Source organism: Pangasianodon hypophthalmus, chromosome 8 (genome assembly GCF_027358585.1).
Source record: "Pangasianodon hypophthalmus isolate fPanHyp1 chromosome 8, fPanHyp1.pri, whole genome shotgun sequence".
Classification (NCBI taxonomy): domain Eukaryota; kingdom Metazoa; phylum Chordata; class Actinopteri; order Siluriformes; family Pangasiidae; genus Pangasianodon; species Pangasianodon hypophthalmus.
The window spans coordinates 13,768,947-14,922,379 of NC_069717.1; the positions used below are offsets into that span (position 1 = coordinate 13,768,947).

The 1,153,433-nt window shown below is 38.5% G+C and overlaps 27 protein-coding genes and 2 long non-coding RNA genes across 66 annotated transcripts in view; 12 read left to right on the forward strand and 17 right to left on the reverse strand.

The window, feature by feature from the left end:
- Positions 1-20,579: 20,579 nt before the first annotated feature.
- Positions 20,580-71,951, reverse strand: ptch1 (patched 1). Its single transcript, XM_026913561.3, has 24 exons — positions 71,338-71,951; positions 70,178-70,370; positions 61,709-61,898; positions 61,471-61,540; positions 61,295-61,386; positions 59,855-60,053; positions 59,227-59,348; positions 57,656-57,803; positions 56,079-56,210; positions 55,821-55,976; positions 55,640-55,738; positions 50,756-50,881; positions 44,525-44,643; positions 42,885-43,269; positions 41,869-42,178; positions 39,732-39,874; positions 36,290-36,473; positions 33,869-34,149; positions 32,050-32,187; positions 30,674-30,816; positions 26,691-26,790; positions 25,991-26,296; positions 25,202-25,748; positions 20,580-23,298 (listed from the first exon to the last, which is right to left on the reverse strand). Exons 1-23 carry the CDS (start codon positions 71,503-71,505, stop codon positions 25,203-25,205), a joined length of 4,350 nt encoding a protein of 1,449 aa, XP_026769362.3. The 5' UTR covers positions 71,506-71,951; the 3' UTR covers positions 20,580-23,298; position 25,202.
- Positions 71,952-99,614: 27,663 nt separating this feature from the next.
- ercc6l2 (excision repair cross-complementation group 6-like 2) lies at positions 99,615-116,685 on the forward strand. Of its 5 annotated transcripts, none has more exons than XM_026925009.3 (18): positions 99,615-99,922; positions 101,312-101,675; positions 101,786-101,902; positions 102,271-102,464; positions 102,661-102,822; positions 102,922-103,129; positions 103,829-104,086; positions 105,116-105,235; positions 105,741-105,812; positions 106,036-106,181; positions 107,295-107,390; positions 107,815-107,914; positions 108,164-108,316; positions 109,404-109,475; positions 110,763-111,513; positions 111,668-111,822; positions 112,463-112,635; positions 113,596-116,685. In XM_026925009.3, the coding sequence occupies exons 2-18, from the start codon at positions 101,403-101,405 to the stop codon at positions 114,464-114,466; spliced, it is 3,921 nt and encodes a 1,306-aa protein (XP_026780810.3). In that variant the 5' UTR covers positions 99,615-99,922; positions 101,312-101,402; the 3' UTR covers positions 114,467-116,685. The 5 variants fall into 5 exon arrangements, with proteins under 5 accessions (XP_026780810.3, XP_026780781.3, XP_026780791.3 ...); XM_026924980.3 differs by having other exon boundaries at positions 99,616-99,922; positions 110,760-111,513; positions 113,596-116,684; XM_026924990.3 differs by having other exon boundaries at positions 99,616-99,775; positions 110,760-111,513; positions 113,596-116,684.
- A 5,576-nt stretch (positions 116,686-122,261) lies between these two features.
- On the reverse strand, positions 122,262-129,661 carry hsd17b3 (hydroxysteroid (17-beta) dehydrogenase 3). 4 transcript variants are annotated; one of them, XR_004578552.2, is made up of 11 exons: positions 129,309-129,661; positions 127,349-127,395; positions 127,164-127,239; positions 126,848-126,955; positions 126,645-126,712; positions 125,976-126,020; positions 125,799-125,833; positions 125,635-125,716; positions 124,711-124,776; positions 124,358-124,523; positions 122,262-124,151 (listed from the first exon to the last, which is right to left on the reverse strand). XR_004578552.2 is itself a non-coding variant. In XM_026924897.3 (11 exons), exons 1-11 carry the CDS (start codon positions 129,448-129,450, stop codon positions 124,056-124,058), a joined length of 915 nt encoding a protein of 304 aa, XP_026780698.3. In that variant the 5' UTR covers positions 129,451-129,658; the 3' UTR covers positions 122,262-124,055. The 4 variants fall into 4 exon arrangements, 2 of the variants coding, with proteins under 2 accessions (XP_026780698.3, XP_034162288.2); XR_008302193.1 differs by having other exon boundaries at positions 124,358-124,536; XM_026924897.3 differs by having other exon boundaries at positions 124,358-124,507; positions 129,309-129,658.
- A 15,591-nt stretch (positions 129,662-145,252) lies between these two features.
- slc20a2 (solute carrier family 20 member 2) lies at positions 145,253-177,562 on the forward strand. 6 transcript variants are annotated; one of them, XM_026912799.3, is made up of 11 exons: positions 145,253-145,441; positions 162,022-162,580; positions 163,033-163,173; positions 163,322-163,407; positions 163,809-163,905; positions 164,213-164,332; positions 165,645-165,854; positions 166,429-167,029; positions 167,650-167,835; positions 170,877-170,961; positions 173,839-177,562. In XM_026912799.3, exons 2-11 carry the CDS (start codon positions 162,289-162,291, stop codon positions 174,001-174,003), a joined length of 1,983 nt encoding a protein of 660 aa, XP_026768600.1. In that variant the 5' UTR covers positions 145,253-145,441; positions 162,022-162,288; the 3' UTR covers positions 174,004-177,562. The 6 variants fall into 6 exon arrangements, with proteins under 6 accessions (XP_026768600.1, XP_026768633.1, XP_034162348.1 ...); XM_026912832.3 differs by lacking the exon at positions 170,877-170,961 and adding an exon at positions 171,646-171,730; XM_034306457.2 differs by lacking the exon at positions 145,253-145,441 and adding an exon at positions 145,475-145,772.
- A 135-nt stretch (positions 177,563-177,697) lies between these two features.
- On the reverse strand, positions 177,698-194,996 carry mapk4 (mitogen-activated protein kinase 4). 7 transcript variants are annotated; one of them, XM_053235928.1, is made up of 8 exons: positions 194,577-194,996; positions 194,043-194,127; positions 192,364-192,432; positions 190,984-191,564; positions 186,311-186,455; positions 184,271-184,432; positions 183,955-184,141; positions 177,698-179,666 (listed from the first exon to the last, which is right to left on the reverse strand). In XM_053235928.1, exons 4-8 carry the CDS (start codon positions 191,524-191,526, stop codon positions 178,742-178,744), a joined length of 1,962 nt encoding a protein of 653 aa, XP_053091903.1. In that variant the 5' UTR covers positions 191,527-191,564; positions 192,364-192,432; positions 194,043-194,127; positions 194,577-194,996; the 3' UTR covers positions 177,698-178,741. The 7 variants fall into 7 exon arrangements, with proteins under 7 accessions (XP_053091903.1, XP_053091902.1, XP_026786548.2 ...); XM_053235927.1 differs by having other exon boundaries at positions 192,364-192,435; XM_026930747.3 differs by having other exon boundaries at positions 194,278-194,996.
- A 6,099-nt stretch (positions 194,997-201,095) lies between these two features.
- On the reverse strand, positions 201,096-204,566 carry tspan36 (tetraspanin 36). Its single transcript, XM_026930013.3, has 8 exons — positions 204,378-204,566; positions 202,989-203,180; positions 202,770-202,844; positions 202,473-202,568; positions 202,212-202,352; positions 201,992-202,075; positions 201,774-201,851; positions 201,096-201,520 (listed from the first exon to the last, which is right to left on the reverse strand). Exons 1-7 carry the CDS (start codon positions 204,435-204,437, stop codon positions 201,777-201,779), a joined length of 723 nt encoding a protein of 240 aa, XP_026785814.1. The 5' UTR covers positions 204,438-204,566; the 3' UTR covers positions 201,096-201,520; positions 201,774-201,776.
- A 6,792-nt stretch (positions 204,567-211,358) lies between these two features.
- mpeg1.1 (macrophage expressed 1, tandem duplicate 1) lies at positions 211,359-214,146 on the forward strand. The gene is made up of 2 exons (XM_026924367.3): positions 211,359-211,843; positions 212,159-214,146. Exons 1-2 carry the CDS (start codon positions 211,388-211,390, stop codon positions 213,863-213,865), a joined length of 2,163 nt encoding a protein of 720 aa, XP_026780168.1. The 5' UTR covers positions 211,359-211,387; the 3' UTR covers positions 213,866-214,146.
- Positions 214,147-217,719: 3,573 nt separating this feature from the next.
- Positions 217,720-224,844, forward strand: prf1.5 (perforin 1.5). 4 transcript variants are annotated; one of them, XM_053236388.1, is made up of 3 exons: positions 217,720-217,991; positions 218,403-218,946; positions 222,673-224,844. In XM_053236388.1, exons 1-3 carry the CDS (start codon positions 217,880-217,882, stop codon positions 223,694-223,696), a joined length of 1,680 nt encoding a protein of 559 aa, XP_053092363.1. In that variant the 5' UTR covers positions 217,720-217,879; the 3' UTR covers positions 223,697-224,844. The 4 variants fall into 4 exon arrangements, with proteins under 4 accessions (XP_053092363.1, XP_026780182.3, XP_026780200.3 ...); XM_026924381.3 differs by having other exon boundaries at positions 217,857-218,161; XM_026924399.3 differs by having other exon boundaries at positions 217,857-218,013.
- Positions 224,845-224,986: 142 nt separating this feature from the next.
- On the reverse strand, positions 224,987-238,854 carry smarcad1a (SWI/SNF-related, matrix-associated actin-dependent regulator of chromatin, subfamily a, containing DEAD/H box 1 a). The gene is made up of 23 exons (XM_026929131.3): positions 238,441-238,854; positions 238,165-238,264; positions 235,795-235,924; positions 233,545-233,611; positions 233,274-233,350; positions 233,070-233,180; positions 232,905-232,986; positions 231,705-232,186; positions 231,179-231,375; positions 230,338-230,428; positions 229,920-230,019; positions 228,748-228,807; positions 228,527-228,602; positions 228,248-228,383; positions 227,963-228,094; positions 227,440-227,535; positions 227,201-227,318; positions 226,901-227,016; positions 226,425-226,613; positions 226,198-226,316; positions 225,915-226,097; positions 225,538-225,644; positions 224,987-225,446 (listed from the first exon to the last, which is right to left on the reverse strand). Exons 1-23 carry the CDS (start codon positions 238,580-238,582, stop codon positions 225,385-225,387), a joined length of 2,973 nt encoding a protein of 990 aa, XP_026784932.3. The 5' UTR covers positions 238,583-238,854; the 3' UTR covers positions 224,987-225,384.
- Positions 238,855-266,470: 27,616 nt separating this feature from the next.
- atoh1a (atonal bHLH transcription factor 1a) lies at positions 266,471-269,014 on the reverse strand. The gene has a single exon (XM_026926211.3). It carries the CDS (start codon positions 267,969-267,971, stop codon positions 267,171-267,173), a length of 801 nt encoding a protein of 266 aa, XP_026782012.1. The 5' UTR covers positions 267,972-269,014; the 3' UTR covers positions 266,471-267,170.
- A 6,069-nt stretch (positions 269,015-275,083) lies between these two features.
- On the reverse strand, positions 275,084-668,060 carry grid2 (glutamate receptor, ionotropic, delta 2). 3 transcript variants are annotated; one of them, XM_026919501.3, is made up of 17 exons: positions 667,387-668,060; positions 621,603-621,758; positions 437,616-437,900; positions 426,486-426,691; positions 406,158-406,211; positions 400,458-400,631; positions 391,553-391,714; positions 384,956-385,075; positions 361,581-361,682; positions 349,242-349,439; positions 345,584-345,896; positions 322,439-322,577; positions 317,125-317,320; positions 298,225-298,391; positions 284,062-284,302; positions 279,500-279,722; positions 277,225-277,351 (listed from the first exon to the last, which is right to left on the reverse strand). In XM_026919501.3, the coding sequence occupies exons 1-16, from the start codon at positions 667,472-667,474 to the stop codon at positions 279,540-279,542; spliced, it is 2,784 nt and encodes a 927-aa protein (XP_026775302.2). In that variant the 5' UTR covers positions 667,475-668,060; the 3' UTR covers positions 277,225-277,351; positions 279,500-279,539. The 3 variants fall into 3 exon arrangements, 2 of the variants coding, with proteins under 2 accessions (XP_026775292.2, XP_026775302.2); XR_003403097.3 differs by lacking the exon at positions 279,500-279,722 and adding an exon at positions 279,910-279,990 and having other exon boundaries at positions 277,231-277,351; XM_026919491.3 differs by lacking the exon at positions 279,500-279,722 and having other exon boundaries at positions 275,084-277,351.
- LOC113529916 (uncharacterized) lies at positions 665,676-685,713 on the forward strand. The gene is made up of 4 exons (XR_003403098.3): positions 665,676-665,973; positions 678,439-678,501; positions 678,602-678,688; positions 683,571-685,713. It is a non-coding gene; the product is annotated as an uncharacterized LOC113529916 (long non-coding RNA).
- A 123-nt stretch (positions 685,714-685,836) lies between these two features.
- ccser1 (coiled-coil serine-rich protein 1) lies at positions 685,837-763,030 on the reverse strand. 3 transcript variants are annotated; one of them, XM_026917104.3, is made up of 11 exons: positions 762,855-763,030; positions 760,787-761,932; positions 753,316-753,500; positions 735,907-735,997; positions 735,177-735,288; positions 726,705-726,846; positions 721,862-721,939; positions 715,759-715,842; positions 714,075-714,152; positions 703,355-703,390; positions 688,183-688,312 (listed from the first exon to the last, which is right to left on the reverse strand). In XM_026917104.3, exons 2-10 carry the CDS (start codon positions 761,904-761,906, stop codon positions 703,388-703,390), a joined length of 1,893 nt encoding a protein of 630 aa, XP_026772905.2. In that variant the 5' UTR covers positions 761,907-761,932; positions 762,855-763,030; the 3' UTR covers positions 688,183-688,312; positions 703,355-703,387. The 3 variants fall into 3 exon arrangements, with proteins under 3 accessions (XP_026772898.2, XP_026772905.2, XP_053092062.1); XM_026917097.3 differs by lacking the exon at positions 703,355-703,390 and having other exon boundaries at positions 685,837-688,312; XM_053236087.1 differs by lacking the exons at positions 688,183-688,312; positions 703,355-703,390 and adding an exon at positions 703,469-705,903.
- A 2,224-nt stretch (positions 763,031-765,254) lies between these two features.
- Positions 765,255-785,737, reverse strand: trim36 (tripartite motif containing 36). Of its 7 annotated transcripts, none has more exons than XM_053236384.1 (11): positions 785,375-785,737; positions 782,363-782,603; positions 779,205-779,306; positions 777,998-778,347; positions 776,805-776,951; positions 776,184-776,279; positions 775,107-775,360; positions 774,591-774,712; positions 771,118-771,417; positions 768,747-769,044; positions 765,255-767,660 (listed from the first exon to the last, which is right to left on the reverse strand). In XM_053236384.1, the coding sequence occupies exons 1-11, from the start codon at positions 785,435-785,437 to the stop codon at positions 767,309-767,311; spliced, it is 2,325 nt and encodes a 774-aa protein (XP_053092359.1). In that variant the 5' UTR covers positions 785,438-785,737; the 3' UTR covers positions 765,255-767,308. The 7 variants fall into 7 exon arrangements, with proteins under 7 accessions (XP_053092359.1, XP_053092361.1, XP_026780972.1 ...); XM_053236386.1 differs by lacking the exon at positions 779,205-779,306 and adding an exon at positions 781,382-781,444; XM_026925171.3 differs by lacking the exon at positions 779,205-779,306 and adding an exon at positions 781,415-781,444 and having other exon boundaries at positions 785,375-785,736.
- Positions 785,738-790,153: 4,416 nt separating this feature from the next.
- Positions 790,154-807,666, reverse strand: pggt1b (protein geranylgeranyltransferase type I, beta subunit). Of its 2 annotated transcripts, XM_026919215.3 has the most exons (9): positions 807,467-807,666; positions 806,869-806,987; positions 805,463-805,530; positions 804,252-804,403; positions 802,087-802,219; positions 796,106-796,151; positions 794,738-794,922; positions 793,475-793,583; positions 790,154-791,237 (listed from the first exon to the last, which is right to left on the reverse strand). In XM_026919215.3, exons 1-9 carry the CDS (start codon positions 807,649-807,651, stop codon positions 791,089-791,091), a joined length of 1,146 nt encoding a protein of 381 aa, XP_026775016.2. In that variant the 5' UTR covers positions 807,652-807,666; the 3' UTR covers positions 790,154-791,088. The 2 variants fall into 2 exon arrangements, with proteins under 2 accessions (XP_026775016.2, XP_034162591.1); XM_034306700.2 differs by lacking the exon at positions 806,869-806,987 and having other exon boundaries at positions 807,467-807,616.
- A 1,677-nt stretch (positions 807,667-809,343) lies between these two features.
- On the reverse strand, positions 809,344-819,084 carry LOC113529758 (coiled-coil domain-containing protein 112). Of its 2 annotated transcripts, none has more exons than XM_026919202.3 (9): positions 818,057-819,055; positions 817,854-817,975; positions 815,079-815,168; positions 814,868-814,943; positions 814,382-814,772; positions 812,515-812,934; positions 812,329-812,424; positions 812,123-812,241; positions 809,344-810,389 (listed from the first exon to the last, which is right to left on the reverse strand). In XM_026919202.3, the coding sequence occupies exons 1-9, from the start codon at positions 818,131-818,133 to the stop codon at positions 810,359-810,361; spliced, it is 1,422 nt and encodes a 473-aa protein (XP_026775003.3). In that variant the 5' UTR covers positions 818,134-819,055; the 3' UTR covers positions 809,344-810,358. The 2 variants fall into 2 exon arrangements, with proteins under 2 accessions (XP_026775003.3, XP_053092043.1); XM_053236068.1 differs by lacking the exon at positions 809,344-810,389 and adding an exon at positions 810,396-810,929 and having other exon boundaries at positions 818,057-819,084.
- Positions 819,085-826,168: 7,084 nt separating this feature from the next.
- fem1c (fem-1 homolog c) lies at positions 826,169-830,513 on the reverse strand. The gene is made up of 3 exons (XM_026927950.3): positions 829,926-830,513; positions 828,750-829,317; positions 826,169-828,558 (listed from the first exon to the last, which is right to left on the reverse strand). Exons 2-3 carry the CDS (start codon positions 829,291-829,293, stop codon positions 827,249-827,251), a joined length of 1,854 nt encoding a protein of 617 aa, XP_026783751.1. The 5' UTR covers positions 829,294-829,317; positions 829,926-830,513; the 3' UTR covers positions 826,169-827,248.
- Positions 830,514-830,911: 398 nt separating this feature from the next.
- tmed7 (transmembrane p24 trafficking protein 7) lies at positions 830,912-841,016 on the reverse strand. The gene is made up of 4 exons (XM_026925257.3): positions 840,901-841,016; positions 840,345-840,569; positions 832,990-833,235; positions 830,912-832,790 (listed from the first exon to the last, which is right to left on the reverse strand). Exons 2-4 carry the CDS (start codon positions 840,516-840,518, stop codon positions 832,554-832,556), a joined length of 657 nt encoding a protein of 218 aa, XP_026781058.1. The 5' UTR covers positions 840,519-840,569; positions 840,901-841,016; the 3' UTR covers positions 830,912-832,553.
- Positions 841,017-851,810: 10,794 nt separating this feature from the next.
- cdo1 (cysteine dioxygenase, type I) lies at positions 851,811-857,647 on the reverse strand. Its single transcript, XM_034306872.2, has 5 exons — positions 857,439-857,647; positions 856,201-856,278; positions 855,197-855,354; positions 854,648-854,817; positions 851,811-852,751 (listed from the first exon to the last, which is right to left on the reverse strand). Exons 1-5 carry the CDS (start codon positions 857,606-857,608, stop codon positions 852,722-852,724), a joined length of 606 nt encoding a protein of 201 aa, XP_034162763.1. The 5' UTR covers positions 857,609-857,647; the 3' UTR covers positions 851,811-852,721.
- Positions 857,648-863,163: 5,516 nt separating this feature from the next.
- Positions 863,164-879,512, forward strand: ap3s1 (adaptor related protein complex 3 subunit sigma 1). Of its 2 annotated transcripts, XM_026924171.3 has the most exons (7): positions 863,164-863,380; positions 869,409-869,500; positions 869,628-869,739; positions 869,837-869,908; positions 870,514-870,621; positions 874,042-874,083; positions 878,906-879,044. In XM_026924171.3, the coding sequence occupies exons 1-6, from the start codon at positions 863,312-863,314 to the stop codon at positions 874,075-874,077; spliced, it is 489 nt and encodes a 162-aa protein (XP_026779972.1). In that variant the 5' UTR covers positions 863,164-863,311; the 3' UTR covers positions 874,078-874,083; positions 878,906-879,044. The 2 variants fall into 2 exon arrangements, with proteins under 2 accessions (XP_026779972.1, XP_026779962.1); XM_026924161.3 differs by lacking the exon at positions 874,042-874,083 and having other exon boundaries at positions 863,167-863,380; positions 878,906-879,512.
- Positions 879,513-882,334: 2,822 nt separating this feature from the next.
- commd10 (COMM domain containing 10) lies at positions 882,335-924,667 on the forward strand. The gene is made up of 7 exons (XM_026914974.3): positions 882,335-882,513; positions 882,924-883,014; positions 886,241-886,351; positions 887,128-887,283; positions 892,322-892,435; positions 923,710-923,769; positions 923,881-924,667. Exons 1-7 carry the CDS (start codon positions 882,485-882,487, stop codon positions 923,917-923,919), a joined length of 600 nt encoding a protein of 199 aa, XP_026770775.1. The 5' UTR covers positions 882,335-882,484; the 3' UTR covers positions 923,920-924,667.
- A 14,537-nt stretch (positions 924,668-939,204) lies between these two features.
- Positions 939,205-1,005,190, reverse strand: sema6a (sema domain, transmembrane domain (TM), and cytoplasmic domain, (semaphorin) 6A). Of its 2 annotated transcripts, XM_026913385.3 has the most exons (19): positions 1,004,580-1,005,190; positions 980,524-980,659; positions 979,626-979,743; positions 974,121-974,181; positions 973,545-973,607; positions 973,131-973,232; positions 970,346-970,436; positions 969,508-969,627; positions 969,034-969,122; positions 967,649-967,866; positions 966,945-967,076; positions 965,930-966,085; positions 964,396-964,569; positions 962,885-963,025; positions 962,632-962,706; positions 958,687-958,745; positions 958,189-958,209; positions 954,738-954,848; positions 939,205-944,522 (listed from the first exon to the last, which is right to left on the reverse strand). In XM_026913385.3, the coding sequence occupies exons 2-19, from the start codon at positions 980,621-980,623 to the stop codon at positions 943,444-943,446; spliced, it is 2,910 nt and encodes a 969-aa protein (XP_026769186.2). In that variant the 5' UTR covers positions 980,624-980,659; positions 1,004,580-1,005,190; the 3' UTR covers positions 939,205-943,443. The 2 variants fall into 2 exon arrangements, with proteins under 2 accessions (XP_026769186.2, XP_026769195.2); XM_026913394.3 differs by lacking the exon at positions 954,738-954,848.
- Positions 1,005,191-1,020,878: 15,688 nt separating this feature from the next.
- On the forward strand, positions 1,020,879-1,059,083 carry dmxl1 (Dmx-like 1). Its single transcript, XM_053236518.1, has 45 exons — positions 1,020,879-1,021,034; positions 1,022,827-1,023,027; positions 1,024,062-1,024,184; positions 1,025,399-1,025,473; positions 1,025,559-1,025,637; positions 1,025,773-1,025,896; positions 1,026,019-1,026,085; positions 1,026,194-1,026,372; positions 1,027,729-1,027,927; positions 1,029,068-1,029,221; positions 1,034,753-1,034,941; positions 1,035,055-1,035,296; positions 1,035,756-1,036,422; positions 1,036,504-1,036,625; positions 1,036,722-1,036,811; positions 1,036,919-1,037,021; positions 1,037,110-1,037,229; positions 1,038,260-1,038,469; positions 1,038,677-1,040,317; positions 1,040,401-1,040,511; positions 1,040,731-1,040,900; positions 1,042,559-1,042,656; positions 1,042,750-1,042,915; positions 1,043,688-1,043,937; positions 1,044,046-1,045,112; positions 1,045,671-1,045,853; positions 1,046,167-1,046,243; positions 1,046,533-1,046,654; positions 1,047,252-1,047,494; positions 1,047,659-1,047,846; positions 1,047,937-1,048,082; positions 1,048,168-1,048,253; positions 1,049,410-1,049,611; positions 1,049,864-1,049,981; positions 1,050,313-1,050,375; positions 1,051,479-1,051,565; positions 1,051,669-1,051,787; positions 1,052,309-1,052,450; positions 1,053,198-1,053,258; positions 1,053,467-1,053,594; positions 1,053,839-1,053,916; positions 1,054,011-1,054,102; positions 1,054,265-1,054,317; positions 1,056,337-1,056,554; positions 1,057,076-1,059,083. Exons 2-45 carry the CDS (start codon positions 1,022,941-1,022,943, stop codon positions 1,057,298-1,057,300), a joined length of 8,964 nt encoding a protein of 2,987 aa, XP_053092493.1. The 5' UTR covers positions 1,020,879-1,021,034; positions 1,022,827-1,022,940; the 3' UTR covers positions 1,057,301-1,059,083.
- A 60-nt stretch (positions 1,059,084-1,059,143) lies between these two features.
- Positions 1,059,144-1,078,441, reverse strand: hsd17b4 (hydroxysteroid (17-beta) dehydrogenase 4). The gene is made up of 24 exons (XM_026918339.3): positions 1,078,286-1,078,441; positions 1,074,383-1,074,436; positions 1,074,181-1,074,288; positions 1,073,908-1,073,967; positions 1,072,168-1,072,189; positions 1,072,004-1,072,050; positions 1,068,448-1,068,532; positions 1,068,157-1,068,344; positions 1,065,826-1,065,917; positions 1,065,589-1,065,613; positions 1,065,361-1,065,489; positions 1,063,452-1,063,558; positions 1,063,027-1,063,263; positions 1,062,735-1,062,786; positions 1,062,576-1,062,647; positions 1,062,075-1,062,178; positions 1,061,904-1,061,969; positions 1,061,572-1,061,641; positions 1,061,334-1,061,440; positions 1,061,053-1,061,139; positions 1,060,838-1,060,927; positions 1,060,561-1,060,699; positions 1,060,013-1,060,140; positions 1,059,144-1,059,881 (listed from the first exon to the last, which is right to left on the reverse strand). The coding sequence occupies exons 1-24, from the start codon at positions 1,078,341-1,078,343 to the stop codon at positions 1,059,792-1,059,794; spliced, it is 2,217 nt and encodes a 738-aa protein (XP_026774140.3). The 5' UTR covers positions 1,078,344-1,078,441; the 3' UTR covers positions 1,059,144-1,059,791.
- A 3,496-nt stretch (positions 1,078,442-1,081,937) lies between these two features.
- prr16 (proline rich 16) lies at positions 1,081,938-1,094,127 on the forward strand. 2 transcript variants are annotated; one of them, XM_034306823.2, is made up of 3 exons: positions 1,081,938-1,082,184; positions 1,083,498-1,084,405; positions 1,092,308-1,094,127. In XM_034306823.2, exons 1-2 carry the CDS (start codon positions 1,082,053-1,082,055, stop codon positions 1,084,239-1,084,241), a joined length of 876 nt encoding a protein of 291 aa, XP_034162714.1. In that variant the 5' UTR covers positions 1,081,938-1,082,052; the 3' UTR covers positions 1,084,242-1,084,405; positions 1,092,308-1,094,127. The 2 variants fall into 2 exon arrangements, with proteins under 2 accessions (XP_034162714.1, XP_026782728.1); XM_026926927.3 differs by having other exon boundaries at positions 1,083,498-1,084,394.
- An 8,954-nt stretch (positions 1,094,128-1,103,081) lies between these two features.
- Positions 1,103,082-1,109,529, forward strand: LOC113532232 (protein-lysine 6-oxidase). Its single transcript, XM_034306381.2, has 7 exons — positions 1,103,082-1,103,813; positions 1,103,895-1,104,003; positions 1,104,423-1,104,554; positions 1,105,310-1,105,466; positions 1,105,691-1,105,786; positions 1,105,874-1,105,989; positions 1,108,730-1,109,529. The coding sequence occupies exons 1-7, from the start codon at positions 1,103,318-1,103,320 to the stop codon at positions 1,108,734-1,108,736; spliced, it is 1,113 nt and encodes a 370-aa protein (XP_034162272.1). The 5' UTR covers positions 1,103,082-1,103,317; the 3' UTR covers positions 1,108,737-1,109,529.
- Positions 1,109,530-1,111,868: 2,339 nt separating this feature from the next.
- Positions 1,111,869-1,120,888, forward strand: sncaip (synuclein, alpha interacting protein). Its single transcript, XM_026929214.3, has 10 exons — positions 1,111,869-1,112,026; positions 1,114,355-1,114,440; positions 1,115,566-1,115,629; positions 1,116,598-1,117,421; positions 1,117,528-1,117,707; positions 1,117,962-1,118,075; positions 1,118,164-1,118,289; positions 1,118,701-1,118,870; positions 1,118,965-1,119,051; positions 1,119,153-1,120,888. The coding sequence occupies exons 2-10, from the start codon at positions 1,114,384-1,114,386 to the stop codon at positions 1,120,114-1,120,116; spliced, it is 2,586 nt and encodes an 861-aa protein (XP_026785015.1). The 5' UTR covers positions 1,111,869-1,112,026; positions 1,114,355-1,114,383; the 3' UTR covers positions 1,120,117-1,120,888.
- A 3,062-nt stretch (positions 1,120,889-1,123,950) lies between these two features.
- Positions 1,123,951-1,126,342, reverse strand: LOC113532496 (uncharacterized). The gene is made up of 3 exons (XR_003403349.3): positions 1,126,016-1,126,342; positions 1,124,489-1,125,803; positions 1,123,951-1,124,367 (listed from the first exon to the last, which is right to left on the reverse strand). It is a non-coding gene; the product is annotated as an uncharacterized LOC113532496 (long non-coding RNA).
- A 15,231-nt stretch (positions 1,126,343-1,141,573) lies between these two features.
- snx2 (sorting nexin 2) overlaps positions 1,141,574-1,153,433 on the forward strand; it is a 15,272-nt gene continuing 3,412 nt past the window's right edge. The window contains exons 1-11 of one of the 2 annotated variants that reach the window (XM_026921973.3): positions 1,141,574-1,141,774; positions 1,144,511-1,144,625; positions 1,145,195-1,145,331; positions 1,145,844-1,145,913; positions 1,146,619-1,146,662; positions 1,147,823-1,147,964; positions 1,148,109-1,148,187; positions 1,148,853-1,148,928; positions 1,149,402-1,149,515; positions 1,149,876-1,149,969; positions 1,153,180-1,153,385. In XM_026921973.3, coding sequence (XP_026777774.2) covers positions 1,141,664-1,141,774; positions 1,144,511-1,144,625; positions 1,145,195-1,145,331; positions 1,145,844-1,145,913; positions 1,146,619-1,146,662; positions 1,147,823-1,147,964; positions 1,148,109-1,148,187; positions 1,148,853-1,148,928; positions 1,149,402-1,149,515; positions 1,149,876-1,149,969; positions 1,153,180-1,153,385 — 1,188 coding nt within the window. In that variant the 5' untranslated portion in view covers positions 1,141,574-1,141,663. The remainder of the gene's footprint in view (positions 1,141,775-1,144,510; positions 1,144,626-1,145,194; positions 1,145,332-1,145,843; positions 1,145,914-1,146,618; positions 1,146,663-1,147,822; positions 1,147,965-1,148,108; positions 1,148,188-1,148,852; positions 1,148,929-1,149,401; positions 1,149,516-1,149,875; positions 1,149,970-1,153,179; positions 1,153,386-1,153,433) is intronic. The other variant, XM_053236346.1, reaches the window with a different exon arrangement.

Sequence of the window (1,153,433 nt, forward strand, 5' to 3'; positions counted from 1 at the left end):
GAGTTAGTATAATAGATATAATAGAATAAAAATGTGACCCCAAATTTCTTAACAGCATTGAGCTCCAAGGTGGACATCAGGCCCTGTTTCCATCTTTTACATAACCATTAGGTGGCACTGCTTCAAAGAGAAAGTCGTTTTATAGGGAGCTGTGACATTTTAATGACATTCTGTTTAGTTGCTGTAGTTCATAATTAGGCAGGCATGAATATTTACTTTTGTAAAATCTACAAATGATACTTAAGTTTTTGAAGTCATTAAGGTCATATAAAATTAGGGTCATATACTATATACTATATTCAGAGACAAACACATACAGTATATCTGTGTTTACTACAGTCCCCTCAGAAAGTATTGGTATTCTTTAGTTTTTGCTGTACACTGAAGACATTTGGGTTTCAGATCAAAAGATCAAAAGATGAATATGAGACGATAGATCAGAATTTCAGCTTACGTTTCCTGATATACAGCTAGATGTGTTAAACAACTTAGAACATGGAACCTTTGGTGTCAGACCACTCAAGCAATTAAAGTCAATAACACTTAATATTTGGTTGCATATCCCTTGGTTGTAATAACTGCATCAAACCGGCGACCCACCTCCGACATCACCAAACTGTTGCATTCTTCTTTTTTGATGCTTTTCCAGGCTTGTACCTCAGCTTCTTTCAGTTGTTGTTTGTTTTGGGGTGTAAATTGGCAGACAGAATGTTTCTGTAAACTTCTGAATTCATACTGCTGCTAGTTACCTCATCAGTAAAGATCAGTGAGCCCATTTCAGAAGCAGCCATGCAAGCCCAAGCCATGATACTACCTTCACCATGCTTGATTGATGAGCCTGTATGTTTTGGATCATGAGCAGATCTTTTCTTTCTCCACACTTTGGCATTTCCATCACATTGGTAGAGGTTAGTCTTGGTTCCAGAACTTTTGTGAATTCCAGTCTGGACTTCTGATTTTTACTGCTGATGAGTGGTTTGCATCTTGTGGTATGGCCTCTATGTTTCTGCTCTTGAATCTTCTTAAATCTTGGATTTTTCATACCTTCACCCCTGCCCTGTGGAGGTTTTTGGTGGTCACTGACTGTTGTTTTGGGTTTTTCTTCACAGCTATCACAATGTTTCTGTCATCAACAGCTGTTGTTTTTCTTGGTCGACCTGTTTGATGTCTAGTTTTTAGTACGGCAGTGGTTTCTTTCTTCTTCAGCATATTCCAAATTGTTGTATTAGCTATGCCCGGTGCTTGTGCAATGGCGCTGATGGATTTTCCCTCTTTTCTCAGCTTCAAAATGGCTTGCTTTTCTCCCATAGACAGCTCTCTGGTCTTCATGTTGGTTTATCATTTTTAACAACAAATGTCTTCAAAGGTGAAACCCAGGGCTCAAACCAAGAGTGGACATACAGAGCTATTAATTGTTTAAACAATCAGTCTAACAGGACACACCTGGGCAACAAGAAACTCCTGTCAGTCACAGTTCCAATATTTTTGATCACTTGAAAAATGGGTGGGTTCCATCAAAAGGTGCCATGCTCTATGTTGTTTAACACGTCTAGATGTAAATATCAGGAAATGAAAGTGGAAATTCTGATCTATCATCTCATATTCATCTTTTGATCTCAAAACGTCAGTGTATAGCAAAAATAAAAGAATTGGACTTGCTGTTCCAATATAATTTGGATGGGACTGTATAGCTAATAATGCATGCATCTTGTGCCCCTTTGTGCTTATTTTGTTAGCGCAAAGATCCAGTTTTGTTTTCAATGTCAAAAAACGTTATGCCACGTATCTTGGGCACTGCTATAGACCTACAGCATATGCATGTGTAAATTAAAATCATGTATAATCATATGCCATTGCGGTACATTGTCAGTGTATTATTAACCATAGAAACTACGCTATATGTATTATACGACATATTTGAACATAAATGCACGTTTCAAATGTTTTTTGCTATCCTAATTATTATTGGTGGCTTTTCTGCTTCCATTATAACAACAACTGAGCAAACAGTACCTCAAAATAGAAATCGACACAGCATATTAGCTAGTAACATATTGTCATTCAATACATACAATATTTATTTTGAGTAAGTGTCTGGAATATACTGGATTAGATATAAGCTACTATATGTACTATATATATTACTTTGCCTTGCTATTTCTTGCAAGAAATGTTGGATTGATAAATAGTGTTAGAACTGGTGACTATAGGTACTGGTGATATTTGAAAGCTCAGCTGAAAAACTAAACAAATGGTAGGTAAAACGAGTACTATTTTTTCATTATGCTAGTAGATATTTACAGTCAACAACTGAGATGTAACACTTTGCATGCTTTAAATGCTCATTTTTTCCACTCCACATGGAAGTTAGCCATTGCCACAGTGGTAGCACAGCCACACACCCCACTTTTACCTGATATTATGCACGTACAGTCTATAACATCGTAAGTAAGCAGAGTGAGGTTGAGGGTCAAAGCCTAGCACAATGAGAAGACTGTTTAAAGGATCTGGACTGTACTGCAGGACTGCACTGGGAATTCTGGGGTCTGCAGAGCTGTCCCTGTGGAACCTGGTAATGCTTCCAGATTGTAGGGCTATAACAGACGTGTGTATGTGTGTGCGTGTGTGTGTGTATGTCTGTGTGTGTGCATCTGGTTGTGCGTTTCTTTTCTTTTTTTTTTTTTTGGTAGGGTGGGGGTGGTGGGGTGGTGGGAGGTGGGGGTCTTGTTTTATATCTTGGTGTGGACCAAATGTGGGGACAAGGGTATATCTGACAGTGTAAATCACAGGTTTATATTAATGCGCTTGCTCTAATATGTTATTCTTTCTATAGCAACAACTCATTCCCAGGAACATTTATGGCGGTTGATCTACACAATCTAATGCTAATAATAAATGGATTTTAAAAAGTTATTTAACAAAGAAAAGCATATAAATGTTGATATAGTGAAGTGTTCTGTAAGAAGATGAACATTTATGGAATAAGTCTCCAGTGTCAGTGCTTAGTAACATTCACAGGTAAAGCTGTAGCTTTACGTTTTGTGCCACAAAAGAGTCTTCAGGACAAAGGCCTTTGCACTTTCCAGGCTGGTGAAGGAACAACTATAGCTGCAATAATGTAAGTGATAACAGGAACTAACTTGTCTCACGGACATTCCACAACAATAAATGTAACTATAAACAGTTAAAAAGCACGATGTGCGGTTCAATAATAAATTGTAATTATTTGCAAATCACTGTGATATTAGATGAATAAAACATTTCAGGACATTGTTAAAGAAAAATAATCCTTTAATAATCCATATAAAATGTTTCATTCCTTACATAAACCACACCATAATAGGATTTATCAAATTATGTAATACATTTTAATATCTTGTGATACACATAATAAAAAAGTTTAAATTCTATTTATCTTTAAGTTGAAATGTGAACTCTATATCTGAATCTTACACTAATTCAAGCTACAAAAGCTAGATAATATACTTGTGTAAGCAATGATATTGTAACATCCAACCCAGACATTTCCCCTCCAGACTGCCAGAAGGCACCCTCCCCTGATTTTAGAACTACTCCTTTGGTTATGCCATTCTTTTCCTGTTTGCATGATATAAAAAGCACAGGCATCTTTGTGAAGCATTACCGTTTGCCAGCCAGTCTTGTGAGTTCTGAGCCATGTACTTCTGGATAGCTATTTTGTGTATGACCCTGACCTGCCCTGCCTTGCCTTGTTTTTGCCTTTGTCCAGCCTTTTTTGCTTTTGACAACTCAAGACCCAAGAATTCTTTTCTTTTGTCTGCAACAGGAAAATCAGGGCAAAAATCATACAATATAAAGCCAGCTTAGCTGTAGAATTCTTTGCTTGTGAGTAATTGGTGGTCTTAGAATGCATAACGTGACATGCTCACAGGTGGCAGATTTAGTGCTGTTAAGACCAGAGATAGCCAACAACAAACTTCTGGCAGTGTTAGAAATTTTGATTTAAAAAAACTCTGCTGCTACAATGATTATTTAAAAACCACCAATATGAGGAAGACATCGGATTACGTGAAACTCATTGGGACAGCTACCAATAATATAGTGGCAATGGCGAAACGTAAACACAACATACTAATGGAGAGAACTATATCCTTATTACCTCAAGCCTGTTTTGAAGAATGTTTATGTTTAGGCAACCCCATTTTCTGCACAAGCCTGCATCACACTGTTTGACGTCAGCAGAATGTAGTAATTTTCTTTAATCACAGGTCTATCATTAGAGGATCTTTATCATATAATCTGACATAGAGAGCATGTTATTGTGCAGTCTGTTATAGATTTCGACCGAAATTTGGGATCATGTATTGCAGTGAAACTACTGTACCACTGTAATCACACAGTGTAAAACCAGCTTTAAACCAGCTTTACCCCAAATTCACAATATATGCATCACATAAGCATCAGGAGCGATGCGTAATGACTATCCCTTCAGTCCACACTGATTATTATGTAGTGTATGCATCCCTTACATGCATGAGAGAAAAGAAACTGATGAACTGATGATGTGAATATAGTGTACATTGAAAAAAAGATTTCAGGAAGACATGTGGTGTGAGTTGGCCTTTAGGCTACGTGGAATACTGCTCTGTTGCATGATTTCTCATTGAGGTGTAATACTATATACAATATGACAACATTCATACAGTTTAACTAATAAACTCACCACATAGACATTCTTAACTGGAGTGTAACTGTAGGGTCATGCTGATCACACAATTTACACTGACAGATGATAGCCAGGGCCTTTTATTTATAGTTAAACTATTATAAATTTGATGAGAGCCTTGGGCAAGCTTTTTGAAAAAATATAAAATATATATTTAATTTTTTTTTATAATTGCCACTATGGGCATCAGTGGGCAAAGCAGCAGGTGCCCTACCCCTGGTTAGGTGTAGGTAGTATTAATTAGGTACAGTACACAGAAAACAATGCAATGACCTCACAAACACCAAACTAACCTATGCGTGTTTGTGTGTGCTTCAAAAAGAGACAAACAATTTTTAACCTTTCCCATTCCCATGTTAGTGAATGGGACAGATGGCAATCTTTCATTTTTTTCATTTCACCAATTATTTTCAGGAATAGTGTTCTGTCAGTTTTACAATTTCAGTTGGCCCAGGTATCTCCCCCAATATATTTCCTTATGATAAACATTTTATTATAACAGTTCATAAATGTTATTTGAAGATAAATTAAAGGGCATGGTTAATGAGGTGACTGACAGTTTTGTACATGGAAGCTGAATTTCATGAATGCACACATACTTTCCAACAACTCCCTGAAGCTCTCGAGAGTTCTGTAGCAAAGCCATGTCTTGTTCTGCTGTGAACTGTTCTAACAGAATCTCAGCGGGGAGTTCTTCAGTTTTTGCAGGATGTTGCTCATTTTGATGTCTAAGCTAGCTTGTTGTATTGATATTTTAACTAATAAACCAATGTGAGTGAACGAAGTGATGGCATAAACCAAGGCAGCTAACACTAGATAAATTTAATAATAATCTACAATTGACTGTATGACCTTAGAGAACACTCAAAATATCTTAGTAAGGTTAGCCAGTCACTCCTTTTTAAAGGAACTCCACTGACAGAATGAGTGGAGAATAAATCAGAGCACTTCTCCATTCAGCTGGGTAACTTACTGCCGGTGTCAGAGAGAAGCGATTTTTTTCCCCCTCAAAATAATAGGTTGTGTTGAGAGTAAATGTTGACTGCTGTTTACCAGTATTTTTTTTAGTTAGTTCCTTACATTAGCTTACTTCCTTACATTACATATACTTACATTACTTTGATTAAAAGTCAGGTAGCTAGCAAATTTTTCCAATGGGAAAATCCATATACTTGTGAAAATTATACAAATATAATTTATTGTCCATCAAAGTGGACAAACTGTCTGCTCGGCGGTATCTACTCTGCATGCTTTGGCTTCAAGGTCTCTACTGCGCAGACTCTGGTTCTAATTTTCGCAAAATGCCGACTCCCATTTCAACCCAAAAAAGACCAAAAACGCACAATGGAAGTGAATAGCGCCATGTTGTCCGCTCGTATATACAGTCATTAGACAGAAGAGAGTGATGTGTTGATGCATGTTTGTCTTTAATATTTTATCTAATGTTTTTGCATTGGTGAGTGTGAGTGCGAGAGAGATACAGTGTGTGTTTTGGAGAGGTTGCTGAAACAGGCTATAACTTTGGGAATGTGTTTAAAGTGGTCTAATGGCTCCAGATTAGAGCGCACAACTCCTGTGGTTTTCTGGCCTGGTGTATGTGGGTGTATGTGTGTGTATGAGTGCCTGGGCTTTCTTCAGTGCAGGGTGGTGCCTCTGGATAATTGAACAGATGCAAAAAGTTACCCAAAACATTATGTGCACTCCTGGGTAAAGCACATATTTATTTTAATAACATTTGAATTCATATGCAATTCAAATACAGCATAACGGCGCTGATGTCATCCTTCTAATTTTTGAATAAACAGAAAATCCACACACTGTATGAAGAAACACAAGAAGGTTTTGCCAGGTTTTGTTTTGTTTTTCGTTTGGAGATGCACTCACTACAAAATGCTGAAATTTAAAAAAGCCAGATGAATGGACTACTTATTAGAGTCCAAGGTGAATATAAATGGGGTCATTCTGTCATTTATTTAAATTTGTTCTCCTTCATTTAGGTCATTTCAGGTCAGATTCCTTTGGTTGGTCCATAAAAAAGACATATGGCCCAAGAAGAAGTTGTTTAGTCATACAAATAGGAATTAAAACCAGGAGAAAAAACATGTGGTTTAATGCCTGGGCTAACAACCATATGTGTTTTAACTAAGCTCAAAATAGGTGATCTTGAGGAGAAAAAACAAGGCAGAGGGAACGAGGGCGAGAGAAAAAGAGTAGGGGTTTGCATGGCGGAGTAGGGGGATTGGCAGAGAGCCGTCATGTCCAGCTACTGAGATCACTAAGTGGGTGGTAGGAGCGAACTGTCTCTCGGCCAAACCCTGAGAAACACTCATATCTTCCAAGCAGTTCGGCTGGAGTAGGATGTCAACCACTGAAGCCTGTGCACGAGCCAAGGAGGCCCAGTGAAGCACAGATGGTAGTGCTGACAAATTAGTTCAGTGCAGCCCTGAGCCCCTCTCATTTTTGTACCTGGCAGCGGGGACAGAGCTATCTCTTCTTTCTGCTTTTGCAGCTGAATGTTTCCTTTCCACTTCCAATACCCAGCTCTTTGTTTGTAGTTCCTGCAGGCAGAGTGATGGCATGTCCAGCATATGAGTACTTCTACGGTGAAGCTCCCTCCGATCTCTTTATTTATACTGAATGAAAATGTGTTGGCTGTCTTCAGTACTGCTGCCCACATGAACCAGAAGTGCAGCCAGCTGGCCCTGAGCTTACTCCCAACGCATAGAGAACAGAAGTGCACAGACTGGGTGTGGCCAGAACAACTTAGTCTTCCTCAGGTTAACCCACTTTTTTTTCTCAACTATCCTCCCATATCCTTAATGAGGAATTAAGCATGAAACTGGAGGCCACAGTAAATCATCAGGGAGAAAGCATCTAAGACATATGAACATGTGGCGTGCAGTGAATTTGACCCTCACTGCTCTTTCACGAACTGCATCAGCAGAAATGGCTTTGTGTCAAAATCCAAAATGTGCTTGATTTGCTGGCTCTGTATAAGGCTGACAGGAAAAGAAGTATATTATTCGAGGCCTGGGTATTCAGGTCTGAAAATAGAGTTGTGCGCAGTACAGTACTACAGATTTGCATTATGTTGACCTACTGTCCTGATGACAAATCAGAAATGGAAGCAAAACAAATGTCTAATGGCTTCAGACACGAAAAGTCATATCCAAGTTCTGCTCGAAGAGAGAAAAAGCAATTAGACAGTAAAAAATGACATTGGGAGACCAGGACATCTTTCAGTAGAGGGATACAAAAACAGATGTCCTGTCTTGCTTACAAGTCATAAATCATTTGGGCAGAATTCTGCTGTCTGTTTCTGTGGGATCTGCTCATCACTTAGGCTGTGTACATACGTGTGTGTGTATGAGACTTGTATGAGGCCAGCAGAAGAATAGTGTGTGTGCAGTGGGAAATCCTTGGAACAGTGTTGTCATACTGAATTGGTTCACTGGCTTATAGTGGACTGATCATAAACAAAGCCAAGTGCATATATCTACCATTTTGTTCCAGGGCTGTATTCTAAAGTGTATTCCAGTTGATTCAATCACACAAACCAGTAACACTGCCTCTGCAGAATATAGAATAAATATGGTGCCTCTAGTTGAGACCCAAAACAGTGGATTTGACATAGTTGTGCATATGGATATTCCCTGAATGTTGTTCATGTGGATTTTCTTACTTTCCTGCAAAAGGTTTAGTCAATGCTAATTGCAAGCACACTGGAATGTAAGGTGATCGTCTGCTCCACTTCTCATTTAATGCACATCTGTGCACAGCCCTGAGTTCCGCTCATCAGGCTTTAGATTTTGGTTAATGTACTTCAGATGATGCTTTTTATCTCACATAGGCTAGCTTACTTTTTCTGATTCTCTATTACATCTCATCACATTAACAAGTTTATGTAGCCCTTCAAAATGTATAGAATCAGTTTTGTAAGCCTCCGTGGTCTCAAGGCATGGATCCGGTCAGCATACCAGTTTTGGTTATGAAAAAAGCCTAAAGTTTCCTTTCATGGAAAGGCCTAGGCACTTTCTAAAGGGGTTTAGGGCAATTCCAGACATTTTTTGCCAACCAAGTTATTATTACTTGGTGAGGAAGCAAAGGGTTCATTGCAGAGAGAGGAAATACTGTAGAACATATTTAAAAGAGTGAAAAACCTTCCCATTCATACCTACAAATGGCTCACCCAATCTTATTTTGTCACAGATGTGTAATATGGCCAGATTATCTTGCAATTTTGGGCAGTAATAAGTTATAATGATTGATACACTGTTTAAAACACAAGAGCATAAACCCTTTTCATGCACGGTGGACAATATTATATGATCACCCGTTCAGGTTTTATGAAGGTTCGGGAACATCATACACAATTGGTCTTAACATGTGTATAAGTGTACTGCATGAGCATATAATTTAAAAGAGATCAATTTGAATGGGTTAATCAGAGAGGCTGGAGACTACATGTCTGATTAAAGAAAACATACAGACCTAACATAAACAAGTGTGGTGCAAGAGCATGCAGTATAAGCTAACAGAGCAATCACAGCAGTATTAGACTCTAAATCATAGCAGTCTTGTTCAACCTCTAGTCTTGTGCTTTAGACTCATACACAGTGATCCTGGCTGTCTCTATGGCAATACATTCTATAGCAATAGAAAAAAAGGGCAGCACCATAAAGGGATTTTTGATTTATATTTATGGGGAACCCTTAAAGGTTCTGCAGCTTCCCTTTTAGAGAGTAGAATCTCTTTAGAAAGTTAAAACCCCTTAATTATATAAAGATCTCTTGAGAAACCTCTGGCTTAATGAAACTTATTCTTTTTTTGTACATTTTCAGCATATAAATAAGAACATTTTAAGCAGTGTAATAGTGCTGTTACTAAAAATCTTCACCATTTCTACTAATAAATGTGAAGCCTTTGTTAAGCAAACTATTAATATTGGTATTATACCACAACACTGTTTAATTCTTGAATCTGATTGACAGAAGGTGTTGATTAATTTTCTAAATCAGCAGCTCTGACAATAGTGCCAGCTGTCATTCAAATCATAGGTTTATATTAATGTGCTAAAATACCTTATTATTTCTGTTTTAACAAACTCATTCGCAAGTACTTGTATGGTGGACGCTCCACATATTCTCAGACAAATAATGAACAGATTAAATATGTGTTGTTAAGAGAAACCTATAATCATTGATATGGTGAAGGTTTCGGTAAGGAGGCATTTATTGAAGGAGTCTCCAGTGTCTGTGTCTGTGTCAAAGCGAGGGAGCCACTCATGTTTATAACAATTATAAGTGATAACAGGAACTAACTTGTTTTGCAGACATTCAACAACATTAAAAGTAACCAAAAATGGGAAAAAACTACAATGTGTCATTGTTTGATAAATTAAAAAATATAATCGCTGGCATATTGCTGTTGTTTAAGAGGAATAAAACAAACTTTGGCATAATAACCTCTGCATCACATTTTCCTACAACAGCACATCCTGTTGTATTTTATTGCTTACTTCCTTACTTAATACCTTGTTATCATGGCAAGATGTGTACCAGCCGGATTGGGATCAAAGTCTTATTCCTTTAGCCCTTTTTTCTAGGAAATGGTATCACCACTGAAAAACCACATTATTGTTGTTTTGTGTATCATTTGAGCTTCATAGACAAGTTTCAGATTTACTTGAACTAAGTAAAATCAGAGCAAGATGTGAGGCTCACTTTCTCCAAGCATGCAGGGTGTCACATATGGGAGGCAACACCCTTATTGCGGCAGATATGGCTTCCTTTTCTGGGCCGCACACATTCATTTCGTAAATGACTGAGATTTTGACACACATATGGTTTCAATTAGTGCAGAGGCTTCAGACAGGATTATATAGGAGTATTTGACACCCCACATTTACCCCTTTCCCTTACTCATGGAATATATACCATGGTGTCCTGATCCGCTGTGGCTTAGGCTTGGATATCACTGGCCAATTTTTTTTTTTTTTTAATTGAACATTACAAGTTAATATTGGGTAAATGACATTTATGGCTGAGTGAAAATAAGGGCGTGTTTAACCCACACTGCTGGCTCAGCGCAGGTACAGCGTTTTAGACCGATTTCCCAGTAATTACTTTCTGTTCACCTCCGGCAGGAGACTATTATGGCTGCTGCTTCCTGCCCTTGGCCTATGTGTGGTCACGTCTAGCCAAACCACTGTGGTGAGAGAGAGAGAGAGAGAGAGAGAGAGAAAAGCAGCTCACAGCTCCTATCAGTGGGCCTCAAACCGACTCCTGGTTGGTGGAAAGTAGATATGCATATATACTCTAAGTAGATATTGTCTGCATAGTAGCTCTACTGTATCTGATTAGGAACCTACTGTATTTTCACCAAGTTAGCCTTTGTGTTTGGCATCTGCTGTTCTAGTGGAACACCTGCTTCATCTGTCCAATTACATTTGGTCCCTTTAAAAAGTGTTGTAATTCCTATACTTTTCACCTTATTGGGATGTAAATACCAAAATAAACCTGAAGGTCTGCACTTTGAGGTCATATTCATTATTTAATTTCAAATCCACAATACTGTGGTAGACTGCTGAAAAAAAAAAACTTTGTCAATGTTAAAATAGTTACAGACATGACTGCATATTAATGTGCTCATTCTACAACTCCTTCACAGGGACTTATATGATGGACGCTCTACATAATCAAAGACTAATAATAAACTGATTAAAAATGTGCTGGGGCAGCACGATGGCACAGTGGGTAGCATTGTGCCGCAGTGCTGCCCCAGTACATTTTTAATCAGTTTATTGCTCCTCACAGCTCCAGGGTCCTCGATTTGATTCCGAGCTCAGGTTCTGAGTCAGAACAGTTCTGATTCTGATTGCCTCCTCATAGCTCCAGGGTCCCCAATTCGATCCTGAACTCAAGTTACTGTGTGGCATTTCACATGTTCTCCCCATGTTCATGTGGGTTTCCTCCAGGTTCACAGGTTTCCTCCCACTGTCCAAAAATATGCAGGTTGGCAGACTGACTACTCTAAATTGCCCCTAGATGTGAATGAGTGTATGAAGGTGTGTGTGCATATGCCCTGCGATGAATTGGCATCTCATCTGGGGTGAACTCTCCTGCCTTGTGCCCAGTGTTATCAAGACTGGCTCTGAATCCATGACTCTGATAAGGGTAAATCAGTTACAGAAGACGAAAGAATGAATTAAAAATGAGCTGTTATTTATCAAAGAAAAGCATATAATCGTTGATATGGTGAAGAACCATTTTTGAGGGTTCCACAACATTAAATATACGTAACTAGAAACAGTTTTTAAAAAAATGACATCCTGTAATAAATAAAAAATTGTAATCATTAGTAAACTGTTGTGGTATAAAGGGGCTGTTATTGGAAGTTAATCAACTTCAGTGTGAAGACACAACACCCCAGCATTGATTATTTTCCTGTCATATAAACAATAGCATGTTGGGGTGAGTCTCTAACACTAAACTAGTTTATCCAGCTGGCCATATGCACCAACAATCTTATTAAAGCCACATAGCTTGGTTCTGTGCTCTCACATTGCTCCCAATGAACGAGAACGCATGGAGATGGTTAGCTTCTCTACTGAGGAAAAAGAAGGCTGCAGATACTGCAGCACGGACATTTCTGTGACTATTGTAAGCTGAGACCTGAAAATAAGCTCCAAAACCAGGTGAGTAATCACATTCATTCCCATGAAAGAGAGTAAAAGAATAACCTGTCATGGTGCAATAAAACAAATAATACAATATTTCTAAGAGTTCGTTGATTCTAGCGTACCATTTCCCTGCAAATGTACACAGGCATTTTACACTCAGAAACTCTCTCCTCCATGATAACCGTTTTAATCCTGTCTGTCTTTGCCCTGTCACTCCCTGCCGGTTGAAAGCCAAAAAAATCACCAAGGATATAGACATTGCCAGCCCATACCACAACCTGGCTGATGTATTTAGCAAAACAAAGGCCTCAAAGATACCACCACATTGCCCATGGGACTGCACTATTGACCTCTTAGCCAGTGCTGCTCCCCCTAGAGGCTGAGTTTACCCTTTCTCAGTACCTGAAACCAGAACCTTGAAAGAATGCATTCAAGGACTAGCACAAGGCTATATCCATCCCTCTACCTCACCAGCCACTGCTGGCTTCTTCTTTGTGGAAAAAAAATGGCAAGCAGGCTTGGTCCATGTATTGATTACTGAGACCTTAATATTGTGAAGTACAGGCACCTTATCGCTCTAGTGCCAGCAGCCCTTGAACAGGTAAGAGGTGCTCTGATTTTCATTAAACAAGATCTTCGAAGTGCATATAACTTGAACCATATCAGAGAGGGTGATGAGTGGAATACAGCATTCATAAACACATCAGGTCACAATGAAGATTTAGTAGTTCCGTATGGCCTCCTGTGCGCCTTCTGTGTTCCAGACATCCTAAGAGAGTTCCTGAATCAATGTGTCATTGTCTATAGCAACAATATACAAATATACAAGTTTCACCAATGATCCATCAAGTTTCTAGGCTACATCCTTGATGAAAGGGGAGTGGAGATGGACTAACTGAAGGTGGAAGCAGTGACAGTCTGGCTGCAACCCAAAACTACCAAAGAGCTACAAAGGTTCTTAGGGTTTGCAAATTTCTACTGGTGCTTTATCAATGGTTTTAGTTCAGTAGCAGCACCCCTGACATCCCTCTTGAAAGGGAAACCAAAGACCCTCAGGTGGACTGACAAAGCCACACATGTCTTCGACACCCTTAAGACCCAGTTTGCCTCAGCCACCATCCTTCACAATCCTGACCCCTCACTGCATGGAAATTGATGCCTTGGAATGAAGTGGGGGCTATTCTGTCTCAATGACATGGTAACTCAGTGAAAATGTGCCCATGTGCTTTCTTCAGGAAGCTAACCAAGCTGAATGCAATTATGACATGGGGAATAGAGAACTACTAGCTTTGGAAGAATGGTACCACTGATTTGAGGGTGCAGAACATCCCATCCTCATCTTAACCAACCACTGAAACCTTAAATATATCAAGTATGCAATGTGATTCAACTCTTGTTAATCTAGGTGGGCACTCTTTTCTCACAAGGTTTAATTTCACTTTAAGACCTGGTTCAAAAAATGTTAAAGTTGATGCCTTGTCATGTTTAGATGAAAAACCTTAAGCAAAACCTGTTCCTGATGCCATGACACCTGAGTCCTGTTTTGTAGCACCCATAGTTTGGGAATTGATGATATATCATTAATTTTATCATCAGAAAGCTAAAACCTGGTCCTGACTGTATGTCCACCTACAAAAACCTAGGTGCCACAAACCATGGGAGAGAATTTCCTTTGATGAGTATACATGTCCCTGAGCTCGAGATACCCAAGCATCCAAAAAACCAAAAGATTTTTGGAAAATAAGTTTTGATGGAGAAACCTAGCCTCTGATGTTGGAAAGTTTGTCAAAGAATGCTCAATTTGTGCTTTTGGCATTTACAGACAGCCCTTCCTGAACCCTTCTTCAACAGTCCCCCAATTACTTGATTCAACATAGCACTTGATTTTATCACAGACCTCCCACTATCTCAAGGTAACACCACCATCCTCACAATCATAGATCACTTTTCTAAAGCCGTATCAATTTACTTCTCGAGTCTGGCAAGCATTTTCTAAGCATCTAAATATAAATGTCAGTTTGTCTTCAGGATATCACCCTCAGACCAATGATCAGAGAGAACTTCTGAACCAGGAAATCGAGAGGTTTCTGAGGAGTTACTGTGGCCACAATCAGCAGGAGTGGAGCCACTATCTACCCTGGGCTGAGTATGCACTCTGAGTATGAACTCTCTCACTTGCCTCACTCTGTTTCAGTGCATTCTAAGATACCAGCCACCTCTATTCCCCAGATCTATGTCCTAGATCTTCCTGTTTCTGAGTTTTTGGATTTGCCCTTGTCTTGGTCTGTTGTGGTTTTCCATGTACCTAACTTTGCCTGTGTTATCACTAGTCTTGGAATTGTGATTTGGACTGTGTTTACCAGTGATTATTTTGTGTACGACCTGGGTATGACCTGGATATTCACTTTGACTATGATCATTAGACTTGGGATTATCTTGCTAATCTTGCACATGGATCCTAGCTATCCTCCTGAGTCTCCTGCATTACATTCCCTATAATGTCCTGCCCTGTTGCTCAACCTTAGGAGACTGAGCAAATTCTTCGTTGTTCACCAACATTATGGTAAAGTTGTCTGCTGCGGAGTTATTTACCAAATGCCACCCTATAGCTCCCTATTTGAACCGTGTTCATAAATAACACACTATGCATCTGTGTCTCTCAAAAAAAGACAGCTGACATTATACAATTGGCAATGGGAATTTAAGCTATGACTGAATTCTTGTTTATTATTCTGTATTTGAGGGATGGTGAGAGGGACGGAGATTTAAAGTGAGATGGATGATCACTTTCTTAGGTGCCCAGTGTGAGCTCCTCATCACCTGTTCTTCATTAGACTGCTTTCCCTTTGCCAGAATCAATATACCACAATGCTGGAAAAAAAATCAACCCACCATTTGTGGATGGGTAGAGCATTAGCGAATTCCAAACTGTTTACAAACATGGGGCCTCTCCTCATCTGTCTTCCTCCTTCACTCTCTGAGATGAGGTGGTGGGGGGTGGGTATAGTAGGGGTGAGGAGGGTGTTCCTCCTGGTTGATTGACCAGGGGCCGGACATGGGGTTCCCACTCTATCCTAGAAAGCTGTATTTTTTCCCCCTCCACCCTGTGTGAAATCAGATGCTGTAATTTTATTTCGATTAGCAGAATATTGTGTTCACACAAGCTTTCCAAATACACATGAAAGCATTTAACATCTCTCTCTCTCTCTCACGCTCTCTCTTCAGATGACGTATATGTTTCCATAGGATGTTGCGTGTTTGCTGGCAAGGACAAACAGACTATAGTTTAAATACAAGATGAGGAAAGGCACAGTGTTCAGAGAACCCCAGAGAAGCTCAAGGAAAAGAAAAAATCAAACACTGCAACCCAGCTCTGGTTTGTCATCTTCGCAATAAACACATGTACATCACTTGCATGGAAACATGTGCTGGGCGTTCAGGAAAAAAAAGGGAGGGGGGGGGGGGGGTGATCTTGGTATGTGGTTGGGCTTGGAAGGCGAGGAGAAAGAGAAAAACAGCTCCAGCAGGCTTAGTGAGCTCTGTGTAAGCATTACGAGAAACCTTACCCTTGGCTTGTGATCTACAATCACTGGAGCTGAAATGTAAATAACGGTTTGGTCGCAGCAAAATAAATGATGCGAAAGGAAATCAAAGTAAACAACATCAGTCAGTATAATTATTCTCGTGTTGCTCAGGCGTCTTGCTTGTGTACCTGTACAGGCCAAAAGAGTTGGCCTTTATTATAATATCATGCTGGGATGTTTTGCCATGTACACAATGCCTTTGAAGAAAGAGATTTCAAATTTTGCAGACCACCACAAATAGCTAGACATCATGGATTCATATGTGAATCTGCAGTTTGTAAGTGTTTGTCTTTTGTTTAAACATGAAGGAAGAAGTGATGTGAATTTTGTAGTCATGTCCTGACTCACCCCAATAATGCAAATGCCCGTCAGGCCTGCATGGTAGGTGAGCTCAATCCTAATTTCATTTGGAAAACAATTACAGTTACAACCATTAACGAAATACTGACTGTAAAACTAAACTACTCAAAGTGTCTCTTGGTAGTTCCACACAGGTCTTGCCAGAAACACAGCAAATTACATGATTGCTTGTCTGCTACTCAATGTGCCAGTGAACACTTCATCTACTACTAATACATCATGCACTACTAACAATGCCTCTTTGTCCCTGAAACATTACGTATCTCTCTTAAAGGTGTGGATTCAGAGGATGCATGTCATACCATCACTTTCTGGCACAGGAGGAGAGTGGCTTTAAAACATTCACGCAGCGTCAGATTTGACTTCACTCCTGGCTGAAAGTGGTGGTGGCTGTAATACTCCTCTGGGTGTTCCTATTCAAATCTGGGCCTGCCGTTGCCTAACAGCTGGAGTACAGCTCCCAGAGCTGAAAAATAAACACCTTCTCTCTCTCTCTCTCTCTCTCTCTCTCTCTCTCTCTCTCTCTCTCTGAGTGATGAGATGTGTGATTTCAGGGCCTCTGAATTCCTCCATTAATGGTTCCCAGCTTCGTGCTGGGAGGCTGGGAAGAGGGAGCTCATTCTGCTGCAGCTGTTTAGTACAAAAATGGACTCTCCATTTTAGTTATTAGATGTATTACCTTTTATTAAGGGAATTATCAGAGGTCTTCAATGCAACACTGGAGACTCTTCGCTCAGGAATGACTGCAAGTTATTGTGTTCATCTGAACACAAGCCACCTGGACAACATTGTTTACATAAGCGTCATCTGACCCAGTGTAGGCATGACTTCCTGACAACTTGTATGTATAACATGTTTTATGATAAACATTTTGCAAACCTTCAGCATACCTGTGGGGCTTTTGACCATCTTGTTGAATGAACAACTCACTGCTATACAAGGATTACTTGATTCCTTTTCTTCCCTCTTAGGACTTTATTAGGATCTTTGTAAAAGATGAGACTGTCACACTCAGGTTTGATTTGCAGCACAGGAAAGCAACACAGCGCCTCAACATCACAATGTAGACAAGGCTAATTCTTCAGCTCGCATAAATAGAGGGAGAAAAGATAGACGTGTGTTTACAGTCCTAGTCCTAGACTAATCATAATGTACAGCAAGTTTGAGGTTATAACATGCATATCTCTCTCTCTCTCTCTCTCTCTCTCTCTCTCTCTCTGAGATAATTACCAATTAATTAATTATTTACTTATTGACAGATTTTTTTAACCAAAATATACTACTTATCTTAGTTATTAGAAGTACAAAACATTTAATTTACACTTAACACAATAACACAAAATTACATACAGGTAACTGCTGCAGCAACTAACTGACAAAACTTATCAATGAATTTCATTTTTAATTAGTTGGTTTATATTAAGAAGAATGCTGTGGCATGCACAATGTCATTTCACTACCCAACACAAGTAACAAAGCTATTTGAAATAATGAGTTTCTGTGTAGCTAAACTATATATATCCTGACTGAGTAGTGTTGATAAACTCTACATTGTTTAATTATCTTAATACAAAATGAATTAACACTGGGGTGTTTCCCCTATCTGAAAAACCAGCTTGGTCTGACCAAAACCAAAACACAAATCACAGGCTGAGCTGTTCAAACTATTTCAAACTGTTTTCCAGCTTCCATATTACTTGACTAAACTGATCAATAAATAATTGTTCTATTTTTCTTGCTGTTGTGTTATTTTCTTAAAACAACTTGTATTCGATGAAATATTAGTAGTGGTAATTCAGAAACTGTTTCCTTTCTGCCACAACGTAGCTGGTAAAGAAGGTTTAGCAGTTTGACCAGCTTGGCCTGTATTTTGGCAGCTGGTTACTGATCAGACCAAGCTGGAGTTTTCAGTAGGGCACGTAACAAGACAGCCAGTGGATAATGGTCTTTACTTTGAATTTGACCAGTCAGAACTTATCACATTAGAGCTTGAAATGCAGGTAGGTCCACAAGTTCAATTGTCCGTTGGTCACACTGACATACAGTCAGGTCCATAAGTATTTGGACACAATTTTCATAATTTTGCCTCTGTACACCACCACAATGGATTTGAAATGAAGCAATCAAGATGTGATTAAAGTGTTGACTTTCAGCTTTAATTCAAGGGGCTTAACAAAAAATATTGCATTAACCGTTTAGGAGTTACAGCCATTTTTTTGAGTCCCTCCATTTTCACAGGCTCAAAAGTAATTGGACAAACTACAATAATTATAAATATTTATTTTCAATGACTGCCTGAAATCTTGAACCCATGGACATCACCAAATGCTGAGGTTGCTCTGTTGAGATGCTTTGCCAGGCCTTTACTGCAGCTGCTTGTTTGTGGGTCTTCCTGCCTTCAGTTTTGTCTTCCAGAATTGAAAAGAATGCTCAGTTGGGTTGAGGTCATCTAACATTTAAGAACATTTAATTTCTTTGCCTTAAGAAGCTCTTGGGTTGCTTTCGCTGTACATTTTGGGTTATTATCCATCTGTACTGTGAAGCGCCGTCCTATCAGTTTTGCTGCAGTTGACAGAATCTGAGCAGAAAGTATAGCTCTATACACTTCAGAATTTATCCTGTTACTTCTATCAGCAGTCACATTATCAGTGAACACCAGTGACCTAGTTCCATTATCAGCCATAACACTGCCTCCACATTTGACAGATGATGTGGTATACTTTGGATCATGAGCCCTTCCTTTCTTTCTCCATACTCTTCTCTTTCCATCATTCTGGTACAAGTTAATCTTGCATCAGGACTGTTCAGCCAAAGTCTAATCTGGCTTTTCTGTTCTTGATTGTTACCATTGGTTTGCATCTTGAGGTAAACTGTCTTTATTTACGTTCATGAAGGCGCCTCTTGAGTGTAGACTTTGAGTTTTATCTCAATTTGTCATGAAATAATGAGGAAACAGGCCACACCTGGCCATGAAAGTGCTTATCAGTCAGTTGTCCAATTACTTTTGGAAGCTACTATATAAAAATGGCTGTAATTCCTAACGGTTAATGCAATATTTAAAGATGAAAGTCTACAATTCAATCATATCTTGATTGCTTCATTTCAAATCCATTGTGATGGTGCACAGAGGCAAAATTATGAAAATTGTGTCACTGTCTAAATACTTATGGACTTGACTGTATAGTTGCAAAGGAGTGTTTGGAAACCAGTTTTTGGTATTTAGTATATTTCTTAAATATTCTGAATAATCAATTAATGAGAAAAAAATGGAAAGATCAAAATAATCATTGGTTGCAGCCCTAGCATGATTTTTTTTTTTTTTTTTGGAGTTCATTAAAAAAATTGAAGCAAGTACGTAAATTTTCAGGGCGTCACAGCGGTGCAGCGGATAGCTACACAGCTCCAAACACACAAAGCCTCCATTTTGGCCATCAACTTCACATCACATGACCTGCCTGCCAGTGCTGATTGGCTGCCAAACCAAAGTTAATGCCTCTTACAGGCTGTAAAAAGAAATTACACAGGCCACAGGCCATTAGCCGAGCAAATCAGTTCAGTGAATCGCAGGGTACAGTAGGCGGAAACAAGCTCAGCCGTGCCGGTGCATGAATAATAAACGGCCACCACCCATGCAGCTGAGTTACAGGGGGTCAGCCTGAATCAGTTTCCATCACTCCGTTTTTTTCAAGGCCATGTGCCCCTTTTCATTACTTTGAGCACACCAGCTGTATTGTAACTACAACCAATTTCCTTGCAGTCTATAAAACTGTCAATCAGAATCATACAGCAGAAGGAAAAGCCCGCTGTTAGAGGGGGAGAGCTCTGCTCTGTGGCCAGATGTCAGCCAGTGCAAAGCAAGATAATGCCACCGGACCTCACTTTTTTTCATCCCAAAGCAACCGTTTTTGAGACATCTATGAAATTTATGTGTCAAAAAAATACAAAATTTAAGAATACATTTTTTCACTTGCTAATTTGGAATTCAAGAATGGATTATCATCAAACTGTGGTAAGTCATGAACCAAATTTACATGTGTGAATATTTGTTCAAAAAATATGACATTGTAGTCAGTGAGTCCATTTCTTAACACCTGATATTCAGTTGGTTTGGTCATCTATGTTGTTCATTAGCATAGCTAATACTTTTAGAAACAAATCCTTTATAGATACACATACTCATGCTTAAGAAATATTAATAAAAAATGTATTATTTATTGTTTATTTATTTACAACAAAAGAAAGAGACAAATAAGTTATAATATTTTTATTTGTTAGAATTCTATCAGTGTTTGAACATTATTATTTAGAGAGCTAGTACATTTTTTATTCTACTTTCATGGCTAGCTTTTCACAAAACCCGAGCACAGTTTTATCAGAGTTCACTCACTCTGTTCTATGGTAACACTGTAAAAGGGCACTTTAGCTGTCTGAGAACAAGTTAGCAATGAAAGTGTGCACCTTAATGACTTAATGTCTCTGTTATGTTCTCACAAAAAAAAAAAACAAAAAAACAATGGTAGCATTACATATAAACTCTTTAAAAATATACTTCTGTCAAATACCTTGACAACTACTATGTACACTACAAAAATAAATTTTCATATAAATAAATTATATGGCATACATTTATCTTTGTAACTGAAAATGACATACATCCACACCGGCCGAGGAAAAAATGGCAGTCTGTTTAAAAAAAAAAAAAAAATTTAAAAACCCCATTGATCATTTTCCTTTTAAAACTCTAAGAGCTGTGAAGAATCTGTACTGTAAATGTTATATACTCTTTTTCCTATTTAACATTAGTAAGCACTTTATACACATCAAAATCCATTAATGAAAAAACACAAAAAAACTGTAATAGTGTTTTTAGACAGACATAAAAATCCCTGCATTGTTAACAACTGGCATTACGACCATTATTAAACACAATATCTTATAATACAAAAATATAAATATTGCAAAAAACAAATGTATAAAAAAAAAACAAAAAAAAAAACAAAAAAACAACAACAACAGAATATAAAAACTGAATAACAATAGTTGCCAGCCACGATTCTCTCCTGTTTCTGCCAATGTGACATTTTAGGAGAACGGAAAACACAAAGCGCACACAAGCAGTGGACTGAAGGCCAGAACCTTCGCCAAACAGGAAAAATAAGGAAGAACAAAGAAAGTGGAGAGTGACGTACTAGTGTCTAACAGGAAGTCATACAGGAGAGGGGGGGTGGGTTGTCCAAAAGTAAACCATACACACACACATACACACACAGTCTACTCATAACACACACCAGACCCAGAGTGAATTGGGGGCTCCGTGACCCTTGACCCTAGAAGCACTCATATGCGCCATTTGGCGGTCAAGGGAGGAACTTCCAATTAGTGTCATGGCAGCGTGTTGTAGAGTTTTATGAGCTGAGGTCAGAGGAGAGAGCCGCTCGTGCTAAATTGGGGCCAGGGAAGGTGGACGGACCTTACAAATGACAGAAAAAGCTTGTCAAGTTCGGCCATTTAGTGGTCAAACCCCACATGCTGCTCATCGACATAGCTTATCAAAACGTATAATGTGAGTGAACATCACTGTGCTGTCAAAGAGGCTACAGTTGGTTACACCATGTGAGGTTTAGCTGTATTAGTGTAATAAAGCATCATTAGCTTGAGGATAAAAATGAAAAAGAAAAAATATATAATGCCATTCTATTGTAAAAGGAAGAGAGGAGAGAAGAATGCTACAGAGTGTACAGTACCACTGCCAGTCAGTAGAAAACTGCACCCATACTGCTATGCAACTCTATTATTGTTTCGACAGTAATTCAGTTCTGAGCCTCGAGCGCAAGCAAGGCTTCACACTAAATGGCCATTTTTACAGTCAACCAACTCAAAACGAGCCAGAAGTACAGAGGAAAATTCCGACGCAGAGCACAGCAGAGCCGCATGCAAATGCTCTCTACACTTTCTTCATTTCTAAATTCCCACGCATGGCGTGCTTCACCGATAAACAGCAATTGTTTTTTTTTTCCCAACTACCACAGGTTTGTGATAAGCAAATTAAGATTTGTATAAAGCATACATTCTACTTCAATTCACACAAAACACACCATCATGCACGTGCACGCCCACACAAACATATGGTGCTTGTCTGTTTGCAGTTCCCACACAGTGATGCATTAAAGGACCTGACTTCGTGTTATGAGGTCTGATAATATGTCCATAAAAAGACTACACAGTTATTACAGTTAATATATTAACTAATATATACTTTGCAAAAAAAAAAAATAATAAAAATATTGTTTAAAAAAAATCCCTGTAGAAATGCATGGGTACTTTCGGACAGGCGTTTCAGAAACATGCAAAATCCAAATGAGAATATCACTATTTTTGATTAACTGGCTGAGAGGATGCAGTTTGTAGGCCCTGAAATGAATCAAAATGTTTGTCTAGGGTGCACATACACACTTGGCCACATACAAAATACATACTCTCATACATAATACATACATATATGTATATACATATACACACACACACACACAGGCTCACTCTTACACACTACTACATCAAAGAAAATCATTGCATAGAATTATACAGGTACATTACAACAACATCTCAAGCAGCAACATCTGGATGCTGAAAAGTGTGTAAGATGAAGCTTCCTCATGGCACAGACACACACATGAAGGGAGTGACAGTAATCACAACTTGCGCACACACACATACACACATGCACGCACACACACACCGCCCAGTCTGACAACACTGAGCCAGGTCCAATTATACCTACTCTTGCCTGTATTTACACTTGTGTACACATTTTTAAATATTTATAGAAATATCTAAGGTAGACATACATTAGAGTTATACAGTAACAGAGTGAAGCACCGCCAAGTGCCCTCGCTCTGCAGCACCATGTCTCCTCCACTTGAGAAAGCAGACGTCCCATCTTTGGCCATTTGTGCTTCAACATTCAGCCACTGCAAGAGGAAGAGCAAACCAGAGTTAATGCTGGTAAATAGCAGCATCTGATCATGAAACAGGAAACTTCTTGAAACAGGATTGACGTGGTATTAACCACAGGGTTAACGGGGTATTACATGTGGACCTTCTGCAAAATGTTACCACAAATTTGGAAGCACAGAATTGTATAGAATGTATTTGTATGTTGTAGCATTACAAATTTCCTTTCACTGGAACTAAGGGAGCCAAACATTCTCCAGCATGACAATGCCCATGTGAACAAAGCGAGGATTATAAAGACAAGGTTTGCCAAAATTGGAGTGGAAGAACTCGAGTGGCCTGCACAGAGCCATGACCTCACTAATGCTCTCGTGTCTGAATGGGTGAATTCCCACAGCCATGCTCCAAAATAGTGGAAAGCCTTCCCAGAAGGTTGTTATAACAGCAAAGGAGGGACTAAATCTGGAATGGGATGTTCAACAAGCACATATGGGTGTGTTGGTCAGGTGTCCACAAACGTTTAAGCCATACAGTGTACATGTGCCGCTAATGCATCCTCAGTTAGCGCTTGTGATTGCATTTCAGCCTGATGTTACTTCATATCCAGACCCAAAAATACTAGCCGATACCAAAGGAAAACTCAAAGTGCTTAGATATTTTTACTTTTTACTTGCTTTTTTTCTTTGTTTGTCCTGCTACACATTTTCTGACTAGTCTTTTTTTTTTTTTTACAGTGAAATTGAGGGTTAGAGAGGAACTGTATAAATGAAATGTTTTATACTGTCATCTGGCTGCACGGCATTTTGTTCAGGATTCGCTCAATCACATTTCATGTGCTTTCGACAGTCACAAAATAAAAAAAGGAGAGGCAAGTAAAAATAAAATAAAGTATGAAATAAAATGTGAATTTAGTTACTGTGGGTGTGCACTGTCAGAGGTCAAACACAAACGCAGCTCTAGTGGCCACAGTGCACGAGGCTATAAACTCAAATATCATGTCAAATATCAAATATGTAATAACAGTGTCCATAACTCATGTCCAGCAGACAGAAGTTTTGAGCTTTTGCCTGGAGACTATTTGTGCGCTGTCCAACCTTATAAATCTAGAGTATGTAGGATTTTGTTTTTGGTTAAAAATGATTATTTGGTCAGGGAAGAAAAGTACTCTATATGATGTTTCTGGGATGCTGTGCATCATCCTAAAAAATCAGTAATAGTGATTCATGGTCAACACTGTCTCAGGGATCAGAAAAATTGTCCTCATATGTACTTAAATATTGTGGTGCTTGCATAGCACACTTACTGTATATAGTGTAAAATAAGCTTTATCTATAAATACTGAGAAATGTTGAAATTGTCCAGGGAAACCGACCACATGCTACAGATGTGGTAGACAGACCATAGGTTTAAAAATTGGCAGAGTGTTCAGGCATGTTTGTAGCATAAAATTTAAGACCGTGTATAATTTGACAATTATTAAGGCATTAAATTTGCTACCTAAGGACAAATGCTTTGCACTACATCAACCCTAAGAACATCACGCACATTTGTGTGTTTTCCTGGTGAAAGACATCTCAGGTCAGACCCAGGTCAGAGTGTAAGACCATAATTTATTTCAGAAATCTATGATTTTAGAGGCAGCCTAGAAAAGGATACCGCACATTAACTTATAAGAAAATTATAGTCAAGAGTTTTATGAGACTAACACATTGTACTAATAAAGTGATCATAATAATAAATATCTGCTGTAGGGTCATATTCCATGGGATTAGTTTAAAAAAAAAATTCTTCAAGACAAATGTACCATGTTGGGAGCTTGGGGACACTGTAGTGGGTCATTGTCAAAGATACCTCCATCACTGGGATGGTTGTTCAAGAATTAACAAAATACAAAAACATTAAAATACTAAGTAAGCTCACCTCAGCTGGAGGCACTCGTGTGGTGCTCAGTGTGAGAAGTGAACTCTAAATCCTGCAGCTCCAGGCCCTCCATTGTGGAGTCTGCACTATAGCGCTGCTCTGTGAAAGGTACATGTGGGTCGGGGAAGTGCGTGTCATGAGAATAGGCTCCCTCTGAAGTGCGGTAGCTGTCACTGGAAGGGTAGCAGGGGTATGGAGCACTTTGGCCAGGCACGCCCGGATGCACAGCCACTGTAACTGAGGCTGATGCAGTCACAGTAGTGATGGGCTGGCAGAAGGCAGGGCCTGAGCCAGGGTGCATGGAGTGAGAGTAAGTGTTATGGGAGTGAGGCTGGCGGGACGCTGAATGTTCTCTGGACCCATGCGGCCCGGCACTTTCAAATGCGTCCGTGCGCCGCCTCTGAGGGGGTGGAGCCTGTCTGGGCCCTGAGTCCCGCTTGGGTTCCCGACCAATGTGTCGACGAGAAAGCGGAGGTCCTGCGTCCTGAGTGTGAGGAGGGTGAGTGGAGCGGTAATGTGGCTGCTGCTTGGAGTCAGTTCTCCCAGCCTGTGAAAAATGTTGACGCATATTGAATATGGAACACAGAAGCTCTGTGCATACATTTTTATTGTTATTAAATATAAGACATGAGGCTAACAGCACAAAAAGGCTATTATAATCCAAAATTGCACATTAATTAATGGAATATCTTCTAAAATTAGCGTAGGAGAAATTCCATACAACTGACTGATCATGCATCGCTATTCTACATTATTTTGAGAAAAAAAATAAGAATGTTCTTCTCTTACCGAGTAAGAAGGTAAAATGTGTGGTTCTGCATGATAAACACTTGGTTGTGGCCCAGCATTAATCCGCACGTCATCAAATTCAGGTCGAGCGGCTCGCCCCCTGCTGGCCTGGAGGTCGTAGTGCTTGAGCTCATGGCTGATGCCTGAGGCCGAGGAGTTGGAGCTGTACTCTGAGTCGGACGAGTCTGAGCCAGTTCCAGTGGTTGAGGTGGTAGTGTGGTTGGGCTGCATGGTGAAGTGCACCACTGGAGGAAAACGCTCTGGAGTTGGAGTGGGCAATCGGCTACGTCCGTCCACTGGAGACACCTTAACACACACAAAAACCAGGCAGAGTTCCAAAAATGATTAAGTCTCTTTTGCAACTAATCTTACAGTGTTACGTGAATATTAACAAAACATCATAGTGACCAACTCTGCATATATATCCCTTAGTAAGTTGTAAAACGTCTTCAACAAATCACCTAACTGGCTAAAAACCATCATAACTAGGAATATTATTTACTCCTCCTTAACCTAATGTCTTGCATTTTCCTCCAACAGATAGGAAAGGGCTGAATAGTTGGTTAGGGGTAGGAGGCATTAGCCAATATGAGACGGGGCTGGAGGCACGTCCCTGCCTGGTGGCTCTGCATAGCTGTGTCTGTGATGTATATGCTGGTGCCACACAGGATGCATGGCTTGACAAGAACAATCCTCTTACCTCAGGATAAGGGCCGAAGTAGGACAATAACACCGGGAGCAGCACCAGGCCATTCAGGACCCCCAACACGGTCAGGATGGCCAATACAGCAAAGAAATATCTGCAAAAAACCCACAGAAAATAGTTTAAAATGGAGAAAATTGGATATTAAACTTCCAAGCATAAGTAAGTAAACATAAGACAATAACAAAAATCTAAACCATATTTATAATGTTACGGAACACACACTTGGGCACCCCCACCCTTCACCAAACACTCATAAACAGGAAATAATCATTGAGCTTAAAAACTAGTTTTACCTTGTGCCAGACAAAGTCTCCAAAGAGGGCTAGTCTTTTTAGAGAGCAGGACAGAAAAGCTGGAGACATAATTAGCTGGTTAATTCAAAGGCATGGAAAAAGGGGGAAGAAAAGAGGGAGAGTTTTCTTTTCTTTTTTGAGGGGTGAGCAGAGTACAAGCAAACATAGGCTAAAGCAAAGTGGGAAGGAATGTGGAGTAGAGGACTTGGGAAAGAGATGAATCACAAAGGGACAGGGGCCTCTCTCCCTCGCTCTTAAAAAAAAAAAGAACGAGAAAAAAGGAAGAAAGAAAGCAGAAGCAAACAAATGAAATGAAGGGTATAGAATTTAAACAATTTAGTCTAGGTGGAAGAGTGGAGGAAAAACTACAGGCCCCTCTTGCTTGGCCTCAAGCTCATATTCACTCTCTCTGTCTCTGTCTCTCTCCTCTCTCTTTAAGCCGCTGTGAAATTTTCCTGCCTTTCACAATCCCTTGGTCTAATTAAATCTCTGGAGTATCAGGTAAGACCCTCCCCAAACCTCCTTGACAAATCCCCCCTGCCATCTTCCTTCTCTCTCTCTTCATTATAGCTAGCTTTACTTCTCTCTAGGCCAGCAATGCATCTGTGCAAACTACAGCAGCTCAAATTACAGCTGCCATCTTTCACCTAATTAAAGAAATGCAGGGACTCATAAGAGGCTTTTTAACAAGAATCTGAAGACAGGAATTTAGGCCATATAGTCCCCTCCTTCTCTTCCTATTCCAAAGCTTCGGATGTGCTAAGGTGAACGCTTGTCCACAGTGACAACAAGCCAGAGCCATCACTGGGGTTCGGCCACTTGTGTTTTAAAACCTATTTTTACAAGTGTGTGTGTGTGTGTGTGTGTGTGTATCTCCTGCCAGTTGATATGCAGCACAGCTGGGCCTCAGACTAAACTGACACAGTTCCTCCACCAGGCCTTCACACCTGAACATTGTCCAGCTGCAGCCACACAAGGAGTACTCATTCTCCAGCCCTGCAGCTACAGGGTTTGCGTGTCTATGAAATAACTTTATCGCTCACAGGAACTGTATTTCTGAAAACCTCTTCTCAGAGCAGGAAAGTTGTTGGTCAAGTACACCAACCAAAGGACTTTAGATGCTTTGATTTTTTTTTTAATAAGCAAAAATAAAATGTGCAAACCTTTAAAAAGGAGTAGGCCTACTTAATTTGAGGCTAGATAACATACAATTCATTTAAACTGAAAACTGTACATTACAGAAAGGTTTATATGATAATAGCCAAATAGCTAGTTCTCATCCTACTGTAATATATAGACATCTCGAACATTTTTATCTCTTGCAGCAGCAACATGCTATCAAATGTGCCCGTTTTAGTGAAGCCAGATTCAGCAGCATCTCAAAGCAGATTCAGCAGCATCGCTTATTCAACCTCTGGGATTATTATTTTGCAAGGACCACCATGTATTTTGAGCAAGACAAGGCGACTGTAGCAATGTTAAACAGCAATGGTGAAAAATATATTCAAATATAGTGTCTTGTTATTAATTTAACTTTTATCTGTTAAGTGTTAATTTAGCATTAGAGTAACAGAACAAACCCTGTAAAAATTGCCCCAGATGCTTGCTCTTGCATCCTTGCACCTTCGATCACATCACAGAAAGGTGGACTCGGAGGAGGATCACAGGGCTAAGAGCACCATTTGGGACAGGGCCTTAGACATGTGCACCTGTGTTGGTGTACTGGTGACTGTACCCACCGCTATGAAAATCAAAATGAGTGACTTGTCCAAACATGAAGCTCCAAAGGTCTGAATTATGGAGGATTTTACTGAGTCAGTAGGTCTTGACTGAACGCAACGTTTGAGGAGTGTGATTTTTCCACAGATGAGTGATATTGCCAGAGATGGAGACAAACAACAAAGACCTTTTCTGTGATGAACTGCACAGCTCATTTTAACAAATCACATGCCAAAGTGCAACTGAACTGTGAGTTTCGAACAGCAGTCGAGAGCCGTGCCTCCCCAGTGAAAACGACTGAGCACATACCTCGCCGAGCTACACGTCTCAACTGTTTGGACTCAAAACATTCAAAGCCCTGACAGGGGAAAGTCAGGGAAACATTTATTTCTGCAAGGCTAGAAAAATACAGAACCCACTGTTTTTACTTTGGATTTTTTTTTTCATTATTGTCAGGAGCAATGTATGTGTATGTGTGTGTGTGTGTGTGTGTGTGTGTGTGTGTCTGTCTGTCTGTGTGTGTGTGTGTAAAGAGGAGGTTGTTTGGTGAAAAAACAGTGGCTATGTTTCAATGGGAGCTTGTGAGTTACTTTGGCCCCAGTGTGGTCTGTTGATAGAGGTGTGTGTCTGTCTGTGTCTGTGTGTGTGTGTGTGTGTGTGTGTGTGTGTGTGTGTGTGTGTGTGATGGGCAGCAGTAAACAGTTAAATGGAACTGAATCACTAAGCATTTATCTTCAAATGTTTATTTAATTTCATTTTTCTAAAATAGAGAGAAAATTACACTTTAAATCTATGACTGAGATAATTCCCACCTACAATACATTTTAAATGCTGCTGGCTTGTTGGGTGTGGACATCTCAAAGCCAGAAATGGTATTTGTTTATGTTTCAGCAATCTATAACTTTCATTTTTATTTTAGTAATGATTTAAATTTTTTAGTAATCACATGGAATCAATAACAGTCTGCTTGTCCGGGTTATGAAAATGGTGAAAATGATCAATGTCACCAAATGCTTATATATGGAAATGTGGTCCTGAAGGAACAATGCAGCAAATCACACAAGACAGAAACATGCATGCACATGCAGAGAGCTTGGGCATTTGTATTTGTATTTGTATTTATATTTATATTTATAAAAAAAAAAAAAAAAAAAAAAAAAAAAAATGTTCTGAAAACAAAACGCCTCTTTGCGTCAGAAAGCAAGCGGTCTACTCTTAGCAGTATTTTAACTTATTTTTTTTGTCTAAGGTAAAAAGTTATAATTAGGCTTGTGCAAGATAACAATTTATTCATCTCTACAAGATATTACACTGCCACAATATCCAGTGCTGTTTACTTTGATTATATCACATTACCAACCTTTATGCATTTTCTGTAGGAGCTCTGTAATTTAACACTGGAGTACATTAAGTGTGAGTTATCACACAAAAATATGAAAATAGTAAACAATACATTTGTCTTTCAACCAAATTAAATAGGCCTACAATGAAGTGTCAGATCTAACACTTCACAAATAATGTTATTAGTGATGATAATTAGACAGTTATTCAATATGCTGGGGATTTATTGCTCGCTTGCGTCAGTCCTGAAATGGTGGAAATGTATGTTATCCTGTCTTTTTTTTAGGTTCTGGACAATTGAATTGTTTATCGCGATTTTATAAAGTGGTAAATGATGAGTGGGGAAAAATTAATACCTCACAAGCCTAGTTATAATAATCCAGTAAGTTACAATAAACTTTCAAATGTGGGGAAAAAACAAAGGAGTGGAGAACCCTTATGTTCTGTTGACTGGCTGTTCTTGTTGCATCAACTCATCTCTTTTGGTATTACAGACATGGGTCATTGGTCATTTTGACCTCAGCTTAGGTTATTCTGACTTGAACACAACATAAGGGTTTAGATAAGTGAACTGGTTCATACTTGATTCATAATCACAGTTTGTGTGTGCCTGTGTGTCCTTACTTGACTATGAAGTCGAACTCGGATCCTGCCAGCATGAGCACTCCAAGCAGGGTAGAGAAGGCTCCGTCCAGAACAGGGGCAAACATGTGCTCCAGGGCCAGCACCGCCCGCTTATTTCTGTCCCCTATGGCAGTGAGGAAGGCCTGTATGGAGCACTGGGAAGTCAGAACGCAACCAGACCTGCACTTACAGTGCCCTCCAGAATTACACCCTTTTTGAAAATGAGCAAAATCTGATAATAAAAAGAATAGCATATGTACTCTGTGATATTTTGAGCTCAATCATACAGAAGAGTATAACAGCAATGAGTCTCTTCCTGTAATGTCTAACAAGGTTGGAGACGTGTATAACAGGATCTTGGTCCACACCTTCAAAACATTTTAAGCTCCTATATATTCTTATGTTTATACATGTGGACTTCCCGCTTCAATTCAGACCACAGCTTTTCTTTGACTGAGATAGTCATCGTACAACACTGATTTTGTGATTCTTTTCTCATTTCTGTGTTGATATGGAAGTCTGTTTGGCTCATTGTTTTGTTGAAAGCCAAGTCTGGACCTCCTGGCAGAAGCAACCAGGTTTTGAGCTGAAATATCCTGCTACTTAGCAGAATTCATGGTGACATTAATCTTTATAAGAGCCCCTGAACTACCAGCCAAAACAAGCCCCAAAGCATCAATGAACCACCAGCATATTTTACAGTGGGGTATCAAGTGCTTTTCCTTGTATGCCATCCCCTTTTGTCATTAAATATGATGGTGTGCATGAGCAAAAAGTTCAATTTTAGTTTCATCTGATTACAACACACAATACCTGTTGTAGTTTTAATGAAGTTACACTGTGAAGTTCACTGTGAAGTTCAGGTGTTGAGTTTTGTGAGATGCTCTTAAGAAAGGCTTCTTTCTTGCAATGCTTTTAAATAGCTTTCTGTTATGAAAGTGGTGTTTAACAGTTGATTATTAAACTTGACAACCAGAAGACTAAACTGTGCAATTCTAAAACTGTGACCATTTTTGTGTTGAAAGTTCTTTGGTTTTTCTCATGGTAATGGATATATATATACACACCCCAGGTAAACAGGACATGGTTAAGATAACTGGGGACTGACAGCAAAAGAGTTTTTTTTATTATTTAAAATATTCCTTAGAGGTGTCTTAATTCTTGAGATGTATTTTTAAGAGAAAATACTATTATTTCAAAGGTAGTTCTAATTTTTGTTTGAACAAAGATAAATAGTTTCTCCTATTGTTGAATTATTGTGTCATTTTTATTTTACACAATTATTTTTGCTCATTTTTATGAAGTGTGCCAATAATAAAGGAGAGCACTGCAGACAAAATTTGTGTGTGAATCAGAGAGAGATCCGACCAACTCACCAGGGCCACGTGGACGGTAAATTCCACACCAATGCCCACAGAAGCAATCAGGATGACCACGGGTACAGCGCTAAGCTTGATGCCAATCAGCCCCATCATGCCGAACAGCTCCACCGTCATCAGCGACAACACTAACACCTGGTAAAGACCAAATGTATAAAAATGTCATTCAAGGTATAAAACTTTATATTCAGCAGTCCACTAATTAAATATTAAGCAATTATCTAAATATAGTAACTATTTTCAGCTATTGTTAAAATGTACTATATACAGTGTCTTTCAGCACATAAATCAAAAAGTCTTGCGTTTCAGAAAGACAGGTTTTTGTGTTTAGTTTTTCAATCAGCCGGTAGTTTTAACAGTGTGAACACAGCAAAGAATGAAGTGAGGGATTGGAATGTTTAAGTGCACCGCGACTTTAAAAAGTGGCCCGGCTTGCTATATACAAATTTCTGTGAGGGTGCTTAATTTGGACTTAGAAAGAGGAAAGTAAATGCCATCATCAGTTGATGAGTCTCGAGTTACTTGGAGGCCCTGCTGCCTTTGAAGAAGGACAGAGGGGTGGGGGTTAAGGGGAAAGAAAAGACAGTGCTGGGAGGTAGAGGGAAGAACAAGTGAGGCGGAAGCAATGGCTGTATGTGGGGGGGATAAAGGGGGCTGCTGGTGGCCCAGGACAAAACTGAGACAGTAAAAGTACAAGCAGTGTAGTAACTTTCTCTTTCATCTGTCCTGTAAAGCATGGAGGATGAAATGGTTATTCTGGAGAGGCACAGTGGCTAAAACACAAGCTGTAGTGAAACACACAATAGTGAACAGGAAGGGAAGGAGTGTGGGAAAGAAAAGTAAGCTTATGTCCTCATAAACTCATAATCATATACAAAAACAGAGACAACAGACCAAGGAAAAGCAAGCAAAGGGTCTATTTCATACATAAAGTGTTGTGGTTGCTGTGGTAACCTCTCAGTTTCTCCACATTTTATTTTAAAGAAAAGCCCCAAAGTGCTCCACATAGACTAAACAAACTGGATCTGACAGTATAAGATAAACACAAAGATTGGGGCTGCAAAAACACACGTTCTATCGAGCTCATCTCACTTTATAAGATGTGTTTTACGTACTCCCAAACGTCTATCTATGACATTCGACCATGACAAAATGTTGGGGACATAAGAAGAGAAAAAGCGCAGGCCTATAAAACATACCACTTCTGTGCAGTATGAGAAGAAGCTCTACGCTAAATAAATTACTAATCACCCAACAAACAATATGATTAAAAAAGCTTTAATCACCACCACAAACTATTATATTATATATATTAGAACTATTATAATTTCATCATTTATCAAAAGTTAATACAATTCTGACAGTTATATATATATGTGTGTGTGTGTGTGTGTGTGCGTATATATATATATATATATATATATATATATATATATATATATATATATATATATATATCTTTGTTACATGCAACAATTACAATATAATCAAAATTTTATTAATTACCGAAAGAGGTTGCAATGATAATAAGTCAATTAATACGGTCCTCCGTTAACAATTATAATGTTATCTTAAGGATCTTAACGAAATGCATAAAGTTACAACAATTTTAAAAAATGAAGCAAAGCTCTGTGAACAGAATTTCACACAGATTATTTCACACAGGTGACAAATTAAAGGAAAAACCTGAAAGAAATGAGTTATGCACAGTACAAAAACCAAACATAAAAATTGATATAATAAATAATGTAACTTTGCACTGATGTAAAGGGAAAAAAAAGCAATATTAAGGAAGGTAAAAGTGCAAAGGACTTACAATAATGCCAGCGGTCCATGGATTGAGCAAGAAGACAGCACACACGAGAAAGGTGCAAGCGAGCACCACGCTAATGAAGAGCAGCAGCCAGTGGCGCAGGCCGACATACTGCTCCCAGAAGAGGAATGGGTAGCCGTTTGGGTAGCTGGGCACACCCAGGCGGCTGTAGTTGTTGCAAATGGCGCGCACACTCTCAATGGCCTCCACAAACTGGGGTGTCTCGCGCAACCCGTTGAGGTAGAAGGGAAACTGTGCGTATTCAATGGGCTCCGCGGCAGGAACTGGGGAATAAAATGATAAAATTATTAATTATTTGTTTTTTAGGGTTTTTTTTAATTTGATTTTTGTTTCTTCATATTATAATCATCACTTCTCATTTTAATGAAACAAGCTTATTCTTACTCTAACAAAAACAGACCTTTTTTTATTTTTTTTAAACTAATAAGTTTTCCCCCCAATAAGATAATGCATTATAAACAGTCCAATTAAATGTGTTATTTTAGCTAAACTCACCATCTGATTATTAATGTACAAAATTCAGCACAAAGAGACATATTTCAGAGTGACACATAGATTGCCTCCCAGCCTTGAGGAGAGAAGGGGCCAAATTATGAGCTATCAAATCTCAACATGCAGCTGACTGTCAGCCCTGACATTGATCTGTTGTAATTATGCTGTCAAAATTCAACCCTGCCACTACTTCCCAGAACACACATGTCCTCACTCAGAGCCTTGTTAAGCACTCAAACATGCACAGTAGGTGTGTGCTGTTAATTTAAAAAAAAAAAAAAAAAAAAAAAAAAAAAAAAAAAAAAAAAAAAAAAAAAATTATATATATATATATATATATATATATATATATATATATATATGTGTGTGTATTTTAATATATATATATATATATATATATATATATATATATATATATATATATGTGCACAGCTTATGCAAATGCAAAGAAACGCTGTAGAGAAAAGATGCCTTCAAAAATTATTAAATTAAATTAAATGTTTCTACATTAAAAAAAAAAAACACTATAAAGAGCAGCAAACAGTAATAAATAACAAAGTCAACATTTGGTGTGATGATCCTTTACTTTAAAAAAAAACTGCATTCTCAGGTACAATGTGTGCAGTTTTATAAGGAAATGAGCTGTAAGTTTTACTGAGCACCTTGCAGAAGCAGCCGCAGTTCTTCTGGAGACTTTTGACTGTTGCACTTGCTTCTTATTTTTGCAGCAAAACCCAGCAGCCTTCATTATGTATTTTTTGTCTGAAAAGTGTCTCTTATGTAAACTGCTGCTTTCTTTACTGACATACAATCATTTTTCTGTAACATTTAATTTTTTGCTGGAAAACTCATGTTTGGAAATCTTTTGTTGTACTGACTCGATAATGTAGAAGTCATAAAATAAAAATCCATGACAAAGTTTGTAGTTTCTAAGAATCTGTGGTCTGGGAAGCTTTCTGAAAATTAAAAGTACCTTACCTTATGTCACGATTCTAATTATTAATTAATTAATTAATTAATTAATTAATTAATTAATTAATTATTTATTTTGTTTAAGCAAAACCTCCAAATAAAGGATGTGCAGTCATTTTTTAAAAAATTATATGAATAACACAAACGATGCCTAGCATACAGTATAAGTTAGGCAATTAGTGTAATGCATACATTACAATACAACGCACACACATGCATACAACCAGAACGTGATAATCACTCTTGAATTTATAGTCAAGAGTACGACAATTCTTGCGTCTGAAAATCCTAAAGTTGATCCAACATGCCACTTGTCACCAAAGTTCCTGTCCACAGCAGAGCTTAAGTTAGTTTCCCACTCTGACTACTGTGGGACTCGGATAAGTGGCAGTCTTAAATCCACAGATAAAATAACAAGAATGTGACACTGACTCACCACCTGTCTAGAGGTGTGTGTAAAGGGAGTATGCGAGTGTGTGTTCTGTGTGGGGTTATGCAGGACCACTTGGTAAAACATGACTTCGGCTCATTGTAATTGCCACTATAAATTTCCATTAAGACAGAAGTTGGACAGCAGCCAGCGGTGCTGCAGAGGCTCTGCCATGGAAAAGCCATCTCTGGGTTGTTAGCCAATCATGTGTTCCTGAGCAGCTTCTGTGTGTAACCAGAGTATGGCATGACTCTAGCTGATTCAATCAAAAAGCTAATTTCATCTCTCAATCCTGAAACTTAGCTTCTAGGAAGTTTCCGTCCTTTACAATTGTGTGAGGTTGTGTGGTTACAATACTGTATTCGAACTGCAGTCCAATTTTATCCTTCATTTTTTATAATTATTTAACTCCACATTTAAAGATAAACCTTGAACACACTCTGCTTATATTGCCTATGATTTAGCTAAAGAGAAGAACAGACATGAATAAGTACTAGAGTATTACTGACTAGTGAGCCTGCTGATGGAGATTGAGTCGGTGCGGTCATGGACCCAGTCTGGAGGATGAGGGCGGATGTTAGCCTGAGAAGCTGCATAGGCCACTGGGTCATTACTGACCCATGCAGTCAGGTAGATGTAGAAAGCTTTGGGGTTGATAATCCCATCTGCATCCACCAGCCGGTGTCTGGTGAGCTGAAAAAGGAAAGGCACATTTTCAACATCGTGATGGAAGAGGAAAAAAAGACTGCATCACATTGGCAGTAGCAAACATCAGTATAAATATAGAAGAGATATTAGATATAGAAAAAGAGAAGATATTGTGAGTATTCAAGGTATTCTGATATAACTTCCACTGCATTGCTGCATTTAAAAAAAAAAAAAAAAAAGAATGAAAAAAAAAAGTTGGGGGTTCGACAGTGTCTCAGCAGGCAGCCTGGCCACCTCGCAGCTCCGGCGTCCTGAAAGCATGCTGGTAGGTGGATTGGCAATTCTACCAGTTTGTTTGTGCACGGTGCCCTGAGATGGACTGGTGTGCCATCCAGTCGGCAGCTCCTGAATATGATTGAATGAATGCATATCAAAGATGAATGAACGAATATGTCACTAAATAACATATTCTTTATAGGTTTACAGTCTGCTAATTAGCCTAATCTCACACTAACACTGAGAGAAATGTAAATTTATTTTAAAATACCCATATCGTTATTTTTTAAAATTTGTTTAGGAACTCTTATTTTATTCGTTTAGGAAGCGGTCATCTGTGACTTCCTGTTTCACTGGGGTATAAATATGAAGCCATAGTCAACTAGTCATTTACCAATACGGGAAAGATTAGAGAATGCACACATCAAGCAAAAGTGTTTTGCCTTCATAAAGAGCTACATGCACATATCCTATGTTAGAGCAATAATTAAGATGTTTAAACCAATCAGAGCTGTAATGAACCTGCCTGGAAAAGGATGCAATTCTTTTTTATGTAACAGCAAACAAACAATAACTTAAAATTTAAGTGCTAATATCTTTAATTGTTACATAATCATATTTCTGTAACAATAAGTCAGCTAGTGTGCTTTGTTTTATGCGCCTCATTTTATACTGGCTGAGAAAGTCCACCAGAACTGCACTAATCTTTCCCTCATTCCCTTACTCACTCCTTGCAGGGGGCCTTAGTGAGTTACCTGCTGAGAAGGTAAAACCATTACGGTATGTTGCTCTGTGCCATATGCACTTTTCAGGACAATAAATCCACAGTCTCTGAGTCAGGGGGTGGTGGAGGCTCTGTGTGTGTCTGCGTGTGTGTGTGTGTGTGTGTGTGTGTGTGTACAGTGGGTGGGGGTAGAGAGAGGGAGAGTGAGAGAAATTGCTTGAGTTAGCGTAACAATAAAAAAATTGGCCAGAGTCCCTGAGTGCGCCTGTGTGCAGTTAACCTCGCTGTTAACACAGGAGGAAATGCCACCCAGCAAATGGAGGAGAGCTATAAAAATAACACAACATCTGTACAAATGTTGCTAACACTTGCTTCTCCTGACCCCTATGGATACCCAGGATGCCCGGCGCCACAGCAGGCTCCTTCCCAATGGATGAAAAAAGGAAGTTTTGAAAAGCCACAGTAAAATGAATTTAGATTTTTAGAACCATAATGTATCAAATGTAATTTTAAAAAAAATATGTACATAAGCTGTGAGTATTTATAAAAATCTGAACAATTTAGAAAATGAAAAAAAAAATATATATATATATATATATATATATAAAATGACCTTTTATTTATTTTAACTTTTTTCTTTTTAAATTCGATTTTATTAAAAAATTGTAACTATTTTATTATTCAAAAATATATATTTTTAATACAGCACAAGCTCCCTGTCCATTCAAAGAAGACACGGCAGCAGTTCTGAGAGAAAAAGAAGAGAGATGGGGGGGGGAAGGGAAAAAAGTGAACTTGGATTCTGAAGATCTGGATCGAATTAAGCAGCAGGATACGCAACAACTGTATGTCTTCAAGCTGTCACGGGAAGCCCACAGTGCGAGGCCGGCGGCCCTCTGGCCTGCTGCCACCCCTCTTCACTCACAGGCACAGGAAATGACATCACAGGGCCGCACACCAACACGGGCAGGCTGCCTTCGCACCCCTATCCCCCTCCACCCCACCCCCCCCTCCTTTGGCGACTGCTCAGTACAACGACCACACTCAAAAATGAGGGGAGAAAAAAAAAAAAAAAAAGAGGATTGTTCCAGCGTTCCAGCTTTCGTGGAGGAGTAAACATGCAGACAAGACAGCATGCATATCGGCCTCACTGGACCTCTCCTATTTACATTTCCCTCTTGTCTGCTATTTCTTACTGAGCAGCAACTGGAAGCATTACAAATATGTTAACCTGTCATATTTAATGCCTCTGCGTATGCCTGTGTGTGCGTGTGTGTGTGTTTGTGAGAGAGAGAGAGAGAGAGAGAGAGAGAGAGAGAGAACAGTCAGATGATGCAGGAGCCTTTGCTAGCTTGAGTTTGGGCCTGCACCAAGCCGAAGGGATACAACGGTTTAAATGAAAGGCTAATTGCTTTTTCAGAGGTGGGTTGCGGCCCCATCGAGGGCTTTAAATTCCTGTGCTCGGTAAAGCAATCAGTGTGAAAGAGGGAGAGAGGGAGCGAGAGAGAGAGAGAGAGAGAGAGAGAGAGAGGGAGAGAGAGAGAGAGAGAGAGAGAGAGAGAGAGAGAATGTAGAGGGATGGAGGGACAAGAAGAAAAATGAAGACGGGAAAAAGAAAAAGGACACAGAGAGAGAGAGAGAGAGAGAGAGAGAATGTAGAGGGATGGAGGGACAAGAAGAAAAATGAAGACGGGAAAAAGAAAAAGGACACAGAGAGAGAGAGAGAGAGAGAGAGAGAGAGAGAGGGAGATAAAAATATACATTCATAAGCCACTAACCCCACTAACTCCCAACGTTAACGCTAAATGCTCTTTATGCTTCACAAGCTGTGCTTCCTGTACGGAGAACTCTAAATCATAGGTTCCAGTGGAAACTTAAGGGAGGCAGGACATGCTAAACACTATCCAAACAGCTAGAACACAAAATAGCCTATTTACAGATATGCCAAGAATATATCCGCATTAATTCTACATTTCAAAGCCCTAAAATTTCACTTCGCGTGTGAAAGCCGCTCAGGGTGGTGACACCGTCTTATGTTTCCCTCCATGCAGAGCAATGTGCTGCATCATAAAGGCAGATATATAGGAGCTATTTTCTCTCTGAAGCTCAGTGGGGAGCACTGCTTTCATGTTGTCTATGCCTCTTCCTCGACTTAAACATGTATGAATGGGGGGTTCAGTTTAGTATGTTTGCAAACCAGGTGGCTAATTGGGGCATGTAGTGAGTCTGGGGTGTTTTGCAGTAGGAGGATTTTTTTTAAGAAAGAACCAGGGGGCAACAAGGGTGGGAGCTTGGTTGCTCACCAGGTTGAGGTTGATCGGCTTCTCTCTGCATCCTGTCTGCACCAGGAGCTTGTAAGCCAGTACGCCGTCATCTGAGCCGTTCTCGTAGTCCTTCTGGGTGATCTTGCCTGCCTCATAGTCCTTATCAAAGGCGTCCTGCAGACCTGTATACACACACACACACACACACACACACACACACACACACACACACACACACACACACACACACACACACACACACGGCACAGGATGTTGACAAAGGCACTTGACAACCGAAAAACACAGATTATACAGATTAAATGTATTTTGGAAACTACAATAACACAATCTCATAATTGTATCAGGAATGTCACTTGTATTTTCTTGCATTTTGTTCTATTTTAGTTAAAATCACTGCCACATCATTGCTTCATTTGGACAAACATTTACAATGACATTACTGCAGTCCAACAAATTAACTTTTTTAGCAGTGCTATACGGCCATGGTTCTAAACAGCTTTTAAAAATCACAGTTTTGCAGATTACTAATAACTAGTATCAAGGTTGTTGTGGTTATTTTTTCGTTATCATAACTGTATGCCTAATTGACTGGCCACTTGAAAAAAAAAGGGGCTTTATAAACTCACTAACTAAAAAAAAATACTTGTCAAAAATATTTAAAACTAAAAAACTAATGTTAAAATTAATCTAAATGCATTTTTTAATAAAACCAAGTGCTGTTAAAATGTTAAAAATATATATCTGGATGACTGGGATGTTCAGGAATAAAAAGCTCTAATGGCTGGAATAAATTAATATGATATTAATTAATATGATTGCTCTATGTTTGCTGTGATCATAAGGCGGACCTTGGAAAATCTTTTACTCTGGAAGAGGTACCTGGCTGCAAGAATTTGAGAAGCCCTACAATAAGGCACACAAGTACAACATGAATCCACATTGTAACAGAACAGAAACTATTTTATTAATCGATGAGTAAGTAATTATGAGAATATATGGTTACGTAACAAATACTCAAATAGTCAGCTACTTGTGCCGATCAATAATTAAGTAAGTGCTACTGAAAAAAATTGCTGCAGTGAACTAAGCTTTCACTGCATTACATTACTCTCCAACTGCCTTCACTCTGCACCTACACACACTCACACGTACACATGCACCCCCCTCAGTGTACACCCAATGGAAACACGGGCTCAATTTAAAAAAAAAAATAAAACAAACAAAAACATTGGGACCATAAAGAAGGGATTCAAACCTGGGAAGTAAAACTGGACCGAGCGAGTCCCTACGTGTTAGCAGTTGTCTCAAACGTTGCAATGCAATTTAGGCTTATAGCAAACAAAGGGGGTTTACACTCACAGATATGGCATTAAAACAGGGGCACTGACTCACCAAGAGAGAGAACAGAACTGAATGGGTTTTTACACAGAATAAATCCCACCCAGGATTACCCAGAATTCAGTGTGTGTGCTGCAGAACATTTCTACAAATCACAGCAGCTGTAGAGACATGCCCTCAAATCGCTCTAATGTACTTTCTTTAGTCACTTTCCTCATTCAATACCTGGCTTTCTTCTCCTGGTACTGTAATTTTGATTTTTTTCCTTAATGAAAAGCCCCCTCTTTTTCACTCTCCCTCTCTGGAATGTTAATCTGCCTTGGTAAGTCATTAAATGTGTTATGGCTTAGAGGCTTCGGAGAGGGATTTATATTTGTGAAAAACAGATGAGCTAATGATGGCAGACTGATAGAGGGATTGTTTAAAGACGCACACATACACTTTCACAACACACGCAAAGTGAGAGAACATATGGACTCTGAACTGTCAGTTATTAACGAGCACTTCGACCCATTTAGACAGCGACTGATCTCAACTCTGTTGTACACTGACTGATAGTGACTGAGAATAGTGAACCATTGGTCCAAGAAAGATGTAACTAATTGCGATGACTTCAGCGGAACACGAGTCCACACACAGCAAATAAAGCAAAGGAAACTGAGTTTAGACAATACACACCAACCTCGCAGAGCAGTACCTAATTTCACACTCTTACACTCTGCATTCGGGTCCCGTGAGTTACAATATATGATAAACGAAGTGAGCATGCATTAGGAACCCTGATCCAACAAAACTTTCTATCAGCTTGGTGTAGTACCTTGTAACCAGTCACGGAAGTAGTGGAGCCACATGAGAGGCAGGTGGCCTTGTTCGTCACGGAGCACATATTCGACCGTGCCGAAGCGCTGGTGAAGCTCATAGAGCAGAGGTTGGGCGTGGGCATAGTCTGCCCGCTGTGTCACCACATACATGCTGTAGAAGGAGAAGTAGTGGAACTGTGCACCCAGGAAGTCGTACTCAGCCGTCTCACGTGGCACAATGTCTGTCAACTCCAGGCCATCCCGCACTCGTGTGGTGCCATACAGACTGACACCCAGCAGGGCCAGGAAGAGCACGATCACCACCACCTGGGACCACACACAGACAAACACACACACACACACACAGAGTGATGAGTCACACGTTGGCTAGAAACAGAGCTCCGGTCTTTATGACTGCCCCTCTGACACAGAAGGTGTCTGTGGTTTTTGTAAAAGGGTTTTACTCAGAGCAAAGCGGTTGCACAAGTGCTAAATCCTTCAGCTGGTTTCCATTCACCTCTGTCCTTCTATCCGTCTCTGCAGTAGATTAAGTCCGACCTGGCAAGAAATTCTCACTTAATACGTCCAGGCTTAGTGACTGCCAAGGGTCTCTGGACTCGACTGAGAGAAGTTCTCAATCAAGTCCAAATACCCAGAGAGTACACATTCTTGTTCTATTTGTATACTTTGTATGTTTTTGTTCTATTTATTCTGAGCAGGTTATAAAAGGGAGCAGAATCGTGGCGTGGTTACGAGGGAAAGCAGAGTAAAAACAAGGACTGGGGGTCCCAAAGAACACGCCTCAATACCTGTGCCAAAGGAACTCACCAAGGGAAAGTTGTTTTTCAGAAATCACAACTTGGAAGGAAGTTGAGGTTGAAGATTATTACACTGGGCCCAACAGTGGCTGTCTCGGCTCTGAGCTCACAATTTTCTGGTCATTAATGAATTTTCTTTAAATCAATTTTCTGGTCAGAACTTTAACCGCTAAGCTATCTTCTACTATAACACAGGGTTGTCTTTTCCTCTTTACCTTCGTGGTGGGCTGCAGCAAGAAGGGTGCGTAGTGCTTCTCTGCGAATGACGCGAAGGTCCAGCGTGAACAGGATGGCTCTGTGTGCCCTGATGCCACCTCACTGGACTGGTTCAGGAGGTCTCGTGTGGAGCTGGTGTTGTTGTTGTTGTTGTTGTTGTGGTTGGGGTGGAGGGGCTGCACAGAGATGCGGGAGTGTGGCTCGGCTGTGGTGTAGTAGGCTTGCGTGCGCGGGTCGTACTCGGTGCGCAGCTGCACCGTCGACTGCATGGTGATGTGCGTGTGCTGAGAGAAGCTGTGGCTGCTGTAGGAGGGGGGAGGCGTGCAGTGGCCTACATCGCCCAGCGCCTGAGGCTCCAGCTGGATTACACGGTTAGAGCACGGACTGAAAGAGAGGGAGGCAAGAGAAGGTGAATCACAATCCGTGCCAAGGAATGCTGTGCTTCTGAATGTGTTTCACCGGCTTATCAGTTGGTCAAACCACTAGTATTTGAAAGTGATAAGCGTACAAAGAAACGAGATTACGTGTCTGTGCTATTGGATACATGATAGTCTGTGTTTTTATACTGCACTTTCAAAATAAGACTTTTTTTTTTTTTTTTTTTTTTTTTATATAAAGGATTTATGCTGGATGCAAAAACCAAAAAAACATTTTCCACTCATCTGGCAAAGATTTGTTTTTTATGACATCATGCGCAACAAATTTGACACTCTAACATCTAAACATTTTTAATTTTAATAATCTGATTAGGCGGTACCCCCATGCTTGGTACTGAAATCTGATACATATCAGATGAGACCTCAGACTGAACAGCCAGAAGAGAAACGATGTACCTTTAACATCAAGGAATCTCTATCTTTTTCATAATTTTGCAAGGTCGGGCTTTAGACTTGCAGTTTAAGTTCACAGCTCAACAAAGCAGAGCAAAGTGGCCAAGAGGCTGTTTGTATGTGTGTGATTGTGTGTTTTTCATTTATGCACACAAACACAAGAAAATAAGGAAAAAAAAACGCTCATTGTGAGCAGTTGTGTATACGTATGTGAAAACTGATGGCAACCGACAGAAACAAGCTAAGGCTGCTGATTGGGAGGCAAGCATTTCGGTGAAACTGGAGGCTTCAGGTTCAATTTCCTGCATGAGCTTGGGACCACGATGGAGAGTTTAGAGCGCATGCAAAAACCTGAAAAGCAATCGTGGGTTTATCTTTCTTTCCCCCCGCACTACACACCAAGAAATGAAAGCAGCATGAAGAAAAAGCCTTGAGCAGGTATTACATGAGGGTCGGGCCCCCAGAGAATGATAACTGCACACATACACACACGCACAGGATTACAACACCTCGCAATACCATGAAGCAGTAACTCAAACCATAAACCACACACACACACACACACACAAACCTCACACATATTTACACAATTATACCAGCCACTACTCACAAAAGAAGCTGTTTAACGTGTCTGTGTGTGTCTGTGTGTGTTTCTGTAGCTGTCTAATCACAGTGAGAAGAAAACTCCTGCAACTGGAATCAATAGAACTGTTCAGAGCAATGTTACACTGTCTCATAGGACTGAGAGATTTATGGAGGAATGTCCTGGAAGTGACAAGTGTAAGAGTGTGTATGTGTGCGTGTGGTACCTGATGAAGCAGCAGAAGATGTCGAAGCGGCGATCTTCTCTGCGATACAGGTCCATGCTGAGTATAGCGGGGAAGATGAGCAGCACCATGGCGAAGTTAAACACCACCACAACAGCAGCCTGAAACAAACACACACACACACACACACACACAACATACAGTAAGACATGTTAAATCAGCTCAAACACACACTTAAACAACAACAACAAAAAAAAAACAAATCTGCTGCCAGGAGATACCCAAACCAAACCGCACAGACTAAACAAATTCCGCTTCAACACGCAGTGAAACAGCTTCAAACATCAAGTGAGCTTTTAGAGTGATGCTGCTTTAATTTGGAACATTGGCGATTATCTATAAAACTAAGCCCAAGATAATTAAATACTACACACAGCTCTGAGATACACATACAATACAAGCACTTATATCTATACAGAGTTAAAGGGAGCAACCAGACCACAGAGAAAATCTGAGACATTCTCTCTCTCTCTCTCTCTCTCTCTCTCGGAAAAAGAAAAAATTTATACTTTTTATGTAGTTTTTAAACAATTGATATTAAAATTGTAACATGGAATGACAGAATCCCAGCTTATACTTTCCAGACTGGAAAACATTTTCTGAATATTACAGTTTTACAGTAATATTACAGTATGAAAGTTTTTTATTTATTTATTTATTTTTATAAAAATGGTTTGTTCTTACAACATTGCTGCCAACTTTTTTAGTTGTAGTAAATGATAAAAGTAGTGTTTCTTGAACGTTTGTGTAACTGACTGAGCAAAATTCTAAGATCATTGTAAAGCAAACCATTATTACTTCAAGACTAGGTTTTTTTTAAAAAATTTATTTATTTAATTTTTTAGAACATCACGGAACTATTATTTTTGTAACCATACAATCTAACCTTCTTAGGACATGTTGAACACTTTACTGAGAGTTCTAGGTATGTCCTCTGCTCGGATGAATTTGTACTTTTCTTTGAACAACTGTATAAGATATTTTACAGTTGTGCATATTGTCTTTATGCATATTATTACATTTTCTCCTAAACAGCCTTTGGACGCAAAAAGTCTCATCTTTGACCGTTATAGGTTTTATATCAAGACTGGAAAAGTATGGAGTTTCTTTTTGAAAGAGAATGCTTTGGAAGAAGAGAAAAGTCGGTTTCTGTGCACGCAAAGTGCTTGAGCTAGTGAAGGGGAGAGAGAGAAAGAAAGAGAAAGAGAGAGAGAGAGAGAGGGCATGTCTGGTCTGGTCAGCTTGTGTGGGTTTTTGTGTTTTTCGTTCCTGGGTGGAGGCTGGCTCTATGTTCAGCTGCCAGACCACACAGAGAGTGCAGCAGCCCAATACAGCCCGGAGGTGCTGAGAGAGGCCTGTACTTCAACACACACACACACACACACACACAGCTGCCAGACACACACATCGCCTTACTCATCTCTCTCTCATTCAGTTTTTCCCCCCCTTGCACACAAACGATGTCTTCTTATGTTTGCGTGTCTTTAAGGAGCTGAAATTATATGTGTGTGAGTGCTAGGCATGAGTGATGTGTGTGTTCTGTGATGAAAAAGTGAGTGCACAAATGACTGCTGAAGGGATCCAGCAAGAGACAGAGAATAAAGAACGCATGTGTCTGCAAGGGAATGGAGCTACAGAAGAGACTCTGTGAAGACTGCTATACACAAACACACACACACACACACACACACACAGCTTGCCACACAAGCTGCAAACTCCGGCTAGAGCATGTGTGGAGCTTTGCACATGTATCCAGTGGTGAAGAACCTAAATCTCTCACACACACCTCTTTCCACACATACTAAACAGGTCACTACTAATATTTTTCTACAAAATACATTTAATTGTTCAAACTCACTAGCCACACTTCAACTGCTGTCACATAAATGCGAGCTTTCATCATCAAAAATCCACCTTATTCACACCTCGGGTATATATTTCTTGTGATATCACACCCAAGGTGGGAGGACAGGAAGTAGAAAGCTAGCAGATAGAAAAGTGGACCAAAATTCTCTTTGATTGACACATGACCTTCAAAAAAAATTAGTGAAATGGACCAAAATAACAACAATGATACCTTAAAAGACAGAGCACAATGGAACGCGATTGAGTATTATATTCGGTATATTAATGTTGAAGATAAGATCCAGGGCATGTAACAGTAAAGTAACTTAAGGTGTCAGATCAAGTCAGTGACTTGGCATTTAGGCTGTTTTCATACCTTGTGCATTAACATAGCACTGAGTACAGGGGCCTCGAAGACGCATTATGATCCGATCATTCAAACCACATTTGGAGGTGGCCTGGGACGCATATGTGGTGTGAACGCGAATGTGTCTCAAAGCATCATTGCCCTAGCTGGAAAAATGCAATCATTGCGAGACTGTTTGGAAATCACGCTGAAGAGTAGAGCTAGGCTATGGGATGAAGACGATGCTATAACAGCAAAGACTTTTCATAGCTTCATTCACGATCTAATGGCTCAAACATTAATTAAAACATATGAAACAGTTCCTACAGGTATATGAGGTAGGATTCGTGGGGCATTTCTGCCCGAATATACATGCAGCAGAAGACCACATAATTAAAACTTTTGAAACAGCCCGTACAGGTACATTAAATATAATTAAACCGGGCCTTAATGAAATCCGATCACAAGTGGTCACTGAAGATGCATTTATAATGCCAGGTGTGAACGGCTGTGAGTCTCTGCAATCTACTTGTGATTCGATCACCCAGGACACGTTATTGTCAGGTGTGAACGGGGCCTTAGTGGCAAATGAAAATGAGCTCACAGGTCAGAAGAAACCAGCGGGGATTAGTTTGACATGCTCTAGCAACAGCATGGCTGCAGTGAGTGCAAAGACACAGCCTAGTACGCATAAAAATAAGCCACTCCATGAATTACAGATTAAGTTACCTCAGGACTAAGAAATTCTTATTTTGTTCCAAACTTTAGACTGGCTAGCTAATGGTAGCTAGCAAGGTAAAGTCTGGGAATTTTTTTTTTCCATTTAAAACTAGTAATAAACAGAAAGTTTAAGAATTTTGAAAAAATTAAAACAAAGAAAGGAAATGTTCAATACCCTTTTTTTAATATTCAATATTCTGCACTATTTCTAGGCCACTTTATAACTTAAAGCAATTCTGTGATATTGACCATGTCGAATTCTTTGTACAAAAAGTCAGATTTTCCTCAAGTCTTATCCCTTCCATTGAATCACGTGTCCAGACAACACTGCAATGAATTTGATAAAATCATCAGATTTTGGGGCAGTCCATGCCAGCTCGAGTGCACACTGTCATTAAAGCGAACGTGGGACATACTAAATTCTACAAAATTCTGAAATTTTCATAATACTTTAAACTACATTAATACAATACATTAATTTACACTGGAAACATTGGGAAAAAATTCCTGGCTTTATCTTCTGCTCATCTGCCCAGCGGGAAACAGATAAGCACAAAAATGCCAGGCGAGAAAGACACAAAGCTATCGCATTATGCTTTGGAAGTGCGAGAGAAATGTAATACAGGAAGGATGCAGAATTGATTGTTTTGACTCCGGATTCATCGGCGCAATAAGAACACACGCTGGCATGTGAGGATCTCTGAAAAACAGTGCATTCTTAGATATGTATTTGTTGCTTGGTTTCTCTCCAGTATGCAGGTGAAGTGAAGGGTAGAAAAAGAGAGATCTTTAAATCTTTTGGAGGCTGTTTGGCCAGAGACCAGTGTGTGTGTGTGTTTTGTGTGCTGCTGAACAGCTGCCAGCTGGACTACACTGCAGGCGTAAACCGTGTGGTGTTTGACAGACGGTGTGTGATCCATCCATCCACAGATGCTAATACCAGATACAGTCTGGATGTGTGATTTAACCACAGCCATTCGGCCTTCGTACACTACATTATAATAAATGAGACTGCATTATACTATGATATCCTTACTTAAAGGTGAGGATCGCAATGTGCTCTCCAGTCAAGCAGTGGGGTGCTCCTCCAGGTGTGATGGCTGATGGTTATGCGATGGCTGCATGAAAGCTATCAGTGATAGAGCACAAAGCTCCATGCAACACATCCTCACAGACTGATATGAGCATGGCTACTTCACCTAAAGGTTGAAGGTTAACCAATGTGCATGTGTGTGTGTGTGTGTGTAAGCAGTTTGTAATGTTGTTACAGATGTATCTAGACATATAATGATTATAGAATTTCAAATGGACATTAGAAACATTAGGTTTGATTAAAATATAAAATTCTCAAAGGTAATTTGTTAACTTGTACTCTGCAAACTTCTACAGACCTGCCGTCCGCCGAGGAGCAGGGGATGGGGACGGAGCAATATTTTTGATATAGTCCTTTCCCAATTCACTTGTCTAAGGTAAAAACCAGAGTGTGTGTATATACAGGCTTTTACGGTAACCAGCACTTGGGGAACAAAATCTGTCACTTTGTTTTAGTTAAAGCCCCGTATATATGTGTACTCTAGTTTCTACTGTTACGGGCTTGACTATGCTGTTTGATCCCATCTGCTCTGACCGGCGCTGAAGAACAAACAGCGTTTTAATCACTGATTAATTATAATAACCATTACCAATTCTGATTTGACACTTCTTTATCGACCTATTTAATTGTTTTTTAATGGCCACTTCTCATGCCATAAACATACATACATTGATAGATTTTATTTCATATTAATGAACCCAAAACATTCTCCATTTACCTTGACAGAAAGCAAGGATGTGAGGAAGTGGAAAAATTAAGTCACTAATGCGACATGGGGGATGGGGGCGGGGCTTTCGGGTTCAAGTTACGCTGCATTTGACTAAAATTCGTGACTCGGAATTACCAACCTCTGGAAATTAGGAAAAAGCTAAGTAAATGTCCCCTTAACTGAAACTCTGGAAGATCTCCTCAACCTGAGTTCAGCATGTGATGTCAAATCAACATGGCTGCTCACAGCATCAGCGGTAAACAAAGTAGTACTTCTTTATTTTAAATGTCTTATACTGTACAAACTAGTACATGCTTTACATTAATTAACATACACAACATACAGACATATTAGCTTGTTACACCTATAACACTGTCTATACAGTAAGTATACAGTAAGAGTTAAATATACATCACTGATCACAGTTAGCTGGTTAGACTGTTGCTAACAAAAGATGAGAGAGGTGCCCATGGTTCCCCCCCCCCCCACATTGTAGCTTGAACGCAGAGGTTGAAAATGGCGTCATTCTGAGCTTTGAATTCGTGCTTTCAAGGTAAGTCGAATGCAGCATTAATGGAAAATTTAAAACACCTATGCAACTGTCAATCATTCCAGATTTATACACTGATTGGCTCAACTGCTGTTTTATTGGGAAAAAAAGAAGCCCTTCTGCCATATTTTTGAGTGATAATTCATAGCATCATATTAGGATGCTAAAATGCAGAGCTTCGTTTATTATGTTTGAAAAAAATTGAAGATTGTTTAAACAAAGAAAAGCCAGGCCATCCCATTATTGCTCCAAACTCAGGTATGGAGTCATTTTGACCTGAAAAGAACATAAAGTTTAACTCAAGCAGTTGTAACAGAAAGCAGAAATGGGTGCACGTATCCATCTCTGAATTAAAGAACGGGTCAGACTGATATGCGCCGACCATGTAAAATCATGCACCGATTTGGGCTGCATATTTTCCAGCTGTTATGTAGTGTGGTCTGCCTCACCTATTCCTGTTCAGTTAAAGGCTGCTCAGCCCAGATCCTGTCCCATTTCCACAACACAAATCAACTCCAGCTGTTTAAAATCACATGCACACACAATAACCCTGCCAGACCTGAGCCTCTAACAACCTCCCACACAGAGACCACAGAGCACCACCCACCCACCCCCTCCACCCCAGGATTGAGTTACGTGTACTCAGGCTACAATGTGGACGCACAGGGGCCATACCACTAATCAAGCCCAGTGGGGGGGGTTATGGGCCGTGCCAGCCCTCGACCTGTCACACGCTCCATTTGATGAATGAAATCAATAAAAGTCACCTGGAGAAAGCTGGTGCCAATGAAGAAGGAGAGGAAGACCTCACAAACGCAGGCAAGCAAACACAGGAAACACTAATAGGTCTAATAGTGATAGGAAACCTTCTATATAACACACTCAACAACTACTACAAAATACCCAGGATTCCTATACACACAAAAACCATACACGCCAATTTCACATACCTGTAGAGAGAATGCCCGTAGCGCTGGGATAGGGATGAGGGCGGCCATGAAGAAAGCAGTGATGTTACTGATGGAGGTCAAAGCCACGCTGGCCCCTGTTCTCTTCAAACACTCGCCTGTACGGTCCTGTTGTGTACAGAAACACACTACGTAAACCTTGAGTTCACGCAGTACAATTAGTAGTATAGAATAAAAATTTCAACACATTTCTAATCATCAAAATACTACATATAGCCAAAACCTTATGGACACATAACCATCACCCCCACATGTGTTTTCTGAACATCCCCTACTCAGATTTACTTATAATAATCTCCACTCTTCTGGAAAGGCTTTCCACTAGACTTTGGAGCGTGGCTGTAGGGATTTACTCATTCAGCCACAAGAGCATTAATGCAGACAGGCACTATTGTTGGGCGAGGAGGCCTGCGTGCTACATTATAACATTACCAATTATTAAAAAAAATTAAGGAATACAGATGATCCACCAACAGTGGTGAGGGGTTCCAGAAAGCCGAGTCATTTGGCCTGATGCTGCGGGGTGTTCAAATGGAAATCCACTAGACCATCTCAGTGACAGCAAGCAGTGATATGCCCAGCTTATTCGTCTTATTAGAATAGTTTATTCGCTCCTTACTGCATAATAAAGAGCTATATAACATCATCACAGGTTTATCTTGTTTCAAATATATTGTAGTGTTGTGAGTAATGGTCAAATTACCTACAAATTGAGAAAGAATATATTAACTGGTCTGAGCTGGTTCAAATGTAAGTCCATAAATGTAATGTAAAAAAGGTAAATTTTTATATTTATTAGTAATTCAACAGTGCTTTATTGGCATGAATGTTACAAATCACATTATTGCCAAAGCCTTTTCTAGCTAACTGGCTTAGGCTAAGAGCTTGATCATCTTCAGTGATAGCTGGCTCCTGTTCATACACGTTTATTTTAGCAGTAGCTCACTTCCCTTTGCAGGTAAAGACCCATGTTGGTTTTCCTTTGGACAAATAGAGACTGGTTCATATATAAGAGTTGAAGCATATCTGCATCATGGTAATGCAGATAGGGGGGTATATAGAGAGCATAGCACACACACACAGCCTACACATACTGTATACAGTGTGTTACCATACCATTAATCTTAACAGGCAAAAACAGACTAAACTCAACAGGCCTCAGTAAACTATTAAGCTAGAATTTCACATTTTTTAATACGCTGACAAACATTACAAATCTATCTTTCATTAACCGCTTTCAGGAAACTTTTTGGCTAATGTCGACCTGTTAGTCTACTTGACTTATTTTTTTTTTGCTTTTTGCTTTTTTGTGTACTTGGCGTTGCATTATGCTTGTATGCTTTTGTTATTGAAAAACTCCCGCAGTTTGAATCTTTCAGGTATCGTCATCTTTGACAGCTCTCTCGTTACCGTCATTTAAAGTTCAGTCTATGCAATGTGCGATTTCTAAGACAAGTGCATCAGGACCAGAATCCCATAGGAAGTTTTTACTCTTATGCAGATGGTCAGAAATGAAGATCAGAGCGCAAAGAGAAAAATCGCACAGCCAGTGTGAGTGCTATTTAGCAAAAGCATTGCCTCATTTTAGCTATTTATTCCAGAAAGAAGAAAGTAAGGCTTGAGAATTTTGCTTTCCATCAGTCATGCTTTCACAGGTTCAAGTGTAGTTCATCTGAACTCAGCTTGAAAGACCGTTTTTCCATGTTCGGTCTGACCTCCTGGTTTGTTATGAGCAGCAGTCTGAAAACAGCAGTTGAAAACAGTCCCGCACACGGTGCTATATGGCGCAAAGAAACAACAGCTTAACATTATAGCAAGTTTTGTTGTTAGTCAGGTCAATGATGCGTCAACTATAAATATGCACATTTTTCATAATCTGCTTAGTTAGCAGCCCTAATGTCAGTTAGCCTTCAGCTGAATGCTGATTGGCTGAGCAGAATAATATCAACCCTTGAAGACAGACAGACTTTTTGTCCTTGCACTTTGGGTTTGTTTTTCCTTAAATGCATTCCTGTGTCTCGGTATTTCAAGGTTAAGTCACCTACTTGTCAGTACTTAAAATACATCCAATTTTAGCAATAGTAAAGAAGAGTTTTTACTCCTTAAATAATTAAAAACTGGCCTTCTACAAATCGTTCACCATCTCTAATGGTCCCGCACAGTAAAACCTTGACTACGTTTCTGCCCAATGTAACTGTTTAATCTGATCAGCTACATAATGAGCATGAAGCATCTGGAAAGGTTTGCCAGAAAAGGGAGGGAAGGGTCGAGAGCTCCTCTCGTCAGGCATAAAACATGCCGGCACATAAGTTAGCAATCCTACATAAGCTTATTTGGCACGTTTTCTTCCTCATGTCGTCTCAGGGAGTTTTTCCCTTTCTCCCTTTTCCTTAGGGATCTAAATCTTTCTCATTAGGGATCTAAATCTACATCCGGATTACCGTAAAGCTGCTTTGTGACAGTGTCTAAAGTTAAAACTTGCTATACAAATAAAACTGAATAGAAATTGAACAGGAGTGATCCTCAGAGTTAGCGCAATTGGCCCTTTCTTCTTGTATCTTTTTTTTCTTCAGTGAAACGCTCGACTTTCCTCCAGTATTTTCGCTTTCTGTTGACGTATGAAGGCAGACACCTACGTGACCACCCTCAGATGATGCCCTCAGTGTTTAAGGTTTACTTCCATTCTTTTCTCTTGCCTCATTGACACAATTCTGCAATTTTGTTGATTGGCTTATTAAACTGGCTATTGATTTACCAGAGTTTCATCTGCATATACCCCAGCATTCTTTGCAAGACTAAACATCTATGTGTATCGCTAATTACTTCGTGATATTTAAGTTATATTAGTAAGCACACTATAGCAGCAATATTTCTAACTAAGCTGTGCTCTAACAAATAATGCTTTATAGGATAATATCCATTATTGACCCAACAGTACCTCAGAAGCCAAAGTCAAATTTCTAAACCTCCTTTATACAAACCCTCCATGAGAGGTATGTTATTTATGCTGTGCGCTGCCGAGAGATACTTTATCTTTCCTTGTTTAAGCTCTTTAGCTGCTAGTTCCATGCGAGAGAGCCTGCAATCACTGAACCTGCCATGACAACTTAATGAGCTGAAGTCCTGATGAAAAGCTTTTCCGTTCTAATCCACTATTATGTGGCTTTTTTCAGCAGGAGTGCAAAAAAGAGAGATTTATTTCCCTCCCACTCCTTGTCCCTCGCTTGCACAGAAACATTTCCATCAAACACAGGAGATAGCCATTTAAACAGTCAGCTTGGGACCACCGCAATGTAGTTGGCTCATTGTCTTGTTAGGATAAGCTCTTGTTTTTCGTCTCGAAACCATTCAGATTGTTGACCAGGATAAGATAGTGTTCCAAACTCCACCTCCATGCGCACACACGCGCACACACACACACACACACACACACGCACACACACGCACACACACACACACACACACACACACACACACAGCAGAAGTGAGGGACATAGAGTGGGAATAAAGGGAAAAAGTAAGAGAAAGAATGAGTGTATGTAGAAGAGTGAGTGTGGTGGTGGAGGGGAAGCATTGAGAATGTTCTGGACCACACAGCGTGTGCTTAAAGTCAGGATGACTCTGTGCTCTTCTCCCACAGCGTATTGTTTACTTTCACCAGAAGAGCTGTGCTGCACTGCGCAATTGCACACAAACACAAGCAAACACTTGCCCTGACTCTCCTCTCACCACCACCAACCTGAACAGTCAGTCACACACCTTCCTCTCCCCCTTCCTCTCCCCTTTATGCTCAAAAACGTCTTACTTTAGAAGTGCAGTTCGTAAAGTTTGACAGTATTTGTAGAGCTGTAATTATCACATATACTAGCCTTTCCATGGATCTCACTAGTTTATTTATTTCAGATTTTTTTTTTCTTCTGGAAATTAGCTCTGCCCCTGCCAGAACAGATCTGCTGAGCCCAAGTCCTTTTCTTTAGAAGGGAAATCACAAGGGTTGCATAGTTTCATCAGATGTTGTGGGATCATTTGAGGGGATGGGGAAGGCTTTCCTTGCAATTTACCACACAGGCAGCAAAAGTATATAACAACTACAAACTGCTCCTTTAGGAGCTTCTCATGAACGCTCAATAACAAGTAATGCCTTATTTTAACATCGTTACTTAAAGACACTCGGAACATCTATAATTTATGTGTAAAAAAAAAAAAAAAATGTATAAAAATCTGCATATATGTTCATGAAATGCTTATGTTCTGAACTGCAATGTAATGTTGCCATATAATTTCATTTACAAAAGTTCAAAAGGAACAAGGTTTAACACCCAGGAACGTGGAATGACGGTCAGTCTCGAGCACCAACAGATACGCATCTGCCCTCACACTCTGCTGCATGTGTGTGCGCATGTTTGTCATCACCATCCTCAAAGCCCTTTGTGCAGCCACACACATCCTGTATTGGCCCCCAAGAGCTCGTGTATGATGCCGGTGCACATCAAAGCCGAGCGACGGGAAAGGGAAACTTACATCACAGGCTGGGACAGGTATGCGCATTCCGTTACGTGAGGGATAGCATGAGGGCAAAATGTCGTAGCAACTCTGATACAGCCTGGCCCCTAGAAAACAAGTGAGCCCTCTCCTTCAGGATCTTAGCACATTATCTTGGCTTGACACAGTCTCTGGTACTAAAGTTATATAGTGGATGATTGTAACCAAGTGAGATTAGCAAAAGAGAGATGTTTGTGTTGCATATTTGTGTTACGTATTTGTTTTTTTGTTGTTGTTGTTTTTTTTTTTTTTGAGATGATGGTCGTGAGGGTCTGAGAGTAAGTGAGAGAGATAGACAGATAGAGCGAAAGAAGGTTTATTCACCTCAAAGGGGATTCTCCTGTTCTGGCCGGTTTCACTGAAAGCATGAGCAAGAAGAAAGACATCATCCACTCCCACGCCAAGAGCAAGGAATGGCAGCACCTACGCACACACAGGAAATGCTAGAAAACACCAGCCTTTCTGCAGCAGAATACAGTTTTGATGCATAAATTTAGTGTCATACCTGAGTGGTAGCAGCGTTGAAAGAGATGCCAATGAGAGAGCAGAGGCCAAGTCCGGCAGCGACGGACAGAGTGACCAGGAGCACTCCAGCCAGCCCCACCGCTCCCTGGGATTTGGCACAGTCCCAGCGCAACATGGTCAGACACGCATAGGCAAGCTGCACACAGGTGACAAAAAAGCTATTAATATTCATTAACATTCGATAATACACCAGCAAGTGTATGGCTTGGCTATGTGTAAAACAAATGTGTATGGGTACCATGAGCAGGTAACCACTGGCAATTCGGATTCCGCTGACACTAGAGAAGGATTTAAGGATGTCCTCTAGCGTAGTAGTGGTAAATGTCAGTACTTTCTGAGAGGAGTTGATGGACACACTCTGCTGGACCACCTTAAAATCAGGACATAGACATAGATAAAGAGAAAGGATTAAATTAGTTAAGCTGTCTTTACCTTCATGGTAACCTGAATAATATAAAGACTGAGAAACTGTACACTGAAATACACAGACCAATTATTTTCAACTAGATTCTATATTACTATGGATGTCAGTTTTGAGTTTTCCATTTTTTCAACTGTTAACAATTAGATGAAAGAAAATTTCAGTTCATTTACCCTATCATTACCTTCATTTTATCCAGGGAAAGTACATTTACACAAGCACACACAAACACACACAATGTGCCCAGGGGTAAACCTATACCAATCAGAGGTCAGGGCCTAAACAACATAGACCAGATGATGTCACCTACAAACCACCAATGGGATGGCAGCTGTGAAAGAGATTGAGTGCTGTGTGGTTTAATGTGTTCCAGACGGGGCCACATCACGCATACACCGGAATTAAATTTGACCTTTTCTGGCCTTACAGATGCACCTCGCCAAGTTCACATATAACACAGGCATTTCAAATATGGAGTCGAAGTTTGCTTTTGAGCCCCCAAACAGCTGGGACTTAACCTTGAAGGAGGTTATGTGCAAGAGATGAGCAGTCTCTGGAATGTGTAGTTTACTTATGACTTGTGGTGGAATTCCTTCACACACACACACACACACACACAGCTTGTATACATGCTCTGTGTGCATGTGAGAGAGAGAGAGAGAGAGAGAGAGAGAGAGTGTGAGAGTTAGTGTGAGTGTGTGTGTGTGTGTGTGTGTGTGTGTGTGGGGGTGTCTAAGAGCGTGAAAGAGGCTTTGATGTAGGCCAATAAAATTCCATTTCCATATTACTTCCAGGTGGGTTCATGCTTCATAAAGGGTTTCAAAAGCATTCCAAATATCATGTCCTATGTCAGAATAACTCACTTATCATATGGGGAAACCCTTTCTCCTATGTAAAAGGTAGGTTAAGTGGTGAAAAGTATGTGATTACATGAAGGAAAGAACCGTAGATGTTTCCTGACTATTCAACTCTGTTAATGAATGCAGCAAATGTCTGCTTTTTTTTCTATATTATTATTATTATTATTATTATTATTATTACTATTATTATAAGCAGCCTGAAATGACACAGGCAGCCAGTGTAACCTGAGGACAGAGGGAGAAATGCAATCTGTGTGTGTGAGGGCCCCTACCAGCTGAACTGCCAGTAATTTGCAGTGTAATAAGCTTTTTCCAGAGATGCCAGTGAAGAGGAAACTCCATCTAAATATTAGGCTATGAATTAGCACCAGAATTTCAATATCTTTCAGACGAAGACGAGCCTTTCAATAGCATATCCACAAAAACCCTGTTGTGGTAAAAGCAACATAATAAGGATTTCACCAGTTACATGTTATACCATCTCTCTCTCTGAGTTGTTTGGTTCAGAGTTGAGAGCTAAAAGCAGACTTTTACCTCAGAGTACTTCCTCTGCCAAGCTTCCAGGATGGCAGCCGCTTTCTCCTCGTTCCAGTTCAGGTGCGAGACTGCATCGTAGCCCTTAAAGTGCTCATACATCTGTTTAGGGGTCATAAGCTGGAACATGGTCTGCAGAGCCTGGGCACTGTTGGAGACAGATCATAAAAAATTTGAGTCAGATAAGCTGCAGTGAACTGCTTATCGTTCTCCTTTTCAAAACCTAAAAATCTACTCTATAGATATGTGCATGTGCAATGTGGCTCATGTGCTCAGTTACACACAGAATATCCCTGTCTGCGGTTTGTTTGTGAGAAATGTTTGTGTGTGTTCTGGCAACATTATAAAAAAAAACAAACAAAAAAAATGCCCTAATGTTTGTGACAAATTCATCAATAATAATCATCAGAAATAGACAGATTTTGATGTCTAATATCAGGGAACTATAACTTTAAGAGCACTACTGACAATAGCGTACATAAATCTGGCTTGAATCTGACACTTTGTTATAGCTTGGGTCTAGCTGTGAGGTCAGAGCTCTCTCCAACTTCATGCTGAGACATGCTGTACCACCAGGGTCAGAAATTAACGGGGGCTCGGGGGAAAAATGCCACCAAAATGACCAAAATGACCCAGATATTTAAAATGTAAGGGGAAACAAAAAAAAAAAAGCCCCCAGTAGTTAATTCCCGTTTTTTTTTTTTTTTATTAAGAACATTTAGTATACTTTATATATATATATATATATATATATATATATATATATATATATATATATATATATATATATATATATATATATATATATATATACACACACACACACACACACACACACATATATATGTAAATATGAAGACCAATCTAAGTTAATTCATGAGATATTTTTAAAATCTCTGCACGTCCGTCTGCGTGCTGTGACTTGCGCAGTGACGCGAGTCTTGTTAATGCACTGCAAAGATGGAGCGGTTTTTGATTTAAAAGAATAAAATCAGCTATGCAAACCCGGACACGCCATCAAACACTCCAACACAAAAAATTGGAGACATCCAAATTCACTTTGAAAATATTTACTATCGAGTCGTGGAAAATGGACTGGCTCGATACCTAAACTCATGCTAATGGCAATCTGGCTATCTTCTGCAAGGCCTGGAGGTCGCTGCTGGCAGCAATGAAGAGCGCCAGATTCTATCTGAGCTTCGAAAATGGACGATGAAGCTTTGTCTTGTGGCCATCGAAAAATATAAGGCGGAGACACATCAGCAGAGTTGTTCTCACAAATAAGTAATTAAATATTATGGAAGCTGTTTCTTTAGCTAATACATTTGTGATGAAAATGAATACAAATAAAAATACAGAGTTTGATGTAAATGGGTGACACTGTGTGTTTTATATGGTCAGAATAATATGAATAATAAATGCCCCTGAAAAGGAACTCCATTTGGCAAATATTGCCCTTTAATAAAAATTAATTTCTGACCCTGTGTACCACCACTTTCTTTCTTCTTCAGACCTACAGGTTCTGTGCTCCTGATGCACTTCAAGGTATATTCTGGTCTGCTCAGTCTTACCTGAGAAGGCTGCCACTATTGTTTTTTGTGGTCCCTCCGATGATGAGCTCCTCCTGCCAGTGCATATACTTTTTAGAGACTCCATGACAGCCACCGGTCAACACTCGGGCAATATCCAATGGCTATGGAAACACAAATGGCAGCAACCCGCGATTATAATCTTGGACATACTAAATTCAGCTAACAAATCTCTAGTAATACACAGAGCCTAACAAACTAAAGATCTTTATATCACATGTCATATTGAGACACCTGTTAGTTTTTATTTTGGTCTTCATGGTCTAATTAGCTGCCATCAGAGAACCTCATTTGCTGCTGTAATGCATCGACAGTTCAGTGTCTGTAAAGCACTTTTTATACTGCACCATAAACACACATGCATTAAGCATATTTAAGCTTTTTTTCTTTCTGCTAAATCATTACTAAATACATATTCATAAAATCACAACAGCCCACTAAATATATACCAAATATTAGTCATCAATGTTCATTGTGTAACTGCTTTATTGTAAATCAGGTAGATTTAACCGTAATGAAATAAATAAATGATACATGCGATTGTCATAATAGTGTGCCAACTCTATGTCTGTCTTCCTGGGCGTTTGTGTTATGTGTAAGTCAGGCTTACCCGTGTAGAGTTCTTATTGGGAGCTGATAACGGGCAGTCTGGGTCAGCAGGGTTGATGCAGGGACGGTCCATGTAGCCATGACCCACCTCAGCCTTGGCCAGTATTTCTTGCCAACTGCCCACAACTTTGGTCATGGTCTGCATATCAGCAAGCAGTGCCATTGGGTCAAAGTTCATCCACTGCAGAGGAGGTCTACCACTGTGGCAGGACAGAAGAATCAGCTTTAAACCAAAGCTCTATCTTCATTTCAACTGAGCATGTCTGATTTGGCATGCTAACAGCCTGGAGTGCATCTGATTTATGAGATGATCTAAGCCCTCTGTAGAGAGGATGGACTGTATCTCATATAACTGTCTTTGAAGCAGCAAAGCAGCACCATGGGCGGTATTTGAAAATATAACGGACGACTTCAGTTAAGCCAAATCCACTGACAGAATGTTTTGAGGATGGTTTCTAACTTTGGGGATGGTAGAGGCAGCGTTAAATGCATATTGGGATTCAGAATGCCTCCATAATGACAGCCCTGCTAAACTGAATCAGTCCAATCTTCTGAGCTTCATCCTCAACTAATTATTTTATTCTACTGGTCCCGCTCAAGGCCTACACCATCCCCACAACTAAGAGCTTTTTGAATCATCTTTAAAAACCTCTAATATTTCTGTTCCGCTCTCAGTTCCAGTCTCAGTCTGGCCTGCTCTTTCTGGATTTCAGGGCCCCTCTCTCTCTCCTCAGTAAATCTGTCCACATGCTATCCTTACATGCCCTCCCTTGTTTCCTAAGTCCTTACTCCCTCTTTCCTTTGTGCTGTCGTTCTCTTCCACTCCTACCAATCCGCTGTCCGCCTCTCCGGACCTCCCGTTGGTTCTGCACTGAACTAGCCGTCCATCTTTGCTGCATCTCTCTCTTTTTCTCTTTTCACAGTGGACTCATCTGGCTAACCCTCATTGCCTTAGACCACATTGTATGTGCCTAACCAGGCTTGGGTCATTATTCAGACTCCCCCAACCAGAACACAGTCAAATTCTTATTTACCGTCTACGATGGAGGGAGAAAAGAGAGGCTGAGAGAGGGAGAGAAAAAAAAAAAAAAAAAAAAGAGTGTTCTGCTTTTGCTGGACTGGAGGGAAGTCTGCTGAGTATAACTATTGCACAAAGCTATTAAAAGCAAAAGGGTAACAATTGTGTGGGGTCCCAGCTTGCCCAGGCCACAGAGCAGTTACAATGAGGGCCTTCAGAGAGGAGCAGCGCAGTCCTCTCATGCACAAACACAACAAAGCGGTCCTGCCAAATTACTGTTTACCATCCTACTGCCGCTGCCCCTCGCTCATAAGGCCACTTCTCATGCCAATCACTAAGGGTCTAGCATTTTATAATGTGAACTGTCTCAAAGATCCATCTGAAACACTTTAACAATCAACATTATCAGTGACTGACACTTACGGGAGATAGGCAACGCCTGAGTGTAGTTTAGCACCTTCCCAGAAGCAGTCCAGAGGAGTGATGATCAGACAAGGATGCAGATTCTCAATTATCTAAAAGGATGGAGGTCATTAAGCTCATTTATGTCACTCCCCATGTAACAGAGTACATACTATGGTCAGTTTGCAGTATCTCACCTGGTAGACTAAATTATTTTCTGTGACGACTTCTCCTGATTTGTAGCATAAATGTTCTAATGTCCATTTCCTACAAGGTATAAAGGAGTCACCCAATGTTCATGATAAAACAACACATTCAGTTTCAAATGAAGATACATAGTGAAAAACAGAAAACAGAAATGTGGGGGAAAAGCATGCATTGCAACCAAATGGAGCTGTACACTGCTTCCTTAAGCCAACACGAATGGTGAATTACCTGTTGTACATGTAAACATGCACTCTGCTTGCTTTAATGGCAGAGTCCAAGTGCTGCTTGAGCGCCTCCACTGTCAGAATGTTAGCACCGTGCTGCCGTGGAGTCTGGATCATTAGCTGAGGGTTAAACATGGCCTCCTCACCGATCTTCTGCCGTGTGTATTTAAGCTCCTGATTTACCCTACCACCCACTAGACGGGAGGGAAGGAAAGAGAAAGGAGAAAATGTATGAGATATTGCGACAGGGGCCAGATATACTGTGGATGCTCTTATGTAATAATATCTGGAACATCCCATGATCCAGCATGAACTGCATGACTGAAAGCTGACATTGTGTAGAGGTTATGCATAGCAATGAGAAAGGGTAATTTCACTGTTCCATTATTACCAACATAACCGCTCACTACTGTCGACAGTAAGATAATTCTTTTTAAAGAACACAGATGGTCAAAAAAAGAAAACAGTATCACTACATAATTATCAACTCGCATCATCCGATTGAATAAATTTACTTTTAAAGCTCTTAAACACATGCATAGCCAGCTCTTAGACACATAAGATTGATGAGTGTAATCAGTGGCACATAAAGTAAGTACAGTATACGTGCATGTCTATTTCTGTGTGTGTGTGTGTGTGTGTGTGTGTGTGTGTGTGTGTGTGTGTGTGTGTCCTTAAGCGCTCGGGCTCCTCAAGTGGCATCCCTAAGCCTCAAACTGCTACAAAAGTCGTCTTTCAAAGAGAACTGCTGACCAGTGGCCAAGTCTGCCTCTCAAAGCTGACGATTCTTCATGTTCCATTTACTTGCCCACAGAGAAAAATCAGACTTCTCCATTTTCAGGATCAAGAATCCTGCAAGCGGCTGTCCCACTTACACCAACCATCACACAATGCGGCTCACTCATGCAAGTAATTGGGTAAATTCACTACAACCAAATACACTCTGGCTTAAACACACCTTAGTGCTGATATAGGAAATGTTGTTACATATCGGAAAGTAGGAAACCTGGATACCTTTGATATTCTGAAAGTTAAATAACTGTAATTGCGATGTGAAAAGACTGGATTAGCCAATCTGTCCTCACAAGGGTTTGAAGGAGCAGTTTGCTACTTTTTATACTAGTTGCTTCATGTACATTCCCTCCAGCTGGCTTTGTACTGTATGTTCATGACTTCTTTTTCTGTTTTTTCAGATAGCGTCACAAAGCACAAGCTCACTTTTTATACATACCAGAATTTTTTTTTTTTTTATCTTATTTTGAAAGTAAGCATTTAAGCATGCATTTAAACGACTGACTAATCTAGCAACAGTGATCAGTTTGTACGGTAGGCCTGAGCTGTGTGTTTTGCAGCCATTGTAACTGAATTAAAGATAAGAAAACCATGCTTTTCTCTGAGGCTAGACCACCAAGTCAGTTTGGAAAGGACTAGCAGGGAAAGGAAAAATGTCTACCCACATTAGGACAACATTATGGAGTCTTTCTTCCTCAGCCCAAAACGCACTCACATCTGATCTTGTTTTAGAGCATGTTTATAATATCCATGATTAATCGCAGCCTTGACCAAAGCCAAGCTTAGCTTCAACATGGTTATGGAAGCCAGGTTGATTACGGCCTAATATGGCTTAGCATGTTCTTTATTTAGTCCTCTGGAACACCAGCAGATTTTGGGGAGAAGAAAATGTTCTAGAAGTCATCAGAGAGCCATGACTGTTCGGCAGAGATCTCCTTGCTATGAGGAGAATGTGAGCCGAGTAGCCTGCTGATGATCGGATGCTCACCAGATGCCAGCCAAGATTTACCAAGGAAAGACAATAACGCACATGGCCTGCTTTCAGGGATGAAACCCAATATGTGTTATGTAATATTTTTAAAAAGATTTACAAGCATTGGATTATGTGAATGTCATAATACATCAGGACCCTTTAAAGCACATATCCAGAGCATCTGAGCTTGATTAGGATGGTTACAGCTTTAGTTTGAAGGCTCATTTACATATTATGGCCTCTCTTGAATATAATTTCTATATTAACATTTATATATTATAGGACTGTGACATCATTATTGCAAAGGGAAATATATGATAATGTTTAACTAGCATACTGTATATCTGCCATACCATATATAGCAAAATCCATACTGTAAAGTACGTATGAGGAAAACAGACATGCAAGGAACAAACATATCACAATGAACTTTTTATGTCTACAATATAACTGGATATTTCCCACTTTGGGCAGCCCTAGATTTTTCCCCAAATAGTGAGCGAGAGGGATGTGAGTGAACTGGGTGTGTATGTCAGTGTGTTTGAGCCTAAACTGGGCTCATTCATTTTGTTGCATAACATTAACCCCTGACCCTCCCTTTTCACTGCTGGGTGAGTGTGGATTGGAAGGGGCCCGGTTTTCAAGCTCTGCCCTATGATTCTCACTATTCAGCCATGAGCTGGCTTTTTATTGGTCTGCCTTAGAGGCTAGCATGGGGCTCCTCACTTCAAGAAGGCACCCCTCCGACACACACACACACACACACACACACACACGCACACACACCACAGCTCCATTGCTCTCCACCTGATCCTGCCAAGTACACCATACCAGCTCTAGCCAATCCTGCTGCTGGTGCTGCTCACTGGGGGCTGGTGAGGCAGGGAGGGGTGCTGCGTGTGGTGACACATGAAGGCACTTTTTATGAGTGTGTTGCGGGCGGGATTAGCTGGATTAGAACCCAACTCGGAGAGACCCCCCTGCGGTCATGCGGAAGTCCTCAAGCGGTTTTTGAGAGCCAGAGCCATGCTCCCCATTTCTGCTGGGCACTGCCATGCTACCTGCTTCTGGACTGTCTTTACATTTACGTGTCTCTTTAATTACAAATGGAACAAGTCCAGGGAGACTAAGACAGTACGGCCCTGATCTAAGCATCCAGCACCATCTCTCAGCATAGTTTATGCTGCACCTGATGAGCACTGACTAAGATGAAGCAAGATTAATCAAAACTAATGTTGAGTGCTAACAGGTTATTTTAAATAAAGAGTGCCATATTACGGATTAGCGGTGAGTAGCAGTGCCATCTTTCAGCTCCAGGGTCTCCGGTTTAATCCTGAGCTAACGTTACTGACCGTGTGGTGTTTTGCATGTTCTTCTTGTGTCTATGTGGGTTTCCTTCGGGTTCTCTGGTTTCCTCCCACCTCCCAAAAATAGGCTGGTTGGTAGATTGGCTACTTTAAATTGGTCCTAGGTGAGAATGAGTGCGTGCATATATGTGTGTGTGTGTGTGTGTGTGTTGTGCCCTGCAAGAGACTGGCATCTTATTCAGGGTGCATTTCAGCCTCACACCCAGTGCTCCCAGGATAGGCTCTGGATCCACCATGACCTTAACCAGGATAAAGTGGTTAATAAATATGAATGAAAATACTATTACTTGATTAAGGAGTAATAGTTTAGTCACATTTACTTCTATCAGCGTTTCTGATAATAAGAGGCACCTAGTAAGGTTATGCTGAGCAATTTGTCTTGATTCAATCTAAACTGACAGCAAGCTAACTTTGCATACTAAATCGTGCACCCAATGGCCACACACCACCAACACTCCTCAGCCCTTTTAGAGCTTTCTGGAGATAAGAGAAAAGAGGGATGTGATGTCATTGAAGGTGGGAGTGAAAGAGTAGGAGAGAGTGAGAGGTGACAGAGAGGGAGAGAGAGAGAGTTCCTGACCCGCAGCTGTGGCACAATGCCCCCAAGCAGTCTGCCGACCCCTGACACAAATTTTACACCGCAGCTGCCATTTACTCCACGCTGCATTACCATATGTATGGCCTGCTCTTCCCTAATTATGCTAATCACATGTCCAGAGCTGCGCCTTGAAAAAATGGGTGTATTTAGCAGTCCGCTGCGTACAAATGCAGCTTACTGCAATCCAGAGATGTACATTCAGAGTGCCTTGAAAGGCCAGATTTTTCCACGTTGCTGGCTTCATTCAGGTCGCTTACCCTGAAGAAAAAAAAAAAAAGCTTTTCAAATCAACTAGATCGCAATGCAACAAAAAAGTAGGGAGAGAATGTGTGCGTGTGTGTGTGCGCTCATAGTACTGAGGATTCTGAGTGTGCACCGACCCAAACACTGAGTGAGTTCCAGCAAAATAAGATATCATCCACAGGCATACACATGTCTAAGTAATATTCTCTAGTGTAAGCAGCTATTTGTGACTTAAGTTGCATAAGTTGCATAATATTGTACTATTATACTTTATAAGAGCAAAATATAGATCTTTTGTGTTTTTTTTTTTTTTACATTTTTTGGTCTTTCTGCAAATAGTCAAAATGTCAGTATACGCACCTACACTCATTCTACTTCAGATCTGCTAAAACTATGCAGTGCATTTACTGTTTAACTGCTTAATAGCAACACAGGACTACAAATCCTACTTTGAAAAATACAAATTTCCAGTTCTTGACAATGTGTACAATTTTTTCAAAATCTCTTCTCAAATCCCTGTTTTACGGCTTCGTTCAGATTTAAATCAATAACTAAGCTACATCTTTTGAAAAGGCTTACACAATGTCAACATAGCTGTTCATAACTCTAAGTGTGCTGCTCAGTGTATTCTGCATCACGACGTCTCTTTACTCTTTTCCCACTTTGAAATTTTAAGCCTGTTAAGACTGAAGAAAAACTGGCCCTCTAGCCCAAACACAAATATCTCTATAACTGCTTCCACTATCTTCTTTCTCTCTCTTTCTCTCACTCTCACTCTCTGAGAGGACGAGAGGGGGAGGGCCGGACCACCCGGCATCCGTGGCAAGACACAGTGTTTACATTGCTGTGCTTCACTCTGTAATACATCTGGCATCCCAGGGCTGGACTCCCAAGAGAGGAGGGGAGGAGGGATGTGAGGCGAGGAGAGTAAAAGCGGGGGGAGGGTGTTTAGTGTGGGGAAACGTTTCGGAAGGAAAGCAAGCAGAAGCTGGGGTGGGGGGGCACATGGGTAAGTGAGAGGGAGAGTGAAAGAGTGAGTGAGTGAGAGAGAGAGAGAGAGAGAGAGAGAGAGAGAGAGAGAGAGAGAGAGAGAAGAGAAAGAAACATTCTGGTGTCTCTGGTTTTTGAATAACATCAGGTGAAGGCATGCAGAACATAAACACAGGACTTGGAGGCCTGTCAGCATGCCAGTTGTGAATGGGAAGTGCTCCATTTGTCCCTGTCTTCCACACACATCTGTCTTTTTCAGACTCTTTCAAACGGTTTACAGCAGCACTGACAAAAATGCCCACTGGAAGGAAGATTATACACACATCATAATCCAGTATTACCTGTGGAAACAACATTGCTAGCCACAACAGCCTTTGCTGGTGTATCTTAACTGTGTGAGCAACAAAACTACTTATCATCCACTACGTACATTACACCGTAATGCAACAGACACTGTATTTACACAGCAATCATTTATATTAGACAGCTAGTCTCATAATTACAAACACTCTACAAGTGACACACTTGTTTATTTCACTCTCCTCACCACAGAACAGAGAGGCTGTTTCATCCACAGTAGAAGACAAGATAAATTTTTACACATATGCATCACAGACTAGTTGCCCTTGAGTATAACCATGCCAAAGAGCCAATCATAACCATGTGTTCATATGTTTAATGGGGAATATGCACTTTCCTCCACCTGTTAAATGCTTGTCCTACTAGATGACAGGATTTAGCTACGTTCTGGTCCATTTACTTCTTTCTCTGAGAATCATACAAGCTTGAAAGTAAAGCCTGAAACAACTGATGCTTTAGATATCTGCCATAGTCATATTGATCACAATCACTGATAAAATCATACTGCCCCCTACTGGGTGCATCTAAGACATTGCTTGTGGCTCTTAATTTTAAACTGACCTCAACAATGAAATAAATATGGCATAATGGTGTTTGCCTCTTACTATTCTCTCCACCTCCAGCGTGGGCTGGAAGCCCTCACTCCACACCAGGCTCATTCAGCCTGGTATCAGATGAGCTTTTAAATAGTGGCGGCACCACTTGATGACCTCAGGTCCTAAGGGACGCAGCCTTGTGGCCTCCAATTCCATGGCCCCCACCCCCCCACTTTTTGAGAATGGCACAGTCTAACTCACAATATCTTAATGATTTCTCTGTAGGACTGGTTCCTTTCTACCAAGTGGGATGATCTCCAGAAGCGCAACTGTTCATGAGAAATGGTTTTAATTAAACAGTTCTAGCATCTCAAAGAGTTTGTATTTTTGTACAGTTGAAATGCCATATTATCGCTATCTCTCAATGAGGTTTAGAAGTGGTTTCACTATTATGAACAGAACACCCAAGATCATTGAAGAGACTGCTTCTGAAGGAACCTTACCCTGAAAAAACATACACAAGAAAGTAATTACAGTGTAAAGAAACGAAAACTGTAAGCTGGCAATGCAGATTTTAGAAAGACACAAATACTCACTGCAAAGATCTGACTGGATCTTTGCATAAACACTCTGGGCAACACTCACGAACTTTGTCTATTACGTGAAAAAGGCGTCATATTTTTAATGCCTGCTTTCAGAGACATCTTTCCTCGGTTTTTATAAATTTAGCCGTGACATCATACTGTGAATGTAATGAAAACCTAGTGCTGAACAATACATACATTACTGTGGCTCTACAGTTAGCTAACTTGGCTTACATCTCCCTTTTTGTCAATGGCATACCTTTCAGTTACAGATACACACTCAAACCTGAGAAGCTGAAACTAAATTAAAACATAAACAGGCTTCTCTCAAATGTTCTAAGACAGTGAATGCACATGCGGTTCCTTCCCGAGTTGGTTAAGTCCATAAAAGCACGACCTACATCAGTCTTAACTGTAAAATTTGTACAGAAACCAAACAAATTATATTCCTTGGACCTGCGCGGTTCTAAATGGCGAGTGATGAAAGCTGAGATGAGATCACGCCGATCCCCATTTGAGCTGAATTTAAGCAGAAGGTACAAGACAAAGTGCAATAGTGGGGTCGTTCAGAGGTCGCTAGGAAAAGGCTGCTCCAAATGAAACATAAACATGCATCCTAATGGACACCGGCCCGACATCTTCCAGCTCAAAAAAATCCCGGGACAGGCAGAACTAATCTATCCCTCAGCTACAGCGCTTAATCCAAACAAACAGATTTCAATGTTCTTGCATCTGGCAGCTGTCATCTCTCCGAATCTGGATCTCTAAGGAGGGGTTTTGTGATTGGCTGTCACCTAAAAAGCCTGTCACAGAGCAACTGGGCTCGTTTAGGAAATATGTTCGTGCTGCGTTCATGTTTAAGATTGGTCAAAATGATTGTTATAGCATTTTAAACATCGTTTCTGTTTTACTTCACGAATTTAAGTATTAGTGTGTAATGTTACAGTAAAACCACATTCAAGAAAACACAGGCTTCAGCATAGTTCTGACAACTTAAAGTGCTTTCTACTTGGGTAAAAGGCACTTTAAGTTGTCAGAACTATGTTGCTGGTCCTGACAAAGTTGTTTTTATACACACCCACCCCAAAACCACCACCACCACCACCACAACAACAACAACAACAACAACAAGTCTACAGCTGCTCTCAGCTACAGTTTCTCAGTGCCAAGCAACATCTCGAAGCTGATGCTGGCATCTGAGAAGAGTGTTATTATACTAGTGTGGCTCATACAGCCTGATATTCTGATAGGCTGACTGAAAAGAAGACCAGGCTGTCCATCATTAACATAATTAAATGAAAGAAAACATGGCTGGTTAAATACAGCGGCTCGGTGTAATCGAATGGCGCTATCAAAACTCCTCCATTTTGCTGGAATGCAGATCAAAGTCTCAACTCGCCCCTCCCCACTGCAAAAAAACACCACCACCCGCACTTCACGGCCCCAAACAGCGACTTTATTTCCCGCAAACTCGCTAAAAAACTGCCGAAAATCATGTCAGGTCTGTTAGTTAAGCGTAGTGAGGCTTCTCTGTGTGTCCCGCGTTCAGCCTCTGTTCTCTCTCTCTTCATCCTTTAACCCTGAGACAAATCTTTTTGGAAAGTTGAAAGCCGTCCAAAACAGGACCACACACAGCCACTCGGATCACATTCAGCTGCTGGAGGCAGGCAGACACATACACACACAGACACACACATACACACGCTCGCACCCCCTCACAAAATGGCGGCTTTGTCAAACATTTCTTTAGTTAAAAACACAAATTAGGCAGTGTTAGTAAAATACACAACCGCGGCGGCGTCAGACGCCTCGTTCGGGTCGCGCGCGCGCAGCAGCAGCAGCAACGCAGCGTTAGCAAAATGAACAAAAACAACCATTTTGACCGTTTTACTGGACTTCATAAGACTTTATCACACAATAAACAAATCCTCCAGCATCCCACCTACCGTATCATATCTGAACGTATATGTTCAAGAAAGCAGTACGATATATAAAGCCGAGATATAAGAGAAAGGAACTTAGTTTCTTACCTTCCACCCAGAGGTTCTCCACGTTGGTCTCCAGATTAGCTGCCCTCAAACCAACAGCGAAAGCTCCAAATATTAAAAGGCCCACAACTAAAAACTTGCCACAGTTCTTTTGGATATAACAGCCGAGTCTGAACAGAAGTTTTTGAAACTTTGCTCTCAGCCACAGCGGTGCTTTTCTTCCAGTCGCCTTACCCTACAACAACAACAACAACAACAACACAATATTAGGCTGTTTCTCTCTGACGGAACTCATCAGGCTGAAGCATTTTTCTGGCTCCTTATTTATCCAGAGCACTGTGCTGTCAGACAGCCGCTATTACCAACCCCATGTGTGCCAGTAAGCGTGGTTTAAACCGTAACTGATGCTATTTAATGATACAGGTTTCTTATAGAAAGGTTCACAGCGTAACGGTTCACTACATGTGTACATGATCCTGAGGATTCAGCACTACAGCTCATCATTTTTCAGCTTTGCACTAATGCTACTAATACACATGCTGCATTCGTGCCACACATGTAGTCTATCAGAAGTAGTACTTTTTGGTCAGAGCATAGTAAACTCGTTCAGCGGTGCAGCATTAGTGAGACTGACCAAACGGTGTCAAGTGATTCGAGTCTGTAGGTGCACGTGGGTTCCGCTGCTGCAGCACCGCTCGAGCTTAGCCATAACAAACGACATAAACTCGCGTAGTAAACAGTGCGTACTCCAGCGGCGTGCTGGTTTCTCCTAACGCGTGCTGGGGATGTAGCCATAGAGTCGCGCGACGCTGAGAAGCGGCCATCACTGGGGCACTTACGGCAGTGTTTGTGAACGGAAGAGGGCAGCCACATGGAGTTTGTCTCAGCCGTACGGGAGGAAAACTACTCCCCGTGTAGATACTATCGCGAAAAACGTATCGGTTCTGCACTAGGCATGCTAGAAAAGAGCAGCTGTACTCAGAGAAATAGCGGAGATATAGGTGGAGCTAATGCTAATGTATAAGCGGCAATGTGACAGTTATCTCACAGTGACCCTGAAAGAGCGCAAAACACAAAACAGCAGCATAAAAAGTCAAGAAAAAAAAAAAAAAAAAACGACGTCCCGTTACGCGGCGACTTAACAATAATGATGGGGTGTGTAACCGTCTGTCCTGCACCGACTAAATAAAAACGCAGAGCACCTCTGATATCTGCTCGAGCGCGAACGCTGCATCGCAGTAGCTCGGCCGCTGTAAGTACTCCAAGTCCGGCGGGGCTGCGCGACCGTTCCGTCTAGTCCTCCGCGTTACCCTCGGCCGATCGGGCTCCCCGTTTTCCTGATCGAAGGAGACGTTACCAGCCGAGGCCATGTTGTCCAGTCCTCGCTCTCGGCACTAGTCGATCGGCCCGCAAGCGTCGCTGAATATCCGAAGCAAACGGCGTTTGTGTGTCGGTGCTCGCAGAGCCACAAAGCGCTTCATACTCCTGTTTGGCACGGCGAGTCAGAGTCGGCGCCTTCCATTGCAACATTTCGCGAATCCGGAGGTCTCCGATGATTCTCGCATTCACAGTTTCTCTCTTAAAAAAAAGCAAAAAAAGCGGAAAAATTCTTAGAAGCCAGAGCGCTTTCTGTACTGCGAGGCACGACGGCTCCGTGGCCGATGCATTCTGTGTTTTGTGCTTATGTGAGTTCCTATGTGTGTGTGTGTTTTGTGTGTGTGTGTGTGTGTGTTGAGGGCCGCGGGACACAGCGGTCTCTCTGCGATTCAATAAGATGAGGAGGGGAAAAGAGAGAGCACTCTCCATTCGGAGACGGAGGAGGAGGAGGAGGGGTAAGTCACAAAAAACAAAAAAAAAACCTTCATGCCGAAATCCCGCCTCCAGGTCTGTCAGGTGGCCGGGGTTTCTCGGCTCTGATTGGTTCCAGAAGGGCAAAAAATTACTCAGCAAACACGACTATTATTAGCTGCTTAGCAACAGCTCACCAAAGTAGAGAGACCACCCAGGCGGCCCGAGTAGCGCGTGTGCGTCCCGAAAGTTTGAGGGGCAGCACTACAGAAGCCCCGCCCCTTCCTCTGCAATAGAGGAACCCGGGCTAGCGATAGGCTTTACCTCTCTCTCTCTCTCTCTCTCTCTCTCTCTCTCTCTCTCTGTGTGTGTGTGCTAGTTATGAGGAACGGATTCCTTTTTTACATGAGCAGTAGTGCTTGAAGGATTCGTACAGTATGAAAACATTACAGTCCCTTATCACGGGTTTCGGTGTAATACGGTAACTGTTTACTCCGAAGTGTAGAGTAATGTATAGTAATGTGACACTGTGAGGGGCATTCCAGCGACATAAAAGTAAACATGGCAAAGACAATGTTTCAGCAACTTGCAAAAATATCTGGATATTGCAACAAAAAAAAAATTCAGAAAGAATTCCTCTTGTAAACACTTATTGCTATTGTACTGTCATATATATCTGCATTTTTGCATCAAGTTTCCTCTCAGGTTGCATCTTTTACTTTGCTGCACTTTTCTTCTTTTAAGTTTTGGGTCGCTGCAAGTTAAAACAAATGTAAATCCATATGTAATGGCCTTCACAGTCACCAGATCTCAACCCAGCTGAACATCTGTGGGAGGTTTTGGATCAATTTTGGGCCACCACCATCATTAAAACACCAACAGAGAGAATATCTTTATGAAGAATGGTGTTCATCCCTCCAGTACAGTTCCAGAGACCTGTAGAAACCATACTGAGACTCACTGAAGCTGTTCATGGCAGCACATTGAGGCCTAAAACTTTACTAAGACACTGTGTTGATTTTCCTTTCATTTTTCACCCGTCTGTATATTAAAAAATACGTGACGCAAAGATGCCTCCGTAAATAATTCAATGTAAAGTTGGCATACTCTGTATGGCCAAAAGTATGTGGACACCTGACTGTCGTAAACCCACATGTGCCCATTCCAAACCCAACCCAGAGTTGCTTTCCACTAGATATTGGAACATGTTTTTTTTATACAGGGCCATTGTCATGATGAAAGAGGTTTGGGCCCTTTAGTTCCAGTGAAGGCATATCTTAATGCTACAGCATACAAAGTCATTCTAGAAAATTGTGTGCTGCAAACTTTGTGGCAGCAGTTTGGAGAAGGCCCACATATGGATGTGATGGTCAGGTGTCCACATACTTTTGGCCATATAGTGTATTTCTAATAAATACTATAAATAGCAGTGAACAGTAAAAATGGCATCAAAATTAATATTTGATATGATCATTCATTGCGTTTTCAAACTGCACCAGGTCTCTTAGATGCGTTGTCATGTAGTTTTAAAAGGATTTCTGCTGGTAGATTATTTTAGCCATCTTTGTAGAACATGCTGTAGCTCTTTTGTAGACTTCGCCTCTGGTTTTGCAGATTATTCCAGACAGCCTCAAAGATATCTCAATCTGAAAAGTGGTGAGTTTTCTCAACCAGGCGCTCTTTGCTTTCCACTGATGCCATGAGCTTCGAGTTGAGTTGATGACGACAGAAGTTTTTCCTGATTGACTTGACACTCTGCCTACAGTCATGTTGCCTGTTTCTTTTTTATTCTAAGACCATACATTTCTATACATGACTATATTTTTCTAACCTATTATAAAAGCCTGTCTATTTTATTCCATGTTTGATAATGTATACTACATGTTGTACATACAACAGTCTCTTTTCAGGTAACCCTAATTAAATCATATGTTTGCATGAAAACAGATTGTAGTCTTGTGTTTGAAATGGATGAAAACATTATTATTATAATGTAATAATGTTGCTATTGTAATTATTCATTTTATTAGAATTAACATGGTAGGCAGTGTTCATGTTTATCGTTACATCGTTACTCATGTTCGATGTTTATGTACAAGAAAATGATTATTCATGAAAACAGAGTTCTTTTTTAAGTTCATATGGTAGGCTTATTTTTCCATGAGACTGACCACACAGCTCATGGTTTTGGCCAACTACTGCCCAATTTCAGTGTTTTTTCAGTTCTTCCTCAGACTGCTACCTGCTACTCTTGCCGACAGTCAAGGCCAGATGCAGCTGACCTCAAAAACACCTCAGTATAAGTATAGGTATACGAAGCCAAGTCTAGCCATGAAATTGTAGGGGGAAGCCTCGCTTTGGCTGAAGTAAATTGCTCTTTCAAAATAAGAATACGGTATCATGTAAGTCAACATTAGTAGCTAATACCAGTGTTGTATGATGTAGTCTATCACTTAATATCCTTAATAGTCATATACTCAGGGTTAGCCCTAACAAACTTGTTGCTGTAGATATGCTTCATCCAGCATCCCTTCAAAATTCAAATCATCATTTCATTTCTTCAGCATTTTACAGCACAGTGTCTGAAACATAGACCTGTAGTTAAACGGTGCATAATATAAGAGCCAGCTGAACACCTAATAATTATCCAGGTGACTAAATAATTATCCAAGGGTTATGAATAATTTAGTGATCATTCATTCTTTCATTCATCTTCAGTAACTGTTTTATCCTGGTCAGGGTCGAGGTGGCTAATTAAATGATTATTGAGACTGTTAAAAAATAATTCAGAAATGCTATTATCCTATAAACTAGCACAGAATCTTTTTAAATAAAGAGATTGTTTAAATGCATTGTCAATAACAGATGACAAAACCACTTGTGTAACTTGGAAAAAAGTATTGAGGAGAAAAAAAAGCTTCACTCTTCTGAGCTGCTGAGCACTGTACAACTGCAGCTGGTGTAAACACTCATTTATCAATACATTGTTTTATTACAACTCATGAGAAAAAAGTCTCAAGTAGACGTTTTAAAGTATCTGGGCATCAAAAAAAGAAAAAGGACACTAAAGTCCAGTCTGCCATCTTTTCTGTGTCAAACAATAATATCTTGTTATAACACTAAAATTATTAGCCATAAAGACAGAAACAGCATTGTGTGTGTGTGTGTGTGTGTGTGTGTTTGTGAAAAATCAAGTATTCATCACTCTTTTTTTGTCTGCATTAGGGTGGGCACTGGAAGCTAGCTAAAGTTAATCGTTAAAATACCTCATTAGTTTTCTCATGGAAGTAAAGTTATATAGTTATTATAAAAACAGTTAATGCAGAAACTGACAAACAAAGACAATAGTGATAGCCAATATTGTACCTCAGTTAGCAACGTGATGTGATGTTCATGACAGAGTCGGCTTTTTGGGTCAGATTTTTAAGTCCGATCTTTTAGGTAAATGGCGGCGGCCCAATTATAGATGAAAGTCACTGAAAGTCAAAATGAAAATGGGCAGCATAAAAAAGATTAATATTGCAGTAAGTAATGAAACTGCCTCGATAAATTTATTGGTGTAAAAGTGTCCATTTACGTTTAAAAATAGGTTAAGGTTGTTGACAAAACCCTCTGACTAACTAAGGTAGACAAATTGAACTGAAATCCCAATGTGTAGTTAATAGTATAACTTAAGTATAAGCAGACTTTCTATGAATGATATATGCCTTATCATACACACACACATATATGTATATATACAGTCAGGTCCGGAAGTATTTGGACAATGACAGAGTTTTTGTGATTTTGCCTTTATACACCGCCACAATGGATTTGAAATAAAACAAGATGTGATGAAAGTGTAGACTTTCAGCTTTATTTTAAGAGGTTCCACAAAAATATGGCGTTTTCCATTTAGGAATTACAGCCATTTTAAACAAAGTACTTCCATTTTCAGGGGCTCAAAGGTATTTGGACAAAGTGACATAATTGTAAATATGACCAAAATTTTAATACTTGGATGAAAATCCTTTGCAGTCAGTGACTGCCTGAAGTCTAGAGCCCATGGACATCACCAAGTTTCCACTGAGTTTCCTCCCTGGAGATGCTTTGCCAGGCCTTCACTGCAGCCACCTTCAACTGCTGCTCGTTTGTGGGTTTTTCTGCCTTCAGTCTTGTCTTCAGTAAGTGAACAGAATGCTCTACTGGGTTGAGATCAGGCGACTGGCTTGGCCATTGAAGAATATTCCATTTCTTCAGTTGCTTTCGCAGTATGTTTAGGGTCATTATCCACCTGCACTGTGAAGTGGCGTCCTATCAGTTTTGTAGCATTTGGCTAAATGTGAGTAGAGAGTATAGCCCTATACACCTCAGAATTCATCTTGCTACTTCTGTCAGCAGTCACATCATCAATAAACACCAGTGAGCCAATTCCATACATGGCAGCCATACATGCCCATGCCATAACACTGCCTCCACCATGTTTGACACATGATGTGGTATACTTTGGATCATGAGCTGCTCTTTTTTTTCACCATACATTTCCCTTCCCATCATTCTGGCACAAGTTAATCTTGGTTTCATCAATCCAAAGAATCTTATTCCAGAACATGGGAGGCTTTTTTTAGATGTTTTCTGGCAAAGTCTAATCTGGCTTTCCTGTTATTGAATGCTACCAGTGGTTTGCACCTTGTTGTAAACCCTCTGTATTTACATTCATGAAGGCGTCTCTTGATTGTAGATTTTGACAATGATACGCCTACCTTCTCCAGAGTATTCTTGACTTCTGTTGATGTTGTGAAGCAGTTTTTCTTCACCAAGGAAAGAATTCTGCGATCATCCACTTTAGTTGTCTTCCGTGGTCTTCCAGGCCTTTTGGTGTTGCTGAGCTCGCCAGTGCATTCCTTTTTTTTAAGAATGTACCAAACTGTTGATTTGGTCACTCTTAAAGTTTTTTAAATCTCTCTGATAGGTCTCTTTTGTTTTTTCATCTTAATGATGGCCTCCTTCACTTGCATTGAGATCTCCTTGGACTTCATATTGGTAGCTCCAGTCGAACAGCTGCCAAATGTCAACTCAATACCTGACCTTTTATCTGCTTCAGGTGTTTTGAAGTAACGAGGGAATGGACCATACCTGGTCAATTAACTTCTTGTGAGTCAATTGTCCAAATACCTTTGAGCCCCTGAAAATAGAAGTACTTTGCTTAAAATGTCTGTAATTCCTAAAGGGTAAATGCCTTATTTTTGTGGAACCTCTTAAAATAAAGCTGAAAGTATACACTTCGATCACATCTTGATTGTTTTATTTCAAGTCCATTGTGGTGGTGTATAAAGGCACAAAAAATCTGTCATTGTCCAAATACTTCTAGACCTAACTGTATGTGTGTGTGTGTGTGTGTGTGTGTGTGTTGATACAGTATCTCTTTACAAAAGTTAACATTAATAGAGACATTATAATTTTTCCATTATAAAAATTTCCTGTTTTCACTAACTCAGGTTCTATTGATAATATTGTTTTAAAAAAAAGTCCCAGCACCACCAAGCTACCATTGTTGGGCCCTGAGTTCAGCCTTTAAGTGCTCAACTCCAGTTTAAGGTGTTTTGAATAAAAAGCACATGGGCAGTGGCTGGTGACTGTTGGTGGTATTAAATAGGAAGGCTACAATCTGATATCTATCAATAGTTTAGTGAGACATCACTGATAATAATAATAATAATAAGTCACTCTGGATAAGGGTGTTTGGTAGATGCTTTAAAGATAAATGGAAAAAATATTGGGGCAAATTATTACACACACACACACACAGACAGATAGGGCAGATTTATTTACGGCAGTGTTTAATTCTGTAATGGCTGACTGGCTTCATACAGTTTTTCCTCCAAATGCCAAATGTGGTAAACAGAACATTTGTAAGCCTTTCGTTCAAACCAAAAACCACCGAAATTACAGTTCTGTTGTCTTTCCTTTCTTGTAATTTGTACTTTGATTAGACAATGTGTGTGTAGTCAGTCTACTTTTAATTTCTCCCCAATGCATTTTAGGGAAAAAAGGATGTTAGAGTAAATAATCCACTTTGTTCACGTCCATTACGTTTATTAGTGCTGTTGCAATTGGTTTCACAAAAATCCAAAATAATCCTCTTTAAAACATTTGCATCAAAAAAGATGATGCAGATGCCAAAAATAAAACCAGCAGCCCCTGTACATACGTATTCTATAAAATCTCCCTGCTGCATCACATTCGTCCCTTTTCCCATTCTGATCTAGCCCGGAGTTCAAGACACTAAATATTGTGCTCTAATCCTTTGTTTCATGCTGATAAGTCTTAGTGGTAAATCTGCACAGTCACATGAGTGTGCATAAACACACACTGTGGGTGAATGTAAGTGTAGTGTTATTGCTATTCTTGCTATGTTTGAGTGTGTTAGAAAACACATATGGCCTATATTTCACATCTGCGTGTAGCACCACTGGCACCGTGGATGCGGAACTAAGAGTGTAACTAATTTGAAAATTTCGTAATTTCTTGTTGTCAATTGTTAAACTTGTTTCAGCTTGCTAAGCCTGTATGTACTCCCTTATCTGGATGAGTGCCTGTTGTGTAGAATGTCATACAATTGGCGAACCAGACACAGCTCTTGATCTCACATGTGGAAGCACTAGGACTGTTGTCATGTATCTGTTGTCAAGTTGTCATGTAAAAGGTCATCTTATTCCTTTGTAGACTGTGCAGTTCATCAGGCTCAACTCACATGCCATGTGAACCTCCTTTGACGAAAGCCAGAGCCGTCTCATTTATGGATGCGGTCATGAAATTCTGAGTGACCACACATTGTCCAAATGCTGACATCCATACGCAGACATCCTAGCAGTTTGGCTGGAATGTGTGCGAATGGCAACTTTAGTAGTGAAATTGGGTATGTTGCACCTAAGACCACTGGGTAAATGCTTAGCACCTTTCAGTAGTCATAAAGGCATGTTTCAGTAGTGTTGACAAGAACAGTTCAGAGTAAAAGTATGGTGAAAAATACTAATCAATGCACATAACTCTTATTATACATTTATATACACTTACCAATCACTTTATTAGGAACACCTGTACAACTGCACATTCATGCAATTATTCATTTAAATACTAAATAGTTTGTGTAGCCTGCTATTGGAAGTGAAAAGTCAGATATAAACTAGCTCTCTCTTAAGACAGCTTTTTTTTTTTCATTGACCATCACTATAGTCAGATGGGGAATTGCATGTGTTATTGATCAGCACTCGGTGTCTGCGATTCAGCGTCAGTTAACATGGAGTTCATCTTACCATCACCAGATCCTCACAGATTGAATCATGCTGTATTGCACCCTGTGTGCTCTGTAGTGAGTTTCAAAGTAACTCATCAATAGAAAAACAGCAGCACTTTAGGCAGTTTTCATCTTGAATAGAGAACAGTATCAGCACATTGAAGTAATTCTTTTCCTGAAAAAAGAAAAAAAAAAAACAGGAAACTATCAGAATTGTCTATTTTTGTCTGGCACGGTGCACTGACAGGATGTGTTACAAACCCTTGTGATGACTTTGATATGCTAGCTCTGAAAGAAACTGCCCTGGTGGTCCTGAAAATAAAGAAATGGAACAAAATATTATGTAACCATGGTCCTGTGGAGCACCTGCCAGGACCTTGTTCATTTGGGTGGATTAAAGTGGCTGATAGTCTGTCAGCTAGCTAGCTAGCTCATAATGATTTGTACATTCCTTTTAAAGGTGCCTCTGGTTAACTTGGCTGCCCTTCTTCCTTTTCATCTTCATCTGATAAGCTTTCATATTTTAAGTCTGAAGTTATATTCATGAAAAATGTATCATTTGCCTTGTCCATGGTTTCAGTGGGACTGTTGCTAGAATTGGAATTTTACGTGGCGAACACAGATAAGTGGAGTGATGCAAACAGTGAATCGTCTCTGTGCAGTTATACTAAATATAGTCAGTCCATAAGTATTTGGACAGTGACACAATTTTCATAATTTTGCCTCTGTACACCACCACAATCTTCTGAAATGAAGCAGTCAAGATGTGACTGAAGTGTAGACTTTCAGCTTTAACTCAAGGGGTTTGCATTAACCATTTAGGAATTACAGCCATTTTTATATCTAGTCCCTCCATTTTCACAGGCTCAAAAGTAATTGGACAATCTAACATAATTATAAATATAAGGATTATTTTTAATACTTGGATGCAAATCTTTTGCAGTTAATGACTGAAGTCTGGAATGCTGAGTGTTTTTGCCCTGTGAAGGGTTTTTTCTTCACCAAGGAAAGAATTCTGCAATCATCCACTTTAGTTGTCTTCTATGGTCTTCCAGGCCTTTTGGTGTTGCTGAGCTCACCAGTGCATTCCTTTTTTTTTTTTCAAAGAAATGTACCAAATTGTTGATAGGTCTGATTGTGTTTTTTCAGCTTAATGATGGCCTCCTTCACTTGCATTGACATCTCTTTGGACCACATATTAAGAGTTCCCATGAACAGCTACCAAATGCAAATTCAACACTTGGAATCAACTCCAGACCTTTTATCCCCTTAATTTGTCATGAAATAATGAGGTAACAGGCTACACCTGGCCAAGAAACTGCTTATTGGTTAATTGACCAATTATTTTGAGCCTGTGAAATTGGAGGTACTATATAAAAAATAGCTGTAATTCCTAAACAGTTAATGCAATATTTTTGTTAAACCCCTTGAATTAAAGCTGAAAGTTGACACTTCAATCACATCTTGATTGCTTCATTTCAAATCCACTGTAATGGTGCACAGCATACTTGTAATGCTGCTCATCTATCTAATTAGTGGACTGGAACTAATTATTGTATAAATAATATTTACAGTTGATGATGGAATTTTTGAATCATCATTTCTCTGGGAATAAGATTATGTTTTTACTACCCTTACATTTATTAAAGCAGGACACTGCACTTTTTATATGATTCACATCCTATAGCCTGAATGGCATCACTATGCACCTAGAAACTTTGTGTACTACACTGAACTTTTATCTACTATATACAGTATAGTATACAAATATATATATATATATATATATATATATATATATATATATATATATATATATATATATATATATATATATATATATACATATATACACATACAGAAGCAAAAGATATCCAATGAGCAGCAGTTCTGCAGGTGGAAATATCTTGTTGATGAGAGGTCAGAGGAAAATGGCCAGACCGGTTCAAGCTTTCAGGAAGTCTACGGTAATTTAAATAACCTCTTTGCAACCATGGTGAGCAGAAATGCAGCTCAGTATGCACAACTGGTCAATCCTTGAGGCAGATGCACTACAACAGTAGAGGATCACATAGGATTCCACTCCTGTCAGCCAAGAACAGTAATCTGCTACAGTGAGCGCAGTCTCATCCAAACTGTCCAGTTTTAACGAACCTGAGCCCATGGTAGACTCACTTATAAGGCTACAGATAATCTTTAAGAATATGAAAATGTTATATTCAATCCAAACTTTTTACAGGCAAGGATAATTGTTCCAACAATGCCTGTCTGCTAGGGATTTGAACTGACAATCTTCCTGTCACTAGCCTAAAACCTTGACTACTGAGCACATGCTTAACCAAAAGGATTCCAGCTCTTTAAATTCACATTCTTTTACCTGTTTGCAAAAAAATATACATATAATTGACTAGCACTTTACAAAGCAAGACTACCAGTGTTTCTTTTTCTATAGAAAACTTGAACCAATGTTCATCATCCATTTAAAACAGCTGCATTGGAAGCCTTTCTTTGAGTTACACAATCTGTTAAACCCTCCTTCTTGCCCTGTTACTCCTAGCGCTCCACTGGGTCCGTCATGGCGTTGCACCCTTGTCTCCTCTTCTGTTTACTCTGCAGCACAAGGTTGTGTTCAATCATGTGGATGTGTTTGACAGCTATGAGCACTGCCCTGCCAATGTTTACACTCTCCAATTTCCTCAGCGATCATGCTGTTCTTGTATAAGCTCTGTGACACTGGGGAGAGTGGAAGGATCTGCTGAAAAAAGGAGCTATTTGGTTTAGTTCTCAAACTGGAAATGTTCAATCACACAAATGTATGATTAACACATGTTCTTTTCCAAATCTGTACAACTCATCCATTCCTTCATACACCATAATTATGAATTGCAAGGGGCCTTTTGGAAGTCTTGTTAAATAATGAAGAGAAAATAAAGTAAGTGAAATGAGTTGCCAAAATGCCTCATATATCATTCAAGCAAAATGTCAGTGTGGCTTTTTTCGTGAGTTCTGGATAAATATAAACTTCGAGCTGTCCTATATTATATTCATTTACCAAAACACTGATGTATATTTATATTATGTCTTCTTCTTGGTACTGTATTGACCATCAGCTCAATGCCATATTTGTGGGGTTCTATACTCTGGGCTGAGTTTCCCAAAAGCATTGCAATGCTAAGATCAACTTAACTGGGAAGGAGAAGGTTCAGCGTGATGCTCGCTCTGCTCTTTAATAATAATCTTTAACGACGCTTTTGGGAAACTCAGCATTTTTCCGTTTCTCAAACCTCCTCACAATTTCAGACTGGCAATTAAAATCTAAACACAGCTGGGTGGCAAAATAAGTGAATTCACTGGCTACATCGTAATTATTGACTTTACTTTCAATTCGACAGCCAAAAATGTGTGGCAGCCTGGGAAAACCTGTCACATGTCACTGTGACTCAGGTCTGCTTTCTGCTTATAACATACTTTTACACCTCTTCTTTAAGCAACCATTACTATATTTCACCAAAATGACATGGAAGTTTATTTCTTTGTATTTAGCTTATTTAGTCTGGTCTAAACTATGGGTAAAACTACAACTAGGGGTATAATGCAATGCCACTGTCTGTATGTGTGTGTATCTGTTTAGCGCTACAAATATCTGTATCTGTTTTCATATTTAAACCTGCATTGGGTTTGGCCAAATTGGAGTTTTTTTTTAATTAAACCTTATCCCTCTGTTCCCAGAAACACTGGAAATCAGGAAAAAACACACACATGGAGAAATGGCAGCACTGTCAGCATGGTCTATGTGTTCTTGCTCTAACAGTTCCTCAACCTCAGCTACATCACTCAAGACCATAATTCGTTTAGAGATCTGCTTGTATGGTCCATGATATTTTCTATTTCCCGAAATATAAGAAAAACTAGTAGCCTAATTTAAACCACAGCAACTTTACCAGGCAGTTACTAATGTTGCTGTAAATGCATAGTGCACAACTTTTCTTGTGGAATCCCAGTACCAATTCACTTCTCTCATCTCAACCAGATGCCCTGTGAACCTTTCTGGCAAGCGTTTAAAAATGAACAGTGCACCTCGTATTCGTATCTGTATTAAGTATCCATGTGGAACATATTATCTGTTCATTCTGATTCTGATTCGGAGGGAAATGAGGAAATGGGAGGCAGGTTTGCGATAACTCAAAAGGAGCTCTTTATTTTCCTTTGCTCTTTTACTTTCGCTTTTCAGCAATTTTATGTTACTGTGCACATATATTTACATACAGCTATATTACATGCATCTATTACACCTATATTACATACATATACACATATATTACATACACATATATTACATATATACACATATATTACATACAGATTACTGTATGATGGCGCTGCTAAGGAAGGCTGCCTACGTTATTGCTTGAACCCTTGAATATATATACACATGGCTCTGTGCTGCTCAGATCTCTCTTTCTCTCTCTCTGGCTTGTTACAGAAGGCCTTGAAAGCACAGACACATGAGTAAACTCAGGCTAATAAGGTACAGGTGAGAATGATCACACTTTGCCTGCCGGTTTGACCTGCCTCCTCTCCATCCACAGCTGATGCTCGACCACGCCCCGGCCGCCACATAACTCCACCGCCCAACTCAGGCTGGGGAGCGTCCGGCCTGCAGCTGTCTCCCCCCCTGACGGGAGAGGTAATCCGCCACCACCATCTGTGCCCCTGGTCTGTGGACCACCTCGAATGTGAATGGTTGAAGTGCCAGATAGCAACTAGTGATCCGCGCATTGGCATCCTTCATGCAGTGGAGCCATTGGAGCGGGGCGTGATCGGGTGAAAGGGCACCCCAGCAGGTAGTGTTGCAGAGTGAGGACCTCCTGCTTGATTGCCAGACACTCCTTCTCGAAGGTGCTGTACTTAGTCTCCCTCGCTGGGAGTTTCCGGCTGATGTACAGCACGGGGCACTCCTCTCCCTCCACCAAATGGGACAAAACGGCTCCCAGCCCTCTGTACGACGTGTCAGTTTGCAGACCAAAAAGGAGAGAAAAGTCAGGTGAATGCAACAGCGGGCCCCCACACAGAACTGCTTTTACCTGGCAGAAAGCCCGCTCACACAGCTCCGTCCACAGGACCGGATCTGGTGCTCCGTATTTAGTGAGATCAGTTAGCGGGCTGGTGACATCCGAAAAATTTGGTACAAACCTTCTATAAAAGCCAGCCAGCCCCAGGAACTGCCTCACTCTCTTTTTGGTCTTGGGTCTCGGGCAGGCCTCAATCGCTGCTGTCTTATCAGTTTGGGGATGCACTTGCTCATGACCCAAGTGGAAGCCCGGATACAATGCTTCCACCTGTCCAGTTGTACATTTCTTTGGGTTCGCCGTGAGTCCCGCTCATCTCAAGGATCTCAGGACAGCCCTCAGATGTTGGAAATGCCACTGCTAATCATTACTATAAATGATTATATCCTCCAAGTAAGCAGCAGCATATGCATTGTGGCATATGCCACAATTAGATAACATTTAGTTATTATAATTGTATTGTTAGTTTTATTGTACTCACATGTCATAGTGTATACAGCTTGTGTTTATAGCTAAAGATTCTGTCAGGTTAGCTTATATTAGCTAGCAGACTAGTGTTAAATATTACAGAAGACTTCACTTCAGTGAATGGAGTGTGCTAACAGTTTGCTACTGTTACATTTTACATGTATATTTATTGTTGTAAATGAGTGCTACTGTGCAAAATTCATTGAAATGAAAAATATCCTATTTTTTTTTTTAGCATAGAAAGCTGATTTGATTTTAGATCAAAATGAATTGCCATTATTGAGTGAAATACATAATGAGTGAAATACTGGTGAGTTGGAGCTATTTGTAACTTTATAGTGATATCTGAAATAATTCAAATTCAAATTCAAATCACTTTATTGTCACTTAACTGCAATTGTACAGGTGGTGAAAATCATGGGTGCATTCTCCTCAGCTGTGCAGTATAAAATACAAGTATACAGACCACAATATGCACAATAAACACCTGTACAGTATGAACAGTGTTCACATAATACAATATACACAGTATACCTGCATACACATATGCAGTAGTGGTACACAGTGTGCAGGTGAGCAGCGCAGTATGCAGTAGTGTAAATGGAATGTCACGGAGCACAGAATAATTGTAGTGATATTGTGCAAAATTTGTCAAATGTATAAGATATATCTTCCAAGGGCAGCATGTTCTTAGTTAAATCTTTGCTTTTTTTGAGCCCATGTGTCAGAGGAGGCAGCAGGCTGCTGTTGAACTCTGGACCATCACAGAGATGAATCAAGAGAAAAGGTGCTTTAGGCATTAGCAGTAGAGGAAGAGGAATAGAAGAATAATGACCTGCCATTGTCTTTAGCTGGGTGAATATATGTTGCGGTTAGATTGACCTATTTTTAATAGTATTTTGAGAAATGTTTACATTGTAACAAGTAATTGCTGTTTAATAAATGGTTAATTAACAATTTTGTGTCTCAGTCCGAGTCCTCTCGTCCCAAAATAGACACAGAAGCACTGAAACCAGTCACATACTATGTGTCCAGTATGTCAGACTGTGTTACTGTCAAATAATCACCGTATTCATAATTTGTGTGTGCATGCAATTCAGTCTTACACAAAGATTGTTTAATGTGCTTTGCAGACTTATACAATCATGAAGGTTATACATTTCCTGTATTTTTATCTGGAAGATCTAAAATACAGTTAGCCACTTCTTTGAATTATACGTTGTAGTATTAATATTTTTTGTTAAATTATTTTAATCACCCAATTGTTTGTCTTAGATATGTAGCTTTTCTTTTGTTTGGTTATTTCATAATAGAAACATAGAAACATATTTCTGATGAATAAAGTCTGTCATTTTCAGAACTACATATATTAGAAAACTATCGTTTTAGCAATGTTGGTGAATGGCATATTGTCTCTAACAGAGAACTTTTAAAAATCATTAAAAAATATCTGCAATTGTTTAATATGGATAGGTTTGTGTAATCAACATAACTATGCTCTTTAAAAAGCTATTGAAAGGATGGTGATGCCTTGAAAAATGAAATTGAACATTTGCTACATAAAAAAATCTACTGAAAGGAGGAGTGAACAGTAATATACTATACAATATAGTATCCCAGCTCTTTGTATGATATACAGCATACTATACAAAGAGCTGGGATAATTATGTTCTCTTGACTTCATGGATGGCTCGAGCATCATAAGACTCCAAGCATGTCATCTCCCAGTGATAGGGTGAACACCAAACTTATTCTTGATTATTCAAGTATCTGCAACATGGCATTTTGGGCAACAACTTTTTTTTCAGTCCCTGTTTAAAAGATTAATGGGTAATTACATCATGTCCTCAGTGAATATAATGGCTGATGACATTTAGTGCCTGTTAACACATGAAACCAGACTTCATTCATTGTCGTTCAGCTAATTGAGGGAGTGTGTGAAAAGCGGAATTGTGCACATGCTGATGTGATCATGAGTATCTGGAAAAATATACATTGCCATACATTAAACCTTCACAATGACAGATTTCAGAATATAACTCAATCAAAATCTCAATCAAAATCATAATTACCTTATGATTCAAAATCATAATTACCTTACAAGTACAACTGCAAGAAATCGCTAATAGAGAAACATTCTCTCCAAACTAATTTTCATTCAACAACATTTTTTTTTTTTAACTTTTCATGACCTAATGATCAATCATTCACTCTGCATGGTGAAAAAAGTATGTGAACCCTTGCATTTAATACAATACCTCACAGTTGAGGCGCTGGGATGAGGTTTTGTTTGCGGTTGTTAACTGAAGGACACCCAAGCTGAAACCACTACTCTCCAAATATAAATAAATAAATAAATAAATAAATAAATAGCTGAATGTCTCACGTTTGCAGAAAACAGCATATAGAGGTTCCACATCTGCAACAATGTTCTGAGGACAGATGGGACAAAATGCATAATGTTATGTTTTAAGGAAACTAGCACTGCTTACTAACACCAAAACTTTATCCCAGTTGTGAAGCTTGGCCAAAGAAGACACTTTTAAATATTTTTTTGAATAGGAATTTCAAAATCATTAAATAGTAAAGACCTGTACTGGAATATAGCAAATATAGAAAAATGATTCAGGGAACATTTGTCATCTATACAGCATCACATAATTAAATATCACCTCTCTTCTTTTCTTTCTTTCTGTCACTCACAAACACACACACACACACACACACACACACACACACACTGTTACATCCACTTGAGGGTGCAATTAAACATAAAAAGTAATGTCTACGAATGGCATATGATTCTGAGTTTTAATTCTCATATTTTCCACTGTTTTTCACCATCATCTCTGCCCAAATCATAGCTACAATATCTGACAGATTTTTCTGCTCTGCTCACGAATGACTGGAAAACCTGGAAAGCCTCACTGCAGAAGGCATCCTTTGTCTTTCGTCCAGAACCTTCACACAGACAGCAAGCTGGTGCCAGAATGTGTTTGTATTATAAAAGTGATTATTTCTATATGTCAAACACAGCATTCAGGAAGACTTACGGCCACATGTGCTTCGGCAACCCACATGTGCAGCAACGGAGAAGAGAATCTTGGGAAAATAAACACTTCTTACATTTGTATTTGTTAAGCAGATGCCTGTCGTTTTTCATTCTGTAAGCACAATAAGATTTGTATTTCATGAACTCCTATTTGCTGTTCTTCCACTTGCCTAAATAACTTCTATTGTAGAAATCAACCTTTTTTTTCTACTACTCTGTGTCATATTGGCGAGGATTTTGCTGAAACCCTATTTTTTATACCATGGTATTATTACAGTTCTGCTAAAGTGTAAAGGTTTAACCTAAAATCTCTGTGTTGTATTCCAAACATCACTGTCATGAAAGGGATGTGAAATGCAAATTAGAAATATAGTTCCACATAGGGCCTTTTCAGATCGTGTGAAATAAACAGCATCGTGATGCCAAGGCAGTTCAAAATTGCACACAAAAAGCAATTTATAAAGAGTCATGGAATGGTACTGATGTGTGAGAGCGGGAAGTGGCTTTGGACTCAGAGCTTCACTAGTTTATGTCCCTCATGGTGTACTTACCCTTAGCCAAAGGTGTAGAAAGCGGGGGTTATGACGAGATGATACGGTTGTGGTATGATTAATATACACATAAAAAATAATATACATTTTTTAACTATGATTACTGACATATTAGCGAGGTGCTCAGCAAATTGCTTTTAAATCTGTAGTACTATTGTCATAATATTTATACACCATTGTATTTTCTGTGATTAATGTGATTTCCAGTAGTTTCTTTTTTTTTTTGTTTTGTTTTAATAAATATTGTATAATTCAAGGGTTGTGCTGCAATTAAAATACAATTTATTTTGCGATGTCATTACTCATATGTAATATACTATAGTGTAATTCTGGCATTATTGACATAACTGACAATTTCAGATTTTTATATCAATTTATATCCAGAGAGAAATATGCAGATATTCAGTACCACTCCAAGCTATGATTCCAGTAAATTATCCACTAAACACTACCACTATTTCTAGTTTAAACTAACATGCACATCAGCAGGGTCAGACATCATCTGAGAAATCTGTGGGTGCTGTTTGGTCTTGGACGATGTATTTGATGTGACCTTTTGCTTAAAACGTTGCTGATCGTGCAGCGTTAATCGACAAAAACATTTGACAAAAAAGTTCATAAAAATCTAATTCATTAAGCTGAAGGTTTACCATTATTTCTTTCTTTCAGTCTGAACTCATTCAATTCAATCATGAAATCTTAAATTGTAGTACACATTCTATTTGGTACAATTTAAAACAAAACAAAAAAATATGTCAGTGACTTATAGAGTTGATTCATGTGGTTAGCTGTGTTTGCTGTGTTCCTTAATTTCCGTCTTTACTGCATATTTCTATTCAAACTGTTCCCTTCTTTAAGAATCCAAAATGTTTTCAAATTTCTGTGAGCGCCATCACACGTTTTTTCAATCAAACTTCTAGTTCTACTCCCTCACAAGCAAACATCTGTCTTAACTAGTGTTCTTCTTGCCTCTGCTCCTCCAAAACATATGCCTGCTCACTTCTTCCACACATTACTGTCAATAAGTGTATTCCCACTGGAAGTTGGTTGGAAACCTACATTTAGTGGATTTCCATATTCATTAATGCATTTTTACTTATTTGCACTAAACTTTGTGCATACTTCTGCATAATGAGGGCATATTTTCTTGAATATTTTTGTAACAGTATTCCAGGATTGACATACTGTATCACCACCATCATGTCTATGCATCATGATACACTCATGTTTTTTTTTTTTTTTATCCCTAATAAATGGTGATTACGATCACAAGTAAGTGTGAGACTAAGACCATTGATTTGAATAAGAATATTTTGCATTACAATTGAAGCAATACTATAATCATACATATATCTATATACATATATATATATAAATCACACATACATAAAAATACACAAAAATACAGTATACCATCAACTATATGTAATAAAGAAATACACAAATTATCTCAGATGTGGAATATATCAGTATTTCCCTAATCTTTTTTCCTGCCAAAATCTTGAATGTCTGATACTGGATAATACACCAACCTCATTAACACAAATATAGAACTTAGAATTCAAATTGTATTAACAGAAATACTTAGATTAGGGATTGAATGAGTTAAGTGCTTGACTCTAAGCAATAAAACATATTTTAAAACAATCAAACCCACAATGGGTGTGGATGATGGTGTGATGCAGCCATTTTTGCCCATGTTAGGAAAGTGTAAGGACAGAGGACATTGCATTTTGTGATTTCCCAGTATCAATTTGCAATTTGTCATCATATTAACTTAAAAAAAAAAAGGGAGGGGATGAATTAATGCTCTAGTGTAAACCTGTGATAACAGGTTTTGGTACATTCGAACATTCCACGATATTAAAGGTAACTACAAATCAAACATATGTCATGTCATTCTTCATTAAAGAAAATTTACTGGCTGTGGTAAGAGGAATAAAACATTTTGGAATATCCTGTTATTGGAAAATAATTGATTGGAAACTTTATTTTCCTCTAACAGCATGTTGTGTTTTATTCCTTACATCATAAACGGTTAGCATTATGTTCATACTGCTTTGTTTCAATATGTGGAAACAAGAGTAAACAAGACTAAGCAAAATGACATCATAATGACTGCCAGTACTCAGATGAGTAGATATTTTTGTGTTGGCTTGATTGCTGTAATAATAGAGACATTCAGTTGTTCTGGAAGCCCAAGAACATAGCAGAGAACAAGCCTGGGAGGTAAAAGACCACACACCATGGAGTGTTTAGATTACACCATGCTAAAACAGAGCACTGCTGCGGCCAGCTAGCACTCTTGTATCACTATTTAAATGTGCCCTAAATATGTTTGAACTCACTGCAATGAACCGCTGCAAGCCAGTTACAAAGTATAATATTTGGTTCTTTTTGACCACCCACAGGAAAATTGCATGCAGCCTCAGGTCATGGACATGGCTTATGAATGTGCATGTCCATGTCTTTGTTACTTTTGGTTTTGCAGAAGTAGATAAGGATATCATGCTTTAAGATCTAGCTGTCAAGGCTGAAAAAGTGAATGTGAAACTTCTTTGTGGACACCAGGATTTGTTTGTGAACTATACACAGACATGAGTGTGAGAGAGAGAGAGAGAGAGAGAGAGAGAGAGAGAAAGAGGGAGAGAGAAATAGAACATGATTACATTTAGGAAAATTCCCTTATGTGGCAATGGGGTGTGAACACATTAATGGTGCAGTGCTGTGAAACCATTAGGTGAACAGTTTGTTATCTTTTTGTTATCTGGTTTCACTGAAATTATAACTTAATACCGAAATGTCACAAGATTTGACATATTTCACATATTTGTAAAAATGCTTCAGCCGTATTTTTGTAAGGGTATATTCAAGTGGCCATATGCGCCTGACCGTGATCAGTCACTTACTGATTTTTGTGATAAAAAAAAAAAATCCTCACCACCAGCAATAGTACCACTGAGATGCCATTGAAATTTCGCAAGTTGTTATTTACATACATTTGTTAAAAATAGAGATATTACTTCAGCTCTGTTCTCTGCTTGGCAGTGTGTTCAAATGGCCATTGCGTGCCTCAGTTGTTGGCTTTTGCTGAGCTGGGACTTTTCAGCAAGTCTTTGTTGATCTGCTCAATCATGCAGCTCTTGTATTTCATGGTGGATTGTGGAGAGACGACTGCCTGTCTACGGCACACATGTTAAACCATCCATTCCAACCCAAATGTGAGTGTGGGCCATTGCAGACAAAAGCCTGTATCCTGGACGTCCCGAGCTCACTCTATTAGGGCAAAATACAAGAGTAGTGAGGTTTTGCTCAGTTTTTCATTCACTCAACTTCAGTAACTGCTTTATCCTGGTCAGGGTTGAGGTGGATCCAAAGCCTATCATGGGAATAGGCATGAGGCAGGAAGACAACCTGCATGGTAATGCCAGTCCACCGCAGGGCACCATGCGCACACACACACACACACACACACTCATTCACAATTAGGGGCAATCTAGTACAGTCAATTCACCTGCCAGGATGTGTGAGGGACGTGGGAGGTGACTAGAGAACCTGGAGGAAAGCCACATGGACACAGACAGAAACCCAAGCCAAATGCTGCCTTCAAATGACCTTAGAAGTGCGAAGTTGGAACTTGGAATTACATCAATTTTGACCTCAGTGTGTTTGAGCTACAAAGTGGAAAAAAAAACTTGGACTAATGTATATTTACCTCCTCAAAACAGCAAACTGTATAGTCTGCGTTATTGATTTAATAAGCTAATATGTCTGTGTGTTGATTGATCTAAAGCAAATACTAGTATATACAGTATATACAGACACAAATACTAGTATATACAGTATATACAGACACAAATACTAGTATATACAGTATATACAGACACAAATACTAGTATATACTGTATATACAGACACAAATACTAGTATATACTGTATATACAGACACAAATACTAGTATATACAGTATATACAGACACAAATACTAGTATATACAGTATATTCAGACACAAATACTAGTATATACTGTATATACAGACACAAATACTAGTATATACAGTATATACAGACACAAATACTAGTATATACAGTATATACAGACACAAATACTAGTATATACAGTATATACAGACACAAATACTAGTATATACAGTATATACAGACACAAATACTAGTATATACAGTATATACAGACTCAAATACTAGTATATACTGTATATACAGATACAAATACTAGTATATACTGTATATACAGACACAAATACTAGTATATACAGTATATACGCTAGTATTATAACCCATTTAAAGTTAATAAGTGCCACTTTTCTTACTGTTGATGCTGTGAGCAGCCATGCTGATTTGACGCCACTTGCTGAACTTGGAGTTGAGTAGACCGTCCCGAGTTTCCGAGTAGGAACTCCAAATTGAGGGGGCATTTTTTGTTTGTTTTGTTTTGTTTTTTCTTTGTCAGAGGTACGAGTTATGAGTTTTAGTCGAATGCAGCACAAGAGTGAACTGGGGACCCTGGAGCTATGAGGTAGCAATGCTACCCCCTGTGCCACCAATCTGCCCTGGGTTCATTCAGTCATTCGTTTATCCATTCACTCAAACTAGGTTCAGATCTGGGCAAAGAAGAGGCCCATCAGGACTTATGACAAGAACGTTACAGTGGATGCCTGATGAGCTCAACATAAAAAGCTCTCTCTATGAGGTCTCTATACAATGAGCTGTTCACTAGTAAACATGCTTTCTTTCCTCTCTCTGTGTTTCCATCTCAGTGCTGGACAAAAGGTAAGAGCCCTAGCAATTCAGGGCAGACTTGAATTCAGTAGTTGAGCTAAATAATTTGTCATCATGGCTATCTCAAATACAAAATACAAGTAGAGAATAATTAAAGCTGCATTACATGCTGTCCAAATTCGGAGATTTTTATCATTTCTCATTTCCAACAATTCAGAGTTTTGTTCTGTTTCACGACAAAGCTCACTTTGATGTGCTCTGTGACCGCTTTTCCAAGGCGTGCTTGCGGCTGTATAATTGAGAGTGGAGCTGGATGAAATTCAGAGCTGCTGGGAAGACATTCAAGAATTGTACAGCTTAATTAAAAGGCATGGTTGCACCCTATTTGTCCTTGTCCTTGCGGAGGCTGGCCACAGTAAAAAGTGTGCTAAATGGACTGCTAAATGTGTGTACTTAAATTTACTGTTAATGAACTCCATCTGGTCAGCATTGCATGTATGCAAGTGGTGTACAGAGCCGTAATATTAAATAATATTTTGAATGTAATTTTATAGAATAATTTGAAGAAATGGCTGCAAAATGAACTTCTCAGTAAAAGCCCAATCGTGCAAACATTACTGTCATAATTTATAACCAACTTGAAAAAGTTTTATCAAAAGTCAATCAGTTTTAACAGTTTTAACAGGTTTCTTCTTTAAAATGCTGTTTAAATTGACAACCTTCTGTCTAGCAGCCTAACAACGCCTATTTGCATTGGGGTCAAAAAAGAGATCATGATCCTATCCTGAGCATCACCTAGCACTGGATATGAAACATTTATTTGAGCTGTTATGTTGCAGACCACACAAACAGGGAATTTCCAGAGGACTATAACTCATAAGTACAGTCAATTTAAATACCAATTTATTAATGGAATATTTTCAGTGGTGTTCACTGATATTCCCTGATTTTAAGGTACTCATTAGGGAACAAAATTACTTGCACACAGATGTCTCCTGTTATTGTGAATTATTGTGATGTAATGCAGTCTTAGTATAAATGTGGTAATAAGGGCAAATTAATAGTAGTTTTAAAGAAACCTTCTTGCTCAAATAGCACTTATTGGTTGTTATTATTGGATTGATGAATTGGCAGGAGACAAAGACAATAAGAGAGTGGCTTGTATTAAATGCTCCGGCAAGGCATTCCACCAACACAGTTGGCTAAAAGAAGGTTGAAAAAGCAACACAAGAAATATCATCCTCATTTTCCATTTCTGCAATCAATGCTTATGAAGCTGAAACTGTCATTTTTGGCACGGCTGTAATTGGTTTTGGCTCCTTATGTTCGGGTGACTCATGGGAGAAAGTCTGTGGAACACATATGGAACGTTTCCTAAACTCAGGGAGGAGAAGACAAATCTCCCATTCAGCATGGTCGAAGAAGCTTCAGCCATTCATGCTTCATTCGCCACTGCCTGGAATCCTATCAGGAAAAATGCCCCTTGTGCATTCTGTAATGCTTTTACCCCGAGATATTTGGGGTGAGTTGTGATCAGCCATTTAGGAACGGTGATAGTGACTAGAATGTAAGAGATCGCCTTCCAGGAGAACCAGAGAGGCACTGCTGGGCCTGTAACTCTCAACTCCTCAGTTACATGCTTGGACTGTATTCTGTCTCACTTGTAAGTTGCTTTGGATAAAAAAATGCAATGAAATGCTTTATAATTGTAGCTCGTAGAATTATGAAACATCATAAATACAAATGACCATTGATACCAGTGCTGTAGGAGTGTAACAATACAGTGTATCATATTGTTTTGTTCAATACAAGGCTCTTGAGTCAGTATGTCTGCATAGCAAACAATACATTCAACAAGCTGTAAAACAAAGTAGGCTATTTGTCATAAAATACCACTTATACTACAGAGACCTAGGTGACTGAGAGCACAACTATCAAACAGCAGAATAAGAAAAGCCCCATGCTTCAGACACGCCACATAACAGAGTCACACCAGTGAAAGCTAGCCATGTTTAATTTTGTTACATTCTTATGCACAGCTTTTTTTCTGTTACATGTTGCTAAGATGGGTCTTCAGATTTTAAGAGGTTAAATGTATAGCAAATCTGCTGAAGTTCTACCATCTGAGAAGTGGACCACACTGACAAAACAGGCTGTGAGAACCAGACCACACTGAAAAAACAGGCCTGCTTTATTTGAAAGCTGCTTCATAAACACACAGTTTACTAGCATAAACTTTAGAAAGGCTGAAAAAAATGCGAGAAGAGCTTTGCATGTTGTTCCTACTTAATATCAAGCTTTGGCCCTGATTCAAATCTGCCATTTTAGAAAATCCCTGTCTTTGTATTTTGCCTTCTCTTACAAACAAACACCCCCCCCCCCCCACCCCCCCACCCCCAAAGAAAATGGAGTGATCTGGAGGTTGCCTGAGATGTCTGCTCCGCCATGGTACACTGCAATACAAAAATGGAACTTTCTGTCCCTGCTCTCTCAACACTGGGAATTTATAGGGCAGCTGCTGCAGATGTTCCTATAAAGCAGCCCAAATATTCGTGTCAGACCGTTTACATAGCGTGCTAGGCTACACACAACACTTGCTCCTTCACTGAACGGCAAGGGTCAGTGCTGGCCCCTGAAGGAAAAGAAGGACCCAAGATGGGTGGCAATAGTGAGGTCAGTCCAAATGAATGCGTGGACCACCCAAGCTTTCAACAGCTAAAAACAAATTCTTCTTTTTGTCATTATGCTATGAGAGCATTTCCGTTTGAAAGGTTGACATTTTTGCTCTGATGTTTCCCAGTAACACCCTCATTATCCAACTGCAAAACTCTCTGTGTGTGTATGTGTATGTGTGTGAGAGAGAGAGAGAGTCATCTCTCTGGGTCTTTGTAATCTCTGAATCATAACTGAAAACACAATTGTAATAGCCATTTTAAGGAATGTTCCTAATGCAGGAAATCCAATCTTGGTAGTTTTTTAACAATAAAAGTTTATAGTAATTGCAAATTTTATGAATTTACAATAAATGACAACAACATTTTGATGAATTTTGAGATGGTTTAGTTGTTTCCAGCAAATTACTGCATGGAAATAGTCTGTCCTGAAAAATTGGGAAATGGATTTTCAACTGTTTTCCCCTCAATGGCGTTGACGCCAAGTCAGACACAGTTTTACAACTGATGGTATAACTACAGTAATATACATAATATTATATACTCAGTTATTTGACTAACCCAGTCACTGGGCTGAGCAGGTTGGGTCATTTAGCTGGTTATTTCATATTAACATAGAGGAACTGCTTATTATTACTGTTTCAAGGCCCCATTTTTAATACAACATCATCATTATTACCAACTGGTTAGCCTGAGCCAACAAGCTATCACAAACTAGCTAAAAGTTATTATGATTGAAATTTACATACATTTTATAGCTAAAAATCCAGTCAACAATCCTGTTAAGTTAGTTTATGGTAATTACCAGGCTAGAAGACTTACCAAAAGTTTGTGGACACCTGACCAGCACACCCGTATGTGGGTCTTCCCCAAACTGTTGCCACAACGTTGGAAAAACACAACTGTCTAGAATGTCTTTGTATGCTGTAGCATTAAGACTTCCTTTCACTGGCACAAAGGGCCCACCCCAAACATGAAGACATGGTTTACCAAGGTTGGAGTGGAAGAACTCGAGTGGCCTACACAGAACCCTGACCTCAACCTCACTGAACACCTTTGGGATGAACTGGAACGCCAACTACACCACAGGCCTCCTCACCGGACATCAGTGCCTTGTCTCACTAATGCTCGTGTGGCTTGAATGAGCACATCCCCACAGCCATGCTCCAAAATCTAATGGAAAACCTTCCCAGAAGAGTGGAGGTTATTACAGCAGCAAAAGGGGGACTACATTTGGAATGGGATGTTGAAAAAGCACATATGGGTATGATGGTCAGGTGTTGACAAACTTTGGACATATAGTGTATAATAGTTTGTGTGTCTACGTTGTCTGATGTGATTCATAGTTTTTTAATGTGATATTTTTCATGTATATTTATTGTTGTAAATGGTGCTACTCAGAAAAATCTCTTGAATTTCAGAAGCATTTCAATAGGGCCTTCTGGCTCTTATGTGGCCCACATATGGCTATCAAACCAAAAGTCAGTGGAACCTCAAAACTCTGCACCAAGCATACACTATTTTATACTTTATTCCACCCATACCCAGAGTTAGTCTAAAAACTATGCTATTGATACCATATGCAATATCTGCATTTAAATATTTTAAAAGTGCCTCTGTCTATTTTGGGAGAAGAAGAAAAAGACTGTGGCAGAAAACAATCAAGTAAACAAACAAAGCAAACTATTAATTCATCATTGGTGTCATCATCATTAAGCAGTTTCCCATCTAAGATCTAAGACATCTTTTTCTTCTCTGTTCATACCTTCACGTTCTTCAGAGTTGTGCTCTGTGATGGTGTTGAATTCATCAGCGCTTAGCCGCCTCCTCTACCTTATGGATTCTGAACAAAAGAACAGTATCAGTAGTATAACAACAGTGTTGATATTTTATAAATTACACTTTATCAAATCATTTTAGAATCACTCCTGATTGCATACTTTTACTGAAAACACTCTCTCCAAAAAACACAAAATTTTCAAATCTGACCAATTTTGCACAGCAACACAACAACAACACCAACAATAAAAATATATATAAAACAGACATTGCACAGTGCCACTGGTTCTTCACTCATCACACTGTGAGGCAAAGCTTACTCATATGGAATTAACTATCTATGATACTCAAGAAAATTATTCCAATCTGATTCCAATCAGAGTCGAAAAAAAACAAAAAAACTAACAATTCAATCATTATCTAAAATAACAGAATTGTTCTTCTAGCCAGGTAGTTCTTCTTATCCAGAAATAAATAGTACAATTTTTCAGTTTTTTTTTTTAATGTACAGACATGTTAGACTGCACAAGACCACAATTCTGCCACAGTGTCAGTGGTATAAAAAAATATGTAATAAATAATATTAGTGGGGGAAAAAGGTAGTAGTAACCAGTTTAACGTCTTTCTTACCTCAGTTTATACACTGTTTGTCTACTCGGGTGAGGTCAGGCAAGTTTTTTTTACGTCCACCACCAGCCACATAACCAGTCCCATACAGTTTTCAGAAGTTAAATCAGTGATTGGACAGCTGAGAAATAACAGCCATCAACTTTTTTTTTTCTCTAATTAGGATGAAGTTTGGACTGCCTCGTGGTTCCCACAATCAGCTACAGGCTAGATGTGGTTTTTGAAAAGTCACCCAATTAATGCCCACATGTAAACACTTTCTATAGTGTGCCATATCTGCGCCACATGTGGCCCACACCTGTGTTCTTATCTGAGCCATATACTTCAATGCTAGGGGTGATCCAAAAGAAAAATCCTACCTATTTTTTTAGGTATAGCAAAACGTATATGAAGTGTACCAGATAACAGCCACATGTGGCCCAGATGTGCATGCTAAGCTGGGTTTAGACTTTTAACTTACTTATTTAATCGTATGTACATATTTTTCAGTTTTCTGTCTGTCCGTCTGCTTTTTCTGGAAGTAAGGAATAAAACACTACAGGGCATGCTGTTATAGGAAAATAATCCAAGATGGCAGACAGTCCTTTTATGTTTTTATTCCTCTTATATTACAGAGATCTGCCAATGGTTAAAAATTTTTTTATTTAGTAATGAACGACACGTCATGCTTTTTAACCAAGACGAGTTAGTTGAACCACTTATGTCAAATGAGCTATAAACAACTCCTTTCAGGAACCTTTTTCTCCCTTAATAAGAAAAAAAAGCAGCTTGTCATGGTACAGAGAACCCGGAAGTGCAAAGTCCTCAGTCCTGAAGACTGTCCTGTGACAAAACAACTCCTTCCATAAATGTTAAAATAAACGTCTCCTTACAGAAAACTTAACCATATCAATGATTTGCTTTGTTAAAAAAAAAAAAGACATGGTTTTATCCTTTTATTTTAAGTCTTAGATTATGTAGGTCGTCCAGCATACAAGTCATTATGAATGAGTGGTTACTATAGAAACGGTAATGTATTAGAACGAGCGTATTGACATAAACCTATCAGAGCTGCCGTTATACGAAATTAATCAACACTTTAAGACCACTCAGATTCGAGAATTCTATTATCCTATTATTATTCTATTATCTATTATTCTATATTACTATTATTATAATTAATTCTAAAAAATATATAGTTTTATCTTAGAGTAAATGCGAAGCTTTTGATGGTCACAAATTGTAATTATCAATTTAAACAAACTGCAATTGTTTGACTGTAATGATATCCTAGGAATTCTTTCCAGTGTTGCTAAGTTCGGTAAAATAACTTAGTGAAGTGAAACTGCGTGTCTGTAACTGTGCTTCGTTAAATGAAATTTAATAATAAATTGTATTACTTTACTTTAAAATATTACATTGGAAACGGCACTTGTGATAGTCATGGACTTTAAAAGCAGCGTATAGGAGTTGAAAGGATCAGATTTTGGTGAAAGTGCTACTCCGGTTGCACAGATGCACAAACAAAACGCGGGTTCCTCTCTGTGGTGCCCGTTACATTAAAGGACCAAGCGAAATGCTAACCTGCAAACTGGAGTCTGTGCATCGAAACCTGCTGCAATGATGAAGAGTTAAGCGGGTGAATATGAACAGCAGTGATTTTCCATCGACCTGCATTGTAGCTAATGTTCCAGCAGGAAGCTGCTGCAGGCTGTGTGACATTAGCCAGCTAGCTAGCCCCCAAGTGCTAGTGCTAGATGCTACCCAGCTAAGTGACTCCCAGGAGGTATTTGAGATAACTAAAACGTTATATATTTATTTTATATATTTATTACTACACGTCAACGGAATTCTGTAGTTTAGCTTACATTACTGAACCTGTCTAGACCTGTCTAAACATGTCTGTCTGAAGGCGCGTGCGAGCTCGGTCAGGGCGGTTTGATGCCTAGCTAACTGACTTAAGCCTCTTTATTCAGTAAGTCATTGATTAAAACACCAGATATCACAGTCACTCTTCGACAGTTTTTTGCTGATATTTCTACTAACTTTTTTTTTCAGTTGGAACTTTTTCAAAAATCGTCATTCGTTTATGCAAATGAATTGTTTATTTCGCTGTGAAAAAGACCTTATAGTACAGTTTGATGGAATATCATTTATTTATTCCTTAATCAAGAAAACATATTTTTCTTTTTTTAGTGTAATATCTAATGTAAATCCTACAAATATCAATGTTCTGAATATGGAAAAAAATGGATTTTGAGGTAAACAGCTTTAAAAAAAAATACAATGAGATTTCATATGCTTTGACTCTAGTAAGTGGGTTTTATAAAGGAAATTGGCACTCATATTATACTGACTCATAATCTGACATAAATACACTATATGGCCAAAAGTTTGTGGACACCTGACCCTCACCTCAAGTTGGAAGCACACGGTTGTCAGGATTGTGATGTCTTGTTATGCTGTAGCATTACAGTTTCCCTTCACTGGAGCTAAGGAACCCAACCCAGACATGTTCCAGCATGACAGTGCTCCTGTGCACAAAGGTCCATGAAGACATGGTTTGCCAAAGTTGGAGTGGAAGAACTTGAGTGGCCTACACACCTTTGGGATGAGTTGGAACGATGACTGCATGCCAGGCTTCCTTGCCCAACATCAGTGCCCGACCTCACTAATGCTCTTGGGGCTGGATGAGCACAAATCCCCACAGCCTTCTCAGAAGAGTGGAGGTTATAATACCAGCAAAGGAGGGACTAAATCTGAAATAGGATGTTCAGCAAGCACATATGCGTGTGACGGTCAGGTGTCCACAAACCTTGGCCATATAGCGTATATCCAGAAACAAGCTTGTCCGGGATATATAACATGACGTGACATGACATGGGCAGAGGTTAAAGCCTTCATTAAAGTTTAAGAAATTTATTACTACAGTTTAAGAAAAGACATGTTATAGATTACCAGAATTGTTTCTACCTGTAATGTCTTGCTGTAAACTGTGTATTTGTATTTTCTGTTTGTGGCACCACAAAAGGATCATCAAAATGAAACAAAAGATCAGTCAAATAGCTAGTCAGTAGCTAGCCATCTGACCAGAAGTTGTGCCACTTGCATTTTTATCTAGCTAACTAGAAAATCTCATATTAAGAGCTGTTTGTTTGTCTTGTATTTAAAATAGCGTGCAGTGTATCCTCTGGAACCATGATGATGGCCTTCAAGGTCTTTGAAGAAGAATCCACCTTTGCGTTACCGTGTGTACTCACGTGAAAATGGAAGATGATGTTGGATTAATCCCCGTACCCCAAAGGCACAGAATGTTTAAGGTCCAATTTGAAGATGAGAAACCCGCCTTCCATACGAACCAGAAGCCTCCTGGTCCCTCAGAACCATTTGTTCTGTCAGGAGCCATTCAAGTGCCATACACTATTAACAGATACCTACGAGACTACCAGCGAGAGGGGGTAAAATTTATCTATCACAGCTATGTGAAGTCCAGAGGTTGCATCCTGGGTGATGACATGGGCCTAGGAAAGACCATTCAGGTAGGATTATACATACTAGTTTATTTACATCCACAGAGGTTGTGGACGAAGGCAACCGGGAATGAATGTTGCCTTTATGATTGTAGCTCTTAATCTCTTTTGTTTGACAGGTTATCAGCTGCTTGGCTGCCATTTTGCAGAAAACAGGGACATGGCAGGATGTTGAAAATAACAGGCCAGAGTTTTTGCAGTCACAGGTGCCATCAAAACAATCCAAAGTTAAGAAGGTACTGTAATAATGCTTTTGGTCATACATGTAATTGCAGCTAGTGATATGTCTTATTGTAATAATGCACATATGCAGTTAATTTATCAACATTAAACATGTATGCAAGTTAAATTGCAAAGGGGAGACATCACAAAATACTTACATAATATATATGAATAACAAACAATATAGGACAAATTGTGTAAATAAATGATGTATTATTCTGTAATAATGAACTAAATCTTGTCATCTGGAATACAATTTAGTGAGGGTGGCTTTTTAACTCTCTGAATTACGATGTTGTAAGAAAAGGCCTCATTATCATTTAGGAATTTGTGCCGTTGACTGTAAATCAGATGATTTATTTTTTTAAAACTTAATAAATAGGTTTTCCTCATTGTGGCTCCCCTGTCTGTGCTCTACAACTGGAAAGATGAGCTGGACACTTGGGGCCATTTCAAAACAGTGGTTGTCCATGGTGTGAGGAAGGAGGAAGAATTGGCCCGTGTGAACAGAGGAAGATGTGAGATCGTCCTGACAACATTTGAGACGCTAAGACTCTGTCTAGATGAGTTCAACAGGTACACTATTACAGAGATCATATTTATTCACAAAGATTCTATCTTTTATTAAAAACTGGTCTGATTTGTTTCTTTGGAACAGTTGTGTATTGTAGACCTCTGCCCTATACAAAATATATTAGCTGTAGGAAAGAGACTATTTGATTTCACGTCCACTGATATTTTATCTACATTTTGATTTCTGATCTCGTTACAGTCTTGACTGGGCCGCTGTCATTGTGGATGAAGTTCACAAGCTAAAGAATTTCAAATCTCAGATCACTCAGGCAATGAAAGGTCTGAAATGCAAAGTGCGTGTGGGACTGACTGGTACAATCTTGCAGAACAACCTGGAGGAACTCTGGTGTGTCATGGATTGGTGAGTCATGGGCAGAAACTCACTTTGTGGTCATTATTTACCTCAAGTTTGAGTTTCAAAATGAGTTTATATGTTTATTGCCTTGTTCTGTGGTTTCAGGGCCAACCCTGGATGCCTCGGGTCACTCGGTAGTTTTAAGAACAGGTTCTCGGAACCTATTGAACAGGGACAGAAACACAGTGCAACCAAGAGATCACTGGCCGAGGGCCGCAAGGCCGTCCAGACTCTGGCTACACTTCTGTCCCGCTGGTTCCTCAGGAGAACCAAAGCACTCATTAGTGACCAGTTACCAAAGAAAGATGACAGGGTGAGTCTGTCAATCCAGCTGAGATTTCTCCTCAACTCATATTCAACTATTTTCAGATGTCTGTTCCTTTTGAAAACATGCAAAGCCAACAAGTAATCCTGACCAACTTTAGTGTTAGAGCTGCTCAAAAGGCCTTTTATGTAGTCCTTTATTTATTTATGTATTTAAAAAGCCATTGCACTTATTTCCATTGTGTTGACTTTTTTCATGGATGAAAACATGTACCTTTATCGTAACAGCACCTGTTGGATTTGGAAATATTGTTTCTAATGCATGAGGTATCTTTTTGTGGTATGAATTTTGTTATGAAATAGCTGCAAATACTTGCTGTCATGCAAAAGGTTCTGCATATGTTATACCTGGACAAAAGCAGTAATGATGTATGCTCAATTGAATTGTATCTTAATATACAAAACATAGTATCTCCAAATTTTACCTCCTTTTCGAGATTAAATAATTTATTTTTGAAAACATTTAATAAAACTTTAATTGTACTCGGGTTTTTAAAATGTATCACTGCTGTTTTGCTGGCAGTTTGTAAGCAAACCTGTGTATCTGTCAGTTTTTTTAGCAATCCTATACATCATGATACATATTGTGTATTGTAGAAATATCTTCTATGATATATATGATATGATATTTTTGTCATATCCCTCAGCCCTACTCCTCATGTCTTCACTTTCCTGTGTGTTTGTGTAGGTGGTGTACTGTTCCCTGACGGATTTCCAGCAGGCAGTATACCGTGCTGTGCTGGACACGGATGATGTGAGGTTGCTGTTGCAGAGCTCACAGAAGTGTCCATGCAGCAGTGGACTCACCAGGAAAAAGTGCTGCTACAAGCTCAATTCAGACGGTGTCCCTGTCAGACACATGTACTTCAGTTATCTGGCTATACTGAGGAAGGTCTCCAATCATGTAGCCCTGCTGCAGTCTAAAGATGGAACCAGTAAAAAACAGGCATGTATTTGTGAGTGCAGGAGAAGCACTGATATGTCATATTCTACTCTAAATCTCTGTATAGGAGGATACTGATTGCACATACAGCCATTTTAGATTTACATGGAAAAATCAACACCTGTTTTTAAGCCTCTGGCACTAGGTGGTGGAGGCATTATGTTTTTGAGTTGTCCATGAATCCATCCGTGCATTCCATCTGAGAAAGTTTGGTTTGTAGGATTTAAATGGAATTATCATTGTAACCAGCAGATGAACTGATTATATTTTGGAATTGATCCAAACAGGGTCAAGGTTACAGCAAGGTCAAATGTCTGCAGTAGTTTATCCTCAATAGCTTCCTTCCTGTTTTGAAGTATTTTAAGGGTATTTGAGGCATACAAATAAGTTACATGAAGGACTAGGCTTGTTTGTGGTGGAGGCGTCCTGTTGACGCAGTCGGCGTCAAGTTGTACTTGTTTTTCTAATTACTTAAACCTCGCAAGTTACATTTTTGTGGTGCAAAAATAGAAGAGCAAAATCAAAGCATTAGTGATCATCGAAAACAAACGTAAAATAACATTAGTACATTAACATTTGAACAGAACTTTAAGAACTATGTAAATGTAAATGAATAAAGTTAAAAATAAAGTTGCACAAGATCAAAATGAATCTGAGTTGTGCTCCCCAGAAAATAGCCGGCCTTCAGTGCATAGCTTTGAGTACAAGTCTGCTGAGTCATGGAGTGACACGAGATCTTATTGACCATAAAAGCATTAAAATCAGTCAAACCATTAACTGCTTTGCGTTTAATAGGTTATCTATTTGTTATCTAAGACTGAAATGGTATCATGTATCCCTTTTCATTTTCAGATGAAAAACTAGGTTAGTGAAATGAATCCCTTTTTGCATGCAAGGTCTCTTTCCTTAGTAGTAACAATAATAATATTAAAAATAATAATAATGTTGGTTGCACTCCTGATTTATGAAATCATTCTGAAATAATCACCGTGGGTCTTTTCTTATTCTTATATTCGCCATCTTCTTTATCAGGAGAAATATGTGACTGCTATCTGTGAGCAAGTCTTCAAGAAGTTTCCAGACTTCACAGAAAGATGCAAGCAGGCTGCATTTGAGGCCATGTCAGACCCCATCTACAGTGGAAAAATGAAGGTTAGATATTTATATTTTACTTGTTATTTAATATGCCAGAGTTGTGCATGTTTTATGACCCTCACCACCCACTCCACTAAACCACAGAACTGTAAATCTGAGTTCTCATGCACTCCAGATTTTGTTCTGGTGTTGGGGGCGTGAACAATCCAGCCTTTGGCCAGCTTTGGCTCGGCGTGGCTTTGCCTCACTAGCTATGGACACACTTTTTGGAAAATAACAAGGGCAGTATTTAGTCGTTTTTAAAGTCTATCCAAAGAGTCTTCTTCCCCCATGTGCAGAGCCTTACGGGTGCTATTATTGGCAGATGCTTCTTTTCTGGTGCTTTCAGTACAGTAAATACTCTGCACATTCTCCCATGTCAGATACCCAATGAGGAATGACAGTAAAGCCAGTGTTTCATGTGAATCGCTTGATCCTCCTTTTTCTTACCACTTAATTGAGGAAGGTATTTGGATGCATCATGCTTGTTTGAGACCTCATTTATTAATCTTTTGTGTTACAGGTGCTGCAAAGGCTGCTTAATCACTTTATCACAAGGAAAGACAAAGTTCTCCTTTTTTCACTTTCCACAAAGGTGAAGTGTTTATGATGTGTATTATTGTGTTCTTTTGTGCAGTCTGCATCTATTTTATTAGGATGGCTGATACTTTAAGACAGTTTTGCTGAAGTCTTTGTTAAAAATGAAGCGATGACATCGGCAGTTACTATATGATTGAGAGACATATCAAACCTGTGGCAATTAAATGGACTTTAGATTTTTCTTTGCTAAAATGGAGCACAATCTGAATGTTTCCTAGCTCCTGGATGTTTTGGAGAGCTATTGCATGGCTGAGGGTCTGGAGTACCGCAGGCTAGATGGAAGCACCAAGTCTAAAGATCGCATCCACATTGTCAAGGAATTCAACAGTGCCAATGATATTAACCTGTGCCTTGTGTCTACCATGTGAGTACTGCTATTGCATTTGTAATTTCACATTTTATTTGATTTTCTTCATATAGTAATGTATTATCTATGGTTTTGATCAAGTGAAAGCATGTTGTTCTTTAGTCACCCCTTTGAGTCTGCTGACTTCAGTGCCAGAATTATTACCACCAAGACAATGGGCAAAAATAATTGTATGATTTATTTGTTTGTTTAATTCATTTCTCATCAGTAAACACTTTATCCTGGTCAGTGTCACGATGAATACAGAGACTATCTAGATTTTTTTTCTCTTTCTCTTTTCTTTTTCAAAAAAAAAAAAAATCATGATCATAGAATTTATTTCAATTTATAGTATTTTCTCTCAAAACACTACTAAAGAATATTTAAATTGAAAGAACATTTTGAATACAATCTGTTTTTTAATTGCTCTCACTATCAGCCCTTTTTCTGCCTTTGAGTTGAAAATGGTCAGGAAGCTGTTCACAGTTTCAAAATTGCATGGTTTAGTTGATTCATAGGGTTGTCAAGTTTCAAAATCAGCTATTAGACTAAACCTCCATAAAAAAATAAAAAATAAAAAAAAAACCCAGAAAACACATAAGCTGTTCCTCAGAGCATTTGCCAAAATGCATCGTCAGAACCTCACCAGGATTCACTGGAAATAAAATTGGAATATGTTTTGTGGTCAGATAAGACTAAAATCAAACTTCTTGGCATTGCACATCATCTGCATGTTTGGTGAAAAGTCTGGAGTGGTATATTTGGAAACCTGCATATCCAGTGTGAATTCTGGTGGATCATTCATGCTATGGGGCTGGTTTGTGGCTGCTTCTCCAGGGGTGTTTAAAAAAAATTAATGACATTATGAATTCTGCTGAACGCCTGCTAAATGCTAGGATATTTCAGCCCTAAACCTGGTCGCCAAGGCCAAAGATCCATCTACAAGTGGCTCCAATCCTGTTATACATTACAGACTAGTGTTTCAAAGAAAAATTACACTATTTAAGAAAACATTTTATGTTTGAAAAAAAAGAATGTAGTGCCACATATGTTTAAGCACAAAATATGTGATAATGTGAAAATATCTTTGCACATGATATTGAATGTAATTGAATGAATATTTTCCTCAAGGGCTGGTGGTCTTGGACTTAATTTTGTTGGGGCTAATGTCGTTGTCCTGTTTGATCCAACGTGGAATCCAGCAAATGACCTTCAGGCTATAGACAGGTGAGACAGCACAGCTACACGAGAGTTTTTTTTTTTAAATGTAAAATCTATAAGGAATCCTGTATGTTCCTCTGTATCCTAATATCATCCAAGTAGGCTCTCTGTGTTAAAAGCATTGGCACTCTTCAGGTTTGAGATGCAGCTATGCTATTTGCTCTCTATGGCTGTGAGTCCTTTATAGTACAGCTCTCAAGTCATCACTTCCTCTGTGCCACGTAACAAACCATTCAACTGGAATTTTTTTTGTCTTCTCCTGCAAAATAAATTGAATCACTTGGCAATCCTGCATGACCAGTGATGGCAGATTTCATATTACAGCTGGGATCTGATACAGCTAAACTGGGAGTAAACAATTCTGATCATAACATGTGTGTCATGCATTGTTCTGTTTAAGGACTTCAGACTTTTATTGTTCAATTTGCAGGGCATATCGCATTGGTCAGTGCAAGGATGTGAAAGTTTTTAGGCTTATCTCTTTGGGCACAGTAGAGGAGATCATCTATCTACGCCAGATTTACAAACAGGTATATCACTCATGAAGAACAGAGTGTTGAGGTATTAACCAGTTTCTACTAACCAACCAGTCATTTTCACTCACTGTTACATTCTCAGAAGTCCTTTGTTTGAAACCTTCTTGTACATGTACTAATATTCGATATGATGCACCATATTGAAAAACTGTAATGAATGAATATCAATTAAAAAAATAAATAAATTCCCATGTAAAATGAATTGGACCTGATTGGCTGTCCCTGTTTCACTGGGTGATATAGCAGTTGCAGTCCTCAGTGATTGGAAATGAAAATGCAAGACGCTACTTTGAGGCAGTGCAAGGAGTAGATGGCCAAACAGGAGAGTTATTTGGGATCAGGAACCTCTTCCGCCTCCAGACTGACGGAACTTGTCTTACACGCCGCATCCTGGAGGTTAGTGCGCTGAATTTCTTCATCTCCATTGGTGAGTCCATTGGTCACTTGTGTCCGTTCAGCCATCCTGGTTATTTTGAAATGTCTAGTAGAAGTCAGTCAACGTGACTGGACTTGTGGTCTAATCTTGAATATCTCTCACTCAGCCATGGGCGTAACCCGTGTTTTGAAAAGTGCCTGGGACAAGTATGATTATTAAAAAGAAGAAAGAAGATGAGAATCAGGCGAGTTTGTATCAAAAGCCTATCTGAAAGGCTTTTTCTCATCTGCTTCAAGCACAATTCCACGTAAACTTCTATTTAAACACTTCCAGTAATCGTGGAATCATGAATGCTTTGGAAACGTCTTTTGAAATTGTATATGGTTTACATCACTGACATTGACTTCATTTGAAGTTTATCAGATTAAAAAACAGAAAATAAAGAGCGCGATCATGCAGGCTGATTAAATTGGCCAGCTATAGTTGGTCGAAAGAATCACTTTCACGTATGCTACAATATCATGATCATAGTTTTAAAACTGGTGGATAACAGTAGCCCGGGCATCCAGGGTGAGCAGATTCTGTGTAAACAGGGAAAAAAAAATACCTGCTCCTTATTGACTTTCACAAAACAATGTTTCATTTGGTATGTTTGTAATTATAAATAGTATATAGAAAATTATTTTATTTATTGAGATATAATACCATGATAATACTATGAGATATAATACCATAAACTGATATTTTTTGGAAAGCATCTGGATCAGTCTCTGCTAGCTAAAAATGTGCACTTTCAATTTTAACTAATTTCATATAAAGTCAAAGTGGCTACACAATTTATTGGAATTTCTAGAACATGATGACATTTTTTTGATTTGGCAGACATTTTTATGCAAAGTGATGAGCTGTTATTAGAGCTGTAATTATTATTTTATTTTTAAATCAAGCATTGTGGTGTGTATAACCTGCTTATGGATGGTAGGTCTACTAGGTTGCAGCTTGAACTATCAGTTGTATACCGAGGAAGTTAGATGTTTGATGTCCTCAATGAGCCATGACTATGAATTCTTTCTCACTGAGTTGATGGAAAATGCATGTGTGTCGCAGAGGGAGGGCCATGTTGAGGTGGGGATCATGACAGCCAGTACACAGGCAACGGATGAGAGGGTGCAAGAGCTGGTGAGTAGCCGCCCTTCCTTAGACCCGTCACGGGAATGCTTCTATTCTCCATCCATCTCTCCTCTCTTCTTTTCGAGACATCTCCCCATCGCTTTATTCCCACGGTAAAGATGGGTACGAAGGCCAACACATGGCTGTAATTAACCCCCTCCCCAGCCCACTGGTGAAGACCACACGGAAGCATGTGTTATCTTTAGCGAGTTTATTTACCCAGCAGAACTTATCTAACTGTCCTTTCTTGAGAAGATTCTCACATGTAGGTCTCATTAGAAGCTAAAAACGGAAAATTCTCAGTTTAAAGCCTGACATTAGCTGATCATAAACAAAGTGTTGGTGGGCAAGTCATAAAGAAGCAACTTTATCTTCAGACAGGGTGGTTACAGAGCTGCGGTGACAAATCAGTAGCTCAAGCTCCCAAGACTTTTGTGTCCAAGTTATTCATTATTTAATTATATTAAATAATTCATTAATTATTAATATTTGCCCAGTGAACAAATAGTTTTAATAACCAAAGAAAGAAAATAAATCTTACTTCCTATTGTTCCTATAAGTTTTCATTTGGTATGTACAGTATGTTTAAACGTAATCCACTTCACACAACTGGCGTGACACAGCTAGATGCTATGACTATTCCACGTGTTAATCGTTCTGAATCCCACCGCCTGCTGCACTACACTATCTGGCTGACTTTTACTAAGTGGATTAATTAGCATGTGTGTATGACAGACAGTCTTTTCAGAATCAGAAACACGCAGGTATGTGGGAAAAATAAGTACAGTGCAAAGCTGTCAACTCTCCTGCTAGCACAGCATGTTACCTCATGATTAAACATATCAAAAGAAAATAAATTCTAGCCAGGGTCAAACATATTTGTACTTGTGTGGACTAAACACTATCACCAAGGACTTGGTGATTTTTTTTTTTTTTTTGGTCTAATTGCTACATTAAACTTTATCAGGAGAGGATAAGGACTGGCTACACGATCGTCCTCTCCACTGGAATTCATATACTCAGTCGTTTCCTTAGTCTGTATTAATTCACTTAACTGGCTAACTTTAGCTTAGTCAGTTAGGTTTCTGGGCAATGAAAACATGAAGCTGTCCAGCACATTGGAGCTTTTAATTGCTTGGTAAGCTAGCTAATGAATTTATCATTTGCCTACCCTTTAGAAAGTCATTTTTAGGTGTAGTATGCATTATTGATTGTTGATGATGCTGTTGCATAAATTTGCAGTGTTATTAAAAAACTTTGTTTGTTATAATCTGTGTTACCCATGTGCCACAGCAGGATCCAGTGTGTGTATCGGCAGATCTCTCCACACAACAGGATAATAGACCAGCAGCAGCATATGGTACCAGTGCCAGGTTCTCTAATGCTGAAGTTCTGGACTTTAGCAGCACTAGTGAGGATGAGGATCCTTGCGGCTCTAGATCAAAAGCCACATACCCAAAAGCAGGAGAGGAGTTTGGACCCAGCACTGGCTCTGCTGCAAATATGAATCTATCTGCTCTGCTGATGAAACATATGACTAGTGGGATACAAAGGAGCTCAGAGAGCAGTGAAGACAGCCAGTCTGATACAGACTCGAAGGGCTTGAACCTAGAGGAGACCAAGGTAGCTAAGGGGAAAACAGAATGGTTCCTTTCTAGTGACTCAGAGGAAGAGAGGACCGAAGCAAAAAAGGTCTGTGACCATGTCTGCATGGAGGAGTCAGAAGACCTAGAAATTTTTCCCAACCACTATACTAAAGCACAACAGAGAGATAGAGGCAATACTAACAAGGAACAGAGGCCGGATGGGGCAGTATTGGCAGTACAGAGACAGAGACGTACTGAGGAGGTTGAGAGTTTTGACTCATCAGAAGACGAAGCTCCAGTGAGAAGGGTGAAGTTTAAGAAAAGTCTTCGACGCCCGTTTCGTGCACAGAATTCAGCTCAAAAATCAGTTCAGTTCACAGGTTTAAAATGCCCGACAACACATTCCCGAAAGTCACAAATCATAGAGGGTACCAGCACCGGCACCATAGACACATTATTAGGTACATTTTTTTTTTTATAAAGCATTCAGTGAATTTTAATGACTGAATTTGAAGTAATTTCAAAATGGCTGCAATATGCAATATACTGGGGAACGTGCTGTTATTTTGCAAAATAAGAGGCTATTTATTTTCTTTACTTGTTTTGTACTTGTAGTTGGGCTGCAGGAAGTGAGCTATACCCACTCCAATCAGAAATTGGTCGGCTCGAGCAGGGCAGAGAACCGCCTCAGTCGTGCTGCTTTACAGGATGTGTTTGAACTGAGCAAGCACTCTCAGCTCCCAGCAAACCATCTCTATGACATATCTGAGGTATTTACAGTTATGACAGTGAATTATGTTAGACAGCACATTATTGGGTTTATGTAGTATTTTACTCACATTACACATTGTTTAATTTTTAGAGTATGGATTTATCAGCAGCTCATGGTTCAGATGATTTCATTTTCTTGATTGAAACTATGCTATATTTAAGCGATATTGCAGTATAACCACACTCTTGCTTGTGCAGTATTGCTTAAATATAGCCATGTTTCAATCAAGAAAATGAAATCATCTGAACCATGAGCTGCTGATAAATCCATACTTTGAAGGCAATTGACCTTTCATATTTTTAAGTAAAAAGTTATATTCCTGAAAAGTATCGTTTGCCATTTCCACTTATGTTGTCGCTAACACTAGTGTAGTAATGATTTCGAACTAGGAAGTGGAATTTTCTGTGGAAAAACCACAGGCGAGCGGAGTGATACACACAGTGAAATGTCCCAGTTATAGGAAATATAAGCACTCTTGGAATGCCGCTCGACCAATCAAATTAATGGACTGTATAAATGTAATTTGAGCACAGAATTATCCTGAGGTCATCAGTATGGTTATGTAATTCCTTCATATGGTTTATATTCCCAGATTAACACAATAGGTTGTTATGTATTGTGAATTTTTTGTATTGTAGACCCAGTCTGGAATCCCCCAGTTATCTGAGCTCACAAATGGTGGAGAGGAAGATATGCCAGAAGGTCATGACAAGACTTGTCTGAAACATCAGGTCACCCACACCATAGAAACTTCCCTCCATACCAAAACTGCAACTATTAGTGTTGGCAAGACGCCCGCTGCTGTCCGCATGTACGGTTGAGCTACCTTATTATTCCTTTTGTATTCATATTGTTTTCCCATTTGTTCTTTCACTTTTCACACCGTGACAAAAAGCTTCATAAGCTCATAAGCTTCATACAGTAGGGGTAATGCAGTCGCTTTTTGTCCTTTCCAACAAATAAATGTAGGCTGTTTATTATTTGTTACATAATTATAGGCTTACTACTTTACAAATAGGTCACACAGTAAGACACTATAACAGAGTTTCTATAACTCAAAGACTCCAATTTTGCAGCTCAGAAGGTTTTTAAAAGCAGGCATCTCTACAGCAGTTAATAGTGTTGGTTAGGCTGAAAAAACACAAGAAGCAGTGAGAGGAAAGTCCTTATAGCATGGGGCTGTGTGCCAGTTCTGGCCACAGCTATGGCGCTCTGCGCCCTTGCATAGCCCCTGTGGGAGGGGTAAGACCACCCCAGAGCCCTCTCACCCACCCCTTTCCCATGCAGGGCCAAAACACATTGAGCTATGAGCAAAACTCCCCTTTCAAAGTCATAGATTTCACCACTAGCCCAAGGACGCACCCACACAACTCCAAAACCATATAGTGTTCGTCTCTGTAATAAGGGAAAATGTGTTTATTTATATAGATTTTCCCCCTAATTGAGTCTTCTAATGATTTAATTTAAAGCTCTATTTTAATTTTCCAATGGTAGCAGATTCTCATAAGAAACAGATTTTTTTAGCATTTTTAACAGAGTACATGTTTCTAAATGTTTTTTCTTTTGAATTTTAATTTGAAATATACAGTTAAGAGTAATAGATTTCATAAGGGAGGTTAATAACATGTAACAATGCAGTGTAGTATTTCAGATGTCACTTCAAATTAGTTTTTTAATGCTGAACTGAATGCTGAATGTAACTTTAGAATTATACCTAGTATGTCACATAATATCTCTGGTATGGTCTTTACTATTTTTTTTACACAAACAGGCAGCAGCTGGAAGAAATGGCAAAGTTCTTCAGAGCGACGTCTGTGCAAGCGTTTGCAGAAGAGCTTGTGAAGAGCAGCTCAGCACAGCGACTGAGCAAGCTGTGTGAGTTCTATAGCCACAGCAGCCCTGAGCTTACTGACAGTATCCAAAAGACCTTTCCTGAACCTGTGACTGAGCTGAAACCAAGTACTTCACCTCTCACTGCTAAGTGCAGAATGTCTCGACAAAGGCCTACCTCAAAAAGAACCCTCTTAAACTCAGTTCAGAAACCTCAGGATGAAGCAGAAACAGGAGCCTCACAAAAGAAGAGAAGAACTAAGGCACAAAGTGCTAAAGATGCCCATCATCACTGTGTTAGTCAGGTTGAGCTTAAAAATGACTGTATGTCTTTGCCAGACTCAAGACGAAGTCCAAGAGAGAAATCTTTTAGAACGTCTACAGACATTCATCCTCACTCCCAAAAAAATGCTAATCCGCGCAGTTCTTCCACAACTACTTCCACTACTGAATTGTCACCTTTCTCTAGAGATGACCAAGCAGACCAAAACTCAAACCCAACCCTTATTAGTGACCTCATAGGTGACACATCCATTCTAGATGACCTCTTCAAGCAAAACAGAAGCGCGGACCGGCCAAAGCCAGCAACAGCACCCATTCCATCACCCACTGAGAGGACGAAGAACAGGAGTAAAGACTTCTGGGACATTTTGAATGAGGGGAACGAGGAGAGCATCAATAAGCTAACAGATCTATCTCAGCTGGAGAAGGTTTGCAGGAGTGTTAATGTGTGTGCAAAGTCCAGAAGTGAAAGCCAGCTTGAAAGCTCTCAGCTCTGGAAGAAGAATGAGAAATTCCTTTGGAAAAGATAGAAGAAGTTTAGAAGCTTTTTTTGTGAAATGTGAAATTACAAAGAATGGTTTACAAAATATTCTCATTTTTATACAGTAATGTTTTATTTAAGTGCATTTGGTTTTTATCTGATTATTAATTATTGTAGAACTGTTACTAGTCCATACTAGTGTTTTAACTGATGTTTAAGACATTTTTACCTGCTTTTTCTGAATCAGTGCTGTTAATGTGTGAGAATACACTACAGCCCATTTGAATGGTATGAAAAATCTGTTTCTGTCTCTGTTTTCAGTCTGGAATTATGTGCGAAGCCTCTGGAATTGTTATATTGCTATTCAAATACAAGCGTGATCAAAACATACACCCCAAGTTGGGCTTTAAATTATGGAAGCCGATGCTAGCAGAGTCTCTGATCCCAAAGTCTCAGAGAAAGTAGTGTTTTTGGTGTAGTAGTTTCAACTCTCTGCTTATTGTTTTACCTTTTTAAGCACTGCTTAGCTTTTGCTGCTTTTCTCTCAGTGCATAACACTTGCTTTTTTCTTCTTTTTTCTTTTTCTTTTTTTATCCACATCTAACCTTCACTTGAGCAGAAGATCCCCACAACGTCATGGTAGCATGAATAGTGTCTTAAGTGTCAAAGGAATAGTGTGCTTAAGGTCATTACCATAGATGGATTCATCTATACGTGCACAAGCCCCCATTTGAACAGCCTAAATAATAATCATTAATGACTGATGACTCATGTTATATGAATCAAACCTCCCTCTACAACAGCCACACACCACCACAGCCAATGTGAAAAAGTTTATTAAAAATGGCGGGCAGCCATGTGGCTCTTACAGTGTGGCTCGGGTCCAGCCTGACTGAACTTGATATTGTGCTATGTGTGTGATGGTGTTTCTGGGAATTATTCCGTTACCACACTGTAAGGGAGTGCTGCAAAAAAGTAAGTTAGACTTGACTGGGATAAAGACCCTTTTTGCACTGTTTTGCTTTGTATATTTGTCCATGCTGGGTGGGGACGGACTGAGTGTATATATATATATATATGTGTGTGTGTGTGTGTGTGTGTGTGTGTGTGTGTGTGTGTGTCAGTTTAGCGACACAGCTGTGCCTGATGTTAGGCTGAAGTAAGCAAAGAGCCTGAGGAGGAGGACGAGTGTTGGTTTTTTTTTTCGTCTTTTTTCATCTCCCAACATGAAATGGGAAAGTGTTGATAGCTATCAATAAAAAGGAGACTAGTGCATGCTGTGACGCGATTCCCCGACCACACAATTTGAGTCTCTGTTTCAAACACACCTGTTCACGAGGCAGCTCACGAACTGGAGAACATGCGTGCTATTGTGCAAAACACAGAAACATCAGAATCTTGGCTATCAAGAGGTTTCATAAAGAAGTCACCATGGCAGAGTTAACCACCGATTTCCTGATGAACTCGTTTACTTCCTATAAATGAGGAATTGACATAAGGAGAAAGTTGATAAATTGTTACATCCAATATTTCTTCTGGAACTAAACTTTTCCAGGGCCAGCATTGGTGCCACGGTAATTTGTGGCAGGATGTCTCTCAAAAGATAGTTTCCAGGGGTTGGATATATAAAATTGCCTTACACTTAAAGATAATTTTACAGTGAGACAAAAAGAAACTTGTCTTTTCATCACCATGAAGAAGGGCTGATTGTCATGAGTCTGTAGTTGTTTCTACAGGGTGTTTGAAAAGTCAGGAACCACTGGGAATATGTTGAGCAAAATCCGCGAAAACATGATCTAGCAGCTGAGAAAATGCATAGAGCGTAAGGGTGAACATGTAGCGCATATGTTGTAAATAATAAATACAAGATTAAGTAAGTATGTAAGTCTCATTGGTTCCTGACTTTTCAGACACTCTACACTTTTAAATCTACTTGTTTAGTGTTTTCTATTGTTTCCTTGTTTCAGAATGTATTAAAAGAGTGTATAAGTTATTTCTGAATGAATTGTTTGAGTTTTGTATTTTAAATTTGTGATTAATAATGTATTCTTTGGGTGAAGACAATGCCAGAGGGAATCTTGTAATAGATAATAAAGGTCACAAACGAAGACTTAAAAACTCCAAATATGTGTTCCACTCATCTCATATGTGCACGCCTTCTCAGAATTGTTCTGTACAATGAGTTGCTTTTGTAACCCTCTCAATAGTAAATGTGTAGTCTTACTGTGAGTCCGTAATAGAGCTGAGTTGTTTAGTTTCTCTGGCCTACATCAATAACTGAATGTCAGTCACGGCCAGAGAGAGGCCAGCTGTTTCTTGCACTCCGTTTATTTACACATCGCCAAGTAACTAAGAGGGGTGGTGGTAACAAAAATGAATTGATAAAAGTGGATTTGTTTTGAAGCTGCAGATTTTCTAAAAAAAAATCACAACGATGGATGGAGTGATGGAAGAAAGTAAAGACAGGGCAATGACGTTCACTTTAGCATCTACCAGAAAGTCTAAGGTATCACGGTTCAAGCTGAGCAATTAAACCAAAACTGTACAGATTGGAAAAAGACCATGGAAAGTCTTAAACTGTTGAGTTTTGGTGAACCTGTATCCACTGCAGCCTTAGATTCTACTTCCCGGAGTGGAGACCAGTGTGGCCTTCTGCTGTTGTTACCTATCCACCTCAAGGGTTGACGCTTTTTTGTGTGCTTTTCTGCTCACCACTGTTGTAATGAGTGATTATTTCGGTTACTATAGTGGCTTTTGCAGGGCCTGAGCCAGTTGATACTGGCAGCCTCCTGTACCGTCTACCTGAGGGTAGGGAAACAATCCATGGCTTGTGTCCTTTAAGGCATTAAGTGCTCTGAAGGCATCGCTTGTGCTGAATGTTCTTAATGTTGTGGAGCTGGGTGCCAGTGTGCTGGGCAGATTTCATGACTCATTACAAGGCCTTCTGGTCAAAGACAGAACAGCTGCCATACCACACTCTGATGCAGTTTGTCAGTTTGCGATCAATGATACACGTAGAATTTTACCAGAATCTGAGGAGACAGATGAGCTTTCCTAAGTCTCCTCGGGATACATCATACATAAGTGTCATTTAATCATTAGAAAGAATTAGTCACATTTTTACCTATGTAATTATTTTAGCTTTGTCACTTACATATGTAAGCAAAAAAATGAGGTGAAACAAACAAATTATAGACAAGCCAGTAGGTAAATTAAGCAGAATGAGCAAAAGTGTACACTCCTGGGGAAAAAAAGGGGCCAAAATGGTAAAATATTAAGCTTTTAATGTTCTTATCAACAAATTCTTGGTCAGGATATTAGCAAGAATTAAACAAATAGATAAAGTAACTTAGTATGGGATAGCTTTTCCCTTTGATTTCTCTAAATGTTTATGTCTTGTGGGTAAACTTGCGGACAGCGGAGTCAATATTGTTCCATTCAATGTTGATGGCTTCAAACAGTTCATGAGTAGTTGCAAAATGTTTCCCGGTTAGTTTGTGATTAATGTGAGACCAAATATTCTCTACAGGGTTCAAATCTGGACTCTGACCAGGCCAAAACATGAGTCTGATGGACTCGTTCTCAGTGTGGGCAGGAGCATTGTCTTGTTGAAAAGTAATATCTGATCGTTCCTCCTTAGTCTTTCTGCAATATTTTCTGTATTCCAAGGCATTAATTGACTTTTCACAGTGAAGCAGATTACCGGTACCAGCAGCTGAAAAGGCTCCCCACACCATGACACCTCGTCCTCCATGCTTAACTGTGATAGAGATGCTACCGCTATTGTATTTCTCACCAGATCTTCGAAGACACCTCTCTGGAACATCACCATGCAACTGAAATCGTGATTCATCACTCCACATAACTCCGCAGGACCACACTGAATCAAACTTTCCATATTCCACCAAAATTTCATTCTTTTTTGGATGTTTTTTCTGAGACAGCAATGGCTTTTTAACACAGCATCTAGACACAAAACCTGCATTAAATGACCATTAGATAGCCAATTTGGGCTTGGTCCAGGAGTGTATAAAATGAGTGTATTTTGCCCAGGAGTGAATAAAATGAGTGTATTTTGCCCAGGAGTGTATAAAATGAGTGGGAAATAGCAAAACTAAAAGATCAATTATCCAACCAAATGAATCAAATGAATCACAAGCTTTATGATGGTCTTACTATACATGACTAAATTTCATGTTAATAGTAGCTTTGTGGTAATAATTATACATGAATAATAACATGTAGTGAAAATCAAAACTGCCTTTTATTTTATAAGAAATTAACCATTTGAATTTGTCAAATCAAGTAAAACCCATGTACATTTTTACTAAATGAATTTATATATATGTATATATATATATATATATATATATATATATATATATATATATATATATAAATTCATTCATTCATATATATATATAAATTCATTCATTCATTATATATATATATATATATATATATATATATATATATATATATATATATATAAATTCATTTAGTAAAAATGTACATGGGTTTTACTTGATTTGACAAATTCAAATGGTTTATTTTATTTTTCTTCCTTCTTATTTTTGACCTGACCACTAATTTTTTTATATTTTTTTATTTTTTTTTGATGTTTGGATTGTTTAGCACCTGGGGTAATACAGTGGCCTTCATTTGCTTATGTAAAAGTAAGAATTTTCCTCTGTGCATAAGGTTATATTAATAAGTAATAAAGGTTATAAAAGTAATAATAGCTGGGTGCGCTGGGTTTGCATGTACGACTGCTGGAAAAAGGGCCTCATGAGTAATCCTGCACTCCAGCATATGGAACAGAAAATCATGAGCTTGTCATGCAAATAACCTCCCACTTAAATCAACAACAAAAAAAATTAAGCACAGAATTTTGAAGGAAGTAAGGATGACTCATTTAGCATGCTTGCGTGTGTGTGTGTGTGTGTGTGTCTGTGTGTGGGAGAGGAGTGTACTGATGGTTCACAATTGTAACACTTGGAAAGACAAGTTGGAAAATATCTCTGCTTTTCTTCTGTTAGGAAATTACAGGCATGGTTCTTGAGAGAACGGTGTAATGTAATTAAGAAGGGCCCTCAGGCCCGGGTTGCAGTGATTGACTTTTTAGTGCCAATGTGGAACTTCCCCATTCAGTCTTATACCTCACAAAACTATTCAGATCAGGGCATCATGGTTAATTCTCCTTCTGCCTGCCAAAAAAAGTGGCCTCCAGGCTGAGATCACTTTTCCAGCTGCTCATTTTAGCCTTAAATGATTACCACAAGCCCGACAATAAACCTCTCTCGCCCACTGCTGACACTCGTGTATCCTCAGTACTTAGCTGGACGGTTACAATTACCAAATGAAGGCAAAGCTCAAGTTTATTTTTTCTAGACTCTCATGCTGTGACAGCTTGCTTACTCTCCTCTCGGCTCAAACTCTATTTATGTAGATGGTACATTTATTCATTTGGCTGAGGCTTTTAAGACAAAATACAATCCAAACACAGAGCTGCTAAAGGAGCCAACAGTAATAGAAGTGTTATGAGTATAAATTCCACCAAATGATCATAAACAGTTGTATTTCAGTTATAGGAAGAACAGACAGAGCCACAGGTGAACACAAGGGCTGAGATGGCGCTAGTATTCAGGAGTGCTAGTGATAGTTAAAAAAAAAAAAAAAAGGTAAAAGTGCTATCAGAAGTTTGTTTATGCATAACTGTGAGGAATACATGTCATTAAATGTTTCACCCTAATGGTTAGCACCATGGAGAAAAAGAGAAGAACTAAATATGTAAGACATTCCTTTAACGGAAAAATCACACATTTGATGAAAATCGTACATGTGATCACAGAAAAAACACACGATTATATATGTTTTAAAAATTATTAAAAAATAATAAATCGTGTAGAAATCACACGAAAATAAATAAATAGTGTGTAGAAATCATGTGAATGTGAAATGATGTGAAAAAAAAATGTATCACAAGAAAATAAATAAATCGTGTATAGAAATCACATGAAAATAAATAAATCATGTGTAGAAATCACATGTGGAGATATGAATTGTGTGTAGAAATCATGTGAATGTGAAATGATGTGAAAATAAATGTATCACGTGAGAAGAAATGAATAATGTGTAGAAATCACGTGAAAGCATTTGCATGTCATTCAGAAAACGTGAAGACGTGAAAACAAATGAATTCTGTGTTGAAATTGGTGAATTCTGTGAAAAATCACATGTGGAAAATATAAACACGTGTAATAAATATGAAAAGTCTGAATGTGAAAAATGTGCAAAACGTAACCTGAAGTGTTTAAACCACACGGTTAACTTGGAAATGTGAACGTTGTGACTCTTCTTTAAGGGTATACATGCACATGTTCTCACAGAGACGGGTTGAGGGTGTTTCTAAGTGTTTCTTGAAGGTTGTGTGAGACAATTTGTATTTAGATTTCTCCATTTTTATGGAGAAAGCATTTTCAATTGCCAAACAGATAGCGGAACAAATTGATAGCAAAAGACTCAGTTGATTCCGGATTGTGTATATGATGTCTCTGTCCACAGGAAAAATAACCATGACTTTTTTATTAGGCTAAATATTTATCAGTGGGAGAGCAGCATAATCTGTGTGTTAGGTTGCCAGAGTTTGGTGTCATTTGAGCAGTTGTTTAGGGAATTGAAGGTTCAGTAAACAATCAATCCTCCCCCATCTGCCTGCTGTTTATGTGTGTAAGAATTTGCACTCCTTGAAGTCAGGCCACACAAGCAAAGCTTATTGAGATTGTAAGCAGTCTGATGCAAATAAAAGTCAAGGCAAGTTTCACCACCTTCTTTGTTTTTTGAGGCATGAAGCATTGCATTAATTTCAAAATAGAACTCCATTGTAGACAATAGGCTGTTTTCTTCCGCAGTGTAAGAAAAAGCACCTCCTTAAATTAAACATAAGAAAATTCAACAAAGGGCTTTAACACTCGGTACTGCAAAAATCATCCGTACCTATTGAGGTGTGACCTCATTAATTATAATGTTACCTGTTTTTGATGACCTGTGTTCTTCCTGGTTTCATATATTACTATAGTGTAAAATATTAATAGTAGGAAGCCTTCTTCTACTCACAGAATTGTATAATTTCTAACATAACTGAATTTTAAAAAGTTATAAATGATACCTTACTTCTACAGCAGGCATGTAACGAAAATTTAGGCTTTTTGTAGTGTTTGACCTTACACTCCAAAAAGCCTTAATACAACCATAGCCTAAATAAAGCCATAGTACAACCTCCACATTGTCGGTTTAACAGAAGGACACAAAAAGGTCTTCAAATACATTTCATTTGAACTTTTGTTTAAAATCTAAACAGTTTAAACAGGTCAAAATGTCTGTAAAAATTTCTGTTTCTATTAGAAACATAACCAAATATTACATTATCAGTGTAGGTCAGTGTTTCTGCAGCAGATAGCTTATTTCTTATCCTTGTTTCATGAGAACTACACTGTATTATACGAGCACTTGAAAAATTCCAGTAAATTCCAAGCCCTTATCAGTTGAAGGTAGTATTTTCCTTATCACGTAAATTAACCACTCAAGAATGAACAACTTTATAAGGTGAAGCGCCTGCTTTAAGTGCCTGCCCCCAGTCAGTCTGGAGGTTTGAAGTGTTTTGAAGAGTTAGAAACCTGCAGCTGATGGGCGTCCTCTGCAGGACTAATGTTCACAAAGCAAGCTTGTTAGACTTGTTGGAATTAGACTTTCATTTATTTAAAACTTTTTATTAAACACCAGAATCTTAATCACTGTGCTTTTTTGAATTGTAATGAGTGTGTGCATATACTGCTAGTATACTCATGTATTTATTTATTTATTTATTTATTTTTGTATTAAATCTTATCATTCACAGGTCGGGGGGAATATAAATTATCTGCATTTTGGGATACATAAAACATGATTGAACCTTTGATTGTGTGTGTATATATATATATAGATATATAAATCTATATATATAGATTAAGATATAGATATAGATATACACAGGGTGTCCCATGATATATATTTTTTTCAAATAGCCTTCTTTAAGAAAGCCTTTAACAAAAGAAGAACATGTTGATCCATGGCTGGATCAGGAATCTGTTGCAAGGTTGCTATGGACTTTAACAGGAAACATGGCAAGCATATCACACACAACACTGTGGCTAAACTTATTAACAAATTCAAAAAGAATGGGCGTTTTGCGGACCCGCCAAGAGGGTGACGTCCATGAACATCCACTGACAAAGGCACAGCCGAGGGGATGCTGGCAAACATAGTCCCCTATGTATGGAGACATCTGGGACACCATATATATATATACACACATACACACACATCTGGTACCAACAACCATACCACAGTTAAAGTCACAGAGATCATATATATTTACATATGTGGCTGGTGTGAGTATTTCAGAAACTGCTGATCTCCAGAGATTTTCACACAGGAGTCTCTAGAATTTACACAGAATGGTGCAAAAAACAAGGTGTAGAGAGTCTGCAGGATAAAATACCTTTTTGAGAGAGATCAGAGGAGAATGACCAGACTGGTCTGAGCTGACAGGAAGTCTATAGTAACTCAAGTAAGCACTCTTTACTGTATACTGTATACAGTACTGTGCAAATGTCTTAGACAACCTATTTTTTTTAGTATAAACTTTGTTATATATTTTTATTTTATGACTTCTACATTATTAAGTCAGAACAAAAACCTCTTAGATTTCCAAACATTATTAGAACGTTTATTAGAAAAAAAGTTTGTAAGTCAGGAAAGAAAGCAGCATATTACAGTAAAACCTACCAGATAATTTCCTTATAAAATTGCACAAATTGTACTAATTGTGCTTATTTTATTTAATTTTTTTAAATTATTTTTTAAAAGGGGCCAGCACACCAAATATTGATGTTGTTTCTTTTATTACTGTTTACTGCCCTTTATAGTATTTTTTTAATGTAGAAACTTTCAATTTCATTATTTTTCTTTGCTCTACAGCATTTCTTTGCATGTGCCTAAGACTTTGGTATATATATATATATATATATATATATATATATATATATATATATATATATATATATATATATATATATATACACTTGCACAGTAATACACACAGTCCACACACATTCTTATTGTTAAATTTCATATAGTTGCATATACATATATTCTCTGAATGTCAGCAGATTTGATTTGAGATGAGCTGTGCCCACTAGATGGAGCCATGTATTCTAAAATTTTTCTCTCCCCACACTGGTTTCATATAAGGGTCACTAACCCTGGACAAGATGATGTGTACTTGATAAACGTGCCTCATAATTCAGTTAAAAGCAATTTGCCTTCAAACGGACTTGGCACAAAAAAATTACCTGTTGTATAATTTCATTATTTCTCCTTTATCTTGAGACCAATTAAGGAGCATAGAGTCTTTGCACATGGGAAGTATAGTCAAGTACATTCTGAGATTCTGCTATCTTAGGGTGCTGATAAGGCATTTAGTATGACCCTGACTTCCTCTAGCTTCCCAAGCAGTGGTTTTCAGATGGTGACAACAATTACTAGTGGCATGAAGAAATAATATGCACTATCAAAGTGCTAGATTACAAACACAGCCCTCAGCCGCCCACCTGCTTCTTTACATAGTCCTGAAATGCATTGTGAAGTGCTTCTCTCCTCAGAACCCAGGTGGGGATTGCCTGGATGATCCAGCCCTGCAGGATAAAGGAAACTTGTCAAGATAATATTAAGATACAGTACTGGTTTGTCAGGACATGTCACTTCTAGTAGATAAAGTATGATTTAAGGAGCTCAGTAGAGCCACTACTGGGCTCTTGAATGAGGCATAACCTTAGCTTTATTCTTGGCATGTATTCTCCCCCACTTGTAGGCAAAAAAAAAGTGTTTTTTATTTCATTACCAGGATTGCATGGCTGACACTGCCATATGTTTGCTCTCCAGCTTTCAGATACATCAGGGAGCTCCTCACAAACCCCTCAGGAGTGAAAGTAATAATGCTTGGTTTCTGATAGCCCGTCATTGCAGTGGAGACCCCAAAAGGAGACACACTCTGGAAGAGCCAGGTCCTTGATGAGAATACTATATATTTAACATGGGATTCATTTCCTCGAAATTCAGCTCTTATCTTAAATATTACCCAAAAGGAAAAAAAAAAACAAAAATAGAGTATGTCTTCTTCTATGTCTAATTCTCCTTACAAAGTAGCTACTAGTGAGAAAATGCACTGTGACATTCATTGATGCTGAAACCTACCTGAATAAGAATTCCATTGGATTTGTATTCTGCTTGAAGCCCTCGTGAGAATATGTCAACAAACACCTGAGGGAGATAAAACCATTATTCAAATGATCCAGGTGATCACAAATGCAAGTGCTGTTAAAATGAAAGCAACCAACTTTTCCTCTTTTTATATAAACATGATTTTAAGGAAACTCAACTTCCTGTGGTAAGGTAACTATTGCTTGAGCTGTTGAACTGTTTGTATGACATTGCATTAACAGCAATTTTCATCATAATTTCATAATTTTCATCACATTTTCAAATTTAAAAATGACATGATATCTCCATTATGATCTGATCTCTTGATTATCATTGTAGGGATTATAAACACTACATTGTGGCCTTACTTTAATTGAGTGCTCTGTTATGCTTAGGTGCACCCAAATCAGCATAACATGTTAACAATTCTGCGGATTCAAATGTGGATATAATTGGATATATGTGGGTATAAATAGTTAGAGTTTATAACTTGCTTTGAATACATCTTGCAAACATAAACACTTGGTCTATGAATCCATAAGTGTGCTAAACTGTTGTCTAAATAGGGTTTATTAATGGGGAAATACATTAGTAGATATAATTCATGTTTGAAATTTAGGTAAAATAAGAAATTAGATGCCTATATAGATATTTTAAATGTAATGAAGTGTATAAACCAATATAATAAAATAGCTTATTATACAATGACTAGAGTAGAGAATAAAATATTCAGATTTTTCTTGCAATAATCTACTTTTGTGCACTTTCTATAGCTACCTTTGTAATATTTAATCATTTTCAAATATGTTTATTGAGTTGCAATTAAATAATGGCGTACCATTTGAACACTTTTGCCATATATGCCATATAAATCCAATAGGTTGACACATTCAGCTTAGATGCTGTATATATACTGACCTTTGTAGCTGAATATAAAGTGTACATGGGGAAGGGAATTTTAGAAATGCCAGATGAAATGTTCAGGATGACGCCCCGTCCTCTGGGGAAACACAGACACAGTGAAGCTGTCATTAATGGAGCACAACCATAAATATAGATCTGAAGAACCTGTTACTGCTTACCTTTCCACCATTCCAGGAAGGACAATGCGGCACATCTGTATTAAAAAAATAATACAAGGGCAAGTGTCAAATGTCCTATAAATATGCAGTACATGCACAAAAATTTGCCTACTACTTATAACTACATGAACATATTGTTATAAAAGAACGGACTTAAATTGACTGGAGTCATCATACCTTGACCATTGCTTTGACATTACAGTTGATCATTTGATGAATTTTCTATGAGAGAATAGAACAGGTGTTAAATATAAAACTAATGTTAGCAGCTTTAGTCATATTTGTCAAACATACACACACACACACACACACACACACACACCAGTGCACATTGACCCTATTTTTTATTGCACATCATTGCAGCTGACAAAAATAAATCGAGATGATAAACCACTGTGCCAAAATGTTATATATAAATCAAAGGTTTGTAAACATTTTAAGTACATTTTAGCTGAAAATTTTAATTTAATATTTTTTCAGTGCTGAAAAAATTTTTTCAGTGCTATGCTGTCAATGTAGTTTGTTTATTTTGTACACTTTCGGTTTTCTTTCTGTCCCTTCCAGCCTCAGAAATTGTTATTCCACACCCCTCACAATCCCTTATACAATTTTAAACCTTTTTCAGTCTCATGTCTAACTAGTTAGCCAAAGGACCCAGACAATATCTATGTAAAATAAATATTTTGTGTATGAACTATACAAGTTAAGTCCAGAGTAAATGGTGACTTAACATTCAATGCCACATATTTTCTGATACTTTATATGAAAAATGCTGATGTATGATGTATGAAAAAAGTGAGACCATACTAAATTTCTAGTAAAGAACCTATAAAATACTGAGTTCACCTCTTCCAGATGAACTGTTTCAAGTAATTTGTAGGGCACCTTACTTGGCAGAATTCCCACATTATTAACTGTAACACAAAGAAAATTATTAGATCAGATTAGATCAGATTAGATTAGATTAGACCTTTGACGGTTTAACACTAACATTTCACACCATCAAGCTCTTCAAGTGTGATTTGCATGTTAGGTTGAAGCCAACAAACCTAAAACGGCGATATCCAAACCCTGAATATTTTCCTTAATGCATCCATAGATATCATCCTTGGTAAAGTCGACGGCTATGACCATGACCTTTCTGTCCATTTTAACCTCTGTTGGGAAAGGAGAGAAGTCAGTCTGAGGCCAGACACTAGCCCAAAGCACTCCATCTATGTGTACTAGATTGTAATGTCCTGAGTCACTCATGAACTGGCAAAAGTCACAGAAAATTATGATCCAAGTCCAGTCACATTGATTTATGTATCACTAGTGGACATAAAACATGATCTGAACATTTGAAAACCTTCACAGACACTCCACCTATGTCTCTTGCAGCTCTGTCAAGCTTCTCTTTGCTCCTGCTAATGATCACCACATTCAGCCCAAGTCTTGCAAACTGGGAAGAAATTTATAACTGACATTAGTAGGAAAATGATTTGGAACAGTAATAAATAAATACAGTGTGTGCAAAATCCTGTACTGCAAAATCCGGGTGGTTGAGATACCTCTTCTGCATAAGCTTTTCCTATTCCTTCTGACCCTCCAGTGATGACTGCAACAGAGATAATTAGGATAATAATAATAATAATAATAATAATAAACATTACATGCCTACATAAAGGCAAATGACACATAAATCATACATTAAACTTTCCTCTCATTGTACTACATCATTGCATTATTATATTGTGTTGCCAGACAGTGATGATTAATGGCAACCTAAACACAAACAATATTAATAACTATAATTTATTATAAGTTTCCAAATACTAGCCAATGACTTCTATTAGTACGTGTTGCTATTTGTACAAGTATCTTAGCAGTTAAGAGACTGTGCTAGTAATTATTTTAAATCCCAGGGCTACAATAGAATTATTGGTCCCTTGAGCAACGCCATTAACACTCAAATGCTCAGATATATACTTACATTTACATTTGCTCATTTGGTTGATGCTTTTCCAAATGTGACCTACAATGAAAATAGGATGCAACTGAGCAGTTGAGGGTTAAGAGTCTTGCTCAAGGTTGGGATTTAAACTCACAGCCTTCCAATCTTTAACCCAAAACCTCAACCACAGAGCCACTGTTTCTTGCCACAATTCCACTTGGACTGTGTGTGCCTGAACTGCAAACTGTTTTGAATAAAAGAGATTGTCATATGAGTACATGTGAGTCACATTATATTCTCTGTGAAAAACAGGGTGGTACAAACAAACAAATGAATTACTCGTGTCTTTTTTCTAGTCCACTAGTATTGTCAATGTCACACATCAGAGTTTGACATGGCTTAATGATCTGGCATGTAGCCAGTGTCCAATTTTCTTTGAAGCATCTTCAGTTTATAAGTATTCAGAAGATGATAAGAATTTATCAGTCAGCATTTCACATACAGGCAGAACAGGGTAGGTGACAGACTGTGTGCATATGTGCGTGTGTGTGTGTGTGTGTGTGTGTGCTTTAACAGTGTGTACTTGAGAAGACAGTGTGTGCCCAGAGGCTTGATAAAGGATCAGGGAGCACTGCAGCCAGGAGCTGTTCAGCATGTTCTCCGAAAGCACACCCTGTTTGTTTGTTTGAGCCCCACAATCATCACTGCTTGTTTTTTTCTTAAACGGGTTTTCTCCCACTTTCCAGTAACAATTCAGGCAAGTGGGGAAAATATAAAACCACACACACACACACACACACACACAAAATGACAGTTCAAGCAGTTTGTGAATGACCATTCATTCACACATGCCAAAGTGATCTTGTCAAACTGAAGGGGAAGGAAATCGTGTAATAATACGCCCTGGAACATAGCGTTCTAATTGCCTTTTTCATTTGCCTCTTGTACATCCAGAATGGTGAAGAGACAAAGCTTGGGAACAAGTTCTGCATTTTCAATGTGGAATCCCACATCAATGGAGGGTCTCTCTTTTGGAAATAATGCAAGTGTAATTCCAGGCCTTATTACGTCTAAGCGTAAAACAGTAACTCACTTAATATTGTTTTGGCTAACCATAGTCAGTGGGGGGTAGGGGGAATGAGGGGGGGAGTGGTGACGAGCTCCGAAACGCAGAACAATGAGTCACGGGGCATGTAAGGTGACTGACCACTTGTTGGTTTCTCTCATGAATCACATAGTGAGTCATTTAGGCAGTAGATTGCAATTAGTGTAAGACCTTGCCAAGAATACGTCTTGAGGTATCCTTTCTCATAATTCATTAAGAGTTTTTAATTCATGTCAACTTCACTAGAGTCTTCCTTTGGTTTCTCTTTTATGGGGTTCTCCTGAAAACTGCCAAGAGCAATCAAGATGTTTACGATTTTTTTTAAGAGCCAACACCTATGCACACACTTGGCAGCCAAATTGGAATGAAAGGAAGCATAGACAGACAGAAATATGAAAACAGCAACATATAAGCATGGCATATGGCATAAAGATGTCTGTGCACTGATTTTATTGAGTATAGAATACCTCACCTGCCCATTTTCCCATCGAGGTAAAGAAATTCCCAGGAATTGGCCAACAGACCTTCGGAGCGAGCATCATAAACATGCGTGCCAGCCAAAAGAGGACAACGCAGGCACCACTCAAGACAAAGATAAGCTCCATCAGTGCCATTCCAGAACCACAGGCTTCCTTTAGGACAGGAGATGAGTGTATCCTGACAGCAAGCCTGGTCCCTTTTGCACTGCTTGTCTCCTCTGTTGGCTTCTCAAACACAACCCTCCAGCTCACACACACACACACACTCCCACTGACTGATGGCAGACTCACCCAATCAGGCCCAACAAGTTTCACATTCCCAATTACATTGGTTTGTGGGAATTTGGTTGGCAGTCTGGCTGTGCTCCTGAACATGATGTTATTATATAAAGGCAAAGTGAAGTACATGATATTGACAAAAAAGTGTGTTTAAAGTACAAGATCAGAAAACAAGATTAGAGAACAATACTACCATGTGTCTTGCCCTATGCAAGTGACATTCAAAGGACATGCCAAGTTCAGTGAACCAGTGTTTGCAAGCACATTGTGACAAATCTGTTATTTTTCAGTTTATTGGTATGCACGTCCTTGTTTTTCTGTCCTTGTCAGGATCTGATCGTGTGGGCTTGTGTGGACATTTTTCAGGGCCCTGTAAGATAGTCGGTATTTTTCCAACAACTAATCTACTTTTCTTTTATTTTAACCTTGGATTTGAGTTCCTGAGGTTTATGGATAAAGAATTTATGATTACCGTTATAGTTAAGCTTTGTGTTAATAGCATTTGGATTAAGTCTAAGTTCTAAAAGCATGCAAAGCTGAAAATCTGCAGTGTGTGGAATTGTTTGGAATTATTGTTTTGTGTGGACTACATATCTATTGTTTATATATTACAATCCTAGATAGCTAGTATGTTCACACTCTGCTGATTTACCCAAGTGCAAAGCTAATGTTAGACCAGTTGTTTTTGACAAATTAAAAAAAAATCATTGTTGTGTTAGAGGTTATTTCTGTTGTTTATGTTTTGTGGCACTTTGCCACAGATTTTTGTATGGTAGTGTAATGTAGTATACCTTTTGGTAAAAAAAAATCAATGATAGGTTTGCACAGCAATCGTGGTTTTAATCCCATACTAATTAATCCCATATCCATGAAATGCAGGTTAATTCAATTCAATTCAATTCTGTTTTATTTGTATATCATCTTTAACAAAAGACATTGTCACAATGCAGCTTTACAAAAATCTGAATGTAGATTTATATTTATATCCTTAATGAGTAAACCAGAGGCAACAGTGGAAAGGAAAAACTCCCAGAGACAACATGTGGAAGAAACCTTGATGTATTCATTCACATCCATGTGGTACATTCAGAAAAAGGAGCGAGAGGAATTTATTATGTGTCCACTGGCTCTGCTCAGTGGTATGGGCAACTTTCTTCTACAAAACTCTCTTAAAGTCGGGAGATTATCCAGAAGACTGGAGGGGTCAGAGGGCACATTGTCCTCACTGACACATTTATGGTCTAATCTAGATTTTTAGGACAGTTGGGGACATAATAGAAAATAAATCTGTTTTGTCATTTGATCATTAAAAAAAAAGACATTGCAAGCATTCCAAGTTTGTTTTTAAAACTACCTATAGCTGAGTAACTTTGATGCCTCTGGTCATCCTCATGCCTCTTCTCTTGGTAGCAGGGCAGTCTCCCTTCTGGATAAAATCATAGTTGACAAGAAGCCCACTGTCAGGTTTTCCCCCCTCGTGCTGAGCGCCGAATGCAAAAGTGCCACAGCATGTGCTTCTGGGTTATGTCTTTGTTTATGTTGCCACGTGTGTTTTTGTGTGGATTCATATCCTGTCTCCAATCATATCTTGTCATTGGTTGTCTCCCTAATGTGTCTTGATCATTTGCACCTGTTTCTCTTTACCCTTTGATTAGTTTGTATTAGTTTGTTCACTGGCGGGGCCCTCTGGAGCTTTTGGTCGCCATTGGAACCATGGGTCTAGTAAGCGTGGCATTTGTTTAATAAGTGATTTATGGGAAGGGAGAATTTTATTTCGATCTTTAGGTGTGAGCCCAAGCAATGAGTTTAACCCGCAGACTGAGTTGATTATAGGTTTTTCCATGGGGGCAGGATTCAAGAGACTGAAGACAATTGGCTTGGGCTATTTCTCCGTCCAGATCCCAGGTTTGTGCACCTACAAAACATGATCCGAGGAAAATGATTTCATCAGTTTGTTTTTTTGGGCAAAGCAGGGAACATGTGGGAAATGGAGTTGGCCTTGCCATTTTTAGAATGGGGATGGAAGGAGATCTTGAGATTAAACCTGGTGAAGAATAGAGCCCATCTATCTTGGTAGGAGTTGAGATGTTTGGCTATTCTTAGATATTCCAGGAATGGATGCAGGGCACCTTCTAGCCAGTGTCTCTATTCTTCTAAAGCTAATTTTACAGCCTGTAGTTCCTGTTACCCACATCGTAGTTCCTTTTGGCTGTTTTCAGCTTTTTCATAAAGAACGCCATTGGATGTAACTTGGATTTTCCCCCTAATCTTTCTCCTTTGACATATAAGTGGGCTTGCATTAGTTGAAGAAGTACTTATTTTACATGGTGGACACGAGTTTCTCGGGAATGAGTAAAATGTCATCGATATAAGCAATTATTAATTTCCTCAGCATGTCTCTGAGCATGTCATTTATTAGACACTGAAACACCAAGAAGGCAAGAGAGAGCCCATATGGCATTACGCAGTACTTGTAGTGGCCAGAGGTGGTGCTAAAGGCTGTTTCACACTCATTGTTGAGGATGAGGTTGTATGCACTGCGCAGGTCCAGTGAAAACTTTGGCTTCTCTGGGCTGACAGGACTAGTGGTAGAGGGTAGCGTTATTTAATAGTGATTTGGTTGAGTCCACAGTAATCAATACAAGGCCTGAGACCACCTTCTATTTTCCACTAACTAAAACCTGGCTGATGCTGGAGATGTTGAGAGACGCATGTACTCCTGTGCAAGGGCTTCAGCGATTTATTCTTGCATGACTGGTTTTCTGTGGCAGAGAGAGGATAGATGCAATTTCAAGGGGGCATGGTACCAGGCATGAGCTCAATGGCACAGTTGTATGGACGATGAGGAGGCAGGCCACTGGCTTTTGCTTTGCTGAAAACTTTGTGATGCTCCTGATACTCCAGGGGAAGGTTACTTGGCATGAAGAATCAGGACTTTCTATGGAGGTGAAGGCAGATATGAGTGCAGGCACATGGAGACATGGATTTGAGACACTGTGATGACCAGCTGATGATCTCTCTCTCTCTCAGTCCAGGATGTATATGAATTATGGGTTTGCATCCATGGAAAGCAGAGGACAATGGGATACTTGGACATGACTGTTAACAGAAGGGAGATGGTCTTGTGATGTAGGGCACTGACTTGGAGCTGAAGAGGTTCAGTGCGATGTGTTATTGATGGAGCCCCCTCCTAGAGCCTGAATGAGTTTTTCCGTGACGGAAGTTTCCAGCTGCACCGGAGTCAATCAAAGCTTTAAAAGACACCTTAAATGACACCTTCTGAGAATATCTGAACAGGAATCAAGAATGCTTGCAGGCATAGATATTTAGAGGAACTCACTGTGGTATGTGTAAAAGGTTCAGGAATATAAAGTTCTATGGCTCTAATGAATAGACAAATATTATTGTATACATTTAAATAATGTTCATGAAATAAATATGCATTGACAGAGACTGCTGAATTTATTTTACAGTTAAAGGGGTCCATGGCTACAAAATGTTTGAGAACCTCTTATATAGGAGTTAGTTAACATGCCTTTAAAGTAATCAGTTGGAGGCATGATTTCTCTGGTTAATGGCAGATATCCTCTCCATAGTGGGAAAGGAAGAATGGTTTTTCCACTCCAGTTTTTTGGCCCATTTTATTCTCTTTTGATGAAGTACTAAAAGCACATACTCTGAGCATGCCATGTGAATGCCATATTATAAATAACAGGGTTATTAAAGCATTTCTGAACTGTATTATACTAGTAATATCTGCCATTTTACCTTCATTTCACTTTCCACATCATCTTTCTCATTCTCAGGTTCAGTCTCATTCTCACCCTCACTTTCCTCTTCCTGTGTTTCTATCAGCTCACTGCCTTCCTCATATCTAATTTCACTACTAAAATCCAATCAACTGTTGATAGTGCGGTTTCTACCTTCCTCTGCTGTAATAAGACCAAAAACGATACATGTAGAAAGATACATGTACATTCTCTAAATGCAAGAATAACAATAGAAATATAGTACTGTTCCATAATATAATAGAGTCTGAAATTCCTTGCAACTGACATCAATATATCTAGGACTAATTTGTAGAAAATAAAAAGAAAATTATAATGATTGTAATACTTGTGACTAACACATAATCTTAAGTAGACTATACTACATAATGGCATCTCTGGATGTGATAATGGTATGATGCTGTAACAGGGCAAATGCAGCTCTTTTTTTTTTATAATTGCTCAAGACTTAATTATCATATATACTGAAATTTTGTACATTGATTTTTCCGCCGACTAGAGTAGAAAGTTTCAGTGTCAACATCATTTAAAGATAAAATATGCTTAGATTTACAGGGATGTATGCAAAATATTTGTTGTTTTTCAGTTAATATATTGGTTTGTTTACTGTATGTGGTTTGTAGGTGGAGAATGCCTGTAGGTTTAGGGGAAGGTTTCAAATGGCATATTTCTAGAATCCAAATTGAGATACATTATAATCTAAATAGAGACAATTGGAATGGTGAGAAAGCAACATTATCTCAGAGATGGAATTGGAAATTGGAAACTGTGTTCACATAAATGAAAACAAGCAATGTGCTGCAGCATGCACCGAGCAGTTCACTGACTCTCAAATGCACTAAATGTAGAATGTAAATGTGCAATTACTATCTCTGGTCACTCAACTACGGTCACTTATTCCATTTCAATCTGAGATTTCAATCCCTGTGTTTGTCTATACTAAACTGTTTACACCAGTGTAGAGAGTAATGTGCAGTTCTATCACTGGTCACTTTTCAGAATGTTCTGAATGTTCAATGTGCAATATTATGACTTAGTCACTTACTGTATATACTTTATACTGTATACTTGCTGTACATACATACATACTTTTGTATTATATGGTATATTCACTTTATAGTCTATTTATTGTCTGATGTTATATGTTTGTTTTTTATAACACCAGTCAGAAACAGTGCTCCTAATTTCGTTGTATACAGAGATATACAATGACAATAAAGGTTTCATTCATTCATGTAAAAGCAATGGAACAATGTAAAGTACAAGGAAGATTACAGCAGCAGCAAGCAAAGATTTCACAGTTTCTACAGAACATACAGTCTTTAATGCTGTATAACAGCATCTCTACAGAACAGTCTCTGCTCTATCGCAGTGTCTCTATATAACAGAGCACAGTTTCTAATGCTCTATTACATTCTCTTTATAGAGCAGTGCACAGCACAGCCAGTGCAATGCCATCTTGGGCATCAGGGTAGGGTAGTTATGAGGGTAAGGTAGTTCTCCTAAAAACAACAATAAATGTGTCACTGAAATATTTTATTATACAATATACAGTATTACTGAAGCCTGTGAAGTGTTTCATTTCTACCACAAAGCAAATTGTACATCTAACTTTGTTAATTCATGGATAATTATTATTTTAACAATTTGCCAAGCAAATTTGTCCCTTTGTTCTCATTATTTACAGTCCCCTCTGAAAGTATTGGAATTGCAAGGGCATTTTTTTTTTTTTTTTTTTTTGCTATTCACCGAAGACATTTGGGTTTGAGATCAAATATGAGATGATAGATCATAATTTCAGCTTTCGTTTCCTGATATTTACATCTAGATGTGTTAAACAACATAAAGCATAGCACCTTTTGTTTCAACCCAACCATTTCTCAAGTAATCAAAAATATTGGAACATGTGACTGACAGGTGTTTCTCAGGTGTTGCCCTGTTGTCCTGTTAGATTGATTGTTTAAACAATTAATAGCTCTGAATGTCTAATCGTGGTTTGAGCCCTGGGTTTCACCTGTGAACACTGAACTTGTTGTTAAAAAGGATAAACCAACAAGAAGACCAGAGAGCTGTCTATGGGAGAAAAACAAGCTATTTTGAAGCTGAGAAAAGAGGGAAAATCCATCAGAGCCATTGCACAAGCACTGGGCATAGCCAATACAACAATTTGGAATGTCCTGAAAAACAAAGGAACCACTGGTGTACTAACATCCAGACATCAAATAGGTTGGCCAATGAAAACAACAGCAGTTGATGACAAACATTGTGAGAGCTGTGAAGGAAAACCCAGAAACAACAGAAAGTGACATCACCCCCAACCTCCACAGGGCAAGAATGAAGGTATCACAATCCACTGTTCAAAGAAGACCTCAAGAGCAGAAATATAGAAGCCATACCACAAGATGCAATAAACTCATCAATAAATATTGGAGAGCCATATTGGAATTCGCAATGAAATACAGAGATGAGCCAAGACTAACCTCTACCAAAGAGATGGAAATGCCAAAGTGTGGAGAAAGAAAGGATCTGCTCATGATCCTAAACAAACAATCTCATCAGTCAAGCACAGTGGAGGTAGTGTCATGGCTTTGGCTTGCATGGCTACTTCTGAAATGGGCTCACTGATCTTTATTGATGATGTAACTAGCAGCAGTATTAATTCAGAAGTCTACAGAAACATACAAGACAACGACTCAAAACTAACAACAACTGAAAGAAGCTGTAGCACAAGCCTGAAAAAGCATCACAAAAGAAGAATGCAACAGTTTGGTGATGTCAGCAGCTTGACACTTATTGCAAGCAAGGGATATGCAACCAAATATTCAGTGTTATTTACTTTATGTCTCTGTTCCAATACTTTTGCTCACCTACAAATTGTGTGGTCTGCCACCAAAGATGCCACATTCAAAGTTGTTTAACACGTGTAGATGTAAATATCAGGAATGAAATTCTGATCTATCATCTCGTGTTCGTCTTTTGATCTTAAACCCAAATGTCTTCGGTGTTTAGCAAAAACAAAAGAATTGGCCTTGCCATACCAATACTATCGGAGGGGACTGTACATTACACATTTTTTACCTTCGGAAAAACAATAATTTTAATGAAAATAAAAGCAATTATCATAACAACACAGCCGTTGTTTTATTTGCATTTGTTACTTAGAGTGAAGAAAAAGAGCTGCATCATATGCTAGGGTGTAATACATATAGAAAATAAAAGAGTAATCCAGAGGATTACTGTATTATTTTCCAGAAGATTACTCCAGAGGATTACGCTATGGATTACTGTATGGAAAGAGAGGATTACTCTATGGAAAGAGAACAGTAGGACAAGTGAGGATTTTAGGAGGAATGGAGGAAAAGTCACTTTTGTTACTCCTTAAAATAATAGTTCGACCAAAAAAGAAATTTCCAAAATTCTCTAATGCCAGTAGTGCTTAGTAAGCCAAGACATATTTGGTGGCTATTGCTTGCAAGAAATTGAAGTACACTATTCACAATCTATAGACTTCTAATAAATCATACACACACGCACACACGCGCACGCTCCTTAAATGACCTGGAATTACAACAGATCTTCGGGAAGATCCTGCCAGTGATGACAGTGATGTGAGCAAGCCTTTTGTATTGTTCCCGTCTTTCCTGGTTTGACTTTGTTTACATAGTTTATGTTTTGGTCTTAGCCCAGTCCCGTCTGTTTGCTGATTGCTGGTCCCAAGGTTTTGAATATTTCTCTGTCCCTTGGTTTTGTGTGCCTGTGATTGGCCAAATAAACCTGCACTTGTATCCAATCCAATAAAAACAGTAAATGAAATCTATTATGTCTGAACTAAAAAATAAAAAAGCAAAGTTCATACATCAGGCATGTTTTGGCTTCTAGACTACATTTTGGGGGAAAGGAAAAATTGTGTACATTTCATTTTTTGTTAAACTTGTCCCAATTATTGTGTCTAAAATGAGACAGTGTAGCAGCATCATAGACTATTTATTCATCTTCAGTATCATGATAACTGAAAATTCAGAGCAAATATATTTCAGTTTTAAAATATGTATAGCATAATATTTAGAGCAGGGTTATGTAGTTTATTTACATTTATAACCCCATTTTATATATCATAAGTTACATCGTACATCGTAAGTTACCTTTAAAATAAAAAAACAGTCTGATTAATTACATACTTCTAGTCGGAATAACTGCAAAGCTGGCTAATGAATTATGAGTTTGATTATTTGTTTTTCTCAAAACTGTTTCAACTGAACAAACAAGAAAAAAAAAATTATTGCTTAGATGGACAGTGGTAAAAAAAAGTTAGATAAGAATTTATTTTGAACATTTTAACATTCTTTTTCATTATAGTAACATTTATTCTCATTGCCGCAATGTATTATTTAAATCAACAGTCCTAAAAGAAATTACATCCAAGGTATCTTTTGATTTTTTGAACATTTTTGTGAAGTTTCTCTATCATAGCATCTCTACAGAACAGCACACAGTCTTTATTACAGCAGTGGTACAGCAGTGATTTTTTTTTTTTCAGTACGGTGGTTGAAATAACAACCCACCATTACCAACATCTCTATATTTATTATCGAGTTATTATAGTTATTAGCCTGTTTGCATGCTCACATGAACTGAATTGGTTTAATCCAAACCTATTGGTTTAAACCAGGCCTATAGTATAAATAATGCCAACCTGGAATGACTGTGTTCTGAATGTGTGTTTCTACAGAACAGTGCATAGAGAACAGACTGTGATACTACCACACTGTTATAAAACTCATCTAGATATAGAGAGCATTGGGGTATTGTGGAAGAAGAACAACAAATGAAAAGCATAGGCATAGATGTGTTCTTATGTTCTAACTTATAATAAATAATGCCGTGCTCAGTATAAGCCTACCTCTCCTTTTCATCTGTTCTTCTTCTGCATCAGATAGTTAATGTTGAACTGTTCAGGTTATAGGCAAATAATTGAGCACAAATTGTGACTTTTTTCATTATTTTCGTTAGTGGTTCTTGCAGACTTACATCTCTTTAGATGTGAACGTAACCACAAGACAAACTAACAATAATGTAATAATTTACAATAAATGTTAAAAAGACACAAGAACACTTTGATCACATAGAGTACATCAATGCTGTGGCTAGGTTGCTATCACATTCTAACACAAGTTCCGTAATAATTTGCTCATAAATACATTTCAATATACTAACTACAATATAGCATGTAGTTAAATGTAATACTGAAGTGTCTTATAGACTAAGGTAACTTTAAATACCTGTAATTTACAGTTACACAACAAACAATGTAAAAGTTTTAGCTCCCTCTGCTGCCCTTGAGGCTCATTGCAAATGCGAAAACTGATCAGCCTCATTCTCCCCACAACTGACCACATCTGTTAAAACAAACAAGCAAAAAAGCTGATTGTTTCATAGCAAACAAAAGGAAATGAAAATTATACTTTTGAATATGTATATAGACAAATCACATTTTGTTGCTTGAAGAATATGGCAGGAAAAGGGTTCTGAATAAATTAAATCTGAATAAATTATGTCATATTCAGTACTGTGCAAAAGTCTTAGGCACATGCAAAGAAATGCTGTAGAGCAAAGATGCCTTCAAAAATAATGAAACTAAATGTTTCCACATTAAAAAAAATACTATAAAGAGCAGTAAACAGTAATAAATGAAACAAAGTCAATATTTGGTGTGAAGATCCTTAGCTTTAAAAAAAAATAGTAGTCTCAGGTACAATGTGTGCAGTTTTATAAGGAAATGAGCTGTAAGTTTTATTGAGCATCTTGCAGAAGCAGCCGCAGTTCTTCTGGAGACTTTGACACACTTGCTTCTTATTTTTGCAGCAAAACCCAGCAGCCTTCATTACGTATTTTTGTCTGAAAAGTGGTCTCTTATGTAATGTGCTGCTTTCTTTACTGACATACAAGCATTTTTCTGTAACATTTAATTTTGTGTTTGGAAATCTAAAATGTTTTTGTACTGAATCAATAATGTAGAAGTCATAAAATAAAAGTCTATAACAAAGTTAGTACTAAAAAAAAAGGGTGCCTAAGACTTTTGCACAGTACTGTATGTATATATATATATATATATATATATATATATATATATATATATATATATATATATATATATAATGTCCAATCATCATCCAATGAAATGCAATTAGGGTCTCCATATGTACAACATCTTTACTGCATATTATACCCTTTGCAGTAAGCATATACAGTACACTCATCAGCCACTTTATTAGGAACACCTATACACCTGCATATTCATGCAGTCATCCTGACAGCCATCAGACAGCAGTGCCATGATCTGCATGATCAAATCAGGCCCAGAGCTTCAGTTTATGTTCACATCAAAGACCAAAAATGGGGAAAAAATGTGATCACAGTGACTTTGACTGTGGCATGGTTGTTGGTGCCAAGTTTGAGTATTTCAGAAAGTGCTTCAGTTTCATCTCCTTGGAGCCTTCTTTTACAAAAAAAAATAAAAATAATAATAATCATTGTACAAGAATGATTTTTCTGGTTTGAATTATTTAGAAGCTAGTAAATATGAATGTCTGTAACTGAAACTATCAAGATCCATTGCATGAATGGATTACAAATTTAAACAGAAACAAATGAACGTAGAGGCATGGTGATGCAGTGGGGAGTATTGCAGCTACACAGCTCCAGGGTCCCCAGTTCAATCCTGAGCTTGGGTTACTGTCTGTGTGGAGTTTCCATGTTCTCCTTGTGTTATTGTGGGTTTCCTCCGGGTTGTCTGATTTCCTAACACTGTTCTCTAAAACATGCAGATAGGCAACTTGGCTACACTAAATTGCTGCTAGGTGTGAATGTGTGTGCACGGTGCCTTGTGATGGACATCCATCTGGGGTGAATTCTGCCACCTTGAGCCCAGTGTTCTCAGGACTGGCTCTGGATCCACCACAACCCTGACCTGACAGTGGTTACTGAAGATGAATGAATGAAATTAATGTGACATCCTTATCACATAAGGCTAGCACAGATGGGTTTGATACTCTCTTAAAAAAGGGTTTCTTAGTAAAGACAACAGTTATATATCTAAGCAATATTGCACATGCAAGAGTTAAGTTATACTGTATATCAGCACGGCTGTGATTCGGTCGTAGGCATGAGGCCACAGGCCAAGTGTCATAGCTAATCACAGACATGCCGATATTCAGTATAACAGCACAATTGCAAGAGCTAAAATTCTTTTATACAACAGTTCTAGAAACAAGAAATTGCTTCTTCCTAATACTGAGTAACTGATATTTCAGACAAAATAGGGCCAAATGTTTTGTTTAGTTGTGCTCTGCTAAAAGAAATCCCTCACTGATAGCCTGTCTGCTAGCTGGCTAGCTTGCTGCTCATTGGGCCCACATTGATTTGTACATTCCCGTTAAAGGAGCATACAGTGAAATTGGCTTCGCTTCTTCCTTTTCATCTTCCTCTGATGAGAGTTCTTCAAGTCAGAAGTTATATTCATGAAAAATGTATCATTTGCCATGTCTGTTGATGATGTCCCTAGCTCTGCTATAATAACGATTTCAGTTAACCTTTGCTAGAGTTGGAATTTTACATACCAAACACGGAAAAGTGGAGTGATATACACAATGACCCAGTGCATATATACTAAATATAAGCACACCTGGAATGCTGATCGTCCAGTCAGATTAGTGAATCAGAACTAACTGTTGCATAAAGAACCTTGACAATTCAAGGAACCATTTGAGTTCAGAAACTGGTTATGTATTATTCAAATTATGTGATAGTTGTCTTCATTTCAGTTACACATTCTCTTGCATGTACACTGTATAAGAAGTAATAAATCATCTTGCATAAAAAAAAGACAGTGGCCTAATTTATGTATTTATTTGTTATTTTATCTGTTATTTTTATTCTGCTAAACACAGCTGTGCCATATATTTGGTGAAAATAATTTTCTTAAGAAAATAAGTTTCTTCATGAAGTCATTTTTGCTTAAAAGCAAAATTAAGGCAGAACCGCAGTCCAATCACAGTGCACAGTGAGTGGACATCCCTAATCTGAACACGAGTCAATGGGAGGAGCAGTATGGAACGATCTTATTGAATGTTACAGTGAAATCACCTCAGGTATGTTATTGCTTATTTGTTTAATTAAGCTACATATCCATAATGTTATTCATTCTAATTAAAAAAATTATGACATTATTTCATGTGTGATAGAGGCAAGTAAATACATTATATAACCAAATTGTTGGTTCAGGTTAAGGAAGTTTGACTACCTAGTAATATAGTAATATAACTAACTAGCTAATATTCTATCTTCACAGTCAAATTTGCTGACATTTTCAAGTCAGAGTTTAATATATTTTAATTTAGTAAATTTGAATTCATTTTCATTCAAGTCTTGAAGCTAGTAGGTTTCAAGAGTAGAAACGTAGTAGTGAATACATATATCTTCATCCTTTCAGATCACTTTCAGATAATTAAATGCTAAAATATTTGCTATAATACTATCCCTTGCTATTAGTTATGCCATTTAAGGTGTATTTTCGACAGTGACACTTTGACTAATTATTTGTCTTGCTATTTGCTGACTTGTGCAGTAAAAGTGACAAATATGCCTGAAACAAAAAGATGTCAAAAGAGTTGGTTCAAACCATTCAAGCATTTTCAAGGATTTTCACTGTTTGTTTTTCTGTTTTAATTATTGCATGTTTCTTATTATAACAGCTCCACATATAGATTTTGTGTAGAAGCACAAGTTATCTTTATCATTAAACTTCAGTCTGGACGAATTTTACAATGCTGTCTAAATCAGTGGAGTTTGTTCCAGTTTCCTTCAGAACTAGAGTAATTTTACCATTTGCTCATTTACTTGCCAAGTACAAAGAGAAAAACTTGTCACCTTGTGACAGTGACCCCACAGGTCTTTAGGCAACGCAGCCCCGTTTTCATGCTCCCAGAAAGCACACAAACAGCTGGTCATTGACCGACCAGTTGGCAATCATGCCCACATAGCACTAATTGGACACTGGACTGGCCTATCTAGCATTCTCAGCACTAGCACTCTCACAGGGAACAGGCCTGGTCTGATGGATAATGGGCATGGAGTGTACCACATTGGGCAGCAAAGTGTCTGTCTGTTTGCAGGCAGATTTTTGCTTTGCTGTGGATGTTAACTATGAAATTAATGAAATTAACTGATTCACATTCTTGTGGATTTGCCAAAACCTAGGTACAGGCTTGCTTCAAGACAGCACACCTGCTATCTGATTTTATCAGCCTGGTAGGTAGGCAACCCTCAAAGATAGAGGTGTGCATCTTGTTTGCACACTTCAATGTTGCTTGTGGTTTTGTAAAAATGTTGCAGTACTAGCCATACAGCTTAAATTTCTAGGATGCTGATATGCTGTCATTGAGCCTTGTTTTTCCTTCACACTTCAACATTGCTTGTGGTTTTGTAAAAATGTTGCAGTACTAGCCATAGAGCTTAAATTTCTAGGATGCTGATATGCTGTCATTGAGCCTTGTTTTTCCATCCTTTCACTTTCTGGCATGTCCAAAAAAAAAAAAAAGCCCAGGCAGGGTCTCTGGCCTCAGGTTTAGTTTGGGTCTCATACCTCATATTTCAAAACCAATGCTGGGATCCCCCTGGCAGTCTCAGTAAATCATGGTTTAGAGGCTAGATCACATGGCACAAAACTGTCTGTGTGTTCTGGACTGCCATGGAGGCACCAATGTGATCCATGGTATATCTTGCATAGCTCCTTCAGATTTCCCTTCAGTGGAACTAAGGGTCTAAACCTGTTTCATCATGACAATGCCCCTGTGCACAAAGCGAGGTCCATAAAGACATGGTTTTCCAAGAAGAACTCAAGTAGCCCAAACCCTGACCTCGATCCCACTGAATACATTTGGGATGAATTAGAATGCCTACTGTGCACAAGGCCAAGGCCTTCTCACCCAACATCACTGCCCGACCTCACTGCCCTGTGGCTGGATGAGCACAAATTCCCATAGCCATGCTCCAAAATCTAGTGGAAAGCCTTCCCAGAAGAGTGGAGCAAAGGGGGACTAATTCTTTGTTAATACCCATGGTTTTGCAATGGGCACATATGGGTGTGATGGTCAGGTGTCCACATATTTGGTCATTTAGTGTACATTGTGGGATATTCCAGTCACTTGCCCACCAATGTGGGCCTCAAGCTTAGAAAAAGAGGCAAAGCCACTGAAAACACACCAAGGTTTATGTCTGCATGAGTGGTAGCTGTACTAAGCTTCCCCAAACTCTGCAGTTCATTGCGATGTTGCAATGTTGCAATGCATTGTTCCTCTTCCAGCTGAGTCTAGCTAGCCAGATCTTTTGACGTTTTACAGTATGAAAGCTCTGTATTAAACTTAAGATGTCACTTTGATGTTTGGTAGTGATTGCCTATTATTTTAAATATATCTAAATGCTGCTACAGTTTATAGGTAACACAGCTGACTGTGTAACTAGAAACATGTATGAACTAATATGAGCTAGCTAATTAACCTAGCAAGCTACTGAAACCCCAAATAATCGATAATCGAGGTGGTGTTCAATTGGCTCACTTGCTTCAGTTAGTAGGTTTAGTTATCTCAACTGTAGACATATAAAAAAGTAATTTATAAAGTAATTACTCAAGTAGATTTTCACCAGATGACTTATTTACGCTTACTTGACTAATTTTCTTGATCACTATATACTCAAGTGAATTATTACTACATTAGTAATATTTTTACTCAAATAAAAATATTTTGTGTTTTGGTCACTTTCCACCACTTCAATGCATAGACATGATTTATTGCACTCTCCAAAAAAGTGGAGTACAGTGACTGAGAATGATGATGCAACCCCCAAATAATTTATTTCCCCTAAAAAAATCTTACCAGTGGGCCAGAAGCTCAGTGATCATGTTGACCTGTCATTTATAGATCACCATGGATGCAGTTATTCCCCAAATCTTCTAATGATTGCAGTATAGGGGTAAGGATTAGACTATGTGGAAATGAGCAGTTATATCATCAGTTACATTGGCTATAACCTTCCAAAAATCTTCCAAAAAAAAAAAATTGATTTTTAGAGACCTTTTAAAATGTCTTCCACAAAAAGGATAATGCACTACTTGGCACTGACGCATCCCGTGCAGTCAGATGGCATCTCAACGTGAGTCACTAAATCGGAAGCTGCTGCTCGCGCGCTGGTGTTTTGACTCACATGCGTACACGAACGCGCGCCTTTCTGTTTGCACGTGAGCGCTGCACCTACACGTCACGCGTTACGTAACATTAGAGCAATAGCACATAACTGTCGGAGCCTGAATGGCTCCATACTACTGATGGGGTGACGTTTTAACGCAGTGTTGATCATCTGTGCGGCAGAAACAATATAGACGATACATGGTCTATACATGGTATACGTTACAAATAACAAGAAGCACAAACAAAGGATGGACAAAGACAATAGAACAAACCCACAATAATAAAAAGCTCAGGGTGTTTCACACGCATTCTCCCATTACAAGAGGCTTATAAATTTACAGCGATTCCGCCTTCCGTTCCCAGTGTGTTTTCCTCTGGGAGCTCAGCCCTCCCTCCTCCTCCTCCTCCTCCTCCTCTTCCTCCACCAGACCCTTCCCTCCCCGCCCCCCTCCACCTCCCCCCTCCCTGCCTTCCTCCCCGCCTTCCTCCCCGCTCCCCCTTTCCCTCCTCCCTCCTCCCCCCTGTCCCCCCTCCGCCCTCCGTCCCCCTCCCCCCTCCGTCCCCCCGCCTCCATCCCTCCCTCCCCCCGCCTCCCTGTCCCCCCTCCCTCTCTCCTCCCGCTCCATAAGCGCCCGGATGTAAACCCGCAGCGCCAGTCAGGACAACATGGTTGCTTGACTGAGCACTGTGTGAAAGGCGCGTGCTGGAATCTCAGCTGCTAGCTGCTACAGAAGAAAACACGACCTTTTCTCCTTCAGCTTCCTTTTCTTGAAGTCTAGGTGGCGAATAATTTTGGACTACTCTCTCATTTCCTAGGTAAGTAAGACAGTCCGTTTGGATGTAATTAAACGTGGTCGATGTTTAAACAGCCCAGACTGAATTAAAATTGACCAAATGTTTAAGAAAGTAAGTAATGAAGCCTTGTTGATAATTTTTACGGCACGACAGTAATGCGTCTCGCTGGAGCGCTGGGAAGCTGCTGAAGAGCAGTGTGGTGCTGGGGATAGGCTGCATGCTTAGAGCAGCAGTGAGGACGAACATGCTCGAGTAGCCAGTCTGAGTTCTTATTTCTCCTGAAAAGGGATTATATCTGACAGCAATGTCGTGACTGAGATTTCGCAGAAGTGAACTGGGTTTCATGGAGCAGGTGAGATATTTCAGGTTAAAATGGTTTGGAAGTGAGAATTGACTACTCAGTCCACGCTGAGCTTGTTGGGGGAGCGCATGGACACACTGTTGATGTTTATAGTCGGTTAACGATATTATTGACTGAGGCACTGAGCAGCTATGACCTGTATTGGCTACAGCGTCCTTAAAGCAGTTTAAAGCAGTTTGAACAAAACATGGCTCCTTTCCTTCCCACTTTATATAGTGTATAGAATCGCGCGCGCGACTGTCTCTCATTGTAAACACTAGCTTAGCTCATCATCTGAGGTAGACACGGGACAACGATTTTTTTCTCTCTCTTTGCCCGGAAGTTTGGTTTAAATGATCACGTCGAAACCCTTTCCCGTGATACTACTGAGTGAAATTATATTAAAATTATATCATCACACATTTTATTAGAATTCTATCCTAACAGCAAGGCTTACCATGTGAAGCATGCAGGAGACCTGCTTCACAAAGCTGTTATAGACCTATATGCTTGATTGACAAATGTCTTCCTGTCTTGACTTCTCACAGACAAGCAACAGACTGTAGAATAAATGAACATTTGCATACTACTTAAACCCAACCTGTAAGAGCTTGAAAGTCTCCTTTGCACTCCACACAAAAGACTCCCTCATGGAAATGTGTACTAGCACTTCTATACCTGTAGGTCCATACATGTTATTCAGCTATTGTTTGTATAGCAGGGCTGTGCTCAAACAACAACTCGGGTATGTCTTGGCACAGGTGTAAGAGTCAGCCTGAATCAAAACACCTTTATTAAGTCTGTATCCAGTCACAAGTACAAACAGAATTTGTGTCATTCTACTAGAGGCCGTTCATGTTATTTAAAGCCTTTGCACACCCGCTCCTCTCTTGTGTATGAAGTTTGGACCACTCCGGAGCTGAGTTATACTTTTAATAAAGGATGAGACAAAGTTTTCCACAATATGGATCGTGAGTCATCACCCACAGACCAGCCACTCCAGCCCCTGCGCTTTCCATAATACTCTGGCTATGCCCTGAATACCAGTGCTCTCACCAAGGCCTTGTGTGTATCCCTGACAACACTATTCTGTCAGTGTGGCTTTCCCACAGAGGGCAATCTGCCCGCGTTTCCGACCTTTTGCTGCACTGTAAGACTGGTAATTCATTGATGTATGATAAGTGTTCTGGTAAATGCAGTCAAGATTTATACTTTGTGAAGGACGATAACATCAGAGGAAATGCACTGATTAGTTGTATACTGATGATTATTTGTTTACTAACCACAAATATTTTGGTTAAAAAGACTCTAAACATAGAAAACGCCTTAGAAGTCTGAGAATATGGGGCTTAATTACTTTCCAGTGATGGACTACTCTCACAGGACCAGACATGATCCCTAAAGAGAATACACTAGTGACATAAGTCACTAAGACGAAGTTGACATAAGGGTGTACTAGGCAACGGACTCGTTTTTTAAATTTCTAAGCTAAACCAATTCCTTATAATGTCAGACCCCGGAGTAAGGGCAGTGACTGACAACAAACATACAGTACCATGGAATGTAAGCCAAAATGGCTGAAAAGTTGCCAATAATAATAACCCTTTTCTGCTGGAAGCTGTGCCACGTCTTAGCTCTGCAAATTAGTCATCATCCATGTTGTCGATATTTTCCACTGCCATGCGGTCTGTGTCATATTTAACTACCCTTGCTGAATTTATATTTGAATTTGAATCTGAATTTAAATTTGCTTTTCTTGCCCTAGTACAATGCAAACCAGCATATGGGTGAAAATGAAAATACTGGACACCGACAATTGATCAAACACAGTGGTCACAGAATCGTCCTGATTAATGTTGCTGGCTAGAATTGCTTCTCTGCTTTTTTGCTGGTGAATTCAAGAAATCAAAAGTTTAATGATTTTAATCACTTTTAAACAGTAAATAATTTTTTTTCAAATATGTTTTTTTTACCCACTGTAGCATTTTCTTATTGCTATTTATCTTCATCTGACATTTCTTCATATTGACATATTGGTGGTGGATATAAAAATATCGAGGATTATGGGTAATATGCCGAGGTGTGCTCTACTGTCCGGTGGAAAAGCTGTATAAACACAAGGTAAGCATGTATCTGTGTATCATGTGGTTGGAGAACAGTTTACATGTAGATTGCAAGGTTTCAATAAAAGATTCATTCAAGACATCACTCGCTTGAGAGGATATTACTCCTCTAGAGGATAAAAGTTCCCAGACTTCTGGAAACTGGGGCTGGATTTAGAGGGAAATCCTGTGGACATAATGTTGTGCTCATTTTTGCGGCAACTTGTCTTTTTTTTTTTTTTTTTTTTAAAGACTGTCTCCAGATGTGTATTTTTACTTAAAGATTGCGTCAGGCACTATGAGACTACTGATAGACATGCAACCACATAAAGTCCCATCCATTAAAGGTACAATAGGTAGTATATATTATTTATATTGCATAGAAAATGCAAATAACCTGGCAAGAACATGTAGAACATCAACAAAAATAATTTTTGATGAAAAAATAAAAAAGGTGATCAAAAGTGTAATCATATGCCAATGAGATTCTTCATGAGTTCTCAGAAAGACAAACATAATGGAGGTGCCCAGTATAGCCAGATCCTTTTTCTAAAAGTAATGACAACAGAAGAACTGAAAGGGATGTATAGCTTCGAACTGTTTAAGGGAATTTAATGAGACACCAGGTTCCTCATGGCCTGGTAATTGATCATTAGCATTGTAACTGCTTGGATCAGTGGCTGCCTTTTACATCAAGAATTAACCTTATCATTTAGTTAGCTATTATTTTGGATGAATTACCTAAGTAGATTGTGTGTGATAACTGCAGCTAACTGTGCTTGTAAGCTCCAAGTAATCTGGGTGGCTAAAATTAGCCAGGTGATCTGAGCTAACATAGCAAAGGCTGTGACATTAACCGAGTGAATTAATGCTGCCTAAAGATATTGGGATGTCAGTGTATCATGAGTTAGGCAGCTAAGGTTATGTTTTGTGTTTTGTCCCTAAATAGGTGTGTTTGTGTTAATTATAGAGTAATCGAATCATTCCCGAGGTGTTGTAGTTCACCATTTAACAGCTCCTTTAAGTTGTAAGATACAGGATTTTTTTTTTTTTGGTGGTTATTAGAGCAGCAATATTAATTCTAACTAACCATTTACGCTACGTAATGAAGTAGAATGAGCCAGTGTATATAACACTCTGCTGTTTTTGTGAATGTATGTCAAATGTTTTGACAGTGTTTTAGCTATGGGATGACCCTGTGCAGTCTTGTTGTTAGGGAGTGTCTATTTCATGTTATCATAACAGGGTGGTGACAGATTACTATTACTGTATTAGACGTCAAGCTTTTATAGTCATCTTAATAGCTTGGTTGTTGTGTGTGAATTGATTTGTTTCCTTGAACAGTGAGAGAGCAAGGGACGGCTTCATGTGGCATGAGTGCTTGGGTGACGAGACCCTCTACAGGAATAATTAAAACTGCTGTTGGCCTGCATGTACCAGCATATGTGTTATACTGTAATGTCACGATTAGTTCCTGTCTATTTTCTGTGTGACTGTTTTAGTTAAGGCCATCTGGTGATGCCGAAGAGCAATATGAGTGGATAGGTAGTGGTTATAGGGTAGATCCTAATGCACCGTAAAATGAAAACAATTTATTGCTGAGAATAAAATAAGAAATTTCACTTTTTATCAAAATATAATATCACAATGACACTATTATGTTTATTTCAGCATGTGTCCTATAGCTCAGAAAGTTTACATTTAAATACTGACATTAGTATGTATAGTAATGGCTAACCTTTGAATATTTTACATGTGCAGAACAATACTGGATCAGCAAGAGTATGTGCTCACAATATAAAATACTTATCTCCAAAAAAACCTGCTGTAGAACTTGTTAGACAATTGCAGAACCACAGTGATATTCTGTTTAAAGAAAACCATTACTTAGTCTGATTGTGCCATGTGATGAAGCTGTGGCCTAAAGTATTTCCCAGCATGTGGTTGTTTACTTTAGGTTTATTGGAGATGCATGCGTTGTTTGAGTTTTGATACTGCAGTGTTTGGTTAGGCAATAATCCATACCTGCTCCTGTGATGACAGGTGACATGTGCAAGCATATTTTCTGTAAACCTCTCCTAATGCTTGAAATCCTCAAGCACACTTTTTGTCTCTGTATGGCACAATAACTATGGTGAGGCAACCAAGTGCTCATCTAAAAATATCAAATTGCTACTTGGAACTTGATTAGAGCAAGGGTGATAGGTGGGCACAAGAGGTGCAGCGTGTGGTGTACGAGTGTATTTTTTGCTGAGAGTGTGTGTGTTCCTGGTAGAGTGTATGTATTACAGTCAAGAGGTGAGTATGTGCATGGACAGCTGGCCCGGCTTTCCTTTGGATAGCCTGTGACAGGACTATTTCCAGCGCCTATGGGTCATGTTGCCGCTAGCAAAGATAACACCCTGATAGCACAATAACTGTAACTGGCAAACACATGGAGCTACAGAGCCTTGCAGCAGCTAATCATTGTTAAGGGGAAAACTTTTGCCACAAAGGACTTGTAAGAAGTTACTTTTTCTTTTTACAATGTTAATCCATAATGACTTGAATTGAGACAGAATTCAAATCTGAACTTCTCTGAAACCAAAGATTCAGAACAATTTGGCTTAACTGCCTATGAAATGAATGGGCAGGGCATAAAATCATAAGCTATAAATGAACAGGAAGGGAAACACTAACTTGACAGAATAAAGGACAAGCCTTGGATAATGGTGGAGATATTCATCTATCATATGGAAGAAGTGGTAGAAAATGTTGATGATCGACCAAATGTTCCAGTTCCACTGTAGCTACAAATATAAAATGAAGAATGCACAGGGAAAAAAGAATCAAGAAAGGAATTGCCCAAGCAAGAATGTGGACAAGACTGAACAAAATGTTCGTTGCTGAAGAGATTTGCAGGGTTTGAAAACTGATGTCAAACTTGCTTTGCTACTTGCAAGGTAATTATTTTACACAGTAGGTTTTTCTGTAACTTATTATACAACATAATTACTATTCGGACGGGATGAGTTTTCTGGGCGCGTGTCTGTTAGTCAGTGTTGCCGGTGGACGTCTGTAGTAATTATGATCGATTCACATAGAATAAGAAATCTCTCTATAAATCAGTGTCTTCACCAAGGTATGTGTGGCTATTAAAAAATTCCATTACCTAGTTATTCCTACTAAGTGTTGCTTCTCTGACAAGTCCTTTTAAATGTTGTCTATGTTTTATTGTTCAGAATTTAAAACCTGGCCAATTCCTGGTTTTGTTCTGGATTTTCCTTAAGACAATAGAAAAGAAACTCTTTTCCCTCAGGAAATATTGTAAAGTTTATCTGTTTGGGGTTATTTCTACTTGCCATTTTAAAGATGGTAAAATATGGTGTAATCTTTCTAGACACATGCATATGCAGTCAATATCTGTTATATGTCTGTGTTTAGAGGTGTGTGTTACCTGGTTGTGTCCTGTAAAAGCGGCAGACATTTGATTCAACCATAGACTTGCACAACTAGCTAATTCTACTAATTCAGTCAATGGAGATATTTGGAGTCTGTTTGACTGAGCTGAAGTCAGATGGGTAACTGCTTGTGTGTAACAAAACCCTCCACCCTCACTGGCATTCTGGATGTGATGTTCCACTGCACACTGCATGCATTGGTGTGGCTTTGGAGAGATGTGGGGATAAATGGAGTGGAAGTGAAGGGATTCCGTCAGTGGCTAAGTCTGGAAAAATAGGCAAAATCCCCCAACACTGTTTTTTGTGGATTTAAGAGCATTGCTTTAAAGTCAGTGTGGCTGCTTTGAGCAGGTACACTGATAAAAAAATATATAGTGCTACACTGCAGAGAAATTCAATATCCCCTACAGTGGAGAATGATGTTCAGGCTAATGTTGAAGTCAGGAAGTGACTAACTCACTTCCCTATATAGACTTTATAGACTCACTTCATTTACAGGATGAGTGGTGATTGCGAGGCTCTGGGTTCAGATAGTATAACGGTTGTCCTAAGGAAAATGTCAACCTCAATTTTTTTCATCTTGCATCCAGTTCTGTAGGCATAATAACGATACATACTTTATATGTATAGCTTTGGTTTCCCATAAGCAGAAATGTGCTAAAATGATATAGAATAAGTTTGGATGCTGTCTCTTGAGAGTTATGATAGTGCTGGTTAATACTATGGAAGTTAGATTCATTCCTGATCTCTAACATGGATAGTTAAAAGCTGAATCTTTCATACTGCTGAGACTTTGCCAAATGTGAGGTTTGTGGGTGGTGTATTTTAGCCAAAGGAAACCTATTGTAGGCTCATGACACAAAGAGATTTGATGGAGGATGCAGTGGGTTGTGTAGCTTATTGTGACTTTCCATTCCAGTTTGTGACTAACCCTTTTCAAGCTCTGCCTGTTTCACTGAAATTTATCAGGAGTTTCAAGTGTGTGACTTGTGGCTCAGTCAGCACTCATCATAGTTCTGTGGTTAGGAGTGCCATAGCCAAGTGTAAACTCCAACTGAACTTACTGTATTAAATATGTAGACAACTCAAGTGTGTGTGTGTTTGTGTCTGTGTATGTGTGTGTGTATATACACACACACACACACTATATGGCCAAAGGTTTGTGGAAACCTGACCAAAACAATCATATGTGCTTTTTGAACATCCCTTTCCAGATTTAGTCCCCTTTCAGTGTTATAATAATGTCCATTCTTCTGGGAAGGCTTTCCACTAGATTTTGGAACATGGCTATGGGGATTTGTGCTCATTCAGCCACAACAGAATTAGTGAAGTCAGGCACTGTTGTTGGGTGAGTAGACCTGGTGCGCAGTTGGAGTTCCAGTTCATTCCAAAGGTGTTCAGTGGGGTTGAGGTCAGGGTTCTGTGCAGCCCCTCGAGTTCTGCTACTCCAACCTTGTCAAACCATGTCTTCATGGAGCTCACTTTGTGCACAGGGGTACTGTCATGCTGGAACAGGTTTGGGTCTCTTAGTTCCGGTCTAGGGAAATTGTAATGCTACAACATACAAAGACATTTTACACAATTGTGTGCTTCCAACTTTGTGGCTAGAGTTTTGGGAAGATGCAGACATGAGCTATATATATATATATATATATAATATATATATATATATATTGTGTGTGTGTGTGTGTGTGTGTATAATATAGACACTTGACACCTAAATTGATATTTTATTAAAATGCAGTGTTATTTTTTTCTTAAACCATGTATAGCTGATGCTAATTATATGCTGATTGTGTGTTGCCTTTGTTGTCTTCCATTTTAGAGTGGCACCAGTGACGAAACGAAATGCTGAATTACGTGACAAATAGTCTGGGCTCAGTTTAGGGTGACAAGCTTAACTGCAACTGGTGACCACTCATTTGACAGGGACACCTGTTAAGACATGACTACGGTTTGTTAGACAGAGGTCGTGTGACATTTCGCGTTGAAATGTGAAGCTGTTAAGTTTTTCCTCCTTCCTCCTCACAGAGGTTGCACCTCACCTCCTGAGGCAGTGGGTAAAATTTAATAAACTAAAAATTAGATTTTTGTCAACAAATTTTCCAACTCCAGGCAAAGAAAATGCAATCTTTTACTGTATGCATTCTCAGAAAAAAGGTACTAAACTGTGCCAGTCCTTGTTTCTGGAGTTGCATTTTCTTTTACCTTTAGTATGTATCTTTCACTTTATGTATTTTTTAAAGCTTTCCTTTAAAAGGTAATTATGATCCATTTATGTATGTTAAATCCTTTTAAAGGTAAACTATATCCAAATTTCCAGGTAAAATATGTGTTATGCAAAAGAAGTGACTGGAAAAATGATTGATTACTAGCATTTGTTCTGAGAGTGTACAGTGTGGAAAAATGTGTTGCATAATTAGCTGACTATTTTTGCCTCCTTTGTCTCCTGAGTTCTGCTCAAAAGGCTCAAAATAAACATTTTATTTAAAAGTATTTATATTAATTTCTGGTTGATATGGGTGAGCTCTTCATATGTTTATAACAGCAATCACCATCCAGATTTTTTACAGTTCCGATAAAAAGTCGGTTATAGCCAAAATTGTTAGGGAACTGTATAATATACAAATACCAGGACTAGTGGTTAGGCCTCGGCGCTCTCACCGCCACGGCCCGGGCACGATTCCCGGCCAGGGAACCGACCCCAGCCACTGGGGTTGCACGCGGAAGTGCACTCCCAGTGCCGGTCCCAAGCCTGGATAAACATTGGGGAGGTTTGCGTCAGGAAGGGCATCTGGCCTTAAAAACTGTGCCAAATCAAATATACGGACCAACGATCCACTGTGGCAACCCCTAATGGAAGCAACCGAAAGAAGAAGAAGAACATAATATACAAATACCACTACGTACTCTTTGTTTACAAATATCTTGATTAACCGTTTAGGAGTTCTTGCTTCAGAATGATCTATCTATATATTTAGAGAGAAACTTCACCATTATATACATTGTCTGTTCAACCACTTTAGTTTAACAACCCTAAAGATTGCTATGCTCATAGTTGTTGTTGAGCTTTTCCCTCCTTTGGAGGCAGGGTGGAGATGACAGTTATAACTTTTTCTATTGTTATGTAATCTAAGCCAAGCTCTATCAAAAGTGAGGTGCATAGAAATGAAATGCTAATAAGGACTAAAAGTTGTGAGAACATTGGCTACCCAGGCTATATAACTGGTATCACTATTTCATAAGTAATTTGCATGGAATGGTAAGACCTTATTTGACCTGTTGTGTATCTGCTGTTGCTGCTGCCAGAATTGTAGCTCTTCATTGTAACTTTCTTTTTTTTTTCGTTTCAGTTGCCTTTTTTTATTTACCTTTCACAAGGTGCACTTTCAGAGTGTGAAAGTAGGACAGAGCAGTAGGGAGTAGAACGGACCTTTTTTGTTTTCCCCTGAAGGAAAGGATGTTTTGGAAAGGAGACTCGACGAAAATGCATTAAGCAATGTCATGCTGTTCAGCTCACCTGATGTGCTCTTACCAAAGTAATACACATTCTTCTTGACATTTTGACAAAGAAGATTCAAATGCACTCATGTTAGCTGTAGAGCTTTGTTCTCTATGGAATGATATTTGACAGTGGGTATCACCTTCTTGTTTGAGAAGGCCAGTTTGGTGTAGTAGCTTGGCTGGTCTTAGCATCTGTGTATATCTTGTGTTTGTTTTGTTAAATAATATATACATATAATGTAGAATAGCTTTGAAATGTGAGCCACCATAGAGTGTACGTTTGTGTAGTTACAAAGGATTTTATTCTTGAATGTGTCTAATAAGCCTGGCCTCGTCAAACTCCTTTGGAGAATTCAACATAATTTATTTAAACTCCGTTTTATTTTAACAGACTTTGTCATGAAGCAGATTTACATCCACCTGGACCTAGATTGCCGATCAAACCAAAGGCAATAATGATGAGAGAAACTGAGATGGCATAAAGAAGAAACCCTTTCCCCCATTTTCCACAGTGTAGCCGTCTACCCTCTTCCACATACATGAGCTCATAGATGCCTGTGATTGGCTAGTGTCACTGTGATTGACAGAAGAGAGCATGTATGCCATCCCTCCCCCTGAGAGAGCACAACCAGTTTTGCTCCCTAAGATGAATCCCATAGATGGCTTTGAATCTCACAGATGGCTGTGGCATTATTGGGATTCAAACTCGTGATCTCTCGCTAGGGTGAACGCACAAAGAAACTGTGCTAGGAAGCAGAAGAAAAACAGAAATCCATCTTCATCTAGGTGAAGCTTGGATTTTGTTAATTATTTTGTTAATAAATTTGATGAAATTGACATTTTTTTTATACAATCGTTTTGCCTAAATTAAAATACAAATCCTCCTGCTGGGTCAAATGTATAATTTGACAGATTTCAACTATGAATTCAGTTTATACGGATGATAAGTTTTACATGCTAATCTATATATTCCACACCTTTTTTAATTTATTTATTTATTTATTTTTTTAGGAATGTACCTGAATACCAGTATAGACGAGTGTTTAAAATCTATAAAGTACTTCGATATCAGTGAAATATCTCATGCCATAACCTTTCATAGTGGTATTGGTTGTACTGAAATGGAGTTTTTAATTGGCACTGACGAGGAGTTTGATTAACTGTCTGTGTGTTTAAGGAGAGAGATTTTCTTTTTTTTTTTTTCTTTTTTTTTTTTCCCCTTTTTCTTTTAACAAATGCAGTATTAACTCAGTTCCAGGGGCCATGCTCACTAATGCCTTTGAGGAGTAGTATTAATTCATGGTCCTCTCACATTACTGTCTCTGCTGTGAAACAGGCACTCCTTCAGGAGGAAGAGTCAGAGCCAAAATAGCTGATGATCACAAGATGTGCCTTTTGTAAACCCTGATAAAACCATGTGAGGGGAGTAGTTGAACCAGACAGCCTTCCCACACCATATTTGGAGCACTTCTGTAAGTGACGTCTCAGGGTAATACAGTTGCTTTGAAAGTTGCTAGTGATATATGACTTGTGAATGCAGAACTCTTTCTGAATGGAAGTTTCACAGAATGTTCTCAAAGCTACTTGAGGCAGTTTTGCTCTTTGAGTCACAACCAATGAATCAGTGTGAAAGATATGACCCTGAATCAGTGTGACAGTTTCTGATGGACTGCCACTGGCATTGTTGCTTTGATGACTAGTGTCACAAGAACCATGGCATCCCCAGCGCCAGCAGCTGCACCAGTGAGTGGATCCTTGTTTCCTCAGGTTTGGCTGTTTTAGATAGAATGTAAGATGTAATCTGCGTGAGACTGCATCCGTAGATAGTGTGTGATCTGCTGGTGAGAGGACGTCGTCCCAGTTCATGTCTCAACAGTTGTTTTGGTTTGAAGAGGTGGGCAGTGAAGGAGGGGGCACATGATAATGATATCATCCTCGTGAAAGGAACAATTGTTCCAAGCGCTGAAAGAGAATGAGGAATGTGCTAGCATAACACAAATGAATTTGTAATGAATCTGATGTAATTGGCCTGTCGAGAGAAGTTTGATGTCTGTGGTGCATATATTTGCGATGCGATTTTGTAATTCTTTAATGGTTCCTATTTTATGGGACAGCTGTGCTTTGGCTTTGCTATTTTTACATATTTCATTCCACACAAATAATGCCGCCATGGTGCTAATCTGATTAATCAGTCATGCCGTGAGAGTTATTTCATAATGCTCATGTGTGCTCATTGTGCTGTGAAGGGGAAAAAAACTCTCTCTTGTGCCCTTGAGGCATCCTTAAGGGATCAGGTGTTTCCTAATGGATATGAATGCTTTTATTAGTGATTGTTCTGTGCTGGTTTGTCTTAAGAGAGACATAATGCGACTGTAGCAGTGTCAGCACTGTAAACACCACTGAATGTCCTTGGTGTGCCGACATGCCTTTCCTGGTTTAGAAATTTGCATTCCCCCACCCCCTCCTTTACCAAGTTCTTCTGTCATTGGCTCAGTCACCCCCATCATGCTTTCTTCCCATGCAGAATTGTCCAGTCAGAGGTGCTGGCTGCCTGAAGCGCAACAGGATTGGCCAGCCTGCTCTTGATGCCGATGCTTTCATTTAAGAGGCAGTCTAGACTGCAGTGACAGGCGTTTCATGAGGAGGGAGCTGCAGGATCACACGTCACATCTAACTCTCAACCTCACGATTTTCTATTCTTTCTGTCAAAGTGCTTTTTTTTTTTTTTTTTCCTGTCTCTGCTGGACCCTTTTTTTTTTTTTTTTTTTTTAACGGATTATCTGATCACTCTGATGCTTTGTCATTCTCGTCTTTAGTACATTACATCATGCCATTTTCCTCATTCTTCCCAGGTCATATTTAATCTTTTCATCACTCAGTCTGTCATTTTTCAACCCGTTATCTGTCTTCCCCCTCCCTTTCAAAAAGGTTCACTCAATACTGCATAGAGTGAAGGTGAGTAGAGCGGATCAGAGTTTACTGCAGTCAGTGCGGCAGTTTTTCTCCTTCTCTTCGCACTTACCCTTTTCCTCGTTCCCTTTTTTCCTGTAGTGCAACAGGTACCGTTTGTGCCTTAGGGATGTGTGTGAACATGTGAAACAATAGATGAAGTATGTGTGTGTGCGTGAGCGTGAGCGTGTGTGTGTGTGTGTGTGTGTGTGTGTGTCAGTCATATAGAGTTTGAGTACCACTTTGATTCAAAGCTATCTGGGTTTAATCTGTCCAAGCAGAGTGAGTGGACTTTATTACTGGTTAGAATATTTCCCACATACCGTATATTTGGCTACATTAATGACCTCTGTTTTTATTGATTTTCAGTGGTAGCATTTGTTTCTTTCTAATATCAGAGAGGGCGTTAAAAGGATATTACATTTATCTGACTAAATCTGCACAGTGTTAATGAATTGCAGTTCTATCAGGGTCATGGTGAAGGGGCAGTTTATTTGCATCTGTGCACGTGTGCATCTTTAAGCATTGCAAGTAATGAAAAGCACTTGTGACTCATATGCAGTTATATGTAGAGTTGATCCATAATGATCCATAAAATTTCTCAGCTTGATGCAGTGCACTCTGAGCTTGTCTTATGATTATGATCTCAAAACCGGGATTATAATTATGTACTTAATTTAAGACACATTGGCATCTTGACATAGGTTTCAGCACAATTAGCAGCATCAGAGTAGAATAACTATGTCCACTGTCACCCAGTTGTTGGTGTTTGTATTAAAATGACACTGTAATAGCCTTTGGGTTTTTCATTTGTACCCAATGCGTGTTTGAACAAAATGGCTATGTCGTACTTCATACCACAGCACTGTTGAATTCTTGACTTCTTGGTTGTCCCTTGTTATTTTCTATAACAGCACAGTTGTATCAACTGCAAAGCAGATTACAGGCATGTATTAATCTGCTTTCTCTAATGTCATTCGTCAGGACTTGTATAGCGGATGCTACCATAATTCGAGTAAAAAGAAAAAAAGCCAAGTGTTTTTTATTTAACAAGGAAAAACTCATAAATTTTGCCCTTGTGAAGCTTTCTGTATGGAGACATTTAACGTTTGTGAATGAAGACTTCATTCAGTGTCAGCCCTTTGATGTAAAGCTGTTGAAGTTTTGCAATGTGAGAAAAGTCTTCAGGAGTTATTTATTCTGTAGTAGTGAATACTGGATCCTGTTTAGATTTGGTACGTAGACACGTTATCCAGAGGCCAACAGTCATACACTTTCAGAGAAAAGAAGTTTCCATCTAGCAGGTTTAAGTGTTCTTTGTTGTGTCCTTCTGTTATTTAAAAAAAGGGCACTTTAAGGTTCTATAAAGAACCCTAAACAGTGTTTTCCTTTTATAGAGGGTTCCAAGTAGAACCCCTTAAGGATGCTAAGAGCATTCAAAGCCCAAAACTATCCAAAAACCCTTGAGGAATGAATTTTTTAGAGTGTAGTTTCACTTTCATGCCTAGCATGGACTAAGCAATTGATGCCTTTATAATTGCAGTAAGGTTTGGTATATATTGAACTGATCATAACATGCCTGTCAATCAAATGAACAAATAAGCCAAAGTAATAATTTACATTAGCTGTGCTTATTTTTTTCACCTTTTGTAATAACATCTAATACCATTATTTATTCCTTCTTTTATAAAACAGTTCTCACTAGGTAGCATGTTAGTTGAATGTTTTTTCCCCAGGAATGTACTAGACACATCTGTTGGAATCTTAAACCTGTATAAGTCATAAAATCATGCTAATCATGCATGTTTTTTGCCATGTTTAGGTGTACAGAGGTATTGTACATTTAAAACAATTACTGACAACAAATATGCATGTCCACCACAACTTACACTCGGAATGGAAATTTGTGAAGTACGATATGTGACAAACCTGAAAATGTTCATTAAAAAAAGTTAAAACATCCTCTTATACCATCAAACAGTACAAATCTTCTTTAACTACTAAACTTTGATGATATTTCTGTTAATCATACTGGATAATACAGAGCTGTGGTAGTGAATCTGGGCATGTATTGAGAGAGCTGGTAACACCCAGGCCTTGTGCTGTGAAAAGATCATTGTGCCATTGTGACTGGACATTGTGTACTCAAAGGCATAGGCTACTTGTGACTTGGTTATTTTGTGCACTGCATTGTATGTTTATGAATTAGCAGTTTTGATGACTCTGCGTTCTGAACGTGGGAATGTCACCGAACTATCTGATCCTTTTCAAGCATGTTTGGTGTCAACCAGCCATGTGATGTTTATATGAGAGATTGTGTAGCTCACCTGACTTCTGCACACGGAATGTTAATGCCTAGACAATGTCTTAGCCTGGCTCTTGCTCTCTTTACATTTAATTCCCTTTAAACAAAATGCTTAGTGTTTTACAGGAATGTGCTAAAGAAGAAAGAGTGCAGTAATTATTGCTGCCTTCAGTGCACATATCTTTGAGGATTTTTCTGAACATAGCATTGATTAACATTTCACTCAGGATCAACAAGAATGATCCCCTGTGGTGACTGCTGACCTTTAGGTACAGTGATTTTTCAGCTTATTGATTTATCTATTATGGATTCATATTAACACCAAGCTGACAGCAGATTTACATGAATTGTATTTGAGAAGAACAGGTTAACATTCACTCCTGAATAATCAGGAAGTGCTGAAAATCAGGGCTTGCTACAGCTCATTTTGTATAGCGAAATGATAATATATGCACATTCTTTTTAGTATTATAATTTAGTATTTACTATTTTGGACTTCATTTATACACACAAGTAAAATGATTTTATAAGAGCATTAAAAAAATGCCTTCATGAAGGCTGTGACCTTTTCCACAGACCAGATCTACTTATGATCAAAGCACAGATCTATTATATCTAACTGTTCAAACTATTAATCCAACTATTCAGATATTACACAAATGTTTCAGCATCTTTGTTTATTGCTGCCATTAGAATATTTATTCCTGAGCAGTTACACATGCAAAAGTATTTATATAAAATGTGTTCCATATTAACAGCAGTTAATATACAAAGTTTTTTTTTTTTTTTTTTTTTCAGAGAATAAATCTGTGGGAATTTAATTTATTGTTTATTTGAATCTATTTATTGATTACCTGTTGAAGACATTATGAAGAATATAAGAAGAAGAAGAAACAGCTTTTATTTGTTATATATACATTACAGCACAGTGAAATTCTTTTCTTCGCATATTGCAGCTTGCTATGAAGCTGGGGTCAGAGCACAGAGTCAGCCATCATACAGCGCCCCTGGAGCGGAGAGGGTTAAGGGCCTTGCTTAAGGGCCCAAAAGTAGCAGCTTGGGAGTGCTGGCACTTGAACCCCCGACCTTCTGATCAGTAACACAGAGCTTTAACCACTGAGCCACCACTGCCCAAATAACCATTATGAGATGTAGACTTGGATTAGGCTTGATTAATAGACAACTATTATAGACAAATAATTCTGTGCTATAATGTGTATTGCTCAACCCATGTGACTAAGACAAACTTTGTGTTTATTTTATGTTGATCACACTGTGCTAAAAATGCATTGCAGCATCACATATTGATGAGTGACAATTAGTGCCTACCCCAAAGATAATCAGATACAAAAAAAGAATAAAACTGAAAATTTTACTTTTCCAATTTCCATAACCATGGTCAGACTGCAGCCGCCACGTAGTGGCATATTTATAGACCTCCCATGTTCCGGCAACTGTGACCCAATAATAATCTAATCCTGTTGAAAACAGCAAAGCAGGAAGCTGCATTAGTGCAAGTGGGTATTGGGTACTGATACGCCACAGTTTTGCTTAGGCTGGAGCATGACTAGGCATACTGCTGGGTCCGAGTTTGAATGCCAGCACTGAAACCCTGCCAAGAATCCAACCTGTGGTGCGAATTTGGTACATTCCTTCTCTGTTGATGGCAAATCTCCATTACGGATCTAACATTCACATATGAATATGCTTGTGTTATTATAAATGTGTCGACAGAAGTTCAGGTTTGCTTGAAAAGGTCATTCTAATGCTGTTAGGTGTGTACTGTGGTAATTGCCATTTGAAGTTTGTCTCCCTTCTCACCCCCCCACCTGTTTCTCCAGCTTTCTGACCTTTTGCTCTTCTGCAGTTTTTTTTTTTTTTTTTAATCTATGTAATGCTGCTTCATGCACAAATAGGAGGAGAGTGCTCTGCAATCATTTCTTTCTTTATTGTTTTGACAGCTGAGGACTTCTTGGTCAACGGGACACGAAGAGAGCCAAACAATGGAATGCCCTCTCCTGCCTGCACTGCTCACAGCTTCAGAGACTTCAGAGGTTAAACGGCTTAGTTAGCAGTGTACCTCTCCCCCTAGAACACACGCAGCCAGGGGAAGAAGAGCGTCAAACAAAAAAGAAGGGGATTTTTTTTTTCCTTTAAAAACAGAGCACCTTACTCTAGCGCTCTAGAGTTATTTAATTTTATTTTAATTAAATTTAAGAACAGACATCATGATGGATTTAGCGCCGTATCTATGGATGGTTGTAATTGGCTTCATCATCGCCTTCATCCTGGCATTTTCAGTGGGAGCCAACGATGTAGCGAACTCATTTGGCACGGCGGTGGGCTCGGGGGTGGTCACATTGCGCCAGGCCTGTATCCTGGCCTCCATTTTTGAAACGCTGGGCTCCATGCTCCTTGGCGCCAAAGTGGGTGAGACCATTCGGAAGGGGATTATAGATGTCAGCTTGTACAATGACACCGTACCCATACTGATGGCAGGCGAGGTCAGCGCCATGGTCGGTAAGTTATGTTTTGATTTAAGCTAAATGTATGACAGCCTAAAATTATGAATTGGGATTAAATGTGAAAATGTAAAAGCAAACTGTTAATTCAGTTTTTTTTTTCTTTTCAACTGTGGACTGCCAATACTCTGTGGTAGAGTAAACATATGGTCACATGTTGTTTGAGGGCTGACTGATACTCCTTTCGGATGCCAAGTTCCTGAATGGGGTCTTTATTTTCCCAGAAAATGTAGACGAACAGATCCAGGAATGAAAGTGTTAGGAGAGAATGTGTTAAGGAGTACGCAGCATGATTCTTTCTTGTTTGTTTTCCTTCTGAGTTTCTTCTTTCAGTGTTTAAATCTTTTTAATAGTGGCAGTATAGAGTATAAACCTAAGAAACAAGAGGGGAAGCATGTGGTTGAGAGACTTCCTGCCTGTGTGAGTTTCATGTATCACCTTCTTTCTCAGGGTCTGCGGTTTGGCAGCTCATTGCCTCATTCCTTAAGTTGCCCATTTCTGGAACTCATTGTATAGTGGGGTCTACTATCGGCTTCTCAATGGTGGCCATTGGCACCAAAGGAGTACAGTGGATGCAGCTAGTCAAAATTGGTATGTTTTAAACTGATTAGTATTAACTTGAGAACTAAATAACGTTTAAAATCCATTAACCACTGTGTATATATATATTACATTGTTCATATCAGCACAACATTTGCCTTCTTGTCATGAAATAACAAATAATTTCTGTCTGCTTCAGTTGCCTCCTGGTTCATCTCTCCTCTACTGTCAGGCCTCATGTCTGGCCTACTCTTCTATGTCATCAGATATTTCATTCTTAATAAAGTAAGTTTAAAGTTTCAGGATTATCTCTATGCTGTAGATACTTAGTAGTCTACATATATTGTATGTATTGTTTGCGTTTGCAATATAATTGCCTGTAGCCATACACTTTGTCTGTCAGACATGTTTCCTCAGATTGGCTCTCGACTTTTTAATCGTACTTATGAGAGACATTCCATTTGTGATCCAGTCTTCTTGTACTTGGACCTGTCTAGTTTTCTAATGTTGCAACATTCTGATGTTTTGCATTATTATTTTTTTTTTTTATTAGCCACACCCTTAGGGGCCTAATGACCTTTCCAGTAAAATGGAGTTAGAGCAGGAAAATATACATTAGACCTGTAAATTAATGTTTCCTCATTGTTTAGTGTCACTGCTGATCAGTATGTTGTGTCTTGTTGTAGGACGATCCTGTTCCAAATGGCCTCCGTGCTTTGCCCCTCTTCTATGCCTCAACTATCGGCATCAACACATTCTCCATCATGTACACAGGAGCTCCCTGTGAGTCATCACTCCCTTAAAGGGACAGCTAATTGAAGAAATGTGCTTTATCATATTCAGTGCAAAATGCTGCTGACATTGTGGTCGACATTGCTCATCCTTGTAATTGCACTGCACTCTTTTATGTAATCGCACAAGTGCTTTGTTTGTGTTTGCAGATGTGCTTCGGATAGTTTTATATAAACTTGAAAAAGTACAAAGTCTACTTTATTGGGAGACCATCTGTTTAACCCAAGGCGATGTGCTAATCTGCCAGGTGTGCACTCTGTTCCCTTTCATTCTGAACAGTGTGTCTGTACCCCTGCAGTGTTAGGTCTGGAGATGCTCCCAGTGTGGGCCATCGCCCTCATCACCCTGGCCGGCTCTCTGGTGTGTGCTGCTCTGGTCTGGATCTTTGTCTGCCCCTGGATGAGAAGGAAAATAGCAAGTAGGTTCACATGCTAAGATAGTGATTTACAAGCTCTCCACAAACAGTGTTTGGCTGCCTTTCCGAATGGTGGTTTAGTTTAATTATCCACAGATTTATTGCTGACTGAATTTGCAGCGTCATATGTCAAATGTGTTTATGCATTACAGCAGTTTGATTTTTATGACTGTGTTATTAATAATCTAGCTTTTTCAAAACCACAGTTATTTATCTCAGTTGGAGAGGAGGTAGAATAAGTAGGAGAGGAAGTTAGAACAAGTTTAGGGAGTCTAGAAAAGTAAAATAAGTGGAGGGAAAAGAAACTGAAGTATTTGGTAGCTGAATTTCTCCATGAAAAAGACTTTTAAAATTCACATTATGGAAAGTATGATGATTTTAACCCAGGATTAAATTAATTGTTAATTAATTAATTAATCAGTTAGCAAAATACGTATTCATTTATTGTATTTTATTTTTGTCCATATCTCATTCCTGAATCTCTTATTAATACTGAATAATCTGCCATCAAGAGGATTGTAATATTTGAGATACATTAGGTATTTAAAGCAAAATTACAGTTGTAATGCTGTCAAGTGAAAAAGCATGCACGAGGTTAATAGGAAATCCATTGTTAAGTAATGAACAGAACCTGGTGGTTACCATCTGTTGTACCGCCGGGGGGCTGCACAGTGGAGTGTCCTTTTCGCTGGCTGTGGCTTCCAGCCTCATGTTGTTGCTTAACCTGTTTCAAAATGATCACAGTGAAAATAAACTCTGCAGCTGTTTATCTGGCCAGATCACTGTTTTATGAGTTTTAAAATCGCATGGATTTCTCATGGTAAACTGATCATGCGAGTGTTGTACTCTGGCTGCAGCTATGAAATGAGGGGATTAATATTTAATTGTGTTCACTGGTAATTTTTCAAAGCATGACTGTCTCTGTCATTTAGTACCTGCATTAACATTATGTTTGGCTGGGATTATCATCTCCAGTATAAAATGAATGTTATGCAACATATATAAATAATTTTTCAGCATCTATATTTAGCATTTTACATTAATAAGACATTTCATGACTCTGCCAAATACCAATTATAAATGAAAGAAACACTCAGAATAGTTTTCATAGCCACCTTATTTAGAAGCCTCGTCATTTAATTAACATTATGGTTTTATTTTGTGGGGATTCTCCTTGTTAATGAAACTATACTGCTTAAGTATTCAGACTAGTGAGACTAATGCAAAAGCCATGATTCCTTTATACCCATCTGGCACATAGCCTGTAGGTTTTTCTGCTCATTAAATCACATGTCTTCCTTTTGTCCATGTCCAGGTCGGCTGAAAAAAGAGCATGTTCTCTCACGCATCTCTGATGAGAGTCTAGATAAGATTCCTGAGGAAGAAGAGGAGGCTCCGGTGTTTAAAGAGCTTCCAGGGGCAAAGAGTAATGATGATTCTGAGCTGCCCTTGACTGGGGAATCCACTGGGGAGCTAAACAGCCTGGCCAATGGTGGCACCGTCCTTCCTAACGGCCGGGTGTACGGTGAGTTTATAGCCACTGGATTTATTTCTCACGAGTGATTGATTTGCTTAGCTGTCGACTTAGCCCTTGTGTTTGTGCATCTTCTATTTATTTAGGTTTTTATTTGAATATTTGAATGAGACACCATTCATTTTACCACAAGAAACGTGTTAGGCACCCTATTTAATATGCACTTTAAATCATATGTACAAACAGATGACAAAGGAAAAAAACAACATAAAGTGTGTTTGTAAGGTGTTGGGCCATCACAAGCTGTCGAAACAGCTTTGAATAGATTCTACAAATCTTTGGAATTCCATGAAAACAGGAATCGGTTTTTGGTGGATAAGACAGTGCTCTCTTCCACATTCAGTCCTAAATTTCCTTTTAAAAATTGTCCATAATTATTTACTAATTGTTATATTGTTATGGTCAGCATGTTTTATGTTACTTTGTTAATTTGTTATAATCCCATGTAAAACCATTCGTGCTTGAGGTAATGAAAGGTGATGGTGGTGGTGTTATTCCAAAACTAAATGATCTAAAATAAACATGCTGATGCTTGACTTGCAAACTGCTCATCATATCTCACCAGGTCGCACACACTCCATGACAAATGGCTGTCTGAAGTCGCCAGTGTCCAACGGAAGCTTTGCTTTTGATGGACATGTGCGCAGCGACGGCCAGGTGTACCACACTGTGCACAAGGACTCGGGTCTCTACAAGGATCTGCTACACAAGATCCACGTGGGCCGGCTGGAGGAAGAGCGGCCCGACGTCAGCCACCGGGTCCTGCGCCGCAACAACAGCTACACGTGCTACACAGCGGCCATCTGTGGCATGGCCGTTCAGCCCCTACTGCGCTCAGAGTCGAGTGCTGCAGCGCCACCTGAGGACAGTGAGAAGCTGGTGGGTGACAGTGTCTCCTATTCTAAGAAGCGTGTCCGTTATGACAGCTATTCTAGCTACTGCAATGCTGTGGCCGAGGCTGAAATCGAGGCAGAGGAGGGGGGTGTGGACATGAAAGTGGGATCTGAGAAGCTTGAGTCAATGCAAGGTGCAGGAGGGGTGCTGGATGACTGCGCTGATGAGGACAAAGAAGAGAAGGACAAGCCCCAGGTTTTTCTGCTCTTCCATTTCCTGCAGATCCTCACTGCCTGCTTTGGGTCCTTTGCACATGGTGGCAACGATGTCAGGTAGGCCGCTTGTCATAAAGTAAGCCTTATGTCCCTTTTTATTGGAAATTATAATTACTAAAAAATTACTGTATTATTAAAAAAATAAATAAATAAAAAAAAAAACATTTTTCAACATATGCCTGACCTGATTGATGTGACTTTATTGCAGAGATTATGTAATTGTCATCTGTTCTGAGAGTATGAATATGAAATGAAAGTATACTCATAATGAATGGTCTGGGTAAATCTGAAGCAAAAATGCTAATTTCAGTGGGTCACTTTCTGACCAAATCTGATTTAATGTATTAAATTAACACATTCTCTATTTAGCAGAAGATTATTTTCTTACAGGATAAACAGTAGTTTGACTCATAAATGATGAAACATTGATTCATCATTCATTCATCTCCAGTAACTGCTTTATCCTGATCAGGGTTGTGGTGGATCTGGAGCCTATCCCAGGAACACTGGGCATGAGGCGGGATTATACCCTGGATGAAATGCAAGGCCTTGATGAAACATGATTGAACATAATTAAGCATTCTTTTAGCCCTACCCAGAAAAACATTTTTCTTGGTTTAATATCCATGATGAGTTATGATGTTTCTAAGCATAAGATTGCTTTTTCTACCTGCCAGTAATGCCATCGGCCCACTGGTGGCACTGTGGATGATCTATGACCAGGGCGGGGTAATGCAGGACTCGGCCACTCCTGTGTGGCTGCTGTTCTATGGAGGCGTGGGCATCTGTGCTGGCCTGTGGGTGTGGGGACGCCGCGTAATCCAGACCATGGGCAAGGACCTCACCCCCATCACGCCTTCCAGGTGAGATCACACTCCTCTTGTCTGCATGGCCGATCTGGTGCATGAGCTTTACATTTTTCACTCTGTTTATTTGTCACGACACATGAATTTGACTCTCAATATGCATGATTTTCTTCTATTTTTTTTTACTCTGTTTGTTTTAAAAGGTTCCTACTTTCCTGGGTTAATACAGGTGTTTTTTTTTTTTTTTTTTTTTTTAAATGCAAGCTGCCCTGACCTCTCCTGTTCGCTTACAAAACCGGCATTTTCCCAGTCATTATGCTGAGTTAGGCCTCAAAGAATTTGCCTCTCCAAGTAGGCCATGGCTGTTTGTCCTATTAAAATCTAAGTAGATTAGGACAGTAAAGCTTCAGCTTTGTTGCCCACACATTAGGTTACATGCAGCTGTGAAATGAGTTCAACTTTTAAAGATGGAATGTTTGAGTAAGAACAACAGTTATCACTATTTGTTCCTTCCTCATCAAACTGCCCACATTTGCTAAATTTAGCGTTACACTTGAACACGGAACCTTTATGACCTTGTGCTCTTATGGTGACAAGAAAAACAAGTCAATACGAAACACTCTCTGCAAACAGCAGCCACTTGAGTTTATAACTGGAACACAGTACAGTTAAAATGAGCCATTTGTGTATTAAAAAGCTTTTTTCGTATGGGACATTTAACTTCACTCATTAAGCTGTATAAAATATACATGCTGTTGGTTTTAGCTTGGTTTTAGTAGTTTTACTGATTTTTATCATCATACTTGATGTATATTTCAGAGGGACATGGAGTGACCATGCAGAATGCACAGTAGACACTTATGAAGCTGACATCTTGGTGTCAGTACTCACTTACTCACCATTAGCTTTCACTTTTGCTGTGTTTATCCCAAAAGGGAAATGCCACAGAGTTAAAAGATTGAGAGAGAATTGTGCAGTTGTCTATTATACAATTCGTTCCGTCACCATTGTGGTGCCAGAACAGGAAACAATAACCTCTGCCAGTGTGTAGAGAATAGACAGCTGGCAGTGTACACCCTATGTAAAAATTGTATAAGCATTTTTTGGTTATATGTGACTATATATGTAAGTTGTAAAAGCTTCAAACTTGCATTAGTAGTGGTAGCTACTGCTGAGTACTGGTCCACAAGCATGTGTTTACACTGAGGGTGAGAGGGCAAGCCCAGGAGAGAGCACTGGTTGGCCACGGCAGCCAGGCTCCTGTGCTCCAGCTGAATTGAATGAACAAAGTCTCTACAACTGGAGATTTTGAAAATGATTGATTGAAACCTAATGAGCTTTGTGGCAGCCTTTATTACTTTTATAGAGCTCCAAAAATGGCTAAAATGCCTGACTCCTTTTGGTCTCTTTCTTGGGCACTTTAGATTGCAGAGGTGAAGCTGCAGTCATTTGAAAGCTATTGAAGAGCTCTTACTAACAGTTATAAAGTAGAACATGCCCATTGTTGTGATCCGGGGCTATCAGGCTATTGGCACAATTGCGGATGATTCCCGTTTTGGTAATGGTGTCAGCCTCTCCACAAAAGACCGTGACCCTGTGACTAGTGTGCCGTCTATATCTTTTAACTCACCAGCATCCAAAGTAATTCTGAGATTTCAATCATTATAGACTTCATATTGTAATTATTGAGGCCTGGAACTGTAGTACAATAAACAGATATCTGTGGAGCAAGAACACTGAATTAGATGCAATATTGCTTTTATACAATTATTCTATAAACAAGAAATTAATATCAAGTAACTGACATTTCAGACACAATATGGCCAAATGTTTTGTTTATTTTTGCTCCTTTAGCGACAATAGAGGGGGCACGGTGGCTTAGGGGTTAGCACTGTTGCCTTGCGTCTCTAGGCGTGGGGGTTGAATCCCGCCCCCGCCCTGTGTGCGCAGAGTTTGCATGTTCTCCTTGTGCTTTGGGGGTTTCCTCCAGGTTCTCTGGGTTCCTCCCCAAGTCCAAAGACATGTGCTGTAGGCTGATTGGCATTTTCATATTGCCCGTAGCGTGTGAAAGTGTGTGTGCGTTTGTGCCCTGAGATGGGTTGGCACCCTGTCCAGGGTGTCCTCTGCCTTGTGCCCTGAGTCCCCTGGGATAGGTTCCAGGTTAGGATAAGTTTAGGATAAGCAATACAGAGGATGGATGGATGGATGGATAGCAGAAATAGATCCCAATGAAACTGCACTCAAATTATAGCCCATTGGCTCACACAGATTTGTACATTCCCTTTAAAGGTGCTTCCAGTGAAATTAGCTTCTCTTCTTCCTTTTCATCTTCAACTGACCAGCTTTCATATTTTAAGTCAAAAGTTATATTCATGAAAAATGTCATTTGTCATTTGCCATGTCTGATGATAATGTCGCTAACACTACTATAAGTAATGGTTTCGAACAAGGAAATGGGATTTTATGTGGCAAAGACAAGTGGAGCGATACACACGGTGAAACGTCCCAGTGCAATTATAGGAAATATAAGCACTCTTGGAATGTTGCTTGACCAATCAAATAAGTGGACTTGAACTAACTGTTACATATTAAAAACTAACATCTAAATCTGGCAAAACATCTCGAAAATACATTCATGTAGATCATTAGTTTGTGCCGTGGCCTAATGTCAGTTCATAATTGCTATAAATATACTGACATGTCCAGTTATTGTCTGAAGTACTTGTGTTTTTAAAATAGAGTAAATAAACAAAAGTTTGTCTAATGAAGGTTGGTTAAAAGATGGGATTATTCATTCTGGATAGGATGCCAGTTCTTTCTTTGGGGACAGAATAAGATTTAATTAAACAGACACATCTCACATCTTAACACATAACTAATGTGGCAAGTCAACCATTCATATATACAAATACACAAAAGACATGTCTAAATTTATCTCTCTCAAGATTTGCATGATATTTTCTTTCCTTAGTTTTGCATGAGCTAAAACAATCGTTTCTTTCTGAATGCATGTGCGCCTGGACTGTGCATGCATTGGTGATACTGGTCTCAGTACAGGTATGATTGTATAAAATGATCTTTTGTTACCCTCCCCGCAGTGGATTCACTATTGAGCTGGCTTCAGCGGTCACTGTTGTGCTGGCGTCCAATATTGGACTCCCTATCAGTACCACGCACTGCAAGGTAAACACTGGCTAAGATGACGGCTGAAAAAAGGAGTGGCTACATGTTTTCAGAGGGATACAGAGCTGCTGCAAAATCTCTAAACCTGTCAGGCTGTCATATGTGATTGTGGTGGACCCAAAAAGTGATACACATTACCTGACAGTATAACCTTTAGGATTCATATACTTGAATAGCATGAATAGACAAACAAGAGGGACTTCTTTATGGAATTGCGGAAATGTAGCATGTTCTCATTAGACATGGTAGTGCTTTTTATGAACCTAAGGCACATGGCCAACAATCGGGTTCTCTGATCTTTATATAATCGCCACTGTCCCAATCCTGGCACCATGTGCCTGGAAATTGTTTCCGATAACCACCAGCCACCTCAATTACACACAAATGTCAATTGAACAGAGTCACGTTCCACATAATTGAATGCAGCCTCTCGGCTGGGGTAATGCAGCACTCTCAGACTCTCTGGAAAAAAAGGACAAGAGCTCCTTGCTCTCGTCTAAACCAAAGACTCCGTGCCTCCAGGGTCAAAGAAAACTTGGCATCTTCCCCCTGTCTGTTTCTGTGGCAAGTTGCTCTGGTTTTGTGGTGTCTGTATGCTTGGGTCATGCAGTGTCTTACTCCACTCTGTCTCTCATTTATCTCTCTGTTTGTTTTCTGTCTCCTTCTGTCTTTGTCTATTCACAGTGGATTTTGCATTGAAGTAATGAGTGCTCTAACAGTGCTTGTTGCTTCAAATGTGGGCATTCCCATAAGCTCCACCCACTGCAAGGTACCGAAGCTGTCGTAGGGAAGCTTTGGTAGAGTTCAGCCCATCATTAATGTAATCACCTAAACGCTAATCACGCCTTGCTACTGAAATCATGTGAAATCATAATTGTGAGATTAATCATTACTCTTGCAATAAATTCCAGAGGTTCAAATTCATAGCATTTTAGACTAAATGCTATAAGACTACCCGTATATCTGCTTTGAGTATAACTTCATTCACTTAATTAGAATGTCAGACTTAGTGTTAGGGATAACTAGACTATTAACCTTATTCATGACTCAGATTAAAATCTTTTTTTTTTTTTGTGTGTGTGTGTCATATCTGAAATTATAAAAAAAATACTAACATGCAAATTCATCTCTTTGAGTATAAAGGTTTTCTGGGGGCTTCTTGACATTTACATTGACATGGAAAAGGGATTTATGGCACAAACAAGGACGATTAGAACAGTATGTATAGTTGCAAACAGTATCTTCACACTCAAGACTCTTGCAGCAGATCTGAGGCTGTCGTTGTGCCATTTCCCTCACAGTAATATGACCATCAAGATTGTGGCAGGTCTGAATGGAGACTCCACATGCAGATGCTTGGCTGTTTGTGGAACATTATGAGAATGGCATGACCTTTCCTGAATGGATGGCATGCACGTTTCATGACTACTCGAAGCCCCCAGAATGGCAGTGTGACTCCGTTAGTGATGATGAATAGCTACTGATTTATCATCCGTTTAATAAGTAAGGAATAAAACATGATGGGACGTGCCGTTATAGGAAAATAGTCCACAGCAGGGTGGTGTGATGCAGCTTGGAGGGGATTATCTCTCTATAACAGCATATCCCAAAGTGTACTATTCTACTTATACCACAGCAATTTGTCAACGACTACAATTTCTAATTTATAAATGACTGACATGTCATACTTTTTAACCACTTAGTTACATTTAATGTTGTTGAAAGTCTACAAGACAAGTTAGTTCTTGTTATTACTTACATTATGGCAGTTATAAACAATCGTCCTATTGCTAGCCTATCTGTTTCCTCTCTATTACAGTTTATAACTTCAAAAAAAATTTATGTAGGTCATCTGCCATACAAGTCCTTGAGATGTTGTTATAGAAACAATAACATTAAAATGAGTGCAGTAATGTCACTACTGTCAGAGTTGCTGTCTTAGAAAACTTAATTATTAATTAACACCTTCTGACCAAAACGATTTCAGAAATCAACAGCGCTGTGGTATAAAACGGAACTAACACACACTTGTAAGGAGCCTGAGGGTTACATTTCCATAACAATGTGTGCCAGTGGCATGTACTGTATCAATGATTAAGCCAGTAAACCAGTAATCTACGTCTGTAAATTTAAACTGTCAAATCATCATCTCCACCAAATAAGGCTTCATCGCCACCATGTTTTGGTGCCAATTGAACTCTTTCATCTTGACAGCTTTAGATAAGTTCCCCTGAAACCACATTTATCCTGCGCTGTCTATACAGATGAAAGTCCTGGCTGTTGTTGACTTTCTGTTGTTTGACAACTCTAGATTTAGTCCCCTCATCCTCACCCCGCCCCCCTGCTGCCTGGCAGCTTAGGTTACACTGACCGTATAAGAACAGGCAGATCGCTTCCGCGACTAGGAGCTCAGGAGTCTGCCAGGAACCTGACACCTGCAGTATGTATGGAGATGTTCCTCCTCACGTTTTCTCCATTACATTTCCCCGATGTTCCTGCTGAACTACAGAGAAAACAAAGGGGCAAAGGAAACAGGCAGCATAAAGGCAAAACAAAGGAAAGAAAGTAAAGAAAGAGCTCTGAAATGTATCTCTTGCTATATTTCTAGATTAGATAGAAATAAATATGTATAAATTAACATATATGGCACACAGTAAAGGAGTTTTCTCTTTTTCTGCTCTGATACAAAGCAGTAACACAGATTGTAAATTTCTCTGTGAAGTAGTTCCACTAAATTGGCCCAATTTTGTGTCATTTTACTAACCTAGATTCCCCTGCAATATAACTTAAAAGTTTAACCTTGTGATTTGTGTTCAGTGCTGCTGCTGATTGTGTGTGTGTGTGTGTGTGTGTGTGTGTGTGTGTGTGTGCGCGCAGGTGGGTTCAGTGGTGGCTGTTGGATGGCTGCGCTCGCGGAAGGCGGTAGATTGGCGTCTCTTCCGGAACATTTTCCTGGCTTGGTTCGTCACGGTTCCTGTAGCAGGCCTGTTCAGCGCCGCTGTCATGGCCCTGTTCGTCTACGGCATCCTGCCTTTCGTATGAGGGCGAGGACCAGAGATGGAGAGAATTATAGTAAGGTGATTGGGAAGGCGAGGGAAAAAATTTTATAAGACCAGGAGGTGGTAAGATGAAAGGACAGATTGAAAAAGAGTTAATGGGGGATGGCCATAGAGAGGGTGTTTAAAAGCTGCCTAGGATGCATCTAGAATCTTCTGATTAACTGTCCTTTGTTATCTCTACAAATGTATCTACTTTTTTCTGTTTTAGCTGTTGTAATGTTACTGAACACCGTAGGTCTCATGCTTCATCCATAACACAATGAAGCAGTAACACAAAAAAGGTTTCTCATACAAAAGTGATCATGCCAACAAAATTTGCTAATCCTCAAGGTTGAGACTACATGAGCAAATTCTCAGATCAGCACATATGAACTTTATATATACACACACACAGACAAATTCATGCATTCTTCAATTACCACACACCATACTGATACATGACAAGAAGGTGTTTCATAAAGCACCATACAGCACAGTTTAGATCAGCGTAATTTTGAAAGCACAAAGCTTCACTGACCTACTTCACTAAATGGCTATATGAGGCTTTATTTAATCTGAAATATACACTGTATGATAAGAGCTGCAGTATACTATGTCCACTCAAATGAAAAGCTGGTGATGTAAATGTAGGTAAACTCTTAAACATTGGAGGCCATGTAAGGTCTACACTGCAATAACTGCTGTATCTCTTGGAACTTTGACTTAGGGTCCCTAAAATCAGCTAAATGTAAATATTGTGTTATTCATCATACCTCAACAAGTCTCTGCCATTTAAATAAAGCTAGTGAGTCAAAATATGAGGAGGATGGAGTAAAACACTATAAGTCCGATATATGATTGTCATTGTTGGGTTAAAAAAAAAAAAAGCTCTTTTTATCATATTTATTCAGATTATAAAAGATTATAGAACTTTTCATAAAAGTTTATTTTAAAGAATATAAAGTAAACAACAAAACGCTATCTTACTTTTAACAGTGTGTGCTAACATTTCTTCTGTAAATATTTTCTGCGATAGACTTTGGATAAGCTCTGTATTTAGTCTCTAGACATCATAGAACCTGCAATGTAGAGATTAAGCTTTGACAGAGCAGGCACAAGCTACTGAGGATTACTAAAGAAAAATAAATGCATCAAGGACATAACATTTCTAACAAATCAAGAGCTACAACACCAGAAACACCATTTTATATGATTTTTAGATACGATTTGAGTCCAGCCCAGTTATTTTGTTATTGGATTTCAAATTTGAGCTAAGAATCAATCCCCACACAGTAATTTGTAAAAGGCTTATACTCGTGCACACCAAAATGTACCACTCTCTCGATAATTAATCACATTTCATTTCTAAATCACTAGAATAGGAGAAAAACAAAATATTGTACATATTTTAAAATTACATTTAGGCACTTTAGGTGTTTTAAAAGATGTATATTATCCAAATGATGATGTATTAATGTTCTTGCACTGATGTGATAGCTATTGGAAAAAGATTTTGGCCCTATGCACCAAGACCTCTAAGCAATACAGCAGGTGCCTCAATCATTCTCTTAAAATATTCACCAAAGATTAACTCAGATTTCATGTATTCCCAGTTAGGCTTAAATGCATTCAATCATTTTGTCTTTAGTCTCTCATTCGTTATTTGAAAAGCCAAACACAAAGTATCTGTATACAGTATTTATGTACACTGTAACAAGGCATGCCAATAGAATCCAACAAAAATGCCAAGATAATGCCTAAATGTGCAGATATAGCCAAAATCTACTTTAACAGTACAGTGCATTGCACCAGCACATACGCAAATACACCCACGCACACATACACACCAGCATCTGCGCATACTGTTTGGGAAAGGCAGTGTTAGAACTCCAGTTCAGACAGGCATGGCTACTGGTGAAACGATATGACGCCTCTCATTCATTACACTGTCACTCAGTTTAATCCACAAAGCTGTCTAGAATCTGGCCATGAAGTCAGTGCCAACGGTTACTAGTTACTCATTTACAAAATATGGTGGTCATAAGTGATTGGTGCTGGTCTAAATAACACCTTAATGCTCTGCCTACAGAATGTGGCTTTGAACCAATGCAAAGTGTTAACCTTGTTTTTCCTTGTGAGTGTACTATACTTTTTTGTTTGTTTGTTTGTTTTTTATCTCTCATCATGAACAAATCTATGCTTCGGTGCCCATTTGCCTTGTAATATTGTGCTTTACTGTTTGTCGAATACAGTAAATTCAGTACTGTGGTGTTTACATTATCACACGTAGGTAGAAATAACTCCGTACTGTTGCCTAAAATTGACAAACTATTTACTACACAATTAAAGATATACAGGAATAGTGTGAGGTATCTCATGTCATTTCGTGTTTTAGTTTGTAGCGGTGTGAATTATGATCATATGTTACTTTTACACTGCTATATGTAGTTTTAAAAAAAAAAAGAATCAAACTGTAAAGGTGAGTGTGATTAAAAAAAAAAATCATTAGATATATGAATATCATTCAAACTATATTTTTCTACATGTATGAGTTTTACCTTGAGTGAATTTTGGAGAGAGAACTGGGCTAAAATGAGTCCTAGCAGAAATTTGTTATATTGAGAAATGGATCTACATACAGTATGTACTAATATAAAGTTCTCTCAATTAATGCAATATGTAACAGTATCATTCAGGTAAGGGTTTAATATACTTTAAAATGGTCTTGGAGAGATTCCACAAGTCCATTATCACTGGAATTCTGTCCCTTGTTTATAAGCATGGTGGCTTATTCAAATTCAACAATGTTAAAGATTATTTTAGCAATGTACTTGAACAAAAGTAGTTATACCATAGTTTAGGCAAGGCAGTTTTTGACTAAGTTTTTGACTACAAGCAGCAGATGATGTAATTTTCAGCAGTTGTCCTCTTTCTGTCACTAAGACATTAATGTGTGAGCAGTGAAACCTCATATGACCCGTGTTTCTTTGGGGATGCAGTAGCTTGTGTGGCCACAGGATGGTAGCATATAACTATTGTAAACATCCTTCATCTAGGACAATTGCCAATGGCTGCATTTCATAAAGCTATATAGAAAACTCATCAGATCCCTCTGAAATTACTTAGTTATTATCTTTATGAACCTAATATGATCCAACCTACTATGACTTCAGTGTATAGTAACATATCAGTGAAATTGGACAATGTGCAAAGTAACCATCCAGTTAGCTGTGTAGATAAATGTTTCCAGTTTTGCTTGGCATCATATCAGCATTCTCCTTTAGTGGCTGTACTGATTGCATTTCTTATTTGTCTTCTCATTCGCATTGAAACCTAGAGCGAATGTAGCCTGCTCCCCTGCTGATGCCTGCTACGTGTTTTTCCCTGTGCTGCCATGCTGTAAACAGTCTGGAACCCTCTTAAACCAGGGCCATAGACCTAAATACTACCCTTATCTGCATATGTACTGTATTACTGTTTCTATTTCTTTTTGGAATTTTTGTGAGAGTTGTCTGCATTTTGAACTAATTAAATTATGGGAATTAAAACGACAAAGAATAACACCACTGTGAATATCTGTTTCATTTACCCTGCGTCACATCTTTATGGGTTTGTGTAAACACACTCTCACTCGTTCATCTTCAGTACCCACTTTGTCCTGGTCAGAGTGATGGTGGATCTGAAAGCCTGTCCTGTGAACACTGGGTGTGAGGCAGGAATACACACTGGATGGGACACCAGTCCATCAAAGGACACCGTGCACACACGCAGTCACACACTCATTCACACCTAGGGGCAATATGGAATCAGCAATCCACCTTCTGGCATGTTTTTTTTTTTTTTTGAGAGATTGGTTGAAACCAGAGAACCTGAAGGACATGGGGAGAACATGCAAAACTGCACACAGGCAATAACCTGAGCTCAGGTAATCAATCCTGGAGCTGTGAGATAGCAACTCTGCTTGCAGCTCCAACATCAACATTTTAATGAAGCCAAATTATGGACCGATTAATTGGAAACAATGGGGGGAAAATGGGCCTAGAACTAAAATGACAAGTACACCAAACAATTTGTATATTACAAGGAATAGGTTTATTAGGTGAAAGCTTTGGAAACAGTAATCAAGCAAACCATTACTGTCTACTATTGCAAAGGTGGAGATTACAGTGGTATAAAAAGCAGCTCATATGCAGAGTGCATGAATTGTCATTTAAAAAAAAACCTTCCATTTCTTCTGCATTTTAGATGCATTGAAATAATGTTGGAAGAACTGTAAAACTACATTCAGCAATATTTCTGTTATACAGAAATGTTTGTGTACCCTTTGGAATTCTGTGGATTTCTGCATAAATGGCTCCAAAATGTGTACTAACACTTTTTTTTTTTTTTTTTTTTTTGGGACTCTGATTGTGGGTGTTATCAAGTATAAGTGATGCTTGTAGATTTTAGGCCTCACATTAGAATTCTCTAACATCTTTCTGAGGATTCTGCAGTAAGCCCTTGCACTGATTTGTGTAAGACACTTAGTCTTAAGGAGAACAGCGAGGGAGCTGAATTTTTTTCTCAATTTTTCCTCTGAGGTATGACCACATTTTAGGAGCCATTAGAAACACACAAAAATGTTTTGTATATTATTCTATGTCAAACATCAATGAAACTACACAACCTTGCAAGAGCAGCACTAAGTCATCAGGTATTCAGTCACCCAGTTCAAGGTAGGTCTTCTCAACTCTCCACTCTTTCTACCATTGTTTTTTGTGAACACTTTGAGATTTGACCACATCTTCCGTTGAAGTTTGTGTTCTGGAAGGCTTGTGCTCTGAGATCCTAGAGGTACTAATGCTACCCTGCTTAGAAGTAACAATGTTCTCACGTTTTACTTGTGAGATGAACACATCCAGGTCAAAGTGAGAATGTTCTTCTCCGCTAGCTATTGGCGAGACTTCATTGTTGTTTTGAAAAGGGGTTAATGAACCTGGAGTAGGTGAAGAGGGAGAGGAAGGCAACAGGGGGGGAGGAGAAGAAAAGAAAGAAGCCGGACTTCTCCTGCCATGCTGAAGAACATTGGAAGTGTACAGTAGAGAAGTTGCCTGCTTTTGTGCGAGTGAGTGAGGAAGCAGGGTAGGAGAAACGGGTAAAGGGGGAGACCCTGGTAAGGTTGGAGGTTCCTGAGGTGAACCGGGAGAATGAAGGCCTAGTTGTGTGCTTGCTGCCCAGCGTGAAATCTCCTGGAACAAATCAGCAGGTTCCTCAGCATTAAGCTGCTCAGGATCCCCCTCTTTGGGAGATGGGAGAGTGTTGCGCTTCCAATGAGACAAGTCCAGAATCAGCTTTGGCTCAGAATAGTGTTGGGGCTTCCCATCCCTCCATGCTATTTTATCCAAATATGAAGGAGAACCCACTTTGTAGTCACAGGAGCGCCCGCAGTCCAGCTCCATATAGTGGCCGCAGAGCCTGTCCAAAGACGAATGCGACTGCTCAAGAAAACGTTCTGCTGAGCTGCTGTGAGAGTGCTTTCCAGGGTCCACCAGCGCTTCCTCAATGAGGGAGGAGGAATTGGCCCGAGGATCTCTCTGGACCTCATCCTCCTCAGTCTCTCCCATTTCTGACACACTCTGTATGCAGCCACACTGCTCCTGCTGCTTCCAGCACAGATCTGATGAAAGACTGCATGCATGGAGAGAAGGTTATTAGTTAATCTAGAAGCAGTGAGTGTGAATGATTGATTGGAATTAGGTTAAAGACATCTTGAAGACATTTTGCTAATGTTTAGGTTGTTAAGTGATGGCTGTACTTTTTTAAAATTCTTTGCTGGCCATTGTAGGCCAGTGTTTTTCACTATGATAACTTTAAAGGCCTACAGTTTTGGATAAACAATGAATTGATGAAATGATAAACATTTCAAAACAAATGTGGAAGCTAACAAGCATGGTGACATTTTTTGTTGATAAAACATTGCAGTTGCTGTCTAGGCCGTTCATTAGATAAACCATTATTCACTTTAGCACAGCTAAATATGGACACACCTCTGGATACACTACAGCTTTACAGAGCTTGGAAGCAGACAGAAATATCTGAATATGAATTTTGTATGTTTGAATTCTATGCATGATAGTAGTTACATTAAATGAAATTACTTTTTTCTGTATTCAGCACACTGCCTTTTCTTTGTTTTAAACATGCTAGGGGAAAAATCAGAACCCTAAATACAAGACTCAAAAATACAGATTTTGTGTAAATTAGGTCAAAGGTGCATCATCCTGGATTCCCAGGGAAAAGTAGATGCTTTCAGAGTTGAGTTTTTAGTCAATAATAGTCATCTGTTGCGCTTTTGCCATGACCGTGAAGTGGGGGTAAGAAAAAAAAAAAAAAAAAAAAAACATAAGAGAACCTGGGATGAGTTAAGTGCATTTAGATAATGTTCTAGTTAGGTAGCTTGCTGGCATTCATCAATAGCTAGCAGCCTAGGTTATCTGCTTTGGCATGGGATACGCTTAGACATAGAGTGACTCCGAGAGCTATTCATTAAATTAAAATGCACTGAGTAGGATTTAGCCACAGTTCATCTAGTATAACACTCCATTCACTTAATGATAAGGGTGTCAAACCCAGGCGTGGAGGCCCATACAACCTTACAGAATTTGTGTTTACCCTCTTCTAACACACCAAATTCAGTCCATGAAGGTCTTGGGAATTAGCTGATCAGATGAATCAGATGTGATAAATGAAGTAGAAAGCTGAAGTCTGCAGTATTGCAGCCTTCCATGACTAGAGTTCAGGCTGTTAGCTGCTAATAAATGCCAGCGAGCTAATATTAGTGTAACCTAACTAGCTAGAATGTTATCTAAATAGTTTCACTGGGCATCTATTAAGCATTGGGTGCATCACTGTAGAAATCACTATAGAAAACTAGCTATTTAGTAGAATCTAAAAGCTTTATGTGCACATACGTTGGATATAAGTGCACCTAATTTTCCCTCATGTTCAGAAATAATTATCATACAGCTGTCATCAGAGAAATTATTCTGATTAACCTCACATAAAGACCAGCTGTTTCTGTAGGATTTTCCAGACATCTTATTGGTTTCGTTCGACTGCTGAAGCCATGGTCTGCAAAGAGCTTACAAAGCATGCATGGTATTTCACTTGTTGAAAGGTATCGATCAGGAGAGGGGTATAAAAGAATTTCCAAAACATTAGCTGTACCATGGGACAACATTAAGGCCATCATCAACAAATAGAGAAAATGGAGCACCACAGTGACATCACCTGGAACAGGATGTCCATCCAAAACTTATTAAAGGACAAGACAAAATGTAACAGGGAGGCTATCAAGATACCTAAGGCAACATTAAAGGAGCTGCAGGAATATCTGCCAAGTACTGATTACTGTTTCCATGTAACAACAATCTCTTGCATTCTACACAGTTCTGGGCTATGGGTTAGGGTGGCTAGATAGAAACTCTTTTTCACAAAAAACATCCAAGCTCAACTAAAGCACACCAAACCATGTGGCAAACTGTGTTATGGTCTGATGAGACCAATTCCAAAAGGTATAATAATTATATGATATAATTATTATATAATATAATGCAAAATAAGCACAACACCATACCCAGAGTGCAGCACGGTGGTGGCAGCATCATGCCTTAGGGCTGCTTTTTTCAGCCAGAACTGGGGCTTTTATCCAGGTGGAGGGGATCATGAATAGCTACAAATACCAGTTGATTTTAGTGCAAAACCTTCAGGTGTCTGCTAGTAAGATGAAGATGAAAAGGAATTTCACCTTTCAGCATGACAATGACCCAAAGCATACACCAAATCAACAAAGGAATGGCTTAACCAGAAGAAGATCAATGTTTTTGAATGACCTAGCCAGAGCCCAGGCCTGAATCCAACTAAAAATCTGTGGGGTGACCTGAAGCGGGCTGATTCCCTCACAGTTTGACGGATCTAAAATGTTTTTGCAAGAAAGAGTGGTCAAGATGTGCCAAAGACTCATAGATGTGCCAAAGACTGAGTGGTGTAATAAAATCAAAAGGTGCTTCAACAAAGTATTATTTTAGGGGTGTGCACACTTATGCAACTAGGTTATTGTAAGTTTTTCATTTTTCTTTTTTTCCCCTATAAAATTTTCTGATTGTTTTTCACTTTATTTGTATACTTTGCAACTGCATAATTAAGGTGAGAAAAGATCTGACATGATTTATCTTAGTGTCATTCTTTTACTTCACAAAAACCTTCCATTTTAACAGGGGTGTGTAGACTTTTTCTATCAATTGTATCTCATTCTGGTTCATTTTGCGTGTTTTTTTTTCACTCCACAGCTCTTATCTTCACATCACTTCGCTGTCATGGTCCGAGCATAGCAGACAACTATTATTGACTAAATGCCTGACCACTCTGAAAGCTTGTACTTTTCCCTGGGTATCTAGGATGATTCACCTTTGACCTAATTTACATAAAAATCTGTACTTTTGAAATTTGAATTTCTGGGATTTGTATTTGGGGTTCTGAATTTTTAATATCTGAAACTTTTGGGTTCTGTTCTTTTTAATCTGAAACCTTTCCCCTAGCAAGTTTAAAACAAAGAAAAAGCAGTGAAAAAGTCATTAAATACACCTCAGAAAAAAAATTACTTAATGCGACTACTATAATGTACAGAATGCCAGTCTACAAAATTCATATTCAAAAACATTTGTCAACTGTCAAACTGCATTACCTCTGAAATTGATTGACCAGAATTAATGAATGAATAATACAATAAACAATACAGGCTTCCCCTCTGTTTCAGTGTGGAGATAACTAGGGGCTCTCAGCAGCCCTGAAGCACCCACAGTTCTACCACTGCAGCTTTCAGACCAGCTCCCCCAGGCCTCAATATCATGTCCATTTAAGTTTTATGATGATATAGGTGTGAACCATGCAGTGCTTAAATAACAGGGAATTTCCCAGCAATGAAAATAACTGATGATGCCCTTAGATGATTATCTTGAAGATTATAACACAAGTCCACTTGACTTCATTTAGTACTATTAGACATTCAGAATGAGCTTGATGAATTATATGCTTCTGACAAGTCACTTGGCTCTCAAACTACTAAAGTTCCACTTTGGTCTTTGTCCGTCCTTCTAAGTTAAAACCTAAGTATGGCCTTCAGACATCTTTCTTTGAGAAACATTGTAGAATCAGCCTGATTAACCTCCAACTGCTTATTCTCTAAGCAGTAAATAATGGCCTTCACCTTATCAGGCCATCTGGCTGCAGAAAGGACAGTGTGATATTTTGAGAGATTTAATTAAGAGAATAATTCATGAACAGCTATATTTAACCAACCCTTTATGTCATAGAGCCCTAAAGTCATTTTCTTTGATTTCCTTCTGCTGTGATCCTGGCTTCATTTTACTGCATAGTAAATATTGTTACTGCATGCTGTCTTTTAGTAACCTTATTTAGGGCTGGAGTGAATACTTGACAATCAGGAATACTAAATATATGTTCCATAGTGTGTTCTCTGATTCGCTGATTTAGTAAAATTTGATTGTTTGCTCTAGGAGATGTAAAATGTTGAAATAATTTTATTGTAAAATAAAATCTAAGCAGCCTACATATTTTAAATGAACACTAACTTTGTAACTGTCTCTCTCACTGGAAGACAATGCAACACAAAGGTGGAGTCACATTCAGTGCACATAATGAAATTCTAACTCTGGTAGAATATTATGCATTTCCTTTTATAAATAGTGCCAAATGTACTGAAATTCAATTTTAAAATGAAACAAGCTTCAGTATATGTGTAAGGCAGTGAACTCCATCAAGAACAAGCCTCACTTAATTCACCACAACACCTACCTAGGTCTGCAAAAGCTTAAACTGGGACCTTTTTAGGGAACAGACTCTACTTCTGCACTGGAGGCTGTTAAAATACAAAAAACAGGAGAAAGTGGTACTGTACCTGTCCCAGTGGCCATGTTCGCTCACCAGACTGTCCTCCAGCTCGTCCTCTATGCGGAAGGGCTGGAGGGACACAGGCTCATCCTGAGGACAGGAATATTGCCTGAGGAATGGGTGAGACAGAGCTGCTTCGGCTGTTAGCCGATCCATTGGGTTAAAGGTCAAGATCTGCTCCAGGAAGTCTATGGCTGAGAGGTGGAATGGAAAAGAAGACTCGTTGACACTGGTTTAATGATTATGTGAATTATCTGAATTGCTGAAAAACATCTGACTGGACCATCATTTGCTTGTTCATTTCAGTCCAGTTTCTCTCTCACCTTCATCGTCCACCTCAGGAAGCAGCTCTTGCAGCGATCTCCTGACCTCCCAGTTGTGGTTGACGTAGGAGGGCATGACTCTCAGCAGCTCCTGCCGGTCCTCCTCTCTAAGCACTGGCACAGTGTCCAAAATTAGCTGCATCTGTTCCAGCTCATGTGCACCTAGAGCATAGCATTCTGATGTTAGACAGAGGTTGTCTTACTTTTAAAAATAGAAAACCACAGAGCTACATTTTCCGGAACATGCACTATATGGCCAAAAGTATGGCCACACCTGACCATCACATTCATATGTGGGCCTTCCCCAAACTGTTGCCACAAAGTTCGAAGCACACAATTGTCTAAATGTTTTTGTACGCTGTAGCATTAAGATTTCCTTTCACTGGAACTAAGGGTCCCAAACCTGTTCCAGCTTGACATTGCCCTTGTGCACAAAGACAGGTGTCTACATAAGTTTGGCCATATAGAGTAGTTATACCTATCCCAAAACTGAATTTTTCTGAAAAACAATATATTTCATATACTGTATTTGCAGGATACTAAGCAAAGTCCCTTCAAGGAAGTTTAGCTTTAAAAACTATCTCCTTGACTCTTACGGTAGGTACTTGCTTTGGTAGCCTCATTCAGTTCTATTATGTTGATTAAAGGAGTAATGCTTTCCTGTCTAGTAAAAGCTATACACTCGCCATCCACTTTATTAGGAACACCTATACACCTGCCCAATCATGCCGTTATCTAATCAGCCAATCATTTGACACGTGAAATCATGCACATACAGGTCAAGAGCTCACATCAAACAGTTCACATCAAACATCAGAATGAAGAAAAAGTGTGATCTCTGTGACTTTGATCGTGGGATGGATATTGGTACCAGATGGGCTGGTGTGAGTATTTCAGAAACTGCTGATCTCCTGGGATTTTCACACACAGGAGTCTCTAAAGTTTACACATAAGGGTGCAAAAAACAAAAAAACCATCCTTTGTGTAGAGAGTCTGCAGGATGAAACACCTTGTTGATGAGAGAGATCAGAGGAGAATGACTAGACTTATTTGAACTGACAGGAAGTCTACAGTAACACAAATAAGCACTCTTTACAACTGTTGTGAGCAGAAAAGCATCTCAGAATGCACGATACATGAAACCTTGAGGTGCATGTCCAGTTTGGATGAGCCTGTGACCATGAAAGCCTCAGATTGCTGTTCTTGGCTAACAGAAGTGGAACCCAATGTAGTCTTCTGCTGTTGTAGCCCATCCACCTCAAGGTTTGATGCTTTGTGCATGCTGAGATGCTTTTCTGCACACCACGGTTGTAAAGAGTGAGTTACTATTGCCTTCTTGGCAGCTTGAACCAATCTGGCCATTTTCCTCTCTTATCAACAAGGCGTTTCCACCCACAGAGCTGCCGCTCACTTGGTGTTTTTTGTTTTTCGCACCATTCTGTGTAAACCCTAAAGACTGTTGTGTGTGAAAATCCCAGGAGATCAGCAGTTTCTGAAATACTCAAACCAGCCCATCTGGCACCAACAACCATGTCATGGTTAAACCTAGAGAGATCACACTTTTTCCCCAATCGGATGTTTGATGTGAACATTATCTGAAGCTCTTGACCTATATTTCCATGATTCTATGCATTGTGCTGCTGCCACATGATTGGCTGATTGGATAACTGCATAAATGAGCAGGTGTTTTTATTAAAGTGGATGGTGAGTGTATATGGTTTACAAGAGTTTTCACATTGTAATGCATTCCTTGTTTGTTCTATGCTACCATAACAACATATAAAGCAACATAAAAAGATAAGCTTTAATAAGATAAGAGTGTATAATTTATATGTTGTGCTTTTAGTTTTCTTCATTTATCCAGGTGTATGTGTATATGTGCACATATAAATAAAAAATGTGCTCAGAATACTGTTAAACAAAAAGTCTTTTGATCACATTGAATATGTTAAAATCTCAGTGCAGTCTGTTATAACCGACAGAATGGGCATCAATTTGATGACAATGCTTATCTAATTGCACATATTTTACAGATCTGACCTGCGAAAAGCATTCGGCCTGTTAGCATCTCAGCCAGGATGCAGCCTGCGGCCCACATGTCGATGGCCTTGGTGTAGTTGTTCGGAGAGAGCAGCAGACGAGGGGAGCGATACCATTTAGTCACCATCCCCTCTGAGAGGTAGCCCTGTTTGCACACACACAAGAGACTTCTGCTACCTACTGGCAAAACATATGGGCACAAGCAGCTTGTCGTGACACATTGCTGTAACATAAGAGAGTCTCCACGTCTAAAAACAATAGTGCACCACTCACTCTTTGTCTCCAAAATACATCAGGCTTCATTCACGTCAAAAACAAGCTTCATCTCATCAGTCAGGCAACCCTAGTCATAGTGAGCCTCAATGTACTTGTGTATATAAGACTAAGACTAAATTCAAACAGATGTTTGTTTAAAGCAGTGCCTAAGTTGCAAATCATTAGGTCAGAACAAAACCCACAGGTAAAATCAGTATGTAACACTAACTCTCCCTTCTGTCTTTAGCTAGGTGATCCAGCAAGGTGGAACATATGAGCACCACACTCAGAATGATAATGTGTTCCTAGCAAGAGACATATGCTAAGTTTCACAATATGTGCTTAACCTCAACATTTTGCCCAAAACAAAAGGTTTTATAAAACTTTATTATGGCCTTCCAACAACATTCTAAGTACAAAACACCCTTATCAGTGAAGAAAAATACACTTTTGCTCATTTTTTTCAGAAGTTACAAAGTCAGCTCAACTGTCTTTTTATTAAATTTTGTTGATTATACATGTCTACAACATCGGATTGATTTGATTGATTATTATGATTTATACCACAGCACTGTTGAATCCTTAATATGTTTGGTCACAAGGTGTTGATTAATGTTCTATAACAGTAGGTCTGATAGTCCTACCAGATGTAATTCAAATCATCGGTTTATATTAATGAGCTCGTTATCATTTCTATAGTAACAGCTCATTCACAAGGGCTTGTATGGCAGACACGGCACATAAGAATAAACAATAAACAGATTAAAAAAAAAACATGTAATCATTGATATGGTGAATTTTTTTTGTTTTGGAGATGTTTATATAACATTTGTGGAAGGACTCTTGAGTGTCAGTACTTTGTAACAGTAAGTAAGATTTTGCACAACAGGAGAGTCTTTAGGACCGAGGAGTGCTTTCTGGTTTCTCTGTAATATAACAAGCTGCATTTTTTTGTCTTGAGACAAAGAGAGATTATGATGAGGGAACACTGTTTATGTAACGCTGTTTATGTAACGCTGTTTAAGAAGCTGCTGTAATGTAAGTGAAACAGGAGCTAACTAATTTCGCAGATGTTCCAATATATGAAATGTAAATAATACAACTAATAAAAACTATGAAGTGACATTAATAAGAAAAATGTAATTGCTGACAAATTGCTGTGGTATAAGAGGAGTAAAACACTTTGGGAAGTGCCGTCATAAGAAAGTAAATAACATTGGATTGGGTTATTTTTGTATATCAGCATGCCCTATCCTATTTCATTCCTTGCTTAAAATATGGTAGTTACACTAAAATGAGCCTATTGTCTTTATGGTGTATAGGACACATAAGTGTCATAATATTTTATGTAGTTTTTATTTCTGCCATTTTTTCAACTGTGGGATCCAAGTAAATATGCTGCACATCTGTTCTGACAAATATTCTTGTAAAGAAATCTAAAATATCTGCATAGCGGGACAGGAAGTCTCATAACCTTGAGGAACATTACACTTCCCTGCTTCTGCCAGAATGCCTCCAGTACAGCCCTGTGCTTTCCAGGAGAATAAATGACCCAGCATCTCTTCAATCTTTAATGAGAAACAGCTGATGTAGCCGCATGACCTCTAACAGACCCCCATCTAAACCATCTTTTCTTTTCCACCTCCCAGCTTTCTCTTGAGAGGAGGTGATGAATCATTGATGAGATCGTACCAGGCAGATTCCTCAGAGTGAAGTGGGTCTTGATGGAGACACAAACAGAGATGCCATTCACATCCCCTGGCCACACTGAGTTCCCCTGTGCGCTACCTAACAACTAAAGCCCTTTGATCGACTCACAAATCAATTAAATCTGAAACCACTGCGGTGTAAAAAAACAAGTATTACATAATGAACCAACAAATACCGCCAACCAATTTATTTCCATTTTGCTGATTTAGCATGAGCATATTCAACCTAACACAAGTCGTCTTTACAACAAGCACTTACCATAATAAAAGTATTTATCAAGGTAGATTATTCGATACTACATATTGTACTAGAAATATCTATCAGGAGTGGACAAATCATTAATCAGTAGTCCAGGTGCTCAGGACAAGCAAAATTTATGTCTGAGCTATTCGTTTTTATTTCTAGTTAACCAGCAGACAAGTAGGTTCAACAACCAAAAAAAGGGAAAAAAAAATCCTATTTGACATTTACAAAAGAAAGGTTTTCATTTAGATTGTAGCTATATTTAAAACTATGCACTTCACAGCGGTGCAACACACATCAATACTGTAACTATAGTAGCATCGCATCCGCTAATCGTATTTAATTCAACAGCCTGTGGCACTACACAATTCAGCCGAGGCACAATCTGGTTAACATTCGAATAATATATACTAGGTGAATTAATTAGCATGACAGGCAATCTTTCCAGAACCAGAAGCATGCATGTAGGTGGAAACACTGATGAAACTAAACAAATAAAGTGCAGTATAAAGCTGTCATGGTATACCTCTCCTGCTAGCTTTAACTATTAAAAATTATTATTATTTATTTATTTTTTAACTTAGCCATTGGGCTAGTTAATAAATTAGCCCATTGGGCTAGTTAATAAATTTGTTTCTATAAAGGTTAGTAGCCATGGGTAATCAGATGGAATTTTTTTTTTTTGCAGTGTTTACTGCAGATAAGTGTCACAACAGTGTACAATCTTTAATCTCCATTATGTTCAATGCAAGTGTTTAACGAGTGTACAGATTCCTCTAGGGGAAAAAGAAATCTGGTTGCTAATCTATGTCACGTTTAAGGTTTTCATTTTACCCTCATTCATAACCAGGTGCCATTTGTCCAAAGTAAAACTATGTGTCACCCTCTCCAGAGTCCTGACCACTTCAGGAAGCACCCATTCATGTCAGCAGAGGGACAGGATTGTCAGGTTGACTAAGTCAGAGAAGATAGACTGAACTGAAAGTGAGCATGCTGAGACAGACTCATTCACAAAAGAACACGGCATCATGACAGCATGGAAAACGAGCCCTTGGTGGCCAATAGACTAATTTTGGAAAACAGCAGGGGTTCGGACATGTCACCCTACTTCAGAGTGACTCAGTTATTACTCACAAAAAGCTTTATTGTTCATTCAAGCTGTTTAGAACAAGGCCTGGTTTCATGTTGAGCTTGTTCTGTGATCCTTTCCAACTGGAGCCTAGCACCTTTCCCTTCCTCCCGTATAACTGACTCTCATTTGGCTCATCTCACACAAGTCTCCATTCATTTTGGATTTATAGAGCCTGCCAATATTACACTAAAGCGGGACAACGGTGGCGGGACAAGCCACATTAATCTTTCACAGCCCTAATCCTGAAGCAGTTGAGGTCATAATTTCGTTGGTAAGCTTTTGAAATGTAGTACATAGAGAGTGTCAGTCCACCATAAACATATGTTAGAGATTCATCATCTAAAGGTAGGTCAAAGCAGTGTAGAAGCCTGTAGCTAGACACATAGTTCTATTTTATCCTGTCTTAAGCCACTTTATCTTGAAAAGAAGAGGGAATCATTGTAGTGGGTGCACAGTGGGAATCTGTTTCATCAGAAAGTGTGAAAATAAGCTATAAATGCACACACATAAGGGCAGACTCTGATTATGAGAATAGCAAGTGGCAAGACATAATCTGAACAAAAAAAAAATAAAAAATCTAAAACTTGAGAATGAAGCAGATAACTGCCCATTCCGAGACATATTTATAAAGGACAAGTTTTGTAAAGCTCATCCCCAGACTAACTTTGGAGCCAACTGGATATATGGCATAATTTTTAAGACATTATGGCACATTAGCAGTGGCAGATCCAGGACATTTGGCGGGAGACAGAGTAAGTGTAGCAAAATGATACTTAATGTACAAATACTAGTTTGAAACTTTGCATATTTCAGCCTATGCTAATTTCAATATATGGGTAGGAACCAATTGTACTTGTAGTGTTATTAGTTTTTAAATAATAGTATACATTCTTTCATCTTCCATAAGCATTTTATCCTGGTCAAGGTTGTGTTGCCTGGAATCACACGATCCTTTTGTGCCACAAAGTTTTTCCGCAAAATTCTAATTAAACTGTGGTCACCCCTTAGCTCCACCCCTGGTTCATGTGTTCAGGTGGAAAATTCTCTGGAAATTTCTGTGGGTGATTCAGATGATGTCAGCTTTCATCACTCAGTCTGACCAAGAAAGAAGAGGCCATCTGACTGACAATCAACCAATCACAAACCAGCGTTTTTTGCATAAAGTGCAGTCGCAGGTGCAACAGCATGGAAACAGCGTGGTTTACTCTGACTACATCCAGAAGACACTGTGGTTAACATCACATACACATAAATAGAACCGCTTCATGCTCATAAATCTACCTGTGTTTTGCAGTACTTTCTAAAATCTGAAGAATATCGTTTTGCCCTCTACCTTGTGTGAGTAGTGTGGGTCAACAATGCGTGCCAATCCAAAGTCTCCTATCTTTAGCAGCATCTGCTCGGTGTTGATGAAGATGTTGGCTGGCTTCAGGTCACGGTGCAGCACATTGGCTGAATGGATGAATTTGAGGCCTCGCAGAAGCTGGTAAAAAAGCAAAGTGGCATGGGCCACTGGCAAGGGACCCTGCTCCAATATCCGGGCCAGATCTGTCTCCATAAGCTCTTGCACAATGTAGATCTCTGTAAGTTGGGCAATGTTGTGAGGTAAAGGCTGGCCACCTGGGCCCAGTGCCTCATACACCCTTACTATGTTCTCATGCTGGAGCCTGCATGTGATTTTTACTTCACGCAGTGCGTGTTTAATGCTCATGGCATCACGCAGTGCCAGCTTCTTAATTGCCACTCGTTGCCCGCTTCGTCTGTCAATGGCAGACAACACCAGGCCGGATGTACCCGTGCCCAGGGGTCGAAGGTCATGGAAGTAACTGCCCAGGTCAAAGCCATATCTGAATGCAAAAGAGCTCCACCTGGCCATTGTTCACAGAGGAGTTGCTCGGTGTGGCCTGAGGGAGGCTGAGGACAGAGGAAAACTTAATTAAGAACATGTCCAAAAAGAGGACCACACTAAATGAATAAATATCAAATATTAGTTACTAAGACATGATGACAATTAACACTGTTACGAATACCTTACTGAATAAATGAGATGGCATTTTTAATCACCTTTTTTGTAAACTGAAGCAAATATGTGAAAGGGATATTTAAGTATACTAAATACAAGGATTTGTTAAACAGTTCAAAACTAATTTGACTCAGTTTTAAATAAAGTTTTTTTAAGACTAAATATTAACTAAGTGGAATTACTTAAATCATGTACCTATTTGACCAAATGCTCTAATTTGCGTATGGATGAGGAGGTGTTAAATGTATTTATCAAGAGATTAGAGTATGAAGCCAAAACTGTTGATCATTACAGTCATCTTTAAATAGCGTCTGCTGGACTGATTTCTACTCTGAGTGAAGCCCATAAATAAGGGAGCGTTCCACGCACATAACCATATCAAGCAAAAAGCAGTAGGTAGAATACAACACTGTCTTGGTACAGGGCAAGTGTTTCCATAGCAACACCCCACAGCCTGATATGGCCTAATACACATGTACAGCACACGGTTTCTCCTGGGCTGTGAGCTCTTATTCCAAAAGCCCCTCCACCTCTCACTCAAATTGAGTTAAACTGTTGCAGAAGCTCCGGATTGCTCTTACTGTTGGAGCTGCACATTAGCCTCGCACTAGATGCTGAGCTGAAGCTGGTTTCTGTCTGAAACTAAACTGATCAAGATGATCATGGTGTAATCTAAGATCTTCTACTTGCCATCTTGGGCTTTGCGTTGGCTTTTCAGCTCCATGCTTGCAGTTATCTGTTAACGTTTCCGTGCATTCACTGCTGAGAGGGAGAAAGAGAGAGAGAGGCTGAATAAAAGACACACATAGTTATACTGAAACAGTTACAAGAGCTGGTAACTGTACCAGACAATTAGCTTTAAGACTGCTAGAAATTATATTCACTCACACTTGATGGGTTTGTAGTGTGACAGTACTTTTCGGTGAATAAATGAGACATCATATTGAAACTCTTTTCGGTGAATAAATAACACATCATATTGAAACTCTCTGTATTGCTCACAGGCTGTGACCACACCCTATCTGTTCCTTCCTTAATCACTTGTGTTCATGTAATCCTAAAAGTCAGAATGTGGCTATGTATAAAAAGCACTGCCCCCATGTTTTTGAGCAACATCAATCACTTTTTTATTAGCTTGCCAGTCAGGTCACATCTTATAGGTCAATTGAAAAACAACCAAGAAACAACCTTGCTGAAGCTACAGTGTGTAGCTTCAGGCATGAAAGAAGTCTGACTCCACTGTAATTGGCAGGAGCCAGCAGCCAATCAGGGAAAAGAGAGAATGAGAGCATATGACTGTGTAAACAAATAGGAGTAAGACAGTGAAAGAGACTGGTATATTTTTTCAATCCAATGATCCACTTTTTCAATACAAAAACACTTAGTTAATACAGCCTTATAAGGGGCCTGTTTCGTGTTTTAAAAGAGCAGTTTGTCATTTTTTGAGCTTCCACTGTCTGAGGCAGAGCTGATGTTCCAGCTGAGGGCAAAACTAATATCTGGGCCCTGAAAATAAGAAACTAGCATGATCAAATGCATGGCAATATCACAATATTTCCAGGATATCTTTAATGTGATTGGTATAGGTCTAAAACCAAACTGCAACTTTAATACAGGGTGACATTGTGTAGCATTTCTGCCTCACAGCTCCAGGGTGATTTGGCTATATTAAATATAACTATATTAGGTGGAAATGTGTGTGCATGGTGCCCTGTGATGGACTGGCATCCCATAGTAATAATAATAATGTTGTTGTTCTTCTTTCGGCTGCTCCCGTTAGCGGTCACCATAGCGGATCATTGGTCCGCATATTTGATTTGGCACAGTTCTTACGCCGGATGCCTTCCCCAATTTTATCCGGGCTCGGCACTGAGAGCGTACTGTGGCGTGCAATCCCAGTGGCTGGGATAGGTTCCCTGGCTGGGAATCGAACCCAGGCTGCGGCAGTGAGAGCTCTTAGGCCTAACGTAATAATAATAATAATAATAATAATAATAACTTCATTTATATAGCACCTTTCATACATAAAATGCAGCTGAAAGTGCTTCACAAGGGTATGGAGGGTACATCCGGAGTACATTCTCCCGTCTTGCGACCAGTGTTCCCGAGATATGCTCTGGATTCACCCTGACCCTGACCAGGATAAAGCTGCTACTGAAGATGACTGAATGAACTTTAATACATTACATCACCTGGTGCTCTCTGGTCACAGAAGCTCCTAAGTGACAAAGACTGCAAGACTCTAAAGTCTTGTTATATAAAAGGTTCTGTTCAGATGCTTGTACTTTTCAAATTTCACATTTAACAACAGTGTAAAACAGTATAAAGCCCACACACACACACACACACACACACACACACACACAGACCTTCTGCATTCCAGTGCTCCAACTTCATAAATAATGCACACTGCTGTGGCTGACTGCTGCTGTTTCAGTGATGGACCTGTGCTGCCTGCAGCAGAAACAGAAGAACATACTGTATGAACAGGTGTAAGAGCTTTTGATCATCTCTTGGGTAAGATCTGTAGGCTAAAAAACCATTTTGACAGTTAAGTGTGGCTCAGTGCTTGAGGAATGAAGTGAAAATGTTTAGATGACTAACCAGGAGAAACTCGTCGCTTTGTGCGCGGCCACACAATTACAGGCTGCTGTCTTTCTTCTCTCCCTTTGTGTGCGTGGCAACGTTATAACGCCTATCACAGGCTGTATTATACTATAACGCTTATCATATACTATAACGCCTATCATAAATGAATGAATGAAAGCCCAAAGTGACCGGAGTCAACAGGACAATGAGTGAGATGAAGCGTCCTGCTCACACGCCGGAGTTAGGTGCTAGAAGAGCAGTGTTTCGGCCCAGCATCCAGTCACACAAGTACAAAGAGAAGGATGCGAGCTTACCGTACTACACTTCAGGCTTCTTCACGGCTCTAAGCTTCTCTGTGCCATGAACAGAATGTTGTCCCAGGTTTAATATGTTCATATTTCCCACTATTTCTCATCCGTTATTGTGTAGCACCAGTGTAGTCTGAGATATCGCGGTCACAGTATGCTCCCTGTTATCAGCTCTGCTTCTGCGTCAGGAATTTTCCGCCTATCAAATCATCATATTACATCTGCCCCTGTGGGATAAGACTGCCTGTGAGCCTCGTGTTGGGAAAACTCTTCTCCAAAGCGCTTCTTTTTCCGCATTTTCTTCCAAACTGACTTTTCTTCCCCTTAGCTTCTCTTTCTCCAAACTCGCTGCTGTGCTCTGCTGTGCTGGTAACCCCCGGCGTGACGTCACGTTCCGCCCGTTGAGCTGGACACCTGCTCGCGCCGACAGGAAACCAAAAGCTGCTCGCGAGCAGCCGAATCCAGCGACCAATAGGGACTGAGAGGCGCGAACGCTCTGATTGGCTGCTGCTCTGGTCGTGAATTTACAAAGCAGCATCTGCTTCTGGCAATAAAGCGCACTTGAGAGACTGGTATCAGTGAAATTAGCGTAAATTAGTGACCCTGCCACAGGAAAGATGCAAAGAGCAGCCTGCGTTGATCTACATGGTGTCCCAAAAGTCTCCATACATAGGGGAAATTAACACTTTTTAGTAGAATGTAACTTTATTTACACAACATCCTCTACATGATCGCCATTCATTGTAAACACACTTGGAGTCCTCTTTCCCACTCATGATGAACTGGTGTTTACACATCTGGTGTTATGCATGTAACTGCATGTCCATCTCACCATGCACCCAGCCATGAGAATGATTTCAATACGTTCTTCTTCTGTCAAAGGCATTCTTAAAGGCTATCTGAAAAATAAATACATAAAATAAACTAAGTCTGAAAAATTTTGGAAGACTTTTTGCTAAAAAAGTGTTATTTTCCCCTATGTATGGAGACTTTTTTTGGACACCCTGTAGAATAATCACACACATTTACTAGATATACAGATTTAACACTCTCTGAAAATGCTGAAGGTGTGAATAATCCGGTTTGTGATTCTTAAAAAATTTACATGGAGTACAAAAGTTTGCATGGCTTTAGGACAAAATGAAGAAAACAAAGAGATTAGATTGACAGTTATTGTCCTTCCAGATGTTCCTTCAATTGTTAGAAGCAACAGAAATACTAAATGTGATATAATTAATTTCTAACTTGCTTACCCACGCTTTATCACTGCCTGCAACCACTTTGCATATTCACTTTGCATTTTGTATTCTTTCAGTTATACTACTCTTCAGTAATACTCCACCCTCAGTCCCACTCTCCTTTTAAGCTTGTCAGACTGTTTAGCCAGGCTTTTAGCATTTTTCACATAAAATATTGCCAATTGTCATAAACTACTTTATTGAAATCAGGTCTGGAGACCGAGAGGGTCATGACAATTAGACCAAATTTGCATAAGTATTAACCCCCATTAAAAATGGAAAGAATATGGCACAACCAGGACTCTGCTTAGAGGAAGCCTTCCACTGAAAGTCAGTGACCGGTTAAGGAGTACATTAGTCAGAGCAGCAAACAGGAGGCAAGTATAACGCTGAAGGAGCTGGAGCGATCCACAGCTCAGATGGTTCACAGGACAGCAAGTATAGCCTAGACACTCCACAAAGCTTGGCTTTATGGAAAAGCCATTATTTGAGGGGAAAAAACACACAGTATGAAATTGTTGGAGACTCTGCTGTTCTGCTGAGACCAAACTGTAACTTTTTGTTCTTGGCACAAAGCGCTACACTGGTGTGGTTCAAAACCGAGAACCTGAAATTGTTAGAATGGCCCAATAAAACCCCAGTGCTATTGAGATCCTGTGGCAAGACTTGGAAATTGCTATTCAACAGTCTCTAACCAAGCTGACAGAGGTTGAGCAATTTTGGCAATAAGAATGGGCCAAAATATCAGTAACTGGCTGATAGAGAAATTAGACAATTAGGGCTGCATGGTGGCACAGCAGATAGTGTGGCCTCCTTAAGGTCCCCGGTTCAATCCTGAGTTTGGTTACTGTCTGTGTGGAGTTCATGTGCATGTTCTCCCCATAGCGGCATGGGTTTCCTCTGGGTTTTCTGGTTTCCTTCTACCTCTAAAACTTGCTTGTAGGTGGACTGGGATATGCTCCAGATCCACATCTACCTTGTCCAGGATCAAGCAGTAGAAAGTGAGAAAGTGAGAGTATTCCTAGGAATTTTGGTCGAATCTAGTTGTTTCAGTAGAAAAAGCAGTAATTATTGTAAACTTGAACTTACTGTAAACTTGATAACACACATGGCCCTCCAAGAACAGCATTTCAATCTATATTAGATAAACTGGGCATTACTTACAATATGATTTGGCCTACTCACTATGACAGGCACACCCTTGATCTATGTATTTGGCATAGATACAGAAAACACTCTCTCACACTACCCCAGTCTAAAACTGTTTCAATTCACTGAATTTAATCTTATTTCATTTGTGTCTTACTCATGATATATGCACGTCACCTTGCTACCACATTAAGTATACAATCAAATCAGCTACTGTATTCAGCTTTATTTAAAATGACCCAGATTAATTGATTTTGATTGGTTCATCCTCTGACCCCACAGAACTTGATCAAGTGACTAAATGATTAGAGTCATTCTTTCACTCAAATTAAATAATTTTATAATGTTCCCAAAATTGTTTTATTCCTGCTTCGGTGAATAATTTTACCTGGATACCTTAGACTTGCACTTACTAAGATCTGCTGCTGCAATCATAATGATGTCCTGTGCTCATCTCAGGGCTCCTATTCGGTCATAACAAACATCAATTTAACACACTTTGTACTGTTTGTCTTTTCTTTGTACAACTGTATTGTGTAATCATGTATAATCCGGTGTCACCCAGAAAAGGATGGGTTCCTTATATATATATATATAAATTATTTGCAAAAACCTAATCATCAGCCATTAATGTGTCTTAGTAAGGGAACTCATTGTGTCTTAGTAAGGGAACTCCTCTTCTGAATTTACTTAGCAAAGCCTTATGTTTAGACAGATGTAAGGATTAGTCTGCATTACTTTTACAACTCTGGTAAGGCAAGTTTCTCAGAAATCCGAATCTGCTAATACTAAGTGCTGCCTTTTCCAATATAGTCATTCCAAAGGAAAAATGTCCAAGATTAGTCAGAGTGAGGAGTCAGGCAGGACACTGACGGATCAGCTATGCTCGACTGCATGGATGCAGAGTCCGTGGAATGGCCAGCAGGAGAGCTGGCTGCTCTCCCAGTGCCTCATCATCAGAAGGGTCAGGTTACTGCACAGTGTGCTGCCAAGGAGGAATAAATAAATGAAGAACTGGTCTGAATTTTCGTTCTTCAAACTGCTTAGTATGCTCTCTGTGGGAGTGACCTGCAATGGACTTTTCAAGCTTTCCTGTGACTGGGCCACAACTGTACAGAGACTCTATTACATGGTTTCACAGTGTGGGATGCAACAAGATAGGGGCCATGTTATGCCATGGTATGCTTTTATTCAGTACTCAAACATATGTGTACTTAATACACATGTAGGCGGTGCCTGGGAATCATAAATCTAGATATGATTTGGAAAGGATGTTTAAAGGAAAACCTAGATTTCAGTTCATGTAAGAAAGGAGTAATAAAATAGTTTTTGTTCACATTGCTGGGAAATTCACTTATACTAACGTTATTTTAATCAAGCTAAATTAAGTGGATTAGTTTCATTCATTTACCTTCTGTAACAATTCAATTCAATTCTAGTTGTATAGCACTTTTAACAATTGACATGGTCACAAAGCAGCTTTACAGAAATATATCAATTTATGTAACCACTTTGTCCTGGTCAGGGTTTTGATAGATCTGAAAGCTGTCCTGGGTGTAAAGTGGGAATCTACCATCAGTGGCATGTCAGGCACTCACAGGAAATGAAACACACACACATACACACAGTGTGAGGCAAAAGTTCCCAACACTAGTCCTAGTATACCCCCTATCCTGTATGTTTTAGTGTTTTGATTGCTCCCAATACACCTTATTCAAATAATCAGCTAATCAGCAGCAGGGCAGGGACCAGGGTTAGGAACCTGTAGTGTGAGGAACCTGGGAAGATACAAAACTCCACATAAGCAGTAACGCAAGCTCAAGATTGAAGCTGTTTGTGTATGTATGGATATGTATGTACTGTATGTACACACACATACATACATTCATAGTCAGGTCCATAAGTATTTGGACAGTGACACAAATTTTGTAATACTGCCCCTGTGCAACACCACAATGGATTTGAAATGAAGCAAGGTGTGATTGAAGTGTGGACATACAGCTTTAATTCAAGGGGTTTAAAAATATATTGCATTAATCATTTAGGAATTACAGCTTTTTTTTTTTTTTTTTTTTTTTTTAATTTTTTTAAAACAGCGTCCCTCCATTTTCACAGGCTCAAAAGTAATTGGACAATTGGACTGATAAGTATAGTCAGATGTGGCCTCATGTTCCAAAGTATACCAAATCATTTGTCAAACATGTGGAGACAGTGTCATGGCATGGGCATGTACGGCTGCCAATGGAACTAGCTCAACAGTGTTTACTGATGGTGTGACTGCTGACAGAAGCAGCAGGATGAAATCTGAAGTGTATAGAGCTTTACTTTCTGCTCAGATTCAGTCAAATGCTAGGCCAGTGCTTCACAGTACAGATGAATAATGACCCAAAATATACCGCAAAAGCAACCCAAGAGCTTTTTGAGGCATCTTAAGAAATTAAATATTCTTAAATGTTGGATGGCCTCAAGCCAACCCAAAACCGAAGGCAGGAAGACCCCCAAACAACCAGCAAATGAAGGCGACTGCAGTAAAGGCCTGGCAAAGCATCTCAAGGAAGTAAACTCAGCATTTGGGGATGTCTGTGGGTTCCAGATTTCAGGCAGTCAAGACATTTGAGTTTGAGGTCAAAAGATGATTATGAGACGATAGATGATAATTTAAGATTTAATTTCCCAATATGTACATCTAGATGTGTTGAACGACTTTTATATTTACATCTGCATTTGTTAAACAATTTAGAACATGGCACCTTTTGTTTGAACCCACCCACTTTTCAAGTGATCAAACATATTGGAAGATGTGACTGACAGGTTGATTGTTTTAACAGTTAATAGCTCTGCACAAGCATTGGGCATAGCCAATACAAGAATTTGGAATGTGCTGGGAAAAAAAAAAAGAAAAAAAGGATCCACTGGTGTACTAACAACCAGACGTCAAACAGGTTGGCCAAGGAAAACAACAGCAGTTGATAACAGAAACATTGAGAGAGCTGTGAAGAAAATCCCTGAAACAACAGTCAGTGACATCACCAACAACCTCCACAGGGCAGGGGTGAAGGCATCACAATCCACCATCAAAGATGAAGACTTCGAGGGCAAAAATATAGAGGCCATGCCACAAGATGCAAACCAATCATCAGCAATAAGAATCGGAAGGCCAGATTGGAATTCATTAAAAAAAATACAGAAATGAGCCATCATAAGCATCACAAAGGAGAATGCAACAGTTTGGTGATATCAGTGGGTCACCAGCTTGATTCAGTTATTGCAAGCAAGGGATATGCAACCAAATATGAATGGTTACTTACTTTAAGACAATCGGTTCCATTAGTTTTGCTCACCTAAACATTGGGTAGTCTGCTACCAAAAGGTGCCATGTTCTAAGTTGCTTAACACATCTAGAGGTAAATATCAGGAAATGAAATCTGAAATTCTGATCCATCCTCTCATATTCATCCTTTGATCTCAACCCTAAATGTTAAATGTCTTCAGTGTACAATGGCCTTGGCCTTGCCAACTGTATACGTAAAATTTGTTATATACACCATCACATCTTTCACCAATTACACCAGTATGAGCACATTTCTTCATTTTTACAAACAAATTCCGCCATCTGCTGGTCATTCTATTTAAAAAAAAAAAATGTAAATACAATATTGTACATATTTATGGGTTACTACACTTAAATAGACATTGCACGAGATTCTTTGCACATTTATTCTTATTCAACCTAACAATGCATACTTCACCTTGCGTAAATTATTATGGATTATTTCTATCAAATGCATACTGGATCATAAGGTTACAGAAAAAAGACAATTTGAACATCATTTTGTCATCTGGTTGCACAGGAAATAACAGTAGTCTAGAAAGAAAAAACTGTCATCTGCATTGTGTTGCATATTGACACTCTCTCCAACAGATATCTACTGAACTGAGCAGCAATAAAGGCTTAATTAACCTCTGATCTCTTGCAACACATTCTCAGGCAACAGGATGTTCAAAATTTCACCATTACATAGATAACACCTAATGTTTCCTCCCCTAGAATTTAACTGAATGCACAAACTTCCACAGAAGTTAAACTGAAAAGTGGTGCTTTTAAAAAAAAAAAAAAGATTAAAATGGTCACAAACACTTATTCAATTTAAGACTTTTATTTAATTTATTTCATTGTCAACGCAATTAAAACTCAGCATTTAACATGTGATCTCTGATGCTTAAGAGCTTTTGCAGCAAAAATATTTTCACTAAATCATGACCAGTTCAACAACTAAACATGAAAAATGCATCATTACATACAGTGTGTTACATACTTAGACATTTACATAAACACTTATAGACTAAAACTTTTATCCACTTAAACTTCAAATCACAATCCATTCAGTGCTTATAAAATTTTTTAAGAAGTCAGTTCAGGCAACTGGTAGAACTCCCTTTACTGTTTGAATTTAAAATCATAGGAAAGTACATGCTAGTGTGATTCAGGAAAGTTAAGGGAAAAACACATAGTAAGGTGCACTGTCTAAGGCACAACAGTCAACCAAAAGGTAGGAATGTCACCTAAAAAAAAGAAAAGAAAATACTGCATTTTTGTCCTTTCACAAAGGTTTTTGCAATTAATGAGTTGCTTCCTACAATTTCCCTATACTTTAGTGAGATTCTCGCTTATCTACTCAAAAACTACAATAAAACTCAACATACTGTACCAGTAAAAAGGACAAAAAACAAGCATGTGTGAAGTGGCTGAGGTTATGAGAAACGTCAGACTTTTTTTCTATATTGATAACGAAGAAGCTGAAGCGCTTTACCGAACCTTTTATGCATATAATGGCTGGTAGTCATTTCTGGAGCTTCGGCAGCCGATCACACAAACGCTGAGCATGCCAAGGAACTGAAGAAAAGAAAGAAATCAATACAAATGCAACAGCTCCTACAATATACCCACACAAAGTACTACACCATTACCAGTAACTGTGAACTGAACATAATAGATTTGGCACAGGTGGGGTACAAATTATGGGCCTAACATACCTTTATGATGGCGAATCCCAAGATGACCAATATGGCATAAATCAGCACACGCTGCAGCAGCTGCTCCAGTTTAGTTTCACATCCCTATAAATACACAGAGATTTAACTGCAGGGTTGAGAACAAAGAACATAACTTCTCACCAAAATATAAAAATACAGTAATTGTTGAGATCATTATAGTATAATGTGTAAAATATTATGTTTTTGAAGTTCTACTAACGCTTTTATTCAACAGCTCTGGGTGGTCGATCGTGCAGGTGGTGATGTTTGCTTTGCAGCATGACAGAGGCAAAGTATGGTTATGAATAAACCATTGCCATTTTAACCAGTCAGTGTAGTTGTGCACCCCACAACATTCCAGCTGTAAGAAAAGAGAGGACAGAAAGACACGTGGCACATTAATGAGGAAAAAAAAATGTAAAGCCATTCTGTTGTTTTTAAATTATATTTTAAATAACACCTAATTATAATAACTGTTTACCTGAGTCTGCAAGTAATCCACTGCCCGGCTTTCAGAATTATCGCCATTGTACTTCTCAAAAACTTCAATCATTGGTTTTTCCAAGTCTCCACTTATCTGTCAGCATATTCACAGTCATAAATCATCCAAAGAGAAATTGTGACCTTAGTATTACAACCTTCTACCAGGGTTAGGAATGACTGGGAGATAAAACCCTAGAATTCTAATGTCACTAAATGCCAAACTACAATCACTAAAGTAGACCCCAAAATTGTGCCGTGCTTATAAAAGAGCAATTATCAAAACAGGAAAACTCACCCTGCTTTTGTAGATGAAGCCAAACACAATGGCAGCGACCTCCGCAGCAAATATCAGAAAAAGGATGAGTAGGAACTGCATGCAAAACAAAACACACATGAATATAAGAAGCATTCAAACAATTTACTTCTCCATTTTATTTTAAAACTGAAACTCAAAGTGCTGCGGCTTTTATTTACATCCTATTAGAGACACATTACTGGAAAGTCCCATACTCACAAAGCCTAGGCCGATTTTAGACTCCCTCAGCGTTGCGCAGCAGCCAATTGTACCTATGATGAACATCACCACGGCCAAACCAAGAATGATGGTTGCAGGGATAACGGTGTATTTGTCAACTCTGAAGTCGTCAAAAGTCTTGTAGCTGTTTATGACAAAAGAGCCGACGTATGCAAGAGCCGCTCCTGCAGCCTGGAAAAAGACATGTAACATTAAAAAGAGCAATGTGAGCAATTTCTGTTAATATATATAATGTGACATATTGTGAAATGGCTGTATGACAAACACACACATGCATGCCCTGGTCCGAATATGTTCCAATGCCATTTGCGGGTGAAAGACTGATCTACAATAATAATGCAATAGTTGCTATTTTGCCTGAAATGTGTGGGTCAGCTGGTTCACCCAAACACCACATGACCTAGTTCGTTCTCTTACAGCAAGCCCCAGATCTCAGTCATGAGACTGAGAGTAACTTTGCTCCTCTAATCTTCAATGGAACTCTGGTCTTGTGCCTCAGATATCAGCGTAAAGCCCTAAAGGCCTACAAAATCAGCTGGAAAATGAAGTAAAGGGAGCTCTTAGTATAATTTGATCTTTATAGATATTCCTTTTTAAAGTTCCTAATTTTTGTCATACAATAACAAGGTTTTTAAAAAATTTTTTAAGAGTGAAACATTTATTTTAGTAAAACTATTTTGTCACTAAATGGAACATGTTTGGTGACAAAAAACGTGACTATTATAGAAAGTTGCACTTTTAACCCTCTGATTAGAAAAAGCCAGGGATCAGTTCTGCTTGAAAGAAGCTGACCATGAGAACTAATACTCACTCATCATGTATCAGTTCTCTTTACAGGCTCCAGCAGGACTTTTTAAAGCGTGTTTACTGGGTAAGGAGCCATAAAAAGCACCTGAAACTTTTTCACAGTGTTATCAAGCAACAAAACAGTCAGCTAGCATTACGTCATGAAATTTACACGGAAATAAGACCAAACATACACTAAAGCAGAACTGAAGAAGCTAAACTCGGTGTGTTATTATCAGAATCCTTTCTTTTTGTGCCAACAAACAAAAAACACACCTATTACACTTCACTATAATAGCAACAATATTGTAGTAACGTTAGCTAGCTACTATAGCTAGCTAGCACACCACTAATGAAGTGTTTATTTTGAGCCAGACAGCTGTACTGATTTCTGTGGTCACTGAATTTAAAGACAATTTGAGGAAATCTATTCCAAATCTAGCCCACGGATATAATATAATATATAAACAGCGCTGAGATTTATTGGTAAACCGTCAAACATTTTAGGCGCATATTAGCATGTGAGTGTATTAGCTACCGTTTCATTTGCTACAGTAACTAGCTTTACGAGAAGGTACTCACCCAAAATATTAGACTGATGAGCAAAAGGACGGTCTTAGATACTAAAATTCCGCAGTCCATGTCTGCTGTAGGTTACCCGTAAAAATAAACCTGAAGTTTATGCCTGTCTAAATAACCTGCTCTGCTCTGCTCTGTAAACGAACACGGCCTTTACACGCCTCTATATCGACGCTTGTTTGGCCTTCAAGGTTGCCAGGCATTCTCAGAAAATCCCCACAAACACACCCCATATCTACGCAATATTTCCCTAAGCCATCCAGGCTTTTAAAGTTCAACATAATGACTATTGAAATGACCCTGATAAACTTTTCACCAAATGACTTATAATGTAAATTAAATAAAAAGCTACGTGAAGAAGTATCCCAATTCACTTAGACAATATGTAAGATTCATATTGTAACACGCCTAGATAAGAGAAAGGATGTGAGATAACCTAGTGCTGGCTGAAAAGTTCAGAAGTCTATTTGTCATGATTCGGGATCATTTACCCATAGGTTTAGGTTATAAGTAAATTGTTTTAGTTGAAATTAAATATATTTTCATATAAATAGCGCCTCTCGCGGCGTGAATCGAAACAGAGCTGGATTGAAATATCTGGCAACACGCCCACTTCCGAGTTTGTGTTTACTGACGCTCTGAGACGAGCCCGTTTCCACATGCAGTTCCTCGACCAAACGCTAGGTGGAAACACACCCGCGTTTTGAGTTATGACACATTCACACGTGACACGTGAAGGGAACAATGACGTGAATCATCACATGAGCATCAGTGATATACATATTTTTTTTCTTTTAGTTTAACCAAATTCGTCTACACACTACACCCAAGAAAAGAAAAAGTAAAAAAAAAGCATATATAACCCTTCCTTATCTCCAGTGATACCTCATCTTTTCTACCTGTGTCTTTAAGCCGGAAATGACAACATATAGTTTACAATTAAAATGACTGTATGAATGTACTTAGAGTAAATTGCACCTTTCTAGGCAAAAGATATAAATTAGTGGTACAAATAGTGGTACAAAAGTGTACTCTTGAGGTTACCACCCCAGTGACAATTATGGTACAGTATAGTTTCTGAGAGTGTACTATACCATAAATTTGTGTGTGTAAAGATTTATTTGTTTATTAATTAGCAACATTGTCAATTTTGAAGTAGATAACTGGCTAGATGGGAAACATTCCCAAAACAAAAAACTAACCAGGTTTGATTTGAGCTTGTGTTAGGATGACAGGATAATAGGAAATGTATATATCTCTATCCCTTTCACAGAAGATACATTGTATGGCCAAAACTTTGTGGACACCTGACCATCGGAGCCATATGTGGGTCTTCTCCAAACTGTTGCCACAAAGCTGGAAGCACACAGTTGTCTTGAACGTCTTTGTATGCTGTAGCATTACAAATTCCCTTCACTGGAACTAAGAGGCCCAAACATGTTCCAGCATGACAGTGCCCCTGTGCACAAAGCAAGGCCCATGAAGACATGGTTTGCCAAAGCCCTGACCTCAACCCCACTGAACACCTTTGGGATGAACAATTGTGTGGTCCTTACCAACTACTATAAGCAAACAAATAACCTCAGGTAACAAACAAAAATAAATAAATAAAATAAAAATAAAAAAATGCCACACAACAGATTTCAGAATAGTCTTTTTTTTTTCGAAAAGTAAACCAACATTCAGAAACCAGGTGGGGAAAAAAGAAGTACACCCTATAATTCAGTAACATGTAGAACAACAATAGATTCTTTAGCAACAATAACTTGAAGTAAACGTTTATGCACAGCTCTTTTAAGATCTTTCCACAGCCTCACAATGGGGTTGAGGTCTGGAGTTTGACTTGGTCATACCAACAACTTGATTTTTTTCTTCTTTAGCCATTCAGATTTTGATTTGCTGGTGTGCTTGAGATCATTGTCCTGTTGCATGAACCAATTTGGGCCCAGCTTAAGCTGCTGGACAGCTGACCTCACATTTGTCTCAAGAATATTCTGGTATAACGTGGAGTTCATCGTTGTCTCAATGACTGCAAGATTCCCAGCTCCTGTGGCTGCAAAACAATCCCAAATCATCACTCCTCTACCACCATGCTTGACAGTTGGTATGAGGTGTTTGGTTTTTGCCAAACATGGTGCTGTGCATGATGACCAAACATCTCCACCTTGGTCTCATCAGACCAAAGGATATTGTTCCAGAACTTTTGTGGTTTGTTGAGATACAATTTTGCAAACTTAAGTCATATTCATTTTGTAGAGAAATGGCTTTTTCCTAGCCAACCTTCCATGAAAGCCATATTTGTTCAGTCTTTTGCTGATTGTGTTGTCATGAAAATAAACATTTAATGTGCTTACAGAGGCCTGTAGACACACATGAGTGCTCCATAACACCAAACTGCAAAAAGTTCTGCTTTTATAGAGGTAGTAACACTACTGATAATTAACTAATCTTGGGGATTTCAGCAGGAACACCTGGCTGCTAATAACTCTTGTAATGATTGTTGAAGTAGGAAGGGTTACTTATTTTTTCCCCACGTGGTTTCTGAATGGTTTGCTTTCTGGGAAAAAATGACTATATATTGAAATTCAATCCAATTCAATTCAATTTTATTTGTTTAGCGCTTTTAACAATGGACATTGTCCAAAGCAGCTTTACAGAAATAAATGGATTCACAAAAAATATATTGTAAATATGTGAATTTATCCCTAATGAGCAAGCTAGAGGCGACGGTGGCAAGGAAAAACTCCCTGAGACAATATGAGGAGGAACCAGACTCAAAAGGGAAACCATTTTCATCTGGGTGCAACGGATAGAGCGATTATAAATAAATCCCTTCTATTATTGTGTACTATATGGACAAATAGTGCAATTGTGCAACCAGTAAATTCATCACAGTTTTCGCAAGAAGTCCGGTTGGTTAAAATCTATCCACCTTCCACTGATGGAGTCCTGAGTACGAAAGTGAAATCTGTTGTGTTTTTTTGTTGTCACCTGAGGTTATTTGTTTCTAGAAGTTGGTGAGGACCACACAATTGTTATTTAGGCCCTAATAAATAAAAACAGAGAATTGAAGGAGGGTGTACTTTTTTTCCCCATGACTGTATGAGTGTGATGGTCAGGGGTCCACAAACTTTTGGCCATATAGTGTACACTGTATTTTGCATAGTTCTGAGTTGTATAGTCATCTCATGTTCTAACTCTTTCCTTTCTATATAAGCCACCATTTTTATGCTTTCAGGACAAAATAAGACTTAATGTTAAATTTGTAGAACCTGAAGAAGGTGATGCCCAGGTAGCAGCAGAACAGACTTCCTGGAGTGGCATGCCTCTAAATGATTATGTCCACCATATAGTTCGTCACTCTGTGTTTAGACAGCCACTAAGTCTTGCAAGGCAAGCTTGTTGCCAAGGCATGCAGTTTTCTAGCTTGCTAACAACAAAGGAAGTCTTTAGAGAGACTCATTTCCTGCATGGGCTCATAAGGGGAAGTCTTAACAGACTCTAGTACAAGGGTGAGATCCCACACTTTGCTTTTAGGCTAACATGGTAGATGAAAACACCTTGCTCCCTTCAGAAAGACTCTGATAAATGTTTGAGTCCCCAGCGCAACACTATCCACAGGTGCTGTCATGTGCTGCAATGGCTGCCACGTTTACCTTCAACCTGGCACGCATGACACACACGCACAAGAATATCAGCACAGCAGTGATTACCTTTGGCACTTGGCCTGCGGCCAAATCACAGCTGTGCTGATAATCAGTATTCAAAACCTGTGAAGGATATTATTGATTATTTTAGAGGATTTCTCATTTCCTTATACAATTGCAATTATTATTTCATGTTAGGCATACAACAAATCAAGTTTTTTTCTATATTTTATATTAGTCTATTCTAGCTTATATGCACTGGATGAAAGTGGTAGATCTCATTGGTCTGGTTATAGAACTTTTGAGACTTTGAGTTTATTAGCACCAAGTGCACAACAGTTTTGCCATAATTTTCCAGAAACTAAGCAAGATAATTTACATTATGAAAACTGGGTCTTAGTGTCAAGTATATGTGCAAGGTGAGATTATGTGAGACTCTTCATAACATGTAACATTTACAAAAATCTGTAAACCATTAAACCTGACTATAAACCATTAAACAATGTATTTTGATAAATTCAAAACTAGAAAATACTACTCAGCTTTTTAAAACACATTACAGACTTACAGTCATTGTTTTCATGCCAGAGTCAAAATTCATTACTGCTGTGTTAAATATTACTACAATTTTGCTTTTTAAAAAATGTTGCAAATACATTGTACATTGGAAGAGTGGGGGAACCCACAATATATAAATGCTCATAAACATACCTTGGGGCAAATTTTTCCAGATAACCAGCAAATTTTTCCAGATAACTGGCATGAAGATTGATATTTTATTCAAATACATATCTAGCACAGACTCAGACGTAATTATATTCTTAATTTGGTCTTTCAGCATTTTGATGAACTACAAGTGTTTTCCTTTTCCCTTAAACCCAAGCACTTGTGGGTAAATCCCCATGTTTTACAAATACAGGGAATAATGAATGGTTACATTTGATATCACTTTCATAATCAGAAGTATCACACTTAGAATCTGCTTGCTCCTACTTACAAACTGGGTGCTACAGAGAAAAAAAGTTCTAACTGAAATTCTAACTATAAGAAATAAGATGTTAAATATGACAAAAAGCCAAAATATCAGTTAACCTCAATTATTTATTAAAACACTTTGTAAGAACATGTACAATCCATCACATAATTGCTCCACATTGTAAGACACAAAAGTATGTATTTACTTGACTATATACGTTGCTGATAAATCATAACTCAATAGACTCAGATAAGGCAAGTTATATTTGTTACAATCTTGGAAGTAACATTTAAATGTTGCCTAAATGTGGCTCCTGAAATACCAAGAAAAAGATTAGCTAAGATCTAACATTTTGTGTGGAAGGTGGATAGATTTTAACCAACCGGACATCTTGGGAAAACTGTGATGAATTTACTGGTTGCACAATTGCACTATTTGTCCATATAGTACACAATAATAGAATGGATTTATTTACAATCGCACTATCCGTGTCACCCAGATGAAAATGGCTTCCCTTTTGAGTCTGGTTCCTTTCAATGTTTCTTCCTCATATTGTCTCAGGGAGATTTCCATATCACTGTCACCTCTAGCTTGCTCATTAGGGATAAATTCACATATATACAATATATTTTTTGAATGTATTTACTTCTGTAAAGCTGCTTTGTGACAATATCTATTGTTAAAAGTGCTAAACAAATAAAATTGAATTGAATTTCAATATTAAATGCTAATCATTTTCTTGGTATTTCAGTATGCTTTTAATGTCTACTCTAATTTTGAAATCATATTTGCCCTAGATCTATTTTTCCAGAAAGTTTGACCTAAATTGTACTAAACAGACTAACTAAACTAGCTATCTTTAGCTTGAAATAGCATAAATTAGATGGGTAGCTTTCTAACAAAGGCCCAGACAAAGTTGTTTGTGACTAGGCTAGCAAATTAACTACACTAATGTAGTTGCACATAGTGCTTGCTAACATTAACAAACATCTTTACTAAAACATTCAGAAGTAGGCCTGTTACCAAAAAACTGCAAAGCACAAAGTACTCCATCCTTAGAATTTCCTGGGGCCAAAAAGGTAAAGGCACAACTTGATCTCTGACTATTACAAAGCGCTGACGCTGGAGAGTCCTTCCATAAATGTTAAATAGACCTCACATTACAGAAGGCTTCACCATATTAAAGATTAAACGTTTTTCTTTGTTAAATAAACCATTTTTGAAAATCCATTTTTTTTTAAATCATGTCTTTGTGAATTAGTTGTTAGGCATGCTATCATAGAAAATTAATCAACATCTTCTGACCAGTCAGATTTGAGAATTCAAAAGTGCCATGCTAGAGTATTGTAATTGATTATAATTTTGCCATACTTAATCTCTGAGCGAATTCTCTCCACTATTTCGAACGCAAACACCACATACCGATCATATGGGACTTGCAAAATACCCCTCACTGCAAATTGCCCACTTCTGTTCTGCACACACTTGTGATGAGCTGACACATTTGACTTTGAAACAGCTAAAAATAACAAGGTGCTACATATTTGCATTAATTTAACTAATACGGCAATTGATCTAGCTCTAATATTATTGTTCTGCTGTGGCTGCTAGTAACATCTATTCCAGTACAAATCAAAGTAGTTTTAAATCCAGTCTGATAATTACCTCCCCATTACACTACACTACACTACACTACATATTATAACAAGCAGCAGTGCAGTTGGCCACAGTCACAGAGCGATAAGAATCAAGCGTGTCTAAACAAGTCTTTCTAGAACTGGTTCTACATTGTTATGCAGTGGTAAACAACTCAGATTTAACATCTCATCTTTAAAGAATACACTATCATAAGAAGCACTTGTGAGTCATATACAATTACATTCCATCATATTTCTCTGTGCCTTCATTCCATTATACTTCTCCATACCAGTTACTCTCAAATCTTCTAAGCACACATATAAGATTTAATAAACAATTTGGCAAATCAAACTTATATTTTGCTAAATACCACAAAAGCCTATATTGCTGTTAGCATATAACACATTGCTGTTGTCCTTGAGGATTTCAGCTTTTGTTTTTAATATTAATAATTCCCTCATTCTACTAATTTTAAAAACACTATGTTGATCACATATTTTTAAGTGACTTTGGTAGGTTACACAAAACCTAGATAGACATTCCAAATTATTAAGGCATTAAGAGCCAAATATGCAGAACTTTGTTATGAAGTGGATGTGGTTAAAGGTCTTATGACTCTTTTGGGAAGTGAAACTAAAAAAAAAAGGTGTTTGAAAGTTCTCAGACTAAGGTAACTAAGACCCGCCCATCACGTGAGGACAAGTGTATAATGCTGATAGAGCTGTGACTCACAGCAGTCTCTCCTGAAAATCATGGGCTCAGAATACCTCTCTCTCTCTCTATTGGCTATCTTTGCATTTATCAGTACTGCTGATTTTCATGCTGTTATTCGTTCAAGCAATGGGCTTCGTGAGTGCCGCAAAAACCTTAGTGCACCAGCACTCGAGGTTCTCCCTGGTGGAGGCTGGGACAACCTGCGCAATTTGGATATGGGTCGAGTGATGAACCTAAGCTATTCACAATGCCAGACCACAGAGGATGGCATCTACCTCATTCCAGACGAGACATTTGTCATTCCGCAGAAGGTGAGCTCAGTAGAGATGAACTCTGAGATCATCAGCTCATGGCTTGAACAGAAAAGCTCCACTTCGAGGTCAATCAATGTTGAGGCTTCCTTCGACAAATTGGTGAATGGCAAGTTCTCTGGTGAGAGCAAACGCATGAAAACCCATCAAGTGAAGGATAATTCAGTCACAGCTCGGGTACAGGTAAGGTCCACTAAGGTATCCATACTAAAGCTGCCCTGTTTTTTTGGGAGTTCAACAGTAGGATTTAGCTAACACACACATACACACACGCGATTATATGTATATATAAATGGTTTGTGTGTGTGAGAAACAGTTTCAGACAAAGGTCTTTTTGCCTGCCGTGTAAGCAGAGTGCTCCTGAGGCTGTGGTGAAAGCAGTGGACTAAGTTAATCAAAACACTGCAGGGAAAGATGAAACATATACCTTAAAACCAGCAAATGCAGCAGTTCCAGACATTTCAATTCCATTTATCGTCTTCTTTTTGCTTTTTGCAGGTGCGTAACCATCTGTACACAGTAAAGGCATATCCTGATTTCACTCTGGATGCACGTTTTGCCCGACAGGCTGAGGAAATTGCAGATGCCATTGAGAACAACCAAACTCGCCTGGCAGCCTATCTGTCTGAAAAGATGGTGCTTGATTTTGGTACACATGTTATCACAAGTGTGGATGCTGGTGCTACTTTGGTAGAGGAGGACTATTTAAAATCATCTTATGTTTCTGATGCACAGTCCTCTCAGTCGTCTGTCACAGCATCTGCTGGTGCCAACTTTTTTAACAAAGTTAAATTTGATATTGGCAGTAAGGAGTCACAAGAAACATCTGAAACTAAAGCCTACCAGGGTAATATTACATACTCCATAACAATGAGTCATGGGGGGGCTTTGTTTTATCCTGGCATTACTCTACAAAAATGGCAGGAGAGCACTTTAAACAATTTAATTGCTATTGACCGTAGTGGATTACCACTAAATTTTTTTCTCAACCCATCAACATTTCCAGACCTCCCACTTCCGACTGTAAATAAACTAGCTCTGTATGTGCGTAAGGCAATAGATCGTTACTACAAAATTAATACCTATCCTGGGTGTGTTAAACCAGACTCCAAAAATTTCAACTTCCAAGCAAATGTGGATGATGCATCCTGTGAAGGTCCAAGCACCAACCTTAGCTTTGGTGGTGTTTACCAACAGTGTACTCCACTTACACCGGATGGAGATGCAATCTGCCAGGAACTCGCTGTGAAAAACCCAGCCACTGGCTCGTATAGCTGTCAACAGCCATACATCACTACACTACTGCGCTCTGAAGTGCAGGAAAGACCATATAATAATTATGAGTGCCACCAGCAATGTCATTCATGCTGGTTGTTTTTCCATTGCTGTAAAGCTGTATGCGGAAATGTGTATTATGTTCGACGTGCAAAGGTCGAAACTTATTGGTGTTCTACTAATGATAAAGCTCCAGAATTCTCTGGATATCTCTTTGGTGGTCTATTTGGCCCTTCTTTACAAAATCCATTAACCAAATCCAAATCCTGTCCTTCAAATTTCTTTGCCCTAAACTTTTTATCCAGTGGTATTATGATCTGTCTAAGCAATGACTATGAGGCAGCAACAAGATTCTCTGTGCCTTTTGGAGGTTTCTTTAGCTGCCAGTCTACCAATGTGCTTGCAGGAGGACAATCACACTGCCCACCACAGTTTAGCCAACATCTCGTTGCCATAAGCGATGGATGTCAGGTACTGTACTGCGTTCAGTCAGGCATTTTCACTGGAGGTGAGTTACTTCCCATCCACCTCCCACCCTTTACAAGACCTCCAGTGATCAGTATGATAGTCACAAACACTGTAGCTGTGATGACTGAAGGAGACCAAGCCTGGGTGAGAATCAAAGACACAAAGATGTGGAAGGTGGCCAAGCCTGAGGACATTGCAAAAATGTCCCAAATGTTTGAGGATGACTCTCAGTCACAAAGAAAAACGGTTGGCATTGCATTTGGTGCTCTAGCCTTGATTGCTCTTGTGGTGGCAGTAGCAGTGTTAGTGGTGAGAAAGAGGAAGAAGTTTCTTCTTTTCAGAAGAAGTCGAGGCTATGAGGAGATTCAAAGTGACGGACTGTGTGAGACTACTGTAGAAAGCCAGACAGAGCAACAGTCTGAGAATCTGACTGATGATCATACTCAGAGTCTCTTGGCATAGTGTTTCTGTTCCTGTGCAATAAATACTTATAAAATGGTGTACAGCAGTAATGGAACATTATCTAATGACTATAACCTAACTGCTTTTTTCTATATTAAGCAAGTTATTTTGTTATTGTACTTTTACATATAATATATTTACACACAAAATCAGATAATGAAATCAGAACACTGAACTATTGTAACATGTTTTTTTAAAACATTTAATCTGATTTATAGTGATTGTGTACCTTTATCATCTACAGAAATTATGATGTATCTTGATCCTTAAATTAAGAACATTTTGACTTTGTTTTGTTTTTATTAAAAATTTCTGTAGAAAATAAGAGCATGTCTTTTCTTATATATATATATATATATATATATATATATATATATACTGCACTGAGGACGTCAACAACATGTGATATATGATACATGTTCAACAGGTTAACAAGTTTAAACCCATAAACTTAAATCAATCTAGAATGAGGAAATTGGAAAGTACCTAGGAAGTTCCAACCATAAATCATAGTTTCACTCAAGGCAGTATCAGTTTTGAAGGCGTTATCTGTATAAATCAGTACTTAACTTTGAACACAGCCCAGCTTTTCATTAATAAAATACAGAATTTGCAATTAAAACAAGAACAAACTTTGTCTCTTTGCCCAGGACGTAGTGGGGGATGAGTACCTTTTGTAAGGTGAGTGGGGAAATGCAATGCAAGGGTAATAAATGCAAGGGTAATAAAAATGTAGTATAGTTTAAGTAGCTACAGAAGACCAACAGCTAGTTAACCTTAGTACATACGCTATAATGTATATTTCAAATAAGCTATGGAAAGAAGTAAACCTTTTGTTAGTTCCCTAACTATATCTTAACATGCTCTTTACAGCTAATGACAAGCTACCTAAAGGTATAGTGAAGCAACATTACAACATTTAACAGCAAAGAGAACTAGCAATCTCTAATAGCTATAATAATAACTGGTCACAAAAAATGATTACTAATTATTTTTTACAAAACATCACTACATACTATCTTCTTGGCTAATCCCAGTTGAGCATCTTACTACTTTCATTGTTTACATGCAATACATAGAGTATATTGGCTCAGAGATATACAGTATATATATATGTATATATTTTGCTTATTGCATCACACAGCTTTATAGGTAAATATCAAACTGACTTTGGTCTTGTTTTCTATCTTCTCTGTCTATACTGCAAATACTAAATTATAAGCTAGTGGAACGCTAATGATATCCAAGGAATAGCAATACTGTCTTTGAAATGACAGGGTTATCGTAGGTCTGAAGACACTATTTAAATCTACAAATTGTACCGTTCGAAAAAGGCATACAACATTGAATCAGCCTACATAAAATCTCTTTGGCGCCCTCTCTGATATAGAAACGCTCCGTCATAGAGCTCTTCATTTAAGTGTTTCCTCAGAGTGAACCATTAATGGTTCTACATTTAACCTTCAAACTTCAACACAAGGTGGCATACAAAATTTGTCTAAAGCCAGACTGGTCTTGACATTGTTTAGTTCACATGACGATTATGGCATATTTGACTACTCAAACCTGTCACTATGTACAATAATAGTTTCAGAGTGGAACAGCCATATTTTACAGAAGAGAGACTACTTCTCCAGTCATGCTACTGGCAAAAATGTTGTGTTCACTCTGCTACATTACAGATTGTACTTTTTTTTGGCTGCACTTGTATTTTGTTTTGGTCATTTAAGAGCAATAAACTCCAAAAAACACTACAAAATTGCATGTTGTCTAACTAAGTCCTATTGGATAAAAATGTATGCTAAATGAATAAAGGCTAGAGTAATAGTACAGAAATAAAAACAAGTTACAGTATTGACTAATTTACTTAATACAAACCACATGATATTTTACAGCAAGTCCAATACAGGACCTGATCATTGCATTAAATTCTTACACAAGAGGTGCATCTTTATCTATTTGAATAAATAAATTAGAGAAGTCACATACCTATGCTTTGATATACAACCACATGCAACCACAATGCTAGATAGATAGAAAGGCACTTAAACTTTCAATAATAGCCTTCTGGGACTTTTTAGCTGGTTAAAAGTAATAATTCATTCATTCACCCATCTTATCCTAGACAAGATGGTGGTGGATCTGGAACCTATCCTGGGAACACTTGCACAAGATGGGAATACACCACAGATGGGATGCCAGTCCATCACAAAACACCATGCTCACACCACTGATGACTAATTCACACCTAGGGGAAACTTACAGTAGCCAAACCACCAACAGTCATATGTTTTGAGAGGAAACTGGAGAACCTGGAGAAAACCTGCGAGAACACGGGAACAGCAAGCGAAACACAGAAACAAACATGGGCTCATGATCCAGCTGGTGATGGAGCTGTGTGGCAATTTCCAATATCTTAGTAGCTGTGCAGAATTTTGATGATCTATTATCTACACCCAAATGAAGATAACCTCACCTTCACCCAATTACTCCCTAGATATACAGTCCCTTCCAGAAGTATTGGAATGGCAAGACCAATTCTTTTGTTTTTGCTATACACTGAAGACATTTGGGTTTGAGATAAAAAGGTGAATATGAGTAGAAATTCTGATAGATCAGAATTTCAGCTTTCTAGATGTGTTAAACAACTAAGAAACACGGCACCTTTGGTGGCAGACCACCCAATTTTTTTTTATTGAGCAAAAATATTGGAACAGATGTCAACAGATCGACCTTTGTTGTGTTGGCAGTGTGTCTTGGGTCAATTAGATTTGATGCATTTCTCTGTAAATTGGCAGACAGAATGTTACTGTAGACTTCTGAATTAATTCTGCTGCTACCATCATGAGTTACAGCATCAATAAAGATCAGTGAGCCCATTCCAGAAGCAGCCATGCAAGCCCAAGTCATGACACTACCTCCACCGTGCTTGACCGATGAGATTGTATGGTTTGGATCATGAGCAGATCCTTTCTTTCTCCACACTTTGGCCTTTCCATCACTTTGGTAGAGGATAATTTTGGTTCCAGAACTTTTGTGGCTCATCTCTATATTTCTTTATGAATTCCAAGCTGGTCTTCCGATTCTTATTGCTCATGAGTGGTTTGCATCTTGTGTTATAGCCTCCACATTTCTGCTCTCGAAATCTGCAAATGGTGGATTGTGATACCTTCACCCCTGCCCTGTGGAGGTTGTTGATGTCACTGACTTGTTTTGGAGTTTTTCTTCACAGCTCTCACAATGTTTCTGTCATGAACTGCTGTTGTTTTCCTTGGTCTGGTTGTACACTAGTGATTTCTTTCTTTTTCAGGAAATTCCAAATTATTGTATTGGCTATGCCAAATGCTTGTGCAATAGCTCTGATCAATTTTCCCTCCCTTCCTCCCTTCTCCCATAGACAGCTCTCTGGTCTTCATGTTTGTTTATCCTTTTTAACAACAAACGCAGTGTTCACAGGCAAAACCGAGGGCTCAAACCAAGATTAGACATTCAGAGCTATTAAGTGTTTAAACAATCAATCTAACAAGAAACATATCAGTCACATGTTCCAATATTTTTGATCACTCAAAAAATGGGTGAGTTCAAACAAAAGGTGCCATGTTCTAAATTGTTTAACAAATGCAGATGTAAATATCGGGACCTGGAAGCTGAAATTCAGATCTATTGTCTCATATTCATCTTCTGATCTCAAACCTGAATGTCTTCAGTATGTTGCAAAAACAAAAGAATTGCCCTTGCAATGCAGATACTTTTGGAGGGGACTGTATCATTTAAAAATAATGTTCCATAAAGTATCAATGCTTCTACTTTAACCATTTAGAAGGGACCATGCATCCCTGCTGCATGTGGAAACACCACATAAATCCTGTTATGATATCAATTTGCCTTCTCCGTCTACATAATCCTGTCTCATCCCAAGAATGTGGCACACCCTCACATGCCACAATCGTTTAAGCTCCCTCCCACAGTACAGATGGGACGCACTAAAAATATCAAGAAAAAACCAGTTAGCAGATGGATTCTGTCGACTCCGGCAAAAACGGAACGAAAGGAAAACACTCCCTGCCAATGCCTCACCCTTTCAGAGGAAGATTTTCAGCTGGAGCATTCCTAACACCAAGGCAAAGTGAGACCGTAACAGTCTGTGGGTATTTATCACCAGATAACTTTTAAATGAATTTTCATTTTGAAAAGAGATCATTTTATGTAGTAGAAATGCAAGCTTAATGTGATCTAGCCTGAAGTGCTTTGTTTGAGAGACCTAAAATGTGTGGCAACATTTTGCACTGGTGGAAGGTGGGTGTGATTTCATTTGTAATAATAGCACAGGACTTAAGAAGAAGTGGTATTTCAACTGTCAATGCTATAAAGTAGACATTACCTATTCTGTAAAGAGACACTGCATGCCCATCTGTAAAAGGCTTTTGTCTGTTTGGTCTCAGTAAGACCTGTAATTACAACATAGAACAAGCAATGGTATAATTTTCGAATGCAGGGAATGGCATGCTTATGTCAACCATGTATTATCTCTCTTTAGAAGCAGTCATGGGCCATCATAAGTGCGCTGGTCTCCACTTATTACTCTGTATCAGCACAATTCTGAGCCTCTGTCATCAAAGCTCAGCCTGCCGCCTGGGAACAGAGACAGAATGTGAGAAAGCACCCTTTGTGCCTGGCTACAACCTTGCAGGAGAAGGATTTGATGTAGTTAGGCTGCAACGCAAAGGTGCCTATTTGATAAACGTCAAATCCCAGAGGTCTGACAACTGCACATGTACCGTGTGCAAGAATCGCTTCCAAGGAGGACAGGTGCAGAAACTTCCCTTGGCCATTGTGGACTGGCGTCCTTTCAGCCGCTGCAACAAACAGCTGTCAAGTGCTCTTCACCATTCCATTGATTCACTTATCAAAAGCTCCACATCACTAATCAACAATAACTGGGGGATGGACCTTAGCCTGGATGATTTGGGCAAGGCTGTTTTAGGAGGGAGCCACTCGGATATAGCTAAGTTTGCCCAATCACAGCACACGATGGACAAGGCGACCTTTGCTCTCCATGAGATCAGCTGCACTTATTACAGGTAAACACAGATGACACATGTTTTCCACATTTGCCACATGACTCCTTAGCTAAGCAAAAACATGTGGGTCTTTTATCACAACTTGAGCTTAGTAAACTAAAATGCAAAGCGTTTATCAAAAGTAAAAGAGCTGATCTGTTAAAACAAATAGCTATTTTATTTCTTGTTATCTCATTTGAAAATGGTAGATTATGTAAGTAACTGTAGTTCTATGACTAAACAGAGGACTGCCAGGGCATTTTCCTTCTAGAACTAGTGCAATTTTTCCAATGTCCATTCCATTGTTTTCCAATTTTTCCATTCCATAAGTCACCTGTTAATGGAGTGACCTCCTGACTGTGACCTCACTTGTGTAGCCTATAAAAGGACCTCAGTATATCACGTTCATTGTCTGGCCATTCTTATCAATCTGAAATAAGTTTCCTTACTTAAATAGTGTAGACTGTTTATGAAAATCTCAGTAACACTGGGAGCAAGGTGGAAGAATTCACCCTGAATGGGATGCCAGTCAATCGCAGGGCACCATGCACACACGTTCACACACTCATTCATACCTAGAGGCAATTTAACATTGCCAGTCTGCCTACCAGCATGTTTTTGGACCATGAGAGGAGAATGGAGAACCCAGTGGAGAACCCAGAGAAAACCCATGCAAATGTGGGGAGAACATGCAAAGACAGACAGTAACCTGAGCTCAGGATTGAATCCAAGACCCTGGAGCTGTAAAGCATCAATGGTACACACTGTGCCAGCCTGCCACCCGCTGTTTTCTACGGAGAATGAGAATATCCCTGTTACTAGCTGACTCTGAAAAATGCATTTGTGTGCATACAACTGACACAAAGACAGAGCATTTATGCTCATAAGAGTGTGTCTGACCCCTTGCAAGCATGCTAATACCCTGGGCTCGCTCCCAGGTGTCAGTCCAGGTCAGGGTGTGGGGATTGTTGTGCCTGGGATAGTAGGTCCTTTCTGATGAGTAGTGGGCACAGAGGGTCCATCAAGAACATCAATAACAGGTAGAACCACATGGCCAAAATGCAGCTATCAACAATACCAGCTGCACAGTCTGTCTGATGCACAGCAGTGTCATTCATAACAGTGACAGCAGTGGAATATATATTCTTTGATTTGGACAGACATGTATGAAAACACATTATGGCCCAGAGCCCTTGTTTCTGTCCTGTCTGTGAACCATATTGGATAGCGAGTTGTCTGTCTGTTCGCCAAGGCTCCATCTCTGGCACAGGTGATCCAAATTATCTGAACCACGTCTTAAATTCCCTGATCTGTACACACAGCCTGGCTCTGAGATAGTGCATCCTGATTGCAATGCCCTGGGTACGTAGGTACCTCTCCAAGAGAGAAGGCATGCATCTGCCCATTTCCAGAGCTTGCCTGCCCACCTCAACATTGTTTACATTTATGTGCCCCCTTGGTGGTTGATGTAAAATGTCTGTTTGCACTGGTATGTGACTCCTTTTTGGGGTTCAGGGAAATTCTGCAGCACTAGCCACACATCTTTCATATGTGAATGTTGATATGCTGATATCAAGCCTCATTTTTCCATCTTCCTTTTCCTAAATTGTTTTTTCCTAAAAAATTTCCCCCAGCTTTTCTGTGAGGCATTATCACTACTACTGATATGTGCTTTTGTGATATGTCTGATAAGTGCTGAGCATTTACCCAACACTGATTACCGGGGTTGCTGCTGCCAACTACCCCACCAGATTCAGAAAAGGTGCTTCATCAGTGACTGACTTTAAGCCCCAGAGCTTCCACATGTGGAATCAGGACCTCAGTCTGTATCATGACTTGCTGCTGACCACAACCAATCATCTAGTTCCACTCATGTGGAAGTGGAGAAATTGTGCACAGCAACTGAAATGTGGAAACAGGATCTTTCAGATCTATGGTCACAAAACAACCATTTTTGTGATCTGCTGTGTGCATCATATGAAATGGCACCTGGTTTAAGAAAGCATTTAGGTCTCTCAAAACTAGTATATAGCAGATTTTTAAACAGAGATCAGAATCATGAAAAAAAGGAACTGTCTTGTGTAAATTTCTATTGCCTGTTTCTGTAGCAGTAACTGTACTCAGTATGTACTCGGTAACTGCAATCAATATGACCAATTGGCTTGGGTTTTATATGTCTGTGGGGTAGACCTCTGTGTTCGGTGGTAAAACTGTAAATGATCTGGGGATAGTGATATCAGTGACTGCTGGGCTAATGTTAACAACCTACAATGCTTTAATTGCTGAGGGTTAAACCAGGTCACCACTGACCACGTGCCATCACCGCTCCTACTAGTGTTTTGCATCCACTCAAAATGCATGAGCGTGTCATGTTTCTTAATTTAATTGCACAGATCACATAGTGAATTTTATTTAATATATTTCCTCATTGAATGTGACTGTAGGTAAAGGCTCCCACTAGTAGCCCATTGTTCCATATTCTTTATTTGTATTTCAACTGAGGAGAGGTTATCATCTTGTGCCTTCTGAACCTGTGTGCCAAAGATCTGTCCAAGCACCAGTGGCAAATTTTTTTTTTTACCAGCCTCTAGCAATGGCATTTGCTCAAGCCAAATTTGCCCTCACATTTTGTCAATATACTAGGCATGTAGCGCTACACCAATATCTGTATGCGTTTAGTGCTCCAAACATTTGTATCTGTATTTAAACTTGAAGTGGGTGTCGCCTAAAACAGATTTTATTTCTTTGACTCTCCAGTCATGGGCATCTTCTTGAGGACCATGAACAAATGTGCCATAGTGAAATGCCCATGGCACAAAGCCATGCTAAAAACTTCACCAAAACACAAAAAGCACACTTAGCTGGAGTGAGAGAACCTCCCTTCCCCCCACCAGCCCTTAAAAAACATTTCCGAAGCATTTAACATTTCTTTTATTTGATTAAACTATCATGGATTATAACTCATAAGTGGTAAAAAGCTTCTGATACTGCGGCTATAGAACTAGACAGATGTTTCCTGTCATATAGACAGTTGAAACAAACTGTTATTGGTAAGCAGATTAAATCTGAAAATAGATTCTGTAGATAGCAGCAAGAGTTATCTGCATGCTGTGTGCAAAGGGCCATGAAGCACAATCTACAATTAAACTGGAAGTGGCCATGATTTTTCTTTAAATCTCCAGTAATGGGCATTATGCCCTTGAGGGCCATGAGCAAATATGCCATGGTGTTAGCACTACAGATTACATTTGCAAGTGTATCATACTGTTGCATCTGCTCTTTTATATTTGGTTTTTGCGCAGTGCAGTGCAGATTTGCAATACCTCGTCTGCTTATAGCTTTAGCGATGCTACCAATCTTCTCTACATTAATTTCAGTCATTTGGTTTCCACATCTGGGATTGCAGCTATTATCCATGCTCTTATTAGTTCCCAGACTGAATCTGCTTCTTCTGCTCCATGGCAAGACTAGAACGCAAAGTAGGACAAACGATGTAGAGAGGGCCTTTTATTGGCTATACACGTGAGGTCGTGGGGTGACAACTATGCTATCAGTACTCAGCTAGGAAAGTAGAAATCCTTTTTATGTCTTCATAGTATTTCTTCTTTGAATCATTCGATCTCAGCTTAAAACAGGAAAGTGTTGGGATTTTTTTTCTAGTGGCCACATTGTCCAGGCAGAAACCTTGAATCGTAAGCTATGTTTAGGTATCAACAAAAACAATGTTTTTTTCTCATCTTTTTTCAGCTACAGGGTAATGGATCAGCCAGAGCTCAGTGCAGAATTTACTAAACGTTTACTTCAACTACCTAGACACTACAGTGAGAAAACGAAATCCCAGTATCGGAGGATTATCGATACATATGGCACCCATTACATCCGTCATGTCTATTTAGGAGGACGTGTGAGACAAGTCACAGCCTTCCGAACCTGCCTTGCAACCCTAAAGGGCTTTATGGAGTCTGATATAAAGAACTGTCTGAACATTGACTTAAAAATGGCTCTAGGATTTCTGCCTGCAAACACATCACTTTCTTATAAATGCTCCAATATTCTCAAGGATAACATGAGCATGGGCTTCTATCAGGGCTTCCTGACGCAGAAGTTGGAGGTCTTGGGTGGCGAAAGTTACTTCCCAGACCTTGCGTTTCATCAGAGTCCAGCCGAAGCTTATGCAAGCTGGATGAACAGCTTGCGTGTGAACCCAGATATAATTTCATATGCCATTTTTCCTCTCCATCATCTGGTAGCTGACCCAGAACTAAGTGCCAGCCTGAGGAGAGCTGTGACTGAGTACATTGAAGAGAACAAGCTTCCTTCAGAGCAGAATCAGAACCAGGAATGCAAACCAACACCAAACTTGGACCACAACTGCTGCCCTCTGCGAGCAGGTCATGGCACCTTGACAGTGGTGGTGCATCGGGCCACAGGTCTAAAGGCAGACTTCTTTACTAAAACGGATGGATACGTCAAAGTGTGGTACAATAACATGTATGAAGAGACAGACATAGTGATGGATGATAACAACCCAGAATGGAACATTACTTACAGTTTTGGTTCAATTGAATTTGGTCATGAGTTAATATTTGAGGTATGGGACAGTGATGTAATGTATAATGACATGGTGGGAAGGTGTGTTGTCTATCCTGAACGTGGAATTCACACACATAGTTGTAGATTAACAAAAGGAGTCTTTTATTTCACTTACAGCGCCCAATGTGATGCTCACCTGGCTGGCCATAGGTGTGGACGATACTCCCCAAAAGCCTGAGTGCCTCCATCAGACAATTACAAAGATGATATTTTTACTAACTATGAAATATTAAGAATTTTTGTTTTACTTTCTCTCTAGCTTTTTCACTTATCTTTACATCAAATTTAATTTCAAATGACCATTAAATATAAACATGTGCAAAATATCAGTCGTAGTCTGTTTATTAGTGTTAGAACTTTCTAAATGGAACCATGACTACAGGAAAACCTAACTGTTGCTTTTGGAATAATTGTGGCATTAATTTCTGGATTAATATGAATTCTCATTTAGTTTACTTTGTACTGCTTATTAGTATATATACAGTGAGGTCCGTAAATATTTGGACATTGACAATTCTTGTTATTTTAGCTGTCTACCACAGTATACATGAGTTGAAATAAAATAATAAATGAGCTCAAAGTGCAAGAAAGTCTTTCAGCTTTAATTTGAGCATATTTACAGCCAAATCAGGTCAAGTGTTACAGCACCTTTTATATCCTGTTAATCAGGTATGTAAGGAATGCAAGTAATGTAAATAAGTATCTAATGTAATGTACCAATTGAAAATATACTGGTAAACAGCAGTCATCATTTACACTCAACACAATCTTTTCTTAAGGAAGAAAATTTGCTGCTCTCTGTGATTTTAGTCTTTTATGCTCTGCTCAATCTCTTGGTGGAATACATTTAAAAAGGAGAGACTGGCCAAGCCACTTTGAGCATTTGCTAAGGTCATACAGTCAATAGTAAATTGTTAAGAAATCTAGCTAGTGTTTGGTGCCTTGGTTTATGCCACCACTTGGTTCACTCACATTGGTTTGTTAGTTATATCAGCACGGTGAAAATGAGCAACATACCAGAACTCCCCATTCAGACTTTTTTAGAACACTCTACAGCAGAACAAGACATGGCTTTGATACAAAACTCTCAAGAGCTTCAGGTGCATGTTGGAAAGTTCATGAGGCTTGATGGTGATGTGCAAAAACTTTCAAATCATGAAATAACGCCTATAAAATGCATTTTTCATAAGGAAAAATATTGGAGGGGATACCAAGCTCAACTAACCTTGTTTTTTAAAAAAAAAAAAAAAAAAAAGGCCACTATTCTTGAAAATCACATGGAGATTTTTAAACATTTCACTTCCATGAGAATGGGCAGGGTTGCACTGAAACCAGACATGGGACTCAGACATTCTGGCTTCACTTTTCCACTGTTCAGGACAGCCACCCATATATAGTCACTGGTGCAACTGTTATCCAACTACATACCCTTAGACTTGGTTCTTAATCAAGGAAGCAACTCAAAATATAGACTATAAAAAGTGCCTTTATTTGACAGTAACATGTACAACAATATATAACACAGACACAACCACAGTACAGTTATGGGGGGGCTAATAAGACTAATAAGCTTCTGACACAAATGTTGCTATCTTAAACCTGAAGTTGGATGCAACTAGGCAGTGCTATACTTTCCACCTGAGCCAAAATGAGCATATGAAACAGAACAGTACTCGAGCAAACACTGTCAGTGAAGTATGAAGTGACCAGTTTTCAGTCAAACATGAAGCGACACAGCTACTTGTTGCCGCCTATATGGCTAGCAAGTGCACATTAATATTTATTCATAAGAATAAATGTAGTCAGTGTATTTATTGGGTCAGCCATTTAGCTGTGCTGCATGTATCTATACTAATCACTTTTCTGTTAAAGGCCCAGTGATGCTTTTAACAGCTCAGCCACATCCTCTGACATGGAGCCCTCTTCACCTGGAAGGAAAACAAAAATTCTTCATTTCCGTTATACACTGAAACATGTGGTAAAGGTTTGCGTAGGGTACTTTCTATGGCTTGTGCTCACCTTCATCAGTAGTCATGTCTTGTTCAAGTTTGAGTTTCTCCTGCCCTAAACGAAGCATGCAGGCCTCTATGGAATCTTTACTAATCAGTTTTATAACCTGCACAGTCCTGTAAATAGGCAACAGTGCACCATTAATACAAATTGCTCTAAACATTCCAGATATATTTGTGTGGCAGCCTGGAAAAACCCTTAGCGTCATCAAATTTTTACTTTTATTACTACAGGTCTGCTGAATTAAAAATAAGTTTCTCTTTTGCATGTGTCTCAATCATGAGTAGTTACAGCAGTTAGCAAGGATACAGCAAGTGTGAACCAAGTTTAGAAACAACCACTGCAGTAAGTAATCTTGCTTTTATTCATGTCGATACTCCACTCACCTTCTCTGCCCCATTCGATGACAGCGGTCCTCTGCTTGTTTATCATTGAAAGGATTGCAGTCAATATCATGAAGAATCACTACATTAGCAGAGGCCAGGTTGATCCCCTGGCCACCAGCACGCGTTGACAGAAGGAAGACAAATATTTCAGGGTCTGTGTTATATTTGTCTATGAGGCCAATTCTAGACAAAAAAAAAAAGGAAAGATGTCAAAGTGACATTGTGAAGAGAAAGAAGAATTAGCCCACCACAGTGATGTAAGGTGAGCAGCATGCATGCTAACCTTTCTGCCATAGGTGTGGAGCCATCCAGCCGAACATACTGGTGACCAAGGTGTTTCAGCAGAATCTCCACAATGTCCAGCATCATGGTGAACTGGCTAAACAGCACTGCTCTGTCACCCTGAGCAGAACAAAAGTCTTATCTCAGAGTGGACAGTTAAAAGGATTTATAGTCTACAAAATCAGGACACAGGAGGACCCTCGTTTAAATTTCAATGCCCCTCATTACCTTCTCTTTGAGCTTGGCTAATAACTTGGTAAGCAGGGAAAACTTTCCAGAGTCCAGAAGGAGCTCTTTTTCCAGTTGAAACCTGGAGATGGAGCTGTATTCCTTACAAAGCTTATGCAGCTCAAAGTCTGACATCACCTCCATGTCTTCCTGGATCAGTGCAGGGTCTGCATCAAAATGTGTTGGTTCCTATAAAACAAAGTGATTCAAAATTAGAAGAGCAATTAGAGGCTAAAAATAAAATTTCACCATATCATATCATTGGCTGAATTCACCTTTTCTCAAGCCTTAAAAAGCTGAGTATTATTAATTGCCATTAATTTAGACAGCTATATTAAATGCTCTATGAATTTAGTCATAAATGGTTAATTGAAATGACCCAAATAAATAAATAAAAATGTACAAGTATACAATCAGCATAGCTTTACGCTATCCAAATATCACTATCCAATCTAACGCAACAACCAGGTGCTGACCTTCAGCATGGCTCGGCTCATGGCTGCCAGCTTCTCTGTGGTATAGTACTGCCGGTGCAACAGTGGATGATTGGCCATCTTTCTTAGCTGCATCATCACATTACTGAGCTGTCTCTCTGAAAACATATTTACACATATTTATTTATATTCATGTAAAGTTTCTTTTCTCTGTGCTGGTATGGACCAGACAAAGAACTGATTATTACATTACCTACATTATAGCGCTTATTACATTATAGCGCACATGTATATTTGTGTTAATGTTTATGTAAATATGCACATTTTATGTTAAACACATACTCTCTCCATTGACAGTGTTCTTGAGCCTACTGAAGAGACCATCATAGAGCTGCTGTTGAGCATCACTCATGGGACACATTTCGATCTTCTCCACCTTGGGTGGTAGTTCTTTCAGCACCTACGGAATTACACAAATTACTTTTTAAACGTTCAGACGCATTAAGTGTTGGCAACAGCACCAGGTTATTATTATTATTATTATTATTATTAACCTAAACTCAGTTTTTAGCAGTCATTACCTCACTCTTGACTCGTCTCAAGATGAAGGGCTTCATGATGAGCTTGGCTTGTGCGATTCTTTCTTTATGGAAACTACTTTCCTCTTCTGATGATTTCTAACAGACAATGGCACGGTGAATGTTGTGCATGACTGACAACTACTTAAATATTCAGACTATAAAGCACATCAGCACATACAAAGGCAATACAATATAAACAGGGAAGATAGCAAAAAGAAAAATGTAGATATGTATTTAATGCATTAGTTGTTCTTCCTTTAATCATCTAAATGAAACAGTAGTTTTCAGATCCTCATCATTTCAACACAAAATGTGCTGGGTTGTCTTTGGATCCCCATTCTGTTCCCGTTATCAAGAAAATTGTACTTTCGATCATTCACATGGAGAAAATGTCATCCCTCTCACATACCACAAAAGGCCTTTGATACCACGAGACAGGTTACTGGTTCTCTAAACTTATGATTGCTAAACCTTTAAACTCGCAAATCCATAAAAGAAAAACCCCACCTCCCACATGCCCTACCGTGGAGAACATCTTGGAAATCTGTGAAGTACTGCTGGAAAACATGGAAGGCATAATAAAGTTGAGCAGAGATATGAGTTCCAGTAGGTTGTTTTGTAAAGGTGTTCCAGTGAGCAACAATCTCTGTTCAGCCTAGAGAAAATACAGAAAATCAAATAACAGAATATGTAAGGGCTACACATAATATATCAAACTATTTCTATCTAAAATTGAAATGCTTATGAAGAAAAATATTTAAAAACACAAGTCATGTCAATTCATTATGCTATATCAAACTGCACTAACATTAATGGCCATGAGATGGCGGTAGCGTAGCGAGTTCATGTTCTTCAACATGTGACCCTCATCAAACACAGCACACTGCAACTTTAACTTGCGGAAAAGACTGCGGTCACTTTCATTGCCTATTGTTAAGTTATATCTGCAAAAGAAACAAACAAACAAACAAAAAACCCACAGAACTTTACACAGCACTAAAACCAGACAATTCCTCAACAATACTGATGTCATAAATAGCATCTAATAAAGGTGAAGATGTGATCACAATTTACTCCCTGAACTTACGTAGACACTATAACATTGAACTCCACTTGGTTGTTGAGAATATCATGACGGAGGTATTTACGGTCCTCTACAGAGCCTACATGGTATGCAATAGAAAAGATGTAAATGTGAAACAATGCTACCACTGATATTAAACATCACTGTGAAATACAAGGCCTTTTATAAACAGCGTCTAATTTTATTGCTTATTAAACTTGAAAGAATTATAGTAATTTACTCACCATAATAAACAATCACCTTCAGGCTGGGGCACCACAGCTCTAGCTCCCTTACCCAGTTATCTGCAGGGAGAGACAACGTTTACTTCAAAAGTGCTGATATAAAGCTGAGCTAATGCACGCAAGCTAATGTACTTACTTTAGGGCAGCACAATATGGACAAAATAACATAATGCAATTCTGTTTCAGCTGTGAGATGCCTTGCAAATTTTTTTTTTGGAAAGTAAATTTTTTAAATCAATCAATCAAACAATCAATTAATTACCCCAGTGCCACAATTTACTAGTTTGGGACCTATGTAACTGAACAGAGAAAAGTTAACATGCAACAAGTCGCTTGTCTCACTTGTATTTCGTCTCTTGTAGGCATGGAGTGAGCACTATTGTCACTCGTGGGTGAGTACCATCCATCCAGGGTTTTTAGCTCTGATAAGATAGTGGCTGAAATGTAGCCTACAGCTCACGATTTACTAGAGTATATAATTTATTTGTCTTTATCATGTACTAAAAAAAATCAATTCATTCAATTCTAATAGTTTAATACAGTGAAAAACTGCTCAAATTTGTTTCACATACTTTTTTTTTTTTTTACATGCCAGATTTTGTGTTAGCTTTGCTAGCAGTGCAGGCTAACTCTACTAGCTACACACACTCAAAGGCAACACCATATACTATCTATCTATATCTTCTTATAACTAGTAAAACACAAATTAAATAATAGTCAGTGTGAAAATTAGACATTTGATTTACATGATACTTGCCAGGCTTCTTGTTAGTTATTAGCAGCCCAAGCTAACTTTCCTAGCTGCACACACTCAGAGATACCAATGATCTATTTTTTTTGCTAGCTTTATTGTTTCTTTGTAATGTCTATAGATATTTAATTAAAGCCTGGATGACAGGATAAGATGTAAAACACAGTTCTAAGTTTTTATCCTATTTTTTCGAGTCATGCAATACATAAGAATTAAAGTACTACTAAGGGAATGAAAAAATGTTGTACTACACATGCCATACATTTGAGGACTCATTCAAGCCAATCATTTGGCTTTGTCACCTTTACTGCGTCATATCTAATTTTAATTAAGTAGAGAAAATCTCAGCTCGTATGTTGAGTGTCGCGGCATAGAAAACGAATGATCGCCAATCATGTGCTTAACTATATATTGGTCTTACCCACTGTGGAAGAGGGTACAGTGATGAGGTGAGGGCCTTTAATCCCCTTCTGATAAAGATGAGCCAGAAAAGAAATGGCCTGAATCGTCTTTCCTAAGCCCTAAAGAAAAAAAGAAAAAAATTGCATACAATACAGGGCTTTTGTATCATTGCCTCCACATTTGAGACATGATTCAACAGACCGATTTCCCAGTTTTGAAAACAAACAAAGAAAATCACCATTACAGTGTTACTCAAACTCTCAGCAAGTAGCAGGATGTAACCTTCATCCCATTGGTCTTCAATTCTAATTTTAGCAAACCCAGAATAGCGAGTTTGAATTTAAATCATTAAGCCAACTAACCAATTGAATGGACTTGGCTATACTTTCACGAAATTATAAACTGCAGTAAATTCACAAACAAAAGAAATCACTCACCATCTCATCAGCCAGGATCCCACTGAGATTGTGCTGGTGTAAGAGAATAAGCCACTTCAAGCCTATCAGCTGATATGGCTGTAATTTCAACCTGAGTGATTGCAAAAGTAATTAACAATTACTCTCAAATTAAATAAATGATTTCACATTACATTGAACAATAATGTATCTGAAATAAAGCTATTACTGTTATAGAACTGCTTTAGTTGAAATGCATCATGTTGTGGATGTTTAGACTTATTTTTTTAATGGTGATATTTACCATTAGAACTAGCTTCTAAGTATTGGTTCATAAAGATAACAATGTTAATTGAATCATCATGGAAATTAACTTTAATTTACCCATTCATGTAACTAGCGCTATGGGATGACAAAATAGATCCAGCAATGCCACTTGCTTGGCACATGAGATCAGTGAAGGCAATGAATGCGATTTTATTTTTATGCCCATAAACATGAATTTAACTTTGATTATGCCTTGATACACGAAACATTTTCACACTTAAAATTAAACACCACCCAGTGCATGCAACCCTACGGATAGTGATTAAGTCTGTAGTCATGTATGAGGTTTGAATATCAATGTGCACAATTATAGTATTAACTCCTCACTATGTGTGCTTAACTCTCAACAAGGCCCACAGATTTGGAACCTTTTTAATTGATCATTTAGTTCTCTACACATACAGTATATCTACACAGACATTGTTGCACAAATCCTGCAAATCACATGTTAGTATTAATTAGTGACGCTTGTTTACTGCATGCATAGATGATACAAAAATCATATTAAATTTTAGATGTTATTTTCACAAGAGGTTAGTAATAAATATAAGCTCACTTGCTGTTGAGGGTGGTTGGCTGTTTCATGGAGCCCATGCCGTTTTCTATGACCCGGGTTACGTCTTTGGTCATCTTCCTGGCTATGCTCTCACACTTGTTCATGAGCTGCTTCAGTACCTGCCTTTCCTTCAGCACCTTCTTACAGCCATGCACCAACTCCATAGACAAGCCATTATCCTTATAGAACTGCTCATTCTGGGGGAAAAACAGCCACAAAGTCACTCAAGCAAAGAATATTGACTGCCAAATGTCTATAGTTCAGCACTTCCTCATGAAATTCTGAACTCATATTGGCCCTGTCCCTGAAGAGAATGCAGTGTTGACCCTACTGTGAATAGCAGTGTGAAAGCTGAAAATTAAATGTGTTCATTTTTATCAAGAATAAAAAGAACACCGATGCACTTTAGAGGAGAAACAAACATGTTTAACAATGAGTAAATGCAAGAAAGAATGAAAAACAGTTTCAGGCAACACAATCTCTTATAAAAGCTACTCAGAGAAGTGCATCTTACAAAAACCCTTACCACATCTTTCCATGTGTTGAATGGTCTCAGTGAAATAATCTTCTGGGCTTTTTTCAACGAGCAGCCAGATATCAAAGTCAGTTCATCCATTGATGCCTCCTGGAAAAACTGCAAGATCTGCTTCTGGACCCCAGGATCAAAGCTATCGTCCTCACCTTCCAAGTCAAATTCATCGGACCCATCCTCAGCCTCACTATCAAGCTCGGAGTCATCCGAGTCTTTGTTTTGTACTGCTTTTAACTTATCTGCTTTTGCTCTCTCAGGCTTATGACTGACCGTTTTGCTTTCTTTTGAGGCTGATCTATTAGAGGAGGACTGTGGTCTTGAAGGAGATTTACTCGATACAGCAGATAGCCATCTTGTCAGACTAGAAGAATTTGGCTTTTGTTTCCCATCTCCACTGCTCTCCTGGCTGCTCTTTGATGGGTTTGAATAACTTGAAGGTTTTGACGTCGTCTTCTCGACCTCTTTAGGGCTAGAGTCTACAGGGGTAACGAAACAACAATTTCATATATCAATGCTCACAATTTTAATTGTCATTCAATAATTCTGAGGATAACCAAAGAACTGAGACTTTAAGGCTGTAACAATATGCCACATAGTAATATATTGTTCAACACAAGGAGCTCAATTTTATATGTCTGGGTATCAAACACTCAACATACGGCATAATGAAGTAGGCTATTAATCATAAAAATATTGCTTATTGCTTGAGGTGTAATAAAATTACTCAAGCCCACACTCTCTTTTATGAAAAAGCAACTTACTCGATATCTTGCATCAAGAGCGGCTACATGGGTTTAAAAAAAAAAAAAAAAAAAATGCTTCTAAACATGCTGTGAGGTGAGTGGCAAGTGCGTTTGCATATTAGCTTGTGAAAAACAGAAAACAGCAGTGGCTACAGTCAGCAGCAAGCAGGAACTGGAAGAGGTCCCCAAACCCTTATGGTCTAGTGTATGTGAGTACTTTGGCTTCTGGGAACCTCGTCAGTCCACTCTTTGGCTGTCAATGTTGCAGTGTGTTAAATCTTCCAAATAAAGAATACCATACACTGATGCTAGTATCACATACACATTCACGTGTAAGCTGCATTCAGGCAGCCTTTCCCAGATGAATGCCGTACTGTATTGAATTGAACTTTGAATTTTTTTGCATCACAACACTGCTAGCCGACAAAGTCCAAAAATATTTGAACCTCACCTGATTCTGATGAAAACAGGAGCAAAGAGCCCAAGGCATTTTCAAAATCCCACTCATGCTCTCTCAGAACTTCTCTCAGTACCTATAAAACACCACTCATCATACACAGCTCATGCACAAGCACAGAACTCTCCAGTGGCTTCTGAAACAACAAATTTAACCCACCGCTTTGTCCATTGTAGGAAGTTTCTTTTTTAGTTTGTGCACCAAAGCCTCTTGCTTTTCTCTGCTTGGCTCTTGGTTCTCCTCTTCGGACCCTGGCTCAGAATCTGGCTCCTAAATGAAATCACAAACCGAGTCATCACGCGCATCAGCAGCTCAAAATGATTTATTATTTATTCAAAAATCATTGATTTAAACAAAGCTTACCACGGTTTTCCTCCTCTTCTTTGGCTGCATCTCAGCATCATCACTGTGTGTTGCTCCGCCTTTTGTCTTGGATATATCTGTCAGATACCAATAACACCAGCCATAATTTCAGCTTTACAATATTAATATTATTTGTATTTTTGTCAGTCTGCTTCAACACTGTTACAGAATGTTTAATATTAATTAAATCAGATTTTACATCAGTCAGCTGTAAGTAACATCAGAGCCAGCTGATGTAAATTCTGATCTAATTAATACATTAAGCCTATACCTTTATCTTTGTAGGTCACCAAACAATATGCTACAGCTCCCTCCAGCGTGCTGGTACTCTCCATCACCTGTTAAATCCCAAACAATGTTCCACAAACATTAAGAGTCATGTCACTGTGCCAAATTTCCAAATCTGTCTGGTCCTGGCAAATCTCAACAAGTCCAGCTTAGTTGTTACAAACTTATTTTTCATTTTTTGATACAGAAATTTTGAAGGGAAAGTTTGAATCTTCAAAATGTATGCTGCAAGAAACTACAATAAGACCAGTTGTACCACGGCATGATTGAATGATCGAATCCGTGCATTATTTTCATTATATTCGAATACATTATTGGTTCTATAGTAACAGCTCATACAGAGGGACTTGTACAGCAGACGCTCTACATAATCTAATAAACTTTTTTTTTTTTTTTTTTTTAAATAAACATGTTGGTTTTTAACCTATAAAGTAAAACCTATAATCGCTGATGTGGTGACTTGTTTGTTAGGAGATATTTATGGAAAGAGTCAAGCTTCTACACGCTTTGTAACAGTCATGGTACTTTTGCGAAATTTAGCGGCACAGAAAAGCCTTCAGGTCAGAGTGTATGCTTTCCAGTTTCATAGTAAAATGACAGGCAAGAGAGTGTGTGAGAGAGAGAGAGAGACAGACAGAGAGAGGCTGGTGAGGGAATGACTGTTTATCATGGCTATACCATAAGTGAAAAGAGGAACTAACTCGTGCCTTGGATGTTATACAACATTAAATCCAAGCCGTTACAATACATGACATTCCATAAATTAATAAACATTGCAATCGTTGGCAAATTTCTGTGGTAAGCAGAATATCACACTCCAGACCATAAGCTTTTATATCTGATAATAGCTTGCTTTTTAGTATTAAAGTTAGCCATACTTTAATACAAAGATATAGATGTTTGTATTAAAAAATATACCATAATTACATTCAGTAGCATTCATTGATTAAGTAGTATGTAATTAGATTATTATTATTATTACTACATCAGCAGCCTAAGCTGTAACCACTACATAGCAGTGTCTTTAGGGGTCATTTTCCACCATGAGTGGTGCTATTCATATATTTAATTATCCTTGCCACTAGAAGGCGAACTAATGCCAGTTCGTACCACTTCATTTGCCAGTGAATCAGTATGCTGGAGAAATTCCTCCCTGAGACTGCATCAGGTTCACGTGGAAAGCTGAGTGCAAATATTGTACTGCAAAATGCTGTTTTTAGGTTGGCTCAATGGCTATATTTGTAAGAAATGTGAACAACGAATGCGCAGTAGTCAATGAAGCAGTCTGCCTTGTACTACCAAACATGGTAACTATATTAACTGTCCTGCTGAAATGAAACTTCCAGACTAGCCACTAGTTTACAATAACAATAACAATATTCTTTGCTTTGTTGCATAACAAGTTGCTTGTGGTGGTGCTACTTTTTTGTGGTCTATAATATGACGCGGTGTGCTGTTGTAGTAAAATAATCAATGGTGGGACAGTGTGGTGTATAAATATTCTCAATCTTCTCAATGCTGGATGTTGATGTAGATTCTATTACCTCAGTGTGTGCTGCTCTTGTATGCAAACAAGTGAACATGATAGCACTATGTCCGACGATGTCCAGGCTAAAGTCTAAACAATGGAGCTACGGTAAGTCTTTCAGCAGGTACGATGGATATCTTTTGTTCTTGCATTCTTCCTCTCATTCTTCTACAGGTAACACACTTGTGCAGCACACCTGATACTAATCTTTTGCTTCCTACAATCCACATTTCAGTGGAACGATGAGAACTTTTGGTGAAGTGACGACCTTGGTGAGCAACCTGTTCATGTTAATATCTTACTAGTAGAACAAGGATGTGATGGAAGATGGGGTTTCTCTTCCCAGGTCCCCAGGTCTGCTGAAGAAGTACGCCCGCCAACCTTAATCAACCTTGGAATTGATCATTCATTTTTTGCATTCTGACTAGTCTGTGCACTCAAATGAATCCACCCAAACTGGATTTTATCACAAACACATTTTATACATTTAATTGTGGCCAAGTTCTGTCAAAAGACTGATACCATACAGCAGTTAATTCATCCCAAAACAATAGCATGACTGGGTCACTGATACTTGTCAAATCCTTTTTTTGTGTAGGCTACATAACTGAATCAGGTAATACCAAGTGCAAATAATACTATAACACCAAGTCCTACAAAAATGTCTTTTTTCAAAAATTGAGTTAGTAACAAAAATGCAGTTACCTCCAGCAATTCACTTCTGTTCCTCTGAGGGAACATTTCCAGGAGCTTGTTCAGTTTATCTTCCATCTCGAGATTTGTCTGCTTTTCACACTCTTTGGCTTTCCTCGCTGATGAATGTATTGTAGGACCCCTGAATAGCAAGCTAATTTTAGTCACTTTCAAACAAACAAAATGAAACTGTTTTTCATTTTAGACAGCAGCTGTCAAAACATTTACTGTAATTATTTCTGTAGAGAGAAATCTGCACCGCATGGAATTACAAGTGTTATCGTTACAAGTGTTTATTTATTAGTGGCCCACACACAAAACACATGAAGTTTATAATCATTCTGTCAATCCCATCACCAAATCAGATTACTGTGGAAGTATTTTCCAGACAAATTTCAAAAGTAATTGCAAATTGCATTTGCAGTTGGGTTTTCTATTTGTGGACGCATAAAGTCTGATATAATTCAAATGAAAATGCAAATCGTGTATTACCGTTTGCATTTTTCTTTATACGAACATACAATGTCTGCCAAATTTCAAATGGAAAAGCAAAGTCCTATGTCTTACAAGTTATGACCCTGTCATATCGAAATAGCAATAGCAATTACCCCGTTTGCTATTTCACTTCCTCAGCGTCGCGTATGGAGCCTTCCAAAGTTTAAACGGAATTGCAATTCCCTTTGCATTTGCGATAACTTGCACAGAAATCTGTCAATCAGTGTTGGGGGTGGGCCTATACTATGGGGCGTGTTTGTATTTGGAAGTGACATCAGTCACAGTCGACGGCCAAGAATTAAAATGTGCAGATGATTGTGCCGATGTAGATGTTTGATTTGGAATAATAAAGATATTAAATATAAAAATAAAATGCTTTTTTGAATATTGGTTTAGAAATAATATTTTATTGGGGACACTGTTTTTCCCCCCATAATGGTTATCTACTTTCATATACAGAATTTTTAGGTAGATACAAACTTCCAATATCTGCTAAAGAATATGCAATTGTCTTTGATGCTATACCTTCTGGACTCATTTGCATTTTCATTTGAATTGTCACAATTTGTGTGTCCACAAATAGAAAATGCACCTGCAAATGCAATTTGCAATTACTTTTGAAATTAGTCCAGAAAATACTTCCACAGATTACAGTGAAAAATTCAAATCATGTACATAGTGAATTTAACGTACTTTGTTACTTTGTTGTAAAAGTGTTACTTTGTTGTGGGAATAAACTACATTTTCATTGTTTGCCGCTGAACTTTGGTTGGTGTTTGTTAATGTTAAGTGTCTTTGACGAAGTTTTATGCTGAAGCATACTACTTCTGGATTCTGGCAAACAAAGCAAGCATATAGAAAACTATGAAAAGTGAAACGTAAAATGAATATAAAAAAAAAAAAAAACAGCCTTAAGGTGGTTTGAAACCACAGCCTCAAGTGCAGCAGCTTTGCATGAGATTGTGTGTTAAGGCAAATGAACCAGTTGCATTTTTATTTACAAATTTGCATTTCTTTTTACCACAGCAGAAACAGGATTTTAAAATCCCAGCTGTTTCCTCACTTAAAGTGTACTGTAACTTCCTCCCACCACTACCTAGTCTCTAAAGTAGGGGTGTCCAGTCTTATCCGGAAAGGGTCGGTGTGGGTCCAGGTTTTCATTCAAGCCAAGCAGAAATCACACCTGAGTGTACTGAAAGCCAAGATCAACTGATTGAACAGGTGGAATCAGATGTGGATCCTGTCTGATTGGAATGAAAACCTGCACCCACAACAGCCCTTTCTGGATAAGATTGGACACCCCTGCTCTAAAGCTCTACATTTACAAAGCTTGATTATCAGTAACCTTTCAGCAGTGTGGAGCTGATGTGTATGTGTGCGTTTGTCTGACAGATGCTCAGAGATGTGTTTGCATGGGAACGAAGAAGCCAATTTCACAGTCCTCAACTTGTTACTTTTTTATAGTGTAAGTAATTATAGTGTAATTATAGACTATAAGTAATTGAACTTTGGTAAAAGGTTTTCCATGAATTTTCTGAAGCTGCTCTTTGGGAGCTTTGACTCTTACTTTTTTCCCCCCAAAATACATTTTAAGAATTGTCAAGCTTTTCCATTCTGGATTTGAATACCTTTAAAGCCAGATTTTTTTTCCTTCACTATACTGTTGAATGAAATGATTTTGGTCCAAGTGATCTGGACATGCAAGAAGATATTTAGCATTTAGTTGTATCACTGAAATGCATTGCAAAGTCTATCATCTTAAATTCTGACAAAAACTTGTCAGAAGTTTAAGTCTTCACATGGACTGGCTGACGAGAAAACACCATAACGAAGAGTTTGCTTGTTATTACTATTAAAAATAATAATAATAATAAAAGAGTGTCTCACCTTGCCTTCTTACAGGCCTCATCATCAGAGGACACATCCTCCAGTGCATGGCGTGGGACTTTCCCTCTTCCTCGTCTGCCATCCGGTTTCACTCGGCGTTCTGCAGATACAGATAGAAATAAAGACTTATTCTACAACACTGTGCTGTAATATCACAGTGAAGTGCTCACGTGCGTCATTAACATCAGTGGCTACTAGCTGCGCGGATGCTAACAGTCAGCTACACAGCTACGTGTCAGTGAGACATGGAGTTTCACCGCCACTGTAAACCCTTACCCGGGTAATTCTCTTTATCCGAGCTGCAGTTATTCACTAGTCTGCGCTGCTCTTGTCTGGGTGAACTAACCGACGACGACGACACATTTCCACCCGTCTTCTCTTTCTGATAACGGAACCTTTCCAGGTTAAACAAACTCATTGCTATATTCTGAGCGACAACAGAGCAGCTTCAACACAGATTTAGCCGGGTAAATATTACCACTCTGGCGTTCGTAGGAAGCAGTAAAACACTTCAGAGTTTCTACTAAAATACAAAAGATGTCACGAGTGCCTTATCCATGTCATAAAAAAAACAATACTAAACAAGCCACAATGTCCAGCGGACGTGAAATTCAAAAACCCAAGAAGAGAGAAAAAAAGAAAAGAAAAGAAAAAACCCATTTGCATAAATGTGGTTATTTCCCGCCAGTAGTAAGTCTGCGTCATTTCCTCGTCGTCTCACCAGCCAATAGAAACAACGCCCTCAGTCAGAGCCTGATTCCAGATCAGCGGAACGTGACTCGCATGAAGGTTGCCAGATTGTTCACGCATACAAAAAAAGTGAAACGCTTCAAGTTCTAGATCTTGCCGGATATTACGTATACAAAATTCTTATATAAAATGATACAATTAAAGGTATTATATATTAATGTATACATCCATAAAATGCTTATGAATATTAATAAATTTTACAGCATTTAACAGCTGTGCCATGGTACATTCATTTACAGTCATTGTTTTCATTCATCCAACGTCAGTAACCAATTGAAACTGGGTCGTGCACACATCCTGTGTTCAGCTCCAAGGTCACACCAAAGTCATCTGGCCATCAATGCATGCAAGGCGAGCTTATTCCCAGAGCATGCAGTTTTCTCTTTGCTGATCACTAGCAAAAATGCAGGTTTAGAGAACCCATTTTAGTTTTTGCATAAGCAGACCTAAGGGACTCCAGTACAAGGGGGAGATAACACGCCAGGCTCTTGGGGGAATTGTGGAAGAAGAAGAAGACACCTAAGCCCTTCCAGATTGATCATAATAACTTTGCGTCCCCAGAACGATGCCATTCACCTTTAGTGTAGATAAGGGACTTGCCTCAGTCTTGCATTCACGGTTAGTATTTTGGGAATTGGGCAGTACACCAGATCCAATCAATGAGATGCATACCATTTGTGGAACAGCTTGCACCTGAAGGCATACACGGCTTGGGTACTAGGGGCTCTTGTGTTCAGGAGTGTTTCCTAGACTGCTAGGCTACAGTCCACAGTTGCGCTTCATCTTGTGGGGCCAGGCACAGGTTACCTGGCTGGGGGTGTCAAATCTTCCCCTCTAATTGGTATAGCATATCTGCTCAGGGAGGAAGATTCTCCAGGGACCATTGATAAAGGTAGTTCATGTGCCTGCTAGTGTCGTGGCAAAAACTCTCCAAAGACAAGGGGTTCTGGAAGCCAAAAATCAATAGACTTTATTGAATCAACCAACAAAGCCGAGATGTCTGCAGAGCATCTGATTTACATAATCGTGGCTCATGATTTTATACAATTCTAAAACAATGATCTCATTAGACAGAGTTTTCTCATTTTTCTTTTAAATCACACCCCTTTCGTTCGCCACAGTTGTTTCGTTGTTCAACTTGCTACACTGAAATTGTGGCGTGAGCTGAGTCAGCCTATTTTTTAAAAAGTTATTAGAAAAGATACAATGTAGTGTATGAATAAAACTCTGAAAGTTACATTCTGAAAGGTACTTTCCACAAACCAGGTCACATCAGGTTACCTGAATTCTTCTGCAAACATTTAACATGAGGTGACTTAAGGTCATGATTTAACACAAGATCACATTACAGTACTGACTGACATAATACTGATTGTCATCACAACACTGTTTAACAAATACTGATTGGCAACAGATGAAACTCATAAAGATAACAGAAAAATTCTTTCATACTAGGAGCCTGAGGGTATGATTCTTCATATCTAGTGTTTGTCTGAGGCAGATGTGGCACCCTGGACCTGGTTGTGGTGGTTTAAAAGTATGGCAATGCCAGCTCATTTGGCCATGCTGCTTTCATGATTCTGAAACCTGAGCTCTTCTTTCCAGTGCCTCACTGGCAGCAGGTTCAGAAAGCGAACCTGGGCAGATTTTGCAGGGTACATTTTTTACACATGGCCGGCAAAATGGACCATGCTAACCACACTTGCCATTGCGCATAAATCAGATTCACTGTAGGCAGCCCCAGTGCCTGCATTAACAAAGTCCAGCTAAATTAGTAGGCTCAGAGAGACCCACTCTGGATAGACAGCAGAGGATGTAAATGCTCGAAGGAGATAGCACTGATGGAGAATCCACTCCATTAAAAGAGTGAGAGGTTAGTGCTGCTACTGAGCAAACAACACAGAGCAGTTAAAGCCAGCTTGATCCAATGCCATGGAGGTCTGTATTCTCCATAAATGTTGTCAGAGTGTATGAAAAATGCCCCCACAGCAACAGAAGAGACGGTTGTAGATCTTAGGAGTCTATTGCCAGCTTTGGTGGACAGGTTACCTGTAGTTCCATTGATATCTTTGGACCAACAGTTTCCAATCAGAGATGGCTATATGACATTTGTTTATAGCAAATAATCCATTATTTGTTGAAAGGTTTTGGTATGCGAGCATATGTACACACGGTTTCCAGATAATTATCACTGCCACTAGTGGTTATAGGGGGTGAAAAATAACTAGTGTTCTCTGATTCCTGTGTTTCTTTGTATATATGATATCTAAGTCACAATTTGAGCACACTTGATTTTGTTTTGCTAATATAAACTATTGCTAGAGCCAGTGAATACAGCTAATGTGAGCAATAGCCTACAGTTTATGTTAATTTATAATTAGCCTGCTTACTGGGGAAACGGCAGAGTAAGAGGATGCTGATGAGATCTGTTGTATGGACAGAAGGAGAATAGCCAGGACACATGGAAATTGATGGTATGAAGGCAGCTAAAATGATTTCCCATGCTGAAATAGAGCGAACTACCTTTTTTAAATACTCGGTCTGCCTGGATACAGGCATCATGGACTTCCAAGGGCATGGACTTTCACACTTGCTGGCTTGGAAACAATTTTCCAAAAATTTGTGGAGAAGATGGCTAGATGTCTATTGATGTCTAAAGTGTACTTTACTAAACATAGATAATTGTAGTTTCCCTTGACTGAAATGATCTGTTTGTCTGATATATAATTCCTATATTTATCTAGAGCCTACAACTGTAGCCTATTTTTCGACCAATCAGCATCAAAGTCTACATAAAGGATATTTGTTAATGTTATGGTTAAATTACAAAATTAAAATAGACTATTGTTATCATAGTTTGTAATATTGTTGTGTAAATGAGTAAGCTATTCAAACATTTTAGATATTTAGAAACACCTACAAAAACACCTGCTTGAACTTGAAAAAATTTAATCGACAACCCCTGGCCTATAGTCTAAAGCACATACACTAAAATGTAGTAAAATGGATTGTTTTGGATTTGCAACAATTTGTCTACTATCTCCTGGCATGTCTATTCTTATGACACAGGAGGACCAATTAAGGAATGCTTGTCCATCTATCATTTGCTCCACAAACTTACTAATCTCTTACCAGTTCTGCTATAATTGTGCTATAATTCCTTTGCATTGCAAACCTGAAACATGTCATCCATGTGCCTTGAACAACGGGCGTATTCCCAAAGCCTGAAGGTGATACGATTAATTTTACCTTCTGTGGATTAAAACTATCACTAGGTCCAGCTTTTATTTACTGTTACTAGTTTTGAAACATGAGTGTATGCAGAGGACAGAGGGAAAAAGTAGTAGTGTGTCCACTAGGTGACACACTTTCATTCTAAAGTCCTGATTGGGGCACTTTGCTTTGGTCTGCCTGTCCATCGGATGTGTTTCTAAGAGATGGGGATCAAGCGTTCTACTTCAGTTGTTGGACACCTTGGTCTCATTACTGTCTACGGAGGCTGGCAAGCAGTGTTTTTTTTTTAAAATATAATAATTTTAGGAAAACTTTTATTATTCTTAAATATTGTTGTATTTAGCAAAATCAGAACACTGACTACTAAGAACAGGTTACCTTAATATTTAGATATTTAGATAATTTTAAAGAGGCTATCTTTAAAGGACATGCTTGTTACGGAATAAGTGTCGTACTTTAAAGTTCAGATAATAACAACTTCAATGTGTATAAAAGCAATGATTTGCAAGGTTTATAAGCAAGTTGTTTTTTGGAGCATACTTGTGCCTAACTGCATGCACCCAGTACACTTCATCTCCTGATTATTAAATTCTCTTCACCATTTATGCAATTAATAAATGTTGTCTGCTGTCATTGACTGTCATCCTCGTAGTCCTTTTAGTCTTGTATCCTTATTGCAGAGGGGTCTTATTTAGGTTTTAGACTCAATTCCATATTTCTGGTTTATCCCTGAAGCCTATGTTTACTAAGTATCCTGTTAAAATTTGTTAATCAATATTCCTTGTTTTAGCTAAACACTAGTTGCATATGTGACCCTGGGACTATAAGCCCCAGACAACCACCAGGGCTGCTATCATACAGCCATCTTTCCCTGGAACCATCTTGCCGAGCCAGCACAGTTCCAAATTACAAGGAGCTCTGAAAGTTATCTGGGGTTCACAGAAATACAATTACATAACTAGCATTCTATTTCACCCCTACTAACCACCCGGGTATAGTGAGAATCTACTGGATAACATATGCCATGCCATTAGGAACAGGACTTGCTATTTAGGAACAGGTCTGTGCTAAAATGTGCTCGGAGACGTATTAGGCAGGACATATGTTATGGAGTGCCATGGTGAGCTGTAGCTTGTCCAAATCCCCCATGAAAGCTATTAATAAAATCCTTGCTCTGTCCCATAGTGAAAAACAGTTGCAATGTGAAAGAGTGCATTCAGCATTTGTGAATTGTGCCATCCAACCATAATCGGGCCAGTGCCATCTTGTGGTGCCATGGCTAGTTTTGAGCCTGTCAGTGGTACCTGTTATCCACAGTCTGACCTAATAGGTGCAGGCTGTCCTGGACTGGCCACACTCCAGGACTTGCACACTGCATCTCTTATTGTGTTCCTCAAAGGCATCCCACTGAGGAGCTCCATATCCGTGATTGTAAAGCAGAAGCTTTCCCTAAAAGTTTAGGCACTACACGCACAGTCTCCTCTGAAATTATCGGAATGACAAGGCCAAATTTTTTGTTTTGGTTTTGAGATCAAGAGATGAATTTGAGACGATAGATCAGAATTACAGCTGTCATTTCCTAATACTTACATCTAGATGTGTTAAACAACTTAGAACATGGCACCTTTTGTTTGAACCCATGAATTTTTCTAGTGATCAAACATATTGGAACATGTGACTGACAGGTGTTTCTTGTTGCCCAGGTGTGCCCTGTTAGATTGATTGTTTAACCATTTAATAGCTCAGAATCTCTGACTCTTGGTCTGAGCCCTGGGTTTCACCTGTGAAGACTGCATTTGTTGTTAAAAAGATTAAACCAACATGAACACCAAAGAGCTGTCTATGGGAGAAAATCATGCCATATTGAAGCTGAGAAAAGAGGGAAAATCAATCAGAGCCATTGCACAAGCACTGGGCATAGCCAATACAATAACATGGAATGTCCTGTAAAAGAAGGAAACAGCTTGTGTACTAACAACCAGACATCGAACAGGTCAGCCAAGGAAAACAAGGAAAACAACAGCAGTTGATGACAGAAACATTGTGAGAGCCGTAAAGAAAAACCCAAAAACAACAGTCAGTGACATCACCAAAAGCCTCCACAGGGCAGGGGTGAAGGTATCACAATCCACTGTTCAAAGAAGACTTCATGATCACAAATATAGATGCCATAACACAAGATGCAAACCACTCATCAGCAGTGAGAATTGGAAGGCCAGACTGGAATTTGCAAAGAAATACAGAGATGAACCACAAAAGTTCTGGAACCAAGATTAAAATCTAACAAAGTGATGGACAGGCCAAAGTGTGGATAAAGAAAGGATCTGTTCATGATCCAAAACATACAATTTCATTGGTCAAGCACATGGAGGTAGTATCATGGCTTGGGCTTGCATGGCTGCTTCTGGAATGGGCTCACTGATCTTTATTGATGCTGTAACTCATGATGGTAGCAGCAGAATGAATTCAGAAGTCTATAGTAACATTCTGTCTGTCAATTTACAGAGAAATGCATCTAATGTAATTGTGAGGAACTTCATCATGCAGCAAGACAATGACTCAAAACACACTGCCAACACAACAAAGGACTTCACCAGGGGAAAAAGTGAAAGGTTTTAGACTGGCCAAGTCAATCACCAGACCTTAACCCAATTGAGCATGCATTTCACCTACTGAAGAGGACACTGAAGGGAGAAACCCCCCAAAACAAACAACAACTGAAAGAAGCTCCAGTATAAGCCTGGAAAAGCATCAGGCAAGAAGAATGCAACAGTTTGGTGATGTCAGTGGGTCGCTGGTTGATGCAGTTATTGCAAGCAAGTGATATGCAGCCAAATATTAAGTGTTATTTACTTTATTTTACTTTATGACTATCTGACTATCACCTAAAAATTGGGTGGTCTATGATGTTCTAAGTTGTACAGCATTCAGTTATTAAGTGTATCACTATCACTTTTGGACCCTTGAGCAAAGCTCTAAACTCTCATTTGCTCTAGGTGCGGTACCATAACCAATACCGCGCTCTGGCCTCAGCTCATTTTAATCTAGCAGATGCGAAAAAACAAAAACGAACAAAAATATAAAGAAAAAAAAAATCAAAAAACAAACAAACAAAAAAACCCTCAACAATTTCCTTGTACTAGACATTGCTGTATACCCTATGTAGTACACTCGTGCAGGGAGTGGGTGCCATTGGGATTCAGTTATAAATACATGATATTTTTTCATCAATTAACCTGCACATCTGCATAATCTCACTAGTTAAGAGAAAGTTAACAAGGTTAGTCAAGCAGTTCAACAAAGCAAACTGAATAAAACTAGCCACAAACACAGAGGTGAAACTAAAGTAATCACTGGAAATGAATTTATAAATAAATATGTACAACATAAATTAAGTTCTAATGTTCTACTGTGAAATACTCGAAAGGCCATAGTTGATCATGTAAGATTATTTACTACAATTGAAAGGCAAACCAACAAAGAAAAAGCCCTTCACCACTATGTCTAAATAACATACAAACACATTCACAGAGTCTTGCATTATAATCTTCCCTATTGTGTTTGAAGTTGGTCCAAATTTTGATGCTGCTTTAAAGTTTTAGCTCTAGAAAACACATTCCTAGCTAAATATGGATGTTTGGATGCTGTTGCCACCTTCACTCTTACGTGTTCCCTCAGGTTTGTTGACAGTGGAGTGGCTGGCCGCTTTATGACCCAGGATGTCCTTAAAACCTTCTCTCTCTCTCTCTCTCTCTCTCTTTATCTCTCTCTCTCTCTCTCTCTCTCTCTCTCTGTTGAGCTACTACTGAGATACCAGTGATCCTGACCCCTTCTGCTCTCCAGACCTGCCTGATCCATTCCGATGCCCTACTTCTCGTTGGCTTAGGATGGCTTAGGACTGCAATTGCTATGAACAGTTTTGCTATACGATGGCTTAGGACTGCAGTTGCTTTTTTGAACAGTTTTGCAATCAAATCTTCATCATTGAACATTTGATAACTTCAACAAAATAGACTTCACGTTTTGATAATGAATTCAGAAATAACTCTGATGCTGACATTTATATGTTCCTGGTTATGCAATTGCACTATTTGACTATATAATATACAGTTATAGAAGAGAAATTATATATAATTGCTCTATCCGGTGTCACCCAGATGAGGATATTATTTAATGGAATTGAATAGATAAGCTGTATAATTTGCTGCCTGCTGAAAATGGATAACAATATAAAGTACTAGTTAAGGCAGATTCTCATATGGACACTTTTGTACTGACCACTGCTGTGGCCAAGTTACACTCACAAGCTGAGTTAATTCACTCAGAAGAATCAAACTAATCAAACAGCAATCACATGTAGGCTTACAGATCCTTATTCAAACAACTTAACAGATTACGATAGCTAGTTTTAGCAGGTTTGCAGTGTTGTACACAAACCACATGATGAGAGCTGCTACAGCTGAAAACTCAAGTGTCTAAAAGTGTATAAAGTACATGGCAGTATAGGTTAAAATCATATGAGCCAGTTAGATAGCTAACTAATAGCCTAATTAATTCACGTAGCATAATTTTATTGTCATGATATGGACAGGTGAGTGCAAGTGCAGGTTGTCTGGTTTTATTAAAATCAATGTACAAGACAAACAAAAGGACAAAAGGACTAGGCAATACTCAGAGGCAGGCAAATGGTCAGATGATCAGCACACAGGCATTAACTAGGTAAAGGTAAATCAGTTAAGAGTATGCAGGCTCTGGTCAAACACTAATCAAGACAAATATATAAAACCAGCTTGGAACCATGACAGACATAGTGCTGGAGGAAGATTTTGCAAAGTAACACTGAGAGGACAGACAATTTAAGGGATTAATGTCATTGTATACAAGTGAGTGTCAGTAATCAGGTTACTGTTTTTTTTTTCAAAATCCAGACATCTTTCTTTGCTTAGAGCTGTTTATCAGGGCAGGTAATTCTACATAATGTATTGTAGCTTTAAGTGTTTAAGTGTTTGCTTTACCTTTTCACTGCATTACTAAAGGCTGCCAAATCATGCCTTACAAACATGACTATTCTTAATTCAGTTCTTGAAACAAATAACATTGTGCTTATATATTGTTTAGTTTACTTTTGACCACAGGTTGAGTGTGTTTGTAGTTGGCTGGACACAGTACAGGCTTGTCCATAGGGACAGTGATGGCAGCTCCCCACCATTTACTAACAAATTATGAAAAAAGGTATTAGATATCTGCCTATCTCAAGGCATTGACAGCTTTGATCATTAATGGCTAGTGGACTCTACACAACAATCCAAATCCCAGACTAATACTACATATTCTGTTTAGAAATTGCTCACTGCTGTTCCAAATTGGATTATATTTAACCAAATTTAAGTGTATTAAACCTAACTTTAAACATTTTTACTTATTTCGGGCTTCACAGTTTCTTATTCTATTGCCAGATAATTTAGCTTCTTTTTTAGAAATAAATGCTTAAAATTAGAAAAATAGAACAAGACTATTTCAAGCTTGTCTAGAAGCTAAAAATATCTAGAAATGGGTTTTTAGCAATCTTATATTTGGTTGGTTGTAATCTTGTAATACTTATTTTGAAATACTAGATGGCTTTGACTATATTCAAGATATCTTCACTTGATATCACTTGATATCATTTTTTGCAGTGTAAGAATACTGCCATGTCTTCCCACTTATTTGTTCAGCTTGTAGATGCCTTGGAAACAGAGCTGAACAACTTCCTTATGACACCATCGAGGGAGAAGAAGACCCCTTAGTATCCCAAGTACATTTTTCAAGGTTGAGAAGCCTTTGGCCTCTCTCTAACACCATGAGTGTTCTCAAGGTGTATGTAGAGGCATCAGGATACTGTCGTATTTGGATGACTAGGTTTTATGTGCTCCCGCTAGGGTGCAAAACATGTCCACCCTCCTGACACACATTGCAGTATTTGTCTCACTGTGAAAAGACCTCCCAATACCAAAACATTGACATAAAATTCTATTCTTGAGGAATTGATGCATTTTGTAATCCCAGCAGCAACACTATCAAGCTTGTGGATAAAATTCATGGAGGTCACTCTCTACTGATGACATTACAATTGCTGGTTGCAGCTGCTGCAGTAGTAGCATTGAGCCTGATGGAATTAAGGGACTTCCAGAAATGGATTATGAGCTTGAGGCTAAACCCCAAATACCACAGACAGAGATGCTTTCTCACCCAGTGAGAGCAGCACAAACTCTAACTTGCTGGAGATGTGAGGCTTTTCTTATGAAAGGGTTTTGCTCTGGAGTGGTGCCCCACCAGAGGCTTCCCTCACTGGCTGGGAGGCAGTGTAATGCCACAGAGGCACATGTGGAGCGCTAGTGTGAGATCAGAAGACATAACTGGAAGTGAAGCCAGTCTATCTGGGACATTTGGCCAGGTTATCTGCTCCTGCTGGTTTGGCCCTGAATGAAGTACAGGCTGAGGACTGCAAACTAGCAGTCCAGGAAACACTCCTGATTGCAAGAGCCTCTAGATTGTTTGCCTTGTGTGCTTTCAGATGGAAGCTGTTCTGTGATTAGTGTGCACTGCATCATTTGGATCCAGTGCACTGCCACCTTCCTAGTATGATAACCTGCTAGACATTGGCTACACCAACGGTGTATGTGGTGGCCATTGCAGCACGTCACAGGACCATGGATGGATCTCAAATTTATCAGAGCATTTTAAAGGGTGTAAGGTGCCTTCATTTGCTACTCATGCAGGATGGTTAACTGAAATGGGTTTCTTCCATTGGTTTGTGCCTTGTTGATATCACCTCAACAAAACGAGTTTGTGAAATGGACTCCAAACAAATCAGCTTTCTAGTTCATTAAAAAAAATTCAGGCTAAATATTAGGTCATCGAAGGACAAAATTGGTGCAATAAGGATTCTTTAAAAGCTGTTATCTTTATCTGTTTTGTGTAGATACCCTGACATTTAAAAGTTGTTATTTACAAGCTTAATCAAACCAGGCCATTAGGTCATTATTTAAAAAAAAAAAAAAGCAACAAAAAGCCCATTATTGTTGTGAACTTTTGTCCTCTCAAGAAATAAATGTTTTACCAAGATCATGAGAAAAATAAGTTATGATAATAATGATAAAGAAAATAATTATAAAGAAAAGAATTGTAACAGCCAGATAAGTCCATATTTACCCTGACAAATGTTAGTCTTGGTTTAGCTTAATTAAAAAGTGAGCAAATGATTAAATGCTTGCATGCTTTTACAAAGTAAATTATGATTAATATTATTTTTTTTATGATTGGTCTGGGAACCAAATATAGAACCAAACTAATTAGGCACAAATCTTTGGAGTAATGACTGTCATTACCAACAGGGCCAAACTGCACTTGAGCCAAAAAAGTATATTCACTACTGTGTACAGTTCTTACTTGTGTTAACTTGCCTATGTTGCCGCCACTCAGTCGCCCCTTGCTTGTCTCTATGGAGACACCTATAACTTACACCAGTGCCATGCAGACAATGGACACTCTGACACTAAGGTTGATCAGACTTCTGACCTCTCACAGCAGGTCTCCAAATCATGACTCCCTCTTAAGCTTTTCTGCATCTTATTTCCCCAGATAAGCTTCAGAATGAAGGTATAGCCCAAGACTGATACATCTAAATAAATAGACAGAGATAGAAATGAGCATACAGATAGCTATAGATGTACATGACAGGCTATTGTGAAAAGAATTAATTCAGTGAACATCTGCAGTGTTCTTCTGTCAAGTGTAGATGTTGTAATAAATTTTGTAATGAAAATGTTGTAATAAATTTCAGCAAAGATTTAAAATTGCCACTCAGATGTTGTTTAAAATCTATTTTCTGACTAATATTATATCTATTTATTTTCATATATAAGGCGGTTTTTTCATATGGTGCTAGCACTATGCAACCATGTGTTTCAAATTATTTGTAGGAAGCTGTTAAAATGTGTCCAGAATCATGTAGTTTCGAAAATGTTAAAATGTACAAAGTTATTTCACATTATGTTATATAATGTAATAAAATGTATAATCAATTCTTGAGGCAGATACTTTTGCCTGATGGTTAGCTGGTCAATAAAATGCTACACAGGATACTAAAGTAGCAAGGTGAATAGAAACTATTATAAAGAGTTTTAAAATACTGTTTTTGGCAGTATGGAGAATATATTTTAGAGGTAGTATATAAAGTAGGTCATAATAAGTTCAGTGATTATTACCATCCCATCCCATTCATAAACATGTACATGGTGGAATGGAACCAAGATGCAAAATAGAAAATACCTTGCTACAGGGTTACTGTATACACAACTACATAAAGTGCAAAAAGTGTACAAAGTAAGAGCAGAGTGTAGTGTAAATCATTTTGGAAGCTAGCAAAAGTTTCTCTATTCTTGTCCCTAAGTGTGTCACTATCCAGTCTGCAGTCTCCAATTGTGTCACTATCCAGTCTCCATGGCTCCATGTCCGAGACCCGACGGCGGCGGGCACTACCTTATCACCGTGGCAACATGTCTGGGATGTCACCCACCCCCCCCATTCTGTAAAACACAATGCAGCCCCCATCCAGCAGCAAGATCATCAAAAAATTAATTGCTATTGTCTCACTATACATCCATCATACATTATCTAACAGCTGTCAAGGCAGGGTTAAAAATGATGATGGATAATACAAATAGATGCTAATGATGATGTGAATGAATGATGTTGACATGCTGGTGTAATTAAGCAATTAAACATAAGTGATAATGATTAATAAAATGATCGCTGATTCAATATAAGTGGTACCGACTGCATGAAATAAGGTTGCAATCACTGTGAAGGGATGTTAAGAGTTCTAGCTCACCAAGTATGATGATTATTTATAAGCATAAGTTTTTTCAAACTTATACTATATTATATTTGTCCAAAAAGCATTAAAAGCATTAGTATAACATTCTATTACTCATATAAGTACAGAACATGGAATGGTGGAAATGAGAGGAGTGCGTGTATATAGACACCATGTTGCCCACTCAGGACAGTGAGAACATGATAGTCCACTCTAAGTGTGAGAATGTTGTATGTGTGTGCACAGTAAGGTACTCCCTACAGTCCAGTGAGGGGTCGTACCCTGGCGGGGCGGAGGCCCAGGATGGTGCTGCTGGGGATTTTAATTAAATCAGACCACAATGAACCAGAAATGAAGGAGAGCAGGAGGAGGGAGGGGGCTGCTATGGTTGATGTGGGGGATCTGACAATCTCCAGGGGTAAAAGGCAGTGTGGGAAGAGAATGTGCACCTCCTCACTGGGTCTCCTCTTTGTGTCATACCAATGCTTATATACTGTGGGAATTCCCAAGGAATGAAAGATGGGAAGATTTGAATCAAAACTAAGATGTCAATATATGAGTAATTGCTGTTATTATCATTATATTAGTTATACTGATAAAGGTTATATTACCCATGAAAGTTTTGGGAGTTCATAAATTATACTGAGCAAGTGAATTAGCTCACTGAATTTGTATTCTTACCATTATCTCTTAGCGTTTTACTTTCAAAAGTGTGATAGGAATGATTTTGTTAAATACAACGACAGGGCTAAATATAAAAGCTGGTAATTATTTTTAGACAGCAGAGAAAGCATTTACTTTGATTGACTACTCAATCATATGACACTCAAATTAGCATCATGACAGCAATAGGTATAATTTATAAGGAGCCATTATTTAATGGCTCACTTTTAGTATAACCTCCATTTAAAAATGAAAACTTTCTGAATTTCAAAAGACACTGACTCAAGTGGGATTTAACAAAGCAATTGGATAATAATATGATAAGATCACTCTTGTGCATTCAGGGCTATACAAACCATGAATCAGCCATAAGAGAGCATGAAGTAGACAATCCTGACAAGATCAGGGATGGATGAGACCTGCAGTCAGACAGACAGGGGGATGATGAGAGATGAGTCCCCTCAGCACCCCACCCACTGATGCGGACTGGTGGGGTTGGTCAGAGTGGGACGAGCACCGCAGGAGGGTGGTGACAGCCACAGCGGAGGAGGTTCAGGCCACTGTGGGGGCCGATGTCTGACATGACCTCTCCCAGCGTGGCCTCCCGTCATGGCTTCCAGAGTTCCCCCTGTGCGTGTGATCGATCTTTGTCTCTCAGTCAGTTGCTTTCACTGCCAAAGAAGTCCACATGCAATAACAGGTTTATAAAGTGATTGATTTATCTTTATAAACACACAATAGATGTTTGGATTAACAATGACCTCCTTATGAAATGCAGTACACCTCAAATGATCATCATTGTGATCAGACAGTGGTATGAGTCAGATACCAACATAAGCCATGACCACCTGGTAGGATAATATATGAGAAGTTTTTTTTATGTATGTTTATAACAGTGTAACTGCACAGTTATTAAGGAAGCATAATGTGATGTCCCATTCGTGCATAAAATGATACTTATCCATGTACAGTGCATTAGTTTCTAAGTGGTATTTACTCACTATTTATTCACTATATCCTGCCTCTGGATGTAGAGTGACAGCTTCATGCTAGTGCCTTGTTGAGAGGTGTGATTATCTGTTCAGTGAATAGAGCAGGAAATAGTACAAATCTACTCTCTCTTTTATCTCCATCTGACACACCATCAAAAAATAAATTGCTTGCATGTATCTTAAGTTCACGTATTTAGCTGGACCTTGTACCTTCACCCATCCACTCTGCCCACCCCCTTTCCTCTGACCTTCTCTATCTCTTCCTACCTCTGAATGCTCAGGTCTCTCTGCCAACAATCTTAGTATCCTCAAGGTGCACTTTGAATCTTCCCAAGCATGTCCACCTTTCTGAGACTGTTTTTCTTACACCACCAATGGATTCCTGCTCTCTTTTTCTTTTGCTCTCTCTCTCCACTCTTAACCAGGGGGCCATTGCTGTCACAAAGCCGCCACTGTGTCTCAGACTCCCTCGCTCTCTTGCTCTCTGTTTCCCTCTGTCCCTCTGTCCCCACTGGCTCCTGCAGGAGTAGTGGAGCATGAATCAGAATTACTTATCTCCAGCCTTCCCTGCCTCACCTTCCTCTCCTCCAGCTCCCCAGGACAAAGGCCATGGCTCTTAACGGCAAACAATGATGCAGACCTGAAAAGTTACTTTGCTGCATTTCCCCCTTCACCACTAGCCCACCCCCACCTCCCACCTCTTTCTGGCCGTCAGTCCCCTTCCGCAGCGTGCATGAAAAGAACATCTAATGGCCGCTTGTTAGCCACTCCACTGGCTGCACTGATCCGCGTTATCTGTCCCATCAGTTGTTCCCGAGATGCCTGTGTGAATGTCAGGATGATCCCAGCCGGGGTCATGTTTTTATTCACCCAATCGGCCGCAGGTCTGATAAGACAATTTGTCAGAAAGAAATCAGAGAAGGGGACTTAGGACACCAGGGTTCACAGGGAGCTCAAGGAGGCCCCTAGACTGGAGAACCACTGCACTTCACCTTTCATCCTCACTCACTCCTGTATACTATCAGACTCTGCTGATCAGTTTACATTTTAAGTAATCTAAGTTCACAGAGTTCAAAGGTCTCCTTCTTGTCTTTGAGGTCATTTTGAGTCTTTCGCTATTATGTCGGGATATATACTAAATTTGAGACTTTTCTTTAAAAACCTATATGAACTGTATATGAACTTTTCTTTAAAATGCTATATGTAACTGTAACTATATATTTAATATTTAAGAGTCAAATTAAAATCAAACGCAAAAAGGAGTTGGGCGCATGCTTTCCTCTGAAAAGCAAGATATACACTATATGGCCAAAAGTATGTGGACATCTGACCATCACACCCACATGTGCCTGTTGAGCATCCCATTCCAGATTTAGTCCCCCTCTTTGCAGTTATAACTGCCTCCACTCTTCCGGGAAGTCTTTCCACTAGATTTTGGAACGTGGCTGTGGGGATTTCTGCTCATTAAGTGAGCATGCTGTTCATGTTGGAACAAGTTTGGGTCTCTTAGATCCAGTGAGGAGAAATCATAATTCTACAGCATACAAAGACATCTTATACAATTGTGTGCCTCCAACTTTGTGGGGGAAGAAACACACAGGGCTGTGATGACCAAGTGTCCACAAACTTTTGGCCATATACTGTAGATCTGAATATGTACAGTATCTCTAAAACCTCTTAAAATATCTTAAAAGCATATTAAGTGATAACCATTATGAATTATTCAATAACTGGACTAATTGGAAAAGTCTGGATCCACTGATGAGTCATGAGAGTTTAATGGTTTAATCACTGACATAAAGAGCCATGTTTAAAAGCTCTAAAGATTGTGTTTTGCAAATTATATCACACATATCTTTTATAGATTACATAATATGAAGAATTTTTCATTTCTACACAATTAAAACACAATTAAAAGTTATGATGTCTTAATTGGATTGGAGTCCGTAAGTGTTTGAAACTCACCTGTTTTGGTTTAACCCCAAGAACTGACAATTTAATTTAAGCAAATATCTGTTGGAAGATCCCTGACTATGCTTTGAAGAAAACACATATTTAGACACATTAAGCACAATGTTATCTCTTGTTTAAATCTCTTAAATAAAATTATATGATGATATTTCACACTTTGCTCGGCACAATATAGTTATAACAGCACTCCCATATTAAAGGCTGTCTAAAATGTTCTCGGATTTAGCAAAGTTTTATCTAGAGATCCTACCGAGAGACATTGTGTTCAGCCCCAGGCAGGGTTGTGGAATTGCTAGTCATCCCTTTTCTCTCCCTTTCTGATCAGTATGCCTCCCCAGTGGTCAGCTTCCTGCTCTACCCGCTAATCCAATCATGCCCTGTCCCCATAGTCACAGTGGGCTTTTGAATTTTACCGAATACCCACCAAGAAATCTCTTAAGCTGCAGTTATTGCTTGGGATCAAATTTGCTGTGAGAGGGCAAGTCTTTAGTGATGTGATTTCAGTCACCCTAACTCAATCTATTTCTAAAGCCTTTCTTTTACCCTCTATCTTTCATCTTGGCTCGAAGCAATGGCATTTTAATTTTCATTCTTGTATTATAACTTATTTAGTTAGCTGCCACTTTTTCTCGCCTTCAACATAGATACAGGTTGGTTATGTCATTGGTAATGACATTACTGCTCTCCCAGGGACTGTAGGGAGCGTGATTTTTTGGGGGGGGGGTTATGTTATTGCAGATATATCCCTGCTTCTTGGAGTCCTTGTGTAGATGAGACAAGCTAGTAATAAATGTGTTTGTTCTTCATTTGAAAATATTGAGTTGCAGTGCTTCTGTATATAGCTGGTGGTTTGGTGATTTCTTGCTTGCAAGGCAGTTGCAATAGTTTTCTCTAATACTGAAGCATTTTGTGTAATGCCTGTCAGATTTGTAAATAGAATCAATACAGATATTCTTCAAGAAAGAAAACATATTGTAATCTAAGCTTTTAATACCTTTTGGCTCCCATATAGTTTGTAACTAGCTTAGAAGAATCTCTGTCATGGAAACTGATGAGCGTTTAAAAAAAAACAATCATGTGTTTTGTTGCAAATGAAAATGTGCAAAATGAATTTTTGGGGTTGTCTACTATGTTTCTTCATTTAGATTAATCAAGCCATTGCTTTTATTTAAAATAGATTGAAATCATTATTTCAGTCTTATTGCAGGCTTAATGTTGCTTTTCTGACATCATTATTTAATATTTTAAATAAATTATTTATTTATTCTCATAAATAAATAAGCCAAAAAGACTGGATAAATGGTCAATTTAGTCACATTACTGCAGTTGTGTGACTGAGAGGGGTGTGTGAGGCAGCCTTAACAAGCTTAATGAAACATGTCAGTGTGTTATTTTCCGCTCCATGCCTCAGTCATAGGCAGTCAAAGGCCCCCTACTGAGGAAGCCCCATTGTTTGGATGCTAGACTAGCGTCCCAGAGGTCCAGCTTCTCAAGTCTCTACCAGTAGTTACTACTGCACAAACGCACCTCTTGACCTTGATGACATTGTACCCTTCTTTCTACAAGCAACCCTCACACATACATATAAATGTAGTCACGTATCAATCATCATTTATAGAGAGGAGTGTACACACAGGGGTTTCTGGCAGGTGGTCAGTGGTGATCTGTAGCAGTGTGTCACTCATAGTGGCTCCACTGAAAGAGATGGGGGACATAACCCGTGGGTCAGAGATCCCACCGCAGGCTTTCACACAGTGGCAGAGGCAGTAATTAACTAGCTGACTGACAGGGAATTGATGGCAACAGGCAAAGTGGAAGGAGCAGTCACATCACTGTCAGGCTCATCAGTACAGACCAGTAGGATACAAGATCAACACTGGATGCTGCCAGAACAAGATTACAGTCTTGTATTGTATCTAAAAAATCTCATCTGATTGGATGCACCATTGCATATGTCATGTTAATGACATGCAATGTGATTTATACAGGTTATCTCACACATTTAGGAAAGGACAGAAATATACATATATATTCTTATCATATCTGGTCAATTAATTCACTTTTTAAATCAATTATGCATATGGTTGAAGTTGTAGAGGACAACTACTTTCTTTTATAAAACTCCTGCTTCTTTGTCTGCCTAGACCTTTAGAATGAATGCAAGAACGTATATAGAATTTGTTTAGAAATGTGCCTTTAAAGTTGTGTCAAAGGATTGCATAAAATAAAGTAAATTGTTCAGGTAAAAAATGTTAAGTAAAATCATTCATATTACATATTTACTATGGAGATTTAGACAGGTTTGAAGTGTGCCAGGGAGGGCTGAGCAGTAGTGTGACCCGGCTTATGAGATACTAAAAGGCAGAACTTCTCAATCAGATTTGAGGGTGGGACCACCTCCGTCTGTGAGGTAACAGAGCTCCTCTGCAGATAACATGTTCACCTTTGAAGCATGCACTTAAAAGGGTCTAAATCTGCAGAATTAAATGGTGTCTCTCCCCCTTGGTTCTGAGGGGACATTTTCTCTAGCTACATAAAAGACCCGGGATCGCATTGCAGCACCGTATTCACTGGTCCACTTTGTTTTCAAATGGTTTTGTTGGTTGTGACACTGCAGTCATCCAACACCTTCTAAGAATCTGAACTGTAAAAAGCTCTTGTTCTCCAGCAGCTAACCCAGAAACAGACTCGGGGGCCCAGAGATTGCACTGGCCTGTGTTGTGGTAAAAACGCTCCCCTCTGGCGATCCACTTTTAGCACTGTGTCCCAGGGCTGCACCAGTGTTTAAGATGGATAACATAGCCACATCCACCACATTATCTGCTTCTTTCACATGTTCCACTCAGCCTGCTCCTTGACCTCTAACTTATCACCCCCCAAGAAGAATATACACATCACACACATACTACAAGACATCACTCAAATACTTGCATGCATGCATAGTTAGTAATCTCACAGTCAAATTTTAAAGAGTGGTGATCGGAGTTTTACTAAGGAAAGAATCATTTTAGAATGAGCATTCATCGAGTACTTAAATGACACATGCAACACTTGGCCACCTTTGTTTGCTTAGGAGCACAGGTAGTCATGAATTAGATTTTTCATGCCATAGTAGGAGGGTGTCCATCCCAACAGACAGAAGGAGACTTAGGGACTCACAGAGGCAGGCAACAGAAAGACTATCCACTGCATTAACCTTCTGCGGGCTCGCAAGAGCTCTTTCTTCACTCCTCTTTCAGCGGGACCCAAGGGAGAGGAACTCTGAGCTCGGCCCATTCTCCCTGAGAACTTTGATTTCCTATTAGGTTCCTCTAGCCTAGTGGGAGGGGGGAAGCCTGATCGTCTCACGTTCGACGGCGGGCCCCGTGTGGGACAATGGCCGGGCCCGGACTGGATACAGGCCCTTTTGTTAGCCATGCCATTTTGTTTTTTGCCCCTGTCTCTCTGGCAGAGTGCAGAGTGTTTGCATCACATGCTCATCCCCAAAGTGCACACTTTTAGATTGGGGTGGGGGACAAGGAGCGAGAGAGAGGGATTATCCAAGTGAGTGTCTTTGCATCAGGGGACAAGAGGGAGCAGAGATCAACAAAACAAAGTTTTTCTACTGAGAATGTTTTGTAAGCATATTCAAATGAATCAAAATAGTGCAATAAAAATTGCGTACAGTCTACTGGTTGAAAATACATAGTTGCATGCAAAAGTAGACATTTCCTATTGTTTCTTAAAAAAAGGAAACTGCAGCTTATTTTACCTACAAAATAGTTTACTTCCATGATAAAACCGGACAGTGAATATGGGTGTATTCTGCAACAAGACAACACTCTAAAACAGAAAAGTCAACAGAAATAAGTCTGAAAAAATGTTTTACCATGACCATTTTGGTCTCAAATCTGGGAGAATCAAAATGGTGGTGATACAAGCTATTAGAGAATATTTATTTTACATTCAGAAAGGGAAATGAAAACTTTTCACTATATTTGTTTTCAATTTTTGAAGCCTAAATGTCCCCTTGGTAGGTAGAGAGCTCTATGAGGCATTGTGTTTTAAATTGTCTGTCTCCCTCTTTGATGCCTGAATGAGAGAGACACAGAGAGATAGATAGAGAAAGAGAGAGAGAGAGAGAGAGAGACTCTGTAATTGATTGATTGACAGGTGCAGTGAAGCAGAACTAATCTGGGAAGAAGCTGGAGGATGTGGATTGGGCTTAATGATATGACAACAAGGGATGTAAAAGTTAACCTGCTAGATAAGGTAGATAAGCACATAAGTGTGGGAAACTCTAACAGCTTTCCCCAGTGAGGTTTTAGTTTATTACATTTAAGCCCAGTACCTAAACTTATTTTATTTAGCATTACCATCTTTTTGGAATGATTTAAATTAGATTTTCTAATGCATGTTCTAAAGTGTTTTAATAAGATAGAAATTATTATAAAATAACATGTTGGAATTTGTTGTGTAATAAAATGTCTAATTAACTGTGGAATTGTGTGGGGGAAAAGTGTTGAGTATAAGATTAATTGGTTCTGAGAAGTCAGGCTTGTTAACTAATTACTCAGATTTCTGTGCACTAATTACTCGTATTTCCTGGTGTCCATGAGCTAAGATAATGCCGAAAGGAAGTTGCTTTGTGTTGGTGTTATGGTGTACACTGGTTCAGAGAGAGGGGCATTTATTTTAAGAACACCCCCAGGCACTGACACTCACCTATCTATTTCTGGGTCTCCTCAGTGGACTGATATTACTGTGGTAACAATTTCTCATAGCTGAGTCATCATAAGACTAGACAGTAATTTTTTTCCACACAGCATTTATCCCTTTGAGTTTCTGAGACAGTAATTATTTTCTATTGTCTGTTAGTCTTTCTGATAATCATGAGTCACCTTTACAAAAACATACCCAATACTACTCAATGCTGCTTGTTACGCAACAGTTATGTGCTGTTGAAATCTGCCATATAATATTTGTTGAGTTTACAAAACTGCCCCTGAGAGTGACTCAGAAGTGACTCAGAAGCTTTGTTTTTGTACCATTTCGGAGTGATCTGTGACAAGCTTTCTGTATGCAAATCTCAACCTTTACAGCTGTAAGGAAAACCTCTAAACTGATCCCAGATCAGATTGCAGCTTCCAACTAGTGCCCCTCTTGTGGTTTTTTTGATTTGTAAAATTGCTTTTCTGCAACTCTGCATTGTTGGAGATACTTGTGTGAGGCTAAACAAGGGGAACAGAGAGAGAAATGAAAGTGGACTCAGACGTGTACCCCTAATTGTGCGAGTGAGGGGTGGGTGGTGGAAGGTTTGGGGGGAGAATTGCTTGTCTTGCACTGGCCTGAAAGTGATACCCTTGTCTCTCCCAGCCTGACCCGCTCCCCTTTACTCCGCCCACAGGATACCTGAGAGTGGGGGTCTCAGGGGAACTGCACCAGGCGAGGCTTTCAGTGGCCGTGAAAGGAGAGCAGAAAAAAAATGAGAGAGAGAGAGAGAGAGAGAGAAGGAGAGAGAGAGAGAGAGAGAGAGAGAGAGTAGAAAAAAATCCTAACAATATACAGTATCCATCCCTAGAGTGGGGCTAGCAGGTGAAATATTATCTGCTCAGTCACTGTACAATGGGGGCAAGAGTCCTTTAATAGATGTGGGGCCTTCACAGGTGAGTGGGTGGGACTGACAGCTCTCTCCAATCCTGTTGGAGTTAAATGAGTTCAAGGCTCCAAGCAGCAGGACCAGAGAGGGCTCAGAATCGTGCAGCATCCATATCATCCATATTCTTCTGAACTTTTTTTTTTTTTTTTTTTTTTACATATTAATTCATTTAAGAGTAATATATTAAGAGAATTATATAATGTTTGTTGCTGTCTACTGCTATTTGCGCCCACATATAGTGTGAGGACCACACAAGTTCAATTCAATTCAATTTTATTTGTATGGCACTTTTTAAAAAATGGACATAGTCTCAATTAAGCAGCATTACAGAAATATATCAATTCCGGATATAAATTTTAAATGTATAAATTTATCCCTAATGTGCAAGCCAGAGGTGATGGTGGCAAGGAAAAACTCCCTGAGACAATATGAGGAAGAAACCTTGAGAGGATCCAGACAAAAGGGAACCCATCTTCATCTGGGTGACACCAGATAGAGCGATTATAAATCATTTATCTTCTATAACTTTATACTATATAGACCAAAAGTGCAACTGTGTAACCATGAACTTATGAGCTTATGAGCAACTTATGAATATGAGCGTCAGAGTTATTTCTGAATTCATTATAGTTTTAACATGAGGTCTATTTGGTTGAAGTTATCAACTGTTCAATGATGGAGACTTGAGTGCAAAACTGTAGCAATTGCGGTCCTAAGCCATCTTTATGGTTTCTAAGTGGTACCATCCACAGTAATCTCACTTATCATTGATCTTGGACAAAGAACATTAAAAAAAGATATTTTATTGTTTCTAAACTAACATTATTGGCGCAGTTGTGTGTTTTGCAAATAAAAATATCTTTAAAGAGTTTCCATGTTCTTCTGACATACTAATATATCCACTCTAAACCTATAATTAGTGGACAGAAAGATGACCATAGTGTGACCATATTTAAGTGCATGACAACAAGTGGAGCAGGAGTCAATGTTTCTCCATGGTTATACCTACCATCTCCAGTTATTGCAGCTTTATGCTCTAATATGCCAACCCATTCTGATATCTACCTTCTCTTTAAAACAAAAGAGTCACTTTCATGTTCTGAGGTGTAAGTGTCCTGTAGCCCCTTCTGACAGTAGTGACACACCATCAGTGGCCACACTCAGCCCTCACACCTCAGAAGTGGCACAGCGTGCTGGGCGTAATCCAAGCTGTGAGGAAGTCGCCGTAAAGGGTAAATGCCCCTACAGTCGAGGTGTTTCCTATACATATACACACACATCCATATCCTTGCAATGAATGTAACTGAGACTCAGAGGCCATTGAACGACATTATAATTGGCCTCACCATTGTGAGCTTCTGAATGGGATGGTTACCCAAGAAGCCTCATGTTGGTCTAGGTACATTCGCTTTGAACATTTTGCAGACACAAAAGGTCAGCCTGGGGAGGAACAAAGATGAGAGAGCTCTGCAGTGTTCTTTCAGTTTTCCTTTGGCACTGTGAAGAAAGACAAGTGGACAATGCTGTCTAATAAACAGTTCATACTTCCTTTTTTCCTTATGCTGCAGGCTAATATTTACACTACAATCAAAGTCTTTGTTTGCTAAAGACTTGTAACTTAATAGAGTTTAGATACAAATAACAGAATAATTTCACACTTTCATACAACTTGCCACGTCTGCTGCTATAGTTTACGACTTCTAGTAAGAGTTGTATTACTGACTTTCCTAAACTTGTTAATGCATATTATCATTAAACCTCAGTGGTATTTTTGGATGAACATTATGTGGATAAAAAACATATTATTTGTAGCAAACACTGCCCCAGATCTCACATAAGAAGACTTCTACACTGATATGCTACACTCTTACACTGTTCACTGTTCTACACTGATATGCATCGTCAAGGGCTACAGACTGCTGTGAAAAGCTTATGCATTATTCATGCCATCATCTCATGTGACATTTTCTATTATTTTCTCTGCTTGCTCAGATAATGATCTTCCTAAAAAGGCACCAGCTTTTTTTTTTTTTTTTACCTCTGTGGTTCATCCACAGGTGCACATAGTGTGCTTTCATGCCACATGAAATTAAAGTTTTATGCAGCCTCTTCAAATTGAGATCCAAATGGTCCTTTTGTTGCTGGAAGAGCAACAGATGCCCAATGAAACCTGTTTGAGCTGGGAATTATACACTGGACCTGGTGCTTAAGACTTAGCTTTAGATGTGTCAGAGGATATGTGAAGATGAACTTCTTGCTCCTCCTGTGGTGTGACTTCCACCTTCAGTGCATCTTATCTCTCACTGCCATGCTCTCTCTCTCTCTCTCTCTCTCTCTCTCTCTCTCTCTCTCTCTCTGCTTGTTGCTCAGACTTGCAGCAGATGGAGAGTACGGCCTAGTTTTAGCTTTTGTTCTGATGTCCCAAGAGAGTCCAAGCCCTTTTTTTCAGACTCCTACTCTCCTTATCTCCTATGAAATGCAGGGACTTTGCTTTTCAGTAGGGTAAAGCACAGAAACAAACATGTACTCTGTCCACAGTTGCTCACTGAAAAATACTGACTTTTTTTTCTACTCTGCAGAATATCTGAACTTGTATGTGTATCAATTTATGCATTCATAACAAAGATCCGATAACAAATGATTAAATGGATGAAGCAGGGGGAAATCATTTGAAACGCTATAAATAAAAAATGTTACATAAACCGAGTCAGAAGTCAGAAGTTTGGTTAAATCCTAAATTCATCTCTTACTTACTCTAGTTGAATGACAAGTCTACTGCTATATGCTAATATACAATTATAATATTCTAGAGTAAAACCCATGAACTTATGTAGTAGTAGTAGTAGTAGTAACCCTTTAACTTTTGCAGAAAGTTATCAGAGCGTTGGTAATTTTGTTCATGTTTAAGGCTTACTCTACCATCAGACCAGCCTTGCCTGATAAATTATTTACTCTGCAGTACAGCAGAATTTTATTCTTCGTTTAGAACCGGTTGTACAGTTCACTGGAACACTGTTACCCGCTTTACATTGCATTGCGTTTAGAGGGACATGTTATAAATCTAACTGTCAGACGTCTCACCATGGCATCTAGTTGCCAAATAACTATGATTCTACAAGATAAGAGAAGTAACAGTTTCTTCTGATGCCTTCAAAAGAACGAAGGTGGTGATTAAAATGTAGGGCGGAGCGATTCATTCCATTATTTTTTTATGGACATCATTTTTTAGGAGATATCAGATATCTGAGAAGCGGCTACGCTTTATGCGCGCTGTGTTTACGCCCAAGAAGAACCACTTAAAGCACGTGAACGATGAGTAAGAAGTGGAACAATTGAAATGAGCAACTGCTGATGGTTTTATAGAGTCTGTTAGAATGTGCCGCCTCTTTCATTCTCTCATTCTACACACACACGCACACACACACACAAACGCTCACCCACACACACGCACGCCAGCGCGCGCGCAAGGAGGGAAGGGCGTGTTGTTTACGTTTTGCCCTCAACGCTCATGCATGCTCAATATTTCATGAGACGTGAAACCTCAACTTATGCAGTCTCCCAGCTGTTACCACGAACACTGCACAATTAAAATGAAGCGACAGTGTCCATGCTGCCGGGGCATTTTCATTGGAGTTTGGTGCGCGCAGTGGGGGCTGGGGGATTTGGGGGGGGGGCAATTACTTAAATTACTAAGGGCATTAGTAGCCTATTGCTGTTTGGTTAACAAGGACTTGTTGTTTAGTTAACAGGTTGAAAAATATGCACGTTTCAGGTCATAGAAAGGGAAAAAATGGCCTGAGATGCGTCTGAAAAAAAATTGCAATTAAAATAAACCGAAGTAAAATTACTTTTAAATCTTATAAACCCACAAAGACATTTTTGTTGCAATGTAACAAAGACTACACGCTTATTCGAGGGTCCTTGGGTAGGGGTTTTCTGCATATAGCTTTGTAAAAGTGCTCTAGTTTGGAACTTTCTCTGAGAGCAAGAATCTTCAGGAGTTCCCTCTAGAGATTAGACCTTTTTATTATTTTTTTCTTTTGAACATTAAACCAAATGAATAACTTTGCAATTAAGAACCCTTAGAATTTTTTTAATCATGCACAAAGCAACTAATGTTATATAGAGAGCGTAAAAGCTACTGCGAGCTGATAAGGATCTTTTACTAACTAACTTTACCGCAGGTGAAAAAAAAAAAGCCTCAAAACTTTCGGGATGGGAAATTTGAGAGTATTTGTCGTTTAAGCGTCACATGTAACAGGAACAATGCAGATGGCTTCGCTCGTTCTAGGGAAGATAAAGGTATAAATATAAAAGTTGTAAATAATTGATCATGGCAAGGGTGCACATGATATTGCCTGTTATTATCCACATGCTAATCTGATTGGGCAAAACAGGGGGCGGGAATGTAAAAAAAAAGCCAGGTACTGAGAGCGCGTAGTCGTTAATAATTTGTTAGCTTTTCCAGTGAAATAGTTTTTGCAAGCGTGGAAGCGTGGAGGAAAACACTCCAGAATATTATATGGAAGTAAAAAAAAACTGAACAATGAAATTATGTGAATATTAATGTGTGTGTGTGTGTGAGAGAGAGAGAGAGAGAGAGAGCGCACGGGAGCATGTTGGCGTGCGTCCACTGGTTTGTAAGTGCGTGCATGGGCACCTAGAGTGTAGTGTAGTGTGTGTGCGTGTGTGTGTGTGTGTGTGGGCACCCGGTGCTTACTGGCGGGCGCGTGAGCGTGTGTGTGTGTGTCTCTGGAGTCAGGTCCTGAGGGACACGGCAGCTCGCGGTGTGTAAGGACGTGGCGCGCTCACCAGCTGACAGCGCGTGCTACTCTAAAGACATTCAACACCGCGCGCACGGGCCTGCCAACAGAGCGCGCGCCAATTAATATACACCACTACAGCAGCCGTGCGCGCGACTCTTTCTGTTCCAAACACACAACGCGGCTCTGAGACTGACTTCAGGTTAGACTGAGGATTTGTCGGGCACTTCTAAGCCAAATAACTGCAGAGATAAATAAGTGGGTAAGGGGCTGCCTGTGAATATTTATTATGCTGTAACATACAGTAGCACCATATGGACAGCGAGGACTCCAGTAATATACGAGCCAAGCAATTCATTTGAGAACTGTTGCCTAAGAAACCTGTAGCAAATAATTTATTACCATTTTGTACATCGTTTTCCCTTGTTGGAAATCAAATATCAAGTTATGCAAGTTACAAACCCTGGATACATGTTTGCAAGCAGCGAAATTATCAACATCGAATACAAGCGTGCATATTTAGGGTATTAAACATATTTATTTTTAATAATGTTTATTATTATTATTATTATTAGTAGTAGTAGTAGTAGTAGTAGTAGTAGTGGAATTAGTAGTAGTAGTATTAACAACAACAACAACAACAACAATAATAATAATAATAATAATAATAATTATTATTATTATTATTATTATTAGCAGTAGTATTATTATTATTATTATTAGTTTTTTTTTTTTACATTTCAAAACACTTAGGTGCATGTTCTTTCTTTCTGAAAGTAAATAATACTAACTGCTTCAAGATTAAATGATTTATCCTGTTAGCAGATCTTTCTCTACCAATTTGGTAGTTTATTGTAGTCAGGTTTGGGATTTCCTCTCACTTTTTGTATGTTTTCTATTATATATCGTGTATATTCTAAAGACAGACATCAGGCCTCTGCATATCCAACAACAAGGTACAATGTATTTCATAATAATGTTTTAGTTATATGAAGAAGACCAGTTGTTCCAAAGCCAGCATTCCACTCTGCAAGAGCTGCCAGTCCATCAGACACTGTTTAAACTGAATTATAACACTTCCACATTCACACTGCATGTTTAATCTGCAGTTATTTTATAATCACTACATTAATCAGAAGTTTAGCAGTTCTAACACCTAAAGCATCAAAGCTCTTCAGGGAGTAACACTGATGGTCCTATTTTGTGACATTAATGAGAAAATACTGAACAATCCAAACTTTTTTCACCATGAGAATGCATCATCATCATCATCAGCAGCAGCAGCAGCATAATAATAATAATAATAATAATAATAATAATAATAATAATAATCATCATCATAATAACTAGAGACATCAGTAAATAATACAGTAAGCGTTTTTTGTTTCTAGTTATTTTTTTTTATTCCAAAACCAAATAAAACATAAAGCATGTGGCAAATATGCTATTTTTCAACATAAAAAAAAAGATAAGGCAAACGGAAATAAATTAATAAGACACTTTAATAAACACCGTCTCCAAGCAGAAGTTGAATACAAATAATAACCTCGCATCGAAATCGAATATTCAAACTTAAGAAATGTACAAAACATCTAATGGCTATATTAAATATCTTGACAAATTGGCATTACTAGACTACATAAAAACAACAGAAAAAAACTCGTCTATTACAAAGCGTGTTTCTCAAGCCTATGGCCCGTGTTTAAAGTGCAAGTGGAGTTTAGAAGTTGCAAATCCTTCGAGTTTAAAAAAACAAACAAACAAACAAACAAAAAAGCACAATCGTATTCTATGAAATGATCGTAGATGCATAAACTGGGTCACTTTTTTTCGGAAGACAGTTTCTGCATGACATCCGGGCCCATGGCACTGCTGCGCGCGGCAGTTGACGTGGCGTGGGGAATCTCGCCAATGTCACGACAAGGCAAACAGATTCTATTGGCGTCAAAGTTACTGAAAACAACAACAACAACAACAATAACAACAACAACAATAACAGCAACAACAGCGTACATTTCAAATGGACATGAAATCGAAGTCAGGGCAACCAATGCAAACGGTAACCTATCGCAAAAGAATAGGGCGAATACGATTGACACAGAGAATCATGACGGACACGTCGGTGTCTTTGAGCGTCTCTAAAAGGCGCGCTGGCGGCTCAGCTTCAGTTCACACAGCTCGTCCTCGCTGTGCAGCTCCGCGTGTGGCTCATCCGAGTCGCTGAAGTGCGAGTGTGGCGAGAACTCTCCATCGCTCCGACTCGACCGCGGGGAGTCTTTGCTGCACTCAGAGGCAGACTTGCTCGCTCCGAGCGACACAAACGCGTCCTCCTCGTACGGGAACGACACACCGGCGAGCTGAACCGGAAATGAGGTTGGTGATCTCTCGCCTCCGTAGGCGGGCGGCAGCACATCACCATTATGCGCGTCATCTTCAGCGCCGGGAGCGCGCAGCAGGTCGGACAGCGCGTTGATGTAGATCTGTGCCATCTGGAGTGTCTCGTACTTGGACAGCTTCTTTTCGTTGTCAAAGGAGGGGATGACGCTGCGCAGCTCGTCGAAGGCGTGGTTCAGGCCGTGCATGCGCCGGCGCTCTCGTGCGTTCGCCGCTATACGTCTCTGCTTCTGCACCACGTTGGCGGGCTTGCTGGTCGGGGCGCGCTGCCTGCCCTCATCCGCCCGCGCCGCTCCCTTGAGGCGGCACAGCTCGCGCACACGTACGGCGCCCCCCACCCTTGCGCCCTTGTGCGCACCGGACACGCCCTCCGCGCTCGAGGAGCCCGAGCTGTGCGGCAGGTATTCCGCGTGCGCAGGAGCGAGCCAGGCGCGTGCGTCGCCGCCTTCCATCAGCGCCAAAGTGAGCGGAAAGCGCTCCGCACGCGCCGCGTCCGACTCCACCGCCGTCCTCGCGTCTTCGCAAGAGCTGCCCATGACGTCCATTTCCGCGTGGTTGCACGTCACGTCGGACACGGGACGGAGTTTTCCAAAAAGGTATGAAGTAAAGGTGAGTGCGCGTGAGGTGACGGGGGCTCTGGTCTCCTTCCTGCACCTGTTGCGCGTACTCCTTCCACAGGAGGATTTCTTTACTGGGTGTCTCTATGCGACGCGCCGGTTTTAAAAGCGGCACGCGCCTGGGAGCCCCCCTTCTCAAGCCGGTCGCGTGGCGCTTTGACCAATAAGAGCACTCGGGGCAGGCGCGTGTGTCCGACCAATGAGAAAGCCGCAGAGAACCCGAGACAGGTTATTATGTCCAAACTTTTTTTTTTATAGTACCGCTGCCTGTTTAACTGGAGTGTTATTATCACAATGGCTCGTCCCACAGGACGCGCGCAGAAAGGTGCAGGAATGTGGAGAGCGCGAGCAGGGTGCAAAACACACACAGGCGTGTGTTCCACAGTGCAGCTGGCATGGGCATGCAAATGCACTCCGAGCGAAGAAAGGGCTGATGGGACATGCTGGACAAAATTTACTCTACCCTCTTCTTAATATTCTCAAATGACACCGCAAATATACCTTCAAACCATCCCACCTTTAAACCCGTTTTCTTTAACAGATCACTCCATCCTGAGATCTGTGAGCCATGATCCATCAGATCATAGAGGTTATAGCATGTAATAAGCGAATAAAGTATCTCAGTAAAGCTTGGGTTATAAACTTAACCATGGCTTCATCAAACACAACGCTATGAAATCATTTAATATGTCCTATTTACATATATACATTTTATATTTAATAACTAAGACTACAGAAAAATGTATAGCGCCCATTTTAACACCTTATTTAGCCTCTTTTTGTATGCGGACAATCCAACACTTCCCTTATGAGCGATGAATGTTGAAACCATCTCAAGTTTCATTTTCTTTAGAACAAGTTCTTTTGATTAGACTTAAGAAACGCCCTGTTAGGCAAAAGGCGTCTGAGGGATGAAACCTAAAGCGCAGCGTTGGCGTTTACTGTCACGAGCCCGAAACAGTGAAACAAAAACTAACAGCAGCAGCAGCAGTAATAATAATAATAATAATAATAATAATAATAATAAACTTGTATAGTGCGCAAGAAATAAATGTAATGTAGGTTACCATCGGATGATGATGATGATGATGATAAATAATAATAATAATAATAATAGGTGGTGGCGATGAAGATGATGATGATGATGGTGGTGGTAGTGATGATAAAGACGATGATGATGTTGATGCTGCTGCTGATAATAATAATAATAATAATAATAATAATAATAATAATAATACATGATGATGATGATGATGATGGTGGTGGTGGTGGTGATGAAGACGACGACGATGATGATAAATAATAATAATAATAATAATAATAATAATAATAATAAATGGTGATGGTGATGGTGATGATGATGAAGATGAGGATGATGATGATGATGATGATGATTATTATTATTATTATTATTATTACTAATTACCAATAGCCTTAAATCCTCAAATACTTTTTTTTCAAATACTTTTAAAACCTTTTAAGTTTTAAAAAAGAAAATAAAGGCACAGAATTCTAACGTTCCTTCTACTATACACACAAGAACACGATTAATTCATATGTCCTATATTTGCAAAAAGCTTTATACTGAAGCAGAAGCAGAAGATGACACTGTGATAAAAAAAAACTTATCTATTGGGTTATTTTGTCAGCAAAAACATCTGCCCACATTTCTTGCTTCTCTGATGGCTAATACCACACTCTGAACACAAGTCTTGAAAGCTGTATCAGTTTCTGTCTGCACTGTTCAGGCAGAAGCGGATTTGAAGAGCTGCAACAAGAGGCGCGAGAAATGGCGCATTTCCGACGCTGCACCTTTGTGTTGTGGATGTATTCATGAAGCCGTGGCGCCTGAGCGCACTGAGCCGGAGCCGCGTCCAGTCAGCCTGCGTGGCTTGGAAGAGTTCCTAAAGCAAACAACAGGTTGGATATGGTTGCTGCCGATTATTAAAGTGTCTCGGGGACAAAGAGGACTCTATGTTCCATTGGACACGCCAGGGGGACTCTTTGGACAGAAGACACACACTGGGGCTTCAGCGCGAGCGAGTCTGCGTGCTGCATTCTTTATTCCTGTCGCCCAGGAAACGCCCACATATCGCTTAGCTGATAAAAAAAAGACACACAACAACAATAACAACAAGTACAAAAAGCCCCTACTGTTAAACTCTACTTTATTAAAGTAAATCTTTCAATTTCTACAGAAAATATATCATTTCCCCCTTACTGCCATTGAGTCAATCTAAAATGATAATAGCTATATTAATCTGTTGTAGTCATAATCTAAAAAATTGTATGACATCTATAACAATTTGCTTGCAGTTTAGGCATTGTGATACCAGACCTCGAGGCAAGGACATGTATCTGGACCCGTCCTCTCACCTCACCTGTTGAAGCTGCTGTAAAAGTTCAAACTGAGCTCAGTTTTGCTTTACTGTTGCTCACATGTGAGTAATGTAAAGCCCTGTGCATGGCAGGTAGGATAGACAGACTCTAGGACATTTCACTGCCAGTCAGAGCGCCTCAGGCTTACATGCGCCCTCTAGTGGTCACTCAGCGTGCTGCAACATAACGTGCAGAAAAGTTGCAATAAAGGGCCAGAGACTACCAGAAAGTCTACTTAAACCAGGGCACGTCATTTTCACTGTCTAATCTGGTACATATTACGTAATATAAACATCAATATAATTTCAGATAATATTCTTATAATGTTACTTTCCCAGAAGGTGTTGTATTACTATTACATCACTCTAGTTTTACTTTCACTAGACAGCCTCAAATGAAGTGTAAAAGTTTAAAGGAGAAAACTGTAATTGCCATAAAGGCCCTTTTAACTGTGGTGATCCTAGAGACTGTGGGAGCCCTAAGGAAAAAAAAAAAAAACATGAAGCCCTTCTAACTCTTCTGTTTCTTACTGATTGTACATACTGGAGTTTTTATGGGGTTCTCATGTTTCCCACACTGTATTCCTGCATATTGTAGTTATTTACAGAATTAATTATATTTGTTTAATTTTATAGTACAATATAAAAATACAATATGAATTGTATTTTAAATTCACTGTAGGCTAAGACCCATGATTTTTTATTTTTTTTGGTAAAACTTACTCCATACTAAAGGCCTGTAGGTTATAGGTAGCAAAACAATGACCTGACTAACCATGTAGCTTCTTGGAATAAAAGGTATTGTTCAGGTACTAGTCATCATTTGACATCTGACATTTCTGTGGATTTGTCAGTTGTCAAATGTAATCAGCTTTTAAGGGCCCCCTACTGGGTCTACAGGCAATTTGCTCCTTTGCCTATACTGTAGATATGACTGTTACATCTCACTGTTACAGCACTTCTGCTTAGCATTGGGGATTATTTAGAAAAATTTATTTAATGTCCGAAGTGCAATAGACCACTTATGAGGCTTTCCCAGATACTACTGCGGTACTAGTGAGCCAAGCTGTGACATATGTCCATTTGTCAGATGACTGTCATGAAAAAAGCCTACCAACTGATTCTCAACATGACATCTATCTGTCATACATCTTTATTTCATATTAACTAAGTAAGCAACTCATTATATGCCCTTTTTTATTTGAAGATTTTGGGTATGTACCAGTGTAATTATTCTGAGGGGCATTTTCCAATGCTGAATTACCAATGTGATTACCTAACCACTTTCCTTCTCCTTCTGCCGAGCTACACTCCTGAGCTGCCGGTGATCCAGACCCCCCTACGCTCTGGACCAGATGAGCATCACTCCTGAGCTGCTGGTGATCCAGACCTCCCCCCCCCTTCACTCTGGACCTGTCCACCGGCAATGCTTCACACTGCCCCGAAAACGCTTCAGCTGTTTTCCATGGACTACACCAACACACATTGTACACACACACACGCACACTACAGTGTAAACCCATATGAGGATGGGTTCTCTGTTGAGCCTGGTTCCTCTCAAGGTTTCTTCCTATCACCATCTCAGGGAGTTTTTCCTTGCCACCGTCGCCCTGCTTGCTCATCAGAGATGGCACACACACACACTTCACTTTACTTTTGTTTGTGTAAAGCTGCTTTGAGACAATGACCTTTGTAAAAAGCGCTATACAAATAAAAATGAATTGAATTGAATTGAATTCTTCATTAAATTAAATTAAATTAAATCATTAACTAAGAGTATTTCATAAAATGTCTTAGCTAAAGGAGTAAGTAAATCCATTTGTAAAATAATGAGTAACCTCGTCAATTCCTTATTAGGTAATTCTTTATTTGGATTAGGTGTGTAGTAATTATTATTATTATTATTATTATTATTATTATTATTATTATTATTATTGTTGTTGTTGTTTTGTACTCATTTTGAGGCTTGATCACTGTTATGTATTTTCACTCTTCACCTAACAAAAATTATTAACTTTAATTATTAGGCCAGTCTGTAGTCATGTAGTTATGACAATATGAATTATAATGATCAACCATGTTTAAAAAAAAAGAGATACAGAGGATTACATACCAGCTGTGGAGACTGTGGTGTCCACCAAGTGAAGCTGTTTTTCCTAATGCTGTGGTGTGATCTAATATAAACCCTGTGAGAGAGTCAGGAATGAGGAATCAGAAGTGGTTGGCTATTGAGTGTTAGTGATTTCCCTCTGCATGTCTGTTTGCTACTATGAGCTGCACATCTACAGCACATAGATGAGAAATATTTCTTGTAACATGGTGGAAAGAGCAATTTACATATGGAAAATGAGATTTGATTTGAGAGTCGACAAATCAGAAGGCCTCAGGAGAATACTAGAAAGGGGAAACTAACTCACGTCCTCACTGTGGAAGGCCAGGGGGATGAGGAGTCAGGAAGAGCAGAACATTGCATTACCTGATCAGGAGATAGAAGGAATCTGGAGATAGAGGGGCAATGCCAGGCTAGAGTGGGAGTGCAATTGAGAGTTATAAGAGACGCTCTCATGAAATGACTAGTCCTTATGTTTAATAATTATTTTTTCATATGTTTCTTATTAAACAGCCTAAACACTATTGCAAAGCAATCCAACTGGGTCAGAGCATTTCCAAAACAGCAGGTCTTGTGGTGTGTTTCTGGTATGCAGTGGTTAGTACCTACCAAAAGTGGTCCAGGGAAGGACAACCGGTGAACCGGCAACAAGGTCATGGGCACCCAAGGCTCACTGATGCGCGTGGGGAGCGAAGGCTAGCCCGTCTGGTCCGGTCTCACAGAAGACCTACTGTAGCACAAATTGCTGAAAAACTTAATGCTGGCTATGATAGAAGAGTGTCAGAACACACAATGCATGACAGCTTGCTATGTAGCCACAGGCCAGTCAGAGTGCCCATACTGACCCCTGTCCACCACCGAAAGCACCTACAATGGGCACGTGAGCATTAGAACTGGACCATGGAGCAATGGAAGGAGGTGGCCTGGTCTGATGAATCACGTTTTCTTTTACATCATGTGGATGGCCAGGTGCGTTTGCGTCCCTTACCTGGGGAAGAGATGGCACCAGGATGCACTATGGGTTGAAGGCAAGCCGGCAAAGGCAGTTTAATGCCCTTGGCAATGTTCTGCTGGGAAACCTTGGGTCCTGGCATTCATGTGGATGTTATTTTGACACATCCCACCTACCTAAACATTGTTGCAGACCAAGTTCACCCCTTCATGGCAACGGTATTCCCTCATGGAATTCCCTAATGGTATTCCCTAATTCCCTAATAATGCGCCCTGCCTCACTGCAAAAATTGTTCAGGAATGGTTTGAGGGACATGACAAAGACTGCAAGGTATTGACCTGGCCTCCAAATTCCCAATCGAGCATCTGTGGGATGTGCTGGACAAAAAAGTCTGATCCATGGGGGCCCCACCTCACAACTTACAGGACTTAAAGGATCTGCTGCTAACATCTTGGTACCAGATACCACAGCACACCTTCAGAGGTCTTGTGGAGTCCATGCCTCAATGCATCAGAGCTCTTTTGGAAGCACAAGGGGACCTACATAATATTAGGCAAGTGGTTTTAGGGTTATGGCTGATCGCTATATATATTCATGTTTATCTATACTGTATATGCATGTTATCCATCAGTAGAATTTACCTCTGTGCTGTGAATCAACTTGCTGCTTCTTGCCAGATTTGGTTTAAGTGGAGTCAAGGCATTCATTAAGTTTCTCTTAACTATGGAGTTTGGGAAACTGTAGCTAAACATTATTGATTTATATTTTTGCAAGTAGTATCACTTTGTACCATCAATAAACTTTCAGTAGACATTTAACAAACTATCAACTGACTGTGACAGATCAGTGACATCTGACTGACAATTACTAGATAGTTGATTATAAAAAAGTGTTACCAGGTTACCTGATAGATTAACTAAAACAACCAAAGTAATGCAATATATAGCCTACATTGTTACTCATCAGTGAAGCGGTATTTCAAGCTGGAAAGCCTATGAGAATAACTCTTTACATTAATATTTGGTAACGTCAAAACAGAACTAGCAATGAGCGCTTCAAACATATACAGTCAACCCAGTAACCATGATCATAAATGTAGGATCAGAAAAATCCTTCAGCTGTGAGCAATATAACTGTAAATTAAGGTATTTTTAAAGTATAGCCCATATATTCATATGATCAACAGTGATGAGCCAAGAACTTGGCCTTTTGAAGTGTTGCGAGGAGCGAGACTGGAGGGGGTTGTACATGCACTAAGTAGCCGTGGCTCTTCTCTAGTCACTCAAGCATGATACGATGGGCTGCTGTGCTATTCATTGTGTGCCAGAGGGCATGACGCCTGGCGCACACGCTCAGTGATCATCCAAAACCAGCCCGGACCTTCGATCACACTACCTGGGGTGTGGTGTAGAAACCATTGCAACTGAAATCGAGCATCTCAACTTTTGCATTAATCAAATATCTATGAAATAGCTACCATGAACCAAGAGGGAAAAAAACACAGAGGACCTCAGTTACTGATGGAATTGGCCATTGCAGTAAAATGCCAATACAGGGGCTAAAGAGAGTCCTCTGATACAGCAAAGACAATTAAACCCACTGTAGAAAACATGTTTATTAGACAAATTATACACAGAAAGCTTTGCCACTTGTAACAGAGGCCTCAGTTTGTTCCATTAGAATAATATGCAACACATACAACAAAATAGGCCTATATTAAATACTGTACATTATAATCAGTTGAAAATGATCAAGGAACTCCTGTACATACTATGTAAGAAATTAAAAATGTTACAGGCTTAGCAAGTCTTACATGTTTTTTTTTTCTTTTGGAAAAGGATTTTCATTCTTACTCATGAATCCATAACTCAAAAAGAAATGAAGTTAAAATGTGACTAAAACTGAAAGCTTAAAGGCTGTCTTATCAGAGGGATTCTGGGTAATTGGGTTAGTGTAATGGTGGCTAATGCAATGCAAGGCTTTAATGTTAAACTCTATATCTTCTTTAATTCAACAAAAATTATCTCCATGTAAAATATACATTTTAATGTCTCTTCAGTTTATACTAAATAAAAATCTTTAATTTGATACTAAATAAAAACTTTTCCTATTGTCATTCATAGCTTAAGAAAAGTACATCTAGAATGCTGTCATCAAAACACTGTTGCTTTTCTCTACACACAACATTTGCGAATTAGTCTGAGGATAACAAACTGAAAGCTCATTCTAAACAACTAACATTAGTCATATTAATACAATGTTAGTGAAAACTGTTTGAATGTTTTTCATGTTTTTGTTTTTTTTTTGTATTTTTAACTTCTCAAAATGTGTCTTTTTTTAACCTGTCATCACACTTTGATGGCCTTGTTTGAACAATTAGCACTTTTAAAAAAGTTAGATAAATATTACCCCTTACTGTTTATGAAAGGAAATAGAAAGTTATTTCAAATAATTCCCCAAAATGGGCTTTCTTGTCTGTACCTTCAGATGGCCTGGTGTCAGTTTGAGGACACATGAAGAATTAAAAAGAGCCCCTGGTCTAAGACTTCAGAAACCTATAACACCTAATAGTAAGATGATGGCACTGAAGCAATCTCAAAATGTATATATAAAAAAAGAAAAGAAATAAAATATAACCTGCACTAATCTTTTTTTTTCATGTTTAAACTTTCTGATCAAACACATTCCACACAAAAATGAATTGTTCTATTTCAAACAAAGTAAAAAAAGAACACATTTAGAGGCCCCATTTGAATTTGTCCTTCTATCCTTTAACTTGGTTTATGTATATTTTTTCATTACTTCTTTCTCTTATACATTGTCCAGTGTGTAAGTGAAAAAGTCTCAGAGAGACGGCACAGCCAGACGTAAGGATGTCAGAAGATCAGTCTATATGTCTCGATCTCAGGTGCAGTGTAGAGCAGCAGAAGAACTTTATTGTCTAGCTATTGACACCCAACTCACCACACCACATGGCCTAACTCAGTACCGAGCACTGACCAGCATAAACTGAGAAGCAGACAAGATTTCTCAAATAAGCCTCAAGTTATTGCAGGTCTGTAGGTCAGTCTGCAAAGTGCAGTGTTTTTTTTTTTTCCCTTTTTGTCCGGAAACCAAAAGAAAACAAAAGAAATGTAAACATCCCATGATTTTTATATTCATACAGTCTTTTAAATCTCTCCCCACAGAGCTAATTCCCAAAATTCCATGTGAAAAAATGAAGGCAAAGTCATGTTTACACAAGAGATCTTCCAACAATCACGACGACAATAATGAAATTTATCATCATCCTCAACAGGTAGGTGAGTTCAGGCAGGACGAGCACCCCCAACAGCGAAACTAAAAAGCGAAGCTTTTCAAAAGCAAAAAAGGACAAAAACCAAAAAAAAAAAGAAGACGGGTATTTACATTTGGATCTTGTTTTGCGTGCGCCTCCTCATATGGAGGTGCCCCGGTCTGGATCGTTGCCGTAGCTAAAGCTTGGGGCTGGTGTGGGCTGGTAAGGGATGCTGGACATGGTCTTGATGGGGCTGCGGAAGAAGCCTCCATTGGGCGCACGCTGCCTGAAGGGCCCGGCGCCAGTCCGCTGGTCGGGCATGGCGCCGAAAGCGAAGCCGGATGCTGCCTTGGCAGAAAGGCTGCGGCTCAGTGTCTGGATCTGTTCGGGGATGAAGGTGGTGGTGGTGATGTGTGTGTTACGGAAATCGCTGATCTGCTCCAGGGCCTGGCGTGCTGCTGGCAGTGAGTCCATGTCCAGTGGCGTCAGATCCATTGAAGAGGTGGAGAACTGCTTGTGCGGGCTCTCGTCCTCCGTGCACAGGCTGTTCACACGCCGGTGGAGGTGCTCCAGGTCGATCTCCTTGTCATCCTGAGACGAGGGGTTGAGAAAGGTAGGAGAGGTGGAGTGGGGAAGGGGTGGGGGAAAAGAGAGAGAGAGAGAGAGAAAGAGAGAGAGACAGACAGAGAGAAAGAAAGAAGGAGGAGGGGTGAGGGTTGTTACAGGAGCAGCAGGAGCAGAGGACAGAAGAAGTAAGGGGTATAAAAGTGAGGAAAGTGGGTGTACGGTCGGAGGAGTAGAAGTATAGGCGAATGTGTTAGTGTGAAACAAAGCATCGTGGTAAAAAGAGATGATGGTTAGCAGACACGGAAGACGTGAACGGGTGTTGTAGAGGTGAGTAATGAATAGGGCAAAATAAGTCATATATGTGTGATTATAGAGATTTAAATGGGAACAGGATTGGAAAGACAGAGTAGTGAAATGTAGTGCAAGTTTTGGATTGCAATGTGAGCAGCATGAGTGAACAGATGTGGGGAAGAGAAGGCAAAAAAAAGGACAAATGAACTATAGTAACAAAGGCAAATGGATATTTTTGCCATGGGATCAAGCATTGTGTAACAGTAATGCTATTCTTAACTGGACAACTGGTGACTAAAACTGTTGTTTTAAAATACTACACTACTATGCAATTATTATGTCATCAACGTAACCCTTTATAGTATTCAAATGGCTAAAAATTTAAATGTGTGTCCAGATGATTACATCTCACACACCAGTTTGAGGTTATTTTAACAGAAAGAGATATTAAACAGTAATGCTGATGAACCTGCTTTCAGGGTCCCATCCACAGCCACACCCTTAAAACACATATGTACACCCTTCCAATTTGATAAGCAACATGACTGCCAATCAAATACAGACCCTTCTTGTCCTGATTGGTTGTATGTTGGTGGTTTGTATCATTTGCTTGTTCTCATGTTCACAGAGATTGGGGCATATTGGACCAGATTTTTTCATCTCTGAGCTTATGGTAGCGCTGCTTAATATTAATGCCAATAAGGTCATCAAAGTTGCTTATTAACATTCCCCAATAAGTTGATTTTTGTCAGATTTGTTTGATTTTTTAACCAACCCCTATCATAATCACCTCGGAATTATATATTTTTTTCTTGAATCATGCTCTACTTTCACACATACACACGAGAAGTCATAACGTCTGCAGTGAGACTTTTGGACAAAACAGCAGCCCAGCTGGCAGAAGAAGCCTGAAGGGAAGCCTAATCTCTCAGAGAGATGTAGGGACAAATGTAGAGGGTGCTCATGGGTACTTGACCATATAGATCAGCAATGGAGAGATTGTAAAGGAAAGGGGCATATGACAGAGTGAAAGAGCTGATTCGAGCAAATAAGAGGAAGTGTGGGGATCTGTATATGGTTTGTGTGCATGGTGTTTGTACCTGTGCAAGTGCATGTGTGTATTTTTTTGGTAGAGGAGGGTTGTTAAGGGATGCGGCAACTTTGCTAGCATGCACAGTCTTTGCCTATGAGGTTCCAAATTATTTCCTAATGTGAAGATCACGGAAAATCGATTATACTGTCCATTTTAAGAACACCATTTAACTGCTTTGAAGAAAAGAATTCATGTTTTTCTGGCAGCAAGACATTGATGACCCTCATGAATCTAAGCTCAGTTTTTTATTTTTTTAATTTCACTGATGTAGTTGCTCCGGTGTGCTCTAATGTATCTACTGTCAGCTATTTAAAAGTAACATTCACATCAGTTCCAGCACTAGGCTTTTCTATTTTCTATTTAGCACCATGTTTTAGATGTTTTAGAAAAAACAGCATTCTTAACTGAAAATCAAAGCTACTGTATATTATATCAGGATTACTGACCTCCAGTTGGTTTCCTTTTAAGCCTGTCTGGCACTTCCCCTGCAGGTACTTTTCAAAAAATTCTAGTATAATAAGATTCCAATCTATAGACTTCAAATGTCAAATATCATTGCACATTAGTCACCATTAGATATAATCTAATTGTTGACATTTCTAGAACATCTATACAGCAATGGCATGTCTAAGACTCGTAATCACCCTGCATAATGAAACCTCTGGAAATCCTCTCTCAGCAGGCAAGATGTATTTATTTGTGCTTTACCTATAGCAGAGCCAATTCAAAAGGCAAATTGTGCACTTTGTGGATTGGTGGGGGTTTATTCCACTTATTCCACTACCTACATGGGCTTGAAGCTTGGTGCGTGCGGAGAGAGAGGGCGGCTCAGTGTTGGCAGAAGACGGTTCGTGATGGAATAGCAAACGTGTGGCGCAGGCTGGAATCCAGAGGCGGGGCACAGCATGCAGGCGACAGGTGATTGGATGTGGGCCTAAGCGTGAGTGTGATGTCACTCCGAGGCTCATGACAAGGCTCGTCTTGCCTGGCAGACGGCCCATCAACTCGTGTCTGTTCAAGCCAGCAGGCCACGAGCCAACAGAAGGACGGTGGGATGGACAGATGGATGGATCAGGCAAATGGGACGAGGGAGAGGTCGTTTAAGAGAGGTGGGAGATGAGTAGAAAAAGACAACAAACAAAACAGTCAGAATATAGACTTTGTTTTGGTTCTTTTCTATTTCCAAGGAGCCAGATACCTGGAAAGGTGAGATGGTAAAAATGGCATATTGCATTTCTCTCCCTCGCCCGCTTTAACCCCCTCAACACAGAGTACTTATCTACAAAACAAAACAAAAATAAAAAAAACCCAAATAAATGGAATGCTGTCATCTCAGATGAAGACAGTTAAAACTTTTATGACTTGTTTTTTTGCTGCTTTTTGCAGAAAATCAGACAGTTCCTTAGGTCAGAGTCATGATCAACACAGAAGATTGTGTGGCGCTCAGCAACGTCAGTTGACTTTGGTCCATTAGCCATCATTCCACATGAATATAATTTAGTTGACAAAAACTCTTGTTTGTCAATACTACATTTTCATTCTTCCGCAAAGAGCTTTGAAAAGCAATAGTAGCATATCTTTTTTAAAAAAAATATGGAACAATTATCTCATCATCGTTCGAAGATGTTCAAATAGGACATGCTGGACTCCACATAATCACAACAACAATGACACAGCAGACATCTGAAGTCACTTTTCTCTGGTAAAGGACACAATTTGGCCAGTGGCATGGCTTGCTCATCACACTGTGCATTCTCTGTTTCTCCTGACCCCAGTGGCTGTCTATCTCCTCACTATTGGCATGTGTTAAGAAAACATGGCACATTTAGAAGGAAAAACAGATTCGTTTTGATGACTTGTCATCTCACACCAATTCTTGACACTGCAGTAAGAGGGCTGACTCGGAGATCACAGAGAAGCAGAGAGTGGAAACAGGGTCAAGCTTACACCATGACTTATGCAGAATGTGACAGTGTGTGTTAAGAGACAGAGACACAAGCACAAACTCTTATTCTACTATTTTGGTGTTTCAATGCACTTGATGTTAGCAAAGAGATATTACATGGAAGGCAGTTAGGACAGGTTAGAAATGTGTTAAGATGCAAGGACACATTGTTTGGAAACTATGTTGTTGAATGAAATAAAATGCAGACAATGGAAATAGAGAGGTTAAATAACAATGATTTAAGTTTAGGCCGGTATGTGACAGATTACTGATATCCATACTATGATGGTAACTACAGCAAACATGGTAATGTGGTATAAGTGGACATCTTAGCTTTTATCTTTTGTTTTCTGGCAATCAGTTTGCTCCAACCATTAAACTGATTGATCACTGGACTGTGAGTAGTGTGCTCAGTGATGTGTGCCTGTGTGTGTAAGCTCTGCCAAGCTTCAAGTCTGATGGAACCTTCTGGAAGAGTGCTCTGAAGACCCGCCTCAGCGTGATTGCACCACAGGACTTGGGAGGAGGTTCAAGTGTGACGGCCAGCCTTCTGGAAGCCACTTTAGAAATCCTCACAAGAAATCAACTTTGCATTTCACCTTACATTGCTAATCAAATCAAGCACTACTATTAATTACTCAGTACATACTGTGTGCTTATGCGTACTCACAGCATAGGTATGCATAGCCAGAGCAATAATTAGAGCATGCACAGTTGTTTTTGGCTTAAATTGAATCTACATCTGTTAGCTATAAACATTCAATTTATACAACAGCCTGTATATGAGCTGTAAACATAAGGCAGTGATCTGAATATGAATAATTTCAGAATGATGTTAAACTCATGTGGGCCTACAGTTTTGTTCACCAGCTGTCCATCATGGTTTAAGATTTTTATTTTATACAGGAAAAAGTTCTAGCAATTTATTAAACTGTATAGTGCAATTTGTGCTTTAATTATAAGTCTAAATGTATACATGGAGAGACTCCAAAGTCAGCTTGTGTACAATTGATTTTTCCCTGCTCATGATTTACCATTAAAAAATGGGGATAAACTATTTAATTATCCAGAACCAGTCTTAAAAAATGACAGGAAAATGAGAACTTCAACAATTTCAGGTTCAAGGAGCATATGGGAGGGCCTAATAATATTATCAGCTGTGCATTCAGGATCTGCTTGATGGCAGTGATATCAAGTGATTCCACAGTAATACGCAGTAAACAGTTAAAAAAAAAAATACAGTACATTTTCAATATAATCCTTTTACAAAATGGTTGTCTAATGTCCACATGGCCAACATTTGGAGGGGGCGGGACTTGCAGGTAGTGTCAGTTACTATCAGAGAGTTCAAACCCCCTGCACAAATCGTTCCAGATTCATATGTCGATTGGCTAATCTCCTGTTTTTGGAGAGAAAAGATTGCACTTTTGGCCTATTTTTGAGTGACTCGCACTCCGATGTTAAACTGCGGCGCTCCTAAGGAAAATGTGTAATGGTTGGCAGGTCTGGTAATATAATATAATCAGAGTAAATGTCACTAGATATCATGGCAGTGTAATACAGTGTCGAGATGATTTAACTGTAATATCACACAAGCCTGCTCCAAAGAATTTGCGCCTGAAAATTCTTGATCAAAATTATTTCGTGTCTGTGAAGGCAAGGCATCAGTGGCCAGGACCATAACAATTTTTTTCTGGCATACTATGGGGCGACGTGTGACCTCTCTCTCTCTCTCATTACCAGATGAAAGCTGTTAGAAAGACTTGAGAGGAAAAAGGTGGTTCAGTGCAGGGCCAAAGCTATCTCTAGCCGTAGCTACTGTATATTCTTTTTGTTTTTTTCTTGTCTTTCAGATATAGCACTTATTTTGAATTGTTTCTAAGAAGGGATTGGGACTTGATGGATTCGATCAGGTTCAGGCATTACCAGACAACAGGAACGGGGTGGTGTTCACTAAAATATGTGTAATTTGACATTTGAAAAGATGACATGAAGCAATTAGGGTTAAGTCATTCCTTCACCCAGAAGCTGTTCAGGTGATGTGGGATTTCAAAAACAGAAGCCTTTAGTACCTCTTATGTTGCTTCAATTTACACTTAGTGACATGCATCTGATTTTATAAGTGGGCAATAAAGCAAAACAGAATGACCATTGTGAACGTTCAAGTGCATTAAGTGTCCTAAGATTACAGCTTAATTGTTATCCCTGAGCTACCAAAAGGCAGAAGTATACTTTGTTTGATTTTGCCATTATTTTTTTAACATTAACAGAAAATATCAAAAAAGCATTAGGAATTTTAGTGCGTGGAGAAAGTACCAATAAAACCAGACTGAATCTTTGAGATATTAAAACCAGTCTTCCAGCTGCTGCTTTATAGTATTTCTTCGATTTTAATTTATTTTTGGTAGACCTTGCAGGAATTACAACATTGTATTATTACGAGAATGCACTTGTGAGAACATCGATTTTATAACACCTGTTTGATCTATTTTAAGATCTCCTTCATGGCAAGTCCCTGAAAGAACATTTAGTTCTTTTCTTTGGAGAGTCTGTATTTATGTCTTTGTCTCAAAAAACATAGCATTCTGCTTGTCAGCAGGGCTCTATTTTACGAGCTTTGTATTTAATGATACACTGTATGGCCAAAAGTTTATGGACACCTGACCATCACACCTACATGAGCTTTCGTTCCAGATTTAGTCCCCATTTTGCGGTTGTAATAACCTCCACTCTTCTGGGAAGATTCTCACCTAGATTTTGGAGCATGGCTGTGGGGATTTGTGCTCATTCAGCCACAAGAGCATTAGTGAGGTCAGGCACTGATGTTGGGTGAGGAGGCCTGTGGAGCAGTTGGCATTCAGTTCATCCCAAAGGTGTTTAGTGGAGTTGAGGTCAGGGCTCTGTTCAGGCCACTCGAGTTGGGCTCCATTCCAACCTTGGCAGACCATGTCTTTTTGGGTCTTGTTTTGTGCACAGGGGCATTTACATACTGGAACATATTTGGGCCCCTTAGTTCCAGTGAAGGGAAATTGTAATGCCACAGCATACAAAGACAACAGATACAATTGTGTGCTTCCAACTTTGTGGCAACAGTTTGGGGAAGGTTCACATATGAATGTGATGGTCAGGTGTCCACAAACCCTTCGCCATACAGTGTAAACAATCTAGTCTCCTTACAAGATATTATTCTAGAAAAACAGCAGTATGCATGATTTCATGCTGACTCTAGGCAACCAAAACTGAATTTAAGCTAGTTAATGACTGCAACTGACAGACTTTTGAATCCTACTTTAAAACCAGTAGATTTGAAATTGAGATTTGACATTTTACATTAGCATTACACTTTTACATGTTATTTGTGCCCACCCCCTAACCATTCTCATGAAGTTCCCATGTGATTCTCACCTCCTTAGAGGGCACTCTGGAACCCTTCCTCCGTGTCCACCAGGTCTCAACAGTGGCAATAAGACAGGACAGCACCACACCGGCTGCAAGCACAAAGAACACGCCAGCAAAACTGTGGATGTCCAGGGCACTGGCACTTTTCTTGGTGCCCACGGCAGAGTAAAGATCACATGGGCTTTCTCTGGGCCACCACTTCAGCTTCAGGATATCCATGTCCCCATTCTGCTGCAGCTCCAAGATCCTAAACACAGCATGGAGTAGACATGTGATCACAGATACTGTACTGGTGCTGAGCCCAAAGCTGTGAGCAATAAGGAGCTGATTTAACCCATTACATAGTTTGTATCAAAGTCCTGACCTGATCAGAGGTACATGTCTGGGACAAACAAATGCAGGCTTAATGGTTTCCAGTATTTTTCAAACTACGTGGTAGTGTATGTCTCATTACCACAAAACATTGACAAAACAGAAAACAGAAAACCTGTTTATTTAAATCTCATTTATGATGGATGTTAATTGGGGCTGACAGTCAACATTAATAAAAAGCATGTATTTTTGTTTAAGGCTTTCTTTTGTCAAAGATGTTTGTAAAATAAGCTCTAAATCTGTGTTATTCATGTGACAACTTTTTCAATTTGTGTTTATGGGTTACCAACATAGTTGTGTATCAAATCAGCTTATTGTTTGCCTTAGATTATGAAACATGCTCTGAATGAATTATTTTTTATAATAACGTTCCGCATTCTTCTTTACACAGAAATACATCAAAATTCTTATCTGTATCTTATCTTATCTCTCGTATACTATAGACACTACAGAGATTAGGCTGAAAACACTGCAGAATACCTTTAAGTAACAATTTACCCAATAAAGAAATAATACATATCTGGCATTCCATTGTAACTGACTTAATAACTGTTAGCCAGATTTAATCTTCTATAGGATTACTATCTCATTTAAACTACACAGCAGAGGTCTGTGCACTACACCATTATCCACTTTTTATGTTCTGCCCAGTGGCATCTGTTGCTCAAATTTCTACTCCATTAGCCCACACTAGGGGGCAGTGTCTCCACAAAAATGCAGGCAGATGACAGTCTAATTCCCTGTCCACCAGTCATGAGAAATGAGCATGTTTTAATGTAGAGGAGCAGTTTGCACTAATGCCACTGCATTGACAAGCGTGATGATGAATACAGAACGCAGAGCTTTATCACAGTCTCTCTCATTGATGGATTGTTCTCATCGCTATCTCTTGGACCTACTGCAGGGAGCACCACTACACACATTCTCTGACGGGGACTAATAGTGACCTGCCAAGCATATGCACTCACACTCACTCGCAAATACACGCATACGCAAATGTACACATGCAGGGAGGGGCAAAATCTTACACTGCACAAACATGTGCTCATACAAATGCAAAGAGAATGTGTGAATTGTGTGTGTAATATGTGTATTTTCATGACATACACTAGTTGAAAAAAAAACCCACTAAAAAAAGATAATAGTAGCCTTAGAATTATATCAACATTTTTGAAAAGGGAACCTTGACCACAATGACAATTATAACACCTAACAGCAAGTCTCTCAGCAAATAACAACCTTGTAACTTCTTTTCATACAACAAGCCAAGCGAAAGTAAATAAAGGTTCTACTCATCGCAGTAGTCCTAGCAACTGATAAAACAGGATTTCAGTCAGATGAGAATTTATACTGAACATTGTTTAAAAAAAAAAAAAACTCTCATTCTTAACCTGTCCAGTAGAGTGTCGAACAAACTACCTTGCTAACTGTTCAGAGGCTTTTTTTCAATTAGTGTCTAATTTTCAGTTAGTCAGCTTTAGTTTATCAGTCATGTGGTATCAGCAGTATGGTACTGCTAATCTTTGAAAAATGAACTTTGAAAACTCAGTGTAATCTAAATGCCCTTTCTGAAATGTTTATCAGGTAACTAAATGGGCTATGTGCTGCTTTAGAACCAGACTAACCTAAATGACACATTTTAAAAGGACAAAAATAAATAGCACAAAAACACAGGAGAAAAGGCTGTCAGATTTTTAGATGTGTGGCCCTTCATGGATCTGCTTTGTATCTCACTAACTGGTAATATTTAGCAAGCTGAAGATTGTGCATACAGGGCGTCATTAGTACACAATTAGCCTTTGTTTGTGCAGATCACCGTATGGGAGAAACTTGGCATGAACCCACAGCAGCAGAATCTAATGAACACAATCTATAATTATTACCATGTAGATGACCGGGGCAAAGTACTGAGGGTGCTATGTAACAGTGGTGCACTGAATCACTGTCTGTCCTTCTTTGAATTCTATTGGTTGTAATTCTATATATAATACTACATTGAAGTGCATTCATATAAATGTTATCATGTGTTACTTAATGCTGAAGCAAGCTTTAGGGTGCTTTCATTTGTGCAGCACTTAGCCTGTGTGAATCAAACCTGGTGCATTTTCCTCATTGGTGTGGTTCATTTCAGCAGTGAGAACACAGGACTCTCACTGGGGTGCAGACCAAAACAACCGGTCCAAGATCAACCGAATGAGCTTGTCTCAGTCTGGTTCCAAGTGAACGTAAGCATGGTTTGATTGCAGAGAGAAAGCAATTTGACCCTGAATTGATCCAGCTTCAGAAAGTGAACCAGACATGTTGTGTATTTTTGGATGCAGAATTTTTTTTTTGTAGATGCAAGCTGCTAAACTGACCCATGAGGAGCTAACTGAGCCATAGAAAAGAGCTGTAGCACTGAAGAAATGCCATGTGTTCTGAAGATTTCAACTGATGAACAAAAAGAGAAAAATAAATGTTGGATGCAATACACAAAACATTTTAAACTAGTTATTTATAAAAGCAAATATAACTGCATCATTAATTTAGTGATAGTGCTGTGTTTCTGTGCTTGGGTGATTTCTGTGATCACACACTTGTCAACGATTTGTTTACCTCTGTCCATTGCTGTATTTCTAACCAGTGAACGAAAGAGGTTCACAAATACATTTTCAGCCCAACATGCCCTTTTTTCACTTTTTGCTTCATTAAATTATGTTTAGTGTAAAACCAAAGCAAACTAAACAGCAAACGAACCAAAACTTCCATTTTGCCCTGATACAAAGTTGGCAAAGTTAACAAATATTATTATAGCCTTCCACCAAGTGCAACACATGAGATATTATATGGTGATATGGTATTATATTGTTCTACTTCATATTGTGTTCTACACATAAATATAATAGTTTAGTTAACCATACAGCTGTAAGTGTAAGCTGCTTTTCCTTCATGTTATGAATCACAGAGGCAGTAGAAAACACACTTCTTGGACAAATTATATATCTCTATGCATTCTCTCACCATCAGCCCCTTCTTTTCAAGTGAATCCATTAGATGCACTGGGGATGCCATATAATTAATCAAAGGATACAACTTGGAAGAATGGCAAGCCATGAAAAGGCAATCCACAGGTCATTGTTAGCTTCATATTTTCTTTTTTTTCCACCTTATTACTAAACTGCCTGTCCATGGGAACCTACAGAATTGTTCACTATAAAGTGTGTGGCATTGGATCATTCATGACTTTGCAAATTAGCTCTCCCTCCACTCTAGCATGGCTACTATTTATAAAAATATTTAAAGGAAATAAATATCTTGAGGATGTAGATCTGAAGGTTTGGCAATGACCTTGCAGGCTTTTAGCTGTTCCCGGGCAAATTCACGCCCCTGTTGCCTAATGCATTAACCTCATGGCACTTGAGCAAGTAGAGAGAGATAGGATGCATAGGGATTGAAGCTGGGTTATACCTAGAAGAATTAAAAAGTCTAGTTTTACTCATTTGGATTCACTACTTGAGAGAGTCACGGCATCAAAGACACGATCTGTCATATATAATTATTTTTCAGAGGCCACAGTTTGAAGCAAAATTAACATATAGTGTATTTAAAACTCAGTAAACCATACTATATGGCTTAAGCTCATGTAGATAAATGAATTTGCTCTCCAGTAGCTTTACTGGGTTTCTTCACCATTTCTTCTGAGTGCCCAGCTGTTTTGTTAAATCATTAACTTCACAGACCCACTGTGTCTCTTTCTCCCTCCCCTCGTGTCTTCGCCTAAAGATCCAGCAGAGAAACAACACGCTACCAATTTGCAGCAGTGGGCCTTTAATATATTTATTAATTTTTCCATATTTACAGATGGACTGACTCTTGAGCTGTGCTTTTGCTAGCGTGTGGTGCACAGAGACTACATCTGCTTGACTAATGTGTGGAATATGTGCTTACTAATGCAAAGCTTTGGGAAAGAAAGTAAAGGTAAGAGAGAAACATCAAGAAAGAATAGAAGCTATGCTTATTAAGCAGGCTGTGGGCACCTGAGTTTTTGCACTGACACTGCTGGCCCTTGTCAGTGTCCCGTCAGTGATGACTGTGCATGTTTAATCAGCATCAGAGGCCAATCGGAGTGTAACGGTTCTCTGGCTGGGTGCTCAATGGAGTGAAAACAGTAGCTACATTTTTTTTGGTACATCCCAAACCACAAAAGCCTGATTTACTAAATTCCAAATAAAGAGTGCTAGTATGCATGTTTTGCATTGGATTATTGATTTGTGCATTAAGTCGGTGGTTGATTAGCAGGTACTTTACAAAAATAAATGATATCATAGCAGATCATGTCAGATAAAGATAAATGATGCCATATGGAAACATATGGAAGTTTTAATGAGGTTTAGGTGCTAATTCTTTCTATATCCATGGTGAAGTCAGATCTCAGAGACTCACAGTGTTACATTAGTATACCATCAATTAAAAACACTGTGACACTGGAATGTAGACGTGAATGTGCATCCTGTTCATAATGGAAAGAAAACATTTTCACAGTCTCTGTCTGATTGCTATTGGCTTCAGAAGTGCAAACATTTGGAAAATACTGAATATAAACCTAACTTTGAGTAGAAACACCCCAAACCCCAAAAATATCTAATTCTCTGTAGACCATGGCAGTTGTCAGCTGTAGTCTGCTCAAGTACAACTTTTTACAGAAGATTTAGGGTGATGTCAGGCAATCTTCAGTTAATCTCAGCTGGCTGTAGTTCTTCAGCATCATCTTGATGTGTCACAGCCCTAAGAGCTGGAAAATTCCCTCTGAACCTCCTCTCACAAATTGATAAAACACTTATAAAACAGTGGCAGTTGGCTCAGAACCATATCTAATTGTTGAGTTAAACGTCAACATTTAGCTTGAGTTAAACATGTCAACGTTGTCATTATTCACCATGATGATCTGTGTTTCTCAGTTTGAAAGCAAAAACTATGTGTTTCAGTATACCATTTGGATGTACATCTGCCCTAAACTCAGAAGAACTTCTACTCTTCTTTACGGGCATAGGGCAGGCATTTGTGTCTCTCTTCTTAAGGTCTGTCTGTCATGCAGTCTCCGCACTTGGCTATCCTCCCTCCTGGGCCCTCGTGCTCCGATTAGACTGTGGACTGCCCTAGCTGTTGCCATGGCAACCAGCTGCGGCAGAAATGATCACATGTTATTAGATGACTCTGACTGCAGGCGGACAAACTGCTTGATATGAGTGAGAAACAGAGGGAGAGGGACACAGAAAAAAGAAGAAGAAGAAGAAGGAGAAGAAGAAGAAGGAAAAACCAGAAGGCAGATATTTTTCGCAGCTGACAAAATGAATTAGAACACTGCCGAGGTGCCAGAGCTGTCCCTCCTAATACTGAGAGACAGCTGGATCTTAATGTAATGCTCCCCTCCAAACACACACAACACACACACAGGTTGGCCAGATAACCAAAACACTCCCATGTATAAGGAGCATGCGGTGTTAACACAGTGTATTTGCCAAACAACAGCACTGCTAGTTGCAAGGTGATAGGAAAGGAACAATGCTAGCACTCTGGAACAGCATGACAATGGACTCGAAATGTCATGTGTTCACATGCACAATTTGTTCAGAGGCTTTCACGCTGAGTGGTTAAAACCTGCTTGTGTGGGTGTCTGCCAAAGGCGTATAAGCAGCTCCACATCTGTCCTGTTAATGGAACTGCCAGTATGCAGTGCCAAACATCAGTGATTAGCAACCTGAAGTAGCTCTAATGACTATATTTCAGCATTTAGGTCAATATTATTAAATAGAAATTTCCTGAAGGTGCGGTATGGATCCATGGCCAAGAAGACAAAAACACTTCTGTTAATATATTTCCAAACGTCAATACGAGTTTTCACAGCACTCCACGAAGAATGAACAGATTCGATAAAATATCCATTGCCATATTAGTAGTGAACATTAAGGTACAGTAATCATTAATATAATTAAACATTCAAATTGATACATGGCAAGCAAGCCAAGCAAATCTTTTTATGGTATACATCTGCAATAAGTTACCTGCAATAAGTTACCCATCTGATTGGAGAAGTGCTCTTTTATGCTCTACTCATTCTGTTGGTGGAGTTTATTTAAAAAGGAGTGTGTGCACATTCATGAGACTCAACTGTCATGTCCAAAAACTGTTTTATTTCCATCAAATAACTCCTCCAAAAAACATTTATCGTAAGGACAAATATTGGGGGAGATATTAGGTTCAACCGAAATTGTAAAAATGATAGAACACTATTTCTGAAAATAATTTCTGGAGATAAAACTTAAAATGTAAGTATGGGTCCTTTCCCACTGACTAACAGAGACGTTTTGGCTTCAAATTTGAATCCCTGTTATGAAGTCCTCCAGCATATACAGTCATGGGGTCTAGCACATTGACCTTATCTGTATAGAGGGTACGACATAAACTGAAAGGGGTTTTCTTTAATTAAATATAAACCCAACCACTATACCCATGAAAACACTGAAAGCTCCTCAAATTCAGCTACATATCATAATAGTTCATAATTGGTCTCAAATAGAGATATACATGGGACACTTTTTGGTAGTTGGTAGTTGGTTCTATTTCCAAAATTTAACCAAATTACCAGTTACTAGGGGTGAATGAATGAACACAGTAAATGTATCGCACAGCACCACACATTCATGTTAATGGCCATGTGGTCTTCTTATGTGAGCTTCATATCTGACAGCTTGCATGTGCCTGCAAAGAAATAAAAACCTTTTGCTCTTGCAGGATTTTGGTTGCATCCCACGGGAAAAAAAAGGATTAGTTCACCTCTTATGTATTTGTTTAGAACATATTATCTGTTCATTCTGAAGAATGTATTTGTTCAGTTACATCCCTATTCGCTGTGGTCTGCTCAGTGCCTGAATGCCATCGTCTTCATCTATAATACATTTTGTATTTGTAAACTATAAAGAATTTACCATTGGGACTAAGAAAAGACACAGGGCTGTGTTCCAGTTTTGGGATTTTTTGCCTCGTAGTTAATCTTGACCTTAACTGGTAAAATTCTTAACTGGTAAAACAAAAGTATAAAAGTTGATGAAGTCAGTGAGCTGGTCAAATGACCCAATATACAGATAACTTTTATGGGTAGTGATTAACAATTGACAAATGCTTCATGAAAATACTCCTTCCATCCCTCCTTTACAGTGTAACAGCTATAAATGGACTTGATTTCACCAAGTTACTGGTCATAACCTGGAAATAAATATATTTGAACCACATTCAACTCCTTGTGTCTTAACCTTGGCCTCTATGTTAGACTTTGAGGGGAAAACCAATATTCTTCCTCTCTTCCTCTAGAGTCTTATAAACCTCAATCAATACTGGTCCACCATCTAAATTAAGAAATATAGTGATAAAGAAAATGTCACACTCAGTGTCAGACTGGAATTCCAACCTTGAGTGTGTAAGTAACAATAAAGAAAAACAATAACCAGAATTCATACAATTTTAAAAGTGAAATGCAATTATTTTTCAGTACTTTCAAAGTAAATAATCTTTTCCCAGTATTTTCCAGATTATACACATACATGTCACATGTCTTTGGTAAAAATGAATTTAACATCACACTCTCTTGAGTGTGTGTATGCGCTTCAGTGACGGTGTGTGAGGTTGTGCAACCTTTTTCTGTGTTTTGCTATGTGTACCTTACTTATTTTGACAATGTATAAACATCCTATTAATGTCGGTGTTTCCTTTATCTACAATTTGACTCACCTGGTTTCAAAAATTAGTCACATACACTCACTGAGCACTTTATTTATTAACATGAAATTATCTAATCAGCCAATCGTGTGGCAGCAGTACAATGCATAAAATCATTCTGATACGGGCCAGAAACTTCAAGCAATGTTCACACCAAATATCAGAATGGGGAAAAAATGTGATCTCAGTGATTTTGACAGTGGCATGGTTGTTGGTGCCAGACGGGCTGGTTTGAGTATTTCTATAACTACTGATCTCCTGGGATTTTCATGTACAACAGTCTCTAGAGTTTACCCAGAATGATCTAGGTAAAAAACATCCAGTGAGTGGCAGTTCTGCAGATAGAAATCCCTTGTTACTGAGAGAGGTCAACGGAGAATGGCCAGCTGACAGAAAGACTACAGTAACTCAGATCACCACTCTGTATAACTGTGGTGAACAGAAAAGCATCTCAGAATACATAACATGTTGAACCTTGAGGTGGATGGGCTACAACAGCAGAAGACCACGTCGGGTTCCACTTGTGTCAGCCAAGAACAGAAAGCTGAGGCTGCAGTGGGCACAGGCTCACCAAAACTGGAGTGTTGAAGACTGGAAAAACGTACCCTGGTCTGATGAATCTCTGAGGCACACAGATAGTAGGGTCAGAATTTGGTGCCAACAGCATGAATCCATGGACCCAACCTGGTGGAGGTGGTGTAATGGTGTGGAGAATGTTTTCTTGCCACACTTTGGGCCCGATAATACCAATCAATCATCACTTGAATGCCACAGGCTATTTGAGTATTGTTTCTGACCATGTGCATCCCTTCATGGCTACAATTTACCCATCTTCTAATGGTTACTTCCAGCATGATAATGCACCATGTCACAAATCAAAAGTCTTCTCAAAAGTAGTTTCATGAACATGACAGTGAGTTCAGTGTTCTTCAGTGGACTTCCCAGTCACTGAATCCAGATAGAACACCTTTGGGATGTGGAAGAAGGGGAGATTCACAGCATGAAAGTTCACCTGAAAAATCTGCAAGAATTGTGTGACGCAATCATGTCAACATGGACCAGAATCTCTAAGGAATGTTCCCAACATCTTGTCACATCTTCCATGCCATGAAAAATTGAAGCTGTGAATTGAGGCCCTACCCAGTATTAGTATAGTGTTCCTAATAAAGCGCTCTGTGAGTGTAGATATATACTTTTTTCTCATTCCAAATATGATACTGAAGTTTTCTAATGACAGCAAAATAATTTATAACATTTGTGTTCCAAATGTCAAGACAAAAAATGTCAAGACATTGTTGATTTCCTTCTCATAGAACTTGCAGTATTTTTCATTAAGTGTGTGTGTTTTCTTCTTCTTTTTTTTTTTTTTTACAGTGATTGATTAGGCAAAAACACAATTTTTGTGTGATTGCCAAGATAACTTTAGTTTTTCCATCAAGAAACTGTCTTTTCCTTATTCCATCAGCATAAGTAATCAAAAATAGGCAAACAAAACCCCGGCATTATCAGACACAGTGATTTCTATATAAGGTGCAGAATATGGAGCCCACACATTAATCTATTACTGCAGAAAGATCAAGAAAATAACATACAGACCTACATAGATGCTCTTCTGATTATAGGCCAGATTACCCAGTCCTCTTCCTGGTTTATAGCCCTTTATATTTAACTTTACATTTACGGATCTCAAACCTTTCGTCACAGTTTAGAAAATTATGGCAATTTTGCATTAAGACTTTATTACATTGCTGAAAATATCCCTTAGTCAGAACAACAGTTCCCAGCTTTCATGGAGCAGAGCGATGGGACTGCCTAGTCCAAGAAAGTCACATATGACGCACCTTCAAATTTGTTCAAAATAAGGGATTTTTGAAGACAGCTGTCTTTATGATGGACTGTGTATCCAAATGGGACATACCTATTCTGGTACCATAAACAATTCACAATTAACATAAATCTTCTAAACGAAATATGATAGCAATCTTGTGTGTGCGCCAAATATTTTAGGATAATGTACGGCTGATTCTATGGCTATCATAGCTGCTGAATTTCTTCACAAGCTAACACAACACTGACCTTGCTGAAGGAACTTTGCTAAAGTGGGCAACTCAGCCAAACATGCTCCACTGGGCTACAGAGAATTTAGCCTTGCTGTGATATGAAAAGCCAAACAGCAGCTTTAACCTAAAGAAATGGTGCTGCTACAGTATTGTCTCCTAAATACCTTAAAAAAGCCACTGACCCTTTGTAGGTGTAGCAGTAAATTCTGAACTTAACATAAGTTTCAAACAGACAATCTCATAACATCTATTCACATCTACTCCCTCACCAGTGCCTCAGGAACTCCAGAGGACACACATTACACTATATTAAAATCAGAGCTGACAGCTCTCCATGCGGCCAAGAATGCACTAATAGTAGCGTCAAGAAAGTAAACATGACTGTCAATTAATAGCTTATTTATTTTCATTAGCTCCATTACAGACAACACAGGGCACCACATACCAACAGAAACAAATTAAAAAAGGCCAACTTATTGGGAGGAACTTAAGATATGAACAACTCTTTTCAAATCTTGTAAGAATTCAAAGCACTGAACAAATGGAAATAACAGATAATGGAAACCACTATTTCTGCAAGCATCAGCAAACTGAATTGAATAATTCTTAAGACATTTTGAATCTAATTGGAGAGACTTGTACCACCGTTAGGGCAGGACAAAAGCTAAATATTAAAGCATTGAATGTGAATGCAAACTAAACCATCTTGATTACAGTCTAGAAAGTCCAAATACTCCCGGTGGAGAGGGCCATGAGAGCAAAAATTAAAGGAGGACAAAACACAGTGAGACAGAATAAAATGACTGACTGTATTAGCATAAATGTAAATTAGAAGACAGTATAAAAGCCTACAGAAATGAGGAGCTTTTTAAAAATTTAGCAAAAACCATTCAGATATGTGTATTAACACCCTTTGTACACAGCTTAGATGACTTCTCAACAGGCTGCAAAGTCAACTCCCATTGTGCGGTTTTGAAGCCTAAATCTGGTCGAATTGAACATTGCCATCTTGACTGAGTTTGCACAGGAGGTCAAAATTGGAGGCAGATCATGGGCACTGCTGGTTGGACATCGGGTTTGCCTTATGCCTGCCCATATTGGCCGTGGACACTTTCCTTCATGCTGAGAGTGCATATTCAGAGAGATTCCCTGAACTTAAGATGGCAACTTAAAATGCAGTCATATAATTAGTGCAAGTATATTGATTTTACTGTTGTCACAAAACGATTTTAGAACGTTGAGTCATGCCTGACTGAGCTGCCATTTACTAGCTAGCTGGCATTGGCTAATTTAACATGTTATGTAAATCTGCTAATGCCAATGCTAATGCACCAACTGAAACTATAATGGAAAACAGCAGTCAACATTTACACTCAGCACAACACAATTTATGAGGAAAAAAAAAATCACTACTCTCCATGATTTTCATCTATCTGACACCTGCAATAAGTTACCCATCTGAATGGAGAAGTGCTCTTTTATGCTCTGCTCGTTCTGTTGATGGAGTTTGTTCAAAAAGGAGTGACTGGCTAACCTTAACAAGCTACTTCGAGTGTTAGCTAAGGTCATACAGTCAATAAGATACCGTTACGAAATGTAGCTAGTGTTAGCTGCCTTGCTTTATGCCATCACTTTGTTCACTCACGTTGGTTTGCTGGTTATAGTATCAGCACAACAAGCTAGCTTAGACATCAAAATGAGCAGCATGCTGGAAAAACTGCAAAGAACTCCCTGCTGAGAGTCTGTTAGAACAGTTTACAGCACAAAAAGACATGGCTTTGCTACTGAAATGTCAAGAGGTTCAGATGTGTGATGGAAACTGGGTGCGTGTTCATAAGACTCGACTGGCAGCCAGCCACTAGAGGGCCTCAGAGACATTTTAGTTTCATTTTTCACATCTGCTTTGACATCTACACATATATGCAGTTATATATATACACAAGCATACCAGAATTTACATTTTCTTATGAACACCTAGTCACGCAGTAGAGCACTTTCAGCTCCAGACTGATCCAGCCTTGTGCAGCAAAGAGAGGTACAGGAAGTACTTTTAACTCACCGCTAACTATCTCTTAGCCAACGGTTCCTTTCAGTTAATGCTTATATAACTGGAGAAGATTGCACAAGAGGCAATCCATAACTACTGAAATCATTAATAACAGCCCTGGGACACTGCACTACGTATATTCTCTATTAAATATTTTCATCTTCCTCTAACATTATTACCAAATTTCAAACTGGCTTTCGAGTGAAATAGACAATAAAACTTTATCAGTGACTAAACTCTTCAGAAAAAAACATTTTAGAAATGTTGCAAATACATATGAATGCTGAAAACTACTAGTAGAAAGGTAATGGTAAAAAAAAGTATGTATCTATGTATGTATGCATGTATGTACTGTATGTGTGCATGTATGTATTTTTTTAAATAAATAAATTAATTGTTTTTCTTGTCTGAGCTTTAGACAAATCTGCATGAGACACACTAACATACCCTTTTCATTCTTCTATCATTGTTTTAGAGATAATGTTGAAATTGTATATCTTTTCATACTTGGTCTCACTGCTGTCGTTGGTAAGGGTTCCCCTAAGAGTTAACCTCTTCATGACTTATGAAACTGAAGAACAGGGGGGTGTTTGTCACCTCAGGGTTAATAAACAACAAGTAGCATTTGCTTGAAATTATCAGTGGTTGTCAGTTTAAGGATGAGAGAGGATAGGATACCAACCTTGCTTCTGCAAATAAGCATTACTGATATAAGCTAGAGTGTGGTTGGGAAACTGTGTTGCACTGTTCTGGATAAAGGAACCACAACCAAACAATTTTGGCTAAAGCAATGATAAATGAACTATCACAGATTATGGCAGTGTCTGGTCTCATCAGAATCAATTAAATAAAACATGACAGTGCATGCTGTTAAAGGAAAATAATCAGCAGAGTAGGTGGTGTTAGATGCAACATGTCAGGGATTTACCAACCGAAGCTGAGAATTTTCCAGTCTTTATCTTATACCACAGCAATTTGGTAGTGATTAAATTTTCTTGGTATTATTTTGAAAACGAAGTCATACTTTTTTTTTTAAATCTGTTTATATAATTACATGGAATGTTGTGGACCATCATCAAAACAAGTTAGCTCCTGTTATCACTTAAATTACAGTAGTATAAACAGAAGTTCCCTCACTATATCTTGAAGTTAATAAAACAGAAAAATGCAACTTATTTCCAAGAAGCTATAAAGCTCAACGGCCTCTGTGCTTAGACTTTCCCATGGCAGAAAACGTAAATGAACAGCATTTCCTCTGGCTTTTACAAAGTAATGACACTGGAGACACATTCAAAATGTAAAATAAAAGTCTCCTTACGGGAGGTTTCGCCATATTTTGTTAGATAACATGCTTGTTAAAATCTGTTTATTATTAGATACAAACCTGTGATTTGAATTGCAGCCCACACTACTGTCAAAGCCATGCTGTTATAGTAAATTAATCAACACTTTCAAAATCAGCCTCCAATCAGAAATCAGCAGTGCTGTGGTATAATGAAAATTAGACTAAACTTTTTAAAACAATTTAAGGCCTAGATTTTTGCCAAATATTATGCTTTTTGTATACGGCCTAATAAGTGATAAACTGCATGCAATCAATAACAAATGGTGTTGGATTAAAAGTGTTGTAGAATAGACTTGAAGTTAATCAAGCCTCGAGTGTATCATTTGTGCTTACATTTGTGGACATCATATCTTCTACTAATCTGCAGGTCAGCATTACGATACAAGAGCAAACTGGCACCATTTCTCAAACCATTAGAAGTATTCGAAGCAGGGAGCAACCTTCTGGCCTTGCTAAAAGTTGCTCACTGCTGATAAGGCACCATATATTCTGTGCATTGCATGTATGCTGCTGAAAATCAGTATTCGCCCCATGTTTAAAGATTTTAGGTGGCAGATTCTATAGGGAGCAGTGTGGGTGCTTGTGTATGGTACCTCTGAGAAAAGATGTCTCTGTAAGGGCTGCCGTGTTGCATGGCAATGCCATAGCCTCTGTCTGGTGCATTGTTGCTCACAGTGTAGAAGGAGCAGTCCTCATCATTAATGGCCACATACTCCAGCACAGCTGCATCCCACACAAATGCAAAGCGGCCGTACTTTACCTGAGAGAAAGGGGGGGGAGGCAACAAGGTTTAATGAGAAACTTTCAAAAAAATAATAATTATTTTCAAAGACAAGCTGTCTGGTAAATATGCATGGAGATAGACGAATTATAAAACCAAATGGGAAGACTGAAAGACTCATTTCTAATAATGCAAACAGGTGCTGACTGTACTGGTAAGAATACTGCAGAGGGAAAAGTGTGCTACTGCAAAGGAAAACATCTGCTTTCAACATGAACACAATGTGGTCCTCTATCTCCATTAACTGAATGCCAATGACTTATAATAAGGTTATGAATACTCGGTGAAAAAACAAAAGGTAATTGGACTAATTTTATCAGCTAAGGAAAATGTCACACTTTCCTAGGATGGTAGTAGAGATTAAAAAAACAAAAAACATGGCCATATCAGTAATCACGCATTAACCCTGTTGCTGATTTCATTCTGTCTCTTATATTATTAAATAACATCAAATCCTAAATTAAACTTAGATTTGTATTGTTCATAACAACACAATTTTTCCCTTATTTTCCTTATTGTGCTATATAATGCAGAGCTGCATAATAACCTGTGAGCTTAAAGGGCTAAAAGGTTAAAGCAGAAAAAGAAAAGAACGTGAATGTTCCTTTTCTAAAAGCCAAACCATGTGACTTCAGTCTGGTTTCATCAGCGTCTTTGCCTAGCATGCATACCGTACTGATTGCATGCCGGCAGACAGAATGACAGGCATTAGTTTGCAGTATGTAAGGTACTGTCTTAAGCCATTCACGTAAAAGAAGTCCTCTCTCCTCAAAGAGAACATTTCAAGGTTAGGCTTTATGCAAAAATCAATGGGCCCTGACACTATGGCTTCTTTTACAGCATATCTGGATCTCAGGTGAAGTTGCTTTGAACGCTTCATGACCTGGGATTTTCAAATGATCTGATACTAATATAAGATTAATGATTATTGCTTCGCTTAAGTAAAATGTAAGCAGAAAAAGAAAGAAAAACGCCCTCATTTCATTTCCAAGGCATGTATCTGACATTTAAACATTTTCGTGGTCCACTCATAAAATTTGCACATGTTTGCAATCAAGCTGCTTTAAGAAATCAGAGAGAGAGAGAGAGACAGAGTAGTTTTCAGAGAAATTGCCAAGTACAAACATGCATAAATGGCCGATGCATAAATGTGCAAGCATAAATATCTTACTTATTGCACACCGTCTGACTAGCTCAAGCATGTAGCTACAGGTCATTATGTACTACTCTGTCAATTTGTTGATATGAAAATGCGATTTAAAAGCTTCTTCAAGCCGAGTCCCCAGCGGATTTAAATTCATTCAAATTTTCTCATGACAGAGGGAGCTGCAACACCTCTGCAACTACAGCAGTCACAACATCAGCAGTTTAGCAATTCAAATTAGGTCTACATCCACATTTGCCGTCTTATCTCTTTTCGTCTTTGCTGTAACTTCCAAGGTATGAGTGCATTAGCTCTTGCTATGATTAAACAACTTCTGACACTAGATCAGTGTTTCTCAACCAGGGGTCCACCGACCACAGTGGAATAATTACAGTGGGTCGTGGGATTGTTTCTAAAAAAAAAAACATGTATGAGTGGTATTTTTGTTAAATATTTCAAAATATAATTTAAGTACATTTTTTAGGCCCATTAAATTTCAGAAAAGCTGCAGACTTACTGTTTTTTTTTTAAATTGCCCTGTATGCTTAGTTATTTGCAGCTCATTCTGGTGTGCCCTCCATCCATGTTCACCATGCCATTATTAACGCAAGCATTATTTGCATTATGTCCAACACCGATGGGTTAAATAAACAAATCATAATTCAGAGTGATAATCGAATTAAGCGTAATGTTAGCAATAAAGTGTGTGAACATTTTACTGTTCACTCCAGGCTGCAAAGATTTCAATTTCAAGTTTAACACTGGTGGTTAAAAAGAAATGTGTACATCAATGTGTAATGTGAAATTTTAATGTCAATGTACAAAAATGTCACTGTTAATGTTAAACCAATGTGAGTCTAATATTGAACTGAAATTTTATTAAATTCAACACTTGTTGGTTTATGAAAATGTGTAGTGTAGACTACTTATATATATTATTATACATTATATACATTATAATTATATATATTAATATATAAATAATACTTGGGGGAAGGGGGGTGGGTGGGTTGGGGGTCCATGAGGATCAGGTAGAATATGCTAGGGGTCCAGAGCTAAAAACAAGTTGAGAACCACTGAGCTAAACTATGACTGATGTCATATGAGATGAACCCTTTTAACAACTAACAACTAAACCCATTTAACAACCTGCTCTGGCAAGAAGGAGAACTATTTTATTTTAAGCCTAATTCCACATGTTCTAGCAACACAAAAATTGTAGGCATGCTTCCTTCCCTGCTCTCTAAGTGACTGTGTAAGAACACTAAATTGAAGACCTGAGGCCGAATTGAGTGCATCCAGGCATACCAGAGGCAGTTTCCATCGATTTCATTTCAATTGACCTCAGGAGGCCAGGGTGGAAAATATGCAGGTAGAACAAAAGCCACGGCTGCATTAGAGGGAGTCTGGGCCACAGAAAGGAAACATAACCAGAGGACCATGACACAGAGCAAAATACCTTGAGGTCTGGCAAAAAGAAAAAGAGTGAAAGAAAGAGAGAGAGTGGGGTGCTAGTTCTTGAGTCAGAGCACATTAAGAAGAGGGTGATGAAGCGGGTCTCGGATTGACAGTGGTGCAGCCTGCAGTCATGGCAATCAGGACGGTTTGATTCTAATTGTGCCAAGGTAATTTAAAGCAATTTTCCCATGAACAAATGATGCTGTGCACATCCTAATCACATCAGTATTTTCCAGGGGAACACCCGCACACACACACACACACACATTGAGTTTCATCATCCCTACAGTAAAGCTGTTTAACACATGCACAAACATACAAACACATACATGTTACAGGCAACACTTTAAATACAACATTATTTTTTACCTGTAGCTATATATTAAACCAAAGCTGTTTATTATCTAGTGATTAGTGTGAGCCTGGAAGAATTACTCAGCTAATTAGTGTCCTGAACTCATAAAGATGTGAAGTCAAAGCTTTTGAAACTAGCAATCTCCCGAGTGGCAACCTGGCGGATCTTTTTTTATTTATGTTGAACCATTAGTGAAACGACTATGCAAAAAACAGACACCATATTTAAAGCAGAAATATTTAAAAGGAAAAGGTCAAAATCAAACGTCAAAGAGCCATATTCAAAGTTGAGTAATGCAAACGTAGTGAGGCGTTAATAACAAAACAGTGCACATCGGTATTCAGGTCTCAGATGTAACTACAGACTTATGCACTACTTGAACAGATAAACAGGAATTGCACGGGGTGTGGAGTTTAGCAAAAAACATAAGTGCTTCATTTATGCAAAATTCTGACCACAAACTGTGATACTGGCTCCAGTGAAGAGCATTATTAAGTCCAGTGTCTCTGTATGACAGTTTGAAGTAAACACAGTATACTTTACCCTGAAACATGTTTTGGACAATGATTATTCACTCAATAAATTGTGAAATGGCCTTCGAGGGCAACATTAAATATTAAATAGTACACATATATGACATTATATGATATGACATTATGAATGAATTAACCATATGAATCGTCCCTGTAGAGGCCAGTGTTTAAAGATTTATTTGTGTGAATTATAAAGTAAAAGTAAGAAATACTCTTAAATGAGAACAAAGTCTGTATTTCCTTTTGGTTTGACAAATCTAAGAATTAGTGGAAAACAATAACTATAGCAAGCTAAAGACAGCTATATCCCTAATTTCCCATGTTCTGTGACACAGTTGCTCCTTTGACAACAGAATCATTGGTTTAATTCTCATTAATGGTCCTGCATTTAAAAGTTGTCATCATCATATTGAGGAGTTACTGAATGACACAGCTTATTTACTCACTTTTCCTGTCCTTCTCCCTCCTTTTTTTGTAAAAGGTACTGTACTTATTTGTAGACAAACAAACAGGCATTTATCTAAATAAATACAATCACTGGACTGTTCTTGTATCATCTGTTTAAATGTGTTTATTAGAAATTTTAAGCTATTTGATAAAAAAAAGACCTTTTGGCTCGCAAAACAAATGTATGGATTATATAGTAACTACACTCATGAATTCTACTGAATAAAAAAGTAGAGCTTTTTTTTTTAAAAAAAATACATTTTTGTATTGAGATAAAGTCAAAAGTTCTAACTGAAAGAAAAGGTATAGACCCGTGCCACATGAGTAAGATATTCTTTAACAGGTTTAGTACAACAACAAAGTAATTGCACTTCATTAGTAACCATCTCTGATGATATGTATCACAATAACCAATGCATGCCTTTGTTTTAATACACTGACATTTGTGTTTACACCACCCTTCATTAGGTGTACTAAAAGGTCATCAGCAAAAATAAATTAGCTTCACTGTCACCATATTAGCTGAACACAAGTGCACATTAGTTAACAAAGAAGGACATTTCTCCTAGAAGAATATCCAGCCACCCTGTGAGGCAGCCAGCCATTGTTGTGTTTCTGGTGGTCTTATTTTAATAAGTCTCAAGGCTTAAAGGTCTGATGTTAACACCCCAGGTCAAAGTCAATCTCATCTTGTTTTTGCTAATCTGATTTTTCAAAAGCAGAATTGCTTTTGGGGTGCAGATGTGTACTACGTGATTGGAAAGATGATGCATAGAACCAAATAGACACCACTGGTGGTATTCTAAAAAAAAAAAAGTCTGTCCTTAGCTAAACCTTAGCTGTATAAAGTTAGTTATATAAAGCATAGAAAACTAGGTCTCATGCCCACCAATACTCTATTCATGCATAATGAGGTATACAGTATTAAACACCAAAGTTGATTGCATAACTATGTGGGAGTTGATAAATTAAAATTTAAGTATTACCCACAGTCCTCCATTGAATACGATCTTCTCAAAATTCAGTATTGTTAAATATATTATAAGAATATGCAGAGGTGCCAACATTATTAACAAGAATAACCTAGCAGGCAATGTGAGAGAGAAAAAGTGAGAATTTTGCCTCAAAAATGTATATGGGTGGACTAGTAAGCTATGTTTTTCAGATGTGTGCCAAGCGAGAGTAAGAAAACTATGAGAAAAAAGTCTGGTGAGACTGCTAATTAATAATGAACAGCTCCTTTGAAGAAAGAGACCAAAGTCCCACCCACTTGCTCATGAGACTGAGGCTTGTGAATTCACAGGTCAAACTGCTATCAGAAGCAAATGCGTCTTTCACATTTCACATCCAAAAATTGTAAATGCTACAGCTAAACTGTAGATGTTGCCACCTTTGGAATATACCAAGTATTTTCACGGTTACAATATATTTATGAGAAGGCTGATTTGATCCAATTGATGAATGGAACTGGAATACTCTATAATTGGCTGACTTACATTGACTTCTATAGAGGATGCCAGGGGGTTAGGGTTGCCAGATTTGCATGACAAACCAGCCAATCGGCATTCAAATATATCCCAAAATCAGGCCCAAAGGTCAAAATCTAGCCCTCTCCAATTCCATATGAAAGTCCACAGTCAAGTCCACAGAAATTCAAGTTAAGTGCCTGAGTATGCTGATTTTAATCAATTATTAAAATAAAAGTAAGATGTACTCTTAAATGACAATGAAGTCTGTATTTCCCTTTGGCTTGAGAAATCGAAGAATTAGTGGAAAACAATAACTAAAGCAAGCTAAAGAGAGCCATATCCCTAATTTCCCACAGCTGCTCCTTTGACAACAGAATCATTGATTTAATTCTCATTAATGGTCCTGCATTTAAAAGTTGTCATCTTCGTATTGAGGAGTTACTGAATGACACAGCTTATTTACTCACTTTTCCTGTCCTTCTCCCTCCTTTTTTGTAAAAGATACTGAATGAAACTCTTCCCAACTTACCAAAACAGGCTGTTAGGTGGCTTGGCTATTCTAAATTGCCCCTAGGTTTGAGGTTATGGATGTGTGAGTTCATGGGGATCCAGGGTGTATTCCGATATATAGTGTTCCTGGTACGTTCTCCAGATCCACCATCCTGACCACGATAGAAAGATGAATGAATGAATGTGTGAAAAACCCCAAACATGCAGGGTATCCCCTCCAACAACTGCCCCAACCCCCACCCTCCCAACCCCCAGGACATTTGTCCAAAACTTGATTGTCCTTTGGTTATACTTTCATAATGCAGCATCACTCTGCATATGTTTTCCCTTTCTTATTCACTCATGGTAGGAGAAATGAGAGGAGTGAATTATTAGCAGAATAGAGTAGAATAGAGTTACTTTAATTGGGTGTGTTTGGATGAGGAGGGTTGAGCAGCAGTGTGTTTCTAAGGAAGGCTCACACACAAATGGCTGGTTCTCAAAACAGGCCCTCTGTGGAATAACACACAAAGAGAAGCAGAACTGTGAAGACTTCCTCTCCTGTACTGCTCCTCCTCCTCCCTAAGTGGCCTTGAGCTGTCATTAGTGTTTTATGTCTTTTAGAAAACTAAAGAAAAGCAATTAACAGTTTATCATATAACATATGCAGATTGGCAAACATCTCCTCAAAGACACAAGCTGGTATGGGAGAGGGAATAATTAAGGACAGATGTTTCATAAACAGTCCAGGACCATTCACTGTGCTAGAACCGAAACACCGTTACTAATATAAGACAACATAAATTGTTTTAAAAATGACACTTGAGTCCTGATGATGCAAAATATAAATTCCAAGCTTTTTTGATAACCATGTCTTGCAGTGGAACTGCCCTACTGTCACGCCTCATATTCGCTGCATGCCCTTCATAAAAGAATAATTAATTTGCTTGGCTAAGAGCAAATAGTTAATAGCTAATTCTCTTAAAAGCTTTTGTTTGGAAAAGGATGAAAACTGCTTTCTAAGACTCGTTTTTTTTTTTCAATCAAAAGACATTTATATTTTCCATTTGTGCAGATGTTCCTTATATCAGTAGAACTGAAAGAAAAAACCCTGGCATCTTACAATTCTTCTGCTATGTTTTGATAAACTTGTCAGCCATCTTACTGGCAGCGTGGGAAAAGAACACAGTTCTATAATTGGTAGTGGAAGCAGGAGCTTGAAACAGTATGCAACAGGTCTAGCAGAGTGTACGAAAATTTTTTCCTCTTGTATTTAGTTGAAAAAACTGGTGACTGTGGCAAGCAGCTGAATATTGAGCTGTAAATCTGCCTCAGGGCCAGATGTACAAAGTTGTTTGCCCATGGTTTAGGCATAATCAGGCCACATTCTGTGCAAAATAACTTGCGTGTTATGTATGACACTGGCATACTTAAACATGAAATTTATGTACTGTGCATCGTGCAAAAAAGAGGACAGCCAGTGCAAAATTGGGTGGAGAAATGGAAAGTATGGCTGACTCTGGCCAATTACTGGCACCCAGTTTTGTGCATGATTACAGTATGTCCATCTCCCAAGATGTATATCCACACCTTGCTTGCTTTCTCAGAGCTTGGCTTTCCCACAGAAATGGGATACTATTGAATTGTTATTATTTGTTTATTCCTTCTCATTTATATGTTCAATTATGACAAAATAATTAGACCATTTTAGGCTCTTTGTGAAATAACTATTAGGGAAACTGCATCCTTTAGTGATGCTTGTCCATTGGCCTGATTTTTGCAGATCTGGCAACCCTGGCCATACTACACAAACATATACATCATTTTACTTACATCTAACAAAGAAATTCATCATATTAAACAAGACTTTGTGAGATTAACTATTTTCTGAATGTTAAAGAAGCTGCAGTCAACCATTTTTAATACATTAACAACACATTTTTAATAACTATTCAATTCAATTTTATTTGTATAGCGCGTTTAACAACGGACATTGTCATAAAGCAGCTTTACAGAAATAAATACATTCAAGATATCAATTTTAAATGTATGTATATTTTAAATGAATTTATCCCTATTGAGCAAGCCAGCGGTGATAGTGGCAAGGAAAAAACTCCCTGAGATAATATAAGGAAGAAACCTTGAGAAGAGCCAGACTCAAAAGGGAACCCATCCTCATCCTCATCCTCATTTAAACTACCACAAGAAAAATGTAATACAGAAGTGACTTTCAGTATTAAGTAGTATTAGGTATTAAGAAGTAATAATTTCCTCTTTATTTACTCTCTTTTAAGGTTTTTGAATGCTCTATGGCAGAATTTTTCCACCATTCACGGCAGCTTTTAAACTGCAATTTGCTCCTCATGCAGAGTGCGTTTACCATTTTAGTAGGAATGGTGTGTGTAATGAGTTACAGCCAGTAACTGAACGTTAATTTCACATGCATTGTGAATGCATTTTGCATCAGACTGCATTATGTGCTGCACCTCCTTATATATGCACATCTGGCCCTCTGTCTTCTCAAGTGTACTCTGTTAATAAATGAAAGACTACAAATAACTATAATGGCAAATTTGGCCTTGAAAATGAGTCTACACATAAGCCTCTGTATTTCTTTGATCTTTTCTGCTAACACACTAGAGTAATAAATAATCCTTCTCAACAGTGGGCGAGTGGGAAGGAAGATGATCCGGGAGTGTTTCTCTTACAAGCTACTGCACAAAGGACTTCTGCAAACAAAACAAATATGGACATATTGCTGTAAGCTTAAACTAAGGGTGGAAAGCACTATGACCCCAGTGCGTTCTTCTACTTTGTGTCATTCCTGCTGCTTTAAAGGGTTATTAAATATACGGTACTGCAGGATCTGTGTTGTAGGTTATGTCATTTGACATGGACAGCATTTTGCCAAGCCTCTGCTGCTTCCTCAATTTGTTTCAGGCTAAATGTCCTGGACCCTGGAGAAAAGCATATACAGGGCCCTTCACCCCAATTCATCTCTAGAGGCTCAATTTTTCCTGCCCTTTTAATGTCAAACCATATCCATTTAAACTACAATGTGGGACAAGTCCGAGAGGAATTACACAAATGTTTCACATCAAAAGATGTGTGAGTATAAAGAGTATATTACTATGTAAAACTGTAACACATGATGAGCCATGTTTAGAGTTGAGTTATGAGAGCATAGTGAGGAGTTAATAACAAAATTGCACGCACCAGTATTCAGAACTCAGATCTGACTACAGACTTATGTGCGATAGAAAGTGTTGGGTAGGAGTTTGCTGAAAACTGAGTCATTTCTCACATATGCACAATTCTGACCTTGGACTTTAGTCCATTTCTTGCACAGTATTGGCTTGAGAGAGGAGCATTATTAAGTCCAGCGCCACTGCATCACAATTTGATGTAACCACAATCGGGCACTCTGAAATGTGAGTTTTTCATTATAAATGAATTTAAAAAAACTACAAAGTGTCATTCAAGGCCATTGTTCACTGCATAAATATGGCACAATTGATTAATTAATAGTATCTTCCCTTTAAAGTGCACAAAAACATTTTTTTGCACAAAGGAGATCGGGCTCAGAGACATTAAGAAACAGTATGTCCCATCTCTGAACATGAGGAACCTTAAATATTGACATAACTTTTGGCCTTAACTCTTCAATTCTGAATACGGCCCAATGTGAAAATACCTTCAAATAAATGAGAAAGACAAATGACAAGGCAACTGATGGGGTGTGTATGCATGGGTGGCAAGATTCAGGCAGCAGGATTTCAGCAGTAGCTAAGATTGCAAGATCACCAACATACTCATCTGCAGCCACTGTTTCAATTCACGTCTGCAAATATTGAGTTTTGTGGCACCAGCACAATGTCTGTCCAGCCCTCCACTGAGACGGCCAGTGAGAGCACTTCCAAATGGTCTGTACTTCCAAATGGTCTGTAAATGGAGAAATTAACTACCCACTAGTGCAACGGATTTTGTTGTCAGCTTCCAGGGACCCGTTATAGCTTTGGACTCTTTAAATAAGGTTTTTCTAGGAAATGAGTTTTCTAAGATATCAATACTAATTGCATCTGAGTGATTCCAGATTCGTATGTGAGTTGGGAGTTCATGAGACCACAATTGGTTGTGCTTACAGAAAGGAAACATGGCTTAGTTTCTTTCTCTGTATAAATGTAGAGGAATGCCAGCCAATCAAGGAAATATGAAAGGTCAGATATGGATAATTGAGCAATTTTGCTCTCCAGAAAGCATGTTTAGATGTCTGATGAGGTTAAAAGAGCTGCAGCTTGACAAGATGCAGTGACTGGTCTGATTTGTAAATCTTAGTATTGATATGTTGCAATGATTGACATTGCAAAGAAAGAAAACAAAAACAGAACGCAAAAGCAAAATTCTATGACCCAGTTACTGCAGATTTCATGTGCATCAGTAATATATGGCTCATACTACTGAAGAGAGAATGTTGTGCTGCAGTGGGTCAAAGTCATCCCCACTCTTCTCTCCTGTGTGTCAAAGTGATGACAGCAAAGCACAGATCACAGGAGTCGTCAGCCCTCCGGGAAAAAGCAGCCATGCTTCCCTCAGGAAACAACATACACAGGCTTCCAACTCACATAAATTCAAGACACGCTATCTAGTATTCACTACTACACACAAATCCGCCCTCACACAGATACACGCATAAACAATCACACTTCACAGGCATGTAGTCCTGAGCCTCAACCTCACTGATCCCCTTACCTCACACTGACAAATACACACACACACACACACACACGTGGACATACACTGCCAGTTAAAAGTTTCTTATGTTTTATCACAGTTTAATCACTATTATTGCCATAGACAAAATGAAATGATACAGAATAGCAGCTAAAGAAACTGAAATCTTTGTGGAACTTATTAACTACTTGCTTTCAGATCCTAATCAGTGCTTTATTAAAGGCAGGCGCACTTTGAGGATAAAACTGTTAAGTCTATAGATATAGGCAGTGCTAATATTAACTGTAAAGCATAAATATGTGATGTCTAATTAGAGTGATAAAGATTTTGGCCTTTACTGCTTAGATTAGATTGTTCCAATAAAATAAAGCAATTTCTAACATTTCTCAGTTCACTTATACCATGATAAGATTTTTAAAATGTAGTCATTTAAACCAACATGCTAAAATATAATGTGTTCAAAAGCTTTTCGCTGACAGTGTACACACACACACAACCATACACGAGCACACACACACACACACACACACACACACACACACTGCAGTATGTACATTTACTTTTCTAGCATTTGGTAGATGCTCTTATCCTGGGCAACTTACAGAAGTGCTTTGTAGTGTCTCTGTTGTTTCTTGTATCAGGATGCCTCTGATGTAGATCCAGTCAAAAAAAATTGATTACAACTCTAAATCAATGTCACCACATTAGAATGTAAGAATGATAAAGGGCTGTATTCAGAGTTGGCAATTTAAGTCAAAAGTTAAAAAAAATCATCAGGGATAAAATAATCAGGGATATAAAAAAGAAGCAGATAGCATCGTTTTTCTTTGCTGTCAAATGTAATATGATGCAACATAAAAGCAAGACATAATTTAAAAATGAAAAATAAAAAAAGACTAATTGCCAACACTTGGGCTAATTTAACAATAAGATTTCCACCTCAGCAGCTTAAAAAATAGCCCTATTATTTAGCATTTTACATTTTTATATACTGTGCATCAACAATTAATTGTGTGCACAATTTAATGAAGCCATAAGATACTAAATCAATGTGTTCATGGCTCATATTGGCTTTATCATGCTTTTAATTTGATATTTTGAGTTGCAGATCTAATATAATAACTGCCATGTTTTTGTTACTGTTGATGAGCTCTCCGGTAAAGAAAACATGCCCAAGGTGTTAAGGATAAGCTGACCAAGCACTTATCTGCTATGCTTTCAGTTCATTTTAAATAAGCATTGTTCATAATTTTACCTTGTTCCTTAAGATAAGCTTTAAGATATCTTTATTGTGATTATATCAATCTGTCAGACATTGACACTGAATGTAATGCTTGCACTTAATCCAAGCTCAGGCATGCCACTTTTTTCAGCAAACTCCAGCAAGTGAGCGCGAATCCCTCACAACTCTCCAACAACCTCTTATAGTCCTTGGGACTTAACAGTCACATGTGTAACTGGATCCTGGACTTCTTGAGGTGGTCAGGATTGGCAGCCACTAAATCCTCCACAATCACACTCAACACTGGTGCCCAACAGAGATGTGTGCTCAGCTCCCTCTTGTACTTCCTGTTCACCTAGGACTGCTCTGCTAAGCACAGCTCTAACATCATCTTCAAATTTGCAGATGATACAACCATCCTGGGATTCATCACCACTGGTGACGAGACATTCTACAGAGAGGAAGTCAGAGCACTTTCAACAGGGTGTGATGACAACAATCTCTCTCTGAATGTCAGTAAGACCAAGGAGATGATTGTTGATTACAGGAAGTCACAGAGAAGGGGTCATGCTCCCATCCACATCAATGGGGTGGGACTCTGAGGATTTCTCCTGGAGCCCCGATACAGACACAATAGTGAGATCAGCCCATCAGTGTCTCTACTTCTGCAGAGGATTAAGAGGTTTGGCATTTCCTCTGTCATCATGTCAAACTGCTACCACTGCACCACAGAGAGCATTTGGACTGGCTGCATCACTGGCAGCTGTTCTTCGTCCAACCACAAAGCTCTTGAGAGAGTGGTGTGAACAGCAGAGCTCATCGCTGGAAACAAACTTACAGGACATTTACCAAACACACTGTTTGAGGAAGGTCTGCAATATCATTAAGGACTGCACTCACCCTGCTCATTGTCTACTTGTTTGCGACATTGCCGTCTGGCAGACGTTTCTGTTACATCCAATCACAGACAACCAGACTGAAGAACAGTTTTTATCTCCAAGCCAGACTACTTAACAGCCAGTAGTCCTTCATCTAGCATTGCGACACTTTATTACTGCCACTTCTGGACACTTAGATATTTACTATTCAGATTTACTGTGTGCTAATTATTGTACTTGTATTTACTGTTCTGCCTTATTTAATAGCACATGTCACTTTTACTCTGTCATTATAACAATTTAAATAGCACATAGACTTTGTGCATACAGTGATAATAAGCACAACATTTATGCAAAAGTCTTTCAGGCAGAGTTTAAATTCAAAAAATGAGATATGAATGACAAGTGCAGCTCCAGTCATTTAGACTACACAACAGATCCACTAACTCCAAGTGAGTTGAATTGAATTATATCACTTCCACTGAGTAAATGTAACTTCATGTTGACACCTGAGCATTTAACAGAGAAGACGCAACAGTGAAGAAAAAAGCACTTCCTCACGATCACATTACATGCTTCAAATATTTTCTGCCAAATTATTTTAAATGGGTCCCAGAAATTGCTTCACCTCAAATAACCCAAGCACACAGGGGTGGGTGTGTATACTGTATGTGTATGTGTGTGTGTGTATGTGTGTGTGTGTGGGGCAGCAAGCGAAAGTGAGAAGGAAATCTAGAAAGAATAGAAAAGAAAGCCTGAGTCAGTCAGGGTGAGGGCAGGTGGATTGTCTCTCTTTCAGATCAGATCTGGCCATTCTCTTGGATAAGTGCAGGCCTAGAGGACACATTTTAAAGGCTTTGCTGTCTGTCTTTTTGTCTCTCTCCTTCCCGCTGCCCCAGTGATATATTATTTTCTCTGTTTTCCAAAAGTCCATTAGGTCTTGGCGGTAGGCCATTGTGTCTCCCGCAGACAGAGATAAAGACGCAGTGGAGCAGTGCGAGGGCAAACAGAATGCGAATGAGGAGGCTATTGCTGGAGCTTACTGTGAAAAACACACAGATTTACAGCACACATAGTCACACACAAATGCACACATACTCACAGTGCACTCTTCTGCTCAACACATTCTCCTATAGCTTTGTGCTTCTTTAATTCATTTACAATTCCATAATTGAACTTCTGTGTTGGAGAAAAAAAAGCAGGCGAGATTCATTCCCTTCCCTCCACAAGAATACAGATGTGGAATTTAATGATCCAATTTTGGTCATCTTGCCAGTGGACTGGAACTTTGTTGAACATGAGATTGCACTCACCTTTTTAGACACTGTTTCTCTTCAGTTTTCTCACACATTAATGTTTCCCGCTCTGAATTTACACCACATGCAACTTTTCATATTATGTGATGAGATCATGCTCCTTGCCGCCTCTCATCAGTAATTCTCCTCCATTTGTAATTTTCACCAGCACGATTTATCTGGAGTGGCTTATTAAAAGTGTGAGTAAGAGCAGGGTGTCGGGGAAAAAGAAAAATAACTAGGTGAGACATGGGAGAGCAGGGTGCGGGGTGTATCTGTCTTTTATGATATGGCACCCTTGTTCACATTCAGCAAAATGGAACAAAGCAAAACAACACAGTTTGTGTGATACCTGAGTCGATGCCTAAACTTTCAATTCTTTATTTCCTGTAAAATGCAAGGCTGAGAGCATGAAAGGACAAACCCAAAAAAATCAATCCTGGCTTGTGCCCTGGTTTTTCATCGTGTACCATACTTCTAAATGCTTGGAGTTACACAAAAGTGCTGATTTGAGTCAGACTCCAGAAGTAGATCTGCTTTGCTGTGCTAATGAACTACAGTTTGCATAAATGCACTAGAAAAGGAAGCTAAAAAATGGCTGCCTTTTCAGGACTAAACGTGAATAAAAGAGGCTGCAGATGACTGGACATTATAAAGACAATTTCACTACAAAGCCGTTCAGTTCCCAATGAACCACTAACACCCAGTGAGATTTTTTTTTTTTTAAAATTCTCTTATCTCACTTGAACCATACAATACTCTCTCTTCCTCTGTCTCATGCTTTGTATCTCTCTATTCAACCCTTCCACTTAAAGCTATAGCCGCTAGGGGCTCCTTCAGATGCCTAGCAACAATTCACAGCTAAATCAATCAGAAGAGAGGAGATAAGACTCAGCTGATTCCCTTCAAAGCTGCTAGCCTATTTTTCCAATTCTCATCCTCTATTTGTTCCTTCCTGTTCATGTCCACTCACAATTATGTAAACCCCTTCCCTCCCTTCTTCTCCACTTGGCCAGAGAAACATTAGGGTCCAGGGGTCCAGGACCCCCTTATGAGTTTGCGTGCACAGGTCACCACCAAGTGACCAGAGGCCACCCTCCCATGTATTTTTGAACTACTTCTTCTGTTGTTCCACTCATTTCCTGTGTTTGTGCATACCTGTTCTGTCTTCCCACTGACTCCATATATACATTCTACATTTTCTCCCCTTAGTTGCTTAGCATCTGTTGTTTTGATAGCCTGTTAAACTGTCAATGTTATTCGGTTTATGCTTCACACCTTGTACTTGTTTTGGTACCTAGTTCTTGATTTGCTCAGTTTACGTATCTTGCTGTGACTTTGTATGTTCGGTCAGTATTTTATTAGAACAAAGAAAAGCCTATGGTTGCACCTACCTTTGAATTGTTAAATCCACCAGAGGCATAGCTGGGGGGATTGTTGCTTTTCTGTTTGCTACTAGACAGCTATCTACACTCTGAGCATATGGATATTGAGGTCACAGCCGAAAAAATACTGGAGATCTACTGCCAGAGGAGAAGAAGAAGGTTCTGGTTTAAGATGTCAGATTCCCCCTATTACTAGTATGTTATAATGATTTTCTGTGGAACATTTGTATTTTATTCCCTATACTTATTAATGTTATTATTATTGGCTGAGGGTAGATCATGCCTTATGATTCTGTATACCACCACTGCTTCTTCTACTGCCTGGCATCCACCCAGGATTGCATGAGAGCGTCAAACATATCACATTATTTGTACCGATCATGTGATGATTTTATTTGCCATATTTCCTCACATACGGCCTTCCGCCTCCCTGGAAATATATTCCTGGCTACGTCACAGAATTCCACACCGAATGCTTCTCTATGTGATGCACAAAGCTTCTACTGGAAGCAACTCAAACTCCAGTGAGAGTAGTCACACCATTATTGTAATACCTCCCACAGTCCCACACCAGTATCTCATATCTCAGTGTGACAACAAGCTAATGAGCTAACTGAGAACAGGCTGATAAATAAGTGTTTGTGTAATGAAAGAAAGCGTAAAGCTTATTTCGTAACCAGTATTTGTTCGATTCCAAGGAACAGAGACAGAGAATGAATGCATTAGTTCCCATTTGGTGGAGCCTGGATGCAAAAGCTTATTGTAATGAAGTCATCTTGAATTGGGCAAATAAATGGATTACAATTACTAATATGCATAAATATTATACAGGGTGGCAGAGTGTCGCAGTGGGTAGCGTTGCAGCCTCAACGCTCCAAGCTTCACATGTTCTCCCCGTGTTCCTGTGGGTTTCCTCTGGATTCTTCAGTTACCTACCTTACATGATATCATTTCACTTTTACTTTTCTGTTGTCTCATGAAGGTACTACTTTAATGTCGGTCTGTTCAGACTGTTTAGTTTACAACTGTGACATCGAATGTCAAAAAAATCCTCAGAGGTTCAGATTATCATCTCTCTCCTTTTTCTTTTTTTGAAATCTTTTGCGTCATCCATATAGAGATCTCACATGCCCACATGCCTTGTCAATCAAATATAGTATGTCAATATGCGTAGGCTCGTCAGAAGATAAGGCCCTATAAGGAAAGCCATCAAGCATAATAACTACTTGAGCCCACAAAGGGCCCATGTGCTACAGGACGCCGACCACTGCGAAGCTACAACGGGAATGCAAATGTCACAGGAAATATGAGCCACCGTTATCTCACGGTGTTATACTATCAGCTTTATCTTTACCTTCTTATCTGTGGTAAAGAAGCCCAGCCTAACTCTGTGCTACATCATCATGCCTCAGTGATTTCTATTTCAATCTTGGTGGCTGTTTTCACACCTTTGCAGATAATTTGGAGATCTGACACAGCTATCAACAAAGCAAGGAGTGAGGCAAAGGCAAACTGAGTGAGAAAGAACGGCTTTGTACTTTCTTTCATAACCGTGGTGAGTAAACTAGACATATGCATATTCTAGAACTACAGTCAATGTAGGATATTCTGCGACTGCATAACCAGCAATATTATACGTCAGAGACAAAAGGGATACTCTCACCAAGGATAAAAAGGTACTTATCCTGTCATTTTCAAGGTCAAAAGAGGGAGCTCAAAATCCTACGTGGATAGTGAGGGAAGAACAGTGCTGAAAACAGAGCTCTCTGTATTCATGGCACTACAAAGATGTTGTCCTGCCATACAATATTTATCGGAACACCTGTGAGTCGAGATTGCCTCAACAACGTGCAGTGTAATGGCAACGAGCCTTAATGAGCAATTCATTCCATCCAACCCTCCTGTGATCTAACGAAGGTGTACAACCTGAGCTTTCATGCCCTACTCCCTGTTTAATTGCAGCAAGTTGAGCTCAATTTCTGAAATAAAATCTTGCAAGGAAAAACCAACAACAACAACAATAAAGCATTAGGCTGCAACATAATATGTAATTAGCAGGGGAATCGTTCTTGTGAAATCAGTAAAACACGCAACATTAAGCCATATTACCTCATTTTCCTAGTGATAAAATAAAACAAATCAAGGCTGGTACTGGTCATGCAAGTACCACTTTAATATTAAATAAGTACATATACCACACCACTTCATACTACAAACGAGTTTGGCAATTTTGGTAGAATTTAATTAGAAATTTAAACAGAACTGTATAAATTGTAGGCTGTCAAAAATTCCTCGTCTTGGCACATGGCACGTTTCTCAAGTGCTGTTCTCATGCTTTGTTTTGATTTCCCTCCAGGTGCTTTGTGTTTACATTGACATATGCATTTATTTCGGTCCCTTCTCCGCCCAACACGTCTTTGGTGTGTTTCCTGATTATGCTTGTCTTTTTATTCCCTGCTGTATTCTAGTTTCATTTCTAAGTCTCATTGATGTTACTGTGCATTTCTGAGCTGTGTTTTCTTGTTTTCCCTAGTTCCTTGGTTTTGTATTTCTAGTTAGACTTCCTGCTTTCGACGTGTGTTTGTTCTCTCAATTCTGAATATGGATTATTCTCGTCTGTCTGTTCTCCATCTGCCTGTGATTTGACTCCTGCCAGGAATTATGACCATGATTACTAGAGTTAATGAAAGACATGCATGTTACATAGGCACATCTGTAAATGATTATGCTTTAAAAAATAACGAACAAGCAGTATTCAGAAAAATAAATCAAATGAATATAGTGGTGTTACCATCTATGCAGTTTTGTAAAGAAATAAGCTGGAAGGTTGTTCCATACATCTTGAACAACTTTCCACAATTCTTTGGCAGTCTCTTTTGCTTGTTAATGTTTTAATGCTTTCTACTGACACAAACTACCTTTTCATTCGGCCCTTTGATTTTTTCCAGAAATATCATTGACTTTCCCACACACTATGAATGCTGAGTTGTAAATACTTGTTTATTGTATGTTTAGAATTATGTATGTCTATTTAACATGTTTAATTACTATGATTTTAAATCAGGGAAGGCACAGCAGGACAGAAAGTAGATTGGAGGTATTAAGCTCGAATTTTATACACATCATATCACAGGATATCTGAGACGATAATTGTTTATCATCAGCCAGAAATCTGGACATCTATTGCAATTATCCAGAGGGACAAATTAGCTCATTATTTTCTATTGTGGTGCATATACCTGTTACTGTACATATCTGTAAATAAGCATCTTTCTGTGTCTGATTAAGCGTGATGGCCTACCGCACCTTGCGAATACCCTCCTTTGAGTCCTCCACGTTATTATCGGCTCCTCCTGACTGGTTGATCATCCTCCACATCTGTGAATACATGGGATCTCGCTCGAAAGGGTTCATGCCTTTACTGCGGAGCTGGTCATACACGGCAGAGTCCAGGACAGTGCCGTACGGCAGCTCCGTCTGCTTGGACAGGTCCTGGAGTGACCTGTAGAGAGAACACACACCACTGAGCACACACTGAGAACACATGGGCATCCTTAGTGGTATATCACTAAGATTGTTAAGACTATTAAGATTGACAGATTTATATAAAGCCTGTAACTATTCTTGCATACCTAAAACATGCATTGCATAGACACAATTTTGTATAAATACACTCACGCAGTCTTTTCTCGCTCTCACACCACCCACTTTCATTTACACCACACACAAGATACACATATTATTATATCACATTATATCACACATTATGTTTATTACATTGCAGTTTGCTTAGTTAATCTTGCCTCCACTTAAAAGCTGGCGAGCCCGCAGACTCACGCTCCATGCAGAAATGAACATTCAAATAAAGTAATTGAAATATAATAAGCACATAGCACCATCTGTACCTTTGGGGGGAAAAAGCTTTGCTAATTGAAATATTAAAGCTTCACAGATACCAGTGATACTTTCTCTTTTTTAATGATAATACTTAGCAATTAATTGTCTCACTTGTTGTTTTTTTTTGCCCAAAATTTCACGAACATAAATTAATAAAATCCTTTTAAGGGCAACAAGTGTAAGTGAGTGTTTGCTTTCATTAGACCTTTGAGAGGAGGTCAGCTAGAAGCGTAGAAGAGTGGTTTGGTACTTCAGAGATTACTGCACTTAGCTGAGCTAGCTTTTGATTTATTGAATATTATTACACTAGACAGCTGTCATCTTACAAAAATCATCTTCTTGTACTTAACTCCAGTGGCCTTTTTTAAGATTTTATGAACTTGAGCCACAAATGTTCATCTTTAATTGCTTGAAAATTATATTCAAAACTTAATTTACAGGAATTGTCTCTAAACCTTGATAATAGTGGGTGTGTAATGTCATTTAACTCTTATAGAGAATGTCCATCAAACACTTTAAAACAGACTGCAGTACAATTATACTCCATTTGACAGCAATGGGGATGCTATCATACCTGTAAGTTTAATCTAGACTATTGTGACAACACTTCAGACTTGAGAGTAGATAAGTCTACTCAACTCCAGAATTATTGGCACCCTTCATGAAGATGAGCCAAAATTATATAGCACTTGACTGATGTGATTAGGGTGATTAGTGATATTTTGGGCTTAAACATATGAGCATGCTGTATGGTATTATTTTAGTGCAATATTTTTTCCAAACATTAAAAGTTTTCTTAACTAGTGAAATGTCTTCTGCAAAACACTGGTTATAAAATGATCTGCTAAATTGCTGAAGTGTTCCCATGGAGAGACTAACAGCACTAAGCCTCCCCTTGTAATCTCTAACAAGGTTTGAGACATGTGTAGATAATCTATCAGGCAGAATATTTCAAGCTTCATCATGTTTTTAGGTTTATGCATGTGGATGTCCTACGACAATTAAGAGCAGGGTTCATTAGGGTTCAAATCCAGAGAATGAGACGGTCATTGGATAATGTGTTTTTGTGTTTTTTCAGTCATGTCAGTGTTGATTTGGGGGTTATTATCTTGTTGAAAGATCAATTTTCTGAGCTAAAATGTTGTGTTATTTTGTGATATTTAGCAGAGATCATGATGCCATAAGAGCTCCCCAGACCACTAGCTGCAAATCAGCTCTAATAATCAATGATGATCCACCATCACCACTATTTTACAGTGAGAATTGGGGATTTTTTGTATGTTTATTTTATGCATGCACTCTTCCCATTAAAGGTTGCTTACAATTCTATAATTTACTGTATGTGAGTCATATTTATGTTTATAACATAAATAAAAATCCTTGCATGACACTCTTAATTATACTACAGTATATTGTATAGATATATGTCTAACTCATTCAAAACGAAACCATCCTCATCCAAACCACTCACCGAATAGACCTCAGAAGTAACCCACATGAAAATCCATTTTCATTTGGACATGTTCCCCTAGAATGAACATTACTTTGTGGTTTAAAAAGAGCCACTAAGAGATATTCTCTAGTTGCTGTTCTTTCCTCTGTCAAGAGTAGAATGAGCTAAATCACCAAATGGAGGCACTTTGCTGTAGAATCTATTTGGCTGAACAATGTAAATGAGTTTCTCTTTCTTAGAATTTGAGAAGACTTCTTGCTTTTGTTACCCAGCAGGCAAATCTGTAGCATTATGCTGCACGTCATTCAGCACAGCGCAATCAGCATGACCGAGGCACATTAAACTCCCTCACACTTATTAAAAAAGACTCCTAATAAAAGTGGAAACAAAACTCTTGAAAAAAAATCTTTCTCAAGCCAGACCTCAAATTCAAATTAAATAGAAACACCAGCTAAGTGTGCCAATAGGTTTCTGCTGGTACAGACAATGCTGGGTTAAGAGCTGCCCATCACTAAAAAAACACACATCTTAATTAGCGTCACTGCTCCAATCAGAGCCTTGGCTCTGAGATGCTAAATAAAACCTCTTTAAATAGACTTTCAACACACATACACAAATATGCTTTTAGGGCCAAATATTTGAACTCTGTAAAATCATATTGTGAGAAGTATAAAAACTGTGCACATTGTATTAGACCTCAGAAATAACTATGGATTTAAGCACGACCTGTGTTGAGGAAAAAGACGGAGGCTTTGAATCCAAAGAACACAAGACCAACTGTGAAGCACGGGGGTGGCAGCATCGTGTTTTGGGGGTGTTTTGGTGGAAAAGGGATGGGTGCGCTTCAGAAAATAGTTGGCTTTATGAAGAATGGCCACAAACATGACTGAATTACACCAAGATGCCCTAACTGACTTAATACAAGAAATGTAGGGTAACATGAAATGTATGGAGTTATGAAAAATAGCCTAGATGTATGTAAAATTTTGGCTTCAACTGTTTATCTTCTCGAGCGAGGAGCAGTATTAAGTCCAGCACCACTATCTGACAGTTTGATGTAACCATAATACATGAAACTGAAATTTAGGTTTTGGGCTGAACACTGTAAATGTGTAAACTACAAACTATGGAATGGCATTTGAGGCCAATATTAAATACATAAATCTGACACTTTTTAAATACATAAATTTTATATGTATAAATAATTAAGAATTAACTTAAAGTGAGCTGTAAATGTAGCAGATGAGCAGATGAGTGCTTGATCAGCTTATAACCATGGGCATATTGTCTTTATAGAACATCGAATTAACAAAAACTTTGGCATTATTTTATTAATTTGATAAAGCAAAATAACATATTGAAAGCATGAAAGAATAGCTCACATCCCACACCCACATAATCACTGCATAACCTTCATTTAGTACCTCATAGCAACATCACACACACACACACACACACAGAGGAATAATAGGATAATACAATGTGCTGGATCAAGTGCTATTTCAAGCGCTGCCAAAAAACGAGAGTGGAAGCCATATTATTAAAATTGTTAAGACAAACTTGCAGTGATTAATATGATAATTAAAACTAGGACTATTCATGCAGCAACATATGGGCAATATACTAGACTCTGATGTTTGTTTACCACCTTGCTTACCACCTCCTCGTTTATGAATCATTATATTAGTCTATATTTTTTATTTGTTTATTTGTAAATTGTGCCTTGCTTTTTTGTTATACCGTTTTTTTGGGGCTTAAAGGCAATTGCCTGTGTTTAAAGACAATTTAGATGGTTTTAAAAATCCCGTCTCGTACACTTCAAGAAAAATACGACAACCTCAGAGGTATGAACTACATGTAGGCAATTTTAATAGTCAGGAAATTGTCTTAATCACTTGCAAAAACAGATTCTGAATCAGAGAAATTTTCCTGCATAAAACTGACGTAGCTATTTAAGTCACCAGCTTATATCATCAAATCTGAATACAGCCCTTAGAGCCTATCTAGCTGGTAATCAAACTCCAGTCACAACACAAAGTTATCTAATTATGAGATCTGAGTGACTTTTTTCCTTTTCATAAATAGTTCTATGCTTCCTGACAGGCATGGCTTGTCTCTCACTTTTAAACACAACAGACCCATGGGTGTGGGGTTTAGGCTGTAATTAAGACTGTAATGACCCCATCACTGTCTACACATTAACAGATAATGCATTTAAATTTATGGAAATCCTAATTAGCTGGATAGAAGTAGAACCAAGTGATCTAAGCACAGGCTCATTAATGATAATCTAATGCAAGTGAAAATAAACAAAGTGAGGGAAAATAAGCTGCTTTCATTGCCCTACTCACCATCCTCATACTTAGTCATTTAGTAATATGAAATATTGTATAAGCACAATTAACTCTATCACTGCTAGGCGTTGTGGAATATGATTAGTCAAATAACTGTGCCAGATTAGGGACCTCAGCGAGAGAAGAAAGAACGAGTGAAGCCCTAGAGCTATGCACAGTTATTATATGTACCTATGTGATTTCGACTGTGTGCTTATATGTGTGCCCTCAAGCTCTTCTTCTGCCTCTCTATGACTTACCTGTGCAAAGATGTAGTTAATCAACTATAAATCATAGATCTAATTTATAATGGTCCAGAAATGAAAACATGCCTCATAACACACATACTGCTATACTTATACTCACTTTGAAATACAAAACTTCAATTCCTTTTCCATGGAGCAGTATGAGAATGAACAAAGTGGTGTTTGGGTCTCATTTGTTTACGCATAGCCTACGAGTAAAGCCCTGCTTGCCTGCTTTATTTGTGTGTGTGTGTGTGAGAGAGAGAGAGAGAGAGAGAGAGAGAGATGCACGCCTGTGTTTGCATGTGTGTGCCTTGGGAGTGATGGATACAGTTAGCTTATTTTGGCTTCTCCTCACTTGAGGAGAATGAAGAACGTAACACTTGGTAGAATTTTCTTGATCCTGCTTGTCTTATTCAGCTCAAACATAATACATCATGTGGCAGTAAAGTCTTCCATCTGGATCCAGTGCAATTGTATCTGGTATACAGAATGATATCTCTTCCTCCCTTTAGGAGACAAGAGGTGAATTGATACAAGTTTGCTCAAGCCCAGGTAATAGTATTGCCTAGAAATTGATGTGAGAGAAAAAAACAATTCTTATATAATTTTCCCCTAATACAAAAATGCAATGAAGGTCTCAAAGGTAAGTGCAGGGCTGAGTTAATAGAACCATTATTGCAGACACTTACTGGATGGAGTTTTCAATGCGGGAGATGGTGAGGAAGGCTGCCAGATTAGCTGTGTAGGAAGAAATGACGATCAAAGCAAAGAGCCACCAAACACCCATCATCAACCTTGTGGCCAGAGTGGTGTATGGTACTTCTCCACCTACCATGACAGAGAAAGAGAAAGAGAGAGAGAGTGAGAGTTCATTTCTTGATGGTATATTGACCAAGGGCAAGCTGTACAATGGGTCAAGAATAAATAAACATCCTGCAAAAAGCAGTTCAGTAAGTCAGAAGTGAGTAAATATATATGCTTGTAAATATACATATATATATATATATATATATATATATATATATGTATATACACACCATTTTCTTGCCAAACTTAGTTCCGAGTATTGAATTGAATACTTTTAATGATACTCCAGGCTTTAGTTAATTATGAATATTTTGGAAGACACATTTCATTATCTTTAATAGTTGATCTTGACAAAATTGTGACAAAGAATATGACAATATTATTGACTTACAGCTATAGAACACAGTACTACACAACCAACCTAAATAAAAAAAAAACATTAATTGTTAACCACATTTAATGAAATATCACCTGAGTTTTGGCTGGACACAAAATACACACGTACACCTTTGTCTAAATAAATATGTACCATTTGCATCTTTAGTGTGAATTTTTCACAGTACTCTTTTAAATTTAATGGAAAAATCCACCCTGAACAACTTGTGGATGAATATTTATAATTTTCAATGAGGCAATTTTTTCCCCTTTTGTTCCACTGCTGTATATCTTATGAGTTTTAAATTCACATTTTCAGGTAAAATATGTATACTAAAGGTAGAAAGTTGTACACTTGAGAAGAAATGACACAATGTACTATATAGCATTGTTATATTTTGAAAGTGTTATTGCTCTTATAGTATGCAAAATGTCTAACATATTCTTTCATTTTTATTTTAGTGTGGTAAATAGTTAACTTTGCAGTGTTTGTATCTGATTCATTTTATCACTCTGAGTACATGAGTACAATATCAATTACTGCATGGCCTTGCTGATATTAGTCCATCACATGTAACAGTAACATGAAATCTATATGTCCCCAACCAGAAATGACAATGCAGGGAAGCATCTGGATCATAACTGAAAGCCTCCTCTATCACCACAGAAACTGCACAGGACTGGACATACTCCAGTGAAGGATTTGCTCCATTTTAATTTCTCTGTTATGTCGATGGCTAAGGTTAAAAATTTGTGCCATTTATCCTTGTGACTCACTGAAATCAGCTTTCTGTATACTATTCACTTCCCTTAGCCAAAGCTCAATAAGATATGTGACACCATCTCTGTCTACTGAGGTCTAGATTAGCTGTCTACTACAAGAAAATCTCCTGCTGACATGCACTCATACAGTCTCCTTTCCACATCATAACGTTGGCGAGAATGTAATCAAGACACACATTTCTGTAGCCATTAGCTACAATTTACTCCGGAGAATCCCTTTTTGAATTCTCTTATTTCTGACCTATCAGGATTGAGGAGGTTTAAAGCTTGGGAGTCTTTAAAGGGCAAATTATTTTTACTTATCTGATGCTTTAGCACTAAATTAAAGTTTTTGGACTTTTAATTTCAAGAACTGTCAGGAGGTCCCTCTGAAGGTCTGGCAGAGTTTTTCCCCGCAATTTTTCATAAGCTTACTGACATTCTCTTTGGAAATGAAATTAAAAACCTTGGCCTCATCAGTCAGGCTGGGGTTACTGCACAGGTAAAAGTGTCAGAGCTATATAAGAACAAAGAGAAAAAAATTAACAAGCTTTTACAGCTCACCAGATCAGAGATCACTGTTTGCTTGCAACACCTTTGCCAAGAAAACGTTGGATATTCCCAGTGCATTGCAGTAAATTATCAAGGAGGAGGGTTTGCAAAAAAGGGTGTGAAAAAAGTGAATATGAGACTTTCTCAGTGGTGAATATTGCTACGAATGGCCCAGAAAGAAAGCTGATTGCACCCCTTTTTCTGACTGCAGGATGTTGATCTTTAGAAAAATGACCCAGCTAGTAATGTAGCTTTTATCTGGGAGACTTATGACTGAGATTCAAAGCCACCCCGCTATGCACATCAAAATCAGCAGGCACTATTTCCAGCAGGTTCCTCACTCCCAGTTCTTTTATTCAGTAGGAGACTAGACGTGATACACACCACTCAGCTCCTCACAGTATGCAAGCATTCACTCTGAGAGGGGCCTCAGACAAAGAGATCTATAGCCAAAAGAATTCTATTGTGTTTGCTCATATTTGAGGTTTAGTTAGAGAACCAAATAGAATTGTTTTCCAGCTCAATAATAGGAATAAGCTTCTACATACACAGAGTGCAAAACCTAAATCTGCAGATAAAGATGCTTGAACTTCAGGGACAACTATTAAACAAACTGCTCCAGAAAACTCTTATGGTCTCAACAGATTATTCCAGCTTTAATGAGTTTACATAATGAGTCTTAATGAACCTCCTTACTGAATAGACGTGAAATACCACTGGAATTTCATGCACAGTTCGACTATATATATATATATATTATATTAGCTATTTATTTTTTTATTTTGGATTTACAGGATATGTGTAACACCAATATGACAATATATCCAAAAATATACAAAAAATAGTTGTGGAAATATTCTCATTTTAATTGTACATTTTGTCATAATTTTTTTGATGATACATTGATGATACAACGCTCTCTAGAATGTATATATCCTCCTGCAGGGTGCAGGTCTTGCTCTACAGTAGCAGCTTGTTGGCAGGAAACATGGTTCCTTGGTGAATTTTGGATTCTTCCTGCACAATATTCCCTTTTCCTGCACACTTTCTTATCCCTTTGTTGAGGAAAAATTGTGTTATTTGGAGTTTTTTTTTTTTTTTTCATTTTGAAGACAGTGGAATTTGTGCAATTTCAGAGTAATGTGACAGACACTTTTCAGAGGAGTGTTTTACCAACTTGGGGGTGTTCACTGCCAGAATATCTTTCTACCTCAGACAATGTGCTTCCATTTTTATACAGCATCTGGGTTTCTCCATCAGCAAGATTAAGTACTATATTTTAATCAAATAGTGAAAATTAATTATAAGCCTACTACTCAGACATGTCAGATGCATCCCAGTGATGACCCTGCAGCTATCTGTCACAATCTGCCAGTTGGTCTTGGCACAAATGTACATCATAACTCCAAAGCCATGGCATCTCATCATCTATGTTGTCTTCCTTGTTAAAGTGGACAGGTGTGGGTGAAGGTGGCCATAAAACTCTATTGAAAAGAGGCTCTCCTTAAACCCTTTGCTAGTCTCCATATTTAGTTAGTGTGCAAAGCTACTGTCAGGTTGCGGTGGGGTGTGGCTGTTACAGCTACTGGTTTTTATGTAATCCAGACAACTTAAAAATGCTGTTACTCTGACTTGTGTTTTCAAAGGAAATACATCAACATACAGAAGCTAATCACAGCTTTCAAGCCATTTCATGGGGACTTAAATCAACGTAAAAGTGTTGGCAGTGATTCTGGTGGAAATTAGCTTACTTAACATATCTCAACATACAAACAAACACATCCGACAGTGTTCCCTAAAAAGACACACCCACAAAACACATGCATGCTTATTACAAAAAGTGTTTTGACCTAAAAATCACTAACCCCAACTTTAAAGTTTTAAAAAGTTAATACATACTATTAGGTAGGGAAGAGTGATAATATATATGTATATATATTTTGCATTTTTATTTAATATACTTATTTAAAAAAATATACTTATTACTTATTTAAAATATACTTATTTAAAAAAATTAACACTGAGGGGAAAAATAAATCTGTAATATTTTAAAGATTTTACAATTTTAAAGATTAAGTACAAAATCTTAATATCACATTAGCGGCTTCTAGTGAAGTTTGTAATTATTTTAAAAAACTTGTTAAAAAATATAATAATATATGATGATATTATGATGAACAATATCTCTGAAAAGTGTATTACAACAATGTACCTTGAACGCTGATTATTGTAGTTCTTGATTAATGTATTTTCATTCTTTTCAACTGCAATCTTTGCTGGAGCAATGTTTCTCACCACATCAGCTTTATTTTTCTGGCATGATGCCAGTTCCTGAAGGTTGGGTGTGTGAGTGTGTCTGAACACATGAGTACATGTGTGCATGTGACTGAAATTTATTCAAGCTGTCAAGTATCCCATTATAAGGCTAGCTGGCACCTAATTCCATCATTTTGCATACAGTTCACCAGTCAGAAGCGTGGCCTTACCTCTAAGCCTCTATCTCACCATGCAGCCACCCCGGAGCTCTCAGCATTATAAATAATCTAAATAGAAATAAATAAACACTAAGATGTGCCTCAGACCATATTTCTTTAGCTTCTGTTTGCTGGATGGGAATGTAGCAAGCTTCAGGCATGCAAGAGGAAGGGAGGGAGGGAGAGATAGAGGGAGTGAGAGGAAGAGAGAGAAAGAGAAACAGGGCAGTGGAAGATGGGATACATGGGAACAAAAAAGTGACTGCAGTGTGTATCATCTGTGAACACAATCTAGCCTTGGGCTCTAATCATTTTCATGGCTAAGCCTGTACATCCAAGAAATAAATCTCTCCACCACTAAATCTCAAATATAGAGCAAGAGCAAACACATTTTTCATGCAGTTATGTCAATTTGAAGTGCAATAACAAGTATGAATGTTTAACATGAATGAACACCTTATCATCCAGTGGAGGACCTGTGCTAAGGAATGTTGTTGACTGAGGTACATTTCACAGAATGGTCATTTCACTGAGCTGATCTGTTCTTTGTAAAATGTTTTACAAAGGTAAAATGCTTATATAATAGCTCGATATACATAGGAGAAATGACATGAACATCATGCACAAGTGCTCTCGTTATATCACCAATCTACACAAATCTACAAAGCAACATTGTTATTGTATCTTTCATCAGTTGAATGTGCATTTTGCTCCTATACAAAGCAAATTATATTCTGAGGATAGCCTGCTTTTCAGAGATGATATCTCAGAAAATCCATTCAGAAACACATCATGACAACTGCACTACTTTTTTGCGAGACTCAGATAACAATGAACCAACTAAACCCAAGTCTCAGTGAGTGAAGTGGTACAGCTTCTTCTCATTAGAATGAACAAAACATTCACCCGCACTCCCTTACAACACTATCCAAAGGCAATGCCGGTTCACTCTGAACACATATGCATATTCATGCAGCCGTGACAATGATAGATATCATCCCCATGACGAGATCTATAGAATGGAGCACAGCAGCTCATGACACATTAGACAATTGAAATACACCAGGCTAAAAGTATCATCTTTGTGCTGTTCACTTGGCATGATGTGGGGCACACTGACATCTTGCTGCTATCAAAACATCCACAGGGTGCAGGAGTGGAAAGAACATTTTTTGAGGGAGTACAGAGTTTTGTTCAACACAGTTTTTACTATCCTGACAAGAGGCAGAATATTACAAAGAGAGCCAATTAGATTTAAATTCATGCTCTGCAGTGATTACTTTTAGTCTGGATATTTGAAGATATTCCTGCAAGTCATCTTCAGGAGGGATAATGCTCATATTACACACATGTAAGTGGTGTAAATCATTCCCAATTTTTTTAGATTTTCTGCAAAGATTGTGGTTGTAATTGGAATATGAACTTCTCAAAGAGGTTCCCAAGCCACCAGCTCTAGCTCTGCCTCAACTTTTAGTTATGCTAATGTATAATTTCCAGAGAGAATCAAAGACAATCAAAGTCCATGCAATTCACAGCCCAGTGCACTTGAGATATTTTATATTTGACATTATCTATATTCCACTCAGCCTCATCAGCAATGATGAGAGGTCAAAATGTATGTATTCTTTGATTTACTCCATTGAGGTCTCTTGCACAGGGTAGATAGATACAGTAAGCTAGGTTGGTAAGGCAGTTAGGTTGGTAGATCAATTGATAGGTAGGAAGATCATTTGACAAAAAAAAAACTATCAATCAAAAATCCCATACCCCACCTCCTGTCCATCCTCCACACACCCCAAAAATCTGAGAATTTCTGTAGGTCACATGACTCAGAGGTGTATTTACAGTAAAGGTTTGTAGTGGCTAAGCAGAAAGGGAGAAACTTCAGTCCCCTGAAGGGCCCTTGTGTTTGTAGTGGCTAAGCAGAAAGGGAGAAACTTCAGTCCCCTGAAGGGCTCTTGTGTTGCTCACTCCCTTTTCTGATATAGAGTACTATAAGGTCTGCTACTCAGATAGTCTCCGATCCATGCAATCCTAGAGGCATGCAGCTGCATTCACCCTGTTGCTTTCCCTGCACTGCTGGCTAGATAGTGTTGAACACACTGGAAATGCGTGACTACACATAATCCATACAGTGTTACCGGTAAACCCTATACAGCATACACAGCAGATCCCTGCATCATCTACACTGATATGGAGTTGATATGAAAACAGCAGGCAGTCCAATGATGTATTAACCAGTGGTCTGAGATGGAGCAAGACCAGCCTCTTAATAGTCTTCGTAACATGAGTGGTCAGACACCAGTCTGCAGGTCCTGAGGCCTTCTAGTTGTCCCTGTTAGTATTGGGAGCACAGTTCAGGGGCTAGAGCACTGTTCACAACTGGCTGGCACATGCCATCAGTACAGACACTGATGTTTTGTGGTTCTGTGGGTTGCATGAAGCCTGATTAGCACCTCAAGAGACCTGACTGTCTGTGATAGTGACTGTTATTGCTGTGGTGTTCTGTGATCCATGGCATCCTTGGAGCACACACCAGTATTTCACTTTGTTTATTTCTAGCAGTGCTGAAAGCACTGGACAAGTGTGACTACACTTAATCCACACCCTCTGCATCATATAGTTCACTGCATCATCCACACCAACATGGGACTGACAGACAATCTGCAGGGGGCCCAATGATGGATTACTCAAGGGTCTTAAGGCGACCAAGGCCAGCCTATAACGTGTCTTCATAATAGGAGATGTGTGTGCTACCAGTTTGTGATTACTGAGGCTTGCAAGTTGTCCATTCTTTGCTATTGGGACAAGGAACAATGCTTTCCACAGTACAGGAGCATTGTCCATTCTATTAGTAATGGGGGATGGTATAGCAGGGAAGCTGTAAGGGGGTCAGGAAGTAAGTGATTGTGTGGAAGGGTGATGAAAGGCTATTGAAAATTGCGATGCATGAGGACTGACTGACTTATCTCTCTCATACCACTGCAAACATAATATTCCTCTGAAGTATCATTCTTATATAAAGGAGGCATTACGTTTCCTTTTCACATGCTTCACATCCTTCCTATCTTCCTTCCTAAAGGCTGTCTTATTCATAAGAACCTCAGAATCACAGGTTATCCAAGGTTTGTTGTGAGGTAAACAGTATTAGTATTTTGCATGGTGGGAATCAGGTGGATAAATCGCTAGCCTGAGTGCCAGGGACTAGCAGATTACATATCCGGGCTATTAATTTTTCATTCACAGTTGCCTAGTGGACAAAGAGGTTCAATAAACTGTTAATATACCACCACCAATTTTTTATGCAATTTTTTCTGGCACTAGGTGGTAGAGGCATTATGTTTTCAGGTTGTCCATGCATCTGTCTGCATATCTGAGATTCTCGCTTGTGTAATATCTCAAGTACGAGTGATTAAAAGTTAAAAGTTTGTAGGATTTATATGGAATTATCATTATAACCAGCAGATGAACTGATTAGATTTTAGAATTGATCCAAACAGGGTCAAAGTCAGTTCTACTTGTTTTTTCACCCAACAACCAGAGAACCAAAGAAAAAAAAAAAAAAAAACACCCTCAACTCCCACACTTGCAAAAGATAACATTTTATTCAATATGTTTGTTTAAATTGTTAAAATATATTTTTTCAGGAATTATAAAAATTAATCAAAATTCAGAAGATTGCTAGCCCAACACTCAGTCAGCTTGTATTTAAACAATTCACTGAGTGAAAATAAAGCCATTAGGCATACTGAAATAACATGTGTGATGAAAGAATGTGATGAGAAACTATGGCTACATAAAGAAACTACATAATTAGTTCATCATCCTTTTGAGTTAAATTACATTAGTTGCTGCTTTTTTTGCCTAGATAATTGGACCTCAGGGGACTGTGCAGCATGCTGGAGTTTTCCCTTATCCTGTGGTCTAGCTAAAAAAATGTATGATTTGTCCACCTTTTAGAAATGGGGTTATCTACATCAAGTTTGTAACAGCCTACCACACTATCAGTGTTGTACTCACAGATTTCTCCAGTGTAGCAGTCTGAGCCTCCATGGCCTCACAGTCCTTGTGATCACAGGTTGCTACAAGACACTAGCCTTTTACAGTAGGATCAAGTCAGTGTGGCGCAAAATTACAAGGTTTTTGTTTTGCTACTGTTATATATTCAGTTTTGCATGTTACTGTCAACGAGACTGGATGCACCACTTTCATCCAATACAGGTGGATTTTGAAATGCATGGAAAACAACATAATGTACCCAGGAAGGGAGATTTTTTAAATCTTCATCCTTTTTTAAAATGAGATGAGATACATTATGCACAGCTACAGTATAGATGTTTCTCTGGAGCAATCCAATGCATATTTAAGACTGCAAATACAGTATAGGATCTCACCTGTTACCTCCACACACAGATAGCATTGATAGTTATTGGAAGGCTCTCAGAAAAACAGTTTTGCTTAAGAATAGTCAGAATGGTGGATTTTATTTATTTTTTTCACCACAGTCAAGTAGATCTTTTCATCCCGAGGATGCCAACAAATCAACTCTCATAGTAAAGTTGTACAGAAAAACATCAATTTCCCTACTTCTTGTGATCCCCTAAGCAACATAATGAAATCTCCTCCCTTTGGAAAGCAAAATAGCTGATTCAGCAGTTCCTTTCTGCCTCAGCTGCTGGTTTGTTTCTCATTTTGATTTTCACAATCAATATATACAGTACAATATAATTTGAACGATTGTAATAATGAGAAAAAAATGACTTTCCTTTTCCCAGTTAAGATGAGACGGATGCTATCGCTTTTAATACAAATAACTTGGACGATAATTTATGAGAAAAATCCCCAAAACTGATAAACTGGGTTTGTCTCTGTATGTATACAGTATATACATACAGTATATACTATATACATACAGTGTATAAGTCTATATAATAGACTTAGTGTCTTTCTCTGTTTTGCACATCTCAGCTGAGCAGCATGAGTTTCTTCTTGTAAAACTTTAAAAAGTAGCCAAAAGATATCAGTCAGTTGGTATATGATGTCTTAAAGGATTTGAAGACACTCAGAGCTTAGCACAGAGCAATCTGTTCCAGCATCTGTTCTTGTTGCTGAGTTTCTTTCCCTCTCCGTGTTATTGCACATGATGGAACCATTAAAGTATAGGCCTAACTCTAAACATTTTTTGTTGATGTATGGAAGCATTAGCTAATATGTATGGAAGCATTTACAGATGATAATACTACAGCCAGAAATGCTCTGTATTCTATTAATATAATACTGTAAATGTGTATTATATTTAACTTTAATGATACATTATGTAATATTAGTTTGCTTTATAGATAAGTTCAGACAGATGACTGCAAGCCGTGTTATCTCACTAACCTGGCAAGTCAACTTTCCACATTTTCATTAGGTTCATGCTAGTCTGAGCATAAGCCGTAGAAGAGCCTGCTAATATGATGTTATGCTTCATTTATTGGCTGACAGGCACAAAGTATTATGTAAGAGTATATATTGTTATTTCATTACTTTAAAAGGTGTTTCGTCATTGTTTAGCTTGGCTCATGTACGCGACAATTTGTGTTCATTTTAAATCCTTGCACAGCAAGTGTTCCCTTTTCTCCATCTTCACAGATTTAGTGCTAGTGCTAGTGTTAGATTTAGACAATAAGAAAGCCTGTAGCATGAGCATAGCAGCATAACAGAGCCTGAGCCTAATGTGAGGAATAGTAATCTATATTGTGTGTGAGTGATGAAGTGTTAGTGTGTCACATATCAATCCAGTAAACATTGGCTCAGTGCAAGTGTTTCCATTGGTATTCACATGAAATTGGGGGTACGTACAAAATGTTTGAGAATTCCAAAATGATGGACCACAACAACGTTACTGCTTAGTTCCCAACAAAGATCCCTAATGCTAACCATGCACTTACATGGTATAAGCAGAGATACAGTATCTCTAGAGGTACATTTGTAATATCTTAAATGCAAAGAGTCGCACATTTGCTTTCTTTGTGTGATGCAAGCTTTCTTGGTTAGGAGGGGCTGTACAGTATTTCGAGTCCAGCACTAAATGAGTCCACTGGAGCTATTATAGAGTACGTTTGCTTTTCTGATAAAGAGCCAAACAACAATTTGAGCAAAGCTTTTCAGACTTCATCACCACTCTGGCTCACTCTAGTTATAACACACTTGGCTCAAGTTGCTCTTTTAACAGTCTGTTAATATTTAATCCAAGCCTTGTCACTGTCAATTTCTCTCGTTTTATTTCAGTCATGACTCCATTAACAAAGTAGATGCTATGACACGTGAATTAAATCCAAAGAGAACCTTGTTTTGAGTTTCATTTTCTGATTATTTTATTGTGACAAGACATTTATGCATCCTCAATGAGACATTTAATGTTGGCAGCACTAAATGAACTATAAATCCAACAGGCTAAGTTTACTGCAAGCAGTCCTAGCTCTGCACAGTCAATAAGTGGAAAATAAGCATGTATCATGCACAGCCTATCAGTCATTATAGCGAAATAGCCAATTTTATGGCACAAGATGTTGCCACTTAGCTACTTAGCTAATGTCAGACCTAGCAGCCTGCAGCAACAGTACTCATTTTAGTGTTACAATGTTCACTGAACATTTACATATAAAATAAAGTGTGACAAGGTGAATAAAACTTCCTTGGAATTGTTGATACGAACAGAGATATTGAGTAAATGTAGCTGTCAGTAGAATGATGACATGAATGACGTGAAAGAGTAGCAGAACCCAGCAGTCAATACAAATTCAGCAGTTCATTATTCAGAAATAACAGACCTCAGAATGGTCGATCAAATTTACGCATCCCACATAGTAATTTGTGGCCATGTAATAAAAGTGCATTAGTTACAGGCAGCCCCAACAAAGACCTATATATGAACGCAGCTGAAAAAGACTTGCAACTAATCAAGGACAAACATGGACACATATGGAAACCACTGCATAGAGGATGATGCACAGTGTCCTGGAGAAGATGTGTGCTGGAAAGGAATGTACCAAGAATTTAAAGGGCCTATATTGTGAAAAATGATTTTTTCCTGTTTTAGAATATAAGTAATTGCACTGAGAACACTAAGAAAATGTGCAAATCTGTGAACCTTTCTGAAAATGTTTCCATGCCACTTAAAATTACAGATTTTAGCACTCAGAAGAGATATGCATTTGAATAATTAAATAAACATATAACAGAGCCGACACACTAATATGCTGATACACATATAGCAGAGCCGACACACTAATATGCTGACACACATATAGCAGAGCCGACACACTAATGTGCACGCAGTAAGTAAAATGACAGTTATTCACTGAACAATTTTTCAATTTTGCACCATATATATCATGTTGGTGATTATTGATTAGGCTTTTTTGATAAAACTGATTGTTATTGTGTCTCTGTGGACAACAGTTGTGAAACAGCTGTGTACAGTTCTGGACTGAAGCATTTGTACTTTGAAAAACACGTTTTGCATTTTCTTTGCCTTAAGGAGAGGAAATAATTTTTTACGAATCTTTTTTTTTTCTTTCTGGCTGCTATGACTTTCTAATGTGTGAACATTCTGCTTGACAAAACCTTCACAAGAGTGACACTTGAATTGACTGATATGCTATTTGACTGTTGGGAAACATGTTGTCATAAGCTTAAATGCATTTCTTACACTTCTGTCACAAGATATCAACTATGTTTTTATGCCTTTTATAATGGAACAGCAATAGCTTGAAAAGCTCAATATACGAAAGCCAACTGCCATTTATGTGTCCCCTGAAAAGATGAACAAGATGAAAATGTTTCACTCTGTATATTCTCATGGACAGTTTCTTCACCTCAGGATGTCAGGATCACAACAGTGCAGTTTACTTCTAATTCAATTCCTCAGCGCATTACAAAGCTTTTCATGAGCTCAGGGAGCACACTAAACTGTGGAGTGTTTGGCTCAATAGGACTACTTTAAACTGGTTAAAGTATGAGTCACTGCCAAATAATCAGTTTTATTCTATTGTGTAAAAAAACAAAACAAAAAAAAAAAAACAATATTGTATTTAGTTGATATTTATCCAGTAACACATTATTTAAAACGAAGACAAATTATTTTTAGCTGATTGGTACCAATATATTCACACATATACTGTTAACTGTTTCATTTGTTAATTATTAACCCTTAATAATGAGTTCTCTTATGTATTAATGTTGCTACTGCACTTAGGAAATGATCATTTGTAGGGGGTAAGGAGAACCTAATTTGAATCTAAAAATTGGCACAACAGTCTACAATATAGCCACATCAGTATAGAAACCTAGATCCGATTTAAATCAGACAGTAAAATGGTTAAAAACCAATATTGGCATTGAAAATCAATGCACACGACAATCAATGAACATTTTCTGGTTCATATACTCTCACAGTGTTTGAGAGAGACAGAGAGAGAGAGAGCTTGCAACACAATGTCAGATGTTGGGAATACAGTACATATTCATTTTCTATTTTTCATGTAAAGACAAAAATACTTTCATGTCGTTTCAAAGGTTTTAACATGACCTTTACATAAATCACCTAACATTTTTTTTGTTAAAGATTTTTCTTAACACTTTATTTGGATAGAGGAAGAATGCACTTTCACGTATTCGGGAAGAGCTGGATTATGGCACACCGCACTCTAGAGAGTATGTAGCTCATTGAAGGCTGAGACAAACCAGATCAGTCACTTATCTCTCACTGAAATGTGCCAGTAGCAAGAAATCCAAGCACAGACAAAACCTGGACATGCACAGGAATGGTACAGGATCTTTTTGCCAGCCAAATTAGTGCTGGCACTAAGGTGATGCACTGCCATGGCAAATGGAATCAATGTATGAGCCAGCTTTTATAAATAAATAAAATTATATTTCCAGTCTCCGGATGGCACGTGCTATCTCCTCCAGTAATATAAATTCTGCCATTTGCACCATCTCTGCTTACAGCTACCATATGCACAGACCAACCCATCCTCCTTTTGTGCAGCAGCATTTTACAAGTCTTATTTTTCTTAAAATGGATTTGGGTTGGCTTGCTGTCATTATTTTTTAATACTTAATATTTCTTTAATGCCATTAATATGAAACGATGGCTTAAAAAATATTACATTTCAGTGTGTCACTGAAATAAACAAGCAATTTAAACTTGACAGCATAATCCATATATTAAAATGCAGCAACTCCTTTGCAAATTATATAATTATATATGATCAGTTGAGATTTACGTTAGTTAGTTAGTCTTCTTATGTGTAAATTTACACACACTCAGTAGCAGGAGTAGGATACAAAGTTTTTTCAGATTTTCATGAATACCAAATTTCTTGTGTAAATGCTTGTAGGAAGGATTTATAAATAAATCAGTTCATGTCCAGTTTGATAAATGAGGCCCAATATATGAGATTTTACAGAAAAGTAAAAAAAAAAAAAAATCTTCCTAAGAAAGAAGAACCTTTAGGAGATCTGATATTTTTGTTTGGTTTTCTCCCCGATTTGGTCATTTGCCAGTTCCCACTCACTAGCTTACTGTCCCTTATCACACGACAGCTACCAACAGGGGATGGTGGGACAAACAAACTTCCTCCAAGACATGTGAAGCCAGCCATATCATTTCAAACTTCTGCTCATGCTACATCACAGGGCATCCATTCCACCCAGACAGCGTGGCCAATTTAGCTCTCTAGCCCTCCTGTTCTCTTTGGGGTCTTAGAGACCCCAGGCACTCTTCAAAGGCTTAAAAAATATGATTAATGATGTGTTTTTTTTTCCTAATTACATGAGAACTGCTACAAAAATGCTGCAATTTTTCCAGTTTTTACACCCTGATTGTTGTGCAGATGAAATAGGAGTAGCCCTGCCACTATGTCTTTGAAATCATTTCATATGATCTCCTGTGTCATACGATTCGATGACAGGGAAACAAGAGGACGTAAAAGGTAACATGATAAATTGGCAGCTATTAGGGGTTGTTTGGGATAGGTGGGTTGAACAATTGCTCCTGCTGTAGAACCCAAGCCCTAGTGCTACTGTTGACAAATGTCTTGTTCCTTTCAGCAGGAGATGTCACTTTTGAACAATACATACCAAGCAAGCCAGATATGGCATAAAAATATGGGCTGTATGCAACTCAAAAATATGTGGTATGTCTTCCACCCCAGCCTATAGGGCTATAGACCCATTGGTAGCATCTTGCGCCAGGGTTTGGTGGGACAGGGGTCTGTGTCTGGCTGTCCTGTTGATGTCTTATTGATTGTGGTGGTTGGTGGTGTAAATATTATATATTTGTATATTCATTTCAACAATGGTAAATTCTTTTGACTGGACTATTATCTGTTTCACTGCCTTTTATTATGCAATTTATTATAAGATTATTTTTCATTGGTTTTCAATCTGGGGTCAAATAAGAGTGTGATTTTAAATATATATCTTTCTTTCTACTACCTTCTACTACTGTGTGCTAAAACTTAGCCACTGATGATAAGTAAAGTCAGAACCAATGAAAAAATATATACTTGAAAGAAAACACCCAAAGATTCCACATCATTATTATATATAGTTCATCGCTCTTAATGTTAAGTAGACAATCTATTCACACTTTATAGAATATCAGTTTGCTTTTTTCTTTTAATTTAATTGGATTGTTCACTTTATAGCTCTTGATATTTATTTGATAATAGATTTACTATTTACACATCGTTTTTGCTTTATTTGGATTGTCCAGTTTATAGCTCTGGATATTTAGATCAGCAGCTCGTCCTTAGTCCTATGAAAATTTCAAATTCATGTAGACTCTTCTGATACATTTTATGACACGGTGGTGAAATATAAATAAATGTGATATGACATGTTAAGAATCAGTTAGTTCAGGTCTATAGATGGTTTGTAGAGTGTCTAAAGTGGACTATCCAAATGAAGTGTTAGTGATTTATGCAATGATCTTTTATTGGGCTCTGAAAGCTCACTGTAGATAACCTTCAAATAAAGTGCTACCGGCCATTCCATGTCTGTTGAGACACTGATCAATGTGGCATGACGCCAGTTGTAAAGCTGCTTGACTCAATGATTATATGACTATCATCAGTTTTAGATAATACTGCACACAAAGGCCAAAGCTCTGCACATAAAAGGATTTGCTGTTTTACATGTTATGACTGTTAGAAATGTGTTGTTATTTTTCCAATACAGCATTCGAGTGACTGGCTTACTGAATTACCCAGTGGTTTATAAAGATGTGAACAGTATTGGTTTATCAGCCAGACTTACAAACAGCATTAAAACAAATAGCCATACCAATCTTACATGCTACAGCTTTAGTGCGTTAAGACAACAAATATTTGAATAATAAAATTTAGCTTCATGTGAGTCTGCATTACAGATATGAAATGAAGAGAAATGGCATAATTGCACGAGTGTTTAATTGAATTAAGTGGGCCATAACCATGTTAAGTGCTTGTAGGCAGGCCACTAATTAAGTGCTACCCAGCAGAATACGAGAACATGTGAGTGAGTCATTAAAACCTAATAACCACAATGCAATACTTTGTAAGGATAAAGCTATTTGGCCCAATTTTGATCATCAACTGATTATCCAACTGATTTAATTGTCAACTGTCACTGAACTGTGCCACCAGTTCCCCTAAAGATATGAAGTGATATTAATCTGATGATTAAATAAATGTCATCTTTGTCTTAACGACTATTTTACAGAAAGAAAGCTGTATATCAGTAAGTTGTGAAGTAAAGCTAGCTACACTGTACATCTTGATTATCAACTAATGTAATAAGCTATCCATGTACCTCCTAGTAATATAACAGCGTGTCCTAAACGGTTTTATTCTGCTTACACTACAGGAATTTTCTAATAATTACACATTTTTAATTTTTAATTAAAAAGCATCATATTTTTGTCCATTTAAAGTAACATTATAATAGTTTTATACCACTGTTGTACTCTCAGATCCGATTAGCCAGAAGGTGATTAATTAGTGTTGACTTCAAGACAAAGTTACACTAATATGTTGTTCATGGGGATGCTGACATAATATAAGACTAACACAAAAAAAAGCAGATAAAACTGTTGTTATGGTGCAGATTTATGTAAGGAGATGTTTAACATTTATGGAAGGAGACTTCAGTGTCAGCACTGAGAGGTACGGCTGTATCCATAGAATAGTATATTATCAGCACTAATGATTAGTTGTAGCCGTAAAAAAAACAGCACTCCTCCACATGTTTTATTCCATCAATAAAAAATTCAATCTCTTACCAGCCTTTCGCTTTGTACTCTCTCTCTCCTGAGAAAGAGAGTGTTAAATAAATGTTCATGTTAAATAAACATCTCCTTAGAGACACCTTCAGCAGTGCAACTAATATGTTTTTCGGTGTTAAATAACATGTTTTAAAATTGTGGGTGTCCAATGTGCAAGTCCTTGAGAGTAAGTTGTTACTGAAGAAATGATAATGTATTAGAACAAGCACGTAATTATATAACTGTGATTTGTCTTGCAGCCAAGACACGCTGTTATAGGAAATTAAAGAGCACTTTCTGACCAGTCAGATTCAGGAATTCAGCATTTTTTTGTAACCAAAGTGCTGTAGTATATTATATACCACAATGCTATAGAATAACAAAGTTTATAATTAACAGTAAGATGTGCTGCAGATGTTGGTGTTTAAATAGAGACAGCACTAATGAGCAACAGGTCCAAGTGTGGAGTAACTATGGCAACGAACTAGCATTTAGGAGATTGAGACCTTTGGTTGCGTGTCGGTGTAATAATATGATTCCAATCTGTTTTTAGAGAAACACGGATAACTTGACATGACAGGACAGCAATACTGACCTTTTTCTTTGGTAAAGGTGTGCTTTTTTCAGGAAGTAGAATTAAAAACAAGTGATTATGCATCTTTTTACGATGGTTTTTTTTTCTATGTTGCCCCAATTAGACGCTCTTCCATTTGATGAAACAAATATCAGCCTGCTTTTTGTAGCGCATGCTGTGACAGATGAAAGCAATCGGCTTGTTCCAGTCTGCAGCCACCTTTCTTATCCTCTGTACCCAGCACCTGTGTCAGTAAGGCCAGTGACCTTGCAATGCATGCTGGGAAGCTAGCCAGGCTGGGAATGTCAGCTGTAATGATGAGTTGGACTGTGTGAAAGCAGGTACTGGACTTCAGTGTGATTCTCACTCATAAGACCAGACTAAACAGAATGGCAATTCTTGTGGATTTTAATCCTCTGTTGCAGTCTAAACATTACCATTTCTATTGTTCAAACCTCGGGGTGGGTGTTGCTGTGTTGGGCCAGTGGCTGAACAGATTAAAGCTTATAGTGGACAGAGGAAATTGTCACTGAGAATCCTCTACACTGGGGTCTCTGTCTGTCAGCGATAAGGGGAAGGGCCAGAAGCAAAAACATCACCATATTTGGACTCTCTTTTCAATCTTGTGCCTTGCGTTTTGCGTGTAGGAAAATGAACGAGAGACAGAGAAACAGGAAGGGAAAAAGAAAAATGTGTATTAGTGAGAGGCACTGATTTATGTGTAAAATATGTGCAACCTTTACAACTTCAAGAAAAATGCAAGCTGATACACTAACACTCTATGGAGTATTTGAAATAAGCAGAATAACACACATTGTTCATTTTGTGAGTTTGTCATCTGCCATCTCTATAGAAAGGTACAGAAAGGGGAGTTTTAACTTCAGAAGCATGTTTCCTCTATTTGAAGACAAAATTGTATCATTTACACCCCCTCAGTAATAATATAATTGATTGAAATTATGCCTCTGTAACATATACCCAGGACATTACACCTCCATGTCAGCAGAGGTCCCCCTCCCCTCCTCCTTCCATATTCACTTCCTAGTAACACTCTGGTTTACCATATATAAGCACATCATTCACAAACACTCTTTGCGAAGTCTTGCCAACTACCTAATTTGTGTAATTTTGGAGCCCTGTTATTTCATTGACTGCTTTACCATGCTCCTGACCATTGCCTGTCCTAGGATCACTGGTTTGGCCTTGTTGTTTTCAATGAACAATTGTCTTTTGACCCTTGCCTGCTTTTTGACTTGGATTGTATTCTTGAATTGTTTATAAACCTTATGCAGCTGGAGCCTCAACATTCTTCCAAGTCTTGTCCTTTACAGCTGATTTCATATTTGAGATGCACCGCACATTTGCTTGTCCAATGACAATAACATTCAACATAAACCTGTGAAAAACTTTTATCCACAAATAAGTTCTGAAAATAATGCACACTTATTTTACATTAATACTGTATAGTCAACAGCTATTCAACACGTCTCGCTGCCTTTAAGTGGCATGTTATACTGTGCTTGATGTGTAATTCTGCATATGTGTGACAAGTTCCACTCTTTTGGAAGTCTCTTTGAGATCTGAAATTGCCTTGGGAATTGAGAACAAACAGCACATGCCAAAGCCTCATTTGAATACTGGTTCCTTCTCCTCCTTGCATGTGACATCATTCACATAATTTTTGTTGTAAATCACCCGCAACACACTCACTAACTGCACGCACAATTGATCTAATTGCACATGTAAATTAGCACGCTTTCTTTGGGTAAATCAGGGCCTGCGTGTGCTATGGGTGCTTGAAATGTATGCAGATGTAGGCAGACTTAGGAATGTAGCCGTGTGTATAAGTGTGCACCCTGGATGTGTGTGTCACAAGTGTTTCACAGAACAGAATATAAGCTATGTACAAGTCTGACCTTCATGCTCTCAAGCACTTATCACATTCCACTGACAGTCTTAATTACTCTCCCATCTCTCTCCGCTCTCGCTCTCTCTCTCTCTCTCTAATGCCATTAAATATTCAATTGAGATTCAGTTCGGTTAACCACAAATATAGTATACAGATTTCCTCCATGAATAGAACATGGATGGTATATGTACATAAGAGCATCATGCAATAAGATTCTGCATCTGCCAATAAGGTTCTGTCATCCAACATGGTTAAAAAGAAAACTGACTGAGGAGGGGCTGTGGAAATGTGTGTATGGTTGAAAAGGAGGGGGTATTGTCTTGTAAATATATAAATTCAGGCTTTAAATTGTATTGTGATATTGTTACACACCCTATATACTCAATAAAAAACACCGAATTACCAAAAAAAAAAAAAAGACATCAGACATTAATTGACATCTCGCAGTTCCCATTTGTTTACATGGAAATATCCTGCTTTTACATCCAGTCTTTCTCAATTTTTTTTTAATTTCTGATAACCAAAAAGGCCATTTTTTTAAAATCATTTTAATTTTACTTTTATCTTTATCAAATTACACTTTTATGCTTTTTATTCAGCAGCAGTGCAGCGCTGTCAAGTCAAAAAATACCTCTAGCTGACAAGACTTTGTGCACAAGTTGGCTTGCTGGTTTAAAATAATAAAGACTTTACCCTGTTTCAACATCAGCGCATGTCCTGGTTGCTCCAAAACAAATTCTTTCAGACACTGTGCTCTGAATAAAGAAAGAGCCAGTATAAAAACCTGCTGTGCTGACACAAGTCTGCAGTTTGTCATGACACAGAGTGTCCGGGACAAGCAGCATTTAGATACAAGTAGGATACAGCAATATTTTGTCACAAGTGACTTGCTGTATTCATTATTTGCATGTGCATTTACCTATACGGCTTTATAAACTAACTCTCTCTGTCGCTCCTGCCGCTGATATAAAGACCACATTAAAGCTGGTTTCACTTTTGTCACAGTCATCACTCTTTTACTTTGCATTCATGTCATATTTTGCACTCTCACATCTTTAATTGAGCGTCAGGTGGCTCCGCTCTGCCTTTAAACTAATGGATTAATTAGCCACCGACAAAACAACAATATCACTGATGCTCATAATGTGTACATAATGAGTAAAATATGAGAAACTATTAAATACAATATGAAAGGTTAAAACAGTTTTGTTCAGTTTACTTAGTCAAGAGTTTCTCATTAATCCTACAGACAGAGCCAACTGTCTGAAGACTCGGACTAATCCGATGATGTACTGCTTAGAATTTAGCTGCTAGTTAGATTGCTTACTTAATAAATATATATTTCTTTCAATTTAAAAGGCATATATATATATATATATATATATATATATATATGTATATATATATATATATATATATATATTTTTTTTTTTTTGTTTGTTTTTTTAAAAGGCATATGACCAAAGATGAGGGAGATGGTGTGTGAACAGATTAATTTTCAGAGAGATTTCAATTTCATATTATTATTTACCAAACAAGGGTCACATGCACTTCCAGAAACAGTAGTCATTAAGGAGAAGTGGGTAAAATATTCAAAATAAGGGAAGAACATGAGAACACTAAATAAAGCACAAATAAGTTGCCAAATAACTGCTGCATTTATTTACTTTGTACACCATAAATTAGTAGCTAATGTGATAATATTATCCTAATTAGTACTTTTTAAGAGCCCACTAATTATTTATGTGAGTTGTAGACTCAATCGGAGAGTTTTGTTATTTTTGAATGAATTAATCTTCAAAACCTGAGAAATCTGCAACTCCACTTTACCCCAGAAGCCTGTTTGACTTGTAAACTAACAATGAAGATGATCCAAAAGACCCAAATGAGGAAGTAATTAAAGCAAGCACTTCAGTAGGATTAAGCTGTCCAAGGCTCTGGCAATGAAATTCCCATTGTTAATAAAATGTTACTGTGTTTGTTTGTGTCCATATGGTTCTGACGACTGTATGTGGGGATGTGTATATAAGTAAATGAGAAACTGCAAGAAAAAGAAAAATCAAGTATTTGTCTAATGTGTAAAAGAGGGGTCTTCAATCTTGTCCACGAAGGGCCGGTGTGGCTGCAGGCTTTCATTTAAGCCAAATAGAAAGCACACTTGATAGTAGATTGGAGCCGAAGATGAACTGATTAAACACGTGCAAACAGGGGTGACTCCTCCCTGCTGTGAATGAAAGCCTGCAGCCACACCAGTCCTTTGTGGACAAGATTAAAGACCCCTGCTGTAAAAATATACACTAGCTTTCCTGTAGTCATGTATGTGCCAGTAAGAAACATCAACAACAATATAACCAAGTTTGACAAAAAGTATCTGAATCATGAACTCAAACATTACATGACATTTCACGTGTCGCTAAAGCAGAAGACGAATGTTTAAAAGACTAAAGAAACGAGAAGGGACAGCAGTGTGGGTGAAACATGTGATGTAGCCAGAGAAAAGTGAGTCATCATTCCAGCCACGTATTTTGCTCCCTATGCTCATTTCCGAGAGAGAGGCCTTATTTGTCCAGAGCTCCATTAATAAAAAGATGAAAAAAAGAATCAGATAGTGAAATAGAGACACAAGTCATGAATACATTTTCTTTCGTCTGCTGCAAGCCGACAAGTGACAGTGCCGTAGCAAACATCGGTCATCACATCGATACGTTCCATCTGAACTGTTTTTGAGTACTTACAAATACAAATCAATTCTCTTCCTCCAGGACTTGGGGAGAAAAGCACACATATACAGTGTACACATAAAGTGTTCTATATGTGCACTTGTGGGCTGTATGTGCGCACGCAGTCTCACGGCTGCGTAAGCATTAACCGATCTTGTGGCATCATATTAAATTGGCCGCAATCAGTATCATTTAGAAGTTTCTCAAAGCCTGAACAAATTGCATCATTGTTTCGACTCAAGTTCACGGATACATTAATGAACTGCATTTGTCGAACTGACTGCGTTTTGAAAAAGACGAAAATTACAAGTCGAGGACAGATAGCTACGGATATAAGAGAGCAATTAGCATATATCATTATCGTCATTATAATCGTTAGCTGATGGACGCAGACAATTTACTGATTTTCAGAGAAGCTGTCCATGTTTGTTTTGCAAAATAAAGCCTCCTGCTGCTCGACATCCGAAAATATTTGAATGAATAATTAGATGCAACAATAAGGCTAACTGTGTGTGCTGTTTCTTCTTTGCCTAAGCAGTACACCAGCCTCTAGCTTCCTCATTAGAAGGCATTTCCTACAGTATAATTCTTCACAACAAACATTTCCTCTTTCCCTATTTCTCTACTTTGCATTTATTAAATGAACCCCACTGTTGTGTATACACAAGAGACAGCTAGGACATCTTTACAGTAGCAGACAGTACACACTGAAAGTGTGGGCCAACAATCCATCACTAAACACCACTAAAGACAACAACACCAAGCATCTCGGCTAGCATGTTGGGGGAAAAAGGTGTTTCCAAGAGCTGGTTTTCAAATCACTTCTCAAATGTCTTGCCTGTAGCATGCTTGTAAGTAAGATGTTTTAACAAATCTTAGCACAGGATGTGGGTAAAGGAATATAGAAATATCATCAAATTATTTTAGAATATGAGTGGAAAAACATCATGTCTTTAATGGATAGTTTCAGAAACAATATGTAAGTTAGCTAAAGTTTTTCCAGTTTGCATGTTATCTTGCTTGAAATAATATTGTAATAGCTTATTAAGTGTTTCAGTATTAGGACATATTTTATATTTAAGTTTCTAGTTATATACAGCAGCATTTATCTTATATCACTGACATATAGTGACTGTCTGCGCTGTACTTAGCTAGCTTACTTGTTCTGAACAGAAATAATTGAAGATCGAATTCTAGCACCCTATCAGACATTAGGAGGAAAGTCACAGATCCTGTAACTGACCCTAAAATGCTCCACATGTTGATAATGGTCTGGCTTATTTTCATCTTCTAAAACAAAACAACAAAAAACACCCACCTATCAAACCATATGCAAGCACTCAGCAGACTAAGCCAGCCCACTCACCCTGCTGCACGAAGGAGCCGTAGACGAACCACATGGAGTTATAGAGAGTGGTAGAGGACACAGAGCCCATGGGCAGCCGTGGTGGGTTGAGCCAGTTGAGCAGGTACACAAGCGTGCCTACAAGGAGCACGGTGCCAGCAATGCACGCCCACAGCGACAGGTCGAAAGGCGCCAAGCAGGCAAACATGTCCACTGTGCGCTCAGCTTTCCTCAGCAGCACGCCCACTGAGTAGTCCATGTAGCGTGTGGTGAAGTCCACTACACTCTCTCTCTCAGGCGTGATGGTCAGCGCTGAGATCCCCACGTCTGCTCTCTAAAGGAGTACAAACACACTCTGGTTTATGCACACAACACAGAAGTACACATAAAACCTTGAAAAATGCATAACTACATAGATTACACATACATCCAGACTCTCCATAAATACCATAAATAAATACAAATGTTACACATATATCCAGAATAAGTTCAGACGATCTAAGTGCTTCTAGATGTTTTATGTATATGTATATTTTGTTGATTATTTTATTCATTTTTATGTAATGAATTTTTTTAAACCCCAATTTGCTATTAATTGTAACCTTGCCTAATAATAATAATAACAATAACAATAATAATCTCTCTCTCTCTCTCTCTCTCTCTCTATATATATATATATATATATATATATATATATATATATATATATATAGAGAGAGAGAGAGAGAGAGAGAGAGAGAGAGAGAGTGAGCAGGAGAATGCACATTTATATACTGTGTATAAAAACTACACACTCAAACTACATACTGTTCACTGTTATGATTATAATCATTTCAATTTCCCCATGTCACATCAAGAGAAGTGCCAAGGCATGGGACTTATTTTTCTTCACCACAATAAATAACTCAATATCAGATTGAAAAGCAAACAAACAACCACAGGAGCCTATATTTTAGCTAGAGGCTATATTGGCTGCTGCTGAATGGAAATTGCATCTACAGTGCTCAGATGCAAATCAGCATCCTATTTTTTTCTTCCTTTTTTTTTCCTCTAGTTCAGGAACATTCTGTGTTGTCAAGCATGCAGACAGGAAGAACAGAGCCTGTAGGGTCTGGTAAGAGGCTCTGTCAAGAATCATTAGCCACCTGTGCATGTGAGAGTGTCCATTTTCATTATCAGTGTTGAGCCTCACCTGGCTGACTCTCATTAGCCAGAATGGCCACAGTGAGCAGACAGGAAGAGATGGATGACCTCTGTGTATGCACAGGGTTGTAGTGCCATTCACATCCTGTGCCTTTAATAGTACCTGCTCATGTCACTAGAGCCACTGGCTAAATCAATTCTCTAATATGTTGTGTAGAGATGTGAAATTTGCCCACTTAAAAAAAATAGCATTGTAAATAGGCTTTTTGTTTATTTATGTAAACATGGGCCTTGATAAATTTAGTACTTGATTGTGCAAATCCATTAAACCTGTGAGAAAACAACATTGCTATAAGACGCACAAACATTATTGCTAAAATGAAAATAGTTTTTTATATATATATACATTATTTTAACGCTAGATTATATTTGGTTCATAAACTTCTACTCTCACATTATGGAATCTCATTTTACTCGTTTCTTAAACTGAGAGATGTATGACACGTTTACTTCTACAGAACCGTTCTCTGCATTGCATCTGTCATAATGATAGCCATTTTATCACACTGCATGCAAGACTGGAATACTGCACACGTTTCTCCTGAGCTCACTAAGCACATCTGAACACATCTGGTCCGTGCTTCATAATGATTTTGTAAATTGGCCCAAACATATCACTAACAAACTGCTTTCTCAAACTTATGTTCGGGGGAAAAAAACAAATGAACAAACAGAAAGGGTACTCACTTACGGTAAACAGTGCAAGCTGATGATTTTTACCCTTCTACTCACAATTAAATCACAGCTGACTAAACTTGCTAATTTCACGGTTTAATAGGAGAGCTAAATGCTTAAACAGCCAGAAACGGTCATTTTTGCAGCATATTAAAGCTGTTCATAGATTTGGGGTTTCTAAGCCTGCCTAGCAGAAAGAAATATTAAAATATAACTCTGTGCATGTGTGTGTGTGTGTGTGTGTGTGTGTGTGTGAGAGAGAGAGAGAGAGAGAGCATTACTGGTGGGGACCAAATTTACCCACAAAGATAGGAATATCACCAACCCTAACTAAAAGAGCCAAAAGGTTTGCTTTTTAGTTATTGAGGTTAATGTTAGATTTAGGTGCAGGCATAGCATTAATTAGCTGCATTAATAATTATTTCAATTATATTACACAGTATTATGGTTTTATATTCTGAACGGTTTTATGGACTGAAAGAAGCGGTGCAACTTGCAGGTCAATTTTTATGCTGCAGCTGTTGAGTAATAGAAATGAATTAATTCATCTCCAGTAACTACTTTATCCTGGGCAGTGTCGCAGTGGAATCCGGAGCCTATCCCAGAAACACTGGGTGGATGGAACGGCAGCCACACATTCATCACACCTACAGGCAATTTAGCATAGCCAGCTCACCTACTGCAGTGTTTTTAGACAGTGGGAGGAAACTGGAGAACTGACAGGAAACCAATGCAAACATGGGAAGAACATTATTATTATAAACACTGATACTGATACACACTGATAAAAAAAACCAACCTGTTTCCTGTCAACTTTCTCTGATGTACAGTAAGGAAATGAATTCTATCTAAGAATAGTTCACTGTGAAGCCCTTCATTCAACTCTCACCCTACTGTCATACAGCAAACAACATAACCCAAGAGCAAGCCAAATTTCTACAGCGTGTCCCAAAAGTCTCCATACACAGAGGAAATGAACACTTTTTAGCAAAATGTCAACATTTTTCATACTTAGTTTATATTATATATATTTTTTTCAGATAGCCTTTAAGAATGCTTTTGACAAAAGAAGAACGTATTGAAATCATTCTCACGGCTGGATCGGGAAGCCGTCACAAGGTTGTGATGGACTTTAACAGGAAACGTGGCAAGCACCTCACACACAACACTGTTGCCAAACTTACTAACAAATTAAATAAGACAGGAAGTGTTGCAGATTGAACATTCACTGATGAAGGCACAACTGATGTGGTGTTAGCGTACATAGTCCCTTATGTATGGAGACTTTTGGGACACCCTGTAGTTTAAGCTGGACAAAAACTGCAAATACTAAGGTTTAAGTGAATCACAGAGATTTCAAGCTGCTGCAAAACAACGTGCCCACTGTGTTTATCTTGCTGGAAATTTTGATAAGCTGCAGAGCTATTTTCTGGCTGTCCGGTTGAGAAGCAGGCTTGCCGTAGGGACGGGAGAGTGGAGAGTGGCGCTGAAGAGATACTGTCAAAAACCCCGAATGGAAAGCAGCATGTGGTGCTGGGTAATAGCGCTGAAAATGCTGAGATGACCCCTGACTGCTGAAATATTTTTACCTTTTTGTTTACTGGCCTGTGGAAAACATTTCAGCACTAGGTTCATCCACATGCAGGGAATCTGTGCCATTTTTCTGGCGACTCAACACCGAGATCACAAGACAAGCAAGATAATACACATCTAGTATTCAACAACACTGATTTGGGCTTTGTTTCTGAGAGCAATAATATGTTTTCCACCTGTTGGATTGACTTTCTGAGCAATGTCTCACCTTGAACACCAGCTCTCCGATTAGACCATTCCAGCTTCCATCAGCTTGTTGGCTGCCATATTTGTGATCAGGAGCCAAATAGATCTCATACTTGAAGCCGAGGTAATTAGACAGGGCATCCAAAACATCGATAGCGAATCCCTGATATTTTTTGGGCTTCCCCAACACATTCTCGGACACCATGACAAACGGCTCCTCCTGCAAAATAAAAAAAAAAAGCACATTGTAAAATTCACTAAAATGCCCAACACTCTGTCTTCCTTGATTACTGACCTCTGCATCATAGCAACAATCAGTTGAAGCCTTGCCTGTGCGTGTTTATATCATTCTCGTATTGTATTATTCCTTTTTTTTCCCCTCTATTTTGCCTTGTCTAGCATCTAGCCCTATCAGTGTCTTTATATTGAGCCCTTGTTACGCCTGGGTTTGTCTGCCTCAGATCTCTTATTAAATCTAGCCTCTTTATCTTGCCTTATTATGTTTATTAGTTTCTTGCTTTACATTTATGTTTCTCTCTCCCTTGTATGTGCCTTTACAGCTTATTTCACCATGCTCTTGTTCACTTGCACATTGGTCGATTTCCTTAGATTTGTTTTGTATTAATCATGTTTTACTTTTTTTAATCACTGTTTTTCTTTGTTTAAACTTATATGTTACAATTGTAAGGTTCTCTACTCACACTTTTCTGTTATTTACACACAAATGTGAGAGATTTCACACTAAAATAGTGTTACAAAAAGGCATGAATACAAAATTGTGTTTTTGCTTTGACCTTACTGAGGTTAAGTACTTTTTTGAATCAATATCTTATAATTTTGGCTCTCGAGTGGTGCAACAGAAAAATAGAAAAGCATAATGCCACTATACTCAGAAGATCACAAGCTAGCTAGTAGGTGGGAATTGGCAGATGACCAATTGGGGGGAAAAAAGGCTAAACTTATAATTCCAAGGTCTCGTTTAATCATGGACTGATGTCCATTTACTCTGATATTGGTCTGATACACATGATAAACACACACTGTACTTACTGGACAGATTGCATTTCTTAGTTACTTTACAAACACACATTTTACATATAACATACATGAGATAGCATTTCAACCAAACCATGGACTACTGTGTTTTAAACACAGCATGACAGATGACCATGCCCCTGAATCTATGACATTAAACGGCATAAAAACTTCAAAATGCTTCACAGAGTGAAAAAGTTCACAGAGCCATTTTCCCAGCTGTCCAGCTGAGAATCAGGCTTGTTGTGGGAACAGGGGATGATGAGATACTGTCAAAAGCACTGGAATGGAAATCAGCATTCAAATCACCACCACACACACACACACACACACACACACACACAAAAACCCAGAACCGAAACATCAAAAAGTAAAAAGCAAAGCAATCAAAACATAATCACTGAACGTTGTTTAGTCAAAGCTCTCTTTTTTCATTTGCTACATGATCTAATGCTGCAGTATGTAATAAAGCCTTAACGTCACTTCACGTTAATGTGGCTTCATGAGCTCGGACATTATTATGTGCAAAGTCACAAGGGCATTACTGCTTTGTCACTTTCAATGAGCAGTAATGAAAGCAAATAAGTCCATGCTGCTTTTTGTTGTGGTGGAGTGGAGCTCTGGATAATAATAAAGCCAGGGGACTTGATCAAAATTCTCAGAAAACATGCAGATGAAAAAAAAAAGTTGCAGTGTAATAAGTAGAAAGGTGGACAGGTTGAAGAAAACCCTTTTTAATGAGAAGTCTAATTTTAACGTTCAGTAATAGTTTTGTCATGACCACAGCAGTTCCAGCTTCAACATCTCACAATCATTTGAATTTACTATCATTGTAACATTAAATAAGCATATGACAAAAGAATGCATTAATTCATAGCAGAGGTATTTTGAATTTTTTTGTCCTTACATGGAAAATGCATCTTGTGTCAGAAACAGTGATGTAGGCTTTAGTGACTGGTTCATTCAGACTGTTGTCAGCATTGTTTATGAATTTCAACACTAAGAATTAGGTGTGTAAACAAAACCAATTCAAATTGGAAAATCAGTCCAGCAGTCTCTGAGGCCCCGTTCACAAGTGGCATTACCATGAGTCTGGGTCTGGGTGATCTGATAGCACTAAGTGAACAGGGTCCAATGTATCTCAGAGATGCATTGTGATCCAATCACTCAAACAACCTTTGGAATTGGTTTGAGAGATCAGATCACACTGCGTCTTTGAGATACACTGGACCACCTTTGGAGGTGGTTTGGGATTGGGATAGTCACCACATAGCTTACAGTTGTCCCTAGATCATGATTAAAATTGAAGGGAGATAGAGCCTTTTCATTTGCAGGATCTAGGCTTTGGAGTAAGTTGGCACTTCACCTTAAGTCTTCACCAATTCTTGAGGTTTTTAAATCACGTCTCAAAACACACCTCTTTGTTTCAGCTTTCGAATCTGTTTAAATGAAGTATTTTTATTTGCTTTAATTGTACAGCACTTTGGTCAACAGTTGTTGGTTTTAAATGTGCTTTAGAAATAAATGTGACTGTCTCACTGACTGATGCAAATGACCACATAACATTTGTAGTGTGAATGCAAAAGATGCATCTCCGACAGCAACAAAGGACCAGCTAATCGACTACATCATTGACCAAGCCAGAAAACTGTAATCATGTTATCATTGCGAGACTGTTTGGAAATCACGCTGAAGAGTAGAGTTCTCCACCGCTAAGGATAATGGATAAACGGATAAATGCTATAACAGCAGAGATGAAAGCAACTGGCTTTTGTTGCTTCTTTCATCATCTTTTTTTTCCCATTCATTTATAAGTTTTGTTAGCAGATCACATTATCGAAATGTTTGAAACAGCCCACACAGTTACATGAGATTTTGCAAGACATTTCTGGACGAAAGCAGATGCAGCAGTAGACCAATGTAATAAATGTGCAAATGTTTTAGGAGCAAAAGGCCTTCAATCACTGATGAGGAAGACTATAGATTAAAAAGGCTCTGAGTAACTGCTTCTTTCATGGAGACCATCTGCACTGACTGACCCAGCTAGACAGATGGAGATACACATTCTCTGAGGGTTACTAAAACCAAACTGCACCAGTTATTCTGAAGACTAGGGATGATGTGATTTAGAACAAATCAGATCCCTAAACCTGACTGTGTTTTGTAAAAAGGTCTGCAAACTCTGTCACAGTCTGTTGTGATAGCTCTGGGGGAAATTTAAAGGTCATGCAATTAAAAAAAAAACTTTCTGAAGGAGCTTATCAGCTTAGGCTGACTGTATTTCCTTTTTTATTTCACAGATACTATTTTTGGGACACTGATTTTTTTTTTCACTTCATGTTTATTTTTAAAAAGATAAAATGGAAATATAATATATGAGCATAGAAATGAAGAAAGGCTCTCAAAGCTTGTAAATGACAAAATGAAATTCATCAATTCAAATTTGTAGGTCTTCTGTGTGAGAAGGAATGTATCTCATTCCAGTCCATCTAAATACCAACATTAAGCATAGTATGCTAAACCTTATAGTATATTATCTACAACAGAATCACTCCAGCTGAGTTTCCAGGACAGTGCTTTACAATGTTCAAGATATCTGCAATCAGTATTGGAGTACTGCACTAACTACAATCTGTAGATATTTTATGCTTCATGAAGTGTAAATACAGGGTGCCATTAAAAAAAATAAATAAAAACAGGGGAAAAAACCTGCCAATCAAACCTGTGGTGGACAAATAAGTATTATTTATTCTTGCCTGTGTTCAATCACAAACAATTAACCTTTAAAAACTTTCTTTTCAACAATATACTGTAGTTCAGGATGTCAATTCGACTTAATTAATGCAAAAACTTGTTGAAGTAAGTGGATGACAGAGCCAAGGCAAAAGCATTTTATTCCAACACAGAAACAATCAGAAATAGACTTTATTTTCTCTCTAAAACATTCTTGTTTTGTGTTTATGTTCCTGCAGAGTGCACTTGTGTAACAATGTCTTCTGTAACAAAAAGCAGTCTTCCAGGTTTAAGATTTAACCCTAGAGATAAAGTAATCTGCTGCTCAGCTCTTGATTACTTAATTTGCATTACAGCTAGAGGCATTTGAGTGGTTAGTGCTTCAGAAGACAAGAATTAAGGAACGCGTGAGGGATCACACAGGCTAGGAGTCGAAGAAGTGACAGCCTACTGCAGCTTACAGACTGAAGTTTAATCAACTTTGCTCCTCTTGTAGTCTTGAATCTACTGTCAAAGTCTCATAAGCAATATGCCCAGAATGCTGCCAAAACCATACTGGAAGACATCAAAATGTGCTCAAGAGCTTACAGGACATTATTTCTTATCATTCAATCTATATAACCTTAATGATCAAACTGAGAGGTTGAATGGTTAGCCTCAATGAGATATGCAACCTATGATAAAATTCCCTTTTCCTGAATAATACCTATAAGTAATCAGTCTGGTGAAAGTGAAATGGCTCTAAAAGCAAAAGTCTGTAGGGATAAGAGGAAGCAAGTAAAGACTTCAGGTTAGGAAAGAACTGCATATAGAAAAAAAAAAGCAACAACTAAGTACTGTACACTATTCATCTAAACAAGCAACCACAATAGACTATGATTTTGAGCTCTTTTTAGCCTTGTTTTCTTGGGACTTTCCTTGAAACCAGTCTCACTTCAGTTTTTTCATCTTCATATGCTGAACTATGCAACCGCATAAATAAAAAAACTAATAAAGACATTATCTTAATTAAACTTTTGGCATCCACCGAAGACATAATTAAAATTTGTCTGCAATTACAAGCCATAAAATTTAATTTAATAATATCTATTTGGGAGCAAACATTAACTTAATATTTCTATTATTCAACAAATAATTGGTGCATAGTTGTTTAGCAGTAAAATCATTTGTATATTTTGTATAAGAAAACACACAGACTACCAATACACTCTTTTTTTCTTGTTGTGTAACTGTTCACACTGGTTACTGCATGGATTAAGTGGATCTAATGTGTGGTGAGAGATATGGCAAAAATACAGTAGCACACCACAATTAGTAATGATGTACTTAATTAGTAACTATGCACAAAATTCAAGTTTGATACGATACAATACAGTGGTAATCTCGATGTGATACATTTTTGAGACAGCAAAAATAAATATTGCCTGAATATGTGCTTTAGGTTTACATGTTTGATTGATTAAAATGTTACAAAAGTACAATAACTGCAACTTAATAATGTATAAAACATTTGGCTGTTAGCTAGTTGTGCTGTCAAAGTCACGCAGCTCTCCATAGCCCTAAATGTGTTTTTAAATCCTGCGTTCTCCAACATCGAGTACAGTCTCATATCTGCAGCTAGCAACTTCCCAATCACCGTGGTGATTTCTTCAACCTGGCTTGAATCAGCGAGTAAATCGGCAGAGAGATGTCTCACTGCCTGATACAAGAACTGCACAATCTCAGACCATAAGAACCCTACAGTGCATTGTGAGAACAGCTGAGAAGATCTTCATGGTCTCTCTACTCACCATTGATGCCTGTTACCACAACCGTTACATCCACAAGGCCACCAGCTTTGTTTAAAACCCCTCCAACCCCTATCATGGACTCTTCACCCTCCTGCCATCTGGCACAAGCTACATGAGCATCCATGCCGCCACCACCAGACTCCACAACGGCTTCTTCCCTGAAGCATTGACAATACGCAACACACTGCTGCTTCCCAACACTCACCTGTGCTAATCAAAACTTTCCCAACAGCTACCATTGTACAACTATCACTACACATCTGTACTTTATAACACTGCATTGGGACATGTTGTACTGTTATGAAACACTTTTTTTTTTAACTTGCTCGTACCTCTCCCTTGTTATTGCTGCTACACACTCTTCACTCTTTTCAGACAATTGTTTGCACTAGTTCTCCCATTCAACACTGTTCTGTTGTACTATCTAGTTAATGTCCACTGTCTTGTGCACTTTCTGTCCTGTGTATTTATTCTATATTTTTCACTCGTTTCTCACTGGCATATATCTGCACTTTATGTAGTCCAGTGTACTGTGCTACTGTATCATTATGTTTGGACAATGACGTTTCATTCCAGTGTATACAAGCTATACAGAGGAATGACAGTAAAACCTCACATGACTTATGTGTGTGTGTGTTGCTTTGTGCTTTCTTCTAGTTCTACTAAGTGGCACAGAAGAGTGATGTCAGTGAAGATGCGTGGATGTGTCTTTGGTGTTAGTAATATAATACATATTTGGCAAATTCAGCACTCTGTAGTGTTTCAAGATAAAGCGGAAGCTACTTTTTCAGCAGAGTGAACGTGGGCTTGATTAAGTTAAAGGTTTATTATGCCCCACATAATATAAACAGCATTTTATGACAAATAGCCTACTTTTTTATGATTGTTTGATACTCAGATGTATTGAATCAAGAGCCAACCAAATTAAGAATCAATATATTATGCCATAATGTTACACCCCTAATCACAATACTTTGCAAGACATCTTCTGATACTCAATATGCATCAAAATATATGATTATGGTGAGATTTCTATAACAAAGTTCCAAAAAGGGACATGATAAGGGACATCATCTATTTTTGTTCTACTTTTTATAACAAGTTTAAAAATGGTTTTGGATGTTCTATCAGGTACTTCTTACAATGAGTTGCAAAGTAGACATAAAGGCATAAAGAATACTAATGGCAAAAAATGAATAGTGGTGGAAATGAGACAGTGGTGAAAAACCAATGAAAAAACAAAACATGAAAAAAATAAAGCTTTTCGTTTGACAGTAAATCACCATGTTCATGTATATTTGCATTCCAATGCTAACAACTTATTAAAATATTGTGAATACATAACAGTGCTACAGTGATATGTTGCATAAAGCTTCACACAGCATTGGGATGAAGGTACATTTTTTTTTTGGCATTTGTTATTACCCACACCTTTTAATCTCGGAAAAAAAAACTTATTTGCAATGCTTCTCACTAACATAAATAGGCTTACTCAGAGCAGCACTGACAGAACACAACATTCACCCACCATTTTTTACATGACAGCTCCTATCACCCAATGCCTTGTATTCACCACTCCTGTGTTCGGCAGTGGTTGCGCCAGTAAAAGTAATACCCTGCTGCTTATTTTTCATATTGGCTTTAATAAATCCCTATCGATGAATGGAGAGTTTCTGGGAACGTCAGGCAGATTTATCTCGGAGCAGGCATTATTGACTGTATGCTGCCTGCACATTAAGCCAGTGCTTTCTAATCCACACCAGGCCCACCTCGCTCAATAAGCTATTAGTGGGAATGTGGACATGCAGGCCAAGGCTCACAGCAGCCAAGAAGCGCCATCTATCAGAGACCCTCTCAGGAGATGCTGACGTCGGTTACTATTACTGCCATTGGAACTTTGCAGTGTTTCAAAGTATGCCGTTTGGTTTTATTGTAGCACCATCTATCCTTCATCTACACTTAACATGTGAAATCCACCAGTGGGCGAAGCTTGTATTGATTCCCTTCTCGTTATATGGCCATTGCTTCCATTTAACTACACATTAAGTTTTTCAAGGTTGTACAGATTAGTAGCAGGCGGAAAGTGGGGTATCATGCAAATATTATATAAACATTTATATAATATTGTACAGCAAAACGAGTTGGCTTGGGAATATGACTGTGTGTACAAGCATCTACTGTATGCGTCACTTATTTTTTCTTTCACTCTCAAGACTCTCATCACATATGGCTGACTTTGGAAGCGTATGGCAATGCTTTTCCCTCTAACTCAGGCTTATCCCTAGGATCTCTGCCTCTCTCTCTCTCTCTCTCTCTCTCTCTCCCCCTGGCACCACAGTGACAATGATGCAGACAAGAATAGTGTTGGGGTGGTGGGATGCTGACAAGCTCCATGGCAGTAGCAGTGTTTCCCTGCCAGTCTTCCCATGTCCAGAGCAGCTCGACACCCTTGACTCGGGTGCCTATCAGAAACTCCATGTTAGCAATGCTATAAATCCTGACACCATAGTCACTGGGGCACTCAGTTACATCCAGTGAACTCATGAACCTCCAGGACCTCTGTGACTAATCTGTCTGCCACCAAGAGGGAAAAAATGTTTTCTCTCCATTTATGTGAAGCTCTGATTTATAAAAGACTAAATTTCCCACTGGTGCAAACTCCCTTCTTCCCTAAACCCATATTTTTATTGCAGGGAACTAGGGAACTCCGCAAACATTTTTTTCTCTCCTTATACTTTGCCTCATTTGAAGTGTTTTAATGAGGTATTATAACTGGAAAGGGTAATTTTGCACTTAAATACTTCATGAGCCCATTGGTCTCTATGAGAAGGCAATAGGTCAATGGCTGGATGGTGCAACAGTACGCTTTAAATAACTTAGTGATATTATTCATGAGTATTTGAGCTGAACTCAAGCTTTGAACCTCACACATCAATTTACATTATAGTTGATTATAGTTGAACATGTAAATAAGGGTTACTATTGTTTTCTTTTTTTTAAATTTAAATTGTGTTTCTGCAGGATTTTGCATTTGACTTTTATCCCCCAATGGTTGACTAAATTTATTCTATGACGTAAGAATAATGAGTGGATATTAATGTAATCAATTTAATATATTTTTACCATTAATAAAAGTATATAACATTATTTGGCTTGAAACAGTAGGAAACCACTTAGCCTTTTAACTGCAGCATATTTAGCACAAATACATCACTACAATAATTCACTTTCCATGTTTTGCTGAAAACTGCAGTAATGAAGCTCCTTCTACAAAGAGCAACTTGGATACATCCATACTAGACAATTATACGCCCATTTCAAATTTCCCTTTATAGAGAAGACTGGTAAATAGCTTTGTAAAATTAAATGGTCACTATGACAGTCTGGTTTCTGGCCACATCAAAGCACTGAAGCTGCCCTTAAAACTTACTAAATGATATTAGACTGAACATTGACTCTAGCAAAATATGAGTGTTAGTTTTAGACAGTGTTATTTGTTACACTGTTTTCCATAAGATATTTTAGACAGATTGAAAAACTAGTTAGGACTGTCTCCAATGGTCCTTAACTGGTTCTGATTATACAGTAATTAGAAGTTTGGGTTTATTTTGTCACCACTGACAGTTATGAATTTGAGTGAACCTCCATGACATACAGGGTTCCCCATTCCTCATGCTCCCTTTATGCCAATTCAAATAAGATATTAAAATCGCCTATCACAGATAAGCAGACAACACACATCTACTTAGCTCTTCTGTCTAATGACTACTAACCCACAGACTCATTATTGCAATGCACAGAGAAAATAAATGACTGAATGTGCCAAATTTCCTTCCTACTACATAAATAAAGATTTTATCTGGCACAAAAACTGAAAGACTGAAAGTTTACTTTGGGCTGTATTCAAAGTCTGTGACTTAAGTCCAATAGTTACATCAATACTTACACAGAGGACGTTAACTCTCTTAAGTCAATTTTCTGTGCACCTCATACAGATTATGCAAATCACCTGTGTGTAGTTCATGGCTATGGGTGCCAGATTTTTCTGAACAGAGATGTCCAAGTCAGGGTTTTTTTTTTAGGGTCTAGACCACCACCTTTCAACACACGCACTTGCCTGTAAGCCTGAAAAAAGTCAGGGGAGAGATAATGTAGACTAAAGAAGCATGTCGCATATTTTTTCTTTGCTGTCAAATGTAAACTGTGCACACAATTTAATTTAGCCATGAAATACTAAATCAAGGTAATGAAATCGGAATGTGTGTACAGGATGTAGGCTATTTAATCACACTTTCAATTCACTATTTTGAATTGTCAGAGTAATAAAATAATAACAATGTTTTTGTTCGTTCAATGTTCTTTCCTGTGCCCATAGTTTAAAGGATAATCTGACCAAGCACTCATCTCTTTTGTGTACAGCTCATTTTAATTTAATTAATTTAATGGAGGTGTTTAATTTACTTTAACTTTGTCCATAAAGAAAATTGTCCTTGAAAAAAGCAACATCTCCATCCAAATAAGAAGTTGTCTCTTTCAATGTCCTGTGTGTGTGTGTCAAAAAAAAACATTTTCATGGACTTTAAAGGTTGATACTATTAATTAATTAGTAGTCATATTTACACATTTAATATTGGCCTCAAGTGGTACAGTATATAGGGTATTATTTGTGCATTTACAGCTCAAAACATGAATTTCATATTATTTCATGACATATTATATAGGTTATATCAAACTGCTATGCAGTGATGATGGACTTACGATACTGTTCCTCACTCAAGCCGATATAGTGCAAGACAAACAGGCTTAGAATTCAGAATTGCGAACTCCACCCCACATGTGTACCTCTCGCATAACTTCTGAATAGCACTTAAACAATTTCCATATTAAATCCTTGCTCTGCGCACTTATTTCAACTCTGAATATGGCCCCTTGAATCCAAGACCCTAAAGACAAAAGACCATGCCAGACATCTTGGCATACTGCTGGACTCGGATCCTAATTTCAGAAGTCATATCAAAGCAGTAACTAAATCAGCTTTCCACCTTCTCAAAAAAAGCATAAGTAGATTCAGAGGTTTCCTATCTAAACAGATTGTAGAGAAGCTCACCCATGCCTTTATCTACATGAAAGTGGACTACTTCAATGGTCTCTTTCCTAATTAAAAAAAAAAAAAAAGAAATCATTAAACAGCTCCAGCTCATTCAAAATGTAGCCTCTAAAATGCTAACCAGGACAAAGAGAGTGGAGCACATCACACATCCAATCCTTACAGTGACTTCCACTTAATTACAGAATTGATTATAAAGTGCTTACAAATTACACAAATCATTTAATGGCCTTGGAGCAAAATACATCTCTGACCTGCTTGAAGAAAACAAACCTGAGCAGACTGTTCAGATCATTAGGGGCTGGTCAGCTAATAGCACCTAGACAATATCACTGGCATCCATGGCTCACAGTTTAAAAGGTAATTGGACGATTGATGCTGCTCTCTGTGCAGGAAGCACAGTGCTCTACAGCAAGCATGTTCAGTGGCTGGTTTCATGTATCCCGGAGGAAGCATATGCTTGCTTTCCCACTCTCAGATGAATTGGTTGAGTTACAACAGGGAGGAATCAGACAGCAGTTGGGAATTGGTGACAACAAACATTAGCTCTGTTTCCATCTGGGCTTTTATGCAGAAAATGTCAATCACCAATACAGTTGGATGGAAATAGAACATATACATTTTTCCACTTACTGGAGGCAGAAATATTTGTATCGTTTATCAGAACTATGATAAACTGCACACACTGTTCATACAGAGAAATGTACTAAAGGAAGGACATAAAAGACTCAAATGAAAGATGTAACCAGCTGAATGAAACTCAGCCTATTTCACATAATTTTTGAAACTATTACTCACTTAAATTAAACTCAGTTTTAATTAAAATTCAAATGATCAGACTTAAATGATCTCTTGAATAAATAATAACCACACAATAATCAGGACGAGCAAGTGTATGCTTCTTGTGTAGTTTTGTTTCTATTTTGTATATGCATAATGGTATCAAAACACACACACACAGACAGACACAGACACACACATTACTGCTAATATGATGTGACTGTGGTGGGCAAATCAGTAGCCCTTTCACCAGGAACAAACAGATTATGAGTCTGGGCTCTCAGTTTTCAATTTTTACAGTTGCCCAGTGGAAAAGTAGTCCATCATTTGGGAACAATCGCTCACTGTTTTTTGTGCTTATTCCCAGGTACTCAGTCTGCATTTTGTCAGACTGACATATCATAATATTTTCAGCAAGCATATCACAAAAAGTAGTAAAAGAAGGGTTGAGAAAGAGTGAGACATGAACTAGAAGCAGCATCTCTTTCTTCTTGTACTGACTTCAAAGCAGGGATATGAAGAATTCAGACAACTAAATCTTTAACAAACTCTAGGGACTCCCTCAAATCTGTGCTGGAGGCAATATAGAAGAACTGAAATCTCAATATACAGCTAGCTCTTACTCATCCTCAAATCCCACACTCAAGCCTACCAAACTCCCTTTCAATAAACGTACGAGAGGCTTCATGGACTTTGATGAGTCTCTGCACTACTGTCGGTGGGGAAACAACCACAATAGCTTTATTTAGGCGGAACTAAATGTAATCCACATCCTAATCGCACCCTTTGATGTCAGCTGACAATATAAGCAGAACCCAGTTTTATGTAATGGATCTTATTTATGCAGATATAACATCCACAACCAAAAACAATACAAAAAAAGAATTCTATAGAAAATATGAAAAGTAGCTCTTACCAGGACAGTAACAACACGTAGCACCACCCCGCGCATGTTATTCTCCAGCTTCCGGTCTGACAAGGTTCCATTTAGTCCATGGACAGGGTCCCAAGTCGCCAGCTTCAAAAAAAGGAAAAAAAAAAGTCAACATTATTTATAGCTGATAAGAGCGGAGAAATTAAAACAGGTCCACACCACAGAACACAGATCATGTCATTGTAGTCTCTCCACAATGTACTACTCAAAGGTAGAACTCATCTAAACATAGAAAGATTTTCTTTATTGTTATTATTATTATTATTATTATTATTATTATTATTATTATCATTGTTATTTAGTTATTCAACACTGTACTGAAACTGCATCAAATCCAGCAGACTGCTCTCTGGGAATGCAAGCATCAGGTACTGTATCAAAAGAATATAATTATATTCCAGCTATTACAGTTATGGAGCATGTATTCACTTCTATCACTGAAATAAGACTTCAGGAATAAAATACAAATGCCTTTGATATCTGTATGGGCCAAGGGGGACAGAAATGCACCAGTAAGGATAGAAAATACACAGTGTGTTTATTCACAATGCAAAATATTACAAAAATGCTGGTACAGTTCTCTTCTTTTTTTTCCTTTGTTTTTCACTTGAATTCTGTTGGTTGCTATATCACATCAAAGATGGAAAAAGATCTGACATAATTTATCTTGGTTTAATTTTTTTTACATCGTAAAAACCTGCAATTTGAACAGGGGTATGTAGACTTTTTTTATATCCACTGAAACTGTATCAACAGTACATTAATGCAGGAAATACTCATGCATTCATGACACTAGTATTAACACTGAAATAAAAACTTGCTTTTAATGCATTAGCCCCTTTTTTCTTTAGGTTGCAAACAGTCCCTTCTTTTTTCCTTTCTCCTCTCTTTTATTTCTGGTCAGAAAGTTTATAAAAGGCTTCAGTACCCACTTTTGTGTGTGTGTGTGTGTGTGTGTGTGTATGCCTCTCTCTTATCTGTGACCCTTTTTTCTTTGTGTTGCAAGGTCATGATCACAGATGATGTCACTCGCACTACACAAGAAATGCGAGTATAGATTAAATAGATTAAAACTAATTCTTCTGGGCATTTGGGGGAAAACACTATTTATATTTATCAAATTTCAAAAATAAGACTAAAAATGTAAATATTTTCATTCATGCACACGCATGTTAACACACTCATTCATACATAGGGCCAATCCCAGTTCACCTATTGGCATCTTTTTGGGAGTTGAGAGGAAACTGAAGAACCCAGAGGAAAGCCAGACTGACAGCAGAGAACAAGCAAACTCCATAAAGACAGTAACCTGAGCTCAGGATCAAACCAGGGAACCTGTGAATATTTCACTAGGCTAAATTTGTTTAATTTGCTGTCTGACAGTTCAGGTTTATTCTATACACATATATACACTCCCACATTTAATTTCCCTATATTTAGGGAGTGAATGGCATTTAAATTCAACTGTTTTGATGCTTCTGCAGTTAATGAGTCAGAACAGATATAGCCATGGGCTGTTGCATGCAATTTTATCCATTGACCTTTCCATATGGATAGTTCTTAATGATTATTGTCAAATATTTCAGCATATAATGGTATGACAATAAATCATAATAATCAGCTTTCTGCCTCTGTGTTCCAGAGCCACAGTTGTCTGGCCAAGCTGGTCAAAAAGCTTTCTGAAGCTGGTCGGAAACCAGATTTAGTGGCTAGACTGCACTATAGTACAGACCTATGTGTAATATTTTACAAGTCCTTACCAGAACCATGGTTACATAAGCAAGTGGTTTAGTCACTCACCATCAGAATTGCCCAGAATTGTGTAATCTTGTAATCACTATGTTAACATTCATATCTACTACTGTCAAACAATATTTCTTAAACCTCCATAAATGTTCGTTAACATTTCAAACAGGGGTGTCACACATACAAACAGGTGTGCTGGGATAAGCCAAATAAAGGTTCTTAGGAAAGGTTCTTGTGGACTGTAATTTAATTGTAAGTTTAAAAAAAAAAGAGTTATTGTGTTATACCACTAGGGGGCAAAATAGAGCAATAAACTAATCCCTATAAACTCCACCTACTGACAAAATGTGGTAATGATGTAATTCTTAATTAGCCAGTGTTAAAGATTGACATGTTAACCATGTCACTTTTCAAAAGAAATAATTTAGGGGTTTCACAGTACAAAATTTGTTTTGTAGGTGATATATATATATATGTTCAATACCATTGGGAATGCACCTGTCAGACAATTGGAGATAAATGAAATGGAGATATGGAGATAAATGTCCAGCCCACTTGACATCGGACTAAGTGTAATGCGGCATGTTACCTAAAATGAGTTTGACACCCCTGACTTAAACCATATAAGACACTGAACATGGTTTTAAGACTGCACCCTCTAATAATTCTCCAACAGTAGCTCAAAAGCTCTTTCTAATTCACCATGCCTGCTACCAGCAATAGTCTATTTCTGTAACAAATTTCCAAAATAAATGTAGCCTACAAAACTGTCAGACACATTAGGGTCCTATTGTTATAAATTATAGCATGTGGCAACAACTGCAAAGAACTTTCACCTGCATAACAATCAGAGAGAAAGAAAATTTCAGCATGAAAACTTCTCATTTAAACACAACGATAAATCACTGACTAGTAGAACGAAGCAAACGTGAGCTGCGCAAGTAATTGATTTGCCACCATGCTCTGTTTTCCTCACAGTCAGATAAGGTAAAAACAAAATCGATAGATTCCCTCGCATAAAAAAAGAAAAGTAATAAAAACATAGGTAAAACAATGCAGCCTAAGTGCGTCGTTCTTTTTTATTTCAAACCTCAAACGAGCTGCTCCTCTGCTACGAATTACACAGAGGAGTGGCAAATGATTTCCCTGCTCACAGCCAACATGAAGAACCGTATTCTCTTCCCATCTGCTTTCAAAACTCATCATAAAATACAGAGCTCCTTTCATGACAGAGAACAAACTGAGGCGTGTAGTGAAGGAGATGATGACAGACACACATGCACGGTCACACAGCCCACACACACACATACACACACTTTTGTAAAATGAACAAAACAGATCTTAAGTCAACATAATAACAAATTTGAGTTATCTTCCAAAAAGCTGTTCCAGAATGTGAAAATAACGTATTTTAATGACTCATCTAAAACACTGTACTAATGTTAGTGTATGACAAACAATATACGACACATCTCAGTGTTATTGCACAAAATATCACTATATGTCATTAGAGGGATCATCAAGCAGTCCCTTTTATATATTTGCATAATACATAGACTTGGATTACACAGGCAAAAAAACATTTCAACAATGCCTGTGAGCACTGGGCCCTAATAGTTATGCTTTAACACATGTAATGGTACTGAAGGGAACATGGCCAGAAATGGAATATGGTCAGAAAGTAGCATTTCCACCTGTTATTATGACCCTCTACGTGCCGTGATTGTGGTGTGTGTGTGTGTGTGTGTGTGTGTGTGAATGAGGAGAGAGAGAGAGACAGAGAGAGAATGTTAGATGCAATTTTTTCCTTCATATAAATCTTGTTGACAGCCAGATTTAGCCTTTTGTATGCCTTTAAGCTTGGTCTGTAGAACTCATGGGGAAGGGGGGAAATGAGCTGTTGTTGGCAACTTTCAACTTTCGCTATGCAGGTCTCCCACCTGATAAACACTTTGTAGCTTTTTTTTTAGCTTTTTTTTTATTCTTATTTTAATTCTTACCAATTCTGGTACACTTGCACATTATGAAAGGGCAAACACTTTTACACCAGTTCATTTTAAACTCTATAATATAAAGCCAGTCGGTCCTTTTCCATTATCATCAATTAAGTGCACAATTAAATTCAATTCATCTCATTTCTTGCAGGGTTGCTTAAAAGTGAGTTTTCATTTTTGGTATTTGACAGTTCATTCCCAAGAGACTCATTAATATAAGTATGTTTAAAAGTCTGCTATTACTTTAAAGTGGATTATTAATTCTTAGTCATATCATGAATATGAAGACTTGGCTTGGAATTCCCAAAATTCTCTACAAAACCCTGATATAGAGTCCAATCTATTTGATTTTCCTCTGCAAGGGCTGACATAGCAAATGATGAAACATGACCTTCAGAAAATGACTGTAGAAACTCATGAAGGATAAAGAATACAGCATTCTGCCTAAGTGTGTGCAATACATTTCATAAACCATATAATCGATATAGAGCTATTTGCCAGGGGAGCTTTGTATAGGAGCGTCACATGTACACACATCTGTGAAGTCTCAGAACCTGCGTATGAATATCTAGGAACAAATCAGATCTTAACAAATGTGGCATGAAAATCTAGGAGACACACTCGCCCAGAGACTTTAACAGTTCACTGTGAATTAAAGGGATGACGGTATGTTCTATAAGACACCTTTATCATGACCAGTCAAGCAGAATATTCTCATTTTAGCAATACCTCCCAACAAATTCAACAGCTACTAAAGCACATCAGACTCAGGTTGATGAGAAGAGGCATTTACAATTCAAATTAGTTTTGCTGGCTGAATTTCAACCCAATGCAGGTAGTTTTCATCCACTAACTGGAGAGATAAACTACAGTACCTCATCCTTAGCAACATTCCTGTGAGCTCCCAGGAGTAAATAGAAGGAAAGAGAGTAAGGAAGTGAGAGAAACAAAAAAGGAAGTAAAGCAGGACAATTCAATGGAGAAAAAAAACAAGTTGTACACCTCCTTATATTCCAAGTGCTCATTTCTTTCTGCCGAACATCAACAAGCAGGCCTGTCCAGGAGCAGAATGGCACGATTAGCATACCATTAAGCCTCTCTCTGTCCCAAGCTAATCTCCCTTTGTGTGCTGTCCTATCATGAGTTTTCTTGACATTTCTACATCTTATGCAAGGATTTGCTCCCCTTAATCATACTGCCACTGATAGGGTGTGTGTCTGTGTATGTGTATGTGTGAATGCAAGCAGGTTGCCTAGGGACAGGGTCTCAAGTGTAGGTGACGGCCAGCTCTAGTCACCTCCCAGCAAATTAACAACATCTCCAGGCCTGCTGGGATATTGTTAATATTCAGCATGTGAATATTAACATGGCCAGCAAGAGAGCACATGATCCAGCTGGCCAAAGGAAAGGGAACAGAAGAAATAATCGTCCAGGCTTATGCATCAACCTAGCCACAATCTTGTAGCTGATAATTCAATTGTGGATCAGTCATAAGTTCTAAGTTCACTTTGATCTGCTCCTGTAGTGGTGAAACAGATTTCCCTTTTTTTTTTTTTTTTATCAGTTTCTCTGTTTTACCTGCAAACATTTTCTCAAATCCAATTCTTACTGCCAATTCTGGTAGAATATTTATTTTAAACTGGACACTTTATAGATTATGTTCTTTCACATGAATTTTTCTATTCCAATTGAGCTCTTCCCTTTTTTCAGCAACAAACATGTTTACATCAGCCTAATAATCCATTAATAATCTGACTGATAGCTCAATCAGATTAATAAATGCTCATGTATACACCACAGCAGGACTAGAACTGAGAGTAAACCAATTAAGACCAATCCAAATCAAATTCCAGTGCAGTCGAGCAGGGTGAGAAATCCCTTTAATAATCCATTAAACAGAAGAATAATAGCCATGTAAACCTTTCTGTTTGATTGCTTTCACTATCAGAAACTGCATTTACATTCTGAGCATGTGCGTTTAACTCACAATGCACTCCTTGTGCAATAAAACTGTTGTACACAGACATAATTTAGAAGTCAACAACACAATCAGTGTGATTAAAAAGCTAAATGTGCTGACTGGTCTTCTCGTTGTCATGGTAAGGCTGGCACTAAACCTTGCTTCCCACATGCGCACAACTTTGGATCGGATTACAAAGTATAAATGGAGATTTTATACAGAGCGTCCATCTTTGCATATAAACATAGCCATCATCTATGACTGGACATCAAGCAGTACAGACAGCTCCATGTATGCAATAAAATGTGATGCTGTTTGGTCTCATGTGGTCTCAAAAAACAGTTTCTACTCTGTTTGTCTATGTTAATGCAGGACAATCAATATTGTACCTGAGCATGCCAAATCAATGACTTGCTTATATATACTGCAGAGTTCTTTTGCAGCCTTGTGTGAGGGTGTTTGTCTACTATCAAATTGCAGCCAGAGATTGTGCATCGTGTCACTAACGTGGTGCCTCAGGCACTCTGTAAACGTAGCCTTAGAGCTCAAGCACTCTGTGGCTCTATCCATGGTAATGACACGCTGACAAAGCAAAACGCAGCCTGCTCGGGCCGATAGCTACGGTTCGCCCAGTCGTATGACCGAGTGTTTAATTGCCATAGCAACAGCTAGCTGCTTCATTGCATGCCGCTTCGATCTTGGTCTCCCTAAAGCACCAGGTCATGAATATTTCAAGAGTCCCTGCATGTGACAGCAAGGATAAGTTTCAGCTCAAGGAAAAATCACTCTGCATACGAAAGTCATAATGGAGATGAGCTAAGCACAGAAAAAAGAAATATGTTGTAATGGCCTGAGTGCCTGACACCCTGTGGTGTATATCACTGAATTACCTCTCGCTCTTGTTATGGAACCAAGTGGTTGAGGATGGAGGGTCTGAACTTTAAAATAACCATGAACCATATAATTTTTCTTCTATATTGAGCATTAAATTGTTCAACTTGGCAACTTGAGTCGTCACTCAGATTCCACCATATTGAGACTGTATCTGTTCCCTGAGCTAAACAAAAACGTAGAAATACTCAGAAAGTTTGTTTTAGTAACCTAATTAACATAAAATTAGATCATACTAAATGCACAGCCAGCACCTTTGATCTGAAGCTAGGACTGTTAAATATTAGATCTCTTACATCTCAAGTGCTTATTGTTAATGAAACTATTACTGATTAGGAATTTAATGTACTGTGTTTAACAGAAACATGGATTAAACCAAATGAGCATGTAGCAGCAAATGAAGCTTGTCTTCCCAGATACAGTTATATACAGCAGGCTCATCTAACTGGCAGAGCAGGAGGTGTCTCAGTTATTTATAATGGTAATCTAGGCGTCACACAAAAACCTAGACATAAATTCAACATGAAGTTCTTTATACTAACAAGAAGTTCTTTATACTAACGTCACACAGTATGTAGCCAAAAAAATAAGTCTTCCCAGTTAATTCAACTAATTTTTATTTACAGACTCCCAGGGCCATATTCTGAATTCCTATGCGAATTTGTGGATTTCATTTTAATTTCACTTTAATATTCATTTTAATAATCCAGAAGACCCTCTGAGAACAGCATTTGTGTCCATTCTAGATTCAGTAGTAGTTATTCAGATCATAATAGGACCCACTCATAATAGTGGTCACACACTTGATTCTAATCTAATTCTAGTCTGAAGCTATCTCAGATCATTATGTCATCTCATTTACAATGTATCTTAGTCATAATACATGCACCTTGCCATGCTACTGCATCAAACTATGATTGGATCACAGCTGAATGAAAGACTGAGGCAACTGAATGCTTAGAGTCAACGTTCCACTATACTTTAGATAATGTAGCTCCACTTAAAAGAAACATAATTAGAGAGAAAAAACTAGCACCCTGGTATAATGATCACACATGCACTTTAATACAGACCACTCGAAAATTAGAAAGTAAATGGCATCAAACTAAATTGGTAGTATTTCAAACAGCATGGAAGGAGAGCCTCCTGAGCTATAGAAAATCTTTTAATGTTGCTAGATCAATGTATCTTTCCACCCTAATAGAAGACAACAAAAATAATCCTAGATTCTTATTTAATACTGCAGCAAAATTAACTAGGAAAAAGACCACCTTTGAAACATGCACACCATCAATATATAGTAGCAATGACTTTTTTTCAATGGCAAAATTGAAAATATCAGGCAAAAAATTCAGACTTTAAATTTAAAGCCAGACAATTTGATAACTAACCCTGCAGATAACAATATAACTATATCAGATCAGTGATTTCAATGTTTTACTCCTCTTTGAGAGAACGAACTAATTTTCTCATCAAAATCATCAACCTGTGTACTAGATCCCTTACATACATGTTTCTTCAAACAGATAATACCAGAAGCAAACCTCTTCTAAAAATAATCAATTCTTCCCTTAGCACTGGCTATGTACCTAAATCTTTTCAACTAGCAGTTATCAAACCCCTGATTAAAAAACCTCTCCTCGACCCCTGTCAGCTGTCCAACTATAGGCCAATATCAAACCTCCCCTTTATCTCCCGGATCCTAGAAAATATTGTAGAACAGCAGTTATGTTCATACCTACACAGGAATAACATTCATGAAATGTATGAGTCAGGATTTAGGCCTCATCATAGTATGGAGACAGCGTTGGTTAAAGTGGCAAATGACGTACTACTGGCCTCTGATCAGGGTTGTGTCTCCTTGCTTGTGTTGCTTGACCTTAGTTCAGGTTTTGCCACCATTGATCATACTATTGTCCTTGATAGACTAGAAAATGTTGTTGGAGTTAAGGGAGCAGCCCTCTTCTGGCTCAGGTCTTATTTGACTGATCATTATAGTTTGTAGATATAAATGGTGAGTTCTCTACTCATACTAAGGTAAAATTTGGTGTTCCACAAGGTTCTGTTTCAGGCCCACTGCTTTTTTTTCTTTATATATGCTACCTCTGGGTAAAATTATTTGTAAACATGGTATTAGTTTCCACTGTTATGCTGATGACACACAGTTGTATGTTTCATCAAAGCCAGATGAGAGACACCAGCTTAATAATGTTGAGGAATGTGTAAAGGACATTAGACACTGGACGCTTATTAAATTCCTTCTACTTAATTCTGACGAGACTGAAGTACTTGTACTAGGACCACATGCAGCTAGAAGTAAGCTTTCTGATAACGTAATATATCTGCATGACCTTTCATTTCATCATGTGCAGTAAAAGACCTTGGTGTGATTATTAACAGTCTTTCATTTGAAGCTCATGTAGATAATATTACTAGGATAGCATTCTTTCATCTCAGAAATATTGCTGATAAGAAATATAATGTCACCACATGATGCAGAAAAACTAGTTCATGCTTTTATTACCTCTAGGTTGTATTATTGTAATGCCTTAATGTCTGGATGTTCTAGTAGGTGCATAAACAAGCTACAGGTAGTCCAGAATGCAGCAGCTAGAGTCCTTACAAGACCCAGAAGATATGATCACATCACCCTAAAATTAATCACCCTATCTTATCCACACTGCACTGGCTCCCAATCAAATTTCGCATTTAATATAAAATGCTACTATTGACCTATAAAGCACTGTATTTTCTTGCGCCATAGTACCTGAGCGAACTTCTTTTATGATCTGCCATGTCTACTTTGATCGAAAGGTGTAGTTTGTCTTTTGTTCGAGGTACCAACACTTCATAGAGAAGGCTACAGCAGGGGGGAAGAGCTTTCTCTTACAAAGCCCCACAGTTATGGAACAGCCTTCCAATTAGTGTTTGGGACTCAGACACAGTCTCTGTGTTTAAATCTAGGGTGAAAACATATTTGTTTAGTCAAGCCTTTTGTGAATAGTTTTTCTCATATAAAGGAGCAGATCTAGAGGGTTCATGGGCATAGAGTGTTTTGGTGAACTGGGTTGTTTGGATGCTGTCGCACATTGTACATTGTCCTTAAACATTACATGACAATAAGCATACCTAATAATCTGTTTCTCTCTCTCTCTCTCTACAAATGTCGAGCTACAAATGCTACTCCTGAGATACCAGTGATCCTCTCTAGACCTGCCTGATCCATCCTGATGCCCTACTTCTTGTTGGAGTTCTCATCACTTGGAAACCAGTCACTGTTCCTGAGGATGGCCCCATATGGACAGCCTAAAGATACATGAGATTACTGTGGATGGTACCACTTAGAAACCATGAGGAGGGCTTTGGACTACAATTGATATCAACAGTTTTGCTACAATGGCTTAGGACTGCAATTGCACTCAAGTCTCCATCAGTGAACAGTGATAACTTCAACAAAATAGACTTCATGTTAAAACTATAATGGTTACATAATTGAACTTTTTGACTATTTAGCATATAGAAGGGCATTATTTATAATTGCACAATCCAGTGTCACCCAGATGAAGATGGGTTCCTTTCTGAGTCTGGTTCCTCTCAAGGTTTCTTCCTCATATCGTCTCAGGGAATTTTTCCTTGCCACCGTTGCCTCTGGCTTGCACATTAGGGATAGATTTATGAATTTAAAATTTATATATTTCTGGAAAGCTACTTTGTGACAATGGCCATTGTTAAAAGCTTTATACAAATAAATTTGAATTGAATTTCCACATAAATGTCATTTGATAAAAGAGGAAGACCTAGAAACCCCTACACTCACCATTGACAAGACTCTACAAATTAGATACAGATTTTCTTCTGTTTCTCAGTCCAAGTAAGCTTGGCTGAGCTTTAACTAGTAGGAAAAATGTGTTTTGTGTTTAAACATATTTACTTTAAACTTACTGGATATTCAGTATGTGATACATTAGTGCAATATTTCATGTTGGCATCTGCAATTCAATGTTTATTGACAATTCTGATGCAAGTCAATTTGTTAAAGCAAATATAAATACAAGCTAGCGAACATTTTGAGAAAAATAATTACAAAGAGGGAAGTAATTGAACATTTCCATAATTAAAACTGCATATTAAATTTAAACATTCATTTGAGATAAAGACTAAGAAACAAATAATTAATCTGACCATGGTGTTAGGAAGTCAATTCATATTAGCATTCCGTGTGTCATCTTAATAGATGTTACGCATAGAGTCAGCTACAGGACGTCACTAAAAGCAAATGACACGAAGCAGAGAGAAATTAATGACTGTGTAATAACAATTAAAAGATTAATCATCTTTGGGGAAGAATTAACAGTGCGTGTTTGGGCTATTGGCAGACATTTCATCCAAAAAAACGCATATAATGTTCCTAACTTTTAAAATACACAACAAAATTGACCGCTGTCATGTTTAAATTGGTAAGTGTCCCTTCTTCCTTGGACGGTTTCTCAAAAAGTGAGATATCTGATGGGCAGAAACTGGTTACTTACGTAATTTGGTATCAACGTCATTATCAAAAAATCAGTGTACAAGGCACCTCAAAAGCTGAACCTGCTGATACTAGTTTATAAGATCATAATTTTAGGCCACCATTAGATTTTTGCCATATTTACGTTGATTGTTCCTTATATGGTAAAGTCTCATTGTTAAACAGTAATAAATGGTTATAATAGAAAAGTGTCATTGATCTAAATTAACATACAGCCATGATGAATTAGGTGAGGAAAACACATTGATGCATTTATATGCACTAAATAGGCTATGTGACATGTAGAGAAAATCAAAACAAGAGTTTTTTTCTTTTATGTGCAACAAAATAAACAAACTCTATTAATGAAAAATTCTACTTAAAGTTCATTGACAGTGTACCATTTTAATGCAATCCCATGGCAAAATTAATTGAGGAGCTGAACAGAGAACAAATTAATTTGGGCACAATTTAAACTGAGATTAAGTAGCCGAGTACGCGTGTATGTGTGTGTGTGTGTGTGTGTCTTCGTGAGGACCAAATGTCCCCATAAGGATAGGACTATCTGACAGTTTGACCTTTTTCTGGTTCCCACAAGGAAAACTAATAATTATGTATGCATTAACAATTATGTCAATGGAAGATCCTCACAAGAACATATGCAAAACAATCTAGTCTGTTTTAGTGTTCAGAATCTTTCACGAACCTCCACATGACATGTCAATTGAAGGCCAGTAATACATAATTACACAACAAGTTTAAAAGGTCCATATCAAATTGTCAATCGAACATATTATATTAGTCCTTGTTCTGCATTTGTGAACATGTGTTTCGAAGACTGTCAAATGTAAGTGGGGTAGCTGTAGGGGAAATATGTGCCTCCTTGCACAAGTAAATACCAGAAATGTACCGTACGTACCTGCAATGTAGGTGCTGCACTGTAAATCTTCTTATACCACTGCGTTGTTAAATTCTCAAATCAGAAGGAGTGGATTAATATTCTAAAGAGCAGCTCTGACAATTTGGCTATAATTCAAACCACACGTTTATATTAAAGTGCTCATTCTAATATAAAATGTTTCTATAGTAACAGCTCATTTACAGGGGAATGTATAGCGGATGCAAAGTTTAATAATAAACTGACTTAAATTCTTGTTAATTATCAAAGAAAAACATAATCATTGATATGGTGAAGTTTTCAGTAAGGAGATGCTTATTTAAAATTTATGGAAGAAGTATCGGGTACCAGAACTTGGGAAAGTACATGGGGAAAGTCTTCAGCACAGAGGACTCTGTGCTTTCCAGTTTCTTGGTAATAGCTGTTTTTTGTTGTTTTTTTAAATTTTCTTATTAACTTCAATTGAGAGAGAGAACGAAATAGGCTGGTTAGGGAATGACTGTTTATAGCTGCTATAACATAAATGATAAAATAAAAAGAACTATCTTGTCTTGCGGACATTTCACAACATTAAAGGTTACTGGTTTAAAAGTACTGTTCATATAATTCCTTAATAAATATCAACTTGTAATCATTGGCAAATTGCTGTGGATATTAAGGGAGGTAATATTAATTCTACTTCATGTCGACCACCACCCTGTGCTTGATAATTTTGCTCTAACAGCACACCCTGTTGTGTTTTGTTCCTTCCATAATTAATATGAGGAGGCCTATTTCACCTACACAATTGTAAAATATTCTCTTCTCATACCACTGAGAAGTAGACTCACTCAACTCTGCTAATACATGCCCCCTAGCTACAGAGAGGCAGAGAGGAAAAAATAATAAAGACAGAAAGACAGACTTTCAAAAGGAAACAGAGGTCTAAAAATGTGGTTTTGCTTCACATCAAAAGCTGCATTGAGGCTGGACCTTATTAAATTATTTTGTAAGGTGAATTTCAGCCATTTCTGGGATGGGTAATGCACTGAGAGAGGAGTATCAGGAGAGAGAGAGAGAGAGAGAGAGAGAGAGAGAGAGAGAGAGAGAGAGGAAGCCACAGGAGAATATTGTAAGGTCTCATCCCATGCCTTTTCTCTTTATCCAATTTGTAAGGCCAAACACAAAGAGCACTGGGGACAGCCTAATGCAGTCATAAGAGCCCCAACCACATAAAGCTTCAATGGCATAAAGAATAGAGAGGAGAGAAAAGAGTGTAGTGAACCAAATGCCTTCCTGTAGATAATGATGTGCTGCTGTTGAATATTTCAGTGTGAGGGTTGTTAAATGTCTTTTGATGGGAGTGATATTGTGTGCTGAAGCTAGAAAGGGGCTGTGAACATTTTCTGATAAACTTACATTTTAGCTTCAACACTGAAAATAGTGTAAGAGTGACTCTTGGGCCTGAGATGGAGACGTCCCCCATGCAGAAGTAATAAATTAATCAAGATAAGGAATATCAGGATGTTTAAAGTTTTTGTTCTATAACAATAAATGTTTAGACAATATTTATCCGACACACACAAATCATCCAACGCGCATAAATCTCCAAAACTCTTTTTGCATAACTTCAAGCAACAGTTTAATCACAGAGCACAGTTAACCATAATGTTATAATACTGAACATACTGCCATACAATACACACCACTCCACTCAACACAGTGAAACTTATAATTGTCCAAGACCACGTGAATTGAACTTTGTATGGTTTGGTTGTGTTCAAGAATTCAAATGCAATTCTAACAACCTAACAGTTTAACCTGATAAAATTTAAGCACAAAGCATTATGCAGCTTAACACATTAAAAACAATTATTTTAAATTTGCTCACATTATTTGCCTAAATTCACACAATTCTCATTGGCTTGGCTTCATTTTTATGCTATGTGTTTGCATCCCAGTCCACCTGGTGACTTTGGGCACGGAGCCCTTACTAGCGAAATCAAAATGAATCAGATCAAACCGATCAGGCACGCAGGTGGAACACGCAAATATTGTGATTAACTCACAGAATGTCACTGATGTCGATCATGTTTGACTAAAGGAACTGAATCTGATATAATATCTGATATAATAACCTAACAACATTTCATAGTGGTCTGATTGAACAGATAACATAGACAGCAGGAATAACAAAACATCCATCTTACATTATCATTTGGGACAACATCAGTTCTTGTCACAGTATTCAGATCTGGGAACAACTCAATAACAATCTTCAAATCTCAAGTGCCTTCCTGTCACCTCCTCCCCTGTTTTTCTACCTTGTTAAAGAATTGTTTCTGCAGTGTTGGAGTGTATATGACAAGTATCCAGAAGAACAGAAAAACCTTATCCAAGCTGTGGAGATGGTGGATACATAGCTATATTGTATGGATTTGCCACACCAGGGAATTTCCCATGTTGCCAGGCTAGGAAAGATTTGCCTGCCAAGCCTAGAGACAAGATCCTGAGGCACAATAAATCCACACTTATTTAATCTGTTTCTAACAGATGTATGCTTTCTACAGAACTACATATGTTCATGTTATTCCTTCCCAAAACATCATTTGTGCACTGTATTGCTAATTGTTCTCAGTCTCACCAATATACATTTACTGCTGCTTCTGTTAATGTTTTTTTTTTATAAATTTGATTTCACTTAATTTCACTAGTGTCCAGTTGGTAGTCAGTGTCTATGCTTTTGATGAATTATAGTGTTTTAAAGGCAAACTTTCATTATCTGTAAAGATGTTTTTGAATTGTTTGCTTTTGCCAGAGATGCATTTTGGTAAATTGAGACTTTCGATTTCTGGCATTATTTTAAGGAAATGTGCTTTGGCAGTTGAAAAAAAAAAAATCAACAACCTGGTATTAAAAATCTAGTATAAAAATACCCGAGTGCAAAAGCAGGCTTAGGGCTGTGAGAAAAACTAATCACTTCCCCTGTGCTGAAGAACTCAGTGGCAGACAAGACATTGTTTCTTTGTGAGCATGCTTCTCAGAGATATTTAACATCTCTTGTGGCGTGAAGCCGCCTGTTTACACCTTACTCATGTTTTCTGCTGGTCGGATGAAAGCACTTCTCACATTTTCACCCGCATCTGACCTTTAAAGGAAACTCAGACATGAGCACGCTAGCTCATCCCGATAGCTTCATCAAGGTTAAAGAATTGCAAAGAGACCGCAGAAAGCTTGAAGCGATCATGTGGACAAGAAAGAGATACTGAGGCAGAGAGAATGAGTGAGAGAGAGTGGGAAAGTTGTTGAGAGGATGAGAGAGAGTGAGAGAGACTGCCTTGTTGGAGGGAGGGTGGGAAACAAACAAATAGACATAGAGAGAGACTGACTGGAAAAGTGAAAGAGAGTGTGAGAGAGAAAGAAAGTGTAACCCTACGATCACACTAGCAAGTAACAAAGCGACAGGTGGCCATGTATTTTCTATATATGTGCACAACACAGAACCACGATTTCAGCAGCTGTGCCAATCAACAAAGTGACAACATAAAAAGTGACTTTTGAACTGATATCTTCTCAATTTTTTTGCAAATTAGGCATGAGGCAATTACTGTTTGAGGCATAAAAATTGAATAAAAATGTTTAACCATAATTTTATCTCATCCTGTCACAAGTGATCCCATTAAACGCATATAGTGACATCACGAAGAAGAATAAAACTTAGAAGGAAGTAGAAGAGGTTGCTAGTGAGTGCATCTGGTAAGTGTACAGCCAGTACAGTTTCTATGTGGCTTGTTGAACATCCCATTCCACAACCATTGGCAGTAATATGGAGTTGGTCCACTCTTTGCTCCTATAACAGCTGCCATTCTTCAGGGAAGGTTTTCCACTAGATTTTGGAATGAGGCTGTGGGGATTTTAGCCCATTCAGGCAAAAGGTGTTCAGTGGGGTTGCGGTTGAGTTCTTCCACACCGACCTTGGCAAACCATGTCTTTGCGGACCACACTTAGTACACAGAAGCACTGTCATGCTGGAATATGTTTGAGCCCCTTAGTTCCAGTAAAGGGAAATCTTTATTGCATACTAATGCATACTAAGGTGTTCTAGACAATTGTGTGCTTCTACGTTTCTGGCACCAACGTGGGAAAGGCCCAAAAAATGGGTGGAATGGTCATGTGTCCACATACGTAAAGTCATAAAGTATATGTGTTATATAAACTCATGCCACGCTGTCTAGAATTCTTAACGAAGACTAGCTATTGCTTTCATGATGGAACATTCTCATTGTGTTTCTCTTGTTTGCTGTTTTGATCTGCACTCATAGGGGGTTTGGTGGCTTGGTAGATAGTGCTGTTTCCTCACACCTCTGGAGTTGTGGGTTTGAATCCCACCTCTGCCTTGTGTGTGTGGAGCTTGCATGTTCTCCCTGTACTTCAGGGGTTTAATCTGGGTACTCCGGTTTCCTCCTCCAGTCCAAACACATGTGTTATTGGCTGACTGGCATTTCCAAATTGTTTGGAATGTATGTGTGGTTTTGCCCTGGAACGGGCTGGAACCCGGTCCAGGGTGTCCCCCACCTTGTGCCCTGAGTCCCCTGGGATAGGCTCCAGGCTAACCCGTGACCCTGTGTAGGATAAGCAGTACAGAGAATAGATGGATGGATCTCTGCTCATTATTTCTGGATTCTGTATTTTGGTTTCACCCCCTTGGATTTGACAAATGATCTGTGTATTTTGGATTACCTGGTTATCTGACTAGTGGAATGCTTTCTGGATTTGAACATTGCCATGCTGTTTTTTAAAACAAAGCTTGCTCCATGTCTCTGTCGTAGATAGACAACATTCAAAAGGACTAGTCAGGGGAGCAACTCTTCTGTTGACCTGTTGTGTTCCTATCATTCTAGTCTAGTCTACATATACACTATATTAGAGGCATGTAGCCCAATAAAGCTATTCTTGTGCAGTCTACAACATAAAAAAGTCAAAGCCATCAAACTGCATTCAAAATATAAAACACAAGTGTATAAAATTACAGTATGCAGCAGAAGCTGCATAATATGTATGGAACAATTTTTGTGTGATGACAATACGATGATGAGTATACACACAGCTTCTATCCCACACAAATTGCTCATAATTTTTACAGATGTCATCTGGTAATACTACTTTACAGCCCATCTGAATAATATGCAAAAAAAGAGTGAAACTCCTGCAGGGTACAGGGTAGGTGGGTACAAAAGGGTGGAGAAAGTAAGCAAAAGGGAGAACATCTGAGTGAAGGAGTGATAGAGACACAGTCTAAGAGGGAGAAAGCACTACTATATTATGAGCACCAACGTGTGGAGAGGTGATAGAGTGCTGAAAGCAGGAAGCCATGTTAATCCGCTTCCTGTAGGAAGATGGGGATGGAGAATGAGTGGAGCTGTGCAACACAGCCACGGGGAGCCAGAGAGGATATACCCGCTGTAATCCCCAGCTTTACATGCTGTAATTCTGCAGGTGTACCTGGAACACACACACATGCCTGCACGCACATGTCTGGACCACCGACGATGTCTGCTCATATCCACACTTACGTTCAGAGGTGGACAAATCATAAATTCATTAGCTAACCCAACTGGCAAGTGGAAGCTCCAGTGTGCTTGCGCAGTCCTATGTTTTAGTTGCCCAGAATCCTAACTGATTGCTATAAAAATATCACAAGCTATAACGAGCTAGTTATCTATTTAAATGAATTAATACAGACTAAGGGAAATGAACATGCATACAATCTTGTTTGTGCCCTGGATAATAATTGTTGGCAAACGTCTCACTTATGAGATGTAGTGTTCTGTGCTCGTGTCACATATCAAATAAGTAAATGATGTTGTTTTTCTTTCGGCTGCTCCCGTTAGGGGTCGCCACAGCGGATCATTGGTCCGCATATTTGACCTGGCATAGTTTTTACGCCGGATGCCCTTCTTAACGCAACCCTCCCCAGTTTTATCCAGGCTTGGGCCCGGCACTGAAAGCGCACTGTTACCTGCAATCCCAGTCGCTGGGGTTGGCTCCCTGGCCGGGAATCGAGCCCAGGCCGCAGTGGTGAGAGCGCTGTGGCCCAACCACTAGCCTTCCATAAAATAAGTAAATGTAAATGATATTATTATTTTACTCAGTTTTTTCAGTGTTTCCACAGACTGGCATGTTCCTGACTCTAAAAAAATGGTCTGTCATCTGTGCCCACTAATCTGCCTAATAAACACCATTCTACTGTCAGCCAGATCATGCGTCTGAGTTGTGCAGTAGGTGCAGTTGAGTTGCACCACCTTGAAGCACATTACGTTTAAACATACACACCAAATGAAAAGTTCTGTTTTGTAAAAGTCAATAAGAAGCATAATAAGGTTTTCTTTTTCTGGCTGTTGAATCTACTCATCCGCGTGGTAGCAACGAATTAAAAAAATAATAGCATGAAATCTGCCCAGTCAGTATTTGATTTTCTATAGTTACAAGAAGTGTTGTACCAAATACAAGGATTGTTGTCATTAGTAGTATTTGAAAGTATTATTGGAAATTCATAAAATTTAAAATACCTTTGATATATCAACAGGATTTCAAGAAAGCTATGATACTGTTCTAAACATGTGATAGCATTAGACTGTAGATGGAAAAATGGGGAGCTATTTGTGATGCCAGGGCAGACAACTGGCAATAAGCACTCTGCACTCATAAAAAGGAAACAACCTTTGTGTGTGTGTGTGTGTGTGTGTGTGTGTGTGTGTGTGTGTGTTTACACTGCCTCCAGATGCCACATACTGTTTAACTCCACTACTCTCTCTTGCTCTCACACAGATCCATGGAACAACACCATAAATAAATAATAGAGAATCTCGGTGTACTGCGTTTGGAAATAAAGTAGAGATCTCCTCTGGCCACAGAGCTGAAGATTCATAACACCAAAGAGATTTCCTGCCCATGGGTAGAATAATATTTATGGCTTGAGGACTAAAATCCTTTAAAGGATGCTTGACCTAAGGGGAGCTGAAGATGTTTATCACTGCGGGTCACAAAAACAAGCATGCAGCATAAGCGATATACTGTATACTTAAAGGGGTATTCTGAACGTACTTCCTACAATTTCATATCATAGTTTAAAAAGATGCAACACACATGAATATAATACATTTTATTTAGTAAATTGTATTTGTTCTTGGTCTTTGCAGTTGATCTTCAAACAACCTGAACATAAGACCACCTCTGACCAGATATCATTTCATAACATGAACGTAGTGTGGTACAAGTGTATCATGCACAGCATCAGTGCTGCGGTATTTAAGAACTGTGTTATTACTGGCCATTTTATTAAATACGCCTACTTTTTCTAAGTGTGTAGGAGTTTTGTTAAAAATCTGGGGAGAAAAAACTTGATAATTAGATCTTCCTGAGCTGCTGTGAGTCTCCCTGACAATCCTGTCCCTGACAATCCTGGGGTATCAGGTCAGAACTGGCTGGAAATAGGTGCACATACTATATCCAGTGAGCACAGATATGTTTCAGGCATTGATAAAAAGGAGCTGGCAGCCAATCAGGGGAGAGTTAAAGCTTAAGAACAAATATCCAATCCAATATTAAATTCAAGGTCAAAATCACTTGCGATTGAGACACTCCTCTGTTTTCAGCAAACTCTACTCTGCACTCATATCTCTCACACAACTGTCTGAGCAGTGCTTCTGTCTGATGTTATGACTGAGATCTGAATATCAATGTGCAATGTGCTATTCTCGCTAATGTCTATTCAATCATATACAACTATCAACAATATTACACGAACATCTGTGTCACAAGTCTGGTGGAAAATGTCTTTCTGACAAAGTGGTAAATTGAGAAGAGACTGCAGCTGAGCATGAGAAGCCCAGGACATTTAACACATCAGCAATCTACTGGGAGTTGTCCAGGTGATTTGTGCAAAGAGAGAAAGCCTCCGAAGCAGGACAAATCAATGAGTCTCTCTCTCTCTCTGTCCCTGTGGGCAAAGGCAGCTCTTCTAAAAGAACACCTGAATCTACCTAATGGAATGGAAAATTGGGGGAAATAGAGAAATGTACCCATGGGGATATCCTTTCCACCATGCAGTTTTCACATAGTTAATATGAAAATTTCTACAACCTTCAGTCGGTCAGCACACAAGCCATTACCATTCAGGACTTGTTCAGCAAAATGTGCAGCTGATAAAATGCTATTTCAAAAAAATCTGCTGAACAACAGTGCATCTTAACTAACCACAGGTCATCTTAATGTCAATTGCTCCAGCTGTCCAACCACTGCCCAGGCATTTCTGAAGAAATAATCATGTGAAAACTCCAGCTAGAAACGTGCATGATGGTAATAACCCAGAAGGATAACGGCTAAGTAAGGAAATCAGCCTCTAAGCCATTCACATTGAGATGACATTGAGATGAAATGGATGTTTTGCTTAAACTTAGCATTTTTGCAAGTGACTAGGCACACATCTCAAATGTTATTCTTTAATGAAGGTGTCAATGGGAGTGACATTAGACACACAACCTCCTCAACTTCAAGGGCACATGTTGTACAGCAGATTAAAAAAAAAAAAAAAACATGAACACATGCAACAATCCTTAGCAAAGCAATAAGCATGAGACATGAGATATGGCTGTAACAAGGCTTTCTAGCTGTTATCGAAAACATGTCATCAGATCTTTAACTCAAAACAAAGTAAAAAATACTGTAGCTGGTTACCTCAGTCCCCAATAGGTCTGCACAATATACTGAATGTAAATCATTGTCACGATATTGGCCTTTTCAATAGTTATATTACAAATGTCTGTAATGTGCCCTCTATCAAACCACACTTTTTTTTTTTTTTTTTTACCCCTTCTTTTGTGACATGCGACTCTGCCACCACTCTTTTTGATCTGCTGCTTATGCAACATTACAGGGCAGCCTTCTGGCCTTGGAGGACAGTGAACACCCCTTATTTAAACATCACAGACACCCAAGTGCCATTCTGACTGTCAGGGGCAAAAATAATGCCATCGTTCTCACTCGGAGATCAGAGCCAATTTTGCTCTGCTGGACTCCTGGCCATGTGTGGCAGTGGCTTCATACAGTTTCAAACTTACAATTTCTCAATGTGCCACAATGTGCCACAATTTTTCTTGTCCTCTGTGAAAACTCTGACCAAACGCAGAGTTTAGAGTGGGTATTTTAATGCACCTTTAGCAAATTCATTTTCTCTCCAGAGTTCTCTCCCACCTCCTACCTCCCAAAAACATGCCAGCAGGTGGACTGGCTATGCTAAATTGCCCCTAGGTGTACACGAATGTGTGTGTGCATGGTGTCTTGCGATGGACTGGTGTCATATTCAGGGTTCATTCCCCCGCCCCCCGATCTACCAGTGTTCCAGGGATTTCTATCCCCAAGGAATCTGCATCCACCATGACCCTGACTAGGATAAAGCATTTATTGAATATGAATGAGAGAAAGAATGAATAATGCAAGCCAACTGTGACACATTACTGGTCCACCAGTTTGTTTTAATATATATTGCACAGAATAGCACAATCATATCATGGTATTCATGTTCTATTTCCATCTCTACCACTTGGTATTCTGCATAGTTCTCAAGCAGTGGCGAGAAGGAAGTGCCTTAACACATATTTGATCCCTTCAAAAGCAATTATCTTCCCTCATTAAGAAATCTTGCTTAATGTAATTACTTTGTAGTTAAAATATTCATTTCATCCTCTGGACGTGTGGTACGGTTCTAGTTTTGTTAGAGAACAATTATCTTTAATGAGATCAGACAATTTAATCTGTGCACAGTGGCATCCAATGCTCTAGTGTATTAGGTGGCTGTGAGCTCAAAAGAAGGATGAGGATCTTCGGCCAATGACAAGGCAAGAATCAATAACATGGCCCTCCTTCATGGCCAACTCCTGACCCTCGCCTTTACAACCATGTACCAACCTCGTCTTATTCCTTTTCTCTGCCTGTCAGTTTTTAACATGATGCTCATGCATTTGAGCAGCTCTGTATTACTCAAGATGTCTCCATTTTAGATTAAAAGCACATTCTAGTGGATTTGCAACCCAAACAGTATAATCAACTGTAATAATGCACTCAAAATAATTAACTGCGTTATGTAGTTTATACTAGCTATTCTTACAAAAGCTTCTGTGTAACCAAAATGCAAACATTGGAAACACTGCTATGACATTGGAAACATTGGTATGCAGAGGAATCATTATGCATCGAAGTTTCTTAAACAGCCTGAGCAGCAGTGACTCATTCACCTTCATCATTGCTTCTTCCATGTCTAAGCCATCAGGATTAAATTATAGTTGGAGATCCAGATCAAGCTGCCAATTTACTTCAGCAGAAGAAACACAGGAGGAGTATTACATGAAAGCTACCACTGCAGTAATGGGACTTCGGGCAATAGTAATTTTACCAGTGATTTGACCCATAGCAGCAAAAGGACAGGGCAGAAAATGCTCATGACACCATCCAGTATAACATATAAAATCACTAAAGCTGAAAAAGTAGTGATAAAGTGGTCAAATTGGGTAGATTTTTATGACAAGGCACGCTTTTCAGTGACATTTTACTCCTAATCCACCAAAGTGCTGGAGGCTTCCAGTCTTCAATGTTGTCATCCTGATCTTAATGAGTGCTGCTAAATTTAGCCCATGAACACTCTCAGTATGGCCTCCCAGGCAACTTTGACAGTGACATGCACTTTATATAGCGTAGTTCTGTCAAGTTACTGGCTGTTGGTTCATCAATCAAACTAGATTGGGAATGTGCTCTAAATAAAATTGTTTCCTTTAATGAGTGTTCAAACGCATAATATCCAATAGGCTTTGTGGTGAAAAAAACAACAACTACAACAACAAAAAAACAAGAACTAACATGGGGGAACTTTTATGAGCAATATACTGCAAGTCCCTGGGAGCTGATCTGTGCTGAATGATGGATCTGTAATCCCCAGGGAAAACACTGACAGATGAGAGCTGACATTCACCCAAGCAACTACAATGAAATATGGCTAAAGCAATTAAAGGGAAAACAGCAGATAGAAAGCATTAATTATTTTACAAATCACGTAGGGGACGAGTTTTGCATTATGGTTGCCTGTACTGCCACCTGACTTCTCCATACACAAGACAAATAAACAACAAAACAGGGTAATCTAGATAAATCTAGATAAATAACCTGCACCTGCACTATGGCCCTAATTACACTGCTGTGATCATCAATTAAGAATATTTGCTCATTGAAACTAACAATGCAACAGCATCTCGCTTCAAAAAGAGAGATAATATGAGAGCCACTGAGCTGTAACTGAGACAGAATTGATAAATTTGTTTACACGGCTCTTACCCTGCTGACTCCACGGCCACGGTCCTCTCCATAGTTCGTCCCCAGGATTTCAAAGAAGATGTTGGGGTTCGTGCCATTATCGTTGAATTCCAGCAAATTTGTCAGGCCACTCACTCCACTCTGAAAAAGTGAATACAATACTGTTGATGTATTTTATAGTATTTATACTATACTATGTATTTTATTCATTATTCATTCATTATTACTTTATTTGGTAACACATTACAAATAACCTACATTAATAAACAATACTTAATACAATCGGAAGCATTACTAAAAAAGATAAGTAATAAGTCTATTAACCAATACGTAATGAGAACAATAACTTAAATTTTGCTTAATTTTAAGTATTCATAAGGATGAATTAAGTAAGGAATAACACACGCTCATTAAGGGTGGGCACACACATTCCCTCCCCAGCCTGTCTTTTTCCTCTCTGTTGAACTTAATATAACAAAAAATCGCAGCGTACAAAGAAACCAGAAAGCGCAAACTCCTCTGTCCTGAGAACTCTTCAGTGGTGGAAAAACTTACTGACTGTCACAAAGCGGTGACACCCGAGACTCCTTCCATAAATTTACCATATCAGTAATTATATATTTTTCACATTTAAAAAAATCTATTTATTATTTGGACTGCCATAGAAGTCCCTGTAAATGAGCTGTTACCATAAAAAAACAATACCTTATGCACATTAATATAAACATAAACATAAATAATATCATTTATTTTACAACCAGAACTACTGTCAGAGCCGCTGAAAATTAATCAACACCTTCTGATTTGAGAATTTAACTTCACTGTGGTATAATCAACATTATTAAACTGTTAAAAACTAAATCATGAATTAATTAATTAATTAACCATTAACTAACATATTATCTTCCATATTAATTAAGCAATTCTAAGTATAAATTAATGTGATAAAAATGTAAGTACTAGGAATTAAGTATTGCTTAACTGATGGCTATGATATGTTACCTAGACTTAATTTACTCATTACTAAATCTTAATTTACTCCTTAGCAAATACTGTATAAAATGGAAGTGATCATACGTAACAATTTGATTAGAACAAAAAAAATGATACATTAATGCATTCTCTTTGAATGTATCACATAAGCATTATCCAGTATTTGGTATATTAAGATCTGGATGAGCTCCACTTTACATAAACTACAGTAAATGCAGACAAACTTATATTAATTGGTCTCAGATCTCTTGTTAGTGCCCATTCTGACTTACACATGTATTGACATTGATGGAGTCCAACTGTCTGTAATGTTCAGATCATTTATGACTTATCACTCAATTTTGATTCCCATATTACCTTCCTTACCAAAAATGACATTCCTACACATTCAGAATATTGCTAGATTTTCCACCCCAATACTCAACAGTAATGATGCAGAAACACTAGTTTTTGCCTTCATCAATTCCAAACTTGACTACTACAATGCTCTTTTTCTGCTAAATTTTGTAAAGAGGCCTTGAGTTCGAGAAAAGCGTTATATAAATAAGACTTATCATTATCATTAATAACATTCCCTGTGACACATTCTGTCTGGGGCACTTTATAATTGCTTAAGAATGTTTAAGTATTAGAAGACCAGAATGTACTTTACAATGGTAACTTGATTAGCCATTACTCAATTATCATAATAATAGTGCTTTAAGCATTACTCATAGTTATAATTATTACTTTGTGTCACTTATGTGTACAACACACTGTATATCCCTTTATTAACCTTTTAGAAATGCATGAAAGTGGTTATTAAGCATTGTTTAATTATTATCTAATTGATTATTTTCTAATTTCTCTATAACAGCCTCTTACATTTTTAAACTAAGAAGTGTAATTTCAGTTAATGTTTATTATGCTCTGAACAATAAGATTTATAATAAAAGAATGATATTTCTTAGTGATCCTCATTGCTTTCATGGAGTATAGTGTAATGCTACGTCTAATGTTTCTTCTGTTTGTGAATGTTTTTAATATTTTAATTTAATTTAGAAACTTTTGTAGTTCATCATAATCACATGTCACTCTTGGTAACAATTTATAAATGCGTAAACGCAAATTGGAGCACTGTCAGGTGGCAGTTACACTTCTAAAGTGAAAACATACCTGCTTGCAACAACCTGCATGCAGCATAGGTTGCTCACAAGACACATTTCTAAGGTGTCTCAGGCTGAGACTAGAATATTGTGATCCTCACAACCGTCATTTCTTTTCATTGTTGACATAATGTTCAAAGGTTTGTTTCCCTGTCAGAATGATAAAAGGCAAAGGAACCGTGTGCACACAATGCAGATACCAGTGAAATTGTAACTGGCAAGATTCTGATAATTGTGGCCATATAAATGTATAATACACTTCAGCAATGCATCTGAGGTTGAAACTAGGGAGTTGTAAGAGAAAGAATATGTAGATTAAATAATGTAGATGTCTTTGAAGGACTGGTTTGGGAAACAATACACTGCAGTAACGAAAGTTTAGGGTTTCCTGATGTTGTGAAAAACACAACATAATTTTATGGCCAAGAAAGGCCTTCCATTTACAGTTCACAATCCAGTTTAACTGATAATAATGCAGGCAGGATAAGCACACTGGCTGCCGCAGCTAGTACTCTAGAAGTCAGACATGACAACAAAGTGAATAATGACATTAAAAAGTCAACCATCTTACATATTCATGCCAAACAACCCTCTTATTTTTTAGCAAAATGTTCACAAAATAGCCTTTGGGGTTTGCCCTTTTATTCACAAAATATCCATCACACACAAAATCCAATTCAGCTCGACCTGGCACTACAGAGCAGGGAACTTAAGACTCTCAAGCAGTGAACTACCCACAACTGACTGTGAGCTAACAATCCCAGATAGTCATCTATATGAGAAACTCCATCTGAGGAAGACAATAGAAAAAGGACATAATTAAAATAAAGGCAACTTTATTTTAAAAAGGAAAAATAGATAAGCATAAGCAGCTGAGAGACTTTGACAAGGGCCAAATTGTGATGGCTAGACGATTGGGTCAGAGTGCACTCACAGCACAACTTCAGAGGTCTTGTGGAGTCCATGCCTCGATGGGTCAGAGCTGTTTTGGCAGCACAAGGGGGACCTGCACAATAATAGGCTAGTGGTAGATATGTATGTATGTGGCTGTATATAATTGGTGAATACCATGGTCTGTCTGATTGGCTGGAAGTGGTTCAAACTGCTAAATAGAATCACCATTCTAAATTAATGCACTGCCTATAAACAATTGTTTATAGACACTCCATGTCGTGCATTAAAATTATGTAATGCACATACAGCCGTGGATTATCCCTCACACACACACACACACACACACACGCGCACACACACATATATATAGATGCCTCATGTGTGCTGGATGGACAGTGCCATTTCAGCACCTGCAATTTTGTGGATAATGCAAGAATACATGGCTGCAAGGCAGGGTGGCAGAAACACACACAGCTGGCAGCCAATGGGTGCAGCGGCAGCTTCTCACTCTCCTAGAGATCTCAGGAGAGTATAAAAGGGTGCAGCAGACACACAGCAAGGTAAGTTTTATCTTCATGATATTGCTGATCCTTTCTGCTCTCTTTCTCTTAGAGATGGATGACAGCGAAGAAGACTATGCTCCTCTTCAATGGCAGTCTGCAGCCTGAGAAGCTCCAGAGAGATGATAGAGGGCCTGGAGTGTGACCTCGCTACACGAGCAATCGGCAGGGGAGACTGCAGGGACTTCAGCCCCACTCCTTGCAGGAGCTTCACAGCCCTTCGAGGTCCGAGTTGGGGATTGCTCCGGTAAGTGGCTGCTGCTGGTGGGCCTGATCCCTGAGCTACCAGTGCCCCCTTACTTGGAAGAAATGGGTAGGGGTCAGGGTTCCCTACAGCCTCAAGTACCACCGCCAAAGCCACAGGGGCCCGGCAATGCTGATGGAGACCTCGATCTATCTATCCGGCCTACCTGACCCGGGAAGAAGATGGCGCCGAGGCCGGAGATTAAGGTGAGTCACCCACACACCCTAACCTTGTGCTGTCTGTGTTTTACCAGGTGACTCACGAGGGCAACTTCAGACACAAACAAAAGGAAGACAACTGCCTGAAACACTGTTGGGGCCAAGTGAGACAAGTGGAGGGGGTGAACCAAGACCCAAACCAAAGATTACCTGCCTCCTATTGTCTGGTTCGAGGGGGACTCCTTTATAACCGCACAGAGCAATGTCTCCAAGTCATCCCCCAAACAAAGACCCAGCTACTCATGCACCTGGACCATTCACATCCATTAGGTGGTCATCTGGGGGCCCGCAACACCCTGGAGAAACTGAAAGACCAGTACGTCTGGCTGGGTATGGATGCCGAGGTCCGGAATTTTGCCAGCAGTGCCCCAAGTGCCAACGAACAAGGCCAAAGAGGCCCGCACCCGCTCCCCTCATCCCACTTCCCATCATCGGCGTCCACTTTGAAAGGGTAGGCAAAGTCTGCCTGGGACCTCATTATCGTCAATTATACCACCAGGTACCCTGAGGCAGTTCCCCTTCGGAAGGCCACCTCCGGAACATCGCCAAAGAACTCATGCTCCAGGTCAGCCATGTGGGGATCCCAAAAGACATGCCCTTTGTATCCTGTCTAATGTCTGATCTGTGTTGGCTGTTGCAGGTTAAACATCTGAGGCCATCCGTCTACCACCCCCAGAACGATGTCTTGGTGGAAAGGTTCAACCAGACCCTCAAACAGATGTTGCGGCAGGTGGTAGGCGAGGAAGGAAGGAATTGGCAGTGCCTCCTACCTTATGTCTTCTTAGATTTTTGATAAACACCACAGGCCTCCACGGGATTCACCCCCTTCGATCTCCCCTTTGAAAGGCGGTCACAAGGACTGCTGGCCAAGGAGGCTTGGGAAGAACGGATGACAAGGCCAAAACAGCATTCAGCATGTCCAGTGGCCACTGGCAGTACCGAGTTCTCCCATTCGAGCTACATGGACGTTCCAGCAGCTGATGAAAATCGTCCTAGGACCCCACTGACAGCTCGTGTTTGTATACATGGACAATGTTGTCATCCTCTCCACCATCTGGTTGGACCACCTACACCATCTCAGGAAGGTCCTGGGGGAGCTCGGGAAGGCAGGGCTGATGGCAAACCCAGAGAAATGCCATCTGGGGCTGACCGAGGCACAATACCTGGGGTACTGCATGGGCTCGGGACTACTGAAGCCCCAAGAGAAGAAAATTGAGGCAGTAAAAGGGTACCCTCGGCCTCACGTGACTGCCTCACAGGTGCTGAAAGAACAGTGCTATTTCAGCATCCCCAATGTTGTGGATAGCACAAGAGCACATGGCTTCAAGGCAGGGTGGCAGAAACACACAAAGCTGGCAGCCAATGATTGCGGCGGCAGCTCCTCACCCTCCTGAGGAGAGGAGAGTATAAAAGGGTGCAACAGCTACAGAAAGGTGGGTCAGTTTTATCTTCATGATATTGCTGATCCCTTCCACTCTCTCTCTCTCTTAGAGATGGATGATAGATGACAGTGAAGAAGACCACACTCCCCTTCAGTGACGTGTCAACAGTCTGCAGTCCCGCTTAGATGCCGCTCACCCGTGCTTGCCATGCCCCAAGACCATGTGACTGCAACACCACACCCTTGCAGCCTCACCTTGCACCTTTCCCACCTGCACCACACTCAAGGAATAAATAAAAGAGCACTTTTTTCCACTACTCCTGCCTCCCATGTGTCTGTGTTTGGATCGCTGCAGGCTCGAGTAGCTACAACATATATATATATATATATATATATATATATATATATATATATATATATATATACATAAAGGCACTATATATAGTGCCTTTTTAAGGCACTCTAAAATACTGATGAAAAGAAAGCTGATCAGATCAGCTTTCTTTTTCTGAGATCAACCTGACTGGCTCAGGGTGTATTCCCACCTCGTGACCAGTATTGCCGAGACAGGCACTGGATCCACTGTGACCCAGTAAAGCAGTTACTGAAGATGAATGAATGGCTAATTCTGCTGAATTCTGTACTGCATTCATTTGTATGAGAGCTTAGCAGAGGCAATAACAAAACAGATGATCATATCTCAGGAACTCAAACTCCCAATGAATAAGTATTAAAGATCTGTGAATTTACACACAGACTGATGTAGGGCCTAAGTACTTGATAGTCACAATTTATATAACTGCCCTCAACAGGGTAATATCTCTAGTGGCAGAAGTCCTGATAAGTCTGCATACAGATACACTACAGCACTCTGGGGGCAAGGTCATTCTTCACAGAGCGTAAAGAGTGTTAGCCAACAGAAGCACACACACACTGGTGTCAACCCAGGCCTGCTGTTTTCCAGGTATGATAGAATAAAAAACCCAGGTTGAAAGCTTGTCTGCTGGTGAGGAAGAAAAAAGCATTTTGGAAAACATCTAGCTGTCCATCAAAACCCTGCAGGTGACAGAATACACATTTTGCCTGAACAAATCCAAGGGATATGCACAAATTCTCACACAAATGTTCTGTCTTATGAATTTACACGCCCACATAACTCTCCCACTCTCTGGCACTGTCCTACCTTTTTGACAGTCTCCAGCATGGAGCGGCCACCCTGCCATGGCTTGGAGCCTTTGCGGATGCATGAGAGGCTCGCCATGCTGTGCCACTTGCGGTCCTCCAGCTTCCTGTGGAAGGTGTTGGCCAGCAGCAATACTGTGTCATAGATGTAGCGGTTGGTGATCTAGCCAGATGGGGTAGAAGAGGAACAGAGAAATAATGGTTTATGGAAAACCTAAGGTATTTAATTAATCATCACCTTTACAAGAAAAAAAAATCACAAGATTTATGACTCACACAAGAAATACTGTAAAGAGAGAAATGGGATTTTTTTTGTTCTGTGCTAGCAGTAGCAAGTGTGCCACTTGTACACAGTCAAATATAATGATACAACCACTGTGTTATCCAGTCCAAAGAGTGCAGATGTTACAAGAATCCTCAAGGATTTTTTTTGGATGGCCAAGGGTTACAGTTTTAAAACACAGACTCATCTGGGTTATGTAATCTGATTAGAAAAATTAATTACTTTTAATGAATGCTGATTATGAGAGAAAATGAATCATAGGATATTAATTATTTTACCACAGCGCTGTAAAATTCTAAAATCTGATTGGCCAGAAGGTGTTGACGAACTTTCTATAATAGCACTGCAAGGTTTATATTACTGCGCTCGTTAATACGCTATCATTTTATAGTAACTGCTTACAGAGGGACGTACATAATCTAAGGCTTATAATTAATGGATAAAAATGTGCTATTAATTAACAAAGAAAAATGTATATTTGTTGATATGGTGAGGTTTTTGTAAGGAGTCTTGGTGTCAGCACTTTGTAACGGTCATTAAGTTTCTCGCCATTGGTGAGCCTTCAGGACAGAGGAATTTGGCTTTCTGGTTTCTCAGTAACATGACAACCTGCATATTTTTGTCTTATTAACTTGAAGAGGGAAAAAAAGAGAGGGTAGTGAGGGAATGACTGTTTATAGCTGCTATAACGTAAGTGGTATTGATACAATTGGTATCAATTTCAAAAGCTCTGAAAACAAAAAATACGGGATCATGTCAAATCAGCAATGATCCAATCCAACTAACATAGAAATCCATATTTGAAATACCGGGCCCAGAAGTAGTTAGACTTTTTAAGTGATCTTAAAGATTAAACAATCAGTAATGTATTACATTTCCTTGCTGATCTATCCAACATTAGGTAGCAGTAGCAGGGCCAGTGGAGCCTGGCATTTGTAGCACGTCTTGAAGAATGCAAACATTGCCTGCTTAATGCTGTTTGCACAATAGCTTCAGATCCCTGGCTGCCTTTCAGGACTCTAGCTGATGCTTGTTTGTCTTTTCTTGTGTTTCCTTTTCTTTTGAGTCTGACAGCAGGCATAATGTAAAGCAAATTCACAGGGTGGAGGATAGGGGAGCGGAATTGATAATTAGATCATTACAACATCCTCCACTCCAGATACACCTACACACACACGCACACACTCAGACACAATAGGCTATGTGGAAGGAGAGTTAATTCCACTCTGATTGATCGTGCTGCTCTAATCTTGCCCAAGTGTTGTCTCTGTTTTAATGAGGCCATAATAAATAGTGTCAAGTGGCCATTGCGTTTTTCCCATTGTTGATTAACCCACAAAGCTTGTGCACACTTGACACTGTATTGAGTGTGTGTGTGTGTGTGTGTGTGTGCCCTTATCCCAGCCAAGTTCACCAATAAATTTCAGTTCCTGCGTAACTGTTCAAATGACAAAAATCCAGAGTAGCTGTCAGGAAAACAGACACTACTCAAGATGTTTCTCTCTACATGAATAAAGGTAGTGAATGCTCCTGCTTTACAGAACTGATAGTTAAATTACAATGTTCATGCAGAAATACTGAGCAAAGTAAAATGAGCAATTAGAGCATCTGCAATCACAAGGCCAGTGTTTATGTCTTAATGTCCATGCTGACTGCATACAGTAACTGTGTATAGAAAGCACTATGTGATTACTCTCTCAACCCTGTTCTCTGTGTAACAGTGGATATCTCATTGACCCATGTCATCATTGATGATTAGCTTCCCTCAGTTTTTATCTAATGTTCTTAAAATTTGGTGAAGTTCAGTAAGATTATGTGTATTATGTACAGTATATCATAATGTAACTTAGTTTCTGATTTTATGTACTGTTATTATTGTTGATTTCTGATTATATGAATTTAAAAGATAACTTTTGAAATCTCTATTTTTATTGCACTTTGTATTATTTCACATTTACATTAGCCTACATCCCATAGCTTTGCCAAAGTTTCTAGCAGTTAGACCCAAGCAATTGGCCATGGATGTACTTTTGCATTTATGTGACCTGCTATAAGCAGAAATATACAACATATTTAATACACATTTTGAAAACAGAAAACACAATTCAGTTGAATATAATGGGACTTACACCTGACTTTATCAGGGTAAACCTGCATCTCCTTATAGACTTGAATTGAATTTTGGTCCCTGCTAATATGGTGATGGTGCTGATTTATAAAAGTAATTAGTAAGAGTGGCTAATTAGGTATCTGGGGTTCTTAGATCCATGTATTTGCCAGTTATTCTCAACTCTTTTCTTGACACATTTAGTAAAAAGAAACTAATTGTTTATTTCCCTTAAAGCATATAATAGGCAGAATTCATCCATACAATATGGTAATGACGCATCGTGTCACGATGCAAAAATCTGATGTGTATAGTCGAAATGTGCAATTCACATAGTGGGAATCAGCGTTCTATTAATTATGCATCTAATGCAATTACACTGTTTGAACACCAGAGGTCCCAATTTGCGCAACCCATAGAGTTAAAATATACAGAGAGCACCCTGGGCCTGATAGCTCCGGATCTCCAGTCCTGTGCCACTGTGATCTAAGGTGCACAAGAAAGAGGCCTTGGAAGTCAGGCTTTTTAGCCACCTTTGGAGCTCTATTTCTAAATGATGCCTCAGGCAGTGCTACAGAGCTCAGAGACTTCAGCTACAGCTTTCAAGTAATGACTCTACATCAGTGTGGAAAGGCCTGAAAGCCATCACCAGCTACAAGACCCCATACCCCAGGACTGAGGCCAATCAACAACTGGCTGAAGACCTGAACGAGTTCTACTGTAGGTTTGAAAAGCCTGGTCTGACACCCCACACCCGCTCTAACCGTCTCACAACACAGCCATCAACACCCTCCCCGTCGCTCCCCCCTACTGTTTCTCAGCCTTTACTTAAGATCTGTGAAGATGATGTACGCAAAGTCTTCAGGAAACAGAAGATAAGGAAAGCCAAAGGCCCAGACGGTGTCTCTCCAGCCTGCCTCAAAGCCTGTGCTGTCCAGCTGTCATCCATCTTCACATTGATCTTCAACAGATCCCCTCCTGCTTCAAACGCTCCACCATCATCCCTGTACCCAAGAAACCAAAAATCACAGGACTACATGACTACAGACCTGTTGCTTTAACGTCTGTGGTCACTAAGTCATTTGAGAGGCTGGTGTTGGCCTCTTGAAGGACATTACTGGACCCTTGCTGGACCCCCTGCAGCTTGCTTACCGAGCAAACAGGTCTGTGGATGATGCAGTCAATATGGGATTGCACCACATCCTCCAACATCTGGTCAAACCAGGGACTTATGCAAGGATCCTGTTTGTGGACTTCAGCTCCGCTTTCAACAAAATCATCCCAGATACCCTTCTGAATAAACTGACACAGCTCTCGGTACCCACCTCCATCTGTCAGTGGATCACCAGCTTCCTGACAGACAGGCAGCAGCTAGTGAGGCTGGGAAAATTCACATCCAACACCCGCGCCATCAGCACTGGAGCTCCTCAGGGCTGCGTTCTCTCCCCACTGCTCTTCTCCCTATACACAAATGACTGCACCTCTAAAGGCCCCTCTGTCAAACTCCTGAAGTTTGCAGATGACATACAGTCATCGGGCTCATTCAGGATGGTGATGAGTCTGCTTACAGACAAGAGGTTGAGCAGCTGGCTGTCTGGTGCAGTCACAACAACCTGGAGCTGAACATGCTCAAAACTGTGGAGATGATAGTGGACTTCAGGAGAAACCCCCCTCCTCTCCCCCTTCTCACCATCATGGACAGCACTGTGGCTGCAGTGGAGTCATTCAAGTTCCTGGGCACCACCATCTCTCAGGACCTGAAGTGGGACATTCACATTGACTCCATTGTGAAAAAGGCCCAGCAGAGGTTGTTCTTCCTTCGTCAACTGAAAAAGTTCAACCTGGCACAGGCGCAGATGACACAGTTTTACTCAGCTGTTATTGAATCGGTTCTGTGCTCTTCTATAACTGATAGATAAAAGAAGACTGCAACGGACTGTTAGGACAGCAGAAAGGATCATTGGTGTGCACCTGCCCAACCTTCAGCTAACATCATCACAGACCCCTCTCACCCCAGCCACAACCTGTTTGCACTCCTCCCTTCAGGCAGACGTTACAGATCTCTGTGCACTTGACCATCTAGGCATAAAAACAGTTTTTTCCCCCATGCCATCTCCAGCTTAAACAGCTAACACAGGAATCATTACCTGTGTTTTTTGTAATTCACTTCTGTAATTCATCCTCCATCACTAATTACTGCCTCTTTCTCAAATATTGAGTAAATACATATGCATATCTCTTTATTTATACAGCTGTATATAGAGTAAATAATGCATAAACCTGTACATAAATCTTCTGTTCCAGATTCATACACATTATTATTTTTTATTTTTTTATTGTTAAGTCTTACTATTTAAATGTTTTCTGTTCTCATGTAAGATATGTATGTATGTATGCATGCATGTACCAAGAGCACCTTAAAAAACCACAACAAAATCCTTGTGTGTCTGCGCACACACTTGGCGAATAAAGCTAATTCTGATTCTGATTCTGACTTTGTTTATTCAGTCAAATTTTTTGGGAGAATCTATAAATTTATTAATTTATTTTAAGATATGGTGAACCTGTATTACATTTTGTTTTCAAGAGTATACAAAATATTTGTTGCAATTTTTTATTCAATTAGATTTATACAGAAAAATTGCACATTATTTTGCATTTTTATTGTTTTTCATTATTCAGAAATAAAAAAGGAGTCATTTCAGTCATAATTTTTCTTCATTCACATTTTGTGCCAGGAAGCCAATATCGTGAATCAAATCGAATTGTGACCAGAGTGTACTGTTACACTGATAATTCCTATATTTGAATTCAAACTTCCCAGTCATGTATGTGATCTCAAATTAAAATTAAAATGTGTTAATCAAACTGCATACTATGTTTCCCCATATAATCAGAAAAGAAATATGTGTATGTTGTTTTTGCACTGATGGTTTTAAAGAACAACACTAAGCTAAATTTTATGGACTGTGACGCCACAGAGCATTCCATCAATGTCCAAATCACACCATGATTCTTGTTTTTAATGTGGGAAACAGATGTGCTATTTTATTTAAAGTTTTCTTTTTTGGAATTTTGTAGCATGAGTTGGATAAACCTTCACAACATGCAACACCTGTAATCTCATCCAACCCTTGATACTTTGCACCGTATGTTAGTTTTGTCTAATCATGTTGGTCAGAATCTTACATATGGATGATGTGAGTTAGAGTATGTGGACCCTGTCTAAGTGTAGGCTTACTTATACAGTCTCTTTCAGATCTTTTCTGCTTAGCAACCTGTGGCTCCACCCCGAGGGGCTGACAGACAGGTGGAAAGATGTGAAAATGAAAATGTAGTCGACCTGGAGGTCATTTTCACACAGAATCAGTGCAGTAGTGAGAATATGCAATGGCCAAAGGGAAGGGTAGTCATTGTTTCTTGCTTTTATTAGAATTTTTCTAGCACAGAGTTTAAATATGGAATTTCACATGCATGTCCATGCAGGTCATGTAACACTTTTTAAGTTATCTATAAAATAAAGCTACTGATTATGTCTCAAAGTCTCTGTGTACATGAAATTTCAGTACTGTCATCCCAAGTGGTAAATGTCACCTTTTGTTCCAAAAATTAAATATATGAATGGAAAGTCCTAAATAAGTGATTACATAGCTGACTTACAAATGACTTTTTCTCATGTAAATGTACTGTACATGCATACAATTTAACTTGATTTTAACCTTAACAAGGGTTAAAGACTTGTCTAAAGTATTGTTGTAAAGACCACTCCAGCAGCATTTTTTCTTGTTGTCACACCCTGTGTTCAAATTCCATCTGTGTCACCGGCTGCTGGCTGACCTGGCCTAATCACAAACAAAATTAGTGAGTCCATTAATTCTAAACATGAGTTTATAAAGCTTGTTGTGTTTGTGTCCTTGGCAAAATTTAAGGACAGAAAGTCTTTGGCTGTTCTATATTCAAGTCTTTGTTTTGGATCTGCCTGTGTTTTATAATGACTGAACACTGTAAAAAGCTCAATGAAGTGTTAAAACTGTTGCCATTTTATACTCATTTTAAATCCTTTCATCATGCTGATAAACCTTATCCCAGTACAGACAATCTGACCAATATATTCACTTAACTCTTAGTGAGAAAGAGCATAAATGAAGTTCCAAGCTCCAACATTGTGATTATTGTGAATTGAGGCCTAGTTGACAACATTTCTTATTCGTTTTGCCTTAGCACTGACACTAAAACATGTTTGCTTACTGATACAATACATCGTACATAATCTTTTCTCTAAAGTGGATAAATCTGAAAATGCTGATGTATGATTTTCATGTGATCTCCACAGTTCCAAGATTGTAGAACTTATTGCAATGTTTGAACGCATTGTATAATATAGAAGCAATGCAGAGCAATGCAAAAAAAAAAAAAGTGTATTCTATGCTCAGGTTATCAAAACAAATGAAAACAGTGGAAATGATGTTAAGGGCATGTGTCAGACACCCAGTTTGCATGTCCAGCATGCCGTTTTCTACCAATTCTGGTGGAAATGACCTGAAAATGCTAGTGTGGCCAAAACATAAAAACAAAATGATTGTTTTAGTGTGAACTACACCTGAATGAATAAGTCACAACAGTGTGAACTAAAAAGGATTGCCTGTGCAATAAGCTAAATAAAGATGACAGCTCCATTTCCGGAAGGATTCATTTTTATTGTTTCTGCAAAACTTCAGCTAATGTGTGTAATGGAGTTTTACTCAATGCACAGTGCCAATCATGTTCTGGAAAACAAGTAACTCTAAAGCAGAATGGCAGCATGTGCTGTATGTTTGTATTTGTTGTAATGCTGTATATCTTATGCATTACAACAAATACATCTGTTGTCTTTGTTTTGTTGCTCTAACAGTGTAGAAACATGCTCATAAATGTGTATTTTTAGAGTTCAGATAGTTGTTGGATGTTTACCAGTAGCCTATATATGAGAAACTGGATTAGTGAGGATTTTCAAATCCTGTTTCCTGAGACTTCTCACTAGTGCTAGGAAGATACATGTGTTTGTGTCAAATAGACCAGCACAAAGATGGTTTAATAGTGTGGGAATGAAATAAGCCCTGCCCTGGATAAGACCCTCCCCCAACGATGCTAGGCACAGAACATTACTTTTGTTTCAAGTCAGAAATGATCCAATTGAGAGATAATGCAGTTTAAAATTATGTACATTTTTCAAAAAATCTGCAGGAGTTGCAGAAGAAATGACCCACACAACCTCAAGGCTCTAGCAGAGATTCTAAGCAACCAAAGCAACAAGGACACTCCTGTTTGCCTTAACAGCCCAGTAGGAACCATCCAGAAAGTGGTCTGACAAAAGGAGCAACAATCCTGGAGATGATCCTTGACCGGCAATCCTGTCTGTTATGGAATGGTGTCATCATTACTTTTGAATTTGCTCAGTGGTTTCTCCCAATTCTTGCAAGTTTTCATCTTGGAGTGGAAATCACACTGTGTTTTGAGAGAGCGGACACAGTGGGGAGTTGATTCAAAGGTTGCAGGAAATTCTTTCTCTTTTAGGACCAACAGATTCATGATGTGGTAGCTGGAGAAGGGGGAGAGAAAGCAGGAAGCAGGAGAGGTCAGAGGAAGTCTGAGTGCTTCAGCCTCTCCTCATGGGCCAACGTAATCACTGGTCCAGAGGGAACCAGTGAGGAGAGAGAGAGAGAGAGAGAGAGAGAGAGAGAGAGGAAAAAAGACAGAGACAGAGAGAGAGACACACAGAGGGACAGGAGATGATACGCTCCAGAGCTGTGTGAAATTGGGCTTCTTCTGGCCTGAGCTCCTGATCTCTGATCTGTTCTCCCTCATTCCTGCCAAACAAGCCTAGACTAAATGCGCCACTCTCCACTGCTCTAACATACACATATGAACACATACATTCACACACTCATACACATGCACACACACATTCTATGCATAATAAAATCAAGTTACTGGAGAGTGGTAGTCAAAAACACTGGCATTCAAGTGGATTGTAGGGACGTAACCAGAAACTGCAAGATGATACAGCATTTAATTATTTAATTAAAAGTGGCATCAGTGATTTTTTTAATATTAGGGAAAGTTCTCTTTTGTTGTCAACAAAGTATCTACTCTGAGGAAAATCTCTGGTATCTGTGGCATCCCAGGCTCTGTAATGGGAGAAACAACATATAATGTGGAGCATTAACATCTATCTAATAAGAACAGGGAGGCATCTCTACTCGCCTGCCAATCTCTTGCGAGCATCCTTGTGTTTTGGGGGTGTGGTTTTGGAGAGGGGCCATATTTGTTTTAATTAATTTTAAGTTTCAAAATTGACAGCTTTAAATAACTTCCCTCAACACTGCTTACTATATCTTTATATTCACCTATTCATTACAAACAAATTTTTTGTCAGTGATTTACAAAAGTTCATTATATGTTAATAGTAGATAAGAGTGAGAATTTTTACAAAGGTATGGCAAGAATGGATATGAGTACAAGAGAAGAGGGAAGTACCTCTAATGTCTGAGCCTTGGGGTCTTTGGGGTTACAGAGGGAGTTGTTGATGCGGTGGTTGTTCCGTACACATTGCTGGCTGGTGTTCTGAGGAAGAGGGAAGGTCTGTCGGATGAGAGTCAGACGTCCTATAGACTTCACCACCAACTCCTGCACATCCAGATCTGAGATCTCCTGTAGAGAGAAATCACACATGATTGTGAATTAATTGGGATGATAATTAAATGTAGCAAGAAAGGGAACAGTGCTAAGCAATGCTGATGCAACTTTTCAGTTAACTATTAGCACTTTTATGCCGGACAGCAAGGTATGGCATAGGATGGTTACTAATCCGAATCCAGACCTATCTATAACCTGCTAAATCACCTGTATCTGTTTCCCATAACAGATAATGTTATCCATTAAAGTATGAAGAATTCTCTGGTGGATGTGGAGTGTAGATTAGTGAAGGGATTGAGTTGTAAAATACCCTTTTCTGTGACTGAACCTCAAAATATGTTTGGGGCATATGGGGCCATTTTCAGAGTCAGTAAATTAAGTCAAAAAGTTACATCAATATTTACTCAGGGAATGTGATGCATATTCAGAAACAGGTTATGCAGCTGCTCCCCATTCAGAATCAAATCACCTGTGTAGAGTACATGCCTCTGAGATTGCCAGATTTTTCGTAAGTAGGCATGCCCAAGATGTTTTTCAATAGCATTTATATCACCACATTTAAACAAAAGCACTTATCACATTAGTCACTGCAAAATTGCTTTAATTTAACAATATGGTTGTCACCATTATTATCTGGAAGCTTATAAAATAGCATGTCCTATTATTTTATTTTTTTGAGGTGTGAGTACTGATGTGTGCAATTTCAGTATTAAATCCTCACTACACGCAGTTAACTCAACTCTGAATACGACCCATTATTGGGGACAAAAAACTGTAGGTAAAAATATAAAAACAAATACGAAACATTAAAAATGTGTGATAATACAGTTATGTTGCCTATTAAATCTGCCAGAAAAAGAACCTTTAAAAAGAGAAGGAATCTTTGGCAAACAGTTGCTACTGAATATTGTCAAGTAGAAAAGCAATTTACACTAGCGATTTACAATTTAGCAATTTATGATTCTGTGACAAAAGCGTTTAGCCAATTAATGATCTGCACCTTTTCTTATACTAGTCCTTTTCAGTACTCATGGTACCTGCGGAAGTACAGTAAATAATTTGGAAAAACAATGACAAACTATAGCATAGAATCAACACTGCACACTGTTTGCTGGAAAAGCGGCACTTCTGATATTGACACACTTTCAGTTCAAGATCTTAAATCCTTCAGCACAAAAGTTCTTGAGACTTAAAAGCATCTCTCTTCCCTCAGTGATTCTCCCAGGTACATAACAACTCTCTCATACACAAACAGTGAACTATTTACTCTTCCAGCAAGGCCACTGTCCTCCTTTTGTCGTTAGTCCGAGGTCACCCCATCCACATTCTCTTTATAACTGCTGCCAGAGACGAAGTAGACCATCTATTTATAATAGCCATTCATATTATAGATATTTCCCAGATGGGTGCTAATCTAAAGGAAGAAGGTGAGTGCAGTCATAAAGTAAGGAGAATAGAGCAAAAGGGAACATGAGGGAACTGTCTCATCTCTTAAGCGACCCAAGGAGGAGTTTGTACTAATTTAAGCCCAAGGCCATGTTTTTTGATGGCATGCGGGCCAGAACGCATAGATCGGGGATGATGAGATGGGAGCAGATGTGGCCAAACCGCACCGTCTGACAAGTCTCACTTTGGGGAATTTGCCATTTTTACCTGTGACAACTTAATTCCCAGTGACTGGCTTTCATAAAGCGAGTCATCTTCATAATGCTCCTGGGGTTCCACCCACATGGAAAGGACCAACTTTTTCCTGCACATGGGCCAAACAGTGCCATAGAGTTCTGATCTTCTTGTGGGTGGAACACAAACCTGTATGCTCACCATTTTCAAAAAGGAAATGTCTTTTCACAAATGCTAATTAACTTTTTTAAGAAAAACAATGACCGCCATGCAAGCACATAGGACAGAGGCTACATGAGTTCCTCTAAATAGTTGACTCATACTTCAGAAACTTAGTTGATGGCACTTTAGAGGGCAGGCACACTCATATGAACCTGAAAATGTCATAGCCCAGTTACTGTTTTACCCCTAGCTGACAAATGCAAAAAGCTCTTGATGCTTAATTAGTGGAGCTAAATCAGAATGACATAAATAGAAGCCTACAGGGTTATGGCCTAGTTTAGAGGTACAGTTTTGTCAGTTTTTCCTACCCTTAGATTGCTGTCAAGTCAGGCCAGGCATGAGCAATGTAAGTAGTCATGGCATAGATAATTTAAAGCTCACAATGTGATATCGTTTCTATATCATGTCCATCCATCCATCCATCCATTCTCTGTACCACTTATCCTATATGGGAACATGGGGGAACCTGGAGCCTATCCCAGGTAGCTTGGGGCACAAGGTGGGGGACACACTGGATGGGGTGCCAACCCATCGCAGGGCATGACCGCACACACACTCACACACCCATTCACACACTATGGACAACTTGGAAATGCCAGTCAGCCTACAACACATGACTGGGGGAGGAAACGGGAGTACCCGGAAGAAACCCCCAAAGCATGGGGAGAACATGCAAGCTCCCCTCACACAGGGTGGAAGCAGGATTCAAACCCCAACCCTGGAGGTGCGAGACAGCAGCGCACTAAGCGAACCACTGTCCCCCCCTCTGTATCATGTGACTATATAAATTCATGGATTAGGATAGATAACCGAACCATAGCAGATATCCACTTGCTCATTCTGATTAGATTTTGCTTGTAGCTCTGTTCTGTTACAGTAAGGCTCAGCAAAATAACTGCGATCCCACATTCATTTATTCATTTTTCAATACCCACTTTATCCTGGTCAGGGAATAGATCCAGAGTCAATCCTGGGAATACTGGGCACAAGGCCTGGATGGGTTATCAGTCTATTGCAGGGCATCACATACACACACACACACACACACACACACGCATACATACACACACAAACTCCTTCATACATGAGGCAGTTTAGCATAGCCAATCCACCTACTGGCATGGGAGCTAGAAGGAAACCAGAGAACAAGGAGGAAACCTTCATGGACATGGGCAGAACATGCGAAACTCCACACAGAAAGTAACCTGAGCTAAACATGAAGTTGTTGATAGAGTGCTGTACATACTCTATATACTCTTGTGGAATTACCTTTCTTGCCCAGGTAGCATGCAAACCAAGTCAAGACATACAGGTGGAGTTAATACTACCACAAACAATTGACTGGATGAACACAATTACTACACAATTGTGATTAATGCCTCTGGCTGGAGTCACTTCTCTACCAGCACAAAAATTCTCTTCAGTAGTGACTGCCAGTTTCTTTTTTTTTTCTAATGTCGAATTTCAGAAAACATTTGCCGACAGAAATATTTTCTTATCATTAGTTAGCTTGATTTTACATTTCTTACCCATGATCCGAGTAAAAAAATTGACCTATTCCTAAAAACCTTCCTATTCACTTTGTTTATGCCCCACATGCATGGTGTATAATGATGTGAGATTTAGCTACAGAAAATAAATGTGTACCTTCTGTATTGCTATATGTATACATTGTCTGATAATGTTGCACTCAAATTTCTGTGCAGTTTTTACTCAAGATTAAAGCATTGGCACACACAGGCCAATTTTTTGAGAAAAACTAAATCATTATGAGTAATATTGTATTATGAGTATATTATATATGAGTATATATAATAAATTATATTATGAGTATATTGTAACATCCTGATTTTCTAATAAATTTAGATGATTTTCAGTTTAAACCCTTCTTTTAATATATATATTTTTAATCTTTATATAATTGAAAATGGTTCTCTTTTAAAGACCACACTGAATCTATCCACATAATTAATACTACCATAATCAAAGTTTTATGAACCAAGAGTCATATGGGTACATGCCTGCGCTCTATGTCCTTTACAATGAAAATCCATTTTCCCACTTTTTATTTCCCACCATTTATGTTATAGTTATGTTTTTTGCATTTACATGTGTGTAATACATGTCTACATGTTTCCTTACCTAGAACCCATTTGCCTCAAAGTTTTTGTGCATGGCCATTATAATCATTATAGGTATCAGATACCCAGTAAGCCTGATTAGGAGATTGTCTAAGGCAATGTCATCAAACTGAACATTTTTCAAGTTCCTTTAATGTCCTAGTAAAAACAATGCAACTCAGCAGAGAGAGGAAAGACTGACATTAAGGTGGAGAATCAATCATTGGAACTGAGTATCTATAAAGTGTTTTGCTTATAGCAGTCACCTAAAGCAGTCCCAGCAGAGCCGCATTATCATTACCTGTCCCCGAAGAGCTACTTCACTGCATGAACAGGTTTACACTTTGCTCCAGCCTGCTCCAATTTGTGAACCCTTCATGATTTGAATCAAGAACCCTGGAAAGGCAGCAGACTGTACGGTTGTGCACTGACCTTCCAAAAACCAGATTTGAGGAACAGGACTCTGGAGGATTGTTCCAGATTCTATACCAGCTGACCACAAAATAGGGCAGATAAGGAAACATAGGCATAGAATGCTGATTCTTTTTAGCCCAAAGTGAAGTGTGCAATATGTAATGTTAAGGTTAGAGCACTCAATTTTCATGGAATTACATTAAAAAAGGTTTGCAAAATGCTCTATTGATTATTGGATGGCACTGTTCTTTAGAAAGAGTAGATTTGCTTCTGCATGTCTGTTCAATTTAACTCAGCAGAGTTCTTCAATGGGCTGATGAGAGGACATATTTTACAAGAAGTGTAGGAATTTTTTATTTGAATACACGACCAGTGAACATGATTAACAATATATTGTATTGTATTTATCCTCTATGAAAATATTGTATAATGTTGCTACTATTAGGAATGCACAGAGGTATTGGGTATCGGTCCGAAGCTGTGCTCATTTACTTGTACTCATAAATAATGCTCCTATATCACATGCTACTTTTTGCTACTTTTATGCTGAGTGTACATTGTCATTATAATCAGCAGACGACACAAAATGACAGATGTCTGCACATGTATCATGCTTAGAAATGCCAATGATGCCAGAAGACTGCAAACTGAGCTCTGTGATATTACCAAGAGCAGGTACTACAGCATCTTCCTACAACACAAGTAACCTGCTAAAACATCATATGGCGTTAGTATCTTTAATAGAGAGAGTGATGGCAGCCGACCTGAGTGCACAGCCTAGTATCAGGGAGCGTTATCATTAAGAAAGAGTGCAAGGAGCACAAATAGGTATTCACAAGCATGGAGCAGTGAAGTGAGCTTGCAAAGAAACTGCTGAATGTGAGAGCACCTCAGTGCTGTGAAGGCACGGAGACACACACATACTTCCTTTCCCCCTCGCTGACCAGCACCTTTATATCTTAAATATAAACCTCAGCACAAGGAGTATATTGTGAATATTAAAAAAACATGTATCCAGTCTGAAAAAAATGGCATTGATGGATCTCTAACAATAATAACTGTCTGAACATTCTGTCTGATATTAAGATGACAAGAATTTTTAAGTATTTGCTTCTGCAGCTTGGAATCAGTAATGTCTAGTGTCTACTGAATTTAAGAATCTTACCTCGTTTATGATGATCCAGTGGCAGTCAAATGCGACCAGGTTGGTTTCCACTACCTGTGAGAGAAAGGATTAGTCAGTACATTGATAGAATATCTACATACAGAAGCATTAAATAATTACTAATAAAATATAACTACATATCCATACATGTAAGTGTGCAGATGGGCATGAACATTAATTTGCAGATTATAAGTGCGCTTACTTCCCTTCCATCTGTCTCTCATGGCAATCCTCATCATCAATCCTCTACATTTCCCATTTGCATATTTTACATGGATGTTTCTTATCCTCATGTACAATGTTCTCTCCTCCATCATTTTCTCCATCTTTTTCTCTAACCCCCTTTACAATCCCATCAATGCTTCTACTGCCCACTGTATCAGGGCTGAATTCCATTATCTGTAATTGTGTAGGTGACTAAAAGCTGGTGTCATAAAACATGTTGTTTCTAAACAAAGGCAGCAGCTGGAGAGTATGATGGTTGGTGCAGTGCTAATAGTGTTTTAATCTTTCACAAAGACCTAATAAAACATAATTACAGCCCAGACAAGAGGCATAAAGCATCCTATCAACTGGAACGCAAGTGGAGAATGTTTGATTAGGCAAATGGAGCTGAAGAGTCTCTCTATTCCCAGCATGAAGATATAGTTTCTAGAAAAAGACCTGTATAGAAAACCATTTTTCATGCACCAAACACAGACCATATGTTAAATTGTTGTCTTTTATGCATAAAACAGCTATTAAAAGTCTGGCTTTGGAACGATAGTTATTATATGCTATGTAGCATTACTACAGACACAACCTCCTTAAAAAAAAGCAAACAACAGATGGAGCCAAATATGATGCGACTTTTATTTTGTTACTCCATGCGTATGACATTAATATTTTATGCTTTCCAAGGTTACAATAACAATCCATGGCCCAGCAGTTGTGTGGGTGGGTGGATGGAGGGGGTCAGCTTATGCTTTACCGCCTGCTGTGTGTGTATGTGTGTCTGTGTGTGTCGGTCACAGCCTATGGCTCAGCCTGTCCTATACTTTCAAATGCACCCTCTGCCTATCCAGATGTTTCCACTTAACTGGAGCATGTATTGAAAACAGCAGCAGAATGAGGCTCAGCTCGTGCTGCTGCACAAAGAGCAAGAAGGCTGTAAATACAGGGCAAGTGACCTAATCACAACTGTGATAACCTAACCATTAGAATGGCAGCTTCTTTGCAACAGTGATTCATCATCTTAAATCGTGTGTGTAGGTGGTGTGATCGAGTAATGCATCAATACTGGCAATGTCCCTAAGACTGACAAATAGGCACTTGTGATGTGACTTGGCAGTGCTTTCAGGATGTGGTAAACAACAACCCTATGACTAAGCCAGTGTCTCCCCTAGAGAGGATTTCAGCAGATCCACCTTCTTCCAAAAAAGCCTTCAAATAATGTGAGGACAGTCTCAAGATACACACTACACATCAGTAGAAACAAAGGTGCCAACAAGTGGACTGTACAAAAACCGAGTAGAATTTGACACAATGCCTGCATGTCTGATTCAGCATTGAACAGGGCTCAAGTCGCCTTTTCACTGAGTGACAGGTGGCTTGTGGTGAGGTTGTTTGCCTGTTAGATCAAAGCCTTGTATTCACCCAGAGATTTCTTCTCATTGTTCATTACTGTCACCTGTAAATCTACCTCTGACTCTAAACCAGGAAGCAGCTTTGAGAATTCAGCATCTAGTTGAGATGAAAACCCAATATGAATGCAGTGGAGTGCCATTTAAAAACACTGTGGGCAATAAATAAATGTAGCAAGTTATTATCATCAAAAGTACTTGTCTGCATGGGACATGTGCACTTAGGGCCACACAAACAACACTCCTGGTGGGAGTACTCTGTGTGCACCTGGCTGAGGGCAAAAGTGTGCATCTTCCTATCATTTCTGAAGTGATATAATACAAGTTGAACTTGTGCTTTACAATTTACAAACAAATTTAAAAATGAAATGTGGGTGGATTCTATAACAACACAACAAAGTAAAATGCAAAATCAAAAGCCAAATACACAGAAGAGAGGTTTTTCCGTGTCCTTTTGGTCTCCAGACCTGTTCTGAAGAGCGTACGACATCTGCCAGAGTTATAAAATATACATCAAGAAAAATGGGTAAAGACATCAGAGACGGAGATCTCAGGAAGAACAGTGGAGGGTAACGACTTAACAGGTCCAAAAGCCATTGAAGTCAATCATAAAGACAAAAAGTATTATTAGAGAATATTTATATCACATAAAGATGAACATCATTAAACTGATATTATTTTGTTTATTTTTTTCACAATTAATGTGGCATGTAACATATACAGTTTGGCCATTTTTGTAATTTAGCTAACACACTATAGACCATGTACTCTATGCACATGAGGAGGTGCAGCACAAAACATATTTTGATGTAGTCACAAAATGTGACAATTCTGACATTAATGTTCTATTTACTAAGGCTGTAGCTCATTACATAAACTGTGCCTGGGAACACCAAAAGTAAGTGCTCTGTGTGAGGTGCAGATTATGGTTTAAAAGCTGCTGTGAAAATATGGAAATGTTCAATAGTACAGCTCAGGACTAAAGTGGAAATTCAAGCTCAGTAAGGAAGTGATAAATGTCAAAGACCCCCGTGTTGGACATGCAAACGGTGTTGGGGCATTAATGGAGCTGATACGCCATTAGAGTCCCAGTTTGTTTTACGCTAATGAAAAGATGAGTACTTTATATAAAATATAAATAAAGAAACTGTATTTCAGATGCAAAAAATTATGTAAATATCTGTGATATATGTGCTGTGGCTAGGGTTGACAGATCTGTGTGACAAAAGCAGTCCAACAGACAAGAAGTATTAAAACACATACTTTGCCTGAATTGTTCTTTTACCAAGGTCCTAAAGTAGGCCTACATTATTTCACATTTTTCATAAATAAAGAATTCAAAAGTAGCCTAATTCTGTGTGAATTGCCGGAAGTTTAGTACATCGAACAGAATCTGTAATCAGCCACACTTCCCTTATCTCCACCCTTTTTCCTCTGACTTCCCACTTTTTGCATGATCCTTTCTTCGATGCATATGTATGAAGGGGAGAAGTGCAACCTGAATAAATTGCATGTTTAGGCTTGTACTCCAGTTTCAGACATAAACAATGGTTTTTGAGCTAAACAAGCCTGAAAATAGACACGAACATAGCATATCAGACCCCATATAATATGTCTTGTTACTATGCAAACTGTTGAACGTGACTATACAGTATGTTAGTCTCTACTTGTCACTACTGTGGATTGACCTTCATGGGTCCCATATTATATCATATTAACTTAGTTCCAAAAGTTAGTGCATGCTGCTGGAGGTTAGAGAAGTCCATACTTAATCACAGTTCTTTACGTCATCTGTCTCTCATCTGTGTTACACAGTCTTTGGCTTGACTGATGTATAGCTGTTATGGTTTTAGCCAAACTGCTGTTGATGGTAATGAGCTGGCTATTCAGTGGGATGAAGTTTGTTAAATGTGTTAGCCAAACAGTCAAACAGGATTTGACACGTACTGTATAGCCAAATCAATGTTTTATGCTAAATGTTGTTTTAGTGATATGGCCTTAGCAAACTAGGTAGCTAATGTTAGTTTTATTAAGTTTAATATCTAACGTTGGGTATATTAACTTAACACATGTAATTTACAGAGGTTTTACATTTGTAATTATCTAAGCAGTTTGCACTGTGTGAACAATGTGTCTGTTTTTCAAATGATCTAAAGCCTGAATTTGGTTAATTGAGCCTGGTGCATATGATCTGCAAAAGTTCACATATTTGGTAGATATAAAATACTTCAGTAACTCTCATCCTAATCCAATACCACGGATGTTCAAATTACATGGCAAAAGCATGTGCTTCAAGATGGCACTTTCACAGAATGATGATTATTGTTATTATGCCATATTTTCCACCTGTCTGGGCTCTTAAAGTGGCAGAGAAGATAGTGAGTACTCATTACGGTGAGCAAGACACAAAGATAATCAGAATTAATGATGCACTCTGACACTACACAATACTGTTTCTTTAAATAATACACAGGCACCAGAAGAAAAGTATCCTTTGATCATAAAAAATCCAGCAAATACCTACTTTATTAAAAAGGAAAAAAAAACACAACAACTATGTGGGATCTTTGGAGCACAGCAAAGCACTTTAGAAAAGTGGCATCATGCAATTGGGCAATGATGCAAAACATTTGAGTTGATCAGTTGACACTGTAGCATCATAGTTAATGTGGTTTCCAGTAATTGATGCATTGTGCTCTGTATCATTTCCTGTGTGTCAGCCTCTTTTGTTGATTGAAAATAAAAGCAAATGAAGAGCCCCTGTGATTGCTCTTACCCACATACTGAAAAGGGGATCATAATTAGTTTTTATGCAGGTGATTGGGGATTCCATTTCATCTATATATGAAAAGCTCTATTTATGCTATTTATCTATTACTTAACTTTTATCAGTATTTGTAGCCTAAATATAGCATGAACAGTTATCCCTGATAATATGCGGATTTGATAGAAAATAACTCTTTACAATACCGTATTTGAAGTACACAGGCAGCACAGTGTACATATAATTATGCCAATGATAACTAAAATTCTGTACCTATAACTAAAAAAGTGAGTTTATAAAAGAAATTTTAAGTATAGTGCAGGGGTCTGTTAACTTTTGGACTGCAAAGTATCGAAGGTGAGCTGAGCAATCAAAAACACTGTAGCATTACTGATCATAATAGGAAAAAAGTGGCTGGAGTTCAGTGCCTTTAGTTTCTGAAACACGATCTATCATGTTGCACCCAAGCACATATATGTTAATTATTTTCCTGAGGGCAGCTCATGACTTGTTAAAAAAAAAAAAAGATACAAGGAAACCAGAATGATAAAAGACGACGGGACGGAAAAGTATGTGTTTTTCTCCACTTCAAGTTCAAAACAGGTCTGTTCAGAGTCAACGGTATTATGCAAAAGCAGTAACATGAAACACCAGTGCGGAAAAAAATCATAACCACTTCATTCGTTTTATTTATAGTCATTATTTATTATTATAGATTATAGATCTATAATTATTATTATAGATTTTATTTAAAAAAATCTCAAATAGCATTAAAAAAGGACTGTTGTTGCCACTCAGTCATGGTAGTTGCTTACCTGGACTTTTATAAGCAAGGAATTTTATTTAGCAAGACCTTCATTAATTTTACTTGAATACCTTTGATATAGTGAATCCTTCACAACCACTGTAATACCACAGGATTTCCATTTATGGCTCAGAAATATAACGAGCCATCGAATCATGAGCCACAGCACCATCACATCATAACATTGTAATGTTTTCTATTTAATCAAAAATACTTCAGAACTATGAATTGGATTTCAGTAGTAGAATTATTGACAGTGCAGTGCACATCTCAGCACTGGTGTTTTTATATTACTGTGAGATGTAATTTTACATGATTAATCTCGCAGAGTGCTCTTAATACATCATAGCTATTAGTATGCTACATTTGCCATTTACATTAATGTCGGTTGTTCAAACCTCACTTTCCATATGGTTTCTGTCATGTATAATTAATCCACAGTGTGGAGTGTGTCATAAGTACAGCCATCACATTACTGCACATGCATTCACTAGCACACTGTCACCACATGACGATCACACAGACAGTTCAGACAAGGGCAGGGATAAGGTTTCTGACACATACAGACACATACATATTGTCTGGCTTGTTACATGCACACACACATACACACACATGCGCACACACACACACACACACACACACACATCAGAGCTCTCTTCTGCAATCTCTTGTAATACCAGCCAAAACCCAGAAGCTTGCAGGTTCATGATCTAAAAGGTATCCTCATGCCCTGAAGGCAATCATTTAACCTTATGTTGCTGCAAGGGGAATTATTAACATGGTGTCATACATTATATATAACAGCACAGTACTCTAAATACAGATACAGTACTGGAAAAAGTCACACCAAAAAATACAATTTAATTTCTTGTTGTTGTTGTTGCTGCTGTTGTATATTGTTTTTTATAGTGTTTATATTTAGAAACATTTAATTTAATTAATTTTGAAAGCATCTTTATTTTACTAAATCTACACTTTACTAAATTTACACTTTACTCTACTAATTATTACTTTTACACTTGACTTCATGCCCGCTGCAGTCAGTATTCCCAGTATTGCCATGGCATACATTACTTTTCATCTAAGTACTGCCCAGCAATACTAATTTTCACAGCTGGCAAAAAGGCAACACTACATTCCTACATCCATGTAAGAAGTCCATTCTTGATTTTATCTTAATCGTGGATTGTGTCATCCAGAGCAATTAGTATCAGTGGTAGATCAATTTCTTTGGTGTGACTGTGCCTTCAGAGCCAGCTAGCTAGGTTATTAATGTAAACATTGAGGTGAGATATGAGCACATATGAATTATTTGGCAATTAATCAATGTTGTCACATTAAACCATTTGTAACCCAGTTAAAATATAGTGTGTACATATCCATGCATGCACATACAGTTTTGTTAAAACTATAGTTTTACATACATGCACTCAGAGACACACCCATGCACATAATGCAGTTAGTAAATAAGGGTTGGTTCATACAAGTTCGTGGGGATTAAAATAAAAAACTTTTGTTCCATTTGTTTTAAGATAAGTTGCGTTGTTTAAAAAGAGAATGGAAAAAAAACCTCAGTAACAGAGGGTGGAGGGGAAGAGGGGTTGCCTAGCAACATAAATGATACACGCATCTGATTGGTTACTGGGATGGGGGTTAATCAGCGTTTTGAGGACAGATAGTTAAGGAAAAAGAAAAGAGAAGTTTTTTCTCTGTGAAAAAAACTAGGAATTATGACTGATTAATGGACTGTGACTGTAAGTTAAAACTATGGATTGTTAAAACAGTAATCTAAGCATATTATTAGTTACATATTGTTTAGAAAGAGAGAGTTGCTGTTTCTACATGAAGTCTTTACAGAGCGTATTACCTAGTTGACTAGCCTAGTTAGCCAGCTGAAGCACTAGCCTATTGATTAGCTCACACGGCTACACACTATTGCCCTCAGTTCAGTCATTGCTCTTCATAGGGTGAAGAGGCCATTTCAGTTTGGGCCACGCTGTACCCCAGCCACATGACAGGCCTGCAACCTTTGTTTTGCTATCAAGTTAACAGGATTTGGTATTATTGTAATAGAAAGTAAACCTTTATATTATGGAGGCATTCTATTTTATTTTCATTTAACAAGTAAACATTTTGGTTGGTGAATATTCATTGAATTTATTGTATTTTGTGTACTGACACAAGGGTAAATAGCAAAAGTGAGGCATTTACATCTACCTGTAAGTAGTCACTTATGGATATTACTCATAATGCACTTATCTGCACATTGAAATACACCAAGCAACAAGTAGGAGGCTAAGACATAATATTCATTCATTTATGGTAATCTACAAAACAACAGATTGAGTTACGAACCCGGAGCTCTGCTCTCGCAGCAACAGGGAGTAAAAAGGGCTACACATTTCTTGTATATCAAAGCTATTAATGTACTTTTTTATAATTAGTTATATAATTACACAAAATGTTATGACAGCATAAGCCTGAAGCGTTGTTGCATACGCCGTTTTATTGTGACACTGGTTTCAACTGTCCCTCTCTATAAACTTCTTGTGACCTTTATGCCTCTTCACATTTGTTAACATAAGACAGAAAGAGGTTGGCACATTTTCATGTCCCATGTCAATCATAATTAATCTAGCTTTTACAGGTGTAAAGTGAATTTCAAACCCCTACAAATACACTGGCCAATGTATGGCCAAATGTATGTGGACACCTGACCATCACACAAGTATGCTTTTTCAACATCCCATTCCAGACTTACTCCTCCTTTTTTGCTGTTATAATAACCTCCACTAGATTTTGGAGCATAGCTGTGGGGATTTGTCCATTTAGCCACAAGAGCATTAGTGAGGTCAGACACTGATGTTGGGCGAGGAGACCTGGGGTTCAGTCAGCATTCCAATTCATGCCAAAGGTACTTAGGTCAGGGCTCTGTGCAGGCCACTAAAGTTCCTCCACACCAACCTTGGAAAACCATGTCATGGACCTTGCTTTGTGCATAGGGACATTCTCATGATGGAGCAGGTTTGGGCCCCTTGGTTCCAATAAGGGAAATCTTAATGCCACAACATACAAAGACATCATGTACAATTGTGTGCTTCTAACTTTGTGGCAACAATTTGGGAAAGACCCACATATGGCTGTGTTGGTCAGGGGTCCACATACTTTTGGCCATATAGTGCACATAAAATGAGAGCATAGTGAGAGAATAGGCCCTGCTAGGCCTATTCACTGTAAATATATTTAGTTTCAATAAGACTGAAAATCTGTTCTCTGTATTAAATCTGCTCTAGTGTCACCCAAGGTTACACCACTGCCCTTGGTCACCACAAGCCTAAGTAAAATTGGTCACTGTAATCTGACAAAGACATAGATTCTGTGTGTGTGTGTGTGTATATATATATATATATATATATATATATATATATATATATATATATATATATATATAACACATATTAAACAGGAAATATGTTGGAAATGAATAACAGAAATGGTTGTGGGGTACAGAATATATCTGTAAGTTGCAGTGAAATGGCTAATCATGAGTGATAGCAGTAATCATGATGCTAACAAATAGGGAGCATCACAAGGTACTAACAGTACGGTCAGCTAGCATGTAACAATCTGAGCCGCTTTGCTAATGTAATATTGGAAGCGGTGTCAAATAAATAGGGCTTTGCATGATCATTAGCTATTGTTTTTTAGTAAAACACTTGGATGAAACCTATGTTGTGCCAGTCCTTAAAAAAAATGCAGAACTCAGAGCCATTTAAACTTACTTTATCAGTGTGACTTTCTAAATTCTAAGAGTGGTCTGTTAAACAGTTAGAGCTAGCTAGCTAGCTAATGTTAGCTAGCTACCTGTTGCATTGACTATTTAGGTCGATAGTTGTTATATATAATGTTATATAATAATAAATATAATACTTATGCTGTATATGTTATATATTATCACATAATATATAACATATACAGCATATGATAAGTATGCTGTATATATTTTTCATATTATATTCACATAGTATCATTATATTCATAACCATCAACATTCTTCCTCTTTCTTCCTGTTTTAACCCTCATGTTTTAGCACAAAGAATCTGCACAGAACTTCTATAACTTTTCATTTTACCCCCTATTAGTAATTTCCCCCCATTTCTACAGTTTTGTATTCATAAATCTATTTCACTGGGCCAATATATACATATATAAGTGCTTTTTGGAGCCAGCAAAATAAGCTAAAGCAGCTCATTTACTACAAGGGCAAACCCCAACTGAAACATAACAATACCTATAACATTCAGACATTAAACAAACAAGCAGCACTGGTCTGTATCATTCTGGTACAACAAACAAAAGCCAGAGGATGCAGCAAATCAGTCTTTTGCGAAGCAAATTAAAGTGACACTATTTCCTGTAGTTATCTCTCTAGCTGTAGTGCCTTACATAAAATAATTACAGTCTGCTTATAATAAGCTACCCAGTGGGCACTCTCACTGCCAGCACAGTCCTGGAACTTCAACAGACACCATGGAAGTAATTTTCCTCATACAATTGAAGTACATCAGGCAATGTGTGAATTGAAATTAAATCATAAATTGCATTTCATATGTGGTGCAACTAACTGTGCCTCAGCCAACGCTTACTGGTATCATTTTTTTTAATAATAAGGACCAAATTACTGATAACAAACATCTACTTTGAAACTACCAGAAATGTCCAAGCTCGATGGGTTGAAAGATCTACACACAAAAACCAGGGTTAGAGATTTGTTGGCTAATTTCCCTCATGCTCAGTTCCCTCATGAAACATTTGTTCCTGAGGCTTCAATTGTTGCTCATGTTAATGACTGTGGTTATGCACTAGTGAATTATGAAATCAACTTTTGCTCATGTTTGGAAGTTCCCTTCTCCTGTGCAAGCTGCCTGGAGAAGACCACTGGTCTCAGGAAAATTAAGTCCTTCATTTTATACAGAATTGACAACATAAATTGAAAGCTGACTGTCTCCTCCACACCCTTCAGGCATTTTATAGCTCTAAGTGATTAAATGAACTCCCAGCCATTTGAAGCTTGACCATAATTAAGGTGATGATAATGAAAAGCCCAGACATTTTTTATTCTTAGCCAGAAAAGTTACTGTTTGGAGCTTTAGGGGCATATTTCAGAGCTATTCATTAAAACATCACAGTGTCATCATAACCTAAGCACAGAGATGACATTCAAAACTTATGTTATTTATAGATTTTTATTATTTTGTAGCCTCTAAATACTCCCAATTAATGATAACAATCATTATCTTTCAGTTTTATGATGCATGCTGGTCGGCCCACATTGTGGGCAAAGTTTTGAGATTGATGGCTTTCGCTAGTAATTTATTGCTTTTATGGGGGTAGTATGTTTACTGATCATCAAAAGAAAAACCAACTACAATCGGTTAAGGAGGGGCTGATTAAGGAGGTTGAGGGAAAAAATGTCAGCAACCAAGAACTGAAAACATTCTTAGGAAAAAATAATTAAATAGTGCTATTGCTCATCACTGAGGTTTAACCCTCATGGGTAGATCTTCTGTTCTTTTAGTATGAAACTTCTACCAGGGAAAATGAATGTGGTTTATAACAAACATTCATTTATGGTACATAATTAGACCTTAAGGACCACTGTTTTAGCTTAAATGAGGCACACTACATTCTTGTTTTTAGATGAAAAGGATATTAGCCCAGTGACAAGCAGCCACAAAGCCCCATAAACCCTCATGACACACTTTGTCCTGCTCCAACACAGTACAGCCAAGGTAATGGAGCACTACCTGATAAATTAAAACCACCAACAAACACCATCAAGTGACTCTCTGCCACTGTCAATCATTTCATTTGGAGCCAAACATATACAGAAACTAAACAGTTGTCATAACAGTTGTACCAGCAAATCCAGTGATGCATAACTTCTGCTTAAAAGCTTCATTTGTCTTTGAAATACTAATACCGTGTCTAGTGTTCAGTGAGTGGAAAAGCTGCTTCATTAGCAGTCAAGCCATTGTATCCTCTTTCCGTATTCTTCAGCAAAAATCTATTGCTTAAAGCAGCCTATATTTGTTTTGAGAAAAGGCAATACCACCACCCTAGAAAAGCACAGTCTCATAGAATAACGGGAGGAAACTGGACACAGCTGTTTCAAAGAAGGAGTCAAGGAGGCAGTCAACATCAAGCTAGAACAGGGGTGTCCAATCTTATCCATAAAGGTAGGGTTTTCATTCCAATCAAGCAGGAGCCACACCTGATTCTACCTGTTTAATCAGCTGATCTTGGCTTTCAGTAGACTCAGGTGTGGCTTCTGCTTGGTTGGAATGAAAATCTGCACTCACACCAGCCCTTTCTGGATAAGACTGGACAACCCTGAGCTAGAACAACCAAAACCTTAACATAAGGGAATCACCTATAATGCACTTGCAATAGCATCAAGCAAGTGTAACATATGTAAATTTTAAATAAGCACCTGACAAAAAGTTTTGATTGTGTTTACATTCCTCCTGTCACTCATGTTTTACATGTCTCCATTTTTACTGCTCGAAAACAAAGACGTGGAAGAATTTAGTGTTAAATTGCCTGCTTTACCAGTTACTGTTATGTGGGAAAAACCTGCTGACTACAAAGGGGATGCAGCTGGATTCCGAATAATTTCTCCCAGACAGGTAGTGCACTCATTAAATTAAAATTATAAACTGGTAAACTGTTTGGATCAATGGCTATAACCACAAATTGTTCATTATTTGCTGTGTCAGTATTCCAGGTATGAACTTTTTCATGCCTGTCAAGATAGCATGGGACATACACTGCTACACATTTTTAAAATGACCTGGAAAAACCTTTATAGACAACTCAAAACTTTCTTGTCACAAGTACAGAACTTTAATCTCTGAACTTTCACTACATACTCAGGTTCCAGATTGTTGATGTTGGTGAGTCAGGTACAGGGGCTGTAGACTCTACTAAAGTGAGTTGCTCTGTGTATGTGTAATATTGTAGGATGTGAAATATTGTGGGTTGACAGATTAGAAGCGTAATCCGCCCACAGGCTTATCAGCACATGCCATGGCTGTGTCATCATTCATCAAGCTTTCTCTGCGGGAGAGTTCCAGTTTGAAAATGAATGAATAAACACACTGATGCAGATGCACATACCCAGAGTGAATGGCACAAAACCCAAAAAGTAAATTCAGTGTGACTTGCACATTTTCTGGGCGGCATAAACTGCTGACATAGATGTGTTCTGGGGAAAGTACAAAGTGAACCTTAAAAATAAATCAGCACAATAAAATACGCTTAATAGGTGATGATTTATTATAAGTGTCAAGCAAATATTATTATGTGTTTAACACAGAAAAAAAAAAGAAACACAAAATATCACACCTATTTATAGGACGTTACTAAGAGTATGAATAGCAATTAAATAAAGTAAGGGGAAAAAAGACTTCACTAGTATTTAAATGTAGGGAAAAAACAAATATTCAAATTTTGCATTCAATACAATACATGAAGCTCTAACAAGAATCTTTTATCATGAAGCATACAGAATGCTTTCATAGTCACTCTAAGGACAATTCTGACCCATCTGATTTGCCTTTGATTTGTGAGTACCTGATTGAGGCATGCAATAACTCCCCACAAGCCCCTGACACAAGAGCCCTCAAGACTCTACTCACAGTCCCAGTCATAATCAATGTGTGAGCCTTTTGAACCGCCAAGCAATAAGATAGGACTCGCATGACTGAGATGCAAGTAAACTAGAAATTAATGCATTTGAAATGCAGAGAGCACTTCACGTTAGCGCCTCCATACTAAAGATGATTCCAATTTCAAGAAAAAAACCCTTCTTGAGAGCATCTCAGAAAATATAGCAACTGAAACTACAGTTAGCATCTAACTACAGTTAGTTGTGGACAGTTGACACCAAAATCAAACTTTTTGGTCATGTGTACCATCAGAAGATCGGTCAGCATACAAGGAAAATCACATGATACCCCACTGTAAAATGTGGAGGTGGATCATTGATGCTTTGTAGCTGGTGGTTTAGGGGCTCTTGTGAGGATTGATGGCATCACAGATTCTGCTAAGTGCCAGTGTACCTGGTTGCCTCTGCCAGGAGATTCGGACTTGGCCATTTTTTGTCTTCTTGTGTAGTTTGCTTTATAGATTTCTATCATAAAGAGGGACAGTTGCTGCATACTTCTCAGAAGCCCTATGCACATTACATCTGTTGCATTACATATAATAATGTTTACTGTTTTTTACATTTACATTCAATAATGTTTAATGTTTAATGTTTATTGTCCCTGATAAATATTAAACTGAAATAAGGACCAAGTTCGTTAACCTGAACATGCTGTGGTCATTAGTAACTGGCCATTTCAGGTCATGGTGGTTTAAATTAGGTTACTAATTGTTTATATTTTGGGAAATAGAGTCAATTAATTAGATTTTTTTTAAATACTAAATATTTTGGGCAGGTACAAACACAAATAACTCTGTGAGAGAGATTAAAAACAGTCCCATGCATATCTCATATAGTTGAGTCCAATTATGAACTGTTAGAGCCAGAATTCACAGACCATGCTGAGGATTCAGGCATTTCAATCTCTGGATTTTTTTTCCCCAGTGTATTTCCACTGTTTCTGGGGGCATAGTGGGTTCAAATCCAAATATATAATATAGATACAGATACAGTAAAAAGATACATGCATAGACTCTATAAATTCAACACTGGTTAGATGAAACACTTTGTGCTGATAGCTTTATGTCCACCCACTAGGACATCTGCTGAGACTCCCAGGGTGATGTATTATCTCTACAGATCCATATAAAATAGTCATGCTCTTTGACTATTTGACTCAGAATGAAATTAAACACACTGTAAGGATAATTTTATTGAGATGTGAAAATGGCTGGCAGAATGTAATTGGAAAAGTAATAAATACTTGGGACTGGATGGCAGTGCCAGAGTTGTAAATAATCCAATTTTCAAGCTCTGTGCTCTGAATACTCAGCTTTGCTGCTGTTCGGGCATATTAACCTAATACAGCTGTCAATCCTTAACAATTAACACACCCACTCTGCTTTTATATATGGGATCATATGTTCTTGACTGTAAACATGTATAGTTAGAAATTAATTGACTCTTATGTTCTGTCTGGATCAAAGTGATGCACTGTATATTTTTAATAAAGATGGAACAATATAAAACTTTTTCCAACATAAAAATTTACATTCTTAAATATCTGTAATGAACATGACAGAGGGAAAAAAACTGATGCGATTATCTTATCTGACATGAACGTACAAGGTACTTCAGCATTAATTCGTTTGATGTAAAATAATAAACCAGAGAAGCCAAATAATCAATGCTTACATTAAGCAATGTTTATCACATCCATATCATGACTAATATGAACCAACAGCTTAATGGACATGTTGCCAGCAGAGGCAACGCCCAGAGTTCTGATGCAACCTTTTCATAATTTCAGTTTCACTTCTTGACTTCTCAGTATATAAACACACCTTATTCACCTGATTTGTCTGTACTTTGTTTGATTTTTCTTTGGCCTGACTGTACTGTGACTACCATTGCTTTGAATGCTTCCTGGTTAATAACACTGTTCTGGATAATGATTACACTTTGAAGCACATCTCTCTCTCTCTCACTCTCTCTCTGTCTCTGAGTCTGTTCTGCTAGACATTTTGTTCTGTTACACGTTGGTTGTTATCTGGCAAAATCCAAGGCTGAACCTAAATAGCAAGTTTCAACATTTACTCCTGGACACCAGAGTTCAGTAAGATCAATATTTAGGAACATACTTGTAATTTAATTTAATCTAGCAATTTATGACTTATTTTGAATCATGGATTAAATAGTCAATGCAAGTATGCTTCTTAACATTTTAAAATAAATGTCAATTGATACATGTATATAATTTACTTTCTTAAAATTACTTGGGTTATTAATGCTGAAGTTCATGGTTTGTTTATTTTAATTAATGCAGTAAATAATGTTAGCTAATGCGACCTGAGAGTAACAAGGTGAAGTAAAAGTTTTAAAATGAGTTTTGATCACTGCTATGGTTTATGATTATGATTTTGTAAAAGCCTTAATGAATCAAGTTTATGCACTTGCCTCTGGTGTATTTCCCCTGCACTTGCACATTACACAACACAACTGAAGTGTTAAGGGTTAAATGGTTAAATGGAAAACAGATGGGTGGGTTAAATTGTTAAGGTCTTTCTAATTTTAGAAACCTTTTTTGAGAAACCATCTCTGCCCTATACAAAACTGTTCACTCAAGCAAGAGCTCTGGGATTCTCCTAATGCTGCCACCATTACATAGCCACAAAAGGCTCTGAGCTAGAGGTACAATGCTCACAGTGAAGCAAAGAAGCCATCATCTCCTACTCTCCATTTTAAATAATGTATTTTTAAAAATTGTTCTGCTTCTTGCTGGGCTGAAGGAAATTTGGTGAAACAGCAGAAAAGTTTTTCTACACCAGTCAGAAGAGTAAGATAGCATGAAGCTGACAATCTTACTGTCACTTTGAGTTAGCATTCTAAATCCAAACTGTATTGCAAATCACGAGGAGTTCTGTGAAACAAAGACCATGCAAATGTAGATTATCTGCTCTTTATTAGAAATGCATCTTCGCTTGACATCATCAGATTATTCACCCTTATCATTATCTAGCCACGGTTTCACCTGGACAACTTTAATTATTTCATTTGTGCTGCTTAGGTTAAAAGACTGGTTTTACTATTTCCAATCTAGCTTTTTGCTTTTCCAAACAGAGGTCTTGAAGGCATTTGGGGTAACACAAGTTTGTCTGCCTGCGCACGACTCTCTCATTCTCAGTAGTGCATCCATAAGTGTACAGACAGGTTTATCTGTCAGACTGATAACCTTGAGCTGAAGTGACTATGCACCTTGTCAAGTGGTGCGAGAGCTGAATCACACAGACCACCACTACCAACAACAACAACAAGAAAATTTTTTTTCCCTACTGAAGTAGCTGAGAGAAAATTGTTGTTATACTGAAATATAACAACAGGAAATTACACTTCTCAGTCTCCCAGACTTCTGAGTTACCACTTTCAGGTTACTTCCTGCTAAATAGAGCATGTAAGGCCAACACATGTATTGCCTAAACACAAAGTTTTGTCAATTTTAGTGACTGTGTAAGTTCTTAGCCATGTATATTGTTTCACACATTTTCACAAACAACAGTCTGTAGAGTTTACACAGAACGGTAGAAAATACAGTGAGTGGCAGTTCTGCAGGCAGAAACATCACGATAGAGGAGGAGGATCAGACTCCATGTTATAACAAATCCATCAACATGTTGTCTGAACACATGCTTCAGTGGAAGGGATAAGACTCATGGAAAAGCTGACCTTTTGTATAAAGGAGTTAACAAAGTCAATATCACAAATTTGCTTAAATTTAAAGAAATTTCCTTTTTTTTTTTTGTTTTTATATTTTCGAAATTCTAAAACTTTTTGTTTATTAAAAAAAAAATCCTTACTGTACATAAATCCTCAACCACCTCCCATTTCCTATATGTTACAAATGCATCCATCTGTTATCTGATCCATATATTAATATAGACATGAATTGGCACACCACACAAATGATTCAGCTGTAATAGTCTACCAGTAATAATAGACCTGGTGTATCATTTCTCTACTCTGACTTCCAAACATCTATCACTTAGTCAGTGAAGACAGGATGGGCATGTGTCCTCTCCTCTCCACACAAACATACTTCAAACAGAGTGATGGCTTTTAGACCCAGGTCCACCTCTTCTACTGTCACATCTCTTACTTCACTGACAGCACGTCTTTCTCCTCACCCTCCATCACGTCTTCTTTCTTTCAACTGTGTCTGACCTTCTTGATGACTGGCTCAGGAGCTTACACAGTATGTGATAACTTAATTGCACATATGTGCGTAAGAGATCCTCTGACATGCTACACTGATAGGCTATTAAATAAAAAATTGTGGAGCGTCTTGCTGTCACTGATGGACACGTTCCAGAAAATCTGCTATATTTTGCTAATGTAGGACTAGTGTGAAGACTCCCTGCTGAATGGATGTGTTTTAGTGCTTCCCAAAGGAGGACCATGATTGTAGAAAAAAATAAGCAATGATATAATCTTTCACGGTCTGTGCCAGGGATGTTTTTGATCAAAATATATCATTACACAGGTGCACAATGGCTCTGGTTAGAATATGGCAAATGTGAAATTATGTTTGACAATATTCTGAAAAAATAAATCAGAGAATATTGTCACAAAACAAAATTAAACGGTTATAAAAAGCATTCTGCAATTATGTCTCTATTTTCCTTGTCATCAGACTGGATCATTTTCATCATTGTCATCAGAATGGATGATTTTCACCATTAACCACCAGATTTAGATGATAAAAGTGAAAATGCTGCCTGAAATAACTTACATACTGCACAGGCTATACTCTAGTATCACTGTCAGTAAAAAGCCAACCACAACATAGGTTTTTAAACAATAACCTTATTCTGGCATCAAATAACAGTATGTCAAATTCCAATATGGACAAACATTGATCATAAACCTTTGCCATAGTGTATTTTATACCCCCAGCTTATTCTTGGCCAGCTTTGGAAAGGCCCCAACACCTCCTGATAGCTTTAACGACAATGTCCCTCATTACCCATAAAATCAATATCACTAAACAGACAGTGTTTAAATAAGCCAAAACTGGCACAGATACCAGATTTCATGAGAATATTCCTTCTTAGACCAAAATGGCCTAAATTTGAATGCGCAGACTGAGGAACAAATGTATGCTAGCTCACTTAGCTAACAGATGTTTAATAGCTTTCCCCGCTGCGGTAACGGAGCCCTGACTATATCCACTGTGCGCAGTCAAGGGGCAACAACAAGGCTGCAAATGTCACTCTCCCATCCATCATGCTTTCTATGCATAATGCATTGTTTATAAACAGAACAACATGCATTCCTCATAAACCAGGGACGGAAAGCTTTGGGCAATAAGAGGTTTGCAAAAGGCAAGACACATTGTCATGGAGCATTCTCTCTGTGTATACACGCTAAAGCAATTAACAAAAACGACAGAGTCTTGTTTTAACCTTTCCCCAACACGAGGAAGAATGCAGGTCTGACACACAAGTTTCCTCAAGCCAAAACTCTCATTCATTTTAGACACACCATTACTGCAAACAGTGGGAGTCCTATCCATCTTTGGATGTTTCCTCCTGCATTGTAGGGCAGCATGAATGGATTTTAATTGCTTTTCATAGGTGATGTGTTGTGTGTAAAGGTGAATTACAATAGCAAGTTGGCAAGTATTTATTATTTCAGTCCCTAGCAAAAAAAAAGGGGGAGAAAGCATTCATTTACTTATTTACTCATTTATGAATTTATTTTAAAAATCTGATTCTGGCAATCAGACCAAGGGCATGCTAAGTCCAGACTAGGAATGCAACAACTGTTCTGCCTTACTATGGTTAAACTGTTTTAACACAACTGCTAGCTAACTACAGACAAGTGATTTAAAAAGTGCTGGGCTGTAACGAGCCACCAGAACAGCTTCAATACTGTATGTCTTTGGCATAGACTCTACAAGTCTGTGTAACTTCAGTTCTTCCCAACAGTATTCCCTCAGTTGGTGTTTTGATGATGGTGGTACAGTCTAAGAAGACGCTCCAAAATCTCCTACTGGGTGGAGATCTGGTGGCCGTGAAGGCCACAGCATATGATTTTCATACTAATCAAATAATTCATCCAGGACTCTGCTGTGTAGATGGGTTCACTGTCATCCTGGAAGAGAACACTCCCATCCAGATAGAAATATTTGATCACAGGACAAGGAAGAACTTTGTATTAATTTGCAGTGACCATTGTGGACCCGAACCTTGCCAAAAAATCATCGATGAATGAGTTGTAGCTAACTCATTCATTCATTCTTCTTCACTACCTATTTATCTTGGTCAGGGTCACAGTGGATCCAGAAACTATTCCAGGAACACTGGACAAGGTGCCAGTCCATCACAAGACACCACACACATACAGATTCACTCCAGTTTAGAGTATTCGATTCACCTACCTGCAGGAAACCCGGAGAAACTTTGAACAACCAGTATCTGAAGCTCAAAAATCAAACCCTGAACTCCAGGAGGCATCAATACTACCTGCTGGGCTATCATGCCTACCTAACCAGCTAACTCTTCCCTCGAAATGTATTTTCTACCTCTTCCTACAGTTTGTTTAAACCGGGGGGAACTTCTGCTCTTTGTGATCAAAGCTGGTATAGGATGCAAATTGAATAGTTGAGAACAGAAAGAAAGAAAAAAAATAGCTGCCCCTTGAGTTAATATAATTGTTATCCAGTTATATCCCAATTGTTCTTTCAGGTGCACTAATTTAAATTCTCTCCTTCATTATGTTACACAATGGAGAAAAAAAATTGACTTGGGAACTCTTATGCTTCAGTGCTTTCATAGTCAACAATGAGTGGCAAATGGAATAATGAAAATTAACATGTGGATATAGTATATGCCTCTTCGCAACCACAATATCTTCAGTGAGGTGTTCGGACAGTGTGGTAGTATGGAGAAGAATAAGATGTTAGGCTACAGTGGGCACAGATTCACCGAAACTGAACAGTTAAAGATTGAAAAAACATCATCTAGTCTTTTTTTTTTTTTGTCTTCAACTGTCTTCAGTGAGTCTGTACCCAATGTAGCCTCAAATTACTGTTCCCCAGCGGGGTCTTATGTTCGGGGTGTAATCACAGTTGTAATTATTATTTGAGTTACTGTAGCCTTCAGTAACAGTCTAGCCTTTCTCCTCTCTCATCAACAAGGTGTTTCCACCTGCAGAACTGCTGCTCACTGGATGTTTTTTGTTTTCCGCACCATTTTGTATAAACACTAGAGACTGTGGTGTGTGAAAATCCCAGGAGATCAGCAGATTCTGAAATAATCTGAAACACTCCAGCAACCAAATTCCCCCTATTCTGATGCTTGACGTGAACATTAGCTGAAACTAATGTGGTGTGGTGCGTGTGTGTGGGTGTGTGTGTGTGTGGGTGTACCTCTGTAATGAAGGCCTTGGCACTTGCTGGACTCATGAAGAGAACGGCTCGGCGCAGTGTGTCCCTGTAGCGGTGCAACTCTTCCATCCTCATGGTGCGGAACATCCCGGTGATCATCATGTTGATGTTCGACTCCACCTTCTGCAGGGAAACGTCCATCCCCTGCTGAGATGACTTGTCCAGAAAGTCCTGGATCCCCCGGATATCTAGACATGCATAAAAAATGATGTCACCACAGTTACATTTCATACTCAAAGTGAGCCTTTCAAGCATTTTATTGAAATGGAATATGTGCAGTAAAGTGAATATATGTTCCACACAAATAAATGTATCACAAACATTCAGGACCCCATTTATGAGATTGCAGAAACCACGGGCATGGGAAATAACATCTCATTTTAACCATCATCTTCAGTCAGCAGGCACAGACATTAGTGCGTTCTCAACCATATCTCTTCTGCCAGGAACTTCAGCTTGAAAGCTGTAGCATGTAAGAGAACATTAGCATTTGCGTTAATGACACACGGGCGAGAGAGGCAGAGCAAGAAAGGAAGAAATGGCAGAACTGGAGCACTGTCTCAGACCTGGGGTAAATAAAATATGAATCTCCTCCAGTTAAAGCGATGCTGGCTGCATGCTCATCCTTCTGTGCAGTCAGCGCTGTCCTACATCAAACCAATTCCAGCATGGAGACAGGAAAGCAAGCCGAGTGAAGCAGGCAGAATTATGGGACTGGGGGATGAAAAGGTGAGACGGAAAAGGGGTGTCTCTGGAGGTGCCTTTGAGACACTGGCACTCAGAATCACAACTTCATGCAGCACTTATATATGTTTTGAAAGCATAAAAGTAGTGTACATATACAAATAATGTAGACAAGAAAGTATAAACTAGCTTGTTTTAATGATTGTCTGATGATTAGGATTTCTTTGGGGTGGACACTAGCTAATAGCTAAAGGTGGAATAGGCAATCACCCAAGGCATTGTCCAGGGCCTCCATGTTACTACTTTTCATTGATGGAAAAAGTAAATGAGTATTATTATTCCTAGGCTGCCTACAGATAATGAGTGAAATTGCTTTGCACCAGGGAAGCCCTGGTTTTCCTTTGTTTCCTGCTTTACCTCAGAGTTCAATCAAATTCAAATGGTTTATCATCTTTTAGTGCCATGTCCTGAAAATCAAAACGCTGGGATGAGATTAATTGCTAGAAACATTAGCATATAAAATGTATGAATTTGATGCGCTGAATTAAGAATACATAATAGTTGAATATATTACACCAGAATACACGTGTTTTTGTTAACATTGCTTATAATACTGTATAATCAAGCCAACCTTACTGTAACGTTTTGGCAGAATTCACTATCATGTATCATTGTTTTTACATTTTCTACTGAATCCCTGTGTTTACATTTTCTTGAGTAAGATTAAAACATAATCCCTGTTAAAACCACTCTCACGTGCTATTTATGTATTCATTCATCTATTTGGTGCTGCTTGACACCTTTTACACAAGACTTAGAACTGAGATAGATTTTGTTTGAAACCAAAGTGCCGAAATTTAAATGTACCTCCATTTTTTCATAACCTATTCTTCTTCACTTACATTTGTGTTCCTCACTGAATTCTGAAACTCTTCCTAACAGTGCTCATCGTTTTCAGTTTTTCAGTCTAGCAGCTAATGATAGCAGTTTTAGCTGCTCACATGAGTGTGCTTTTTGCTCTGCAGTTCTACTCTTATGGTGTCACCTGTGTACATACACATGTCTCCAGCATAAAAATATCACCTAATTCATTCACCATACACACACATCTTATCCAGTCCACCTACTGGCATGTTTTTAGGAGGTGGGAGGACACCTACACGGACATAGGGAGAACTTGCACAGAAATTCCACACAGACAGCAGCCTAAGCTCAGGATTGAACCACAGACCCTAGAGCTGTGAGATAGCAACACTACCTGTTGTACCAGTGTGCTGCCCTGAGCAGTCAGGTTACAAAGCTAAAACAAATCTTACACTGGCAGCCCTGAAAAATCTTGCTACATGAAGAAAAAAAAATAAGTATATCTCTCCACTTCTTCTTGATCCTGAAGATATAAAGTATGCCTGAAATAACCTTAAAATATGCTTCAAACAGGAAGAAAGCTATTGAAGAAAAACTATTTTGGACAATTAATCTTGATGTTACCTTGAACCTATTTGGATCCAAAATCAAATAAGTTCATTCTATTGTTAGAATGATAATTTCATTTTAAACGACACTCAACTACTCAGTTTTGCTCTAAGGAGAATCCTGGATGGATGGATGATTGACAGACACACAGACTGAACAATGGCAAATATCACAATTAACAAGAAATTGAGTCTCGAGTGACATTTCTGTATGACAAACAGGAAGGAAGCTATTTAAGAAAAACTAGTTGACATTTGCTCTTGCTGTGACCTTGAGCCATTTGGATCAATTCCAAAATCTAATCAGTTCTTCTGCTGGTTACAGTGATAATGCCATATAAATCCTACAATCATTTAACCACTAGCTCTTAGCACTTTTTGGTTTGCAAACATTAATACTTTCCCTTAGGTCAGAGGTCTTCAGTCTTATCCGCAAAGGGCCAGTGTGGCTGTAGGCTTTCATTACAGCCAAATTGGAGGCACACTTGATAGTTGATAGGTGACTAAGATGAACTGATAAAACAAGTGAAATCAGGTATGAATAAGATTGAAGACCCCTGCCCTTAGGTACTTGAATCAGCTTCATGGACGATATGTTTATTATTACGTGTCTCCCTGTAAGTCTATTAAGTTAAAGTCAGCGAGAAAAAAAAACCTTTCCATTCACCTTCAATATTCCTCATCAGATGAGGGTCTAAAACTGTAGTCCTTTTCCTTTACTTTGAAAATACATAATCAGCAGATGGTTTTTTCCAAAAATCCAAACCAAGAAAGAGACCGAATCACATAGTTAGTGGTGACTGGTCATGTTTCCAACAGATATTTCGACGGATATATTTTATGAATATGTGTATGTCCCTTTAAGCATACACTAATCATTTGACCACTTAATGGCATATATGCATGAGAAGTGTATTCATGCTGAATAATGTTACTTCAGGGGTGTCCTTTACATTTTATTATATACTGACTAAACAAAGGATATGCAACACATTGTTGGACACAGTTGGTGTATAATGACAGGCAGAAGGTTGCATGGTCTCCTAAGGTTGAGAGCATCACAGACATGCTCGACTGGGTTGGGAGAGAGCAACCAGATTGTGTAAGGTCATCTGACCTGTCTAGGGTGGCAGGACAGGACATGGCAGTCTGCAGCATGCCAACGGGCCCTTAGTTCTCATGCCATTTGAGGCATTGTGGAATACAGCCTTTCTTTTTGCAGTGACCTAAATCTTTTTTAGGTATTCATCTATGTTAAAATACACCCTTTTGTGTGAATGACTAATTGCAACATTTCACCGTCGTAGTTCTTATGCATACTTGTATGTCAAAGTATACTACATACACCCTACGAATTTCTCAGATTTCTTTATCCATTTGTATAAGTAGTGTAATGGCTTATATGACTTCTGACAAATGAAGCAACGTTTGATTAAAGTTTTTGTTTTAAAAATATACCAAAGTAAGAAAAAAACGTGTCAAACTGCATGGAGAGATTTTACGCATTTGCCAGAAATCAATCTGCCAACTCCCAGGGCACAGGAACATCATAAAGCGTAGACAGATCCATCTGTTTCCTCCACTTACATAGGCTAATAGGTACACCAGAGAAAACTATATTGCTCTAAGGATAGTTAGGTAGATGTAATAAAAAAATGCAATTTGGTGCCAGTCAGAAGGTTACCATCAAATAAATGTACTTCAAATTCTGATGATGAAAACGCCATACTGTAGTACCACTGGCCTTCTTACCAATGACCTAGATGATATCATGATTGGGTTCTTAAGGGTACACCAAACTGCATTTTTTATTACATGTACCTAACTGTCCTCAGAGCAATGTGAGTTCACAGCTCACAGATGGTGCCATTCCAGTATACGTATACAAGATATAAAATTTAGTATCTCTCAGTAATATTGTGTTTGTAAAGATGCAAATATTTTTTCAAACTGCATGATTCGTCTGCATAGTAAGTTTCCCCAGCTGGGTTAATTAGCGGGGTCACTGCCCCCTGTGTCACCACTGGAAAACATCTAAATATGGAGGACAAGGCACAAGTTTCACAGATTGCTGGAGGAGGGTCCAAGTCTCCATCTGTGTGCTGGATTGGGTTGAAAGCAAAAGCAAATCTGTGGCTGTGTTTCTTCCAATGGGCTGCAAGCAGACGGTAGCACATGCCTTTAAATGCATGGACACATGCAGAGATCAGACCCCAGTCTTTTCATATGGGTTCCTACAGAGCAATGTTCCTACACCACTTCTTCCTGCTCTTTCATATCTCTATAAATTACTCGACATACCTTGACATTATACTCCAGATTTATAACTACTGGAATTCTGGCAGGTTGAGCAATTAATAAAACCAGACACGAAACACTGCATTAACGCACAGACCGTAGGGGCCTTAATTTATTAGAAAACACACATGTAATTATAATCAGCATTAGCATCTCTATTATCATTAGCGGCTGGCGCAGCTCTCCAGCTGTGACTCTGCACAACGCTGGGGTGGGTTTTGTGAGCCCAGCTTGGAGAAGTTTTCACATGTCGCTTCAATAATTAAGCGGATGCTGGCTTGTTAGGCAAACATCGGATTAATTAAACACAGTGTGGGTAAACTCACTGTAATGTTAAACTAACAAGATGTCATGTCCTTTTTTCCATGACCCAGAAGCAACGGAGTTACATTTGTCATCAAACACCTGTATAGTAACCTGTAGCAGAAACGGCTGGTAATACATTTACAAGGGCATTATTACAGACCACAAAAAGTCATCTCTCCACCCCAAGTAGGATAACAACTTATCTTCAGATCTCACAAGAATTACTACTGCACTTTGAGGTTAAATGGCCAAACTGCAGTTGTATCTTGCATATAATATGCTTGTAAATCACTTCCATGGTAGACTGGGAGGAAATCGTGAAATCAAAACAAAACATGTAAGGATGTGTACTGATTTAAAATGAGGAGCTTCAGGCGTTCTGCTTCATTGACTGTACTGCTGTTCAGAGTGAAACTCACTTTCGCAGCCTCCTTTAGTGCCCCACTGCATCTTTTCAAGCATTGTTCTCTTTACTAGTAACACTGAGCTGCTCTGAAAATGTAGGCTTGCTTCATGTCAAATATACAGTAGGTCTAAACCTTTAAATTTCATTGTTTTTTTCCCCCTATGGTTATACACTAGCTAGAACTGACTTATGTTAGCCTACTGCTCACAGTCTCATCTGATAATTCCACCCCACACCACCAGAGGTCCCCATCACAAGAATATTATGCCATTTCTGGGTCATCTGAACTGTTTTTTTTTCCCCATGGTTTCTGCAGAAATGCACTTCCGCATTGCTTACTGATTGATGCACTTTGTTATGTTTTGATTGCCATTTTTTTTGTCCATTTGGTTTCGACCTTTTGCCAGCTTTTGCGACTATAATTGTGTCTTACCTTCATTCTAAAATAAACTCTGCACTTAGAGCCTACCTCTTTCTCTTATTGTGCAGACAGTTACAACAGCAACATTTGATATGAAAGATGTAGTTAGAAGTAGTATGTTATGAAAGATACTCTGTTGTGACCTTGGTTATGAAGACAATAATGTCAATAAGTGGCATTCAAAAACTGTTCAAACTGCTGCCTCAGTTTTTAGGTGAAGTGCCGGGCGATGTGCAGGTGGAGTAGTCATTGTGGTCACATTTATGTCCATTGTGCTCTTCACCATTACCAGTTCTATACTTGTATTTTGCTTCTGATTGGAAGGGGTTAGAAGAGCAAGGAAAAGGAAGCAAATGAGTCAGTCCTACTTTATATTAAGTGCAGCTCATACCTTTGTAGTTACACATAAACTAGACAACTATGCAACTAAAATCTATAGATCTTATGTAAATATACATGTATCAACTTCAGGTTTGGCTTGGGTAAGAACTCAAGTGTACAAGCTTCTCAAGGTTCATCATTTAGCACAACAACAACTTGATGCATACAACCAAGACAACGCTGGACTGGCTTCAGTACAAATCCAGGTGAGCAAAGCTTGTAGAGACTTATCCAAGAAGACTCAAGAAACCTTTAATTGCTGCTAAAGGTGCTTCTACAAAGTACTGAATAAAATGTCTCAACAACTCTAATTGAGAGAATTCAGTTTTTAGTTTTTAATACATTTTTAATACTGTTTTGTTAATACATTTTTAATTTTGTTTTGTTTTTGCAGCCTAACGATGGCCTCCTTTACTTGCATCAACACCTCTTTAGACTGCATATTGAGAGTTCCCATGAACAGCTACCAAATGCAAATTCAACACTTGGAATCAACTCCAGACCTTTTATTTCCTTAATTTGTCCACACCTGACTATGAAACTGCGCATCAGTCAATTGTCCAATTACTTCTGAGCCTGGGGAAATGAAGGGACTATGTAAAAAATGGCTGTAATTCCTAAACAATTAATGTAACATTTTTGTTAAACCCCTTGAATTAAAGCTGAAAGTCTACACTTCAATCATATCTTGATTGCTTCATTTCAAATCCATTGTGGTGGTGTACAGAAATTACGCAAATTGTGTCACTGTCCAAATACTTATGGACCTGACTGTACATCAAATTCCGGTGCTAGTGGAAGTTTTGGGAGACATCCCAAGAGAAGCTTTGTGGGCTGTGACCTGAATACAAAGAGCTAGATCTGAGGCACAAGTGAGCTAAAGCTCTGTGCGCTTTGCATCAATCCCCACTCTAACAGCAGTCTCTTTGCTGTGTCTAATGCTTTGACTATGCCTCCTGAAACCAACCAGCAATAACAGTGCTGAAAACAAACCGGCCTGCCACAGCACACAAGCCACAAGTGAGACAACAGGTGCATTTGTGTGAGAAAACATAGGTTACTGAACTAGATAAGTGTAAAATCTGGGAATAGCAAAATCAATACAGCAGGAAAACTACAATATCCCCAAAGAAATACACTTTTTCTTGGGTCCAGCTCAGGGCAAAGTGGGCAGCTGGCTTTGACGCGAGGATAATTGGGTCATTCGCCTGAATCATTGCTAATTATATCCATGAAGGGGGACAAAATTTGATTTACTCTATCTGTTTCATCTACTCATTTGTTCAGCATGGAGTCCTGAAGTTTAGACAGTGTGCATGCTAATTCAACCACATCCTGCAGTTGGCTACATATAATTAATAAACGATTATATCATTCTTTGCTTTCTGGGTGGAGTATAGTTGGGTGGCATGGTGAATATAGTGTAACTATAATGAAGAAAATAGCTCATTTACGTGAGTAAAATGTGGTTTCTTTTGTTACTTTTGTATGGGATGTTCCCATTCCGTGGATCTTAATAAAGACCATCCTTGTTGACCCCATCGTTTCTCCTCTCACCATGTTTTGAACCAACTTCCCCTGTGGACCTCAGACCCAGCCACAAAACAAAAAACAACTCTTTAACAGCTCTTCAAATGAATTCTAACCACTTACCACAAAAGAACCATGCAATTCCCAGGATGAACTTTCTGCATTAGTATGGTTGCATCAGTTATATGTAAGTGAATTTTTATAAAGCATATTTAAAGTGCTGCACACACAGTTCTACCATAAAAAAGAAAACATAAAAAACAGACACAATCTAAAAGCTAACATAAAAATATGTTTTGAACCTTGATTTAAAAAATCTAACAGTAGTAGCAGATCTAATATTTAGCAGTAAGCTGTTCCACAGCCTCAGGAAAAGCGACTACAAAGGCACGGTCACCCTTGAGATTGAGCTTGGACCGTGGCCAGCTAAAAGCAGCAGACCTGAAGATCTCAGAGACCTGGAGGCAGAATATAGTCTGAATACATCAACGATGTAGGGAGGCACAAGTCCGTGAAAGGGTTTAAAACCAAAGACAATAATCTTAAACTGGACCCTGTAATGGACAGTGAAGGGAGGCTGAAATAGGGGTGATGCGAACTCTTTTCTAGGTACCAGCGAGCAGTCTTGTAGCCACAGATTGGCTAGCCGAAGAAAAAAAACAGGTATCAGGCATATCCCAGGTCACTAGTTACAAAGCAATAATTGTAACAGAACTGAATAAATTGCCAAATTGGCAAAGGCTTGTCAGGTCACCTTTACTCTTACCCCTACCCTTTACTGTAACGAGTTCTGCTTGCACCACTAAACCTGAAAGCAGGGGACAGGGAGGGAAGAGAAATCAATTTACCAACACATTCAATTGTCCAAAAAGCTATTTTTAAAAAAGTCAAGGCAATTTAAGGGTAAATTGTTCTCTCTGAAAGAATGCTGATTAGAAGAAGAGCTCAACTAATGCCCAGTAGATCTATCTTCCAAATCACTGGACAAGCTTTCAGTGAGCTTAAGGCAGGAAGAAGGAGGGAATCTCATAGGCTTCATTATGGAGGACTGTGTGAGTAGCTTGGCTTCCTGATGTAGCTGAAAACCGATCCGTTTCTCTTTAGAGACAGCCACTTATTTATCGTGGCCTTATCCTGCTGCAGTCAAGTATGGCCTCCACAGGGACTGACAGGAAGATGGAGTTCTCTCACACGCAGCTGTGCAGCTTCTCTATCTCTCTCTTACTCAATACCAGACACACACACACTCAAGTACACAGACACCTACAGGCTACATTGATGGTGTCTCTGCCTCCACTCACTTTTTTTTTTTTTTTACCAAAGAAATACACGGGCATTCTTCTAGCGTCTTCGGTCACTCACACACACACACACACTTTTTTGCCCTGTTTTTCTCTTTCTCTCACCCACACACTCACACATGGCTGACTTTTGTGGACACATAATGAGCTACTATAGAAACAACCGCATATAATTTTTTCGGGAAATGATGAGAAGGTGTTGACATGGAGTGGCCAAGTGCAAGTTATGAATAATATCTGCGATTATCAGGAGCCTGCATGGTTAGCAATGAGCAAAACCACTCAATCCCAATTATGTCTGGTAAGTCGCACTTGAGTATAATACACAGCTCTTAAAGTCGCTATATTGCATTCTGTAGCTATAAGCTCTCAGGCTTTTCTATTTTACAGAATTTCAGTGTATTAATAGGATAGCTACAGCATAGCTTAGTTCCAGCTGGCTTATAGGCAAAGTTTCACCTACATAGCTGCGTGTCTCTCAACCATTTCCAGAATGTAGATTTCATTTGGAAACAAGTAGGTGATTTAATGTGCTAAAATGACAACTGTTCAGACTTCTTGATGGGAAATAATTCATAATTAGTAGCTACCAGTTTACATTCACAAAGCATTTGTTTCTCATTATTCCTTCATTTTAAAAAATCTTATAGTAAGAATAATTGTGGTTACATATCCAAAAGAAAACAAATTAATACTTATTAAAATTAATTTAATTAATATTAATTAAAAAGTCTAATGGGAGATATCATGAGCAGCATCTTCAGTCACTATTGTGCTCTTGACTAGAACTCTAATCTGGTAATTTACGCCTGTTATGTTATAAATTGCCATGTGTTCATGAATGCTCCAAGATAAAGATTTGGATAACAGCTGTGTTTTAGTTTACAAGCATTATGGAAGCATACCTGACCAATATGTGCTTGTTGAACATCCCATTACAGATTTAGTCCTCCTTTGCTGTCATAATAACCTCTGGGAAGATGTTGGAACATGGCTGTGGTGATTTGCTCATTCAACTGCAGAAGCATTAGTGAGACCAGGGACTGATATCAAGTGAGGAGGTCTGGGATGAATCTATGTTCCAGTTCATCCCAAAGGTAGTCAGTGGGGTTGAGGTCAGGGATCTGTGCAGGTCACTTGAGTTCTTCCACACCAACCTTGGCAAACCATGTCTTCATGGAGCTCGCTTTGTGCACAAGGGGCATTGTCATGCTGGAACATGTTTGGGCCCCTTAGTTCCAGTGAAGGCAAATTGTAATGCTACAGCATACAAAGACATTCTAGACAATTCTGTGCTTCATATGGGTGTGATGGTCAGGTGTACACACACTTGTGGCCATATAGTGTATACTGGTTGGTTCTATTAATTGCATAAGTGCTTTATAAAACAAGAATCAGACACCATTAGGTTAATGCAAAGCAAATTGGTTGCTTTGCTGAAGAAACAAACACCTGGTTGAAGGGAGGAAAACTTACCTTGTAGTCAAGTATAAATGTTTACATCCAAGTAAATTCTATCCACAGATCTATACAGTGAGTGCAAAGCACATTAACAAGCCAAAACTGCAAAACCAAAAACACAACAGCAAACTTGGAAACACAACAACATTAACTCAAAAGGGAAAGGGTCGGTTTTTTATTGAACATCACATCTCAGTGCTGGCTACAGCACTCATCTTTCTGAGAGACTGTGGAGAATGGAGAGCTGGAGAATGTTTACAATAAGAGGGCATATGAGCCTAATTGAATTTACTGAAGCTTTTAGTCGTGCTTATGAAGGGCATTCATGAGACATTATTTTAGATATGCTGTCAACTTTGTACAGCATTAATAGTATGCAAGCGCTTAAAACCTTAAAACCTGACTAAATAAAGCAGGGCTATTCAGAAGAAATAATTAATGCTCACTATAATATCATAAGTATTTTGCATTAAATCATTTCAACTAGGCTAACAGACTGAAAATGTGCAATTCTTTTTTTTCTTGTGAAATTCCTATGCCCTGTTCAATCAGCAATGTGCATGTAATTTTCAAAAAGGATCTACCTGTTCTGTTTTGAGTTGGCATGTTTATGAATTTGCTGTTGGCTTTCTGGTTTTGCTGTTGCAATTTTTGATTTGCTGTTGTGTTTTTGGTTCGTTAACATTTTTCAATCTTACAGACCATTGTACATTTGTGTGCTTTAACAATACTGCTAATGAACTAACCAAGCTTCTTGGGTGAGTGTCAAAATGTCTTCAAGATTAATACACATCCCCAATTATTGACTTACTGACCCTGCACAATTGTTCCAAAACAGCATTTTGCTCTTACCGTAATCTGTGTCATAGAAGATGATAAACTTCTGCCAGGTGTACTCCATCACCACTTGGAAGATGACATCATTCAGGTAGACAGGGGGCCGGACAAAGAGTGTATAGTCATCGGGTTGCCCATGGCTGGTTGGAGGGCAGCTGGAGCGAGGGGTTCCCGCTGGTGCCCGCTGGATAAACAGATGGGGGATGTGCATGGCATCGGCCAGAGTCTGAAGCGAGCCTGCAGACATGCATCCGATTGAGCTCACCAGAGCAAGGATGCCTCTGTTCATCAGCTCACAGGCTGCAGAGAGGGAGAAAAACAGAGAGACATGTTTATTTAATATTGTATGGATTCTCTACTGTTTGGGGCTAGGGAGCACTTTTAGATATATTTGCTGACAAACGAAATGAAATAAAGACAGAAAATGAATGAACATAGTTATAAAAAAATTCAGAAAGCAGAAAGTAACTGAGGAACACTTAAAGCAAATAGAGCTCCCTTTACTGAATTCAGCATATTGTTCGCTTTAGGACATGGTGATTATGTGGCTCAACCTCAAATATAATGGCAAACTGGAAGCCAAGGACTAAGTAATCAATGTGCCTTTTCAGTGCGCTTAATTACTAATTAAATATAGTTCAAATAGATTCGGCACCATCATAAGGTTGTTACTGCTGCCACGGAGACCATGGCATTAGAATAATAAACAAGGCTGCTATAAGCTCTCAATAGGAAAAAGCATAAACTCACTAGTACCACCTTATATTACATACTGCATGGTACAAAGCACTTTACATGAACCAATTAATTGCTCAAGTGCATAGTTTGCAAAAAACAGCCCAGCAATCCATCATTAGAGGGCACTGGTGCTGCTCCTGAGCTCTTTATATGCTCTCTTCACCTCTTGCTACTATTCCAATCCACAGCAATGACTTTGATAGATGTGTGTGCAGCCATGTAACCCATCCCAACCCTGTGTATCACTATCCTTAAATAGAGTGTGTTATTAATGCTAATAATATTTTAATGTAGAATTAAACTTTGATATCCAGCTCCACTTCGAAAAAGCATTCACCCCTTAAGTCCCAACTGAATTCCCCACCACCCACTGTGCTCCTGGACACACAGTAACATCAATGCCAGACACATACATTCATCTCACTTGGCTTGTTTCATTGCTTGTCACCAGATTCGCGGAAGGTGAAACATGGAGCATGTCGCCTCAGCTGAGGTGCGATGTAATTTGCCAGTTGGCAGAAAAATCCTGTGTCCAGGGCAAAGCATGACAGTGGCTGTTGAGCCTTTTATATATCAGAAAAATTGGCCACTAAGAAAAAAAAGGTGTCATCTTTGGATGTACCTAAACACAAGTTCCTGCCTTCAATAAAATAGCCAAAACACAACCAAAACCATTCAGTTTAATTCTAAGAGCATAATGTTTCGACCATTGTAGTGTTTCTTTATAAAAAAAAATGCACTACTACAAAGCATAATTATGCTTTTTCGTCAGACATGAAACACAATAATAAAACAAATCTTCTTTAAATGATCCTACAGGAACGAGTATAATTGTTATGACACTTCTAAAGCATGTGTTTTAATTCATTATTTCCTAATGTAAAAATGTATGTCCACTTGCAATTTTACTAAAATATGTCTCTCCACACAGTGATAAGTTTATTGAAGTTCAACCTTATGCAAATGAGGGCAGCCACCATTCTGTGTTTAGCCTTTATCAAGCTGTTGCTTCACAAAGGGGAAGAATTTCAATTGCCTGTAACTAAATCCATAGAAATGTCATCTAACTACCTTCCAGCAGCTAGAAGAGAAAGGCATGTGCATGTGGCGACAAAGCGTCATTAGTCTTATATAGGAAAATATAAATTCCTTCAAGCATATTAATAAAAATGCACATTTTTAGCAGAATAAGCATACTTATACTTAACCAGATTTGCTTAAAACACACACACACACAGACATTTGCAGTGCTACAAGTCATGTGTCATAAGAGTGGTCTACTGGATTAGACTGAATTAACAGCCTGATCCCACTGTGCGTATAATCCACAGGTCTCTTTGATCTCATCAATTGATCTCGCTAACTGTATTAGCATGGGCTACAGTGGAATGTTTATTACACAACTGCTTTACCACAATGTAGCCACTGATTTCACGTGACTAGTTAATGTGTTGGACTAATACTGTGATCTAGCATCTGACCTTAGAATATAGCAATTGCTGGGTTGAAGCAAAAAGCCATTATTCTAAATCCTGTGCTTAATAAACCACTGGAAATGTCTTTGCAGGTTCAGTTGATGGTCAGCCTGTTAAGTCAACTTGAAAATATATGTAATAGCAGAAAAATGTTAAGCTAGTGCACAGACTTAGCTTAGTGGATAGATATATTCATATTCATGCCATTGCAAAGGAAGTACTGGACTGTTGCTAAATTTAGACTATAAATATTATTTTAAAATGTCTCAATGAGAGTTTGGATTTCAGTAGTGCCATCAGTGAGAGCAAAACTGCCACTGTTCTCTCTTTGGTTAAGAGGGATGGCATAACTCTCTCGCCTGTCAATCACAGTGATATTAACCAATCGTGGGCAGCTGTGAGCTCATGTATGCGGAAGAGGGAGGATAGCACTTTCCTCCCAGTGTGTTCAACTGACCAGTTGCGTAACATGAGTAGCAGCTGGAAAACACATGGTTGTTTCATGTGTTTTGGAGGAACCACATTTTAGCTTTCACCTTCCCTGCTTTGTAGCTGTAACACGATAGGGGAGAGCTAGCTGGTGAATAAGAACTGGCAAACGATCAGATATGGAGAAAATGATAAAAAAAAATTGAGTGTGAAAACAACTTAACTGATTGCATAGTTAGGCTAATACAAATTAAAAATACAAAGAAAACAGATTATTACCAGTGGGCCAAAATGATTGTAGCCTGTAAATACAACTCTGTGCATGGGATGCTCAGTCAAGTATGCCCTTAATCAATTAATATTGATGACAATTTCAGAAATAAGAAAATAAGTAAATTAATACAAGAAATAAATAAATAAAGTGGGGTTCTCTTTCAGGAAATCCAAGAGTTCCCAGGAGAAAACCTTGCAGTACACAGCAAGCCTATGCAGGTTTGAAGCATTAAGTGTTGTCCCATGTCTTGGCAGCCCCACCTGATATAGCAGCAGCGGCAGTCATAGCTGAGCGCCTTTGTAGTGACTGTGGAGTGTTTCGGCAGAAAGGCCCCATTTACTCCTGACAGGTGAACACGACAGAAAGCTCAATATCACGCTCTACTGCCTCCACAGTGCTCGAACATTCTGTCTAGGCATTACTGCCCTCCCTCACACACCTGCACAAGCCGTGTTTCCTAATGAAAGCCTGTGTTTATTCACAAAAAGAGGGACAGTTCTCTATGTCCTTAAGCTCAGCTAAGGTGTGCTAATCATGCATGTGCTTATTGTAGACCCTAGCTGAGTGTTGCTCTCTTCTGAAGAGTTATAATAGTAATACCTAAAGTGTGACCATCGTAATATACTGATGTAATTAGCATCAATTAGTTTTCCATCAGTAATAACAGACAAAGCAAAAACAAAGGGTTTTTTGCTGTCACTTTTATGGGAAACATCTGTAGTTCATTCCTTCATCCATCTTCTAGTGCATTATAATGGTCAGGGTCTCAGTGGATCAGAAGCCCTATCACTGCAATACTGAGTGCAAGGCAGGAGCACACCCTGGAAGTCCATCATGGGAGTAAAACCCGAGAACCCAGAGGAAACTCATGCAGACAGAGAACATGCAAAAAAACTGCACAGACAGTAACCTTAGCTCAGGATCAAACCAAGAACCCTAGTGCTGTGAGGTGGCAGTGCTACCTGCCGCACCACAGTACCCCTACCCCCCCCCTCCAACCCAAGACCCAAACACCCAAACACCACCCCCAATCTCTAGCTCGTCCTCTATCTTTCTTTCTTCCCGTCTGTTTTTTTTATAGTCTATCCTGGCACCATCATTACAAAGTGCTTCTCTCTCTCTCTTTTTCCAAAAAGGAAGGATGCTGGATGCACAGTGGCTTCTGAGCAAACAGATATTAGATAACATTGGTCCATCTCCACTCCTAACTGGAACATATTCAGTTTGTATACTTGAAGAACTAAGCACTTGCTCAAAAACACTGCACGTTGTATCCTCCTAGTAAGATTCACTTATGAGAAGTTATAATACAACTCTAATTTAACTCTAACAGTTGTATTATACTGTAATAGGCAACATTCAAAAAGTTACAATAAATTATAATATAACAAATGTAAATAAGCTAGTATATACAAAATACAGCAGGTACAGAATGCCCAGAGTGAAGAGCATGTACATATTGGACATTAAGTACTGTAAAACTATAACATTCATGTTCCACAGTATGTGCAGAATATTGAGACTTTATACCAGGATGAAGTCTCAATTCCGACAGGTTGGAATGAACTCTCTATATAACAAAGCAAAGGAAAACACAGGATAACATTAATGAACTCGTTCTAATAGGTTATCCTTTCTGTAGTAACAACACACACAAGGAATTGTGTGTGTGAAATCTGTGATTGTTGATTATGGTGAAGTTTTCTGTGTGGAGACGTTTATTTCGTGTTTTTGGAAGAAGTCCTCAGAGTCAGAAGTTTGTAAAAATCAGAGGTAAAGCCCTTTAGGTTTTTAGATATGGCAATGTCTATAGGACAGAGGTCTTCAGCACAGTGCTTTCTGGTTTCTCTGTAATGTGAAAAACTGCATTTTATGTTGTATTAAGTTCATGAGAGATAAAAGAGAGGGAATGACTGGTTATAGCTGCTTTAAGGTATATGATATCAAGAACTAACATGTCTCACAGATGTTCCACAACCATATTGTAATGCAACTATATAGTAAATTGAATGTGTCTGTGTGTGTGTGTGTGTGTGTGTGTGTGTGTGTGAATGTGTTTGAGCTATGAGTGGGATCAGTATTAGTGAAAGCGAACGTCATTTATTTGAAATAATGCAGTGCTTGTGTATATATGATTGGTTGTGGTATATATACCAATTTGTATGCTTTGGGTTTGACTGGTAGGGACTGGAGTATTAATAATACTTTAATGAACACTTGTGTATAAGTCGTCCAAATCCCATAAAATGCTATTTAAGTGCGGTAATGAAATATAACTGCTTGACGCTGCTTATTGCCAACCTTTGTCTTAATTAACCAATCATAGCACAGGTAATATTTCCATATTAAGGGAATGCAGAGAAATGACGGTTATCATTTCCCCACTTTTACTGCACTTCTTCTCCCACTTTGCAGATGTTTGTCACACTGCACACTGCAAGCAGCAAAGGGGGAGAGTAATTCAAACATTTCCTTATAGGGAACTCTCCAAATGTCTCAATGTAAGTGTTTGATGGAGGGATGATCTCTGAGTATTGAAGGGACCTGTCTTACTGTCTCTGTGCGTAATGAAGACGCATGAGCACGTTAGCATGCCAGCTGGCTGCAGACAAGAGGAACACAATCAATGCGCAGTAGGCCCACCTGCTTCTGTGTGTTTGAAGTGTTTTTAAGAGGATAACGTAGCTCTTCGGAGAGATAAAGAGAAGAGGCTGAGCCAGCCTCGTATATCTTTCCTCCGCTGAGAAGAAGGCAGAGCTTCCATCACCTTTTTGGGGGGTGAGTGTGTGAACATTCGTGTGTTCTCTTGCTTCTTCACCCAAATCAGTATGCAGAAGTTTTCTCTGTAATTGAAGTGATTCAAATTGAGCCATTTATCACAGGGCCAATCTCCTCCGAGTAAAGCACATGCACTGAACCTGTGACTCATTAGAAAATTCCCCAGTATCAATCCTCCCTCTCCTCTGCTTTCATCTCTCACTGACATTCATCTTCCATCTACCTCCATCCTTCCTTCACCTCCTTAAAGTGCAATCTGACTTGGAGGGGTGTTTAACAAGCACCCAATATGTCACTATTGTGAGACCACTCCCTGTTTATCACGTCAGTTGCATGTTCAAAATAGTAATGACACGTTGCATGTTCAAAATAGTAATGACACCATTGGTGGTGTTCTAGTTTGACACTTTTTTAGTATACTGTATGCCTACTATAAATGCATTTTGAGACACAGCCACAGAGTGCTCGTGCCACGCAACTGAAAACCCCCTACACACATTGGCCTGGTGAAATTTATACCAGTGCACTGTGTGTATATTTGAGAGAGAGAGAGAGAGAGAGAGAGAGAGAGAGAATTCTGACAAGTCTCTCTCACACACACACATACCATATAACACCACCACCGTTATGACACTACCACTCAGAGACCTTACTTTAGAATGGAAGTTCTGATTATCAACTTCCTCTCTTTGCGGATGCATGTAGACTAGACAACAATGGAGGGAAAGAGGAAAGACAGTGCAGAGAAAGTGCAGAAGAAGAACAGTGAAGTGTGCAAAAATAAACAAATATTTTTCAATTCTAACCAGCTGTTGGTGATTGTAATGATGGGCCCATGGGCACTGTACAAATATATTTCAGGTTATAAAAGAATGTAATACAATTTAAATAAAGGAGAAGGAATAAAAACAATAATCATGAGCAACAATAATAAAGAAAATGAATAAAAGAAAAGCTGCGTATTATATAGCTATGAGATAGCAAACTAAGATGTAGGGTGCAAACTGAGTTGGAGCTCTACATTAAAATATTTTAGCAGCAATCAATGAAGTCAGTGTTTTATTTAAAAATGAGTTGAAGTATACAAAAAAATGGGCTGAATAGATTTGTCGCACTTTTGGTACATTGTTTATTTGATTTCTTTTGTTATGTGAAAATAGATGAGACTTAAATTAGGTGAATTAGGGCAGAATAGGCCACACTGCCAATGTATCACTATGTTCAGTGTGGAATATTGCTGAATTCCTGAGTGCTTTGATATTTATGTGGCATTATGTTTTGACCCTAAGGCAGTCTGATGGCATGATACTAGTTGATGCACTTTCAAAAGGCTGAATTTTGTTCCCAGTTGGTTACCAGATAATTTTGGTATTTGTAACTTTATTGGCATTCAACACTTATACAAAAGCAATAATCTTTATGCCAATTATATGTTGATGATGATGATGATGATGCACTAGAGATTACCTATACATATACATTATCTAAGTTTAAAATTAGACTGAAATTCTATTTCTAAAAATCCTAATTGTCACATACACAACGACAACATGATTAGCCCATATTAAAGAAAGTGGTTTTTAAAGTACTACATGGATTAAGATCTCAAAGTTTCCCAGGCTCATATTTGCTCCTGGCAGTCACAGACAAGGGAATCTAATATGCTGAAAATAAATTCTCATACATTTTACCTATATTTTGGAACTTTCATACGGGACAACTATGCATGCTGATGCTTACCATCATGTGATTTGTACCCATTTTTTATCCTGTCAAAATATAAATGCTAACTAGTGAAGTGATGCTGAGGTAACCTCTCTGGAAACAGTTACTGCTATGCTGCGTGGCCGTAGAACGTTTTACATGATGACGAACGGAAGGCATTACTAGGGTTGGCGAAGCAGTGAAGGAGTGTCATTTTTCGTGCAGTCAGAAAACTGGAGTTTATCTTGACAGGGATTGATTTGTTGTGGTATCATATGTTTCATTAGGTTTGATGTATACCAGACTTGCAAGGTTTGAGTACAGCCAAACTCTGGACCACTTCATCTACAACAGGCTTGCTGTGGATCACTGTTTGCACCGTATGTAACAAGGGTTTAATATTAAAATTGCTAGAGGTTTACAACAAGCAGCAGTCTTAATTGACTGTTTTTAAACTTCCAAGAATTGCGAGCAGGTCCAGATTTATAATCCTCCCTACACTTTTAAGTTTTGTAGTGCTGAACACAGGCACCAAATGTGATATGAGCATAAAATTGAGAGAATAGTTACTGATTTCAGTTCTCATGACAAGATGAAACAGACACAGTGCAAAGTAAAATCGTATAAAAGGCACATCTAACAATTTATTGTGATGATGCCTTGTTTGAAGATTTGGCTCATGCAGTTTTGTTGGGGTGTTTTCAGGGGGGCATGTTTTTAGGAGGAAACTCTTTGCTGAGAGTGATGATTGACTTATCAGTCTATTTCATTTGCCCAATGCAGCTTTGGTTCATCTCTATTTTAGAATGTTTAGCCACTGGTAAATTTTAAAGAGAAAGTAGAGATGGGTAGGGTAGAATAATGACATGACAATGTGTTATATGCATTCATACTGCTCACACTGCAATATATTACATTTCCAAATATGGCAGCAGAAAAGACAACAATAATGACCATCACATATTTTCTAAATTTAATGATATGAAAACGTGTAGTCATAATTTTTTTTAAAAGTCGCATTCATTCATTAAACAAACCAAATAAACCATTTTTGTGCAACAGTATCTGTACATCTTTATCAGTGAAGTTCTTCTTTGATTTTTATGACATGCTCCATGTCATGCACAACAAGCAGTGCCTCAAGCAGGCTACTGGGCTTTTTAAAGCGAAGTGGTTTACCATTTATGGAGTTTGGAGATGTTTCTTTATGTAAATGAGTGTGGCCGTGCATCAGCTCATCAATTTAGAATGTGGGAGATTTACTGTATGTTCACTGAGTGCACATGTGGGATAAAAACCAATATTCTTGTCCATACAGGTGGCTCTTATGCACATTTAGAACTTGTTCTATGCACATCTTGACAGATGACACCCCTGGTGTTGTGTCTAAATGAGCACAGCAAAAGCCACTTTGGCAATTTATTGTTGTCCCATACATTATTATTAATACTTATTTGGGATAGAAGGAAACCCCAAAGTGGAATCTAAGTAAAAGTATAAAATAATAAGTGCTTCAGACTTAATTACTAACTGTCTAAAGATGTTATGTGTCTCTTGGTTTGGTGAGATAATGATACTTGTTTCTGCCTTATTATGCAAGCTGTACGCTACCAGTATTCATTACAAATTGTACTAATGCGTCATTGGGTGGGTTTTCTTTCACATTAAACCAGGGAATCTACTTATATTTGTATTTTGTACCAACAAGTGACAAACAGGTGGGCCACCATGAGATGCCAGCACAGCTTCAGTGCTCCTTGGCCGAGATCCTACAAATCTCTGTAACTCTACTGTAGGGATGAGCACCATTCTTCTACAAGATATTCCCTTAATTGGTATTTTGATGATGGTGATAGAGAGTGCTGTCTAATACTGCAGACCAAAATCTCCCATAGGTCTTCATTTGGGTTGTTATCTGGTGACTATGAAGGCCATAGCTTCTATGATGTGATAGAATATCATAGCTTATGATTTACATTGCTTTCATACTCATTCAAGCCCTTGTGCCCTGTGGATGGGGGGCGGGGTCATGCTGGAAGAGAGCATCCCATCCAAGCAGGATAGAAATGTTCCATCCCAAGATAAAGGTGATCAGTCAGAAGAACTTCGTATTGATTTGTAGTGACTCTTCTCTCCAAGTGGACAAGTTGGAACAAATCATGCCAGCAAAATGCCCCTCACAGCATAAAAAAGCCACTCACTGTAGGGGTCAACTATTCCAGCCTGTATCATTTTCTTGGTGCACTCGCCCACATGCACTCGCCCACTTGTTCAGAATATGGTGAAGGAATGACTCATTTGACTAGAACCTTTGTAAGACACTTCTGTAGACTTCTGAAGCTTTTGTTTTCATTTTGCCTTAAAAATAAATAGATGAGGTTCTACATATTTGTTAAAATTCCAGCATCATATCACTTTATTCACTGTAATAAATAAAATGCTTTGCTGAATCACATGCCCTATTGGTGGAATTCAACAAATACATGAGCGTATTAAATGGCAAATATAATCATAGTTTGGTTTCATTGAGAAATTATCAATGATACTGTCACCAAGGAAGACAGAAAATGAAAATGAAGTAGAATGCAGAAACAAATTGTCTGCATCTGATGAATAATAATTAAGCTTGTTTCCTTGTAGCACCAAAGATTTAACTGTAAGCAGAAGCCTTCAATGCAGTCGAAGCTTAGAAACCTTTTTTCTGCAGAAATGCAAAGTGAGAGTGATTTCAGTATGCTAATGACATGGCATAACCACTAATGGTGCAAAGAATTCAAATGTGACATTTTTCTTCACAAAAGCATCAGTATCTTAGAAGAAGAGCTGGTCAGCTACAGAGGTTACATGTGTCACAGATTGCAATTCAGGGAAATTTCAAGAAATTCTTGGCTTTTTTTATTGTAGCAATGTTTTTTTAATCATACATTGACTTTTAAAAAATGTTCCCCAGGGATACTTTGAGTAATCAAGGGTTGACCTGAGCTTTCTAAAGGGCTTCTCCTGTGATAGGGAAACTGTTGTAGAGAAACTTCCTCCAGATGAACAAACAAACCGCAGATAAACAGATGTGCTTCTTTCACAACTAGAACCTGATTTAATGAGGAATTTGTTCAAATTTGTCCAAGCATTGGTTTTGTATTTGATTTCATTTTATTTCATACAAATAAAGTCATAAGAAAGAGTACAAGCAATAACCCCACCTTAGCCCTTCCCCAAAATTTCACACTCACTGAGCTGTTACAAATTTACACAGGACCGTGTTAAGAGATAATTAGACTTAAGTCTGTTTTAGACTGTGAGACTACAGTAGTCAGTTTAAGATTATTACTTGTCACACTGTATGAAATGACCCAATAAAATCTTGGCCAAATTCAATAACAGGCCTGCAATTAACGAAAATCAGTATGTTCTGCTTTATGTCATCAATTGAGCTTGTGCAGAACATGGGGTTGCATGAAGAGAAACATTCTTCAAAGTGACTTTTAAGTATTAAGGATATTTTTCTGTCCATTAGCTGTTTCGTTAACGTTTCACCAGAGCCACTACCGTATTTATAGCTGTCAGTTTTGCATAATCCTATGCCATCCTTCTATTGATGGCTTTTAGATGAGTGCCATAGCAGCGGTCACACTAGGATATTTTAACATTTAATTTCTGACACTGCCAGAACTTTGTAGTCAGCTGTTTCTGGTCACGCTGGCACTAAATTGGCCTTCAGTGAGCACGTCACATTATGCATTCTGGGACCCTCATTCTCAATTCATGACCAAAGAATTTTCTAATGATGAGCAATTTGGTCTGCGACAGCAAAATCAGACCAAAGATCATATGTAATCATATGTAATCATATTTCTCCCTGAGGCTTTCACATAGTGTTGTAGGAATCACTGGTCTCATGTGAAAATCTGTATCTTGCATTAAAAAGGGCACATTTTTGTGACAATCGTCCACCTGTGTGCCTCTTGTTTAGGTTTGTTTTCCACTGGTAAAACTACAGTAAACCTTTCTGCTGCTCCTCTTTCATCATAATCCTTGAGCACTGACCTTCTCTTCCTCTAGGAATATTGTATAAGTATATGTTAATTTGTCTTGTTCTGTCTCCCATTTAAAAGTTTTCTTCCACCTCCTAGCCACATATGCCATTTCTTTCATAGGTATTGGGAAGGGAAAAGTAGAAATAGTAAAAGGAATCATTTTTTTGGACTATGACTTTAGTACACCTTGAGGAAATGTGGCCTTTGGTTAAACCCTCTTCAAACACAAATGGTTTCAAGAAACGTATTTGCATGATGATTTTTTTTTTTTGGCTTGGTCAGCTCTGAAGCCCACTGCTGACTGTGCGCCACAGTCCTTTCAAGCATGAAACAGCATGTGACAGTGCCACTCTCCCCTACTACAACGGCAATCAGAACACAATCAGGTCGATATCCATCCATCCATTATTTCTAAAAGGGCCTGTAACCTCCAAGGTGAGTTCTGACTCATGCTAACAGAATAGAACATATTATTAGAACACTGCCTTAGAAAAAAAAGGAAAGAAAGAAAAAACAGTGTCAGGAGAACAGAAAATGTGCATGAGGGAGAGAAAAGAAGGTGCATGAAAGGAGCAATGGTATGACAAGGGAGGAGAGGAGAGAGAAATGATATCAGGAGAAGGAGAAAAAAAATAGTTGAAGAGCTTGAAAACTTGAGAGAGAGAGCTGGCACATCTCTGGCAAATATATGTGCTCAGCAATTTGGGACAAAGACAACTTGAACAGGCTATTCACTTGAAACAGATGGTGAATATGGCATGAGATCATGTCTATGAGCTGTAGCTTAAAGTGTATCTCGATGGAGCTGGGAATCTTGTCTGCATTTTCGACTCTAAAATTGTCCCATGGCATCTGTGAGTGTCTTCCTGAAACTTCATATATAAGCATTTGCTATATCAGATGTGGAGACAGTCACAGGGACCATCAGTGGCCATCATTCAAATCCATTTACAGATGTTCAACTACGTAAGAAACACTCCAAACTCATCCACTCAACTTCCCAAGAAGAGATTTAACTGATGTTAGCTTTTTCAAAATAACTTTAAGCATGAATTTCCTCACATACCAGGTTTTTTTTAATACTGACTTTATTCCTGACAAGGAAAATACAGATGTTTGTAATGACAATACAGGCAGGATGAAAGCAGGCTGGTTTTCACAGGTATGGATGAATTGTCAAGAACAGGCTGATCCTATTAATATAATACTGTTAGAGATGAATGGCTAATACAGTGTTTTCAGTATTCTTTCTGAATTTGTCATGGTTATGTGATATAGGACACCCCAGGCAACAAAAAGTATAAGGCAACATGGTGGCACTTTCTATGGAGCTCATTTTCATAAATTATTAAAACTGTGGTTATAATTCTTTTTACATTGGTAATGATTACCAAAAAAAAAAAAAGCTGTTGATGCAAGTTTCTTTTTTTTTTACTTTGATCCAAGCAAGGTTTCTTTTTTTGCAGTGTTGTAAGCGTTTTATAAACTCTATAATACCTATAATAGCTATAATAATATGCTATAAATAATAGTATTGATAATGTATAGTCATGTTGAAAGTCCACTGTCCATATTCATTATAATGCCATGTAGTGTACTACACAGCCTTTATAATTACTAATGATCAGTGTGTGATTAATAAGAAACTGTAATATTTATTAACAATTGTAAAGTGTTCCAGACTCTTTTTCTAGGTGCGCACTGGTTATGGCTGGAATGGAAAACAAAACTGTAAACCCTTTGCTATAACCTTTATCTTGGTGTCTTTTCACTAATTGATGACAAAACTCAATATTAACTAAAACAAAATTCACAATACATAAGAATTGCAATGCCACAATTACCTACAGAAGGCCTGAGAAAGCAGTGCTGCCCCTCAAACAAACAGAGATGTCTATTGCTGCAAGTGAAGAAAGAAGAGAAGGATGCAAAGCAGAATAATTACAGTTGACATCGACCGCATGATGATGCAGCTTGGCCTCCGGATAACACTGAGTTTGACCGCTCTGATTACTTTCTGTTACCTTGAAAAATAACTCCCTCCGAATGCAAATATGTTCATCACAAACTCTCTGTATTGTTCATAGGCAAACTATGATTGGAAATGCTGCATATCCACTTTTTCTCATTACTAAAGATTGTGGAAAGAAATACCCATCCAAAATACAACATTTATGCAATTTCGATCTCATGTCCTTCACTAAAGTTTTTAAAATGAGTAGTTTATAATTGATTGAAATTATAATATGATTGAAATAATAAAGTATAACAATATTACATATGCAATGTAATGCTAGCCCAACAACATTTTGGCAAGCAAGCAGCTAGCTACGAGTTGGCACTAAGCCTGGAGCATGTCATGTTAATAATTTAGCTAGCTTTCATGATAGAATTTTGCTCAAATTGTCTTTATAATTTGGTCTTTTAAAGTACTGTCAGGTCCATAAGTATTTGAACAGTGACACAATTTTTGTCATTTTGCCTCTGTACACCACCACAGTGGATTTAAAATGAAGCAATCAATATGTGATTGAAGTGTAGACTTTCAGCTTTAAAACAAGGGGTTTAACAAAAATATTGCGTTAACCGTTTAGGAATTACAGCCATTTTTTTACAGAATCCCTCCATTTTCACAGACTCAAAAGTAATTGGACAACTGACTGATAAGCAGCTTCATGGCCAGGTGTGGCCTCATGTTCCAAAGCATACCATATCATCTGTCACTCACGTGGAGGCAGTTTTATGATATGGGCAGGTATGGCTGCCAATGGAACTGGATCACTGGTGTTTATTGATGATGTGACTGCTGATAGAAGTAACATAATGAATTCTGAAGCGTATAGAGCTATACGCTCTACTCAGATTCAGTCAAATGCTGCAAAACTGATAGGACCGCACTTCACAGTACAGATGGATAATGACCCAAAACGTAGTGCGAAAGCAACCCAAGAGCTTCTTAAGGCAAAGAAATGGCTGAGTCAGTCACCTGACCTCAACTCAATTGAGCATGCTTTTCACTTACTGAAGACAAAACTGAAGGCAGAAAGACCCACAAACAAGCACAAACTGAAGGTATCTGCAGTAAAGGCCTGACAAAGCATCTCAAGGGAGTAAACTCAGCATTTGGTGATGTCCATGGGTTCCAGACTTCAGGCAGCCATTGACTGCAAAGGATTTGCATCCAAGTATAAAAAATAATCCTAATATTTATGATTATGTTAGTTTGTCCAATTCCTTTCGAGCCTGTGAAAATGTAGGGACTGTGTAAAAAAAACGGCTATAATTCCTAAACGGTTAATGCAATATTTTTATTAAACCCCTTGAATTAAAGCTGAAAGTCTACATTTCAATCACATCTTGATTACTTCATTTTAAATTCATTGTGTTAAAATCATAAAATTGAGGCAAAATTAAGAAAATTGTGTCACTGTCCAAATAATTATGGACTTGACTGTATATACTGTAAAGAATATAAAAGCCAACACTTTAACAAAGGTGCCCTGTTGTAGCCAATGTAATCTAATGATGGTTTATCTAATTGTGAAGCTTGATCTAGCACTACATGTAGCATGCAGAACACACGGCTAACGCTTTTCAGTTGTTCTATAGTTGGCTCATCATGTATAAAGGCATAAGAGGGCCCCTTGCATTTTCCTGCCTGACCCTAGAATCACCTTTGTTGGTTGTATCGGATTGTCACGTTAGATTGCTTAGTCTACTTCTTTCTGGGGAATACAGCAAGAACAATTTCCTCTGAACTCTCATATTCTTTCTTATTGTAAGTGTCACATGTTATTGAGGAGTGAACACTGCTGGATTTAAGATTCCCTCTTCTGTGAAAGTGAACCATTTCTCTGGTTACTCAATCTCTTACTTTCTGTATTTGTTTTGCCTTATCTATGTGAAGCTACACAATTTAGTTTAACATGGTTACGACATATTAAATGCATTCATGAGTCCATTATACATGCTCACGAATTACATTATGTGTGCTCTCAACTTGCTATTTAGAGTCTTTACATAAAATTAAATTGTGCCCACATTTTGGTTAATATGTGAACACAATGTAATGGATAACTCCTTATCCGCACAATGTAATGGATAAGGAGACCTACCATATTACAGCTCAATTTAAGTAAGTGAAGTTCAAAAGTCTCAGTTATGGATAGAGATTCTTTAATTAAAGTGTACATAGGGGGTTCTATATATAGACCATATATATATATATATATATATATATATATATATATATATATATATATATATATATATATATATATATATATATATATATATATATATATATATATATATATATATATATATATGGAGACTATAAGTAAGAGCACTCAACAAGGACATTAGGGATGTATGAATTTTATTACTGATTTGGAACAAAGGTGTCCTGTTGTAGCCTATTTGATGTAATGATGGTTTATCTAATTGGGAAGCTTCATCTAGGACTACATGTAGCATGCAGAATATAAGGCTAACACTTTTCAGTTTTTCATTTGTGCTATAGTTGGCTCATCATATATAAAGGCATTAAGAGGTCCCTTTGCATTTTCCCCCAGAATGGACAATTGAAGCCTGGAAAAAGACCAGGTGTTTTGTTTTTTTTTAATCTTCATCTGTCCAGTTTTGGTGAGTCTGTGCATAAGAGCCTCAAATGCCTGTTCTTGGCTGACAGGAGTGGAACCCAATGTGGTCTTCTGCTGTTGTAGCCCATTCACAGCATGTTTAAGATCTACCCACAGATTTTTTTTAATGATGGTCTAGTCAGGGGACTGTGGGGGCCATTCCAAAAGCTTAAGATTGCATTTCTTGAAGTAGCTCATAATGGATTTTGAGGTATGTTTTGGATCATTGTTGTAGTCCTGTTGTACAGGCCAATCTCTTTTCAGCTTCAGTTTCTTGACCGTCTATGTCACAATTGCTTCCAGAATTTACTGAGATTTACTGAAATCCATTCTTCTGTCTACTTGTGAAATTTTTCCTGTGGCACGAGTTTCCATACAACCCCAAAGCTTAATAGTTCCACCTACATGCTTAATAGTTAGCAAGGTGTTCTTTTCATCAAATGCTGTCATTTTTCTCTTTGGTGATTGTGGCCAAAGAGTTCCATTTTAATTCATCACTCCATAGCACTTGTTTCCAAACTGCCTCTGGCTTATCTAGATATTGTTTTGCATACTTCAGATGTTGACATTTGGATGAGGTCACAGGCGAGGTTTCCTTCTGATGACTCTCCCATGCAATGCTGCACAGTAGAAGGGTGTACAACCACACCTGTGTCAGCTAAACCTTCATGCAGGTCCTTGTTCTAATTTGTGGGTTTTGCGTTGCCCTTCTGGCCAGTATATAGGCATCTCTGAGAGATTTTTTGGTCTTCCAGATCTTCCACGGCCATTTTTGAAGACATTTCGAACAGTGGAAAGCGTAAGCTGGAAGCGCTTTTAGATCTTTTCATAGCCTTCGCCTGCTTTCCAGATCCTCAATCAGCTGCTTAGAGGAGCCCATGGTTATTGAGTGCTAGCACAAGATTTATTACACTCTGGAATTGTTATTCCTCATGACAATTCTTGACCTGAGTAACGAGTCCTAATGAGTCAGTTAAGACATAAAGATTTCATTACATTCCAAGAATTTACTTGAAGGGTGTCCAAACTTTTACACATGCCACAATTACAATGTTATTATTAGTAGTAGAAGTATTTTTTTAGTTCAGCTAATATAAAGTAACATTAACATTTGCAGAAACATTAATTATTTTAAAATAGTTGGCTGCAGTGGTTGTTTACACCTTTTCACTACTGAATTACATGTAGGGCAATACAGTACATTATATTCAGACTTTTTCAATATATTTTAACATATTGAGAGAAGAAACTGAGCTGTTAGCTGCACCGTCAGCTCATCTATTCAATAGTAAGTGCATTTTCTTTCAAGAAGAGCACAAAAAGAACAGCGGCAGTTTAGTGGTAAAAGTCCACTTATTGTTCTTGCCTACTGAAGGTTGGGAGTTTAAAACCCAGTACTGCCAAGCTTGTATACAGTATACTTGTAAGGTGACAGTAAAGGTTTTTTTTTTTAATGAAGCAATTTTTATTCATCAAAAACTTAGAATTGCAAATTGAGAGCACAGAAAAAAGGAAATTGTGCACATTATGATTTCATGACCTGAATTTAATATCTCGTGACCACGTTCAACTAAATTGTGTGCACGTGCTTACTCCTGTGCATTCATAAATTAAAAACCCTTTCCATGGCCTATATCCAGGGTTTTTTTTAATCTTCCTTTCCACCTCCTCCCTCCTTCCCTTTTCTCTCCACTTTTCCATTTCTCTTGTTTTGTTTTGGTTTTTTTTCTTTTCAGTCAATATCTTCCTCCTTTGTTCTATTTAGCTGAAAAAATAAAGCTTCCTGTAAAAATATGACCTGGCAGCTGCAGTTTTCAGCGGATTACTGTTAAATAATATTCTACAGTACATGCTACAGTATATACCTAAAAATTTATGGAAATATATAACAATATTAAACATTAAAAATAGATATTTTACATTATAGATCAACTCCACACACAAACACACACAGGCAGTGGGAAGTATCCAAAAATCTCACACAAGCTACCCTAGTCTATTCCCCGCCTCCTTTCCGAATACATGACGCACACACACACACACACACACACACACACACACACACACAAACAGAGAGAGGGAGAGAGAGAGAGACTCTAGTCCTTTGCCAGAAGCCAGCTGAGCCTTGAAAGCAGTACTATGTCAGGCTGAGGGTCTCCTCCCTGTCCTCCTGTTTGAAGCTTTGTTTTCCAGCCTCTCAGCGAGATAAAAATCACAGTAAACAAACCGGAAAAAAAATCACACAGCGATAGTAGCACTTTCTCCTGCACCGCTGCCACAAACTCACACAAATATATAGTACTATGACTGACTCCAAGCTGAACACATAAATCCCTGAAACTTTCTTTCATTTCCTCTCACATACAGCACAGTGACTCATGAAAGATTATCTATCCAAATCACCTCACAAGGTCAATTTCAAGGCAAAATATTACATCTAAACTACACAACCTGCCCTATTCTAATTATATTTGAACTGATATGGGTTGGTGGCAAACCCTTAGTCTGACACCATTACCAAGAACTGTTCTCATTTATCAATTATCAAAACTAGCACAAATTCTATTTCACAAACAAGATAAGATCAAAGATCAAAGTCATGGGTCAATATCAAAAGGACAGAAGGTGTTGATAAATTTTCTGTAAGAGCAGTACTGACAATAGTGCTAAAGGCAAATCACGGGTTTAATTTAAGGCATTTATTTTAATACGTATCTATAGTGTAATATTCTATAGTAACAACTTACACAAGAACATGTGTGACGGATGTTCCACATGAATGGGTTTTGAAAAAAGTGTAATTGTGTAATGTAATTTTGTGTGAGGGGATATTTATTTAGCATTTATAGAAGGAGTCTCCAGTGTCAGCACTTTGTAACAGTCAGAGGTAAGGCTGTAACTTTGTTTTCTGCCATGGGAAAGTGTTCAGGCTGGAGGGCTTTATCTCTCTTCTCAGAGAGAGGAAAGGGGGCAGGTAAGAGGATAACAGGTTACAGCCGCTATAACACACCACCCCACTGTTAACTGTTGTCCATGCCCAACCATGTTTTATTCCTTTTATACCACAGCATTCTGACAAAACTTTTTTGAGACGTTTTGAGAATATTCTTGATTGAATGATTGAAACTTGATTGAATGATTGAAACTCACTTATACAGTATATTCAAAACGTAAGGACAGTTCTTAGGACTACAAAACATACAGTAAATTTTGTAGAATGTTTAATTGTTTAATTTTCAGTCTCCTCTCCTAAGCATCAAAAGACTTTTCTAAAATCAGGCCAACATTAGCAGTGTCTGCCATTTCATGCCAAAAAGCAGCTAAGCTGCTAGCTGAAGAAGGAAGTGACAGCTGACTAACAACACATTTCAGAAAATAACACGAACAAGCAAACAGTTTATTTATACTTACAGTTTATTTACAATATTTACAAATTACACCACTGCTACAGGCTCCAAGCGATTCCCACTGGTGCTGATATGTTTAAGTTTCAGATGTCAGTCATGTTCATTCCACGTTCTGTGTTTGGCAGCCGGTTACGAGGTTCCCCTTCTTTGAGAGGTCAACAAATCATCCTAAAGAGAAGCTATATGTGCAGAGACAGGACACATGAAGAATGCACTGTCCAATAAAACACTGTGATGTGTTTTTCTGTGCAAACACGCACCCACCCAAACATTATTCACTCCCAGTGAAGCCTGTGCATCCAGGTGTGGCTCGAAAAGACGTGTGAAAAACCTGTTGTCCAATAAATGTTAATCTCTCATCCCATTGAAACACCACGTACACAAATTTGTACAAACAGCCAGAGATGCACAGGCTTCACTGGGTGTCTCTTGGGGGCTTCAGAGGAGATTTTTATGCAGGCTGTACTGTCTGCTGAAAAGACTTTGAGTTGAATGAACAAACAAGAAATTGCAGTGAGATATTTGATCATTTGATTCACTAAAATATTGAATTCCACCAAGATTGATGAAAAATACAGTATAGACACTTTGGTAGATATTTCATTGCTGCATTTTAATGAAACATTAGGGGAAGCCAGGCTTCCTGTGTAGTCTTAAAGCAATCACCTGTGCCTGCTGCCAAAAGAGCCTGTCCCCAGGTTAATTTTTTATTTATTTATTTTTTTTTTTGGTGGTAATCACTCACATTTGTGTAGATGCTATGGCTAGAGATTAGAGATTATTGCGAATATTCCCCATTATTTCATGTATGTTAATTAAGTGTTCTTGGCAAACATATGTCCTTTGTTATGAAAACAGTTATTGGTGTAGACGTCCAGATTTCCACTTTTATTCCCAAGCCAATAGATCCATGTAACCAACAGGCAAAGCTGCACAATGAGTTTCTGCTCAAATCTTATGTCTAATATCTCGAGGGAAATTAGACAAACTTGGCCATGTGCAACCATGCCATCTTGACGGTTCTATAAGAATGAATCCTTTTGAGATTAGGGTGGCTCTTTTGACTTGTAATTGAGGTCATAAGTCAGGGTTTTTCAAAGAGTGGTAGTTTTTAGAATTTTTCAAGCAGTACTGGTGATTTTTATTGTGTTATTATTCCACATGTAACACATGGAAGAATGTCAAAATAAGTACAATAAGAGGTAGATTATAAATCACGCTGATGATTCTTATTACTAGTCCTCTACAGAAGAGCGAAGAGTCATGCTGTTGATTAGTTTGCTTAGTTACAGGAAGGATCATTCTTTAAAGCTTAATATTACTAAAAAACAAGGACATGCTGATTTATTTTACACAAGAGCTTCATTACATCCACCAACAATAATTAGGACAGCATGAACTAAATGTGTAAATAATTCAGTCATTGATAATCGATGTGTTAATCTGTACACAGATATGAAAATATCCAAGGGTGAGCGTTTATTGTGAGGAATCTTATTAGGTTACAGGTTTGTCACGATGTTACAGGCTGACAAGTCTTTTATTATATCATTTCTAACCATAGGCGATACTAGACGCTATTTACATGAACTGCTGCTTTTCAAGTGTGAAAGCTGACAAAAGCAGCAATAAACAATAATCTACAAACTGCCCTTAGAGTTCTACCCCTTTATTCAGCAATTTCTTGGTTTAAACCAAGCCAAAGCATCTAGTCTGAAGCTTTACTGAGTCTTTGCTTGTGTTGCTGGCCAAACATCTGCTCATGTTGTTTCATTTGAGCCTCAGTGAACTTGCTGCTCAAAACATGTCTGACCCACAGGTAAATGAATTAATGCTATAGCATTACAGCAGGTTAGATCACCTACGCCAAAAAGGAGAGGTCAGTTATCCAGCGCGCCATGCAACTTAGCTAACGTTATCATCACTTAACTTTAGCTAGCAAGCTAAAGTTGTGTTGTTTGGCCAGGTGAGATGTAAAGTAAATGAACTGGAAGTCAAAAAAGGGGGCCACACTGATTAGAGTTCACCTTAAAATGGTTTTACTTTTTTATTTTATTGTCACTTGTCTTGCTGACAGAAGGTATTTACTAAAGAATACAGATTTTTTTATGCAGTTAGGCTGTATGTGGATGTTGAAAAAAATTACGTGTTGCATTTTGTATTGCATGGAGATAGCAGGGACCAAGATAGTGACACCACACATGAAAAGAGGGAGGAAAAATATTTCAATGATAATTTTTTTTTTTTAAAAAAGACAGTATTTTTAAAATTTTATCTACAAAAATGATCTTTACATTTAAAAAATAAAAAAGTATATATGTCAGTTTGCTTGTGATAGTACAATCACAGAGCAGAGGAGGGAGGTGGTGAAATGAGAGAGTGCAGGATGCAGAGGTCACAAATGCAGAGAGAGAAAAAAGGAGGAAAAGCAGGAGAGGTGAGAGGTAGTCAAGGAAATATAACTGAGACTCAGCGGGAGCTTGTAAGTAGTGTAGTACATGACAACAGCTTACTACATTTAGAGAAAGAACATCCATGTTTCTAGGAGTAGATTATAACACCTCTTTGAGTTTATCCTTAGAAAGTATCCTCTTTTCAGGATCATAGTCAGAGTCAGGTTTTGACAGTTTCACAGACAGATCCTAAACAAGGGTAAAAGTGATCAGCTTCACCAAGACCTTTAACCTTCACCTGTATGACTGAATTATATTAAAGCTCAATATTAAGAGAAATGACACTTTTAAGTATAAAATGCAATAGAGTTAAATGCTCTTGTTCAGCTAAGTGCATGTCAGTCTGTGCTGAGCTCTGACTAGCGAAATCAAAATGAGCTAATCAAGCTGATATTGCATACAGGTTGAAGCTAGAAATGACAAGACTGACTTACCCAGCAAACCAAACGGAACTGTTGTCAGCCATTTCTTGACTAAAGGAACCAAAGACTTGAAAGCCTACCACTGAATGAATGGAAACCTACCTCCATTGCGACAGATGTTGATGAACTTGCTTAGTAGAACATCATTTAACTTATGTACTGACCACTGTGATAGGCCAGAATGAGTGTTTGTTGTGAAGGTGATGGACTAATATGCTCTAGTAGCTGTATATAAACATATACAGTGACATTACACAAGCTTTGTCCTTTAATGATCAGTACAGTGGCTGACAGGGGCCAGTGCACCGCAAATTCCAAAACACACGCAAATACAGAAAACACATGCAAAAACAGAAAACATATGCTTTTATGATGCTTTTATGATGCTATTATGCTTAGTGGTAATAGTGCTAAAAGTGGAAAGCAGGTGTCCATGGGCTCCTAAATGACCAAAGCAACTTACAAAATGGTATTTAAGTACTGAAACTAGCATGTGAAATTAAAGTAATGAAACTAACACACAACAATTCACAGTATTTATTTGTATACAGGCTAAACATTTTATAATCTTTTTCTGTTCAATTTTACGTGTGGCTAGATTAACCGTGGTTTCAGGAAGAGTGGCTGGCTTGAATTTAGTGTTAAAACAACTGGTCCTGCTTCTTTTCCAAAAGGTGCGTCAGGTGTTTCTATCACGCATCCCTTGTTAACATTTCTGTTTTGTTGTAAACCATTTCCATTGTGTTTTCGGCTTATTGCAGCAGTTCTGCATTGGCATGTGTTTTTCTGCATTTTCTTGTGTTTTCTGCATTAGCATGTGTTTTCTGCATTTGCTTGTGTTTTCTGCATTTGCTTGTGTTTTCTGCATTTGCTTGTGTTTTCTGTATTTGTTTATGTTTTCTGCATTAGCATGTGTTTTCTGTATTTGTTTATGTTTTCTGCATTGGCATGTATTTTCTGCATTTGCATGTGTTTTCTGCATTGGCATGTATTTTCTGCATTTGCATGTGTTTTCTGTATTTGCTTATGTTTTCTGCACTTGCATGTGTTTTCTGCATTTGCATGTGTTTTCTGCATTTGCATGTGTTGTTTGCATTTGCATGTGTTGTTTGCATTTGCATGTGTTGTCTGCATTTGCATGTGTTTTCTGTATTTGCAGCACATTGGCCCCCGTCGCCCACCGTAGATTAACCTCCAAATATGAAGTATCAGCTACTGGGATTGGTGATTTAGATGTTTATGTTCAGTTCAAATCACAAAACTGCTACAGAGCCAGTGTTGGGTCCCACACCAAAACCTTTAATTCTCACCTGTATGACTGGATTGTATTAAAGTTCAATATTAAAAGAAACGACATTTTTAAAGATAACGTGCAATAGAGTTAAATGCTCTTGTTCAGCTAAGTGAAAAGAAATGACTTGCCATAAATGGCATTGTAAAGTACCTATTTTATATTTTCATATTTCATATTATATTCAATTTTATTTTTTTACTAGGATCTTTGTGTCTTTTGAATCTGTCAGGGTTTTGTCTCCTAACTTAGATTGTACTGCAAGGCAATATTCTCATTGTACAACAACAAAGAATTGACTGAATTCATATAACTGAATTAGATATTATTATAGGATAAACAGCATGTTATTGAAATCATGTGGTGATGCTGAGCACAATGTAATGAAAGGATAATAAAAGTTGGAATGTTTGAATTTTTAGGTTGCACTATGAATGCATTTAAGCACCACTGGTGTTGTCTTTGTTGGACAGGAAGGCCCGCCCCAAGACCCTAATCCCTTCCCCAACAAACACACACGTTTGTCTTACTATCCTTGTGAGAACCTTCCTTGGATATAATTAACAATACAGCTAATTATACTATGCCTGCACTTAAAACTAACCCTAACCTTGACCTCAGGAACCAAAAGGAAAACTTTTGGCTCTTTTTTAAACAAAAGCTGCTGTTTTTTTAAAACTTTTTAAAAATTATCTCAAATATTCCTATCCTTATAGGGACATTTGATCTCCACCAAGATACAAAACATTATCCCCACCCCAACCTCCCCAGCCGTCCACTGAGAGTGCATTTGTCTTATCACTCTTTCTGCCTCTCACTCTTTTTAATCACCATTTCAGGGACAGTTGTCCTGCTCTTTCCCTGACTGGACCTAGACAGATGCTATGTTTAATTCCTTAATTCTGCTCCCTGTCAGCTCTCCAATCTCTGTGATACCTCAACAGTGATTTCAATTTAAAAAGAGTCGGCGATCCAATTTTGCCGACTGGCAGCCTCCCAGTGTCTGTGTGAGAACCATTTGTACGAGCTAGCCTACCATTACTTAAGTATACACCGTGTTGTGTTTCATTACATAATTAAGTAGATGTGTTAAAGTGATGTGTACAGTACTTCATTTTACTCCAGAAGTGAGTGAGTTTCATGGAAGAAAACATCCTTAAGAATGTTTTTACTTCTTATCTGACCATGGCTATCTTCTTCTCTTCAAAATATTCTAAAGAAGTAAGAAGCATTCAAGCTAGCATGCAATCATCCATGTGGGAAAATGAACTACCCAAGGCAACAGCTTTTTATCTGACCTAACAGTTAGAGGTAGCAGCATTTATACATGAATGGCATCTCTGAAGCTCTCGCCACTGCCAGATTCCTTAAACAGAGTTAAAGCATTTAAGCACACATTGTAATGAAGTAGAAAGAAATCATTCTTGTTTTGCTATTAGATGTTTTTTCTGGAACTCACAGCTTGCTGGGCTTCCCATGTAGAAAAGATTCTCTGAGAACATAGCTTATTGGCTTCATTTTTCTGCTATTTGTTAATGACAAAACTGACTTACTCGGCAAACCGAACGTCACCAGTCAGCCATTTCTTGACTAAAGCAGCCAAAAACTTGAAAGCCTACCACTGAATGAGTGGAAATTTACCTCCATTGTGACAGATGTTGATGAACTTCCTTAGTAGAACATCATTATTTAACTTATATACTGACCACTACGATAGGCAAGAATGAGTGTTTGTTGTGAAGGTGATGGACTAATATTCTCTAGTAGCTGTATATAAACATATACAGTGACACTACACAAACTTTGTGCTTTCTGGCATCTTAAATTTATGAAAAGGCTAGAATTTTATGTGGAACACTTTAAAATTTCAGTTTCGCCTGGTTGGATCAAACTTTTGACTATTGAAATGGACAGTTCAAATGAATCAGCTCATCGGTGTAAGTCTCTATAATTTTATAATTTCTCTGTAATTTCTATGTTACCATTTTAATGTATTTTTTTTGACAGTTCAAAAGAATCAGCTCATCGGTGTAAGTCTCTATAATTTTATAATTTCTCTGTAATTTTATGTTATCATTTTAATGTATTTTTTTCCTGTTATGCCTGATGTGCAGCACTTTGGTCGGCACTCAACAAACTGTTGTTTTAAATGTGCTACTGTATATAAATAAATTTGACTTGTCTTGACTATAAAATGCTGTTTGTCTTATGCCTGTAATTCTGAGCTGTGTTTCTTGTTTGTCTCTTTATTTAGCTTACACAGTTTCTTATTCTATTTTATTCTATTTTATTTATGTAGTGCTTTTAACAAGCGACACTGTCAAAAGAATTTTTCCTTCTCTCTTTGTCTCATCTGTAATTTCCTAGTGCCTATGTGGGCCATAACGAGTTATTCTTGGCTCCACAAAGGAGTATTGCTCTGGACCCCAACCGTTCTTTAATTTCATATTGTCTCACACTTGTGTAGATGAAATTTATTCATATTTCCTTCTAGAATTATTAAAGACCCTCCTGCCGCTGTAGGCTTTGTCACAGCATTTCAACCCATTAGCAATGGCGCCTGTTCCCTTAGATGTTCCTGTTTGGTATCTTCTAGTTTTGACCTTTGCCTGTGTTTAAGATAATGAAATTTGAATTTTCAATAATGTATTTTTCATGGTAAGATGTCTGTTAGATAAAGAGACCAGACACTTATGTCCAACCACAATAATCAGCAAATATACAGTAAAGCCGGGCTGCATTTGCACAGCTTTTGTATGTTGCCTTTTGTATGTTTTGTAAGCACTATTCAGGCAGACCTCATATAGATACTCAGAAATAATGCATGCATCACATACTTCAGACTTTCTGTATGCTATCTAGATAGTGGACACTGCTTATTTGTGACACCATCAGGTGAAGTTCCAGTCCTGGAAAAAAATAATAAATCTGCACTGTTGTCTGAGCACATGTACACCTCTGGACTGAAAAGCCTGGAGACACACAACTACATTACTCCTAATGAATAGCAGATCACCATAATACTCCTTCACAACACTGCAAATAATCACACACCTTGAGATTTAGACTTGTCTGTCAATTCTGGACTGTGTGTGTGTGTGCGCGCGTGTGTGTCTGTGTGTGGGTTGAGGGGGAGGATAGTGGGAACAACAAGGGCCTAATATTCTTCACTGGGCTGCTCCAGCTCTGTCGTCTGCTCAGTTGGCTACTATATAGTGACTGTAAGACCACATGTGTCCTTCTCTCTAAATCACCCTCTTTCTCCATCTGTTTCTCTTTTCCTGTCTCCAACTCTTCTCCTTTTCTCAATTTCTTCTCTCCTCTCCATCTTTCTGTCCCCTTCAGAAACAGGATAACCAAAAAGAATCCAAATTTACATTAGAGAGTGAAGAAGAATGGAAAAGAGACAAAAAGGTTGCCATGGAAACATGAATTCAGGTCTATGGCTAGCTAAGAAAAAAAAGGCTACCTATGTACTGCTGAGATTCTTATTTAACCTTGTTTTGATTCATTCTTAGAAATGGTAACAACTGTTGGATGCATGTTTTACCTGTGTTTGCCTCAGGCTGAACATTTTGCTAGTAAATTATCATGCCTGCAGAGTAATTATGCGGAGAAAATTACATTCAGTTACAGTTGCCTGAAATAGGCATCACCATTTTAACCTGTCCTTTCATTCAAATGGGATTTAGATACTTTAATATAAAAGCTATGGGCAAATGCAGAGAACATAGTGAACATGTAAACGGGAATTGCAGAGGTTAGGCCACTTGTTCTATCTTAACCACAGAGTCTATAGTGTGTACTGAAAAAAGTTGGATACAATGGACAGACAGTATATTGATCAGCCTTAATAATTGACTTTAAAACATTAAGCCAGAGCTGTCCCATCTTATCAAAGGGACGGTTTGGGTGCAGGTTTTCATTCCAATCAAGCAGGAGCCGGATTCCACCTGTTTAATCAGTTGATCTTGGCTTTCAATAGACTCAGTTGTGGCTTCTGCTTGGTTGGAATGAAAACCTGCACCCACGCCGGCCCTTTCCGGATAAGACTGGACACCCCTGCATTAAGCGCTGTGGTTTGTTGAAAAGGTAAACTGTGTTATAATGCCTCCTCGCCTGATATCAGTGCCTGACCTCACTAATGCTCTTGTGGCTGAAAGGGCAAATCCCCAAGCGACACTTCAAGATCTAGTAGAAAGCCTTCCCAGATAAGTGGAGGTTATTAAAACAGCAAAGAGTGCACTAAATCTGGAATGAGTTGTTCAAACAGCACATATGTGTGACGGTCAGATGTCCCAAACATTCGGACATATAGTGAATCTGGTGATTGCTGGCACAGCCTGTAAAGACAGTCTTTCTGGCATATTTGTATACTGCATAGTGGTCATTATATCTCAATATATACTGTACCTAAGGTACAAATAAAGTACAAAACGGCGTGTATATGAAAATAATCAGGTGATGTGATACTATCGAACTATAACAGGGCGTGTGCTTGTGTTTTATTCCTCTTACACAACAGCAATTTGGCAACCATTGCAGATCGTATTTTACTAAAGCATGACACATAAGTTTTATCCATTTATAGTTATGTTTAATGTTGTGGAACTCTTTGAGACAAGTTAGTTCCTGTTATCACTAACATTATAGCAGATATTCATATATTCATATATTCTATATACTTATAGAAAATTTTCTCTCTCCTGAAGTTAATAACCAAAAAAACAAAATAAAAAACAACAACAACAAAAACAGCTTGTCATGTTACAGAGAAACTGGAAAACCCTAAAGTCCTCTGTCCTGAATATTACCTGTGGTGGAAAACTTATTGACTGTCCTTACTATGCATTTTTCTTTGTTAAACAATATGCTTTTTAAATCAGTTTGTTATTATGTAGGTTGTCTGTGAATGAGTTGTTACTATAGACTAAATTACAAATTAAATTACAAATTTAATACAAAATGTTTATTTATATTCAGTTATTAACTTGAGTGAAAAATACAATTTCATAGAGTATTTACATGAATTTTAAAATTTCTTCATATTTGGTATGTCTCCCTTTTGCTTTAATGACAGTGTGCACTCGAGCTGGCATGGGCTCCATAAGTTTGTGTAAAACCTGATGATTTGTATTAGATCAAAACCATGGGTGTGTTGTCTGAACACATTCTTCAGTGGAAAGGCTAAATCTCAAGGAATATCTGACCTTTTGTACAAAGGAGTTACAAATGTCACAATGTCACAAATTTCCTTAAATTTAAACAGTGACCAACAAATCACACAGAATCTTGAATATTAGATATTTAAGATTTTGAACATTTCCTTTTCTTTGTTGTATTTTTTTTTTTCTTTAAAACTTTCTGTTTATTTCCAATCATAGATTAAAAAAGCAACAGAATTTCAGTGTGGTCTCAGACTTTTACACTGTGTGTATGCCTGTGCCTGTGTGTAAGAGCCATGCTGTTATAGAAAATTAAACTCTTTCTAAGCATTCAGATTTCAGAATTCCAGTGTTGTGGTAAACTTGTATTAGTATGCGGTATGTAAAAACTATCATTTGGTATACTACACAGTTATGTGACTGTACCTGTTAGTCCAAATCACATGTGGACACTGTTCTCTCACAATGTTAGACTGCTTCATTTTGTGCAAAGTATTTTGACAGTTACTGCGTTTTGACTTTCAACAGTTAAAGCCAAAACTGACGCAAAGAGGCTGCAGAGAAAGACTTCAAAAGGCAGTTAAAAACCTGTTTTAGACATACTGTTAGAGGAGAGTGGAGGAGTGAAATATAGTAAATACATTAGTGGCACAGCTAGCATAAATATTGGATTTGCATTCTTCAATAGCGTATCAAGCCGTCACAGCCAGTTAGCTTTTTAGCTTTAACTTTAAAAACTGCAGCTTTTATTTAAAATCTAAAAGTCAAACTATTTCTTTTTGGTAAGTGATGTTAAGGTCAAGGTTAGGTTTAGGTGTAGGCATAGCATTAAGTTGCTGCATTAATAATTATATCAGTGGAAGGTCCTCGCACATATAGTAATACAAACGTGTGTGTGTGTGTGTGTGTGTGTGTTTTGATGCTCTGCTATATTTCATATTTTGGTCAAAATAAGGACAATCTTTGAAAGCATGACCTCCAACACATCCAGGTAAAGGCTACCCATCCTTCCCTCTCTCTCAATATGTATACAATATACTGATTCAAACCATGGGTGGGAGCAGCAATGCACTTTTTCATCTGGAACAAAAAAACATCTGCTCAATGTAACGGAAAATGTCGAGACAGGAAGAAAATGAGAAATAATAGAGATCAGAGAGTGAAGAGAGCACAAAGAGGAGAGTTTCAGAGAGAGAGAGAAGGAGAATGGGATGTATGAGAGAGAGGGCATGAATGGAGCAGAAAGAGCTGCGAGGTGGATGCTGTGGAACATGAGGTGAGCTACAGGGAAATGAGAACGGACCTGTATAAGGAACCGGAGAGGAGAGAATCCTGCAGTGCCAGATGATGAATGTCTCCTGGAGACAACTCTCTCTCTCTCTCTCTCTCTCTCTCTCTCTCGCTTGTTCTTGCTCTCTCTCTCTTTGTCTTTCAGCATGAGCATATTTGGGGTTTTTCTGGAGTGTCTGGGCTGTGGACAGATTCTTAAGCAGCTAGCCCTGTCATTAAGATAAAGTCTCTTAAGAAAGATCTCATAGATTTCATCACAATCTAAAGCATGAAAGGTCAGGTGAGCTTGGAGGTTTATGTACTGTCACACACTTACACACATATTGCAATTTAATGATTGCATAATATTGGATAATTTCACTAAACCATTATAGGCACAAATACGCTGGACTCAACAAAACAATGTCATTGAAGGGAACTGAACTGCACAATGATTCAGTGCTTAAAAAAGAATTCAGCATCTAATCACCATACTCTGGTCATTTCCACAAATATAACTGCATATGAATCAGCAAAGGAAATTTTCACCTTCACACAGAAAGCACATAGTGTCCTTTGCAAAATTCTACTTCTGGCCTTTCCACTACCATGCAATGCTAATTGAACCAAAAGCAATTTCCTCCATATGATACCCAGGATTTTGTCATTTTCATGACACCTTTATAACTCAAGTGTGATATTACAATATTAAAAGAAATTTGATATTGCACAGTCATATAACATATGACAAAAGTGCATCCTTAAAGGTGCTAGAAAAGGGGTATTAGAGCAATGTCCTAAAAGCAACAGTTTTGCTTTCCGAAAGATTTAAAATCATATTCACCACAAAGATACTTCACATAATGACCAAAATGGTTCTTTGTGGTCCTACCAAAGATGGTTAAAATCACTTAAAACCTTCTTTAGGAAACAAACCTTTTCTGGCACTTTAATTTTTGGAGTGTAAATATATGTGAATATCGTGAATACATGAGTTCATATCACTTTATCTTATTATGCTTATGGTACCAAGGTCATTTGTTTTGTCCCAGGCTAAATATGTTGCACCGGTATAAAACATTTAGTTCAACGTCTAAATCACTTCACCACTTAGCTTTTGGAAACTTGACAGAATCCACTCTAAAAACCCACTAAAAGGTAACTAATATAAATAGTGTGTGTGGAGGCAGAAGGCACAAGCTAATACTGCTTATGATAAATCACAGTGAGATATGAATGCTGAAAGAGGTATGGCCTCAACTTGTATCATAGCACATTTTAATACAGAACTAATTATGGCCTTCAAATGGTTGCAATCAATAATGAGTGTGGGAGGGGAAGAAGCTTTTGGAAACATTTTGCAGCGAGGGAAAAAGCTAATTTGTCAAATGGATTCCTGCAACCCTTTCGCCCATGCAGAAGCAGCCCCACTGCCAAAACCCAGCCTCTGCTTATTTAGCATTCTTGTTACAATATCATGTCCAATTTGCCCAATCCTTCTAAATGACTGCCAAACATGTGCCAAATTCAAATCAGCAAAACAAGTTATCAAAAGGAGCCATGAGGCAGTTGTGTGTTTGTGCCAGGCTAACCTGTAGCAGAACGATTTACCAACAGGCCCACTTCTCTCAGTAGGGGAAATAGTTTTACTTATTTATGTCAGCAGCATGATCGCTCAGCTGTTTGTTTGAAGATAAGGCCTGTGATGATAAAACCTGCTTGAGTAATTGTGCCATTAAAGATTGCCACAGTGCAATCTCTCCATCTCTTCCTGCAATCAAGCTGATATCGTTCCTTTTTTCCCCCCTCAGACTCCCCATGTCATCATGTGAGAAGATTTGCCGTTTGAGCTGAGAATGGCCAGAGTTTCGCTATGGCATCAGGGGTGCTGAAATCAGCATTGACTTCTGTGCCACATTTCCCATTTTCCCCATATGCCTCAGTACTGGTTTTAATGCACGTTATAATGTATAGTCTTTTTTTCCAGACTCGTATCATGAGTGAGCCTTTATAATATCCATTTTTAACTCAAAGTATTTATTTTTACCTTAATGTATTGTCCATGTAATTTGTAGCAGCATTAGAGCCGTAGTGAAACAGTCTCTGTACTTCAGCATGGCTCTTCATGCATGCATCATTAATGCCTACATCTGACTCTAATCAAGAATAACATGGTTTTAAATCTGTTAAAGTGGTCCTATTAAGTGGGAAAAGGGCAATCCTTAATGGCTTGTGCAATGCATGTGCGATCTATCATACAACTAGGGGTTAAATTGGGCAGAAGCACTTGGGAATGCTGCTCCAGCACTTCTGGATTATGCAAAACTATAAGCAACGCTTGGCTCCAGTATGATAATTTGATGGAAATGTAAATAAATTCCAATGCAATATTCAAGAAACCCATTTCATTATTTGATGTGATAAATAGAGATGACAGGCAACCCATAGGCAGCTACATTTTGCTAACCAACTCAACCTTCTCTACTCTTCCAGGATCAGTCAGGTCTCTGAACTGCATAATTAGTTACCTTTAAGAAGCCTAGTTTATTGTGTTTTTCATGCAATAATTCTATCTTAGGTAATTCCAAAGCATCCTGACACTAGCTAGCTAGACTTCTAACAAACGGGATTTGCATTGTCAGATTAAATTGTCACAACTGTCTAAATTGTCTTCATAGACAGGCAAATTGTGCAATTATTATAGTTGCATTTTTCTAAAAATCTGTTGCTAAATGCACTCAAAAGGCACATGCAGTTGCAACCTAGCTAGTTATGTAACTACGAAGGTTAGACATGCTAATCAGATCCTCAATACATTAGAGATGAACACTGATGGTAATATTCAGGGTCAGGGAAAAAGACTATTGACTGTTAACTATTTTCAGAATAGTAAATGTTTGGGTTCATGTCTTTGCACCATGTGTCTTTGCCAGGAAAAAAAAAAGATATTTTGATATCATGTTGATGCCAAAACTTAAGGACTTAGGGTGTGACTACCCAATTGTAGTTAGATAAATTAAATCTATCACACAGAAACATTGTTTGTTGGGATATGTCTGTTCAAAAGAAATAATTTAATGATTTAACTTGATTTTATTTGATTCATCTTGCTTGTTCAAAGGTATTCACCTAGCATGAATTATACTTTATACTTCTCAACAAGACCAACATTTTTATAAAACTATTTTTGGATGGATACTGAGATGATGTGCCATGTTTATGGCATCAAGCTAAAATTCAGGCAACCTTGAGCATAAATGTTGATATCACTGTCTATGAATTATGGATTCGACCTGTTAACCAATTCTGAAAAGTAAATAGTTCAGTCAGTGCTATGAGTTAAATCACATTCCAATATACATGGTTTATTGAATTGGTGGGCTTGAATTTGTACACATCACGGTGCACCAGTGCATGTATGCCAATATTTTCTCTCTATCCTGAGCACAAGAAAAATGAACGGTGTATCCAAGTGGATGATGTGGTGCAAAGCTGTGTGATGCTACTCACAGTTTCTGAGGCTAGCAACTTTTCTGAGATGCTGCATATGTAAAGATAGTCTTAAAAAAATTCAGAACCCTTACAACACAGTGATTCCCTATCAGAAAGGGCTCCAAGTAGAAGCCTTTGTGTAGGCTAAAAACCCATAATTATCCAATTATCTAACCATTCAAGAACCAATGAGGGAAGGTCATGAGTGCCTTCAGAGTTTTTGCTCATCTAATTGTCAAAGACTGCATACAAGATTGACTGCTCTCCACAAAAAGGATTCATAAAGATATGTAATATCATAATTGAACCTGAAGATAAGTTTAGGTAAAATAAAGTCTCTTTATTATGTTCATTTATGTTTCTTGGTTAGAATAATTATGGATTATTCATTAGATGAACTTAGGTTAGTGTAATGAGATAAAATAAATATCTTGAAAGCAACATTGTCTTGCCTTTGTTTCATGTTATCCAGTGAAAACATGTATTGTGTTAGATATGTTAATCTAGTTAGCTACGTTAGCCTATAAAATATAGGCTAAGGTGGCTAACTAAATTAACATATCAAACACAATACATGTTTTGTGTTAGATATGTTAATCTAGTTAGCTACGTTAGCCTATAAATTATAGCCCATGATAAATAATGGCTGCTACATAGGCTGACTAATACAGTATTAATGTGGTAAATACTGGCTACATTAAAGCTAACTATATCTATTACATTAACATTGTCTATGGATTTTGTGTCTTGTTTGATAAAGCCCCGTTTGGTAAAGCTTTGCTGCATTTTTAAAACCATGTTTAATGTTCTGCATGTGTCTTAGAGTGATACTAATGTGAATAATCATTCAGGTGGAACACAGCAAGGCAGAGGTTGATGAGAAGTGTGGCTGCACACTGTAACTGCATTTATCCATTCAGTCAAGTGAGCTTCAAATAGCACATTTCAAATAGGTTGCAAATCACTCCAAGTGGAAAACAATACAAAAGATTTACAGTTCTGTTCGAACAGTCTTCACATCTAAATATATTCTAAAACCTACAGCTTGATATTTCTATGTAAAAATGAATTCACAAGCCAGTTTGGGTTTTTGAGGAAAGTCTTTTCAGGCTGATTTGGCCTGCTTCTGTCAGAGATGTCCTGAGATATTTCAAGAGCAAGTTTTCTGCTTCCCCAGGAAGAACCTTCATCTCCTTGCTAGTATTTTTTGATGCTAATACAGAATAGCAAAAAAAAAAAAAAAAAAAAAAAAAAAAATGGGCAAGCTGCCACATTTTTTAAGGCAGGCTTCAAACCAGCATACAGTAGTGTACCCTCTAACCATGCCGCAGGTTCATGTTTTAAAGAGTCTCGATTATTTCAAATATTAGCAAATACTTCAGACATGATGTACTGGAGGCAGGTAGTTGAGCAAGATGCGTATACATGAGACTAAGTAACTCTACAAGAACAAATATCTGCATAAAAAATATACCTTTAAGAGTGTGGTATAAGTAGATGCTTCACTGATGACATATTATGCAAGCATTACACCTCCACCATTCTGCCTTTTTTTTTTTTTTACCTTTTCCATGATGCCCTGTGTACTGTGAAATCCTCCATACCTGGCAAACACCATTCTTCTATTAAGATGCTTCCGATGCTTTATTTTTTGGGTTTCCAAGCATGCTTTCACACCAATTAGTGTGTTTACCATATCTGAATCAGAGACAAATGAATACTTTTGGTTTTGTTTGCTGTTTGGTTTGATTTGGTTATACACTATACATAATTAAACAAAACAAAAAGCATTCATTGGTCCTGTACAGTCTTGGGACTTCCCAATGTAGCAATGTAGGTAGCGGATGGTGTGTGCGAGCCTCTCGTTACCTTCAAGTTAAATGACTTTAACCCACAGTAACTGTCATTTATAACTGGTTAGATACACATTTGGGGATTACAATGTTCATATTTTCTCTGAAACTGAGGTAACGCCTCACTCAAAAACAAAAACAAAAACTGATCAAGATTCAAAGAAAGCTACGATAAGTAGCAAGTTAGCTAAACTGGCGGCAGCCTCGGCCACCAGCAAGGAATTGAACATCCTGAACCTGCTGACTACAGAGCTGGAAAGACAAGGTGAACATCTTAAAGAAGATGTGAGTGTGTTAATTAAGTCTTCCCTTGCGCCAATTCAGTTGTCTATAGAAACTTTCCAAGAAACAGTGGATGCATTTGGGAAGAACCATGGACTGTGGAACCCACGGTTGGGGAAAACTTTACGGCTCTTACTAAAGCGTAGACAGACATAGCAGAGTTAAATCAGCTGATCTGGAAAATCGCTCACACCAGAGCAAATCTTCAGATCATAAATTTTCCAAAGGACAGTGACAATGGAACGGACATGATCAAGTTTACTTTGGGCTTGCTAAAAGATGTCATGGGGAACAGGTATTTGAAAATCCACCAGAACTGGAAAGAGCACATCATGCACTGGCACCTAAACCCAGAGATGGTCAGCCTCCAAGGCCCATTATTGTTTGTTTTCACCAATACCAGGAGAAGGAGTGAGCTTTGCACTGGGCCAAGCAGCATGAACTGCAGTACCAAGGAAAGACTCTCAGATTTTACCCTGACCTAAGCGCAACACTCTCTAAAAAGCGCACTGCCTTCAGAAACATCAAGACCACCTTCTATCAGAAAGGGATACCATCAGATTTCTTTATCCTACCCGTCTGTGACTTAGACACGAGGGGCTAACCATCACCTTTGGGTCAGCATCTGAAGCCAAGGCCTTTTATGAGCGTAGGATTAATATGGGTGCCACTGCAGGAGAGTACTAACTGATTGATTTGGACTGGTCTAAAGGTATGCACATGCCAGTTGTTGTGCCAGTTTTTATATTTTGACTGTTCAAGTCTCTGCCTGGGAGGGTATTTGCTAAGATCAGCATGCCGATGGATGGACTACAAGCGACCCCCTCTCTTTTCTATGAACAACTGTAGAATTTAAGTGATAACATTTAGACAGTTGGGAGTTCAACTGTAGAGTTTAAACAATAAAGAGTTACTGGGAGTGGAATAGCATTAGAGGAGTCCTGCAGCTTGCCTCAGTTGGAGAGGCAAACGTAGGAAAGAGTGTTGTAGTGTTCTTGGTTTGGGTTACTGCCTCTCGGGTTACGCTTCCCTTCTGCATTTTCTTTTTATTATTTTTAAGGGTTATTTTATTTGTTTTGAGTGGTTGATCTACTTTGATGTATGTGTCACAGCTGCAATGTTTATTCTATCACAGTAAATTACGACAGATGTTTCATGGGGGGAGGAATTAGATTTAAATCCTGGAATGTTAGAGGCTTGAACAGTGCTATGAAGAGGTCTAAGATCTTTTCTCATCTTAAGAGTCGTAAAACTGACATAGCCTTCATCCAAGAGACACATTTACTCAATTTAGATCACCTTAGATTACAGAAACTATGGGTGGGACATATTTCCATTCTAAGTTTAATGCGAAGGCAAGAGGAACGACTATAATAATACACAAAAGAAGTCAGTTTTCAGTTTCCAATATTATTGCTGACCCTCAGGGTCTTTATATTATGGTTTCTGGAAAATTCTTTCATACCCAGGTCTTGCTAGTGAATGTTTATGGCCCCAACTGGGACAATGGAAGCTTTGTGGCTGAATTCAGTTCTACCTTATTTGACTTCACATTATCTGATCTTAGGTGGGGATCTTAACTGTGTAATGAACCCAATTTTAGACCACTCTGATCCTAAGTTGCAGGTTCCTTCTAAAATGGCAACTGAAATGTCAGCCTTTATGAGCCAGCCTGGGTGTGTAGACCCCTGGCATTTTTTAACCCCCACAGCAAGGTACTTCCTTTTTTTCACATGTATGCCATTGTTATTCGAGAATTGATTACTTTTTCATAGACAAAAATCTCCTCTCCTCATGAAAAGGCGTGGAATATTTAGCTATTGTAGAATCTGACCATGCCCCCCTTACTACTTGATCTTTCTTTCGCGTCCAACTCCACCAACTGCACCAGCATGTGGCGGTTAAATTCAACGTTGCTGTCAGATGAATTTGCCAATTTGTATCTATTTCCATCAACAATTTTGCAAAGTCTAACTTAACTGATCAGGTTTCCCCCTCTCTCCTCTAGGAGACACTTAAAGTAGTGCTTAGGGGGACATTATATCATATTCCACTTTTATCAGTAGAGAGAGGGAAAGGAAAAGGTAACTGGTAATTGATGCAATATCCAAAATTGAATGTCAGTACTATATTTCTCCTACACCTGAACTTATAAAGAAAGGATTGCTCTTCAGACCACATACAACTTAATTTCAACATCTCATACAGAGCAGCTTATTCTTTGGTCATGAGGCTTTTTCTGTGAGCATGGGGAATAGGCCAGCCGAATCCTAGCCCATCAACTTAAATCCAGATCTGCAGCACAAAATTTCCTAAACTGAAGATGAATTTGGGGAACTATCTGTTAATTCCCTTACAATTAATAAAGCTTCTAAGAATTTTTATGCCAACCTTTATAAACCAGAATCACCTGAAGATCAGTCTTTACTGATAGAGTATTTTGATAAAATAAAGGTCCCTACTGTTTCATCGGAACAAAAGAAGGATTTAGATCAACCCCTTTCGACTTCAAGAAATCTCTAATTCTATCTCAGCGATGCAGAGCAGCAAGGCCCCAGGGCCAGATGGATTCCCAATTGAATTCTAAAAGAAATTTTCTGCCAAATTATCCCCTCTTCTACTCAATATGTTTGAACACTGTCTATCTCAAGGCACCCTGCCAAAGTCTTTTACTGAAGCTCTGATTACACTTTTACTGAAACTTGATAAGGAGGCAACAAAGTGTAGCTCATATCGACCAATTTCTTTGTTAAATGTCAATGTCAAAATTCTAGCAAAAATACTGGCTATCTGATTAGAGCTTCCCTTAGTGAATATTATTTCAACCAATCAGACCGGTTTCATAAAAGGTCTGCATTTATTCTCTAACATTACTCATATTCTGAATGTCCTTTACACTCCCTCATCTCTGGACACCCCTGAAGTTGTAGTGTCATTAGACATGGAAATTGTCATTAGACACGCATTCGAATGGATGGAGTGGGGTTATATTTTCTCTGATATGGGTAGGTTTCAACTTCAACTTTATTGTCCCTCTAGGGGAAACTATTTTTTGCAGCAAAGTGCCATTCCATAACCACATCAATACAAAATTGTAGTATTAATTAATTTATGATCTGAAAAACAAATACAGTACAATACAAAAACATAAGAATACATATGATACAAATGTAAAATTGTTATAAAAGTTATATAAGATACGATCACCAAATTTCTACCAATAAATGATCTGTCATCAGAGCAAGTAGAATTCAATAACTCAATGGCCACAGCCACAAAGGAGTCTTTAATTCTTTTAGTCCTACCTTTTGGTACTCTAAAGCAACAGCCTAAGGGCAGCATCTGAAACTCAATGCATAAGGGATGATCCAAAGTCCAAAAAAAAAATGGCTTGGGTCTTCCTCAGAACATACTTATAAAATATGTCAGTAGAACAGGTCTGTTCCTCTCCAATAATTTTCCCAGCCACCTTTACAAGGATGGCTAAACTATTTTGTATAACAAGGTACGTTCTATACCATTCCACAATACAAAAGGAAAATATAGATTCAATAAAACATTTATAAATCAGGGTCAACATAGTGGAACAAACCTTAAATGTTATAGAGTGGATCCGTCTTTTGTATAGGTCCCCAGTTGCTACACTGGCTACTAATACATTGCGGTCAAAGAACTTTTCACTGTCAAGGGGGTACTCGTCAAGGGTGCCCATTAAGCCCCCTTTTGTTCACTACTGCAATAAAACCATTATCCCTGACACTTAAAGCTATGCCTTCAATCCGTGGTATCAAGTCAAGTGGTTTTTATTGTTATTCCTCTTTATAGCTATTATATATCAGAGCAAATGTCGTTTCTCCAGGACCATTGTGCAACACAGAACAGTACGCAAGACTACATAAAGTGCAATAGACAACAGTGTGAGACGAGTGCAGGACATTAAATACACAAAATAGATACATAGGACAGTAAATATACAGGACAATAAATACACAGAACATGGGCTGCAAACTGTAAACTATTTTGTAATGTAGCAGCAATACGTATAGCAGCAGTATTGGAGCAAAAATGAGTTCCATAATAAGCAGTGTCTGCTGCAGCTTTGTAAGGTGCAGGTGTGCAATGTTTTTCATACTGGGTTAGGTGTTTGACTAGCCCAGGTAATCAGAGTAATCTGACTGCCTCAGGGAAGAAACTTTTGTGGAGTCTCCTGGTGGTGGCACGGATGCTCCTGTACCTTCTGCCAGATGGCAAGAGGGTGAAGAGTCCATGAGACGGGTGAGAGGTGTTGTTCGCAATACTGGTGGCTTTACAGATGCATCAGTTGTTGCATGAGGTGTCGATGGTGGGTAGAGATGTTGTGGTCAGAGCCTGTGTAGTTCCCGCACCACATGGTGAGGCAGCTGGGCAGGACGCTGTCTATTGTCCCTCTGTAGAAGGTGTGAGGATGGGAGTGGAGAGTCTAGGCAGGTGGTGTTGAGAGCCCAACAGAGGTCTTCTGTCATGTGCACACCAAGAAACTTTTGACTCTCTCCACAGTTGTTCCATTGATGTGCAGTGGTGAAGCCGTCTACTCAGGTCCTCCTGCAGTCAACAATCATCTCTTTAGTCTTGTCAACATTAAAAGATATATTATTGTCTCTACACCGGTGGTTCACCTTCTCTCTGTACGCTGACTCATCGTTGTTGCTGATCAGGCCAACAACTGGAGCGTCATCAGCAAACTTGATGGTGTGATTTGAACTGTACTTTGTAGCACAGTCATGAGTCAGCAGGGTAAACAGCAGTGGACTGAGCACAGAGCCCTGGGGAGCAACAGTGTTCAGTGTGGTGGTGCTGGAGGTGGAGTTGCCGATCCTGATGTCCAGAATCCAGTTGCAGAGGGAGGTGTTCAAACCCAGCAGGCTCAGCTTTTTATCAGTTTCTGTGGGATAATTGTGTTGAATACTGAACTGTAGTCTATCAACAGCATCCTTACATAGTTGTCCTTTTTGTCCACATGGGCCAGAGAAAGGTGGATGGTAGCAGATATGGCATCCTCTGTTGAGCGGTTGGGACGGTGTGTGTTTCATTATGTGTTTCATGACTAGCCACAGGAAGCACTTTATAATGATAGGTGTGAGTTCAGGCAGGACAAAGATGATTTCTTCAGCGAAGGGATGATGGTGGTCATCTCGAAGCACAGAGGGACAACTGCTTGGCTCAGGGAAATGTTGAAGATGTTTATGAGGACATCTGCAAGTTGATCAACACATTCCCTCAGCACCCGACAGCTTTCCGTGGGTTAACTCCAGGGCTGTCACTATCGATTATATTGGTAATCGAGTAATCTGATGATTATTTTGACGATTAAACGAGTGATCGGATTTCTTTAAATTCACAATAAGTTCACTTAAGTGAACAATAAGTGAACAATCCTAAGTAAACAATAAGTTCACTTAAGATAATTATTTCATCTTGCCAAACTATATATAATTCAAAAGGTTCTATCACTCAATATATGATTTTTGACCACTGTTTAACAATAGAAATGCTACAGTGATTATAATTCCATGATTTGTGTGATGAGTAACCATGCAAACATGCAACCTCAAAGCGGGAGTTATGACCTTATTATGAAAGACACGATGAACAGTAATGTGCACATTTGGAAAAATACTGATGTATTCACATGTTTACTTCACATTTAGTCATAATACATTAATAATTACACCTGTAAATCTGTAAAGATTTCTGTAAATCTTAGTGTTACAGACACAAAGACATCCTATACAATTGTGCCCTTCCAACTTTGTGGCAGCAGTCTGCGCAAGACCCACATATGGGTGTGATGGTCAGGTGTCCACATACTTTTGGCCATATAAAACACACAAAGTGAGAGCATGCCTCTTTCCCTGTTCTTTTCTTGCTCACTGTAAATATATTTACAGTCACAATGAGACTGAAGTCTGTCCTCTGGTTTAAATCTGTGATAGTGCAACCCAAGTTTACACCACTGCCTCAACAAACCTTAGTAAAATTGGCCATTGTACCTGACAAAGACAAAGATTCTGATAAACACAATGATGTTAAAGAGATCCTGAAGTGTGGCAGGAGTGCACTTGACTGCAAAATGAACTCTCTTCACACTTCGTCTGCATCCGTCTCAAGCCTTCAATTATTTAGATTTATACAGATTCCTCAGATCAGCTGTAAACATGCGTGCACACACACGCACACACACACACACACACACACACTCACACACAAGGGGATGCATTGTTAAGTGGACATCAAAGATGAGAGAATGAAACAGAGAGAAACAGAGCAACAAGAGCAGGAAGCAACTGTAGCTTTCCATATGAATGTTTTATGGGTATTTAAGCAAGTCAATTTCATGCAAATGCAACCACTGCTGGAGTGGCAGAGTTTAGCAGCAGCCGGCATAGGCATAGGAAGACGAGCACTCTCATGAGTATAGTTTAGAGTATATTGTACTTGAGTGTAGGGCTACAGAAAAAAATGATTACTTCACTAAACACCTGGAAGAATCTGTTGACAATTCAATCTCCTCTTGTTCTTCCCCATCTATGTAAATGATCTGTTGTTTATATTTAGGTAAATAGTAATTATTAGTCTACAGTATCTGTGTAATTACCACTGTTGTGACAGGACTATTTGGGCTCGTTACTAAAAATGGAAATAAACAACCAAACAAAACTTGGATTCTTGCTGATTCATCAAACACAATGGATTTCTGAAAAGTGCACACATTTCTTTTGCCATGTATTAATTGATACTACAATGCATTTAACTGTTTTAATGCTAATAAAACAGTGATAATAATAAAGCAGTGATGCTTTTTAAAAATTTCAATCTTCAATAATGGATGAAAGATAATGTTTGTCCTGTGCTGTGTTTCATGTTGCGTGTCCTACATTTTGACATCAGGGGTGTAAGTTACTTAATACTAATCAGCACAACTCCTAAGGTCAGATGTATCCACTTACGTACTATAGGAGACCTTTTCATTGATGGGGCTTTGGCAACTTTTAATCAGCTGCAACAGAAATTTAAATTCCCTAAGAGTCATTTTTTTAGATTCCTTCAGTTTAGGAGTTATATACGTGCTCACACACCTTCACTGGATAATATATCACACTCAATTATGGATAAGTGTCTTGATCGGTGTAAAGGAAGTAAAAAGGCATTAGCTATAATTTATGATTTGCTACAATCCTTTACTTCTCCCTCTACAAGTTTTCTTAAGAAAGAATGGGAGAAAGAATTAGGAATGGAAATTTCAGAGGAACTGTGGCAGACGAGTTTAAAGGATATTAACGAACATTCTATCAATTCTAGACATTGCCTTATTCAGTTTAAAGTCATTCACAGACTACATTATTCAAAAAAGAAGCTACATAGACAAAAAAGAAGCGACTTTGTGACAAATGAAAATCAGTAGATGCTGATTTGTTCCATAGTTTTATTTTCTGCTCCAAGATACAGAGTTATTGGGAAGGAAATTTTTATATGCTTTCAGAGATTTTTAAGGTGCAACTGCAGCCAGATCCGGCACTTTTCATTCTGGGATTTTCTGAACGTATGCAACCTTTTCTCTGTTACCTTGATGGAAACCCTACAGACTAATGCATCATTTGTTAATGGAATGTCTTAATATTTTTTCATCATACTTTACAATTTAATGTAAACAGGTCTTGTAAGGGATGGTTTGTGATGTGGGCTCTTTGTTTGTTTGCCTTTTTTCCCCTTTTCCTCTCTCTTTTCTAATTTTGAGTGTATTCTTTGTACATGTAATAGAGACAAAATATGTCAGATTGCAAATCTATCTTCAAAATCTTTGTCTTTCAATCAAACTTATTTGACAAAAAAAAAAGATTAAAACATTGCATGGTTAAAATAATATTAAAAATATGATGCAAATATATTTGTCTTCCAAATACGTGATGAGATTATTAGTGTCTGTTTACTGAGCTCATTCATTCATGTTAAGTAATCATTTTATCTTGTACAGAGCCTCGGTGGATCCAGAGCCAGCAGGAATACACCCTGGATGGGATGCAAGTCCAGTGCAAAACATTGACACACACACACACACACATTCACACTTAGGGGCAATTTATCATAGCCAATCCACCTACGGGCATGTCTTTGGGAGGTGAGAGGAAACTGGACGAAAAGCCTGGACACAGGGAGAACATGTGAAACTCTATAAAGACAGTAACCTGAGTTCAGGATTGAGCCTGAAGCTGTGAGGCACCAACCCTAACTGCTGCAATATCTTGCTGCTCTGTTTATGGAGTTTTTATTGACAGTTCTGGCAACAAAATGTGCCATTGTCTGAATGACCATGATCATATAGTAGAATGTTGGGTGTTCAAAGCACCTTGGGTTTGTTGGGGGAAAAAGGATGCATCGCATAATAATACATCTAAATATTCTTGGTCAAAATCTGGAAGTTCTGTCAACATCAAGTGAATGATGGCAATTAAACATTTAGGTCTCAGTGGAGTCATTTTAAATATTATTGCACTGATTACCAAAATTCTCACCAATACATTTTTCACGTTGATAATGTCGAAGTTGCTAGCTAATCTCTGCAGGTTAATCTGCTGTAGTCTGCAAGATACGACTCTTTCACATCCAACAAAGCTAGAGCCACAGTGTGGCAAGCACACCGATGGACACATTAGAGAGCCTAATTTTACACATTTCAGCCCTCCCTTTCAGTAATTCTCCTAATGCAACAAAATGGCTGCTTTTCCTCAATTTATTCAGAGACTGCAAGCTGAACAGTGTTCTGCTTTACAACCGAGAACACTCTTTCCCTTCCTCATGGCACAATTTTCATACAACGAAATGTAATACATTAAATCAAATATTTCCTAGGGCCAACACTGTGTCCTCACTGCTAATGATGTAATTAAGGTGTAAGAAATTTAAATAACAAAATACTACCTAAATGACCTAAAATACATTGCAGGAAGACAAAACTGTCAAAAAAATGTTCATTTGAACTGTATGACACTTTTATCTGAGACCAATATTAATCGTTTTCTTCCTGCCATCTGCTGCATGCACAGTGGAAAATATGCTATAGATACATTAGATCTGTGTTGCCATGGGGAGAATAACCATAACATTACCCATGCATATACATATACACTGTCAGGACAAAAAAAAAAAAAGAAGTGTCCCTGTCACTGAATTGGTACCATCAAGGGTACATCTTTTGTATTTTTAGTATGCATCTTTTACCTGGAAACGTACATGTAGTGTACTCTAAAAAGTTACGTTTACATTAAAAAAAATCTAATTTACTAACAAAATCTACAGAAATTCTGTGTCTGAACAACATGTACTAAATATTAAAAAGCCCATTTCCACCAGAAGAAGACAAAATTAAACAATTTGCTGAGTCTTAATAATAAAGTTTATCTAAATTTACCCAAAATACCTTAGTAAAATACTCAGAAATTATTATTCCTCAATATTTCTGTGTAAAGTTGGTTTCTCAGTGCCTCTAGTCAGCATTACACTTGAGTTTCCGGTTCACTTTACTCTTCCTGGAGTCTCTGAGATCTGTATTCCCCAAGGATACCGGGAAGATTTAGTGCATCACGCACAATATTTGCAAACGCTGGTTATTTTGCATATTGTTAAATCAGAGCCTAAAGGTAGAAAGGCTGCACCCATGAGGCTACCAACCCAGCAACAAGGAAAAACACTACTATTTTCTGAGAGTGTACTACTAACAATCAAGACTGTTTTGGAAACTGCCTCAAATTGGTACATACAGTATATATTAAACTATACAAATATCTCAGTCACGACATGTAGCCATCTCATTCATAACTGTGCAGTGCACTTAAAATTCACCCAAAGCACAGTGGATAGCATTGACCCTTCACAACTCCAGGGTCACCCGTTTGATCCTGAGCTCGGAAAGCTGCATGATCTAAGATCTACCTCTTCACCAAGCACTTGAATTAGCACTTCTCTAATTTATTTTTGACAAAAATCCAATGTGTTATGTGTTTTCTTTTCTAGCTGTACTAACCATTTTAGCTTAATGCTATTCTTAGTCCCTGACCTAGTAAAACAGCATGAGGATATATTTTTCATAGTGTCTTCCACATCTAAAAAACACATGCTGGCAGGTGGCCACTCTAAACTGCCCCTAGGTGTGAATGAGTATATGAATGTGTGTGTGTGTGTGCATGGTGCCCTGCGATAGTCTGGAGGCCCATTCCAGGGTGTATTCCTGCCTCGCACCCAGTGTTCCCGGGATAGACTCCGGATTGACCTCGACCCTGACCAGTTACTGTAGATGGATGAATGAATGAATAAATAAAACACTGTTATGGAACATGTGAATTTCAATGCTTCTTAAAAAAATGCTTATATTTCAAAGTATACAATGAAAACAGATATAAATAACTACTACTAAACAGTGCATAAGATAATCTGTAATTCCCATTGGTGTTACTTCAGTCAATAAACAAATGACACCACTTGGTCTATCAAGCTAATACTATAATGTCCTAAACCTCTCAGATTAAGAAATGCCCAGTGTTAGATTCAGTGTATAGCACATATACCAAGTACACAAAGTTCTACACTGAGGGAGGTTTTGTTTAGACACTGTGGATGGTACAATGCGAAAGACATGTGGGAGAGCTGTGAGATCAAAGCTCCCTTTCAGAGCAGGGAAAATTGCTTAAGACAGATTTCTTGGCATTTCTTTTTTCCCCCAGCAGTTTTTTCCCTTTCAAGTGTACTTCCATTATATAGTATCATAATCAAAACATGTGCCATCGATCCACTGCAGTGGAGAAAGAAATTCTTTGCAGATACTTACACGATGGAATAAAATTGGCAAAATCTCAGGGATCGAAAATCACAATCTAAAGCTTATCTGAGACAGAGCCATGCCTGGAAAGCTCTATTAGTCTGTGCTGCTACTCCTAACCTTTCTTTTCCTATCACTGCCACAGCTGGCATTGTGACTGAGAGCAGATCGTAATCTATCCGCGAATTGGATATTACCCTTGGGGTGGCAGCTCCAGCTCAGAATTACATGCTACAGTACAGACGTCAATAAAAACAGGGTGCTTTCTAATTACAAAGATACACCTTTTGCGAATGGCATAGAGACTGAGAGAGTAAATGTTAAAGAGATGTTAAATGGTAAAGAGATTAAATGTTTAAACGAAAAAGAACCTACAGGAACAGCAGGCCTTGTTTCTAAATGATTGTAGAAGTCATGGGATTTAAAATCCACATTTCAGGTACACTAAAGCAGGTGCACTGGAACAAATTAGTAATGTGAACTTTGCTTTTTTTAATTTGTGATCTGATTCAACAGATTTAGGACATTAAACCAATGTATGGACATGTACTTAGCTTGTAATAATGAATTCAAGAAGAAAAGTAACAGTGACAAGATTTTAAAATTAACAGTGGCAAGATTTGATCAAAGTCTAACTCAGTGGTATGTGCAAAAGAAACTTATCTTGGCAGCATTTTTTTGGAAGCTACATCATGATCAGTGTTTGGCAACAGGCAATCTGACCAACACTGTATAAATGTGTGAAGACACGCAGACAGTGTTCTGACATTTAATGATCCGCTTCTAAAAGTGAAGTCCATGGCTATATCAGGATATATTTATGATGAAATATCTGATAGGATGAATGTTCAAAGGCTGCTGTTTCTACATGCTGCACAGGTGAGTCGCTGTCTCCATGATGTGTCCTACTGAAGTTATTGAAGTCGACTCTGTTGCAGACTCTTCTCATAGTTAAGTAGTTCTGATGTCAAGCCAAATCAGTCAAAAATGTGACAAGCAGTTCTCATTCGCCACAAAAATCCTCCCTCTTTTACAACACATTGATTCCCATTTCCAGGAATCATAAAGGACAAATGGAAAGGAATTCAATTTCCTTCATGTCCTGCCTGCTTGAGGCTTTGTCCTGTGTGTCATTGAAGTTGCAGGTGCTGAAATTCCCATGTCGATTACTATTGCAAACAGTATATTTTATGGTTGGACTAGGAGCTCTAGCCAGATTTGCTGAGATTATTCCAACTCCAGATGGCCAACACAGAGAGTAATGTCTTTTTTTCCACACAAAACCTGCTTAGCCATTGGCAAGCTTTTAGCAAGCAGCAAATCGGAGACTGTTGAAACATTATGTCTGGGTGCCTTTAAACATTTATGCAGCACTGGATAGCCTGTTCACAGAAGCTGCTCAGTATCACCCAAGAAATAGTAGTAACAAGTATAAAATTCTTCAAATCACAAGTACTATGTTATATTAATTCTGACTCTTATTAAAGAATTTTATAGTTAGTTGTGTATTAGTATTCAGTTATGTATGATAACTTTATGAATATCTGTTAAATGCAGCCTAGCATTTAAATTTTCTATGATGAAATGCTTTTGGGAGTTTTAGTAATTTCAGTGCGCAGAAAATGCAAAAACTGTAACTGAAGCAGTTTGACATTTCTTTTAAGAACAGAAATGGGCTGAAGATCTCATTGGAAAATATGCATTAGTACAAAACATGCAACACTGTAATAACCTTCATTGCATTTCTGTGTCTGTTCCATACTCTGTTGTGATTACTGCTTGTGCTTTCTATTTGATGGCGCATCACTACCTGTGCATCAGCTTTGCTTTGCCTTGCCTAGTGAAACTTGTGTATTCCCTGTTCTTTCCCTAGCTGTGTTTGGCCTTTTTGATTGGGTTTGCCTTGGTTGTCTTTGCGTATTGCCTCCATATAGCTCATACACACATCTGTAAATAGCTACATGCTGTAAAACAGTGGGACAGTTGGACATTGACACTAGGGTTGGAGGACTCTGTACTCTGACTTGCATTGTCTCAGGCATTGGTCTCAGTAAATATGGTCTTGGTCTCCAGTCAGAGTAAAAATAATCTTTTTGTTGTCTTTCTTGTCTTTCACAAAATTTAACAACAAACGGCATACCAAATAATTGTAAAACTACATCCACAAGACCAACAACATCCATTTAATCAAGTCAGGAAACGCCCGATTCCTCTCTCTTAGTATCCGTGACGCTGAATTGTTCAGTGTGGCAAACAAGAAAAGTGTGAAAAGTTTGACATTACCACCTGCCTGATTTTAGAGGATCTTGCACACACACACGCACACACTCTCTCTCTCTCTCTCTCTCTCTCTCTCCTGATAAATAATTTGCTCATCTTTATATTCTTGTCTTGTTATGGCTATTAATTATAATTTTAAGCTTTTCCATTGCAGCGGTTGTACATTCATGTAATAATATACAGGGCTGTAGTCAAGATCGTCACTGTCACTGTGGACAGAGAAAAAGTTAGGCAATGAACAGAATATTTGTTTCTCTGAATCATAAAACATGTGCTCATGCATATGAGGTGGGTGCATACAGGGTTAGTGAACATTTCCAAATTGCATATCCAAAGGAAGTGAATTTTTTGATGAGGGTAAATGTTCCGATGAATTGACATGTCAAGCCATTTAAAGCCCTAAATCTAGTGAATTTGCAACCTTAATATTTGAGATCCTTTAAGAGGCACCTTAGTTGATCGTTATGGTAACACATAAATAATAATGCAAATTATTCGATTCAGTAGGTTTTACATGAATGCTTAAATTAACTAAGAGGATCCAGACTAGGCTACATCACATTTATCACTACACTTCTCATCACAGTCATGCATAAAGAGCAAAGACGGTTAGACTAGGTCAACTATTTCAGGCTTTCTTGCTTTGTGTCAACTATTTTAGATGAGAGCCACTGCTGAGGATGAGCTTTTTGCCAGGCTTTTGCCTGTTATTCACCAGTGCAATCAGCCTCATCAAGTTCAGTCTACCTTTCACCACATTTGAAATGTGTTCTAGCCTTGTCACTTAGGGGTCAGTTCACAGTTATGTTGCTCAGCAACTGTAAGCACGCAAGGCTTAGGTGCAAAACACCCCCACCCTAATCATCCATATACCACCCACCCACACCCACACCCACACACACACACACACAGCATAGCAGTATTTGAACACCCAGTGCACCCAACTTCATTAGCAACTGTAGCCCTGTAACACTCACATTTATAATTGGGAATAATTGTAAAGTTCAGAATCAATGTAATTAAAATGTAAGACCACTATAGCCTAACCTTTTGCTTCCTTCCTTTTCTGAGCTCCACTGTTCTATCAGAACAGGGAGCGTGGCATTACGTCACACTACACTGTGCTACCATCTTAATGAGGAACGTGGCACATGTTGCTTTGCGCTTTACATTACACATTGTAGTTAGCTTTACAATGACTGCTTTTATATAATGAAGCAAGGCAAAGAAAAAGAAAACGATTTACCTGGCTACTGCATCTAAACAGAGTTCATTGCAATTAAAGGTGTTGAAGCAAAGATTTTAGCATGTCCATATCTATCCACTTATATACAAATAACAATTTGGAAGCAAATAATTGATTTTTGAAGTCATAAAATTATTTTACAATTAAGTCAGTTAGCAAGTAACACAACATTCACTGGCATAATTCAATTCAAGCAAAGATTTTCTTCCAAAATTGTTGTCAGGTACTGTGCTGTCAGCTTTATTGCGTCCCTATTTAGGTATAGCTGTGGCTCACATGAATTCATAATTAACTGAATCAACTGTGTTACACTAAGAGATTGTAAAATATGTATTTTTTAAAGAGCATGGTGATGTAAAAAATTCAGTGTCAAGGAACATGAAAATTCAATTCCACATCCAGCGAGGAACTGAGAGGTGAGTGCCATCCTGAGCAACAGAATCATTTGTAGCTAACTCAGGGGCAGCATGGGACTAGCAAGCGAATCAGAGAACTCGAGCTTGTAGCCACAAAGTTCCAAAAGGATTCAAAAAGTATGAAATACACTCATTGCAGTCATGGAGAGATGAAAGTAGGTAGCTGGAGCTCCTATTGGAGTCATAAGCTGATAAGCAGATAGTGTCATGTAGTACATGTGGTCCGAAATGTGTGAGGCAAGAAGAAGAAAAGGAAAAGGTAGCTGTCTGAAAATATTATAAAATATGATACTAAATATTACATCATATTGTGCAATAATCTCTAAAATGAGGTGCTGGAAGGGCGCTAACTGGTTGTTTAGTTAATCTCTCCATGGCTGCAGTGAGTGTATTTCACACTTTTCGAGTCCTTTTGGAACTTTGTGGCTACAAGCCCCAAATTGCTTAGGTACCTTTTCGAGTTTTTCGAGAATTATATTTTTATTTTTTCAAGCCACATTTGAAATCATCAAATGAAACCTGAGTCGAAGTTATGTGACTTGAGTTTAAACCTCTGGTCACAACTTAACCATTTTAAATTTCTGCACTTCCAGAGAATAAACTACTTTTATCCTCGTTAACACATCTCTCCTGCTGTTTCACTTCTAATCAAGCCAAAAAAAAGAAGACATTTTCAATATCCACCCTCCCATGCAATTGACCTACTTAAAAAAAATTGTAATGGGTAAATCATGGGTATTTTTTTGTGGATTTTTTAAATAGCACCAGGGGGTGTTCTGGGTTGAAGTGTATTGCATCAGCAGCCCACTGCTGGTTCTCATTTGCATACTCACAATTCCCAGTTTAAATTTTCACTTGGCACTTGCTTATTGTGTGAATTACTTATGATTTCCTGTTGCTATATTTCCCCAGTTATGTTGTGGTTGCTTTAGAATTCTCTTTGTACTATGTTTTTCCCCTCATTTGTCTCCTCACTGTGGTAAATTTTGTGGAAGAACAGACAGTGGTTATACAGTACACTGCATTTCATGAAAGGCACTAAATATCATTTATGAGTTCGGCTGCAATTTAGTCTGATTTATATTACATATATTGTATTTCCAGCATGCAATTAAGTTGCTTCAAGAACAGGCATTAAATATTTACTTCAGGGGACTTATGACTGTGGAAATAATAGAGATTTTAAGGAGAGCATTCAAGGCGTTTGTACATATGAAGTGCAAATTTGTTTCAGAGACATATTTCAGCTAGTGCATTTGTCACTTGTGGTACGGCTTTTTGGCTACTACTTCTTCTTTTAACATCTACATCAGAGCAACATGATCACACTGAAATGGCAGCACATCTAACAGGAGTCTGATCCCATTCAAGAAATGTTTCAAAGCATACTAAATAGTGCTTTCTCATACATCTACATGACTAATTGGTCATTCAGTACATTGGTTCTTAAAATGGGATCCGGGGACTCTTGGGAACTTTGAAGCTATAGCCAAGGAGTTTGGGATTTTTTATATTTAGTTACACTGGTGGAAATCACAACCTATTGTGCAGTGACCAACATTAGTATATTTATTATTGAGTTCTTTTAGTTATTACCCTGTTCCACTGATCGATTTGCTTTAATCCGAACCTTAATAACAAAAACAAGTAGGTCTCTAAATAAGTCAGCTTGGCTCTAATAACAATTTTAATAAAACGTGTACTCTAGGTCGAAGGTATATTTAATAATAAAAAAAAAAGGTATATGGTGCCAATAAATAGCCATAATCTAACCGTACACTTTTAAATAATGTTCATGAAATAGGTCTGTACTAAGACTCTCTGGAATTTATTATAAAGTGTTTAAAGTGGTCCCTGGCTGCAAAACCATTAACCATTATTCAAATTCCTCCAAGCATTTTTTACTCAGCATAACCTAAACTACATTTCTAACTAATCATTTTGCAGATGCAAACAACTGTTTTGTGGCCAGTATCCCAAATTCAGGGGGGGGGGGGAATTGATATGTAGAGTGTTTACTAAGAAAAGACAGTACTAAGAAAACAAGTACATAATAAATATATTTACACTAATAAATACTTTTCTCTTAGTAGTTTGCACTGGATGTGCAAGTCAGTCAGTGACTTAGTAGTCTTACTAGTGCTCTTCAAACAAGCTTCCTAGTTTGATCACAACAAACACAGCTCTTAGGTTTTTCTCCATGTATTTTTACGTCTTATAACATCCTCATGTTCTCACTTGATGTCATGTTTTAATGCCTAAGTGGCATTCCAATACGAAATAATATAGGTACCGAGAACATTTTTTAAAAAGCCCAAAGCGTTCTTGATCTGCCGCAAATTAGCTAAAGAGAAAAAAACTGAGAGTCACATAATTCAACACAGTGGTGAAGACCCATAACAATAGGGTTTATATTTGCTTATTTCAAAAGCATGTACACAGCATAATTTGTGAATTGATGAATTTGATGAATATTTACTCATTTGACACACCGAATGGATATGTGAAAGATATACTTTTACATTATTTTTCAAAACACTCTTTCTTTAAATGCTGTATTAACCACTGAAGTTAACCTATAGTTTTAACCATGCTGCTTTTTGCTGCGATTCTTAATTAACATGTGCTCTGAAGAGACCAGAGAACTCTTTAAATGGAGAAGAATTGTGGGTGCACACACATATTTATTGTTTTTAACCTGTATTTATTAAGATTCACTAAGCGGAAAGCATCATAGCACGCTCACAGTCACCTGACTTCTAAACCATGCACACTTGTTACTAATCATTACCGGCACTATATACTGGACTTTTATTCACACTATAACCGCAAAGTAAAAGCTCAGTTTGTGTTGAATTACTATGTTCGCTGTTCTAGTTTTTGACTTTTACTTGCCTTTTGACCTTCATGTTTTGCCTAAGCCCTGGTTATCCTGTTTGTGCCTCACCTGACCTAGTTTGTGTTTTTGACCCTGATCTTGCCTTATGTACTGGATTTGTTTGCCTGGTATTTCATTAAAAATCCGCCTCAACTGCAACTGCATCTGTCTCAGCCTCCTATCTTATGATAGTTCCACAAAAAAGCTGAAGAACAAAATTGTGTTAATGTAATATATTTTATTTTATTCAGGTGGATAAATAAAGAAAAAAGTATGTAAATACGCAAATGCTATGCAAACAATAGATTAATTTATTCAACCATTTAATATTGAAAACATACTAATCATTGGATTTGCACTGGTCTGAAATGTTTTCTCATTTGTGTCTTTCCCAGTATCTGTCAGTAATGCAGGCTTATCTGTACCAGCCAAATAAGCCTGCAAAAAAAAAGTGGAACAACCTCAAAGAAACCTGCAAGGTAATTTGCCAACTATTCATTAGTGGATCAATTAAGTTTCTGTTTAACAGTAATCATGGTCCTGCACACATGCGAGTAGTTCCACAGGAGAGGACAGTTGTGCACCTTATCCGGTGCAGATGTTGCTGCCTGGCATCTCTTGCCGTCTTCATCCTTGAAGAGGCCTGAATCATCTCCCTCTTTGCTATATTTCTCTTACTGTTACTTAAATTTGTACTTTGCCATTAGACTCAAAAATATTCTCCCTGGTTATTTTATTTATTTTATTATTTTATTATATTTTTTTACAAGCAAAACAAACGATTTACAAAGATGTATTCTTGCAAGGTTACTTGCTGAGAACGTTCTTTCCAAGGGAACAAGTGTGTTCTTCATGTTCTTAGGATTGAGAACACATAAACATGCACTGTCTGTTTAGACTTTGTACTATTGTCATTTTTTCCTGCTTGTTTCTATTTAGCATTAAGACTAATTACATAGAACACTTTGTGATCAAAAAATCTTATTTAAATTTTAAACCATAAAAATATCTCCTGTTTTGACCTACAGAAATAAATGTGGAAATCCACTATCAACAACATTTGTTCCTACAAGCTATATATGGCATATTATGAATACAAAATTACAGCATTTCATAGCATCAAGATAAGTGCATCCTCCAAAGGTTAACACACTTACATTTTATATTGCCCTAGAAGTCTATTAAACCAAGAAAACAGGAAGAAGAAAAAATAAAGCATGAACTGTACTCACAGAGACTTGTTTCTCTGGAGGAAAGCAGCACACGAGCCAAAAAAAAATCAATTGCAAAAAGGCCTTCATGTTTACCTGATTCCAGCCAAACTGTTCCTTTCACAACAGGGGTCACTGCTTCATCAGCGTTGTACTTACTGGCATTTGCTGGACTTTTACCAGAAAAACAGTTATAAGGGCTTCCCTTTGTGAGAAGGCCCACATGGCAATATTAACAGAAGAGGCCCTAGCAGACATCAGCGGATAAAATCCTGTGACTCACAAATTTGAGAGCTGTTCATTCTTCCACCTTTCTGCTTCTTGGTCTGATTATTGGACGTCAGATAGCTGAAGTCTGCTGAGACGCCGAGTCAATCACTTCAACATGTTCTTGGATAAACATCACAGTTGTTGCACTAACTCAAAATAAATATATGTTTAAAAAAATAAATATATATATATATCTCTACTGTTTTGCAAAACGTGCTTCGTGCATGATCTTGCCACCGTGCGTGAGTTTTGGAGGCTTTCCGGAGAGAGTGGTGTGTATGAGGAGAGAACAGGGAGGTAGAAATTCTCCCAAGCTGCTGCATTACAGAGATAAAGCCAAATGGCTGCTGTGGAGCTGTGGGGGAAAAGATAGGACAATGAACGTTGCTTTATTTAGGGAAGGCCTTGAAATCAAGGTGCAATTTCAAAACACCTCAACAGCAAGTGGCCTGTTGTTAGCTGAGGCCCCTGAGCAGGTACATATTGACTAAGAGAGGCAAAAAAAAAAAGAAGTGGGAGGATGGAGGGAGGAGCAACATGCGAAATTACAATTTGCAGAAGCACAAAGTATCAGTGGTTAAGTTTGTTTGTGGCAATATCAGCCTCATCTGTTATGAGCCGCCATATTCCACTCCACATCACACAAAGGATCATTGGCATCTATTTCCTCTATTTAATACACAGGGTCAGGACCTCAAGAAACACACACACACACACACACACACACACACACACACACAGGGTTCTTCTGTATTAAGGTTCTCTGTAATATTTTATTTTATTTTATATTTAATTATTAGCATGTTGAACTAAGGGCGTTTTCACACTTTTTTTCAAACTCGAGTTCATACATTTTGTCAAGTGTGAAAACTGCTTTCAAACCCGAGTACAGTCAAACAGATCTCTGACCTACCTGAAAATTGGGATGGGATTTACTTCAAGTAAATAGCTTCTGGGGCCAGGCAGAGAGTAACCTGAAACTAAATTTTGGGATTTCACCCTCTCTGTTATCTACTTATTCAGAATAGTTTATAATGCTACTTTTGACACAATTCATGGATGTGTCCCAAATGCAAAATGCACACTAGAGTAAGTTGTAGGGCTAAATAGTAATGACACCAATGGTGTAGTGACATACCATTTATCAGGAGTATGCAAGGTATTGTGTTAGAGGATAAAAGCCATGGAGCAGTTGAACAGAGGGCTCAAAACACTCACATTCTCCCAATATCAACAAGTTTGAAATAAAAATACAGAGAGTGTTAGTCATTACCAGCTGTTATGAGTTCCTTAGCTCAACTTCTCCACTGGCTAACACTACAAATTCCACAACAGTCATAGAGTGGCTGACAATCATCTTTTAGTCACGAACTTCCCAGAAAATAAATTGCTAAAACTCTATCAGTCCTGAATATCAAATATCAGATATAAGCTTCATGACTGATGCTTATGCTATGATACCTAGTTCCAAGCAATTCTGTTTGACACCAGTGAATCATCGCTGACCGTGAATTACTATTAATTAAAAAAACAATAATAATAATAATAATAATTATTATTATTATTATTATTATCATTATTATTATTATTATTATTATTATTATTATTATTATATTGATGGAAATGAATGTATCTGTTAGCGTTCATTTTGCAAAAATAATTTGCATTAGGTTTCAAATCCATAGTGACCCTGACCAGTAAATGAATGAATGAATTAATTTAGTTTTCCATCAACATAATGAGAAGGTTCAGCATCAGAGGGCAACAAAATAAAAAAAATAAGAGAAAAAACATAATTTTTTTCTCTCTCTTGTTTTTTGGGCTTATGCCAGACCCAAGCACAAGCAAATGCTCATGTATTGTTAGGCTGGCTTAATATAATATAATAGAATAATATAATCTGCCATTTCATTTTCATCCAGAAAGAACTTTAAAATAGTAAGGTATATTTGGAAATTTTCATTTTGGCTGGATATTTAGAGAATATAATTCACCTGCCCATCCCATGAGACCACCTCATGTCAGATAATAGCACATCCTGACATGGTTTATGTTTATGTCCATCTTGGGGGTTTGGGATATAAATCAAATTCCTCTCTTTACCAACTTCAAGACCAGTTATATGCACAGAGTCTATTATTATGACATACTGGAGCCTTGGCTCTAATAGCAGTCCATGCTTCCTCCTCAGCAAAAATGTGCTAAAGAAAACAAGTGCAAAAAAAAAAAGCCCCTTTCGAGCCAAGTCACTTGAAAGCACCTGAGTAGCTCTATAATACAAATCATACCATTATTATATACACGCTATATTTTTCTCTTTTTTTTGATGAAAATTAATGGAGTATCTCACCATAATGAATGTCAACAAGAGCCAGTAATATAAAACATCAAACACATATGAGTGTAATAACTGCTTAAAAAGGCTATTGCATGGCATAAAGTCTTACACATCATGACAATCAATATATAAGAAGACAAGGCAAACAGCTTTAAATCAAATATTCATTACTTGACATAATCATTCCAGTATGGCAAGGGTCCAAAGGAAAGATTTCATTCATTAAATAGGAGAAAAACTCTTTAAACAAACTGACAACAGCTGGTGAAGGAAAGAATTGAATGGAGGACAACTTGGAATAGCAGCATGGATAATCCTAACAGAGATTTTATAATATTTTAACATAAACCAACCACGAAGAAAAACCCTCATTAGGTACTTGTACAGAGGATGGAAAAGACAGTGCCAATTTAGGCTCAAAGACAGTAATGCTCAAGTGATGCTTCAACAATCCAAAAGGCAACCAAAAACATGTAGTGCATATGATGGCAACCAACAGGGATAGTTTTCTTTGCAGCTGGCAACATCAGCAGACCAGGTGTTTGCAGCTAGTTCATATTTGTTCAGATGTAAGAGTGCTGCTGGGAGGCTGGACACCTGATGACAGGGAAAAAAGCATTTGTGCAGGGCAGCCCAGCGCATCAGAGGCAATGGAGACATCGATTGAATCTCTAGTCTTTTACTCTAAATAGTATTACAGAAAGATTAGTGTAGAGGTGTGTGTCTGCCCCATGGGAGTTTTTTTTTTTTTTTTTTCTCATGCAGGCGAGAGCAGGTGGTGAGATATAAAGCTTGTGGGACAAAGAAAGGCCATGTTGATTAACATGGGAGTGTACTGGATGTGGCGGGTTGTTCATGCTGCACAGTGTGCTCACTGCATTTCATTCTTTTTCATTAAATGTTTTGGTAAGGGTCACAGTGGCTTAAATGACTAATTTGTTACTATTTTGTGAAATAGAACCAAATGGGTTAATTAGAAAATATACAGGGCAGGTACTAACAAAAACACGAACTATGGGAACAGGCATGATTCGTAAAGAGAGTCTATGGGAGTGGGCAATATTAGTCAGAATTCCCTCATGAGTGAACGGAAGTGGAATTACATCCTGCCCACATCTCTAGATTAGTGTTTATGAAAATAATCAAATCACACATGGAAGAAAAGCCAGATACCTTAATACATTTGATCAAACCCTGTTGTCAATAAACACTGGACATAATCCACTCCCACAATTCCAGTGATACTAGTATGCCATTTTTACATTATATCTCTCGCTCTCTCTCTCTCTCTCTCTCTCTGTGTGTGTGTGTGTGTGTGTGTATATATATATATGTATATATGTATATATATATATATATATATATATATATATATATATATATATATATATATATATATAAACTACTTTTGTGTGTTTCTTTGCACTTTCAGTAGCTGCCATATCCAGAGAGAGAGAGAGTAGCACACGCACACACACACACACACACACACACATACACATATATACAAGGAGCATGAACTTAAAATGTGAACTTGAACAGGGCAAAGGCCGTGAGCTTATGATGGCCCCTTTTCAGTTGGTGCATTCTGTGTTGATTTTTTGGAAGGGTGCTGAAAAGTGCAGTGAAAAATAAACATGAGCACAAAACTGTGTCAAAAGCCACCTGTCTCCCGAGTCCTCCTTCCCACCCACTCACATCCTACATCCCTATTTTTTTTATGTTTAATGTAGATAATTGAATACTGAATAATTGGATGACCTGCATAATTGCATGAATAAGCAGGTGTGCAGCTGTTCCTATTAAAGTGGCCAGTGAGTATATATAGATATGTATAAACACTAATGTATGAATACTCTGTCAGCTGAAACTAATACAGTGAGTTGTGGAAAGTTGTATAAAGAAAAGTAAAGTCAGGCTTTTCTGAGCAAATGAAACTTAGGGTTAGATATGCCAGTACCACAGAAACATGGTGCATTTGTAAGATGAAAGCATCAAGATAAAGTGAAGAAGACAGAGACATTTAATTTATACCAACAACAGCTTGTTAGGTTTCACAGATGTTCCTTCATTCTCCTGATAGTTCATGTGATTGCGTATTGAGCTATTGAGTTTTTCATGGTATCATGGCACAGTGTTGTGTTTAATCCTCATACACTCTCATCCACACAAAATTTTGCATATCTTTTCTGAATATAATATAAATATTTTCTAATAACTTGCATGCCTAATTTACACTGCCTTCTTCAAATCCAGTCCAGAGACAGGATTAGATTATTTTGCAATGACAGCTCATCCTGAAGTGTTATTTCACAGTTTTACCAATGATTCCCTTTTTTATTTTATTAATAAACATGCTTTTTAACCATTTACAGTCACATTTAATTATACTGAACTGTCACAAATTCCCTCATTGCAATGTGCTTTTCCTGTGCACATGCACTGCCCATGCTCTTATTGTGACATCCTTTGTTCTGCTATCTGGTCCTATCTCCACCTCTGTCCTGTCATTGGTCTTGTCCATCACGTATGCACCTGTTCTACGTTTAGCCTCTAATTAGTTTGTCTGTTTATACCCTCCCATGTCTCGTTACGAAGTCTCAACATTGATATACAGTATATCGGTTACTACGCCTTCTTTTCCTTTGTTTTCATGTTTCTAGTTAGTTCTGTGTTTTGACCTTTGCCCTTTTCCCTGATTTCCCTGATTTCTGATCATGGATTATCCTGTCTTAATGTTGCGTCCCTGTGTTTTGACCCATGCCACAGACTTAACAACACACTGAGTACACGCACTTGCATCCTGCCCCTCACTATCCCACATTACAGGAACATCTGCAAGACGACTTAGTTCTTGTTATCACTTATAGCACCTAGAAACATGCGTTCCCTCACCACCCTCTTTGTTCCCTTTCTAAAAGTTAATAAGATAAATTATTGCAGTTTGTCATGTTACCAAGAAACAGAAAAACTGCAAAGTCCTCTGTCCTGAACACTCTCCCACGGCAGAAAACTTAATGAACGTTACAAAGTGCTGACATCTGAGACTTCTTCCATGAATATCTCCTTACACAATGTTTCATGAAATCAGTGATTATAAGTTTTTCTTTGGCAAATAACAAGACCTTTGTTTAGTTCATTTATTATTAGCCTTAGACTATGCTGATCGTTCACCGTTGCAAGGTGTTACTATAGAAACGCTAATATATTAGAACTAGTGCATTAATATAAACCTATCATTTAAATTACTTCTGGAACTACGGTCAGTGCGCCTGACAGTCAGTCAACACCTTCTCACCAATCAAATTCAAAAATTCAACGTTTATTATTATGTCCACATAGAACACATTTGCCAAGTAGATGAAGATGCCTTTATTTATCACACATACACTACAGCACGGTAAAATTCTTTGCTTCGCATATCCCAGGAAGTATCAGTATCAGTTCAGTAAGTCACATTTGGACTTAGAGCACATATAGCATTCCGCTACATTAGTCAGGAACATCTCTGCACCATTCCTAATTTAATGAATGCTACTGGCTTTATTCACAGCTTCTGAAGAGAAAGAGCCAATTACCTGCAAAGAAAATTACTGCATTTAAAGCTAACTAACAATTAACTTTATCAGTGGAATGGCACTGTGGTGTTTCATCGTACTTGGACTATCTATATCGACCTGCACATCATTCAGTATAAGCCAGCTAGTGAGGGAGCAGACGCCCAGCGAGCAGTATAGCTCGAGCATTTCCCTTCATGTGGGACTCTATTGTGAGCTTTCGATTGATAGTGACATATGCTGGAAGACAGAGCATTGATGCCTTTGTGAGATGGAGGACAAAAGGAAGAACTGTTTAGTTTGACATGATGGAGATGGACAGGTGAAATGTAGCTGTGGCTTGTTATGGGTTTTTCTCTTGTGAACTGGGCTTCACAGTTAGCATGGGTCATGGCTGAGAAAAATCAAAGAAACTTAATCTTGGGGTTGCTTTGTTCGGGCTGTCGGATCTGTGAATAGCCCACAGCTGGTGAGTGCTTTTCATGGTGTGAAGTCTTCTGCCCTCACAATAAGCACTGCGTGAATTTATTTTTTTTCTATATTCTAGAAAGTACAAAATAGAATATCGCGTGACTGCTGCTATTTCTTTACCTATTGAAGTGAAGTCACACTGAGACTGAAAGCTCTTTCTCCAGAGGATCACGGCATAAGATTCTGATGTTGATGTTGGCATGGGGGAGCAGCAGGTAGTGTCAGTGCCTCTCAGCTTCAGAGTCGAAGGTTCAAGTCTGACCTCCCGTTACTGTGTGTGAAGTAACTACCCTGAAATGCCCTTTGGTGTGAATACATGTGTGTGATGCCCTGTAATAGGCTAGACCAGGGTGTATTCCTGCCCCACACTCATGTTTTCCTGGAAATAGGCTCTGGATCGACGCTGACCAGAATAAAGCACTAACTGAAAATGAATGCATAATGGTTAAAACATATAAATCGATATTATACCTGGTCATGCTAAAAGTGCATGAAAAAGATGAATATATTATTGTGATTTTATGGCTGTGTTGCTGCTTAAATAAATGCCACTCTGTTTTCATTCGTAAAATATTTATTTGTGATTACAATAACAACTGACCCCAGGTTAAGAAATCTATCATGAGTCCATTCTAATAAACTGTTATATGAAACCCATCTTGGAATTTAAATTTAAATTGTGTATGTGTATACGTGTGTGTCTGAGACCATTCTTTTTTAGTGCTCCACACCATTCTCGCCACCTGGGTCCCAGGACTCATAAATCAGTGCTGTGAAATAAAACTGCTTTTTTTTTTTGTTCCATATGACTTTCATCATTACCATTCAAAGCTGAGCTGCTTCCCTTTATCACAGTGATGTGCTTTTTCTCTCCCGCTTCTCTCCCTTGCTTCCTCTTTCTCTTGCACGCTCTCTCTCAATGCCTTTTTCATTTCACTTGTCTGATGTAATACAGAAATTTCCATGTCTTCAAATTATACACGAGATACCAGAGATCTGAGAGATTTTTTTTTTACTTCTGTTTTTAGCTCTTCTTTGTCCTTTCTTTGTACTGAGGAAGTTGCAGCAGCAAGAGTTTGATATAAAATCAATAGTAGAAATGGCCCTTTCTAGGTCAAAATCTCTCGGCCCTTTATCTTCCAGAGTGGTACAATCCAGCCCACCTGGGTCACTGTTCAACCTAGTCTCATTAGATCTCTATGTCTATATATCTCCATTGAAGAGTTGTTTCTACTTGTGGATGTCGATGAGTTGCCGTATGTTCTTTTTACACTGTTGCTCAGCACCTTTGAAATGCCCTTGCGATACAACAGCACCACAAATAGGCCTTTGAGGTGATGCCAGCTAATGTGCCACCTCACTCACTAATTCATCAATTAAACTAATGAGTTGGTGAGGATGTGAAAAGAGCTTTGAAAAAGAGCGTCATCACAACAGAGGGAGTGAGTGTTATTCTTCTTCCGCCCCTCATTCCAGACAGGCCACTTGTACCGACTGAATAATAAAAGAGGAAAGACAGAAAGAACACGTCATGAAGATGCTATGAATTATAGCATGTGTTAGAAGACAAAAGACAAGAAATAATTTGTTCACTATTGTTGAAGACCTTCATTAATGCATGTCTTTTTCAGAGAGACATTTTGCCATGGGTGCCATTTGTTCAAGCAGTGACTAATCTCCATTTTGTCTTTCACATGAAGAACATCTGAGCATTCTTCATACATCGGAGGTACAAAGAGAATGCATGCTTAATAACAGCAGCGTGCACGATGATTCCAGTAAGCCATGCATCCAGATTCATGTGATTCCTTTGAAACCTGGACAATAAGGTTCCACACAGACTAGAGGTGGCTGCTGTAAACATCATTTCCAATCTGCCACTGAATAAATTGAAACAGTCCATGGTAATTAATTTGTACTTAAAATAGACAAGAGCTCTCACGAAGAATATAAGAAACATGTCCTTTCTTTTCTAATGATTATACTCAGCGAATTTGCAAATTTCCTATTAAATAAACTGGAAGTTTTATTGGCATGGAGTAATAATTCTTGGTCAGACCTTGCCAGGGGTTAATACTAAGGCTACTAATTACATTGTCATTAGTTACATTCAATTAATTAATTGTAATTGAAATAATTACAAAGAAACCATTACTGTACTATGCTGTGATCTGCAATGTATATACTGTTTATTATATACTGTAATATAGAATGTATATAATGCTGTAAACTAGGACAACTTAATTCATGCAAATAACTTGTAAATGTAATATTGAATATTACATATTGAATTGAGGAGACATGAAACCTGTGGTACGTCAATCATTTAGCCATCTGTTTAGTATGTTTAGTACTTTGCTATTTGCTATCCACACTGTTCACACATAGAAAAAAACCCCACTAACTATTGGCACTTCTCTATCCTCACATCCGCGATCTCCACTCACCAGACAGGGCATGTGATTAATAACAGTGGTAATTATCTTGCTCTCCTGTGGTTTCAGCCCACACACACACACACACACACACACACACACACCCACACCCTACAGGATTCTTCCCAAGCGCCCCACTCCACATCTCATCACACCACCATTAACCACCCCAGCTTTCTGCTAAACCAAGATTCTCCATGCTGTAGTGAAGAGAAGATGTATTTACTCCTCTTAAATTGCCATTTACTTTCTGTTCCAAAGTCTTTGGTCTAAAAATTTCAGGCTGATGAAGCAAACGATCAATTGAAAACTCCGCTTGCAAGGTGTCTTTCACTAGGCAGGTGGATGAGTCACTAGAATGATCACAGATTTTTATTGCTAATGCTTATTTGAAAGAAAAGAGATTTAAGCCTGTGGGTTCACAGAGAACATTGACTCTCCAGTTTTAATTCACTATGAATTTGAGCTCTATTTGTAAAATAGTGTTAAAAGGGGCATGGTAATGATTTAAGGTCCACACTGAGGAGTCGAAAGGATTGTGTATACTAGTAATTGAAAAAAAAAATCAATAAGAAGTGAAAATTTATAAGTTAACTTCCATTTGGGCTAATTTCTAAGCCTTCAATCATTTTGACAGGGGTAATATAATTGACTCAGGTAATTGTGTCTAAATCAGTCCAATTTTGATATATGACAATTAGCATCAACCACTCTGTCAAGTGGAGCCACAAATAATGGTATCAAATATAGCATCAAATACCAAAATGTTTCTAAGTCATATTGGGTAAAGAAGATAGGTTATAGGTTCCATTTTACCATTCAATCATTTAATATTCTGTTATAACATTCATTCATACTAGTACTATTGAAAAACCTAATTAGCCATCATTTTGAGACATCAGTTGGGCCCATTTGTGAAAAAGGTCCTGATACCAATTTTTTACCTCTTCAGAAGCATGCTGCAGTAAAGGTTCACGAAATTAATTAAGGATGTTTTCCCACCTATTTATTACAGTCTGTAAAAGAGTTTTTTTTTTTTTTGGTTGGTTTCATATTGCAACAAATTTCAAACACATCAACCTGTTTGCATAAACAGCTGTTAATTGATTCATGAGGAATCTGGTAGGTTGTGCTTCATGCAAGTGCATTTTTATTTAAAAAAAAAAAAGGGAAGAAGGCTATTGTTATTAGCTTCCAGTTAACAGTGTGCAAATATACCCTGTAGTTCCACATGCATTTACAGAGATATTTCTAGAGCCATCATTTGCAGTCAGTATACATAATTTAAACTAACAATTTAACACTAACACTTGTTAACATTTCTAATCATACACATGGCCATTTTAGACCAATTTTTATTGCTTTGTGAGATGATAACAAAATTGTAAATGCATTTGTAATTGTAAATGTACTTGTAAATGTATATAAGTTATTTATAGGAAAACGAATGCATGTGCATTGATCTATGAGTGCTCTGTCTGTTCTTTTTGCTCTGCAGGGAAAGGTGGTCTTTATGTTACAGTATTAAGACAGAGAGTCATATGCTGGATTTCACAGAGACTGCAGAACATCTGGTGTGCATAATTCTCTGGCAGCAGGCACAGATTGAATGACAGCTTCTGAAGTCTGCTTAATTTCTATAAGAGCCAAAAAGACAAATGTCTGAAATGAAATTTTATCTCAGTGATGCAAGCGCTCAGCCCATTTTGGTGCAGACCATCATAAGTTATACAATTAGAACCTGGACCATGGTACACTTGGACCAGGACTGGGACCCCTGATTTTTGGGGGGACCAAGGTGTTTGCTATGTCAAAACAAACCGAACTAAAGAAAAACTTTTGTCCCACACCAAAAAAAAGGCAGGTGTGAAAGTGTAATGTTTGGGCAATAAAGACAATACAACCTAAAACTCTCCTAAAAATCTCCCTAGGTAGTAGCTCTATATATTTGTGTATTAGCTAGAAGGATAGAAGTCCAATCTAGCTAATTTTGCTTAGCAAAAGATCCATAGTTGTTAGCTGTAATCTATTTTTGCAGTGTAAATTTACCACCGTTTTACTATTTAAATTATGACACATGCACAGTGTGGCATTATGCATCAAACTTCTCAAAACAAATACGCACACTAGCTCTGCTAGCCTATTTGTACCAGCTGCCCTGGAATGTAACTCAAGCTCCATTTGTGATGTTGGTTGAACTGACAGTTTGTAAATCAATAAATATAGGTAAAATACAATCCAGTACTATACTATGCTAGAGAGATATCCTTAGCATTCACAACCAAGTCCATATCCGTGAATATAAGTAAAATATCTTTACTGGTGATCAATACTGGAAATGATGCTAATATTCTAGCTTTTATGTACCTATCTAAACATCTTTATTTCGTTTGCCTGAGGGCTGTAGACAGGGTCTGGCAAAAGGCTAGCTAAAAAGTGATTTATAGTGTTTATAACACCGAGGGAGATCCACTAAAGCAACCTATAAACAACATGAATAATGAAACAGGATAAAAGCTATAGTTGGCCAGACAGTGGAGCTGCAGTCCCTTGGCTGCACATTTATATATCGTACATGTACTTCACACACAGAATCTTGTTTTACCACCTGCATAGACCTTTTTTCCAGTGAACTATATAATGCAATGGGTAAACAGTGCTGTCCCAATATCTAAACCTAACTCGAATTTTAACCTCTAGAAAGAAAAAGGATTTCTCTCTTGGCTCTTGACATTTTACATTCTACAAACCGTCCCATAACTACTAAATGTATTACAAATATACACACATGCACAGATTAAGGACTAAAAAGATGGCGGTGATGAGAATTCATCATTACGCACTCCCTCTCTTTGGCAGAAGCCTGCAAACAGACAGAGAGGGGGTGTGGTGCAAAGGAAACGCTAGGAAACGGAGAAATAATAGACACTTGCTACCTCCCCAACCACCAACCAGCCCCCACCCCATCCCCTCCCCCTAAAACTGCAGGAACTGTGACTAATTGTATTTGGTTACTCGCCATCAGCTTTGATAAGGTACATTATGTGCTTGCATTCGGTTGTTCATTACTAACCAAATTCACATTAATTATAAAATAATAGCAATATTTGTATGTATTCTTTGTAGTTGAACCCTTTTTAACAATGCATAACTGAGTCAGGATGGTCGAGTGCGAGGAGTCGCACTGACTACTGATTAACTGTCATAGTGCCTTAATCAATAAGACTCTAAATTAAAACCTCTGGGACAAACTGCACGTTGCACATCGTCTTGTTTGTTTGCTTGTCTATGGCTCTGTATGTGAGTTTGTGCTTCTGTGTGGTCCACAGGGGGCTCTGCCTCAGCATCTGTGCCCGTGAATGTATCCCCATGGTCACACAAGACAAATTAGAAATATCCCAAGACAGCAAATTGCCTGTGCTGGAAGATGTTCTATCCACTGAACTACATTTAAAGACATGCATGTTACACTTCCTTCCTGAATTAGTCAGCTGGCTATAGGGAGTGTGCGAATGTTACAGTGTGACCCAAGCCGAATCATAAGCAGATTGGTAGAAGTATTTACCCAGGCTCCCTCCAGCAGGGTCACTACTGGGTTAGGACCATTTCGCTGGTATAAATAGCAACTCCTTTGCTCTGTGGATGGAGGTAAGCTGTGAGTGCATTCTGTAAATCTGAGGCCCTGGTTCAATGAAGGGCTGCACGTAAAAAAACACACACACACACATACAAATGCATCCTTTATAACATCAGAAAAAAATGTTCATCTGATTTACAAACAGCATTGTGTTTTCATGTGAGAAAAATAGCACGACTTTGTCCATTGTGCCTTAATGAATATAAAATATGGTTCGGTCCTACTTGAAAGTGCAAAATACATGGTGGTATTTATGCAAATAAATGAATTTAGCGCCTGTAGTGTTATTTAACTCCTGAAAGTCACTTCAGGGACAGCGATTGCACGCGCAAATCAATACAACTGGAGGGCATGTATTAAACAAAACAAACGAGATAGGTGACAAATTAAAGCAATAACCCGAATAAATGAATGGAAAGACATAATGAATAAAGATTTTTTGCTAGCATTTTGCTAGCATGGTTTGTGTCTGCCTTTCCCCTTAGAGGGACGAATCACTGCAAATTAATACAAAGTTATTCTATATTATCACCTGTATCTTACGATGAAACATTTCTATCCTGATGGGAGTGCTCTCCTCAAGGATGAGCCCGCCCCATCCACAGGGTTTGTGGACTCACTGAAAGGTTTGATGAGGTAAATCATATGCTATGGCCTTCGCAGTCACCAGATCTCAACCCTACTGAACACCTATGAGAGATTTTGGACTCACAACGCTCTCCACTACCACACCAAAACACCAACTGAGGGAATATCTTTTAGAAGAATGCCGCTCATCCCTCCAGTACAGTTACAGAGACTTGTAGAATCTGTGCCAAGGTTAACTAAAGCTGTTCTGAGAGTTCCTTATGGCCCAACGACTTGTAAAGACACTATATGTTATATTCTTTATTTTGTCAGTATTCTGTAAATAATAACAAGAACATACATTTTTTGTGGCACAGGCTTCCACAGAGAACAGATTTTTCTAAACCATATGAACATTTTTAAATGCTTCAAGCTCATTAGAGACACTTATTATTTTATTATATGCTTTTTTCCCTTCTCTTTATAGGTTCACATCATTTTAATTTAGTCAGTTGTTCTCTTCATTCTTTGGATCTTTGAGATCCAAACTCGCTGTAACTATTCATAAAAATTAGCGAATACTAAAACCTAATGTAAATACATTTCCCCCCCCTACTTATTGCATCTCTCTTAATTCATTCAGTTATTCTTTGTAAATAACCCACAAGATGTCCAATAACCACTACTTTTCTTTCAAATTGTACACACAAATTATTACTTTTTTATTTGAGAGCTTTATTTAAGTAAATCAGAGCCTTGGTGTGCTTACACAGAAAGAGTCTGCACGAGAAGATGAAAGAGAATAGGAAAGGTGAGGATATGTCCTGTTTCTGCATCTGTTCCTCTGAAAGCGTCCATTTGTGGCTGAATCATGTGTATTGTAGGTGGGTGGATGTGAGATAAGGTGCATATGCATGCATAGGGGTGCAAGCACAGACACATGTTGTTAGTGACCGAACACTCTATATAAATGCAATCGCATCTGGTGTTTATGAGTGAGTGTGTGTGCATCTGTGTGTGGGCATGAGAGTGCTCTAGCTTACCAGCTCTCCATCCTGAGCCTCATCTCCTCAGATATGAAATGCACAAAGCATTATTAAAATAAAGAGTCTTTCTTAGTCAACTGTATATCCTTTTTTTAAACGGCAACAGAAAAGAAAAGCATGTGAACGAGAGCTAAGTAAAAGGATGGCGAGAACATGACAAAGAAAAGAAAACAATAGCAATCAATTTGTAAGAAATCAGTAATTGAAACAGCATCACTTCAACTGCCAAATTTTAATAAATGTGGATAAGTAAGAAAAACATTCAGCACTATGTGTGAATCTTGACAGTTAACAGTGATCTGTTTGACGGTTTTGTGTAAGACTTCTGGTTGGCCATTTCCGCTTATTTTAGCTAGTAAAATTAGTATTGTTTGTGGAGTTAGGTGGTTGCCTTAATAACTGGCACAAACAAAAACGTTTACTTAGAGCGGGTGTATTTTGACCGGGTTTTGAATGTGGATGTGACATGCCATAGAATCTCTATCCGCCTCCTAAAAATGAAGACGTTCTTGGGCTTTGGTCAAAAGCTTTGAATCTAAAGAAACCACTGAAGTGACCATACGTTTGCTCTTTTCACTTCGTGGAGAGAAACCCAGCAGAGGATCATCCGTATCCAGAGAAGTGTCTGGGCTCTGATGCTCCAGTGAAAACTCCGAGGTGGCATCTTGTCAGAAGGATATCAATACATAATAGTAAATTAATCTGCATATGAATGAAGTTAAATGTTACTGAGATTAGCTAGTTGTTTCACTGCCCAGTGGTGTCTAGTTTCCCTCAACAGCAGCTGATGCAGACAAGGATAAAGTTATTTCAGGAGTTGTTTGTTCTCTGGTATAATCGTGAGACTGGCTTGCTAGCAATTTAACATTAGCTGCTTCTGTTCATAAGAGTGGCTTGAAGAGTTAAATAATTACGCTGATAGTTCAGAATTAGCAACTAAAAAAAAAACACAAAACAAATCTTGTACCTGAATAAAAGCAGAGGTTTTCTAATTATACTTCTGCTTGAGTTAACATACAAATATACTTGTAAATGTACTTAGGTATCAAAAGTTAAAGTAAGTGAGATATTGCAGTTAATGAAGAGTTCCTATTAAGGAAAACTCAGTGACTCCTGCTGTTCATGTCTTCCTCCGCACAGTTCATTATCAGAGATAGCAGCAATAACTCACAGTACTTTTGTTACTTTAGTACATTCACAAGCATGTGCAGAATTGAACCGGAAGTCTTGCACAAAAAAGAGGAAATACGAGCTATTACTTACTTCTGGGTTTTAAAATAAGGTGGTAATCTTTTTGATGTCCCCTTTAGGAAACGCTCTTGAGAAAATGTCATATTTGTTGTCCCCTCCTTAGCTGAAATGAAATTTTCACCCTTGCTTACAGGAATGTAAAAAATTGATTAAAGGCAGGATCAGTGATTTATAATTCATAAGTGTGTATTAAGTACGTTTTGTAATCTTAAGTGAAATCTGCCAGCTGTCGATATCTCCTCATAGAAAAAGCACTGGTCTCTGTGGTGCCCCATGTTCTATAAACCAGAAAAAGAACAAATTATGTGGATCAAGAACCTCACTCCTAAACCCACATCTTTATAATTTATAATTCATAAGTGTGTATTAAGTACGTTTTGTAATATTTAGTGAAATCTGTCAGCTGTCAATATCTGCTCACAGGAAAAGCGCTGGTCTCTGTGGTGCCCCATGTTCTATAAACCAGAAAAAGAACAAATTATGTGGATCAAGAACCTCACTCCTAAACCCACATCTTCCTGCCTGCCCCAGCCCATACAGCGACTGATAAAGAGCGCCATGCAAAAGTGTGCATTCAAATCTATGCTCTCTCTCTCTCTCACACACACACACACACACACACACACAGACACACCGTGTCCCTCGTTCCTGCTTCTTGTCACAGGTGATTTGTCAGGCAGGTGGATTATTATGGGCTGGTCCCTGTGGACTCCTCCTCTCCATGTACATCAGTGTTAAATGGAAGAATTCAGCTGGCTGCCTGCACTGATTGAGCCTGACACCCACTTTGGGCATTTTGCCTGCCACTGGCTTTGGGTCCCTAAACAGGTGTGGGTTGGAGTCATTCGTCCACTTTTTTTTTTTTTTTCCTCCTCGTTCCTCTTTTATTGTTGTTGTCCTTCTTTAGTTTTTCTTCTCTTTCTTTCCTAATGAGTATGGTAGAAGCATTTAAGAAATAAGGAAAACATCTAAGACAATGAAACCTGGGTATATGGAACGAAAACTTACATATGTGCAATGAATACCTGAGAACACTAAATGTGGATATATAAAACAAAGCATGAATACATAAAATGATAACCATGTTTTCAAGTTGGCACCATCTAGTAGTTCTGGAATACGTGTCAACACCTAATCACTATATGCTGGTCACTAATATGCATCTTGACTTGAGCTTATTGCTGGTTGCCATGGTTTGAGTGTCAGTACCCTAAAAAACAGTATTCTAGTGATTAATGTTATTCACTAGGCTACCCAGCAACAATACATGTTCTGCTCGATATTCTGTGGCTTTCATTTTATATTACCAGATTGTCTTTTGTAGATATCTAGACTTCATTCCAAAATAAAGGGTTCAATTTAGAGCAATTTTGCAATATTATAGGATCTATATTGTTAAAATTGTTTTTTCCTCCTTTTTTATTCTATAGGGTGTCCAAAAAGTCTCCATACGTAGGGGGAATTAACACTTTTTAGCAAAACGTCTTCCAAAATTCTTCATACTTAGTTTATGTTGGTTTTTTTTTTTTTCAGATAGCCTTTAAGAATGCCTTTGACAAAGAAGAATGTAAAAGAAGAATCATTCTAATGGCTGGGAAGCTGTCACAAGGTTGCGATGGACATGCAATTACACGCATAACATCATGAGTGGGAGAGACGACTCCGTGTGTATTTACAAAGAAAAGGTGATCATGTAGAATAAGTGTTGTAAATATAATTACATTTTGCTAAAATGTGTTAATTTCCCCTATGTATGGAGACTTTGGGGACACCATGTAGAATAAGAAAGGAGGAAAAAAAACTATTTTAACAATATAGATCCTATAATATTGAAAGATTCCCCAAAGTCGAACCCTTTTTTTTAGGTGTTGCAGCAAAGTAGTCTGGGAAATCTGCACTTCAGTTATATTTTTATACTCATTTAAAGTTACACACAGTATTAATATTGCAATAATAACTCAGTGTGATTGGCCCTTAACTGAAAATAACATACAACACAACTTTCAAAAAGGGTCCATCCTAACCTACATACCAGATCTTTTCATCTAGAAGGCTACTCTGGTAGCATGATTTGGGACAATATACCCAGCTCCTGAGAGAGACAACATGAACTCCAAATAATCACTGGAAACAGCCTGCAGAAATGTGTCACTACTACTGCAAAGCAGCAAAAAAGTTCTTCATTTTTTTTCCCAGAGCACAAAACTCCCCATAAATGCTGAGCCAATTTTTTTGTCAATTCTACAACTGCTTTCCAATCTGCCCATACACAGAAAACAACAGAAAGAACACACATAGGTCAGGACAATGCAGGCATTTGATATATCTTGCGGTTTCATGACATTAAATAATGAATAATTTCTTGTTAATTTGAAACAAGAGGTTACATCTGCTTGTATTGATATGCAAAATGCTTTTCTGTTCATTGAAAAGGCTATTAGCAAGCTAGTGAATATTAATGAGCATTGAACATTAGTGGGGGCTTACAGTGAAAATTGGCTGGGAGCCGCAGGGCAGAAAAGGCAGTGTATACGTCAATTTATTATAAGCATGCTTTTCAGAGTAAAAAGGCTTGAAATGTGTTTCACAGACCCTTAGGAATAATACAAAAATGCCTGAAAACAATATAGGACCTTTAAGGTATAAAAGGCTACACATATCAAAATCATTCATTAGGGTCCCTGAAAGTATTAGCAAGCCATGGATAACATTCATATCCCAACCATTCACTAACTTTTGTTGCTGAAGAGCTTCAAGCTACAAAAAAAAAAAAAATTCATACTTAGCTATGTTATTTTGTTAGAAACCATATCCCTTTAGCTCACAGTGGGTAGTACCATCTGACATCAGCATCCCATCATCAATTTGAGCACTGCAAGAGAGCAGGGACTCTGTACTGATGAAAACAACGAGAAGATGATTTGAATCAGCATGTCAAACATACTAAGGAGAGCGGGACATCGCCTTTCAGTTCAGCAGTGCTCATGCAATATCAATAAGCACACAGACCAAGTGTCTCACTCTCTCCAAAGGCAGAGCAGGAACTGTGTTTCCGCCCACTCCTTAGGAGCGTAACATTTCTAGTCTCCAGCACTGTACACTGTAATATCTTAGATATCTTACAGATATATCTGCTATAGCACTGAGATATCTTACAGATATATGCTACGAACTGTGTTTACTTCATTCACTCATTCATTAGTAAACACTTTATCTTGGTCAGGTCCACAGTGGATCTGGAGCTTATCCCAGGCACACTGGGCTCAAGGCAAGATAACACCCTGGATGGGACCCCAGTGCATTTCAGGACATACACACACACTCACTCATAGCTAGGGACAATTTAAAGTAGCCAGTCCACCTACTGGCATGCTTTTGGGAAAAAATAGCAAACTCCACACAGGATCAACCCAAGGCCTTTACTCATTTACGCAACAAAAAAAAATGAGTGAGTCTTTCAGCCAATCAGTTAATACCAGAGAGTTTAAAACACTCACGCATCCAACAATTAATCCAGATTTGAATGGGCTTATCTGTTGTTTTTATTGAGGAAAAAAGAAGACTGTTCTTTTGGTGTATTTTTGAGTGATAACTTGTAGGAGACTTTAAAATGCTCCTACACAGAATGGCAGTTCTGGACAAGCCTCCCTTCGTGTTTCCAAGTCACATATTGTTTTCTATGTTGGTTAAGGCCAAGTCATAGACTGCAGCTTCCCTGAGACTGGCCAGACACAGATGGGTCAAAGACACAGATGGCCTGGCCATGTGCTGTGGTTGAATTCCTTCTCCTCAGGTCATGAAGCTTACGCCATTAACAACTCACAGGAGATCTTGGTATCTCAACCTCCAAGTAACTTGTTGCCAAGTAACTGAGCTCACAGATTGCTGTGATGCCCAGCTAGGGAAAAGCACATGTACTTGGTACACATCTGGATGCGTCTGACAAGCAGCGTCAGAGCCAGAAACAAGCAGCCAAAACTTTCACACTCAGATAATCCACACCTGTCAAGACCAGATCTTAATGCTTGGATGAACTACACATGTGGTACCAGCCCTGCTAGTTAACATTAAGTGGGGAGTGTATTTGTACACACACACACCAACAAAAACATCTTAAACATTCATTATAAATGCGCTCATTAATGAGCAACAGATGGTAGGAAAAGTCACCTCAAAAGCAATTAAAGCCACTTTTATCTATATACAAAGGAAATGCAAATACCATGTTCCTCAGGGATCCCAGACCTGGCAACACCTTCAGTCTCTTTAGATGACATGTTTGTTCAAAAGGTAAACTACAAAATACCAGCCAACCAAAGCATTCCATCTTATTAATAAACGGTCATGCTGGCGTGATTATTTAATATTAGGGTTAGAACAAAAGCCTTTGATTTCTTTTCAAACAATTTTAGTGATTTCAGTGTTTAAATTAGGATTTATTGTAATATTATTTGTGAATGCTTTATACTTTTACAGGGACTATAAGCCATTTCTTTCTGTATTCGGCCAGACGCCAAAAATGCTATTTTCTCAGCTTTAAGCTTTGTGTGTGTTCATTTTTTATGCCATCCCACTTCAACTTAAATAGGCTGCTATTTTATTCTTAACAAAAAATAAGAACAAACAACTCACTTGTGGCTAAAAATCTGAATATCAATGTGAAATCTATGAGAGAAATGATAAGTCGTTATGAAAATATCTCTGCCACTGGCAGATATTCAGTTTTTAAAAGGAACGAAAGGAGCTGATTTAATTGGATTTTGCAAAAATGCATTGTCTCACAAGCCAGGCTTCTATATGACAATGCCAACAACCAACCCGATACATTTTTTGGCAAATGTGAGGAAATATTATATACTCGTCATCAAGTGCTTTAAACAAAATACTGGAATGACTTCCAAAGACAGAATGCTGTAAAAAAAAAAAAAAAACATTATACTGACTATACATATAGTCAATCAGCTTGCAAACTTTCAAGGTTGTTCTCTATGTTGTGGGTGAAGTGTCTAGGGCTAATACCAGTGTATACCTAACCACAGTTCTTTATAATATATTCATTCTAACCTCACTGTTTTTACAATTTACTGCTCGTCACCAGGTTACATCCTGCACTAACGGTCACAGAAATACCAAGAATATATTTGTCACATCAGCATGCACCAATAGTGTGAATGCTGTGATCTTGTGCATTGCTTTTGCTGCATTATCTCAAAACCTCAACGTTTCCAGGAGAACAAACTAGCTCCAAATCAAAATGGAATAATGTGTACAGCAAGAATAGAAAAAAGAATAAAAAATATTACAATAAAAAGCAATCATGGTTCTAGGGGGAGTATTTATTATTTATATGCTGAATAATCTGAACAGCAGATTCTCAGGTAGGTGTTTTACTGATCACACACACCACACACCCCAATCCCACATCCTCTCACCCATGTTGAGCCATACTCAGAGCTGGTGACTTAAGTCTGTAGTTTATAAGTTACGTCAATATTTATATTTATATCTTGTGCAGTTCACATCTATATCTATATATTGTCCAAAATGTGTTTCAGGGTTAAATATTGTGGTTATAACAAATTGTTAGACAGTGGCACTGGACTTAATACTGTCATTATATAATATCCTCATTCAAGCCGATATCACGCAGGAATTGTGAATAACTGAAACATGCCTCTTTTTCTGGCAAACTCCACCCCATGCAAAATCAAATCCCCTGCAACTTCCATATTAAATCCTCACTACGTCCCCGTAACGCAACTCTGAATATGACCCATAGTGGCCTGACCACAACCTACACATGGCAGCCTAGTTTGCATGAACATAATTAAAAAAGAAAAATCAATCATGTTTTCAAAATTGAGGAAATAAAGCCACATTCCAATTTGCATTCAAATCTAGTGTCACTCTCATTATTTGCAGAATGTCATCGACAGTATTCAGTTGTAGCACTGTGGGATTTAAATGAAAGACAGCATGACCTTGCTAGCTCTTAATCAACAAGGGGCCTCAGAAAGTAGCCTGTTTTGGAGGGACAACAAAGTGCTGTACGTATTTAGAAGCAGCTTTGTTTATCCAGAGCAGAGCCATGGGACACATTATGCTAGCCTGCCTTTTAAATCCGGTCAAAATCTACTCATCCAACAGGGAGCGGATGCTCAGCAGCTAGCACTGTTGAAGAATATGAGCACTAAGTAGCTGCACAGCAGTTAGTGATTATGTGGATTCTTTCAAACAGTGCATAAGTATGCAACAATGAATTGTCAATCTGTCTAACCATGTTAACTGACACTTGCCATATAAAAGTCACTGTGGTAAAGAAAAACATCTTCAAGGATAGGAAAACTGTTCCCAGTGTCTGCTGGCTTAAATATATAAACTTACTGGCCACTTTAATAGATACTAATACAGGATAGGAACCCCATTTTGCTCTCAGAACAGCCTCAATTCTTTATGGCATGGATTGCATAAGGTGTTAGAAACATTCCTATGAGATTCCGGCCCATGTTGACATGATTGCATCATATAATTGCTGCTGATTTGTCAGCTGCACATTCATGTAGTGAATCTCCTTTTCTACCACATCCCAAAGGTGCTCTACTGGATTCAGATCAGATATGTGCCGAGAAAACATTCCACACACCATTACACCACCAGCAGCAGCGTGAATTGTTGACGCAAGGCAGATTGGGTCCGTGATCCTACCATCTGCATGCTGCAGCAGAAATCAAGATTCATCAGACCAGATGACATTTTTCCAATCAACTGTCCACTTTCAATGAACCTGTAGCCTCAGATTATGTTCTTGGCTGATAGGAGTAGAACTTGATGTGATCTCCTGCTGTTGTATGTCATCCGCCTCAAGGTTTGATGTGTTGTGGATTCTGAGATGTTTTTCTGCTCACCACAGTTGTAAAAAGTGATTGCTTGAGTTACTGTAGCCTTCCTGTCAGCTCAGACCAGTTTGGTCTCTCATCAACAAGCCATTTCTGCCCGTAGAACTGCCACTTGCTGGAGTTTTTTGTTTGTTGGTTGGTTTTCGCACCATTCTGTGTAAATTCTTAAACCAATATTTAAACCAAGCTTTCTAGCACCAACAAGCAAGCCACATTGAAAGTCAATGAGATCAGATTTTTTCCTTATTCTGATGTTTGATGTGGACCTTAACTGAAGCTCTTGGCCTGTAAATGAACGATTTCTTGCATTGTGCTTCTGCCATATGATTGGCATTACTTTGATTATCTTGGTACTGAAATAAGGGACAGTAAACTAATTTTGGATGGAATGATATTTGGATAGCACTAAATCCCTGGAATTTGGGTATTCAGACACATATTATGACTGATTCTCTCTGCTGATAGTGTTGCAGCCAGTGCTGAAGATCAAAGATCACTCCGGAGACCCGAGGTTCAAGGCCATAGACTTTATTCTTTCAAAAAATAAAGCCAAGCAGTTCTCTGCAGAGAAAGCTCCCCAACTCTTCAGAGGGCCATTCTTATATACATTTACATGAACAAAAACTTCCACATCCAGTTTTTCACAAGACCCCACATTCCCATATATGCTTATGTTACTGTTTAAGGCAGCCTTTCTCACTTAAATTTACAGCTTCTTCCTGCTCTCCCAACTTAGAAGGATACCAATGCCTATGTAAGGTCATATAGATCACGTTCAGGCCTAGGATACTGATGCCTATGTAAGGTCATAAAGATCACTTTCAGGCCTCCGTGTCACCTTGTGCACTATACCGGTTCCATACATCTACAATATTGAGGATTCCATGTTATCAAATATGAGTACACATTTCGTGGTTAACATTTTATGGTTACAATATTTCTATAATAGCTGAAGTCTGATAGCTATGTATTAGCTACAACAAAACCCAAAATTCAGCTCCTACCTTTTAAAGAGTGGCTTATGCAATTGTACAGGTGCAAGAAAAGATACAGATAAGGTGTAAATTTGGCTCCAAACAGCAGCCATTCCACAGATATAACCAAAGCATGTATCATGCATGCCAAGATGCAACTCCAGCTGTCCCATGTGTCATGATAATACAGATAAAAATAACTGCATCGACTGGTGTTGAAGCTAAAGAGGTTGTCAGGTCTTTCTCCACACTTGGGTCTGATGCAGCACACACACCAGCACAGACTGATGACTCATAGGCTCTTGTTGTCCCTTGACTTATCCTATGCAAGTCTGCTTCATCAATTTCTTGAGTCCCCAATGAGCATGAGAGCCTCATTGTAGTGTGTGTCATCCTGAAGGACCAACACAGTTTGAAAGGCCTCTGCTGTTGCAGCCTATTAAATTTGCTGGGATGAAGATGCTGACTAAGGCTTTATAGTCTTATTTTCAAATTAATGTTAAGGGAACAAATATACCATTCTGTCTGTCTGTATACAAATGCAATTTCATCATTAATGATGCACAAAAAAATAGAATATTTAGAGGTTTGGGGAAAAAAATTAATTTATATTTGAATGAAATTCTTTTAATTCTTTTTATATTAGTAGATATGACAGGACATCATAGATGGTTAAAGCAGCATAAATTGACATCAGACAAAAAACATAAATGCAATTTGAGAGACATAGAGGAAAGGACTGCACTGCTAAGCATCGTATATACCAACAGACTTTGACATCTACAGCTGGGATATAATATCTGAAAGTGTGTTGTTAGAGAATGCTGTGGTGGCAATGCCAAGTACAACAGAAACTTGTCCAAGTGCAAATTTCAGTCCCAGATGATTTCACAGGCTTCAGGGATACCTGTCCACCTCAAAACCTAGCTAATTCAGCAACTTTCAGGCAGCCAAAATGCACCAACCATCTGGCATGCTTCTAAGAAGACTGGCAGGTAGTTGACGGTTGACTACAGAAGAGAAAACTTTTTTTACTGTCAACTTCAGAATTATTGGCACCCTTCATGGAAAAAAAAGACCCTTCATGCCCAGTTCACAGCATGGCCTTTATGGAGCACCAACTCAATAAATAAAAGCATATTTCTTTTGTTTGTACAGAAATGTGGTAGGAATTTGGTTTTATTTGGGAGCACAGTAAGACAGTATTTACGTTGGGTTACTGGAGCAAACCACTGATGAAAAAAAAACAAATACTGCACCTCCTATTTAGATCATATTAATAAATTTGGTCTTTGTCTTGTGAGCAGGGTTGCCAGGTTCTGCATATAATGTTCCTGTATTTGAGATACTGCTTTTAACTTGATTCCTACACATAGACTGTGAATTTGTTCTTTTTTCACCCTTCTTTCTTATGGAGGTAGCACCTAAAAGGTGATTTTTTTACAAAACCCAATAATCAGCTAAACTATGCAACTCTGGGTTTCTTCTTTGCCCACTGTGATGATTTACAAAGGATTTTTACCTGTGTGCAACCTTATATTTGGTCAAAGCCAATAACAGAGCTCGTGGAAAAGGAGAAAATGTTTGCATTTATTTTAAATAATGCTCAGGGTAACGACGGTTTTGCTCCATATGTTTCTGAGAGAATATACTAGAATTATACTAATTAGAATTTATGGGCATGTTGTTTTGGTAGAGGAATGGTAAGTTGTAAGGTGTGTTATGTTTCTTTTAAATAGTTTTTAGGTGACAGGAATACTGGAGTTGTCTCTATATATCAGAGGTTTAATGTACTGCATCTACAAAATAATCTCATTTTTAAATGGCATTAGCTCGCTTACCTTTGTAAGGGAAATCATGATGCAGCAGTGGTGGAACATGAAAGAGAGAAAAGAGAGGAAGAAAGCAAAATAATTAGCATAACATTAAAATGTGTAAACATAAAAATAAGCTACAACAAACAGAAAGTCAAGATGTGAGGCATATTGGCCCATTCTGAAAACTAACATGATAGATGAACTTTAAATGCCAAATGAAATTATTAGCTCGTAAAAATGACTTCTGTTTGCAGGGACCATAGAGTCATCAAGCAACAAACCCTTGATGAAGTATAAACAGATCTGAGCAGTTGGATTTTATGTAGTCAATGCCATTGTGTACATCCATTTAATGCACACATAATATATCAATCATTTACACATTTGAAAAAAATCTACCTCTGTATGATGTACTTTTAATGCAACACACTATTTAAGGTGGAATGTGAAGCATTTTAGTCTCAGAAAGCACTGAACAAATCCAAGAGAACAGAACAAAATCCACCTCGTACCCTGAACATAGCACATCTCAAACAAATGTATCTTAACATGAAACGTTAAAGAGGATTTTCATAAGGCATAATCAAACTCTGTCCTTGTTCTAATATGCCTGAAAAGAGCCTCTAGTGTCTATTCAATGAAGTGTTCTACCGTTGTAGTACTAAAGGGAGCAAAGTGACACACTTGGTTGATTTTCCCATTTGAGGAATGGAATAAACTCCAAGACTCTAGATTATTACCATAAATGTCAATATCCAAGGGAAGGCTGCATGAAATTAATTTGTTGAGGCAAGTTAATGCAGGTGATTCCCAAAATGGAGAATAAAAGGGCAAAACAGTTGCATCATCCCTTACAGAAAGCTGAATATACATGCAGTGTTTGTTAGACAGAATAGAATTGCTAACGGTGAAGCTTCAAGGTTATTAATATTAATTCAACTCGTATTGGAAAAGTCATTCATTATTCATCTTCAGTAACTTTGCTTTATCCTGGTCAGGGATACCAGAGACCCTGGAGTTGTGAGGTAGCAACTCTACCTGCTGTGCCACTGTGCTTCTCACTTACTGCTGCTAATAGTGCTTACTTAATGCCATAGTATGACAAAAGTCATTTTCACTAACAGAAAGAAAAGCATATTTCCTGGTTTCTGATATCTTGTTGTATATGGAGCTTTAATCACTCTTACACCTAACATACACGCATATGATGTGTACACATACAGTTACATACACTTTATTTGTCACCATTTATAACTTAGGCATGCACAAATAATCTTAATCATGTTTGGATTGTAGTCGTGTCTGCTTGTGGTACATGCTTGTTTTGTCTAGAAGAAATGAACAGATCTCCTCTTCCCATGTGGTGCACCTGAATCCATTGACTGAGTCATTCCAAATGTCACTCTGAATCATGTATGCTAGATTTGTCAAAGCAAGATGGACCCTCATGCATAGCTCTTTTCTCTTCTACAGAAATTCACATTGTATGGTGAGAATGATCAATATGGTATGGAAGTAATAAGAACAACCCTAATATGTGACCCACAAGCTATGTATAGTAGAAGCTAGATAAAGAACAGTGGAAGTTACACAACTAACTCACAACCACCTACCAGAAAGGTGAAGGGAGCTAGACTTCTGTGTGTGTGTGTGTGTGTGTGTGTGTGTGTGTGCATTATAATATTCTTTTGTGCACAAGAATGATAGCAGGCCTATCAGCAATGATATATCTGGAGCGGTGTCGCCACAGCATGCAGGAAAAACCAATTTATCCATCCACTAAATATATAGCAATGGCAATATACTATATATGAGAGCAGATAATCTATTTACAAATGATATGAAAATATGATTGTGACCTTATTGGAGTGAAGGTAAATCTAGTGTGATTGAGTGATCCACCTCCTACCTCTTGGAGAACACTGAGGCATCGGTTCACATATACCCACTTAGGAAAAGGTCACCTACACAAAGTCCCAATAACAACAATCCACTTAAAAGATCAAGCTTAATAAGAGCATCATACCAGCATGTGCCATTGAGCTCAACATATGAGGTTTCAGGATTATAAATAAATCTTTAAAACTTGATGCTGGTATTAAAAAGCATACGGATTTGTGTGTGCTCATGCTCAAAAATAGGATGTGCTCAAGCGTGTGCAATTGCAGCACGGTAAGAAAAACTGAAATGGAAATCCATCTTCGTAAACACTCTGAGATAGGTTTTTATGGTGGCATTCATTGATTTCACTCGGTGTCATGGCAAATTTTCAACTTAAAAAACATACCAAAAGTGCTAAATATATGTTAGGAAAATATGTTGTTGATGGTAGATCCAATGAATAGCAACCATGTAGGAGGATCTTTATTGCTAGGTTGCAGTTCGAGATAAAGACCACGAAAAAGATTTGCCACTGAAATCATTTCAGTTGAAGACATGTCAAGATACTAAGGATGTACAGTAAGAATTAGTTTAAGGTGAACAGATTCTTGCAGTAGTACATTGCTTTTTGAATGGGTTCCTGTGCACGGTTTATTCTGCTTCCAAAATTTAGGTCTCAACCATCGAGTTAATTATGGCATGTTTCCTTTGTTTAAAATACACTATATAGCCAAAAGTTTGTGGATACCTGACCATCACGCCTATATATGGGTCTTTTCCAAACTGTTGCCACAAAGTTTGAAGCACGCAATTGTATAGGATGTCTGTGTATGCTGTAGCATTACAATTCCCCTTCACTGGAACTAATAGGCCCAACTATGTTCCAGCATGGCAATGCCCCTGTGCACAAAGCGAGGTCCATAAAGACATGTTTTGCCACAGTTGGAGTGGAAGACCTCGAGTGGACTCCTGAACAGAGCCTTGACCTCAACCCCACTGAACACCTTTGGGATGAACTGAAACAGCAACTGCACCCCAGGCTTCCTCCCTGACATCAGTGGCTTATCTCACTAATGCTCTTGTGGCTGAATGAGCAAATCCCCACAGCCACACTCCAAAATCTAGTGGAAAGCCTTCGCAGAAGAGTGGAGGTTATTATAACATCAAAGGGGAACTAAATCTGGAATGAGTACATGGTTAGACCCATATGTGCACAAACTTTTGGCCATATAGTGTAGCTATGTTAAAGCAGGACTAGTTTTGCTAGAGAGTCTGGTAAATTATACATCAGGAACTGCACAGGAAGAAGCCATTTGATTGACATTGTAGACCAACCACAAATCTTTTCTGGGTCCCGTAGGCAAACAAATATGGACATTCATTTACTCGCCACTAACTGCTTCATCCAAAACCCTGGAAAAGATGTACCATGACGTTTTTTCAACTCATTGACTATCGCTTGCACTGAAATACTAAATTTGTCATTTTGTATAAAAAAAATTGCATGAATATTGCATTCTGCTGAATAGCCAGTCAGAGTGCTTGTTTATGTAGTGTACAATAAGTGTACAATATATATCATGCCTAAGGCTGAAACTAGCAGCATACTGACATACAGTAACAACAGAGATTTGTGTAAAAATCTGTTAGGAAGATCTGACACCTTTTATGGACTTATAACCAATACCGCAGTTGCTGTTAATGCAACAGGTGGAATTAAATAAATCAGTCATACTGATAAGTCAAGTATGTAAAGTGGATAAATAATAAGAGGGAAGAGGCATTGGGAGAGATGATGCTCAGCAAGAAGAAGAACAAAAATGTTAGGTTTATTTTTTTATGTGTTGTCCATTTTAGTAAAGTGTTGGCAGTAAAAGTCTTGGCCAGTAGGCTTGAAACAGATGTTCTTTGCTCAGTATTCCCTGTCAAGCTGTTAATTGTCCTTAAAGGGTATGCCATGAGATGATGACTGCCAAAATGACAGGACATCCGCCAAAGCCACAGCCTTGTTCTTTGTTCGCTCTCATTTTTAAAGCTGACATTGAACATTTGGAAGCAGTGTTGAATTCTAACTCCCTCTGCTTCTCTCTCTCTCTCTCTCTCTCTCTCTCTCTCTCTCTCTGAGAAGAATGTAAAGGCAATCCTGTCCAATGAGGCATAATGTTAAATGCTAAATTGTAAGGTCAAGTATCGATCACTGTCAGACAGCGCCAAAGGTGCACTTTCAAATAGAAACAGGAAGAAGTCGATAATGTTGCTATAGAGATGCAGGAAATCTAAAAGACATTCCTTTTCCTACAGCTATATGTATGTGTGGCATATATGTCATGCATGGTTCAAATAATGTTTGATAACTGGTGGTGACTTGTGAGCTATGACTAAAAGTCACTTGACAAAGATGCATCTGTGCTGATAGAGGTACTAGTTTGCTTTGGGACGATATTTGCGTAACTGGAAAGTCTGCACATAGGGAAAAATTGAGTAGCCCACACATACTATACTGCACAGCTCTATTTAGCATATTCAGACATTTCTGCTGACGGATAGCTAAATATGAGGAAATGCTGCACAAGTGTTATCTGACCTGCTGTCAATACTATCACAGCATGGGTACCAGCCATGCTCCTGCATTTTAATCTTTCTAAGTGGAGGTTAATTAGAAGCAAATTTTTGTGTGCAGTTGCCAAATTGGAGCGACGGTGTAATCTGGATGTTCTCATGAACTCATGTTCAGTTTCTATTTTTATATACGAGAAGAAAGAATAAAACAAGATGTGATCAGATGTATTCAATTCAGGCTGCTGCTTCATTTTTCCACTTCACTGACTAATTATTCTGTTTTTTAACATTGTTAACTCAAAGAGAAAGATAATAAATCTGAAGTACTGACCTGGAAAAGTGCAGCCCTCCATTAGCAAAGCTGCAAGAGCAGGTCTCTCACTGAAACCTACAAGGTTGTCTCACCTTTAGCTCTGGAAACTTTCCCACTACACTCAGCAAAATGCTAGCACTGGACACAACGCTAGATAGCTCATTAGCACCAGTCCAAACAGCCATTAGCTAACAAGGACAATAGTGACACAGACTAACGCCTTCAACATCCAGGCTTCGACCATTATTCTCTCTCCTGTCAACTCTTATGCTATCATTATTGTGAGGACACTATATTTAACCAAAGGAAGCAAAATTTAGCAAGGTAGTAAAGCAAGTTGATTGCTGTTAACATCTGCAATTCTTCTGACAGATCGTCTTCTATTCTAAAGCGCCGGAAACATGTTTTGCTAGTGATTTCCGACCTTGATGAGTAATGTCTCAAACCCTGGCTCAAGCACTTTAATGAATTATATTCAGTGCATTGCAGCTTTGTTATGTTTAATGACATTTCACTTGGCAGCTTTCCACTCGTATAGGGAAGCTTTTCTCTCTGTTGATTGCAAATCACAGGTTAAGGTTAAGGTTAGGGTTAGCCTTAGGTATAAGCATAGCATTTATTAGCTGCATTACTAATATGTCAAGGTATGGATACCAAGAGAAGTGTGTGTGCGTGCTCGTAAGGGGTTCTTTAAAATGCCATAGGCTAATCTTAGCACGTTTTGGGTAGAATAAGTTTTTTTTAGCTAAACATATTCAAATTATTTGAATGCTATTACATTAATTATGTATTTATTCAATTTATTCATCTAGCATTTGAAATGTATAGCACTGTATGTGTTGTCATTTTGTGGTGAACTTTTCAAATATGCTTTCAGCACGTCTTCATTTCAGAACTTCCAACACAGATAAACCACTGAGCGTTTCTGCAACGTTGTCCTGGTTCTTGTATTAACCCCTTATAAACCATTCAGGGGTCAAAGTTCTTCCACAAGCTTTAGGCACTGATATCATTATTTAAAGACAGATGAGAAAAGCCCTATTAGTAATGTTATATAGCTTTCAAAATGAGCCATGTGAAGCGTTTTACAATGTACCAAACTAAGCTAATTCATTTTTGGCACCTAAGCAGCACTTTATTCACCCCATTTCACAAAGCGGTAGACCTAGCCTCAGGAGGTCTTTGAGCAAACACCATTAAAATGCAGTATGATTATCCACAGTATACACATGTATGTGGTGTTAATTGCACAGTTAGTGAATAACACTGTCAATGATGGGGTTCATGTCCATTTTCAAGCAAAGGAAATTATACGCAATGATTATACACATCTTTATTGCTCGAGTAGTTGCTTGAAATTATAATGGCAGCATGTTAATCGTTGGAGTGCTTTTAACCATGCTAACCTCCGCCTGTTTTGCTGTATCTAATGCCCATGCAAGTGAGATAGCACTGTTATACTACCCTCCTGGAATCTTAGATACCTGGAGGGAGTAAAAGAGTGCACTCAAAATGAGTAGCTGCTTACTTCTTTCTCTATGTTTAGTAGCTGGTCCTACTTACAGAGTGCATTTTAGTTGGTCTCTGCAACCTACATTTGCATAATGCCTTCTTGGTCATAAGTTAGTAATAAATTTGTGGGCTACATGGAGTTGGCTATAGATGGGATCTGGGCTGCATAAATATATAATTCACACATGTCCTTGGCCTAAAGGAAACACTGCCTGCAACTATAAATTCAGACTGGTATGGTAAAATAACTTTAATGATGTTGGGAAGAAATTCACTTTTAGATGTGGACTTATTATTAAAAGTGGCCCTAATGCGCTCAGCAGTCATTTGTACAGGCACTCAAAAATGCAGGCAGCTTACATTATGACACAGACAGAAGCAGTTGCCACTTGCATACCTAAGCACCATCCATCTGGCGTTTCCATCTACACTTCTCAGCAATGTTTGAATAACATGCCAATGAATAGCAAACATTATAAAATCAAAGCTTCTTTAAGTACAAAGCTTCACAGCTCTTCAATGAAATTAAAAGTCAGCAGCTGTGCTAAACAATATGTGAGTGTATCACAGCAAGAAAAATCTTTACCAGTTCTAATTAACATTTTCTACCAGAGGTTCCCAAACTTTTTGGCCGAACAACCCCAAATGGACATTATGAATTTCCTGCGACCCCAAGCCTACATTCTTTTAAATTCCAGATTTATAATATAGGGCTACTGTAACATTTGAACATTTTATTATGTCATAACCTATGTACATAAGTGACTAAAAACCAGAGGAATAATTCTTGTGCTGTAGTGTGCTGTTATAGGAAAATAATCCACGACGGGGTGGTGTGATACGAATGATTTAGAAGCAGTGAGTGTGAGTGGCATTATTATTCACACACTCGTTGTATATCTTATGTACATCCAGAAGATTTAAAAGAGACATTTAGTAGACAGCATGTCAGAGCCAAAATATCACAGCCCATCAGGTTTCCAAGTCCATCCATCCATCCATCCATCCATCCATCCCTTCTCCGTACCGCTCATCCTACACAGAGTCACGGGGGAGGCTGGAGCATATCCCAGGGAACTCAGGGCACAAGGCAGGGAACAGCCTGGACGGGGTGCCAACGTATCGCAGGGAACAATCAAACACACACTCACACACCTATTCACACACTACGGACAATTTGGAAATGCCAACCAGCCTACAATGCATGTCGTTGGACTGGGGGAGGAATACAGAGTACCCAGAGGAAACCCCCAACCCCCGAAGGTGCAAGACAACAGTGCTACCCACTAAGCCACCGTGCCTCCTGGTTTCCAAGATGATATGTAAAACTTTTAGTGATTTTATACACAGCAACGTTAAACACACCGAGGAACTCCGTTTCTCTTAAAACTTTCCGTTGACATGAAGATTGTTGGGCTGTGTCTCAAGTCGAAAACTCTGATCTTACATTCAAGTATTTACTAGTAATAGTAACTGTAATGCAAAACCCAGTTAGTGCTAGTACTCAGTAAAGGTCTAGAATAGATAGAATACAAAAAATAAGTATGCGAAATGTGACACAATGCTAGTTTGTTTGGGGGTGGTATATGGACAGGGAAATGTGTCCATTTTTTTCTGATGAACTAGGCTCGTCCAATGTGCCACAAAAGTGAAAACGATTAAAATAGCACATATTAATTTAAACATGACTTGTCTAAATGTGATTCCCAGTAACATTTCAAAATATTAGCACACAAAATCTGTCTTTAATATGTCTAATATTAATTTGTAAATCAATTTAATGAAACAAAAGAGGATACAGTGAGTTTCTCTCGCAACCCTATTTGTAAATCAAGTGACACCGCGTGGGGTCGTTACCCCTAGTTTGGGACCCCTGTTTTATACAGTCAGCTAATGACATAAAGAATTGCCACTCACCGTTCTGTCTACTAAATAAACTCATTTAAAGTCAACAAATACTGAATTTAGGCTACATGTTTACTGTTTGCCAGTTGTTGTTGGTGCCAAGCTGGATTTCACATTTGGACTCTGAGGAAAATGTGGAGGAAAGGGCAGGTAAAGTCATATTACATAATTTAATGTACGTAAACACATCAAAGTTGAGTAACTACTATATTTCATAGCTGAGAAATCTCAGAAATGAGAAAGCTGAGAACGCTCAGGCTGAATAAAACACGGCAGAGCTGGTCAAGCTGGAAGACTTGTGGTGTTAGATGAAAAAAAAATCTGACTAACACAATAGCATACACAAATGCTTATAATAACACAGCAGTAAAGCAATTAGAAAATCTCAATTCTGTCAGGTAATAAAGAAGCTAGAAATACAGGTAATACAGAGGTACCTAGATCTAGCATATGTGTCCAAATCTCACCTAATTTATCAACCAGTACTAGCTGTTGTGCCCAAATCTCTAGCATATGATCTAGCATATGTGTCCAAATCTCACCTAAATTTATCAACCAGTACTAGCTGCTCCCAAATAGCTTGCATAATAGCTGGTCCACAGGGATTAAGTGCATTGTAGGCAGTACTGGCTTTTCTTGTGTACAGCCTGCCACATACTCTGAATTGGATGCCAGGCCATCGCAGGGCACCATGCACACACATATTCTCATTTACACCTAGGGGTAATTTAGCATAGCCAATCCAGCTACTGGCATGTTTTTGGGAGGTGGGAAGACCCCCGGGGAGACCCCAGAGGAACCCCCCCAAGGACACAGGGAGAACATGCACAGAAACCCCACGTATGATTGAGCTGGGAACTGCGGCACTGTGAGGTGGAAATGCTACCCGCTGTGCCACCTATTTGCAATTATAATTGTTTTATCTACTCATAATGACACTCTCCCCATGTCGGCACAAGAAATGAAAATCATCTAGGCTGTTGTTTTTGGCCACAACTCTGTTCTGCCCTATGAAACAATTTTCAAGCCTCAATGCCTCTGTCAGTTTCAAAATATCATTATCTGATCAAAAATATATGGGCTTCCACAGTGAAAGAAAAAACAGGCAGAAATATCAAAGCGGAAATAAAAAGTGTGTAGGGATCTGCTTGTTTCACATTCTGAAACGTTGGCTGCACAGCATTGTTTCTGCAAGAAGCTGCTGACCTGTGATAAATGCATTTGCAGTGTAATGTCAGGCATAAGATCCCATTTAGCTTCTTGTCATTGTTGAGGAGAATTGGGTTCTTACAGGAAAAACAGCACAGGACTCTGGAATAACAGCATGTTCCCACTGCATGATATTATCAGCAGGCTATATAAGATCTGTGGATATTAACAGGGCTGAGGTGTAGATAGATAATCCTTTTACTGGCAAGGGACATTTTACTGTTTCCCTCAACATGTATCTCACTGATGCCTGATGTCCAATCAATCAATCAATCAATCAATCAATCATACTTTTGTTTGAGGTTTTGTTTTGACAGAAAACATTTAAAACTTAATAATTTAAAACTTTGTTATGGTAACATTGACACTAAACACCAGATGTGCATGACTTTAAATCAGATTACATATTTACATTTATGGCATTTGGCAATGCTGGGAGTTGAACTCATGACCTTCTGATCAGTAGTCCATATCTTAACCACATACAGATTGCCCATTTTAGGATACATATAAACAGTTCATTCAGAATATGCAATCTGAATTCATTCATATTCATTCATATTCATATAAACAATGCCAGAGAAAAAAACATTCATCCAGAGTTCCTCACTGTCCCAGCTCTGAAGCTTATGAACTCTGAACATAATGTGAGTGTACATATTCAAGTGAGATTGAACTTATTTTTGGTAAACTTCATCAAAATAGATTGCCCTCCTACATGGTTTTCTGTGAATGCCACGCTCTCCAGCAAATCAGTCCTTATATTTACAATGGTAATGAAAATGCCTCCAGTGCTCCAATGCCTCCCTGCCATTTCTCTTTTTCTATTTATGACCAGAGGCACTACATGGCAAAATCATTCCTGACAATGTATTTAGAATGATTTGCATAGCCAGTTGGAAATCATTTTTAAATATTTATGAGTGAGTGAAGTCTCAATTGTAATGCAAATGCAATGTGATGCAAACTTTCACTCAACTCTTCCAAAATGTCATCTCATACTGAAGAACCATAGTCAGCAGAAAGCGGATCTCATTTCTAACTTAGGCTACAGCAAAATGGCTGCCAAATAAATTAAAACAAAACAGCCAAAGCTGCCTTTCCACCCCTCAGTTTGGCATCTCTAAAATAGTAGCAATCAGCAAGTGGATCTGTCTAAGGAGCTGTCTAAGTGGGGACAAAGCTAACTTACAAAAAAACAAAAACACCAAAATCCAGACAGTTACAATCAAGTTGTAGCCAAAATAACAGAGGCTACAATCACTCTTTTTATTTTATCACAGTCAATTTCAGTAGTGAAATAAGGATATAGATATTTAATAAAGAGCTAAATGAAGACATGCTAGCATACATTTTCAGAATTACAGAGAGTTAGTGTAGACAATCTTCTATTATATAGACTAATCCTACCAATAATACAGTACAAGCAAAAGGCTTTTCTTCTGTTGTAACCACTCAAGCTGAAAGGTTTCACAAAGTCAAATAAAAGTGGGTACTGAGTGCCTTGAAAGAGCATGGAGTGTATCTGCAAATATAATAAAGGTATATTGTTTGTGCTCTGGGAGAACTGAGAAAAAATAGGAGGGTGATTTATGATCAGAAGCAAGCCAATTAAGGTCTATTTATGGTGCACGACATATTCTTGATAAGAGAGCAGGAGGAAAAGGGGAGGATAGAGAACAGGGCAGAGAAGCAGTGAGGCTTCTCCTTCACTGTTAATTGTTTGGTTTTATACCACAGCACTGAATTCTCAAATCTGATTGGTCAGAAGGTGTTGTTTAGGGTTTTTTTTTATATATAGCAGTATGGCTTGGACAGTAGTGCCATGTGTAATTCAAATCGCAGGTTTTTATTAATGTGTTCATTCTAATATGTTATTCTTTCTAAGTTGGAGGATGACTCATCATGTAATCTAAGCCTGCTAATAAACAAATTGTTGTGTTATACATGATGTTATTTAACATAGAAAAACTGTTTTTTTTAAAAAGACATTTATGGAAGGAGTCTTTGGTGTCAGCGCGCTGTAACATTCAGCAAGTTTTCAGCTACGTTTGAGTCTTTAGGATGGAGGATTTAGTGCTTTCTGGTTTATCAGTAACATAACAAGCTGAATTTTTTTGCCTTATTAATGGCAAGACACAGGAAAAAAAAGACAGGCTTGTGACTTAAAATGACTGTTTATAACTGCGCTAACATAAGTGATAACTTGTTATGGACATTTCACAACATTAAATGCAACTATAACTGGTTAAAAGTAAATAAAGAAATTATAATCCTTAACAATTTGCTGTAGTATAAGAGGAATAAAACCACACCACCTTGATTAATTTTCTATAACAGCTAACTATTAACTTTGATTTCTAATTAAAAAATCCAAATGCTAGATCACCCCCACCCCAACCACTCTGCCCCTCTCTGCATCTCTCAACTAAATTGCATCCTCCATCCACATCACATGGTTCTTCAACTTGTGAGATACACTGCAGATGCAGAAACAAGTAATTCCAGTGTGTTTCCCAGTACACTGAACTATTGTTCATGATAGCAAATAAGAAATGTCCCCCAGGGATCCTTGCACTGATTAAAATGCTGACTATTGTTCAAAAGAAAACATACAGGATACAGGAACAAGTCATGACTAAGGTGACTAAGGCCTAAGGTGTGTCAAAGAGACTTCAAAACTGAAAATTGCCAGGGGAAGATAGCTGTTGATTCTTTTTTTCAGAATATACTTCACAACACATGCTCTCTTGCCATCAGATCTATGCATGGCCTTGCAATTTAAAAGGGAAGGAAGGATAAGCGTGGCTTTAGCCTATCCTGAGCTCCACAGTCTCATCCCCATGGTAACGCCACATCTGCAGGCACGGAAGCTTTCTATTCAGACAGCTCATCAGTGATGTTAGTCACACAGTATCAGGCCTCCATACCACCATCAGCAGTGGCTTTATCCTCATGGACCAGAAACAGTTCTATCAAATGTGCTGGGTATGAAGATAAAGGCGGCCTACAATACAGAATAAATCCTAACTAAAGGAAATAAATGAAAATAGCGATAGCAGTATAAAATAGTTCAGAAAGGGCATGCAGCTTTGTTAATAAATCTTTCAGTCCAATAAATCAAAGCACTTTCTTGTTCTTTTCTTCTTGTTCAAGTCCAGGGGGTTTGCGTATAGCTATTTGTTGTAGAGGTGTTTTTCCTGCTGGTAGCTATTTCTGGGCTTTCCATTAAATATATGCTCAGTTGCTGTTGTGATACATACACTGCATACATCATACATAAGCTGTATTTCTACTATGCAATGCTGTACACTCTCTGTAACCTTGAGGTAATTGGCTAGAATTGAAAAACGCTTCAGTGAAATGCCTATTCGTTGACAATTTGATGTGCTCAGATAAACGAGTGTAATAGAGTGCAGAACTACTGCTTCATATTTTATGAGGACAGATATGCATGTCACTAGTGCTAGGCCTTATCTCCTGATCCTAAATCCTGATAGCTGAAAGAAGCCTTTGCTTTAGAAAGAAACACTTTGTGTAATTTATTTCAGGCAGTGGGAATGGGGATGTCAAACTTCACAATAGTTATTACAGGGCTATATCAAGGGTTACACTGTGCAACCCTAATATATACTCTCCAATGAGTAAGGATGGTACGTCAGATAAGCAGTTTCATTTTGGTTTATAATGTTGTAGGAGTTCAGTCCATTAGGCAAATGCTGTAGGAGCTATCCCTAAAAGAGAAACTCTCTGTTGTTGGGTTCAAAGATTGTAAGGAAGGAATAAAACACAATGGGGAGTGCTGTTATAGGATAATAATCAACAACATGGTGGTGTGCTGTGGTCCAGTGCAAAGCAGAGGACTATTATCAACCCAAAGTTGATTATTTTCCAATAACAGCACATCCCAAAGTTTTTATTCCTCTTATACCATAGCAATGCTAACTTACTTATGTTATAGCAGCTATAAACAGCAGTTCTCTCACCAGCTTCTCTTTTTTCTCCCTTGAAGTTAATAAGACAAAAAAAACCTGCTGCTTACCAAAAAAAAAGGCAAGTTCGAATCCCAGCAATGCCACAAGAGAGCGAAATTGGCCATGATCTCTGGGTGGGAGGGACAGAATGCTCTCTCTTCACTATCAATCACAGTGACAAGAGCCAATCAGGGGAATCTGTGAGCTCATGCATGTGGAAGGGGACAAACAGCGCTTTCCTCCGAGTGTGTTATGCTGCCCTGTGACACAGCGTGGTTGAGAACATGCAGTTGGCTGGCTTCATGTGTCTCAGAGAAAACACATAATAGCCTTCGTCCTGACTGGCGGATGGGAATTGGCCAAGACTAAATTAGGGAGAAAATCAGGGAAAAATCCCCCAAAAATACTGTATCAGAATAAGTGCATTAATATAAACCTGTAACTTAAATTACAGCCAGCACTATCGTCAGAGCTGCTGTTATAGAAAATTATTCAACACCTAATGAACAATCAGATTTGAGAATTTAACAGTGCTGTGGTATAATAATCTGTTCAAACAATCTATGGAAATATTACAAATGCAGGATATCCCTGAAATAATATCAATACCCCGTCCTGTGCTCAATTATAGATACAACTGCAAATGCTTAGAACAGAACAAATTTAAAGCCAACATCACATGCGAAAGTTTCATAAAACGTGGCAGTCCTTTTTTTTTTTTTTTCTGATGAATACCAGTGTAGGTTAATTACCTGTCTCATAGTGCAAATATGTTTTGATTAACAGTCATATATGTGGTCCCACAGTATTTCTCTGTGCAATTTATCCCTGCTACCTAAGAAGTTGAGCTGATTTCTGTAGAGAATAAATAATATAAGAATAGAGAACAGAGGACAAAGAAAATAAGACCACCCTTTCAGGCAGCTGGAAGCTTTAATATATTGTGTCGTGCCTACGCACAGAATGGAGTACAGCATTGATAGGGAGGGGAGAACCTGTCACTCAGCTTTTACACAATTTTCTCAACTCATGATAACCCGTAATTATGGGACAGAATGTGGTTTGCATTGACTAACTTGTGGACAGTGAAATGTTACTGGCCATAAACTGAGAGTGATACTAAAATTTACAATAAAATAACAGCTTTAAAAATGCTAAAGGTGAACTACAGCAGCAGTATTGTTTATATATAACTGTGTATATTAGAGGAAAAATAGAAACTGGAATCTCACTTCACGCAGATTTATACAGACTAGAATTGTTGTTTTATTTACTGATATTTGGTAGCTGACAGAGCTTATGATTGTGGTGCGGCTATTTGCTTTGTGTCAAATGAGGCTCACATATTCCCACAGACATCAGCACTAAGATGATTTCAAATACAGAATACAAATAATACATGAACAAACATGTAATATTCTATCAATTCACTCTAATCCACAACATACAGGATGACTTGCTGGTTCATTGCTCAGCTTGTTGTTTTTTGTTTTTTGTTTTTTGTTTTTTTTTTGTTAAAAGCTTTCCTGCAGGTTTTCCGGTGTCTGCCCACCTGACACACACACACTTGTAGGTGAACTGGATACTCTAAATTCCCCCTAGGTGTGAATGAGTGTATGAATGTGTGTGTGCATGGTGCTCTGCAATGGACTTGTGTCCTGTTCAGGGTGTACTCCTCCCTCACTCCCAGTGTTCCCATGATAGACTCTGTATCCACAGCAAACCTGAACAGGATAAAGTGCTTAATTCAGATGAATGAATGAATTAATCAGTTAATTAATGATTGAATGAATGAATAAAAGCTAAAAGCTGTACAACCGACTTGCTGTCCAGTAGGTAGAGCTAATGAGCAAATGAAACATTTGGAAAACTTTTTTTTCCTCATTTGAAAGTACCTTTTCCTTCCCTATATATACATTAAAACTAATTTAGGCTTCTTCAGAATATTAATTAGTATATGACATTACCTAATTGTCAAAATCTGAAAGTATATAAAGTTAAATCCATGAGCAAGAGTTGTTCTGCTGTTACACAGATTGCTTTTGCTCTGAAAAACATAAATATGTTGCACACAAAAAGTTTTATCCTGCTTGGACATAGATTCCACTTTGCACAACTGTATGCTGAATTCTGCTGCTCTTCTGCAAATTTACTTTGGATTTTAGAAAGTTTGTTGTGATTCATCATCTTTTTGTATACAAACTTATTTCATTCTCCTCATTCTCATTTCACATCTGTTAAAACCAAAATTTGAGAGGAAGAAGTTTTGCAACTGAATAGGATGATACTGAACATCTGGGCGTACTTTCAGAGCAAATCGGAGAAAAGCAGCATCACTGCAAGAGTATGCAAAGATCTGTCCTTGGACCGAATAGATTTGAATGTGGAAGTACATTTTTTTCTAGAAGAGCATAAGAACATAATCCTGCCAAAGGATTAAACTTTTGTGCCACTGATTTTTGGCAATGAAATAACTGCCAAAAATCACATCAGCTATATTCTACAGAGTAGATCTATTGTATAACTGAAGTAAGTTTAAATGATGGATAAGCTGAAAAAAATAAAAGATGTATAAAGTTATACTGTATGTGAATTTATACTGGATGTATAGGTACCTCAGTCATTCAGTTATATTTTTATTTGTACATTCTTTTTTAAAAATTGTAAACAAAACTAACGAACTAAAATTCAAAAAGTAGAAAAAATACTAAAGTTCTACTGATGCTTCTATTTACCTTAATCCTACTATACATACAATGCAAACACAAAGGCATTTTCTTTGCTTTAGGCTAAATATTCATCAGAAATCTTCACATATTCCCGATTACCTGCCTGAAGGCCATTTCCATCTTATACCACTGCAGAAGAGAAAAGCTTCCTGGTCTCTTACACTGCACCACATACACCCACACTTCATATAAAGTAAAATAACACTATTGCATATGAGAAAAACAGTAGCAGGCTACTCCTCTTGTTCGTTTTTTTTTTTAATTAGAGACTGACTTTTTAGTTTATTAGCTATACAGTACATTACACCCATGGCAAGCTATTACTTTCCACCCAGCATGTTGCCGGACAGTTAGGGACCCACCATTCTGAATTATGCTGTTCCATTAAGGCAGTATTTCTGAGGAGTAATGCCTAAAGAGGCTTTATTCCATTTCTCATCCCCAGAGCTTCACCACAGACAGAGCTATACCACCTCTCCAAGGAGAAAGCGAATTTAAAAGCAAGTCTATTCGATAACACATTTTGCTAACAAATCATGCTTATTGATTATCAGTTGACTGCAATATTGCAGCATGGGCAAACTGGAGGGACTGGAGGTTCTAAAAGTCTCCCAGGCCCAATATATTGAGTAGTTTAATAGTATGTAGGCATATAGTCAGAAGGTTTTGCTTTGTATTTTCACTGCTATTAGCATTATTAGCTATCAGTTGTAAACACTGCTAGTTGACTAAATTATCCAGTATTTTATCGAACTAACTGGAGTGGATGTTTGAGCGTGAAAAATGCCAAAGGAAAAATAAATCAAGCCTAGAACATCTTTGTACTCCATTAAAGAAATACTAGTCATAGAAATTCATAACTGGATTTCCCATGAATACATTCACAAAAAAGCTCCATGAAAACCCTTCACCTTGACCTCAACTACTCATAGCTTTTTTTTTTTTTTTTTTTTTTTTTTTTAATGCAAGATGAGTCATGAATTCTTAGGATGATTTGATTGGTAGGTTTGATGACATTCTGTTGGCAACTAGCACCAGACAGCAAATAAATATTTTATAGTATTTTCTTCTTGTACTATAAATAAAAATATGTTGCTTTTTGAGTCATCAAACTTCCCTTGTTAATTACTACTTAAATATATTTGACCTTTGCAGCAAATGAACATTTTACAATTTCCTGAATATGTTTCAATACTGCTGCATACAGCACTGTGCAAAAGTCTTAAAAATATCTAAAGAAATTCTGTAAAGCAAAGATTACTTAAGATTATGTATGATTTCAATAATATTTAATTATATAAATAATTAGATAAATAAATAATTAAATTATATGAGGTTTCTAAATGTCCAGTTACTATAAAAAACAGTAAACATTTATACAACTAATAGTCATGATTCATTTATTCACTCTGGATGGGACACCAGTCCATTGCTGGGCTCCATGCACACACTCATTCACACCATGGGGCAATTTATTGTATCCACCATTCCAGCTACCTTCATGTTTCTGGACAGTCAGAGAAAACCAGAGAACATAGAGGAACCCCACGCAAACACGGGGAGAAAATGCTCCACATAGACAGTAGCAGTGTCCTGAGATGCCAGTGATCCTGATCCTTCTGCTCTCCGGACCTGCCTGATCCATCCTGATGCCCTACTTCTGTTTGGAGTTCTTATGATTTGGAAATCATTCACTGCTGCTGAGGATGGCCCCACACAGACAGCTTTAAGTGAAATGAGATTACTGTGAATGGTACCGCTTAGAAACGATGAAGATTGGTTTAGACTGCAATAGATATGAACGGTTTTGCTACGATCGCTTAGGAGTACAATTGCTATATTAGCTTTAGGGCTGCAATTCTCACAAACAGTTTTGCAATCAAGTCTCCATCAGTAAACAGTTGATAACCTCAACAAAACAGAACTTTCACGGTTACACAATTGCATTTTTTGACTCTATAGTATACAGTTTAGAAGGGAGTTATTTATAATTACACTGGTGTCACCCAGATGAGGATGGATTCCCTTGTGTATTTGCCACCATTGCCTCTGGCTTGCTCATTAGGGATAAATTCATAAATTTAAAATATGAATTTATACATTTAATAGAAATATATAGAATTGAATATATATAATAGAAATATATCCTGAATTTATATATTTCTGTAAAGCTGCTTTGTAAGAATGTCCACTGTTAAAAGCAACACTACCCACTGCGACACTGTGCCGCCCTAACCAATACACAAATTATATCAAATCTGACTTTCTGTTTAAAACTCTATACATTTTCATAGGTTGTAGCTCTGTATGAAAATCAGTGGTTAGGTTGTTTCACGAATCTTGGAGGACTTGGTTCTTCTGCAGACGTTAGCTGTCACTTGCTGTCAGAATCGTGGTCTTTAACTTAACAAGCACCATTACTTAGCAAAATACAATCATTTCTTCTTCTTCTTCTTCTTCTTATTATTATTATTATTGATGTTTGATATCTACTTTTTCTATAATAATGCAGTAGGCATAATAATGCAGTAGGCATGACACTGAAGTTAATTATTAAGAATATATTAGAAAACTGGAATAAATGTTATATGCAACAATAATTGTCTAGACAGGGTGCACAAACATGTACTGAACTGAGAAGCTATAGATATATATTATATAGAATATATCTAACACTAATACATAGTCCCTTGGACCCCAAGCAAGCAAATGAAAGATTGTTGGATAAAATGTTCCTACACAGCTCAATGCTGTAAGTCTGACACCCAATACTCCCATTCACTCCCAGAAAGCACAGTACAAACTGCCTTTAACTTAGTGCACCCTATATAGTCCGTCCACAAAGGGTAATTACTCAGACAGCCCTTTTTTGCTCTCCACTGAGGCTTTTAGAGGGTGTAACGTCTGCTCGCTTTTCGTGAAAAGGAAAATATTGAAATGTGTAATTAAATGAGCCAGTAAACAAATAAAACTTCTGTCTTTGTGGCGAGAGTGTGTGCAGAGTGCTTGTTCAACATCATTAATGCCACACTATAATAGCACATTCAGACAGAACATTGCAAAAAGAAAGAGACTTGAAAGCTGAATGCAATGCAGTAGCTGCAGGGGTTTAGAGAAGCTTTCAAACTAAAGAAGCTTTTCAAACTCATATGCAGACCATACCACATTCTCATCACACTCATCTAAGACCTTCTGATAGAAAGAGAAAGAAGATGGTTTATGCTCTGGCCTCGGCCTTGATGTACTGAAGAAAAACTGCCAATAGTAGAGCCCTGCTTGGGAGTGAATCCCTCTTTTCATTAGCTTTATGAAGCTTGATAAAGCTGGAAGATGAGGTATATACTGCAAAACGATTTTTTAAAAAGGCAATGGCGTAAGTAAAGACCAGCCATGTCAATGAAGGGAAACACATTTCCATATTTATTAATAGTGGAACTCAGCCATTAGATTTTGTGATTGGATTTTGTTGCCAGTATATAGAACAAAGAATGTTCCAATCATGACTTTATCAAAAATATAATATCTAAAAATTGTGATTCTTTTTTGCAGAAGCTGACAAGAAATGACTTTATCATGAGTCTTATTCAAGAGATAGGACAGAACAGTCAAATAACAAATTGTGCAGCCTTAGAAAAATGAGCTTTTCATTTTGTTTTTTGATTTTTTTTTATAGTTAATGGATATAACTTCCCAGAGTGGTTCTACTTGGCCCCTTGACTGATGGGGAAACACTCTATGGTGGGGTTCTATGTAGAAGAACAAGCTGAATGATTTATTGGTTCTAGATTTAGCAGTTTTGTTTGATACATATAGTTACTCCAATCACTGTCATTGTCACAAAGAAGCTTTACAAATCTAGGTGTAGATCTAGATCCCTAATAAGCAAGCCAGAGGTGACAATGGGAAGGAAAAATGACATATGGAAGAAACCTTGAAAGGAAAAAGACACAAAAGGGAACCCATCCTTTTATGGGTGACACCAAACAGCGGGATTATAAATCATTACTCTTCCATAATTGTGTATATTCAAGTAGTACTGAGTGTGTTGAAAGGATGTATAGTATGAGCATCATAGTTGTTATGATTATAGCAGCAGCTCTGTGGTACAAGTCTACAGCAACCGATGAAATTATCCACTGAAGAATAGGTGAGTCTTTGGTATAAACTGTTTTTGGTAAGTGCAATATACTGTGGATTGATGTTTTCATTCACTCAAGTACCACTTTATAAAATAGCACTAATAAGTATATCAATATTACAAAACAACAGAAGAGTAATTAGCAAAAAGTAAATAATAAATTGTTGTGCGTAGGTTTCAGGTCAGTATTGAAGGTGATATATGCAAAGGGAAGTGCCAGTATTGCATTTTGGCATGTTTTCACCAAGCCTTTGGCATGTTTCAAGCTGAACAATAGGTTTTGAGGACAACCATAGCACCAATGGACAACTGATTGGAAGGTCGTGAATCCCAGGACCTCCAAGCTGCCAATGCTGGCCCCATCAGCAAGGCCCTTAAATCTCAACTGCACAGTTGTATCAAATAGATAAATCCATCCATTTTCTATACTGCTTTCTATACTATCCCAGGGAAGTCGGGGCATGAGGCAGAGGATCAGCCCATTGCAGGGAACAATTTGGAAATTCCAATCAGCCTACAATGGAGGAACCTGGAGTACCCAGAGAAAACCCCAGAAGCACAGGGAAAACATGCAAAGTTCATACACACAGGGTAGAGTCAACCCCCAACCCCAGAGGTGTGAGGCAACAGTACTAACCTCTGAGCCACCATGCCCCTCTTAATTAGATAAATGTAAAATGTAATGTAAAAAATAAGGGTGTCTGCCAAAAGTCATAAATGCAAAGGAATTCTGACCAATCCTGCCCGGTCCTCTCTAAAGTTACTCCATGTGGTCTTTTGTTATTCCGCAAGATTCATATCTGATCACCTGCTCCCCGCAGTACTGCATCTTTACTGCTGAGTGCATTGCACATGAGGTCAGCTTTGTCCTCTCGGTCATTATGTCATCGATTCTTTGACTACCCACAGTGAGGGCCTTATTTCTTCTAATCAAATGTAAATGGACAATTATTACCAGTCGACATCATGGACAGCAGCTTAGACAAGCAGTAAATGTCACAGAGGTATGCTGTGGCATATTAATGGACTAATTTATTTATGGTGGTTGTTGAGTCCATGGGTTGAAACTGTGCACTAAGGCAAGCAGTAAATGTCACAGAGGAAAGCGCATAGCTAAGTATTAAAGAGTTAATGTGTTTATGGCGATCTTCAGAGGTCCTTCACTGCACACGCATAGAGTTTTCAAGCCTTTCTCTTCTCATGTCTCCTCTCTGAGCTGTAGGTGGTTCCTCCCTCACTCAGAAGAGTTGAGGATGCATACTTTTCTCAGGAAAAACCATGTGCAAGCCAGGCACACTCTGTGTGAGATAATCATAATGGCTGGCTTAATTACCTATTAATTTTCCATGTATGCATTTAATAATTTAGATCATTACTGAATCCGTGACACAAACCAACATGCAAAAAATAGCTAAATGAACAAAGAGGCACAGCGTGGGAGCTGGCTGATGCATTGTCTGCGGTTGAGAACAATCTAAAAATAATGATTTCCCAACACAAAATGGCCCGCATGCAAAACGTGGCATGAACGGTGAGAATAAAATGCGGTTGTGCTGCATTTATCCTGTTCCACTGTATTATGGCTTGTTAGCTACACAGGACGCCATTCACAGGGAGTTGGAGAAATGGACGAGACAATGGCAGAGACTTTAAAAATCAAGCTAAAAAGAGAAAATGCATTTACTCTTGTGAACCTCTACATTCTGATAACTGAGAATAATTGAAAAGCATATACGGTAATAGATCAGTTGTTTTGGTCCGCACTCAAGTGCAATTGCTGTGTTTTCACCTTCTCAGCTTCCCAACTACCTAAACAAACTGCAACAAGGGAGACGTCACACAAGGGGTCAATTCGAAACACTTCATATGTGAAAGCACCTTTAGTTTTATGTGCATGTTCACTTATTTATAGCATTTGTTATCCAATAGTCCACATTTAATCATCAGATTAGAACAGACAAAGAAAAGTGTTTTATGATTGGGAAATTACAGAAATGAATACAATAAATCCTGACACATTCATAACTATATTGATTATCCATACATTCATAGTCCTGAGGCTAAATGACCATTGCAGTTAAAGGATATGTACTGCAACAACCCTGGCCCCAAAATAATGAGAAGGCCACTGAATCAAGCTGAAATTCTGGTAATATCAGGGGTTTATTTTGACAGTTTTAACACAGTGTTCCGGCGTCTTTTCAGAGACACTGAGCTCTTCCTTTCTGAGGAGGAACATGAGTCACCTGGGGGAACATTGGAGCTATATTCACAGCTTTGAAGAAGGTGATAGTGGAAAGTAGCACTACAATGAAACGTTAGGCTGTAAGGGATATTTTTTTAGAACAATTCACGTTACAGCATTATATAGGAGCACATATTTCTGGTTCTGCTGATGTGCACATTGACTATGTTAAGTTAACTACAAGTGTTGCATGCAGTTGCATCGAGAAAGTGCTTATGTTCTGAAAAAATCCTCAAATTAAATATACTATCTATCTATCTATCTATCTATCTATCTACAGATAAACATGAATAATAAGCTAGTGGGCTACATGTAACAAAAAAATTAAATTATCAACTGGTAACAGAGATGTCTTCTTTTCCCATGCTAAATGCCATTCATTTCTAGTTTCCGTTTTCAATCCTTTAACCGGTTTGGAGCCCTGATGCTAAATCCTTTGGAGGCAGAGGATTACATTCATTCAAATGTTTTACAGGGAGTCGCTAATCTGGGTGATATTAACACACCAGGCTCTTGGATCAAATGCTGGATATAATCTGTATAGAATTCAATCGCAAATCAGCAGTGCTGGCTAATTAGTCTATTTAAATCAGGCTGCATTAGAGCTTGTCTCCTTGCTGTGCAAGGAACAGGCATTAGTACTCAGGTGGTAATGCTATAGTGGATTTTTTTTTTACTGCCACTACGTGTAGCCCTTTGAAGAGCATTAGCTTCACGGTATGCAGTGTCTCTGCATTCCTTGGAGAAATGTGTTGTACGTGTAGCTACACAACAAAGCGCAGGGCAAAGGATCACGTCATAGATTTCCAACCAACAATCCCTCCTGGTTTATTCTGAGGAGCTGCTGTTCATTAAACCTGCTCCTATGTGCACAGGCTATAGTTAGGTTACAGATTTTGAGAATAGCTAGACAGAAATCCAATAAAATTGAAACTCATTCATTAGATCACTGAATATCATTGAATGTACACATCAGTGAGAAGGGTAATGAAAGGTTCCCAACTGCTGCCCAGTGGAGAAGGATGTAGGAAACAAAGCGAGAGAAAAAAAGAGTACAAAGATAGAGAGTGTGCAGCACTAAATAAAATGGCACAGTTGCTTTTGTTTTGTGGATGAACACCGCTTATCTGTAATTAAAATGTTAATAAAGTGGCCCGTGTGTGTGTGTGTGTGTGTGTGTGTGTGTGTGTGTGGCTAAATGAACATGAGGAAACATGATGCTTTCATTCATGCTTATTTCTATCAAGAGCATGACATCATCACATGAAGTCATTTTTTGTCATGACTACATTACCCATCAGCCCCATGCACATCGTGAGATCACACGCACCTGTGTCATGTCAATGTCTAATGAGCATTAGTATTTAATTTCTGTCATTTGTAGCACTCTCTGTCCAGTGTTTGTTGTCTTCACCTCATGATCTTGTGTGTCTCCATGTTTGCGAAGTTCTTGTTCTTCTAATTTATGTTCTTAGTGTTTGTTTTCATGTTGCACTCATTAAACCATCATCTGCACTTGCATCCACCTCCGACTCAATATCCTGATCATTTTAAATATGCTGTCGACTGTGCACAGCGTTAATGTCTGCGAAAATCTGGTTAAAGGATTCTATTTAGAAGAAAGAATTACTCCTTACAATAATAACATAGTTAACATTGAATTAAATCATTTTAGCTAGACTAACTAGATAACAGACTGAAAAATGCAATGCAATTCCTTTTCCTTATGATAGTCACACACCATGTCCAATCAGCAGTGACCATGTGTTGTTTAATAATTTGGTTTTGCTAGTGTTTTCTGAATTGCTGTTGCATTTTTGGTTTGTTAATGTGTTTTGAACCTACAAGACACCTTCCGTTTGTATTTGTTGCACAGGTGCTAATTTTGGTGCTAACAGGATGTACAGATTGTGAGCAATATCACCATCTGAGCATAGCAGTCAACAATAGTACCATCGGTTTAAGCAATCTGTGATTTTTTTAAATGTATTAATATTATTTTGTAATCAGCATGGTGTTGCTCAGTAATATCTTAAACTAGTAAACTATATTTGCTTTCTGCACATGCGCAAGCAACCAGCCTCATAGTGTCACACAAATGTTAATGAGGTTGAATCAAACATAAACAAAGGTTATGACTGAGAGAAAATGTCCAGCTCTTTCTGTAAAATAGACACGTCATATTAACCATAATCACCTCTGTGTCCATATTTTCCCAGCTCCTTTTCTTTGATGATATGTGAAACTATGTGATATGTGAAATGCTGAACTCTGAATGTCAACATTTTTTTTGACTAGAGATGCAGTTGACATTAAAGTTTAGATTCTATAGTCTGCATGTGTTTCTGCTATTGTGTTCAGAGAGTCATGCAGTGTGTGAACAGTAAGAACACTCATTGTGTAGCTTCACTCAGCTTAAGTGAAGCAGTTGAACTGGGCGTAGAATAATCAATACATTTTTTCAAGTCATAAACTGTTAATTTGTACAAATCCATATAACTTTTCTGGCCATGTGGTATCTCTAATTTAGCTGTCCTTTTTTAATACTTTTGAATTTGCACACACACACACACACATGTGCACACACATAGAGGAATATAAGGAGATCGAAAGAAACAAAAGTACCAGAGGGACCCCATGCAGACATGGGGAAAAGAAGCAAAAAACTGCACAGACTTTAACCAGATAACAAGATTGAACCATGAACTTTAGAGCTGTGCAGCATCAACACTCCATGTAAAATCTGGCATTTTGATCAGCTTGACCTGATCTCCCAGAATGCACCACTTTTGCAGCAATGGATTATTGTTTGGATTCCATTTTGTCCTTTGACATTTATCGCTGTCTTATACACAACACAGCCCTCCCTGCAAAATTATTATTCTTCGATTGGAGATTATTATATTATTTTGCAATAATTACTTTAATCTCCTGTAATCTTCTATAAATATTAATGAAAATAAACAGAGCTGAATCAAGGCTCTGAACTGTGTGGTTTGCGGAGCTGCTCAGCTTCAAGTTTGAATAATTCAGCTGTTATCCTCATGATTGTACAATTTATAGATTTTAAAAAAAGTTAAAAAGGAGTTAAAAGGTGCATTTCCAATTCAGACACACACTGACACACTTATTTTATGAGTCTGAGAAGACTCCTTAAGGCTAAGAAAGCGTTTCATAGTGGAGTCTCTCATACTGTAGTATATTGGCATGAATTTCCTGTATTGTCTTTACAGAAAAACTGGCCTTGATAACAAGAAAGCAAAAGTTTGACCCATGTTACAGTCTGAGCAATATTCCTAGAAACAACTCCACTGTATTTGAGAACAAGATTTACAGACACCATTGCAAAATGGATACACTGAAGGCTGGTTGGCTCTGGACACTATAAATTGCAATGAAAAAGATTCGATGTGTGGACCATCACAGATTAAATGTTAAAGCAGCTATGAAGATATAATGAGTAAGATTGAAAATTTAATAGTAATGCATAATTTAAAGAGGGTCAATATACACATTCTGGGTGAAACACAGAGTCAGGCATTACGGATGAATGCAATTCTGAAAACCAGGGAGAAAGAGCCCATTCACATGTTAGACACAGCAGTTGATTGAGAACCTCTATTGTGCATTAATGAATCTCGGTGGGCCTATGGAACAAAAATACCTTTTGCGAAACAGGCAGGCAAAAAGAGTCTCATCTGGCAGATCAGAAAAGATTAGGACTGGTGTTTTTACATATTAACAATTACAATTCCGAGTGGTGCTTTTAGCGTTGTGTGACTCAAGGATGAGTAATGCAGAACTACACACACACACACACACATATGTTTGCTTCTATGCAAAAGACAGCATTTATATGCTATTTTCAAATGAATAAATGCATATCCTCCAATAAGACGACATTACGAGGAGTAAAACCTGTGTGATGTTTATGAAAGAAAGTGTGCAGACTGTAGGGGAAAATGGAGCCATAGTATTTAATTTCATTGCTGGACATATACTTTATGTTTGAACTTTCTGTTAGGAGTGGAAATTCATAAGTTTGCAGGAATTCTTAAAGTTATATTGGAGCATATCTGCAGGGAGATACTGCTACAGCTTGAATCTATAAATACTTAACATGACATATTTTGCCTTGTTCACGAGTACGTATTACTTCATCACATATTTACACAACACGCTGCCAGACAACATACTGTATATAACAACTACTTTATATTGCACAGACTAAATATGTTAAGGGCAGCATGGTGGTGCTCAGGTGGCACTCAGGTTCCTGTGCATGTTTCCTCCATGTCCACATGGGTTTCCTCCTGGTTCTCCAGTTTCCTCCTAACTCCCAAATAATTCATGTATGTGGATGGATTGGCTAATATAAACTGTCCTCTAGGTGTGAATGAGTGTGTGTGTGTTTGTGTGTGTGTGTGTTTGTGTGTCATTGAACTGGTGTCCCATCCAGGGTGTATTCTCGCCTCACGCTCCAGATCCACCGCAACCCTGACCAGGATAAAAGCAGTTACTGAAAGTGAGTGAGTGAGAGTAAACATGTTAACATTTTTTTGGCCATTTTATGATTTTATGTCATTGCACATCTAACAATGCGTCAAATTGTTCAAGTTTGAATTTTGTGTACAGATTTCCCCCTACTCTGCATTTTGTCCATCATCCTGCAACCCCCCATATGCACCACTCACACAGATCCTGATCAAGGCATCATGCTATGCCTCATTGGCTTAATAATCCTTGGACCTCATGAGCAATGAGCCGGTCACCCAGTGGCTGGAAGGGAGTTGGTGACCTGGTGAAGACAAGCTATCACAAGCCAATTATCCACCCAGACAAGCCCTGAACTAACAACCCATACTTGTTCCCGGTGCTGAGTAAGGCAATTCCACAGAGAGAAGAATTTAGCTGACACCAGTTCAGTGAGAGGCAGTTGCACAATGCTAGGGCTGATATATCCAAGACTGCCTATCCTCCCACCATAACCTGCTCTTCAGCTCCTCCTCTTCCTCTGCCTCCTTCACTCTCTACTGCCTGCCAAACAAAAAAAAATCTCCTGCAAATGAGCTCCCTGACTGGCTGTGGGCTGCGCTGCCGTCTCACACTCATCTGCATAAGCAATATTCCTCCTGCTCTATGGCACTCGACTTCCATTTAGAGGCAAAGAGAAGCAATTGAAGTGATGCAGCGCTGCTTGTCTGTCTCAGCTCCCTATTGTTGGCCAGATCACCTGAGTCTTGATTCGCCAGACAGGCAATTTCATCCCCCTAAGAGTTTTTAGGAAATCCAGAGCACATATATTTTAGCTTTTAAGACAGTCCTACACTCACTACAATTTTCACCATCAGACACACTGCCACTCACCAGCTGGGCTGTAAATTTATTGGGCATTATTCATTTAGTGAAAATCTTCCTTTACTGCCATTTATGACCATCAGAACTAGGAGGCTGAAAGGAGATAAAGCAAACACGTTCAGCACCACCTTGAGTAAACCTGTCATTTAAACCTGCTGTCTACACACACAAGACAGTGTGTGGAGGACAAAGCAATTAGTGTGTGCTGAACATTTTTCCCCCCATTTTGCTTAAGCACAAACACTTTGCCTTGACATTATAAGTGCTATTTAAATGTCAAGAGATAGGGCTGGAATCTAATATTCAGCAAGCAGTCAATGAAGGTTAATTAACACTGAGTAGTGCAGAGAAGTGTGGGAGGTTTATAATTAAATGACCAAGGAATTTAGGCCCTCCAGTGAACAATCATATCTGCTTCCAACGATACACTGCAGTTTAACTTACAAGTGGTTCTCAGCAACACTCCCAGGACCTCAATTCAATGTACATTTTGTGTTTTTCCTGTTCCAAGACACCTGAATCAGCTCATGAAGTCAGATGTGGACAAAACACATGCATGATTTCAGTAATTCTGTAGAGAACTACTGATCTTACAGAAAATGTTCATACAGAAACAAGATCTCAAAAGGAACAAGAATGACCAGGCTGTCTTGGAGTACTAGGACTGCTTATGCATGTTTGGCTACGAATACTGTGTATCAAAGCTGCTTGCTGCATATGGATTTATGGTTCTCCGTACCATTCAAGTTGAATGCTTCCAGTCCTTACTAGAATATGCTGGAAAAGATATTGAGTGGGTCCTTCTCTGAGAGACAAGTGTGGGTGTTGGTGTGGGAGATTCAAATTATGTGTACCTCGCATCAAGCTTGTGGTCTAATGCTGGCTACAGCTGAGACAGATATAGAAACAAGATGACATTAGAGCTTAATGGGCTGTTGAACTGTTGTACCCTGTACCACCTTCCCAGCTCAGCCAGAGGCCATCATAACACCGTAGCAGCTTCTGAGGTTCACACTTGTTGACAGCTATAGCCTTGACAGCAAGAAAGCAATGAGGCCATAACCAGGCCTGCATTTTTGACAGTGCTTAATTGAGTTATTATGAACAGTTCTGCCCCCGTCAACCCGAACCGGAGGTGTATGAGGCATTGAGGTGTTCAACTAGCTGCAGGCCTTCACCAGTGATGGGATTATTCAGGGTAAAAAGCCCAAAGACAGAGCATAAAGGGATCTCTCCAGCCAATTTCTATTACTCTGATCTAAGATGGTGACTGCAGCAGAAGAATACACCTAGAAAAAAGGGAGTTCTTAAAGGGTTTCCTGGGCAATTAACCCTTTAAGCCACTCATTATGGCCTTGATCCTTCACAGCACTCTAACGGCTGCGGCCCAGGTTCGATTCCCGGCCAGGGAGTGCTCTCAGTGACGGTCCCAAGCCCAGAGAAAACTGGGGAGGGTTGTGTCAGGAGGGGCATCTGGCGTAAAAACTGTGCCAAATCAAATACACGGACCAATAATCCGCTGTGGCAACTGCTGACAGGAGCAGCCGAAAGAGGAACAACGACAACATTATGGCCTTGATCCTTGTGCATCAGTTGTAGAGCAACTACAGCAACCCAGAGCCAACCAGGAATTTCTTGTCCATCAGAAAACACCTGCGGTTTTCACACTTCTGAATCAGACCGTCTGATTGGCTGTAGTGTGGCATACCAAAGCCAAATGGCTAAAAAATTTATTATTATTTATTATTCTGTGCATTACTAGATGACTGAAAAAATATTTATATAGCAAATGACAGTGCAGCTAATACCTCAGGCAGCAGAACAAACTTTTATTTGTGTTCTACAACTTTATGTGACAGTTTGCTGACAGAAAAAGATGGTGTACACTGACAAAGTGATGTTCACTTTTTATCCCAACATCTCTAGCCTCACAAAAAAAGCCCACATCTTTGTTCCTTGACCAATAGAGTTGTGTTTTTTTTCTGTAAACCTGAAGACATCAGGCTAACTGGCAAAAGTCAGATCACTGACTGAAAAAAAAACTGAAGCTCACTTGTCTCTAGTTTCATGGAAAAAACAGGCATCACTCTCAGTCAACCAACAAAGAAGTAATGCTCTACTGTAAAGAGAGCAGTGATCTCACCTGGCCAGAAGGATTACGGTTTTCCTTTGGTTTCTTCATTTCCTAATGAGGTTCTACTCTCTTGTAGGGAGACCAGACCAGAGTAACAAGCCAAAAAAAAAAAATTAAAGATATCTAGATTTAACTTTTTTCTCAATCAGGAGTGTAGGACCTAAGGCTAAATGCCTCATGCATCATTTTAGGCTTGCTGTAAATTCTATCTATTCAGCACAAGTCATATCTTAATTGGCAACTTATAAGTGACTATATCAACAACTGCATTTTGACGCAAAATGCCAACTGGAGCTCCAAATTGTGTCACAATCATAGTAGTTTGTGATAAAATTTATAACATTTAGTCTGCAATAACATTTATAAATGTCAGTGTATGATCTGGGAATTAGATATATTAAAGCTGCAAGTGTGTTTTATGAGAGGAGGCAATCTGTCTGTGTCTCTGGGAGCCATTTGCTATTCCATAAAACCTCATTATGAGCAACTGCCATTGGTTCTACATCACAGGCATGAAAAGGCCCTTTCTTGTCACTATGGTGAACAGACATGAGGAGTTGAGCATAACCGTGTGCTATCTTGCAGAAGTACATAAGGGAAGTCCAGGAGGGTTCTGTGTGTAATTAGGTAATAGGAGGTTGGAGCTGTGTGATAATAAAAGGGACACGGACCATGGGGATGCCCATATGAACAGCATAAAACACTACAACTAGCCAAATGAGATTCCCAAACCAGCCAAAACAAATAAGTACCAACAAACAATAAAACAAGTCTAATAAGTGGCACACAAAACAACACAAGCATGCCAGATTTTCTCCCACTACATTCAGCTATTATTCCAAATCCCCCCATTTGAGTCACTAGACTGCAAGGACTGTAGATGTGCACTGCTACATTAGCTTCCATACACACTAAAAATGTGGAGGGGTGAAAAACGAACACTTCAATATAAATATAAGCAGATAAACACAAACCCACGAATGATCTTATTATCACGGCACCCCGTTCCCAGTGTATTAAACATAAAAACAGACATATCACTTACGGATTTTGTAAGCTAGAAGGTTTCCAGATCTCCAGTTACCTTTGGGTCCAGCTCTCCTTAATTTTACATGACCTATACTACACACTGTAGGTGTCAAGGCACACTCTACAGGCCATTTATCGCTGTCCAGGTTACCACAGATATACAGCGTAATAGTCCACATTTTTCCCCTGAGAACGTCCATACTATGCTAAGGCTAGCCATTAGTTATCAGTGTCCGTGTGAAGACTTACACACACCACCACAGCCGCTGGAGCATTGCATTAAACATGAATAATGCATTTCTCAAAATGAGTCTTTGGATCAGGCCAGCTATTTTCTTTCCCTTCTCGATTTCCTGCTCCTCTTCATCTTCTCAATCCTCTTTATGATACTTTTATTCCGTGGCACATGACATCCCATTCCTCACCTTCAGAGGACAGAAGGTTTGTTTCTTATCGCGTACATGAGACGTGAAAAGGCAGGAATCTTGATTAAATGCCCACTCTAGTCTTCTTTCAGCACTGGCTGTTATAATAATAGATGACTCATAGCACTTTCCCCTCACGTTGATAGTCCTGGGCAAGCCATTAGAGCGGACAGGATCAGAGCAGCCTCCACACCAAGAAAAAAATCATTAGCTTTCAGTTAGCATCACACATACACACACACACAAACACACACACACACTGACCCACTGATCCCTTTCACTGGCTGCTCTGATGGCACAACTGTTTTAGCCTTTAATGTTTCCAGGAATCTTAGGTTTGTCTGCATTAAGCCAGTTACAGGAAGCGTAATGTTTTTCAGAGGCCGCTAGCGTGATATGTCACACGTAAACCTTTCCTCCCTTTGATGCCCTTTCTAACAGTGATGTACCTTTACTTTGCTTAACTGTTTGTAAATATCATCTCATCTGAATGACTGCCAGAGAGTAAATAGGGATTAATTAATGTGTAACAGATTGACACTTTGGGGAGGGAATTATTATTATTTTTTTTTAAATGCTTAGAAATTCTGCTGAGGCCTTTAAAGGGAATGTGTGAAAGAAAAAAATCAATCTGACTCATCACTGGAAAGAGTGACAAGTGATAATGACATGGCATTTTGGCTGCAAAGTACAGGAATTAAAGAGCCTCCTTGACAGCCTGTAATACCCATGTTTGGGCTTTAAAAATGGAATAAGATGATTGATGCATCAAAGCAGTGAAGTCTTGGCAGACACAAGCGTCCTTTCTCACAGACTGAACATTTAGATCTAGACCCGGTCAAGTCTCTGCCGTGATGATAAGTTCAAACAGAGTCAGCAATGGTTGTTATCACTGCTTCTCTGCTGTTGCCAAGCCAAGCCCAGTGCAGGTAAATAAAATTAATCGTTCTTCAGTCATTGCTAATGTTGAGATGGCTAAGATGGAAGCGTTTTTATGTTAAGTCTTTTCTCTTGCCTTGTTCTTGAGCCTTTGCATAGACACGAGATGTTCTCTCAGGCACATGGACATCAGTGAGTGGCATTGAGACGCATTTGAATATTTGGACCAAAGCCAGACATCACAAGAATCTCTGTGCACAAGGATCAGCCAGAATGATCCCCAGCCAGTCTCGAAGTCTACAGCTGTCACTGTGCTTGAAAGCAATCCAATCTCGAGAAATCACGTCCATGTGTTTTTAAGCGATGAGAGCTTAAAAACAGCTGTGCTTTTATTTACACAGTGATTACTAATATTTCACATGTATAAACGAATCTAAATGCCATTTACTATTCCAAATGATGCATTCAGCACAGCTTAAGAAGTGATGGAGTTTTCATGGTGTGCTGTATGCATGTGCAATGATTTGTATGCATGCAGCCATCGCCTTCCAGCCTAAAACCTCACATGCATTAAACAAATGATTACAAAAGACAAGGGATTGAATGGATTAGAAGTGAAAGGTCATTTAAGAGAAGGCTTTACGTCTAGCTAAACATGGTGAGTGTGGTGCTGTACATTCAATTAGACTGGGTGCTATTTAAACCCAGACAATATAATGGTTTAGTATCACTGCTGGAAGATTATGCCTTTGCCAAGAGACTAAAAAACAGCTTAAAAGCCATACACACACACACACACACACACACACACACACACACACTGAGGAAAAATGCCTAGAGTTGTTTTTGATTCCTTTGTTCGCAAAGGCAAAACGTATATTTTCTAATGCTTTACTGTTGAGTATTTCACCACAGAAGAAAAAACATACATAAAAGCTTTCTTCTTCCAATTTATTCTCTCTCTTTACTGTTGACCTTTACTTCTTCAAATACTTTATTTTCCATAAGGGTGAAGAGTGGGTATGGGATTTCAGCTAGCAAAAAACACAGCAGAATACAAAACACACATAAGCTACCGATTCTGTCCACACAACATATTATAAAGACACACAGATAGCTGGATCTAGAAGTATTTTTTTTTTAATTCGCTATCAAAACTAGAATAGAATAAATCACAGTCACATGCTATAAAATTCTAGCTTTGCATGAGCTAGTTAGTTAGCTTGATAAGGTTTTGGAGACAGTCCATCCACTCTGGCAACCCTGATTTCTGCATAATTTCTATATAAGGCTTTACACTTATCCTAACATTATTTACTTATTTCACAGTAATAAGTCCCAATTTTCCTATGGCAGGATGGTGGCTCTAAAATGAGGGTAGGGTTAAACATTGCAAATAGTGATATCGTATTGTATAACAATTTTTATCCAAGAGACGTGACCATTTTTTAAAAATCAGTTTTGTCACTTTTAAAACTGGCGCATGACATCCCCTTGCATACTCCTCAACTCGAGCCCTGGTTCAACCAGTCATTATATAAACTATATGTACCGATGACATTTTCTCAGTTTCCACTGCTGCTTAAAGTTAAACTAAGCAAAATATTTGTAAAATGGCATTCAGCATGTTTCTGAAGATAGAAAATTTGCCAGTGTGACCAACTTTTGTCAGAAAGCCCTCACATCAATGCTAAACATCATTAAAACAACAAAAGCATTTATACAGTAGTGTAAATTTCAAATCAGTGCTGAACATAAGAAGTCTCGAGGCAAGAAGCTACTAGCAGTGTGAAGCGAGGAAAAAGTTAAACCCTTTGACAGAGATGGACAACCGCTAAAGAAAAGGCAAACGATTCTTCCACAGTGAGTCAATGTGTCCATGCTCCATTCAGCACCTTAGCATTCTTCGCTTCTCTGCAGGGCAAAACACCACCTGAAGCGCCATTAAGCACTGATGAGAGCACGTAGTTAGCATGGCACCCCATGCGGTAAATCTCTACAAGGCAAAAGGCAGAAAATCTAAAAGGCAATGTAAAGCTATACTCAATCCTTTCTTTCTCTTCTATTCAATTCAAAGCTGCTTAATGGCCAAAAACATTAAACCAGTCTGTATTTAGTCTGTATTTAGTAGGGATTAGTCATTGTCACAGGGATCATTCAACATGGTTGTATTGAGAACAATATCAATATAATTATCATGGCATGCTGTGGTATAATACTACATTACTACAGTAAAGCATGTTTTTCTTATTCAGAACAGACGGATTTTGCATTAAAGACGCAATTGAGATTTGCTGTGGTAAAAGACAAAGGAAAGTGATATTCAAGCGCATTTCTCCTGCAGTGTGACGCATTTCCAAGTGAAACAGCAAATGTAAGTTCATCCATTTGGGGGATTTTTTTTGTTGTTGTTGTTGGCTTTCTGAAACAAACATGGAGATGCTAGCCTGCAGTGAATTGTGGAGCAGTACTCACCTCCCACAGCATCACCAGCACTTGAGGAGGCGGAGGCTGACAAATCCTGCTAATGCAGGAGGCAGAGATGGAGGAAAAATTTTATCCCAGGAGTGAAGCCATATTTATGTGAGCCCATATGTCCAGTCTATAAGGTCATAGGATGCAGAGGGCAAGGTTTGTGCTCATCCTTAAAAGCATCTTAAATAACTCACATGGGGAAGTAAAGCTTGACATAAAATAATTGGTTGTTATATGTTTTTTTTTTTGTCCCATCCACAATTCAGAGGTCGTTTAGTAGCAGCACTTTAGTGGAAGGTTATGGGCAAAGAAGAATTTTGTCTTTTAAGTGATTAGTACAGATGAATCGTGCACAAGGATATGAGCTAACAAGGTGAAAAAATGTCAGATTGGATTTCAGGCTTTTAAAGATAATTCATTTGCAATGCAGTTCTTCATTTCATCAGAGGTCATAAGGACTTCTTTATTCAATTTTGATTTCAAGTGGTGTAGATTTTTGTTGATTATTGATGACATATTTCTGGCTGACTTATTGGCTAATGTTTGACTGTTGACTTTTACGTTAACTTTTATGCGATGATCGTGTCAACCATCAAAACTAAGCTCACTCTAATTTAGGATCAGTCATGACATGTTATGATATTGTCATAAGTATTCAAGAAAATTCATAAGCAGAATTATTTATGGGTTAGAGCATCTTTTGGAAGTGTTTGATTTTCCAGTGCAACCCTGACTTGGGGTGTCACTTTATATCATCACCTTATATGATGCTGAAATACTGTTTTACACAACAGTTAGTTCCAGTCCACTAATTTGATTGGTTGAGCAGAGTGCCTAGAGCTCCTATAACCGCACTGGGATGTTTCACTGCGTGTATCACTCCACAAGGTAAACGATACATTTTTCATGAATATCACTTTTGACTTAAAATATGAAAGTTTGTCAGTTGAAGATGAAAAGGAGGAAGGGACGCCAATTTTACCGGAAGCACCTTTAACGGGAATGTACAAATCAATGTGCTAGCTACCCAGCTAGCCAAGGTGCTATAAAGTGAGTGCGTCTTCTTTGGGATTGATGTCTGCCAGCAGAGCAAAAATAAAGCACATTTGGCCATATTGTGTCCAAAATGTCACTTAATCTATATTAATTTCTTGTTTATAGAACTGTTATATGAGAGCAATATTGCACTTGCAATTATGCGGTTATACTGAATATCAGCACGGCTGTGATTACCTACAGCACTCACACTGCAGGCTCGTGCCCACGACTAAATCACAGCTGTGCCAGTATTCAGTATAACTGCACTCTTGCTTGTGTGATATTGCTTAAATGTGTGGTTCAAGAAGGCAGGAGACAAGTGTGTAAAGTCAGAAATATATTTATTCTGAGCAGTCTGGTAATCATTGTTAAAAACCATAGCAGTTGTCAATGAATGGGCAGCCAACATAAACCAAAGTTAAATCCATAATCAGAACCAGAAGAACAGGTGAGATTCCAAACCAAGAGACCACTTTCAGACTTAAACACACAAAAGCATAAGACTTTGCAAAGGTTAACAAACACAGCAGCATAGAAATGGACAAACTAATCAAAAACTCGCCAATACGGTAATACGCCAATTACAAGATGGGGTGGAGACAGGACTAAAACAGAAACTAACACAAACGTGTACACATGGTGTTTGTCACCATGGGAACTGCAATACCGAGGGGGAATCCGTGACATATACTTAAGCAATATCGGATGAGCAAGAGTGCTGTAGTGAATATCGGCATGGCTGTGATTCAGCTGTAGGCATGAGGTGATCACAGCTGTGCTGATATTCAGTACAACAGCATGATTACAAGTATGATACTGCTTCCATATAATGGGTCTATATACAAAAAAAAATTCTATCAAGTAACATTTCTGTGACACAGTATGGCCAAACTGACACAGCATGGCCAAATATTTTGTTTCTTTTTTGCTTCATCAACAAAAATATTTCCCAAATATTTCTCACTAAACGCTATAACAGTATCCCAGACAGTATATGGTTACAGTATCTGCTGCCTACTTAGTTCTACTCCCTAAGGATATGCAAATTAGGGCACATGAATACTCTCTCTCTCTGTCTTTCTCTCTCTCTCTTTCACACACACACACACACGCACACATAACTGTTACATTCTCGCGATGTTTCGCAGCAATTGCTGTTGTTAATGTCGCATATGCGTGGGTGTGCTGCTGGATTCCCTCACAGATGATGTTTTCGAGGTGCATATTTTGCATAAATAGTCGCACTAATTATCCGGCTTGATGCGTATGGAGTTGTTTATCAGGGTTAAATGCAAGACTAAGCAGGAATTATATTTCTATATTGGATTGAGACCATGTGAAATGAAAAACAGCTGATGGTTTCGCACAACGCAGCAAAAAGCTGTTAAGACAAACGTGGGTAGCGATGTATCAATGGCAACATTAACAAATTTAGATGTAGTGTGCCAAACTTGAGTCCATGAGAGAAAAAAAATGACAAAATTGTTCTACAGCTAAAATATACAATACTATTCAATGTATACAGTGCATTTTATGCTGAAGTAAAATTCCATATAAATAGCAGTAAAATACAAGACAATGTAGATTTTTGTTTTTTTAAAAAAAAGTAATTTGCAGCACATTTTGTGCTATACTTTTTTTTTTTTTATCGTGACTCATGAAAGTGGGGAAAAATGGACAATTTAAAGCCATGCAATGTCAGCACTGGTTTAGTTAGCTTTTACAGTTTCATGCATTCATCTTCCTGTAGCCAAGCAAACCAGGAGCAGCCTCTGCACAAAAAGTGAAAAAAAAAACGCTTGTCCGATCTAAACCAAGAGCCATGCACATTTTCTGTAAGATAAAATGCCACACTGCATGAAAAAGAGGAGTACAGAGATAAGACCCAAGCATCTGCAGCAGTCCCTGTGGTTCAAGAGAATCTCTGAGGATACACAGATACAAGACTCTGCTGCCCTGTTATTTCTCTGCACATTTTCTTAGCACAGATAAAAGGCTTTAGGTTTGTATCGCTTCTCCGTGTATGAGTGTAGCAGGTTATTTTGCCAGGGTTTACAAGGGATAATGCAGATGTTGCATGTACACTGTAAATTTCACTGCCATTCAGTAGGAATGGCAATTAAACATGCAAAGAATTGTGTGACTACATTTATAACCTAATCTATGTATGAAAAAACATCATTATTGCCAAATTTTAAATGATTATAAGTTTACAATGGAAAACGAGTTATCACATTTTACTATGACATGTAATTAGCCAACATTAGCACACTTAGCTAGCAGGCATTTAGCCATCTTTAAACTGCATTTGTTAAACTGGCTCCAGAGATTGTGATCTTTGCAGGCTGACAGCCAAGGCACGGTTAGAAATCAATCAATCAATATATTTATCTTTCCTTAAACAGAAAAACTCAATTTTTGTCAAAACCTACATTTTTGTCATTTTTTGGCTGCTTTCAAGAATTCTAAACTGTGCAGAGTTCTGGCTGGTGTTTTTTTTTTTTTTTTCTGGACCGTCTCTCACTCTCTCTCTCTCAAACACACACACACACACACACACACACACAGACATATCACTGCATCTGTGACAATTCCAAGATTTAGGTATTTGTCTGTCTTGATTTGTCTAATGTTTGATCATATCCTGCTTCATGTTTGCTGATTTAGTCTTGTCTAGTATATGCCTGTATGCTGATCACCTGACCATTTGCTGCCTCACGTTTCAGTATTTGTTGGTCTGGGTTCTCCTGGATTTTCCTAGGTGTGAATGAGTGTGTGAGCATGTGTGTGTGTGAATGGTGCCCTGTGACGGACAGGGGGAATTCTCCTGCCTTGCATCCAGTGTTGCTGAGAAAAGCTCCGGATCCACCACACGCTGAGCAGGATAAATCGTTTACTGAGAAAGAATGACTAAATAAAACCTGTAAACCTGCCGTTGCTTTCCTCTGAATGAACACTTAATTAGGAGAGAATTTATTTTTAAATCCATGATTTCATGATTGACAGGTTAATTTGTAAGCTGTGTTGTGTAGAGCCACGCCCTTTAAATGACAAGCTCTAAGTGAGGGAAGTCGAGGGAGCTATTTGTGGCATATGCAGTGAGCATGTATGTGTGTTTTATTCACGCTATATTCCTGTGCTGACATGGTTCAAATGTCTACACATGCCTGTAGCGATCCACATTCACAAACCCCTTGTTAATATTTCAAAGGTGACAAAAAGGAGGCTCTTAGTGCTCTTAGACAGATATTAATGGACGTAAATTTGCCTGGGTTGTTCAAGAAGGGTCATGAAATTGAGAGCCATCACACAGCAGCACTAATGAGACAGAGAAATATGTCACAGCTATTGCTCTTAAGCTAAGCAAAGACTGCATGATGACACTACAGGAAAATTGAGAGCATTTCAGTCAGTTTTTTACGAAACCTTTTGCCTTTTTTATAAGAATGATTGTACTAGATGATTAGGCAAAGACAGGACATCACATGCATAACAAGATTCATTGATATATGAGCACTAAAAAACTCAATCCCGAATCTCTGCACAATCATGGGCGAGGTAAGAGATATTTGAGCTATTAACTCTGAAGCATCTATAGGAAGAGATCTCAGTTAAAGTATTTTGTCACAGAGGCATCTGAGATGTCTATGAGATATTACATTTTATTTAAGTATTACACCTCAGGACAGAAGGGAACACAGCTTTTCAGATAGATAAAAATGCTTCTAAACTACATAAAACACTTCATCTACACCAGCTGCTTCATGACAATGCCTCCTGTCATCTGTGTTAACAATTTCATTCTGATTGAGCTCCTGACCTGGGCATTAGCTTTCAAATCTAAAAAAAATATGTCCCAAATTGGGAATAAAATCAGGCAAAAAAAGTGTACGCCCGGCTTTGTTTTCTCCTTTTCATATTTATTCCTGAAAGGACATTTTCTATCAAAAGCGTTTTCTCTCTCTCTCTCTCTCTCTCTCAATTCTCTCAAGCATACACACCTGGGTAATTAAACTGTGTATTAATTATTGTCAGAAAGATTACAACCGGCACATTCAACAAGCTGCATGTACGAGAGAGAGAGAGAGAGAGAGAGAGAGAGAGATGTGGATCTCTCTATTATAGGCTTAGAAAATCAGCATTCTTTCCTCTCTCCCTTTTATCTGACAAAATGACGCCACACAAGCTAGACCACAGCTCCTCTTTAACAATGTGCTTATGAAAACATTTCTTCATAAAAGACTTTTTGCCACTGCTTTAAAGAATTTCAAGATAAACTGATAAGCAGTGTGAAATAAATATCTGTCCTACGCCATAATTGTTTTCAAGGGAAATCATTTTTCCCTAGAGAAATGTTCTAGGGAACAATGGTCATCTTGGATGGTACTTTTAGGTCTGGTTTAGTTCCTTCCATCAAGAAGGCTGCTGATTTTATTGCCTTTTCTGACAGGTAATAGAGAATAGACAAGCAGTAAGTGCTGGGTAAAAATACCCAATTACAGTCACCTACACCAGGAAGAAATTCAGCTGTCAAAAAACCTGCATTTTAAAATATACTGTCGTTTATATAAAATGTACGAGGTGTTAATTTAATGCAGGGGATTTTACTGTATGGGATGTTAAGAACTGGTTTATTTTAGCGAGATAAATACTTGATCCACTTGGTCTAGAACTCAATCTTATTCATTCATTCGTTCATTTATTCATTTTCATTAAAAGCTTTATCCTGTTCAGGTCGCAGTGAGAATACACCCTGGATGTTTACGACACTATGCACACACACATTCACACCTTGGAAAAATGGGAGGAAACTGGAAAACCTGGAAGAAACTCACACAGACCCATATCTGCTTGTTTTACATCCCATTATAGATTTAATTCCCCTTTACTGCTATAATTCTCCATTATCCATTCTTCTGGGAAGGCCTTCCACTAGATTTTGGAGCGGGGTTGTGGGGATTTGTGCTCATTCAGCCACAAGAGCATTAGTGAAGTCAGGCAGTGATGTCGGGCGAGGAGTCCTTGCACGCAGTCGGTGTTCCAATTCATCCCAAAGGTGTTCAGTGGGGTTGAGGTCAGGGCTCTGTATCCAAACCACGTCTTCATGGAGCTCACTTTGTGCACAGGGGTACTGCCATGCTGGAACAGGTTTGGGTCTCTTATTTCCAGTGAAGGGAAACTGTAATGCTACAGCATACAAAGACATCCTAGACAATTTTTATGAAAATCTATGACAAGTTATGTCACATCATTACCATTAGATGACTCTGAGTTAGCCAGCTGCTAGATTCTAATCAATGTCAGTCCAAGTGTCAATACACAACTTCAGCAAGAGTTGTTTCAGGTGTTACGTAAACTTGATTTCAAATTTAAGAAAGCAGTTTTTAGCCTTTTGTTGGAATAAGCCTTTAGAAATGTCAGGTGTCATGAAGGGCTTATGTAAGTGCAAGGCAAGCCTTACGAACACTGTCTTTAAGTAAAGAAGTTGATGTCAGTCTTCTGCACTGGCCAATATACAGTATGGCTGAATATAAACTACATGATGAAAAATAAATCCATATGTATATATAATGCATAATAATGTGTATACTGTGTATACATAATACTAACACATCTTTCTGAGATGTGTGCTGGCACACTGTGGTATATTTAGTAGCTCATTTACCTTTGCTATCTTTCCTTATTAACCACAAAGACCACTGACGACTGCACACATCTCCATAATCATAATTATATTAAGAAGAAATAACCTATCTAAGAGGAAGGAGAAGTAGTCTAAGTGTGTGCTTAATGCTCAACAGCTTGTTACTTGATCATTGTTGACTCTATAAAAAATCATCACCATTTAAATTTAAAATCTTCATGATTTTAATGTAAGATGTAAGTGTTCGATTTTGCCAGCATATAACAGCATTTACAGCAGCTGCTTGTTGTACTGTCTATCAGACTAGCAATCATTCACTCATCTTCAGTAAGAGTTGTATTCTGGTCAGTGATGTGGTCAATTCGAAGCCTCTACCAGGTGAAATCTCGACGCTAGGCGGGGATACAGCAGGGATGTTGAAGATAAGCATGTCAGTGTTCAAAACCCATTCCGGATTAGCCTATTTTCATAACAGAGAGTATAAGAAGTGACTCAGGATTTGCTGTAATGTTATTTCTCTGCAGGATGTTGGACAGTGAGAACGTTGATTATCCGCCACTGGAATTTCACTACTAGAGCTCCAATTCACCATTAGTAGAAGAGCACTTCACAGTTCCTCGTCTGAGATAAATCGCCGTCTAACACTGACTCACCTAGTCTGTCCATTCACACCGAAATTCTCTGATCTGTGCTGGAGAATCCTTATATGATTGGTTGTCAGAAATGGCTTAGCACTGATGGCCTTGTTTGCTGTTCGTCCATCAGAAGATTTCATCTGCAAATAAACTATAATTTTACGATATTTTGCAATGTGCTGGTGTTGGAAAGTAACAGGAAACTGAAATCTAACCTAAGCATATAGTTATAGGTTATGGTAGGTATATTCATAATATACCTTTTATAGTTTTTATACTGCTACAGTGGTACTATGAGCTTCAGTGGTTCTGGATCAAAGCTGTTTACATTCTGAATGTTAAGTGCTTTTGTGTTGGTAATTGTTTATGCAAGGTCAGTCCAAACTGAGCTCAAGCATCATATGGCATTGTTTTGGCTGTTCGCTTCTACGTGAGTGCGTTCATCAGAGGTTGCAATGACTGAAACAGCTGCTGGATGTGGATAGTGTTCTGGAGCTGCACTGCCATTTCTCTATGTGTTGTTAGCACTTCCATTAACCTCGTGAAGAACTTCCACTGACATAATTATTAATGCAGCTAATTAATGCTATGCCTACACCTAACCCTAACCTGAATACCCAAAAGGAAACATTTTGGCTCTGGTTTTTTTATTGTTTGTAGTTTGTTGTTTTAAATAAAAGCTGCAATAGAAGCTCAAATGTAACCACAATGTCTAATCTATAAGAATTTATTCCTCTCTTTGTGGCACATTTGCTCTAATACAAGATATTAAAACATGCCCACATAAACACATACACAAACACTGTCAAGTCTGAGCAGTAGACTATCACCTACACACATCTACACACCAGGACTTTGGTACAGTATGCTTTTATCTTTTGCCGGTATGATCACAGTCTTTGTTTTTCTCACTTTCTTTCTGCCTCTCTCATGCCAAACATACAGTACAAGAACTCTTACTCTGACACAAAGAGGCTATTTGCTTTGAGGCTCAGCCACATCACAGGCATCAGGGCTGTACAGTGTGACAACACAATAGCACATTATAATCACATATCATGTAGTAATACAGGAAAGACCACATTTGAACAGTTATGAATAAACGATTTGTATGTAAAAACTAATTGGTCATGTTACTTCAGAATCGAGAATTCAGCAACACTGTGGTATAAAAACAGTTCATTAGACTAAGGTAGTACTCAGATATAGCCACATTTTTAATAAGGTTTTATACGACCATTTTTTCAAAACACAGACAGAGCCACAGGCCACATAGTTGTAGTCATTAATGCAATTTGCAACCTCAACATGCCTTAGTATTGAATTATTTTATTAAGCTCAGTTTGACTAATTGCTTTAGTTGCACCATTGGTGAGGTTTGAGGTTTGAAGACAGAAAGTTGCAGAGGATGATGACAACATGCCTTAAACAAAATTCAAATCTGCTGGGGGCAGAGCTTGTTTGTTAATTCATTCTGTTGTTTTTTCATTAACAGTTCCTCACATGAAGACTTTGTGTAACCCTATGCTAATGGTTTGGTTTTGAAGCATTTTTTCATGTTTGTTGTCCTAACCACAATGATGTTCTTGTTCCAGTTTATTAGTTCAGCCTATGTTAGATTAATAGAGGTAAATAATAGGTTAGTGTCAGTTTAGTAGTCTTTTAAAAGACCAGTATACATGCCTATAAAGTTCCTTCAGAGAGCCAGCTGTGTCACTCAAGAGGTAGCTGTTCAATACATACACTCATTTATATATAACGAAAAATATCTTCCTAATGTTTCCACTTAAAACCACTGACTTTGTTTAAGGAACTTGAGCTTTAAGGAACGCAACTCATTACTGTCCACTGGATAGCGTGTCACTAATGCTACTCGCTATGGTCCACTGTTGTTGCTGTACTCCAGTTTCAGTCCAAAATGTTGCATGAATATTTTATGTTCGCTATAGTAGAATAGTACCAATAGCCACTTGAGGTTAAAGAACTTTTTTATGAGTTTTACGTGCTCAAAAGACATGTTCATGTTATTTTTTTTCCACTCCGCACACTGAACATGCCGAGGTAGGAAATGACTTTATAACAATTTGCAAATTACCATTTACAAGTCACCATGAACGCAGCGTAATTCCCACTGGCACTGCTCTCAGCAAGTACGCAAATGTCATTGTGGGTGATGTAGGAAACCATTAACCAAAGTGAAAATAAACCAACATGTTGATGAAAAAAATTAAACTAAAAAAAGTGTACTCAGGATTCATTACAAAATAAATATTAGATGCCACTGAAGATCACATGTTAATTATCAAGAATAATATGCAGGATGTTCAGGGTAGATTTTTCCTTTAAGCTTAAGTTAATTTATTACTGTTTGAAACATAGTTGTAGCCATTAATGCAATTTGTGGACTATTCTCCCTACTCAAAATGTGGGTATAATATTGAAAATTTCCTAGCTGTGCCTCAGTAATAGCCAGATAAAGGAGTTATCTTTACTGAGGGGATTTATCTATAAGTGGTGATGACATAGAGATATCCCTGGGTGGTCATGAATGATAAACTGGAATGGACAGTCAAAACTGAGACAGTGTGCAAGAGAGGTAGGAGTTGCCTCTACTTTTGGAGGAGACTCAGCTACTTCAGTGGGTGGCTCTGCTGCGCTATGGATTTTCCACCAGTCTGTCATTGTTAGTGCATTATTGTGTGCTGTCGAGAGTTGTGGTACTGTAATGCCATTACTGCTTGTTCTGCAAACAAGATCTACAAAGTGATGAAAAAGTTCACCTTTGTCTTATCAATTAAATGTCATTCTCTGGAAACTGTGGTAGAACTGAGAACAGTCAAACTTTTAGCCATAATGGACAATGACGTCCATCCTCTGCATGCCACTTTGGATAAGTAGAGAAGCTTCTTCAGAGACAGAATGGTGCGCACACTAGGGAGCACCATGTTGCGTCCCTGTGCCTCACAGCAATAAGACTGTATAATGACTCACATTACTGTCAGGACAGAACCAATCACTCACTGTTTAACTGGTACTGTGGCACTGAACTGTTATGTCCTCTATTTCTGTTATATACAGTGATATTATGAAATTGCTTGGTGAAGACAACCACTTTGCAATTTTTATACTGTGACTTGTAACCTATGCTTTTGCATTTAGACAACTTGAAATTAGAAAGTTCTGTCTGGCAAAAATGAGTATAAATAACTTATTTCCAGGCCACTGAATAGGTGATCAATTTTACAGCAAAATATTGCTTAAAATGCTAAAATAATGTTTTTTTAATCACAGAATTGTCATATATACAATATTATTATTCGAATGCCATGAAGAGTAAACTAATTTTTTTAAGCCGAGCCTCTTATTCCGTTTTGTAAAATTGTGTTGTGCAATGTATTGTGCTCCTACTACAGTAGCATTGCAATTTCCCTCAATAACGTTTCTATTCATCTGTCTGTTTTTATAGGCTACTGTCTTCTCAGGTATAGACATATGAAATGAGAAAAAGACTGAAAATCAAAGAGGTTGGATATCAAATTCATTGTCGCTGTCAGTGCTAGTAATAATAACAAAATGAATAGTTGGTTTTATGTAATAGAGAATTGAGGGAAGAGGCTTCAAGAAGAAAGCGCAGACAACAAAGTCTGTGACAGTAAGCTCAAGAGTCATCTTTTCTCGGAGAAGAGCATTAGCATTATAATTAAGGCATATAGATATCATAAATCTCCAGTTCAAAAAGGTGAAATTGTATATAATATATGTACATATAGTTTATTAGTATGACTATTCCATTTCTCTGTCTCTCATTTATATTCGCTTATGTCCTGGAACTGCTAATACTACTTAAAAATAAAAATAAATCATTATTTCCTCTATATTTGCTTTGTTGACTGCTAGTTGTAATTTTGTATAAATTACATACAAGTTATAAGTATTGGAGTTACTATTTTTCATGTGATTTATTTATTTGTTTGCGTATTTGTTTGTTTTTGTCTTTTAAAGCATTTTTACATTTTTGTGATGAATTTGGTCATGTGGTGCGGTCATGTGGTGTTCCATTAAGTAAGTAAGTATGTAAGTAAGTAAATTTTATTTATAAAGCACATTTAAAGCAACTGACTGCTTTAAACAATAACATTTGTAAGCATATACATATACACACAAATCACACACACATATAACTAAACCTGCATACAATTCCTGGAATTCCTACAACAGGACTGAGCCAGACAACTTCAATCGAAGATCTATTTAGAATAAAGAAGAAGTCTTTCTGATTGTATTGTACTACATTTTAAATCTAGTTTTAAAAAAAGTGCAGATTACATGCCTTTCTATGAGTGCAGTGTGAAAGCATATACGCCTCCATCACTTTTCCTTTCAAAATATACCCATATTACAGCATGACATCCTGGCTCTCAGGCAAGAGTAAAAAATGCTGATAGATGCAAAACTGCTTATTTATCAGTAAATCTTTTATTATTGTTTTTTCTGGCTCCTGAAGAAAGTGGGTTCTGCGCGCATGAGCTTCTCCACACTAGACGCTTGACTAGCGGTCTCAGTTATGAACTGTGTGAGGTGGATGGAAGACTGTTCAAAGCGTCACCATATATCACAACAAGAAATTGATATCGATTTGAATTACCTTTATCGGTTGACTACATTAGCGGCGTTGATGATGAATGGGGAGCAGGACACGCTATGTGCTCGATAAATGCAAACTGGTGGGGGGGAAATGGTCAGCAATTATTTTGTGTAACACATCAGCTCAATAGATCAGTCTATGTTACTGTTTTATGAGCAAAATTACTTTATTCCAAACAGACCGTCCTCTTTATGATGGTTGGACATGTGGGATTATTTTCTATTTTTCCATGATTATGTGATGCAAGATACATGATTCAATCATTTAAGATCTATTCAATGTGATTTTTGCTTACTCAAGATGCATACGTGTCTGTCCTTTGTTCACTCATGATGTATACGTATCTGTTTTTTTTTTTTTTTTGGTTCACAATGTCTTTGTCCTTGTTTGTGTTTTCATGCTTTCTCTTATCTTAGCCTTGGGTATTATCTATATGGTTTCTATATGGCTATATGGACTATAGCTTTTGCTTTAGCTTTAGCAAAATATGTGGAAAATGAGAGCTTGCTATCAGAAAGAGCTCCTCTGACAGACTGAACTTACACAAGCTACTAATGCAGGAGTTTGTCGGCTCCTAGTTACTGGCAAGCACTCCAACTCATAAGATAATTAATGTGTAAGCATTAATTGTCTATCTCTCTCCTCTCTCTCTCTCTTTCTCTCTCTCTCTCTATTTCCTTTCTGGTCTCTCTCTATGCTCTCTCTCATACACACAAATATTTTCAACCCTGAGCTGTGTTAGTTAATGCATTTTGCATTGCTTTTTTTTTTTTTTTTTCTTTTCTTTGGGGATGAAATATACTTGGGTGCTCATCAATATACAAAATATACTTGGGTGCAGTACCAAATTACTGTATCATTTATATGTGTGAAGCGCTGCACACACATACATACAGTGGCATCCGTATCATCCTTCTGGCTCTCAGGAACATGAGTCCCTACATAAATAGAAGCCAAGTGTTTCTAGCCAAGTTAACAGAAAGGTCTTGTTTTCATGAGTCAGAATCTGCAATGTTACAACTCATGCTCTGTTGTTTATTTGGCATGGACATTCCATGGGTGATGTAGAAGACTATCACTTATAACATATTGCATTGAACACTCACCGAATTCTGCTACATTTTTATTAGTAGAATCCATGCACTGGACATTGCCTACCTAATAGCTTCACTTCATTCTGACTAAAGTTATATGAACTCAGAACACAAAACAGCTCTAAAACGACCCAAATACTGACACTGTTTTAAAATTATCAGAACAGCTTTACTGTATGTTGTAACATTAAGATTTCCTTTCACTGGAACTAAGGGGCCTAAATGTGTTCCAGCATGATAATACCCATGGGCACAAAGTGAGATCCAAGAAGACTTGGTTTGCGAAGGTTAGTGTAGAAGAACTTGAGTGGCCAGCACAGAGCCCTGACCTCAACCCCACTGAACACCTTTGGGATGAAGTGGAAGGACGGCTGTACACCAGGCCTCCTCCCCCACCATTAGTGCTGAACTTCTTGTGCTCTTGTGGCTGAATGGGTACAAATCCTCACAGCCATGTTCCAAAATCTTGTGGAAAGGCTTCCCAGTAGAGGCTGTTATTAGCAGCAAAGGGAGAACAACTCAATATTTAATGTCCATGGTTTTGGAATGGGATGTTCAACACTAAGGTGTCCACATACTTTTGACTATATAGTGTACTTGGAGTATTGCACTCTTACAGTCTCTTATTCCTACTTACAGTACTCTTCCCACCCGAAAAATTTCATTCCTTATTCCTAGCTAATGAGATTTAAATACATTTGGACTGAGAATGAAGACTTTCTCCAAAAAAGAGGAAATGTGTGATTATATTTATAACTGTGGATTCCCTAAGAAAGTCGTAGATCATGCCATAGCCTGTATTTCCACTACTGACATAATGGATGAACTGACCTCAAAACCATCCACTGCTAGGACACAGAGAAATCCTTTGGTGCTCGCTTATCATCCTACTAATGAAACTAGCAGAAATTATACTTAAAAACCTCAAACTCCTGCTGTATGATCCTGAGACCACTTCCTTTTTAAAGGACCCTCCACTCATCTCCTACAGATGGGAGAAAAACATCAAAGACCTGCTCATCAGAAGTGAATTAAATGATTAGCCTAACAGTAACTGCTGTACTTCTGCATGCAACCATTCAAGATTTAAAACAGCCACTCAAATCACGGGCCTAAGGGATCCTTTTTTTTTTTTTTTTTTTACTTATCACTACTTGTGCATCACCACAGGAGTTCACTGTATCTCCTGTGAGAGTAATTAGCTGTACATCTGAGAAATAAGGGGAGAATGGCTGATCATTTTGTTCTAGCACCTTCATGCAATCAGACTGAAGGATTTCTTCTTTCCAGTGGTGAGACACTTCAACACTGATGGACATAGCATTAAGGACATCTTTGTGTACATTGCTAGTGGTTGTTATGGAAGCAATGAAATTGTAAGGAAAAATATAAATCCTAACCTGTAGTGTTGTACAAGGTTGGAGACACTTGTAGAAAATTGTAGACTCTTCGCAATGCAGAACAATCTTGATTATACTCTTAGTTATGCACATGTTGATTGCCCTTTTAAATTCAGACCACAGGTTTTCTTTAGAACTTAAATCCTACTGCTGTGATTATTGAAAGACACTGATTCTGAATCCTTTCTCTGTTGGATTTGTATGTTTGTTTGGGCTCATTATCTTGCTGAAAGATTAATTAGGCCAATTAATTTATTGCTAACCTCATGGTCAAAGCAGCCAAGCTTTAAGCTAAAATATAAGTAGCAGAATTATTGGCATCAATCTTGATAACAGCCTGTAGACCACCAGCCACAAATAGCCAATATTATTAAAATATAAATATTATTAAAAATATTTATTCTTCCCATACATACTTACATACACACCCAAATAGCTTGCTGTTGTGTGTGATGTTTATTTTATGCAAATATTTTTGCCCATTCTCTTAAAGGGTGCCAATAATTATGTAGTTGACTCTGCCGAAATCGAGGGATTATTGAGCAATCAATGTTAATATGTAAATGTGGACGTGTGAGTAGAGATGAACTACACTTCTATAAAGGAGGAGACTGGAGGAGTACTATGTTAAATGATATTTTAGCTTTGCGATGCCATTTCTTTGACTGGAATGATAACATCATAGTTTACCACAGAAATGGTTTAAAGAACTGACAAGACCTAAAGAGTAAAGATGGAACATTTCTTCTAAATCCTGGGATTATGTGGATAGCAGAAGTAAGCAAACATGTCACAGCACATCTTGTTTTTCCTCCCTTTGTTTCACTTCTGATAAACAGGTATGCTGGAAAGTGACTGAAATCTCACAAAGAGGGAATTTTAATCAAATCATATCATCAAATTCGCTCCGATTTTCACTTGTTTTTTCAGTGCTGACTGTAAAGAAATAAATTACAGTGTGTTTAAAATCCTGGATCTGTGTGCAGGCAGATATAAAGATTTTTTTCACAAATACAGAATAGGGTCCGTCCATTTATAAAATCTCATCCTTTGCTCAAGGTCCAAGGACTAATCTCCACTACAGTAATATTAGCTTCACAGTCTCCTGGGTTAGAAAGTGAGGTTTTTCTCACATTTATCAGATTCTCATTTTATGCACGAGTCAAAACATTGTGCAGTAATTTAATTCTTATGTACACATCCTACCTGCCTGTCAAGTTCTCCTTCAGTGTCTCCATTCAGAGTTTTCCACATGCCATCCCTGCCATCTAGACGAATAGTGGGCCAGTGGCTTGTACCATTAGTTTAATTGAAGCACTGTTCATAGCTAGTCAACAGTGGGAGAAAAGACACTGGGAGCTCCCCTGTGTAAACAGAGACTGGGCCACAGGGTGATGGACGTCATCATCATGGTCTACTAATATGGTATCTAACCATATTCAAATAACACTGGATTACCAAACGGGCTCCCTGTCCTTCAGTATCAGCGTAAATCTGGCGGGAGCTTGAAGAGAAGGTTCCAGGGATAGTTGGCTGTATTGCAAATACCACATTACAAGTCACTTTGTGAATTCGCTGAAGGTCTTTGCATGCAAGTGGCACGCAAAAACGTATTCAAGTGAAAGTCACCACCCCTTGTTCAGAGAATCCCAGTTACATACGTAACTAGCTATTTCTGATCTCTTCATTGTTGAGTTTTTCTGACTCATACATTGGCAGGCTGTGAGGAGCATTCAGCCCCTTCTCATGGGCTAAGGCTCCTTGCTTATGAATGTACATCAAGATAATGTTGCTGGAGAGGCAGTACTCCATTAGCCTCTAAATGACTCAGGGTATGCTGTTGTGACTCAACCAGTATACCAACTCTAGTCTTTATAAAGGCATCTTCCTTCACAGGTTGCATAATCCTCGGTGACTTTCTGGAAAAGATACCTCCAGGTCTCATATGCTAGCTGAAGGATATTTACATAAGTCAATGTGAAATTTGTCATTCTGATTTTGCTTCAGCACTACAACCTGACAAAGCTGAAGATACCATGACAAAGCTAAACAACTCAAACCATGATGACATGCCAGATGTATATGTACACGCTGAGCAAAATGGCTGTAGTTCACTGAAAGGTTTTTTTTTTTTTTTTGCTTTCATTATCAGATAAGTTAGAATTCATTCTTATGTTTACAGATGTTTTGGGCTATGATTTGGGCTGAAGATATTACTTCCCAAAAAAAAAAAAACCTCCTGGCTGATACTTCTACTTGAGTCTCATGTTTTGGGTTTGACAGTTAGGGGTGACCAGGAGGTTGGGAGAGACACCCTTGTTTATATTACTTCCTTGGACATTTTCTCTCTCTCTCTCTCTCTCTCTCTCTCTCTCTCCTGCATGTTTAGATTATCCAAGAAAAGAATGTGGAAATTGGCAGATCGGGATCAACATCATTGCATTAGAATAATATTAAAGGGAGAATGCCAGCAGTAATGGAGAAACATTCGTGCACATTATGTCAGTCCAATTTCAGCTTTTGAAATTTGCATACTACAGTTTTATGCTAGCTTCACAAGTTGTGTTTATAAGCTATGGTATATGCTCACCTGTGCCCGCACATTTTAGCCCTTTATCAGCTTGTGCAATTTCCTCGATATAGTAGATGTCAAACAACAGATATGTGCACTCTGTAAATGCCAGATAATTGTGCCCTTTATAGCTGCCTGAAAACTGTAGAGGAGAGTGCCATTTGTTTTGGAAGCATTCTTTTTTTTCAGTTTTTGGTTAAAAAGGAAGAAAGGAAGGATAATGTATTTTTCTTACTCTGCCATCATAGCTTCGTTTTCTATATTTTTTCAATAAATTCCTATCTAAATAAGAAATCTGGTGTCTGGTCTATTGGATTTGTGCTATAAATCTTTCTTCCCTTTTGCACAACACACCTGAAGTTAGCTTGTTTTTAGAGATTAAAAAAGGCTTCTAACACAAAACTTCCCACATCCACCAACAGCAACACTTCATCGGACAATGTCGCAAGGTTGCACATCTGGACAAATGTAACCAGACTGTCAGTTGCTGGTCAGACTCTGAGGTTGAACACAACATTGATACTCCCACATACCAGGATGTGTGTCACACCTGAGTGGGGGCTAAATTTGGCAGGAACTCAAGACACTGGTGGATATTCTAGCCATTCAAATATGAGTACATTGGAAGTGTGCTTCGATATTTTGAACCTGCTGGGCTTGTTGCATGAATCCAAGACAGTTTGTCCATTTCCTTGTCCATTTCAGGTGTTTGGTAGTACAGTCACATTGTGTTAATAAAGTGGTGCATAATATTGAAGGACTGGGTAATTGGGGACATCTTCCACAGATCCACCCCTAAATGATTCCATGAATATACAAAGCCAGATAACTTCTATTTTTGAGGAAACACAAAAGAAAATGTGAATTTGAGTCAGTTTGGCCTGTAATGCCACCCCAATCCTGTCCTCTGAGAGGCTTACAGTGTCTACAAAATTAAAATGGTGATCTTTACACAAAAAAAAAAAGCCAAAAGGGTTACCAATGTTATATGAAAGCATTATGTTGCACTGTGTATACATCTGCATCCTCTATGCTTCATTCTTAATTCGGCAGCATTATTGGAAATAAAAATATGCCTGAAAGATGGTCAGTTCACCCCTCAGTTAATTCCTTCAGTCCACTAATTACAGCCCTTTAGACACAAAGACTCACCATGTGATTGATGCCTTAAATTACACTGTGATGTACAAATGAAATATTACCGTATTACCATAGCTGCTTCACCCACATATACATCTTTCTCCTACTTACTGTGGCAAAGAATGCCTGGGCTAACAATGCATGCTGAGAAACAAGATGGTGATTAACACTCTGAGGAAAATGGAGGCATCTGCACAGGAATTACACATGGCTGTGTAACTGTCTGCAGAACGTCAACTAACAATCAGGCAGCACATACCATGTGTCTCAATTTAATTAGATTGGAAAATGGGGCTTTATGTATTGGGCACAAGGTGAGGCATGTCAGGCAGCATTCCGTAGTGCTGGCATGGAATTAACACATTAACAAATTGCCTTTAAACTACTATTTATACCCAACATAATAGAGAACTGGTTGGTCAGTCTTAACAGTCTTAACTTTTGAGCATGCAGTTTGCACAAATAGTATTTGCACATAAAGCTGAGATAGCATCTTTTACAGTGTTGCATTAAAAACAGGATCCATAAAACCCTCCCATGCATTGCCAATGTTATAAATCTGTAGCATAAGTACCAGGAGAGGGTATATCATTCTCTATAACAAGCATTTGAAAAAGGAGAGGAAGCAGCTCATTTAGTTGAACTACGCACCTATTCTATAATGAGGCATCATATGACTAGAGCGCTGTGACCACGGTGTCCTCTTCACATATGGATCTCATTTCTATATACTTTCATTTATTCATTCGTTCATCTACAGTAAGCCTGTCATGCTGCTCAGGGTTGCTTGGATCTTATTGGAAGTATTAAGCAAGGAATAACACATGGCAGACCATGCTATTATACAAAAATAATGCATGATGGGGGTGTGTGATGCGTCACTCTGTGTAAGCGGAGTGCCGCTACCTCCCCAAAATGCATTATTTTCGTATAACAGCATGGTCTGGAGTGTGTTATTCTGTTTATACCACAGAGATTTGCCACCAATTACAATTATTAATTTATTAATGTAAGAAACTATAATTATATTCAATACGAATTCAGTGCAAAACTATGATAACCATCAGCCCCTGCACATCACCTGACCACGGCACTCACCGTGTCTCATGACTGTTCGCACCTGATTCATGTTTATGTTTAAAGAGCATTAGTATAGTCTTGTGTAGGACCCTTTGTCTAGCTTTTGTCATTGTTGTTTGTTGCTATCTCCTACTCATATTACGTTCAAGGTGGTACCTTGCCTCGCTATTCCTTGTTTCTGTTTCCTGGTCTCTGTGTTTAGTGTGTTTCACTGTAAATAAACTACATTTGCACGTACATCCGCCTCTGTGACAGATTCAAGCATTTAACTGTGCTGTATAAATAATAATAATTATAATTATAATTATAATTATTATTATTATTATTATTATGATAACAAGCAGTTACAAAGAATTTAAACTGACAATAATGGTAAGATTGCATGTGTGTCCATGATAAGCTCAAAAAAAGTGGCACAGAGATAATATCCATGCACAGAAAAACCACTAGCAGAATTTCCTCATCACACATGTTTTTACTAACAATATGGATTCTAGATTACTACAGTACAGACAATACAGACAATAATGAAAGAATATTAGATTTATCAGCATGTGCAATCTAAAGCTTTATAAGGCAAGAGTTAACTGGTCTTCAGATCCAAAAATCTTTAAAGCTCACAAACACCACTCTTTTAACATTTACATTTACAATATTTAGCAGACACTCCTATGCAGGGCAACTTAGAGAAGTGCTCACTATTAAAAACAATTTAGCTGTTTAACTAGGTCAGGGATGAAGAGTACGATCAGTCTAAAAACCCTGTTTTTGATGGACGTTTGGGTAAAAATAGCTTAGTTTTATGTTTTTTTCCTCTTCTAACACTGCTATTTAAAGGCTCAGGTAAAGCACTAGTAGGAGTAGTAGTAGTAGTAGTAGGAGTAGTAGAAGAAGAAAGGTTTGACTGCAGTTTATCAGGAAGAAAATTTGCATTATGTATATAATATTTGTGACACTGATTCTCTTGTATACCTGTTTGAGGCGTTTAGAGGACTGTGACATTGTGAAGTGACTGACTCTCCTCTTATGATTTATTACTGTGGCTTGGTAGTTAATCATTCATTTGTATTGCTCCAGTGCGCCTGTTTTGAATAATACATGTTCAATTCACGCTCTATGAAAATATGGATGAATATTAAACAGTGCTACTATCTTAAGTAGCAGGAGCTTGGAATATGCAGCACCAGGATAGACAGTGAAGTACAGACATGAATTGGATAGGAGACGACACCATCTGTAGCACCCTGTGGAGCTTCGTGATTACTACATGGTTCAAGCACTGATGCTAATCTAAGTGGTTGATTAAAGCAGTTGTTGGTGCAGGTCTGAGTCAGGGTGCCTAATGCCACGTTGTCAAGTTGCTGTGAATAAGCTATTGTTATGATGATTCACATAGAACTACAGCCATAGACCTTTTATTACCAGAGCACAAGGTCCACGCCCTCAGAGCATGCATTTCCATGACCACGCACAGACGTGGCATATTAAGAATCCCTCATTTCACCCTGCGTGACCTGAGTTTAGATATAACCATAGACACTGGAGCAGACAGCTCTCAGTACTTTCATTACTTATGAGACAGATGTTCCAAGCTCATCTAGCTCTAAATCCTCTCTACTGAATCTGACCAAGCCTCCAGAGAAGCATGTGATGGGGTTAAATATGCATACCGATCTTATACCAGGAGCAGATAAGCTTTTAGTAAACAGCTGTAGTCCTACAGTGATGTTTGCCAATCCCATTCTATAGTAACCTGATACTGCCAAACTGATGCTGCTCAAGGATTTGATTAGCTTAATTAGATGTTTTATTGAAAAGATTGCAGTCAAGACAAATTCCTAGCACAGATCTTCTGGGAATGAATTCTCATCCTCTTCCCTCCAAGAATTTTTAAGCCAATTTATCAGCACTCCTGCTGCGCAACTGAGATGTAAATGAAAGGGAATTTAAATGACTAACTAGGAAATTACTAGTAGAATGCTCAAGCAAGAGATAGGCAATAAGAGATGACCTTAGCAGCAAGAATAATTCCCTAAATAAAACAGCAGGACCTCCACAATGTACCATCTGCCTTTCCAACCATTATTTGGATTAATCTAGTGCCCTACAGTCATTCAGTAACACAGTTTGCTTTAACTGTGAACTCAAGCAAGGAGCTTCACCAATCACCTTAATGACCAGATTTTCCTGCACTATTACAAGTTTTTGTCTTCAATATTCACCAAATTAGTAGGACTCCAATAATAATGGCTAGGGTTATATTATAATTACAGGTTCACAGGCTAGATATTGTATCTGGCTCAGATGGAGAATACATCATGGAGGACAATCTCTTTATTGTCATTTACATAGTGCAAGATTTTTGTCTTATGGCCTTGATTATTTAAAAATCAAATAACTTTGATTTTTATCTGATCAAAAAAAAAAAAGAATGAATGCTCTAACAAATGAACAGACTGGAATTGAATTTGGAAAATATTTTTTTGGAATTGAGATGTTTGCATGTAAAGAGACTGTTAAGATCTATTTTTTGTTATATTTATACTTTATTAAATTTGCAATGTAAGTAATTTTTGCGTGAAAGCTCTGGTTTTGTGTAAGTCATGTTTTTAGCTATGTATTTTTCCTGTATTTTTAAAAGTGCATTAGTTTAAAAAAAAAAAAACATTTTAAAACTTAGTAGTTTTTAAAGAAAAAAATATTGTGTGGCTATTGATATCAGCTGATACTCAATGTTTTAGTCTCAGCATTGGTACTGGAAAAGAAAAAGCGGTATTGTGCCATCTCTAATTGATTTGCATTGACTCCTGTCTCTAAGGGGACAAGTGGCCTCAAACCATTCCAGCAAAATCCCTCCCACTGTTTTTATCCTTTAATTTGTCACCCATGTGTATATAGTAAACATAATGCAAACATGGAGGAAAGTTAATCTCAGTTTCCAGGTGAAATTGTGAAATAGAGCTTAAAGTTAAAAGACAGATCAGTTCTCTCTTAACCTGATATTCTATTGCCAGAAACCAGAAGACCCAAAAGTATAGAGTTTAGGTCAAATATCCTTTATGAAATTTCAACAAGGATTCACCAGAAGCCTTTTCTCTTTTTTTTTCAAGTCAGCCATTTGCAAATACAGCTTCTTAGATAGTGCTCTCAATCATTATGTGTATAGAGATAATATAGATAGCTTTCCTTCAGTAGCAGACTTTCCACAATGTGTATTTACCTATATAAGTTGATTATGCAATCAGCAACAATCAGCATCAGTGCTAAAGGTATTTATCTGTCTACTGTTCATAAGTAAAATATGCCATGGCTGCCTCTTTCGAACTGTAGGCGTGTAACACAGTGTCACTGTATGGATCTGGATCTGTTTAGTGCCCCGAATATCCATATCTTTCGAAGATAGCTTTTACTGTCACATGTACAGTACAGTGAACGTCTTTTGTTTGCATAGCAGGTTAGTAAGCTGGGGATCAGAGCACAGGGTCAGGCATGATACTTGATACCTTGCTTAAGGACCCAACACTGACAGCTTGGCAGTAACTGGGCTTGAACTTACGACCTTCTGATCAGTAGCCCAGAGCACTAAGCGACCACTGCACATCTTTTTTTTTTTTTTTTGGCTCTGTAAACACTGGAAAAAGCCCAGAGAAAGAAATGCCAGCACTGTCAGCATGGTCTGTGAATTCTAGCTCTGACAGTTCCTCAATTTCAGATACATCGCTCATGTTCATAATTGGTCTCAACTCGGAGATCTGCACAGGACTGTTTTTAATCCTACTTGCACAGTTTTTATTTTTGTTTGTACCTGCCTTCTATATTATCTAACAAATTTAGATGGTTCTATTTCCTAAAATATAAATGACCTAATATGAAAGTAAAAACAACAAACACTCGAAGAGACAGGCGGGATTAAGTGTGAGATCTGCAAAGCTCATATGGTGTTGTGGAAGCAAAAGAAGTGATACACAGCCACACAACCAGAGAGAGCTTTTTCTCAGTACAGAGGTATATCGCTCTGTTTAGCTAAGGGAAGTCACTTTAATTCTCTACTTAAAAGTCTCGCTGCTCAGCATGGTTTCATGATTCACAAGAATTTTAAAAATCCAACTCGTATGAAAACGTGACAAATGATTAGGTTAGGACACGGTGAAATGATCACAGCTTTTTTCATCCAGCAAAAGAAAGACACGCAACAAGCCTCTTGCTCATTAGGAATCCTACAGATCTGAAGTAAGATGGGGTTGCCCAGTTAGACCCTGACACTAATGACCACATCTAAAGCCCCTGCATCACATTAGCTCCTACAGTGTGATTCCAGGAAACAGTTTGTCAGGCTTTCAGACATCAGAAAACATAAACAGCCACACATGCCATCCTTGACTTTGGCACAATTACAATGGAATGCTGCACTGTTTTTTGAAGTCAAAATCAACAAGGCATGCATTGCAAGATTTTACTGCCGTGCTCAATACAAACCCCTCCACACAATCTCATCTGTATTCCCCCGGCAGAATAATATAACCTCGTCTGGCTAATGTTTCACCCCCATTTTACCTGGCACATCTCTAAAAAAAAGCCGGAGGAGCATGCAGACGGCCTCCATTTCACATTCTTTCTGGCTAAACCTTAAAGATGTGGGCAGACATTACATTCTCCCCAGAGCCACACATGACCCAGTCACGCTTATTCACTGAGAGTCTGAGTGAACCAGGGCTGTTCCGATCATTAGAGCTGTTTCAGGGGGGCGAATGGGCTCACTATAAACCTTCACAACTTTGCTATTCATGAGCTAAGCAGGTACAAGCAGTAGTTTATGTTTGCTTTTGTACTGGGGGAAATAGCAGGGATCAGGAAATTCTGGCTAGCTTTAGGGACCATCCATTGTAGAATCCATAATATTTTAAATAATGTTTTTCAATCATTTCTAGCAATCATTAGAGTTTCTGTCAGATGGTAGGCAATGCACTTATCTATTGTGCCTTCCTCTAATCCAATAAGAGACAGAATTAAGAAAAAATGGATGTTTTAATAAGAACCTTATGCTTTCTCCCATATCTGTCCTTCCCAGATGTTGCTGCCCAAATTGGGGCTTTTGTGCTGAATCACAGCTTGGCATCTTTTCTTCATATAGTATTTACACTAACTTTTAAAGTTGCCACCAGTTCAACCATTTATTACCACAGTCAGTGCTGCTTACTAAGGCTAAGGCTAAGGATGGCCCCACATGGACAACCTAAAGATCACCATGAAATTACAATGGACGGTACCAAATAGAAACCATAAGGATGGCTGTGGTTGTTCTTCCTCCAATAGCCTTAAGACTGCAGTTGCTAAGAACAGCTTGCACTCAATTTCCAACAGTGAACAGTTAATAACTTCAGTTCGATACAATAGACTTTAAGTTAAAACAATAATGAATTCAGATATGACTCTGAAGCTCATACTCAATAGTTGCTCATAAGCTCATAAGTTCCTGTTAACACAATTAACATTTTTTGACTATACAGAATACAGTTATAGAATATAAATGATTTATAATCGCACTATCTGGTGTCACCCAGATGAGAATGGGTTCCCTTTTGAGTCTGATTCCCCTCAAGGTTTCTTCCTCATGTTGTCTCAGGGAGTTTTTCCTTGACCCCCTCGCCTCTGGCTTGCTCACTAGGGATAAATTTATACATTTAAATTTTATACGTACATATATATTTTATATGTAAAGCTGCATTGTGAGAATGTTAAAAGTGCTATACAAATTGAATTGAATTACTGACAATAAATATTCTGCTCAGTATTTCTGTCCTCCTGAGTCACACAAGTCAATTCATCTTTATCAACAAATCAACACTTTAATTTATGGATCGTTACATTAGTAATGTAGTATTACTAAATGTAACAGAAGCATCAATATCACAATAGAAATACAAATTGGGTATAATCAAAATCACACAGCCAGGTGACCGTCTATATGACCTTTGTGAAACAAGCACTACAAGCAGCCATACATTTCAATCCCTCTAAGATTTTCGTGACTCAAAACGAAAGCCCTAAGGAAAGTCTAAATAGATTCCAGCCTTATGTATGAGTGAATGATAAATTAGCCATGTGTCTAAGAGAGAGGAGACGTGTACATTAATAATTAACTGTGGTTCTTTCATCGTAGATTATCAGCCTACATGGCAAAACAGCTTCCAGGGATAAAGGTGTCAAACCACAGACATGTCTGAGAAAATTAATTCATTCATCCATCTTCAGTAACAGCTTTACCCTGGTCAGGGATGGAGTGGATCTGGAGCCAATCCCTGAACCAATGGGCTTGATGGGACACCAGAACATGCACAGAGATACTCCACACAGCCAATAATCTGAGCTCAGGAAAATATTACACATATTTATTAGGCTTCAAGCACAGTTGGAGCATTGCTACCCAAGTACAATATAATCTAGGTAAAATTCTAGGTTATGAAAGTGTGTTACTGTAAGAAATATTGGCCTTTATACATGAGAGAAATAGCCCTGATAAAACAGCAACAACTGCATTTGCAAACAAACAACACACACAAATCACACAAAATTTCAACCCATACGGCAAGCCTGTTTCACTTTGCCCATTTTTATTTCTAAATCTCTAACTGTTTATATACAAGTTTCCTTTGGATTCCATTCAATAAGGAGGAGAGTGAGCTGTAAGACAGGCTTCTCTGCAATCGCTGCAGCGATGGTAAGTTTTAAGCAGTTTGACTAGGCCGAAAGAGCGTTGAAAGTGTTGCCAAGTTTTGCGCATATCATTGGCAACATGAAATTGATATCAATTTGAATTACAGTTATATATCAGTTTGTTACTTGAGCTTGACTCCAATGAAATGGATTATTCCACTGAGCAGTGAAATGGCAGAGAATTTCACACTCACTAAAGGTAAATAGGCAAAGAAAACTTTCATTTAACACGCCAGTGGAACACATCAGCCTGTATGACTGTTTTATGTCAATTTACTACATTCCAGAGGATTTTTGTTGGTTAGATTCAACTCTCTGCTTTGGGAGTAAAGTTGCTAAAATGATAGAATGATTTGAATAAATGAGGGATATGAGAACGTTGCCATTCTCTCACTCAGGCTTTTCAACAACTGACCTTTGAAACCATCATTTTGGATCCCAGCTGGATGTACAGCTTTCATGGGGTTCTGTAGGCTGCATCCAGAGTGCATTTGCATACAAAAACTTTTCCCCACTGGAGAAAAAACTTAGACCATGAATTTAATGCTGGACCAAGCTGTGTTAGGTTAATATGCTAAAGTTGATTAACTGACCATTAACACCCCAGGCTGCTATGTAATAGCAATTTATAATAATAATAATAATAATAATAATAACAATAATAATAATAATAAGGCACACTATGTGCTGGTGTGTCAAATAAATGTCTAAATAAGAAGATTTATAAGTAAGTGTTTTCAAACTTCAGAATAAATCTAATGCATGATGAAAAAAATCGAATCTAATTTCATACATGATCATCAAGCAATCAACAAACATCTAAATGTTCACATCAAATAAACTGTCAACAAAATCTAATACACAGTATGTATTAATGTCAGGATTTGTATTTTAATTAGGAATTTAATTAGGAATATTAATTTACACAGTTATGTGGCAGACTATACTATAGTGCATCCATGCCTTTGTAGTTTGTACACGACTACAAAATGAAAAATATACCTGACATATGAGCATTTAGTTTTCATTTCATTGTGTTTTTTTTTTAACTGTAATATGACAACATGCATTGAGCTTTCAGTCTATATTGATTTTTGTAATATTCTAAGCAGCAATGTTTGTATTGTTAATAGCATTGTGGATAAGGCATTTATTATTTGAGGTGAAACATGACGTGCGGATGATAGTTGCAGTTAATTCTGCATGCCTGTAATTTTCATGTGGCCAAATAGCGGAAAGTTGTGTAAACACTGAATCACAGGTGTCATGGGTGAGGTGATTGACACTACAACTCCACAATTACTGAAATAATCCTGCAGTTGACATGATACTTGTTAAAGATTGCTGTTATTAAAGATATCAAACAAATGAACTTGATTGCGCAGTTAAATCACCAGCAGAAGCAGTTTGGCTTTGTTCATGATTCTTTCTTAGAGACATTTGCAGTGACATAGTTTTTGCAGGTTTTCTTTTATTTCTAAATTTTTTTGTGAATTACTCTTAGAAAAAATGAGGAGTCTTAATTTCAGGATTAACACACCCATTTTTCTCCTAAAGCATCAAGTTAGGAGCTACTTTTAGCCTTAAGATTCTGTGTGCATACAGCCCCTGAGTATTACTTTTCATTAAAGCATTAGTATTAATACTTTTCATTTGCCGTCATTCCCCTGTGTCACAAATCTTCAGCCTCTACACTCTGACACACAGTAAGAGAGCACATTTATTTCCATCTCTGTTGAAGCGCTTACTGTAATATAATTTGTATTCTTCGTTTATTTGAGAATTTTTTGTTGTTTTGATGATTAGTGGGTCAGCATGCTGTTGGTTAGCTGAGGATCATGGGAAATGTGAACGATCAGGAAAATAGCATGTGTAAATAACTTCCATTCCCTATTGTTCCTGAGAGGAAGAATAAAGATATACCTCATTTATTCACTAACAATCCAAATGCATATATATTCTGCAACCAATTCTGTGGAGTAGCCAGCTAAAAATAGCAAATGCTACTAGCTTAAAATGTTTTAGAAGCATGACAGTAGCTGAGCTATTTTCATAACCAGTTCAACATATTTTTTATGAAACAAATTACAATGTGCAAACTACTGTATCCACCAGGAACCAAGTTCAATAATTAGGGCAAATGCACGTTGGTGTTGGCACAGACCTGTCTGGAGAATAACAGGATCATGGTACAGCTACAGAGCATGCATTCTTCTAGTGATGAACACAAGATGACTGAATACCCATGGCCATGATTATGAGCTTAAAAGATCCATGATGCATGTTTGTTTGTAATCTATGCAAACAGAAAATGAAAATAATCACACATAAAGATGGGTAGCTCATTATAATTTTTAGTTGTGGTAGTTGATTACCTAGCTGGTTATTTAAGAGGGTGATCAGCAGTGATAGCACTGAGTGTTGAGTATTTTCTGTTGAATTAATGTGATGAAGCAGAGAATAATAAAATATCTAACTGTTTCAATGGAACTTGACAGCTGACTTCTGGTACAGTTTAACATAATATATAATAACAAGCAATGATGAAAAGCATTATTGTTTATATTGTAAACGTCCAAACGTAGCTATTTAATTCAATGTTATTTGGATTACCGTATATCTATTAAGGTAGCTAGATAGATTGCCAGAAACTAACTGAACCAGGAGTAGTGGAGTATAGAGTATGACAAATAGTGATCTTCATATAATACAATCACCAGCTCATTAACAAGTTAACTGTAATAACGGATTGTCCTCCTATCTAGAGTCTGACATAAACCTATGGTTAGGGCTTGCCTTACTCTTCATTTTCTTCTATAGATCATGTTTAAATGGTGTTATAGTATTATCTAAAAATTCAAAAGATGTAATAAGCTATGTCAGGTTCAAGAGTAAAAGACCTGACAGCTAAATCACAATGACAGAATGCAGCCTCATTTAATTAGCTAAGATTTATCTTTAAAATATAGCAGCAGATAAAAATATTCATGATCTTTATGTAATTTATTAAATGGAATAAATCTCTAAAACACTGGTCTGAACCAGCCTTATCTGCACAGCTTGATTTGCCTTGAAAAGCCACAATGTTGTGTGTGTGTGTGTGTGTGTGTGTGTCCAAGGACACAAGGATTTTAAAGGCTGTCTATCTGTCAATTCTGACTCACTTCCATAAAACTCTTTTCTTAAAAGACAAAACTTCACTCCTCTGTCTCCATTCCAGAAATAATTTTGCCTGAATGTCATTGTCAGTTTGTCGGTCACGTTTGAACGTGACTTCTCTAGTAACATGCTCACAGGAAGCCATTGGTATGTGAGAGGTTTCTGGAATACAAATCTCAGATTTTGTCGACCTGTGGAAAGAAATGTTTCCTGTTCATGCAGTTTCCTGTTCATGTTTCTTGCATCAAAAACAGAAATAAAAATGAAATAAAAATGAGCAAACAAAATAGAGAAGAGCGAGAGGGAATGGCCAAAGATGTTTTAATTACTCTCTGAGCACACTCATCTCGGGAGCAGTAATAGATGTAAAGCGGTTGTTGTGGGAGCAAGTGTGTGTTTGTGTGTTTTTGTGTGCAAAAGAGAGAGAGAGAGAGAGAGAGAGAGCGAGAGAACTGGGGAGGAATAATGTTTGCAGATGCAGTGCATTACTCCAATGCGTCATGAGCAGAGGCTTATATTCATGCCATGTTTTTTACTGTGCTCCAGGGGCATTACCCAGATTGAAATATCACATGCAGAGCCAAATCTTATTACTGAGCCCAGGCTGCACTCACAACTTCTGGCCCTTAATTGACAGCAAAGCTGCTTCTTAAACCAACTTATAACCTTCTTTGGCCCGTAGAATACATTATTCACTAGTAAATATGTGCAAACTCAAATGCCTGCTTCTCCTATTTCATTGATATATTGCTATATACACTCACTGGCCAGTTTAATAGGAACACCTGTACCCCTGCTCATTCATGCAATTATCCAATCAGCCAATCGTGTGGCAGCAGAGCAATGCAGAAAATCATGCAGATACAGGTCCAGAGCTTCAGTTAGTGTTCACATCAAACATCAGAAACTTCAGAATTGTTGGTGCCTGGTCATCACCTGGTCTTCTTCTAACTTTGAACATTCCAGTTTCGGTGAGTCTGTGCCCACTGCCTCAGATTCCTGTTGTTTGGCTGACAGGAGTAGAGCCTGATGTGGTCTTTTACGGGTGTAGCCCGTCCTCCTCAAGGTTTGGCATGATATTCATTCTGAGATGCTTTTCTGCTCACCTTGGTTGTAAAAAGCGTTTGAGTTACTGCAGCCTTTCTGTCAGCTCAAACTAGTCTGACCATTCTCCTCATAACTGACCTTGTAACTGCATGAATAAGCAAATGCATAGTGTTCCTATTAAAGTGGACGGTAAGTATAAATGGAATAATAACAAACTGGCATTTATATATATATATATATATGTATGTATGTATATGGGTGTGTGTGTGTTTCATGCATAATTGTTCAGAAAACAGTATTAGTGGTGCAAAGAGTAACATTTAGATAATAATAATAATAATGACTCAGCTGACCTTAGACCAAGTTCAAGCCTCATTACTTCTTTATTTATGAGAAGATTAAAATCAAAGGAGGATTATATAAATGCTATGCTTTTTTCAAGCAAGTGTGTAATGTCTCATAAAAATTTTATCAGCCGTGATATAGGAAATATTCATAAATAAAAGTTGCAGAACATGAAATAATAAGTTCAAGTCGATCCTGAAGAAATCCCAAAAGTATAAAGGATGGAAATACATCTGACTGATTTGACTAACATGCAGATAGCGGTTGGTAGAATGAGAAAAAAAATATATGAAATCCTTGATTAGATTTGGTATAACGCTGCAGGAAATACATTCCTTTTGCTTGTCAGGTGTGACGAGCACAAGGGCAAAGCACAAATAATGGCTGATCTATGATCTCTGAGCTATGACAAAGCTGAGACACACACACAAGACAGATCATTGAGGCAGAAAACCAAAGCATTGGTCTGATTATAAACCGTTTTTTTTCTCATGCTCTTTAGTTTTATTTGCCAAATGCATGCTAAATGTACATTGGCTGAATATGCGAACAGATTTAAGAAAGGACTGTGGCTTTTTATTTTTTTTTTTCCTTTTTATTTTTTTTTTTTTTGGTTGGTTGAAACGATTTTTTTTGCCCAGCTCCTTTGAGTCAATTCAGTCATTGTTGGAGCTGAAGAAGGAAAACCAATAACAGCAATCAAAGGTTGTTTTGTGGAAAGCCTTGAGAACAGTGGATAAGGAAATAACTATTTCAGATTCGATTTAGCGCTGGGCTCACATACACCGAATTAATGTCACAGCATACATTTATTAGAGGAGTCACTGCTTCATTGATTTTATAACTTCATAAAAATTACACGCCTATTTCTTTTAACTAACTTCTGAAACTGTAAATTGTACTTTGTTCACTGAGCTGTGTTGATTTACATGATCATAAATAATTTCCTGCTATTTCACATCTGCGTATGTGCGTGTGTATGTGTTTGGGTTTGTATGTCAGAAACGCATTCATTATACCAAACATCGAGTTTCTAAATAATTCATTTCTTCATTTCATTCATATTACATTCACTTTATGTGTCATTATATCTTTAGTATTTCTTGGTCAACTCCTGGTTCCTACTGGTAATGCATCTAATAAGTAACAACAAAAACTGGCCACAGATATATGATTGAGAAAGATAGAGAGAGAGAGAGAAAAAAAAAAGGCGGAATGACAGACCCGTGAAGAATTGTCAACATTAATCTAAAAGAACTTTCATAGTGGGAGACCACACTGCAAGTTACAAAAAAGGGAACAACACTATTAATAATACAGTAGTACTGCTCGAGCAATTCTAATGTAAGTCTGTAATTGGTTTTAAATATGAGTTATAACAGAAAGGTAGCTCATATCCTGCAATATGAAGCTGAAGCAGAGCTTCCTCGATAAACATATTCCACCAGCTCCACACGAAGAAATGATGAAGTTATTATGCATATGCAGCAATTGAAAAATGCATAAATTCATCTCCTTAACTTATTTGTTCAACCATCTCAATTCATTCAGCAAACAGGGGGTTGGACATAGGTTTCTGTTCTGCCAGCTGACTCCACAGAGGCTTATAGCAACATTTATTTATTTGTTTATTTATTTATTTATTTATTTCCTTTTTATTGGCCTGTAGGCTGCATTTCTGTGACTATGGGGCTTTATATAGTAAATGTACACTGTGCTACAAAGACATGGTCAAAGTTTTTCCCATCATGACCTCACTGATCTCCCACATGTAAATATTTTGAAACCAAGACATAAATCATTAAAGGGGTCAAGTCTGCCAGTCATTTACTAATTACTAGGAATCAATTTGAAGCATTAAGCACAGTGCTCTAATGCAAATGGTACTAGAAAGGCTACTAGGCCAGCAAATGAGAAATCAGGTAAGAGATGATTAGAATTTACTTAAAGAAACAAGGGGCAGCCATTAAGGACTTGATGAAGGTGGATTTAGGAAAGAGACACCCACAGTCATGAGGTGAGACACTTCCTGATGTCATTACTGTTCTAGTTACAGAAAAAGTATTCACATTTTCAGGTGAAACAAATCTGCATAAATAATTACATTTATGGAAATCAGCATTGAACGTGGTAAATCCTGTTGTTTTTATCTTGAAGTATGCAATATACTGTAGGTCTACGTAACACAGCACACACTTTAGTAGCCTAATGAGTAGCTATTGGATTGAGCCATGTCTGATACATGGTCCAATCCCATAAAAGCGCTAAGCGCAGAGGGCTCTATCCCCTCTGCCAAGCCGTGCAGTGTGATAGAGAAATCAAATAAATAGTTCTGCGGCTCTGCGAGAGGACTTGATGGCACCCAAACAATTGATTGCTGTCACCCATCTTCCCCATCTAGGAGCATTCTACACTCTTGGGATGCATGAATGTCTGGTTTAATGGGCAACATCAGCCATGATGCAAGCAGCACAGAATGGACGTGCATTTGCTCCGGCATAGACCCAACAGCGCAATCTCTTCATCATTCTGTCACTCCTTAAATACAGAGATGCTATTAATTGATATAGAAGAGATGCTCAGTGGATGTGTGAATCAAACCAAAAGCTTGAAAGGGACAAAATTGGAGTGTGAGTGTGTATGGGTTTGTGTGCTGAAGGGTGTTATTTGCTAATGTAATTTTATAACTACAGCCAAGTTGGCATTTGTTTAGTGGTAATTTATAGCAGTGTCAGATAATCAGCGCTGCGTAACGGCAACGTCTGAGGTAGTCATGAGAAAACAGCTACAAGCAAATAGAAAAACAGTGTTGGAAAAAATGACTTCATTAAAACAACTAGAGACAAACATTTAAGACTGATCAATGAGGCCTAAAGGAACGGTGTGTAAGGCAGCATCCTTGTATCTAGACATTATTGGGAGGATAATCATAGAGACACTTTCAGCTTTTTAAAATTCCCAGTCTAGACTCGCATTCCTTACTGATGTAACTGAGTACCTTTCCTATTAGTTTCACTGCAGTTACTAAATAATTCATTGCACTTCACAGGCTTTAGGATGGGTGTTTGAGGGGTTAATAATAAGACGTTTCATAAAAGCACCATCCATTTTAAAACTACAGCAGCATTTGTCTTAGATTATCGATTGTTTAAGGATATAACAGTGTCATTTTTCTCCACTTTCATTTCTGTGCTGTGGAAAAGTGAACGAGAGAAAAGATGAATAGAATAAGTCACGAACAAGACATCTCTTCTCAGTCTTTCACGTCTCTTCTTTATAGCTTTGTGGAGCTGAAACACTAAGACAAAGGACTGCTGAGGACTAAACAGGAAGCTGAGTGACAGTGTTGAGCCTGAATGGGCTTCCATGATTGTAAGAAGGCTCCTCCATAGCCTTCATGGCAAAATCCCAAGCGGTTAATTAACTCTTACAGTGTTTATTTTCTGTCCAGCTGCATGCAAATGAACTCTGGGGACTTTGCTGTGTTGATTCCCCTGGAAACCTGCATGTCACAGCCCAAAGGCAAGATGACAGCAACATGAAGCTCTTTAGGGTACATGTGGAGAGCTTCATGACTGCTTGTTTAAGGGGTCTATCATGTGGGAAATTATGCAGCTTCAAGGCAGCCTACAGTCATGGTGGCATCGTGAGGAAGCACTGGCCAATGGGCTCAGTACAAAAGCCTGGTTAATTAGCACCTTGATGACTTCACCAGCTCATGCGTTGATTATCCTGTATTAGGTCTCCTCAGTAATAACCAATGTCTATTCAACTCACTTTACAAGATTCCATCCCTTGTATCCAGTAAATGTTCCAATTGGTGCTTAATTGAACAACTATATGACTTGATTGTAGGGTTCACCAACATTTCTATGCCGTAACGAGATGCTTATTAAAGTATTTCCAAGAAACCTCTGTGCAGAGGAGACCAAGGGAGATGGCAGCTCCTGCTGTTCACTGCTGTTCTCTCCACAGCAGAACCAGCTATAATTTTGCAAGTGGTTAATGGTCAGTGAGGCTTGTTGCTTCCGCTGCTTCAAATGAGAGCAAATGTGTTGTTTCTCCAAAAGACATAATCCAGCTATGCACCAGTACCTCCAGCTAATTAAGCCCCTCTGTAGATTGGTGATTAAATAGAGGAGAACTATGCAAATGAAAAGAGAGAAAAATGAGGGAAAAAATGACAAATTAAACCATGGGGACACTTTTTTTTACCACAGTGATCAACATGCAAACATCACCATCTAGACCGTACAATTTCTTACAGGCAAGTATGGAAGCAGAGAGGTCGGTTGGTAGAAGTTTCCTTGCTATTGATCTTAGAAATACTTATTCAAATTAATCTGGGAGAATGCATAGCTGGCACAAAAAATAAGAATTACCCAGATAAAGCACAACCTGTAATGATAGAGCTTTATCAACCTTCAGAGACAGAAAATGAGAAGTATTAAAGAGAGTACATACTGTGCCCTGTGCACAATACACAAGACAGCAATCTATACTCATTTCAGGAAATCAGGGTTAGTGATTAGTATGACCTCACCACTACCAATTAAAACAAATGACACCAATACATATTTGGCCTACAAGGACAGAATAAAAATGAAGTTCCAAATCCAACCTGACAATATTCTTGAAGGCTTATTATATCTTCATTGTACTTGCTGACCTTGTTTCACCTCTGACCTTTTCTTTCAGGAGTACATTTTTAAGTATGCCAAGTGCATCTAATGTCACTGGCACACCTAAAATCATGCCATGCATATCAAATATCTACCAAGGGAAAGAATAGCAGTCAATCAATCCTTTCTTCTCAGTGACTGACTTGAGCACGAGCAAGGTTCATTTTGCTGGGCAAACATTTATGACATGCAATATCTATGCTTTGGATTTTACAGCTATGCCCCAGCAGACAAAGCTAGCAAAAGTGAAAGTTGTCCTCAAATGCAAGTGCAAGCTTTTGAAAACAGAGCTATAATCCTTTCATTTTCTCATGAGACAAGATCAAAATGTACAGTTGAGTACAGATATTTTTCTCCCAGAAACCCACCACTCCCTGGTTTCTTGGTGAAAATGCATTAAGATGCACCTCTATTTAATGGTTTAACTACAACACAGAATTCCATGTTCATTTAATAAAGTCCATGTATTTTTCCAGTTGAAAACCCTCAACAAACTAAGTCCATTATTGCAAGTAAGTACAAGTTATTTTTCTATTAATTTAAAAGTGGACTTTTTAGTTGATGTGATAATTATTTGAATATATTCTATTAAGGTGTCTAATGATTTAATCTAACACAGCCAACACTTATTTTACATTTACTTTTACTGAAAAGTGGATAACACTTTACGATAAGTGTACATGAATAATCATGCACTAATACCTGAATTAATGCTTATTCATATATGAACTAATGATGAGGTAAGGCATGTACTAATCACAAACTAATGAACAGCTAACCTTAACTACGACGTGAGTCTTATGATAACAACCACCTTAAGTAGGTTAGTACATGTTTGTTAGTTAATGTATTAACAAGTAGTGGTAAACTAAATCAAACATGCTCTATAAGAAAGAATATGAGGTTATGAGAATATGTGCATAAATTGAAATTGTTTATATAATTTGTCATATGCAGCTGCGCACACAAACATCATTGAATGGCGCTGGATTACTTTCATAATTTACATCGATCCTCCTTAACGAATGTAGAAATACGCACTAATAATAAAAAACACTAATAATTTCATCTCAACCCATTTTGCGTCATTCTCCATCCATTTCTCTTCAAATCCCACTGTAGTACTAGTACGTGCTCTGGGTGGCTAGAGCCCGGGGCACTGCTCCTTTGTCCACAAGGGTGAAATTAATACAGTAACATTTGTTCATTTAGCAGACGCTATTTCCTATTAACATTTCAAACCAGTGCTCTATAAGATTATTTTCCACTGTTTTAGCCTTAAATGTCGCTGTGTTTATTTTGACTGCTTTACTGCGTCTATGTCAATCGGGTCTCCTGGCTTTAAATCGTTATGAACAGTCATCCATTTCTCTCTTGTGCACTTGCTCATGTTTTGGGCCACTGCCACTCATAGACGCAGTAAAGCAGTCAAAATAAACACAACAACATCTAAGACTAAAACACTGGGAAATAATCTTATAGAGCACTGGTTTTAAATGTTAATAGAAAATAGGGATCCAGAGCACATACTAGTACTAGAGTGGGATTTGAAGAGAAATGAATGGAGAATGATGCAAAACAGGTTGAGATGAAATTTTTGGTGTTTATTATTAGAGCGTCTTTCTACGTTCAATTAGGAGGATCAAAGTAAATTATGAAAGTAATCCAGCGCCATTCAATGACGTTTGTGTACGCAGCTGCATATGGCAAACTATATAAACAATTTGAAATTATGCATGTTTAATTCATATTCTTTCTTATAGAGCATGTTTGATTTATGCATGTTTACTAACATACTTAAGGTGGACGTTATGCATGCATGAATTCATAAGACTCACGTCATAGTTAAGGTTAGCTCCTCATTAGTTTGTGATTAGTACATGGCTTAACTCATCATTAGTTCATAATTAAGTAAGTATTAATTCAGGTATAAGTGCATGATTATTTATGTATTATTATTGTAAAGTGTTACTGAAAAGTGTAGCAAGTTAAGATTCAATGGAAAACAGCTATCACTGTACCTAAAAATAGAAAATACTGACCTTTTCACAGAGCTGGAGAACAATAAAAAATATATCAAAGTGTTGAGGGACACCATTATCAACAGTAAAAACCATAATTCAAACCATAATGGAAGAAACAGACAGAGAGACATTAGCAAAAAGTGGAAGAAAAATAGCTGAAAAAAAAAAAACCTTCCAGAAAATCCAAAACAAACAGCAGGAGGCCTGAAAAAGACCCTAGAGGACAGCAGAATGCAAGTCCGCATTTACGTCACAATCCAAAACGCAATTTTGATCCTTTCACTAGCCAAGTCTTAACACACACTTTTCTGGCCATTTTTATTACTTGCGATGGAAAAAGAACAGTGCGAAACTCATACTTAACTCACATTAAGTGTCTTGTTGGTTTCATAATTTCATAATAATTAAGGCTGTGCAAATTTTTGCACTCACTCGTACATACTGAACTGATTTTTGGCAGCTACTGAGAAACTAGTCCAAGTCAAAATGTCACATGAACATGTCACATGTCCCTTTCTTCTGAGAAGAGTGATGAGTGTTGAGGTCCAGAAGAAAAAAAATATTCTTCCTCCCTCTCTCTCAAATAACCGTGCCTTGCTAATAGCGAAGGTTAAAGCTTAGGGGTTTGGCTCTGAGAGGTTGAAGAGGTACTCAGGTCAAGGAAAAAAAAAAATCACTTTATATTCTTGGTTTATCTCCTTTGCCAATCTGGCTCTGGGCTAGCAAATGATTCAACTGCAGAATTTCTACTAGAAAGCAAACATAGTATTCCTGACCATAAAAACAAAAGGTCAGGATCTTTATGTGTTTGTTTCTTTTTAAGTTTTTAAAAACTTTAAAATAAAAAATATTGAAAAATATTATTTGGAAGATCATGACTCCAAGTGCACAGGAAGTAATTCTTTGTTGCAATAAACAAAAAGGCGTTATAGATTTATATAACTTTAGCCTGTGTTAGCAAATATCCACTATTACTAACCAATATCTACTTGTTGTGCTTCTCCCTTATAATTGGTGCTTTATGAAGGCCCACTTTTGCTGTTCATTTTCTCTACTTGCATTAATATGTGCCCTCTCATGGGGCTAAGCACACCTCAATTCCTCACAAATGATCTGGAAATAATTTAGACAGCATCTAAATCATCATCTATGTATGTCTCTTCATAGCCCTATTTGTAAAAATCACTTATTTACACATTTTGCATTCAATTCTGCTAACAAGATTTAACAGGTGACTGTCAGAGGTGTTGAACAATTAACATCTTTTGCTAAGCTCACAGCTAATGCAACTAGCTAGCGCTATAATATTTGTAGTTGGAACTGAATTTGGGTGGAAACAGTCATGAGCATAACTGTTTGGACTTCAAAAAATAAGAAAAATGCAATGCTGTTATGAATGTAGCTGTGGCTGGACTGAACTGTACTGCAATTACTTCAATTAACTAACTTTTTATACACATTTCTGTGTCAGCATTCTGCACAGATTTTATTTTTTCTGCATGGGAGCATCATCAGAAGTGCACTATCATGCACAAGCTCAGCTTAGAGGGGACAATGCTTGGAACCTTCTCTGATAAGAAAACCCTGTATTCTAGACTTCTTTGTTTGATATAATTTCTAATGAAAGTTTTTTCAGTCTTTAATGCACATTTGTACTACACATGTCTGACATAAAGAGAAATAAAATAAAATAAAGCCTCTATTATGACTCATGAATCCAGAATTGTCTGTATGCACTTCATATGTCTCTGTCTTAGGAATTGTCTAAAAGCCAGTAGCTTGACAAAAGTGAGGCTCATAACAAACATTATCTCCTTGACATCTCCTATGCAGAAAAGAAATCTATAAGAGGTGATCTCTTGGGTCAAAGCCCCTCTGAACACCATTTTTTTAGTGTTGAAATGTGTGAGGTCTATCGTAGGTAGCTAAACTAACTGGTTTGTTATTTTTTTTTATCAGTGTATGTGTGTGTGGGTGGGTGTGGGTGTTTCTCTTAAAAAAATGGCCACATGACACCCCATGTTGTACACAGTATCGCAGAGTGAGCTGATTCCAAAGGATTACACGACAAATCAGGGTGTGAATCTTCCTATGAAGTCAGTGTCTGTGATTGATGAGACATTTGTTAGTTTCAATCAATTCAACCCTTTTCAAATCAGTTCAGGATCAATGCAAAAGTGATTTAAGGCACTAGGCGTTGGTGGAGGATCAAAAGAGTTCATTTAGAAATCTGAATCAATGCACTGACAGAGAGAGTGAATTATTTCTGTATACCACTAGGATGAATGTGTAGGCATTATACGCAGCTCATTCAGCTGCCTCTGTGATGGGTTACACAGGAGTTAATGAACCAGCAGCTATGCTCATGCAGTTAGCCATGGGCCTAGTCTAGCCTCTACTGCCTATACATTAGTTGACGTTTATAAGAATTATAGCCACAGGTAGGGATTTATATTAAAATCAATGTAAAAACCATTATGAGATCTTATTCTGAAAATTAGAGTCATTAGCAACAATACATTCCTTCCCAGCATCTATATTTTGGTCTGCCTTGTCATTTTAATGTAAGAAACAGTTGAAAAATTAAACTACTGCATAAAGATTTTTAGTCCAGAAAATAATCTTTCATAGGCAGAATCAATTTAGACTATGTGAAAAGGTGTAGGATGAAATTTGCACCAAGTTTTACAGTAAGTGCAAATAGAAATAAAGTGTAATAGTACATGTATGGGTTAAAGGTAGATTAAAGAAATTAAAGAAATTAAAGACAATGGTTATATAATTCTACCCTTTCCTCTTTATTGTCTCATAAAATTATTTACAGGATAGCAAATATTAGGAAAGAAATGGTAGAGAAAGTTTCAAACTGCAAATATACCAATCATAATAACAGCCCACTTTATCAATCTAACCTCAAATGTTTAACGAAACATAAAACAATAACAATAAAAGTACAAATTAATCTCATTAGATATAAGATACGTATCTCTCCAAGATAATTATCAAGATAATTTTCACTTAAATAGCACGTCTAAGACGCATATGCCTGTAGGCGCACAAGAAGACCACAATAAGAGCACAAACAGCTATGTCCTCCACCTTCCCTTTTAAATCTGCCATCCTTCCCTAAAGTCTGAGTGAGTCTTGAGTCTGCTGACGAATAGGCTACAATCCTCTATCCCCATGACTAATAGTGGATGGAGGTAAACAACATCTGCCAACAACAGCAGATATCTATACGTAGTGCAAACAGAGACTACTTTGTCACTTCTGTTGAAATTTTCTTTTATTCTATGGTATGGCATCCCATGATATTTTCTCAAATATGCGTCATAACACAACATAACCGTTACAGAGAGCCATTGAGGTGACATGGTGGATATTTTTTTTTTTATAACATCTGCCCACACATAAATATATTAAGGCCACCAGTTAATATACTGAGGCTACAAGTTAATCTTTCAAGGCCACAAACTAGGTATAATAATATATGGCCATGAGAAATTGTGCAACCTGAGCCACAATTTAATATTTTGCGGGAATGTCACACTTAATATCTGGTCTTCAGTTAATTATTGCGTGGCAATAGGCAAAAAAAAAAAAAAAGTCTATTTACTTTGAGAATTCGTTTAAGGTGACACAGGCTAATGGTATATCCATATTAAAAAGCCAGCGACTCCAGGATGTTGTTATGTGTCATTCTAAGATTGAAGTCAGGTATAATGTGAACAGGGCTGGAAAATACTTGTACTTCTTTACCATACTTAAGTATTATTTTATTGTATTTCTTCCTTTCCTGAGTGGTATTGAATTTGAATTCTTGTACTCTTACTTAATTACAAAAAATATACTTACACTTTTTAACTCTTTGTATTTTGACTTCAAAGTACATGTTACAAATCTCAAGGTCTCTTCTTCTCTCATCTAGCCAGTGAAGGTATGCTATACTATGGCCGAAAGTATGTGGACACCTGACCAATCACAGCCATATCTGCTTGTTGAACATCCCATTATAGATTACAGTAAGTCTCCCTTTGCTGTTATAACAACTTTCCCTCTTCTGGGAAGGTTTTCCACTAGTTTCATCCCAAAGGTGTTCGGTGGAGTTGAGATCAGACCACTCGAGTTCTTCCACAGCAAACTTGGTAAACCATGTCTTTAAGGACCATTGTGCACAGGGGCATTGTCATGCTGGAACGTGTTTGTGCCCGTTAGTTACAGTGAAGGAAAACTGTAATGCTACAGAATGGCAAAGATATTCTAGGCAGTTGTGTGCTTCTGAGTTTGTGGCAAGATTTTGAGGAATGCTCACATATGGGTGTAATGGTCACATGTCCACATACTTTTGGCCATGCAGTGTAAGTCGATTTCTAGCTAATGGGAAACATTCATTATTCTGTGGCCACAAAGATCTAATTCAATTGATTTTTCTGTCTCAAAACAGTTAAGTGAGTTAAGTATTTTGTCACCATGAAATAGATCTTGTGAAAGTTGTGGCCTCAGTATATTAATTAGTGGCCACACCATATTAGAAGATTACCACCATGTCACCTCAGAGGCTCCAATACTCTCCCTTAAAACAGTCTTTGCAAAAAAAAAAGAAAAGAAAAAAAGTAGAAGTGCTGTCAGAACCAGTTTCAGTGCTTTTTGTAATATATATTTTAAACAGCCTAGACCATATAAATAACTTTTCATAAGATAGCGCCAACCCTGCTTTTGTCCCAAATGCAATGCACTGTGAATATGATTGAGTTTATTGGAACAAATGGTACAAGCGCACAGACGAAATGAGAAAGCGTGCTAAGGCATGCACAGCACTCATTATAGAAAGTTTAGAGCTTGTGTTTCAAACAACAATGGCAGATTGTACAAGCAAATAGAACAATACTTCTTTAATCTTATGTGTAACTCCTTTAAGCCATGAATTGTAATCTCAAACAGTGTCTGCCCAAGTTAATCACTTAACATGGCAAGCTTAGCACATAAAGTACACTTTAAATTGTACAAACATTACAGGCTTTCACAGGAGACTTCCTTACTGACAAGCCACCCAGCTCTCACACACACACACACACACACACATGCAGGCATCTACAGGCACCAACACTTGACTTGATAGCATCAGTGTCACTTCGTGCTTCCTAGAAAATGTAATTGAAGACTGCTCATAACCAGTGCTTGAGGCTTTGTGAATGTTGCATTTTTCTCCAGGTGCCTGGATATTGTGTTGTCTGGTTTATAGCTGCATGAAGAGTCATCAATCATCACAGAGGTGCTGAGAGTGAGACAGAAAAAGGCTTTCCTTCGGTCGCTGCTTGCTGGACGGCAAGGGGGCACGAAGACAAACACATGCTCTCTGGCGGAAATTCAAATAATTACATGGCTGAAAGAAAACCCTAATGTCAAACTAATTTTACACTTCTCACAGACTATCGAGGGACCTTCTTCCAAAAGACCATCAGATAACAATGCAGTACTACGCCACTGTGTACAATAATAATCTCTGACACATTAGGACAAAGTGGCCAAACATAACAGGTCCCACTAGTCTCCTTCTTATTTCCCGGAATCTGTGCATCAGCTCCAGGTGCTGAACTAGTATAACAGGAGGGCACAAGGAAGGCAGATGCACCAGTACTTGCTTAAAAGCCACACAGTGCTGCCAGAATTCTATTCTGAATCCTGTCCATCTGCTGACACTTCTGTCTCTTCAAGAATACCAGCCAGGTGCTTGTACTACTGTGTCCTTATGGCACAGAGGAAACGGTCAATCTGTCTGCTTACCGCACCAATATTTATGAAATGTTATCATTTTAACACCAATTTGTAAGACCACTGATTATAATTATTAAAATAAATAAAACATCGAATGAAACAGCTTTATTTCACAGAAGTTCAATGTTCTCTCTCTACATATCAGACGAGGAGCACAGCATTTTAAATGCTTTTCACTAATTTTAAAGAAAATGCAGCACCTATCTTGTGGTAATCCATCTTGAGCTAATATTAGTACTAGCTGTCTCTGGACAGAGTCGCCAAGCAAATTATTTTTTAAGAAGAAATCTATTAAACCTCATAGAGTGTGACTTGAAGATAATATATTAGCAGCATTGCCTCAGGGGACAATAGTGACAATCCCTTCTGCATGACTGGGAACAACCTATGGGGTTTTAATGGTCTAGTCTCTTAACGGCCCATCAGGAAGATTTAGTAACTGCCACATTTATGCTACTAATGAGTAAATAATGGACATTGTCAGTGCAGACTCAGACATTAGACATGTTAAAAGCAGAAACGCTCATGCAACATCTCATCTACAGAGCTTTCTCAGTGCAAATTGTCTTTCCCAGGATCACAAGCTTTTTAATTCTTTGATATAAGGTTCATACAGAAATTCCATTAGCAGCAATAGAAAGGAACGCATGTTATCAGTAAATGCAGGTGATGGGCGAGTTCAGCTCTAATGCTTTTGCCTGGAGCTGGACAAAGGTGAGGAATGTGATGGGCATGCTGAATCAGGGCACGCCCTAGGGCACGGTGCCCGAGGGGGGCTGACACTACAGCATTGCCTGTTTGCCACCTCACCGTGTAAACCTTCAAATCTGTCGTGATGCCAAGACAGAGACGAGAAGGCATGCTGTCACCCTCAGAATCTTCTCAAGGGTAAAGAGAGACACTCAGTAGTCCATGCTGCTGTTTGCACATCCATGAATCAGCCACCATTTAACCTACTATTTAGCCTGGAATTATGTTGAATTATGCTGCTTAAATAGATACAGCCAATAGATCTTCCAGTGATGGCATGATCAATAATCCAATATCCAATATAACTGAGGGAGATGTATTTAAACAAAGCCTTCATCATTCAGCTTCCATCTGACAAATGCCAACTAACTACTGCAGTGTGTAGCAGATGAGATTGAAAAGGTCCATTTTAATCCCTTGAATTTTCGCTTTTGACGTCATTTTTACTCTGAATGTTTGATTGGTTTTCCACTACCCTTCACCTTGAAAGAGATGATTAGCTAATTGCTAATAGGTTGGTGTAGTCATGCATTTTACTCCATGAATATACTAAAAAAAATTGTATTTGTATATGTGTATTTGGATTTTAAAAGTCTTGAAAATGCAAACTATATGATTCCAAAGAAATAGTTGCACCTCACTGTTGGGAGCCCAGAATAAACCAGATGAAAAGGTGGTACTCAGTGATCAAGCAGTAGTTTACCTTGATATATTTAAAGGTCTTTTTAGTTATTTTAAGCACCATATATTTTTGGCCTGTGATACAGATGCACAATTCTGTGTAACAGTTTCCATAAATATCTCTTTTTTTTGTTGTTGTTGATGTTGTTGCACTAATAGAAGCAGAAGAATCCCCAGGGCATTACCAATTGCTGTTAGAGTACTTCCTGTAAAAAGGTCATGTTTCCACCTTCCACCAGTGCAATGAAGCTTCAACAAAAACACTCCCTACATTCAAACACCTGAAAATGTGCTGGACTATAAATAAAGTCAAATAATATATATATATGGCTCTAATTCAGTGATACCAAATCTTAACATTTTAATGCAGTGATTGTTCAGCAGTTAAGGTTCAGTGACTGGACATCTGTGACTTCAAATCCCAGAGCTGCCTGATGGTAACTGTTCAGTTCTATGCTATTTGGACTATATTCTTTCTCACCTTAAATTTCTAACACACTGTAAGTGTGTTATTAACTGCCGACGCTTACCTAGCTAGCTAAAAAAATAAAAAATAAGAAAAAACATACCAGCTCAGCAAGAAAACTACACGTCTTTCTTATATCCTTTTAAAATCTGGGCAAAAGCGTCACATCGTCATTTTAGCTCTGGCTCGGTCACTGTTATTTGCTGGCTTTTTTTAGGTTTGAAAATAACAGTAGTCAGTGTTTGGAGCTGGATTCACAGCATTGGCACTGTGGCATAGCTGTCAGACTTTCTTTAGTGTATAAGATTGTTCATGTGCATATCTTACATGATATTGTATGGTGTGTAAGTCAAAAAAAAAAACTAATCTTAATGGTGCTGAGAGTTTTGACTCCGATTTTTTTCAGAGTGGCTTGTCACAGTGCTAAAACACTCAAGAACATCTTGTTAGTAGCATTAGTGAATTAGGTACTGCAGCTTTAAATCTTTAACCGGAATTCAGTATTACAGAATATTCAAATATCCAAAATATTATGGTAGATTAGTATTAAATGAGCATATTAAATAATTGCAGATACTTCATTCAGGCCTTGAATCATTGTTTTTGCACTTTTTTGGCATGGTAGCACAGCAGTTATCACTCAGAGTTGCCACCTCACAGCTCCAGGGTCTCTGATTCAATCCTTAACTTGGTTTACTATCCGTATGGAGTTTCATGTATCGCATATCAACATGTCTACATGGGTTTCCTCTGGGTTCTTAGATTTCCTCCCTAAAAACGTTGCCCATAGGTGTAAATGAGTGTGCGAATGTGTGTGCATGGTGTCCAGAGATGGCCTGAGTATATTTTCAGTGTTCCCGGAATAGGCTCCAGATCCAGCGCAACACCATGAAAGTGGCCATAACATAAGATATAGCACTAGGGACTATAGAGGAAACAAAATGTAAGAAGGGAAATAATTATACGACCTGTGTGTGTGTGTGTGTGTGTCTGGCGGGCAGTAAGTCACAAGAGATAAAAGGAACCTATTTCAAGACTAGCTGTCTGATCTGTAGCTGTCTTATTGTGTGACTATACTGAAGCAGGCTTTTTATTTATTCATTCAATGGATCATGAGCATACTGTAAATATAGGATCACAATGTTCTGCAGTCTTCAGCAATGTGTGTGTGTGTGTGTGTGTGTCCCTTTGTTGGTAGCTGGTTGGAGTCATATTAGCCAAAAGTCATCTTCTGTCTGCCACAAAAAGACAGAGGATCTTATTGTGCTTTAATGCACCTTAATGGTTGCAGTTGCAGTTGAAAGAAGTGACAAAGAGAAAGTCTCATTCATTGTGATGCTGTGCAGCGGTACTGCAGCTCTGAAAGAAGAACAGGGTTCCATCAAGAACAGGAGAGAGGAGGGGTGAGCGAAAGAGGGGAGAAAGACAGAGCACATGATGTGGTGGAGAGCTGAGCGTGGCATTGCTGCGTAATGTGATCAGAAATGGTAGCTTTTATAACACCTCCCCACTTACATTTCATCAAACTACTTTCTTTTATTTGATTTGGACTTTATTACTTGGACTGCCGGGACTGTTTTGTCCTCCACTGTGGCTGGATGCAATATTTATATCTGTCACAGGCACAAGGTGCAGGAAAGCGTGGTGAATAACACCCCAGCAGAATGCAGGCAACAGGGCTATAGGGTCTGTCTAGTGCTGGCACTCGTTGGAGTGTAATTTGTGACCCCCTTCTCAATCTGCACACATCTAAATGCAGACATGCAGAAGAATGAAAGCTGGCAGACAGCAATCTCATTACTGCCCTGTGTGCTCCCTCAGACACTGCATACATACACATTGGCAGCAATAATAACTGCCCAAAAGATGCACACACACACACACACACACACAGAGCAATGCATGGGCATGTGAGAAAGAAGCTAGCAATATAAAGTTTCTGAGAATAGTAACTAGCTTTTTAGACTTGTACACAGCAATGAAAAATAAATGTTTTATTGATATATCATCGTTCTGCCACTCAAGGTCACTTTATAGTTAAAACCCTGACCAGCATAGAGCAGTTACTGAAGATGGCCATTAGTCTCCTCCAAGAAATGAAGTTAATTGTCCTCTAATCTCTACTGTCTAAATCTTAGTAAAAGGGCGCATTACAGTTTTTATTTTCATGACATTTTTTTCAATATTACTGACAAGACTATGTTAAGAGCAGCAGGTAATCAAAAGACATTTCATTCGCAACATCCTGAGTACTTGAAAACCCCTTGAATGTCTATAGACTTGTCATTTGCAACCATTAGAAAATAACCTGCACACAATTACAACAGCACAACTGGCATTATGAAATAATCCTCAGCAAGTTACAACAAAATATTTCTACCAGAGAGGAAGATACTTTATGGACACTACTGACAGGTCCATCATACAATTTGAGTATTAGCCAAATGATCATTACCAGCAATAGTCAGACAGGTAGAGACAGGTCACTGTGTTAAATATGAATAGGACAGCGCACAATGCTCAACATGGTGGCTCTATTACATAAGTCCCATCCTTCAATAAATAGAGCAAATTATTTATTTATTTTTTTGGCAGAAAATGTTTAAGCTAACAAAAGCCTGGCCAATCAAATTCTTACATTAACACAGGTGTAGATTTAGGGTACATATGGCTCTGCAACAGTCCCTGACTAAAGTTACATGACTAAAGTTCTCATACAAGACGTATTATTCTTTGGCTTTCTCACCATGGCAAAAATCAACAGCCAAAACTCACCACTCTTAATATATCATACCATTACCACACAGTATAATTTAAAGGCAGCATGCTGGCTAATATACAGGGTGTCCCAAAAGTCTCCATACATAAGGGACTATGTACGCCAGCACCACGTCTGTTGTGCCTTCATCAGTGGATGTTCATGGACGTCCACTTCTCGGTTGGTCCGCAACACTTCCAGTCCTTTCGAATTAGTTAATAAGTTTGGCAATAGTGTCGTGTGTGAGGTGCTTGCCATGTTTCCTGCTACAGCCCATCGCAACCTGGCAAAAACTGCCTGATCCAGCCATGACAATGATTTCAATACGTTCTTCTTTTGTCAAAGGCATTCTTAAAGGCTATTTGAAAAAATATATATAATATAAACTAAGTATGAAAAATTTTAGAAGACATTTTGCTAAAAAATGTTAATTTCCCCTATGAATGTAGACTTTTGGAACACCTTATATTGGCTACTACATCTTTTAACTTCAGTTTAAACCCCAGCCCAGACTTAAATATTTATCAACTGTGCAATAAAACTGTAAAAGCCAGAAGAGTGAAACTTCAGGGCAACTAGCAGCCAAGCCGTTCCAGAGGGCTGCTTCTGAATAATGTCCTATTGGCCTTATAGTTCACTAGAAATGCTTAAAAGGCAAATGTTCTTATTTTTCAAAGTTGCATGTGGTCAAATCTGTGTACATAAATTCCAACAATTTCCTTATCCATCAATTTTTTTCTTCAAAATTTTAATTAATTTTATCTGTACTCGCAAACTCTTGTCTGGTAAGAGTATATAATTAGTTGAGTGAAGCATTTTAACATTATACAGTATAGTTTCATTAAGTAGTAGGTCCATTTCTGGAGTTCAGTGATGAAGAGATGAAGAGTTGATTTTATTTTAATGTTTATGGGCTTCTGAAAGGAATATTTTTATTTGCAGCATCCTTTTATTGGTTCAGTGTCATAAGACCTGCATAATTAGGTTATGCTTCCTGTATATGAGATGTATATTAGAGAAAATTGTAGTGTGTCCTGTATGTGACATGTAAATAAGGGACTAGTGGGCAGGAGCTTGTTTCCACGCAGCTGTGGCTTATTCATCATTTGTGTTCAAATCACTGCTTATTTTGATGTATGAAAGTTTAATGAATCAGACACAGTTTAGTGCATACGCCAGTCCAGCACTCAAATCTCTGATGGCTTCTACGCAACTCTGATGCCCCATGTAGTGCAAGTATGTTGTTTGTAAAAAGCCTCTTGGGGCTTCAGTCATTCACATCAGTTTTGAGAAAAATGAAGCAGGAACTAATTGCATTTGTCAGCCCAGATTCAAAGTTGTAAGCTCCAGCACTAAAAATCTACAAGTGCAGCTCAAGGCGAGCCTCAGCTGTGCATACTCTCAGTGTGTGCACATAACGCACAAAGCATATATTTTACTTAATATCGATCTCCACCCACAAATGGCTACTATATAGCAGGAATGCATATGAATGCATTGGCAGATGCTAAAAATTCCTAATGAACATAGCCTAACACTATACATACAACATGACCCGCACCTTTTCAACATTGTCTGTTAGAGTGCAAAAGGGTCATAGATTATGCAAATCACATGATGTAAGCTGACGATAAGAGCCTATGGCAAACATTTAAAAAATAATGTATAATAAAAAATAAATAAAACATTCAAAAAGGGCAAAGGGGCTGGTATTGTCTTCAGCATATGATAGACAATAATGCCAGCTATATTTCAGTGGAAGTATAGTAGCTTGTTCATTTTAATAATTGATTCAACTTTGGAGTTTAAGTTGAGACAAACGGGGATAATGTGTATTATGCAGCAGACGGTGCAAATAAAAAATAAATGCATTAAATGATCAATGGAGAAAGTGCTGAAGGCACCTGGATAATAGCTAAAGGTAAAGGGAAGAAAAAAGCAGGCCCACCTAATTACCATGGTTAATGTTAGCATCAGGCCACTTGCTTACAATACCCTGTGCTTGTAATAAAAAAAATGCTCACTCCTTGTAATAGGCTGCCTACACCCCTGCTGTAGCCCCCCACCCACTTACACACAAAAATCGATCAGGCTGCAGGAAGACATAGGGATCTCTTAAGCGACAGTGACACAGTAATGGTGACATTGCTATGGTGACATGCTTCTCAGGTCTCCTGCAGTTTTTGCATAAAGGCTCTGATTCAACTGGACAGGTCTGTTTTCCTCCAGAAAACCTCAGACGGCATCCAACTGCAATCCCATTCCAACCACCCTGCTGACTCCAACACTCGACCTGCCAGGAGATGTCATGGCCATCGTTTTCACAAAGTTTAATGAGATTGCTTTAATATATCTCATGATCTGCAGCAAATGCTAGCCAGGATGTCACTTGAAACCCACCCAACACTTGTAATGGGTTCCAATACAATATCCTTCCTCTGGCAGTAACATAATTAAAAAACACACACACATTCAGACATTACAGCTCAATGTCAGTACACATTTAGCCCATACACCCACACTCTTACACCTGGTATTTAAAGCACAGGAACAGCTCCTGGTGGTTTTTTATTCAATAATGTCCAAAACAGCAAAACAGGGTGAAATGTACTATTTTAAAGAGAGCTTCTCATAAGATTGGGGAGGAAAATGGAGGTGTTGTGGAAAGGATATCAACACCAGATGATATAGTCACCAATAGTCAATGAAGCTGACTTGAAAGATCATACCCCATGTATGTAGTCCTGTATTCACTATTCACCTTCCAAAAAGGTGGCAGTACGCCAGGGTTGTAGGGTTTGCTGTGAGTGATGCTTGAGATAACACCCCCAATTGGGAATAAGAGTATGCTGGCTTCATCCACAGTTTAATCAATGCTGTATAAGGTTACTGCCATGAGGTCAGAGAAAGAAGTGTAGGTTTAGAGGCCACTATTGTAGTGTTAATGAACAGGGCTGTTGCCAAGAGGATTGGAATGATGAAAAGAGTTAAGAGAGATAGTGGACAGGAAGAAGGGGTGTGACACAGAAGGATTTGAGGATTTCATTTGAGTGACAACTCAAAGACACCTTATATCCAGTTCATCTTATATACAGTTCAGAGATCAAAGGTTCCACATCCAGCTCAAAACACATTTATTAATGTTATCTTCACCCAGGGGAGAAGGCTAGACACTGAAGCCATTGAATTCACCCCTTATTAATAAATGTTTTATAAGCCTCTATGGCAGCTATCACTATAGAAAAGTAATCATAGCCCATGTGACATTACAGAGAAGACCAATATTACATACATTCACCTAAGCCTTGAGCTTGCATAATTTTTGAATTACTAGTGACATGACATGCAATTTTCTTCACTTTACTACAGGTAGGAAGGAGAAGACTTTCTATTTCAGTTTCCAACTGAATGCTGTTTTGCAAGGTGTTTATGTTGTGCCAATTCTCTCAACAGGCACAAGATGCTGTCTTTGAACAGCTATTGTTCCTTTACAAATTGGAAAAGAAAACCTATTTCCTGCACATTTAAAAAGGGCATCTGAACACCCATAACCTTTCCTTATCTGGCCCTCGCCTCATCAAATATCCACTTCCTCATCTATGACCCCTCTTTCTCTTCACACCTCCTTCCCTTGACCTCCCCTCCGGCACACGGCTGAGAGCCCAGCAGTAGAGTTTAAGTGGTCTTCACTGTCATAAAGCAGTGCTGAACCTGAAAGGCATGGTTTTAAGAACCAGAACACAAGCAGCTTCTGATTTAACACCTGCATGCTTTATTGGTGTTATCCACAGGAATAAAGACCCAGATGCACTAGAATGAAATCCTCAGTGGAATGGTTTAGATCAAACGCAAGGGCCAAATCCAGCCTGCAGTCTCGTTTCACCTGGCCTGCAAGAACTTGGAAACAATAATAGTGAAACAGCCCACAGTAGGCCTATGCTACTGTTCAACATTTTCACACTATCCAGAATTCACAGCAGATCCGTAGGGTAGAGCCAGCAACTGTACAGCGCGCACGAACGCCTCTCACGGTGTTTAAATAAAATCAATGAGCAGCAGACTTTTTTCCACTTTTTTTTTAAATATCTAAGGGTAGATAGCCTAGGTTATTGGTGTTAGTCGATAGAATATGTTAAATAAGCTTAAAATAAAATATTGTTGGGAGAATACAAGTTTAAAACACATCGATGCCACAATCATCTATGGCCAGGAGTCAAAAGAGCAAAATTAGCTGTGCTTTCTGGGTGAGAGGGATGGCATACACTCTCTTCCCTCTCAATCACAAAGACAATAGCCAATCACAGGCATCTGTAAGCCCATGTATTTTCTCAGTGTGTTATTCTGCCCTGATGAGGAAAAAAATACTTCGACCTGGAAGAAAACTTTAGTATAAAATTCAATTTATCTAATTATATATATTATATAAAAGAAGTACATCTGACTTGATGTCTGTCTTTTCAACTCCTTCCCTGACAGCAACTGATAGCCAAGCTCAAACACACTTCTAGTCTAAAAATGTGAGAAAACCAGTACCAAGCAGCCAAACTATTGACATGTTTGGTCACCCCACCATATTTCCATTTCCACATTCCTGTGCAGCATTCAACAATTTAAAGACTGCTTGCAACATCATGTGCTCAAAGAGGATGACATTATAGTTCAATATAACACTGTAGGCACAGAGTAGGAATTTAATTAGTAGGCACCTGCTAGAATTAATTTTAATCAAATAGTAGCTTACAGCAGTTTATCAAAACAAAATAGAAATACAAGTTTCACTGGGAATTATAATGAGTGTAAAATCTTATAGCATATTTTAGGTAAGATAATCCTTAATACTGGTACAGCATACAGTAACAGCATACCATTATCTCACATTTACTTATCATGCTATACTGTCATGACCACATGCTGAGAGACCTATACTAAACATTAGTGCAAATTCCAGGTTTATATTAAAGCACTCGTTCTAATATATTGTTGTTTCTATAGCAACAGACGATTCACAAGGACATGGAAGGTGGACGCTCCACATAATCTAAACCTAATAATAAACAGAATAAAAGTTGTTGTTATTTATCAAATAATAATGTATAATCATTGATATGGTGGAGCATTTATTTAACATTTACAGAAGGAGACTTCCATGTCAGTTCTTTGTTACAGATGACCTTTGTGTTTTGTTGTTTCCTGGTAACATGACAACCTTTGTTTTTTGTCTAACAAAAGGAGAAAGTGAGAGAATGACTGTTTATAGCTGTTATAACGTAAGTGATAAATAAGGAAGAATCCGCAACGGGTCGTGCTTTTAGAGGGAAATAATCCACTCTAGTGGATTACTTTTCCTATAACAGCATGTCCCAAAGAGTATTATTTCTTAATTACTTATCATCTATGTTATAGCAGCTAAACAGCAATTTGCCAATGAGTACAATTTTTAATTTATTAATGAATGACATTTATAATTTAGAATTAATTTTAATGTTACAGATAATCTGTCAGAGAAGTTTGTTTCTGTTATCACTTCCATTATAGCAGCTACAAACAGTCATTCCCTCACCAGCCTCGTTTATTTCTCTCTTGAAGTTAATAGAACTCGTTTTGAGGAACCAAGCAAATTCCTCTGTCTTGAATACACTCCTGTGGCAGAATACTTACTGATACCCGAGGCTCTTTCCATAAATACTAAATAAATGTCTCCTTATGGAAACCTTCACTATATCAAAAATTATACATTTTTCTTTGTTAAATAATATGCATTTTAGTCCATTTATTATGCTGAGCATCCACCATATGAGTCGCTGTGAATGAGCTGTTACTAGAAAATAATAGCGTATTAGATACATTAATATACATATTAATATATCTACTATATTCATTTTATAAAATTAATATACAGTATATTATATACTAATGTATATATAATATCATAAACACATTAATATAAACCTATAATTTATGTTATAGCAGAACCATAATACCAACTGTCAGAGGTGTGGTGCTGTAGAAATTTAATCAACACTTTCTGATTCGAGAATTCAACAGTCCTGAGAGGAAGTAATTTCCTGTTTGAAGACATTCTGCAATAATAAATGTAAATGAAAATATAAATGAATAAAACATATGACATGTCATTCTTTAATTAATAAAAGAAACTTTAATTGCTGTGATAAAAAAAAAGGAATAAAACACTTGTCAACCAACATGTCAACCACAGGCGATTGCTTAAAGACTACATGGGAAATTCGGCTTCCCCTAAAATTTCATTAAAATGCAGCAATGAAATGTTTACTAAAGTGTCTGTATTATTCATCAATCTTGATGGAATTCAAAATTTTAGCAAAATCAAATGATCAAACATCTCACTGCAATATCACGCTGTTCATTCATTTACTTCAAACTGTTCCATGAACAGTGCAGCCTGCTTTAAAAATCTCCTTTGAAGCCCACGACACAGAATTAATAGACATTCAGAAAAGCTGTGCATCTATTAGTGTCTGTAAGTCCATAATAGAAAGTTGTGCTTTTCCTATTTTAATAACCACCAGCCACCACCTGACGTTAATATCAACTACTAAGTTGTTATTAATGGGGTAGTAACACATGGTGTTTTATTCCTTGCATACATCCTATGCAGAGTTAACAGCTCATGCCACTAGGCAAATCATCTGAGAATTTAAAATCAAAACCTCATTAGTGCTGATTTTATGCCTTATGCTCTGGGTCAAGTACAGCTAAAACACTTGAGTTCCATTTCTTCAGCATGATTTTTTTTTTTTTACTTTCCCTTGACAAATACTCTGTGTATCACCAAACCACTGTCCACTTGAATTATTCCCAGAGGGCCAAAGGTTCTTAATCTATCCCTTGATTCACCTGGATAAATGTGTAGTAAATATAGGGATAATAATTTAAAAGCTATAACATATCTCTCTATAATCAAGGCTTAATTTACACCACTGGAGTCAGAAAGGCCACCTCATTAACTCAGGCCACGGAGTAACAGTATGTCTCTGATTCCAGCAACTGCAGATGCAAATCCCTGGCAGAGTGATGGATGACACTGTTGCCTGGCAAACAGAGTGACAGAGGGTAACTTAAGAGGTGAGGAAGAGGAGTGGGAGAGATTAGAGGAAGGACAGGGTAAAGGATGAGAGAATCTGCCGATTGACTGCCTGTTACAGCACACAGTGGTACATATCAACACAAAACCCAGATCATCCTAGGATCATCCTCTGACATTTATGGACTTTTATTCTGGTCTCTGAGAGAGTGAGTTAGTGAGAGAAAGAGAGAGGATATAAAAGAGAGAGAAAGTCTGGAACCATGGCACTTTGGGCAGAGCAGGAGAATTAGTAGGTGAATTTGATGTAGCATGAGAATTAGAAGTAGGCAGATACCTACAGCGGAGTTAGAAAACCTCTACCTTGTCAAATGTGGATCAATAAAATCAATACAATCAGATTTGATACAATTTCTTCATGGAACCTGCTTAACTCCACCATGGCTACAGGCCAGACACTAGAACTTTGGATGTGAGTGGATTGATCAAAGGCACACTTATTAATGCCGCTGGTATCCTCATCATGATTCAGGACAACCCTTCATTTCTGCCACTCCAGTCTTCCACTAGGTCATAACCTTGAACCCTGCTTACTGACTAAGATTCTAGCTGTCTCCTGAAAAATCCAACAATCCCAATAAGTGAGTGGGAACACAGGATTGCAATAGTGCAAGCAAATAGTTTGGACTGGCAGATATTCTATAATGCTTTTACTGACAGACTGACAGCCATCAAATCTAACAAACCAAGGATTATTACCTGCAAAAGAAGACCAAGTGATATACCATGCATCATGCATAGTGGTATACACTATATGGCCAAACGTTTATGGACACCTGGCCTTCACACCCATAAGTGGGCCTTCCCCAATCTGTTGCACACATTTGCATAGGATGTGCCTTTGTATGCTGTAGTTTTAGGATTTTCCTTCACTGGAACTAAGAGGCCTAGCCAAACATGTTCCAGGATGACAATACCCCCATGCACAAAGTGAGGACATGGTGTGCCAAGGCTCATGTGAAAGAAAATGAGTTGCCTGCACAAAGCCCTAACCTCGACCCCTTGGATCACTTTTGGGATGAATTGGAATGCTGACTGCTTGCCAGGTCTTCTCGACCAGCATCCATGCTTGACTTCACTAATGCTCTTGTGGCTGAATAGGCAAATCCCCACAGCCACAATCTAGTGGAAAGACTTCTGAGACTTTCTACGAGTGAAGGTTATTAGAACAACAAAGGAGGAACAAATCTGGAATGGAATGTTCAAAAAGCACATATGGGTGTGATGGTGAGTTGTCCACAAACTTTTGGCCAAATAGTGGATATTTATATGTGCTACATCTACCGTGACTTAAATTGAAATTGGCCTTTGCAGAACGAAGAAAAGTGTTTTTGTCCTCTGAAAACTGGAAAGACATTGTTCCATGAAATTATGTAATTTAACTGGAGTAATTTAACAGAGTTAGATGCCTGAAGCCTCTAAACATGAGATTACACCATCATGGCTTTGTAGGACTGTCGAAATCTACAGTATACTCTCTCCATACTTTGTACTCCATATTATTTTTGATTTTATAACTGAAAGGGTGTGAAGGGTATAGCACTGTAGAAACTGTGAGAGTAATAACTCACAGTAGGTACGACACTTAGACTTCAGTAGTTTATCAAAATAGATTTTAAGGTGTCTGGGCTGCATTAGAGACCTCAGTCCTTAAATACTCTTCTTGTAACCTCGGGGGTATTCCGTAATCAGTATTACCTGGGATTACATCAGAATTAAACACTTCCGTTCCAGAAGGTTGCTGGCATAAAAAGAAAGAACCAAGACACTCATCTAAGCCTAAGTTATCACTATTCCTGAAAAAGGCTTCAAATCAATATAACGGGCAAGTACATGCTGATTTGTATTCTCGTTCAGTGCCTTGAAGAAGGAGGGAGGCCAACCGTCTGTTTTTACAATCAGGTTCCCAGTGGAAAAAGGCAGACTGGTCAAGAACACCTCATTCTGCCTCTCACAACAGCCTGCAAAGATCAGACCTGAAAAGTGTCATTATAGTGACAGGATCCATTGGGATGAATTTAAAAGAGCACGATTGGGGTTAAGGGGGAAATCTGGGGAATAGATGAAATTATTATTTCTGCTTTGGCTGTGCTTGGAGCAGTTGGAGAAAAAGAGAAAGAAAGAAAGGGGGAGGAAGGAAGTGAGATAGATCCTCTCTGAGAGCTGGAAGCAGTCACTTTAGCCCCAGGGTGTCTGAACCTCTCCTTTCAGACAACTGAAAGCAGTGTCTGTGCTTTGGACAACTTGCAATATGGGAGGTTGAGGACACACACAGACACACACACACACATACAATTAGATTTTAAAAAAGAAAATAATGATGTAATTAATATTAAATATTACTAATGAATGCTAATGACGAAAGAAGTAAAATGGTCATGTGCACTTTTGTTCATAGTGTCCTGACCTGCTTCATGGTTCTGTGGAGATGTAAAATTATTTTTGCTGTAAAAAACATTGAAGGACAGCTTTTTGGCAAGCTTTTTGGTATAACTGCCATATACTATCCACTATAGAGCCTATAAAACTTAAGTACAAGAAGCTTTCCAGTGGGTCTTTGCTATAATGTTGGAATTCATTTCATTATTGCATTGACTGCGTGTTGTAAGGCTGTCAAAAATATTTTTCTTCCCACCACAGAGCCAGACAAATTTTCTGCAGCTTAATTTGTTAATAAATGAGGGTTTGTACAAGGGCTGAACATCTTTTTCAGGGTTTAATAAGCCTGGCAGTTATTCACATGGCTACATTTACTGCCATAGCTCTAAACCAATAGTAATCTCTATTAGTTTCCACCCCTGTTTTGCATCAAAGATCAGTTTATTCCAAAAATATCTTCACTTATTCAATTAGAACTAAAGATTTTTTTCAAAAGCCATTGGCTCCTGGTGAATGTTTGGAATCCTGGTGTTTCGTTATAATCATTTCCGATGGTCGAGCCAAGTTCAGACTCCCAGCTCAAGCGGATAGATCTCTGTAGGAGCAGGAAGCTCTCTGCCTCTCCCTTGATGTCCAATAGAGACATTCTGTCGAGAGCTGTTTACCAACTTTCCTTCGTTGTTCATGGGAAAAAATTCTGAAAGCATCAGTTTGCCCATTTAAGCCACGCCAAATGAACCTATTTACAAGGCCAAGTTCCTCTTAGGAACCATGAAGCACTGGCAGCAGGGCTTTAGCCAGCTGTCAGCTGCAGAATGCAGTCATATCGCTGTTTTATTATAAATGTCAGCCTCGCTGCTGGAGACACCTCCCCTATTGATTAGAAGTTGGATAATTGGATTGGAGCTATTTCTCAGCAAGCCTGCAGTTTATCTGGAGGCATTTAGGAGATGAAGACTAAGCCTCGGCATGGGAGGGGATATGAAGTCACACCGGGGAGTTGTAACCTCACATCCCCCTCCTGCTGTGATTCAACATGTAATACAGTGATAGATAGCACACATCGGGGAAGTAATGAGTGCTTCTGAGTGTATTTTATATATGTTTGTAACGTAAAGGAAAAGCTCACTGATAAGCTGGCACCTCACCTTCATCTCATGAATTTGAGCAATTCAACTAGATTCAAATAAAATGAAAACAAATATATAGAAGCAATCATTGTCTGCCTCTGAAATATTTATCACAAAAGAAATTGCCTCTTTGGGTGACTAGGTCCATTCGGTTTTCAATGTTCCAGTTATGCTTCAGAATCTCACTGTCACAGATCACATGGTTCATATTACATATCTGCATATCTGACCAGTCTGGCCTTTTAAAGTCTAAATGGCTGTGTGTTTGGGGAAGGGGGGGAGGGGGATGCCACAACATCTTGATAACCCTTTCTCACTGTGAATGCATGTCACTAAAATGCCAATTTTACTTCAGCTATAATATATACTGAGCCATCAAAATGAATGATCATGGAGAACAACTGGAACATGCAATCAACTCTGCATTTTTCTTTTTAAAGTAGTTGTTAACTTACAATTCTCTCTGTCTCTCTTTCTGTCTCCACAGTTATTACTAAAATTATGTCTGAGCTTGTTACAGACCAAGACAATTTGTACAGGCTTTGTAAAAAAAACCCATTCATCGCTATCCAAACATTGCTGACTGACCCAAAACTGCGTAAGACATTATAACATCCTTTCTAAAATCAAAGAGGCCTTTTTTATTTTATCTTATAGCACACAGACCGGAAAATATATTCAAATATTCCAGGGCTGAGACCCATAAATCTGATTAGCCAACTTGCTTGCACATGACTCCAAATATCTGTGCTGTCACCTAAAGAAAGTAGAGATTTTCTCTCCCACATCTACAGTATCGCACATGAAATAAGTTCCTATGGACTACCTAAAGGGAGCAGTAGGGGAGATTCTCACAAAGATTGCTTGATGCATTTTCAAACATGTCACCCGCAAACCAGTTTCATTAAAACTGACATGATTCAGTGCACCTAGTAAATGCTGCCAATAGAAAAAAGATTATTAAAAGATTATTTTTTTAAAGAATTTTTTTATTAAGAATTATTATTTAATTAATTATTAAAAGAAGAGTCATCAGCTGTAGCAAGAAATATTTTTTGATCAATTCTTTGATCAAGAATTTAGTTTAGTGTTTCACTTCCCAAAAGAGAATGCTAGGGTATTCTGTTAGTACACACTACCAGTGAGTAACTTATAAAGCTGATATAGCTGATATATCAGAGGTATTTTCACTGGGATTGCTTAAGAATTTTCATAGATCATTCTATTTGATTTTAATGATTTTGTTATTAATAGACATTTAAGATTTTTATCCTTGACATGTTATTTCCACATTAAAAATTAGCCAGGTTTCAGAGGATTTCTTAATTCAATATTTGCTTTAATAGAATGACCTTAAGATTGTCAAACAATGATACATTTATCAAAAAAAATCAATTAATTGTGCTCAGTTGACTATGTTCTGATAACTGTATTCAATCTCTACGTATTCAGTCTCTGTATTTATGTAGTTTCTCCATCTACGTTAGATTGAATTTTGTCGACCTAAAGGAAACTGGGCTTGTCAATCTACCAGCCATCCTTCACTACCATTGACCTTTTCTATAGACAAACAAAGCGCCTGCTGGCAGCTCCTTGAAAAGGACAAAACAAGGTGCATCTATGTAAAATCACAACATAATTACTGGGGTGAGCGTAAAGGAAAGCTGTCACGGCCTGTTCAGAGATCAGGCAGGGCACTGATGGGAAAATAACCTGTACCCTTCTCTCTCTCTCTCTCTCTCTCTCTCTCTCACACACACACACACACACACACACACACACACAAAACCAGGCACACTATCTGTCAGTGTGTGTTTGTGCATGTGTGTGTGTTGAGGGGAGCAACAAGAACAAACAGTTCTTGGTATTGTCTCTTGCTTTATCTGACAATGGGACTGACACAGGAAAGACTCACGTCTACCGTTCAAGAATGTGATTTTCTACTTGCTCTAAATCATTTGGAAGACATATTGTACATACATTTTGGACCAATATCTAAAAAAATTATTTTATTCCCTTGGCTCTAGCTTCCTAAACCCAGAAACTGACAAAGTACTCTACATAATCCCCATAATACCAGTTTTTCAGAAATAATATATTTTTTATATTCAATTGGCACTTTTAAGAAGCTTAGTTGTTCCAGCCAATGGGTATGCAAAACGAACTGTCTGTTAAACTTATTTAGAAGTTGATTAAATTAAATAAAATACTCATTTTAAAATTTGTACTGTACTTGTATTAAGTGTCTGGCGCATTTGGCAGTAAAAGGTTACATGGAAAGGTGGTTATGAGGATATATCAAGACACTGACTAAAATTGAACCATAAAATGTAATATGCACAATGTTATATTTATATAGCCAGACCTAAATTGTACAAAAAGAGACGAAAATAATGAATTTTTGGGAGATTCAAAGCCTGAGTAGATCCACCACAACTGGGGAGGTGTGAAGAGACTTTTGTTTAAAAAAAAAAAAAAAAAAAAGCCAGAATAGTACCACAGCAGAAAGCTGAACAGAACAGATGTTTAAATAAATGAGGAATGTATAATAAGGCCCAGAATCAGGCATCCATGAGAAGTGCAAGCATCAGCACTCAAGCTGAACCATAACATATGTACATCTGTAATTGGGCACTTTCAAAGAGATATCTTCAAATAAATATGGAAACCATAGAGCAGACTGACAATAAACCTTCCATGAGTGTAAGCACCTTAGATCAGGCAGTGCAGTTAGCTAATGGAGCCTTCTCCATTAGATAGCCAGGGTTAGCTACAACACAGCTTACATCACCATTCATAGTGCGTACAAGACATGAGTAAAAGCATTGAAGTCTCACTGCAATTACCCAGATTCTTAAAATCACTGGCTCTCTGGGATCTGAGTCTATACGGGTCATCAGCTAGGCAAGTGAGAAAAATGATTGTTATGTTTAGTACAGAATTGTGTATCATATCTACTAGCGACACCATATTCAGCAAAAAAGGTCATACAGTATGTACTATCCTACAATAAGCATATGCAATACAGCCTATATAAAGTGGATATATTTTTGTTATTGACATATGTAATGTTTTCTACAATACTCCATGACACCTCTAATGTTCTATAGTATTGTGGTCAAAAGTTTGTGCACACCTTACCATCACAGTCATATGTACTTTTTGAACATCCTATTCCAGATTTAGTCCTCTCTTTTGCTGTTATAATAACCTCCACACTTCTGAGAAGGCTTTCCGCTAGTTTTTGGGGTGTGGCTGTAGGGAATTGTCCATTCAACCACAAGAGCATTAGTGAGGTCAAGTAGTGATGTCCCACAACAAGGTCTGGGATGCAGTCGGTGTTCTAGTTCATCCCTAAGGTGTTCAGTGGGGGTGATTTCAGGGTTTTGTGCAGGCCACTCGAGATCTTCCATTCCAACCTTGGCAAACCATGTCTTTGTGGAGCTTGCTTGGTGAACAGTGGCATTCACAAAGGGCGCAGTCATGCTGGGACATGTTTGGGCCCCTTAGTTCCAGTGAAGGGAAATTGTAATGCTACAGCATACAAAGACATTCTAGACAATTCTGTGCTTCCAACTTTGTGGCAACAGTTTGGGGAATGTGGGTGTGATGATCAGGTGTGCAAAAAGTATTGACCATTTAGTCTATTAAAGAATGCTTTGGTCAAATTTAATCAGTACTGAACTGTTACACATGATACTTGTGTGTTTAGGCAATGCCCACAAAAGCTTCAGACAATCAAGAGAGAATAATTTGCCAGGAACACTTTACGTTACTGCTCAACTACTCATAGGCGACTACGCAGGAACTAAGCAGGAATGAACGAGTGGTTCTTTGTTAATACCAATCTTATTCATATAAATTACTAAGAATTACTAGTTAATTACTCAGTAAGTTTGTTAGTAGGAGTTCACTATTAACTATGTAGTAATTACTGAGTGTTACATTTCTGCTGCAGAACTACTAGCTAACTATGGCTCTTTTATAATAACTAATGATTATAATTACTGGTCTTAGCATTAATCCCCAAAAGAGTCCCCAAAAGTCTTACCTTCATCCTGGAGATCTGCGACCTAATATACTTCATTCTATTCCAATACCTCAGTGTCTAAAATGTAAATATTTATATAAGTTATTATAGGTCTCCTCAAGTTAGAGTGTAGCAATGAGTAACAAATATTCTACATTAACATACTTTCAATTTTTTAATAAATACTTTTGTTTTAAGTAACAAAATTAGTAATGAATTACCATGCGTAATACTGTTCCACAGCATTATTAACTACTGAAGAACAACACAGTAGCACTTCAGTTATTAGTAATGAGTTTCACTTTATTGTTAAAACTCCATGCAAACAACCTTCTTAAGTGATTCATACAACTTGGATCTATTATAGTACGAAAAAGGGCATTCTAATTACTTAAAATAATAACTTTGCCTCTTTAGGACGTAAGTAGTGCACTATGTGTCCACTAAGATACCATTTGAGATTCAACCACAGAAAAAGATCAACTCTACTAAGTGTGAATGTTCAGTGTAAAAGTTCAGTAGTTAATGAAGATGTGGAACAGTATTGTATAATGAAACACGTGGAAACTCTTCAGTAATGACTGCTATCGTGGGCACAGGCTCACCCAACGTGGACAGCTAAAGACTGCAAAAAAAAAAAAAAAAAAAAAAAGAAAACAGCTGGTCTTTTTTTAAGTCTTCAACTGTCCCATTTTGTTGAATCTTTGCCCATGATAGCCTCAGATTCTTCTTCCTGGCTGACAGGAGTGGAAACTGATGTGGTCTCCTGCTGTTATAGCCCAACCACCTCAAGGTTTGATGTTTTGTGCATTCTGAGATGCTTTTCATCTCACCACAGTTGTAAAGAGTGATTATTTGAGTTATAGACTTCCTGTCAGCTTAAACCAGACTGGTCATTCTCCTCTGATCTCTCTCATAAACAAGGTGTATTGTAATTACTGCTTAAGACTCAGTTAATTACTGCATAGTTTATAGTGAACGCCTACTAACGTACTACATACTTACTGAGTAATTAACTAGAAGTACTTAGTATTTTATAGGAATATGATAGCTTCTTAGTTCCTGCATAGTTACCCATGAGTTGTTGAACAATATTGTAAAGTGTTACTAATTTGCCTACCTAATGCATTTATCATCTGCCTCATGGCTATTTACGGCATGTTTAACTGATTTTTCATTGTTTAAAAGATGTAGTAGCATATACAGTTAATGTTTTTTTAGGTTAAGCAAGCCTCCAAACTGATTAGCAAGATTAGATGCTTGTCTGTACTCGAAATTCTTCAATTTAGCAGTGCTCTACAAAATAAGCGCCAAACAGTCTTATATGATTTCTCCATTATATTAAAAAGGTTTGAGAAAATCGCCTTATCTTGAAGCCATTTAAAGCAATCAAATTAAGCCTTTCTTTCAGAGCAAGATGAAGGTGAGAAAATGGGAAATGCAGCTAAAGTGAAAATGAAACATACTATAATTATCCAGAGTGAGTTAGAAGAGACTAGTGCCTTTTGAAGGTGCTTAATAGGAAGATATTTTCTGCTTGAATAATTTCAAAAAGTATTTCATGAACTTGACAGACATTTTTGATATGCTCCTGTAAGGAACTATAGTCGATTAGAACATTGACAACATAAATGATAACCCCATCTATCTAGTATAACCCTCCGTACCTTGTTAATAAACACCTGAAAAGCTCCCTAAGATAAGATATCTAGAGCATTAGAGAGCCTGTATGGCATGACTAAGTGCTCATAGTGGCTCCTAGTGGTGATGAATGCTGATTGCCATTTATTACCTTTGTGAATACCAATGAGGCACTCCTTAAATCATGTTTTTGGAAAAAGAAAAAAAAAAAAAGGCCCCTGATCTGTTCTAGCAGCAGGCACAGGGAAGCGGCTAATGGTATTTGACAGCACCCGTATTCACTATCCGATAATCAATATGAGGGCTTAACTTCCACATTTTTTTTACCCACAAAAAAAGACAACTACTGCTGCCAGAGCACTGAATATAACCTAACTTTATGGTTTCATTTCTATAGTCCTCAGTGGTCTTGGCTACAGACAATAACAATAAACTACATGCAATATCCAAAACTGTTTGCTCTACTGGAGGAGCTCCGAAAACATACTGGGTCATAGCCTTATATTATTAGGAGAATCAATGACCTTGCGGGAAATTTGTAAAATTTGTAAAATACAATACTAGAGAGGGCTAGCATTATCTTAGGACAATCAAATTATCTTTGAATAAAGAGTAAATTCTGGTATCATAATTTAAAACTTCACTCTCTGTGTGTACTGGCAGTATACAAGTCATGTAGACTGGATAGCAGGAGTAGGAGTAGCCTGTGGGCCTCAGGGTAGGTACCCAGTAATTTGGGTAGTAGGAGAAATAAGAAAAGGAGAGACCAAAATGTTTAGAATAGTAGAGCAACATATGAAAAACCTACTTAAAATGCTCCCAACGTTATCAGTAGCTTGACAGGGCTAACTAGTGTAGCATAAAACCAAACCTACCTCCTCAGGCAAGTACAGTATACAACAGAAGTGAGTGCACCCCTGTGCAATATCAGGTGATTCAAAACTGTATCACCTCTCAATAATTGCATTATTTCTATGATGACAAGTAGAGTACTTCCTCTTAAGAACAACCAAAAACATATACTTTATAAAGACTATATTGAAAATACAGGCCCCAAAGTAGAAACTCAATGCAACAAAAGTGAATATACCTGCGATCATTGAAACAAAATTGAGTACACCTGTGATTTCCAGTTAGCCTAACTGCATGAACATGGATATAAAGACTAGAACCATCTCAGTTTTGGACCTATGGGCTGTGTCTATCTGCACGTATGCACCATGGTTCCACATGGAAAAGAATTGCCAGAAGAATTGAAAAATCTGATTGTGAGACTTTACAAAGATGGAAAGGGATACAGGAAGATCGGTGACCAAAGAATCTGTAGGTATAAGTAATCAGGAGGTATAGAACAAGCCATAGTACCACTAAACAGAACCGCAGTAGCCAGCCTCTTAAAATGTTGCCACAATCTAGCTCTGAAAAACAGATGGGGGAGTGCCTCAGACTTGGCACAGGGGAACAATGGAAATCGGAATTTCTGTGACAGCTCAGACAGTGCGAAGGACATTGCATAACGTCAACCTCTAGCGATGGCATTCAAGAAAAAAAACAACCCTGCTTGCTCTTCAGCACAAAACTGCAAGATTAAGCTTTTTTAAAGGACATGAAAAGAAGCCTGATGAATTTTGGGAGCACATTCTTTGGTCAGATGAGACCCAGATAAATTTGTTCGGCTCAGATAGGACCAAGAATGTTTGGAGTGAACCTGGCCACGACTACCACAGTGAATGCATAGTCCCGACATTGAAGCACAGAGGTGGGTGTGTGATGATATGGGGCTGCATGACTGCAAAAGGTGTTGGGGAGTTGACATTTATAGATAGCACCATGAATGCCTGTGGATATACCAAAATACTGGCTGACAAGATGAGTCCCAGTCTCCAGAAGCTTGGCAGAAGAGGAATATTCCAGCATGATAACGATCCAAAGCACACTGCCAAAATCACATAAGAGTTTCTAAACTAGAAAATAGTGAAAACTACGACCTGGCCAAGTATGTCGCCTGACTTGAATCCAATAGAACACCTTTGGGGTATTTTAAAGAGAAAGGTAGAAGAACACCACCCCTTCAGCAAAGAGCAGCTGAAAAAAATGTCCCTGAAGAATGGCAGAACATCTCTCCAGAAATTTGTGTAACACTGGGATCCCCATGCTGAGGAGGATTGAGTCTGTCATCAAAAGTAAAAGTGGACATATGAAGTATTGAAAAAATAAAAGATCTGAATCTCAGTAATGAAAGGTGTACTGACTTTTGTTGCATTGAGTTCCTACTGTGGGGCCTGTATATTTAATATAGTAAATCTAAACTGTTAGTTTTTAATTTTACATAAGAGCAAATACCCTACTGTTCAACTTAGAAGTAATGCAATTACTGTAAGGTCATACAATTTTTCACTTTTATCATTTGACATTTAATGATATTGCACAGGTGTGTATTCACTTCTGTTGTATATACTTGACTTTCAGGACAAGGGCTAGAGGTGATAGACCAGGGGGGTTTGGCGAACTGAGACGGTAATGTTGTAACGAGTATATTGATATCTTTTTCAATAACCATTTACATAAAAATATAAACTTTAATTCCTACACTTCCTAAATTTAAATGATTTATGATTTCCATTCTGGCTTGGGACGGATGGAATCCACTCTGAGTCCCCTAGAAAGATTTTTCTTGCTACTGTGGCATACTGAGGGTTAGAAAAGTGATACAGAAATGGATGTCTGCAAATCTGTTTTGAAACAGTATAAAAATCAATTACATTCATGCATTTAGCCAGTAAGCAGATACAAAATTAATTTGATCTACTTCCATGGAGGATTGTTCTTGATGGTAGTAGAGATACAATGTACACTGCTATAGAAACCCCTTACATTTTCAGGATTTCAGGATTCATCATAACACTCTGGCACTGCAACAAGAATGGTAATATTATGCAAAGAGGTGTGGGTATTAACACTCTGCTTATTGAGGCAGTCTAGAATTTCTTAAAAAGCACCAAACAGGGTTTAAGTAGTGTGGTGATCAGTGTGTAATGCAAACCAAGTGACTATAACAGGTGGCTTTGGCTACAGGTCAGTATTCAGGAGACAAAGACCTCTGGGTGGTGGATATATAAATATATATAAAATTATATAAAATTGGACTAAAATAACACGTTTAAGATTTTCAGAATTGTCTCAATATATTTTGTATTTCCGTGATTTGTTTAGAACAGAATATAGTTATAATATAGATTATAGTATTCTGTAAGCTGCTTTTTGTGTGGGCAGTTTTAAGTAACAGGCGAATATATGAACCAAAACTGCTCCCTTGTCTTGCTTTACTCAACAATTGAACATGAGTAAAAACAGTATGCTAAATGTCCTGCATTCATGATTAATGCTTTTTACAATGTTTTATCTGTTACATGCTTATACACAGTCATGAACAATGAGCTAGTAACAGACTAAAATGGTGCACTGACTATTTCCTATAAGCGGTACGTAGGATAATATATGAAGAATTATATAATATGAAACACAATAACACTGAACATGTAATCTCTCATAAAACAGCAAATATGTTCTTTATATGTTGCATAACTGATAGCTTAAGACTTCATACTTTGCTGAAGACTTAAGACTTCAACTTTTTATATGTTGCTAACAGCTAACTGATAACTTTATCTGAATTTAGCTTAATTTAAAGTAATCTAGCTAGTAATCATGGACTGGGATTAGTTTTACTGGACCAACTAACAAATGTTCCATTAGCTTAGTAATATTTATGCAGTCTAGCTACAGCTGAAGGTTTTTTGCCTCAATGAATTGCTGATCACCATGCAACATGATATTACAAAGCTTTTCAAATATTATGGTTTTAAATGTCCCATGTGGATCTAGTTTGCCAAACAGGTTCATCACCACAGTTTCCATCAGATTCTGACTCTGGATCACATATATTGAGTCTTTGTGTAAGACCAGCATCATCTTTTGTCAGCTTTATAAAAAGCCAACACACATTCTGAACCTTGTTAACTAACCAGAGGTATTGCTGAGAAATGATACAAAGGAAAGGCAGCTAGTCTGTGAAGGACTATTAACTGTAAACAGAGAAAATAACAAAACATTTCCATCCATCCCTCCATTTTCTGTACTGCTTATCCTACACAGGGTTGCAGAAAGCCTGGAGCCTATCCCAGGGGACTCGGGGCACAAGGCAGGGGGCACCCTGGACAGGGTGCCAACCCATCACAGGGTACAATCACACACACACACTCACACACCCATTCACTCACTATGGACAATTTAGAGATGCCAATCAGCTTACAGTGCATGTCTGTGGACCCAAGGGAGGAAACTGGAGCACCTGGAGGAATCCCTGAAGCATGGGGAGAACATGAAAATTCCACGCACATAGGGTGGTGGTGAGAATCAATCTGCCAAACCTGGAGGTGCGAGGCAGACGTGCCAACCACCGATCCACTGTGCCCTCCACAAAAAAAATAAAATTACTTAAAATAACAACTTTAAGAAGTAGTATCCTGGTCAGGCTCCATCCAGTACATATCCCAGAAACACTGAGTATCCGGTGGGAATATACCCGGGACAGGATCTATCGCAGGGCACAATGCAAATATACATTCACATATTCACTCACACCTAGGGGCAATTTACCATAGCCAATCCACCTACTGGCATGTTTTTGAGGAAAACAGAAAATGGCATGTTGGAGGAGACAGGAGAACCTCGGGAGAACATGCCCAGGACCCCACACAGATAGTAATGTAAGCCATTTAAACAAACAAAATCTAAAAAAAAAAGAAGAGATAGGGCAAAAATCACCTAATTTAAAATAAATCTAATTAAACACAAAGCTAAACACAAATGGTGACTGCACTGCCTGTGTCTACTTGCAAAGTATGTTCCTGATGCTCAAGGTTAACAACATGTCTTATTATGTTCCCTCGTCCTTGTCCCCAGCATCTACAAAACAGTTCGATGCCTATAAGGTGAAGTGCTCAGAAACTGAAGGATAGCACACACATCAGTGAAGTGTGTGCAAAGTGTATCCAGGCCATTTGTACGCCACATACATATAATTCCTCAAACACGCTATAAAAATGTATAAAAGACATTTACACTGTAATCAGATATTTTCTGAACTTAATTTGAATTTTCAAAATATTTGCAATTACTTGCTGTGATAAAAGTTAATTAGTGTTGGTTGTACTGACGATCATGACAGCTAAAGTTTGCCACTTTGTATTCCATCATTGAAGCCATATGAAGAAAAAACAACTTTGTACACTTTCAGTGTACAAACACTGTCTATTCCGTTACTCCTCGTTTCAGCTTTGACACTTTCTGCTGCACAGTTTTCAATGAACTAAATGTCTCTGTTCAGTAGTTCAGGGCCAAATCAACCAGACGGAAGTGTATCTGGGCTAAAACCTACCTTCCTGCACTGCCTGGAAGGGGTTGTTCCCATCCACAAACTCCACCGAGAAGGTGATCTTCTCCGTCTCAAGGATCTCGTTGTTGAGGTTGAGGTCGGCCACCGCCATGCGGAACACCTCGTCATCCTTTTTGGCAGACTCATCAAATATGGCCCCTGAAATTTAAGTGAAATCACAAAATGAGCAATAGTAATATTTTCAACATGCTCCACATGTCTGGTACTGTTTTAAAATGGAAAATGGAAATATAAGCAAATGTCACTGTCAGGTAATATTTATGTACACTATTAGGCATTGCAGCTTTACAAACAGAATGAAATAATCCTCATTTACAGCAGAGACAGAGAGAGTGTTTGCATGCTTCTGCCTATGTGTGCATATGTGTTCATTATTTCTGCATTTTGAAGGAAAAAGATTGAAAAAAAAGGAGCCATTAGGTCAGCATAATGATTAAGGGCCATATTCTGAGTCAGGTTAGGGTTTCATTTAGTGCAATCACTGGTCATCATTTGCACATTAATGCAAATGTGTATTTTTACACAAAAGCAATAGATTAAAATAATAAAGTTAGGGTTAGGGCTAGGTGTATGCATAACTCTACTGAGCCACTGTAATTAATCCAAGGGGTGGTAGTACATGAGTTTGAGTGTGTGCATGCATGTCCATGCACATCAGACTTCCACTAGCAAAGTTCTGTCCATTGTTGCAAGGCTCTGAATGAGAGAAGGTGACATGTACACACACAGGCGTGATATTTAAGGAATAAAACCTGACATGGTTCTGTTATAGGAATCAACATTGGGGTGGTGTGATGCGGCCTACCTTGAAATTGATTATTTTTCAATAAGAGCACAAAGTGTTTTATTCCTCCGATACCACATCAGTTTGTCATGTCATACTTTTTATCCATTTATAGTTACATTTAATGTTAATGCCAAAATAAATAAGTTCCTGTTATCATTTATGTCATTATGTTATTCCCTCATCAGCCTCACAATTTTTTTTATCTCTCTTGATGTTAAACAAAAATGCAGCTTGATATGTTACAGAGGAATTACAAAGCCCTCTGTCCAAAAGACTTTCCAGTTTGGAAAAATCAAAGTTACTGCTTTACCCAGACTGTTACAAATTACTGACACTAGACTCCTTAGAAAAATGATAAATAGCTAAATATACCTCTCCAGTCTATTTACAGTCAGGTCCATAAGTATTTGGACAGTGCCACAATTTTTGTAATTTTGCCTCTGTACACCACCACAACGGATTTGAAATGAAGCAATCAAGATGTGATTGAAGTGTCGACTTTCAGGTTCAATTCAAGGTGTCTAACAAAAATATTGCATTAATCGTTTAGGAATTACAGCCATTTTTTACAGAGTCCCTCCATTTTCCCAGGCTCAAAAGTTACTGCAGCTGCCTTCAGTTGCTGCTTGTTTGTGGGTCTTTCTGCCTTCAGTGAAGTCACTCTCAGAGGTTGAGAAAGCTGAAGAAACTTTCAGAAGACAATTCTCCCTCTATGCTGCCATAAAGACACATACTTTTTTTTTTAAATCCCCCGCAAAACATCATACAAACATCTTTTATCTGTTGCTGAGTTGCCATAGAAACACAGCTCAACATGGAGGTTTCAGAAAAGTGCAGTGAAACTCCAACTCACCCTTAGCAGCACTTGCGTCACCTGCGTGGTTAGAAACTAAAATAAAACAATCAGAATTTAAATCTAAGCTGTAATTAGGAGATCTAAAGGAAAAATCTCTTCCGGTGGCCTTCATTTGTGCACATTTAAAATAGCTGAATGTACATGGCCCTGTCAGACATCGATACTAAGTACAGCATGCAACATGTCTTTACATTGGATCTACTTAAGCCTCGAAAAATGCAATATTAGTTGATGAATAAATACTTTTCAACTGGGTCCATGTTATGTACCTTCCTTATTGTCTCCTGGTTTGGCTTGATTCTGCTCCAGGTCCACCCTGGCCAAGCCTTTTATTCATTACAGTCACCTATACAGAACTTGATTCTCCTGGATCTTGTTCTATTGTCAGTGAATAATGGATCTGTGGTCCTCTAGCTTTGTTTTCTAGTTTCCTCAGTGTCCTCAGCCTGCCCGTGTGTCTGACTCTGAAAGATTTACCTGTGTTAATCTTGTCTGATGGTAACTGCAATGGATAATGACCATGATTCCTGCATAAACCATAAGAGACAGAGTCTCCTTATACATCCTACTACCTCTGCCTCTGGAAACACGTGTTAGCCTTCACCCTCCCTACCACCCTTGGTTGGTAGTTATAGTTGTTGTAGTATAATGGAGAGCTGGCTGGTAGGTGGAAATTGCCAGATGACCAAATTGGGGAGAAAATGGAGAAAAATTTATTAGATTATACACTCCTGGCTAGAACTGTGGCTATAGGGACTAGACACTACCATTATGGTTCTCAGTAGTGCATTTGCAGCAGAAAAACATGGTGGTTTGAACCTGAGTAACTGTACATCCAAACCCTGTCTTAGTTATGCTTTCAATGTCATCAGGAAATGGACCTAATTTGTAGGTCCTCAGAAAGTGTTAGTCACCAAAAGATTGGTCACTAATGCAGATCCTAATCAGCTAATGGATTTGAAGAGGGTCACTACCAAATATATTACAGTGTAGATTACAATCAAGTCCTTGCCCTCATCTTTTCAATACCTGCATCAGTGCTTCCCTCTTCCACTTTGCCTACCTCTTTTCTCTTCCCTTTTGTGTCTCCAGAGATGCACAGAGAGGTCAGATTAACCAATCTGACCTCTGCCTTCCAAAGGGCTCAGGGTCAAACAGCTGTTACCAAGGGCTACATGATAGGAAAGGCAAAAATAGGAAAGGGTAGGGGACTGCAGCAAAATAGAGAGAGTGTAAAAAGAGGAATTGCTCGACTCCAGATAAAAATCTAGTTCTTAATCAAACCCCAAAAAATCTATAACCCCTATTCTTTATAAACTCAACTGGTTATCTGTTCCTTAAAACGTCGTAAAAATATTTTCATCACGTTCAGCGTGCTTTATGGTCTCACCCCGAAGTACCTGTACCTTGAACAAGCCTGTGCCTTGAGGACATCTAAATGATCTCTCTGGGTTATCTTTCATGGGTGCCTACAAGGGTTATGTTATGGGTGATGAGCATATTGTTCACATGGTTTATGTGAACTGGATGGTAATATTCCCACATTCTTGGCACCCAAGGAAGAAGTAGGGCCCCAACCCTCTAAATCTCAATTGAACACTTTTAAAAAAAAATTTAAAAATCATATAAAAGTAACTCCAGTAATCAAGTAATTGTTGTAGTAATGAAGGAGTAACTGTATAATGAGATGTTATTGGGTATTTCACTATAGGCATGGCCAAGCTATAACAAAACTAGGAAGGAGGAAGGCTAAAGGTCAAAGACGTTTTATGACACATGATAAATACGCTCAGATTAGAGTGAATATCTGGGCTTTTTCTAGAACATTACTCATATGAATTTTATGTGATCTGTTCTACAGTATATAAGTTTGGACCCTGATCAAACTAGAGTACAACACCAAGCATTTCTTCACAACTTGCACTGTGATAATTAATGTCAACCAGCTTCTTTTCTTCAGAAGGTGATAAAATGTTAAAATCATATTGCTCTCCATAGTTTAATATGGCTTACTTGAGCCCATTCTATCACCTGAAGGTGGGCTTCCTTCCATGATATGACAGTGTGTGTATGTATGTGTGTGTGTGTGTGTGTGTGTGTAAGAGCGGCTGTGAATGCTGATTTACAAGTTGCAGTGGTCCTGCTCCAAAAAGTTTGTGTGGCTGCAGCTCTTGGGCAATTGGATCGTGAAGGAAAAGGCCAACGTCAACACATAAATCAGAGATCAGCGTTATAGCATATCTGGCCATATCCGACATGTCAAGGGCAACTGCGCAAAAACTGTAAAGTGACCACTTGTCCTCCTTTAATTGTCCTCCTTTAATTCAGGGCTGTGTTCTAGAAAGTCTGTTCTAAATGTGTTCTAGAAAGTCTGTGTGTAGTGAAATACTTTCTGGTACTTTTCTAGTTCATTTTACAATTCACAGTAAAGAAAGGTGTAAGATTGTTCAGCAACTGCCTGTAACAACTCAAAACAGAACTTAAAACTCAAAACTTGCAATGTTACATTCAGGGCCAGAGGTGAGGATGCACACTGCAAAACATGACTTGATGCAGGCAGTATGTTTGCTTGTAATGTCTCTGACATTAACATTCAGTTTACGAAGGCTGTAACTAATCACGTAAACAGCACCTGGTACCTTCTACTAAAATCACTCTGTATGAGGTGCAGGGTTTAATTCTTTTAAATGTTCTTACACTCATGTCAGAACAAGTAAACAATGTGAAGAGCATTGATATGGTTGTCATGCCATTAGATTCCTGAGATAATTGAAAATAGGTTGTATACTATTATATTATGTAACTATATAATAAAATTGCATTCCATTTGTCACCTGTGGCATCTACAATATTTGGAAAATTATCAATGTCAAAACAGTCTTGGTGTACATGCACCACAGGAAATCATTCAGAATCTGAGTCATGTACACTATTATATTCTTACTTTCACAGCTACTCTTGCTTAAAACGTTCCAGACACAGGATATTACACTGTTGCAGGCAGTTTCACTGGAATGAAAGCATTGTGTGATAGGTTTTAGGTCTTCTTTCATTTATTATATATGAGTAGTAATCAAGTGACTGCTAAATCAGAACCTTTTGATAATTTTCTGTACTGGGAGTTAAAATAGTGTTTACGGTATATAGCAAATTCTGTCAGCCCATTTTTTCAGAGTCTATGCCTCTGTCAAGCTGTCATGACACATACTAAAAATATGTGCTAATATGTTTTGTACATCTGGCCCTGAGTGTACATTTCAGATGCCACATTACATTGCAAAAAAACTGATTTGCCATTTCTTAGCCATAAAAACAAAAAACACATCAAGATATCTGGTTAGACATTTCAGCGCAAAAATATGTAGCAGCCCAGCAGACAAATTCAAGAAGAGAGAAGAATGTATTACATTAGATCCATAACCTCTAATTCCATTGGCCATGAAATGCTATAAAATGCATTCCTACATTTCACCAGTTCAAGTGAGACAAACAATTTCTACACCCACACCTACATGCCAGTTAGTGCAGCTAGTTAGATTATACTGTTAAGCTATTAGATGGAATCATGAGCACTGATTAGGAGAAGCTGTCATCAATCAATGCATCATGAAGCATTGAATATAGCAATAATCTGAGTGAGGAGTCTCTGTAGCTCATTCATCTTCAGTAACCGGTTTATCTTGGTTAGGGTCATGGTGGAGCCAGAGCCTATCCCAGGAACACGGGATGGAAGACAGGAATAAACCCAGGACGGGGCAACAGTCCACCACAAGGCATCATGCACACACTCAGGCACACTCATTCACACCTAGGGGCAATTTACAGTATCTCATCAAAGAAGCATCCTGTTTTTGGAGGTAGGAGAAAACCAGAGAATGTGAAAGAAACTCACACGGGGAACAACATGTAAAAAGCCATACTTCATTTTGTAAATTCCCTTAAACTCCTCCTGCTAGGTGAAGACTGCTGCTATTCTGTCATGTCTGCATGATTGCATGTGCACTGCCATAAATGAGCCACATAACAACACTCTAAAATGTCTTTCCAGATGTCAAAATATCCTTTATTTATCAAGCTGGCAATATCAAAATTGGCAATCTCCAAAGAGCATATCAGGACACTATCTGCCACTAACACTGTCAGTTGTGAAGTACGAGTAGCTGTGAGCTCAGACTGTGGCCTGCAGTGATGATGAAGGCAGCATGGTAATGTATTAGTTGGTGCTGGCATCAGGTTCCTGGTGAATCCAGTCCTCAGATTTACAGCCACAGGGACACATCTCTCTCAGGAGGATGTGTTGTGCACGCTGATGCCACAGAAACAGGACTGGATTAATAAGGCCGCTGGGCTGGGGCACGTAGTAATGGACTGATATAATGTGATATAAAAACAGCAACACCAGGCAGAGTTTATCATGCTGCCACTGGCCTGCAACACTCAGTCAGCCATTAATAACTCAGTTTTTGCTTTGCAGCCACATGAAATCGAGTCTTCTCCTGCCAGCATGAAAACAAAGAATGTTGCTTAGTTTTTTCCAATTCACTTAGGCTGAAGAATTGATTCAAATGTGGGCTGTTCCTAAACCCAATCTGCTTGAGGGTGGATATCTGCTGAATTTGGATAAAAATTCAATAAATAGATTTTTAAATGGCAGAACTACTGACGTCCTTCGCAGCTAAAAGACAAGTTAAAAGCACAGCTAAAAGTAACTGAACAATTTCAATACTGTTAGCTGAGCAACTTCTGAATATAAAGCTTTTGAAGGAGCTAAATTGAAAATGGCAGGTATGAAAGAGCTGTGGGAGACAATCTGAGACTGGGCATAGCAATGCAGATCTTGTCTTGTGGTCTGTGAGATGCAGAAATATTTTCCAGTACTTGACGGTAGACTCCTCAGAAGGATGTGATAAATCACAGCTACTTGTCAATGATTAACATAATAACATAATCATCTTATGATTATATGACGGCTGATGCACAAGTGTAATAATTAATTGATGCATCATTGTCATTATGTAAACTACATTCTCCTGCAACACCTTGAACTGACTTAGTAGCTAAGCAACACAATACTTAACAACGGCACTTGCCTCTCTGCGCTGGTCTATTGGCATTCAGGTAGAAGACTCGCACAAATATTAAAGGGCTTAAATAGCTGCATAGCTTTGTCTCACTGACAGTGCAGAGACTTGCTGCATAATATCCACCCTGAGACTTTTTTTTATAAATCCCCAAAGACATAATCCCTGCCACAAGAATCAGCATGTGCTCCTTCAATCCATCTGGCTTCAAACACACTACTACACATTCTTACATCCTTACAATATAAATTAATTTCTGTTCATTGTTCGTGCACTGAGATACTCTGGATTCTGCTCCTATTCCACATCACAGTACTCTTCTGCAGCAATCTCTACTTCTGATATTTAATCAAACCCAGATAAGAAGGGGCAGATTCCTTTGACATCATTAAAAGACAGCCATAACACCTAACCACCAAAGGAAGAGGGAAATAAAGACTCAGAAGGTTACAGAAGGAGCGTCACCTCTCCATAGGGCACAGGGATTATCAGCGCCACTCAGCCTGGCTCCTGCCTGTTCTTAGCTCACACTGTGGTTTCGTCCTTGCCAATACTGCTTTAACTGGTTGATATAGCAAGCTTATATGGCACCATTAAAAGCTCAGGAGTCTGTTGACTGTTTTTAATGTTCACACAGTAGAGCCATAACATGGCACACGTTTACGAACAGGATTGTTCCTTTACCCTTATTCTCGAATGAATTCCATCACTAAGCACGGATTCTGAGTGCAGATGCAGGCTAGCAAAGCTATCTGCCTAGATTTATAGTAATTTCCTCACTCCAAAGCCTTCATTTAAACATGTTGTAAATGAGGTGTGCAATGAGTGCTACTGTTTAAATCAGAACCGAGGTTTGTTTTCTCTGAAATCCTCTCAGATGCCATGAATGACTTTCATTACTGTGCAATCAGGCAAAAACTCTGACAATGGACAAGTAGATGCACTATTATCATTATTGCCATATCAAAGTACAGGCAAGCGCCTATTAACCCGAGACAGCACAAAACCAATAAAACCACTGAGAGAGCCAAAGTCATTTCTGAAGACAGTGTTTCTGAAGACAATAGCTAGTCATCTTCCCTATCACTGAGGGTCAGTCTGCCTAAAAAGATTTTAATAGCTTATCGGTTGTCAATAGTCTCATATTTAGTAAGCACAACTGGCTACTGCAGAGGGTGGAGATGGATTTTATCTCACTTGACACCGATGTATGAGAAATCTCAGCTTGGTCTTCGTAATGAAGGTTAACAGAGGAGAGAGGACGAGGGAGGAGAGATGAGAGAAGGGGTACAGGAGTGAGTGTGAAACAAGCCGAGAAAAAGGCACTGCTTAGGAAAGAAACTACTATTTTCAAGCATATTGAGCACAATATGAACAGGGTTTAAAAGAGCTCTGTAAAGAATTAGCTGGCCATGGGCTTCCACTTTAAGCCTCATGGCAGGCTTTCTGGCTCTGGGAGAGCTGATGTGTATTATCTCCAATATTTATGCCACAAAGAGGCCTGGTGATGGCAAGAACAAGTTTCGACTGAGCCAAGCCACCCAGAGCAGTTTGACCTTCCGCTGTTGGCCAATCTGCGTGTGTGTGTGTGTGTGTGTGTGTGTGTGTGTGTGTGTGTGTGTGTGTAAAGCAGAGATGTTTGAAAGTACAGCCCCACTTGTCTGCTGGTTCATTTAAAACAGAAAGAGTCAGCACAAACGTGCCTGTTGTTTTATTCATCACTGCAGCGCATTTGGGTGGCCTGGAGGATGAGGATGGGAATAGGAGGGGAAGTGAGGAGAGGGGTGTACCAAGTAGAGATGAAAACAAGATAGACTGCCACCCCTCCTAAATAATATAAGCGTTTAACAGCAGTGTTCATTAATACTCATGTTGTAAGCCCTGTGCTGCAGACGTCAGACTTCAAGTGGACAAATATAAAGCGCTTGTGTTATACGAAGACCAAATTTAAATGATCTAACTGTGTACTGAAAATAAAGTCAGGGGTAATAAAAGCAATGTGTAGTCCAATAAAGTGAGTATAGCTCGAACAGTGCTCTCTGCAGTGACTATATTGGTTTCTGTTATGAGGCAGATGGTTATGGAAGGCCACTTAATTTAACTGCACATCCAAGTGCACATATGGTCTTAATAAAAGTTATCAATAGAGTACTGAAGACTGATGAAGTGAATGTTTTTTCAGAGTAGTTCCACTGGCTTTAAGTCATATAGCAACAAGTAATAACCAGGCTAACCCTTTTTTCTTCTTTTACACTGTATTTCACAAGCAATCATAATATATGGTTAAATTGGGTTTTAAATACCAATCTAAAAAGTAATATTTCATTGAATGAGAAATTTAGATCGTAAGAAAGACTTCTCGGCTAATTCAGGTATGAAGCAGCCTTTAAAGTGTTAACCTTTATAGCTTTTTTCCAGGAGCCATGATGTGCAAAACCAACGAACAGAACAAAAATCTGAGAACACAAATATGAATCAAAAATATGACAGCAAATCCAGTAACGCAACTGCAAATAAGGAACACGAATGAAACAAAAACTAATATTTACATCAAAATGCCAAACACCCTTAATTGTATAATTTTCTACAATAAACCAGGTGTTTGTTGAGAACACAGCTGTCATAGAGTGGATGCTGTTGTCTGCTGTTTAAATTAACTATGAAACAATGCATACATGTAATAAATTATTTATTGCTTTATTTATTTACCTCGTACCTTTAAATCAAAGTGAAAAATAAGTGTCACTGATGTGAAGAACCAGGTATTCTGTACGATCATGTCATTTTTGTCTGCAGTTTCTGGCTGGAGTTTGCAGGTCTGGGCTGAATATTAGGTTCACTGTCTTTTTTGGATGAAATAACTGAAGCCTGCCATTATTTTTAAAAATGCATTCTCCTTTTAACATCAACATTGTATTGAAAGTGAAACAATTAGAATAGAATAAAGTATTTGTGTTTAGAGACGAATGACATCTCTGTATACATAATGTGACAAACTCTCCTGTCTGTAAGCAGCAATTGGATGACAAATGTGTGTATCATATTTAAAACTAGACCTGATACACCATAAATAAATATATAGATGAATGCTTTGGACTTTAGGCTATTTGATTGAATGTTGACGATTAAAAATACGGTTGTTGTCATACAGTAAGGATGAAATGTAACTCGTGTTTTGGTGTAGGATGTGATTCGTGCCTTTGTGAGAGCAAATATATGTGCATTTATCAGATCCTGCTGGTGCAGATTTGTGTCAGTTTCCTCCCTTTCAATAATGACGCATACACGAGCTACATAAGTAATTACTCCCCTTTGTGGAGAATCATCCGCCTGCCAAAACTGAGCAAATGAGTGTGCTTAAATCAGTGCTTTCATTTCTGTTTGGCAATATCTTCTGTAGCCTAGCAAAATTGAAAGAAATCTGATCCTCTCTTATGTGCAAATCATGGTTAATCACATGGCTAGCTAGTTTCATTTGAGACCCTTTTCTCCTTGGCCAATATATTATTATTATTATTATTATTATTATTATTATTATTATTATGTGAAAAATAATCTCATATTCTGGATAGCAAATGAAAAATTAGAATTGGTCAGTTTATAAAGAAAAGAACTATGGCTCCACCCACTCATCTGTTCAATATTTAATTTTAATTTAACATTGCTCTCCATTTATCTTCAGCCTCTGTTACTGTTTTTATTTATCTGTGTAATCATGTATAAATGTTTTATACTTTCATAGCATGAGAGTTTGTTGTGACATTTGACAATCACAGTAAATGTTATTAACAACAAAAATATTCATAGAATAAAGGTATTTGTATTTGTGCTTGAAGCATTGTACGAATTGTTTTACAAAAGCGTTTAAAGAGTTATTAATTAAGGTGAACTCCGATATTATGTATAAGGAACACTTGACCAGCACACATACTGTATATGTACTTGCTGAACATCCCATTCCAGATTTAGTTCCCCCTTTGCTATTATAATAACCTTCACTCTTCTGGGAAGGCTTTCCACTAGATTTTGGAGCGTGGCTGTGGGGATTTGCCCATTCAGCCACAAGAGCATTAGTGAGGTCAGGCACTGATGTCGTGTGAGGAGATCTGGGATGCAGGCGTCGTTCCAATTCATCCAAAAGGTATTCAGTGGAGTTGAGATCAGGGCTCTCTGCAATCGTCCACTCGAGTATTTCCGCTCCAGACTTGGTCTTCATGGATCTTGCTTTGTGTACAGGGGCACTGTCATGCTGGAATGTGTTTGGGCCACGTAGTTCTAGTGAAGAGAAATTGCATCATAGACAATTGGGTGCTTGAGTTTGGGGAATATGGGTGTGATGCTCAGGTGTCCACAAACACTTGGCCATTTAGTGTATGCAGTTTATTAAAATATGTTGGACTTCTTAAGTTCCATACCTGTGCTTTTCGGTTTCTAAACTTTGAAGAGTGTAATTCTCACAGTAGGATAGGCTTTATGCTGATCCCAAAACAGAGTGAGTTAAAGTACCATTAGATGCAGGAGAAGCTATAAATGAAAAGCAAACATTTAATTTAGAAAAGTAAAAGGTTGGGAAATGCACTACTTTTGCTTTTTTTTGTAATCACCACAACGTCTCTATCATCAAAGCCCTGTCCATTGACCGAAGGTCCATCTTTGTATTTATTCTCATCAAAAAAAATAATAAAAATTAAAATAAAACAAAACAAAAAAAAAAACAGCACCACACAACACAGAGATAGATTCATTCTGGTGAGAGAGATTTAACAGCTTCTGCTGAAAATGATGGGGATAGAGGAGGGGGTGTGATTAGCATAACAAAAGTCAAGCATTTACATAAGCACACTAGGCTTCTGTGTGAATCTATTTCTGTATAAACAAGCAACAGAAATATCTTACTGTGGCTACGATGTAGCTGTGCCTACACAAAATTCATTTATTTTTTGCGGTGCTGAATATGAAAAGCATATTCCACCAGTGTAGTAAATGATAGAAATCAGAAAAATCAGAATTATGCATTATGCATTTTATAACGAGTCAGCTAGCCTGGGCTATTAGAGCAATCCCCATATCAGAAATTTGTTTAAGCCCTGATGGTTCTGCCACATGCTCTCCAAAGCAGGAGCAATCAGGACCTAGAGATAGTTTCATTAATGGTTGTATAAGGTGCATGAAATGTGTCATTCATTATATAGTAGGAGTTCTTTCATGCCAGATGGTAAACCACTGGATAAAACTGTATAAAATTATTCACAGGAAAGAAAGCTGGGGAAAAAATACCTTTTGCACAGGACATCAGCTTCAGAGGGCCATTTGACCAAAAAAACATTGCATTGCATATGCAGAGCTTTACAAAACATTATAGTAATATGTTCCTTGTAGTAATGAGTTCTAGTAAATGATGTGTAGGTTAACTGTCAGCGTTGAGGCTAAGGCCATATTTTATCTCACTTTTTATTTAATTATTACCAGGCTGTTTGCATATACTAGACTGATGAGTTCATGCATTTTCGCAGCCTGGTCTGCTTGTTTGGAGACACTGAACACGATTTAATTTGCTTTGATGCTTACTGAAGTGTTTTGATTGGTTCATTCTGTTAGTCTCTATGGATACCAGCGAACTGTTTTAGAGGACACAAACTTATTGTGACTTCAAATTGAGCTCGTAAATTTGTGCTTTCCACACCGAAAAGTGCTGACAGTGTCGATATGCTTGCCATTCAAATACTTATAAAATACTGTTGCTAGGCAACTGGGGACTATACAGTAGATTAATAAGCTAGCATAAACTAGCTTATTCTAGGGGCAAACAATTTAGCCAGCAAGCAAATTAAGTCTTTACAAGGGCAGTGGAAATAAGACAAGATTTCCTCAAATGTGTTGGTAAATTACAAAGAAAAGTCTTCAAGAAGAAGAAGAAGAAGAAGAGGAGTACATAATCAGTTATTGTTACACAGTGTCTTTCTCACCCTCATGGATGCTAAGTAATGTTCTCTTGCTGATGGCAGCCTCTGCAATTTTCTAGCACAAGCTTTAAACCAGACGTATGTAATTAAAGCACATTAAAGTCTCTTGAACTTTGGCTATATGTCAAACTCAAGACCCATATAAAACACATAAGCTGAAGGCAAAAACTCTTTTCCTGTGCAAAATTATACTTTACTTTGCTTTGTAGCAGAAAACATTGTTTAATCTAATTTAATGCCTGTACAGGATTAATATGACTATTCCTTTGCATTAGCCTGCTTCTTTAAAAGCACTACAATACTGCATAGCACACTGGCCTTTGTTTTATTACTCCTGATATACTGTATTTCACCTTTATCACTACCGTTATTTAGAAAAATGTGGGCTGGTGACCCCTCATGCTTTTTTCTCTATGACTCTTAGGTACAGCAGATTAATAGTCTACCTCAGTTATGAGTCTCAAGATTATTGGCCATAAATGTGCTTTAGGTAAACACTGAACTTGTTCCTAAGTTCTAAGAACCACTCAAGGAGAAAGATTACAAATAAATAAATTAGAACCTTTTTTTTCATAATTACTGGTAAATTGTCAAAATATAATTCTCTTACCAATGCATGTAGGGTTTTAATTTTTGTCTGTATATTCAGGATAAATCTTCTGGAATAAAATGGCATTAAATAGTATTCAAATCAGAGACATAATCTCACAATGATTTTATATTGGAATCTAACCCTTTTCTATGTGTAACTTTTGGTATTTTCATATTTTAGAGCATATTGCTCTTAATAGCAATGTTTTCGGTGTGTCTTGCTCCTCAAAGGTCCTGTGTAGGGTGAAGAAAAATTATTTATGATCTGTGGAGTCAGATATATGAATGAATCTCTATACCATGCTTACTGTTAATGTGATGTTCTTGCCTCTGGAGAAATGTGCTGATTTTTCTCCACTAATATTGTAATGTATACAGTAACTGTTTTAATGTATTTGTTTCTTGAAAAAGGGGTTTTGAGGTCAATCAGGCTACTCATTAAAAGACTGAACAAATAAAGTAATCGCATACAATGGGGGCAGCTGGTGGTTTTTAAAATAGGTGAAGCACAACTGTTTGTTATGGACAAATACATATATATACTATATAAGTATAGTATATACTATATACTAGTATGTGGACACCTGACCATAACACTCATATGTGGGCCTTCCCCAGACTGTTGCCACAAAGTTGAGATTTCATTTTACTGGAACTAAAAGGCCCAAACTGAGGTCCATAAAGACATGGTTTGCCAAGGTTTGTGAACTCGAGTGACCTCAACCCCAGTGAACACGTTTGGGATGGATTGGAACGCCAACTTTGTGGGATGTCAGTCATGATCATTACCGGTTCAGTGAGAAGGATGAGATTAGGTTTTTTTTACGCAAAACCCACTCGCCCACACTCCCATTCAATCCCCGAGATGCGAGGCTTCCGGGCCGGACTCAAAATGACGTATTAAAAGCCTGTTGTCTAATGAGTCTTAATCTGTCGTCCCATTAAAACCCACTGTACATGAATCTGCCTTAGGATCCCAGAAAAGCACGGTGTCTCTGAGTATCTAGGTGTTTAGGATAAGCTCTGTCTCACCTCGGCACACATCCACGTGCTGTTGCTCTGTTGTGTTGTTCTCATTCAGCAGTCGGTTAAATGTGGACCAGAGCTCAACTGAGAAGCATCAACTGTTTTCCCAAACACAATTATGCATTCAAAGTACCATCTGTTTAAAAACAATTACTTTGATCGTTACTTTGTTTGTTTTTGTGTATTTTCCTGGAAAAATGAGCACCACCTTGCAAGAACTGAATTCATTAAATCTTCCGCAGGGAAGCACAAAAAAATGAGAGACATGTCAGATGAATCCACAAAAGAACGAAAAATCTAGAGTTCCTGGCAACTCTTAAGATAACAAATATGAGCACAAAATATTTACTGATCACTCTTTTGCCAGTGTAATATGAATTAGGTCATTTGAAAAGGTGAACAGCAGGAGTGATGCAGAGAATGAAACATAAAAGCCTTTTTTTTACTTTTTTTCAAACCTGCAAGTACAAAATAAGCGAACAGATCTGACTGGGCCTGAAGCACCTGGGGGGAATTCAGACCGCATTGAAGTGTCAGGCAGAATTTCTCAGAAAGGCCTAACACCGAATTCAGCTGCAGCAGATAACATGAAAGCGTGCTGTATGTGGTAAAATTCCTTTCCACTCTACTTTTTACGCACCGTGCATTTTCATCTCCACATGCATTCTCAGATACATGTAGATTTTCTTGACCTATTTGCTAGACATTTGTTCTTCAAACTCTTGTATCTGCAATTAATCTCAGATCTGATTCTAATCTAATTCCATGTAGCGTGCTGAACTGGTGTGGACTGAAATACAGTATTGATATAATGCAGCCTGATCTCACTGTGTGGGGGAAGATAAAAATAAGACTGGAGGATTTTTTCATGTTCCTCAGAAAGCAGAATCTACCCAAGCTGGTTTGGAGTTGAGCTCCTGGGTGTGAGAAGGTGGTTGAACAAACTAAATATAAGGTCTCTTAGCTTTTTGCTGCGCTGATAGATACCATTCTAAATCTCTCTTCAAAATGGTGTCAGCCTACCATCTTTCAGGAGTCACTGCTATTGGATCCTACTTTAAGCTTAACAAAGCACCTATATGATTCTCTGTGAAAAATGCTTCAGACTACCATGGGATTGCTCTGCCCCCTGTCTCTGCTGCTCTTGCTGCTGATTAAAAAATTAATATTAGAAATACAAAGTGCAACATGGAAGGTATAGTTCAATACCCTCATGGAGCATTTGGACTGGATGTCTTCGTTCATGGGACAGGTGGTACAAAATAAGAAGGGAGAAATGATGGGGAATCTCATGGGTGTCTACCAATATCCAGCTTAATATCTGGCAGGAAGGGTAGCATGCTCTAATGTACCCACTTGAGAATTCTCCAGTCAAGTACAGGGTTTTTTTTTTTTGCCAACTGAAATGCACCCAACTCAAATGACCTGTCAAGGCATAATGAGGTCCCTGTACCAATGTGACATTATAAATAATGAACTAATTCCCATCATCTGGGAAAAAAAGCACTTAGACAAGAGCAAGCTGGATTTTTATGTCCCCACAGAGCTGTGTCTTTGCAACATCCTGCTCACTTCTGCTACACCAAATGCCCAAGAGATGCCTTCCCAGCCTTCGCAGGCATGAGGGAGACTCTCTGGTGTTGTAACCCACTTGTTAAAACTTAATGATTTAAAGAAGGCAATTTATTTTATCCCACTGCTCCTGTGACCCAGATAGGGGAATTTAAATAGGGATTTAAAACGAAGGGGGCACATTAATTGGAACAGATGCCTCTCAATTATTAACATCTCACACACAGTGCTCACAAGAGTGCTAAATATACTACGCTGTACGTCTCTTGTCCGTCTCAAAGTTCCAACGAGGGTCTTAATCAAGTCCTAGCTTGATGACTAGGAAAGTTCAAAACTGTATCTTGCTTACCTAAAGCACAAACACGGACATGAACAAGATCTTCCAAAGTGAAAACCATCACAACACCCCTACAGCATCACACTTCTAAAGAGACATGACTTTAATGAGCTGAGCTTGTCTTCACCAACCAATAACCAATGTGAACATACTGCCTTGTTTAGGAAGGTTTCGTAAAGTGACATTTCTACAAACAAAGGGTTGTTCTGGTGTTTAGAGAATTCTTTCATGAGTGCAAAAATGCATGAACAGTACAATTTACAAACAGTACAATTTAATCTTATTATAAGGAGAAGTTAAAATGATTAAAACAGGTTTTGGTTTATACATATACAAGTAGTAAAGGATCTACTTTTACTGAGCTCCAGTACTGTAATTTAATGGAAATCTTAGCATGACATAATGGTGATAATAATGATGTAATAAAGTTTATATAATGGTGATAATAATGATGTAATTCAGTTTATATAATGATGATAATAATGATGTAATACACTTTTTTACATTATAGAGCAAGTGTTCTATAATAACTTACTATTCACATAAACCAGTGTTGTTCTTTTTTTCAACAATTACGGTGAATTTCTACAATACTTATTTGAAGATTTCATTGTAATACAATGCAAGGCTTTGGTTGAAACCTCTTGAGGGACTTTCTTTTTAAAAACTACTGTCACATAATGGAGGCGAAGGAGGATGCAAGTGCAGACTTCATTTATTAAATGTGAAAATAGACACAACAAAAGACTACGAGGCAAAACAAGACACGACGAGGCAAGGGAACAAGATATACATAACCTCAGTAGCAGAGAGCGACAGACAACAATGACCACACAAGACAAACACTAAATCATTTGTGAGGTGCAAGATGTGACTTAAATGCTTGTGCTTATTAACAAAAAATGTGACACAGGTGAAAAACAGTCATGTGACATCAGGTGCGGTGGCTGATGGGAAACAGCCCAGTGCCGATTTCGGCATAACCCTGACAACTACTAGTAAATTATTATATTTATGTTGTTACACATATGTTATTTAATCGAATATTACTGGCTATTTGGTTAGATATAACATGATTCAATCATTTCAATTAATCCAATCAACTTCCTGTTCTGTCATATCTACATAAACAACAACAATATATTTAATTGACTGTTTGATTTTTAATTACGGCTTTTCCTGCACCTAATAAAACTGGTGATTAAATTTACAGCATACTTTTTCCTTTAAGTATTAACCTCAAGCAAACAGCAAGTAATAAATTACGACTGTTTTCTTCAGCTGAGGAGGCATCTTCATAAACCATTTTCATAAACTACTGAAGAAAATGCTCATGTACATAAAAATATTCAATCAGTGCTTTATCCTGGTTAGAGTCACTGTGGATCCAGAGCCTAGTCCCAGAACACTGGCGTCAGGTAGGAATAGGTAGGATGGGATGCCGGTCTATGCATTATATAAAATGTAATTTATATTTACTTAAATATTCATTTCATTTCAGTATTTGGCAAATAGTGAGCACTGCTTGTGAAACTCAGCCTGGTGATTACTTCATGCTATTATTTTATTACTTTATTTCTACTACCCCTTACTTCAATAAATGTATTCTGGAACCTTATTCATATTTTATCCATTCTGCTTTATTACTTATGGCCTGCCTGAGGAGAATCATCTTTTTTTTTGTTATATCACCTATTATTAATATCATTATATATCACAACAACAACCTTTCACAATAAAATATTGTACTATTACACTAATATATTTTGTATTGTCTTAATACAAATTCAGGCCATGCTCTAGGTAATGGAGTGTACTTTTCCATTCTCTGGTGGATCTGGCTTGCAATTTGACCCATAATCATAGTTTAACTGCTGATGTTTGACCATGATATTTTTCTGCAGCACTTAGTGTTTAAATGTGTCAGAAATGTGTTTATCAGGAGTGTTGCTTATGTGATGCCACTTGAACTCATAACGCTTGTATAATGGCCGCACTGATTTTACTCCGTGAAGGTGCCATGAACATTTAGACAAAACGTATTTTGTGGAGGTGACAGCATTTTAACCTTTCTAGTGTCATGAATTACTGCACAAGACCTGGACAATAGGAAAAAATACACTAGAGATAATTTTATTGAAGCAAATCATTTGGAAATTACATACAGATACAGTCATTATTGAGGTAAACTGTAGGTTATATTCTAATAATAGATTGCAGCCTGCTGTTCAAGCGATCTATGCAGTACCCTGTATTACTTGCTAAATTACATATTACTAGGGGTGTAACAGTACACTCTAATGAAAATTCGATTCAATTTCCTAACACTACCTTAACGATTTTGATTTGATTAGATTCTCAGAATATTTGGAACAAAATGTGGATGAAGAAAAATATGACTTAAAAGACTCCCTTTTTATTTCTGAATCATAAACAATGTAAAAACCACTTTGTCTGTATAAAACCAAATAAATCAAAAATTGCTCCAAACAGAGATTTATTATTTTTACCAAAATGTACTATAGGTTCACCATATCTTAAAATAAATAAATAAATAAATAAGTAAATTTCCCCAAAACTTTGATTGAATAAACAAAGTGCCTGACTTAGGGACCAAGAACAAGACTGAAACATAATGAGCTCCGTACCAGAAATAGAGCACTAAAGTGGGTTAAAATGCCGATTTTTACAATTCTGCGAGTGGATTATTGCGTGCATATTCATACGTCCGGTGGCTACTGTGTTCTATTGTCCACTAGGGGCACTGTGCAGGTTATTTTACTAACAGGGAAATGCTCCTCCATTTTTTTAGTGGATATGATTGCTAAAATCGTTGATATGGCACAACAGAAAGACGTTCTCCCAATCGTCTGGAGTTCGGATCCTGATGATGCCACAGCCCGGGAGCGTCCAAGCGAGCAAAAGTGGCCATTCTCTCTCTGGGTGGGAGGAGTATTATTTATATTATTATTCTGGACATGCTTTTCAAATCCATATCAAACTCAGGATTTGAACTCTCAATCTCTGGACAATAGGGCAAACATTTTAAAAATATCCCATTTAAAAATGCCTAGCAGTCAATAGCACACAAACGCCACTGGACATTTGAATATGTAGATGTAGATTTTTATGTATGTGGTAGGAGGTTGTTTTGTACATTGCTCTGTCTATTGCATGTGGCCACATTATTATTCACCTATATCCAGTCCAACACTTTTGTGTTTAGTGGAACTTGACCTCTGATCCCATGCTGCTCTCACTGTGCCAAAACTGCCACCTTCTTATGCCAGTAATTCACGGGTGCCATCTCTGCTTTTGGGCAAATTATTAACCCTCATGGGCCAGCAAGGGTACTGACTGTATTTCAGCACCACTCTCCTATACTGAATGGCTAGGCAGTAAATTTCCTTTATATCATCATTATTTAGAGGGAACCTCTGCTCACATCAGCTGCATCAGTCACAGATAAATTGCTGCCAGGGATCTTATTTAGTGACTTTTCCTTAGAAGTGTAATAGTAAGAGTAGTGATATGTTACAGCGATGCTTCAGAGAGCACAGTAACTAAATGGTATTACATATTGTGTCCTGTGCCGTGATGTTAGACAGACATTTATCACCTATCCCTAAAATGTCTACCCATAAAAATATGTGTTTCATAAAAGTTTCAGAACACAAAGTACAAAAGAAAAAAATTTAATGTTATTGTTCAAAAAGCTGCTAAGAGAGGATTCATTGCTGGCCATGAACTACTAAATATGTTTCTAAATGCTCTAGATGCATTTCAATGCCCTAATAACGTCCAGCTCTGTGGAATGACAAAGGAACTAAATTACTCGCCAAATGCCACCTGCAGAACACTTCCATTCACAGTGGCTAGCAGCCCTGAATGCAGTTCTATTCAGGTTACTTCAGAGAGGGCTTGTTCCAGATGTGGCAAAAAAATACATCTGAAACTGGAAACAAAATGAAGAAAATCAAGAGCTGTGACCTCTTGTATTGCAGATAAAAGTGAATCATTTAATCTCAGGTTAAATTAAGATAAGCAAATGAGTCTTTATAGAGCAAAAAGGAAATGCTGACAGGAAATTTCAATATGACTCAAGCAGTTCTCAGAAACATGAAATATGGTCAAACGCAGTAGGCACATGGAACAAGACCTGCATAAATTCACGATAAAATGTATTTGTGTTAGTCTTTGGGTAGAAAAACCTCCTTTCTCTCAGACAGGAAGACTGAAATCTACTTAATAATAAGTATGCATTCAAAGAAAGAATGTTACATATTTAAATATACATCAGAAGTTTTACACTGTACGAATTTTAGCCCGGTTTTTCTGTCACACATCGTAAAAGAATTCTCTGCCCATGAGTTGAGATTGGTGATCATAGAATTTGCTCATCAGTGGCCGTGGTAACACCAATAGGCTGACAGCATAGGATTAGCTACAAATGGCAAAATGCAAATGAAACATCTTATTAGCCAGGAAGAAAGATCCTTATTGTCTATAGCTAAAGTCCCATAAACAGAAAGTTTCTGTTTTTCTGCATGAGTTCAGACAACACTGATTGATACATCTGAATGTAAGCAAAGCACAGTCATTTTCTTTAATCTCAGGTCTACTGTCATCATTGTATAATCTGACATGGAGAACACACATTATCACAGCCTATTATATAATTTGGCCAGGATCTCAATCAATATGACAATAATATTAAAAGACCACTGTAATCGCACTGTCTAAAACAGGCTTTAGACTTCCCTGTTTCAAGTCCTTTAATTTCTATGTCAACTCAAGCACCTTCCCTTCTTCCCAGAACAAAAGTTGAAGAGCATTTGTCTCTAATAAAAAATTCACCAACCATTAGTGTGAAAAATATCACGTATGCATTATGTAGCTTTGTCCTACATAAAAAAGCTTGGAGTACTGTGCACATCAAAAGATGAACCGCATCTCTGCTTTGGAAAACTATTGGCTGCTTGTCACTGGAAAACTCATCCCTGAGTGCTTTTCATTAACCTTCATACATGATGAGAAGAATGAGATCACATCTTTCCCTTACCCAACTCAACCCTGACTGATTTATTCCTTGCCAAAATAGTCCCAGTGTTAAGAACCCATTACAAATTGCCATTCCTTGTTTGTGCTCTTTAGGCCAGAGTTACTTTTGGGTTGGCAGAGGGAGTTATGGGACATCTGACCACATAGGAATTAGCCCAGCTTTCATTAATCCAAGGTAAAGTTTTGGTAAAAATCAGTAAAAACCCTTTGAAAATAAAAGCACAAAAAAATGCAGACCCAAAAAGTACTTGGAAAGTAATTTCCATGTAGGAGCACACAAAAACTTGAGACACACAGCGTGTGTTGAATGTGGCTGCTTCACTGCTTTCTTATGAAAGTGACCCAGCTGTCCAAAACAACCCTTCTTCACTTGTCATCTGTTTACCCATTGATGCGACCCCTGTCAGAGTTCCATTTGCCCTAACGGCAAAATGAGAAAATGGAGAAAAACACAAATGGCCTTCCACTGCTGCCAAGCCGATATAAGAAAACTCCCACTGTTGATGTCACGGTATTAAATGATTTCATATTTTTTTCATTTATGAAAGCCTCTGCTGTCATTCCAACACGATGAGAAAGAGGAGATCAGATAGTATCAAATTATTTGTCTTGGAAAAGGTAATGTGAGCCAAGCTTCCTGTGACAAGCTTTTGTGATGTTAGGAAATCAGCTAATGGCAACAGTGGACCTGAGGTGGTTTTACAATGAAACTGAAGCATCCCCCCCACCAACTACACACCCACACACACACACATACACACATACACATACCTACAGGCAATTTAGCGTAGCCTACCTGCAGAGAAGGAAAGAAACTCATATGAACACAAGGAGAACATGTGAACCTCCACACAGACAGTAACCTGAGCTCAGGATCAAAGCATAAAATAAATAAGAAGCTACACACAAGTAAAACCCTTTCGTCATCCATCGCCATGGGTTTTTCACAAACAAGAGTTTTCACAAACAAGCCTGATGGTTGTTTACCTGTAAGTCAGGTATTATCTATAAAAATACGTAAGCACTAAGTACCAAGATATTTTAACCCAATACCTCATTGCCTCTGCCAAGAGGTTAAGATTGATCTACAGATCTTTCAATAAGATAATGACACCAAACATACACTAAAACTAACAGAGGAATGATTGCAAGACACAAAATCAATGTTTCGCAATTACCAACTCAGCCTCTGGATTTGAATCCTGTTCAAAAACCCGTGGTTGGAATTGAAGAGGGAAGTGCACATGCGCAAACCTAAGAATATAAACAAACTTGAAATATTCTGCATGGAAGATTGGTTCAACAGCCCTCTACAAGGCAGGAGAGGCTTTTAGTACTTTTAATTTTGAAACCAGTGTTTAAAAAAGAACAATTCAAAATGGGGGTATTTTTGTTGCATAATTTAGTAAGTGGTTCACAAATATAAAGTGAGTTCCACAAATAAAGAAAAGAAGATGCACAAATATTTTGCAAGTCAGAAATAAATATTTGGTTCCCAAATATTATTTGAAAAGCACAATCTCACTTGCCCTGTCATTTATTTGTGGAATTGGCTGAATTTATTTGTAGATGGCTCCATACACAATGATGTGATATTTGTGGAACAAGCTGGATTTATTCATGGATTTCTGAAACATTTCTCATGTCCACTCATGCAGTTCAATCCACAAATGTGTTTGTTTTTTATTTCATTGGGTCTGCTCTAGCCAATTAGATTAAGTGAGACATTACTTCATGCACAGCAATGTTAAACAAAATGATGAGCTCTGTTTTGCTCAAAACTTTCCACTGTCATTATGACTGTTGCCATGAGCTGTGTCTCAAAACTCTGCTCTTACATTCAAAAGTATTTACTAATCTAATAAATCCAGACGACTGGTAATCAAAACAGATATTTCAGTAGATTTGAAGGCTACATGAGAGAATTTAAACACTACTGGTTAGTGTTAGTACTCAATGATGGTCTAGATATATAAGTATGCAATTTGATATACCATGCTCGTTTGGTTATCAGAGGTAGGTTGCTGACTTATGCTTATGCTAGTGCCGTGTTTTTTATTGAAAAAAACTAAAAGTAACATTTCAAAATATTCACACACAAAATAGTCTCCATATTTAGAGCAATATTTGTAATATTAATTTGTAAAATAATTAACAGTATGAATAAAATATGAATAAAACAAAGAGATGATTTTCTCATACGTTTAAGCTGTTCATATGTTTAAGATAAAATATATTAAAAAAAAAAATATATATATATATATATATATATAAAGCTGCAAGTCACTGTCATTGGCACCTGAAGAATGAGACCAGAACATCCTCTGAGGAAATTGCCTCCAGAGATTTACTGCCAGGCTGCGAATCTGCTTTATATGTTTTCTATATGGATTGAAATTTCATCCCTTGTATGTAAATAAAGGCTGGGGAATGAGGCATAATGGCAAAATGTTTAAAAGGAGGTGTGAAGGACGTTCTTCATCCATAGGACAGCTATTTCAACCCACAGCTAGAATTCAATGTTCTCTAAGCCTATATATTCTCAGGTTTCCATCTTGAGTCTCTTAACCTTTAGACAGCAGGAGATGCAAGCCATGCCACACTGATTCTAAGATATGATGCTAATTCTATTTCCATATGATCTGAATTAATTGAATTCTATAAGAAATTTTATGTCATGTAATTGTATAGGGAAGTATACCGGATTGTGATAAACCTTTGGAGAGTGCAAACTTTATAAAACGAAAATACATAAAATACATAAAATATGTTCAAAATAAGTAAATGTTGAATATTATTCCATGACACTGTGTTATAATTGCCTTTGTGTGAGGGTGATTAGGGACTATGACTATGAAATTAAATTGCCACAGAGATGAAACAAGGACACTTTGTCATAAAGTAAACCATTTTTGTTAGTAGATTTGTAGCAACAGGGAAATGATTGTTGTATATATATATATATATATATATATATATATATATATATATATATATATATATGCAGTAAATATATGTATGTATATTCTTTTTTTAGTTTTCCAGGCAAAAATAATTTTGTTGAAGACATTTGGGTTTGAGATCAAATGATCAATATGAGATGACAGATCAGAATTTAAATTTTCATTTCCTCATATTTACATCTAGATGTGTTAAACAACTAGAACATGGCACCTTTTGTTTGAACTCACCCATCTGTTCATGTGATCAAAAATACTGTTACATGTGTTTCTTGTTGCCCAGGTGTGCCCTGTTCAATTGAGTGTTTAAAGAATTAATAGCTCTGAATGTCTACTCTTGGTTTGAGCTCTGGGTTTCACCTGTGAAGTCTGCATTTGTTGTTAAAAAGGATAAACCAACATGAAGACCAGAGAGCTGCCTATGGGAGAAAATCAAGCCATTTTGAAGCTGAGAAAAGAGGGAAAATCAATTAGAGACATTGCACAAGCATTGGGCATAGCCAATACAACCATTTGGAATATCCTGGAGAAGAAAGAAACCACTGGTGTACTAACAGCCAGACATTGAACAGGTTGGTCAAGGAAAACACCAGCAGTTGATGACAGAAACATTGTGAGAGCTGTGAAGAAAAACCCCAAAACCCAAAACAGTTAGTGACATCACCAACAATCTCCACAGGGCAGGGGTAAAGGTATCAAAATCCACCATTCAAAGAAGACCAAATGCAGAAATATAGAGGCCATACCACAAGATTCAAACCACTCATGAGCAGTAAGAATCAGAAGTCCAGATCAGAATTTGCAAAGAAATACAGAGATGAGCCACAAAAGTTTTAGAACCAAGATTAACTTCTACCGAAGTGAAGGAAAGGCCCAAGTGTGGAGAAAGAATGGATCTGCTCCATAAGATAGAAGCTCATCATTCAAGCATGGTGGAGGTAGCGTCATGGCTTGGGCTTACATGGCTGCTTCTGGAATGGGCTCACTATACTTTATTGATGATGTAACTCATGATGGGAGCAGCAGAATGAATTCAGAAGTTTACAGGAAGATTTTTTCTGCCAAATTACAGAGAAATGCATCCAACTTAATTGGGAGGAATTTTATCATGCAGCATGACAATGATCTAAAACACACTGCCAACACAACAAAGGACTTTATTTGGGGGGGGGGGGGGGGGGGGGGGTGAGTGAAAGGTTTTAGACAGGCCAAGTCAATCACCAGACCTTAACCCAATTGAGCATTCATTTCAGCTCCTGAAGAGGAGACTGAAGGGACAAACCCCACGAAACAAACAACAACTGATAGAGGATGTGGTAAAAGCCTGGAAAAGCATCACAGAAGAAGAAACCAACAATTTGGTGATGTCAATGAGTCGCAGGCTTGATGCAGTTATTGCAAGCAATGGATATGCAATGAAATATTAAGTGTTATTTATTTTAATTTACTTCAAGACTTATCTGTTCCTATACTTTTGCTTGCCTAAAAATTGGGTGGTCTAATACAAAAGGTTTTATATTTTATGTTATTTAACACATCTAGATGTAAATACCAGGAAATAGAACCTACATACGTAAACTCTCATCTCATATCCATCTTTTGATCTCAAACCCAAACGTCTTTGGTGTAAAGTACAAACAAATGAATTTATAGTAGAAGCAATGGCATTAACTGCAGGTGTATTACTGGTAAAACCTGTAATTTTAGTTGCTTTTAGTTATTTCAGATAAAACAGGCAACGAATTTCAATAGAAGGAAACAGTGTTTGCTAGTGCAAAGGTGGTTGTTAGGAGTGAATATGAAATCATTTATATGCATCTGTGCATGCATCTGAAGTTTCAATAATGACAACATGGTGGCATTTAAGGAGTTTTCAGTAATATCAAGGTCATGCTCCAAAGTAATTCCTAGCATGGCTAGGGAAAAGTGCTGAAGGACATTGCAATGACATGCATTTTATGAAAAACCCACATTAGCATCACAAAAAGACAGCATCAGAGCCCGTTTCACTCTGATGAGAAGAAACAATAATTCACAAATCCCAGATGCAACTGCGCTTAGTCAGAGCAGTACCACCTACATCCAAATATTAAGCCCACACTCTTCTCTCCCAGGGCTGTGCAATGTCATCGTATCCACTACATAAGAAAAGAAATCAAAATTTCCATCATGCACAAAAACACACTGAGGAGAAACAGAGTGACAGAGATACAAATAGAGACACAGAGATAAATCATGCAAATACTTTTTCATTAAAAGGCAATTTAGAACTAGGCTACTATGGATAGTTTCAAATATGGAGACTTATTTAACTAAACAGTGTATTGACAGATGCATGATTAAAAGCAACAATGTACTGATATTTACTATATCAAGGGGTCCATTGTGTTCACTGAATTGCTTAATGGAAACTACTAGAACACAAATGCCACTTAAAACAAACAGCATGTAGGCCATATCCTAGTTAGAGTGAGGAAGCAGAAGGGACCACTGTGTAGGCTCACAGAGAGGGGTTAAAAGTAGGGAATACAATGAGATTCTGGAGTCGCAGGGTTTATATTTAAATTGTAGGAGAGAAATGGAAAAAAAGAAATGTTTACAATTTAAGCCGGCATTAAACACATGGTCAGTTCTGAGTATCTGTTAGTCTGTTAGGGGTATATGTTAGTGTTTTTGTTAGTGTTTCTCTGTGTGTGTGTGTGTGTCTGTGTGTGTGTGTGTGTGTGTGTGTTTAGACAAGTCTGAAGTTTATGTCTGTGTAAAAGAGTCTAGGTCAGTGGGTCAGTGAGATCCGTGGAAGTTGTGATGCACCCAGCAGCAACAGTGCCTGAGGGAAGTGAAATCAGAAGGTTGTTATTTCATCCAGTTCAAAGTGGTTGCCTCACCATCACCTTGGCAAAGGAGAGAACTCAGGAGCTAGGGTGTCAAAAAAACCTAATATGGTTCGATGAGTTAAATGGTAATCAAAACACATGTCGCAAATGGTAATCAAAACATACTTCCCAGATTCCTCAATGTTTTAATTCTCTGTGTCTGATTAAGTTTATCACTTGGTGTTGCAGTGTAACTGGCTGATTGTGCAATTTTTTGGCCTCTGATTCACCATCTGTCTGGCATCAAGTTTTCCATCAGCTCCTCAAAAAAAGGCAGGGATCACTTCTCTGCCTCAGTTGGAAACTAGCTTTTCTTAAAGAGGTGGGCATAAATCACTTTGCTCCAGTTAAGAACTAGTTTTGTCCATCTTCCCCAATAAATGACAAAAATTAATAAAATGATTTCTAGTGGCGGTTAATGGTTACCATTCCACTTGATCAAAGAAGATAAATATTATTAATAATAATAATAATAATAAAATAATGGCAATGTGTTGGTTAATAGAATATGCTTTCCTTTGAAGAAAACATGGCCACAGTTTGAAGGATAAGCTGACTGAGCAGTAATCTGCCACATTTACAACTCATTTTAAGTGCAGTTCAGCTTTATCCATATAAAATATGCTCTTCATAATAAGCATTGTTCCCGATTAAGCGAAAAATCCTATGCAACTGTCAGAGTCAGTAAGTGTAAGTCTGTAGCCTGTAGTAATCTGCCGTTTGAATATTTTGAATATTGATGTGCGCGTTTGTGGTATTAAATCCTCACTACTTACGCATAACTCCACTCTAAATGTGGCCCTATGCCAATTATTGTCCTCAGCACCGTAGGTAAAAGTTTATTGTGTATATAAATCAAATGTAACACATAAAGCACACACTTCCGAACTGATACTGCAAATCCACTGCCCTTCAGTCCAGTGCCAAATATTTAATCAAATGAAGCAGAGCTTGATTGGCAAAACAGCAGCATAAATCTGTGGGTGTGTTGTAGCCCTCCTGTTAGACAGCAGCAGGCAGCTGAGAGAAGCCAAATCTCTACTGCACACATGTAAGCTGAAATTCACCTGGCCACATCTCTACTACCAGGTCTCTAGCCGCGTTGGCATGATGGGTTTCTGTACCATGTCTCCCAGGGGTTCCATGGTAGGCTCACGTTATCCCCATGTTTAAACCTGTCATTCGTGTTCTACTTAATGCACTGGATATGTGCCCAAATCTCCAGCTAGTGCTGCTGATCAAAAATAGCACTTTTCCTCTGGCGTGGGCTATTATGTCCTTAGAAAGTTCATTTATTTGGCCAGTGTTTTGTGTATGACCTTCAGTGATTTATTATAGGTTTATTAAATAGAGACCTGTCTACAATTTGGCCCTACTTTGACTTGAACAATGAATGTTTAGTACACATTATTTTCATTCTTCATTGTATTCTAGGTTTTCTTTTTTTTCTCATATGCATTAAAATACATTAAACCACTTATTGTTCAGTAATGACCATTGAAAAGTAGTGATGCATGCGATACCTTGAAAAGTGCACTAGGAACAGGAATTGACTGTATTTCAACGCCACATTTCTCAGAAATGCAGTACTCCTGTTCGGCAGTAAACAGACAAACCCTGATAGCAAAGAACTTCATCTCAAGAGTGTTTCTGTAATATAATGTCATTTATCTGTCATCAGGTTTGTTATGCTTTCATCTGAAATATATTTGTTTTATTCTTTTTATTTTCTGGAAACTGGAGATAACAAATGACATGATGGAAAGGAGTCTTTCTACTTTCTATTTACTTGACAGCAAAAGGACTAGTTTTCACAAACATCATGGACACATTTCTAATTTTTTCTCTTTGCAATCAGGTTGCATTGCTTTTTGACAGCTGATGTATTACATCCCAACGGATGAGTAAACATTTTGAATATAAAAAATTTTTTGACATGATATGCCAATCCACAGAATAATATAGACTTCAGTATGTATACATCAGTGTCTTCATGTTTTTCCAACCAGTTACTAGCTGTTTCCTCTACAGGTCAACAGAGCAGCTCAACATCATCACTCTTCTTAAGGTCACGAGTGACAAGAGCCCAGAACAATCAGCCTCTCTGCATTCTGAATGGCTAGCGTATAAAAGACACGTTTAAAGCATGATGCAGGTACATATATACGAACCATACCAAAATTATTGGCCCCTTCAAAAGAATCCAATAATAGTAATTAAATTTCATATAACGTTTTATTTTCCATTCAAACTATTAATGAAACTACTTATCTTTACTACAACAAAAATCATTGTCATAAGAGCTTCTTTTCTGACAATAACAGTAATATAGTAGTAATAGTAAAATAATAGTATTGTCTCTCAGTGTGTGACAAAACTAATGGTACCAACAAATTGTTATTCTATTTTTTTAATTGTTCATAGTATCTGGGAAGTATGAGGTTCTGTTGGGTAAAATCAGGAAGCAAAAAAAAAAAAAAAAAACCTTGATGCTTTAGGGTTGCTTTATAGCTAATGGTCCAGGGGCCTTTGTGAAGATTGATGGAATTCATGTTCTGGATATTTTAAGCCCAAAACATTGGATATTTTAACAAGATAATAACCCCAATCATAGAGCCAACTCAATCAGAAATAGTTGCTGGAATACAAAATCAATGTTTTGCAATAGCTGTCTCAATATCTGGATTGAAATCCTGCAGTGCAATGATTTATTGCAGATATTGCAAGCATCTTTATTTTGTTAGATGTGTGCATGTGGACTGTCCACTTCAATTCCGATCACAGATTTTCTTATGAGCCAATGTGAATTCTTTATATTCATTTTCACTCACAAGAAAGGTGCTGATAATTCTTCAACTGTGTGTGCGTGTGTGTGTGTGTGTGTCCAGAGTCGATTTATTTGGACTTATCCTGGAATTTTGGTTAATCCATACCCAGAGACATAATAGCAGCAGAGAGTATAAACACAGAAAGATCTATAAAATACGAAGGGTCCATGACAGGATGTGATTGAGAGCTGTATCAGATAGAGAATCCCTGCTCTGAAACAGACAACCGCTAACGTAAACACAGTCTGAGTCCTCAGACAATTTTTCAGGCAGCCTCGTCTAATGAAAGCTCATTAATCTGCACGCTGTTTACAGTAGCTTATCCCCTCAATTGGGAGAAATAAGCAAACTCACAAAGTCCCAAATTACTCTGCATGTGAGGCCCTGCCCACCCATTACTGCCTGCTGCTACACACACAATGGGTGATGTCATAACCAAATTAAGATCCTTATCTTTTTCTATCAGAAAAGCACTCTCTTTGTGTTTCTATAGGGCACACTCCTATGCCAAAACCTTTGGATCTAGCCTTCCGACATTTCTAAATTGATTTTGAAGGGGGGGGACGGGACGGGACAGGACGTGGGCAAAAGGCTCAAGATGTGTTTACTCTCTACTCACCGAACGGGCTGCCATGGCCATGCTGATTAGCTTTGCTCTTTGATGGAAGGGTAGAGAACTTCCTCATACTAAGGAGGCAAACTCATTGCTGCATTAGGCTAGATATGGGAAGGGTAATAAAAAAAAATTGATTGTGAGCTTGAGGTTCATAATTTTAATAAAAGGAATTAAACCAGTATCATGTTTCATTCAGTATATCTCTGGATAGTGTAGTGCTGATCGATTTTTAATGACATTAAAAACAATTAGCTTCAAGATCAGTGAAGGTTGCTTACAGCAATTAGTTCAGCAATAAATTTACGTGGGTTTTTCCACATTCCCATACAATCCCTTCTCATTTTCAAAATGAATTAAATAATTCAATGACAATTAATTTTTACTGAAATACCACTATCTGAAATAGATACTGTCATTATGTTCCTAGTTTTTTGTTCATTTTTTTCATTTGTTATATATGCGAAATTTAAGATCACCACGAAAGTGAAAAACCTGTAGAGACCACTGAGTGTTTCAATGTGTCAAAAGCAAAAGAACTGATCATGGGTCCTACAAACTTAAATACCTTTAATATAATGTTGCAATATTTCAAAGCAGGAAATATGACAAACGATCAGAGCTTACAAGTTTCACGTGGTGAGCAAAATCAAAGTAAGAAAATGATCCTAATTGAATGATCTGTTTGTGTTTACTTCCTCACGAGATATTACTAAAATCCCTCACAAGTAGCAACAAATTGGTGTGTGTCAAGGAGGGGTAGGGGCGGATTTGGGTGGACATCAGGGTGACGGCCACTATTCTGTGTGATTTACAAATCTAATTATCCTGTGTCTTGACATACGGCTTAAAGCAAGGATTGGAAACAGGAAGATTGCTGCCATTTTTTCACAACCATCTAAAACGAGTGTTCTGAGATAAGAATGTCTTCCATAGTATTCAGTTAGAAGAATATGAATAATCCATGCAGACACTCAATCTTTTGATCTTCAAGTGTCAGAATATTCCCTGTACCCATTTCTTCTTCTTTGGTATTAAGAGGCATTCTCCATACAGCTGCTTCTGGCCATCCAGCTTTTAACCTCCCATTCATTAAATCTTGATTGCTGACTGCATTTAAAACATCTATCAAAGTTCTGATAAGGGTCTGCATTAAATTGCAGCTCTGAGTCTGTGTCCACAGAGGATGGAACCCTCAGAGCCCATAAGGCAGTTTCTGCAACAGTAGGTCCACGTTCTGGGTGAAACTTTTAACATATATTATGCCACTATGACCTGCCCTGTACATAGAAAGACCATTAGAAAGGAAGCAGGAAAGCTGCAAATTATCCTCAAATGCTTCAAAAGGTCCCCATATTAAAGTAATTTTCTGGTATGAATATTTCATCTGCTCGCCCGGAGTGGAAATGTAATATTGAAGAGTGCTGGAATCCCATGTCGTCATGTAGAAAGCAATGTAAAGCAGAATCTGGACTTATTCCAGAATCCAATTATCAGAGGTGAGGCATTCGGCTGCAGAGCACAAGAAGATTTTCTATTAATCAGAGACACAGTTCAAATAAAAGGGAATTCTGGGGAGGCGTGCTGCACTGGCTTTTGACCTGCCCTATCAGAGTCGGTGCCATTTGTGTTCCGAACACCCAGTTTAATGATCAATACAAATGAACAGTAATCCACATTGTAATTGTTCATTCATACATTCACCTTCAGTAACTGGTTTATCCTGGTCAGGGAGGAATAGCCAAGCTGCCTGCCTACCTGCTTGTTTTTGGGAAGTGGGAGGAAACTCACACGAACATGAGAACATGCAAAACTCCACACATGTTGTAACCCCCTACAGTAGCTGAGGGTTCAGCCAGGGGCACTTGAGCTGTGAAGTGACAACACTACCCGCTGTGTCACCACGCCACACCAGCTTGTGATTATCTGGTCACTTTTTCAAACTAGTGCTGGAGGATGCAAGCCCATAACCATGCAATAAAAGAGGAGCTGCGTGTGTGTTTTTTTTTTGCCAATTTTTAATGGTAGCGTTACCTCTAAGGTCTACAAAACATCTAGATTCTACGCAACCAGGCAGAAACATACAGGCAGCAAGCATCTGAACTGATCAGTGGAAACCATGGATAAAAACAACGAGAAAGCACATCGTTTTGCAAAGGTCAGAAATGGCTGAAAGCGACAGTGACCAGTTTGCTGCTCTTGTCTGTTACCCTTTCACCTCTCCTCCACTCCTGTACCTTCATGTAATGCTTCAAACTGGTTAAGCCAAAGCGGCAATACCTTTCCTGCCATATGACTGAATAGCATTTGGTGTCTGAACACACATTCAAATAATTAATGTTTTGTTATACTGATATATGTAGTAAACCTAATGTCAGATATACAGAATTGTCCCACAGAATAGCCACTTTGCCATAAAACACCAATTATCCCTTTCCCTTCTTTGCATCTATGTGTCATTATAATTATAATAAGCAGTTCTGATAAATATACAGCAATCCAAAGCCGGTTATAACAAACAAAATGCAACATAACCTTCATCTTATTTGACGCTTTGTGTGAAGAAGGATATGAGATAACAACAAAGCCAATTTCTGTGACAAGAATAAGTAGTGTCTCAGAGAAAACCAGACACATGAAACAAACAGTGCAGCAAATGCCACATTTATTTATTATGAAACTCAGGAAATGGTATTTATTAGATTATCACTGCTATACTGGACTATACTGTGCTGGAAGAGTGAGATGGACATACTCAGTTGTGCTTGATTTTTATTAAAATGTATTATTTTTCCTGACCTCTACAAGCAAAACCCACTTGACTTAGCAGCGTAATTTCTATTTTTACTTTTTCCACAATTTTTCATTCACTGGTTTAGTAAATAAGCTATAGTGGGAGATATATTAACATACCATTTATGTATATTGTGATCAATATACCACTATGTTCACAAATAAGATTAACAATGAGATTTTCACTCTTAAACAATATAGCAGTTAAAATTCAAACAAAGTTTGAATATTAAAAACAAAGTTTCATGTCATCTTTTCTAATTCCTCCTCTTCAATTATAATGCACCGACCGAGACACCATTACTTTCCCTGCCCAAGATTATTACCCAGCAACATTTCACAAGGCAAAGCTAGTTTACAAATGGTGACTTTTTCTAAATGCTGGAGAATCATTTGGCAGGTGGATGATAAACATGTTCCATTGCAAGACACAAAGCTAAAAAATATTACATCTTATATTCTGACCTGACTACTAAGCAGGCTTACTGCCTGTGAGCTATTTTTCATAAAAATTGCTTTCTGCTTAATCCCAATTTATTGTTGTTTTTCTAAGAATAAGTTGGTGGCAAAGAAGCCATTATACATGACACTCCCTGGCAAAATCTAGAAAGTAGGACTTACAGTATGTAACCTCACAGCATCGGCCCACAACCACACAGGTAGAATGTTAAAGGAACACGCAGTGTGATTTTAGCTCTAGACCAGTGAATGCTGAAACCAAACAGGAGATTATGTTTCATGAAGGAAAGGCCATAGAGAGTGGAGTGGGGAATATACAGTAGCTTGATCTTAAATCTAATACAAATATAAACTCGCTGTGTAACTTTATTTATGTGACCTTTGTGGCCAGACTGCATAAAACAGCCAAACTGTTAGTGATGGTCAAGGTTGCACTAAGAGAGGAGCTCAGGAAGAGGAGCCAAGTCTATTTATAGCCAGTGAAGCTCATGCGACATTAAGAGGGAATTTTGATTAGGACCAGTCGGAAATGGATGCAACTTATTAAATAATCAGGCCAAGTGCAGTTGCAGAAAGTTTGTTGTAGTGGAGTACTGATATAAGCAGTTGAGTAATCTTAGAGTAATGGTTTCAAAACTGATCCCGACACTAAAAAGGGTACTAAATTGCACTTTTCCTTGTCGCTGGGGTGGCACATTTATCTTTTGTACCCTATATGTATCTTTCATTTCTAAATGTGGATATAGTCTACCTTTAAGTATGATTTAAGGTGTATAAATGAACTGTAATTACCCTTTAGAGTACAGCTTTAGAAGTATACTACATGCACCTTTCTAAGTACAAGATACATACTCCTGGTACAAATGGATTACCCTGAAGGTACCACCCCAGCAAAAAGGAAGGTAGCCCTCATTTTTTTTGAGAGTGTATGCAGATGGCTAAGTGTTACAGTCTAAAACTGTGTACTACCATGCTTCAGGATTGGAATGGTTTTGGCTTAATATTAAATGAGTAGTGGTATACTGTGGCCTCCTTTAATAGAAGCATCACCCTGCACACTTAGGGTTCTTTATTAAGGATTCCAACCTTCCTAGATGGTTCTAAAGCTTTTATGGGTTCCCCAGGACGAATCTTTTACTACATTTAACTTTAAAATTGCATTCACCAAACATGAGATGTTCTGATATGATCTTGCAGTGCAAGTGCTTGAGAATAAAAATGTATCTGGATAATGGGAGAAAAAGCATACATAAAAGCAAATTTGTAATTAACCTTTCAGCCTTTTCAACAAAAGAAAACAAATCCAACATATTTTAGCCACATCTCTGGTTTCTGAAATATCTGGATTCTAACCTGAAAGAATACACAATTGCAAATTCGGAATTAGTAATATTTATAAAGTAATAAAGTAATATTTTACACTTAATGGCGTTTAAATGAGAACATCTTCCTGCAAACATCTTACACAAGTTTCAGATGATTTTTTGGTAAGAAACTTTAGATATTGCATATATCATTTTGATGCAAGCACATATAACTATATATACTATAACAGTATAGCTGTAACTGTATTGACGCAAGCCAGACTTCTAGCATTTTACACTAACATGCCACATGCCCATGCACAGACTTTCACTGTAGCCTGTTGGTGAACTCACCACTAACTGCTTTAAACAAAAGTCTACTAACTGTTAAAGATGGAATTATGTAAACTTTTAAAGTCCAGCGATTAGGCTATATCTTGTTTCCCTGCTAAAAACCAGCAAGTGGAATTGCACGGGTGCCATCCCTTGTGTAAAAGTAATATTGCCAAAATTCCATGCTAAGCAGTTCACATGTATTGCGTAAGAACCGTGTTCGCACCGACACTCTACCAGCCATGTAGGCGTTTTCATAATTATGTAGGTTTCATACCATATAAATGTGCTTTCAATCACTTAATACTGTATTTTGTATTAATTCACATTAAGATTATAATTATGTAATCTAAGTTTTTAAAAAATACTTTTTCAATAGAAAAAAAATCATTCCATTTTTAATAAAAGCTTAAAATGGAAGGAAATGTGCCTTGTTTTCAACATAATTTTGTCCACACTTCAAGCAAGTTGAAATCAAGTATGACTTTCAAATATCTGAATGAATTGTGTCTTAAACCAAAAACAAAATGTCCTTATTTAACGATATTACATGATGTTCATGTCTACTAAATGCTTTGTCACTTAACAATAGATGCCTGAAAGTCCTTGCTCCTAGGATTGCCTTTGACCTAACATCACTGTTACTAACATGCACGTGGTAGCTCATACTGTTCTCCAGGCTATTTTACCCTTTTTTGAAAACAACTGTCATAATGCACAAAAACAAATAACACAACATTGTTTTACATTATGACTCCCTAAATATTAGGTGCCATACTGAGCTTTTAATTATATTGCAACATTCTATAGAGTCAGTTTTCTATGCCAAACTATTAATGAAGACACATGCGCTGCCACAAGCCCTCATAAATAGTAAATAAAAAACTACCTATAAATAATTACCAGAACACCATTAATTCCAGTGCCTTACACAAGTATTCACCCCCTTAAACTTCTTCACATTTACAGGCTAAATGGGGTCAACTGGGATTTTTACTATTCAATTTACACAATATGTTTATTTGAAGGTGCAAAATATTGCCTTTTGTGACACAAAGGTTCAATTAAAAAAGCAGAAATGTTTTGTTTGCATAAGTACTCACCCACCTGGGTCAATATTTGAAAGAGCCACCTTTGGGTGCAATTAGAGCTGCTGGGATATGTCTCTATCAGCTTTGCAAATGTGGATCCAAATTCTTCTTGGCAAAATTGCTCAGGCTCATCCAGATTGCATGGAGACCACTGATGAACAGCAATTTTCAAGTTTTGCCACAGATTCTCCATCGGATTGAGGTCTGGGCTTTGACTCAGCCATTCTAACACAACCATGTTTTTGGTTTTCAATCACTATATAATTATATAACCAGCTCAGTATTAGGTGCTCTCTTTTGTAGATACATGTCATATATTGTTACTTATTCTGGCTATATCCACAAAGAAGCATTGGTACAGTTATTTAAATGATAATGCCTGATGTTAATAGTAAATATAGTATGTATAGCTAGTAGTAGTGTTATAATTGATGGTGCCAGTGCTTGATGAATCCTATGTGTTTCTCACTCCTGGCTTTTAAATACCATGCATGCATAATAGAACACCTCAGACCATTGCCTCACTGTCTGTGAAGAAAGAACATTTGTTTGAGTTGCTCAAGTGCACACTTGGTCTAGATTTGCATCTAGATGACCTTTATAATGACTGGATTTACCTGAATTTTACAAATCTGTCAATTGTGTTAATGCGCAAACAAACGTGCATCAAACTGCTTCTTTGCCTGCTGTACAATGAAACATTGCCAGACAATACTTAAATGAAAAGTAGTGTTGCCATGGCAATACTGACAATACTGATGCCTGTGGCTCTGGAAATGCGGAAATCAGATTTCGACCTTCAAGATCCTTAAGCAGAAAGGTGTACAAAAAATATCAGACACTCCTTGACCAATGGGTGGAGCATCTGAAGACAAGACTACACTACAACCTACACCTCTAGCAAGACTAGCATAAACACCAATTTAAGTACAAACTCTCAGTGCTAAGAAATGTGGTGTGACTTTGCAATCCTGACTGGGTTCCTTAAAGCTTATGTCATCTTGCCTACTGAAACAAAGCCCTATCATTCAGTCACAGCCTTTAGCAGTGTCTTTCCCAGACTGTATCCTAGAGCCACTGTGTTCAGTAGTAAGCACAGCATACAGATCTATGATAGTGTAAACAACTGTAGAAGGAGTTTAGTATTCCTTCTACACGCAATTAACACAGAGCCATAATTTCATCTACTCAACCCTCCATCCCGCTCTATAAAACATGTCTTTCTTTGTCCAATTAAATCCCAGCATGCACTTTTTGCTGAACTTTAGCCATGATGCTAACAGCCTGACATGGTCAGGGGATTTTCAATTTGCAACCAATTGTTTTTAATGTAGAATATTTTATTGGTTGAGGCCAGAAGGATGATGAGATGAGGATTTACACTGACACAAAGCAGGATGTGACCTCTCCTGATATCAAAGAGCAATACACAGGGTCAGAGACAATCAAAGGAATTAATGAGGTCGAGACAATATCCACATGATTAAAGCTGGCTTCTTCCAAAGAGGATTTACAGCTTAATGTTTAAGATTTACCAGACTTATGCTTATGCCAGAAAATAACTGAATAAGGATTTTGCGTAAGGATTACACCATATATAATTCACTTTTATTCTATTAGTCCACTATACAGTGAATGCAGGTATAGTTTTCATCAGTGCTTCTCAGTTAGATTCTTGTGATATAAGACAAGACGCATAAGCAAGGAGAGTTAGAACAATGATGGTTTGTGGAATCATCAGAATGTGGAGTGTTTCTGTAGTATTCTATACGAATTCTCAAGCACTGAATTCTTCTATTTGCCATGTGGCATAGGAGAGCTATGGCACTCTGTGTACTAGTCCATATGAATATGAGAAAGATGAATCTTCTCTCTCATGGGAAATCAACTTTAAGAAAGAAGTGCTTAGAGAGTGGATGAGTTATTAAAGAAGATTCAAGTTCTACAAGACATCACATATTTAAAAAAAAAAAAAAAAAAAAAACATGGTGCATGGTCAGATCACAGACTTACTTTTTTTTTTTTTGTTTAGTGGAGGGAAGCAGATGACCATGTTGTTCAGTGTAATGACTTTCAAGCTAAGCCAAACCAGAGAATATTGTGCATATTATAGTATGCATTGCTCTCTAAAGAGTGTGAAATAACTTCCTAATGCAAAAAAATGGCAGTGAACAGAGTAAGACTTCTGAAACTCATAGCACTCATGCAGTAAAGCACACAGGAGTTGATCAGAGCTGCTAGAGAGAACTGAGAGAACGGGTAGGAGGAACGAGAGAGAGGGAGAGAGGGAAACAGGAGTCAAAGAACGGGGCCCAAGGCTCCATGTGTGAAAGACAGCGATGATCAGAGCCACCACCTCTCAAAGGGGACCTGCTTCCTTTAGAGGATTATGGTATGTTGCAAAAGCTTGTTTGTAGGGAGCTTGAAGTCTGACTCTATTTGCATGTTCTCTGTGAGATTTGCTATGCAGAGACGAATCCTGAGTGCCAAGCTACGAAGATACACGCTTGTTGGCTTGCCTCCTGGGTGTTTCATCTATCCACCTGACACGATTAACATACAGTCCTAACATTCCTGTACAGCTATTATGGATCACAGAACAGCCGTCACTACAGCAAGATGTTTTCTTTCCAGCTCAGTGTATTGTAATTACGACACTGCATTGCTCCCCTTAACCCCTGTAGTGAGGCTTGACTGATGTGCTCAGTGTAGCGCTGCTTTACAGTTCACCGGGAGCATGTTTACTCAATACATAGGAAATAACTCAAGTTCTCTGTATCAGCAACCCAAAAATAAAACACAAGGAAATAGAGTCAAGCAGAGTCAAGAGTGAAGTGTCAAATGTACATTGATCTTTGTAAGACAAAGAGAGAGGAGGACATTCAAGTAGACTGACAATGATGGGAGAACTTTTTTTAAGGATCAGACAACATAAAGCAGTTTGGTGCAAACACACTTACAAGCCATTGTATCTGTAATGAAAAAAGCAGCATTTAATCATTCATTCTCCTGCATCATAAAACCTGTTTAATAAATTGTGTAAAAAAAAAAAAAAAGAAAAGAAAAGAATAGATATCTTTTGCTATCCCTGTAACAGCGTTTCCACACTTTCCACACTTTTGGGGCACAGAGCTCTAGTTAATCTTATTCTCAGTCTTACAAGGATTCATTCAAATGGCTCTGATAAAAGGTTTTATTTTTACAATACTCTATTCTGGTAGAACATGAGGAGGAATTTCAGAAAATGGCTTAACAATTTGACAGGGATCATCCTGACAGACGTTCACATCCTAAATTTGCTGCACATGACTCCACTACCCTAGAGATTAGTTTGAAGTGAAGTGACACTCAAAAGGCCTCAGGTGATCCTACTACAACATTTCTTTGTAAGAAATAGAAATGAAGAAAAGGTAAACCCAAGAGAAATGCCCGAGCTGTCACACCATTGTCGGAACGGACCTTTCAATACGTACGCATGCTCGTTCTTTTCATCAACTGAGGAAGGCACAAGATCAGACAGTGACACTTGTAAGACTTGTTTAATTATTCCTACGCTCTTTCATTTTCATGCCCTTGACTCCAGGATCACTGCATAGTGCAGTCCTATCACAGGGATATATTTGTATGCACTATGCCGAACACTAAAACAAAACAGCCATGTCTGACTCACTTCACTCTATAGTCATCCAGATAAGCATATAATGCAAGAGACAGCTTTTATGGAAATAGCAAAACTCTAAATAACACATGAAGTGACAGAGACAGCGGAAAGCTTTGTCTTTCAAGTGCCATAATGTGTGGCGAAGTGTGCTTTACCAAATGCCAGCATAAACCCTAAAAGAGCCATGTAACGTCAAAGCTTGTACAAAACCTGGTATATCACTTAAGCGCAATGTAAAAACCCAGCAATATTGTTTGCTGACCTTATACTCCCAATTTAAATGCTTGCATTTGTTGCACCTAGATCACACTGTTTAATATACAGGGTGTTCCAAAAGTCTCCATACATAAGGGACTATGTACGGCAGCACCAGGTCGGCTGTGCCTTCATCAGTGGATGTTAGTAGACGTTCACTTCTCACTTGGTCCGCAACACTTCCAGGCTTTTTGAATTTGTTAGTAAGTTTGGCAACAGTGTTGTGTGTGAGGTGCTTGCCATGTTTCCTGTTAAAGTCCACCACAACTTTGCGACAGCTTCCCGATCCAGCTCTGAGAATGATTTCAATACGTTCTTCTTTTGTCAAAGGCATTCTTAAAGGCTATCTGAAAATCATATAATATAAATTAAGTATGAAAAGTTTGGAAGACATTTTGCTAAAAAGTGTTCATTTCCCCTGTGTATGGAGACTTTTGGGACACGCTGTACTATCAAGTATTGACATTTCTTTCTTTCTGTCCCACGCAAAAGAAAACAAAACTCACACTAAAACATGCGTCCATACTCTATCCTACATTACTATGATGGAAAACAGATGATACAAGAACAATTTTGGATTTGAAACTTTAAGGGGACTCAGCTTCCAATAAGAATAGACTATTTCTAAACAATAAGGAAATATAAATATTTCTGAAGCCGGGAAGTTTCTCTCGACTGGTGAACTCTGACTCTCTATATGCAATAAAAAAGTGGTCTAAAGGGAGTTTTAAAATTAGTTCAATATAACACCAACTAGTAAATGGAGTTGCCAGGTAGTAACTGTAATTAATATTCTAAGCATTCTTATGGTAATATTCATTTACTGTAATGGCACATTTTTAATTAAGTGTAGTACTACAATTTTTCTTAAATGCAATATTATGTAAATAGCATAATAATATTATTTAAAAAAAAAAAAACACTGTTGCAATTACAAGTTATATTGCTGTTTTAACATTATAGCCAAATACACATCTTAAATGATTTTGAAAGCTTTGTATATTCTCCTCATGTCTGAAGGGGTTTCCTCCAGATTCTCTGGTTTCCTTCCACCTTCCAAAATCATGTCAGGAGGTGGATTGGCTGTGCTTAATTTCCCTGGGAGTGAATACTCACAAGTTGCTTATGAGCTCATAGGTTCCTGTTTACACACAACTGCACTTTCTTGACTATAGGATGGGTTCCCTTTTGAGTCTGATTCCTCTCAATGTTTCTTCCTCACATCATCTCAGGGTGTTTTTCCTTGCCACTGTCGTCCTCTGGCTTGCTCTTTAGGAACAAATTTATAAATATAAAATTTATATGTGGAATTTATAGATTTCTGTAAAGCTGCTTTGTGATAATGTTCATTGTTAAAAGCGGAAATTCAATTGGATTGAATTCCTGCCTCGCACCCAGTGATCCCAGGATAGTCTTCAGATCCATCTTGACACTCCCCAGAATAAAGTGGTTACTGAAGATGAATGAATGAATAAATATAACATTTCTATTTGTTCCCTATAGTAATACATGAAACATTTACCTTTGTCACTTTTTTGCTAGCTTTTGTTATCCATTGTACCCTACTGTTGGAGGATCTAGAGAATTACTGTGAAATAAAACATTTCAGCCAAGTTTCTTTCAGATCGAAAATGGTAAAATCAGGGATGTAAACTATCTTTCAAATGGCATGACATCAAATACACCACTCACTTGGCCTCTGCACCACTCACTTAACCTCTGCTGTCTCGCATTAAGACCCTGATGGTACTCATACTTAGCACTGTTTGACTTTATAGTATACAGTTGTAGAAGAGTAATGACTTATAATCTGAGTGTTTGGTGTCACCTACTCTCAAGGTTTCTTCTTCATGTCATCTCAGGGAGTTTTTCCTTGCCATTGGTGCCTCTGGTTTGCTCATCAGAGACTTCAATCTACATCCAGATTTCTATAAAGCTGATTTGTGACAAATCTCTAATGTTAAAATCTCTATATAAATAAAATTGAATTGAAATGATCTGATATGTGCCCATCTCTGTCATTAGGTTGCCATATATTTAACACTAGGATCAATATATTCATAAAACATTACATTTTCATTGCATCTGTCTACAATGAAAGCTTTCTGCTGACTGTGGGGAATTTTAAAGTAGTCCGCCACCCTAGCCTTCAAATTTGCAACAGTCAGCCTTATGAAAGTTGCCCACTTGGATGGCACACTAGCTGACCTGGCAACCCCACTAGTTCACACTGAGAATCAGCAAGGATTGTGGAAAGCTTTGAGCCACTAGATTCTTTGGTTCAGGTCAAACCATTAAATCGCAAAACAAAGGGGAGGATCGTTCAGAGCCAGGGGACAATTTGCAGTTTGTTTCTGCCGCAGTGTTGCTTTTGTTAGCTGTCACATTTACGAAATCTGGAGAATTAATCTGATTTTGGAAATAAGTAATTAAAATGAAAGACAGAGGGCTGAAATGCCCCTGAATAGGGTCGAGGACCGCCTATGAGATAAAGTGCTGAATATGAAATACTGGCATGATAGGTAGCCTGCAGGCTAACACAACACATTACCACTGTGTTCTTGTGATGGAGGAAAAGAAGTATGTCCAAAAATAGACTGCTGAAATGGGACTACCCATCTGGCCCACCTGCCAGGCAGTGCTGAAGATTATTATCCACAATTCCCTTTGGCTTTGGACTAAACCATGTAACATACAGTGAAGTGCAAGAGATGGTGATGAGATTATCAGATATCAAATATATCATTCTTGTTTGTTTATTGACTCTTTAATGTTGTTTAATTTGCAGTTGTGGAACAATGAATAACAAGCAGGCTGAAGAGCAACACAAGAACAACCTGTCAGAGCAACACGTACAGAGATCATCTCTGTGGAGACTGACCATCAGAAACCAGACCAAAGTCACACATTTTACACTGCATTAGACACTATATGCTTATTTATTTATTTATTTATTTGAAAAATGACCAATGTTGCACATGTGAATGTGAGCAATCTCTGACCGGAGGAAAATAATACAATATTTAACATTATCTATAGAACAACATCTATTGGAATATTTTTTTCCAAGCAGCTAACGTCCTGGCAGATGTGCTGATTGAACAATGATGGAGGGCCTTCATCTTTACAGCCTCTCAAGCTATATATATATATATATATATATATATATATATATATATATATATATATATATATACAATGCCATAGCTTGTCAGACATACAAATGCTTGCTCTTTAGGGGTAAATTTACAAATATAAAATTTATATGTGGAATTTATATATTTCTGTAAAGCTGCATTGTGACAATGTTCATTGTTAAAAGCGCTATTCAAATAATTCAATAAAATTCAACTGAATTGTTTATATCAATATTCAACATTATCAATACTATTCCAGCAAATATCAATATTTAACATTATCTCTAGTACAGCATCTATTGGAATACATTATTCTAAGCAGCTAATGTCCTGGCAGATGTGCTGATTGAATGATTGAACAGTGCTGGAGGTCCTTCATCTTTACAGCCTCTCAATATATATATATATATATATATATATATATATATATATATATATATATATATATACATGCATACATACATACATAAGACTGCACAATGCCATAGCTTGTCGGACATAGAAATAAACAAGCTGGTCACGTACAGCCAAATAAATATTGGAGAGATCAGAGCGACCACTAGGGGGCGCGAACTGAATCGTAAACCCTTTGGTTTCTGCGCACACACACACACACACACACTCTCTCTCTCTGCCAAAGCAAACGTTTGCGAATTGCCCTTCAAGAGTCACTCTAAACTGCCTTCCCGTGAAACATGAGTCTGGAGTCTACTTAGAAGGAATGAGTGCGCACTTGGCGTTCCTGTAGGTGCATGCCAGCCAGGAGACTCGGGTAGTGCCACACACACACACACACATTGTGGCTTTTCAGTGACAGGAATAAACATACATGAATGTGGCTTTGGGACTAGAGCTCATAAAAGCAATGCGCCACCGAGATATGGCACATACCATCAGAAGCGCTTCAGCTCCTCAGAAATCCAGCAGTGAAATGATGAAACGTGTCATCTGTGAAGTGCAAACCTTACAGTGCCTGTGTTCACTCTCTGTGTAGAAAATAAACGCACTGCATCCTACAGAGCTACACAGTGTGTTAATAGAGCAGTGTAGCTACGTCTGCAACAGCACACCACTATCTGGGGTTGTTGTCTTTTAGGACTTGGGAATTTTCTAGAAACTTTGCAATGGGGTTCAGGGAGGGTTCCAAAGGTGAGATTATAAGAATGCAGTCTAGTGGTGTCGGGGAAATGAGACAGTTTTAAAGCACACAATAAGAGACAGTTTTAAAGCACACAATAAGAATAAAGCCAGTGTGATTGACTGGAGAGTTCACTATAGGCCACCTGTTTGTTGAGGAAAATGGTCTGCATTGCCTTGTATAAGCTATATGAGCTGAAAGTGCACTAAAATGCATTTCAACTAATGATGCATACTCTCATTTATGTGGGTTTTTTTTTTTTAACATACATTTCCTTACTAATTAACCAAAGCAAAGGAGAGACACCTGTGCGCGTGCGCGTGCGCGTGTAGACTGACGCACTAATCAGGCCTGAAGTTTGCATGTTATGTAGATGTGCACCTTGCCTGATAGCGCTCCACCCCACCACACTCACACACACACACACACACACACACATACATGCACGCACACGTCCACGGTGCAGGATTTTGAAGGCGTCCGCTCATGGTTTAACATCATTCTGAGCGCGTTCACTCGTGCACTGTGAATCCAGACGGGCACGCGCGCTCCCACACTTCTGTACATCTCTTTCACACTTCTGTGCCCCCTCTCTCCCCACACACACACACACACACACACACACACGTACACGTACACGCGCGCGCGCGCACACGCGCACTTAACACCGACCTTATCCCTTTAGTGATATTCAGTATTTTTAGGCTACTGAAGTCTCAGTTATCGACGCATCGCAGATAAGCGTGTTTGGTCATGACAGAACAATCTCTTCCGGTCAAAGCAAACCACCTGTTCTCGAATATAAAGGGCGCATTGATGGGAAGATTCCAGTTCATGTACAACTGCGTCTTTCTGTAACAAAATCCAGTCACTGGGAGTCTAAACGAGTCGCCTGGTATTCAGCAGAAAAGCCGCAGAGATCTGCATTGGGTTAATTGCATAATAATGTAGCGGCGGCTTTTAACCCTGCAGAGACTAAATGCATCTCGGAATAACACCAAAGGAATCCCGAACCTGGCGTGGCTTCAAACAGAGGGTTAAACTCACCGATGTGAATGATGGAATCGGCGAGCACAGGCTCCCAGACCACACTCCAAAATGCAAGCAGAAGCATCACAGGCGTCAAAACTTTCATCTCTCCAGCAGCAAATCAATTCTCCTCCTGCGGGACGACTGCTTTAAATCCCTCAGCCAGCTGAAGATCCAGTCCAGATGAAGGAGGAGGAGGAGAAGAAGGAAGGAGGGAGGGATGGATGGATGGATGGATGCGCGTCCTGCTTTAAAGCCGCACTCCTTCGAAGCCTCCCGGCTTGGATGCGGTCGCTTTCTGTCGAGAGCAAAGAAAAACCGAGGTATCCTTAAACAATTCTCTCTAGACCTCGTTAAAACATCCAGATGAGCAAGGCTGGAATATACTCCGTCCGGTGAGCCGGCGTCCGATCCAAGCAGACAGCAGGGAAAGTCAAGAGAAATGCGACGGCGGTGCTGGTTCTGCTCGACGACTCGCGCGCCACACCATCAAACCGCGCACAACTTCCTCTTAAGCGCACGATTCAGCCTGGATGATGCAGGTCTAGCTCTGAGCCCGTATTCCCATGAAGCCCTGCTTGGGTGAAGAGGCTGGACTTCTTCTTCTTCTTCTTCTTTTTTTTTTTCCCTGCGACAAAGAATTAAGTGGGAGTTCACATGCGACTTCTGCTTAGTATGCGATGAGAGGAGACATGAAAAGATACGCAGCATCCGTTACGGATCCCGCGCTGAACAGAACTGGATTACCTCAGAGAGAGAGAGAGAGAGAGAGAGAGAGAGAGAGAGAGAGAGAGAGAGAGAGGTGGGCGGAGTCATGATCATGCAGAAGAGTAATCTGTGTGGTTATGGCTCCTCCCCTGTCCAGCTCTGAAGATATACATCAACTTCTTTCCAAAAAGGGTTCCTTGGGATAGTCAAGGGTTCTCAGTTTTCTGAAAGACTTCTACTTAGAAGCCCCTCAGATGGAGCCTTTATTTTTCACATATACATTACAGCGCAGTGAAATTCTTTTCTTCATATATCCCCACCTGTTAGGAAGATGGGGTCAGAGCCCTGGAGCAGAAAAGGTTAAGGGCCTTGCTCAAGGGCTCAACACTGGCAGTTTGGCGGTGCTGGCGCTTGAACCCCCGAACTTCTGATCAGTAACCCAGAGCTTTAGCCGTTGAGCCACTGTTGCTTTAATAATGTATGTAATGTTAAAATCTGCCACTGCCATAACTAGAGCTCTGTTAAGTCAGCGTTGAGCCGTCACCAGATCTACCATTTGAAAAAAGATGTTTTGCTTTCTGAAGAGGTTCTACTTAGAATATTTTTGTGAAATAAAAACGCTCTGTTGTAAAAAGGTCCTTTAGTTAGATAGCGTTTGTAGCTTTCTGAAGAGGTTCTACTTAGATACCTCTCTAAGAGGACAAACCTCTGTTACATGGTTCTACATTGGACTTTTAAGGGTTCTCCTATAGAGACAAACAGAAGAATGTTTTAGAATGCTAGATGGAAAAATTTCTTTTGTAAGATTCCAGTCTTAAATGTGATTATCATACCTAAAGCTCTGTTGACTCAGTGTTGAGCCTTTACCAAATATGCACTCTCAAAAATGGTTCCTCAAGGTTCTAGTAATGGCTCTAGCTTTATAAAAGAGAAAATGGTTTGTAGCTTTGAGTTTGTAGCTTCCAAAAGTGGTGCTATTTCTAAAGTGAAGCCTTTCTGAAAAGGAAAAGCTCTTTGGTAGGGTTATTCAAAACTTCAGGGTTCGCCAAGAAGGACAAACCAAAGAACGCTTTAGGGTTACAGAGTTTTGGGTTTTACACGAACCTAATAAAGTCTCTTTAATAGTCCAAAGACACAATTTCAGGTGTAAAATTAGACTTTTTTCTGAGCATGTAATTTGTTATCAAAGCTTTCTAAGACCATTTGAGATCCCCTGTTGTGTTTACATTGATGATGTGGATTATAGGTCAGGTAAATCAAGGGGCTGAGAGATGAGAACACACCACCCTTGTGATGCCATTCAGAGCAAAGAGAGTGGGAGTGACGGCTCATTAACCACTGTGATTGGATAAGGCACAAGTGAAAATAGTGCTGCAGCTTATCAGTGTATGCCAGGGCAAACGTTATGAGGGCTTTCAATAGCAGGGCATAACTACAAAATTACAAAACACATATAGGAACAAAGATATAAACACTTCACTTCACTATTAGCATAAAGATGCACAAAGATCTCATAGTTATCAAGGTCTTATTTCTCTGACCTCAAAGAAGTCTTATTTTCTACATGGACCTAATAAGACCCTGTGATAAAGAATATGCAGGCTGATGTGCAATATGTCACCACAAGGACATGCCATTACTGCAGACAGGCAAGTGTCAGTGTCAAACTTTGATCAGTCAAAGATCAGATCTTTTATTCTGAAAGTCAAAATGAACACTATTCTCTCACTTTTTTGCCCCCTCCAAATAGTGGCACACAAACAAATAGAGCACTGCAAATCAAGAGCCACCTTCACAGTGATTTGGAAAGGATGAATTATTTATCAGCAAACAAAAAGAATGAAAGGAGCTTCGGCTCAGAATGTCGGAGCTTAAGTACCGATGGAGGTGTGTGGGTTGAGAGGCAAAAGCATGAATTTGGAGGACCTGTTTTGGCAAATGCAGCTGTCCTCAGAAATATTTATAGCCTCCCAACATCTAAGGATGCATTTTTAGATCTGTGGAGGAGCAAGGAGACCTCTGTCATAAATAATCCAACAACTATAAAACTGTTTATATATATATATATATATATATATATATATATATATATATATATATATATATATTACTAAGTAATGTGACTACTCTACTCAGACACTGGAGCTGGTAGAAACACCTAATCAGAAATGGTTCATATTAACCGGGTCAGACTATTTGTCATTCTGACTGAAAAACAGTAGAGAAACAGGAAAAAAAACAGGACCCTGAAATGTTTTACAGCACATACGATGGTGCATTACTTATACACACAATGCATTACCATGGCAATTTGTAGCCATTGTGTATAATTTGCTGTCTTAGCATAAGAGTTGTTGAATCATTTATATAGCATTTACATGCTTTCACAGTAAATAGGAATGTGTTCATCATAACCTGCACGTCACAGCCTGTGCTCTGCTCAAATAACATGAAAAGTGCTTCAAGAGACATGGGAGCTGTCCACTTAGGAGTCCTGAAACACAACTGCGTCATATAACCAAGACGACCGCTGCTCTTCTCTGTACATTCATTAAGTGTAATGTTAAGTAAGGGAGCAGTTCATCTCTACAAACCAGCCCCTGATTACCTAAGAGTAGATTAGTAGATTACCTAAAGTAAAGGTACTTGAATGAAGGAAACTTTAGCAGGATGGATGGTAACTAATACGACATATTTTAACATTCATAACACGTGAATATAATTTATATAATTCATTCATTTAAATGTAAATTTAAAGTTGATTACCATGTTTTTAATTCTGCCCTAGGAGGTCTCTTATTAGCTAAATGGACAGTGTGAAATACATTCCTGCAAACAGCAGAGGTCTCCCTTCTATTTGAGCTGCTTAGCAATAGGCTTTAACGCAGCACTGCATTGGTTTCTTTTAATCAACATATCTATAGAAAAAAGAAGTGTATTTATAAGGTTGAGTTTTTGCTCTTGTTCAGAGTAAGTGGGTATCGTATAACTAAATGGCTTCATTTAATTCATTTAATTCAAGACTTACAGTATATTTGTTTTTGAACAAAGATGGCTGAAATCTCCACAGTATTTCCCTTGTCATCCTGCCTTAGTGACAGTTCTAAACATTTCTGAGACATAATCTGAGACGTGTCCCTATACAGACATGAGATGAAAGTACACCGTGTATTCTTTTGTGCAGAGAGTTTGGGACAGTACGATTAGGATGGTTCTGAATAAAAATGAGCTGCAGGTTATTTTCAGTTCCACTTTTGGGAATCAGACACTCAAGGAATCAATCATACTCCATCCTCGGAGACATAGAGAGAGAAACCAGGACTGCACAATGAAAACCCATGCACACACACATACACACACACACACACACACACTGTTGTGCACCCTGGAGTCATGTTTTCCTTCAGCCAACACTCTATACATCATTTTAAAAGACTTGGAACATTTCAATCTGGTCTCTTAAATAAGCAACACTACTGCCACTCTTCCTTCTCTGAGTTTTAAAACAATAATGTCCTGGGATGAAGTTTGTACTATTTTTCCAAGGGCATTGAGTCATGTAGTTTAATGCTGAGTTAGGGTGGCCTTCTGTGACAGCGCCATCCCCCACTGGGCAGAAGGAGCAACAGATGCCTTGCATTGCCCTTCGCTCCCTTATTATTATTATTATTTTTTATTTTTTTGTATGAGTAATGGAGCACCTTGCACATGGGTGACACGGTAGTTGCTCATATTGCCTGAAGACATGCTTTGGCAGATAAGGAGGACTGACTGAACCCTCCTCTTTAGGGGAGCTGGAGTCAGAGTCTATGGGTACAGAATAGCTCTCCACTGACCAGCCAAAGTAGGTTACTTTATTGTGACTTTGTGGCTAACACTAGTGGGAGACTAAAAAGATGCATAATTATCAGATCCAGTTTCCTTTTTTTATGAGAATAATGCAGTATTTTGGTATTAATTACACAACTCGATCAATCCTACACTGATCATATGGAGCGACCTGGCAATGAACACTGAACAATGCTGTATTGTATACTCGGTCTCTTGATGGAAAAAGGATTGGTCAGAGTGTATATCATAAAACAATCCTCCATAAGCCACAAATGACTACACTGAAGTGAGACTACAGACTACAGCTGTGGTGCGCATGAAATTCAGCATTGGCAGAGTCAGGATTTGTGTGCCTAGCATGTATCACTGCCACTTTCAACACAACTCACTTTCATTCAGGTGATAAAAGAACCCTGACTAATTGGTTTTCTGGCTCACTGACCTTGAAAACACAAAGAGAAGAGACCTGAAATGAAGTGCACTGTCTGGGGGCATATGGCTTGAAAGACGGATGCCACAGCTATGATAAGAGTCTTCTGCATGGACGAAATGCCCATTGAGGTTTGGTAAGGTAGAGATCAAGAGACAGAAGCAAATAGACATTCTTAGCTCTGAGACCACAGATCCTCTCAGCCATTCAGTTATGCTAAAGGGAGAGTGAATGACTGAGAGAGAGAGAGAGAGAGAGACAGAAAGAGTGATTTTGTTTGCTCAGCTAATGAAGGAAAACAAGGTTAAGGGAGCTACTTGCAGGAAATGAATAGCAGCAGGATCTTAATTGAAGTAGGTAGGGAGCAAGCTGGCATGACACTGTTTCTGCAGTGCTATGCTGTCAGAGTGACATGAGCTTTAATACAGAGTCCAGTGGTTGTCATTATCACTCAAATGCATGAGGGTTTTTGTGCTGCAGTGTAACTCAGGTGTTAACACAGCCATTTCTAAAATAACACAGAGAGAATTTCTTTAACCCTTTAAAACTAAATAAAAAAATAAATGCATATCTCTGGAAACTAGCGCCCACTTGTGCCCAGTGTTATTGGATCCACCGTGACCCTGAACAGGATAAAGCGGTTACTGAAGATGAAGGGATGAATGTTTACCAATGCTGAGATCTTAAAATTGTAAAAACAGATATGTGATATGTTTACTGTGTTCATTGATTTAAGGACAAATAGTAGTGAACAGTATTCTGTAATGTGTAGCTTAGTACTGTGTGTGTTTAATACAGTCTAAACTCTGACTCTGAGAAATTGTCTTTCTGTAAATAGTTATAAACCAAGAGCCTGATTTAGCAACAGATTGTACTCATTGTGCATAAATCATGTACACGCCCATGTGTACACTTGTGCACTTGTACACTTGATGTGCGTATATTTAGAAGTACTCCTGACCATGCATATGCAGAAACCCCTCATGGTAGAAAAGTATAGTCATGGGTAAACTGATTATGAGGCACTTTCATCCCACTAATTGTCAATGCTTTCAGCATAATGACATGACAAATGACATGATATGTAAAGCAAAAAAATATCAATGGAATAGAGTAGCTGACCTTGCCTTACTTAAATATTTGGCACATGCATCTTTGTGCAGGGGAAGTGTTCTTAAGGAGCGCAGGAATCTCTTTGCTGAGAGTGGCTCATGAGTCAAGTTTGTTTGCCCAGTGCAATTTTAGTTGATTTCTGCCAGCAACTCACACATCTTTTGGAGAAAGCAAAAAAGTACGGGAACTGCATCCCCATGCACACTGAAGTCAACAGACTAAAAACAAGCAATTGGAGTCAGGTCTGGCATTTTCCAACCACCCGTGAGCCAAATAATGACATGTCTTCCGTGCATTCATATTGCTCATGCCACAATACGTTACATTTCCTAACACAGCAGCAGAAAACACATGAATAGTGAGGGATTTTCTCTATTGGTTTTTCCAAATGTAACTGGAGCAATTGATTGCAAACACATAGCCATAAACCTATCAAATTACCATATATGGTGATTTGGGAGCATTTCTTTATATAAATGAGCATGGCCATGCACGAGCAGAGCAATTTAGTACGTTTGGGATTTATCAAAATTAAAATTAGAATTTGTTCTATGCATGCTTTGATAAATGAGACCCCTGCGTTCAGCAGACACCACAGTCTGCATTAATCAACAGAAAGATGTTTTGTATATTTGGTTTATGTGGATGAAATATTTTGACAGTAAAGAACTACTAAAGTAGTAGTAAAATATTTTGACAGTAATGAAAGTATGCATTTAAGAGCTATGGTGTATAACTGAATAAAAAGCAAGTGCCAACACAAAATCTGGTGATATAAATAATAAATTAGGTAGTGCAAAAAGACAAATCGACAATGTAATTAAAATAAAAAGATCGATGTTAGGGCTTTTTCTAGGAGCTGACATTTCCCTGTCAAAATGGAAGAAGTTAGATTGCATAAAGAACACTGACTGTCACTGAGGACTGAGTGCATGTGAAAGCATTTGGTCGAATTGATATGGGCAGTGAAGTGTTGGCACTGCACACTGCCTGGCAAAGCCTTTATCAGCCAACATCTATTACAGGTCCATCAACCTGCCCAAGGGCCTGCAGATTTCTGTAACAAGGTACTACAGCTTTGCAGGTGTTACGGATATTTATACCTCATTGTTCCTGCCCTGCTGCAGCTACCACTTTTACAAGTACTTGATGTGACTAATATCTAGACAGCTTTGTGGCTAAAAGACCCCATTGCCATTCTCTAATAAAAGATGTAAATGAATCCCATGTCTATGGGCGGATATAGTGAGGCTTTACTGTTATGCAAAACAGGAATCTTTGAGTAAGAATGTGCTTGAAAAGGACAACATCCTGGAACGTTTAAACTGAGAAACAGGAGGCCAGTGTGTGAGGATGTGGGAGAGTGAGAGACAGAGTGTAAATAAAAGAAAGAGATGACAATCACCCTTTCTTACTGCTAATCATCATTAAGTGTAAAGTGTCTTATTTGACAGATCAGAGATGGATGTGCTGCTGCTGCTCGTCTGGTGGCATTTTATATTCTGTTTCTGTTTCATTTTGGAGGAAAATGCTATCAAAGCCTGCTAATAATGTATATCAGGACTTCATCAGACATTTGTGTTAGGGGAAGAAAATAATAAAGTCCCTTGGTTTCCCTCACGCTTTCTCTCCCACTATCGTGAGAAGAATAACAACCAACTATATATGCCATTGAAGGCTTCCTGCTTTTGTTTTGCTGGTGCAGAGGGCTGCTGAATGTGAAGCAGAGGTATAAGGATATTACAGCTCTGAAGGCACCGGAAGCCTTAAGCTGTCTGGGATACAGCTTCTGAGGAAACAGAGAGACAGATATGTTCAGTTGATGAGCAAGTATGGATATATCTTCCAATAAAAGCTCCACACATGTAGACTAATAAGTCCAGTTATGCTGGCCACTGTTAATGTTGCTTCGTAAATCAATGTATATTGCAGATTAGCTGGAGTTTTATTGGAATGAGTCTCAGTAAGGAATACACAATCACAATGATGTGATTATATAGGGATAGATGGAATATTCCTGCTACTCACTTTGTCACTTATCTTACCTTTCATGAACAGGATGCTGTGGTAAATCACATCTGATAAAGAGAGAGAGAGAGAGAGAGAGAGAGAGAGAGAAGCAAACCTTCAAAAAAGATTTCAGAGCCTTTTTCACTGATAACTCACATTATGTAAGAGAGAAATGGCATAGATGGAAAAAACACTGCAGAAGAGTTTTTCGCTGGCAGAGATACAAACAAGGCTGAAAATACAGTAGTAAATGTCAAAATTGTACATACTCTGACGTATGTGTAGTAGTGGTGTGTGTGTGTGTGTGTGTTGGGGGGATGGGAATACTGGGGGGACCCTCAGGACCCACTTTTAAACTTTAAAAGTTTATTTAAGAACATAAAGCCTTAACCTTAAAATGCACAAATGAATTAAAGATCAATGATGAATAAGAATTTCAAAAGGTTGGGAAAAATCTTTAAAAACTCTCCATGTAAAAGTAAACATTGGAATATTAATCCTCATTTCTCATACAAGAAATATACTGAGAAATAGGAAAAGTGCAAGAAAAACATAAGTATGCAGTACATGACATGATGTAGTAATAATAATAAGAAGAAGAAGAAGAAGAAGAAGAAGACTTGGCTTCGTATTCATTTTCTTGGAATTTAAACATTTGTGTAAAAAAAAAAAACAACTCTAACATGCTCCAAAATAGTCAGTTACACCAACTGACTAAATTCCCTAAGTTTCCTCACTCGTTAATTACTGTTTAGGTTAATAAAAGTGAATGGTCTGCATTTGAATACTATAACATGATAGGCTTATGTGTTTTTTGATGCAATAACACCTGTCACATATTCTACAGTTGAGGTCAAAAGTTTACATCCCCCTTTCAGAATCTGCAAAATGTTCATTATTTTACCAAAATAAGAGGATCATACAAAATGCATGTTATTGTTTATTTAGTGCTGACTTGAATAAGATATTTCAGATAAAAGATGTTTACATATAGTCCACAAGAGAAAATAATAGCTGAATTTATAAAAATGACCCTGTTCAAAAGTTTACATCCCCTTGATTCTTAATACTGTGTTGTTACCTGAATGATCCACAGCTGTGTTTTTTTGTTTACCGATAGTTGTTCATGAGTCCCTTGTTTGTCCTGAACAGTTAAACTGCCTGCTGTTCTTCAGAAAAATCCTTCAGGTCCCACAAATTCTTTGGTTTTCCAGCATTTTTGTGTATTTGAACCCTTTCCAACAATGACTATGATTTTGAGATCCATCTTTTCACACTGAGGACAACTGAGGGACTCATATGCAACTATTACAGAAGGTTCAAACGCTCACTGATGCTCCAGAAGGAAAAACCATGCATTAAGAGCCGGGGGGGTGAAAACTTTTTGAATTTGAAGATCAGGGTAAATTTAACTTATTTTGTCTTCTGGGAAACATGTAACTGTCTTCTGTAGCCTCCGAAGGGCAGTACTAAATGAAAAATAAGAAAAATGTACACATTCTGTTCAACAGTTTTCACCCCCCGGCTTAGGGTTAAAAGGGGGGTGGTTTAGGGGGTCAAGTTTAGCATGAAAAAATATACTGTATAACCTTTAAGTAAAATTCATGACCTTCTCCTCACTTTTCCTATACTTGTTTTTATAAAATAAAATGTAGTAATACTGTCATTTGAAAGAAAGGGTTACTATCTATGCCATAATGATAATATTTTTGATAGAGAAGCCATACATGTTTTGCACCTAAAACTAGTAGGGCCCAGGAAGTCTAATAAAATTGTCTGCCATCATCAAATCATTTAAGAATTGAAAAGCAAGCATTAGACACAATATCTTACAATAAGTGTCAGAGGATATTACTGGTTACGCTGCCTGTCATTTCAGGTTCAAAACATATTTGACAGGCGTTGTCAAAGACACCTAGCATCTGACATTGAACTCAAGTTTTCAAACGTTTTAAAGTAAATAGTTTCACACATAACATGTTCACACATTTCCTTGGGTCACATAATTTGACATGCAAACTTAAGCTAAAGATTCTATGTTATAAAAATGTCAAATGATATGATATCTGTGAGACACTTACTGACCTTGACAAATAATCCGTGATGCTCTTCAAGCATCTTCTTTGTAATATATTTCCTGTCACTGTTTTTTTTTAATATGACAATAAAATGTCTCTTTTGCCCTGTGTCAGAACAGTGCCATACTCCCTGCACCCTACAAACTGCCAAGTGCATTATGGGTGATTCCATAAGCTACATTATTTAGACATGAACCTGTTGCAGTGCATTGTGGGACTTTATGAGTGCACTAGATATAAGATGCCATAAAAAGTGCACCATAGTGAATATTATTATATAGTTTTAATCATATGGATTCAACGAAGACGTTCATAATATCTTGAAATAAAATTGCTTTACGACCTTTACTCTTTAAAATATATTAATTTGCATTCATCATGGCATAAGATAATCAGCATTTTAATAACACTCATTTGTTTTTTGTGTTACCAAGAAAACTCAAAGCTCTGACACTGGAGACTCCTTGAATAAATGCTAAATAAACACCTCCTTACCGAAAACTTCACCATATGGACGATTACACACGTTTTTAGTCAGTTTATCTGAAGTGTTATGAGCTGTTAGAATGAGCACATTAATATTAACCTGCTATTTATCTTATAGCCAGAATTATCTTCAGAGCTGCTGTTACAGAAAATTAATCAACGGTGCCGTGGTATAAACTATTTTTAAACATATATGGATTTATTTATGTTTTGAAATAGAGAATGATTTATTGTTTTTTTCTACGATAATGAACAGGCCATAAACAAAGCCATGTAGAAAACATTGAAAAGCTCAGTGTTCTGGATATTTATGGATTTGAGATTTTTCAGGTGAATCGATGTGTTTATTTCAGTCTCTACATTGCTATAATGTGAGATTCTGAACTGATTGAAGTAAGTGATTTTTTTTTGCAGAGGAACTTTGTGAATGAGAAACTGCAGCAAATCTTTATCGAGCCAACTCTGAAGGCAGAGCAGGTACACACACTTACCTTTCACCTTACACAGCTGGGCAGTATGTAGTTCAGCAAAGCAGTTTATGATTATTGTTTTATATTGTCTTTTTTTCCCCCAACAGGAAGAATATATCCAGGAGGGGATTAAGTGGACTCCTACTGATTACTTTAACAACAAAGCAGTGTGTGATCTCATTGAAAATAAATTGGTAAGCTCATAGAATATACAGCTGGACGCATATTTATCACAATCCTAATTAAATATGTGTGATAATTTATGCATGCTTTTAATGAGGCATGATAGAGAGGATTTACAAAGAAGAACTATGTTAAAGATGCCACAATATTTAACATGCAGTGTTGTGTGTGCATATGCGTGTGTGTGTGTGTGTGTGTGTTAATTGTTCTTGAAAGCTGTGATAAGTCCAGGTCTCAAGGAAAACTGAATCTGAAACACATATCTGCGTAATTTCTCTTCACGTATGTAAGAAATAAAACACGACCAGACATGCTGTTATAGGAAAACAATCAACCACATGAAGCAGAGTTACTGTTACCACCCTGAAGTTGATTATTTTCTTAAAATAGCTCATCCTGAAGTGTTTTATTCCTCTTACACCACAGCAATTTGACGATTACAATTTTTTTTATGTACTAAAGAAAAAGTCATACTTTTTTATCTATTTATAGTTACATTTAAAGTTGAACATCTGTGAAACAAGTTAGTTTCTGTCCTAACTTACGTTATAGCAGCTATAAATTCCCTCAGTTACTCCCTACCAGCCTCTTGTTTGTCCTCTCTGTTTTGTTATTTTCCTCATGTCGTGTCTGAATTCGTTCCCTCTCAACCAAATTACTTGGGGTGCAGCCAGTTCTTAGTCTTGTCCAAATTCTAAGTGGACAAATTATATTTCCTGCAATTCTCTGTACAGGGTGTCCAAAACGTCAGAAACCAATTAGAGTAAAACTACATATACATAATTTTGTATTCATTATTCACAACATATGCTCCACATGTTCACCCTTATGCTCTTTGCATTTTCTCAGCCGCTGTATCATGTTTTTCAGGATTTTGCTCAAATATTCTCATTGGTTCTTGACATTTCGTACACCCTGTATAATTACCTATAGGTCACTGCAAATCCAAAAATCCAAACATTATTGGTTAGGACATTATTTCAGTACCACAATGCATCTGTGAATGTAAATAATAGAAACATAATAATTAATCAACCGCTAAAACCAGCAGGCATTTGTTAGGGGTGTGTGTAATTTAAAAATTGCTTTTTATACTACTCTATTTTTGTACTATTTTTTGTGATTTTAGTTTTTCAGTAATTTATAACATTGCCTTTAGTAAACCAAGTGAAATAGTTTATTTCTAAAGCAAAAGAAATCAATATTCTCATTTCCCCTTTGCTTGATTTCTTGCCATCTTCTTGCGACAGAACAAATACAACTTAAACATTCGCAGAAAATATAGCGCCCTACATAGTACAGAGATTTGGATTGCAGCTGAGTGTACAATATTTTAAAAGACTTTTTTCTTTACCCACTCCCCAAAACAAATAAATCTATAAATAATTTTAATTTAGAAAATGAAAAATATCTCTTTAAAAGATGTGTTTCAGGTAATTACAAATATAGTTTATTAATGTGTTTTGATGGTTAATTGAAGCAGACACGAAAAAAAACCCACAATGTCAAGTTCTTCTTTACTTATTGTTAACTTCTGTACAATTAAACCACATTCATGTGCCTAATAATTAACCTATATAATTAACCTAACATGCAATGAAGTATTAAAAAAGCAAAGCTGAAAGTTTAATGCATTTTGGCTAATCAAAGACATAATGCATGAGCTCATTATAAGGCTGATTCAGTGAGATCTGAAATTAAAAATAAAAAGAAATTCTACACAATTTGTAATGAGACTTTAAATCTTTTCCTTCATGTAGTGCTGTTGCCACATGCATTCCAGCAATATTATTCAACTAATGCTTAAAATATGAATTATTTATTACTTAACCCTCAATGTTTTACAACACAGCAACACTGAGCATATATATATATATATATACCACATACTATTATATATATAATATACATATACACACCGATCAGCCATAACATTATGACCACTGACAGGTGAAGTGAATAATATTGATTATCTCGTTACAGTAGCACCTGTCAAGGGTTGGGATATATAAGGCAGCAAGTGACCAGTTGGTTCTTGAAGTTGATATGTTGGAAACAGGAAAAATGGGCAAGTGTAAGGATTAGAGAGACTTTGACAACGGCCAAATTGTGATGGCTAGATGACAGGGTCAGAGCATCTCTAAAACGACAGGTCTTGTGGGGTGTTCCCGGTATGCAGTGGTTAGTACCTACCAAAAGTGGTCCAAGGAAGGACAAATGGTGAATTAGCGACAGGGTCATGGGCGCCCAAGGCTCACTAATGTGCGTGGGGAGTGAAGGCTAGTCCATCTGGTCTGATCCCACAGAAGAGCTACTGTAGCACAAATTGCTGAAAAGTTAAAGCTGGCTGTGGAAGAAACGTGTCAGAACACGGTGCATCGCAGCTTGCTGCGTATGGGGCTAAGTAGCCATAGACCTGTCAGAGTGCCCATGCTGACCTCTGTCCACTGCCAAAAGTACCTACAGTGGACAGGTGAGCATCAGAACTGGACCATGGAGCAATGGAAGAAGAATGGCCTGGTCTGGTAAATCACATTTTCTTTTACATCATGTGGAAGGCCGGGTGCGTGTGAAGAGATGGCACCAGGATGCACTATGGGAAGAACGCAAGCTGGCGGAGGCAGTGTGACGCTCTGGGCAATGTTCTGCTGAGAAACTTTGGGTCCTGGCATTCATGTGGATGCTATTTTGACACATACCACCTGCCTAAACATTGTTGCAGACCAGGTACACTCCTTCATGGCAACGGTATTCCTTAATGGCAGTGGCCTCTTTCGGCAGGATAATGCGCCCTGCCACACTGTAAAAATTGTTCAGGAATGGTTCGAGGAACATGACAAAGAGTTCAAGGTGTTGAATTGGCCTCCAAATTCCCCAGATCTCAATCCAATCGAACATCTGTGGGGTGTGCTGGCCATCAAGTCCGATCCATGTAGGCCCCACCTTGCAACTTACAGGACTTAAAGGATCTGCTATTAACGTCTTTGTGCCAGATACCACAGCACACCTTCAGGGATCTATTGGAGTCCATGCCTCAACAGGTCAGTGCTGTTTTGGCAGCAAAAGGGGGACCAACACAATATTAGGCAGGTGGTCATAATGTTATGGCTGATCTGTGTATATATATATATAGTGCTTTAGTACATGTTTTATTGTAATTAGTTTAATTAATTCACAGTATTGTTCATTTTCTTAATCACTGCTTTTACTCAAGCGAATTATGACAGCAGCAGTACTTTTACTCAAGTCAGTATGTTTTGCACACTTTCCACCACTTTCAAGTAGCCACCATTTGTTCTGCTCACCAGTCTTACTCACTAATTTTTCAACTCACCATTCTTAACTCCAACACCCACTTGCCTCTGACATCACTTTCCTGCATGGCCTACGTCTATCACAGGAACCCCCTCACTGGAGAATGCTTTTGGATCCTTGCCAGATCGTCTGTCACTCAACCCTGGTTGTGTCTGGCTGTTCTGTGCATTATTTTAGACGGAGGAAGTTTGCTTGCCTTGGAAAAAAAATAACAGTAAAAGAGATAACAGTAATAAAGCACAAGGTCAGTAAGGGACAATGTGAGAAATAAAGATCATGGCTGCTGTAAAATGGTATCTGAATGGTCATAGTAAGCATTACATAACCATTACATAACCATATACAAACCTTATTTATACCACAGCGCTGTTGAATTCGCAATTTTATGATTGGTCAGATGGTGATGATCTATCAGTTTTATGTAACAGCAGTTCTGACAGTAGTGCTGGCTGTAATTCAAATCACAGGTTTATATTAATACACAGGTTCAAATACATTATTGTTTCTACAGCAACTCATTCACAGGGACTTGATATGGTCTTGCTATTATCATCGATATGGTGAAGCTTTGTGTTAGGAGACTTTTTTTTTTTTATCATTTGTGGAAGGAGACTCGAGTGTCAATAAGTAATGGTCAATAAGTTGGGAGTAATCAGAACAGAGGAGAGTGCACTTTCTGGTTTCTCGGTAACGTTTTAACATGTTTTTTTTTTTATCCTATTAACTACAAAATAGTCTAGAAAAATAGTCTACTTCAGGGTGGTAAGAGCAATGTCCTTATTTATTTTCTTATAACAGCATGCCCTGAAGTGTTTATTCCCTACTTATTCATCTTTGTGTGTTTGTAAAGTCTAAAGGTTATACACTACTTGCCAATGATTTCTAATTGGCAGGTAGTGTACAATTATACACTATATGGCCAAAAGTTTGTTGACACCCGACCATCAAATCATATGTGCTTTTTGAAAATTCCATTCCAGATTTAGTCCCCCCTTTGCTCCAATCTTCTGGGAAGGCTTTCACTGTGGGGCAGTGGGGATTTGCCCTTTCAGCCACAAGAGCATTAGTGAGATCAGGCACTGATGTTGGGTGAGGAGGTCTGGGGTTGAGTCAGCATTCCAATTCATCCAAAAGGTGTTCAGTGGGGTTGAAGTTAGGGCTCTGTGCAGGCCACTAAAATTTTTCCATACCAGCCTTGGCAAACCATGTCTTCAACCATGGACCTCACTTTGTCCCCAGGGGCATTGTCATGCTGGAATGTGTGAATGGGTTGTCCTTAGTTCCAGTGAAGGGAAATCTTAATGCTACAGCATACAAAGACATTGTATACAATTGTGTGCTTCCAACTTTGTGGCAACAGTTTGAAGAAGACCAACATATGGGTGTGATGGTCAAGTGTCCACATACTTTTGGCCATATAGTGTAACAAAAACTACTGCAATAGATAAATACATTTTACCCATGGATACAAATTGCTTGAGTGTATATGAAAAAAATGCAGTTTGTGTTCTGTGGAGTTCATTTTGTGCTGAAAGTTCCTTCATTCATTCCTTCATTCCTTCATTCATTCATTTTCAGTTACTGCTTTATCCTGGGCAGGGTCACGTTGGATCTGGAGTCTATCCCAGGAACACAGAGCGCGAGGAGGGAGTACACCCTGGATGGACACCAGTCTATCACAGTTTGTTTATTCACTGATCAGTTAATTATTGAGCGGCAGGAACACTCCTCCATACAGTTAGACTTGGCATCGTTGATAAATCCTCCTAGCATCCAAAACCCCATGCCTTCATTATCAGTGAAGATTCTGAACCGGCTCCTTTCCCTGCAGAGCGCCACCACAGCGAATTCCTCTCTACAGCTCCCTCAAAGCCGCCTCTGGCCTCCTTTTAGTCTGCAAACTCGTTAATAGGATGAATAAGAGAGAAGAGTTGTGAGCCATGAAAGCAGGCTAGTTCAATTTGGGCCAAGGAGGCTGAACACGAACTGCTGAAGGGCGGAAGAATGGATTCTGAGAGGGAAAGATGTCGCTCTGAGCCATAAAGTCTAACGCAATAAATTATCAGCAACGCAATAAGCGATTTCCAGGAGACATTTTAAAAAAACTAACAACCATCTTTCCCTGCACCAGGGAAAAATGGCAAAAGCAAGCTGGCAAAAAGGATCCAATTTAAACAGGCTCAGGCTATCAAGTGAAATGTCATATATTTTTCCTATGGTTCTTATAATGTTTACTTGCGAGGAAGAGGAGTCAGAGTAATAGTTAGCAAACAGCTGCTGGCAAGGCAAGCTAAACATCCATGGACTGAATTTCTACACTTCTACACAGAATTCTCTAAAAATGGGCTCGAGGATCACTTCTTGTGATATTCAGCATCGACCTCCTGACTTTCTGCCAGGGGTCAATAAAAAATCTGATCAAAAACTCTGATATTTGTTGCACCACTGATTCTGTGAAGAAGAAAACAAATTATGTGGTCCATTACCAGCCAATCAATCAGCACAAGCAGGCATTTTCACTTGCCTGTCAAATGTTACCAGTCATTTCAGAAAGTTCGACCTCTTGCTCTCAAGAATCTAGCATTCAGACCTCCTAGCCTAGGCTGTGTGTGCTGAAGTTCTTGTGCATGAGGTGGAACTGAAGGTATTTGTTTGGATTCTGAATTTAAAAATTGGTAGTTTCAGCTAACTTGTGCTAAATCTGATAGCTATAACAGATATGTTACTTTTGCACTGGCACAGCGGGAAGCATTGCTGCCTCACAGCTCCAGTGTCCAATGTCCAGCTCCAATCCTGAGCTCAGGTTACTGTTGGTACAGAGATTCACGTTCTCCTTGTGTCTATGTGGATTTTTTCTGAGTTTTATGGTTTGCTCCCAAAAACAGACCAGTAAGTGGCTTTGCTGCTGGTGCATGGGGCGTTGTGACTGTCCATCCATTCGAGTTGTATTCCAACCTCATGCCCAGTGTTCCTGGGATAGGTTCTGGACTCACCATGAGCCTAACCAGGAAAAAACAGCTACTGAAGATGATGAGCTTTTGCACTGGATCTGCTAATAGATGAAGGCTATTAGCATTAAAGGATTACCAATTAGCTTAATGCAAACTGCATATAGAAATTATTGCACATTTGCCTAAAAAACATTCAAAATGTTGGAAGCAAATAAGCAATTAAACAATTTAACAATGACTCACTGAAAAAAATGACATCTAATATATCAAATAGTCAAATTTACCTAATATGTCCTATTATAAGGTTACAATAAACCAAATACAAGATTATGAAACCTATTTTAAACATTCTACTAATTTCAAGTTTGAAATAATCTTGTTCTGTTAATTGTAAGCATTTATTTCAAGAAAGAAGCAAAATGATTTGCCAATAGACAACCAGAAATAGGTTTAATCATTTTATATTTGGTTTATTTGTAATCTCATAATAGGTAATATTAGATCAAATTGACTATATTCAAGATATTTCCACTTGATGTCATTTCTTGCAGTGAGTCAAGTTGTTTATTTGCTTATTAACACTGTACGTCTTCACTGATGAACAAAAGAAGCAAAATTTTAAAACCAAGCAAACATACATTTCATGAATGTACATGAAAATATGGGGCCTTGAGAAGAAATTACCTAGCTACATTCCGAGGCAATCCACAAACAGATTATTTTAAGGATCAGTGAATCTGATCAGTGAATTTAGTCGATTCAATTATTCAAATGGTGCAAATTGTAAATTGTTCAGAAGTTTTTATTTATCCTTAATGATTTTATATATATATATATATATATATATATATATATATATATATATATATATATATATATAAAATTACATTCAGTGTAAATCATAACATTATTGTGAAAATCACTGTTGAGAGAAAAAGTACAGGAAAGTATTCAATTAACTTCTCAGCATGATCATGGTTTAAAATCACTTCTTCAAAGTGCTGTTATTAAATGAACCCTGTACATCTTGGAAAATACATCATTTACAGATAATTTTTCTCAGCATGATAATAAATCATAATAAATCGAGAGCATCCTTTATGAGGATGCCAGTTTTCAAAGTTCCACATACAAAATAAGACCTTCGAGTGATATCACAACAATGCACGTAATAAATAAGGCGCAAAATAAATAGCTAATCTAGTTGACTTAAAGTGTCAGTTCCGAGGATGTGTTTCATACATACAGTCTTATGAATGAGTTCTCCATCAACGTTCAATCAAGTGCCATTCATTCTGCTCATCTCACTCGTACTCACTAATTAATTACCCGTGCTTTTGCCATCATGGCATTTACCTTGAATGGTTTTATGCCAATTAATAGCTGAAGGGAAAATGGTTGAGTAACACATAGATGAAAGCTGCTTGTCTCTTCAAACATGCATTTTGAGTTTGAGTTCTGCCATAACAGTATCAGTAAAAGCAACCGTTCAAGGGAAGTGAAGTCTCCATTCTTGCAAGGTCATTCTTAAATCACGTAAGAAGCATGTTCCAGTTTCACAGAGGGATGATATTGAGATCACAGCAAGGTGATGGCGAGAGCATGCGAAATCTCTTTCTCTCTCTCTCTCTCAGAGCTGTACAAGTAGGGCTGAGAGAGAGAACGCTGCCGCTCCCAGCAGATTGCTGTAAGTGGAGCAGCGGACCTCCGGGAGCAGACCTGCTGGATAGATAGAAGTGAGTTTCTTCAGGGTTTCCTTCCCCTCTGAATGCCCTTCGATGCTCATTGGTCCGAAGTGCAAAGCTGTCCCAACATTGGACGAAAAATATATATATAACCAAGCTCCTTGTACAGGGTGTACAGATATTTTTACATTTATCCAAGTCACCACAGAATGTGAATCCATTTTTTAACAAATATCTTAAATGAAGCTCTTATGCACCATTTGGGAAGTGAAGTTTAGTGTGCTTTATGTATTATAAATATGAGGATTGCTGGATTGGGAGTTGACTGTTATCACATGTAGGGCAAGAACAGTTGCGTCTGAGAGTCATGTGAGTCGGGAGCAAAATGAACTCACCTGGTGTCTATTTATAGACGAGGCAGTGGTGATGACAAGAAGTTGCCACTGCTTCCTATTAAAATACTGTAAGAGCTATTTCTAAGCCACTGTACAAAAAGTCTCGGTTTTGATTTTCTGTTTATGCCATGTAAAAAAGTAGTAAAGTAGCATGCAATTAGTAAAGGTTAATGAGTGTTAGAATAATTCCCAGCTAGCAGCAAGAGCTTAAAATCCCTCAGAGTTGGCAACATGTGCATGGGCCACATTCGTTGGTGCAAAAAAGATGCTGGTGGGTAAATTACAAATGTGTACGTTCCGTACACACAAGATCTCTAACACAATAGACATTAAGCACAGCTGGATTTGATTTAAGACACGAGTGCTTGTCTTTCAGTTCTACCAAGTCTGGTATGTTCTCATAAACGCTCACCGTTATGTTTTCTCTTCTCTTTGTCAATCAGTGGAGGTAAGTGGAGATGCTAAGCTTAAATACACACATAGACATTATCACTGGTATCACTACTACACAGATTTAAAAAAAAAAAAAAAAAAAAAACAAAAACATAGTTACACATTTGAAAAAAGTAATGCCGAATTATCTCCCATGTCAGTCTTTCAGCAGCGAGCAGTGAGTCAGTTAACTGGCATCACTACTCTGCCATACTGGCCTTGTCACACAGCTGCGTAATGAACTCTACCTGTGCAGGTCAATCAGGGTCAACAGAGGATTGATGGCATTTTTAAAATAGCTGCAGAAGCTAGATTGGGGCTCTGTCCAAAGCGTACAGAGGTCAAACATCTGCTGAGGCAGAGGGATTGATGATTAGTGCAGAAGTCTAATTTAAAGTGTGTGTTTGTAGGTGTGTGTGTGTGTGACTTCAAGCATCCTGCTGGCCGAGTGCCTGCAATTCGGTCGTGTAGAGTGAGTGCTGGAGGAAGACGTTCTTGCGGCTGTACATGTGCAGAGAGAGTGGCCCGCGTGGTGGCTGGCCCAGACGCCCGCTGAATGACGAGTGTGGCCTTGGCATGGCGAGTCTCTCGCTGTCTGAGGACAGGCTGCAAGAGCTGCCGCTCACCACGGCGCGAGGGATCTGAGAGGGACCCGGATGATCTAGCTTTCGCGGTGTGGTCGCCTCCGATGATGATGAGTATGTTTGTTCAGATCTCCTCTGGACTGCAGCGGGATCTCGAGTACCCATTCCTCCACTATGGCGCTCTTCTCCCCAACTGGATAATCTGGCTGACCTTCGCTCCCTTGGAAGACTGCTGCTGCTGCTATTGCCTATGGCTCGACTTGGATGGACAGCCTGTTGGCAGAAAGGGAAAAACAAATCAGGAAAAATGGTCTTGACTAAGAGCACATTAGAAAATTTATTTCCTGTTGTATCAGCATCCAAAAAGCGAAGGAATAAACTACAGTGACGGTACATTTGGCTGCGAGTTGCTAATTTAAGGGCAAAGAAGCTGGCGAAACATGATGTTTCCTAACTAATGTGAAAAAGGTGTTAAAGGTGTTAACTGAAAGCAGTTTTGCTCATGGTTTGATTTGAATGAATGGCCCGCTGAAACAGGAAAAAAGAAAAACTGAGACTTTGACCAAGAGCAAATTAGACCACTTAATTCAGCGACATCTTGATCAAACTCACTCGGGCTCCTGGAACCTCTTTAACTGTTTTCTGACCAACTGGAGCCTCTTTATGGAAGAGCTAGCTAGTGCGTATGCCAGGAATGTAGCACAGTAAAATGAAAATGTCACAGCAGAGATGAAGCCACCTGTTCATTTTTTCCAAAAAAGCACAGCCTCACTTACACACAGCCCATTACTTATGATGCTAATGAGCATAGCACCTATAAACGAAGCCATTAGCTAAAGGCTTCAATGTTTTGACTAAATACCACTCACAACTCAGCATGTAATCCCAGCTGAGTTTACAGCTAAAACGCAATGAAATAAACTGCAATGAGTGTAAATTTGACTGTTCCCCTGGGTTGAGGGAGAGTGTTGATTAAACGTGATGTTGCTTAACCAATGCGAAAAATCCGAAAGTTGTGAAGTGGAACTGAAAGCAGACAAGGGTAAAAATCAAAAGAAAGTACATTTCTACAGTTTGGTAGAAACTGAACAGCTTTTACGCACACCAAGAAAAGAAGGCGCAGGTGTGTGCACAGGCCAGGACATAGGTTTTGTAAAATATCAGAAGGAAAGGCAGAGATCAACAGAGTGGTGCGGATATGGAATGAGTTTCAGTTTACTCCTTTTCAACTCCTTCTCAAGTCTATGCCTCTACAAGCATTCAGTCTCTCAAAAGCGGGGACATAAAAGCATCTGTGATAGTGACAGAACAGTTTGGTGCTTTGGAAGTAGGCCAGAAACCTGCACACACACCCACACACACACCTCACTACACCTGCAGAGTCATGATGTTGAAAACAGGAGACTGGAGTAAATCACTGTGATTTAACAGCCTAATCCATTTGTGTCTTTATTAGCCTGTAATAAAAACCAGTCTGGTGATAATTGTACGCTTCTGCTAAAAGCCCCTCAGACTGATTACACCCACTGGGCAGTGAGAAGTACCATAGTTGTTCACCACACTATAAAGTACACACAAACCAACACTTAGAACAGCGAACAGAAAACAATAAATTGTTTCCGGGCGAACGAGTGATTATCAACTTCTGTTGTAAACTGGACTTAATACATGATCAATAACTGGAGATTGGATATCAAGCCTTCGTATTATTCCAATAAATATTATGTAAGAACAAGAAAGCCTTTATTTGTCACATATACATCGCAGTGAAATTCTGTTCTGCGCATATCAGAGCGCAGGGCCAGCCATGATAGGGCATGGGGCTTGAACCCTCGACCTTCTGAGCAGTAACCCAGAGGTTATCCACTGAACCAGCACTTCCCTTAAGAGGCTGTGGAAGCAGGAATAATATTCAAAGTCAGAGAAGTGATCTCAAATAAAAGCGTCAAAAGACCTCCCACTGTCAGATTTCGGCGATGACACTTCTAACACAGAGTGTGCTATTTTCCAGGCCTCCTGAATAAAGGAGTGCTTTAAATGATAAATGCTCTTTCATCAGTGTTTTCACTGAGACAAGTAGGAAATAAAGCCATTAGCTCCCGTTTGGAGCACAGTAGCCACCTATCTTTTATCACTGTCTCCCAAATGTCAGAGGCAGAGTAGACGTGTGCTCAGGCAGCATGGAGAGAAGAGACACAGTCCGCCTGCGGCTGCTGCAGAGCTACACGTCTAATGCTGTGAAGCGGCCACGTCTTCAGATGATAGAAGAGCTGACACAGAGAAGGAGAGAATATGGAAAACTCCCACAGGCTACATTGTGCACTCACAGACCTTACAATCATATGCTCAGGCCAAAGGCCGCTTTTTAACCTGCCACTGCACGCAAGGACAAATAGACTGTGTCTGCCACAGGGACAATGAGTTTGTATTGGGTGGAAGTCAAGATTTCAGTTGCTATTTATGATTCTCTCTGCTTTAAACTAGTGTCAACAACTGTTCCTTTTATTTAACACACCCACACGTTTGTCCTACTGTCCTTGTCAGGACCTTCAGTTGACTTAATTATTAAGTCAGCTGATTAATGCTATGTCTACACCTAAACCTACACCTAAAGGAAATCAGCCAAATGTACCCACAAGATTAAAACCATCAGGTATTGCTTTTCAGCTCACCACAGTTGTAACGAGTAGTTATTTGAGTTATCGTAGCCTTCTTGTAAGCTTGAACTAATCTGGCCATTCTCCTCTGACCTCTTTTGTCAGCAAGGCACTCTGCCCGCAGAACTGCACTCACTGGATGTTTTTTTGTTTTTGCATTTTGCATTCTGTGTAAATTCTATAAACTGTTATAGATGAACATCCCAAGAGAACAACAGTTTCTGAAATACGCAAACCAACCATGCCACAGTCAAATTCAGTGAGATCACCCCCCCCCATTCTGACGCTTGATGTCAACAGATGTTAGCATGTACTTAGAAACAGTCTGAGCACATCTAGTTCATTAATTTATCCATGTTCAACAACCACTTTATCCTGGTCAGGATCCCAGTCGCCTGTCCAGAGAAAAATGAGAGTGAAGTGGGAATACAGCTGTGTATACATCCTGGATGGGACATCGATCCATCATAGGGCATCACACTCTTTCCCACAGTCACACCTAGAGACAATTTAGCACAGCCAATCCACCTACCGGCATGTTTTTTGTGAGGTGGCAGGAAACCAGAAGAAACACACATGGATATGAAAAAAAAAAACCCAACACAGACGTTACCTCGAGGACAGGATTGAACCAGGGATACTGGAGCTAGGACCCCATCAATGCTATCTGCTCCGCCAGCATGGCAACTAGAAGAACAGTTGTTCTATTGTTTTTTTCCTTGCATATCTCACTAATGCAACACAGTCACTGAATTTGAATATTAGACCACAATTTCCAACCCTATTTACTGTCTTTCCCATGTATCTAAATGCAGATTTAGTTACTGTTCCATTGAAACACTAGGCGGTTCAGCAGTCTTGGTGTCTAAAGCCCCTGCCATCCAATCCCCAATAATAAACCCTCTTTCAAAGTCCATTAAATCCTTTCATTCTGCTGTTTTAATCCAAAATCAAGATCTGTGTGTATATGTGTGTTGAGATAAACAGTCAGATTTCCTGATACCACCTTGGAAACAGATATTTTTGTGCCCTTTGATATTAGACCTCTGCTTTGTGATATTTTAAATTACGACACCTGAAAGCAATATAAATATTCTTGTTTTATTATGAAAGGACATGCAGCGATAGCTCAAATCAGCCTAACCTTTTCATTGAGGCCCTGCATAAATAGTCACCTTTATTAGTCATACCTAGAATTATATCTCATTTCAACACCAGGGTCACTGCAGGTCTCCACCAATGCAATTTTCACTCTTTCTGGAGTACCTAAATGTCTCCCACCAGGTATCTGAGCAGGTCATTTGTCAGAGGTGTGTGGTTTTTTTTTTCGTTCACAGGAGTGTAATGTTCATGAACCTTCTGTAAAAGTCAGCAGTGCATCTGAAAATGAACCACATCCCGACACATTACGACACAGTACTACAGCACAGGAAGAGTACAAAGAGATGTGAGGGTGGGAAGCAAGCTAAATGGCAGAGAGATCAAAGAGATATTTGAGGGTAAAAACTGAGAGGAACATAAAAGTAAAGTAGTGTGAGAATAACAAAGGAATGACACCAATGTGTGTATGTGTGTGTCAGGGGTGTTACACATGTCACAATACGTAGCATACTGTATGTATATATGCACATTTAGGGAAAAAAGGGTTCTTCAGGGGTTCTTCGATGGCTTATTTAATAATTAAAGGTTCTTATTTTTCTAAAAATATTACACTTGGAACACTTCATGATAGGGAAAAACTTTCTGGTAGGGTTATACATCAGACCTTTCACTTCAGGCCACACTTCCACAACCCTCAGCTCATTCAGAGTTGGCCTGTGGGTTGCTTCTCTGACTAATGCCCTCCTTACCCGGTCACTGACTTTTGGTAGATGGTCTCCCCTAGGCATGGTTGTGCCATATTCTTTCCATTTTATAATAATGCATTTAATTTTTTTGTACATAGACATTACAAACAATAATCCCAATTAAATCCACTTCAGTTCCATGTTTTATCAGTACAAAATGTGGAAAAGTGCAAGAGGGGGTGAATATGTCTCCAAGGCACTATATAAGGATGGAATGACAAAAATGGATTTCAGCCAGGTCTGTTGTTCACGGAGACATGATGGCACTTTGATTTGAAAATGCAGTGTGTAAGAGTGAACATCAAAGCCCTTCCTCCTACTACTGCCTCCATCAAATAGCCATCAGCTTTGTGGGAAGATAAGGTGCTTTACAGTGCTTGTCTTGTTCTCTCTGACAGGACAGGCACTGGATAGACAATAGGGGATATGTATTTCAAAAAGAAAAAGAGGAGAGATGCAGATAAAAGCAGCATAAATTGAGTTTCTATCACACATTGTGGCAGATGTCTTCTCAGGCTGATGAAGCCTGTTTTAAGGACTGTCAGCTCCACTATGGTGACGGAAGTGTGTTCTAAGGATCATGTCACAAAAACGAACCGCGCATTCTTGCCAAATATGAGATTTTACAAGAAGAATTACAAAGCAGTGGCAGAAACGCAGCTGGGTGCCATAGCATCCTCAACAAACAATCACAGTTTTTCTTATACCAGCAGGCGAAGCTATTGCAGGCAGCTCTTTCTCACTAAAAAGTGCAACAAAACAAAATAAGCCAAACTGCTGGATAACATTCAGAGATGCACGTCCCATCAGCAACCTGGCACACTGTGTAATTTGCAAGCAGAGGTAGAACATGAAACAAGAGCCAAATGCTTGAGTGCCCTCAGGCTGTGATGTTAGAGCAGCTCTGCTCGGCTCGCTTCCATTTGCTTGGGTGCTAGTGTACGGAGTGCAGAGCAGTCACCCTCTCGCAGCTGTTATTACTGCACTCGGCTGAAATAAGTGTGACAGCCGAGGCTACAGACATTTATGTCAGGTGTAAAAACAACTCAAGGATACGGGGCTTGCCAGACTGCGAATATTTCTCTGTGACCCGCTGTGTGGCTTCAGATGCCCTCCCAACCTAGGCCTAATGTCAACAACTGCGGCAGCACTCGTTTACCGAGTCAACACTCTGAAGGAGGCAATGCATTTTTGAGAGCGAGCCTGGCACTAGCTGCTGCATTCCAAAGAAACTTTCTGCAAAGTCAAGGTTTGCAGAAGAAATTTCTGCAATGAATCTTTAATAAGGCAATTAGTGTTTGAATTATTAAAGCTTTCACAGACACAAAACATCAACTGTTCATCGCCTTACATTTATTAATTCCTTACATTTGTTAAGCTGGGAATGATACAGTGGTGCATTGGGTACCGCTGCCACCTCACAGCTCCAGAGTCTCTGGTTCGATCCTGAGCTCGGGTTACTGTCTATGCAGACTTTCATGTGTTTTTCTTGTGGCTACGAAAATTGTCCCCCGCGTGTGAATGAGAGTATGTTCCCTGCAGCATGTTTTCCTGCTTCACACTCAGAGCTCCCAGCAGTGCGTCTGTCCTTAGCTTTGCATCTGTGGATGGCCAAGTCAGTAGAGAGGCTCCGCTGTCAGAAGCTCAGCCAGGTCTCTCTCTTTTTTTTTTTTTTTTTAGAGCACTGGAGGGCTTGCCTAGTTTATCGCAACTCATTTTTCACACTAGTGCATCCTCTAGAGAGACTTCCTTTCTTTAGCACTTGCTACCAGGGCATTTAGGCCAGTATAATAACTGGAGTGATAATGTATTTCTCAATCCGTCGCCGACACTCATACCCTTTACATTGTCCGAGGATACATCAATTTCTTATTTTTAGTATGTTGGCTAGTGCCTGAGCATTTCTTTAATGAGCTGTCACAACTGGTTAACTTCTATCTTTGGGCAGAATAACATGAATATTCGACACACTGATACAAGTTTCTGGAGGGATTCTCATTCTCCACTTGTTGAACATGGAATAAAGTATATGGAAATACAAAGAGAGGATGAGGGGAACAGTATGTCCTTCACAGGGCCCATGAGTGTAGCTGTTGCATGAAATGTGGCTCTGAGCAATGGAGTGAGCGAAGGAAAGGTCGGCTGTACCGATGGCTGGCACCCCGCCTTAGGGATTTTCCAGCCAGGGTCTGCCTCTGATACACACGTCAATCGCTGTCCACACAAGCCCATATTAATTGCAACTACTATAGATAGTGACAGCCCATAGAGAAGGAGGGGGAAAAGTGAAGGCAAGAAAAAAAGAAGGCAGCAAGAGACGGCTTGCTCATAATCCGGTGGTGGGTGATGATATGGGACACTTTACCTGCCAGATGAAGGCAATGTCACAATAAATATTAACCATTTAAAGTCAACTATACAACCAAAGCGACAACATTTTAACACTGCTACCTAGTCTGAAATAAAACTACAAGTTCCTTGTTGTAAAATACTGAGTATATCAATATTTCTCACTAATAGAGCTTGAACAGTTGCGTCATATAACAGCACGAATGATTAGCATAAAGATGGCACTCCAACTCTAATGCTTTCCCGAGTTTCCTGGCTTAAAATGTGCAACTCCCAACTCAGTGACTAGCTGGTTAAAAACTGCGACAATACTACAAGACTTTTATATTTTCTAGCCTAGAAACACAACTAAAACAAAAAGTTACTCTGAAGCCAAACCATCCCGACAAAAGTCAAACCATCCTTATAACAATTTAAATCTCATTTTTAAACAACATTTGTGCTTACTTAAATTAATCTAGTACATTTCCAAAGTAAATGAGGGAATAACACTGAGCAGTAATACGATAGATTAGAATACACAGCGAATTAGAGGAATAGAGGGAAAAAAAATCAAACTCACAGTCATTGTGGATATCAATAGATAAGCAAAAGAATGAAAAGATTCTAAAATAGATTTTTTTTTTTATTATTTCTTTCATGATGACGGTAATCAACAACTACATATTGCAATGGGAATACATTATAGGAATACATTTGACCTTTGGGGGTGTGGGTGTGAGAGTGTGTGTGTGTGTGTGGGTGGGTGGGTGGTTGTGTATTGCACCAGCATGCCTCTTGCCATGCCTGAATTTGTCTCTGATGCATATGAAACCTTTGTGTGTGGTCTGCCCCATCTTGAAAATCCAAAGAAAATTTGTGCTTATCAGTTTTATTGTGGCAAAATATTCCTACTATATGCCTCAAGGCTATTCAGAATTTGCAGACTTGACAGGAATGTTTAATTAATATTCATGCTGTTGCCTTTTCTCCCATTTATGCCGGGGTAAACCGTGTTAGATCAGAATCACAGGGTCAGGGGTCCTCTCAGCATCCAAGAGATGATAAAACCAAAGTGCATGGCAAAAGGAAAAGAAGAAGCTAATTTACTGGCATACCATTCATCTCAAACTGAAAGCAAGCATGCATAGAAGGTCCAAAAAATTCTTAAATTTCACACATACGCTGCTGCTACCTCAGTAAGTTCGGAACCAGAGAAGGGAGGAGGATGCTCAGACTGCATCTGTCCTACTTTATTTTGACTAATGAACTCAAAATGTCCTGAATCTGTCCACTAGTGGGTGAGGAGGGCAGCGGTAAACAGGAGCAAGTCCCTTGGCTGGCACTGCCTGCGTGCCACTAAACAGTGATGGATACGCAACCTCATCCTTAGCAGGTGCACTGAGACATGCTGAAATCAACGTAAACGCATACTCGCACACACAATGGTCAAACGTATTAATTTAACGTATTTATGTAACAACACTATGTACTTTGAGTTATCGCAACAAAGAAATAAATAAAGTTTTAAAATCTATTTTAGAATCTGTTCTTTTGCTGATTTTTTTTGAGATAACTGTCAATCACTATGCACAGCAAATGAGTTGTCCGATTCAGTATGTTTTCTCATCCGTTGTTGGATATTCTATTAATGTTTAATCACACTCCCTAATTTACTTTTGAAATCTACTTGGTTTAGTTTTAGCAATCACATTTACTTTACCACTAAAAATCTGATTGCCTGAAGGCAAATTTCATCAATGGCTGATGGGCAATTTACAAGCAAACTCCATTTTTAGCATGCTTTTTTAAAAGCAACCAAAAAAAAAAAAAAATCTCAAACCCTTAAAGGCTCTTTAGCTGTCCATCTGTAGGAGTGCTTACAGGTTCTATGTCAAACCCTATAACAAAGTGTTTCTCTATCAGGAAGGGTTTCAAGCTAGAACTCTTTTAGGAAGCTAAGAATCCTTTGAAAACACATTTTGCCACCCATCCGTTTTATTTAACGACGCATGATTGAAGGTGCTAAGGTGAGTAAAAATAGTTTAATATAAAATGTACAGCAAAGTCCACTAGCTTATTAATCATTTTAGCTTCTCCTGAAAAGTTCTATATCTGATGCAGTACGCGGATAATATATGAGATCACACACCCACATACTGCTGTCTTACATATATAATGCGTTATTTTTTCATTTGATATTACTGGGAAGAAGAACTGGCTGACTGTGAGTCACTGGTAGATGATGTTTCCGAATGTAGCAACTCTGAACTGGCCCTGTCAAGAAAAAAAAGGGGTCTAAGAGAGCTGTGATCCCTGTCACACCCCTCTGTGCCCCAAGCCTGTCTCTTTCTCTCTCTCTCTCACACACACAAACACACACACGCACGCACATACAGGCTTATGCAGCACTCCTCTTCCCCTATCATACTCATGCTGCAATCTGCAGTCCAGAGGATAATGGAGCTCTAATTAATTTCTAAATCCAGCCTATTCTCAAAGATGAACAACGCTCAAATCTCTCTTTTGATGAATATGCTGATTGCGGCGGTATTCAATTAAGATGTCCCAAAAAACCATCAATGCATTCTAGTCAGTAAATCATCATATAAGTACTGCAGATCAGCGTCGTTCAAGATTCCTTTTTCCCCTTATGTCAGTCAGACCTAATGAGTTCTTGATTTGTTTGATGCTATAAATACCTTGGTGCAATCGAAGAGTTAAGAAGGAAAGAAATCCAATTACTTTCTGCAGTTGTTGCTATGGACAAAATAAACCAGGAAATAACACACAGCCCTTAATGGAGCCAATATAAATTGATTGTGCAGGGTTTCAGGTACAGCCACAGCTGTAAGTAAAAGGAATCTCTGACACAAGGGCCCTTTCAGTACACTGGATAAAATGGACTTCACTCCAGCCAGCCTGAACAGGGAAAGACAACTACATTTATCTCAATCAAAATAAAGACCAGCCTCTATGGATGGCAAGCTTTCAACTCTTCAATAGTGTACCCTGTCTGTGCCTTTTCTAGCCTTCTCTCCAAACCTAACTCTCCACTACAACACGTTCTGATCAAAATATAAACTGGTCCAGACTGAGTAAGTGTGTCTTTGTGACAACTGTCTCGGAAATGACAGGGCTCACAACATTCTGGCAAACAGAACAGTATGGAGGGAGTGGTAAATGTGTTCTATAAATGACTGCCAGTTTGGATTGCAAATTTGGACCTGCACCTTCTTAGTAATCCTCACAATATTATGTGCTAAAAGAAAAGAAATGGCTTCTAAATACTGTAGACAGAAATAATGAAAGCATAATGAATGAATTAGATTGACAATTCAAAGCTCCATGGACTAAATCACAATCCTGTTTAATCACTGGGGTAAGTGGTGGTGTAAGCAGGTCACAGCTCACTGGACAATAGTTAAGTAAAAATGGAATCGGGGCAGATTGTTGAGTGTGACTGTCAAACTGGTGCAGAGAGTGTGAGATATGGGTCTGAGATCTCAGCATGGTGAGCTTGATCATGGCTGTGGGGTTTAAACCAGTATCCAGCACAGGCGTTCACTCATATCTCACGCTGTTTGCAGCATCACTGAGCACTGTTTCTGTGTCAGCACTGGCAAGTAAGAGAGAGGAGGTTTCTTTTGGGCTAAAAGCAAATGAAGTCAAGGTTATGAGTGTTAAGATTTACCTTAAAAGGTAACTGAAGTGAACAGAGACCCCTCGCTGTAGTATGATGTTTGAGCTGCTCTTAGTTCAGATGAACTGATCGTAACAAATGTGTAAAAAGCAATTGCGGAAATTTAGTAAGTGCCATAGTTTCCTTACTACAACTAATGGTTTTGTTTGCTGCCCCTGCAATGTGTCCCATCTAGGGTGCATTTCTGCTTTGGGCACAGTGCTCCTGGGATAAGATACGGATCCTCAACAACCTTGACCGGTAAGAGTTTTATCGGTTTTATAGTTTCTATTTGTGCTTTTTTGCATGCAGCTTTTTTTTTTTTTTTTTTAAATCTTCTCTCACATATGAACGATACCTATGAAAGAAGGAAGTACTTAGAGCACAGGTGTCAAACTCTAGTGAAATACAGCCTGGTGTCTCTCTATAATCCGGCCTGCTCAAATTTGCAAAGAGAAATACTGAAACAGCCTGTAGTACCCACTACTCAAAATGTTCAGACCATCCAGACCTGTAATGTAGTCACCACCCGCGTTCTGGATGTGTACAGCAAGCATGGGCATTTAAATGTACGTCAGACCAGCATCTACAAATAGTTCAGAACCCTGCACTGTGTTGGCCTTTTGTGTGATTCAGTGACCGACTCCAAATCCCGAAATGCATTGCCCAGTGTAGGGACATAGAAATAGGTTGAAAAAAGAAAGGTCAATGGAGGGCAAAGCCAGGAGATATGGGAGAATAAGAACATGCTCTTAGCAGAGATAAGCACATGTGAGTTCTTCTTATATAGTTTCTATTAGCCCTTTTTTTTTTTTTTTGCCTAGAAAGCTTCTATGGACCATTTTCACAACATCCGTGTCACGATATCTGGTAATGAATAGCAGCATTTCGGTTGCCACTTTGAACATTGTTTAGTTAATGCATGGGTTACCGTGAATCCGAACTAATAACGGTATATTCAGGATTAAAGTAAGCAGTAAATATCTAAATTTTTCATACTTTTTACACTGCTACCGTTTAAGTCATTCACATGGCACAGGTGCTAATGAACACAGCACCAATAAACAAATTAGCTATCAGTCGGGGCATGTGTACCCCTTGTAGGGTGTAAAAATTGTCACTTTACTGTATTTTTAACATATATACACTATACGGCCAAAAGTAAGTGGATATCTGACAAGCACACCCATATGTGGGCCTTCGCCAAGCTGTTGAAGCACACAATTGTCTAGAATATCTTTGTATGTTGTAAGAGTTCCTTTTACTGGAACTTTGGGGACCAAACATATTCCAGCATGTTTACATTCACAGCATTTGGCAGATGGCCTTATCCAGAGCAACTTACATTTATACAGCTAAGCAGTTGAGAATTAAGGGCCCAGCAGTGGCAGCTTGGTGGTGCTGGGATTTGAACTCATGACCATCCAATCCAATGTCTTAACCACTGCCCCTATAACAACATCCCTGTGCACAAAGCAAGCTCCATAAAGACTTGGTGTGCCAAGGCTGAAGTCGAAAAACTCAAGTATGATGTCCTCAACCCCAGTGAACACCTTTGGGATGAACGCCAACTGAGCACCACGCTTTCTCACACGACCTCAGATGTTTGATCTGTACATTCAAATTAAGAGGGTATAGTCCCATGCTTTTGACATTTACAGCCAGTGGTTTTTGAGTAGCCAGATTCTTTGAAATGCTGGCTACAGACATCTTTGCTGCTCATCCTTATCCCAGCAAACAGCTCAAAGCCATTTCTTTCTCACCAGCACCTCGGTGGGAAACGAGTGAAAGCCAAGGATGTTTGCTTGAATTATTTGTGCATTTAGGGTACTCAATGATTGCGAGCTATATTTGCTGCCTTACTGGAAATTCTGAAACACTACTACTGACACTTTCGCATTCATAAACAAGGAAGTGTGAAAAGGGTCCACTGGTGTTAACTCATAGAATAGCTAATGTTAAATATGAATATCCTTACATTGTGGCCCTTCAAGGGCTCACAAAAATGCTGATGTGGCCTGGGCAGACTTAGAGGGAACACCAAACAGAAAGTGAATAAAAAAAAACAGCTGTAGCATTTTTATGGTAAGAAATGTATTTAAAAAAAAAATAACTTTAATATAAACAATATTTAATAAAAAGAACCGAAGCGGATTATTAATGAAAGATGCCAGCCCTGCTAGAATACAAAGAGAGACATTACACAATGCTGAAAGACCATCTGTATACTTCAGCTGAGATATTGATCTTATAAAGCTCTGGATTATATCAAAGCACAGTACTGCTTTAATGTCTGCAAAAGAGCAGCATGCAGACATTTAGAAACTTGAAGCACTATAGAAAAAGTGGTTTATTAATCATTACAATAAAACTTTCTACATCTATAATTAATTAGTTCTTGCAGCACATGATTTCCAACAGATCTGATTAAATGCTACAAACTAGGCATAATTACTAAATGACCCTTTATTCCATAATGACAATGAAAATAATGAAAATTATTAATTATTTTAATGCAAGTAACTTTACGCTGTACAAATTATAGGTATTTTCACATTGAGGCCAAACATTGATATCAATCATTTAATTAATCTGATCAGGACAAAATAGTGGTTTCAGCTCAACTGCTTCAGTGGCAAAGTCTATTTTGCTGGTTCTTTCAGCTAGCTAAGCAGATAAAAGAGGTTGCAAGTGAGAAGGAAAAAGAAAGGGATTTTCGTGCCCTGCACACAGAGGGCAGCATATCTGATTTCGGTTCAAGTTGCTCTTAAACAAACTATATGAAACCAATTATATATATATTATATATTATATGTCTGCTGAAATATTTATATGGGTACTTTTTCCTGTTGTGGAATAAACCACAATGTCTTATCCCACAAAAAAAAGTACACATCTTCTCTGGCTGAGCGTTGACTGTTACAAGCTTGAACTAACAACTCCAATAATAGACAGTGGCCTGGAGGCTGCTTAATAATACATCAATCTCTGTGTCTCTTCCCAAGATTTAATCCATCAACCAGACACACTCTTCTTTTCCACCTGTAGCCAACCACAGCTGAGAAACCAGATACTGAAACATCTGATATAGGCTCAAAGAAGGGCATGTGCCAAAGAGAGGTTCTCAGCTGCAAATTAATCAGTCTTGTTTAACTAAAAACAATATAATAAAACTGTTTCTAATGTCGTTTGCATCACTGAACTTGTCATTCCTGAAGTAACAAAATTAGTGCTTCCTAAACCTGATATCAAACTGAATCATTCAATCAGTCAAAGAACAATGGTCATGAAACAGAAACAATAATACATGTAAGTAATGTTAATGTGATCCTATAACACTCTACTCCAATTTTACATTCTGAAGTATCTAAAATAATCAATAAATATGTGAAATTATTTAAAAAAAACAAAAAAACATTTGAGTTAGTACAGGTATTCATAGTTTCCTGTGAAATGTAATCAGGGTAATATTTAAAGTTGACGTGCACTTTAACAACTACCATAATCAGCCATTCTCAGCCCACTGAAGCACTCATTAGAAATTTAACTTGTACGAGTGGCTCTGTTCTCTACTGTCAACTCACACTTCAGTAAATTCTATGTCATATGAGAATATGACAAATATTTAGAAAGTTTGACCCGTTTGGTTCATTCGCATTGTTTGAAGTACCTAAACTTTTCCAGCACCGACCTGTGAGCGCGCAGGCTTTCTGATGTCAATAACATATTTCCGCTATATGTGCCCTTGAGCTTTGTAAGTGGGAGTAAGTCCAGAGATGATAAAGTAGTCTCTGCAGTGCACTTCTGTACTGTACATGCAATGGATCAACAGAGTCTGAATCTTGGCACCGCTCTATAAAGTACACACCTGCAAGGCTCTCTAACCTCTTTCTGAATTAATGAAACAGATGTCGGTCTGTAGCTTTTGGTACATAAACACGGATTACCTTACATGCCTTTCCAGCTAAAAAAAACAACAGGCTAAATGCAAACCACACAGAAAAAGGATTCAAAGGACACCATAATACACTAAACACAATACACTACTATTTAACTCAATCTACTGGTGATACAGAATGTTAACAAATGACAGACTTTCACACTACCACCCAAAATCTAACACAGAGCTATGGCACAGAGAAAGGCAGAGCAGCAGGGCTTCAAGTTTTACTCACATTAAAACACCTACTCTGCACCCACAGAGCTAATGGGGGGTGACTGGTGTGATTTGCATCCCATCTACATTTTCTACTTTCTACTGGGTTGCTTCCCTGTGTGTTTGTGTTAGTGAGGCGTTTTCAAATTCTTCCACGTTACTCACAACGTGGGAATTCAAATAGCTGCCTGAATGTGTTCTTATAAATCCGCTTCCATTTCTCCTCACTGTTATCATTTAATGTCCCGTTCAGTGCATGTCTTGATTTGTATTTTTGTAATGAGCACTAAATATCTACATGGAACCTGGAGGAAAAAATGCATTAAGGCAGTGTCAAATGGGAACAAACATTAACAAAAAGATGACATAATTTCATATGAAAATGGCTGTGGATTTGGTAAGCATTGATGAAGAGACACCACAATCAACATGCCCCCGATTAAGATTACTGATAAGATTACAACCCAATAATCACTCTAATTTCATAAGGAGCACCGCAGCAATTAAGCGATTATATTATTCGATGATGCAATTTCAAAAGCTCTGCTGTTTCCCTTAATTAAGCAGGGTGAAGATTGGAGGAGAGAAGAGACCTGCTTTTGATTAGAGTCAGACAGGGCTGCTTCATATAGAGATACCTCCTACCTGCGTTCTGCCTCCATCACAGGCTCGTGTTGCTCACTGCGCCCACAACGAAGGATCACGGAGGGACAAGAGAACACAACAATAAACAGACAGATGAACATGATGCATGCAAAACACAAATAAAAACTGAATATAAAATGAAGTGAAAAGAACAACAAAGGTATACATGGTGAGACGAGTTGGAATGGTGTGTTGTTATGCAGATGTAATGATGCCTTAGAATTCACTTCCCAGTGCATCAAGGGAAGATCAGGACTGTTAAGAAGGGGGGGAAAATACTTTCTACAAAGTACATATAAATAAAGCTGTATTTATTTATTAATTGTGCTTACAATAATCCATTTTACTACTATGGCTACATCATCATTATAACATGTGGCTTGTATATTCTTTCTTATATAATTCTTTACCAGTATTAAATGTGCTTTATATTCATGAACAGATCATTAGCTGTCAGAAGAGAACTGCAATATGGCACATGACTTGAAATTGAATGGGCTAATGTCACCAAAGATTCAATTACGGTGTTTGGTTGAAGCTTTATCACCAAGGCATTGTTAAATTGTTACCAAATTAGACAGAGTTATAAACATTCTTTTAATTATTTACATATAGATATTAAAGTAAATCAGTGCTATGGTAATAGCACAGACTCAACAAATGTAATCAACGTGGAACACAAAATGTGTTATTTGAAGAAATTTGCAAGAGGAAACTCTGAACAGTGTTTCTGATCTCTGGGGGGGAGTGAACCTGCAGATGCTTAAGGAAGCAGTAGGTGGGTGAGTGACTCAGACTGCAACATGTATTTAGAGTTACTGAGTGAAAAGATGTCGGGGGGGGGATGCCACTGCCATTTTCCCCCCTGCCAAAGGGGACTTGAAACAACTGAAAAATGGTCATTTGTAGCATTTATTAAAAGTGGGGAATGTAATTATTTCGCTCTGTGTCTGATGAACAATCCACTCAAATAAATGGATGTTTTCACTGACATTTAGTGTACACACAGTGACATGACTACACTGTCAGAAGTCAGAGACCGAGTCTCAATCTGGTCTTACAACAGCCTTCAGAGATATTCACAGGGAGGAAAATAAGAGACTAAACTAAAAAAATTTAAAATGTTCAGTAATGGGTGCTCTCGAGTGAGAAAAGCATTTGTTGCAAGTTTGAATCCCGATGATGCCACAGCTATCCATGACTGGAAGCCAAGAGAGCAAAACTGGCCATTCTCTCTGGGTGGGAGGGACTGCATGCTCTTTCTCTCCTGTCAGTCGTAGTGACACTAGCCAATCATGGGCATCCGGGAGCTCATGTATGCAGAAGAGGGCATATAGCACTTTCCTCTGAGTGTGATATGCTGCCCTGTGACGCAGCATGAGCAGCAGTTCAAAATAATATTGTGGCTGGCTTCACGTGTTTTGGAGCAGAGAACGTGTTAACCTTCACCCTCTACGGTTAGGTATTTGTTTAACGGGGAAATGGATGACAAAAAAAGGTAAATATTCAGTAATATCAACTGTAGATATCTGATTAGTTAGGCTTAAACGTTGATAAATCTAAGCATTTCAAAATCAAATGTCTGTGCAACACGTAGATTAAAAGACAAGGAGCATAACGTTTCTGTTGATACCGTGCATTTAAAACATGCCATTTAAAACGCCAACCTACCAAAAAAAAAAAAAAAAGACTTGAGGCCACAACCAAGAACAAACTCTAGGATTGGTGTCATTGATGATATAATTCTTTATTAAATTCTTGCCACAATGTTCTTCCCTCTCCCAGCCATCTGTCCCCGTTGAGGTGTCGCCTGTGCATTCTGTCGCACATTGGCCCTTGAGGGGGAAGAATTGAGGGATGAGAGAGAGAGACAGAGACACACATCAACTAGCACGCACCTTCCACTAATATCTAAATACCCCACAGACAGCCTGCAGCCAGCCTAGTGTACCAGAACTTAATATTTCTGTTGCTCATTTTGGGCCGCAGTCATTACCCTGACAAAGTTATTAAAGTTAAGCCAGGCTACAGCCTGAGCATAACAATACAAGAGATATTGCATGATTACACAAAAGATGACATTTTCAAATGACAGCATATATTAGGGGCTAGGAAAAATGCACTTAACATTCATCCCTGAAGAACTACTTAATCAACAGTCATGCCACTTCATTAAAAAAAAATGCAAGTGTCCTCCAACCTGCCTGCTGCTTAATATTTTCACACAAGCACCCACACGCGTTTGGCGTCACACCTGATGATGCCTTAGCACTAAGCCCAGATGGAATACTGTGTTAATGACAGCCTTCTTAAGTTAAAAAGCACATCCACACAGCCTAACACTTCAATGACATGCAGAAAGACCATATCATTATAACACACACTTCAAGTCCCTTTACTGATGCTTTCATGTGAATCCATCTCACTATTAAGTCCATACGCACTTAAAAATACACATCACTTTTGTAATGGCGTCTCATCATCAAGTGTTTTCTCTCTCCCCACTCCAAGCTTCTTCTTCCAAGAGACTCACCTTCCCACTCTCCTGCCTGAGAAAAAATGTGAAGGAAAGTAAAAGACAAAACTAAGAAAAAGACAGAGGCTGACAGATCCTCTCCAGCTGATGGCATGTTGGATGAGACAAGATGGATACAGCCATAGGGCCAAAGCTATGGGACCTAAGGAACAGCAGTGGCTGCTGGGAGCCCACGCACCTTCCTGAGGGATGCTGTCTCATTAGCTGCTACCGCCTGCCTGCTTTCTGGCCATACTCCAATGCTTTATCCAAATCATAGTGGCGCAGATCAGCACTTCATTACTGCATGAGACACACTTGAAAACGTTCACTCACTTGCCAACAGCCGCATGCAGAACTCCCAAGAATGGCAATCATGAAGAGCACAAAAATAAAACGAAAATAGAAAAGCAATTCTGTGATATGGTAAATTTGTAAATCAATTCTGTGAATTTGAAATGTAATATTGTATTTTCTGAAAGGAACAATGCGCCGCCTGTAATTCCTACCATGCAAGTAAGTAGATTAGGTACCAAATTAGGTACTCTACTAAACTATGCTATGAAGCTTGAAGGAAAATGAGGGGAAAAAAATAAAGAAACAATTTCAATGAGCACAATGAGACACCTTCCATCTTAGCTAATCTGCACTAAATTACCCATGACCTGCATTTACGGGAACTATACCACAGGGGCATATCCCAGTTAGCGCAAAAAATAAAAACAATAAATAAATAAATATTTCAGAGTTAGAACATATAGATCATACTCACTGTTTGCAATTTCGGTTTCATTCATTGTATACTATATGTTCATAAGTTTTGCGTATCTCAGCAAAAAATAAATAAATAAAAATAGTCAAAAGTGGATCAAAGCATATGTGGCCTTCTGCCTTCCTGCAGCCAGCTCCTCCTCCTGAATAAACACGCCACTTTCATCTTCCAAATTCGGGCGCTTTGGGCAGAGAGTTGCCATTCTCATGCTTCAGTCTGCGTGGATTATCATTCAATATACTTACGCCCACACAAGGGAAGTATATCTATGCGTTTCTCTGAGTTTTCCCTTCATCTCCGAAGCAGTACTTCTGGGGGATTAAATGCAAAATAAATGTGAGGCAAGCTTTAGGCATTTAAACTAGAGATGACTGCTCTGTGAGGGACAGATCAAGAACTCCATCTAATGTCGGGAGATATGGCATAAAAAGGCCACACTTGAAGCTGTAATTTCTTAAGTACCATTAGTGCATATAAAAGCCCAGACTATACACATACATACAAGAGCAGCGGGATGGGAGATATATATAGAGAAAGACAGATACAGATAAAGCTTGGCAGGCAGGAATTGGATTGGCTGAGTGAAAAAGACAAGCTGTAGAGGTTTCAAAAAAGCAGGCAAGAATCCAGAAGCATCAGTGAGGGAGTAACAGTGTCCAGCTCTCTGAGCCATGGTTGTATGCCATGCTTTGTATGAAGCACCACATGGTTGTGGGAAGAATTTGCACGGCTGCCTGGGAGACAAGGCAGGAGCAGGAGCACTGGGACTGGCACAAGCTTGGCCCTGGAAGTGAAAGCACACACGATGTATCTTTCGAGCAGGTCTGGTAAACAGCCTACTCACACATCCACAATATGATCAGCATGGTCAGGGGACAGCACAGGTGAATTCCTTAAACCCACTAAACAAAGCCAAAAAGATTTTCTGTCTGAACTTAATGAACAAACTTTGAGTAAAACAGAAGTGTGTCTTAGTTATGCACGATTCTTTCCTTGGACTTAAGCTCATTTTTCTTGTGCCAGTGAGGAGCAGTATTAAGTCCAGCACCGTGGTCTCAACTACAATATGGCTATGACTAAAAGCAAGATAAAATGCCCTACGTTCTGTGAACTTATGATTTTATAACCTTAATTTGGTATACTACGGCTTCATTAAGCTGTGTGCACAATTAAAATAAAATGCTAAATAAAAGGATGATCAAGTGCTATTTTATAAATTACATATAACTTTATAAAGATACATATAAATTACAAATAGAACTACTGATGCAGCAATATATTGGCAATATTCCAGACTAGTAGATTTTAATACTGTTTAAAATCTTCTCAATCATATTATATTACAATATTAATCATTTTTATTTTACATTTTTAAATTGCTTTTATGTTACCTCGTATTAGACATAAACAATATGATGCAACATTAGACATAAAAACATTTGTGTCTACAGACTGCATGTTCTACACATATTCTTGGGCTTAAACGCAAGTGTCTAGATGCTTTTGAAAGACACCTGTATTCCAGACAAAACTGACAACCTCAGAGGCATGAACTACACACAGGTCATTTGCATACGCTGAACGACGTACCAAAAAAAAATTGACTTAAGTAGGTGTGTAGCCCATCTCTGAATACTTGGAACTTTCAAAGCATAAATATTGATGTAACATTTGGACTCAAGTTGCCAACTCTGAACTTCCTGGTATTTCTTATCATCACCTCATCGAATGTAGCCATACTAATCCTAACTTCAAATATTTAATATTAATCTTAGAAAGTATTCTTAGGCTACAACAAGACATATTTTAACATTATGTCTGTTGATCATTTCTTTTTGACATTTCTGCACGCTCATATCCATGGTTTCACATTATAATAGTGTAATTTCCAACACAGTCAATTATTATGCCCTATTAAAGTTCAGGTTAGTTCTAGCCACACACGCTTTCATCATGGCTCACTCCTAAGCTATTTGTAATGAAGGCCATTGGCAGACATCCTGAAATCTTATCTAAAAACTGGGCTCCTTATATTTCCTGTATATTTAAGCATGGGTTGCTTGTGCAACTTATAATCATAGCCTATGTCCGCTCCAGGTCCAAATCACCATTTATGACCACTAACAATCCCCTCAAACCCACTGCATCAACTACACCCTGTACTGCTGAACACTTGCCAAGCATTTCTTGAGTTTTTTTTAAGGATAAATTTAACAATATCCACCAAAATTTCCCCACTGCTCCCTTCTACTCTCTTACGGCAATTTGGACACCAGCTCCTGTGCTGTAGATTCCATCTCTGTCTCAGAGGTCGGTACTAAATCTTGCTCTTCATTCTGTGAGCTTGACTCCTACCTTCAATCTTAAAGCTTGTGCTTCTGTCCTCTCTACTCCTGCTGTTCGATTGATAAGTGAATGGGTGTTGTTACACCCGTCCTGAAAAAACCTGGCCTTGACACAACTTCTCTTGCCAACTGTGAGTGATGGAAAAAGTGCTCCTACTGTCTGTTGATGCTGGTCCACTGAGCATTCTTCTTCTCCTTGATCTCACTGTGGCTTTTTATACTATAAATACCTTTTGAACAGAACACAGTTCATTAGTTTAGGAAAGCGTATATCATCTTCCTCGCCTGTCAATCAAGGGGTGCCTCAAGGCTCAGTTCTCAGTCCCTTCCTTTTCATTATATATAGTACACGCTACCTAGACAAATTACAAGCTTTCATTGTTATGCTGATGACATGTAAATGCACATTCAACCACATACCTTAACTATATGTTGCCCCATTCATTCCAGCAATAAGGTATGCATGCATTTCTGACCGAAAACTGTGGATGAATGAAAACTTTCTTAAACCCAAACAAAACAGAAGTTGCTCAAATATCAGTAGATGTCTGTCTGCTGACATTAATGGTGTATGCACAGGTTGTCAGGAATGTTGGTGTTGTTCTTGACTTCACTTTCACTTAAGCCTCACATTACACATTTCTCATTAAATCTGCTCTTTCTTATATATCAGTGATGCTAAACATTTGGTCATTAGCTCTTGTATTGATTATTGTAATGCACTGGTTTATCGGTATATCAGCTAAAACTCTGAACAACTTCAAACTGCTCGAGTACTAACACACACCAGGCGATCTGCTCGTATTACACCCATGCTGTATCAGTTACACTAGTTACCCTTATCTTCACATATTCAATACAACCTACTTCTTATTACTTTCAAAGCCCTTCACAGTCTTGCTCCTGCCTATCTTTCTTTTACATCCCATCTTGCTCCCTCAAGTCCTCTGGCAGCAGACTGCAGTTTCACACACAAGGCTTTCATCAGTGGGTGGAAGGTCATTTAGTGCCATGGCTTACCCTAATCGCTCTGTGACTACACTTCTATTGCTTCTTTCAAATCTCAACTGAAAACATTTCTCTTCACACAATATTATCTTTTTTTTAAGTTACTTTGTGTTACATGCTTTGTAAAGCACCCCTGAGAATAAGAAAGGTGCTTTATAAACTTAACAGCTGAATAATTAAAGAAGCCCTCACAAAATATGCTTTTTCCATGTGTTCACCTCTCCTGCACTGCCAGTCCTGTTAATCCAAAAAAAGTCCACTTTACTTTACTGCACCCTGTGAGATACTTCACAGAGAGACAATTAAACTCCAAAAAGTTCACAATAGTGTCACAACAAACAATTACAAAGACCCTATTTTATTGTGAGCACTAATAATCACTGTTCCACATGTGAATATGAGCATGCAGATTGGCACAGCTGGAGGACAGTGAAGATGCCAGAGATCAGACAGGTGGCACTAGCGTAGGTCTCTGTCACCGCCATTCTGCATCAGTCTGAGGCATGAAATCATATAAAATTGTGATTTAAGAGCTGCTAGGTGGACTGCAAAATCGCTCATTCACCTAAGCATGCCCCATAAAGGGTGTCTTCAGAGCTAGGACAAAAGCGCCTATATGCAGAGGGTAAAAACTTTATTTAAAAAAAAAAAAAAAAAAAAAAAAAAAAATCCCTCTATTTGAAATTCTGTACATATGAGATTTGATACAGAGTAAAGCTTCCTGTGCTTAAACAGTGCTCCAAGCATAATCTCTGTGAGTGCTGTTCAAAGGATCAGATAGGCCTCAGCTTCAGTCTCTAAGTGTAAAGACCTCCTCAGTGCCCACGGTAAAAAAAAAAAATGAAAAGCTTTAAAAATACTCAAGAGGCATTAAGGCAGGTCAAAACAAAACATGAAGAAAAGTTTCTCAGCAGGATGGACAAAAGGTCTCAAACACGGCATAGCTGATCGTGTCCACTGCTATTCCATCAACAGGTTTCTTCAAGCAACAGTGATGATCATCGATCGATTTCCTCCCACCTCCTCCAGCTAGTATAGATTGAACTGTCGAGGCTATAATCAGAACAATTCATTTTGGCTGAAGGGGGCGTTTCATATGGGATAAATATTCAAACATCTAACGAGCTGTCACTTCTCTAAATATGATTTATGGCTAGGAGGGGAGTTTTGTGAAAAATTTTAAGTAATCCATAAAAAAAAATTCATATCTGTGTCATGGAGTGTGGACTGATAAGCTAAATGGGCTCTTAAGCGTTTATTTTAAATAGAGGTCCACAGACTTAAGCCACCAAACAGAAGAGAAAAAAAAATGACCACAAGCAAAGAAGAATGGAAGCAGCAGGTGGAGTTTTCCATTTAGGTTTACTAAGCATTTCTCAACATGACCAATTCTATATTTCCTCTTGCTGAAAATATGCTTCCCTCTCTTACTGACCATTTCTAGATACCAGCCAAATCCTTTGCCCATTCTTCTTCCCAGTTAAGGCAAAGAAATCACTAACTCTAATTAAATATTAGCACAAAGTCAAAGTCGGCTAAAGTAATGGGAATGAATCTATTCTACATTGTTTGTGCATTTTTCCCCTGAACATTTTGGTGGGTTTGCACACCAAAATGAATCATAATTCATGCTTACATTTCTCAACCTCCCTTAATCCCTTAGAATTAAAGGGCTGACTTTGTTACCATGCCTTTAAGAATTGATATGAAGATGGATGACAAATGCAAGGAAAAACTCTGTTGTGCATGTCCTATGATTAAACACTTCTACCTTGATGAGAGTGGTCTTTTTTTCAAGACGACGATGTCACCTTCCACAGGGTATGAGTTCTCACTGAATGGTTTGATGAGTATGACATAAATGGGTCCAATGAATCACGCTTTCTTTCACAATTTTGCAAACCCCATCCTGTACTCAATCAGGTTTAAAAAGCAGTCATATGTGCTCTTTGTGACTGTTCCTGTTCTTTAAAAATATATTTAGTTTTGAGGGTATTTAAGGGTGTGGGGCATTTAGCTGTAAAAGGTTTTCTTCATGACAGCCAGAAAGAGCACCAAGTTTCACTACTTTACCCCACATCTTTCACTTAAGTAACTGCCCTAGCTAGCTAGCTGCCTGGAATAGCAGCATTGCTAATCATGTCAGTGAGAATGGGTGGGTTAAAATGCTGTGTGTGCTGGATAGATAATCACTACCAGGTTATCATGCTATCCCATTAAAGAATGGATTCCTCAACATCTCCGTTTTAACATCATGACATGAAAAGAAAGAAAGTTCAAGATGCATCCACAGTTAGTGCTAGAATTTCAGCCCAAGAGCCAATTCATGATCAGTTCTTGTCTAAGGGGAAATCTTATGAAGAGCAGTGTCCTGCTTTACAAGTGACACGGAAGATTATATTGATCTGCAAACTGTGGACAAGATGGAAATGGACAAGCTGACATGAGTGGCTCGGTCTGGAGCTTGGACATCTGGTCAGTGATCTTTGACAAATTGAGAAGACTTCGCTGTGCTGAATACGAGTGTGGCTGATGCCTAGGAACGTGACCAGTCCATTCTCTTTGCTGCTCTGTGGCACAAGTAAGGACATGAAACCCTTGCTTCATTCCTGCTTCAGCTAATTAGCTCAGTAGGAGAGAGGAGGGGTGCTCCAGAAAAAATAGAGAACTAAGGATAAAGAGGAAAAATAGTCATGACCTCCTCAAGTCAAAGCAGCCTTAGAAATAGCTGACCTACTTGTAGACACAGTTTCTGATGTTTGTGTGTCCTCAATGAAGTAACCTATATAGCGGTGCAGTCTACATAGTGTGGAGTACAGAAGTGCAACTCCTCTCTTGCTAAGCATTAGAAGTGATGAGGGTGTGGATAGCAGATAGGTTGCGTGAGGGTCTTGTGTGTGTGTGAGTTGTATGGTTAATTTTTGCTCCTCGACCCACCTCTGGTTCATCTGAGACAAGCAGAAGATGATCCACATTTTTATCCGCCCACACTACTTCCATATTCCTTCTTGACACCGAAGCGAAGAAAGGTGTTAGCTCACAGATTTAAAAAAAAAAATGCTGTTTATCTATTGCATAACTCCGTACTTCTTATAATATCTCATCTTTCTCTGGCTCTTTTATAGATGATATGAGAGATAAAAGCCTGATGACTTGGTGAGCCATTTATGTTGTGTTAACAGTGTGGATTGTAAACCAATTAAAAAAAAAAGTCATTTGCATTCACATCAGAGAAGCTCATTATCTATAATACAAAGCTACAAAGTCTAGAGAGGTTGGAAATATTTGGGAGAAAGGAGCGGGGGGTGACGTGCGTCTCCACAGGAGCATGTCTAAAAGGGATTCTGAATGAGGGGAGTACAGCCAAAAAAAATCCCCGTGATAATATTGCGAGTCCTTTTCATTCTGAAGGTAAAATGCGATATGAATACAAAAGGAGGAAAATAAGAAAACTAGCAGAACTCACTGCTTGTGATAATGCACTTCACATTTTCTAAACTAGAGATATGGAAACTCCCAAAGACATTTACAAGTGGATGGACATCACTCAAATGTTTGTCGGAAATGTTTAATTCAAAACAGAACACAAATACTAATATAACTTTTAAAAATGTTTTCCAGGTGCCTGGTGCTAAATGACTGAGGTTACACACTGAGCTTCTACAGTACACTGATCACAGGCTACTTGAAAACAAGTTAAAAATTCGTCTGATGTCCTAATATCTGTAAATTATACAGCTTTGTACTTCACTGAATGCTGCATGACGACTTTGCAAAAATGCTTTACAGAAAGAACATCTAAGAAAACGCTGCGTCAGAGCTTTATGATTTAAATGACCTGAAGCTTTCTGCTGAGAAAGTGTTCGATTCGGCAGCACTATCTGAACCTGAACATGAACATGCACTGCCTGGATTACAGTCTTATTGCTTCGCTCCACCATGGCCAAATAAAAAATAAATAAATAAAACAGGACAAGCCAACCTGAATTCAATTAAAAAAAAAACTGACAGTGTTCAATGAAGCCAAGACTTTAAAGGAGCCATTAAGAGTTCTATTATGGTTGGGTAATGGGTACTCACCTCTGGGGCTGGAGGATCTGTCTGGGTTGTTTTGTCAGTTTTTTGGCAAAGGGGTTTCTGCACAGAACGGGCAGCTTCCTATAAAACATACACACACACACACAATACAAAATTACAGCAGAGAGTTCCATTAGCAGTCATGTTAATTCTGTTTTACATGTAATGTCTAATTACTTGTTTAAATTTGGAAATAGTAAAAGGCTTAATTTCAAATCTCCTAGCCAAATGCAGGAATAACAGGTTGCTAAAAATAAAAAATGTGGTGCAGAAAATAAAATTGCTAATGGCCTTAAAAAGACATTATAAAAAATTATCCTGACAAGTCTGCATAATAGGCTGCCAGTCTGAACATGGTGTGTTCGCAGTGTGGTCTAGAAAGATCTCCGGGCTACAGAATTACTTTCTTAAAAAAAATACAGCAATATTCCAAGTGATACTCCAAGTGACATACTGATCACAGTCCTGAGGCATGTACATCCTGAATAAACACGGTTAGATAAGGACAGTGGTCAGAAACATCAAGGCGTAGGCTTATGCAGCCAATAGATTTAAAATAAACTCAGTGGTGTTTTGTCTTGAAGAATTTTAGAGACTGGGTTGTTCTTGTTTGAGATGTGCAAACAGAACAGGCATAGTACTACGCTTCCACAGACACTTGTTTGCATGAGAAAAGAGAAGGCGACCTTTCGAGACAGAAAATAAATGTAAAAATGCATCAATAAAACATAAGCATCTTCTGAGCACAGTGCCTATGAAGGAAAATGAACTATAAGAAAACTCTGCAGCCTGAACCCCACTGACTACGTAAAGTTCTTCTATCTAAAACTTGAATTACTATAACAGCACGATATTAGCCTCACAGCTACACAAAACCTATACAAAACCTACACAAAAACATATCAATAATCTGGTTTGCAACGCATAAGTAAGCAATCAATCTAATGGCAATACTACAATGACAGAGTAATAAAGATTTCACACTGTGATTCAACCAACCATCCTTCACTTTACGCCATCAAAAGGACAGAAAAACGGCATTTAAAATTTGATGTGCTTTTAAGAGTTCTTTTCAATCACCTCCACAAATCAATCTGACAAATATCAATTTAGCAGGTAGAAAACCATTATGACGGCCTTTCACATTATGGATGAAGTATTATTCTTCATTTGTCCTCTTGCATTTATAGCCTCTTGACTGCCCTCTACAGTTTTATTCAAGCCCCCTTTCTTTCGCTAGCACATCTTTTCACTTCCCCTCCACCCTGCTAGCCCATAAATTTGAGCAGGCGCTGTCATATTTCTCCTTCCAGCATCTATCCTCTTGCGGTTAGGAAACAGAACAGTGTGTTCGCCATAGTGAGTGGTAGTGAGCATACGGTGCCTGGTTCACAATGAAGTGAGTGAACCCATGACAAAATATTTCCAGTGCAAACTGGAGTGCTCTCAAGCATCTGCGTAACTTATAACTGCAGTTTCGGGAAAGAAAAGGAGACACCAGCTAGACATCCACTCCGTCCATTATTTATAGCCTTGGTGCCACCTAATTACGTAGCGCCAACAAAAAGGAATTAAGTAAAGCAGGCATGAAGCTGTAGCATGTTAATCTTGGTTGCCTGTGAGAACACTATAGGCATCTTGGCTGAGAAAATGGAGGTGATGTGTATGAGGGTTTGACTTATCTCACCAGCTCAGTCTGCAGAAGCAGGATCAACTCATCCTTCTCTTTCAGCTGCTGCTGCAGGGAGTGGCTCTCATCTCGCCCTGGATCCTACACACACACACACACACACACACACAACTTAAAAAGAGCTACTTTATTCAGGCCATCTCTTCTGGTTGGAAACTAGCTCTTCAAGTGAGAGAAGAAGTGAAGAGGACGTGCAGTTTTTACACTGAAGTTTCGTTTGATGTCAACTTGCTCACGATTTCCAGCAAGTCTGGTCAACATCCATTATATGTTTATGGAGGAACCTTAAGCTTCCAAGGCACTAGGGCTAGACCACCGAAAGCATCAAAAGCAGGACACAAATTCAAGAATGGCAATGCCATCCATCTCTAAATTCCCTAGTCCACACATATATATAGCATAGATCTGACAACTAATGCACTGGTAATAAAGAGCCCTAGATACACCACAGCTGCTTTCCAGACAGGGTTTAATTTAACATAGTAAAGGGATTAGTCACACTGGGGAAATACAGTAAGGTAACTTGAAAGTCTTGCATATTTAGGTGCATAATGTTGGGATAATCATACTAATGACGCTGCTGTGAAAGCCTATAATATGCCTGAGGCTGTATATTGGGAAACTACAAAAAGCGGGAAAAAAAAACATAAGCATTTAGAGATGGAAATATTTTCCCCAAATCCCTAAAAGAAAATTGAAGTGCTGCTTCCTTAGATTTTTGGAGCACAGCCAAGGGCTAAATTTAGGTGGAGGGGCACAGAGGAGTGGAGACCCCATCACATCTGGATAAAGTGAATAACAAACAGAGCTGAACTTCAGTACTATAATTTGACGGACACGTAAAAATAGATCTATATTAGTGATAATGACATACATCATACTGCTTCACTGCTGACATGGTTTCATTTCAATTGTACGTTTGATTGTTAAAGCAAAACGTGTTCATTTTTGTTAGTTTAAATGTTTTGCTTCATATGTTTACCAGAAAATATTCCAATTATCCCAAAACAGAAACAAGGAATACTGAAATTCTATGGTCCTGTCACTCAACTGCTGTTAAAACATTGGTTCCTAATACAGGAATAAATATTAATCAAAGTTCCCTCATTTTTGAACATCTCGTTCCAGATTTAGTCCCCACCTTTGCTATTAATAATAACCTGCACTCTTCTGGGAAGGCATTCCACCAGATTTTGGCACATAGCTGTGGGAATTTGCCCATTCAGCCACAAGAGCGTTATTTAGGTCAGGCACTGATGCCAGGTAAGAATGTCTGGCATACAGGTCCCTTAGTTCCAGTGAAGGAAATTGTAATGCTACAGCATATGAAGACATTGTATACAGCTGCGTGCTTCCAACTTTGTGCCAAGAGTTTGGGGAAGACCCACATATGGGTTCAATGGTCAGGTGTCCACAATCCTTTAGCCATAGAGTGTATACTAACCAGTGCTGTTCCCACATTGTTGGCATCCATGTAAAAAGTGTATATAAAATAAATAAATAAATAAATCCAACCACTTCAATCCCATTTAAACCCCTGGGCACAGCTGCAGGATTGCTTGAATATACCATAAAACTTGATAGAAGCACTGCTTTCATTGAGTTGTTTGCTTCCCAATATGGAAATCATCACTAAATCCTGGGCCTTATCATTCTTTCACTGATTGTGTTATTGTTGTATATACAATACCCCTCAATGCAATTTAATGTTGAGAGGACATGGAATGAAAAAGTTAAACTTTAATCTAAAGGTAATTCATCTCCAATGTTCAAATAAAGGTCAAAAAACGACAAAATTTTTATAAATTAAAATCCAAATTCTGACTGTTCCAACCCGTCCTAAAAACATAGAATGGTCATTAATCAAGGTGTAAAATTACAATAGTTTACTTTTACAAAGGGTTGGGCTTATTCCTGTTATGTATTACGGCGTCCTTCATGAGAGCTCAGTCTAAAGGATTACGTGCTTCAATGTCACATGCTAAACTATCTCTGGAAAATGCTCCATTGTGGAAACAAGGATCTCAAGAGGAGCCAATGTACCCCTGATGGAGCTCACAAAAAACTAAATGAATATCTTTCTTCTTGATATCAAATTTCAAATTAGTGAACTTTTTTTTTTTTAAACCACATCCGTCCTGTGCATGAAAAGGTCACATCCAAATCCAGGCCTGTGGGAACATTTAATTATACCATAATTATAGACCTCAGATTTACCAAGAGGCATTGCATCTCTGCAGAGGCATGGTGGACCTCCAGAGAGCAGTTTGGCCACAGTTACACTGACACATACACACACTCACACAAGTACATAGACAAACAGACGAATGCCTTTAGCATAACAAGACTGTGTGCAGTGTCTTTGGCACCATGCTGTAAAGCACCACTCGAGTAGTTTTTCAGTTTAGTTGGCCTAGTTAGATACTTCAGCAGTGGGAAAGGGTCAGGCTCAACAAATGAGAACACTTCACTGTTATAGAAAACACAAATGCAGAAATATTTTGAAAGTTCAACTCTTCAGACACATAAATAAAGCAAAAAAAAATCAACTGTTCTATTTTCAACTATTATAAAGGAAAAACTTTTTTTTTGTTTTTAATTCTTAATATCATCCATTCAATTACAATAACAATACTAATACTGTAATTAATTCTGTACACACTCTAAAGGCTTTTTTTTTGCAATTGGCACCAAATAGAGAGTCTGGAGTCTTTGTTATGACATTCAGGGGAGATCCGTAATCTTACTTAACAGGATTTATTGTACCAATGGAACCTCAGGTACGCTGACGGTCACTGCTGTAGCCACGAGCGTGCCAATGTGTGCTTAATAACAAAACATTTTCACCAATATTAAGTTTTGGTATAAAACTTTATAAGAAAAAAAAACAATATTTGCCTATTTCTGGTGACAGAAGAACTGTCAGTAATCTATGAAGATTTCCTAACATCACTCCGTTTGGAAAAGAGAATGGTTTAACCAGGGAATATTTCTTTACTTGGATCTAGTTCCGATGAAGTTCCAGCTGTCTAATTGGACAATATTTTGACATGACATGTCCTCGAATAAACTTTATTTGTGCTCATTAGCTTATAAGAATATAGAAGCTTAAAAGAATGAATTTATCGATATAGGTTAAATCCAAGATAGGGCACATCACCTGTTCAAAACAAGTATGCTCACTGGGAGAGTAAACTATTTATCATTTCTTTTTTCCGAAACTTTGAATTATGAGAAAATAATCTCATTTTCAAGATAAAAATTCCTGCCGTATGGCTGTCATAAAGAGGCATGTAGCCAATCTTTCCATTTAGACCCAGTTACCATACTTCAGTGATTTGCTGCGCTCTGCACAATTTGTTTTTCCCGGTGTTAGCAGTAATTTTAAACATACTTATTACTGTTTTCTTGAGTCAGAGCATGTGAATGTAAAGTCAGGAACCAATGAGAGTAAAACTACATATACTTCATTTGTATTTAATATTTACAGCATATGCTCTACTAGTTCACCCTTACGCTGTACGCATGTTCTCAACCACTGTATCGCGTTTTTGCTCAACATATTCGGATCGACATATGTGCTCAACTTATTCCCACTTGTTCCTGACTTTTCAGGCATCCTGTACAGTATCTTGTCACATTTTGTTGTAGGATTATTGTCGTTACTGTAATTAAACAAAAAAAAAATTACTGCTTACTGCATTACCATGTAAATATAGTCTAGGTTACTTTGAGCTTCGCAGTTATGGATTGTTTGAAAACAAGCTGATTCTTTGAGCCAGCTCTTTAATGTAGACAAGAATCTTCTTGAGACTCCACTTTAATGAAAGTCACAATAATATTGCTGCTGATACAGCAGGCACAATGACGTTAATGTCAGAAAAGAGCAGTGTGTTGCTGGTTTTACATTTATTGAAGATTTTATTGAAAAATTCAGGTAAGCTGAGGTGAGCTGAGACAATTGCTCTGAGTCACTGAGAAAAGCCTTCAGTTGTAGCACCCATTCCCACCCACCAGTCACCTCCCCCCTGTCAACTGCTGCTCATGCTGTGTCACAGGGCAGCGTTACACACTTGGAGGAAAGCGCAATCCACCCACTTCTGTATGCATGAGCATGCATGCAACACAGATGCCAACGATTGGCTGGTGTAGCCATGATTGATAGGGGAGATAGAGTATGCCACTGCTCCCACCCAGACAACACGGCCAATTTTTTTGTTGTGCTTTTCTGTTGCACCATTCATTTTCAGTAAGCTCTTTATCCTGGTCAGGGTCGTGGTGGATCTGGAGCCTATCCCAGGAACGCTGGAAGTGAGGTGGCGACACGCCCTGAATGGGATTCCAGTCGCAAGGCAAACCGCGTGCACACACATTCACACACTCATTCATACCTAGGGGCAATTTAGCATAGCCAATCCACCTACCAGCATGGTTTTTAGGAGGTAGGAGGAAACTGAAGGATCCAGAAAAAACACACATGAACACAGGGAAAGCACTGCAAAACTACACACAGACAGAGCAGTACAGAGCTCAGGATCAAACCGGGGACCCTGGACCTGTGAGGCAGCAATGCTACACACTTTGCTACCATAAAGCATATTTATTAATTGTCATACAAATAATTTCTAACATAATTATAATACCCTTTATTGCAACTACACTGCGGACTTACCCTGATTAACAAAAACATTGTTCCAGCTAGTTAATTAATGTAGAAGGACAATTCATTTTTACGTTTATGCGCAATGTGTGAACACAAAGCCATGTTTCCACTGAAGCATTTCACGCTCATTATTGAATTATAAGAGCAGGATGGAAAATCCGACAAAATTTACATGACAAAAAGGTTTTTCACTCACTTGACCTTTTTTCTTTATTTCAGTAATGACCGTGTTTAAAATGGGCTATGGAAAATATGTTTCTCATAAATAAATTTCCCAGTGTTTAACACTGTATGGGACACTTATTTAGCCATTAGAGAGGCTTACTGGTGCCTCTGCATCACTAAGAAATATAGTCTCATCAGAGCTAAAACAATAGATCCTACTCAGTAGCCTGAAACAGGAACTTTGTATTATTTACCTGAATCCAATTTACTGAAACACACTTAAGCTAGGTTCTGCCTGTTGCACTACAAATATATAATAGAGCTTAATAACTGTAATGGCGGTCACATAAATAATACTCATTTAATAACTGTGACAAACCTGACTCCATTTTTCCTGCAAGTTTCTCGTTCTTGCCACACGAGAGCGCTTTCCTCAGGCTCCAATTATAAAAGAGACAGGGATAATAAATGTTCGATACACAAAGTTTTCTGCTCAAAGTAGGACAAAAAGTGACACGGTTCCGTCTCAGGTGGGATTGTGGGTTTTATTTTTAAAAACGGGGAAGTTTTATATTTTCTAGAACAAGGCAGGACAAGTCCCACCCTCCTCCTGTCATCTGAACACAGTGTGAGAATTCATGGCGTCCTATTCTAAGCTTTCCTCTTGCTGGCTACGGACAAGCTGCGACATCACATGGCCTGTTGGTGTGACTGCTGCTCCTGCATGTGCTCCATGTAGGTCAGGAAGGAGGACAGAGAGAGACCTCGTTTCCAACTTTGCTCAGCTCGACGGGATTTCCGACTCAAAAAAAAAAATCCTGATGAAAAACAAAATCCGCTTCCCTCCCCAGAAAAAGCTCCACAGGCAAAAGTATAAACCTTTCTCTTGTGACAGCCATGGCCCAGCTCCAAAGGATTACCGAACATAATAAAATAATCTCATCAACATAGTTCAATTTTTTTTTTATTGATGGTTGAGAAAAATAATTCAGATTGAGTTCTCTTCTATACCGACGCTGAATTGAAAGTAAAGAGACCAAAAAAAAAAACAAAAAAACACACAAATGGGGGAAAAAAATTTCATTCTCAGGATTGCAGGTTAGAAATGCTGACATGTCTTTTGAGAGAAGGTTAATCTGTACATTTTAACACACTACGAAAACATTAACACTGATTACACTTATTCTGCAATTACTGCAAAAAAAAAAAAAATGCGCACACAAACTTTACCTTCTGAAAGGCTGAAGTATATCTCATAATGTAGGCAATTACCTTGAAAGCTGGTGACTTCTCACTGCAAGGGCTTATGGGTAAAGAGTGAAGGCTACTGGCAGGGCTGGGCTCAGTGCTCTAAAAGGGGGAAAAACAACAAAGGCCATCAGTTTCAATTCAGTTTTTTTAATTACTTACCCTGAATATACCACAGATTCCAATAATCAGTTCACTTCCAAAAAAAGGAAGTACATTAGCATTTTGCAAATGTATTAAAAATGAAAAACTGACTTAGATCCTTGGCTAAGGCACTCCAAACTGATCTCAGGTGCATCATGTTTGTTTTGATTATCTTGAGATGCCTCTAGAACCTGACTGGAGTCCACTGTTCCAAATTCAATTGATTGGACATGATTTAGAAAGGCAGTGCATGTCTGACCAGAAACCAAGCCATGAAGTCCAAAGAACTCTCCGCAGACTTCCACAATCATTGTATAGAGACATAAATCTGGGCAAGGGTATAAAACCATTTCTAAAGCTTTGAATGTTACCAGAAGCACAGTGGGCACCATTGTTGTGAAATGGAAGACTTCTTTGAAGAGTACAATAACCAGGCTAGAAAGCCCTTGGTCAGGAAGGTGACCAAGAACCCAACAGAGCTTAAATAAAAGAAAAACAACAGAGCTTCAGAAGTCCTCTGCAGACATGGGTGAACCTGCCAGAAAGACAGCAATCTCAGAAATACTGCATCAATCAGGCCTTTATGGTAGAGTGTCTAGTAAGTAGAGAGATGTAAGTAAAAGGCACATGGCAGGCATTTAAAAGACTCTGAAAGCATGAGGAAAATGATTCTCTGGACTGATGAGACATAAATTGAACACTTTGGGCTCAACTCTAAGTACAATATCTAGCAAAAACCAGATAAGGCTCATCACCTGACTAATACTATTCCTGCAGTGAAGCATGGTGGTGAGAGCATCATGCTATGGTGGGCATCATGCTATGCTTCTCAGTGGCAGGGACAGGGAGACTGGTCAGAACTGAGGGAAGGATGAAGAGCTACAGAGAGAGGTCCCTGAAGATCCTACTCCAGAGTGTACACAACATTAAAGCAGGGAAAAGGTTCACCTTTCAGCATGACATCAACACAAAGCATACAGCCAAGACAGCACTGGAGTGGCTTCAGGACAAGTGCCTGAATGTCTCTGAGTGGCCCAGCCAAAGCCCAGACTTGAACCCCATAGAATCTGTGGAAAGACCTGAAGATGGCAGTTTACAGACCCTTCCCATACAACTGTAGATATATTATATTGATGTATTGCTTCTGCAACAACAACATCCTGTACACACGTAGCTCTTATATCCTTATATGGATTCTGAATCTCCCCATCGCACTGCACATATATACATATACATATATTCTAAACTGCTTTTCATTGTACTAATATTTGTACTCTGTGCCATGACAATAAAGTTGAATCTAATCTACCCTAATAACCCTACGTAGGGAACAGATGTGATGAGAAGTAAGACCAAGGACTTGTATCATATTGTACTGTGAATATGGCTGATGTCAAAGCTCCACACCTATTTTCAAATAAAGTTTCTACCTTGACATTTTTTTTTTTTTTGGAACCATTCTAGAGCAGTAGATAGAGTTACAGCTTTTCACCAGGTCTAAATGTTTGTACATGATAAATGGTTGTCTTCCTGGTATTTTCAGCAGCTCACTAAGATGTAATGCCCTAATGGAGCCTGAGTGCTTAATGGTCCACTGAGTGTTTCACTGAAAGCATATTCTGTGAGGTGTGGTATAATTTGGTAACATACTTGTGCAAACTCAGCTAACCCGTATGGCAGAAATGACACCGTGTATTATCAATAAGTAACACACCATCTTCTGAACGTCTATGATAAATTGTTATTGTTATATGTCCGGTTAGCTGTAGTTACCCAACTAGTATGATGGTAAGATGTATCATGTGATACTGAAGTGATAAGCCATTTAATAAGTGAATAATAAGCTGATACGGTGAGCTCCAAAATTAGTGGCACCTGTGGGAAAGATTGGTGGAAAAAGTTATAGAGACATCTAGCCTTTATTCTAAGAAAAAAAACCTTATAAATTAAAAAAAAAAAGACTGATGAGACTGCAGAATACAGAGCAAGGGATCCGAGACCACTCCTCAGAATACAGAGTCTCTCCAGATCCTCCAGTACCCTAGGTCATCTCTTGTAGACTCCATTCTTCTGCTCACCCACAGGTTTTCAATGGAGTTTAGGTCAGGGGACTGGGATAGCCATGTACAAAGTTTGATTCTGTTGTCACTGAATCATATTTGTGTGCACTTGCATGTTTGTACGTATCATTATTCTACTAGAAGATCTACTAGAAGATTTTCATTTAAAATCTTCTGGTAACTTCATGGCGCCCCTGATAAAAACCTAACAAGATTCATGACAGCTCCACTACCATTCTCAGCACTGAGTATTAGGTTCTTTTCTGTATAACCATCCTTCTTTTTATGCTACCCTTTTGCCTCTTCTGACCACAGAACTCTGTCCCAGTCAAAGATCTAGTGAACTCCAGGCACATACAATTGTGGTTAGAATGAAGAGGCCTTGTTCTGACCTTCCAAATAGTTTGTTAGCATGGAGGTCTAATTTCAGATCTGGAGACTTAGTAACCCCCAAAATGATGGTTATCTTCTGCAAATCTCCAACTGTGTCCCTGTAATCATCCTTTTTGTCACTGTAACCATCCTCCTCACTGTGCGTGGGGGCAAAACAGATTTGTGTCCTCTTCCAGGCAGGTTTATTACAGCTCTGGCTACTTTCTTAGATTCAAAATTATTGTTCTAACAGTTTTTTTTTTTTTTTTGTAATCTTTGCCTTATTTATGAAGGTCATCACTGCTGTCTCAATTCACTTGTGCATTCGTTAATTTTCCCCATGTTGATGAATAAGGAAATTTGGTCTTTGTCACTTCATAAACAAGTGATGGAAGTCATGGATGACTGTTTAAGAATCCCTAAACACTCGGAGAAACTTAAAGTAAAATATAAATGGGAACATGCTGATACGTTCTTTATGTCATCTTTATCTTTATGTCACTTTAATAATGCTGCCAATAATTCTGAAGCTGGTTGGATATAATAAGAAAGCAGTAGGGAAAATTAGAAAATGTCTTCATCTGTGCTCAATATCACAGGGTCATACAAACATAAACACAGCAGAAAAGCACACGTCACTGCAATTCTTGCTGGTGAGCAGTTTACATATGGAGATGGAAGATGGCACATTTGCAAGTTAATGAGGGGACAGCGTCGGCGAGGAGGGCAAACAATTTCCTCTTTAATATTCATGTTTTTTTCTTCTATGTGCACTTCCCTGGACCTTCTTTTGTCTTATAATTGTTATTTTAGTTTTTATGCCTTAGAAAATAGTTTTAATGCTGCTAGTGTGTAGAGTAATGTGGGGAAGCAGTCTGGAGAGTGTCACATGTACATTGGTTTATAGTGATAGTCAATAATGAAATCTGAAATAACTTGATTCAACAGGGAGTAAACGGACCTCCATTGAAAACAAATGAGCTTGTGTATATAGTCAAAAAATAAGAGAATGACTACAGTTTTGCCAAATAATAAATAAAAACTCTTGCAGGCTGAACTGTTTGTACTACCCAAACAGGGCTGTGCTCAAAGTCAACATGACAATGTTTTTCAGGAAAAGACGATGTTCCTAGGCTACAAGTCAAGCTAATGTACAGTCCATCCATCCAGCTGAAATTCTGATCCATCATCCCATATTCATCTTTTGATCTCAAACCTAAATGTTTTCAGTGTATAGCAAAAACAATAGAATTGGCCTTTCTGTTCCAATACTTTTGGAGAGAACTGTAGCTATACTCCAGTAGTTGTAGCTATGCTTTACAAAGATGCATGCTAGGTAGGTTTATGAAGTTGTAAGCCCATGTAAGCTTAGAAATCTGTGCTTGGAAATCTGTTTATCAAGCTGTGCTCCAGGTAAGTTTATCAAGCTGTGCTCTAGATAAGTTTATCAAGCTGTGCACCAGGTAAATTCATGAAGCTGTGCTTCAGGTAAGTTCATGAAGCTGTGCTCTAGATAAGTTTATAAAGCTGTGCTTCAGGTAAGTTCATGAAGCTGTGCTCTAGATAAGTTTATAAAGCTGTGCTTCAGGTAAGTTCATGAAGCTGTGCTTCAGGGAAATTCATGAAGCTGTGCTCTAGATAAGTTTATAAAGCTGTGTTTCAGGTAAGTTCATGAAGCTGTGCTTCAGGGAAATTCATTAAGCTGTGCTCTAGATAAGTTTATAAAGCTGTGCTTCAGGTAAGTTCATGAAGCTGTGCTTCAGGGAAATTCATGAAGCTGTGCTTCAGGGAAATTCATGAAGCTGTGCTCTAGATATATTTATAAAGCTGTGCTTCAGGTAAGTTCATGAAGCTGTGCTTCAGGGAAATTCATGAAGCTGTGCTTCAGGGAAATTCATGAAGCTGTGCTTCAGGTAAGTTCATGAAGCTGTGCTCCAGGTAGGTTTATGAAGCTGTGCTTCAGGTAAGTTCATGAAGCTGTGCTCCAGGTAGGTTTATGAAGCTGTGCTTCAGGTAAGTTCATGAAGCTGTGCTCCAGGTAGGTTTATGAAGCTGTGCTTCAGGTAGGTTTATGAAGCTGTGCTCCAGGTTGGAGCTGGCACAGCAATGCCGCATATAAGCTTACAAACTCTTGCTCCAGATTAAAGCAAAATGTGTGCAAAACTGTCATAGCTGTGTTCCAAGAAAATTTAATGAAGATTTCCTAACAGGTAGGAACCTTAAAGCCCTGTTTATACCTCTGATGATAAAAACAGCAGTTCCAGAATTCAGCTGCCATCATGAAGCCTTACCTCCTGCAAAACCCTCCGAAGACGCAGCAGGAGCGTTTTCATGGCCGTGCAGTCCTGCTGCATCAGCCTAAAGGGCAATGTCTCCAGCCCAGAGAACAGCTCATCATCACAGGACACACAGAGGGACAATGGCCGTGGCTCTCTGAGAAAACGATGAAACAACAGGTTAGTGTATTTCTAGCAGGCGTCTAGCACTAAACAATCTAACTGAATCCATTATCTACTAAACACTTTGCAAATCAACATTATATATATATATATATATATATATATACATATATATATATATATATATATATAGAAAAAGCATGGTATAAGCTGAAATTGTTTAAGAATGCTTATCAAGTAAGAACTCTGTAGTAGCCTTTCACTTCTAATCAGATTTTTTTGGGTTGTTTGTTTTACAGGAATACAATAATGTCCACTTGGCAAATATCTTGCTATATTCTGTAGGAATAAATATGTTCTTGGTCATGAGGTCATTTAACTGTTTGGTCTGATAGAAATCCCTATTGATGAATATATCGAGTGAATGATCTTACATTATTCATGAGCCCTAGGATATGCATGGTTCGTTTACTTCAACATTTTCCAAATAAAAAAGGAGCAGAGCACAGACAGCCGGAAGGACAAGGAAGGTGTAACTGGTATACAATACTTTCACCAGGTAACGTAGGGGGAGAAAAAAAAAAAAAGAGAAAATGGGGCGAAAAAAAAAAGAACTATACACTGCAGATATAGAGGACAGTAGAAAAAGGAGAAAATTCATCTCTGTATAATACATAGCTACATGTTTAACTTAAGTGAAACAACTCATGTCATTCAAGATAAATCTTAATAAATCTTAAGACTGTTTCAGTTTTAGTAATAAGAATGAAGATTTCAGGACATCTGAGTAAGGATTCTTAACTTCCACTGTAAAATGGGTCCTACAACCACCAAAAAAATATTGTGCATGGCTTGGAATAAAAAGACAACACTAACAATTTTCACTAGACATCCATGTTTTACACGGTATAAGATATAAAACCGGATTTTTGTTTCACTTTGCCAGTTTATTATTTGAATCATATGGCTCCTGATTTGCATCTTCTGTGTATTAAACTAGTACTCAAATGTATGTGACGTGATCAACAGAGATCGACAAGCTCTCGGGTAAAAAGTGGATGTGCCCGTTTTATCCTGGCGCAGAAAACTACGAACCAGAATATTTCTTTAGAATTATTTTGTCTAGAACAAGCACTGTGGTAATGATTATTATGATGCACTGACCGCTCACAAACCATCCAGATGATTCTCTCTCAAAGGATGAGGCAGGTAAGACTGCTTTCAGAAAAAAATAAAAATACGATCTAAAAATTCTCAAGCAGTACAGCTATTAAATATTCACAGTGAGCATCCACAATGTTAAATGTCTTTTCCTCAGCTAAACATGCTCTGCAGTGTGATCGCTACGTCTGTTATAGGGACATTATTTACATCGTGGATTAGAGGAAAGTGAAAGTGTCATTATTCAGATTCCGAAGACGCCATCAAAGATTTTCATCTTTCTTGGATTTTACTCTGATATCTTCTACAGAGAGAACACGGCATCTAAGGGCTTTTTATTCAGTCAAAAAAAGGATGGTGAGGATAAAAGCGACGACATCTTAGCATAATAGCCACAGCACTAAGAAAATGGCAGGCTGGCAGAGTTAGCTTTGTCTGGGAACACTGATGATAACAAGAATGGGTTTTTTCCTGATTCTATGTAATTTTCCTTACCAAAGCACTTTTTCAGCCTCCGCTGGCACAAGCTGGATTTCTGTCCCTTCAAACACTATAAATCCTAAATATGCTTCACATTAGTGCCTCTATCTTTCCCTTACTGTAATATGGCCTTGTGTAGAACATCTAAAAGTGGTGGCCATTAGCTTTGACAACATTCCAGTCACCTCTAATATCCCATTACAATATCATTATAGCCATCACAGCTTCCCCCAGGACTCTCTGGGTTCATGCCTTCCCTGTGCAATGTGAATACTAATAATGTCATCCAGTTAGGGCGTTTTATGAAGGCATGTCTCTTTGCTTAGCCTCTTCTTTGATGGCCCCCTCCATGCGCTCACCTGGACTCCTCATGTTAGAGGACACGGGGAGCCAGTGTCCCTTTGCTCTCAACGAGCATCTGTCACACGCAATGGACTCCCCCAGCTGGACTGCTTTATAGCTCATATTCCGTGTTTGGGTTATTAGTGCAGTATTCCCATCAGGACCTTCAGCATCATGCCATGCAGTGCCTTTGATTTCTAATTACACATTAATTTCACGCTAGAGAAGCAGTGCTGCATCTGGGCACCGTGAAGCCATTCATGCTGGTATATTCATTACAGAGTTGTAGGGAAAAATTTGGATCTTTGCTTGAATGGATCCTAAAATACAATCTGATCTTGGTCTAGGTCATAGTAAAAACAAAGACAGTCTTAATAAGCTATGTCCTTGTCCAATGAAGATATGGAAATATTATGTGTTGAGCAAAACAACAGCAGTCACAAAAGATTTCTCAAAAAATAAGCTCAAAAATAAAGCTGGAGATTACGAATCTACTAAACAGATTGAGTAGTAATATAATAAACACTTTAAGCACAGAGGAGTACTTAAAAAAAGACCCGCATTTGAGTGGAGTTTTGTATCCTGGCAAGAGCAGCAGAGACAGATATGTGTATACCTTAGTTAGCAAGCTGTACAGCACATTTGGTGGCTGCAGATAACCGGGTGAGTAGGAGGAGATTTAACAAACGCAGTGCTATACCAAAAAAAAAATATATATATATATAAAGCATAAAAAAAACTGAAAATAGAAGCAGTTTGAAAACTGATGGTGCTGTATGAATGTATGCCAAGGAAAGAAACCCAGTAAACAGACTGTGGATATGCGAACACCCTGAGGAGGTCTATCAGGTTTGATGGATTATTAAGAATGTTAATAGGTACATACCTGAAACCAAAGCAGCAAAATAGCTATGAGCATGCAAAACTAAAGTTTACACTGGACCATTAGCCTAAAGTGAAGTGAAGTGACTTGTGCTCTGCATTTAATCCATCCAAGTGCACACACACAGTAGTGAACACACACAACATGAACACACACCCGGAGCAGTGGGCAGCCTTTTTTGCTGTGGCGCCTGGGGAGCAGTTGGGGGTTCGGTGCCTTGGTCTCACCTCAGTCGTGTTATTGAGGGTGGAAGAGAGCGCTGGTCATTCACTCCCCCCACCTACAATCCCTGCCGGACCTGAGACTCGAACCCACGACCTTCAGGTTCACCTTCGGGTTGCAAGTCCGACTCTCTATCCGTTAGGCCACGACTGCCCCCCTGAAGTATGAAGTGACATACAACTACAAAATGAAAACAGTAATAAGATTACAAATGAGATGTGTGAAAATGTGTGTGAAATGACTTGAGTGGGCAATCGACACAGAAAGATTTGTTTATCTCTGGTTTAGCATATTGCACGCTGTTCCGTGGCTCATGCTTTAATTACAATGACGGTTTACTTTGAGCAGTTAGAAGGAGGAAGAATACAAGCTGAAACAGAGCTCATGTAAAAAGAAGAAAACATGAATATAACGTGTTTTTTCTTGCCTTGCTTAATATGAGCATACCAATAGCAAATCACATGCACTGTATTGAGTATATGAGATTTAAATACTGTAAAAAGAAAAAGAAAGTGATGGGTAAATTGATACTGCGCTTTCATTTAATTCCCAGTGCTGTTTCTACTCTGAGAAAATTGATTTGATTTACCCATAACCTCATATGATATAATGCAACAGTGGTCAGTTTGCTGTGATTTTTGCATGTTAACACTGAGAATGTAGAGGTGATGGCAACAGGCAGTCTCTTGTCATTAATGCAGGGTTTTTTTTGTATAATCCTCACTCCTATGCTTGGAATAATAACCAAGCCATCGTTGACTGAATGCCTGATGAAGTGTTAGTTGGCATTTAGAGAAATAAAATGATAAGAGGTTGACATATGAGTTATATGGGAAGTCCTATATTTAAGTACTTCATCATTTATTACGTGTGTAAAGAGGCAAAAAAAAAAAAAACGCAACTGTAAAGGCGTCATGAAGCATCTGAACTTGCCAATATGGTGACTGTGTCTTGGAAAAATCAACATGATTCCTTACTGTGAGTGACAACCAAGTGACAAGCATGACTCATTTCGATTGAGATATTTCTTAGCCTAGACATAAGCGTGGTGGCTGAAGGTTGGATTAGGCATTCTCAATCTAAAGTACTTCTCGGTTTGTCATGGCTCGTATGTGTGTTTTGGAGCTTCCCTCTCTAAATCACCTTGAAAGAGAAGGAGACGGGGAAAGTAGCACAGGGCCAGACGCACAGCCTTCTGTCGACGAGGACCACAGCTTGCAAGAACCTATGCAGTCTGCCCCCCTGCTGCAGCAAACCTGTTCCTGAAGGACACGTGAGATGAACAGCATTTCATGGCCGAGAATTTGAGCACCTGACCACCTGGGCTCTGTCCAGAGACTTTATTCTTTATTAATAAGGAAAAAATGATCAAAAGTCTTGGATGGGAAAGTATAAGGATATCAATGGGATCAAATTTTGATCAGCTTTCCTGCTAAATAAATCCGCTACGTTACTAGTTACTTGAATTTCTACATATTGCATTGTCTTTGTACAACAAGTGACTCAGTCTTAGTGCTGCCATAAAGTAGGATGAACCCTTTCTGTTCTCTCTCTCTCCCTCTCACTCTCGCCCCCTCTCCCTCGCTCAGTTTAGCTCTGCCTCAATCCTCAGAGCTGTGTTTGAGGGAGGGAGGGCTCTGGGACTGAGAATCAGTTTCGTCAACTGTTGTGTCATCCATGGGAAAAAGTCAAGATTTTGCCTTAGGATAATAAATCATGTTACTTAGTAAGGGAGAAGAATTAAAAAACTCCATAGGCACACTGAGTATCCTTTCCTGCACTGACGGTAGTGGTATAATCCTACTAAGTTGTTTCTCACTACTGGGCCCTTCAGAGGTACTCATTTCTTAATCGCAGACAAAAGCATTAGCTAGAGCAACAGTGGAAGAAAGGAGACACTTGTCAATCCGTTGATTGACCGTGACATCGCTAGGGCTGGGCAGTGTTTTTAGGTACACCAGTAATGATTCACGTAAAGGTATGCACTTTCGCAATACCTTCGTAAGTCCTGATTTTCCGTTACATATTAAAAATTGCTCATTGCAAAGGTATGAAAGAATTTCCAACATGCATCTAATATGAACAATTTTATAATCCAATGTGGCAGCACATCAATCAAGTCCCTGTTATATTATAGCAACAAAGAACCTACATCCAGATCGATAATAAGGTCTGTTTTATTATTAGTATTATCCAAGTTTATTTAACCATATTGGAAAAACATATTGTATACAACTCAATATTCACAGTTTGAGAAACAAGATGCCCATAATGTCCTTTTTTGTTGATATTAGCAAACCTGTATTCAACTAAAGCTGTTATAGTTAAACATGGCCAGTAAAGTCTATTTTTATAAAGTGCTCTTCTCACACTGATCACTTCATGATTAACAAGACTGTCTGCATTTACCTTTGACTCTTGCCTACTTATTTTAATTAATTAAAACTCTTGTTGTATTGTACTGGAGATTTAGTGATAGCAAAGTGACACTGAGTGATGTTTGAGGAAAAATAAAAAAGTGTTAGAAACCTGACAGAATAATGTGTGTGCTAGCAACGGGGAGCTGGTAGCAGAAAAATGTCAATGGTCAAATATTAAATAAAGCAAAGCACTGACTTGTTGTCTTAGCTGTTAAAATGTCTAATTGGTTTAATATTAATAGCATCACAATGTTTTGGTTCAGTCTGTTATGTTCGTATTTATCACTACCTAAAACACTCTAGCTCCACCACTATTCACATGTCCAACAGGAAGTACCGCAAACCCGTATGTTCACAAGTATTCTGATTCTGTCTATAATGTGTACATGCTTTGGTTTAAAAAAAAAAAACAGACATTGCAAAAACCTAATATGTGATGTGATTGGTAGCTGAGCAAATACAAAGAATATCTGCAAGCAAAAAGCCACAGTAAACATTACTGTCTTTAAGTCATACAGTTTTCATGTTAGTAGCTTTGGAAAAATAAAATACTCTCAAAAATGTGATATGATATCACCCAGTCCTAGCCGTCACAATGCCCATTGAAAAAAATAAATGCTGATGAGAAACAAAGAAAAAATAATAATAAAAATACAGAAATGGACTTGCAATCTGCTGGCCAGATGTTTGGCTGAGAATGTGCAACAGGCTGCATAACACTAAGCATAAAACACTTTTGGAAGATATACAGTGGACGGGTAATTCAAAGCTGTTTTAAAGATACAAAGCCAAGGTCATTCGTATGTCTCGCTGACGAGGCAAAACCACCTGCTCTAGAGGGAGCTTAATGGCTTTTTGTGCAGTAACTCAAAAATAGATTAAAAATATCAGTCTTCAAGTCAGGTTCTAACAAAAAATCATTTTTATAAGATTTTTTTAAAAGAATGATAGTATTTTATCTCAAAAACACAGCTCCCCACCATCCTTAGAAAATATCAAACTCTGTTGATGCTTTGAACCAGATATGAGGTTGCACACACAAAATCTCATTGGGGGGACGACGACAGAAAGAGCCTTCAACCAAAAATGAGACAGAATCAAAATTGCAAAACTGTTGTTGTCTACCTCTGGTGACAAAAAGGGAACTGAATGCAAACATTCACCTGACACCCACAGTTAAATATGATGGTGGATCACTGATGCTTTGGGGCTGTTGGTTCAGGTGCTCTTGTGAATATTGATGGCATCATGAATTCTGCCAAGGACCAGGATATTTTAGCCTAAAACCTCTGCCAAGAGGTTAATACTTCCCTGTAAATGGGCATTTCAGCAAAATAATGATCACAAACTGAAGTGGTGGTGGGACAGGAAATCGATCTCGGTCATCAAAGGCTCCAGATTTGAGCTGAACTGAAAAGCTGTGTCCTTTAGGGGATCATTTTGAATGTATATAGATTCCATCCATCAACAGGAAGAAGCCCAGCAACAAATAACCACTGACCAGATATTATCTGAGTGGTGGATCATTCTCAGCACAGCAATGACAGTGACATGGTAGTGGCATGTAGTGTGTGTGTGTGGTACAAATGTATTAGTGGTGGTGGGGTTTTGCGAACACTCAGTACTTACTGTCCACTTTATTACACACACCTCTCGTCTTTAATCTTCCTTAAAGGTGTGCAGTTTTCAGAAGAATACTTAATTTTCCATGCACACTTTGTGTTATTCATTCTCAAGCCTTCATTAAGGGTCAGGGTCAAATTCTAATTATATAGCATTGCTGTTAACAGTCTTGGTTGATGAACTGATCATAACTACCATATTGTTGATAAAGTGGTCTTTTTTTTTTTAATCTATAGCACATCTTATGGCAAGATATAGTAAAAATCTGCTAATCACACTTTTTTCAGATTCTCAAATAAACCTGAACCGTAGTAGGGCAGCTTCTAAAAATTGTACAAATAATTAAAAGGTCAGGGAAATATATATAATTTTCTAGGCTAATTTCCATGCAGATATAATTTCCGGCACATCCACATGGGACACGGCTGGCGTCATTACGAGGAAAAGCCAGCTGTCAGAAATGAGACCCAGTTCTGTAAGGACTCAGCATTCGAGAGCATATTTATAACAAGCTTAACCAGTAATGTATGACTAGCATTATTGTGAGATAATTGAAAAAACTAAACATAACTGTATAAATAATGGTAATTATCTGTCATCTATAACAACACACTATCTTGTTTATAGCGTCAGTTAGCGTCAGTGAAGCGGATTTAACTATCAAAGAGGCTTATTCAATCAAGCTGATTACAATCTTGCTACAATGCATTGGAAACTAAACCTAAAAATTTGTCATTATGAACACTGAGGTACAAATTCCACAGTGACACTAGAGAGCATGAAGATCAGTCTGCTGAAATCCAAAACAGGCTTCATTGCTTAAGCGTTCACTTACACTCTTTCAATCAGATAAAATTAAATGAACTACTGGCGAGCTTATAGGCAAAGCCGTTTCAAATCTCAACATACTGAAATCCAGTGGAGGTAAAGCTCAGCCTAACACTAGAAGAAGAAATATTTGTGTTCCTCATTCACTGTCTTCTCTTGTGCTTTCATTAAACCATCTCCATGAGCTCGGCACAGAGGGTTAAATTGTTATTGCCCTTTTTAGAGAAGTGCAAACATCTAATTCTTTTCCCTGATTTGAAGTTTTTAGCATGCAAGTGAAATCGGATGCCTGTGAGAAGAAGAGAGAGGAGGAGACGAGAGAAAAAGATTAACGGAGGGTAAAGGGGGATGAGAGGAGAGGAGAATATTAACACGGGGTGAGACAGAGGAGGATGAGAAAAGTACCTGTTGTTCTCTCTGCACTCCTTGGCAGTGTTCTGGTCCGTAGGCAGATCCAGGGGGGACGGCAGCAGGTTCAGACAGGAGGCAAGAGATTGGCTGGAGTCTTCCTGAGAAGCTAAAAAAAAAAAAAAGAAACAGCACGGCTAATTGGTGACTACGACTGAGATTTAATATGACAATCCTTTATATAATGTAACAAATAACTGAATTTATGCATATTTACTTACATATAAAATCATTAAGAAAGAGATTAGAATTCATTAGAAAACTGAATTGTTATGAATTGTTTTGTTTAATTAGAAATTAATTAAAAAATAATTTGATTAGAAACTACACCAGAACCTTAGCATACACCAGAAGAATCCTAAGAAATCTGCCCAAGTTAATATGTTATTTCATAAGCACAAATCCTGATGAGCTTTAATGGACAATAAATGAGTAACATCTCATTTCACAAGCTTAGTCACATGCACTAATGCAAGTCAACTAGCAAAAGAAAAAAACCATCTAGTCGTGCGCGTGCAATATATTTGATTAGTATTAAAATGCTGTCTTACTTAATTCTCGCGTATTTGAAACAATAGAAGCACGGCTTGGAAAAAATGATACCTGCAAGCAATCTAACCACTAGAGTCTTGTGCAAATGACTTATATAATTACTTTTAGATGAGGGGTATTCATCAGAGACTTTAGTGTGAGGTTCATTATTAGTTTAAAGTGCAAAAAGCCGTACCATGTCGATGTCTCTGGTCATCTGAGAGCTCCAGGTCCAGCATTAGATCATCCTCATCTAGCTCAGAAGAACCAAGATTGTTCAAGACATCCTGTGAAAAGAGAAGCTACTGCATCAGTGCGGAAGGCATGCATACTTCACTTCAAAGTTTTTGAAATATATTGCACTTGTACATATATACATGTATCATATATATATAAAGAATATAAGCTTCCTGGATTAAAAAATGAATTGCATGTGTCATTTTTTTCCCCCGTAGCATTTGGTTACACTTCTCCTCGCCTTAACAGCAGCGCCAATCCTGTAAAGTAAGCATGCCACCAGTGTGTTGAGATGGTTCCTGTGAATTTTAGAGCAGCTTCCACTGATTGAGCGTGTGATGCAGCTAGAGTTCATGGAGAGCTAGTTCGATGGCTAGTTTGGATGGAAGTCTGGTGATTTTGCAAGCATCCTAGCGTTCATGCTCATCACACACAGATTTGGTCCGATTTGGTCCAATACAGTTTCATCCTGGAACGTGGGAGTGTCAAGGTTGTGTTCAACCTCAGAGTCTGATCAGCAACTGACAATCTGATTATATTTTACAATGAAGCAACATGATACAGTGAAGCACTTATTAGTGGATGCTGCTCAATTTTGTCTGGGGAAATTTAACCTACAAATTGAATTGCATGCTCAACTGCTTTTACCTTTTATTTCTAGCAGTCTTTCAATAGGATTTCACTAAAGACACTACACTACTCATCAAGGGGCTTCATCAGTTCTATGATTATAACACAAGCCAAATAACCTTAGAACAAGCGCCGTGAATGAGTAGCGATATGTCTTCAGTAAAAATCCCATTACTACCAGTAAATCAAAATGACCTGTAAACTTTTATAGCTTTAACATAAAACACAAGGATGTGTTCTTCTATCAGAATGGAGCTCAAAATAGGACAATACATCTAAAAGGCATGCACTGCCTGATCAATTTTTTCAAACTGAACCGAAGGCATGACAAAGCCTTTTCAAAGAGACACACTGCCATCTTGTGACCAGTATCAGGAACAGCTGAAAGCAGAGAAGTGCAGTCTAATGGATGACTGCGCTTGGAAAATGGAAAGCAAGGCAAAGAGAAGACAAGGCAAGTCTCTGTAAAGCAGAACACAGCAACAGTGCAAAGAATGACTCTAAAGCAATTACATGAAGACACCCACCACCCCACTTTCACTGCTGAAATAATACATCACATCAGGTGTGTGTTGATACGCTGGTACTGTAAGAAGGAAATCAGAAATAGTTACTGTTAAATGTTATCTCGAAATGGCACAGGTATTATTATTTTCAATCGAGAGATATAATTGACATAGTCTTACACCCACACAGGTACACATCAGCCTGTAATTCAAATACCTGCAGCAAGCATTCTGTCTGAACACTCTCATGTTAACATTTATCTCTGAGAAGGATGTGAGGGGTGACAGAGATCTGACATTTGGTGTGACTCACTCTTCCTTTCTCACACACACACACACACAGATTGATTTTCCCATCCTCTCATGCCAAAGCCAGGAGAAAACCTCCTTTACTCGTTAATGCTGGATCCTGCGGCTCACTTCAAGCCGGTCGAAACCGTGCAATGGCAATTGAAACAATTTTCTGCTGCCTGATGTTTCAATACAGCCCTGTGTAAAAAACAAACATGCGAAAACATCCGGCTGTTTAAGGAGAAACTACAGCTGAACACGGGCCAATCTACGATGCCACCCAAAGAGGGTGACACACACTGAGTCAAGCCGCTTTGTAACAAAACAACTTTAAACAGTTCCTCACTTTTTACCAGCAACAAAACAACAATGAACAGATAGGCTTTACTGAACATGTTCAATATTCCAGGAAAGTAAATAGTTAGTACTGATCTGACCGGTTTTGGCCTGTCCTAGGTCGTGCAAATGTGGGGCTTTCTTTTCAGTGTGCATTTCGGAGTCTCACATTGGGTCAGCAGTGCTTAGTGTTACACTGGCTCGGTGTAAAGGTGTCCATATTGGGGAAACAGATGGGCTGGCCAGGATAGATGCTACTTTTGCTCATTTTGAAGATTCATTAGCCCCTGAAGAGGAGAATCATGGGGAAGAGGCGGGCTATCTGCAACACCTACGATCTATCAAACAGGGCAACGTGGGCAGTGCGGATAAGAAGTGCTTTCCTCACACACTAGGGCACTTTAAAGCATTAAAGCTTATAATACATTTAAAAATAAATCCTACAAAATGTATAGCACTGCATAGCATGTAGGGACTATAGCTCAGTCACTGCAATAAAAAACTGACTTTTGTATAGGAAAAGTACTGTTTATAATGCATACAGTGAACCAATGCTAAAATTCACTCCTAAAAACCCTGCATTACAGTTATCTTTAACTAGTTATCTATGAGGATAGTGTAGTATGCACATTCATTACTATGTGTAGATAAACCTCTGCGATGTTGACAGAAGAGAAGTGCTCATGTGCTACATCCCTTGTTTGGCGGCTAGGCATTTATTTACAGCACTAACGCAGTTGAGAAAAGAAGTTCAAGTGAAAACTGAGGCCAGCAAATCACCTAAAGAAAAACTATAATGAATGGCCTTCATCCTGGATAGTGGATTCAAGCTGACAAAGTGAACTGCAGCTAAAAGGTCCTCAGAAATCTCACCGGAAATCAAACCAGCTAAAAAAAAAAAAAAAAAAAAAAAAAACAAAGGTCCATGGTTGCATGGATCAACCTTGTTGTCAACAGGAAACCCAAAATGCCTCATTCTGTAACTCTCTTATTCATTTCTGCTCTGGAATACAAACACTCCTGTCAACAACCCTCAAAAAAGCTGCTGCTAAATACAATAACAGCCCAAGATGTCTGCTTTTGCGGAGTGTTTATTAAATGCAGGAGGAAATCAGTCACACTGCTGATTTCCGGTGTTTAAAACCTTCAGAAATCATGGCCTTAAAATGTGGAAACTTTCTCAGTTGACTGAATTTCATCTATGATGACATTTTGCTTTGCTAATATAATTAGCAAATAATAATAATAATAAATTAATTCAGTTTAAAAAGTAAGAATTGAACCCAAAAGCAGAGAAAAAAAACTTGTCAGCCTAGGTATCAGGTCATGGAGAGAGAAAAAAAAAAAATACACTGATCATTTGCAGCAAGATTTTGCTGCTAGCACTGTAACGGCACATAACAAATGTTTTAAGAATTTGTCTGGGTTTAGAAAGTCAAATTCTACAGGGTCCGGGTTCAGTAATTAAATCCACTTGACAGAACTGCATAAAGCGTTGTTTCAGGATTAGGCTAAAGCTGGGCTGTCACAAGCTATTAAGAAAAAACACAATTCTGTGAAAAGGCTTATTTATAATCAACCAGGGGGTATTCTACAAAGCAAGCTCACAATACCCAGTCTTATTTGAAACAGCCAGACAGGTCACTCCATCCTCAGTGTGTTCCACTAACAAAATCCAGGTATGACATGTTCCCACTAATGCAAGCGCAGCTGTAGTAATCAAGGCATACATATGACATTTATGCAGCCCTGAAAATCAAATGCAGGAAGAGCGAAATGTCATTTAAACTACAACGAAAGCGTTCCCGGAGAGAAATTGTTTATTAAACTCTGTGAGACATAATTATGACAAAAACATCTGATAATAAAGCCACTGAAGCCTCCTGGCGGAAACTAGTCGGCAGAATACACAAGACAAACACTCATATGTACATAAATATACGATATATACTTAAAATACACTCTACTCTATTGAGTAGGTCATGAGGAAATCAGTAACACTGGAACTGATTTGTGATTAGAGCAAATAATTCAAGAAGGCATTACGAGTGTTCAGCAGAGAAGCCAATGTATAAGCAGGTCAAAATTAATTCTAAAAAAAATTAAGGCCAGAATGATAAGAGCAAACCTTCTTTGACGTACAGGACAAATACCTCATTACATATTTCAGCAAGCAACAATAAGGCTGCAGGCTAGCAATAAATATATAAAGGACACTTCTGAGCGCAACGTCAGCCTTAAGATGGAATTCTTACTTTCATGTCATACGTTACCTTTCTGCATCCTCAACAGTAAAGACATTTCCAGTAATTCCACAATCTATAATTGCGAGAGGACTTCTCCTGTCCCAAAATCATCATGGAGATGGTGGACTGAACACTTCAAGCACCATCCACTGGATTTTAAACAAACAGCCATGACATTCAGCCTTCACTGGAAGATACTGTTTTTACAGCATGCATCTCACCATGGTAAAGTTAGATAAACAGAAAACATACAGCTAATTTACATCATACAAGGTATTGCTTTGCTTTTATTTCTTATCTATCAAGTATGAAACACTTAAGCTACACAATGCAATTAATAATATATGCACTAGTTTTGTGCCATGGCAATGTTCCTAAGTTCTGTTTTTTGTTTTTTTGTTGTTTTTTTTAATATATATCTGTGGATGTTTAGTGAATGCCATGTGGCTTGCTAAGCATCAGCATTAGCCCTACACAAAAACTGCCCAAAACACTAATTCACCACAGCAACCGAGCGAGCTTTAAGTCTAGCTTCCTCATGGAATTCAAATGGAAGGAAATTAGCCAGGTTTGATGAAATAAGGCTAGCTTAATGTTTGTCCAAGTACACCTGCATGGTTTCAGAAGTGTCTGCTTGACCAGCACTACCTTGTGCAATCCCTGATCCCTGTATTTTCACTCTATTCTTGTTTAAACTATCAACAAATCTTTAGCTGCTTGTGTTTATTAATGTCTCATCCATTCCACCACAATGACAAGTTCAAGTATCAAATTGTTATAAGTGATTAGCAATAAAAGCCTTTTGTGGTGATAAACATTCAGCTCAAGAGTCCAATAATGAGGACGTGAATAAAACCTTAATAGCACAATAAAATTTGTGCATTTTCCAAGGGGAAAATAAACACTTAATAAAACCTCACAGTTGTAAAACATGCTAATCATGTTTTGTTTATGGACACATCAGACAAATTTGCTGCAAATTTGCTGCTTAATGATGTCCAACTAAAGTTATGATGATAAAATTCACCCTAGCAGCAGCAAAGTATGTTCTTGCTCTCCTCCTGTCTTTACAATCAAGCGGCTCTCATTTCTTCTTTAACATTTCCTGAATTTTGTGATTACACCAATGCTAAGCTTACTGGCAGACTGTAAAAAAGCAGAAGGAAAATTCAGTTTCAGTTTATTCAGTGTGCACTACCTTACACAAGCATTTAAATTCATTTACAACAATTTAGAGCAAAGGACCAAAAAAAAAAAAAACATACTTGTGATTCTTCCTTCTTAGCAGAGGAAGTGAAGAGTTTCACCATATATATATATATAATGCAATGAATGCTGCTATTAGTCATGTTAATATTGATCAAAGCCTTCACATATTTACTTCTAATTTAGGTGCTAAATTTTGCTATTTTTTGTACTTTGAACTTTGTGTTTGTTATGTTTCTTCATGTTTACTTATTGATCAAGGATTCTTAATGGTGATAAAAGTAACCATGAAAGGCTTCATATATCATATAACTAAATACATGCTGTGATATTTGGTTTCTTCTTAATAATCATGTTTTATATGAATAGTTTATATTATATATAGCTATAGAAAGGTGATCAGTTAAAGGAAATAGCATTGACTCTGTTATGCTACAGGAGGCATTTTGCTGGTATGGCTCGGGTTCATTTGTCCGCTAAGAGGAAAGGGTCACTGCAAATCAATACAAAGTTATTCTGACTGATCGCCTTTATGCTATGAGGAAACATTTCTATCCTGATGGGAGTGCTCTGTTCTATGAATGTCAGTGCGTACATCCACAGGGCATGAGAGCTCACTAAACGGTTTGATGAATCTCAATTCAACTAAACACCGATGGGAGATCTGGGACTGGCGTGTTAGACGGCTCTCTCCACCACCATCATCCAAACACCAATCAAGGAAATACCTTTTGGAAGATTGCTGCTGAACATAATTCTAAAACGAGGCCAGTTACGAAACATTTTGCCACATTTTCGTGATTGCAGCAATTACTTTTATCAATATTAAGGGTCCTCAATCAATCATACGAAGAAAACCTACAAACACATGGTTCAAAGTACAGAAAATACAGAAAGGAAAACAACTCGACGGGGATGCCTCCGCGACCAATAAGTCTTTTTTATTACTAATTCAAATACCCTTAAAATATACTTCAAACAAGAAGCTATTGAAGAAAAAATTAATTCATAAATTTGACCTTGCTGTGACCATAATCCTGTTTGGATCAATTCCAAAATGTAATGTAAAGGTCATCTGCTGGTTAAAATGATAATTCCATATAAATCCTACAAACATTCAGATATCGCACTAACAAAAATATCAGAAAAATGAACACACAGACAGAGACAGATGCAGAGACATCCCAATATTATACTGACTTAAATATAGCATAAAAATAGCAGATAAACTGAAAGCAGACACATGATGGAAGCCCGTGCTCCAGCTCTAATTTCCTTTGTTCCAGACCACCAAGGCATTTTCCTTTAGAACATAGAGTATTCCCATTTGCTCATTTCCCCAAATGAGTAGCCTATAAAACATCCCCGTTAAGTCAGTTTTAAGTTTAGACATTGTCACAAAGCAGCTTTACAGAAATAAATACATTCAAGATATAAATTTTAAATGTATGAATTTATCCCTAATGAGCAAGCCAGAGGCGATGGTGGCAAGGAAACAACACGAGGAAGAAACCTTGAGAGGAACCAGACTCAAAAGGGAACCCATCCTCATCTGGGTGACACTGGATAGTGCAATTATAAATAATTCTCTTCTATAACTGTCCACTACATGGTCAAATAGTGCAACTGTGTAACCAGGAAAATTCATTACAGTTTTCATATGAAGTCTTTTTGTTGAACTTATTCACTGTACAACAGAGACTTGTGGTAATTGCAGTCCTGAAGCCATCATAGCATAACTGTTCATATGAATTGTGGTCATCTTCATGGTTTTTAAGTAGTACCATCCTCAGTAATCTCAATGATCTTCAGGCTGTCCGTGTGGCGCCATCCTCAGCAGCAGCGAATGATTTCCAATTGATGAGAACTCCCACCAGAAGTAAGGCATCAGGATGGCTCAGACAGGTCCAAAGAGCAAATTGGACTATTGTATGCATCAGCATGTAGCAGCATGGGCATTGCAGACACAGAGTACCTAATGTCAATTTTAGGGATTCATAACTTTATATCTTATGAATTGTTGAACTTTCCCAATGCTCTTATATTTTAGTGCAGGATGATGAGCTGTTTGTTCTACCAGGTCCCAATGGAATTGGATGATTGACAATGATCAATGCCCCTTAACTGCAGCAAAATGCCAACAGTGTGAAGCTTGCAGGCTATGTAAACACTGCTGATTGTATATTTCATACTTCTTTGATGCTGCTTGGTTACAGCAGGGTGTAAAGCAAACAGCCGACTTGGCTGCAGAGCCCTCTAGGAAGAGACAGGTAAGTTACTTCACCGCATTATCACAGCAGCAACAGAAATTGGCAGAAGGTATGGCTACTTAGGCCCCTGAAAGAGTGAGCTCCTTTTTTTTAACCTCATTTTCCCCCAATTTTTCAATGAGTTTTATGAGTCCTTTTCAGGTGGTCCATGGTAGATATAGCCAGCATTTTGGTCCATGGTACATATAGCCAGCATTTGAGGGTGTGAAATAGTAGTGTTGCACTGCATGATCAGGCTAAACTTTTGGGTAAATTCTGATGTATTCTCAGTGGCTGCTTCTCATTCTCTAAACTTGAGTAATGAGCCCACCATCGAGCATGCTGACAGGCCGCCACTGGAGCATTCTGATAATCAGATTGTGATGCATTAGTGCGGCTCAGCAGCGGCAGCACTGAATGCACTGCAGGCTGATATTAAGGCTACCTTAGCAAGGCTTAAGTTGGATCTTTCACTTGACAGAGCTGACTGATGCCTATAGTCACCCGAGTGAGTGACTAGGCTATCTCACAATGTGTCAACTTCAGTAGTGTTCATATGCGCAATCAAAAGCAGTGAAGCAGCGTGCATGCATCACAGTGAGTAGAGAACTCCTACAGACAACATTAAACAAGCTATTTGAGACACAGCAGTGAAGTGGGGTGTATCACTGGGGCTGTTACAGCAGATAAGAAGGCAAGTTGGCTGGCTCAAATGCAATTACCAGAAGCCTGGTAATAACACACTGTACTACCTGCTACTAGTATCTGGTCAGGTCTTTGGTGCACAGGCCCAGAGGCCCATTTTAAGGCAGCAGGCTATGTATTGGTGACATTGGCTATCCCACTAAAGTTGAACTTCACGTGTCTATGCAGAGTTTATTACGTCCTTTCAGTTAGCAGCTGCATGGTCTGGCCAAATGTGCAGCCTAATCACGCAACCCAATGCCAGAGTTTGTGCAAACTCCGGATGTTTGGCCACCGGTGGTTAATGTTACTGACAGGCCCTATGTGCTCGCTACCCAACAAACAGGACTTGCGGTCCCAGCTGAACAATTCACTATGGCACAGCAGACCACAAACCTTGAAATTATGAGCCTGGCCCTTGGAGCATCCTTAGCATATGAGCACATTTGCAAAAGGTCAGACTCACTGGTGTGAGTGTACTAGATGTACAGTGAATATAAAAAGTCTACAAATCCCTGTTAAAATGCCAGGCTTCTGTGATGTAAAAAAAATAAGACCAAGATAAATCATTTCAGAAATTTTCCCACCTTTAATCTGACCTATAACCTGTACAACTCAATTGAAAAACAAACTGAAATCTTTTAGGTTGGGCGAATAAAAATAAAAAAACAAAATAATGTGGTTGCATAAGTGTGCACACCCTTAAACTAATACTTTGTTGAAGCACCTTTTGATTTTATTACAGCACTCAGTCTTTTTGGGTATGAGTCTATCAGCATGGCACATCTTGACTTGGCAATATTCGCCCACTCTTCATTGCAAAAATGCTCCAAATCTGTCAGATTGCGAGGGCATCTCCTGTGCACGGCCCTCTTCAGATCACCCCACAGATTTTCAATCGGATTCAAGTCTGGGCTCTGGCTGGGCCATTCCAAAACTTCAATCTTCTTCTGGTGAAGCCATTCTTTTGTTGATTTGGATGTATGCTGTGGGTCATTGTCATGCTGAAAGATGAAGTTCTTCTTCAGCTTTCTAGCAGAACCCTGAAGGTTTTGAATGAAGGTTATATACATACATATATATATATATATATATTGACTGGTATTTGGAACTGTTCATAATTTACTCCACCTTGACTAAGGCCCCAATTCCAGCTGAAGAAAAACAGCCCCAAAGCAATGCTGCCACCACCATGCTTCACTGTGGGTATGGTGTTCTTCTGGTGATGTGCAGTGTTCTTTTTGCGCCAAACATACCTTTTGGAATTATGGCCAAAAAGTTCAACCTTGGTTTCATCAGACGATAACACATTTTCCCACATGCTTTTGGGAGACTTCAAATGTGTTTTTGCAAAATTTAGCCTGGCTTGGATGTTTTTCTTTATAAGAAAAGGCTTCCGTCTTGCCACCCGACCCCACAGCCCAGACATATGAAGAATACGGGAGATTGTTGTCGCATATACTACACAGCCAGTACTTGCCAGAAATTCCTGCAGCTCCTTTAATGTTGCTGTAGGCCTCTTGGCAGCCTCCCTGACCAGTTTTCTTCTCGTCTTTTCATCAATTTTGGAGGGATGTCCAGTTCTTGGTAATGTCGCTGTTGCGCCACATTTTCTCCACTTCATGATGATGGTCTTCACTGTGTTCCATGGTATATCTAATGCCTTTGAAATTCTTTTGTACCCTTCTCCTGACTGATACCTTTTAATAATCAGATCCCTCTGATGCTGTGGAAGCTCTCTGTGGACCATGGCTTTTGCTGTAAGATGCGACTAAGAAAATGTCAGGAAAAGCCTACTAGAACAGCTGAACTTTAAATGATGGCAGGTGTGTACTGACTCCTATTTAACATGAGTTTGAATGTGATTGTTTAATTCACAGCCACATCCCCAGTTATAAGAGGGTGTGCACACTTATGCAACCACATTATTTTGTTTTTTTATTTTTACTCGCCCCCCCTAAAAGATTTCAGTTTGTTTTTCAGATGAGTTGTACAGGTTATAGGTCACATGAAAGGTGGAAAAAGTTCTGAAATGATTTATCTTGGTCTCATTTTTTTTACATCACCAGAAACCTGCCATTTTAACAGGGGCGTGTAGACTTTTTATATCCATTGTATACTAGATGTAGATGTGTGTTAGATGTATGCTGGCAAGTGGAAATGTTCCTCACTAGGCATAAACCCTTTATACTGCACACTGAACAACTGTTTATGAGGTTTAGTAGTCAGCTGAAAGGGTCTCCTTCTGGGTATACTCTAAAAGTGTACATGGCAGCATTGTCTGAGCAACAGTGCAACAACTAATGCATTGCTGGATAGCATAAAGGAGAACACACCTTTATCCAGTACAATATTCTCACAGACTTGGTGCTAAGCAGTTTATACAACTTACCATTTGAACCAAAGGAGCAAATGTCTCTGTCTTTCACAAATGGCTTAGTTCAAGCTCACAAATAAGGTCATCAATGTTGCTTTCACTAACTAAACCCTGACCTGAGTCTTTGGCTGAGTGTTGAATGTGCTGGATGTGTAATAGATTCAGCTGGACAGAGCAGGATTTTCCTACAAATCCTTTTTAGTGGTGAAATTAGAATGTGGGCACAGAAACCTTATCCACATCAAGCATAACCTCAAAAATAACAGTAAGTGGACTTCTGCTCACAAAGTACTTTTACATTTTTATTTAGTTAAACCTTCTTAGATGGCTTATTCTGATTCTGACTGGTATTTGGGTCAAATTTGCTAACAGTGCTCCAGGTTCACATTTCTCTACTGGGGCTATAAGGTCAAATAAACCCTGGTGCACAACCAATTAGGATTCATATTAAACCAATAAGACACACTGATTTTTAAATATATAAACTGTAAATATGTAAAAGAACACTATATCTATGAAGTTTCACAGAAGATTTGCAAAAGCATTCTATGGTTAAATAACTTGGATAATCCTGTTATACCAATGCAGTGCTACCAGTGTTCTACACCCGGAAGTAGGTTCTTGTTCCTGTGACATAACGCTGATTAGGACTATCGATATGCCGCCACATCGGGCTATGAAACTGTTTGCATTAAGTGTATGTTGCAAATTCTTTCATACTTTTGCAGTGATCAATTTTTCATATTTAAATAATACCACTGAAGGTATTTTTAATATGTATACCTATACCTGAATCAATACAGGTATAGCTGAAAATAAGGTATACTGCCCAGCCTCACAAAAACAACGTCCTCAACAAGCCTTTTAAATGAAGAATTGCTGGGTATTTCCATACTTTTCTCCATTTTTTAAATCAGAAATGATGATTTTATTCTATTTTAATGGAAAAAGGCCATATTCTCTCATTGTTCATGTTCAAAGGATAGTCTATATATAACGTTTACAGATTTCCTCATCACAGCATACCATCACACATCTAGACCGAACTAATCCATATACAGACTCAGACATTAAATGGATGAAGGTGCCACCTTTTTCTCTGTGGAACCAACGACATTATAAATGGCGAAAACATTATAATAGACAACTACATAATAAATGAGGCAGTGCTAGATCCACAATTTCCAGTCCCTCCAAAAATGACTGGCATAAATAATGAGCAAATATGATTGTATAAAATAAACATTACACACAACAATGCACATTTTCCACGCAAACAAGTGGAGAAACTATTTTCTTTGTTATAAAATAAAAAAGATATTCTCACTGAAGCTATTTTTTTTTTTAACATGTATGGCATTAAAAAAAGTATTTTCAAAAGTAAAATATGTACTTTCAAAAATATGTGCCATATGTGCAATATGTGCTCACACACCTAAAAAATTCCCTTGTCATCTATTAACATGGGGGAAAAAAAACAAAGAACTTTCACCACAAAAGAGACAGATTAGGTAATGAATATAAAAATATAGAAAAATACCATTAAAAATACCATTAAGCACATTTAGGCTATAACAAAGTTTCATATTTCAGAAATATGAGCACACTGGCAACCTTACACAATGACAACGATAGTGACAAAAGGGGAGGGAAAAAAAAGAGCCCAAAGATCACATTATCATAGTTTAGTTGATTGTTAAGCTTGTCAAGTTTCAAAATCAACTGTTAAACACCACTGTCATAATAATAAGCTATTTGAAAGCATTGAAAGAAAGAAACCTTTCCTTAGAGCATTGCACAAAAGTCAGCGCCTGAACTTCCCCAAACATCACTAGAACTACAATTAGCTCTGTGTGTGTTCAGATTTGGTGACAAAAGGGGACAACATAAAAGGTAAAGTACTTGATATCCCACTGTAGAATATGGAGGTGGATCACTGATGCTTTGTAGCTGTTTTGTGGCTAGTGGTTCAGGGTCTCTTGTGAAAACTAATGGCATCATGAATTCTGCTACATGGATACAAGATATTTCAGCTCAAAACATGGTTCCCTCTGCCAGGAGGATCAGACTTGGCCATAAATAGAGCGTTCACCAAGAAGATGAGGCAAACATATTTCCAAATCAACACAGAAATGTTCTAGAAAGACAAAAATCGATATTTTACAATGACCTCAGTCTTTAGAGTTGAATCCTACTGAAAAGCCCTGGTCAAAACTGAAAAGAAAAGTCCACAAGCATAAATCTAAGAATATAAAGCAGCTTAAAATGTTCTGCGTGGAGGAGTGGACTGCTCTGCAATATCCCTCTAGAAGAGTCTCAAACTTTGTTAGATTATACAGGAAGAGACTCTCTCTCTCTCTCTCTCTCAAAATATTCTCTCAATTATTATCATAGAATATTCATTGTTTGGGTGCTGATCATTTTAAAACCAATGATTTGTAGAAAATGATTACACTACAGCTTTGTGTTCAAACACACGTTAAAATAAAGCTATACAACATCCCTGTACATTTGAGCTAAAAATAGCACTTATAGTCTGGGCTATATTATTATATGTACTAATTGTTGTTCATTTCCATGAAGGGTGCAAGATTTTGTGCCATTGTTAGGCTCTAAAGGAAGGTACTTAACCATCAACAACTCGGCTGCTGTTTTGAATCTAACTTGGTTGTAAATGACGTTGAACAAAGTGTCTACCAAACAAATAAATGCAATGTAGGTCATGATTGCTAAAACTCCAAATAATTGCAAAATTATGAAAGTCATTAAGACTACATTCATGAATTCAACTCCTCTGAATTATACAGTGAATAAGCGCCAACTGTTTCCTGCTGTAGCCAGGTGCACACTGTCTGCTCTGCCTAAACCACAAGCACATGAATCAGAAGTAGCGCTTCCTCTTGTGCTTAAAAAGAAAAAAAAAACAATAGGACAGGATGCACACTTTGGCCAAGTTCTCATTGTAGATATTTGTTATTCAGGATGAGAAAATGCCAGGACTAATCATCTTAATCATCAGTTTTAATCATCTTAAACAGTGACTCATTAGTTAGCAATGGACATTCTTTACCTGGAAATAAAAGTGTTCTTTTACCATTTTAACATTCTCTACAAAAGAGGATTAGTAAATTGCATGGTAAAATCCAGAGGGCAGAAATTTAATAGGTATGGAGGGGTGCTATACTTTGTGACATAAAATCGCTTTACACTATGAGTGATGGTACACAGTACATATACTTGGGTTAAAGAGTGTTGATTATTTATAATTTTTCATTGAAATAACAATTAACATGTCAATGGCATTATAATTTAGTGATAACTAATACTTACAAGGTAATACATGTTCTTGTAGTATATAATAAATCAACATTGCAGTAACACTAAAAATGTCATTAAATGACCAAAATAAGCTCCTACACTTTTATATTTATCAGGGAATCCAGATTCTACAAATATTCTAATTAGAAATGCCATCACAGCCAGTGAGCCAGTGCCACTGGTAGTCATACATGCCCATGCCATAATAATTCCTCCACATGTTTGACGGATGATGTGGTATGCTTTGGACCATGAGCCCTTCCTTTCCTTCTCCATACTCTTTTTCTTTACCAAGGAAAGAATTCTGCAATTATCCACTTTAGTTGTCTTCTGTGGTCTTCCAGGCCTTTTGGTGTTGCTGAGCTCACCAGTGCATTTCTTCTTTTTAAGAATGTACCAAATTGTTGATTTGGCCACACCTAAAGTTTCTGCTCTCTCTGATAGGTCTGTTTTGTTTTTATCAGCCTAATGATGCCTCCTTCACTTGCATCAACACCTCTTTGGACTGCATATTGCGAGTTCCCATAAATAGCTACCAAATGCAAATTCAACACTTGGAATCAACTCTAGACCTTTCATCTCCTTAACCTGTCATGAAATAATGAGGGAAAAGGCCACATCTGGCCATTATACTGCTTATCAGTCAATTGTCCAATTATTTTTGAGCCTGTGAAAATGGAGGGACTATATGAAAAATAGTTGTAATTCCTGGTGTACAGAGGCAAAGTTATGAAAATTGTGTCACTGTCCAAATACTTATGGACCTGACTGTATGTGTGTGTGTGTGTATATATATATATATATATATATATATATATATATATATATATATATATATATATATATATACATATACATATACATACACACACACACACACACACATACATACATATACATACACATACATACACATATATATATATACATACATACATACACATATATATATAACAATGTGTGTGTGTGTGTGTATATATGTGTGTGGACTGTGTGTGGACTGTATATATATATATATATACATATATATATATACATACATACATACACATATATATATAACAATGTGTGTGTGTGTGTGTGTATATATGTGTGTGGACTGTGTGTGGACTGTAATGCGGTTTATTCTGCTTTTCAAACAAATCCTCACTTGAGTACATTTTCTTCATTTAATACAGAAATACAGAAATCGTGGTTTGAAAGAAATAACTTGTCGTGAAATGGCGCTTTATACTGAGGCACAGAAACGTCATACTGCTTAGAGTACTGCACTCACAAACACTACGGAAAGCAAGTCTGTCTCATATTGCTGTGGAGACTGTATCGATTGCATTCCACTCCTGCTAATTAACATAACCAGCAGTAATAAATACACTGCAGAGCCAGAACAATGCCAGACCATTATATTTTACCCCCTGCCTGCTCTTACACACCATTTTTAATAAATATGGCTCTAATAGTCTTGAAGCTAATACACACTGAAGTACTACTGAGAGTGTTCGAGGGGCCTTGAGAGCCATTTATTGTGCTATTTGAAGTAAAGTTTCTCAGGGGAAAGACACACTGATATTTAACCAGAGTGTAAAAAAAATAATAAAAAAATAAAATAAAATAAAAAAAACCTCTGCATTCCTGGTAGACATCTATCTGAAAAATAGTGTATGTTAGTCACTGTGTAATGAGGTTCGAAATGCTTTATTAGCTTACAAAGTCCAACAACCACAACAACCGACAGCATTATTATTTTTAGTTACACTGTGAGCGTGGATCCTGTCATTTGTGATTTTTATTTTTTTTTTGTCTCTTCAAGAACTGAGGAGATGGCATGCTAGCAGGGACTTTCCATTTTGCTTCTGTTGTTTAGCTGTTTTGTGCATATTGATCAGGATGCCGTGTTTTGAAGTGGTGTATCAAACCCATAGTGGAAAAGTCCACGGGTACTGTACCCCCCTCTCAAAACTTGACATAATCAGTGAGTGCAAATCACTTGTCCAATGTCTGTTGCAGAAACCACGAAATGTTTACACAGGGCCGATATTTTAACTGTTGATCTCCTGCTGCTCAAACTGAACACTAACCAACATCTGCACTAACTGGTGCAGGAGAGAAGAAGAAACAAACAGGGTTTTATATCACTTTCTAGGTTTCAATACCATTAAAACAACTCTGAGTGGAGTTCAGAGGCCATGGAGTTCACAAACCTTATTTCCCTTGTAATTACAGTACAACAGAGGACAAGCCAAGTTGCTGGTTAACCCGCAGTTTTGACTAGAGTTTACAATAAACTGAATTCAAGAATACAGTTTTGGTTACCACTCCGATTAGTGTAATTACTTAAATCACTCACAAATATTCATAGAAATGTGATTTCTAAGCCCCTGGGTTTACAATATCAGCCAAGGCAAGTTTCAGAACTCCATAAATATCTTATTTCAAGTGTATGCTATCACAGGGCACTCAAGGTAAATCTCCATCTGTAACTACAAAGCATCTTGTACAGCGTCTAATGCATAAAACATCTAATGCAAAGTTACTATTCAGAGATTTATTAAGACAAAATGTCTGCACTCAAAGCGTTTACATCAGCCAACTGTGCTTACTCAGCCAAGGTGCTGAAGTAAGAAATCTGTCACAAAAAGGCAGGAGAAGGAAGCAGGACCTTTGTGACTCTGGAAGCAAACATGTACTGTTGAGCAAGCCTATGTGAACAGATTTGCCTCTTCAGTTAAGACTTGTGTTTTTCACCCTGGGTGAAAAGTTAATCTTTTAAAGAATGGAGGATATGACTACGTTAGTTAAGTCTACTCCAGATATGGCATCTTGTCCTCTTAAAGAGCTGGAGTGTGCGTGCGCATGTTTTCACTTCGGCACAAGAAAAAAAAAAGATGGATTCGTGTAAAGGTGGTCCTGGGTCAATTGTGAAAGATTAGCATTTGAACAGATCTCTAAGGAGAGTGAGAGGCCAATAGCGAGAAAGAAAAATGTTTGCAAGCATGCACGATAGAAGAGCATGCACAGAACTCCCAAAGAGGGACAAGCAAATCTCTGAGAGACCACAGTAAATTTGATGGAGCATATTATATTCTAGATTTTATTTTTTTTTTTTTTGCAGCACAAGGGAAATATGTGTGGGAGATGAACGAATCCAACTCTCATATTAAAAGACAGAGCTACCGACTTCAGGATATAACTCATTATATCTAGTTAGTATACCTTTTTACCCCCTGCAGTGCACTATATTTGTATATAGGCACATCCATTTACAGAGCTGCAGTGTGTGTACACACTTTTGCTGATTTAGTTAGCTATGGTCCAAAATGTGTTTGATCAGGTGTGGAATGGATGCTTTAACACAGTGTTATTAAGGTTGGGATAGTAAGTGTTCCTTCTTTCAAATTCATACCATATTTAAATGAGGAATTTATGCAAATCGCCTCCATCTACTTTTTTTTCATGGTTCAAAAATTAACATTCGGTATCAGCATATAATATAAAAAGTCGTTTGATCTTGATGACCCTGCTTACCATGCTGCCCAGTTTGGAGGACGTGGAGTTGGTTCTGTGTTTGGCCAGCATGCTGCTCTCCATGCAGGTATGCTCTTTAAGGTTGAGGTGAAGTCTTGGTCCTCCGGCTCCCTCTGAAGCTGAGCGCAGCCTCCGCTCCAAACGTATCACCTCACGGCGTGGGCTCATACTACTGCACATGGACACTGTGGAAAATGAAACAAACTGTGGTGAGGGGTGAAACTACAAAAACAGGAACAACATAAAATAAGCAATCTTCCTTCGAAATTGCCACTGGTGTGGAAAATGAGCAAACAAATACATACAACAACCAATCACCAATTGAAGCAACCATTAGTGTATTTATTTAGCATCCAGCTGAGACAGTACTGCAGTTCTCAATATTTTTTTCTTTTTCTATTTCCTTTTTCCCCCCAACTGTATGAATCCAGGCATTGTAAAATAAAAATATAGAATTGTGCTAATTGCTTATAGTTATTAGCTCATCACAGAAATAACATTGTCAGAATCGATGTAAGAACCAGTAAGAAGTACTTGAGGATAGACAGACCACTCCAAGTTCCAGCAGGTTCACAATGAGGCTCCACACATTTCCTGTGTCTTAGTGGCGCTGCACAACCCCCCAGCCAGTGAGGAAGGCATCCATGGTGACCATCTCTCTGATGGGGCACCGCTCCCCGAACCCTTTCATAGGAAAAGCTTCATATCTCCAGCGAATTAGAGACTGTGCCCCTTTCCCTGAGATAAGGATGTGTCTGTTGTGGTATTTGGGGTATAGCCACAGGCCCAAGGCTACTACTGTTGCAGCTGCAATTACAATTCTAGCATTGAACAGGAGCCGGTTGCACACATAGTGTCCTGCCTGAATCCAATTCGCAAGTGTAATAATGTCTGGCACACATTGGGGTCATGGAGTGGCCAGCATTCTCAACGAATCTACCTTCATTCTGAAGAATTGTATGGCCTGCTTTGGTATTAGGGAGCTTTTTCATGAGAATGAACAAATCAATGTGTCCGAGAAAGGTGGACTGTCCCATATGGCCTACTTTCACAGGGTTGAATAACAAGTGCCTGTCAATATGGATTGTGTGAACCACACTTGATGCCATCTTGAGACACTGATAGCTGCATATTGGACCAGTTCCAATGCAAGCAGCAAACAATTTGCCTCTACACACTATACATAAGGCAATGTCATAGGACCTCACCAGAATGTCATCGACTCATCTGCATAGGCTGTGTACTGTACACCTGAATGTAGCGCTTCATTCAGTGAAACCACCAGTAACGCGATGTGGTCTAGGGCAACCTGCTCGTAATCCGTCATGTTACATAAGGAGCCCGTTCTGGTGTAGCAGATGGTCTAAAAGTTCCTGTAATGCTCTCTAAATAGTCGAAACCTTTGTGACCAGCACCATGACCAGTGCCAGCAAAGTCAGTGTTATAGGATGGATGTCAGGACCCAATCCAACTGGCATGGATGAGGGTGGCTATCAAGGCCTGGTAGAGGCCAATTCAGATTCATTGTGAATCGGCTTAGAGACTACTTCTCTAAGATGATCAATGTGGAGGCACCAGAGACAAATCTGGTGTTTATGCTTATATTCCGTGGCCAATCTTGAGAAGCTAGCGTTATCAAAGAAGACACGGCAAACTTGACACCAACAGCGTCTACAGGGATGCCTCCACCACAAAAAGGTCAAGTCCTTCTGGTTATTTAAGGATATGCCAGAAATATCCTTAAATTATACTTCAAACATGAAGAAAGCTATTGAAAAAATAACATTTCAGACATTTGACCTTCCTGTGACCTTGACCCTGTTTGGATGAATTCCAAAATCTGCTGGTTACAAAGATAATGCGGTATAAATTCTACTCGTTCTTGAGATATCGCAATAACGAGAATCTCAGAGGCACACATGGATGCATGGACAGACAACCCGAAAACATAACGCCTCGACCACTCAGTGGCATAAGAAAGCACTCAAACATGCTAACAGAATGGAGCTACAGGCATGATAGTCTTTGACTTCTGGGGATGTGGAACTTGTGGGATGTGGAAATGAATCACCAAAGATTGAAAAAAATAGCTCAGTGGGGAGAAAGAGGGGTTAGGAATGAGGAGACTGTGGGGCTGTGGGACTATGCTGAAGTTCCAAGGAAGGCCCCAATCATGGGGGATACAGAAAAAAACAAGAGAAGCCCAACTCCAGCCTCTGCATGCGTGTTAGTGGAGTCCAGCTAACATTGCAAGCTCAGGGGTGCAGAACGTAGTATGGCAGGAGAGAATCACTCAACCATGCGAGCCGTACATATTCAAAGCCTGCGGGTTGCCAGACAGTGAATGGTGTGAAAATGTTGAGAAAATTGTTAAGAGATGATGCACCCAGCAAGGCACTGAGAGGTGAGTGCCATATCGAGCAACAGAACAGTTTATATCAAACTCGCAGACAGCACAGGAGATATGGAAAACAAAAGCTAGCAAGATATTGAGAGAACCCAACTCAAGATAGTGGCCACCAGGTTCCAAATAGCTCCAAAAAATAGAAAATGGAGATGATAGGAGTCTATTCCCAGGTAAAAGGAAGCCCGACATGATCTAAGCGAGAACTGGAAAGGGAACATTAACCATATGTCAAAAGTATTTATATCAAATAATACACTATGAGCACACTCATGTGAGACTTTGCTACAGGTCTACATGTGTATGCATGCACACATGCTAAAGAAGATATCCAGAGAATTTTCACCACTCCTGGTGGTTAGGAGGGGTGAAGTAAAAAATATCCTTACACACTCATAAATAACACCTGACACAGCAGCGGTGTTGACCACGCATGTGCAGTGAAGACAAGTCTGCACAACTAATCTTTAGCCAACACTCAAAACAAACTGGTATAATTTAACCAAAATAACTCAAAATGCAGAACACACTATATAGAGTTATAAGGGGAAGATGGTATCTATTGATGTAGGTCTGGAAATTATATAAATTATGAACAAGGTCTACTCAACCCAACCTACATCTTCTAAAATGCCCAGACTACATACTGTACTACTTCAGACAAGCCGGATCCTGTAATTACTGTAGGTCATTTATACAGTTAATCATATGCCTGGGTGAGTGCCACTCTAAGTAAATTAATTACTTAACGTTCATTTCTGATTCTTATGGTTTAATCTCTGTCTGTTTTCATTTATGTAACTTGACACCACTGGGTCCTCTATGTATTCTCAACATTTAAATGAATAAAATCAAAAGAAGGGAGTAAGCACTCTTATAGGACAAGAACTTTTTTTTCCCAACATAGTGCTTTAGATAAATTGAGATTTTAATATACTTACATATGGTAAACATAATTCCTACCCCAATTGTTCAGAAGCTTTTCAGATTAAACTTTACTCTAACATTATTAGTTAAGCAAGCCTGCAGCACAAATACCAGTGCTTATGCCTACAGCCGAGTTCAGCAAGGTATATAGTAAGCAATAAAAAAAAATTTTTAAAAAAATTGAATCTTATTAATACATCGAATATACATATTAACACCCTAAAGACATGACGCAATTCATCGAGATGCTTAGAACAGCCTTCGTCATTGCTCAACTGCAATGACAGGCAGGTCATGACAAAAATACATCTAAGAATAATCTCATACTAATGTAAATTAACAACTACACTGTGTAAAGTTCACTTTCTCCAGCACAAGCATTAAGAAACAGAAGAAAGACACTGGGAGCATGTAGATTACCTCTCCACAGGAAGAAATTTAATACAGTGGAACAACAAAGTTTGCCTTCCATAAAAAAAATCTCAGCCACAGGAATTCCGGAGTGAGAGCTTCAGGAGAATATAACGTTACAAAATTGTAGGCCATGAGGGAAAGAAACAGCAAAGTCACACCGCATCGAAAGAAATGTTTTCAGTGGGCAGAAGCAATAATGTTTTTGAGGAGCGCAATGGAAGAATTGTTAAACTAGAGCTAGACGAAGCGGTGTTAACTCAAACCTGAGGCAGCACACAACATAACAGAGCAATTCACCCCGCTGTTTCTCTTTAACCCAACAAAGTCTACTAAAAATGAAGCAATAAATATAAAAAACAGTTCCACAGTGTCTATCATTTCACTGCCAGTATCTTAACTGTAACAATACATTCATAGGAAAAAGAAAGTACACCCTTTTTCAGTTCTGTGTTTTATTTATCAGGGCCTAAACAACAATTGTGTGGTCCTTTCCTATTTCTACAAATAAACAAGTAAGCTCAGGTGACACAAAAAAAAAAAAAAAGCTCTGTGGTTAAGATGTTGGACTCCTAATCAGAAGGTTGAGAGTTCAAATCCCAGCACCACTAAGCTGCCGCTGCTGGGCCCTTGAGCAAGGCCCTTAACCCTCAACTGCTCAGTTTGTATAAATGAGATAATTGTAAGTCTCTCTGGATAAGTGCGTCTGCCAAAAGCCGTAAATGTAAATGTTAGGTCCAGAAAGCAGGTGGGAAAAAATAAGTACCCCATACCCACTTCCACAATCATTAAGAGAGTAATTAGCAGCCAGGTGCTACTAATGAAATGCACAAGATTAGTTAATCATCAAGAAGTGTGACTACCTCTATAAAAGCAGAACTTTTGGCAGTTTGGTGTTCGGGAGCATTCAGGTGTGTGTCTACATCATGCCAAGAAGAAAATAAATCAGCCATGACCTCAGAGAACCAACTGTTGCTGCTCATCAGTCTGGAAGGGTTATAAAGCCATTTTACCATTCTACAGCGAGAAGGACTGTTTACAAATGGAAAGCCTTCAAGAAGTGGGCGTCGCAGCAAATTCAGTCCACGGGTCAGACCGTTTAATGCTCGGAGACATAAAGGAAAAACCCAAGAGCTACACTGTGTGACCTACAGGCCTCTGTAAGCACATTAAATATATTTGTTCATGACAGCACAATTAGAAAAAGACTTCTCTCCAAAAGAATATGGCAGCAGATGCAAAACTGCATCTGAACAATATCCTCTGGACTGATAAGACCAAGGTGGAGATGTTTGGTCATCATACACAGCACCATGTTTGCCGAAAACCAAACACGGCATATCACCAAAAAAAACACCTCATACCAACTGTCAAAAAGCATGGTGGTAGAGGGGTGATGATTCGGGATTGTTTTGCAGCCACAGGAGCTGGGAAACTTGCAGTCATTGAGACAACGATGAACTCCACTTTATACCAGAATATTCTTGAGACAAATGTGAGGTCAGCTGTCCAGCAGTTTAAGCTGAGCCCAAATTGGGTCATGCAACAAGACAGAATGGCTAATGAAGAAAAAAAAAAATCAAGGTGTTGGAATGGACAAGTCAAAGTCCAGACCTCAACCTCATTGTGATGCTGTGGCAGGATCTTAAGAGAGCTGTTCAGAAACAAATGCCCTCAAACATCAGCGAACATAAGCAGTGTTATAAAGAAGAGTTGGCCAAAATTTCTCAAACAATGCGAGCCTGAAAAAACCTACAGAAAACTTACTTCAAGTTATTGTTGCTAAAGGTGGTTCTACATGTTATTGAATCACAGGGTGTACTTATTTTCTCTCCATCTGGTTTCTGAATGTCGAAAAAATATTAATGTGTGGGGTTTTTTTTTGCTGTCACTTGAGGTTATTTGTTTGTTTACACAAGTTGGTGAGGACCGCACAATTGTTATTTAGGCCCTGATAAATAAAAACATAGAATTGAAGGAAGGTGTACTTTCTTTTTCCCATGACTGTATATCCCTTTAGAACCATGGCTTTTAAAAGCATGGCTTCTATCACTGTAGATAGACTGAAAAGGCATGTGTATTTTTGACAGAATATCCTAGGCATGGCAGATATGTCATCATTTAACATGTACATGTTAACAGAGGACAGATTTGGTGACTTAAATGAGCAACTTAAGTTAAGTCAATATTTACTCTGTATGCAGACTCGTCTTATGCAGGCGTTCAACCTGAATTTCTGGGCAGCACATTCAGATTAGTAAAATGACCCATGTGCAGTTCACACCTCTGAGGTGGCCAGATTTTTCCTGTATTGAGCTCAAGGGACAACAGTTTTTTTTTTTAGTGGTGTCTAGACTGCCACCTTTAGTGGTGTCTAGCACTTCCCATCACACCAAAAACCAATCAATGTGCCATATACAAGATAAGTATTGTTTCCTCCTATCTCTTCTATGCACACCAACATTTTATATAAAAAAAAAAAAAAAAAAAAAAATCCTGGCCTTTTGTGTATTTTCAAATGTCAAAGCATGATCTATTGTTGTTACACCAAACTGTCAAACAGTGGAGCTTTTGAACTAATACTATCAAGTCGATATTGGGGAAGATAAATGGACTTCATTTTCAAATCAGAATCATGTGTAAGTGACACACACCTCTATTTCAGACAAACAAAAAAAATCTTGTGATATTCTACTGCTTGATTCTGTGAAAGAATAGATGTTTTCTTTAAGATTGAAATACTGTTCATTGATTTTTTTTTTTTTGTACAAGTTTTACCTGTACTTTTCTGCTCAGGACCAATATGCCCCACTTCTCCGAATGATTTTTATTTAACATAACCCGATGATTTACTATAAACTTGAAATACACCATACTTGCTGCTGAAGCTGCCCAGACAACAGTTCCTACTTCCCTAATGACTAAACTTTTGAAAAAATTAATTAGTAACAGCCAGGATGTAAAAGCCAAACAGGATTAACTCAATAGCAGTCACATTATACTGCCATTGTGATCATCTAAAGCTGGGATTGGCCTTCAAGGGTTGCCGAGTTCTAGACGATGAAGAGCAAAAACAAACAAATTCTGTTCATCAGGTTCTAGGATGAAAATGAATTTTACATGCCATACCATGTACCACATATCTCACGTAACCCTACTTTAATTACAGTACTTTGTGGTATATAATGCTCCCTCAAAGCGCAGTCTCAGGTCACGAGTAGCGAGAATAGTGTTTTAAACACATCGTGTTAAATTACATCAAACAAATTTATATGTAATTAAATTGAAACTAAAACCAGACTAAAGATCATACATTAAAACCTGATAAACATCAAGTCTCTGGCTAGACAATTTTCTTTCTCTTGCTCACTGGCAAAACAAACAAGGAACTAAATGAAACAATGGCTAACGTCTGAAAGAGATCCTCGGCTTCAATTGAAATATGATAATTCAATTGAAATATGATGATCACTTTGCTGTACTAACTCTTGCATTAACTCATATGTAACAGCCTTATGGTATTTTTAGTCCATAGACTGTTTGTACTAGCATGAGAATATTTTTTTCCACAGAGACATCAGTGCAGTTCTGTGAGTATCTCTGAAAATGTAAATGATGGCAGCAGAACAAAAACCTGTATATACTGAAACAAACAATACCTGCAGTTGTCTGGTTATCATGCCGTGAACTTTTCCCACAATACCACCCTAAATTTCCTCTTCGTCATACCTGTGTGAGGTTTCCTCAGATAGCTTGGCCTGCTCTCCAGTTTGCCCAGGCCTGCTGGTTTTCCTAGCTGCTGGACCAGCACGGTATTTCGGTGTGTTCTTTCTCTGGGCTCTGCATTGGAGCTGCTCTCCTCACTCAGCTCTGGGTTCAGTTCGTTTTCACTGGCTTCGATCTGATCCTGGTGCTGCTCCTCTGCTTCATTCAATGTTTCTGGTTCTGTTTGGACAGTGGTACTTTCACACTGTGTGTTGGCAGTTTGGCTCATATCTGGCAGTATAGGCTTCTCCATAGCACAATGATCTGGTTTGGCGCATGTCTGTGAGGTAGAAACACCTTGGGTGATTATCTCAGGGGGGACTTCAGCTGGACTCGGAACAGGCAGAGCATCCACTTCAGAGACAGTGTCCTCGGTGACATGGACAAAGTCTGAGGGTGTAAGGGCTGTTGTGCGATCCTCAGAAACTATGGGAGATTGTAGAGAGCTCTCTGCAAGTTCTCCAGGCCAGGAACCTGGAGTTCCTGTCTTGGGAGCATCGTCCTTGCTTTGATTCTGTTCAACCTGGTTAGAGGAGTTCTTGGAAAACCGATGGTGGGCCGAAAAGGACTTGGGCAGCAGCTTTTTTGGTTTGGAAGATCTCTTGCTGCTGACATCATCAAGGAAACCTGAATCATCTCCCTCATTCGTCCCTGAGCTAATGCAGTTGATGAAAACATTGCGGTTAGCTGGAGCTTTCTCAAAGTCCTCTGTCTGGGAGCGGCTGAGCTTCTTCTTGTGTCCACCAAATCCAAACGAGTGTCGTGCCTTGTGGTTGCAACCGTCATTGAAGCCCGGTTCGGACAGCCGGCTCCGATTGTCTGCACCGAGTTGGTTGGAATCGGCGCGTAACTCGCTGCTCCTCTTGCTATGAAAGCTGATGGACGGTGTTCGGAAAAGGCTGCGCCGCTTTCCCGTGCTGCTAGAGCTCGAGTTGGTGCTTGAGGGAGATGAAGTGTGCACACCATTGCCTACACCACCAGAGGAGGGAGAGGATGGCAGAGAGTCCTGCCTCTTCCTTACACTGCGCCTGAAGATAGGCAACCTGGAGACCAGGGTGGAGCGGCGTGGCCCTGATTCACCCATCAGGGAAAAGCACCAAAGCTGTCAATCTGTTAACATAAAAACACGGTCAGTATACATGGAAATGATATCAGTTGTAATAACTGTGGGTTGTAGTTTCAGTGACAGCATAATATTTACACAAAGTAGTGCATGCTCATGATGAAAACAATCAAATCTGGCTTGCACGTAAGGAGTCGTACTTACTGTAAAAACAAGGCGTTTTCTATTAGAGTAAAAATAGAAGCGTGAACGTGACTAAGAACTTACACATGCTTTCACACAAAACTGTAAAAGATACACCCTCTTCTACACACCTATCAATGGAATGCAGGTTTTACTCTATTCCTAACATAGGATTTATGGCAATGTGGAGTTCCGAAATGAAAACACTCAGAAAAAATATAAAGACAAGCTAATTATGTGGGGTTTTTTTTCCCCCTTACACATGAACACCTGCACAGCATCCAGACTCACATCATGCTGAGTGATGTGACACACACCTGACAGCCTGCAGCACTTTAAAGCACAGAGGCAAATCAGATCTGGCACCTGATCTCGATCAGTTAGGAAAAGAGAAATGTTTATATCATACGAAGTTCAAGAGAAAATAAAATCATTGCCACAAATTACTAGGAATCACATGACGTCAGCACCATTAATCAGAGTGGCATCCAAGAGACTGGGCTTGATTTTTGACAGCTCTGGTAATATTTTAATGGTCCAGGAGGAAGTAAATAACGAGTCAGGAGCAAAGCACGAAAATAAGACATATGGAGCCGGTTTATATCAGACGAACAGCGCAGGTTGTGTGTGCACAAGCGAATGCAGCAGAGGTTGTGTGTGTGTGTCAGTAATGCAACGCTATGGAGGAGGCTATGTTAGCGTCGCGCGCTACAATAGCAAGCCCTGACACGCTAGTCACATCCATGCTAGGTCAACAGTGTCCGAGACGGAGAATAAAAATAGTACCTGAAGAAACCAATTTCTGGAAACCGTCGCTGCTCTGCTTGCCTGCGAGGACAAACGCTATTATGGCTCAGTAGCTGGGAGCTTCAGTTACATGTCAGCAAACCCCATGGCTTGGTCGCAGTAGTGCACCTACAATGACGTGGAGCCTGTTTCTCCACTTCCGCGTTGCTGCCTCAGTGACGTGAGCACCTTGTCATCACCGACCATCAGTGCACAGGTGAGTGAGGAAAAAAAAAAAATAAAAATTTAGTTTTTTGGTGATTCCTTGAAGTTAGACTCTTTTATTTTATTACTACTCCTTGCAAAATTTTATTCATAAATGTATTTTCAAAGAAAATATCTTCTCTTTTTTTTTTTCAAGAAAAATGTTGATCTATATTTGATCTATATTCTTTAAAGAATTCATATAATCTAATTGCTTGTAAGACTCTTATGGTGTACCAATTTTAAATTAATATAAGAGTTCATTTCAGAATATTATTTACTGTAACCTTCTTGATTCTTCCTGTTTAATATATTCACCCCTGTAAATGTTTAATGTTTTGTTATGCCTTGCAAATAAATAAATAATATAATATAATATAATATTAAAAAAAAAAAATTAAATGGCTGAAACCCAAATATCCCCTTGCTCTCTCCAAGACTACTAAGATAGCGTGTGGAGGGAAGGTTACTGCAGCCTATTTAGTGCACTTCATATTATTTGTGATTTGGTGGTCTGGTAACTGAAGCATGAAGGTTGCTTGGGTGTGAGATTTTCTCAGCATCCTTAGTTAGGTTATCATATAGCTGATGTTGCACTATGGGAGGAGAACATCTTTATGTGTTCTGTCAGCCAGGTGGTTATTTAAAGGTGAACCTGACCAGTTGTGAGAAGCTTTCATTCACACCCAGGTTCACACCCAGGTTCTCTATGAATGAATAGCTAAAGGAAAATAAAAACTAGTATGATTTAGGAATTACACACCCTACACAGGAGGTCAGAACAATGTGATATTTTGACACTAAGCCCAGAATCACAACAAACAGCTATTTATTAAGGAGAAAAAAGCACTACTTGGTGGGCTGTTATAGAACAATAATCAACGATAGGGTGTTGTGATGTCACGCTGAAATTATTTTTTATTCATCTTATAGCTACAACAGCAATTTGCCAATGATTGCATTAATTTATTTATTTATTAAAGAACAACACATAGTCAACTAATTTTATCTGTTTATTGTTACGTTTAATGGTCTAAGGAACAAGTCTGTCTCAGTTAGTTAGTTTGGTTCCCATCCCACCGTCCAAGCAACCTCAAGGTGTGACATGTTTGTTTGTTTGTTTAATATATTAAACCTGTAACTTTCATTTCTTCCATTTTATTGCACAAAGAGCGAGCTCATCATGACTCAAACGCACATGCACACATTCCAATAATCATGGCTATTATCTTTTATTTAATGGATTATTAAAATGATTACCTGCTTGCCCTGTCCTCATCCGGGTCACTACACTGAGGGGTAGAATATATACATACATGTATTTTATTTCCATTGAGATATCAGTCATATTATTAGGACTATTAGGACATAAATGTTAAAGAAACATCTTACAGAAAGCTTCATCGTATCAACAATTATACTTCTAACTTTATACTTTATTAGTCTTAGTGCCTGCTATACAGGTCCCCCAAGAAGGAGCTGTTACTATAGAAACGAGTGCATTAATACAGACCTGGGATTTGCCCTGCAGCTGGAACTATTTTCAGAGTTTCTGTTATAGAAAATGAATGAACACCTTCTGACCAATCAGAATTATAATATATAATTTATTATAATGAATGGAGATTACACACTAAGTAGCCACTATTGGTAGTTACAATCATTTTATCAGTTACACCATGTATATGTTTATATGTTGCAGTGTGCAACAATATTTTCCAGGACATCATGTATGATAAATCAGAGCTACAATGGGGGGACACTGTTCAGTGGTTGGGCCTCTTTGAGAGAACCTGCATAATGCAGTCTCCTATGTGAGGGTGTAATTCTTTTGAAACCCACAGGGTGTCACTGATGCCTTACAATGGTTGAGTGCTATATAAAGCAGGCTGTCACAGTATGGATGACCTCTTATACAGAGGGTGTATTTATATTTGCTTTTTTTTTTTTTTTTTTTATTTTTATTCAGACCAGTTCACAAGTGAAGCAGAATAAACGAGAAGCTTACAGTTGTTAAAGGTTAGTGATACAGACACCACAAGAGTTTCAAGAAGTATCCATTAGTGGATGAGAAACAAGTGCAAGTTAGTTCTGACCTGCAGGCACATTCAGAAAAGAAATTCCTCCTCCTCTTCCTCATAATAATAATAATAATAATAATAATAATAATAATAATAATAATAATAGAAACCAAGCCCAATTTCAATACTTTTATTTCATATCAAAACCCCACATTGTAAATTAAAAAATAAAACAATATAGATACAAGTGACAGACAGCTTTTCATTTTCATTAAAGCATTAAAATCACAAAAAGCAAACGTCACACCGCAGCTCGTTTTAAGAGTACAGTACGTCCTGTGGGGGAAATTATATTGCACACTACTTCACACACCTGCACCAAGCCATGAGACTTAACATGCTATAAAGTGCTATCTTTAAGATGAGTTAAAATGATCACTAAAAGACATCATGTCCTGTTTAATAAGCAATTACAGCTCACAGTATGGTGATACTCTACCACTAAGTCTACATCAAAAGTGATTAGTGAAAACAGAACTGTTTTTCCCCCTCAGAGACCGAACAGCTTAACGTGTACAGGGAACAAAATGATTACTTTGTTGGTTACTATTACACACCGTGACACAAACATTGTAACAAGAACACAAGCCAGAAACTGTAAACTAATGTGCATAGATTCTCCCTTGAATCCACTGTGGAAAGAAATGTGATAAGAAACAATAATTAGTGTCTACAAAAAGTTACTACTGGAAGAGCATACCATGATTCCACTATTTCCTGCTGTGACAATGCCGTCATTCACATGATTATTTTAATTATCACAAACAAACCGATTTCTACTGACAAATTTTCAGGACACAACACTTAAAATACATTAAATATTAGTGAAGAGATAAAAAAAAAAAAAAAAAGACTTGTAGCCACAATATGTGAATGCTTTCTTTAAAACAAAAGGTTCTTTCGTAAAGGTTTTATGCTACAATAAAATTAAAAAAAAAAAAAAACAGTAAACCATCAAGTAGGAAAGGATCGAAAAGCACTGAAATTTGAAAAAGCATCTTAAAAAAAATAATAAAAGACATCAGTTTGAAATGAAATCAAAGAGGTTCCAACAAGTTAAGAGACTTAAAATGTAGGAATAAAATGCTTTGATTTGGTAACTCACAGGGTTCCAGCTAAAGAGGCAAACAAACCCTTTGAGGTTTAGTGAATAGGCACGTGCTATACCACCACCTCAAAATCATCCAAGCATAAACCCAGTGCCAATTATTATTCCAGGACTGAGAGGTAGGTATCAAAAAGCCCATAGGGTGAGTACCTGAGGAATCACATGGCAACCCTACTCTATCTACCACTACTCCAGCGAAGTCCCTTTATAGCCAGTAATCCTGCTGCAAAAAAACCTGTGATCATTCACTAAGGCCATGTCAGTCTTTTCCTGTCATTTTCACACTGGCTGTGATGGTGCATATTAACCCAATCACCTTCTGAATCAGTGTTAGTACTCATACCCTGGTTAAAACCTAGCAGCACAGCTGTGATTCAAATGCTACTTTGCATTAAAAAAGAAAAGATACATTCAAACTGCAAAAGCTTTTCAATGCTGCATTGAATTACATACCTATCACAACGAGGTGTCCTTACATGTATATGTGACAATCCACTGCGAGCAAGCGCTTTCATGGTGTTTTAAGACAGACTGTTTGGAATAGATTCAATTTCACTGCAAATTATTTATTAGATCATTCTTGATTATTCTTAAACAATTCTTATTCTTTTTCTTAATAGAAAAAAAAAGCCTGCCCAAGCAGCATTTCTACAGTCAGAACAGTTTACAAAGCCAGTTATTATTAGTGCACAGGTATTAGTTAGTGTCGATTAACTTAGTCATCTGCAACATCAGACAATCATTAAATTGCTCACACGTGAACAGCAAATAGGTGACATCTTTGCATTATATTAAGGTATAGTGTGTCCTTTTGCATTTCTGTGACTGTTAGTAAACCCTGATGTGTACAAGTGCTGACATAATCTAAACACCTGCCTAGTTGGTCTCCTAAAAGGCACTGAACCAAGGGTTTTTCAGGTTACTTGTGGCTCTTAAACTGAAATAGTGCACTGAAATAGTGTTTTCACAGATAGCTACATATCATTACTTGTGAGAAGCCAGGGACAAAATAAGCCAAAAGAATAGGATCGTTAGGGATCAGCAGATCAACTCAGACACATTCACATGTAAGAGAGACGCTTGGCTGTGATGAACTCCTCCAGGTGGATGGCTCCGCCCCCCATGAGGGCGAACGCAGGGTACATGGTTCCGGAACAGTCCACCTGACGCTCGTAGAGGCAGCGCATCGAGTCAGCATCGTAGAAGAAGACGCGTCCGGCATCATAGTCGAGGCAGATGCCGATTCGCTGAGGAAGAGGCAGAACACGACTGCCGTGGTCTCCCGCGGCTGCAGTGTGGGACGCTTTGGGAATAAAGAGCTTGCCCATGCCTGCTGTGAGCAGAGTGAAGGGCTGCGAGAGCTCATAGCACGTGTCCTCGCTGCCGCTGTCATGCCCGCTGTCATGGTCGTACCTAGAAAGAAATTATGGGAATGGCATGAGCAAGATTTGCTGAACAGGAACCAGTTGGCTTGGACTAGATCCAACTATGTGAAGCAACAGATCAGAGTCACCAATTTAAATGAATAGTATTTCGATTACATGCCTGCATATACATGTGTGTATGCTTAAAAATTCTGACTCTACAATCTTCACCCCTCACGTTGGACATCTAACTTTCTTAGAATTTAAGTTTCAACCCAGGACTGGGCTTTTCTGACATCATTAGTGTTGATAGTAAACTTAGGCCCTGCATTTCATTACCACATATTCAGTCATTTATTCATCTAACTGCTTCATCCTGGTCAGGGTCCCGAGAACCAGTGGGTGCAAGGCATTAAAACACCCTTAAATACATGCCAATCCATCAAGGGCATCACAGACAAAAATGTAGGGGGCAATTTAGAACATGGAAAAAAAACTCCACACCGGCAGTAACTCGAGCTCAGGATCAAATCAGGGACCCTGGTGCTTTGAAGTGATAAAGTTACCTGCTGCACCATGTGCCACCCTGTATCAAATCAAACACTGTATTTTTTTTTTAAAAAAAAGTTAATTTCTCTTACTTAAACCTATAAACTGCTTTAGCCACCATTTTTTGAAAAAGATACAGTATCAGATCACAATGATTTAGAGCAAGTTATGCTCTCAATGTCTCCATTAGATTGCTTCATTATATCAATCCTCCCAGGGCTCATCTAATGACCTTCAAATCAACTGATAGACGTGGAATGGCCCTCGATGTCGAAACAGATTCCGACAAGGGGAAATGGCAAGAAAAAGATAGGGGGAAGTGCTTCAAAGTATTGAAATACAGTGTTAACTTCTTGAAAATGGTCAGAACCACTAGGGAACAGGGGTGGTGTGGCATTTACTAGCAGGATACCTTTAATCACTATTCTTTCATCAATTAAACAAATTGTTCCATAACCTCAGATAAATGACCATTATTTAAGACCTTTTTGTATAGTATCGTACTCTTCCTTAAATGTACACAAATTCCCAGTTACCTAACAGAAGTAACAGTGGATGTTTGTCCTCCATATACACTTGGGCTCACCTTGGGCTGCTGGTGTCACGGGGGTTGTGGAACCACTCACTCATCTTCGAGTCTGACGCCACTCCCACTTTCACCATGTAAGAGCTTGGCTCCACGCGGAAAGCCCAGTAGTGACGGCCATGTGAGATGCCTGTGTCACCGATGATGTAGTCAAGGCATATGTAACTTCCAGTCTGGACCCGATCAGCGGCCAACAGGAAGGCCATGCCAGCCATGCTCTCTACAGAGTCCTTCCTCTTGCTCAACCGCAGACGCTCTGCACTGTAGCCGCATTTCTCATTGAACAGGAAGCCGAACACTGCGGAAGAACAAACAGCAGCTTCTTAAAAATAAAACCTGATTTTAGGGCTTGAATTAAGGATTAGTGTTATCTTAATCTTAATATTGGCCAAGAGAATGTAAAGCATTATAGAAGGATCGGGATGTGACAACTTCTTTCAGATGTCAAATACTACACAAATAAAAGAGATAAACTAATTATATAAAAAAAAAAGATGACTTTTTGTTTGAGACACTGTCCGAACTATCTGTCAGTGACTAACTGTATGACACTGAGTTGAGTTACCAGTGAGTCACATCATTTGCGTACAGAAATATGTTGAAACGCTGCACTGACTATAAATATGATACTTGTACTGTGCTGCAATACGCCTTAATTTTGTAATTTATTTTGTAGCTTCTCTAGAATAATCCAGACTCTTAGTTCAGAATATTATGATTTTGTAATTGTAGCCCCACCATTGAAGCACTGAGCCGATGCTTTAGACAAGACACCAAATATCACAAAGAGGTGCAGTCACGTCACCCAAAAATCCACCTCATTAATAACACACTCATGCTCATTTGGAATGGACCTTCATCCAGATCTGGGCTTAAACAGCCTGCTGGTAGACAATTCCAAAACTGAACTGATAGATTAATCTCTAGCATGCTAACATTAATCTCAATCAAGAAGTAGCTTGACGGACATGTTGGATTTTGACAGCAGTTTAAGACACTTAAATGAATGACAGGCAACTGAAGGCTGAAAGATGGCCATGCTTTGAATGTGCTCTGCTGGCCTAAGCACACAAATGCTGGCAGATTTGATCTGAGCTAAAGGTAATCATGACAGGAACACGCTGTGATCAAAGGAGGCATCTGCCTACTTAGTAATTTTGTTCAAATATGTGCATTAAATACAAACATAAGCGTCTCAGGAGGTTACACATGCAATGGCTCAGCAGTACAACTGCCACATACCATATGTTCAGTCATTAATCAACATATAAGAGCTGGTTCTATGGAAAGCATAGTTAGGATTCGTTTGAACGAAATGCAGAATCAGCACCTTTCTCAGAGTGGATTTGAATAAAAGGGCCAGCAGTTTTGTAGATATCAGAAAACTTAAGGGATTAAAATATACGTTTTAAAATGAAATCACGATACGTGAAGGCATTTCTACAAATATGCTATGCATGACAATATATAGGTTTGCTAACCTATACAAACCTTTTTTGAATTTGTTATGAATTTGGTGATACTTTTATTTAACGGCAACAAATATGAATGAACACTGAAGCTCAGGATTTTCTTTTACAAGTTTAAAGATTCCAAACATTACAAAACTTTATCAAATCAGCTAAAGAATGTTATTATAGATATCACAGTATTGCTACATCACAGAAAAATGTACTGTGCCATAATTTATCAAGACAATCACGATTATATCATTATATCTCCCAGTCCTAGTGTGTAGCACTGCCACAGTGAATAAGAAGCTATTTGCAATTCGGCTTAACTTCAGACTGTCCGATATACCTGGGAGGAAGGCATGTAAAATGTAAAATCCATGTACAATCTAACTAATTAGCAGTAAGAAGAAATCTGTGTGTAAATGAATAAAAATAATAAAAAAAATAAATCTGAAACTTTAAAACTGTTTTGCGTCTTAAATTCACCAGATTTTTAAAAGAGTAAGAAACTTTAGTGCAGTCACTACACTACTACTGAAGATTTTTGTGCTGGTAGAGAAGCGATGCACTCAGAGATTAATCAACATTCTGTGTAACTGCGCTTGACTAATCGACTGTGTTCACTATTTTTAGCATCACCTGCAGGTCCGAACTTGCACGGTCCCTGGGGAGGAAAGGTAATTAGATTCATCATGGGTACAGTGATATCATGAAAACAGCATCACGTGAGATCGCAGTTAATTTGCTAAGCCATGCTGCACCATCCGGTGGAAAAAACGCTTTTATGGTAATGAGGATTTTTACAGCACTCATGTACACATTCACATGCAAAGCTGGGACCAAATTGGTTGCGAGTTCCATTAGGTACTGACTATCATGCAAGAATCAACTTATTATCCATGACAAGATTAATTTACCTGGTGCAGGAGGTGTGTGAAAGGACACCTCAGGGCTGTAGGGGCTGTGAACGGTATTGCGGCAGCTCCGCACCCTGAATGCATAACGGCAATCACTATCCAAATCACACACCACTGTGCTGGAGCCGTGCACACGCTCAGTCAGGTGCCACTGGCTCTCCTCCTCTTCCTTTGCAGGTACTTTTCTATACTCGAGGACATGGTGGTCAGTGGGCAGAGTCTCTTCGGGCAGTCTCCAGTGAATCAGGCCCTCGTTGTACACACGGCTCTGAGACAGGTCAATCATAGGAGGATCGGGAACTGGAGAGCAAAAAATGGACAAAAAAAAAAAAACAACTCAGTGTTAGCGTTTGAACTACAACAACATGGTTCCTGCACTAAACTCTAAAGGACATGAAGTGAACGGGACAGAAAGAGAGCTATTCCCAAGCCAGGCCTAACTCCAAGATTCACAACAGAATGCAAGTAAATAAATAAAAATATCTAATGATTATATATTTCTATAAATCATCTAATGGGTGCATGTAAAATACAGAAAATTCAGGGTTTGTTAAGCTTGGAAGAAATCTTAAGCATGACTGTGTCCAAAAAGTGAAGAGCTGTAACCTTGGCAAGCGAGGACGAAGAGGGGACTGTCACACAACCAAAGAAGCCTGCCAAGCCTTTAGGCATGAAGCCCAAAGCACTTCTCCCCGAATAACAAGCTATTGATCAGAACAGGGGCTGCATTAAACCCCAAAACTGGGAAGAAACCTCATCTCACTCACTGGTCATGAATCTGCTGCACCAGAAAGTATGGCAGAGGAAAACGAAAACAGATTTAAAGGGCTGGAGGCCAAGAAGTTGTGCCACACTCTGGGCATTTACGGCTTCCATCAGAACTAACAAAACACCATTAAAGTCCACTCTAATCAGAGATGCAGTGTTGAACTGGATGGGCCAGATGCTATCTGCCTCGTCTGCTTTTTCCTTTGATCAATTCCACTCACTGTATGCAGTGCTTTTTGTCCATCACTAGCCATTAGAAGCATTAGCAAAAGATCAGATAGTGAACTTGCAGAATTGATTGTCTTATAGTACTTTTATACATCATTACCCATACTCAGAAAGGCAGACTTTTTGGAATTATGCATTATGTCACTGATTGGTGACAGGATATATACATACATACACAATGGATTCAGAAAGTATTTAGACCCCTTATTTGTTGCACACTTTATTGTGTTGTGGATTTGATCTTCAATGGATACAATTGCCATTTTCTTTACCCATCCATAAGTCTGGACTTTGGCTGGGCCACTCAAGGAGATTCAGAGACTTGCCCTGAAGCCACTCCAGTGTTGTTTTGGCTGTATGCCTAGGGTGACTGTGGTGTTGAACTTTTGCCCCAGTTTGAGTTCGCTTGCGCTCTATAGGAGGTTTTCTTCAAGGATGTTCCTGTATTTGGCTGCATTCATCCATCCCGCAAGTGTTACCAGTCTCCCTGTCCCTGCCACTAAGAAGTTCCCCATATCATGATGCTGCCACCACCATGTTTCACTATAGGGATGGTATTAGCCAGCTGATGTGCAGTGCCTGTTTTTTGCCAGAAAAACTGCTTGCTTTTTTGAGTTCACTTTTCATCTCATCAGACCAGAGAATCTTTTTCCACATTTTGCCAGAGTCCTTTATGCCGTCATATGCCTTTTACTCTTCCGTCCTGCCACTCTGCCATGAAGGCCTGATTTATGGAGTGCTGCTGAGATGGCAGGTCTGTCCAACAGGTTCTCCCATCCCTGCACAGGACTTTTGGAGTTCCTTTAGAGTGACTCTTGGGTTCTTTCTTACCTCCCTGACCAAAACCGTTCTTTCCTGGGTGCCCGATTTGGCCAGACGGCCAACTTTAGGAAGATTCAAGGTTGTGCCATGCTTCTTCCGTTTCAAAATTATTGAGGCCACTGTGGTTCTGGGAACACTCAAAGCCTTAGAAATTGTTTTATATCCTTGCCCTGATCTTTGCCTTGCCATGATTTGATCACAGAGATCCACAGACAGCCATGAAGTCCAAGGAGCTTGGTTTTTGTCCTGATAATGCAGTATACATTGTGGGTCCTTATAAATCCTGGTGTGTACCTTACCAAACTCCCCGATCAATTTAATTTGCAACAGGTTCACTCCAGTTGAGTTCTAGACACATCTCAAGGAAACAGGATGCACCTGACCACAATTTGGAGTGCCACAGTAAAAGGTCTGTATACTTTTGTGAATAAGAGATTTCAGTTTTTGATTTTTAATTAATTTTCAAAAATCTCTAAAAACATGTTTTCACTTTGTCATTATAGGCAATTAAGTGTAGATTGATGGATAAAAATGGCAATTATATCCATTCAGAATCAAATACACAACACAAAGTGTGCAACAATTGTCTGAATAGTTTCTGAATCCACTGTATGTATGAATATTATTCCAGAGAAAATCACTGAGAAGTTCAAGTGTGATGAAAGCAGGGTTTTGACCATGTGCAACACTAATCTGGCCAGTCTGAGCCAGAATTACACCATTTTGGTTCACTGACAGATCACTAGTCAGCCGTTGCTCAATAGATGCCTGACTCCAGTCTTCAAGCACAGTTATACTGGCGTAATTGCTCAGAAGTGCAGGTCTACACAATTTAATGGAAAAAGACTCACTGACAGTCTTGTTAGTTTTTTCTCCGGATCTTTGTAAGCAAGGAATTTTATATAACTGGACCTTCACAAGTTTATCTGAATAATTCTGGCGTAGAACCTGTTTTCAAGAACAATTCACTTATTAACCAGTTAATTCCCCACAGCTTTAGAAGTTTGAAAAGTCTTTTTTCCTCTACATATTTTTGCTGAGCACTACAAAATGTGCTCTTTGTTTGCACAGCTGATGAGAGACTTCTGACTAAATAAACAGTTCCTCAGCAGACTTTGTATACTACCTTGCAATTTTAACATCTATATTTGCCTCTGTAGTGCTCCAGTTTCTCCCTGTATTTTTCTTTATCTACATACAATTGAGCGCAAAGGTTTGCATTCCCTTGGTTTCTCAGTGGAAAAAAATATGGACCTCTAGTTTATAGTTAGAAAACAAAACTCCAGGTTCACCCAACACAAGTAGAAGATGTATTTAGAGGAATAGGAGGAAAGTCCACATTCAGACACAATGTTTATTGTTGCACTATTGATATCATACACTTTCTACGGGTACTAAAACCACTGTGCTCATCTGTATACTCTATATATTCACACACACACAAACCCATTTCATAAACTCTACCTTACAACAAGAACATGAGTCATTGTGAAAGGAATTATAGTAAAAGCTGCCAATCCTCCTTGTGCCAAAATCCTAGGATATATTAGGACTCCAACCAGCTTATTTAATTAGAGAGCCACTGGTAGCAGACAAACCAGCACCCCACCACCCACGTACAGGAATAGATGAATGCATGCCATTCTCACACTTACCTCCACCAAAGGAAAGGTCTTTCAGCAAGGACTCTTCCTTTGAGGTGTCCAGGACAAACTCATCAAACGAGGGGTTAGCAGCAGGCTGAAAGGTCCTCAGTGACTCCGTGGCTCTCTGAACCCTAAACCCAAGAAGACAGTGAGATACAGCAGCAGTTCTCCAGCAGCCACGGTTAATCATTATATATACAGCTTTTAGATAGTAAACTGCTCAAGGCTGCCTAATGGAGATCAATTATCAGGATTAGACTGAAGGACACAAACTTTTACTAGACTTAAATCCACCCACGCAGGTCATTCTGCAAAGCTCAAAAGCACATGGCCAGCTTTCACTAACCAGAACCTTAAGTTAGACCACTTGTATCGGTAAGCAGCTTGTATCGGTATATAAACAGCAGCTCTTAATCCTCATTAGAACTGCTGAGAGGTTTGAGGAATGAAATGGGTGACTTCTGCTCAGACTGTGAGGCTTTGTCAGTAAAAATAGGAAATGAAGTTAGGGGACACTGGTGTAACCTGATGTGGAGCTGCTTGGCCGTCTGAACGAAGCAGGACTGGTCAGTCTCTTTGAGGACTTCCTGTGCGTAACCCACTAAACCGCTGTTCTCCAGCATGCCCTGGTACTCTTCCACCTGGCTCCTGAGCTTGTCCAGACGCCGGTTCCTGGACAGCTCAATGGACCTCAACAATTCAGTCTTCCTTTCCTGCAGAGTCTCAAAAAGACGCTCAAAGTGCTCATGCGCCTGTCTCTCCGCAAGCTGTCCATTTTCCTACATTGATGAGATACAAACAGTAATTACCAAAAAGCACTACTAGTCCATTTTCATTTTCGACACACTGATAAGAGCTATGATTATTTGCCAATACCCAGTAATGATCTGATTGCCATTCTTTTCCATCAGCCAATGATGTGCATAAGAGAGGAAATACTAGGGGGGTACTCAGCTTGCATAGAAGTAAGACATTTGTCATGGTCAAATCTGTCTCAAAAAATCAATCCACTGGCCAATTTAGGTAAAGCACTAATGCTCAGCAATCGATAAATGCATCACTACACACAATATACTACACCAGCATTTCCAGAACCAGGCCTTGTGGACCACTAGACAGTTTTTTACTCTTTGCCAGCTGCCAACATGCCTAAACAGAGCCGTCGAGAACACAATACGCTGGTCCCTGTTTATCAGGAGTTGGCAAAGAACAAAAATGTGGACCATCTTTGAGTCCCTAAGAACCAAAACACTATTTTAATCATTAAAAACATAGCTGTGAGATTGCTCACCTTAAGCTAAATAAGTTTTATAACCTAAAGTTTCAGTAATCTACAGTATTTACAGTATGTTGCTTTTCTAAACTACTATTACAGCTCATTACGTTTTATATTTAATGAGATTTTGTAATAATAAATTATTAAAAGGTAATCCTAAATCACATATCAGAGATCAATACCCTAATACTCCACAGCTTGACCATCAAAATTTGTATAAACATGTTCAAATAATACACTTGACAAGGAACGAGATGATCCTATCTTGCAGTGAGCATTGAGAAGTTACACCAAAAGGCTATCAAATGTTTCCACAAACTACTTACCTCAGTCTGCCGAATCAAGACCTCAAGTTCAGAAATCTGAGTCCTCACTTGTTCCTCTTTGCTAATTAAGTAATGGATACTTTTTGATAGCTTATCCTGTTGGCGGAACAATAAAACCTATTAGGCTATGAATGCACGTAATGGAAAAGTGAACTGCCCCAGCAATTTTCAGGCAGTTCAGAGCATCTAAAACCACATTGACAGAAGACAGAGCTCTGTGATGGCTTTAACATTATTAAGCACAATTGATTGTATTAAAAATGCATAGCCCAGGCCTGCTTGGTCTAATCTAAGGTTACACAGGCTTAGATTAAAGACAAAATGGGCCTGAGGTGCTTTTTGTATTCTTTAGGAATTTATCTGGCCAAAACTAAAGAAGAGGCTTTTACTGACAGACGTACGTGCATGAACTTTTCGCCCTGTTCCCTTCTATTCACAAGCAACATGATCCTGAGTTCTTGCTAAGCAGGTCATGTGCACTGCTCAATTTTTAATGAGCAAAGTAAAAAAAAAAAAAAAATGAAACTGTAAACCTTTAACAAATACAATGCACCATCACATGCTTGAGAAAGTGTTAGAAACCTATAGTTTATGTTCCAATCTTAGTTTGAGTCTGCATACCTTGAGGACCTTGTAGGCACTGCTCATGGATGTGACTTTATGGTTAGCATGAGAACCACCAAGCTTGCAGAGGTGACACACGGGCCGGCGACACACCTCGCAGTACATGTTAACTTTCTCCATCTCATGCTCAGGACACATCAACACCTACAGCCAAGAGAGATGGAAACTCTTACTTTCAAATGGGAATATAATCCAGTGAACATTTATCTCCCACAAATTATTCCAATCGAGAAATCAAACCCTAAAAGATATGCTTGTTTTGGAGGCACTGGTGACAACATTAATGTTCACAAATCAACATTCCAACGTATAATTAACACACACCTAGCTGGGAGGTTACAGAGAAACCTACACCAAATAATTAATTTTGTATAATAGTGCTGGTTGATGTTCTGGTTTGTAAGAGTTCAAATAGCCTAGAGCAGTTAAGAAAGTGTTTATTAAACCTTGTATATTAACACAATGCTGGTACGAGATTGAGGATTTGTGCTTCCCTCATTCTCTCCTGGTTATGTTTAGTAAGAGGCAAAAGGTCCTAAATCTATCTTTCCTAAAACTCCAAGTTAGACTGCTTTTGGTATTAATTTGTCTTTTCTGATATTTGATTTTCCTGTAGTATTTCCTACTTTGTGTTTTATTATGTTCCAAGTTGAATGTACAGAAAATAAACTCTGTTGACAATGTAAAGCTGCTCACGCATGTGTTTTGGAGGCCGGGAGGATCTTCTTCCTTCCTTCTTCCTTCTTTTTATGTTATATTCTGACCCTTTACCAGGCCATAACGTCAGCTCATTTTGCATTTTAAAATCATATTAAAATTATTTTCAGATAGACAAAGGGTCAAGTCATAAATGAAGGGTAGTGTGTTTTGTTTATTTTATATAAAAATATACTAGTAACTTATTTTTAACTTAATGAATGGAAAATGTCCTTGTGTGACTACAGAAGACATGAGGTAGGAAATGTAAAAAAAAAATCAATCAAATAATAATGCCTGGAATCTTTCCATTTTATCAAAGCGGTCCATATTTTCTCAGTAATGCTCTTTAAGGTCACTGACAGCTTGATTATAGTTCATTATATGCTATGGCAATCTGTTATTGTATAAAGTGGCAGTCTAAACATCATATGATAACCAGAACACAGTTATAGGATCTGATGTTAGTAATTTTGCAGCTTGGTCGGTCATACCTTTGGTCTGAAGTTAGTAGTAGGCCCGACGTACTCGTGTTGGGCCCTGGGCGTCCCCCATGGGTGGTTCAGCTTGAAGCACTCGTTGCAGTAGCTCGCCTTGCAGTCCATGCAGCTCTTGGTGGCCTCCTGCACAGCAGGCGGCTTGCACACGTTACACATGATGGCGACAGCGGCGCGGGCCGCCTGCCTGTAGCGCTCCACGATGCTCTCCAGCGTGAAGTTGCGGAAGAGCATGCTGATGCCCCGCTCGCCCAGCTCTATGTCACGCTGGCAACCTGGGCATGGGAAGCTGGTGACGCGGGGGGTGACTGAGGAGCGCCTCCAGCCGGGGGAGGAGGACACGGACCCTGATTTCACACAAATATTATTCCGTCAGTTAAATAGGTGGATGAACAGAATTCTAAAAGTGAAAGCACTGCTGACCTAAAAAGATGAAACTCAGGTCAGCTGACTCGAGTTTCAGGATGCTCACAAACAATGCAACAAACAGAGGGGGAAAAAAAAAAGCCACAAAGTGAACAATGATCTGGACAATAAAAAGTTCAAATAAGGTCAAACCAAGAGATACCAAACAAATATGTGAGTGAATTACAGACCAATTTCTTGATAGACAACCTGAATAGATAGATGATGTAACAAATGTACACTTTATCACAAAAATACTTGGGTATGATGTATGACAACTAATAAGAGTTTTCTGTTTCTTTTGACAACATTGACAACACCAGGAAAACTACAGAGGTCTTAGGTAACACTTTTTCCTGTTCCTTGTCCAGTTCAATGTATTTAAAACATATATACAGTACATTTACAGAGACAGACACAAACTTAGTATTTCACACGAAGGAAAATCTCAGATAAGACAGAGTCACTGACAGCACAATTAAACATTCACTACAACCACGGCAGAAGCAAGCAGGTAACAAACACTCAGATAAGACTACACTTAGATGCATGGCATGAAAACAAGACAGTGAAATCACACTGCATGGCACAACAGTGACCAATGGATGCAAAAGATTTCTGGAACAAACATGCATATAGATGTACGGAGATGTAACGGACTCATAACGGCTTGATTGTTATGGACGTAGCGGGGGATGGTGGTGACGGAATGACTATGGGGATCTTTTCGGATGGGAGCTGAACAAAATGACGGAAAATAGGCAATGAGCAAGGGCGTGTTAGAAGAAGAAGCGTGTACTTAGGCCGTGGTTGCGCTGTGCTGCTCGGGGAGGGGAGGAGCAGGCAGCATCTGCAGCGCGGCTTGCTGGGGCCAGCTGCTGCTGCTGCTGCCGCAATGACACTCAGTGCAGAGGAGGGGAAAGAAAATAAAACGCTCAGACCAGTAAGTCATCGTAAGGCCATTCTGGCAGAGCATAGAGGTGCCTGGCCCTACAAAAACCACAAATCAACGGCAAGCACCCTCTCATTCAAGATTATGATACTGTTCTAATACTGAAAAGTGATGCACTTGAATGCATTATCTGCCTTTGTCACTTTATAGTTAAATTTGGTAGAAGGTCCTCGCTTTAACGTTGCTAAATTTGCAGCGAGTTGCACTCTCAGATGCAAACTGACGAGTGCTATTAACATCTGAGGTGGGTGGAAGAGTATAAGGCTTTGAAACGCATCCAGAATTACGCCTACACGTTTGAAATACTGAGCATATTTACTGACAGGAGTAACACGGAATATAAGCAAGTCTGTCTAAGGCTTGTATTGAGTTACAAGTTTACCATCTAAAATTACATATAAAAAGATTAGGCTAGGAGTGGTGCACTGACATATTAATTGATTAGTTAGGGGAAGAGACATGCTATTAACGAATCAAAGGAGCAAAAAACGCATTCAAATTTAACCATGCGCGTCTCAATAAATGAACATATTTCAATAAAATACTCATTCTGTCTAGTTATTGGGTTTAAAGGAGCTGTTAGTAATTTTAATGTTAGTAATCTGCTGGCTGTGAGACAAATAGCAACTGGACTGAATAAACCACCATCTGACCTGAAGATAACTTTCTGTTGAAGCTAGGGATGTGCACAGATATTCAAATACCCTTAACCATTTGATGCACCAGTATTCAAATAAATAATGAAAATAAATAACTACTAAGCCGTTCGTTATACCATGCGTCCATATGAGGTCATTGGGAAGATGAAAATGAAAAGCTGCCTCTGGTAGACAGCATTACTGTTGTTTTGTGTAAGTTAGAGGTGTTCATCGGGCCTAAAAAACATCTGAGCAGTGGGCGTTTTACCCTCATGTGGGCAGGAACGGGCAGTCAGATATGAAGCTTGCGGGATAAAATAGTGATAAATACATTTCCTATAATGTTCAGTACAACTCTTTTAAAAGTCTTAAATGACAACGGACACAGATCAGGTACCTCGGGTTTGCGTTTTTGCCAGCTTTACACCAGGAGCGACAAGGAACGTCTCAAGCGCTCCTGACACTTTCCATTTTACAATTTTTTCTTTCAGTTGTTTCTTTCACAAGTTTAATAAATATAACATGGAAATATCTGTAGTGGCTTTCAGATTATTATAAACATGCATGATCAGATAAGTTTCATTATTTAAAAAAAAAAAAAAAAAAAAAAAAAAGAATAAAAGTCTGAATTTTAGTGACATCAGTGGCTGAAATGCTGAGCTGACATTCAAATATTTTTTATTTTGCTGTGGGTTTAATATTTCTGTTAATCATTTCTCCATATTACGTCTGTCAGAACACAAACACATGTCAGCACTGACAGGAAGAAGACTAAATAATAATGGAAAATAATATTTGATTACTTCACATTAATAAAGAATCCCCCCTCCCTATTAATTCTCTCATTAACTCTTCAAATATCAAAAAGAGACATGAGGTGCATCCTTAGTTGAAACTGCTTATTCCTTATAAGGAAAAATCTTTCTGAGCAGCTGTGGGGAAAAAAAAAAAAAAAAAAAAAAACATCTCAAGGGACACTGCACGGCATTACTGAAATTCACAGTGAATATAAAGGGGTGAATATAAAGTAGGTCACTAGTGTGAAATGGTGTTTAGAAATATATTTGTATGTTTCACAGCAGGGGAACACTGCACAGTGACCCACACATTCCAGTCCAACACACCTCCACAGCAACATCCCCAGCTCTCCCGACGGTTCTCCCTCTCAATACAGGTCGAATAATTCCTTCTAAAAGGATCTGTAGACGTGTGGCTTCAGTGCTGCACCCCGTTATCCAGTGAATATGCTCAGTAGACGTTTACAGAGAGTCGCGAAACGTCACATCATTTCCGTTACTCCATTACACCGTCTCGCACAAGGAACTGTTTGTATCTACAGAGAAGTAGTGTGTGTGTTCACAGGGGTTCTACAAACACTGTACTCACTACAGCTATTCAAATTATGTAACCCGCATCTACCTCTCCCTCCAAATGACCTTCTGAGTGAGGCTGCAAGCAACAAACAGAGAAGTGAAATAAAATAAGACTAACACAGAACAAATGTGAACAAATGTGGCATGAGACCTGGCTTACAGCCCAGGATTGCACAAACATGAAATCATATTACATGTCACACATTTCAATGCAAAGCTGACATTGTAGATGAAGACAACAGGAACAGATTTGTTAATTCACAGGAGCTTGATGCATATCTTTCACTGACAGCCAAAAATAAAGCTGAATAATTTGCTTAAGCAAATGCCGGATGACAAAAGAAGCCTGGAGGTTCTTGTCCCGAGGTTTGTTCAGTTTGATTTAATCCTCCTCATGCCAGACTGCCTCACCATGACAACTCTTTGTAAGAGGTAGAACTAGAAAAGATTGGTCAATTCCTCCTCTCTGCTGGGGGTCCACACATAACATGCCTATAGTTCACTAAATATGCCATTTCATACAATAAGCCAGCCTTCTTGCTAAACTTTTTGCCCCCTTTTGGTAGCAGAGAACCATTCACGTCCCCCAAATGTAAGGAAATGGTCTATAGTAAGTGCAAAATAAACTAAAACATTTACTGCATGCAGGAACACAGGCAGGAGGCTTCCAGATCATGCTTACATTTTTATGCATGTTAATAGAGCTAGGTATGCTTAGGCATGTGTTGACAAGAATAATTAATTAGATAGCTAAATAGTTGCATTAGCCAGTATAACTTTCCTTCTTGTGCTTTCTCCCTCCTCACCCCAGACTTCACATCTACAAATAGGCACCCAGAGGGCAGAAGAAAAGCAAAACAAGGAACAAATTCAACAGCCTTCCCATTTTCTGTTGCATAGCAAACTAACGGACTGAAAAATTTCTCCAAAGAACATTATTTCATATTGAGGTGTCAGATGTGTGTGTCTGCTGAGACTCAGAGCTGGGACGCACCTGATCGGACCAGCCTGTCCAGCCTCTCCATGCTGGGAGAGGGAACTCTGGACCGAGGGCTTCCAGGGTTCGAGCACTCGGATCCGGCGTCCGTGCCAAAGGAGTCGTCCTGGTTTTGCATGAGCAGCTCTTTGACACATTTGTGACAAACGCTGTGCTGGCAAGGCAGGATGAGCGGGTGCGTGAACAGTTCCTTGCAAATGGGGCAGATCAGCTCGCGCTCTATGTTCTTTATAGGGACCTACAAAAAAAAGAAATGCAGAAAAAGAAAGAAATCAGGCTTCAGTGACTCTGGATGAACAGGAAGAGTTTTTGTCTAGAAAAACAGTTTGACTGAGATATCTTGGTGGGGCTCATTTTTTCAACTTTTCATTCATGCCATCTTAAAAATATTAGGATTTTTTGGGCACAGTGGTAGACTGCTAAGGCAAGCATGCAAACCTTTTTAAACATTAAAGCACAGGCAGCAAAAGTCGTGTACAAGATTTGATTTGATGTCTATTTTGTACTTTGTACATGCCCTAAGTTGCTAGAAATGAGGCTGAAGACCCCATGCACCAGAGCTCGCGCCTGATTTGCATATGAATAGCCATGTGGGGAAATAAAGGGGAAGGGAGCAAGCCATTGTTGAATTTCTGCTTGTTTTCACTCTTGAAATGTAGCATTCCGCTCTTTTACACTTAAACAGACGTTACTGTCGCAAATTCAAGCAACACAAAATGTTTCCGCGTTAATTCAATTCAGTTTTTGTTAGTTTTTTTGTTAGTTTTTCAGTTCAAAACAAACCACGGCTCTGCTATCAGCCGTCCTGCTAATGAGCTTCAAACATATTTGCGACACTCAAATCATTTTCCTGCATCACTTACCCCCATAGAGCTGCGCCTTGATACCGCAGACATTGTAAACGCCTTAAATAGTTAGAAGTAGTGTTAATTGGCTGAGCTGAAGAACAAGAAACTCTGACAAGACGAGCAGTAAAAGGTGAGAACAAACGCGAGTCGACAGGACAGATAAAGCCACGCTGTGAATCAGCACACACACCAACACGCACTGCCGTTAGTTTATGGGAAGGAGCGCAGAAAGCCGGGGATCAGGGCGGGGCTAATGAAAGTCGCCATAGCAACCATCCTGGCAGCACGGCGTATGCAAATTAGGGGGCGTGGATGAGTAAGACGAACCGTGTATATTGCTCATTATAAAAAAAAAAAACATTTTAAAAGGACATATTTCGTTCACTGAAAAACAAACTCAAAAGTGCACTAATTTCAGGCAGGCTATAAAAAGCCTTATTGCATTTCTACAGCCTTCCTGTGCTGCTAATAAGAAAGCCCAGCCCAGCCTGACACTCCTGTCCTCTGTTACCAGGATCCGGGGGAAATCCTGCCCTCACGTGCTCCTGTAACTGTCCTATAGCCTGCCTGAGAAGACTCCTGCATTCAGGTACAAGTGTGCTTATTAGCTGCCTGAGCTATTTTGTTCACTTGGTAACCATTTTCCTCTAGGGTAAACATGTAGGCCTGTATACATAATGCAAAACACCGGTTACAGATGTGAGTCAGAGACTACTGAGAGTAAGCTGATCACTGAAACTGTCCAGTCATGCACAGTTGGATGGATCGGGTGGATCCTCAGCCCATCCCGGAACAGTGGGCGTGGCTGCAATACACCCTAAATGGAATGCATCCATCACAGGGCACTCTGCGCGCGCGCGCACACACGCACACACACACACACGTGCGAAAGTGCTCTGAATGCTGTACCTACCCTGTACTCCTTTATTGTGCCTTTTTTTTTTTTGGATGGTTGAAAAGACTCACCCTAGACCCTTATCAAGGAAATATATTTCAATTAATAACAATTTAACTATAAATTAAAGGCTGCCGCCTGTCAGTGTACGTCACGTGACCTGCATAACCTACACCCATTCTGAGCTCTGAGCAGTCTGATCACTTTACAGTATTATTATAACATCAGACTCTAGAGTCTATGTATGCGGTCATTGATGTATTTATAGTCTCCATCGGGTACCTAGTGGTATGCAGTGGCATGTGGTGGGCGTGTCTGTGGGTGGAGACTGCTATTAGCTGAAATATGATCTTATTGGCTGACGCACGTGTACGTCATGAAATGAATTCTTATTCAAATGAATGGTAGTGGTGAATTTTTTTTTTCTAATGCCAAAAAGTCCACGTGACTGCGACCTTACACTTTGTGCAGTAGAGTAGTAGGTTATGTAGGATAAGACAGATCTGGCTAAATAGATGTGTGTGTTATTGTTTGGATGAGTATTGTGTATATGTTGAGCAAAATAAATGAGTTCACTATTTTTTAATAGGCAAACTAGCTACAATTCTAGCTATAATTCAGATCCAAAGTTATAGTTCACTTTCCAAATAGTTTAAACTGGACATTGGATATTTATTATATCCAAAATATTTAATAATGATTGTTTTATTTGATCAATGCCAGTCTAATCAGATAATATGCTGTGGTTTGTTGTGTTCAGCTTGAATATTGGTTGCTGTAGTTCAGCACTTTATGCTGTAGTTGGTGTTTTACAGTCTTGATGTAAGACAGTGAGCACTTGCTTGCTTTTCTAACTGTCTCTGCACGGCCATGTTCACAGCCAGGGGCCAATAATTACAGTGATCCCTATAGCACATGCAGGTAGCACAATCTCAGGTAAAACACTGCCTAGATTCTTCTTCTGATCCTGCCACATTGTCAGATGTAGCCATGCTCGATTACATGTTATATGTGCACGTGTTGCATTGGAATTTTTTTTTCTTTTTTTTCCGAAAATTCAGATTAAAACCCCACTAAATGCATGACGTGCTGCGTTTTCAGTACTAATGAAATCCTTCAGTCCTTCTTTAGCACGCGCTCTCACTGAAGATGAGATGCAGCATCTCTCATGTTCCCAAGATCAAAGCAATGGCAGGAATCTGAGAACAAAAAGAAAAAGAAAAGAAAGAACATCCATGATCAGTGTGTGTCTGAGTGCAGGCTTACCTCTCCCTTTTCAATCCGCTCCACTATGCTCCCGAACTCCGTTATCTCCTCTGAGTCAGACATCGTAAATATTCCGATCAATAGACACGGATGTGCTAAAGGGGGATGGAGAAGACAGAGAGGACAGAACAGCAGCCAAGCCCTCCAGCAGCTCAGGGGTGCGGTTCAGTCTCCCCGGATACACACTCCATGAGACACGAGCACGACGGAGAGAGCAGGACTGTGCGTGTTGTGCCACATGAACAGTGCGACTGGCTTGTGTCCAGACAGCAGGTTATAACGTGCCATCGATCGCTCACTGCTTCACAAGGCAATTTGAATAAACCTTTAGGATCATCTTTAAAGCATGAAACCCCGCCCTTCGCTGTCAGGTGGTGGGCGTGGCTTCATTTACGCTGCCGAGCTGTTGCTGTTGTTGTTGCTGTTGCTGTGTTTAGCAACAGCTACAACTACAGTCATTAAGATACCACTAATGTGCATATGTACTTTAAAACTTATAAAAGACTTCTTTTTCCCCCTCAGACAGTCTAATTTATTCAAAATTAGCTTAAATCATTAACTGCTAAAGACTGAGGTTCTCCTGGATGCTCAGACCTGCATAATGTTGGCTAATGTTACCCAAATTAGCATGTTACTGTTAGTTAAAGGAGACATCATTTATTTCCAGACACACAGACTTAAGATTTCTGTATATACATGTTTTCAAAACCTTCAATTAGACACTGAATAATAACAGACTCTGAGCTCATAATCCTGTTTTCATTGCCTCACACCTCCTGGGTTGTGTGGAGTTTGCATGTTCTCCCTGTGTTTTGGGGTTTTTTCTGGGTACTCCGGTTTTCTTCCCCAGTCCAAAGACATGCACTGTAGGCTGTAGGCATTTCCAAATTGTCCGTAGTGTGTCTGTGTGTGTGAGTGTGCCCTGCAATGGGCTGGACCCCTGTCCAGGGTGTCCCCAACCTCGTGACCAGAGTTCCCTGGAATAGTCTCCAGGCTACCCTACAACCCTGTATAGGATAAGTGGTACAGAAAATGGATGGATGTGTGCCTACTGTTGTTATCCGTTATTGCTATTCTAATTAAAAGAACACTCCACCCTGAAGTACATTAAATATATTTATATTTATACTGTATATTTGTGATGTGTTTGCTGGTTGGTGCTGTATGTTTTTTATTCCTGTGAGAAGTTAGCAGATGATCTGAGGTTACAGGTGGAGATTGCTAGCACAGGTGTGTAATAGGAGAAGAATTTCCAACAATCTCAAACATACCAGTCAAAAAAAAAAAAGAGCAAGAGCTTCTTTTCTCATTTAGCATTTTTCAGCAATGTTCAGTGTCATATTATTGAGAAACCCCACAAAGCAGTGCAATAGCGAAAGTTGGACTCAGAGTTCCAGAATGCAATGCAACTATATGACACAGTTGCACTTAGACTACTTAGCGATGGTGTTGAAGGTGGTATTAGCATGTTTGAGCAGAGTATGCAGATGAAGAGGTGAGAGAGCTACACAGACTAAAGTACTAAAGTGCTGCTGCAGCACTCGCTTTAAGTAGCAGCAAGGGCTAATACTGCATTTGACTTGCCTCCTAAGTGATAATTTGCAGGTCGGAATGACGTCATTTTTGACCTCAGCAAATTTGACTGGAAAAAGTGAAAAAAAAAAAAAAAACATGGACACTTCAATGTTCGTCTTTTGTTAGCAACAAGCTAGCCAGCTAACTGAGATGAATGATGTATATTTTCTTCCTCAAACTTCTGTGTAGTCAATGTTACAGATTTAACAAGCGAATATGTCTGTATGTTGAATGACCTAAAGCAAATACAGCATATCTGTAAAATCTATCACTATCAGCAGGTAGTTGAACAGCATTGTGGGTAATGTAGGAAACCATTAAACAAAGTGAAAATATATCAACATATCAATGAAAGACGTTTATACCAAAAAACAGTCAACTCAGAATTTTATTACAAAATAAATCTTGGATACCACTGAAGCTCACATTAATTATAACTATTAATGATACAAGTCATTTGGAGTGGATTTTTCCTTTAATTTACACAATCTTCCACTTACAGGACATTTACATTTACAGCATTGGGCAGACACCTTTATCCTAAATGTAGTCCATCGACAAAGACAAGTTTGGTGTCTGATGTTTGTCTTTTTAGTTCTGTACTGGAACTACGAGGCTAATGTAGCAAACAGTAGAGGTCTATCTCACCTAAACTACTCAAACTACACTCTAGCTGAACATAACATTATAGGGCCGACACATTTGACAATCGGAATCAATTACTTCCCACGTGACCAGGCAGGGTTTCTGAATTCACAGCATTGTCACACACTGGACTAACAGGCTGGACTAACAGACTCCCAAATTAAAAATGCACAGTTATACCGGAAATATGGATGATAATACGGAGATGATGATATCCATCCTTTTTGTGTACCGGTTATCCTACAGAGGGTCGTGTGGAGCCTGGAGCCTATCCCAGGGGACTTGGGGTACAAGGTGGGGTACACCCTATACAGGGTGCCAATCCATCGCAGGGCACAATCACACGCACACTATGGAGAATTTAGAGATGCCAGTCTGCTTACAATGCATGTCTTTGGACTGGGGGAGGAAACCGGAGTACCCGGAGGAATCCCCCGAAGCACAGGGAGAACATGCAAACTCCACGCACACAGGGCGGAAACTGAACCCCCAACCCTGGAGGGGCGAGGAAGACGTGCTAACTGCATTTAATAAAATTTTTTCATATTCATTTATGCATCTTCAGTAAGAGCTCTATCCTGGTCAGGGTCACAGTGGATCAGGAGCTTATCCTGACACACCCTGAGTGAGACCATTTAATTATAGAAAATATTTATTATAGAAAGCAATTTATTATAGAAAATATGAATGAATTATTTTATCACCGCAAGTCTGTTATAAGATTAGTCAGGACACTGTTGGGTTTCTGTGTGTAGAGTATCGTGACTGTGTTTAGCTGCTGGTGAGCAGGGTGATGGGAAAGGGGAGGGGTGTGAGCCCCCTGCTGGGGAAACAATTCACACCTCTTCACAATAACAGTGCTACAGAGATAAAACGGACAGCACAACTAGCAAAGGGTTTTTGATAGTATATAACTGCCACAATAAAATTTAAACTAGTAGGTTAGGTAAAAAAAAAATAGGTAGAAACACTGCAAATTCTTAAAGCCCTGAGTGTCTACTTTCATATAAGCCATTAACCACAACTGTGGAGTGTTACATCACAAATAAATCAATCCTGAACACAGGCACCCCAAAACAGGCAGAAATTCCATTATTTGGTTTCTGGTAAAAAGCGTTAATCTATTCTAAAACCAATAGCTGTGTAGCTCACCTGTATTCTGAGCTAACTAACTAACGGACAGCTGTAGAGTGGTAGATTCAGTGGTAAAACCTTTTGCACATTTCAGAGGGGTGATAATGACCCAGAGGTTGTCCAATATGTTCTGTAGGTCTTACAACCTATTCACTTTGGCAATATTACTTTAATTACTGCTTATTGTGGGCCCTTGTGACATTAGGGTAATAAGTAGTAGGTTCTACTATTCCCCTCACTTCAATATGCTTGCTTCCAGGTAATAAAAGATTAAGCTACACTGCTAACTATATAAACATGTAAGTCAAGACTTCAATGGCTTCTAATTAGAAGAAGCAGTACATATTTGTTTATCACAGTGTACATTATGAAGATGGCACTACAATGGTCGATTGTATCTTATTTAGGAATCAGGACTATAGAAGTACTAAATTATTGTTGTACTGAAATTATGGTAGTCCCAGTTCGGCTTTCATGTTACTATGGGGAAAAAAACTGGATAACATAATACTCAAACTTATAGCTCCTATGTTTGAGATTGTTTTAGAGCTTCAGTTACAGGAAAGTCATTATGGCAAGTCAACTGCAGCAAGATCCATTTTACTTCCTCTGAATCAATAATGCTAGACATGTCTACTGCCCTAAACCCGCGTCTCTGACATCTCTGATCACAGCTGTCCTTCCAGGAACACAAAGTAAACACACCGGGGGGAATGTCACAGAAATGTAACATTAATATCAACAGGTCTGAGCATCAGTTTAGTAAATTTGCAATTCTATGACACATAACACTTTTGACTTTTGACTACACAATTTAACAAGGCTCTCTAATTTTAAACAATCACCATACAAGGTGGAAGTTAGAGAAAAAACTATTTTTTATTTTTTAAACCGCTCAGTATTGATGGCTGCCCTTTTTTAAACAGTAATATTCTGTAAATTTCCCCCATAATCATTTGCACAATCAATTTAAATATTATATATAGTTTATTGTAACCCTCCAAAATAAACTGAAACTCATGATACTAATCTGTAGTTTTTATCTTGAATTTTTCATACTGTGCCAAACCTAAAGTTTGTCAACTAATCTAAAGCGCATATGAAGACAGACAATGCTGCGATCTCCATACGAAAGAACATAAGCCTTCTGCTAATTACATCTCATCTTCTAACATGTTGCCTCGTGTTATTCAACCACAAACAGTGTCAATGTCTGGAGGAAAATCATGCTGAAATGGGCTATAGTTCCAAGCAAGTATTAGCTACAGCTTAAAATCTTTACAGTAAACGACCAAGAAAATAAAGGCTTTATGATAGATTCTTATATATATATATATATATATATATATATATATATATATATATATATATATATATATATATATATATATACATACACACACATAATGACTGAATGCAGCAGAATCAAACAGAAATTGAATACTTTATTTATTTCCCATTTAAATACACACTGCCTTACAGGCACAGTTATAAATGTTCTTCTGACATAAAAGATGGTTATTTATTAATCACACTGAAATTGCAATTTACAGCATTGGCATTTCATAATTAATAGAAAGGCTTTGTTTTTATCTCTAACATTGATATTTCTATAGGCATAGAAAAAATAAATTCTCCAATTCTGCTGAAACACATTCAAGTGTCTTTTCAAGAAGTGACATTAATTTGCAGCAACATGGGGTAGGGTTAAAGGAAGGGTGAGCTATTAATCAATGAGTTATTTATCTGAGGCACATTCACTGAGGAGAAGGAGTGCTCTGTTCATTCCTAAAACAATGCAATAACCTTTGCTTTTGAAAAGAAAGTACGTTTTAAATACAAGTTGCATGTTATTGGAGATCACATGATTGTAACAAAGAATAGTTTAAAGTAGGTTTTATAAGGACATTTTGCTTGAACAGATATTCTAATGGACATTATTCTTATTAGAGGTTACATATTCACGTAAAATATATTGAAAGCAAACAAAAGCATCAAATGGGAAAAAACTGGACATTTCAAGAATCTAACCAATGTCTAACAAAAGACCTGATTGCAGCTTGTTAAAAAGAAAACCTTGGTGGTGAGGAACAAGACGTCCTGTTTATGCATGAGGGACCCAAACAACGTTCTGCATGGGTTAAGCAGCGACTGACAGTTTCGGGTTCAATAATTGATTAGGCTGGACCCGATTATTTATTCATCGCCTCCTCTCTGCCTCCATTATATGAGACGGTCCATGGTCAGCTTGGTTTCTATCTACTACTGCTAAGGTTAATGCAGCTGGGCTCAGAGGGACGAGGTTCATCCTTGCACTTGATGCGGAGGCTGCTGTGGTTGTATGTATGTATGTCACGCTGTCATGTGCAGCTCTCCCTCCATGTCCGGTGCAGCTGCTGCATGCACTCGAAGGCTCTGTAGCTGACATTCAGCGCGGGGTGCACCTTGAGCAGACTGGGCTCGCCTATCAAAGACAGGCCGCAGATGCCAAAATAGGTGTGCAGAGGGTCTGAGAGGCAGGAGGACATGACAGAAAGGAGTCAGTTGAATACACACACACACACACATACACACACAGCCATGCTAGCAGAACTTTATTCAAGTAGCTGTAACAGAATTAGCATCTCATCCCCTGAAGCCTAAATTCAAAAGCTGTGGCTTTGTTCAGCAGGCTACCCAAGACAAACTGAAAATGAGACCCCACTCTGCCATATGGTGAAAAGTAAGATTAAGGTGTAGAGGATCACCACAGTGCAACAGAAATATGCTTCATATGTGCTATTTTAATACTTATACTAATTTTACTTCAGAGACAAAGACTGACAAATTAGGCATAATCATAAAAACTGACTTTCTGATCTTTGCTAATAATTTCAGCAATTTACAGTAAAACCTATTAAGACTTTTTAATGTAGGATGTCTTTCCAGCTTTTGTGGGTGCAAGGACAAAAATCTACATGAACATCAGCTGAATTTGGTATGCCTCAGAACACGGCCTCTTTAATAGTTTATGAATAATGCATGAAGTCCATTTCAGCTGTCCGGTTGCTCCCAAGGGAGTAGCTCCAAAAGGATTTTTCTGCTTAGCATGTGCACTAAATTGAATTATAATGAAAAGGCCATGGAAGGAATCGAACTCTAATGTACATTAGTATGTAAATAATCACTGTAGCAAGTGTATCCTTCAGGTTCTAGTCTAAGGAGAACCAAAAAATAATCCCAGACCTAATCAAAATATAGAGAATTAATATTTTAAGTATACAGTGGGTTTGGAAAGTGTGTAGATGCCTTCAGTTTTTGCACATTGCATTTTTGCTATTAATCTACACACAATAAGACAAAGCAAAAACGTGTTTTTAGAAATTTTTCCAAAAAGAATCAAAAAGTGAGAAATCTCTCATTTAGCTAAACATTCAGACCCTTGGCTGAGGCACTCCAGACTTGCTCAGGTACACCCTGATTGCTTTGATTATATTGAGATATCTCTAAAACTTTACCACTTGACAAATTCAAATTCAATTAATCAATTAAACAATATCGCATGAGCAAGAGTGTGATACTGCTTTTATACAACAATTCTATAAAGAAATTAATATAGTTAATATAGTAAGTGACATTTCGAACACAATATGGTCAAATATTCTGTTTATTTTTGCTCCGCGAACAGAAATTGATCCGGAAGAAGCCACACTCACTTTATAGCATGTAGGATAGCTCCCTAGCTAGCTCACATTGATCTGTACATTCCTGTTAAAGATGCTTCCGGTAAAACTGGTGTCCCTTCTTCCTTTTCATCTGACAACCTTTCATATTTTAAGCCAAAAGTTACATTCCTGAATCAGCCATGTCCGCTGACGATGTCACTAACATTACTGTAGAAACTGTTTCGAACTAGGAAGTGGAATTCTACGTGGAAAACACAGATGAGCGGAGTGATACACACAGTGAAACGTCCCAGTGTGGTTATAGTAAATATAAACACACCTGGAACGCCGCTTCACCAGTCAACTTAGTGGACACATACACATACAATTGTCTGAATCTTTATCTATTTTTAAGAAATATGCAAGAATTTCTAAAAACATGCAAAAACAGAAGAGGACTGAATACTTTCCAAACCCACTGTATTAAAGTTAATTAAATGCTGAGAATTAAAATGTTTTTATAAACACAAAAAATATATCATGTATTATGAATAAAATAAAAAGGTGCACTTTAGATAACCGTGCATAACCTCTCCATTAAGCACTGCTCCTGTTTCTGACCTCAGGACAGTTAAAAATTCACATCTATGCCTCACATCCCAAAGCTAACATGCTTGAAAATAAACTTTCTGTGAATTACGTGAAGGCCAATTTACTGTGGAAACCCCACCCCCAACCTTATATACACCAATATCAATAGTGATATCTATAACACTGATATGCCAAAAATCTGTAGTGACTGATAATCCATTTCCAGTGTATAGCTTTTGGCCACCTTCTTAAAAAGGATCTGGGATAAAGCAGAATGCATAGACGTGAACAGAAATTTTCCAGTAACCTAAACACATTCTGTTTCAGTTGAGCCTGTACTCATCAATTAGACATTCACACCCCATGTACTGAATTACACTTTGGTTTCACATGACAATAGTGAATGCATGTGCGCACGTACACGTACACGCGCACACACACACACACACACACACACACACACACACACACACACACACACACACACACACACACAGAACTGTAATTCTACCTGGATGGCTGTCTGGCCATTTAGCAAATCCACCCACCAAACTGTCTTGAGTGGACATGATGTAGTTTCGGTTCTTCTCAAAATCTGTGTATTGAAATACGTCAAGGAGCTGAAAAACAAAAGCTTGATTTAGTTCAAATGATTCTTCTGAGAGGTGGCATGTTCATCTATAAACTATTGGAGTGAAGTACACAACACAGCTTCGTAAGAAAGGACTGCTAGAATTAAGCACTAGAATGCTTTAAACTACATAAAACAAACACATACACAAGTCTGATGTAAAGCACACACATCAGTTTGTAGCCAGTGGTGTTTTAATATGAAGTATATTCATATGGTTGAAAACAATTACAAAATTCAGTTTTTCACTACATCACAGAGCATTGGCACTGCACTGAATATAAAAAAAAAAAAAACTAACATACCTGGTTTGTGCGCGACCTTTTGAAAATAGTTTTAATGCTGTATACCATGGTCCCATAGATATAACCATATAGCCCTAAAATTTATTGAGCAAACCCTGGACATCCATTTACCAGTAAAACAATAAGGTTGGTTACTGGAACGGCTGGAATATAAACAAACAATCATTTGCTCTGTTTCCTCACAGACTAGAACACACACTAACAGTGGAAGGTCTCTGCTCAGGACAAACGCACATTCTTCTAACTGACAGTAATCAAACACGGACAATACACACTGAACAATTCTGTGCTCAAGCAGCCAACCCAACACATATGCTGTTAAAGTAACACATTCCATTGGGAGGAATCATGTACAGAGTAAGGATGCGCTTTCTGCCTAATTTTATTACTCAGATTGTATTATAGAGTTGTATTTTATTTAGAGATGTAATGGATATTTGGGTGACCACTATGCTGTCATCATTTATCATTTTCAAGAGCAATTAAATGTTCCTTCTGTCACTGGTGGCAGATAGATGTTTGACAGATAGAACACAGAGAAATAATGAACAATAACAAATTCACAGTAAATGCTTTATGGAATCATCATCAGCTCAATATTTCAGCCTGTATCCCCCCTACAGCAGTACACACCCTGATGTTGGCAAAATTTGAACTTTGTGTAAGTTTTACCTGCCACAGAAACATACAAATATGCCTCATTTTTCATACATATTTTGCCCGATCCATATTGTTTGACTTGCCTGCAATTACTGAATATTTGTTAGAACAAATCCTCGAACATAGTGAGAAAAAAAAAAAAAAAAATGGACGTCAGAAACACTGGCTTTTCAATTACCTCCAATGTCGCTCCCACCCAGAATGAGTAACATGTATCCACAGGTTTATTGGGGCGTCCATGGAAACCATTCTGTTGTCTGAGGATGCACCACCTGCGTATTCGGTTCAGCTCTCGCTCGCTGAACATCTCGTCTAATTTGCCCATCAGACACAGCGTGGCTATGGCACAAAATGTGGATCCACCTAAGAAAAGAGACACACAGTATGTGTTAGTGATAGCATGTGGCATTTTCTGAAACACAGTCCCTAATAACGAGAACTGAAATGTAGCAAGGATGGTGATAGGATGGCATGAATGTCAGACTTGACAGGAAACCTCTACAGGTTTTCCTGTAGTTATGATAATGTATATTTACTGAGATTTCACTTAAAGAGAGAGAATAAAGAGTAACCACATGCTTCATGTCAGATATATGATCACAAACTACACTGCTGCTCTGAATGTGGTGGCACTTGTGGTGTTTTCAACTCTCTGTCGGCATTGTTTTATTAGTTCGTATTGTTTTATTTTATTTTGTATTGTTTTAATTCCACTGCTTTATAGTTTATCGTTTATATTTTATTCTCTTCTGTTTTCTATTGTTGTAAATGTGGGTGTTTTAATTTGTGTATCAGAGTATAAAATAAGTTAAAAAGAACAACTTAGCACCTTTTTTGTACTTTATTATTGTTGGTTTTTTTTTCTTTTCTTTCTTCTTCTTCTTCATCACTGACTCTCTCTTTCTGTCACACATATGTATCTATTATTGTTATTATTATTTTATTACTTTATAAGTATTTCTCCAGGGGGGGTATGGTTCATGTTGTTGTTTGTATTTGTATTCATTGTTCTGATTGAAAAATTTGAAAATCCCATAAATAAAGTTTGCGCAAAAAAAAAAAAAAAAAAAAAAAAAAAAAAAAAAAAGATTAACCGCATGCTTGAGACTAAATGCAACTCCTAATTGTAACTATCTATCAGCAATGAGAAAAAAAAATTTTTTTTTGGATTTATATACTCCAAACTTGTAGTGAAGTCACAAGTGCACTCCTTTCCTGTGCATTTAGATTCACTTCCTGGGACGTCGACAGAATCCTAGTGCCTGACCAGCGAGTTACTGTTAAAGGTGGAGCTTTGGGAAGATCAAAGAAACTGTCAGCAATGTCCTGTGATCTTTTGATGAATCACACAGTGATCACAGTAGCTGTAGAAACTCGAGTGAGCTACGACTATTCAGGGAAGATGAATAGCTCGTAAAAGAGAATGCAGCTTGCTCTCATTGAACGGTTACAAGGAAGAAACAGATGGCAGGCGCATCCTGTACAAGCTGATATGTGTGTTTCCGTTTGCGTGGGCAATACAATATCTGCAATAAGCTTCACTCACCGTGAGACTCCAAGCCAGCTCCTTGACCAATGCCGTTGTCATAGGACTGGAAAGAATGATAAAATCACAAGTTACATAACTCCTACAGTTAAGGACACAAAATACATAAGAGACTAAACAGACCACGGAAAAAAACATGTAGTGTTAGAATGTAGTTTTTTTTTTTTTTTTTTTATTGTTTGGTTTAGCGCAATAATACACACACAAGTATGCCACATTTACTCTGGTCATTCACTTAACTTTTTGAATAAATTGTACTTGTGGTTTAAATTTGCAGTACCTTTTATACTCTTACTTGAGGAAATTTGTAAAGACAGGGACGGAGTTATGATAAATCATTAGCTAGGGCAAATGAAAAGCTCCAGTGTGCTGCCCTGTCCCATGTTACTGACTACACTATAAAGTGCATTAGCTAGTAATGTCAAGACGTAATAATGTCAAGCCGGCTAGCTTGCTAGTTAAGTGCATTAATATAGACTAAGGGAAACAAACAAGTTTATGATTATTATCCTCTTCTAACAAAAGTTTCTAATGTGGAACACTGGTTGTGCCTTGCTGCTCAAATATACTGATGGAATGGTGGTGAAGTGATCACTTTTATGCTCTGCTCGTTCTGTTGGTGGAGTACGTTTAAAAAGGAGGAAAAAACCCAGCTACCTAAATGAACAGGATGTTCACATAATTTATTTTATGTATAATTTACAATATGGGCAATTTTAATATCCAAATCGAATTAATATTATGATATCTAGCTAGTGAGCTAATGTTTCATCTTCCCATCAAGGTGTTTCAGTTTGCTAATGGTATCTAGCAGCTAGCTAGCTCATTAACAAGCTAGTCTAAAATGAGGCACGTACCAGAAAACGTATCAAGATCCGCTAAACTTGTAAAACCTACCGAACTTTCCAAACATAAGGTGTAATTAAAATGTAAGTTTGGCTTGTTTACCATTCACTTACATGGAAATGGGCGGGGCATAAAAAAAAAAAAATGTACTGCAGCCAGCAACTTCGAGGGCCTCAGAGACACTTTGGCTTTACTTCTAAAACCCTGTTACTACGCCCACCCATATATAAAGTCATTGTTCTTTCCTTGTATCGCACCTAAAAGATATTATTCCAGTCTGGTTAGCGTCTATGTGCTATAAGCTAGACTTTATTTTGCAAATCAACTTGATCTATCTGTGTGTTCCTGATTCCGAAAAGCTTTCTGTGATCTCAGTGACTGTGGCAAGGATGTTGATGTCTGAAAGGCTGGTGTGAATATTTCAGAAACTGATGATCTCCTGGGGATCTGCATACACAAAAGTATCTAAAGTTTACACAGAATGGTGCAAAAATACAAACCAAAAAAAAAAAAAAAAAAAAAAAAAAAACCCATCCAGCGAGCATTAGGTGTGTGGGCGAAAAACCCTTTGCTGATGAGAGATGCCTGCTGTTTCTTCAGCTTCCTGTTCTTGGCTGACAGGAGTGGGACCTGATGTGGTCCCTTTATGGTTGTAAAGTGTGGTTATTTGAGTTGCTGAAGTCTTTCTATCAAGCTGACCCAGTCTGGCCATTCGCTAGAGGTGTAATGAAAATTCAGATTTGATATGATACAATACGGTGGTGTCTGGATACGATACATCATTTCTGATACAGCAGAAATAAGCACTGCCTCCATTGGCAATGGTTTCAATTTTCAATAGATTAAAACATTCACACATGACAGTGTTTGTGTGATCCGTTCACTCTTAGTGGCATTTAACAAGAAGCTGGGCATTAGAGGGTAACAAAATTAAACAAAGCTACATATACATCAGCTGTCTCACCAAGGCAGTGAATGTGCACTACTGTGCAGGGTTGCAAGATCTCAGCAAATATTCACACCTACAACTCTCAAAAATGGCACCAAAAGACCTGAAACTAGCCTAGTGATTTTGCGAAGCGGAAAAGGGAGTCTCTACTGTGGTGCAAACCCATTTCTGATTTGTGGTTTCGAAACTACCCCAATTTGGCATAAAAACCACAACAATGCCACCCTGGTGGTGTAATTCTCAAGGGGCTGTGTCAGAGGCATGGTGAGCTTTACTTCACATTCACCTATTAGCGAGTTGTGCTGTCACACAGGGTTTTTTTTTTTTTATTATTTGCTTTTCAACAAGAATAGAACATAGTACATTACAGCCCTTAGAACTTAACAGATACACATAACTCAAATTTTTAGTGGTAACCCAAGTCACATGGTACATCATGGTAGACCACATCATCCCCCATCCACACAGCACACAGCCACTGTCATGACAATATAAATACGCCATCTAACTACACTGTCATCCCCACTCCTTTTTTCTAGGAATGCGAGAAAGATACTACAAATTAGACCAAATTTAGACATCTTGACATTTGGTTAACATTAATTCATACAAGACTGTTATCCTAGCTGCATTAATAAATCCTGGAAGAGCTAAACCTAAACGTGGCTTAGATATTGTGTCCGGTAACACCAACTTGCCACTCAGCAGACAAAAGTGTGGACACTTTGCCAAGGGCTGTTCTAAGCATTTCTCAATTGTACAAACAACTTGAGCCCAGAAAGGTGAAATCAAGGGACAATCCCACATTAGATGCAAAAAGGTACCAACACAATTACGGCATTTCCAGCACTCATTATTGTATGTATTATCCCCAGTTTTTGAAGTCTGACCAGAGTCCTGTAATATCTGTGAATTATTTTGTAATATGTAAATTTACTTGTGATATCCTGTACTGGCCACTCAGCCTTATACACAAGATTCTCCCCAACATCCTGGTCACTTCCTCATATTATTCTTAAATTTTCACTTTCCTCTTGAATATATTTGCTGCCATTCTGTAAAGCACAGATGATCATTTTCAGACATGTGCATGCATGTGTTTTCCAGTGTACAGTTTCTTTTCCTATTTTAATTGAAGGGTTTTTCTTATATTGAGAAAGCTGAAATATTTTGTGTATTTTACCCCCCCTCTACAATCAGTTCAGATGTTTTCTGAGAAAACGCATGTATAAGTCTAAAGGGTGAGGTGACTGCTGTCTAACTCCACCCACCCTGCTTGAACACCATTCTCTAATGACCAGTGTTTGCTTAATCTAACGATCTTACAAGTAATATAATAAAGCTCTATGTTCAGGAGCACCAGTTCCCCTTTCCCTCTGGTGACATACAGTTGGTTGAGACTTATTCTTGGATTCTTCCCATTCCACACAAAATCCTTTACTAGCTGATTGTACTGTGTTTGAATAATGATGTAGTTACGGTCAAAAGAACCGTCACTGAAATATAGTTAATCTTTAAATCCTTGCTGCCATTATTTTGATTCCATTTATTCTGCCCCAAAGACGGAGGTGAAGCATGCTGCGTTTAACAAAGCGGGCCTTAATATTTTGAAGTCCTGGGACAATATTCATTTGCACCATGTCCTGAAGATTGGAAGACAGCCTGATACTTAGATATCTAAATTGAAATGCCAGCTATGCAAGTGGCATAAAAACAATGTGCTTAGAAGAAGAGTGTTTTTTTTAACCCCCTAGATTTGAGATGAGGAAGAAGCTACTTTTTCAGAGGCAATGTGGGCTTGATTAAGTTTAAATGTTTATTACACCTCATGTAATAAGTGGTATTTTATGGTAAATTGCCTACATTATCATGCAGTCTGTTGAATCCAGAGCCTCGTATCGAACAAAACAATACGCTGTATGGTTAAATACCTACCATTCATCTCTGACTTCTCTTATCCAAAAGACACTTCTGCTACTCACTAGATGTTTTTCCCCCCACACCATTCTGTATAAACTCTAGATACTGTTGTGGATCCCAGGAGATCAGCAGTTTCTGAAGTACTCAAACCTGCTGTTCTGGCACCAATGCCATGGACAAAGTCACCGAGATCACATTTTCCCCCCAATTCTGCTGTTTTAACATTAACTGAATATTAACTGAAGCTCTTGACCTGTATCTGCATGATTTTATACACTGCGCTGCTACCCCTGGATAACTGCATGAATAGGCAGGTGTAAGTTTTCCTAATAACGTGGACGACAAGAATATTTGTATGAATATGTAGCTTGGAAAATCTCTAGTTTAACTGTGCAATGTCTCCAGTCAAATCCAGTTACATAGATTATATCAATTGAGCATAATCATAACATCATCAGTCATCTGTTTAACGTAATTAGTCACATACTGTTTTATTTAGACACAGCCAGTTGATTCAATTTCACTTTAATATGGCCTACAGAGTTTAAACAGCCTTTTAATTCCACACTAAACAGTCCCTAAACCTGACTCGCTTAAATAAACAGTTAATGTCACTTATGTAATCCCAGAGTAAACATGAAATGTATGTGACTCTTTTCATTACACATTAGATCAGAGGAAACGCAGCAGCACATGATACCAGAAAGATGAAAAAAGCAAAACAATGGCCTCTGCTTAAAACAAGAACAGAAAAAGAAACTGTGCCTCTCTACATCCTCATTCATGAGAAAAGCACATGAAAGTTAAACAGAGCCTAGAAATCATTTGCAATCTATAATAAGCAAATATTTATAACCATCTCTTTTCTATTTCTCACCCCATGGGAGGGTTTAGTACTCAAACGCCAAAATGTGCTCCTTAAGAGGATTAGTGCCATGAAAATCCCTCCAGCTTAACCCCATTTATTTATAGCTAGCTGAGAGCAAGCCTGCAACACAGGGCATCTTTTTTCATATCTTTGTGTGTATGCTAGCTTCTGGAGCATGTACTGTCATTTATACAGGTTAGATATAATCAAGTGCAAAAGTTTGTATAAAACGATATAGAAAGAAAACCTAAAAAACAAAACATTTAGTGTCAGGTTTCTTAGAGGTTCGTTCGTTATCAGTAACAAAAAGGCTCATACACTCTGTGTTCAGATATAAATCATGAAAAAAAATTCATTCTCAGTTCAAAAGCTTGAATATCTCCCTCTCTGAATGTGATATTATTCTCTAATAACTTGTGTGTCCAGTCTTTGCCTTTATAACAGCCTCTAACCCATTTCATGTCCTCTGAAAAGCCTTTGGATCCTTTGTAATACTGACTCCACTACCATTCTTACCCAATGACTTTTGACCTACAGTATCTGCTATAACTCTGGTACACCACCTTCTTTAGATCAGGTCTGTAGAGCAACAGAAGGTCATGACTAAACCCCTTTTCAAATGATGTTTCTGTGATTTGGATTGTTGTCTTGCTGCAGGACACAAACACATTTCATTTTTATTTATTTCCAAAATTAACAGAAATGAAGCCAGGCAACCATATCTTTCTGAACTGCTGCTCATGCTGTGTCACAGGGCAGCGTAACACACTCGAATGAAAGCGCTATCTGCCCTCTTCCACACACACACACGAGTTCACAGATACCCACAATTGGTTAGCGTCACTGTGATTGCCAGGGGAGAGAGAAGATCCAGAAAGCACACCGAATTTTGCTCACTTGGCTTCCAGCCACAGATGACACTTTTACAGATAAACTGTAAAACAATACTTTTGATACTTTTTTTTATACAAAAAACCTCACAGCCCTTTGCACTCAACCATATTCTGCAAGATTAGGACTGCCTGAAACACAGTGATTTTCTCAGAGCCAGATGAAACTCTTTGACGCTTGCCCCCTTGGGCTCAGGTGGTTAAAATGAAGGGCAGCAGTAATGGAGCCCAGCTTTTGTGCTGAGATAATTATTGTACCGGATCATGTTCTATAGCTTTGTTTGCAGATGTGTGTAACTAAAAGGTTGATCGATGCAACTTGACTGTAAAGCAAAAAGCAAAGAACTCACTATAAGGTAAATATTATTAGACTGCAGGTTAATCCATAACCTTTCCCTCGTCACTGCAGAGTGATTGCTACACTAATGTCTTTATTGCAGGGTTGCTAGCTGTGCGCTAGAGCGGAAGGAACTTGATAAACCTAAAAATGGAAGTGTCTCAGACTCACCATGCTCCTCCTGATGTAATCGATGGCTTTCGTGCAGTCCATTCCCGACCAGTCGTCCAGCATATAGCAGATACATGCAGCGCAGTACACAAACCTCATGTCATTCTCGCTTCCCTCAGGCACGGCATAGAAACTGCACAGTGGACAAAAAACAGACAGCAAACACTTTAATGGATTACACGCAGCACATTTGATTCAAGTGATCTGCACTGAAAGAGTCACAAGTACACATGTCGTTTAGGATATCTTACGCTATTCCAATATCAGTGAAGAACACGATCATGTATCTATGACAAAATGACCTTTGTGGTACATGTTACTGCCTGTCAAACTACAAAGGACAAACACCACCTTCTACAAGCGCATAAAAAGATGCAAAGTTCACATTTACATTTATCTCAGTCCCGTCCAACTGCTAGCACAGAAGCTTAACCACTGAGCTACTACTGGCCAAAGAGATGACAAAGGCACACTGTACACAGCTCCACTGGATATAAAGAAATGAATCACCACACATTGGTGGTTCAGAAGATTTCTCTCAATAAGAGATTCGGTCACTTAAATAAGATTCCTTTAAATTAGTTTTCTATATCTCTGACGTTTAAGCAGAGACTTAAAATAATGAGACTTAAAACACTGTTGTTTCGGATCTCAGCACTAACTAACTCTGAGATAACAGAGCACGAGGAAACAAAATCACAAAATGTTTCATTTTAGGTGTTAAAAATCAGGGGCTGAAATCACAAAGAATCTTGTCATACTACTAAAAGTTCTCCTAAATAGCAGTAAAAGTTCCTAGTTGAGGAATCGTTCCATTCATGAAACTGTTATATTAAACATATAATATATTATTATAACAACACTGTTGATACTGCATCAAAAAAATCCAAGTGCTCATATAAATGTATGTTCAGCTTGTCAGAGTATACATGTATCAAACAGTAGTTCGACACATAATAATAAGGGGATTTTAAGTTATTTTCACACAGCGCTTATGTGGCAAATTATACCTGTTCGGCTTTGTATTAGTAGTGAAGGCTTTTACAGTAGGATGTGTGTGGTAACACAAATGGCAGAAGATATTCTATGTTCATTTCTGCCGCATAACTGCATCTAATCATATGGGCAAACCACAGAGTGGACAAAGCTTGAACTCCAGTGTTTCTGCATAATTTCTCTTAAAGCACTATATGGTCAAAAGTATGTAGACATCTGAGTATTGAACATCCCATTCCAAAACCATGGCCATTAATACTGAGTTGTTGCTTTGCTCCTAATAACAGCCTCCACTCTTCTGGGAAGGCTTTCCACTAGACTGGAGCATGGCTGTGGGGATTTTTCCCATTCAGCTACAAGAGCATAAGAGTTTGGACAATGGCAAGAAGACTTGGCACACGAAAGGTGTTCAGTGGGGTTGAGGTCAGGGCTCTGTTCTAGGACTCGAGCTCTTCCACTCCAACCTTGACAAACCATGTCTTCATGGAGCTCGCTTTGTGCACAGAGACACTGTCATGCTGGAACATGTTTATGCCCCTTAGTCCTAGTGAAGGGAAAGCTTAATGCTACAGCAAAGACAGTTGTGTTTTTCCAGCTTTGGGGAAGGCTCACATATGGGTGTTATGGTCAGGTGTACACAAACTTTTGGCCATATAGTGTAGGTGAAATGACTACATATTTTACTAGCTCCACAATCACTGCAATATTCACACAATCTTTTTAAAGGCTCATTGATAATAAATATTTTAAATACCATTAACATTTTTGCACTACCCCTACATTTTCACAAACATTTAGCTTTGAGTGCTAAAACATTTTGTGAAATCCTGCAAGACTGAAAAAACTTCTTTAAAATCAGGATAAAAAGCCAACCATTAGCTACTTATATTACAAGCTCTAAGACTTTTCTCTAAATACAGTCCCTATATATATATATATATATATATATATATATATATATATATATATATATATATATTTTAAATCATGGTTTAATATTTGATACTGAACTCCTCTAATGTCTCTGACAGGTGATGTTTAGTTCTCCTGTCTTAAAATAATCTTATATCAGATAACCCTACCGGATCAATTTCTATCAAAGGATGAATATCCCAAGTGCATATTAGAGCATCTGAGGTTTGGATTACTGCTCCAGAGAGAATAAATACCTGCCATCCTCCAGCTGTAGGGCCTTCAAACCTGCCAGACAGGCCTCCTTATTGACCCGACTCAGGTCATCTCCCAGAATAATGAGACAGGCCAGGCCAGTGTAGGTCATAGCCACATGGCCACTGTCATATGGATGAGGAGTTCCAGGGCCCTGAAAGTGAGGTGACACAAGGTTACACATCCATGACAAAAATGTCCAAAGGGTGTTAAATGCACAGACATCTTAAGGTGTAAATCTGTATATAGACATAAATATTTCAAGCATACAGTGATGGTCTATGTGATAGACGGAACTCTTGAGCTAATACTATATTAATACCCATAAACCTGCCAGTTTATTAGGCACACCTACATTCATTTCACATTTTATCAGGAACATGCTTGTGTGTAGCGCTGGTACAAGCATATCAGGAAGAGCAGTTTTGCTGTGAACCTCAATGTCACAGCCAATCATGGTGCTGTGATCTTAAACTGATACTGATAGCATGTAATGTACACCTAGCTGAATAACACATCCATGGCTCATGATTTTCATTTATGCCTACTCATCGCTTCCTTGCTATTTTTGCTTCCACTCTTTAGAATTTTCCTCCCCATTTTTAGTTGTTCTTTCCTTGGATTTTCTTTACTTCATTTAAATATTTTCTCCCATCCATTTCTTTCCTTCCCTCCCTCTTTTAGGAGTGGCTTTAATAGTCAAAATACAATTAAAAATTGTATATATCGGTAACAAAGTCCACATTGTCCTTCCAAAAAGGGGAGGGGGGGAAATGAAACTAGAAGATGATTGACACAAAGTGTACATGGAAAAACATGAGCTCTTATCTCCAAGGTGGACCAACAGGGTATGTGTGTCAAATAAAGTGGCCAGTAATAACACAGTGCTTAAACACACCAGCAACACTGCTGCACCTCATCTATGCTTACCAGTGCAACTCCCGTTAACATGCCACTACCATGTCAGTATCACTGCTATGATCCACCACCCAAATAATATGTGCTCAGCGGTGGTCTGTGGTGCTCCCCTTCCACTAATGGATGGTTTAAAGTGAGGCTGAGGTATTATGTGTGGCCAAAAGATTGCCTAGAGTCAGTAATAAATATCTACAGTGTGCACCTCAGCAGTAGGTGCGTCTGATAAAAAGGCCAATGAGTGTAGCTACAAGGTAGGTGTATGCTCGTCTGGTGTCGAACGGGATCATATATCAACCTTTGAGGCATTGTATGGAACTCCAATGTGTGATGATCCCCGGAAGCCACAGCGCCAAAGATTAGATTCTGGTGATAATGGGGAAAAAAACAGACATACAAGAAACCATCAATATGTGAAAGGTCAGGATTTGCAGCTCGTACAAACACCAACACTGCCATCTAATGGTCTGTATGATAGCCAGGAAGTGTTTTCTTTAAAATTCAAAGCATTACGATTAAAAATAAAAATCTGCTCAGTTCCAAACCAAACAGTAAAAAAAACAAAAACAAAGAAAAACAGTAATTAATTGCACAATAATAGAAGTTCCATAATCAACAGGATAGTATATATTAGGGGTAAGTGATACGACAGTATTATATCACAATATTTGACTTTTCAACTATGTACTGAGCACATACAGATTTTATACACACACACACACACACACACACACACACTACTGTGCAAAAGTCCTAGGCACCCTATTTTTTTTTTAGTACAAACTTTGTTATAGATTTTTATTTTATGACTTCTATATTATTGATTCAGTACAAAAACATTAGTTTTCCAGCACAAAATTAAATGTTACAGAACAATGTTTGTATGTCAGTAAAGAAAGCAGCATATTACATAAGAGACACTTTTCAGACAAAAAAAAAAAAAAACATAATGAAGGCTGCTGGGTTTCGCTGCAAAAATAAGAAGCGAGTGTGACAAAGTCTCCAGAAGAACTGTGGCTGCTTCTGCAAGATGCTCAGTAACACTTACAGCTCATTTCCTTATAAAACTGCACAAATTGTACCTGTTTTTTTTTTTTTTTTTTTTATAGCAAAGGATCATCACACCAAACAATGACATTTACTACTGTTTACTGCTCCTGATAGTATTTTTTTTTAATGTAGAAACATTTAGTTTCATTATTTTTGAAGGCATCTTTGCTCTACAGCATTTCTTTGCATGTGCCTAAGACTTTTGCACAGTTCTGTGTTTATGTGTGTGTGTGTGTATATATACATATCAGAATAATTATTGTGCTACATTAATAACTAATAAATAAATGCATAAATTAATACTTTTATTTCTATATTACAAAAATTGGACATTACAAACCCTGAAAAAGACTGATAATAAGAGAACGTAAAACAAAATTGTACTAAATTTAAACATTTTTAAAAGATGCATTATAATTTAACACCTAATCAGTTGTTTCTAATTATTATAAAAAATACTGCGGATATTTGTGATATGTCGGAAAAGTGTAGCGTGAGATAACTGATCACTATATTGATATATTATATTACAGCTCTAATGTGTATCTGTATTCTAACTGAAAAACTTATAATAGAAACAGGTTTTTAGTTGCAAGCAAAGATTGTTTACAAGTAAGAACTCTAAGTATATTAGGAATAAGCTCCAGGACGTACGATCTTCTGTGGGTAAAACCTGTAAAGAGTAAATCCACTCAATCAAGCTGGGCTTGTCTACAACATCCAAGGCATCAAGAACATCCAGTCCAGACAGGGCAAAAAATACAATTGTCAACCTTGAGTTAAAAGAGAGAGAGAAAAAGAAACCATTCAGATAGATTTCGATATATTTAAACAAACGACACAACACTGCCATAGCACTTTTTGCAATGTGTACAGTATTATATTAGACACTGCTAACACACATTACTCAGATAAGAGAGGTCACGTGGTATCAGCATGGTCAATTTTACTGGCTTGTTTTAGTACATGGATTTATTTTTAATGGACATATTAATAGCTATTTTTGTATCGTCAATATTTAGTCTGACAGCACCACGCAGAAGTAAATATATACCCTTATTTACATATAAATCACTAGTCAAATAACTATCATTTGGAATATTATGAATCTTAGGGCACGATATTACGTGTTAGCTAGTTATCTTCCTACTCGATGGATTGTATGAGTTCTATGGCTAGCACAAGTAGCTTAGCTCAGAAAAACCGGAAAATGTCTTTAAAAACAAGAACAAGAGTGAACTTCTTTTTGTACCTGCTAGTTTCATATGAAGCGTATCGCTCGGGTAGCACCTGAAGGCATCTCTGAAAAAACCGTACATGCCTGTCTCGTAAAAAATCAATCTGCTCAAAATCATCAAATGAATTGTCTTCTTCCGCCATCTTTACTTGTGCAGGCAGCGTTACAGTTTCCGGTCGAACGCCATTCTGGGAAAACATCCGCGAAAATAAAAGTCCTTTTCGTTCAAAGCCGTCAACTCCGGTTTGCATAGGGATGTGGAAGACCTGGGCACATATACCAGCTGAGCCAAAAAACAGTGAAATACTGAGCATGTCAGTTAAATGGGGAAAAATTAATAACCATATCTCTCTCTCTCTCAGTTTCAGTTTTTTCAGTGCTTTGACAAATAATTGTACATGTGCATTGCTTCAGCAAGTACAAAGGAAAGGTAGTGCAAAAAAACAGGAGAAATAAAATAAAAAGACAAAATAAAATACTACTAGATTAAAATAAACAAAAAACTAGTGCAAACCATGTACATAAATTAAGGACAGTATAAAGGCACTATATACAGAATAACTAAAAAAAAGAATAATAAAATGAGTAAAATTACAGAATAAAATTAAGGATAAGAAAAATTATAAAATAAGAATAATAAAGAAGAGCAATCATAACAATTACAAGAAACACAAGGGAGAGGCAGATCACTCACTGTCCCTCATATAGTGGCAGGCCGGGATATACTGTGCTGCTAATATGTATGATAGATTGTCAAATATTTAGTGTGTGTGTAGAATTGGGGTAGAATTCTCTCTCTCTCTCTCTCTCCCCTGTTGTTTGTGGTGATGGGCATGCCTGATCCTGACACACTTCCACTGCTGTATCTCCTCTCACCCTTTGGCTCTGCTCATTTCATCCTGATGCTCTACTTCTGCTTTCTGCACTTGTGACTGCTGTGGATGGTCCCACATGGATACTCTAAACACTTGCACTTCCCAGAAACAGTTTCTGCCCAAGACTCACCCTCTCTTCAGTGGATAATCACAGCTAGATGCTGTAGACATGCAACAAAGAGCTGCTGCTCTGATCATAAGGACCATGATGCTCATACTGAATATCCTTTCAACACACATGGTACAGTTTGAGTTTAAAGTATACAGTTGTGGAGGAATAATGATGCTTCACCCAGATGAGGGTTGGTTCTGTTTTGGAAATCCCTGATGTCATCTCAGAGATTTTTCCTTGTAACTGGCTTGCTCATTAGCTCATTAAATATACACATACATCCTGATTCATATCAATTCCAGCTGTACAAATAAAAATGAGTTGAATTCAAAGTAATTTAGGTGTTGAAGCATCAAAAAGAGACTTCTAAAGACATATTTACATTTAGAGCTTTTCAATTTAAGTCAATTCAGTTTTATTGATATAGCACCTATAACAATGGACTTTGTCACAAAGCAGCTTTACAGAAATGTCTAATGAGTAAGCCAGAGGCAATAGTGGCAAGGAAATTCCCTGTGATGACATGAGGAAGAAACCTTGAGAGGAACCACACTCAAAAGGGAACTCAGACTCTTCTGGGTGACGGCGGATTGTGCGGCTGTGAGTCATTACTCCACAGCTATATGCTGTAAAGTCAGACAGCACTGAGTGTGTTGAAAGGATCTTCAGGATGGAGTATTAGATTCGATTATTCATGTGAACAAATATGGATTGACATGGTTCACAAGGTTACATTTACTTTACTGGCTGTTACAGAAGACCCATAAAATGATCTTCTTATTATTCATCATAGAGCATATTAATCAGTAACTACAGTGAAAGTATTAGGAAAAGGTATATATAGTTTCGGGAATGAGCAAGCCTGACAGCACCATGGAGTTTAAGGAAATAAACAAAGACTACCATTACAACTACACAGTGCTTTATTGAAACAATGTGTTACACAAGCAAGGAATTTTATCTTAAATGCCACTTTTTACTCAGTAAAGAGTTCATCAGAGTATTAAATACTTATTTCCTAGTAATCAGAAATCATAAATGGGGTTATCATGACACAATGGGAACCTACATAAGGATTTCTGTCACTGATGTATTTGGAAAAGTATAACAGCTAAGAGAACAATCCTGAATAAAATGTAAATATTTATAGGTTTTTATTTTAAGATGGTATTCTGATTCTGTGTTTAAAGCTACTATCTACCTAAAATTCCAATTTCATATTATTAAAGTTGTATATCTGTCAAATTTCCAATGTTCTAGTAATGAGGAATTAAGAGCATAATTACACAAGGAATGAAAAGATATTATTATTATTAAGCTAGATAGATATTAAATATTAAATAGTAATACTAAATATATATTATTAAGCAATATTACACGAAATACTGGGCAAGAACTATTTTGTCACGCTCTTTCTAAGGAATAAGTGTATTCTGAAATCTTTGATTTCTTTCATATTCAGGAGTGTGATTGGGAATTAGCGATACTGGTGATGTCAAACACTGGAAACCAGTTGGAAAGCAGAGAGAGCAACAACTTCTGATGTTATCTGGAGCATTTTTATTTTATCCTATTAAATGCAGGTGCAAAAATTATAAATTGAAAAGTTGGTCATAAGAGAATTTCTGCATAAAACCAGGAGTTAAGCTTTCAAGTTTTTTTTTTTTTTTTTTTAAATTAAACACACTACACATTAAAAAGCTACTGAACCTATGTGCTTATGGTATAACTAACAGTAGTGACCAGTATATATAATTAACTACATTAAAAAAAAACAAATCTCAAGTAAATGGTATTTAAAACAAATAACATGGACATTATTTTTCCTTTATCAGAATCAGAATCGTTTCACTTATAAGCAGCAATAGTTCATTACATTCTTGTGCATGTCTGGATGCTCTGTGAAGACTGAGTCCCGGTTTAAAGGCCTTGTCTCCATGTCGGTATTGCCCTGTGGTAGACAGATTAAACATAACGTGACTGAATGCTAAGTTAATGCAGAATACAAGAATTAACACTTCTGCATAAAAAAATGCAGAAATAAACCTATAGTAATAACACACAGACAGGTGACAAATTCCCATCAGGGTTTCGATGGCATGGTTTTGTGCCCACTTGCCCCCTTAAAGGGAAGAGACTGCTGTGGATGGTCCCACATGGATACTCTAAACACTTGCACTTCTCAGAAACAGTTTCTGCCCAAGACTCACCCTCTCTTCAGTGGATAATCACAGCTAGATGCTGTAGACATGCAACAAAGAGCTGCTGCTCTGATCATAAGGATCATGATGCTCATACTGAATATCCTTTCAACACACATGGTACAGTCTGAGTTTAAAGTATACAATTGTGGAGGAATAATGATGCTTAATCTCTCTTTTCAGTGTCACCCAGACGAGGGTGGGTTCTGTTTTGAGACTGGATCCTCAAAATCCTGAGAGGGAAATCCCTGATGTCATCTCAGAGATTTTTCCTTGTAACTGGCTTGCTCCTTAGGGATTTAAATATACACATACATCATCAAAAATGAGTTGAATTCAAAGTAATTTAGGTGTTGAAGCATCAAAAAGAGAGTCACTGCAAATCAGTACAAATGGTGAAATGGTGAAAAGATGTCTATCGTGATGGGAGTTCTCTCTTCCATGATGACCCTGCCCCTATCTATAATGGCTCACTGAATGGTTTAACGAGTCTAGAATTGATGATAATCATAATCACCGACTCAGGGAATATCTTTTGGAAGATAGATATCTTTTCATTCCTCTAGTACAGTTCTAAAGATTTGTAGAATCTTTGCCAATTTGCAATGAAGCTGTTTTGGTGGCTTGTTGTGGGCCAGCACCTTATTAATGCACTTTATGTTGTTTTTTCCTTTAATTTGTCACCTGTCTTTTGCCAGTGGTTGAGTCATATTCCTATAACCATTAACTGACTCAGGATCCTGGAGAGACTTCTCTTTTCAACGCCAAGCTTTGTACTCACTTTGTAATTATTAGGTACAATTTGACAATACTACTACTTGGACCTGTTTGACTTGGAAGAACAAGTCAGACGATAATGTTAGAAATTGGTTTGTGATACATAAATGCAACAACCAAGAGCAAAAGTTTGTACACCCTTAGGACTAAATGAGAAAAAAAACAAAACAAAGAAATACATTTTATACCAGCAAGCCATTTAATGTGTTCGGATCACATACGTTATTTAATTTCTTAAACATGTAAATAATTGTTAAAAAGTGTATGTTATGATATTAATATAAAAAAAACTGTAATATCAGTTCAAAAGGATGCATTTACTCTTCTGTTTGTGATATAAATGTATTTTGTAATATTCACCAACCTCTTTGCATATACTCTGTGCAGCTGTTGATCCTCTAAGTTATAATATTGAAAACATTTGTATTTAGCTATATTTTATTGTGACCATCTAACTGTTTTTTTCCACAGTCTCGCCACAGTCAAGGGAAAAACATCAAATTGTCTACACCACTGAAAGCCATGACAGTTTTCAGTTTTCACGCTTTGGTCAGAGATACTGGATGCATCAGAAGGTCCCACAAAATTTTCATTCCAAATTCAGAGTTTTATGTGAGGTTAAACTTTTAATTCTGAGAATTAGGTCATGACATAATTTGTGAAATTAGACAAAACCTTTATTTGTGGCTTAGGTATAAATCCATACCTATGAAACATGTGATAAACAGGTCCACCTCCTGTTGGCCCAATCTCTTTGGTGCGTTCTTCCCATCCTTTGGTTGGTTTCCAGAGTCTTGAAGGATCTCGGCTAATGTGACTTTCAACCTGAAAGAAAGAAAAAAAAAAATCAGTCACCACTGTTAAAAGTTAATTAATATTTCACTAGACTATTTATTTCCATTGTACTCTCACCTTCTCTTTTATTTTAGCCTGCTTCTTCAGCCGTTCCAACTCCTCCTCCTCTTTAGTCTGCTTTTCCTGCAGTTTTGTCTCTAACTTGTGTAGATCCTATACAGAGAAACAGAACTGCACTCTGATGTTCCAAGATTTTATAAATCAAACCCACTAAACACTACAATTTGTTCTCTCTAAACTCACCCTCTCTTGAAAACGTTTGATGCCTTCAGCAGCCAGTCTCCTCCTCTCCTCCACCTCCACTCGCTCCTGCTCTTCCTTCATCAGCATTCTCAGCTCCTCCTCTTCTTTCCTCTCCCTGATGTGGGCCTCCACGGCGAGTTTGACCTCCAGCTGCCTCCGCCTTTCCTCCTTTAGTCTTTTGCTCCGCAGCACCTCTTCCCTGAGTCTCTGCTCCTCCTCCTGCTCCTGCTTCTGCCTCTGCTGCTCCCTCCAGGCCTCCAGACGGAGTGCCACCTCCCTGCGCTCCTCTTCCTGCTTGAGACGCTGGGCTTCCGCTAGAATGACTTCTTGCTCCTTTCTCTCAACCTCTCCAGCCTGGTGTTCACGCTGCACACGAGCTTCCCGTTCTCTCTGCCTTTCTGACCTCCATTTCTGAATAGCCTAGTAAATAAGGTATATTTTCATCCAAATTACGGGTGGAGTGTATACAAGCAAAAATGTTTTGAACATTTGCATTGTTGGATAAGCATCTAACCCAATAACACTATTTTTAATATATTGCATATCAGGTTAACATGGTGATAAGATCATATACATACTCAACATTTTTCTGCTTGCCATCTGGCAGGTGCTTGATAAAGATAGACTACCCTGTTTTTAATATCTTGAAGTATATTAAAGTTTAAAGGGCTACACTGCACTCAACTAGAAACAGTTCTCATGACATCAGTTAAACTGGTACAATACATCTGTAATGGTATAACTATTCAAAACATCCTTAATACGCTGTATATTTATCATCATGTGTTTTATGTCCTTATCACATTTCCCATAAAAGAAAATCAAAAGAATATGATCCAAACACAATCATGGACAATCCAAAACAGTACTACCATACTATGATAATAAATGTTTATGCCAAACAATAATGTTTACAATGTTAATAATGTAATATGCAGTGCAGTGGAAACAAAATTTTTTTGTGGCATTGACCAAATCTGCATACTAACCTACTAAACAGTATGTCACAAGAGAACTCCACTGTTGCTCACTGACTGGGCAGTAAACTATATTATTGTACAGAATATTTAATTTTCTCTCCTTTTCCATGCTCGAGAATTTCTGTAGACATTAATTAAAACATAATATTGTTGTCTTTTCTCCCACCCTAGAAATATGTGCGTGGGACTGTTTATTAATCTCATTCGCACATCCCCCCTGAAAGAATACTGACCCATCCTGCCACACCCACAGTTCTTTCTGCATGTACACCAGCAATATTTTCTAACGAACCTAGTTGATACTATTTCCCAAATTCTAAACAAATTAGTAATTCAAACTATAGTGACCATGATCACGATAAAGCATTTACTGAGGATGAATGAAGGTTGTAAATACGTCTGAGTAAACCAGCACGCCAAATACACGTACGCTTCATACATGATGCCCTCTCCAACTCGCACGAGAGTAATTATAGCCTTTTTTTTTTTTGCACACCTCTACCCTACCCCTACTATTTAGTATGTTGGTACACTTTGTAGTTTGGACGCAGCCATGAAGAGATGGAAACCACATTAGTGCTGTATCATAGTTTATAAGAAAAAAATCAGTTCATGGCACTTTTACTCCTTCTCTTTCATCATATGCCAGTTTTTCCACTCTAGTCGACCATCACAGCCTACTAGCAAAATTCAAGCATCTTCCCAATTTTCTGGTTGGCCATTCAGGTTTTTTTTTTTTAACATACAGCTCACAACACAAAAAAAGACTGATGTGGACACACTTTGTGATCATGACAGGATCATGACGACATTACTTCCTTTTTAACCACACACAAGACTTCATTACTTCAGCAATCAGCACTGAAAAGTCCAGAGTGAACTCGTACCTCTTTCTTCTTTTCCTGGAGACGGCACATTTCTAGATACCAGTCCTCGTGCAATCTTATATCCTCCTCAGTCTTGCCTGGTAAGTAAAGTTTAACCTCAGACCTGTAGGAGGGTTTTCCACGGTGCTTGGTCCACACTTTTAGGAAGCTTTGATGGTCATATTGGTCCCAGCCGCCCAGTTTCCCTCCTGTCTGCTGCAGGAATGTTTCCAGAGCCATCACCTCTATCGGAAACTCCTGTCTCCTTTTTGTGGCCATGCCATGCTTGGTTTTCTGAACTAGGGGAAACTCAGTGTCCTTCTTCACAGCCAGTGCCCAAGAGTCAATCTTCCTTTCAAAGGCACATATCTCTTGCCAACAAGTCCTTTCCTCCTGCAAGAGCTCCTCAAAACTTAGGGGGAAAATGAGTAAACAATGTGTTTTTAGGCATGAGTCGGCATAAGCTAACTTCTCACAATTTATTTTTCACGAAAATCGTTTTTATACCTTTTATGTTGTTGTTCTTTGAATGTGTTGATGGAGTTTTCAATCTCACTCATGATGTCTTTCAGTTTTTCTATCACTGACATTTAAAGAGAGAGAAAACATTCCTTCAACAAATAGTTGATTAAGTCTACATTTAATTATGGAGACAAAAAGCGTATATATTTATAGTCATTCAGATTGAAAATACAGGTTTCATTATAATGTTACTTACAATTGGGAGATGGCTTCACATCCATCAGCTGCCCCTGGAATCTGTACACACCATTTCTGATTTTTTGTAGTTGTTGCTGCACTCTCAGAACTTGGATAAAATAGAAAATAAAATTGGATCAAATGATTATGAAGAGAATTTCACCTCCTCTGGTTGAAAAATACTATTGCAGGCTACTTGCGGAAGAACATTTCATAAAGTATGTTGCGCTCTTCCTCCACTGAGCTCATGGCTGTCAGTGCACTTGTTTCAACAGAATTTATGAATGAATGAAAGCCTTTATTGTCATTGTATATCTCTGTATACAACGAAATTAGGAGCACTGCTTCTGACCGGTGTTATAAAAAACATACATATAACATTAGACAATAAATAGGCTATAAAGTGAGTATACCATATAGTATAAAAGTATGTATGTATGTACAGCAAGTATACAGTATAAAGTATATACAGCAGGTGACTCAGTCATGAAAAGTGACCAGTGATAGTATTGCACATTACCCTCTACACTGGTGTAAACAGTTTAGTATAGACACACGGAGTACAGATTGAAATGGAATAAGTGACCGTAGTCGGGTAAGTGACATTTACATTCTACATTTAGTGCAATGAGAGTTAGAGTCCTGATAAATAAAGTGACCAGTATTGCACATTGACATTCTACATATGATATAAACAGCAAGTGTGGACAAAAGTAGAGATTGTTGAAATAAGTCACTGTAGTTGGACACAGTGACCAGAAGTAGTATTGTACATTGACATTTTACGTTTGGTGCATTTGTGAGTTTACAGTCCTGATAGCATTTGGGAAAAAAACTGTCCTGAAACCGAGTGGTCCTTGTTCTTAAGGATTCGTACCGCATGCCCGAGGGCAGGAGATCAAACAGGTGGTGGCCTGGGTGTGATGTGTCCTTGATGATGTTTTTGGCCCTAGTGAGATAGTGGGAGCAGGCAATATCTTCCAGGGAGGGTAGTGAGCAGCCAGTGATTTTTTTTTTTTTTAAGGCTAAGATTTTTTTAAATTTAAGGCTAGGTCTCAAGTAGAGCGCCTAAATAGTAATGACACCAACAGTGTAGTGACAAACTATTTCGTTTGGGATGCAACCCAAGTATTTGCGACTGCCTGGGACTGCGGTGCCTCACTGACACCGAGGTGTAACTGCAGTATCACAAACAGCACATGTCCTACAGGACGCACTAGTGAGTGAACTTTGGCTACGTAGCTACAATAGAAGCTCTGGTTGACGGGGAAAACAGTTTGTCTGCTGTAATCGCATAGCGATCCTCAGAGCCACGCTGAATGGAGGGGCTTTCCCTGAGACTATGCACATCACCAAGAGAGACAGACACAGCTACCCTGTTCACTCTAGCTAGCTAAAATATAGTCTAGAGTTATTTACAAACCTATAAATCCTGGTTGCTTTTTTTCACTCAATCCGTGTTCTCTGTGTATTCGTGAATCCTTTTTCATCTTATGGTATCATATCGGACTCACTTTCTCCCTCTTATTTTTCTTTGTTTGCACTATCTGACTCTGTCTCCCCCGATTGACTTCATGTCTGAAGTTGTGATGTGATGATGGTTGATGTATGTGAGCTGGCATATGAGGTACGTGTACATATTCGTCAGAGAGACTCACAGCAGCTCAGGAACATCATATTAGAGCAGGCGTCATCAACTAGCAGACTGCAGTACGGATGCGGAGCCAGCAAAGTACTGCAGCAGACTGAACCAAGGACTTGATAAAACACTGTAGCAGACTCGATCAAATTATGAAAAAGTTTTCTGTAGACCAGCAACTCGAGTTTTCTAAACCAGCAGGGTAATCTTTTTTTCAATTTAGTTACAGTCATGGGAATCACAAGCCATCATTATATATATATTTTTATTATTATACAACAGTTTCGCTAATTTGACTGGACAAGTGGCGTACTAAGAGTGCTGAGATTTAGTATAAGAGCACTGAGACGTTTCACTGTTTCTATCACTCCACTTGTCTGTGTTCGCTACATACAATTCCAGCAATAGTTCATTACACTGAAACAGTTACTACAATTACTACATACACAGCGCTCTGTTCAGCTGTGGCTTCTTTGGGAACTATTTTCTTTTAAAAATAAACAAAATATTTGGTCATATCGTGTCTGAAATGTCACTTAGTCTCATAGAACTGGTGTATAAAAGCAATATCACATTCGCAATCATCTGTTTTACTGACTAACAGCATGGCTGTGATTACCTACTCCTTGCTGATATTCAGTACAACAGCAATATTGCTTAATTGAATTCTTACGATTCTTAGTTATTAGGTTATTTGACTGGTAAGTTGAATTAAATGGTTTTAATCCAAATGCTACTACCTGAAAAACAAGTAGACCTATAAATAATTTTAACTTGGACCTGTGGATTTTTTTTTTTTTTTACAGGTTAAAAAAAGAAAAAAAGTAGCAGGGTAATCTTTTTTCAATTTAGTTACAGTCATGGGAATCACAAGCCTCATTATATATATATTTTTTTTATTATTATACAACAGTTTCGCTAATTTGACTGGACAAGTGCAAATTTGGCTGGACAGAGATGTTTGCCTTTATTCTGCCAAACTAGATGTTAAACTAGACTAGATGTTGTATCTCATCTGTTCAGAGTCCATAGCACTAGTCAAAGGTGGTAATGTGAAATGTAACTGTGAAACAAAGCATAAGAACTTCACATTGGATTAAAACCTGTTATCCTTACAGTAAAAGGGAAAACATAGTTTACTATCCAGTAACTTACTTTCAGCCTTAAGGTCCATGTTCAGCTTGTTCTCAAACTCGTCTAATTCACAGAAGCATTCTCTGAGGCCATTCCTCCTTCTGTGTTTATTCATTGCTCTTTCTTTGTCATGTTTATCAACCCTGCACAGAGACATTTGAAATGAGCGGAGTTATTCTTCATTCTTTTGTGTATTGTTTAAAACACTGTGACTGTTTACTCACAGCTTTCTCAGGTGTTCAGCTTTTCGTAGGAAGTCTGCTGTATCCGCCACAGCCATGCTTTCCTCAGAGCGCTGCATTTACACTCTCTTAATAAGCACTTTCTCTTTTTATTTATTTATTTACTTTGGCTTTAATGCTCTTTTCTGACGGCGCTTAGTGAAAAACGTCTGTCACCCCATACAAAAAAACTCTAGGTTAGTGATAGCAAATGCTACTGCGGAATCTCAAAATGCTCCTTACTCCCTACATAAGCGCACTACGTACAGCATGTTCTATTGGCCTATGCACCCTAAATAGTGCACTATATTATCAATTGAAATCAATTTGGGATTTCATGAGGGCATCCGGCGTTTCATCGCCACACGGATAACCGGGTAAGAAGTAACAAACAAAAAAAAAGAGATATATCCCTTACGTATTTTTGGTAATAGACAGATTTTAATTAAATGGAATTCGTACGTATGAAAGTGAATACAGTACTCCGCTGCGTTTGTTTGTTTGAAATGCCTGTTGTCAAGGCGGCCATCTTGGATTTTGAATATCAAACTTTATGCAATGCAAGAAAAAACACACTTGCTGCATCTGCTAAATAGGAATGAATGTGCTCTGTTCTTATGTGGCAAAACTCTTAATTTAACAAACTGACCTAGCCAAATAATAAAGAAAATATATGTGTGTGTGTATATACACATATACATATACTGTCTGTATTCTATATATACACACTATATATTCTATCTAATCCTTGAGAACTGCATGACTGTAACAGACTAATCAGGAAGCTGAGAATAGAAAGAGCCATTACTGGGAGAAGATATTTGGGATGGTCTATCCCCTTGATATGAAGACATAATTATCCCTGAAACCAAAATAGCAACGGTTCCTGTGGACACAGAGCAGGACTCAGAGAAAGTGTGAGCTGTGGAAACAGCAGGTGCTACAATTAAAGACACCACACATGGAACCACACACGTTTCAACAGCATCTACAGAATGAGTGGCATTACACCCTTTAATGGGCTATTTTTATTCATATCAAGCCTATTTGTAGATAGCCTACTGAACAAAAATCTTATATGCTTTGTTGTTTTTGTCTTTATCACAATGCCCCATAGATTTTTACATGTTTAGAATTAATCCTGATTTTATTTATTTACATACTGGAACACATAGAGAGTTATAATACTTGTTACTATTGCCCAAGCTGCTGTTTTCTGACTGAAATCTGACCAAGGTCCACCATGCCATGTGACAAAGCTGGTATCTGACCAGAGACTGTCCTCAATAACCCGAAGGTAGAAGTGTGAATCCTGGGCTGTGTTCCAATACTATTTTTAATATGGCCTTGTCAACTTGTCCACCACCCAAATGTAGTCAATACAGTAAATAAAGTAGGTGAACATCTGATCATAACACCCATATGTGGGCCTTCTCCAACTGTTACCACAAAGTTGTAAGCATACAAATGTCTAGGATGTCTTTGTATTCTGTAGCATTACAATTTCTTTTCACTCGACCTAAGAGGCCTGGCCCAAACCTGTTCTAGCATGACAGTGCTCCTGTACACAAAATGTGATCCATAAAGACATGGTTTGGAGGGTTGGTGTAGAAGACCTCTAGTGGCCTTCAAAAAGCCCTGACCTCAACATCTTTGGGAAGAAATTGGAATGCTGACTATGCACCAGGCCTTTAAGCTCGACATCAGTCCCTGACACCACTAATGCTCTTGCAGCTGAATGATCAAAAATCCCCACAGCCATGTGCCAAAATCTAGTACAAAGCCTTCCCAGAAGAGTGGTGGCTGTTTTAGCGGCGAAGGGGGAACAAATCAGTATTAATGCCCATGGTTTTGGAATGTTACATTCAATACTCAGTGTCCACATACTTTTGACCATATGGTGTAGGTGCGTAATGGTTGCTTCTTTAGTTTTGCACTGGAGTTATGAGACTGAGAACTGGATTTGGTTTGAAGCATATATTTAAAGAAAAAGATTTTGGGTGAAATAGCTACACTGACTGTTAGCTACATGAGCCTGATTGACTACATATGTGGGAAAGAAAAAAAAAAACTGTACAAAAGTTTCTCAGTAGTCTTACTTTAAAGGACCAACTCCCAAGTGGTCTAGTCAGCATGACTGTAGAAATCATCAGCAGGTTCTCCTTATTAACATAACCTTATGTCCACATTTTTACATCCTGTGGCCTGTGACCTGGAGGTCAGCAAATATCCTCCATCATTAAGGATGTATTGATTTATCTTTTCATTAAATGTGCTCAGAGTAATCAAGGAGAGAGGAAGATAAAGAGTGAGAATACGCAAGTGCTGCCTACTGTATGTGCCTAGATTTTTTTTTAACAAGTGATAAAAATGTATGGTTTAAATATCCCATCTCCACAAAATGTCACAATAATAAGAACAAATACATTGATTCATTCATTCATCTTCAGTAACTGCTTTATCCTGTTCAGAGGATAAAGAGATGGATCCAGAGGCTATACATAATAATTACATACATTACAGTGGGTACAAAAGAAAACACTCGATCAAAGCTTAAACTGTCTTAAATTGCTTGAATATGTATAAAACATGCCCACATGAAAAGCTAGAAACAGGCTAGAATGCTGTAAATCTGTATTAATGCTCTGAGAATTCAGTTTGTTATATTTTCTAGCACCTTGTTGTTCATAGGCAGAGTTGTGAAAGGGAACACGGCTATACAACAGATAATCAACAAGCAGCATTCAATGACAAAGACATCTAATTTGACACTTATTCCTCTTTCTTCCTTTATTATCCTTGGATCCAGCTGTGCACTGAATGATTCATAGGCTGGGGACCTGAAATATGTATCTTAACGCAGAGATGGTGGTACTTTCATTACCTATTCTGCTATCTAGTTATGAAACCATCCACTTATTACACTGGCTAGATAGCAGCCCAGTTTGTCAGACAATGCAAATCTAATCCTCACGGAAATTACTACAGCTAGATCATTCTTTCAAATGAAAATGTGAATCTATTCAAAAATTTGAATATGTAAAAATTTGAACTAGAACTGGTATCTGTCCAATCAGTTACTGTAGTTGTTATTCATTCATTCATTTCTATCCGGACCAGGGTCTCAGTGTATCCAGAGCCGATCCTGGGAACAATTGGAGCAAGGTAAGCAACACTTGGACAACACCTGGAGCAAGGGAATATACCCTGGATGACACCAGTCCATCGCTGGACACCATGCATAAACAGTTTCTTCTTTGAGTAAGTGTATCATAGACAATCCATCTACCAGCATGTTTTTAGGACATGGGAGGAAACTGGAGGAAAGCCATGAGGACACAAAGAGAACATGTGATATGCCTGAGCCAGAAACCCTGGAGCTGTAAGGCAGCAGTGTGCCATCATGCTGCCTGTCAGTATTAGTTTAGTTGAAAACAAATAGTTCTTAAGGGGTTCTCTGGCTGACTTACAGTTTTAGCTTTCAAAAGAGTTCTATTGAAAGGGAAACTCTCTTTTCTAGGGTTCTACAAAGAACATTTAAGGATTCCCACAAAGGGACAAACTGAAGGATGGTTGTGTGTGCCTTTCATTATCTTTGACTTTATATACTTTCAAATGCCATTTGCTGGTTAAATTATTTACACATTTAGACAGATTTACCATTGGATACACTGACAGACATAAAATGACCACTGCTAATAGGGCAAACCCTATCTATAACTCAAGTGTAATGCAGGATGGTGAAACTTGGCTTAGAACTGAGGTCAGAAGTGAACTGAGGTCATCCAAATGATTTCAGTGTTGGGCTTTAGCTGGTTAAACTGTTGAGTTAAAAAAAAAACAGATAAACATTAAAATAGCTTTAAATATTGACACATTTGAACATTATGATCTATATTCCTGTCCATAGTTTGCTGTCTACATAAAGTATCAGGTGCTATTATTAAATGTGTGTACAGCAGGAGTGATCTATGTACATACATAAGTCACATGCTTGGTGCTTCCCCGAAAACTATTAATGCAGAACTCTTCTGTTCCAGGATTTTGTCTGGGATCAAACCAAATGTGACAAGAGTAATCATTTTAAATTACTAGTAACCGCAGTACTGAGTACTGTTTTGAGATCTTTCTCATTTTACAGACAACCGTTATCCTGGAAAGTCTATACAGCTGATCTTCACCAATGATGTATTCAAATAGAGAATTTATAATAACCTTCACACTTCTATACAAAATGTTTGACAACCTTATAGCATTGAAAACGTGTCAGTAGAACATACAGGCCTCATGTTGAAGGTGTTTGTGGGAGTGCTTACTCACATTTTGGTTGTGTCAGTGAAATTCTAGTCTCGCTGCTAGCACACATGTGTATCTTACCTAGCAGCGCTGCAACACAGCTCAGTAACATTCCAAGAAGAGCCTGGATGTGTCCCAAGAGGTCCCATTGGATTCAGTTATTAAGACAGTCCTCAATCTGTGTTTGACTGGTTTTTGCTTGTGAACATCTTTCAACACAGAAAATTATTATATGGGCTTAGAAAAATGTGGCATACAGATGTTTCCAAAGAAGGACCTGAAAGACTTCCAGTTTGTAGTGTTCTTTCACAGAAATATACCAGATTCAATATTTTAATATTAATTCATTCCAACAATCACAGGGTATAAGGCAGAATATTCTCACAGAAAATAGCTCTGACTGCAACACCTGCTAAAGATAGCAGTGTCACGGCTAGTCTAATCTGCCTTGTACACACTGTCTCTCAATGTTTTCTGTTATGCCTTCAAAACGGTTCAGCTGTTGTGTTTCATTCAAAAATAGCTGCATTACAGGATTTGCAGAACAGCACTGATGTCAAGGGGTCCCAAAGGGCAGGCAGTCACTGATGGCAAAGGTTTTGCAGTCAAGTACTAAACGTATTTATACTCACTTAAAATGGGATTTGTGACTCTCACATTGTTTACACAATATGAATGTCCATACCTTCAAAATTCAATTTCAAATCATATGTGCTGGGTTACACAGCTACATTTTAGCTACCCAGTTACTACTGGACATATCAGCAATAATCAGTCTGCCTTTTATTTTTTAGAATAGTTGAATAGTCTTAGAATGTTGCATTACAATTTTAATAACTTCTATCAGATATCTATCAGATATATCATATTAAATATCGCATTAAATAGTTCAAAGCCAGCAATTTGGGCTTAGTCCTACATTTAAAACAAGAAAGCCAATATTACTTTTTTTTTTTTTTTTTTGCTATAAGGCATCATGCTTATTAGGAGTTTTTAGAAGCTTTGGTGCCAAATAACTTCAGATAACAGATAACTTATCAGATAACTTAGAGCAACTGTTTTCAACTGTCTTCATTTTTTCTGGACCTGGAACACACACCTGAGAAATACCTGCTCTCATTTTATACCAATCAGCCATAACATTAAAATCACCTGCCTAATATTGTGTAGGTCCCACTTGTACTGTCAAAACAGCTCTGAACCATTGAGGCATGGACTCCACAAGAGCTCTGAACGTGTGCTGTGGTATCTGGCACCAAGCTGTTAGCAGCAGATCCTTTAAGTCCTGCAAGTTGCGAGTTGGGGCCTCCATGGATCGGATTTGTTTGTCCAAAAACATCCCACAGAATCTGGAGGCCAAGTCAACACCTTGCACTCTTTGTCATGTTCCTCAAACCATTCCTGAACAATTTTTGGAGAAGGGCAGGGTGCATTAACCAGCTGAAAGAGGTCACTGCTATTAGGGAATACTATTGCATGAAGGGGTGTACTTGGTCTGCAACAGTGTTTAGGTAGGTGGTACATGTCAAAATAACATCCACATGAATGTTGGCAGGGGACAGGAGTCAGCATGGGCACTCTGACTGGTCTGCGGCTACGCAGCAAGCTGTGATGCACTGTGTGTTCTGACACCTTTCTATCATAACCAGCATTAACCTTTTCAGCAAATTGTGCTACAGTAGCTCTTCTATGGGATCGGACCAGGCGGGTTAGCCTTTGCTCCCCACGTGCCTCAATGAGCCCTGGGTGCCCATGACCCTGTCGCTAGTTCACCGGTTGTCCTTCCTTGGACCACTTTCGGTAGGTATTAACCACTGCATACTGGGAACACCCCACAAGACCTGCTTTTGGAGATGCTCTGACCCAGTCGTCTAGCCATCACAATTTGGCCCTTGTCAAAGTCGCTCAGATCCTTACGCTTGCCCATTTTCCATCTTTGAGAACTGACTGTTCACTTGCTGCCTAATATATCCCACCCCTTGATAGGTGCCATTGTAATGAGATAATCAATGTTATTCACTTCACCTGTCAGTGGTTTTAAATGTTATGGCTGATCGGTGTATCTTTTTGCAACTCGCTGAGACATTTCTTGCTTCTAAAAAAGTCTTACAGCAAAAGCATTCTGGCACTTAGAATAATGTGACTAAGAAAAGACAGCTGAATATTGTTTTTTGTTTTGCTCATAATGACAGCTTGGTGTTACTTTGACTAACCCCATCTAGCTTGGCAATGTAATGAGGAGTAAATGTACACCGGTGAATAAATCCCAGGGGATGAGTGGCCTTGGCAGGCTTAAGAGCGAGATCTCACTATAGAAAGCAAACCGCTCTCACATCCCCAACAGCTGCTTGTGTGCGTCACATGTACGCTAGAGATCTCAAAGGCTTGGACAGCTCAACATTGCAAGCCTGGAACATTGCAGCAAGTTTAATAAACAATTAAATATATAAATGATTAATGTCTTATTAATGTTCCTTAATTTTAAAGCATGGTTCATCAGATGCGCCACATCCTGCTGCGTGTGTGAAGTCGTCTCACCTGTTCCACAATCACAGTATTATGGCTAATATGAATGTTTCCAATCATTAGAGCCATTTTACAGAAAATATATAGCAGTAATAAATCAAATCAATTGGCTCTGTGGATTTTATCAGAACTTTAAAATAGCTCAATGTTTAATGATTCAATGATTTTGTCTTAACACTACTGAATGTATGAAAACTGTCATTCTCTATAGCTAAACCTCTGTGGCTAAATTGTCATTCCTTTATGATTATCTGTACTTTCTTTGTCTTTCTCAAGTCCTCATGTGTGCGAGAGGCAAGTTCACCACCCTCACACTGTTGCCCTCCGCTTTTAAAGGATACTGCACAGCGACCCTTATGCAACAGACATTTAAAACGAAATGCAAGACCATGTTGGAAAACACAACAATCCAGTTAAAATGAAAAAAAAAAAAAAGATCACTATTTTAAGTGGCTTATACAGAGCAGCTCTTTGTATGCATGTGATAGTGGGTGCATTTAGGTTTTGTTTTAGTCGTGCGGAATACAGGCGGCACTTCAGGAAAGCTGGTGATGATGCAGCTTTTAAAGTTACAAATGCAGTGAAGGTGCATAATAAGATGTAAGACATAATCTGTCTAGACTCTGAACTGCAGATTATCACCTGAGAAAGCACTTGTGTCAAACCTATAATGTAGGCCACTTTCAGTAGGGCATTATTCGCGGTTATTTAAAGACACAGTGAAGTAGGTTGAGCGTCACATGTCAAACACTGAAAGAAAGAAAAAAAAAAAAGAGACAAACAGAAAGAAACAAAAGAGCAAAGTCAACACAGAAGCTACACTATGCATGACACTTGAGGGTGTGTCTGTATGCTAAAACAAATGATAAAGAGCAAATGAGCTTTTCCAACTCAAATCCATTTTACACTTAAAGATAAATGTTGATTCATATTGATTGCTATAGTGTAGGCCAAATAATGCATTTTCTAAAATAGTTGAGAAATAAATTTTAATTTTAAGAAAAATGGCATATATAGGGGGTTGAAATAAGCTCACAGACACAGGGAAATAAATAACCGTATTGCGTTCAAAGTGCAGAGGCGGGGACGATCTTAAGTAATGCATGTTACGTAGCCAGTCCAACATGAATCACTTGAGAACACAGCATGACTGTGCAAATTTGCGACACAAGGAAGTAGTATGAACCTGGGATTCACCTGTCGAGAGTGAAACATTCGCCCGGGAAATCTTATGCCTGTTGGTTTACAGGCTTTAGAAAGAAAAAAAAAAAAGACGACCAAAGTGAAAAAGAATAAAAGAAGTGCAACCGAGGTTTATTGTTAAATATGCTCTGGGAACATTGACAAGCCATTGGAAAAGGAACTTCGAAACTCCACTGCAATAAAGTGCAAGTTTTTTTGATAGCTAGGACTGTACATTTGTTTCTTCTGCTTGTGAAATGTGCGCCTAAGTATGAAAAGCCCTTGTTTTCCGCAAAATTGGATCTAGAGTAAGAATTTATCCATGAATGATACCATATTTTACAAATATTGTCAGGAGTAAGAAAAATCAATTCAGTGAACCAGCTCTCTGAGAAGATCGGCATTGATTTAAAACAATACACATTCTGGAAATGAAGAAAATTGATCCAACCATTTGTTTTAAATTATAGCTTGCCTGAAAACAATTGGGTTTAGAGGACTTGTAAAATAAGCTCCAGATCTAACCTCCAAATATATTAAAAAAAAAAAAAAAAACACTAGGTTAATTTTTGCTGCAGATTTGCAGTCAGGTTAAGAAATCTGGAGAAAATGATGACAGTAGTCAGGCAGTTAGAAAACAGTGGCACAGTCCAGGAACATGGAACAGTCGCAATATCATACGCTGTGCATAGGAGAAATAAAGCACTTATGGTTTTCACATAACGTCAACCACGTCATAAAGCTTCTGTACGCTCGAAGGGAGTAACGAGTGCATTCCATTCCCGAAACTTTGACAAAAGTAATGAAATGAGGGCATAACCATGGGTTCAGAAAAGAGTAGCAATACAACAATACTGTGCAGATGCCAGCAAGATAAAAGGGAAATTAAGTTAGACACATCCCACCACCTTTGCATAGTGACAAATACAAAGCAGAGGGATCAGGCAAAACTGCAAGGGAAAAAAAAAAGCAAAACAAAACAAAACAAAAAAAAAAGTCAGTGAACAGCAAGAAATAGACACTGTGTGGGAGAAAATATCAGGCATGCCCACAGAACAGAAATAATCTATTCTCAAAGTCTCTGATAGACTTCTTATTCTGTACACACCGTACATGTGGAAAATGGGAACTCAAAATGAGTTCCATGCTCTGAGACACTTTTTAAAACCAACTTTGACAGTGCCTTAGTCATTATCTGTGCAGTAGCACAAAAGCCTCAAGCTTCTCTGGAATATTTCCTCTATACGTGAGATTATACTTGATGATGGCGCGAGCGGCCAAGCACTGTAGCGTGGTGTGATTTATGGGTTGTATCAGGTTCTTGGCCATCTCCTTCTCGTCTAACAGGTCACACGCAGTCTGCCTGAAGGAGTTGGTGCTGTCAAAGTGCGTGCCACCTGCGATAAGCAGCTTCATGATGTCGGGGTGGTTGTTGGAGGCGGCCACGTGCAGAGGACTGTTATTATCTTCATCACGACAGTTCACATCAGCACCGCACTCCAAAAGAATGGAGGTCACCTGGAACGAGGGGAACTTACACACGGGGTAGCGGCCAACACACGTCGTGTTTCTGTCCACGGCCAGGTGAAGGGGGCTGTAGCCGTTTTTCCCGCACGGGTGCAGCTTGAGGAACTTGTAGATGGTTTCTTTCTTGAAGTGGTCCTGCTCGACTGTGCACGGGACCTTCTCCAGCAAGCAGATGAGGTGCAGTATGATGGCGAGCGCCTTGCTGAGCTGAGCCGGGTCGGGTCCGGGCTGTCGCTGCTTCATGGCGCGCTCAATCTCCAGCACGCTTTTGCTAAGGATGCCCATGAGGTCGTCAAAGGACACGGAGGTCCCCAGGAGGCCTTTGGCACGGTCCTGCAGCATGAAAGAAAAAAGCTCAGCGAATGAGAGCAAGCTGCTGGCAGTCATAGGACTAAGGGGGTCTAAATTACTCTGTTGCATGTCCAGGGCATACTTCCACAGGTTGATGCACCGTTCAAAATTCCCCGAATCGGCATAGACAGCTCCTCGGTACCGAATGTAGTACGATGTGTCTGGATGCGATGGACCCAGGATGCGCTCTCTAATAAGGAGAGCCTGCATTCGCATCTCATCCGGGTCCGAGATCAAACTGTCCAGCTCTTCCATGCTCCTGGCCTCCTTTGCGTAGTCATATGCCATGATAAGTTCTTTAGGTTCTCCTTTAAAGAGGACACTGTTGCAGTCGCTATATCGCATCTCCATGGCTCTCTTCCAGTATTTTAAAGCTCCCAGAAGATCCCTCTTTTTGTCCACAAAAGTAGCACCCAGCAATTCTAAAGCATTAATTCGTTCCATTTTGTTCGTTTGAGGGTGTTGTGTGAGGAAGTCTACTATGTTCGTGTGCCCTGTGACACTGGCTGAGAGCAAAGGAGTCATTCCATATCCATCCTTTTCCATTGTGGCACCGTACTTCAGAAGCATTTTCATTATCTCTAAACTGCCGGATTCAGCACAATCATGTAAGGCAGTGTTACCTACAGAATGCAAAGAAGGTAGCGGTTAAATCAGACATCCCAAACCTCACTACTGAAAAATTATACACAACTGATTCAGCACAAACCTAAGAAAGAGATAAAAAAAAAACTAGAGAAATTACACTTCTTATACTTGACAAATTGCTTCACATAAGTTGCAGTGCATTACTTGGTTTGTAATTGCATTTTACCTTTGACACTTTTCCTGTTGACATCAGCACCTTGCTCCAGCAGATACTGCGCAATCTCTTTGTGGCCCTTATAACAAGAAATCATGAGGCACGTATGGCCGTGCCGATTGGCCACTTCCAAGTCAGCTTTGTGTTCCACCAGATATTTGACGATGTCAAGGTGGCCGTCGAAGCACGCGGCTCTCAGAGGGGTCGAATTGGTGAGTGTGGTGTTGTTTACAGAAGCACCGTGGCCCAGGAGTGACTGCACTACCTTCAGGTGTCCCGCCGCCGACGCGGCCCACAGCGGAGGGGCTCCTTCAATGGTCTCACCGTCGAAATTGACGGATCCTCCGACTTCAACAGGGGCGCAACAGCACTCCAGAAGGTACTCGACCAAATCAAGGTGGCCGTAGCGTGCTGCCATTAACAGCGGCGTTGCTCCATTCGTTTTCTCAGACATCAGTTTCGTAACCTCATGGTCGGTTTTGTTCTCTAAAAGCTTCTGAAGCAGCTTCAGCTTGCCATCTCGGGCTGCGTTGAATACAGCAGTTTTTAAATCCATCGCATGTGGTTGCTTGCCTTGTTCCTAAATGAACAGAAGAAGACACAGAGATCAGGCACTTCTGATCAGATGATCTGAAGCATTATATTATAGACAAACAAACAAACAAACTAAGAAAATCAACACCTTCTACAGGGCTTGGATATATCTAACTACACACACAGCGTGACTTTAATGTACATTTGTCATGGATCATCAAGACCTTTATCGTGCAACTCCAAAAGAACCAGCTAGCGTTATCACTGCCGACAGCTGTGCTATACTAGCTAGCTGGCTAACGTTATATTTATTTAGATAACTAACAAATACCATTCTAGAAATCTTGTAAAAACTATCCAAGGTGATATAATGACTAGAGGAGACGTGGACAGCTTGGCAAATCTGCCTCGCTAATACTAATACTAACTGGGTTGTTTAGTCAACCTAGCTAGCTAGTTACGCCAGTTTGAACAGGGCCAAATTCCAGAAATGCTTACCACATTAGTCACAATGCCCAGAAAGTAATTTTGTTTTATAATCTGACGACAATAACGACAAGAAGTCTATACGTCTAGCTGTCCCCTTTCTCTAGCTAGTAAACATGAGCTACATAGCTACTCAGCTTAGCAAAGGAAAAAGTGGCCGACTTCTACCTTGTTGTCGCTGCTCCTCGGTGTCGGTCGAAGCTAAATCCACTGCTCGGTGTCACCTCAGTTGACTATTAGAACCATGACAGCACGAGAGACGCTCAAATCCACTGGCGTTAGTGGATTTCTCATCATAACTCGTGGCTTTGTCGAATATACAGAACTTATTTTAATGTAAATCAAAGCCGTTGTGCTGGAATCCGACCGCCACCCCCGCTTAGCTCCCAGCTCACCTAGCTTAGCTAGCTTACGGCTCTAGCTGGCTAATGTTAGACGATACCGTACACCAGCGGCGTTTTTTTCGTTAATGAAGTCTTCCCTCAGGAAACAAACACAATCCCACGGCACTTCTCAGTGCCTATTTGTTTCATACGTTATCCTCACACGATACTTTCTATTCCTCGCGACGAATAAGGAAGTGTATGCCAGTGGCTTCATCGACAGCTTCCCGTTAAAGTCACATTACTCCCGCCCCTTTAATGATTGGCGTTAGAGCTAGCCAATCAGAAACGGCGGGTCTAGGCGCGACGTCTAACCAAACGTAAACAATAAATTTCTGTAGTCACGACGATCAGGCACTTCAGAAGTTACTCACGACGACTAGATTTTCAGTAGTCCTAGTATTTAAACGATTTAACATACAAACGTATCGTTATTATAAATGTTTATAAGTATGTTTAGATACACAATTGAAATTAATATGATATACATACATACCCATGTACACACACACGTATACGTATGTATGTATGCGTGTAAATTTATATATAAACTTATATACTATAATTCATATATTAAATTTATATTTATATATTTATATATATATATATATTTATATATATATATATATACACAGGGCCTCTATGGACGCTATAAATAGATTTATATACAAGTGCCTCCTAACAGTTTTACCTACATTTGGACACACTGCCCCCTGGTGGCAACAAAAAAGCAGTACAGCGACACTTCACACAGCATGCAAGACGTGATAATGTTTCACAGATTTATTGACTGTGTACACCAGATCTCACCATTTTCTTTTCACTGGATGTGATAAAACAGGGCAGTTTGTTAACTCTGAACAAATCTGTATATAATTTGATAACTGAAGAAAAACAAATGTACTGTGAAAATGAAAGAAAAAGAGAACCCATGGCAAGGCTAGCACACAGAATATGGTGAAGCCAGTTTAATAAAAAAAAAAAAAAAAAAGAAAAGAAAGAAAGAAAGAATCTGTGAACATGATGCTTTATACAACCATGTCAACAAATTGAAATCTGCTACTTAACCCACACTTAACCCAACAGGACTACTGGTGGAAATCATTTTTATTAGCCTAACTCATACTCATTGCAAACTATATTTTTCACCACAAAATACCCAAGTACATCAATGTACACATTTCCATCCAAGCTAAATACAGTCACTTTTTATTTTTTTGACCCAATGGATGGATGCATTTGACAAAATCAGTTGATGTATACAGCTCCATTTTTACTGGATTAGTTACTGATATTTCTTACAAATCAAGTTCTCCAGCCACAGGGTAGGAATTCCTGTTTTCATTTACAGTCATTGTGACCATCTACCCTGCAGTTTCATGCTTTCAGTGTTCCCAACACACTCGACTACTACCTTACAGCTGATGACAGGTATGTTTGAAACTGCAAGGTACTGGACACTCAGAAACGGTCTATTTACACAGTCAAAAACCTTTGTTTTTTGTTTAGCAGAATGTTCTGCTAAAACTTGATACCAAACCATCTGGAGTGTCTGGAGTGTATACTCAGTGAAGTTTAACTGTGAGCAAATAGAATCAATGACCACCATTATGTTTTAGTCTTTTTTTTTTTTTTAACACAAATCAGTGAATGATTAGTTTCTTTTCATGCCTGCTTTCTAAATCATGCTTCAAGATTCTATAATTTAAGTCGGTGCTTATTAAATTCCTTTTTCATGTGATGTTCATGAATTTTAATACCTGCTAATTATGTGCCAGAAATACAGCTGTTCAGAATAAACCTCTTATAAGAATGTAACAGCAGAGCACCAGCAAGCAGATGCTTAAACAAAAATAACTTCTACAGGTAATTTAAAAAAAAAAAAAAACACCCCTCACCAAAATCTTAACACTTGTTTTGCAACCAAATGCAAAGCACTAAACTGAAAAAATGAAAATTAACTTTGCTTTCAATAAGAATGTTATCCCAATGTGCTTCTAACGTGTTTTTGAAAGTGTTTTATGATACTCATCTAATACTGAAGTCCTACCGCTGATCTCTAAGCACCACAAGAGTCACAAATTCATTAACAGATCGGCAGAGCTAAGTGTGTGTTAAGTAGCTCCTCCCACCCCCCCGGTCACAAATTAAAGAAAGCAGTGTAAAAATTAAACACACACCCACGCAATAAATTAAGATTTGCTTCTTACCACTGAAAATAGCGTTTGTTGGATTTGAATGTTAATCCATACATAAGCCTAAAAGATGTAAAGCCAAACAGATACATCTTTAAATAAACATTAACTATGTAGTTCTAAAATTGGAGAATGAACTATGGCAGCAGCCTTTAGTCCCTTGTGTGTGTGTGTATACGTGAGAGAGAGAGATCAAAAATAACAATGACTTGGAGATGTTAGGATCCAACGCGAGTTGTTGTGGTTTTCTTGTCTGAAAAGAAGCTCCTGAGCAGGACGACCTGGCTGATGCTGACCACCAGGAGGATAAACGCCTCCCCGACGGACCAGAAGGCCACCCTGGTGTTCAGGTCCTCTGCTCTGCTGCGTCCCTGCGCCTCCCTCAGCCGGAAATGGGTCTGATAATCGATCACAGACTTCAGGGCTTCATGGATGGAGACACACGCAGATTCCATCTGACAAAGAAAAAATAGGAATATGAGTCAGAAATGCTCAGCAATCTACACACAAATCAATGATATCAGTGACTTATGCTACACAAAGTAGCTGTTGAGTAGACAATATCAGCGATTTAACCATGTTATTATTCTTCTTCTTGATTACAACCCTTACATGTACTAACTCTCCTCTTCATTAGACTTGTTAAATACGTACTTGAGTTAGTGCAGTCACTCGGTTTTCGTTGGGGAAGAGTGGAGGATCATCACCGACTTGAAAGTCAAAGTAGACAGTCTTGTGTGTGAAGGTGGAGAACTCATTGCTGAAGCAGATCTTGAACGTTCCATTTTTCGCAGCAGTAAACGTGAAACTATCATACTGCTTCTTCATTTCTTTGTACAGAACTGTACCGTCCGGATCCTCCAGACGACAGTCAACATCGTAGTGGCCCCCAGTGACAACCTATACAGAACAAAAAATCACATGTGCACAAATAGTTTATAAAATTCTAATGACATTTTGGACACTTAGGAAAACAAACAAACAAACAAACAAACAAAAACCTTGCTTGCTTTTAGCTTAATGGTACTTTTAGACACTGGCCTATTTGTACTACCATAAAAACATGGTTTTTGATAGACACTACAAAGCATTCTGAAAAAAGGAATCAGCCAAAGTGCACATTATTTATTTTTTTCATGGTAGGGTTGTCATAGGAATGCTGACACACAGGTCATAGAAAAAAAAAAATCCTGCATCGACAGAGCAGACCGATGACATTACCACTTTAAACATTATTTCTCACAGTTCAGGCAATATTAAAACTAACAGCATCCTTCTGGAGGGAATTATCTTAGTTTTGTCAGTCTCACCTGTGATTATTAATTGGGGTCAGGGGACTACCAGGGGTCTGTGATATCAGGGAAGTCCATGATTTTATTACTACTCTTTATTTTGACAGTGTAGATCACTATTAACAATATCAATAATAATACAGATGTTATTTAGTTTTATAGTTCTTGTATTTTTGTTCATTATTTTAAAATTCTACACATTTTTCATTTTTATATGTACCTATCTTTTCATGCATATTTAACTATTATACCATTTTCACTTCATCTTTTATTTGATTCTGTACATTCCATTCCATTACTTCTGTAATGTCCTTTTTAACTCCTTGTGCTTATTTTATATTTATATTTTTCCACATTATCTTTTATTTCTATTACATTATTCTTCATTTAATTTTACTACTTGATTGTACAGCAATTTGATATATAGCTACCACATATATGAAAGTCCTTTATAAATAAACTTATTATTAGCTTAATTAATACTAACTTAAAAGTAACAGCAAAACATAAAAAATTACATGTAATAAAAGCAGAATAAATGGTTGCTAAAATGACATTTAAAGTTTTATATACAGTGTAACTGGTTTGGATTCTGTGAGTGGAAAAAAATCTAATGTCAAAATGGCACTGGCAAATAAACGCAGTGTTACACATCTGCCTAAAATGTACCTAATATTTGATTAGGTGAATTGTTCTCATTAATCTCCAACCACAAGGGGGTCAGTGAATTTTTTTTTAATACTGTGAAAGTAAAACATTTGAGAATACCCTGAACCCCCAGAAAAAGACAACCTTCAGCAATAAGAGCATTTTAAGGACTAAAGCTGCTCAGAAAGAAACAAAACAGCACCCTACTGTTGATATATTTCCACTGTAAATACATTATATTTCTGTGTCTGCTTATTTCACAGTGGTATGCCTAACCTCAAAGCTGTTATGATCCTAGCCCTGTTCTCTAGCCCTGATATAGACCCAGATCCAGTTGATCAGGACCTTCAGTGGCATCTCAGTATCAGAGGCGGGTGTGCTGGAGATAAACTCTGGGTGGTGGCTCTACAGGAATAACGCTTGGCACCTCTGGGCTGTGTCAAGTGCCCCAGACTACCCGACAACTGCCTTATGGTAAACTCTCTCCGGTGGTGAACTGTTTATCATAGGGTTTGCTCAGTGCACACTGACAGCACTGCATAGGTCAGGGATCCCTTAATCTAGCTCTGGAGGGTTAGAGTTCAGCACAGCTCAGTGATTTCCCTGCTCTAATAGCACTGAACCTGCTTCTTCTTCTGGCCAGGGACCATACAAGCCAGGACACACGGGTTGAGTCAAAAGTAGTGCAGAACAACGTCATCCCAGAAACGTCTCTGGCTGAAAGCACTTCTCTAAAGGCGTAGCAGTAGTGTAATCTGTCCAAGTTCCTTCTTCTTTTTAAACGTGCTTCAAAGTTTAAGAGGCAACACACAGCTCTAGCCAACAAGTTACTGTATCGGCATTCATTTTTATTACCCACAATTACCTTTTCATCTCACTATTACGCTTGACTTTACATTGCTTACTCGTGATGCTAGTAAAACTGACTACTAAATGGCTTCCTATTCACTGTTTGTATCCTGCACAGGGTATAATGTAACGGAGATGTACGCCCTACCTAGTGCACAAATAATGTATAATGCCATTTAAAATTCAGCCATAGAAAAAAAAAAAAAAGCACTCATTGTGTTTTTGTTGCATATAAACTAAGTAATATTTTCACTAAAGATTAAAGTATTGAATCTCGAGTAGTATTTTATTACTCATGCCCATCGCTTATCACCTGATAATGTGCAGAGAAATTCCACCTACTTTCACAGGTAGAATTACGTGATTGGAAATGCGACACACACTCAGCCAGGATACAGACAGTCCTGGGTTTGCGTTTGTTAGCTAATTGTGCTGAGCAACTCTTTTCAGCTGGCGAGTTGAAAGGTGTCTTCAAGCAGAGAGATCACCAAACTGTGCTGAACTCCAGCCCTGCAGAACTGGATTTGGAATTATTGATAAATTAGTGATGTCAGTGGAAATGAATTACCATGTCGATACAAAATAAATAAAATAAAAATAACAGTACTAGTTTTCCACAGTAGCGGTAGTAATAACTGGTTGCACATTTCTGTGACTGCAAGCAGAAAAAGGAACTCAGAACTGACACAAGAGCAAAAAAAAAAGAAAAAGAAAAAAAATAGTGTTTACTCATGCACAGAGAGTGATCAGTACACCACGTAGGACCACAATGCACAGCTATGGTATTCAATATGCTGTTTACAGGAGTTGTGTATGGTGAGCACTAGTGCAAGCAAGTGCTCAAAAGGATCGTATAATATTTCTCACGATTTACCATTAAAAAAATAAAATAAAAAATAAATAAATAATATTACCAGCTGTGCAGTCGGGAACTGCATGCCGGCAGCAGAAATCGCAAAAACTAAGCTGGATGGTGGATATTTAGCTGATTCTGCAGTAATGCACAGTTAAGAGTAATTTTTTTTAAAAAAATAAATTTTTGATATAATGTTTTTAAAAATTGCTTGTCTAACGTCCACAAGGACAGGATCTGCTGCTTAAAGTGTCTTAAACCAGCATAGGAAAAGGGGGAAACAATCCACACTTTCCTTAAACACATTCTAATTTTCATAAATGTTAACATTATCTGTTAAGTGCTAGATCCGACCCTTCATTGTAGGCCTATTTTGTCCTGTTTTAGGGTCAAAATTGTCAGCCATATTGGTCAAAATATAGTTAACTGATTTTAAATATATACCTGTCTAATGTCAGCCAAGTCAATCATACATTGATTTTTCAAAGTTTTTTAATCAAAGCTCACTCAGTATGAAACGGCAGCCATTTTACAATTTAGCCCAGACACGCTCTGCAACATGCCATGATACACGCTATAAAGACAAAGCTTGGTATATTTATTTCATTTTAGACGTAGAATCAGAATCATAACAATCAAACCTGGCATATCTGTAACGATTTCAACAATAAATGACAATACCCATGATTGACCCCCTAGGACCCTACTTCTGTCAAATTATATCAGTCTACAAATTTTATGAGACATTTAGCCTCACTTCATCTTACAAATAGGCCTAAGTGAAAATTGTGTTACGCCAAATTTGTAAAGAAACAAACAATCTCTTATCTTTGCACATTTTGCCAATTTTTTGTACAGGAATGCACATATAAATATAAAACACTGAACTGTAGATAGCGATTTGGAATAACTGTTTCACACTTGATAAACCATTTCTAGCTAAACGAGTATATATAAACAAGTATATATAAGAACCAAAAACAGAATGTCCTTTCAAATTGAGCACGGCTTAAGGAAAGTCACCCATAAGGCTGCAACAATATTAATTTAGCGACAATGGTACATGGCTGTTAGTGGACAACCTCAAAATTCTACCTAAAATTTGCTTTATCTGACCAGAATCAGGAATGTATGTATGCACAAAACACTGGTCAAATGTTCAAACAGCAAATTCTAAACTATAAAAAGTTGTAACATTTCTAACTACCCAAATACCTGGGAGGACACAACCTAACAAACTGAAAATGTTAGTTCAGTTCCATGCGGTTGTTACTGCTATGATATAAATAATACCAGCATCCAAAACAGGTCCCTAATAAGGAATGAAAGAAAGATTTCATAACTACCGTGACTAGGCAGTTTGGGTTATTTATTGATTGAAAGTAGTCAAAATGTTTTTTTTTTTTTTTTTTTTTTTTTTTAAACGAATGGCAGCCAGCATTCTTCCTTTTGCTCTGGCCAGGATACATTGTGTCCTAGTTTACAACGATGCAAACATTTAATGCCTCGATTTTCAACTCCTATACAAAAAAGATACCATTGCATATCATAAACTACAGCAGCATACTGTCCAGGTTTGAGATCAGACACAGTGACTGCAGTACCAGATTTTTGCAGTGAAATGATGGTGGATGTTTCATCACCCAATAGCCTGAACATTTTAAAACTGTTTGGAGCAGGTATGAATCTGTGATGACTACATGTACCAGAAATGGTGCTTTCAACTCCCAGTTTTTTTTTTACTGATGGATTGGTCCTGTTCTTGAATCGCTGCCCTGCTAACAAATATTAAGCCAGTGCCTAAATCATTATCTGTGCACCACTGAAAGAAACCATCTGCAGTCAAAATCTGACCCTGGTTTACAGTGGCCCCAATTCCATTACAAGAGCTTTTATTGTGCTTTTATTGTATTTTATGAAGCAATCCCCAATTTGCAGTAATAATAAGAACACTGAATATCTATTAACTGTACTTTATACATTTGCATGTAGATATTTTGGCAAAATGTACAAAGTTTTTCTGTAATTTCTTTGTAATGTGGCATAACACACCCAATTTTCACTTATCTGTAAGTTTCACTTATCTTATCAGGTTCCCCCCAAAAAGTGCCATTTTTGCCATTTATCAATTGAAATCATTGCAGATATGCCAATGGCTGCCTTTTCGTAATGAGTGAGAGTTGGCGCAAAAAAAAAAAAAAAAAAAAAAAAAAAAAAATGGGGTTTTTGTTCTCATGCATGTCCTAACAAATATTAAAAAAAAATCTAAAATGGAGTGGTGGACAAGTCCTCTTCCACAATCCTCTGATTTAACATGGAATCACCCAGGGAGGAAAAAAACCTCTGATGTTTAATTGTGGAGCTCCTTCGCAAAAAAATGCAAGGTCTGGCCATATAATATAATATAATAAAATAAAATAGAATAGAATATAAACAGAATGAACATCACTGGATATTGTGGCAATGTAGTCTTATGTAAAAAACAATGAAGTATCGCACAAGCCTAGCACTCATTAATCCTCACTCAGTCTCCTGGCTACTATATGTCAAGAATCAGTCTGAACGCTTGTGTAATTCTAATCTATGCTTACTTATGTTCTTTTTTATAGCACTGTTAAGTATTTCAAATAGAAATACTTAACAGAAATAAAAATAGAAGCAGGTCTGCATCTAAGCACCATTCCACCTCTGCAACTGATCCAGAATGCAGCTGCACGACTGGTTTTCAACCTTCCTAAGTTCTCCCACACCACCCCACTGCTACGCTCCCTCCACTGGCTTCCCGTAGCTGCCTGCATCAGATTTAAAACACTGATGCTTGCCTTCAAAGCCAAAAACGAACCAGCACCCACTTATCTCAAAGCACTTATCACACCCAGCACTGCACCACGCTCCCTCCGATCCTCTAGCACTGCTCGACTGGTCCCACCATCTCTCAGGGTACAAGGAAGGCATGCATCGAGACTCTCCTCTGTTCTGGCACCTAGGTGGTGGAATGAACTTCCCCTAGATGTCCGAACGGCTGAGTCACTGTCAGTCTTCAAACGACGTCTAAAGACTTCCCTCTTTCTAAAGTACCTAAATTAGCACTGTATTTATATTAAAAAAAAAAAAACAACAAAAAAACTTTGTATTGCCTGAGCGCTTGTTACTATATTACCTCCCCAACAGAATGTTTGGACTGATAATATTCTTAGTTTGTGACCTAGCGAACCAGTATCAGAATGTATTTATTGATAGAGACTTCAAAGCACTTTTGTAAGTCGCTCTGGATAAGGGCGTCTGCCAAATGCCATAAATGTAAATATTTATCTTCTTTTAATTGGTAGTATTCACTAGGTTTTTAGTAAATGACTGCTTGATAAGTGGGACTTCAGTTTCTGCTGTGGTTTGAAATCAGGCATTGACACTTCAGATGTATTGATAATGATGGACCATCATAATTCTGGGGTTATGTATTGGTATTGACGGCCCATCATAATTCTGGGGTTATGTATTGGTATTGAAGGTCCATCATAATTCTGGGGTTATGTATTGGTATTGATGGTCCATCATAATTCTGGGGTTATGTATTGGTATTGATGGTCCATCATAATTCTAGGGTTATGTATTGGTATTGAAGGACCATCATAATTCTAGGGTTATGTATTGGTATTGAAGGACCATCATAATTCTGGGGTTATGTATTGGTATTGAAGGACCATCATAATTCTGGGGTTATGTATTGGTATTGATGGTCCATCATAATTCTGGGGTTATGTATTGGTATTGATGGTCCATCATAATTCTAGGGTTATGTATTGGTATTGAAGGACCATCATAATTCTGGGGTTATGTATTGATATTGACGGCCCATCATAATTCTGGGGTTATGTATTGGTATTGAAGGACCATCATAATTCTGGGGTTATGTATTGGTATTGATGGTCCATCATAATTCTAGGGTTATGTATTGGTATTGAAGGACCATCATAATTCTGGGGTTATGTATTGGTATTGATGGTCCATCATAATTCTAGGGTTATGTATTGGTATTGAAGGACCATCATAATTCTAGGGTTATGTATTGGTATTGATGGACCATCATAATTCTGGGGTTATGACATCACTAGCTTTTTTTTTTTTTTTTTTACTGTTAAGTCTTACTATTTAAATGTTTTTTGTTCTCATGTAAGATATGTATGTACGTACCAAGAGCACCTTAAAGAAAACCACAACAAATTCCTTGTGTGTCTGCGCGCACACTTGGCGAATAAAGCTAATTCTGATTCTGATTCTGATTCAGAAAGGTGGTGCAGCAGGCATTATTTCATCATACACTATGTAGTGCACTTATCTAGGGAGCCACCTGGTTTTTGGTGTCGTACCTGGAACTCCAGGGTGCACTTAGTCCCGATGGTGATGTCCTCGTAGAAGCATTGCTTGGCGTTATCTGGCAGCTCGAAGGTGAGCTCGGAGCCCCAGACACGACCCCAGAGCAGCTGTGCAAACAACATCTGCACCAACACACGCACACTGAGCCCACGGGCACCGAGCATCATGGCTAACTTCCGAGTGAAGATACTTCAGAAGATACACAGATGCACCTGCAACTGGAAACCCCCCCGGATTCCACAAAGAATAAAACACATTAGTAGTCAGACATATTTTAGTAAATCACAGTCATGTTGAGTGAGAAGCTTTTTACAATTCCTCCTAGCTCGCGCTACATAGTGAACAAACTCCCTGCTAAGCTAATCCTCAACTGACGTCGGCTAAACCCGACACATAATACCGGGAATACAGATGACTGAAGAGTTTATATATAGAACAGTTATGTCATAAACCTACATAACGTTATAATCTCACCGGCTTATTAAAAAGGATAACAAATTATTTTTCTTTTCTTTTCGTTTTTTTTTTAAGTAATGAAGCTTATCTCACCAACAAACCTTCTACCCGGATGAAGGAAGTGCACCGGTGGCGATGACATAGCACGCACGTACGTACGTAGTGACGTATGACCTAACTGGTCCACGTCTGAATGCAAGGTGTTATTTTCTTCACCGTCTTCGGACAATTTCATGCTAACACGTAAATGCTTTACCGCCACCTACTGGTGTGGCGTTATTGCAAAAAAAACATACCGGTCCAAGTGGAAAGTTTGTTAATATTACCAGCCAGCAGTTACTGTTTCAAACACATTCAGACATCTTTTTAAAAACTAGTCTGGTTTTCCTAGAAAAGGTTTCTTTATGGAAATCTAACGTTCACGTTTTATAGCACATTATAGTTATAGAACGTTGCCCTAATGTTCTCATAAGTAGCAGCAGTAGGAGTAGCAATAGTAGTAGTAGTAGTAGTAATACTACTAATAGTATTAGCATTATAATTAGTAGTAGGAGGACCAGTAGTAGCAGCAGCAGTAGCAGTAGTAGTATTAGTAGTAGTAGCAGCAGTAATAGTAATGGTAGTAGTAGTAGTAGCATTAATAGAGGTAGTAGTGGCAGTAGTATTAGTAGGACTAACAGTAGTAGAGGTAGTATTAGCAGTGTAGTAGTAGTAGGAGGAGGACCAGTAGTAGCAACAGCAGTAGCAGTAGTAGTATTATTAGTAGCAGCAGAATTAATAGATGTAGTATTAGGAGTGTAGTAGTATTAGTAGCAATAGTAGAAGCAGCAGCAGTAGTAGTAGTAGTACCAGTAGCAGCAGCAGGAGGAGTAGAGGTAGTATTAGCAGTGTAGTGGTAGTAGCACTAATAGAGGTGGTAGTAGTAGCAGCAGTAGTAGTAGTGTTAGTAGTAGTAGTAGTATATTAATACATTTAGCTATGAATATACACAGCTATAAAACTTGATGTGAGAATTGTAAACCTATTTCACACACCACTAGATGGCAGAATATCTACACTATTCTTTAACTATACATGCATCAGAGACGCAGTGAAATGAGCACTACATCCGTTGCAAAGTAGACTTATCACCTACACTGATTTTAGACAAACACACAGCACCATGACATGCCCAATTTCACCTAGAAATGACTAGATCATATCTTGTCAGTTGAAAAATTAACTCTGTGCTTCTGGGAGTTTCATTAGTTCACAGACACACTAATCATTTTTGGTGGCATAATCAAACACAGTAGGTAAATACAAGGGCCAGTAATTAACTTTAATATTAAAAAATATTCGAACTTACTCTGAATATGTCCACAGCCGAATGTCAACATGGTGATGGATAAATGTGTGGTGGAATGAGAAAACCCATCACATGATCTAATTTTGCCATTGTCTATTACATATACAGTCCCCTCTGAAGTATTTTTACAGCAAAGCCAATTCATTCTTCAAGACATTTGGGTTTGAGAACAAAAGATGAATATGAGACGATAGATCAAAATTTCAGCTTTCATGTACTGATATTTACATTTATATGTGTTAAACAACTTAGAACATGGCACTTCTGGAGGCAGACCACCTGATTTTTAGGTGAGCAAAAGTATTGAAACAGATAGTCTGAAAATAAAGTAAATAAAACTTAATATTTGGTTGGCTTGCTACTACTCCCTTGCTTGTAATAAGCCTGTGACCCACTGACATCACCAAACTATTGCATTCTTCTTTTGTGAAGCTTTTCTGGGTTTGTACTGCAGCTTCTTTCAGTTTTTGTTTGTTTCAGGGCAAGGTTTCAAGGTTTGTTTCCCAACAGTCTCCATTTCAGGAGGTGAAATGCATGCTCAGTTAAGTTAAGGTCTGGTGATTGACTTGTCCAGTCTAAAACCTTCCACTTTTTTCCCCTGATGCAGTGCTTTGTTGTGTTGGCAGTGTTTTTTTTGGGTCATTGTCCTGCTGCATGATGAAGTTCCTCCCAATTAGACTGGATGCATTTCTCTGTAAACTGGCAGACAGAATGTTTCTGTAGACTTGTGAATTCATTCTGTTGCTACCATCATTAGTTACATCATCAATAAAAATTAGTGAGCCCACTATTGTCTCATATTCATCTTTTGATCTCAAACCCAAATGTCTTCAGTGTGTAGCAAAAACAAGCAAAAACCTTGCTGTTCCAGTACTTTCAGAGTACTACAGGCTTTCCTTATGTGAAATAAGTTTCCCAGCATGTGGGAAACATTTTTATTTTTTTTTTGCCACAAAATGAATGTAGTCTTCAAAATTTTTGCATAAATTTTTCAACCCTTTTTCCAGCAATACTTTGTATCTCTACAGCTCAGTTTGCAAATGTTTACATACTATGTGTCAAAACATGATTAGTTTTAAACCAAATGGATAGAATATTGGATTTCAAATAAATTGATAGCAGTTAGCAAAGTATATATAATAGAATATTGAATTAAAACAAAACTTAAAAAAGGGCAACAGTGAATGTTCAGCGTTTGTGCAGGAATATTACACCACAAACAAACCACAAATCAGCCCATACAGTACAATTCAATTCAATTTTATTTGTATAGCATTTTTAACAACAGACATTGTAACAGAGCAGAGCAGGTTTACGGAAATCTGGGTGTAGTGTTGGTTTTTGATCCCTGATGAACAAGGCAGAGGTGACAGTGGCAAGGAAAAAATCCCTGACACATGAAGAAGAAATCTAAAGAAGAACTAGGCTCTAGACTGTAACATAAATTATTACAGTTTTTTTAATTGGTTAGGAGCATTAGTCACTACTAAGCTCACTTTTTCTGCACAAACACACAGCTCAGCAAATCAGTTCATTTCATAGCCAAAATGCACTACAACTATCAAAATACCACAACCACATCTCCAAATAAATTAAAACACAGCACTCCTTCTAACAAGAACACTTTGTCAATCAGAGCACAAAACAACCAAAAAAACCAAAAAAACACTAACAATTTGTATCGTTACAGTACATGTACTATATGATAAGTATTAATGATGTAATCATTTTTCTTTAGTTTGTGTTGTTTTTAATTTGTTGATTTACCCTTAAATGAATTTTTTAAACGCTGAGTTACAAACAGAATGTTACATTTTTTCAGTAATTGTACAGAGTACTGATACAACAGGAGAATACAAATGCTAAAAACAAAATAAAAAATTCTGACAACGACAGAAAAAATACTTGATCATATGTTTTCTGTGTGGTTAAGTAATAATAAATAATGTGGGAGGAAAAGTGAGAAGTTGTGGGAAAAATAACTGAGAATTTTATAGCTGTTCTTAATAACTCTTTGGTGATTTTGATGATGCAGGTTAAAATTTTATGTTAATGTTATAGGGAAGGTAAATAAATAAGCATGAGTAATAGGAATCATAATACGTCTACTATAATACTGATTTGCCTATACTGAACTTCATGACCTGCTTTACACCACGTGATCATTAACCTCAGGCACATTCTAAGATGTCAAATGCAGATGTCTAACTTTTGCTTATTTGCCCTCCAGGATGAAGATGAAAAATTTCAACACACACACACACGCACGCATGCGCACGCACACACACACACACACACACACACACACACACACACACACACACACACACACACACACTATTTCCCAGAAGTGTGTTAATATTTTATAGATCTGAAGTTCTGTTGTGTTCACTAGCACATATCAAAAATATATAAGCTACTGTATATTTGTGTCTTTTTTACTGGCTCTGGAATAAAACTCTACATCGTAGGGTTTGTGTTTGTTTTACAGGTACAATCACATTAACATATTGCACTTTTTGATTATGCATTTGTGGATTTTGGGTCGACCATTTTTAGTCTGGAACTGATTCTTGACTAATCATCAAGTGTTTCCTTCCTTTAAAGAATAATTGGTAAGGCCCATGTTTTCAAATAAACTGGTCATCTTCTGGTCATACTTTTGAGCTATGCAATGATCACTATAACAGATATTTGGCTGGTTATGTTCTGCACATTTATGACTATAATAACTATATCTATAAAAAATAATATGTTTTGCAGAAGTCCTGGTTTGCAATACAGAATGTTTGTTCTGTTGATTAGCATGGCACATTGGGTAACTAACTTACTCCTTCTGACAACAAGCTGTCAATGGAGCTTATTTTTGGTTTATTTCTGTTGTTCAGTAATGGTAATAAAAAGGGGAAAGGCAATAAGAACACTGTTTTCACGTGTAGGAAAAAAGTTCTACTCACCAAGCCCAAGCTGCTTCTTTCCGAGCTCCACATGAAAGGGCTTAGTAGATAAACATAGCAATTACATTTTATGGGTATTTTCACAACTGGTGTTTAAATGTGATAAAGCACAGTAGAAAGCACACTGTGTATCGCAGCAGCATGTAAACAAAATTTTTTTCTGTCTAGAAGAGAGATGTTATAACTTATAAGCTACACTATCAACAACAATTACTCACTGATACAAATGGACAATTATATATCATTTAAAAAGTAACCACTGCACTATGGAACCCCTTATATGCTTAAGATCAGTGGGGCAGACTTGCATTCCTTTCTCTCTCTCTCTCTCTCTCTCTCTCTCTATATATATATATATATATATATAGAGAGAGAGAGAGAGAGAGAGAGAGAGAAACTGTAGTTACTGAATAATTTATTGTTGTTACTAAATAATATGCATCAAGATGAATTACTGAATAATAAGCAGAGAGTTTAAGGGGTTGAATTATGTGGGATAAATAAAAACAGTGACAAATATTTAAATCACATTTCCTGTAAGATCTCACAAAAAGAGCTCTGGTTGTTAGAATGTGACCATGCTCTTTGTTTTGTATAGTTTTATGTAACAAGTCTTATGTGTGTATGGTTTAATGCGTATATCTTAAAATGCTCCCACAATTCCCTCCACATTTGGCAAATAAAAACAGCCGATAATGTGACAACGTGATTTGATATGTGACTGAATGTTCACTCCAACTTGGATCAAGGTTCTTGGGAATATTGACCTAGCTAGAAAAATATTTATAGTAATTGCAAACCAGCACGTTCCATGCCGTCCTTTCCAGAGTCTTATGCAACTTTGGATTTGATCCACTGCTGTGGTAGACAGTAAGGTTTAAATGTGACATCAAACACAACCTCCTGATCATCATGATTGATTGTTCACTGTTCATTTTACCCAGAATCAAGAATTAATGATGGAAATTAAATAAAACCTATTTCCCAGAATATATATTATATTATATATTATATATATTATCGAATGAATTTGAGCTCCTTCTATCCCAACAATCTCTGTTACTCAGCCATAGTCACTGGAGCATGTAAGACATGGTGTATTTTCAAAAGGTTATCATGCGAAAGGCTGAAATCTCCATAGCAGGAGCTGAAGGGAGACATTAACATCAGATTTTTTATTTTTTTTTAATAGGAAATTAATATTTGCCCCGAGGTGTAGAGGAGGGGTTGATTGGGTGATCACTGATAATAAAATATTGTAAAAATCTTTAAAAAAAGGTCTCTTTTGTAGCAAGAGAACAGGAAAAAAAAGAAGTGAGCAGGAAAGTCACCAAACACATGTGTTGTTGTGTTTTCATGTCTGGACTGGTAGTGAAAAAAACTAATAGATTTATAACTAATAAATTTTTTTCTAACTTAATCTACATTTCTATGCATCACAAAAATTGTGAATAACCTCTGGAGGAACCAGAGGCCAAAGAGCAGTCATACATTATTGCAGAACAGAGTATACTGTATAGCAGCTAGAGAGCAGATTGGTTAACTAAATTTCACGTTATGATTCAGCGGGTCAACACATCAATGGCCTCTGCTTCATTTGCTGACTCAGCAGAGGGAGGTGCTGGTTTGTTGCCTATATTCTGAATCACACTTCCAGAGAAATATATTGGACACCCAGTTAAGTGCAAATGAGTTGCTTTTCTTCAGCTGCCACACTCAACTCAGCACCATGGAACCTAAATGAAAGAGTGACATCTGTGACACAGCTTTCCTATTAACCGCTTAGTATGCGCAATTCTACAAGTGAGCACATCTACGCTGAGAACAGTTACAGCGTCACAAAATCACAGCTAGACTTTTCTCAGTCCCTGCTAAGGGAAGCCATTCTTCTTACGGCCTTCCCCACTTACCCAGCAGGTGCAGTTGCCTCTATGCAAACATCTTTTTATACTTCTGCCCTCCTTTTTTTTCTTTCCAGAACTTCCTTTTGCAGTTATAAATAGAGGTGAAAGATGGCTATGGATTTTATCCACACCATTATTTGTAAAAACCAAAAAACATCCAGGGAGCAGCAGTTCTTTGGGAAGAAAGATCTTGTTGATGAAAGAGGTCAGAGGAGAATATCTACTGTAACGCAAAGAAACATTCTTTACAAATGTGCTGAACAGAAAAGCATTGCAGAATGCATAAGACATAGAAACCTGAGGTGGATTGGCGAGTGCAGCAGGGGACCACATCAGGTTCCACTCCTGTCAGCCAAGAACAGGAGTCTGAAGTTACAATGGGCACAAGTTTACCAAAACTGGATAGTTAAAGATTGGAAAAACACTAGGTCCTGTTTTGGTGAACCTGTCGCTTCAGGTTCCTGTCCCATATACCATGGCTTGAGAAAGTATTCAGACTCAGTTTTTGTGTTATACATTTAATTTAAAATGGATTGAATTTACTGCAACATACACATAATAACCCATAATGATAAAGTGAACACAGGTTTTTAGAAATTTCTGCAAATGAATTAATATTGTTCAGACTCATTTTTCAGTACTCTGTAGAAGTTCCTTTGGCAGCAATTACAATCTTCTTGGATAGGTCTCTACAAACTTTGTACACCTGGCTTTGGGCAGTTTTCCTGGCACATGCTCTCAAGCTCAATCAGATTAGACGGGGAGTGTCTGTGAACTGCCATGTTTATGTCTCTCCACAGCCATTCAGTGGGGTTGAAGTCTGGGTTTTGGCTGAGCCACTCGGAGACTTGCCCCAAAGCCACTTCAGTGATGTCTTGGCTGTATGCTTCAGGTCATTGTTGTGCTGAAAGGTGACCCTTTGCATCAGTTTGAGGTTATTTGCACTCTGGAACAGGTTTTCTTCAAAGACTTCTCTGTGTTTGGCAGAATTAATCCTTCCCACCATGCTTCACTGTAGTTAGCCAGTTGATGAGCAGTGCCTTTTTTTTTTTTTTTTTTAGATGTAGTGCTTGGAGATCAGTCTAAAGAGTTCAATTTTTGTACTTTTATTCAAGAGTCACTTCTGTTTAGTCACTCTACAAAAAACTGCCTTCTACTTAATTCTAACAAGACAGAAGTACTTGTACAAGCAGCCAGAAGTGAGCTTTCTGATTATGATTATACTTTCTCTGGATGGCCTTTCTCTTTCATCATATGCAGCAGTAAAAGACTTTGGCATGATTACTGACTCCAGTCTTTCATTTGAAGCTCATGTAGATAATATTACTAGGATAGCCTTGTTTCATCTCAGAAATATTGCTAAAATAATAAATATAATGTCACTACACAATGCAGAAAAACTAGTTCATGCTTTTTTACCTCTGGGTTGGATTACTGTAATGCCTTGCTGTCTGGATATTCTAGTTGGTGCATAAACAAGCTGCATTTAGTCCAGAATGTAGCAGCTAGAGTCCTTACTAGAACAAGAAGACATGACCACATCACCCCTATCTTATCCACACTGCATTGGCTCCCAATCAAATTTTGTATTCATTATAAAATACTACTATTGACCTATAAAGCACTGAATGGTCTCATGCCACAGTTCCTGAGCGAACGTCTGTTTTTTTATGATCTACTTTGATCAGCAGGTGCAGGCTCTTTGTTGGTACCTCAAATAGTGAAGGTACAGCAGGGGATAGAGCTTTCTTTTACAAAGCCCCACAGTTATGGAACAGCCTTCAGTGTTTAAGGCTGAAAACATATTTGTTTAGTCAAGCTTTTTGTTAATTTTTTTCTTAGGTAAAGGAACAGATTTGGAAGGTTCATGGGCATAGAGAATTTTACCACTTAGAAAACATAAAGATTACTTAAGATTGCAATTGCAGATCTGCTACGATAGCCTTAGGACTGCAACTGCTATGAACATTTTTGCATTCAAGTCTCCATCATTGAATAACATCAAAAAAATAGACTTCATGTTAAAACTATAATGAATTCAGAAATAACTCTGATGCTCATATTCGTAAGCTGCTTATAAGCTCACAAGTCATGGTTACACAATTGCACTTTTTGACTATATAGTATACAGTTCCAGAAGGGAAATTATTTACAATTGCACTATCCAGTGTCACCCAGACTAGGATGGGTTCCCTTATGAGTCTGGTTCCTCTCAAAGTTTCTTCCTCATATCATCTCAGGGATTTTTCCTTGCCACCATCACTTCTAGCGTGATCATTAGGGATAAATTTATAAATTCAAAATTTTCATCTGGAATTTCTATATTTCTGTAAAGCTGTTTTGTGACAATGCACATTGTTAAAAGCTCTATAAAAAAAAAATTGAATTGAATTGAATATTTCTGAGATGGTTGTCCTTACAGCAGGATCTCAGCGGAGGGCTTCTGAAGCTCTGGTCAAGTTTTTTGGTCACCTACCTAAACAAGGCCCTTCTAGCCTGATTACCAAGTTTGGTCTGACAGCCAGGTCTAGGAAGAGTCTTGGTAGGGCCAACTTCTGCCATTTTTACAATGATGGTGCCCACTGTGCTTCTGGGAGCAATCAAAGCTTTAAAAATGTTTTTTTTTTTTTACCCTTGCCCAGAGCCATTTTGTCACAACTTGGACTTCATGGCTTAGTTTTTGGTCTGACATGCACGGTGGACTGTGGGACCTTATACACAAAGGTATGTGCCTTTCTAAATCATGTCCAATAAATTGAATTTGCCACAGGTGGACTCTAGTCAAGTTCTAGATACATCTCATGATAATCAAAGTGAACAGGATGCACCTGAGCTCAATTTGGAGTGCCTTAGCCAAGGACCTGAATATTTAGCTAAATGACATATTTCAGTTTATGACTTTTAATAAATTAAAAAAAAAAAAAATTCTAAAAAAGGGTTTTCACTTTATCATTGAGGATTGTTGTGCATAAAGTATATATTAATGACCAAAAAGTTAATTTAGTCAATATATACTGTATAGGATGTTTCATCAGGAGGAAGTCAATAACTAACTTTTGCTAATATTAGCAGTACTTGCTGCCAAGACAAGCTTCCCAGTTGTCTCTAACATAGCTACAAGGCAGCCTGCTGCTTATTGATGATGTATTGTACGTAGTCAAGTGTATTGCAGTCGATTATCAGTAAAAATAAAAATGACTCTTCCATATACAATACACAATTAGACACAATAACATCACTAAAAGGATCCAACTGCTGTCATCCTGGTGTCATCCTCTGTCAGGAGACTCTAATCAGAGAGGGGTTGTGTCCTGCACCACTTTGAGAAAACCTACACATAATTAGCTTCCCTAGCATTCTGATCACAGCACCGGTCACATTCACCTGTGTGTCATCATGCACAATTACCATCGACTATAAATAATTTATGGTTCCAACACATACAATATATATACGGTTTGCAGAGAAGCAAGACAATTTGGAACAAAGTACAATCTACAAGCCAGGTGCTTCTGAAGCTGTAGGAGGTGGAACAAAATACTATTCAAAATTTACAGATGTTTAAATGTTTAAAGCCCAACAATAATGCAATGGGCTTCTAAAGTCCTGCTAGTTTATTGCGGTGTAGTACACAGCAGTAAGGACATAAAAAGACAAGCATGCAAGTGGTCTCAAGGTTCAATTTATTAAAACAGCCACATGCTGTCAAGGATCAGTTTTTATCATCCATTACACCTCATTCATCACCACAGGAGTTGTTCATTATATCTCCTGCAAAAAAACAAAAACAAAAAAAACAAAGAAAAAAAAAAAAAATCACCTGTATATCGAGGAAACCAAGAGAAGTTTGCCTTTTGTACCACTAGAATGAAGGATTTCTTCCTTCCTGTGAAACTCACTATTTCACTCACTTCCTTCTCAAAACTCACTATTTCATCAGCTGGTTTTACCTCCTGTAGCTTAAGAAGCACTTTGTTTGCACATCTGATGAAGGATTTTAGCCCATAACATCCTGGATTTTTAAAACTGTCTGTACTACATTTAAGGTTTTACAACCTCTACATGTATTACTGAAATACACTGCATTTACTCCCTGGATGGTTGTTATGTCAACTGCTGTTTATATATACTTATACTCTACCCATTGCACTCAGTAACTTTACAAGAGACATAGTAATCCCATGCACATGTCACTTTACATGTTCATACTGCTGTTAAGGACTAGGGTTAGTCTAGAGTTTACTTTATAGAGAATATTACTGCGAAACAGACTTTGGGTTTCTGTATAGTTTATTGTTTAGTGGACAGTCTATTGTCTGTAATTATTGTATTGCACTGTATCTTTGCACTCTCTCATTTTAAGTGTAGCACTGTGATTCTGAGGGAACTGTATTTCTTTTCCAACACTACAGCTGTCTGTGATGAGAGGAATGACAATAAAGCCTACTTGAACTTAGACTTGAAACCCTTAATTCTGATATGTCCTTTTTTCCCTTTCCTAGAAACTGTAACATTGCTCATTGTCTGATGAGTTGCTATTTCAACAGCCCTTTTATACTCATTTTCATATATACTCATTCAACTCATTGGTGATCTCTAAAAGAAGCAAAGATGCACTCTAATAAATGTGGTTTGGGGATTTATAATAAAGCCTCAAAATATATTTTAAATATATGTGTTAAAATGATAGTAACAATAGTATAACACTCCTCTGCCTATCATATGTAACCAAAATGCAAAGTAATTGTGTCAAAATAAAATGACTTAAAAATTCATAGTGATACTGACTCCAGATCAGGCAATTAGCACCAAAGAATTTATTACATAGGACAGACAAAAATGATTGGGAACATTTTACAGAAATATTATTTAATGTTGTACAGTTAGAACGAAGCTTCATCATCCTAATGTTTGGCTGGTGGAATAAGCAGTGTTGCTAGAACATGCTGTTCAAACCATTCAAACCTATAAATACCTCTATAGTTATAACTTGAAAAACAAGTATCAGTCAATGTACAACTAAATTCTTACTCTACTTTTACCTAAAAATCATTGTTATGTAAGACTTAATTTCAATTTTAAATAAGATATCTTCTATTTTAATAAGAAGCACAATTACTACCCTTTTTGCTCCTCCTAACAGTAAATTACATACGGAACTTGATGACAATGAAATGTATAAAAAAATAAGTCTTTAGACTACATATGGTGTTATGTTACAATGTGGAGGTCATAAACCATGCCAGTTTACATCGAAATTAACACATCAATAAAAGAAAGTGCTCCATTTTACATAAAGGTATTAAATTTATGAATGGCCTTTTAGGTAATTACTTTTTTTTTGTCACCACAATGCAAAAAAATTAAAATATCTTCTTCTCATAAATTAAATTTTTAGGCAAAACAATTTAAGGCCCAGTAACAGTACAAAAGTATGATTATACAGGCCACAGGCGCTTAGGAATGCTGTTAGGAAGGACTTTTCTCTAACCTAGTGAACAAAGAACAGATTGCTGAGGCAGTCCAGCCACATTCTGCTATTCAGGCCCCTTAGAATGTGTTCAGCAGCATTTGCCAAGCTTACACTGGGTCATGACAAAACCTCTTGAATTACTCAGTCCCTATTCCAAACGTCCTTCGCAATTTTACTTTACTATTTTAATCATGCCTGAATTTGTGAATGTAAAGTTTTGTCTTTCCCATTCTCAGTTATTTTCTTGTGAGACTGTAGTTTCCTGTGAAAGAAAAGAAGAAAAGATAAGTATTAAGTCGACAAAATAAGGTCAATTTCTGTTAAAATCGCTAAGATTAAAAGGTGTGAAAAAACAAGTAGTGGTGACGTAAGCAGTGTTTTCATCCCCTCTCATCACTATCTTATCTTATCACAGGATTGATGTTGCAATGTGCTTGGCCAGACAGCAGTTTGGTCAAGGTGAGCTTATGTAACTTCTGAATAGAAGATAAGTCCGTTATATTTGCCAAAGTTGAAACAGATCTCCTGTAGGGTTTTTTTTTTTTTCCATTGGCTGTTGCTAGAACTCTGAGAGCATGTTTGCGCATGTTACAAAAAGAAACAAATGCTTTGCCTGAAGAACACATAGTTTTCTGATCATCACCACATTTTCGCAATTCTATCATCTGAATATTAAAAGAAATGCTGCGTCTGCAAGTAGTTCACTGAATACTATGTTAATTGTGAAGACAGACTGGAACATACCAGGCTAAATCTATCATGTTGTGAAAAGTTAGCTCTAAAATAAACTCTTTAGCATTTTGATTATTTGGTGTGAATAGAGGGATTTGCTAAAATTGCTATTGAGGCTGCACAAAGAATCCCTTAACATTCCCTAAATACTCTCTGATCCCTGTTTGAGACTTGGACATACAGTATATATACACCTGAGGGAATACTTAATTGTCCTCAAGTCTCTGTAAATGCAAAAACAAGACTGGGAAAAAAGAAACCACTGATTCACTGCGTCTTAAATTAAATCAACCTGAACTACAGCCTTCAATGGCAGCAAGTCACTGGAAGATGCTGCTTAAACCCCACTTATGAAAATAAGTCTGCAGTAAAAAGAACGCATATCAGATATCCGAAAGAAAAAAGTCAGAAAACCCAAAACATATATATATATATTTAACTCTTTCAGCTCAACTCTGTGGTTCATTAAGCTTTCTCCACTGGTAACTAAAGAAATGTATTGATGGGGATTATTCCACTCTAGACAGCTATAAATGAAACAACATTTAATGACAACTGGATGTGTAACTAGATACGTTTTATGAAGTAATAAAACAATCCAGTTTTATTAGCCATATAAACAAAACAATAACACTTCCGCAGACTGTACAATCAGGGCTACATTGCTTTATCGTTATCTACTGTAAAATGTAAATTTTGTCAGAATTCCTGGCACTGATAGGATCAAGGCTTTTATTTTATTGTTTAATAACATATTAGCTCGGATTCTGTACCTGCTGTACAAAGTGCTATCTTAAAGCCTTTTGAAACAGGAAAGCAGGCCACTCTAGTTCTGTAGTCACAGCACTGCAGAGTTTAGCATTCCACCTCATCTAACTTATTTTAATTACTAAGGCTTTAGTCGTATGATTTGGTTTGTTCAACGAGGGAAAACATGAATGTATTATTGTGCATTTTAGAATGGATCTGACTGCCTGAGCCACGTTTGAGGACGTTGTAAAATCCTTGATATACGCAGACCTGTGAAAGCATCAAAATGATTAAATTCTGTAATGCACTGGGTTTTAAACCAATAAAATTGTTACACATAGGCCATTGTTAGGTCCATAGAATGGCTTTTTCTTTGCTCATTATGCTGCTTAGCAACCAAAGCTTACAATTAAAAACTCTACATTGTGTGGTGGAAGTATTGTTTATTGTGATTATGATTAATAAGAACACCCTGTTCTTATGCAAGCGCACCCTGTCCTTACGCAAGCACACCCTGTCCTTATGCAAGCACACCCTTACCCATGACAAAAATCACTAACACACACCCTCTCATGGCTAATTACTTTAATCTTTACTGGCGAATCAGAGTTCTGGCTATCCCTGGCTGGACTTTGGGGAGGTTTTTTCTAAAGACATTTGTAACATTTAGACTTACAATTGGTGTCCTCTCGCCATATTTACTCCAGAATGTCATTTTGACTGTGTTCTTGTGTCCCGTTCGCTGGTCAAATGTCCGGCAATACTGGAAAGGAGGGCTGTACAAGTGCAAACTGGCTGCACATTCTGTGTGACTGACATTTTCTACCCGGTGCAGGCCGATGGAATCTGCAACACAAACATTCCGGTGGTACAATTCAAGCCAAAACATTCACATGAAGTCATGTTTCATTAGTATAAACCCTTATTTGAAAGCATGCTAATTTATATTATCAGTCTTGCATTATGTAACTAAGATCCCTCGCGCACCCTTGTAGCACATTTAGAAGTACAGGTAGGTGTGGCAGCAAAGGAATTTCACAGAAAAATTTGCCCTCTTAGCAAAAATGATACACCCTACACCACTGACCTTTCTTCAATAAGTCTTTTATCTCTAATCTTCTGTAATCAGTGTTAATAGATTATTAACCAGAAGTTAATGGATAATTAAGAAAATATGTGATGCTTTAAAAATGATCCTTTAATCATTTTGATCAAACAGTCTTACCATTAATATAAGCACACTGGTTTTCCTGCAAGACGCGCTGAGATTTTTGGACCATGTCACCATGCATTTTACCATCAGGCCATTTGAAGAGAGTCTCTTTCAGCTGGCCTTGCAGAAGCTTCATGAAGCAGTGTGAGTCTGCATGGTCATGGATACTACTGCAAGTGGCACAGAGCACAGACACACTCAGAAATAGGCAATAAATAATTTATTACAAATACTACCCTGTAACTGTAAGCTTAAATGTAAATGCAGATTTATTTCTTGCATCTGTAAATATAAATAATCTTTACAGTTAATACATAACCAGAACAGTAAAATAGGATAATGACAAATAATTTAAAGGAAAACTGTAATTTCATTGTCACACAGTGATTGAACTTAATGAAGCACATGGCATTTCTGTATTGGGTAAATAATCTTCTAATAATCGTTTTAAAATAATAAAAGTTTTTTATTTTTAATAAAAGTTTTATAACTGTTTAAAGCAAAAAAAAAAAAAAAAAGGATTAATAAAGGTAAATCTTGCTGATCCAGAACAGGGTCTAACTCATGATTTATGCTTATCAGTGTGTCCTTTCCATTTAAGACGTCACAACACATAGATTGCCAGTCTGTTGAACTCCACTATCAGTTTGCGTGTCTCCAACAGGCCACACAGCAACATCAGCACAGTTGAATTAACACCTATAGAGCTACCACCTTTTAACCCTTACACTGTTGGTTATATTCATTCAATCTTGAGGATTTAACTCTTCAAATATTTAGTTCATTATTTTAATTGACGCAACTTAGCATTTATAAATGAAGCTAAAAATCATAATCAATCAAAGCATAAGTACAAAGTATACTAAACGCTCCTTAGAGTATTTATGGGAGCTTGAGTTCAAGAGGCTTCAGTTCTAGAGGATAATTATAGCCTGAAAACTGATATACCTTTGTACAAATTTAGCTCATCTTATGTGTACTGATATTTCATAATTATGTTATCATTAACTCCTTACCTGCCATGCCCTTCACCCCAACACAGAATCATAAGATTAAATTTGCCGTTGCCCTCATCGATGAGATTCCTGGTATACCTAAACAGACACGTCATGGCATCATTCTGTTAGCTTCATGTGATTGAGAAAGACAGTTTTTACTTGTTCAATTAATCTAGATTCAATTTAAAAGATTACTTTGTCACAAAAGAGCAATCAGACTGCTCTTAAGTATGTTAATTCAAATGATCAGCATTGTCAGTTTTTATTATAATTAAATCACCAGCTGAGTGGATTCACATGTCAGTGGATGGCACATGCTGTGTCTGATTGTAATGAGAAGTTGTAAATAAAAAGTTTGAGGATTAAAAAAACTTAATAAATAAATAAATAAATAAATAAATAAAAAATTCATACGATGGCTCATAATAAAGCAGATCAACTGTGTGACTATTCCTGTACGTGCACCACTTAAGGAAATGAAGTTATGGATGCAACATTATCATTAATATAATAATTAATATTTAGTTCTACTACAATGACACATTTTTTATCTGTTTTGTATTTATGGGGGTATAATTTCCATTCCATCCATTCAAAAGCAGTCTTTGCAGGACAGTTTGTAACGATCAACCTGCTGAGTGTGTGCGTGTGTGTGTGTGTGTATGTACGTGCGTGCGTGTGTGTGTGTGTGTGTGTATGAGTTCCAGAAGGTGCTATCAGTGGAACAAGCCTCAGATTACAGATACTGCAGCAGTGCTTTTTTTCTGTAGCACTTTTCGGGTGTGTGTCGGACTCTGGCGTGTGATTGGTCGCCTCTTTCCCACCCTTCACAAGCCAGACTTTAAAAGCCTTTCAAAACACTCAGCAACTTGAGGCCACCGTATAATAGCTTTTTCCAAACATGGCCAACGTGGCGAGCACAAGAGAAATAATCACCATATTTTAACAAAAGCATGGGCTCAAAAAAAAAAAAAAAAAAATTATTCCCTCTTTCCCCCAAAACAGTAGGCTAAATCTCTAAAGTGCAATACCACTGCAATAGATTATTAAAAAAATAAACGAATAAACAATTCTAACATTTTTTTTATTCCTTAGCATTTCCCTCCACTTTTTTCTTTTCTTTCTTTTTTTTATTTTATTTATTTATTTATTTTCACACATTTCATAAAAAAACAAAACAATTCCTCAAAATAGTTTGGGAAAATGGGTAATAATAATAATAATAATAATAATAATAATAATAATAATAATCGTACCTGTATTGGTCAAATTTTGCAAATTTCTTCCATTCCTGCGGTTTACTTTCGTATGCCTCCATAATACTCTGCACCTCCTCAATATTGACACTGTCACTTTCGAAAATTTGGTGGAGAATTTGAATCAGATCATCCAGGGTTTCTGGCTTTACCATTTCAGTGTGCTCCATCTTCCCTGCGTCTGTCTCCTGAGATGCTAGTGGTCCTGAATGAGCTCTTCCAGCATTTATAGATTTTAGTACAACTTCATGGACTGTACCACTCTGTTTTAGAGGGGGGAGTATTTCCATAGCCGTCGTTTTTTAAAACGCAAAAAAAAAAAAAAAAAAAAAAAAAAAAACTACAAACACACACACAAAATAAACCATAGTTAAGGTGGTAAGTGCACTTTTAGATATGTAATTGAAAGATAAGACGGGCAAAGAAAAATGCAACGCATGCTTGGCTTTAGTTTTGAGCCGACGTATCACCTCATTCTGGTGCATTTAGTATAATCCTGCCACACGTTCTTATTTTCGAACTGGGCTTCTGTTCAGCTATGAAGCATAAAAGAAAAAGGGACAAGTTTTGCCTTAGGACTAATTTCTGTAGAAAAGTATAGCTAAACTAAAACTAAGCAAACTGTTTAAAACGTGAAGCAGTGACCCAGGATACACAATCCATTCAAAACAAAACAAAATAATAATAATAAAAAAGACATTGCATTATTTTCTACATGCTTCTCCCGACGACAAACTCCTTATAAAATGATAAAAATGCTAAACATTTAATTTCACTCCTTGCAAGTGTAAGCAGTCAGTGTGCAAATGACAGTGAGTAAGGTTATTTACCAAAAATTAACAGCTTCTGAAAATGTCACTTGTATGCTACTCTTTAAAAGACTATCTGCGAGAAGGAATCTACACAAAGAGGTTTTGTGCTTTTCGAAGTGCAAATGATGTTTAGCTCAACGCTGTGGTGAAGTGCTTTTGTTTCTTGGTCAAAGACTCGGCTCAAGACAGCGTTCTTGCTCCATCACGTGGCCACACAAGGACAATGCAATGAAAGCTGCACCGCTGACTCATTACAATTTTGCTCCCACCTGCTTCCAATCTGCGACCCCTGCTGCCTGAGGAAGAATTAGCAAATGCACTCTTTGATTCCTAAACCGTCTCTACCATGCAGGCTTTTGAGCACCGTTAATTGGAGCACCCTTAGCCGTCCAAACCATTTTGCCCCTGTCTTCTTGTGAAATCATCCACAGCTTTTCCCATGTTGAAAATGTGCAGCTAGACAAAATGCAACCAGAAGTATTTCAGCTGAAAATGTTTGCAGGGAGTACGCGATCAACAGTTATTTTAACAAGGAATAATCATTAGCTTGGCTCTTGAGGAGAAAGTCAGTAGATTAACAAGATGTTAAATGTTAAGTTGTTCCTCAATTTTGTTTTACATTATATTACTGAAAGGAAAAACAATAAACTAAAATGCCAAATGTAATTTGTAACAGCGCATCTCATTTATAGGCAACTTTTAAGCTGTGTAAGCAATGACTTGTCAGTTAATTTCTACAAATAATTGACTAACAAAAATATTCATTTTTTGCAGGCCTACTTACATACAGTCTAAATAATTCATTTAGGCTGTAATCTCTCTAAAAGCTTCCCCAAGTGTATGGTCTGGTAGCTCTTTAGAAATTAACTCTTTAGTAGAAGTTCATTTATTTTAGCCCCTGACCCTACCATAGCCATACAGATGACCCTAAACCTTCTACTGCTCCAGAAGCGATGTTCTATAATCTGGGGATTTGTATTTGCTGCATTTTTAACAATAGTGTCACACAGCAGCTTTAAACAAATCTTGATTTAGACCTAGATCCTTAGAACTTGTGATCATAGTGCAAGTGGGGACACTAGCAGGTTAGCTATTAAAACATAACTAAATGGGAAAACTAGAAGATATACAGCATCAAATATACAGCTAGAAGACCTTGTAGTAAAAAGTTATGTTTAGTTTTCATTATTCTAGGTACTAATAAAGAATCTGTACCTTTTGATCAATTCTTGTTAGTGAAAAGTTGTCTCCCTATCTGAATAGCTAGAACAGACACAGTGAAAAAAACATACTTGGTGGATTTAACTGCACTTTTTGCTAATGCCCATGTTACTCCAGCCAATCACAGCATATGCTCAACAAATAAAAGCAGGTATATGCACAACCAATCAGAGCAGATATATCCTCAACCTCTCAACAAGCGCCAAGGACAGACTTCTGCAGCTCACCCTCTGAGCAGAGAAATGTCTCAGACATGTATGGCTATTGTTTGAGGAAATAAAACCCAATAAAAAGAAAAGGAAACTTTTTTATCACCTAACGAAGTCCCTGGCACTTAAGGGAAGGTATATATAGCCTAGAAAATCAGGTCAGAGAAGGTGAAAACAGATTCTTGGAACCAGGACAGTAGGAGAGGGTAAACTGAAATATGTTGAAGAATAGAGCCCATCTGGCCTGACGGGGGTTCTCACACTTCTCTGGCTTTATGTACAAATAATTCCTCAGGAGGCATTGCAAAAGTTGCCAGACATGACTGACATGGACCAATTTGGAAAATATAAGGATGTTATCTAAGTAAACACAGATAAAGTGTTTGAGCATGTCACCTAGGACAACATTGATGAGGGCCTGGAAGACCGCTGGGGCATATGCCATGCCGTACTCGTTGTGACCTGTTGGGGTGTTGAATACAGTCTTCCACTCATCTCTGTCCTGTTGTGGAACAGGTGGTAGGCGTTCCTGAGGTCCAATATTGTGTACACTGTTGCTCCTTGCAGTAGCTCAAAAGCAGTAGACATGAGTGGAAGATGAGGCCTTGATGAGGCCCCGGTAATCTATGCAAGGGGGAAAACCTCCATCTTTTTTCTCCACAAAAAAAGAATCCTGCACCTGCCAGGGAGGTGGAAGGGTGAATGATTCCAGCAGCCAAAGAGTCTCTGATGTATTCCTCTATGGCTGTGGTCTCAGGTCCAGAGAGAGAAAAGATTCTTACCCTAGGGGGGGCTAGTGCCAGGGAGCAGGTCAATGTAGCAGATGTAGGAGTGGTGAGGAGAGAGACTGTTTGCTTTCTTCTTGTTGAACACCTCCTTCAGGTCATGATACTTGGGAGGGACTCGGGACAACTCAGGAAGTTCTAGAGACTCAGGAGATGAAGGCAAGGGTGCAGGGAAAAGGCATGTGGCACCCCACTCAAGCAGTAACCCAGTAGATAAGTCTATGTGAGGGTTATGGCAGCTTAGCCACGGGGAGCCCAGGACAATGGAAAACTCGGTAGAATGAATAAGGTGGAACTGCAACTTGTCTTGGAGGTCACTGATGGACAGGTGTACAGGAATGGTGAGGGATGGTGAATACTACCACTGCCCAGGGATCTTCCATCCAGGGCAGTAAACATTAAGGGCGGCTCAAGGTTGACTGGGGATTTGGAGATTCTTGGCAAGGGACAAGTCCATGAAGTTGCTGGCAGCACCAGAGTCCACCAGAGACTGAAGGATGTGCTGTTACCCACTCCAAGAAAGGGAGGTGGAAAGGACCCCAACTGGAGAAGACTTCAGGGATAAGGTATGTCACATCACAGATCTTCCTTCTATGGATAGGACTGGGCTTTTCCCGATAACTCTGGGCAAGTGTATACAAAGTGACCTGGTTTCCCACAGTAGACATGCGCAGGCTCCACTCAGGCTGCATGGGTTCCTCTGATGAAGTGGAGACTTAGGAGCCATCTAGAGGTGAAGTCCAGGACCTGAAGAATGGCATTCACGTTCTCTCTCACGGAGTTGGTTGTCCAGCCAAATTGAGAGGTCAAGCAATGACCTCTCAATGCATTCATGTCCCTCTCTGCATCCCTTGAGGCCAGTTCATCGTTGATTGGGTCTGAGAGACCATTCTTGAATGCACACCTGCACCTCTTAAATGGCAGTGACCCAGGATAGTGCTAGGGGTGAGGAGGATGATGAATGCAATTGATAAGTTGTTGATAAGTGTGGAGACATATGAAGAGGTTAAATATACAAGCATTAAAAAAATGCAGAGATGATGATGCATTGAAAATACAACAAGGATTAATATAGACAGAATGTCACAGTGTTAATCAGCTGTTCATCAGTTTTTCCACTCACCATGGTTTCAACTATAACCACTATAAAATACAATATTTGTGATATGTTGTACACATTAAGTCTATAAGCAAAACTGTATATGAGCAATATTTGATATTTGTTTGTATTTTGATAACTGCCAAGTTTTCGCTTTGTGTTTTTATCAGTGTCCCTGAACGTTAATGAGTTACATGTTAATGTGCTAATTATGTCTGATCACAGTATAAGCAAACACGTTTAAATGGTTGAAAGAGTAGCTTCTCTCTGTTTTTTTTAATGTTACAACAGCGAAAAATAAATTCACACTTTTAATTAAAAAAATGTTTTAATGTGTGTGTTTAATGTACCATTTTACAATGACTATTGTGTTGAGATGCTTTTGAGAAACTCAGAGGTGTCAGTTATTCAGTTAAAATTAATCGTTCAGAAAAACTAAAAGAAGGAGGAGGAGGAGGAGGAGTGTATCCTGGAAACACTGCCAGAAATACACCCTGAATGGGATGCCAGTCCATCACAGGGCACCATGCACACACATTTGCACACTCATTCACACCCAGATGATAATGATATTATTTTTGTTATTGAGTGGTTTGTACTCTAGACACAACCATATCAATGTTGAAAATGGTAAGCTTTGATGTTTACAACAGTTGTTTGAGATTAATTTTTTTGTACCATTTCAGACTTTTGGGTTTTGTTTGCACACAAGCACAAATGCCACAATCAGTCACCAAGCAGTCAGTCGAGTATGACACTTTTAATGATACAGTCTTAAAAGTCAAACTGGTTAAATGCTAACTACTACACATTAACCAGGAAGGTAAGAGGTAACACTACAGTAAGGCCTGGTTTATACTTCTGCTATTTGCATGAGGTATTGACAGTCTGACACCTTTTCAATACTGCAATGTGGTCAACAGTTTGAAACTTTCAGTGCTGCAAATAGGCCAACACTAATCTGATGTTGTGTATGATGGTAATACAATTAACCACATTTCAGGGTGTTCAGAGCTATATAATTCATTTTACCATCACCAAAAATTTTTCACAAGAAATTCTGACATGTCAGAAAATGTAATCAGACATCATGCAGTGTGAGCAGTGTCACAAAACTTAGGGTGGCATGGTGGCACAGCAGGCAGTGCTGCTGCTTCACAGCTGTTTGCATGTTCTCCGCATGTCCCCATGCTCTCCCCATGTCCCTATGTTCTCCGCATGTCCCCATGTTCTCCCCAAGGGTTTCATCTGGATTCCAGATTTTCCCCAGGTGTGAACGTGTGTGTGGTGCCCTATGATGGAATGGCATCCCATCAAGGCTGTATTCCTGCCTTGCCCCTGCATCCACTGTGACCCTGACCAGGATAAAATGTTTACTGAAGATGATGAATGAATGAATGAATGAGTAAACGTAATATGCACATGGGTCAATGGGAAAACAATTAAAACTGATTTGGTTTAAACTAGCACTGTGCATACACTGCAGAGACCAGAATGCTAATAATAGTGTATTACTCTCCCTGATAGCGCGAGAGACTTTTATGTTTAAAGACTCCGCGGAAGGATATTAGGGAATGCGCCGCGGTCGCTAACTTCACGCACTTCGGTCATGTGTACGCCTCCGCCGCGCTGCTGTACAGTGGAGTGGCTCTGTGCTAGAGTTTCACTCAGGTAACATAACACCGGAGAGGACCGTTCCTGCGGACGTCGACTTGCCAGTTGAATTCACTACTTGATAAACAGTAACATGATAAAAGCCATACTGATATTCAACAACCATGGAAAACCCAGGCTTTCGAAATTTTATGAACATTACGTAAGTATGAGTTTCATTGACGCTAGCTAGCAAACTCCCGGCTAAGTTGAGCAGCCAGTCAGTTGAACACGAGTGAGCTGTGACAGAGCTCTGGACTCTTTTCCTCACAGAACAGTACATCCTTATAGATATATATTTTTTCTATTGGGATGCACAGGCATTTATTTACAGAATAGAGTGCTTGTTATTAGTATTAGTGTTATTAGTAATCTCTGGAGCTAACTGGCTAGTCAAATCAGTGGCTGAGCTGGCACATTTAAGCCTAATGATTTGCCTAGCATTTGTTTGACTAATGTGTTTGGACAATGTTAATCACTACTGTTTACTTTTTTTTTTTTTTTTTTGCTATCGCTATATCAGCTAAAAAGTCAGTATTAGTAACAGCCATCAAACTGACCTTTAAATGATTTTTTTTTTCGCAGAGAGATTTTTGTATCATCATATGAGTGTTAATTATATTTGGAAATACTGAATCAGATTAATGAAATACTAGGCACGAAAGTGTCATGTTACGTGTGTGTAATGTGATCTTGAATTTCTGATCATGTGTGATGCTGCCAGCATATACACTTACACAGCAGCCAGAGAGCTCGGGGTACCACGTGACTCGGCCTTGAGAGTGACTCGTGATTCAGTGAGTCTTCTCAAGATCAACATGATGTGATAAATGATCACATCATAAATGTTATGTTTACAAAAGAAAAAACAAAACCCCAGAACAAATCAGTCAATATATTTAACCCTTATTTACATTTAATTAACTAGAGAGAAATAAATGAACACATTGCCTACTTTGATGTGACTATCTTTTGCATATTTCATGGCTGAATAATATGTTATTCATGTGCATCTTTATCTATAGTAAGCAGAAGACTTTTTACGCAAGGTTTTAATTAGACATGCTTAATTTTCCATGTAGGTTTACAAATGATGAGGGTTTTAGGCTTGTCTTTTTCTTAGCTCAGGTTGTGCATTATTGCAGATAGAATGAAATCAAGAGTTAGTTGTCAAAAAACAAAAAGTGTAGCTAAATATAGGAGCTGATAATTGTGTGTGAGGTGATCTGACATGCTGAGTTAACACATCTGTTTTGTTTTTTAATAAAATAACCCAAAGTTGTATTATTTTTGGGACTGAGCATGATGAAGGGCAGCATTAAGCTGGCCTTACAGAGCAGGATGAGAGAAACTTCCCGTCTGACTGCTGCTCTCACTGCACAACTAAATCTCTTGACGCGAGGGTGAAAATCACATCACAAATGTGCTAACACTGTTCAGTACTTCACAGCTCAGGTGCACACACTGGACGACTGTTCAAAGTGAAACACCTTGGGTCCTGTCTCAAATGGCACCCTAAGCTCTGCAGTCCTCCACTACCAAGTCGCAAGTTAAGTGTCATTGTTGAGTTGTGGACCTACCCGAGTGATCGAGGGCTTGAGGGTGTCTACATCACATGACTACAGGTGTTAAATAGTTATAAATAATTGGTTGCAGTGTGATTACCAATGAAAACTTAAACTTCATTTTCCAATCAGCAACAAATGAATTTCATGATCATTTTTGTCAGTGGCTTCACCACAACTGAAATTGCAAGGTCACACTGACAGATTCAAATGATGCACCGTGGCAAAATCAGCCAGGTATCCCTTGAGCTTGGGTGATGGTGAAGAGTAACACGTGCAATCCTCCTGCAAATATTTTGATTGGCTGTTGGACACACTGTGCTCCTGCCAGTGGGTGGGAAATGTGTACGTTACCCCACATTAAATGGATTTTCATTGGCTGTAAAACTGGCCAGAACAAGATGATGTCTAGTGATCTGAGATTAAGGAAGTGATCCAAACACCAGTATATTTATATTTATATATTTTTAATGTAAAAACATACATATTCATATGAAATTTAATTTTAATGCATTTCCACCACTCTCTTGTTTTGTTCTGGCCCAAAGTTCCAAGACTGGCAGATTTGCATGGTTCAAGTTCATGTAGATGAGCTCAGCACACAGTGAAATTGGTGGAGGTGGATGAGAAAGGAATCGCTACGGGAAGTGATTCCTTGTTTTTCCACAGTACTGCATCCTGTTCTGTTAAAGTGAATAACACTCAAACTCGATGGCTGTATTCGCCAGGTGCATTGTTCTAGCGACCAAGGCTTTAACCTGAAGGTGTTGACAAGCAGTCAGTACACAGTTTGTGCAGTTTTATGCACTGAAATTTAGAAAGAAAAGTAGAGGTCAGGGAATATGAACACAGAGAACACTGTTGCCACTCTTCGATTAGTGTTGCTTGATGACTTGATGTTTTTTTTTCTCTGACCTAGTTTGCATTCTGGTTCCGACTCATGAAAAAAGCTAGTCATCCACCACGCACGGCGTAAAGCATGTGATCTCAGCCTCACAGGATACAGAGCATCTGATAGCTCTTGTACTCTTCTCACCACAACCAACAGGATCTTGAAGATTGTAATCTGATCGGTTCTCTATACTTCAGTGTATACACACTTTTTCATTCACTCGTTTCCACTGGGACCATGATGTAGTCACTGGAAAAAAGGTCATCTTAAAAAGTTTTGAAGCAGTGAATATACAAGATCATCTCATGTTTGCAGATGTGCTATAGGAAAAGATCTGTGGTTAGATGTCTGGATGTGAAGTCATATCCTTCTATGAAAGCAGGTCTTTTTGGCTGTGTTTACTGACAAAACGTTCCAGACCCTGTAGTGAAGCCAGAGGTTTGGATTGCAAGACTACAGCATGTGAATATGGTTAGCAAGTAAGAACCGATGTGATGAATGACCCCTGATGCTCCCGGTTATTATGTATAAGTTAGATGAATTATACAAGTTAACCGGCTTGACTTGACTTTCATTAAAAGTTGAATACTCTACTGACTGCTTGGTGATGGCCTGTGGTATTTGTCATAGGAGGTATTTCAGTAACAGAGTCTTGATTTGCACTGACATTTGACATGATTTGCATTTTCAGCATTTCATCTAATTTTATACATATTATAACCATATAAAATATCATTTAAGTGTACAAAACCTTTAAAATTAAGCAAGATATAATAAGCACAGAGTTAGTATCATTAGGGTTTTTATTGTAGGCATGTGGCATACTCTCTCTCTTTTGGACAAGATGTTAAGTTCTGGGCAACAGCACTTAAATTTTATCTGCCATGCTGTGTACATAAAACGGTGTACTGTAACCTCGAACTTTTGTGACCTCTCTCAAAATTTCCCATGAAAATTTGACTGCCTTGGATTAATTTAAATCCATTACACGTTTCTCTTCCACAGTTTAAAGGCTTTAAAAAAACCTGTTGAGAGAAGTTCACCCTCTAATAATCCCATATACCTAATCTTACTTTTCCTTTTTCTTTTTTTTTCTTTTCTTTTCTTCAAATAAAATAAAGTTTGCCTTTATAAATGGCTACAGGCAGTTACTGTTGTACATTTGAGCTGGTGATTTTTGTTACAATGCATTAGGCCATTAATGGATATTTCTGCTATACTTTACCTCAACACCCATGTTCCTCTTCTGTAATTAATCAGAACACAGAATTCTTTACATTTATATTTACAGGATTTTAACTCCTTTATCCAGTGCGAATTAACAAAAGTGTTTTACCATAACACCAAATTTTTCGCCGCTATACATTATGACTGATACGTATGTTTTTAAAAAGGGGCCAGCAAGTTTACACTCGTATATAACCTCATCCACCAGCTGGCTGAATAAAAGCACAAAAGGCTACATGCGCTTCTATTGTCTGAGCCAAAGCCAGGGTCAGATCAAATTACCTCTGATCATCCCTGGTTGGCTTGTGGTGACAGTTTGCCTGTCTAGAAATGATATCAATGAATTAAACTTTCATGGTTCTCCCTTAGAATTCTCTTGTATATAATATGTATATTTAATATGTATATTTATTGAATTCTCACATTATTGTAGCAGATGGTGGAAGCTACATTCATTTTCCTAGTGAATGACATCTTGTCTCCGTTTTGAATTACAGGTTTTAATGGCACACATGTGCTGCAATAATCTAAATTCTGAGCAAAAATAACTGCTATTTATTGTAAAACTTGAATTATATTATGGTGCCAAGAGTGCAGTCCCAGAGTTAAAAGGAAACCAGCTGATTTAAAGGCTGGGTAAATAGTTAGTCATGGAAATGTTTCCTTTCAGTTGGGAGCAACTCACTCACCTCATACATTCATTTGATACATTTACCCTGGAGTAACACCAGGTATGTAATATAATCACATAGAGGGACTGATGGACTCAAGGCGGGGTAGAGCACTGCCCTTCTCAGCCATACGCCCAAAGTTTAAAAAAAAAAAAGCTATAAAATGTGAAAAAGTGCCCTCTAGCGTGCTTTTATGGTGCCATATACGTGATGCAGTGCCCCTGTTTTCTAGGAAACAATATGAAGGGCCCTATAGGCTCCCCTACATGCAACTCAGCTGTGTTTCCTCTGGCATTCGATTATCAGTTGTTGAATTTCCATTCCTGGCTATTTGTTTGTTTTGAGAGTGAGATTAACTGTTTAATGTTTAATAATTAATGGAATAAGTCTAGCTCAAGAGCTACCAGAAACCTCAGCCACGCCGAGCGTGATAACCATGCCAGCCTCTCAGCCAGGCCGAGCGAGCTCTGCCATTTTACTAATCACACTCACCTGTTTATAAATGTGGCTCAGGTTGTAACACATTCCTACAGGGTTATATAATTGAACATAACAGCATGACGAGGAAATCTGATCCACACTCCACCATAGTAGGTGCCGAGCTATATGTTTTGCCTGTCATGAAGAGGGCACTTAAATGCAACAGACTGGAAGTCAAGCACCCAGTCAAGCTGAGTCTTGTTTGCTCTTGAGCTCTCTTCATTCGTCTTCTTCAAAGCTAATTTTGTCCGTAGTGATCTGCCAGCTCTAATTACAAAACAGGAAATTACTGGTATGTTGGTGTTTATTTTGTTTCCACATGTTGGTATCATATTGTACAATCACTTTGTTATGCTGTTACTGATTGCACAATCATGACATCTTTGTAGATTATGATATTTTTTTTAAATGCACAGCAGAGAAAGTGTTATAGTTGTGGGCAGTATTGGCTGAATGGTTAGGGCTCTGGGTTACTGATAGGAAGGTCGGGGGTTCAAGCCCTGGCACTGTCAAGCTGTTGCTGTTGGGCACTTGAGCAATGCCTTTAACCACATCTGCTCCAGCTCTGACTCCAGCTCCCTAGCAAGCTGGGATGTGCAAAAAACTGCATTTCATTGGCTCAGTACTCATACTCTGCATAATGACAATAAAGTTGAATCTAATCTAATCCAGTGTGATTTCAGTGGATCGCTGCGGTGTTTATGCTTCACATATGAGCATGAATAGGGGGAAAAAAGAGTCAAATATGAAACAAGGGCAGCATTGCACATGGGCTGGAATTTGACATGTCTCTCCCACAACTCCAGTGAGGACAGTGTGGGCTGAAAGGATTTTTTAAATGGACCTGAATGAGGTCTTGACACGATGCGTGAAGTGCATTCTGTATGACATGACGCAACATGCGAAGCACAATGCCACACACCCGGTGTGAATGGACCTTCAGTCGTTGTTTGTTTAGTAATTGGGAATTTAATATTCAGTACATAATATTCAAGATTTGTTTAGGACAAATTTAAAATGTACTTAACTTTCTGATGTTTCTCCCTTTTTTTCTTCTGTAGATTTGATATGTTTCAGGTGCATGTATGAGGTCATGTGTTACAGCGTCTATGGTAATAAGTGGAAACAGTGGCTATCTGGTTTATGTAATGGTTGCTTAAGTGTAAATGCTGCAGAATCGATGCTGTTACTCAATCAAATTGCGTTAAGAGAGAAATTCAAGATTTTAATACAATTTATTTTGTTTATTTTGCTTTCATGTAGAGCTGAAAAGCAATAAAGCATTTATGGTGTTTTATTATGAAAAATAGAAATGTTATACCAATGTAATTCAATTATTTGCATTTTCTAATCCAGAGTGAAGACACAGAGCAGCAGATCATCAGGGAAACATTTCACCTGGTATCAAAGCGGGATGAGAACGTCTGCAATTTTCTTGAGGGTGGAATGTAAGAATGAGTAACAATTTTTAAATGTATATAGTATTATATACATTATACAATAAGTAATAATCTCAAGAGGCATTTAATTAATGGATGCTCAGAATGAGGTTTTTTTTTTTTTTAATACATCCAGGTTGATAGGTGGCTCAGACAACAAGCTGATTTACAGACACTACGCCACGCTGTACTTTGTCTTCTGTGTAGACTCCTCGGAGAGCGAACTTGGCATTCTAGACTTAATCCAGGTACTTTATTTTTAGCTGGTACCTTCTGCAATTTATTTCAGTGTTATTATGGTGTGGTTCAATTGTGAAGTAAATTGTGTCATCTGTCTTCACACAGGTGTTTGTGGAAACGCTGGACAAATGTTTTGAGAATGTCTGTGAGCTTGACCTCATTTTCCATGTCGATAAGGTAATGTACGATGATGTAGAAGCATTTCTCTGGATAGACCATGGACACCTGACCATCACACCCACATGTGCTTTTTGAACATCCCATTCCAGATTTAGTCCCTCTTTGCTGTCATAATAACCTCATTCAGCACCAAGAGCATTAGTGAGATAATGCAATGACGTTGGGTGAGGAGGCATGAGGTGCAGTCAGTGTTTCGGTTCATCCCAAAGGTGTTCAGTGGGGTTGAGGTCAGGGCTCTGTGCAGGTCACTCGAGTTCTTCCACACCAATCTTGGCCAACCATGTCTTTATGGACCTCGTGTTGTGCACACAGGGGCAATGTCATGCTGGAACATGTTTGGGCTCCTTAGCTCCAGTGCAGGGGAATTGTAATGCTACAGCATACAAAGACATTCTATACAGTTGTGTGCTTCCAACTTTGTACCAACAGTTTGGGGAAGAACCACATATAGGTGTGATGGTCAGGTGTCCACCTACTTTCGGCCAGTTTAGGCAACGATTTGAATTGTTTTTGTTTGAAATTTTTTTTTTTTTTTTTTTAAGAAAGTGCGGTTTCACAATCTACAAAATTTCAGCAGTTGACTTTGGCTTAATATTTCCCAGGTACACAACATCTTGTCTGAGATGGTGATGGGTGGCATGGTCCTAGAGACCAACATGAACGAGATCATAACACAAGTGGATTCCCAAAACAAACTTGAGAAGTCTGAGGTAAGAAATATGCAGCTATGCAACTCTACTCTAGGAATGTGCAGGCATGACTGTATGTGGACTGCATGTCCCAGAATGCCCTTTTGTGATGCCTGTCTGTGGCTCTATGGCCTGCTATGCTGTGCTCCACACTAAAAGCTCAACCTGCAAATTGCAGTCCCTGCTCTAAAACAGAGTTGTTGACAGTATCCCTGGTGGGAATCAAATTCTGACTTCACACAAACACCCACATGATTATCGCTGCTTGTCTCACTGAGTGTTTCAGCTAGATGGAACACAGCTCCAAAATTACCATAACATTCAATGTAAATTAGATTTTCTGTTTCCTCGGAGAGACACAATGTTTAGTAGGTTGTGGGGGATGATATCAGTGAAGATGACAAGATTTGATGGTGAGTCAAAGACATTTTTTGGTTGCTAGAATGATTCAGCCTTCTTTTCAGTTTCTCTGGCAGGCAATATCTTTGTTTGATTTCAACATCATACATATAAATGCAGCCTGATTTCATTATGTTTTGGTATGCAGTATAGTTGGCACATTCTTCTGACAGATTAGATATGCCGTAATGTGTCGCTCATTCTTTTTGTGTACGTTTTTTCATAATTTATTTAAACATTGTAAGTTTTATTGGAATGTTTAATTACACCTCAATATCTAAGGGAAAATCAGCAATCTAAAAATAGCAAAAATCAGATTTTCGGCACTCATCCAGTGTATTTATATATCCACTCACTGGCTGCTTTAATAGGAACACCTATACACCTGCATATTCATGCTATTATCCACAACAAATCATGTGGGAGAACAGCAGTGTATAAAATCATGCAGATATAGGTCCAGAGCTTCAGTTTTCATTTCAAAATGTGATTTCAGTGACTTTTTCTTTTAATTTACTTTAAAATTTTATTATTTATTCTTGGCCAATTCCCACCCACCAGTTAGATTTCCCCTATCAAAATTATATCATTGTTGTTTTCAGCCAACATTACCCTGGCACTACAATACCCACCATGCATTACACAAACTTCTGCTACAATCAACTAATCCTTGCTCTTGGCCGCTGACGTATAAACTAATAAAATCCTTGGTGCTGCTACCTAGATATTCCCAGATATTCACCTTAAAGCAGATAACATCTTTGAGGATTTACCTCCACTTCTAAGGTTACTCAGGAGGGGGCTTAACTAGTTCATGATGCATTATACAGTAGACTTGAACATGTCAGTGTTTATAAGAATTGTTTGATGATGATGATTGTTATTTTTTAATTTTGGAGTTTTGGATTTTGATTTTTGTTCCCGCACATGCACAGTTGTAGAAAAATCAAAGACAGCAGATTAACGGTATACATGGTATACCATTCATTATCTATGGTAACTCCCAAGATCAGATAATGATTGTATTATTAGTGTGAATGTTAATGCACTGTGTGATTGAGAGGTCCTGAGTTTGTGGCTTCAAAAGTAGACCTTTTGAATTCTGTTTAACTGTTTTTGTTTTTTTTTGTGAGTGGTTTCAAACAGATAACACAACAAATTACTAACAATAAATGAATGAACTGGATTTCAATTTAATAACTGCATGGGTGCAAATATGTATTTGATTAACCAATGTTTTTTTTTGTTTGTTTGTTTTTGTATTATTTTCTTAACTCTATGACTGAGTGAATAAGTGAGTAAATATCTGAATCATTCTCAGCACCCTTGTGTCATAAACATCAAATCTTCTTGCTTGTTCTCTCTTTTGACAACCTACCCTAGACCGCTAGTGCTGAAATATGTTACAAAAAAGTCTTTCAATATGAATTTAAAAATGAATTTGCTGTGATATGTATTTGGTATATTTGTTCCTTATAATGTTTCAAAAATAACAGAAACTAGATCTTGTCAAGTTTTGAAATTCCATATCTAACATTAGTGGCTAAAAGTAAGCTGCCCTCTTTGAGTATTTAAAATTTTTGGACGATTTATGATTAACCTCTGCAGTTTAGGTATGTAAGGCATGTGCCGACAAAATTTTTGGTATACAATAATTACTTAACATTTTAGCACAATTTATATTTTCACAGTGTAGTACTGAGGAAAAATTACATTTACCTGTGCTTGTCTCCTTGGGAAGTAGTAGACATGCCTATCCAGGGGACTTTGAAGGTGAAATGCCCATGGCAGCCATTTGGGACAATCCAGACTTCACTATATGGCCAAATGTTTGTGGACATCTAACCATCACACTCATGTGTTAGCCTTTCCCAAACTGTTGCCATGAAGTTGGAAGCACACAATTGTCTCCAATGTCTTTGTATTCTGTAGCATTACAAATTTCCCTAGACATGGTTTACCAAGGTTGTTGAAAGTGAAAAAACTCGAGTGGCCTGCACAGAGTCCTGACCTCAACCCCAGTGAACACCTTTGATGAACTGGACCACCAACTGCGTTCAGTGCCTGACTTCACTAATGCTCTTGTGGCTGAATGGGTAAATCCCCACAGTCCCACAGCCAAAGCCGTCCCAGAAGAGTGGAGGTTATTATAACAGCAAAGGAGAGACTAAATCTGGAATGGGATGTTCAAATAGCACATACGGGGGTGATGGACAGGCGTCCACAAACCTTTGGCCATATAGTGTATAATGGTCCAGGCATGTATATTATAAAGGATACTTCTAATTGGTTAGCGGAACCAGTGAGTTCACCTAAAATGATCAACTGTTTAATATATTACCTATAGATGAAACATAAGAATATTTTATATAGTAATGTAAATAAAGGGAATGAAGCTGCTAGAGATAGTGCTGTGGCAAGTAAGCATTCTGGTATGTTCCATGTCTTTACTGCTACCTCCTGTAGCTCTCCATTTGTACTTTGTTTGCGTTTGTAAAGTCAGACTAAGTCAACTGGAACTAATAAATTAAGCTAGTGGCAGGATGGGGAAGCTTATCCTTCTTTGTCCATATGGTCATTAGTAAATATGATGCCAGTTTACACAGGTGATAGTGATTAACAGTAGAAAACTTTGTGCTGAGATTCAAAAGAATATGTTAAAGTGCACTCTGAATGGTTGTTACGTCAGAGTTCTCGTAGGGTGTGGAGGAAGTAGGTCATGATTACTTCAGAATGAACGTCAACTTGTATCTCAGGAGTGTGCAAACACTGTTAAAATACTGCTGCCTCCTGAATGAAACACAGGGATAGTGACAGTATTTCCATAATAACCATATTCTGCATTTTTAATATCATGGTATTATCGGCACATGCCTAATAACGGATTAAACAGTTTGTTGGTTTACTTTTAAAGTCTGCGGTCTAAGATGGGTTATACACTCTCTTTCAGCTCTACAAACTGTGATTACTTATCTGCTTTAACTACCATTCCTCATTCCTCTTTCCTGACTTTCTCTAGTTCTTTCCATTCTCTTCTTGCAGACGTTTATCTTTCAGTCCCCCAGGCAGGACAGGTAGACCCAGGTACTGCTCTGAATTCCCAACCAAGTAATTTTACACAATTTTACACATCCTGAGGACGAATATTAGACTTTTAAGAGGTACACAGTGTACCTTTGTGTAGACTTGGAGGTTTTGTTTTAAACGCCTAAACTGTCAGGTAAAAAGTTCTACAATAAGTTAACCTAAGCTAAAAGTTGTAACAGATCTAAATGTTGTATGTTTGGTTGTTTTTAAATTTAAGGAATACTCGAACACATGCTGTAATTGGTGATTTTTGTTCAGTCATAGAAAATCTACAGTTTTAATGGTGCCTAAAGACTGAAACAACTGTTGCTTGGCTTTCATTTTAAAACAAGGTTCGTTCTCAGGATAACATGGTAGAATGCAGCAGATTTGTTTTTACTTTTATGTGGAACTCAAAAATATTGTGTTTACCTCAGATCTAAGAGTAGATATTACCATGGCATAATATGGATCACAAGCAAAAATGTTTGGACACAAAATCCATTTTTTATTTGACTTTTATGTAGTTGGTAAGTACTGTTTACATCATTTGTTACTATAAGTACTTCCCAGATTAAGGATATTCCTAAGGTTATCGATGCAAATTGATAACTGGTAATGACTGACTGACTCAAATGCATCCGTTTTCATATAACGTTGATTATCATATATTATATTTATAATTTTCCCAATCTTGACAGCAGTAGTAGCACATATATTAGAATGTTGATGACCAGCATGGGATTATTGCACTTAAATCTTGTATTAATTCAGTCTAGTGATGGGCAGTTTTTGAATGTGAACATTTTTCTTCTATTTGAAAAACTCATTTAACTAAATCAGGCAAATCAGTTTGCAAGCACAAAATAATCATTTATATGCTAAAACAAGCACAATCTAAAAAAATTAAAACCTGTCCTGTTTCACTTGTTGGTGAGAATCACCTGGATACTTTCTTGTGCACATGTGCATGCGTACTGAGATCTCCCACCAAGTCACAAGGATGCAATAAACACTGCTGGCCTATAGCATAGTTTCCCTTTTCTTCTTCGTGCCTCGTACCCATCTGACCACGTGCACCCTATGAAGCTATCCGCTTGCAGCTACAGGTTACCTTACCTTCAAACTCACAGATTTCAGAATCGCAAAACCATCCATGTGGCACCACATATTTAGGTCACCACAACCCTGAAATGTTCTGCCTGCCTTGTGCTAGTTTTAGGCAGAGACAGTAACGCCCTCAGGCCCCTAGCAGGCATCCATCTTGTGGGACAGGGCCTAATCGGTGCTGCCCCCACCACTAACAGGTCCCATAGAGCACAAAAATGAAGGGAAGGGCTTGTGATGGGACGCTTTACAGCTGAAAACCTCACACCCTGGGTGGTGAGTAAATCAGCGCTTTGTTGGTATTAGACCCCAACAAAGTTGTTGTTGTGACCCAGAATGTTTGGTCTCTCTTGGACAGATGCATGATTGAGAAGCCAGGCCCCAGAGTCCAAAACAAGTGCCACTGTTCAGTGGAAGGACATTCGTTTTTGTCCAAATGAGATGGCTGAACTGGTTTCTAAAAACACTCCCTTTCAGTAAAGTTGTCAGATGTTATCCAGGCTGTGCAAGAACTGGACTGGTTCACATCGGTGGACTTGTGCGATGCCTATTTTCACATCTGCATTTCCCCAGAACAAAGATGCTTATCCTTTTGTCTTTCAACGATAGGCGCTCCAATTCAAAGTTCTACCCTATGGCATCTCCCTATTTGCCCGCATCAGAGACCAGTTCATTCAGGACTGCCTCCTCTCACACAGTGCGGTGCTTGGCCTCACGGTGAACTCAGAAAAGAGCTCCTTAGCCTAGGACCTCTTATGCCACAAAAAGAGGTACCCCTGTCTCAGAGGGAGGGGCATAGGCTCTAGCTTGCTGAAGAGACACAACCTTGCTGAAGACACAAGGCTTTTCTAATGAAAAACTGTCTGTTTGGAAGGAGTTGCCAAGCAGATAGGTTGGTGTGTCCAGTTCCTCATAATATTGTGCCATACATTACCCAAGGCTCTGGCTGTTAGAAGTGGGAAATAGAACGCTACTTATTTATGTAACTGTGCTTCTGTGAACCCTGGATGAATCATGGTTCCTTGTCATTTGGGGATTGGCATCAAACTGGAGAGAAGGTTCCAGGGGGAGGATGACTATATGACAGAGGCATTTATTGCTAATACTATTGCTAATACTATTGCTAATACTAAAAATTTAAACATTTTGTGACTTTATTGAAGGTCTCAGCATTTGTGTGTATGTGCAGTAGGTATTCAGGTGATTCTCTCCACCACTGGCGGTTATCCAGGATGCATAGAACCATGGTTCCATGCATAATTAGTGACTCTGCATTTTGTGCAGATTATGACATCCACATCTTAAATAATTAACAAATGTTGTGTTCTGCCTATCTTCTCTGGAGGTCAGAGTCTCTCTATGGGTCTCTGTATAGACATTTTTAATTAACGTCTTAGACATTCCCACCCCCAGCATTACTCTAAGTTTGTTTTCTTTAGTTCTCTTTTTTCTTCAGTCAAGAAAATGAAAAACAAACCATGGGCATGGGCATATTAATTATGGGGCTGTTCAAATGCAGTTTGTGCGAACCCTTTTACCATCTCTTAAAAGTACATACTTTCCACCTAGGGGCCCAGGGTTCCACTGGTAACCCCACAGTGATGCTTCAATAAAGGTGATTTATTGTGTACCAAATGTAAATGTGGTCTCTTAATGACATTATATAATTACTTATATTTATCTGTTATATAATTATATATATAGAAGTAATAAAATGAATGTGTGGATGTTGGTTACTGTAGGTGTTTGATATTGTAGCCTATGCATTAGCCTGTGCAATATGTCCGGATACTTCTGAGTGGTGAACCAGACAAATTTAAACTCATAGTATGAGCCACTTAAATGGCTAATTTAAAAGAATCATGTCAGTAATACACGTTGTAACGCCCATCACTAGTTTAGTTTCAGCTCTAGTTACATACTGTCTCAGTCTATGTACTAATCTCCAATAAGCTTAAAGAAAAGTGCATGATTATTTCACACTTATGGTAGTCAGTCAGTTCTTACCGGACTTTTGTGTCTGTATGTCTGTTAGAAGTTTTAATTCCATTTTAATGAGTTTTAGTTTTGTCTGTGCATCTGTTTGTATGGGTTTTGACAACAGTTTATAACCCAGTCTTAGGACAAACATTCAAAAATTTGACTTCTTTACTGACTCTATAACATGTGCAGTTATTTATCCCACTAAACAAAAGGTTGTTTTAGAATATACTTATCCATATTGCAGTTGAACCGTAGCTAAGAGTGAGTGTGGAATTCCTCACTGTTGCTCTGGCTGTCAGTGCAAGAGTGTGAATTCTTCAGGAGTGTGCAGTCCTCTCGGTTTTCGCTTGTATTATGAGAGTATGCAGAGGAATAGGAATGTAATCCTTGAGCTTTTGAATACTTTCATATTGTCCCTTGAATAGTTTCACAATATTGTAGAATCTGTTGTAGAAATTAATGGTTTATTGTAATTACATTGAAGTTAAAAAGAATTCATAGAATGAAAATAGAGCATAAATTGTATGGGTTACCTTTTGGCCATTCTATTTTTTGTCTGTACCAGAAATTAAAAAATAAACATGAATGGGTTTTTTTTATTATTGTTTCAAAATCCAGGCAGAAGAAACAAACAAAGTTTAAAAAAAAAAAAGAAAAAAAAAAAGGCAGGACAACCCTTTTTTTTTTATTTTATTTTTATTGTCAGAAATAGCAGATCCAAAATTTAAGAGACTCATGTCTCTTTTACTTCTATGTATATTGAAAAACAAAACAGAAAAAATCCTTAAATCATAGAAATAACAGAAAACAACATGTCTGAAACATGTTGCTAAATTTCAGATAGGGCTGTAAATCATCAGTATGTATTTTATTGTATTGTATTTAAGCATTGACAGCATCTCCACAGAGGAAGCTAATCCTCTGGTCGGCATTGGGAATCAATTATCGTTATCAATTAAATAGTCTAGGAATTGTAGCGCATATAAAATCTAAATTAATGGTTAATGATCTACATATTCTGCTGTACCTTATATACTAGTCATCACTGAAAATAAGTTGAACTGTAATTGCAGACAGGGTGATCATAGCTGACAATCAGTGAAGCAGGAGCTTATGGGCTTCGTTCGGAATGACAGGAGTCAGTTTGGTGTGCTTAGTGAATTGAAAACCCAACAGTTGGGCTTGTTAATGTTATTGAACCACGGGTCAAGAACATTGAATCTATTTAAAAGGATAATGGTTTATTATGGGGCATGATTATGGGGTAGTTACATCTAGTCATGAGGAAATGCCTTATTTCTGCAGTGGTTAACATTTTGCCAGCTTGGCATACATGTCTTTTTTTTTTTTTTTTTTTTCATCTTCTGTGGAATGTGGAATTTTGAGATTAGTGCCCAGTTCTCAAAGGTTTTAGTTTAGTTTTGGAAAATTCTCACTATAGACCATGTTTTTACTCCATGAACACTCAGATCCTTTAATCATATGTTCAGTTTCCATAATTACGGCTTACTCTGCCCTACTCTTAGTTACACTCGAAATTGACCCGAGACATGCATGTGCATATTGAGCTGTGAGAACAAGAATGCCGGTTTGCACCCATCTGTGATGTGCTTTGCATTTCGTGTGATGTTGACTGTATCTGTGAAATGTGATTTGAGTGTCCGTGTTGCCTGTTCTTGTGTGAATAATATTTTTCCTGCCATGGTTCAAACCCCACTGTTACTGTGTGTTGGTGCGTGTGTGTTCACAGGCTGGCATTGCAGGGGCTCCTGCACGTGCTGTTTCAGCAGTAAAGAACATGAACCTGCCAGAAATGCCCAAGAACATCAACATCGGAGACATCAGCATAAAAGTGCCAAACTTGCCATCTTTTAAATAGCAGCAGTGGACAGGATGGGCAGACGTATATATGCTAAATGTTTACCAAACACAAAGTGAATATCTTGTTAAGAAGGTACTGTGTGATTTCCTGTCGTGTTGCTTCTGGTCTTGGAATGCCATTTATGTGTCTTTTTTTTTTTTTTTTTTAAACTCTATGGAAATGAAGTATTTATTTATTACATTCCATTGGCCTTTCTGAAGGCTTGCTCCTACAATTTGGCTGCTACAGTATTTGAAGATCATGTCTTTATAATGCTTTGTACATCAGACCTAAAAAAAAAAAATACTCAATTATGGAAACATCCAAAAGTGATGCTGTATATGCTTTAATTGTATTACTGGTATTATACTGTATGTAATCAGAGTATTTTATATATAATTTATCTTTTCTTACTCAAGCAATGCTTTTATCTTGATCAGTGCATGTGAGTGTTTCTTCTTTTTTCACAACAAAATAAAACAAATGCATCATTTTATTTTTTGTTATAGTGTTTTTAATGGTACACTGTAGTGTAATAGCAATTTATAGTCCAGGTCATAATAGAAAACGCTTACTCCAAAAGGTTATTTTAATAAAATGGAAATTTTGCATGCATACATAAACACATACAAGGGATGTAACCAAATACGAATACATTATTCGGATGGAACAGATAATGTGTTGTAAACAGATAGAAATATAGATACGAATAGGAAGCACACTGCTTTTATAGCATCTTTAGTAACTGCCTGGTCTGGGTTATGGTGCTTTAAATTAGGCTACTGTTTATAGTTTGGGAAATAGAACAAACTAAATTCCTTTGAAAATATAGTGATCATGTACAAACAAAAACAGATCCAGGCATATGTCTAGTTGAGACCAATTTGAGACTGGCGTGATGAACTCTCAGAGCCAGACTTCATGGACAGTGCTTCCATGTCTACTAGGGCTTCACAATATGGAGAAAAAAATGCAACGTGATTAGTTTGTAAGATGATGTAGTAATGATGTGTGATGCGATAAATCCGAGGTAACCGTGCGCAATATCAGATTGGTTTTCAAAAACAATGTGTTTGTAAATTGCCAGCCCATTCTCCCAGTGTCACAGTTTAAGATCAGAGCACATCATACCACACCACACAACACCACACCACACCAACAAATCTTCAGATCATTAGATGAAATTAGCTTTCACTGTAATGCTCTTTAATGGGCCTTGTGCTAGTGTTTACTGTGTAGGACAATTAAAACTGAGCTGTATTCTTCCAAAAGAACGACAGAAATCTCAAGTAAGTATTAGTAAGCCTACTTATTTCTGTCACCCATCGCTTTTCAGAAATCACTGCAGGAGTTAAGGACACTATATGGAGAAAAGTATGCGGACGTCTGACCATCACACTCATATGTGCTTGTTGAACATCCCATTCCAAACCTGTGGACGTTAGTTTGGATTTGGTGCCGCTTTTACTGCTGTAATAGCCTCCACTCTTCTGGGAAGGCTTTCTACTAGAGTTTGAAGCATGGCCGTGGGGATTTGCTCATTCAGCCACAAGAGCATTAGTAAGGTTGAGTGCAGGAGAGGAGGCCTGGTACACAGTCGGCAATGCAGTTCATCCCAAAAGTATTCAGTGTGGTTGAGGTCAGGGCTTTGGCAAACCATGTCTTTACGGACCTCACTTTGTGCACAGGGGTACTGTCTTGCTGGAACATGTTTGGTCCTCTTAGTTCCACTGAAGGGAAATCTTCATACAGTATACAAAGTCAGACTGATGTAGACAGTTATGCTCTTCAAACTTTGGCAACAGTTTGGAAAAGGCCCACATGTATGTGTGATTGTCAGATGTCCACAGACTTCTGGCCATATAGTGTATCTCCTGCAAGAGATGCAGTCAGGGCCCTTTCATTGTAATATTCATGAATATCCTCACGGATGGGGCAAAATTTCAGCAGTAGGTTTAATTAGCAGTGAAGCTGACATCACATCATGACTACATGCACGTTGAAACAGAAATTTAATTCATTCGGGTTATTTATTTTTTCCTAATATCATGACTGTGTTTCTGAATAAGCTACAGTATAAATAACGGTCACATATGGTGACAGGAACCTGAAGTGCTTTCTTCTTAATCCAACATATTTTGCTGAGCATCTGACCCGTATTTTCACCAACTACTGGTAAAATATCAGTTGACATCAACTGTTTTTTTTATTTTTTTTTATTTTAAAATTTCCTTAAGATAATGCTACATTCTACATGTCCTGTTTGGTGTCCGCCCTGTTTAGTGGAGAACTCATGTCTATCAGTGATGGCCTGAGGACAAACTTTCAAGTCAAGATTATCATTTGCACAGTATGCCAAGACATACAGTATGTACATTGAAATGCTCATGTAACAGAACATCACACGTGCACACACACACAGAGATACAGTAAGTACAGTACAATAAACATAAATATATATATGGGCACAGGCTGACCCAAACTGGACAGTTGAAGATTAAGAGAAAAGAAAAAGGAAAAAAAAAAAAAAAACACCTGGTCTTTTTCTAGTCTTCAGCTGTCCAGTATGGGTGAGTCTGTTCCCATATATGTATATATATATATATATATATATATATATATATATATATATATATATATGTGTGCGTGTGTGTGTGTGTGTGTGTGTATGTGATTCACACACAGATTCCTGGTCTTGGCTGACAGGAGTGTAACCCAGTGTTGTCTTTTGTTGTTGTAGCCCATCCACCTCAAGGTTCGATGTTTTGTGCATGATAATTAAATGCTTTCAAGTGTTATAATTCTTTTTATGGTAAACCTTGTCTTACTGCATGGACTTTATGCATTGTGCTGCTGCCACATGATTGGCTGATTGGATAACTGAGCAGGTGTACGGGTGTTCCTATTAAAGTGGACAGTGAGTATACACAATATATACACAAACTATATATATATATATATATATATATATATATATATACACATACATACATACCCACACACAATCTATGTGTAAATTGTTTAAAAGGGAAGAACAAGTGAAAAGTCTGATGCTTGGGAACTTTCCTGATCTTTTAGGAAGCATTAGCTGATTAATTGAGTGTAAACAGGCAAATATACAGTATTAATGTCTTTACTATACGGACTGAGTTACTCTTTACTCTTTTTTTAACTTTTTCAAAATGTTTCAACATTTTTTAAACCTTTCTCTCCCCTATTCAGGCCATGATGTCACGTGACTGAGCTACATGTGACCGCTAAACAGGAAGTAACTACGTCCACTACATGGTCGAATTCCAAATGGCTCCTTGATGTCTACATAGGTGCACTACGTAGGGTATGAAATAACGGCTCTTTATGTAGTGCACTATATATATCCAAAAGAGAGGTATTTGGGATCTGACTTATGGTTCCTAGTTAGCCAGATGAAAGACTGATGGTTAATATAAAGATTGATGAAACACTAGCATGGCTTTAATTGTCAAAGAAACACAGAGGTAAGTGCGATTATTATTATGATGATTATTATTTTAAATGTGAGAAGTGCTGTTATTGTGTAGTTGTCCTGTTGTTAGCTGGTAGCTAGCCTGTGCTTGTTAGCTATAGGGATCTAGCTAGCTGAAAATTAGCTAGCTCTGGAGTTTAACTGAGCTAAAACGCTAGCTGTAAACGAGCCAGGTGGCAATAACAGAGCTGAAGCAGGTGTCTATTGTAATAAAAACATTTATCTTTTGCAATATTCGAATTTGTGCAAAGTGCAATGAGGTTAAAACTATAATTTTCTTTAGCGATGTGCAAGAATGCAAAAACAAACAAACAAACAAACTAACAAAAAACTGGAATACAGTGCAGTGGTTTTATTTGTTTGTTTGTTTGTTTGTTTATAATACCTCATTTCTCTTTACAGCATCAGAGACGCAGTAGCCTTCATCAACTCTATAGAGGTCAATAAGCTGTCCAGACTTCTCTCTCGCATTCTTCAGAAACTTCATCTTAAGGTATGAATCCCAAACCTACTGTTTCCTCTAAACCCAGCTCTGGTGTGTATTAGACTTAAAGGAAAACTCCTCCCTGAGACACATCACTTATGTTTATACTGAAGTATTTGTGATGTGTTTAGTGATGCTGGTGCTGATTTGTCAGTTAGTGCTGTATTTTTATTATGTCCGTGAGAAAGAGCAGTCGTCTCCCGCGCTGATGTCACAGGGGGACATTTCTGGCACGGTTCCGGCAATGGCGTTTAATAAGTAAGGGATAACACACGACAGATCCTGCTGTTATACGAAAGTATTGCACGCTGGAGGGGAGTGCCGCTCCCCCATCCCGATCTGGACACGCATGTTACGGTGCGTTCAAGTCATGTCGGAAAGATCGTATTTACGAGTTGAACGGACATGAACGCCACCACAACGTTGTAATTACGAGTGGGAAACTTGGGATTTTCTTTAAGCTCTGAGTTGGGGGCGTGTCAGTAAGAAAACATGGCGGAATCAATGGATGCAACATCTGTAAATGACAATAAATTAGTTGTAATTGAGTGTGTATTTAGCAGTGACATGTCTTTGTCAGGCTTTTTTGTTTACAATAAACAAGCTAATCGCCTGCACAAAATACAATAGCATTGTGCAATTATGATATAATGTGTAACGATAAAGTTTACCGTGACACACACACACCATCCACTTTATTAGGAACACCTGTACGACTGCACGACTGCACATTCATGCATCTAATCATTCATGCATCTAATCTAATCAGCCAATCATGTATGCATAAAATCATAGAGTGAAGTGAAGTGAAGTGACTTGTGGCCAAGTATGGTGACCCATACTAGGAATTTGTGCTCTGCATTTAACCCACACACACTGTGAACACACACCCGGAGCAGTGAGCAGCCTTTTTTTGCTGCGGCGCCCGGGGAGCAGTTGGGGGTTCGGTGCCTTGCTCAAGGGTCTCACCTCAGTCGTGGTATTGAGGGTGGAAGAGAGAGCTGGTCATTCACTCCCCCCACCTACAATCCCTGCCGGACCCGAGACTCGAACCCACGACCTTCAGGTTCACCTTCGGGTTGCAAGTCCGACTCTCTATCCATTAGGCCACGACTGCCCCCTACATACAGATCCAGATACAGATCAAAAGCTTCAGTTAAAAAGTGTGATCTCTGTGACGTTAACCATTGTTGGTGCCAGATGAGATGGTTTGAGTATTTCAGAAACTGCTGATCTTCCTGGATTTTCACACACACCAGTCTCTAGAATTTACACAGAATGGTGCGAAAAACGAAAAAACATCCTGTGTGTGGAGCGTCTGCAGACTCAACTCAAATAGTAATAGTAACTCAAATAATCACTCTTTACAACCATGGTGAGCAGAAAAGCATCTTACCATGCACAACACATCAGACTTTGGGATGGGCTACAACAGCAGAAGACCACATCAGGTTCCACTCCTGTCAGTGAAGAACAAGAATCTGAGGCTGTCATGGGTGCAGACTCATCGAAACTGGACAGCTGAAGACTGGAAAAAGACCAGCTGATTTTTTTTTTGTGCTAATCTTCAACTGTCCAGGTTTGATGAGCAGTTGTGCAGGTGTTCCTAATAAAGTGGACAGTAAGTGTACATATAAAATATGTCTTTAAAACAGCATTGTTTGTAGAAAAACATGGCATACCTTAATAAATATAGTTTGCTTTAAGGTACCAACTTCATATTTGTGCATTTGCTAATTAAATGCTCTTTCAAGTGTTATAAACCTTGGGCTATATGCACTTGATTATGCAATATGCACAAAATGAGTTTTTTTTATATTTAACACCTCATAAATCAGAAACTTTGAGTTCCTTGACACATACACCTGGTTGATTAAAAAAAAAAAAAAAAGAACTATCAGTAATAGAAAAAGAAACATCAGTAATAGATATAAAAATTTGAAAGATCTGATGTGCTTTAGTGTGGAGATATAGAAGGCCAAAGCACCAAATTTTTATTTTTATTTATATGCAAATATGCAACTGTGGACCTTCTGTTTTAGACATTAAAGACATCTTATATTGGACAACAGTTCTTAAAAAAAGTTCATGCATCTAGCACAAATAGTTCAAAAGTAATGGTTTATGGAACTTTTCGGTAGCACTCGTTTTGTTACAGGGCCATGACTCCTTTTTAAAGCCTTTGTATCTCAGAAACTAATGCAGATACAAACCTGAAATGTTGCACACTATTTATTGGTAAAATAGTGACATTATTTCCAGAAAGTACGAAGCAAATCTGAGATGGTCAGGCAGGAGGTGCCGGTGATTTCACAAGGATTGACCGTTTTACTTTGTTAAACACTTTTTTTTTAAAATCAGTATTGGATGATGTGGTGCATCGGCCTTACAAGTGCCTGTGTATGAGCTGTTAGTATAGAAACAGTAATGTATTAGAACAAGCGCATTAATATTAGTGTTAATGTGCTTAGTATTAATGCACTTAATATTAATACAAGTGCCTGTGTATTAATGCGCTTAATATTAATACAAGCGCCTGTGTATGAGCTGTTAGTATAGAAACAGTAACGTATTAGAACAAGTGCATTAATATTAACCTTTTGCTCATGTTACAGCCGGAACTACTTTCTGAGCCGTGCTGTTATTAAAAATATAATGCACATATTCAGACCAATCAGATTTGAGAATTCAGCTACGCTGTGGTGTAAGAGAAAAATTTTCATCAGTCTCAAACATAAGGGATAACACTGTTTTTACTGTTAGATCCTAACCACAAAAAAAGCAAGAGCTTCTTTTCTCAATCACCATTCTCCAGTGATGTGATCTGATGTGATGAGACACGCTGATGTGAATTCAGGAGTTGTGCTGAATTACAGCAGAGACTGGTACTGTTAGATAGCGATCTATAAGATGACAAGCATAATGACACTGATTGTGGTATTAGCATCAAAGCTGAAAGCATTGAGTGGCATTGTAGGTAACATTGGAAACCATTAACCAAAGTGAAAACAGACCAACATGTCGATGACAGGAGTTTAAAACAAAAAAGACAACTCAGCATTTCATTCCAAAATAAATCTTGGACACCACTGAAGATCACATAATCATAACGAGTAATATACAAGTTGTTCAGAGTGGATTTCACCTTTAACTTTTCTGTAGGTGAAAGAATATCATGAAAAACTGTGTGCCGAGCTCCAGTGTTTAATGACTGAATTTCTGCTTTCCGTTTCAGGGCGAGCGCTCCTTCAGTGAAGATGAAGAGCAGAAACTACAGACTGCTTTAGCTTTAGAGAAACAAGCCCTTCACCTGGTGCTGGAGACTTCCTCATTCTTATTAGAACAGGTTGGTGGTTTGAGATGAAACTACATCTAGATACGCATCAGTTTGATAAGGTTCTGAGACCAATATTGGCCTGAAACCCTGGATCGCTACTGGATCGGATTTGACATGTTTTTCAAACCTTGCACCAATGTATTTTGTGCCATGAATGATAAGTTAGCAACAGAAGGTCACAGAGAGACGGCTTGCTTACTGTGAGGATGTCAGTATCGAATAAGTATCAGTTTTGAGCTAAACATAAAGCTCTGATATTGGTGTAATAATCAATATGAAAACTTGGAATCATGACTTATGCTACAGTTCAATATGGAATCTACTTTTACATAGAAATAGTTCATTATTTTATTAAAAAAAACATGTATTATAAGTTTATAGATTAAAATATTAACCAGACACCAAAGTATTTTGGTTTAAAAAAAAAAATATATATATATATATATATATTCTTAATACTTAAAGCAGTTTCATGTGGAAGTATCTGCCTCACTAGATTTCTTCACCAACTTCACGTTCTGTATATTCATTTTTAACTATATGATTCTTTTTGCTATACAGCCTTCTCAAACATTTATAAATCTGCTTTATGCACCAGTCTGGGCAATTAAAATTTCCCACTTCTGGTCATTTTGTGTTAACCAGAATGTTGGATAAAAAGTTTTGAGAGGTGCTTCTGAATGTTTGAATGGTAGTTGGTTGTAATTGCCGCATGCTGCTGTTAGCCCTGCTTATGTTGTGTATAACCAAGAAGTGAAAGTGTCCTTTGTGTCTTTTGTGTATAGGCTGTGTATCACAATATTAAACCAGCATCTCTGAAGCAGCAGCTTGAAAACATCCACATTGCTCCAGACAAAGCTGAGGCATTTAGTCAGGCTTGGGCTACAGCTGGCCCAGAAGTGGTAGAGAAGATTAGACAGACAATATTTGCCCCCAAGAAGGTGAGTTCTTTATATATTTTTTTAGATTTGTTTGGCTGAAACAATAATGTACTGACCATTATTGTAGGAGTAGTAATCATAAAACCAGTATAGAAGCAGCAGTAATCACTTTACATTATAGTTACATTATTGAATCTGAGGCTATCATGGGCACAGGCATAGAAGTAAAGAACTGCAGATGGTCTAAAATAACACATTTTTATTTATTTATTTACCTTTATTTTACCAGGAAGTCCCACTGAGATCAAAAATCTCTTTTACGAGAGAGACCTGGCCAAGGTAGCAGCCGTACAAACTCGCAACAAAATTAAAATGCAGCATGTACAACATGATGTACAAAAATCCACAAAAAAAAAAAACACAGCTATTTAAACACAGAGGCCTCTCATGAAAACAATCACATGCCCCCTTCACTACATTCTTCACCACATGATGCCCCTAAATTCATCATCATGTGTCTAATTTTAAATCTTTCTGCAAATTAGTCCATGTCCATGTCCACAAAGAAGGGTACAGAGATAGGCTGGAAGTTTACCCAGTATAGCTTTATAGATAAAAAAATATATATATATACCAGTGCTGTTTACTGCGAGTGGTCAATGATGTCCAACCCATTTAATCAGAAGGAATGCACTGAGTAAGAGACTTTCCATTTGTAATAAGGATGCATGGCACACTGAATCACTGCTCCATACATTCTTATAAGGAATGGTTCTATATAGAACCTAAAATGGTTCTATCACTTGCTTAATATATGGAACGTCAACATGGTTCTATAAATTAAACCATTTTGAAGGGTTCATTGAAAAGAACCCAAAGGGTTTTTTTGAATCCAAGTTAAATAGTTCTTTTTAGAACCATTTAGAGGTTCCATCATCATCATCATCATCATCATTATTATTGTTATTATTATTATATACAAATTTAGACAGGAAAATACAGCAAATACAAACACGGTATAAATTTATTTCAACAGAAACAATAACATTGTGTTATGAAAAAATTGTATATAGTATTGATATAACAGCAAAACTCCTACCTCTTATTTAAGTGTTTCTATCATTTCAGTTTTAATTATTTCACAAATTTAATAAACTATTTGCTTTTTTCTAAAATATGTAATTCATAAACATGTCATTTCAAAACATCTCACAGCAAAGCATAAACTATCTACATACATCTCAATGGAATACTAAGAATGAAAAGAATAATGAATATACACACAATAAAGATGCAAAACAATACACTAACAATAAAAATATCCCTAAACTAAATACCACTATGCTTTGCAGTACTTGACTGTGCATTTTGAGCACAGGCATTGGGGTTTTGGTGTTATGGCGGCATGCAAGTTCGAACGTGTATTTTTGTATAAAAGTCAGTATGTGCTTGACGGAGACGGGGTACGCCACACCCCAACAGGCATTCCACAGCCTGTGTCGTGTCCAAGTCTGCCTCTCTGACAATGGTCACCTTATCCATTTTGATGCTGACACTTGGTTGGGGTAGGACCTTTCGGTTCCTGTTAAGAACACCTGACCTTTGCAAAGCGCTTCACAACAATTAACAGCAGAAGTCAAATGGAATTAATCGGTCAATGGTGAAAATAAGCATTAGTCAGTATTAGGCATAAAAACAGGAAATAAATAGAATGAGTAATATTGAAATAACTAAATTAGTGCCTCAGGAAATGTTAATGAAACTATAGAAGAAGAAAACTCTATACTTACATTATCTAAACGGTAAAGAAAGCCGGTGTTTTCTTTGAATAATGCTGGCAATAACATTAGTGCAGCATTCCTCTCAAGAGCTACAAACAAAAAAAGATACAAATTACAGTACATTAGGTACAAATAATCAATTTATACTCACATTATTTTTACACGTTTTCACTCATACAATTTATAGACACTGCAACCGTAACTTTATTTTGGGTATGGAATAGACAGATTTCTATAGAATGGAGGAGACTGCATGCATATACAATATATCACTGTAATCAATCACAAGCAAAAAGTAGCTTCCACAAGGGTTTTTTTTTGGCATTTAAAGTAAAACAAGATTTATTTCTAAAATAAAATTTAATCTTTACTTAGAGCTTCCTAACTCGATTAGCAATATTGTACATTAAATAAAAACATGTCGTCTGTCAATATACCTAAGTGCTTGTACGAGGACACCCTTTCAGTTTTGCTTGAATGTTGTTACTCAAGTCATTTATAAATATAGAAAACAAAGTAGGTCCCAAAATGGAACCCTGGGGGGACACTTTTAGTTATCTCAAGAAAATCAGATTTGTAGCCCTCTGCATAGTTAGATTTACAAAAGAATTTTTGAACCATTTAACAGCCTTAGGACAGAGACTAGCATTCCTAAGTTTGTTCAGCAGCAGCTCATGGTCCGCTGAATGAAACGCCTTGGATGAATCCACAAATAAGGCAGCACAATGCTGTTTTCTGTCCAAGGCACCAATGAGATCATTTGCCACAGCCATAGAAGGAGTAATGGTGTTGTGACCGGTTCTAAAACCAGACTGAAAATCACTTAAAATATTATTATCAAGGAAACACTGTTTCTGGATCTTGGCAAGGATTGAAAGTTTGGAAATGGGATGATAATTGTTCAACTCTGAGGGGTCTCCTTATTTAAAGAATAAGGGGCTTTCCAAATGTTAGGTATGGCATTTGACAGAAGACTCAAATTAAAAATACGAGTAATGGGCCCAGCAATAATATCTGCTGCCACCTTTAAGTGATAAGGATCTAAATGTGGTCAATGTCTTTCAGAGCTTTATAAACTTGAGCAACTAGAATAGGTTTAAAATCAAACAAATCCAGATTTCTATCAATTTCAGTAGAGGCAAAACATGGTGCAGATATATTTACATTTGAGCTGTCATATACAGCCCCAGCACAGATAAAGTGCTTGTTAAACTGACTGACTGTAGCGGCTTTGTCCTTTATTTCCTCTGAGCCATCCAGAACCTGTTCAGGGAGGCTTGAAGTGATGTGTACCTGACGAGGATTTAATTAATTTCCAGAATTTGGAGGGGTTGTTGAGGCTCTCTGTAGCTGACTTAAGATAAAACTCTGATTTGGCATTTCTGATCATTAAGGTACACTTATTTCTTAAGGTTCTAAACATAGTCCAGTCAGCAGAGGAGTTTGAAAATCTATCTTGGGCCAGTGATTTATTTCTTAAACGAATTAGCTCTGTCTGAGACTGTCTGAGAACCGAGGATTGTCCCTACCACTGATCCTAAACTTCTTAATGGGAACATGTTTATTAGAGATAGACAAAAAGATTGAATGAAAATATTCGCATACCAGTTCAACATCCGGAATCCGAGTAACTCTGCTAAGATCACGGTAGCACAAATCATGCAAAAAAGCCTGCTCTTCAAAGCTTTAAAAATATCTTTTAAAAAGGAAACTGGGCTTTACCTTGGGAAGTTTTGTATTCCTGACACAAGCAATTGCAATTGATTTATTTTGTACTTTGCTATTCGGCCTTGCTGGCGCATTGATGAGTTGAACAAGGAGTCACACAGTTCTTTAAAACAATCTGAGGTCCCTGTAAGTTCCAATTTCAATTTAGATCACACATAAGGATGAAGTCAGAGTCATTTAATTCATGTAAAATGTCTGAAATAGATTTGAAAGCATCCTTTGAGGCAGATAAGGGCTTATAACAGCCAACCACAGTGATATGAGAATCCTTTGATGCACCCACTTTGATGACCAAGACCTCAAACTGTTTATCTTTAGTGAAGGGCAGAGCTAATTCAGAAAACTTCTGCGTCTGTGTGAGGACCAGTGTAGGAATGATGATCGGATGTTACACCATGCATATGGAATAGCATATGAATAGCATATTAAAGTAGTTTGTATTTATTTCCATCACTACCAAAATGTGGTCAGATGATGTAGCAGACTATGTAGCCAAAGCTGTAAATCAGGTTTGCAAATCTTTTGCAGAGTTACTTCATTTACTACTGTTTCTACAGGTTCTATACAGGCCTGTTGTTTTTATCTGAAAAGTGGTCTATTATATATTATAACACATCACTGCTGAATTCTCAATCCTGATTGGTCGGAAGGTGTTGATTAGGATTCAGGTTAATGGATTTAGGTTCAGCTCATATTACACCACCCCATCTTTCATTATTGTTTCTGTAACCTGACAAGTTGTGAGTCTTATTAACATCCAAGGCATGATTTATTAAAAAAAAAAAAAAAAAATCAGTGTCTGAGACTTGGACAGTGTGTGCCATACATAACTTTTATATTCTGTCAAGGAAATGCATGAACAATCTTCTATTTCCTTACAACTCATAGTTTCTCTATGTCTTTGGATGCTGTTTAAAAGGTTTTAGTCTAGTTTGGATTTATGCCTGATTAAAGCATTTAGCATAACAGAGAAAGTTTTTAATAGATATAATTGAAATAATTCCAAGAAAGACGTGTGGGAGGTTAAGTGCCTTATGATGAAGGCTGTGTAAATGCAGCATTTACACAGCATGGGAAATGTAAATGCATGCATTTTTGATATGTATGACCTCTATTTCCTGCAGAGAAACACTGCTGCAAAGAAATCTAAGCAAAAGAAAGTTAACACTTTTTATTACCTTATCCAGACACATACTCTGTATGCCCCCGCTTTCAGTACATGCCAGTCTGACCTTTAGTATTTTTTTCAGACATTTATTCTAGGTTGTGTGGATTATTAATAATAATAACTGACTTCCTGATTGAATATTAATACTGACGCATGAAATATGAAGGCTTTTCCATGAAATATCACTGCAGAACCCAGAATTTTAGAGTCCGATGTATTGGCCATGAGGCCATGGTTGCTCATTATAGCTGAGTCGAAAGTAGTGAGTTTAAATTCTAGGACTGTCTCGGAGCCATTGCTGGGCTACAAACTCTACCCTGCCCAGATCTGTGCTTGGATTGGGTTCTGTCTCCATTGTAAAAAGCTTTGAGTTAAATGAAATGATGGTATGTGTAATAAGAGTTCTTTTTCCTCTTATTAGCTGGAGCATATAGGCTGGCAGCTCAACCTTCAGATGGGCCAGTCATCACAGGCTAAGCAAAAAGAGCCACACGCTGTGCTGGACCTGGGAGTCAGAGAGGAGGATGAGTCGGAGGTAAAGACTTTATGCAGCTTATCCATGCGTGGAGATGATGTTTGTGTCTCCACGGTCTCTTAGGGTAGCGCCTGGCTTTGAAATGGATGCAAATTTGGGCTCACTCTGCCTTTACAAAAAAAAAAACTCCCAAAAAAAACAGTTCATTAAAAGAACTGGCTGCTAGACATTGTTTTTGTAGATATTATTTTATCCTGCGAGAGCTCCTTTTTTTATCCACAGCAATCTGAATAGCAAGAACCAGGCAGAGTAACAAAACATCTGAATAAACACACAAACCTCTGTTTTGCCCAAAGCAGCGACAGAACTTCTAAAGTTTCACTAGGTTTGAAGGTATTTTTAATTCCTGGCTTCCAGTCCATAACCCCCTTTTCGCTAGTGTTATTAGTGGCAATACAGGATATTTAGCCACAGTGTCCTTGTGGTTGAGGGAATACATAATGTACTGTTGCTTTTTTTGGTTCTAATAGAGTATAAACAGAACATTTTCCCCTTAAAATAAATCTAGTTCGGATGCCACTGTTAGGAATTGATAGCTTTTAGCCTGGAGCGAGTCATGAAAGGAAGGCTGCAACGTCTGCCCTTTTCTCAGCTGCTCAATTGGGGGCGCTGTTACCACACGGCAAAAGCGAGGCTGTCTGCTCTGTAAGCGAGAAGCTAGAATACTGTATGTCACATTCACTGGCAACTTCTTTTACTTTAAATGGAGTTCTTGGGTTTAGACTAGATGTTAGAATTCTTTCTGAATAAAAGGCTTGTGTTGTGCTTTGTAACTTTTAATGTATGTGTAAAAAGTAGAGCTGACATTTTCTCATCTATACCTGTCTGATTTAAAAACCCTGATCTGTTTTTGCTTGTTTGATTCTCGTTGTTTTTATGGGTTACATTTGGGTTACATAATCTATTTTTTTCCTTCTGAAAATGACTATAAATGATGATCTCTTATAGACTGTGAACTGTAAACTCACTTTTTTACTTTAAAGACATGACACCAGGACGCTTATACGAATATATTTTGTGTGTGAGACATTCTGCCAGAGAGCTGCTGAATTGAGGATGAACTATAAAGACAGACAGAAACTTCAGAGCTTTGAACACCATTTTTTGATGAGAGTTTGGGATTTCTTTTTCGGAATGAAGTGCCCCAGTAACATCTGCTCAGATGATGGATGACTGTTAGCAGTAATGTTGAAATTAGTAATGTGTTAGTGTTAATGCAAAGGGAAAAGTGGACGCATTAAATGAAGCAGACCATGTTAGTGTAGATGTCTAAAACTAAACCATAAATCATGGTGGTAATTTTATAGTAAGTATGTCACAGTCCATATATATTATGTTATGGTGTTATTGTGTCATTAATATTTGTATGGTTATGTCTGACATACTTTTTTTTTTTTTTTTTACCCAAAATTATGTTTATGATCGTGATGTATTAAGTTATACTTGATGTTTATTTTTCGAGCAGCTTTGGATTCTATTATATAGCTTAAATTGATTTGTCTTTTGTTCTTATTCCTTGCCTCAGCGATTTTGCAACCACAATAAGCATTGTGTACTGAATTGAAACAACAATGCACAGAAGTGGAGTTTAAAAAATGAAACAGAAGTAGGGGAGATGGCCGTGGATGGCTGTAGGTTTTTGATCGCAAACTCAAACAGCTTGGGAGAATTCACCTTAGATGGACAAAGTGCTTCAGGTCCCTTAGGCATATTTGTCCGTCTTCTTTAGTCTTAGACTTGCTCTTATCTTGAACAGTTGACGGCTGGCTTCTGCTTAAAAGAATCAGGCTCTTTGATATTACTTTGAACTTCTTAGGGATCCTCCTGTTTCCCTTTCCTCTGATATAAGGCCTCATAGATCTGCAGGCTTCAAAACAAGGGCAGGCTCTGTGAAAAGTACACCTTCATGTCAGTGGGTTTTGGTTGATTTTCAATAATGTATTTAGATTGAATCAGTAAAAGACAACTGATTGACCACCAGGATTAACACCATCGAATATTTTGTTCAACCTCAATACTATATTCTTTAACAAACTGACTTATGCAGTTGCATAATATACTTTATACTTTGATTCTTAGTATTTTTTTTAAAATTTGATTTAAAATAACAGTCTAATTATTATATCAAGCTTATAGGGTGTGTGTTTTTTTATTTTTACTTTATTTTTTTACACCCCATCCCGAGCTGTAATTCTATAGGTTACCTCTCTTGTTAACATCGAGGTGTTAACTAATTGTGTGTAGACAGACATATGCGACATCAGTCCAAGCGTCTGACGTTATTCAGCCACTGAGGAGCACGAAGCTCTTTGTTGGATTTCTCACTTGTGAAGGCGATAAGCTCCTTTATTATCACCTAGAAAAAAGGAAACGTAATTAAACATCAGATTTTAAGTTACGGAGAAATGCAAGGATCCGTTGTAAACATTTGTTCTCGTTTCCCGCTACTTGACGTTAGATGTAAACAGGGCAACAGCTTTCACACAAACATAAAAAAAAAGGGGAAAAAAAATCATACAAGTGACAACTCACACCATGAAGTTGTAATTGGTACCTTCTTAACATAATAATAGCTTGCCATCACCTAACCAAAGTGAAAAGAAAAGAGGATAGGAAGCTGTGGCTGGTTGGGCTTCTCTCTGTGTGTTTAGGGATGCTTTGTGCATTGCTTTTTTTAAACATTTACTGTGTCTGTTTGCAGGGAGACAATGTTTTATCATTTTGTTTATTACCACAGCAAAGTAGCGAGTAGTCATGCATCTTATTCTTGACCATGCTTTTTTCCTTCCGCTTGCTCAGTTTATTGTAAAGCAGCCCTGTGTTGATAAATTTTGTTAAATGAAAACAGGATACACTGCAAATTCTGTCTGCACACTGATCATTATGCAGGGAAAACTGGATTTGGCCGCATGCTGATCTCCCAATCAGTGAAAGCTCTTATTTGCCTGTATTGCTGCTCTGTTAGATGGGTAAATTAGTGCACTGTTGAAGCACATTGCTTTGATGAAAGGGTGGTTTGATACTTACTTGTTTATTTATTTGCATGCAACTGCATCTGGGCTTATTTGGAAAAATAGAGCAGTGTGCTCTTTAGTGCAGTGTGCGAGTTGGAAACGTTTTGATCATCATTCTAGACGTAACAGAATTTTAGTGTATAAACTTCAAACATTTTTGCCAGGGAATTAGTAAAAAAATCTTTTTAATTATGGTTATGCATTTTCATGGACATGATAATGTGCTGTCTAAACACGAAGATTGTTGTCCCCATGAATCTTTCTGCTTACAGCATTTCTGGCAGTGTCATCATATATGTGAGCAAAAAAAAAAAAAAAACTGTCAAAAGTTGTTACAGCTGAATTCTGGAAAACAGCCAAAAGTGACAAAAAAAGTCAGGTTTAGACCAGAATTGAGTTTTTCTGCCAGTAATATACTTTGACATCTCTACTTTAAGGAACTATACAATCAGGTCCATAGATATTTGGACATCTGGACATTGGATATCTGTTATGAAGGGGTTTTTCTTCACCAGGGAAAGAATTCTTGTATCATCCACTGCGATTCTCACCAGTGCATTCTTTCTGTTTAAGACTGCACTGAATAGTTGATTTGGGCGACATAATGTTTTTGCAATCACTCTGATTAGCTGGCTTTGATGCTTTCAGCCTAATGATGGCTTTCTTAACTGGCAGTGACAGCTCTTTGGACTTCATATTGAGCGTTAACAGCAACAGATTCCAAATCCAAATGCCACACTTACACACTTGTGAGTGAAATAATGAGGGAGCCACACGCAGGCCTTGGAACAGCTGAGCAGCCAAATGTCCAGTTACTTTTGGTCCCTTCAAAAGGTGGACCACATATAAAAAGTGCTGTAATTCCTACATCGTTCACCCAATTTGGATGTATTTGAATGCCCTCAAATTAAAGCTGAAAGTCTGCACTTTGAGCTTCATTTTATTTCAACTTCAATATACTGTGGTAAAAAATTGTCAGTGTACAAATATTTATGGATCTGATTGTAAATATATTTCACCGAAACATCATGGAAATGATTTTATTTCAGACGCTTTGCCTTGGCTTTCTGCCTGCAAAGTTCATGTTAGCCAAATTAACAAACTCTGATAAATGCAGTCACTCTGCCTAAAAATGTCTAAAACCTTAGCTAAGTGTAATATTTTTCCCAATTTGATCAAGTTTTGAATAGTTCCATGCCGTAGCATAATGGACATAATGGACATTGGACATTATGGATATTTTAGTTTGTGATCAGATACCAATTTTCTAAATGCCTGCAATGCACCTACGCCATTACAAATGCAGCAAAATAGAGAACACACTTTGTACAGATGAAGCTTTAAAAATGTTTAAATGACCTAATAAAAACATTAATAAGAAAAAATGTATTCAGCAATGCAGAACTGACTGAATTAATCAGTGATTATAAGTGTGAACAGTGATCTGTCGAGTGAAGAGACGATGATGAGGTGCTTGTTCCAATGCTGTGAGTGATTTCTACGTCAGGTGATGAGACAGAGACTGATGTGATCTCCGTAAGTAGATTCGATTATAAATGTAGAGGTAGGTGGGACATCTTTCAGAGGAACAGGAATGGAATCTTTAAATTCAGTTTTTTCCCTTTTCACTTGGGAGACCAGACTAAAATGAATTATAGAATTATGTGAATTATATGTAGAAAATGTCAGCTTATGAACATGTGAAGGGTTTACACAGACTGCCACACACATTTGACACAATTGTTAGCACTGTTGGGGAGTACGTTCTACTTTAGGAACAGATCTATTTGATCACGTTACATTTACATTTTGAAGTTGTTATGTTTGAAAATCATGTTGTGCTGAAAATGATCTCTCTGATCCAGCCAGTCAGTATACACTAAATGGCCAAAACCATATGGACACCTGACCATCACAACCATATGTGGTTCTTCCCCAAACTGTTACCACAAAGTTAGAAGCACACAATTGTACAGAATTTCTTGTATGCTGTAGCATTACAATTCCCCCTTCACTGGAACTAAGAAGCCCAAACATGTTCCAGCAGGACAGTGCCCCTGTGTGCACAACACGAGGTCCATAAAGACGTGGTTGGCCAAGATTGGTGTGGAAGAACTCGAGTGACCTGCACAGAGCCCTGACCTCAACCCCACTGAACACATTTGGGATGAACTGAAACACTGACTGCACCTCAGGCCTCCTCCACCCACGTCATTGCCTAATCTCACTAATGCTCTTGGGGCTGAATGAGCGAATCCCCACAGCCACACTCCGAAATAGCGGAAAGCCTTCCCAGAAGATTGGAGGTTATTATAGCAGCAAAGAGAGAATAAATCTGGAATGGGATGTTCAACAAGTACATATGGGTGTGATGGTCAGGTGTCCACAAACTTGTGGCCATACGGTGTATATAAGCAAGATACAGTGTTACTTGAACTTGAAAGTGTGTTGCCATTGTACTACTTACAGCCTTTCTAACAATAGGGTTATCAACTTTTGATTAGTGTTATCGCAGGTGGAGTGTTGACGTTCTATTTTTTGCCACCGATCTGTTCGGTCTCATTGGCTGACTGCTTTGGATAGAGATGCCACTGTAGATGTTCTGATTATGCGAATGCTCTTCTTTCCCACAAGCTGTACAGTATAAAGGACGAGGCCCTCTAACTCTCAGCCGTTGTAGTGTCGACATACCAGAGGGATCTAAAAGGGAGCCTAGGCGATCACCAAAGTTACCACACAAGAGACATTTCTGTTGCTATGAATAGTGGCCCGTGAGCCTCTCTCTCACTCGCTCGCTAGCTCTCTACAGCTATAGTGTTTCAAAAATGGATAGAGGGGATGTTTTTATCGTGGGAGGAATTTGGCGTGCTGCGGGAATGTACAGCACATTCTCTCCGAGCCGCATAGCTGAGGAAACACTTGCTTTCAGTAGAATTCCAGGCTGTGTCCAAAGTCTCCATCATCTTTAGTTTATGGCGCCTTTTTATTTTTATATGCTGTTCTTTCTGTTATCAGATCAGCTGATAAGCTGGTGCTCTTTTAATATAGTTTGTGTAACATATTAAACATATCTGGCTAAAATGTGACCCCATTCTTTACATACACCCCCCTCCTACTTTTATTAGGAACAACATACTAATATTGGGTATGACTTAACACCCCCCCCCCCCCCCCCCCCCCTTTTGCTCTCAGAAATCCATCAGTTCTTCGTGTCATTGATGCGACAAGGTGTCGGAAACATTTCTTAAGATTCAGGTCCATGTTGACTTGATTGCATGACATAATTGCTACAGATTTATCATCTGTACATTCATCCTGTAAATCTCCTGTTCTACTACATCCCAAAGGTGCTCTAATGGATTCAGATCTGGTGACTGGGAAGGCCACTGAAGTACACTGAACTCATTAGCATGTTCATGGAAGCAGTTTGAGATGACGTTGTGACATGGCGCATTATCGTGCTAGAAGTAGCCATTATTAGATGCGCGAATTGTGTCCTTAAGGGAATGCGCATGATCATCAACCACACGCTAGCCATTCCCTAAACCATTACCCTCACACCACCAGCCTGAACCGTTGACACAAATCAGGTTGAGTCCGTGGATTCATGCCACATTCTGACCTTAAAATCTACACAGCAGAGTGTGAGTTTCATCAGACCAGGTGATGTTTTTCCAGCTGTCCAATTTCAGTGAATCAGTCCTGAGCCTGTGGCTGACAGGATTGGAATCCGATGTGTACTTCTGCTGTTGTAACCCATCTTCCTTTTAATTCCATTTAAATTGACTTTGCTATATTTCACTGACAGTTGTGTAAATGAATTTTGTCTATTATACTCATAAACTTCAACCTTTGTAGCACATTTCCATCAGTCTGCTTTTTAATGTCACTGTCCCTTATAGCATTTGCCATGAAGTTGCCCCAGCTGTACAGAAGGTTATGTTGCTGTTTTATTTCACTCAATTCCGCTCCCTCAGACCACTCATTTTTCTTACTGACACTTTCTCTTCCAGTCACCATTTCTCTCATGCTGGGATAACAGAGCGAGTAAGGCATTTTTATATTCTTCTTTGTAGCACGAGATGAGTCAGTGTGGGTATAAATAGGTGCCATGAATGGCATGCAGTAAATATGAGGGTGTTATGTGCCTTCTTGTTTTCAGTCCTTCTCTACCAGTGCTGGTAACAGATGCACCGTTCCTATTATTGTTTGGATGAGGAGCTTATGCTCATCATCAGATCCTTCTGTTCTTAATTTAGTGGCATACAAAGACACTATTCTAGATGGGCTTGTGCTTGTTTCTTAAATCGTATGACTCAGAAATGTCTGAAAAAAATGGAACTTTGTTATTGCTACCTGCATAAGACCGAGTTCTGTAATCTGTCAGAGGATGGATATCTGATTGCACAGAGTCACTAATGCACAACTGAGCTTTATCTAGCTCATTTTAGTGAGCTCTGTAGATTTTGCTTCACAATAGGATCAAAAAGGAAAGCCCAGTAGATTAATCTTTAGATAGAACTGAAATAACAATTACACTAATTTAGCATTTTACATCTGTATGTGTTTCATCATGTATTAATGTATTTTCATTATGCCTTGTATTATTGGGTACAGTGTTGGAATTATAGCAGCAGGCTTCATGTCTCTGATTATGATTCACATATCTTCACCTAGTGCCATTTGCACTTTAGTACCATGATCTGAATTGTAGACTGCCTAATGAATAGATTTGGTGAATTTCACATATACCTGTTTACCTCAAGAGCAAGTTATACGATAATAACGATAATTAATGCAGAAACAGAATTAAGAATTAAGAATGCAGTTTTTTTTTCTCAGTAAGAATAGGGTTAAACACTGAACCCAGATAAAATCAATACTTTGCATCTGCTGTTTCCCTTTGGCACCAAAAATAAATGCTCATTTAAGATGTCAAACATTTATTAAAACCAAAATTCATTTCAGACTCAAAGATCCCTAACTAACAAAGCGTATAGTAATTTACACTGTTCCAAATGTTACAAACCTATACCATTTGTACCAGCAGTGCCATAAGTCAGAAGTCTTGCTTTTCCTAAGACTGCACCCCCACCCTCCCTCCACCGTTCTCTGATCTCTGATTAAAAGCATGTCTGTGATGGATTGAAGAGGACACACCTGCGTCCTTAAATAGGCCACTACGAAGGTCATGGAGTTACAAGTGAAGAGCACTGGCTTTCTTGCAGTGCTCGTTTGTGCCTATGATCAAGCCCTGAGCTCTTGTCTAGTGCCAGAAAGTAAATTATAGATTGAGAATGCAGCATCAGTATGTCATTTCCCTGTTTAGCTTGCAGTACAAGATTACACCATGGGAAATGGAATGAAGGACTGCTGTGTTAGCAGGGAGGGATTTAGGTGAAGCTTTCAGTCTTTCTTTGGCCATAGACTGCCATTCAGTAACCTGGCTTAGATGTTTTTTGAGGTTATAAAAGAAAGTTAAGTCATCTGGACATCCTGATTTACTATATGTATACTTCTACATTGTGTTATACTTGCATACATGATATCACAAAAATGTCATTTATAGGGGCCTGGGCCCTTTACAATCTGGGGCTCCTGAGTGGCGCAACAGAAAAGCCTTGCTTTTAATATCCTCAGGAGATTGCAAGTTTGAATCCAAATAATGCTACAGCCATCCAAGGCTGGGAGTCCAAGAGAGCGTAATTGGCCATGCTGTCTGGAAGGATGGTATTACTCTCTCACCTGTCAATCACAGTGAGCTCATGTATGCTGAAGAGTGCAGTTAACGCTTTCCTCCGAGCGTGTTCAGCTGCCCTATAACGCAGCATGAGCAGCAGTTTGAAAAGATGCAGTGGCTGGCTTCATGTAGCTTGGAGGAAGCACATGCTAGCCTTCACCCTCACCAGTTTGTAGCTGTCGTGTGATAGGGGAGATGGCTAGCTAGTGAGTGTGAACTGGCAAATGGGAGAAAATGGGGTAGAAAAACAAAAAAAACTGCTGCAAGATCTTAGACAGGGTAAGTTGACCTACTTTTCCAGAAAAAAATTATTTCTGCAGTTTTTGAACTACTGGAGACTAAGAGTGATAATTAAACCTTGTGCTGCTGTTGCAGTGTTGCATGTGATCATCGTTGAGGGGGGAAAGAAAAAACTTGCATTAACCTGGTTGTACAAGTGTACACATCCCTTAAACTAATACTTTGTTAAAGCATCTTTTGCTTGTGATACAGCACTCAGTCTTTTTAGGTAAGAGTCCACCTACTTAGCACATCTTGATTTGGCAATTTTATTCCACTCTTCCTGGGATCTCCTGTACACAGCCCTCTTAAAGTCCACAGGTTTTTGATAGCATTTTGATCTGGGCTCTGATTGGGCCATTCCTAAACTTTGATCTTCTTTTTCTAAAGCCATTTCTTTGTTGACTTGTATTTGTGCTTTGGGTCGTTATCGTGCTGGAAGGTGACATTTTTCTTCATCCTCACCTGTCTAACAGATGACTGCAGTTTTTGTGTAAAAATAGATTAGTATTTGTAGCTATCCATGAATCCCTCTATCTTGACTAGAGCCCCAGTCTGAGCTGAAGAGAACTAGCCCAACAGCATGATGCTGCCACCATCATGTTTCATTGTGAGTATGGTGTTTTTTGGGTGATAAGCTGTCTTGTTTTTGTGCCAAATATATCTTTTAGAATTATGCCCAAAAAGTTCTACCTTGGTGTCATTAGACCATAACACATTTTGCCATATGTTTTGATGTGACTGTATGTATGTTTTGGCAAAATTAAGCTGTGCTTTAATGGTTTGTTTCATGTGAAGAATACAAGATTGTTGTCATGTGCAGGGAGTGACCAGTACCTGCCAGATATTCCTGCAGCCTTTTTAATGTTTCTGTAGGTCTCTTGGCAGCCTCCCTGGTAGGTTTTTGTCTTGTCCTTTCATAAGTTTTGGATGGACATCCTGTTCTTGGTGATGTCACTGTGGTGCTCCATTTTATCTATTTGTTGATGATGGCCTTTATGGTGTTCCATGGTACAGCTAATGTTTTGGAAATTCTTTTATACCCCTCTTCTGATCGATACCTTTCAACAAGTGAGATACCATGCATGCTTTTTAAGCTCTTTGAGGACTTTGGTTTCAGGAGCAGATGAAACCTAGAAGATTTGGTCATTGGTCAAACAGTTGGTCTTTATTTGGGGTTAATCAGAATCACTTTATTGATGACAGGTGTATGATAATTACTTTTGAACATGAGTTTGAATGTGATTAATTCTGAGCACAGTCACATGCCCCATTATAAAAGGGTGCGCACACGTATGCAGCCACTTATTGCAACTCTTTTCTTTTCCTTTTTTTCTTCCCTAAAAGGTTTATAATTATTTTTCACTTGACTTTTGTTGATTGCTATATCACATTAAAGGTGGAAAAAGATCTGACATGATTTATGACAAGTTATTTAAACTAATAGTAACATATGTGCTACATATAAAATAAATAAACAAATACATTTTCATACATCAGTTTGAGTACACTGTAAGGATTAAAGATGGATTATGGCTAACTGTTGGTAGCATGTCTAATCTTAGTAGACAGCATTATCCCTGACAAAAACACAACTACAAAGTTTTCTCAAGTTCAGTGTGGAGTTCTTGTACATTTACATTTACATTTTATGGCATTTGGCAGATTACAGAAGTGCTTTAAAGTCTCTATCAATAAATACATCATGATACTGGTTCACTAGGTCACAGACTAAGAGTGATATTAGTCTAAAAAAAACTGTTGGGGAGGTAATATAGTATTAAAAAACACACAGACAACATAAGTTGTCTTTTTTAAAATACAACGTGCTAATTTAAGTACTCTGTGAAGAGGTAGGTCTTAGTTGTAGGTTAGTTGTTGTTGTTTGAATACAGCCATGTGTATGTTGTTTTGGCAGTGATGCTTTTCATGGCACAAAAATAGTGGATCTTTATGCAGCCAGTGTTGAATCTAGCTCTGTACAGATCTGTAACCACATATTACATGTACAATTTATTCAAAAGTTACTTGTGTAAATGTAATATATCACCAGCCACCTCTGTTGTACGTAGATGCCAACTCGTGAGATGTGCTCCATAAGGACATTAACCTAGATATAACACAAGATACTGAGGCATACTGAGAAAATTAATTCATATAAATATTATTGTTCATTTGTGCATAGACGTCTGTGACGTCTCATATGGTTTAAAAATGAACTAAATCACTCTCTGAAATATCCATGGCTGCTTACTGTCGCTTTTATCACACTTTCCTAATGGTATCCCAGCAGTTAGCTCTGTTAGCATGAGCTCTGTTGCAATACAGTGGCTGTGTTTGAAAGAGCATAATATGCACACTTCTCGTACTAAACCCCGCCCAAAAATGTGCAGTATATGAGCAATATGAAAGTTTCCAGTACACCAAAGAAACCCAGATGATGTACTACTTGGACTTGTTTCAAAGCATTCTGCTTTGTACTGTACTGCATCCCACAATGCAGCAGTCATTTCATTTTTAGTATGAAGTTGTTTTATACCAAATGATTATTCTTCCATTCTGCATCCTACACTGCAGACTACTGCTTGGAATAGTGTACAGTATACACCCAGAACTGTATCTGCCGAGAGTGAACTACAAACCACCAAATGATTCCATATGATTGGACTCATGACGTGATGTCGGAATTACGGTAATTACAAGTTTTCAACTTGTAAAACCATTTATGTCTTTGTGAAACCTATAATTACCAGTTGGAGAATGATTTTTTTTTTTTTTGAAAGCTCTGACCTGATGTCAGTGGTAACACCATGTGTTAAACAAACAGTTTCCCAGTCCTAGAGGATAAGCAGCTCTCTGGTAGAATCTCTTGTGTTGTCCTTTCCTCATCCATTACCTTAGGGCTGCAACTAATGATTATTTTGATTAATATTTTTGATTTATCAATTGATAGAATAATCAATTTTTTTTAAATGGTTAATTGCATTAATTATAAAATTATATTAAAAGTATTTATTTAAAACAATATATATTTGCAGCATTTCAGTAGGCTAAAACTACTATAGAACCCATAACTAGGCTTAATTAATTAACAGGTCACTACCTGTAATATAATACTACTGACATTTATCAGATAATCTGTCACGGCATGAGAATATTATGAAGTGCTTATGTCAACCAAATGAGACACTCAAAGTAACGCAAGGTGTTGGTACTCTGTACATTATTTACCGCACGTTTTATTTGCAGCTATATGTCTGATCTGCATTTCAAGCCTTGATAATAAATAAATTATCCCTGAAAATAAAATAAATGTCCCAGCCGTCTCGCAAAACTGAAACCCCACAGATGCTAAATTAATTTTACTTGCCATGTTTGCCTGTAAGGTGAATCATTATCGATGTTTGGAATCGACTCCAAAGCTTTGGGTTCGATTCCTAGTTTTCAATGCCCGGAATTACTGAATCAACTCTTTTTGGGATCGAATTTAATGTGAACCAAAAGCAGCTTAATGACTTAAATAGTTGAACTTATTACAAACTAACTGATTCAGTTAGATCTGCAATATAGGCAGAAACCCAGATTCACTCTGGTACATCACACTTCTGCTGTTTCTCACATTCCCACAAGCAAATCAAAATTTTACTGACATGGAAACATAATGTAAAGTGTTAGTCTAAGTGAAGTGATGTAGCGTGTGCCACAGCGTGCTTCGTAACGCAGTCCATTTAATCGATAATGAAATGAATTGCCAACTATTTTTATCAGATTTATTTTTTGATTGGTTGTTGCAGCACTATACCGTGTCCATGCCACAACTTGCTCTTGTATCATGAATTCAAAATAGAAAACTATGGATGAATTCCATTTGCCTAAAATGAACACTGATAAAAACTGAAGTTTTAATAAGTGGCCTGAATTCTTGTGTGCAAATGTCCCAACCATTCACATAATTAATTGTGACAGTTAAACCCTCATCTGTAGTGTGAAACCTCTGCATTACTTTCGACTCCTCTCTTAGTTCAGAGTCCCACATTAAGGCACTCTCTAAAAATGCTTTTTTTCTCCTTTCGCAATATTGCTCACCTCCATCACTTTGCGAATACAAAAGATGCCGAAACTTTGGTCTATGCTTTTATCACCACTCATCTTGACTACTGCAATTCCCTTTTCTATGGTTTCCTGGCTAAAAGCAATACTGCAGCTTCGGTGTGTATTCAACACTGAGCCTCCAGAGTCCTCACGCATTCTGCACAGTATCTTCACATCACTGATATGCTTCATGAACCTCACTGGCTATTGGTTTCAGCCCACATCAAATACAAACTCCTTCTTCTGACATATAAAGCCTTACATGGCCTTGCTCCATCTTACCTTTCTAAGTTCCTCCATTTCTACCCCCGGTGCAGATTGTCAGGTCTACTTTTAGATTGTCCAATATGTGAGGCACATCTTTTAGTGTCTTAGCACCGAAACATTGGAATCTCTGGGGCTGCACTTCTATTTCCTCTTTTACAGTTAAGCTGAAAATCTTTCTGTTCAGAAATAAAAATACATGGGGGGGAAAAACGTACTTGTTTTTTCTGTCTGTTGTAAAGCCGTCTCCTTCCTCTATAAAGCAACTTTAAGTTTACAAAAGGTGCTATATAAATTGAACTTAATTGAACTTTTTATTATTATTATTATTATTATTATTATTATTATTATTTAGTTAAATGTCCAAACAGAAGCTTACTAACAGTAGCAATCACTCCCAAATTTTGTCGTTCTTGTATATGATCATATAATGAGAGACTGTTTTTCCTAGCTAAGTTTGTGTCTGTCTGTCTTAATTTTGTTTTTTTTGGCTTTATTTGTTTATACCATGAATATTTCCCCTACTCTATTCCACCGAGTGGCTGCACAAACATTTTAAGCTGAATCTGCATCAGACAAATCGCATATCTAATGAGAACTATCGCATATCTTATGAGAACTACCTTATGAGAATTTCTGAACTTTACTTAATTTGGCTATGCATGGAGCAATGCACAGAGCAAAAATCTGGAAGCTTGTACTCTCTTTTACGTAAGGAAGCACTGTTGAGCTATGATAGCTATCCACTGACCACAAGAATTTAAAGTTTTCTTTTCAGTTTTCTGATTAATAGAATATTAATCAGGTACCTGTCAAATTTGGCACTGCTGTCATTTTGACGCATTGAATGACTCATTCCTTGACACTCTTATTTTCCTGCTCTAATGGTGTTTTTTTTGCTTTTTTCACAGTCCTAATAATTAAACTACACCATCACTGTGACAAATTTTGAGGCGAAAAGGGTGCTTTTATTCCATTTCTTTTCAAGACATGCAGACTTGTCATATCTGACATCCAGCTTTCTTTAGTGTGGTCAGTGGCCCCCTGTGGTGACAAAGGAAGGGTGTGTGTTTACTTTTTCTTGCCTCTCTGTGATGGGTGCCATTAGGTGCTCATGCCCTCTATCATCTGACTGTGCCAACGTGCCCTTCACCTCATACTTCGTGTCCTCATAATCTGATGGTATTGATGCTTACCTTAGCACTACGAGGCTAAAAGCGTAAGTGGTTCCCTGTCATTCCAATAAAAAGCTGTGCACAAAGGAATGACCGAGTAAGCGCTTCACTTACCTCTCCATGTCATGTCTCTTGGTGGTTTTGTCTGTAGTTTGTCCAAGCATAGCCTGTGAATTATCACCAAAGTAAATCAAGCCCAGGCCAAGTCTGCATGCTTGAGAGATCAGAGACAGTGTCCCAGGAAGGCAAAATAAACAAAGCCTGAATCACTCTACTATCAGGGTGGCATCGATGCCTGATCAGATTTTCCATGCTTTCTTTAAGGTGAAGCCTGCCAACAAAACCTTATCTCCTCACATGAGTGAAGCAGAATTGAAGCAGGGATCAAATACTAAATCTGTGCAGGTGGTGCTTGAAGATTTGTTCAACACAAAGCCAGGAGAACACTGCAAAATGGAAATTAAATTTGTCAAATGGGTTCCATTAATGGAATGGGAAGTGAATTTAATTATGAGAGAACATCAGTTGCATGTCAGGTTTGTGCATTTTATCTGGGGTTTGACCTCGTGTGTGTGTGTGTGTGTGTGTGTGTGTGTGTGTGTGTGTGTGTGTGTGTGTGTGTGTGTGTGTGTTTTTCCTGTGGTGGTCTGCTGTGTGGCTTGTTTGTCTTTGTCTGCACATCTGTGTATTTGATATAAGCAATAAAACCTCGGTTTGGTTCAGTGTAAGGCTGCAACTGTTGATTATTTTGTTTTTTCAATATTTTACCAAATACCATCTGAAAAATTTGATTATATTGATAAGCTACGCTGAAGACTTAATTTTAAGAATACAATAAAAGAACACCAGCAGTAAAATAGAAGATGTAAAAAAAGAGTCTGAAAGACTCTTCTAAAGGACACTACCCCATTAAACCCAAACAAATTGTTTACAGCAAAGCATGTATTTTCTTTTAAATATCCTTTCACATCCATCACTGAGGACTAAAATCTGGCTACCAATGTTCATGCCCTCAAACATTGTATGATTTGAAATATCTATATAGTGAAAGAGGGTGCTGTTGGCATCGTCTGGAGTTGAACTCTCGCTCTCCGGACTTTTCTGTTGCGCTGCTCTGGATCCCAAAGTTATCAAATATTTATAGCAGCCTTAGGTCTGATCCATTTCTCTACTCACCATATTCACTCTATTACTCCAAGGTGTCTGGTTCATTGAGTAGTGCAGCATTACAGATTTTAACCCACAGTATTCACTGTAACTAATTACCACTGCTTTCAGTTTAGTGTGTTAGATGAGGCAAATGACAAATTCCTATAAGACATCCCTGTATTTCTCTACACTACGCTTACACTTGGTCATTTCATGCAACTTGAGTATCAGGATTATATACGGAATGGGAAAGTGCAAATACACCCAAGACGCATTTAAAACATTTAAATTTGATCACTCAGACTTCTTCAAGAGGAGGTCTGAGGCATATTTTAGCCAAGTGTAAATGCATCTGTTTCTCCAAGCCACAAATGTCGACCAAAACCCCTCCCAATAGGTGACGTACATGCTCTGTGGCACCTTTAAAAATGTTTAAAAAGATTAAAACAGGATTAAAAACAGCACAAAGAATCACAATGTTTGATGCAGCAACCCTCTTACTCATAATCACTAAAAACGAGGCACACCACTGGAAATTGTAATGACCTCATATGCGTATTAACTCACAGTACAGCTTTTCATTCTGTTCAACCAGACACATTGGACTATAAGTGTAAATGCATGTGATCTTATCCGGAAATCTTAAAATCTTCTCTGGAAGCATTCCCGATTCCAAGGTGTAAATAGAAACTGAGTGGGTTTTCACACTGGTTTTCAGTGAGGTTGAATCGTAGGTGTGGTTTAGGCTGGAATGACATCATTAACATCACTACAGGTTTTCCTATTTTAAAAAAAAAAAAAAAAAAAAAAAAAAAGCTGTGTTACAATTATGAACAGTCCATTGTGCATGGATTATAATTATACTTCCATTCAAATCATTTCCATTGTGCAGGCCATTGTTGAGAAATAATAAATCATTTTAGAATTATTGTTAAAATTAGCAATCTCTACATTAGTAGTGCCTTTACCAGCATAGAAACCAGTTATAGTTTGTGTGTGGCTTATCCTCATGCCTTTCTTTCTTGAGGATTTTTTTGTCATGCAGGCTGTCACAAGAAGGGCATTTTGTGCAATCTTCTCATTGCCAGCACTCCCACCATGAATCTCAGTAACTCTATCACGAGTTGAACCGATCGTGTTATTCGACACCCAGTTCCAGGTGCAGATAGCTTTCATGCGTGATATGCACTGACCCTGAAGTTCACCCTAGACCAGGTTTTCAGGTGCACCAGAGCTCAATTTTCTGGCCCACACCTGAATTTGACAACTGTTACGCTTGACCAGAATGAACTCTTGGTTCAAACAACCTCAGGTGTGGAGAAAACTTTTAGATACTTTCTAAACTGCCTGAGAATTATGCACTTAGTTTTAACGTCTAGCTTATTTTAGCGCTGAGACAAGATGGAACTGACTCCCATGCTGTGGAACATGTCAGATCCCAGAGAGAGAAGCCAGACTAATAAAACATCTAGAGTGAAAATCTTGTTGAGAGTGTATAAATTTGTCAAGTTGTCATGTCATCGAGAACAGCAGCAGGGGCTGTATTAGAGGATAACAGTGTTGTGGATGTAGCGTGGCTTACTGCTTTTCCTTCTTATTACTACTCCAGACAAATGTGCCATTTTTTTCCTCCTCAACATGCCCTGCTGAGATCTCTTCAATAATTGAGCCGGATATCTAAAGTTGCACTGAGGCTGTTTACCTGATTTTGGGGGCAGAGGTCCCTCTGTTTACACCTTCATAGCCAGCTTTCATAGACAAGCACATATTTTAAAGGAAATTCCACCCGGAAAGATGTTAAATATATTTATACTGAGATATTTGTAACGGGTTTAGCCATTCTGATGCTAATTTGTTGATTGGTCCTGTATTTCTGTTATTGCTGTGAGAAGTTAGCAGTTATGTGCCAGTTTTATATAACAATCTCAATCAGGTTTTGCTTTTTAGGTACTAAACACAAAAGAGCAAGAGCTTCTTTTCTCACTCACCCTTTTCCAGCGACATTCAATATTACTAACTAGTGGAGACAGCAACATTTTCAGAATGCAGTGCAGCTATAAGATGCAGTTACACTGAGTTACAGCAGAGCCTGGGCTTGGCTAGTTGGCGAACTACCAGGTGACAGTGGTATTAGTATTAAAGTTGAAGTTTGGAACCTGATCTCTCTGAGCAGAGTGTACAGATGGACTAAAGCACTGCTGCATCACTGTTTTTAGGTAGAGAGGGCTAATTACTACTGGCACTGCTATCAGTAAGTATTAAGATGGCATTGTGGGTAATGTAGGAAACTGTTAACTGAAGTCAGAATAGACCAGCATGTCGATAAAACAAGTTTAAACTTAGTCAGCTCAGAATTTCATTACAAAGTAAATCTTGGCCACCAGTAAATATGCAAGATGTTCAGGGTAGATTCCTTCTTTAAGCTTTATACTTGACTGTATTTTTCTTTTACTCTATTTCTCTGTGTTTCTCTTATTGACTGTATAATTTTGTATATAAAATATGTATTGTTTTAAATGTCTTGCTTTTAAAACATTCTGTTTTTGAAAAGTGCTGTAGAAATAAGAGCTATTCTTTTTATTTTTGTTTTAGAGGCTTTAGTTCAGTGCTGTAACGTACTGCTTAAGGTTACAGTAGTCCATATTCTGAGCGTGGACATGGCAGTTGGAGTTCAGCGTGTCTTCTAGTTCCGACCAGATTCCAATTTGACTATGGTTTTGTAAATGCAAATCGCACCAAAGGTGATTCATTTCCATTTTGAATGATATATTGGTCAAAGTACGTCAAATTGTTGCAGGTCTACAAATTAATTGATAAGTGCAGGTTTTATTTGCATATTGTATCGTGCTATATTATAAGCATATAAACGTCTATCAAACTATACTGAAAACACAATATTCTAAAACACTTATCTCACTGTATTCCTAACACCAGAATATAGTGTCATTATTCAGTATAATGTCAGTATTCAGTATAACTGCACTTGTGTTCGTGTGATATTGCTTAAACAATGAGCAGTAGCTGAATTATAATGACATTATATTCTGGTGTTTAGGAATCCAGTGCAATCAATTATAATGACTGCGAGTGTGATATTCCTTTTATACCACAGTTCTATAAACAAGAAATTAATATAGACTAAGTGACCTTTTGGACACACTATGGCCAAATGTTCTGTTTATTTTTGCTCCGCTAGCATAAATAGATCCCGAAGAAGCCACGTTCACTTTATAGCACGTGTGCTAGATTGATTTGTACATTCTGGTTAAAGGTGCTTCCGGTAAAATTGGTGTCTTCATCTGATGAGCTTTCATATTTTAAGCCAAAAGTTATGTTCCTGAAAAGTATTGTTTACCGTGTCCTCTGATGATGTCGCTAACACTACTGTACTAACGGTTTCGAACTAGAAAGTGGAAATTTATGTGGTGAACACAGACAAGCGGAGTGATATAACCAGTGAAAGGCACTCTTGGAATGCCGCTCAACCAATCAGAAAAGTGGACCGGAACTAACTAAATAATTTATTATTTTATCACTTGTTTTTATCAAGTACAAATGCCAAGTAGCTTAAATGTCAGTATTCACGTCTGAATGTTTTGTCTAGAGGATAATTTGTCCGAGAAATTCATCTATACGTATTGTTTTAAACTTGATTTAAAAGGGCCCCGTAGACCTTCTGAGAAAGGAGCTATACCGATGAATTTGTTTATTTTTATTATTCTTATAATGGTCAGTGGAAAATGAGATCCAGATCGAGTGATTGAGTGGGAGTCTGTCATTTGCCCACAGTGGCTTCCCTCAAGCCATTTCAAGTATATTTCACACTCTGGAGTTGTGTCTTTGTTGGACATGCTATTTATGGAGGAAATATACTTATTCCTGCACACCATCATAACGGAGTTGACATGAGTTGGGCAGTAATTTGACAGGTCTTGTCAACTCTGAATAGCAGAGAACTGGTGAATACTTGATAAGATGTCAAGCCCTCAAACCCTAAAAAAAAAAATCCTTCTGATGTAGGGCAAAATGAAAGATATGCTAGATTTAAGAAATCCTTACTCCTGGTAATTACCTAGACTAGAAGTCCTCAAAGTGTTACAAGAAAATGTTTGCAATCCTTTTAGTCATGGTTTTGTTTGGGTAAAATCAACTTATTTAGGGTGTCTGCTCCTTCTACTCACACTTTGAGTCTTTACTTTTCTTCAAGTTTTGGTTTGAAGTTGTACCTCCATTTTGAGCCTAAAGCTCTTCACGCATTAAATAAATAAGCTAGCTACAAAAAATAGCTCTTGCAGTTGGCAAGCTGACAGGGGTTCTTGGGTTGATTGGTAGTGCAGCACTGGATCATGGACTCTATAATTCATGTCAGACTGATGTGTTCAGTCAGTCAGCAGCTGGATTTAATGCTCACTGCAGACATGTTTAAACTCTGCCACGCGACAAGCAGCACTAAATTATTTACAGTAGGTTTCTGTCAGCATCCTATAAGACACGCGCTGACCTACTTTCAAATAAACAAGTCTGGATTCAGTCTGTGACCAGGCAGTACGCATACTTTCTGTAATTTCTGTAAATGTGAAGCACAAAGCAGTGCACTGACTGGATTGAAGTAATGGACTGGTTCACATGTTTAAGATTCATGCTTGCAGTGTTCAAAATGTTGAAACCGATTCATATTAAATATGACTCTGGGATTGTAGGAGTCACAAGATGGGGGACTGTACTGGCTGCAAAGAGCCATTTTCCAAGAGAGGTTATCAGATCATGCATTTTCCCCGACAAAGGTATTTCAGCTCTGATGTATTCACTCATATCTCACCCCTATGCTACGTTTTTATACTGACCAAAAAAAGCAAGACAACTGAAAGAGTTTAGTTTAATTAAAGATGAAATCAGGACATCTATGCACTTACAAATTCTCATACCCATCTCTCTTCACCACAGCAGACCTCGCATTTCAGCAGTGCTTCTTTTTGGATTGGCTTCACAAATAATTAGGCTTTGGCCCTCCTATATGCTAATGATTTGCTAATCTCCTCCTGAGTGCAGGGCTTAATGAGGGCGGATTATCCTTAGTGAGAGCTGCAGTATGGAAATAAGTCACATCACAAGATGGGAGAGAAGAACGACTTTACATATTTTGAAGCTTCTCAAACCAGGCTCGTTGTCCTCTGAGGCCACCCTTGGATTGTAAACAAACACTAATGAGTTACGGGAAAGAACCTTCACTCATAGAGGTTCAGGGAAGTAGGGCACTGCAAGATATCTTTGGATATGTGAGTAAATAAAGTGTCTCAAAGGGCAAAGAAGGGTGGAAGTCTTATGTGCGTTGATTTCTATAACTGCAGAGGGATACACAAAACTGAATTTTCATAGTGTAGGAGTTCACCCGGTTACATGTCTAGTTATTTTACAGGGTTTGGAGGACTTTAATGAGTTTTCTACTGATTGTAATGTTTTTTTCTCCCTAAAATCAACGTTTCAGTGTTATGGACATTGATACGCCAAAATATCTAGAAAAAAAAAATACAAAAAAGCTTAGGAGTTGAAATTAAATAATGAATAGACTTTCAGCATTAATTTAAGGGTATTCACGTCCTAAACAGGTGAACGATGGAATTACAGCATTTTTTATGTGTTCCCCCTTTTAAGGAACCGAAAGTAATTGGACAAACATAATCATAAATTAAATGGTCATTTTTAACACTTGGTTGCAAATCATTTACAGTCAATGACTGCCTGAAGTCTGGAACCCATAGACATCACCAGATGCTGGGTTTGTTCCCTGGTTATGGAATGTCAGGCCTTTACTGCAGCTGTCTTCAGTTCCTGCTTGTTCTTGGGGGCATTTTGCCTTCAGCAAATGAAATTCATGCTCAATTGGATTCAAGTCAGGTGATTGACTTGGCCATTGCAGAACATTGATTGCTCTTGGTCATTGCTCACCAGTGTATTCATTTTTTAAGAATGTACCAAGTAATTGATTTGGCCACACCTAATGTTTGATTTTTCAGCCTTTGGTTTTTCAATTTGGTTATAAATACCCTCAGTCGGCATTTGAGCTCATATTCATTATTTAATTTCAACTACAATATACTGTGGTAGACAGCTAAAATAACAATAACTTTATTTTTGGACCTGACTGCAGGGGAGGGAAAATTTTATTTTTTAGTTTATTTATTTTAAAGAGGGTGGAATTTGCTGTTCTCCGTCTTTAGCTAGTTCGCTAAGCTACTGCCCAACCTGTTTAAATTTGGTGGGATGTGGAGAATCTTATACGCTATTGGCTGTAAATCAGTTAAGCAACTTCAATACGCCATCAGTCAGACTTCCTGTTTCAGAAAGAAAAACATCAACATGTGGAATCAAATCACAGCTCTTTTAAGCCATTTCATGGGGACTTTAAGTGGTTTAATTCTGTATACTGCAGCTTTGAACAGCTAATATTACCACAAACCAAACCATATGTGGAACATGTACTGAATACAGTATTCTATTGATAATTGATGAATTTATTTAAAAACTCCATTATCAAATGCTTTAATTTGTGCATCATTAATGCCCATCTTTCATTGCCATAGGGGTATATCAAAGTGAATCTCTGTTCACAGATTAAACTCAGGAGATATGATAAGGCTGTATGTCTTTATAAGTGTTTGGTGTGTAAATTGTGAGAAGGCCCCAAGCCAGTTTTCTGGTTTGAGATTTGCTCCTTCCTCGTGAATGTCACGTGGCTCTGAACCTCCTTAAGGCCCTGTTTAAAATGCCACAACGCTGGGTAAGTGCAGCCGGGTACCTGGCAAATGAAAAGCAGCCTGAGACCATTACGGCTCTGCTTGGCCTGGTTTTGATGTGGTGGAACAGTAATTGCCTGGATGAGCAAACACTTGAGAATGAGTGCTGACCACACAGGCTTATGGAAGAGCGGGGAAAGGATTTAGCAAAAGTTCTGCGCTATAGGAATGCAAAAACCTACACTTGAAAGCATATGGTTTAAGTTTATGGTCTCTATTAAAGCAGAAATTACAGAACAAAATCTCATCACTCCTTGACTGTTTATGAAATGTCTTCAATTCGAGCAACTGCAGAACATTTAGCTCTATATTCAGCACAGTACAGCCATATTACAGTGTCCTGCTAGATGTAGATTCAACACTTGTAATTTTATGTAGGAACCCAAACCCCAGCAAGCAAACAGTATAAATAATACAAATATGTTCACATAATGTACAGTTTACAGTACAGAAATATTATTACAAAAGCAAATGTCTTTTTCTCAAGAAACTATAGTCATCATGATGCACACGATGGAAATGAAGCGCACAGACAGCGATACTGATTCTGCCCTTTCTGCCCTTTCATTATGTTATGCTAAACCAGAGCTTAGCACTCCATTCTTGCTTCATACCATTCATGCCAGCTAAAGTGAGGGAGCCTCTCTCCATATTATTCAGACTTATTCGACTGAGTGGAGAACTGTTACCATTCCTCATTTTTCCACGCTAAGCAATAGGGAAGGTGAGGCCTACCCAGGATTAGCGATGTGACGAGTGCTGAAAGAGTGCTCTGTACATCCAGCTCCGTCATTATGCGCCTTTGAGCATCGGGCTGCTGGGGGACAATCCCAGTCTTTGTTCGGTGGTGTTATTGCACTCTGGCTGTGTACTGTACTGAATGGCAGTGTGAAAACCATGTGAAAATCCCCCCGGGCCTGCATGAATTCAGCCAGCTTTGGGGGAACCAGGCCCTCACTGGAACAATGAGGCATTTTTCCTATTCTTGTTGCTCCCAAACAAAAAGAAAATGCCCAGACTAATGCCCCAAAGGCTTCGAGCTCAGACTAATACGACGTTCTGGGGTTGCTGTTTTGTATTGTGGGTGATACATACGGTGTGGGTCATGAATCGGATGTGCACTGCTTGTTTTTTTTTTTGGGGCAGAGCTCGGGTTCCAGCTCCACCCACCCGAAGCCACAACAGAGGATGTGGTTTATTGTAATGATGGACGAGAGAAATGTCCTAGGTGACCTCATCTTTATTAAACAAATCAAAAGTTACAGCGTCGGGTTCGTTTACGCGTTGCTCTCTCATTTGTGTAAATGTCAGTGAATGGCGTGTGCTTTGTGTGCCTTTATATAAACTTGCACTTTTCATTCAGTGTTCATTAGACTCATATGGGATTTAAACCTAAAAGGAAATGAGGAAATCTAATTATAACGGAGAAATCATCAATGCTTCAAAACATGAGGAGGCCTGATTTATGAGATAACAAATCCTAGAGAGGGCCATAAGAGAATGCATTATTGAAATGAAAATTCTCCGCTATGAATCATGCCCATGTGTTGTGTAGTCATCTGTATTTCTCCATGCTTTCTCCAATTACGGTTGCCATTTTGTTTGCTGTCTTTGGCGACCTAAGCCTCTGGCTGGGCATGTCGACATGCACTGCTCTTCACCTTAATTGGATCATGCTATTCACCTGGGGCCTGACTCGATCTTGCTTTCCATAAATGCCAATCTGTGTGCCACTGTGGATGGATGCCTCTCTGATAGCTTGTCTGCACTTAGGCTTTCTTTTTGTTTGAGTGCTGAAAACACATGAAACCACACTTGCTGCCTCTAGGGTGCTTCAGTAGCAGAGGACGAAGTGTGAAAAACAGAGGGGATCGCAGTCACTGCTGCCGCATCATCTATTGGATATTTTTTATATCACATCTGGGCTCTGTTTACTTTAAAGTGCTCCTGCTGCGTGAGCAACAACTGAGCTTGATTTTCAGCAGCATGCACTTTCTTTCTAAAATAAATGATTTTTCAGTCCACAGAATGGGATTGAAGTTGGGGGGATCTGTATAAAATCAACAGGAAAGGAAGATACACCACCCACCCCATTCCTGTTTATGCTTCTAGTTCTTTCACACTGTTTGCATGCAGGGTTGCTATAACGTCACTCAGTGCATCCTGCTGGCTGCTATGCATCTGATCCCAATTCTTTAGGCTTAGCATCTTTCAGCCACCATCTTTTGGCTCAGGCTCTTCAGTATGTTTATGGTTTGAGACGAGACAAAGAGAAGATTTAATATTGTTCCCTTTGACCACTGTCTGGGTTAGACGTGACTACACCACTGGCGTCGGCTTACAACACACAATGAACGCTTGTAAAGTTTGTTGACCTTTTTGTTTATATCTTTTGGATAGAAGTTATTGTTTGAACTCACATTTGAATACTGTTTGTTCCTTGTTAACATCAGGCTGCATGGCCAAATATTTGAAACAAGCTCCTTCTAGACAGGACGCAGAACACATTTAGATGTAGAACACGTGTAGATAACAGCGCATCTCTAAACCAGTGCAGTATGTTTGATAAATTTGTTCAGCATGTTTCATTAGCATTTCATAGCAGTTCTCTTCGATTAAGTTATTCACACACGTTTTTCCTTCCTTTTCTCAATTTTTCTCATATTTTCTCATATTTTTTTTCCTTTTCCCTCCATTTCCAGGCAGATAGGATGCATGTGAAATATCACACCGCACATTATGGAAAATTGCATTTAAGCGGAGTTGTTTACATGTTGCTTTGGCCAGTATGGTGTCCCAGTTTTCACCATTATCCCTGAGAAACTCCCACCATCTTGAAATGACTGACACAGACACAAAACTTTACAATGTATTCGTCGGAGCAGTGCTATGAGTGCACAAAGGAAGACTGACATTTTGTGTGGAGACAGACAGCACGGTACAGCGGAAAAGCCTTTCCAAGAGCTCGGTGGCCATGGCAACCAGTTAACCTAGGAATTGGGGAGGGGGCCTATCCATAATTAAGGATGTTTGGGGGAGAGCTCTGCTCTGGTCAACACTTGAGTTGAAGATTCACATGGTCAATATATGTCCATTTAAAATATAACAAAGAACAAGGCTTCTTTCTATTGATTTTTTTTTTCTCCCGATTTTGGTGAGGGTCCACATCAGTCTGTTTCTGCATATATCTGCCTTAATACTGGTTTATGATTAAATAAAGAGCCTAATTAGATTTTTCCATTGCCTATTTTAAACTGTAAATTATTAAACTGTAAATGAATCATTTTCTAGTGTATTTAAAAATATCTCACACCATGCATGAGATTTTACTGTCTGCTATTTCTCTTCCTAATATTGATTAGTCAGTTTTCCAATTCTAGCATGCCCTGACAACACAGTGAAGCCAAACTCTAATTATGGATATATTTCAGTCTGAATCTGTTGCTGCATCAGGCAACCCAACCCAATTTGGACATAAAATTAGTTACTTATGCCTTAGGTGTTATTCATACAGTCAGGGACATAGTGAATTTGCCTTCTATTGCTTTTTCTTGATTTCTTTTTTTCTTTTTTTTGGGATATTATTGAGTATCGAATGAGAGAACAAAGTTAGGGGGCCAAATTGCCATTGTTAATAATGTAACAGTTAATTTGCAACCCCAAGCCTTGACCACCCTACTGTATCATGTCAGCATTTTATTATGTCTAGCATATGTATGTGTAATGTGACTAAAACCAAAGGAATATTCCTTTCACCTGTCTGAAGCAGCAACAGCGCGAGCCACATTGTTCACACTCTCGCTGAGTATCTTATGTACAGCCGGAAAATTTAAAATTGACATTCACTAGATGGCACATCAGAGCCAAAACATCCCTGTCCATTAGGTTTCCAAGTCGAACTGAAAAACGTTTAACGATTTTATGCACAGTGATATTAAACACACTGACAAGCTCTGTCTCACGTTATAACTTTCCGCTGTCTTTGTGATTATTGTCATGGGCTGCGTCTCAAATCGAAAACTCTGACCTTACATTCAAAAGTATTTACTAATCTAGAAAATCCAGATGACTGGTATGCAAAACTGTAGGTAGGTTTGAAGGCTACATGAGAAGTTTTTAAAATTCAAACATTAACTATAACAGGAAAACCGGTTAGTGGTAGTATACAGTAACAGTCTAGAATAGAACATAAGTATGTGATTTGAGACACAATGCTAGGTTTTTGTTTGTTTGTTTGTTTTTTTTTTTGGTTTTTTTTTTTTTTGTGGAGGCAGATGGATAGGGAAATTTGTCCATTTTTATTGTTGTTATTGCTGAACTACTAGTGCAGTGTGTCAGGATAGTGAAAATGACTAAAATAATATATACCCTGTTCATTTAATTGTGGCTTGGGTGAGTGTGACTCCCAGTAATATTTCAAAATATTAGCACACAAACTCCGTCTTTGATATTCATGTGTGTCTTTGATATTTCTAATATTAACGTATTCAGATTGGGATTTTCGAAACCCCATTTGCAAATCTCGACCCCTAGTTTAGGAAAAACTCACATGTATGGGTTCATACTAGAATAGATATACTAGGCCTATAATATTTCTTGGTAAAATGTTTACCCTCAAGCTGCACAATTCATAAGGAAGAAAATACCTTTTTTTGGCTATGAATTAAGATGATCGTCACTCATGATTCTTTGATCAATTTTGTAAGACACAGTATGTATATTTATTAAATTCTTATCTGCATTTGAATGAATCATTTGCTGGCACATTTATGTTCCAAAAAAACTGCTATTTATTATAAAACATGAATCATTTTAGGGTGCCAAGAGCAGTGTGTCCTCCCAGAGTTAAAAGGAAATCAGCAATATTAAATAATTTGTCATCATTGCAGTTCTTTTGCCAAGAGCATCTAATAAGCCATTTGTGTGTGAAAATCTTGTCTTGATAAAGGCATTCTAATGCATATTGCTACGACCTGGTGGATCTGGAGCCTATCCCAGAATATACCCTAGACTGGGGCAAGAGTTCATCACAGGGCACACACATTCCTACCTAGGGGCAATTTAGAGTATCCATTCCACCTACCAGCATGTTTTTGGGAGGTGTGAGGAAACCACAAAACCCAGAGGAAATTCACACAGACACAAGAAGAACTTGTACAGAAACTCTACACAGACAGTAACCTGAGCTCAGGATCAAACCGAGGACCCTGGAGCTGGGTGGCAGAGACACTACCCACTGTAGCACTGTGCCGACAGGAATTTAATATTCAGTACCTAAAACAGTTGTTTAGGACAAATGTGTTCTGTCTCACTACACTGAGCGTCTGGGTCATTTTTCAAATTCACTCACAGCTTTTTCTCCAGAGGTTTTATCAAGCTCTGTTCAAAGTTTTTAAAAAAGAGAGAAACATTAAATTACATTTTGTGATGGTTTCCCAGAAACAGCTGCAGTAGCAGAACAAATGACCAGCTGTTTCTGGGAAACCATCACAAAATGTAATTTAATGTTCCTCTGTTCTTTTTTTTTTTTAAAGGATTTTCTTAGTTTGATCCTAACTTTTTTTCCCTGAGTTTTCTTGTATTTGGATTTCATGATTACAATTAGAAAAATGTTAGGGTGTGCTATATAATACACAGGTGGAAAACTTGAGACCCTAATGGGCACTAATGGTCCACTGGAGCTTGCCAAAACAGAGAATATTGAAACAGCCTGTAGAACCCTAATATCCATCATTTTCAGACTGGAGCAGTACTGACACATTATAAACATTATAACGAAAACTAACAGACAAACAGACAAACAGACAACGGTATCTGTGAGACATAAAGGGATGGGCACAGTAGGCGATGGTTCAGCTGTACAGTTCATGTAAAACCATGACCTAGTACAGTGACACAGTAAATATACTGCATATTTTGTGGATTGAAAAGCTGGTTAAATGGAAGCAAATCTGCTACGTGTGTGCATCTAAAAATACTTCAGTAAAATAAAATGTAGTATTTTGTTCTATATTTGGCTCTTGATTCAATATGTCATTGTATTGAAACAATACATTCAACAGACTACATAATAAAGTTGGCTATTTGTCATAAAATGCCACTTATTATTATGTGAGCATTTAAACTTAATCAAGCCCACACTCCCACATCTGAAAAAGTAACTTCCTCTTCTATCTCAAATCAGACAAGGCTACAATTAGCTCATACCATGAGCTAATATGCATATGCATACTAGTATATTGTCGTATTAGCGTCAATGTTTAGCAGCAAGCAGGAGCTGGAATATTCTCCCAAGTCTTTAGGGTCTGGTATATGAAAGCACTTCAGCTTCCTCGTGAGTTAGAACGTTGATGGCCAGGCAGCGGTGGACCGAAACATTAAAAGTCTACCGAATCCACCCAATATGTGTACAATACACCGGTGTTAATACCAGAAACACTGCACACTTGCTGATTGAATCTGAGCGAACGAAATCACCACGGCGACATTCATATTCAGTAGTGAAGAGAGCAGGATTCAAAAACACATCTATGGCTACAGAGAGCTACGTGACACTGACAGCGCTACTAACAGCAGAATAAGAAAAGCCCCGTGCTTCAGACACGCCACGCAGAGAGACACCAGTGTAAGCTTAGCCATTTTTGATTTGTTACATTCTAACGCACAGGGGTCCCTGGAGGACTAGTGGTTAGGCCTCGGCGCTCTCACCGCCGTGGCCCGGGATCGATTCCCGGCCAGGGAACCTACCCCAGCCACTGGGGTTCCACATGACAGTGCACTCCAAACGCCGGTCCCAAGCCTGGATAAAATCGGGGAGTGTTGCGTCAGGAAGGGCATCCGGTTTAAAAACTGTGCCAAATCAAATACGCGGCCCAACGATCCGTTGTGGCGACTCCTAACGGGAGTAGCCGAAAGAAGAACAACGATAACTAATGCACAGCCTTTGTTTATATGCTGCTAAGAGTCACACAAACACTGTCATTAAATTTCAGTTATTGTACTTCCAATAACGTTCAATGTTTTAATCAATTTAAAGTGGAAACCTAAGGCACATATTCAGGTGATGTGTATTTGTGCTGTATTGGAAATGTAGCATATCGAGACACCATCATATTGTTTTGAATTAAAATTTTTTGTATCTTTACACTCCTTGCTCTTTGACTCCAGTTTAATGCAGAGTGAAGAAAAAAGTGGTGGGAGACTGAGGATATTTATGTTCTTAGCAAATATAAGCCATATGATTTTTTTTTTTCTTTACTGCTACATAAACTGTCTTATACAATTTTGTCATCATTATGAGACTGACTGCCATAATCAGATTAGAAAATAGATGCAGTTTTGCATTAAAAAACCATAATAACCATCATTTAGGGCTTTCCATGAGCTCACAAGAATGCGGCTCTGGCCCGGGGAGAAATTGAGTTTGACACCCCTAATTTAAATCTTATTTTTCTAGGAGCTAAATAAAACGGTAACATGTGCAGATTTAGTAATAAGAAACCTCTCCCCTTCTTTCCTTTTATTTCTGAATGCCCTCAAGCAATGTGAGAACACTACTGTAACTTCTAACTACCTGAAAGTAATAGCACTTCTGCTAGCATCTTGCCAAATGTATGACTAATATTATACTCTATATTTCTTTCTAATTAGTTTATTTCTTTACAGGTCAGTTTTATTTTACTCTATATACCCAAGAAGCCTTTGTACAAGTTTCGTAGTCAATAAAATAGTTCAGAATAAATTAGAAAAAAAAAACCACTGCTTCTAGTTAGCTGTCTAGACCCCTGACAATTTGTGCACTGAGGGTTGTGGAAAGTAGAAAACTTTTTAATAAGAAGGTTTCACCTCAAAATGCTTTTTTCAAAAATGCTGAATTTCACTGACAGGAAGCAAAAAAGCATTTCACATAACCAAATGATTCATGAGAAGTGCCTTTTTGTGTCAGCCTTTCCTCACTTGCTCAGCCATGAGAAATGTCATACTCCAACAGCTCATGAATCAACATTAGTCATTAAAGTTTCATTCAGAAATTAGAAAGAAACCTCTGTGATGGTTTTTCAAAGCGATCAGCTTTTTTGTAGATTTCAGCACAGTGTTGTCAAAATGGGCTAAGGATAAGAGGGCACTGCTTTTTCAGTTTTAGTGCTTATCATCTGAGTTCTGAGGACCACCTCTGTGATTTGGGTGTGCGTTATTGTTAACCCAGATCTGTCAGATGAAGCCTGGCTCTTTTGTGCTGCAACTCCAGAGTGGGTTTAACCCTTCATTTCTGAAGCACATTTGCTTTCATTCATGGTGTTCAAAGAGCTTCACGCGTACAGAACTGCTCTCTTGGTTCAGCGACAGCAACTTCCCACATTACACAAGCGAGAGGAATATTATTTTAGAATATTAACATACTTGTACCTTGACATGTTGTTCGGGTATCTGGAGTGTGTTGAAAACTTGTTTCCATCACTGATAAACTCATGAAGATTTTTATGTTCTATGATGCATTTTGCAGGTATTATTCTGTAAATAAAACAATATTTTAAAAAAAATCATTTTGTCATTAGTATTTGTATCTGACTGAGAATAAGTTTGCTTGTTTTTATTAATATACCAATTTTACAGGCAAAACTAGGTCAGTGAACTGACTGACAATATCTGGACAGATGTGCGCTAATAATTCATGAGAAGCTTTTATCTAGATAGCTGATTGAGGCTGTGTTTCTCACTGTTTTTTTTTTTTCCTCCTGCTTTCCTCCTCAACTGCAATTGCTTCCAGCATCTACAGAAGGTTCATATGGAATTCAGCCACCAGGAACTGTTGGAGTTCTACAACAAGGTCAGACTAAATTCATTAAGTTTTCCGCTTGACTGCCTAGCCAAAAAGATCAGGCGTGGTACCTCTCTTGAAACTGTGAAACATTATTATAATTTTTTTTTTCTTTTGCAGCTAGAGATGATTCAAGCCCAGCTGGATTCCCTGACTTGATGCTGATGGGACAGTTCATAAGGGCAAGTGTGCAGTGTATCAGCCACATTTCCCTTGAGTCCAGGGTCCAGGAGTCTTGTCAGGAAGGATTGGTGTCCTCAGTTTGTTAATTTCTGTTTAATTACCGCATCATGGTCTAAAAGTCTGTGTCTAATTTGTCATTTGTGTACCTTGCCTTTTGTGTGAGTCAGATATCGTGACTGAGAATTAACTCAAAGCACAAATGTCGTTCTTATTGTACACAGTACGAAGTTATTGTTATTATAAATACTGTCCCTACTGGTTGGATTATCTAATTTTGTTGTATATGTGGGTGAAGAAAATGAAATCAGGAAGAAAAAAAACTAGGAAGAAAGTAGTTGTTTATCATAAGCTCCCTCTCAATACATCTAGCCAGAGGTTTCAACATTTAAAAGTGTGAGTGTGAAGTCACACTCTTGATCAGTTACTAAGTGTACTCAAGGGCCTGTGTCAGATGGCTTTACAGATTTAACTTTCATAAATCTGTCATAAAATGTGGCAGTGCATTCAACATGTGCTAATTGAGATGTCTTGAAACAAATGTGCACTGAAATTAATATGAAACAGAAGACTGGTCCTAAAATAACGAAGATATTCTATGATACCTTATACCTTATATTTTCATACATTTCTGTGCTGATCTAAACGTTCATTCAATTTGTAATGGAATTGCTAACTGTGGTGTATAGCTAATAAATGTGTAATGATCCCCTGCCATGAAAGGTCATTTCACAACAATTTTCACTCCTATTTCATTTCAGCTTCAGAATTACCAAAGTGCTAATTGAGCTTTGTTTTTTATGGTCTTTCTTGTGTTCAAAAACAAGTGCTTTGTGTTAATAGCCTGTTAGGAAAATACTACGTTGTTCTATTTTGGTCATAGTATTAATAGAATTAAATTTTCAGTGCCCAGATAATAGGTTCTGGGCTTAAAAAAAAGCTTAGATATTTATAGGTATATTAATAGGTAATGCCCAGTGAGTGTAAACTTGTACCCTGTAAGCTCTATTGCCTGGACCTCACTGCAGTTTCACCTCTTAGTCACTATTAGCAACTGTAACAGTGCACTCATACTGTAGGGTCTTTTAATACAGTAAAACAAGGTAAAAAGTAAAGTGAATAAAAACATCATTCCCAAAGTGCAGATTTCTGAAAACAGCTACTTAGGCAGTCTAATGAAGTACCCCATAACCTTCCACTGCTGCTAATAGGATAATGACATGCTGTAAAACGCATGAGTTTGCCCTCTATTTAAGATCAGCTTAATGGAACATCCTCCTGGCTGTTCCCAAAATGTGCCCTCCCCTGTTTGAAGTCCAGCCAGCCACCTTTTGAGTACTTTGAGCAACATCCATTCATGCTCACTGTGAGTTACCATTGTACCCAATTTCTGCTTTTTCTCTGCAATACAAAAAAAGCATCAGAGCCAGTGCCGGAGGAAGAAGTGCGTCCCGCAGCATGGAGAACAGATGGCAGCTCGGTGCCTCGCGATGGTGAAAGCGGTTGGTGCTGAATGACTCCAGCAGCGAATCAGCAAAATACAGAACACAGAGTTCTGTAATGGAGAGTTGTTTCTGAGGCCTTCTGGACTATAAACACTGACACGAGGGCCTGGTTCTAAGAGGCATTTAAACACTGGCTCCTGCAGTCATCCCACCTAAAGAAGATTAACCTACAGAGGACTTGGTGGGCATCCAGAGGAGCAGGACGGATGGTAGTTACAGTATTTGTCCTAAACAGTAAATGGAAAATGAAGCTGAAAGAGTTTAAGGACAAATAAGCCTCCATAACATGGTTGGGAACATCTCAGCTAGGCTGCTGTAAAGATCTAGGCTCTTTTATATATGGGGCATAAAAGAAAGTGCTATGACATTGACAAGTAAGGAGTAAAACACTATGGAGTGTGCTATTATAAGAAAATGATCCATGACGGGGTGACAAAGTGGAGGGCCTTTACCACCCAGAAGTGAATTATTTTCCTATAATCGCACGTCCCAAAGTGTTTTATTCCACTTATATCACAGCAGTTTTGCCAATGATTACTTTATTAATGAACGACAGGCTGTGCCTTTTACCTCTTATAGTTACATTTGTTGTGGAACATCCACAGAAGAAGTTAGTTCCTGTTATCACTTTTGTTATAGCGACTATAAACAGTCACCTCACCAGTCTCTTATTTTCTCTCTTGAAGATAATAAAACACAACACTGCAGCTTGTTATGTTACCTGGAAACCAGAAGTTGCAAACACCCCTGTCCTGAAGACTTTCCTCATGGCAAAAAATTTAGTATTACAATGTGCTCCTGACCCTTCATTAAATTCTTCATTAAATGTTACAGAAAGCTTTACCATAATCAACAATTATACGTTTTCTTTGCTTAATCACAGATTTTTTTTTTTTTTGCCCCACTTATTATTAGCTTTAAGTCATGTGGAGCTTTTATCATTCAAGTCCCTGTGAATGAGTTGTTGCTATACAAACAACAACACATTACAACTAGCGCATTACTATAACTTCTGACCAATCAGGATTTGAGAATTCAACAGCACTGTGGTATAAATTGTGTTACTTTTGCATGTGACCACATACTGAGCTCAATATTACCATTATTGTGCTCTTAAGCTTTTTGCAATATACACAGAAATCAGAGCAGTCAAGCATATTTTAGACATGTGACACTTAAAATATGTTATTTATTCTGGTCAAATGTGTGTTTTGAGCATTAGCATAACAAAACAGAAATAGCCACCCATGCTTTTTTTTTCCCATATAGCTGAGATTTTGAACGGCTATATTTGATTCATCTGTTAATCCGGGATCAGTGTATAGTCTGTAGCCAACCTGATCCAACACATTTCTTGTGTGGGTGGGTGTATGTGTGTCTGTGTTGATTGTGAAATGGAAAGAGGTGCCAAGACAGTTTTGACGTGGTGGGTGCCACTGGGTCCCTACAATCGACCCCTCTGTGGAGCCAGACTCATCAGCTTGCTCACACACACACACATTCTGTCATCACTCCATTCTGTCCCCTACAGCCAAGTCAAGTGTGTCTTTTCATATCACACAGCTCAGGGATTGCTGAACACATTTGCACCTGCTATCTCCATAACTCATCAAATCAAGCTAAAGCCAATGGAGAAGAATGAGTATTGTTGAGACTTCAACAAGGACTCTTTAAGTCTGGCCTGTGTCTAGAGAGGAGGTCTGTCTTCTTGGAAGTGCATGCGAGTGCTCCACTATTTTTAGCGAAACACTGTCTCTTTTCTCTTCTAGCTTGCTTGGCTCTTCTCTCACTCTGTCTTGTCTTGAGGCTTCTTCTTGCAACTGTTGCCCCAAAGACAAGTCTGTTCTGGGTGATAAACTCTCTTGTGGTTCAGAATGAAGCCTGTGTTGCTATATTGTTTTAGCAAGTCTGTGACCTCACCCTGGCACCAGACTGGATTGTTTCATTGTGGATTATCTGATATTACTATGGTGATAGATGGAGGTCCATATGAGGAGCTCTATAGAGGAATATGGAACCTTTTACTCCTCAGGCTGTCAATTAAATCACCCTGCTTCATTTAGTAGTTATTTTTATTCTACTCTTAAAGCATGGGAGCACTCTATAGTGCCAGTCTGAAGCTATTTTGCTAAAGCAAATGGAGTAAAAAAGGGATTTCCCTGATGTCATCTGTTGCATCTTTGTCTTGAATTAAGCTTTGTTTTTGAGTGCTCAGAACATGGATTAGCAAACATCATGCATATTTCATTGCAAAATTCAGTTTAAAAATTCAGATTAAATTCAGTTGTAGAAAGAAACAATTTAATTTTCTAGATAATACCCACAGCCTCTTCGCTTCCCCACACAGACATAATGCATGGCAGGCATACCCACCCGAATAATTACACACTGGCTAATCCTGTTTCCCAAATCCAGGTACCTACGGCTTTGTGGAGAAAATCCCGTTGCTGATGCACATTTCTCCATCTGCTTAGCTTTTTATTCCAGTCTTTTTTTATTCCAGTCTCTCACATCTCAATGCAATGACTCTGTTGTGAAGCAATGACCATTATTTGCTATGAGAATCCATGTACACAAACACACACATATGTGTGTATGAAAATGAACCATATACTGTTGCATTTATAATAACTTTTTCCTCATTCAGTTTATTCAAAACAGATGATACTGTTTCTGAACACAGCTGTTACCACGACAGCAAATTACAATTATGTGGATGGGTGTGTATCTGTGAGTATGGGTTAACAGTGGGGGGAGGGGTGCGGGAGAAATATGATGAGCAGATTAAGCAGATTTGTCATTGCCTCTAATTATGTGTGTGTGCGTGTGTGTGCGCGCATGTGCGTGATAATGAGATTGGTTAAGAGTCGTGCTGTTCACACTCCCTGACGCACATGGCAACTCCTCTCAGAACACCTCCCCAATGGCTAACTTTGATTCCTTCCCAATCTGACTGTACAATTAATTTGATTTGTATCTATCACTTCAATATTCATAGCTTTTACTTTGGGAGCTCCAGTTGGTGCATGCACATCTATAAGATCTTTTAATAGTCGGGTATGAGAATATTAGTGATTGAGGTGCAGCATACAGGGAAATTAAGAGCTCATTATATAATATTAGTTTGGGTAAAACATTGTCTTCAGTTTGTTTTGTTCATGTTTGGCTTCTGCTCTGATTAAAATGAACTTCTTATTCACCATACAGTATAGTCCCAATAAATTGTCAGAGTAATTTCTGGATATTAAGGAATTTTGTTCAGTTTAAGTATTATCCTGAGTAGCAGCTTCACATTTAACTAATGCTGACGTCAGAGACACCCAATGTATTTTTCAGTTATGCTCACCAATGAACTTATGAATATTAAGTTGTCGATTTGATGTCCTCTCGGAGGCCCATACTTTTTTTTATTCATTCGTCCTCAGTAACTGCTTAATCCTGGTAAGGGTTGCAGTGGATCTGAAGATTATTCAGGTATGTGGAACATAAACACACACATTCTCATGGAGGGACAATTCAGTGTAGTCAAACCTTCTACTGGTATGTTGTTGGGAAGTAACCAGAGAATGCAGAGGAAACCCACACGGACACGGGAGAACATGTGAAACTCAGACAGTAACCCGAGCTCCAGATGGAAAATGGTATCCTTGACTGTGACATTCTATTGGGTGTGTCATGGTATCAAAACAGTTAAATTCAGAAACAAGGTATAACAACCAATATGTTCTTTTTCCAAATTAGCATTAACAATATAAAGCAGAAATGTGTATTTAGTGTTAAGAATTGCAGCTTAGTGATTCAGCACTTCACTTATTGTTTGGTTATTTCTTATGCGAGTACTTCTGTGAGTGTGATAATTACAACATGTCATTAATAGTTTATGATGTATATAAATTGTTAGTTACCCTAGTAAATTCAAATCATCGTGATATTTTTCTTTTGTCTCTAGTTATAAAAATAGTTTTAAATTTTATTCTTCAATAAAAATGAGAAAAGCTCTGTTTAATTTGTACATACAACATTGAGACGCAGGGGTCTTACCCACACACACGCACAATCAACAAATAGCCTGAATATTATTATTATAAATATCATGATTTTTATGAGATACCCACTTAACTTATTTTAGTTATTTGCAGCTGAGAGACCGAGACTCTCAATATATTGTTACAAGCAATTTAGATTAGGAAAAAAAACAACAACAAAACAGTCTAGTAAAGTATTTTAGATCAGATGGAAGATAATGTTTAATTATCTTCAGTCAAATTGCCTTTAATTAGGCTTTGTGCCTTGCACAAAGCAGGCCACACATACTGTACATGCATTATTAATGCTTAAATTGAAGTGGTTTTCATTTATTTAGTTGGAGATTCGGAGGGATTTCTTTCATCCTGCCATTTGAGTGTGTGAGCTATCCTCGAGGGAGCTCTGGCCCTGTCTGGGCAGGTACAAACGTTCATTCACACCGCCTGGACACAACACAGAGCAGAAATCACATTAATGACATTGCACAGAGTCTTCCTTTAGATTATAGCCGGGTCAGTAGCTGAGCCACGCTGCATCATTAAACATCAGAAGCGAACAAAAAATAGCTCAGTAATGGGGGATGTGTCTGGAGACACACTTTAAAGAGTGGCTCGGAACGGATGGTGGCAGCTCTATTAGGAAAATGGCCGGCCCTCTGGAAATGAGGTTCTTTGCTTATTGAAGGGGACAGCAGCTCAGTGCTGTGTGTGATAAAGAAAAAGCCTGATGAAAGAGGATGGGATGTGTGTGCACTGCAGCTGGGTGAAGCCGCCTCGCTTTGTCAGTATGATTATGAAAAGTGGGTGGGGACACATGCAAATGGTGGCACTGCTGGAACACAGCTGGGGGACTGCCCATGGGACTGCTTTACCTCCCTCACTCATCTATAATGGATGGTGCTGCAGTTGGGAACAGCACTGGTCATGTCCTTTAAGCCTTATTTACGGCCAGAGGGATCTACAGAAACAATCCATGTTCATCTAAATGAGAATATACACTGTTCCCTTTTTCAATTGGGCAATGATCTTTGTGTTTTCTATGTTTAAGCTGCAGTGATATGATTAAAAAAAAAAAGCGAATCAATAAGCTGGGGAAGAAAAATAGTCTAAAATGTGTTCCTGAGGTACTGTAAAAGTAAGTTACAGTCAGCGCTGTTGCATACAATTTGGCAGAGGTTTTCAGAAGTGTATATCATACGCCAGCACAGACACGTCATACATCATAATGCTTACAGCTAGAGAACATAATTCAGGACAGAGAAAACAGATCGGTAATAAATATACACACCCTGGATTAAGCATGTGAGATCTGGTGGTTTTCAATAGCTAGCTAAAGATACCTGACTTGCTCACAACTGTTGGTCAACTCAGACCAGAACAGAGCAAGCTAATAGCTAGCTCACTAGCTACATGATAAATGTAACATGAAGGAATATTTGAACATTATTAGCTAGCTAGCTAATACTAGATCGATAGATAGAAGGAAAGATCTGCATACTTTGTGAGGATTATACACCAGTTGAGGCCAGTTTGAATAGAATTTCCATTCAATCTGATACAATCTGTTAAAGACAAGAATAATTGTCATGTGAAAGTTTGTATCTGCTTTTACTATCTGAATCTACGCATACTCTTTTGAATCATAAAACGCTGATGGTGGAAAACAGTCCTGTGGGGAGACAAAGCACATAACACATTTTAAAGCATTTAAAAATAGTTGAGGTTATATCATATGAACATCGAACTAATATCTAGAGGCAGATATCTATTCACCAGACACCAAGCGCATGCTCATTTTTAACAAGCTGCACTGTAAAAGGACAAACTTCAGTATCATTTTTTTGTGTGCAGTTATTCCCATACGATGCATTTTATTATTGATAACAGTAAAAGTTGAGTGAAGGCATTCATTTTACATGTGTCTGCTTGGCTGGTAAACACATGTACATTTTCTTTTATTAACCAGAGCATCTTTGCTAAATGTAATTTCTATGGTCATTTATAGCATACAATTTATGCCTATTTAGCGAAGAGAATAACAAATGTTGTTTTTTTTCTTACATAGTACATTAGCTATGCTGTAAATTCTATAGAGATAAACTATAAGTGCAGATGGGACAGTAATGCAGACCATCAAATACATCTTACTCAGGATCTGGTGAGCTCGACTTATTTTCATCACAAATGAGATTTCCTACATGTCCTATCAACAGCCGCCTGCCTGTGTGTGTGTGGTTAGACGCTCTGAGTGTTGCCATAGTGATGATTGACTTGCCTTGGAAGTCCAATCACTCATTTCTTGATTGTTATAGATTGCACAAGAAGTGATAGTGCCATAAACACTCGACCAATCATTAAGCTCTCTGTGTTGGATGGTTAAAACTGACAGTTAAACCCAAACAAACAAACAAACAAATATAAACAATTTGTGCAACATTAATGTTTTAATTGTATTGTCAATTAATTGTATTAGTATCTATCTATCTATCTATCTATCTATCATTTAATATAGTTCGAACTATTCCTCCATAGTAACGGTCCCAACGGAAAATACATTATTTTTAAAATTTCTCCGTAACACTAAGGAGATAACTATAAAGGCAGCAGATATCTTCTTAGCTGTAAATACTTGAGGCATCCCAAACCATATACTAATGTACTAATAAATATGTCAAACGTTACTATCTAGGTGTACAGTGTTACTGTGAAGTGTGTAGTTTTGGAGACAGGATTGAATAATCTTTAAGCGTGTATTGACCAGCGCATTATGAAATGAACTTTCTTAAGTAACTTAAAAAAAAAAGAAAGCAAAATAGCATTTTTCCACCAGAGAGGTTTTCAGATCCCCAAATCCTTCATCCCTTAGTTTTAACCTGCAGGATGACAAGTTCACAATGCAAACAGGCCCATACGTATATGTGTAGCTAAATCCGTGTAATTGTCTGTCACATTCATGAGTGAACATAATTGAATGGGTTCTGTTATTTGGTACCATCACCTGAGTCTAGAGCAGCCTCCTCCTCCTCCTCGTCTTCCTCCTCCTCATATGTCTATCATAGGTCTCCAGAGATATTCAATACTGAATGCCAAATGTGATTGATGAATGGTTAATGGGTCTGGAATTTTGACCTTTGCCATAATGGGGTGAAATGAAACACATTGTCCACATCCTGAATGCAGCCTGAACTTCAGCAGCAGAAAAATGATAAAGGTTACCATTTACACTCTGGTTATCTTAAGAATATAGTATAGTAGTATAGTTTGTATACTATTTAACAGTCATTGAATTACTCTTCTACTCTAAATACCTCTGAGTGGTTTTGAATCTCATTGCATTACACTAAGAGAAATAAATGTCTAATCTTTAAGTCATTACATTACTGTCCTCTAACATTTTTAATGACAATATTACTCATCTAAACTGCTGTTATTACCATGATATGGCGAAAAGTGAAAATAATTTGTAAGCAGACAGAAAAATCAATCAGATGGGCCCAGGCAGCTTGTTTGCAAGGGCCGACCTTCAGCACCGCAACAAAATTGTCATTTAGCAGAGGCCATCTCCAGCACCCTGCTGGGCGGGAGCCACCTGGGCCCTGCTTATTTTAGATGGATAGAAAGACAGGGAAATGAAGAAAAATAGAAGACCCAGACATGGCCTTGGGATAGGTTGACACAAAGAAACATTTGTCAGATGCACTCTTTTTTTTTTGTAAAACTGTTCATTCATTCATTCATTCATCTTCAGTAACCTTTTTATTCTGATCAGGGTTGCTATGAATTCAGAGTCTAGTCAAGAAACTGGGAGGAATGCACCCTGGATTGTCTGCCTGACAGTTTTTCTATGTATCTACTGACTACAAAATTGTTCTTGGCTGATTTGGTTTGAGTAAATATAGGCCAAGTATTTATCAAAGAAAAAAAAAAAAAAACTCCTGGCAAACAGAAACCTCCAATGTGTTGTTTTGATCTGCTGTGCATCTGGCCAGTTTATTATACCAGCTGAAGTTCTTTGCTATTGGGGCAAAACCTTAACAAACTCAAGAGAGAGCTTTCTTCATTATCTCCCTGAAGACGAAGACGTAGACGTAGACGTGATCTTGAGAACAGGCATTGCGAGCTGCAGCTCAAACATATGAGACGTCCTACATGACCATGGACCATTAGAATGAGATCAGGGCCAATTAAAGACACAGGAAGACACAAACAATGAGTAAGCACAGGATGGCTGCAGTAAAGATCGCAATGAAACAATTAGTAATGTTTTATCAACATAGACAACGAATGTTTGCGTGCACAAACTGGAACTACACAGCTGGATCATTAAACTATACAGATGGTTCGTGAACCTACACAGATGGATCATCAAAGTCACACATGCATCATATTCCTCTGAACTGTTAGATTATGATGTACACTGCGTTTCACACTGAGTATACTTATTTCATTCCAACTGCATTAGAAATGTGTTATATCTGATATAAGGGCCAATGCTGTAAGCCTTTACTGTGAATCTGTAACAAATATCTTGGCAACTAAGGTTTTCTCAACATAAAATCTTCACTAACTAACAATAAATTACTGAACTTTGTGTATTAAATAACAGGAACAAACATGGCACATTACATCCTATGGCATTATTTTCAGGCATTTTTGTATTATTCCTGAGTGTCTATAAAACATATCTCAAGGGATTTTTTTTTAACTCTAAACCTATGTAGTTTTGCCTATATATTTTTAAATTAATTATTATCGAGTGCCTTTTTCTGCCTCTCCAGCTAACCACTTGATTTCACTGAGACTGCCCACTAGTTATTAATATTCATAAAGCAGATCCCAAGTGTGCATTAATATTCATGAGTTGAGCAGTGAGTTTATACTACAGCTTTTCATAAATAGCCACCGAGGTAGTGGTAGCTTACCCTGGTATATCAGCTAGCTACAAGCATGCTCAATGAAGGAAGAAGCATTTTGCATGACAAAATAAGCACTCTTCTTTGAAATCAGTGATACGTAAGCGGTTGCAATTCCAACCCCAAGTCAAATGTTGTATGTGTTCCCACTGCCCTCCTAAGAACCAAACGCTATGCTGTATGAATAAAACGTTTGTCCCAGAACAGTTGGATGACTGCTGAAATTGAGCTATATTGACTGGTTGTGGACAGTTTTTTTTTTATTGGCAAAATAAACAAATGTACTTGTTCACTGCTTTGCAGCAGAAATGGTATGTTTCTGCAGGCTCTTTTCACTCATCATTTCAGCTATTGCTGAGTTTACTAGAGCACTCTAGAAAGCTGTGTGTATATTCTCTAACCACATATTAGAGTACTAATTAGAATGTGAAAATAGTACACCAACATTTGTAACCTCATATACTGAACTAGCCTACTACAGTCTTGGGAAAAAGAAAGTACACCCTTCTTCAATTCTCTGTTTTTATTTATTTATGAGGGCTTAAATAACAATTATGTGGTCAGCATCCACTTCTATAAACATATAACCTCAAAAAAAACACAACAGATTTCAATATGTAGTCATTTTTTTTTCCAAAAAAAGTAAACCAACATTCAGAAACCAGGTGGGAAAAATAAGTACACCCTATAATTCAGTAACATGTAGAACCACCTTTAGCAACAATAACTTGAAGTAAGTTTTCTGTAGCAGTTCAGTCTCTCACATCGATTTGCAGACATTTTGGCCCACTCTTCTTTACAACACTGCTGAAGTTCATTGATATTTGAGGACATTTGTTTACGCACAGTTCTCTTAAGATCCTGCCACAGCATCACAATGGGGTTGAGGTCTGGACTTTGACTTGTCCATTCCAACACTTTGATTTTTTTTCTTTGTTAGTCATTTAGATGTCAGTTTGCTGGTGTGTTTGGCTTCCTGTTGCATGACCCAATTTGGGCTCAGCTTAAACTGCTGGACAGCTGACCTCACATTTGTCTCAAGAATATTCTGGTATAAAGTGGAGTTCATTGTTGTCTCAATGACTGCAAGTTTCCCAGCTCCTGTGGCTGCAAAACAATCCCAAATCATCACCCCTCTACCACCATGCTTGACAGTTGGTATGAGGTGTTTTTTGATGATATGCTGTGGCATTTGTGGTTTGTTAAGATGCAATTTTGCAAACCTAAGTCATGCTGCATTATTCTTTTTGGAGAGTAGGGTTTTTCATAGCCACCCTTCCATGAAAGCCATATATGCTCAGTCTTTTTCTGATTGTGTTGTTATGAACATAAACATTTAATGTGCTTACAGAGGCCTGTAGGTCACATGATGTAGGTCTTTTTTTTTTCTGTAACTCTCTAAGCATTAAATGGTCTGACCTTGGACTGAATTTGCTGGAACATCCACTCCTAGGATCTCCATTTGTGAACAATTTTTCTCACTGTAGAATGATGAATTTCAAATGGTTTGGAGATGGCCTTATAACCCTTCCCAGACTGATGAGCAGCAACAGTTGGTTCTCTGAGGTCATGGCTGATGTACTTTCTTCTTGGCACGATGTAGACACACACCTGAATCCTCCAGAACACCAAACTGCCAAAAGTTCTGCTTTTATAGAGGTAGTCACACTTCTTGATGATTAACTAATCTTGTGCATTTCATTAGTAGCACCTGGCTGCTAATTACTCTCTTAATGATTGTGGAAATAGGAAGGGTGTACTTATTTTTTCCCACCTGGTTTCTGAACTTTGGTTTACTTTTTGAAAAGAAAATGACTACATATTACAATCTGTTGTGTTTTTTTTTTTTCTTTCTTTTTTTGCACTTAAGGTTATTTGTTTGTTTATAGATGTTGGTGAGGACCACACAATTGTTGTTTAAGCCCAGCTAAAAAAAAAACATAGAATTGAAGAAAGGTGTACTTTCTTTTTCTCATGACTGTATCTTGAACTATAAAATGCATTTGGGACACATGTTGGTTGTGTGTGTCGGTTGTGTTATTCAAATGTATCTTGTGTAATGCACTGTATGTTAATTTCAACAATAGACCAATCACAGTGACTTATTCAAATATATATCTCACAGGATGTAGATAAAGCCAGTGAGTTTAAGCTGGATGTATGGACAGTGACAAGGGAAAAGCCAATGGCTATGTTATGCTGTATGCCATTTTACTGGCAAGGTTTGGGTCAACTTGTCCCCTTAGAACCTGCAAATCAGTACAAAGTTGTCTTTCAATCCTGATGGGAGTGGTCTCTTCCAGGACAACAATGCTCCCATCCACGGTGCATGAGGGTTCACTGATGAGAAGGAACATGACGTAAATCATATGCTATGGCCTTCATAGTCATATCACAATCATATGCCTTCACAGTCACTAGATCTCAACCCAGCTGAACACCTATGGACTGAAATGTTAGACAGTGCTTTTTATCACCCTCATCAAAACACCAGATGAGGGAATATAGTTTGGAATGATGTTGTTCATCCCTCCAGTACAGTTCCAGAAGCGTGTAGAATGTATGATAATGTGCATTCAAGCTGTCCTGGGGGCTCATGGTGGCCCAACCAACTTACTAAGAAATGCTTTTTAGTCCCTTCAATTTCTCACCCATCTGCAAATGTTTTTATTTTTAAATCAATGCTACGTTGAAACAATACTCTCCTTTGTATGTAAAAAAAAAAAACCACCAAAAAAAGAAAATGTTTTGTGAAGGTAACTCAATGCTGTTAGTGTTGAGAGGAATCTTTGCCTGCATCATGCATGTTATGTATTTACCCGGCTTTGGGGAATGCATAACTAACATGTTATCTGTACAGTGTGCATTTTTAAGACAGACATTCTCAAGAGTGTTGAAGCTTTCCAAGAGTTTACAAGCTCAGGCAAAGCCCCTGCCATGCCAATACTCCTCTTTACCGTCATGCTCTGCAGCTTACACCACTTTCTTTATCCCCCTGCTGCTGGCCTGGGATTTAAATAGTCCTGGTGGTCTCGGTCTTATCATGCTGAATAAAACAATAATGTAAAACAGTATGGAGAAGATAGAAATATCATTACAAAACTAAGCACAGTGAGGTCCTGGTGTATTTAATAATACAATGAGATAAATTACATAACTGAACACATATCTGCAGTGATCCCAATTATACACATCAGGCTAACTAGTGAATGCCAGTTTGTCAGTGTTTCAACAAATTGACACATGAATTTATTTTAAATATAAAAAAGGGGATGTTCTGACCTGCTGCCTGGTGCATTGCTTCTGCTGCCATTTGCTAAGTAGAATGGTTTTGTCTGCCATCTCTGTTAATAAATGTACAGAGTGACAATTTAGATACTTATATCTAAATTGATATTTCGATTTTCAGTCTCTGGCAGGCTGCATCACAGCCAGTAAGAGGGTCTTACTTAGATGTGTAAAAAATGTTTTTATTGGTAGGGACACTGGCAGGGTGACTGACAGCAAAAAGCTAGTTTGATTGGTTTTGTTGATACACAAGATGCAAAGCTATAATGACTGGTTTTAGTAAGATAATTACATAGTCTACCCATGTATCAGTGCTGTTTTTTTTTTTTTATTATAAGCAGTCTACCACATGCTTTTTCTCTTTTAATTATTTTACTGTAGGTATTACTGCAGTATCTAAGTACTCCAATACTCTAAACACATTCCAAAATACAAAAGTTCTTGCACGTTTTCACATGCTATTTGTGTTTTATGGCAGTGTTTAATTTATTAACGATTATTACTGGCTCTTCCACTGCATTTTCTTGTGCCCTGGATCACAGTGGCTGCTCACTGCTGGCCATCTGACATTTTAATCAACTTGACCACCACTCTGACTCACTATTGACCAACTGTGATATTATTCCACAGTGGAAATGATTAAATTAAGCTGCACGACTGGAACAAGCCTGAATTAGCCAAACAGACAGAAGCAGGAAAAGACTGAAGTTGCCAGCCGTTAGAGGATATCAGATGCTAGATTGAATCGCTGGAATAAGGTTGGGGGATTATGGGGCTAAGCCAGTTTAGAGATGAAAAAATTTAAGGAAAAGGCTTTGCAGCTTTTTTCATAAAAAGGAATTATATTGGGACTGAATGTAAACAACCCAAATCCTTTCTTCTGGCTTGTAATGCCTTATAATTGCAAATGGTTTTTAGGGTCCAAAAATTATCTTCGGGTGAAAGCATAAATTTTGAACATGATATCCTGGACAATTTTCAGTCCCTTGGGTATCATTAGTCTCCTTTCTGCTAAAGGCTTTTTAAGCTTTAGCAGCCGAGGTGGCAAAGTACAGCTACTGTATTCATGTCTGGTTTTTAAGTGTCTGTACTTACCATATATACAAAAGAAAGAAAAAAAGAAAGAAAATCGCTACTTTCTACTCATCATCAGGGTAACTTGTTATCATCAGACAGCTTCATGGAGTACCTAACAAATCTAAACTTAAAAGTATGTATTGTATTCATCATGGCTGTTTGTATCATAGACATATAAAATACCTATATATGTCTATGGTTTGTATTGTGATGGCTAGCTATTAGCATTCAGCTAGTTTGTATCATCAGAGCTGTTATTGTTTGCTAACATTTGAGAAAATAGGAATAAAGCTGTTGTTATTTAGCCTTAGCAAATGTTTTCCTACACTCCGTGGTTCCTTGGAGAAAGTGGCACTAAATAATAATTAAGATAATTAAAAAAAAAAAAGATTAATAATAATAATAATAATAATTATAATAATAATCACTAAATAAAATCTGATTGTGAGTTGACACAGATGTCTTTTTCTTTTTACTTAACATACTTTTCATAAATTTAAGGGTTTATAATTAGCTAATTTAAATTGAGTGAAGAATTTGAAGCTGTGTTTTAACTTTTACCAGAGTATTTATTTAAATGAGTAATTGTACATTAACCTGAGTGAGTAACTTTGCTACTCCTGTTTAACAGTTAGTAAATATTATATTATAGCTAAGAATTTATGCATTCATGTTCCAGTTTTCACTTCTGGTTAATTCCACTGGAATTTCTTAAGCAACAATATGTCATTGTATAAGCCTGCTATAGACATAATGTATTCTAACACTGTGGTTTTATCACTTAATTGACAAAAAGACCAAGGAGAACAAACAGTTGAGCATGAGTAGTTCATTTCTCCTGAAACTCTATATCCACACTGCTGCCTCACCTCTGCTGTGTTTTAGCACCGTCTCAGACGACTCACTTCACTGTGTCTGCTGAAGGCTCCAGACTGATCCTTATCATCTTGCTTTTTCATGGCAGAAGACATGACAAATTACTAATGAATGGTGTAAAGCAAGCTTTTGTGTAAAGGTGTTTGTATTCGCATGTTTAGATAAGCGTGTGCTTTCTTATCTACAGCTCATGCAAAGAATCTGCCAAAACAAGCTGTTATCAGTGGTTTGTAGGATATACCTAACTTTGAACCTAATTCAGTTTTGATCATTGGTTCCTTGAAATCATATTTTTAAATGAAATTATACAGTACAATGCATAGGTAAAGAAATTCTGTAAAGCAAAAATAGTGAAATGAAAAAAATAAAAGATCAGTAAAAAGCAAAAACAAAATGAAATTAATTTTTGTTGGGACCACAAATGTGAACTTCTTGGATAACCTTCCATGGCTCTTCTGCAGACTTTTGACCATCTCACTTGCTTCAGTCTGCAGGGCCCAGACAACCCTGATGATTTTTTTTTCATATGGCCTGTCAGAAAATTTTCTGTCTCAAATCTAAAATTTGCTCTTTTCTGCTGTCCTTCTAATACTTAACATTTAAGGCAAAATGTAAGAATTTTGCACACTACTGCACATATCATTTACGAATATTTCTGAGTGTTTATATCAGAAACACATTACCTTCATTCATAAGTATGGAACAAATGTGATGGCATAATTACTGTATGCATTCATTGTCCACTTTATTAGGAACACCTGTACACCAGCAATCATCAGTCGTGCAATTATCCAATTAGTCAATCATGTGAGCAGTGCACAATGCATAAAATCATGCAGATACAGGTCATGAGCTTCAGTTAATATTCACATCAGTCAATGTTCTCCAAATCATCATACCCACTGTAGCCTCAGATTCCTGTTCTGGAACCTGAGTGGAGCCTGATGTGTTGTTCTGCTGTTGTAGTCTTCCACCTTGTTCTGATATGTTGTGTATTATTTTGTTCTTTGCACCATTCTGGGTAAATTATAAAGATTACTGTGCGTGAAAGTCCCAGGAGATCAGCAGTTTCTGAAATACTCAAACCAGCTCACCTGGCACCAACAATCATGCCACAGTCATAATAACTGAGATCACAACTTTTTCCCCATTAACTAACTAACTAAAGCTCTTGACCTGTAACTGCATGACTGCATGCATTGCACTGCTGCCACATGATTGGCTGATGCATGATTGAGCAGGTTTACATGTGTTCCTATTAAAGTGGGTGTGCAGTGAGTGTACAATTATGGAAAGGATTTAACAAATAAAAAAAGGAGAGTTTTTTTGTGACAAGAATTTTAAATGTTTTTATTAGCTTTTTTTTCATTTATTAAAGAGAATGTCTTTACAACATACATTTACTTATGAATCAGATGTTAAGGAGGTTGGAGAAGGACAAGGAAAAAACCCTTGTGACAGAACAATATCTTACAGGCATATAAATTTCAAGCGATTTTGGAATGTCCAGCTCTGTTCACCTCTAGCAGTGTGTAGCAGACAGGGTGAAAAACAAAAGGCACACCAAAGAGCCCACTGTCCACAATCAGCATCAAAAACCACAGGCCAAGATACATTACTCAGACAATGAGTGAGTGAGTCTGAGTGGCCCTTCACTACTCCTAATCTGATCCCAGACGGCCAGTGCAGTCTGAACCTATGTACATGTTAGTCCAAGTAACATAACAGTAGAGGAGAGGAAGGAGCAAATCCTGCTACCCTTCACTCTAACTGATGAGTGACTTCCATATCGGAAGGAATGTAGTAATCTCCAATCTACGCCAGTCTACAGAGACTAGACTAGGTGAGTGTGTTGATCGTTTGTGGAAAATTTGAGCTATAAAATGTTTCAGGGAAGTAGTTATATACTCAAATCTGCTGATTAAAACCCTCATTGTACATAATAATCCTATAGTTAGGAAATTATATTAGTTGGCATCTGTCATAAACATCAAAAGCATTAAATTGTTCCCTAATATTATTCAAGTGCTTTTCTTTTCACAGGAGCCAGCCTGTATTTCCTGCCTAAAAACTCGATTTCAACATGTATATTAAGAGCTTAGTGTCATTTGGTGGGAGACATTAGACGCTAAGAAGCTGAATTTGAGCTATTTAGCCAAGTAGCCATTTAATTACATTGTACCAGCCAGAACTAAGGAGACTTTCCCAGGAATATACAGTTAATCTGCAAAGTGTGAAACAAAAGTAAGAACATCATCAGCCCCTGGAAAAAACAAAAACAAAACAACAACAACAGAAAAACCCAAAACAAAAACAACAACACTGACAGCACTGCTAGCACAACAAAAGGGCTGCTTTCAAGTGTTTCATTGGCACAATTAGAAATCAATCACAAAATATGCTGTGTGGTTAGCCCCGCCCACCCGATATTTCCCAAGTGACCAGAATGAACAACAAGAATACCTACATTCTTTAGTTGCTTTTTTTTTTATCAAACAAGGAAAATACATAATCATAAGGACTACTATGTAACAGTTAACAGCTAACAAACTCTTCACTACTCAGGGGTGTAAGGCACAAATTTACACATGGAAGAAACAAACAACAAAAAAACAGGCTATCAAACATGTAATTCAATAAGAGGGTCTGTGTGAAGATGAGACTAGGAAATGATACCTTTTAATACCTGCCAAATGAAATGAAATCCATTTGTGTTGCAAATAATATGGGGATTTTTTTTTCTTCCTTGGCTCAGTCTTTGCACGCTTTCATGCAAAAAGTGAACCAGAATGGCACTCAGTGAAGCTATGGCCATTAGGATTAGAGGTTGCTGACACAATCCACAGTGCTGAATGAGGATGCACATGGAGAAGTGAAGGTGTGTTTACGGAGTTCCAGTTTGAGGATTGTTTTATTTTCTCTCCTCTTCAATGTATTTTTTTTCACAAAGGGAGATTCATCTTGGTGTGATGCTTGATCTTAAACGTTCTCGAACTCCTCTGGCAAAGTTCAATAAATAGCTCCTTGGATGCCTTAATTCCCTCCATAGCTCACTTAGAAACATCCAAAAAAGTTTAGAGGACTTTGCTTCAATGAGTTGTACTGGCTCCAGTTGAATGACTTTAAATAATTTTACATAATTAATTAAAAATTAAAAAGTTCTCTCTCTCTCTGAGTCTAAAAAGAGTCAGTCTTTCTTCGAAAGCACTTTATTAAAAATAAATACAACCAGCTATTAGTACTAACAGTCACGGGTTATTCAGTCACCTGTTACAGTAGACAATTCTTCAGACCTCGCTAAAGGCAGAACTTGATTGCTGTGTCCAGTAGCTGCAACACTGAGAGAGGCATTTCATCGTTTTTTAATCTTACTTCACAGTTTTCCTTTGTAAACCAGCTGTTGTTCCCGGCTGAGATCGCTGTTGTCCATATGTTGTTTTTTTTTTCTAACTAGGGTATATCCCAGCTTTAGAACTATGCAATTACACTCCTCTCTGTGATCCATAATGTGCTTTTGGCAGGCTGTAAAGAAAACACCAGTTGCGACATGGTCGTGTCCCCAGCCTGACATAATGTCGTCTTAAAAAAAAAACTGAGCTAAATAGCAAAATCTGGCTCAGTGACAAGAGATTTGAGAGTCCCTCTCTTTTCGGTAGCAGGTGTTTACATCTTTTACCATGAGGGAATCAACAGCCTGAGTTAAACACGTACATTTATGTGAAAAATGTTTTTTTGTGTGTTTTCTTAAAAAACAGTGAGCATTTCCTGTACACAGCTGTACAACACAGATTTCATGTTCCCCTGTCCAAGTTGCGCTGATTATGTCCCCGAGTCGCTGCACTTAACTTTCCCAGAGAGGGCAAACTGTGAAGGTTTGGGTGGGACATCTGGTTTGCGGTGCCTGGAGCTGCAGCGAGGCAACGAGCCGTATGAGCTCATGCTGGAGTGACGTGAAAGGCCTGAAGGAGAAGAAACGTGCATGGAGTCAAGCCTCTGTGGAGCCGGGGGTGGTGTCTCGGCACGGCTAAAGCTGCGCTTCCTTGACAGGTGAGACGAGTTGGATGAATTGGTGTTGTGCTGCTGCTTCTTCAGGCCCATTGGGTATCCGCGACAGTACATATCTAGCCTCTTGCCCATCTGAGGAACAGCTGGGGGTACCACAGCTGCTAATGAGGCCTCTCTCTGGGGCACGCGGGGTGGCAGCCCATCTGAATCCACCATTACATTGTGGCATGGGCTCTTCATTGCTTTGTACTCCAGCGTAGCTGCTTGATCATCAGGCAAATCTGTGCGATGTGGCTGCTCTACATACTCATGCTGGTGCTGGTAGACCTGCTGATGCTGGTGCTGTTGTAAAGGTAGCACCACCACACTGGGGATGTGGCCTGGAGACGCCCTCAGTGGCAGATCAGTGCCTATCAGGACATTAGGTGAGCCCATGGAGACCAGCTCTTTGGCGCAGGCATTGATTAGGTTCTGGTTCCTCTCCCAATCCCGGCTGGCACGGCTGGGCTTGCGGCGGAGCTGCATGGGTGTTGATTCGGGTGTGGGAAGTGCCACCAGGTCCAGCTGCTGCTGCTCCTCGGATTTGATAAGTGTCTTACCATTGTGCATCAGAGGAGCGAGGATGGCCTCGGGCCGGCCATCTTTGGCTTGCGTCTCAAATAGGCCTGTCAGCTTGGTGACACTGTTCATGGAGCCACGCCTGGAGTTCACAGCCTCCTTGGGTTTTTTGTGTGCAGAGAGCTCGAGATGGCGCCGACGATGGTCACATACACAGTAGACCACAATACCAGAGAAGATAGCACCCATGATAAATGCCAGGACCACAGCCACAGCCAGCAGAGTGATGGGCACCATCTGATCACGGCCCTTCTGGAAGCTCTCACGAATCACGCCTGCAGGTAAGAGTTGAGAAATTCTTTAAATGAAACATTTGCGTCAAACATGGTCATGGTCAAAAATGGTCTAAATAGCATTAATTATCAGCACCAAGCAGGGATCATCTAATTGGTTATGTCAGGTTTTTTAAATGGATAGAGTGTAACATTACAGTCTGCCAGGAATAAATCTCTTCAATTAAGTCATTTGTGAGGTTTTCTCACTGGTTTAGTGTTGCTTGAACAGTGAAGCATGAAAATAAACTCTAAATAAGGATTTTAAACTCTGCATTTATATCAGGGATTAATAAAAAAAAAACATGCCATGGATTTAAATTCCAGCATCACAAAGCAAAACTACCCAAACACTGTAGCTGATAGCAGCAATGATGAAAGCTAAGTACCAAGTGTGAGGCGAGGACCTTACAGAGTACTAAAGCAATGAACTCTAAGAAATAGGGTTCTGACCAAAACCTTTAAGGATTTCTCCGGAGGAACAAACCAAAGAATCCATCTGCTGATACAGGCGATACCATCTATTATTTGGAATAATAACATACATTAATTTTAATTATATGAAAACAGTTTTTCTGAATAGAATATGCTATTATTTGTACCAAAGTGTGTGTATTTGTGTATTTGTACCAAAGATTTTTAACCTTTGCTGTTATAATAACCTCCACTCTTCTGGGAAGGCTTTCCACTAGATTTTGGTTGTGGGGATTTGCCCATTCAGCTACAAGATCATTAGTGAGGTCAGGCACTGATGTTGGGTGAAGAGGCCTGGCGCATAGTTGATTTTCCAGTTCACCCCAAAGGTGTTCAGAGGGGTTGAGGTCATGGTTCTATGCAGGCCATTAAAGTTTTTCCACACCAACCTTGGAAAACCATGTCTTTATGGACTCACTTTGTGCACAGGGGCACTGTCATGCTGGAACATGTTTGGGCTCCTTATTTCCAGTGAAGGGAAATTGTAATTCTACTGCACACATATATTCTAGATATTCTAGAGAATTGTTTGCTTCCAACTTTGTGGCAACACTATGGGGAAGACTCACAGTGTATTATCCATGCAGATATTTTCAATATATTTAACTGAAATATTTTACAGTAAGGTGGACAGAATTAATCACAAGACTTCTCAAGTCTTGATGTTTTGTGATGAGAAATGTGATTTGTGATATATCAAAAAATGTGTAGCAGTGGTACAGTTGTTTGTGGTATTTCTGTGACTGCCAATGCAGTCAGAGCAAGTTTTAAAAACAGTGAAGACAAATACAGTGCATAATACAGTGTAAACTTGCTTCACTCTTGCAGGTATTGTTTGGGAAATACTGTGCTACAAATTTCATCAAACTTATGTTAAAGCAAAGTTTCTAACTATAAATGGAAAAAAGTTGAACGTGTTATTCTTTAATAAATAAACCATTTGCAATCACTGACAATTTGGTGTGGTCTAAGAGGAATAAAACACGTTGGGACATGCTGTTATAGTAAAATAATCAACTTTGCAGAGGTAACACATCATCCATTGTTGATTATTTTCCTATAACAGCACTTACAAAATATTTGATTCCTTTCTTAGCGGATAAAGTGTTATAACATCATCAGCTGCAGTCACTTTCAAAACATTTTATCATGTATTTATCATTTATCATGTATTTGAAGAACATAAGAACAGTTTGAATGTTTGTACATAAGTACATAAAAGGGAAGAAGAAGAAGAAGCAATAAATTGGCTAGAAGGAAAAAAGAAAAAAGGGGCATAAGTCTTGGGTAGAGTAAAACAGTATGTTAGCAGTGACAACACTCAGCACAGACTCATCTGTTTTCTGCAGGATTAAGGCAAATGGTTTCCATCATCCATACAGACACACTAAGCTGCAACATGTCTAGAACAGACTGCGATCCAAGTCGCAGTGGCCTCGTGAAATCCACCCGGTCAGCCTGGTGTCGCTCCGATCCTCAACACCAGTGATGCGGTTATACTTCCCTGTCTCTAGCTATGCAGTACCCTTATCAGAGAAAGTATCTTGTTTTTTCCCCTCAAGACTTCTGTGGATCAATAGGTTTTGTCTTGTGGCAAGTAGATGAATTGATGACATATTTTCTGAGACCCTGGATGACAAAGAGACCCGGTTATACAGTACACATCTGCTTCTTCTCTGCTAATGGAGAGATCTGAGAAGCTTTTCCTTTCAACCTAGTCTGTGAGTTTTTTTTTCTGCTTAAGTGAACCATTTTCCCCCTCACAGCTCTGTATTTGATGTTTTGATGGGTTTCCCATTCATAACACCATACTGCCTACAGCAAGATATATCTGCCTGAAAGAGAATTTTAAAAGGACTCAAAACCTAGGTTTAGAATGTGAGTGTTAATACAGACTATTACAGTCTGTAAAGCTATCAGAATAAATGGTGAGTTATGCTCCTGTTGAATAACATTTGTTAAAATACAATAAATCTGATTGTGATTACCTGGTAGTGTAGTTTAACTGGTTAAGGTTAAAAGAATAGTGCAAACTAAAATGCTAACACGTTTAACAATCATTGGAAGCCTATTGTATTAACCCTAACTGCTGGCTTATAGTTTATTGCTAGCTTCATTAGCCATAAGCTACATTAGCATTCAGATGTTTTGGAACAAGGCCAGTCTAGGAATTTCACCAGCAGTGTCATACATGAGGAGGGATTTGTGGGAATACAAGTGGGGAAAAAAAAACTTGTCATGGAACAATGCAACCTTTTTTTCTTCTTAAACTAACAGTTGATTTGAAGAATATATATATATATATTTTTAAACCAGATCCCATAAAGAGATAAGATGAACAAATAACACTGCTAACTTTGGACTTTAGCTTGTAATATTACTGTTTATTAAATGTGTCCTTTTGATACAAACACCATGTACTTTAGTTGTGCTTGCTTTTAAATCAGCTTAGGGTTAAACATGTGCTGTTCTTGCCTCTGCTTGCTGCTTTGCTAGCAAAATTAAAGCCTACAATTTAAATTCTGCTATTCAGCTTCTTAGCTTTTTGTACCATTAATCTCTAGCTGCCTTTTGCATTACCTAGTGAGGGAGCTAGCGGGAAAAAAATCAATCAGCCCCATGAATATCTCACCCCCAGAGCAGCTGTAGTCTTTCCAGATTTACTTCCACCACCAAGGTGCATAACCATGAGGGATTTTTTTTCCAGTATATGAACTTGCTCTAAAACTCTAAGGCTAATGCAGCATCTCGCTAAAAGGTGAGCAGGCATGTTTACAACACATGTATCGACAGTTAACTTTTTAATCCTAGGCCAGAGTAATCTTATAAGAATAACCTTGAACTAAACTACATGATGAAAGGAGATTCGGCAAGTCACCTGCAGGAAGAACACTGAGCCCTAAATCTGTGTTGTCTAGTCAGTGAACCATGTTTGAAGTGGAGTGGAAAAAAACAAGCTTTTCATTGAACATCAAGTGCAGGGACAGAAGCTCACTCGGTCCCAGAGAGGACGAGAAGTTAAAGTGCTCTTCCTGTGCCTCTATGGGCCACTTGCTCTGACCTTGACATTAGGCTACTAAGATATGGAGGGCCCCACTTAAACAGAGCCCCCAGGCTTCATCAGACCTTTGAAGATTCCCAACTTTCATGTATGAACAAAACTGTTTCTTGAATTGACTTCAAAGGACCTGCAGCTATAAAGAAGTGCTGGTCCCAGACAAGTGGAGCTCTATTAGTTAAAGGCAAATGATTGCAAGATCCCGCTTACATTTAAAACCTTATTTTTCTTTCAACAAATTCTTTTGATTCCATCTGGGTGCTCTAAATAGCTTTAAGTGCAAAAGTAATCGTGATGACTAATTATACTCAAATAGTCTACTCTTTAAAAATTCATGCACACCAACTAAAACTTATTCATGTAATCTTTTCCGGCACGGGTTGTTGACATAAAAGTAGTCACAAAAACAAAGCTCAAGCTGAGAATCCTCATATCTGAAATTCATGAGGCTCCAATCGCAGATAAATTAGGTATCTTGGAAAATGCTTCGCTGCATTCGAGTGAGTTAAATCAAATCCAAAGCCTCTCACTACGCTCTATCCTGTGTGAAGAAGTGACAAATATTCACACAGAAAAAAAGTCATTTTTTCTAAAGAGGCTTCAAAGGTACATGAGGTCCGTTTCGAAAGAGGAGACAGTTTGGCAGTCGTTAATGGTGATGTCTGATTTGAAGGAGAAGATGATTGGAAAGACAATTTAACCTCACAGTCAGACACGTAGGTCAGTGAACGGCTCACGGAGGATTTGGAATGACTTGCAGAAGCATGAACATGTGTGTTGACTGACGTTGGTGTGTGAAGCTCCATTGAGGGCTCCAGTTCAAGTGACAAATGTTCCTGTTGATTCTGTTCAGATTCTTATGTGAGAAAAGTGACATCCTAGCCAAGCAACCAGCATGGAAACTGTTCTGCCACTGCATCTCTAATATGTTTACTTCTCTGCAAAATAATCGAATACTCTCTCTCTCTCTCTCTCTCTCTCTCTCTCTCGGAATGCTCCTTTTTGCACGTTTGCACAGTGAACAGGGGGTCTGTTTTAACATCCTCCATGTTTGATAAGGGCTCTCTAATGTTTAATGTTACTAGCACAAATTGCAGTAATCCTCCTTTTTTTTTAGAGAAAGAATACTGCTGTTCTAGTTATCTAGTTTAGTTGAATCTATAGGGCAAACAACAGAGGTATGGATTTAAATCACAAATTTACTGACTTCAGACTGACCAAAATAAAAATAATTTTCGACTATTTTTATTGACTTTAACACCAATAACTTAGACATGAACCCTTAAATAATTGCTGTATTTTAAAGTCATTAGTATGTGATTAGTATTATAAGGTTCTACTTGGGTAAAGATTGGTAGATAGAAACTTATAACTCTAAGGTCATGATCGAGATGGACAATACTTGAGTAGTACTTTGTTACAGTACTTAAGTATTATTTTGGCATATTTATACTGTACTTGAATATTACTGAAATTGAATTGATTCGTAGTTACATTTCCAAGGAAAAAAACTTACACTTAACTGCTTACATTTTTATTTACTTCACATAACTCGTTATAAATCTTCAAGGTCTCTACTTCTCTCATCCAGCCAATGACTATATGCTATACATCAATAGAATGGACTCCGGTTAGGCAAATATGGCAAACTTTGAGAACTTTGTTCAATAAAGATTGAACTTCTAAAGATTGAATGATGTTTTCAGGCAAAATTATGTATTTGCTTTAAAAAAAATCATCTTCTAACAGTTTTAGATAAGTAATAAAAGTTACTTTTCACATGAAAACATGACATTAACTTCATTTCGTCAGGTAAAAATATTTACTATAATCATGTCAGTGCCATAATCTGTGCTGAGCTCCATCGCCCAGAACATACCGTGGCCTACAAATATGGCCACCAAGGACTACAACACCCACGCGTCTCATTATTGTCACATTCACACAGTCACCAGCATACTGATCACACACCTGGACACAATTACCATTCACATATATAAGCACACGCCATACACTCACACGTTGTGAAGTACCTGCTCAGCTCACTGTTTGTATTAGTGTTCTTATTCATGGTTTTTGATCTGGTCTGTTTTCCAAGGGTTCATTATTTATGTAAATGTAATACACTACAGTTACTTGGCTGATGATAAAGTTTGGCATGTCATTAATTTAGACGAGGAACTCATTCTGACTTGTTCATAGCACTTCACTTTGGACTCGTCTGTTTTTACTTGGGACTTGACTTGGATTTGAGTGTTAAGACCACGGACCTGTTCCCACCTCTGGCATACATACTATACACTGCAAAAGACTGATATTGTGTTCCAAAGCTACTATGTCTCAGGTCCATCATAAAATAAACATCTTCCATAATTCCCTCAAAAAATAACACTATACTATATTAATGTCTTTTGCATTTAATAAATCCTTTAATGTGGTTTACATGTTTTCTGGGAGCACTGATGGCAGTTCATTCACTTCAGTTGTCATTCATTTCTTATTTCTTCCACTAAATTCAGTCAGTTTCTGCAACATAAAGTTATTGTCTAAACCTTTAACTTCAACATTAAACTGGATGCTGTGGCAGGTGCATTTGCTCTCAGTGTCCTGAATGGCTGATTATGTGTATGCTCTAGATCTCTACATCTGCAGAGTGATTTAAAAAGCTTTGCCTTCTAAATCTTCTGACTGAGGCCATCAAATGCTTGCTCAGTGCACATCCAGGGGGATAATAGTTAAGGTTTAAGCCTGGCATATGCCACACTGAACATCTTTTCCTTACATCTCTGACGCACACGTCACTTTGTTTACAAGTGCACATTCCCCTTTTAGAAAATGTCAAGCTGGCATTTATATTGCCTCCTGTCTACATGAATACATCTAACATTCTAATCATAACCAATATTATAAAATGTCATTTCTTAGATGTATAAAAAGTAACCCTGACATATGAGATCTGTAAATATGATAAATCATACAAAGTCTATATGAAAAAGAAATCAGTAAGGAATCAGGGCGTAAACATTAAAAGTAAATGTCCATGGGTTAATGCGGACGAGGAGAAGCAGAACTGGGTTAAATCTAAAGCCAAATTTCTACCCTGAATAAATGCAGCCTTAAATTACAGTGAAGGTGAAAGCCACTAATATGAACATCATTAGGATACGAGTAGCTGAAAATAGTGATCTAGTCTAAACCCGCCTCTCTCCATAACTGTCAGTGTGATGGAAGACCTAGTTGTAAAACAGTGTCAAATGTGCTATAAAATTGTGAGCATTCCATAATGAAAGCTCACTTTGCAGATTTAACGTCTTTAGCCAGGAAATCCCCATTAGCAAATGTACACACTGGCTGAAATCCAGATGGAAAAGAGAGGATTTCAACCATAAAACAAAGAAACTAGTACACTGTGCGGCACTTATCATTAAATGGAAGGTGTAATCATGTGCGCTCTTCACACTTGATCTGTACACGGCTATCACGTGTCAGCTCTCAGTTCACAGCTAGTGAGCCCCTCCTGGCTCCAAGCAGTATGCTGGGTAGGCATTAATGATGATCATATATTGCATGCTGTTACAGCAAAGATTATTCTACATGGAATATAGGCCGAGAAAACTCCAGAGAGACCGCTTTCTATCTCAGTATCTATATAGCTTTTATAATTGACCTATAAATTTGAGAGGCACAGAGAGACAGCCACAGGTTGGGGGTGGGAAGAGACAGGGAGAGAGAAAGAGGGGGCAGAGGGAGAGGGAGGGGCTAACAGAAGCCATTCCCCAGATGAAGGAAAGAGAGATACATCTCCATTTGGTAAGAGAGAGGATGCGCTGTACAGTAGATTAAGGTTAGTAATTGGTGGTAGCTACATTAAGGTCCAGCCTTGGAACATTCCATCTGGGGAGATGAAAGGTCCTGGGGAAGGGAGACTACTTACAATGGCAGCAGATGGTGGAGGTGCAGATAGGGTGGGTAGGATTGTGTGGGTGCACACACACACACACACACACACACATACACACACACACACACACACACAAATGAGACCAGACACAGAGTGCTCAAATGTACTGCGAAAAATGCTGCCACCAGCCAGCTTTGGCACGGAGGGACTAAAATACCACTTTTTGAATATTCATCAAATTCAAATTTTGCCTGTGTTATACTAATGTGCCAGAGTGCAGCGACATCACAAGCCTAATAAAAGGCAGAAACGAGGCTGTGTAAATTAACTAATGCTTATATACCGTTATTATGCAATATATACACTCTGATACATGAATAAAATCTGTAGTGTTTTTAAACAAATAAACTCCTCATGACCATTTTAGAAAATGATATCAAAGCACAGACAGAGTCCCTGCACTTTTTTCTGTTTTTCAGAGTACACTTGGTCACTTTGGAACTGATGACGCCCAGCATAAAGGTGTCCACAGGAGGCAAGAGGGAAGTGTGAATATGAATGAAGGTGCTAATAATATGTAAAGCAGAAATAATATTGCAGTGGAGGAAACAGCTCTTAGTACAAAAGATGTTCCAAAGCCAAATTCATGCAAGACCAAGAAGCAAACATCAAGACAGCAGCGTGAAAGCCAGTGAACATCATTACTCATTTTGAATAGAATGAAAGCAGCTTATGTGTAACTGATTACGATAGAATAGGCAGTATATAATAATAATAATAATAATAATAATAATGCGATAACAGAAAAGAAACAACAGCAAAAAGAAGCATTTAGATATGGACCTCTTGCCTACACCACAGCGCCACAGTGTTCTGGACGGCAGCACTGGGGATTGGCAAAAGAGGCAGCAACAGTGATGCCAAATAAGCAAGCCACTTCTCTGCCACCATTGTGAAAGTTCAACAGGTGTGCTGCTTCCAGTGACCATGCAAATGTAGGAAATGTCCTTGTGACTAATCTATTCTCTGGCGAGGGTGGGCGATATGCCAAAAATATCATCTCGTGATACTGAAGAGATGGTATACATCGTTGATATTCTGAAAATCTTATGACATAATTTATCCCGATATTGATAATATATTGTCATAACACCCAGCTCTAATCTGTTTATAAAGGTGTATTCTAAAATCTTTGCTCAAAATTCTGCACCTTTCACAGTTTTAAAAGTGGGAGTCTATTTTAGGAGCACAAAAACAGTTCAGCACTACTACACGTTATCGTCATGTTATTGTGTCGCTCGAGAATATGAATGAATGAACGGTACATTTTTAGCACTGAATTGTTGCTCGCCTATTGGCTTGATTCCGGCTATACTGGCTTTCTTGTGTTCCTATGCCTAAGTGTGAGAAGGTACAATTTAGTTATTGTCTACAGAATCTTGATGACACACTGCACATATCCTGCCATCTACAAATTATATACCAAATGAAGTAAATGATAATGATTTAACATTCAGCAAGTCTGTGCAGCACATCACTACCCACATTCAAACAAAGGTGGAGCAGTAAAATAGTGCCAGGTGAGTTACAAGATTACCTCCTGTGTTTTATCGAGTCTTACTATAAGACTTAAATAACAGCATAATAGCTGGAGAACTGCTACACAGCACATACGCGGAGTATTTGAGTTTCTAAATGCGAGTTTACAGTCTCAGTGTTTGTCCTGTGGAGGCTTATTGGAGGTAAATTTGTGCCGAACTCTATTTTAATAGCACACATTTTTCAAAACACAAATTTCAAATACAAATTTAGAACACTGTGAAACGTGCAGAAAAGATGACCTTTGAAGAAAACACTAGAATCATTGTTTGACCTAGTAATAAGACCTTGAAGTAGTAAGGTTTGGATGGAAGAGTGTATTTTACTTTCAAATTGTCAAAGACAATTTGTCCTCAATGTCCTAAAATGACCTAAGACGCTATATATTTCAAGCTGAGGCTATGCAAATACCTCAGGGAAACATTTTCTAACTTAATTTTCATTTTCTAACTTAATGTAACTCACACGACCTGTACCAGGTACATTTGTGTACTAAATTAAGTTAGTCAGAACCTAACAATCCTGTTTTCAATAAAGCTTTTGAGGCTGATTCTGCAGAAGAATCCCAAAACAGAGATATTAAGCAAGTGCTCCATAGAGCATGTGCATACAGATTAGGAGTGTTATGGCTCAGGAGGGAAGCAGAGATTTACTACTTATGGCCGTCATTGATAAATAACATGAAACAATCCAATTTGCTCATGATACTTGATGGTACCAAAACCATTACCCAGGCTTAAACTTGTAATGACTGTCCTTGCTATGTAACATATTAATATCGATTTGGTGAACATAACATATTACGTGTGCTGCTTTTGTCACTAGCTTCACTATAAACGCCCGTTCCAGAGTGACCTTGAACAATTCTGTGAATTCATCTTGCCAAGAAAGAGTGTTCAATGTCATGTCATGAGGACAAGATAAAGACTGGGCCATCCTGTGGATGGGCAAATAAACAGAGTGCACTCTTCTCCTTTTAACTGTAATAGCCTGGATATTGCCTCCCTCCTCATGGGCCATTACAGTCTTCGTTTAATAATCTCTTCCAGGAGCACAATAATTTATTACAAGTATAACTGCATCTCTTGCTTTGGGTGCTGGTCAACTAGAAGCAGCATGAAACTGTAGCAATCTTCTCCCCCCACAGGACAAAAATGGAGTCTCCCATTCCCATTCCAAGGCTTACCGGTGGACTCGTGCTGGGTTAGAGAGGGCACTGCGATATAAGGGTCCCTCTTATCGGTGGGTTCAGGGGGATCTTTGGGCTGCACAGTGCTGAGAGAAGAGGTGGAGTGGCCTGCCAGAGCACAACACAGATTAATACACAATCATCTGTTAAAAACCAGAAATATATTTCCTGCCATAGGTCTGAATCACCACTGTCCACACTTTCAGAAAAAAAAGTACTAAACTGTACCTTTCCTTGTTGCTTGTGGTGGTACCTTCAATATACTGCAATGTGTCTTTTCTCCTGATGGTGGCATCAGACTGTGTTAACACAGTTAGCTAAACTGAATGAGCCTTTTTTCCCCTGACTACACCCACAAATTAATTTACTGAATGATATTAATCATGGCTACAGACACGAATACTTTTTCATCAAGAGCCATAGCAAATGTGTGTGCCTCATAAGTCAAGAAACTGTTGTGGTAATTAAATAATTTAATAATGAGTCATTATGAAACAAATCAGGGACAATGCAAAAAAAATATTCAGAAGATGAGAGGGCAGAGAAACTGAAGCAGCTGGATGCTATCCTGGAAGAAGGAACTTTTTATCAGAACAAACGGGGTACAGAACTTTAATAGAGCTAATGCGTGGCAATGCTTTCAACCACTAAGCGTGGAAAACCTTTTATGAATTCTTGAAGGAATACTTAACTAAAGTGGATTTGCAACCAAGTATAAAAAAATGACAATTTAATTTATGATTATATTATTTGTCCAATTACTTTTGGTCCCTTAAATAGGGACATTTAAAAGACCAAAAGTAAATAGACAAATGCATATAATTAACATTTTCAGATTGTAAATATCTAGTATTTTGCATAATTCACCAATAATATTTTGGTGACTGTCCCAGAGGTAGTTTGATGTGGTCTAAAAAGTTTGGATGCCCCTGCTTTAAAGGGACACTAGCTGCCTAGGTAAAAAAAATAAATAAAAAATACTAAAGATACAAAAGTTGTACCCTTTAGAGTACTTCCCCAGTGACAAAGAAAGGTAAAGTTTAGTACCTTTTTTTCCCCGAGAGTGCAGGCTGTTATCCATAATGTCTAATTGAGCCTTTTGGGTTTATAGCAACACAATTGTAAAGTTTTATAGTACCTAATAAATCTTCACATAGCAATATAAACTATGTAACACCCATTCACATGCCTAGACATCGTCCTGATAGTATGTGTGTACACAGGTTTCAATTGAGACCTGAGAATGTGACAGAAATTAAAGTCCTCTGCAATTTTTGTTCCATATTTACAAAAATAAACCATTTTTATCACTTATCTTGCCATTCTCAGATCTAAAAAGAAATACATATTTAATGGGAAAATCATTTTAATATTGTTCCATAATTTTAATTGAGTCATTTCGAGTCATAAAGAACATAAGAGCTGAATTAAGCTATGACCTTTTGAGGATTGCTACAGCTCCTGATGCTTGAATTGAATTATGCGCTGAGTATTGTCCATGTGTCACTCGAGCATGGCTCCACTGTGGCCTTGTGAGGCCTGTGACCTTGCAGGACATATTCATTGTACCCACATCCAATTCAGGGCCTGACAAATTTGCTCTTTTTGTGAATCTTCCTTTACCTTATCATACAGGGCAGGAATGGCCTTGCTCATATGTGTGGCTCTGGATATTCTCCAGAAACTGACTATATTCACACAAACCCTAACAAAATTTTAAATTAGCCTTTTTTTTGGAGCCTGTGACAATGTGCACAACAAACCACATGTCAGACTAAAGACAGGGTTTAAATAAATTTTCCTCTCTTTCTTTTTTTTTTTTTCTTTCACAGAGATACACATGTAGTTTAGGCTTCTCTACACATTTTACAGGTAAACCAGTCAATCCTGTAAGCAGTCGATTCATCAGAGTGAGCTCCATACTGTATCTTAAACAGAACCCTCACTTTCAAGCCTGTGTGTTGTGGTCCGAATGGTCTGAATATACAGTTGTCTGCCATTGGTCTGTCATGTGCAACAGCTTCACGATCTCCCAGTGGCAATCATTAAAATGATTTATTTAAAAATGTGCTGGAGGCTGAGTGATTAGTGTGACAGAGCTATTTTATAATTCATTTTCCACGGCTAGCGGAAGTGGGATGGAGGCAGATGACACACATACACCAGTGAAGGCTTGAGCTTGGTGGGAAATGCCAACATCTTTTTTTTTTACTGTAGAATAAAAAATAGGCTGTGCTGGAAAGGAACCATATTTTAAAGCGTTAAATGAATGCTGATATAGCATGTGTGTGAAATGGAGCTGTTTAGAAAGGAAGCGGGTGAAAATGATGCTGTTTCAAGTATACTAATATCACATCCGCAGCATTTTGCCATGCTATCACATGTTGCACATTCATCAACTTGCATGAGGGAAGTTGTTTTATTATATTTCAAACTCAGGGAAATCCATACTCATATAGATAACGAGCATTAGCTCTGTAGACTGCTAATATAACATAATTCTTTATTTATTTCTCTGTACCTTTGGTGCAGTGTGATGCCAATAACAAGAGCAGCAGGAACGAAAGTAGAGAGATGTCAAAGAAGAGATTTATGATTCCTATTTTTATCATAAATGCTAAGGATAATCAGACCTATTCCACCCAGGGTGAGTAATAATGTGATATGTAGGTCAGGAAAGTAGACATTTTCAGCACCTCCCTCCAACTGAATGGTTAACATTCCTTTCTGTGCCAGAGCAAACGATATCATCATACAGCACCAAGCAGTGCATGTGAGTGTGTGTGTCAGCATGTAGGTTTATGGGTGCTTGTGGGTGGGTGCGCGTGTGTGTGTATGTGTGTGTGTGCACCGCTGATGTGTCCCGCTTTTGCTGGATTGTATGTCATGAATAATTTCTAAAGAAGCTTTGGAGAACACGCCGCTGTTCAGCCTCTGTAAACAGCTTCCACCATTTGCATTTGGCCACATCTCTAACCCACAAAGCCGCCTTCTATTAAGCAGCTAGATCCATCCAATTAGGAAATCAAAGGTCAGAGCGAATCAATGGGACCAGTGAAGGCTTGCACAGAATAGAGAGGGGGGAGAGTTATGGCAGAGAGAGGAGGAGCGTCTCTCAAATCTAGCTAACTGGGGAGAAATCGAGTGAGTGTAGCTAAGCTGCTCTAGATCACTGCACTAGGCTGGGAAAAAAGAAATATTGTATTTTAAAAAAACTGAGCAGGTAATGAATTTTGAGGTATTTTAAGCCTTGACAATGAAAGTCTATTAAAGAATAAAGGCACCAAAGGAATTAAATTATATATTTTTTACAAACATGGAGAGTCAGATAAGAGAAAAGAGAAAGACTTAGAAATTGGGAGAGTGAATTCAGAGTACAAGATTGAATGCTTGTGAGAATTAATGAAGTCTGGCTTCATGCAAGTCGCTTCTGACTTACACCACTTACCATTTAGTGCCACAAAGGAATCTGAAAAAAGCAAGTGAAAAATGTGTTAATATATTACAATTAGTTTTGGTAAATTACGCACGTTGTACTAATTTAATGTTTGTGTTTAATATGAAAATAGTCAAACCTTATAATTAACATCAATGTCAGTGTCACAGTAACTAAAGATTTAATTACATTGTAAATGATCACAGCATAAAAGGTAAGCAGTTTACAGCATTTCACTATTCACAGATAAAATGATGTAATAAATGAATGCAGTCCACTGAAAACAGGCTTCTATAAGGCTTAGTGTAGCTGAGTGAATAGGTCACAATGAAAGCTTCTGTCAATGATATGTGTGTGTGTTTGTGTGTCTAAAGCAGGTCCTTGTGTTCAGTGTGTTTCTGCAGCTGAAGGACAGGGTCAAGGCTGAGCCCAGATAAACAGGGGGGGGAAAAAGAGAGTGAAGAGAAAGATAGGGAGAGGCAGAGTGAGAGGGAAGAGGCCCTTGCTTACTTTGGCAGTCTCCCAGTCCATCTGTGTTGCCCTGCTCCACGTCCTGCTCGAACGGCCATCTGCATAATCAACAGAGACAAGACACACGGTGGTGAGCTGCTGCAGCCCTGCTGCCTCAAACAAGCCCATGCGAGGAAGAGCAGAGCTCGAACCCTGGGCACACCCTCCATTTTCCATTGGGGCTTACTGACTTATACCCAAAGGCCAAGACCAGAGCACTAGTCAGAAAAGAATGTCACACACATTGCATGCTGGAAAAGGATAAATTTGACTAGAATTAACCCATTTTTTTTCCAGTGGGAATAGAGTGTTTTAATTCCTAGTAGAAGATGTATTCTGAAGGTTTACAAAATTTTGGTTAATTTTAATATAGATCAAGATTCCTTAGGCTTATTTGTAATATAATTCTGGAAGTTTCTTTGGTTCCTGTTTAAAGGTACAAAGAAATTTTCTCATCCAAAAGCCCAAATGCAATCAAAAAAGGAAATACAGACATGTCGCTGAGGAACTGAGTATTCTGTTCTCATACAGGGACTTATTGTTTTTTTTGTCAGGTTGAGCCTGCTATTCTTGACGGACGCTCAGTCATGCAATCAGAGGAGACAGGACAACCGTCACACGTTACATTCTGGGAAAAGATAAATTTGACTAGAATTAACCCATTTTTTTTACAGCAGGAATAGAGTGTTCTATATACTAGGTTTTATGTACTAGGTAACTTTCACACTTTGTGAATAGAGATGCAGTATATATAATATCCGAGTGTCACACTGTCTCAACCTGAAAAATGGTATAATAAAGTAACTAGGTATTATATGATTGATAGATAGCTAGATAGATAGATAGATAGATAGATAGATAGATGGCATCATGAATTCTGCTAATTGCCAGGATAGCTCAGCTCAAAACCTGGTTGCCTCTGCCAGGAAGTTTAGGTTTGTCTGTAGAGCTTTCAACAAGAGAAGAGCCAAACATTTGTCTAAAGCAAAACCAAGAGAGGTCTTTGAAAGCACAGAGCTGTGAGCTACCTTTGTATTTAGGACAGAAGCCAACTATCCATGAAGAAGATTAAAGTAGTGCTGTCCAAACAAAACACCTGCCCTCAATGGCAATATTCCACTTGTTTTTGTGATACAGGCGGTCTTAAGTAGCACTGTTAGCCCACTTTTTCAATGTTGAGATTGAAAACCGGTCATTTAAAGCATTAAATTTAAAGCAAATATAAATGAAAAATAAAGTGCATCAATACATTTTATACCAGTATACTCTTCCCATTAAATAAATAATTAAAAAAAAAAAATCACTGTATTTTTTAGTTTTAGCTGGTGTGCCAAGAGGCCAGTCAAATGGGTTTGGAGGTATGTTCCATCATTCAATAATGTGCAAATTAAAGTTGCTTTTTCAGTATAATTACAGCAATTATTAATTATAACCTATCATTATTTAATTTAATATCATTATCCTTTTAATTTAGCAACTAATATTGAAAGCAATTACAGATTAAATTACAATATGAGTTAAACGTTTGATGATAGCCTTATGACTGGAACTTGTTTCTGTGTCACATTGGGAACTTTATGAATAGCCTCCAGGGTGAAGCGCCTCATGAAGCTGAGAAGGTACCAAGAGTGTGCAATGCTTCATCAGGAATGCTATTAAGAATTAGAAATATGAAACTTTTTGAATTAGTTTGACACTTTTCTTGGACACTATAAGTCCGTATGTCTTGTTTCTTAGTGTCATGTTTTAGTTTCCATGGCCTTATTATTATTAAAAATTAACAGAAATATCTAAAAATTAAGAAAACCCTTCTATTCGCAGATGTGCCAAACCTTGACCGGTAGTGTACATTACCATCAGTTTCTCTATACAGTCTATAGTGTAAGCATCTGTGACACTCAGACATGATGTACAATATATTATTTATTACAGTAATTCAACAGATGGAAATCCTTTAATTAAAAGCATGTTATTGTCCAAGTCTACTGTGAGGGTTTACAAAATTTTCTCTAATTTTAATATAGCTTAAGATTTCTTATGCTTATTTGTTCCTTTTTAAAGGTACAAAGAATTTTTCTCATCCAAAAGCCCAAATGCATCAAAAAAGGAAATACAGACATGTCGCTGAGGAATTGAGTATTCTGTTCTCATGCAAGGACTTATTGTTTTTTTTTGTCAGGTTGAGCCTGCTATTCCTGACGGACGCTCAGTCATGCAAATACAGGAGATAGGCCAACTGTCACACACGTTACATTCTGGGAAAAGATAAATTTGACTAGAATTAACCAGTTTTTTCCAGCAATAGGAATAGAGTTTTATATATATGCTAGGTCTTCTATTCACTTGCACACTGTACTTTGTGAATAGAGATGCAGTATACATAATATCCGAGTGTCACACTGACTCAGCCAAGTGTATCCAACTGTGCACACAACAGAGTACAGGGTATAGAGAAAAGGGTCTTTCTTTGTTATTACAGCTTGTATTGACAAAGAGGCAAGAAAGTGTGAAGGTTCAGCTCACTCTCTCTAAGTGCAATACACTATAGACAACACATCTAATTCTAACTTATTGCAGTAGGTAGTGAGAAAGTATGAAAGTGTGAACTTTCAGCTGTTTCTCTCTAGGGTCCATTTTATATTGACACTTTTCATTAAATGCTGCACAAAGTGTTGAGCCAAATGCCTTTCAATCGCTAACCACAAAAGCCAACAGATCATAACCGTGTAATCCTCTACTCAGTCACTTTAGAAGCACTGTTCAGCCGGAGTGAGGTCATCTAACCTCTTAATGCCTCTCTCTACTCAATTTTCAAAGTGAAAAGCTCAATCATAGCAGACAAGCCTTTGGAAATAATAACAGGATAGAATAAAACAGTGTACAATGACTGATCACTTTCCACAGGGCAAGACCCGCTACTGGTATAACGACTTCATCTGCAGAATGATTCATGTCTGACTGTGGAAATGTTGTGTGACTGTTCAGAAAGAAACCATCACAGCATAGTAAACAAGAGATAAATTCTTAAACAGCGTCAATATACTCTCGCAGGTCACTTTATTAGGAACACCTGCACATTCATGCAATTATCAGCCGATCATGTGGCAGCAGCACAAAGCATAAAATCTTGCAGATACAGGTCAAGAGCTTCAGTTCATGTTCAATCAAACATCAGAATGAGGGAAAAATTTGACTGACTGTGGCATGGCTGTTGGTGCTAAATAGGCTGGTTTGATCATTTCAGTGTTGATCTCCTGGGATTTTCACACACAACAGACTAGAGTGTACACAGAATGGTGCAAAAAACAAAAAAACATCCACTGAGCAGCAGTTCTGCAGACAGAAACACCTTGCTGATGAGAGACTGGTTCAAACTTACAGGAATGCTACGGTAACTCAACTAACTACTCTTTACAACTGTGGTGAGCAGAAAAGCACTTCAGAATGCACAACATGTTGAACCTTGATGCAGAAGGGATGCAACAGCAAAAGACCACTTCCAAAAGACCACTATCAGCCAAGAACAGGAATCTGAGGAATCTACAATGGGCACAGTTTCACCTAAAGTGGGCAGTTGAAGATTGGAAAAAGACCTGGTGACATTTTTCCATTTTTCCGATGAATGTATACCTTTGCTGTTCCTTCAACAGAATAGAACAAAGAATGGAAGATCGCAAGGCTAACTAGCAATACATGAGGCTGCATGCATGGAAAAAAGTATTCCCCATATCGCTATATCACCGTTTGCTCCACGTCTCTGTTTATAGATTTCTAACTCTCCATCTCTTTTTTTCTAACACACATATATTCTCAAGTTCACAATATTTCGAAATAGTCAGAAAAATTTAAAAAGTGGTACTTTTATACCTGAAAAAGACTCATGGAAGGACTCAGACAAACACAATATTGGCTTATAGTGTTGGTGTATGGTTCAGAATAACATACTTTGTGCTTGTGATTTCCCGGCACGCGCCTTCCGACACCCAGCCGCAGTACGGATCCCTGGAGGCGATACAGGACCTGTGAGAGGGGAACACACAACTGCTCTATTCTGATGTCTTTAACCAGGATTAGTGAGCTCCATAACATACTCTCTAACCTCTTCACGTACTGTTCACATCTCACATCTTTTCTCAAAGATAAAACCCTATTGTTATTATTGCTGAGAACTTTATTATATGAGCTGAGCTAGACTCACTTTTTGCACTTCCCATGTCGCTCACAGCGTGACAGCGGCACCTTAACCACACAAGATGTGAATGCCACGAAGAGTGAGTGACTCTTGCTGTCGATCTGCATGCTGATGATGCGCTTGTCATCCACGCCATCAATGCTGCACCTAAAAGAATGCAAAAAGGGCTCAGCACTATTTCTTCATTTACAGTGGGGTGTAAAGGTCTGAGACCACAGTGAAAATCTGGGATTTTTTTATTTTAACAAACAGAAAGTTTGTTGGAAATAAACAGAAAGTTTTAGAACTTTTCAGTATTCAAGATGTTGCACAATTTCAATGTCACTATTTAAATTTAAGCAAATTTGTGATATTGACCATGTTAACTCCTTTGTATAAAAGATGAAATTTTCCATGAATTTTATCCCTTCCATCAAAGAACATGTTCAGATGAAACACTGATGGATTTGATCTAACATGGATCATCAGGTTTTACACAAAATTGTGGAGTCTGTGCCAGCTCGAGTGCACACTGTCACTAAAGCAAAAAGGGGACATACCAAATACTAAGAAAGTCTGAAATTCATGTAAATATTCCTAAGATTCTACTTTTCACTCAGGTTATTGCTGATAATATCATATGTAATGAAAAACTATGTGTTATATTGAAAAAGAATGCCAAACGGAAACATTTTCACTAGTGCTCTCAGACTTTTGGACCCCACTGTATATTCGGTTTTTATAGACTGTTCCATGCCACAATGTCAATATGATGTAAACTCTATCTGGTACAACCAAGCAGACTTCTTTAGTATATGTACATACTGAAATAATTATGTATCATTTAGCAATTAGCTGTGAAGAGCATTGTATGGTTGCCTAGAAGGGCATAGAGCCTAAGACTAATCCCCACTTCCCCACATCTAAAGGCGATATTTAAATACAACTTTATAATAGCTGGGCTGTATGCATAGGTTACCTCAATTAAGGCAAGCAGTCCATCTTCCTTTTGCAGTGGGGATCTTTACTCTGATCCTTCCCTGCAAAGTCACTAATGCTAACTGCTAAACCTTAGCCATATGGTTCTCGGCCAGAGAATGCATGGTGCCATGCTGTATGTTGGGAGGTTGTATTGTTCGCTCTCCAAAATCCCCACTTTTTCACATGACACAGCTCAGTAACTCTTTGAAATCTCTCACCACCAGTGAGTAACTCCAGTTTTCATCAGAAAATCTGCTTTAGCCCCTGTCTCTCTGTTTATTCCACAGCAGCATGATCCAAACCTCCATCACATTTTAGAAAGGGAGGGGATCTCAGCTAGGCTTTGAGACATTCAACCAATTCCCCTTTTTTAAACCACTCTTTAAATTCTTTAATCATTTGCCATACGGTCAGCAGGGCTTCGCGGCCATGGCCCAGCTGCAAAAGTTCCACTCTGCTCCCTTTAATTTTGCTCACCACATTCGAGGGGCTGTAACCTGATAGATCAGTTTTAAATGATCTGCAGGGTGGTGGTGAGTTTCTAATGGAATACATACTTCTCTGGGTTGTAGATGCTCAGCTCCTCCAGGAAGAGGCTGTCGTTCAGAAAACCGCTGCTTATTTTAGCCAGGAACTTAAGGATGATGCCCCTCTCAGAGCCCAGGAAAACAATGGTGTAGTTGCGATAGGGCCCGGCAGTGTTATCCACTGCAATGCGAGTGAGCCGATATCTGGAAGGGTGAAAAAGAGAGAGAGAGAGAAAAATGTGTGACGCAGCAGAGTTGAGATAATGAAATCGCCCTGTGATTCTCTGACTTAATAACGTTCAGCTCTGTTCTTGCTATAGAAATGAGACCATTGTCTGGTGTCTGCTGCTCCAATTACTGTGCTGACCTCCATGTTAATCAAATGTATCTATAATATCCAAATCAGTATGCAAATGAAATTCAAGGTAATTAAGACTGGTGAGATGAAAATGTTAAGACAAATACATTATCATGGAATTTTCTGTCATATTTTCAAATCTAGAGTTCTAAAGGGGTGGGGAAGGAAATGATTAGAGACTACAGGATTGAGTTTTTTAATAGTGCAGCATTATTTATTCATATTCAGTAACTGTTTTATCCTGGTCAGGGTCACAGAGCCTATCCCAGCAGCACTCGGTACACCGTGGGAATACACCCTGAATGGGATGCCAGTCCATCGCACAAAACCATGCACACACACGCACTCACACATTCATTTACACCTAGTGGCAATTTAGAGTCACCAATCCACCTCCTGGAATGTTTTTGGGAGGAAACCTGAGAACCAGGAGTAAACCCAGATACACACAGGGAGAACATGCCCAAACTCTGTGCAGACAGTAACCTGAGCTCAGGATTGAACTGGGCACCCTGGAGCAGTGAGGCAGCAACACTCCCTGCAGCGCCATAGTGCTGCCCTAGTGCAGCATTATTTAAACAAATTTATACAGTCCTTAAAATTCAGTGTTAATATTAAAGATTGCAAATGTGAGACTCCTTAACTTGTGTCAATAAATTTGATTGGTCATTAACCCATTGTCAAATTGGGATTCCTGACCCGAGAGAATCCTGCCTAACAGGAACATCCTTCTTAACTGTTTGAAAATGACCCCCACTGTTCTAATATGTTGAAAAAAGAAACACATGAACTCAAATGTCTTCCCTTCAGGCTAGAGAGGAGATAGAATCTTATTCTGGATTGCATTTCTAGCTCACTTCCTGCATTTAGAGCAGATATTCCAACCCCCTGCTCTAGATGCTAGATTAATCTATCTGAGTCGGAATTTGACCTGGTCATCGTTCTGCATTGCAAATGCATAGATCCATTGGTCAGTTGAGAAACAATTACCATGCAGAATAGAAACCATTAATTCACAATATCATTAGGGAAGAACCTTTATGGAATGGGATTTCAGGCAACAGGACTGTAAACTTCTTCTAAATCCTTTCTCATCATCCTTCCTTATCTGCTCTTGGCTCTGGGGTTCTGAGTGTGCTATAAAAGATACATGTGCGCTAGAAAAACAACCACTAGGCCTCATTAGCACATGGAGTCAGTGCTCACCGAACCATGGTCTTGAGAAACCAGGGCCGGTTGGCGATGGATGGTACAGCCTCATCCATCAACGGGTGCATCTTGATGAAGTTTAGTGTGTCGTCTGGAAACTCATTGGACACCTTGTACTTCTCTGCTGATGGTGTTCCAGCACAGCAGCCTGGCCTAAAAAAAATTAAAAAAAGAAAGAGAAAGTAATAGATCAGTAAACAAAGCAACCGCTAAAGTTTAGATCTAATAAACCCCTTCTCTCTGGTTAAATGTAAATGCATTGCATACTGTTAGATTCAAATCACTGTTCTAAGTGCAGCTTTGAATACACTAACAGCACATGAAAAGCAAAAAAAAAAAACATCTGTTAGCACCCTTGCACCATGTAATGATAAAATAAGAATGACATCAAAGAAGAGAAAGTGCTTTTGTGCTCATTAACACCTGACCTTGTTTCGCACAAACACATAATTTGATGCTAATCAGCACCAGCGATACTCCTGTTGCGCTCGACACGGTGACACACCATATGGATGCTAGAAGAAGGTCTCAATTGTCTTCCCCAGATCTTTCCTTCTTGTAAAATGCTATTTCAGGGGAAATGCAGCTCGCTCTTGTTGTGATAATTAGAGGGACGGAGGACAAAGATTGACCAGGCTGGCTGGTGCTTTTGGAAAATTAGTCAGCCATCTGGAAAATGAGCTCATGCCTCATTTGCTGATATGCACTTCTGTTTTTTTCTTTGACTTTTTTCTCATGGCGTGGTAACAATGTTATTCAAAGAGAATTGCCCAGTGTGGCCATGATTTATGTATAAGACCTATAAAATATCTCCTTAAGTCAATTGTAAATATTCATGACTGCAGTTGGCGCCATATCACAGAATCCCAAACATCATCTCTGATGAAAGAGCACAATAGCATTGTTGTTCAGTGCACCGCTGTCTATTTGCTGAAAGTGAGGAGCTTCCCACATGCTTTGGGATGTTTGAGAGGTAGAAAAAAGAAACAACAGAAAAAACACTGGTGAATACCTGGGCTTAGGAACTTTCTCTTCAGGTACGGGCGTCCAGGTCGACTCTGGTGACTTCTGCTCTTTGAAACGGCCAGTGAAAGCTGTGGCGATGTCCGCCATGTCGTAGGCGCACACGGCCGAGCCTGGAATGCTACGGAGGAGCCAAGAGACATGCAGTAATTCGCCTGCGGATACCCGCTACTGTGTACATAACAAAACTCTGAATCATTCCTCCTCGTTTGTCTCTTCAACTAGGCAGCTTCAGCGGAATACAGAGCACACAAGGACAGAATTGTGATAATTACAGAGATAGGATTCTGTTAACCTCTGTGGCCAAAACTGTAAATCTGAGCAATAAATCCAAAATATGAACTGGCACATTGTCGAAGCAGTTGCCCAGAAACAATGACTAATGCGTCCCCTCTGTATAGCTGGAACTTCCAGTCAATAGCAGTTCATTCTCCACGCTTGGATTAACTTTGAATATGGCCCTTACTGAAACCCTTATTGAAATTTTGTAGTTGTTTGGCCCATTACGCAAGCTCAATTGCCCTGCCACAAACCGCCACAACATGGGAATTGTCAAATACTGTGAGCACTACGCCAGCTCTGTGATTCTAATTTAGATAAAGAAATTAGCTGCCAAGTCTATTTTCTGTTCATTACTGACAGATCAAACTTTCTCACTGGATTAGATTTGCCTTTGAATAAAAACGCACATACCTGTTAAATGGCGTGGAGAAGGTGGCCATGACAACATCACGGCCGTTGATGCGGATAACATCAGTGACAGCCTGCAGGATGTTGAAGTAGAAGTGCGAATCTCCTGGGATGGAGCAATTGAGGCGAGCCTTCAGAAAAGATGTCCACTGTTTCTCCAGCACACGCTGTGAGCCGCCACGGTCGTTCTTACACACACGGGCCACTCGTGGAAAGACCACCTGGCAAAAAGAGGGTCACGCACACTGATGAAGCCTCTGAGAGAAGTGTCTTCTTGATTGCAACACAAGTCCAGTTATTTTAGAGTGCAAAACTAAGTAATGAATTGGAGAAAACTACAGGATTATAGCGTTTTTTAGGCTATATAATTCACATTTATAATACAATAATTTTTACTAGAGTTGTTACTGAATATCTAGTGCCTAGTACCTCTAAAAATCTAAATATACATAAATGTACTATGTATTTCCATAAAATAATATATATATAAAATAATATATAATAATATATAATATACTGAGTTCAGACTTTTTAGTGATCTTGTGCCTGTGAGCACCACATCCCATTTTAAATCTTTATTATTTTTTGATATATCAATTACTATTCCAATAACAATGTTTAATGCAGTTTATTACTAAACTCTTAGCAAAAGGTCTTCATCTAGCACCTGTAAGCGTTCTCTCGTTTGACCCTCTGGGGGCTATGTCAAGGACTGTACAACCGAGGGCTTCCCATTTCGAGTTTTATCTAAAGTGCTTTATTGTATATAGAAATATTCAGTGAATGAACACAAAATTATTCGTAAATATAATTTTAGCCCCTGTCAGTGATTTTGAGGCTGGCAGCTAGACGCTCTGTTCTACCAGAGCCGGCAAGTGTAATTACAGTACTCTTTCAAATGCATTTGTACTGTAAACGCAGAGCGCTCCATTCACAGATGGTGCTCACACTACAATTAACCATCAACCACAGAGCACCGCGCATGCAAACATCACCATGCAAAATGCCACGAACAAAGAATTACACAAACAGGCGCAAATAGGATTAATTAAAGAAATCCATTTTAATTCTTGAGGTCTTGAGTTCTTGACTTAGGGTTCAAAATGCAAAAGGGGCTTTGGCAGAAATAGTAAACTATTTTAGGACTTCAAACAATTCAAACAATGTCTGTGGCGCACATGTTTATTTTTAGGTCCTCCATCCTGAGTGTGTTTTCCTATTTCGTAAATGGCTGACCCTTCCTGAAAACCCTCTCCGATATCAGAGACCCACCCCGCTTCCTGTTTGCTTCTTTAGACCTTTGATTTTTGCCTGTGGCGTTCAAGGAGGAAAGGCCGCACATTACGGGTTTTTTCAATCGAAAGCCGTGTCATGAATGGGGTTCTCACCTTTCCCATGCTGTTGTATTCCATAGCGATTTCTCGAAAGAAAAAGTAAATGAAGTCCCCATAATCCACTGCCTGAACAAAGTAGGGCTCTGCAAAACAAGATAACACACACACGAGCACATACACACTTTGTCAGGGCTCTTCCTTACATTCAACCAACACTTACTGTACAGTGACACAATATTATAATAATACTGTATATCCCACTGTATATAGGTATATACTGTATACATACATACATGTTTATGTTCACTATAATCTATTATAATACTGTATATCATAGTATTATAACACTACATAAGAAGACTACTTTAAAGAATAAAACTAAATTACTAGCGCATGGTCATGTTTAACTCACCAAGGCAGAAAATGGAAAGGAAATGTTATTTAACCTGGCCCAATTCTAAGTAACATTTAGAGAAGTGCTCTCTCTGTATGAAAACGTAATCCCACACAGTTTCTCTGTTTACTCACCTTTCAGCCATTTTGAATCGTGTTTTACTGTGCGAAGGGTCGGACTGTCTCCCAGGCTACGATAAATAACGGCATCAATGGCGAGGAAATCGGTGACCGTAGCAGAGTACAACTTTCCATCTACGAAACAAACATAATGCAAGCTTAACAACACATACGAAAAGGTTCCACTCTGTGAAATTTGCTACACAAGCATGCACAGAGACCAGCCTAGAGAGGCCCAAACCAAAAACCAAGGCACCATCACCAGACATGAGGCTTGCAATGGAAGTAAAGGTTAATGACTCATAGTCAAATGTTTGCTCTTCACTGGCAAAACAAATAAAATACGATGGCAATAATGTAATTAGTGTAACTATGACAATCACATGAATCACTTTAGCAGACCTCAAATTGGACAGCTTTTTCAAGCCACTAATGAAGAGATGAATCATCTGGGTTTTCCATCTTGGGAGTTATTTTTAATCCCATATTTCAGGGAAGACTCTGCATTTTTTTTTCTAGTACCACAATAGTTTCATGTGTTTCCAAACTGACCATAGGCGAAATCTTGCCAAGCAACATGCTCTTCCCAGAAACAGAGAGCAACTGTTGCCGAATGACTGCCACCAGCTCAGTCTGCCTCGGAGTTCCCTGTATTCCTCACATGCTTTTTTATAGGCCATCTAATGATGATGATCTGCGTCACTATTTAAAAGCTGGGGCATGTCTTGCAGCTATTACTGAGTATCAACAGTCTAGAAATAAAGTGATCCAAATAAAACCAGTCTTCCATAATGAGCAAATTAGCAAGTGTTTTAGGAGTGTTCGTGTAAAGACAGTTCATTAGATGCCTCACCAGCAAACAGGGCAACGTTGGCATGCTTGGCATCATACGGGCACCGGGCCATTCCACTAATCTCCTCCCCAAGCGCATCCAGTGTGTCCGTCTAGAGAAAGGAAGCCAAAGGTCAGAGGTCAACTACACTCAAGGGAGCAGCAAGGGAGCCCCTTAACTCTGTACAACAATGCTGTTCTGTTCAGTTCCAAAAGCTCAATTGCAAACAAAATAAACAAAAGGAATGTGAGGCAAAAAATTAAATGTGACAAAAAAACTGTATTAAATAGCATCTAGAGATATGATTCTGAGTATTTACAGTGATATTCTCTCAAGGAGTTATTTTTAACAGTCTTTCTTGCTCTTGACAATGGCTGGAGCTTGCCAAAAAGTTTAACTGCTTACGCCACCCTTCTTGGCTTCCAAACAGGTCATTTGGTATTCTATTTTTTCTTGGCGGAAAGAGCTATTATCTACCGAGTCAAAAAGGTCACGCCGAAGTCTCGGAGCATTTAGAATTTCTGCTGGAAGATATGAAATATCAGAAGCCAACACCAGAAGCTTAATTAACATTTCCTACAAATTGTGTTAAACCAAAGAAGAACACCACCGGAATTAGTCATACTAAATAATAAACCTCATTATTCTATACATAATACTTAAAAACCTTACTTTGCGAGTGTAGCAGTGTAAGGGCTTTGCTGTGCTAAGTCTGTCTCTCAAGCTACTAAGCTTTTCCTGCTTTTCAATGGGAGGAAGAGACTCCTAAACAATAGCATGATATATGAAGTCAACCCCTATCATATAGCCCAGATGAATCATAACAAGGTCCTGACAGATTTGTTCCTCTACTCTGGCATCCTGTAGAGCTCCTTTTAAGAATGACTTTGATGGATATATTCATTAATTCCATCAAAGGATCGACTTTTGCCAGGAATCCGAGCGCAGCCACAGTAGTCAACAGTAGGAGGTGTATCACATTACACCCAAAAGACCCATCATTCACATATGGACTTATGTTTTCCGTAATCCACTAGGCAGGGCCCCTCTTTGAAATGGTTATGGGAAGTTTTTTTGTATGCTGTCAGTAATTACACGGTGAGGGACATCACCTCACCGCTCCTTATTTCCCCGCAGCTCCATCCAGCAACAGGTGACATAATCCATACCACCTGTATATCAGGAAGCTGAGGGAGGTATTAATACACAAAGAACTGCTCGCCTGTTCAAGTATGTGTCTGAGTGATCCCAGGGCACACAAGTGCTGAGTGGGCTACAGATGGGCCCTTGGGAGTGAGAGGCGTGTGTGTGAGTGCACGGAGCAGATCTGTCAGATGAACATTTGTACAGTGCCCACCCTCCTCCTCGACTCTCTCTCTCTCAGAGAGACGCTGATTAATATGGGCTGAGGTTGGGCCTGAAACAGAGGACCCTTTTTCAGAGTCATCACGCTGCGAGGACAGAAAGGTGAAAGAGTGGCCAAGGTGGACGCACACATACACCGTCTGACTCCGCTGTCACACAGCCCAGCAAGGGCCAAATATGCCTAGGGGTGGGAAATCTGTGAGCAGATACTGCAGTTCTTGGCGAAAGGAATTCACTCTCTTTTTAAAAGGCTGGGATTTTTTGTTGTGCCAGTTATTACCCAGACTTTGCACCTTACTCACTGAAAAACATGAAATTGATGCTGAATTATTTAAAACATGTAAATGAATATGACACATTAAGAGAAACATCAGAAAGTGTAGTTTCTTTGATAAACCATTTGAAATGACTTGCAAAGGGCAAATTGTATGGACACTAGCATGCTAAAGGCTCAGAGTCTAATAAAAGGAGGTACACTATATGAAAGGTTTATGGATACCTGACCATCACACCCATACGTGAGTCTTTCCCAAACTGTTGCCACAAAGGTGGAAGCACACAATTGTATAGAATGTCTTTGTATTCTGTACCATTACAATTCCCCTTCACTGGAACTAAGGGGCCCAAACATGTTCCAGCATGACAATGCCCCTGGGGATTGAACGAGGTACATGAGGACATGATTTAACCCCACTGACGACCTTTGGGATGAATTGGAACGCCGACTGCACCTCTGGCCTCCTCACCCAACATCAGTGCCTGACATCACTACCACTCCTGTGGCTGATTGATCATAAATCCCCACAACCACACTCCAAAATCTAGTGGAAAGCCTTCCCAGAAGATTGGAGGTTATTATAGCAGCAAAGGGGGACTAAATCTGGAAAGGAATGTTCAAAAGGCACATATGGCTGTGATGGTTAGGTGTCCACAAACTTTTGGCCATGTAGTGTATTATATCACTTAACTATAACTATTTAAATGTTAGAAGCCAGGTAGAAGAAAAACACTCGAGGAAACCTCTTTTGAAAAATGTTCAGGATTCGTTCTACACTGGAGCTATTTCTCTAGTTGGTGTGCCCTTTTAATGACATTTCAAACTTTCTTGCAGAAGATAGTGCAGGCTCTCACATGTTGTCTAGCCAACGACATTACTCCGTGATAAATATGTCACAACATAAAAATAAACATGCTTACATCTTAGTACTTGTTGCATTTACACGGGACTAAAGCAAACCATCCATGCACAGCTGGTTGCCCCTGCTTTGTATCAACACTGTGGGCCCACACCTGCAAATCGCTCATGCAGGAATAATCCATCACTGTTCATAGTTCCTTGGCTTTCATGCTATACTATGACATCTCTTATTGAGCTGCTTGCATGCCAAATCTACAGCATATCCAGTTGTGTGAAGAGAGGCCACAGGGAAGAAAGTGATACCTTGTAGGTTCGACAAGAAGGGTTGAACGCGTTGGTCCCACACACAAACAAGGTATCATCATTTTGCTGGAGAAGGACCTTGATGAAATTATGGCATTCATCCTGTAGATGAGAACAGGAGTACAAAGTTCAAGTATGACTGGTGTAACCTTACAAAATTACAAGTCTTCATGTTTACTGTGTTGCTAAAAAGTAAAACCTGCCCATCTTTCCACTTTATCACCTTTGATTTCAGTCTATTAGGTTACCATTTATGCCATTTCCAAATACAAAAAGATGTCTCATGTTACAAAACTACATTAGTCTGGTCCTAAAAGCCTTTATTAGATTTCAAAATATTACATTACGGAGATGAGCAAAAACGATCCTGTGTTATGATGAAATGATAAAAATATAAAGAAATGCTCCATATACCTTGTGCTTTCCTTTCATTCTACAGGTATCCACATCAGGTTGCCTGGACTTCCATGTCAGTTTCTGTGGAGAGAAAATCGATGGTGAATCAGTGCTGATCTGCTTAGGCTTTACACTGAAGACAGGCTTGTGCAACAAATACAACACATTAGACTAGATTATGTCTGTCTCTTATTACCCTTGAGGTCAAATCAGCAGTCATTCTAACATACGATGTAACCTCTAAGCTGCATTTACAAACTGCTAATTGATTAAATCACTGATGTTAAATTGCACCCTTTCATTAATCAATCTCTCTCGGCCTCTCAGACCCAGGATCAATCACACTGCTTTAGTATTCCGCCACACAGCTCAGAGCACTGGCATAATCGGGAGCAGTTACATGTACATATAAATCTCCCGCCTCCAGGGTCCCTCTTTTTAGGCTAGATGACGCATAGCGACGACTCTTGATAGGATAATGTGCTTAGCAGCGTCACAGTCCTGGAGTGTCTACTGCTTGGGTTTCATTCCTGCCAAGTAATTACGATGGAGTACAGGATTGTATCCAAGAAGATAGTTTGACACAGTGCTTACCTTGTTGAAAAAGATCTCCTCTGTGTTGGCTGTTTCGATGTCCACTGTATATATGTGATCCCTGGAAAGATGACAAAAAGAATTCAATTGGATCTGGAATTAGAGATGGTCTTTTATTGTCAATGTCCAATGTGCTTTCTTTTTTTAAAAATGAACACCACTTCAGGGAATAGGCACAAGCAACAAAGGTTTAAAAGTGCTTCAGCACCCACAAAGCTGCCTTTGTTCTGGTGGAAGGTTGCTCGTTGGGAGAGTGCCAAGTCATTCTGCGCTGTTCAGGTCAATTAAGTTCAGTACTCAACCACAGGAAATCGATACCAACACTCATTAAAATACGAGACATAAGTTATGTGTTTCAACTGGTTATAGCAAAATCTCCGCTGACATGTGGTGCCGATAAACTCAGGTTAAATAACCCACGCAAAAACCTCCACAGTTTGTATACTTCACAAAATTTGGAGTATACAGTCTTCATTTTGGACAGGTGGGACTGTAGGACTGGCTGCACTGTAAACTGTTTAATTTGTTTGAGACTACTTGTAAATGTGTGTTTAATCAGAGTGCCTCGTCAACATCCGCTGAGTTCAGTTTAATTATATCTAACAACCTGCACAGTGGCTTGCGTTCTCATTATACAAATTTAATAAAGTCTGGAAGAGAAGCCATTTCTGAAATGAATCCACTTATACAAGTTTCCTGGGGCTTGGCAATCTCCAGCTGGATAAACTTCTTTCCAATTATGTTATCCAAAGTCTCCGTCAGAAGCTGGTAATTAATCATACATGTGTCGAATTTCAAATAGTTCACAGTCTCCAGTGTCTATTGAATGGTGTAGCAGCTTTTGTTGGAAAAAAGGTAGATACTCTCACTCTTAGTTGCCTTGGATAAATGGCGAGTCCTGCATGATTCTAAGCCAAGAAATGATCTAGTTTTAAACAGCTTCATTACACGGTGCTCAAAATGATTAGGGCTGGTTAAGCTGATGATGGTCAGCGTTTCCTCTGCAGCTCCTAATATTTGCTTATTCTTTGTGCACCCCTGGGTGGGTATACAAGTCTAAAGCTAATGAAGAAGAATCTTTCCTGTGCTTACAAACAAACTGCAAACTCCCAATATCTCTGCGGGTTTCAAAGGCACGTAGCAGGGCTATACTTCTTAGCTGAACCGCAGTTCAAGATCACTGACACACTTCTAGATTACAGAAAGCTAAACCCCAGGTGATCCTATACCATTACTTCTGAGGAGTAATTGAGCTCCACTCCTAATGCATTTCAATTAGCATGGCTAAGGTGTCATCTCACCTGACTGTCTCACACTCCGTTAATGAAACTCTATTCTACCGAATAATTACAACTGCAGAGGATCATTAACTGAGTGAAATGTATGTCGTTACATCGTAAAGTTCAACATTAAAATCTACACAGTGGACCATTAGATATTATTGGGCAAATATTCTGTACTCTTGTATTATAATGCATGATGAATACCAAGTGCAATACACATGCTCCCGTATGTGAACAGATCATACCTGCAATAATAACATGCCATTTAGGTAATGACGTAGATAAAAAGGGATAATTAAGTGCCCCTAGGTTCCTACTTAAAAGCCACTCAGAATGGGGGGGTCCTCTGTTGTAGGGTTATACACAGAACATTTAAGGGTTTCCCCCAAATCGGACATACGCTTAAGGGAGCTAAATGGAACAATTTTCTCAGAGCGTAACATGATTTGACCCTGATCTGCTTTTGAAACCCAACCTTTCCACATTCTTCGACATCTAACAACACCTTCTTTGTTTAATTATTTCAGCCACAAAGCAATAGATAAGCCAGTAATCGGTGATGTGGTAGGCATGCATCCTGCCAGCAGAATACTGCAGTGGTCACTGTGCAAACATGACCGGTTCAAACTCCAGCTGCACCTGAGGACACATCACTGACTCCACACTTGCTACCTGCTGGACAAAGCTCCCCAGGCTTCCTATTATGACAGCTTCAGAGCTTTTGAACAGTTTGGCTCTTCATCCAGCTGCAAAAGAAGCGAGTGTAACAAGCGCTGAGTTCCTTTCATGCTGCGCGAGTGCTGGACTAGCCAAGCAAACAAAGACCTCTGGAGCTCACCACAAGCAAACAAACAAAACCCAACATTTGGCTTCATGAGTTGGGTGCCTTCTTTTATTCGCAGTGCCTGAGGTGTTAGAAAACTTTGATACACCGCAAGTGTATCCGTTTGCTTAAAGATCTGATATCGGGGTGTGTTGTGCTTGGGCAGAGAGGGGGGGGAGGACTTGGCCGCCCACCAGGAGAACAGAGAGGCTTTGTGCTGAGGAATGTCGTTTTCATAACACCCCAGTTTTTTTTTCAGGGGTGACTGAGGGCCACTGTGGTCCATCTGGTGGCCTTTTGTAAAACAATCTCACTCTCTGACAGGAGGGATGGGGGCCTTCGTTAGTATGCACCCCACACCTAGTAACGTACCCCAGTTACCACCCACCCCCCTTCATAACCACTTCGTGAATGGCTGGGGCAACACTGTATATTGTCTGGTTCGACCTTAGATACAACATACACAAATGCACAACAACACCAGGAATTAGGTGGCGTAGATAAAGTCACGATGGCTCAAGCGCAGATCCACTGAGTATATCGTACATCTGTACCGTTTTTTTAGGAGGTGGGGGGTGGGGGTCTCTAAGACCAGCTGAAAAAGCACACAGGAGAAAGCACAATCCTCATCATTAGTGGACCTTTAATGGGATTTGAAAACACTGGATGAATCGAAGACTCCTGGACCTCATTTGCTGCCCTGTTTTGAAAAGGATGAACCTGAATACCTCATGGACCACTGGACCATTCCCATAGCATGCCAAAGCGGTTCCCAAAAGAATGATGAGAACAGTTGCCCTGGCAAACAGCAGACAGGGAAAAGAGAATGTGAACAATGAATCTGCACAAACTTCTCAGTAGCATTAAGGGTCACAAAATTGCTGCTTCTCCCTAGATTCCTTCTAGATTGAGAAAAATGCTACTGCCAGCCAATTGTGCTAATCAGTTAGGGTCAATTATAAAGAATTTAGGGCTAATTTAGCACTTTAGACCACCTCCTCCATTCAAGCTGTCCTGGAAAACATTATAATGGTATACAGGTCGTAGTGTAGACCAGGTTTACCTCAGTGCTTTCTTGTGATTATAGTGAATATTTCATGGTTTATTTTTATTTTCAGTTCTCAGAACACAGATCACAGACTGATTAAGCTGGTGGACCATTTGTGTGCTGGAAAGTTATTTTCCAGCTTCCTTATTACATGACTGAATTGATCAAGAAATGAGACATTTAAATTGCCTTACTGTTGTGTTATTTTCTTAACAAATAAGTTATGCTATGATGTAGTCTTGTAGCTGTAATTCAGAAACTGTTTCTTTTCTACCAGCACTTACGAGCTAACAGAAATGATCTACAAGCTTGACCAGCTTGGCTGGATTTTTCAACAGGGAAACATTTACTCATAAGTTGAAAAAAATAAGGAAGAATGCATGATTTGCATCCAAATTGATCATTGCGTATTCCCAACTGGCTTATGTTTTTAATTACATAATAATTTCTCTAAAGTTAACTAGCTTGCTAGTAAAGAGTGGTATGTGTTTAAAATTAAATATGTGCCAACCAATCACAATTCATGACCATTCTGCACAGTTATCTGTAATGTGATCCGAAAAGCACTATGTCTCTTGAATGTGCAAGCCAGCGACAGCTGTGGAGCTACAGTGACACACACAGCTTACTTACTTACTATTCCTTAGACTAAAAAAGTACTGTATGATAACCGCTGCCGTAGGGTTTTACCACCAGTCAGTGATCACTCCCAGCTAGTCACCACAACAAACTGACTCATACACTGCTTTTAGAAAAGCAACCTACAGCTCAGATGATCTGGGGGTGTTCTTAAGCCCAAATGCATTCATTTAAATCTTCTGTAATAATTAAATCCTTACGGTTTTGTTCAGATTCAAGGACTAGGTGATGGCTAGCTAAAGACAGAACAATACCTTGAGGTCTTTCAAACCAACTCATGGAACATATGAACCAAATTTATATAAACACTCTTCCATAATTATGTAATAACAACCTAATTTAAGTCTTTGTGGGTAAATATTTCCACCCTCCCACTAAATGCTATTTACAGCATCCGCTGGTGCTTCCAGAATGCCAATAACGATTTAAAAAAAAATCAAAACCCACTTTTCTAAACCTGTGCTGTGTGCTACACTATCGAGCTGGCTAACCTTTTAATCACTGGACCTCATGATGAGCCAAATGATGTGGAGCCATTCACAAGTAGCATCAGCTTTTGGACCGCATCTCTGTCGGCCATCTGTGGGCCAAGATACAGCAAACTGAATGAAACCAATCTCATGTGCCACAGCAGAACTGTGTCCAAAACCGCACACTACATGACTAATAAGCATTTTAAAAGAAAAATCCAAAATAGTATTTTACATACTATTTATACACTAGTACAGCTTGCAATGACTATTCTGACACAGTATGTAGAAGGGTATTTATAACATTTATGCATGATTTTGGACATCACCCCTGACAGCCGCTATGCCTGGACATACACCAGACAACATTCAGGCAGTTTGTGATGGCTCGCCAGTCCACAGGACCCTTATCTCCTACCTAGCTGGCTCAGTAAATGCGAATTGGAGTGTGCTATGTGCATAGTTCTCCTCTCATCAGCCTCCAGTTTGCTCATATATTCCGAAGGTGATACTGGCACTGCTGGCTAGAGTTTCATTTGCAGAAGCCCCATGAAGCACAAAAAGGGGAAAAAAAATGATTTATTTCCAATTCTGTGCACCCCAGATATCAACCACACACCAGCATTATTCACTCTCACAACTGCCAATAGCTCCTTCCGTCCCTTCAGTTTGGATTTCTTTATTGCTTTTTATTGTTTTTCTAGTAGGTTGTTGCCATCTGTGTGATCCTACCATATAATTATTTCTAGTAGAATAGCTATGTTGATTAACTTTGTGTATTTGGATTGTTTTTTCCAGCAAGCTGCTTTACATCAATAGTTTGATTCACACATGAAAATGATGAACTCTCACACCTCTGCTATTTCCTAAATATTACGTTTACCATTTGTGACCCTAACTGCATTTTGATAATGATTATATAATATCCAATAGGAAATCATTTACTCTATACAGTATATTTAAATAGACACCATGAGAAAAGTTAGCACCCTTCTTAAGAACTTCGTGATTCAACAACAGACCACATGATTGATGTTAGTCTGCTTGAGCCATTATGGTTATGTTGTGTACGTATACGCCACTTTCAGGGAAATGCTACGCCCTTAAAATTCCGGAGATGTTGTGTATTTCGGTGAATGGCAAAAGCCGCTATGGTCATGTGAGAATGAGGCACTCTTAAAGTCTTGTGGTTTGCACTCCAACATCCTTTGCCCAATGCATGTAGACAGTAAGCAAACTGACCTTGCGGCTATATAAAGAGTCCGATTCGTTATGACGATCAGCTGAATATCCAATTTGTGCCGTTGTGTGTTGTTCCTTCCTGGTCTGTGTCCAACAAACACTGGGTAATGTTTTGTATCTGCAATGAGGTAGAAATTAAATACAGGCAAAATAATTCCAAGCATATAAACAAATAATATCATAAGCTAGTTGGTTTCACGGAGAGAGTGAAAGAAAAAAAAGGAAATAAAATTCACCCTAAATCTCTGTGCCCCACATAGCAGTTAGACCTCAACATTAAGGCTTTAAGCTTTGACGGGGGAAAATAAAGGATTATCCTTTGATGTTAGAAAGACTCCATTTCAAATAGCATTTAAAGTTCACATTTTCTTGTGTGCTTCCTTCGGCATCGAATTATGTTTCAAACAGTGCAAGGAGAAGAGAGAGAGAGAGAGAGAGAGAGAGAGAGGGAGAGAATGAACAAGGGAATTAAGAGAGGAGAGAGATAGAAGGTGAGAGTGAAAGACAGACAGGAATGTGTCAGGGAGAATGAGTAAGAAATAGACAAAGGATGTTAGTGAGAGAAAAAAGAGAAAGTGAGAGAAATTGTGTAAGAAATGAAAGAGAAGAGAAAGGGTATGAATAAAGCTAAATAAATGTTAGCAGGAGAGAGAAGTATTTCTGGCAAAATGACAGAAATGAGAGGAAGAGAAAAAAGTGAGGGAGGAATGTGCATGAGAATGAGAGAAAGACAAGGAAAAGAAAAAGAGGGAGCCAGAGAGAGAGAAATAAATGTGAATGCGAGAGTGAGAGAATGAGGAATGTGTATGAAAGATGGACAGTGAAGAAAAAGAGAGAGAGAGAGGAGTGAAGAACAAAGAGGTGTAGACGTTTCTCCCAACGGCTCCTGGTTACTCACAGTTGCCATGTGAAATAGTGATTGGCTCCGAGTCCTCTGGGAAGGCGGCCCCAGCCATGTGCAGCAGGGTGAAATACAGCAACAAGGCCTCTGACCTCATTTTTGCACTGGCTCCTCACTATGTCTTTACTTCAGCCTGCAAAAAAGAGGAAGAGAGCCGTTTCGTCCTTTAGTTCCTTCATTAGTTCCATCATAGGCACCTGCAGGAACATGGTACAGATATGCAGGGCAGGCCTTGATTTTACAATCTTGCCTTGCCAGCGAAACAAATTAATTGGATTAGCTGAGTAATATGCGTCACAGATCGATGGCTGAGCCTGAGGTGGACTCGGCGTTATTCAGAGGATCAGACGTTTGCTTTTTTTTAACCAGCGTATATCCCATTCAGTATGATTCATTAATTGGAGAAGCTCATATGATTAAATCGATGGAAGAAATGATTCCCCAATTGGTCTTCCTTCCATTACTTACTTGGACTGAAACCTGGGCTCTTTCATACAGAGGAGATTTACGGCAACCTACAGCCCTGCTGACATTTTTATTCCTCTGTTTTTGCTAGGGCAATGTAGCAACAAATCCCCCCCGCCCCCCCCCCCCCCCCCCGCCCCCCCCCCCCCCCCCGAACTCAAATCATGGCTGATAATTACTGCAGGGTCAGAAGCACAATCAGAATCGACTGGTTAATTCTCTTAATCGCACTGCTGGTTTTAAGGAAGCATTTTTAGTAAGAATTTTAAGGCCTCAGTGCAATTCCTAATTCTCCACCACATTTGCTAGCCATCTTGGCGACACAGTGGTGCCAGAAACCCGAGAGAGAAGGTGAAGAAGAGAGGGGGAGGAACAGAGGGACAGAGGGAGGGCAGGCGACGGAGCGAGAGAGAGCGCTTTCCGTGCGACTGTGAATCCCATTCAGAGCACTGTGAAAACACTATTCTCCACTCAGATTCCCTTAATAGCACAGGGCATGCAACTGAAATCCTAGGAAACAACCTTGATGGAGGAGGCGCTGGCTCTCCTAAACATGCTCTCTATGCACTCAACCTCTAAGTGTGTGCATCTCGACTATATTTAAAAAAAAAAAAAAAAAAAACACTTCAAAGAGGTGTCAAACTGTGCTCTGCGACAAACCTGGCTGATTGTAGCGCTTTATACATCGTGCAGTAAAAAGCATGGTGGCTGGGATTGTTTTGTGCCTGCTGACTGCGTGATGGATGACCTGAACAAAGTACAAGACCTCAGGCAAGACTGTCCACTGTAAATAAAATCAGTGTCCCCAGCGTAGGTTGACATGACTAATATGGTCTCAATCTGACATGACAGCCTGTCACTGAGTATACAGCCATGTTCTTGAAGCAATTGCGGCCCTCGTTGCTGTTTATTTAATCAGAGACATACCTACATTTCCTACACCATGGGCTATGCTAAATTAACCATATAAACCAAACGCATAGACAAAACTGTAGTTGATTTTCTCGTCAACTCAGAATGCTCATGAAATGAGTTTAAAATGCTTGAGGCTTATACAGTAGTGAGTTTTCAAAAATAGTTAGCACTTACGCAAAGTAATTAGTCTTAGCTAAATGAAAAGCCTTGGAGTTTCATGGAAAAGGGTCTACACTGAGGTAAAACACAGACTTGAAAGCACTATCATTTTCAGCCACAAAACACGGTAATTATGTAAATTAGCTTTACTAAAAAGCTAGCATTGTGGGCGCAAACAGCTCCAATGTGTGTAAAATGCCTCAGATGTAATGTCATTCTGTTGCGTAATATTTGTCCAAAGATTAATGATTAAACTGTGATAGCCCTCTGTCTGAATCAGCACAGCTCCTGTGTGTAAGCATATGTATGGGTGTTTTGTGGTGGGAGGCGGGGGTCCAGTAGTGGATGAAGAAAGAGAATGGATTTTCTCCTAAAGCAGCATTACACAGCTGTAGTGTTTTTAAATGCTATTCAAATGCATGAACCAAAGATTAAATTAATGTCAGTTTTAGCACACCGAATAAGGAGTCTGAGACAGAAACCTCAGTGTTTCGGTAAGAAAGTAAGCCAGCACCTTTATTACCCCAGATGCTGGAGGGAAATTTGTGGCAGGCAATAAAGCTTAGCGGAAATGAGTCTGCGTCTGCAATGTACACGTGCACGCTGTTTTCGCACCTCTAACTGCCTGTTCATCCACTGGAGACCATATGCTGGTGCAGGTTTACACCACTCACATAGTGGTGGAATGATCGTTATCAGACACAGCAAACATCGCAACGATCACCAAACACTGAATTAAAGAGGCATAACCCGCAATCGAGCTACAGCCATAGAGCGAGGCAATGCAGTATGCTCCTTAACACAGCATGCTGAAGGCCAACCTGGATAAACAACGTGTATCTGAGTGTCAGAGGAGTAATTTAGCACTCTTCAGTGTGGCACGAGCATCACATCAGCCTGGCACACACAAACACTGGCTGTTTAGAGAAACCCGAGGTTGAGGTAGTGGTATATCGTGAAACAAATGTCAAAGCAGCCTAACAAACCTGTGAAATGACAATGGCCAGAAGTAATTAAAAGACTCTTGACAACATAACCTGTAATTGAAATGCTGTATAATTGAAGTTTTCTGCCCCCTTCCAAAGAGGCCACACTTGTTAATAACGCCTGAAGGTGATACTGGCGCACTAGAGAAAATGATATGTAAAATAAAATGCAGCTCACATTAACCACGCTGTTAATTAAGGTTTGGGAGCTGTCAGATAAGGGAAACTGAAACACAAAACCCGAGACCATGCAGCGATTTCAGCATGCCAAAAAACCAGTCGCTGCTGAGGTTTTGTGTGCAGAATATACATGAAGACCCCCAACTGTTACTTCCAATAGCAGTCGGAGAAAAGAATAAAGTCATACGTTCGAACCTTTTTCATTTCTGTCAATCAAGCAGGGAAAGGATGGAGACAACCCAAATCTGAGCCAAGTGCAGCCGACAGACTGAGCAGAACAGAAATTTATTAAAGATAAGGAGGCTGGCAATCATATCCTGCCTCACTTTGATCCGTTTATCATATCTCATGCTCCATTCATGCCACTGCTATTCGTCTGCTTTCAATATTTCAGCACAAAGTAATGGACGACAAAATCAACTATTATAACACGCATGCAAATGCAGCTGGCCGAGTGGCTTATCCGTTCAATTTCCTGCTAACATGAGCAGAGAAAGGAGACTGGAGCGCCCTTATATCAGCTCACACTTCCATACATACACAAAGAAGGCATAAAAATACACTGTAGCAGCTGCGAAATGTGGGTTATCTCTATTGTAGAATACTTTTAAGCCACTTTAAGCAAATTATTACTAGTTCTAGGCCTGTCATATTTCTGATCATTTTATAATAATTGCCTAATAGTGACTATTAATTTGTCTTTTCTGACTTTCTGGCACATTTATAATATAAGCATAACAGTAGTGCAATGACATCCATGCAGCATTTAACTATTTTCAGTAAATTAAATTTCTGTTTCTGCTTTTTTTTTTAGTAAAAAAATTGCACTATTTACTACAGCAAAAAAAATGTAAATATGCAAATAAATAACGTACTATATTGTAATAATGTGCAAATAATTTTCTGACCACAGTTAATCAACAGATTCCACAGTAAGTGACAAATCAAATTGTTTGAGTAAGAAAAATAACAAATAAATATTATGGTCATGCAATCTGGCTCCATCAAAAAACTATTCGAGAATGAATGTTGTGTTTAATTAAATTTATTATTGTGAAATCTACTGATTAACTGCATTCAGCTTTAATAATTTAATGCAACAGGCTTAAAATTATTATTTTTTTTTTACAATGAAATCACTATAATCAGGCACTTTGTAGTCAGTGTGCTCACAACTACATAACTACTGTCATTTCATGCAAACTCTTACTAAGTAAATTGCATATGCTTGCAATATCCTGGTACAGGGCATAATGTCATAGCGACTATGATAATGACTAAGGAACATATTGTTTGTCGTATTTTAACCATTTATGGCTACCAAAAACATGAAACGCGTCCAACTTTTCAAAACAGAAATGCTGTAGTTAGTTGGAAGTGGAACGCACACCCTGAGATAGTGTAAATACAACACCGTCATACCAGCTCTAGAGCCCCTCTGCACCTTCCTCTAGTCTAGTGGCACTACTATCTTTGTACCAAAAAAAACCCCCCACGCATTTCTGACACTTCAAATTCTGTAAGTGAATTTTGCCAAAGCAGCAATGCTACAAAGTCTTCTTCAATACTGGTGCATGTAACAACAACAAAAAGCTTTACATACAAACTATAGATTACAGATGTACAGATGAGCTATACAGCAAGTTTGAATGAACTTCAAGCTTCTTCTTTTCAGAAAGCATCACTGTTTTTGATTTGTTGGATTTTCGAACGCTTGTGGTTTTGGCTTTGCGTCTGTTTCTTGGCTTTGGTGAGCAGCCCTCTTCAATTCACTGCTAACTTGCATGCTAGCCAAATCCAAGGCGAATGCTAATCCTCTGATGGGCTGTGAGTGAGTTCTTGTGTCACTCCTCTCAGCTGAATGGTAATTGGAATCCAAACGCTTCCTGATCCTCCAATCCGCATTCAATCCACTACTCCTGTAGGTGGGACATGTCCAAACAGTTCAGCAGTGATGGCCTTCTGCAAAGCCTCAAGTCAAATTGCTCAGTCCTTTCAGAAATACGCTGGTGGCAGTTTATTCATACACATGAAACCGGTACATGCAACGTGCTGTTTGAAAATACATGGAGCTTTCTTGATCCTTTAAAGACAACAGCGTAAAACAAAGCTTATCCTAATAGGAGAGAGTACTGTTAGTTCCCAACTACTGGCCATCAATTGCTTAAGTCTAAATTCCAAATTCCAAAAATACACATATTACGTTCAGTTTCCTGGTGATAGTTATAAACCACAGTACAGTTGGTAACCGGTGCTGTTTTAAGAAGAAGATGTGCAGTGCTGCTAATCATGCAAAAGATAATCTTTTATACAAACATCTTAGCACTTAAGATGCCAAAATGTTAATAACCGTCAAAGGTTTTGGACATAGCTGCTCATAGTACTTTTTTAGATAATAATTTTTATTATTTTTAATATTTACTATTTTTAATAATAATAAAGACATGAACACTATATTTTATATTTTACATTCTTAACAGTATTCTTGATGAAGCTTTGTGCACTCTTCCCAACAAGCTTCATGAGGAGCTTCATCCAGTCTTTTCTAAACGATCTCAAATAGGCTGAGCTCCTCACTGCTTCTCCTACGCTCTGAATGAAAACTTCTTACATAAAAACTACTTAAAAATGGCATTTTTAGAACTAATTTTATACGTGGATATTCTTCACTATTTCTGTTTTTCTTAGAAACATTTTACCTTTGTAAAAATGTCCTTAAGACAATAAAACGTATATTATGAAACATATATTAAACATTTATTCAATCTGATGTGTCCAAACCTTTGGCTGTTAGTGTATACCAGGGTTTTCTGCACTACACAGATGCTTTGTGCTGCATGCTTGACCGCACTGTAAGAACGTATTACACACAATAACTGTACACACTCTGGCTGTAACTACCCAGAACACTAATTACACATGCTATCACCAAATCGCATGCATGCAACATAAAACCAAGAGCTTCAACCACAAGGGAAGAACGCAAAAGCTAATTTTAAGCTTGCTAGCAGGAAGATGACTTGGTATCCACATGAAATCTTGCTTCACAACATCTCATTCGCATCTTTTCCTGCCTCTTCTGGGAGTCTCAATATATCTCTTTCTCCCTGGAGTAACTCCTCCTAAGGGCATATGACGGTTCTTCAATATCTAATTTTCAGTGCTGCGTCAGAGGACATTTTTGATTCCCCAATCCTTAGATCAGTTGTGTCGTGTAATTTTTCTAATGGAAATTGCTCATTAATTTAGTCAGTGGAGCTATAGATCACTGGTATCTATTCCTTTCAAAGGTTAAGGGTAAAGTTATTGTCTCACTGCAAGGAAAAATACAAAGCAGAAACAAGCACATAAATTGAATCAGGAGGGGCTTACGTGAGCAGAAAGCCAAAGTTTAAAGGAAGCCACCGCAGCCCATTTATTAGACCCTGTAATTCAATTTCAGCCTTTGAGTAATTGGCACTAATTTGAAAGCCTTGTGCTCGTTGAAGAGAATAGTAAATACATGATACGAGCAGGCTCATTTATATTCCTCTCTCCCAAAGAAATTCACTGCAAATAAAAGAGTGTTAATGATTGTTCTCTCTAAATTCAAATCCAGAGTTAGGATGTGAGTAACTCTAAACTATGTGCCTCATGCTGCTCAGTCACATGGGCCGGATATTTCCAATGTGCCAATGTGCAAATTAGTGGTTGTGTTATTAGCTTTCGGTCATGCAAACATTTTCAGGGTGCTAATGGCAGTCAGTTCCTTGAGTCTCACAAGTGCAAAAAGCCTGTATGGATGAAAACAAAGCTGACAGAGGTTGTGTCGAAGAAAGAGAGTATGGTATAAACAGGCAGCTATGCCCTGACGAGGAACCTATCTCTCCCAGGCACGACTCCTGACGCACAAAAGAAACTCAGAGCTGTCAGCAACAACTCAGTGTAGATTGCATGGCATGAGGATTACGGGATCCTTTCGGCTAAAACCTTCACCGGCTGCAAAATAAACAACACTAGTAAAGGAGCTTATACTGCAGACTCCACCAGCTATATCCTGATATGTGCAAAGTGGAAGTTTTCACTTTGAACAGATTGGGAGAGTTCCTAAACCGTCTGACAAAACAGTCTCTTTTAAAGAACTCGCCAATAATTCTGCCTCTGACAGCCTCATTTCTATGAATTAAAAAAGATTTAAATGTCTGAAATCATTTCAGACATTTAAATCTTTTTTAATTCATAGAAATGAATTAAAAAAGATTTAAATGTCTGAAATGATTTCAAATTCTCCATTATGATTTCTAATCCTCCCAGGACCCATAACTAATAACCCATATCATGACCTGGTATGACTGTAGGTACAGAACAATATGCTTTAAGACACAGAACTGAATAACAAGCCAGGGGTTTAAGTTAAAATGAATTAAGCATCAATATGCTTAACTGTGTATTACAGTAGCACACAACAGAAAATTCAGAACAGCTACTTCTGCTAAAATATAAGAGGTTGGAAATCTTAGCTTTGCAGATATCTCACAGTGTAATACACCATATGCTCCTAAAGTAAAAAAAAAAAAAAGAAACATTATAATAAACAACACTTCTGAATAAAAACACCATGAAAACTAGTTTCCGTGAAGTCACCCAGCCCATTCTCACTTTCCAACCCAATTTTACCATGGATGTGGCAGTGTATGAGACAACATGTGGCTAAAAATGTAACATTTATCTTCCAAAACAAACCCAGCCACAGTGGCAATTTTACCACAGCCCCAAATGATCCACGGCCATAAGTGACGCAGCCGCCCTCGCCGCCCCCCAAACACACACACGCTATTTTGTTTCTATTCGTTCTGTCAAGGCTATTTGTCATCAGTGACTTCATTCTCTATCTCAGCCTTCAGATAAGCAGACTGTCTTTGAGACAGCTCGAGCAGACACAATATCCTCAAAGATGAGCTCAGCTGCAATGAACTGTAGTGCCCTCTGTCATTTTCAAAAAAGGTTGAATCGGAAGCTTTCCCTCAGCTAATTTTCGTCTTTTTTCTGTTTGTTTTAGGATGTCAAGTGCTGTAAATTTAGGAGGAAATTTGATTAATGAAACAGGTGAATAATGTACAATGCTTTAATGGAATTGAAGAGCGAGTGTCTCTTAGAGAGTACTTAGGTTCAAATATCCACTCAACTAATGAGTCCAGCCGGAGAGCATCAGCTGTTCTCTGCTGCCGTACTGGCCTAGGTAAGAAAGACACTCTCTCCTTTTTCCTTTGCCTTCCAATTTCTTTTCTCTACCATAATGAATAGCCCACCCATAAAACCTACACTGCCACCAAGCTTCTAACACAGCAAAAAAGAATTTAACTTCTTCTGACTGGCACTTAGCATCCTCTTAATGCAACAGTTAAAGTTGAATCTGCTTTGCTACTGGTGTCAGACCCTTATCCTGCCTTCACGCTGGCACCGATGTGATGTGACAAAGCAGCCAGAAGCCATTAATTTTCATTGAGAGTTGGCAATTAACAGCAACAGGAGGTGTAGCAGCTGTTGGCAAAGTGAAGCTGGAGGAATGAGTGATCCAATAAAGTCGAGTGAAGTTTAACTTTATGCAAATAAGACACAATATGGTGTGGCCAGTACTAATAGTTATGAAGAAAGTGGAATTTATGTTTTATTTTTCTCAACATGAAACATTATCATTTTGGGGGGTTTTATCAGATATTTATTTCTAGCCAAAATGCAGGGGAAATTGATTGTTGTGAATTTACTACTTCAAATGTATGTATGAATGCACCAATCTCACTTTTTTCAGTAAAGTCAAGTCAGGAAAAGATTAATGCTGCCTGTCTTATTCATTTCCTACTTAGTCTTAACTTCAAGTAGTGATCCACTTAGCGTTTTTCATAAGGCTACGTTTTATGTACAAAGAGTTTGCAGAGCCAAACTCTAACAGTAGTTTATTTCCCATGATCACTTTTCTATATGTTTCTATATTTTTTAAATAACTGATTGAAACAGCCTTGTTAACCTATAACCTTTTGTTTTTAAACTAATTAAACTTTAATATTTGAAAGGTATATTTAAATATCCAAATGAATTTCTTTATCATTGTACTTCAGATGTTAAATAAAGGAGGAAATGAATATCTCACATTTTAATAAACGATGAAAAAAAGTGAAAGAAAAAAATGAATGCAACCATGGACATCAGAAAACTGTACTGAAAGCATATTGCTCTTTCAATATATATAATATACAATATTTAAAGTGAAGCTGAAGGTCACTTCAAGTATCTGTCAGGGAAAATGCAGTGGAAATAAAAGATTTCATCAATATGTACTGTATATTTGTAGATATTATTTCGCATTATTTCTTTTTCCAGAGAAGTCCTTTTTTTCTGGGGTGTTACCACAGAACATAGTTAGTACATCAGTCATCAGTCAAAATAGAGCTGCCAGGAAATCAAAGAGAAATAATTAAAAAAATAATAATTAAAATCTGGGCGTATACTCCCAAACTAGAAATGACTGCAGGGTAGATTAAGGAGTATTTCAAGTAAATGCTCATTAGAGTGACTCGTTAGGGATTTAATACGGCTTTAGCACTCGGGGGGCCTACAGAAACAGCTTTATCTGCTGAGAACAGAGCCCCCCTCCAGCCAGCACTGCAAATCCCAGTGCTTTTTCTTTACTCCTCTAGATGCGATTAGGGCCACCTCCGTAGTGACCGTAGCCAGATAGCGCTCTACTTTGGAGGTTTCTTGTGTTCTGTCCATACAGAAGCCAGTTTCCATGTAGCAGCTCCATATGTGAGAAGATCCTATGCAACTTGACATTTTACTGACTCAAACAAGGAGAAATAATTGAGTCCATGGGGTGGAGGAAGTCAGATCTTTTCAAGTTGAAACCACGCAATTTCGGTTGGCATCCAGAGGGCAAATCAAAGGAACAGTGGTTTTAGCAACTGATCCTGATGGAAGACAGAAGTCTGTGGCTGAGCAAAGCCAGTTGAGAGAATAAAGTATGTGTGTGTGTGTGTGTGTGTGTGTCTTTGTGTGTGAGTGTGTCTACGTAAAGTTAAAGGCATCATTGTCCTCAGTGCCAGATTAAACCGTTTCAAAATGAGGTGACATGGCCTGCTCCCTGAAAGAGCTCCGGCTCTAATCAAGGCTGCCTTTAAGCTCACGGAGGCACAATCAAACCACTCGCTACGCACGAGCCAAACTGTAACACAACACCGGCAGCGGCCCTGCCTCTGATTAAGACTCATTACGCCATTCCATATAATGACTAAGAGGGCAGGGGACGCACTGAATTTAATGCTTTGATACCACATTTACATAGAATCCCCACGGCCTGAGACAATGAATAATCTGTGAGAACACACTGAAATCCATGGAATCGAGACGCAGAAAGCAGGCAGTTAAAGACCAGCTAAGTTAACTGAAAGAAATCACCAGTTCAACAGCTGTCGTCATGTGTGTTGTCATGACTGTCTTATGTTCAAAGGAAATCTTTTGTTAAACCGACACGATCCCTGTGAAATGGCTGACATCCTACTTGACTCTGCTATAAAACAGGGAAGTATTGAAGGGGAGGCCCTCACTGGGTTTATGGCTCTCCTGGGTTTGTCACTGGAGCCGAACTACTCAGTAGCAGGTCCATAGGGAAAACCCTACTGAGTTTTACAAGGCGTCCCTTTCAACCCCCACACACAGACCAATACCAGTGTAACAGGCTTCCACAAACCAGTCAGGTGACACCATCATTTTTGTGGCCAAAAATAATCACCACAAGTCTTATGATAAAGTTAGTGACAAGCTAATGACACAGAGGATGGTGTATTGCTGTTTACCATTGTACGCCGCTTCAGGAAAGTAGTGACAACATTTGAATATCTACTTTACTTAATCATGAGTTAAAATTAGTCTTCAATAACACTGACTGCACAAGATGACAAGGCGTAAATCATACCCTATTTCCAGCTGTGCTAGATTGTTTTACACACCATGAAAACGTCCATACCGAATATGCTAAATCCTTAGAATTCCACTGAGGCAAATACATCTGAGAATGAGTGAATATTTTTAACAGCTGATTTATGAATACCTCTTATGTAAATGTTACTCAATATAGCCTTTAACTACTCAGTGTAATGCTTTACAGAAAAGTGACTCACTGAGCTGCCCTTTCTAATTAAGGGCAAGTTAAAAGAGTCAAGCATATTGTGTATCTTCATCATGTATACTCCAAATTGATTAAGCTCAGTCACAGTGCAGCTGATTTGGCTATTTGCGTCAGACTATCAGGCTTGAAAATAGAGCACTCTCAGACCTCCACTGGTCTTGAGCTGGTAGGATACTATATCCCTTTCCTGGGTTTCCTCTGATCATTAAAATTTGTATTTTTACATCTGAACCACAAAAGCATTGATCTCTGCTGAAGTAATGACTCACCAACATCTAGCTAAAGTGGTCTCTCATAGCCTGTGCGCGTATTGGGTTGCATTCGACATATTAAAACACATCGGTGGGGATGTTGCTCTGAACCAGATGTCACTTATATTAGGATTCAAGCCAAATTATGACTGACTCTGTAGGGAACCATTTATAGGAGATATTACTGTTCGTTAAGTAAAACAATAATAAAAGGGGCAGTGTCCTGCACTGAAGGCATTAATATCTCAACACTAGACATGAAGGAATTTTTAATAAACTGAATCTATATCAGTTTCAGTTATAGAGCTTGCTGTGGCAGTTTAATCCTTATGATGCCTATGATGCCTAAATGCATTATATACTCCTGAAATATTATTTGGCCAGGTTGATTGGCAGATTGCGATCATTAGAAGTCATAACACCTTTTCAACCAAGCCCACTCAAAGCTGTTTTGGCTCTCAACCACACAGCAACTGAAAGAACTGGCTGAAAATGAACCTGCCTTAAATCCCCTCTCCTTCTCACCTCTTTACTGTAGGCTGCCTGTTTAATCCTGGGTGTGACATTGAATGGCAAATGTTAATTATTTCAAAAACATTAGTCCTTAAATAAAAAAGGGTTAAAATCGGAGGGAAAGCAATAGGCAGTACTGTATGTTAAAGACCCACTACAATTGAAGCGTACAAGATTAAAGAGAAATAATTACCTCTCTCTTCACTGTTCCTAAGGAATAGACACTCACACTCAGAGAATCAATATCAAGTTCCTAGACCAGTTCGGACAATGTCATTGTCCTTGTGTGGAGGTGAGAATGTAGAGACAGGACATGGGACCTACAGGACAAGCCTCACTTTGTGTTCCATCATGAACAACCGTTCCCCAATGAGAAAAGCAACAGAGATTAAGTGTTGCAAGCCAGAGAAAAGAGAAAATCAAAGGAGATCTTCACACACGGATGGGCAAGTGGGTCACAGATAACTTGTTGAGGGACGATTCGCTCCCGCGGTCAGCAATAGGACTCTTTCCACAGAGACATTCTTTGAGGGGAAACCTCTCCTCTTCGAACCCCTCCCCCCCCACCCCCTCCCCTTTTGGTGCCACCACCATGTGATCTTTTGTGAGAAAGCCTTAGAAAAAGGGCCCTAGCCAGGGCCACCAATTAGCCGATCCCCATCGGGTGGTAATCCGCATGAATAGAGTGGCCACAACGGACCTGCACCTACAACATCCTCTAGGATTTGCACAACCAGCTCCATGTTATCTGTCATGGTCAGGAGCCAGTGCTGCTAAACCCACTGAATAAGAGCACCAGCAAACAGCATCCCCCACCAGCTTGCTAAGCAGTACGCCACAAGACAAATTTTATACCTTGTTTCACCTTCATGAGACGCTTAATCGCTGAATGAACACTAACAAAACAGGAACTGCAAGCACAAAGGGGAAATAGGTTCAGCTGATCCACGTGTCACAGTCTTACGTGACTGTCTCTGTCATCTGGAGCATGAGAGCTTTACGATGGGATTTGCTCATTATCATTATCAACAACAACAACAACAACAGTGTGTGAGCACTGCATGACACAAGCAGCACGTAATTTTACATACAGTATTATTGAAGAGCAGAAGCTCAAGTAGTACAAAAAATTCAACACTATATATAGCTATATAGCCTGGTACAACAGTCCTCTGATAATACAGTGAACAAGCAAGCTTAATATTTGCTAACTAGGCTACATCTGTAACACTTCACCTCCAGGGCTTCACTCTGTGCCATATCTATTGCAGTCAATGCTTCATTAAAGAAATTAAAGTATATCAAATGAGCTGAATTTGGGTTCAGCTTTAGCATACTGTTTATTTGATTAACGTTTATGTAAAAGTAGATACTTAAAATGGTTGACGATGGAGGAAAAGTCTGCAAGGTCCAGCAAAAAAGGACACTGCGGTACTGTTAGCAGTGTTATAGAATGGCAATGAATACAAAATATGTTATTTATTAGCCATTATAGGTTGGATCTAATGAAGCCTGATGTCATAATACTTTAATTTAATTAGTAGTTCATTTATGTAATTTTGAACAAATGTACTGGGGCACTTTAAAGTAAATTCCCAGGCTACTTTTTCTGTTCTCAGTCCGCCCCTGGCTCAGATTTGTAAGAAAACTGGAAGTCTGTTGGCCAACATTAAACACATAACTGAAATGATCCTACCAGGTTTGTTATAATTCATGTGAACTGGCAATTCACATTTTCACAAACACACTGCATACAGCTTTTCATTCAGACATCACCCACATCACTCACACATACTGAAACAGTGTTAATCTCACTTTATCCTGCATTTTTATAATAAAGAGGAAGGGGATCTTAGCACAGATGCGCACACTGTCGCATATTGACCTGGATCTTTGTGCCCTTTCAACTGCTTGCTCATTTTTTTCACGTGAGCTGAACCAGAATGACGCTAAACATGAGGTTACTGCCTCAAAGCTCGAACAAATCTCTTGGTTGATGTTTTTCTTGGGTATGATACAGGAAAACAGCCTGCAAGTCCATTACATGATGAAGACAGCAATGAAGAAGAAGAAATACATGGATGAATGTTACTGGTTTTCATTGAAACATGAATGTCAAAAAAAGTTAATCCTATGTGTTTTTACAATAATGAAAATCATATGATGGTTTATGTTTCTTCTTCTGGCTATGTACTTAAAAATAAGCCATTTTTGGCTCAGCTGGTTGAGTAATTGAGCTGTACAGCGGAGCTTCAATGTAGAATTTGCAGGTACCACAAAATGAAGGACACAGAGAGCGTCCCATATGACTCACTTAAGCTGCTGGAAAGCTCAAACACGCAGTTGTCCGCCTCACAGTCAGAGTCTGTTTGGTCTTCAACTTCAATGTTGCTTGACAGAGATTAATGACTCCATGTTAGCAGAGTGAAGGAAGCTTAAGACAGTCCCTGAAAGCCAACGACACTGACTTGTAGTCCAAATAAAAGGAAATGTTTTAATCAGCAAGGTTCATGAAGGTCTTGATAACGATTAAACTGTTGTTATGACGAGACCAGTCTTCTGTATTTCCTGTGACCCCCAGGGACCTTGGCTCTAACATACACACACATCTAATCTGACTTTAGCACATTTGATGTCGTTTAGCTCAGGTGTTCTCAAACTTTTTGCAACCAGACACCTCTTTAATTTTGTATTTATTAGACCCAAAGAGCTTTCTATGCCTGAACTTTCGTCTGACACAACACACTAGGTCCATGCTGACATTATTTATTGGTGTTTGTTTTTTAACTAACTAACTAACTAACCAACTAATTCAGCTTTGTATAAAGGCCTACTAGTACTCTGGAAACCCTGGAGCATGGTCACACATTCTCATGCTTCTTATCCGCCGAGGCCATTTATTTCAACTCAATAATCAATCTAGATTAATACAATCTAAACACAGCAATGAAAAATCCATTAAGAACTGCATTTCGCTTGCACGTTTCCCTTTGAATCCAGCAGAAGCATTTTGACTGTTTTTCCTCTTTTCCTCTTTTCATGTTGACAATATTTTATTGCAAAGTAATAATTGTTTTTGACAAGCCATCCATTAAACAGAGAAAGAGCAGTTCAGAATGAATCTACCTCTTGTTATCTGCCTAACCATTAGACAATGGCTTTTATATTAACTAGATATGGCAGCAAAGCGGACAGTCTCTCACTATAAAAAGCCCTCCTCGCTCCACTTTCTCTCTTCTTTGCTCCTTCTTTGCAGGGTCAATTAAGCCACCTAAATACTACACCCTGTCACATTCCATATGAGGTGGGGGCACCATGCATTGAATGACTACTTTCATTAAAGCAACTAGAAGAAACGGAGTTCAGGAACAATTACCATATGAAAACCACTGAATGTTTTACAAACTCGACAGGCCTCCCCTGGTCTCTGGCGGCCTTCATTCAGCCCACATTAGTCTGAAAAGTACAGTAAACTCTTTGCTCATAGCCAGTGAGCAGAGCACAGGGCCTCGGTATCACAACTGTGGCTTGGTCCCACTAGCAGACTGAAAATCCTTTTCTCTCCACTTTTTAAAATACTGCTTCATTCTCAGCTTTATTAATATGGGGCTTGGGGATTGTGGGATGGATCTTATTCTATAGCCCGCCTTTAAAATTCCATACAGAGAAAAAGATACAGCAGCGCAAACTCTATTACACAGATACGGGATGTTTCATGGCTGCTCGCTTGAGTTACTCCATTCAGTAGTTTGTTCTTTTGAGGCAAATCTATTGAACGTCCTTCTTACTCAGGACTAAGAGGGGTTTAGAGCTACTTCCTCTGACTCATCTTGTTCATGTTATTCACAGTAGCTCATCTAAAATCAAAACTCCCGAATAAACAGAATAATGATTGCAGTTCAATGAAACAGAATAATGATTGCAGTTCAACGTGACCCTTGAAAAGCACATACAAATGAATTAGCATGAAGAATTCACAGTATAACCTAATGTCAGTTTTCTATGCATCACAGTATCTGATATGCCAAGGATACCACTAAATGATGTATAACATTTCAATGGCAATACAAATATTCAATTAGTTGGTTTGAATATTTTTAACAATGTTCACAGCCTTCGATATTTCAGACATCCAGTATGCCATGAAACCTCTAAAGGTGCTCATTAGGTCGCTACCACAACACCTGACCAGAAAAACCCAAGAAATCTGATCAGCCCAAGGTCCCTGAATCAGACACCCACTGGTCCAAGGGGACACTGGACCTTTCACACATGCTCAAGCGTCATATGATCTGTTAAAGCAGCATTAAGATGCCAGACTTGCAACTGATGCCACCTCCCACCCAGCATGGCACGCAAGTAAAGTCAAGCAGCTGTCCAGCTATTGTGTGTGCCTTAAGTTGCTACCACCCTGACATCCCTGAAGCATTGTGTAATTTCTATGTAAAGAAAAAGTCCAAACTCTTAAGCAGGGGTATTCAACTAACATTTTTTAAAGGCTAATTTTATGTAAAATTCCTTGCTTAGATAACTAACGTGACTGAATGGCAACAACGGTTCCATTTTAACGCTCAACCCTTAGTGATTAATTTATGTCTACAAGTAAGATCATTTGAATTGGTTATGTTTTGTTTCATATTGACGCTTCACATTACCACTTTGGAGTAGTAGCACAGACTCAACAAACATATGTTTTGCATTTGATGCACACACTTCTGTGGCCGTTCTGTTTTGTCATCTACTTTAAACAAGCCATATCATGAGCTCCCTAATCAGACAAGAGGGGGTAAACAAAATGAAAAATCTATGAACGTCTACGAAAACTCTCCCCTTCCTAAGCTTATGTCTCTAGCCCTGTAGCTAGTCTTTCATCGGATGAGCTTTCTTCAGTGAAATAATTTACATAAAAAATGCATGTGATTGGCTGCAACAGAGGCTCTGTTACAGAAGCCACTATTCATGGTTTGAAAACTAGAATTTTTTTTTACCATACTTTTATTACGTATTCAGTTCTGTCTGTATCCGAACCACGGTCTGCCAGTTGACGACCCCTGTTTTAAAATATTACAATAATGCACTCTGCTTACAGTGGCCATTTTCCAAAATAACCTTTCTAGACATTTCAGTAAATACCAAGTGAGAAATGAGCTATTAAATGGAAACAAAACAGGACAAACAAAGTATTAATGGTTTCATTGATTTGAATCTCAGTTCGCACTCAATAACCTCCAAAACGTAATACAATGCATTTGTGTGAATAAATAACCATCACCAATGGCTATATAAAAACCCTTCATAGTCAGCTGCAGAAGATCAATACTGCCAAGCCACAGAGTCTCCTTCAGCTTCAGCACATGCAGCCAGAAAGAATGAGGACAGAAAAGCTGCACAGGGTAACAGCCTACTAATAGGATGGTGTATTACAATCTGTGGAGAAAATACAACCCATTAGTGAATAGCCACGGCCGTTATGTAGGTAAAGACATGGCTACAACCGTCAGCGAAGCCTGACAGATCAGACATGAGTAATAAAGTAGTGGAGCTTCATGCCTAATTTCACTCACACTGCACTGTCAAACTAGCAATAAAATCTCTCCTGGTGTGACATCAATTCACTCTAATGGGGTGCTGTGCATCTTCCTCCTGATTTGAATGAAGGCACATAATAGAGCTTGTATTTATGCCTGTGTTTCTGACAAATTTGTTTGATGGTCAAAACAAGCATTGTAATGAAAATCTGACATGTGGCAAGCTGACAAGTTAAAGTAGCTGTTGTGCCAATCAAAGAAGTTTCATATAATACAGAAACACTGTAAAGCCTTCTCCGATATTGATGTTTCACACCAAAAATTGTGCCTTTGCCAAGCTAAAGAACCTTTCTTACACCATTTGCAACTAACTTGGCCATGATTGTAGATGACGTCAAGGAGACGAGGCTTCCCCATGGCGCCAACATTCAAACCAAATGAGCCATCATTCTGGCTTGAGCGCAGGAATCGATGTTTGTTTTAGATACGCTCTTGGTCATTTGAACATGAAACAGGCCCTGGACAAGTGCACCTCCATACGGGGGAGGGATAAAAATCCATTCAGCCCCGAGGGACAAAGATCAAAGTGAGACAAGGAGGAAATGCTCTGGCAATAATACACCTGGATCTCTCACGCTCTCTTATATAGGTCAGTTGTTACACAGGAGCAATGCATCTGGATAGCATTTCATTCCTCTCTATCCAGTTACCTTGCATTAGCTGATATATGCTATCCTGCAGTCGAAACAAGCCTAGAGAAACTTAAGACGAAGGGGTTGCTCTTGCTTCTCCTATCAGCGATGCCGCTGAAAAGAAGACGAGTGTTCCGAATTGTCTGCTTGGCCAAACAGAGTGTTATGAATGGTATGAGGCAAGCAGAATCCTCCAAATAAGATATTAATTTACACAAAACAAACAAGGCACCAGCTATCCAAATAACACCGCTCGATGTTTAATTCAGTAGTGGTGACAAATTATTTCCATACACTGTGCCCAGCAAATCCAATTAGACCTCAAACATCTTTCCCTTTGGTACATTTGAAAGAAAACTATGTATATTTGCTCTGGCTGTCATTCATCATAAGTAGTGTTTATACAGTGATCTCTATACGCAAGACAGACCCCCAAGATTATTAAATAAATGTAAAAGAAAAACAAAGATGAAAATGTTCAACAAAGCTCAGCTTGTTTTAGATCTACTCCTGATTTTTCACGTGTGGTTCCTGTTGCGGCCGAGGAAGGAAACAATGTTGGGGCTGTTGCGCAGGTCCTCTGAGAGTGATGATAAGTGTGCCTGTCTCGTTTCTCAACGCTGGGCTGATGGACGTGCAGGGGCTGAACACTGGAGGCCTTGTGGTCGCGCTTATGTTACCAGGCACACGACGCCACATGGCTACAATTTGTTCATTAGATATGTAATAAATGTACACAAAGGACCTTTATTGTTGAACTTTCTCTGACGAGGCTCAGAAAGTTAAAACCTCCCCAGGGCTGATTTTAGCATGCGCTCAGTTAGACAGCTCCAAGAAAATCTGGAATACCTTAAGAGTAAAACTTTAAAGCAACACCTAAAATGAATATCTAGTAGTTCTGAAGGTTATTGGTGGTGTGATTTACATACAGTAATCCCTCTGACAACAGCAGTTCATTTGAGATAAACATCTTAGTGGCAACTTGTGTATGTTTGCTGAAAGTTGAGAAGAATGATATGCAAAGATAGATATTAAATGTGGTGACCAAGTCTGCTTGAACAGTTACAGCAGATGTCTTTTAATTTGATGCAATACCTTAAAAAACCTGACAATCCTCCAAGAGCCACATCGTTCTTTCCAACACCACCTGCTAAGGCAGAGGGTGATGTAACACAACTGTAGAACTTCAAAACCACCAGGAAATCTCCAACAGCCCAGGGAAAAAACACCACAGCCCTTATTTTGTAACTGCTATGGGTGGCCCATCCATGAAAGGTCATAGATATGAGAAGCAGAGTGGAAATCATGCTGGCTTGGACTGCAGCCCAACGGTCCTGACAATGACAAGGTTCTTTATTCAGAACTAAACCCACATGAAAGGCACAGGAGAAAGACTCATGATTATAGTGCTTCTGTCTCTGCTTGTTCTGTGCCCTAAAATACTCGCTTGAAAAGCAACATGATGAGGAGTTACAGCAGTGGCATGACCATTAAAACAAGGCAAGAACACCCCAAGATTACAACCAATGCATTTATGCCATAATTAGCCATTCGATTTGCCTTTGAATTTGAGAATCATAAACTGACGTAGCGTATAACAGGTATTTGGCTGAAAAGAGTGCATCACACACATGTATAAGCAATGACTATGACTATCTGTGACAACTTTATCCACTGAAAAAAATGGTGCATGCTCAGCTCCAGATGTTGCACTGTATAACTTTAATTATTTACTATTTACACTTCAGGCTCTCATGTCTAATCAGCAGGCTCATTTCAACACATCTCTGAAAAGTTATGCACATTGCGTATTCAGAATTTCAGCTCCATTGGAGTATTTTCATTTTCTCTCTGCCATAGAATAAACTACTTAACTAAAATGTCCCAAACAATGAGCCAGTCTTACCAGCGAATGCCGTGCATTTGTGTCAGACTCTGAGATGGAGCTTCTCAATATACAACTATCATCTCAACCAATGGTGTCATCAGTCTCCTATCTGATTTCTGGAGAGCAGTTTCATTTGCACATATCAACACCTCTGGGCCATCTTCCATCCAAAGAGCCTTAGCGTGATTAAAAAAATGAGCACCATCTCTGTGTCTTCACTGTCACATCCCCAATATTTCATTCAGCCCATCTGTGGCACGCATGCACAATAAGTCTCTGCTCAGTGCCAGCACAGGCCATAGTGGCCCCTTTAAGCATACTCTCTCCTTGAGAGGCTGTTTGGAATTGCTGGCCCCTGCCATCTCCCCTCCAGCCCCGGCGCCGTCTCAGGCCCTGAAACTATGGCAACGGAATAAGAAGGCGCTCTCCATGATTAATAGATGAGCAAAGCCGTGCCAGTCACGCTGGGTCTGGGGACGGGACAGATGTACATGCTGTCCTCGGCGTCACACACCACCACAGCATGCGAAAACCTGGTGGAACGCGCAACCAAGGATCACCAGTGACAATCTCGGAAAATGCCACACACTCTTGCATAGGCAACGACATCTAATCAATCTTGGCAAAGTATCCAGTACAAACAAGAAAATAAAAACAAAGCCTGATGCTATCAGTTATCCATGGCTGTGTTTTACCTCAGTGCGGTGTGATTTAATACAAGCGTATTTTCTTACCAAATGACATCTTGCCAAGGACACATGCAAATTCAGCGTTAATAAATCAGTCCTTACCTTTTAAATGATGTTTATATGATAGCAAACATGAAGGTGTTGAGGGAGGAAAAGATACTTTCAGTTTTATAGAAGAAGCAATCATTCAGAAGCACACACACACCGATAAAACGGGCAATAAACTAATAAATGTCAGATAGCCATATGACGCCATATGATGCGAAACCAAGGGGATTGAAATATACATTAGGAAGTTATGAAGAAAACACTAAGGACAAGGACCTGGACACACAAAATAAAATCATTTAACAGAAGTAAATGAAACCTTTGAAGATATTAAGGATAAAGACCGTATCTCAATTTTTAAAATGTCTTCGGACCTGGTTTTTGCTCCGTTATTTGGGCCAGCTCTATTTCAAAAGCAGTATTAGCATTAACATTAATGAGCAAGAGAATCACCAGGTCCAGAAGAAGCCATAGGCAGAATTATAGCGAGTGGGTTGATGACATAATCATGCTATAATCATAAAAAAGAAGACAATATGAGAGTATGTATAGAGAGTATGGAGAAACACAAATAATGATTTCTGATCATGTTCTCATTATTACCACTGTACGCACGCAGTGAAAAATATACTGGCACCGAAAAAAACATCTAAGCATCAATATCTAAATAGATATTTTATACTCAAAAACATCAGTAACCTTGCTTAGGCAGTATATAACATTATCTGAAACTGTCCCAATTATAAGGTAACTCAGCCCTACTGTCACCCCCCTATGTGTGTTCATTAATAATACATGATCATGGAAATCACACAAAGTCCACCATCCATGCGACACATCGATAGTGTATTGTGATTGAGTTGAAATCATAAACCCACATCAATTATTCAGGCTGAGCAAATCTACCTGTTCTTGACAATGAAAATCTAAACACACCACACCACAAGCGATTCAAGCCCACCGGTGTGACAAATCCACATCAGTCACACACAATGGAGCCTTTACTGCCATTGTTGGGGTGTGAAGACCAAATGCCTCCCAGTGCGTTGCGGCTTGTAAAAACACATTATTTTTTAACTGCCTTGCGGATTTGCTGGAGTCTTGTATCAACTGGAAAAGCAGATTGCTGAAATTTAGAAGCACAAAAAACAATGCTGGTAATTTTATAAAGAAAAAGGTAACATTCATAAATCATAGTGCTTTATTCTTATGCTTTTTTGGAACGTAATAAATTTGTCTATTTTATTTTATTGTCTATTTGTCTATGTCTAGATGTTGTCTATTTAAATCTTTCACTTTTTTCAGATCAATATAAAAAATCTGTTCAGATATAATTTCCACTCATTTGTTGAATATTGTCCCTCAAAACACACCCTTTTTTCAAGCTATTTGAAAAACACAGCCTGGTCACATGTACTGCATGCTCACAGAGCATCATAAGATTCTGAGCTCACACAGTACGCCCTTTTCATACTTGCAGAATAACCATGTTGGTAGGTGGCGTTGCTGAAAGCCATCTGGTAAGCTGATAGGTGGGATGCATCATCACTGCAGGTTATGACCAAGAACCTGCTTTTTTCCCCAAAAAATTGATTCCAGGCCCCCAAACAAATCAATATCACAGATTGTGGAGTGCTGTGCTGCAAAGAAATACACACTCCGCAGCAATCACAAATGCAGGGATGAAACACAAACCACTCAATCTAATATCTGCAATTAAAGACTCTCAAAACAGCCCTTTGTGGTGTAGTTTTTTTTTTGTCAGTAGAAAACAATATATATTACAATAAACTGCCCCATCAGTACTGACGATCTGTGCATGTAGGCTAATCTCAGCCGAGCTTCTGTATGAGCGTCTCTTATTTATGATCGAACAGAGACAGGAAGTCTTATCAACAACAGAAGGCACAGAGATTATTAGACAAGCAAATCTGTGAGAAATTACAACTAACCACAAAAATAATAAAGTCTCCTTGAAGTCATATGAATATAAAGTAGTCTTAGAATATTGGTAGGGTCCAGGGGACAGTTTTTCATCAGAGGAACAGCAGACAGTGGTCTTAACAAGTCCCATTAATGTCATAAGAGCGCACTAAGACATGGAGACTCATGAGAGATTGAACGGTTTGGATCGGCTTTGTCATTCTGTTCACTGTCTAGAAACAGATGCTGTGTATTGTTGTGTGCAGAGAGAAGCATGTGCAGACAGAGCTGACACAGTCACACCCTACTTGACCTTAGGGGTCAAGAGCAAGGGGTCTAAAGTGATGAGGTTTCCAGATTTCTTCCAGGCTACCTAGCTGCATTCTTGCGACCTTTTTAGCACAGACGCTCACAGAAGTGGTTGAAACCAAAATGGTCTCACGTTCAAAAATTGGTAACTATCAAGTCGCATGGAAAGATACAAAAGGTTGAGGTTAGAGGCGGGGTTAGCGGTCATACCTATACTTTCCGCTTGAGCAAAATCCAACCACATCGCCCTCGTTCGTTCAAATCCGTACTAATTTCTCATGAGATCAGCTTGGTCAGCCCTCTGCTGTCGAACGATCCAACAATGCATAATTAATACTTAATCAACTCATAGTGTTCATTTGTGTCCAAGTCGACTTGTATGCCTGCTGTATGTGTAATTGTGTAATTCGACACTTTGGGGTTTGTGTCCAAACCTTTTGTTTTTGTCTTTATTTTGAGCAAAAATACAGAAATGGGAAGCAACATGCATTCCCTCAGAACTGTCACTATTCAAGAGTCTCTTTCCTGTAGTGTCGCTATATATAGGCTGAAGGCTTGAAGCCTGTTCGTATAGAATAAAGAGAAAAGGAGCATTTTGCCTAGACTGCGATAATCAACACTGATTAACGTGATGTAAACCACTTCAGAGATTAGGAGACTGGTGGATGTCAGTGCATTACTCATTTCTCATATTGATAAATAAAACCCATTGCCTTGGGCTGGAATATTAACAAGTGCCATTTATTTGAGAAACAAAGACACGCCATGTTTTACTTTAATAACAACTTAGACACTCATTCACAATCATCACATTCATGCTGTTTATTAGATATTTGGGGGGCCAATATTATAGGATTATAGGGTTCAATCAGTGAGACTTGGGTTATAATTGAAATATGTCCATATGTGCACTGACGTCCGAATCAGACAGTGTTGCGTTATAACACCCCCTACACACACACACACACACACACACATACACACTAGCTCACACTTACTAGCTCGAGGTGTTAAATAAGAGGTATCACATCACTCAATGACAAATGCACTAAATTTCACTTATTACGTAATAAAAAGCAATCAGCATAGAAGTTTTACAGGAGTGACGTCAGCTGAGGCTATAGCTCGCGACAGAAGCGCACTTGTGTCTAATCTCCACACACAAAGCCAACTTAATACCAAAGCAAGTTTTCATTGAATGAGCCGTTTGGTAGCTCGCATCATGCCACTGATGATGGCCACAATTCCGATCCGATTGTTCAATCACAATTCGCACAGCACATGATGAGACCGGATAACCTGAGCTACTTTTCGCAGCCCTGCCGCTTTTCTAATGGGTACTGTACCGTGTTCACGCGCGCTCCTTCTTCACACGGGAATATCCATTGCAAATCCGGCTACAGTGCAAAACAGTCCGCGAAGACAAACTGCCACTGAACAAAGCAAGCTCCCAAACACTAACAGCCAAGCGGTCCGGATCATCCGCCGTGCCACCACCAAAGCGGCTGCTCATCCTATTTGGGAGATGAAGCCTCCTTCACTAGCGCGCGCGCACACACATACACACTCATACACACACACACACACACACACACACTCACACACACTCGCAGCTGTCACTCGCTCCACACATAGGGAGGCGCTAAGCTGCTGACTGGAACCCGCTACACGGAACAGGAGCTTTTGTTTTATTTAGTCCAAGCTGAGAAACTGAACCTCCCAACGTGTAGCTACTCGTTCGACGTGTAGCTTAAAAATTAGCCGTCACTTGTCACTTGTAACGCGTATCTAAAGTGTCTGTTGTCTGGTTTTTGGAGGGGGTACGAAGATGGGTGAGTGTGCGCGACAATAGAGGCGGTGTCCTGAATAGAAAGGCTGTCCAGATGACCCCAAAGAGACGGAGACGCTGTGATTGGAGACGAAAACCCGAGGCCTCTCTGTCTTTGTCTCACAAAAAATGAGAGAGAAATACCCCTCTCCGGTGGTCTCGTCATCTCCCGACACTTGTTTTCTAATCGGCATTCACACTCATCTTCACACAAACCAACGGCTTTCAAGGAACGCAGTTACTGCTTTTGACATGCTTCATAGTTGTGGGAAGACCAAAGCTTTCCTGCTAACAGTCCATCCGTTTTAAACAGTAGCTGTAGTTCCCACCTGGAACTTATCATGGGTTACACTGTTATTATATGTTATTACATTTCCTACAGAGCAAATTGCATGCTTATTACCATTTTCTTCTCGTTCTTTCAGGGCTTGGCTAATTCATCTGCAATAGTCCCTCCGTGGTGATTAAAGGGTCCCTTAACCATATGTGGGGCTCCCTCTTTTTGAACCCTACAGAAAAGAACTAATTTAAGAGGTCATCGGTGTGGCCTAGCCACAAAGCCATAGTTTTTCAACTGTGCAGAGCTACAAATATACCCAGCATAGATAAGACACTTAAGTCTGTAAAGCTGCTTTGATGCAAAATGCATCGGAAAAAAAAAAAAAAAAAAAAAAAGGAGCAGCCCCATGGCTCTGAGTGGTGCAATAGAAAAGCATTCAGGAGATTGACAGGAGATTGAGGATGCCACCGCAGCCATTCCGGAGTACAAGAGAACTAAATTGGCCATGCTCACTGAATGGGAGGAATGGCATAAAACTCGTCCCTGTCAATCAGTACGACACAGTAGCCAATCTTGGCTGTCTATGAGCTCGTGAATTTCTCCAAGTGTGTTCAGCTGCCCTGTGACGTAGCAGTCTGATGAAAAGGCACGGTGACTGGTTTCACATGGTTCAGAGGGAGCACATGCTAACACGCTAGTCTTCACCCGCCCTGCTTGGTAGCTGTTGTATGATTGGAGGCAGCTAGGTAGTGGGTGGGAATTGGCAAATGACCAAATTGGGGTTAAAAAAAAAAAAAAAAAGAAGCCCCACCATTACAGGGAGCAGCTGGGGAAGTTGTCATGGCACTGGACAGGTTGGGACTCCAGGGGATCCACTGGCAAAATAGACCTATTTGATCAAATATATTGCATTACAGTGTAGTGTATTCTACTGAGGTCTACACTAAGTTGTGTTCAATTCATAAAAGATGCTATGATTATTGTAAGTAGTAGAATTCTACATATGGTTTGACTGGCATACTGCATACTGCTTACTAAGTGAGAAGTGAAGGGCAAAAACTGTAAACCACTATTTACACCACTGATTTAGTGATTACTACTAATAATGCCAGCCTGTCCTGTTTGGTGTACTTTGTATTGTGATTTCCTGGTATCCAGTAGTTCAGGGTTTTTCCCCACATTGCTTTTTCTTTTCCTTTGAGAATATTAAATGAGGAGAAATATAAAAATGCAGGATAAATTTCAGCAATTTCAGTTGGAAAGACTTAGATTTGCATTTAAATTACTACAATAACTAATACGTTTATTACGGGTACACACTATCACTTCGATTTATTGAATTCTTTATTCATTCTAATGAATAATTTCTGTTATTGTCCTTATTAGTGCATGAAATTATCATGAGACATTGAGGTATTTCAGACACCTCAGATACGAAATGCTATTCACCTGTAATGCTGAAATACTGTAGACCAGGCTGGAGCAGTCTGAAGATCTTCAGTGTGAACTCAAGTTGGGACTGTGAATTGAGGGAAGCAATGAATAAGTCAAGGACGTTTTTGTGATAGACACTAATAGACAGTGACAGCTAGAGAGCATGTCACTGAAAACATCTTTAGGGATCGATTCAAAATCTGGCAAAATCTGGCAAAATATATGTGATGTGTAACAAGGCACAATTGTAATGTGAGACGTCGTAGCATCTTGTTTCCCTTACATGAGATAGTTAAATGGTTAGGAGCAGGTAAACTTGTGGATTTTAGCAGCAGCCATACACAGCCCCTGTTGAATAAATCATTTTTCCTGCGTACACATGTGATGGGGTTCATGAATTTTTTAGTCTGTTCGTTTTATTTACTCCTAAAAGTGCAAGTGTAGCCTATATGCATGTAAAGCATTTTTTTTTATCTATTCAAAGCTTCCATTTTTCATGCTTCCAGCAGGATGGTTGAGTCATTCATCCTCTCCCACTGGGCTTCTCTGTCTGAGGCGGCTTGTTGACTGCTTGATGATTTCAAATCAGTGCACAGCGGCTTTCAGGAAGGGAAACAGTGAGGTGTCATTTTAACGCAACCTACTATAAGTTGTGACAGAGGACTAGGGATAAAGACAAGATCACTGCTTAAAATCTTTTCACCAAGATAATTATGGATATTCATTGATTGATTCATTCATTCATTCATCTTTAGTAGCCACTTTTCTTGGTCAGGACCTTGGTGAATCCAGAGCCAAGATCTCCGGACCATCTCCTGGGCATGAGGCACACACCCATTCACACACTCATTCACATCTAGTGGGCAATTTAGTGCATGAAATCCAGCTGCATGTTTTTGGGAGGATTCAGAGGAAACCCATGCAGACAGTAACCTGAGTTCAGAAATGTACTGTGGACCCTGGAGCTGTGACGAGGCAATGCTGCATATTGCAATTATGAATATAAACACTTTCTCCTCAATGGTTCCAAATGTTTCATATAACTAAGCCTTGAAAAACAACTATACCACGATAACATGAAAATTTAAGATATAACCACTAGAAAACCACTCAGTTATTTATACTTTTTTTTTTGAAAGAGTCACACCTGACTACAAAGGCAGGCTAAAGAAATTAAAACTCTGAGTTTTAATTTTAATAGCACATATATATATATATATATATATATATATATATATATATATATATATATATATATATAACCCAGAATTTGAGTTTTGAGAACATGGGCAGTCACTGACTGCAAAGGATTTTCATCCAAGTATTAAAATTATGGTTATATTTACAATTGTCACTTTGTCCAAATGCCACTGAGCCCCTGAAAATGGGAGTACTTTGCTTAAAATGGCCGTAATTCCTAAATGGTAAATGCCATATTTTTGTGGAACCTAAAATAAAGCTGAAAGTCAACACTTTGATTACTTCTTGATTGTTTGATTTCAAATCCATTGTGGTGGTGTATAAAGGCAAAATCACAAAAACTGTCATTGTCCAAATACTTCCGGACCTGACTGTATATATACACTCATCTCTGAAAATATAGAAGCGACACAGCTCACGAAGTTGGCCAACGATGTTTGTTAGCAAAACCAATTCGTAACAATAATACATATAATGTACAAACATTCTGATTAATTAAAAAGGCACATGTTTCATTATATGGGAAATACATGCCCTCTAACACTGTGCAGGGCAGATTCTCAGCACAAACTTCCCAAGGAAATCCTTACAGAGCGCTTAAAAATGATTTGTTCAGCTAGGTGACTGGCAAAGGTACAAGACTGAACATGTGTCCTTCCTCTTCCTAGGTAGTCATGATAAGTAAATTTATTGTCTTGGCAAATTTATGTTTTTTTTTCCCCCTCTTACTCTTCTGGTCAGAAACTATTTCTTCTTGTCATTACAGGCTAGTCAATCACTCTTTGGCCTACGTGTCAGATAAAAGCTATTTAGAACACTCCAGAAACGGGCTGACAGGCTATAAATTCTACAGAAAGCAGTTAATACTACAGCGACTTCATTTATGAGCCAGGGGATCGATATGTCACCATTATTTGATGAACATTATCTAACCAACTAAAAGCTGAGTTATGCGCTTAGCTATAAATCTGTGCTGTGTTAAATTAGTTACGTAAAAGTTATTCCAACCATTCAAAATAAAAATCTATCTTTATTGTGTTGATTTAATAAAATTATTTTAGTATTTCAATAGTATACCTTGGAGAACACATCATAAGGTTGAATGGCAAAACAAATGTCTAACTCTAGATAGTTTTCAAATGTTTTTTTTAGAAAACCTTGTTCAAATTTATATTGATGTTTTTATCTAAAGCAAAATCTGGCTTCTTCAAGACTCCAATCCAAGCTTATAGCAAAGGCATTGAAGGTTCAAGGTGCCACTGCCATATACAGTAAACAGATGTTACATAGTTGATTGCAGATGCAAATTGTTAGTCTAAAATTGTGTAAAAATATTCATCTTTTCTTACCAAAGCTGCTCATCAGACTTGTCACGAGACAGGAAAAACTGGTGCAAGGAGAAGATTCGACCAATTTATTTGGTAGTTCATGCAAGGCACAAAGAGCCACATTCAATTCAAAGGAGAGACAGAAAACCAATTAAAAGGGAAAAATGATTCTCAAAAAATCAAAACCAGTCACAAGGTTAGAAGATAAGAACTAAACTTAGAACTAAATCCTAAAAGGAGAAGATGGGAGGATGATTGAGTTGGATCAAGATCTTAAAGGTTTAAGATCTTGATCCAACTTAACCATCCTCCATCTTCTCTTTTATTCTTCCTCTCCCACTGTCCTGTCCTCCAGGCAGAAACCTACAAAAGAAGGTTTACCTTTTAGAGAAGGTTCTAAGCAAAACCACTTCAGGTAAACTTAACTCTCCAAAGAGCCCTTCATTGCTCACTTTGTTTTGTCTACGTTATGATTAGGTTTATTATTTGAACATTATGTTGCACTGATTTGTGGATGGTGGCAATGCTTGGACTGTCACGTATGAAGTGCTCCACCACAGGTGATAGAAGAGTGTGGTGGGACATGGTAGCCTGACCTCCTCACCCTCTCCGTGGATGCTGCTGGAAAACTCTTCAGGAAGAGGGTGCAGTGAATGGGATGGGATATCCTGGTACTGCCACTCCCTTTCCTTTGCGGCTGTATTGTTTCCACAGCCCCAGGATGCGACATGCTGACTGCTTATGCAGATTTTAGGGTTCTCACAGTCACAGCACTGTTGATACAAGGTATGATTAGGAGCTCTGTCCAAGCCAACGTCATTTCTCTTTCATTGTCTAACTGCTCAGACAACAAAATACGTCACATGTTATATTAGTAAACGATATGGCAATATATATATATATATACAGTCAGGTCCATAAATATTGGGACAGTGACACAGTTTTGGTAATTTTGCCTCTGTACACCACCACAGTGGATTTGAAATGAAGCAGTCAAGATGTGACTGAAGCGTAGACTTTCAGCTTTAATTCAAGGGGTTTAACAAAAATATTGCATTAACCGTTTAGGAATTACAGCCATTTTTTACAGAGTTCCTCCATTTTCACAGGCTCAAAAGTAATGGGACAATTGACTGATAAGCAGTTTCATGGCCAGCTTGTGGCCTGTTTCCTCCTTATATCATGATAAATTAAGGAGATAAAAGGTCTGGAGCTGATTCCAAGTGTTGAATTTGCATTTGGTAGCTGTTCATGGGAACTCTCAATATGCCATCCAAAGAGGTGTTGATGCAAGTGAAGGAGGCCATCATTAGGCTGAAAAACCAAAACAGACCAATCAGAGAGATAGCAGAAACTTTAGGAGGGCCAAATCAACAATTTGGTACATTCTTAAAAAGAAGGAATGCACTGGCGAGCTCAGCAGCACCAAAAGGCCTGGGAGACCACAGAAAACAACTAAAGTGGATGATTGCAGAATTCTTTTCTTATTGAAGAACAACCCCTTCACAACATCTAGCCAAGTCAGGAACACTCTGGAGGAGGTAGGCCTATCATTGTCAAAGTCTACAATCAAGAGCCACCTTCATGAATGTAAATACAGACGGTTTACCTCAAGATGCAAACCTCTGGTAACTCTCAAGAACACAAAGGCCAGATTAGACTTTGCTAAAAAACCTCTAAAAAAAGCCTGACCAGTTCTGATGCAAGATTAACTTGTACCAGAATGATGGAAAGAGAAAAGTATGGAGAAGGAAAGGAAGGGCTCATGATCCAAAGCATACCACATCATCCGTCAAACATGTGGAGGCAGTGTTATGGCATGGGCATGTTTGGCTGCCAATGGAACTGGGTCACTGGGGTTTATTGATAATGTGACTGTTGATAGAAGTAGCAGGATGAATTCTGAAGTGTACAGAGCTATACTTTCTGCTCAGATTCAGTCAAATGCTGCAAAACTGATAGGACAGTGCTTCACAGTACAGATGGATAACAACCCAAAACATACTGTGAAAACAGCCCAAGAGCTTGGAAATTAAATGTTCTTAAATGGCCGAGTCAGTCACCTGACCTCAACCCAACTGAGCTGCTTTTCACTTACTGAAGACAAATCTGAAGGCAGAATGGCCCACAAACAAGCAGCAACTGAAGATGGATGCAGTAAAGACCTGGCAAATCATCTCACGGGAGGAAACTCAGCATTTGGTGATGTCCATGGGGTCCAGACTTCAGGTAGTCATTGACTGCAAAGGATTTACCTCCAAGTAATAAAAATAATCCTAATATTTATGATTATATTAGTTTGTCCCATTACTTTTGAGCCTGTGAAAATGGAGGAACTCTGTAAAAAATGGCTGTAATTCCTAAACAGTTAATGCAATATTTTTGTTAAACCCCTTGAATTAAAGCTGAAAGTCTACGCTTCAGTCACATCTTGACTGCTTCATTTCAAATCCACTGTGGTGGTGTACAGAGGCAAAATTACCAAAACTGTGTCACTGTCCCAATATTTATGGACCTGACTGTATATATATATATATATATATATATATATATATATATAGACCAAGGTTTTACAATAAAACCAAGGTTTTACAATAACAGGCAAGACTGTACTACTGTGTATAGGTGGATGTGGATGCACTGTAATATTTAGTATCAGTCATAAACTACATTTCATAGCACAGTGACCTATTTCTGACTAGACAACTACTGCACCAATTGCCACAGAAAAATCATCTTAATTAAACCATCTTAAAGTCAGAGAAATGAGGTATAAAGAACCACCCAGTGTGGCTATCTATAGATCAGATATGCTGGTGAAAGAAAAAACAAAATCTACAGTCATGTCAGCTAAAACAAAAGAAATTGCATCACACATTGTAGGAACTGGCAAAAAGCCAGGATGTCAGTGTGATTCAAAGTCCTGTGAATTGTTAAAATAACTCATTCAGTGAATAAAAAGGGAGCTGCACGGTAAAAGATGTAGAAAGCCTGATAATACGAGAGTTCAGATAAACAACACCGCGTGCTAAGTAACACTAGTGTTATATGATTTGTGCAGCTGCATATGATTTGTGTGCTATTATGTGTCATTGTGGTTTGGTACAGCATACGTCTGTTGCAAAGATTGTATGGCTATGGCAAAGTGGAATTTTCCCCCCACCAAACATCAGAGGGATGGACTCACCAGAGCTACAATAGAGTTCTGGCACTGCTTTCCACCCGCCGTTCCTGTAATTATGGCTTGCCAGAGACATTAACGTAATAAGTCATTGGGGCAGGATACAATAACATCAGAAACACACTTCAAGGAGAGCTCATGTCTCACAGGCAAATGAATACAAATCTCAAGTATAATTGTATGAAAAATAGTATCTGGCTTCCAAGCAGTTAGCAATTGTGGATTTAGATATTGTATGTCTTCTACTGCTGTTCCAGACCCAGAAGATGTAAATTCAAGATGTAAACTGTTTTACCTCTAGGAGTCCTCTGACACAATCAGTTTTTCCTACAACTCCTTCATCTATAAAGGGAGTATGTTATTCTAAGCCAGTGGCAACATGTCATTTGTCAAACTGTAACACTGGATGTGTGGCCCCTCATTTCTTAAACGTTTCAATACTGCCCCCTTGTGTGGTTGTTCAGACCCATGCTTCAATAGCATGATGTAGGGGTGATTCCACAAACAGCGTGCCATTTGTGTCCCACTAATGCTACATTTACAAATGGACATTTAAAGTAGAGGTAAAAACATTTTAAACATAGGTATATATATTTTAGATAAATTAAACATTAACAATAACATTAAAGCGGTCCCAGCCCACTATAACTACCTTGATAATTATCAAAATAATTAAAAAATCTTATAAGTTGTCCTTATTATCTTAGTATCTTAGCATAAATGTGTGAATCTCTCATCCTCATCGATTATGGATCATAAAATGTACTCTTTTTTTTGAGATTCTTCTCCCTAATTTAGTACTGGCCAGTCCCTACTCTCAATTTAGGTCTCCCCTGTTGTACAACAGCTGCCAACTGGGGAGGGTGAAGGCTATTATGGGCTTCCTCCCGAGACACATGAAGCCAGCCAACTGTATCTTTTCAAACTGCTGCTCATGCTGCATCAAGGGGCAGCGTAACACACCCAGAGGAAAGCACTATCCACCCCCTTACACATGCATGAGCTCACAGATGCCCATGATTAGCTAGTGTCGTTGTGATTGATGGGGGTATGCCACCCCTGAAAATGTCCCACGGCATTCACTCAACCCTGTTACTGTTGTGAAATATTTGAAATATTCCACATCACATCATCTTCAATTGGAAGTTTGTTCTTCTTCAATTTCCTTTCTTCCAAAATTCCACATTCTTTTTTTTTCTTTATTTTCAGTGACACAGAAGTGACACTGATAAGCTCACTTTGTACAACTCTTTTACCCAAATTATTAGTAAATTATGAATTAAAAAAAAAAACAAGCAATTTTTAGGAAATAATTGGAAAGTCCTGTCTTCATGCTGTTAGTATTATTATTATTATTATTATTATTACGTATTTAACAGCAAAATGCAGCCACCCAGCCAGCCAAAGGAACCTTGTTGTTGAGATTTAACACACTTTTGAATGGTTAAATGCATGTTTTTTAGAATCAATGTTGAAAAGTGATTTTAAAGTGAATAAACGTTTTGCAGATGCAAAAATAATTTCTGTTACACTCTGTTACAAACATACAACTAAACACCTCCACGCATACAGTACTTCATATAAAAATATTTAAAAATCAAAGCCACACATGCCCAGACATATGAAAACTATCACAGGTTTATCATAAAATATTGGTCTTGGGTGGGTGTGAATGCCTTGTAATAAGTTATATTGTTATAACTCTGTGACCTGCTTCAGACAGGCAACCTTTACACCAACTGCCACAGTAAAAATGTCCTTAAAGCATCTTAATGTCAATGGCATGGCAGGCCCTTCATAATTCATAAGAACGCTGCCTTTCCCACTTATCTCAGCACATCTTAATTCAGCTTGAAATGTCCTTTCCCCTGTGTCAAAGCCACCCAGAGTTACATGCACAATGGCAGACAGCATGCAATATTTAATAAGCAGGAATGTAGGGGGTTATAACTAATAACAGAGTGACTTTATTGTTATGCTAATTTTGCTTTTATATTCACAGTGAATAGAAATTTGAGCTACACTACCATTCAAAAGTTTTGAATGGCACACTTGCTCATAGTAGAGTCATTTTTACTATTTTGTACTCTTTTAGAATAGTAATGACAACACACACTATGAGATAACACATACGTGTGACATACAGTGACTGAAAAAAGTGTTAAAAACTAGTTTATATTTAAATTTTTTTAACAGTATTCCTGATGAAGCTTTGCACACTCTTGGTATCGTCTCTTTCTCAGCTCTAACCAGAAACTACTTGTTTTCAGTGAACACTAGTTATTAAAAATATATATTAATCAAGACGGCATTAACTTCACTATTTACATTTTATTAGGAACAAATTTCAAGCATACGTCTTTATCAAAATATTTTAAGACAATGAAAAATATGTACAGTATAATTGTAACTGTTGCAACAGCTCAAATGTAACTGTTAATACTTCTTACTTGGTGGTGCATTTAATTTAATGATGTACTTTTTGCATGTAATGAGTTATGCACATATGAGAACCTATGATTAATTCAGTAAAAAAATATTGGAGCAAGAGTTCCTAACAATGCTAAATTCAGCAGTATGCATGGAAAAAGAGTTTGATTATGTTAGGTTTAGATATGGACTTTAATACTTATATATCAGGGCTTTGTCTTCAACAGTCAGCAGGATTAACAGAATTAATTATAGCTTATTTAAGCACTTACATTACTTACTGATCTATTAGTTATTAGTTAGTTACACATTAAGCACTGTCCCTGAGTGCTGTGCATGGTTTTCTCTACCCTTCAAGGGATTTCAAGGGTTCCTTTGGATAGTTAAGAGTTCTTAGCTTCCTAAAAGACTTCTGTTTGTTAGAGAAACCATCTACTGTCGGGTTCTACATAGGGGTTGTAGAAGTGCGCATAATTAAAGCATATTATTATTTAAAATTTTGTAGTATACAATTATACAATAGAAATGATTTATAATTGCACTATCCGGTGTCACCCAGATGAGGATGGATTCCCTTTTGAGTCTGGTTCCTCTCAAAGTTTCTTCCTCATGTTGTCTCAGGGAGTTTTTCCTTGCCACCATTGCCTCTTGCTTGCTCATTTGGGATAAATTTAAATTTATATCCAGAACGTAAATATATTTCTGTAAAGCTGCTTGACAGTTCTGTGACAATGTCCACTGTTAAAAGCACTATACAATAAAATTGAATTCTTCAACTCATAATGTCATATAATTTATAAAACTATATATATATATATATATATATATATATATATATATATATATATATATATATATATATATATGTATCTGTTCAGCTATCGTGTAATCATGTAATGTACTACTCTGTGATTTAGCTATGACTAAATATATTGCAATATTAAAGAAAAATCACAATTAGACATTAAACAATGCATACTAAGGTTTATTTAAACTTGCATTGCTTTTATTTTATTGAAAAACATTTATTACAAAAATGGATACTGTGTACTGGGCATTAATTTAATTGACAGAAGTAACAAAGGATCAGATTCCCTCTACTCAGGTCAGGGCTTCTGTATGAGTCTTAAGCCTGGCTATAAATGAAATGTAAACCGATTCCGTTTCTGCCAACCCACTGCAGCCAAATTATAGGTGTGCTGCAGTGCTAGTGTTTGCAGGAATACATCCACATGAGTCCTTTTTCCTCATAATTACTTGAAAAGTTGTTTGACCTACTTTTTGCTCTTATTCAAGCTGTTGTACAATACTTTTTATTGTAGTAAGATTTGAAGTAGTTCATTGTCATTCTATAATAATAACTGTGTAAGCCAACTAATACAACAAGCTACAGGCTCACGTAGCTGACTGTATAAAAGCAACCACCGCTGTGATAATCGGTGAAAATGAACTAGTTGGAAAGATTCGTTATATGACTGTGTGAACCAGTTGCAGAAATCCAGGCTGCTTTTATTACAAGGGACGCAATTAGAATGGTTTATCTTTTACAGAAAATTGATAGGCTTAGTTTAGCCGACTGTTCATAGCCTTCTAAACATAAATTAGGCTGGCATTATTGTACAATCCTGACAAGCCTGCTTAACTACTTTATTACTTTTTTTCTACTTATGTTTCAGTGTATAGCACAAAACCTTATATACAGTACTGTGCTAACGTCTTAGGCACATGCAAAGAAATTCTGTAGAGCAAAGATGAATTCAAAAATAATGAATCTAAATGTTTCTACATTAAAAAAATACTATAATGAGCTGTAAACAGTAATAAATGAAACAAAGTCAATATTTGGTGTGATGATCCTTTGCTTTAATAATAATAAAAATATAGTCTCAGGTACAGTGTGTGCAGTTTTATAAGGAAATGAGCTGTAAGTGTTACTGAGCATCTTGCAGAACCAGTCACAGTTCCTCTGGAGACTTTGACTGTTGCACTTGCTTCTTATTTTTGCAGCAAAACCCAGCAGCCTTCATTATGTTTTTCTGTCTGAAAAGTGTCTCTTACGTAATATGCTGCTTTCTTTACTGACATACAAACATTTTTCTGTAACATTTAATTTTGTGCTAATGTTTGGAATTCTAAAAAGTTTTTGTACTGAATCAATAATGTAGAAGTCATAAAATAAAAATCTATAACAAATTTTGTACTTTAAAAAAGGGTGCCTAAGACTTTTGCACAGTACTGTATGTACTATTAAGTAATATGCTAAATATCTTTTTTTCTTTTACAATGTACATATTATTTGTATTATTGTACATCACTATTATTATTGCATGTTAGCTTTCTTTCACACACATTATCTGTAGTTGTAGGGACGCTTTCTGACTAATGTTTGCAAAACTCCTGTTGTAGCACTTGTTCCAACACCCAAGTATAGCTGTGGCTCTCTCTGTTCAAATTCTTTTAAATATTACATTATATTTATAAAAAGACTTTATGCCTTTATGTTTATATATGGACCTGTGAAAGAGTTTATGACTCTTACACAGGTCCAGATATACAATCCTCACTCTCGTAGCTGCATAATTTCCTAATATTTTCACAATAGTTCCTAAAACATTCATAATAGTTACTGAATAATATCAACATGATAATGCATGTATATGTAATAATAATACATAATAATCTAATAAAATAATAATATTACATATGCACAGCAATATTTTATTATTATTATTATTATTATTAATAATAATAATAATAATAATAAACATTAATAATATTTTCTTTCTCCTTTCTCTTTCTTTTTTCTCTTTTATTTATTTATTTAATTTTACTTATCTTTTTTTTCTCCTCCTTTTCTTATCTTGTAGGATTGCCCTTAATAGTCCATAAAAATTTGACTTTATATATTCCTAACAAATTCCTTACTGGTAGTGATATTGCAGTAATATTATACATTTCTGTAAACATTAATTTTTATTTTGGAACTAGAACAGTACTGGTACCTGCATTCACTCTTTCTCATTGTATTTAACTGTGTTTCTAGTATGCTCTAGTGTGTGAGGATTAGAGGCAAAGGATGAAAATCAATATGCTACACAATTACTTGTTAGAGTACATTAAGATAGTATGGTACACGTTTTAAATTTTGTCTTCGGTGATGATATCTTGGGACACATACCCATCAGTGTCCTCCATGTTATACACTTCAAAATTCCTTGTGTAGTATCAAATCAAATAATAAAGTTAAAATAATTGTTTCATTTTTTTTAAATGTATGGCACAGTGTTTGTTGTACACTGAGCTGGAACTGGTTTTTCTTCCAGTGTTTGGTAAACTGTTTGGTAACACCCTGTTTGTCATTAGTGTCATTAGTAACTAGAGCTCCTTAAAGAAACATATCAGATCAAAAATAATTTTCCAGACAGAACGTTCCTTTCCCATTCATCTTACTCCATTTGTGCCTTCTTGCTCAACTAGTATGTCTACGCACATTCATGTTTTACCTAATCTGTATCATGCTATCATAAGAAGTGCTAACAACATACAATGTACATTTAACACTAACTTATAACTAATAGCAGCATCATCCCACAAATGAACTGTTTTCAGTTTAATGCAGCATGAACACTGTGAAATAACTTAAATAATTTCACCTCTTGGTGCATTAAACTGAAAAACGATTGCAAGAAATTGAATGACTTGACACAGATATATAGTGGCGTTTTAGAGAAATAAAAGACATATCTATTGTACTATTGCAACTGTATTGTCAGAAACAAATTGATTTGAAGTGAATTGGTATCACATATCATAGAGCTCAAAAAGTGAGGAGTCACTTGAGCTGTTTGAATGGGCATAATGGTCAGAATCGATATCTCCTGATGCATCGATGCCTACTACACAAACAGGGAAACTTAGTTATGCAGCACTTGTATGACTGTCAGCTCAGTGATAGCTCACTATCAGCATATCTGTGATTTTATCAAATCCATCATTAAAGCTGGAGTAATCCAGCACATGTGAGCTCAAGTATAGATCTTTGCATGTTGCATATATTTCTCCTACACTTGTTTTATCCAAGTCAGAATAGGGTGGAAACAAACCCATGCAAAAATGATGCAATCAAAGAACATAATCTTACAGTGGGATGAGAGCTGGAGGAGTTGGAGGAGTCTTAGATACACTTCAATAAATTTACACAAAGAGCAAAATCTATAATGTATGTTGTGGTTCTTTCGGCTGCTCCCGTTAGGAGTCGCCACAGCGGATCACTGGTCCACATATTTGGCATTTTGGCTCAGTTTTTACGCTGGATGCCCTTTCTGACACAACCCTCCCCAATTTTTATCCAGGCTTGGGACCAGCACTGGGAGTACACTGTTTTGTGCAACCCCAGTGGCTGGGCTCAGTTTCCTGGCTGGGAATCAAATCCGGGCCTCGGCAGTGAGAGCGAAAAAAATATACAACATGGCATTCTGTTATTAAAAAAAAAAAATCAATGATGATACTTATGTGTGTTATAAAGAATATTATGCACAGTTTATTAGAATTAGAGAACAATTTATTGTCATATATCATAGTATATAACTAGTTATTAATAATGCTGTTTTCACAGAATGATTAATGTTACCGTTCATGGTGAGATCACATGACATACACTACCAATCAAATGTTTGGACACACCTGCTCATAGAAGGGTTTTGACTTTTGACTGGTGTACGTATAGCATACTAACAATAACGAGGTCAGTGTGAAACTCAAAGATAGGGGTCATCAACAGTCATGTGCACACCTCTGTTACAGAGTCCATGGTACTAGACAAAAGTGACTAGTGATGTGAAAAAGCACTGTCAAACTAAACATAACCACTTCAAACTGTTTGTTATCGTCATTCTGTAATTTTAGATACTTTGTAAGTATGAAATTTTATGTTGCTGGACTTTCACAATTTTAGTTGAATACTTCTAATTGAGGATGTGTATACACACACACACACACACACACACACATATATACATATATATGGGAATATACAGTACAGTCCTCTCTGAAAGTATTGGAACAGCAGATATTTGGGTATGAGATCAAAAAACTATTATGAGGCGATAGATCAGAATTTCATTTCCTTTCATTTCCTCATATTTACATCTAGATGTGTTAAACAACTTAGAAAATTGGTTGAACCCATTCAATTTTCAAATGATCAAAAATATTGGAACATGTGACTGACAGGTGTTTCTTATTGCCCAGGAGTGTCCTGTTAGATTGATTGTTTAAACAGTTAATAGCTCTGCATGTCTACTCTTGGTTTGAGCCCTGGGTTTCACCTGTGAAGACTGCATTTGATGTTAAAAGGGATAAACCAACATGAAGACCAGAGAGCTGTCTATGGGAGAAAGCAAGCCATTTTGAAGCTGAGAAAAGAGGGAAAATCTGAAAGAAGCTGTGGTACAAACCTGGAAAAGCTTCACAAAAGAAGAATGCAACAGTTTGGTGATGTCAGTGGGTTGCTGGTTTGATGCAGTTATTGCAAGTGTTATTTACTTTAATTTACTTTAAGACTATCTGTTCCAATACTTTTGCTCACCTACAGAAATTGGGTGTTTTACCATCAAAGGTGCCAAGTTCTAAGTTGATCTAGATGTAAATATCAGGAAATGAAAGCATATCGTATTCATCTTTTGATCTCACCCCCCCCCCCCCCCACAAAAAAAAAAAAAAAAAAAAAAAAAAAGGGAAGAAGAATTGGTCTTGCTGTTCCAGTACTTTCAGAGGGGACTGTATATAAGCTCAGAGGCATTTATTCTCCTTTGGCACTTGATATCATCCGAATCGGGTATGTGGGACAATACCAGTTTTAGAAGAATTTTCTCCTTTTTAAATCTGCTTTTTAGAAATGCACGAGATCAGGAGTCTTCAGTGCGCACTTGGTAGCCTGTCCATGCACTACGTTCGTGAACTACAGCGACCACAATGCACCGCGCTGGAAACACCTTACCAAACATTTTGTCCACAGTGGAGCTCAGCTTCTACACAAATGCGAGCAAGCGAGTATGGCAGTCCCATAATGGGGGGAAAATGTATTCCTATTAAACATGGTCTGTTGTTCAGCGAGCTCAGGTAGGAGTTGGGAGCTGTGTGATAACTTGTAACCATCTTTACACTATTTGAATGCTTTGTGAGGAGCTTGTTAACGTCAGCTGTGCTTCGCTGCAAAGTCTGCTTTTGGTCATGAGTGTGTCAGCAGAGACGCTAACGTTAGCAACACACCATGCTAACATGTACACAAGCGGCTCAGGTGCTAATGCTAGCCAACACCGCAGAGCTGCTGTTCAGGCTGCCTTAGCAGTGTGTGTAGTCTTTCCTAACTTGCTAAGTTATGTCAAACAACACAGTTTCACACACGGCGGTCTGATAAGGAAACTAGGTAGCTGCCATACACCAACTGGCTAAAACTGGCTAAGTCACTATCTTGAAGCAACTGTCAAGCCAGTGAGGAATGTATATATTACTTTAGCAGATGATACGCTTGGCAGTTATATAGGAGCATATAGCAGCTAGCCGGTGTAGTTAGCGCTCCATGTCTAACCTGAGTGATGCGTAGGCATTGACAGCTAGCTTGCCTTAGCGCACTAGCCTGCTAGTTAGTACAACGGTTAATGAACTGGCTGAGAAATTGACACTTGTTTAAAGTTAGCTAATGCTTGAGTCGCTAACAGTTAGCCATAGCAAGGGGCGTTTGCTAGTAGCGTTGCTTAGTTCTGGAGCCTTGCACTGAGTGTATAATTAGCAAAGCAGGATAATGACTTAGCGGCTATGCTAGAGCAGTCCGAAGCTCCACGTATTGGTCACGTGATCACGTGAGGCAGCGCGCGGAACTTCCCCTGTGGACAGTGATGGATAAACTGAGTGATAAATGTCTTCCTTCTCCCTGGATATGTAGGATAGGAAGTAAGAATTTCTATCTGAGGGCACTATGTGCTTTATCTGGAGCCACTCTGGACTTATAAATAACCTAAACGTGTGTGTTTTACCTGGAGCTAGTCTAGTAACCATGGTTCACTGTGTGTTAGAGAAGTGCTGATATTAAAGAAAACCTCCAGCCTCAAACACATTAAACATGGTTGCATTGAAATATTTGTGACTTAATAAGAGATTCTGGTACGAATTTGTTGGCTGGTGCTGTGGTTTTGTTATTCCCTTGAGAAGTTAGGGGTTGTGTGCCATGATGATGTCACAGGGGGGCATTTCATTGCAGTTACAATGGCATTAATCTCAAACATAACTGACAAAAACAAAGGAGCAAGAGCTTCTTTTCTCACTCACTTTCAGTATGACAGTTACAGCACAAGCCGGGCTCGGCTAGTTAGAGATCTACGAGTGGTATTAGCGTGAATGTTGGAACCTGATCGGTGTGAGCAAACTGTACAGATGAGGAGGTGAGAGAGCTAAAGGACTAAAGTGCTGCTGCATCGCCCTCTTTAGATAAAAAAAAAAAAAGAAAGCAAGGACTAAACCTTACTGGTACCACTATCAGTAGGTAGGCAGACGGCATTGCATCAACGTTTTGATTATGCTAAAAAAAAAATTCGACTTAGAATTGCATTACAGAGTAAATCTAGGATGCCAGTGAAGATCATGTTCTAAAGATTAATATGCAAGTCATTCAGGGTGGAATTTTCCTTTAACTCAGGGCAGGCAGTTTAGTGTTTAGAGCATGAAGATGGCTTCTAAGCTTTACTATTGGTGGTAGTAGTGCATTTGTCTCGTATGTTTATAATCAAACGTTATTAGTCAGTGCTGAGGTATGCATTTGACCATGATAACAGATTTTATAAAAGATTGAGCAAAGTTATGTATTGTTAGTTTGTCTCCTCTGACTGTTTAATGATCCTTGCATCTTATCTTTTAGGTGAAAATCAGTGACCAAGATGTGGACATTACAACGTTCATGACATTACATGGGTTTCAATAGAATATCAGATGTTCTGAGGATGGAAATTGAAATTTAGGTGCACTAAGGACAATGAATCTACACCAAGTACTCACTGGGGCCGTCAACCCCGGAGACAATTGTTTCTCTGTAGGAAGCATAAACAACGTGCCGTTCACGGTAAGAAAGCCACGCGTCTCGCAAAAATGCGCCCATGAGTTCAGAATAATTATACAAGACTCCATTCCCATTATTCACTGATTGGGCTACTTTTATTCGCCTGCAAGGATGGAGATCAGCAGCTGATCTTTCCACCATGACATATTACACACAGTCATCATATAAAGGGCAGCTGTTTGTTGATCGATTATGTTGCTCAGTAGCGACAATACTTCAACTATTTTCTATGGAATTCCCAAAATGACAAAGTTAATAATGTCTAAAGAGTCAAAAACTGATTATAGAGAGAGTAAAATTCTTTCAGTTATTTCCTGAAGCCTCAATGTCAATAAATTTATTTTTTATAAATTTATATTACTCCACTTTTATTATTTTATGTCCACTTTAATTTCCAACTTCACACTTTCTTTTTCCCCTACTTTCAATTTTACTCACACATTTCTCTTATGATGATAATGAGGGGGAGGGTCCAACCCTGTCCAGGCTTTGATTGGTTCACGGGGTTTGAATCTGATATCAACGGTTAATGCGGACTCCAACATGTCAATGTCAACCACACTGTCTTTACCCAGAGAGCTTCTGCTGATTAGGATATCTCAAAGGGACAAGTTGGATACTTCCTTCACAATACATTGAAGTGTGCCTGTAAAAGTTTTGTGTTTCTTTGCCAGTTTTAGGGTGAAATGTACAGAAAAATTCATAACAGCCATTTGCGGTCATTTGCCCAAAACGTTTTCGAACCCCTGATATAAGCAGTGAGGAGATATGACTAAACGTGCTGGAATTGATAAAATGAGAAGAAATATAAAAAGAACCAGTAAATGATAAATAGAGGAATTATATAAAGTATTTTATTAATTTTTAATGTTCACAATATTTGCAAATAATATTTTTTTTTTTATAGTTTTCATTCACTCTATAATCAATATTGTATTCAGTTATATTTTTTTGTAATTGATTAGATGTAGTTCTGTAAAAAATGTGTGCTATTTTGCTTTAAATACATATTCATGTCCTCTTGGCTTGTATGATAGGCCTATGCCTCTGGCTGTGACATCGTAATCTTGGGAAGTGACTTTGAGAGGCTTCAGATCATCCCAGGTGCCAAGCATGGGAACATCCAAGTTGGGTGTGTGGACTGTTCTCAACAAGGACAGGTAAGAGTTATGGGTTTTCCTGCGTCTTATCCTTTCTTTCAGTTAGATATTTGAGATTAGAAATCACAAATGTCAGATTTTACTTTTGTGAGTATATATTTTCTGAGAAGAAAAATAATACTGTGCATGCCTTAACTTCTTATAGTTTTTAACTCAGATTTGCCTAAGGTCAGGTTTACACTGGATGATTTTCGGCCCAATTTTGCTGTTGCAGCCAAAAATTGCACATCGTAGAAGACGTGTTTGGTCGTGAGTTGAGACTGTAGGTCTATCATTAGAGGATCTTCATTGTATAGTCTCACATTAGCAATACCTTATCTCGCAGAATTCATAGAATATTCACATGAACACATAGCCTTCTGCCAAGATGTTATTGGGATCATCTCATGCAGTGTGACAAATAATAATCTTAAAAGACCACCATAATCACACATTATAAAACAGGCTTAATATATGGTAAATTATCCAAAGGGCAGCTGATGTCATTTTATTCACAGTGGAAACAAACCAACTGAAATGGAGCTTCTATCTGTCTATACGTAAACTGTGCTCAATGTAGAATTCAATTCTTCCAAAGGTAACTGTTTATAAAATCAAACAGCTCATTACAACATTAGTTGTGGTTTGACTGCACGTGATCATATGTCTGAACACACATCAAAACAGGAAGTCTGCATTGCCTAGAAGCTGACAGTAGCTGTAAAGCCTTGTGCACATCTTTTTTCGTAGCAAATAATTATACTCCAATATTGCAAGCATTTATTGAAATATTGTGGGAAGGTTTAGATGCAGGTTGAGGTTACAACTTTGGGTGGAATTCCTGATAGACTGATGACAGATGGATGATGCACCGTTATGGTTTAGAGTAGACATAAGCCAAATACGTCACTGTATTTAAGAGATGAGCGACTCATTCTAGCGTGATGATAAGCTAAGAAGTATCATGTGTATACTTAGGCTTGGTTATGGACCTGTTTTGCAACATTCAGGAGACATGTAGGAGACAATTACAGCACTGAGTCAACCAAACAGTCAATGTGACCAGATGTATAATAGAATAAGCCATTAACACCACCCATTTTCCATCAAGTAACAAAAGCAGTTAGATTTTTTTTGTCTTTTACCTGTCTCAAAAACCCAGAATTGGCAAGGTCAAGGCTGTGTGGTTGTTTGCTGTTATTGAGAATGTGACCATTTCATGCTGTCATCTACAGATTGCTGCGTCCTATGGAAACATCGTTTGCATATTTGAGCCTGTGCCGATAAGCCCAAAGGAAAAGATGCCGATGGTGAGCTTATTTTTCACCGCCAGCATCCCAGTTATGTTACTTTTAATATTGTGTCATCTTAATCACATTTTGTGTATCTCAACAGAAACTGAACTATCACTGGCAAAAGACAGGCCAGTTTGTTTTACAGTCTATAGCACACAACATTGCCTGGAGCCCCACAGGTACATGAGTATCTCTATATGTTAATCAGATCCCAAGATTGTGTCCATTTAATTAATTAAATTGTGTCTGTTTAATTAATTTCATTCTCTGTTACTTGATTGTGTGTGTGTGTGTGTGTGTGTGTATGTGTGTAGGCACTAGTCTTTTGACTGGGTCAAGTTGCCTACAGTTATGGTCCAATGTGAATATCTGTGGTGGTGCTGAAGAGGGGATGGGTAGTGACCCTCTGTCTTCTTGGAGGTGTATATGGCAGTGCAAGTAAGATTTTCTTATGCATCAATGCCCTTGGAATTTGCATGTGTTCGCACTGAGATCTAATTTGCTTTATGTCTGTAGTCATGGAGCTAATATAGTTCATTTTGTTCCTGTTTTTGACATAGGACTGCCTCACCTGTTCACCTAATTAAGTTTTGCCCAGATGGAGAGTTTTTTGCCACTGCAGGGCAGGTTTGTATATGTTTCAGTACTTGTTTATGTTTATAACTGGTTTGATGCTTTAAAAGCAGTATGTCTTGTTTTGTATTGAAATATAAGTGTGATTTTGTGTGATGTCAGGATGACTGTTTGGTAAAAGTGTGGTACAGCATGAGCAAATGGCAGTCTGATGCCACAAAGCTGTTCACCCCACCTGAACTCAACTCCCAAGGGAAGCCGGACTTCTCCTTCATCTATCTAGCTCATCCACGCTCAGTCACTGGCTTCTCCTGGAGGAAAACCAGCAAGTACATACCCAGGTGAGGCTAACAAAGATTTCCCATACCTGAAAAGATGACTGTGAATTCTGAAATACTTATGCCATGATATTTTCAAATTATTTATATCATTCTGTCTCACTGTATAAACTTTTTTTTACAAGAATGTGATCTAAAAATTGCAAATCTATTAACTTTAAATATAAATCAGACAAGTTACTGGAGTTTTTTTTTTTTACAAACTGCAAAGAAAAGAATACTAGAAGAAACATGACCAACATGAATACAATCTACAAATATTCTTAAATACCTCATTAGAAGGTCCATATTAATAACTCCAGATTAGAAGTCCATATGAATTGAAATAAGAGGTAAAATAAAATGTAAAATATCTAAATAAAATACATAAATAAAAAGGTCCATATTGATAACTCCAAATTATATTGTTGTATATATTTTGTTTGTTTTGGAGAGTGGAGAGAACCACAGCCATTCTGTTTTACTGCATGTATTTGCTAAACATGATGCCTAATTAATGTGTGACAAATCCGGACTTGTATGAAAGCACTCATTTCATGGTTGTTTTGGTAGAACGTGATAAATGATGTATTTTATAGTATGTGCTGCAATTTACAGTGCATGACAATGTTGCACTGTAAGGAGAACACATGAATTACTTTTCTATTTGAAAACCAGTTAGCTAATATCAAACGGTGCCTCATTTATTCTGGTGTACAGCCCACCAATGTTAAGCTGTACATATTTGTTTTTTTGTCTTATCCTCTTTTAAATTATATCATTGCAGATACTGTAATATGCTGAAAATCATGTTACAGTATTTTGTAATTTTTTTTATACCACCCAGTGGGCTGTACTCAGAGTCGGTGACTTAATTCCAGAGGTTCTATCAATATTTATGACATTCAGCTGATTTTCCGCGTGCCCCATTCAGATTATGCAAATCTCCTGCATGTAGTTTATGCCTCCGAAGTTGCCAGATTTTTCTCGAGTAGAGGGATCTGAGATGGAGTTTCTCAATAACGTCCAGACCACTGCCTATAAACGCAAACGCTTGCCCTGGCTGTAAAGCCAATATACTAACCACGACATATTGTGGTGACAGCAAACTGTCAGACAGTGACGCTGAACTGCTCCTCGCTAGAACCAATATAAAAAAGGGCTTAGGTCAGAATCATGCGTAACTGAGAAATGCCTGGTTTAGGCAAACTCCACCTTGTGTGCGCCGATACCCACACAACTGTCTGAATAGCGCTTAGGTCTGTAGTTTTGTCTGAGGTCTGAAAATGTGTGAAATGTTGGTATTAACTCATCATTATGATTAGTGTTTTGTCACACAAGCAAGTCATTGCCACATAACAGTGTCTTCTCTGCTTCCAGAGGTGCCGTGTGTAATGTGTTACTGACCTGCTGTAAAGACAGTGTGTGTCGGCTATGGGCTGAAACACTGCTGCCCAGTGACTGCCTGCTCTCTGGACTAAGACAAACTCATGGCAGCAGCAACAATGATACAGTGAAATCCAGTAACACAAAAAAGGCTCATTACAATAACAAAGGCCACAGTCGAAACCTGCCCGAGGTGAGTGATAGTTCCACCATGATGAAAAGACTGTGCAAGTAGACTGAGAAATTGGATTATTTATGAGGAAACCTGTGTAGAGGATTTGATGTATATGGCTTATCTAAACACTTCAAATTATGAAGTGGACTTTCAGAAGCCTAGTGGAGTTTGTTTCATGCCCTTTCATGTCTGCATCCTTCTGATGTGCTTTCATTCTCCCATTGCTGAAATCTTCACTTTTATGTTAGAGTGCAGTGTCGCAAAAATGTTACCAAAAGTAGCAGAACAGTGGGTTTTAAAAATATCACAATAAAGGACAATAGTGGATTATGATATAAAATAAAAAAGTAGTGAAATTCATTAAATTCCAAGGTGAAGCCAACTTCTTCATGTGTTCAGCAATGCAAACGTGAAATGACATTCACATAATACAAACGATTTAATAATCGTGTAGTAAATTGTCAGTTTATTGGATGCTCCCACTGTACCTTATCGGCCATTTTATCAGGTACAACTAGGCATACAACTGTTAACTGTAGTCCACCTGTTGCTATGTACAACGTATCAGCCGCTGTCTAAGCTATTCATCAGTGGAAAGGGACCATCACAGGACAACTGCTTACCACATGTTGATTGGATATTGGACCAGTCTCAGCACAGTTGTGAAACTAAAATGGAAGAGGTGTGGTGGTATGAGTGTATCATGCGTGGTGTATCCTTTGATGCACCCATTAAAATGGCAATTTGCTGTATATTGATATGACTAGTAATTAAGTAATTAATGGTTTTGAAGTGTGTTGAAAGGAAAACCAGCAAGTACATACCCAGGTGAGGCTAACAAAGGTTTCCCATACCTGAAAAGATGACTGTGAATTCTGAAATACTTATGCCATGATATTTTCAAATTATTTATATCATTCTGTCTCACTGTATACACTTTTTTACAAGAATGTGATCTAAAAATTGCAAATCTATTAACTTTAAATATAAATCAGACAAGTTACTGGAGTTTTTTTTTTTTTTACAAACTGCAAAGAAAAGAATACTAGAAGAAACATGACCAACATGTAATTAATGGTTTTCCTTAAATAATTTCTTGCTGTGGAATCTTTGTTGTCCAACTTTTAAGTTGTAACCCTTTCTCCATATGGCGCCTAGCTGGCAGAATTGAATCGGGGACCAGTCAGAGGTATGGCTCACGCAAGGCTTCTCCCTCAGCAGCAGAATAAGCATCACGCTCACAGAGCCACCATCGCTCACGCCAATGCACTGTGCCACTTCCACATTGCTGCTAGCATCAACCCAGCCACAGGTAATCTCTTTTCCATTGACTTTTCTGTGCAAACAGATTTGGTTAATTTGACATTATAAATTATTTGCATTATAAATTTTGTTAGTGACTGAAATTTTAGAATAACCTGTCCGTCTGTATAGACTGTCCTCTACATAACAATGTTTATTTCTGTTCCTCTGTACTGTTTGGGTGAGTATGCTTTTGACAAAAGCCGGAAAGGTTACGTAAGTGTGTAGGAGGAACTTTTTTTTTTTTCTTCATGTTTGAGATGTGTTTTTTCCACTGTAACCACACAGACATTCAGTGTCAGCTGACTGTGTGCAGTGACAATGATCAAATGGTTTTGCTGTGTAATAACCAGAGAGTGCAATAGAAAAAAAAGTTACTAGATCAGTCCCACCCTTGTTAACTCATATAATCATATATACTCACCGAGCACTTTATTAGGAACACCTGTACACCTACTTATTCGTGCAATTATCCGATCAACTAGGACAAAACTTTAATTCATTTGAAGCACTTTATAGTAACATAAGTGCAGTCGCTAATGATAAGTCATCACAGTCCCTTCCGTTAGTTATTATCTACAGACCCCCAGGACCGTACTCTGAATTTCTTAGTGAATTTACAGATTTCCTATCAAACCTAGTTGTTTCTGTGGACCGAGCGATAATTACTGGAGACTTTAACATTCATTTTGAGAATATAGGCAACCCGCTGAAGATAGCGTTTACATCCATACTTGACTCATTGGGAGTCAATCAGTGTGTTGTAGGATCCACACATAAAGCAGGTCATACGTTAGACTTAATATTATCTCTTGGAGTTAATATAACAGATATAGTGATAATCCCGCAGTCTGAGGCAATATCAGATCACAGTCTGATTTCGTTTTGTGTGCGTCACAGTAGCATTGTACACACAGAACCGCGCTACCGATTTAGCCGTACAATAACACCTGCGACCGCGCAGAGCTTTATTAATCACCTACCAGAATTATCCGCTAGTATAGGGTCACCTTCAGACCCTTTAGAACTCGAACAGGCGACAGAATTTTTAGAGTCGACATTCCGCTGTACCTTAGATAATGTAGCCCCACTTAGAAGAAAAACAATTAAAGATAAGAAACTCGCTCCGTGGTATAGTGACCACACCCGCTCTCTAAAACAGAACGCCCGAAAGCTAGAGCGTAAATGGCACCAGACCAAACTCCTAGCATTTAAAATAGCATGGAAAGACAGTATTTTAGCCTATAAAAAAGCTCTAAGGCAAGCTAGGTCCACTTACTTATCAACGCTTATAGAAAATAATAAAAGTAATCCTAAATTCTTATTTAACACCATAGCAGAATTAACTAGGAATAAGACATCGACAGAAATTTCCACAATAACAGCATACAAAAGTAATGATTTCATGAAATTCTTTGATAGCAAAATTAAAAACATTAGGCAGGAGATACAGGCCCAAAGTCCAAATTATACAATAGACTGGGAGGATAGACTAACCATAGATCAGAGCTTAGAAAGTTTTACTCCTCTTGAAGAGAATGATTTAATCTCGCTCATCTCTTCTGCTAAATCATCAACCTGTCTATTAGATCCGGTACCAACACGTCTTCTTAAGCAAATAGTTGGAACCGTAACTGAACCCCTGCTTAAAATAGTTAACTCCTCACTGAGCAATGGGTACGTTCCAAAATCACTTAAATTAGCTGTTATTAAACCACTAGTGAAGAAACCAGACCTTGACCCTAACAACTTAACTAACTATAGGCCGATTTCAAACCTTCCCTTTCTATCTAAAATATTAGAGAAAGTAGTAGCGCAGCAGCTAATTTCATATCTACAAAGTAATAATATCTATGAACTTTATCAGTCAGGTTTCAGGCCCCACCACAGCACAGAGACAGCATTAGTCAAAGTAGTCAATGACTTGCTATTAGCCTCTGATCGGGGTTGCATTAGTTTATTAATTTTACTCGACCTTAGCGCAGCGTTCGACACTATCGACCATAATATCCTTCTTCACAGACTGGAAAAGGTCGTAGGAATTAAGGGCTCAGCCCTCGACTGGTTTAGATCTTATTTAACCGATCGCTATCAGTTTGTAGATTTGAACGGTGACCACTCAGCACGTTATCGAGTAGAATATGGCGTTCCGCAGGGTTCAGTCTTAGGCCCACTGCTTTTCACGTTATACATGCTCCCTTTAGGTAACATAATCCGTAAACATAATATTAGCTTCCATTGTTATGCTGATGACACACAGTTATACGTCTCAGCTAGGCCAGATGAGAATAGCCAGTTAAAGAAAGTTGAGGCATGTGCGATAGACATAAGAGACTGGATGCTAAGCAACTTTCTCCTGCTAAACCCAGAAAAAACAGAGGTTCTGGTACTGGGACCACAAGCCGCTAGAAGTAAGTTTAGAGATCACACTGTTACTTTAGATGGTCTCTCTGTTTCAAGTAGTCTAACAGTAAAAGATCTCGGTGTGATTATAGACTCTAATCTCTCATTTGAGGCGCATGTAGATAATGTAAGCAGGTTAGCATTTTTCCACCTCAGAAATATTGCTAAGATTAGAAATATACTTTCGCTAAGTGATGCTGAAACACTAGTCCATGCATTTATCACGTCCAGATTAGATTACTGTAATGCTTTACTATCTGGATGCTCATCTAGATGCATAAATAAGCTTCAGATAGTTCAGAACGCAGCAGCGAGGGTCCTGACTAGGACTAGGAAGTATGAGCATATCACGCCAGTCTTATCTACATTACACTGGCTCCCAGTAAGATTCCGCATCGATTTTAAAATATTACTCCTAACCTATAAAGCATTAAACGGTCTCGCTCCGCAGTATTTAAGCGATATGTTAGTACCTTACGTTCCGCCGCGCCTACTTCGCTCTAAGGATGCAGGCTGTCTATCAGTACCACGCGTTGCCAAAACCACGGCAGGGGGCAGAGCTTTCTCTTACCAAGCCCCAAAATTATGGAATAGTCTCCCAGTTAATGTACGTGAAGCAGACACGGTCTCAGTGTTTAAGTCGAGGTTGAAGACTTATTTATTTAACCTAGCATTTAGCGACTAGTGTTTTTATCAAAGGAGTAGATCTGGGGGACTCGTGGATGTTGAGTTTTATCTCCACACAGTGACTGTGAGTGTACCTAACCACTTTCCTTCTCCTTCTGCCGAGCTACACTCCTGAGCTGCCGGTGATCCAGACCTCCCCCCCTTCACTCTGGACCTGTCCACTGGCAATGCTTCATACTGCCACGAAAACGCTTCAGCTGTTTTCCATGGACTACACCAACACACATTGTGCTCACACACACGCACACTACAGTGTAAACCCATATGAGGATGGGTTCTCTGTTGAGCCTGGTTCCTCTCAAGGTTTCTTCCTATCACCATCTCAGGGAGTTTTTCCTTGCCACCGTCGCCCTGCTTGCTCATCAGAGACGGCACACACACACACTTCACTTTACTTTTGTTTGTGTAAAGCTGCTTTGAGACAATGACCTTTGTAAAAAGCGCTATACAAATAAAAATGAATTGAATTGAATTGAATCAGACAATCGTGTGGCAGCAGTTCAGTGCATAAAATCAGGTAGATACCGGCCAACAGCTTTGGGTAATGTTCACATCAGTCATCAGAATGGGGAAAAAATGTGGTTTCAGTGATTTAGACTGTGGCATGATTGTTGGTGACTGACAGGCTGGTTTGAGTATTTCTATACCTGCTGCTCTCCTGGGATTTTCACCCATAATAGTCTCTAGAGTTTAGTCAGAATGGTGCAATAAAGAAAAACCATCCAGTGAGCTGCAGTTCTGCAGACAGAAGTGCCTTGTTGATGAGACAGGTCAGTGGAGAATGGCCAGGCTGTTAGAGCTGACAGAAAGGCGACAGTAACTCAGATAACAACTCTGTACAATTGTGGTGAGCAGAAAAGCATCTCAGAATGCACAACACGTCGATCCTTGAGGTGGATGAGCTACAACAGCAGAAGACCTCATCAGGTTCCACTTCTGTCAGCCAAAAACAGAAGCTGCAGTGTGCACAGGCTCTCCAAAACTGGACAACTGAACACTGGAAAAACAGAGCCTTGTCTGATCAATCTCGATTTCTGCTGAGGCACACAGATGGTAGGGTCAGAATTTGGTGGCAACAGCGTGAATCCATGGACCCAACCTGCCTTGTGTCAACAGTCCAGGCTGGTGGAAGTAGTGTAATGGTGTGGGGAATGTTTTCTTGGCAGACTTTGGGCCTGTTAATACCAATCAATCATCACTTGAGCCTGTTTGAGTATTGTTGCTAACCATGTGCATCCCTTCATGGCCACAATTTACCCATCTTCCAGCATGATAATCACAAAGCAAAAGTTTTTTAACTTTTTAATTTTTGGTGGTGATTGAGTTCACCCAGAGCAGGAAATCGATCCTGCATATGTGGCATCTGCATCTGGCAGCAGTACCTGTTACCATGGGTGTGTATCTGATTTTTTACAAAGGAAACATTCTCTTTGCATGGGAGGACGAATGATGAATTAATTAGCCCCCCCAGGCAAGTGGAAGCGCCAGTGTGCTTGCTCAGTCCCATGTTTTGGTTGCCCGGAAACCTAAGTGACTAGGCTAAAATGTGGTAGCCAATATATGGCAAGCTAGTTACTGACTAAAGGAAAGAGTGTATATGAGTTCTTCCTGAGGGGACAGTTTGTAGCCACAGTCTCCTAATCAGATTTTTTGCACAATGTGTTTGCAACCTTGACCAAAAAAAAAAAAAAAAAAAAAAATCACCAAGTGGTTGGTAATTTTGATCAATCAGTCATCTCGACTGTATGCTGTGGTGTTCTCACATCATAAGTAAATATTATTTTTGTCTGGAAGGCATGATTATTGTCTCTCTAAACTGCTAGCAGATGGACTATGACAGCTTTGCGCTCTACTTTATTTTGCTCAATTTCATTAGTAGTTTCACATACCTGTGTTTGTCATTCTGAAGAGATTATCTGTACATGCTATTTATTGCGCTTATTAAAAACTGTTCTACTGTTAGCCAAATCGCACATTGGTCTATAAGTGTTGTGTAACAGGCTGTGGGATTTGGGCATGTGCTATAGGTACAGCACTGAGGTGCATCACACCACTGTGAAGTCCACAAAGGAATGTTTCCAACATCTTGTTGAATCCATGCCCTGAAGAATTGAGGCTGTTTTGAGAGCAAAGGAAGATCCTACCCAGTATTAGTATAGTGTTCCTAATAAAGTGTTCAGTGAGTGTATATAACTCATTTTTTTTATTAGACCGTTATCATCTGCAGTTATTATGCCATAGTGTCTGTTTTGTGTATGTGTGTTTATGTTGAGTGTTTGATTTTACAGTGAGCTGTCATAATTGCACTATGAGATAAATAAGGTTGAATGTAATTATTATAGACCCTGCACACATTTTACATCCAATCGGTTATATTGAAACCAGTTTGCTTTAAATTTAATGCAAGTTCTGACATATATTTGTCTAACAGCTAATGGACTGTTTTTTCAGATATTCCGCTGTTGCCCTCCATATCATCTCTGAGTGGTTCAGATGATGAGGAGCCTGGTGGACCCTTCAATGTTCACTGGCTCAACAACAAAGAGCTGCACCTGACTCTCACCATGGAGGTGTTCCTCCAGCAGCTCAGGAGCAGTTTGGAGCATCAGAACCCACCACAGGCTAGCCAGGCTGATGATGGTACTTTCTGACCACCTTTTAAACAGGCCTTTTGACTAATTATGACAATTTAGCTGTTTAAATTATTTAAGAATTATATATAAATAAGGTATTTCCTCTTTACAATGATATAGACTATGATGAGGAGGGCAATGGTATAGGCCCTGAGAGCAAAAAAGGAGAGACCAGCTTCAAAAATGGAGCCTCAGTTTCTCTTCCTAAAGCTGCAGTGAATCACCAGGTGGAGGTGTTACTGAATGACTGGAACAGGGGAGCAGACATGCTTTTCAGCATCCACCCCATGGACGGATCACTACTGGTGTGGCACGTTGATTGGCTGGATGAATACCAACCCGGAATGTTCCGACAGGCACAGGTAGGGACAAAAACTGTCACAGGTTCCACCGAATTTAATCTATGCTTATGAAAATATTTTTTTTTTCTCAAATTTTTTTTTTATTAACCCCAATTGGAGCAATAATGCATAGTGTACTGTATTGTTCAAGTCAGTATCACTTCTTTGTGATTAGGAAACAGCCTCGTATGGTAAGACCAGAAAAAACATTTTAATGAAATAAAATAATATATGGTATTGCAACAGATTTTAAAGATGAAGCAAATGGTGTGAAAACTAAAAATGTAAAAATATTTAATTTAAGGATTTCTCAAATAGCTATAAAGGTGAATTAGCTCAATTTCAAAAGGAAATATTATACTAAATTGTTTGTATTTGGATTTTGTCTGTATTAGTATTATTGCTGTGGCACTTAGTATGGTTGTTACTCTTATTACCAATGGCACAAGGAGATTGTAATCCGTGTCTTTTCTGTCACAGGTGTCTTTCGCATCCCGAATCCCTGTTGCCTTCCCTACGGGTGATGCTATCTCCCTCAGCCGCAGCGTAGTGATGTATGCCTGTAACAAAAATGTGGATTTGGCCATCCAGCACGGTCGCCAGCGTCCCCAAGGCGTACAACGCTCCTCTTCAGTTCTAATTGGCCTGGGCCAGGGAAAGCAGTGCCCGACCGGCCTGCGCCTGAGTATCTTCACGCCCCATGTGCTGATGATCTCTAAGCATTCCGATGGCTCGCTCAACCAGTGGTCAGTGAGCTTTGCTGAGGGCTCAGCCTTCTCCACTGTGCTCAGTGTTTCACACAAGTCACGCTACTGTGGCCATCGCTTCCACCTCAATGACCTGGCCTGCCACTCTGTACTGCCCCTGCTTCTAACCACCTCACACCACAATGCCAAGGTGTGCAATCCCATTGCCCACTCAGGGCCTGGGCCAGTTTCTGCAGGCCAAAGAAGCCGGTCATCCCTGGGTGCTGTTCCCCAGGACCCAAATGCAATTTATAGTGAACTAATACTATGGAGGGTGGATCCAGTTGGACCCCTCTCATTTTCAGGGGGTGTGTCTGAGCTGGCCAGAATCAACTCGCTCCATGCATCAGCCTTCTCCAATGTGGCCTGGCTTCCAACTCTCATCCCAAGCAACTGCCTTGGTAAGGGTGTCTGTTTTTTTTCTGTTCTGTTTCTTCTGTTTTTGTGCCTTTTCTACTTATTAATTTACACGTCCCTTAAAGGTGCATATGGCAACTCGCCAAGCGCCTGTTTTGTAGCAAGTGATGGCCATTCCTTGAGATTGTATCAGGCAGTTATTGAGGCTAAGAAATTGCTGAGTGAACTTTCCAATCCTGAAATATCTGTAAGTGTATTTAAGATAAGTGATTTTTTTTTAATAACCAAAATTATCTTAAGATAAAAGGAAAACCTAACACTTCATCTGTTTTGTGTTGCTCAGAAATATGTGGGAGAAGTATTCAACATCATAAGTCAGCAATCTACTGCAAAGCCAGGCTGCATCATTGAGCTTGATGCCATCATGGACTTTGTATGTATATGTTCTTAGAGTAACCTTTCAGGTACAAACAGTAAATTATCATACTACATGTTAATAGTAGTGTTGGGACTTTACACTTCTTGTTATTGCCCCCACAGCAAGGGAAAGAGACCCAGCTGTTACATGTGTTTGAGGAGAACCTGATCTTGGGAAACGAGAAAAAGGATGACTGCTCACAGGAGCTCCCGCCTGCTGAGAATAGTAGGGTGCCTTTCAGGAAATCCATCTGATCTTTGTCAGTTTTTACTATGTGCCTGTGAAATGTAATTTTTCCTTGTCCTTTATTTAGCCTCTGGCCTGGCACTGTTCTGGGCACGCTTCTTTCTGGTGGTGATTGAGTTTACCCAGAGCAGGAAATCGATCCTGCATATGTGGCATCTGCATCTGGCAGCAGTACCTGTTACCATGGGTGTGTAACTGATTTTTTTACAAAGGAAACATTCTCTTTGCATGGGAGGACGAATGATGAATTAATTAGCCCCCCCTAGGGAAGTGGAAGCAGCAGTGTGCTTGCTCAGTCCCATGTTTTGGTTGCCCGGAAACCTAAGTGACTAGGCTAAAATGTGGTAGCCAATAAATGGCAAGCTAGTTACTGACTAAAGGAAAGAGTGTATATGAGTTCTTCCTGAGGGGACAGTTTGTAGCCACAGTCTCCTAATCAGATTTTTTGCACATTGTGTTTGCAACCTGGACAAAAAAAAAAAAAAAAAAAAATCACCAAGTGGTTGGTAATTTTGATCAATCAGTCATTTTGACTGTACGCTGTGGTGTTCTCACATCATAAGTAAATATTATTTTTGTCTGGCAGGCATGGTTATTGTCTCTCTAAACTGCTAGCAGATGGACTATGACAGCTTTGCGCTGTACTTTATTTTGCTCAATTTCATTAGTAGTTTCACATACCTGTGTTTGTCATTCTGAAGAGATTATCTGTACATGCTATTTATTGCGCTTATTAAAAACTGTTCTACTGTTAGCCAAATCGCACATTGGTCTATAAGTGTTGTGTAACAGGCGGTGGGATTTGGGCATGTGCTATAGGTACAACATTGAGGTACATCGCACCACTGTGAAGTCCATTACATTTAACTATGTATACCTAATGAAAACCTTTGTTTAGCAAACTTTAAAAAATAGGAAGTGAGGTTTAGTTTCTTTCCCTAGTTGTTGTCTTTCCACGGTTTGTTTGCTGTTAGCCAGGCAACCACGAATATCAAACAAATAGCATGGATGCAAAATCTGCTCGTCACAGGCGCCCAGGCTGGTGATATGTCCACCCCGTCTTTGTACCTTGCACTGTGATATCTCATGAAGTATTCATAAATGTATGTAAACTTTTGATGCGTTTTTTTTTTTATGCTGGCCCAAGATTAGGTATCCTGTTTTTTTACTCATATTTATTCATTTTATTATCATATTTGTCACATTTTTTTTTTCAGGAGAGACTTCAACCCCTGCTGGTAAAGACACCGTGGCTTCATCATTTATCAGCAACTTGCAAAATGACTCACCATCAGCCCATAAATCACCACTTAGCAGGTCCAACCTGCGAAGTGCCTGTCGCCTCACACTGGTCAAAGAGAGAGTTTTCAGTCAGGAGCTGAAACTTCCAGAAGGCATAGAGGTTATATCTGCCACACCAGCAGCAGGTAGTATGCTTAGTGACTCTGACCAATGTTATCTTAGTGATATCCAGAGATAAAATACAATTTTGATTTACAAATTGTTATTTGTTGTTCACATGTTAATGTTTAACTGAACATTTTGTTTATTACTGTTTAATTAAGTAATGTTTTTAAAAAGAGTTAATTTTGTGAACACATGATTAAATGCCTCTTTGATTGTATCTTTTGCAGGCCACTTAAGCTCGTCATCTCTGCAGCCAACTGGCCGGGCCCCATATCTTCTTGCGACGGCTTGTACAGATGGAACTGTGAGGTTCTGGAGTTGTAGCGTAGTCTCTGACAATGACAAAACTCTTGACACAACTCCTTACATCTGGGAGGAATGGCCTTTGCTAGTGGAAGAAGGTCTCCCCAATAGCAGTGCAGTGAACATTCCTGACAGGCCTGTGGGCATTAGCTGCTGCCACACTAGCCGAGTAGCAGTGGCATACAGGTACTCAAAGCCTTCCAGCCTTGCCAAGAAGTCCCTCATTCACGTGAGCATATTCCAGTGTGAATCCACCGGAGGGTCCCAGTGGATGTTGGAGCAAACACTTGAACTGGATATTTCGAATAGTCTGACGAACAATGGCTCAGATAAACATCTGCCTGTGCCCAGCTTCCAGGACGGTTTAGTGAGTACTGGGGATTGTTTACACAGCAGTGGTAAAAGTCTAGTTCATCTGGACTGGGTTTCTAGAGAGGATGGTTCTCACATATTAACTGTAGGTCTCGGCTCCAAACTGTACATGTATGGGCTGCTTTCAGGAAAACCTCCAGAACTGGGGCTGTCAGACAACAGCAGGGAGCATTGCTCTTCACGGCTTGTTCTGTTGCGTGTAGTGGACCTAGTCTCCTCTGTAGAGGGCTCTTTGCCAATCCCGGTCTCCCTGTCTTGGGTTAGAGATGGCATTCTGGTTGTGGGCATGGACTGTGAGATGCATGTCTACTCTCAGTGGCAGCCTGCAGCATTAGCCAAATCAACACTGACTGCAGGTGATGTAAACGGTGGCAGCATGTGCTCACTTAGCACAGCTCCAAAGCAAGAGGGACTGAGTCTCCAGCCTTCTAAAAAGACTCTTACCAGGTCCATGACCAGCCTAGCTCAGAAGCTTAGTGGTAAGAGGACAATGTATGACCTTCCAGCTGAAATGGAAGACTATGGCTTATTTGAGGCAGCACACCACTTGTTTCCTACCCTTCCTCAGTATCATCCAGTGCAGCTTTTGGAACTAATGGACCTAGGCAAGGTGCGACGAGCCAAAGCTATTTTGTCCCATCTGGTTAAGTGCATAGCTGGAGAGATTGTGACTCTAAAGGACACCAATGTCAACCAGGAGCGTCGTTTACGATCACTCACTATTAGTGCTAGTGGCAGTACTGCCAGGGATCCCAAAATGTTTAACAAAACTGAGAGCTCAGACTACACAGAGATCGACTCCATCCCACCATTGCCCCTGTATGCTCTGCTTGCTGCAGATGATGATACAGCCCCCTGTGCTAAAGGCAAAACATCCAGTGTTAGTGGGGACAGTGGTCATGGTTCCAGCCGAGCAGACACTTATGACGAGCTTTTCCAGACCAGCCCTGTGAGCTTGGATGACATGGATCTCTTAGATGGTGAGGAGGAAGATGCTAAAGCTAAGGTCATTGATCTGTCAAAATACAGTCCCACTTTCTTTGGCCCTGAGCACGCCCAGGTTTTGTCAAGCCATCTGCTTCACTCTAGCCTACCTGGGCTGACACGAATGGAGCAGATGTCACTCATGGCCTTGGCTGATACCATTTCCTCAACCAGCACAGACATTGGGGAGAGTCAGGGAAAGGGTCAAGGTCAGTATATTTTGCTTACTAAATCTTACTACATCTTTATGACTAGCTCCTTTGATGATGTAGATTCTTAACACCAATGTTAGGTGGAGAGACGCTGGATGAATGTGGCTTGAAGTTCCTGCTTGCTGTTCGTTTACACACTTTCCTTCTGACATCATTACCTCCAGTGCATCGTGCACAGCTCCTCTGCCAAGGTACATTTACAAAGCACCACTATCAATATTCAAAATGTCACGTCACGTCATTCCAAAAGTATGGGCTTTTGAGTCAAGATAAATCTATTAGGTGTTTATCTTTGCTCTGGTTTGATTGCATTCCTGAAAGCTAGCAGTGCTGTCAGTTTGTTGTTATTTTTCTGGGTGTTCTGAGTTGTTTGAGGACTTGGGACTTTAATTCTGGTTCCTGGCCTGCAGGACTGTCTACATGTCACTACACCTGGGCATTTCACTCTGAAGCTGAGGAGGAACTGCTCAACATGCTGCCCTGCATGCAGAAAGGAGAACCCACCTGGCCTGAACTGAAAGCCATGGGTGTAGGATGGTGGCTAAGGAGCACTAATAAGCTTCGCAGATGCATTGAAAAGGTCGGTGCAGGCAAAATTTTCTAAACTTTGCTTTAAAAAAAAATATATTCTGTGTATACAAACAGGTCCATAAGTATTTGGACAGTGACGCAAGTTTCATAATTTTGCTTGTGCATACCACCACAATGGATTTGAAAGACTTTCAGCTTTAATTCAAGGGGTTTAACAAAAATATTGCATTAACCATTTAGGAATTGCAGGCATTTTTTGCAGAGTCCTTCCATTTTCACAGGCTCAAAAGTAATTGGATAACTAACATAATCAAAAAAATTAGGATTCAATGACTGCTTGAAATCTGGAACCCATGGACATCACCAAATGCTGAGTTTCCCTCCTTGAGATGCTTTGCCAGATCTTTACTGCAGCCGCCTTCAGTTGCTGCTTGTTTGTGGGTCTTTCTGCCTTCAGTTTTGTCTTCAGTAAATGAAATACATGCTCAATTGGGTTGAGTTCATCGGATGTTTAAGAGCATTTAATTTCTTTGTCTTAAGAAGCCCTTGGGTTGCTTTTACGGTATGTTTTGGGTTATTATCCATCTGTACTGTGAAGTGCCGTCCTATCGGTTTTGCAGCATTTGACTGAGTCAGAGCAGAAAGTATAGCTCTATACACTTCAGAATTCATCCGCAGTCACATTATCAATAAACATGCCATAACACTGTTTGACAGATGATGTGGTGTGCTTTGGTTCATGCGCCCTTCCTTTCCTTCTCCATACTCTTCTCTTCTTATCATTCTGACACAAGTTACTCTTGCATCAGAACTGGTCAGGCTTTTTTTTTTTAGAGGGTTTTTAGCAAAGTATATTTTATCCTTTCTATTCTTGAGTGTTATCAGTGGTTGTATGTTGAGGTAAACCATCTGTATTCATGTTCATGAGGGTGTCTTTTGATTGTAGACTTTGACAATGATATGCCTACCTCCCCAAGAGTGTTCTAGACTTGGCGAGATGCTGTGGAGGAGTTTTTCTTCAACAAGGAAAGAATTCTGTGATCATCCACTTGAGTTGTCTTCAGTGTCTACGCCTTTTAGTGTTGCTGAGCTCGCCAGTGCATTCCTTCTTTTTAAGAATGTACCAAATCGCTTATTTGGCCACTCCTAAAGTTTCTGCTATCTCTCTGCTAGGTCTGTTTTGTTTTATCAGCCTAATGATGGCTTCCTTCACTTGCTTCACTTCACTTCAACACCTCTTTGGACTGCATATTGCGAGTTCCCATGAAAAGCTGCCAAATGCAAATTCAACACTTGGAATCAACTTCAGACCTTTTATCTCCTTAATTTGTCATGAAATAACGAGGAAACAGGCCACATCTGGCCATTAAACTGCTTATCAATCAGTTGTCCAATTACTTTTTAGCCTGTGAAAATGGAGATACTATGTAAGCAAAAACAGCTGTAATTCCTAAATGGTTAATGCAGTATTTTTGTTAAACTCCTTGAATTGAAGCTCAAAGTCTACTCTTCAATCACATTGCTTCATTTCAAATCCATTGTGGTGGAGTACAGAGGCAAAATTACAAAAACCTGTCACTGTCCAAATACATGGACATGTATATGGACCTGGCTGTATTAAAAAAAATTAATTAGAGGTTTTTGGGGTTTTTTTTTTTCTTTTTGTTTTTGCTATTCAATTATTCATGCTCCCATCACTCTTACCAGGTAGCAAAGGCCTCTTTTCAAAGGAATAACGATCCCCTGGATGCAGCCCTGTTTTATTTGGCTATGAAGAAGAAAGCTGTGGTCTGGGGACTGTACAGGTGTGTACTTTTTCATCTTACACTTTGTGAGCTTTAGGGTTAAAAGCAGCTCTCTGCTGGCCTGGTTTAAGTCGGAACTTCTGTCATGTGAAGGTCCCACAAGAATGTGAAGATGACGGCTTTCTTCAGTAACAACTTCAATGAGGACCGATGGAGGAAGGCTGCATTGAAGAACGCATTCTCTCTACTTGGAAAGCAGAGATTTCAGCACTCTGCAGCCTTCTTTCTGTTGGCAGGTTCCCTCAAGGATGCTGTTGAGGTAACTGTACTTAGGGCTGGAATTATTCTATATGATACGGCTAGTTTTTTAGAATTGTGAATACGCTCTTGGGAATTCAAGCAGAAAGTATTTTATTTGGTCAAGTTAAAAAGATATTTTTTGTTTTGAGCACTTTTGCTTAACTTCTCAAAACTTATACATTTGCTTAAGTTTTGTGAAGAGCCGTAATGTAGAAGAGACATTCTGGGTAACCTTTTGTCCTCTTCTAAGAATGCCCTCAATTTAATGTAGCTATTTCCCAGGTCTTAAGAAGCACCAGTGTGTGAAGCTTTGTGATTGTTAACTTTTTTTATGTTTACTGTTGATAAGATCAGTTCCAAAATCAGTTCATCTGTTGGTTACATTGTATATGCAATTTATATGATAATTTCATATAAATCTTACAAACATGAATCTTACAATCAATCGTGTGAACAAGAATCTCAGATGCACAGACAGACAGATGGATGGAAGAACAGATGGACGGAAAACCCAAATCCATAATGCCTCCACCACCTAGTGGCATAAAAAAGAACATCGAAGTTAGCAAGCATAAAGCTTTACATTATATTATTACATTAGAAGTATATTTTAAGGGTATTTGAGGCATACAAATTAGTGAAAAGAAAGACTAAACTTAGTGGCGGTGGAGGCATCCTCGTCCACGCCATTGGAGACAAGTTCTACTTGTATGTCCTTGTGTACACTATTTACCATTTTATTATATACAAGTTGTAAGAATGATAATTTGATTAATCATATATACATTTAGGTTTGCCTGGAGAAGATGCAGGACCTGCAGTTGGCCTTGGTGATTAGCAGATTATATGAGTCTGAGTTTGAGACATCCTCCACTTATAAGAAGATTCTACAGAGGTATGTGTTGGGTCATGACCACCAGATTCCAATGCACCAGGATCCCTTTCTACGTAGTATGGCATATTGGGTTCTAGATGATTACAGCCGAGCACTGGATACTTTACTTGAGCAACCCAACCCAAATGTTGATGCTTTACACCAAGGTAGGAAGTGATGCTATATAACCCAAATGTAATTTTATATTTTAACATATAAAATAATTTGGTTAGTGGTTTTTGTCTTTTTGGCAATTTCTTTTGCTGTTCTTACAGAATCATCTCCTTGCAAACCAGAGGTTTTCAACTTCTACACCTACCTCAGAACCCATCCACTGCTCCTTCGGCGCCATTTTGGATCCTCAGATAAAGCTAAAGTGGGTCTGACTGGACAAGGCAGCATGGCTGACTCCATTAGTCTCACAGAAAGGAGACTGTTCTTCACTACTGCTTATGCTCACTTACAAGCTGGCTGCCCTATGTTAGCTCTAGATGTCCTCTCCAAAATGCCCAGTGTCATTAAGAAATCTAAGATGCTGCACAACCTAGAGCAGCCTTCACCAACATGTAGTGGTCCTGACAATCCAGACAGCGAAAGCGGGAAAGACCAGGCCTCTACACTTGACTGGTCCCAACCTATGTTTAACGGCTTTGGGTCTGTCTCAGACAGCTTATCTTCTCCACAAGACGACCACAGCCACTCGGACTCTGTTTTGAGCTTCGACTGGACTCAGCCTTCCATAACTTTGCAAGACGAGCCTTTGGAGCTGAAGTGGGACAGTGACAAAGAAGAATCTGAAGATGAAGAAGCTGGCCTAGCGATGAAGAAAATCAAACCAGAGAGCTCTGCTGATGCTCCTGACTCTACCTCCATGTCTACAGATGTCACTGTAGACAACTCCCTAGTCCTTTTCGAGGACATCTTAGCTGCTCGGCTGAAATTCATTTCCTGCCTGAAGATGCTAACTGCCGAGCTGCGGACTCTCTCCACCGGTTATGAGCTGGATGGTGGCAAGCTGCGCCACCAACTGTGCCACTGGCTGGAGCGTGAGGTGGTGGCCCTTCAGAAGTGTTGCGGGTACAACCCCTACCTTCAGCAGGTGGCCGGAAGCATCTCGGTTGAGCATCTCGGCCAAGTCAGTGGTGCCTCTGGAGATGAGCAAGAGTACCAAGGGACCGCGGAGCAGGTCAGAGAGGTGCAACACAGGCGCAGACTGTGGCTCCAGAGAAACCAGCCTCTGCTACGCATCTTCCTAAGCTACTGCAGCCTACATGGTTCCCATGGAGGAGGTTTGGCTTCGGTCAGGATGGAGCTGATTCTGCTTCTGCAGGAATCCCAACAGGTATCTTGCATCCTGATACAAATGCTGATAAGTTAACAGAAAGATACATTTTTATGGTTAAATCTGTAATAATAATAATAATAATAAATCAGTAGCTGTATATTAGGTTTGTTAAAAAAGGAAGGTATAGCTAAGCAAGAGCTTACAAGGTTTATTGTAGTGTGAAAGGTACAGAACAATAGACCAAAATGTAGTTAATTGGTCTTGAATGGTTTTGGAAACATCAGCGGGAAATAATTGAAGCACTAGAAGAAAATGCTGCAAATATGACGTTCCAAGCACTGACTGACAGATGGAGCTGAAGCACAGGGCGCGGAGGAGCCCGTCCTCCTTTCTGCAGATCTTTAAACAGACACAAGCTCTGCCTGAGTAAACACAGCAAAATGCTGTCACAGGAATTGGTAGCCACAGGAATTCTGTTCCTGTCTCCTAAATGCGACAGAAGATAGTTTGAGTTATATGTTCTCCTTATTTGAATATGAAGTAAAGAAGTATTTTAGCACATTATCTGACACTATTTCTCTTTTTGATGAATTAATCTACTCTTGTTTGTATTAGGATGACAGTTCTCAGGTTCCTGTTCAGCAGCAAGCATCAGTCCCTCTCCTGCTGGCTTGCACTGCAAGCTCCAAAACTGTGGTGGCCAATCCTATAGTTCATCTGACCAACCTGACACATGACATACTGCACACCATTAATGCTCTGGACTCTCCTCCTCACCCAGACGTCATTAACAATGAGGTATGGCGGATTTCCAGGGCATGGGACATACATACTTATGTATTAATGACGTATAAATTTTCAAAGACTGCAGAGATATATCTATGACACAGTGGCACTGCATTCTAGCCTAATTCCCAATTTTGAGTAATGTCTACAAAATATAATTCTTGAACACACATTTATTATTTGTTGGTACAAATTGTATTGTGGTTGTTTCCAAATGGAGAGCGTTTTTTTTATAGATAAAGAAATTTGCTTCTTGTTGCATCTTTTATTGTTACACTGCCTGTTCTGTCTCTCGCTTCTAATCCAATGGCTGCTTTACACACAGATCTATGTGATGCACACGCTGGCAGCTTCTCTGTCCGCCTGCATCTACCAGTGCCTCTGTGACGGACACAGTTACAGGTGGGTTGGACTCTGTTATAGAGCACCGATTATGTTCCACAAAAATTTGAAAAAGGCTGTTAGCACTTTGTCAAGCATGCTTGTATGCCATAATAGGCCTTTTGTGTAAATCTTCGTACATTTGCATTCAGAATAAATGTTAAAACTGATTTTGCACCAAATATGTGCTCTAAAAACTTTCCATTAATAAAAGCGAATATAACATAACGTATAATATTTTGGGCATGATAACTAGGAGTTTTTAATATTACTGTTTAAGCTATACATCTGTAATGTTTCCTCCCAACAGTCATATCAACCAGTTCACAGGCACTGTCTACGAGAGCATCCTGCTTTCCCATCAGCACCCTGCGCGAACTCTCAGTATGGATGAAGCGGTCATTCCTAACACCTCTCCAGCACAGTGGCCAGGTAGACTCCAACCATATTTTCTTATTTTTCTATTATTGTTATTATTGTTACTATTATTATTAATTCTATTATTATGTTATTGAGTTTCATTTTGAGTTTTTAAAATCTCAAAGTGCTTCTCAAGCTAAATATTAATGATAAAGAACATGTTAAACAATTTTATAGAACCTGTGTGCATCACAAATCAATTATAAATGTGTTGTATATCCTGTATTACTGCACCATTTGTATTGACCAAAAGCAGAGTGCTTTATTGACCAAAGCAGAGTGGGATCAGGTCATGCTGGGGAAATAAAAACGTACGCTGCACGTCTTGCTTCTTCTTCGTACATGTTGATGCTCAGATGGCTCTTATACTAATGCAAAGAAATCCATTCATTCATTCATTCATTCATTACTGCACCATTGAAATACTTTTAAAGTACTTTTAGCAGTATACTGAGCTGATAATAGCTCATGGCCGACATTAACTCTGATTCTCTCTTACTCTGCACAAGCAGCTGGCCTCTGTATCCAGGAATAAAGCGAGTGCTCTGTCTGAGCCACACAGATAGCGGCGTGGCAATATTTTTACTGTTTTTATTATTTGCGCTGCAGGTGTCAGTACTTTGGTTCGTCTCTTGGGTGCAGCAGCAGAGGAGAACCAGCCAAGTGTGGGTGTGCTTCTGTGTGAGATCCTCACAGCCGTCTTCCTCAGCTTGTTTGTGCATGGCCTGGCCACACACTCCAGCAACGAGCTCTTCCACATCGTGGCTCATCCGCTCAACAGCAAGCTGTGGGTGGCTGTGTTTGGCGGGGGGGCTCGCCTTCCTGTAGCAGGAAAATCCAGCAAGGCATCAGGTTAGTGCTTTGTGAAGAGAAGAATTGCTGGTTTTTTGACAGCAGAAGATGCTGACACACATGATTTTTATCTTGGTAGAATTTAAATGTATTATTCAGTAGCTATTAAGGCATTTCACAATCCCATACTACTGTTTCTCATGATACTTTGCTGTGTATGTCAGCCCCAGCTGTGATGGAAGACCAGGAATGGAAGCAGAAGCGTTTCAGGCTGCATTCTTCCAGGAGCAGCTCCAGGGAGGTACCAGACAGCCCAGTCAGCCCCAGCCCTATAATAGAGCAGGAAGCATCCATTTTTAAAGAATGCTTTGTGCCTCCTGAGCTCAGCGTCTGGGACTACTTTATTGCAAAGGTACAAGACAAATAATGTTTTGTCCAGTCTTATCAGTATTTTCAATTCTTATTAACCCTGACATATTCCACATGCATATGATTCCCACAGCCTTTCCTGCCACAATCTGTAAGCCAAGTTGAGTACGATTCAGAGGAAAGCCAGGGGAGTGATGAGGAAGAAGAAGAAGATGGTTATGGAGAGGCTTTTGACCCCAATTCTCCTTTTCATGAACATTCCAACAACAATTCTTATAGGTATACAGGGCTACTGTATGCCATGTATTTTCTGAACATGCTGTGTTTTTTGTGGTGATTAAATGCTAAATTCCTCTGTCCTTAGCTGGTGTTTGATGCGCTTGACCATGGTGCAGCTAGTGCTGGTCAACTTGAAATCATTCTATCCCATGGCTGGCTATGACCTCTTGGGTAAGAACTAAAGCCTTATTCAGTAAAGACACTCCAGGAAGTGCTCAGTTTTTTTTTTTATTTTTTAATTTTTATTTTTTAAAAGCATCTCTTGCCAAAACCAAGATGGAATAAACATGACCTAAGTTTAAAACAGAACAATATAAATGTTTAAAAGAACAGAGACGTGATGCTTCTAGGGGTTTCAGGTAAGTTTTTGAGCTCCTAACAGAGGTATAGCAAAGAGCCTCTGTGTGATCAAGTACAACTTGCATGACCACAAGCCCTACATCAAGCACTTTTAATAAAGGTTTAAAAAAAAAAAAAAAAAAAAGTCAGTTTGTAGTAAAATGAGAAGTATGGAGTACACAAGGAATTTTTCTAGTATAACAATCATGTGTACATCATGAAGACACTCCCCTTTCTGTGGCTTACAGTTTGCTTATCCTGGGTGAATCTATTATACTTAATACTGGTGTCCACTGACAGCATTATTTAAAAGACATAAGCTATAACTGTTATCACAAAGGTGGAAGCACAGAACTGTCTAGAATGTCTTTGTATGCTGTAGCATTACAATTTCCCTTCACTGGCGCTAAGAGGCCCAAACCTGTTCCAGAATTACAATATCCCTGTGCACAAAGCAAGGTTGGCCAAGGTTGGAGTGGAAGAACTTGAGTGACCTGCACAGAGCCCTGACCTCAACCCCACTGAACACCTTTCGGATGAACTAGATTACCGACTGCACCCCAGCCCTCCTCACCGGCCATCAGTGCCCTATCTTACTAATGCTCTTGTGGCCGAATAAGCAAATCCCCACAGCCACTCTCCAAAATCTAGTGGAAAGCCTTCCCAGAAGAGTGGAGGATATTATAACAGCAAAAGTGAGACTAAATCTGGAATGGGATGTTTAAACAGCACATGTGGGTGTGATGGTCAGGTGTTCAAACTTTTGGCCATATAGTGTCTGTCTGGAAATCTTATCCTGTCCTTAAGATAGCAGAATTCCTCAATTGACGGTTGTATTTTAGTAGATTTGTTGCACGAACACCTTTGAGTTTGACTGATAAAACTCAAGGCATGTCTAGGGTTTTGTTATGTGCTATTGTTCACTGGGGTACTGTTGGTGCTGTAGCTGTATGCCTTTGTCTACCCATTTTGTACGTGTGTGTTTTAGATCTACCTGTATGCTCCCCACTGTGCCACTCAGTGATTAAAACACTACAGCGCTGGGAACAGGTGTTACTCAAGAGACTGGAGATTTTCGGTGGGCCTCCTTCCAAATACATCTCCACACACCCGGTTGATGGGACCATGGCATCTGGACCAGCTCTCCTCAGACACAAGGCCTTATTCGAGCCCTCTAACACACCATTCAGGTCAGCTGTGATGAGACATTCTAGATTCTTTTCCAAACACACACACAGAGCCAGTTTCTTCAAATGGCCAACATTGTGGAGTATGATTAAAATGATATTTTGATTTTTAAACAGGTAAATCAAATGCCTAAAAATGCTTAATGTGGGGAAATTCCATTTTTATAATTCTTGCTTGATAACAATAATGAGACCTGTAACAATGAGGGTTGAGAATTATTGTTACTGTATTGACAGTGCATGTTAATCATCTAGGTCCCGACATCATTCTGCACTTTCTGTTAAGAGACTCTGGCAGTACCTAGTAAAACAGGAGGAGGTGCAGGAGACTTTTATCCGCAACATCTTTACCAAAAAGCGGGATCGGACAGAGGTACGCAGTCGTTTGCATGCTTTTCTGATTTGTGCCATCAAGAGTAGTGAAACTATAACTGTGGAGGCTACTGGTTTTAAGAATGCATATAAATTCAAGGAAAAGGTCTGTATATGTAACTGGTTTTGTGCCATAACTGTTGGTTGTGTTGTGCAGTTGTTTTGCCTGAATTTTTGTGATGTAATTAGTGTTCATGTAATTTTTTTTGCTGCTTGTGTGCAGTTTATTTTTGTTAACAGTCTAATTGTACAGTTTTGATGTGAGCTACTGACTTGCATGTTTTCATTTCATGTCTTTGTCTGATGTTTTGTGACTGTTTTGAACAATTAAGTCGGTTGAGGACTACACTGACAGCATGAGGTATTCAGGGATGGAGGAACCTGGTCTCAATCAGGTACTGCTTGTTATATTGTTTTTTGTCGTTTTTTTTTCTTTTTCATTATTATTATTATTATTTATTTTGTTTTTTAGATTTGTTGTGCATGTGGGTTGATGTTGTTGGGTATGCATACATGCTTTACATTTAGTTAATGAAGCACCTTGTGATTTTACCTCTTTCTCTATTACTGTCTTAAGGTGCAATGCATTTCCCTTGCTCTAAATATCAAGATAACTGAATTATTACATGCATGTTTAAATGACTAAAAGATTTAAAAAAAAAAAAAAAAGTCTGACACATTTAAAATTATAATACCGTTTGGCTAAAATAATTATTGACCAAAGCAGAGTGGGATCAAGTCCTGGGGGGGAAAAAAAACTTTACACTGCACATCTTGGTTCTTCTTTGTACATGTTGATGCTCAGATGGCTCTTATACTAATTCAAATAAATTTACTGTTATTCATTCATTCCTTCATTCATGTTCAGCAATAGCAGCTTTGTCCTGGCCTGTCCTGGGAACACTGGGTGAGGGGTATAAATACACTTTAAAAGAGACACCAGTCTATGGATAGGGGATCTGTTTAATGTTTTAGTATCTCTGATTTGAGAAATGGCCATATAACAGGTGATGTCAAATAGTGACAACAGTGTATCTGCACAAGAACACGCCAGACCTTTTACTTTTTTTCAGCAATACATTATCTATATCTGTAGTTTAAACAATGTTGATTCACCTCATTCTCATTAGAATGCAAAAGAAAATCCTGGTGTAGGTTTTATGAAGATAATTCTGTAAATCTGATGCATTTTCACAACACATAGTAAATCCCCTAAACTTTACAGATTTTGCAGAAATATCACATACACAAGCTAACCAGTTTTATGATTGAAATGTACAATTATGCTGTACGGATGTGATGCCTATTGTAACAACTGCACTAATTCACATAATCACCTTTTTTTTTTCTTGTCCCTTAGAGCCACTAAAATAACACTTGGTCACATAACATCAGTTATTTTGTTATATGTAATATATTATGGGAATGTGAGAATTGCTGTAGACAGAAATGTTAGTGGATCAATGAGACTTGAAAATGACGACTCTGTTTCACACAGATTGAGGCAGATCTGGGTTACGCTGGAGGCAAAGCACGCATCATCCACAAGGAATCTGACATCATCACTGCCTTCGCTATTAACAAGGTGCAGAGCTGTGGGAGAGAAGCACTGGCATTTTCTGATTAAAGTTCTGCTTTTAGCTTGTGAAATGGGTGTATGTGTAATGAAATGTATCATGCTTTCACAGGCCAATCGTAACTGCTTAGTAATTGCGTCCACCCATGACATCCAGGAGCTGGACGTGTCCTCCATCTTGGCCACTCAGATACTGACATGGATTGATGAAGAAGCAGAGACGGAAGTGAAGTAATTTTGGCAACTTCCTCTAAACAATACAAATTTCGAATCCAGGAAAATTGTCACAGGGACAAAATAATGGGAAACTTTACTTTGACAATTTTCCTGGAGTCCCACAGCAGGAATTATAGTGTTGGTTCAGATCTCTATTTCCTTTGACCAATTTCTATTATATTTCTAATGAGGCATATACCGTATGTTTCTCAGTTGTAAGACTCCCATCTTCTTTTCACTAGATACACAAAAGCCCTTTACATGAATGAGCTTTAAATGAATAAAATGTGGCATCAGTGTAGCTTATTTCCGCTTTATTCACTGGGCAGACGCTGAAGGAAATTATATTATATATTATATTTGGATCTCATTATTACCTGATTGTCAGTGTGCATGCTTTGTTTTCAGATTCATTTAACCATGAACCACATTAATGATCCATTTAAATTACAGTTTCAAATAACAGGAAGAGAGCAGACACGTTATGTTATTCAGTTCTCATTTGGACCTGCATTGTGTTTCATGCGGTGTTTCAGAGGTGATGATTTCTTGGTGGTCCAGACCCGGGATGACTTTACCACTTTACATGGCACAACACCCTACACACGCAGCAGCCCTGGCACTCCCATTAATATGCCCTGGTTGGGTGGCCACCAGACTGGCAGAGGAGCAGCCATGGTGAGCAGCCCATGATCGTGTTACTGCCTTTCTTATGCCAGCTTATTTCTTACTGCCTATGAGTGGTAAAATTCTGTTTAAGTCTATGGTTTTGCATAATATGAATTTACATTTTCTGTTTCTTAGGATTTGATACTGGTTTCTATTAATATACACTACATGGCCAATACTTTGTGGGCACCTGACCATCATACCCATATGAGGTTTTTCTTCAAACAAGTTGGAAGCACACTATTATATAGTTTCTTTGTATTCTGTAGCATTAAGATTTCCTTTCACTGGCACCCAAGAAGATGCCCAAAGGTGTTCCAGCATGACAATGCCCCTATGGACAAGCGAGGTCCATGAAGACATGGTTTGCCAAGCTTGGAGTGGAAGGACTTGAGTGACCTGCACAGAGCCCTGACCTCAACCCCACTGAGCACCTTTGGGATGCACTGAAACACTGAATGCACCTCATGCCTCCTCACTCCTGACCTTACTAACGCTCTTGTAGCTGAATGGACAAATCCCCACAGCCATGTTATAAAATCTAGTGGGAAGCCGTCCCAGAAGAGTGGAGGTTATTATAACCGCAAGGGGGGACTAAATCAGGAATGGGATCTTCAAAAATGCACCTTTGCATTTAAAAACCTTTGGCCATGTAGTGTATTTGTCTTTAGGATCATTCAGTTTTTATCCTTACAACTGTTTCCTAAAGATGTGGTTTCCTTCTAGAACTTACAAAATGCTTTATCCTCCATGTAGCTAATCAAACGAAACATTAACAACGTCAGGAGGATGACGTCCCACCCTACCCTTCCATACTGTAAGTGCCACCAAGTTACCTTTTTTGCTGGTAAAAAAGATAGTTCTCCCTTTGTGAACATGAATCTTTATCCAGTGTGAAAGACAAACCCATCCAATACACAACTAGTTCCAGTATTCTCTAGTATACCTACCTCTGGTATATTTAGAGAAAATCATGTGGAAGTAGTATTTTTCAGTATAATGGGGTATCTTTTCTTTGAGTACAGACTTAACAGGAGCTCAGGATGGCAGTGTGAGGATGTTTGAGTGGGGCCATTCGCAGCAGATTATCTGCTTTAGGAGCCCTGGCAACTCCAGGGTTACGAGGATCAGGTTTAACTACCAGGGGAATAAGGTGAGTGAACAAAGGTCTCATGTGTTTTACAGTGAATTTAAAAATAGTAGTAAGTATAGCTTTCCTAGTATAATGTAGTATAGGTCATATGCATTAAATTGGTAGGCTTTTATGTTAATATATACAATATATACATCTTTGTTCTTCTAGAGTACTTTAATATTTAGATTTTCTGAATTTTATCTCTATTACAAGTAAGTGATCTTTTATTTTATTTTTTTCCCCCCATAACTGTTCTTCCCAGTTTGGTATTGTTGATGCAGATGGAGCTCTTAGTCTCTGGCAGACAAATACATCAGGGAACACCCCTAAACCCTACCTGGTATGTGCCATCTTTTTTTTTTTTTTTTCTTTTTTTTTGAAGATGATTTTCCTTTGGGGTGGTAACAGACAGTGTTCTTTGTGTTCCTCCTCAGACACTGCAGTGCCACAACAAAACAGCTAATGACTTTGTGTTTGTGGGCTCATCATCTCTCATTGCCACTGCAGGCCTTTCCACTGACAACAGGTACACTGTGCAGACCTGGCATTAGAGCCCGCAAGCCATGGGATCATAGCTGATTGCCTTCTCTGCCTAAACATTACTGCTTTCAACACCTTGTTTCTCAAGTAAACTTGTTTTCTTTCCACCCCTCCCTCCCTCCCTCCCTCCCTGTCTTTCACTATACAGAAATGTGTGTTTGTGGGATACACTGGTCATGCCATCCAACAGCCTGGTTCATGGTGAGCTTACACTACCATGCCTGACACACAGCAGGTTTCAGGTTTCTCTACATTTGTATTGGGACAGACAATAATTGTAGAACCCAGTATTTGAGTTTGAAGTATATTTGCAGCATTTTCAGAGATGATGACATTAAACAACATAAAACACTACAGCAGCAGCAAAACCACTAAGTGCACTTATTACTCTGGTTAAGGAAACCACTTATATGTATTTTGTTTTAAAACAATTTCTTAAGTGCTTCACTTTTATCTTTCAGTGATTTGTCAACATAATGGAGAAATAAAAATGTCTCTTTTTTTACTCTCCTACAAAAAAAAAAAAAAAATGTGGTTCCATCACTTGTGTAAGAGTGGTGTGCTATCACCAAAATTCCATGCGAAGCAGTTCACATGTATTGCATAAATACTGTGCTCATACCAACACTCCACCAACCACTGAGGACTTTATGTAATTGTTTTATACCATATAAATTTGATTTCAATCACCTAATATTTTATTTTATATTAATTTACATTTGCATATAATGATTTTTATTTATAATATTTGTTTAAAAATATTAAATGCAAAGAACATCAATGCTTCTCTTTTCTGTTGTCATTGCTGACTAATATTATAATTTCATTCTGCAGCATTTTATTCAAAATTAAACACATTTGAAGAATTGAAACCAAAACCTCTGTCCAAAACCACCTAAAAAACCTTCTTGTGTAGTGTTAATATTTCATCTATGTTCATGTCTACTGAAGTGCTTTGTCTCTTGGCCATAAGCACCTGTAAGCCCCTCACTACTGCCTTTGACCAAACAACACTATTTAAAGGAAGAAAAGAAAAAAATCTTTAAAAAAAATCTGCTGCTGCAGTTCAGAGAGAAATATTATATGCTTGCTGAGCAACTTGCTAGTCGTGTTTGGTATAACCACATAAGGACACTGGGCCAGATATTTCAATGATAAATGATTGATGTTAACAGTAAATATGTATTAGCTAGCAGTAGTGTTATAACGTTAATGGTGCTGTTACCTAATAAATCCTAATAAATCTGTCCCTCACCTCTGGTCTTCAAATATAAAGCAAATTCTTAGGCTTTTCTGTGAGCACCTCGGACCATGGACAGTGAGAAAAGAAGATTTGAAAGTTGCTCAAACATGCACTGGATTTGCATGTAGATGACCTAGAAAACACAGGACTGGATTTAACTAGATTCTACTGCCAGTAGTTTTAATACTCAAACAAACAAATATTATTCATAAGCTAAACTGCTTCTTTGCCTGCTGTGAAAAGTAGTGTTGCGGGATAATACTTAAATGAAGTGTTGCCATGGCAATATTGACAACAGCAGTCCTGACCATATTATGTGTGAGACACACTGCACTTGGCAGTATTGCTTGTATTTTGTTTAATTTTAAGCATTGTCTATACAGCTGTAAGATAATACACTATATGGCCAAAGATATGTAGACATTTGAACATCACACTCATATGTGGTTCTTCCCCAAATTGTTACCACAAAGTTGGAAGCACACAATTGTCTAGAATGTCTTTGTATGCTTTAGCATTACAATTTCCTTTCACTGGAACTAAGGAGCGCAAACATGTTCCAGCATGAAAATGCCCCTGTGCACAAAGCGAGGTCCATAAAGACGTGCGTTTGACAGCTTGAGTGTCCTGACCTCAACCCCACTGAGCACCTTTGGAATGAACTGGAATGCTGACTACTCCCCAGACCTTCTCACACAAAATCAGTAACCGATGCTGTTGTAGCTGAATGAGCAAATGCCCACAGCAACACTCCAAAATCTTGTGGAAAGCTTTCCTAGAATGGAAGTTATTATAACAGCAAAGGGAGAATAAATCTGGAATGGGATGTTCAAAAAGTGCATATGGGTGTGATGGTCAGGTGTCCACAAACTTTTGGCCATATAGTGTGTACTGTCATACCAGTAATCCATCACCACACCCTTAGCCTATATGAATGGGGCTCTGAAATCTCATTAAGTGTGTCGGTCTGATTGCAGGCTTTAGCTGCCATGAGTCTGGTGCCACTGTGCTGGCTCTTGCTCCCAAACAGCAGCTGCTGCTCAGTGGAGGGAGGAAAGGCTGGATCAGCGTACTGGACCTCACGCTTAAGCTCCAGCGCCAGAGCTTCCAGGCCCATGACTCGGCTGTCAAAGCGCTGGCTGTGGATGCAACTGAAGGCTGTTTCATCAGCGGCTCGGCTGAAGGCAACATCAAGGTATGTTAAATTCATGGTGTTATAGTCCAGAACGTGGTCCATCACAGTATGCACTTTGGGGCAAAATAATGAATGTTTTCATTTATACCAGTATAAGCATAATGTAAAAAATGATACTATTAATTAATTATTATTATTATTATTATTATTAAATAATACTAAATTATAACATTTTTATTATGTAAAGAGACATACTTCTGAGAGAGACCATTTCAGTGTTTCCACTAAATAATAACTGGAGGCAAAGGGAAGTTATTATTTAAATTACCTGCCCATGCTCAGAAAATATTTAGACGAGGGTAAAGGACATTGTATTATAAAACACATCAGTTTTCGATTTACTGCTTGCGGTGTGTTGTCACCATCACACCTCTAACAGCACAAGTCGTGTTTACTACTATGGGACATTAAAAATTACTTGGATGAAGCTGAATTATTAGATTATTATAAACTGGTAAAATGATGTTCATGTGTTTATGGCCCAGAGACAAATGACGCTAATTTGAAGAGCTTTTGTGCAGGTGTGGAACATGTTAACGCAATGCCTACTGCACACGTTCCCGAACGAACACGCCCGGCAGTCCATCTTCCGCAACTTAGGTACAGGCGTCATGCAGATCGAGACGGCACCAGGCAACCACATCTTTTCTTGTGGTGCTGACGGCACCATGAAAATGCGTGTCCTGCCTGACCGTGTCAGCACGTACACCAACAATGTGAAGAATGATGTGAAGTTCATCATTTAGCACAACTGAAGAATTCGGAACAATGTTTGCACAGGGTAAGATGAGCAATACGAACCACTGGGTGATGCGGAACATGGACCTGAGCAAGTCATTGTTTTGGACATGCACAAGACACTGACTGAATTCTAGAGGCTGGACGTCCTTTCATATCACTTAAATCTGGATCAAACATAGAAACATCATATTTAAGCACATTAGATGATATATTTTACCCCTTTTTAAATGCATTACATGGGTAGTCAAATCCTATTATACCACATAAGTAAGCCTTAAATAATCTGTTGCTAAGCAGTGTTGTGATTGTGGTCTAGATAAAATAGTGAAAAGTGTCCTTATATTTATACCTAAAGTACAACCATGGACCTCTGTTACATCATCTATTGGTTCAAGTGAGGGTTGTAAACTTCTTTGCATACTGTAGCTTACACCATTGTGACCATTCTTACATATAACTGTGTACTAGTTTCTGCTTGTATCCCAAATGGTATGAGCAAGGTATTCTGTAATAATGAGATAAACAGTATTTAGGTATTTGTAGCGCAGTCATTGATTTGGTACATTCAAGACCTGTACAGTAAATATGTATATCAGCGCAGGCAATCTAAGTTTTTAAGCTTCTTTTTTCCAAAAACAAACTTGAACTTGGTCAAGAATGCTCTAGTGAAGAAGGATAAGACTTTTCGTACAAAGCACTTTTCCGTAGAGGTAATCCACAGGTAATCAGCATTTTTATGCATTTATGTGTATGTAACTGGACTAGCCTTGCCATAGTCAGTTACAAATACATGCTATTGCCCCCAACAAAGATACAATTTGGTTGATCAGTGTCTGGCTGACAGCTGATAATTTCTAATATATTCTTTACTTTTCTCTGATTCAACACTTTAGCCAATTATCAAGCCCTTGAGAAGTTCAGTCTCAGTTGTGCTGTGCTGCATCCCTAACAGCACTAGTGTTCATTTTAATAGAAATGAGTGTGTCCTTCCCTCTCTCATGCTGCCAAAGTTAAACTCTAGCACTTCTATGCCTTCAGCTTATCATTTTATGACTTGTTCTTTGAATCAAAGGTAAAGGGTACATATTGATAGCCTATGATGAATAAGTAGTTAGACTGATGTTTTTGTCAGCCTTGTGGTTTATGAGGACTGATTACAGTCAGCCATTGCACAAGAATAAAACTTAACAGTGTAAAAATGTACATTAGCTTTACTTCGGGGAGCAACTGAGACGAATAAAATTATTTTGTTTATGTAAATATAAAATAAAGAATATCTTGATTGAACCATACTAACCGTAGGCCATTTAAAACAATTGTTTAACAAAATAAATATTTATGATTAGTGTGTCATTTATAGTAGATCTTGCAAATTATACTCTTAATATATTCTTGTTTTTAGAAATGCCTTCCGGCTATTTTTTTTTTTTTCTTCCTTTGTTTTTAAGCTCTTGCTATAAGATCCCCATGCACACTTCACACACTGGTGTCATTCATGTTGTACAGCTTAAGCTCTAAACGTAGTGATATCACCAATCATTCATAGGATTCCATATTAAAATGAAAAAAATGGCTAAATGAGGATCAAATGTCACTTAACAAGGTGGAAATAAGAAATCAGCTGTAGTTGTAGTGTGTAGCATGTCAGTCTTTCTCCCTTTAATCTCTGAAATGTGAATATACACAAATCCATCTAATTTTATTATGAATATAAAGATTATTGTAAATTGAAATATGTAATATACATAAAATGTAATGGTATAATAAATCACCTTGCTGAAACATTTATGTTAAGGGTATGTGAATTTTTTTTTTTAACTAAGTGAATTGAGCAACTTCCTCCAGGCATTACACAAAGGTGAGATTTATTACAAATTAACAACACACATTAAATATACACAGTAATTTATTTTGACAAAAAGAGTAGGGTTAAATTAAAAGACAGAATTTTGAAATGAGCAACCTTTTTAATAGACCAGATTCTCTATGAATTTCATTACCGTCTTTCATTATTGTTAATGAATCAAAAAGATGCTTTCTGTTCTATTTGTAAGTCACAGAAATGGCTTGATTGCTAGGAATATTATTCAAACACATCCCACCTTCCACAAATCCTCAGCTTTGACAACTGTTATGTGCCAAGTTTACAATAACATTTATTTTTTGTTGTTACATTACATGTCTTTTACTTTTGGACAAGCTTTGGACGTTTGGACAAGCTTGACTGCAACTAAAGAAAAAGGCTAAAAGGTGTAATATACTGAAATCTGTGCCAAACAAAGACTCAGAGAAACAGATTAAAACTAGATCATGTCCTTAACATGAATATGGTTATTTTTCATTAGTGTTTAATTCTCTTACAAATCATCAATAACTGTAAATGTTAGATGTCCCATTTTTCAATCTCGACATTCTAGAAGCAAATCTTGCACCCTCAGTAAAACTGTCATGCAGCCTGCATTTGCATTTCTCTAAGGCACTGGATTGTTTGGAGTCTCACAGCTTGGCATAATCCTTCAGTATTGTCTCCAGTTTCTGGCTCAGCATGATATTCCCTCTGACTTTCAATTTGCCAGCGAAAAACGCCTGTGGGGGGGAAAACAAACAAAACAACACTGATCTCTGAACAACAGCATTAACGTGGTGGATTACTCCTAACATTCACACATCTGGTGAATCAACCTCAATTTTTCATATAAAATGTGGCATAACGGTACCTTCTGAGGGTTGAGCTTCCCCAGCACTACATCCATGAAATCCTCATCAGCCACAGTAAATGTCACATCAGCTTTGCCATTGTATGGACCCTTATGAAGTGCACCTTGTGCTGTTTTTAGATCGATGGCTGTACAAAAACAGATCAGATCTTGGATTAATGGGGACAGACAAATATACCATTGCATTGGATTAATAGGGACAGACAAATATACCATTGCATGGTATCTCACAACATGTGCCATGAAACCCTTTGGAGAACTATTGGCACCCTTCATGAAAATGGGAAAATTAATATAGAAAAAGACTAACATGCAAGAAGTGATGCTTTGAGCTCAAAAACTGTATAGATTTATCTAAAAAAAAATTTTTTTTAAGTACCTATTTTTTTTCCAGCACCCTTACAATTAATGTTTTGACACCTGCCATGAAGAGAATATCAGCACTAAGTCCCTACCTGTAATGTCTAACAAGGATTGACATGCTTTAGACACTTGGTAAATAAACAATAAATCTTGAACCCCTTTGCATGATTAATCTGAAGTCTTACTCCACTGGGCAGCTGTCTTTCCTCCTTTGGTAATTTCCCATCCAAAAATAGCATTAACTTTCTTCACAAGTTCTGCACCCAGGTCTTTGATCCGGCGTCCAATTTCAGCAAACACCAAGTCGCTCTGAAGTCCACTGGTCTATGAAGTCATAGTGTGATTTATAATCATTTTTGCATGTTTACATATAACGTACAAAGATTTGTGCTCTTCTTTCAAATCGCTTATTTTGCTTCAAGATATAATATCATTAATATTTAATAGAAATGATCCGTGTACCTCTGCTGGAGAGGTGCTGGCAACAGCATCAGGAGCTGCATGTAAATCTATATATGCGCCAGATAACACAACTACTCCTGTCTCCTTCACCTGAAAAGCCAGAACAAATAAACAGATGATTTTGACAGCAGAATAACAAATAGGATAAAACAGGTTCTGCATTCAATATACACTACAGGCTGATGTAAGCAGTATAAACAAGCACTTATGCTCACTTTGCACTGAAAGTGAATTCTGTTGTCCTCTTTCCACATTTCTGTCTGCAGAGACTGGCCTGGTAACACTGGCTTCACAAATCGTACCTATCAAAACAAAAAAAAAGGAGCAAGGTTGTACATTATAGATAAAAGCAATGCTTTTAGAAAAGCATACAGGATATGAGAAAAACTGCAGATAATGATATTACGTAATTTGTAAATCAATAGATACGAGTTGCATCTCTGTTAGAAAAGTTTTATGAGGTTTTAAGTGGCAGCACCATATGAATTTTCCTCACCTTAATAGATTTGAATCTGGAAACATCATTTCCAGCATACTGCCTCAGGACATGGCGTGCAGCAAATCCAAATGAGCACAGTCCATGCAGTATGGGAGATTTGAATCCTAAAGTTTGAGATAACTTTTTAAGCTTTTTTTGAACTTTTGATGATCATTTTAGTACAAATGTTATGACTGTAATTGATCCTGAAAATGTCTTTTTTAAAGAGGGACACCTCTTCAACACCTCTTCTTACCTCCCATTGCTGCAAAGCTTGGGTCTATGTGAAGAGGGTTCCAATCACCACTCAACCTATACAAAGCAGCCTAAAATGCAAAAATGAGGTTTTTGATAATATCAATGAAGAAAAAAATGTTACTTCACTAAATTGTGAAATAAGTCAGATCATAATATATCTATATACCTGCATGATTATGAATAAACATCATTATTGTACTGTATGAGTTTATGTTGCTGTATTTTATACCATTGTCTACAAAATCTTTACAACAATCATTGTGATGTGATGTTTTTATCATCTATTCATGAACTTTTGTCATATATCACCATTATCAAACTTGACCCTACCTGATCTCTGGTGGTTTCATCAACCATGACTGCATCAGGTGATCTGTTTGGAGGTTCAGCTGTGGCCTGGGGAAAAAAAGAAGAATAACAATTATAAAATGTTAATATATAAACAAACATACATTGCATATTTTACATGGTTTAAAGGCTAGAATGTAGAAGGTTCATTACCACAGCCTTATCTGATGTCCTCTTTCCTCCAAAACCACCAGCACCAACAATAAACACTGAGAACTGATTGTAGCAGAGCAGCTCCTGCTTGCTGTATGTGTAAACTGCAGGAATGAAAATGCAGCATCATTGTACCATTTGTGTTATTTCTTGCTCAGTTACTTATTTATATAAAACTGAGTAGTTTTCACTTATCAATTAAATACAGTACTGAGTCGTTCTTTTATTTAAACCAGGGGTGTCCAATCTTATCCGGAAAGGGCCGGTGTGTGTGCAGGTTTTCATTCCTATCAAGCAGAAGCCACACCTCAGTCTACTGAAAGCAAAGATCAGCTGATTAAACAGGTGGAATCAGATGTGGCCTTTGCTTGATTGAATGAAAACCTGCACCCACACCGACCCTTTCCTGGTAAGATTAAACACCCCTGATTTAAAGCAAGCCAAACACAGTACAGTAATTAGTTCATTATTATATTTTAATAATAATAAAAAAAAAATCACCATCCAAGAGTATGACTGCGCCAGACCCTTTGTCGAGGATGTCTGCTATTGATGCCTTTGAGATCAGTGTTCCTAGAAAATAGATGTTAGTTAAACCAGCTGATTAAAAGAAAAAAAAAAAAAACTTGATCATAAAAACCTATGGGAAAGCAGACATACCTGAAGTAGGCAAAGGTTTGTACAACTCCAAGTACTGTTCTCCATGTAGCAGCTATAAATGAAAATACAGAAGGCTAGCTTATTATAAGCATTAATCATAACAAAATATATTCTTCCATTTCACTCAGAGTGCCTTAAAAGCGTATAATAGTGGGATAGAAATACCGAGCAAGAAAGATGTATTAACTCTAGTGAGTCTGATCGAATCAAGCAAAAGCCTTGGTGAGATCAGTGACAGCGGTGTGCATAATTAAAGTCACATTACTGGAAAGCATTCTAAGAAGCTGCTCACTCTGGTGGGGTCGAAATTGAGCCCGGGAACAGAACTGAGTCCTCCGTCTAGCATTGACGCTTGGGCTGGGATGACTCCAAATGTAGGCAGGCAGCTGAACTCCTCATGACCTTCGTAGAGGAACTTGAGGTGATTGGCCTCTCTAGTAGACATGCCCACTCCGAGGGCGTAAAGGATGCAGTGCATGTTAGTATAGCTAAATGTCATCTCAGGAAGCACCTTCCCTATGGCCTGTGCCTGCAGACATACAAGTATATTTGTATTGGCTTGAAAAGCTGTAAACTGACGTATTATTCAGTTCCCAAAAAGTAAATGTATCTATTTGGTAGTGACTTGTGTCCTCTTGTCTATACATACTGTATATATGACCATACAATAAATTTAAGCAACTGAACGTAATTTAAAGCTGCATATTCAAAACTCACAGGGTTTATGCCAGATGATGCGGAGGTCACAGCACTGGTTGGATTGGCTCCAATTCCTTCCTCAGCATCCACTTTCGACAGCACATCCACCAGCAAGTGCATTGACTCTTAATGGCAGAGCACAAAAGAGGACCGAATGTTTAATTAACTAGTCCACACTCAGAAGACAAAGACAGCGACATTCTCAACACAAACATAACACAAGTGATGAGCACTACAAAGCCATGCTAATAAGCCTTCTTGCAACTCTCCCTCCTCTGTGCAGTACATCCTGAGGGCAGCTATGGTAAGCAAACACACAGGAGGATGAGGCTCACTTAGCTTCTATTGTTGGAAACTTGCTTATAGATAACTTCTAATGGAACTCTTTATGTTTTCAGTTTATTTAGTTGCATATGTATTTGTAGGCATGTGCACAGACAGACCCCGTGGAGGGGCTTGAGCCCCTGCCCTTTGACTTAAGTGTCCTTGTGTGTAATAAGTGGATTTTGCATGATCTTTGGGTAGCTCTTTGAGTATAGATGCACCTGGAGTGCAGTCTCACTACATACAGTTGAGGTCAAAAGTTTACATCTCCCTTTCAGAATCTGCAAAATGTTCATTATTTTACCAAAATAAGAGGATCATACAAAATGCATATTATTGTTTATTTAGTGCTGACCTGAATAAGATATTTCACATAAAAGATGTTTACATATAGTCCACAAGAGAAAATAATAGTTGAATTTATAAAAATGACCCCGTTCAAAAGTTTACATCCCCTTGATTCTTAATACTGTGTTGTTACCTGAATGATCCACAGCTGTGTTTTTTTGTTTACTGATAGTTGTTCAAGAGTCCCTTGTTTGTCCTGAACAATTAAACTGCCTGCTGTTCTTCAGAAAAATCCTTCAGGTCCCACAAATTCCGGGGGTGAAAACTTTTTGAATTTGAAGATCAGGGTAAATTTAACTTATTTTGTCTTCTGGGAAACATGTAACTATCTTCTGTAGCCTCTGAAGGGCAATACTAAATGAAAAAATACAATATTTAGGCAAAATAAGAAAAATGTACACATCTCCATTCTGTTCAAAAGTTTTCACCCCCCGGCTCTTAATGCATGGTTTTTCCTTCTGGTGCATCTGTGAGCGTTTGAACCTTCTGTAATAGTTGTATATGAGTCCCTCAGTTGTCCTCAGTGTGAAAAGATGGATCTCAAAATCATAGTCATTGTTGGAAAGGGTTCAAATACACAAAAATGCTGGAAAACCAAAGAATTTGTGGGACCTGAAGGATTTTTCTGAAGAACAGCAGGCAGTTTAACTGTTCAGGACAAACAAGGGACTCATGAACAACTATCAGTAAACAAAAAAACACAGCTGTGGATCATTCAGGTAACAACACAGTATTAAGAATCAAGGGGATGTAAACTTTTGAACATCCAGATTTCTGTAAAGCTGCTTTCTGACAATGTCTATTGGTCCCTACCTGTGCTACACAAATAAAACTGAATTGAAAAGGCTTGGCCTGGTCCAGGAATAGAGCTAATGGACCAGCTCAGGTTGATTTTAAGACGTTCACTGCTCTACTGGCTGCCATACATACATATATTCCTTTAATCAATTCTGACTTGTTACTGATATGTGCATCACCATACTGTGGGTTGTGATTGTCATACCTGTATGATTACTTTTTGCATGCTTTAAATACAAGATCCCATTTAAAATGAAAACAAGAGCATTTACATTTGTGTTATTACTGGATGAATACAACTGGGTTCATCTGTGTTAATAGGGCCCTATTTTTCCCTTGAGCTCCTGGCTTCCATAATGTCGGTTTTGTGGATTTGTGTTTGTATAATTTGTAGGATGAGAGCAGAAACACATAGGGATCTCATAGTTGGTGATCCTTAACCCATTTCAGTATTTACCTTGTATAGTAGCTGGCTTGGTGGCATTGGTGAAGTCACAGATCTGGTCCCACTTATCCCGGACCTCCTCTGGGCTCATGCTCTGGTTCTTATGACGGATAATACTGCCCAAAGATCTCTCCCATCGCACTGCAGATCCACATGCAATTAAAAGCCTTCAAATAATCTTAAATTCATTCATCTTTTCGAATTTTAAATAAAAATATAGACCAGCAAAATTCCACTTACACTTGCTGATCCAGCCAGCCCCAACCTAAGAAAAGTAACAAGAAATGGTTGGAATTAGCACAGGGGTGTCCAATCTTATCCGGAAAGGGCCGGTGTGAGTGCAGGTTTTCATTCCAACCATACAGAAGCCACACCTGAGTCTAGATCGGACACCCCTGAATTAGCAGAACAACTGCAGCATATAGAAAGTTAACTAACAGTTATGACTTAATAAAATAGTAAAATTCAGAATCACACCTCAAAAAGGCCTCCATTCTCCTGACACTGCTCATGGCACAGCCACAGGACAAGAGGAGCCACGTACTCCGCTTTCAGAGACTCCACCAGATCTGACGAGGACAAATACCATATTTGTCACTAACAATTAGAGCAAGAGGGAACTCAAAATAAATCCGATCACACTACTTAATATCACAAAACACTCAAAGGTTATTAAAATGCTTATCTTGCAGAATAATCTCACTGAGCTTTGCTCCAAACTGCAGCATAGAAACTAATATTGAGAAAACAGCACTTCAGGAAATTAATACTCATGGAGCAAAACAAAGTCAATACTGTCTTGCTAACAGCATTTCCCACACATAGCAGATACTTTGGCATTGCGCCCTGGTGTAATGACGACTAAAATAACATTTTAGTTATTAATCCATACTGAGTAATTAACATGCTTTATTTCTAATTCGGCAGTGACATGAATGTAGCTAGGAGTCGGAGAGTGGAGAATTGAGAGAAAAATCCTAGACAGAGCTGGTGAAGCCTTTTCCTTTCCTGTTAATCTTTGGACATTAATTACTCTATGAATTGGAGTGCTAGCACAATCCACACTGCGCTTAGGACTGTTGACACAAAAAGGTGAATTACAGCCTTTTTTGGTAGCACATAGACTAACCAATCATGTCATACCATCAAGTTGCATGGATCCACACTATGTTTTTTTTCCAGTGGGTTTTAAGCCACTTGCATGCTGGATTTTCACTGCACTACAGGCAGTCCTGGTGGCATATTGATGGCTAACATTAGCAAAGATTGGTAGCCTGTGGCTTGGGAATTCACCTGTCAATGTTCATGTAGATAAAGTCAGCGTGAAGTAGTGAGGGGAATTCAGGCTGTTTTCATCAAGTCAGATCATTTGGCTCAGCTCACCAATAAGAGCCAACTCTTCTGGCACCCAAACAGCTCATTGGCAATTTTTCTTCACCATATTTTGACCAGTGATGTGCTTATGGCTGAAACTGTTTCATGAAATCTTACTTTACCTTTTATTAAATAAGAAAACATTACTTTGGTTACAACTGATGAAATAAATTTTAGTAAATGCATTGCAATCACCTCCCCTACAACTCTACAACGCTGGACTATACAATATACAGTACATCTTCAACAAGCAGCAGACCCTCTGTTACACTGCATCATACACCTCTCAGCATTGAAAAAAGGTTTCACTGGAAACATTTACATCTTTTTTTATTCATGTTTGATCTGACTTGTGCTTTCGCCTATAAAGCAGAACAGCATAGCTTCAGATATATCCTATATCATCAGAGGAAAGGATTTTAAAAAATGGTAAAAATAAAAAAAAAAAAAAAAAAAACACACACCCCTACTATTTAATACTATGTAAGCATTCTACTGAGTGCACAGAATGTGGTTTGGGACACAGCCTTGAACTCTTGTTAAATGTGTTTTACTTGCCTCTCACAGCCTTCAGATTAGTCCGCGGTGTGGAGGACACAGCACATCCCAGAATACAAAGTGTTCTTAGGCAAGTAGCTTGCAATAGCAATAGCATTGTTCTACCAGAGAGGGTAAAATTCCAAAATTTTTCATACTGTAGCTTTAAGATTTCCTATATTTTGCATTATTGGCAAATAAATTGACTAATTTGTGGAATTGGATTCTATGTAAGATTTCCTATATGTTGCATTACTGGCCTATGGAAGGCTGTAGAAACACACAACTGTGGATGTGACATAAAATTCAGTCTCACACAGATCTGCATTAAATACATAAATCACAATACTCAAATGTCTCAAAATCATATAATGCTAACATTATCTGACCTTGAGGGATTAAAATATTTTTCGTGCTTTATTTCACCTTTTTGTGAATCTCTCAAACTTATTAAACCCTACAGGGAATATCAGATTTTGTTCAACCTTGTCCATAACTACATAGTGCTCTTCAAAACTAGACTAAAGTACAACTACCACTATAGTGTTCCTGTATTATAGCTTTACATGCTGTATTTCTAAACATATCCGGCACAGATCAGTACCAAGCTTGACTGGAGATTATTTATTTGTTGCATGCTCCCTAAACAAGGGGTTTAGTACAGGCCTAGTTAAATGGTTTTATAAGGTTTCACTTAAACATACAGGTCCATGTGGTGCTTTGCATATTAAAAAATAACAAAGCAGACATGCACATTATACACACTCAGAGGGAAAATGTCTGCTTTGGTGGAAATGCTGCCATGACAAAAATTGCATTGAATAGCATGACATTCTTTGCATGATAAGTTTCATAGTTAAACTTAGTTATTCAATGACTGGTCTAAAGGTCTCTAACCTGGTGGCATGACGGTCTGAGTGAGACGTGAGCCTGCTGTAGGCGCAATGGTGTTGCAGTGGATGTTGTACTTCTGGCCTTCAATGGCCAAAGTGTTGGCCAGACCCAGGACGCCCAGCTTAGCAGCACTGTAGTTTGCCTGACCAAAGTTCCCATAGATTCCCGCAGCCGATGAGGTCATGATGATTCTGCACATCATTGGGCAGATCATTGTTGCCATATAACAAGTTTTTTTTCTCTAAAATAGTGAATACAATACATTGTTATGTATAGACATGGTCATTACAGTACCTCCCAAACTTCTGGTTCTTCATGTGATTCCATGCTGCCCGGGTGACTAAGAACGAACCCCTCAAGTGCACTCTGTGAATGAGGTCTGAGAGAAGAAGAAGATGGCATTTAAACAGGATCTTTTAGAGAGAATGTGAAGACACAGAACATTATCTGTGCATTTAGTTATTGACAGAGAGTGCAAGGTGCAATGTGAATTACATGTACACAAAGGTAAAGTGATAAAACATATCCCCACTTCTATGATCAGTTACTCTCAGTCAACCCCCTTTCTTCTGGAAACTATGAATGTGGTTTAGGGCCACTGTTTAAATATATAAAAATACAGGATTTTGAGAATGAAGTCATAATATGTTGAGAATAAAGTCAAAATACTGTGAAAAATGGTGCATTCAGAGCAGTGTTTGTGTGTTAAAATAAGGGATGTTTACTATTTGGTGAAGTTATTATCTCTTGTTGAAAGAGAAATTGCAGGTAGTGGTCACCTTCAAGGCGATCAATGGTTACATCTGCATGCCATTCAGTGAGGGTGTGAAGTGGAACTCCAGCCTGCTCTGCATTAACAGCAATCAAGCCCCAAATGCATTACGCCATATACACTCACATAAGTGTTAAGTTTATTATGGTGGTTCTTTCTTCTAAATAAACGCAATTTCTTCCAGTTCTAATACCAATAATAAGTATTAGTGTAAGTATTTCTTTATTTGTAAAAGCAATACTAGTATAACAAGTATAACATCACCAAATCTTCCATGTCCCTCACCTTAATGCACAACCATTGCTCTGATATGCACCATTTTGTCATGGAATTATGACTTTGTTCTAAAAATAGCGTGACATTTATCTTTTAATATAAAATATTATGACTTTTTTTTCTTGCTATGACATTTTTCTTGAAATATCATGACTTTATTCTCAAAATCTTGTACACTATATTGCCCAAAGTTTGCGGACACCTGAACATCACGCCCATACGTGGTTCTTCCCCAAACTGTAGCCACAGAGTTGGAAGCACACAATTGTATAGAATGTCTTTGTATGCTGTAGCATTATAATTCCCCTTCACTGGAGCAAAAAGGAGCCCAAACATGTTCCAGCATGACAATACCCCTTGTGCACAAAGCAAGCTCCATGAAGAGATGGTTTGCCAAGGTTGGAATGGAAGAACTACAACACTGAAGACCTTTGGGATGAACTGGAACGCTAACTGCACCCCAGGCCTCCTCGCCCGACATTAAAACCTCATAAATGCTCTTGTGGCTGAATGAACAAATCCCCACAGCCACACTCCAAAATCTAATGGAAAGCCTTTCCAGGAGAGTGGAGGTTATTATAACAGCAAATCTGGAATGGGATGTTCAAAAAGGATACATGGGTGTGATGGTCATATGTTCACAAACTTTTAGCCATATAGTGTATTTTTATTTTTCAAACAGTGGCCTTAAAACACCGTCAGAGGAAACAGACCTTGATCTGATTCACAGAAAAATTCCCAATATGGCAGAGATGAAAGAGGTCACAATACAAGAAACTTACAAATCAGCTACAGCTGAATTAATTACATATCACTGATGTACTTAGAATAATGGTGTATGTTTTTTTTAAGGTAGCTAACAAGAATTAGTAAGGCTTGCATTTTTACTTATAGATCTATATATTCAGTCGGTTTTCAGCTCGAAAGTCAGTTGGTGAATGTAAATGCCACCTGTGCCGATATACAAAGTTCGAATTCGATATGATACAGTGATATTTCGATATGAGACATTTCCGATACAGCAAAAATAAGCATGGACTGCATATGCGCCTTAGGTTTCCATTTTCAATTGATTAAAACATTAAACAGGGTACAATAATTTAAACTTTATAATGACAGTGTTTGTGTGATCCATTCAGATTCTTAGCAGCATACAACAAAACAAAAGCTGTGCATTAGTTATTGAACAAAATTAAACATTGCTAATTAAACACGAGCTTTCTTGCTTGATCATTCACTGGGGTACAGGGTTGGCTAGTCTCAGGAAAATTTCTACCTCAACTACATCTCAAAAACTGCATAAAAAGACCTGAAACTAGCCCATGGAAATTCAGGTATTGGAAAAGAGAGATAATTTTTTTTTCTTTTTTCGAAGTCTTTGGGTGGGGAATAAGATTAATGTGGCATGCAGACATATCTGATTTGTTTCAAAACTAGCCCAATATGCCATTTAAAAAAAAATAAAAAATCCTGGCAACCCAGCTAGTGACTCAAGGGGAGTTGGGGGGTGTTGTGGGGCTCTTTATTTCCGGTTCTACTGTTAGTTATTCTGTAGCTCAAACGTGCTGAATCCTGCATTCTTTACTATAACGCATAGAGTCTCATACCTGCTGCTATGAATTTCCCAGTCACCATGGTGATTTCTGTAACCTGGAGTGAATCCGCCATGAAAGGCTGCTTGAATGCAGCAGAGAGACATTGCTTTGTGCGCGTGTGCGTGAGTGTGTGTTATTAGCTGCTAGCTTATTAGATCGTGAAAAGGAGAAGCTTTTTCTTTTTTTAGACCTCCTGATTTGACAAAGAGGACGCTACTTTAAATGTTTATTACACCTCACGTAATATAAGCTGTATTCTCTGACAAAGCCTATTTTACTATGCAACCTGTTGCACGTACCATTCATTACACAGATGTATCACACTGAGAGCCGATACGACACACTGTGTACAGCCCTACTCCTCAGCATACATTGCTGACAGGAGAAAATATAGTCAATTAGTCACCAAGATCTGGAATGTAGAGCTAGAACACTAATAAGCAAGACAAAGGTGACCATGGCAAGGACAGACTCCCTGAGACACCATGAGGAAGAAACCTTGTGAGGAACCAGACTCAAAAGGGAAGCCATCCTCTATTGGAATTATAATTCATTACAGTATGCAGGTATAGAAGAATAAAGGCAAACAGTACAGTGGGTTAAAAGTTGTTCAGTATGAGAACATGGTGAATAAGAGACCTGGGATAAACACAGGACAGTCTTTATGATTACAGCACCAGTTCTTAGGAGGTACAGTATCTAATTTTGTTTTTGAGTGTTCAATACTTTAACCCCATTTGTCTCCACCGTCTTCGAAATTCTTCTGTGAATCAGATGAGGTTCTGACTTTCCTGAAAAAGGGGGTTGGTTGAGTGTCTGATCACAGGAGTAGGGACATGCGTCTTATACTTGCTCCAAAGTCTCACACCGACTTGACTTTTGCGAGCAAAGTGCAGACCCTGGTGAGCGATGGGAAATGAAGCGTACATGTCTCAGTGCTCCATGCTTGAACTGAACTGAAGCGCACTCGTGCGAGAAAGCTTCCCTGCATGCTCGCTTTACTGCTCCACACTTGCCAATACCTGTCTGCTCACAATTTATGCTACTTTGCACTCTTTATTAATGACCATGCTTACTGATAATGTTATGTGCACTCATGTTGGCCATCCTCACACTCTCTCTTAGATACTATTTAAATGCCTTAAAAGAATATACACACTAAGTACCTGGTTTAAAAAGGAATTTCTTTATCTTTGTTAGTACGTACCCCAGTCAAGGTCACTTGTTCTAGCAAAAGATCGATCACGCAGGATCCTTTAAAGTTGGAGCACAGAGGAAGGAGCACATTACAATCCATAGTTTTGGAAATTACACATTTGGTGTATAAAAGTACAAAAAATATACAAGAAAACATATCAGTTTTAGACTTACCCAGCATTATTGATCACAATATCTGAAGAGAAGAAAACATTAAAACGTTAAAACACACAGCTACAACACACAGTAGTGTGTCTGGGGGATTCTCATGATGTCATACGTCACATTAAAGTCATCACCAGGAAAAAGAGATTGCTATAGGAAATGAAGCCTAGTTTATTTAAGATCATTTGAATTATGACATTTTATTAAACGATTTTCACCTGTCAATGTTGAAATGCATCTGAATTTAATCCAAATATTTGTTTTCATTTTCTTTCAGTTCAATTCACTTCAATTTAATTTCAATTCAATTCACAGACCAAACTTAAATTATAGTAGTGACTTTACTTTTACTAAATTTGTCTTTTTTTTGTGAGAACTTTATTTAAAAACAATTATGAACATTTGTTTTAATGACACATTATTTTATAGATTTACTTTTTTTTTTTTTTTTTTTTTTTTAAATAGATTTACTATTTTTCAACCCATTCCCTATTAATGATGTTCACTATTGTTTCATATATATCACATATAATCACATGTAGTTCAACCTCACTAAATTTAGTGCTGAGTAGGCATGTGATATTAAGTTTTCACATCTGGATAATTGTAATTGTTGGCCACATTTATTACAGTTTACAATATTATCACAATATTCTAAAAACAATTAGTACATTACTACTAGATTATGGGATTGCCTTCTCCAAGGACACATGGAGTTATTTAATAAATAAGAGACCGTAGAAGATGCAGCTGTTTCTGGGCTACTTTCCAAATATGACAGACTTTATCTTGTGTGCACAAACGCTGCCTGTATCCAAGCAGCATCTTCCCAAATAGAACACAAGAGTAATGTTTTAAGGCATCAGATAAATTTAAAGGCACTGTCAAATCCCAGCACTACTAAGCCGATACTGTTGGGCCCATCAGTTGTATCCTGTCTCAACTATACATGACTTTGGATAAAAGCATCAGCCAAATTAATACATTTAAATACAAATGCACTGGGCCAATAGTTTAATGCTGTGAAAACCTTCATTTAGAAACAGAATGCTTACAATATCGTTACATTCTTCATGAGAACAAGAACAGTACGTCTTAACATTAGATTATTTTTTTAACTATTTGCAATTATCATACTACACTACAAACAGACTCAGTAAAACCTAGACTATTTTTATGCCACTGAAAAAGGAGATTTATTGATGTTTTTGAAGGAGTACCCTGCTGGACTGTGGTTTAATCTGTGTTCATGTTGTAGAGCTGTAAATAAGTGGCAAGTTCCTCCACACCAAATATATGTTTATGTTTTTGTTATTTAAATAATTGGTCATTTTCAAATTAAATTTGTACCATATTGCACTTCTTAAGGGCCTCAGTATGCACATAATGAGAAAAAAAGATTTTTGAACATTTAATTAACCAACAATAGACTGAATTAGTTTGGATATTATTTAATATTAGATATTTTGAATATATAGTAAAAATATAGATGATTATGACATTGGTAGATCAAGACTCACTGTACACTTCACTGTAGTTACTGAATAATCTGCTTTAAAGTGAATAATTAAATAATAAACTGGGAGTTTAACTTTTGATATGACTTTGGCATAGTTCATGAAAATCCCCCTTCTAATGTGTCTCTAGTAACATGATTTAAAAAAAAATAATATTAAATAAATAAATACAATTAATAAATAAAATATTTAAAAAAAAAAAAAAAAAAAAAAAAAAAAAAAAAAAAAGCACCTATTCGTCCAAATGCATCCAAAGCAGTCTGGATTAGTTTTTCACCATCTTCTACTGAATCTGTAAAAATACAAACAATTTCATACACTTTAACCACATTTTCTTTTGTGAAAGATTGTAAGTAAGCACTGTATTTTTTCCCTAAAAGAACATGTGAAAATACTGGACAATACTGGATAATGTGTTTCCCAACATGTCATGATGACACAGGTATTATTAAACCACCTTCCACAGCAAATAATGAACATAACTCACAGAATCCAGATTACCTACCATAATTTGCCACAGCTCTGCCACCTTTAGCTTTTATCTCTTCTACTACTCTATCAGCAGCTGCCGAACTCTTTCCACCTCCTTTTATATCGCCCCCGAGGTCATTCACTGTGTGCAGAACACACAATAACAGACAGACATTTTCCTATAAAATGATCCAGCATGAATAAAATTAAATAGATCGACTCAGAAAATAACCTACCAACAACAGAGGCTCCTCTCTCTCCAAAAGCTAAGGCATATTCTCTGCCAAGTCCTGAAAAGAATACACCAGATTGCATCTTTTTACATGTGATCAGTACCTGGAGTTAATAGTAACTGCACAGAACAAGTTAAATATTTAATAAGACAAGTTAAAGTTTTATTGCACGGTTCCTCAACGAACATTTTCTTATTCATATTTTGGTTCTAACATATAAATTGTTACTAAAAAAAATCAAGTCAACTACAAAAGCATATATCTATCTATCTATCTATCTATCTACCTATATATATATATCTTTATATTTAATCCCTTCATATATTTTTATGTATATATTTTTCTTATATGTAATATTTTCTATATTTTCTTTTCTATGTTGGAACAGTTGTAAATAGCATTTCACTGCAAGTCGTACTGTATATGGTTATGCATATGACAAATAAAATTTGACTTTGAATTTGAAAAGGCATAGTACTGCTATTGTCCTCTACTACTGCTGCTGCTGTTTCAGTTGCCCTTTGCTCTGTACACACCAGGCTCTGTTGCAACACTGACACTCAGTATATAAAATGCATATTGTTGAGTAAAGTCCTCAGCAAGGCATCAATCCTATTTGTGTAGCACCATTCTTCTTATTAAGGATGCTCTAATTACTAAGGCACAATGGCATACAGACAAAATACTCAGACATGAATACAGATATTTAAGCTGTTATGCAACTGTACTATAAAAAATTAAGTTTCAGAGAGAAAAGGGTCACCAAAGGTTGGAAGGAGAGATACTGTGAGAAGTGTTCTTGCTAAAAGTGAGTCTTGCTAAGAAGAGTGTTTTTATGAAATCCTAAAAATGTCAAATGTCAGTAATAGCTATCTGATAAATGATAAGTACTAAATAGAAAAACTAATTACATAAGTGAAAAATCCTTAATTATTTCCTAGTATTTAATCATTACCCATGTCTTGGATATTTTTCTTTTCCCCTTTTATCTTTTCATTGCCATAATTTTTCTGTTCTAACACGTTAATCATCTGTTTTCATGGGTTAAATTGGGATTTGTGGAATATCAGAATAATTTATATCCTATTATAAGGAGTTTCAGTATCATTTTTTTCTGGTAAATATACATGGTCTAATAAACTTTTACATTAACAAAATTAACATGTTGAGTTAAGGATCAAAAGTACACACACAGCATTAGAATACTACCTTGACTGAAAGAATGAAAATGAAAACATACAGTCAGGTCCATAAGTATTTGAACTGTGATACAATTTTGTAATTTTGCCTCGGACACAAAAATAGTTGATCCTCGTTATGACTTACTCAAATATTTTTCCTCACACTGCCCTTCGTCGGCTATACACAGAACGCCAAGAAAATTGCAGTAAAAACCGAAACAGTGAAACATGGACAGCTTATTTCAAAAATGTTAAATAAAATATAAACCAACTCAGCGAATGTACTCAGTATTTAAACATACTTAAATATGAATTTTGTTGAGAAGTGTACTTTAATAAAATTTGCTTGAAAAGGCATGACAATAATATGGAGTTGCCCCTCCCTTTGCTGCTATAATAACCTCCACTCTTCTGGAAGGCTTTCCACTAGAGTTTGGAACGTGGCTTAAAGGGTTTGCCCATTCAGCCACAAGAGCATTAGTGAGATTAGGCACTAATGTCGGGTTGAGGAGGCCTGGTGTGCAGTCGGATTTCTAAATCATCCCAAAAGTGTTCATTGGGGTTGAGGTCAGGGCTCTGTACAGACCACGCAACTTCTTACACTCCAACTTTGGACTTCAAGGAAATCGCTTTGTGCATAGGGGCAATGTCATGCTGGAACATGTTTGGGCCCCTTAGTTCCAGTGCAGGGAAATTTAAATTCCACAACATACAAAGACATTCTAGACAATCATGTGCCTCCAAATTTGTGGCAGAGGTTTGGGGACAGGCAGGCTGAAAACCTGCAGGCTGATCAAACTGGACATTATAATGGCAGCTACAGCTGGCATGAAGCCTCAGTTTATCATCAGATATTCCACAATATCATGGTTTATTTTATAGCTGTTCATATGAGAGTTTATTGCAGAGAATATACTGTATTACAGGGATAAACCTACATTAAAATGTTTCATGTCAGTTTCTGGTAAGATTTTTAGTGAAGTGGTGCAAACACATTCCCAGCTTATGGAAGATGAAAAGTACTGCAGGCAGTAAAGGCCAATTTTATTGTTTACACTGCAGTTGAGATGTATTTGTCACAATATTATTCAGAAATCTTTGATAAACCCATGAGAATAAGAGGTCAAAATATCTGTAACAACGTTTTCAGATCTCAACCAATCAGCATTCCCTTGAAGGCTGGTTCATGCACAGCACAATAGATAGGCACATGGTTTTTGAGTTCCTCAGTGTCCCTCTGTGCACCACGCTTACCCGTAAACCCCTCTCTGCATCACCGTACACATACACTTCAGTGCAGAGAGGGATTTGTGAAAATAGAGCAAGAGGTCCTCACTGCAGCCTGTAGCACAATAATGTATTGGATTAGAACCACTACGTTCTGGATGTTGTAAAACGCATGCACCATAGTCGGTTTCGATAACGTCCTGAATGTTTAATGGTTAATTTATTTTGACAAGAAAGTGGAAGAAAGATGATGGCTTGATTGACGGCAGATACAGTATGTCGGTTAGGGTTAGAAGATCCAGTACGTAGTGGATCTAATCCAATACATCATCGCGCTACAGGCTGCAGTGAGGACATACTCAAATGCAGGGACTCTGCAAAAATTTTTTAAAAAAGGCTATAATTCCTAAAGCAGTATTTTAGTTAAACCCCTTGAATTAAAGCTGAGAGTCTACACTTCAATCACATCTTGATTGCATCATTTCAATGCCTTGTGGTGGTGTACAGAGGCACAATTACGAAAATTGTGTCGCTGTCCAAATACTTATAAACCTGCTTTATATCATCATCATTATTAATCACCAGTATATTATCAAATTATAGTAGCTCCCTTTAACTTAGACACATAAACCAAAGGTGAAGGACCTCTGCTCATCTCTACTCCCCCCAAATTCAACCCTTCTCCACTGCCCATTTTTAACATCCAGAATTTGCTCTTTTCTTCAGTTTATATGGTTATTTAGTTGTTTCTGACTGGGATTTGTCATAAATACTTGGCAGTATCCCCCATCACTGGCAAATCAATGTCAGCATGCCCTTGACTATTATAATAATATTATAATCAGGTTGACATAATTTACAAAAATATTCATAAGTACATTGTAAAAGTAAGAAGTTAAAAGAACTTTAAAAAAATCCAGCAAATCATAAACAGAAGTAACAAAAGGTTATTTCATAATCTTATCTGATTAGAGTTATCTTATGATAGAGTTTTGAACAGAAATTCTGTTCTAGTTTTGAATTCAGTAACACTGATCAGTCACATGGCCTGAAATTCGTCTTTTTAGGATATCATATATGTTGTCTCTATATTTTAAATATGGAAAAGGCTGGAAACAAAACCAGCTGTGGGGTCTATCTACAGAAACAAGGCTGCACTGCCCACATTGGAGCAATGCTCTATCAGTTAAGAAGTGAGCTGAAGGACTCTTCTTAAGGACCTGCTTGCAACACAGTGGGAGCTAACTCGACAGACTTGTTGTTGCTGATATTTTCGGGCTAGCTAGCTGCTGAGATAACTTTATACATATATATTTTTCGGACGAAGCGTAGATTCGGTTTGTTGTTGTTTACATTTGCTTAAGGGAGTTATTCAATTTCTCTGTGCTGGCCTACTGATAGCGATTCTCCACCGAGCAGCGAGGCTGCAAGAAGCTGTTTTAGTCAGCAACAGCAGGTTATAAACAGTTTAAAGCACTGCACTAACGTCTCAACTCACCACCGCCAGCTCCTGTCACAAGAACAACTTTTCTAGCAAACGACAGAGGCGCGGACATGATGAAAACTCAGCCTTTGTGCAGGTAAACTGACAGCGTTTACATTGACTCTTCACCTACTTCCTGCAATGGACTTCATGACATCGCGTCATCACATCCAGCCAATCAGCGCTCTGCTCGGGATTCAATAACAGCGCTACACTAAAGGGCGAATCCCAAATGGCTCGCGATTCCCTATGAATGAACGGCGTGAAGCATTGGCCTTGACGTCCTATGTAGTGCACTACTTTTACTCACTGCTGCTTGTTTCTGGTCTAAAGTTCTGTATGGCTTAGACACTCGTCAGAAAACTAGGTCAAATGGATATAGCAAATTTCTCAGAAATAGACAAAAATTGGTATTTTTGAGCCAAATGAAGAGCCAAACGCTATTACTTATCAGCATTTTTTTTCCTGAAAACGCAAAGCACAACTAATAATACAAAATTCTACAACAAACAACGTTTCTCACACAGTACTGATTTACTGAGAGCACAGCTGTCCCATCTTTGTTGTATGCACAGTCAGGTCCATAAGTATTTGGATACAAGTTTCATAATTTTACTTGTGTTTACCACCACGATGGATTTGAAATGAAGCAATCGAGATGTGATTGAAGTGTAGACTTTCAGCTTTAATTCAAGGGGTTCAACAAAAATATTGCATTAACCGTCTAGGAATTGCAGGCATTTTTTCAAAAGTAATTGGACAAAAAAAAAGGATTATTTTTAATACTTGGATGCAGATCCTTTGCAGTCAATGACTGCTTGAAGTCTGGAACCCATGGACATCACCAAATGCTGAGTTTCCCTCCTTGAGATGCTTTTCCAGACCTTTAATGCAGCCGCCTTCAGTTGCTGCTTGTTTGTGGGTCTTTCTGCCTTCAGTTTTGTCTTCAGTAAATGAAATACATGCTCAATTGTGTTGAGTTCATCGGATGTTTAAGAACATTTAATTTCTTTGCCTTAAGAAGCCCTTGGGTTGCTTTTGCGGTATGTTTTGGGTCATTATCCACCTGCACTGTAAAGCGCTGTCCTATCAGTTTTGCAGCATTTGACTGAATCAGAGCAGAAAGTATAGCTCTATACACTTCAGAATTCATCCTTCTACTTCTATCAGCAGTCACATTATCAATAAACACCAGTGACCCAGTTCCACTGGCAGCCATACATGCCCATGCCATAACACTGCCTCCACATGTTTGACAGATGATGTGGTATGCTTTGGATCATGAGCTGTTCCTTTCCTTCTTCACGCTCTTCTCTTCCCATCATTCTCATACAAGTTAATCTTGCATCAGAACTGGTCAGGCTTTTTTTAGAGGGTTTTTAGCAAAGTTTAATCTGGACTTTGTTGTTGAGCGTTATCAGTGGTTTGCATCTTGAGGTAAACTATCTGTATTTACATTTGTGAAGGCGTCTCTTGATTGTAGAGTTTGACAAAGATATGCAGACCTCCTTCAGAGTGTTCTTGACTTGGCTAGATGTTATGAAGGGGGTTTTCTTCAACATGGAAAGAATTCAGCATTCATTCACTTTAGTTGTCTTCTGTGGTCTTCCAGGCCTTTTGGTGTTGCTGAGCTCGCCAGTGCATTCCTTCTTTTTAAGATTTGATTTGGCCACTCCTAAAGTTTCTGCTATCTCTCTGATAGGTCTGTTTTGTTTTTATCAGCCTAATGATGGCCTCCTTCACTTGTATTGACACCTCTTTGGATGGCATATTGCGAGTTTCCATGTACAGCTACCACATGCAAATTCAACACTTGAAATCAACTCCAAATCTTTTATCTCCCTAATTTGTCATGAAATAATGAGGAAAAAGGCCACATCTGGCCATGAAACTGTTTATCAGTCAATTGTCCAATTACTTTTTAGCCTGTGAAAACGGAGATACAATGTAAAAAATGGCTGTAATTCCTAAATAATTAATACAGTATTTTTGTTTAACCCCTTGAATTGAAGCTGAAAGCCTATAACATCTTGATTACTTCATTTCAAATCCATTGTGGTGGAGTACAGAGTAAAATTACAAAAATTTTGTCACTGTCCAAATACTTATGAACCTGACTGTATGTTGAATCATGGTCCCTTTGCTATCTGGATAGACACAATTCTGTATCAACTCGTTTATTTAGTTTGCACCTTTAGGATAACAAATCTTCCAAGAATGCTTAATTTTGTTAAATAAACATGGATCCTAGTTTTTTCAGTAGTTGCTAATAAAATTAGCAACATCACAAGCAATTAGAAAATTCAGCATATGAATTTCACATCAGACAGATATAATTAGAATACTTTTCCTCAGTCCAACAGACTGAATTAATTCCCTTCTCACAATCAGCTTGTATATTAGATCCATTACCTTCATCTTATCTAAAAGAAATACTAACAGAAGTAATCAAACACTTGGTTCCTTTCAAAGGTTCTTCCTCATATCATCCTTGCCACTGTTGCCTCTAGCCTGAAATGTTGGCCAGTACGATATTCACTGGCATTCTCTTGTACCTACGTAAAAAGATCTCCCACTACATGTACAGTCATGGGAAAAAGAAAGTACACCCTCCAACTATGTTACTTGGCGCTTTAATCTTTTTAGGACTAGCATGTAGTGGCCATTTATGGACAAAAAAGGCTACCATAAAGTTTATGTTTGGCTGGTGCAGCTGGCTTCTGGAGTCTACACTCCTATTATAGATAGATAGATAGATAGATAGTGTGTGTGTGTGTGTGTGCAGGCATGTTTTATATTTTGGTGGGTCCTCACAAGGATAGGAATAGCTGACATTTTTGACATTTGGCTGGTCAGATGTCAAGAAAACTGCCCTTTTACAAATATGCAGCCACCGGTACGGTTGCGCAGTGGGTAGCATTGCCGTCTCACAGCTCCAGTGTCCCAGATTCGATCCTGAGCTCTGGTTACTGCCTGTGTGGAGTTTCTGTGCATGTTCTTACAGTGACTGCATGGGTTTCCTTCATGGTTCTCTGGTTTTCTCCCACCTACATGCCAGTAGGTGGACTGGCTACACTAAATTGCCCCTAGGTGTGAATGGGTGGGTGAATGTGTGTGTATATGTGTGTGTGTAGGGTGTAATTCCACCTCATGTCCAGTGTTCCTGGGATAGGCTCAGTATCTGCTGTGTCCCTGACCAGAATAAAGTGATCACTGAAAGTGAGTCAAAAGGTTATATTTTGGTTACTGAGGTTAAGGTAAGGGTCAGGGTCAGGTGCAGGCATAACATTAATTAGCAGCATCGATTATGGAAACAGACGCTTCTCACATAATAGGACAAACGTGTGTGTGTGTGTGTGTGTGTGTGTGTGTGTGTGAGTGCGCGCGCGCATGGCAAAAAACGTTTATTATTTAAATGAAATGTCAGTCACGATTCAGGATTCGGTTGCCGACTTTGTTTATTTTAATGTCGAATTACTGGATGCCATAAGCACGAGACTCTGTACGAAAAGGTTGCAATGTGTTGCTTCTATTTTTTTTTTTAAATGAATGAACCAGGCTGCTTGCCCGTTCGGAAATGAAATGGCTTATTGCGCATGCGTGTGTACCGGGACGCGTCCTCCGCGCTTCCCCCCGCCGCCCCCCCCCCCCCCTCCAGATTCTTCTGCAATGTATAAAGAGCCAAGAGAAGAAAACATAACATTAAAATGCACGAACAAAGTGCGCCGATCGCCATGAGAGGATATAGCTGCAGTCCTTGATTCGGAGTCTTCTTCCAGAGGATGTCAGGGACAGCAAATGCGGAATCGGAGGGAGTCTCCAAAGTTCAAATAAAAAGGCAGATCAAGACAATCGTGGAAGATTTGGAGAACATCTTAGGGGACTTGAAGGATGTAGCGAAAGAACTCAAAGAGGTTGGTTTGTGTGTGTGATGGGACCTGGCTGCTGAATGACAACAGTACCGTAATGCAATGCGAAAAGGTTTCTGTGATACCTTCAAGTGGTGGAATAAGACGTCTTTAGGAAGGCTTGTAGTGAGCTTCAGCTCAATCAGAGCACACTGACGCTTTCACTCAGCCAGGCCTTGGTGTATTAGGCTTATTTGTTGAAGATTTGTGATAACATGTTGTGGGTTTTACACTGGATGCTTGCAAATTAAAAATCATATAACCATTCAGTGCCTTTTATCACAGCTATTTATTATTATTATTATTATTATTATTATTATTGTTGTTGTTGTTGTTGTTGTTGTTGTTGACATAGCTTAATTCTCTCAAATACAGCTTTTTGTTTGATTTGCACTTGACATGCACATTTTTTTCCCATTTGCTGACAAATGTGTCATATGATGATATTTGCATTAAGGCAAATGGCTCTCCCTGTAGATTAATGAATTGCGACCCTACATGGCTGTTTATTTGGTTTCATTTTTTTTTAAAAATATCCTTATTATTAAGGCCAGTGGATAGCAAAAGGAACTGCAGTCTTTGCAGTCCTGCCACTGTGGTTTAGGATGTAGCACTCACACTACTACCGGATGATACATAGGCTCTATATAGTAACTGAATATATAGCACTACACCTAACTTACTTTACCATAGTCCAGCATGGCTACAGTGGAAAATATCTCCTTACAAATGATGATGGACAATGGCCAGCACACTCTAACCCAAAACAATGATGTACCAGAATTCAGGCATAAAATGTCTTTGTACTATTTTTGCTAACAGACATTATATATAATCATATGTACAGCCTGATTTGCAATGCAGATGTTGCTTGCCTGTTTCATTCGTAGTGAGTGTGGGAAGAGCATGTACAGAACATTGTATTAGGAGGGGTAGAAAGCACTTGTGGCTTTTATGTGTCTATTTATAAGTTTATAAGTCTATATGCTGCTGAAATCCCAACTTTACTATTATATTCATAGCTCTTATATAATCATCTGCACAGTAACAGAGAGAGTGGGGCCTCTTAAGCTTTGACATCACTTGCTAAATACAAATATTTATTTATAGCGTCCTATGAGCCCAGGCTCATTTTAGTATATTATGTGGCTATTCAGTATTTAACCATATCTATGTAAATATACACTAGCCACATGATCAATATCACAGTGCATGGCTAATTGGAAGGTGTGCACTCTAGATACCTACAGGATTAATGTCTATTATGTATATATGTATATATGTAATGTATATATGTCTTGTGTTCATGCTTTTTCAAGGTTGTTCATGAAATAGACTCCCTGACCTCAGACCTCCAGCTGGAGGAGACGGCAAACAGCTCGAAGACTGACACACTGAACAGCAGCTCGAGCAGTACCACAACCACTACCACTGCCTCCAGCATTGAGAGAATCAAGATCTACCCTGAAGACGCCTTCCTCAGACCTCCGCCCATGGCCTCTGGCATGCTCACAGTACTGAAGAGGACCCATCCTCCTCTCCCACCCCCTCGCTTGATGCCAGCCCGAGTCGAGGACCACAGCAAGAGCCTGTCCTCAGGGAACCAAGCCAAAGAGAACAGAACACTCATGCGCAATGGCGTCTTCTCTACAAAGCCCATTAACATACCCGGCAGAGATTCGGTATGCATGCCTAAAAGCTCGACAGAGAAAGGACTGACTCTGATACCCCTTCTGCGGCACAAAAAAAGCCGATGTCCCCAGGTGACACGGGAACGGGTGCGATTCAGCGAAAAGGTCCAGTACCACGGCTACTGCCCGGACTGTGACCTACAGTACGACATTGACAACACAGATATGCACTTACACAGTGAGCTTTTTGACATGAAGCTAAGCCCCATTCATCAATGCTCCTCCATGGCCCCAGCCCATGTTCTGATGGAAAACGGTGGGCTGAGCCTCAGTCACAGCTTTCCTCCTTCAACTCAACCATGTGTGCCTCATCACGCTACTCCAAAACCACAGAAAACCATACTACGCAAGTCCACCACAACAACTGTTTGATATAAAAATCCCCCTAAACAGACATTTAATAATCTTTTATATGTTTTATTTAATGTCATAAGCACTTTCTACTGCAATATAAAATGGATTACCTGAAGATGAAAAAGGAAAGAGGCTACGGGGATGGCTTACTTCACTGGAAGTCAAAAGAAAGTAAGTGATCGGTGAGTACTTTGTGAAGTAAATAATAACTACGACAGTTCATTCTCACGGAAACATCCATTAGCACTTGTTATCTGTGGAAATGCTGGAATAGAGAGAGTGAGATATTAGCAGATAGAAGACAAATGTATGAAATATAAATTCATAGAAAAGTTATATTCTGCTGAGGTGCCATTTTTCTTTGTTTATTTTTCTTGTGGTATGGAACAAAATATTGGCCAGCAGGTGGTAGAAATTTTGCAGGGAAATTGGGCACATAATCAAATATTGCCTTAACTGTTTGGAATGGATTGGACCTGGAAATTGTAAATTGCATATGGAGTTAGATGATGGCTGATGGATATTGGAACTCTGTATACATGCAGAATATACTGAGAATCAGGATAAAGGTGTATTTGATAATGACCTCAGGTCAGACACTATGGTCATTAAATATTTATTAACTGGTCTATAAAAATGTGAGATATTACTTCTGAGGGTTGGGGTCAGACACCAAGACAAACCTGGCCCAGGTTTTCCATTGAATGGCAGGTATCCAAAAAAATTGAATTAATTGGGTGTAATGTATTATCAACATCCCTAGACTGTGAATTTATACCACAGTTCTTCCAGGAAAGATTCAGAATTTATAATGTATATGAACATTTCGGAGTTATTCTGAGATATGTTTGCAACGTACACTACGTTCTGATGACACCATGTCCCCGTTTTTACATTCAAATCAAGGAGCGAGATGAAAGGCTTTTTGAGTGCTAAGGGTTTAGGAAAGGAGGCATGCCCTTGAGGGAGTTGAAAATAGCAGACTCCACTAATTAGAGAAATTAAGCAAATGCTGATTATGGAATTTCACTCCGGCTTTGCATCAACCTAAATATCAACTCAAGTGTCAACTGCATTCAGTGTAGTGGTGTAATTGAATTTAACACTGTGAATGATCAACGTAAGATGTACACCGACACTCCTTGTGCTGTTGAAGGGTTAGAAGTAGAGTTGACATCTAGTAATAAAGCTTATATGACCCTAATAAAGTGTGTTTATTCCCCTCCAGTATGGAAACAAACAGTTTCCATTTAAACTGTATTTACTATATTTTGAACCTTTAACCAAACAGTAACAATTTCAATGATCATCCTTCATCAGTAATCTAAATAAATCTTCACAAAATTCTGCACTTGCTAAGCCCAATAGTAAAATGATTAAAGCAAGGATAATGTCAAGACAGGCTTATAAAGCAATATGCCTCTTGTACAAACTCCCAGTAATCTGAAACAATAATGAAATCTAAACACAGACAAGTTTTTGAAGTGTTCACTGATGACATTTACCTTCTGACATTTGAGCAAATAACCAAATGCGTGACATGTTATATGCTACTGCAACTTCTTTTAAAAAAAAAAAAAAAACACTTTAAGGTCTGCAAATAGATCTCACTGTGTGATGGAATCCAAGCAGTTTATTGAGGGACAGGGAAAAACAAAAAACCAGGCAAAAGGTCAAAAACCAGCAAAACTTTATACAAAGATAAACCAAAACAAAATTGGAATACAGTCCAAAGATTAAACACTGTAAGCGTTAGAAATACAGAATAAAAAGAATAAAGAATAAAGGAATAAAGGAGGCTAAATGAGGGCTAACATCAAACAGAACCTCATTAAACAGTGACTGATAACGGATCAGTATTTTCGGCATGGTGACTCCCGGTGGTGGATAGTGGGAATTTTGAACAGCACACCTGAAAGAGATTACAAAAGAAAAAAAAAAACTTGAATGTGCCCTTGTGGAAACATATGACCATCAATATGCAGATGAGTGTAGTTAAAATTTAATGCCCGCTAATAAATTATTTTTATTTTAGCTTCCTTTTAATCAGTTAGGCAGATCAGTCTAAGCAGTTCTGGATTAATAGATAAAGGTCTGAGGTGATGGACCTGTTCTTACACTAAAGAAGAGAAGAAACTTACTGAGAATTCAGTTTATTCTTTAGAGGATATAAGGAAGTAATTCCATACAAACCATCACTATATTTAGAACAGAATCCCAGTTGTATTCTTTCCGCAAATGTTTAAAATGATCTTTCCTTAGAGTGCTATAGAACAAACTAAAATAAAAAACTGATTTCTAAATTTACTAATATCCTCAAAAGTTATTAGCTCTGCAGCATGTGCAAAAAATCCCCAGTGGCCTGTGTTGCTGTACTGAACACTTGACATTTTTAAGAATACACTTCAGTTTTGGAAGTCACTCAGTGCCTTAGCCTAGGTCAGAAATACACAGGGAAAGTTTGAGATTATTCATCCAAATTGCTCAAATCTCTGACAACAGCTGATTGCCTTAAATAAATCAGCTCAATGTTATAGTGGGAAGCTAATGTCAGGATACCAAGAGTGAATCAGATACTTCTATTCAACATTACAGAGAATCTGTAGGCAGTGATTTTCATAGCTGAGATGTCAACATACTGTGGTTTGTCTATATCGAGCAGGTGGATCTTTCTTCTGATTGTACAAAAAAAAATTATTCCTTTTACGGTAATATAGATTAAGTGTGCATCTCTGCTGGACTGATGTAACCTAAAGGATATTTTTTATTATTTCTTTATAACTTAATAGGTTATATGAGGTTGTTAATAATGTGTGTCCTCCTTTGCAGAAATATAACTGGCACCTTTTCATGATAGAGTGGTACGGTGTGTGACTACTTGTATCATTCTCTGCTTGATATATCGATTTGCTTGTATTTTCACATTTGTAATTCACTTTGGATAAAAGCATCTGCTAAATGAATAAATGTAAATGGTGGTGTAGCAGGTAGCATTACCGCCTCACAGCTTCAGAGTCCCCAGTTTGATCCAGAGCTTGGGTTACTGTCTGTGTGGAGTTTCTGAGCATGCTCTCCCTGTGTCCGTGTGGGTTTCCTCCCAGGTCTCTGTTTTCCTTCCTTCTTGTGAATGAGTGTGAGTGTGTGTGTGTGTGCATGGTATTCTGTGATGGACTGACTCCCACCCAGGGTGTATTCCTGCTTCATGCCTAGTGTTCCAGGAAAACCACTCTGCATCCACTGTGACCCTGACCAGGATAAAGCAGTTACAGAAGATGAATGAATATTTCCATGAATTCAAATCATAATCACAGTGTAATCAGGTTCTCAATCCAAAGTTGGTCATGCATCAGTGTTGCTAAGCAAAGCAAAGTGTTGCTTTTCAAAATGGAAAAAAGATATTTGAAGCCAGCAGTAGTATTGTCGAGTAATCTAAATAGGAATAGAAGTTATTTTTGGATATTCGTGTTAATACGCATATGTTATAATGTTGTTTGAAGGGCATGATGTTGTTTAATAAGGCTTTGTAAAATGTGCATTATGAGGCTGAGTGCAAATTGTTGTTTAGAACACCAGGAAGTTCAGCACACAGGCCTGTCTGATTTCTATTTAAACTTTATTATTTAAGCAATTATTTTACAGTTACTACATTCGCAATTTTATTCAAGGCAACGTATAAGTCAAACATAATACAAGAGCAGAAAGAGCATAAATACAAATAAGCAGGGGATCAAATAAAGTGGGATAAATAAGGTTTTTCTTTTGAATATCTACATATGATAGGTCAAATTCAAGTCTCTGCTATGAGAGTGTGTAGCTTTTGTTGATTTTCCTTCGACCCTCTCAATTTACAATATTCCATGAGCGTTTTTTTCCAAATAGCAAAGTTGGAATAAGTTATACTAATAGTGTTCACAAAGAATAGGATATCAAAATGCTGAAATAGTGCCATAAAATGTAGCAAATGTTATTTAGTGAGAGAAATTGTTTGTATGGAAAATGGCACCAGGAACAGCGAGATATTACAAATTAAATAGATAAGAAATAAATAAAATTGTAAGTCCTGCTTTGTCAGTTGTGCTGTCCCAATTTATCTGAAAGCGACATCTAATACAGAAAGAGATGCTTATCATGTCAGACAGTCTGTATTTTTTAAAAGAAACCACTTGCTTTAAAATATATAGTTGGGGGATACTAGAGACCTCAAGTAGTGTATTAAAACATCACTCAGGATTTTGGATCAAGATGGCAAGAAGAAGAGATGTAAGTGACTTCGAAAGAGGGTTCATTATTGGGGCACGGATGGCAGAAGCTTCAGACACAAAGGCTGCCTAGCTGGCTGTGTTTCAGTAGGAACAGTGACTGAAGTGACATTTACATCAGTAAATACAGATGCAAATTTTGGTCAAAAATGCACATTCAATTATTATAATGCTCATGCATTAATGTGATATGTAAGGAAGAACAGAAGAGCAACTGTTCTTCAGGTTATAGAGAATGTTAATGCAGAACGTGATCAGACTGTCAACAAGAACACTCCGTTGATAACTGGTGGGATATTGTACGGTTGCAATGCATAAACCCCTCATTACAAAGACATGCACATTATAGACTTCAGAGGGACAAAAAACCATAGACACTGGTCTATAGAGATGTGAAAGAGTGATATTGTCAGATGAGTCATCCATCATCATATTGGGTGAGTGCATTTGTGGCAAATTAGGGGTTCTGGTGGCTCTGTTATGCTGTGGGGGTCATCTTGCTGGCATGATCTGGGTCCAATTTTCCTCTTAGAGTGAAAGTTACTGCAAATCAATACAAAATTATTCTAATTGATTTCAGACCAGGGTTAGATAGCTCTCTCTACCACTATCACCAAAACACCAACTGAGGGAAGAATGATGTTCCATCTCTCTAGTACAGTTCCAGAGATGTGTACAATCAGTGCCAGTGTACACTGAAGCTGTTTTGGTGGTTAGTGGTGGTCCATGTTGGTTTTACCTTCAATTTATCACCCATCCGTATACAAACATCCAAAAGTTTGACTGCGGATTTTACTGTTCTCTAATTGAACAGATTTGTCATATTTTTGTGTAACTAAAAATACAGTAAAATTGATGTTCTGAATATAGTGTCATATTTTCCTCCTGTGCTTCCTCATTCATATGCAATTCTCAACTTGCACAACATAGATACTGATATTTATCTAAATGCAATACTGATATAACAGAAGGCTACAGTATGTAAATGAGCCCTTTACAAGATCACAAACATTTTGTGATATGACAATGCTGCAAGTCTGTGACCGTTTTGATTAATTACAATATAATAATGCAACAAATAATACTTTTGTTCGAAGTAATGCAGGCCAGCCATTAACTATGTGAGGCACACAGCAATTTATGTGGGAACATAAATCCCTCCTGGGGAAAAGAAAGGAATGGTGAGATGAAGCTCGGGCATGTTGAGCATTTGCTGCTTTATGGCTCTGTGTGATGACTTCTTAGGATTGAGCGAAAGGGTCTTCTTTTTCAGAGGAGTCTCCTAAGACGGAGAAAGAAAGAGCAAAGCATTAGTGGGGCTTCATGGGCTGTGAAAATGACATGTCAGCATATTCTTTTTTCTCTCTTGGCTCCTCAAATAGGTTGTTAGCCATGAAGGACTATAATACTGAGTGCCCATCTAGCCATAGGTGGTTAGCTGTTCCTACACTTTAGGTGGATGTGCATTTTCTCTTTTGCTGTCAAAGGTTGTGCTAAAGCTGGTGGGATTCTGGGGGCAGTGAGACCTGCTGGTAAGTACCACTTCTTTGCACCCTTCCTTATCTCCAGGAGCATTGTGTTGTTGTGTTCATGGAGACTGAAAGGAGGACCCTGTTTTCCCTTTGGCATAGGATTCCAGCTAGGAGAGCCCACACAGGCCAGCCATCAGCTGAGACTTAAACAGGCTTCATCAAATGACTTATTCAAGTCCTTTTAGAATGAGCTCTATAAGGATTATTATGCTGGGTGTTCTCCAGCCATAGGTACTTAGTAGAAGCTCCACCTCAGTGGCACATGCATTCGATAAGGGCATTATATTGCACCTGTAGAAGATATGAAAACTCTTCTTAATTTTTTACCATCTTGTGGGATGCCTCATTAAACTCGCATTTGTTAAGTGCATAGATATAGATGTGTCAGAAATGTTCGAATGGTAACACTGATACTGACTACATTTATGATGTTCCTTGGGCTTAACTTACACTGTGTCAGACTATGTATTTCTGCTTAAAAGTAAGTAATTTTGATGAAATGGCTGTGACTGAAATTCTTGTGCTGACAGGTATGAACTAATGTAGTGACAAAATGTGCTTAGCACATTTTGAGAAGTGTTTTAAAGTGACATCAGAAAGCAATGACATGCAGTACAGCATTCAGCAGCTGTAAATAATGCCATGAAGATCAGACGCCTCAGCTGTTCTTCCAGAGGTAAATGTAGGAACAACAGAAGCTCTTCGCTAGCACAGCTGTATCGGCTGGTTAGGGCAAAGACTTGGTCAGGCAGAAATAATTGCTCAAGAAATGATGTCAAATCAGTGCCATACCAGAAACATTATCACTCTCATATACATTTTAGAATTCAGGCTTCATATGAAGAATAGATGAAGAACTTTTGTTTTACTTTATCACTATACATTTGCAATCTTAGACCAGTAAAGGACAGGCTTTCACAGTTTCATCATAATGGGAAATAAATAAATGTGTCAATGCTGAGGTGAATGACTCTCATTCGTTATGTGCTCTGGATGCTTCCTTAGACGCAACATGCGTCTCTGGATGCACTTCTTCCCAGAGTGGGAGGAAAAATCGATATCATTCACCACTCCCAACCCACATACCTTATATTTACTGAGAAAACCTACTGCACTCACTAGAGACAGAAGTGCAGTGAGATATGATTATTTAAGCTATGTTCTTACCAACAGTGTTAAAGATAAGATTATATGAATTTTTTTTTATTGAAGGATCTTTGGTTTGTGATGTACAGTATAAGAAATGAATTACTGCCAGACTCGCACCAATTATTTGTTCTGATTACTATAAACCTTATGAAAATACCAAAAGTGGCAGTGGTGGTTCAAAGCACCCTGTGTGCGCTGTGTTTGCATTGTTCTCCCCGTGCTTCGGGGGTTTCCTCTGGGTACTCCTGGTTTCCTCCCCCAGTCCAAAGACATGCGTTGTGGGCTGATTTGCATATCCAAAAATTGTCTATAGTGTGTGAATGGGTGTGTGATTGCGTGTGCAATTGTGCCCTGCGATGGGTTGGCAACCCTCCCAGGGTGTCCCCTGCCTTGTGCCCTGAGTTCCTGGGATAGGCTCCAGGCTCCTCCGTAGCCCTCTGTAGGATAAGTGGTACAGAGGATGGATGGATGGATGGATGGATGGACGGATGGACGGATGGATAAAATACAGCCAATCACATCAATGCCCCATGAAACATTTAAGAACCAGAATTATTTGAGCTTGCTTGTATATGCGATATTGTAAGCTCCATTGTGCTCAATATGCTAGTTTCGACTCATGCCCCAAGGCTGAATGTGCACCCTTGGGCACCCCAAATGAGGAGAGTATGAGGAGAGCTGGTTGTGCGGTGTGTGTTGCTCAGTGGAAATAGCCTAAACTTACTAGCAGATGTGTCCAGCTGTGGTCATTGGCTTGTTCCTGCACAAGAGCTCAAACCAGGTTTCTCTTTATAATAGTAGTGGATGTCAGGCCTGCCAATCATAGTGATGCTTCCAAACAGTTGGAAATTCTGGGTCAGTGGGCATCAGCTCATCCCTCGGGCTGGGTTTCCCCTGGGAACATTGGTGAGCTTGTAAGGGAGAGTTAAATTCCCAGGCTTGCTAGAGAGCCACTTTTAAGCCTGTAAGCAAGACTCTTAACCCTCAACCTGCTACATGTGAGATACTATGAGATACTGTAGTTCTATCATGCTCAATCTGCTACGTGTATTGTCTTTCTCACATTCCTTACATTTTGCCAGTTCAGTAATTTTGTCTTAGCTGTAATTCTCATGTTAATATATTTCATATGTTTTCTCTGCAGGTCCCTTTGTGACTGAAGAAATACCATATTGATCACCTGATCACCTCAATTTCATGTGATGCTCATTGAGGGCTCACTTCAGAATGCTCTTAGATCGCTACCAAAGGATCCATCACAGACAAAGAAAAAAGTATGACAAGCAAGACTACTCACCTGAGTCATCTACAATCAGTTTAATCATAATGGCCAAAGGGTATAAAATGTTGTTTGTTGTGGAAACACATATGTGATTCTATCAGACAGGTTTGTGTTTGTGTTGCAAAAAATTATCTTTGAAGAGAAGAAGGGAGTCACTACAAATATTTTCTTTTTCATTCCATATGGTATTCTGTTCTATTTCTGTAGCAGAAATCCTACAGTGAGCTGAAAATTAACTGTAGTGACTATATTGGAGAAAAGTACCATATTGTTGCTGCTGAAAATGTGAAAAAAATTTAATAGGATCCACTTTATTCATCTTGTGTAATTAGTATCATATTTAAATAATAATAATAATAGCAAAGCCCTTTCAAATATTGCCTTTGAATGATATGGTAACTTCTGGAAGATATAGAGAAATTTAAGTGTGAAAACACAATATATGTTTTATAAAAGAGGATTTTGAAATTATAAAAGAACATATTTTTGATATTTCTTAGAATGATTTTAAAGATTGATTTCTTTTTTCTGGTGTGTAATCTCTGCAGGGCATTTATTTACATAATTTATTTATGTATTATTCAAAGATATAGGAAATGTCTAAAAGGTTTTTGTATATTTTGTGTGTGTGGTTATGTGTGATTGTGTTTCAAAAAACAAATTAATTTGTTTCATGTATACACTCTAACAAAAATATTGGAATTCTCGACAAGCCTGTCATGCATTATGCTCTTTTAATGGGAACATATAAGTGCTTTGTCCTAAAATATTTTATAATACAGCCCATGTACACTCTAAGATGCACATTTGCATCTGATGACTAATACCACTGTTCCATATCTAGAAATATAGTATTATTTCTGATATTGTGCAACAGCTACAAGCCATTTAACCTAGAAATAAATATTTTTACTCTTCTGAGGATGTTAACAATAGGAGACGTCCAGTAAGTAGAATACTTTTATGTAGTCCACTCTAGTTTCTTGTGTGTTACCTGGAGACAGTGAAAATATTGGAAAAATGGGTAGTCATCTTCTTGGCCATTTGTAATTTATTTTTAAACAGTACCACCACATTTTGAACCAAATAACAGTTGTAAAGATGGACATGACCAACAAAATAGACACAACCATAAAAAAGAAAAATTTCTGTGGGTTTTTAAGATGTCATTCTTAGCACTTTGCACTGTAAATCCAAGACTTTATACAGTGGGATAAAGGTCTGCTTTAATATGTGAAATACAGAGTGATTTGCAATAGATTTTGCTTTCTCTTTGTGTGTCTTTCTGTGTTTAACTTTCTGTGTGAGCATGTAAGCATCGTCTGCTATTTAATCTTTTGCCACATTAGGCTTTTGCTAAAAGAAATGCAAACCAAATAGATGGAGAATACAAAGCACTTCTGTAAGGCAATCTGGATTAGGGGAGTGTGGTAAATGTAAATGTAGAATATATAGAATTCTCCTAATGAATCTGACACTGGAGTAGTGCAGTACCACTGACTCACACAAGAGTGTATAACCACTGTCATTAGGAAACATGGTGAAGATAGCAACATACACATGTGCTGCTAGTGCTTCAAGCAGAGAGACTGCACCATTACACTGGAGCCCCAAACACATTATAACATTATTATGAGCCATGCCCACCCCAAGCAAAGCAAAGTCTTTTAATAGGTAAGATCATCTGAGCTACAGTAAACTGTCTAAAATTCACCTCTATTGTATAACTGATATATTTTGCCAAATATGCTAGATATATTTCAGCATGCTTTTAATTAGCTATTTGAGTTGTCAAATTTCTAATAAAAACTAATGGCAATGGTTTGGTTAATTCGGTACAATCTCCTATACAGATACATGTCCATGGTGTAAAGGACTGCACTACACTGATTAATCTGCTTAGTGGTTCACTAATTCATAATTTTATCTTGACAATGATACAATCCCCTGAAAGTAAAACATTTGCACCAGCTGACCAGAAGCAACTGCACGTTATTTGCAGAAAAAACAGATAATTACAATAAAAAAAACAGGGGTTGAACAAAGGCTAGTCAGTGCCACATAGTACACAAAAGAGTGTAATCAGTTACAACAGACAGCACAGCAAAAGAGAACACACACACTCAGAGAGTGATGTATTTGCTATTAAGATTTTCTAATCTTTAGTCACACATTACCTTGCTTGACTGATATACACTCAACAAAGCTAGAGTTTGGTCACTGCACCAGTTACTTTGCAAGCCAACAAAATATATGAAGTTCAGTAAGATTACATAGCGCTCTTAATGAATCTGATATTGTGTTAAAACTAGAGTGCTTACTATTTTAACCACTGTAATGAGAGAACATGGCACAAGATGGCAACCTACACATGCTCTTAGTTCTTCAAGCAGAAAGGTTAAGAATATTTTTGAGGTTAAGAATATTCCCTTTGAGCCAGGCTCAAAAGGGAAACCATCCTCTTCTGGATGACACTGGAATTATGATCATTACAGCAGGGGTTCCCAAACTAGAGGTCGTGACCTTACATGAGGCCTCATTTATTTTATTAATTTATTTTACAAATTATTATTAGAAATATTTCTCTGACCATGAAGAAGGATTTTGTTTGCTAATGTGGGAGCCACATTCAAACAAGCCACATTTAAATGAAGAGTGTACATGCTATTTTAGTCTTTTTCACTATCTTGACATGCAGCACTGGTTCAGTATTAAACATGGACACATTTCTTCAACCATATGCCTACATTAAACAAACAAGTGTTGTGTCTCCTTCTACAGTTAGTGGTTAAATTTTAATGTGGCCCTCGAACCTACCAAAAAGTCTGTCTTGCGTACCCGTGTTCTGGATTTTGTGAGACACAGCCCATGACAATTATCGCAAAAATGGTGGAAAGACAGACAGAGCTCATCATTTTTAACATCACTGTGCATGAAATGGCCAAATATTTTACAGTTTGAACTGGAAACCATATAGACAGGGATGTTTTGACTCTGACATGCCATCTAGAGAATATCGCATTTAATCCTCCAGATGTACATAAAGTATGCAGGCAAGTACGTGAACAATTGTCATGTCAGAGCCAGAATCAGTGAGAAACTCCACTTCCCAGAACACACTATGGCCTACAAACATGGCCGACATGGATTACAATCCCCAGCACAACACTCCAGCATCATGTTCACACTCACCTGAGTTCTAATCATGCACACCTGAGCCCAATCACACACACGCTATATATAGGAACTCTCACGAAGCCTCTTTGTGAAGTAATGCTTAGTGTCCATATACGTGAATTTACTAAGGATTATAGGCTATGTCTAGTTATTCTGGTTTTTGGATTTGCCCTCATAGTGGTGTTTGCTGATTTCCTGACTTCTTGCCTATTTCTGTTTATCGTTTTTGCTTCATATTTTGGATCTGTTTGCCAGTGCCTACAATAAAAACTCTGAACAGTGTTTCCACCTGTCTCCGACTCATGACAATAATTTTGCCAAAATTATAAACCAGGCTCCTCTGCTTCGCATTGGGCTCTATCACCCCACAATGGCATGGATTATTCCCTGTATTAGGTATGTATCAACATGCCCTATCATGTTTTGCTCTTTATGTTGTTTCCAAGCTACATGTGACAGCAGAAAGAGATGCTACCTTTCAAACACATCTCCTGACTTTTTGAAAAGGTGTATCAAGAAATGCAAGTTCACCCTTCCCATTAGACTGGTAAATCAATGCAAGGAATATTCCTTTGGTTTTTAGTCACATATTTTAATGACGTAATAAAATGTCCATTTGTGGCCATGGTCACCAAAAAAGTGTGGGAACCCCTGTATATTAGATTCAATTAATTTTATTTGTATAGCACTTTTAACTATAGACATTGTCAGAAAGCAGTGTTCCAGAAGGTTCTAAATCTCTAATGAGTTAGAGGCCACAGTAACTAGGAAAACCCCTTTGAGACCACAAGACAACATGTGGAAGAAACCTTGAGAGGAACCCTTCCTGTCCTAGGTGACACTGGATAGTGGGTTTCATAAAGCATTAGAATATACAGTTTCAGAAGATCAACAGTTCTCAGGAGGTACAGGTCTATAGCATAAAAGTGAGATTATTCACTGAAGCAAGGGTGTGTCTTGGTCATAATCTGTTTTTGGGAAGTGCTAATGTTTAGGGTACCCATTTGTGACCATCCATAGCAGGAGAAGGTGAGTCCCAAGTGCAGAAAGCTCCAAACGGGAGTATAACATCAGGATGAATCAGGCAGGTCCAGAGGGGAAGAGGAGCCACAGCTGTAGAAGTGTGATAGGATCTGACATTGGCATCACATCAGGCACCAGGAGAACACATACAGCTTAACAAAGAGAACAGATTAACAGATATGCTCTTATCCTACAGTGGTTTAAGAGAGTGTACACTGTGATCAGAGTGCAAGCAGAGACTCCAGCAAGTCTATCTATGACAGAATAAATAAAAAGAAGACCCAGTAGGTAACATGGTCATGAGGACATCCTTGGACATGAGCATCCTGCCAATCCACAGTCAACAAACCTAAGTGATCATGTGGGGGGAAGGGGGGAAGTGTGGGGTGCTTTTGAACCACCAGATCTGCACCTTTATCTAGAAAGGCTATTTAACAAAATGTCTGCCTAAACTAATAGGTTTTCAACCTAAACATAAAGATTAAGATTAAAGGTTAAACTTAAATTCAAAGACTAAAACTGTATCTGAGGCCCATTCTTTGATAGGACAGCTCTTCCATAGTTGGGGTAGGAAAAAGCTCTGCTCCCTGCTGTAGTTTTCATTATTATAGGTACTGATAAAGAATCTGTACCATTTGATAAAAGCCAACAAGGTGAATCATAATAGAAAAAAGTTTGCTCTGGTAATGTGGGGCGAGACCATTCAGTGCTTTATAATCAATGAGAAATTTTACTGGGAGTAATGTGGATAAAATAATGGTACTATGATCGAATGTTCTGGTTCTAGTATGGACTTTAGCTATTGCATTCTGGACTAGTTGGAGATTGATGCTTGTACTGCAAAATCCTTTCAACCCACTCAGTACTGTTTGACTTTGTAGTGTACAGCTGTGAGGGGGGTAATTAATTTTAATTCTTGAATCTGATTGATTGAAAGGCATGGATTAATTTTTTTATACCACAGCGTGGTTGAATTCTCAAATCCGATTGGTCAAAAGGATTAATTTTATATAACAGCATGTCTAGGATAGTAGTTCTGGCTTTTACATAAATGACATGATTAAATTAAGATGCTCATTCTAATACATTATTGTTTCTAATAGCTCGTGGACAGGCCACATAATCTAACCCTAATATGTACCCTTTATGGAAGGAATCTTGGGCATCAGTACTTTGTAACAGTGGGGCCTCCTTTAGTGCTTCAGCTCAGTGCTGCAGCCCTCCCACTGCAGCTAAGCATGCCAAACACCATGGATTGGCCTCCCTCAACATACTGCCACTATCTGCTGTCGAGCTTGCTATGTTAGCCAGACCGCTGTACTCCCTTTATGCCCCCTCACTTCCCATGCCTCACAATCTAGCTGACCCCTCTTTCTCTCCACCAAGCCAATTCATTCCTCAGCTTCCACATCCTCCGCCATCTGAAGACTACCAAGTCTGTGACTTTTGCTGTTATATTAATGTAATTCATTCTGCATGCTCCTCAGGATTAGCTACTAGGCTAGATGGTTTCCACAGCTTTGATAACCACACACAGCTAAGGTCCCTGGAAATCAAGGACGAACATCAGCTATGTGTTCACTGCGTCTGCATTGACCATCTTAGAGAAGGAGTCTCCAGTTTGGACATCCCCTGCACAGCAAAACCGATGCTGATACGACGCACCTAGCTGGAAGATTTAGAGTCTGATTTGGAGTTGAATGTGACCCAAGTGAAGTGTTGCTGCTTAAACAACCTGATGAAGTATCCATGTCCAACAACAACTGAAAAACAGTAAGAAATAGAAAAAGTGATTAGAGTCCTTTTCTAGGTGTGTAGATGACTTGGCTTCAGAAGTGGCTCAAATGAAATTCGTGATCCTGGAACTGAAGCCACGCATAGTGGAAGCCTGCATACTTCAGCAGAGTCCGGCTTATAGCCAGGGAGTTAATTTTCCCTCCTGTTCCTCATTCAAGGAGTGCAAGGATGCAACTGGGAGCTGCATCTGGAAGACATTTCCAGTCTGACAGTGAACCAACAGTTAACTCTGGCTTCAACAGCATCCATAAATGAATTAGCCTCTACCAGCTTGCATACACTGATAGGCCCAAAAAAGTTTCACTGGAGAAAGTGTATCATCAGATGTACACTGCCCAAGTGCTGGATACAGATGCATTGTATAGCATATGGTCCAAACAGACAATTCATTAGCCATTTTGCTGCTTGCATTGTAGTGATTGCTGCTGCCCTCTCTGTGATTGAAATGATTGTAACCTCACTCCTGGCAGTGGGACGCCTAAGCTAGTATGGAGGGTGTCTCTCTGCCAGTATGGTTTATGGACAGCCACAAGTGTCCGCACTGCCGGACACATGTAAATCAAGTCTGAGCTACCTATCCTATGTACCACTGCTAGACAGTGGAAAGTTCCCATCTACACTGAAGGTGTATAAAAACCATTGCAGCACTTGACTGCACTGTGAATGGTGTCTTACTGGGTGCTCATAAACTTTTCAAAGACTTTCTGAAAGGAGCAAGGTACTTTTGTCCACCACACTTCCCCAAGAGGATCCCCATAGGATCTCCCCTTGTACTGGAATGTGTAAAGACTGCCCCATATGAGTCCATGCAGAGTGCCAAACTGAAATGCATCTGCTAGTGATTCCTTCAGCAAGAAGAGTGGGAGCACTACCAGCCTTGGCAATAAGCTTACCTTGCATGACTTGAGGGCCAAACAACTCCAAAGCATTCCCTGAATGGGAACCCTTGTAAAAAGATACAAGAAATAGCAATATTTCATTAGGTGTTAGCCATTACCATTAAACAGGGCTTTATTTGAATTTAAAATATATTTAAAAAATATCGGTTTACATGATATCAGTGGGACGAGAGAAAATGTCCAGTTTCTTTGGTGTTTAAGGCACCTTTCACGCTTCTTTTCACATGCTCTGTCATTTCATGATTTAAAAAAGAACTGTAATACTTTTGTGAAATTCCTGGGCAACTTGCACTACATTAGTATTAATTCATTCAGACTCAAAATTCTAACAACAAACATTAAATGGTTTATAACCCACTTTGTATATATGTTTCCTACTACTGTGTTTTATGTCAAGAAAGCAACTATAGTGTGGGCAGTTGTTTGGTCAGTTGTGTACAAGTATATTGTACATATTGAAATCTATGATTTTTACATTCACATTTTCACTTACTAATTTATTACACATGAGGCACAATTAAGTCCAAGTATAAGTTCAATGTGTAAAGGAGCTGACAGTAATACAAGTGTCACAAGATTTGCCAGTTTAGAAACAAATGCATAACTAAACTCAAGGCAAACTCAATCAGTTATACTTTGTTTATTTTATGTTAAAACATGTCATGTGCCACTCAGTCCGTGTATGTCGTATAGTGTATGCTGTATATGCTGAGTGTTCAGCTTTTTTCATGGACTCCACCCATTGTTGAGTACTGTTGTGACAACAGTAGTCCTGTCTGAAGGGTTGGAAAGTAGGTTTGTGCATGCTGTGTGCCACGTTGCTCTCCAAACTGTAAACAGAACCAGCTGAAATGGGGCAATCTGTCAAAGAACACGAGATGTTTGCTACATATAAAATGATTCCATTTGACAAGTGAAAGTTCTCTCAGAATGTTTGTTTGTTATTGCTGCAAATATGATGTTCAAAAAGAAAATCAAATCCTGAGTATTCGTTCATAATATAGAACATATGGACGTGCAACAATGTCACAATTAATTCTGTATCCTAAAATCCAGTTTTGTGAAATTCAAAAAAGAATTTTTTAAAATTCATCTTATATTATTTTTTTATTTTATATTACTTCTGATGTACAGGTATTTATGGATTTTTTTTTTTTTTGATGTTACTCCTGCTGCTTGTGCTGCTGTGTCAACTTGAACTTCAACTTTCAACTTGAATGGGGGATCATATAAAGGTACATCTTATCTTATCTTAAATAGCTGATAATACTACTATTATGTTGTGACTACTTTGGAAACTACATTCAAAAACACTTCTTGCATAAAAGCAGTAGTGGAGGTCACATTACCCTTGTGTTTTATAGTAGATGCTAATAGGTGGAATGATCTTATAGCATCTTAGTTTCCATGTTTTTTTATATGTCCTACGGGGGTCCTAGCAGTCTGTATCCCTGTGGAGAGCCGCCTCATTATTACAGAGATTAAAGTGCCAGGGTCAAACTCGCACACGTGCAACTAATTGTAACACAATGTGAATGCCTGTATATTCAGTAGGAAATACATTCAGTGTGGTAAACTGCTTTAACTTTGATCTTTGTAGAGCATATAAAACGTGCCTCATTCTGTAGAATTCCCTCCTTTTTTTCCAACGTGGAAAGCTGTTAAGGCAATTGAACATGCTGGTCTACTGCACGTGACCTAATAGCTAATCCCAAATGTTTTTTTTAAAGAATAGTAGCATTACTTGCGATGTTAATGGAGATGGCTTATATAGATATAAGCCAGACATATAATGAAGTTCACTAAGTTGTCTTTTACATGGTGCCATAAGGATCTAAAGACTGGGCAACTCTGCAAAATGGCAAAAGAATACACGTGTGCTAAGAGCAGAAACATGCTGCGCTGAATCTGAATCTGCTACACTTAATGATTCCATGTAGAGATAGGAAAGCTCTCACAAGGTAGATGATACTAACATTTAAAAGAAAACAGTGACTTCATCTACAGTGACAGCTATTAAAACTGCTGGCAGGCAAAAATCCAACTGGCATTCCTCATAATTAATACTGATTATTAATTTTCTATGCTTATATTATAAGTAAACATTATCTGTTGAAAACACTATACAATTTACAAAGCTATGTATGCTTACAAAACAATAATTTTAAACATTTCAGTGGTTTGACAGGTTTGCTTCCCTTCTCATTGCACAATGTCAATGGAAACAGTTAATTACAGTAGACCATCTTCAGAAATGATGTTGGACATTTTAATTACTGGACACTTACTCCTCAGCAAAGTAAACGAGTCCCCAGTACCATGTGGTAAACTAAGACCCTTTGATTTTAATAGGGGGAGGGCATCCAGTGAGGGTCTTACCTTTACATATGAAACCACTTAAAACCCCCTCAAGTTCCCTAAGATGGCATCTGTGTAGCAAGACATTTGAAGAGCAATGAGGCCTTAACTAAACATATGCTTGGTGTTTGGGGGCTGTTTCATGCAGCGTTTGCCTCTGCTGGATTGGTAGCAAGTTGACATTGCATGAAGTACCTAAGGTCCCAAAATAATTTGAAACCTGCTGAGTGCATAATGTTTTTTTTTTCTTAACAAAATGTCATTTCCTGTGGAGTGTTGATGAGGAGAAAATAAGCTGTTCACCACAATAGCAGGGAAGGCTTATGAGTTCACGAAGCCCACTCATCAATACCAGAAGGGTTTGGAAATGACAAAGTGCATTAAAGCTTTCTTAAGAATTCTTATCATGCTACAAAGTGTATATTATCAGTAAAAGAGGCAGCTTTCAATACAGATCAGTTTGTTCAAAAAGATTTACGACACCCTCCTCTCCCATGTAGTAATATTATTAAATAGAAATTACATGAAATTGTAGCTCCTGTGACATTAAAATAATAAAATCCGGATCATGAATGATCAGTGTTAAATTCATGTTTTCACAAAATTCGCTGTAAAATTAATAGTCATAAATTTCTCACATAATATTTTCACTGTGTTTGTGACAGCTGGACCATCAAATGTACACAAAATTCCCACTTACTTACACTGCCGTCAATCAGCCCAGACATGTCCACATTTGGTGTCCACATTTAGCTTCTTGAGGCTTGTCCAGTGTAAAGAGTAGCTCACAAATAACAAACATTTGCTTATGTGATGTACAGTTTCCTATTAAATGAGCAGAAGTTCACTGATAAGTAAGGCTCCAGTGGAGTCATAATTGAGCTCAGCAGCATTTAATTTAGTTTATATACTATTTAAAATTGGCTTTATCATGCTATTTAATAAATGTCACGGACAAGTTATTTTCCTTAGCCAAATATTTTGATGCATAGTGATAAAGGATAATGATTTGGTGTGGTAATTGGTGGTCAATTACCTTCAGTCCAGTGCAAACCTGGTCACTAATCCTTCACTGGCTACCTGACTATTTTTATATAGGTGGAAAATCTACAGTATAAATTTGTCAGTGAACATTTCATTTAAAACTTTGGATTCCAAATTGCATACCCAGCAAAATACCCCAGATAAATTAATATTTAGTGTTATTTAAGAATTTATTATCAGCTTTCTTTGTGTCCAGCACTGTAATGAAACCTTTTACAGCATAAGACTCCTACAGATTACCTTTCTATCTGATTACAATGCTCTAAATGTAGGTGGAGTGTCGGGTTTGAATAACACACACTGTCCATCCTCACATTGTCAGGTTGTTAGCATATTCTGCGCATGACCAGTGCCACTAGTGTGCTTTGAAACCAGTCCAGAAAGTCCACAAAAATCCAGCCCTCCCTGCAAAACTTAGCCCACACAGGTTCTCATAACCAAAGGTAGACCTTCTGAGACTCTCTCTGAGATGTAAGGCTTTAAATCATTCCAATGCGCCGCATTTGGGATTTGCGCGCGCTTTCCTTTACCCGGGCAGGGACAATTTTGTGAAGATCCATCGAGCAAATAAAATATGAGGAACACAGTTTTTAGAGTTTTGGTGCTTTTTTCCTTTGGCTTAAGAAGCTGCGTTTTGCAGGCTGTTGACGGTGAGCTGCGCTCTGGGTCCAGAGAAGCAGCACGCGGGCATCCGGCAGGTGTCTCGCGCCTGGCGATACGATGGAGCGGTAACGGGCGCGTGTATAACCTACTGAGCCACGGCTCTGAATATCTACCGGCGCGCCGACGAGGCAACGTGGCTGCGATCAGACCTGCGCTGGTGATCCGAGAATCAAACGAGACCGTGCCGAGTCGCCCGAGCGCGCACACCAAACCCGACTCCCGAGCGCACACAGAAAGCACGCACTCCGACAGTGGAGACGTGATGATGGCAGATCATCCATACGACCCTTACAAGTCCCTCCGCAACGACCTCTACAACCCCTACTACAACTATTACGACTCTTACTACCAGCCGCGCTACAGGAGCAGAGTTAGACCTGGCTATGGCACAAGGTTTTTCCAGCATGGTAAGAGCATGGCTGAGGTAAATGTTTGAAAAATGCGAAAACCATAGCTGTATGATGTGCTCACGATGCAACTATCAACAGGGCTTCCAGATCTGATTCCAGACGCGTATTATGTGCAAACTTCCACTTATATACAGAGAGTGCCAATGTACAACCTTAGATGTGCAGCTGAGGAACACTGCTTGACAAGGTTTGGACTGGTTTATCCACCGTGCTTGTCATTTATATATATATATATATATATAAGCCTGATGAACTCATCATACCATATTTATATATAATGCATAGCAAAAACATTATATAATGTCAATGGAAACAGTCTATTACATTATATATATATATAAAATGTAATATAACATTATATATATAATGTTTTTGCTATGTGTTAAGTACTTGTTTCAAGCCTAATAAACTCATCATAGCATATTTGTATATAATGCATAGGAAAAACATGATATAATGTCAATGGAAACAGTCTATTATATTATATATATATAAAATGTAATATAACATTATATATATAATGTTTTTGCTATGCGTTAAGTGCTTGTTTCAAGCCTGATAAACTCATCACAGCTTTTAAAAACCAGTTACTGTATGTGCCGACAGCTCAGCTGCGCATGCGCGGGACTACGACACACGCGTCCTGCTCAGGTTTCCCCAGCGTGTGAAGAACCAGGGTACTGCTGACTTTCTCCCCAGCAGACCACGATACGCCTGGGAATGGCACAGCTGCCACCAGTGAGTACCTCCCCAATTAAAGACTCCAAAAAGCCATACTTCCTATATTACAAAATAATACAGAAGATGGTGTATTATTGGGACATACTATTTAATAAGTTTGCCTACTATGTTCTATGCTCAAACAAGCTGAATTATTCCGACTAAATTGCACTACTGGTATTTTCATCACCAGAGGTCATGTGCATTTAAATAAGATTGCTAATGGGTGGAGTTCCTGTTCTGCAGTGGTCAGGATGTGCAGTTCAGTTGTACCGGTTTGTAGCTAGTGCAGTGATCTGGATCTGGTCAGTTAGGTGGTGCTGCTTGTATTAGGGTAGACTAGCATTTCCCTCTGTGTGTTTTTGGAATTCCCAGTGAGATAATGACTTGTAAAAACTTTTTAACCTAAAAATCATTGGCTAACTTCAATCAAATCAAAGAAACCAACTTCCAATCTTGGCCACATTTGTTAAACATTTAGAACAAAATTAAACAACCATGGGGCGGCGTCTTCTATCTAATACTTCTAGGCCTCTTCTTCTCATTGCACTATTCAGTTTTTACAGAAAAATGTCCCATTGAATGTCCCATAAAGCCATTTTTGTATTATACCTGATATTCATGTTTCCGTTTTAATAAAAACATATGCAAATTACTTTGATGGTGTTGGAAAAACAGACTAGTATATAAACCTTCTTTGCATAGCAATACTTAAGACGAACGTTCTTCTTTTGCTTCCACCCAGAAAAAGTTTTTCTTTCCCTTCTACCCAGACACTATCACAGCATGGATGAGTTCTGCCATTATGATCTCCTGGATGCTTCCACCCAGAACAAAGTAGCTGAAGGCCACAAAGCCAGTTTCTGTCTGGAAGATACCTCCTGTGACCCTGGCTACCATAGGCGCTATGCCTGCACATCACACACTCAGGTGTGTAATTTTCCCGATATTCCATCATTATACATTGTAATCATGGTTGCTCTGTGACAATAGAGTGTGTGAGTCTCTGTGATGAATGTCTGAAATTATATTTTTTCCATAAACACACATTTGTGCATGAAGTTTTCTCAACACAAAACAAGACAAGGTATCATCTGAAATGTTGCCCTATTATACATTTTTTTTTTTTTGTACACTATGTGTTGACTTTATAGGGTCTGAGCCCAGGATGTTATGACACCTACAATGCAGACATTGACTGCCAGTGGATTGACATTACTGATGTCAAACCTGGAAAGTACATTCTTAAGGTTAGATTTCACATGTATTAATTATGGAGTAATGTGTGTGCTCTCTCTTAGTGTGAGTCTGATGCAGTTTATGTGGATGTGTTGCAGATATCTGTGAATCCAAGCTACCAGGTTCCAGAGTCAGACTTTAGCAATAACATAATGCGCTGTGACATTCAGTATACGGGCAATTATGTTCATACATCCGGGTGCAGTATATCTCAGTAAGTCAACAGTGTACTTATACAACACATATGTTTCTTTTGGATATATATATATTTTTTTATCAAATGCCAATCATAAATGAGACCAGAAATCACAACTTTGTATCTATGAAAAATTATTGCTAGTGAATAGGACTCACATTACAGTTCTATGTAGCTCCCTATCGCTCCCATTCTATAGTACACATTCTACTAGAAATGTGCTGATCAAATTATTAAAATGTTTATTGATTGTGACAGATGAGTGGCAGCCTGGGAAAACCCTTCACATCATGAAATTTTGACAGTTTCTATTATAAAGTTTGTAGTTCTGAACACTGCAGGTTTTCCTGAATGGAAATATGTTTCTCTTATGTACCTTACCCAGAAGTAAAGCTGTAACATTTTAAAGTCTCTCTACCCCCAAAAATGAAAAAGGAGAGAATAGCATTTAAAGATTACATTCCAACAGTGGTACATTAGCATCTATTCGTCTTATGCAGGGGTGTTGCCTGACAAAATACTTTACTGGGGCATGTGCCCCAAACCAAAATGTTTTTTTTTTTTTTTTTTGGAATATAAGTGTTAAATGAATGTTTAATGATATTTTCTTGAGGCTGGGATCCTATTATGGACCTCTTGACATGAATTGTAACAGTGATTTGTATCACACAACTGGAATAATTCCAATAAACAAAATTCTATAATATCAATAATGAGATACAAATGATGAAAGTATTTTCCAGTTTTGTTTTGTTATCAAGTTAATAAAGTAATGCAAACTTTAATCCGATATTTACTTTAGTCAAATCAACACTACCTTTCATACAAAAATCCAAGTTAAAGCCTTTTCCCTTTTTGTTTTGTTTTTAACAAATTAATAAAGTGAATGCAAACTCAAATTTTGGTTGCCATTTTGAACATTTTTTTAGGTACTCAAACATGAGTGACAGTGAATCTGAACCATCTGTTAATGGTATACTCCAGATTAATGTAAGCAGTAACTAGGTAGCTACATTTTTCACACTTGGCTAGCTAGCATGCTCATTTAAGTCTATTGCCTGGTTCAGTTGCTAATGAATACATGTAGTTAGCATTAGCAACAATCATCGCATGTGCAGGGCGCAATGAAAATTGTCATTATATATATACAGTGGATTTAGAAAGTATTCAGACTCTTTTACTTGTTGCACATTTTACTGTGTTGTGGATTTGATTTTGAATGGATATAATTGCCATTTTTACCCATCAATCTACACATAATGACAAAGTGAAAACATGGTTTTAGAGATTTTTGAAAATTAACAGGCTCAATCCATTTTTAGTAGATTGATATGGTATAATTGTGTGTCTTTGCACTTATCTGGCAGTTGCAGGTTATAACTGATTGATTGTTTGACTGATTGATTGGTTGATAACTTCATCAACCAATCAAGGGGCCTACCTTCTCTGCTACCATAAACAGACCCTGCCATTGAGCCAGGATCTTGCTGCTGCTCTCTGACAATTGGGTTGATGCGGCAAATGTGGCTCTGCAACTGTCATACATATTCAATGGTGCAACAAAAAGGTGAGGGTTGTTCTTCCCAAGCCTCCTTGGCCACATCAAGACGTCCTGGGCCTCCTCCCAAAGAGTATTCAAATGGGGAGAATCCCATGGAGACTTTGTGGACTTTCTCTGAGATTTTCTAAGTTTGTCCCACTGGCCTTTCTGAGGCTTTGTACATTGAGGGATGCGGCAGTGATAGCTGCCATTCTTAACTATCTCACTAGAAGTTTTGAAATGCCACTACTTATGCTTCGGCATTTGTAAACACAGAAGTGTGATAAAATTACGAGGTGAGCACACTTGAAGGCCACCACAATATTGTAGATACAACTCTGGAACTTGTATTTTTCTATGAGCTCTGACTGTCTGAATTGGGGGCCGGTCAGTAACAAAAAGAATGTGATGCCCACAGCAGACAGTAAGATTGAAGTGGCATATTAGCTATAGAGTACAGTTGCATTTTGTGGACAGCTGTGAACTGATGTTGGTAAGGAATAGCCTTCCTACTCACACCATCCATTTTTTTCTGACCAAACTCATGTTGTCCTAACCAAAAACCACTTGAACACACACCCCCTCATAGTCACGACCTCTGAACTCATAGGCAAAAACTTCCGGGGAGTGCTTGAAGGCAGCATAACAACATGTTGGTGAATTTACTATTACGATGACAGTAGGGACTACGCAGACTAATGTGAACAGCAGGTTGTTTGTTGCTCAAAAATGAAATCAGTATGTGTTTTATGTGAAATTATATGCTATTTTGTTTACAGGGACATAACATCCTTTTACTAGGGCATGTGCCATAATAAATTGGGTCAGACGACACCCCTGGTCTCATGTCCATTTCGTTATGGCACACAGCACTCCAAAAGTGTGATCAAAGCCTGACATTCACTGTGTGAGGGAATCACACTTTGCTAGACAGCTTTATGCAGAGAAATTGTTTTTACCACCACTGGGATCTTATCCAACATGATCATTGCAGAAAGCCTAGGCAAGATTAAAAAGTAAATAAAAATTAAAAAAAATAAAAAAATTTCTCTGTTATTTTGGTGAAATATAAAGTTGATCTGTCAGGTCAATATAAGATTTTTTTTACATTTTTTTTTTTTAATTCAGCCACGTCTGACATGTTTTCCCAGATGCCACATCATTTATGTTAAATCATTTTTCATGACTTGCATATATTTTCTTCTTTTTTAATTTCAGGTACTGATTGCAGAGTGTTGTCATCAAACTCAAAATATCAGTCATTAAAAAACAAAAACTCCTCACCCACCGCAAGCACAAGCACAGATGCCTGATGGGGAAGTCAAGGGGTACAACGTACAATCCTGTTATTATTAATACATCAAAATGTATGTAAAGGCAATTACAAAAAGTTAAATCACAGGTACAGTACAGTACATTGGTAGAAAGGTTCTAAGTAAAACCATACAACATTGTGTTTCATTTAGCAGATGTATAATATAATATAAATAAAATTACATAAAAGTGAATCAGAAATCAGTTAAGAATAGAAAATAATATTCTGGCCGGAGGTTATATAATATTATCTCATTGTTGTAGTTAAAATGGAAAGATGGGGAAACATTTTATTCTTATTAGTGATAATGTGCTATGTATTACACCAAATCTATTCTCTGTCAAATGTCAAATATAAATTTTCCCCTTTTTGTAATATAGTATTTTTATAACACAACTCATTTTTGGTTATTTATCCATTAGTATTATAATCAAATAGTAAATGTTCTATATGAATACTTAAATTGTAAATCATATCTTTTCTGATTTTCTCTGTATGAATTCTTCACTACTGCATTATTTAATCAAATATATCACTAATATTATCTTTGCAGTGGTTAGGGCTAGTTCACCAGTTGTTTATATTCTGAGTAACTATTTATTTACATGTATTTTGCAGAGAAATGGGTTACAACTTTTGGGTTATGGGTTATAACTTTTAAAAATTTGAATGAACTGAATTAAAATCTAATATTAAATCTGAATGTTGTCATATTAAGCTAATTTACAATGCAGATAATAACTTGGACACGGTTCATGTTGTTTTGGTATTGTGTTAAATTATATTTAAAAAGTACAATCACTATAGTGCAAATGTCAGCTTTCAAGAGTATTGATGTTTATACTGTGTAAATTATAGGATTCACAGGTCTTTTTACACATAGTTCTCACATTTCAGGGAACCAAAGGTAATTAAATTAACATAATATCAATAATTCAGTCACTGCCTCAGAGCTGCCAGACACACAACTGTGTTTTGAGCAGCTATTTTGCAAAAGGAGTCGACAGCCAATCACAACTGACCATAGCAGTTAGATATATTTCTAGTACTTGGCTCAGATGCTAAATAATATATGCTTACAAGACAGATGTTATTACATTTTAGTAGGTAAAAATGTTTAGGTTGATATTGCTATATGCCTCAGGACTGTTATCTGATTTTTGTCACTGGTTAACAGCCTCTGAAAAATATAACAATAGTAACGTATATTCTTCACATACCTGTGAATTTTTGACATTACAGCACCTGAGGCATATTATCTTATTGCCTCTTACCTACTTAATGCATTCAAAATCTTCTGCCTTGTAGGAATGTATTAGGTAGCATCCTCTGAGGCATATACCACTATTAACTTCTTTATCTGCCAGACAGCATTCAATTGTCCTTTTTTATCTTATAGGAACTTTTCATTTTTCGTAAGTCTTTGAATCATACAGCAGTAATAGCATATCTTTCTCATATAATTATTTTACTGCATATCTTTCTTGCAGACACTGTCATTAATCAGCCTCTGAGGTATATGTTAATATTAACTTAATCTTCTTTATATCTGCTTGCGTGCATTCAAGGGTATCTGCTTTACATGCAGTATAATATGCAGTAAGTGAAAAAAAGTGACAGTGTAACTAAATTTGTTGATGCTATAAAAAGTTGGTGCAAGATTCTTTTCATGTATAAGACTTTTTGTTAAAAGTTGACATTGTACAATCTTTACACAGTGTGGAGGTTTATTCTTTAGCTAGCTATTTTCCTGTAGAGAGTTGGTGGGGTATGAAGTTTAGAAGCTGACAAAAGTATTTGAATATGAATTTCATATATTTGAATTATATACGTCACATTAAATAAAATTCTTTTTTTTCTGTGGTATATTTAAGAAATTTACAGTTTTATCTGTTTTCCCATTTATTTTGAATTAGACAAGGGTATGATTTCAGGTTTTAAAAATTTGTAAAGAAAACAGTGGTATCCTGGGCATGTTAGTGTACAGTACAGTGAGGGGAAACAAGTATTCAGACACTTGGTTTTTATTATTTTTAATATGCTTTACCTAAGACTCATCTAAGACTCATTATCAGCCCAACTAATGGACAACAATTCCATAGGCATTGTCTTGTGATGGACCGCCATCCCATCCAGGGTGTGTTGTCACCTTGTGCCCAATGTTCCCATTATTGTGCTCCGGATGCATTTTATCCTGACCAGCTACAGTGTTTACTGAATCAATGAATGAATGAATGCATGAATGAATGAATGCATGAATGAATGAATGATTGTGATTGGCTGTGAAGATCAGCAGGAGTTGTATTGATGTTGTTGTACTCAGTCCTCCTTTAGAGCCACAACACAATGCTGTGTTCACCAAAGAAAAGCTGCATATTTTTTCTAAAGGACACTTCACAAAAAAACCCACTAGAGTGCAGTATTGTACAACAGTGACAAAGCTTTTGCACAACCAGTACTGACTTTTTAAATGATTACCAATTTACTTTGTACATTCTGCATTATGAATGAACTTGTGAATTATGCATTAGGTATAAAATATAATAATTTATATAAATATAAATATATAGGCTATATATTTATTTACATCGTATGCTTGGGTTCACTGCATCTAAAACATGCAGGAGAGCAGAAATGTGCCTAGTTATTATAATTTCTATTTTTTTTTTTTCTTCAAAAAAAGTATAACTATTCTTTAGACTAATAGGCTTTATTGAGATCTAAAGCCATTATAGTCAGTAAAAATCAGCTTTAAAAATCTTTCACAAATACATTTTCCATGCCGATTTGCACGACAGCCTGGAAAAGAAGATATACTTCCTTAAATACATGTGTTTACTTTGAAAGCTGAAGTCTTTTTGGACATGGCTTAAAGAGCAGGATGTGTCGGTGAGTCTGGTGCTGTGATGTGGCCCAGTAACGGTGTCCTGCGTGTAAATCCGCTTTCCTTGGAATAACCAGGAATAACGGTGCGCCTCCTGTTCTCCATGGCCGAATTCCAAATAACACCCCACTTCCTGCCTTAGAACACTACTTAGGACATGAAATAATGGCTTATCCGCACTACATAGTGCACTAAATCTACAGCAGGAGACAATTTAAGCGTCAACCCATGTCAAATTCTTGTGCGGCTTGTGAAGTGGTTCTGAGGGAACAGCTGTAAGACCACGGGAAAGCAAGGCACAACTTTGGTCTACAAGGTATTTCTGGCTGTTGGATTATTATTCGAGGAGCAGAAGGTTAATGAAACCGGTGTCGACGAAGGGAATAGAAAGAGCTACCGCCCGTTTACAGGCGATTCCAGTGGACCAGCCCTCCGCTAAGCTAACTGGCTAAGCTAATCATTCCCACAAACAATAGGAAAAGCAGCTTGGCACGGGACAGACAGATGTTTTTCTGTTATGTTGTCCTTCGCTGCTGAAATGTTTACTGTTCGAGTGGAGACATTGCTCATAAACACGCTGCCTTTTTTGTGAAGTCATATAATGGAAGCGTTTGCGCCTCATAACTTTGTTCGTGTATGTTTGTAAATTAGCTTTACAGCGCGAGATAGCTAGCTAGCGTGGCTAGGTGCTTACGTCGCTAGTTCTCTGCGAAGGGCACTAATACAGCGGGTCAGGTTTAGACCGGGTTCAGCAGCATCCTGTCTGAACAGAAATCTATCCACATGTGTGGCTTTTGTGTTCAGAACATGTGTGCAGTTATCATCTGCATGCTGTCCATGGCCTGTTGGTCATATTGCATTAAATACACTCAAGTAATAAACTGTAGGCGCACATATAAACTATCACCTGAACAGCACGTGCCACATTTTAAAAGAATTATTATAGATAACAAATTAACCATCTATATACCAAGCAAAATTACTACTTTCCCCACTTTCTACGGGACCAATGGTCAGGTGTGTGAGTTCACCTCATTGTTTTACTTGTACATGTAAGCAGATAGAAGGTCTACAGTTGATTTCAGATGTGGCATTTGCATTTTCAATCTGTCTCTCAGTATGAAGTCCAAAGAGCTGTGACTTCCAGTGAGGCAAGCCATCATTACACTGAAATATTCAAACAACATTAGGTGTGGTCAAATCAACTGTCTGGTACTTTCTTCAAAAGAAAGAATGCACTGGTGAGCTCAGGAACAGAAGAATGCTGTGAATGACAGAAAACATCATTTTTTTTTTCCTCTGGTGAAGAAAAACACCTTCACAACAGTTGCCCAGATCACAAACACCATCCAGGAGGTAGGCGTATCTGTGTCAAAGTCAGCAATCAAGAGAAGAGTTCACCTGAGTAAATACAGACGGTTTACTGCAAGATGGTAAGCCTCAAAAACAGGAAGACCAGATTAGAGTTTGCCAAAAACATCTAAAAAAAAAAAAAAAAAAAACAGCTGTGGAACAACACTCTGGACAGATGAGACAAAGATCAACTTCTACTAGAATGATGGAAAGAAAAGTGTATGGAGAAGTGGAAGGAGCTGCTCATGATCTGAAGCATACCATCTCATCTTATGGCATGGGCATGTATGGCTGCCAGTGGAGCTGATACCCATGTATTTATTGATGATGTGGCTGCTAACAAAAGCAGCAGGATGTATTCCGAAGTGTTTAAGGCTATATAATCTGCTCAGATTCAGTCAGTGGGCAGGATAATGACCCGATGCAAACTTCAAAAGCAGTCCAAGACTTTTTAAGGCAAAGAAGTGGATTGTTCTGCAATGCCCAATTCAATCACTGGACCTGAATCACATTGAGCATGCATTTCACTAGACCAAATGCCCCAAAGACCAAGCAGGAACTGAAGACAGCTGCAGTAAAGGCCTGACATTGCATCACCAGGGAAGAAACCCAGCGTTCGGTGAAGTCTGTGGTTTTACGGAATTCAGGCAGTCATTGACTGCTAAGGATTTGAAACCAAGTATTAAAAAAACGACAACTTAATTTATGATGATGTTTGTCCATTTACTTTTGGTCCTGTGAATGGGGGGGCCACGGTGCTGTAATTCCTACATCGTTCACCTGTAATAATTTTCATTATTACATTTCCAATATACTGTGTTAGACAGCTAAAAAACAATAACTTTTTCGATGTCCAAATATATGGACTGTAGTTGGATTATGTTTATAAAACAGTACTGAGGAGTCTGTGGAAAATATTTTACAGTTAAAGGGTTTCTGGCTGGGAAAAGCTTGAGAACCCCTGAACTAGATGACTTGTACTCAGATCAACAATGTTCAGATCAGTTAGTCATTCAGAAAAAAAAGTGTGTAATGTGCTCCAGTTGTACATGCATGTGTTGACTAATGGCTTACTCGTCAGGGATAAAGTCATTTATCAATACTGCTGATTGTAAATCAAATGCTTCCAATCTAAAACAAACCTTTATTCTGAGTTTTGGTAATTACATACACATAATGACCATCTGTTTTTTTATTTTTATTTTTTTCTGACTGTCGCTTTCTTCTTGAAAAATCCTGTCTTCTGTAAGAAGTCATTCTGTTTATGTTGTCTTTCATATCTTTTTACCAGGGCTACCTGAGACATAATGCTGACAGAAAATGGATGCTCCTGAGTATTTGGACCTAGATGAGATTGATTTCACTGATGATTTAGCTGTAAGTAAATAAATTGTGATACAATAAGAATATTGTGTTGATTATATTGTACTGATTGTGATTATTGTATAATAATTATTCACCTACAGTATTTTAAAACAGCTAGTTAATAGGTTCAAGGTTCTTTATTTGTCACATACATTACATACATGTGATGTATTAATGTAGTGAAATGTTTTTCCTTAGTACCTCATGTCACAGTGCAACAGTGATAAATAAAACAGAATATAATAAAAGCTGAATATAGTAAAAGCAGAATATAATGAATAAAATAGAAAAGTAAAATAGAATAGAATCTATTAGACAAAATATAGATGTTATATGTAAAATTATGTAAAAATATGTAGCTGGGCCTAGTGAGCCTAGACAAATTTCTCTCCAGGGGAAGTTCACCAAATATTACTCATGGGAATGCCGATCATTTAAAAAAGTGTTTTGCAGAAAAAGTTGCATTACTTAGGAAAAATATGATATGTTTAAAAGAAAAAAAAGATGGTGTTAAAATATAGCTATACAATGTACCCATATATTTAAGCTCACATTACATACGTTATGGTTTTTATTTCTGCTAATTTTCGAGAAGTATGAAAATAATTATGGAGTAGACTCTTATACCGATGCGCTCTAGACGTACAATGAAGGTTAATTACAGAAATTTATACAACAGTTGGTTCTGGTCCACTAATTTGATTGGTCAAGCCCGTTCTAAGAGTGCTGTATTTAGTATAACATTGTTGGTATCACTCCGCCTGTCTGTGTGATGTTCTAGCTATAGTTTATCACATTGAAGCCATTACTACACTTACTTTGGCTGTCAGTCCGTCTGTGCTTTGCATGGCAACATCCAGCTGTGGCTTCTTTGGGAACTATATTCAAAGATAAACAAAATATTTGGCCATATTGTGTCTGAAATGTCAGTTACTCAATATTTATTTCTTGTTTAGAACTGTTGTATAAAAGCAATATCACACTTGCAGTTGTACTGTTGTACTGAATATCAGCACGGCTGTGAGTACCTACGGCCGAATCTCCAGTAGAACACCACTCTTGCTTGTATGTTATTGCTTAACTATGTTTAACTATGGTTTATGCACAAGTTGTTAATTGCTTTGGTGTCTGTTGTAGTACACATCGAAGAGCATCCCAGATCTTTGCCGGAGAAATGATGGACAAGCAGAGGAGAGACAAGGTATGTCTATAGCAGGTTTCTGAATATATTATGAATATAATCTAAGCCAGGTAAAATTTACATAAAGATAAACCATGTTCTAGATATAACTGTTGCAAAAAAATGTTCTCTGGCAAATTGTGTCTGGTGTCATTATAAAAGAAGTTGCCATTGCTTGGGAGAAGATTTTTGATAATCAAGGTGATCTCAACTGGAAAAATCTACAGAGCCAAGCAAAGACCTTAAATATTCCATGATATGGGGCTGCTTCTCTACAAACAGTACTGGGGCATCACATGTCATCAAAGGACACATGAATGGAGTAATGTTGGGACTTACTAGGGAAGAATTTAATCTTGTCATCCAAGAAACTGAAACTGGGGAGAAAATGGATGTTTCAACAACACAACAACACCAAACACACAGCCAAAATAACTCAGTAAAGCCTTGCATGGCCTAGCCAATCTCCTCGCAGGAATCCTGCTAAAAATGTATGGAGGATTTCGAAACTGCGAGTCCATTAGAAAGACCATCGTAACCTTGGGGAATTGAAGACAATTTGGCAAGAGGAATTTGCCAAAATTGAACCACAATGCTTCAAAAAGTTAATTATGTCTTACCATAGACATCTAGAATCAATGATTGCCGTCAGCAGCTTTGAAACAAAGTACTAATTTTGGTCATTTGTGGTGTCAAAATACTACCCCTCCTGCTTTCAATTTCATTTTTTCTTTAAAATATATTTTATTATGCTTTTATATTTCTAAGTACAAAGTCAAAAAACATTATTTGTGTAAATCTGAGGTGGATATATGCACTGGAAGTATATTAAATAAAAAAGAAGGTGTCCGAATACTTACTTTCCCCTACTGTAGATATAAAATATTTATATCATATAACATAATAGTAGGTCTGATAAAATGTAGTTTTTGCTTAATCCATTTGCAAATTCACACCTGCTTGACTATACATTCACTGTACTCTTTCAGCTCCTGGTATCAACTGGAGTCGAAGTGCCTCCTCACACAGTGGAAGTGGAATCAAACCCACTGGAATTGCTGATGTGTACAGCAAATTCAGACCTGTTAAAAGGGTCTCACCACTTAAGCATCAACCAGAGGTTTTGGACACTGAGGCTGACAGTAAGAGTCCTGGGCAAAATGTAGAAGGAAACGATTCCCCTAAAGGGCTCCAAGCAAGTGTGAGTCCATGTGATGTTCAGGCACTCAAGTGCAAAAGTATTGGTAATGGAGCACTTTTTGGGGAACTGGAGCATTATGACTTGGACATGGATGAGATACTAGACGTGCCTTACATTAAATCCAGCCAACAAATGGCCACCCTGCCCAGAGCAGCCTCCGAGAAGCGGACCTCAGGGAGTAGTGCCACTGATAGATGTGTAGGCCTCAAGGCGTCATCTCTCGCTCATGCTGAGAACCTGAGCAGTGGTACACAGTTTTGTGTACTCCCACCCGTTAACTGGTCAGACATGAGAAAGTCAAAGTCTATGGATCCAGACTATCTCAGGGCACAAACAGTTGGATATGACCACTCGCCAGGCTCCCTGCACCGATCTATATCTGAAGCAGACAAGCTATTATCAGGCAGACCTTTTCCAGATACACCAACCCACAAGGCTGGCTCGGACACTTCTGTCAGTCAGCCTTTGTTCCATGTTCAGGGAGGTTCAGTGGGAAGGCTAGACAACAGCAAGCCTTGGAGCAGTCCGAAAGCATTTGGAGAATGTGATGAAGAAACTAAAAAGTCTCACAATATAATCAACGTTGTGCGGGAGGGCCAGATCTCACTGTTGGTGAGTAATGAGTTTTCTAATGAGTCCTCTAAAAAAGTTGAAATGTTGATTTTATTTATTTGTGATAAGAAATGATAAATCTGATGTAATCTTTTTCCCTCCTCAGCCTCATTTTGCAACTGAGAACCTGGAACTCATTCGAGATGAGGACAGAAACAACCTTCTTCATATCTCTGCTGCACATGGACATGCAGACTGCCTGCAGCACCTGACTTCCCTCATGGGAGAGGACTGTCTCAATGAACGCAACAACCAGCAGCTTACTCCTGCTGGTTTGGGTGTCAGGGTGAGCTCAGTGGTTTATGTTCTTGGAGGGATTTCTGCAATCTTCATTGTAAAACATTTGCTTGGTTACAGGCTAAATTATTTTCCATTTGTGAGCTTAATTGTGTTTACTTAAATCTGTCCCTTAGATGATACAGGTGTTGTGCTTCTTTTTTCAGATATTTTTGATAAACAAATATTTAAAATAAAAAGTGTTTTATTTTAATGCAGAAATGAAAATATGTAAGTTGTGGGTTATTTTGTATTTCTGAACAGAATGGTCACCTGGAGTGTGTGCGCTGGATGGTGAGTGAGACGGAAGCCATCGCCGAACTTAGCTGCACACGGGACTACCCAAGTCTTATCCACTATGCAGCACAATATGGTCAGGTAAAGACTAAATAAATGAATAAGACCAGTCAAGTTTTTTGTTTTCTAGATTGATCACTTATGCATTTGAGCTGACTCTTTGCTTCAGGAAAGGATCTTGTTGTGGCTACTACAATTTATGCAAGAACAAGCTATCTCACTGGATGAAGTGGATCAGAATGGGAACAGCGCAGTGCATGTTGCTGCTCAGTATGGTCATCTCGGCTGCCTTCAGGTAAAACTCTGGTTTGGTGTTTTTGTACAGTTACGGAATTCTTAACAAAATCTTTTTAAAAATGATGTTTAGCAAAGTATCTTTTCAGTGGGACAGTGAAATTGGAAACAGGACACAGGCCTCCCTCCTGCTTTCCTGTTTGTGCAGACTGGCCAATAATTTCCTCTTCTTTTCACTAGTCAGCAGGGAGGGGAAGTGTGGAAAAACATAAGGCACAATATCACAATGACCAGAAGACTTTTTTAGGACTTAAGTTTTTCGTCAGCCACAGAGCAGAATTTAGATTCCATAGTGCACATAGGGGATTGCACTGAACTTAAATGTGTATTTGTTAAAATTAACTATGCTACATACTTGTAGTCATTTAAATTATTTAGAATTTTCACCTTTAATACTGTATCTTTCCCTAAGACGCTGGTGGAATATGGCTCAAATGTCACCGTTCAGAACCAGCAAGGTGAGAGGCCATCTCAGTGTGCTGAGCGACAAGGTCATACCACCTGTGCACGCTACCTGGTGGTTGTGGAGACCTGCATGTCTTTGGCTTCACAGGTGGTCAAGCTTACCAAGCAACTCCATGAGTAAGCAGGCTGCAAAAGTATTTTAAAAAATTTTACTCAAAGATAAACAGAAGGTCCTCAACAAATTCACTGTTCACTACATATCCTTTTGCAGACAGACTACAGCAAGAATAGCACTCCAGAGTCAAATGCAGCTGCTATTGCAGTCCCAGGATCCCAATGGAAGACCACGATCACCCAGGTTTGCTCTTTTCTCTTCACTGTATAATAAGACTTTTGTCTCATTGTAAAGAACATGTGTATTTACATATAATGAGGTCATCTTATTCACTTCTCTATTAGTTTGCTTATTCCTCCAGCTGAGACCTGGCCTGAGATGACACTTACTGCGGAGGTTACCCCTGGTGATGGGCAGTGGGTGTTGAGGCAGAGGCATGTGGATTCTGAGTCAGTCCTGCGCAAGATCTTGGGAAAAGACATTGCTGAAAGAATGGGCACCAGGGAGAAGGCGTTCCAAGAGGAGGCAGTAGAGGGCGCCAGTGGCACAGACTCAGGGATGGGGCTGGGCATAGGCCCATTACGGAGACCAGGTATGGTGGAAAGGCGGGAGCTGAAACTAGCTCGTCTTAGGCAGATCATGCAGCGTTCCCTTAGTGAATCAGACACAGACTCGTATCCCCCTGATGAGTCTAAGCAGCCCACAGGGACCTCCAGACCAGAAAGGCCAAGCCAGCTTCCCATATCAGAGAGTGAGGAACCAGTACAGTTAACCAATAAGAAGCATACCTCAGCTGCTGAGCGCAAGTTCTCATTTGCACTCAGGACTTCCAAGTCCATGGATGGATACAATCCCTCTCCAACATCAGACAACAGTGATCTTGATCATGAAACAAAAACAGACTTTTCAGGGGAACTGACTGAATTTAACAATGGGCAAAAAGTCACAAGTCCAAAGAGTGCTCTTAAATCACCATCCTCTCGTAGGAAAACCTCACAAAACCTTAAACTCAGAGTGACTTTTGAAGAAGCACCAGTTGTCCAAAAGGCTGGTCAAGCAGGGGAGGTTAAAGTAGCTTCTGGTAAAGAAAAGACTTCAGAATCAGGGAAACGACCCTTTGGAACATTTCGCTCCATTATGGAAACGTTAAGTGGAAACCAGAATGGCAACAACAATAATGCTCAAGGAACATCTGTTGGTAAACACTCACTGTCAAGTTCAGCACAGAGTCCATCTGGGAAAAGATCGGATGCTAAGGCCAGTCCAGGGGGTCTGTCAAAATGCAAAACTAAGACCAGCGCTGTTTAAGTGCCTTTCTACAAGCGTGCTGTGAGAGCATTGCAGTGCCCTATTTTTCTTAAAAAATGTAGTCAAACCTTGAGTGTTTTCAGATTAGTGGTAACTGAGGTTGAAACAACATGAATGACCAGCCAAAACACTTTAAAGCAAACATTTAGAAATCCAACACTTGTGGAAATGCAATTTTTTGCAACCTAACACAAATAATTTTTTTTTTATCATCAGTCACTGTATATATGTATAACACATGGCTTCACGTGCATTCTCCATACAAATAGATAAGTGGAGTTGTTAAAAGTATTATTTAACATCACTGTGATTTTGTACAATCATGATCTCATTTTACAATGTTTACGTATGTTACTTAGTGAGAAAAAAAAGCATTCCTTGCTCACAGTTGTGTTTTTAAACCCAATTGCAATGCAAACTATAGAAGTAATAGTTTAATGACTTTCTATTAGGTCTTAGTGTTAGGAAATGACAATGAATATTTATGACCACTACATTTCATTCAGAACAGTACTGCATCACATTCCTGAAACCTTTCTAGAGTGGACAGTATTAGATACTGAAAGTTCTACATGCTACATTGCTGAAAAACGTTTCCTGATTTTGAACAATCACAATTTAATTTTGTCATAATTAATTCTATGTTTTATCTGTATCTTTTTCCATTAAACCATATTTATGAATTATAATTTAAATATCATGTTTGAAAGAAAAAAACATTATTGCAACTAATGTAATCCTAAGATGAGAAATAAATGCATTTAACTGTTAACCGTGTGCCTTCACAGTTTTAAAATATGATGTAAATTGATGGCCTTTTTTAAAAAAAAAAATATATATATATATATGTATATATTTGCTCCTTTACACACATCTAGGCATTATCTCATCTCAGCTAATATTATGTACTAAGTAATAAATAGAGAGTCAGTGTCTATGATGAGAATTTCTCAAAGATTATTTTAGTATAAAGTACTACAGGCGTTTCAGAAGTGCCTTGTTTTCATTCACAAACTATACACTACAAAGCGCCAGCTTTATGTTCCCCTCCAATGAGAAAAGCTTCTCATTTTTTATAAAAACCAATACCTGGGGAGGTTGTGTTTTTGTAAGTGAAGTTAAGCTGATGAATTAGCCCTCGTTCATTGGACAACAGTTTGAGGCAATATCCAAGGGAGTCATTCGGCACCTTTGAGGAGGCAGGCAGTTTAATTGGTGATGGTGTGGGGCTGTGAGGGGAACGTTTAGGCACGGGGCCGACAGCCTGTTGTGTAGCATGAAAATGGAAGAGACAACTGCTTGATTTGACAGGAGGAGTCATATATAGATTTTTGTGTCCATTGTTTTGGCTTATTTGTGTGCGCTTTACTCAGTCAATCAAATATAATTGACACCACTGGGCTCTGTTGTTTCTGGGATGACAGCAGTTAATGCCAGTGGAAAAAAAGGCCGGGTGGAATGTTCTCCTGGTGAAGGATGGGAAAAGGTTTCGGCCAGCCCTGTGACAATTTTTCACACTTCAACAGCATTAATTGATGTAATGACAGCAATGATGGATACTAATATATGCAACCTTTAAAAAGAAACCTAATTATACCAAGTCATTTTTGCCTCCTGGTTTGAATAAGGCTGTGAATGAAATAGTGCCAAGGCTTTTTAATAGTATGTACAATAATTTGTAATTATTTTTAATAACTATTTATAAATAATTTAATGACTAAATGCCTAAAATTAGTAAATTATAATGACTAAAGCAGAAAGCATTACTCACAGTACTTAGACCACAGAACGTCATAACTTTGCTCTTACGTTATCCTGATGCATGTCAAATTGACATCTGTACTGAATGTTTGTTTTTGTTTAATTGATTTCTGTGTATTGTGTCTAAGGAGCTCTTTAAATTAATGGCGATAGTGCTGTATTAGGCCAGAAGAGGGAAGCATTGCTGTATAGCATTGCTACTATTAAACACAGAGAAAGAACTTAAATGAATATTCTAGACATAATTATGACTATACCCAGTCAAACAAGTCATAATGTTTATGTGTTTGGACAATTAGTGACAAATGAAGAAGAAGAAGAAAAAAAGCAAAGGTTCTCATTTATATAAATAGAATTCTAAAAATGTTGGAACATATTTTCTGAATGAATATTACCTTTACGAGTAAATATAACTCTTACTCACTATACAAAATGGATTCCATTTAGCTAATAATTAGTATAAATAAAATTGTATTTTGTATAGAAATACATAATCTACACAGGCAAGAATGAAACATTTGATGTATTAAATGAGGGTGGAAAATTAGATACTACGTAAAACTAGCAGGGAAGAGAAACTACAGCAATATGTCACTTCTGTAACTTTCTGTCAGTCAGAGCACTGAGTGGACATGTTAAGTGGTGATTCCTGTCTTTGGAAACGTGCCCTCTGACCTGCTCTCATACTGCTTGCCCTAAGAAATTGTGCAAGACAGATGACAGTTATTACTGTTCTTACAGTCAGCTCCAGGATTTTTGGCACACTTCAGGAGAGTGGGTAAAAAATTATTGTAGTAAACATGATGATTTAAAAAATTTCACTCAACTTTCCTAAATCAAATATTAAAAGACCAAATTAAATGCAAACAAACTGCCGTCACTGAAAAAATATATATTTAAAAAATGCTCTAAGCTTCCAGATGAATTGGAACAACAAAACACAGCACAAAAGGGACAGATGTTTATAGATAATGGGTATGAAAATACATAATATTTTAAAATAAATGACCAAAATATAGCTTTTTCAAAAGTTAGGTTTCTCGCAGTACACTGGTGTTCCATTCTGCCGGTGGAATGGAAATTGACTTATTGGACATTTTCAATCAGTATAAATTAATGAATTGTTTTATCACCGCAAGTCTGTTATAAGATTAGTCAGGACTGTTGGGTTTCTGTGTGTAGAGTATTGTGACTGTTTAGCTGCTGGTGAGCAGGGTGATGGGAAAGGGGAGGGGTGTGAGCCCCCTGCTGGGCAATTCACACCTCTTCACAATAACATTGCTACAGAGATAAAACAGCACAACTTAAGCTTTTTTGATAGTAAAACACCATATATAACTGCCAGAATAAAATTATAACAATAAAACCTAGTAGGCTAGGTAAAATAAAAAAAGAAATACTTAAGAAAAACTGCAAATTCTTAATGCCCTGAGTGTCTTTCATATGAACCATTCCTTCCTAATCTTAGTCTAAAACACCTATCCAGGGCATACCCAAAGTAAATTTAAAGCTGCTCTTGAATCATTTGGAGTACATACATGGTTTTGGTCCCTTTTGAAAGGTGACACTTTTTCCCCAGAAGTCAGAATCAGTGTAAATGCTACTGGTATTAAGCAATAGTAGTTTGAACACATTGAAATAGAAGGTTTTTTTCCCGCCTGAATTTCTTTTTTTTCGCCTGCAGATGACTACAACTAGGAGCTATTAGCTGGAAAACACAATGGGACCACAGCATGAAGCCTTACCTAATCCAAGTTCAAATTTGATAACAACAACCACAGAAAGTGCATTTTTACGCATGTTTTTCTAAGGGTATGTCCAGGCGTTTTCCAAAATCTCCTTTTGGAGACTCCAAAGGACCCTTGGTAACCATGGACACATACCTAGGATAAAAAGGCTACTTGTCTTGAACGCTTTAACATACAGTCATAATTTTGGGCAGTACTGAAAGGTGACACTTAAAGCTATCATATCCCATATCCAGATTTACTATTAGTCATAAACACCTTAGAGTGCATTTTTTCCCCTTCTTGAAACTAATCTTTGTGAATATAAAAGAGTCAGAACAAGTGCTATGGTGGAAAAGCAGTTTATATAAGAAGAAACACACGAAACTATTTGCATACTTTTTTACACAACATATTTACATACAATTATACCCTTTACAGGTTTTTGGCAACATGCCAGTCATTGTAGCAGTGGTGCTGTGTCCACTGATCTACGCTGGCCTGTGATGTGCTCTCTGTGGAGCAGGAGGTACGGGTCTGGCTGTGGAGTGAGATCCCAAGTCTGCCAGCTACTCAGCAAGGGTCTCTCTGAATGCCTTCTGGTGCTCTTTTACCTTTTGCAATGTCTATGTGGAGGAGGAAGGTGTTCACAATCACGATGTCCATGAAATGATAAAAGAACGACTTGTACTACTTCTGGGTCTTCTGGATGACTTTACAGTACCCCATCAGGGTGTCAGAGAGGTCCACTCCACCCATGCACCTGAATGGACAGAAAAAAAAAACACAACATTAAGAAAACTATACCAAAACATAAATATATCAACCACACATATTATTACATTTCAAAGAGCATAAACATAGCTGACTATTATAGTACATACTGGTTGGTACACAGTGGTGGAACTGGGATGTCCTTCAATGCCCAGGTCTCATCTGCACCTTTGACCCTGCTTTGCGCTGTGTCCTCCGCATGTGCCGTGTATAGTGTTGAACACAGGAAGATGTCGCTTGTGTCTCGCTACTGGACAAAGAGGAGGGAGTCGTTCCTGTTCCAGCGTATGCTGCCACGGGGAGAGTTTGAGTCCAGACTGTTGACTTTCGTTTTCAGGAATCCAATTCTGTTTGTGTGGATGGTTCCGCATGCCCAGATCCTCTTCTGAAGAAGGTTGCGGAAAAGGGTGGGACTTGTGTAAAAATTGTCAACAAAGAGCTTGTATCCGGTGCCCAGCAACCGTGTATCAGTTAGCTCCATCACCGACTCATAACTGAGCCTCTTGCCACTGTTTGCCTGCAGCTTTCCCTCGTAGACAAAAAAAGTCCCACGTGTAACCGTTTCTGGAGTCTGCCAGAACGAAGAGTTTATATCCCCAGTGAACAGGCTTATTTTTCATATACTGTTTGAGCCCACTGCGGGCTTTGGAGGCAACCATTCACTCGTCAATGGCAATTTTCTGGCCAGGGTGATAGTTCCATTTGCATGCATCCCTAATCTCCTGGTAGAGTGGCTTTATGTTGCAAAGACGATCAGAGGCTGCTGTGCCTCTCCTTTACTCGTTAGCAGCATCATCTACCGAGCTACTGAGCTGAATGGACTGGCAGATGGTAAGGAATTTCTTAACAGTCATTATCTTTTTTTGGGAACGGCAAGCTGTACAATTTACCCCCTCGCCAGTAATCTAATGCAGAGAGTTTTACTACACCCATGTAGATGACCATAGACATGAATGAAAACATGTCCTGCAATGTCAGATCAGTCCATGAGTTGGTGGGTGTTGAGTAGTGAGTCGAGACAAAGTCATTGGTGTTTTGAATTAATGTCTGTAAAAGAGAGTCAGTAAAAAAAAAAAAAAAACGTTGGAGGAGCTGCAGGACTGTGTACGTAGCTGTACGTATGAATCGGTGGGTCTGAAGGTGGGCTGTGGTGGTGTTATATCTGGAACGTCAACATCATTCCATGTTTCTCCAGATGTGCTTGTTGACATCCAGGCTTGAGTGCTGCTGCCTCTCCCTTTCCCTCTCCACCGTCCTCTGCCTCTTGGTCTTCCCCTGCTGGCAGAAGCTCTCTGGGGAGTTGGGGGATGGAGCTCCTCTCCTCATGAGGTGATGTCCTGCTGCTCCACTCTGTGTGACCGCTTGCTGAGTGGGGGAGAAGCATCCGGCTTCCAATCCATGTCTGATTCTACATCAGATAATTGCCTTTGATGGAAAAATGAAGAAATAACAGTCATTTACAAAGCCAGACAAAACTAAAACAAACAGTGAAACAAAGGGGTAATAGAACTTCACACACACACACACACACACACCCCCCTCCCTCCCGCAATTTAAACAAAATTTAATTCAAACTAAAGCTTATTTATCTCGGAATATACAGTAATATTTGTTATATAATATAATAAGATACTTACTTGTCGAGAGTAATGCCTCCTCCCTATACAAACTTTGCTTCTGCCTCAGAGTCAGTATATGATTCACTATTTACTCCTGAAACTTCATCCCCACACTCGTCGCTTTCACGCCGAGGACATTCTTCCAGCACTTCCTGGAACGAGTATTTTGTTCTCCTCTTCGGTTTCGCCATAATTCACCTTCCCGAAGTCAGTTACAGTCACAAAACTACACTTTTCACCTTTCGCGCACTGACTTCTTAGCTGTACTGCTGAAACTTCCCACTAAAGCGGCATGTCATGTTTTTCAGAATTTCATTGGCTATATGATGTGCCAGTCATCCACAAAGTCGGTTGCAATTGGCTCGATCTTTTCACGAAGGAAAAGGGGAAGGCACTTCCTTACAAAGCGGACTCTGGTTGGCTATTGAAGGCTGAGGACAGGACCTCAATGCTCCTATTCGGTCAAATGAGGTGTCGATCGAAAGGTCAGAGTGCAGCGGCCATTTTGATATCAAGATATCAGAATTTTTTTTTTTTTATTATTTTTTTAGTTATTGTTAATCAGCAATTGTATACAAGACAAGGGTTGTAGACAGAACATGGGCTATAGCCAAACATAATAAAGTGCAAAAGCAAAATATCAGAGGAAAAAAAAAAAAAAATTCTGATATCTTGATATTTTGATATCAAAATACCCCTCTCCTCAAAACATAAATAAAGAAAGAACAAAAAATTATATTAAAAACACCAAAATAGGAGCATACATTCAGATCTTTAGTAGCTGTTTTTGTTACCGGAAGTGGACAAATTTTTTAATATAATTTTTAATATAATAATTTTTAATATAGATCTCAATATCTTTTTGAAAGTGAGAAAAAATGGGCTTAATTTTCATTCTCATGTTAATTTTCGAAAGTGACAAACCCAAACACAACATTCTTAAAATAAAGCTGGAAGTCCTTATATATGAAATGCACAATAAGCTGACAAATATCCGGCCAAAGTTTTTTTGTGTGATCACAATACCAAAATGGTAAAGAGTCTCTGGCTGTGAATCACAAAAAGTACAATTAATTAAGTAAATCTAAGTAATTAAGTAAAACACAACAAGAAGTTTTAACTGGATAATAGCAGAGAACAAGTTTTAAAAGAAATCTCTTTCACCTTATTTACCAGCAGATACTTATTAGAAAGAGTCCAAACCCTCTTCCACAAAATATTTTCCACTGACCTGTTCCATTTTGCAATTACACAAAGAATAGAAACACCATTTTGAAACAGAGCACATATATTTCTATTATTTTTTGATGTGAGCAGTTTAAAACATTCTCCCTACATGTGTAATAGTTGGGTCTGGAAGAATTTTATCAGAACTTAACAAAACTTTGTTATAATCTTTAAACAACATAATGACACTGTCAGGGATCGCATCGAATACAATAGCAAACTGTTTGGGAGTAACAGGAATATTATAGTGAGAGAGAAATTCTTGATATGTAAACAAGTGGCCATCCTTATTAAATAACTGACTGATTGATCGCATTTTTAAACCAATTCTCAAAGAATAAGGACTTATGCTTATAACATATATCCTTATTGTTCCATATAAGATAATTAGTCAGAGAGAAATTATGCTTGAAAATCATAGACCATGCCAACAATACTTGTTTACAAGATATCAGAAATGTGTACATGTCAACTAAAGTTATGATGGAGAATACGTGAAAGATTTGGCACATCTGCTGGTAATTTGAAATGATGCAACAAAAGTCTGTGGGTATTTACTGATGTAATAATGTGTTTTGGACTAAATATTTTATTTGATTGGATCATTTGGACCTTGTAAACGATTGGCCAATGTAACAAGCCTGTATTGTTATCGATCAGTGGACTACTATGAGGCTTCATAGATGAGTTGCCTCAATATTGTAATTGTTTGTTTGTATGTTGGTGGTCTAATGGAGGATTTTGCCTGTCACACCACCAGACAACATCTATTATATTTTTTATCTAAAAGCTTTATCTAAAATTCTAACATGTTACTTTCTGTAAAGGCATACAAACATTTCTTTGTAAACAACTAGGACTTATGTCCTAGTATTGTATGTATGTATGTACACACATATGCAATATATACAGTTTATATACACTCGCCGTCCACTTTAATAGGAATACCTGTACTCCTGCTCATTTATGCAGTTATCCAATCAGCCAATTATGTGGTTGCATCACAATGCATAAAATCATGCAGATACAGGTCAAAAGCTTCAGTTAATGTTCAAATCAAACATCAGAATGGGGAAAAAGTGTGATCTCTGTGACTTTAACCATGGCACGTTTGTTGGTGCCAGATGGGCTGGTTTGAGTATTTCCAAAACTGCTGATCTCCTGGAATTTTCACACACAACAGTCTTTAATGTTTACACAGAATGGTGTTAAAAACAAACAAACAAAAAAAACCTGTATGTGGTGTGTCTGCAGGTTGAAACACCTTGTTGAGGAGAAAGATCAGTGGAGAATGACTAGACTGACCTGAGCTGACAGCAAGTGTTTGTATGCCTTTATAGTAACTCAAATAAGCACTCTTTACAACCGTGGTGAACAGAAAAGCATCTCAGAACGCACAACACATGAAACCTTGAGGTGGATGGGCTACAACAGCAGAAGACCACATCAGGTTGCACTCATGTCACCCAAGAACAAGAATCTGAGGCTGTCATGGGCACAGACTCACACAAACTGGACAGTTGAAGACTTTGGATTTTTGTGGATTTTCATGCACAATTTTGTGGATTTTCATGCACAATGGTCTCTAAAGTTTACTCAGATTGGTGCAGTAAAGAAAAACATCCAGTGAACAGCGGTTCATTGGACATAAACGCCTTGTTGATGAGAGAGGTCAACAGAGAATGGCCAGGCTGTTAGAGCTGACAGAAAGGCTACAGTAACTCAGATAACCACTCTATACAATTGTGGTGAGCAGAAAAGCTTTTCAGAATGCACAACAGAAACCTTGAGGCATATAAAATATATAAAACAGTCAGTTCTCAAAGTTGATGTGTTGGAAGCAGGAAAAATGGGCAAGTGTAAGGATCTGAGTGACTTTGACAAGGGCCAAATTGTGATGGCTAGATGACTGGGTCAGAGCATCTCCAAAACAGCAGGTCTTGTGGGCTGTTCCGGTATGTAGTGGTTAGGACCTACCAAAAGTGGTCCAAGGAAGGACATCTGGTGAAATGGCACCAGGGTCATAGGGACACAAGGCTCATTGATCAGGCATGGCTTGAGGAACATGACAAAGAGTTCAAAGTGTTGATTTGGCCTCCAAATTCCCCAGATCTCAATCTGATCGAGCATCTGTGGGATGTGCTGGACAAACATGTCTGATCCATATGGACCCCACCTTGCAACTTACAGGACTTAAAGGATCTGCTGCTAACATCTTGGTGCCAGATACCACAGCACACCTTCAGAGGTCTTATGGAGTCCATGCCTCGACAGGTTAGAGCTGTTGTGGCGGCACAAGGGGGACCTAAACAATATTAGGCAGGTGGTTTTAATGTTATGGCTGATTGTTGCGTGTGTGTGTATATATATATATATATATATATATATATATATATATATATATATATATATATATATATATATATATATATATATATATATATATATGTGTGTATGTGTGTGTGATGGCGTGAAAATCTGTCATTTTGCTGTCTTTTCCGCTGCTAGTTTTAATGTATTGCAGTGCGAGCAATATGAATGATTGTGGCAAAGTCCTAGAATAGAGATCAACTAAAACTGTACTGGACAAATGAAATCAACTGATGATCCACTTCTCACTCTCAGCTTAGACTTTCCAGTGTTGCTAAAAACACATTCCCTCCGCAAAGCTGCATGTGCCAAATCTTCAATAAGGCATATTCCCAACTGATCTTTAAATGTTCCTTTATACGATTTTACTTTACATTCCATCTGTGTCATCTGACTGCATCTTGTGAGCAGCAAAATCAGTAATTACTCTCTCAATTTTGCTTATACTTTATGACTGACAGTATGTAGTATAGGTCAGCGTAGTCAGCGTAGTCAGTTTACCTGCTATTACACTTTTCTATATTCTTGTATATGCATGGTCAGACGTGTGCGGAAATATATGCACATCCTCACACATAAGCAAAACTTGATAAATCCTATGCAGTGCATAGAATTGTGCGTATGCACGGTTTATGCACAGAACTATGTGTATGCACGGTTGATAAATGAGGCCCCTGATCTTATTAGAACTCTAGCATTGCCAAACTACTTCACTGATTCTTCCAAACATGTTTGGGGATAACTAGGGTGCCTGACCATCCACATGTATGCGTTTTGAATAGATAGTCTTCCTCCGTGCAAGAAAATTCCCTGGCCTAGCTAGGCATAGCTGGGGTTTGAACCTTAACCTCTCAACGACTTTAGCATCTACACACACTGCACTGAAAATCTTTCATTGGGTACATTTTTTTTTAAATTGGAAATTTTAAATATACACATAGGTTACACTGTTAGCAAGCTTGTCAAATGTTTCTGGTGAATAATATTTTTCTTTCATTCCAAATGCTATCAGGTCTATGCATGCCTTTCATTGTTTGAAGCTTTTGTCTGCTTAGACACAGGCACTGCTGTTGGTGTCATTCATCCATAGGAATGGCTCCTTTAACTTATTCCATTGATCTCTGTATTTCCCATTAAGCCAGTTCGTTATGTTGAAGAGGAGGGAGGTAAGGAGTCTCAGGCTGCCAGTGGAGGCCTCCTGCCTTGGCCTCTGGAGGATGGTAGGAACTGAAGCACATCATTTAGGCCAGTGTTCTTCCATCCACATTATTTGCTGTAAACAGCAGTTCATTACAGCGAGTCAGACATGCAGTGTGTTGTCGTGGCTCAGTGCTACAGTTCAGCTTGTTTGCAATTGTCGTGGAACAGCAGGTCCATGAGAAAAAGACGTCCCTCTGCACGTGCCCTCTGAGGTCTCAAGTGGTTAGAGCTTCAGGTGACATTGACATGCAGGGATTACAAACATTCCTTCCATTGTTTGTGTTGTTTTCATCTATAACTGTTTTTAATGTTTATGTTAGATTTTAACAAAGACAGTGATGACATAGTCTGAGTTTTATCAAATCATATTGCTCAGTTGTGTTCCAAAAGGAAATAAAACCGAGCTATTCGCAGTATTCAGTTGGATATGTCTTTAAGCATTAATAGTCTTTAGTGGGTTTTCATGAGGGAACTTACTCTATAATGTTAGGAATTTTTTTTTAAAATTGATTTGTACAAAATCATATTGCAACAGGAAAATCACATTAAACAATTAGATGGTCTTTATTTGGTTAGGGTTCTGGTGGATCTGGAGCCAATCACTGGGCACAAGGCAGGAATACACCATGAATGGGACGCCAGTCTATTGCAGGGCACCATGCACACACATTCACACAATCATTCACGGCTAGGGGCACTTCCACAGAGACAGTAACCCGAGATCAGGATAGAACCAGGTCCAAGCTGTGAATTGGCAACACTACCATCTGCATCACATGCTCATAATTAGATGATTAGTTTTCAAATATGTTGTTCTCAACGATGGATGCCAAACTCCTGACTTTGTGGAGAATGATGAGCTTTTTCTATTTAAAGAATCTCAGGAAAAACATGACCTTATGTTGCTATGGCAGTGTGACTTAAACCAGATCAAAAGGTTGCATGTTCAAATCACTTACACTGACACCACATTGGCATTACCGAGCCATTTCAAGCAAGCCTATATTGACTGGACTCAGAAATGATCAGATTACAGGATCTGTACACATTTGTTGTTAATATTTACAGACATTATTGGTTTATGTATAACATGAGGTAAATAAAACATTTGCTTAATTTGTTAGAAAATGAATGTGCTACACCTCTGTGTAACATATACTGGTGTTGTTTGTAGCATCCCCTGGCTATGTTTACAGGTATAATAAATTATCAATTTAGTTACTCAGTTCCACTATGTGAAGATCACTTTGATGAAAATGAAAAAGTTAGCCAGCTAAAGGATTTGCCTGCTATTAAACTGTCACTGTGTGTAATTGTTGAAACATTTAATAAATAGCAAAGTACCTAATTCAAGCACTTTTATCACTGATGAGTGTAAATACACAACTGTATTTACATAACTGTATTTACACACTGCCACTTTAATGTGAAGTTGTAGGAGCAGAAATGTCTAAATATGGTCAGCTACAGTGATTAGCAAATTGCATATGAGGACTTTATAGGCAAACTTAACAAAATTTGATTGTAGTTTATATACCTGTAAAGGTTTCATTTGCGAGGTGTCAAGGTATGGCATATGGCTTCATATCAAATCAACCAATATGCTGATGAAGACTTGTAAAGACTTGTACTTTGTTTTCTCAAACTCCACTCTAACAGGGTAGTATATTTATCATATTCGTAGGAATGCCTCTGTTCACCACTTAGGAGCTAAAGCAGTGAGATCTTGCTTTACCAGCATGTTTAGACTCCAGAGAAGGACATGGAAGACATCTTGAAGCTCAGGACCAGACTTGATGCGCATGTGTATAGCTCTGAACCAACATATGTAGATAGCCTGGGAGGCCTGGAATGCTAGGACAAAATTTTTGAATTTGATTCTTCCTTCAGCAGGGAGCCAGTGAAGTGAGGTGTGTAAGAAGGTCACATGAGAGGACTTCGGGAGGTTATGAACCACATGAGCAGCATTGTGAATGCTCTTTAAAGATGATGGAGCATACAAAGGGAGACCAGCAGAGCTGCCCTAATCAAGTTAGGAAATGACTAGAGACTTGTATGAGATTTTAATTCTAAGGCTCAGTTTCAGATCCAAGAAGAAATGTCGAAAATGCAGGCTCATATCTTGTGAGAATGATGGATGTGAAATAAACATGCATTTTCCCTAGTGTTGAGCAGTGACTCCAAGGAGGATAGTTTCTCTAAAATATTAAAATGTACGATGCTAGGAAGATAGCTTTCTGTGTTCCAGGGTGTTATTCAAGAATTGAAAGAGAAAAACAGGTATGTTGTTAACAACATGGATGAGGTTGAGGTTGGGCTTCTTAAGTACTGGTATGACTCCAGCAGATTTTAAGGCCCTGTTCACACTTGGTATTAGCAAAAAGGGTCAGCAAAAAGACTGTGCAGGCAAGAGTAGCAGAAAAACTCTGTAAAGTTTGCAGAAAGTGGTGCTTAGAAGGGATACCAATTTAAATCGCTATCCATGCGGGAAACAGCATTGTAACAACTTGGTCTGCTTCAGCAGAAATTGTAGTAAATATGTCTCCAAAATTTTGTTGCCATTCAGATTCTGACTACAGTAATGATAACATTAAGTAAAACTGTTCCAAACCATGTTCATTATATATATATATATCTGTTTTGGACCTGACTGAATCTGTGATCATGCCCTGGACTGGTATTTTGACCTTGTTATTTGGAATTATGTCATTAAACCTCTTGCATGTGGATCCTAAGTACATGTCTGAGTCAACACACTGTATTGTTCTTCAGTAGTTAATGATTATGTGGAACAGTATCACATATAGTAATTCATTACTAATTACTGAAATGTTAATGAGGAATATTGGTTACTCATTGTTTTATTCCAGCCTTGTACTTTTGTAGGATATTGCCGTCGATTTCTTTCTTTAGACCTTGGCTGGCCAAATAAAAACAACATACCCTGTGCTCCTCCGACGAGAGCTATAATACCTTAAATAGACATTTTTAGACATTGGAATAAGCTCAGGTATATTAGGTAGATCTCCATGAGGGAGGTAAGGCCTAGCTATTTAAGCAATATTACATGAGCAAGAGTGCTGTTGTAATGAATATCAGCATGGCTGTGATTCGGCCATAGGCATGAGGCTGCAGGCTTAGTACCACAGGTAATCACATCCACTGCTGATATTGAGTACAACAGCACAATTGCAAGTGTGACATTACTTTTATACAACAGTTCTATAAACTAGAAAGTATTAGAGAGTAACTGACAATTCAGACACAATATGGCTAAATATTTTGTTTATTGTTGCTTTGTCCACAAATATAGATCCCAAGTAAGCCACAGCTGGATAGACCGTTCTGTGTTGCTATGCAATGCCCAGGCTGACTGACAACCCATATTGTGTAATGAGTTCAATATAACGAATTACTGCTAGAATTGGAATTTTATGTAATGAACACAGACAAGAGGAGTGATATAAACAGTGAAATGTACCAGTGCTGTTAATAAATATCAGCACTCTTGGAACGCTCACAGAGCAAATATAGAACGGAGTCCAGTGGACACTATGGACACAGCTGGAAGATTTGGTCTTCGTGGATGATCTGGCACTACTGTCTCACAACTGCCAACAGATGCAAGAAAAGACCACAGTGCTTGCAGGTGTCTCTTCACAAGTAGGCCTCAACATCAACAAGGAGAAGACCAAGATCATGACAGTGAGTGCAACCGGTGCCGAACAAGTCACACTCGAAGATAGTGCACTGGAAAAGGTAGAGTCCTTTACCTACCTGGGAAGCAGGGTGACACAGATGTAGACATCAAAGCAAGGATCGGCAAGGCCTGAGCATTCTTCTACAGCTCAAGAACATCTGGAGCTCCAGAGAAATATGCTGCTTTATGGCGCTGAGACATGGTGGATAACAAAGACAACCATCAACAAAGTGCAGACTTTTATCAACAGCTGTCTGAGAAGAATCCTCCAGAGCCACTGGCCAGACAAGATCAGCACTGTCCACCTGTGGCAGAAGACACAGCAATTACCAGCAGAAAGCAAAATCATAAGAAGAAGTATACAAATATAAAAATCTTCACACAGGAACCAATGCTCCTAAGCATACCTCCAAAGTTGCTAAAAATGGCTTAATGACAACAAAGTTAAGAGATTGGAGTGGTCATCATAAAGCCCTGACCTGAATCCCATTTGTAGACTGAAATGAAAAAGTGTGTCTGAGCAAGAAGGTTCATAACTTGACTGAGTTACACCAGTTCTGTCAGAAGAAAAGGGCAAAAATGTCTGGCAAAATATGGTGCGAATCTTGTGGAAGGCCACCCCAAGAGTTTGATTTAAGTAGAAGGCAATGCAACCAAATACTAACAAAGTGTATGTAAACTTTTAACCCCCTGAAAATCTATATAACAAATAAAACCTGAAAAATAAGACATATCTGTCTCTTAACTATTATTTTTAAATGAGCTTTTATTGAAATAAAGTGGATACTCTAATTAACATAACACAGGAAATGTAAGGTAACATGAAATGTGTGGAGTTGGAATTCAGTTTGAATGTCTTTAGCCTAGGTGTATGCAAACTTTTGGCCTCAACTGTAAATGTTAATGAAGAACTACTCATTGGTTCATGCTTAGTTCCTGCCTAGTTACCTATGTGTTGTTGAACTGTACTGTAAAGGGTTACCAGCATTTATTTTCTCTGTTTATTTGTTGGTCCAAACAACAAGTTCCATTTCTTCAGTGCTACGGCTCTGTCCTTTAGATCAGTTCACACCTTGCAAGTAAATTTAGCAGCTCACAGCTAAAAAAAAATAAACTTTGCTCAGATGGTCCAACCCCGTCTCACAGAAAAAAAACGTTCGCATACAACTTTTCTGCACAACATTCTGTATGTTGAATATTAACATTTTATCATAAAATGTACATTGCATAGTAAAGTATCAAACATTTCTGTGGAGTGTGCTGCATTGAAGCCAGATTCGTTAGGATACGGGAGGTCATTCTAGGTGACAGAGAGAGATAAATGATTGTACAAAGCACATTCAAGAATCTTAGAGAGGAAAAAAGAGAAATGACACCAGTTGGTAGTTGATATTTTCTGATGTTATGGCACCATTCACTACTGAAGTGATTTGCGGGAGAGGTTTGGAGCGATATTCTGGAGCATTGTGGAAGGGATGGGATGCAGTGGACAAGTGGTGGCACTGCTGGACAAAAAAAAGCTGCAGAATTAGAAGAAAAGCCCGTTAAAGGGGTGGGAGGAGACAAGGGATAATTGAGAATAATAATAAAGGCAGGAGAGAAAGATGGGCACATCAATCTTTCCTTCAAAGAAGGTGGTAAAGTCATTAGCAGTTAGGGAGGAAAAGGGGTGTTGAAAAGGAAGAAAATGTTAGATTTGATGCACATTCTTCCAGCTTTCCCTTGTGGAAGGATGTCTTAGCCGTACATTTCAGTACAGCCTCTACTGCTGATTCTGCTGACATTGGACAGAATTCAGCAATTAGAGTCCTGCTTTTAGGCCTGAGGTGGCCCACAAGAGTTTGGTTTCCATTGCTGCTCTAATTAGTGGACCGAATGCCTTGGCAGCTTCCTTTTCAAGTAATTCTGATGTCACAAATGGATGGAATGATTGGGCAACTTCAGCCAGGTTATCTGCACCTGTGAATTTGGCATCTTGAAGTGAAGGTGTAGGACTGCCACCCAGCAGTCCGAGAGATACTCAGGAACACAAGAGCCTCTAGAAAATATCCCTTGTATACTCTCAGCTGGTGAAAAATGAGCACTCCATGATCTGGATCCAGCACAGTGCCTAGTTCCTAAAGCACTCGGGACTGCTGAACACTGGATAACCACCAGGCTTCCCTGTCTTTTGACACTAGCGCTGACCCAGCAAGAACTTGGTGAGAAGATTCTAGGGAAAACTGGCCATATGACAACAGTATTTATATCAAATACATACATACCTACAGTCACTTTGTGACATTGAAAGAAATTCAATTCAATTTTATTTGTATAGTGCTTATAACAATGGACATTGTCACAAAGCAGCTTTACAGAAATATATAAATTAAGGATATAAATTTTAAATTTATGAATTTATCCCTAATGAGCAAGCCAGAGGCGAAGGTGGCAAGGAAAAAGTCCCTGAGACAATATGAGGAAGAAACCTTGAGAGGAACCAGACTCAAAAGGGAACCCGTCCTCATCTGCATGACACCGGATGCGATTATAAATAATTCTCTTCTACAACTGTATACTATGTGGTCAAAAAGTGCAATTGTGTAACCAAAAAAGTTCATTATAGTTTACACATGAAGTCTGTTTTGTTGAAGTTATCAAATGTTCACTGATGGAGACTTGAGTGCAAAGCTATCAAAGCAATTATAGTCCTAAGCCATTGTAGCAAAACTGTTCATATCAACTGAAGTCCAAAGGCATCTTCATGATACCATCGTGATACCATCCACAGTAATCTCATGTCACTTTAGGCTGTCTGTGTGGGGCCATCCTCAGCAGCAGAGAGTGATTTCCAATTGAAGAGAAATTCAACCAGAAGTAGGGCATCAGGATGGATTAGGCAGAGCAGAAGGGGTCAGTTACAACTTTTTAAAGAAATGTTGGTTATCTTTTGTTACATTGAATGCTTGAAGAACAAGGGACAGTATTAAGTGTAAGGCAATATTTATTTACATTAAGAACTTACATTATGAACCCAAGCCATGACACTACCTCCACCGTGCTTGAACGATGAGCTTTTATGTTTTGGATCATGAGCAGATCCTTTCTTTCGCCACACTTTGGCCTTTCCATCACTGTAGTGGAGATTAATCTTGGTTCCAGAAAACATTTGTGGCTCATCTCTGTATTTCTTTGAGAATTCCAATCAGGCCTTCAGCTTCTTACTGCTGATGAGTGGTTTTCATCTCGTGGCATGGCCTCCATATTTCTGGTCTCAAAGTCTTCTTCGAACAGTGGATTGTGATAACGTCACCTCTGCCCTGTGGAGGTGGTTAGTGATGTCACTGTCTGTTGTTTTTGAGTTTTTCTTCACAGCTCTCACAATGTTTCCATCATCAACTCCTGTTGTTTTCCTTGGCCGGCATGTTCAATGTCTGGTTGTTAGTACACCAGTGGTTTCTTTCTTTTTCAGGACATTCCAAATCGTTGTATTGGCTATGCCCAATGCTTGCGCAATGGCTCTGATCGATTCCCCCTCTCTTTTTTAGCTTCAAAATGGCTTGTTTTTCTCCCATACACAGTTCTCTGGTCTTCATGTTGGTTTATCATTTTTTAACAACAAATGCAGTCTTCACCCAGGGCTCAAACTAAGAGTAGTCACATGTGTGGTTTCAAACAAAAGGTGCCTTGTACTAAGTTGTTTAACACACCCAGATGTAAATATCAGGAAATGAAAGCTGAAATTCTGATCTATCTTTTCATATTCATCTTTTGATCTCAAACCCAAAAGTCTTCAGTGTATAGCAGAAAGAAAGAAAGAAAGAAAGAAAGAAAGAAAGAAAGAAAGATGTGGAATGAAATAATGTCCTCCTCTTCTTCTTTTTTAACACAAGATGAATAATGCTGACTTGATACCTTGCAGGCCAGTTTAGATATTACATATACAAAGCCAAGCGAATTGACAAACTTATTTTTTCAAATTACAAAAATCCAATATTAATAAAACTAATGTCACTAAACTTCGCGTAACTATTTAAATTCTTACTTGCCTGTCACTGAAGACCCTGTAAGGCATTTTCAAAGGAGTTAGTACTCTTTTATTAAAAGTACTTAAGATAGTGTCCAGAGTGGAATACTTCCCCCTTTTTTGACATATATAATTATTGCGTAATTTTGACACATGTAATTATTATGTAATTAACAAAATTATTGCATAGGTTTGGCATAACAATTTAAAGACTCTATAAATGACATAATTCATGAAACACAGTGACTGGCAGACATATTGTAAATATAAGACTTGTTCTATATATTATAGCCTATTCAGAACTAGTGGAGGATGACAGCTTTATGCCTTTATTGGACTTTCACGTGTTTGACTCTACTGATCATAAGTTTATTTTTAACGCATTAGATGCATTTGGTTTTTTGATGAAACTTTAAAAAAATCAGTCCAAACTTAATTCATTCCAAAAACAACAATGTGATGGACATTACTATATAGTGACTATGTGGTTTGAATATTTCAGAAACTGCTGATCTCCTGGGATTTTCATGCACAACAGTCTCTAGACATTACACAGAAAAGTGTAAAAAAAACAAAACAAAAAAGCCAGTGAGTGGCAGTTGTTCAGGTGGAAACCAGAGGAGAGGACAGAGGACAATGACCAGACTGGTTTGAGCTGACAGGAAGGCTATAGTAACTCAAATAACCACTCAGTCCAACCATGGTGAGCAGAAAAACATCTCTGAAGGCACAGAATGCTAAATTTTTAGGCAAATAGGCTACAAAAGCAGAAGACAACATCAGGTTCAACTTCTGTCACCCAAGAACAGGAATCCAATGCTAGAGTGGGAACAGGCTCACTGAAACTGCACTGTACTTTACATTATTTTTACAATGGCAATTTATGGTGCTTTTATAGTTCATGTGATTATTATGTATTTTTATTTACATATTAATGTATTTTAATAAACACCCTTTTCATATGTCATTGTAATGCAGTACTACTCTGTCAGAATTATGACGTAATATGCTTTGATATGTTTAAATGTTTAGGAATTCTGGTTTGATGTGGTTTTGCAGGATGGTGGCACCTAGTGTTTGAATTAAATACTGCATAGAAAAATTTTGGGGGAAAAAATTATATATATATATTTGTTAGTTTGGACACTCCAGCTCATAATCAATATTATTCCAGTATTTCAATATAATACCAATGCAAAGAGAAGCAAATGCTGAAATTTAAGTGGAATTTCCTAATATCCAGACATAGAAGCCAAAAACCAGACTGGGTGGAAAACACACACACACACACACACACACATACCCACACAAAACAAAGGGCTCAGGTGTGCACAACAGAATTTGAGCTTGTTGCACCATAATTGTAGATTGTGTCACAACAAACAAACACAGTGTAGTAAAACTCTGTAATTGTCTCGTCTTTGCTTTCTGTCTTCTGTTTGAATTTGAAAGAGCAGCAGTTGTTCCAAAGAATTAACTGTTAATCCATTATTAATTATATTTATTGAGGGCAAACCAACTTCATTATTATAGAGGATATCTGCTGCTCAGCATTTCAGCAGTGTTTAAGATGTGTGAATTCATTCATTCTGGTCTACTTTTGACCTCATCATGTTGCTGAAGGTGTTGCAGTCATGTCAGAATAAAATGAACACTCTACAACACTCTACACAGTCACTTATGAAGAAAAGCATAACAGTTAAAATATATCAGTTCCTTTTAATTCATTAGCTTTGTATTTCATTTGCATGTACTTCCCCATTTTTTGTCATTTTTTTGGCCTGCATTTGCCTGAAAGCATCTGTCTCTCAGTCCATATTTTCTTGTAATTGGGAATGTTAAAAGCGTTATAATCGACTAAACATAGATCCCGTTTTAGAACCCAAAACAGTGGTTCCTACAAATATACTGTTTTCAGTTCCTTATACTGTTCCTATCAACTGTATGTACTGCCTATGCACTGCTTTATCCCTGTTCAAACACACTTCAGTCAGCTCCTGGAGGGGTTAATTATTGTTCAAAATCAGGTGAGTGAAGGCAGTATAACACTAAAATATCAATGCATAATGTACCCAAGACTGAGAAGCAATGGACTTGGTGAGTTTACCTTGGAGAGAGTACTGACAATTAAAAATATGATCCTGAGAACTGTAAGACTTTGTGATGCTGCAGGTGTATAGGCGATTTTGTGAGGAGAGGTAATATTTTGACACTAGTAATACAGCTTTATGAAATCTGAGTCCCAAGTTAATCATGGACAATATAATGTGCTCTGAAGTCTAAATGTACCAAATAAGGGACAATTTATTCATCATTTTATGGAGTAAACTCAGATATAAACCAAAAAGACACATTCCTGTCACCTGTCCCATGTATTTCTCTTATGAAATGTTAAAATTACACATGTCCAGTTTCCAGTTGAAGCTGGGGGGAGGTGGAGGTGTAAGGTGGATGTGGAGATGGAAGGGGGGAGGCTGGGGGCAGGTGGAGGTGGAAGGTGGTGGTGGAAGGGGGGGGCAGAGGTGGAAGGTGGTGGTGGAAGGGGGCAGGCTGGGGGGAGGTGGAGGTGGAAGATGGTGGTGGAAGGGGGGGCAGAGGTGGAAGGGGGAGGCTGGGGGCAGGTGGAGGTGGAAGGTGGTGGAAGGGGGCAGGCTGGGGGGAGGTGGAGGTGGAAGGTGGTGTTGGAAGGGGGGAGGCTGGGGGCAGGTGGAGGTGGAAGGGGGCAGGCTGGGGGCAGGTGGAGGTGGAAGGTGGATGTGGAGATGGAAGGGGGGAGGCTGGGTGGAGGTGGAGGTGGAAGGTGGAAGGTGGGAGGCTGGGGGCAGGTGGAGGTGGAAGGTGGTGGTGGTGGTGAGGGGGGGCACTATATTCATTCCCTATCCGGCGTCATTATCTTTTTCGTCCTCCAACTGTTTAGTATTATACTGCTGTTATGCTACTGTTAATTTTTTCTTCTATTACTGAAGTGATGTAGAGTAGCCACCTAATAATAAAGACTTCTTTTTGGCTGTCACTCTTATGCTGTTTAGGGCGGAGCGTGTTTTCAATGAAAGCGCCACAACTGTCATAAGACTGAATTGTTCCTGCAGATCACATGACAGCCTGGGAACCTCCTGTCTCTAATCACAGAGTTTGCTCTCACCGTTATTACTGTTAGGAGAAGATGGCGGAAGAGAGGGAACCCCCACCGTTGGCAGATGCACGACAGGCAGACTTTATAGAAGTGGAGGACGGAGAAGACCTTTTTGCAAGCGCCGTCACTACAATAGAGCAGGTAGGATCATTTACCAGGTGGCTAGCTGCTCAAACCATTAGCTAGCATAGCGGCTGCTCTTAGAAAGTCAACAGACACAATATCAAACGTTTGGAAATTATACTTGCTGCCAAATATGGAAGTTTCACATTAAATTTACTCGGTTTTTTGTTCAGCAGCCCAGATTTTGTATAATTATAACGTAGTCAACAACATTTCATTTAAATGCGTTAGCCCACAAACATTGCTAATGCGCATGCGCGGGCGGCATAACTGAACATCAACTCTGCGTTCGAGTAACGCAGGAGGACTACAATTGCAAATAGTGTCACGTCGACAAATAAATTTGATGCGGTTCAGGTTTTTCACAATAGTTAACTGCATAGTTGTATTCTTAATCATTATTAATATATCTGTTTAAACGAACCACACTTGAATCTTGAATGTTTAGAATAGAACGCAATAATGTAATATGTCAAAGTAAGGCTAGTTAGTTCTGACCGTTAAATTTAACCCTTTATGTAATAGCGTTCAGGCGACGCGTGTCAGATGAGCTGCTAAATAGCCCAAAGAAACGTGTTTTCCCTCCACACAGGCTGGCTTATTTAAACCTTTCTTTTCTTTTTAGAGTAGGCAATTACTGCCTCAGTGCAATTCAAAGAAAAAAAAAAAGGTCGGTTAGAATGGTTTTAGTGGTAACATGACTACATAGGGCTCATAAATGTAAAGTAAATACTCTGCACAGCTTAATGGAGTCCTCCTGTAACGTGAGCTTTTTAAATGGTAGGACTAAGACAGGTGACAGCAGCAGCGAGCATGTGACAGACTTACAGTTGGGTTGGACAAGATATCATTTGGGTCGTCAGAATTCACCTTCTCAGCAGTTTTGGAGCTGAAAAATGAGGAAGGAAGGAAAAGGAGGAGGGGGAAAGTTCAGAGGTGTAAAACGTGTCCCCTGACTGAGCTTTTTGTCATTTATCCTGTGAAAAGTTTCACTTGTGGGCAGTGTACCACAGGGACTGTTTACAGAAAAACAGTTTGCTGCCTGTTATACTGCTGGAAATTGGGTGTGAACATTAACTGTCCTCTCATGTTGTTCTCTTATGTAACGGCCTACTAGAGTCTGAGGCAAAGGGCAGAAAAGTCTGTGACTACATCCAAACCGTACCTGAGGAATACCTTCATTTCTGTGTCATGCATCTGTTCCAGATACTCTGACAAACCCAGGATCAGTGACATTCCAGCACATCTCACTGAAATTGGATAGAGTGTTTAGAGCAGTCTTTTTGGGGAAAGGTCTAGGCGTACCTCTCAGGGTACTGTTAAAAAAAAATAATTTAATATGGTTAGAAGCACTACTATGATTAAAATTATTTTAATAAGTATCTAAGTAAGAATTACTGAGCACTGGAAGCTGTTTTGTAATTGAATGCATTTTTTTCAGTAGCGTAGTTATTAATCACAAATTAGAAAATTGGATGTGGCTTACTTAGATAGATGGATAGATGGATAGATAGATAGATAGATAGATAGATAGATAATCACACACCTTTTACAAAAAGACTATAGGACCAGCTTAAAGGAAAACTCAAATACTACCAGTTTCAATTCAAATGTGTAAAAATTTACCTCAAACAAATTGTCTCTGTTTATTACTAAATAATCTATTAATTGGCCAGCTGATATACAGTATATATTGCATTCTTCAACATATAATTAATACTCATTTTATAGCACAAAAATCATTTGCTTTATGTGTTTTCTTAAATTTTGCGTAAAAAAGTTTGAGTAAAGGGGTGTTTAGGTTTGAAGATCAGGTACACTATGTAGAAATGAGGTACTGTTGCTAAACAAGTTTGAGAGCCACTGGTTTAGCCTTTGCATTTGGCCTGAATAATGCCTTGTACATCTACCTTAATACCACAGTTTTGACTTTGATACCAAAATGAGAGCAATTTAAAAAATGACCTTAATTCATAATTTATGTATATATGCAATATGTACAACTATTGTAATTCTCTGTGTTTTTTAATACCAAATGTATGTTGGGACATTAATATGTTACCAAATTCTCTGTCTGTCTTTTGCTTAGTTGCAGTGGAAACCTTTGGTGCTTAAGCTTTACGAGGCTATGTATATGAATTCATAGCCTGTCTTAGTCAAATTAGGATGTGCACTTTGATTTGTTTAATCGTAATACATCAGCATAGTGTTAACCTACTGATTTTTGTTTTTGCCACATTGAAACATCAAGAAAGTATTGAATTTCCAATACATTGTGCACCATTACGTCCAAGTCTTAGAAAAAGACAGTGTCTGAGCCATAACTGGAAAAATAATATGGATACTGTATATATGTCTTACAGAGCAGGCTCAGTCAGTGTGTAATGGCCTACAGTGTGCCAGGCAGTTCAATAAAAGTACTTCAAATCCATATCAGGCCCAACTGATATCTGAATGAAGTGTACTACTGTAGGCTGACTAATTTGTTCTGGTTCTCCTTGACTTAACCTCCAGAGCAAATTCTGATATACTCCTGAGACGTTGAAAGCTGGTTTGCAGTTGCAGTTTGTGTGTGAGCAGTCAGAACATGCTAATGCTAATCCCCCTATGAAAAGTACTTTCAATTTGAAATTTGCATTCATTAATAAAGAGCTTCTTTGTTGTTTATAATGTGTAATGTTAACCCAGAGTAAGTTAACAGACATGTTAATAATACAGCTGTGTCCACATTTTGCTCTTGTATTTTGTTTTCAGTTCAGCCCCACATCTCCAGAGCCAGCCAGCTTGCCTGCAGAAGACATCAGCACAAACACCAATGGACCTAAACAAGAAATATTATTAGATGATGACCAAGAGGACCTCTTTCCTGGTGTGTGATTTGTGTTTGAATGATGTGTCTGTAGAATAATGTGAGTTTGTTGAGGATTGGGTGAAGTAGTTTCTGTATTAGGACTTGGCACAAACACAGAAGTTTAATGGATACGTTAAGAAAACATTGTGTTGATAAGACATATTTGCAGGCCCTTTATAACATGTTATAATGTTTCTATTGCCTTTATTTGCTCCATAAACTATTTGGGCTGTAGCTGAATGATTTTATTTATTAGTTTATTAAGCAGTATAGTTTGGAGTTGGTATATGAGTTTCAGGGCAGAATGGGATGGAAAATTTATAGTATGATGACTATACATAACTATATGACAGTGTACTTACTGATATATCTAATTGTGGTTGCTCTGCCCTATTATGCCCTCTGTCATAGCACATTTCAACGGGTGCGGTGCACTTTTGGCATACAATTATCTATGCTGATAAAGCATAATGTTAACGATAGATGATTTTAAGTCGTGGTATATCCGAATCACCCCTTATTTGTCGCATAATTTAAATGTATGGTGGATTTGATTTATTATATCCTCTTACCTCTTATCTCTAAAGAAGCAACCGAGGAGGTGTCACTGGACAGTCCAGAGAGGGAGCCCATCCTGTCCGATGGCCCATCTCCTGCCATCACACCAGTCACTCCCACAGGCATCATCACTCCAACAGTCGAAGCCTTTGGATCTCTTGATGAGGTAAAGCATCTTGTTATATAATGTAATACAGAAGGTTTAAGTAAAATGGTCATATAAACCTAACAACAGGTTGAAGAATATGAAAATTGAATCGTCTAAATACCTGCCTATATTATGTTTTTTGTTATTCATAATTTCATGAAATTGGGAACATAAGGAATAATAAATAAATACAGTAAAATTAATAGCGCAATAGTAAACAGTTTGTTTTGAGCTTGAAGTGTGGCTCGTTTCATTGGCACTGTAACAGAAAACAAGGACTTGGTAGAATTGACAAGCATTACATTGCTGGGTCTTATACAATCTTTTTTCTATCTTTAGACAATAGAAAATAAACCTCCCAGTGTCTGTGTGAATGGGTTTAGGTTTTCAGACCCTCTCAGCACAATTGTGCTGAATTTGATGACCCATTTCCTATTTGTAATTCCTATTAATCTGCAGACTCATTTCCTATCCCTAGTTCCTGTTGAGGAGGAGGCTGATATCCTAGTAACTTGCCTCTTATTCTACAGGATGAAGAAGCTGAAGAGAAAGGGGACACCTTTGATATGCAGATAACAGTATCTGATCCAGAGAAAGTGGGTAAGTTTATTTGAGCTTCCTCTCTGTATACTGCTGTAGCATTTGTAAATCGGGCCTTTTGGCATCCGTAGCAGCCTTCGCCTCCTGAGGCCATTGTGTATGGCTGGCTGGTTTGTGGGTGGGGAGGTGGTGGGGTGCTATACATTGTGAAATCAATAGACCTTTTCAAATGTTATCAGGTATAGGATTTGGTCTCTAGCCCTCTCTAGAAATGCATCCGTTAGGGCAGTGGCCCCAGAATACATCTGCCTCCATATTTTGTTGTTTTCCCACTCTAATACACATTTGATTCAACAAAACAGTTAATTAACAGGCCCCTTTCGAGTCGATTTGGGCATGTTAGGGCAGGAATGTTTTGAGACCGAGCTGGGAACTACTCATTTAGGGATTTGTACAATCACTTAATAGCCATGTTTGACCCCTTAACAAAGCCAGTCCCACAGTTAAGATAATGTAGTATTAGTATCAGTAATGTGTGATTGTATAGTAGCACTGCTTACTATAACACCAGTATAAATAATTAGTTTGAAATCATTACCAGGACCCTACAGTACAGTATCTCTTCCCATCATATCATAAAGTGAATGAATATATTGTAATGAGCTTCATTCACGACAGCCAGCTATTTTGCGAATCAGAAAATAATCACTGTAAAATAATAATTTCCTGAAGATTTCAGTTTACATATATATTTTTCTCTTTAAGGTGATGGAATGAATGCTTATATGGCATACAAGGTGACGACCAAGGTGAGGATTTTCTGTTAAATGTTTATAGTAGAGCAGGGGTTCCCAGACTAGTGGTTGCTCGACTTACTAATAGGGTCTCAAGAGAAACTCAGAATCTCCTCTTTTGTTTTATTCATTTATTTCACAAATTAATTAGAAAATTATTATTTGAAATATCACTGTAACTATGAAAATAGATTTTCTTGTTCCTAGAAGTTTCCTTCAATCAAGCCACATTTAAATGAAGTGTGTACGTGCTATTTTAGCCTTTTCATTATCCTGACATGCAGCACTAATGTAAGAATTTAGTGACTAAAGTGAACAAATTTCCCCATCCATCTACCTCAGCTATACAAACTAGCACTGTGTCTCAAATGATTGTGTACTGTTCTGGTTCTAGTAGAGTACTAACTGATTTTCCTATAATGGTTAGTGTTTGACTTCTCATGTAGCCTTCAAACCTACTGGTCTGATTTGTTTACCAGTTTTTTGGATCTTTTAGATTAGTAAATACTTTTGAATGTAAGGTCAGAGTTTCCGATTTTGAGACACAGCTTGTGACATGGCGAAAAGCACAAACAACTCGACGGCAGAATGTTTTAAAGAGAAACAGTTCATCAGTGTGTTTAATGTTGCTGTGAATGAAATCACTAAACATTTTACAATTTGACTTGGATAGGGTTGTTTTGGCTCTGACATTCCAGTTATAGTGAATGTGGCTTTTTACTCATCCAGATGTGCATAAGATATACAGACAAGTATGTGAACAATGCCCCTCATGTTTTGCTGCTTCTGCATGCACACCCAAAGTCCACGATACTTGAATAAAGTTCAAGTATCAAGCAGGCTCCTCTGCTTTGCACTGGGCCATATCGTACCACCCCAGCGTGGATTATTTTCCTATAACAACATGACTGTTGCGTTATATTCCTTATGTACTGTTTGAAGCTGGATGTGACAGCAGAAAGAGAGGTGCGCTTTCAAACACCCCACCGGACTTTTTGAAAAGCTGTGTCAAGACATGCAATTTGTTCCCCATATGTTACTGACATAATGAAATGTTCAAGTGTTATAGTAGTCTGGAATTTACAATTTAGGGCTAGAGGTTTGGAAACCCTTGCAGTGGAGCATTTTTTGTGAAAATGAGCTTGTACACTGACATACTGTTCTTCTTCTTTTAGACATCCCTGAACCTTTTCAGCAGAAATGAGTTTTCTGTGAAAAGGAGATTCAGTGATTTCCTTGGTCTGCATAGCAAATTGGCTTCTAAGTACATGCACGTTGGCTACATAGTCCCTCCGGCACCAGAGAAAAGCATTGTGGGTATGTGTACAAAGAAGTGGAGTGGTTTCCCCTAAAATGTGTCACATGATCAGATCAGACTTTTTTTTTTTTTTTTTTTTTTTTTTTTTGTTTCCAGAATTGTAATCTTTCATGTAGCTTTCATGTTTGTTTAAACTTTTTCAGGAATGACAAAAGTCAAGGTTGGAAAAGAAGACTTGTCATCTGCAGAATTTGTAGAGAAAAGAAGAGCTGCTTTGGAAAGGTATTAGAAAAAAAAAGACTCTTCTGCTTCTTCACGCGCATCAAGCCTTGGCTGAACCTTTTTATTTATTTTTTTAACATGAAAACAATTCAAATGGAAAGAGCATTCATGTTCTGGTCTTTTGTGGACGAAAGGTTAACCAAGAAGTATTAGATAAATAATTATCACCCAGCTCAGGAGGGTTCATGCTGTCAGTGTTCAATGCAGGCTCATGCTGGCAGTTTTCTCCTGAGTGCACACGTTCACCGCTTTGTACGCCTGTACGCTTTCCACCGTACTGCTGGTTTTGCGCTGTCTGATGAATCGAATAAAACTTAAAGTTAAGTGAGGCGCTGACATTTCTCTGCCCTTTTTATCAGCCCATTGATTGATGTGAAGGTCAGTGGCTTGGACAGGGCCCCTGGATGTCAGCTTATAGACTTCATTTGTTAAAGAACTGAATCTTGATTGCCAAGCCCCTTAATTTCTGAGCAGTGCACATAAGATTTTTCAAGACTCAAGAAATAGTTTTATATTTTGTACTGTATAAAATTTGAGAAAACTTCACTTGTTGTAGATTTTTATACTTTTTATACTTTTGACAGGAATCTGTGGCTAATGTTTCTTTTAGTATTGGCTTTGAAATAAGGATTTTAAGTTAATATATTTTTTCACTCTTTTAATAGATATTTGATGAGAACAGTGAATCATCCTGCTCTGCTGAAAGACCCTGATGTCATTCAGTTCTTGGAAAACACAGAGGTATTGTTCATGATTAATGTAAATGTTTCATAATTTGCAATTTGAGTTCTTTCCATTTTTCTAGTGTTTTTCATGTGTTGTAAATAAATACTTATGCCTAACACTTATCTTAGATTGAATGAGTCCTTTACTCTTAAGGTCAACTCTTGGGTTATTTCTAGTGAATTACCACATTCCTGAGGAAACTGCATTAATGTAATCGTAAAAGAAAACCCCAGTGATTTTATGAGGCTAAATGGTCCAAGGGCAATTGAAAGCTATTTGTGCCCGTCGGCCCTCTGAGAATTTTCTAGGGGCGAAATGCACTAAATTGAATTGAGCATTAAAATGTATGGGAGTAGAGAAAACCACAGGCTTTTGGTCCAGGCCTGCGGTGTAGGTGAGACAAGAGCGAGTGAAGCTCCCTGTGGGATTGGGTCCAGGCCCCGGCCTGTTAACTGGTTTGTTTGCCCTTATTTGTCATTTTATCTTAGCTGCCGCGAGCAGTTAGCACCCAGGCACTGAGTGGGGCCGGAATATTGAGGATGGTAAACAAAGCGGCCGACGCTGTCAACAAAATGACAATCAAGATGAATGAATCGGATGCGGTAAGGGGCTGATTTTTGGACTTGAATAATGAGACGAATTAATGAGCTGCTCTCTGGCTTGAATTCTAAGATCCTCACACTAGTGAGAGAGGGTCAGAGCCATGACGTGGAGGCATGCGTCTCCTACCCTTTGTGCTTAGAGTCAACTGTAGACATGCATCGTTACACCTAGTACTTCTGAATAGTCTGGACAATTTGGTGTTTTTTGTCTTTTGTAGTTTTTGACTTTTACAATCATTTTGACAATCACATTTTTAATGATATAATTCCTCACTGACCTTTTTACATTTTGTGGTAGTGCTTTCTGTTGTTGACCATAATTTTTTATAGTTCCTTTTTCTGACACTTCTCTATATAAAGTGGTTCGAAGAGAAACAACAGCAGTTTGAGAACCTTGACATCCAGCTCAGAAAACTACATGCCAGTGTGGAATCATTGGTTTGTCATAGGAAAGGTAAAATTATGTTTTTCAACTTTGACCTATAGGTTTTAAAGCAAAGCAACATACCATGTGTAGTAAAGCTGGGTTTTGGTAACATTTCAGCATAAGTAGTTGCATAGATATTAGTTCATTGTATACAGCAGTTATTTGGCAAGATGAGCAACTTATTAGTGCTTTAGTTTAGTGTTTTTTTTATATTCTTATTTTATATTGTAGGTGTTACCTGCTTCTCCATAATAATTATTGATTCTAAACATGTGAAAGCTAAGTAATGATTAATAAAATTGTTGTAACACCACAGTTATACTCTTAATCTACTGTTTAACTCAAGATATATAAAGAGATATTGCCTAATAAATAACTTCTTCTGCTTTACCAAGTACTAGGTAGTTTGTCAGGTAAAAGGACAAAGGCAGTCAAACACAATTACACAACAAAATAACAAATGCCTGACAGGTTTAGAGTATTAAAGGAGACATTACCACAAATGAAGCAATTGGTGTGTGAATGGGATATTCAGATCATATAGGTCATATACATTCCCGGAAATGCTCATTATAATGGGGAGACAGATAAATAAAAACACAAAATAAAGCACTAATAAACTGATACTGTGCATTTAGAAAATTTGACAGACATTTTTATCCAGAGCGAATTACATAAGTGCTTTGTGGTCTCCGCTTGAAACATATCCTCATATAATCTGTTTCAATAGAACTGCTGTCTTCAGGTTTACATGCACCTTCATGTTACCATGTATTTCTTTTGGCAAGTCAATTAGGGCATCTACTTTGTTCACGTAAGAGGTAATTAAAAAAATAGATTAGGGACAGATTTATTTCAGTTTTAATTCATATAGGAATTCCAAGGGGGTAATTGTTGTTGGTCTCATTAAATCTCCAGTCTGGAAGATTCCAGAAATAGATGTAATGACTTTTAGAAGCTTCAGATTGGTCACTTTTCATAATTAGGAGTTAATTGGTAGTGCACCTCCGGCTATATTTAGAGCCAGTGGAAAAAGAGCGAAAAAATTGTAGACCTCCAAAACTCCTGAAAAAAAAAAAGCTGAAATAAATCTCATAGCTATTATTTTGAAATGATCCCTTTTGTAAATAACATAGATAGCCTACTTGACTTAACACAGGAGTTGTATGGTAACATAAAATGTATGGAGTTGTGAAAAATTGTCTTTAGCCTAGGTGTATGTAAACCTTTGGCCTCAACTGTATATGCACTTTTAGTAGTTATGAGGTAATTTCAAATGTGTTAACCCCATACCAAAGTGTTACCTGGATCTTACGCAAAAAAGATCATACAGAAAAAGAGGTATGCCTACAGCGCCTCCAGAAAGAATTTAGATGTCCTCAGAATTATCTGAAAGAATCTGAAAACTGCTTAATTGATGTGTTCACCCACTCAGTATGAATTGTCCTTTTGCAGCAATTACAGATTTGTCTCTGTGACATAATCTGTAAAATCTTTATTTTAAATTAAATACTAGTCCTAATTTAGATTGCTAAAAGAAGGGGGTGAATACTCATCAATTATGCAGTTTGCAGACTTCAAAATGAGCAGAATAGTACATCATTCTAATCTGCTTACATTTGATGTTGCAATACAGAAAAAAAAGAGAACTAATCACTGGGGGGTGAATACTTTCTGGGGGCTACTGTATATCATACATAATTTAGTGTTCGTCATAAAAATGGCCGATTATAATACTTGCATCGTTCACCGATCAGCCATAACATTAAAACCACCTGCCTAATATGGTCATTAAATTAGGTCCCCCTTGTGCGGCCAAAACAGCTCTGACTCGTCGAGGCATGGACTCCACAAGAGCTCTGAAGGTGTGCTGTGGTATCTGGCACCAAGACGTTAGCAGCAGATCCTTTAAGTTCTAAAAGTTGCTAGTTGGGTCCTGGGGAATTTGGAGGCCGAGACAAAGTGTTCAGGGTGTTGACATGTTCCTCAAACCATTCCTGAACAATTTTTGCAGTGTGGCAGGGCGCATTATCCTCCTGAAAGATGCCACTGCCATTAGGGAATACAGTTGCCATGAAGGAGTGTACCTGGTCTACAATAGTGTTTTGGTAGGTAGTACATGTCAGAGTAATGTCCACATGAATGCCAGGACCCAAAGTTTCCCAGCAGAACATTGCCCAGAGCATCACACTGCCTCCGCCGGCTTGCCTTCTTCCCATAGTGCATCCTGGTGCCATTTCTTCCCCGCACACGCACCTTCCCGTCCACATGATGTAAAAGAAAATGTGATTCATTAGACCAGGCCACCTTCTTCCGTTGCTCCATGGTCCAGTTCTGATGCTCACAAGGCCATTGTAGGTGCTTTAGGCAGTGGACAGGGGTCAGCATGGGCACTCTGACCGGTCTGTGGCTATGCAGCCCCATATGTAGCAAGCTGCGATGCACTATTTGTTCTGACACCTTTCTATCATAGCCAGCATTAACTTTTTCAGCAATTTGTGCTACAGTAGCTCTTCTGTGGGATTAGACCAGACGGACTAGCCTTCACTCCCCACGCGCATCAGTGAGCCTTGGGCACCCATGACCCTGTCGCTGGTTCACCGGTTGTCCTTCCTTGGACCACTTTTGTTAGGTACTAACCACTGCATACCAGCAGCCCCCCACAAGACCTGCCGTATTGGAGATGCTCTGACCAAGTCGTCTAGCCATCACAATTTAGCCCATGTCAAAGTTGCTCAGATCTTTACGGTTGCCCATTTTTCCAGCTTCCAATACATCAACTTTGAGAACTGACTGTTCACTTGTTGCCTAATATATCCCACCCCTTGACAGGTGTCATGGTATGGTCAGTGGTTTTCATTTCACCTGTCAGTGGTTTTAATGTTATGGCTGATCAGTGTATGATCTCTAAAATATTTAAGCATCATAGCAGCACTTTTACTGTCTTGAAGAATTACAATTAATAGTATCACATCTCCAGAAAAGATTCAGATGTAATAATTCTGAAGGGATGTTGTGTGTGCCATGACTTGCTGAACTGCTTTCTATTAGCAGTGAACACTTGCGCTCTCAGGCTCCAACTGACAAGTGAAATTAGTGATCATTTCTCTGGGGCTTGTTTAGTAATAGTAAGTCAAGTCCATTTGCCCCTTTTATCTGATGGTTACTACTGCTACTTAACCACTGAAGTCCAGTTTGTAAACCCAGTCCGAGTCACTTCATCTGTCCTTTCCCCAGAGTTATCAGTGAACACTGCATCGTTTGCGAAGAGTGCCGCCATGCTGGGAAATTCGGAGGACCACACAGCTTTGTCAAGAGCCCTCTCCCAGCTCGCTGAGGTGGAGGAGAAGATTGATCAGCTGCATCAAGAACAGGCCTATGCTGACTTCTATGTGTTCTCTGAGCTACTTGGTGACTACGTTCGGCTCATCACTGCTGTTAAGGTAAGAAGAACTTATGTTTCTCTTCCTGTTTAATTGGGAGAAACTGAG

What these genes read in the sequence shown, in the direction of transcription:
- hsd17b4 (XM_026918339.3), bottom strand. Translation starts at nt 1,078,343, where the DNA reads ATGTCCGCGCCTCTGTCGTTTGCTAGAAAAGTTGTTCTTGTGACAGGA. An exon ending in AACAAGTGACCTTGACTGGG is followed by an intron (nt 1,068,533 to 1,072,003) that starts GTACGTACTAAC and finishes TTCTTCTCTCAG; the next exon opens with ACCTCATTCACAGAGTGCAC. An exon ending in ATGAAACCACCAGAGATCAG is followed by an intron (nt 1,061,642 to 1,061,903) that starts GTAGGGTCAAGT and finishes TTTGCATTTTAG; the next exon opens with GCTGCTTTGTATAGGTTGAG.
- ccser1 (XM_026917097.3), bottom strand. Translation starts at nt 761,906, where the DNA reads ATGGGTGAATCAGGGCCACGCCGCTCCACCCTGGTCTCCAGGTTGCCT. An exon ending in TGACCAGAGACATCGACATG is followed by an intron (nt 735,289 to 735,906) that starts GTACGGCTTTTT and finishes TTTTTTTTTTAG; the next exon opens with CTTCTCAGGAAGACTCCAGC. An exon ending in AGAAGTCACCAGCTTTCAAG is followed by an intron (nt 715,843 to 721,861) that starts GTAATTGCCTAC and finishes GTGTGTGTGTAG; the next exon opens with GATCCAGGGCGAGATGAGAG.
- LOC113532232 (XM_034306381.2), top strand. Translation starts at nt 1,103,318, where the DNA reads ATGAGGAACACAGTTTTTAGAGTTTTGGTGCTTTTTTCCTTTGGCTTA. An exon ending in CACAAGGTTTTTCCAGCATG is followed by an intron (nt 1,103,814 to 1,103,894) that starts GTAAGAGCATGG and finishes AACTATCAACAG; the next exon opens with GGCTTCCAGATCTGATTCCA. An exon ending in CTGGAAAGTACATTCTTAAG is followed by an intron (nt 1,105,787 to 1,105,873) that starts GTTAGATTTCAC and finishes GATGTGTTGCAG; the next exon opens with ATATCTGTGAATCCAAGCTA.
- ap3s1 (XM_026924161.3), top strand. Translation starts at nt 863,312, where the DNA reads ATGATAAAAGCCATACTGATATTCAACAACCATGGAAAACCCAGGCTT. An exon ending in TCATTTTCCATGTCGATAAG is followed by an intron (nt 869,909 to 870,513) that starts GTAATGTACGAT and finishes AATATTTCCCAG; the next exon opens with GTACACAACATCTTGTCTGA. An exon ending in ACAAACTTGAGAAGTCTGAG is followed by an intron (nt 870,622 to 878,905) that starts GTAAGAAATATG and finishes GTGTGTTCACAG; the next exon opens with GCTGGCATTGCAGGGGCTCC.
- ercc6l2 (XM_026924980.3), top strand. Translation starts at nt 101,403, where the DNA reads ATGGAAGATGATGTTGGATTAATCCCCGTACCCCAAAGGCACAGAATG. An exon ending in CTCTGGTGTGTCATGGATTG is followed by an intron (nt 102,823 to 102,921) that starts GTGAGTCATGGG and finishes CTGTGGTTTCAG; the next exon opens with GGCCAACCCTGGATGCCTCG. An exon ending in CACCATAGACACATTATTAG is followed by an intron (nt 111,514 to 111,667) that starts GTACATTTTTTT and finishes TTGTACTTGTAG; the next exon opens with TTGGGCTGCAGGAAGTGAGC.
- pggt1b (XM_026919215.3), bottom strand. Translation starts at nt 807,651, where the DNA reads ATGTTTTCCCAGAATGGCGTTCGACCGGAAACTGTAACGCTGCCTGCA. An exon ending in GGTTTTACCCACAGAAGATC is followed by an intron (nt 805,531 to 806,868) that starts GTACGTCCTGGA and finishes CATTATCACCAG; the next exon opens with AATCTAATCTTTGGCGCTGT. An exon ending in CTACAGCTGGAGGATGGCAG is followed by an intron (nt 802,220 to 804,251) that starts GTATTTATTCTC and finishes TCCACTGTGCAG; the next exon opens with TTTCTATGCCGTGCCTGAGG.
- prr16 (XM_034306823.2), top strand. Translation starts at nt 1,082,053, where the DNA reads ATGTCAGGGACAGCAAATGCGGAATCGGAGGGAGTCTCCAAAGTTCAA. An exon ending in TAGCGAAAGAACTCAAAGAG is followed by an intron (nt 1,082,185 to 1,083,497) that starts GTTGGTTTGTGT and finishes TGCTTTTTCAAG; the next exon opens with GTTGTTCATGAAATAGACTC.
- smarcad1a (XM_026929131.3), bottom strand. Translation starts at nt 238,582, where the DNA reads ATGAGTTTGTTTAACCTGGAAAGGTTCCGTTATCAGAAAGAGAAGACG. An exon ending in GCCATCTCATGGCCATTAAT is followed by an intron (nt 228,095 to 228,247) that starts GTTAGTGCAGTT and finishes TATTTTCTCTAG; the next exon opens with GCTGAACAGAGATTGTTGCT. An exon ending in CATCGAATGGGGCAGAGAAG is followed by an intron (nt 225,645 to 225,914) that starts GTGAGTGGAGTA and finishes GCCTATTTACAG; the next exon opens with GACTGTGCAGGTTATAAAAC.
- hsd17b3 (XM_026924897.3), bottom strand. Translation starts at nt 129,450, where the DNA reads ATGGCACTGATGGAGCTTATCTTTGTCTTGAGTGGTGCCTGCGTTGTC. An exon ending in CTTCCTGGAATGGTGGAAAG is followed by an intron (nt 125,717 to 125,798) that starts GTAAGCAGTAAC and finishes GTGTTTCCCCAG; the next exon opens with AGGACGGGGCGTCATCCTGA. An exon ending in GTGTCAGCCATGCAATCCTG is followed by an intron (nt 124,152 to 124,357) that starts GTAATGAAATAA and finishes TTTATCCTGCAG; the next exon opens with GGCTGGATCATCCAGGCAAT.
- dmxl1 (XM_053236518.1), top strand. Translation starts at nt 1,022,941, where the DNA reads ATGAATCTACACCAAGTACTCACTGGGGCCGTCAACCCCGGAGACAAT. An exon ending in TGCACAGCTCCTCTGCCAAG is followed by an intron (nt 1,040,512 to 1,040,730) that starts GTACATTTACAA and finishes CCTGGCCTGCAG; the next exon opens with GACTGTCTACATGTCACTAC. An exon ending in CGGCTGAAGGCAACATCAAG is followed by an intron (nt 1,056,555 to 1,057,075) that starts GTATGTTAAATT and finishes GCTTTTGTGCAG; the next exon opens with GTGTGGAACATGTTAACGCA.
- sncaip (XM_026929214.3), top strand. Translation starts at nt 1,114,384, where the DNA reads ATGGATGCTCCTGAGTATTTGGACCTAGATGAGATTGATTTCACTGAT. An exon ending in ATTTCACTGATGATTTAGCT is followed by an intron (nt 1,114,441 to 1,115,565) that starts GTAAGTAAATAA and finishes TGTCTGTTGTAG; the next exon opens with TACACATCGAAGAGCATCCC. An exon ending in CTGCTGGTTTGGGTGTCAGG is followed by an intron (nt 1,117,708 to 1,117,961) that starts GTGAGCTCAGTG and finishes ATTTCTGAACAG; the next exon opens with AATGGTCACCTGGAGTGTGT.
- fem1c (XM_026927950.3), bottom strand. Translation starts at nt 829,293, where the DNA reads ATGGATTTAAAAACTGCTGTATTCAACGCAGCCCGAGATGGCAAGCTG. An exon ending in CAACAGGAAAAGTGTCAAAG is followed by an intron (nt 828,559 to 828,749) that starts GTAAAATGCAAT and finishes TGCATTCTGTAG; the next exon opens with GTAACACTGCCTTACATGAT.
- LOC113529758 (XM_026919202.3), bottom strand. Translation starts at nt 818,133, where the DNA reads ATGCAGCGCTCTGAGGAAAGCATGGCTGTGGCGGATACAGCAGACTTC. An exon ending in GCTGAACACCTGAGAAAGCT is followed by an intron (nt 817,976 to 818,056) that starts GTGAGTAAACAG and finishes GTCTCTGTGCAG; the next exon opens with GGTTGATAAACATGACAAAG. An exon ending in TCAAACGTTTTCAAGAGAGG is followed by an intron (nt 812,425 to 812,514) that starts GTGAGTTTAGAG and finishes TTCTCTGTATAG; the next exon opens with GATCTACACAAGTTAGAGAC.
- trim36 (XM_053236384.1), bottom strand. Translation starts at nt 785,437, where the DNA reads ATGTCTGACTCAGAGGAGATAACGGAGTTCGGGAGCATAGTGGAGCGG. An exon ending in AGCGGATTGAAAAGGGAGAG is followed by an intron (nt 782,604 to 785,374) that starts GTAAGCCTGCAC and finishes TTTTTTTTGTAG; the next exon opens with GTCCCTATAAAGAACATAGA. An exon ending in CTACTAACTTCAGACCAAAG is followed by an intron (nt 776,952 to 777,997) that starts GTATGACCGACC and finishes TCTTGGCTGTAG; the next exon opens with GTGTTGATGTGTCCTGAGCA.
- mpeg1.1 (XM_026924367.3), top strand. Translation starts at nt 211,388, where the DNA reads ATGGGCTCAGAATACCTCTCTCTCTCTCTATTGGCTATCTTTGCATTT. An exon ending in CAGTCACAGCTCGGGTACAG is followed by an intron (nt 211,844 to 212,158) that starts GTAAGGTCCACT and finishes TGCTTTTTGCAG; the next exon opens with GTGCGTAACCATCTGTACAC.
- ptch1 (XM_026913561.3), bottom strand. Translation starts at nt 71,505, where the DNA reads ATGGCCTCGGCTGGTAACGTCTCCTTCGATCAGGAAAACGGGGAGCCC. An exon ending in CCAATAAGAACTCTACACGG is followed by an intron (nt 59,349 to 59,854) that starts GTAAGCCTGACT and finishes GTGTTTCCATAG; the next exon opens with CCATTGGATATTGCCCGAGT. An exon ending in AATAGTGGCAGCCTTCTCAG is followed by an intron (nt 57,804 to 59,226) that starts GTAAGACTGAGC and finishes TGTCTCCAACAG; the next exon opens with TGCCCAGGCTCTGCAGACCA.
- cdo1 (XM_034306872.2), bottom strand. Translation starts at nt 857,608, where the DNA reads ATGGAGCACACTGAAATGGTAAAGCCAGAAACCCTGGATGATCTGATT. An exon ending in GCAAAATTTGACCAATACAG is followed by an intron (nt 856,279 to 857,438) that starts GTACGATTATTA and finishes GTGTCTGTTTAG; the next exon opens with GTATACCAGGAATCTCATCG. An exon ending in CCAGTGTGCTTATATTAATG is followed by an intron (nt 854,818 to 855,196) that starts GTAAGACTGTTT and finishes TTTGTGTTGCAG; the next exon opens with ATTCCATCGGCCTGCACCGG.
- tmed7 (XM_026925257.3), bottom strand. Translation starts at nt 840,518, where the DNA reads ATGATGCTCGGTGCCCGTGGGCTCAGTGTGCGTGTGTTGGTGCAGATG. An exon ending in AGTGCACCCTGGAGTTCCAG is followed by an intron (nt 833,236 to 840,344) that starts GTACGACACCAA and finishes TGTTCTGTATAG; the next exon opens with GTTGTCACTGGGGGCCACTA. An exon ending in GAGTGACTGCACTAACTCAA is followed by an intron (nt 832,791 to 832,989) that starts GTACGTATTTAA and finishes TTTCTTTGTCAG; the next exon opens with ATGGAATCTGCGTGTGTCTC.
- atoh1a (XM_026926211.3), bottom strand. Translation starts at nt 267,971, where the DNA reads ATGGACGTCATGGGCAGCTCTTGCGAAGACGCGAGGACGGCGGTGGAG.
- mapk4 (XM_053235931.1), bottom strand. Translation starts at nt 191,526, where the DNA reads ATGGCCAGGTGGAGCTCTTTTGCATTCAGATATGGCTTTGACCTGGGC. An exon ending in ACCCACACTACTCACACAAG is followed by an intron (nt 186,456 to 190,983) that starts GTAGAGGGCAAA and finishes GTGTGCAAACAG; the next exon opens with GGCTACCTCTCAGAGGGGAT. An exon ending in GAACATGGCCACTGGGACAG is followed by an intron (nt 179,667 to 183,954) that starts GTACAGTACCAC and finishes CCATGCATGCAG; the next exon opens with TCTTTCATCAGATCTGTGCT.
- commd10 (XM_026914974.3), top strand. Translation starts at nt 882,485, where the DNA reads ATGGCTTTAATTGTCAAAGAAACACAGAG. An exon ending in CCTCATTCTTATTAGAACAG is followed by an intron (nt 886,352 to 887,127) that starts GTTGGTGGTTTG and finishes TTTTGTGTATAG; the next exon opens with GCTGTGTATCACAATATTAA. An exon ending in CAATATTTGCCCCCAAGAAG is followed by an intron (nt 887,284 to 892,321) that starts GTGAGTTCTTTA and finishes TCCTCTTATTAG; the next exon opens with CTGGAGCATATAGGCTGGCA.
- sema6a (XM_026913385.3), bottom strand. Translation starts at nt 980,623, where the DNA reads ATGAGGTCAGAGGCCTTGTTGCTGTATTTCACCCTGCTGCACATGGCT. An exon ending in AATACAACAGCATGGGAAAG is followed by an intron (nt 967,867 to 969,033) that starts GTGAGAACCCCA and finishes TCTTTTTGCCAG; the next exon opens with GTGGTCTTTCCACGAGTGGC. An exon ending in CGACATGGGAAGTGCAAAAA is followed by an intron (nt 962,707 to 962,884) that starts GTGAGTCTAGCT and finishes CCCCTCTCACAG; the next exon opens with GTCCTGTATCGCCTCCAGGG.
- tspan36 (XM_026930013.3), bottom strand. Translation starts at nt 204,437, where the DNA reads ATGGACTGCGGAATTTTAGTATCTAAGACCGTCCTTTTGCTCATCAGT. An exon ending in CTAAAATCGGCCTAGGCTTT is followed by an intron (nt 202,845 to 202,988) that starts GTGAGTATGGGA and finishes TTTTGCATGCAG; the next exon opens with TTCCTACTCATCCTTTTTCT. An exon ending in TGGATTACTTGCAGACTCAG is followed by an intron (nt 202,353 to 202,472) that starts GTAAACAGTTAT and finishes CTTTTCTTACAG; the next exon opens with CTGGAATGTTGTGGGGTGCA.
- slc20a2 (XM_026912799.3), top strand. Translation starts at nt 162,289, where the DNA reads ATGATGGATTTAGCGCCGTATCTATGGATGGTTGTAATTGGCTTCATC. An exon ending in GATGAGAAGGAAAATAGCAA is followed by an intron (nt 164,333 to 165,644) that starts GTAGGTTCACAT and finishes GTCCATGTCCAG; the next exon opens with GTCGGCTGAAAAAAGAGCAT. An exon ending in TCAGTACCACGCACTGCAAG is followed by an intron (nt 170,962 to 173,838) that starts GTAAACACTGGC and finishes GTGTGCGCGCAG; the next exon opens with GTGGGTTCAGTGGTGGCTGT.
- grid2 (XM_026919491.3), bottom strand. Translation starts at nt 667,474, where the DNA reads ATGAAAGTTTTGACGCCTGTGATGCTTCTGCTTGCATTTTGGAGTGTG. An exon ending in GTGGCCGTGGAGTCAGCAGG is followed by an intron (nt 361,683 to 384,955) that starts GTAAGAGCCGTG and finishes CTTTTTTTGAAG; the next exon opens with CTGGCGACTTGGGACCCTGT. An exon ending in CCAGAGTGCCCTCTAAGGAG is followed by an intron (nt 277,352 to 284,061) that starts GTGAGAATCACA and finishes CCCTCGTCTCAG; the next exon opens with GATGACAAGGAGATCGACCT.
- prf1.5 (XM_053236388.1), top strand. Translation starts at nt 217,880, where the DNA reads ATGGATTCTGTCGACTCCGGCAAAAACGGAACGAAAGGAAAACACTCC. An exon ending in ATTCCTAACACCAAGGCAAA is followed by an intron (nt 217,992 to 218,402) that starts GTGAGACCGTAA and finishes ATCTCTCTTTAG; the next exon opens with AAGCAGTCATGGGCCATCAT. An exon ending in ATCAGCTGCACTTATTACAG is followed by an intron (nt 218,947 to 222,672) that starts GTAAACACAGAT and finishes ATCTTTTTTCAG; the next exon opens with CTACAGGGTAATGGATCAGC.